General features: G+C 40.8%; 1 protein-coding gene, 1 long non-coding RNA gene and 1 pseudogene across 6 annotated transcripts; 1 reads left to right on the top strand and 2 right to left on the bottom strand.

Annotated features, from left to right (window-relative positions):
- Positions 1 to 27,714: 27,714 nt before the first annotated feature.
- Positions 27,715 to 715,728, bottom strand: LOC122557864 (synaptotagmin-7). 5 transcript variants are annotated; one of them, XM_043706001.2, is made up of 13 exons: positions 715,525 to 715,728; positions 385,291 to 385,394; positions 232,848 to 232,927; positions 223,108 to 223,239; positions 222,407 to 222,610; positions 209,712 to 210,074; positions 189,980 to 190,102; positions 160,044 to 160,179; positions 64,767 to 65,031; positions 57,353 to 57,522; positions 44,022 to 44,136; positions 41,108 to 41,307; positions 27,715 to 38,190 (listed from the first exon to the last, which is right to left on the bottom strand). In XM_043706001.2, exons 1-13 carry the CDS (start codon positions 715,544 to 715,546, stop codon positions 38,086 to 38,088), a joined length of 2,019 nt encoding a protein of 672 aa, XP_043561936.1. In that variant the 5' UTR covers positions 715,547 to 715,728; the 3' UTR covers positions 27,715 to 38,085. The 5 variants fall into 5 exon arrangements, with proteins under 5 accessions (XP_043561936.1, XP_043561938.1, XP_087852738.1 ...); XM_043706003.2 differs by lacking the exon at positions 189,980 to 190,102; XM_087996612.1 differs by lacking the exon at positions 222,407 to 222,610.
- Positions 320,024 to 330,637, bottom strand: LOC148146979 (elongation factor Ts, mitochondrial pseudogene; annotated as a pseudogene).
- A 13,836-nt stretch (positions 715,729 to 729,564) lies between the features above and the next one.
- LOC148146978 (uncharacterized) lies at positions 729,565 to 789,887 on the top strand. Its single transcript, XR_015760028.1, has 4 exons — positions 729,565 to 729,695; positions 731,179 to 731,292; positions 749,507 to 749,582; positions 789,634 to 789,887. It is a non-coding gene; the product is annotated as an uncharacterized LOC148146978 (long non-coding RNA).
- Positions 789,888 to 967,201: the final 177,314 nt, after the last annotated feature.

The following is a 967,201-nucleotide window of genomic DNA, read 5'->3' as shown; positions in this document are numbered from 1 at the left end:
GTTTTGTCCTCCGAAGATGCTGCAGAGTGCATAGTGATGTTCTGAGGTTGTTCTCCTCAGCTTTCTTCTATTAATAGCTGCTTCTGCAGAGATAGAACTGCCATGATAGCTGATACATTGAGCATGCAATCAAACCAACGAGAGTGGAGCCCTATCTTTATCACATTGAAATGGTATGATGCTTTCTCTGTTTACAGAAGACAATGCAAACATAGAGCAAATTACTTCTAATCATGACAGATAAATTACTTGCAAAAGGCACCAGAATAAATGTGATGAATAACTAAGGGAACTGAGCATAGAAACTGAATGCTGAAATGCAGACAGCCATCTCATTCTCACAGATCTAATCAGTCTTTTCCATGGCTGTCAGTATGTGCACCATTGGTCTCCTTTTCCACATACCATGTTCTTTTTTTTTTCCTTACAAAGTTAGAGCTAGATGCTTAAGACTGTGGTGCACATGAGATGTCCATTTCTATAATGTAGCTTTCTCCACCATTCTTGTGATATGTGTGTTGTACATAGCTCAGGAGTGAACTAGAGCAGGGATATTCTCCAGTGTTCCTGGTCATGAGGCATTCCCAGACTGTTCTGCTCGTGGGTATGCTAGTTATCAACTGCGGAATTGGAGGCCGCTCACCTGAATCTAACATTGCACTCAGATTGCCAGATCTCAAAATGATGTTGAGATACATCCCACGTTGCACACATTCTACTGGTCATGACATAAGTCAGCTCCATCTATGCCTGTTTGTCTGAATGGCTGTCAATCTTCAGAAACCAAATGCTTCTCCAGGCAATCACCATCTCTAACAGGACCTTCAGGGAAGTATTGACATATCATGGGTTCACCCTTCTATGGGTGCATAACATACTGACACATAGCTGTATTCCAATCTCTGCCAGTACCCTTAGGTGTGTCCAGTCTCCTCCATGCACCCCCCCACAGAACTTACCAGTGGCACAGTAGTTAGCTCCTCCCTTCAAAATAGCATTGAACGTTTGCAGAGATATGGAGCAGAGTCCCAGAAAGGACCAAAGTTGGAATACCATCCCAGGAATGAAAATCTAATCCAGTATTTCAGATGGGGTTCCTTGTAACAAGCAGCTTCATTATTTCAAATAAAGGGACTATATTCAAATCATTAAAGTCTTTTCTCATTCAAATACCGATGGACCTGACAAGTAGTTTCTAACATTTTCTGTTTTTATTTACATTTCTTTTTAAATGCACCATGTAGCCTCAGGTGTAAGAAGAAATTTTGCATAATACTTTTATTAGATGAAGGTATTCTGGAGAAGATCATGTTACATGTTTTAATGTTCGTTGCACTATGTAACTTTTTAAAGACTTCACAATTGATGTGCTTTCTTTGAGTAGTAACATTTATTGCCTGAAATTGAATATTCTTCTATTTGCTGGTCATATTGGAATATTCTACAGCTCTTTCTGTTTACAGCAGACAATGCAAACAGAGAGCAAATTACTTCTAATCATGACAGATAAATTACTTGCAAAAGGCACCAGAATAAATGTGATGAATAACTAAGGGAACTGAGCATAGAAACTGAATGCTGAAATGTCGAGACATTTTGCTCTCAAAGCTATTGTTGGTGACTTGAATTATGCCAATGGAATTTGACTGTTAAACTGCAGGAGTCCTGCCAATTCTGATACCATTTCATCTCTACTGGTGGTCTTTCCTAATTCTGAGCTAGTCTAAGTTTGTCACTGTTCTACGGAGCTTGCCAATTTAGTGATTAAGTGCTTGGTAATGTTGCTACTGTATGCACTGATGTGAACGCAGTTGCATTTGAAAAATGTATGTGTGCAGTATTGTAGAATGGGATTTTTGGTGTCTGCACATTTTACCTGTAATGGTGATGAATTTCAGGTGTGGTGGCAGGTGAGCAATGGACTATTCACCGATGAAAACCTTAAATTTTAGAAACAATATTATTCTCTTTGGCTCATCATGGCAGTAATTCAAAATTGTGTATTTAATGTAAGGTTACACAACAACAGCATTAGTGTAGCCACTACATTCCAAAATAAAACTTTTAAAAGACCTTTTTTGCTGAATGGTATTTCTAAAATCTGAGCAACTTGTGTGTTGCAGGACCCCATCATAAATGCTTTTCCATGCAGAAAATATAAAACAATTGGCTTAATTATAACTGAGACATGATCTCAACCATTTCATCTACATGACAATGCTTGGACTGACATTTCATTACAGCTGCACAGTTGAGTGTCAGCATAACTTGTTCCTCCCATTAACTCATGTTCTGTTGCTTCGATTAAGTTGTAAGAATGTGAACATCTCCTGAGTCAATGCCACTCAGCTGTTGCTTTTCCACAGACAATCCTACAGAAGAAAAATAAAACATTAAATGGCATTCAAATTAAAGGTAACCTTAATATTTTGAATATTTTGGAGACTTCAATAAAAACTGTAATAGCATTTCAACTGGGCAGGCCCAGTTTTCAATGGAGATGAATCAATTTCACAAAACATCCCCTAATTCAGGGATAGTCTGCTCCGAATTAACCATCTCACTCAGTGGCTACACAATGACTAGATGGCAAAATGGAAAACCATTAACATTTGTATAATGGTTTTCCTCAGGTTGATGTAAAATTATATTTCTGAGAGACAACAGAGGGAGCTTTACTCTGCATCTAATCTTACTATACCTGACCAGCATGTCTGAAATTAAAAGTTGTTTTTCTCAAAATAAATATCCCTTACACTGATGTGAGCAAAATTTGAGGCAAGGAATTAGCAGAGATATATGACAGGTGTGCCATATCTACTCATTTTTGCATATGTAACAGTTTAAAGCAAATATGGGCCTAATCAAAGAGACCCTATCTTTAACTGAACAGTTATTATCTGTATATATTTGTGATTAGAAAGCACTACATTAGGTAAATAGTAAATTTATCAATATCTTTCTAGATTATGGTTTACCAGAAATCCAATGTCAACCTTTCATTCTGGTTCACAAACCATGGATATATGAAGGAATAGCAGCCATCTTCTGCACTAATCTATTTGAATTTACTGTGATTGTATATAGAGCAACACTGCACAGTCTTAGCAACTTAATAAACTAGAACACAATGGAGTTGAAGTTATATGAAGTAGTATTGGGAACCTCTGGAATTTGCCATCTTATTATAAAGTAGGAAAAGTTTATTGAAGAACATATTGTGCATCTGCAAAACAATTTATTTGTTTAAGTTAATTTTTCTGAAAAATAGATGTGCAAAATCTTTATATAATAAGAAGCAAGCAACAGGTATGGATAATTTTGACCATAACCTGTTTGGTAAAGAACATTTTATGCCACTGCATGTAGCTTTTTTATGTTTAAGGATTATCAAGTACATGTTCATTATACTGCCCAGATATATTGATGATAGTAACAAATTACAAAATCATTTTTGTTACTGTGTGCAGTTTCTTTCATTAATGTAGCTTACAGAAATATCTAACTGTTTACCCTCAAAAATACGTTGTTAGATGTTGCTGTTGCTATTCTTTTACCTAAGTAAGCAGTTTTACAAAGGAAATATCTACCAGCAGTATGGTGCCCAGTTGCAGTACTTCCTACAACATGTTCCTGAGCCAGGCATGAGTGTGCACTCCAAGTGTAGAGAAGTTTAGGATTAGTTGAAAAGTGTGAAGTAGTTTTTCTTTAACTACAGTTGATCTAGACAGGCTAAGAAGAGATGTAACATCCCAATTAACCACCACCTCATGAACTTAACTTCAGAAAGAATGCTTTGACTCTGCACTTGTCAGTGCTGGTTATGGTCAACATTCAGTTCAGCAGTACTGTGCCACTGATGAGCATATCAAGTAGGACACCCATGTTTCTGCCAGTTTTTCCAGTCTCCCCCTTTGCAAATTCTTCCATCTGTTTGTAGCATTGTAGTATATTAACTGAGAAATAGGGCATTTCTTACAACTAAGGAAGATATATCCTAGCAACTCAGAGACTTAGGATTTTCTTACTGTGCATGAAACATTTTTACACCAAGAACACTCAGCCAAAGATGTGGTTGTAAAGTCAGCTTATTTTAATTGCTTTTTAATCCTGAAATTCTAGTGTTTGAAAATAAATTTAAGATATTGCTTTGTCATAGTGACCAATTTAGCATGAATATCTGCTTTAGAACTAGCAACAAAAGTTGTACTTATACACTTGACTTACCAGTATCAAATAACCAGTTGTTTTACAGTTAGGAAAGAATGATAATATAGCTTTTAAATGTTTTAAATAGGTTATTAAAAGTTCCCATTCATTGTACTATAGTTGTACTGCAATATATAGTCTCCTTCCGTGGTTTCAGACTCTTGCTAAAGTTTAACTTGTATAATTAAAAGTTTTTCATTTTACTTTTACTTAACCTATTCAGTGCCAAAACTGACAACTACTTATTGTGAGCATTTCTCTAATCTATTTAGATGCGCCGCCCTTAGATTATTTATAGTACATATAAGTCCATTTCTTAACTTTATTATTGTTTGGATTAGAGTAATATATAAAAATAAGTTTGAACTAGTATGCTTTATAATTTGTCATATCCTAGTTGCTTTTTAATGAAATGCACGGTTTATGAACTAGAAATAAAGATTGGAGCACTGCATTAACAAAAGTTGGGAGGGTATATGGAACTTCTGAGCTTAACACAGCAAAACGCTGCCGAGCTTAGCACGCATTTTTATCTGAGAACATTCTTTAAGTATTATTTATATTCTCCATCATGCAATATCTCAATCTTTTATTATGATAAAATATTCTATACTTTGAGTTGTATTTGCTTTTATGGAAATAGTCCTGATATTTAACTGCTGATATCAGAGCTTCACTGTTCCAACATTGTCACTTTTTCACGTGTAAGTTATCCCTCGATTAGAAATGTAAGGCCACATGCATCATATGAAGGTATACCATGTATCTTGTTTACAGTTCCAGTTCGAAGAAACTATGTTGATGATATATTTGCCTTGAACTAATGCCTGCATCCATTCATAACAGGCTACAAAATCCAATTGCACTGAGAAAATCATCCCTCAAGTTAACATTTTCCATAGGAATTCTGACCTTTTAGAAATATATGAAGGTTACAGCTTGCCTATGGTCTTTCAACCATTAAAATAGTGAAAAACTGAGAAGCTTGTGCCAAAATTTCCAATGCTCTTCCAGTGGCCAAGGCTATTTACTAGTCACACAGATTTATAAATGTTGGCCCTCAGAAAACCTCAAATGGTACAATGTAAGCAATAATTCTAATTACTGCTTACATTGGCCAGAATCATGATTCTTTAGTATCCCATTAATGTGGTCTTATAACTACAAACTTTCACCATGGCTGATCCAAGTACATAGTTGTAGTAAAAATTGGAATCATATTTACAGATGAGAACTGTTGAACAGCATTGTACTATATTCAGATTAACACCAAAAATGTTTAAAAATTAATTTTTTGGTCATGATTGTACAATACAGAAAATAATTTTTTAAATCGGGAAATCAAAGAAATAAGATTTAAGCTGCCGTTCTCTTGGAGTAAAGCTCATATAAAGCTTTGAAAAACAGTATTTTCCATCATAGAAGATTACTTTCAAATAGGAACTTTAGAGAATGCTACACACATTGGTTCTGAAGGAGGTAATTTTAAAAGTAAGTTAGTTTGCAACAATTACAAACTGAACTCCTACTTGGATAGTTTATAAAATTGAAGATTTGAAGACCAATCACATTCTTATTATCACTGTTATCATCAATTAATATTTAGCAAACTGTTAGGACTTCCATTGGGAAACAAAATTTTGTAATATTGAAAGTCAGTTGGCTGTCCATGCTTTGCGAATAAATATTTGGTTAATAACATAGATGAGTAAACTTTGATAATCCAGTTTGTTGATGGTCCTGAAAATAGTTGTGTTACGCTGTGAGATTTGATGTGTGATCAGATTCTCACATCAACCATCCCATTTTCAAATATTTAGGCTGGAAATGGTCATTCATGGCATCAAGCTGAAGGGTTTTGTTCTTCTGTGGTTTGGAAGGATAATTTGTGACTGAATTCACATATGCTTGTTTTTATTAGCTTTCCTGGCAGCATTCGCAGAGGTTAATGAGGTAATTTTATTTAGCTGTCCCATAAGCTGAAGAAAATAGAGACCTTAGAAATAACTAGGTCACATTGTCCTCAACTCACAGAGCCAGAAAAAATGGTTCTCATTTTGGTTTAAACTTTGACATATGAATCATTTAGTTCCGAGGATGTATAATAAGGACCTATTAATGAAGTTAGGTTTAAGCTTTCATAGTGAGAAACTTCACTTAACCGTTTGTTGAAAATGCATTTACATCAAGACAATCATCAAAGATTCAGCCAAAGACTATTAAGGTTATTGACTTGAGCCTTCATCATGGTTATGCTCATCATTTGCCTTTAAAATTAACTGTTCAATCCAAGTAAAACAATTTATATCTTATTATGATCATGTTACTTTTAATGCAATGTGCCTTAATGTTCATAAGTCTTTTATGTGGCACCTAACATGGCTTCAGGGAGGGGAAAAAGCAGCTAGGCTTTCCAGTTCTGCTTATTATTCCATTATGTGCAATATGAGTACAACAGATCATAGCAAAACTAGGTTTAACTTCAAAACTTTACCACATCAAGAATCCAGAAGGTGCTTATACTGTAGACCCATATGTGGATGGTCATTTGCCAAGGCTGAAAAGGTTGCCATTCTCCCAACGTGAGTAAGTCTTTAGAACTGATGAGAAATTTGAGGGCAAAAGTATATCTGGAACTTCTGGCTTGTCAAAATGTCATAATGCAATCCCGAAAACATTATTCTAAATAATATAGTATACATGAGCGGGGACTTTTATAGCCTTAAAATCTCACAGACGGAAAGCTGCATAGTGAAAATAATTGAGAATGAGCCATGAGCAGTTGGAATCTACTTGATTCCACTGATTAACTAAAAGAAAATTATCTTCCTGCAATTTCATAAGATGGAGCAGGTTGCTTACTAATTAAAGCAGCAGGACCAAGTAAAAGATCCACCTTCGTCCTCGAATGTATATCTGAAATCTGCTTTTTTATAAACTTATGCACAATAGGCAGGTTTTATAATCTGCATTAAATTTTCATTTTCTTTCAGTGGTTAAATGAAGAAATCCAGTAGATTTCTTACTTAATATTGTGCCACCTTCTGCTTATTTGAATGCTGCAGTTGAAGAAAATAGCAATTTTTGAAAATGAGCCATAATTTGTTGCTCTGGCAAAGGCCATTGAATTGGACTGTCCATGCACATTAAATTTTAAAAATATTTTTGAGGCAACTTTCTGAATTGTACCATTATAAATTCATATTAAGGGAAAGAGAACATCTAGAAATTGGTAAATAGGCCAAACAACTCTTTGTTACTGTTACCCATCAAAGTGAAAGTTTGTGAATTATATGTGTATTATTCCTGAAAATTATGTATAAGTTTGAATATTAAATGTAGTACAGGATGAATAATAAAGAGGTGTGAAAGAAGGGAAAATAGTGCCAAAATTTTATGTAAATTCTTAAAAATCTCCAACAGCCATTAAAACCTGAGATTCCATACATATTATAATTCATTTTCAGTGCCAGTAGAGAGGATAACAGTAATTGACATTTATTGCATCGGGCTGAAATGAATAAATGAAATTTTTTGCTGTGAGTTTAGTTCACGACTTCATGCTGATCATCCGTATTTCAGTTTACTGCTGGTTCTTAACCGTTTTTTTAATTCTGATTCTTTTGGATCTGTGCAAATAGGTTCAGATAAGCTCAGCATTTTAATGAAAAACCATTGAGATTCTGTTTTGGTAAATCTAATGGCCAAGTAGCACATCTAGGGAACAAACTTTTGAGATTTTTGTATACAACCACATACTTGTTCTAAACCATGTGTGCTTAAGTAAGAGCGAATCTCATTCGTAATTTAACAGCAAATCATGAGCCATTGTGTTTTAGGCTGAAGGTCAGAAATTTAATGCAACCATTGGAGGCAGATAATTTGAAGCTTCTTTTTTACACAAAGTTCAACTTTTATCAATCTTGCTTGAATAAAAAAGTTGTAAGTTTCTGGAACCCAGTTAGATTTTGAATTGTCTGAACATCAGAGTTAATTAGCTGCTGAAGTAGATACTGTTATTACACAGTAATTTGCCACAGTGCAGTATTTTAAGACAAAATGGTATCTCCAACATATTCTGCGTCTATTAGAAATTTGTCACATGAACTAACCTTAATGATGACAAAACTCTTAGCTATTATTTATATTAATATATTAGTCTCCAGTACTACTGCTTCACAGAGCCAGGGACTCAGGTTTGCTTCTGCCCTTGGACAAGTGTCTGTATGGAGTTTGCACATTCTCCCTGTGTCTGCACACATTTCCTGTGGGTGCTCTGGTTTTCTCCCAAAGATGTGCAGGTTAGGTGGTTTGGCCATGCTAAATTGCACATAGTGCCCAGCACTGTGTAGGTTAGGAAGATTAGTCGTGGCAAATGTAGGATTACAGGGGGTAAGGTTAGGTAGAGATTGGTCTGGGTGGGATGCTCTTTGAAAGTCCATGCGTACTTGATGGGCCAAATGGCCTGCTTCCACACTGTAGGAATTCTATAATCTATGATTACGTGCTACGTACAGATGTAAAGTCAGTTTTGTTTCCTAAGTTCACAAGGCCTGAAGTAATTTTCTATAATCTTGATCATGCAACATGGAGTTGACCACATATATTACCTTTTATAAAAGCCTGCAGACAGTTCTCTGATATCAAGGGTTTTTAAATGCTTTGTTTTGCAAGCATGCTTAAGTATATTATTGTTCTTCTGTGTGCTATCACAGGTATGTAGTTTTGCTGCCAATGTTTGAAACACATGCCTGTATCATCTCTTTAGTACAGTCATCTTCCCCACTTCCTATGAACTGCAACCACCATCATATGACATGTTTTTTAATGGGAAGAAAAGTTGTGAAAGGATGTAGTCGTGGTACATATTTTCAGAATAAGTTAATTGCAATGCGAGGTATCTCTGTTGACGAATTATGATTTAAAATGGGAATTTCAGATTTTAATCTCAGATTTTGTATTTCCACCATATTCATTTTGTTTTGTTTTGTGCTCAAGTGGTGAAAAAATGTTGTAAACAATACTTAGAGGAGCAATGAAATAAGTGATGTGGGATTTTTTTTTATTCTGCCTGTTTACAATTGAAAAAGGGAATTCATTAATCTACTTGAAAAAATATATTTGAGATTGCAGTCAGGCAGTGTATGAAGATTCTGTTGGAATAGGTCATCTGTGCTTCAATTTAGTGCTGGTTATTTGCCCTTTTTTTTATTCTGACTCTTGGATATGTGCTGGTGGTTTCAGATAAACTGCACCATTGTATCTGCAAAAACTACTGATTGTGTAATTTGCTGTGTTTTTGATGTCTGTAAAATGTTAATGTCTAATATACATAATGAATATTGACCTTTATTCATATTCCTATAAAAAAGAAAATCCAGATTATTATAGCTAAACTAACAAGACTTTTAAAAAGCCTCTAGTGCAACATATTGCAGATAAATGACCATGTAATAATATGTTTAATGGTTCTCAGTTTTTAGCACTTTGTAATAACAATTTTATCCTGTATAGATATTTACCTCATTAAATTAAAAAAAATAAACTCTGGCTCTCATTTCATACTGATGCAGTCCATTATTTATATTTCCATTTCCAGGAATGTCTTGGTTTTTTTAACTAGGAACTTATCAAGTGGCTGTAGTTAAATTCACAGTGCTTGAAGAGAGCTGGGGATCGAAGACCAGGAAATGTATTCTTTGTCGAACTAGTAATTGTTCAATCATTAATTTCAATATAAATGATATTCGTATGAAGAAAGTTAGCAAAATACGTCAAAGTGTAAGCAGTCATAACCCGAAATTTGGATATGATCACAACTACCTGAAATTAAATAAACGTATGGATCGTACGAAGCACTGTAATTGCCAGTTTTGTCTCATGTTTTAATTCCCATGAAGTTAAGTGACTGCTTAAACGCATTTTACAGTTAGTGTATAGACATGGATCTAATTTTAGACAAATGCTGCTTTTTCTTTGTTTCTTGATTTATCCAATTTTCTTTCTCAGATGTGCTAATTCTGTGAGATGTGACTATCACCTGGTACCTCAGTCAAGTGGCTTGTTTTCACATGAGCTTAGACAGTAAGTGCCTCAAAGCTATGTTAACCAATGGACAGCATTACATCAAAGTAAATTGTGTTGCTTACCCTTCACAGGGGCATTTCCCAAGACAGCTAGTGATTGGTTGTGGGAACACACTTAAATTTCCTTCCTAAACCTTTGCAACCCTGGACATGGAATACTGAGCCAATAATAATTCTCTATCGCTGACCTGGATGAGATTAATTGAATTTGGGATTTTCCTGATTTTTATAGTTCTAGCACAATTTAGTCACTCTGGATCAGAATTCAGAAAGAGGAATAAACAAAACAAAGAGTTTATTTCTCATGGTAATCGCTCACTGTTGAGGTGAATCTTTGAACACAGTCTTTTTACGGGAGGTAGATTTAAAATTTTAGGACAGTATTTATTTTTCATTTTTCAGTTTTTGTTTTAAAATGAGCATTTGCATTTAAAGATACAAATATTTTCACACTGGGTCCTGATAGAAATTAGAGCACAAAAAAAGGCGACTCAATTCATTCTGCCACTAACTGGCTCTTCATTTAAAGCTACCTACTCAAATCCTACTTCCTTGCTCATTGTTTTAATACAAATTTTTCCATGTTTTTAACTAATGTACTGTATCACATTGTTAGTCTGCCCAAATACTCCCTTGTGTTAGATATTATAATTGCTCACACCCGGCAAAGCCATAACTGTCGATGACTTTTTGAGTCCTTGTTCCTCGTTTGTGGTGATCTAATATTTAAGCTTTAATGCTAGTGGCAGTTAAACTGAGCACAACTGATAAATGTCATCTAAAATACTTTATCTCAGAAAACAGCTGGTAAGGAACGGCTGCTCTGTCAAACCAGTCTCATCGGCACAGTGCAAAGATCTGTTGCACAACTATGAAGGTATTTTCAGGACATTGCTGCTCTTGGTTTAACAAGGATAGTCCATTTCAGCGTCTGGTCAATAATGTCCTCAGAATCTTAATAGTGGACTGGCTATGGTGCCATTGAAGTTCAAGAGAAATTAGCTTGGTTTGTCTTACGTGAGGTGATTATTATCTTAATGAATTTCTCATATTACCTGCAAGTATCAGCCCAGTCCCAAATATTACCCACATCCTACTTGTAAGCTGGCATGCACAGCTTCGCTAGCAAAAAGGTTTTAGAATGAAGATAAGGTCTCAGGAATCATCAGTAAATAATCTTATTCCTGACCCTATACTAGAGGCAGAGCTACTGATGTAACAGCTAAAGGTGATCAGGTTGAGGAACTGTTGCAGGAAAATTCTGAAGGATTGTGGTATTGTTTAATTCTACTATGAATGTCAGCAGTAATAATTGGTAATGAGCTGTCAGTTTCCATATGTAAATGGCATAGTGAAGAATTATAATAAAATGGGGCTTCATAAATGTCTATCTTTATCCTCAACTGAGGATTCCCTGCTACGTGGTTGACAGGGCCTTTAGTCATGTCTGACCCATCTCCAGTACTTCTGCCCTCACATCTTCCCTCCCACCCTCACCTCTTCCCTCCCACAGCAATGTTAGGGTTCCACCCCCTCCCCCCCCCGGCCCCCGCCGGCCCTCATTTACCACCTCACCAGCCTCTACATTCCAAAGGATTGTGAGCCGCCATTTCTGTCACTTTCAGTGGCGTGCCACAACCAGACGCATACTCCTCTCCCCTCCTTTGTCAGCATTTCACAGGGATCAATCCCTCTAGGACATCCGTGTCAACATTTCTGTCACAGGCCAGCTGGAGTGTTCTTATGCTAGCTCAAAGAACAGCATCTCATTTTCCACTTGAGGACCCTGGAGCCTCGAGGACTCAACGTTGAGTTCAGTAACTTTAGAGTTTGTTCCACCCCACCATGATTTTTATCCACACCCACACCTTGACCCTCTCATTATGTGGGTTGCTTTTAACATAGCCAGCCCATTCTCTCCTACTCCAAGATCTCATTTTCATTGATAAGCTTCTTTTCTGTCCTGTCCTCCTATAAGTAACCCCTTATCTGCCTAGACTTTCACATATCTCTCTCTATCCACTCACTTTCCAATAAGCATGTCCCCACCCCCACCACACCACTACCTCATCTTCAGTATAAATACCACTTTTTCCAGCTGCTATCAGTTTATGAAGCATCACTGGAACTCACAGCATTAACTCCGCTTTCTCTCCACAGATGCTACCAGACCTGTTGAATTTTGCCAGCAATTTCTGTTTTTCTTTCAGTCATTGATTTACTATCAGAATGGCTTTCACTTTTGATTTTTTCAGTGGCACTGAAGGAATGGCAATATATTTCAGTCGGGGAGATAAGTGACTTGGATAGAAGCTTGCAGTTTTCCATGTTGCCATGTATCTACAGTGCTTGCGCTTCTAGATGGTTGAAGTTGCAGGTTTGAAAGACCCTTTTTAAGGATCTTTGGTGAATTTCTGCAGTGCTGCTACAGTGAGTTAGTGTTAGAGAGAGTGAATCTTTTTGGACTTTTTTCCAAACAAATAGCTATTTTTGTCCTGGCTGGTGTCACGTTTCCCCAGTGTTGTTTGAGCTGCACTTATCCAGACAAGTGGAGAGTATTCTATCACACTCATTATGCTTTATAGATGGTGGACAGGCTTTGGGGAGTCAGAGAGTGAGTTATTGCTGTGGGATTCCTTGCCTCTGATCTTCTCTTGTAGCCACAGTGTTTACATGGTGAGTACAATTCGGATTCTGGTCAATGATAGGTCTCAGAATGTTGCAAGTGAAGGATTTGGCAATATCCTGTGTTATAGCTTCACCAGGTTGACACCTGCTTTTTAGGTATGCCTGCTGTTGTTTCTGGCCAACCCTCCTGCACTTATTAAGCTAGTATTGATCTCGTGGCTTGATGTTAATGGTGGAATGGGGGATCCCAAGAGGTTGTAGATTGTGTTTCAGTATCATTTTGCTTTTGAGGGCATAGAGGCCCAGGCTTGAGTTGTTTGTACTGTTTAACATGTATTCCATTTAACTCAGTTGTAATGCCACAAAGCATGATGGAGTGCCTCCTCAGTGTGAAGACAGAATGTTGACTCTATGATGATTGTGCAATGATCATTCTTACTGATACTGTAATGGACTGATGCATCTGAGGGGAGGTAAATTGGTAAGGATGAGGTCAAGTCTGTTTTCCCTCTGTTGATTTTCTCACCACCTGCCACAGACTCAGTCTAGCAGCAATGTCCTTTTAAACTCAATTAGTTGTGTTGCTGCTGAGTCACACCTGGTGGTTGACATTGACATCCCCCACCCAGAGTACTGTTATGAAGATGTGGGTGTACTTTAAGAGAGTTAAAAGCAGCAGAACTACTGGAGACAGCACCAAGTGTACTCAAAAAGGAAACAATGTAACACTGGGTTGAACAACTTGATTAGTTCATTGCTTGGAGATAAGAACAAATTTGAATTCGGCCAATCATTTTAAATTATACTCAAACACATCAAACTCCAATCAAGTTTGAATTGAGTATATTGACAATCTTAAAAGCCAATGATGCAATCCAATGCTCTGGAGTATAAGACTGGAGAACATTCAACAGTTGAGAGGAGAATTGCCAAGCTTAGCATGTCAACAACTTGAAAAAACATCTCTCTTAAAAATACCCTTTCGATCAGTAATCTATAACGTAGAAATTCCTAACAAGGAGAAAAGACACAAGCAGATCCGATGACAAGAACCTACAGCTGCCTGGTTTTGAGATAAGAGGTGTTGTTTTGTAAATTTTAATTGGGACTTTTATCAGACTAGTATTATGGAAGGAAAAATGAAAAATAGATTAGAGAAAAAGATTGTAAATAGTGGTTAGTTAATTATTCTCTGTTATACTTTAAGAAATAAAGTTGTTAATTTTTACTTTACATAGTTCTTGGCCACCCAAATTTTGACAGATTACTCCACGGGATAAATCTTTTCTGTGCTGTTGGTTTTAAATTAAGGAGGAGAGTTTACCCCATGTCATTACAGCTCATTCTGTGCCCTTGTCAGCATTAGTACTTTCTCCAAGTAGTGCTTACTGTGGAGGAGCATTGACTCATCAGCCAAAGAGGAGCAAGTGTATGGTGCATGGTAATATGCAGGGGCTTTCCTTGCCCATGTTTAACCTGATACCATAGAGTTCCAAGACTAATGTTGAAGTGGCGAGGGTAACTCCCTCCCAACTGCAGACCATTATGCTGCCACCTCTGCTGGGTCTGATCAGCCCATGGAATAGAATAGACCCAGGAATGGTGTTGTTGTTGTCGGAGTCATCTGTGAAGGATGCTTCCATGAGGGCTGTTGCTTGTCTATGAATCAACTCTTCTAGTTTTGATATTAGCCCTGAGTTGTTAGTAAGGAGGAATTTCTGCTTTGTCTGTTGATGCAGCAGAGTCAAGGTTTTATTTATGTAGTTGATAAGATATAACTAGTGGATTTCAGGCCTCAACTATTTATGACCTATATTAATAATTTGAATATGGGAATAGAAAGTACAACAGCTAGATTTGCAGTTGACTTAAAATAGGTCAATGAAGGAATTGCAATGAAGGAATAAGAAATTTTAAAATGAATATGGGTAGGTTAGATGAATGGGCCAAAATTTGTAAGATGAAATTTAACATGGAATAGTATGAGGTTAACTATTTTGGTCAAAGGCTAAGAAAGGCAACTTACTATTTGAATGTGGAGAAACTTGAGAGTTTTTCAACACAGGAATCTGAGTATTCTTGTGCATATCACAGAGAACTAGCATGCAGGTACAGTGGGTAGTAAGTTAAGCAAATAGAATTTTAGCATTTATTGCTAAAAGAACAGATTATAAAAGGAGGATGTGTTGTTTCAATTGTACAAGGCAGTAGTGAGGCCACAGCTGGAGTATTGCATACAATTTTGGGCCCTTGAGGAGGGATGTAGTTTCTTTGGAGGCAGTTCAGAGAGGATTCAATAGATTCTTTCCAGCAATTAGGGGTGTGTCCTATAAAGATAGCTTGAGCAGTTTAGCCCTGTCTGGAGTTTAGAACAATGAGAGGAGAGCCTAACTGAGGAACATAAAATGCTGAAGGGAATTGACAAAATAGACAAAACATGGATGTTCCTACATGTGGTGAAATCGAGATTGAGATTTTAGGATAAAAGGATAAGATTTAAAATAGAAATGAGTAGAAATTACTTCTTTCAAAGGGTCATGAAACTGTGGAATTCACTATCCCAGAATGTGGTGGATGCTGGGACATTGAGTAGATTTAAGGAGGAGGTGGCCATGTTTTTAATAATAGTTTGAAGGGTCATGGAGAGATGGCAGGAAAATGGAGGTGAGGCTGAGTTGAAATCAGCCTTGGTTGTATTGATTGGTGAAATAGGTTTCAGGAGCTGAATTGCCTATTCCTGCTCCTAATTCTTATGACAGAGCCGTATTAGGCTAGGCAAAAGTGAGTACTGCAGAGGCTGGAGACTAGAGTCGAGAGTCTGGTGCTGGAAATGCACAGCAGGTCCAGCGGCATCCAATGAGCAGGAGAATCGCATTTTGGGTATAAGGCCTTCATCAGAAATGAGCAAGGGATCTGGATATCCTTGTTGATAGGATGTTTACCAGCCTAATTCCTGGGATGGAAGATTTGCCATATGAAGAGAAGTTGGCTTGAGTGGGCCTGTACTCACTGGAGTTCAGAAAAATGAGAGGGGCTCTCACTGAAACCTGTAAAATTTTGATGGGGCGAGAGAGACCAGATGCAGGGATGGTGTTTCTATTGGCTGAGATATCCAGAACAAGAAGTCACAGTCTCAAGATATGCAGTAGGCCATTTCATGCTAAGATGAGAAATTTCTTCACTTAGACGGTAAACCTGTGGAAGTCTCTATCACAGAAAATAATACCACTGGTGTCACTGAATATATTTAAAAAAGAAATAGATTTCTAATTGCCAAAGGTGTCTAGGGGTATGAGGAGATTGTGGGGGTTAATCAGGTTGAGTGGCAGAGGCTTTGACAGGCTACTAATTTCTGTTTGTCATGCTTATTGGAAGTGAGGTTGTGTACTGCAGTGGAAAGAAATGTTAAAAAGGATATTTGTAGTAAAAATAAAGAAAAAATGCACTTATGTAGTGCCTTTCACATTCAACAAAAGTCTCAAAGTGCTTCACAGCCATCAGAAATCCTTTAAATGTGTAATCCCTGTTATAATACAGGAAACCTGGTAGCTGATTTCTACACAGCAAACTCATACAAACAGCAATGTGCTAATAACCAGATAAACTAGCCGAGAAATAGATCAACCATAGTAAGCAAAGGACCTCTTGTCCCATAGACAATAAGAGTTAGAATTACCCTTGACATTGCCGTCCCTTGATTTTATTTTGTATAGGCGTGTCAGCTCACTGTTGTATGAGCTACTACTCATGATGAACTTTCCCACTAACCCTAACCCAACTTGTTGTCCTGTTTAAGTGTCGGCAACTGCAGGGTACTTAGTCTATTAGAGGAAAACGACTTCCTGGGCTAACTCGAAGAATCTCTTGTAGTTGAACAGTTATAGTTTATGTGTTGCTGGAAAAGCGCAGCAGGTCAGGCAGCATCCGAGGAACAGGAGAATCGACGTTTCGGGCATAAGCCCTTCTTCAGGAATGAGGAAAGTGTGTCCAGCAGGCTAAGATAAAAGGTAGGGAGGAGGGACTTGGGGGAGGGGCGTTGGAATTGCGATAGGTGGAGGGAGGTCAAGGTGAGGGTGATAGGCCGGAGTGGGGTGGGGGCGGAGAGGTCAAGAAGAAGATTGCAGATTAGGAAGGCGGTGCTGAGTTCGAGGGATTTGACTGAGACAAGGTGGGGGGAGGGGAAATGAGGAAACTGGAGAAATCGGAGTTCATCCCTTGTGGTTAGAGGGTTCCCAGGCAGAAGATGAGGCGCTCTTCCTCCAACCGTTGTGTTGCAATGGTCTGGGGATGGAGGACTATACCTCCTCCCACCCTTCCCCCTGTAAAAACGCCATCCCATATTCCCAATTCCTTCGTCTTCGCCGCATCTGCTCCCAGGAGGACCAGTTCCAAAACCGTACAACCCAGATGGCCTCCTTCTTCAAGGACTGCAATTTCCCGCCAGATGTAGTTGACGATGCCCTCCACCGCATCTCTTCCACTTCCTGCTCCTCTGCCCTTGAGCCCCGCCCCTCCAACCGCCACCAGGACAGAACCCCACTGGTCCTCACCTACCACCCCACCAATCTCCATGTACAACGTATCATCCGCCGTCATTTTGGGCTTGGAAGACTGTTCTTGGTGTAATCGATCAAAAATAAGTCATAATCTTGATCACATTCTTCGAACATCTTAACTACATCATTTGCTGCAGTTGCCCCAGTTTTTGCAATCAAACTCTATCAACCATTCATTAGCATGTGCCAATGCCATTGTAATACTGACCACTCCTCTCCCGTTTACCTACAATATAACACTGTTACTTCTCAAATTTCAAGCCAATTTAATCTCAATTCACGTTAATCCAACGTTTGATTCAACTGTTAGATTTTGGGAGTTCAGGATAATGGTTATTTAATATAAGTAGTTGACCATTGATAAGGAATTTTCAGATAGTTTATTAAATTTGACTACAAGCAACAATTACATGTGATGCATTAGTCAATTAGACAAGAAAAAGTATATGACCTGTGACAATTGAGAAAGGTTCACTGCTACCTGAGAATGATCTGGCATATGGTGGAGTGTGTTGACCTCATTAAAGCTGTGAAGGGATCCTGTTCTGTAGCTGAAATGTTAGGAAACTCTTCCCGGGGCCTGCCTTCTCCTCTTCTGATCTATCTCCCATCTGAAGAAAAATGCCACCTCAAGTGCACTACCACCTGATGCAGACTGTCCCTTAACTCTGAATATTTGTGGATAAACAATCTGTTTCTTAACGCAGGTCATTTACTCTATGTCCATCAAATATTTAAATTCTTCTAACCAATGGATGTGGGACAACTACTCATGATGTTAGTATAATGTCCACTCCCAGCTGAAGGTCAGTTTACATTATGTAAAAACACGGTCTTCTGTTTCTCCTAAATAACATGAGACACTCAAGTTGGTGGTCTAGTAGCCTTAATAACCATATTCTTTAATGTGCCTATTGTCCATGCTTGTTAAAGATTGTTTATTTTGCTAGTATAGATAGACATTGTCTCAGTTAAACTATAAAAAATTGCAAAACGAGTATAGGAAAATTAGGGTCCCAATTTCAAAGAATGATGCCTGTTTGTTCTGACAGCAACACTTATAGGATCGGACCTGTAAATAATTTTTAATTTCCATTGCCCTTCTCTTTCCCAAATTTCAAGTGGTCTAACAAAGATGTTAAGATTTTCTCATAGAGGCAGAGGCTGTTTTCTCACTGCTGCATTCTAATTCGGGACTGCCCTCACAGACCATTACCTCTCAATGCAGCTCATGCAAAATGCAGTTTCTTAATTCTCATTCCACTCTCTTGTTGCAATGTATCCCTTAGAGGTCAGAAATGTTTTACCATCCTCTGGAGTATTTTTCCTTGTTGAGGATAGCTATGACAGTGTCTTCTGTAAGGTTGTCGTGGTCATGGTTATGTTCGCCGAGCTGGGAACTTGATTTGCAGACGTTTTGCCCCCTGTCTATGTGCCATCTTCAATGCTTTGGAGCCTCCTGTGAAGCACTGTTGTACTGTGTCTTGTGGAATTTATTTGGTTCCATTCCTGCTGCTTCCGATTGTCGGTTCCGGTTGTTTGTTGTAGTGGCCGGTATATTGGGTCTAGGTCAAAGTGCTTGTTGATGGAGTCTGTGGCTGAGTGCCATGCTTCTCGAAATTCTCTGGCTGTCCTATGTTTGGCTTGTCTTATGATAGTTGTACTGTTCCAGTCAAATTTGTGGTCCTTGTCTTCTGTGTATATAGCTGGTCATGGTGTTTAGTAGCTAGTTGGTGTTCATGGATGTGGATTGCTAGTTGTCTGCCTGTTTGTCCTATATAGTCTTTTGTGCAGTATTATTTTATAATATTATTACGATGGATGTTCTTATGATACTCCAGTATTAATCCCTTTCTGCCCTGCTTGGTCTAATGAGGTAGCAGAGTCTCATAGTTAACAAGAATTTGTTTGTTTGTTAGCAAATAATTATGGGTTATATTGATACAATAGACATTGTTAGCGACTTTGAGGCCAGCAGGATGTTAGTTTCTCCTTTGAGACTCCAGGCTGTTCTGTCCATGAGTCAATGTGACACCATCATACTGGATGGTACTTATGACACACTTTGTCATTAACCCTTTTGAGACTCCAGTCCAACAGATTTGCAGATGACATGAATTTGGGTCAGATGTTTCTCAGGGGCCCTCACGTTGTCTTGCCTCACTGCGGTTACATACTGCAAATCAAGCCTCACTATTTCCAAGTCATCCAAAAGTTTACACTACTTTCATCAAAGTATGCAAAGGCCCCAATTTACCTATCAGACAGACCCGGACTAACAGAAGCACAGACAAGGTTTCTGTATTGACTATTATTTATTCTAAATATAGAGGAACCTTCATTATCTGGCATTCAGTTATCCGAATTTCAAATTTTCCGAACAAGATCGCGAGGTCCCAATGCCTGGCTAAACTGTGTTATCCGGCATTCAATACTCGAGCATTCGATTAATCAAACAAAATACTCCCCACCCGTGGCCTTAGGATAATCGAGGTTCCTCTGTAAATAGATTGTAACCACAGGTAAACAGTTATGAACTGTCAACATGTAACTCTATTAGTTAAATTCTCATCCCCTTATAGCATCCTCTCTACACATGCACACAGCTATTAGATATTCTTTTAAAAAAACAGCAGTGTAATTGGAGAAGTGAAGAAAAAGTGTGAAGAAGTTCAGTGGCTCCAGACCTCATGGGTTCACAAAGATGACCATTTTGTTTGCCAGGACAACTTGTCCTTCAGTCTTCTCCAGGTAGTTCTCATCTCTTGGGAAAAAGCAGTTAATGTGCCAATTGCCTGTGCTAAGTCTCTTAGATACAGGTTAAATTAGGTACAACAAATTACAGAATTAGTGAGGGAAAATAAATTTTCTTCAGGCTTTACAGTTGGCTCAGGTATGATGTCCTAAAGGGTTGTCCCTGTGCTGTACTGTTCTATGTTCTTTAGGTATTCTATAACGAAGGCATGTAACAAAGTCAGTCCATTAACCATGAATGGTGGTGGGAGGGTCTTCATGTAATTTGGGATAGTCAGATTAGTAGATGATGCTAAGATAGACAGACAGATTTTTAATCAGTAAGGTGGAAAAGGCAAGAAAATGGAGATGAGGATCTATGATCTAATTGAATGGTAGAGCAGGTCCAGTGGGCTGAATGGCCTTGTTCTGCTCATACATCTTATGGTCTAATTCAATCACTTTTTATTCTAGCGATTTGTCATTTATATAAATGATTTGGATGTGAATATAGGAGGTATGTTTGGTAAGTTTTCAGATGACCCCAAAATTGGTGGTGTAGTGGACAGTGAAGGTTACTTAAGAGTACAACTAGACCTTAATCAATTGGACCAATGGGCCAAGGAGTGGCATATGGAGTTTAATTTAGATAAATGTGAGGTGTTGCATTTTAGTAAGACAAACCAGGGCAGGACTTGTACACTTAATGGGAAGGCTGTGGGGAATGTGGTCTAACAAAGAGACCTAAAGGTGCAAGTGCATAGTTCCTTGAAAGTGGAGTTGCAGGTAGACAGGATAGTGAAGAAGGTATTTGGCACACTTGCTATCATTGGTCAGTACTTTGAGTATAGGAGTTGGGAGGTCATGTTGCAGTTGTACAGGTCATTGGTGAAGCCACTTTTTGGAATATTGCATTCAATTCTGGTCTCCCTAATATAGGATAGATATAGTTAAACTTGAAAGGGTTCAGAAAAGATTTACAAGGATGTTGCCAGGATTGGAGGGTTTAACCAATAGGGAGAGGTTGAATAGGCTGGAGCTTTTTTCCCTGGAGCATCAGAGGCTGAGGGGTAACTTTATAGAGGTTTATACAATCACAAAGGACATGGATAGGATGAACAGCCAAGGTCTTTTTCCCAGGGTAGGGGAATCCAAAATTAGAGACCATAGGTTAAGATGAGAGGGGAAAGATTTAAAATAGACCTGAGGGTTAACTTTTTCACACAGAAGGTGGTTTGTGTATGAAACGATTTGCCAGAGGAAGTGATGGAGGCGGGTACAATTACAACATGTGAAAGGCATCTGCTTGTGTATATAAATAAGAAGGGTTTAGAGGAATTTGGGGAAAATGCTGGCAAATGGGACTAGACCGGTTCAGGATATATGGTCAGCATGAAGGGTCTGTTTCTGTGCTGTATAACCCTTTGACTCTACAGCACCACGTACCTATGTATGTACATTAAGTCTCAGCAAAGTTAAAGCATGTGGAATAAAGGTAGCAGTAATAGCATTGGGAAAAAAAAAGAGTTGAATGTGTATCAGAAACATAGTAATGGTGAACGTTTGTTCGTGAGACCAGAGGAAGTTATGAGTACAGTTCTCTTGGGGTTAAATGGTTTTCTACATCAGTATTCCTGGCTTGGATCTTGCTGTTCAGGATAGAATTTCAATATCTTCAGATCACACAAAACATTGAAGTTCAGATTGTCGCTAAGATTGCACATATGCTAATTTAGATTTTGTTGCTCTTCTCTAAGGAAGGTTAAAAACAATGACTGCAGATGCTGGAAACCAGATTCTGGATCAGTGGTGCTGGAAGAGCACAGCAATTCAGGCAGCATCCGAGGACAGGCAAAATCGACGTTTCGGGCAAAAGCCCTTCATCAGGAAGGGCTTCCTGATGAAGGGCTTCATCAGGAAGCCCTTCCTGATGAAGGGCTTTTGCCCGAAACGTCGATTTTGCCTGTCCTCGGATGCTGCCTGAATTGCTGTGCTCTTCCAGCACCACTGATCCAGAATCTAAGGAAGGTTATACTTACATTGGCAGCAATTCAAAGAAGATTCATGAGGTTGATTACTGGGGAAACCATGTTTTCATAAGACTAAAGGTTGAGCAGGCTGTACATATTGAGCAGATGCTACTCTCTGGAGTTTAAATGAATGAGAGGTAATAACATTTTGAGGGGTCTTGCAGAGGAAGTGCTGAGAGGTTCCTTTACAGAAATAGAGAAATAGCATGAGAAACTAAAATTATTAAGTAGTTAAGTGTACTTTAGCACAATCTATATATTGACAATGATTTGAACTTTACCAACTTACTTTTCCTTCAATATTAAACTGACCTTTGACAAATTAAAATAATTTTAAATTGATGTAACTAATAATGAATATGTTGTAATTTTAACCCTGAGTTATGTCATTTTGCTCAATAAAGAGCCAATTTGAAGATTTCCCAGTATAAAGGATCCTGACACATTGTATTTTATGAATGACATTAATCACAACATTGCATTTATCAATACAAATGCAGATGATACATGTAATTAGATGGCAAGGCTTGCCCTGGTAATAAGCTTTAAATGATTTGAGAGTGGATCCTCTTCCAAGGGTAAGAACCATTTCATTTTAGAGGGAAAAACAATTATTCAGATTAGTCCAAACTAATGCAGCAAACTGGTAACCAGCAACTCAACACTGTCTTTGAATTATAATCTTGTTAACTAGATCATCACTGGAAAGAATATTTATTGCCCATCCCTGGTTGCCCTTGAGATGGTTCTACTGAGCTGCTTTCCTGATTGATGTGGTCGATGTGCTGTAGGTAGACCCAAAATACCGTCAGGGTATTCAAGGATTTTGACCCGGTGACACTGAAGGAGCAGTGATGTATTTCCAAGTCCGGATGGTGGGTACTATACTCCCTCAAATGAAGCCTTGATATCAAGTATAATCACTGTCACTTTACCTCTGGAATTCAGCTCTTATGTCCATATTTGAATCAAGGTAGTAATGAGGTCAGGGACTTAGTGGCCCTGGCAGAACCCAAACTAAGCACCAGTGAGCAGGTGCTGCTTGATAGCACTGGTGATGACACCTTCCATCACTTTACTGATGATCGAAAGGACACTGATGGGGCAGTAATTGGCTGGGTTGGATTTGTCCTCCTTTTGTATAGGATCTACCTGGGCAATTTTCCACATTGTTGCATGGATGCCAGTGTTGAAGCTATACTGGAACAGCGTGGCTAGGCATACAGCAAGTTCTGAAGCAACAGTCTTTAGTACTACTGCTAAAATATTGTCAGTGACCTTTGCCTTTGCATTATCCAGGCCGCCAACTGTTACTTGATATCACATGAAGTGCATTAGATCTGCAGAAGACAAATGTGTGACACATGATTACTGCAGGAGGCCAAGGTGGATCATCCAATCGGCACTTATTGATGAAAAGTATTATTACTTCCTTATCTCTTGTGCTGGGTTCCCCATCATTGAAGATGGGGATATTTAAGGAACCTTCTCCTTTGGTGAATTGTTTAATTTTTCACCATTAACAACAGGATATGGCAGGATTGCAGAGCATAGATCTGATTTGTTGGTTGTGGAATCTCTTCGCCTTGCCTATCAGTTTGTCCTTCTGCCATTTGGCACACAAGTAGTCCTGTTTCGTAGCTTCACAAGATTTACATCTCATATTTTTAGTATGCCTTGAACTCTGACCTGCCCTCCAGCACTCTTCATTGAACCAGGGTTGATCCCCTGGCTCAATAGTAATGGTAGAATAGGGGATATTTCACAGCCATGTGGTTTCAGATCAAATTGGAGCAGCTGGTGGCCCAATCCTGTCTTGAGTTACTGGATTTGTTTGAAGTCTTTCAGTTTAACACAGCGATGGTCCATAGTGGTGTTGCCAAGCCACCCTTCGTGATGGTTATTGAAGTCCCCTATTAAATTACATTCTACACTCTTGCTACCCTTAGTACTTCCTCCAATTGTATTCAATGTGAAGGAGTACTCGTTCATTAACTGGAGTTTGGGGGTGAGGTGATATGCTGGAATCAACAGGAAGTTTTTTTATCCATAAACTTGATGCTGAGAGATCTTTTGAGGTCCAGATTCAAATGTTGAGGATTCCCTAGTTCCCTTCCAACTCTATGCCACTCTGTTGCCATCTCTGTTGGATCTAGCCTGCTAGCAGGGATGGTAGTGGTGTTGCTTGGGACATCGTGAGGTATGATTCTATAAGTGTGACAATATCAGGCTGTTGCTTGATTAGTTTGTGAAACAGCTGTCCCAATTTTGGCAGTAGCTGTCAGATGTTAGTAAGGAGGACTTCAGCGTCAACAGGATGGCATTTGCCATTGCTATTTCTGGTGTCTTAGTCATGGCCAGATTCTTTACCCAGTTTCATTTTTTTGTAAAGGTTTCCATGGTTGATACAACGGAATGGCATGCTAGGCCTTTTCAGAGGGCAGCTAACAGTTCTGCAGGTCACACATAGGCAAAACCACCTAATTATGGTAATTTTCCTTTCCTAAAAGATGTGTTTTTACAAAAATTGACAATGGTTTCATAATCAGCATTATATTTTAATTCCAGATTTTGAAAAACATAATGATGAACATGAAACCATTCCTCTGGTGATAAAATATTCAGACTCAGCATGCAACTTGTTCATCCTGAATCTTTCATATCATACCAATTACCCAAGAATAATATTGACTTTTGTTTGATCATGTTTACTCATTGAAACAATCATTCTTGTGTGTCACCAAAAGTGAAATTTCCGGTCAGCATTTAAAAGATCAGGCAAGCAGACCTTGTGCGCTACCTAATTAAGAAAAGTTTAATTTTCCAAAACAAAGATTTTAACAACCGAAATCTCTGAGGTTTTAGTTCAAAGATCCTCAAAACATTATATTTTTGCAATTGCCTGCAGGGCTTGAAGGATTCCAGTGTTTCTTGGAGTTTAGATTTAGCCAGCATGACCTTTCCTGGTTTAATCTGTATCTTTGAAAATTATCCCTATCTCCTGTACATCTTCCATGTGCAAACACAGTTTCAGGCGTCTATTTTTCTGCTTCAAACATATGCTCAGTGCAATCAGGTTTTTATCCAAATAGGACGCAGCATTATTTCTCAGATTTCTCAATAGCTAAAAATACCAAGCATACTCACCTTGCATCTCAGTTGAAGAATCTTGTGAGAGAGACACGTTTACTTGTGTGACAAGATCAGATTGAAAAGCACTGAGGAGGAAAGCTAGATCACTAGAATAAAATATAATGTTAATCTCTGTCATGTCAAATAAGTGGGCTGATTGTTTTAAGCTTTTCTTACTTTGATGAATAAGTGATTGAACATTGTTGTAGGAAGTTGAACGACTTAGGAATATTCTCCAAAACTAATATGAATAATCAACTTAAAGTGATTCAAAGGAGCATGGTTAAATAGTCAGCACTAATCTAAAAGAATGAACTATTAGGAAGTGTGACCAAAAGCCTTAATAAAGTTGTAATGAATGCATATGAATGTGAAATGTTATCAGTCTTGTTGAGTGATTAGTACTTTCCCTTTTTATTATTGATCAAATATTTGGATTTAATTTGTATCTTAAGGGGGAAAAACAGAATTCTGGTGTATGGGTACCTGAAACCTTAGCCTCCAATAGTGGGGCAGTCGCATGATGTTCACGAATTATAGTTATGGATATTTAGTACCAGAAATGTTTATACAGATATCAGAAAGCAATGAGGTCATAGATAGAATCAAACACAATGGTGAAAAATTTTAATTGGAGCCACTGAGTTACTAGAAACAAATATTGGCTCAATAGCATCAATTAGCAAGTAGGGTTTGTAATGAGTTAGGATTCTGACATAAGTATGTTGATCAGGTTAGTCTATGAAAGACCAGGCTGGGATATGGGTCAGAACTGCATTGTATTTGTCAGCCCAGAAGTGTCAAAGATCCGGTATTTCAGCTGAAACTGGTTTGAAGAGGGGCAGAGTAAAATGATCTTTGAAAGTAAAAACAGTCTTAGTGCTGGATGGAATGTTAAGTCAGAACCTCAACTTTAGATGAAGTGGATCTCTGAAGTTCTGAATAACCCAGTGTGGCATGAAATAGGGTAAGAAAATGCAGTTATTGATAAAGGAATCGTGTTTATGGTGGAGGCCAGAGATAATACTAGGGTCTTCCAGTATTTTACTGAAGTTAGTTGCAAAGATTTTTGCATCTAATTGTGGAAGAAGAGGAGCCACTAGTCATTTCAGTTATGCTTAAGGTCTTAATGTGGATATAGAAAGAAAACACATTCTTGAAAATATGTTGGTTATATTCAGTTAAGCAAGAATGAACCCAAGTCAGGGCAGTACCATTGAATTAAACAATAGATGATAGCAAATAGAGGAGTATAGTTTAATCAGTTGTGTCAATGTTGCATAAGAAGTATTAGGAAAAGAAAGGCAAATTCACCACAATCCAATTTTGACAATTACATTTACTTTTTTCTGGGACTTTCTCAAGGATGGACATAGTGGCTGAAATAGGACGACTGGAGAAGTGTAAATGTAGCCCTTTATAGAGGCAGGGCACACCTTGGGTTTGTGAAAAGGCATTTTATGCATAAAAAATGCAGAAACTCATTGTGGCTGCCACACTCGAAGGAATTGCCCAAAAATGTAGATATTTCTGAGTGCTTGTTCACACACACATTCAAGGATTTATGCTGCATGACTGATTTCTCAATCTATCAGTTCCACAATGAAATATTTACCAAATACTCATTTTGTTAGATAAATCCAATTGTATTTGCTTTGAAATGTTCTCTTACCTGTAGGAAATGAACACTTGAGATTGATTTAAATAATTTCAATATATTGGATTTTTTTACAAGAAAAAGACTGTTTGATCAATAGTGACATAATCAATGACTGATAACTTAGGAGGCATCCTGACAAAAAATAAACTTATGCCCATGCTGGATAACAGGTGAATTGGCATGGAGAGGAAAGGGTAGTGGTTAAGAATATGAGCTGGCATTTGGGGCTACAAAGGGCCATGAGAATGAGGGAGGTATAGATTGACATGGCGGAAGTGGGTAGATGGGCATGGGACTACATAAGAATCATGAGATACATGGAGAGTGAAGTGAGTGCAAGGATTTCATACTTAAAGCTATCTTTTCAAATCCTTTTTACTTTTAGCCACAGGGTAAACATAGCTCATTGTTGTCTCAGTCTGAGCAGTCTATGCTTTGAGTGGACTGCCCATCAATTTCTAAAATGTTAACCAAAACAAAAATCCAATTTTTACTAACTAAATGGTGTTATTTTCCAATTAATCATGTTTCATGATGTACATCAATCAACAAGGTAACTATGTTTTTTAATGTAATTTTCATTAAAGATACAGTTTGCATTATTTCCACTTTTGGATTTTGCAGTAGTTTTGATTTGAGAGATGGGCTTCATATAAAGAAAAATTCCATAGAGCAAGAAGTGCTTTCCTACTGTTTATTAATCATAACTAGGACTTTTTCCACAAAAAAGAGTAAAATTTCAAAATATATTATCTCAAAGAAATACTCTACCATATACATAATATAGATGAAGTCATCTCATACAAAATAATTTACCTTCATGAAATACATTAGCTACCAAACACAATAAAAATTACAATCTTTATCTATCAGCTTTTTTGAGGTACCATCTGCACGTTTAATCTGAAATGGGTCAGATTATTGGGGGAAAAGATAAAGAATGGTACAAGGAGACTGGATGACAACTGAAGTTCAAAGACATCATCTACAAAGACTGGCTGGAGACAGACACTATTTCCACAGCAACAGGTAGATGTGCTTCTGTATTCAAATATTGCTCGAACTATGAACAAATATTATTTCATTTATATTCTACTGCAGAATTTTTGAAAAAACATTGAGTGTTTGGAGCAATCAGAAGTCAACTAACAGAATAAAGCTCTGTTATTATCTAGATAAAGCACATCTGGCTTCAGCCAGTCTGAACTGGTTTTCTATCGATATACCACCACCACTTGGCAGCTAAACCTATGCATCATGAATATCCTATACAAAGTTGGCAAAATGTTACATTGCAATTTTGTGACAAAGAAGCCATAGCAGTCTCTAATTCATCTTACCCAAGAGCGTCAAATCGCCCGGTCCTTTTTTTTTAAAGGACCAAAAAATGCAATAAATTCAGGACTGCATTACCTTGCATTAAGATTAAACAGTCTGTACAGAGTTGTAAAAACCTAACCATATATTCATTTATATGAAAACTTCAATTACAGCCAAACTAGCATTCAATGTAAACATAAAATAAATCTGGTTTCTGCTGTCCTGACCCTGATCACAAGGGATAGGATATTTGCCAAGATTTTTCATCCACCAAGACTAAGGCTTATGTTTAAAGCTGTGATTCCATTTTTGTTGGCTTTCATCATCTAATTTCAAAACTACCACAAACTACCACATATATTTCTCCATCCTCCCCATACATACAAATAAACCATGCTCCTCTCTTCAGGGTGTTTTGAGTACCTATTGTGTTGTAGTCAGCAAACATATCTTTTCTGCTTTTTTTTTAAACTTCCCCTCAATTATTTGAAAGATCTTTGCAAGCATTTCCATGAATACAGCAAGAATTTATGTACTAAAGATCTTATTTGCTCCCTGGTTTAATGTCATGGTCATGCTCATGATTGAAAACTATAAAGGGATCTCAGGGCAGAATCTTCAATCCTTGCAGCTGGTGAGAAAGGGAAATTATTGGTTGGTCCTGGAGAGATACTCAACCTCTTCTTGCTACCTTTCTAATCAACTTCTGTGTAAGAAGATCCACTGGGGACTTTCTCAACCTGCCACTAATTAAGCCCTTAGATAATTAATTCATGGCCATTAAAAGATCTCAACTCACCACTTCCCTCATTGCCAGCCTTCCTAGCAATTGAGAAAAGTGTGGCTAGTTGCCTACTTGGGAAACCTGAGAGCCATCAGAGGTATGGATAATGTGCGGCGGGGGGGGGGAGCATTTGAACGTTAACCCCAACCCTTGCCTCAGACCTCCCTCTCTCTATAATTTCCACTCTATGACAGTAAGATAAGGAACACATGTTCTTGCTACTGAATTCCCTCAAAAGTAGGTCTAACCAGTCTCTATGACAGAGAGGCCTCTGCTCTTTGGATTAAATGGAAGTATATGAAGACTCAGGATGCCAGTTTTGAGCATTATTGTAGGCCAAGAAATCTGCCTATGAGCTGTCAGAGCATAATGAACTGATTAATGCAGCTTTGGCTCTAATGCTGATGTAACTTGACCCATTCCTAACATACCCTGCCACACTTTGACATTCAAAAATTCTGGCCCCAGTCTTCAAAAGATATTAATTTCAGGAATTTGTAGAGAAATAGTACTCTGTAGCTGGTTGCTATGATGCCCAAAATATTGTGCTTGTGTGATCTCTACCATCTTGTTTTTGCAATCCTATTTTAAAAAGATGGTTTCCCTCTATGTACAATCATTTAGTGTATTTTAAATTTCTATTTTTTGCCAGCTACTCTTCTTCGTAATATAAGCTTTAACTGGTTTTCCCAGGTCCTAAATTTCAACCTGACTCTTAGAGTCAGAGAGAGGTACAGAACCAGTCACTTAATGAAGTGTGCATATCTGCCTCACACATATATTTCTTAGAGAAGAATTGTTTTTGGAGACTTACTTTACTCTTCCATTTGCTTTCTAACTATAGGCTAGAAGGTTCCATTGCTTGAAGTTCAGCCAATTTAAATCAAACAGCCATGCCTATTCAGTTGAAGCAATAGCGTGAAATGTATTTTTGAAGGAATTTAATTAAAGTCTGGCATTTAATTTTTAAAAAAAGTTTGAGATTAATTCCCCTATTACAAGCTGGGTCTGTAGTATATGTTGGGAGTTTATCCCAAATTTCATGTGTAATTATGACTCTGAAGCCATTATGCTGAATGTTTGGTTTGACCTTTTTCCGTTTGGGGGAAGGATCAGAGCACACTGGGTTTTCGGCATCATTATTGAAATTTCCCCAAAGTTGGAACAAAATGGAGCAGCAGTTCAAGTGAGCCAATCTTAGCAGCATCAACTGAGATAGAATAGTTAAACAGTGTTCCAGTGGGTGGCCTGAACAAAACTCTGTACATTTAGCCTAATCTTTGAACATTGTAGACAACCTAAACAAACAGTTCAATTGTTTTGATATCATTCCTAGATAAAACCACAAAAAGGGCTACTAATCTGCAAAATTACAATATCTGGCTTGTACAGTCTATGTTGACTAAACCATGGATCTGTCCTTGCACAGCAGAATAAAATGTCACCTATGAAACTAGGGGGTTGCACAAGTAGCAATGGCACACCAACGAAATACCCTTGTAAGATAAAATCACACTGTGCACCTCCTAAAATAGTGGCCAAGAAAATTTCACACACAAGGTAATGCATTTATATAGTAAAAAATCACATAGCACCATTTCATGGTGTTGAAGCCTTCAATTATATTTCAACCTTTAAATGATTTATTATGCATATATTTTGCACACATTATGAAGTAATTTGGCAGACAAACATATGGAGTATCACACCTGAGAACTGATAAACTGGCCTTCCACTTCTGTGATATAATTTGGATTACCTCTCCATCTGAGTGGGCCCTGCTTCTCTCTGGGCTACCTCTCTTGTTTGAGAACAGAGTTACATAATCTTTTTAAAAAGTGTCTCTTTTTGACTATAGCATCGTTTTAGACAGATTCCCTAACCAACGTGGCTCCGAGCACCTACCACTTTGAAGTAATTCTTTACCTCCCTTTCCAATTTATCACTTTATGGACATCAGAAGGATTGTAGGCAGTTGGAAGGAAGACTAATTTGTTCTAGGCTACAATGTTGATCTCTCAACCAACTGACTTTCAAGTAGCTTACTCAAATAAGTAGCTTCAATCTATAACCGACCCAATACCCATAAGCAGTGCAACTAACTGCTATTATGTGCAACCCTGAGCTAAAATTATTTACTCAGGCATTATAGAAATATTTTCTGCAAAGTGAATTGGTGAACTGTATTGTCCCAGTAAGCAAATACATGGCTCAATATATTACTGAGCTGCAAACTGGGACATTTCTGGGTATAATCCATCATTTGTGCCAAGGGGCAGCGTATTGGCTCAGTGGTTAGCACTGCTGCCTCACAGCCCCAGGGACCGCCTTGGGCAACTGCTTGTGTGGAGTTTGCACATTCTCCCCGTGTCTGCGTGGGTTTCTTCCGGATGCTCTAGTTGCCTCCCACAGTCCAAAGATGTGCAGGTTAAGTGAATTGGCCATACTAAATTGCCCGTAGTGTTAGGTGCATTAGTTAGGAGAATGGGTCTGGGTGGGTTGCTCTTCGGAGGGTCGATGTGGACTTGTTGGGCAGAAGGGCCTGTTTCCACACTGTAGGTAATCTAATCTAATCAAATCATATCGGCTGTGGCTCAGTGGTAACATTGTCATGGAGGGAGTATTGCACTGTTGAAGCCACTGTCATTCAGACAGGCTGTTAAACTGAGGCTCCTCCTGCCCTCTCAAGTGGAGGCAAAAGATCCTACAGCAGTACTCAAAGAGTCAGGGGACTTCTCCTGATGTCCTGGTCAACATTGATATCAGAAATAAAGGATGTCATCACTTGTTTTGATGTTGTTTCTAGGAATATTTTATATACTATTTGGCTGTTGCCTTCTAATTTTACAACAGCAACTGCTTTGCAATGTCCTGACATCATGAAAGGTGCTATATAGATGTATTCCTGGGCTACAGGGGCGTTATTATTCAGAACTGCACAGAATTAACTGCATTAATACAGGCCATTTGGCGCAAGTGGTCTATGCTGGTGTTTGTATTCCACAATAGCCTCTACCCTACTTTAGCAACTTCTAACAGCATAACATTCTATTCCTTTTTTGCCTTTCATCTATACTTCACTTTCAATTAATTGTTCTGTGGACTTTTTTTTGCCCAGGGAGGATGGGAGAAAAGTTAGCACTTGAAAATTATTTTCAAATTTACATAATTTTCCTTTCAATTGACCACCATTTTTTTAACCTTCAGAAATTAACCATTCAATGTCTTGATTAAAAAGACAAAAATTTCAAATGCCAGCAACTATATCAGGGCACGATCATCCTTACAAGCTGCAAATTGTACTGATTTTTGCACGAGGACAGTTTAAGTAATGTGGATGTATCAACGGTAATTATTGATAAATTAAATCACACGTACATCCAATTATGTCAAGCCCATTTTGAAACACTAAGAGGACTGGGAGCAAGTTAAAGTGATGAGGGGAAATATTTAGTTGACAGCTTAGTAGCAATATTTAACTTTTCCCCATTTAGACGATCATTGTCATCTGTCTTAAAAGTATTCTATACCAAATAAATCCTGTCCAATCCTGTTGACTCACTATGATTAGTATATTAGTGAAGATTGCTGTATGTCACCGAAATGTTTTTATTAACTCATTCAGAAGATGTTGGGTTCACTGCCTAGACCAGCATTTTTACCAATCCCTAATTGCCCTTAATAAAGGTAATGGCATGCTCTCTTGAACTGTTGCAGTCCATTTGGCAGATAAGAGCTTAACATTGAAACTAATGTATCAATTGAAATAGATGGTTTGTTTTTCTATTCCTACAGCTGTAGTTTTATATTACATATTTGTACATATATTAAACTTACACTGACTAAATTTACCACCAACATCAAGAAACATTCAAATTTTAATTCTGCTGCCACTTCGTACTTGTTGGAGGAATGATTTGAGGGCCAATTTCTTAAACCACAGATTTACATTCAATTGGGATTTTATAGAATGGTGGTGTAGCAACAGTACTGTCCCAGCTGACACCAGCAAACTCAGCCTATCTAAAGAATCCTGACACCAACTGATCAAAATGCTCCATTGTCAAGGCACACTGACATTAGTCCACTGAACAACTGAGGAAATATTTCATTCACAAAGTTGGAAAAGATAAAGTTTAAAAATATAACTGACCATCCTCAAAATATTTGATCAAATGAAGTTGTCACAGAGCTTCAGCCAAAGAAAGTCACTTGACTCCTAGTAAGTCATTAGGAAGATTTCAGAGGACAATGAAAATTTATATCATCCTTCCCTTACATTAATCTTGATTCATGAGATGATACAAAAAAAATGAACAACCAAATGAAAAAATGTTTTAAAATGACAAGGCTTGATTAAGATTGATGTACCTAGAATATATTGATTTTCCTGAAAAGGCATGGGATTTCCATGGGGTAAAAATTTTGAGAGTGGGGGGAGAGCCAACAATATACACTATTAAAAAGTAACTAAAAACGTCTCAAATCAACAGAATAGAAAAATATATATTCCCCAACACAGCAGCAGTTTTCTGGAATGGAGCTAATTACATTCCATGACAGCTTGCATTGATTAGCACCTTTACAATGAGAGTTGGATGAATTTTTGACTAGGAATAGGATTTGATGGTTAAGTAGTCACCATAGATGATCAAATGCAGTATAGAAAGACAGTGGTTCTAGTCACATTGTGATCATGGGAATGTTGTCTTTGAAAATTGATCAGGGTCAGAATATTGTTACAGATTTCTCTGTAGACATTTTGTCCATTTTGAGCAAGTTGTTTTTTTAAAATATGTTGGAATGAGCCCATACTGAGAAATTTCTGTTCTAAGAAATGGATCAATTGGTTGGACTTCTGCACTTGTGCATAATTTTATGTTCTTCATCTTAGTACAAGCACTTGAGCTCATCCTTTTCAGTCTTACTACAATTTAAAATAGTATTTTTGTCTGGTTTACAAAATAGATCTGCGACTATGATTAAAGACAATTACATTTTGATTGTTTTCAAAGTACATTTAACAATAATGTGACAACTTAAAAACTTGCAGATATATCGATGAATGATTAAGTGACTCAAATCTACCCAAATCATCATTCCTGATTTTTGATATAGCCTGTCAATCTTCAAAATATGAAGTTATCAGGAGATATGAAATGTTCGGTCAAGGTTAACCTTTGATTTGATGCCAAAATAGCCTGAAGAGTAACTCTTAATTATTGTTACAGTATAACTTCACTACATGGATTATTGTTGACAGGGCATTACAGACCTATAGTCATTGTTGGCACATTACAAAAGCAGCATTGGAGATGAGGCCAATAAAAACTATTCCAGATTTAGATAAGGAATGAGATAGGAAAGGTTTTAAAAAATTCCAAATCCCTGACAGAAGATAATTGAAGAGGAATCATATTGGCTTAATTGAGTGAAATCTCTTTTAATTCATTCACAGGACAAGACATCACCAGCTAGGCCAGCATTTATTGCTGTGGGTCTAAAGTCATATATAGGCCAGACCAGGTTTGCTTCCTAAAGGACATTAGCAAACCAGATGGCTTTTCTGACAGTCGACAATGGTTTCATGTCATCATTAAACTCTTAATTCTAGATTTTAATTGAATTCAAATTCCACCATCTGCTCTGGCAGGATTCTAACCTGGGTCTCCAGAAGTAGTTTAGTGAAAGGATGGATCATAAATATAAATCTGTGAAAAAAGCATTTGAAACAGATAGGACAGGGATTTCCACACAAAGAATAATAAATGTTTGGATCAATCTAGTGGGTAAATAGTAGGGATACATACTTTGAGATTTTTAAGATCTATTTTGTTTCATAACCTTTTTAATGCTTTGTATACTTCAATAAGGTTTTGCTTTATCTTTGCTAGGATACAGTGGACTAATATTTTTGTGCGGTTCACCTTTATCCCTGTACGTTGAATTATTCTGGTTGCTTTTCTCATTCTTTTTGGCAAACTGAATGACTCAAACATTGGACAAGATAGAGAGATCTATAACTATAATACCAAATAGATGAGTTTTTCTAGTTCTGTATGAACTTTCTATATTCTTTCTTACAGCTTCCCAGAATATTGGTTAATATTCATTGATCAATATATACTTTTGTTTCCCTCCCCAGAATGCTGCTGGGTTGGCCTGGATCAAATGTGGCTAGAAGTGAAGACCAGTGATACAATTAGAATCTATCCAGCAGATGTGTTAGCTTCAAGCTACTTGGTCCATTTCCCTCTGTCTTAAACAGAGCATGAGAACACAAAAAGCTATATTACACTGAATTATAAGCTAACCAACTGCTTCAGTTGGGAACTGATGCTGTGAAAATCAGGACACATGGTCAGCTTTCTGCATTTTAGTAAAGTCTATTTATAAACATAGAATCTAATACATATCTTGAAATGGCATACTAAAAAATGTAAGATTGCTAATTGGGATTTTGATAGTGTTAACCTGTATTGAAGACCCTTATAACGAATTGGAGATACTTTTTGATACTTTAATAGATTGAGGTGGCCAACATCACATTTAAAGCCCCCCCCCCCCCCAAAGCAAAGTGAGAACTAATATTGTGAACTTAGCAAGAATGTTTTCTGCATGTCTACTCCTTATCTAGAAAATCACATAGTAGGAGTTGATACCAATACATCTCATGAATCTTCTGACCGTTAAATTGAATAGACAGATAGTTTAGTTTATATGCTTGCAATGTCCCCATATTCAATAGATGAGATCCCATCTCAGAAATGTGCAAATAGGAAATCAGCATAAGGAAAATGAGTAATGCAAAGAGTTAAATGTTGGTTCTTCTTCATGGTCCTGGGTTGAAATAGAGATAAATTGGAAGTCTCCCTAATCTGCTTGCTTAAGTGTCCAACGTGAAGTGAGTTTAGGCAATTTCTATCTTATTGGCATGGGATGACAGCACAAACTCTGTATAATATGGGGCATCAAAATGGCAATCTCATAGAAAGTCCACAAAAAGGAGCATACCAATGTGATTCCACAAATTATGGATAATTATTTTGCCCACAGTTTAGGGTGTTCTTCTAAGGTTGTTGTCCACACACATTTACTTGCAGTCTAACAATACTGTAGCCAACTAGTACCTTCATGACACAAGACGGTTGATTTCCAAAATGAAAAGATTTCCATTCCTCAGCACTAAAATACTTACGTTAAGGAAAACAAAATTCACATAAAGTGGAAAATGGAGATAATCTTTACCTTAGACTTCAGGCTGATTGAAAAAGGTGGTGTGTAAGCAGGTCTGCAGCAGTACCTAAGGGACTCTAACTTGTCCTCTGCCTGACATCACCCTATAATAGCATGGCTTATATTGAGAACACAATGCCTGAGAAACTGTAGGTGTGACCCCATGTCTTATCACCTTATTTAATTCTCCAGTCTTGACTTTTATTGTGCTGTTCTGTTGTCTAGGGTAAATTGTCTCTCTAGATAAATTGCAATTAACCACTAACTGTCACAATAAAGATGCAATACTAGATTTCAGAATCTTATACAAGTTTCACATTCCCTTAGTTGTAAAATCAGAGCTCAATCTGAATTTATCAATAAAACTAAAACTTGTGGATCCTGAAAATCTGAAACAAAACAGAGAACTCTAGAGAAACTCAGCAGATCTGGCAGCACTTGTAGAGAGAGTTAACACTGACGAAAGGTCACTGGACTCAAAACATTCACTGTTTTTATGCTACGTATGCTACCAGACCTGCTGTCTCTCTCTCTCTCTAGAGCAATTTGTTTTCTTTCTAAACTACCACAATTAATCTGACTGCGAGAAGTTCATTTAGCAACACATATGAAATGAAACAAGGAAATTCCTTTATCAAGGACTCTGGATGCCTATTCAATGCCATTAAAACCTCCACTCCAATTAAACTGTGTCAAATATGCCAACTTCAGATATATGGTTTACCACACAACAATATTTTACATGTACCTGACCATAATGCAAAACTACACAGGACTTGCATGGAATTTATCTACAGTGTTACTGTACAGGACTTCTAGAAATTTGACAGTATTTTACATTTGCTGTCAATTTTATTTTGAAATTCCAGGCCAATACTGTATGTAACACTATAGGATTTTCTACATGGAAATCCTTTGGGATTTTTGCTTGTTGCGGTATAGTTCTGTAAGCCCTGGATAAAGAAGAGCTAAGTTAAAATACTGACTAAACCAGACACTGTCCACTTAAAAACCACCTCTAAAAATCCAAAATCCATTAACATCTTATTTGTCATAACCAAACTGTGCATTTTAAAAAGTGCAGAGAAAATCACCCACACATTAAGGGCATGGCTGAGTACTTACATTGTGTGCACAAAAACACACTTTCTATAATTACAGACACACAAACACAGACAGATTTTAAGTTCCTGCTTTTTCATTTTTCCCTCCCACTCATCATGTTGACTCAGATAAGTAAAATGGGTATCTTTACAACTGCTAGCATCTACACCTGCGCCAGAATACTACAAATGTTAGCTCATTCCAGAAAAAGATACAAGTTTTTTTTTCGATGCAGCAACTTCCTTTACCACTGGAAGAACGGTTTGCTTTTTTTTTGTCACATGAAATAAAAACTAAAATCTACGCCACGTGACAACTGGCCACAGACTCCTCAGACACAGAGAATGAATTGTGCCGCTACCAAATTATGTGGGAATTTAAGAGGGGAGGGAAGGAATGTTGAAGCACTGGGTGGATATGACCTCTTGGCTTAAAAAAATGTTGCTGGCAGCTCAATGCTATTCAGTCCATGGCATATGGATTGGCTGCTGGGCTCCCAGAGTGTTGACTGAGTGATCCATGATTTCAGTCCTCGTGCTTCATTGTGCATACTTAAAATGTCAAGGTTAATTGGATGTTTTCCCCTCTCTTTTGGTTTGGTGAATAATCATGCCTTGAGCTGGTGCCACTGAGCCACAGCATGTCGTGGCCGCCCAATCATATCTTTCCAATGCTTGACTTCTCCAGGCCCACTCTTCCAAGACAAGTATATCTAAGAAGAGAAAATAATATGCATCAAGTTGACACTGTTAAACGGCAAGTACATTGTTTATGTTTTTAATTTGATCCCCATTTTCTGACAATGTAGATAAATATCTGCACAAACTACATTCCTTCTAAGTAAGGAAAGAGTTGGGCAAACACAATTGACGTTTTTTGATTAGAGGAAGTGCCAGTGGTATTTAGTGTCTGTTACAGATTCTGTTAAGCTGCCCTCTACTACAGAAATACAAGGCAAATGGTCAATTTCTATGACAAATACTTTCAAAGGCAGCTATTCACACTCAATGTGTTCACTTTGTGGAGAGAAAGCATTACTGAATTCTAAACCTTTACAAAATATGTTGTACTCAGGAATTAATAACAAAGTTGTTAATGTGAGAAATATGACAAATGTGATCATTGAAAATTTAATCAATAATATGCACTGTTAGTCCATTGGGTGGATTGGTAGTCAGCGTTGGACCAAATTTGGGGTCGGACCTTATGCAGTTATATTTGAAAATATAAAAAGGTTCCAAAGAGGAGTCTTTGAACTTAAAATGTTAATTTTGTTTCTCTTTCCAGGAATATTACAAGACCTGCCGAGTGGCTCCAGCATTTTCAGTTGTAATTTGAGATTTCCAACATCTGTAGTATTTTGAGTGTTTAATTCACTGTTACTTATCCATTTTAATCTTTTGGCTTGCTCACCTTCATTGCTTCTGTTTCCTTACTAATGCTTGATAGTTTCTGCCAAAACTCAGTTTCACAGCCACATCTCCATCCTCCGTGACTCTCTCTGGCTCCGTCGTACACAAAGTGGATACCAACTGAAATTCTACCCATTCATGTTTTGAATCCATCCAGGATTACAAATTCCTCTGAGATGTATAACACTCCTCAGCTAGCTTTTCCTGCTGCATTCTGAAATCCAAATTCAGTGCGATATGTAACCCTAAACACAGTCTGGATCCATCACTCTATCAGCACCACCACACATTACCTCAAAGCTATCCTCAGTTCCATGCCATTCTTTGTTTCAATAGAAGCTTTAACAAGAAACCTTTTCTCTTCCTTTCATCTCCAAAATATCTTCACTCTTCTGAATTCTTTATCCTCTCATATTCACTATACCCCTGACCTTCCTCTCTTACGTGCTCAGCCAAGGACTTAATTTTATCCTTTTACGCTCCCACCTCAATAGAGTTTGGCCACAATTCGATGCTGAACTCTTCTTCCATCACTTTTGCCACTATGTCCATTTCTCTGGATACTCCAATGCCAATATTTCATTCCTAGGCCAACGGCAATGTTCCAGCAAAGTTCAACACAAGCTGGAGGAACAATATTTCATTTTCCACTGAGGCACCTTAAAGCCTTCAGGACACAACATTGAGTTCAACATCTTCAGAGTAGGTACACTGTTCACCAGTTTGATTGCTTATGCAATCCCCTTTCTATCATCCATGTGTCTCATTGGCTTTTCTCCTTCTCAAAGCTATTTTCAGCTATTTTAAATCTCATTCACCCCTTTACCATCATTAACACAGCCACTGTTCTTTGCTCTCGGCACTTTCATCATCTGTTCCAAAGAAGAGTCATGTCAACCTCAAAACATTAAGTCTATTTCTCTTTCCACAGATGTTCCCACACCTGCCAGGTTTCTCCAGCAGCTTCTGTTCTTATTTTATTACATTAAAATGTGCATTTACTAAATCATTACGTTAACAATATTTCCATACAGCAAATCCCTCTTTCTCAATAAACCAAAAGTTGACCATTAGAAAATGATGTTATTTTAAAAATCAAACAAAAGTATTGATAAAGATTGTTCTCAACTGCCGTGTGATAAAATGTAACTTTTAATTCTACATACAGGTTTATAATCACTCCATAACTTCTTGTCAATCCTTGAATCAAAGAGGCTAGCACATCAGTTTTAGGGATAAGTTGAAATCTACCGATGGTGGTGGTTACGAGGCTGTTAGACAACACTGATGAATTTGAAGGTGACAAATACATCAATAAGAGTTTCAATGGCAGGTGAAATAAGGCAGACAAAGGTAGAATGATACATTATTGTATAGGTTCAGAAGCCCAAATAGGATGATAAGTTTGTAGATAGACTGGTTTAGCTAAAGACAGTAGCAGGGGATGGAATCAGATTTCTTGATGTTGAACTGGAGTTAATGGTGGCTCATTGAAGACCTGGCCAGTACTCTAACAGAGGCAGTGGAGAGGAAGAGCTGAATGTCTTAAATGCACATATGGAAGATTATTCATTTCTTCTAATCATGTCATAAAGGGGCAGCAAATAAGTAAATGACAGATCCCTCGAAGACTCAAGAGTTAACAAGGGATAGATACAAAAGCTTACAGTGAACTTCTTTGGCTCCGATTGCACTGCTAAGCAGTACAACTAGCCATGGGACAAAGTCAGGGGAACCACTATTTTGAGGGACAGATGGTCAAGAAGATTAGAAAGGCATGGGGAAACTGCAATTTCACCAGTGAACTGAGACTTTGTCTTTTAGCAAGGAAGAAAATCTCACTGGAGAGATTTAAATAGTGTGTCATCAAAAATGTTTTAATAATGACAAGACATGGAATGATGGAAGTGACTTTAGCCCTAAAAACTAACCAGTTTCCAAGTTTGTTTGGAGTCTTGAATATTACTGTTTTTCACAGTCTAGAATATTGCTATTTATAACAAAAAAACCCCGATACAAATTAAATGGATTATTAAACTGGAGTCAAACTAGTTGTGTTGAAATTACCTAGACTGGCTCAGGGACATCAGTGACCATCTCACTATAAGGCTAAGAAACAGCTCATTGGATAACCTTACCACTTATGTGAAGTTGAGCCTGTGAAATGAATCTGGGAACACTATTACAAAATTACATCAATTAATATCTTGTACAAACCTTTCCAATAACATCATTCCTGCTCAGTTTGTCTTTATCCATCACAGTAATGATAATAGTCGTCTCTCGCAATATCTCAGTCGGTACATCAAACACAAAAGACTCATTGAAGATGGGGTTTAAACACCTCTTCATCACAACTGTCTTTTTCTTCTCTACCTTCTTATCCTTGTACATGAGCCAGACCTTGACATATGGATCTGCAAGGAAAGCAAACCATACAGGACACAAAATAATTGGTCCAAAATATTTATCATGGTAATGGCCAATAATATAGCATCTCTATTCAGTGTTACTGTTGCTATATCAAGATGGCAACATTAATATGAAAATTTCAGCACCATAATTACAAACAAACTCATCTCTAAACTCTGAAATGTAGGTCTCTATTAGATCCTAGACTGCCTCACCCATTGACTGCAATCAGTAAGAATAGGCAACAACTGCTCCACCATAATCCTCAAAACGCATACCCCGCTAACTTGCATACTCAGTCCCCCATTATACTCACAGCTGTGTGGCCAAATTCTGCCCCAACTCTATTTACAAGTTTGCTGATAACACCACTGTTGTAAGTTAGATCGCAAACACCAATGAGATAGAATATAGGACAGAGTCCATCAACATCAGCAAAACAAAGGAGCTGGTCATCAACTTCAGGAAGTGGAGGACTCACCCCTGTCTGGTGCTGAGGTAGACAGCATCAAGTTCCTGGGTGTGATGATCACCAACAATCTGTCCTGACCATGTCAACACAATGGTCAAGATAACAAAACAACTTCTCTACTTCCTCAGGAGGCTAAGGAAAGTCAGCATGTTCAGAGGGACTCTTACCAGTTTTTAACAGGTCCACCATAGAAAGCATCCGAATGCATCACAGCATGGTACAGCAACTGCTCTTCCCAAGAATATAAGAAACTACAAAGAGTTGTGAACTCTGTCCATCTCACAAACCAGCCTTCCATCCTCAAGAAAGCAGCTGATATAATCAAAGACCCCTCCCTCCCCAGTTATACTGACTTCCATCCTCTTCATCAGTCAGAAGATATAAAATATTGAATACAGTTTCAAGAACTGCATCTTTCCCTCTTATCAGACTTTTGAACTGGCCTCTCAAATGTTAATTTTAATCCCTTGTTCTGTAGCTGTAACACTATTCCGCACTCTGTTCAGTTACCCTGCTGCACTTTGTGTGATACAATCTGCCCGTATTACATGCGAAGCAACACCTTTCACTATATCCCAGTATAACAACAATAAACCAATCAAAACTAACTTGGATAAGTTTTTGTTTGGCAAAGGGATTAAAGGATTGAAAGTGGTTTGTGGATGAAGCTCAGATGTAGGTCTGCCACATTCTATCTGAATTAACAGGGTGAGGGGCTCAATGGCTTAATCCTGTTCCTCTGTTGAAGCAGGAGTATTTTCCCATCTCCACTGTATCTGGACTAGCGTTACCTCCCATTTACTTTCATTTCTTGTGCTTTAGCCTTATGGCTGCCCTAATCCTGAAAACAGTACATTCTATCCTATCGTAATGACAGTGCAACAAAAACTTTGCTGCAGTTGGATGTAAACTATTTTTCTAGACAATGAGAAAATATTTACTTTCCTCAGCTTTATGCATAATAGAGATTTGCTTGAAATGTCATTTGCTTGAAATGTCTCTTTAATTTTGATAAACTACTTGTTGCATTATTATGCATTGAACTAGATTCGACAAACATAAATCAGGTGAGCTCGCCCCCGTTTCCCTAGTGCTAATGTAAAATATGCCAATCCACTGTCATTTTGCTAGTCTCTGATAATGCAGAAACAAAATTATTAATTATGCTTGTTTTAAAAAAATCAGTTGACCTTGGAATATCGTGTGCAATTCTGCCCCCCCCCCCCCCCCCCCCCAGTTGGAGGAAGGATGTTGTGAAACTTGAAAGGGTTCAGAAAAGATTTACAAGGATGTTGCCAGGGTTGGAGTGTTTTAGCTATAGGGAGAGGCTGAATAGGCTGGGGCTGTTTTGCCTGGAATGTCGGAGGCTAAGGGGTGACCTTATACAGTTTTATAAAATCTTGAGGGGCAAGATAAGGTAAATAGTCATGTTTTTTTCCCCTGAGTTGTGGGAGTCCAGAGATACAATCACAGCATTTAAAAGACATCTGGATGGGTACATGAACAGGAAGGGTTTAGAGGGATATGGGCCAAGTGCTGGCAAATGGGACTAGATTAGGTTAGAATATCTGGTCAGCATGGACGAGTTGGACCAAAGGATCTTTTTCTGTGCTGTACGTCTCTATGATTCTATGTCTGCAATGTTTCACTGCCCACTCCACACTTTTGTGATTTCCACAGGAAAAGCATTGGAAGTGACTTTCAAGGTATGAGGAGGGGGCACAACAGCAGATAAAATAGCGTGTAAATGTGACAATTGCTGCACATAGCAGCAGAAATCATTGTTCAGCTTTTATTGGGTTACATAACAATTAAGGGGAGGGAGAGAGACAGAGGAAGGCTAGAACAGACTCCTGCATGATGGCCTCACCTCTCTCCCAGTGGACATCCAGCTCTGGATGGTTACATGGATCTGGAGATCTTTCCAACACTAGCTGGCTGGAAATCCTGGCAGCTGGGCTTTAATTAACTCACTGACACTTAATGCGTTGAAGTGCAGCTAACTGCACACTTCCAATTCAGTCTCTCTTGCCACTGGAAACTGTAAAATTCAGTCTATTGAACACAGACCATGAACCTTACTGGCAAGAACATCCTCTGAACCCATACTGGTGATGAAGGATTGAAATTGAGCTTATGTTATGTCATCATAATACAGCATTTAACAATTGGTTACAAGTGAGCAGTACTTTCTACTTCCTATTCAAGTTAATACATAACACACAACATAAATATTTTTGCACCCACCTGATGTACCTCCTATATCCATGGCTTTCAGATTCCTTGCCTTTATAATGTTCACAGTGATTGTGTTGGCAGTTGGATTGTAGCATAATGACAAGAGAAGCTCTCCTCGACTCCCCTGAAATAACAAAGAGCCAAGTTACCTCAATTTGAAAACACTTCTGAATTGTTATGGTACAAAGCCTTCTTCAAGATAATTAAGCATTTACCAGGCATCCAGGAACCATTATAATTCAGTAAAAGCAATGCAATCGTCTTTCAGTCTGTCATCAGCATCCTTAATCATGAATTTTGCTTCCAGTTGTATGTAACAAGGGGAAAAACAGTTACATCTAAATTTCATGGAGATTTTATTTTCAAGCTGCTTATTACTGTGGACACTACGTGTACAAAATTACAAAATAGTGATATCCAAGCTGACAAATTGAAACAACTTTATTGTAACTACAGCAATAAGCTCACTGACTCAATTACTACAAGAGATCTGCAACATGCACAAGCCAGCAAATAAAGAACATGAATGACAGCACCTCTAATTATTTAAAAAAAAACTCCTTCAGAACTAAGCTGAACCATCAGTCTAGAATTTGAGCTGGAGTTCTATTATATTGCTCAAAAACAATTTCTGACCCAGATTATAGTGTTATCAACAATATCAAACACTGCATAGAAGGGAACTTAATATTTTTGTTACCAGAGAGATAACTAGAAGCATAGTCTGCTATAGATGCCTTGAGTTATTAAGAGTTTCATAGTAACTACTTGTGTAGTTAAGAATAAAACTGAAGGAAGAGGCAAAAGAGACTCAATTGCTGAAAAGTTGTGATACGACAAATGTTAACAGATCATATAGTTTAACCAATATTCATGGAACTGGACATGAAAGCCATTTGTTAAAAAAAGTAAATCTGGAATTTAAAGGTAATTTCTGTTTAATTATGTTTACACTCCAAGAACTGTTGTAAGTCAGAATGAGAGGTTGTGTCTGCAAAGGGAATTATATAAGTATAAGTAAGTTTTTTTGTTGATATTATTTCTGTCATGAGTAGCTCACCTCTTATCTCCCTAGTACATAATCACTCACAAGGCAAATACAAAGTGATGGAATTTCCTCCATTTAACTGGATGGGTGCAGTTCAAATAACACTCAGGAAGCCAGATACCAGCCAGGACACAGCAGCCCGCTTGACTGGAACCCCATTCAGTACTTCAATATTCATTCTCTTAACCTCCGATATGCAATGGCAACACTGCGTACCTTTCACAAGATGCTTTGCAATAACACATCAAGGATTTTTCAACATCACTTCCCAAATTTGCCACCTCTATCACCAAGAAGTACAAGAGGAGCAGATGCACAGAATCCCTACAGCATGGAAGCAGGCCATTCAGCCCATGAAGGTCTTCCCACCCCATCCCTGTAACCCTGCACTTCCCATGACTAATCCATCTAGCCTGCACATTCCTGGATACTATGAGCAATGCAGCGTGGCCAATCCACCCAATCTGCATACCTATGCATTATGGGAGGAAATCCATGCAGATACAGGGAGAATGTGTAAACTCCACACAGACGGTCACCTGAGACTGGAATCGAATTTGGTCCCCTGGTGGTGAGGCAGCAGTGCTAACCAAGGAACAATATGCTGAATGGGAACCACATTACCTGTAAGTTCCCCAAAAGACCACACATCATTCTAACTTTGAACTATATCATTGCTCCTACGTCAAAATCTTTGTTCTTCCTTCCTTACAGCACTATGGGCACACCTACCTGACAGACTGCAGCAGTAGAAAAAAACAGCTCACCAGCATCTGCTCCAGTGCAATTAGAGATGTAAAATAAATGCTGGTCTAGTCAGTGACACCGATAGCTCACAAGCTAACAAAAATGAATAAGTATTGGTTAAGACTCAGACTACTCTAACCTCTATATGGCCATGTGATTGGGATGACTTATTTTAAGGTTTTATCCAAAGGATGTCACATCTTACTTGAGCTACTAAATTCTGGCCCAATATGGTCACTTGGACTCTAAAGCCATAAGAATGTTACTAGTTGAATGCTGAAGCCAAATCTGTAAGATGCAACTGGATTATTTTTAGGCACTAATTAGAATAGCAGTTTTTTCTCTTAGAAATTATATTCATGTTGATTCAATTTTATGATAACCATCACAAATCTTATTGTTAACCTCACTTCAGGTGATAATATAAACTGAGGGAGAGCATAATATGGAGATTAGTACCAGTTAATATTTACTGGGAAGGATGGGAAAATAATCTTTTGACTTCAAGGGTGACATTATACACCCTTCAGTGCTTCACTCGGTTAAATATTCAAAAACTGATCAACAATAATCACTATCATATTAGAAATCCTAATTAGGAGCAAAATGAAACATTACAGAGATACTTGTACACATAAAGATCTGGACTTTTACAGACTCATGCATCATGAACTTGGGTATGAGCCCAGACCAATAAAAATATTATTCCAACAGCGGTTTCCTTTCTGAGAACTGATGTGAATTATTGACTTTGCTTGATTGACTTTCTCAAGAAGTTATAATCTGCTGTTCTTTCTGTGATTTCTTTTATCAATATCTCAATGTTTGTTTGGAAAAGGTTAAAAGATATGAGATATAGTTTAATGGCCTGTCTGATTAACACTTAAGGTTGTAAGAATGGCCCTTTCTATTTTAAAGATGATTTGTGAATGGGCGTTTTATTCTCTCTCAGCAGTTCCACACTTGCCATTGTTATTAAGTGTCCCATTGGTTTGATACATAGACAAGAATGGGTGAAAAGGCATGGAATGTGCATGAACTGGATGTGACTTACCATGGGCAGTATGAAAGGTATTGAGGAGTAACATAATAGCATGAGCTGGCAGAGAGAGTATAAGGGGACATGGGTAAGGGATTGAAGGGGTATGAAGGATAAAGGACTAGAATCTTCAGAGAATACAGAGATGAGTCCCAGAAAACTGAGGCTGGCATTCAAATTAGATCCCGTCTGTACTTACCCATTCCTGTAGCTACTAACACTCCACTGTTGGTGGATGTAACTTCATAATGTACCTGCAGTTCAGGATACATTGTGTTTAATGTGATATTTTTAAAACAAGGTCTGCCAACTCAGAACATTTCCTTACTTGAGCTACCAAATTCTGGCCCAATATAATCACTTGGAATCTAAAGCCATAAGAATGTTACTAGTTGAATGCTAAAGTCAAATCTGTAAGATGCAACTGGATTATTTTTAGGCACTAATTAGAATAGCAGTTTTTTTTCTTAGAAATTCTATTTATGTCGATTCAATTTTCTAATAACCATCACAAACCTTATTGTTAACCTCACTTCACATAACAATAGCAACTGAGGGAGAGCATAATATGGAGATTAGTACCAGTTAATAGTTACTGGGAAGGATGGGAAATAACCTTTTGACTTCAAGAGTGACATTATACACGTGACTTCAAAGGCCTCAATAATCCAACTAAGTAAAAGTGTTTCAACAGAAGACTGGAGTGGCATATAAATACGTGTGTGTGTCAACCAAACTGCCACAAACACCATATCTCATGACTTTAGAAAGGATGGCTGATGATCTCAAATGAGGGGCAGAAGTGATTGATGCCTTCTACCATCTATGTGTCTAAAAATATTCTCACTTTTCTATTCATTTTGCACCTCCAAAGTTTGAACTGTAATTTTCAACATTTGATCTCTGAGTTAAATTCATGGCAAGCAGTGAGTGTCTCATCAGCAAGCAGTGTGGAAGAAATATTTGAAGAGGATGTCAGCTAAAAACAACATTTATCAGTCCACCGAGGATTACTTCATAGTCATTTACCATATACTTTTCCCTTCCAAGCTGAAAAGTTTGACAGAAAGTAATGAAACATATGGCAGGGTGAAGACTGTATCATTTGCTTTCATCTTAACACTTCTTACCTGTCATAGTCAAGATTGTGTTGGTAATTAAGCTGTGCAAACCTTGAGAATTATGTGTAGAAAAATCACTGTTCAATGAGTCAGTCAGCACTAAACTCCCCTGGAACAGTTCATAACTCAAGGTGAATGAAATTGTTTTGATATTAAATTTTTTAAAAATTGTGTTCATTCATTAAACTGAATCACTGAATCAACTTTAACATGTTCTTGATTAATTAGAGTATGAAATGCACTCCTTGGGTATGTGATGGAGGCAGGTTCAAATGAAGCATTCAAAAGACTATTGGATGATGATTTGGATAGAAATATGGTGCAAGGGTACAGAGAAAAAGCAGGAGATTGACACTAGGTAATGATGCTCATTTGAATAGCCAATGCAGACACGATTGGCGAAATGGCCACTTTCTGCACCATAACATGCATATTTCTGTGACATCTTTAACCCTCCATGGGATTTGTCTTGCTGCAAGCCAAGTACTTCAATAAAAAATAACATTAGTATGAATACAATGCATCTATACAAACTTCACAAATATAAGACAATACACCAAGCTCATTTTGTGTAAAATCTGACCGCACAGGAGGCAGCCATTTGGCCTGTGACAATTGTGTTAGCTCTTTCAGAGAGATCTCCATTTCAGTCCCAAATCCAAACTTTTACCCTGTAACTCTGAAAATTAGTCCCATTCAAGTACCACCCTTAGAGCTAGTGCATTTTAGATCTTAACAACAGTGGTGAAGAAATTCCTTTAATTTCTTTGCCAATTATATTAAATATATAATCCTCTTGATGGATGAATGAATGGCTTCGCCCTAGTTGATCTAACAAAACTCCTTACAACTTTGATTTTTTATAATAAGTTTCTCCTTTAACCTTTCCTGGAAGAAAAGTGATCTTAGCTTCTCCAAGTAATCAAATGCACCGAGTCTTAGGACCAGATTGAAAACCTTCACAGGGTTTGATATCCATTCTAATTTGTCGTTTCCAGAAGTATGCACAATAGTCTCATTGAAGTTCAGTGATTAACAAAGTTTATCATGAGCTTCTTTTGTCTATACTCAGAGAAAGTTTCCCTGTGTGTAAGTATTCTTAAACAGCTTATAAACTTGTCAAGACATCATGAAAGATTAGTATATTTGCACCCTGGTCAAAAGAGTACAATTAAGACCACCTCTGCATGTTTTACAACTAAAGTATTACACTTCAGATTTATTTGCACTACATTGGCATGTGGCTGTTTATTTTAACAGTCACCTTGAAATGTGTTACTAACCTACATTGTCAAATTTTATATTGCACAATAACTTTGAAATTATGCTTTGAAATTATCCAAGAGCAGTGGCTAAACCTTCTGGTTGCAAGGTCATAAGAATTGTCTGAACATGTAAACTTAAACTGGTAATTCCCTTGCTCCTTAGGATCCTCTGAGAATGTACTTACCCCAATAGTTACCTAGGAAACATTAGACAGATTAAAACTGAGTCTACCTGAGTAAGTACACAAATAACCCATCAACCACCTTCCTGAACATCCGACTGACTCGCAATCTTCTGACCACGCACTCACACTCACTCCAATCTGCTAACCCAAATGGATTCCCATCCTCACCTACCAGATAACCTTGCCAACATCACTAACTCCATTACCCATACCCACTTCACCCATTTACTAACATTCAAAATCTGGATTTAAGTATTTTGAATCAATCTGTTCAGACATGGTATGACTACCTCCTGGGCAGACGGGACTTGAACCTGGCCTTCTGATCCAGAGGTGGGGAAAACTCGAACTTTCGAACTTAACATGCAGCAGCTAATGTACAAGAATGGGGTATGACTCCTGCACTGATGGCCTTTCCCAATGAATTCCTGCAGTGAGTACTTTCTTCAGCCAATGCGCTGAATGGCTTCTGAGATTAAGGATACTGTATCATCCATCAGGGACTGTGTTTTTTAATATAACTAGGCTTTCAGACTGATCAGCATTGGGAAAAAGGGATCAACACTGACTGGATGATTTGGGACCAGGTTATTTATATGTGACAAGTAAAACTATGTCCCCAATATTGATCCCATGTTATCTCATTCCAGTCACTTCTCTTCAGTAAGAGAATCATCCACTCACCACCACTTTCTGTCTCCTTACCTTTAGCTAATTTAGCATTTATGTTATCCCATTTTTTTGTTTATATTTTCTGAATAGGCCTACTACGCAGTAATTTATGAAATCCTTTTAGAAGCTCATATATATTTCGAATGCATTACTTTCAGCTGGCCCTCTGAATTTGTCTTGCTTGTAGTTTATCCAACAATGATGTTAAACTGAAGGATAAAATATAGTTGTGTTTTATCCCTCTTTGCTTGTCCAAACGAGGTTGTAATATTTGTAATTCTCTAGTCCCATGACACCACTATAATATTCAAGGATGACTTCAAAACTGTTGTGAGAGTTTCTCCCCTCCTCTCTATTTCTACCATTTTCACCCTACTTTCCATCAGCAACATAGGAAGCATTCCATCTGGACTGGGTGACTTGTTAACTCTGATGGATGACCACCTATTTAACACACCTCTATTTCTTTCCCATCTCTCTGGCACTAACTTCATTCTGTTTTTATGAAAACAGATCCAAAACCTCAGTCAAGACCTCTGCATCACAAAAATATTTCCTTTATGTCACTTTATCAGCCCAATCTTCCTCTAACTATTCTTTTCCTTTTAAGTGTTTGTAAGAAAATCCTGGGTTCCCTTGTATTGCCCTCTAATCTTTTCTTACACATAATTTTTGCCCTTTTTGCAATCTCCCTGCACCCCCCCCTTATAGTCTGCATATATTTTGTAGGTGTCTGGTACGTGATATTTATTATATATCTCTTTCTGCTAATTTACTTTAAAAGCTACTTCCAATCTAATTAATTTAGGAAAAACAGATTTGGTCTCTACGTTCTACACACAACATCCTGTTATCAAATTACAATACCAGAAATAATGAATGCTGCCATTAGCACCCTTCCCTTTCTTTATCCCTTCCTATCTCTCCTGAATGCGTTGCAGTCAAAAATGCTTAGTGATCATTTCTTCATTATAGCCACTATATCATAATCCCATGTAGCAACTTATATCTTTAGCGTGATAATCTTACTTGTAACATTTGTATGATACTCAGGTATACTTCAGCGTCACCACTCTGAACTCTTCAATGTTGCTAAATTATCTGATTGCTTATTCAACATCCAATACTGGATTGGCAAAAATTTCCCACAAATAAATATTGGGAAGACTTGAGGCCACTATTACTGATCCAGACTCAGTTCTTTAGCTACTGAAGCCATCCCCATCCCGGCAATGGGTAGAGATTAAACCAGTCTGTTCACAGTTTTGATTTCACATTTGATCCTCAGATGAGTTTCTGATCTCATGTCTGTGCTGTCACCAAGACTGCTTATTTCTATCTGCAAAAGATTGTTCAACATTTTACCTCTTTCAGCTTGTCTGCTGCTGAAAACCTCATTTGTGTATTTGTTATCCTTATATCCAACTGTTCCAATATGCTCCTGGCCAGTCTGTACATTCTACCATCCCTGAATGTAAGGTCATTCAAAACCCTGGAGGCCTAAATCTTAATGCACAGCCAGTCCTACTCTCCTCCCAGCCCTGTGCTCAGTGCCCTATATTGGTGCCAGGTCAAGCAATATCTTTATCTTAAAATTCTTATCCTTGTTTTCAAATTGCTCTTTAGACTTAACCCTTACTTCATGAACTTCAGTTGAAACATGTTGGCATCTGTGTCCTGGTGAATTGCATAATTAGGCTTGTAGATTTGAGGTGTAAGACAGTGAAGAGATGAATGATAAAGTGTGACAGAAAGTAGTTGTAAATATATGCAGAAGAGTGCAGGCTAAATTAGAATTAGAGTAAGAAATGGTAAAAAGTCAAAGCTTCATGTTCTTTTGGATGTAAGTTTCTCACTGAGCTGGAAGTTTTGTTTACAGATGCTTCGTCATCATTACTAGGTAACATCGTCAGTGAGCACTCCAGTGAAGTGTTAGTGACCCACTTTCTATTTATGCGTTTAGGATTCCTTGGGTTGGTGATGTCATTTCAGGTGATGATGTCATTTCACATTATTTTTCTCAGAGGGTGGTAAATGGGGTCCAAGTTGAGAGTGTGGTGCTGGAAAAGCACAGCAGACCAGGCAGCATCCGAGGAGCGGGAGAATCAATGTTTGGGTAAAAACCCTTCATCAGGAATCAAGTCAGTGTGTTTTTTGACAGAGTTCCAGTTGCAATGCCATGCTTCTAGGAATTCTCATGCATATCTCTATTTGGCTTGTCCTAGGATGGATGTGTTGTCCCAGTCAAAGTGGCATCCTTCTTCTTCTGTTTGAAAACAATTCTTCCAGTTTAGCGAGCAAACTTACAACCAAAACCTCAACCTGAGCTACTAATCTTCTCAAAACTCGATTTACGTTCTTTATTTCAATGTATGCAGCAATTGTAAAAAGGAGGGGTTGATGGGTTGTTGACACAGACATGAACAAATATGGCTTATCTATTATGACCATGTGATTGCAGAATAATTAAGACTGGTAACTCAATATTCAAAGGAATTCAATATTCCATGAGAATAGGCAAAAAGGAAAAAAAAAGGTGGGGTAGCTTTGTTAATAAAGAAGTATATTAGTGTGGTGTTGAGTAGTGACACAGGAATAGATCATGATGTAGAATCAGTTTGGGTAGAAATAAGGAATAGCGAGGAAAATAAATCGTGAATAGGGGTTCTTTCTGAGTCCCCGAAAGATTCCCTCACTGTAGGACAATTGGGAAAGAATGGATGTGTGTATGAAAGGCATACACACAGCTGTCATAGGGATTTTATCTGCATATTGAATGGACAAATCAGATAGGCATTAAGTTGAATTTGTAGAATGCATCAAGGATTACTTCTTAGAACAGTATGTTGCAGAATCAACCCAGAAACAGGCTAATATAGAACAGTACAGCACAGTACAGGCCCTTCAGTCTTAGATGTTGTGCTGGCTTTTTATCCTACTCTAAGATCTGACTAACCTACATATCATTCATTGTATTAACTTCCATGTGCCTATCCAAGAGTTGTTTAGATTTCCTTAATGTATCTAACTCTACCACCACTGCTGGCAGTGCAATCCATGCACCCACCACTCTCTGAGTAAAGAATCAACATCTCCCCTAAATCTTCCTCCAATTATCTGAAAGTTATGCCCCCTTGTGATAGACATTTCCGCCATGGGAAAAAGTCTCTGGCTATCCACTCTATCTAAGCCTCTCATCATCTTGTACACCTCTGTCAAGTCACCTCTCATCCTCCTTCGCTCCACTGAAAAAAGCCCTAGCTCCCTCAACCTTTCTTCATAAGACATGCCCGCCAGTCCAGGTCAATCTCCTAGTCAATCTCCTCTGCTCCTCTCTTAAAGCATCTACATCCTTCATATAATGAGGTGACCAGAACTGAACACAATATTCTAAGTGTGGTCTATCCAGAAGTCTATAGAGCTGCAGCATAACCTTTGAATGAGAGAGACTCAGGTCTAAAACCAATTTAAGTAAGGGCAATCACACACTTATAAAGAAAGAATTGTCTAAAGTAGGATGGGAAAATAAACTAAGGGGAAAATCAAAGATGAGCAGTAGCAGACATTTAAGCAGATATTTCATAATACTCAGCAAAAATTCATTCCAATCAAAAAGAAGGACTCATTATGAAGGATGATTTACTCTGTGGTTAATAAAGGCTGTCAAGGAGAATATCCATTCAAAAGCAAAGGCAGTCTCAATTATTTATCTATATTAATGACTTGAGGTCAGAGTGTAACACATACAAGTTTTCTTACAATAAAAAATAAATGGGAGGGCATATTGTAATGAGGACATAAGTAATCTTCAAGAGTGTTGGATAGGTTGAGTGAGTATGCGCAACTTGATAGATTATTGAACCCCTACAGTGCGGAAACAGCCTATTCAGCCCATCAAGTCTACACCATCCCCCCAAAGAGGATCCTACCCAGAACCACCCCTCCCTGTATTTCCCATGGCTAAGCGCAATTTAGTGTGGGCAATCCAGGTAACCACCCTGCCCATCTGTGACATAAATTTCAAAGAATTATTATACCTAAACTCTTATGTCTTTCTGATCTACAACACTACTCAAGGCCCAACTATTGTATAAGTCCTGCCCTTTTTTGTTTTATCAAAATGCAATACCTTGTATTTATCCAAATTAAACTGCATCTGCCACTCCTCAAGGAGGAGGATGAGAGGTGACTTGTTAGAGGTGTACAAGATGTTAAGAGGCATAGATAGAGTGAATAGCCAGAGACTTTTTCCCATGGCGAAAATGTCTATCACGAGGGGACATAATTTTAAAGTAATTGGAGGCATTGTCTGCATTATGCTCTGATCCCAAGTCATTAATACAGATAATAAATAATTGAGATTGCCTTTGTTTTTGATTGGATATTCTCGCTGCACATCTTTGGACTCTGGGATGAAACCGGAGCATCCGGAGGAAACTGACGTAGACATGGGGAGAATGTGCAAACTCCACACAGAAAGTCACCAGAGGCTGAAATCAAACCTTGCATCCCTGGTGCTGGGAGGCAGCAGTACTAACCACTGAGTGGCCGTGCTACCCACAATGATGTCCCAAATCGTACTGCTCAATGGTCTGAGCAATGAAGGCAAGCGTGTTAAATGCATACTTAACCACCCTGCCCACCTGTAACGTAAATTTCAAAGAATTATATATCTAAACCCCTATGTCTCTCTCTGATCTAAAACTCTACTCGGGGCCCTACCGTTGTATAAGTCCTGCCCTTTTTTTGTTTCATCAAATGGCAATATCTCATATGTATCCAAATTAAAATCCACCTACTACTCCTCAGCCCATTAACCCAATTGATCAAGGTCTCTTTGTAATCTTAGACAGTCTTCTTCACTGTCCACAATACCAGCAATTTTGGTGTCATCTGAAAACTTACTAACCATGCCACCTATTTTCCCATCCAAATCATTTATATAAAATGATAAACAAAAGTGGACTCAGTACTGATCCCTGTGAAATACCACAGATCACAGGCCTCCAGTCCAAAAAACAACCCTCTACCACCACCACCCTCTGTCTTCTACTGTAAAGTCAATTTTGTATCCAATTGGGAAGCTCACCTTGAATCCTGCACATTTTCTGTACTCTCCTATTCCCAGCCTATTCATGTATCTATGTAAGTGCTTCTTAAACACTGCTGTTACCACTTTCCCTGGCAGAGAGTTATGGCCACATAACACCCTTTGTGTTAAAAGCATTCTGCACACATGTCTTTTAAACTTTTCCACTCTCATTTTAAACCTATACCCCCTATCCATGCCCCTCACAATTTTTATATATTTCTGTCTGGTCACCCCTCAGCCTTCGATGATCTAACAAAATCAATCCAAGTTTGCCCAAACTCTTCTTATGACCATCACACTCCAATTCAGGCAAAATCCTGGTAAACATCTTTTGCACTTTCTCCAAAGCCTTCACATCTTTCTTATAGTGTGGCGAGCAAAACTGAACAAAGTACTCCAAATGTGGGTCTAACTAAAGTTCTATATAGCTGCAACATTACTTGACAACTTTTATACTCAATGTTCTGATCGATGTAGGCAAGCCCATGCTGTGTGTCTTCTCTACCACTTCTACATGTGTTGCCACTTTCTGGAAACTATGGACTTGCATCCCAAGATTCTTGTGTATATCAATGCTCCCAAGGGTCCTGCCATTTACTGTATATTTTTCTATTGCATTTGACGTCCGAAGATGTATCAACTCACTCTTGTCATGTTTAAACTTCATCTGTCTATTCTCCATCCAAATTTCCTCACTACCCTCAACTCGACCAATTTTCTGAATCACTGGAAGTATGCAAAAAGAGGTAGATAAAGTTTTGAAACATCCGGGAATTGTGGTAGATGAGGAAGTGACACAAAAGAGGACTTGAGTCATGATTTTGTTGAATAACTGGATAGGAGTGAGGAGTTGAATGGCCTACTCCTGCTTCAGTTTCTTATGTGTTGCTATTTCTATAATCTGTTCCATCCTCACAATATTCTTTGACCTGTGCTAGCCTCTGGTGCATTCCCCAAACATAATTGCTCTGCCATTGCTGGGCTTGCCAGAGATGCCTAGACTCCAAGTGCTTGAATATACTCCCTATACCTCTCTTTAAGATACATTTTAAAGCCTATCACTTGACCACACATTTGGTCATCAGTCTAATCTGTTATAGACTATATTTGCTTTCAAGTTAGGTGCAAGTAATGGATTGCTGTGAATTTTCTTATGCAAGTTTGTACAAAATGTAGGCAGTTTACACATGATTGATTTAGTAGTACTTTTGCCTTGGAAACACAAGGTTTTTGGTTTAAGGCCCACTCCAGGCACATTGTTGTTTTATTGGAACTTGCTGTGTAAACGTTAGCTAGTATATTTCCTACATTGTGCATCATAAAGCATTTCATTGGCTATAAAATATTTTAGGGTATCTGATGGCCATGAAATGCATTTACGAATGCAAGACTGATCTTTTTGATACCATTTGTTATCTAAAGGCAATAAAATTAATTTGATCATTACCAAAAGTTTAGTTACCTTGTAATTTAGTTTGAGCGATGCACAAAAATCATACACTATTTCAGATTCTCTAACCACTAGCAGCTATTTTGCAATCAAATTACAATCTCTTGGTATGAAAATACCACATGTTTTGTGTTTCTGCTATTTTCATTACTTGTGTGCAACTAAGAGGAGATTTTCTTGTGAAACACATTAACCTTTTCTCAATCTCTGGTCATATGTCACTAATGACTATTCCACAACAATATACATGGACAGACAAAACAAATAAGTTTGTTTCTCTCTCTGCCTGTAGATTCCTCGAGCCCTCCAAACCTTCAGCAACTCTACAATCCTTCGCTTTTGATGCCTTATGCATCTTAAATTTTAAACATTGTACTATTAGTGACTGTCTGCCCATGCTCCATGCTCTGGAATTCCTTCCTAAACCTTTCTGCCTCTCTCCTGAAGATGGTCCTTAAAACCCACCTCTTTAGGTCAGCTTTCCTAATATAACAGTAAGTAACTTTGTGTCTCAGTACTAACATAAGATATTATTACAATGGATATCAAAGAAACTGGGCCTAAAGGACACAAACTTTAATTATTGAAAATAAATTATTTGGCGGAACGTTTTTGATCGATAAACACTAAATATTTTGAAATATTTAAAAATTACTGAGACTGCAGTTACACTGTGCTAAAAGCTGCAAAATAAGCTGAAGGAAAATTGAATATTACTTACACTTCCATCACTGCATGGCTTTAGTTCTTTCCAGAATGTTTGTGTCTGTGTCAGGTCCACCTTGTTTAGAGGTAATGACACCTCTCCAATAGGATCATTTCGACTGAAACGATCATAATCCAGGACTTGAAGATACAGCACTCTCTGAACCACCTTCTCATAAGGGAAACCTGAAGGCAGAAAAAGAAAGCAAACAGTTTCATCTAGTGCCAGTCTAATAAAGTTTCTCTGAACTGCTTCCAATGCATTTGCACCCTTCCTTAAATAAGTTGATTGATGCTGTGTACTTATGATGCGGTTTCAACAATGCCCAGGAGGATTGAAGCAGAGACTCTCAACATTTATATTCAATTATATTCACAATAAAGAATAACTATCTTTCAACTTTCACAATTATTTGCTGTAACTACAGACTAGCCTTCTGCATTCATGTATTACAATATCCAAATCCCTCTATGTTTAGAGCACTGCAATTTCTCACCATTTAGATAATGTGCCTCTTTTTATTCTTCTTGCCAAAATGGACAATTCATATTTTCCCATATAATAATCCCTGATTTATCAGAGTCTCTTCAGCTCAAACTGGTCTGTTCAACTATTAGCTTTGAAGTGAAACAGTTTTAATGAATTGAATAACCAAATTACTTGAGTATGTTGCTTACATTCAAAGATAGTTCAAAGAAATTGCTCAAGTTGCAAATAGTTCCTACAGATGGATTTTTTATCTGGATTGCACTGGCACCCTGGAGATTCCATAGTTTGCAAGTGCAATACCTCCCTGCCCTGCTAACTTTATTGTGTCTTAATTAAATTATTATATAGTTACTTAATTATTAAATAAACCCCCTTCTCAATACCACTAACAGAGCTAACTTAAATAGAATCTAATAAACTTCACCACATAGGAATAAGATAACTATTGAACTTACTCATTTTTTAGTTTCCTTTTGCTAGAGTCACCTAAATAATTCAAAGCAATGCAATTATAGTTGTTTAAAACAATGACGTTCTTCTTAATTTTAGCACTTTCTACAGTCCCGGATGGTGGTTATTCACCAACCAATTAATTGACAATTTCCTTGTCACAGTTTAATTTATTTTACTTGGTTATCTATCCTCCTGTATATTTCCCACAGTTCTGCCTCTCCCCCTGCTCTCCCAGCCAATTAGCTTATGATATTCCTCAGATTTCAATGTTCACTGTTTATTTAAAATTGTTTTTCTCAAGGTCCTCCGGTCTCGGTATTGCTTGATCTGATGATTCACTGGCTTTGTTGGAACTAACTGCAAACAGCTCCAGAGGCTTTAGTTGCTTCCAGAATGTCTGTGTCAGGTCCACCTTGTTTACAGGTAATGACACCTCTCCAACAGAATCATCTTGAATGAAACTATCATAATCCAGGATTTGAACGTACAGCACTCACTGAACCACTTTCTCACCCAACTCATCTTTGTGTGTACCCATGTGGCTTTTCCCAAATTTAACATTTTTTTCCTCCAAATAATATGGAGTATTCACTTTGAATACACATTCTGTGTTGCTGGTCAAAACCTCTTAAGGTTTGAGAAATAGGGTGACATCTTTATTTCAAATGATCTATTCAATCTGATAATAATGTCTCCAAAGTGCAAAAAGAAGTCAGGTGACTTGGGTTTGCATCTTTGCCAAATTTTAAAATGTGAAACTAATTTGAAGCTCAGAAAAGGCTATGCTAGTCCTGGTCATGACACATGTGACAACAATTTTTTTTTTAAAAGTTTCAAATCAATCTCCCAGCTATTTAAATACATACAATATGTTCAAATGGTTTTCATCCAAGTCCCATGTGAGAAGCTACCTAAAGTATAACATTAATTCGTTCAATTTTCCAATCTTTATTCAGAGAAGCATAACACAAAAAACTTGATGTCAGAATGTTGAGCATAAGCCTATATATGTTTTACTTATTTCTGTGAAAGTCCTTTGAATGAAGATAATACACCACCGAAGTAATTAGGTTATTCATTTCATTAAAGCAGTTTCACTTCGGTGCTAATAGTTGAATAGTTCAACAGTGAGAAGCAGGCAGAAATGAAATAATTTATTTCATTCATATTAGGTATGCTTGATTGAATGAACATGTACTCTAGTTGATAAGATCATTTTATAACTTCTTTCAGTGCTTTGATTCTTCCACCATTAAAATTAAAAGCACAGGAACCACAATCTAAGATTGTCATTGCATTGTACCTCACCTGTTCATGATTGAAGAGTTTATTTGAGTGGGCTGTTTGAACATTTCTAAAATGTGGAAATTTGTTTTCAAAGAAGGCCAATCTGTCACATCTCACGTGGAAGCATTATACAAGTTTTAAGTTCATTTCATCATCAAAGGAAATGTCAGAACTCAAAACATGCTTCTATTAAAAATGTAGCAATGAACTGAGTATTTCACTCCACCTTTATGTGATAAAGCTCTTTGATATTGCGCTATGAGATCAGCTTGCATTGCAATGACAAAATATTATAACAATTACTGCAGTGAAACATGAAACAATTTCTAGCCAAGTTAAATGGAAGGTATTGTTGTGAAAGATTTGGCAAATGTTTGGTTTGGCAAGGATAAATAGAACAAACATTTGAGGTGATGAACCACTAGTGCAATTGATCTTACTGCATTTTAAATTAATAAATGAATAAAAGTACAATTTACCTAGTTGGCTGAATTTTCAACATGGCTGTGGAAAACAGCAGGCATGTGTTTGAGTCAGAAATCTGCTTCTGATGCAAAACTGATTAAAGTTCTGACTTTCGTAGACCTCAGCCCTTAATTGATATGAAGATGGGTTCTCAGGGCTACTGGAAGTAGGAATGGAGGCGAGTCGGAAGAAACAAATGATACCTTATTTCTGATACCTTGTGGTAGCCATTACTGAGATGGCTTGTTTTCCTGATGGAGAAATCTACTCATTGTGCCTTTCACAGCACTAGAGCGATGTCACAGGACAGAAGGAGGCCTGACACCTGGATCAAAGTAGACCTTTGCTTCATAAAGGCCCAACATGAATCTAATGCTGGAGGGTATGAGGGAAAGAGGAAGGCCCTCTGAGGAGAATGGCAGCAAAAGGTCATCTTGTCATGTAGCAGGGGCACTTCTCTGTTCAAAGTTATCATACTCCGCCTCATCTTCGTCCTTCTCCCTCACCTCCGGCTCTTTCCCCCTAATGTGCCATCTCCTTCCAGGGCCTGACCATCCTTAACATCCACAATTTTCTGGAAGGCAACATCACAAAGAATGCAGCAAACCATGATAATGTCCAAGATCTATGCATGAGGGAATTGGAGGACACCTGACTATTCCAGTACCACACCTTCAGAAGCTCGATGGCATGTTCAGTGATGATCCTATTTAGTAAGTAGCGTTAGCTGCATAATCACTGAATCTCTGTTTGGACTCCCATAGACAGATCAGATGCCATTTCTTAAAGGCATTTTCTTTGCCCTTTAGATTCACATTGCACACTGGGGTGAACAGACTAACTAGAAGCAAAGGTAAGCTATTCAGCTCTTCGAGCCTGCTTTGCTACTCAAAAAACTTGTGCCTGATCTGACTGTGGCCTCAACTCCATTTTCCTGCTTACCCTGATATACCTTGACTCCCATAAGTCAAGAAATTAACTCTGCCTTAAATACATTAAATGACTGACTCTCAACTGCTCTCCAAAGTAAAAATGTACAGGTTTTCATTTTTGCACAATATATGCCATCTGCCAATTTTTACCTACTCACTTAACCTATCTAATTCCCTTTGCAGACTCCTGATGTCTTCTTCAAAGCTTACATTCCTACCTGGTATTAGCACCAAATTTAGCAATTATACACTGGAGAGGGTTTCTCCACGATTCCCATTGACGGTGCCACACATGCTCAAATAGTATTTTGATATCAAGGGCAGTCACTCTTATTTCACACCTAGAATCCATCTCTTTAGTTGATGTTTGAACCAAGCTGTAATGAAGCCTGAAGCTGAATGGTCATGAAACCAAACTAAACATCATTGGGTATGTTTCTAATGAGTAACTGCTACTTGTTAGCATATTCTGCAATTTATTTTACTGCAATGCAGATTATGTTTTGAAAAGAAGTGCATCTCATTTTTTTCTTGCTGGAAAATTCCACACAGCGTGCCATGCATATATCAGCCCCTAAATCACTTATCGACACGATCTTTTCACTGTTGTGATGTATGATGTTTAGGACAAAAACAGATTGCAAATCCCATTAAATATACAGGAAAAGAAAAATGTCTGCTTCGTTCAGGAGCTTGTTTCTGCATATAAATGACTGAAGTCACCTTAAAATGGGTCAGTTGTAATCACTTAAGGGGCAAATCATATGGTACAGTAGAAATTGTGTGTAATCCATTAGTTTTAGATAATATTGAACCAAATAGAAATAGGGACATCAAATGCATAGGTGTACAGACGGGAAAGATCTGTTCCTAATCAGTTCCACCCTGAGTTCCCAGTTGCAGAGTACAGATGACTACAGATGAGATGGCAGGATTAAACTCAGAAGACATATTTCTCACTGATGACTGCATAACATTCACCATGTACGTTTTCACATGAAGAAATGTCACTTGGATAAGTGATTGGCACACGTATAGTTGTATCTTTACAACAGATATCATTGACAGGAAAGTACTAAAACCAATAATGATCACAGTGTGGGGACAAGGGGGAGGGTATAGGCAACAACCAATTGGATAAGTATTTTGTAATTTATTAGAGTAGATTACTTACAGTGTGGAAACAGGCCCTTCGGCCCAACAAGTCCACACCAACCCGCCGAAGCGCAACCCACCCATACCCCTATATTTACCCCCTCACCTAACACTATGGGTAATTTAGCATGGCCAATTCACCTGACCTACACATCTTTGGACTGTGGGAGGAAACCGGAGCACCTGGAGGAAACCCACGCAGACACGGGGAGAATGTGCAAATTCCACACAGTCAGTCACCTGAGATGGGAATTGAACCCGGGTCTCTGCCGCTGTGAGGCAGCAGTGTTAACCACTGCGCCACCGTGCCGCCCAATATTCAATGTTATCTCTAGTTGCGTGATCAATTTAGCTAAGTAGAAATACTTCACTCTAAAAAGGCTTTTGCTTCAAATGACTAAGACAGAGTGTTAGAAGTGCAATGTTGCACTGCATTATACCTGGGCTGAAATCTACCTGATAATTGAGGCCAATCAGTGCAATATTCATGGTTTGCCATTGGGTGTCAGTAACACATTATATTTACAAATCATGCTGAAGTTAACTGGAGATAAAATAAGCTCTGCATCCATCAGCGCCTGCTGAAATCCAGTACTAGAATCCTCAAAGTTGGATACTAGAACCAAAATGGAAATTAATTTGACAGCCCATAATGTAACACTGCTGCTGACCATCCAATTTCTTCAATATTCACCACCACAAAAACAAAAATGCTTTCCTGTGAGGCCCAGAGTTCCATGATGTTAAAATAGGCAGCTCCAACATGGTTCAGTTTCCTGTATATTGCTGAACAGAGAGAGATGCTGTCTTTTTTTTAAAAAACTGGATAAATGCAAGAATGTCAAAGTTAAGGTGATCAAAAATAAATTGTGTGACAGGAGCAAAGAGTGCCAATTGGTTGGAAAATCAATTCTGATTGACCAAGGCATTGTCATGGAGAAAGCAACAGGATACTGTAGGTTTATTTATAAGGCAGATGGAAATCAGAAGGTTTGATTAAGTCTGTAGTTCAAGTCATTCATTTAGCTAGGAAATTGGGAAGTTTGCATTTGTCCTGATAAGTGCAAGGTAAAAAAAGCAACATCTTTCTTTTCAGCAATTTTTAACTTTTCTAGTGTCAAGCAACAGTATCCTGTATATATTATAAACAAATATGGCTTTCCCCTTTTCCAATTACAATTTTTACAACACAAACAAAATTAAGCCCATATTTTAACTTTGAACAATAGGGCAAGGTTGGACAGCCAAATCAAGCTGAACAGAGTGGCATTAAGCCTGAGAGATCTTAACTCCGGGAGGTTATCTGTTATAGCCAGAACAATGTGTTTTGATGATCATTTGAGACTTGCCCCCCCATGCGAAACAAAATAGCCATTATAACAATAACCTCTTTCTGATTAACTCAAATTCACAAACCCAACCAATAATCTCACTAAATTGTTTCTTTTTTTTGACAAAAATCATAGAACTACTGGCGCAGTGGTAGAGTCCCTTTTCCTGGATCAGGAGGCCTGAGTTCAAGTACCATTTGTGCCAGAAGAGTGTTGATTAGAAAATAAAAGGAAAAATAGGACTATCTCATCAACAAGCTTTAACTCCCGTTATGATGCTCATCCCCAATACCATATTTCACAACTTAAAAATCATGTGGATAAACAACTTCTGACCAACCTCTCAGAATTCTTATTTTTTCCCACAGTTGACAGACTTGAAACTTTTCACCACAGTGAACAATTTATCTGGATCGACTTTATCTGTTTTCTTCATTATCTTTAATACTGCAGTGTCGGCTACAATTTCTAGGAGTCTACCTTCACTATAACAACCTTTATGCTTTTTTCCAGTAAAAACAAGTCTAGGTCCTCTAATCTCTTTAACCCGCTCAGTTTAATGATTAATAGGCTTCCTATGTCCACACCCTCATTTTTTTTTCTAAATCCACATTTCTAGCATCTTGCTTTCATTATCATGTAACAGGAGAAAGTGAGGTCTGCAGATGCTGGAGATCAAAGTTGAAACTTTATTGCTGGAACAGCACAGCAGGTCAGGCAGCATCCAGGGAACAGGAGATTCGACGTTTCGGGCACAGGCCCTTCTTCAGGAATGGCCTGAAGAAGGGCCTGTGCCCGAAACATCGAATCTCCTGTTCCCTGGATGCTGCCTGACCTGCTGTGCTGTTCCAGCAATAAAGTTTCAACTTATCATGTAACAACCTGGACAACTAGCAGCGTCATTACTGTAACCACTGCATGAATTAAACTTCACATTGCCTGTTAATTCTGTGTTGTGCAATTTCCCTGAGAGGTTCAAACAACAATTGCATAACATTACTCTCATGCAATTCTTAAACTCAACAACTCTTCCTGCATATTCATTATGCCCTGCACAACTGATTTGAAACATTTTATTATATTATAACCTTCCAGATGTCAAATAGATGTTGCATAAATTGTCTGATGCAGTCACTTGTAAACAACTTACAGGGAAATGTTAGTGAATGGATTAAAGCAAGGCACGTGATTTAGGATGAATTGATCCCACAGTTTCCCAAGTCACAACATTATTACTCACCCAAGTAAAGAAACAGTGGAACAATTGACAATGAACTGACAAAATTATCAACCTCTAACAAAATTAATCAACCTCACCTTCAAATAAGAATGTCTCATTCCAATGCGGGTTTAAATTCTTTCTTTTCACCTTTGTTTCGAGTTTGTGTTTCTTGTCAGGTAGCAGATAAATTTTAACAAATGGGTCACTGGTACCACTAAAGTCCTTCGCTGGCAGCTCTACCGCCTTCATTATTTTTACAGTGAAGGTAGACTCCTGGAAATTGTAGCCAACACTGAATTGAATTCGACCCAGGTTTTCACGTGAACTTCCCTCATGGTCATCCTCAGAGCCTGGTGACAGCTGGAAGAAAGAAAATACCAAATTTTGTGAAAATGGCAAGGTTTTGAAATTCTGTTCCACTTGTAGATGCTCATAAGATTCTGAATATGCTTCTGTAGGTTCCTGAACAAATCATATGACTCAATGATAGGGCTTGCAAAGATTTTGAAATTTCTTTCCAGGCCTCATGACTTCTAAGATGGTCCTAACCATGTCGTAATCTGTCATGTGGCTCAGTGTCAGAATTTGTTTGAGAACACTTCTGAGTAGCTACATGGGAAATTTTGGTATTGTAATGGTATTATATAAATGTAAGTTGCTGTTCGATAAAAGGTATTTTTTTGAATATGTACCTCTTGACTTTGATTTCTAGTTTTTTTTCATTTCTGGAATTGCAATCTATTGGTTTTCAACAATGTATTCTTTATGAGATAGAAACACAAAGAATTACAGCAACAAAATCAATCAAGTGAGTTAACACAGTTTCAATACAATTCACAATTAGCCAACCACACAAAGCTGATTCGTGTTGATTTATTGTCTTATTCTTAGTGGCATAGATTCCTGATACAGGAAAACATGACACTGCTGCAATATGGATAGTTGAGACAGAATCAAATCGCAGGAGCAGACTGGATAAAGCTTTTCGTTCTACCATGCTTTAAAGTTGACACTGGAGCCTGAGATGGGAAGTACTCCTTCCTTAGTATGAGCATCTTCACCTTTGTGAGTACAACTGTTCATAATAAAAAAAACACGAGAAATATTTTGTCCTCTCTTTAGCGGTGAATAGAAGAGAAGGGGCCAGTTAGCTCAGTTGTCTGGATGGCTGGTGAGTGATGCCAATAGTGTGGGCTCAATTCCTGCACTGGCTGAAGTTACCATGAAGAATGCTTCTTCTCAACTTCTCATATCGCCTGAGGCCATGATGATCCTCAGGCTAAACTGTCACCAGTTGACTCTCTCTAATGAGAAAGCAGCTTTATGATCTGATAAGACTATGGTGACTTTACCTTTATTAGAACAGATCATGTGCAGAAATAATGGGCTAACCTTCATGAGAAGTGGCAATCACCTGTATTTTGCCACTTCAACTCTTGCTTATGAAAGAAGGCAGCTTCACATTTTTGAGAGAGGATTCCAATCAGGGCTACCTCCAAAACATCCTTAGAGCCACTTTGACAGCTGCTTTAAGTACATAAAGGTGTTGTTTTAATGTGCCAGCAGTAGGATCCAGATGTGTAGGAGTTCAGGTGCCAGGTTGCCATTCGGGAGGTGGGTACAGAGCCAGATGAATATGGGGATTATTCATTCTCAGTTTGGTTACCATGATTCAGAATGAAAAAGATTTGCATTGATGTATGTAATCAAATGGTAAGACTAGCTTTGATCACTTTAACCAATGGAGATGCTTATCAGGCAGCTAATCATGGACATTTTAATTTCATACAAATTTTATTATTATCCCACAGAGAGATGGTAAATTCGTATTTGAACTCATCCTGTACCATATTGTGCTATCCCTTCTAGCTATATTTGGAGTTCACTTCACATCAAAGAATTTTAGAAGGAGTGGGGAAAATTAACTCTGACCAAGATACAAAGTGCCTGATGGTGAAAAGAGACCAAGATAGGCATGCTTTTACAGAGTAAATTAGATAAGCAGAGACCTTCAGAGGATTAGGAAGTTACAGTGGTATCTGGAATATTTACTCAATAACAGCTAAATCAATGCAACTGCAATACAAGAGAGATGAGGCTGTTAACTTCAATTTAAAAACAAGTCCATAAAGGTCAAAGGCATTGATTGGATAGTCTGTTAAACATGCATAAAAGGACATTTACTAGCATGAGATAGAATGGAATCAGAGATAAATATATCCGTAATGGTTCTTGGTGTAGTGCCGTGATAGTGTGCATACCTTTGAGCCAAGAGGCCTGGGTTCAAATCCTATCCTGCTCTAGAGGTATGTAATAATACATCTTGAACAGGTTGATGCAAAATACCTGTGTGTAATATTTCTCTCAGTGAATTAATCTATTACAAATGTGATTTATATATATTTTAATATTATTTGTTTAAGAGTTCGGATTTTGATCTTTGACCAGGAAAGGGATTTAATTATTAATGTCAAGTATTTTTGGCGAAGAGTGATTTCTTTAAAAAAATACAAGGAAGATAGTTCTTGGAGATTAATGGAATGTATTAACATTGGGAGAGTTTTACAAGGCAACAAAATAAACAGTTGTGCATCAGGCTTCAGTTTTCTTGTTTTCTTTGGCTTAATGGAAACATTCATAGCTTGAAGAAACATTTTGGTTTGAGTTTGCAGAAGTCATGGTTGAAGGTGAATGTGTAAAACAGTTTCTCCTGATGAAAGGAGATAGTTTAGGACCATCAAAAAATAGGTTACTTTCAGTAAAGGAGACATAGAAACTAGGAGCAAGAGTAGGTCATTTTGTCCTTGGAGCCATCTCTACCATTCAACTAAATCATGCCTGATCCTCTAATTCAACATCATATTTGCACTTTCTTTCCATACTCCTTGATGTACTTTACATCTAAAATTTATTAATAACTTTCTTGAATATATTCAGTGACCCGATCTCCACAGCCTTCTCACATAGTGAATTCTATAGGTTGATCACCCACTGACTGAAGAAACCTTATCTTATTAGGCCTGTATGGTCTACTCTGTATCCTGAAATTATGATACCCTAGTTCAAAATTTCCCAACCAAGAAAATTATTTTCGTGTCTGGTCAAATCTGCTCTCATTCTTCTTAACTTTAATGAAAACAAGCCAAGTCAAACCAATCTCACGTTATATGTTATCCTCCCATCCCCAATCTCAGTCTAGTGAACTCCTGCTGCACTCTCTCTATGGAAACTGTATCCGTTGTTAAAAAGGGAAACCAAAACGGCACACAGTACTCCAAATGTGGTCTCACCAAGGCCCTGTTTAACTACAGTAAGACATTTCCTTCTGAACTCAAATCCTCTTCCAGTGAAGACCAATATACCGTTTGCTTTTCTAATTGCTTGCTACACCTGCCTGTTCATTTCACCAACTGGTGTACAAGGACACCCAGATCCCTTTGTGTCCATATTTCCTAATTTATCATATTTAATTAATACTATGCCTTTTGTTTGACATTCTGAAGTGTATAACTTCACATTTATCCATGTTATACTGCATTTGCCATGTATTTGCTTAGACACTCAACTTGCTTCAACTGCCCTGAAGCTTCCTTGGATCTTCCTCGCAACTTCCTAGGTTTATGTCGTTTAATTAAATTTGAAAGTTCCAGATTATCTAAAGCTAAAAATATCAAACTCAGATTTATGGAGTGTCAAAGAAGAGGCTATCAGTTTTTCAGGACCTGGAATTGAAATGTTCATTAAGTTAGACCTATCGATGTGACATGGAAGGGAATACTCTCTAGTGCAAGTTCTATAAAGTGGTGCTGTTGAATTGAAAGACAATGGCATTAAAACCAAACAAAAACACTGAAATCAGATTGCAATCAGGATCTGAGTTGTTCAATAAAAGCATCAGCTGGAGTCATAACAACTGCAGATACTCTCGATGGGATTTGAAATCACTGGACTTAAAACATTGTTGTTCTTTTTAAAGTAATGGGTGCATAGTGGTTCTCATAAATGAGCTCCACTGTGGTGAAGTCTATTGCATGTAGTTTTCAGAATTGGAAGATTTAACATGGATTATTTTAATCTTTCACAGAAGTTTAACTGAGCGATTTAGCAAATTAACTGAAGATGGAAGTAAAAGCAGGATCCTGTAACGATGAGCTGTTTCATGTAATTATCCAACATTTATAATTGGAAGGAAGGAAACCTGAACTTGGGATGTCACAGATGGAATTAACCAAAAAACAGTTAGAAATGAAGAAAAAAATAACTGTATATAGAAAACTAAATTTAAAAAAGACTTGAATTAGAGAAGAAAGACAAAGAGAAGGAGCTGGAATTAAAAGAACATGAAACGCAAAGACACAGAGAAATTAGAGAATGAGTTAGCCAGGGCCATCTTAGCACAAAGAAAGTTGGAAAAGATAATAGTTCTACAGAACCACCAGAAGGATACAAAAATGACAAAAGAGAAAGGCTGCATCCAAAAAGTGAAATAAAGAAGTTAAAATCTTCATTTGTAAGAGGAATGGACATATCAAAGACAATTGCTGATAGCTGTATGTAATACCAATTTCAGTTGTAGAAACGGCTGAGGAATTTTCTGAATATGGAGCATCGGGAAAGCAAGTTAAAAATTAGTGAACCAGATGTTTTTTTTTTCCTGACAATGGATTCATGGTGATCATTAGACTCTCAATTCCAGATTCTATTAAATTCAAATTTTACCATCTGCCATGACAGGATACGAGTCTATGACCCCAGAACATAACTTAAGTTTCAGGATTAGCAGTCCAATGATAATGAGGCCATCAGCTTAGCTCAATGTAGATAATTGCATTTTACTGTATTGCATACTCTTTTTACATAAATGGTTCTGTAGTTTATAGCTAAGAGTATGGTCCGTAAGTGAGATTATTTGAGCAACAATATCTATAACATAGAAAGAGGATATGTGCCACTATGGGGGAATTTACCAGTCCCTTGGAAGCACATTTAGAGGCAAGGTAGCAAGCAAACTCTAAGAGTAAAAACAGTGTGCAGGATCCCCAACATATTCTTGCCTGCTTTTCCTGGAAGCATTCTAAGGAAGGCTCACTTGACCTGAAATTTTAATTTGATTTCTTTCCACAGATGCTGCCAGATCTGCTGAGCTTTTCCAACAATTTCTGTTTGCATTTCCTGGAAGCAACTTCTGTACAGTAGTGGCAACCTGCCATCTGTTGCACTGGGAAATTTGTGAGGTAGAGAATCTCAGGAGGTACTTCAAAAACTGAAACAGTGGACCACCTAGAATCACAGAATCCCTATAGTGTGGAAGCAACCCATCAAGTGATCTATATGGACATCAGTAAAGCATTCGACAAGTTCCTCATGGTAGACTGGTTAACACAGAATGCAGGGAGAACTAGCCATTTGGATACAGAAGTAGCTCAAAGGTAGAAGACAGAGGGTGGTGGTGGAGGGTTGCTTTTCAGATTAGAGGCCTGTGACCAGTGATGGTTCACACGTATTGGTGCTGCTTTTCGTCATTTATGTAAATGATTTGGTGTGAACATAGGTCCACTTTGTAAGTTTACAGATGACACCAAAATTGGAGGCGTAATGGACAGCAAAGAAGGTTACCTCAGAGTGCAATGGGATCTTGATCAGATGGGCCACTGGGCCAAGACGTGGCAGTTGGAGTTTAATTTAGATAAATGTGAGGTGCTACATTTTGGAAAGGCAAATCAGGGCAGGACTTATACACTTAATGGTAAGGTTCTGGGAGTGTTGCTGAACAAAGAGACCTTACAGTGCAGGTTCATTGCTCCTTGAAAGTGGAGTTGAGGTAGATGGAATAGTGAAGGCAGCGTTTGGTGTGCTTGTCTTTGTTGGTCAGCCATGATGTCGAGGAACCAGTGTTGGACTGGTGTGGACAAAGTTAAAACTCACACAACACCAGGTTATAGTCCAACAGGTTTATTTGGAAGCACCAGCTTTCGGAGTGTTGCTCCTTCATCAGGTAGCTGTGGAGCCGGACCATAAGACACAAAATTTATCGTACAACAGTTACATGATACTGTAATCTTTTGCTATAAATTTTGTGTCGCCATTCTGAAAGCTAGTGCCTCCAAATAAAACTGTTGGACTATAACCTAATGTTGTGAGATTTTTAAGTTTATTCATCAGAGCATTGAGTAGCAGAGTTGGGAGGTCATGTTGCAACTATACAGGACGTTGGCTAAGCCGTTTTTGCAATACTAAGTGCAATTCTAGTCTCCCTCCTATAGGATGAATGTTGTGAAGGGTTGGAGGATTTGAGCTATAGGGAGAGGTTGAATATGCTGGGCTGTTTTCCCTGAGGGGTGACCTTATAGAGGTTTACAAAATTATGAGGGGCATGGATAGGATAAATAGACAAAGTCTTTTCCCTGAGTTGGGGGAGTCCATAAGTAGAGGACATGGGTTTAGGATTAGAGAGGAAAGATGCAAAAGTACAGGTTTTTCATGCAGAGGGTGGTGTGTGTATGGAATGAGCTGCCAGAGGAAGTGGTGGTGACTGGTACAATAACAACATTTAAAAGATATCTGGATGAGTATATGAATAGGAAGGGTTTAGAGAGATATTGGTTGGGTGCTGGCATTTGGGACTTCTGATTAGCGTGGATGAGTTGAACCAAAGGGTCTGTTTCCATGCTGTATATCTCTATGACTCAAGGAGTATACATCAACACTTTCAAATAGAATCCCACCCAAACTCACCCTCTACCCTATATCTGTAACCCTGCATTCTGCATTGCTAATCCACCTAGCCTGCACAGTCCTGGACATGATGGTCAATTTAGTATGGCCAACCTACCTGACCTGCACATCTTTGGATAGTGGGAGGAAATCAGAACACCTGGAGGTGACCCACACAGACACAGGAAGAATGTGCAAATTCCATACATACAATTGCCCGAGGGTGGAGTCAATCCAGGGTCCTGGCGCTGAGAGGCAGTCATGCTACCCACTGAGCCACCATATAGCCTTAATTTGTTTGCTGCTGGGAGGTGACCAGTGGCTGGCTGAGTCACTGATGCCTTGAGGTGGAAATTTCCAGTGAATTTCCTACATTAAGCTTTAACGACTTATAAATCCATTCAACTGTGTACCCATTGCTTGCAATTGAGTACATTGTTTATGTATCAATCCCACTTCAGGGAAAATGGCCTGGGGATGGGATAGTGGTAGCACATTGGCCAAAGAAACAAATTTCTGCACCTGCCCATAATTGCACTGTCCTCCACTGGGGCCTAAAACTCCTGCTGCAAGGATGCAACAGCAGACAGACAGTTTTTGTTGGACTTACAAGTAGTAGTAAAATAATGGCGTAAATTAGAAAATACTAGTTTAATTGGCAATGTGATGCAATATTTGTACCCAATGTTTACAATCATAAGATCACGCACTGACAAGTCTTTTTTAAGGCATACCTTGTCAGAAAACACTAGAAAGGTTCTCTCCTCTCCTCTAGGCATGCAGTGATCACGATGTCTGAAAATATGGATACTACTGAGTAACATAAATATTCAAAAATGTCTTCTTCTGCCATTGTACAAAGATGACAAGATGGAAATGACAAGAACATTGTGATGGATGGTTTTATTTTTTCCATCACTGCAATACTCATTACTACTTTCTCTATGATTATAATATTTAAAGGCAATCTTTACAACAAACAGCAAAAAAAACCGCATGAGCTGATCCAATTCTCAATTTAGCAATCTCAGTATACAGACTATAAATAGAATAAATCTCTATAACAAAGGAAGAGACTGAAGCATGTGTTGTTAACACTCTAGGAGTTTTGACAGCTGAGTTATGAGAAACTGTTAAATTGCCTGTTTTTCAGAAATAATTTATTTTGTAATCAAAAGGATGAAGTTCTGAAATGATAAGGGGAAAAGAAATGTTTGCATTTACATTGCACCTTAGCACTATTCTCAAAGATTTGTTTATTTTAAATATAAATGATTTACTTTGGAAAGCAGTGAATAAGGTGTTCGACAAGGTTCCCCTGGGAGACTGGTTAGCAAGGTTAGATCTCATGGAATACAGGGAGAACTAGCCATTTGGATACAGAACTGGCTCCAAGGTAGAAGACACAGGTTGGTGGTGGAGTGTTGTTTTTCAGACTGGAGGCCTGTGACCAGCAGAGTGCCCCAAAGATTGGTGCTGGGTCCACTACTTTTCATTATTTATATAAATGATTTAGATGTGAGCATAAGAGGTATAGTTAGTAAGTTTGCAGATGACACCAAAATTGGAGATGTAGTGGACAGCAAAGAAGGTTACTTCAGTGTACAATGGGATCTTGATCAGATGGGCCAATGGGCTGAAAAGTGGCAGATGAAGTCTAATTTTGATAAGTGTGAGGTGCTGCAATTTGGGAAAGCAAATCTTAGCAGGACTTATACACTTAATGGAAAAGTCCTAGGGAGTGATATAGAACAAAGAGACCTTGGAGTGCAGGTTAATAGCTCATTGAAAGTGGAGTTGCAGGTAGATAGGATAGCAAAGAAGGCATTTGGTATGCTTTCCTTTATTGGTCAGAGTATTGAGTACAGGAGTTGGGAATCATGTTGCGGCTGTACAGGACATTGATTAGGCCACTGTTGGAATATTGCGTGCAATCCTGGTCTCCTTCCTATCCAAAAAATGATGCAAAACTTGAAAGGGTCCAGAAAAGATTTACAAGGAATTTGCCAGGATTGGAGGCTTTGAGCTATGGGAGAGGTTGAACAGGCTGGGGCTGTTTTCCCTGGAGTGTCGGAGGTTGAGGGGTGACAAAGTCTTTTTCCTGGGGTGAGGGAGACCAGAACTAGAGGGCATAGGTTTAGGATGAGAGGGGAAAGATATAAAAGAGACCTAAGTGGCACTTTTTGTCACGCAGAAGGTGGTGTGTGTGTATGGAATGAGCTGCCAGAGGAAGTGGTGGAGGCTAGTACAATTGCAACATTTAAGAGGCATCTGGATGGGTATATGAATAGGAAGGATTTGGAAGGATATGGGCTAGGTGCTGGCAGGTGGGACTAGATTGGGTTGGGATATTTGGTCAGCATGGATGAGTTAGACCGACGCGTCTGTTTCCATGTTGTACATATCTACGACTTTATGACTCCTCACTGAAAGATGCCATCAAAAACAACAATAAAACTGCTACTATGTGAAGACACGTAGATGTTTAAAATGTAACTATAACTAGCCCACTTCAATAACAAACATGTATTAAATAACTGCATGATAATGTGCGGCATGCATATATCAAATTTATAGATTAAAGAGTGACTTGTATGTAATGTAAAAAGAATTGTAATCATGCTATGCTATATTGTTTTAAACTATTTTACACATTCAAACTAAATTCCTTAGTGCATGACAGAAATGATGGGGTTAAGTCCACACAGCACAAACAGAGTTTTTGTTTATGTAGTGTCATCCTTGGCTCAGAATGCCAAGAACGATTGGTAGAAGCAATGACATTATTTTATATAAAGCATTACTTGTTTTACCATCAGAATTATCTTATACCAATAATTCTACTTTCACGATGCCTGCTTCTAAAACAAATAGCAAAGTAGAAATTTAACTTTTATTCTAATTTCCAACTTCCATCATCATCTCCAAAGAATGAAACTCCTGATTGGGATATATTGCCACACGATAGGTCAGCCATTTAATTATTTCATCCAAATGGTAACTCTTCATTAGTGAGCCTAGCATGTAAATGTCTGTTGCAAAATGACTGAAGACGAGTTTTAAATATGAGTTACATTGAGATACGTAGTCATGAATGTACAGCACGGAAACAGACCCTTTCTTATTTCTCAGTTCCGCCCAAATAATGTCTCTGGATGTATTCCCAGGAATATCCCTCCTAAGTGCTATCCTTTATCAAAAACTCCCCCTCCCCTGTTGCCCCCCTTTCTATCCTTTCTGTTGCATTTGTAACCCAGAACATTAAGCTGCCACTCCTGTCCCTCCCTGAGCCATGTTTCTGTAATTGCTATGATATCCCAGTCCCATGTTCCGAACCATGCCCTAAGTTCATCTGCCTTCTCTGTTAGGCCTCTTGCATTGAAGTAAATACAGTTTAATTTATCTGTCCTACCTTGTTCTCTGCTTTGTCCCTGCCTGCCCTGATTGTTTGACTCGATCCTTTTCCCAACTGTACCACTCTCAGATTGATCTCTTGCCTCACCATCTCCCGGGGTCCCATCCAATCCCCCAACATTGCTCTCCCCCTCCCACCCCTACCTTACTAGTTAAATTCCTTCCAAGCAGCTCTAGCAAATCTCCCTGCCAATGTATTAGTTTTCTTCCAATTCAGGTTCAATCCCTCCTCGTACAGGTCACTTCCAGCCCAGAAGAGATTCCAATGATCCAAAAATGTGAATCCTTCTCCCCTGCACCAGCTCCTCAGCCACACATTTATCTGCTCTATCCTCCTATTCCTACCCTCACTAGCTTATAGCACCGGGAGTAATCCAGATACTACCACCCTTGAGAACCTCCTTTTTTATTCCTGCCTAACTTCCTATATTGTCCCTTCAGAATCTCATCCATTTCCCTTCCTACATCATTGGTTCCAATGTGTACAATCATCTCCTTCTGGTCCCTCTCCCCTTTGAGAACATTCTGCACCCTCTCTGGCACCAGGGAGACAACACACCATTCTGATTTTTCGCTGCTGGCTGCAGAAACATCTGTCTATGCCTTGGACTGGAGAGTCCCCTCTCACAATTGATCACTTGGAACCCAATATATCCCTCATTATATTACAACCAATCTCAATACCAGATACTTAGCTGTTCATGCTCCATTCCCTTGAGAGTCTATCACACCCTACATTTCCAAAACCGCACACTTGTTTCAAATGGGGATAGCCACACTAGACTCCTGCACTACCTGTCTACACCTCCTAGATTTCCTGGAATTAACTCATCTACCTGATTAAATCTGTGGCTTTTCTCCCTTCCTATATCTGCAATCTATCATACCACCTAGCTCTTATAAGTTCCTCATTGTCTTCAACAACCACTCCAACCACTCCATGCTATCTGATAGGATTTGCAACCAAAGACACTTCCTGCATACATAATCATCAGTAATGTGGAAACATTCCCTAAACTCCCACGTCCAACAGGAAGAGCATATCACTCAATTAAAGGCCATCTTTGCTCCTTCACAATCTACAGACCCAGAAAATAGAACTGTCTTTTTACATTAAAAAAAGTACTATAGGCTAACTTAGTACTTAGAGTCATAGAGTCATAGAGATGTACAGCATGGAAACAGACCCTTCGGTCCAACCCGTCCATGCTGACCAGATATCCCAACCCAATCTAGTCCCACCTGCCAGCGCCCGGCCCATATCCCTCCAAACCCTTCCTATTCATGTACCCAACATAAAATATATAATCAAGAAAGAACCTAGTCTACTCACTACTGTAGACTTACAGCAAGGTTACATGTTCAAGACTATGCACCTACCTGTTCCTGTGCTGCGAGTTCTCCCACACAGGCTCCTCCAAGGTCAGCTATGAATTTCACTGTTTGTTAATTTTTCCCAGGCTCACTCTGCTGTCCAGATATACACAAACTCAAAGGCAGTAACAATGCAGATTCATTGCTGTGTCAGTTAGCAGTATGGGTTTCTTTCTCTCTCTCCCCCTCACTGACCATGTGGTCACTGCCTTTTGTTAGTCTTCCGCCTTTTAAAAGTGCCGATGTTTCCATTTCTTTTTCCCAAAGTTCCAAAACAATGTAACTGCATATAAAACAGTAATTGTTGCTCCTGGAATTTGAGGAAATCACCTCCTACACCTAAAATACCTCAAAAAAAGGAGCAGCTGTTACAGCCATAATTATTTCCCATCCTCCATCTACATCTCCAAGCTCTTTCTTCCTTTCACCCTGCATCAACCTCTTACCATAATATTTTTGTTTAGATGTTTTTCCTTTGCCTCTCTTATGATATTTTATACATTTTAATGTTCTTTAAGAGGATTGTGTTACTTGATCTATTTATTATTTTTTTCTGTTATTGGGGTTTGCCCCTCCTTCTTGACTTCAATGTGGACATTTTGGCTCAGATGTAGGGACATTAATACTGCAGGACCCCCAAAACACTATTTTTAATCCACCTATTCACACTGGTAGACCATAAGACCATGTGACAGAGGAGTGAAAGTAAGGCCATTCAGCCCATCGAGTCCACTCCGCCATTCAATCATGGCTGATGGGCATTTCAACTCCACTTACCCGCATTCTCCCCGTAGCCCTTAATTCCTTGTGACATCAAGAATTTATCAATCTCTGCCTTGAAGACATTTAGCATCCCGGCCTCCATTGCACTCTGCGGCAATGAATTCCACAGGCCCACCACTCTCTGGCTGAAGAAATGTCTCCACATTTCTGTTCTGAATTTACTCCCTCTAATTCTAAGGCTGTGTCCATGGGTCCTAGTCTCCTTGCCTAACGGAAACAATTTCCTAGCATCCACCCTTTCCAAGCTAAGTATTATCTTGTAAGTTTCTATTAGATCTCCCATTAATCTTCTAAACTCCAATGAATACAATCCCAGGATCCTCAGCCGTTCCTCATATGTTAGACCTACCATTCCAGGGATCATCCGTGTGAATCTCCGCTGGACACACTCCAGTGCCAGTATGTCCTTCCTGAGGTGTGGGGACCAAAACTGGACACAGTACTCCAAATGGGGCCTAACCAGAGCTTTATAAAGTCTCAGTAGCACAACAGTGCTTTTATATTCCAATCCTCTTGAGATAAATGACAACATTGCATTCGCTTTCTTAATCACGGACTCAACCTGCATGTTTACCTTTAGAGAATCCTCGACTAGCACTCCCAGATCCCTTTGTACTTTGGCTTTACGAATTTTCTCACCATTCAGAAAGTAGTCCATGCTTGTATTCTTTTTTCCAAAGTGCAAGACCTCGCATTTGCTCACATTGAACTTCATCAGCCATTTCCTGGACCACTCTCCCAAACTGTCTCGATCCTTCTGCAGCCTCCCCACTTCCTCAGTACTACCTGCCTGTCCACCTAACTTTGTATCATCAGCAATGTTATGACACATCTTCATGACATTTGGGAGTTATGGTCTTCTACCTTTTGACTGAGGAACAGAAATACTATCACTTATAATGGGCTCAAGGAAAAACCTAATTAATTCCCTCCACCTGTGACAATTAAATAAATTTGACACTGCTATCCCCATCTCTAGACCAGGAGGCCAGAGTTCAAGTCCCACCTGGTCCAGACATAGAGTCATAGAGATGTACAACATGGAAACAGACCCTTTGGTCCAACCTGTCCATGCCAACCAGATATCCCAACCCAATCTAGTCCCCCCTGCCAGCACCTGGCCCATTTCCCTCCAAACCCTTCCTATTCATATACCCATTCAAATGCCTCTTAAATGTTGCAATTGTACCAGCCTCCACCACATCCTCTGGCAGCTCATTCCATACACATACCACCCTCTGCGTGAAAAAGTTGCCCCTTAAGTCTCTTTTATATTTTTCCCCTCTCACCCTAAAACTATGTCCTCCAGTTCTGGACTCCCCCACCCCAGGGAAAAGACTTTGTCTATTTATCCTATCCATGCCCCTCATAATTTTGTAAACCTCTATAAGGTCACCCTTGAGCCTGTGACACTCCAGGGAAAACAGCCCCAGTCTGTTCAGCCTCTCCCTATAGCTGAAATCCTCCAACCCTGGCAACATCCTTATAAATCTTTTCTGAACCCTTTCAAGTTTCACAATACCTTTCTGATCGGAAGGAGAACAGAATTGCACGCAATATTCCAACAGTGGCCGAACCAATGTCCTGTACAGCCACATTATGACCTCCCAACTCCTGTACTCAATACTCTGACCAATAAAGGAAAGCATACCAAACGCCTTCTTCACTATCCTATCTAACTGTGACTCTACTTTCAAGGAGCTATGAACCTGCACTCCAAGGTCTCTTTGTTCAGCAACACTCCCTAGGACCTTACCATTAAGTGTATAAGTCCTGCTAAGATTTGCTTTCCCAAAATGCAGCACCTCGTATTTATCTGAATTAAACTCCATCTGCCACTTCTCAACCCATTGGCCCATCTGGTCCAGATCCCGTTGTCATCTGAGGTAGTCCACTACACGTCCAATTTTGGTGTCATCTGCAAACTTACTAACTGTACCTCTTATGCTCGCATCCAAATCATTTATGTAAATGACAAAATGTAGAGGATCGCCTCCAGTCTGAAAGACAACCCTCTACCACCACCCTCTGTCTTCTACCTTTGAGCCAGTTCTGTATCCAAATGGCTAGTTCTCCCTGTATTCCATGAGATCTAACCTTGCTAACCAGTCTCCCATGGGGAACCTCATTGAACGCCTTACTGAAGTCCATATAGATCACATTTACTGCTCTGCCCTCATCAATCATCTTTGTTACTTCTTCAAAAAACTCAATCAAGTTTGTGAGACATGATTTCCGAAGCACAAAGCCATGTTGACTATTCCTAATCAGTCCTTGCCTTTCCAAATACGTGTACATCCTGTCCCTCAGGATTTCCTCCAACAACTTGCCTACCACTGAGGTCAGCCTCACCAGTCTATAGTTCCCTGGCTTGTCTTTACTGCCCTTCTTAAACAGTGGCATGTTGATTAGAACACATCAACAACTAACACTGAAGAATATTTTCTATTTAACCTGTTCAGGAATGCTAATAAATACGTCCGGAGCAGGTGGGACTTCAACCCAGGCCGCCTGGCTCAGAAACAGGGACACCATCACTGCACCACAAGAACCTTGCAATATAGAAGCCCATTAGAATAGAATCCCTACATAGAACATAGAACAGTACAGCACAGTTCAGGCCCTTTGGCCCATGATGTTGTGCCAAGCATTTATCTTAATCTAAGATCAACCTAACCTACACACCAATCAATTTACTGCCAGTGTTGGAGTGGTGTGTGAAAAGTTAAAAATCACACAAAAAGCACACTTATAACCTGGTGTTGCGTGATTTTTAACAATTTACTGCCTTCCATGTGCTTGTCCAGCGGTGGCTTACATGTCCCTAATGTCTTTGATTCTACTACCACTGCTTGCAGTGCATTACACGCACCCACTACTCTCTGCATAAAGAACCTACCTTTGACATCTCTCCTATACCTTCCTCCAATCACCTTAAAATTATGACCCTTCAAGACAGCCATTTCTGCACTGGGAAACGTCTCTGGCTATCTACTCTACCTATGCCTCTCATTGTCTTGAAAACCTCTATCAAGTCACCTCTCTTCCTTCTTCTCTCCAGTGTGAAAAGCCCGAGCTCAGTCAACCTCTCTTCATAAGACAAGCCCTCCAATCCAGGCAGCATCCTGGCAAATCTTGTCTGCACCCTCTCTAAAGCATCACATCCTTCTTATAATGAGGCGACCAGAACGGGACACAATATTCCAAGTGTGGTCTGAGCAGGATTTTATAGAGCTGCAGCAAAACTTTGCAGCTCTTAAACTCAATCCTCCTGTTCAAGAAAGCCAAAACACCACACTCCTTCTTAACAACCTCTTCAACTTGGGTGGCAACTTGGAGGGATCAATGGATATGGACCCCAAAAGCTTACTGTTCCTCCACACTGCCAAGAATCCTGTCTTTAACCCTGTATTCTGCATTCAAATTCGATCTTCCAAAATGATTCACTTCACATTTATCCAGGTTGAACTCCATCTGCCATTTCTCAGCCTAGCTCTGCATCCTGTCAATGTCTTGTGGTTAGCCAGCAACAGCCCTGTGACACTATCTACAACACCAACCTTTGTGTCATCAGCAAACCTGCTAACCCAGCCTTCCACTTCTTCAATCAAATCATTTATAAAAACTACAAAGAGCAGAGGCTCAAGAACCAATCCCTGCAGGACATCACTGGTCACCGACCTACAGGCGGAATACTTTCCATCCACTACCACTCACCGTCTTCTTTTGGCCAGTCAATTCTGTACCCAGACAGTCAAATTTCCCTGTAACCCATACCTCCTAACTTTCTGAATGAGCCTACCATGGGGAACCTTATCTAATGCCTTACTGAAATCCATATATATATCACATCCATTGTAAACTCATCTTGTCATGTCCTCAAAGAACTCAATAAGGCTTGTGAGGCTTGACCTGCCTCTCACAAAGCCATGCTGACTATCTTTAATCAAACTATGTTTTCCCAAATGGTCATAGATCATAAATAGTCACATCTCTCAGAATCTTTTCCAGTACCTTGCTTACCACAGACATAAGATTGACTGGTCTGTAATTCCTAGAGATTTCCTTATTCCCTTTCTTGAACAGAGGAATAACATTTACCTCCCTCCAATAAGCCAGTACTGCTCCTGTGGAGAGTGAGGATGCAAAGATCATTACCAGAAGCAATGGTCCACAGTGTTCTCGCTATCAACAAGGTCCCTCTCTTCATGAATACTGAAGCAAATAACTCATTTAAGGCCTCTACTACCTCTTCAGATTCCAGGCACAAGTTTCCTCCACTATCGCTGATCAGCCCTACCCTCTCTCTGATCATTCTTTTATTCCTCATGTACATGTAGAATATCTTTGGGTTTTCCCTAATTCTTCCCTCCAAGGCTTTATCGTGCCGCCTCTTAGCTCTCCTCAGTCAATTTTTGAGTTCTTTCCTAGCTACTCTCTATGGAAGTAAGCCATTCAGCCCATCAAGTCCACACCAATCCTCTGAACAGCAACCCACCCAGACACAAACCTCCTATCCTATTCATGTAACCCTGCATTTCCCATGGCTATTCCACCTAGCCTACATATCCCTGGACACTATGGGCAATTTAGCTTGGCAAGTCCACCTAACATGCACATCTTTGGACTGTGGGAGGAAACTGGAGTACCTGGAGTAAATCCACACAGACACAGAGAGAATGTCCGTACAGACAGTCGTCCAAGGCTGGATTCGAACCTGGGTCCCTGTTGCTGTAAGGCAGCAATGCTAACCACTGAGCCATCAGGCCACCCACTCAATCAATTCAACGAAGACTGAATCAAATCCGGACATGTTTTTGCCACCTGTATGCTTTTGTTCCACAATAAAAAGTGGAATTATGAATTCAGTCATCAAAGAAGTTGATCTGCCATATTTTTAAACAATGAATCAATCCTGAGTTTTTGTTTAATCCTGATTCGTTATTGGTTAACAAAATATGTTGATTTTGGACTAAGGCCAGTCTCTTTTTTTAACTAAGATAAGGGAGGAGAGTATTTGATAAGAGGAGTAATTAAACAATAGTTACCCAGCTACTAAATATATATTCAAAAAAACTCTGAATAAGCCTTAGACAACAGGTTATAAAAACCCTACAATTCTAATAGAAATGGAAAATGTTATCGAATTACTTTCACTCTAAGAATCTCCTAGCACACAAATATTCTTTATTGACATCTCCAAGATGTGCTTTCATACTTCTACTTAAGTATTGGGCAAAAGCTAGAATAATTTTAGTCAAGATTTTATTTAAACCTGTGCAGACAACAAGTGAACTGAGTGGAGAGTAAATCTGAAATCAATTTTTGGTACTAAGTAAGGGGATATTTCTCAACATTAACCTCCAGAATAAGAACTCACATATCATGAGATCCAGTGGGTAAATATTGCATTAAAATGCACAAAGATTATCAGATATAGATGCAGGTAATTCAGTCCCTTGAAACGACACCACCATTTAATACCATCATTCCTCACCTGATTATGACGTTAATTCCACTTTCCCAGCAGTCCCCTCTCTGCTCTCAAAACCCTTAACTCCTTTGACAATCAAAAATCTGTATTATTCAGTTTTGAATGCATTCAATGACCCAGCCTCAAATGCTCTTAGGGGAAGAGTATTTCAAAGTATAATAACACTAAGTTCCTCCTCATCTTTGTCTTAAATTGAAGACTTCTTATTTTCAAAACTGTTCCCGTAGATTCAGACTCCCCATAAAGGGGGAAATATTCTTCCAGCATCTAGTCAAGTCTCTCAGAATCATATATATTTCAATCAGATCATCTCTCAATCTTCTAAATTCAAATGGGTATAGGACTAATCAGCTCAACCTTTCTTCATAAGGCAACCCCTTCATCCCATGAACCACCAACCGAACATTTTCTGAACAGTTTTCCATGTAACCATATCCCTCCTTATGGAGACTAGAATTGTACACAAACTCCAAATGCAGTCTCACTATGGTTCTGTACAGCTCTGGCAACATTTTGAGCCCTTAAAGTATCATTCTCCTTGCAATTAAATCCCAATCACTTGCAATTATTGCATACTAACATATGGGCTAAATATGTGATTTATGCACCAGGATACCCAGATCTTTTCTACCTCAGAGCTTTGCAGTCTCTCTACATTTAAGCTAATGATGTCCCACACTACACTCCATCCGCCCATTTTTTGACATCTGATTAAACTTACCTATAATCCATCTGCAAACTCTTTGTATCCTCTTTTGAACTTATTTTCCTACTCAATTTTGTGTCATCAGCAAATTTAGCAAGTGAATGTCACAAATACGGACAGTTAGTAGTTGAAACATCAGCACTGATACCTGTGGCACTTAAACCTGTAACACTCCATTAGTTACAACTTGTCAACCCCAAAGTAACCCAGTTATCTTGACTCTCTCCTTCCTGTTAGCAGACCAATCCAGTATACATGCTAATATGTCACCCAAGCAGTATTTGCACCAGATGTGGGTTCATTTGTATATGCTGTTTGGAAATCTAAATACACTACATTTACTGGGTGCCCAGTTTCAATTCAACTTGTTACTTTCTCAAAACACCTTCAAAGTAGTCAAACAAGGTTATCGTTTTTCACAAGACTATGCTGACTCCGTTGACTGAACCATAGAATCCAAGTGGCCCAAGCTTTGAGTTCAGACATTTTGGTAGCAAAAGTAGAATCGGTCTCATGTCTATGGAGAGGACAAAAAATCAGTAATCTTAACAGAAAATCTTGATTAATAAGTCTAGATGAAGACAGGATTGAAATGTTCACTCCACGGATAATGAATGACTCACATAACTTACAGTCTGGACTCACACAACAATGATAGCCATTTCAGGGAGATAGTGAAGGGCTTCTAGCAACTGCTATGAGAAATTGGGGAGGAGGTATTAGAATTCACATATCTAAAAATAATCAACAGGAGAAGGAATGGTTTTAGAGGATAGGCAGGCAGCTAATTTAATTCTTATGTTCAATAGGGGAGATAGTTTTAACCCAGATAAGTATAAATCAGTTATCTTAAAGTCAGTTAGAGAAAAGATATCAGAACCTTGCAAAATCAAATCTGGCAACAAAACAGTTAACAAAAGTAAGCACTTATTTTCAAAAGATCAACTTTATTGAATTATTTGAAGAGAAAACGGAGAGAGTAGAAATGCATTGGATCTTATATGATTTCATTGATAAGGTACAACACATTGGGACTTGTGAAAAATGTCAAATCATATGGTGTTAATATGGAACCAGCAGCAGAATGGCTTGAAAGAAATATAGCTACAGCAATTAGAAGGCATTTCTTTCTTCAGTGAAGGTGAGTAATGATGTCCAAGAAAGATCTTGGTTGGGATCCCTGTCACTTAACTACATTCAGAGATGATTTTAACTCAGATATTCAAGGTATCATGTCATAAAATACATATCATGCCATATTGCGGCTAGATAATAATGTGTAAAAGAACACCAAAATAGAGTTCTGCACAGGTCTGCACTGTGATCAGATGTGGTAAATTAAATCCATATAGCAAAATATGAGATGGATCATTTTGCTAAGAAAAGTGAGAGGTCCTTCATTTGGAAATACAAGAAACTAAATGAGGTAGAGCTAACATGGCGTGTAAAACCATAAGGACCAGTTGAACTAAACGGCTTATTTCTATGCTCTACATTTTAGGAATGATATATAAATCACTAAAGTAGCAACAAGTTACATACAAATTAAACACCCAAGTTAATTTGTAGAGGTAATGTAACATTTTTATAAAGAACCTTCGTTAAATCACATCTGGGAGTGCTATATGCCACTGTTCTTCATTCTGAATATCAAATAATGGAAAATTTGCAGAAAATGTTAACAATGAGATTGTCAGAACTTAAAGGATGCAACTTTAGAAATATTGAGCAAGTTAATACCTTTTCTCTGAAAATAAGATTAAAAGGTAACAGTAACCTGATGAAGGTCTTTAAAATTGTGAAATGGTCCAGTAGATTGAAGAAATTGTGCAGACATTGTATCCACTTATGGAGGAGTCCAGAACAAGGAAGCATACAACTCAGATAGTTACTGACAGGTGAAGTGAAGAAGTTTAAGAAACCTTTCATTACATAGAGAGATGATGGGAAATGGAACTCAATGCCACATCAACTGTTGGAAGTAGATAACAGTGATAGCTTTTTAAAAGCAAGCTTGGTACATACACAATAGAGAAGTGAATAAAAGCACATGGGAGGAATTGGGAAAGATTTAATGAGTCAAAGGAGGCTTATGCAGAATCTAAACATGATCATAGATCCATTGAGCTGAACAGTCTGTTTCCATACAGAAGACACTAGTTCCAATGTCTTGGCTAGATTCTGTGGTTTCTGAAGGTTAATCCAGCTGGTGCAATCTTGGTTACCACAGTGCAGAATGAGTATGTGCTCAGTGCAGCATCAAAGACGTACAAATTCCCATTACATCAAATTTAACATCAGCAAGAAAGCTGAAAGAAGACACAAAGTCTGAGATTGTTATTCCTAGGTTACAGTAATCAGCACAATTCTGAGAAATGTCAAAATCTGAACTAATTCCTTTGACATTTTTGATAAGAAATTTCGAACAAAATGAACTCTACCAAATTGAATATCTGACAATATTCAATGTAATCCCAAAGCAGTTTTTACATTTTCTTCTCCTTGATCCTCACAGACATTTAGGGAATTATTTTATTTAATGCAAGATAGCAAATTGCAGATTATTCAAAGAACTGCTGCTTTTGACATTGTCAGATCCACTAAATCCATCTTTAGTTTTTTTTGTTCCATTACTAGCTTCTTATACCTTGCATTATGATCCCTTTGTCAATTCATTCTCATGCTTTTCATCCAATCACAGATCATACTATTTATTCTTTAAATTCCTTCCCTTACCTCTTTCCCTGACTTTGCTCATCAGAACTGAAACAATTCTGAGATGTAAGTCATGAATCCGACATATTGCATGAAACAGGGGTGGCACAAGGTTGTCAGTCATTCAGATAATACATAGTTCCTGAAAACACTACACAATACAAAGAATCATTAAAAATATTAATTCAATGGAGCATATTCAGCCCATCACATTTGATCTGTTGGTAGTTCAGTCAGAGTGATCTACAATAATCCCATTTCCTGACACATTTTCTTATTCAAGAACTTAGTTCAATACTTCATAAATGTTGTTGACTGGGTTTTAAAAGCTAATTATGTTGCTACTTTCTAACAAATGTATATGAAAATATTTCACCTAACCTGTTATGTTGTGCTCCTGAAATGACTGACCAGGAAAAATATTAATTATCTGTGTATCCTTTCCAAGATTATGATTGCTTCTTATGGATCTCTTCTTGTTTTTCAGAAAACAACTACCATTGTTTTACTAAGTTTCTCATCATAGTCTCAGCAGCTGGAAAATCACACTTATTCTGCAATTTATGACTTCCAGTTAACATATGGTGCAACTGCACCTCTAAGGCTCACAGTCTGTGGTATAATTTGGGCAGGATTTCTTATGTAACTTTGTGGAAAATAGATATACGATGGTTTAATCCCCAGAGCAGTAGTATCATTAGATATGAAGCTTTTAAGTTAGTAATGAAGATGGAAAACAGGGTTGACATGGACTGGTAGTATGAAAAAGCATTAGCATTATCTTGGAAAACACATAATACTTTGTATAAATGAGGTTCAATGCCTAACAACATGTTATCACCTTGCTGAAAACTGCCACACACTATAAGCAATGTCCAGTCTATACAATCTGGAAAGATCCCAATGGTTGGAAAACTACTCAAGGAAGGAGACAGACCGAAAGCTGAAAACTATTTGAGAAAACGTGAGAATCTGCTATTAAGGAATTAGTAAGTGATCATTTAGAAAACAGGAATAAAATGGAACAGAATCAGGATGGATTTTTGAATGAAAATCACGATAGGTAAATTTATTAGAGTTCTTTGAGGATGTAACATGTATGGTGCAGATGTAACATATTTGGATTTCCTGAAGGCATTGAGTAAGGTGTCACATTAAAGGTTACAACACAAAAATAAATCAAAAAAGATAAGAAGAAAGATGGAGTTAAGAGGGACAGAACAGACAGAAAGTAAGTAAAACAATGCTTAAAATCTCCAAAAATTAAAACCAATAGGAATGAGACTCCAGACTGGTAAAAATACTGAGGCTGAACGCTTGTAATCATTCTTGTTTCATTATTAAAAGATGTTGCATGACATAAGGATACCTTCTATGGTGTGGCTAATTCATATGTACAGCACAAACACAGTGACTTTGCACTATTCAATACATGTCATTTATTTCCAACCCAATGGCACAGCAACACAACTCAAAGAAATATTTAGATATTTGTGTTTAACTGCACATTTCCCCTTCATCTAAAGCTGTTGTAGCATTATTTATGTAATGATAACAAGTGCTGTTAGCCTGTTGATGAGAAAAACACGTGCCAGTATTTCTTAAATTAACAGCCCACGGATAGAGAGAAATTTAAGTTCTCTTAATACAGCATTCATTTTGCTCATAATCCCTGTGTTTATATACTTTAGCTTCAAATGTATACCTCTCACTACTACTATCTATACTCATTGATAGAATAGATTCTTAAAACATGAAGAGATTTCATATTGATTCAACATTCCAAAAGCCATCCTGATATGATGGGGAGATTATTTAATTGGGGAATATAATTTGGGAAAAATATGCATTTAAGATTAATATTCTGCTGTCTGCATAATCTCAGAAACAAACTTATTACATCCTTTCTTATTTTAGTTTGATTTATAACCATGGTCTGGAGTCCTGGCTCATTATTTTAAAAGCAGTAGGGCACTGAAGTGGGATTTCAAGCATAAGAGCCACTACATGAAAATGATTTACAAATGGAGCTCTATTAAATGTGGAACATACTGCAATATTATTGCAGCTGTGACACAGTTTCTTCCAGATTGTAAAAATGACTTGTGACCTGAATCTTGCCCTAAGCAATTCTTGTTTGATTTAATACACAAGCCTGAAATGACATACAAAATAGACAGAACTCTGCCTACAATGGCTCATAGGTAAGAACAGTTCTCAAAGAAAACTTGAGGGCAAAAATCTTAATCTTTCACATTCTCAGTACTGGAAATAAGTGTTAGAACAATCATGCAAATGTTGCCCATATGCATCACTGACGTGTGAGGTTGCGTGTCAGGATAGCTAAACTGGGAGTTGAGCCCCTGGTTGACTGTAACATGGAATCCTAACAAACTGTCTACTCAAACCATTCCAGGTTCAGAATTAATTATGACCTCCTTCTCCGAAGACAGAAGAAAAAGAAAAGGATCCGACATCAGTCCTCTGTGTCAAAGTTTGAACAGCGAAGTTGCACATCAAAATTATGACATTGAATAACAAACTTTCCCCTTTTATGTGGCAGCTAGTTACAACCTCTGATTTGTGCTCATTGTTAACCATCCCAATTGTAACCATGGCAACATTTCTATCGAGTGGGTTCTACCTCATTGCTTCAAACTGTAACAATGTATAGTTCAGAAGTGGTTGACCCACCAGGCATGCCAATTATTTTTCTTAAGCAATATTTCAAGCACTTGGCATTTCTCAGAGCTATCAACAAAATCAAAATCTAATACAAAATCTTACATTCAAATCTCAAGTTATTCCAGCTGAGTATCGTACTCCTCTAATTCTTTCATGAGGAAACAAATTCACTAAGTTATTCTTATTCAATCTGTTTAATTGTTTGATATTTTCGGTCAGTCAGACTGACAAAGTGACAATTCATTACTTGGCAATTCCAATGTCATTTTTTACTGGTTGAGTAATTGCTAGCCCTGGCAACTTAATAAATACAATTCTTGATCATAAGTGGCATGAACCTTTTGTCAGTAACTGTATACAACCTGTAACACAAAACTGTTTTAAAAGCCTGGGTTTGAATACCTTACAATGGCACAGAAAGAAGTTTCAAGCATGGGATTTCGTTGCAAGAACATTAGAATTCTTGACAAAGGTGGATCCTTTGTATTCTGTTCTTTTTAAAAAAACTTTTTTTTTCTAATCAACCCATTCAGATATGTTAGTACCTGTGCCACCTGGTCCAGGGATAGAAATACTGCCACTGCACCACAAGAGGGCCCTGAACTCAGGCCTCTCGTGTGGCAGATGAAAATTCAATTACTGAACTACCAATCCAACCACCAGTGATTTTTCTTTTTATATAAAGACACGTTATTACCTGCACGTGGTTCAAGTTTAATTGTTAATGAGCTAAAATTAATCTAGAAAGCCTTTTTTTAAAAAAAAGTAGAATTTTACAGATTTTTCATATGTTGATGCAACTGATAATCAATATCACATACATTTGCAAAAACAAAGCTCTGATCTCATGGTACATGCTGGTTAATTAATGTTACATGCTTCAGATCACTTGGCCACTGTTTGTTTCTATCTGCTCTGTTTAATTTAATCAATGAGAATTCAGAGTTAGTGTAAAAGCAGAACACAGGAACAGAGAAAGAAATTCAAAAATCTACGTCACTGCCGTAAAGGAGAGTGGGGAGTAACAGGGATCATCAGCTTGTTTTGTTGTGTTGTTTATATTTCATTGTTGAAATTCATTTGATGGTAGTTTCCATTTTGCCTAAATTTTATTGAAATCGTTAGTCCTATCTTTACTTACTTAATTTTTAACTCTTTTAGCACCTATCTTTCGGAGGCCAGTTTCTTAGAACTTTGTAGGACAGGGTTGAGATTTGAAATTCCTAAGGTTTTACAGATCATTACTAGGTGTTTAATGGTCAGAATTTCAATGACTTGGAGGTCAGTGGATATTAGCTACATCAGGGACCCATTATATAGCCATGAATCCAGGAAGTGCTGCCAGTTACTCAAGCTCAGGCTGGAGTCATGCACTTGAGGTTGACACTGTATGATATAAGAATTGACCTGGATGTCTTCAACAATGACTGTAGATCCCATGAAATTTTTTGGCTTCAGGTCAAATATGAGCAAGGAGACCTCTTGCTAATTATTATTTAACCACCACACAATCTCAGCGAATGAATCAGTTTTCCTTCATGTTGAACATTATCCAAGACTTGTTGGAGGTTGCACTGAAGATGCAAGGACACAGAATGTACTCTGAGAGGGAATTTCAATGTCCAACACCAAGCGTGGCTTGGCAGCACTACTACTAACAAAGCTAGCCATATCCTGAAGGAAATAGCTGATAACCCAGACATCCAGCAGTTGCCAAGTAAACCAAACATGAGGGAGAAATGCACTCAATCTTGCCCCTGTTAATCTCCCTATCGTGGATGTACCTGTCCATGAAACCATAAGTAGGAGTGGTCACTGCACAATATTTGTGGAGATGAAGTCCTGCTTTTATGCTGAGGCTGCCTGTAATATTGTATGATGCTACCACCATCTGAAATGGGATTGATTTGAATGGATCTAGCAACTCAAGGCTCGGGATCCATGAGGCACTATGGGCCATTAGTAGCTGCATAATTGTATTCACCCACAATCTGTAATCTCAATCTGGCACGTCCTTCACTCTAACATTACCACTTGGCCAGGGGACCAATCGTGATTCAATGTAGAATGAAGGAGGACATGCTGGTAGCAGCTTTAGGCATTCTTAAAAATGATGTATCAGTCAGGTGAGGCCAAAACACTGGATGACTTGCATTACAAGCCCCATATCAAGCATGCAAGAGAGCCAAGTGATGCCATAACTAATAGATCATATCAAAGTTCTTCAGTCCTACTGTGTGAAAAACAATTCACTAAAGGGGGCAGCTCTACAAATATCATCAGCAATCATGACAGAGCCCAACACTTCTGTGCTGAAAAGAAGACACATGCATTTGCAAGCTTTTCAGCCAGAAGTGCCGAATGGCCGCTTAATCATGGCTTCCTCAAGGGTGCCAGCATCACTGATAGTGGCCACCAGCCAACTTAATTCATTCACATGATATCAAGAAATATTTGCTGGGACTGGATACTACGAATGACACAGACCATGATACCATTTGGATAAATAATACTGTAAACCTGTGCTCGAGAAATAGCTGCACACTAAGCTAAGGTGTTCCAGTGCAGTTACAACACTGGCACCCACTCAACAATGTGGAAAATTGCTGAGATATGTCCTATCCACAAAAAGCAGGCCAAATTCAATCCATCAGTCCATTCCCAATCATCAGTAAAAGTGATAATGCTATCAAGTGGCATTCAATAACAACTTGCTCACTTAGTTTGGGTTCTCCAAAGCCCACTCAAATCCTTATCTTACTACTGCCTTGGTTCAAACATGGAAGAAGTTGTTGAGTTCCAGCAAGGAAGTGAAGCAGGGCATTTGATTGGAGCTGCATCATGGATCCCTAGAAAAATTGGAATCAATGGGATTCAGAGGAAAAGCTCCCTGATGCTTGGAGTTACACATTACACAAAGGAAAATGACTGTAACTTTTGATGGCCTGCTTCTCAGACCATTGGTACAAGAGTTCTCAGGGTAATGACCTAGGCCCAACCATCTTCAGTTGCTTCTTTAATGACCTTCCCTCCATTATAATGTCAGAGATGGGAATGTTTTTTGTGCAATCATTCCTGCATTGTGCTGTTCATAATCCTCAAATTCTGAAGCAATTTATATTCAAGTGAAGCAAGACCTGGGCATCATGCATGCTTGGGCTGCTAAGTGACTTTTACTGGAATAGTCAATGCAATCAACGTAGAATTTCATCACCTGAACACGTTATTTGAGTCACCTGGTTCTTTGCTAGGAGTGGCAAGTATTAATGTAGAGATTTGCATGTATGTTGGATCCACACACTTGAAGACTTCAGACTGAGATTAGATCTCAAAAAGTTGAACCATAAACTGCTTTTGAAATATGTACAGGTGCACATTAGCTACAGAGACCTGAAGTAACATAAATTCATGACATTATATCACAAACCATTACTTTCAAAGTCTAATTTTCGTTCCTTCACACACACACATCTATTTGCTAAAGATTACACATAACACATGGAAAAAAGTGTAGAGGGCAAATGTACAAGTTCCTCTGCACTCCAGATATCTGAAAGATAATCACTGACTTTTTGTCAACAGGGATATAGTGGTTTGAACAATCCTGCATCAACTGTATTTTTAAAGTGATACATAATACATAGATTAAACTTTTTTTTAGAATACAAAAGGAGTAAGGGAAGGTTCAGTTAGACAAAAGAGAGTCAATGAACATGATCCACTTGGATTTTCAGAAGGCCTCTGACAGAATTCCGCACAGGACACTGCTAAATAAGAAGAGCCCAGGGTATTTGCAACAAGGTAAAACATGGATAGAGGACTGAGCTGATTGGTAGAAGGCAGAAAGTAGGGGATAAAGAGGTCTTTTTCAGGACGGCAGCTAGTGACTGAGTCTAGCAGGGCTCAGTGTTGGGCCCACAACTATTCACATTATATATGTATGATCTGGACGAAGGAAGTCAGAGTCATACAGCATGGAAACAGACCCTTTGGTCCAACTCGTCCGTGCCTACCAAGTTTCCCAAACTAAACTAGTTCCACTTGCCTGCATTTGGCCCATATCCCTCTAAGCTCTTCCTATTCTTATACCTATCCAAATATGTTTTAAATACCATCCACCACTCCCTCTGGCAGATTATTCCATATACAAATCACCCTCTGTGAAAGTTGCCCCTCGGCAATGGCATTGTTGCTAAGTTTGCAGATGACTCAAAAATAGGTTGAGGGAGAAATAGTGTTGAGGAAGCAGGGAGTCTGCAGAAAGACTTGAACAGACTAAGAGAGTGGGCAAAGAATTGGCAGATGGAATACAAAGTGGAGAAAGTGTGAGGTTATGCACTTTAGTAGAAAGAACAGAGGTGTGAATTATTCTCTAAATGGGGTAAGGCTTTGGAAATCGGAAGCACAAAGGGGCTTAGGAGTCCTAGTTCAGGATTCTCTTAAGGTTGCTGTGAAGTTTAGTTTGCAGCTACGAAGGCAAGTGCAATGTTAGCACTCATTTCAAGGGGGCTAGAATATAGCAGTAGAGATTTACTGCTGAATCTGCATAAGCCTCTGGTCAGAATGCATTTGGGATATTGTGAGTAATTTAAGAAAGAATTTAATATGCTGGCATTCAAGGGAGTCCAGAGGAGGTTTACAAGAATGATCCCAGGAATGATGGGTTTGTCATACGAAGAGCAGTTGAGGACTCTTGGTATGTACTTTATGGAATTTAGAAGGATGAGGAAGACCTGACTGACACGGAATACTGACAGAGAATGTGTTGCTGAAAAAGCACAGCAGGTCAGGCAGCATCCGAGGAGGAGGAGAATCCATGTTTCAGGCCGGAACCCTTCATCAGGATTCCTGACAAAGGGCTCTGGCCCGAAATGTCGATTCTCCTGCTCCTCGGATGCTGTGCTTTTCCAGCAACATACTCTCGACTCTGATCTCCAACATCTGCAGACCTCACATTCTCCTAGAATACTGAGAGACCTGTACAGAGTGGATGAGATGATATTTTCACTAGTAGTAGAGACAGGAGCCCATAGCACAGCTTCAAAGTGAAGGGACAAAGCTTGACAACTGAAGTGAGGAGGAATTTCCTCAGCTAAAAGATGGCAAATCTATGGAACTCAATGCCACAGAAAGCTGTGGAGACAAAGCCACCAAGTTTGTTTAAGATGGAGATAGATAGAGGTTCATGGTTAGTAAAAGGATCAAAGATTATGGGGAGAAGGCAGGAAAATGGGGTTGCGAAGCCTATCAGCCAGGATTGAACAGCAGCACACACCTGATGAGCCAAATGGCCTAATTCTGCTCCGATATCCGATAGTCTTATGGTCAGATTGTTCAGATACACTTCTATGCTATTGCACCAGGTTGTACAGGACAAAAGATTCTCACCACCCACTTCTGAAAGTGAAGACATTTCACTCATAAATCCTGGGAACAGTGGCCTGCAGTCTATGACAAGACAGAAAGTTGATAATTTTATTGGCTGAAATTAGAAAGGGAGGATTTGAAGGTAGGAAGTTCAAACCAAACATCAGATCACGACCTGATACAGACACTTGTTCATCAGGAATTGGAATAATAAGTGGAGAACATGTGTCTGAGTGAGGGACGGGTAGGGCCAGTGGCAGTGAGTATGACTTAAAATCTGGGTTTGATTATTCTAGCGTTCACATTTATTTTCATCTTTTTTAAGAAAGTGATATCACAGAGAAGCTGTGGTATGATTGGCTGGTAAGGGGCCTACATAAGGGACTAACTTTAAATAGTAGTGGATTCAGGACAAAGTACAATAATCTTGTAATATCCAGTAAGAGTATTTTGAACAATAAATTAAGGCTAATTAACTATATTAGAAGTGGTAGTACTTATGATGTGCTGTGCTTGCTGATGTGGGAGCTGGTGGATCTCATTACGAGCCACAGTGACCATATCTTCAGTAAGTACCTGCAGCTCAAGGAACTTTGACTTCAACTTGATAAGCTGGAATCCAATTAGCATTTGGAATCCACTGCAGAACATCTAGGAGGGGGAGAGTGACCTTAACATCAGTATTCCAGGCAGTCACACTTTGAGCTTAAATATTTCAAATTTGGCCAGTGGTCAGGGACAGGAGGGTGCGCCAACAAGCAAAGTAGGTAGAGGGATTCTGAATGTAGGTTTGGAGGAGTATGATTGAATGGCAGAGCAGATTTGAAAGGTTTAATTCTGCTCCTATGTCTTGTAGTTTTTTTTGTCAAGTAACTTTCATATGACTGCCAATCAATGGCCACCTTTAATAAGAGAGGGTTAGTTAAGGGCAGCCAGTTCAGATGTATCAAAGGAAAAATCATGCCTGTTTACATTGCTTGAATTCTTTGATGAGGTAACTGAGAAGGTTGATCAAGACAGTGTTGTAGGGATCAGGCATATGGACTTTCAGAACGTATTTGATAAAGTCACACATACTGGGCTTATTAAGATGACAGAATTAATGAGAAAATGGTACATGGATATAAAATTCAGTCAAAAATAGAAAGAAAAGAAGATGGCATCGATGAATAAAAACTGAAAGAAATGCAGATGCTGTAAAACAGCATCCGTAGAGAGAAATCGCAGTTAATGTTCCGGGTCCGGTGAACTTTCCTCAGAACTGATGGTAGCTGGGCAAATGCTGGTTTATATGCAGAAGGTAGGGTGAGGGGATGGGGTAAGGAGTAAATAATAGGTGGAGATAGAGCCCAAAGAGAGAGAAGAGCTGTTGGACAGACAATGGAGTGGATAACGATCTGACTAGGAGGTGGCAGGCCTGCTAAGCTTTTGCATCAATTTCTATTTTTGTCTGGCATTGATGAACATTTTCCATATCAGGGAAATGGTTTGAAGTAATATTCTCTGAGGGTTTATTACTCTTGCTGAGGTGTAGCAGCAGAAATATAAAGTTTGCAGTTGACACAAAATAGATAGATAGCAATAATGAGATAGGCTTCAGGGTTATGGACATAATCATGATAACGGTAGAAGCATGCATGATGGAATTTAATGCATGAAAATGTGAAATTATGCATTTCAGGGAATTAATATGGAAAGACTGTAAATGGCATGATTTTATGGAGTGTCAATTAGCAGTAATACTACTGTATTCATTGGCATGAATTCTTCAAGTTAAAATGGTGAATTAATAAGGTGTTAGAAAAAAACAAAGTTACTTGATGTTATAAATAGAGAAACAGAATATTTTAAAATTGAAAAGATTGTGTTTGGACTTCAGGTGACTATTTCAGTCTCAGTTTGATCATTGTGGATTATTCTGGGATTCTGGGAAAGAAATAAAGCCCTTTGAAAGAGCGAGCAAGAAGTTAACTAAGATGTTACCAGAAATAATTCATTTTAGTTTTGAGGTGGTGGGTGGAAAAGTTACAACTATTCACTTTAGAATGGATAAGCTTAAGAAGTAACCTAATACAGGTTTTCAGGACAGCAAGAGGTTTTTATAAAGCACAAACATGGGAAGGAAAGACTTTTTCTCTAACGCTCATGGTTTATTATCTAGTTTAGATTAGATTAGATTAGATTGCTTACAGTGTGGAAACAGGCCCTTCGGCCCAACAAGTCCACACCGCCCCGCCGAAGCGCAACCCACCCATACCCCTACATTTACACCTTACCTAATACTACGGGCAATTTAGCATGGACAATTCACCTGACCTGCACATCTTTGGACTGTGGGAGGAAACCGGAGCACCCGGAGGAAACCCACGCAGACACGGGGAGAACGTGCAAACTCCACACAGTCAGTCGCCTGAGGCGGGAATTGAACCCGGGTCTCTGGCGCTGTGAGGCAGCAGTGCTAACCACTGTGCCACCATGCCGCCGGCACAGTGGATGTTTATCTAGTTATCTATTATCTAGTTGTCATTGATTCCATACCATTGGCAAAAAGCTGAGAGGAAATTGTGAAAAATCTTTTTCGTTATCATCAAGATCTTAAATGTTCCACCTCAAAAGGTAGTGAAACCTGATCCATAAGCAATTTTAAAAAGGACTTGGACAGATACAGGAGGCTGAGGTAGTTACATTGTTACATACAAAATCCAGGAAAGTGAAACTAAGCATTCCTCATTACATTTTATTTTTTCATTCCCAGCAATATCCTGAAGGAATGTATACTGTAGTGTCTCTGTGCCTTCCATATAGCATACAACCCAAAACTGTATACAATACACCAAGAACAATTTTCTAATAGTGTAGATTTATCAATTACATCTTGCCTTACATATTTTGCACCTCAAGCAATAAACTCAACATCCCAGTCATGTTTTCCATCGTCTTCCCCAGTTGAAATACTGCTTTCTATATTGTGTGAGCTTGACCTTCAACAGTCTCTGCTTTTCACATCAGTTAACCTTCTCCCCTTCATTCAAAGTGTAATTAGCACTTATACTTTCAAACCAAGGATGGATCAAATGACCACCTTCTCCACTCTAATATTTCTAGGTTTCTATGTTTCACTTCACATTTATTGGAACCTTTTTGCAATTCACAATGGTATCATTGCTGAAAAGCCTCCTCAGACTCTTAAAATTCCTTATCATGCCTTGTGTTCAAAATGATCAGCAAATGTCAACACTGCTTCTTTTGGGTGTATATCAAAATCTTTGACACACAGGAAAAGAATTTACCCCAGGACTAAACACTCAGTGTCTCCTCATAAGAAATCCTCCTCTACCCGGGATCAATCTCGTGAACCTTCTCTCGACTGTCTCAGATATGGGGGCTAAAACTGTTCACTACATAATTGATATAGTTTGATTATTGTCTTGCATAGTTTTAGCAAGACTTTGCTATTTTAATACTCCATTTTCTTTGAAATAAAAGGCAACATTCCATTACCTGCTGAACTTGCATGCTAGCTTTCTGTGATCTATGCACCAGGACTCCCAAATCCCTCTATATTGCCGTTTTTTGTAGCTTTTCTCCATTTAAATAATATTCAGCTCTTCTATTTTTCCTGAAAAAGTGCACAACCTTACAATTTCCCACATTATATTCCATCTGATAAGTTTTCACCCAGTAACTTAACCTGTCTTCATCTTTCATACTTTGTGTCAGCTTCATTACTTGCCTTCTCAATTATCTGACTCAACTGCAAACTTAGCTATTGTACATTCACTTCTCTCATCAAACTTATATATGTAAAATATATAGTACATATATGTGGCCTCAGCACTTATCTTTGCAGCATTCCACTAGTTACAGGTTCCCTTATGACAACTCTCCATCTTCTATTAATTAGCAAATCATCTACCCAAAACATACTACTTCAGCACTATGGAAACTTGATTAACTTATCTAAAGATGGAAGTTTGTCAAATATCTTATGGAAGTCTAAATGTATTACACATACTGTATGTCCTTATCTATCCTGCATGTTTTCTCTTCAAAGAAGTCAAGCTGACTCTATTTGATCATATTATGCATTTCTAAGTTCCTACATTCATTTTGGTCTCTTTATTACTGTTATACATCTAAAGAAGCTCTTGCCATCCATCTTGACATTACTTGTAAATTGACCCTCAAAGATTATTTTCTCCCTCTGTATTTCCTTTTGGTCATCTTTTGCTGGTTTTTAAACCTTGCCCAGTCCTCTGGCTTACTATTAATCTTTGCCATCTTGAATGCTTTCTCTTTTGATTTGATACTATCTTGTTAACTATGTTTGTCTCATCCCTTTTGTAGGATCCTTTATTCTCACTGAGATATAACAGCCTAATTATTTTTGCTTTATCTAAATATTCAGTAATCACCTGTTGAATAAAAAATCCATATTGCCTATCAGAGATATTACTCAGGTGATTTGTAATGCTGCAAGTTGGTTCTGCATACTTTTAAAAAAAAATGTTCTTGGTGCTTGGGCACCACTAGCAAGGCTGGTGTTTATTGTCCCTCCCTGGTTGTTGTTTGAGTTCCTGGAGGCAAACTTTCTTATACAATCATTGCAGTCCAGGTTCAGTGGGGACAGAATGTATCCTCCCCAAGCTAGATTTGAATCAGATATTAACAGACCAAACTGCAAATGAATAATTGCCTGCCTAAAAGATATTCCTATGTGGGAAAAGCATGGTCTCGAAACTGAAAAAAAGAATGACGATGATAGATGTCAGATTGATTTGAAGGGAGAACCACACTCAATATAGCAAACTAACAGGGCAAGTACCACAAGAAGTAAAGAAGGAATGAGAAGTATGATGAGAGACTGGAAGCTCACACAAAAAAAAACTAATCCAAAAGTCTTCTACAGGCATTATCAATAATAAAAGGATACTAAGAGGAGAAATGGATCAAATTAGATATGAAAAGGAAAATATGCTTGGCAGCAGAGGGCTAAATTACCTTCGTTATCACCAAAGGAAATTATGCTAAGTCCATGAACTAAAAGGCACAGGGTAGCATGGATTTAAAGTTAGCTGAGTGACAGGAAACAGAAAATAGTGACTGACTGTTTATTGGCCTGGAGGAAAGTATATAAAGTATCTATCACCACTTCATTACTAGAACCACTGCTTTTTGTGACATACATCAGTAACCTTGGGTATACAGGGCATAATTTCAAAATTTGCAGTTGACACACATCTTTGAAATGTCATGAACCATAAGGAAGACAGAGCTAAACTTTAAGAGGACATAAACAGGCTGGAGGACTAGGAATGGTTGAATATGGACAGATGAAATTTCAAACGAGATGTGAAGTGATAAATTTTGCTAGGACAAGCAATATAAACTACAGCATTCGTATGAAAAGGGTGCAGCAACCGGGAGTAACAGCACATTGTATAAGGTATGGTTCTGAAGGGGTTAATGTTGCAGACTTTGTTAAACTCCATCCAAATAGATGTCATAGAGTCATGATTAAGTTAAAGTGGTGTCTAGCTCAAGATCCCAATGGAAACAGATGGATCATCACTGAATTGATATTCTGAATCAGTGGTGCACAGCAATTCAGGCAGCATCCGACGAGCAGCAAAATCGACGTTTCGGGCAAAAGCCTTTCATCAGGAATAAAGGGCTTGATATTGGCTGAATTGATAATGGCTAATTAAATAATAACAACTAAAGCTGCAACAACAACATCCACTCCAAAAACACTCAAGATGCTCGACACCATTCAGGACAAAGCAGGCTACTTCACTGGCACCAGACCTACGAACATCCACTCCCTCCATCACAGATGCTCATTAGTATACACTGCTGCTATCCTACAAGATGCACTGCATAAATTCACCAGGTCTTTTTCATTGGCACCTTCCATACCTATGACCTCTTCCATCCAGAAGATCAAGGTCAACGCATATATGGGAACACTACTCCACACAAGTTCCCTCCAAGCCATTCATCATCCTGATTTGGAAATATATTGTGTTCTTTGAGTATCATTGGGTCCAAATCCTGGATTTGTCTCCCCAGCAACATTGTGTATCTACCTACAGCACATGGACGGTAGCAGTTCAAGAAGGTAGCTCACCATCATCTTCTCAAGAGCAACTAGTCGTAGGAAATAGAACTGGCCCAGCCAGCCATGCTGATACTTCATGAATGAATAAATAAAAGGGTAACTTGTATCTATTGCTCTTAAGCAATCAATTGCATTTTATTAAAACAAGTGCTTCTTCTCGCCAAAACTCCCCATGGATTCATCCTCTATCACTGTTAACCAAATTGGCCCTCAGAATCCATATAGAAAGGAGGATCAGTGGCATCACTCAATCCCAACCATTAGCTGGTAATGCTGGTTCCAAAGCACACACAACATAGTGTTCAGTGGTTAACATTATTGCTTAAATAATCACCACATAGCAATAGGAGAAAAAATGCTTGGACAGAGAAAAATCAGAAAACAAGTGATCTTACTTCTTTAAATACTTCACCACTTTAAGAATACTAAGACAGTCAGTCAGCAGCTGCAAGAGTTTGAACAAACAAGCTATCAGCAGAACTCCTGGAAGGAACAGCACTTCAGGCAAACAGCACTCCTGGCAAATAGCACAGGCGATGTAGCATGGGTGATTAATAGCTTACAAAACCAGTAACACTCAGCAGTTACAGAGTTCTTAGAGAATAAGCATCTATGTATGGTAGTCCTGATTCGACATTCAGCTGGAAAGTGTTTGAGCTCAGTGAGTAGTGTCAAAAGTCCTTACTAGGCATGGGGTAAACCCTTAAATTAATGGTGCAAAGGACTAGACTAAGAAAGACACAAGTTAAGGAATGAATACTGTCACTCTGCAACAAGCTTTGTCACCATTGTGAGTACACACAATAAGACATATCTGCAGTAGTGAAGTCAAAGGCCACTGACTTAATTTCTACTGAGGATGCAATATTACAAACATCATTGGAAAGTCTGATGCATTGAAAAAACAATTTCAATGAAAATGACCAAGGCAGACAGAGGATTTCTAAATTGAGACTAGAATGGAATTAATAGTTATTTCCTGATTTTGGTGGAAATACTTAGAGTCATGACCATTAAGCTTTATTGGAAAATCTGAGATGGGACATACCTTGTGCTTTTCGCTGCAGAAGATGGGTAAGTGACCATTGTGCCTGCAAAATTTCAGGAAATTTCATCTTGGCTGCTGAAGGCAGGAAACTGATCTCTGCTAATTAATGGACAACATCAACTCTGGAACTTTTAAACCACAGTTCATAAGATACAAAATCATTATTTGAATTACTGTTGAGTTCTTGTCAGATCTATTACAATACATAGAAAATGTGACTTTGGAGAAAGATATTCAAATTGTGCTAGAAGCAGAAATAAGGATGATTCACCAGATTTGTTTGAAAGTAGCAAGATAATCTTGTCACAGAGGAGAAACAGAAACCATGCATGCTATAAGGTCCAAAGACTCCAAAGACACAAATTAGAAAGCCAAAACAAAGTTTGGCCAAGCAAAGGTACTAAAAATAAGTGCCAATGCTGTAGAACAAAATATCCTCACAAACAGTGCCAAGCCATGACAGGAAAAGATGCTCCATCTGTAAAACTAGAGATGATTTTCAAAAGCTGTGGAAAAGTAGGACACACTTTCACAGCAGGAAGAAGTTAAATGTCTCTTCAAACAAAAATGGTAACGTGATAGAGCCATCAGTATTAAAAAGTACACTCAAGGCATTCTTCAGGGAAATTGGCGATTCAATTTACTGGAACTTGACAAAACCTATTTATGTCAATGAACTTTAATTTTAAACTTGATACAGGCATGGTCCTATCAGTTCAAATGCTATGGCTGAAAACAAACAGAAGTTACAGCTTATAGAAATGAAGCTACCTGTTCCAGGTGGAGTAATTCTTAACATCAAAAGTATGCTACAACTTAAAAAACATAAATAATGTCAGATAGTAGAGACTGCATACATAAAAATTGAAAATCAGGAAGCCTCACTTGAGTGGAAAGTTATGTTTCACCTAATTATATTCAAATTGTTGAAGAGCTTGAATACAGGAGGTAGAAATTCCTTTGTGATGGAATGCATTAAATTGTTTGCAGGATTAGGAAACTTGCTATTGAATACAGCATCACATTAGGGAAGGACTTTGAACTGTTATGTCTCTAAAAACTCAGAAGATTCCATATCCCGTAATGAATCAAGTTCAGAAGCAACTTGAGGAAATTACTTGAATGGACACCATTTCCCAGGTGACAAAACCAAATGAATAGCATCCAGGCATGGTTACTGTATCCAAACATAAGAACTAGGAGCAGGAGTAGGCCATCTGGCCCTTTGAGCCTGCTCTGCCATTCAATAAAGATCATGGCTGATTTTTTCGGTGACTCAGCTCCACTTACCCACCCTCTCACCACAACCCTATATTCCTTTATTGTTCAAAGATTATCTATCTTAGCTTTAAAAACATTTACTAAGGAGGGCTCAACTACTTCACTGGGGAGGGAATTCCATAGATTCACCTCTGGATGAAGAAGTTCCTCCTCAATTCAGTTCTAAATCTGCTCCCCTGAATTTTGTGGCAGTGCCGTCTTGTCCTAGTTTCACCTGCCAGTGAAAACATCTTTTCTACTTCTATCTTTTCTATCCCCTTCATAATTTTACATGTTTCTAAAAGATTCCTCCTCGTTCTTCTAAATTCCAATGAACATAATCCCAGTCTACTCAGTCACTCCTCATAAGTCAACCCCCTCAACTCCGGAATCAACCTAGTGAACCTCTTCTGCACCCTTCTAGTGCCAGTACATCGTTTCTCAAGTAGGGAGACCAAACCTGCATGCAATAATCCACGTGTTGCCTGGAACCCAATGGTTCAAATCAGAACATGTGGTGACCTAACAGAACTCAACAAAGTGGAAGCGAGGGAAATCCAACCTATATCTACCATTGGCTAGATTTTAGTAAAATTATCTAAAACAATAGTTTTCATTCACCATGATGTAAACAGTGGGTTCTGGCAGGAACCATTAGATGAGCATTAGGACTGCTTACAGCCTTTATTAGTCCATCTTGGAGATTTTGCTTTAGTAGGCTTCCATTCAGCCAGGGAATTCTCAAAGGGCTATGTCTGATATTTGATTGGAAGATGTCATTTGCCACTTGGATTCCACTGCACTGTTTAATTGTTTACAGGGTGACAGGTATTTTTTAAGGGATCTATTCTCAGCTTGGGAAACATTATCAACAGCAATAAAACCAGATCCAACAGAATGTAGAAACAATTAAGGACCTTTTTAAAAAATTGGTTCTTGGAACAAATGCCAGACCAGCAAAGGTAGCATTGTTGCCCATGCTTAAAACGCCCCTTATCATGAATGAAATGACCATGCAAGTCAGAGTGCAGTTACAAATAATACACATTGCTGTGCACTTGGAGTCACAAGTAGGCCAGAACACATTTCTTCCCTGAAAGAATTTTAGTGAATCAACTGGGTTTTTGCAATGATTAATGGCAGTTTCACTGTCACTATCTCTGAGACTAGTTTTCAATTGCAGATTTGCTGGTTGGAGTAAAATTCCACCAGCTGTCATTGTGATATTTGTACTCTTGCGTCCAGATCATTAGCCTGGGGCTCAAGATTACCAGTCCTATGACATTACATTTCTAGAATTAGAATTCGGTTTTAATGACATGTTTACTTAAGTACAGTGATACTGGAGTACAATGAATGCACTATCATGTGACCATCTCCTCCATTTTCAAATCAGTCTTTTGACCTGCAAAGTTGTCCATGCATGGTAAACCAGTTGGGGAGATATTTGCCTCACTTGGTAACAACCACTGATTGCTTAAGCAACACAACTACTTGAGTTTATTGATGAATCTTTAACTGAAGTTAACTAAATAGTAAAACAGTGTGACGAACAAATTGTTACAGCAGATCTGATTTTGATGTCACTTATGAGTCAACGCAAGTTCAAGAGCAATATTTAAGTTTGGAAGATGAATCCCAATGATATATAAACAGCAATCCTCCAGTAATACAACTGAGGAATTAAAAATACCTAGTTCACCATAATGACATGCACAGAGCATGACAGATGTTTAACCTAATCAACAAGTTGAAGTGTTTTCATACTTCAACACAGATGTTTCAGTAGACTGAGAATGAAGATTTGCTTTTTTTAAAATGAAGATGAGTTGCACATGACTATGAGGAGACCAGGTCTCCACCCTCAGATTAGGGCAAGATTAAAAAGAAATTACCTGGCTCCAAAATTCAGGGTACTTCAAAAGAAATTTTTTTTTCCCATGGAGCATCATTTTTCATGATAGTTATTCATGAGATTTAAAGGTCCCACAGATGATGTTATAGGGGAACAACCTGAATTATCAAGAAAAAGTTTCTTTGTGAAAGAGTTGCATGGAATTAAATAAGAAAGAGATAGATAGATTCTTGATTAGTAAGGGAATCAAGGGTTATGTGATAATGGCAGGAGAATGGGGTTTAAAAGCAACATCAGCCATGATCGAATGGTGGCGCAAATGCAATGGCTGAATAACCAGGTTCTGCTCCTATAACGTTTGGTCTTATGATCTAAATGTCCTTTCCTATGGTAATGGACCAACTATCCTCTTTAAAAGGAACAACATCCTCCTTAAAGAGACAAGAGATAAAAGATCTTCCAGAGGAAACTATTTATGGGCCAATTAAGATCAAGAACCATCAAGTCAAATTCCACCAAACTTCCAAGACCAAACATAATATAATCTGCAAGAATTTGTAAAATCTCAATGTTTTAGCTCGAATTCATTTAACCAATAGGGCAATATTATTCCAGATTGCTAATTGTTTTTGACAGAAATGTTTATAAAATTACAGATGATCACAATACAACAGCCTATTGCCCTTCAGACTTCATCCTCAAGCAGCCGCTTAACTCTTTAAAATTTGCAAGTAGAATCATTCCACATCCTTAGAGGTCAGTGAAAATTAAGTCTCTTCCTCTCCATGGATGCTTTACCAATTATTTAAAATCTGTAACCTCTCATTGTTGTTCCATTGGACAGAAATAATAATTCTTTTCCATCCACTCTTTCAAAAATGATCACCTTGGAAATCTTCATGAGGCCATCTCTTTGTATCCCCTATTCCAAGAAATCATCCTAATTTTTCTAACTTTTCCTTATAATTGATAGATTATACATCCTGGTAGATCCTTGGTAGATCCTGGTAAACCTTCTCTGTATCATTTCTACAACCTGCACATATCATGTGTGATACTCAGACTCATGCAATAATTCAGCAGAGATCTAATCAGGCAATTTATAAGGAATCTATAAAGATTTATAAACATTATCTCTATTTTTAATATTCTAATCCATTAGTTATTTATTGGTATCCTGATAATTGAACTACCTATCAATTTTCCATTCCAAATTTAACCATTCATGTAAATAGTCACTGGTGTCTATTTTTCAAAAACTTGCTATTTATGGAATACTGTCTTTTCATATTCCTTCCAAAGTGCATTATTTTTTAATATGCAGTTGTGAGTTTGACCTGCGGTGCTTTACTCATTCCAGCACCTTTCATCAAATTATGCCAATTTAATTGAAATAAACCCATTTATCATTATATTAGTGGCACCTCTCTATTGGAAGTTTTGAATCACAGATTATTGGAACTAATCATTCTCTGGTCACTGTCTCTTTGGATGTTACAACATTCATACTCGGCACACTTTCAGTTATTATTAAATAAGAGACTATTATTGTCTCCCATGGTTTCCCTTGTGAGTTATGAAGCTATGATACATTTATTAACTCTGAATCACTTACAATACCATACTCTTGAGAACCCAGAATATTACAGCACAGTACAGGCAATTCAGCCCTTGATGTTGCGCTGACCTGCGAAATCAATTGGATGCCCATCTAACCTACACCGTTCCATTATTATCCATATGTATGTCCAATGCGCATTTAAATGCCCTTAATATTGGCAAGTCTATTACTCTTCCAGGCAGGCCGTTCCACATCCCTACTAATCTCTGAGTGAAGAAACTACTCCTGATATCTGTCCTAAATCTATCACCCCTCAATTTAAAGCTATGTCCCCTCATGTTAGCCTTCACCATCCGAGGAAAAAGGCTCTCAATGTCTACCTATTTAACCCTCTGATTATCTTATACGTCTCAATTAAGTCACCTCTCAACCTTCTCTTCTCCAATGAACACAGCCTCAGTTCCCTCAACCTTTCCTCATAAGACTTTCCTTCCATACCAGGCAACATCCTAGTAAGTTTCCTCTGAACCCTTTCCAAAGCTTCCACATCCTTCCTATAATGCAGTGACCAGAACTGTATGCAATACTTCAGGTGCGGCCTTATCGGTACAGCTGAAACATGACCTTGTGGCTCTGAAACTCAATCCCCCTACCAATAAACGCCAACACACCAAATGCCTTCTTTACAACCCTATCAACCTGGGTGGCAACTTTCAGGGATTTATGCACCTGGACACCCAGACTCTCTGTTCATCTACACTGCCAAGAAGGTTACCATTAGCCCAGTAGTCTGTATTCCTGTTACTTCCAAAATGAACTACCTTACACTTTTCCGCATTAAACTCCATTTATCACTTCTCATCCCAGCTCTGCATCTTATCTATGTCCCTCTGTAACCCACAACATCCTGCTGCACTATCCACAACTTTGCCTACCTTAGTGTCATCTACAAATTTACTAACCCATCCTTCTACGCCCACATCCAGATAATTTATAAAAATGACAAACAGCAGTGGCTCCAAAGCAGATCCTTGCTGCACACCACTGGTAACTGAGCTCCAGGATGAACATTTCGCATCAATGACCACCCTCTGTCTTCTTTCGACTAGCTAATTTCTGATCCGAACCACTAAATCATACTCAATCTCATGCCTCTGTATTTTTTCCAATAGCCTACTATGTGGAATCTTATCAAACGCCTTACTGAAGTCCATATACACCACACCAACCGCTTTACCTTCATCCACCTGTTTTGTCACCTTCTCAAAGAACTAAATAAGGTCTTATCACACATGAACTACCCTTCACAAAACCATGTTGACTATCCCTAATCAAATTATTCCTTTCCAGATGATTATAAATCCTATCTCTTATAAACTTTTCCAACACCTCACCCACAACCGAAGTAAAAGCTCACTGGCCTATAATTTCCAAGGGTTGTCCCGACTCCCCTCCTTAAACAAGGGAACAACATTTGCTATCCTCCAGTCTTCTGGCATTATTCCTGTCAACTATAATGACATAAAGGTCAAAGTCAAAGGCTCTTCAATCTCCTCCCTGGCTTTTCAGAGAATCTGAGGATAAATCCCATCCGGCCCAGTAGTCTTATCTATTTTCAGATCTTCCAAAATTGCTAAAACCTTCTATTTGTCAACCACAAACCCATCTAATCTCGTAGCCTGTATCTCCATATTCTCACTAACATTGCCCTTTTCCAATGTGAATACTGATGAAAAGTATTCATTAAGCACTTCTCCAATGTCCTCAGATTCCACACACAACTTTCCACTACTGTCTTTGATTGGCCCTAGGCATTCTTTTATTCCTGATATACCTATAGAAGGCCTTAGGGTTTTCCTTGATCCTATCCGCCAACAACTTCTCATGTCCCCTCCTGCCTCTTCTTAGCTCTCTCTTTAGATCTTTTCTGGGTAATTTATAACTCTCAAGCCCCCTAACTGAGCCTTCACACCTCATCCTCACATAAACCTTCTTCTTTCTCTTGATAAGAGCTTCAACTTCTTTACTAAACCATGTCTCCCTCTATCAACAACTACTCCTTGCCTGATAAATACACAGGAACCTTGATTATCCAAATATTAATTATACAAAAATCGGATTATCCGAAGGGGATCTCAAGATCCTGATAGAAACATTACGTCAAAGAGCTGTCAACCCTGATCACGTGTTTTGTTTACAGGTACAATGATTAAAAACGAACTTGGCTCACTGAAATGCTGCCGAGACCAATCCTGGATAGTCCAGACATGGTCTCCAAATGACTGACCGCCCCCCCCCTCTCTGCCCCCATACTTTCCTTGGAGTTCTACACAGGGGTGAACCCTAAATCCCTCTTCCCCAGATAATCTCTCCAGCATTGTCCTGTACAGGGCAGAGATGGAACCTGAGAAAAAGGTGTGTGTGTGTGTGTGTGTGTGCTTGCGCCAGGGGTGGGGTATGTGGGAGAGGATGGGGTTGGTGGCAGACAGGGGCAGGGTGGGACCGGACGAGGTTGGGGCGGTGGGGTGGCACGGGGACGGGGTTGGGGGCGGGCAGGGAGACGTTATGGGAGCAGACAGGGTCGGGGCAGGCTGAGGGCTGGGAGTGGACGGGGTTGAGGGTGCAGGGTGGGAGGAAATGGGGTTGGGGGCAGGCGCGCGGGGTCTTGCACACAGTGTGTTTTTGCCTAGTCTCCTAAATGGGGAGCAGACTTCACAGAAAACTCCAAGCCCCAGAGGAAATCAATTAACTGAATAATCAATTATCTGAACGTAATAGTGCCCGCCCATCTTGTTCGGATAATCGAGGTTCCTCTGTATGTAATAGTAGCTGTTCCTTGAATAAGCTCCACATTTCAAATGTATCCATCCCCTGCAGTTTCCCTCCCCATTCTATGCATCCTAAATCTTGCCTAATCACATCATAATTGCCTTTCCCCCAATTATACCTCTCTCCTACAGTATATACCTATCCCGCTATTGTAAACATTACCAAATTGTGGTCACTTAATTGTAGTGCTCACCTACCTTCAAATCTAACACCTAGCTGGTTTCATTCCCCAGTACCAAATCCAATATGGCATCTCCCCTTTTGGCCTGTCGACATACTGAGTCAGAAAACGCTCCTGCATACATTGAACAAAAACTGATCCATCTAAACTTCTTGAACTGTAGTATTCCCAGTCAATATTGTGGAAGTTACAGTCCCCTATAACAAATACCCTATTACTCTTGCTCCTATCGTGAATCATAGAACAAAGAACAATACGGCGCAGAACAGGCCCTTCGGCCCTCGATGCTGCGCTAACCTGTGAACTATTCTCAGCTCGTCCCCCTACACTATCCCAAAATCATCCATGTGCTTATCTAAAGATTGTTTAAATCTCCCTAATGTGGCTGAGTTGACTACATTAGCAGGTAGGGCATTCCATAGCCTCACTACTCTCTGCATAAAGAATCTGCCTCTGACATCTGTCTTAAATCTATCACGCACAATTTGTACTCATGCCCTCTCGTACAAGCTGACATCATCCTCTAAGGAAAAAGACTTTCACTGTCCACCCTATCTAATCCTCTGATCATCCTGTATAATCATCTCTGCTATCCTTTTCTCTACATCCCTGGAACAATTCGGAGGCCTATAGAAAACTCCCAACAGGATGACCTCTCCTTTCCTGTTTCTAACCTCAGCCCAAATTACCTCAGTAGATGAGTCCTCAAATGCTGTCTCAGCTGCTGTAATACTACCTTGATTAACAATGTCACCGTTCTCCCCCCCCACCCCCACAACCTTTACCATCTTCTCTGTCTTACTGAAACATCTAAATCCTGGAATCTGCAACAACCATGCCTGTCCCTCCTGTAGCCATGATTCTGAAATGGCTACAACATTGAAATCCCTTGTACTAACGTATGCTGCAAGTTCACCCATCTTTCTCCTCTATAGGGCTATTTGCCTTATAGTATACTCCAAAATACAAAAAGTAAAAACCAAACTGGGGTGTCAGGATGCTTGATACCTAAATGAAAGATAAATCTACTACATCCATCATTCATATCCTTTTCAATATTAACAGGTTTGATTTAAAATTATTTTATCTATATTCAGAGCAGCAAAACCACTCTGCTTACTCCTACATTTGCTTCACAAGGTATCATTGTAAAATGTTCCCTGCAGCACTCAATTTTGCAGAACAGATAGGGGAAAAGCTGATTTTGAATGAATCATCAATACTGAGGAAGACTTCAACAAAATTATAGAAAGATGTTAATAATTTTGAAAAATTGACAAATTTCATTCAACATAAATTTGGGGTAACATACCTTGGTGGGACGATGTGGATGGGTGTCACTTAATTTTTGGAAGTCGTGAATCCAGACAAGGTAGAGAAACAGAGCTTAAAAATGTGTTGCTGGAAAAGCGCAGCAAGTCAGGCAGCATCAAAGGAGAAGGAGAATCGACATTTCGGGCATAAGCCCTTCTTCAGGAATAAGGAGGGTGTGCCAAGCAGGCTAAGATAAAAGGTAGGGAGGAGTGTCTTGGGGGAGGGGCATTGGGAATGTGATAGGTGGAAGAAGGTTAAGGTGAGGGCGGAGAGGCCACATCGGGTGCAGCAGATGCAGTAAATGCAGTAAATTTACTGCATCTGCTGCACCCGATGTGGCCTCCTATACATTGGGGAGACAGCCACCTACTTGCGGAACGTTTCAGAGAACACCTCTGGGACACCTCTGGCACCAACCAACCCAACCGCCCCATGGCTGAACACTTTAATTCCCCCTCCCATTCCGCCAAGGACATGCAGGTCCTTGGCCTCCTCCATCGCCAGACCATGGCAACACGACGCCTGGAGGAAGAGCGACTCATCTTTCGCCTAGGAACCCTCCAACCACAAGGGATGAATACAGATTTCTCCAGCTTCCTCATTTCCCTTCCCCCCACCTTTTCTCAGTCCCAACCCTCAGATTCAGCACCGCCTTCTTGACCTGCAATCTTCTTCCCGACCTCTCCACCCCCACCCCCTCTCCGGCCTAGCACCCTCACCTTAACCTCCTTCCACCTATCACATTCCCAATGCCCCTCCCCCAAGTCCCTCCTCCCTACCTTTTATCTTAGCCTGCTTGGCACACCCTTCTCATTCCTGAAGAAGGACTTATGCCTGAAATGTCGATTCTCCTTCTTCTTTGATGCTGCCTGACCTGCTGCGCTTTTCCAGCAACACATTTTTTAGCTCTGATCCCCAGCATCTGCAGCCCTCACTTTCTCCAAGGTAGAGAAACACACAATCACCTGATGAAGCAGCAGCGCTCCGAAAGCTTGAGCTTCCAATTAAACTTGTTGGACTATAACCTGGTGTTGTGTGATTTTTAACTTTGTAGAGAAACAAAGGAATCTACAATACTACACCGAATTACCAGAAGTTCCACAACAGGTTAGCAAAAACAAATCAAGTACAAGCCACTAGGAGAAAGTGAGGACTGCAGATGCTGGAGACCAGAGTTGAAAAATGCGATGCTGGAAAAAACACAGCAGGCCAGGCAGCATCCGAGGAGCAGGAGAATCGAATACAAGCCACTGACTACATCACTATCTAAAGTATCCTGAATGGAGTTGAACACTGTGCAGTAATCAGCAAACATCCTGACTTCTATCCTAACAATGAAGTGAAAGTCATTGATGAAGAAACTGGTGATGTCTGAACTTAGGACTACCCTGAACTCCTGCAGAAATGTCGAGGAATTGATAAGTGGGTAAGTTACACTAAAATTGTACCAAACTCTGTTAGATCACACTGAGCATGGCTGAGAAAGGGTGGAAAGTTGTTTCTGTTAGACAGGGAGACTAGGACCTGTGGGCACAGCCTTAAAATTAGAGGGGATAAATTTAGAACGGAAATGTGGAGACATTTCTACAGCCAGAGAGTGGTGGACCAGTGGAACACAGAACAATACAGCACAGAACAGGCCCTTTGGCCCTCGATGTTGCGCCGACCTGTGAAGTAATCTAAGCTCATCCCCCTGCAATATCCCATCATCATCCAAGTGCTTATCCAAGGATTGTTTAAATCTCTCTAATTTGGCTGAGTTAACTACATTGGCAGGCAGGGCATTCCATACCCTTACCACTCTCTGAGTAAAGAGCCTCTGACATCTGTCTTAAATTTGTAGTTCTGTCCCCTCGTACAAGCTGATGTCATCATCCTAAGAAAAAGACTTTCACTGTCTACCCTATCTAATCTTCTGTTCATCTTGTATGTCTCTATCAAATCCCCTCTTAGCCTTCTTCTTTCCAATGAGAACAGACTCAAATCTCTCAGCCTTTCCTCATAAGAGCTTCTCTCCAAACCAGGCAACATTCTGGTAAATCTCCTCTGCACTTTTTCAAATGCTTCCACATCCTTCCTGTAATGGGGCATCCAGAACTGTACACAATATTCCAAGTGCAGCCACACTAGCATTTTGTATAGTTGTAGCATGACATTACGGCTATGGAACTCAATCCCTCAACCAATAAAACCTAACACACCGTATGCCTTCTTAACAGCACTATTAACCTGGGTGGCAACTTTCAGGGATCTATGTACATGGACTGTTAGATCCCTCTGCACATCCACACTACCAAAAATCTTTCCATTGACCCAGTATTCTGCCTTCCTGCTATTCTTCCCAAAATGAATCACCTCACATTTAGCTGCATTGAATTCCATTTGCCACCTCTCAGCCCAATTCTGCAGTTTATCCAAGTCCCCCTGCAACATTTTTCCACACTATCCACTACTCCACCAACGTTAGTGTCATCTGCAAACTTACTAACTCATCCACTTATGCCTGCATCTAAGTCATTTATAAAAATGACAAACAGCAGTGGTCCCAAAACAGATCCTTGTGGCACACCACTAGTAACCGGATTCCAGGCTGAATATTTTCCAACAACCACCACTCGCTGCCTTCTTTCAGAAAGACAGTTTCTAATCCAAAGGGCTAAACCACCCTCAATCCCATGCCTCTGCATTTTCTCCAACAGCCTACCATGTGGAACCTTATCAAAGGCTTTACTGAAGTCCATGTACACCATGTCAACCTCCCTACCCTCATCTACATGTTTGGTCACCTTCTCAAAAAACTCAATGAGGTTTGTGAGACATGACCTGCCCTTGACGAAACCACGTTGAGTATCTGAAATCAAATTGTTGCTTGCTAGATGATTATAAATCTTATCTCTTATAATCCTTTCCAAAACATTTCCTACAACAGAAGTAAGGTTCACTGGTCTATAAATTACCTCGGTAATCTCTACTGCCCTTCTTGAACAAGGGTACAACATTTGCAATCCTCCAGTCTTCTGGTACTAAACCTGTAGATAATGACGACTCAAAGACCAAAGCCAAAGGCACCACCATGTCCTCACTAGCTTCCCAGAGAATCCTCAGATAAATCCTATCGGGCCCAGGCACTTCGTCCCTGCCTGACAGGGACATACCTATCAAGGACAGGCAGTATGTTTTCCTTAAACCAGCTCCACATTTCGATTGTCCCCATCCCCTGCATTTTGCTAACCCATTCCATGCATCTTAAGTCTTGCTTAATCGCATTATAATTTCTCTTGCCCCATTGATAACTCTTGCCCTGTGGCATGTACCTATCCCTTTCCATTGCTAAACTAAACACAACTGAATTATGGTCACTCTCTCCAAATTGCTCACCTACCACTAAATCAAACACTTGGCATGGTTCATTCCCAAGCACCAGATCCAGTGTGGCCTCCCCTCTTGTCGGCACTTCGACATACTGTGTCAGGAAGCGCTCCTGCACACATTGGACAAAAATTGATCCATCTGCCGTATTAGAGTTATAGCATTTCCAGTCAATGTTGGGGAAGTTAAAATCCCCCATAATGACCACGCTGTTCCTTTCACTCCTACCCAGAATCATTTTGCCAATCCTCTCCTCCACCTCCCTCAAACTCTGCAGAGGCTTCTAAAAAAACTCCCATCAGTGTGACCTCTCCTCTCCTGTTTCTAACCTCAGCCCACACTACCTCAGTAGACTCCTCGTCAAAAGTTCTTTAAATCACCATTATATTTTCCTTGACTAACCTCCCCCTCTTTTACTGCCTTGCCTGTTCTTAATGAAAGATCTAAACCCTGGAACCTACAACATCCATTACTGACCCTATTCTATCCATGTCTCTGAAATGGCCACAACATCGAAGCCCTAGGTACCTATCTATGCTGTACACTCACCTACCTTATTTCGGATACTTCTGCCGTTGAAGTAGACACACTTCAACCCAGCTTGCTGTCTGCCAAAATATTCCTGTGACCATGAAATCCTGTCCATGTCCTCCCTACTCTCATCCTCCTGTGCACTGGAACTACACCTCAGGTTCCCATCCCCCTGCTGAGCTAGTTTAAATCCACCCAAATAGCACCAGCAAATTTCTCATCCAGGATATTAGTACCCCTGTGATTCAAGTGAAGACCATCCTGTTTGTAGAGGTCCCACCTTCCACAGAATGAACCCCAATTATCCAAGTACCTGAACCCTCCCTCTTGCACCATCCCTGCAGCCATGTGTTCCAATTCCTTGCTATCATGTGGCATGGGTAACAAACCAGAGATAACAACTGAACTCCATGGAATTCATTGCCATGGACCATAGTGGAGGCTGGGACGTTAAAAGTCTTCAAAGCAGAGATGGATAAATTCTTGATCTCGCAAGGAATTAAGGGCTAAGGGGAGAGTGTGGGTAAGTGGAGTTGAAATGCCCATCAGCCATAATTAAATGGTGGACTGGGCTTGATGGGCCGAATGGCCTTACTTCCACTCCTATGTCTTATGGTCTTAAGAGTAGTGCAAGCAGTTCTGGTCTGGATGTTAAAAAAAAAGATACATAAGTACTGGAGAAGGTGTAGAGAAATTTACCAAGGATCATACCAGAAATGTCTAGAATATGTATCAGGAAAGATGAACAGGCTGGCATCTTTCCTCCTGGGGGGATGAAAAGGTTGAGGCCTGGTCTAATAAAGATCTTTAAAATTATTAAAGATTTTTGATAGAGTGGTTAAAGAAGGCATTACAAGAGGCATCTGCATTGGAAAGTAACCAAACAATCCAACAGGGAATTCTTTATGCAAACAATGCTAAAAATGTGGAACTCACTACCATAGGAGTGGTTGAAGTGAATAGTACAGATGCATTTCAGGCAAAAACTATCTGGCATATGAGGAAAAGAGGACAGAAGGTGAATTTCAATGAGGAGGTATGAATAGAACCCACTGGCTGGGTTAAATAGCCTGTTTTTGCACTGTACATTGAGGTTTTCTGTTCCAATTTCAAATTTCATTACTTCTAACCTCAAAATTATGAGAATTAATGAGAGAACCTTGAGGCATGGCTTCATTGATCTTATTGAGTTACCAATTTTGCTCTTAAAATAATGGAAATGTACTCAGGGATTAGACATTTAAAAAAAAATTGTTCATGGTGTGTGCATGTACTATTAAAACCAGCATTTATTTCCCATCCCTAATTGCCCTTGAAGTGATGGTGGTGAGCCATGTTTTCGAATTATTCCAATTTTCATGTTGTAGGTACATTCACAGTGCTACGAGGAAGTAGTTCCAGCTATTGACACACTGACATTGAAGAATTAGCAAAATATATGCTATGACAGTTTGTGACTTAGTGAGGAACTTACAGTTCGTGGCACTCCCAGCTGATGGAGGATAGGAATTTGGAAGGTGCTGTCAAAGAAGGCTTGGTGAGTTGCTAAGGTGTATCTTGGAGACGTTACACTCTGCTTCCACTGTGTGTAAATGCTTAGTATGGTTGGTTGATGGGGTGCTGATCAAGTAGTCATTGCCTGGCACTTAGTGAGAATTAATGTAACTTGTATCTTTTCAGTCCATTCACCAATGTTATCCAGGTCCTGTTGTGAGGGACCAATAATAACTCCAGTAACAAAGCAATCCTGAATGGAGTCATCAAAAAACATCCTGACTTCTAACCTTATGATGAAGTGAAAGTCATTGATGCACAATTGAAGATGTTTGGACCTGGGACACTATCCTGAGGAACTCCTGCAAATATGCTGTGAAGCTGAAATAATCGATCTCCAAAGCACAAACATCTTCCAACCATTGGATAGTCATCCCCCAAATCTGAATGATTTCAATTTTGCATGATTCTTTGAGGTCACACTCTATCTTGATGAAAAGGACAGTCTCTCTCACCTGGAACTCGGCTGTTTTGTTCTACTTTGGATCAAGGTTGCATGAAGGTCTATAGCTGAGTGCCTTTGGTAGAATCCTTGAAAAACTTAAATAACTAGAATTAATGATGTGCAAAAATGGTCTGCACTCAATTAGTAGCAGGGATTGAAACATGAAGCTGTCTACTATGTTAACTTAATATTCCTTAGATCAAGTCACGCCTATTGTGGAATCCATGTTATTTGTTCAAATATAATCATATACAATTTCCTGCTTGTTGTTCAGTATTAAAGAAATGCTAACTTGCAATTTCATGTTAAGTTTGTTAGATTAGTTGATTTGTCCTTTATTAGAATTATTAAAGGCAATGATTTAAGTTAGGATTTTCTTTACAACTAGAACACAGTTGTTATTTTCAAGACCTCCAGCTGATGACAAGAGAATATTGTAGAATTATCACAAACAGAGAAGTTTTGCTGCCTGTTCTCTGCCAAGACATATACTCAAACCCCAGTGTTAGGTAAAATGGTGTCATGGGAAATAATCATGTAAAGAATTTTATTCCTGTTTTGGTTTGGATGGAATATCTGTAAGGCATGGAACCTTTTCCACTATAAGGATTTAACAAAGAGCATCAGATGTCTGATAGAGTACAAGGGATGAAGTCACAACCCTTGGTTAAAAAGGTAATATCATTCTCAATTGTTTGTAAACTACTGCTCTAAAATGACATGTACTGTATTTTGTTTCACTTATGTTTAAATAAAAATCATAATTATTCTAAATATTAGATTCAAACTATTGAACAGGCACCCCAAACAGATGATAATTCAATTATACTCTCCAACTGATCAACAATTGTGCAAGCAAAGCTTAGAAGCAGCAGCATGACTGAAACATGAATAGACATCAGTACTGTTCTCAGATGGCAATACAATGCTTCTCATCTCATCCAATGACCACTCACCATAAGGCACAAGAGGCTACAAGGCCTCCTGCCACTGAGGTAGGTGAAGCACCAGATTAGCGTTAAATGGACATGACACTACATGAAGTACTGTGGAAGAATAATCAAGCACTTGTACAGACATGATCTGAGATTTGGGTGTCTCAAGTTTTATTTTCCTAATCTGTTTCAACTTCTTCGTGCAGAGTCTGAATGTGTATAATATTTTATGAAGGAAATAGAGGACATTACATTTTACAATTCTGTTCCATAGATAGTAGAGAAGATTAAATCATTTAATATATTTAAGGCTGAGTTGGATTGATTTTTAATCCACAGGAAAGGATGATGTGAGGTTCAGTAGGCAGGCAGGGTGTCAGAAGGTCTGGAGGAGCTAGGAAAATGGATCTAAGCCAACAATTAAATAAACCGTGATTGTACTGAATGGTGGGGCTAGCTCATTAGGCTGAATGGTATACTCCTGCTCCCATTTCTTTCTTCCATCTTAATGCAACATAAGAATATGAGAAAACATGATCATAATGGTGTAGTCAGACATACTGGAAAGAACAGCGCAATTTAGCTTGACGGTAATAGATAATATCTTTGTACACACGGCAACATGCGCTGAAGGATTTGTATCTCATTCAGGAGTACTTCAGCATAGTAAGGTTTAAAATTGTTATGGAGAAGCAGTGCAATCACATGGTGAAAAGAATGTCATCAATCTTACACCTCAATTTGGTAAACAGCGAGGTCAAGGAATGAAAAAATAAAAACTTTGGAGAAGACCCTTTACCCACTTCACCTGAAATTTCCGGAATCAAACCTCTAATAACCTCTTGCGCAACATGTACTTATGCTTTCAAATAAGGCTATTGTCCTCAGCAAAACCACATTAGCAGAGGACATGGTAATGTAATGCTAATATCACTGGAATAGTAAACCAGAACCATCGGTTCTCAGGACATAGGTTCCAACACTAGCAAGGCAGATGATGTGAGTTGAAGTCTATAAAATCCGGAATTAAAGACCTACCTTAATCGTAACCATTGCTATTTAAAAAAATCTGGTTCACCAATGTCCTTTTGAGAAGGAGATCAGTCGTCCTTATCAGGTTTGGCCTATATGACACCATACCTACAGCAAAGACCCTGTGGACAATTAGGGATGAGCATATCACACAATGAATAATATCCTTTCAATTCAATGACATTTTTTTAAGGCATCTTGTCATTTGTAGGAAAGCAGCAGGATCTTTTTGCTTTGGCATATCCAAGTGCTTTGAAAGTTTGAAAGAAATGTTAACATGTATTCCTGAAAATCCCTTTGAGAGTCACAAGCCCTTGCAGAGTCACAGTCCGAGTCTGAAGAACATGCTTATTAAAAGCAATCATAAATAAACCAACATTTAAACTTCCAAATGGAACTATTGCTTAGATAAAAACTAACTCAATGAAGAGTCAGCAATTTTGTAAAAAGTTAAGTTGAATGCCAGGCTATCTGCACTGATAAAAGTAACTGGAGTACTCACATTGAGAGTAATAAAGAGATAACAATAGACAATAGGTTTGAGGGCAACTGAGATGCAAGAATATTGACCAGCAGATGGTTACACAAGTCTTTAATTAATGCATCTATACTTAAATCATCTTCCAGATGATATGCTTCAACAACTCACATTGCTCTGTCCTCTGTGTAAATTAAATTCTAAATTCAGAAGAAAAATAGATATCAGTGTGTATAAATTAAATAGTATAATGAATTTATAAAGCTCGTTATATTAGGCATCAGAAACCAACTGCATTGCAATAATAATATTTTATTCCCGTTCAATAATGAGCATTTTATATCAGATTATGTAACTCATTGAACTAATGTGCTGCATAATTCACACAGCTCTGGGCAAGGGCAAAATGCTTCTGATCAGTCAACCTTGACCAATCCAATATAACTGGAGCTACTGAGAACTCTTCGAGTAGTATCAATTTACATGCACTCACACAGAATATTAATGGTCGCTCCTGATACAGCAGTTTCTCTCCAATAGCTGCTTTCCCAATAGGGTGATTTCAAGCATACTTTTTTTGTTTTATGAGGCATCGACACAACAGTCTCAGTATCAATGTAATTACATTGCAATTAGAATTATGTAATTAACTAAACATTTGATGTGAGAATATATGGCATTTAGTGAACCTGAATTTCAGATCTGTCCTTTGCTTTACCTGCTCCATTTATTTCATTTAGCTGCATAATTCAATGTACATTTACAGCCTGAGAAAGAATCAGCAGTTACTTCAGCAGGCAGAGTTTTCAATGCCATTAAAAGCAATCATAAATAAACCAGATTAGAATTGGACAATGGTGAATAATTTAACAATTCTTCCATTTTCTAGTCATAACAAATTTTAGAACTTAGGAGGGGGGAAATTAATACTTTATATTTCCACCAGCTACGTGCCCATCCTGTTCCAAATATAAAAGAACTGTTGAGAATATCCAGAAGTCAATTAGCCCAACCAGATATTTTGTAAATGAACCTGTTCATGTACTTTATTGCACACTACTGGAGCAGATGGGACTTAGAGTTATAGAGATGTACAGCATGGAAACAGACCCTTCGGTCCAACCCGTCCATGCCAACCAGAGAACCCAACCCAATCTAGTCCCGCCTGCCAGCACCCGGCCCATATCCCTCAAAACCCTTCCTATTCGTATACCCATCCAAATGCCTCTTAAATGTTGCAATTATACCAGCCTCCACCACATCCTCTGGCAGCTCATTCCATACATGTACCAGCGCCTGCATGAAAAAGGTCTCTCTTATATCTTACCCCTCTCACCCTAAACCTATGTCCTCCAGTTTGGACTCCCTGACACCAGGGAAAAGACTTTGCCTATTTATCCTATCCATGCCCCTCACAATTTTGTAAACCTCTATAAGGTCACCCCTCAGCCTCTGACGCTTCAGGGAAAAATAGCCCCAGCCTGCTCAGCCTCTCCTTTTGGCTCAAATCCTCCAACCCTGGCAACATCCTTGTAAATCTTTTCTGAACCCTTTCAAGTTTCACAATATCTTTCTGATAGGAGGAAGACCAGAATTGCATGCAATATTCCAACAGTGGCCGAACCAATGTCCTGTACAGCCGCAACATGACCTCCCAACTCCTGTACTCAATATTCTGACCAATAAAGGAAAGCGTACCAAACGCCTTCTTCACTATCCTACCTACCTGCGACTCCACTTTCACGGAGCTATGAATCTGCACTCCAAGGTCTCTTTGTTCAGCAACACTCCCTAGGACCTTACCATTAAGTGTATAAGTCCTGCTGAGATTTGCTTTCCCTCGCAGCACCTCGCATTTATCTGAATTAAACTCCATCTGCCACTTCTCAGCCCATTGGTCCATCTGGTCCAGATCCTGTTGTAACCTGAGGTAAACTTCTTCGCTATCCACTACACTTCCAATTTTGGTGTCATCTGCAAACTTACTAACTGTACCTCTTATGCTCGCATCCAAATAATTTATGTAAATGACAAAAAGTAGAGGATCCAGCACTGATCCTTGTGGCACTCCACTGGTCACAGGCCTCCAGTCTGAAAAACAACCCTCCACCATCACCCTCTGTCTTCTACCTTTGAGCCAGTTCTGTATCCAAATGGCTAGTTCTCCCCGTATTCCATGAGATCTAACCTTGCTAACCAGTCTCCCATGGGGAACCTTGTCGAACGCCTTACTGAAGTCCATATAGATCATATCTACTGCTTTGCCCTCATCAATCTTCTTTGTTACTTCTTCAAAAACCTCAATCAAGTTTGTGAGACATGATTTCCCATGCACAAAGCCACGTTGACTATTCCTAATCAGTCCTTGCCTTTCCAAATGCATGTACATCCTGTCCCTCAGGATTCCCTCCAACAACTTGCCCACCACTGAGGTCAGGCTCACCAGTCTCTAGTTCACTGGCTTGTCTTTACTGCCCTTGTTAAACAGTGGCACCACGTTAGCCAACCTCCAGTCTTCCGGCACCTCACCTGTGACTATTGATGATACAAATCTCTCAGCAAGAGGCCCAGCAATCACTTCTCTTGCTTCCCACAGTGTTCTCGTGTATACCTGATCAGGTCTTGGGGATTTATCCACCTTTAACTGTTTCAAGACATCCAGCACTTCCTCCTCTGTAAACTGGACATTTTGCAAGATGTCATCATCTATTTCCCTACAGTCTATATCTTTCATATGCTTTTTCACAGTAAATACTGATGCAAAATATTCATTTAGTATCTCCCCCATTTTCTGTGGCTGCACACAAAGGCCGCTTTGCTGATCTTTGAGGGGCCCTATTCTCTCCTTAGTTACCCTTTTGTCCTTAATATATTTGTAAAAACCCTTTGGATTCTCTTTAATTCTATTTGCCAAAGCTATCTCATGTCCCCGTTTTGCCCTCCTGATTTCCCTCTTAAGTATACTCCTACTTCCTTTGTACTCTTCTAAGGATTCACTTGATCTATCCTGTCTATACCTGACATATGCTTCCTTCTTTTTCTTAACCAAACCCTCAATTTATTTAGTCATCCCACATTCCCTATACCTACCAGCCTTCCCTTTCACCCTGACAGGAATATACTTTCTCTGGATTCTTGTTATCTCATTTCTGAAGGCTTCCCATTTTCCAGCCATCCCTTTACCTGTGAACATCTGCCTCCAATCAGCTTTCGAAAGTTCTTGCCTAATACCGTCAAAATTGGCCTTTCTCCAATTTAGAACTTCAGAAAATTGTCTTGTACACACTTAACTAATTCCTCTCCATCTAAACCTTTAACACTATGGGAGTCCCAGTCGATGTTTGAAAAGTTAAAATCCCCTACCATAACTACCCTGTTATTCTTACAGATAGCTGAGATCTCCTTACAAGTTTGTTTCTCCATTTCCCTCTGACTACTGGGGGGTCTATAATACAATCCCAATAAGGTGATCAGCCCTTTCTTATTTCTCAGTTCCACCCAAATAACTTCCCTGGATGTATTTCTGGGAATATTCTCCCCCAGCACTGCTGTAATTCTACCCCTTATCAAAAATGCCACTCCCCATCCTCTCTTGCCTCCTTTTCTATCCTTCCTGTAGCATTTGTGTCCTGGAATATTAAGCTGCCAGTCCTGCCCATCCCTGAGCCATGTTTCCGTAATTGCTATGATATCTCAGTCCCATGTTCCTAATCATGCTCTGAGTTCATCTGCCTTCCCTGTTAGGCCCCTTACATTGAAATAAATGCAGTTTAATTTATTAGTCTTACCTTGTTCCTGCCTGCCCTGACTGTTTGACTCACTTCTGTTCACAGCTGTACCTATCTCAGATCGATCTCTTTCCACACTACCTCCCTGGGTCCCACACCCCCACCTTACTAGTTTAAATCCTCCCAAGCAGTTGTAGCAAATTTCCCTGCCAGTATATTAGTCCCCTCCAATTTAGGTACAATCAGTCCTTCCTGTACAGGTCACTTCTACTCCAAAAGAGATTCCAATGATCCAAAAATGTGAACCCTTCTCTCATACACCAGCTCCTCAGCCATGCATTCATCTGCTCTATCCTTCTATTCCTGCCCTCACTAGCTCGTAGCACTGGGAGTAATCCAAATATTACTACCCTTGAGGATCTCCTTTTTAAATTTCTGCCTAACTCTCTGTAATCTCCCTTCAGAATCTCAACCTTTTCCCTTCCTATGTCGTTGGTTCCAATGTGGATAATGACCTCCTGCTGGCCACTCTCCCCCGTGAGAACATTCTGCACCCTCTCTGAGACATCCTTTATCCCGGCACCAGGGAAACAACACACCATTCTGCTTTTTCTCTGCTGGCCACAGAAACGTCTGTCTGTACCTCAGACTAGAGAATCCCCTAACACAATTGATCTCTTGGAAGCCGATGTACCCCTCGTTGCATTAGAGCCAGTCTCAATACCAGAAACTTGGCTGTTCGTGCTACGTTCCCCTGAGAATCCATCACCCCCTACATTTTCCAAAATGTTTGAAATGGGTGTATCCACAAGAGACTCCTGCACTAGCTGCCTACCTCTCTTACCCTTTTAACCCGGGTCTCTGGCTCAAAGATAGCGTCATTACAATGGTGCCACAAGAGCCCACTCATGTCAGCATTTATGCTCCACAGTTGTTACCTTAAACCACAAGATTACCTTAAAACAACCCAAGTTTTCTTTGTCAGTTTCATGCAAATATTCTGGTTTACACAAGAAAGATAGCCACATGAACAGCACCTGCTGTTTATTATACATTCGTATGATAGGTAAAATTCGTATGATAGGCTTCTTTATCCATTGCTCAAATATTTGAAATAATTTACGCTTGAGGTAGAGAGGGTACTTATCAGAACTAAGAATAATCGCCTTTAGGGTCTTGTTAAAAAAAAATCTTTTTTATTCATCAATGTATCCCTACAAATAACTTATTTGTAAAAACTATGTCCTTTTATTTTTCTTGTACTTTTAATTGCAGACTGAAAGATTAAAGTAAGTGGGTGCAGAACTGCTGCATAGTTTGCAAGCAACTTGACATGCATATTAAGCAACATTACATAGTTGCTTTGTCAGGCAGTAACTGAAGTTAACTTTGCAGATGAACTGGAGCCAAATGAAGCTTTGGTTGGCACCAAGTAGTGGATTGGTATGTGGATTAGGGACCAGTTACTAACGACAAGGTCTGTTGCATGCTAACAGTCCCAATTGGTTTTCAGGTAGAACAGCTTGGGATTGTGACCAAGATTCAAAGAAGCCTTAGGACCATGGCCAGCTTAGACATTCTTTCTCTGTTCTTTTCAGCAAGCCATTTTAACCCTGAGGAAATTGAGTTTATCTTTCCTTTAGCAGTTGCTGCAAGCTGTGGCTTTTAATTAATAAGTCAATCATAAATTAATAACTTATAAGTGCATGAGCCACCCTTGTTCCCCTTGCAAACAAGTGGAAGCATCCATAGAAGGATGACTGAGAAGCAGCATTCTGATCTGCACAACTATAAAAATCATCTCAACAGATCCTGTGAACAACCAACACTGAAGTTCTTCCCCACCGTTGTGTCTGATCATACACCTGTTTGTGTTTGCGCGTGTGTGTGTGTATGCAAGTAAAGGGGAGTCAACAAGGGGATTAAAATTTTAATTTGTCGAGTTAGATGCCAATGGCTGATAATTTTTTATTCGTCACTACAAGTTATTTATATGTAGTAAATAATTATTTTTATTAAGTACAGAAACATTGTTCATGCTTTCTATCAACATGTGTCTAGAAGACACATAAACTGAAGAAATTTGCAATTAAAAAAATTTACATAAATTGCAGTGCTTGATTTCCAGTGTGTTACCTCAATGAGTTGTACCACTAAAAATTTTATTCATTGGTTGACCAAATCCTATTTTTCCAAATATAGTTTACAGTGTTCAATTTCAGAAACTTATACTGTGAAGGATAGAACATGAGTCTAATCTTCCTTAAGCTTTTGTTTGGAGGTATACATTTACAAACATGCACTTTCTAATCCAAAAGCCAATTTCAGTCCATTCCTAACTATTTCCCAGAACTAGGGACAATACTACTCTTGATATTTTTACTCAATCTGTTCAGTCATGCAATGACTCTTCTCTCGGGCATCTATGACTTGAAAACACCTTTGAGGCGTGTAGATAGGAACACTATCACTGCACACTGGAGCAAATTTGAATCCTTGTTAATGTTCAACACCTGAATAGAATTGAATACTCAATTACTATACAATTAAAGTACAATAGCCTCATAGGAATTTTATATTACACAATAAGCAGCTGAAAGAGATCAGACAATGGGAATTAATCAAGAGAATTATTTTTCGCCAAGTACTAAATTTCTCCTGTATATAATCTATATCACTGAATAGAACATGCCTTTGTACCTGCAGAATTCAATATTGACAAACCATCTTATGATTAATTACCAATCATGCTTATTTCACATCTCCAGAATACAGAGTTAATTATTATTGTTTAATTATACGTCAAAGTGTAAATCAACTGGTAATGATTTAGTTATCATTGATCTATCACAGAAAAATAATGCCTGTATTTTATGCCAAAGAATGAGAAGTAAATCCTGATCTCAGCTCCTTATAACCTAACATGTCACAAAGGACCATAACCAAATATTGGTATCATAAATCTGTATTCTGTAATCTCTGGATTATTACCCAAACTATATAAGGAGGTGGCCTAGTGGCATTTGTGCTGGACAATTAATCCAGAGACCCAGATAACGTCTGGGGACCTGGGTTCAAATCCTGCCACGGCAGATGGTGGAATTTGAATTCAATAAATATCTGGAATTAAGAATCTAATGATGACCGTGAATCCATTGCTGATTGCTGGGAAATTCCATCTAGTTCTCCAATGCCCTTATGGAAGGAACTACCATCCTTAGACAATCTGGCCAACATGTGACTCCAAACCCACAGCCATGTGATTGATTCTTAACTGCCATCTGGGCAATTATGCATGGGCAATAAATGCTGCCTAGCTAGCAACGCCCTCATCCCGTGCATGAATAAAGAAAAAAAGAATTGGCAAAGGGCAAATAACTTTAGAGCAATGAATTTGCAGATCTCTTCTACTACTAGTGTAGTAGAAGCAGGTTTCAGTGCATGAAGTCCTGACACCACTACTAAGGAACACGGAAGCTGTATCATTTGGACAATTAAGACCTTAACTATGCTGGAAACATTGTTTTATTGAGACACATGACTAGGGAAGTAGAGAGGTTACATAAAGATGCTGTGACAGGAAGGGACGAAGAACAAATCTAAGAGCAAAACAACTGATACGACTTGAGATTATAACAATAACAAAAGGTCAAAACTAAAGGCTCAGAATCTGAAGTCACATGACATTCAAAACACAATATTTCTATTTAAACTATGATTGGATAGCCATTGCAGAAACATGGCTTCAGAATGACATAGATTTGGACATGAATATTGAAACATACAAGACATTTAAGAAGGAGAGGAATCTAGGAGAAGTTAGGGAGGGGGTGGCTATGTTAATTAATTGTTATTAGCACAATAGAGACGCATGACACAAGTACAAGAAACCAGGGGTTTGAGTAGAGATGAGAAAAAATAAAAGAAGGAAGCCACTTCTGGGAGTGGTTATACTGGCTGTTGAATGAAAAGTTTACATAAGCCTGGACAGAATATAAAGGAAAAATGAATGGGATTTTGTAAGAAAGATACAGCAACAATTATTAGGAATTTCAATATACTGGTAGACTGGAAACATCAGATGGACAAAGGTAGGCCTACATGGGAACTTCACAGAAGAGTTATGAGATCACTTCTTAGAATAGCGGGGTCTGGAGCTAATTAGACAGCAGGCTATACTAAGTCTAGTTTCTTGCAATGAGATAGGATTAATAAATAACCTCACAACAAAGTCATCTGAGACCATAGCATGATTAAATTCCACATTGAGGGATGGAAGAATTGGTCCAAGACTAGTGTGTTAAACTTAAATAAGTACAATTGAGTGAATGGAAGCTGAGCTGGTGAAAGAGAAATGGCAAATTGGATTAAAAGACAGCGACAGACATGTAAGTTGATATTTCAGAATACACAGAATTGATACGTTTGAACAAGAAAGAAAAAAATCCAAGATGAAGTTACATCATTGCAGTTAACTAAAAAATGTTAAAGATGGTCAGAAAATTATACAGACTATAAATAAAACAAAGAATGACAGAAAATTCAAGGAGTGTGAAAAAAGTATGAGAGACAACCAGTTGGAAATATAAATAAAAACATGTTAAGAGTTTCTAGAGATACTTAAAAAGATTGTTGGTCCTTTATAAAGGAGTCTTGAGAATTAATGATAGAAAATAGGAAGATTGTAGAGAAACCAAACAGTTATTCTGCATCGGTTTCCATTATAGAAGATACAAGTAATATTCCAGAAATAGCTGTAAATCAAGAAATGGAGGGGTGGAGAAGCTTGTATTACCAGGGAAGTGGTACGAAGCAAATTGTTGAAACTGTGCACAAGTCCCTGGGTCATGACATCTTAGAAGAAATGGCCGGGGAGATAGCCAGTGCAGTAGTTCTAATTTTCCATAATTCCCTAGATTCGGGGAAAGTTCTACTACATTGGAAAATAGCTAGTGTAATTCCTTAAGTCAAAAAGGGAATGAAAAAGAAAGTTGGTCAGTTAACTTGAAATCTTATCTTAAAAACTTTTATTAAATAAGTTATAGCTGGGCTCTTAAAAATGTACAAGTTAATCAGGAAGAGTCAATATGTACGATGAAAGGAATATCACCAATTCAATTGATTCATTGAAGTAGTTTGAGGAACTAACATGTGCTGTGGGCATAGGGGAGCTGGCGGATGTACTCATTTTCAGAAGGAATTTGATAAGATGACCCATCAAAGGGTTTTTCAAAAAATAAAGTTCATGGTACATAAGCTAACATATTGATGGGGATAGAAGATTGGCTAGTCAGTAGAAAATTGAGAGCAGGCATAATCCTGACTGGCAAGATTGAATAAATAGTGTGTCACAGGAATCAGTGCTGTGGCCTCAACCTTTTATAATTTGTATAAATGACATGGATGAAGGGACAAAAGATATAGTCAGTAAATCTGCTAATCACAAAATTAAGTAGGAAAATCAATTGTGGAAAGACATAAGGAGGTTACAAAGGGGCTTAGATAAATTAAGTGAGTGGATAAAGGTCTGGCAAATGGAGAGATCGTAGGAGAATTGTGGAATCGTTCTTCCTGTCAAAATAAACAAAGAAGCATTTATCCAATAGCAAAAATTGCAGGCTTCTAGATGCGGATGAAGCAAATCAATTGCATCAGGTTAGTATTTAGGTTCAGAAAATAGCTAAGGAAATTAATAACATATTATTGTTTATTGCAAAGTGATTATCGTTATTAACACAGGGAATTGATGAGACCACATCGAGAGTTTTATGTATAGTATTTGTCTTCTTATTAATAAATGAAGTAAAACATTGGAAGCTGTTCATAGAAGAGTTACTAGACTAAAACCTGGATTGGACAACTTGTTTTATAAGGAATAATTTGACAGAGGGCATATATCCACTACAGTTTAACAAAAGAAGACGCAACTTGACCGAACCAAATAAGATCTTGAGTGATCTTGACAGGCTGCATGTAGAGAGGATGTTTCATCTTATGGAAGAATCAAGAACTAGTGATTACTGTTTAAAATAAGGGATCACCCATTAAAACCATGTGTAAGGCATTTTTCTCTCCTCTCAGAGGATCATCATCTCTCTTCAAAAGTTGATTGAAGGAAGCCCTTGATTTTGCTTTAAGGCAGAGATAGTTAAATTTTTGATGACCAATGCTGAAAGGTTATCAAAGTAAACAGGAATGTGGGTATTCAAACAATCATAACCTTATTCAATTGCAGATAAGATGCTTTTGAAGTGGAATTACTAGGGTCAACTTTAACCTTGTCCAAATGACAGAAAGCAAGCAGTTATAACTTCTAAGGAGAAATACACATCCCATTCCTCTCCCAACTTGAGGGCCCAAAAGTAAAAATGGTAAAAACTTAAGTAAATACTACCAATACAACTTTTGATCTTTCATCTGAGTTGAACTAGAATAGACGTAGAGGCATTACAATTGGTTTTGGTGGCCAGGACTCCCATTTCCACTGGACATAAATGTGGATATGTATCCATGAATTATCAGTTTGCCGTCAAACACAATTAATACCACTCAGATAAGTTGCCTCAAGTCACCATGTCTTTGTAGATATTCTGAAAATGGATTGTGTTTTTTTAAATGAAAATGTATTCTTGCGATTTTATTTATAATATTAAATCAATCCTCATTAACTATATTGAGGTTAGGGAGTGGGGGATGGGGGAGGGAGCCAAGGGTATATCATAAGACCATAATGTAGAGAAGCAGAATTAGGCCTTTTGGCCCCAATCTCTTGCCATCTCCCTGTAACCCTTGAATACCTTACTAATCAAGAATCCATCTCAGTCGTTAATATACTCAATGAATTGGCTTTTACAGCCTTCTGCAGCAATGATTCCATCAGATTCACCACCTTCTGGCTAAAGGAATTCCTCCTCATCTCAGTTTTGAAGTGTTGTCCCTTCCCTTGGATATTAGAATATCCTATCAGTAGAAACATCCTCTCTACACCAACTCTATCCAGGCCTCTCAATATTCTGTATGTCTCATTCAGATCCTCCATCCTTTTAAACTCCATTGAGTACAGACCCAGACTGCTCCTCATATGACGAGCCCTTCATTGCTGGAATCATTCACGTGAACCTCCTCTGGACCACATCCAATGCCAGGTAGCCTTCCTTAGACATGGAATCTAAAACTGCTCACAATATTCCAATTATAGTCCAATCAGAGCCTTACAGAGCATCAGCAGTGCATCCCTGCTCTTGTATACTAGCCCTCTTGCAATGAATGCTAACATTGTATTTGACTTTCTAATGGCCAACAGAACCTACATGCTAACCTGAAGAAAATCCTGAAGTAGGACTCCAAAGTCTCTTTCTGCTTCAGATTTCTAAAGCCTTATCACATTTAGAAAATAGTCTACACTTCTATTCTTCCTACCAAACCGCAAAACCTCACACTTGCACATATTGAATTCAATCTTCTACTTCTTAGCCCACTCTTGTAGCCTGTCCAAATCCTACAGCAGTCTCCCCACTTCCTCAACACTACCCATACATCCATCTATCTTTGTGTCACCTGAAAACGTAGCAACAATACCGTCAATTCCTTTGTCAAGAGCGTTAATGTATGAAGTGAATAGTTGTGGTCCCAAAATGAACCTCTGTAGAACTGTACTAGTCACCAGTTGCCATACTAAAAAATACGTCTTTATTCCATTCTCTGCCTTCTGCCAGTCAGTCAATCCTCTAACCATGCCAGTTACTTGTCCCTAGCACCATGGGTTCTTATCTTCTTAACAGACTCAGAGTCATAGAGATGTACGGCACAGAAACAGATCCTTCGGTCCAACTCATCCATGCCAGCCAGATATCCTAAGTTAAGCTAGTCCCATTTGCCAACATTTGGCCTATATCCATCAAAACCCTTCCTGTTCACATACCCATCCAGCTGCCTTTTAAATGTTGTTATTGTACCATTGGTGGCACCTTGCCTTCTGCAAATCCAAATTATTCACGTCCACTGGCTCTCTTTTGTCTAACTTGCTCATTATCTCCTCAAAGAATTCAAACAGATTTGTCAGGCACGACCTCACCTTGGTGAAGCCATGCTGTTTTTTACATGCACTTTCAAGTACTCCAAATCTCATCCTTAGTACTGGTCTCTAAAATCTTCCCAATGCTTGAGGTGAGGCTAATTAGTCTGTAGTTTTCCTTTCTTCTGGCATCCTTCCTTCATAAACAGGATATTTGGCATTTTCCAGTCTCCTGGGCCCCGGCCGGAATCCAGTAATTCCTGAAACATCACCACCTAAGCCTCCATAATCTCCTCAGCTATCTCCTTCAAAAGGCTGAGCTGTAGTCCACCTAGTCTATCTGCCTTCACATCTTTCAGCCTCCCTCACACCTTCTTCTTAGTGATGGCCATGATACTCACCTCTGTCTATGGACTCTCAAAGTTCTGCTCTGCTACTGATAGACTGATTTAAAGTACCTATTCAATTTGATAATAAGTCAGGAAACCCGACTGGAAAGATACATCCTTAAGTGTTGATCTTCGGAATAGTGGCATACATAGGCTAGTCCCACCCCAGGACAGACAGTTCTGCTTTTTTTTTAAACCTGGGTCAGCTTTATCTTGTTTTAAACTCAACCTGTTCAGAAATGTTATTACACACCACTGAAGCAGGTGGGTCTTGAAGCCAGCCCTCCTGGCTCAGAGGAGAGACACTACCATGGTGCCATAAGATTCTCTTTTTAAAAATTTTTACCTACTTTTCAAATCAATCTGTTATTGATGTTATTATGCACCTCTGGAACAGTTGGAACTTGGACCTAGGCCTCCCAGTCTAGCAGTCGGGATACTACCACTGCCCCATGAGAAAGCACCTGGGTCTGATTCATTTCTTTTTCGAATAGAGAAACTAAAGGACCAAGTAGTACTCTTTGTTTACTCTCTTTTTTCTCCCACATCACCTGTTTTCTTTCCTAATATATATTGTGAGACAGAAGAAAAAGACACAATTGTGAATTAACTTTATTACAGATATATTTCCATCACCAGGAAAACATGCATGTGGTCAATTGCGCAATAAGTTACAGGGGAAGATAAAACACTCCGTCAGTGCCCACCCTTCTCTAAAGGCATCAAAACTACTGGTAGATAATGCATGCTCCATCTCCAATGATACCTGGGCTTGAGCTTAACCTTGGAAAAGGGGCAGGCTGCCAGCAGAGATGCTGGGTCTGACTCATAAAGGACTCAGGTGATGGGTCCAGCTCGGTAGGTCATTACCTGTAACCAAGGGAACTCATACTCAACAAACCCCACAGGGAAATTAATAAAATTAAAAAGGAGGTCCTCAAGGGTAGTAATATCTGGAATACTCCCAGTGCTATGAGCTAATGAGAGCAGGATTAGGAGGAGAAAGCAGATGAATGCATGGCTGAGGAGCTGGTGAATGGGAGAAGGATTCACATTTTTGGATCATTGGAATCTCTTTTGGGGTAGAAGTGACCTATAAAGAAAGACGGATTGCACCTAAATTGGAAGGGGACTAATATACTGGCAGGGAAATTTGCTAGAAATGCTTGGGAGGATTTAAACGAGTAAGGTGGGGGGGGGAACCCAGGGAGATAGTGAGGAAAGAGATCAATCTGAGACAGGTACAGTTGAGAACAGAAGTGAGTCAAACAGTCAGGGCAGGCAGGGTCAAGGTTGGACTAATAAATTAAACTGCATTTATTTCAATGCAAGAGTCCTAACAGGGAAGGTAGATGAACTCAGGGCATGTTAGGAACATGGGACTGGGATATCATAGCAATTACGGAAACATGGCTCAGGGATGGGCAGGACTGGCAGCTTAATGTTGCAGGATACAAATGCTACAGGAAGGATAGAAAGGGAGGCAAGACAGGAGGGGGAGTGGCATTTTTGATAAGGGATAGCATTACAGCTGTGCTGCGAGAAGATATTCCTGGAAATACATCCAGGGAAGTTATTTGGGTGGAACTGAGAAAAAAGAAAGGGACAATCACCTGATTAGGATTGTATTATAGACCCCCCAACAGTTAGAGGGAAATTGAGAAACAAACTTGTAAGGAAATCTCAGCTATCTGTAAGAATAATAGGGTAGTTATGGTAGGGGATTTTAACTTTCCAAACATCGACTGGGACTGCCACAGTGTTAAAGGTTGAGATGGAGAGGAATTTGTTAAGTGTGTACAAGACAATTTTCCGATTCAGTATGTGGATGTACCTACTAGAGAAGGTGCAAAACTTGACCTACTCTTGGGAAATAAGGCAGGGCAGGTGACTGAGGTGTCAGTCGAGGAGCACTTTGGGGCCAACGACCATAATTCTATTAGTTTTAAAATAGTGATAAGGATAGACCAGATCTAAAAGTTGAAGTTCTAAATTGGAGAAAGGCCAATTTTGACGGTATTAGGCAAGACCTTTCGAAAGCTGATTGGAGGCAGATATTTGCAGGTAAAGGGATGGCTGGAAAATGGGAAGCCTTCAGAAATGAGATAAAAAGAATCCAGAGAAAGTACATTCCTGTCAGGATGAAAGGGAAGGCTGGTAGGTATAGGGAATGCGGGATGACTAAATAAATTGAGGGTTTGGTTAAGAAAAAGAAGGAAGTATATCAGGTAAAGATAGGATAGATCGAGTGAATACTTAGAAGAGTATAAAGGAAGTAGGATATACTTAAGAGGGAAATCAGGAGGGCAAAAAAGGGACATGAGATAGCTTTGGCAAATAGAATTAAGGAGAATCCAAAGAGTTTTTACAAATATATTAAGGACAAAAGAGTAACTAGGGAGAGAATAGGGCCCCTCAAAGATCAGCGAAGCGGCCTTTGTGTGGAGCCACAGAAAATGGGGGAGATACTAAATGAATATTTTGCATCAGTATTTACTGTGGAAAAGGATATGGAAGATAGAGACTGTAGGGAAATAGATGGTGACATCTTTCAAAATATCCAGAGTACAGAGGGGAAAGTGCTGGATGTCCTAAAATGGATGTCCTAAAGGTGGATAAATCCTCAGGACCTGATCAGGTGTACCCGAGAACTCTGTGGGAAGCTAGAGAAGTGATTGCTGGGCCTCTTGCAGAGATATTTGTATCATCGAAAGTCACAGGTGAGGTGCTGGAAGACTGGAGTTTGGCAAGCGTGGTGCCACTGTTTAAGAAGGGTGGTAAAGCCAAGCCAGGGAGCCTGACCTGGGTCATGGGCAAGTTGTTGGAAGGAATCCTGAGGGACAGGATGTACATGTATTTGGAAAGGCAAGGACTGATTCGGGATAGTCAACATGGCTTTGTGCGTGGGAAATCATGTTTCACAAACTTGACTGAGTTTTTTGAAGTAACAAAGAAGATTGATGAGGACAGAGCATTAGATGTGATCTATATGGACTTCAGTAAGGCATTTGACAAGGGTCCCCATGGGAGACTGATTAGCAAGGTTAGATCTCATGGAATACAGGGAGAACTAGCCATTTGGATACAGAACTGGCTCAAAGGTAGAAGACAGAGGGTGGTGGTGGAGGGTTGTTTTACAGACTGGAGGCCTGTGACCAGTGCAGTGCCACAAGGATCAGTGCTGGGCCCTCTACTTATTGTCATTTACATAAATGATTTGGATGTGAGCATAAGAGGTGCAGTTAGTAAATTTGCAGATGACACCAAAATTGGAAGTGTAATGGACAGCGATGAGGGTTACCTCAGATTACAACAGGATCTGGACCAGATGGGCCAATGGGCTGAGAAGTGGCAGAGGGAGTTTAATTCAGATAAATGCAAGGTGCTGCATTTTGGGAAAGCAAATCTTAGCAGGACTTATACACTTAATGGTAAGGTCCTAGGGCTGAACAAAGAGACCTTGGAGTGCAGGTTCATAGCTCCGTGATAATGGAGTCGCAGGTAGATAGGATAGAGAAGAAGTTGTTTGGTATGCTTTCCTTTACTGGTCAGAGTATTGAGTACAGGAGTTGGGAGGTCATGTTGTGGCTGTACAGGACATTGGTGAGGCCACTATTGGAATATTGCGCGCAATTCTGGTCTCCTTCCTATCGGAAAGTTGTTGTGAAACTTGAAAGGGTTCAGAAAAGATTTACAAGGGTGTTGCCAGGGTTGGAGGATCTGAGCTACAAAGAGAGGCTAAACAGACTGGGGCTGTTTTCCCTGGAGCGTCGGAGGCTGAGGGGTGACCTTATAGAAGTTTACAAAATTATGAGGGGCATGGATAGGATAAATAGGCAAAGTCTTTTTCCTAGGGTTGGGGAGTCCAGAACTAGAGGGCATAGGTATACGGTGAGAGGGGAAAGATATAACAGAGACCTACGAGGTAACTTTTTCATGCAGGGGGTGGTACGTGTATGGTATGAGCTGCCAGAGGATGTGGTGGAGGCTGATACAATTGCAACATTTAAGAGGCATTTGGATGGGTATATGAATAGGAAGGGTTTGGAGGGATATGGGCCGGGTGCTGGCAGGTGGGACTAGTTTGGGTTGGGATATCTTGTCGGCCTGGACGGGTTGGACCGAAGGGTCTGTTTCCATGCTGTACATCTCTATGACTCAAAGTAATTCCCCATGGGCCCTAAAGTAGTTATCATAAGTTCCTCTGCTATTTCCTTATTCCCCATTATTACTTCTCTAGCCTCACTTTCCAGTGGTTCATGTCCACCTTTGCTTCTCTCCTCTTTTTATATAATCTGAAATAAAACTCTTGCAATCTTATATCAGTAGCTAGTTTACCCTTATATTTAATTTTCTTCCCTTTATTCCCTTTCTTTGTCCTCTGCTGACTTTTAAAGGCTTCCCAATCCTCTGGCTTCCCACTAAACTTTATCATATAGTATGCTAGAGAAAGAGATTTAAAGGTATTTGCAATTTTGGAGAAGATGTATAGCTCAGGTTATAAACTTACTCACTGAGCTGGTAGATTTGTTGTCAGATGTTTCATCAACATGCTCAGTAACATCATCAGTGAGCTTCTAATGAAGCGCTGGTGTTCAGTCCCACTTGCTATTAACCTGTCTTGGTCTGTTGTTGTGGGTGATACCACTTCCAGTTCTGTTTCTGAGAGGTTGTTAAATTTGGTCCAAATCAATATGGTTGTTAATGGAGCTCTGGTTTGAATGCCAGGCCTCCAGGAATTCCCGTGTGTGTCTTTGTTTAGCCTGTCCCAGGATGGATGCATTGACCCAGTAGAACTAGTGTCCCTCTTTATCTGTGTGTATGGATAACAGTGATAGTTGGTCATGACTTTTGGTGGCTAGTTGTTGCTCATATATCCTGGTGGCTAGTTTCCTGCTCATCTGTCCAACGTAAAGTTGTTGGAGTCATAGAGTCAAAAAAATGTACAGCATGGAAACAGACTCTCTTAAACAGTGGCACCACGTTAGCCAACCTCTCGTCGACCGGCACCTCACCTGTGACGATCGATGATACAAATATCTCAGCAAGAGGCCCAGCAATCACTTCTCTAGCTTCCCACAGAGTTCTCGGGTACACCTGATCAGGTCCTGGGGATTTATCCACCTTTAACCATTTCAAGACATCCAGCACTTCCTCCTCTGTAATATGGGCATTTTGAAAGATGTCACCATCTATTTCCCTACAGTCCATATCATCCATATCCTTTTCCATAGTAAATACTGATGCAAAATACTCATTTAGTATCTCCCCCATTTTCTGCAGCTCCACACAAAGGCCGCCTTGCTGGTCTTTGAGGGGCCCTATTCTCTCCCTAGTTACTCTTTTGTCCTTAATGTATTTGTAAAAATTCTTTGGATTCTCCTTAATTCTATTTGCCAAAGCTATCTCATGTCCCTTTTTTGCCCTCCTGATTTCCCTCTTAAGTATACTCCTACTTCCTTTATAGTCTTCGAAGGATTCACTCGATCTATCCTGTCTATACCTGACATATGCTTCCTTCTTTCTTTTAACCAAACCCTCAATTTCTTTAGTCATCCCTCATTCCCTATACATACCAGCCTTTCCTTTCACATTAACAGGAATATACTTTCTCTGGATTCTCATTATCTCATTTCTGAAAGCTTCCCATTTTCCAGCCGTCTCTTCACCTGTGAACATTTGCCCCCAATCAACTTTCGAAAGTTCTTGCCTAATACTGTCAAAATTGGCCTTTCTCCAATTTAGAACTTCAACTTTTAGATCTGGTCTATCCTTTACCATCATTATTTTAAATCTAATAGAATTATGGTCACTGGCCCCAAAGTGCTCCCCCACTGACACCTCAGTCACCTGTCCTGCCTTATTTCCCAATAGTAGGTCAAGTTTTGCACCTTCTCTGATAGGTACATCCACATACTAAATCAGAAAATTGTCTTGTATACACTTAATAAATTCCTCTCCATCTAAACCTTTAACACTATGGCAGTGCCAGTTTATGTTTGGAAAGTTAAAATCCCCTACAATAATCACTCTGTTATTCTTACAGATAGCGGAGATCTCCTTACAAGTTTGTTTCTCAATTTCCCTCTGACTATTAGGGGGGTCTATAATACAAACCCAATAAGGTGATCATCCCTTTCTTATTTCTCAGTTCCACCAAAATAACTTCCCTGGATGTATTTCTGGGAATATTCTCCATCAGCACAGCTGTAATACTATCCCTTAACAAAAATGCCGCTCCCCCTCCTGTCTTGCCTCCCTTTCTATCCTTTCTGTAGCATTTGTATCCTGGAACCTTAAACTGAAAAATGTGGTGCTGGAAAAACACAGCAGGCCAGGCAGCATCCGATGAGCAGGAGAATCGACGTTGAGGGCATAAGCCCTTCTTCAGAAATTCCTGAAGAATGGCTTATGCCCGAAACATCGATTCTCCTGCTCCTCGAATGCTGCCTGGCCTGCTGTGTTTTTCCAGCACCACATTTTTCAACTCTGGTCCCCAGCATCTGCAGTCCTCACTTTCTCCTACTGGAACCTTAAGCTGCCAGTCCTGCCCATCCCTTAGCCATGTTTCTGTAATTGCTATGATATCCCAGTCCCATGTTCGTAACCATGTCCTGAGTTCATCTGCCTTCCCTGTTAGGCCCTTTGCATTAAAATAAATGCAGTTTAATTTATTAGTCTTAGCTTGTCCCTACTTGCCCTGACTGTTTGACTTGCTTCTGTTCTCAACTGTACCAGTCTCAGATTGATCTCTTTCCTCACTCTCTCCCTGGGTCCCACACCCCCACCTTACTAGTTTAAATCCTCCCGAGCAAATTTGCCTGCCAGGATATTAGTCTCCTTCCAGTTTAGGTGCAATCCGTCCTTCTTGTACAGGTCACTTCTACCCCAAAACAGATTCCAATGATCCAAAAATGTGAATCCTTCTCTCATACACCAGTTCCTCAGCCATTCATTTATCTGCTCTATCCTCCTATTCCTACCCTCACTAGCTCGCAGAACCGGGAGTAATCCAGATATTACTGCTATCGAAGACCTCCTTTTTAAATTTCTGCCTAACTCTCTATAATCTCCCTTCAGAATCTCAACCTTTTCCCTTCCTATGTTGTTGGTTCCAATGTGGACAATGACCTCTTGCTGGTCACTCTCCCCCGTGAGAACATTCTGCACCCTCTCTGAGACATCCTTGATCCAGGCACCAGGGAAGCAATACACCATTCTGCTCTTTAGCTGCTGGCCACAGAAACATCTGTCCGTACCTCGGACTAGAGAATCGCCTAACACAATTGATCTCTTGAAAGCCGATGTACCCTTCGTTGCATTACAGCCAGTCTCAATACCAGAAATTTGGCTGTTCGTGCTATGTTTCCCTGAGAATCCATCTCCCTCTACTTGTTCCAAAAACAGCATACCTGTTTGAAATGGGTATATCCACAAAAGACTCCTGCACTAAGTGCCTACCTCTCTTACCTTTCCTGGAGTTGACCAGCTATGTGACTGTATCTGAGACTTTCCCCCCTTCCTATAACTGCCATCCATCACATACTGTTGCTGTTGTAAATTCCTCATTGCTTCTAAATGCCTCTCCAACCGATCCATTCAATCTGATAAGATTCACACCAACAGCATTTATGGCAGATATAATCCGTAGTAACCCTTAAACTCTCTTTAAACTCCCACATCTGACAAGAAGTACATATTATTCTATTAATGGCTATTTTTGCTCCTTCACAATCTACAGACAGAAAATAACACCGTCTTATTCCTCTACAAACACTCTCCCAGGTTAAATTAATAGTTATCGCTTATATTTTAAGTTTAATCAAGAGACATATCTCCAAAAAGATATAATCAAGAAAGAACCCACTCTACTCACTACTGCTGATTCTCTGTCGGCCACACTTAAAAACAATAATTAATTTATCTGATTCTGTGCTGTGAACTTCGCCGACCAGTTCCTCCAAGATCAGTTGTGAGTTTCACTGTTCGTTAATTTTGGTATTTTGTATATGATGTTCATTGTGCTGGTTGTTGGTACTAGGTCCTTTAAATTAATCAGGAGTTATTTCAGTGTGGTTTTCAATGCAGAGTGTGGGAAGACAGCTGATTATGGTTGTGGTTTAAGCACCCAATTGTGTGCTCTATTAGCAGTATGACCCTTATTATACCTAGATTTTTCATTGTAATTGGTTACACAGCTGCTTATATGTCAATAACTTTCACAGCCTGGTAGGTACCTTCTTGGTCTCACATGGTTGTTCAAAGGGTAATGGCAAATAGACTGATGGAGAATGATGGCATTGTGGCTGTTGCCAGTATTATGTGGACATCGAGCTACATAATGCTAACGTTCAGGAGTATAAACCTTTGCAATTGTGATTCATCCCTTAACTTATATACAATGTCTGCAAAGTAACGCAGGTGCTGTCAACGGAGTCATGTACTATCAGAAATGTGCAATTCTGAGAAGGCTTGTTCGACCTATTTCTCCACAGAAAGAAAGAATGCAATGTTCCTCTTTCCATATATAGTGTCAGTGATCTCTCATGCATAGTCCTGCCTGGTCAACAACAACATCTTAAAGATGGTGCTAGCTTCAGCTGAGGAAGAGTACAACATGGAGAAATTAATGGCCATGGTTCCATTCACATTTACTGGCAATATCAACCCCAGCAAGCTCTGAGGCTGTATATCTGCCTGTAACATGTGTCAGATTTCAGTAAATATCTCCTTGGTAATATTGAATCATTGTATGGTGATGTTATAATAAAAGAATTGCTCCCTGAAGATCATGAGTAACTATTTATTCCTGGTGAGAGGCCCATTTCTCCTCCATTGTCTTCAAGCAGTTTGTTCTCCTGGGTTAGCTCCACTCATTCTCCCTTTCTACAACACCCATTACTGAGATCAAGTGCTGTGAGTGGTACCCTTGAGGTCAGAACTAAGACTCTCTTACATAAAACCATCCCCTCTGGACCTCATTAACTTTAAGTAACAGAACAAATTTTAAAAACTTCAGCAACAGCCAGTAGAAAACAATTAGCAACTAACCTGAAAGTGGTTGATGATCCCTTTAAATAGCATTGGTATGGAGTCCTTTCTGCTGCTGAATGCATGTTCAGCTGTGCGAGGTTAAGAGAGGGCATTAGCTAGAATATGGAGGATGAAATTGGCACTGCTAGAATCAAATTAATTTTACACACTGATTGGCATCATAATCGCCTGAGTCTGCATACTTCTGATACTTCCCAATGTATATATTGATCTCACCAAACTGGCATCAAACGTCGCTTGCACAAAGTGTGCATATGCAGAAAAGGCACCATTTCAAACCTAGGCCACTGTGCAACAAAGACTTGTGGCAATAGATTACACAGAACAATCATAAATAGATATGAAAACATTGGTTGGATCACAATTTAAGGACCTTATATAGTTCATAGAATCAGAGAATCCCTAAAATGTGGGACAGGCCCTTCCTCCAACAAGTCCACACCAACCCTCCGAAGAGCATTCCCCTACCCCATTATCCTATATTTGACCAATGCACCTAACCTACACATCCCTGAACACTATGGGTAATTTAGCATGGCCAATTCGCCTAACCTGCACATTTTTGGATTGTGGGAGGAAACCAGAGCACCCAGAGGAAACCCACAGACAAGGGAGAATTTGCAAATTTCACACAGAAGTCGCCCAAGGCTAGAATCAAACTTAGGTCCCTGGTGATATGAGGCAGCAGTGTTAACCACTGAGCCACCATGCCACCCCTTGAGTTTTGAGCATCCAGTTATAGAATGACCTTTAGAATCAAAGTAAACATGCTGCATAAATTTACCAGGATGTTGTTAAAAATAGAAAACTGCAGTAACAAGTAGACAACTCTGAAAGGGGGAATTATATATACTACAAATCAGATGGATAAGTAGAAAAACCTATTTGTTTTTATTAGAGAGCCTTTTACCCCAATCCTTGAGCTATGCATTCAAATCTCGAATGTTTTTTGACTAAGCGCCATTTAGTATATAGCTTTGGTCATAATCCAGAGATTGCTATCTTTGTGGTTCTGCTTTTTAATTAAGCCACTAACTGTTCATACTCTCTCAACAGAATCTCTTTTTTAGTCCTCCCTATTCTGTTGGTTCCTAAATGGACCATTGCAACTGGACCTTTCCCCTCCCTCCAATGACGTGGAAGTGACTTTAACCCTGATACTGGACAGATAAAGCCTTCAGGAATCAGTTTTCCAACTGCAGAGGACAATATCTACATCCTTAAATGTGTTACTCACAGGCAGCACATTATTTTAATTTACTCCCCAACTTAAATACCTAATGCAGTGCTGTGGTCAGTGTATTCATTCTCCCCAAGTCCCTGTTCTCAAACACACAGATTCTAACACTCTCATGTCTGTTGGACAAGTGCAAGTCTTGAGGATCCTCCAATGGTGTCTTTTGGATTCAATACATCCCTCATTCATATTCACATCTGCTTATCCCTGGCCATTTTTGAACACTTTAATCGAAGGAGCATGAGTGGCTTATGGAATAAATATCTAGGTAAGTTTCTCCCAGCCTAATGCATCATAATACCTGAAACACAGACTCCAGATCTCCAACTTAGACTTCGGATACTCATGTGGTGCCTGCCAACTCCACGTACTACAGCTGTGACACTTCTGGTCTGCATTTTCTATTGCATTCTATTAATTAATTAGACAGCAATCATATAGACTCATAGAGATGTACAGCATGGAAACAGACCCTTCGGTCCAACCCGTCCATGCTGACCAGATATCCCAACCCAATCGTGTCCCACCTAGCCCATATCTTACTAAACCCTTCCTATTCATATACCCATCCAAATGTCTCTTAAATGTTGCAACTGTACCAGCCTCCACCACTTCCTCTGGCAGCTCATTCCATACCTGTACCACCTTCTGTGTGAAAACGTTGCCCCTTGGATCTCTTTTATATCTTTCCCCTATCACCTTAAACCTATGCCCTCTAGTTCTGGAATCCCCCACACCAGGGAAAATACTTTGCTTATTTACCCTATCCATGCCCCTTATAATTTTGTAAATCTCTATAACATCACGCCTCAGCCTCCGACGCTCTAGGGAAAACAGCCCCAGCCTGCTTAGCCTCTTCCAACAGCTCAAATCCTCTGACCCTGGCAACATCCTTGTAAATCTTTTCTGAACCCTTTCAGGTTTCATAACATCTTTCTGATAGGAAGGAAACCAGAATTGCATGCAATATTCCAATAGTGGCCTAATCAATGTGCTATACAGCTGCAATATGACCTCCCAACTCCTGTACTCAATACTCTGACCAATAAAGGAAAGCATACCAAACGCCTTCTTCACTATCCTATCTACCTGCGACTCCACTTTCAAGGATCTATGAACCTGCACTCCAAGATCTCTTTGTTCAGCAACAATCCCTAGGACCTTACCATTAAATGTATAAGTCCTGCTAAGATTTGCTTTCCCAAAATGCAGCACCTCACATTTATCTGAATTAAACTCCATCGGCCACTTCTCAGCCCATTGGTCCATCTGGTCAAGATCCTGTTGTAATCTGAGGTATCCCTCTTCGCTGTCCTCTACATGTCTAATTTTGATGCCATCTGCAAACTTACTAACTGTACCTCTTATGCTCGCATCCAAATCATTTATGCAAATGACAAAAAGTAGAGGACCTAGCACTGATCCTTGTGGTACTGCACTGGTCACAGGCCTCCAGTCTGAAAAACAACCCTCCATCACCACACTCTGTCTTCTACCTTTGAGCCAGTTCTGTATCCAAATGGCTAGTTCTCACCATATTCCATGGGATCTAACCTTGCTAATCAGTCTCCCATGGGAACCTTGTCAAATGCCTTACTGAAGTCCATATAAATCACATCTACCGCTCTGACCTCATCAATCCTCTTTGTTACTTCTTCAAAAAACTCAAGCCAGTTTGTGAGGCATGATTTCCCACGCGCAAAGCCATGTTGACTATCCCGAATCGGTCCTTGCCTTTCCAAATACATGTACATCCTGTCCCTCAGGATTCCCACCAACAACTTGCCCACCACTGACATCAGGCTCACCGGTCTATAATTCCCTGGCTTGTTCATACCACCCTTCTTAAGCAGTGGCACCACGTTTGCCAACCTCCAGTCTTCCGGCACCTCACCTGTCACTATCGATGATACAAATATCTCAACAAGAGGCCCAGCAAACACTTCTCTAGCTTCCCACAGAGCTCTCGGGTACACCTGATCAGGTCCTGAGGACCTATCCACCTTTAGGACATCCATTTAAAGACATCACCACTTCCTCTGTAATCTGGACATTTTGCAAGATGTCACCATCTATTTCCCTACAGTCTATATCTTCCATATCCTTTTCCACAGTAAATACTGATGCAAAATACTCATGTAGTATCTCCCCCATTTTCTGTGGCTCCGCACGAAGGCCTCCTTGCTGATCTTTGAGGGGCCCTATTCTCTCCTTAGTTACCCTTTTGGCCTTAATGTATTTGTAAAAACCCTTTGGATTCTCCTTAATTCTATTTGCCAAAACTATCTCATGTTCCCTTTTTGCCCTCCTGATTTCCCTCTTAAGTATACTCCTACTTCCTTTATACTCTTCTAAGGATTCACTCGATCTATCCTGTCTATACTAGACATATGCTTCCTTCTTTTTTTTAAACCAAACTCTCAATTTATTTCGTCATCCAGCATTCCCTATACCTACCAGCCTTCCCTTTCACCCTGACAGGAATATACTTTCTCTGGATTCTCGTTATCTCATTTCTGAAGGTTTCCCATTTTCCAGCCATCTCTTCACCTGTGAACATTTGCCCCCAATCAACTTTTGAAAGTTCTTGCCTAATACTGTCAAAATTGTCCTTTCTCCAATTTAGAACTTCAACTTTTAGATCTGGTCTATCCTTTTCCATCATTCATTTAAATCGAATAGAAGTATGGTTGCTGGCCCCAAAGTGCTCCCCCATTGATACCTCAGTCACCTGTCCTGCCTTATTTCCCAAGAGTAGGTCAAGTTTTGCACCTTCTCTAGTAGGTATATCCACATACTGAATCAGAAAATTGTCTTGTAGACACTTAACAAATGCCTGTCCATCTAAACCCTGAACACAATGGCAGTCCCAGTCTATGTTTGGTAAGTTAAAATCCCCTACCATAACCACCCTATTAATCTTACAGATAGCTGAGATCTCCTTACAAGTTTGTTTCTCAATTTCAATGTGACTATTAGGGGGGTCTATAATACAATCCCAATAAGGTGATCATCCCTTTCTTATTTTTCAGTTCCACCCAAATAACTTCCCTGGATATATTCCCGGGAATATCCTCCCTCAGCACAGCTGTGATGCCATCCCTTATCAAGAATGCCACCCTCCCCTTCCTCCCGAGCAGCTCGAAGCAAATTTCCCTGTCAGTATATTAGTCCCCTTCCAATTTAGGTGCAATCCGTCCTTCTTGTACAGGTCACTTCTACCCCAAAAGTGATTCAAATGATCTAAAAATGTGACTCCTTCTCCCATACACCAGCTCCTCAGCCATGCATTCATCTGCTCTATTCTCCTATTCCTGCCCTCACTAGCTCGTAGCACTGGAAGTGATCCAGATATTACTACTCTCGAGGCCCTCCTTTTTAAATTTCTGCCTAACTCTCCGTAATCCCCTTTCAGATTCTCAACCTTTTCCCTTTCTATGTTGTTGGTTCCAATGTGGACAATAACCTCTTGCTGGTCACTCTCCCCGGTGAGAACATTCTGCACCCTCTCTGAGACATCCTTGACCCTGGCACCAGGAAAGCAACACACCATTTTGCTTTTATGCCGCTGGCCACAGAAACATCTGTCCGTATCTCGGACTACAGAATCCCCTAACACAATTGATCTCTTGAAAGCCGATGTATCCCTCGTTGCATTAGAGCCAGTCTCAATACCAGAAACTTGACTGTTCGTGCTATGTTCCCCTGAGAATCCGTCACCCCCTACATTTTCCAAAACAGCATACCTGTTTAAAATGGGCATATCCACAAAAGATTCCTGCACCAGGTGCCTACCTCTTATCTTTCCTGGAGTTAACCCATCTATGTGACTGTATATTTTTGTCTATTTTAAAACATACATTTCCTTTTACTTGCAGTATCACATACTGGATGGAGTTAATACAGGTCACCCAGGGCTAAGATTATGCATGGCTACCTATTTCATGTTCCCTCCGCGCAGTTTTGATTACTGTAATCCATTCGGTTTTCTCAATGTACCCCTCAGATCATTTAAAAATCTTTCTCCTCCCACCTTAAGTTTGAAATTATTATTATGGTGAAAATAATAAAGGTTCAGATATACTGTCCTTTAGAAGTGCCTTGTGATAAAATACTGTTTAGATGTTGTTCTGTTCAATTAATTTGGATTAGCACATTGCCTATTGATAGTCAGTTTGAAACTCCATAGTTCACTGGAAGTGTAACTGTGTTTGGACCATAAAGATGCCAACAAATTAATGGCTGTGAATGGCTATTAAGTTAATTAAATTATGAAAGATTTAGCTGTTGACTGTGTTTGTGTATCTTCAAACAGCACTTAAATACATGTCTACCAGTTAAATCACTTTCAGGTTTTCAGATAGTATTAGAAGATTTTCTATTTTCAGTTGTCCTATCCAACAGCAAGGTGAAGCCAGATTCAATATACAGCAAGTAAATTTTTAAAATGTTATGCATTAAGATCGTCACTGTTTTGTTCTATATACTGAAACACCGGAATATAACCCTGAATTCAGTCTTGAAGCTGAACAAATATTTGTGATTAATTTTTTTTTATGGAATGATTTTAAGACTGCTTCCATTAGTTACATTTAATAAAAAATGCTTCCTGAACTTAAAAAGCCTAGTTCTAATTTAAATGTAGAGCTCTCTTCCACCAGAGAATATACTTCACTGCATCTTCCCTAATGAACTGCTGATTAATTTGAAAACCTCAGTTAGATCCCAATGCAACCTTACAAATCCAAGAAATAAGAAGTCAAATTTTCATCATTAAAGTTTTAAACCCTGATGTAATGGTTATGAATCTGTGTCATAAGTGGGAAATTTGAGTATGACATGAGTTAACTTTTAAATCCACATGAAGTTCCAGCTGGGATTAAAGTGGATTGGGAGTTTTAGCTAACTTCATAAGCAATAATGATATAGATCTTTTAAGATCATTTTTATTTATTCATAAAAGTAGTCAGGTGAAAAGAAAACCTAGTTAAACCACAAACACACTTAGATGCTGATGCACAGTTTATATAAAAATGAAATGTGACTGAATAAGCATTAACTCTGAGGCCATATTTGGAATGGAAAGTGAGAATGATGCCATACCATATCAAGAAAGACAAAGCAATGAGGTTAAGTCAAGGCCGGTAATGAAGCACAGGCTTTGGAGAGGAGATAGGATGGCACCTTTGGAAGAGAGGGAGTGTTAAGACCAGGGGCAACAGGTGGATTGCTGCCTTAAGAATACAAGAGAAACAAGGTCTTTGTCTAAAACAGACCATTTTGGATTTTGAGTAATGCACTGTCCACATGATACAATGTATAAGATAGAGAAGCAGAATTAGCCCATTTGGCCCATCAGATTTTCTCCACCATTCAATCATGGCTAATACTTTTCTCAACCCCATTATCCTGCCTTCTCCCCATCACTCTTGATCCCCATACCATCCAAATCTGTCTTAAATATACTCAATAACTTGACTTCCACAGCTTCTATGGCAATAAGTTCCACAGGTTCACCATCGTCAGGCTGAAGAAGGTCCTCCTTGTCTTAGTTCTAAAGGCTCATCCCTTCACCCTAAAGCTGAGCGCTCTGGTCTCAGTCTCTCCTATTAGTGGAAATATCTTCTCCATGTCCACTCTATCCAGGCCTCTCAGTATTCAGTAAGTTTTAATGAGATTCCCTCTCACCCTTCTAAATTCCATTGACTGCAGATTCGAGTCCTCAACCGCTACTCATATGACAACCCCTTGGATAATTCCTCCTCTGGATCCCTTCCAATGCAAGCACATCCTTCCTTAGATATGGGGCCCAAACCTACTCACAATATTCCAAATGCAGTCCTACCAGAAACATATTCAACCTCAGCAGTATATTTCTGCTCTTGTATTCTGGCCCTCTCAAAATTAATGCTCACATACATTTGCCTTCTGAACTGCCACTTCTTTGCTCATTCCCCTAGCCTGTTCAAGTCCTTCTGCAGCCTCCCAGCTTTCTCAACACTCATTTCACCGAACTGTGTGTTATCTGAAAACTTAGCAACAATGCCTTCAGTTCCTTCATTCAGAGCAAAAATACTTGTGGTCCCAACACTGACCCCTGCAAACTCCACTAGCCTCCTGAAAAAGTTGTCTTCATCCCCACTCTCTGTCCATTGGCTGATTGGCCAGTCAGCCAATCCTCTATCCATGCCAGTATCTTGTCTCCAAACACCACAAGCTCTTAACTTATTTAGCCGTTTCTTGTGTGGCACCTTGACAGTACATTAATTCTGCAAATCCAAATAGGTCATAACCACTAGCTCTCCTTTGTCTAACTTGCTCATATCTCCTTAAAGAATTCTAACAAATGTGTCAGGAAGTCATGCCCTTGATGAAACCATCAGCCCTAATCTACCATGCACTTCCAAGTACTCCACAATCTCATCCTTAATAATCCCTGTTACCTTGGAAGCTTTTCAGGGGTGCTCAATAAATGACCGTTGATCTGTATCTCGAGCTTCCTGAGATAAATTCATAAAATAATTGACCACAACAGGGCTTTAGTCCTAATGATCTTATTGAGGTTCAATGTCTGTGACTGAATATGGTACTCTAGATTGGGTCTGACCAAAGCTTTGTATAACTAAAGCATCATCTCCTCAATTTTGTGCAAAGAGTTCCCTTGAGATAAAGGCAAAATTCCACTCACTACCTTTTTGATTAATTTTATACCTGTGCACCAGGTTTTTTTAATGAATTCGTGGGATATGGGTGTCACTGGCCTGGCCAGCTTTTGTTCCCCATTTCTAATTGTCCAGAAGGCAGTTCAGAGTCAACCATGTGGCTTTGGAGTCACATGTAGTGAGGACCACATAAAGACAGCACATTTCCTCCCCTAAAGGTCATGAGTGAAACGATGGGGATGACCTTTGACAATGGTTACACGGTCGCCTTAAGCTAGCTTTTATTTTCAAATTTTTATTGAATTAAAATATCACTATCTGTCATGATGGGTTTTGAACACATTTGCCGAAAACATTGACTTGGGTTTCTGGATTGCAAGTCCAATGACATCATTGTCACACCAATGCTTCACAATTTTGGTGAAGTGTGTACATTGACACTTAAATTTCTTTGCTTCTGCACTGTTACAGAGTCATAGAGTCATAGAGATGTACAGCATGGAAACAGACCCTTCGGTTCAACCCGTCCATGCCGACCAGATATCCCAACCCAATCTAGGTCCACCTGCCAGCACCCAGCCCATATTCCTCCAAACCCTTCCTATTCATATGCCCATCCAAACACCTCTTAAATGTTGCAATTGTACCAGCCTTCACCAATTCCTCTGGCAGCTCATTCCATACCCGTACCACCCTCTGTGTGAAAAAGTTACCCCATAGGTTTCTTTTATATCTTACCCCTCTCACCCTAAACCTATGCCCTCTAGTTCTGGATTCCCCGATCCCGGGAAACGACTTTGTCTATTTACCCTTTCCATGCCTCTCATAATTTTGTAAACCTCTATAAGGTCACCCCTCAGCCTCCGACGCTCCAGGGAAAACAGCCCCAGCCTGTTCAGCCTCTGCCTCTAGCTCAAATCCTCCAACCCTGGCAACATCCTTGTAAATCTTTTCTGAACCCTTTCAAGTTTCACAACATCTTTCCGATAGGAAGGAGACCAGAATTGTACGCAATGTTCCAACAGTGGCCTAACAAATGTCCTGTACAGCCACAACATGACCTCCCAACCCCTGTATTCAATACTCTGACCAATAAAAGAGAGCATACCAAACACCTTCTTCACTACCCTGTCTACCTGTGACTCCACTTTCAAGGAGCTATGAACCTGCACTCCAAGGTCTCTTTGTTCAGCAACACTCTCTAGGACCTTACCATTAAGTGTATAAGTCCTGCTAAGATTTGCTTTCCCAAAATGCAGTACTTCACATTTATCTGAATTAAACTCCATCTGCCACTTCTCAGCCCATTGGACCATCTGGTCAAAATCCTGTTGTAATCTGAGGTAACCCTCTTCGCTGTCCACTACACCTCCAATTTTGGTGTCATCTGCAAACTTACTAACTGTACCTCTTATGCTCACATCCAAATCATTTATGCAAATGACAAAAAGTAGAGGGCCCAGCACCGATCCTTGTGGCACTCCACTGGTCACAGGCCTCCAGCGTGAAATACAAACCTCCACCACCACCCTCTGTCTTCTACCTTTGAGCCAGTTCTGTATCCAAATGGCTAGTTCTCCGCGTATTCCATGAGATCCAACCTTGCTAATCAGTCTCCCATGGGGGACCTTGTCAAATGCCTTACTGAAGTCCATATAAATCACATCTACCGCTCTGACCTCATCAATCCTCTTTGTTATTTCTTCAAAAAACTCAAGCCAGTTTGTGAGACATGATTTCCCACGCACAAAGCCATGTTGACTATCACTAATCAGCCCTTGCCTTTCCAAATACATGTACATCCTGTCCCTCAGGATTCCCACCAACAACTTGCCCACCACCGACGTCAGGCTCACTGGTCAAGAGTTCCCTGGCTTGTCCTTAGCACCCTCATAAACAGTGGCACCACATTAGCCAACCTCCAGTCTTCTGGCACCTTCTGACTATCGATGATACAAATATCTCAGCAAGAGGCCCAGCAATCACTTCTCTGGCTTCTCACAGAGTTCTCGGGTACACCTGATCAGGTCCTCGAGATGAATCCACCTTTACCCGTTTCAAGACATCCAGCACTTCCTCCTCTGTAGTATGGACATTTTGTAAGATGTCACCATCTATTTCCCTACAGTCCATATCTTCCATATCCTTTTCCACAGTAAATACTGATGCAAAATACTCATTTAGTATCTCCCCCATTTTCTGTGGCTCCACACAAAGGCCTCCTTGCTGGTCTTTGAGGGACCCTATTGACTCCCCAGTTACCTTTGTCCTTAATGTATTTGTAAAAACTCTTTGGATTCTCCTTAATTCTATTTGCCAAAGCTGTCTCTTGTCCTCTTTTTGCCCTCCTGATTTCCCTCTTAAGTATACTCCTACTGCCTTTATAGTCTTCTAAGAATTCACTCGATCTATCCTGTCTATACCTTACATGTGCTTCCTTCTTTTTTATAACCAAACCCTCAATTTCTTTGGTCATCCAGCATTCCCTAAACCTACCAGCCTTCCCTTTCACCCTGACAGGAATATACTTTTTCTGGATTCTCATTATCTCATTGCTGAAAGCTTCCCAATTTTCAGCCATCCCTTTACCTAGAAACATCCCCAACCAGCTTTCGAAAGTTCTTGCCTAATACTGTCAAAATTGGCCTTTTTCCAATTTAGAACTTCAACTTTTCATCTGGTCTATCCTTTTCCATCATTATTTTAAATCTAATAGAATTATGGTCGCTGGCCCCAAAACATTCCCCACTGACACCTCAGTCACCCATCCTGCCTTACTTCCCAAGAGTAGGTCAAGTTTTGCACCTTCTCTAGTAGGTACATCCACATACTGAATCAGAAAATTGTCTTGTACACACTTAACAAATTCCTCTCCATCTAAACCTTTAACACTATGGCAGTCCCAGACTATGTTTGGAAAGTTAAAATCCCCTACCATAACCACCCGGTTATTCTTACAGATAGCTGAGATTTCCTTACAAGTTTGTTTCTCAATTTCCCTCTGACTATTGGGGGGTCTATAATACAATGCCAACAAGGTGACCATCCCTTTCTTATTTCTCAGTTCCACCCAAATAACTTCACGGGATGTATTTCCAGGAATATCCTCCCTCAGCACAGCTGTAATACTATCCCTTATCAAAAATGCCACTCCCCATCCTCTCTTGCCTCCCTTTCTATCCTTCCTGTCGTATTCGTATCTTGGAACATTAAGCTGCCAGTCCTGCCCATCCCTGAGCCATGTTTCTGTAATTGCTATGATATCCCAGTCCCATGTTCCTAACCATGCCCTGAGTTCATCTGCCTTTCACCATGAAAACAAAAAGCTGTTTTCTATTTCCCACATTAAAAGTGGATGAAGCCCCATTATTCACTAATGAATAAAATAAAACTGATTGAATGGAGGATGTAGAGGTTACGCTGAACTTCTCTAGGACACTGATTCAACCTCAACTGGATTATAGCACACATAGTTCTTCTATAATGCCATGGTTGTGTTCTTGTGAATCCCCGCATTATAGAAAAATCACGCTTTAGAAACAGCGCATAAAGTATTGGCAATGTAATTGCATTACAGCCAACACACATTTGTTCAAGTTCTTCCTTTAGAAACAGTGTCCCCAATTCATCAATTATCTGACAGCGAATTCGTGTTAACAAAATACGCATTATAGTAGAACGATTCAGGGAACTGCACATTAAGAAGAATATGAATGCATTAGAGAGAGTACAGAGGAGGAGAATCGTTCCAGTAAATAAACTTCAGTTATGAAGTTAGATTGGAGAGGTTGAGACATTTTTGCTTGGAAAGGAGAAAGATGAGGGGAACCTTTATATAAATTTTCAAAGTCATGAGGTGTCTGCACGGAATGGATGGGAAGAAATTATTCCCACTTGTAAAACGATTGAGAAGCAGAGTGTACAGATTTTAATTATTTTGCAAAGCAGCAAATGCGAGGTGAGGGGAAAAAAAAATCTTCACCAAGTGAGTGGTTCAGTTTGGAATGCACTGCCTGGAAGAGACATTCAATTGAAGCATTTTAGCTCACTAGAAACAATGGCCTCTAATGTGCAGTGTTGTGGAGAAAAAGCAGGAATTTGTTACTAAAACAAAATGCTCTAAAAACATGTACAGAGAGTGGGTTGAATGACCTCCTTCTGAATCATGACCAAAGAAGTGAAAGAGGCAGAGAGGTTTAAGAAGCAAACTTGCAGCTTAGTTAACTAAGGGTGGTCAACACACCAAAATTAGAGATGCAAAGATACTTGGAGAATTGTGGCCCTAGAACCTTTACAGATATGAGATGGGCCAAGCCACAGATGGACTTGAAATGGATGAGAATTTTTAAAATCAAAATAATTGTTTCACTGAGAACCAACAGGTCAGTGAGCACTGGATTGATGTATAATCTCATCTTGGAGCCAGTAAGGAATGAACAGGAAGATTTAGATGGCCTGAGATTGGCACTGAGTAGATGGCCAGGAGTCCACTGGAATTCTTGATGAAGGGCTCTGACCCAAAACGTCGATTCTCCTGCACCTTGCATGCTACCTGACCTGCTGTGTTTTTCCAGCAACACACTCTTGACTCTGATCTCCAGCATCTGCAGACCTCATTTTTTCGTAGTCCATTGGAATAGTCATGGCAAAAAAAAAAGAACATAGTTGAGGGTTTCAGCAGCAAAAGAGTTGAAGTTTGGTATAGTTAGGTGAGGTTATGAGAGAGGAAATGAGTGTTGGAGGGGATAGAGTGATGTTGTGGGTAAGTAGATGGAAGCACATCTTGGATCAAACATGATATCAAGGTTCTGACAGTTCAGATCAGCTTCAGAAAGGATGGATGTTGGAAGCTAGGGAATGAAGTTTATTACGTGCAGTAGACATCCGTTTGGTTTCTCTAATATTTAATTTGAGGAAATATTTGCTTATCTAGTGGTAGAAATCAGACAAGTAAACTGATAATTGCATGACAATGAAAAAGTTGAAAAAGGTGGTAGCAAGATAGAGTTTGGTTTTGTTCCCAGATGTGAAAACTGCTGCTATGTTTTCAGATGATGTCACTGTGAGGTGGCATGCAAGTAAGAAATAAGACAAACCAAGGATAGACTTTTGGAAACACTATGGTTAACACTGTGGGATCAAGCGAAGACATTTTAAGTAATTGGCTGTGGAAATTTTCTAATCAACCAATTCAGAGATATCAGTATACACCTCTGGAGCAGGTTGGGCTCGAAACCAGGTATCGTGGCTCAGAGGTAGGGACCAACATTGCACTACAAGAGCTGTGATTGGAAAGGTAAGAATGGAATCAGGTGCATGCAATCCCACTCATTTGAACAATGATGGAGAGGCATTTAAGGAAGTAGGTGTAGTGAACTGAATATCAAAAACTGCAGACAGATTGAGAAGGAGAGGAAGGGATACCACACCTTTCTATGGATAAAATGCCACATGTAACTTTGCTTGAGCAATGTTGCTACAATAGCTGGATAGAAATGTGATTCTAGGGGATCAAACTCAGCAACTCAGAAAATAATGGGTATGCATTTAGGGAGGTGACAACACACTCAAGGAATTAGAAGGCTGAAGATGGAGTAGTAGATTAAAAAGGTGGTTTGGGTTAAAGTTTCTTTAAGGAGAGAGGTGACAAATATGAAGGAAATGGGGAATGTATCTGGAGAGAGAGAGAGAGAGAATTGTTAGCAATTTTAATTAACATGAGGTGATGGTCTGCAGGAGTTAAAGTTTTTCATATAATTCCATAGGTCAGAGAAGATTGAAACTCAATGATAAGCAAAAAGGGAAGGTTTTAAACTGTCCATATAGCTTTCAGATCAAATAAGAGGTTTAAATTTAAATGATAACAACTTTGCATTTCTATCTTTGGCAAATAGGGTTAAAGAGAATTCAAAGGGATTCTACAAATACATTAAGGACAAAAGGGTAACTAGGGAAAGAATAGGGCCCCTGAAAGATCAGCAAGGCCACCTATATGTGGAACTGCAGGAAATGGTGGAGATACAAAACAAGCATTTTGCATCAGAGTGGAGAAGGATATGAATGAAGTGGCGCTGGAAAAAACATAGCTGGTCAGGCAGCACCTGAGGAGCAAGAGAATCAATGTTTTGAGCATAAACCTTTATCAGGACTCCTGATAGCTGAAACGTTGACTCTATTGCTCCTTCAATGATGACTGACCTGTTGGGCTTTTTCTAGTTCCACACTTTATTGACTCTGACTTCTCCAGCATCTGCAGTCGTCACTATCTCCAAGGATATAGTAGAGTACGTGGGAAATAAATAGCGACATCTTGAAAAATGTCCATATTACAGAGGTGGTTGTGCTGGACATCTTAAAAAGTATAAAGGTATCTAAATCCCTGGGACCTGATCAGGTGTACCTTAGAATTCTGTGGGAAGCTAGGGAAGAGTTTGGTGGGTTCCTTGTTTAGGTATTTGTGTCACCAATGGCCACAGGCAAGGTGCTGGAAGAATGAAGGTTGGCTAATGTTGTGCCAATATTTCAGAAAATGGTAAGGAGAAGCTAGGAACTATAGACTGATGTTGGTGGTGGGCAAGTTGTTGGAGGGAATCCTCAGAGACAGGATTTACATGTATTGGGAAGGGCAAGGACTAATTAGGAATAGTCAACATTGTGTGTGGGAAATCATGTCTCAAGAACTTGATTGAGATTTTGGAAGAAGTTGCGAAGAGGATTGATGAGGGCAGAGCAGTGGACGTGATCCAAATAGACTTCAGTAAGGCATTCGACAAGGTTCCTCATGGTAGACTGCTTAGGAAGGTCACATGGAATACAAGGAGAATTAGTTATTTGGATACAGAACCTGGCTCAAAGGTAGAAGACAGAGGATGGTGGCGCAAGATTGCTTTTCAGACTGGAGGCCTGTGACCAGCTATGCCACAAGGATCCATTTGCTTTCTTTCAATTTATCTCAATGATTTGGATGTGAACATAGGAGGTATGGTTAGTAAGTTTGCAGATGACACCAAAATTGGAGGTGCAGTGGATAGTGATGTAGGTTACTTCAGAGTACAATGAGATTTTGATCCAATGGGCCAAGGAGTGGCAGATGCAGCTTAATTAAGATAAATGTGAGGGGGTGCATTTTGGAAAGGCAAATCAGGGCAGGACCTTTACACTTCTTGGTAAGGTCTGGGGTGTGTTGTTGAACAAAGAGACCTTGGAGTGCAGATTCTTAAAAGTATAATCACAGGTAGATAGGATAGTGAAGATGATGTTTGGTATGCTTGCTTTTATTGGTCAGTGGACTGAAATATAGGAGTTGGTAGGTCATGTTGCAGCTGTACAGGACATTGGTTAGGCCACTTGTGCAATACTGAGTGCAATTCCTGTCTCCCTGCTATAGGAAATGATTTACAAGGACATTGCCAGGGTTGGAGGATTTAAGCAATAGGGAGAAGTTGAATAGACTGGGGCTATTTTCCCTGGAGCGTCAGAGGCTGAGGGACAACCTTATAGAGGTTTATAAAATCACAAGGGGCATGGATAAGGTAAATAGACAAGGACAAATGTTGGCTAATGGGACTAGATTAGGTTAGAACATCTGGTTGGCATGGGCAAGTTGGACCGAAGGGTCTGTTTCTGAGCTGTATATCTCTATGACTCTACCTGGAGACAGGTTGTGTGTGTCATTCTGTCATATAAGGAACTGCGGGGGTTAGGGAGTTTCTTTAGTTGTTGTATATCTATTCTGTATTGATCAGTCTGTGTCTAGAACATGTAGGAGAAAGCAGAGAGAATATGCCAGCAGCCAAGACAGAAGGGCTATCAGGAACCAAGGCTGTTTCTGATTTGAAGTACCAATGAAATGGTACAAGTAAAGCCCATATTTAGGCTGAATGAGATTATAGGTTTATGCGATAAACGGAAGATAAGTGGACACACTTGGTTAAGAAATATTTCTTATAATATCAGATGTAGAACTGAGAAACGTAAGAGAATGGATGACCTATTGTTGACCTTTTGGTATAGCTGGAACATCCATGCTTATTGTAATAGGATGTTTAAATCATTCACATATGTGTTAGATTAAAATAAACTGGGAGCCTATGGTCAGTTTATGAAATAAGTCTTCCTCAAAAGGAAGCAAAATGTCTGGAAAGGGTGCAATCATCTCTAGTCGAGATATAAATTATTGTACAGCTTACTCAAATCAATCAGTTGTTTTGAAGATTAGTAGATCACTTCTTACATTTCTGTTTGGTACATCCCAGGTATTCCACTTTGAAATGGAAATGGCTATTAGTGATTCGAAGGTTGTTTTGTCTAATTTATCTGGGTGTTTCTCGTAGAAGACAATTGTAGATTTGTCCTTGTGTAGGTTGCAGCATAGGTTGAAATCAGAGAGAGGGAGACAAACTCTAAGATTACCTGGCTCAGGGCTACAGGAAGAAATTCACTTGTTATTCTGATGGTCAAAACCAGCAGTTAGCTTGAAGAATGCAGTGAAGCCTGAGTCTGAGTTGAGAAGTTGATAAATGAATTTGGAAAATTACTTAGCCAGAAATGAATGGCAGGATTCCATGAAATATCATACCTCAGAAAATAACTGAAATAATGAGGATAAATCAAACTGAATTTCAGAGGTCTGTGGCATACCTTTGGATTGGGACACAAAAAAGGAAATGGACTTTCAGGTTTTAAGGAGCTCCAAGGCCCAAGCCAGGGTGGGGGCAATAGAAAATTTATAGCGTGGCGTGTTATAAATTATAATGTCAATTTACTCGTACTTGCTTTTGTGTTTGATTAAAAGGTAATTAATTCTTTCAGTTCATATCTCAATGATTTTCTTTTTAAAAGAGAAGGCTTCCTACCAGGATCGCAACAATGACAAATGTGAGAGGTTGTTCATAAACCTGATTTCATATTTGTCTCTTGAGAAGGGCTTTAAACCCATATCAGTGCCTTCAATAAGATGACTGTGTCCTTGCTTTAGTTCAAATGCTACCAAAACCTTCTTCGCATTGTTCTATCTCTCGGTTTTACGATTCCAATGAACTCCTGGCAGGCCGACAATGTCTTACCCTATGTAAACTTGAGGGCATCCAATGTTTTGCTGGTAGGATGTTCCGCACACATAAAAACTGCTCACTGGTCCATTTTGATATTTCATCCGGGCCTTCAAATTCCGCTACAGAATTTCCTCCAGCCTCGTATTCCCCCAATAACTCTTGCCTCTTAAGCATCTCTGATTTTAATTGCTAATTCATTGATGACTATGCCTTCAATTGTCAAAGCCCAAAGTTTTGAAAGTCCTTCCATTAACTTTACTTCCCCTGTAAGCTCCTTAAAACTTGCATCGAATACCAAACTTTAATGTATCTATCCTTATTTACGGATCAGTGTCAAAGTTTGTTCTGTCATGCTCTTGGGACGTGCTTTGGGAGATTTCATTACACTTAAGTGACTTTTCTTTTTGAATTATTCCTTCACAGGATGTGGGCATCACTGGCGAGGCCAGTATTTACTGCCTATCGCTAGCTGCCCTTGAGGAGTTAGATGTGAGCCATCTTCTGCAGTCTATATCGAGTAGGTACACCCATAGAACTGCTAAAAACAGTTCCAGGATTTTGACCCATACATAAACCAAATAAAAACATTGTTGTCATTTTCTAATCTCTGTGATTTGCCAAGGTATTGACTGGTAAAGACATATTGCAAATTGCATGAACATACAACTTGCTTTCAGGAGTAGTCAGAAGCTCTGAACCTGAGAAAATATCTGGTCACAATGTCCTAATTATAATAGTGCATGATGTATCTCCATCCCTAAATCAGGCTGTGAAGGCAATACTGAGTTGACAGCAGACATCTTTAAATATTGTCTGTACTAATCCATTGTTTCAATGATTGACTACCAAATAACAATGTCAAGGCAAAGAGGAGCAAATCAAGACAAGTTTCATATATCAGACATTCCTTTTATTTAATGTTATTTGCTAATTCAATATCTTAAGCACTATGCTTTGAATTGCCATGGTATGCTCACTGTTAAATCAAGATATTGATTGATTCAAATTTCCAAAACAATGTTGCATTTCATGGATTAGACTGTAGTTTGTTCCTAAGTAGTACTGACATAACACAGCGTGTAAGGTTTTGAAGAAACATGAAAAATGATATATCGCTATAAATGCGATTAGTATTGATTTAGCACTGATTTGAACAAATCTGATGTTCTCGGTTTCTCAGCCACTGGCTTTCCTTTATCCATAATCCCATTTACCACTACCATGTATTATAGAACCAGAAGCAAATCTGGCAGCAGATCAAATGGCCAAAGAAAAGTTACGTTTTCACTACCTCTAGGAGTCCGTGATTAAGAAAGCGAATGCAATGTTGTCAATTATCTCAAGAGGGTTGGAATATAAAAGCACTGTTGTGCTACTGAGACTTTATAAAGCTCTGGTTAGGCCCCATTTGGAGTACTGTGTCCAGTTTTGGTCCCCACACCTCAGGAAGGACATACTGGCACTGGAGCGTGTCCAGCGGAGATTCACACGGATGATCCCTGGAATGGTAGGTCTAACATATGAGGAACGGCTGAGGATCCTGGGATTGTATTCATTGGAGTTTAGAAGTTTAAGGGGAGATCTAATAGAAACTTACAAGATAATACACGGCTTGGAGAGGGTGGATGCTAGGAAATTGTTTCCGTTAGGCGAGGAGACTAGGACCCGTGGACACAGCCTTAGAATTAGAGGGGGTAAATTCAGAACAGAAATGCGGAGACATTTCTTCAGCCAGATAGTGGTGGGCCTGTGGAATTCATTGCCACAGAGTGCAGTGGAGGCTGGGAAGCTAAATGTCTTCAAGGCAGAAATTGATAAATTCTTGATGTCACAAGGAATTAAGGGCTTCGGGGAGAATGCGGGTAAGTGGAGTTGAAATGCCCATCAGCTATGATTGAATGGCGGAGTGGACTCGATGGGCCGAATGGCCCTGCTTCCGCTCCTATGCCTTATGGTCTTATAAACTGGCTCAATTATATATTTACTCTCAGCCTGCAGTGACCGAACTTTGCATTTGGTATCAGGTGTACTCAAATAATATAAAAATACATTAAATATATAACTAAAAGTACTGCATCAGGAATGTTAGCACTCCCCATTGTTCTGGATTTCAACTAAACTTGCACGGTGCAGTTAGATGGCTTCTTGCTTTGGTTCTGGCAACAAACACCAAGAGAAATTTGGCTGTGCTCTTAATCTAGTTCTGCTTTACTGCCAATATTTTTCAACCAATACAATCACTGAGCAACTGCAGCTTAATTCAACATTACTTAGTATACTGAAAGCAAAATATTATGCACTGGTTTTAAAATTTATAGTGATGCCAATTCTTTTAAGAATCAAATAGACAATCTCATTACCTCAAGCAAGCCAGGGTTCAACTGAGTATGGAGGTCCTTTTAATCTGCAAGCACTATTTTGAACACTGATTTATTTGCACTCAATGAGGCAAATTTCATGGCATTTGCTTTTGCACTTCTTTGGACCTACAAGTACAGTCTTTCCTATCTTAGGCCATAAATGACCTGTAGTTATTCCTGACATGGAACACTCTAACAGAGTCTTCATCTGACAAAAGTAGTAGACAGTTCTAGAGAAGTTGGGAGGCTTATTGGCATATAACTGATTTCTGAACCGTCAGCCTTATATCTATTGGCAAAAGCCTAGAAACTCCTATTTTGTAAAATAAAATTGGCAAAATTACATGGGAGTTATCCTATCAATTATTGCACAGACCCTTGAAAACTTCCAAATTCATGGGGATTTCCTACATCTGGGTATCGTCAATTCAATAAAAAAAAAAGAGGATAGGAGGTGAACAGTATCTCTGTATCATATTTCCATGCTACCTTTGGGCATATCCATACTTCCAGTTATTGCCTGAAAAACTTTGATAAACCTCGAAAACATGAAATAATTAGAAACTCAGTTAAGAGTCTGGCTTTGTTTTTTGAATTTGTACTCATGAAATGGGTATTCCTTGAGGGAGACAGGTTTGCCTGATCCACTCTGAAAAGTTATATAGCATGGCTATCTTCTGTCTCCAAGGGTCTAAATGTGTGCAATGAATCATGTTGAACAAGCAGACACAAATTGAATTATTCCCTATTTAAGTAATATTAATTTGCTCAAGGTGAATCAGAATACACTAAATTAAGATATCTGAGGTATGCAAAGTATGACCAATGTGGTGTCCACAGAGAATTAAGCTCCTCCAACATTTTAATATATTATTGATAAATTGTGCTAACTCATGCAATCTCATTTTACATAACAAGAATTAAGAGCTGGCGTCGGCAATTCAGACACTCAAGACTGCTCCAATTAAAAGTTCTACGAGCTGACCAAAGTCTTGGTTCGTTTGACCATGTCAATTTTGCATGGTCCTTCATCAATGCTGTAAGATGGAATTTAAGGGAATAGTCTTTTCATCAGGTTGTTACATGGTATTGTTATGTCTGATTACTCACCATCAGCATCTCACTTGTGAGGGAATTCACAAGGTCTGAGACGGAAGAGCGAGGTTCTGTTTTCCTATCAGAGTCATCCTGAGGGACCTGCCCTTGCACAGGGGTTGTATTTACAGGCTTATTTCCAGTGGGTAACCTGCAAATAGAAATAACAGTCAACAATCTGACCAAAAGACCAATATTGCCAGGGTGATAACTGTGAGATGTTCCATTAGCAAGAAGACTGGATCCCTTTTCTTTCCCTAGCCTAACTAGGATTTGACAGCTGCAAAAGATCATAATTTCCCCAGTGAACCTGCTTCAAAAGCACTCCACATATTCTCAAAATAGTTTGCAAGTTTCAAAAACAAAAAAAATTATATGTTAAGTAATTAATCATGACAATTTAACCAATTTAATAAACCATATCATTAATTATATAGATACTTGGGAAATATTCCAGAAAATGATGGAATATGAAAAATAGGTTGATGAAAGATATTTTATTTTTACACTTGTGCATATTGATACTTATCATCTATAATGGAACTAATGGTGAATTTGTGATCCAAATCTTGGGCAGCATTGGCTTATAATAATATTCCTGTAATCAATATTAGGTCACGTAAGCCACAAACTCACCACTTTATGGAAACTTCATCATAAATGTTGGTTATCTTTATCCAAAGTTTCAGAAATTTCCTTCCACTAGTGAACTGCAACTAATATGACCATTGTGTGACTCGATAATGAACTGGACACAAATAACTGTAACATTTATAATTTGAGGAAAACCAAGTAGGATTCAATCACTTGATACAATAATGTAGAGGTCTGAAAGTTGAAAGAAGTTGAAACAGATACGGAAAAAGACTTAGCAAATGGGTAATGGAAAGGAGTAGTTATACAAAATAAGCACATTTGTAATATAGTAATGTAGTTGTCACAAGGATTCATAAATTCTCCCTATGTGTTGAGTGATTAATGGAAACTTGATTTAGTTTGTGTTGTAACTTCTTTGTTTTGTTGACTTAAGGAAAATCACAATATATTTTACAATGAGCAATTGTTTGTTGATTAGAAGCTCATTGACAGTGGTAACTAGAAGCCTAGTTTACACATGGCTGATAAGTCTAGATCTCAAACTTTCATGCACTTGTGACATTTATGACTGCAATGTATTATGTGTCAGTAACACAGCCTGCATTATAGGTAACTATTAAGGATGAGTAGCAACTTTCACAAAGAAGTTTGAACCCCTCTTGTTTGCACAATTTTGCATTTTTAAAATTGCTCGCTATATTAATGATCACTGGTAATTTCATGGTGAAATAATCCTGTGCTCTTGACATATCATAATACAAATGCAAAAGCTACTAAACTTCATAAATATCCAAATCGAACATTGCATTTATCAATGGACCCTGTTGAATTCGAGATGTGTATTCAAGCCAACAAATTGAAGCAACTCAGCACCTGAAGGCAAAGCTGCAGAAAATCTGCTACACTGATGTGTCACTAATAATTAGCTAAAATATCAACCAAATACTCAGCAAAACTAAAAATGCTTGCCACATTTGTCATCTTACAAGTGGTTGTCTCAGTTGATTAGTCGTAAATGATTGCTGCCTTACAGAGGTGCTGCTTATTACAGTAATGCGACATAGATGGACAAATCCAACAAGCATGCTTGATATAAGCTTTGTTTTGGACTGAACCAGGAGACTAAGCAGAATTAAGTTATGATAGCCTCAAATGTGCTAGTGCAGCATGAAGCGAGACTTCAGTTATTTTTAATAGTTCATTTTGCATTGCAAAAATGTCCAACCTATGTTAATTGGTTCAATACTTAGAATTTAAAAAATATTATATTAAAACTGGTCGCATTAAGCCATTGAGCTGTAAAGTATGGAAACAGACTTTTCGGTCCAACTCGTCCATTCTGACCAGATATTTGAAATTAATCTAGTCCCATTTGGCACATTTACCTCTAAACCCTTCCTATTCATATACCCATCCAGATGTCTTTTAAAAGTTGTAATTGTACCACTCTTCATCCCTTCCTTTGGCAGCTCATTTCATACATGTGCCACCCTCTGTGTGAAAAGTTGCCCCTTAGGTCCCTTTTACATCTCTCCCCTCTCCCTTAAACCTATGCCCTCTAGTTTTGGACACCCTACCCTGGGGAAAACACCTCAGCTATTCACCCTATCCATGCTCCTCAGAATTTTATAAACTTTTATAAGATCATCCCTCGGCCTCCAACGCTCCAGGGAAAATAGCGCCAGCCTATATTATTCAAATCCTCCAACCCTGACAACATCCTTTAACTTATAATAGAAAATTATGACTAATGGAAACTTTATGCCATATTAGTACATCTGTACATCTGCATACCATGAAATACTGTAGCACTGGCTTTCACCTCATAAATGCATGAAAATATGGCCTTTTTGGATTGGATGCATGATTTATATCCCAATGTATTTTGGTTCTATTGAAGTCAATTGAGCATCCAACCTGAACTTACCTTCATTATCCCAATGTTTACGTGACATTGGGGATCTCATTTTATTCATTGTGTATTAGAGTATAAGCACATAAGAGTTATGCTTTATAAAAAGAGCAACATATTTTGCAACATGAGTTAGAAAGCACACACATACTGTAAGGCTAAGAATAAGATTTCTAACATTGGTTCCATTGACAAATGCAATGTGTTGTATAGTAATGATATATAGACACAAGAAAAACCTACAGCAGTTACCCTCAGTGAATGCAACACCAGTTGTTCTCAGCAGTGCTGCAACTAGCCTCTATGTTCTAGACACTGAAAATAGAAAGGTCCCTTGCAATTTTCATTGTTGATCTCCACTTGGACATGTTCCACTTGAGAACAAAATAAATTCAACTATAGTATCATTTCCTTTTGCCAGCCATTGATTGAATTACCTTGGCCTCCATTTTAACTTCCTTGTGGAAATGCAACAAAATGAGTATCCAACCAGTTTGGGAATAGCAGAAAGCAGACTTGATGGATTTTAATGATTCAGTCTATTTAGCATGCTGTTTGGAGTAAGTTTAAAAGGGGATAAAGTTTAAATGAGATATGAGAGACAAGTCTTTCTTTTTACACAGAGGGTGATGCCTGGAATGCACTGCCAGAGAAGGTGGTGGAAGTAGAAAGAAAAGTAATGATTAAAAGTCATATTAACAGATGTCTGAATAAGCAGGAAAGAGAGGAATATGCATCACCTATAGGCAAAAGGGTTTAGTTTAGAAAGGCATCATGTGTCAATGCAGTCTTGATGGTCTGAAGGACTTGTTCCTGTGCAGTACAGTTCTTCGTTCTTGTCAACTTTCCTACCAAACAGCAAGAAGTCACTAGAAGCATCTATGTGTCTATAAAATCAAACAGTAGGCCACCACTACAAGTGACCCAGGAGAACCCTTGCAATAAGAGGAGCTCCATGAGGGAAACAAAGAATTTGGCAACTTAGTGTTGTATGTTGAAGACTAAAAAGTTTATTGATCAAACTGATTTTATACGTGTTTTCATCAATACAAATGTAATGCTTTCCTGTTTCAAGCATCCAATGCTTAAATACCTTTCTGGAAAGGGAGAACAGAATAGACTTGGTGCCCAACAAAGTTCCTTGAACCGAAGTCAGAGTTTAACCATTGTTGCACCAGCCATCCTGTGGATTCAGAGTGACATGGACAGAAACGTACAAACTGGTGGTTGTAGCCTTTCATCAACATCTTTTACGTCATCTGCAAAACATCCCTTGAGCATTCTTTTATTCCTAACAGCTTAGACTTGTTAAAATTACTAGAAGACCATGAGCTGTGTCATTCTCATTGCAATAACGATACAGGCAAGCAGTTCAGTGACTTAATACAAGTGATATCAGAGCTTTGTATACTTCTGTTAATATTGGTTGATTTAAAAAAAAGATTCCCAGAAATTGTTATCCTGGTCAAATGGTTGTCTATAGTCTTCAGTAAGAAGGCAACTGATGAGGTTATTTTACACTGTATTGCTAAACATTACAAAGTTTGTGTAATAGTCCTGTTTATCTATCATTAGTAGTTATAAAACAATGGATTCAAGAACACCGCCTCCCCCCCCTCCCCTTAAAATGTTGGAGTCTGCACAACCAACTAAATTGACATGAAAAAATGCAGCAAGGGCTTTTCACTTCGAGATAACCTACTTTTTTTTGTTAACTCATGGTACATGGGCATTGCTGAGTCTTGTTAGCTCCCACATTCCATCTTATTCCACATATGGTAATTAATTAACAATTCAAATGACAGAATAAAGATATCAATAGAATAAAATTATCCCCTCTTTAAAATTTGATTGTGTAAGATGATGAGTCCCAAGTTCCATAGTCTCATTTACCAGATGTATACCTATGGATGTCTATTTCTTTGCCAGATGGAAATAGTGGCTGCCTGAAATTCTCCTGATCTTAGTCATGTTCCTCTCATTATCTCCATTCCTCCAGCTTGTGTTATTGTAGTCCTTACTCATACAAAAACTTATTATCTTAACTAAACTCATTCCATCGGCTGAAATGGTCTTTTTCATTATGAACCAAGTTATTTCATGTTCTGACCATATTAGGCTGTTTGCCTGTTTCTGTTCTATTCACTTTCAAATTACGAAAGTTTTATGTCATCTTTCTCACCTGTGTAAAACGTATCCCACTTCACTGCTATTCATGGTTCCTCATTTAAGTCGATAGCAGATAGTTTTTTGGTGTCTACCATCTCCATAAGTAGAAACCACACACCTAACATGTTGCATTGTCTTACATAGCCCAGATTTGATTTACTCAATTTTAGATGCAAGCCATGTGAATTGATGAGAATTAAATAGTCTATCTTTTACTTATGTCCAATGTGCATCCCATCAATATTGTAAAAACAGAAGGAGAAAGTGCTTGGAGAGATGACAACAGACATACGATAGTAAGCTGTTTCATTATTGGACAGTATGTGAATATACAGAGCCACATGAGAATACTGCCAGCAGTGGAGACCCAGAGTCACCTGCAGAAGCTAGTTTTTAGTGCAAAGATTAGGAAGGTGGAGAGTCAATGCCCCCATTTTGAAGTCTCTTCTCCCCCACTCGCCTTCAATTGCAGCATGCTCTTCTTTCAATTTGGATAATCTCTGATAGCCTTCAAGAGCTTGGAATCCCACCTTAATTGGAAAGGGAACCTGTCATTTGGTCACTAATTGGCTACCCAAGGAAAATGAGTGAAAGTATAAGCTTCTTACCCACATTAGACCCTGGTGATGGCTTTCAGAAAGCTGCACAGAAAATTTATCCCTTTATTGCATACAGCCTACAGTGATAGTATTCCTTGCCATGGATACAATTGTTGGAATGTGCTATGATTTCATGAACTAAGTATAGGATTACACTTTGAGAAGTATACCAGTAACTTGAAAATATCTATTTGAAAACATACTTAATTGTCCAACTGATTCAGAAATATGAATACAAGTATTCATATAACAGAATTATAAATTACAAGTGTACAGTCTTGAGAAAGCAATTATAGAGAAAAGAAATTGCAGCTTTTTTTCCCCACGAAATATTCTGAGTACTTTATTCATATTTGGACAGAAGGATCTGGTATTCACGAGCAACACCGGTATTTATTGGCCAGCCATGAATGCATTTGAACCACCTTGTTGAGATATTGCAGTCGATGTGTTGACAGCATTCACACAGGGCTGTCAGGACAGAGTCCCAGGATTTTGACCCACTAACAGTGAAGGACCAATATTATATTCCCTAATCAAGTAAACATGGAATTTTGAGGAGAACATGTCAGGTGGTGACATTTCAATAAGGTTGCAAAAGTTGTGGGTTTCTGAAATGCTGTAGAAAGCTTAACAACTTGGTCAAGCACACCTGGCTTTGGAACACACATGGAGAAAGTAGATACAAGAAGAATGAATAAGGCAGTAGACAAGGTGTCAAGCAAGCAAATTGCTTTGTCTAAGATGAAATTCTTGAATGTTGTTGCAGCCACATTCATCTAAGCAAGTGGGCACCATTTCATCACATTCCTGACTTATACATTATAGCTGGTGGAAGAGGGATCAGTTGGCTCAGTTGACTGGACAGTTTGCAATGCAAGGTGACACCAAAAACACAGGTTCAACTCATGGTTAGCATTAAAGTCCTGCCTTCTCAACCTTGCCCCTCACCCGAGATGTGGAAGACCTCAGGTTAAATTTACCACTAGTCATCCATCTCTGACAAGACAGCAATCCAATGGTCCTCTGAGATGGTAGAAACTTCATCATTTACTGAGTTGCACAGGTTTTCAAGGAGTCACGATGCAAGAAAATTGAGTGCAGTTAACAGAATTGAGGGAAAATCTGGAGTTTGGTGATTGAGAGGAAGGAGAACTTAGCTTTCTTTTGCTTGTCTACCCTTCTCACTCTACAGGAATAGGTTCTTACTCTATTGGTGAGCAAGCCGAAAAGGTCTATTCTATTCTTAAGTTTAACATAATTTACATGTTGGTGGTAAAGGGAATAAAACACATAGAAAAGCTGCAGGTTGCTTTGTTCTGGATGGCATTAAGCTTCTGTGTGTTGCTGGAGCTGCACTTATCCAGGCAAGCAGGGATTATTCCATCACACCCATGACCAGTACCTTGTAGATGGTAAGCAGTCTTTGGGGAGTTAGGAGGTGAGTTAGTCGCTGCAGGATTCCTAGCTGCTGATCTATCCTTGTAGCCATAGCACCTAAATAGCTGGTCTAAAACAATTTCTGATCAATGGTAACAGAATATTGACAATGCAGTATTCAGCGATGGTAATGCAATTGAATGTCAAGGGGCAGTGTTTAAATTTTCTCTTCTTGGAGATGTTCATTGCCTGGGACTTATTTTGTGTTTATGCTACTTGCCACTTGTCAGCCCAAACCTAAAGATTGTGCTGGCGTTGTTGCATTGGAGTGGAATGCTTTAGTATTTGACTAACAAATGGTACTGGATCAGTGGTGCTGGAAGAGCACAGCAATTCAGGCAGCATCCGAAGACAGGCAAAATCGACGTTTCGGGCAAAAGCTCTTCATCAGGAATAAAGGCAGAGAGCCTGAAGCGTGGAGAGATAAGCTAGAGGAGGGTGGGGGTGGGGAGAGAGTGGCATAGAGTACAATAGGTCAGTGGGGAAGGAGATGAAGGTGATAGGTCAGGGAGGAGAGGGTGGAGTGGATAGGTGGAAAAGGAGCTGGGCAGGTCGGACAAGTCCGGATAGGTCAGGGATCGAGTTGCTGGAGGTTAGAAGCTAGGATGAGGTGGGGGAAGGGGAAATGAGGAAACTGTTGAAATCCACATTGATGCCCTGGGGTTGAAGTGTTCCGAGGCGGAAGATGAGGCGTTCTTCCTCCAGGCGTCTGGTGGTGAGGGAGCGGCGGTGGAGGAGGCCCAGCACCTCCATATCCTCGGCAGAGTGGGAGGGGGAGTTGAAATGTTGAGCCACTGGGCGATTTGGTTGATTGGTGCGGGTGTCTCGGAGATGTTCCCTAAAGCGCTCTGCTAGGAGGCGCCCAGTCTCCCCAATGTAGAGGAGACCGCATCGGGAGCAACGGATACAATAGATGATATTAGTGGATGTGCAGGTAAAACTTTGATGGATGTGGAAAGCTCCTTTGGGGCCTTGGATAGAGGTGAGGGAGGAGGTGTGGGCGCTGGTGCTCACCTTCCACCCTACCAACCTTCGCATAAACCAAATCATCCGCCGACATTTCCGCCACCTCCAAATAGACCCCACCACCAGGGATATATTTCCCTCCCCACCCCTCTCCGCCTTCCGCAATGACCGTTCCCTCCGTGACTACCTGGTTAGGTCCACGCCCCCCTACGACCCACCCTCCCATCCTGGCACTTTCCCCTGCCACCGCAGGAACTGTAAAACCTGCGCCCACACCTCCTCCCTCACCTCTATCCAAGGCCCCAAAGGAGCTTTCCACATCCATCAAAGTTTTACCTGCACATCCACTAATATCATCTATTGTATCCGTTGCTCCCGATGCGGTCTCCTCTACATTGGGGAGACTGGGCGCCTCCTAGCAGAGCGCTTTAGGGAACATCTCCGAGACACCCGCACCAATCAACCAAATCGCCCAGTGGCTCAACATTTCAACTCCCCCTCCCACTCTGCCGAGGATATGGAGGTGCTGGGCCTCCTCCACCGCCGCTCCCTCACCACCAGACGCCTGGAGGAAGAACGCCTCATCTTCCGCCTCGGAACACTTCAACCCCAGGGCATCAATGTGGATTTCAACAGTTTCCTCATTTCCCCTTCCCCCACCTCATCCTAGCTTCTAACCTCCAGCAACTCGATCCCTGACCTGTCCGGACTTGTCCGACCTGCCCAGCTCCTTTTCCACCTATCCACTCCACCCTCTCCTCCCTGACCTATCACCTTCATCTCCTTCTCCACTGACCTATTGTACTCTATGCCATTCTCTCCCCACCCCCACCCTCCTCTAGCTTATCTCTCCACGCTTCAGGCTCTCTGCCTTTATTCCTGATGAAGGGCTTTTGCCTGAAACGTCGATTTTGCCTGTCTTCGGATGCTGCCTGAATTGCTGTGCTCTTCCAGCACCACTGATCCAGAATCTGGTTTCCAGCATCTGCAGTCATTGTTTTTACCTAACAAATGGTACTGAACATCGATAATCGCACAGTGAATGTTCCTACTTCTGATGTTTTGCTGGAAGGAAGGTCATTAAAAAAGTAGCTGAAGATGGTTGTGCCTATCCTGAGTAACTCTTGTAGAGATGTCCTGAAGCTGAGATGACTGACCTTTAACAACCACAACCATCTTCCTTTGTGCCAGATATAACTCCAACCAGTAGAGAAATTGACCCCATCATTCTCATTGTCTCCATATTTGCTAGGGTGTCTTAATGCCCGATTATTGAAGTTAGGGATATTAATGGAGTCTCTTCCTCTAGTAAGTTGCTTAATTATCCACCACCATTTACAACTGGATCTGGAGGGACTGCAGAGCTTATATCTGATCTGTTGGTTGTGGGCTTGCTTAGCTCTGTCAATCACATGCAGCTTTCTCTGTCTGGCATGCAAGTAGTCCTATTTTGTAGCTTCACCATGTTTGAGACATCATATTTAGGTAGGCCTGGTGGTGCTTCTAGTTTCCATTCTGCATTCTTGAATGAATCATGAGTTGTTTGATCCTCTGGCTTGTGGTATAATAGAGGATATACTGAAAGTTGCAGATTTTGGTTTGAGAACAGTTCTGCTGATGACCCACAGCAAAGTGGACCATTTGGCCCCTCAAGCTTATTTCACCATTGAGTTAGATCATGGCTTCCTTTATTCATTCCTAGTATGTGGGCATTTATTGTCTATTTCTAGTTGCTGTTGAGAAAGTACAGGTGAGCTGCTTCTTGAATTGCTTCAATTTATTTGGTGCAAGTAGATCCACAATATCAATCCTTCATTCCACAAATGAAGGGAGTACCAGGATTTTGATCCAATGCCAATATATTTCCAAATCATGACGGGAACGAGTAAGTCGTGGTCTTCCTCCTTGCATCATATATTGGTAAGTTACTTGGCAGAAGCATAAGATATAGGAGCATCATTAGGTCATTTAGCCCATCAAATCTGCATCACTATTCAATCATGGTTGATATATTACTTCAAGAATATCTGGCATTAATTGACACTGAACTATGTTTCAACTTAGAAGCCATAGCATGATTGGCATTCTTACTGTGAAAATGTCAATTAAGGCAACAGGGAGTATTCACTTGAAATTTGATTTCAACAACATATTTCAGCATCTTTGACTGCTTTCCATTTGCATTCCAGTCTCCAGGAAAATAATTAGAACAAGATCAGCTAACTGACAGACTTTCAGTTGGACACTGACTTGCTGGACTCTAAGTCACATATTAGAATGAATTTAGACCAGGTGTGAAAGAGAGATTTTTTAAAAATATATTAAAGGTAAAAAGCAGACTTCAACTAATGAACCATAAACATTATGCATCTTTAGTGTCAGCATGAATCTGTAAACAACCTTGCACTACTATAAGTTAATAAAAAATAATGAAATTTAATACAAAACATTCTGGGGAGGCCTGAAAGTCAGGAAAGATTTAGAGATAGAGAGGTGACAGGTGCTGTTAGGGAATGGGGTAAAAAGAATATCTAAGGTAAGATTAATTATTCCTTGACAAGGTGAAAGAGAAGTTAACAACATTAACCTGTGATTTATAGTGACAATCTGTTTCTTATGTTTGTGTGAAGGAAGATATTAATTTGGATAATGAGATGCTTATGTGGCAAAAAAAAACTACGTAAAGATACTGCTTTTTCTGTATTCCTCAGTGTTAACTAGCCCTAGAATACATACTCCCTGGATTTGACTTGAGTACAGGTTTATGATTGTTTATTCAAGATTTCTGTGGTCATTTAATAGAAGTAACAATAACACTAATATTGTTTGTAACTATTTTCCTTGTGACCTTGTATTCTTGTTGTGTGAAGTAGCAAAACAGTTACACTGAACTTAGTAAACCCTAGCTTTCCTTTCACTTAAAGGAGTTTGATGTGAGTTTATTTCGAAGAATGAAACAGATTTAAAAAAAAAAATAGTTTGGGGAACATGCCTTGACTTACTTAAATAAGGGACAGCATTAAAAAAAGGAAGAAAACATTAAATCACTTAATACCTATTTTGGGTCAAGTGAGGAAAAGCAATAACAATTTAAATTCAGTCTCCATTACCCTTTTGTCCATGACACCTAGTATGTGTCAGCTTAGATATTTCAGCCAAAGTAATTGCAAGTATCTTTCAGTCAGGCTGACTATCATTTAACTGAGAGGGAAAAATAAGTAGTATTCCCAGCTTTGATCACCATCATGATTTGTGCTGCGCAATACATATATGTGGTTCTAGTCAATATTAAACAAAATTGCAAACAGGTGATGGTAGTCAATATCAACGCTAAAATGTAAAAAGCTGATGTTAATTCATTAATTTACTGTGTACATATAAAGAGGGGCTCTGTGGCAGTGGTAGTGCCCCTAAGCCTGGAATGAGAGACCTGGATTCAAGTCCTACCTGCTCCAGAGGTATGTAATAACATCTCTGAACAAATTGGATAAAATCCTACCTGTTAAACAGGATGTTGTTGTTGTTCAATTTCCTGTTGAGAATTTGCCCTCTTTGTCAATGGCTGCTTTCAATGTTGTTAATTCCTTGTTACAGAGTTACATGCACAGCCAATTGGCCTGCATGGTGTCTGCTGGCACTCCACATGGGCGCCAGAGATACTGCAGTACCCCAGGAGTCATCAGCCCGAGGAATGACCTTTGCTTTAATTTTGAAAGTTTTCTTTTGTAGTTTACTTTTTGTTATAGTGCTTCTTTCAAAGAGCAGTCAATTAGTTAATTTAATTATTTACACAAAAGTGTAAAAAAAGAGAGAACATTGCCACTGGAGAGTATTGAAAATAAAAACTGTGACAATAATTTCTCTGTCAATAGGAAGACTTCTTGTTCTTGTTCCTAACTCACTTACAAGTTAGGATCCAATTAATAGATCTTCGTTACTAATAGAAATGAGAAAATAAATTGCTAGAAAAGCTCAGCAGGTCTGGGGAAGGGTCACTGGACCCAAAATGTTAACTCTGATTTCTCTCCATAAATGTTACCAGACCTGCAGAACCTTTCTAGCAGTTTCTATCTTTATTTTTGATTTCCAGCAACCACAGTTCTGTTTTTAATTAAGAATAAATTTGGATTTGACTGTGATAGCCTTCTGTTTATTAAGCATTGACAGCTTTGTTTCACACATGAAACATCACCACATTGGTGGAGCGAAGAGACCAAATCACAATCAGAGCTTGCAGTCTAAAAAGACACAGAACCCACTGTAGAATATTACTTTTAGAAATGCTATGCATCAAGTAACATGAACACAGTTGATGTCAAAGGATTTCTCCAAAGGGCCAAAGAAAGCATTACCAAAAACAAACAAACATGTTTTTGAGTGCAAATAAAATTGAACACTTTAAAATATGAAATGTACACTTAAAATCCATTGAGATTTTGAACTTAAATAGCAACATTAAACATGATGACATTGCCAGCTTTCAAAGACATATTGTAAGAACCAGCCTGCAGGCCTTTGTCTATACCACACAGCTCTACCACAAGACTATCATTCTCAAAAGAAATGCAAACCATCAGTGAGAACAGAGTGAGGGTTTTATTGAGTGGTCTGAAAAAATTTTACTTGTTCTGAAATTATTTTAAAGAAGAAAATGCATTATTTCAAATTACACCTAATATTTAGACAATATTTCTTGACCTGAGCAAATCAGATTTGCGAACCTTCAATGATGCTATTCTCCTTCCACCTGTTACTTACTATTACCTTATTTTGGGCAGAAGGGTGTCAGCACCAGTATCTATTACTTCTGGGCCATTTGTATTAAGAGTCTGAGCCTTTAGTACAGATATTCATGGGCAATCGAGGGTTTGGAAAACCACATTATTCAGCAACACTGGACCTTACTGCACAGATTCTGACACATGTACTAAGACACAAACATACATACACTTTGTTATGTAGTAAAGAAGGACAATCACTAATCAACAAGCAGAGGCACAGAAAGGTTAGTCATTACTAGAATTTCTAGGTGTCTGATGACTCATAACATGAATGCAGTACATAGTGAGAGAGAAAGAGCAAGATAGAGAGACAGGAGGCAAGACAGTCAAGGTCAGGCTAAACAGGAAGTGAAGGGAGATGGTGTTAGGGTAAAACAACCAGCAACTACCAACGCCAATGCTGTAAAGGGGGTTTGATGTTAGTTAGCATAGCTTTTAAGGCAGTGAACAATCTGGGTCTGAGAGTGCAGTCTGTAAGCAAAGCAAAGTGATTCCTTAAACAGGTGGATAAAAGATACAGAGAGAGAAAAAAGATAAGATAGACTGAGGAAAAACAAAGTTGCAGAACTTCAAACATAGATGAGCTACAGACAGTTGCAGCCATACTGCAGCAGCAAGATACTGGAAGCCAATTAACAGACGACTGTTAACCACATATAACATGGACAGCTGGAAGGAGAAGCTACAAATAAACAGACAGAGTTGAGAGAAATGTTTCAATTGGAGGATCTGAACATCAGTAAGACATACAGTTCACAGAAAGCTTGAGGATAAGCAAATACTATGATCCTGGATCCAGGACATCTGCAGGAAACACAGCTTTGAACACAGGATGCAAGACCAATTCATAATTTAAAGACTGAATTAAGCTGATCAAAGGTGTCAACATCTAATAGTTTCAATCACCCTATAAATAAAAAAAAATCATCCAATAATGAACAAATGCTTGAAACAAACATAAGTAGCTGCTGTTTAAATTAACACCAGACCCTGTAGGGAGCAAATAAGCAGGGTTATCAGAGTTAACTTCCACGGCATAAAATGCAGGCTTATATCATTCATATCTCTTTAAAATGTCAATGTTAATTAAAATGATGTTTTTCAGAAAAATAATATATTTTTTCAGATTAATTTTTTGGATGCACTTAATCTTCACTTACAATCATCACTGATATTTTAGCAGACCAGAGTAATTTAGGGTAGAAATACCTTGTTTAACAGAACAACATACATATGTAGAATTAGGCAGCAAAACACTTTCCTGATATTTATAATGGTTTTGTTGTAAGTCTGTAGTTTAGCACAAATACCTGTTTCCACACAAAGTCATAGAAATGTACAGCACGGAAACAGACCCTTCGGTCCAACTCGTCCATACTGACCAGATATCCCAACCTAATCTAGTCCCCTTTGTCAGCACTTGACTCATATCCATCTAAACCCCATTCATATACCCATTCAAATGCCTTTTAAATGCTGTAATTGTACCAGCCTCCACGACTTTCGCTGGTAGCTCATTCCATACACACACCACCCTCCGTGTGAAAAATTTCCCCCTAGGTCCCTTTTAAGTCTTTCTCCCCTCACCCTAAACCTATGCCCTCTAGTTCTGGACTCCCCGACCCCAGGGAAAAGGCCTTGTCTACTTATTCCTATTTATGCCCCTCATGATTTTATAAACCTCTATAAGGTCACCCCTCAGCCTCCGACACTCCAGGGAAAACAGCCCCAGCCTATTCAGCTTCTCCCTATAGCTCAAATCCTCAAACCTTGGCAACATCCTTTGTAAATCTTTTCTGAACCCTTTCAAATTTCACAACATTTTTCCGATAGAAGGAGACCAGAATTGTATGCAATATTCCAACAGTGGCCTAACCAATGTCCTGTGCAGAAGCAACACGACCTCCCAACTCTTGTACTCAATACTCTGACCAATAAAGGAAAGCATACCAAATGTCTTCTTCACTATCCTATCTACCTGCGACTCCACTTTCAAGAAACTATAAACCTTTACTCCAAAGTCTCTTTGTTCAGCAACACTCCCTAGGACCTTACTATTAATTGCAGAAGTCCTGCTAAGATTTGCTTTTCAAAAATGTAGCACCTTGCATTTATCTAAATTATCTAACTGTATTTGCCACTTCTCAGCTCATTGGCCCACCTGATCAAGATCCCATTGTAATCCGAGGTAACCTTCTTCGCTATCCACTACATCTCTAACTTTGGTGTAATCTGCAAACTTACTAACTATACCTCCTATGTTCACAGCCAACTTATTTATATAAATGACGAAAAGCAGTGGACCCAGCACCGATCCTTGTGGCACACCACTGGTCACAGGCCTCCAGTCTGAAAAGCAACCCTCCACTACCACCCTCCGTCTTCTACCTTTGAACCAGTTCTGTATCCAAATGGCTAGTTCTCCCTGTATTCCATGTGATCTAACCTTGTTAACCAGTCTCCCATGAGAAAGCTTGTCAAATGCCTTACTGAAGTCCATATAGATCACGTCTACCACTCCGCCCTCATCAATCCTCTTTGTTACTGCTTCAAAAACCTCAATAAAATTCATGAGACATGATTTCCCACACACAAAGTCTTGCGGCCTATCCCTAATCAGTCCTTGCCTTTCCAAATACGTGTAAGTCCTGCTCCTCAGGATTCCCACCAACAATTTGCCCACCATCGATGTCAGGCTCACCAGTCTAAAGTTGCCTGGCTTTTCCTTATCATCTTTCTCAAATAGTGGCACCACATTAGCCAACGCCCAATCTTCTGGCACCTCACCTGTGACTATCAAGGATATACATATTTCAGCAAGGGGCCCCAGCAATCACTTCCCTAGCTTGCCACAGAGTTCTAGGGTACATCTGATCAGGTCATGGGGATTTATCCACCTTTACCCATTTCAAGACATCCAGCACATCCTTCTCTATAATATGGACATTTTTCAAGATGTCATCATCTATTTTCCTACATTCTACATCTTCCATGTCCCTTTCCTCAGTAAATACTGATGCAAAATACTTGTTTAGTATCTCCACCATTTTCTGTGGCTCCACACAAAGGCTGCCTTGCTGATCTTTGAGGGGCCCTATTCTCTCCCTAGTTACCCTTTTATCCTTAATGTATTTATAAAAACCCTTTGATTTCTCCTTAATTCTATTTGCTAAAGCTATCTCATGTCCTCTTTTTGCCCTCCTGATTTCCCTCTTAAGTATACTCATCGTGCCTTTATACTTTAAGGATTCACTCGATCTCTCCTGGCTATACCTGACATATGCTCCTTCTTTTTCTTAACCAAAACCTCAATTTCTTTAGTCATCCAGCATTCCATACCCCTAACTGAATTTCTTTTCACCCTAACAGGAATATATGGTCTCTGGACTCTCATTATTTCATTTTTGAAGTGTTCCCATTTTCCAGCTGTCCCTTTACCTGCGAACATCTGCTCCCAATCAGCTTTTGAAAGTTCTTGCCTAATACCATCAAAATTAGCCTTCCTTCAATTTAGAACTTAACTTTTAAATGTGGTCTATCCTTTTCCATCACTATTTTAAAACAAATAGAATTACGGTTGCTGGCCCCAAAGTGCTCCCCCACTGACACCTCAGTCACCTGCCCTGCCTTATTTCCCAAGAGTAGGTCAAGTCTTGCACCTTCTCTAGTAGGTACATCCACATACTGAATCAGAAAATTTTCTTTACACACTTAACAAATTCCTCTCTATCTAAACCCTTCACACTATGTTTGGAAAGTTACAATCCCCTACCATAACCACCCTATTATTCTTACAATATCTGAAACCTTTCCCTTCTGGACTCTTGTTCAGAAGCTTACTCCAAGAACCCATTTTTTTTTTTTTTGTAATTTGGCTCAATAATTACATCAACAAACCATCCAATAACAACTATTGCCCACTTGGAGCCGTTTGAAAAAAGCCAAAATCAGAAAACCGAAGGCAGTGGGTTGTGTGGTAGATTAAAATGGTACTTGATGGGGAGAGAATTCATCCCCATCCCCTGCAATGCCCTCACATTCTGAAAAGCTTCATGGGAACTGGTGGATACTGTATGTTCCCACTCCAACGACACTATATAGAACTTTTTAAACACCCCACAACCAAATTATCCAATTGACTACTTAATCAAAGAACAAATTACAAGTACTGCCCAATAGGACAGTGCAGCAATAACAAAAATATTGCAGGAAGGTCAGGGAAACAGGGAGGGAAATTGAAATGGACTTGGTGTGGCTAATAGTGCACACCAGCCCCGAGGATGCCCACCTGTTTTTAAAAGCTTGAAGAGTGCTGGTGGACACTGAGTACTCCCTCTCCTAGGGCAACAGGGATTGGACATAGCTACAGAAGAGAGACAGACAGGTGGCAGAGCAACAATGACAAAAAATAATGGAAGGGATTGCGGGGTCTATTTTGGGCACCCTCTGTGGTGCCAACTATCTCTAAAGGCACTGAGAGAACTGGTAGATAGTGCATGTTCCTTCTCCATTGTCATCCACATATGAACATAGCCACGGAAGTGGGGCAGTCAATTGATAATGGAATAGTGTAGGCTAGATGGGCTTCAGATTGTTTTCACAGGTTGGTGCAACATTGAGGGCCAAAGGGTCTGTACGGAGCTGTAATATTTGATTTCCTATGCTCTGAAATGGAGTTGGAATCTGAGATAATTCACTCCAATCTCTGAGGTGGCCACATAGAATCTGATATGTGACTTAGATAGATCCATTCCCAATTGCACACTACACCAATTAAAGAATGAAGAAATTTCAAGCATGCCCATTAACAAATAAAAAGGGAGGGCCTAAACAAAGATGGTGTTGTTGGGGGAGATAATATACTCTAGCCCCTGCAAGGCCTGCCTGGATCCCAGCTCTTTTTGGTAAGAAAAAACCACCTCTGAACACTTTGTTTTCAAACAAATCGCCTGTGTTTTTCAATTGATTAACTTACATGCAAAGTCCATTAAGGGAAATACAAATGACCAAAGGCATGAGAGGGGCAGGGAGAGAGGTGGTAGGGGCTAAATCAAAGTGGAATCGGAAAGTGAGATTAAGCACTTGACCCTCTGTGGTCAACTATCTCTAAAGGCAGCAAGAAAACTGGTAGACAGCGCATGCTCCGTCTCCATGGTCACCCACACATGAACGTAGCCTTGGAAGTGGGGCAGTCAATTGGCAGTGATGAACCCCTTCACGGCTCACTGACTAAACCTGTTAATGGCCAACTTAGCCAGGTTCAGGAGCAGACCCACGAGGAGGCCCTCTGACTTGCCCAGATGCCTCCGCACTGGATGCCCAAATATCAGGAGTATTGGGCTGAAGCATAACCAAAAGCACAACGAAGATTTTTCAAATATCTAACAACTGAGTGCAATCACCCACAACCAACCTGAACTCAGTTTAAGCATCACCACTCTCAATCTACTCTGGAACTATTCTGAATTTCTAACAATGACATACCTTAATCTACCATCCATGCTCCAAAATCATTTCTGTCATCTCTATCATACTATTAAACTAAAAGTACAAAGAAACATAGTACTTCTTAATTGTTAATGGATGTCTGTAGCATCAGTCTTGAAGCACTAATTTACATAATACAAAATGAATACAGATAGATGCTACTGTGTCACATATTACAAGACTGGGAACTGGTACTGTGATACAAACAGAGTAAAAATATAAATGTGCTAATAGACCAAACAAAAAGATGGACTATGTTACTAACAAACCTGGCACAAAGGAGGCAGAAGTATTAAAAGACAATACAAGAACACAATAGAAGATGTGAATGGGTTCATACTTTATTCTGCTTTCTGGAAGTTGTAAATGCAAACATATGTGGCATTTTGTGAAAGCCCTTTTGAAGGAAAGAGACTGTCACCACAAACAGGATTAAACATCTGAAGTGCATTTAAATCCTATTGATCTTCATTAAGGTGAAGTATTACAGGGAAGCAATGTCCATCTATAATTAAGAATCCTTGATAATGTGGTCCACAAAGCTCAGGCAATTCAAATCGATCTGTGCTTAATTTTAATTCTTGCTGTTTTGTTTTGAATTCTATCAGCTTTATCTTTGGTAAGGGCTGTTATACTTAGGACAATTTGCCAATGGATGAGTAACATTTTAGGATACATGTAGATTAACAGAAATATTGATTTATACATTACTAAAGGTACATATATCCCTGTGTATAGAGAAGAGTGGAACATGTAGACATATTGGAAAGAGGTGGTTTGATTACCCTTTCCTCAGTTGTGGAAATTATCATGTTCAATATGTATTATAGTTTAAGGATATTGTTGGCAGTCATTTTTGCTCAAATCTGTTCAGTCGGTTTGCAACTGCATAATAACTAAGATCTTGCATTTATACAGTGCTTTTATCCACAAACCATTCCAAACATTTCACAACCATGTGCCTTTGAAGTGTAACCTTTGATGTCATATTGACATTATCCACTTTATGTTAACTAAAAGCTAAATTTCATTGGGGAGTTCTGGAACTATGTCAAATGAGAGAAGAGACCCAATGCTTCCCTGGATGGTTCTGTTTTACTGAAATTTCTATTAACACCTCGGTACGTCTGAATTGAAATAAACAGAAAGCTGGGAAGCACAGATTAAAAGAATTAGTTGATTCTCCTGGTTGCTCCAGATACACTAACCTATATATTCAGACAACGGCATAACTGACCAATGAATAGTATCATCTGTTTTAAAAGTCTGTAGATTGAACTAGGGAGGCAAATGGAATTAAGAAGTCTTACTATTTTGAGATCCTTAGAAACAGAAACAAATATTTATTTTAAAATAATAAGGAATCAGAAGTGGGAGGGAGGGTATAGAATGACACTTTGTACTTATAGGCAACAAGACAGAGATTTCAACAGATCTTTAATTTTAAGTAACAACGTTTGAACTGGAAATTTAGTCTACGGGAAAGGAATGACCATTCACCAGTGACAATGAAATTTTTGAAAGCTTTTGAACAGAGATATGCTTGAATCAAGATTCTGATCCAGTGCAGAATGCTCTCTAAAGCAGGGAAAGGTAAGTGCAACTCTTCAGAAAAAAAATCAGAAGAATCATCACTGAGACATGTACAACTGGAAGTAGGAATTATTAAATGGGAAGTATAAATTAAATTTCAAACCATGTACAGGAAGAAAACTAATTACAAGATGCTGGTCAAAGGTGATTTGTAATGTGTCATTGGTTTTGTTAATTTGAATTTGGGCATCTGATACATGGTGAAATTATCAGAAATTATATTAAAAAGGTCAACGCTGGCCATTGGTGAATCATTTTTCCTGCAGCTTCCAATAGTATTGTATAAGCCCCACACCATTGGTTCATCACCTGTCATGTGAATGTATTGATGGTCTATACTGAGTGCAGGGAGAAATTGAGTGGTCGATATAATTCTGAGATAAGAAGGGTCTCAGAGCACAGCAAGCATTCCCTTTGAGGAAATATGGTAGTCACTCATCCAGTATGGCTCCTTCACCAAGTTGCTGCACATGCTGAAGCTGGATAAATGATAGAGATATGGTCCTCGTAATTGGTCTGCTGCATGTCTCACTGTATGGAGTATTCTCAGTTCTTATTAGCAGGGTATGGAACTGATCACCCTATTCAGATTCAAGAACCTCTTTCACACTTTCTGTTTCTAATGAAGGTCATTTCTACCAACAGTCCTGTGCCCTGCCATTGGTGGGATGATGCTCATTATGACTGCATTCCTAAGAAGGTGAAGGTGCACACAGAAGGACAAGAGCCAACAGCAAGGGCCAAAGGATGTTGCCAGGGTTGGAGGATTTAAGCTACAGGGAGAGGCTGAATAGGCTGGGGCTGTTTTCCCTGGCGCGTTGGAGGCTGAGGGATGACCTTATAGAGGTTTATTAAATCATGAGGGGCATGGATAGGGTAAATAGACAAGGTCTTTTCCCTAGGGTGGGGGAGTCCAGAACTAGAGGGCATAGGTTTAGGGTGAGATGAGAAAAATTTAGAAGGGACCCAAGGGGCAACATTTTCATGCAAAGGGTGGTGCGTATATGGAATGAGCTGATACAGCAAGTAATGGAGGCTGGTACAATTGCAACATTTAAAAGGCATCAGGATGGGTACATGAATAGTAACGGTTTAAAGGGATATTGGCCAAGTGTTGGCAAAAGCAATAGATTAGGTTAGGATACCTGGTTGGCATGGACAGTTGGACCAAAGGGTCAGTCTCCATGCTATACATCATTATGTCTTTAAGTCCAGCAGCAGCAACAAACTGCCATTGAGGATGAGAAGTATCTAGATCTGGATTAGCTTGTAGGTGCAGGCCCCTTCCTGATGCTGGGGTCTGCAGGAGGCCCAGAATGTTTCTTTCTCACTTCACTTTATAGCAAATGAGACTTAATGCTGGCACAGATTCTGAATGTCTGAGCAATGTAATGGAATAATGCTGGATGCTAAAGCGGGATTAGAGTTATGTAGGAATACGAGGCCAGCTTCTCCTGGTGTCACTCCTGGCAAAAGTGACATCTGCTTTGAACTTCTATACGGTTGGCATCTTCCAGGGAGTAATGGATAGCCTACATGGGAGTGGGATCTCTCACTTGTGCACCCTCATGAAGACAGTGACTGATACCATCTCAGCAAAGTCTCACCAGTTAATTTCATTCCCCATGATGAGGTCAATGCTGAACCCCCGTTAGCAGGATCCAGGGCCATAGCTGGTTTCCTCCAGGTGCAAGGTGACACATAGCATTGAGAAGGCCATGTCACAAAAAGGTTCCATTTGATTAATGTTCAGTAAGCTGTAATCACCATTGCCACTTCCTAGAGGTGCTCCCCCTCCCCTCCCCCCACCCTCTTCCAATTCTGGCTGCTGCCATGTTTCCTAAATCCTGGGTCACTCACATTTACCTGGTTTGTTTGAAGGTCCAGGCACCTTACAATGCTGGATATTAGGGGGACAAGGACAATGTGCTGCATCCATGCTTCATTTTACATTGTACTATTGTATAATCCCCTAAGTGATGTGGGGCGCAGTTATAATGTTATCCATGTTTCGACAAGGGTCAGTGTGAGGAGAGTATAGAGATGCTGAAGGTTTGGTTCTGTTGCCTGGACCAGTCTGGAGAGGTTCCAGTATGGACGATGCCACATCTTCCTCACATACAATGCTCTGCACAACTGGAGAAGGCAATGAGGCAATAAGCTGGATGTTGAGGCCCTGAGGGAATGGTAACAGTCTTCCAAAAAGGAAGATGAGGACATTGGGGTTGAAAAAGCTGCCTTGGCCCATGACAGAACTCAGCTGCGTTGGACACTACCAGCCAGACAGAATCACATTTTACAACTGCTTCCAATCGATGAGAGCTGGGTGCATCAAGGACTGTAAACTATTTATTGGTCATCATGTCAGAGTTTAATTTTACTTGTGTGAGCAAGCCTCAGCCTCTATTGGTTTTGCTTGTGTTCCCTTTTGCACTCTGTAAATAAAACTTCACATTTGAATTTGTCTGATTGTTTGCCTCTATGTGACATTCCCCTGTAGAAGAATGACAAGATGTGGGTCTACAGTAGGCATTCGGTGCAGGGTAGCACTAACCTAGATAGTGTTCAGATAGGATGTAGCTGAGTAGTCTACTAAGATTTAAGGATCATGTCCCTATGTGCTTCATTTTAAATCAGAGAAAACAGTTTCTTTGAATATTCTTAGTAAGAAAAACAAAAAAATATAAAGGAAAACTGATGCCCAACCTCCAGCTTGTAACATGCTGGGCAGAATTTTATGGTTCCGCATCTCATAACAATTAAGCGTGATGAGAAAGTGTGTTGCTGTACAACATTAGCTAACACCTCAGTATCTCCTTTCTTTAGGATTTTCACTCAGTCACTTATATATAAGAGGCAGCAGCCAGTGCTATCAACAAACACTAGTGCAAACAGATGATGAACTGCTACATCTGTTGAAACAAAAAAAACGCAGCATGCAAGTACAGACATTGCTAGAATTAATCAGATTTTCAATCCTAACTTTGAATGTCATTTTCAGGACGCAATTTAATACATTTACTTATAAGTTTTAGCAGTCTGTTTTATGGCATGTAACATGAAATAAATTAAGGCAATTGCTTTATGGCAATTTCAATAGAAACAAATTGTCATATGTATTATTATGGAAACAATCAAATTATTTTCAAATACAGATCACACAATTTTCATGAAAACTGTAAATCAAAGGCTTTGACGTATGCTTACCCTTTTTAAATTTTTTAAAATATAACTGCAACATCCCGAAGAGGGATAAAGAGAATGCAAGGAGGCTTTAAAGTGATTTAGACAAGTTGATTGAGTGGGTAAACACATGGCAAATGCAGTATAATGTGGCTAAATGCGAAGTTATGCCAGGTGGCATGAAAAACAGAAGGGAAGAGTGTTATTTAAATGGTGATATACTGGGAAGTGTAAAGCAGTCAAAGTGATCTGGGTGTCCTTGTACACCAGTCAATGAAAAGGCAGGTGCAGCACAGAGTCAGAAAGACAAGTGCAAAGTTGCCTTCATTGCAAAAGAATGGCAGTTCAGAAGTAGGAATGACTTATGCAGTTATACAGTGCCTTGGAACCTAGTGTATAATTTTGGTTTCCCTACCTTAGAAAGGACATACGTGCCATACAGAATGCACTGATGGTTCACTATGGTGCTACTGGGATGGCAAGACTGTTTTATGAGGAGAGATTGGATGACAGGGCACTATTCACCAGAGTTTGGAAAGATGAGAGTAAATCTAAATGAAACATTTAACATTTCAAGAGGGCTAGCCAAACTATATGCAGGGGGATGTTTTCTCTGGTTAGAGGAGTCTAGACCCAGGGGTCACAGTCTCACAATTTGGGGTAGGCCATTTTGGACTGAAATGAGGCAACATCGCTTCACTCAAAGCATTGTGAATTGTCTACCACTGAAGGCGATGGAGGCGAAGTCACTGAATATATTCAAGGAAGATGTTGATAAATTTTTAGATTTTAAAAGCATCAAGGGATATGGGGAGAAAGTAGGAATGTATCATTGAGATAAAGGATCAGCCACAATAATAACTGAATGGTGGAGTAGGCTCAATGGGCTGAATGGACTCCTCTTCTCTGAGATTCTATAGCAATGCAGTAGATTTTCCAGATTACAAATAACGAAAGATTCATAGAATTGAGGCAAAAGATTATTTGACTAGGCAGCTTTGAGGAATCTAGGAGAAGGGGTGGGGTGAGGGAATCAATGTTGTATATGGGCTTGGGAGTATTAAGCAAAACATTGATGGGGTCTGGGAATAATTAGTGAGGATTTTGGGTATGGGAGTAGTGTCTCGAGAAAATGGAAACGCTGAATGTACTTTATAGAGGATCCATGGGGAGATTTTGGGCCTGTAAGTGTTTAAAGTGATATCTCAGAGGTTTGGGAGCTCGAGAAGGTACAGAGAGGGATTGTGCAAGTGGATTGTAAAGCATGAGGGAATGGGGGACTACAGGTGTGGGTCCATGGAGATACATGCAACATCCTTCATAGAAAAACAAATCATGGATATGGATGTGGGAGGTAAATGCACAATTGGGAATTAAAGAGAACAGTGTCTGGGACAACTCAGGCCATTGATTATGAGATGTGGAAGGATTTATGGATTATGATGAAAACCTTTAGAGAGGTTGGGTGGAATGCGAGCTTCATGAATCCAATCATATTTTGGGGAGGAAGTTGAGCGAAAAAGAAGGAAATGCAGGCTATCGGACTTCATCAATTGCCTTGCCTGTTCCAAAGGTTTTACAAAAATGCTATCCCATCATTAAATTGAGAAACCTATTTCAAGTACTTAAACCACTTTGTGCACTTATGTGTAACTGCTGATTGTATGCCAGCAGTGAAATTCAAATTCATTGTACATTTGAAATTATTAAAAAGGGCTCCCCAGCTCAGTGTTCAGAATGTCCTTTGTGAATGCTCAAGTTAAGAAGGAGCATACTTATTTTTATAAAAGTTTAACTCAATTTTAGACAGCAAACAGGAAGGGCATGGGAACTTAAGGCAAAGCGACATGATAAATATCAGGTAGCAGGAAGGAACATTCATAATGCTTGTCTGCTTGGGAGCCTAGAGATGGGACACAAAGACAAACATAAGCATGCATCATGACTTTTATGACTAATACAGATGACTTGGAGAACTACCCTTTTGATCATTCACTCATTTTCGCTCACATACATATATATACATATGCACACACACGCACACAGATTAATGGCTTGAAGCATAACAGATTGCAGGAAGTTTGTGTTGTACTTAAGTGTCTAATAGAAACACTGAGATCTTCCATTCATATGTTACTCATTGTAACAGCCAAGATTGGAATTGGGCATTGGGATCACGCAAAGTCCTGATGCAGCTGACTCCACAAGTATTGTGAGGAAGTTGAAACTTCTGACAGGTAATTACCCTTCATCTTCAACCCCTTGTAAAGGTCCCCAAATCTGAGTTAGAATTGGAAACTTAAGTTGGTTCGATTGGATTTGCCTGAACAGTAAGCCAGAAAGAAATGTTTAGAAGAATTAAACCCACTCCAAATCTGAGACAGCTGCAGAACTAAGAACCCCTACCTGCACTTCCTACCTCTCCACCCGGATAATGATAACCTAGATTCGGTGACACCACATTCCAACCCTTGACCTTGCCTGCACCAGACCCCTCCCCTGGAATCAACAAACCCTCAACCAAAATCTCCTGTACCATCCAGACTTGACACCCATGTGCTTGACATCCACTGACATATCCTCTCCACATATCTGATACCAACCCTCCTCATATTTGCCCTCTGATGATCCAATGTGACCTAATAGACCCTAATTCCTCCCAGGAAAGATGTGTTGATCTTCCCCTCAACCTTCATACACTTATCTGTGGCACCTGCATTATACTGCTCAAAGTGCAGGACCAGGTAAGTGGGACTGGGTCAGTGAGCCACATTCCTTCCAATTTACATATAGAAAGGCTCTATTAAATGTCATTTTACCATGTTGTTTGTAGTTTGCTTAATTTCATGTCAAATTACAGCATTCATAGAATAATAGAAGATTGAAGCTGAATAATCCATTCAGTTCATCAAGCCTGCACACCATTCAATATGATCATGGCTGATCCTCTATTTTAATGACAACCTTCTGCTCTTTCCTCATACTCCTTGACTACTTTAAGCTTTTAAAAATCTACTTATTTCTTTCTTAAATATATTCAGTGACCTGGCCTCCACAGCCTTACGGGGTGCTGAATTTTACAGGTTTATCTACCTCTGAGTTGAGGCTTAACGTATCCTGAGACTATGGTCCTCCCTGGCCAAGAATAACAATTCCTTGCATCCAAACTATCCAGTCCTCCCAAAATCTGGAGTGATTCAGTGACATCATAGCATCATAGAGTACAGGAGAGGCCCTTGAGCCAATTGAGGCTACACCACCGACTATATATATATATGGGAGGCAATGGCCTAGTGGTACTATTGCTGGACTGTTAATCCAGACACCCAACTAATGTTCTGGGGATCTGGGGTCAAATCCTGCCATTTTTATTGAATTTAATAAAAAATCTGGAATGAAGAGTCTAAAGATGACCATGAATCCATTGCCGATTGTCAGCAAAACCCAATTGGCTCACTAATGTCCTATAGGGAAGGAGACTGCCATTCTTAACTGGTCTGGCCTACATGTGATTCCAGACTCTCAGCAATGTGGTTGACTCTTAACTGCTCTCTTGGCAAGTAGGGAAGGACAATTAAAGCCGACCTAGCTAGTGATGTCCTTATCCGTGAATGAATTTTTAAAAACCCAGTAAATCTACACTAGTCCCACCAGTCCATAAGCTTTGAATATTATGACATTTCAAGTACTTATCAAGTACATTTTAAAGGTTGTGAAGTTACCTACCTCAACTCTAGACAATGCATTCCAGACCCTTGTCACCCACTGGGTGAAAAAAAAATCAAGTCCCCTCTAAAGCAGTGCCTTTCACATTAAAATTGTTATGTTGTCATTAACCCTTCAACTAAGGGGAACAGTTGCTTTCTATCCACCCTGCCATTGCCCCTCATAATGATGCAGCTCTGTCAGGAACCTCATTCCGTGCCCCCCACCCACCCCACCCCAACCTTCTCTGCACTAAAGAAAACAATCCAAGCTTATTCAGTCTCTCTTCAATCCCAGGCAAAATCCTAGTGAATCTCCACTTCAGTCCAAACACATCCTTCCTATAGTGCGACGATCAGAACTGCACATAGTAGTCCAGATTTGGCCTAACCAAAGTCTTGTAAACTTTCCTGCTCTCATAATCTTTGCCTCATCTGATAAAGGCAAGTGTCCTTAACTACCCCATTAATCCACCCTGCTGCCTTCGGGGATCTGTGGACAAGTACCCCAAAGTCCTGGCTGGCCATCTATTTAGATCACAAGGAGAAAACAAGCAAGAATTGAGAAAGCCAAAGTGTTGAACTGATGGCAGTGACAGTTTTCAGACGTGGAGTCATTTGGAACACGCAAAACATCAAGCAACCTCAAAACATGCAGGCAATACACTTCACAGCATTCATTTGGGTAGATATTGTAACATCTGCTACAGATGGGGCTATGAACATAAGAGTGATGCAGACAGAAATCAGAAATAAGTAATTATAAAAAGGGACACTATAAACTGAACAATGCACTGCAAAGAGCTTGACAAAGTGAGCAATGTCTACTGTTCAGCATTAGCTTTGTCTTTTATTCCATGAAAGCCACCAACAACTTAGGATGACAATCTAGATAGCAACACAGTTAAAGAGTAAAAGTGAATGTATACAATTCCTAATTACATTTGAAGAACAAATGTTTTGGATAATATCTGCTTAAAAATAAATGGCTAACGTGTTTAGCTTAATCATCAAGCTAAACACATTTTGGAGTGAACTAACTCAATTGTTACTGAGTCTAGCATTAAGAGAACTGCTGTTCTTATGGAGTTTTGACTGAGAAGTTACTAAGAGTGAAATGTGAGAATGCCAGATTAATGTGTAGGGGTAATGCTTTTTAAGACCATAAGAAATAGGGATAGGTCATTCATACACCTCGAGCTGTCATCCAATAGAGTCATTGCTGAATAATATTGGGTCTTGACTCAGTGCAGCTAATGGGTTCGACAGCACTAAGGAGCTGAATTTTATATAATCCTTCATGGGACAAAGTAAAGAAATAGTCTGAGTCAATGAAGATATCAAACATTCAATATGTGGTGTTAACTAAGCCAAGAATCAATTATAGGAAGGGAAGGATTGACCAGAATTATTGGATGGAGAAAAGGGGAGATACTGAGAATTGTTGAGACAAAAGCATGTCTCACAAACTTGATTGAGTTTTTTGAAGAAGTAACAAAGAGGGCAGAGCAGTAGACATGATCTATATGGACTTCAGTAAGGCGTTCGACAAGGTTCCCCATGGGAGACTGGTTAGCAAGGTTAGATCTCATGGAATACAGGGAAAACTTGCCATTTGGATACAGAACTGGTTCAAAGGTAGAAGACAGAGAGTGGTAGTGGAAGGTTGTTTTTCAGACTGGAAGCCTGTGACCAGTGCTGTGTCACAAGGATTGGTGCTGGGTCCACTACTTTTCATCATTATACAAATGATTTGGATGTGAGCATAAGATGTGTAGTAAGTAAGTTTGCAGATGACTCTAAAATTGGAGGTGTAGTGGACAGAAAAGAAGGTTACCTCAGATTCCAACGGGATCTTGATCAGATGGGCCAATGGGCTGAGAAGTGGCAGACGCAGTTTAATTTAGATAAATGCGAGGTGCTGCATTTTGGGAAAGCAAATCTTAGCAGGACTTATACACTTAATGGTAAGGTCCTAGGGAGTGTTGCTGAACAAAGAGACCTTGGAATGCAGGTTCATAGCTCCTTGAAAGTAGAGTCGCAGATAGATAGGATAGTGAAGAAGGCATTTGGTATGCTTTCTTTTATTGGTCAGAGTATTAGGTATAGGAGTTGGGAGGCCACGTTGTGGCTGTACAGGACATTGGTTAGGCCACTTTTGGAATATTGCGTGCAATTCTGGTCTCCTTCCTATTGGAACGATGTTGTGAAACTTGAAAGGGTTCAGAAAAGATTTATAGAGATGTTGCCAGAGTTTGGAGGATTTGAGCAATAGGGAGTGGCGGAATAGGCTGGGGCTGTGATCCTTGTAGTATTGGAGGCTGAGGGGTGTCCTTATAGAGATTTATAAAATTAGGATGAGCATGGATAGGATAAATAGACAAGGTATTTTCTTTGGGGTGGGAGAGTCCAGAACTAGAGGGCATGGGTTTAGGGTGAAAGGGAAAAGATATAAAAGACACCTAAGGGGCAATCTTTTCACACAGAGGGTGGTATGTGTATAGAATGATCTGGTGGAAGCGAGTACAATTGCAACATTTAAAAGGCACCTGGATGGGTATATGAATAGGAAAGATTTTGAGGGATATGGGCTGGGTGCTGGCAAGTGGGACTAGTTTGGTATGGGATATCTGGTCGGCATGGATGAGTTGAACCGAAGGATCTGTTTCCATGCTGTACATCTCTATGACATTATAACTCTTATTGAAGATGACTGGATTGAACAGACGTTAGGAGCTAAAGAGTGTAATAACAAGATCTATTTAGGAGGGTTGTCATGATCCAGTGATAGTGTCCCAACATCTGAGCCAGAAGGGCTGAATTCAAAACCCCCTGCTCCAGAGGTATGTCATTACAAGTGTGAACAGATTAACGGAAAATATCCACAAAAATCTGTTCACAGGATTCTAGCACTAAAGTATGGGAGAGAAAGGGATCAACAGAAAAAATACAGAAAAACAAAAACTACAGGAGGAATTTGCAACTTTAGTAAAGTAAAAACGAACTTCAAGCAGCTCCTGTGACATTCAATGTATGCACATTTTACACTTCACAGAGTTGGTGAAAGGGAATTTAAGCACATAAGATTACTAAATTAGAACTTTGGACACATTGTTTGTCCGACAATCCTGACACATGTTCTCTTTTTATATAATAAATGGAAGGGGGTGCACCTTTCATGGCTTAATTTTAAACTCAATCACTGTTACCATCTTCCACCTCATGACTTTTCAGTCCCAACTAATACTAGTTTAATATAACTATGAGCAAAAATAACTCTACTGGTTTTGTATATTGCATTCTTCACAAAGAAAAATGCATCACAGATGATATACACACAGAACTGATGCTACGTACTAAAGACACTAGAATAATACATATGTATTGCTTACACAATAGCTTAGTCTTTCACTCATTTTTTTTGGAAATAGTTAAATACTCTCTCATTTCCTGTTGTTCATCATCTCCTCCTTACTTACACAGTGTGTTTGCTTTTCTATTCTTTTTGTCAGATTCATACCTTTTGTCTGACTGCATGCCTTGGTTTTGTTGGCTGTTGCTGGTCTGTAGATCAGGAATATTTGCAAAGTCATCTTGTTCTGTCAAACCCATAACCAGGGAAAGGACCACCATCCGGCCTTCACTGAAGAAACCCATTCAGAGGAAAAGGGCAGGGAGAGAGAGGTAGGTAAGACAGAAAGATTCCAATATACAACAGTAGAGGTAAAACTCTGGTCTGGACTCAACTGCACCAAATGGGACTAGTTTAGAATTAAGGTTACAATGTAGATGGAAATTACAAGGAGTAAAATTTGGAGGTAAGTGTGCATGCCATGGAAGGTGTAAGTTAAAGGACACGTCCATTTTAGGTCCACTAGATAAGGAACATTCATGATCATAATTGTGCAAGTTCAGACACATGACTTAACAAACAAAATTAGCAATCAATTTTAAAACTTATTCATCGTTATTTCAAATGGATTTGATTTGAAACGAGAATTAATTTGCAAATGAAAGATTGTTCAGATTCTATTCCAGAATATTCTGGTCTCAGCTGGGATGGTGGTAAGGACACTACAATATGCCTCAGTACCTTGACCTAAGGAGGTTCCGCTTCTGAATGTTATCCAACTATTCCTGCTGGAAAGTATGAATGTGTCAATTTCAGGCGAGGACAAGATTGGACTCAGCTGTGATGCTCCAAGCAGTTGAGTAGTCTGTGTCAAGTATCTTTTCTTTAAGTTGCAAAAAATAAATTGTACGTTAGACAGATTTTAACTGAAGATACACGGATAATACTTAAACATGTAAAATGAACAAAATAGGTGTAGAACAGAATTGTCTCTGATTCCAGCTCCCACAAATCTTGTTCTCTGACTTCTGTTCGAAGTAATTTGGTTACATAAAGTACAGCGCACCTATTATGATGGAACTTTCTTCAGTTGGAGACCTTAAGCTCTTTCAAGTTAATCCTTTCTTTCCCTGAAGATGCTGACTCGACAACCAGTCCCACAGGTGCTTGCCACCTCTATCATCCAAGTAGCTATTAGCTATCCAAGATGGCAATTGCTGAAAGTGTGGGATGCACCACAGTTATGTCTAATCCTGTCCTTGCATATACACATTCCAGCGTGGTAGGATTCTTAAACATGAACCAGAGTTAACTTTTCCTCTTGTAGCCAAGAGTGCTGAGGCAAATCGGAGATGAATAGCTGAGAACAGCCTAGAATTTAAATGTGGGGCAGTCCTGGTCTGGATGACTCAGATCCAAATTTGTTGTGTTCCTTATAATTGAGACATCAGGATAGCTTATTTTCAATTAATTTCTTTTGAACCTCCTGTGAATTTCTTTTTGTTTTGGAAAAAATACCAGATGGAAAGCAGGTAACGATTATCACAGAAAAAAATATTCTGGGTGAAATCAGGGACCAAATGTAATGTCATAAAAGATTTAATAAATGCTTTGCACATTCATTTATAGTTCACCGGTTATTAAGATCTATTAGTGCACTTGAGAAGACAGGAGAAAATTGCTACAGATCACACCAGACCATCTCCAGGTGCAGCTGAAAGAGACACAGAACTAATTCTTACAAAACTCTGAAAATACAAGTTTTGAAAAATCGTATGAGTCAGAATTACAGTAAAGTTTCCATTGAAAAGGAGTTGTTGGTGCAGGCACGGTGGACTGAATGGCTTCCTTCTGTGCCATTAATACTTCTGTGATTCTGAGTTAAAGCCATTAGAATAAACTTCAAATCTGAGATTTTGTCAAGGAAATTGGTTTAAAACAAAAAGTGAAGGACATTGGTTAAATTTGTTAAATTCAAGTTGGCTCAGGATCACAATGGAGACTTCCAAAATTAGACAGTATCAATTCATCAGGACAAAGCACCAGTGGCATCTAACTCCATGCCTTCAATGTCTACTAAATTAATTGATATTTTAGCTTTCATGCATTCTTATTTTCAGGTAGCTCAGTGAAGCCAGCAAATCACATTCCAAGAGACTAATATATTGCACTGTGCTTAGTTAACATGCCATATCTGCTCCGTTATTAATTTTGAAATCACTTCCTTTCTGCTGTAATGTAAACGGGTGGCCCTCTGATGTAAGAAATCCTACTTTACAGTCAGAAATTATAACACTGAAGGTATCATGTTGCTTAACCTACAACAGTAGTGTAGTCCATATATTGTCTTTACCCAATACACTGTAGGTATTTACATGAAACTTACACTGGCAAAGGAAAAGGTTTGGGATAGTATTGAAAAATGTATTTAAGAACAACTTTCTATCAAATGTCTCAAAGCAATTTACTTCCAATTAATTTTTAATTAATTTAATTATAATTAATTACAACCAATTTTGAAGTGTGGTCACTTTCGTGATGTAGGAAATTTGAAAACCAGTTTACATATAGAAACCTCCCCACAAACAACAATGTGACCATGACCAGACAATTTCCTTTGATGATGATTTAGGGATATCTACTGGCCAGGACACCAGGAGTTAGCTTCCCTGATCCTCTTCAGATTTGAGATTATTAAATAGTAATTGAGTTATTGCTCTGTAAAGGAGAATTTGTTACAAATATTGATTTCCTAAACATATCATAGAACATCAACAAATTAGAAATAGATCAAACACAAATAGCTTCAATAAAGCTGAGTAGTGTGTTCAGGCACCATCGACATAGTGGAACCTTGACTTAGTTGACAGGTCTTATTGTCAATTTATTCTTCCTCTTCGGCAAAGCATACATTTACATCAAGAATTGGGATGAGGAAATGATTATAGATCTATGTTAATATTGTGTCATTATACCCAAATGAGTAGTTCTTAATTAAGTTAGCAAGCATATTGTAATTCATTCATTCCTTGTTCCATGGTGGAATATTTACCTCAAATGAGAACCAAAACTGTTTCTCCCAGATGGTAGATTAGTGTGCCTATGTTGACATGAACTTAGAGGTCATTCTCTAACCAGTAGCCTACTGGGATGTGATCAGTAACTGGTCAGTTCTCACATGACACAAACTGCAGCAAAACCATGAGCAATTTAAATAATTTCAGTTTCTGACTCACTGTTAATTTCTATTTTTGAATGGGTCAGTGAAAATGCTGTACTAAACAGCACTTAAAAACAGATCGAATAACTGGAAATGAAATAGTAACCTACAATTTTTTCTTGACATCACTTAGTTAGGATTTGTTTTGAGCATGTGACTGTATCCTTCAAACGTATTTTCTTTCCTCTCTCAAGGCTCCTTGTGCTACACACTACCAGAAGTTGGTTTGAAAGAAAGTCTCAAGACTTCCACACTGTAATGTAAACTAAACTAAACTAAACTCAATCTCTGCAAGTTAGTCTCAATCTGTTTTAACAAGTGATTAAGTTTCTTAGACTATTTTTCAAGCATTATCTTGGCTCTTCTACTGAGGTTATGGAGGGCAATTGGGAAAACCCAAGAGGAAATTAGGTATGCACTTTCACTATGTACTGTCTCTGACTTTTGAGAGAAGCTGCTAAAAGTTGGGATATTAGAATACTGTACAGAATTTGAAATGAAGTAAATTGATCTTGTTAATTTTTAATCTAAACAAAGTTCTTCCTCATCCACAATTAATGATAATAGGCTATACAATAATAACCTATTGAGATGAGGATAACTCCGATGTAAAGTTGAATACTGTGAGCATACATTTCAGAATTAGTTGTATTTTTCTGAACTGAGTTCAAGCGAATTTTCTTGATCAGTATACTTCAGACTCAATGAGAAAAGGGACATTGCTGGATCTGGTTCTGGGAAATAAATGAATCAAATAGATAAGTGTCAGTAGGAGAGATTTTGGGAACAGTAATCACAGGAACATATGACTTAGATTATCTGTGCAAAAAGACAAGGAGTAATCTGGAGTAAAAATACTTAGGGGTCTAAGTTCAATGGGTTGAGAACAGCCTTGTCCCAAATATTTGGAATCAAAGATTGTGAGGCAAACAATATAACTTAATGGGCAGAAAATAGCTTGGCTACATTCCCAAAGGAGGGAAAAGGCAAGACACTCAAAGCCAAATCACTGAGATGATAAAAAGTTAGCGAAACACATAGAAGACAGACGTCAGATTGATAGTACAAATGAGAAATGAGAGATAGAATGTTCAAAGTAATACAAGAAATGGGAGAAAAAAGGAGGGGGTCTGACTGGCAGCTAATATTGGAAGGAAATTCAAAGCATCCTACAGGTTGTAACAAGGGGAAGGTGGCCAATTAAAGACTGAAAGGACAATCTATGTATGGAAATAGAGGGCATGACCGAGTTTCCTAACTAAATTCTTTACCTCGGTTTTACTAATTCAATTAAGAACTGAGATAATTCATGGGCCACAGATTGTTAAAGGGGAGGCATCAGAAAGGCTGGCTGTATTTCAAGTTGACAATATTTAGTAGGACCTGATCAGGTACATTCTAGGATACTGAGACAAGTAAGGTCAGTTATCATGGATGTACTGACAACAGTCTTCCAAGCCTTGGAATGATGCCCTGGTTTGAAAATTGCAAGGCCACTCAATTTAATGTCTGTGGTGAGAAAACGTTTAGAAACAACCATCTGGGTCAAGATTTGCAGTCACTTGGACAAGGCAGGATTAATTAAGAAAAGCCTACACAGATATGTTAAAACCAACTCATCTTTAACCAACTTGTTTTTTTTTTAAGATGAAACAAAGAGGTCTGTGGGTATAATACAATTGATATGGCGGAGATAGACTTCCAAAGGCATTTGACTAAGAGTCCCATAACAGCAAACATTCAGTCTTTAAGGTAAAAGGGCCACTGGTGTCAGGGATATGAAATTGGCTGAGTGGCAGGAAATGGAGAATAGAGGTAACCAATGTAGATTTGGTCAGGAAGAAGCTATACACCAGTAGCCAGTACTGGGGCAACTGTATATTACTGAACTAGACATGGGTGTATTAGAAACAATTTCAAAATGTGCAGAAGAGAACTTTTAGAAGTAATGTGATCAGTGAAGAAGATAGTGATAGACTTCACAAAGCCATAACAAGGCTGATGGAATAGGTAGACACATGCCTAATGCATTTTAATGCTCAGAAATGTGATGATATATTTTCATAAGACTAATGTGAGACATTATAACGAATGATACAAAGTGGGCATAGGAACAGAGACACCTGTAGGCATATATGCCAAAATGTAACTGAAAGTGGCAGGCCATATTTAGGATCCTTGGCTTTATAAATTGGGTGATAGGTTGCAAAGAAAAGCTATAATGAACCTTATTGCTTAGCCTTGCAATGCAGTATTGTATTCAAATCTGGACTTCATGGTTCAGGAAGGCTTTAAAGAGACAGCCATGATATTCAAGCTAAGAAACAAACTCAGTTCTAGATGACATTTTAGCCAGATAAGATGGAGACAAGCAACAAGAAAATTATGCTGGAAGATAGGAAATATCCAGAACCAAGGGGACAAGGAAGAAAAATATGGCTAGGTAACAAAGAACTTGATAGAATAACAGATTTAGCAGCAGTAAGCATATGACAAGACAAATAGTTAAAAAGATGTGCACAAGTTTAGTTCTCTAGAAGTGGGTAAGGTTCATGCCAATAGACTCTGATAAGCATTCAGTGTCAAGATTAGAGTGGTGCTGGAAAAGCACAGCAGGTCAGGCAGCATCCGAGGAGCAGGAAAAATCGATGTTTCGGTCAAAAGCCCTTCATCAAGGCATTTGCCCGAAATGTCAATTTTTCCTGCTCCTCTGATGCTGCCTGACCTGCACCACTCTAATCTTGACTCTAACCTCCAGCATCTGCAGTACCCACTTCGGCCTCTGCAAAGCATTGTTTTAAGAAGTCTTAGCAGTATCAGGAAAATAAATGGGGAAGCAGTTTGGTAAAGATTTTAAAAAACTAAAATAACTATGCTATTTCTCTGAAATTGGATATATGTAAAAGAATAAGGAGTTAGGTTGAAACTTTGTTTTGACGTTTGTGCTAAGATCTTGCAAATTGTCAGCTGTTTTTTTGTGTAATAATCATACATTCTGTTGTTAAAGAACATCCGCAGCCTCATGTGAATATATTTCAGTGTCTAACCAGCATGTAATCAACTGTGAAAATTAAATCTGATCTCTCAAGCCAGGCTTCATTCTGGGATCTGCCTATTTAACTTTGTGCCATGCGTCAACCTAAGCCTGGACTTGAACCGGTTGAATATCTGTTCGACAACATACGCAACTCTGCACTGTCCAATAGTCAGAATACATTCACATTTCTACTCATACAATGGAGAGAAGGTCACTGACAAAGCTTTTGATAATGGCTAGACCTAGAAACTGTTGTACTAATGTCCTGCAACTATGACGATTGGACCCCAACAACTACAACCATTTTCCTTTGTGTTAGGTATGACATTGATCTGTGAAGTACATTCCCCGTTTCCCCAGTTGGGGTTGACCGAAAGCTTGCATTTGTCAAGCCTGGGATCTCAGGAGAGGCTGAGTTAGATCATCGATCATTCCCATTTTCTGTCAACCACATAGTTCGTCCATCTAGTTTCATTCATTTACACATTTTTCTAGTGGTTTTACAACAGGCAGAAGAAACTTAAGAATAAGCCACATTGCTGTGAATCTGAAGGCACATGCATGTCAGACCAGATAAGGAATGCAGATTTCTTTCTTTCCCGAAAGGACATCTCTGAACCAGATCAGATTTTTACAATAATCAATATTGTTTTCCATGGTCATCACCGCTAAGACTAGTTTAATTACAGACTTTATTACTTGAATTATGCTATGGTGGGGTTTGAACACACGCCACCAGAATATTACCTGGACTTCTGGATTGCCACTGCCTCCCCAAATATGTTTTTTCTTGAACCATTCACCTATTTTCTCACCCTTCATATTTTCTACTGAAAGATTCAAATTTTTCTTGAATGAGTCTGCAGCTATTGCCTCCATATTTTACATTTCATGTTGATAGAATTCTAAGATTATACTCTGTTTATAAATGGGGTAATTAAGGGAATTCTTATTTAAGTAATATGAAGTAAGGCGATGCACAACTCCTGGCATCATGCCGATTGCTTTTATTTTATATATTTTATCAAGAAAAAAATATGAAATGTATACAGAGGATTTAACTAAATTAAATTATGAATATTTGGAAATAGTTTCGTCCCAGGGAAGCTCATTGATACTCTAATCAGCTGAATGTCTGTGGGAGTTTGTGGATGTGGTTTTAGTAACACAATAGAATAAACAGGAGAACAGAGCACTTGGATATTTGAGCATAAATGGCCTGGTTACAACTTATGATTGCTCAATCATTATATTTTCAGTATTTTTTTCACAATGGGCTCAGAAAACAACCAGTTCTGACTATTGATACCTCCTTCACATGCCTTGCCATCCTTTAAACCTGTCAACTTAGTCAAGGTTTCATAAATAGAATGCAACATATCATCCTGGGTATGTAGCTGGATTAAATGAAACAGATTTGTTTGCCAGATTTATTTACAGCACAGGAGAAAAACATAAACCGAACAGGCTCATTGAACCATGAAGAAGTTCAAGCAGAGTCTCATTATGGGTTCAAACAGTAGTCAAAACATAACCCCAAATGGTCTCTTCTCTGAAAGGAATTAATCTTAAATCATATATGGTTGATTTAGTCTGACAATCTGTTCCATTGAATACTTATACTTTAAACTGTAGAATCCAGCAGCCAACAAAACAAAAATGATCTGTTCTCTGGCATTATTTCAGTGATAACTGTGATCAAAATCAAAAATGATCTCCTTTTTAAATACTTGCCATCTCAAAAATGTATTTACATTATTTATTACAGCAGATCTCCCACCCGCCACAACATGTTCAAAAATACAGGTTTTGGATTTAGACTGACCATTTGTTTGTCTGCATGAAATATCGGCCTTGGCTACTTTCTTTCTAGGTGATGTTTGTGTTTAAGCTTTCTAGCTTAAACACAAATACTAGGTTTCATTCAATTGATTATTTATTCTTCAGTGTTATATAGGAAAATGCTGACACACTTGCCATTGCTTTTCAGTCACCCTCATTAAACTGACGAACTGCTGAATTAAGGCAATCTGGAGACAGTCATGTTATGTTTCAGGCAGAAGCTTCCAATGCTGTTTTTTGAAGTCCCTTTCTTGACATCGTGACTTGAGAATTTGTTCAGACATTCCTGATACCAGGACAGACAATTCCTAGTAAGAAATCCATTTTAAGCTACATCTAGAGTTCAGCTTGTTCCAAAGTATGTAACATTTTAAAAATGCACAACTGAAATGAGTCAGTAAGGACTTGGAGCTGGCCTTTATAAACCTTTAGGATTGGGGTTCTGTAATACATTACACCTATTTTGATGTCAATAAATTCTGAATGGTAGTCTAATGAAATTGCTCCATAGAGGTTTTCTTCCCATGCTTGACTTTTAAATAATTATGACTTCCTTGGGAACTCAGCAAGAAAGAACATTTCCTATACTGGGTAAGGCTTTGACATAGAAATTTTTAATAGAGAATAAGAGATGTAATTTTTGTTCCAGCGCAGTGGCTATTGGCTTGAGTTCCCACTACCTCCATAAAGAGAACTGAGGCTGAGTACACAGAAACTGCTGGGCACAGAGAGGGGGCTGTAGGAAAAGCCAGTTTCAGTGATCTGGAACTTTGTTGCAACAGTTTAAGAAAAAAACTAAATTAAAAAATCCATCCTTTCCCTCTCACCGCAAACACATTCATGCTCAAGCTGTGCCGACCTATACAATGCACCCGCCTACCCCAATGACCCCATAAAAAGGTTTCATAGTTGCTGACTTATTCAAATAGTGTTTTTTTTCCAAGGCCCAGGAATTTGCCAAGTAATGGGAAAACGCAAGCAACATAAAAAGTGCATTCATGTATTAAATGCACAAGTCATCCTGCAACAGAAAAGTGAAAGATTAACCAATCTTTCAAATGGGACAGCACATCAAATAAATTGATCTAAATGGTTGACTGGTCGTCCCTCTTTTGGACGCTGTCATTGCTGTTATGACGTGGAGGTGCCAGTGTTGGACTGGGTTGGACAAATTACTTCCAAATAAACCTGCTGAACTATAACCTGGTGTTATGTAATCACTGTTATGTACTTCTAGCACTTTCAGTTTAAATCACATTGACTTACGTTCATATTGGAAATACAATGGCCATTTTTAAGGATATGGCTTCCTATGAAATTGCTTCACATTTAGGAGAGGTAGTCAGGAAGATTCTGTATTGTTCCACTCAAGATGCTTTTAAAAGTAAATACATAAATGAGGCTTGAATGTCTTAGTGAGTTGATGAACAACTATGGGTGATATACTTACAAAGGGGCTTATCACAACCACAACTTCTGAAAGATATTCCGTAACAGGGTTATCTAAATCGTAGCATGTCATTTGTTTGAATGTGTTCCAGGTATGAAATGGTAAAGAATTGCACTACTCAAAGAAAGTGAGAAAAAAGCTAAAGTAATCAGGAGTAGGGGTAAATATCAATAAATCTAACTAACAAATTCAATTTAATGTTACGTCAGTGTATATGTCATTGATGTAGAAGGGTTTTTTAAAAAAATCATGTCTTCAACTTTCATTATCTTGCTAATAAAAATGGTATAGATTTGGAACATTAAAAATGATGGATGCACAAAGAAAACATTAGCAACAACTGGGTTGCTGCAGAATTTATTACTATTGCTTTATTGCAATAGTATTCCAAAGTGCGTTGCAGCTTGAACATCTTTTTTTTGTCAGAAATAAATTCTAAGAAGAATGGAGGATGGGAGGTCACCCAGAAGAACATTAGAGTAAAAAGTCCAACAATGGCATCAATGAGGCTTTAAGCTCAATTCATTTGTAGCAAAAGACAAAACTAATCACCGTACATATCGAACTTGTTAACCTTTGTAATGAAAAGAATATGGAGCCAAAGGTTCAACTTGTGCTCTAATAGGCTACCCATAGTTTCAAAACTTTGGGTTCAGCGATAGACAGAGGCCAGCAGTAAGTAAAAAAGGATGGCAGGTGGGACCATGGGAAGAAAATATGGCATTGGCTGCAGGAGTTTTGTTTGTTTATATTTAAGAGGAACAGCATAAAATAATCATTTGTATGAATGTGGATCATGTTGATCCCTTAGGGCTTCTCAAAATGAAGTTATTGCTCAATTATTTTTTGTCCTTCTTTCCCAACCCCTGAAATACACAGTACAAATGAAGTTTTCTCGGACTGGAAGCTTCTCACCAGGGGTGTTCCACAGGGATTGGTTCTAGATCATCTTTTGTTGCCATTTAGATTAATGATTGGGTGAGAATATAGAAGGCATGATTAGTAGGTGTACAGATGACACCAAAATTGGTAGCATAGTACACAGCAAAGAAAGTTTTCTAGTGTTACAAAGGGATCTTGATGAATGGGTCAGTGGGCTGAAAAGTGGCAGATAGAGTTCAATCTGGATAAATATGCGGTATTGTATTTTGGTACAACAAACAAGGGTAGGGCTTATACAGTTAATGGTAGGGTGTTGGGTAGTGTTGTAGAACTGAGGGACCTAGGGATTCAGGTACATAATTCTTTGAAGTTTGCGTCACATAGAGATAGAGTGGTGAAAAAAGGCATTTAGCATCCTTGCTTTCGTTGCTCACTACTTTGACTATAGGAGTTGGGATGTCCTGTTGAGGTTGTACAGAACATTGATGAAGCCTCTTCTGGAATACTGTGCCCAGTTCTGGTCACCCAGTTATAGGAAGGACATTATTAAGTTGGAGAGAGTTCAGAAGAGATTTATCAGGATGTTGCCAGGTAAAGGCTGGATAGGCTGGGACTTTTTTCATTGGAGTACAGGAGGTTGAGAGGCGATCTTAGAGAAGTTTATAAAATAATGAGGGGTATGGACAGTGTTAATGGTGATTGCCTTTTCCGTAGGATTGGGGATTTCAACACTAGGGGGCACATTTTTAAGGTGAGTGGAGAGAGATTTCAAAAAGACATAAGGCACAAATGTTTTACACAGAGGGTGGTTCGTGTGTGGAATGAACTTCCAGAGGAAGTGGTGGATATGGGTACAATTAGAACATTTAAAAGACATTTGGAGAAGTACATGAATAAGAAAGGTTTGATGAGATATGGGTTCGAGCAGGCAGGTGGGACTAGTTTAGTTTGGGATTTTGGTCAGCATAAACTGATTGAAGTGAAGGGTCTGTTTCCATACTGTATGACTCTATTATGAACTTGGGAACAGAGAGATTCAGGCTAAGATACATGTACATTGGATACAACACCATTTCACAAGGCAGTGGAGGTCCATAACTTAGGACAGTTTAGTTCAGAGAACAATCATTAAATAAGCATACAATACTTTGCACTCAGGGGACTGAATGTTAGTAGCTAATAGTATCAGGTTTAGCTGTGATCCCCTTCACATTTGACCAGCCTGCCAAGAGATGGCCTTTTGGACCTACATCCCTGTTGTTGGTGTTGGCTCTTTAAGAGCATTACAAACATAAACTGACTCAGCAGAAAGCATCATCTTACAACTTGGTTTCCAAATTTGTCAACACAGAAGCAACTTGAGGAAATAATCGGAATAGGCATAATTTTCCTGGTGACTAAATGAGCAGTGTGGTACTCGGGAATCATTAGTAAATCCAAACTCAATGTGTCCATCAGAATACGTGGAGACCTAACACAATGTAGAAAAGAGCACAGAAGGGAATTTTACCCTAAGCCATAGTTGATGTGAGGTTAGCCAAATTGGTGAAAAGTAGAATATTTACCAATATCAATGCTAACAATAGATTCTGACAGGTGCCACTGGATACGCAATCAAGACTGCTTGTTTGAGAGATTTTCCTTCAATAGACTGGATGTGGGGTTGTTTTAGCCCCAGATCTTCTGATAGACTTTGCCTAACATATTACAAAATTTAGAAGGTGTCATATAGTGAGTAGAGTGGATTCTTTTTGGTTATATGTCTTACTGAGCTCTGTCTCTTCATTAAAATTTAAAAATATAAAACATAGGTATTAAGTTCTTTCCTATCTGAAGGATGTTGTGAAACTTGAAAGGGTTCAAAAAAGATTGAAAAGGATGCTACCAGGGTTAGAGGATTTTAGCTAAAGGGAAATGTTGAATAGGCAAGGGCTACTTTCACTGCAGCATCAGAGGCTGAGAGGTGACCTTATCGAGGTCAATAAAATCATGAAGGGCATGGACAGGATAAATCGACAAAGTCTTTTTCCTTGGGGTCAGGGAGTCCAGAACTAGAGGGCATAGGTTTACGGTGAGAGGGGAATGATATAAAAGAGACGTAAGGGGCAACCTTTTCACACAGGGGGTGGTACGTGTATGGAATGAGCTGCCAGAGGAAGTGGTGAAGGCTAGTGAGATTGCAATATTTAAAAGGCATCAGGATGGGTATATGAATGGGAAGGGTTTGGAGGGATATGGGCCGGGTGCTGGCAGGTGGGACTAGATTGGGTTGGGATATCTGGTCGGCATGGACAAGTTGGACCGAAGGATCTGTTTGGCTGCTGTACACCTCTATGGCTCTATGACTGTAAGCTACCCTGAAGCAGTGTTTTTTAGAGCAGTAAGACTGCTATTTTCTGTAGATTGTTAAGGTGCAAAGATGGCCTTTAGTAGGGAAGTGTGCTCTTCCTGTCAGATGTGGGAGATGAGGGAGATGTTACTGATGATTATGTCTGCAATAAGTGTGCATGGTTGTGAATCCTATCAGATTGCATGGATTGGTTGGAGTGGCAATTAGAGGCAATAAAGAATTTGCAGGAGCTTGGGGATGTGAATAACTGGCAGTTAGACGAGGAGTGGAAAGGCACAGATATAGTCAGGTAGATGGGTAACCGCCAAGAAAGGTAGGAGAGGGAGGCAGGTCATGCAAGAATCTCCTGTGGCTATCTGGTACCAAGGCTGGCTCTAATGTAAAGAGTGGCATGTCAGGTTCTTAGTGATCGATTGTGATAGGGGACTCTCTCGTCAAAGGCACAGACAGATGTTTCTGCCGGAGACAATGAGAAATCACACCAGGTATGTTTCCTTCCTTGTGCTAGGATCAAGGATAAATCGGACAGAGTGAAGCATATTCTCAAAGGGGAGTGGGATCTGCAGGAGGTCATTGTACACATTGGAACCAACGACAGAGGAAGGAGAAAGGATGAGATTCTGAAGGGAGAATATAGTAAATTAGGTAGGAATTTAAGGAGGAGGCCCTTAGGGTTGTAATATCTGGATTATTCTTAGTGCTATCAGCTAGTAATGGTAGTAATGGTAGGAATAGGAGGATAGAGGAGATGAATGTATGGCTGAGGAGCTGGTGCAGGGGAGAAAGGTTCACATTTTTGAATCATTGGAATCTCTTCTTGGGTAGAAGTGACTTGTATAAGAAGGACGGATTGCACCTGAATTGGAAGGGGACTAATATACTGGCAGAGAGGTTTGCTAGAGCTGCTTGGGAGGATTTAAACTAGTAAGGTAGAGTGTGGGATCCAGAGTGATAGTGAGGAAAGAGATCAATCTTAGACTGGTACAGTTGGGAAAAGGAGCAAGTCAAACACTCAGGGCAGAGAACAAGGTAGGACTGATAAATTAAACTGCATTTATTTCAATGCAAGAGGTCTAACAGGGAAGGCAGAAGAACTCAGGGCATGGTTAGGAACATGGGACTGGGAAATCATAGCAAATACAGAAACGTGGCTCAGGGATGGACAAGACTGGCAGCTCAATGTTCCAGGATACAAATGCTGCAGGAAGGATAGAAGGGGAGGCAAGAGAGGAGGGGATAAGGGATAGCATTACAGCTGTACTTATGGAGGATATTCCTGGGAATACATCCAGGGAAGTTATTTGGGTGGAACTGAAAGATAAGAAAGGGATGATCACCTTCTCGGGATTGCACTATAGACCACCAATAGTCAGCGGGAAATTGAGAAACAAATTTGTAAGGAGATCTCGGCTATTTGTAAGAATAGGAGGGTAGTTATGGTAGGGGATTTTAACTTTCCAAACAGACTGGGACTGCCATAGTGTTAAGGGTTTAGATGGAGAGGAATTTGTTAAGTGTGCACAAGAAAATTTTCTGATGTATCTACTAGAGAAGATGCAAAACTTGACCCACTCTTGGGAAATAAGGCAGGAGAGGTGACGGAGGTGTCAGTGGGGGTGCATTTTGGGGCCAGCGACCATAATTCTATTAGTTTCAAAATAGTGATAGAAAAGGATTGACTCGATCTAAAAGTTAAAGTTCTAAATTGGAGGAAGGCCAAACTTGACAGTATTATGCAAGAACTTTCAAAAGCTGATTGGGTGTGGATGTTCGCAGGTAAAGGAACAGCTGGAAAATGGGAAGCCTTCAAAAATAAAATAATGAGAATCCAGAGACAGTATGCTCCTGTTAGGGTGAACGGCATGGCTGGTAAGTGTAGGGAATGCTGGACAACTACAGAAATTAAGGTTTTGGTTCAGAAAAAGAAGGAAGCATATGTCAGGTATAGAATCAGAGATAGAGTGAGTCCTTAGAAGAGTATAAAGGCAGTAGGAGTATACTTAAGAGAGAAATCAGGAGAGCAAAAAGGGGACATGAGATAGCTTTGGTAAATAGGGTTAAGGAGAATCCAAATGGATTTTATAAATACATTAAGGAGGAAAGGATAACTAGGAAGAGAATAGGACCCATCAAAGATCAGCAAGGCAGCCTCTTTATGGAACTGCAGGAGATGGGGGAGATATTAAATGAGTATTTTACATCAGTGCTTTCTGTGGAAAATTACATGGAAGATTCAGAATGTGGGGAAATGGATGCTGACATTTTGAAAAATGTCCAGAGGTGATGGTGCTAGATATCTTAAAATGCATAAAGGTTGATAAATCCCCAAAACCTGATCAGATGTATCCTAGAACTCTGTGGGAAGTGAAGGAAGTGGGTCCCTTGCTGAGATATTTGGATCATTGATAGTCACAGGTGAGGTGCTGGAAGAGTGAAGGTTGGTTAATGTGGTGCCACTATTTAAGAAAGGTGGTAAGGAAAAGCCAGGGAACTATAGACCAGTGAGCCTGACATCAGTGGTGGGCAAGTTGTTGGAGGGAATCCTGAGGGACAGGATTACATGTATTTGGATAAGCAAGGACTGATTAGGGATAGTCAGCATGGCTTTATGCATGGGAAATCATGTCTCACAAATTTGATTGAGTTTTTGGAAGTAGTAATGAAGAGGATTGATGAAGGCAGGGCTGTGGATGTGATCTATTTGGACTTCATCAAGACATCAACAAGGTTCCTCATGGTAGTCTGGTTTGCAAGTTTAGATCACATGGAATACAAGGAGAACTAGCCATTTGGATACAGAACTGACTCAAAGGTAGAAGACAGAGGGTGGTGGTGGAGGGTTGTTTTTCAGACTGGATGCCTGTGACCAGTGGTTTGCCACAAGGATCGGTGCTGGGTCTACTACTTTTCGTCATTTATATAAATGATTCGGGTGTGAACATTGGAGGTATATTTATTAAGTTTGCAGATGACACCAAAATTGGAGGTGTAGTGGACAGCGAGGATGGATACCTCAAAGTACAACGGGATCTTGATCTAATGGGCCAATGGGCTGAGGAGTGACTGATGGAGTTTAATTTAGGTAAGTGCAAGGTGCTGCATTTTGAAAACGCAAATCAGGGCAGAACTTATACACTTAATGGTCATGTCCTGGGGAGCATTGCTGAATAAAGAGACCTTGTGGTGCAGTTTATAGTTTCTTGAAAGTGGAGTCATACGTAGATAGGATAGTGAAGGCAGCATTTAGTATTCTTTCCTTTATTGGTTAGAGCATTGAATATAGGAGTTGGGAGATCATGTTGCGGCTGTACAAGACATTGTTTAGGCCACTTTTGGAACAGTGTGTGCAGTTTTGGTCTGCCTCCTATTGGAAGGGTGTTGTGAAACTCGAAACATTTCAGAAAAGATTTACAAGGATGTTGCTGGGGTTGGAGGGTTTGAGTTACAGTGAGAGGCTGAATAGGCTGGAGCTGTTTTCCTTGGAGTGTCAGAGGCTGAGGAGTGAGGCTTATAAAGGTTTATAAGATCATATGGAGCATGGATAAGGTCTTTTACCTGGGTTGGGAGAGTCCAAAACTAGACAGCATAGGTTTAGGGTGAGAGGGGAAAGGTTTGAAAGGGACCTAAGGGGCAACGTTTTCTTGCCAAGGGTGGTGCGTGTATGGAATGAACTGCCAGAGGAAGTGGTGCAGGCTGGTATAAATACAGCATTTGAAAGGCATCTGGATAGGTACATGAATAGGATGTGTTTAGAGGGATATAGGCCAAGTGCTGGCAAATGGGACTATATTAATTTAGGATATCTGATTGGCATGGACGAGTTGGACTGATGGTCTGTTTCTGTGCTGTACATCTCTTTGACTCTCTTTCACGTGAATGATATATTGATACATGAGCAGCATGATCAGAGATCTCTAAAGGCTATAGGGCTTACTCTCTTTTTTTTTTAGGGAATCTATTTTCATCTTGGGATATATTGTTGACAGAGATGAGATAAGCCAGATCAACAGAAAATGAAGGCTGTTAAGTTCACGACTTGAAAAAAAATTCTTGACATAGCAAAGCAATTGATAAACGTTTTCTCACAATTAGCAAAGAAGAATGAACCCTGAAGCAACGAATGAAGATGATGTGAGAATGGTGCTGACACTCATGTCCACAGGATGCTTTACAAAGGAACAAGAACATGTTGACATCCATTGATGTCCTGGGCCACTACAATTGATCATTTCTAACTATTATAGTTGTTTCATTTTTGGGTAAAGAAGCAGTGCAGTTTCAGGAATAACAGATGCATGGAGGAAGCTACTATAATAAGCTTCTACTGCACTGTCGTACAAAGAGAGTCACAACGCAGTTCTGGAGAAAGGGAGATATCTTGGTCACCTGGGCTTGCAAGAGATTTCCAGACTCTACCCTTTGTGTCAAATTCTTATAGAAACAGATCACAAAATGTTGGTCTCTATCTTAGACGAGGAAGTGTTCACGAGGATGCCATTAAAGATACAAAGATTCCAAATCTGCCTTGAGGTTTGCCTATGAGACCAAATAGGTGCAGGGGAAGCTGCAAAGAACAGCAGATGCACTCTCCAGAGTGATGAGTAATTTTTGTTAGTGAAACTAAATCACACTGTGTGGCCAGCAACTCAGAATAAGCTCAAACAACTCTGACAGGAACTAAACAGAGTATGAGAATATGTTATCATTCATCAAGGTTGTATCAAAACGTGACCAGGTCAAATGCCTTGTTGGTGACTACAAAGACAAGTGTTCATCATTAGCAGCATCTCCTGTTGTTTGATAAAAGGGCTAGTAATTCCAGCTTCACTGTGGAATGATATATAAGATAGATAAGATGCATCAGGCAAACTCAGGAATTACCAAGTACCTTGACTCATGTAATAGTGTGGTGATCATAAATCTCAAAGGCAACTGAGTACCTCATAGCTAAAAGAGAAATTTGTGCTATTTGCAACCAGACACTGGACAGAGAAAGACACTGAACCCCACTGTTTTTCCCACCAGACCATGCAAATAAATAGAAATCAACTCATTAAGGTTGGATAGATGGTCTTACTTTGATTCTTCTGGCTATACTTCATGGTGTCACCACCAAAAAAGCAGTTGTCAGGGTATTGCATAAAATGCTTGCTGCATATGACCTCCCTGACGTATCAGACAATGGATTGCAGTTTGCAGCCACTTCCAAATTTGAACATGTAAACACTTTCTTACAGTAATCAGGACTGAAGGGGGAAGCTCAGAAACTGGGTCGAAATGGTCAAATACCTTTAGAAAAATAATTCTGCTTTTATGCAGTGTTGTTAAATTACTGGACTATCCTACTCCAGCATGGCTTACTGCCATCAGAATTACTGGTGTGGAGAAAACTGAATATTGAACTCTCTTTCCTATCAAAGAGGTTGATTCCAATGTTAAGTCTGCAGGAGTAAAGAATTGCTTGTAAAATTGAACTTTGAATTTAATTTTGAAAGTTATATTTATTTAATAAATGATCATTGCAAATCAACTTTGCCAGAAATGAGCATCAAGTGTCAATCTTAAGACAGAGTTAAGTTGCCACCTAACAAACAATGGATATTCAGTGCAGGGAAAAAAAATTAGTAAGCTGCAGATCCAGTCTCAGTTATATTGCAATGGAACAATGCCAGAGCAAATAGTCACTTCTAATTGGATAATCAGAGAAAGCAGCAGAAAGAGAGACTATAGAAGACAATCGTTAACTAAATGAATTTTATTTGTTGAAAAAGAATCTTGCCTCTTTTGTATTAATAAGTGTAAGAAATTGTGCTGAGATATGTAATTAAAATAGTTCATTTGGAGTGTACAAAGCCAGGATAATTGTTGAATTCATCAAAACTGCATCATAATGGTAAATAGATGCTAGAGGCAAAATTAGCCTTCACCAGCTCATCAGATGAAGACATGACAGTTCAAGGGCATTCCAATGTAGAAACTCATACATACCTGCCTTCATGAATAATTGTCTGTTACAGAGTTAATGCTAATGCTGCATCAAATATGTGCTTTCTTTCAACTTCTGAAAATGTAAAGAGCATTCAAAGTAATTTTCATTCTTTAGATATTTGATGGGCTTACATGCTTGCGCCCATTATCCAATTAGACCATTCCACCATGGTGCACATGATAGCAAATGGAGGAATAGTGCAGAAGAATCATGTGTGATCCACACTTACTTTTTAAGATGCTGTGTACACAATGATAGTTTTCTGTTTTTGTTGCATTCGCATGCATACAAACTTTAATTAAGGTGCATTTGACAAAACACTAGTTGATGCATGCATTTGAATACACTGGACAGCTTTCTTCAGCTAAACAAAAGATGACCTGTTTTTTTTAAAAAAAGGATGAAGAATAATCTCTGTGCTTCAAATGTCAAATGTGTATGTTTCAGAAGACAACTAACCACCAAAGTTGGGAAATTCCATCAACACACGATCCAGGACTGTGTATATATTTTTAAGGGGCCATACAATGTTAGAAATTAACATAAACAATTTGCAATCGATTTGGTCTGATTTATCGTCTTCTCTCGAAACATCAGTTTAATAAGCGCTCTCAGCATGTGAACATTGCAATTAAGGCCAGCATTGATTTTCCACACCTAACTGTTCTTGAACAGTGGTGGTGAGCCTAATTCTTGCTTCTGCTAAAATTATGGCATTGCTCAGCAAGAGCTTTCTGACAATACAGTGTCCTGTGAATTTTGTCTCTCCGAAACTAATTGTTTCAATATTGATAAATTCTGGACCTATATGCTGTGTCCTGGATCTGAAGTGAGAAAATTTTCCATCATTGGTAGGGCTAAATTATGGCTGCAGCGAGATTCTCGGCCATAGATTTGGTGGTTTGTCCATAAGATCCTGTAATTCAGAACATAAATCCGATTCAATTTACAGTTTATCTTGCGAAATCCCAATGTTCAGACACGCTGCTGTGGGTAAAGTTAGTAAAACATGGTTGGAGAAATGAAAGAGATTCTCACGCCTTTTCAGTCCAATTAAAAGTACAAGCAGATTTATAATGGGGGAATATGAAAGGCTTTTTTGAAGTGGAAAGGAAAAAGAAAAGACTTACAGGAAAGACTTCATATCTAACCCTCGATTACGGAGCTGTCCCATCACGTAGTCCCAGCTCCCAGGATTGGAGCGGCTGCGGCCTCCGGCTGTACGATTGCGTGAGCCTGCCGTACCAGTTGGCCTGTGCTGGGCTCTGTAGGGAGACCTGCTGCCGGAGGTTGTCTGCTGTTGGAACTGAAGCTGCCCAAGGCTCTGGCTGGTGGTAGGCTGGCTGTGGGCAGGTCTATGGTGTTGCAGCGGCTGCTGGAGGCTCTGCTGCCTCTGCAGCGTCCGAGGTCGTGGGCATTTCGGCTGTTGATCGCTTGGTGGTGTAGATATGTGTTCTAATGTGGAGGCTGCTGATAAGGTCGGCTCATCCAAGCTAACAGAACAGCATGACAGAAGAAAGGAGCAGAAAGAAAGAGTAAAGGGAGAAAACAAAAAGCAAAGCACAGTTAGCGAAGTCACCTGCAGTGAAGTTCAGTAATGCGTCTCGAGTTTGTAGGATACCTGGCTTTACAATGTCCTTATAGATTCTTAACACATCATTTCAGGTAGACGACTCTCATTTCCTGTAAAATGCCTTAACACATTACAATGTCATCAACTCCAATTTAAATTATTCTTGTTTTTGCCCTCCTCATCATGATCAGTCTGGGTCTTGCACTAGTTGTTGGAAGACAACAGGTGAGTTAGGCTCAACTCAATGCACTTAAGTGGTTTGCTGAAAATAAAACAGCTTGAGCTATGCAAAAAAACATCCTTCCCCCAGCACTGGCAGGTAGTTGTAAGCAAAACCAGCAACAGGACCAAAATTATTGATAGCATTTTGGGGTGTTAAACATAATATAACCCACGGGTGACAAACATTATTTCCAGAAATGACTTGTTAAGAGATGCTTCAAAGAAATGACAATTGAAAGTATTATTCTGCAAGAACTTACTTTAGTGGCATATTTACACCTTGATTACATTTCCTTATTAATTTATTTACACTAAACACTCCAGAGCACTTTATTTGTATGGTAATTGTGTTTTTTCAATGCTAGATGTCAAGAAAAAAGCCTATAAAATTGGGGCAAGATTAATCAGCGGTTATCTCCTTAGTGTAGCTACATAAAGAAAACAATATCAAACAGATTATAAATTAGAGAGAGAAAAGGAAAGAAAGTTAAAGTTGCTGTAGTTATTTTGCAGAGGAAATTTGATCTTTGGTCCTCCATTGATTGAACAACATTTGCTTATAAAGAAGTTTACGAGCAAACTTTTATATTTCAATGGACTTCTAATACCTGTGGAAGATACAAAATTTTAAAGACACAGTCAACACTTATTCTAGATACCTAACAATATGATCAATTGAAGCATTTGTTACAAAAGCACCTTACATACTCATGAGAGAGATTTCCTGCAGGGAAATCTGTCTTGTGTTAGCTGCTGTCACTGAACCAGCACTGGGTACACTTGCTCCCCAGCCAAGAATTCAACATAAATTACCCAGAAGACACATCTATACTACAATCCACTGTTACAAGCAGGTTGCAAGCTATCCCAAAATATCAACTTTGTCTTAACACTGCAATTACTTTTGGTGCCCAGGGTGAAAGGGAGAATGATCTATTTTTGAAACTTTCATGTGCGTAAGATAGGCATAAGAATCTTGTTTGTTATTTTTAAATAACAGCTTGAAATTTTATCAGTGCAGGAAATAATTGGGCAGAATTTCATTTTTTTTTCGCATTGAAGTCATGAATTTTAGTAAGGGAGATAGAACACTTTCCATTCCAAGCAACCTGTGTTAGATCCACGTACTTCCAGTTTTGGTATAGCTTTCTTCTACATATCGTAAAACTCCCTCAGTAAAGCTCAACCAAAGGAGTGTATCTCTATTGCACTTTCTTCATTTCCCACATGAACAATTCTGTTACCTTTCAGAGTAGGAAGGCCAATTAATACTAAATTGGAGTGGTTTTGTACTGTAGGTTAATATCCACTAGCAATTGAATTATGAATTCTGAAACTACATATCATAGCAGTCAGAGCAAACTTCATTCCATATGCTTGAGTAGGACCAGATTAGATATGAAACATCATTGTCTAACGTGCTGCACCCACCTATCCTGTTTTTGATCCAGTTTAGTGCTGGTTCGAGGCTTGTCATTGCAAGCTGGGACCAAAAGTGTGCTTCCCATACATGAAGTGTGAATATGTTAAATTTGAAGAATTAAATATAAAAATAAAATGATCAATCTTTATATCACCACTCTAAGTTCATTGAGAAGCAATCTGCAATTGGGTCTACTAAACTTATACCCAATGTAGATCACAGATTATGAAATAATTTCCATTCAGTATTATGATTGTTCTAAATGTCCTTTTTAACTTGCCAAAGTATCTATTCAAATTTAAATTTAGATTTTGAGCTAAGTCAACGGACACCGTGGGTACATGAATAAGGTGAAGCACATTTTCTTTTCTTCCTTTCCCATTTCCTTTCTCCCCACACATCTCTAAATACAATTAGAAGACATTCAATATCTTGGCATTGCCATACATTGCACATTTAATGTTACTTTTCAAAAAGATCAGCAGTAAGCAGAGTCTATGAAGCTGCAGCGTGCAAGAGTCTATGAAGCTGCAGCGTGCAAGAGTCTACATGCTTAATAAGAGGTGAGAGTTAGGTAGGCATATGACAGCAGAGTCCTCAAGGTGAGGTTCACTTTAGTCCACATACAAGACTTTAGACTAGGAGTACTGTGAAGTCATATTTCAGTTACATCTGTTACTTGACATTTATTTTCCGAGGGGACAATTGTCGATTTGCAAATTGAAATAGTACCAGCCTAGAGATCATAGGCCATAAAGTTTAAAGTGAATTAAATTGCTCCCCACAGCACCAAATCTCACTCAAAGCATGTACACATTTCAAAAGTTAGATGTGAAATTGTGAGATTCTCACCAGGCCACTGTACACTTGCTGTCAGTTGCCAGTACTGCTTAAAACAGCATATATATGAGGCAGCTGGTACAAAGAACAAAGCACAAAGCAGCACCAACACTGATGATGGGGATAAACATGGCACTAATTGGCAATTATGCACTTATTTTTGATTGTTAGCGTGTAGCACATTTATATCAAACAGAGAACACACACATATGCTGTATTTCAGGGCTTCTGCAAAGGCACAGCAATAAATGTCTGAAATGAGTATTACAGGAATAGAAGAGTTTAGAATGTTAAGGCTCATTTTCAGGATCACAAATTCACACGCTCATTCATCCATTAGAAATTGGATTGAAGTACCAGTATAATTTATCATGCTATAGTGCTGTTCATCATAGTTCAGCACTAATTGCAATTGTATTCCAAATACGCAAAATAATAATTGAAATGTTAATGTTGTTCAGAGATTAATTTTCTTCATTACGTAAAATAAATATAAGAACTATTCAAGAGGATGCACATTTGATTCCATGAATTTGCAGATTTGTGAATGGCCCTAAATTAATATACTAACTCAGCCCTAAGACCCAGGACATTATAAATCAAATGTTAATACTCTTAAAATTCTAATGGTTTCATTTGATACACTCTCTTGCACTATTACTTCCTAAGGGGGGGTCCTTACTGAAAGGAAGGCATGAGAACAACGTTCAGCACATGTGCTCTGATGTCAAAACAATTAGCAAAGATCATGGTTTTGTTTCAAATGAATCAACCATAATATGAACCTATCCCACATATTAGCACATCTCTCAAATTTTATTTTTAGTCTACTTGTGCAATTACTGGTTTTTGCTGTGACACACAACTTTAATTCTCACAATGCCAATAATCCACACAACATCACAAGGTACTTCACAGAAGAGAAACAAACACTGAGCAGCAAAAGAAGAATTGGGAGAAATAACTGAATGCACAGTTGAAGAGGTAGACTTTGAAAAGAAGGAAGAGAAATAAGAGATTGAGGGGATCACGGAGGAAATTTAAGAAAATATGCCATAAGGTTGAAGTCTGTGGCACCGCAATACAGCAGAATACCACAGTAACTAAAGTTGGGGCCTGCTGAACACTGGTTGGGATGTAGGGCTGGAGGAGGTTGATGAAATATGCTGTGTTATATTGTCAAAGAATTAGTAAATAAAAAGAAGGATTTCAAATTCAATGGATTACGAGCTTATAAACACAGGAACATATATGAAGAGCACTTTACGGTACAACATGGTAGCTGAGAAGTTTGAGAGAGTTTAGAAGCTTTATGTAGGATGGAATCTGCCAGAGAAGTTAAGATGACAAAAGTTAACAAACATCCTTTGTAGTAGGGATACATCCAGAATGGAGGTGACCAAAATTATGGAATTTGAAGCAAGCAGAATTAAGGATAGATAGGATGTCAACTTTAAACACAGCTCATGGATGAGTAGGAGCTCAGCCTGAGATTGCAGACATCAGTCTTTAATGGATTTACAGACAAGGCTAGTGTTTTTGGAGGAACCAAGGCAGGATGATTTCATTCTTGAAAAGTGTTGGTAAAATAACATTTAGTTTTGTCAATTACATTACTTCACACATCACAGAATGGATTATAGCACAGGTGGTCATCATACGGCCCATCATATATTTGGTTGCTTTCTGAAGGGGCAAGCAGAAGAGCAGGACACGAGTGCAGGCACATAATCTGACAGCAGAGTAATGACTAAGGAAAGTTTAAATCTAAATGTGATATTGATGCGTGTCCTACACTAATGGGAAATATTGTTGAAGCACATTAGGGAAGTGAGGAATTAAGAACAAGAATGATATTTTGTGTTATCACTGAGAAGACCACAAGGGTGGGTACTTAGTACATGTGTTTGTGTGTGCACAAGTATGTATGTTTGTGAGAGAGTGTGAATACCCGTGTGTGTTTGAGAAGTGCAGTGTGATTGTGGAGGAGGGATGAGAGAAAGAGTGTGTGCCCATGAGGCAGTGTGTTTACTGGGGAAGAGTAATAGATCGAAAGTGTATTTGTGTTGGGTATCCCATGTGAAAGACAGTATAGGGCAGATTTTCACATCCCAACAGAGTTTGAAATGGGTGTGGGAACTGACAAAGCTCAGATCACAGGTACATACATTTGAATTTCCCCCTCAATAAGAACCCCATGCAAACTTCCTCTATTTTTGGGTCAGGTTCAGATTTTACCCCATATGTATGGCCCATGATGAGAGGTTGCTATTGAAAGGCCTGGGGAAATTTGTATTTCATACACAATACCATTTTCATCAGGTCATAGTGTTTTGGAAATATTTAGAAAACAACCAGGTAAGGCAGCTTGAGAACCTGAAGAGGCAAGAACATTCTGCCAGGCAAGTTGGTTCATATGTGATTATTGGATACTGTCCTGCAAGTTGGATGCATTTTCATTACAGTGAAGGATTGTACAATGCTGTCTTGAAAATGTGTGTTGACCATCACATTAACCAGCACTGTCAACTTGTTAAGATGCATTGAAATACTTTCCTTTTGGAACAGTACTATTTTGCATTCAAAACTGGAGTTCAAAGTTGCCATGAAATTATCTAAAAGCTGCAGTGCTTTAACTTGGACAAAAATGGCCTCTGCTTAAACTTAAGGAAAACCAGCCATCTGCTCCTGGCCTCTTTCGAATGATAGACCATTTGGTGGAGCTTAGGAAGAACAGCCATCTGTTCCTTCACTCTCAAAAGATTTCATTGTCTGGAGCTGTGAAGGGTTGTTTTGGCAAATGGGCCTGCTATGAATGCTCGGTTTAGTTTCACAAGCTTAAGAGCACTTACTTCAGCAGATTGTTTACACAGATGTTTGGAACTGAGCATTGTTTGATCATCAGTTTTCAGAGGTAATAATAGAGGTAATAACTGTTTTGATATAGTGTTCAAATAAATCTTTTCACAACATAATAACTAATTAAGGTGATTTAATATTATTTTAATTAAATTGCTTTCGAAACAATGATGAATGACAGTGTGTTTGATTGACAACTCTACCAGATTGTTAGAAGGTTTATGTCCATTCAAAGGGCACTTATGGCACAGTGTAGTGTCCTTAGTTCTGGTTCCATCCCATCTACTGCGCTGCTGTACCAACCGATCAGGCGGCTAAGGGAGATATCATAACAAGTCTGAACAAGTTAGGAGGTAGCTGACCAGGAAGATTGGGGAATGACTGTACAACAGGTCATAGGCGACATAGGGAGGCAACTGAATGACAGAGGGAAGGTCAATCTGTGTCAAAGGCAGCTCAGTCATGATCAAGTGTGATTAAGACCAGGTAAAAGTCAATAGAGAATAAAGCAATGTTGAGGTTAGAAGAGTTTAAGGTAATCAAAGGGATTTCAAGTGTGATGGGGGGGGGGGGGAGGTATTAAAGTTGGCAGATCAAGGATGATAATGAATACTTTGAATATGATGGGAGGTAGCTCTAGGGTGGCAAACATTTGATCAAGGGTAATGGATTGTAGTTCAAGGGTGATAGAAGGGTGTAAAGTGACAGAGGGAAAGTCAAAGATGGTTGAGTGAGGATGCAGCTTGTATTATGATTTGTAGCTCCAGGGACCCAAGAGTGGCAGGAGGAGCTGGTGGCACCTCAAGTTCAAAATCATCCTCACAAACAATTAGAATGATACAGGGAGCAGTTGCACATCTGGTTGTCATTTCAATATGGCACTCAGATTTTTGACCACCATAACTTAATGGTGAGATTAGTGTCTATGCCTATCATGCCACACAACTGGTCATGCCCTTGAAGACAACAGAGCTAAGTGGCTGTCCGCCATACGAGTGTCCATACCTAGCCCTCTCCAGTCTGAATGCAAGTCTTGCTCACGTGATGTAGCACCTTATCACTGTAACAAGATCTTGCCAAATCTTGTCTGCATGTGTCATATAGAGAATGTCTGTGTTTCTATGTGTTATGTGTCTGTTTGTGCATGATAGAGAGAAACCACACAGTGTGTGCATATGAGAGTGTCTTCAACAGTAATGAAGACTGGGTGAATGGCATTTCAGAGCAAGGCGAGGCTTGAATAGTCAAAGGTAACCAATGGCAGATCAATGATGACATTTCACACATTTAGGGTGACAGTGAACAGGCAGCTTGATGGTGATGGGAGGCAGTTTTAGGTTGATTGTGGGTCAACAGTGCCAAAAAGCAGGGTGTGGAGGCAAGGTCAAAAATGACTAAGTGAAGGTATAGCTTGTATTATGACTTGTAGCTCCAGGGAGCCAAGAGTGGGAGATGAAACACTTCAAAATCCTCCTCTCAAGCAGGCAGAATGATACAGGGAGTGGGTGTCTTTCCAGGTGCCATATAAACATGGCACCCAGATCTTTGACTACCGTAATATAATGATGAGGTCAATGTCTCCATGTTCATTTCTCCGCTCAATTGGTCAAATCTCTCAGCAACACAGCAAGTTGGTTGGAAACCATGTGGTGCAAGTACCAAGTCCTCCCCCATCTGAATACAAGTCCCACTCATAGTAAGTGCCTTCCTTGGTGCACCGTCCACTGTAACGAGATTTTGCCAGATACTTACATGTGACAGAAAGAAAGAAAGCACATGATTGAGAAAGAGACAGAGAGAGAACATGTGAGTGTGAGAGACAGAGAGAGACATGGAAAATGTGAGATGAGGGGTGATCTCAATAAAGTCTCCGAATACCAAGAGACCAGGATATAGTGGACTCTTCTACTAGTAGGAGAGATTAGGACCTGATAGCGCAACCTCAAAGTGAAGACCATTTAAAACTGAAATGAAGAGACATTTCTTCAGCAGAGAGTGGTGAATGTGTGGAACATATTGCTGCAGGAGGCTGTGGAGACCAAGGCATTGAGCGTATTTAAGGCAGAGATAGATAGGCTCATAATTAGTAAGGGGGTTACTGGGAGATGGCAGGACAATGGGTTTGAGAAACATATCAGACATAATCGAATGGCAGAGCAAACCTGATGGATCAAATGGAACTAATTCTGCTACCTTATAGTCTAATGTGAGAGAGAGAAAGAGAGAGCACATATGAAGGAAAAGGGAGAGTGTGAACATGAGACAGAGAGAGTGGGTGCATAAGAACAGAGAGATGTGCAAGAGAGAGCTGCACAGGAAAGTCTGTGCAAAAGAGTGCACCAGAAAGAGAGTATCTCATAGAATAAGTGAGTGGGAGAATAAATGTGAGAGTGAGTGTATGTGAGAGAGAAAGTGAGTATATATATGTATATGTGAGAAAGGGTGCATTTGCTTTCCACAAACATTTCAAGACGTCAAGACAATTGGTGGCTTCACAAAGAAATTCTGCCTGTTTCACATTAGTACAAGCAACATTGCTATTAATGGAGCAAGTTCTCCGATCAAGGCAAATTATTAGGAGACACTTTATAAATAAAACAAAACCAAATGATAAACAAAATTAGCAAACAAAATAGTGACACCAGTCCAAGTGCCAGTTAGAGTTGGCTGACTGGTTTACATGGTAGATGCCCTAGGGGTATATATTTTTCGCATAATACTTTTGAGAAATTCAGTTTTCAAACAAATGGTTGGAGATGTTGCTGGAAATTTTGATTATGTCCTTTGTCTTTACAAATGTTATTGCCAAAAACAGCAGATGCCTACTCATATTTTTTTTAAATTTTCTGTCCTCCCGGAGGGTTGCCCTCTCATGCCATGTTTAAGCACTTTACTCCTCCTATGCCACGAATAAGCTTGGATCCTGGATTTGTAATGTATAAGGTGGCTTCTAGGTATCTGCTAACAATGCTTTTCCAATTATCTGTAAGCAAGGAGTTATTGGCTGTTTCAGGTGATTTGCCTTCTAATTCTCTTTCTCCTATTTAAATCAGGGTAGCACCCTTATACTTTCCCCAGACTAGGCGCATGACATAGTGGGATCCATAATTATAAAACTAACTACTCAGTGATATTGTAAATGCAAATAAGGTACATATTCATACAGAATCATATGCAACATGGTTTGTTGCCATAGATTAATCATATTAATTTGGCTGTGCAGCAATGCGAACAAAACATGCTTGCGTTAACTTTATTTGGTCAAAATAATACATTTCACACTTCGTCACTTGCCATGCCACTGACATCTGAGAATTCATCTCTTTATTGACCTGTATTTAAACTTGAGACCTATTCCTACAAATACTTCTTCGTTTCATAGGTATATATTAATATTATATACCCTTTTAAAATGTACATGGTTAGGCTTTGATTGTCATTGGAATCACAGTCTCTTTTTTAAATCTTGAAGCAAGACTTAATGAATCTTGATTCCAATGGAAATGGGGAGTGCGAACAATGTTGCACAATTTAAAAAACACAATGGTAAGGTGTTGCATGTCATGGAAATTTAATGGAAAGGCTAAATTCAACACAACTCAAGCAACTCAGTTCATCCTGATGGACTGCTTTATCTCAATAGAACTTCAGACCATCATTTGTTTTACAAAAGTTTCATGATTATGTGTACAAAATGTAAAATTTTGAATAAAGATCACTATTTGTTCTGAAGAGTCACTATCTATTTTTGTACAATTTTGCTGGAATGTGATTTTGTTTATCTGCAACTAAATGACTTTGAGCCAAAGTCCAATGATTTTGGTAACCATGTCCTGACTCAAATAATTGTCTGTAGGAAAATTAAATTGTGCGAAGTTGTCTTGATAACTTTCCACCCAATATTCTAACACTGGTAATCAATCACATTGATTTTATAGAAAGAATTAATTTCCCAATTAATTATAGGTAAAAAGTGACAGTGTAAAATTACTAGTATTACTGATACTGTATAAATTGCTGCGAACTTATCCCAAATACGTTTCTCAGAGAATATAAAAATTATAAGAATAGGAGATCACTTGACTTCATCAAGCCCATGTTTTACACAGATCGTGTAAAATGCAATCTGTACTGGACTCAACATTACTAATGCAATTATTTTTGAAAAGTTCTGCATTTTCAGGGAATATTTACAGCATTCAAAATAAAAAAGTTAATAACAAAACTCTCAATTATGGATTAATCCCGATATCAGTAGTAGCTGAGGAAAACTGCCTTCCCAAATGCCAACCCACCTTTCCTAGATTCAGCCAATTATAAACCATTATACCACTGAATTTCAATGGATTGTTATCTTAAAGGGTTTGTCATTTCAAACCAATTAGTTAATTTATTTATCTATATTATTTTGTATACGTTCTTGCTGATTGTTTTAATTGTGATTCTGACTGGATGCAGATCTGGATCTTAATATGAAATACTGAATTTGTACAAGATGGGGCAAACAACTAATTCATATTTCTCATTGAATGGCTTGGTTTCAGTATCTTTGATGAAAAGGGGATATGTGTGACTATGAAAAAGTTGACATTTGTCTCATTCATTTATGAGAAGTAAGGTCAATTAAATAGCAGAATCTCCTGTACAAATACAAAGCCCTTCGTACAACAAATCAAATATGTAGCTTACGCATTTGTAAACTACACACCAGTACCAAAGAAAACTCCTTTGGGATTTTGACTGAAGTATAACACCAGTGATAAAATTGACAAAATATTCATAATTAAGTGAAGAATGAGTGACAGAAAGGTTAACTGAGACACAGAACATGAGAGGCCAAACACTGATCCTTACCTGATCTTACATTCATGTTTATGATGTAATTGAGAATCAAATCACCTTAAACTTATCAAAAAATTAACTTAGATGTAAATTGTGAAAACTTAAGTTCCTCTTATGCATGATGTCATAAACAATTGATTATATTCTGAAAAGTAATTATTTGGCAAGTGTAGGGGCAATATGGAGTCTTTCTTATGTTAATCCCCTTGGAATACAACTAAAGAGGGTAGAAAATCTTCTGTAACATTTGTTGTGTTTAATTCTGTGAAGCTTTTCAACTTTGGCCGAACATATCCAAGAACTTTTCATCATGTTATGATATTACAGAATGTATTCCAGCTAATTCACACAGTGGGAAGCACTGTAGGTTCACTTTATGTTTTGTTGGTTCATACACAATAGTGTGCCATGCACCTGTTTAATGTGGTAAGAGAGGAGATTTTTGGACAGAAATCTGTGCACTGAAAATAGTAGGTTATGATTTCCAACTCCATTGGTAAGATATGGCTGGCACTACCTTCCCAAATACCTATTATGGGCAGGTAGAGGTCACACCAGCGTTGGGGAAAGGCCCTTAAACCATGTTTCAATGTGTTGTCTATGAATTTCATTTCAAGACTATGCTTTTTAAGTCTTTACTCACATTAGTAAAGTAACTAACAAAAAGTAAACTAATGCTATGGTTTTAAAAGTAAATAATTAACAGGCAGAGAATAATGCCTATTGAGCTAACCTTGAAGGGGTTTCATCGGCACCAAGATTTGGATAGGCTAAAAGATTTAAAAAATCACAGAAATTTAAGCTTGTACATTATTCTTCCTAGACTTCCCCTGAAGTCCATGAAAGCAATGATGCACAACAACCTTTCTTTGGAAAAGGTTTGTCAGAGATTACATGACAACCATTTCTAATGAAAGATCAGGAAGTATGGACACATATATATTCCTGAACCACCAGAAAAGCCAGAAATATGACAGATAGGACACCCCTTGCAATTTCATCAAATTCTACCCTTACATGAACTCTTTTAAAGACAGACATAAACAGTATTAATCACTAATACAGTCGATTCAACCACAGAAATCAGCTATCATTGAGAAATAATAATAAGCACATTGTTGAGAATAAGTTCTCTCAAGAAATTCACAAAGATCAGGCCGGTGCATAAACAAATGTATTTTCCTCTAGATGTGTAACCTACTACTTCTTTAATGGAGAAAAACATTTGAACCCACAATTGCTTCATATCACATTGTCCAATTTGGTTCTGCACATCATACTTGTCTAAGGTTTTCTGCAAATTAAAGGTACAAGTACCATTTAATTTTCATTTATCCCTAATTGAATACTGTTGAGTTTTTGTCTGAAAATGGACTTTGCTGCTTCAAGGCCTTCAATGACCTGACTTGGTATGGTTGAGTTCTCCATTATGTTTCCTTTAACGACCATCTTACAAAACCAAAGGTATCCTATGAATAATTTAAAATAAAGATCAAAATAGGCTTTCTAGTTTAAAAAAAAACAACAGCCCTTTTCAAAGCCATTGTTTCACTGATGATAGAAGAAAATACTTCTGTGAATAGATAATGCAAGGTAAATGAAAAATGCCAAGTCCCAGCAGTTAAATGTTATGGTTCATGTATCACAATCTTGTCAGCAGATTGGACAAATTTTTTGGTTTGCATATTTCTTTGGGCAAAGCGCATTTATCTCCTACACTGCAACTGGACTTAGTTACAAGGAGCGAGCAAATCCTGACATCTGGAACGAAGACCCAGTATACACAACTACCACAGCAAGCTAAATAAAATGCCTGTAAAACACTTCCATGGTCTTGTGTGAATGATATGGTCAATTAATTGTGATGGTGAGTGAATGCAGAAAGCACACTTATAATATATGCTCTTAAAATCTTTGTAAAAATGTGATGGACAAATGATATGATCCAGAGCTGCAGAGGAGTCATCAAGTGAAGACAGATTATATATTTCCTATAAAAATCATTTTAAAATTAAAAGACTGATTTGTCCAGCCAGCACAGTATGTAACTACCCATTTAAACTCACTTAGCTTGGTTGAGCTTGCCCGATGCTAGGAGAGTCTGGACTGTGTGCCAGCGCCCACCTTTCCCAACCTTGCCATTGGCAGCTTCACCCCGATTACTGTTGGAAGATCCACTGCTCTTCATGCTGTTGCTGCGGGTTTGCTTCTCGGCCGTGCGTGTTTCTTTCTCAGCTACTGAAGCTTTGTTACCGGACATGAGAGTGCCACTAATACGGACAGGAAGCAGAGTGGACAGAGAATGAGTCAGCCCTAATGGAAGACTGGAGGAAAGTAGTTCTGCTGCTAAAGCGCGTTAGTGTACACCTACAGAACCCTTTCCTCCAAAGCTCAAAAAAAAAATGCAACAGCAAAAAGGGATAAAGCAGTCAGAAAAAACTCTGTCAACATCCATAATACAGATCAGCCAACCATTTTCATATGCAGCCTCTTTGTAAAATTAGATCTGCTACACAATATTATGGAGGGAATGCCTGTACAGGCCTCAACAAGCAACTCTCTGCTATTCCACACAAGGATCAAATAAGGAAGGATTTTCAGTTGTGGAAATCAAGCAAGGTACAGAAGGGTTGCTCCTCTCCATGGGATTAAGCCACTTATGGGGTTATAGAGGTATTGGGAGTGGGTGTGAGTGGATGATTGGGTAGGAAGCAGAGGAGGGAAGCATTAAATACTATAGACAACCAAACCAGCAAAAGAAACTCACTTGAGTGAAAGTCGTGGGTCACCATAAGGTGCATAAGGCGAAATGTTTAGAATGAACTCCTTTGGAGGGTAGGAACTCCATTTCTTTTGTACTGTGCTGTCATTGTTATTCCAAAAGTCTTTGTCAAGATCACTAGAGCAGCAGAGAAAGAAGAAAAGAGGGAAAACACAAAAAGAAGCTGAAATATGAAAAAAATGACTGTTAAATGTTGGATTCTGCTTTTCTTATCACTGTAGGTGAATAGCAGGTCAGGCGCTGATAAAATTCAATTTCAGAGGAAGCACCATTAAAGAACTGAGTTCAATGGTGATTGACAATCTAACAGTTCTAATGTGCAAATCTTTGGGAAGCTTAAAAGCATAAATTTTTACTAAGACTTGGCTTAAAGAAAAAGCAAGGAACTTAAGAACATTAACAATCTAAGTGAGAGACATAATGGAAGGAAGGAAAAAAGCTGGAATATGTTAGTGAGGAACAAGTTAAGTTAAATTCAATAATGGCTTTCTTTAATGACTCTTTTACAACACTCAGAGCATTTGAATTGACATTAATACTGACTTAAGACATGATGGGTCTGCAATAAATTTGAATACATTATGGGCACATAACTCTTAATCACACTACATGATGGGCTCTGCTTTCTTCAAACATAGCTAAAGTATGGAGGAAGCATTTGCCCCAGTGTATAATGACACTCAGCTAGTTTAGCATATTTTGAGACCCTGTTGCAACTGTGCTTATAAACACCACTTCTGCTGATCTTTCGTTCACTGAACCTGATTCACATTTTAAATGCAACATGTAATTAATAAGTCAAGCAGTAATACGATGCATAGATAATCTTATATCTCACTAAATATCTATATACCTTGAACAGTCTAATTAATTACAACCAATTATCATACATGATGTAAAGCAAGTTGATATATAAAGTAATCCATGAGCTTAAAGAGAGAGAGAGATCAAACAAGTGTAGTTAGACAGCAGTAGGGGCTTTACCAACCCTCTAATAAGTACAATAAGCTGTAACAGACATTATTTTAAGTCAGGAAAAGTTAGTTACAGGAATTGTGCCATTTTGATTAAATTGATTTATCCAACATAATAATATTCTAAATAAGTAATTTCCAAATATTATATTTGAATTGTATCTTGCAACAGAATAAATGTTTTTCTAAATAAACCAACTGCGCTAAACCTTTCTCAGAACTACAGAAATACTTATTTACGGCATTCCCAAAATGTCTGGAAATTGTTTCTCCAAAGGATTGTATCATGTGACTGTCCTCCTACTTTGAAGATGTACATTTAGGAACATTGAAGCTGACAGAGCTATTGGAGTTCCAACAGTGGTTGGATAAAGAGGAATTGCTTTGGACAAAATAATTTTCACTGTAGTTTACTGACAACCAGCTAACAGTAACAGAATACAATGACAACAGGCTGGATTTTCCTTTTGGATTGAGACTTCAGTCTTGATGTCATATGTAGGTCCAAACCCTGCAACATGTTAGGAATAGTCACCCAAAACTTTCTTGGTCAATTGATAAGCAGATAGCACACTGGCACCCAATTAAGGATACCATGTGAACTTCCATCACTGGAGGGCATTCAGCACTGAAACAGCTGCTGTCTGACAAAGCAGGTAAGAGATAATGGTTGCCCTGTCAATTTTAAAAATTGTTGAAATTAAAAATGGCCCAGCTGCCAGGCCACCATTGTGGAGAGTGTACGGCACCAAAGGAGTGATTGTGACCACAGCTGTGGCTATACTCATTTGAAAGCTTGTTGCAGGGACAGGTGGGATGTTAAGAAATTTGGACTGCTGGTCCATTTACAACCTGAGGGTCACACACTATCACTGGCTGTATTTCAGCCACTCTGCCAAGCAACTGTAAAATTCCAGTCAGCAAAGATATTTCCATTTTGTTAGCTTTTCACTACTTGCAGGCATTGTGCCTGGACCCAGTCAAATGTAAAATGGCCTGGGTTGATAAGCTTGGGAAATCAATACGCTGTTCCTCTACAGCAAGTTTTTTTCTTCTGGTCTAACCAAAGTCCCATCCCACTATGAGCTTCAAAAATCCAGTCCAACGGCTAACTAGCAACAGAAAATACAGACACCACCCTACCAGAGTAGGTAAAATATTTAGCTTTTCATAATTTTTTTGCAGTAATGCCAGTGTCAGAATGAGATTTCTTTTGAAATTTTACTCACTTTTGACATTAAGTATTACAAGACCATTTATAAAAGGCATAAAGAAAAGAAAATTTCCAAATGTCCTGTCACATCAAGTACTTCCAAATCAAGGGTCAAACATGCTAGTGCAATATACTGTCCATGACACTGTCTACTGAGAACACGACACTGAAATATGGCAGAGTGAAGCTTAGTCTACCATGTGACTTCAAGTACTACTACACAGGCAAGTACAATTTACATGCAGAGTAAAGGTCCATTAGTCATATCCTATGAAACAACCTGTGGTCAGGCATAACATTGTGCTAAAATCAATGTGAATATCAGTGTATGACTTGACATGGTGTTGAAGGATTTTGAATTCGTGGGTATTAGAAAGAATTCTAAAGATGGAATGATCTCTCCCAAACCAAACCATTTTCAATATCGTTGCATAGAGAGAAGAGAAAGGAATATTTAACTAGTAAGGCAGAGGATAATTACTTAAGCATATTGAGGATGGTTTAAGAACAAATACCTTCATAATTAAAGAAATGTATTTAGACAATATAAATCAAAGGATGACTGCAAAAAGTACCTGAGATCAGAGAGAATCACAGAATCCATAAAGTTCAGATAGAGACTATTTGAACCATCTGGTATGTATCGAACCTCTGAAGAGCAGCCCAGCCCCCTCCGTATCCTTATCTCTAAAACCCTGGATTAAGTCATTTAGCCTGCACCTCCCTGGACACAATGGACAATTTAGCATGATCAATCCACCTAACCTGCACATTCTCGGGAAACTGGAATACCCAGAGGAAACCCACGCAGACACAGGGAGAACATGCAAACTCCACACACAGACAATCACTCAAGGCTGGAATCAAATCCAGGTCCCTGGCATTATGTGGCAACAATACTAACCACTGAGTCACCATGGAGAGAGAACAGTGAAGGGAACAAAATAAAAGAACATATCGGTCTCAGTAGACCATTTAGCTTCATGATCCTGAACCACCTTTCAAAGAAATTTTGGCTCCAGATCCTTTAATACCTCTAGATAATTTGGATTTTTAATTTGTATCTTGAGGGCTTTGCTCTGTGTGTATGAGGGAGTTTAATGATTAACCTGACAAATTTAAAGAGTCATGATTTTTTTTATAAAAACAGAATATGTATGCAGGAGAGAGAAAGAGAGAGAGAGAGAAAAGAAAACCAGGAGAATTGCTGGAGTATTTACTGGAATTCATTTTCATTGAGAGTTTTTATGACCAGATAAAGTAAACGTCAAAAACATCAGTTTGCTTTTGGTTACGGAGAATCAGAAGAGTTTGGAAATACATTACCTTAGTGTGAAGGTTTTAGTTGTATACATGTTAGGTTAGAACCTTGAAGGGATTATTTAAAGTCTAAAATCAATTGTGGGAATATTCAAGAACACAGCCAAACTCTTAAGGCAGAGAATTGAAAGAAACAGATAAGCCAAACCTATAGGTGTGATTTGCAAGGGAGCTCTCTCCAGTATGAATTGGAGATGTCGGTGTTGGACTGAGGTGTACAAAGTTAAAAATCACACAACACTAGGTTATAGTCCAACAGGCTTAATTGGAAACACTAGCCTTCAAAGCTCTGAAAGCTAGTGCTTCCAATTAAACCTGTTGGACTATAACCTAGTGTTGTTTGATTTTTAACTCTCCAGCATGAGTACTATAAACAAAGGTGTTGTGATAGATTGGGTTGTATTTCACCACTTGTTTTGAAATCTTTCAAATTATGTTGCATGTTAATTGGTTTGGTTGAGTCTATTTTATCTTCATTTTTGTGTAATAAATTACTATTGTATTGTTAAAAACCAAGTCTGTAGGATTGTGTGCCTGTGTTTCAATGTACGGCCACATTGTTAAACAAAAAATAATAGTTATGATTTATTAAGCCAAATTTCAGTCTTGTGTAAGGACCATGTCTACTTTATTGCTTATTTTTAAATTATGGGCTGAAATAAGAACAGTTTAAAAACTAGGGATTGCTGCATGGCTTGTAAGTAAGTAAGTTGTTACTCATTGTTCATGTTGTTTGCTCAGTTGTGGTGGCAAATGAACTGGAGTCAAATGCCTGCAAGCAAATTAAACTTTGGTTAGCAACAAGATTAGTCTGGTGACTAGTGAACAGGTTTTAATAATAAAGACCTTCTCTTACTAACAATAGTGTGATTTGTTCTTAGGTAGTTGTACAACTTGAGGCTGTTAGAAAGATACAGAGTAAGCTGTAAGTGCACCATCCATGCCTGCCAGGGGTTGAGGCTGCTATGGCAGTTGCCCTGTTCTAGGACACATCCAGGGATCTGAAAGCTGATTCCACATAGCCTCTAAGAGCAGGCCTTAGCATGTGCTTAATTAGATGGGTTTGCAATCTGCTGCTTCAGAACAAGTAGCCCTTGCACTTCCGCATTCCACCACATGGAGCAGAATGGAGCTGGGGAATCAGCACTCAGGCAGCAGCATAAAATTCTGCACTTGCCTGTCCATGAGGAGGAGAAAGTGAGGACTGCAGATGCTGGAAAAGCACAGCAGGTCAGGCAGCATCTGAGGAGCATGAAAATCGACGTTTCGGGCATAAGCCCTTCATGGTTTGCCTCTTAGAAACTGTTATGCAGCACTACCCTCTACTTGAAAATCTTGGCCCTCAGGTCCTTTTTAAGTCTTTCCACTCTCACCTTAATCCTACACCCTCTAGTTTTGGACTCCCCCACAACTGGGGAAAGACCTTGAAAATTTACCCTATCTATGCCCCTCATGATTTTATAAATTTCTGTAAGGTCACCCCTCAGCCTCCGACCCCATTCTCACAAAAATTCCATTTCACACTTTGTACAAGTGAAGCAATAGTCAATACAGGTAAGTCAGTTAAGAGAGACATCTCTTTATTCTTCCTGAAAACAGCTGACTCAAGTTTTTTTAGAAAAAGGATTAAACTAGCCACTGCCTCACTGACTACAGCTTCTTTTGAAAGCTCGCACACCCCAGAATTAAAGCTACAATATAAATTCTCTTAAGTGTAATGTTTTGTTAATTGCTCAAGCAATGGAGAAACTATATTTCAGATAAAAATTAACACTAAAAACTCTCACACTCACTATCTCCTAATGCAATACCTTCCGTGAAAAATACTTCAGCCATCTCTGTCTCGAAATGAAGACACTTTTTTTTTCAGTCCCAATTGGTCTCATCTCATGTTTTCATGCTTGTTTTACTGCTAATATACCTTTACAAGACTTTTTTTATGCCTATATTTTTTATTGTTAGATGACAGTCTCTTCTTATAATCCTCTTTGGTTGTCTCATTTGCTTATTCACTCCACTGCACCTTCTTTACTCAACATGGAGCAGAGGGAATAGTGGATGTAGTGAAATTTAACATACAAATGCAAGCTGATATACTAAGTGGCATCCAGAAGAGTGCAAATGGTGTGAAGTGGGTGGTGGGGAGAATGACCCATGGGTTTGGACACTTGAAGACAGTTGGATCCTTTAAAAAAAATCTCTTATTGACCCTTTGACATCTATCAAAAACATTTCTGCAATCTGTGACAGAGGTGCTGCACATCCATCTTTGATAAACTTTGTGGGACCAGCAGTAGACAGTGGATGATATTTATGGTCCATAATCCAAAATCTTACGATACAGCACAATGATTTACTCTACCATCATATTCATCTGATAGATTATTAAAATAAGTGGATGAGGATGTATAAAGGCTGCTTAACTGAAGAACATTGTAATATAAATGATTCCACCTGAGAGTATTTGATAAGAGAATATGAAAGGATTTTTACTCTGCATCTAAACTGTACTGACATGTGTACCTTTTTAAGAAAGAAAAGCCTTTATTGTGATGGTCCTATGAAGGCTGATTGTTGTCATTGGATGCAAACAAAAAATTCCATTCTGGCATTGGCATTCAACTTTCTTTTAAATATTTATAAGAGGTTTCTTGAAATACTAAATAAATCACAAAAAGGCACTGACATTCAGTAAAGTAGAGCTTTTTGGATTCAAATTAATTCTAAAAATAATTCTACTTTGTGATCTCTTGAAATAATTCTGTCAACCCAATGTTTTTGCAGAATTTACATTGTGGGAGCCTATTTGTTGATTTCTGTAGTATAACTTTTAAAACATTGGATTTAAACTCCTTTGCAATCTTTGGAGGAGGGCATTTGACAATCTTCTGCGACTCTGTTGACTTCAGACGCAGATGAAAGCATCAGTGCCAGGCAGATTTAAATCAGACAGGAAATTCCAGATGCAGGAACAAACTATTGCAGATGCTGGAAACTGCACTGAAAACAACAAATGCTGGAGATCACAGCAAGTCAGGCTGTATTGCAAAAATGTTGTCCCTCCACACTTCACTTCAGCTCTGATGAAGAATCATCTAGACCTGAAAGCTTGCTCTCTCTCCATGAATGCTGCCTGACGAGCTGTGATCTCCAGCATTTGTTGTTTTCAGGAAATTCCAGATCATGCCTTTGGTATTGTGATCCTATATAATTTAACTAACACATTTTTCTGCTGTCTTAAAAGAATTCAGTCACTCCAAAAACTTTGAATTGTTGCTACATACCATGTATAAATTATTGGCATTGTAGACTTTCAGAGCTTTTGGCATAAATCTGTCAGTCTCAATGCAGTTTCCTAATGTACATGAACACAGCACAGAACTGCCCCTAATTGGCACCAAATTGGCCATCTGTGAGAGGCCACAGAATGCCTAGTGGAGGACATGGAAAATGTCACAGAAATAAAGAAATGTGTATCCTTCTGAGACTGGGCCTGAAGCACATTGTTGTGAAATTATACTCTGCATTCAACCATGCTATGCTTGACTAATGCACCAGAGAAGAAGTGTGCTTGCTCAAAAAAAATCCAGATTGATGAGAATAAAAAAATTCACAAAGATACAAAATTGAGTGACTATAAAGGAAACAAGGAAAAGGTAAACTTAATTGAATAGTCTAATTTACAGATTAGAGCAATTTGCCCTTGGACTGAGTTACTATTATGAATTTATGAATTACTATTAATACATTAACCTTTTTAAGAAAATGTAGCAGAGTTGATAACAATATCCAGAACAAAAATCAGGCAAGTAACATGTGAAATCAGAGCAACTTGAGTGACCTTGACAAATTTTCACAAACTTTTAGTGACAACATTATAACTTGGAAATGCACAGAGCAATGCAAGTACTTGGAGTCAGCATCAAGACTGTAACTCAGTTGAGGATTATGAGCAGCATAATTATCAGAACAATTCAAATGATCATCATCTGAACCCTAAGAATGGATTACAAAAACATCAATGTCAATTAATAATAATGAGATTAGGTGACTGGAGACTGAAAATCTCACAGAATCCCTAGTGTGGAAACAGGCCATTCAACCCCACAAGTACACACTGACTCTCCGAAGTGCATCCCACCCAGACTGACCACCCTACACTATCCCTGTAACCCTTCATTTCCCATGGCTAATCCACCTAACCTCCATATCCCTGGACACGACAGGCAATTTAGCATGGCTAATCCACCTAAGCTGCACATTTTTGGACTATGGGAGGAAACAGGAACACTCGGAGGAAACCCATGCAGACATGGGGAGAATGTGCAAACTCCCCACAGACAGTCGCCGAGGTTGGAATTGAACCCAGGTCCCTGGCACTAAGAGGCAGAAATGCTAACCACGGAGCCACCGTGCCACCCTATTTTGATCTATTTTGATATTATTGTGGATTATTATCATTCAAATTGTAAACTAGATGGGAGAATGCTTTCATTATGTGCTTAGTATGATTTTTATTTATTATTTCAAAAATATAACAAAAATGAATGTGTTACAAAATTCACATCTTTTCATTTGGGTCATTGTGCTATGTTGTAATCTATGATTCTCTGATGACGTTCTGATCTGCAAATTTGTGTCTTATGATATACAGGTAATGGAATGGAACAGACAATGGGATGGACAAGATTAAAAAAAAACCTTTACCTGATCTTTCTTCTATTATGATGCTGAAGGTAGAACTTTTTAGGTCAGCAAGTGTGACTGCCTTCATTTTGCAATGAATAGTACTACATTTTGTTAAGCTTAATGGAAGTTCGGAGGGAAATACCATCATGTGCAATAATGATTGAGCCCTGAGCAAATGAAGAATATTCAAGTACCATGTAATTGTAACTCAGAAATTCGCTAATGTAAGCAACAGTGTTTTATCATTACTGGACCATTTTAACTACTTGTGTTAAAGACCACTGAAAGGAGAGTAAAATATGTGGGTCACAGGCTCCAGTGCAGTTAGAGCTGCAGTGCTCACTCAGTGCGGGACTCCCTGTATACAGCGTTCAATAGCCTTTCCAAGTTAAAAATGAAACTACATTATGTACAAAGTTTACAACCTTGACCAAAATAGATCATATTGGTTCAATCCATCAGCATATCCTGTACCAGTAGTGATCACTATATAAAACCTATATAGTGTACTGGACTGATAAATCTAAGACAACAAAATATCAATGATCATTGAACCACTGTGGATTGCCTGGAAGAAAAAAGCAAAAGTGAAATTCATGGTTAACAAGTTAAACTTACAATTTACAATCCATAAGACTGAATTCAGAGTTAATTTTTTTACATAGACTTAAATATCAACAACAAGATAGAAAGGAAAAGTATTAGTTTTGGTTTATTTTCTGGATTCAGTCAAAACATATTTTGAGGTGACATCTGTGACAAAAACACTCTGAAACAGCAGTTTTTCAACAGAGTAATTTTTATCACAGCCTACAGGGAACACCTTTCAGGTTTTAATGCTTAAAAAGAAAAAAAATTGCAAAACAAGGTCTGTTAATATAATCTAACAGCCACAGTGAACAGCATTGCTGCTAAAACAGCAATATTGAAATTACGCCCAGACATCAATCTTGTGAATAGTTCAGAGAATTCCTGTTGGCCCTTCTGTTCATCTACACTGTCTTGAAAGCTATAAGGAGAACAATCCATAATGTTTTATTGTCATATTTCTCCCTCTCTTCTATTTTGTACAGTTGCCTTTTTTTGTTGCAGAAGCTGCAGAAGAAATAATGATTAATATTGAAAGGGGTAGGAGGGTAGTACATCTCATACTTCTGGATCTTGTTCTCTACCTCCCCAAAAAATCATAGATAATTCATCGAGGACAGATTCAGACTATGAACTTTCTGAAGGGCTGCGAAGATTGTACTCCAGATCTTCCTATATATCTGCAGTCACATACATGCTAAATGAGGAATGAAAAGTGTTGTAAAGATAATTTGGCATTGCAACAAAGTTCATACTATAAAAATAGTCCACTAGATCATACATAAAGAAACTTTAAGAATTATTTATACTAGAGTTGGATGTACTGTTTTTCACTTCATCATAGTGAAGTCAATGCAACAACTTCTCTTAAAGGAAAGATCAGCAGCTGCTCATCTTAAACATTCAAACCCTCCCCTGATTTTTTTGCCCGCAGCACCTACTTGATGGCTTTCTTCTCATTTCGGCCACGGTTGGAGTCTGGTGTGTTGACTGCTTCCAATGAGCTCTTGTGTCTTTTACCCTTTAAAAACAGAACGGAGAAAGAAAGGAATAATTTAACAACATAGAAATGTATTACACCTACAGTACAATTATGACAAAATAGATGTTATGCATTTTACTTGGGAAAGAATTTTTAAAAATGGACTGGAGTTTGCAGTCAGCAGTGAAGTAACAGTACTTGCCACTGACCTGAAAGAAAACTTCCCACAAATATTTTGCCATGTTTATGGCACATTCTTCCCCTTCCCAATGTCAATTTGTTTTCACATCAATCCAGAGGATCTCCAGTGCAGCAACAGTGATGTTATTAAACAGGGAAAACAGTGAGTCATTTCTAAATTTTCTCACAGGCAGAAAACTAGGAAATAAGAACACCGATCCCATTCACTTTTAATTTTACCAAAATCCAAGTGATATCAAATCCAAAGTGATTTTTTTCCACAAGGTGAGGATGTTTAGCGTACAGAAGGCTTCAGCATAGAGATAATGGGGTTAAACATTACAGGTTTTCCATTAATCCTGGCAAAAAAAAGGTGCCATTGTGTGGGTTAAAAGTTAGTTACTCATTTCCTTTAATAATCAAATCTGCCCGTTGATTATGGCTATGAAGGTCCAGGAATAAAAATCAGGAGCCTGTGAACGATACTGTTTTGCTCATATGGTATTTATGGTGGTGCATGAGAGTAGATGCTGCTTCTTGCTTACTTTAGTGTTTATGCAGCAACACCAGGAAGATCAGCCCTTCCGTGGCTGTGTGATTGACTATCTACTATGTACTGGCAAATGTCAATTGTATCACATTTTGGAAATACCCTAAACCTGAAATAAGCACTTTAAGACCACTTAAAAGTTTGTCTTTGCTTACTGGAATGTAATATTGTGACAAAAGAGATTGAAATTTATTAAAATAAATATCCAAAAACTTTGTTTAATTCTTCCACAAAAACCTTGCAATAACAGGATAAAAGGAAATACAGCCTGAGAAAGAATGGTGGTGGATTGTGAATTTTTAGAAAATAGATCCCTGTAAATTGACCTCAAACTTTGCACGGAAACAATTAGATTTAAACAACAGAAGCATTTGTGCCATTCAGGAAACCATACAAAAATTATGTAATGAACTGAATTTTAATCATAACCCATTGTAATTAGCTAAATGAAAATGCTTTAAAAATAACTTTAATTCAAAAGAGAAATAAACAGGAACAGTGAGGAATTCATTTTCACTTCTAGAAAACCATAGCATTGATAGTTACACTCTAGGACACCAATTGCAACTCTTACTGTTGTGCCCCAAAGGACTGGTAAGATTCATCATTCTTTTTTGTTAGGAGTTACTGGTGACACCTTGTTCTAATTTCTTTTTCCTAACAGATTGTTTCAAATGCTTCTAATTATCTTAATTGCATAAAATTCATTCTTCAAATTTCATTGGTGAAATTGAAGTGTGAATGAATTATCTTTTTACTACCATCTCTCTGTGTTGTCCCCAGGCTGTAAAATCCCTTCCAACATTATCTACCTGGGGTTTGACAGCTTCTTGATCCTGGACTCGGATAGTTTTTGTCCCAATAGTAGCCACAGTCTTCTCAATGACACTACTGTTCAGAAGAGCTGCTAGCTTCACTCTTGCAAGTAACTCTTGGAAGGCTGGATTATAACCTCAGGTTCTTGATTGTAGGAAAGTCCCACTGCTAGCCTGTCTGGCACTCAGTACTGCTGGGCCTTCTCACAGGAGGTAATGTGAATCAACATGGAGGGGTGGGGAGATGGCAGAGGCAGATGGATTATATTTTTGAATGGGGTAAACTTCAGACAGTAGGATCGTTGCCTGCGCCAGAATTGTGCTTGGATGCTTTGACACTCATCCTCATTTATCTAGAGCCGTGCTATCCTGAGCAGGCTTTACAACCATTAGTAAAATCTCTAAATACATCTTTGTTAAAAACCAGCAACATAACTGGCAAAACTGCAGAAGTTAACATGCGGACAGCTCCCAAGAGGGTCATCATCATGGCTCCCAAGGAACCATTTCTGAGGTATTGGAAATTCCTGGTTCCAGTGTAAGTCCACCTTTCTCCCAAGTCCAACACTATTGTGATCCTGAATAGCAGCCAATATCTTAGTACTTGCTGCTACTGAGAGCAAAGATCTAGACCATTAATCAAATCTATATGCCACCACCTTCTCAAGGACGTTAGGATTAGGCCATACATGCTGGCATAGAAACGGATACCTACATTCCATGAATGAATTAAAAAAAACAACTTGACTTCAAACACTATACATTTCCCCTTGTTTGATGGAAACAATGACAATGTAGAAAATAAACAAATGTATTTATGAAGAGACTTATGACAACTCTTGAGATGGCTTCAGAGTACTGAATAACTTTAAAGTGCAGCAGTTTGAGTAAATAAATAGCATGTTATCAACAGAATGCATTTCATGGACCTGACCAGGCGTGCAATATTCTGCAATGGAGCTATCTGTCAAATGCCATAAAACATCCAGCAGAGAGATCAGATACGTATTTTTTAAAAGGAGCTGAAATCATGTATGGAGCACTTTCTCATGGATTCATCGCAAAGTGCATCACAGCCATATGTTTGAAGGAGGCAGCAGATGGCATGGTGAGAGAATAAAAGGGTAGCAGCAATAAAATTGGCCTAGCAATGAGGCTCAGTGCAAGAAGGTGACCGTAAATGGCTCTCTCACTCCTATGCTGTCCCTGAAAACTCCTTGGTGCCTCTCGGTCAGCAGCATAGTGAGCTGCTCCTATCTGATTGAGTAGAGTTCAGCCCCTGGCTAATTCCATCTCTCATTTTCCAGGATATATCATGAAAGCTACCCAATGCCAGGAAGAGCCGCTGGATAAGATCAGGGTATTGGCAGCAGAGAAGGGAGCCTCCAGGAAAAGTTGAAAAACATTTACTGCCTTAATGACCACCTTGAAAAAATTTTTGCAACCTTCAGGCAGGGTATACGTATGTTTATATCTCTGCAATTTAAATTATCTGCTATATCCCTTCTGATGCTCGTAAATGCAACATTTTAAAAAAAGCTGAGAGAGTATTGGTGTAGTGCAAATACCTCCCCAACATCTGCTATAAAAATAATCTGCTTCTAAATGAAGCAAGAGAAATGCACCAGCTTCAATGTGACAGTACAGCTTATGGCTCTGCCTCTCAGTTTGTCTGCACCACCCAGACACATGCAGAATGCAGCTGCTGTAATGATTGGAGAGGGAAACATACACCTGAAGCAACTCCATGATTTGAAAGGTACTAATTCTCAATGAAATTTGTATGGCTTTAACTCAATAAACGTTTGAGTGTTTTGTTTAGACATGTGGAGATGTTATTGCAAATTCTGGTGAATCATATGACGAACACATACAGATGGACGCTGCTTAATCACATTTATTACTCCAGGGCATCTACATACACACCTAGGAAATTGCCTGAACACTCAGGTAATTACTGACATTACTGCGACAGTAATAGTGTGTTCACGTGTAGTGTCTACAGCTCTGGGTCCTGAGGTCTGGGTTCATCCCCCATATATATCAGGGATGTGCAAGAACATGTTTGAACAGGTTGATTAGAAAATATCTAGTTATACCAGTAATAACTACACCAAACACATGAGAAAAACAACCAGTTTGGAGCAGTTATACGTGTATACATCATCAGTACTTTTGGCAGTTCCTACTGTGCTAGTGAATTATTGTTCATAGTAGAAATACTAAAAACACTTACAATATTGCTAGTTTAAATAGCACTCTGTACTGGTTTACAAAAACTGAACTCAGCCAGGAATAGTATAGCTTTTCTCTTTTGGGATGCAGTCACAGTTGTAACAGAGGAACGCAACAGCTAATATTCGACTCATTGTTCCTTAATTGGTTGATCAACATAGTTCATTTTGGAACTAGTTGACATCCTCCTTTACCAAAGGCTGTTGAGGCCAACACATGCATACTAACTTAAAAGGAATGTTAATTGTGGACGTAAGTTTGCTCGCTGAGCTGGAAGTTTCATTTCCAGACGTTTTGTCACTCTACTAGGTAACATCTTCAGTGGGCCTCCAGACGAAGCACTGCTGATAATTGCTGCTTTCTATTTATATGTTTGAGTTTCTTTGGGTTGGTGATGTCATTTCCTGTGGTGATGTCATTTCCTGTTCTTTTTCTCAGGGAATGGTAGATGGGGTCTAACTTGATGTGTTTGTTGATAGAGTTCTGGTTGGAATGCCATGCTTCTAGGAATTCTCGTGCATGTCTCTGTTTGGCTTGTCCTAGGATGGATATGTTTTGTTCCAGTCTAAGTGATATCCTTCCTTATCTGTATGTAAGGATACTAGTGAGAGAGGGTCATGTTGTTTTGTGGCTAGTTTTCTGCATGTTTGTCTAATGTAGTGTTTGTTACAGTTCTTGCACAGTATTTTATAAATGACATTAGTTTTTCTTGTTGTCTGTATAGGGTCTTTCAAGTTCATTAGCTGCTCTTTTAGTGTGTTGGTGGGTTGGCATCATGGGACCCACAAACCCTCCAACACACTAAAACAGCAGCTAATGAACTTGAAAGACCCTATACAGACAACAAGCAAAACTAATTTCAGTTACAAAATACTGTGCAAGAACTACAACAAATACTACATTGGACAAACAGTCAGAAAACTAGCCACCAGGATAGATGAACATCAACTATCCACAAAACGACATGACTCTCTCTCACTAGTATCAACAAACACATCAAGTTAGACCCTATCCACCACAACTGAGAAAAAGAACAGGAAATGACATCACCACAGGAAATGACATCACCAACCCAAACATATAAATAGAAAGCAGGAATTATCAGCAATGCTTCGCCTGGAGGCCCACTGAAGATATTACCTAGTTGGGTGACGAAACGTTTGGAAATGAACCTTCCACCTCAGTGAGCAAACCTACATCCAGAACCTCAGCTACAAATCTTCTCAAAACTTGCTAAGTGTTAATTGTGAATAACATGCATTTTTAACTTTCATATGCTGTTTGTATTGCATTACTACTTAATATCATACCATTAACCTTAGGAGTTTTTCTAGGAGTTTTTCTACCTTGTCAAAATAGCTTCATCATGGCAATGTTGTTTGAAGAGTAAAGTTCCCCAGAATGCCTCTGTTATGTTTTGCAATGTAGGTATATCCATCTATGCAGGTGAGAACCACTTAACTTCTTTGCAAATGTATGCATTTGGATTTGCGGCTTGGAAAATGTGTATGTCGGAATGTGTCAGCAGACCAAGTCTACACATTTCTGGAAATTGACCTCCAGCCCTACATTGCCAGTTCCATGAACTGTTAAAAATATTTGATAAATGGTTAATTAATAATTGCAATAACAGCTGTTTGTTCAGAATTTTGATTTCAAAGTTCCACAGTCAGAGTTTTCCATTAATCTGTAGAGGTCATAGAGTCATAGAGATGTACAGCATGGAAACAGACCCTGTGGTCCAACCTGTCCATGCCAACCAGATATCCCAACCCAATCTAGTCCCACCTGCCAACGCCCGGCCCATATCTGTTCAAACCCTTCCTATTCATATACCCATCCAAATGTCTCTTAAATGTTGCAATTGTACCAGCCTCCACCACATCTTCTGGCAGCTCATTCCATACAAGTACCACCCTCTGCGTGAAAAAGGTGCCCCTTAAGTCTCTTTTATGTCTTTCCCCTCTCACCCTAAACCTATGCCCTCTAGTTATGGACTCCCCGACCCTAGGGAAAAGACTTTGTCTATTTATCCTATCCATGCCCCTCATAATTTTGTAAGCCTCTATAAAGCTCACCCCTCAGCCTCCAACGCTCCAGGGAAAACAGCCTGTTCAGCCTCTCCCTGTAGCTCAGATCCTCCAACCCTGGCAACATCCTTGTCAATCTTTTCTGCACCTGTTCAAGTTTCACAACATCTTTCCAATAGGAAGGAGACCAGAATTACACACACTATTCCAACAGTGGCCTAACCAATGTCCTGTACAGTCGCAACATGACCTCCCAACTCCCGTACTCAATACTCTGACCAATGAAGGAAAACATTGTTATGGTTCTGTTCGCCGAGCTGGAAGTTTTTGTTGCAAACGTTTCGTCCCCTGGCTAGGCGACATCATCAGTGCTTGGGAGCCTCCTGCGAAGCGCTTCTTTGATGTTTCCTCCAATGTTTATAGTGGTCTGTCCCTGCCACTTCCAGTTGTCAGTTTCAGCTGTCCGCTGTAGTGGTTGGTATATTGGGTCCAGGTCGATGTGCTTGTTGATGGAGTTTGTGGATGAATGCCATGCCTCTAGGAATTCCCTGGCTGTTCTCTGTCTGGCTTGCCCTATGATAGTAGTGTTGTCCCAGTCGAATTCATGTTGCTTGTTGTCTGCGTGTGTGGCTACTAAGGATAGCTGGTCGTGTCGTTTCGTGGCTAGTTGATGTTCATGTATGCAGATTGTTAGCTGTCTTCCTGTTTGTCCTATATAGTGTTTAGTGCAGTCCTTGCATGGTATTTTGTACACTACATTCGTCTTGCTCATGTTGGGTATCGGGTCCTTCGTTGTGGTGAGTTGTTGTCTGAGCGTGGCTGTTGGTTTGTGTGCCGTTATGAGTCCTAGGGGTACCCGCGCAACTTCATCAACAGATGCCTAAGAGAAAGACCACGGAACGAGGACATACCACAACCAAAAGGACTAGCCACACTACCATACATCAGGAGCATCTCCGAACTGACAGCCAGACTACTGCGACCCCTAGGACTCATAACGGCACACAAACCAACAGCCACGCTCAGACAACAACTCACCAGAACAAAGGACCCGACAGGGACAGACCACTATAAACACTGGAGGAAACATCAAAGAAGCGCTTCGCAGGAGGCTCCCAAGCACTGATGATGTCGCCTAGCCAGGGGACGAAACGTTTGCAACAAAAACTTCCAGCTCGGCGATCAGAACCACAGCAACGAGCACCCGAGCTACAAATCTTCGCACAAACTTTGAAGGAAAACATACCAAACGCCTTCTTCACTATCCTATCTACCTGCGACTCCACTTTCAAGGAGCTACGAACCTGCACTCCAAGGTCTCTTTGTTCAGCAACACTCCCTAGGACCTTACCATTAAGTGTATAAGTGCTGCTAAGATTTGCTTTCCCAAAATGCAGCACCTCGCATTTATCTGAATTAAACTCCATCTGCCACCTCTCAGCCCATTGACCCATCGGGTCCAGATCCTGTTGTAATCTGAGGTAATCCTCTTCGCTGTTCACTACACCTCTTTGCTGTCTACTACACCACCAGGTTTGGTGTCATCTGCAAACTTACTAACTGTACCTCTTATGCTCGCATCCAAATAATTTATGTAAATGACAAAAAGTAGAGGACCCAGCACCGATCCTTGTGACATTCCACTGGTCACAGGCCTCCAGTCTGAAAAACAACCCTCCATCACCTCCCTCTGTCTTCTACCTTTGAGCTATTCTACCAAATGGCTAGTTCTCCCTGTATTCCATGAGATCTAAAATTCACTGGAAATTCAACTCCACTGTTAAATCTTGCCCCATCTTGTTTGTTTGGGGATTCAAGTCACTATCTAAGGCTTTTAAAATTTAGTCAGAACTGTCTGTATGTTCTTTGAAAATTTGTTGATTTTAACATGATTCAATAAAGGATTTATTGAATACAATAATGTATTAATTTATTCGAGGAGAAACTGAGGACTGCAGATGCTGGAGATCAGAGCTGAAAATGTGTTGCTGGAAAAGCGCAGCAGGTCAGGCAGAATCCTTCCTGAAGAAGGGCTTATGCCCGAAATGTCGATTCTCCTGTTCCTTGGATGCTGCCTGACCTGCTGCGCTTTTCCAGCAACACATTTTCAGCAATGTATTAATTTAGTCAGGATTGCTTCCGAGCTGTTTTCTACAAGATGTTGAATCCAGTATTCTATTTGACCTATTTCTGCCATTAGATATTTTTGAAAGTATTATTTCTCCTCCTATGTCTTATTTAATTCATTCTTAATCATTTAAAATTATTTTAAATCTGTAGCATCTCAATGTTGCCTGTAACCTAGTGCCTTTGAGACAGCATTGATCTAATGTAACAATATATTTAAATTCCGTTGTCTTAAAGATGCTTCAAACTTTCACATTCAGTTTTAATACAGCAATAGTCAGTTCTTCTATAATGCAACAGTTGCATTCTTGTGCAATCTCATATTATAGAAAAATTGTGCTTTAGAAACAACTTCCCCAATTCATCAATTGCATTACAGTGAATTTGTGTTGACAAAATGCGTATTTTGCAGAACGACCTGCACGCATGATATTTTTGCAATAAAGATTTAAATTCTGCTAATGAGTAATGAGAGTTATTCTTCCAATAATGATTTAAATTTAGTTAATGAGCAAATTTGTATTGAGTTATTTCTCTTAACTTTTAAATTCAGCTAAGTAGAGATAGTATATCTTTGTATTGCTTGCTGAAGGTTTTCCATCCTCTGGAGAGTTCTCCCATCTTCTATAGAATTAAGGTTTGCCATGTCTTCCCAAGTTACATGAATGCTTTCCTTCCTTGAAGGTTTAAACACATAGCAGATCCCTTTGCACATTGTGTTTTTAAATAAGCCTCTATAAATTCAGCCGAAAGAAAACCTTTCACACTGAAATCATACTTTAAATTCTGAGTGTCTCAATTTTAAAACTCTTAACTTTTGTTTCTTCTGTTAGAGTCTAAGCGCCATTTGTGTGTTCATGGCAGGTACAAATATTATTAACTAGCTAACTACATAACTACCAGGAGCCAATGATATGTCACATCTGTCTCCACTGGGACCTTGTGCAGGACAAATCTTTTTGATATTGAAACACAATCTTTCAAGAACTATCACTTTATACAAAACTTTTAGTCATCAGCTCATTACATTATGTTCCAATATTAGACCTTATTTTAATTAAAAGTACAGGACAGTGTATCTTGCAAAATTAAAAGTTATTTAAAAAAGTAATTTTACATGAATAGTTTCATTTTGCAATGGAGCTATTCAATGTCTGTGCATCTCTTTCTTTTTGGAAATGCTTGCTTACTTCCTGAGGCAGCAGATGTAAAGTGATTCACAGTTTTGAAAACTCTGCAGAATATAGTACGTAAATGAGCAACACTTAATGAGAAGTAACCGTTCTTGTTAGAACTAGCATGGGGTAGAGGTGGATATATCTGTGAAGAAACTGGGGTTGTGTGACTGGAATGGAGAGTGTATGTGAAAGAGGTGGATAGAGTGATGTGAGAGAGTTGGGAAAATGCTGGGATGGGCAGGGGAGAGGAGTGGCTGGTGGGCGAAGCGGAGCAGTGAGAGGCAGATACATATGTCAGGTGGGCTGGTGATATGGACAGGGAGGAGGAGCAGGTGAGGGTTGGAAAGCAGAGAAGACAGAGAATGAGGATAGGGGAGGAAGAATCAGATGTAGAGTTGGTGTGGAACAAATACAGGATCAAACACCATGGGTCAGAGGAACAAGTACTTAGTTAGAAGTGGGAAGAAATAGAGGAAGAGTTAGAGAGAGCTGAATATTAACACGGAAGATAGGAAGCAGTTTCAGATCATAAGTAGTTACACATCATGCAATTTTCTTTTCTTTTATTCATTTGTAGGAAGTGGGCATCATTGACTGCACCAGCATTTACTGTCCTTGAGAAAGTATCAGAAGCTGCCTTGAACTGCTGCAGATACGCCAACAGTAGTGTTAAGGAAGGAGTTCCTGGATTTTGATTCAGTGACAATAAAAGGAACAGCGATGTATTTCCACATCAGGATGGTGTGATACTCAGAGGCAGCCCCCTCATCTTTCTGGGTGGTGGAGGTCATAGGTTTGGAAGGTGTTATTGAAGAGGTTCCTGTAGTGCATCTTATAGATAGCACACATTCTTTTCACTGCTGATGCAATTGAAAACAATGATTGTTGAAGTTGGTAGATGGGATTCAAATCTAGTGAGCTGATTTGTCCTGGATAATGTCTAGTATTTTTGCCGCGACACCCATTCAGACAAATGAGGTATCAGTGAACATCCTAGCCACTGGCCTTACGGCAAATGTTATTAAGAGAGCAGCTAAAGGAAATTGGGCTGAGGTCACTACCCTGAAAAACCCCACTGTAATATCCTGGGTCTGAGTTGGCTGACCTCTGACAATCGCAACTATCCTCCTTTATGCGAGATATAACATCAAACAGTAGACAGCTTTTCTCTGATTCGTGATGGCATTCAGTTGAATGCTGTTTTAACTCCAAGGACAGCCATTCTTATCACACCTCAGGTTTAGCTCTTTTGTCTGTTGGACTAAGTTTATAATGAGGTCCAGAACCAGTGGCCTTGTTGGAATTCAAACTGATTGTTTGTGAATACGTCATAGATTTGCAAGTGCTTCTTCATAGCACTTTGCCAATGGCTAAGAGTTGATTGATAGGACAATAATTGGCCATTTTGGGTTTGTACTTTTTCTTGTGAACAGGGCATACCTAGTCACTTTTCCACATTATCAGATGTATGCCAGAGTTGTAATTACATGAGAACAGTTTGACAGGGTTGCAAAGAGTTCTGCAGCAATAATGTTCAGTACTAATGCTGGAATAATTTCAGTGGTTGCAGCCTTTCCAATATCCAGTGCCTTTAGCTATTTCTCAATATCATGTGAAATGAATCAAATTGGTTAAGGCTGGTATCGTGAAGCTGTGGACCTCAGGAAGAGATTGAGATGGATCACCCACTCAGCACTTCTGACTGAAGATGGAAGTAAATACTTGAGCCTTGTCCTTTGCACTGAAGTGCTGGTCTCCCCAGTCATTGGAGATACAGATATTTGTTGAGCATCCTTCTCCAGAGATGTTTGATTGTCCACCATTTGCAATGAGATGTGGCAGGATTGCAGAGCTTAGATCTGTCCTTTGACCGTGAGATGACTTGGCCACATCAATTGCTTCCTGCATCTACCATTTTGCATGTAGGTAGTCCAATTTGTAGCTTCATCACATTGGCGCCTCATTTTTACATATATCTGGAACTGTTACTAGCATGCCCTGCTGCACTCTTCATTGAATCTGGGTTGACCTCTCTTGGCTCGCTGGTAATAGTAGAGTTTGGTGTATGCTAGGCTATGAGGTTTTAGATCCTGGTTGAAGACAGTACTGTTACTACTGATGCCCGGCTTTGCATTGCTAGGTCTGTTCAAAGCCAGTTTCATTTAGCATGGTAGTGTGACACAACACTATGGAGGGTATCCTCAATGTTATGCCAGGACTTTGTCTCCACGATATGTGTGCAGTGATCAGTGGCAGCAACCGTGGAAAGAAAGCAGAGGAGTGTCTTGGGTTCCATCCATTATGATGGTGTCACAGACTTATGGGCAAATAGCTAAAGAATCTTGGAGGAGTAAGAACTACCATCCAATCCTTCTTCACTATTGTTTATGTAACAATATCTATCATAGCAATGTGAACTGTAATAAACTATGCCTTTTTCAACACAAGGATCTTTTTGTTGAACCTGCACATGGACTTCCTTTGCCATACCAGATCAAATAGGCTCTGGAGATTCCTACAGTTAAAGAGGATCAAATGCAGCAAAGCTACCCTATGGTGAGGAGCAGACTTAATTTAACTGCACACACAATGACTTACTTGCCTTTTATTCCTGTTATTTTATTAGTTCTCAGCTACAATGCTAAAATTCCTTACCTAGCACCATTGTAGATGCACCATCAATATAAGGATGGCAAGGGGAGGCAGTCTATGTGCCAAATCATCTCATGGATGTTAGGGACAGCTCATAAATATGACCTTGCCAGTGTCACTCAGACTGAGAATTTTTTTTGGTTGAAAAAAAAATGCCCAAATCACCTGATCCAGAGTCTTGCAATTTTTCATTCGCATAACCTATGAATATTTCTCACCCCAAATTTCAGCTGTTAGCTGAAGAGTTTAGAAATAACAGAGCAAGTGGCTGCACTGATTTAGTTTATAATTACTGCCAAGCACATGTGTGGCCTCCAAGTGTTTGAATGGAGGTCACTGTCCAAATTCCAGCTCAGGTTTTAGCCTCCAATCCATGGGACAAGCTCTGGTAATTTCAATCTAAGCTGAAAATGTGTTGCTGGAAAAGTGCAGCAGGTCAGGCAGCATCCAAGGAACAGGAGAATTGACGTTTCGGGCATAAACCCTTCTTTGGCTTATGCCCGAAACGTCGATTCTCCTGTTCCTTGGATGCTGCCTGACCTGCTGCGCTTTTCCAGCAACACATTTTCAGCTCTGATCTCCAGCATCTGCAGCCCTCACTTTCTCTCGATAACTTCAATCTAACCCAGGACTCAGGTTCTCCTATTATGCACTGTACATAAATCCGTTTATTTTGCACACAACTACAGTCTCCATCTGTATTCAAACAGAATTACCTATGCAAACTAACTGTCCCAAAACTATTTTATAATACTTACACAAATACACTCAAAAAGGTCTCAGGTTCATTCTGAACTAACAGTTCAACAAATATATTGCTATTTTTATGCATATCAAGCACAAAACACAATGTTGCTGGCAAAGCAATTTTCCATCACTTCCCAGCTAAGTGCTTAATAAAACCATTTTGAAAGAGATTTGGATTCAAATTCCACTCTCCAAGATGGGTATATTTAGCAAGCTCCAGCTAGTCAGCCATGAGTATATAACTATACTGAATTATTAAATTTGCTTTCATCCTGTCTTGTTCCTAAATGCTTCCACATTTGTTTCTGCTGAGCAGTTTCTGGTGAAAAGAAATAGCTATCAGGTTAACCTCTGCAATAATGAAGCAGAAATATCTCATTCATTGTACTTGATTTATACACAAATATTATAATATCCCATGTGTCAAAATATTATGTTGTAAATGTCAATCTTGAAGCAAAACCACACTCAACACTCCCTAACTTATGATACTTATAATTTTGGAAATCAACCAATAACACTGCATTATAACCTACAGAATTATGAAAAATACAGGTAAAAAACAAAAGTGATAAAGGAGTTTCCATTATTTTTAAGAGAACAATCCAATCCTCCTTGAATAAAGTAACAGACAGAACATACTCTTCACTAATCCTCTTAACCAGGTTACTGTGCATACTCTTCCGCAGCATCATTAACTTGTGTCTGTATTAATTTAGAACCTTAAATTTTAACACTGTCCCAAGATTTTTCATTCAAGCCTTACCAAAAACTGGATGGCAAATCAAAGAAGATACTAGTAATGCCACTTGGCTAAGGCATGTGTTTTCAGAAAGTTTAAAAAGGTGAGGACCTTTAGAAATGGAAGAATTGAAAGAGATAATTTCAGAGAATGGCATTTGATTGGGCAGCTGAAGTTTGACAGTGTGAATAAAATCAAATGTCTATCTGTCAAAATCTGAGAAGACTTGTCATACTGAAAACATTACAACTTTAATGATTTCTAAAGTTTACTGGTGAGAGGTCAGAGACTAGGTGCTTAGATTTACAATGTTAAGGTTCCAATAAGATGCTAGTTCACAAAATTAAATTTCCTACAGTACAGGAGATAATATACTGGTGTGGATTAAAATTGGTTAACAGATAGGAAGTAAAGAATAGGAATAAATAGATAACTCTCACATTGGCCGACTGTGACTAGCAGAATACTGCAAGGATCAGTATGTGGTCCATGGCTGTTCATAACATATATCATTTGGAAGTGGGGACGAAATGTAATATTTCTAAAGTTGGAGATGTTACAAAGCAAATGTAGAGACTCTCACTATTTTTCTTTTATTTTTCAAATTATTTTTGGTGCAACTGAGAGTTGAGGTGAGGGTGAGTTGGACTTGAAACAGCTGCGTGTTTTGAAAATGAAAAGAATCAAGTGCAGATGTTTGCTGTTGGTGACTGGCCTGGAAGATAATGCAACTGACCAATCAAGGGAGTACTGATGCTGACCAGCCAAACATACAGAATATTGACTAAAATAAGAACTTTTATTTATTCATTCACGGAGAGTAACGGGAGTGTTGCTGACTAGGCCAACATTTATTGCCTATCCTTAATTACCCAAAGGGCAGTTAAAGGTCTACCACATTGCCGTGGGTCTGGAGTTACATGTAGGCCAAACCAAAAAAGGATGGCAGTTTCCTTCCTCTCAGGATATTATCGAACCATGTGGGGTTTTTCTGACAATTGACAATTAATTCATGGTCATCATTAGACTCTTAATTCCAGAAATTTCTTATGGAATTCAATTCTACCACCTCCACGGTGGGACTCAAACCTGGGTCCCCAGAACACTATCTGGATCTCTGGATTAACAGTCCAGCATTAATACCTTAAGGCCTTTGCTTCCCCTCATGAAAAAAGAGGGAGTAAACTGATTCTAACTAATTTCAGCAGGTGTAGAGAGTTGTTTTAAAAATCAACTTCAGGAGTGGCTCTTGTTTTGTAATTCTCTCCAGTTTTCTGTCCAGTTAAATGTTTTAAAATGTTCTTAAGAATCCCAATTTGTAAGTAAGTAAATAACCCTGCAGTGTAATGAAATTGTTCACATTCACTGGTGACTTTCAAACTAGATATACAATTATATGCCAGTGAATAATCCATTACCCATAGTTTGCTTGAAGGCTTAGCATCCATTATTTGAGACTGTTTTAATTTAAAATTACAATTCTTTAATTTTCTTTTAAATTTATCCCTTAACTGTGTCTATCATTCTATATTTAAGTGGGGTTTTGATCGAAGATGATTGGTTTTAAATCATACATATTAATTAGATTACTTTATTTAGCTTTGTCCTGAAGTTACATTATTAATAATGAACTGCTATTTTTTTGTTTAAGTTATAAACTTGGTGTCCAAGCTTCATAGAGTCTGGTTAGTAACAATTGAGCAAAGCTTGAGGGTCATTGAATATTTTAATTTCACTGTGTTGTGAATCTAGTGATAGTAAGGCTTTGTGTCCATAATACTAAGCTTGTAAGGAACTGTCACCTGGATTTGGACAAGCACATATCAGATGGAAAAATTGCAGAAAAATATGAGGTTATTTACTTTGGTAAGAAGAATAGATATGCAGAATATTTTGTTAAAGAGTGAAATATAGGAAAGTGTAGATATGCAAAGCATCTTGGGTGTTCTTGTCAATAAGTCACTGAAACATGCAAGTGCAGCAAGCTATTTGAAAGGTGAATACAAAGTTAGTCTTTATCCCAAGAGGATTTGAATACAGGAATAGTGAAGTCTTGCCTCCTTTGTTAAGGAGGTTTTTTTTTAACTGCACCTGGCGTACTCTGTGATTCCTTTAACTCAGAAAAGACATTATTGCTGTTGAGGAAATGCAATGTAGGTTAACCTGACTTATTCCTGGGACGGTGGGACTGCTCTACAAAGAGAGATTAGGCGAAATGGTCTTGCATTTGCCAAAGTATCAAAGAATGAGAGGGATTCTCATTGAAGCCTACAAAATACTTAAAGGGATGGACAAGGTAGATGCTGGTAAGATGTTTCCTCTGACTGGGGACTCTGGAACCAGGAGGTATAACTTAACAATAAGGGGGAATCCCATTTGGACCAAGCTGAGGAGAAATCATTTCACAGAGGGTGGTTAACCTTATGAATTCTCTACTCTACAAGGCTGTGAAAGGTCTGTCTTTGAGGGTATTTAAAGGAAAGAATTTTTTTTTGATGATCAATGGCACAAAGGGTTAAGCAGTAAACGACTTTGAAGTGTTTGATCAGCAATGATTATATTAAAATGGTGGTGTATTAATGGTCTAAAGGCCTACTCCTGTTCTCTACATGATTAGCAGAAAGATACAGGAAAATAGTTTTCGCCTGGAGGGTGAAAGAGTTCTGAAATATTGAAGACATTGATCACAATCTTTCATTCCAAAGTGAATGCAACAGCAGTGCCAGTGCCAGAGGACTGAAAAGCTGCTAATTCTACATCACTCTTCAAGAAAAGTGAAGTAAATAAACAAGCAAACTATAAACGAGTCAGTCTAACATTGGTGGTAATAAAGTTATTAGAAGCCATCATCTGGAACTAAATAAATTTAGAACTATGAAACAAAAAGAACCGGCATCAAATCGTTGAAGGCAGGTCATATCTGACTTTCTTGATTGAATTCTTTGAGTTGCACCCACAAGGCTAATTAAGATGGTTTATTTGATATTGTATGGAAGAGTTTTAGAAGGCATTCAGTAATATGCTATATTGGGTCACATTAAGATGGAAACCACACCATCAAAAAGAATGTAGCAGTATGGATATAAAATTAGCATAGTAACAGAAAGTGAAGACTGGTCACAGGTGGATGTTTTTAGACTGGGATGTGGTTTGTAGTGGTGTATTCCCAATGCTCAGTTTGGACTCATGACTCTTTATAACTTTTATTAACAAGCAATCTCGTCCCTTGTACAAGTAAATTTCGTTCTACAAAATTTGCGGATGATAAGAGGCTTAGTAAAATACAGATGGTGAGGATAGTTATTGGTATCAGGATGACATTAACAGGATGCTGAGATGAATAGAAGCATGATACGTGAATTTCAATGCAGAGAAGTTTTAAATTATGTGCTTTGGGAGGATTAAAATGTAAAAATCACAACTTTGAAAAATCGAAATAAGCAGCGAGTGCAGGGTATTCACATACACAAACCTTAAAAGTGACAGGGCAAATTGATGAGGTGGCTGACAAAAGGATTGCCACTCTAAACTTGACACAGCAGAAAATAAACTGCCCATGCCACTTTCATTTCACAAGAGAAGTTATCGGAGCTGCACCATCTGCTGCAGGCTGACCTGTAGATAATGCCTGGAACATATATAGTGATTGTAACAAGGTCAGCCAAGTAGATGTCACAGACTAACAGCCCCAATAAGGGAGTCCTGGCTGACAGATACAAACTGGAGTGTCAGATGTCCTGACATTCTGGGAAATGACTCTGATGAGGCTGTATCAAGAACTTTCCACGTGTAAATAAAGGGTGAGTTGGTGATAGCCTCTGTGGAGTTATTTCAATGGACAACTCTTCCCTTAGAAGTGAAGTTCATCACAGTATGAAGCTTTTACACTGCCAATGTATAACAAGGAAGCATTTGGAAAGGTCAGCCAATTTGCAGCACACACATTTATCAAGCAAACAACAAAAGCGCTGTTTGCACAGCTAGCATTTCAAATACGTTGCTTTGGAAAGGAGACAACAATTCGAAACATTTTCGCCAAATGGCAGCATTGTTCAGAGTCCATAGCACTAGATATCATGCTATGGACTCTGAACAATGACCCAAATGGCCCTTCTTAGTGTTATTCAACCATAGAATGTCACTACACAAGTGACTTATCTTTAAACCAGTCATGTCTTTTATGATTGCTCTGTAATCTATAATCATCATGAAAAGGCTGCACAGTGGCAGCACAATTCCAAACTTCTGTCGTACACTATACCAAACCTGCAGAGATTTGTTAGTGACAGTTCTGATTCTTGGCAAACATTCACAACTTGTTTAGCGTAATAAAAGCTAGTTGCTTGACTAAAGAGTAAAGTTGTGATAATTTGCATATTTCTTTCCAGAATTTACTGTCTCAATGTTTTCAATTTTCACCTTATAAACAATATATGAAATATATTTATTCTTTGTTTTTCACTGGGCATATAGAAACTTGAAAAGAAAACTCTGGTTTACAATGCATGCTGATAAAATGAAAGGACAAGTAAATTTATGTCATTGGACATAATAAAATAATGGGAAAAGTTTAGACAATACGCACCTAGGCTTCGTTATGAGTTTGTGTGGAATTAAAGTACACCAAGTCTTGAAAACAGTGGTGGGGCTTGTTGATAGGTATCTTAACAATAGTTGCCATGCAAGGAGGAGTATAAAGCAGGAAAGGAGACAACACAAAATAAGCATAACAGGAGACCTAGTTTTTATACAGTCTGGGCAAACAAAATTTCAAGCAAGAGCATAGAGAACAAATATTTTTGAGATGAGTATGTTGAGGAAAAAGCTAGGAGAAGGCTATTCGAATCTACTCTTGGGTAATGACAAAATGTTAATTTATAATCTTGCATTAAAAGGGCATGTAGGGAACAGTGACCATAATATTTATAATTTTAAATTGACTCTAAAAATAAAGATAAGTCTGAAACTAGTGTTTTGAATTTAAACAAAGTGAACTACATACATATATATGACCATACATATATACATACATACATACATATATATGACCATACGATTTAGGAGAAAGTCAGCCAGTCAGTGCCTCTGGATTGTTCTGGTATTTAATAAAGGCTTGGCTCATCCGGTTGAGGCCTCATCTCCATAATTCTAACTATGACTGATATTTTTATCAATCTAGCTACACCTTAAAAATATTCAAAGCTGCCACCTCCAATGGTGTCTGGAAAGAGTTTGATAAAATCATGAAACTCTAAGAGAAAATATCCTTGACACCTCCATTTAAATGGAAGATCCCATATTTATAAACATGTCACAAAGTTCTAGTAACTCCTGCAATGGGGAGCACCCCCTTAACACTGATGATTTCCAAAATTCCCTTGATTCTATTATGGTCCCAACAAATTGCAAGTTAATAACATTCTTTGTTGCTTTTCATCTTAAACTCATCAGGATAATTCTTAAGGATACCAATTCAAGTTGAAATCCAGCATTTATACTGCATTAAAGAAATTGCAGAAAATGGGGACTCAATACCATTCTTCACCCATTCCTTCATGCTCCTCTGGGTCAGTAACAATGAAAAAAGAGGTTAGCAGGGTTAAGACTGAGAAGGGAGTCAGAGGTTGTGCAGAATTGGATTCACTTGGAACTGTCACTCTACTAAAGTGTGAGTTTCTCCACGAGCTCTCTTGCTCCCACTTTGGTAACGAATGGAGGACAACAAGTGATGTCAATGTGTTTCCCTACTATCCTTCCTGCAAAGAAAATTAATGTTGTGGCAAACAGTCAGGAGAAAAGCTTTAGACTACAGGACGATATAGGCAGGTTGGTCAGATGGGCAGAACAATATCAAATGTAATTTGATCTAGAATAATTGTAAGGTGATGTATCTTAGGAGGGTCAAACAGAAACAGGAATATACAATAAATGCTTTGACCCAAGGAAACCAGAAAGTGGAGAGAATGTGGTGTGCATATCCACAGACCAAGTGGATAAGAGGATTGAAAAGATATATGGGATAATTAGATTTATAGAGATGTAGAGCATGGAAACAGACCCTTCAGTCCAACTCGTCCATGCCGACCAGATATCCAAAATCTAATCTAGTCCCATTTGCCAGCACCCAGCACATATCTCTCCAAACCCTTCCTATTCATATACACATCCAGATGTCTTTTAAATGTTGCAATTGTACCAGCCTCCACCACTTCCACTGGCAGCTTATTCCATACACACACTACCCTCTGCATGAAAATGTGCCCCTTAGATCTCTTTTATATCATTCCCCTCTGACCCTAAACCTATGCCCTCTAGTTCTAGATTCCCCCAACCCAAGAAAAATACTTTGTCTATTTGTCCTATCCATGCCCCTCATGATTTTCTAAACCTCTATAAGGTCACCCCTCAGCCTCCGACGCTCCAGGGAAAACAGCCCCAGCCTGTTCAGCCTCTCCCTATAGCTTAAATCCTCCAACCCTGGCACATCCTTGTAAATCTTGTTTGAACCCTTTCAAGTTTCACAACATCCTTCCAATATGAAAGAGACCAGGATTGTACGCATTAATCCAAAAGCAGCCTAACCAACATGACCTCCCAACTCCTGTACTCAATACTCTGATCAATATAGGAAAGCATACCAAACAACTTCTTCACTATCTATCTACCTGCGACTCCACTTTCAAGGAGCTATGAACCTGCACTCCAAGGTCTCTTTGTTCAGCAACACTCCCTCGGACCTTACCATTAAGTGTATAAGTCCTGCTAGGATTTGCTTTCCCAAAATGCATCACCTCACATTTATCTAAATTGAACTCCATCTGTCATCCCTCAGCCCATAGGCTCATCTGATCAAAATCTTGTTGTAATCTGAGGTAACCTTCTTCACTGTCCACTACACCTCCAATTTTGGTGTCATCTGCAAACTTACTAACTATACATCTTATGCTCACACCCAAATTATTTATATAAATCACGAAAAGTAGTGGACCCAGCACCAATCCTTGTGGCGCACCACTGGTCACATGCCTCCAGTCTGAAAAACAACCTCCACCACCACCCTCTGTCTTCTACTTTTGAGCCAGTTCTGTATCCAAATGGCTAGTTCTCTCTGTATTCTGTGAGAGCCAACCTTGCTAACCAGTCTCCCATGGGGAGACGTGTCAAATTACCTTTATTAGTTGAGGCATTGAATACAAGAGCATGGATGTAATAATGGAGCTGCATAAGATATTTGTTAGCCCACAGCTGGAGTACTGTGTGCAGTTCCGGTTGTCACACTACAGGAAGGATGTGACTGCATTAGAGAGAGTGCAAAGAAGAGTCACCAGGATGTTGCCTCAGCTGGAATGTTTTAGCTATGAGAAGTGAGTGACTAGGCTGTGGTTGTTTTGTTTAGAGCAGAGAAGTCTGAGGGAAATCTGATTGAGGAGTACAAAAATACAAGCCGTACAGATAGGAATAAACTTTTTCCATTGGTAATGGTGTCAATAATCAGGAGGAATAGATTTAGACTAAGAGACAGAAGGTTTCAAGGGTACTTAAGGAGGAATCTTTTGAGGGAACTCTGGAATTCACTGCCTGAAAGGGTGGCAGGGCCGGAACCATAAAGTATACAAAATATATTAGATGAATATTTCAGAAGCCATAGCATACAAGGCTTTGGAAAATGGCACTAGTGTAGATATGCACTGGATGATTGGCATTGACACAATGGGTCAAAGGGCCTCTTTCTGTGCTGTAAAAGTCTGACTCCAGTTGGCAAGTGGATTCTCATTGATCGGGACATTGCCCTGAAAAGTGAACCAACCGGAGTTGAGTTGAAACAGGCATGGTTTGAGAGAGCAGGACCCTGTGCATTAATAAATGTTGCTTCCAGTACACACAATCCCAACTGAAAATCCTAAATTGATTGTCAGTGTAATTCAGGTACATAATAGAGTTCAATATTAGATGTGATTCTGTAATTGCAATTGCTGAAAGTATGAAAATAGGTGACAGCCATTCCCTGGTTTATAGCAATGAACTTACTGTCAACTGGCTTACTGGCTCAAAATGTCAAATTCAGCTCTTACTTCGAATGTTCTGAAGTGATTTTAGTTTTGCATTGACAAAACATTTGTACTTTCTATTCTGTTGGCTGATTCACAGAATGGATAAGTTAACACAATCATTTATTATTTAATGGATCTCTGGATGGTATAAATCCTACAGATTGTTTATCACATTCACATAATTCAACTTGGACTCATAATACTTTTAGTTCAATAGTGACACTGCCTGGGAAGGATGAATTAACCATCATTGATTAGGGGCTAGCACAAGTTGTACATGCAAATACTGAACAAGATGGTGTTTCATAAACTGTAATCTTGTTGAACTATAACAGGTTCATGACTGCTATTACTTAGAACAAAAGATCCTCCCTCCATTATTTACTGCTTTGCAGTATGGCTTGCCCATTATTGCTTATGATTTTAATCTAACAGGCCAGCAAAATAAAAAAAAGCAAAATGTAAAAACAATAGAAAAAAAAGGAATTCAAACTATGAAGGCCTGAATGCAGAATTTCATGGATGAGAAAAGAAAAAAAAAAATCAATGAATATAGAACTACATAGAATGCTTTTCGATATTTCATGGTTTTGTTGTTTACTACAGACATTCTAATTATTCTTGGAATCTTCACTTACACTCTCGGATAAACTTCCATGATCTTTTCTGAATTAGCTTGCTCAGTTGGCTGAAAATAACACCAATAGCGTAGATTGAGACTGTGAATTGGCTGAGGTTACAATGAAGGAGACTCCTTCTTGATCGGTCCTTCACCTGAGGGCACCGTGACCCTCTGGTTTAAACACCACCAGTTGCACCCCCAAGAGAGCAGCCCTATGGCCTGGAAAGACTATGACAGCTCTACCTTTTAACCTTTACTTCCCTTCAATATTGGTAAATTCTATATCTGAAAGTTGGCACCTCCATTAGTGTAGCATTCTTGGATCGGGGATGGCATTCACATCCTTATGACAGTATGCATTTAGCAGAATACAGGAAAACAACATTGGAAAAACATAAGATCAATAATTTTATAAGACTGATTTTTATTTCTCTTCCGCAAGAAAGAGGAATGTATGTCACCTCACGTACGAAATATGATTAAATGACTGATCTTAATGTGCATGAGGCATTGCTTGCAGTGATGTAGACAGCACAGCATATGGATGCTAAGAACAGCACTCATGATGAGTTATTGATGTTTGTGTGTGCAACAAAAAGACTGCCGCAAGGTCATAGCTAGGTAGAAATCTGTGAAGTGAACACCTCTACTATAATTGATGCGGCAAAATCGTATTGCATTTACCAAAATGAAGAAAATCTCCACTGGGTTTCTTCTAAAAAAAAACTGAAAGTATTAAGTAAGCACAATGCAAATTAATAAGTAAACTGAAAACATTCAGAATATGTGTATGGCATGTTTTTTCCACGTAAACACTATTCAGTATTAGACAATAAAAATCACTTCTTAAAAATTTAAACTAGATTACACATAAGCAATTCTCAACTGAAGGTTGCCTTTGCCTGTCTCATTGATTTAGCTGTCACCATCATTATGACTTGTGTACACTTCTTTGTTAAAAAATTGTGTTACGGGATGTGAGCATCTGCCAAAGATAGTATACATGTCCAATCGATCATTTCTATTATGAAGGTGTTGTTAAACTGCTTTCTTGAACTTCTACAGTCCGTTTGGTGTTGGTATACACACCCTAGGGAGCAATTCAATATTCTGAGTTAATTAACAATGAAGAAATGATTATATATTTACAATTCAGTTCAGTGAGATACATGGAATGAAGCTTGTAGGTGGTGTTGTTCCTTCTACCTTTGCCATTCAAAATAGGATTTGTGTGCTTTGATGATCCTGCATTCCGCAGGGAGTACACACTGCAGTTATGGTATGCCAATGGTGGACAGAATGAATGTTTAAAATGACTAAGAAGGTTTCAAGTACACTTCTTTGTTTTGCATGGAACAGGCTTTTTGACTGTTGTTGGAATTTCACTCATCCACCAGAGTGGACATATTACTTCACACCCATGACTTGTCCCTGGAGATGGTAAAAACATTTTGGAGAATCAGATGGTGAATTACACACCACAGAATACCCAGCTTGGTATTACCCAAACTGCTCTTGCAATGACATAATTTATTGTATATGATTCTAAAAGGGCTAGTATGATTAAGTGCACTAAGAACCACCCCTGTGATGCCATGAGGACTTGGGCAGAGTAACAGGGGAGCTGGTAGGAGACAAACCTGAGTTTATAGCATACTCTGAACAGTCGATATAGTACAGGTCACATCGACATCATCTGGAATAGCAGCAGAAATGCAACAAGCATTCTATTGCTTACCTTACAGGACTCTATTTAGACCAAAAGAATGGCCATCCCCATCCATACCACACCACTTCATACCTGAAGGAAATCACACACAACAGTTTATATTGATGATTCAGATACATTGGTGTTCAATGGTGAACCATTGGCCAAGATTGGTGGTGAGGGATTCTGTCTTGGAAACATCAAGATTGTCCTTTGTTGGAAATGGTGAGTGCCTGCATTGTGTGCTGCAAATATTATTTGCCACTATCAGCATGAATGTTGTCTAGGTTTTGCTCCATCTGTACATGAACTTTTTCATTATTTGGAAGAGTTGTAAATGGAACTGAATTTTGTGCAATCATTAGTGAGCTTGCAGATATTAGGATGCTGACATTAAGGTGGCTGTTCATGAAACAGCTGAAGACGGCGGATCTAGGACACTATCATGAAGAACACTTCCCGTAATGACGTCAATGACCCTGATCAAGTCTAGCTAATTGCAGACATTGTTCGATGCCCAGTATCTGCTAAATCAGAGACATAATGTGGTTATTCACCTCTGGCTTTCATCGCCTACAGCTGGGAGATTAGACTGGATTTACAAATTTGTATAAAATGTATTAGACAATCTGCCAGAAATCTGAACAGAAGGGCAAATTTATGAGCCCTGTGGCCTTGGAAAGAGGCTATACATAAAAGAAACTGTGCACAAGAGACAGGGCTACTATGATTTTGATTCTATAAAAGTACCTTCCCAAAAACACAGCTTTTGTGGTGAAATGATTAGGTAATTCAATTTATGATAATACACATGGATGAATTAAATAATAAAATGTCTCTTTGCTTTTCTCCTATCTTGCACTTGCTGTTTATTAAAAGACCTGTAGAAGTCTTTATTATTCATTTTGTTCTAATAATTTTCAGTGAGGTATTTATCAGAATATTCATAAGACAAAGTGCCGATTTAAGTTTCAGAATAAGGTGAATATTGTAAATCAATTCAATTTAATTATTTGAAAAAACTTACAATTAATGATTAGCCTCCGAAAGACAATCATATCTTAGTGGGTTTTGAGAAGATTTGCAGCTCAGGTTGAGGTTCTGGATGTAAGTTTGCTCGCTGAGCTGGAAGGTTTCTTTTATCAGATGTTGCGTCGCCATACAAGGTAACATCATCAATGAGCCTCCGGTGAAGCACTGGTGGTGTGGCCCGGTTTTTGTGGTTAGGTTTCCTTGGGGTTGGTGACATCATTTCCTGTGGTGATATCCTTTTCTGTTCTTTTTCTCAATGGGATCCAAGTCATTGTGTTTGTTGATAGAGATCCGGTTGGAATGCCATGTTTCTAGGAATTTCCATGCGTGTCTCTGTTTGACTTGTCCTAGGATGGATGTGTTGTCCCAGTCGAAGTGGTGTCCTTCCTCATCTGTTTGTAAAGATACTAGTGAGAGTGGCTCATGTCTTCTTGTGGCTAGATGATGTTCATGTATCCTGGTGGCTAGTTTTCTGCCTATTTGTCCAATGTAGTGTTTGTTACAGTTCTTGCAAGGTATTTTGTAAATAATATTAATTCTGCTTATTGTCTGTATAGGGTCTTTCAAGTTCATTAGCTGCTGTTTTAGTATGTTGGTGGGTTTGTGGGCTACCATGATGCCATGACGTCTGAGTAGTCTGGCAGTCATTTCCGAGATGTCGTTGATGTAGGGGAGAGTGGCTAGGGTTTCTGGATCCATTTTGTCTGTTTGCTTGGGTTTGTTGCTGAGAAATCAGTGGATTGTGTTCACCGGATACCCGTTCTTTTTGAATACACTGTATAGGTGATTTTCCCATGCTCTTCGTAGTTCCATTTCTCAGTCAATTTCTCAGCAACAAACCCAAACAAACAGATAAAATGCATCCAGAAACCCTACCACTCTGCCCTACATCAAAGACATCTCGGAAATGACTGCCACAAATCAGACCTCTTGGCATCATGGTAGCCCACAAACACACCAACACACTAAAACAGCAGCTAATGAACTTGAAAGACCCTATGCAGCCAACAAGCAAAACTAATGCCATTTACAAAATACTTTGCAAGAACTATAACAAACACCACATTGGACAAACAGGCAGAAAACAAGCCATCAGGATACATGAACATCAACTAGCCACAAAAAGACATGACCCATTCTCTCTAGTATCTTTACATACAGATGAAGAAGAACTCTACTTCTTCTGGGACTGGGACAACACATCCATCCTAGGACAAGCCAAACAGAGACACAATGAGAATTCCTAGAAGCATGGTATTCCAACCAGAACTCTATCAATAAACACATTGTCTTGGATCCCATTTATCACCTTCTGAGAAAAAGAACAGGAAATGACATCACCAACCCAAAGAAACCTAAACACATCAACAAAAAGTGGGCCATACCACCAATGCTTTACCAGAGGCTCACTGATGATGTTACCTAGTATGGTGACAAAATGTCTGAAAACAAATCTTCCAGCTCAGCGAGCAAACTTACATCCAGAACAATAATATTTGATGTTGCGTTATATTTGATATCATATTACAGTGCAAATGCTCCACTATTGTTTGTCTGCTCAGATTACTATGATTCTGAATACTTTACATTCAATTGAATTGGATTAATTATACTGGGGAAAGGATTTTCTAAATGTTGTCTGTACCAAAATTGTAAACAAGTTCTTTTGTAATTAATTGCGAATATGTAATGTTCCTGCACATATAACCAGAGATTAAAGGTGCATGATGGAAGGATTACAGAAGTTATTCTGCTGTAGTATACAGAAGAATTAGTCTATGATTAGAGATTATATTAATGAGAGAAATTATTACTCAGGGATACAAAGCATTGTGTTTGAACTATTCTTTCCTCTTCTACTATCAATACCTTGCTAATTAGCAATTCACATGCAGCAAAATATATTGTTTCAGCTTTCCGCTTTCTTTACTCTGAAATAATTTCTCTTCTAAAACTCCTTGTTCGGGGCCAGATTTCTGTAGTACCTAGCCAAAAGAAGTTTTCATTCATGTCTGAAAGTGTATAGACAGCATTAGCAGGCTGTTCAATTTCAGAGGGCAGAATGTATTAGGGACAGAAAACATCACAAAGATTTACTAACATGAAATATTTCTAGTACAATGATATTTATAATGTAATTTAGCCAAAATCCACCAAACCTGTACAAGACACTGCAAGTTCTATGCACAAAGTAGATCCAGCGCAAATCAACTGTATGCAATCTTTTATCTTTTGCAGTGGATTAAAAAACACCTGTATGGAAAACTGCACCCCTCTCCCCCCAACCTTCTACTGCCAATTAAGCTGATCATACCCTGAGAATGAATTAATCTCCATGGCAAGACTCCATTCTCTTTGCACCAGAACTGATACCTATCCTTTCAACTACTTAAGCTGCATATTTTGGGACTTTCTCCCACGGTGCTTGCAGCGTCCTCTACTCTCGTACTTCTAGTTGGTAATCTCTTTATTGGAAGAAATTACTGAATGCCTAGCTCCCATTCTATATTATTCTTTCATTCCTTTCAACTCATCTTCTCTTTCTCTTCTTCTTCTCCTGAACAACTCTTTACTTTCTCTCCTTCCCTTCTTTTCACCCCCAAACAATAGTTGGAGTTTCAATACTACTGATTGAAGACTCAAGGGGGATTCTTTTTCAGTGGCAACATTGGTTCCTTAATGGCCTTTTCCCACTGCAACTAGTAATTCCCCAAAAGTAAAGGGATACTTTGCCAGCTAGGAAGCTGCCCAGTGAAACCTGTTGGGCTTTGGGAGTTTCTCCTCCTTTGCCAGAAACCTGTCATATTGTCCCCATGATTTCAAGAAACCAATGTTGGACTGGGGTGCACAAAGTTAAAAATCACATAACACCAGGTTATAGTCCAACAGGTTTATTTGGAGGCACTAGCTTTCAAAGTGCTGCTTCCTCATCAATATTTGAATATTGTCCCCAGTAATCCCTACTCCACTTACCTGTCACTCCAGGACACATCCATTATGCTTAGTTCATAGACTGCTGCAGTCCCAACATCAATCACCATTGCTATTGATGTTGCTAGAATTAAAGAGTCGCTTGCCTTCTCTTGGGCAAATAGCTCTTAGATGTGAAACATCCCAAATTAGAAGTTTGGGAGCCTCAACTGCAGGCAATTAATTACCTTAACGAATATTTAGTTTGTAATATTTTCAGAGGTGGTGGAGGTATGGTTGCCTTTTGCACTCTCTCTTTTACCCTGCCCTACATATCTCCTCGCTCTCCTCACTGCTTTAGCTCCAACTGTTATACCCCCCCCACCCCCCCCCCACAACTATCCCGAAACAATCCCCTCCACCATCTTAGATCATTTAGCTTTCTGTTCTCTAACACTCTTGACCTGGACTCAATCTTTATTTCCCATATTCAAAGTCAGAGTGTTGAGTGTGACTTGAATTATATCTACATGCTTTTGACAAACTAACTCAACCTTGCAAGTCTGCTTCACCTATTACTAACATCTGGTTCCAACAAAATGTACAGGAGACGTCCAGGAGATCAACAGCTAATAACTGCAATTTATTGCTATGATAAGACCAGCCATGATCTTATTGAACAGTGGAGCAGGCTCAAGGGACAAAATGGCCATATTCCTGTTTCTAATTCATATTTTTGTACATTTGTATAACTAAGATCCCAGTGAAACCTAAGTGATTGTAATACAAAGGAGACAAAAGAGATTATGGCCTCAGCTTCTTTATTAAGATTTAGGCTGCCACATTGTTATTTCTATCATGTGGCATCCTGTTCCCAGGACTGACAGGAGATATGTTTAAGTTAACATTTTCACACTGAACAAATTTGTATGTATTATTTATAGTGACAGCTGACATAGATTGCTTACTACAAGACAGTAATATTATTTTTTTAAACAAATTGCTAGTGTTTTCGTCTTATGATTTATGCTCTAAGTTCTTACTTGACTGGTTTGGAAGAAAAATGCAGGAAAATTGTATTAAATAGATTAACCTCTACTGAAGCACAAGGTCTAAGTGTCCCAGAACATTTTCTAACACACTTGGATCTCTAAACGAGGAAGGTTTTCACTTGAAAGGGAACATATTTCTCAACTCCAGCTTTCAAATGGACTCCTTCAGTTTAACCTTTGCTGTCTCTTCTTACTTAAGTAGTTTGTACTCCAGATAAACTTGAACATTACACTTCTACATGTACATGCCAATTTGAAGGAACTAAAGTTGACTGATAATTTCAAAAATACTAACAAAGTACCAAAACACCTCTCAATTAAAATATATCTACTGTCAGCTTCTGGGCACATGAAAGCAAGGTGTCAATCTTGTGAGACATGACTTGTCATAATCTAACATTGTGCATGAACCTTGCTTCAGTTGTAGCATTCTCATATCAGAGTCAAAGGTCACAGGTTCAAGCTCCATTCCATGAACCTGACCATGATATCTAAACAGACAGTGCATCTCTTTGTACTTCACACAATCAAAGCTGTTATCTCTCAGATTAAAATTAAACCGTGATCTGTTCTGCCATGCCATGAGGTGGAAGATAAACTCCTGATGATTTGATAAGTGGAGAGATTTTACTAGATGCCGGCCAATTGCACAAAGCCAATTTTATGTTGATTTATTTCATTGCTGCTTGAGAAATTGCAGAATGTTGGCTACATTATAATGACTGTACTTCAAAAGCATATCATTAACTTGGTCTGAACCCAAAAGAATTATTTTTGCAAGTTCAGATATGACTAATATTTGGTCACTCTAATTACCCAAAAGCGGTACATAACATGTAGAGTTGGCAGAGAAATTGCTGAAGGTGGTGCTGCATGTGGCTAGGTTAATGTTGAGAATACAAGACTTTTCTTGATTTTTGAAACTTTATGGACTTAATTCAACTCTAACAAACAAAGTCATAGAGTCATAGAGAGGTACAGCATGGAAACAGACACTTCAGTCCAACCTGTCCACGCTGACCAGATATCCCAACCAATCTAGTCCCACCTGCCAGCACCCAGCCCATATCCTTCCAAACCTTACCTATTCATGTACCCATCCAAATGCCTCTTAAATGTAGCAATTGTACCAGCCTCCACCACTTCCTCTGGCAGCTCATTCCATACACGTACCAGTAATACATTTCAGTGCATGTCTGCAATACAAAAACCTGAATACTTTAGGGACTTTATTGGAAATCTAACCCCAGAAATATAAAATGGTTTATGGCATAGCTGAAGGTCAATGAGCCAGTTATGCCTCACTTCTTCTAAGAGTGAGTCATCTAGTCCCGTACCTCTATCTTTTTCCCTGTACCCCTGCAACTTATTTCCTCTTCAGAATCAGGTTAACCAGCTTTGAAATATAATTTACATCACCTGCACTACATGCTCAAGCACTGCATTCCAGATCATTAGTGACTCGATGAGGCAAAAGGTTTCCTTCAGATTGCTTTTAGTTCTTTATTTATTCATCTCAAGTTGGCCTCTTCTGGCTCTCAAAACTTCCACCAATGGGAAACATTTCTTCTTGTCTATTCCATATGCCTCATGATTCAGAACATCATAATAAAATTGTCTCTTAATCGTTTCTTCTCTACAGCTTTGCAAATCTGTGTAATTGAAGTCCTTCATTCCTGGAATCATTCATATGAGCATACACTTGAATTATGAACAGATGTAGGCCACTCAGCCTACTCTGTCATTTGATAATACCGTGATTGATCTAATGGTTCCTTTAGCTCCAATTTTCCTGCCCATCCTGATACACTTTGACTCATTTATTGGCCAGAAATAAATCTATCTCCAACTAAAGCGTATTCAATGATTCTGCCTTCACTGTTCTCAGGGGAAGATAGTTCCACAGAGCTATCCACACTTAGATAATATATTTTATCATTTCCATTATAAATGGGAGACCTCTTACTTTTAAACTGTTCCCTACCATTAGTCTCTACTAAATGGGAAACGTCCTTTAATCCCCTCAGGATCTGCATGTTCTCATTCTGCTAAAATCCAGAGATCCAAGCTATCCAACTTTTCTTCATGTGATAACTCCCTTATCCCAGGAATCCATCAAGTGAACATTCTCTGCATTGCTTTGATTGCAATTATGTATTTTTATAATTGTGAAGACTAATATTGTACAAAGCATCTCAGAAAAAGCCCCATTAATGCCCTATACAACTGCAACAAAATAACACTACTTTTAGATTCCATTTTCCTTGTGAAAAACAATATTTAAGTTTCCTTCCTCATTATTTATTGTACCTGCATACTGGTTGAGGTTCATCCATCAGGACACCCAAATCACTCTATATCTTAGTTGTGCAACTTATCTCAATTAATAAGATATTTTTATATGATTCTGGTCAAAGAGGACAAACACTCACTTTCCATACTATATTCCATCTGCCAAATATTTCCCTCACTTACAATCTATCTTGAAACCTTTGTAGACTGATGTTCTCTTCACAACCTACTTTCCCACCAATCTCTTGTCATTAACAAACTTAGCAAACTTTACCTAGGTCATTTAAATAAATTATACATAGTTGAGACCCCTTGACTGATCCTATTTGTTACATCTTGCCAACCTGCAAAATGACTCTTTTATGCTAATTTGACATTACCTGCTAGCTAAACAATTCTCTATGCTAAACGTTGCCACTTATAACATGAGCTCTTGTTTCAGAAAGTAATTTAGAATCCCAACAGAGTGGAAACAGGTCCTTCAGCCCAACAAGTCCACATCGACCCTCCGAAAGAGTAATCCATCCAGACCCATTCGCCCACCCTATTATTTTATATTTACCTTTGACTAATGACCTAACCTACATATCCCTGAACACTATAGGCAATTTAGCATGGCCAATTCACCTAACCTGCACATCTTTGGATTGTGGGAGGAAACCGGAGCAACCGGAGGAAACCCACGGAGACATGGTGAGAAGATGCAAACTCCATGCAGACAGTTGCCCAAGGTTGGAATCGAACCGGTTTCCCTGGCGCTGTGATGCAGCAGTGCTAACCAACCCATAACCTTTGATGTGTTGTCTTCTTTATTTAACAAATGCCTTCTAGAAATCCAAGTTTACAGGTTCTCCTATATTGTTTGCTATTTCCTCAAAAAAATTAAATAACTTCATCAAACGTTTTCCATTTCCTAAGACTATATTTACTCTGCCTGATTCCATTTATTTTTAGTATTAAAGTTCCCTGCTATAATCTCTCTACTAACTGATTCCAGTATTTTCCCTAAGACAGATGTTAGGCTAACTTGCCTATAGCATCCTGCTGTCTCTTTCCTTTCTTGAATACAGGAATTAACTTCACTATTTTTCAATGTGATGGAACCTTTCAAAAATCTTAAATATTGTGAAATAAAACCAATGCATCTATGTATTTGGAAAGGCAAGAACTGATTCGGGATAGTCAACATGGCTTTGTGCGTGGGAAATCATGTCTCACAAACTTGATTGAGTTTTTTGAAGAAGTAACAAAATAGATTCATGAGGGCAGAGCAGTAGATGTGATCTATATGGATTTCAGTAAGGTGTTCGACAAGGTTCCCCACGGGAGACTGATTAGCAAGATAAGATCTCATGGAATACAGGGAGAACTAGCCATTTGGATACTGAACTGGCTCAAAGGTAGAAGACAGGGGGTGGTGGTGGAGGATTATTTTTCAGACGGGAGGCCTGTGACCAGTGGAGTTCCACAAGGATTGGTGTTGGGCCCTCTATTTTTTGTCATTTACATAAACGATTTGGATGCGAGCATAAGAGGTACAGTTAGTAAGTTTGCAGATGACACCAAAATTGGAGGTGTAGTGGACAGGGTGTAGTGGACAGGTGAAGAGGGTTACCTCAGATTACAACAGGATCTGGACCAGATGGGCCAATGGGGCTGAGAAGTGGCAGATGGAGTTTAATTCAGATAAATGTGAGGTGCTGCATTTCGGGAAAGAAAATCTTAGCAGGACTTAGACACTTAATGGTAAGGTCCTAGGGAGTATTGCTGAACAAAGACACCTTGGAGTGCAGGTTCATAGCTCCTTGAAAGTGGAGTCGCAGGTAGATAGGATAGTGGAGAAGGCGTTTGGTATGCTTTCCTTTATTGGTCAGAGTATTGAGTATAGGAGTTGGGAGATCATGTTGCAGCTGTACAGGACATTGGTCAGGCCACTGTTGGAATATTGCGTGCAATTCTGGTCTCCTTCCTATTGGAAAAATGTTGTGAAACTTGAAAGGGTTCAGAAAAGATTTACAAGGATGTTGCCAGGGTTGGAGGATCTGAGCTACAGGGAGAGGCTGAACAGGCTGGGGCTGTTTTCCCTGGAGCATCGGAGGCTGAGGGGTGACCTTATAGAGGTTTACAAAATTATGGGGGGCATGGATAGGATAAATAGACAAAATCTTTTCCCTGGGATTGAGGAGTCCAGAACTAGAGGGCATAGGTTTAGGGTGAGAGGGGAAAGATATAAAAGAGACCTAAGGGTCTCTTTCACGCAGAGGGTGGTACGTGCATGGAATGAGCTGCCAGAGGATGTGGTGGAGGCTGGTACAATTGCAACATTTAAAAGATATTTGGATGGGTATGTGAATAGGAAGGGTTTGTAGGGATATGGGCCAGGTGCTGGGAGTTGGGACAAGATTGAGTTGGGATATCTGGTCGGCATGGACGGGTGGGACCGAAGGATCTGTTTCCATGCTGTACATCTCTATGACTCTATGACTCTATCTCAGCAGCCATCTCATTTAATAAACTAGAATGAGAATCTGATGATATATCAGCTTTTAATTGTAACAATTTTCTTAGTGCCCTTTCCCTCCTGATTTAAATTGTCCCAAGTCCCTGCTTCCCTTTCACCGCACTTATCTCTGAGATATTTTTTATATTCCCTATAATAAAAACAGATACAAAATATATGCACAATTCTTTCATTTCCTTCTGATTTCTTCTGACTCACACTATAGGACCAATGCTCACTTTACTTCCCTTTTTCAAATATCTGAGGAAATTGTTACGACTCATTTTTTATTGCTACATTTCTTTCATTTCTCACTTCTCATTACTGTTAGTCATGCTTTTCTGATTTTATATCTTGTCCAGTCTTCTGACTGGTTACTACATTTTTCCTTTTATTTTGATATAACCTTTAACTTCTTGAATTAGCCACAGGTACTGTGTCCTTCCCATAGAGACTTTCTTTCTCCCTAGAATATACTTCTGTTGAGTGTTAAAACAATCTCTATAAATGTTTGCCACTGCATTTCTGTTGACTTCTTAACATAATTTCCAACTTTGCTTTAGCCTGCTCTGTTGCTTTATCATAATTGCCCTTATTTAAGTTTAAAACACCAGTTTTAGACGCACACTTCTCTCTCGCAAACTGAATGTGAAATTCAATCACAATATGATCATTGCTGCCTCGTCATGACTTTACAATGAACTAATTAATTAATCTTGCCTTTGTGCACTTCATCACATCTAGAATAGTCTGCTCTCTGTTTGGAACTAGAACATTCTGTTCTAAGAAGTTGTCCTGTAAACAGTCTGAGAATTAACTTCCAGGCTATGTTTGCTGACTTGATTCTGCAAATCTATATGTGAACTAAAATCACCTCTGATTACAACAATTTTTTCTCAAATTCCATTATTTCTCCTGCATAACCTCTTCTACAGTGTGGTTACTATAGGGTGGTCTATGATGGACTTCCTAACTCTACTTTTTCTTATTTCTACCCAAAACGATTCCATCTCTTGACCTTTAGAACTAACATGACCTTTGTCATGTCAGTGCAATACTTAATTAACAGAACAACTGATCCAACTTTTCTTTGGTTCATGTCTTCTGAAATACCATAGATTCTTGAATATTCAGATCCCAGTCTTTTCTCATCTTGCAGTTATGTCTCCATAGTGGCTCGTTCATATTTACTTCTCTTTGAAATGCTAATTAATCTATTCTGTTATGAGTGCTATGCACACCGATATAGAGCTTTTAAGTTCTATCCTTTTCCTAGTTTTGCAACCTCTAGCTTTTTATTTGTGACCCTCTGTTATATTTGAACATTTTGTCCCTTCCTATCATCCTCTGGTTACATCATTTCTCTTATTATGACTTTGCTATGTCTTATTCCACTTATTGGACAAGTTTGAGGAACTTGCTTGAAAGTTCCTTGCTGGAAGTTGGATGAAAGTGGGGATTGCAGAGTGCATGAATGAATTGAACATGACACCATGTTACAGGATGTCATTCAAGCAGATCTCTTGACTTGTCACTTCTCTTTATTATATTCCATTACCCCTCACTTGATCTCTAGCCTCCACTAACTAGCTTCAACCCCTTTATACTCTCCTGATCATATGACTCACCATAATGCTGGTCATGGTGTGCAGGTGCGGGTGTTGGACTGAGGTGGACAAAATTAAAAATGACATAACGTCAAGTTATAGTCCAACAGGTTTATTTGGAAGTACAAGCTTTCGGAACACTGCTCCTTCGTTCGGTAACTTGTGGGGCAGAATCATAGGATACAGAAAGTCTTCCAAATTAACCTGTTGGAATATAACCTGCTGTTTAACAGAATGCTGGTACCAGCATCATTCAGATAAACACTGTGCAATAGTACAGGTCTTATTCTCTCCAGGAATGGCATCAGTATTCCACAAATTGAAACATTTTTAATTTAGCATCTAGCTGTTAACATTCACACAGCAGAAGCACATTCATAGCCCTACCAACCTCATTGATACCAATGTGGATCATGATCATTGGATTCTGTCCTCTCCACAGCAAATTTCTCTCTTGCCTTATGCAGATATCCCAAAACCTGGCATAGATTAGGCAATACAGCCTTCTGATCTCTCATTTTGTCTGCAAAGAATGGTGTCTACTCCCAGCCTTACGATCTCCTATTACCACTATATTCCTATTCACTTCAACACCTTGAAAGGCTTTCTGTATATGGTTGACCAGCTCCTGCACCATGCAGCATTTGTTTTTGTTCCTACAGGCTGCAAACTTCTGTTGAATAACTCAGGCTCTTCATTTTTTGATTCCTAGCTGACCATACTCACAGCCACATTTTCTTGTCCATGAACACAGACTATAGCAGATGACCCTATTCCAGAAGCCATGGCCACATCCTGGAACAAAGTATCTGGATAACTTTCCCCTCCTCGATATGTTGCAATGTTTGTAATTTGGCCTCCAGCGCAATTGACCTATAGAATCATTTGCTGTGCATCATACTGATATTGACCAACTCTCATCTTTCAGATGCAATATATCCCATGTTTTGCCATCTTTGTCATATGTTAATTAATCTATTTTTCTTAGAATTAATAAATCCTAAGACTTAATGAGATTCACTATTGGTAGTAATAAATAACATGAACTTTAAAAGATAACTGTAAAATACTTACCCACCAATGACTTGTGTTTCTGTTATCCCATTGTTTTTTCAGAAAGCTGGCCACTCCCACCTTCTCCAGATTATTTTATATGTTTCCATCCTGCTCTTCTTTTGTCTTCAAGTCTGCATCTCCTTGTGCTGCTTTAGATGCTGCTACCTTGCTATGTCTCCTGCTTTTTCATGGTCTGCAGGTCCACTTTTCCCTACATGGATTTAGGTGCCACTGTCCCACACCCTCTCATTCTTTTTTTTTAAAAATGGATATTTCTCTCTCCACATGGTCGAGACACAAATTATCCATCATGCCTTCACATCTTTCCTAAAGTGAGGTATCCAGAATTGGATACAATATTCTTGTTGGGGTTGAAATAGTGCTTAGAATTTGTACATTTTATTTACAAAGCCAAGGATCTTGCAAAATATATTAATCAATTTCTCAATCTGTCCCCATTCCCACAACAAAATGTATACACATATATATTTTGACCCCTGCTGTATATTTATTTAAGGTTTTTTTTAAGATTTTCTTAAGGACTACTTCTTAATTTCGAAAGATTTGGTATACAGGAACTCCTTTTAATATTCTCATTAACTTCATTAGGTGTTCAGTCATATAACAATATTACTTTCTATATTTGTTGACATATAAAATATATGGTCTCACTGAAGAAGAATTTGGTGGGTTCACCAAGACCCTCAATCACCATCTATCCATTAAACAGAAAGTCACATTGCAGAAGGAATACATTAATCTCATAGACACTGCAGTATTTAAAATTGGCACAATAGGAATAAATGAGAATAAGTTGCTTTCAAAATAACTGACAAACAAGCCCTCATCCCAAATACATCCTTCACAGATTGTTGAGCTCACAGTCAACGTGTTTCCATCATCTACGTACAAACCTGCAAAACTTAATGAGGCAGCTACTACCTGTTTTTAAACTGACTCACAGATCTCAATCTCAGATTTAAATTTAACAATTGATCTGACAGCAATTGTAGCTGTGGAAGTGAACTCTAATTTCTTTCCACCCTCTGTGCTAGCAGTGATTCCTACTTTCACTCCTGAAAAATCTGGTTCTAATTTTCAGACTATGCTCTGCAGTTTAAGGCTCTCCTAAATTAATTTATCATTTACCTCGATTTCCTTCTTTACAACGTGATTATACTTCCAGTATAGTCACTTTAGATATATAAAGGGCAGAGAGGCAAAAGTGGACTTTGGGCCACTGGAAAATGACACTGGAGAGATAATAGTGCGGAACAAAGAGATGGCTGAGGAACTGAATAATTACTTCACATCAAAAATTCAAGAGATGTGAAGTATGGTGGTCATCACCAAGGAGAAGGTGCTAGAAAAACTGAATGGCCTGAAAGTGGATAAATTGCTTGGACCAGATGGATTACAAGCCAGAGTTCTAAGGGATATAGGTGAAGAGATAGTGGAGGCATTATCGGTAATCTTTCAGTAATCAGTAGAATCAGGGAGGGTCCCAGAGGACTGGAAAATCGCTAATGTAACAACTCTGTCTAAAATGGGAGTAAGGCAGAAGTCAGAAAATTACCAATTAGCCTAACCTCTGTCGTGCGTAAGATCCTGGAATCCATGGTGAAGGATGAGATTTCTGAATACTTGGAAGTGTATGGTAAAGTAGGGCAGAGTCAGCATGGTTTCATCAAGGGGAGGTTATGCCTGACAAATCTGCTAGAATTCTTCGAGGAAGTAACGAACAAGTTAGACCAAGGAGAGCCAATGGATGTTATCTACCTGGACTTCAAGAAGGTCTTTGACAGGTGCCACACTGGAAGCTAATGAGTAAGGTAAGGGCCCATTGTGTTAGAGGCAAGGTGCTAGCATTGACAGAAGCTTGGTTGTCTGGCAGAAAGCAGAGCATGGAGAGAAAGGGGACCTTCTCAGGATGGCAGCTGGTGATAAGTGGTTTTCTGCAAGGCTCAGTGTTGAGACCACAAATTTTCATTTTATACATTAACAATTGAGTTGAAGAAACTGAGGGCATTCTGGCTAAGTTAGGAGATGATACAAAGATTGGTAGAGGGACAGGTAGCATTGAGGAGGCAGGGAGGCTGCAGAAGGATTTGGACAGGTTAGGAGAGAGGGCAAAGAAGTGGCAGATGGAGTACTACATGGAAAAGTGTGTCATGCACTTTGGTAGAAAGAATAGAGGCATGGACTATTTTCTAAATGGGGAGAAAATTCAGAAGTCTGAAGTGCAAAGTGACTTGGGAGTTCTAGTTCAGGATTCTTGCAACTTGCAGGTTGAGTCAGTAGTTAGGAAGGTGAATGCAATGATGGCATTTATTTGGAAAGGACTTGAATATAAAAGCAGGGATATACACCTGAGGCTCTATAAGGCTCTGTTCAGGCCACATTTTGAGTATCGTGTGCAATTTTGGGGCCCAGGGTCAGTGTGTTCAGAAGAGATTCACAAGAATGGTCACAAGAATGAAAAACATAACAAATGAGGAACATTTGAGGATTCTGCGTTATACCCGATGGTGTTTAGAAGGATGAGGGGCTATCTAATTGAAACATACAGAATACTGAATGGTCTGGACAGGGTGGATGTTGGGAAGATGTTTCCACTGGTAGGAGAGATTAGGAGCCGAGGGCACAGCGTTAGAGTAAAAGGAAGACCTTTTAGAATGGAGACAAAGAGAATTTTTTTCGGCCAGAGAGTGGTGAATCTATGGAATTCATTGCCACAGAAGGCTGTAGAGGCCAGGTCATTGAGTATATTTGAGAAGGAGATAGATAGGTTCTTGATTGTAAAGGGGATCAAGGGTTATGGGGAGAAAACAGGAGAAAGCGGTTGAGAAGCTTATCAGCCATGACTTATCAGACTTGATGGGCTAAATAGCCTAATTTCTGCTCCTATGTCTTATGGTCTTATAATATATTTTAATGACTGTAAAGTACTCTGGGAAGTTCTGAGGTCATAAAAGACACTACAAAACTGAAAAGTTATTCATTACTTTTTGGGATTTGGAATATGCAAAATAGTTTCATGTGTGTTTTTAACAGTTGTTGCACTTCAAATAATTCATAGTGTAAATTCATTATCTCAGTGATTTTAAGATCTCCCAGTTAACTTATAATTACTTTGTTGACAGGGTATAACCTGTTCTGTCTGCCTCTCACCAAGTATCTCTCCCCTACTTTGCAGTTTGGTTGGCTCATGATCACTCTCCTCTTCTCCTTAACCTCCCTCACTGCTGCTGCCTCTAATCCACACGCTGAGTACTACCACTCACCCTTCTGTGACTCTATTCTCTTCCAAGTGTAGGCAGTTTCTCTCTGTGGAAGAGAAACAGTCTGTGATTTAAGGAGCTGCTCTTGCAGATTGTAATACTTCTACAATATACAGTGGTGACTTTCTGGATACACCTTTAATTGAGTTTGCCCAGTCATTTTGAGGGGATTTAAGAGTAAATTCATCTTCCACATCTGTATGATCTGATCACTGATATGCCCTCCAACTTTTGCACCTCGTTTTAGAATTGTACGCTTAAACAAGGAGAGTCACTCCTTGTTCCCTTTCCCTAAATGCATCACTTTATACTTCTTGTTAAATTTTATCTGTCACCTACCTGCCCTTTGTTCCCTGCAATTAACATCCTCTTGAAGTTTATCACTGTTCAATGCAGAGTGTGCTACACACCTAAGTTTGTGTCAATCTGAACATTTTGATGTTGTGCCATTGACGTCCACGTATAGATCATGAATATTTAACAAGAATGCAACTGTTCATAAATATAATCTCTGGGGAACACCCTCTCACTGGCCCAAATAAAAACCTTCACTGAATTTTTTGATGAAGTAACAAAGAAGATTGATGAGGGCAGAGCAGTAGACGTGATCCATATGGACTTCAGTAAGGCGTTCGACAAGGTTCCCCATGGGAGACTGATTAGCAAGGTTAGATCTCATGGATTACAGGGAGAACTAGCCATTTGGATACACAATTGGCTCAAAGGTAGAAGACAGAGGGTGGTGGTGGAGGGTTGTTTTTCAGACTGGAGGCCTGTGGCCAGTGGAGTGCCATAAGGATCGGTGCTGGGCCCTCTACTTTTTGTCATTTACATAAATGATTTGGATGTGAGCATAAGAGGTATAGTTAGTAAGTTTGCAGATGACACCAAAATTGGAGGTGTAGTGGACAGCGAAGAGGGTTACCTCAGATTACAACAGGATCTGGACCAGATGGGCCAATGGGCTGAGAAGTGGCAGATGGAGTTTAATTCAGATAAATGTGAGGTGCTGCATTTTGGGAAAGCAAATCTTAGCAGGACTTAGACACTTAATGGTAAGGTCCGAGGGACTGTTGCTGAACAAAGAGATCTTGGAGTGCAGGTTCATAGCTCCTTGAAAGTGGAGTCGCAGGTAGATTGGATAGTGAAGAAAGCGTTTGGTATGTTTTCCTTTATTGGTCAGAGTATTGAGTACAGGAGTTGGGAGGTCATGTTGTGGCTGTACAGGACTTTGGTTAGGCCACTGTTGGAATATTGCGTGCAATTCTGGTCTCCTTCCTATCAGAAAGATGTTGTGAAACTTGAAAGGGTTCAGAAAAGATTTACAAAGATGTTGCCAGGGTTGGAGGGGCATGGATAGGATAAATAGCCAAAGTCTTTTCCCTGGGGTCGGGGAGTCCAGAACTAGAGGGCATAGGTTTAGGGTGAGAGAGGAAAGATATAAAAGAGACCTAAGGGGCAGCTTTTTCACGCAGAGGGTGGTACGTGTATGGAATGAGCTGCCAGAGGATGTGGTGGAGGCTGGTACAATTGCAACATTTAAGAGGCACTTGGATGAGTATATGAATAGGAAGGGTTTGGAGGGATATGGGCCGGGTGTTGGCAGTTGGGATTAGATTGGGTTGGGATATCTGGTCGGCATGGATGGGTTGGACCGAAGGGTCTGTTTCCATGCTGTACATCTCTATGACTCTACTCTCTGCCCTGTCTGTACTGGAGTGCTGCCTTGTTGCATTAGAGTGTGACAGGAGTTTGGTGAAACACAGAGACTGTAAGGGTAAGTTTTAAGAATAATTTAATGGCTAATTTCAACCTAAAGTCTAGTCTCCCGAAGGATTCCAATTGGCATTGGTATTGGGACAGGAGGGAACTATACCATCGGCACAGGCCCCATCTGAAACAATCTGGGATCAGGATCCTAGAAATTGTGGAGGCATTGGTGGTGAGCTTTCAGGAATCATTGGAGTCAGGGAGGGTCACAGCAGACAGGAAAACGGCTAAAATGTATCAGCCCTGTTTAAGAAAGAAGGGAGGGAGGTAGACGGTGTGAAATTATAGGGCAATTAGCCTGACATAAGTCATTGGTAAGATTTTAGAGTCCATTATTAAGGATAAAATTGCAAAGTACTTGGAAATGCAGGATAAAATAGGGTGGAGACGGTCCAGCTTCATCTGTGGGAGGTCACGCCTGATAAATCTTTTAGGATTCGTTGAGGAGGTAATGAGCAAGTTAGACAAAGGAGAGCACTGGATATGATCTATCTGGATTTCCATAAGACCTTTGACAAGGTACCTCACAGGAGACTGTTAAATAAGATAAGAACCTATGGTTTTATGGCCTGAATAGAAGTTTGACTGACTGGCAGAGGGTCTTTTCAGAATGGCAGCCAATGACTAGACAATGTTGGGACCACAATTTTCACTTTATACATTAACAATCTGGATAAAGCAACTGAGGGCATTGTTGCTAAGTTTGCAGTTGACAAAGATAGGTGGAGGAAAAAGTAGTATTGAGGATGTAGGAAAGCTGCAGAAAGACTTATATAGGCTAGGAGAGTTGGCAAAGAAGTGGCAGATGGAATACAATATGAGAAAGTATGAGGTTGTGTACTTTATTGGGAAGACAAGAAATCTAGACTATTTTCTAAATGGGGAAAGGCTCCAGTAATCTGAAACACAAAGGGAGTCCTAGATCAGGATTCTCTTAAGATTAAGTTGGTGGTGAGGAAGACAAATGCAGTATTAGCATTCATTTCAAGATGGCTGAAGTACAAGAGCAGGGGTGTACTGCTGAGACTGTATTAAGTTCTGGTCAGGCCACATTTGCAATATTGTGAGCAGTTTTAGGCCCTGTGTCTAAGGGAGGATGTGTTAGCATTGGAGGGGAACCAGAGAAGGTTTACAAGAATGATCCTGGGGATGAAGGGCTTGTCATATGAGGAGCAGTTAAGGACTCTGGGTCTATACTGGATGGACTTTAGATGGATAAGGAGGGGATCTAATTGAAACTTTCAGAATACTGAGAGGCCGACATAGAGTGAACATGGAGAAGACGTTTCCACCAATAGGAGAGACTAAGACCTGAGGACATATTCTCAGAGTGAAGGGACAATCCTTTAGAACTGAGATGAGGAACTACAAACAGCTTCAGACAAGATGGTGGTGGATAAGGGTTTCTGAGCCCAGGATTAGTTTCTTTTTGTTTTGTTTCTTTTTTTCTCTTTTATTTTACTTACCTCTTGGTGAAGAGCTCAGTCGTGATGATGGAATTGGCAGCGAATGAACCCAGCGCAGACTTGAGTGAGTCTTGCACAGACTTGAATAGGCTCATCTGCACAGATTTATGGCAGCAGATGTAAGTCTGGGTTCCTGGCAGCTTCTGTATCATCAAGATGGTCCAACATTGACTCGTGGCTGCTGCTGTGGAGGCAAGTTTTGGTTTACTGTGACTTCTGCTTCAAAAGCAGATTCATGGAGGCAGCGACGGAGGTGAGTTTGGGCCCAGTATGAGACCTGACTGCATCGGCAACAGCTGCACTGGCAAGGTGGGCCTGATGCAGCCTCATAGCGGTGGTACAGTCAAATTTGGGCCAATGTGGTATCCAGCGTCATCTGCATTGGCAAGGTCCAGTAAGGATGTCGGTGGAGGTGAAATAGTGCCTAAGAGTGGTGATTTCTGTTCCAGCAGCGATGGCTAAGGCAAATAGAACTCATGCCTGGCCATCAGGCCCTTGATGAAGCACTTAACAAGATGGACTGTGAAGTTGGACACTTACTTTACTACTACTTTTTTCTGCCTTTATATTCTATGTTTTGGTTTATTTTTCTGTATTTTAGGATGACACCAGAGTGGTGACACTATACAACTGTATTTTGCAAGAAGATGTATGTGACAATAAATCAAAACAAATTAATTTCTTCAGCCAGGTGATACTTAATCTTTGGAACTCATTGCTGCAGAAGGCTGTGAAGGCCAAATCATTGATTGTCTTTAAGCCAGAGATAGATAGGTTCTTGATTAGTAAGGGGATCAAGGGTTACAGGGAGAGGCAGGAAAATGGTGTTGAGAAACATATCAGCCACGATTGAATGGCAGAGCAAACTTAATGGGCTGCTGGTCTAATTCTATACCTATATTTATGGTGCTTTTCTTGTCACTTGGCAAACCTTGTAAATACTGTTACTGTTCATTTATTCAGAGCACTTTAGTTTTGGTAACAAGTATTTTTTAATATTACATTTTACCAAATATGATATTAAATTATGTATGTTTCATAACATGCATCAACACTAATTCTGAATAGCAATGCATTATACATTTACAAAAGTGCTCATGTACAAATGCAAATAGACAGCACTTGAGAGGACAATTGTGGATAAGCAGGTTTCAATTTAAAGCAGCTTCAGAAGAGATCAGGCTGAGTTAATATAATTGTAATAAAATGTAGGAGCAAATTACTGCAGATGCTGGAATCTGTACTGAAAACAACAAATGCTGGAGATCATAGTGAGTTAGATAGCATCCATGGAGAGAGGCCAAGCTAATGTTTTGAATCTGCAGCTCTGATGAAGAATTATCTAGACTTGAAACGTTAGCTTGATCTCTCTGCGGTCTGACTGGCTGTGATTTCCAGCATTTGTTGTTTTCAATAATTGAAATTAAACCTTAAAACTGAGCATTAATGAAAGGTCACATCAGAACATTAAACTGCCTTTTACTCATCAATCTGCTGTGCACTTCAAACATTTTCCATCTTATTAATTTTGGGGATCTTGAGGGTAAAAACGATTGGTGATCACAGTGGATATATGGTAAACACATTCTGCTCCTCTAACAGAACCAGCAGTCCATTTAAAACAAGTAATTCAATGCTTCTGTTAAATTTGTTACTCTCTGTTACAGTGAAATATGCAAATTCTACAAACATTCATCCACTATTATTAACATTAATTCCTAGTCAATGCTGCTGTTTTAACCCCATGAAAATACTTTTACTGTAGTGGAAACATGAATTATTACACTTTGGAGGTAATGTACAAAAAGTTTCAGTCACAGTATTGCTCTTCATACAAATCTTTCACATTGGTTGATGTTCACACTATTGATTATTCATGTTCCTCTCCAGATTTTTCACCGTGAATCTCCAACAGAGGTTGTGAGCTTGCTTCCTGTTTACATTTTTTACATGACATCAACCAACAAAAAACAGACAAATAAAAGTTTGGAAAATTACTGAACTTGAGCTGGCAAATCACACTAAATCAGACTCCAAAAATTGCCTGCTCTTCCACGAGCTTTCACCTGCCTCTCCCAAATTGATAAATCTTTGTTTTGCCAGAATTTTATGTATCATAGAACTCAGACTCATAAGTGAAGTTAAGTTACAAATCAGTCATGGTTGAATTGAACTGGAATTCCAGATACCGCAAATTCCATGGGAATTGTTGTCCAGGAAATTGCAGACTTTAATGGACAACTCCTTTGCATCTGAAACTTTCAAAGAAACCTCAACTTTAGGGAATTTGGAGTGCTTTGCCTCCATTAAGTTGAGTTACCTAGGAAAAGTTAGAGTATTAAAAACCAAGTATATCCCTGGCTAACTAATAAACTGCATTCTCCCAGTTCAACTCACTTCAGACGCCTGCATTGACACCTCCTCTGTCTCTTACCACCTCCAGTCCTTGATAATACCTCTCCCTGATCAGATTTGCTCCTGCTCCCACCCTCTCCTCCCACTCCAACCGCTCCCACACCCCTCACCACCCCCAATCCAACACAAAATCACCACTGGCCTACAGCCCCACCAACTCAAATTCTCCTCTCACATGCTCTCAACCTCCCTCCCTAATACAGATCATCTGCTTTGCCCAGCAACTCTGACACACCATAAGCAGACCTGATATTCCCTCTGAACCACTGGCACCAACATGAGCACCCCACACCACTCCACTTCCTCCTCTCCATTCTCACCCCCTCCACTCATGGGTGATGTCATCCCCTGCCTACGTATCCAACTCTGCTGTCAGACATCCCACCAACCCCAGGCAGTCCATCCCTCATCTGACACCCTACCTACCCAACTCCTCACTTAATTGCATTCATAGCAGCTGTCAAAGTATCGGGCTGTGTTCCTGGACATTTAAAACTCAGAGTACAAGCACAATGCTACAAAGGTACCATGGTTTAATTCCCCTCAGCTATCCTGCACTATGGGGAACTATGGTGGTTTCAGCCATGTTCCACATTTCTGAATGAGCTGGAACACCAACCTGTTGTGATGTCCTTCAGTTACAGTTCTTCCACACACACCCCCCAAAAAATGAACACCCAAAACCATGTTTGCTGTATTTTCTTCGAGTTGTCAAATCATCATTTACAGGAGTTTTGCAATAGAAATGAAACTAGGTCAATTCAGATTTCTTGCGTGCAAACATCATGTTCCCAATTACTGTATGAAATTTTAGCTCATTATAATTCTCCATATTTACTGTCTTCCTCAGAAACCAGCCACCAGTTTCACAGCAGCACTTCAAATAAATCTGCGCTTCACTGAACAAAAAACATATGCTAAAATATTTCTGGAGCTTATTCTGTGAATTAATTTTGCAAATGAGCTTCCTGTTGTTGGATTGTTAGCTATTTTAAAAATAGTTCTGGCAGGGTATAGCATCTGCATGACATAACACTTGTTTCTCAGCTCAGGAATTTCACTCATTTTGATTTGAGATTTTTAGAAAAATTTTCATTTCAAGGTTACTTCTGCTTACTGTCCGTGTTGCCACCTGTGCAACAACAAGAGCATTATTCATAGAGGCAGCACAGAATGCCAAGGAACACAAGGTGTTGATCAGAGTGGCAGAATCATCTGACTAGGAAGACAGTGAGGACTGATCAGAGAGTCAGCATGCTCTGCTCAGAACCAGCAGCTTATATTTTTAAAAATGCAGGAGGCATTGATCAGACATTCTACCAAGGCTGCCCAAGGCATGCTGGATGATTGACCAGAGGGTTAAAAGACACTATGCAATACAGCATTGTTCAGACATTTTAGATATTGTGTACAAGATGACTAGAGAACTCTACTTACAAAAAGAGAGGCTACAGGAATATGGTCTGGTTTGAAAAGATGCTAATCTAGGACTCAAGCTAAATTCTAAAAGTAGTTGATAAATTTCAGAATCTTCCATGCACAAAAGACTTTTGAAATGGTGCTTTATTTTCCTTAACCCAATATTACTCTCACTAAATGTTAAAAAGATACGTGTTTTGCTGAACATTCTAGCCTATGTTGTGCAAGTCATGAAAATAGCAGGAAATTTATGCAGTTGTTGCAAAGATTAGAAATTAACAATAGCATCTGACTGGAAGTGAATCTTTTATTTTGATTTCTTTGAAAATCCACATGAATAATGCCATTGACCAAGCAGACAGTCTAGTCGCCCCCACAATTATGCAGGACATAGGCAGTCCAGACACTAAAATTCATAAATAATGGTCAATTGCCATCTGGTTTTAATGTCATACCGTAATGTCTAGTAGACTCTATAACATTTGGCCTGTTGGACTCTCTACTTTTTAAAATTTAATTATGGGGTCGTTTATTTTCAGCACAGATGATGCAAAATTATTTGAGAGTTGAGCATCTTTGGAACTCTTTTCTTGAAAAGATGGTGAAAGCAGCATCTTTGAATACTTTTTACAATGGAAATAGATTCTTGATAAGCAAGGAGGTGAAAAGTTTTCGGGGTAGGTGTTTATGTGAATTCGACATTACAATCAGATCATTTGGTCTTACTAAATGTGGAACATGCTCGAGGGACTGAATCGCCTACTCCTGTTTCTTGTTATGTTTGTGTATAGCTAAGTATAAGGTAGGTTCTTGAGTGTATGGGCACATGTCACTGCACTAAATTGCCCATTACCTTATCCTGGCAGATCTACTGTGGGTTTAACTGTGGGCGGCACGGTGGCACAGTGGTTAGCACTGCTGCCTCACAGCGCCTGAGACCCGGGTTCAATTCCCGCCTCAGGCGACTGACTGTGTGGAGTTTGCACGTTCTCCCCGTGTCTGCGTGGGTTTCCTCCGGGTGCTCCGGTTTCCTCCCACAGTCCAAAAGATGTGCAGGTCAGGTGAATTGGCCATGCTAAATTGCCCGTAGTGTTAGGTAAGGGGTAAATGTAGGAGTACGGGTGGGTTTCGCTTCGGCGGGTCGGTGTGGACTTGTTGGGCCGAAGGGCCTGTTTCCACACTGTAATGTAATCTAATCTAATCTAATCTAATTCTTGAAAGCATTACATTTCAAAATTCTGTTCTTGTTTTTAAATCCTCTTCGTATCTTGACCATCCCCTGATCTATTAACTGCTCTTAACCCTAGCTTGAAATTCCTCAGCAGCTAATCCATTATTCTAACTCTGAATTCTTGTTCAAGCTCCACCTTTTCTTTCCCATCCCCAAACAATATCAGTAACAAACAGCCAATTTATTTTCCAACTGATGTGAGCAAGCAGGGTATCGTAAGTCATATCTCTTTAATATAACCAAATAAGTGTATTAAAGACAGAAATTGCTGGAAAACTCAGCAGACCTGGCAGCATCTGTGGACAGAAACAGAGTTAATGTTTCAGGTCCAATACTGAAGGGAGACTGGATCCGAAACATTCACTCTGTTTTCTCTCCACAAATGTTACCAGAGCTGCTGAATCTTTACAGCAATTTCTCTTTTTATTTCTGATTTCCAGCATCCTAGTTCTTTGGTCTCCTTTTTTCAAAATAATGTGTAGTTTGCTGACTGATCAACATTAGATGCAGTGATTCCAATGGAAGCTGAGATTTGGACTCAAGTTTTCTACATTCTTAGTAGCACTTTTAACTGTGCAGCATACTCTCAGCTGAACACCAACTAATATTTTGTGTTCGACTATCCGGATTAGGACTTGAAATCACACGTCTTTAAATTCAAAATGAGTAATAGAACTGAAACACAGCTGAAAAAAATGCAATATAAATGCAACGTTTTTAATGCTGAATTAGCTGCTCTCCACAAGTGCATCAACTACAATAATATAAAACAAATAAACTGTGGATGCTTGAGATCTGAAACAAAAACAGAAATTGCTGGACAAACTCATCAGGTCTGGCCTCCGTGGGGAGAAAGCAGAGCTAACGATTTGAGTCTGGTGACTCTTCATCAGAACGACAATTAGTTTCAGCTTCTCAAGCTGGACCGGGACCAACCTGTGTTTATTCTTCCTATGGTCAGGATACCACATCATAAGCAATGAATACTGTATTCAAAGCTGAAAGTCTAAGTAAATTGCTGTCCTCCTGCATGGAGAGTTTTCAACCTGCAAGGCAGTAGGTGAAAGTGCAGGCATTCCATTCTCCTCTGGAGTTAGGATATCAAATCCAAATTGGGGGTGTTCAACACAGTGATCACCCATTCAGTATTCACTTGTGCCTGAGCTTCTAGTCACTGGTAATTTCAATTTTCTTCCCTACTCACATTGGCCTGTCTGTTCTCACCCTTATCATGTTGCAATGAAGCTCAACTGAAGTTCATTTGATTTGACATTTTATATTCTCCACACTCAACACTGAAGTTGATAAACTGCATATCAGAATGACGAACTGACTGCTCCCATTTTACAGCAGCAGGTGATGGTTCTGCTGTTGCCATTTACAGCCTTTGCAAATCCATCTTTTGTATCTTTACTTGCCCAATTAGCCCCCAATTATTGGCTGCATCAGGGTCCCTTCTCTTATTTAACCACTCATGCCCTCAACAGATCTCTCCTATTGATACATTACCCACTTCACATTTTATTAACAACCATTTTGTTTTCCCCCAGTATGTCCTTAGTTATAAACATTTCAATCTAACTTGTTGCAGTCAGTCAGTCATTCTGATAAGGGTGAGAACAGACAGGCCAATGTGAGTGGGGAAGAAAATTGAAATTACCAGATGAACCACTTAATAGATCTGGTTGATTTTTCATTTCCCTCTCTCAGGCCTGTTCAGTATTTCCAATGTTTTCTAATTTTGTTTGAGGCTTCACAGCCTTTGCAGTTTACTCTTAGTTTTTCTTCAGTTTCCATATGATTACATCTTACAGTGTCACACAGCACAGAAACAGATCCTTCAGTCCAACCTGTCCATGCTGAACATAATCCCAAACTAAGCTTGTTCCACCTGCCTGCTCTCGGCCCACATCCCTCCAAACATTTCCTTTTCATGTATTTATTCTATGAAACTATTTGGACATTTTCCAATACTAAAAGCGCAATGTAAATGTGCACCGTTTTATTTTATCTATGGCACAGTGTGTCACATTTTGTTTTCGCACTGATTTAAAAGCTTAAACTTAACTGACCACTACCCCTGATTTAAACAAACAAGTTAAATAAAATTTCTTTCATGGCTCAGATTAATGTAATTTTCAGAGTGTTACTCATTTTAAAGGAATGGCTAAACTCAAAGATTTGTACTCTGCCAGTGCCATTGCACATCTCTCAAAATAAGTTTCTGCATTTCAAAGAAGTTAACTTAAAGTGCAGTCATGTTTACACAGTTAAATATGATTTTGTAGCATACAACAATGGCAATCAGATGAGTGAACATTCTTGAAATTTGCTTCTGATAAATCCAGTATCTCACTCAGTAAGCACTTTTGGTATGAGAGTGTCAAAGAGCTACACAACATCGGGGGGAGGGCCACAGCGTTTGAACCCCATACAGAGTCATAGAGATGTATAGCATGGAAACAGACCCTTTGGTCCAACTCGTCCATGCCGACCAGATAGCCTAGATAGATCTAGTCCCATTTTCCAGCATTTGGTCCACATCCTTCTAAACCCTTCTTATTCAAACACCCATCCAGATGCCTTTTAAATATTGTAATTATACGAGGCTCCATCACTTCCTTTAGCAGCTTATTCCACACATGCACCACCATCTGCGTGAAAGAGTTGCTCCTTAGGTGCCTTTTAAATCTCTCACCTCTCATCTATGCCTTCTAGTTTTTGACTTGATCACCCCAGGGAAAAGATCCAAACTATCTATCCTATCCATGCTCCTCATGATTTTATGAACCTCTATAAGGTTGTCAGCCTCTGATGTTCCAGGGAAAACAGCCCCAGCCTATTCAGCCTCTCCCTTTGGCTTAAACCCTCCAACCATGGCAACATCCTTCTAAGTCTTTTCTGAACTCTTTCAAGTTTCACAATATCCTTCCTCTAGCAGGGTGACCAGAAGTGCACATAGTATTCCAAAACTGGCCTAACTAATGTCCTATGCAGCTGTAACATGACCTCCCAACTCTGATACTCAATGCACTATCCAATAAAGACAAGCATACCAAATTCCTTCATCAATATCATATCTACGTGTGACTCCACTTTAAAGGAACTATGAACCTGTACTCCAAGGTCTCTTTGTTCAGCAACACTTCTCCAGGACCTTACCAGTAAGTATATAGGTCCTAGCATGTGGTACTGGAAAAGCACAACCAGTCAGACAGCATCTGAGGAGCAGGAGAATCGACGTTTTGAGTATAAGCTCGTCATCAGCAAGGGCTTAGCCACAAAACCTGTTGCCCTTCCTGATGAAGGGCTTATGCGTGAAATGTCAATTCTCCTGCTCCTCTGATGTTGCCTGACCAGCTGTGCTTTTCCAGCACCACACTCTTTGACTCTGATTTCCAGCATCTGCAGTCCTCACTTTTTCCTAGTGTATAAGCCCTGCTCTGAATTGCCTTTCCAAAATGCAGCACCATATATTTATCACGGTTGTAGAAATTAAAAAGAACAAGGACTCTGGCTGATTTGTGCCTTTCCTCAAGCTCACAAAGTCATTTTTACCCCATGACTATTGTATTAGCTGTGATCAGCTCTGTCAGTTCAGAAGGGGTACCAAACTTGTGATCCATTTGGTCTGATTAGTTGAATGGTATAATAGGCATTAGTCCAATCCACAGAGCTATTGGTGGAGACTAAACTGAGATTTTATCTCAGTAAATGGTATCTTCCTACTTATTGTTATTCTACACCATGGTAGAATTTTATGGGTCCCATCAGCAGGTTTGCACATTCCGGGGTGGAGGAGTTTTAAAATTCCCAGGTGTTTTTCCCATTATCCTCCTATCTGCCTCCACCCAATTCAGGCCTTCAATCTTAAGGCTGGCAGGAGGGGTTCAGGGTGGAAGGAACTTGGGAGGTCACCTGGTTCAGCACATGGGTGGGGAAAGGGGGTGCCTCTTTCTCAATCATTCTATTTCCAAAGCAGGGAATGCCCAAAATAACTGACCCTGCATTATGCCCAACTTCCTTGGAATCTCTCTTTTCCTCAGTCCCTCCCTCAAGGTCCCACCATTTAAGGCCTCCCCACCCTCTGAGACCCACACTTGGCTTGTCCTGACTCCAAGAATTAAAGTCTGCAGATTGTCTGTAGTCCTTGCTCTGGCCACTATTCCACTGGTGATGCTGAGATAGAGTTGCTGGTTAATCAGACTGACAGGCAGCTGAGGTGGTTCTGTTGTTTGATTGTGGAGGGAACATTCTCATTAACATTCCACGAGCGTTAAGTGGATGTCAGGCTACTGAGGTTGACTGTCCAGAAAAATTATGCTCCATGTTTAGAACTGAATAATGCAATTTCCTTTGGAATTAATAGCACTTTAACAGCAAAAAATTCAAAGGAAGCAGCTTTAAGAAGAAAGTTTCCTTTTAACAATTAAATTGGTGAAATATATATATATAGTCACTTGTGGAGTTGCTTTCTTCTGGAAGTGACTGTGCGTATCTGTGGATTGGAGAGACAATGCAAAGGGAGCAGGAGGTCAATAGACCCAGTCAGGCTGGTAACTATCATTAGTGCAGTAATTAACTAAAAACACTCCAACTCAATAATATAAATCATTTTTCAATGAGCCACAAAAATTGATGTTATTGTCTTAATTTTCCTGGACAGCCTTCAGATGTCCTCAACTCTATGGGTTTTGCAGGGGAATTTTAAAAAAGAAACTAATCAGCAAGTGTGTACAGTCCTGATCATTATTCATTGACCCTGACCAACATGCATTTGGATGTTGAAAGGAAGTCATAACTGGAACTGGTGAAAATGCAAGGCAATAGTCAAATAATAATAGTTATCGGGCACTTAGGATCCAGGTGTGTACATCTCTTGGATGAGGTATTCCAAGGTGAACAGCATCAATGGAACGATAGCTTTGTACTAACACTGGTACATAAAAATTGCAAAATTTGGGCTAAAAATTGAATTTCAACTGGTTGCTAGCACTATTTCAGAATTAACAACTTACTTAGATCTCAAACTAATGTCCTAATTATTTGTACATGCTGATACACAAAGATAAACAAAGCCTTAGTTTTAAAATTTTCATCATTGCAACCTCCTCCGCAATCAGATTTCCTATTCTGTCAGTTTCGGCCTCTTCAGCATTTCCAATTTTAGTTTCTCCACCATTGTTGGCCATATCTTCAGCTACTAAGACCAGAGACCATATAAATTATGGAAATACATAAAATGCAACGTGTGTTGACAGCTCCTCACAAATCAACTGCTGACTACATGGCACTACCATGAGCCACCCCAGTATCCTGTACACTCATTTGTAAAGTGCTAACTCCTTTCCTCACTCTCATGATCAGTATGAAACCTCCATGACGCATTTAATAGATCTGCAAATTAATAATGAATTTGAACTTAGGCATGCCTTTTTAAAACGGACCATGATATGAATAATAATTGCATGATTAAACTACATTCAATATGCAACTCATGTAATTTAAAGACTGCACTGTTTGTTGGGGATTTGTGAATTATTTCTTGAGCTTTTTGATTTTTGTTCCCATGGCATGATTTTTAAGTTCATTTCCATATTGAAAAGACGTTCCTGGCATCACAGTCGAGTTCAACTTTACCCCTAACACAATGTGCACATGCAAACTTATTCCAGCAGGGGTCACTGAATAGCAGTCATAACTTTTAAGAAATGCTCAGTTGTGGTTTGCTGGTGACGTATATGAAGGGAGACAAATAAAAAGTTAGATAGTTATGTGCTTCTTTGAGGGTTATAAGATCTGGGCATGAAAGAAAAATCAGTAAGATTAATTGCCACAACACACAAGCCAGTGTGAATGGAGAAAATCTGAAATAAAATGCTCAGTAGGTCTGGCAGCATTTTTGGAAGAAGAAACAGAGTTAATATTTCAGGTCAGTGACCTCTTCCAGTGCTTAGAGGTTAACTATCATTGGTCACTCCCTTCTTTAATAAATGTTTTGCCTTGTACAGCAAAGCCACCAATGGAACCCAAACTAGTCTTTAAATAGTCTTTAAAAAAAAGTTTGATAATGAATTCTTTGGAAGAGTTTTACCTAGATTTTTACCCCCCTGTTCTCTTCAGAAGAGATTGACTTTCTGCTGTTATACAGAGGTTTAAATAGCCTAATGAGAGTCTCTATTATTCAAGTAATTCATTTTACAAAACTTACAATTTTCTTTTACTTAGGTCTACTGCAGTCCTAAAATCATAATTACCAGTAATATATTAACTATTTGGAATCAGACTTGGAGTTCAAGTAACTGAAATAAATATTTATTTCACTCTAAAGTAGCAAGATGTGCAGGACCTGAGAATTTTGGCTTACATGGTGTTTTGTTGCCAGCAGCTAATCCCTTGGATGTCAATTTGACTCCTAATTCTGTAACCGTATGGTGCCAAAAATGCAAGTAAAGCACCAGTATTAAAATCCAGAACACATCCTGCTTTGACAAATGTGAACCACAGTGTGTTTAATGTTTTATAAAACTAACAAATGATACTGAATGTTCTTGTGAGCACTGTTATTTCCCATTTATTTTTACTTCATAGTTGAAGCATTAAGCATTACAACACTAAGCTAAAATTCTCATTTTCTTTTAAACCAGAAGAACTATCATCTCTCATATATGCATCACAATTGCGATTAAAAGTCTTTTTTTAAAAGAAAACCTCCTTCCTCTTTTGTTGGTGCCCGGCTGCTGCTTTAGACTGCATGTGTAAGTCAGTTCTAAATTGCAATGAATTGTCGTAAAATCTGCCTTAAAAAAGTTGCCAATATCATTCGTTTCCAAAAGGTTTTAAACTCTTTTTGGGTAATGCCAATATGACCAGCATTTGTTGTCTATCGCTGTTAGGGTGAATCACTGCAGTCTTTACAGTTAGTAGTGCTCTCATAACGTGTTGCGGAGGGGGATAAACAACATTGATACCGCTATGAAGAAGGATTGATGAAATGTGTCTAAGCAAGCATGGTGTGCAACTTGAAATGGATTTGGAAGTGGCTCTGTTTCTATGACATCCCTGTTCTTATCCTTCTCAATTCTTTATTGTATTGATTAGCATAGATAAACATGGCATCTGGTGTAGATTCAGACAGCTGTAGCGGGATGCAAGTGAAATTTTTTAAAGCGGCTGTCACAGGAGGCAGATAAAAATATTTTTTGCACTGAAAGCCTTTGGAGACCTACAAAGGAATCCCAGAATTACTAGGTTGTTGAGGGTGATTTTGACTAAGAATTGCCAGAGAAATATGATGGGCAAGGATGTTCCAAATGCAGGTATAACTCAGCATTCAAATGAGTAACCTTAGGAAACTAGTTTTCAAAACTACTGAAAGTAAAATGGCTGTACATGAGATTCCTAAGGAAGGTCTCTCATTGCACTATCTCTTGGAAAAGTCCAGGTAGGTCATTGAGTCATACATCATGCAAACACACCCTTCGGTCCAATTATTCCACACCAACCATGTTCCCAAGCTAAACTAGTCCCATTTGCTTGAATTTGCCCATATCCCTCTAAATCTTTGCTATTCATGTACTTATCCAAATGTCTCTTAAATCTTGTAACTGTACCTGCACCTATCAGTTCCTCTGGCAGTTCATTCCACGTACAAACCACTCTCTGTGTAGAAATATTGCCCCTCATGTCCTTTTTACACTTTGTCTTTTCACCTTAAAAATATGCCCCCTGGTCTTGAACTCCTCCACCCGAGAGAAAAGTTCTTTGCTGTTCAACTTGTCTCTGCCCCTCATGACTTTGTAACCCTCAAAAAGATCACCTCAACATCTTTTGCTCCAGTGAAAAAGTCCGAGCCTATCAGCCTATTTTTATAAATCAAACTCTCCATTCCTGGCAACATTCTGGTAAATCTTTTCTGAACCCTCTCCAATTTAATGATATCCTTCCCATAGCAGGGTGACTCGAACTGAACAAAGTACTCCAGATGACTTAACAACATGTCATCCCAACTCCTATATTCAAAGGTCTGAGCACCAAACACAAGCATGCTAAACACCTTCTTAATCACTGTCTCTACCTGTGACATAACATTCAAAGAACTATGTACCTGAATTTCTAGGTCTCTCTGTTCTACAACATTACCCAGGGACCTACCATTAATTGTATAAGTCCTGCCTTTGTGTTTTCTTAACAAAAATGTAATGCCTACCATTTGGAAAAGGATCCCATCACACTTTAGGTTGTAGCTGGCCACTGCTGTTACTCTATATGAGTATTATACTTTCAGCTGTATGTGTCTTTGTAGTGACTGGCATTACTCTGCACCTTCTTGTTTTGATTCCAGACTTGAAAAGACAATTATCTGCTGTCCTGTAAGGGCTTGCCAAATTCATGGATAATACATTGGCAGTTGTGGTGGATTCTGCTCTGTTAGTTTTCAAACCAACCTTTTTTCATTCCAAAAAAATTTCCTATTTTAATGCATTTATACCCTGTATTTTAAAACTTCTACAAATAAAACACCAGTTTGAGTAACTTTATAATCTCTTACTCTTTCAGGTCTGCTGCATGATGGACTGTCACTCTTCAATTAGGTTCCTCAACAAAACATTTACAACATAGAAAAAAAAATCTTGAATTAATATCCATACTTTTCATAAGGAATCAGCATTATGAATTAGTCTTATTGTATTCAAGAATTGAGATCAAAAATCTGTTTTACTTTCATGCAGAAAGGTAAGAATGGTTAATAATGTTGCTAACTCTTCTACATTGACCAATCATTTTAGTTTTGTAAAGATGGGGTGGATTTTCTTCAACTTGACTGACAGTAGCATTTAACAGCAAACATCCAAGCACTGAATAAAAAACTTACAGCTATCAGTGAACAAACTGCTCCGTCTATAAGCTCACTGCAATTACCTGTGAAGAACACTTAAGGACACTACTCAGCAACTGCTCTATGTCTACAAAGGCTGGACAAAATAAAAAAAAAGGAAATTCCTAAAAACATTTGATTTTGAGAACATGTCAGCGCATTTTTCTATTAAAAGAGCTGTGGAATTTCTAACAAGAAGGAAATAAAGTATGTGAATCTCTTCCTTTGTCAAATCAACATTCAGTCTGTTTTATAATCACAAAATAACAAAGCAACAAAATTACAAAACTGAGAACTAACAAAGAGCTTGAAAAAATTCAAAATTCACATGGTTTATAATCAACAGATTGCCAAAGTTGACGTACCCTTCCCAAAATCTGCTATTTTGTTTTTGATATAAGCATGTGGAGGGATTCTGTGTTCATAGTGTGTCAGCTTGCATAATCACTTTGGTAAGCCATCTGATACAATATCATTTTTTAATTACATGACACATTCTCTCTGTAATCTCCTACAGTAAACTCTTGAAATCCCTGCTATCAGGGATACCAGTCTTCAACCAATTCAATTCACCAACCTCATGTCAACAAATGATTAAGTACATTAATGGTAATAACCACAGAGTCATAGAGATGTACAGCACAGAAACAAACCCTTCGGTCCAACTCGTCCATGCTGACCAGATATCCCAACCCAATCTAATTCCACCTGCCAGCACCCAGCCAACATCCCACTAAACACTTCCTGTTCATATACCCATCCAGATGCCTTTTAAATAGTACAATTGTACCAGCCTCCACCACTTTCCCTGGCAGCCCATTCCACACACGTACCACCCTCTGCGTGGAAACGTTGCCCCTTAGATCTCTTTTACATCTTTCCCTTCTCACCCTAAACCTGTGCCCTCTAGTTCTGGACTCCTCCACCCCAGGGAAAAGACCTTGTCTATTTACCCTATCCATTCACCTCATGATTTTATATACCCTCAATAAGGTCACCCCTCAGCCTCCGACGTTCCAGCGAAAATAGCTCCAGCCTGTTCAACTCTCCCTATAGCTCAACTCCTCCAACCCTGGCAACATCCTTGTAAATCTTTTCTGAACCCTTTCATGTTTCACAACATCCTTCTGATAGGAAGGAGACCAGAATTGCACGCAATATTCCAACAGTGGCCTAACCAAAGTCCTGTAGAGCCACAGCATAACCTTCCAACTCCTGTACTCAATACTCTGACCAATAAAGGAAAGCATACCAAACGCCTTCTTCACTATCCTATCTACCTACGAATATACTTTCAAGGAGCTATGAACCTGCACTCCAAGGTCTCTTTGTTCAGCAACACTCCCTAGGACCTTACCATTAAGTGTATCAGTCCTGCTAAGATTTGCTTTCCCAAAATGCAGCACCTCGCATTTACCTAAATTAAACTCCATCTGCCACTCCTCAGCCCATTGGCCCATCTGATCAAGATCCCATTGTAATCTGAGGCAACCCTCTTCGCTGTTCACTACATCTCCAATTTTGATGCCATCTGCAAATTTACTAACTATACCTCTTATGCGCACATCCAAATCATTTATATAAATGACGAAAAGCAATGGATCCAGCACCAATTCTTGTGGCACTCCCCTGGTCACAGGCCTCCAGTCTGAAAAACAACCCTCCTCCACCACCCTCTAACTTCTACCTTTGAGCCAGTTCAGTATCCAAATGGCTAGTTCTCCTGTATTCCATGAGATCAAAGCTTGCTAACCAGTTTCCCATGGGGAACCTTGTCGAATGCCTTACTGAAGTCCGATATAGATCACGTCTAATGCTCCGCCCTCATCAATCTTCTTTGTGACTTCTTCAGAAAACTCAATCAAGTTTGTGAGACATGATTTCCCACCCATAAAGCCATGTTGACTATCCTGAATCAGTCCTTGCCTTTCCAAATACATGTACATCCTGTCCCTCACGATTCCCTACAACAACTTACCCATCACTGACATCAGGCTCACTAGTCTATAGTTTCCTGGCTTGTCCATACCACTTTCTTAAACAGTGGTACCACATTTGCCAACCTCCAGTCTTCCGGCACCTCACCTGTGACTATCAATGATACAAATATCTCAACAAGGGGCCCAGCAATCCACAGAGTTCTAAGGTACACCTGATCAGTTTCTGGGGATTTATCGACTTTTATGTGTTTCAAGACATCCAGCACTTCCTCCTCTGTAATATAGACATTTTGCAAGATGTCACCATCTATTTCCCTACATTCTATATCTTCCATGTCTTTTTCCACAGTAATCACTGATGCAAAATACTCATTTAGTATCTCCCCATCTCTTGTGGCTCTACACGAAGGCCACCTTGCTGATCTTTGAGGGGTCCTATTCTCTCCCTAGTCACCCTTTTGTCCTTCATGTATTTGTAAAAACTGTTTGGATTCTCCTTAACTCTATTTGCCAAAGCTATCTCATGTCCTCTTTTTGCCCTCCTGATTTCCCTCTTAAGTATACTATCTCCAAGAAAAAAGAGAATCTAGCCATCGTCCTTTGAATTTCAGTAGTGTTACCATGGCTGAATCTCCAACTATGAACATCTTGCATTTACCATTGATCAGGTTGTGAACTGGACCAGCCTTTTTAAATACTGTGACTACAAAAGTAGATCAGAGGCTCGTCATTCTATGGTGAGTAACTCGCCACTTGACTTCTCAAAGCCTGTCACCATCTACAAAGCAAAAGTTAGAAGCATGATGGAATAGTCTCTACTTGCTTGGATGGGTTCAGTTCCAACAACAATCAAGAAGATTGACATCATTTAGGACAAAACAGCCCACTTGTTTGGCACTCCATCTACCATCTTCAACATTCTTTCCTTCCACCATTGATGCATAGTGGCAGCAGCATGTATCATTAACAAGAAGTACTGCAGCAACTGACCCAAGCGCCTCTGAAAGCACCTTCCAGAAAGGGCAACAAGTTCCAGAGAATGTCACCACTGCAAGTTCCTCTCTCAATCACACATCATCCTGACTTGAAATTATGTCACTGTTCCTTCACTGTTGCTGGGTTAAAATTCTGGAACTCTAATCCTAACAGCACTGTGAGTGTCCCCACACCAAGAACTGCAGCAGGTCAGGAAGCAACTCATCATATTTCTCAATTAGGGATCTGCAATGAATACCAGTGGTTGAGCTAGTATAAACCAAACCCCATGAATGAAGTTTTTAAAAACTAGACAGAAAAGTCTCTGAGTCCTGACAACATTCTGTTTGTACTGATTTTATTACCTAGTCATAGTTGCTTATGAAAAGGTAATCTTGTGCTTTAACAATTGTCAAGCCTTTAGTCAAACAATATCAATACCACTGCAAAGTGATGGAATGAGTCATGTTAAGACAGTTCACAATAACCTGCTCACCAATGATCAATTTGTGTTCCATTGTTCACTCATTCCTTGATGTCTATTAGAAAGATGTGCTATCCAATACATTATTTAATATTATTATTGGTTGGATTTGAACATTTTTGTCAAGTAGACTTTTCAAAATGGACGATGTTGTGTATAAGCAGGTGGCTGGAAGAACACAGCAAACCATGCAGCATCAGGAGGTGGAGAGTCGATGTTTCGGGTGTAACCCTTCTTTAGGGCTGGGGTGGATGTTGCAGATAAAGGGGAGCTGCAGACACAGGGGGGGTGATGGGGCAGGGTGGTGAAGTGGGGTTGGTGAAGACAGGTAGAGGGTATGATTTGGTTGGTCAATGGGAGGAATGAATCCGGTAGGTGGCTGGGAGGTGTGGAAGGGAGGGGAGGGGCTGGGAAGTAAGTTGGGGAAGGGAAGGGAGGTTATTTGAAATCAGAGAATTCAATGTTGATGCTGCATATAAACTACAGAATTGTTGGATTTCTGATGGAAACAGAGTCTACAATGCTTTCAGAGAATTCACATGTCCGAATTTAAGAGTGCAAATTGTAATAGTCTTGAACACAGACTGTCAAAAAGACTTGACTCTGTATAATACCACAAAGGGAACAGCCTTTGTCCTCCATCTCTGTTTGAAAACTGGAAGACCTCATCACTGCAAGGGAAGGGAAAGTTTGAAATTACACCATGGTCTCAGAAAAGAGAATTGAACCAGCTAAGACTGATTCGAGAAAAAGCTCTGCCAATAGCTGATGCGTAAAGTGACTTCAAGTGCAGGCTATTATTTGAACATTCTGTAAACAATAATTTCTTTTCCCCAAATGTAACTGTGATTTGACCAAAGTTCTTTTAAGTTCGCACAAAGCAAAGGTTTTATGTGTTTTTCCAGGCTTGATGAATGAAGAAGAGGAGTGTGGATTTATTTTTAAAGGAAGATATATGTCCATGTTCAACTTTTGTTAATCATTTTTGCCTGAGCCAGTTTTGTTTTAAAATAGACAAGTTCTTTATTTGTTAACTTAAGGAATATAGCTGACTTTTTTTGATACTTAGATTTACAGTAGAACATATCATTTGCAATATCACTTCACTTTTAAATTTAAACTTTGTGGTGATTGATTCCTTTCAGTATCCCACCCTTCCAATGAACTCTTCCTATTTCAACACCTCAATGACTTCAGCAAACAAATAAAAAAAATTGAAATGTGCATCACCACATACGAGTTCACTGAGACTTATAATAGAAAACCACAGTACAGAACAACGTCTATTATCCAAATGAGACTGGTGGGGAGTATTTTGTTCGGATAACTGATTGTTTAGATAAACAAAGGAAGCCATATTGGGATCTTGAGATCTTGTTTGGATAAATGATGTCTGGATAAACAAGGTTGTTCTGTATTGTGAATAATATGGTATAGATAGTACCAACTGTTAAGCTATGAATTACAAGGAGATATTGCAGTTTGATACATCTTGTACAATATCATTGAACATTTAGGAGTTTACACTGATTTACAACTGTTTCCATTTCCCGAAAGCAAATACATGTAGCAAAAATTTGATTAGGGAGGTCCCACATGTACTTGAAGCTTTGGTACGAGGCCAATTGTCAACCTAGGCAGTAAAGTGACTGAAATAGCAAGTTTTTTTTCTCCTGAAAGTATTGCATTATTTTCACTATCTAATCTACAGGTAAAGGGGGTATCAGAGTCATAGAGATGTATAGCATGGAAACAGACCCTTCCGTCCAACCCGTCCATGTCGACCAGATATACCAAACCAATCTAGTCCCACCTGCCAGCACCCAGCCCACATCGCTCCAAACTCTTCCTATTTATATACCCATCCAAATGCCTCTTAAATGTTGCAATTGTACCAGCCTCCACCACTTCTTCTAGCAGCTCATTCCATACACGTACCACCCTCTGTATGAAAAAGGTGCCCCTTAGGTCTCTTTTATATTTTTCTCATCTCATCCTAAACCTATTTCCTCTAGTTCTGGACTCCCCGACCCCAGGGAAAAGACTTTGTCCATTTATCCTGTTCATGCCCCTCATAATTTTGTAAACCTCTATAAGGTCACCCCTCAGCCAGGGAAAACAGCACCAAAGGAGACCAGAATTGCATGCAATATTCCAAGAGTGGCCTAACCAATGTCCTGTACAGCCGCAACATGACCTCCCAACTCCTGTACTCAATACTCTGACCAATAAAGGAAAGCATACCAAACGCCTTCTTCACTATCCTATCTACCTGTGACTCCACTTTCAAGGAGCTACGAACCTGCACTCCAAGGTCTCTTTGTTCAGCAACACTCCCTAGGACCTTTCCATTAAGTGTATAAGTCCTGCTAAGATTTGCTTTCCCAAAGTGCAGCACCTCACGTTTATCTGGATTAAACTCCATCTGCCACTTCTCAGCCAATGGCCCATCTGGTCAAGATCCTGTTATAATCTGAGGTAACCTTCTTCGCTGTCCACTATACCTCCAATTTGGTGTCATCTGCAAACTTACTAACTGTACCTCTTATGCGCATCCAAAGCATTTATATAAATAACAGAAAGTAGGGGACCTAGCATCGATCCTTGTGGCACTCCACTGGTCACAGGCCTCCAGTCTGAAAAACAACCCTCCACCACCACCCTCTGTCTTTTACCTTTAAGCCAGTTCTGTATCCAAATGGCTAGTTCTCCCTCTATTCCGTGAGCTCTAAACCTTGCTAACCAGTCTCCCATGGGGAACCTTGTCGAACTCTTTACTGAAGTCCATATAAATCACATCTACTGCTCTGCCCTCATCAATCCTCTTTGTTACTTCTTCAAAAAACTCAATCAGGTTTGTGAGACATGATTTCCCACGCACAAAGCTATGTTGTCTATCCCTACTAAGTCCTTGCATTTCCAAATACATGTACATCCTGTCCCTCAGGATTCCCTCCAACAACTTGCCCATCACCGATGTCAGGCTCACTGGTCAATAGTTCCCTGGCTTGTCCTTACCACCCTTATTAAACAGAGCTACATGGATTTTATGATCTACATGGTTTCCCAGCCATTATGCATACGCCAGCATGACACTAGCCAACCCAAGGTAAAAAGTTCACTTTACTAAGGTTTTTGGAAAAATCTTCACTAAATCATAGCAATGAATGGATAGAGTGAAAGTGAGGAAGGGGAGATAACATCAAAATTTATAGACCTCCTCACAATTTATCAATAATATCACTCTTCCATTTCTCCACTAACTCTTGCCAGCCACATGGTTTTTCTGACATCCAGTACTGGACAAACTGCTGTTTCTTCCAACTAAAATATTTGTATTTGACCCCTGCCACAAATGTAGTTCCTGTCCCACCAGGTGTTGCTTAACCAGGAGCGAATTGAGGGCAGGGGTAAGGGTGAATACGGATGGTGGTTGGGGGGGGGGGGGGAGGTGTCTGGGTGGGGATGCTCTTTCGATGGGTGTTACAGACCCGACGGGTCCAAATGGCCTTTATCTGCACTGTAGAGATTCCATGAATCTATGATACGCATGAATGAAGGGCTTCAGCAGTTAGATGAGGCACTCCAGTGTCATAAAATATTACAAAGCTCTTAATGTCTTAGCACGGATACTGCATGTGGATGGAAGCTAAATTTGGCTGCAAGATGCTGTTTCTTTTCCATTTAATTAGTTCCAAATTTTTATTTAACCTGCTGCAAAACAGGTTCAACTATTCAGGGATAAATATTATGCAGTTGGCAACAAACAAGATAATTATTTTCACATCACATCATTGAAACCTATTCTTTCACACTTGGTAAATAATTCAGAAGTGTAATTGTGTGTCTATAAGAATGGAAAAAAGATTTCATACAGAATTATAACACATGGTATGAACACTCCAGTAGAAGGATCAGCAAAACACTGAATCCATCCAATATTGTCTGTTCTACTTTTTAATTGATACCTATTTTTAATTTGAAAAACCATTAGGGATCATTTCCTGAGTCAAAAACAGAGAAAAGAATGAACAATTAGGGGAAAAAAAGCCTTATTTGTCTCAGATGGACAAGTGTTCCGCTTTTATACTTCAATTAATTTGTTCACGTGGGCTTAGCTGGTTAGACCAGCATTAATTGCCAGTTCTTGCCTTGAGGGGAGTTTAAAATCAGCCACAACTGGGAGAAAATAATAGCCACTCCCTTTTCCATGCCATTATTTTACTGTTTAAATCCAGTTTAAATGGGTCACGGTCTGTCGCATTCTGGTGGCATGACCTCTGTAAAATGAGGCACCTGATTTGCATTTTAGGAGATACAATCTATGTTTAACAAGTGCTATGATTATATTAATCTAAATCAAGGGCAGGTTGTGCCTCCCTAATCCAGCAATGTTTATGGTCCAGAAAGAATTCCGACATGAGTTGGACAGAATTTCCTACAGCAATGTTTGTCCAGAGGCACTGCTAGGCTATCCTTGGGAATGATCTTGGTCAAGTAGCTCAAGTGACAAAGTGGGAATATTTGCAAGACAGCAACTGTTCTATCATAATGCAAAAAAATACGGTGGAAAATGGCACTGGTTAATCAGAGTAAGAATAATCAACTGGTGGAAAGCTGACTTCAATGGGGCAAAGGAGGGAGCTGGGCAGGATAGACTGTTACTGAAAGCTGATGGGAAAAATAATAGTTTAAAAATGAAGAGAGGATGGTTTGGACATATCATGATCTATTCACTCATAGGGTAAAGTGAGACAAGCAAATCAAGAGCTTCCTGAATAACAAAGGAGTTAGAAATTAAGTTGAAGAAGAACATGTGTGCTTCTGAAGGTGTCAGGTAGTAAACACAGTTGAGGATTCAGCAAATACATAAGGTTCAGAAGAGAAGTGAAGAAGCAAATTAGGAAAGCAAAGAGGAATCATGACAAAAAGACTGGCAGCCAAAGTAATGGGAAATCCCATTTTATTTTTAAGCACATTAGTAATGTAAAGGGCAGTAAGAGGAGGAATAGGAATGATTAAGGACCAAAAAGGGATTCACACATAGAAGCAAAAGGCATTGCTGAGGTGTTAGATCAGAGTGGTGCTGGAAAAGCACAGCAGGTCAGGCAGCATCCAAGGAGCAGAAAAATCGACGTTTCGGGCAAAAACCCTTCATCAGGAATGGAGGCAGGGAGCCTCCAGGGTGAAGAGATAAATTCATCTCTGGTTTCCAGCATCTGCAGTCCTCACTTTTGCCCATTGCTGAGGTGTTAGAAGAATACTTTTCATCCTTCATTACCTATGAGGCAGATGCTGCCCAGCCATGATAACAGAGGAGGAACCTCAGTCTAAAAAGGTTTAAAATTGATGATGAGGAGATATTTACGAAGCTATCAGTGCTTACATTTGATCGAGCACTGGCTCCAGATGAGATATCGAAGGATTTCAAAGAAATGTGCAAAAATTACAGAGGCATTGGTAATAATCCTTCAATCTTTCCTGGATTTCTGGGTGCTCTTGGAGGACTGAAGAATTGCAAACATTGTGATCTTTTCAGAGTCTTCTTTGCTCAAGTCTGTATATCCTTCCTTCCCTCTGATCCATTACGGTCAAAACGCTGTTAGCTCAGCAACGCTGTTTAGAATTCTCTCCAACAACCCTTTAGACATCTTCGAAAGCTTGCTTAATATCTATTTCTATTCAGTAATTTGCCCTCAGTCTTCATACAATCATAGAATCCCTACAGTGTGGAAATAGGCCATTTGGCCCAATAAGACCACACTGATCCTTTGGAGAGTATCCCACCCAGACCCTTTCCCCTACCACTTTACATTACCCCTGATTAACACACCTAACCCACACATCTCTGAACACTATGGGCAATTTAGCACAGCCAATTCACCTAACCTGCACATCTTTGGATTGTGGAAGGAAACCGGAGCACCCGAAGGGACCCCATGCAGACACAGGGAGAACGTGCAAACTCCACACAGACAGTTGCCAGAGGCTGAAATTGAACCTGGGCACTTGGCGCTGTGCCACTGAGTCACCATGCCGCTCTGTTTCACTTGTTTAGGTTTAGCATTTACAACCCTTGCAAATATTCATCCTCTGGATTATTCGTATGGAATTACTTTTACACAAGACCCGAATAGCATTAAAAAGAAATCTAAACAATAGCACAATTATATTTGCACATCTTCTCTGTAACTCGATGAGAAAGTGAGGACTGCAGATGCTGGAGATCAGAGTCGAGAGTGTGGTGCTGGATAGGCACAGCAGGTCAGGCAGCATCCGAGAAGCAGGAGAACAAGCCTCATTCCTGATGAAGGGCTTATGCCCGAAACATCGATTCTCCTGCTGCTCGGATGCTGCCTTACCTGCTGTGCTTCTCTGTAACTCTGCTGAGCATTTTCATTTATCATCTTATCAACTGTCTGGGCACATATGGAATATAAAAATCAGCAGGCATTTATAACTTATTATATGCTCTTCAGCAAAGTGTAGCCATACACATTTTAGTATTCTTAGGTTTCAACAAGAAACTTGGGGCCAAATTAGCATTGATACATTAGCTTTCATAAGTATTGTGATGACATTTTTCCAGATTTATATACTGCCTACAGTTACATGTGAATATGTAATTAAGACAGCCTCAAACAATATGTAAGATGTAACTGTGATCTATTGTGCCTGATTTTGCAATTTGGATGCAAACTGTGCTACAAATAGAACTTTGCTTCTAGCTATAATTAACTGTGCAATGAAGATTAATGCCACTCCCTTTTTATAGTTGGCTCTCTTTGGAAGAAGGTGCACAGCAGCAATGCTGTAGGTTGGCAGAGAAACATGGCTGAATCAAATCCTACTTATGATAAACAAAGGGAGCAGCACTACTTCAACTAATTTTGCATGTAATGAAACAAATTTAGGGCCACTTTTGAGCTTTTTAAGTGCATCAAAAGAAAATAATCATCTTTTCCTCTGTCGTCTCAAGCTTCCTGCACTGAAGGTACTTATCCTAGGTCCCTTATGTCTTCACCAGTGCTGGCAATTCATGGAACAATACCCAGCTGACAATCTGGCAATTCTTGTGGCACAGAGGTAGTGCCCCTACTTGTAAGCTGGGCAGGCCTAGATTCAAGTCCCACCTAGTCCAGAGGTATTTTCTAACCAACCTGTTCAGAAATGTTATTACATACCTCTGGAACAGGTGGGATTGAACCTGGGTTTCCTGGCTCAAATAACATGTCTGTTATAAATAACAGTTTGATTGGAAAATTTATCCAGCTGTTAATTCTTCAATTGTGATCGAGTTTCTATTCCACCAGCAGAGGGCATGATATCCATACACTATTCCATCAAATATAATATGTAATCAGAGTGGGAAACTGGAAAGCTTAAGTGGGAATCTTTGCTTAACTGGGAAACTTTGGGCATTTCCGGTCAATTATTGTCCCTTCATCTGTTGCCAACTAATTCAGCATTTACAGATTATCATATTGAACACATCATTGAATGAATCATTGAGAACATTTATCATTGTTTACAAATGATTAATTCTGAAAACATTTATATTTTTACCTTGATCAGGTAATCCATATAATTGCTGTAATCAGCTACTTAAAATGTATTTATCATAACCTTTCATAATCATATAGATATATAGGAGACTCTCTCTCAGCCTTCTCCCTTCTAGCATAATTTAATTTCCATTTTACAGATAAAGGAATTATTTCATTGTTATCTTGTTCAGGCTGTACAATCAAACCGCCAGCAATTGATACAATAATTTGCTTACTGAATTTGAAACAATTAATAAATTCTATTGGCTGAATTTTATGGTTTTTTTGGCTAAGTGTTAGCTGCATTGAGTGCCTTTATTTTTAAAACAAAAGAGTGATTCTTACTGCGAGACCTTGTAAGATTTATTGCATTACTTTACCACTACCTACCCTGTCCTGGATGGTGTGGCATGCTCTCACCTCACTGGACTGGAAGGACCCTTCAGACTGCTCCAACTCAAAGCAGACCTTCAGCAACGCTATCATCTGTTTCACCAGTGTCCTGGTCACAGCACGTGAACCAAACTGGTGAAAGTATTGTAACAGCTGAGTAACAACAGATTACATTCAAAAGGGAGAGCCCACTGCAGTCCAAACCCCTTTCTATTCCTAGGCCCACCTCAATCATTCATTGAATCCATTAGAATCCATCATTGCACTGACATTATGTATGATGCAGCAATGTTCGCTAATTGCATAGAATCCTTGGAAGTTCCACAACTGTTGGGTTATTTGGACAGCAGTCACCTCCTTTTAAGTAATTGCTGCTCCCTTCAGTGTCATGGATAAGTCCTGGTGCAATTTGCCTTTGATCAACATTTGCCTCATGGATACATTCACTCAGCACACACTGCTGATGTATTGAGGAGTGTTTGCAAATGAAATGAAGCTGAGATTTGGAAACAACATTTCATGTATTGCCTTGCCACTTCAATACCCTAATGTCCAGCAATCATGAAGCCCATGCTTATGCTCAAAGTCACACTACCTTGCTCATCCTTGACGTTGGCCCAGCAACTTTTCTATTGCATTTTCTATCTACAAAATGGCAGGGAACACATCTCATAGTAGGTACCATTAGCACCGGCCAAACCTAGTCATCAGGAAGTCTCTTAAAGTCTCCATGTCCCCATCTACCTTGCGCTACCCAAGGATTATTTCTGCCCATCCTGTCCAATGTGGAAACACCACATTGAACATTGCCACCAACTGTCCTCTCTTCCTCCCTGAACCTGACATTACACCTTAATGATGCTCATCCTGGTCTTCTATGCTCCCCATTGTGGAGATCACTACCAATAATCACCCTTACCATATCATACCGTGCCCTCAAACACTGTTTTGCATACCCTCCATACACCTAGAGTTTCCCCTCTGCACTATCTTTGTTTCCACCTCCACAAATATCTCTGTTTGGCCCCCAGCCTTAACTCACCCAACCCTTTTTGGCAGTGACACCCTCTTGCCCCCACTGGAACCTTTTGCACCTTCCTAAACAATCGACAAATGCACTCTCAGGAGTGTATTCACCACAACCTTCTGACCAGACCCCCCTGAATGCTATCTTTATAGCTCCCTGACTGAAAACTCATGATTTTCCTGGCTAGCTGTTCAGTCCATTGCCCGCTTGCCACATTGCAGTTGTACATATCCTGAGCACAAAGCATCCCTGCTGGTTTCTCTCAAAAACAGTTGCTGGTGCATCCTACAATACAGTTCTGTGATTCCTCAGTGAATACAATCTGCAAGTGGATCAGAGAGGTACGATGATGCCAGGTATCAACGTCTGTGGTCAAGGGGCATGTGCAGCTAAATCCAAGAGATTGTGCCTGGATATGCTGTTCAGTGCTGAACAACATGGGATGCTCCTTGCAGCCAGGGGTAGCTGAGGAAGCCATGTCCCTGTTTTGCTTTCCATGTTGAGATTTCTTGACGTGTACCTTGTTTGGCACATTTGGTAAAATAGGAAGTAGAACATTAATGAGGTGAACTGAATCATTAACAAGCTTAAAATTTTCCTTAATTGGCAACTTGCTACGACCTAATGAAAACTTTGCCTTGTCACTTGGCAAGTGCATAAATGGTGATGTAAAATGCTCCTGACAGAGAGATAGACCTTGCCCGACTTCTTGTCCCATTCTGCTATGGATCTTGCCACAACTGTCATTGCTCAGACCTCTGCAAATTCTATCCTATGACTAGCTTAATTGGCTATATGCTGGTTCCCAATCAAGGACCAAGTTTTTTTCCAATATGAATTCCATCAACATCCAGCAGATAAAAAAAAATACAGCGGTGTCTTTCACAGATTTCAAAACAAAATGCAAATAAAGTGAGAAGTGATAACAAATTTAGCCCATCCTCACCACATTCTACAGAGGGTTTAATGAAAGTACCCTGAGCAGATGCATCACTGCTTGGTTTGGAAATTGCACCGTCTCAGATCGTAAGACCCTACAATGAATAGTGAGGACAGCTAAGAAGATCACTGGGGGCTCTCTTCCATCCATTACAGACATCTACACCACACACTGCACCTAAAAGGCTAAGTGCATTGTGGAAGACCCCACACATCCCTGACTCAAACTCTTCTCTGTCCTGCCATCTGGCAGAAGATACCGGAACATTGGATCTCTCACGGCCAGACTGTGCAACAGTTTCTTCCCCCAAACCATCAGGCCCTTAACACTGTATGATCACACTCTACTCCATCTACAGTTCTTTGTATGACTTTTCAAATTGTTGCTAAAACAATAGTTTATTAATGATCATTCATTATTACACTGTAATTTGTCCACCACTGTGCCTTTTGTCTTGTCTTGTCAGGAATTACTGTGCTGAATTGCTTGTTTTGGGCTTTTTCTTATGGAAGTTGTGATGCCCTGCGTACGACTGTACTCTGGTGTAATTTGTGTTGTCGATGTAGCATCTTGGTCTTGGAGGAACGCTGTCCAGCTTTTAGTGTATCAGTCGTATATGGGAGAAATGGCAAGTAAAGTTACTCTTGACTCTTGGAATTCAGATGACTGTGCTACAGAGGCTATCATCCAAATTACTCCTATGATTACAATATATATTCAGTATTGCTGGTAAGAAAACATGCCTCATATCAAGTATTCTAACAATGTAGGCGTAATGCAATCCTATTGCTGCTCCATTATGAAGCAACTCTATGTAAATAATCTTTACCTGCCAAAATAAATATCATGTAGCTACGCAGTATGTTAACTTTTTGCTGAAGGAACTACTTACAAAATCTTACGAGGCAAACTAGTTACCTAGTGAGTAATCCATATTCTGACAAAGCAGCAAAAACCCTGTAAAATTGCTTAACAATTCATTGTTGAACTGCTTACAAAAGAAGGACTTTACACAATTACAGGAGAAGTAATATGATTCAATATAAAGCATATCAATGTTAATGGTACATTATTTTGGAAACATTAATTTATCAAGAAAACTTGGCAGGCGTATTTAAAAGGAAAAATGTCAACATGGTCCTGAGGCCTAATGACTGATACAAGACCAGCATCTTCACTTTTACATAAAGGGAAATGTGTAAGTCTGCACATTCTAAATGCTTATTTGAAAACAGCAAAATAGCCCCACTATAAAGAAATGATTGAACTTAACCTTTCACTATTCCATTAAAAAAAAGGATATTGAATTTTTCTGTTGCTGACAAAAAGTACAATGTAAAGCTTCTTTGTCAGTTGAATTGGATTTGTAATTTGGGCTGAGATGACTATATAGTTCCAAGACTAAAGATGATCAGTGCTTTTGCCCTTTGGATGAAGTGTGAAAGCAAAGTTCTATCAATTTATGTGGCTGAGGTGAACATTAAAAAAAAATCCAAACTAATATTCAAAGAGTAGCATGATATCCTGGTACCCTCACTAAAATTGCTCCCTTATTAAATATGTTAGCTGGTTATTCATCTCATCCCAAGTTGTGCAAATTAAAAAAAAACTATTTCATGGAATGTAGGAGTCATTGGTATGAACTACATTTATTGCCATCCTAATTGCCTTTGAGAAGGTGATGGGATGCCACCTTCAAAAAATTATTAAATTGTCAAAGGACAATTACAAGCCCATCATTTTGCTTTGGATTTGGAGTCACATACAGACCAGATTAGGTAAAGACAGGAAAATGGTCACCATGAATAATAATTAATTCCAGACTTAATTTAATTAATCATACTTGAATTTCTCAGCTGACGTGATGGGATTTGAATTCATATTTCCAGATCATTATTATAGATCTCAGAATTATACAGTATGTTACCATAATACTACCGTAAACCTTGAATTTTGCATTTACAACACAGTTGCTACCTCTGCTGACAAATCACTGAACAAACAATAATTTACTAGTGACTATTAGCAATATTAGATTTGCCGTAAAGGTCTCCCTTGGAGAAGTTTAGAGCTGCCCATCACTTTACTTTATGTCATCTTTATTGGAAGAATTGACATTGGTAATTTTAGCTAAACCAAATGAAAATCCTACCTTGTAAAAATCTTATGACTGCATCAATCCTGGGATTGCGATCCTGCGCTCTCCTTCTAAAGGGCTCTTCCTCTGCTTTATTAAAAATGCTTTAAAAAGTCACATGCTTTTCAGTGGTCAAAACTCGAGAACCATAGCACAAAACGAGCACAGGCGTGTGTTCAACAAGGATGTTATTTTGAAAGGTGCAAAAGCAAAATTGCTAAAAGAAAAGAATAAATTAAGAAGGAAGAGTATGATCTGCCTATTCTAGGTAACACATCAGAATAGAACTCACACCTCATTAGTGCAGCTGAGATCATCTTTTCACTTGCTTTGTATATTAATAGGTTAATTAAATAAAAGTAGAACAAAAGAACGGTACAATATCCAATTTTAGAAACAGAAGCTTCCAGTTCCAGAAATCTTCAAGGTCCCAGGTTCAAGGGATATTTACGATAGGTTAAGAAAGTTTATGTGGGGCCAGAGAATGTCCACAGTAATTGTCCTCGGTGGTCCTGGGGCAGTGAGGAGGAAATCAGAGAGAAAAACCTTTTTCCTCCTGTGCTCCATATGGTTCACATCATACCATAGCTGTCAGGGCAGGCAGCTGACTAGCTTCCTATCCACAGCAAGCAGATCATGGATTCACTTGGAAAGTATGCTTGGGCCTTTGGACAATGAGGACAGAGGAAGTGAAACTGCAAACATTGCATCTTTTATGCTTGAACAGAAAGATGCTCCAGGGAAAGAAGGGGAAGATAGGAGTGACTGAGGAATGTACAACGGTTTGGTAGGAGGAGCACTCCCCATGAAAAGGAAGGGCTGGAAGAGATGTCTTGGTGATCCCCTAATGTTGGAACTGGTGGAAATGGCAGAGAATATTCTATTATATACAGAGGCTGGTGGGATGGTGCAAATTCAACAAGGGAACTCAATAAGAGTTTTGGGAGGGAGGGAAACCAGTGAAAACAGGAATGTAGGAAATGAATTGGACACAGCGGAGGGCCTCATCAACTAACATCAGAAGCACTAATCTGGAAGGTTGAAAAACAGATATGATGGAGATTGGAAATTGAGATGGTGAAATAAAGTCCACACAGGAGTCAGAACACAAAGTAGTACAGTTGAGGTAACTGTGGGAGTCCAAGATTTGTGATGAATATTAGTAAAGGACCTACGTCCAGAAGTGGGGACAGAAGATAACAAGGAAGGCAAGAGTCAGAGATGGACCAGATGAAGGTCAAGAAAAGGCGGAAATTGGAAACAAAGTCAATAAATTTTCCAGTTCAAGGAAGGAGCCAGAGGCAGCAATGATACAGTCATCAATGAAGTGGAAGACAACATCGAGACAGGTCTGAGTAAGACTGGAATAATGAATGTTCCACATATTCCATAAAGAGGGAATCATGACTGCGATCCATGTGTTTGACAATAGGGGCACCTTTTATTTGGAGGATTTTGAGTGGAATTGAAGGAGAAGTCCTTCATAGTAAGAACAAGCTCATCCAAGCAGAGATGGGTGGTGGTGGAAGGAGATTGTTTGGATCTTCTCTCCCAGAAGCAGAGACCATTGGAGATGGAACTGTAGAGGGATTGGACATCCATAGTGAAGAGTAAGCAGTTAGGGCAAGGAAACTGGTCAAGAATCACAGATATAGATAGGAAGAGATGAAACAAGTTAAGGAAAAAAAAAGAATCAAAGCAGGAAAGAAATCAGTTTAGAGGAACAGGCTTTAACAATTGGTTGACTGGAACAGACTTGTCCATGAATCTTTGCAAGGAGGTACTTGTTCAGGATTTGGGAAATGTGATTGGAGGCAGTGGGAACATCATCTCCAGAGGACATACAGTTGGTAATGGTCCTGTCAGAAAGACTGAATGCATCAGTGGGCCAAGGGGAATGTAAGAGGAAGTGTCAGAGCTAAATTCTATTTTATTTTGTTCTTATTTCAGATTTTCAGTACTTTGCTTTTGTATTTATCATCAAAAACTGCCTACTCCAAAACCAAATTTAAAATTCAAAACCAGAAAGGTAGCAACCTATGCTGCCAATGGTACTTGCAGCCAGGTCCTGGTAAGTTAAATGCATTGTGATGCATAATTGAAGCAACAGTGAAATAGTTCTGCAATAAATTCAGTGATGAAATACTTTATGCATTTATCTACACAGCAGCTGCAACTGGAAGTTGACTAACCAATTAACATCATTTAATTCTTTTAACAACTCAACTCATTTTGTTTGAATTATATACCACAAAATCAGAAGGTCCAGGTTCAATTCCCACCTGCTCTGGAAGTGTGCCTTAACATGTCTGAACAAATTGATTGTGAAGTATTATATACTGCAATAAGTCAGCAAGTATAACACTTCAGACAAGAATACTTTAGCAAGGTACTGCCTTTTGGATCAAATGTAGATAAAATGTATTCATAAAGGTTAGTTACATTTAAAAAGCTCAACAATATAGAATCTGGTTAACATAATCCAAATAAGTTATCAGACCATCAAACCTGTGTTGGTGCTTTTTTGAACCTCACTATACTTAATCTAGTCTCGCTCCCAAATTCATTTTACAAGCTAACATTTAATTCTCTTGTTTAAAAAAAAGTGCTGTAAGAAACCTTTGCTCACAACTGCTTAATCAGTTTTGTGACTATCTTAATACTGTATCATTAGCATATCTTCAATCAATGAAAATTATCAATCAATATTTATTGTCGCCTTTCATAATCGTGAAGTCCTCTTGGAGATCACCCCTAAACCTTCTTAGTTATAGCATTATCCATCCTAATATTAATTTTGCAAGATGCTCACTGTTGATAAGTTGTCTTGTCCAGATCAATCAGGCAGCCATCACTTGACATACTAGCTTGCCTAATAAACAAATCACATTTTGACCTAGTAATGGCTATGAGGTAGCAATGTCTAAAATCCCGTCATGGGAATTAGAATGTAGCCCATACAGACCATTGTTTTCAAGGTGGGTTCCATCTCCAAAAGAGATGTCCAAGACCCAGAAAGTACATATTTTAAAACAATACAAATAAAAATCAGATGTGTATGAACTACTGTTGGTGGAATTATAAGATGAACACATGAACTGTGATATACTTTTAAGACATTAATCCCTTAAATTATGCACAGCAATACCTCAAAAATTGAAATGTTATTAGAAACAGGCAATTTTTAGAATTTGGAATCATTAAAAAAAGCAGACATTAGTTATAAGCGTGATAAAGTGAAGTTAGATACACAAAGAATAAAAGCAGAGAAGTGGAGAGAAAAAAAAATTATTCTTCACCTCAATCTGCTATTAAATTTAATATATTTAAGTGAAACTATAACTAATATCTGTGTAGCATTATGTTAACACTTTTTTTCCAGTGTCACCATGTGAACTGCAAATTTAATGAAATATCCAGTTAGGAGTCTGACAGTCCTTCAAATGACAATAATTGTGTCAATAAATCATGTAAGAAAAGGATTCTTCTTAAAAAACTCATTATTCTTCAATGTTTAATCCAATTGAACAAATATGTTTTTGATAAGAACAATCTTCCATGTGAATATGACACACTCAGTTCCATCAATTTCAAAATAACCTATGCTAAGTCTGCAATAAAAGGAAAAACATGAGAACTGATGAACAACAGGAAGGGCAAAAGGGAGCCTAGCTCAAAAAAAAAAGAAATAATGAAATTTTACCCAAACTGCTTTAAATATAAGGCACAGAGAACCTATTTTTGAGAAACAAAAACCAAAGTTGCTGGAAAATCTCAGTAGGTCTGGCAGCATCTGAGAAGATAAATCAAAGTTAACATTTTGAAACATTTGATTTCTCTGCACAGATGCTGCCAGACTTGCTGAGCTTTTCCTGCAACTTTCGTTTTTGTTTTTGATTTACAGCATCCGCAGTTCTTTTGGTTTCTATTTTTAAGTAAAGTGACTTTTGTGTGCCTCATTTAACTCAACTTTGAGAGTACTGCTGCTATAATAGTGAAGTTTATATGATACTGTTGTATGACTTAGGACAATATTTTGAGTTGTCAGAGGATTGTAGTTTGGGACTGTATCTTTAAATTTAGCATAACTGAGAGGGAGCATTGCATTTGGACTATAAAATGTTGGTGATAACTAGTATGAATTAAAGGCAATTATCAAGTTCAGTCCCCAAACAGGACAGAACTGATATTTATATTTGATGAAAATCACAGTAATTGCTATGAGTGCTATAAAAGACTAAGTGTCATGAAACCCATAAAGATGCTACCAGTATCAAGATTGTAAATCGTTCTGCTGAAACCTGCCTCTTTGTTTCTAAGTTGAAAGGTTATTATAGTCAAAGATAGCCCACTACCAATTCTACTTGGATTGCTGAGCCAAAAGCTAATGCATGGATCATCATATAATCTTACATTTCCCAAAACAAAGTGGGATCATAGAAGAGAAATGACAGTGAATTCCATACAACCATGAAATATTTGATTTGATCCCAGAAGGCAAATGAAATAACCCTTAAATTGCAAAGTTATATGGAATTCTTGGAATTAGGAAATAAAAACAAGGCTAGATTTTGTTTTACTTATTCAACAAATATGTGCATCAATGGTTAGATAAGTATTTCCTGAACATCCTCAATTGCTTAAGAGGTTGATAGTGAGCTGTTTTCATAAATTGCTGTGTCCTTGGGGGTTTCAGCCAGAGTGAAGGAACAATGATATAGTTTAAGTGAGGATGGTATGTGGCTTGGAGGGGAACTTGTAGGTATGGTATTGTGATGTATCTATTGCCCTTGTCCGTCTAGATGCAATTGGTTGCAGGTTTGGAAAGTGCTATCTACAAAGCTTTGGTGAGTTACTGCAGTTTATCTTGTAGGTAGTCCATACCACTGCCATTGTGCAATGGTAGTAAAGTGATTGAATGTAGAATGTAGTGGATGTGGTGCCAATCAAGCAGGCAGCTTTGTCTAGATTATATTGGGTTTCTTGTTGAATCTGTGTGCGTGCATCACTCTTCGGACTTGCACCTTGTAGATTTTAGACAGGCATTAGGGATAGTGAAAATGAGGTACTTAACACAAGATTCCCAAGATCAGCCCTGCTTTTGCAGCAACAGTATTTATATGATTCATCCAGTTCAGAATATATTCACGAAGATCATGATAGTGAGGGAATCAGTGATGGTGTTGCCATCAAATGGGGAAATGGTTAAATTCTTTGTTGATGAAGGTCATTGCCTGGTAGTTGCGTGGTATGAATGCTACTTTCCACTTCTCAGGACAAACCTGAATATTGCCTGTCTTGTTGAATATGGACACATCTAGGAGTTGTAAATAGGCCAGAAGATTGTGCAGTAGTCAGAAAACATCCCAACTTTTGATTTTATGATAGAGGGCAGACCATTAATAAAGCAGCAAATGACTTTAATGAACTCCTGCTCTGCTGTCCTGTGACTGAGATGATTACTGTCCAACAATCGTAACCACGATAATTGAGGTTAGGTTTGACTCCAACCAGTCGAGCATTTTCGTGCCTGTTTTAAATTAATTTTATTTCTAGAGCTGGGGCTTTAAAATCGTAGCATATAGGTGTTGGTTACTATTCTGAAGGCCTTTGAAAATTAACTAGGCCAGACCTAATTTAACATGTGAGAGAGAGATCAGCATCCACCAAGAGTATTAATAGAAAATTGATCTTACTGCGGTGGCTGGTAACAGGTAGAGTTAACATTGTAGGCCTTTAGCTTGTTTTGATTCAGGATAATCAAGCTCTGATTCTAGCTTTAAAACACGGTGCCTCAGTGGTTAGCACTGCTGCCTCACAGCACCAGGGTCCCAGATTCAATTCCAGCCTCAGGTGACTATCTGTGTGGAATTTGTATATTCTTCCCGTGTCTGTATGGGTTTCCTCCGGGTGCTCCAGTTTCCTCCTACAATCCAATGCTGAATTGCCCATAGTGTTAGGTGCATTAGTCAGAGGGAAATGGGTCTGGGTGGGTTACTATTCAGAGGGTCGATGTGGACATGTTGGGCCGAAGGGCCTGTTTCCACACTGTAGGGACTCTAATCAAAATCCAGTAATTAAAAGTTTTTAGGGCATTTCAGAAGATACTTTACTGGTGTCAAAAGTAAATATGGTTTTTCTCCTAGAAATGAGAACAGAACAATTCAGGGAAAGCACAGCTACCTCAGTAGAAGAAACCTTTCACTTTGTCAAACTCATAAACCAAGGCAATTCCATGAGACGTCTGTACGCTATTAGAAGCTGAGGAAGTCTAAGTTGTCAGTTTTGAAGGTATTTGCGTAAGATGACTTCACAATTCACAGGAACAGAACTGGAAATAATCAATTAAGTTAAACTTAAAGATTTGATACAGAGGTGTAATTTCTCCAGTTTCTCTGAAATTAATAGCATTGAGAAACAGGATGAAGCTTTGTTTTGCTGGGTGTTTTTTACCTCTGTGTTCTATATCTTGATAGTTTGGTTTGGTTTCACCTTTTGTTTAGTTGTCAAAAAAAATCTGCAGCCTTGCGTGACTGTTTCAGTGAATAACCACCATGTTAACTAAATGCTTTTTAAAATGAAATCTCTGAAGTCAGACTTGATTCTGCAATGTTACTTGTCTAATTGTATCATCAGCTGGGATCGTAACTGTGTGTTCAAATACATGTGTGTGTGTAGTTGTAAGAAGTGGGACTCCGTTTCTAAGATTTTCAGCCATGCAGTCTGAACTCAGCAGTAGAAAATAGAGTGAAGAGATGACAAGATCCATCATCTATAAGTCACATTTACTTCTATTTGCAAAACTATTTTTAAAATAATATTTTTAATGACTACAGTGCACTAGCATGCAGTTGAAAATATCGATGTTCTCTAATATATTAGTATACATATTTTGTTACAAATGCTTGTCAAGCTCAAACAGCAAAACAAGGCTTTTAAGTTTTGGAGCCAAATCAGAAATAGATGCCTTGAATTTGACTGCTACTTTTGTTTAGCTCATGAAAGGCAATTATTATCTTCACTCAGTACCTGGTGGGTATTGACTTGGGCATAAATGCCCACTAAACAAGTTACAAAAGCTGACGGATTGCTTTAGTGTGGATTCCAAAATGTATTAAATGTCTTTGAATCATTTTTGTAGCTTGACTGATTTTTGTGCAATCCTTGCTATGACATGAAAACAGTAGTTACATTGAAGATACAGTGACATGTAAATTGTATTTTAAGTTGTGGTTATTACCAGATCCTTTAAAAATGGCGACATCATGAGGACTCAATCCTTCTGAGTTACCTGCAGTGCAAAGTCTGAATGCTCAATTTGTCATCTTATTTTCAGACTCAACTGTTTTTTCTGTTGCCTTGTATATGTGACATCAATGAGTATACATCACAATTACAAACGCACTATGTACGTATGTCATTGAACATAGAATTGGACTCAGCTATGACCTACTGCTCGGTTGAATAATCTGTTCATGGCTCATGCCTGGACTTGTTCATTAAGTATTGTGAATCATCAGCACCTATGTAATCATATACAGGGAGTCAGGGCCTTCAGGAAAATAGGGAACAACATTAGGAATTAATTCATTTAAAATATTATCAGTGCAGAAGCAGGCCATTTGGCCCAGAGTCCACAACGACCCTCTGAAGAGCATTTCACCCAGACCCAATCTACCCTATTCCCTTAACCAGGCAATTCCCATGGCTAAGCCACCTAGTCTGCACATTATAGGCAATGTAGCATGGCCAATCCACCTAACCTGTACTTCTTTGGACTGTGGGAAGAAACCTGGAGGAAACCCACGCAGACACAAGGAGAACATACAAACTACATACAGACAGTTGCCTGAGAGTGGAATTGAAGCTATGTCCCTCGTGCTGAGAGTCAGAAGTGCTTACCAGTGAGCTACCATGCTGCCTATTTATTAATCAATAAATAGCTGATAAAATGTCACATGAAAGATTTTACAAATTGATTTTCTGTTTCTCTTTGACAATTATTTTAAGTAAACTTAGACACTTTATAAACAAAAACTTCTGAAATCATTAATATATTTTCTTGCACAACGCCTCTATTATTAAAATTTGCATGTGTATCATAATAAGGCCTAACTTGGAGATGATATGTTCCAATACGTGTTGAGATATTTCAATAAAAACTTAATGCTGCTTCTCAGGTTTTGCACAGCACATATTTTTTTTGGCTCATTTTCATTTATTCAATACATAAACAGAATTTTCTCAGTTTCAATCACTTTCCCATGGGATTGCTCATTCTGAGGCAGTAAACATGTTGTTTAATTATAAGTTATTTAGGATCATAGGAAAACCTATGGGAAACTGCTTTACAGTTGACCAAATATGTCAAATTCAATTTGTATTGAGCCATACTCAGATTTATAGAAGCTCTTTGAAGAATAAATTCCATGGTAGTTCAGTATTCTGGAAAAGAAATGTAGGTTAACAAATTAAACTCTTATACAATATAGTCTTCAATTAGATTAATGTATTGGACATTTAGCCACATTGGAGAAGGAAAATAGGTTTACACTTGAATCATACAATAGTTACACCACAGAGAAGGTCATTTGGCCAATTGAGCCTGCTCAAGCTCCAGGAGCAATTCAGCCATTACCATGCCCATTCCATTACCATGCTATTTCCCAAAACCCTCCATACTAACTCTCATCACATTCCTCATCCAGGGAGATCTGCCTTTGGTTGCTCTACTTTTCTCACTGTGGCACCATTATACCAAATTATACCAACATAATTTCCTAATTAAAGACAGACCATTGTTCGATTTTAGATTCGTCAGTCCATATTCTATTCTAACCTACTAGGTTTTCAACCCATTAAAACTGTCCCTCCTCCAATTAAGTATTTTCACGACCATTTGCTCCCTAGTCCTTCTTTAGATCTAATCTAAACCTATGATATGATAATCACTGTTCCCTAGGTATTTTCCTACTGGACACACTTGATCAACCTCACCTCCAAAACCAGATCAAGCAACATATCTTTCCTCAATGAGTTGGAAATCTACTGTCAAACAAAATTCTCTGGAACACATTTCAAAATTCTTCTCACTTTCTGATATTTAACACTGTTGCTATTCTTATGATATTAGCACAACAAACACTATTATCACTCCTCTGTAATTCTTGCAGTTACCTTGCCAATTTAGTCCTCTGTATCTTTCTCACTACATGCAGCCTATCAGAGTACTTCGTAATGCCTCTATCTTTTCCTAACTCTCACCAATGGATTCTTCCATGACTATTCCAGAATGTCCTCAACCTCTTCAATCTTAATATTCTTCTTAAACAATACTGCCATTCCTCCATCTTCCTTTTTTTCCTTCCCTATTTTTCCTTAACATCTTGTGTCCAGAGATATTCAGTACGCAAACCTACCTCTTTTTGAGCCAGGTTTGAGTTACTGCTAATGCTATAACATTTACACATGGTATTTTGCAACTACAGGTCATCAACCCTGTTATTTTACACTGTTTATTAATATTTATTATATATTACTTATATTAATGTAAACTTGAATTAGATACTTTTGTATTCTTCAGTTTGGCCACACCTTCTGCCTTAGCATACCATACCCTAATGCTTTCTGTCTCTTCTAATACTGTGCGAAACCTTGTTTATCCTTGCAAGCACTAGTTTCAATCTTAACCCCCTGCCAGTTAATTTAAAAACACAGATCATTTGACCAATTTCTGGACCAAGCAACAATGGCTAAGCTGTGTGGTTCAGTATCCTTCACCATCATGCTATTAACTTGCAGTCTAACTGTCTAGACCATAGATTTCTGTCATCTTGAAATACAGACTGGTTTCAGCCACTTTTTTCAAAAGGTAATGAGATAGGTCCTTCAGCAAAGCCTCCAATAATCATATTGTAAAACTCTTACTGCTGGACAAACCTGAGTGTCATTTTTACCAAACCTGAGACTATATCAACATATGCCATAAGAAATTGTTCAATCCAGTAAATAAACTGATCATTTGACCTTGTTGAGTATCACTATGTTGAACATATCTCTCTATTTTATGATAATTTATAGGTTTATATTATGTAAAGATAGAAGTTGCACAACCTTAGCTTGATTCCTTCAGGTTAGGCTGCATTCATGATTGCATAATTTGCTCTGCTTGAAAGATTTTTGTGACTCCTTACTCCACTGCCTATACGTACTAAATATCCACATAGAAGGTCACAAGTTCATGCCACAGCTCCTTTGATTTCAGCTGGGCTATCACATCTTTTAAGTAAAGGGAATTTGAACTTCAGAAGTTGAGAATTAGTCAGGAAAGTCAAGTTAACAGCACGGAGGTGAAGGGAGAAGGTAGTGATGTATACAAATTTGTTAAAACATTGCCACATTTTGATGAGAAAGATGTTAAAGCCTTCTTTATGTCATTTGAAAAATTGGCTTGGCAGATGGAGTGGGCAGAGAACTTGTGGGTAATGCTAGTTCAGACTAAGCTGGTAGGCAGAGCTAGTGAGATATTTGCAGCTCTGTCAGAAGAGGGGTCCAGAGATTAAGCAGATGTCAAACAGGCTATTTTGAGAGCTTATGAATTGATTACAGAACCTTATAGACAGCAGTTCAGAAGCATAAAGGATGTACCAGGTCAGACTTATGTTGAGTTTGAAAGAATTAAACATAGTAATTTTGATAGATAGGTGTGAGCCTTAAAAATAGATAAGACATATGAGGCTCTAAAAAAGATTATTCTACTGGAGGAGTTTTAAAAACTCATTTCCAGAGATGATAAGAAATCATGTCTATGAACAGAAAGTTCAAGAAGTTAGAAGAGCAGCAGAGATGACAGATGAATGTGTGTTGGTGCATAAGGCAAAGATTAGCTTCTGACAAGAATTACATCCTGTGAGGGATAGAAATTGGGAGAAGAGGAGATCCTTCACTACAAAACAAGGAGTAGCTCACACTGGGAATAGTTTACCCCAGGTGAAAAAAGAAGCCCTAGAGGGTGAAAGGGAGGTGAAAGGCCTCAGGTGTTTTCACTTTAATGGAATGGGACACAAAATTACAGCGCCGATGGTTTAAAAAGGGCAATGGGAAAAGGTGTTTTCATGCCAGAAGGTGGGAGACGTAAGCTGGTTGTTGAAGAAAGGCACTGTGAGAAAAGATGTGGTAAAAATGAGGCTAAGCCAGTGGGATTAGTGAAAGTAGTAAAGGAAACCCCCCAAAAAGTCGAGGAGCTGCAGGAGAGTGCACAAGGTAGGCAGAGGCTGAATATTGAGTTAGTGCCTGATCTCTATAACGACTTCACCTCTGGGGGTAAAGTTTACTCAGGAAGAATGGGGGTTCATCATCCAAGATTTGGACAGGTTTAGACAGATCCAGTCAGGGACTTGGATGGATTTGAACAGATTTGGGGTACGAAAGGTCTTGGCAGATTTAAACACTTGAAGATTAGTGTTCGAGATCTTTAAACAAAACTTAGGTGAGCCAATTTGTTTAATTTCAGTTATTTGTGGTTGGTTAAATTAAAAGTGAGGAAAATGGCTAAGGTTGCTAAAGAGGTTCTGGGGTTTGAAGATGCTTCATAAATTTGCCAAGAAAATTTAGAAAGATAGAGGAGGGATATACTTTGAGAATTAGCAAATAGGTTAGAATTGGGTTTAACCAGGGACAAAAAGGAAAGCTGAAATTATTTTGGAGTTGGTCAAACACTTAGATGTATCAGAAAAACAGACAAGTGCAGGAGAGTTAGAACAATTTAAATTTCAGTTGGGGCAAATGGAGTTAGAAAATAAAGAAAGGGAAATAAGAGCATGTTAGAGAAAAACAAGATTATGCATCATGTGGTGGAAAATGGGATTAGAATAGTTAGGAGCTTGTTTTGATTGGTGCAGACTTGATGTGTCCAAGAGCCTTTTTCTGTACTGTGGACCTCTAGAACTTGAATACCCTGAAGAAGGGTTTTAAGGTATTGCAAACCTTAGATAAAATCTTCAGATTTGGGCGTCACTGGGAAAGTGATGCATGGAACAATGGAGGCGGAACAATTGACATTGGGATGATCTGTGGATCAAGGAACATTTAGAATGCAATGTTGGCAATAAAAGCAGGAAGAGTGGGAATTGCAGGAGTTTAATGGTTGGAGCAAGGGAGTGGAAGTTTGTCATACAAGTGGGATCTGGAAGCATGTTTCTGTGAACCACCAAAAATGAGCTGCATGATTGACTGCAGCTTGGACAACACGGCTTGGAGAGAGAATAGTCCACTCTACATTGAGGTTTAAACTCTCACATCTTTCATGTCAGGAGTGGTGTCCACTGCTATGTTGCTGGTCATTAGATTCCTTCATAGTTGGCCTGCAACTCTTTTTCAAGATAAATTAATGAATTTATTATCCAACCTTTAAAATATAAACTTGTATGAACAAAAATTTACTTAATGTATTCCAAAATTACAGTTTGCAGATTATTGTACACTTAAGAAATCCTTTAGTGTAAAAACCTGAGATAGATGCTGTGGGATTTTTTGTTTCAGCACAAATACTTTGAAATACACTGTGAACTGAATTCTCAAAATAATATTTAAATAAATATCTAAAATAAAATACTACTCTATTATGAACTCCTCTCAGAGTCAGGCAAGCCTATAACTACATATGACAGTAACAATACCTGTGACAATAATGAAAATCAAGATCTTGTTTTGAAAAATCAAGCATGTTTTCTTCTTATTTTGGGGAAAATTGAGTCAACAAATTACTTTGCTGTGATCCATGTTTGACAGTGAAAGATGATTCAAGTAGAAAAGTGCAACCCTTGGTTAGTAATGGTGCATTACAATGTATTGGATGAAAGCTCATTATTGTGGGAGAAAGCTTTATTATATATTTAACCATCGGATGCTGCCTGAACTGCTGTGCTTTTCCAGCACCACTCTAATCTAAACTCTGGTTTCCAGCATCTTCCCGGTCTTGTATACAACAACAGCAAGTAACAATCTGTCATATTTCTCCAAAATATATCTTCTAAGCATGACTTTTGTCAGAATATAATATATATCAGGAATCGCTTGGCATTAAAAAGGCTGATTGTTTTGTAGACTAACTATTAGATTACGTTGATACTTGTTTCTGTCTGGATAAGATAGAAAACTCACAGTTAATGGATTCAAAAATTCATAGCAGTCCTTCATTTTGAAACAAAATGATTTTGTGCAAGCAATAACACTTAACAAATCTGGTTTAGTATGATTACAGTAAACATGCTCCATGATCCATTTTTTCTTCATCATTGCCTGATTGGCAGAAATATATCCCTTTGCATTGCAGTTTTTGACTGCTTTTAGCATTGTTGTATGGATGTGATATAAATTTCAAGGTTACGATATAACTTTTAAGGTTCTCCCCCATGAAAGAGCTATGAGTGAATTGACTTTATAGTTTAGCATTTGGAATGTGTGTAAATGCTCATTAGCAAACTGAGTACTTTTAGTTCAATTTAAGACAAAGGAAAGAAATACTTGGAATGATTGCAGTAAATCCTGTCTCATGTATCAATATGTTGAATTAGGCAGCAGAAGACTTGCAAAGATTTACAAAAGATTTTAATTGTAAAGTTTAGTACACCACATGTATCAGTTTCCACCTTTTGCGTCTGGACCGTTTCCTTGTTCAGATGTCCACCATGACTGGGGAAGAACTCAGCTCTTTTCCTCCTCAATCATCCTGTTCAGAGCAGGTAGGATATGTACCTAAATCTTCTGGTGCAGAGGTAGGGACATATCACTCTGTCACAAGAGGCCCTACAAAGAACTCAACTTCTTTTTACCTCCCACAGACACTGCCCTCGAAATAGTATTATAATAATAATACAACAGAAAAAGGAAGAACTGTTGTAAAAGGACAAGGACTCACCGAATAGGTTGGAAACCATTATTTTTACATCAACATGTCCAGCAATGATGTTACACAACTTTGGTGCAGGTAGGATTCTCTTTGCTCAGGGACACTAGGGACACTACGACCGTGGCACAAGACCCCCTAGCTTTATTTTAGTTTAATAACTTATCACCAAATCACTGGAATAACTAATTAGCAAAGAACAAGCACTGCCCATTTGGGACAGTTCAACAATAACAAACATTAAAAAGTTAGGGAAAACAAGGGAAATTATGTCATAACTCAGCCCTTTTTCATTTTAATTCAAATAATCAACTAAACAACCAATTAAGAGAACTCATTCCTTCCTTTCTTAAAAAAAACTGTCATCTATTCAGATATGCTACTACACACCTTTGTACAGTTTATACCACAACCAAATCACTCATGTTTCCTATTAAATGAACAGTGTGCACTGTCCTTGATGGGCTCTGCTTTCAACAGAAGTGGGGGATAGACAGGGAAAGAGGGATGAGATTAAATTAGAGTTGTAAGGGTGAAATAAGGCACTCTTCCACATTCCCCTCACCAACACCCTCCCTCACCAAACCACCCAGTACCTATTTTTCTCTAAAAAGGCATCAAGACAGTTGGTGGACACCACATGCACCCTCTTTAAAGAATCAGGCATGGACATAGCCTGGAAGAGAAGCAGGCAAACAGGAGAACTCATCTCTTTTTTATCCCCAAACCTGTTTGGGGAGCTGTTATTACACATTCCTGGAGGAACTTAAACTTGGGTCCCCTTGCTCAGAGGTAGGGACACTAACACATCACCACAAGAGCCCACTGAAGGAATGATTAACAAGCAATATTCCAACACGTCAGTTTTCCTTCTCCCAAATAATTTTCTCAAGATGTTATCACACATCTCTGGAGTAGATAGCTCGTGGCTCTGAGGTACGGCCAAAACCACTGTGCCATAAGACCCCGGAGAATCTCTTTTCTTTTACTATATGTAGAAGCGTTTTCACACAAAACTGAATGTTCAACCTGTTCAGAGACACTATTTCATACCTCTTGAGCAGGTGAGACTTGAAACTGGACCACCTGGTTTACAGGAAGTGACAATACCACTGCAGCACAAGAACCCTCCAGAACCCATCTCTTTATTCTGAATCAGTAAAGACATTTTCACAGTGAAAAATAGAGGTATAATCCTTTGGATGCACTGAAGCATTTCAGCTGTACTTTCTTTGCTAAATCAGTTACCCCAATACAACTGCACAAAGTCTTGCACTGACACCCCATTTGAATGGAGGAACTGCCATACAGTTGTGCCAGAATCCAACAGAAATGGCTGTGCCAAAATCTTGATCTCGGTGTCATCACAAGATGGGTCCTCCATCAAGCTCACAGACAGTGGCATTCTCACAATGTGCTGTCCTAACCTGTGATCCCGTTCAGAGAGGTCTACATTTAAATTCTATTCCCTGGCTTTATAAAGCAATAGTGCACCATTTTTTCCACATGTCACCTTTGCGAGTATTGGGTTGTCCACCCGCAACATTCCATGAACATAAGTGGCAATATAGCAATCAGAGGTCACAGCCATCCAGGAAGCCCCTCTTATAGTCATGCTCTCACAAAGGTAACCAAAAAAATAGGCTAAGCTGATGAGAAAGAGGTCAGCTGTCTAAACTGGTTTTTGATTGTGTATTTCTTCAACTGTCAGGGAACTCTTGTTGCAATCGATGCTTTTTACACACTGGCAGTGTGCCATAATGACAATGGCTACTTGATGCACCAGCTGCTGGAACTCAGCGTTCCTGGCAATCAAATCAATTTCACAATCCATCTCCACCAGCACAGCTGAGCTTCCACCTTTCAGCAATCTAATGAGGCCCTCCTTTGTTTTTTGACCTTGTAGTTTAAGTGCTTTACTCCATCCTTCCTTATGGGCCTGTTTGCACTGCCAGGCTTCAGTCAGTTGCTAAACTTCCCTTAGGCCTTCTTACGTCTCCCTTCTGTAGGAAGGATGTTGTGAAACTTGAAAGGGTTCAGGAAAGATTTACAAGAATGTTGTCAGTGTTGGAGGGTTTGAGTTACAGGGAGAGGCTGAATAGGCTGGGGCTGTTTTCCCTGGTGTGTTGGAGGTTGAGGGGTGACCTTAGAGGTTTATAAAATCATGAGGGGCATGGATAGGACAAATAGACAAGGTCTTTTCCCTTGCGTGGGGGAGTCCAGAACTAGATGGCACATGTTTAGGGTGAGGGGGAGAAATGTAAAAGGGACCTAGGGGACAACTGCTTCATGCAGAGGGTGGTGCGTGTATGGAATGAACTCCCAGAGGAAGTGGTGGAGGCCGGTATAATTGCAGCATTTAAAAGGCATCTGAATGGGTACATGAATGGGAAGAGTTTAGAGGGATATGAGCCAAGTGCTGGCAAATGGGACTAGATTAGGTCAGGATATCTGGACGGCATGGACAAGTTGGTCCGAAGGGTCTGTTTCCATGCTGCACATCTCTATGACTCAATGACTCTATGACAATTTGTGACAAATACCCTATCTTTTTCCCAGCATTGCAGAAGGAGCCCTTTGTCACCTGCTGTTAATCTAATCGAGAACTGTGCAGAAAAGATTATGGCAATAGTTATATGATTGTTCTGTGGAGCAGAGAAGGCAGTCATGATGCTAGGCATTCTGAGATGGTCAGTGCTATGGACAAACTTTACTGTGCCAGTGAGTGAAAATTGACATATCTGGCATTAGCCCTTCTTCAAGAATGAGGAGGGTGTGCCAAGCAGGCTAAGATAAAAGGTAGGGAAGAGGGACTTGGGGGAGGGGCGTCAGGAATGCAATAGGTGGAAGGAGGTTAAGGTGAGGGTGATAGGCTGGAGAGGGGGTGGGGGCGGAGAGGTCGGGAAGAAGATTGCAGGTCAAGAAGGCGGTGCTGCAATCTTCTTCCCGCCCTCTCCGCCCCCACCCCCTCTCTGGCCTATCACCCTCACCTTAACCTCCTTCCACCTATCGCATTCCCAACGCCCCTCCCCCAAGTCCCTCCTCCATACCTTTTATCTTAGCCTGCTTGGCACACCCTCCTCTTTCCTGAAGAAGGGCTTATGCCCGAAACGTCGATTCTCCTGCTCCTTGGATGCTGCCTGACCTGCTGCGCTTTTCCAGCAACTCATTTTTCAGCTCTAATCTCCAGCATCTGCAGTCCTTACTTTCTCCCAGTGAGTGAAAAGCCAGCAAACAGAGCTCATCTCTTGATATTTTCTAATCAACCTATTCAGAGATGTTATGACACACCTCTGGAACAGGTGGGATATAAACCCGGGACTCAGAGGTAGTGGTAGCGGTACTACCATTGTGCCACAATAACCCTGCCTGTAGTTTTGTGGATACCATTAGACAAGATTTTCAACTCCAGAATTAGTTACTAAATTCAAATCAGAATACATCTCTTCCTTTTTTTTCAATATCTGGAAGTGCTATCTCACACATCTAAATGTCTTTTCCCACCACCAAATCACCTACTGTAATTATCACTTATTGTAATTTTCACCTATTAACCACCACCATTAAATCACCCATGTTTCCAATTGTTCAACATACGCGCAGAGCACGTTAAGAGCAAATAACTCATCTTTTTATTCTTAGTCAACCTGTTCAGAGATGTTATTACACAGCCTGGAGCAGGTGGGACTGGAACCAGGCCTCCTGGATCAGAGACAGGGAGAATACCACTGCAGCAAGAGCCCGAGAATACTTTTTTTTAAATCACAAGTGCTGTCAAAAGTGTCTCTTTTTCTTTTGCTGGGACACTAGTACTGCACCACATGAGGGCCCAGCAGTAATGCTTATTTTTTCTATATTTTGCCACAAATGACCCGAGGTTTTTTTTATATATATAGTGAAACAGAAAAATGAAGACACTCTTGCAAATAGACTTTATGTATACATGTTATTCTCCACCACCAGGAAAACATCAACGTAACCAACTGTATTTTTAAAAGCAAAGCCCATGAAGATCAATGCTAACATCAAAAAAGTGAAGTTGGGGGGAGTAGGGAGAGAAGAACAGGACTAAATCAAAATAGGGTTGGGGGGGCGCAATAATGCACTGTGCCCACCATGATGCCCAACTCTCTATAAAAGCAATGAGAGCATTGATGGACACTGCATGCTTCCTCTCCAATGACACCCAGGCTCAAACAGAACTCATCTCTTATTTTAAATAAATTGACCTATTTTTCTAATCCACCTGTTCAGCAATGTGATTACACACTTCTGGAGCAGATGGAACTTGAACCCGGACCTCCAGAACCCGGGCGGCACGGTGGCACAGTGGTTAGCACTGCTGCCTCACAGCGCCAGAGACCCGGGTTCAATTCCCGCCTCAGGCAACTGACTGTGTGGAGTTTGCACTTTCTCCCCGTGTCTGCGTGGGTTTCCTCCGGGTGCTCCGGTTTCCTCCCACAGTCCAAAGATGTGTAGGTCAGGTGAATTGGCCATGCTAAATTGCCCATAGTGTTAGGTAAGGGGTACATATAGGGGTATGGGTGGGTTGCGCTTCGGCGGGTCGGTGTGGACTTGTTGGGCCGAACGGCCTGTTTCCACACTGTAAATAATCTAATCTAATCTAATCTAATCTAATCTAAACCCATCTCTTAAACGCAAAGTCCATGAGCATCACCTGCTCTTAATCAAATCTGGAGGCGATTGCTCTATGCTTTAAAGAAAATGTATTTCTGACTGACAATCTGATCCATTCCTATTTTCATAATGAATTTGTGTTTGATTATGAGAGATTGGTTTTGAAGTGTATTCATTATAATAATGTAGAAGAAAAGGCCAGCCAATTTGAACACAACAAGGTGCCACCACCAGTGCGGAGCTAAATGATGGCGCTGTTTGTTAAAGTGGATTATAAGTGGAGACCAAAGAAATATAAACAACCTAATGTTGGATACATCAATTAAGTGGATCCTCCCCTCCTAGCCCAAACTCCCACAGTTTAATATTATGAAGAATTCAGCTCTGGTCCAGCCGAATTATCTGATCTTAGCCACACGAATTGTAGGGATGATACTATCAACTTCAGAGTGTGCAAGCCACAGAGAAGTTTGGGAAATATTATTCATTTCAAATCTTTCTGTTGAAATTATTACAAAGTTCATCACAATATTTAGTATCATTTTTGATTCCTCAGATATTAAACAACTCCAGTTCACAGATAGCAAAACTTAGACAACCTTCAGGATCAGGCTGATGAATGGTAAGTAACATTCACACCACACAAGAACCAGTCAATGATGTCATCATGCCAGAAGCTGACCATCTCCACTTTATGTTCAATAGTATTATGTATTACCATCACTGAATCACCAAGTAGCCAAATCCTGTGATTACTGTTCACCGGGAGCTTAATTGTATCAGTCATATAAAGACTGTGGCTACAACAGCCGGTTGGGGATTTCTGAAATGAGTAACTTATATTCAACCTCCACAAAGCATGCCCATCATCCACAAGAGGAAGGTCAGGAGTGTAACATCTGGATGAGTGCAGCTTCAACAATACGGAAGAAGCTCAACACCATCTAGAACAAAGGAACCCACTTGATTGGCACCCCATCCATCACCATAAAAGAATGATAGAAATGTGTAAAATTAAAGGGTGCACTGCAGCAATTTGCCAAGTCTCCTTTGATGGCACATTCCAAACCTGTGGCCTCTACTATCTAGAAGGACAGGTTCAGCAAATAAGTGGGAACACCGTCATCTGTACGTTTCCATCCAAGTTACACACAAACCTGACTCAGAACTATATCATTCCTTCATTGTCACTGGATCAAAAACCTGGAACTCTTTCCTTAACAGCACTGTTGGATCTATACCAAACAGACTTCAGCAGTTGCTCACATCACTAACTTCTTGGGGCAAATTGCGATGGCTAATGAGTAATGAGTAACCTTACCTTCCAACTACAAATGAATAATAAAAAAACTCACACTATTTTAAATGCTAATTATTAAAAATTCGCTCATTTAACACGAACGTAACTGGCTTGGCCAGCATTTATTGCCCACCCTTAGATGCCCTTGAGAAGGGGTGGTGAGCTGCCTTCTTGAACCACTGCATCTGTGTGTTGTCGGTTGATCTACAATGCCATTAGAAAAAGGATTCCAGGAATATGCCAATGGAAAATGGTGAGACAAGTATGCAGATGTCATAGAGTCAGAGATGTACAGCATGGAAACAGACCCTTCAGTCCAACCCGTCCATGCCGACCAGATATCCCAACCCAATCTAGTCCCACCTGCCAGCACCCGACCCATATTTAAAACCCTTCCTATTCATATACCCATCCAAACGCCTCTTAAATGTTGCAATTGTACCAGTCTCCACCCCATCCTCTGACAGCTCATTCCATACACGTACCATCCTCTGCGTGAAAAAGTTGCCCCTTAGGTCTCTTTTATATCTTTCCCCTCTTACCCTAAACCTATGCCCTCTAGTTCTGGACTCCCCGACCCCAGGGAAAAGACTTTGCCTATTTATCCTATCCATACCCCTCATAATTTTGTAAACCTCTATAAGGTCACCCCTCAGCCTCCGACACTCCACGAAAACAGCCGTGGCCTATTCAGCCTCTCCCTGTAGCTCAGATCCTCCAACCCTGGCAACATCTTTGTAACTCTTTTCTTAACCCGTTCAAGTTTCACAACATCTTTCCGATAGGAAGGAGACCAGAACTGCACGCAATATTCCAACAGTGGCCTAACCAATGTCCTGTACAGCCGCAACATGACCTCCCAACTCCTGTACTCAATACTCTGACCAATAAAGGAAAGCATGCCAAACACCTTCTTCACTATCCTGTCTACTTGCGACTCCACTTTCAAGGAGCTATGAACCTGCACTCCAAGGTCTCTTTGTTCTACAACACTCACTAGAACCTTATCATTAAGTGTATAAGTCTTGCTAAGATTTGATTTCGCAAAATGCAGCACCTCGCATTTATCTGAATTAAACTCCCATCTGCCACTTCTCAGGCCATTGGCCCATCTGGTCCAGATCCTGTTGTAATCTGAGGTAATCCTCTTCACTGTTCACTACACCTCCAATTTTGGTTTCATCTGCAAACTTACTAACTGTACCTCTAATGCTCGCATCCAAATCATTTATGTAAGCGACAAAAAGTAGAGGGTCCAGCACCGATCCTTATGGCACTCCACTGGTCACAGGCCTCCAGACTGAAAAACAACCCTCCACCACCACCCTCTGGCTTCTACCTTTGAGCTAGTTCTGTATCCAAATGGCTAGTTCTCCCTGTATTCCATGAGATCTAACCTTGCTAACCAGTTTCCCATGGGGAACCTTGTCGAACGCCTTACTGAAGTCCATATAGATCACATTTACCACTCTGCCCTCATCAATGGGCACGGTGGCACAGTGGTTAGCACTGCTGCCTCGCAGCGCCAGAGACCCGGGTTCAATTCCCGCCTCAGGCGACTGACTGTGTGGAGTTTGCACATTCTCCCCGTGTCTGCGTGGGTTTCCTCCGGGTGCTCCGGTTTCCTCCCACACTCCAAAGATGTGCAAGTCAGGTGAATTGGCCATGCTAAATTGCCCGTAGTGTTAGGTAAAGGGGTAAATGTAGGGGTATGGGTGGGTTACGCTTCGGCGGGTCGGTGTGGACTTGTTGGGCCGAAGGGCCTGTTTCCACACTGTAAGTAATCTAATCTAATCTAATCTAATCTAATATTCTTTGTTACTTCTTCAAAAAACTCAGTCAAGTTTGTGAGACATGATTTTCCACGCACTAAGCCATGTTGACTATCCCGAATCAGTCCTTGCCTTTCCAAATGCATGTACATCATGTCCCTCAGGATTTCCTCCAACAACTTGCCCACCACTGAGGTCAGGCTCACCGGTCTATAGTTCCCTGGCTTGTCTTTACCTCCCTTCTTAAACAGTGGCACCACGTTTGCAAACCTCCAGTCTTCCGGCACCTCACCTGTGACTATCGATGATACAAATATCTCAGCAAGAGGCCCAGCAAACACTTCCCTAGCTTACCACAGAGTTCTCGGGTACACCTGATCAGATCCTGGGGATTTAACCGTTTCAAGGCATCCAGAACTTCCTCCTCTGTAATCTGGACATTTTGCAAGATGTCATCATCTATTTCCCTACAGTCTATATCTTCCATATCCTTTTCCACAGTAAATACTGATGCAAAATATTCATTTAATATCTCCCCCATTTTCTGTGGCTCCACACAAAGGCCACCTTGCTGATCTTTGAGGGGCCCTATTCTCTCCCTAGTTACCCTTTTGTCCTTAATATTTGTAAAAACCCTTTGGATTTTTCTTAATTGTATTTGCCAACGTTATCTCATGTCTCCGTTTTGCCCTCCTGATTTCCCTCTTAAGTATACTCCTACTTTCTTTATACTCTTCTAAGGATTCACTCGATCTATCCTGTCTATACTAGACATATGCTTCCTTCTTTTTCTTAACCAAACCCTCAATTTCTTTAGTCATCCAGCATTCTCTATTCCTTCCAGCCTTCCCTTTCACTCTGACAGGAATATACTTTCTCTGGATTCTTGTTATCTAATTTCTGAAGGCTTCCCATTTTCCAACCATCCCTTTACCTGCGATCATCTGCCTCCAATCAGCTTTCGAAAGTTCTTGCCTAATACCGTCAAAATTGGCCTTTTTCCAATTTAGAACTTCAACTTTTAGATCAGCTCTATCCTTTTCCATCACTATTTTAAATTATGGTCACTGGCCCCAAAGTGCTCCCCCACTGACACCTCGGTCACCTGCCCTGCCTTATTTCCCAAGAGTAGGTCAAGTTTTGCACCTTCTCTCGCAGGTACATCCACATACTGAATCAGAAAATTGTCTTGTACGCACTTAACAAATTCCTCTCCATCTAAACCTTTAACACTATGGCAGTCCCAGTTGATGTTTGGAAAGTTAAAATCCCCTACCATAACTACCCTATTATTCTTACAGATAGCTGAGATCTTCTTACAAGGTTGTTTCTCAATTTCCCTCTGACTATTGGGGGGTCTATAATACAATCCCAACAAAGTGATCATCCCTTTCTTATTTCTCAGTTCCACCAAAATAACTTCCCTGGATGTATTTCCAGGAATATCCTCCCTCAGCACAGCTGTAATGCTATCCCTTATCAAAAATGCCACTCCCCCTCCTCGCTTGCCTCCCCTTCTATCCTTCCTGTAGCATTTGTATCCTGAAACACTAAGCCGCCAGTCCTGCCCATCCCTGAGCCATGTTTCTGTAATTGCTATGGTATCCCAGTCCCATGTTCCTAACCATGCCCTGAGTTCATCTGCCTTCCCTGTTAGGCCCCTTGCATTGAAATAAATGCAGTTTAATTTATTAGTCCTACCTTGTCCCTGCGTGCCCTGACTGTTTGACTCACTTCTGTTCTCAGCTGTACCCGTCTCAGATTGATCTCTTTCCTCACCATCTCCCTGGGTCCCACACCCCCACCTTACTAGTTTAAATCCTCCCAAGCAGTTGTAGCAAATTTCCCTGCCAGTATATTAGTCCCCTTCCAATTTAGGTGCAATCCGTCCTTCGTGTACAGGTCACTTCTACCCCAAAAGAGATTCCAATGACCCAAAAATATGAATCCTTCGCCCATACACCAGCTCCTCAGCCATGCATTCATCTGCTCTATCCTCCTATTCCTGCCCTCACTAGCTCATAGCACTGGGAGTAATCCAGATATTACTACCCTGGAGGACCTCCTTTTTAAATTTCTGCCTAACTTTCTGTAATCTCCCTTCAGAGTCTCAACCTTTTCCCTTCCTATGTCGTTGGTTCCAATGTGGACAATGACCTCCTGCTGGTCCCTCTCCCCCGTGAAAACATTCTGCACCCTTTCTGAGATATCCTTGATCCTGACACCAGGGAAACAACACACCATTCTGCTTTTTCTCTGCTGGCCACAGAAACGTCTGTCTGTACCTCTGACTACAGAATCCCCTAACACAATTGATTTCTTGCAAGCCAACGTACCCCTCGTTGCATTAGAGCCAGTCTCAACATTAATGTTTTTTTTGAAGAGTTTAGCAGGAGGTGGAGGGTTGGGGATAATGAAGTTGATTTTATTTTCAATTCTTGATTTGTGCTTATAGCTTCATGACTGCAGTTTCTCTTTGGTACTGTACCTGTGATTTATCTTACTATGAGCATCAGCAGGCAAATTGCCTGTTAAAGGATCGTGCCTTTACCTAAGTTTCACCCACGTTTCTTTCCAAGTAAATGTGGTGGACACCAATCAATGCTAATGGACTTTAAAAAACCATCTGGATATCAATGATTTCAACTCTGGAGGCTCTCCAGAACCAACAAGCTCTTTTCTGAAGTGTGTTGCATAGGACAAAGATAAAAGAATGTAATATTATCTGGAAAGGGAGAGAAGCCTGATAATTACATCATAGCTTAGGTCACAAAAGAATGTCAGTTTAATTAACCTCCAAACATTCTATCAGAGATGATCCTTGAAGACAAACTAGAGTCAACTGCAAATTGTACACAAGTTTTCATATTAATGCTAGGATATTAATTGTTACTACAGCTTCAAAATGTATCTAATTAAGTCATCCCAATGAGCTCTAGAGCCAAAACAATGCATCATTGGAACACACTTCTGTGTCACAATCTGATACCATCATATGTGATTCTGAGAAAATCATTACATTCCCTTTTAGTAACTCATATTGAAAGAAAACAGCTGTCACAGTACTGTGATTGTATGTTTAAGAGCTTGATTTCCAAAATTGCTTTGAACACAGCTTTGCTGTAAAAACAAATCAATGGGGCAGAAAGTATCGTTAACTCAAGGCATTGTGTGCTTAGATAATAAAAAAAGGAAACAAATTAATATTCAAACAATGTAATGCAATTATAAAGTTGAAACCTCCCTCACTCTTGAAGAACATAATTCTCCTGTTCCTTTCTGTTACAAAGTATAGGCATTCCTCCTCCTCTACAATTGGGTTGAAATCATTATTTATTTATTCATTCCAAGATATGAATTTCCAATCTCATTCTCTCCCTCAGCTTCCTTTCTTACTATAATATAAAATACTTTTAAAATCCAAGCACAGCAGCACTTCAAAAATTCTTGATTCATCTCTTCTCCAACTTATGATGTTCTATATGATGGACCCTAACAGTTCAACCAGTTTTCTAAATGAATAAATTAGGCAAGCAAATCTCAATTTCTCAAAACGTCTGCTGTTCTACGACAACAGGAACATTATAATGTGTAATGCACAACATATAATACTTAACGAAGTGTTCCAATTGTTAAAGGCTTTGAACAGACTTTTGGTGCTGTGTGCAATAGCTTGTTTTTAAGACTACATGGTAAATATTTTAAAAATGTATGTTATTTTTAATCTCTTGTGATAAACCCAAATTCTTGCCCCTTCCCTGTTTTGCCACATATAGACAGTGAATTTGACAGGATAAGTCAATTCAGAAAAATGTAGTCGGTGTTCCACTCCTTGGAGCAATTCCGTGATTCTTCCCGAAATGACGTGTGGAAAAATTATAGAAGAACAAGGTCAAGTTTGGCTGTAGTATAATTAACAATTAAATCAGCTGATGATGGTTCTTGTCTTATGTTAGCACCTGAAGAATGGCCAGTTAGTGGAGGACAGCCAGCTATCCAAGATCAATATTATTGTACCGATAACAACAGTGCACCACGGTTTATCAATAGACTCCTCTGTCCAACTTCCATTGCACAGCACCATTGTATACAGTGCTCTTGCATATTCCACAAGTAGTTGCCAAATTGCCATCTGTTTACTCATTTTACTTCCAATCTCAAAAATTCACTAATCCTCAGCTATTTCAAGTCAATTTTAAATTGCATTGTAATTGGCTGAGTGTTAACACTTCTTCAGTGCATCCAGAGAGAAAAAATCTACAAAAGGAATTGAGCAATGTTGTTGATCATGGACTGCCCTGGAAATCATTAGTTGGGAATTATGTTATTATATCTCTATGAAACAGGCTGTCAGTAATAGAGTCATAGAAACGTACAGCATGGAAACAGACCTTTCAGCCCATGCTGACCAGATAGCCTTAACTAATCCAGTTCCATTTGCCAGCACTTGGCCCATATCCCTCTAAACCCTTCGTATTCAGATATCCATCCAGATGTCTTTTAAATGTTGTAATTGTACCAGCCTCCACCACTTCCTCTGGCAGCTCATTCCATACACCACTCTCTGCATGAAAATGTTGTCCCTTATGTCTCTTTTAAATTTATCCCCCTCACTCTAAATCTATGCTCTCTAGTTCTGGACTCCCCCACCCTGGGGAAAAGACTTTGCCTACTTAGCCTATTCATGCCCATTACGATTTTATAAAAGACGTTTTGACCGACGAAATGGAAGAATTCAGCAAATAGTGTCGGTGCTACCATTCCCATGTTCATCTCAATATGCTTGACAATGCTAAGAACACATCAGAAAATGTGTCAAAAACTAAAATTATCTTTGGGAGGGCTAGGCAAGAGGGGCATGCCCAAACCCACCATTGCAACACCACCTTTAGTGTCTTTTGCCATCACTACTATGTCCCACCCATCTCTCCAGCAACAAAACTCTGTTGATGTAATATTAAATATAGTTGCTGCCCTACCAATTTCAGGTACTACTGTCCTCCTATTCCATTGAATTCTTGTCATATGGCTACATCAAGTTTAATGAATAGATTGCAAGGTATGACCCCAAACACCAAATGAAACCTGGAATTCATGTAATAAAAAGAATGTTAGTTATTTACCTCAAAGCAGCGGCCTTGATTGTGGGCCTTTGAGCAGAGCAGTTTTCAGTTTCTTTTGAGTTACCAGGTTCTTTGGGATTCTGTCACTTTTTCTGTGTTTTCTAAGTTACAAAAGGGCAACTGAAAGCAGATGTGGGAGTCTCTCCTGACTGGTCACACTTCATATTGTAATCAATTAGATATTTTTGGAACCAAAGTTATTCTGTGCACATGGAAACATAATTCAGGTCTACTGACCATCAACTATAATCACTGGATTGTTGCTGCACCCTTCAACTGGATGTTGTGACTATTTCTTACTGGGTCTTATCAGTTCAGCTTTGACAGAGACGTGTGGTGCAATATCCCTCAGAGAACCTCAGTGGATCATGAAAAATGGGTGAAAAGGAGACACGCTGCCTTTTTTATGACATTAGCTGCTCTACAGCAAGTTTAAAGGCCTGGTTTGAAAGATAAATGAATTATTGAGTGGTGACTGAATTGCTAGAGTGAGTGAGTTTGGTTAGTGGCTGGTCAGTGAGTAGTTGATGAGAAAGATGAGATGCCTATTTGGGTAAGGTGGAAAATGGTGCTGGGTGGTAAGTGAGTGGAGGATAGGCAGGATGGAGTGGAGGATAGGCAGGATGGAGTGGAGGATAGGCAGGATGGAGTGGATGAGTAGTATGTGGTGTGGGGTGAAGGTAGGGGTTAGCTTAGAGGTGGATAGGGAATAATCAGATTGTTTCTGGGGCAAGAATGAGTGTGCTAATAGTATTGCATTCCAGCAGTAAAGTTTAGTTTCAATCTGTCTAATATTTCCTGAGTAACTACTCAGTCAAGTTCAATTAAACTGTCAAAAACCCTAACTCAGAGTTAGAGATACTCTATGCAGGGCAGGGTAAAATTTCCAATTGGAGTTTGAAATTTCTAAGATAATTCTCAGGACTCTTCAACTGTCTACTCATTTCTTGATTTCATTTTTTTGCCTGTATTTTAACAGCATGGAGCCTTCCAACCACTCTTGACCTCTTGACTCCTCACTTAGTACCTTACACAGAATCTGTGTAGTTCAGCTACCATTCCAGGAGAACAGATAACTGCAGCATTGTCAAAATAAAGCCTGCCTTTGTGCTTACCTGACTCCCCTACTCACATCCTTAATTACTAGCTGTCATATTTGAATATCTCTTCAGTGACCCTCAAACTGTCCTGATGATTATACTGAAAGTCTTGCAATTTACCCCTCTGCTATTGGTGGGTAGAAATGAATGTTGCAATCTAACTTACCATTGACTACACTCAATCAAAACCACAAACTTCAGACTGCTGGCTTTCCCCATATAATTAGATTCAAGGAGAGGATTTCATTAAGGTCTGTCTGTGATTTTTTTTTTAAATTTACCCACCCACAGGATCTGGGAATCATTGGCTGGGGCCAGCATTTATTGCCCGCCCCTAGTTATCCTTCAGAAGGTGACGGTGAACTGCTTTCTTAAAATATTGCAGTCATTTTGCTGTAGGCACACTCACAATGCCATTGTGAGGGGTGGAACTATGATTTTGAAGCATGTGACACTGAAGGAATGGAGATACATTTCCAAGTCAGGATGGTGAGTGACTTGGACAGGAACTTGCAATAGGTAGTGTTCCCATGTATCTGCTGCCCTTGTCCTTTTGTAGAGATTGTGGGTTTGGGAGGGACTATGTAAGGAGCCTTGATGAATTCCTGTACTGCATCATATAGACTGTATACCCAGCCGCAACTGAGCATCAGTGGTGGGGGGAGGGGTTGAGTGAATGTTTGTGGATGTGGTGCCAATCACTTTGTCCTGTGTTGCTGGAGCTGCACTAATCCAGGCAAGTGGGGAATATTCCATCACACTCCTGACTTCCGATTTGTAGATGGTGGATGGGCTTTGAGTAGTCAGAAGGTCAGTTACTCCCCACAGTATTCCTAGCCTATGAGCTACTCTCATAACCACCATATTTGTATGGCTAGTCCAGCTCAGTTTCTTTTCAATCGCAATGCCCTGTGTACTAAGATAGGGAGATTCAGTGATGGTGATATCATTGGATTTCAAGGGGTGACAGATAGATGGTCATTTCAAAGAGATTGTCACTGTGTGGCACAAGTGCTACTTGCCACTTACCTGCCCAAGGAGAAAGTGAGGACTGCAGATGCTGGAGATCAGAGCTGAAAATGTGTTGCTGGAAAAGCGCAGCAGGTCAGGCAGCATCCAAGGAACAGGAGAATCGATGTTTCGGGCATAAGAAGGGCTTATGCCCGAAACGTCGATTCTCCTGTTCCTTGGATGCTGCCTGACCTGCTGCGCTTTTCCAGCAACACATTTTCAGCACTTACCTGCCCAAACCTGGATATTGTCCAGGTCCTGCTGCATTTGCATATGGACTGCTTCAGCATCTAAGGAGTTGCAAATGATGCTGAACATTGTACAGTCTTTAGTGAACATTCCCAATTTGACCTTATAGTGGAGTGAGGATCATTGGTGAAGCAGCTGAAGTTGGTTGGGCCTCAGACACTACCTTGAGGAATTCCTGCAGAGATGTCCTGGAGCTGAGATGACTGGTTTCCAACAATATAGAAACCACACTTGGTCAAATGCAGTTTTGTCACGCTCATCTTTTCTCCAGAATTCAGTGCTTTAGTCCATGTTTGAACCAGGGCTATAATGAATGTCACTGAGCAGGTTATTGCTAAACCATTTGCTTGACAGCACTATTAATGACACTTGCTGATACTTTACTGATGATTGAGAGTAGACTGATGGGTCAATAACTGATTTGTCCTGCTTTATGTACAGGCATAACTGGACAATTATCCACATTGTTGGGTAGATACCACTATTGCAGCTGTACTGGAAGAGCTTGGCTAGAGGCACAGCAAGTTCTGGAGCACAAGTCATAGAATCCCTACAGTGTGAAAACAGGCCATTCAGCCCAACAAATCCACACTGACCCTGTGAAGAGTATCCCACCCAGAACCATTCCCCTAATGCCTAATGGACTTAGCCTACACATCCCTGAACGCTATGGACAATTTAGCCTGGCCAATTCATCTAACCTTCAATAGTCTTCAGGACCATCACTGTCATGGCCCAAAACCTTTCAGTATCTGGTGCCTCCAACATTTCTTGATATCTTGTTTCTTGATTCACAACTAAATGTGGCAGGACTGCAGAGTTTTGATCTGATCCAGTGGTTGTAGAGTTGCTTAGCTCTGTATATCATTTGCTGCTAATGCTATTTGCTGAACAAATAGTCCTGTTTGGTAGTTTCACCAGACTGACAGGTCCTGCTCCCAGTATGTATTCCTGCACTTTTCATTAAACCAGGATGATCCTCTGGCTTGAAGGGGGTTTACCGGGCCATGAGAATACAGATCATATTGGAGTATAACATAATTATGTTCCACAAAGCCTAATGGATGCTCAGCTTTGAAGTATCAAATCTGTTCATTTGGTGGTCCCTTTTACCAATATTGCATGTTCAGATGAAATTGCAGCAAGTAGTTTTTGAGGATGAGATCAAACGTATTTTTCCCTCTTGGTGATTACCTGTCTACCTCCCGCAGATCCAGAGAAGTGACTATGTACTTTCGGACTTGACTAGCTGTGTCAGTAGTGGTGCTGCTTAGCTACTTTTGGTGATGGATAGTAAAGACCCCACATGGGGTACATTTTGTACCCTTGTCATCCACAGTGTTTCCTCCAAATGCTACAAAATGGAGGAGTACCAATTCATCAGCTGGAGGATGACTGTACGTGGCAACAGCAGGTGATTTCCTTGCCCATATTTGACCAGATGCCATGAAATCATATGAGCTCTGGAGTCAATCTTGAAAACTTCTAGGCAGCACCCTCCCAACTGTATACCTGCTGGTAGGACAGGGCATACTCATGGATATCTAGGATATTATGTAAGGTGTGATTCTGTGAGTACGACAACGTCTGACTGTTGTTTGAATTGGTAGTCTCCCAAATTTGGCACAAATTCCCATATTTTTGTAAGGAGGACTTTACAGGGTAGTCTGGGCAATGCTTGCCATTTTTGTTTCTGGTGCCTCAGTTGATACCAGGTGGACCATACTGTTTCATTCCTTCTTTTCTTTCTAGTGGTTTATACAACTGATTGATTTGCTAGGCCAGTTAACAGTCAACCCATTATGTGGTTCTGGAGTCAAATGTAGGTCAGACCAGGAAAAGATGGCAGTTACATTCCTGAAAGGCCAACAGTAAATCAGACTGCTTTTTCTCAAAGACAATCAACAATATCATTGGACTTTAACTCAAGATTTTGTTTTCACAGTTCAATTTCCACCATATTTGAACCCAAATTTGTAGTATTTTAGACCTGGGTCTCTAAATCACTAGTCCAGTACAATACCATTAGGCCATTGTCTCCCCTTTATCATAATAGTGACATCAGGCTCAAAGTGTGGGATCAAAACTGTGCCAGGCCCATTTCACTAATTTTACACAGGAGCCTGTCTGCAGGTTCAGCGATTGGTTATCTATTCTCCACAATTTGCAGCAGAGCTCGGTGGAAGCTGCCACTGTAGTGTAAGCAAAGCAGAGTGCTTGACATATGGTGAATGCTCTACATTTGGCATAGCAATTTGTCAACTTTCAGGAAGGCGAAGTACATCAGTGGTGCAAAGAAGCCTGAGGTAGTGTTGCTATAGTTACATTACGCAATCAGGTCTATTATAAAATAATGCATGCAATTTTCTCATGCATGCCAACTTTCATTACCATGCATGTGTTTTCAGTTAACCATGTGAAAATAGGTGAGAAATACAGGATTAGATGTGAACGTATGCTGCAATTGGCACATCAACTTGTGTTATGAGAAAATGGTTATTTTTATGATCTGATGGTGATTGAGAGATTGAGCTATCCATAGTCCTGCAGTGGAATGAGGTGTCTGTGTACAGCAAGTTCATACAGAGTCCACCAAAGGTGGCGCTGTGCTGGTTTTTACATTAAAATGGTGCTTCCTATTGAAAAATTGCAATATTGTTCCTGCATGTGAATGTGAATGCAAATGCTGCTGCACTGAATCCAATTGAACTGTTCTGCTGGACATTTCATGAAGATCTATGGTCAGAGCATTTGCATAGCTACAAAAGATCAGACTCCTTGTTGCTTTTTTGTATATCCAGCAGGAGATTTGACTATTTTCAATATTGACTGAAGGTCATGACACTACTACAAGAATGCTGTAGAGTTGTACATTCCAGTAAAGCAGTAATGTATTCTAATTTTTAAAATGAGAAACAAAACTATAATTCAAACTACTTTGTTGTATTCCTTTTGAGAACATTTTGTTGGACTCCTGGACAGATTAACTACTCAATGACTAAGTCGCAAGTCTTTGATGTCGCAAGGAATTAAGGGGCTATGGGGAGACTGCAGGTAAGTGGCATTGAAATGCCCATCAGCCATTGAATGGCGGAGTGGACTCAATTGGCTGCATGGCCTTACTTCCACTCCTATGTCTTATGGAGTAATTGCCCCAGGAGAGTTCAGTAGCTCTTAGTTCTGATTTCTTGCCTGCACTACTTGATCTCAAGCAGAGCAAAATTCTATACTTATCTTTAACACCCCTGATCTATGGAAGGAAACATCATCTCAATGTTCCTGTTTCTAATTGCGCTTCCACTGCAATAAGCCTGCGAGGGCGTCAAGTGATAACAGAATAAAATTTGGTATTAAGCTTCTTAGATTTGAGAACCCAGCTGACACCTACTGCTTGCAGCTCACAAATGAAAGAACACCACAAATAAGGTCCCAAATAGCCTTTGAGATATTATTTTCAACCAAGCAGATGGAAAATTATCCTAACAATATCCTTTTGTGAATGATACGCACTTGCGTAATGACTTGCATCTCTCTACCATTTTCTGTTCTACAGTTCAACAGTGCAAAGTTTACACTGCATTAAATTATAACTAAAAATAACCTATTTGTGTAATAAGTAATTTATTGTTCCTCACTATTAAAATCTGCTTATTTTCAGGAACATTACCATTCACATTGTTATTTGCACTTTTTTTTTGCTTACATCATTTGGCAGATGCAATTTAATATAAATAAGTGTGAGGTGCAACCTATTGTCTAAATGGGGAGAAACTTCAAAATCCTTCAGTGCAGAGGGATCTGGTTTAAAGGAATGGAATGTGAAAACAGGGGAGTGTTGTTGTAACTGCATAAGGCATTGGTGAGATCACATTTGGAGTATTGCATATGATTTTGATCCCGTTACTTGAAGAAGGATGTAAGTGAATTGGAGGCAGTTCAAAGAAGGTGCACTAGACTAATTCCATTGATGAAACGTTTGTCTTACATGGAGAGATTGGGCCTGTACTCACCAGAGATCAAAAGAATGTGTGGAGATTGAATTGAGATATATGAGATGCTAAAGGGGATTGACAAAGTATATGTAGAATGCATATTTCTCCTTAAGGGATAAAGGGATTTGTGATAAAGGCACAAATATGGATTAGGCCACAGATTAACCATGATTTCATTGAATGGTGGAGCATGGTCAAGGGGCAGAATGGTCTTTTGTTCCTATGCTCCTTATGAGGCAATTTTGAACAAGAGGGCTATAGTTTTAGGCTAAGAGATGGCAGACTTAAAACATAATTGTGGAGGAATTATTTTTCTGAAAAAGATCATGAACCTAGAGAATTCATTATCGTCGAGTACTGAATGAATTTAAATAGGAGAAATATTTTTTGCTCATAGTGGATTAAAAAGGTCATAAGGAATGAGTAGGAAAGTGGAGTTGATGCCAAAATGAGATTAGATATGATCATTTAAAATGGTGGAACAGACACCAGGGGCTGAAATGCTTACTTCTACTCCTCATTCTTATATTGTTCATTGTTTAACATTTTAAATTTAAAATGTTAAACAATTCTGTTATGCAATATTTTCCACTTTAGTGACATTTTATAAAATGATGTCAAAAAAAATGTTGTTTTCTCATGATGGGCAGAGGTGTAATTAGGATGCTACCAAACTTTTAGCTTTGGTCCTGTGTCTAACAGTGATCTGAGACCAATATCAATGAATTCAAAATTTAACACTAAGTGATATATGAAGCACTTTATCTCATTTTTAAAGTATTTCTGAAAGAATATTTGTGTTCAATAATTTTCTGTGACATGGCCTTAGAGATGTGGAAGAAACACAGAGGCTAACTTGCGACACAAGATACCACAAATAGCAACAAAATAATTAGCCAGTTGACCTATTTATTTGTGATCCTGTTTGAAGGGGAAAAGTAAGTATGTATGTCAGGATAACAGAAGAATAACCTGCTCTTCCTTGCATCATGCAATCCTTAATGCCCACTTGAATCATTGTAGTAGGTAGACGTAGCCTTGATTTAACATTTCATTCAAGAACAGCACCTCTGATACAATGTGGCATTGCCTAAGTATTGAATAAGCCACTAAAATTATGGATGTGGATGTAGGTTTGCTCACTTAGCTGGAAGATTCATTTTCAGACATTTTGTCACCATACTAGGTAATGTCTTCAGTGAGCCTCCTAGCGAAGCTAAAATTATGTAAGATCGGTTGATTTTGCCAGATAGAATTCAAATCATTGGGATCCATTTTCATTCTATGAATAGAATATGAGATGCTGTTGTGCAATGTCTCATTATTTAAAATAAAGAACTTTGTTTATATCACACATGTGATAACATATGCAGTTTTGGTCTCCACACTATAAAAATATGTATTGAAACACTGAAAAAAAGAGCAGAAGAATTACAGCCATGTAATTGAGAAAGTGCAACTAAATAGACTGGGGCACTTTCCCTGAAGAAAATGGAATCTAAGAGGAAACCTCAAAGATAAAATAACATGATGAGTAAGTTTGATAGAGTAAAGATGACTTCTAAAAGTCTCAAAATTTAAGTCATTAACTGAAAGGATGATGTAACAGGATGTAACATTTTAAAACATTTACTGCAAAAAATTACTAAAAGTAACAACTAAATATTATTTTATTGCACAGACAAAACCTACAGTCGAGATGCTAAAAGTTTTATACTTGCAATGAAATTAGAGTTCTTTTGGTTAACTGACAAACTTCTAATTGGATTTATGTTTTGCTGCAGACAGCCACTTTACTGGATTTTAAATAGCGATATGGATAATTGCAAGCAATGCATCAACTTCCAATGACTTTCTCAGTCTCTTTGACAAATAAATCCATGAAAGTCTTTTACTTGTTGTTGGAAATGAAGACAGAGGAGGGAAGGGACAGGAATTTTAAAAGATGGATTGTATTCGGGACAATAAACCATAACTCATCTTTCATTACAGGATAACAGTCTCTATCTTATAAGGGTTCTATAAATGTTACTTATTGTATGAAGATTTCTCGCTCTCTCATATAATCAACTGGCAAAGATTTTAATCCAAGTGTTCTAATGATTGTGAAGGGTTATTATTTCAGTACAACTGACCAGACTGTTTATTCACAATGTATAACTGGGAAAAAAAACTTTTATTTATTGCCTGTAAAATTGAAAAATCTGACGACTTAATGTTATCACCAATTGATGAAGATTGGCAGTGATCATATCATTAACAAAGCTTACTACTTGCTCAGAATGCCAGTTACTTCTATTGAGTGTTTCTGAACAATTCTGGGAATAAGAGAAAATATACAGATTGGATATATTATGACAGGACCACATAAAATTGCTTCAATAGTCAGTATGGGCTATGTCTCAACTCAAGTACAAGAAGCAGAGAGATCAAATCAAATGTAAATTGACATTTACATTCAGTTGAATCATTTCTGCTTTTATTATTTATGTTCAAGATTTAAGCATCACTAATAATGTTGGATGATCAAATGTTGGACGTGCCTACTATACGTGGAATGGCTATGGACTTGAACTTCCATAGTAACAATGGCTTGGAATTCACTGCAATAGTGATGATGGCAACAATGATGATGGCATAAGTTGTACTCTTGGTTATTCAAGCAACAAATTTACACCACAATTTGCTGGAGAACTTATTTGAATATGATGTAATGAGGAAGAAGCAATGCAGCCAATGTTCAACAAATCTGAAGAACTGCCTCTTTTATCTTTAATAATTTAAGGAAATAAACTCCATGGAAATTATTTTTTTTCTTCAAAGTACTTCAAATACGAAATGCATATACATTTACAAAATAATCAATAATATAGGACCCTTACAATTTGCATGATTTATGACGTGAAGGCAATATTTACTGGGTGCTATTTACTAAAATAAATGCCATAAATTCCAATAGGTTAATGGTGCATAAAGATGCTACAATTCCAGATGAGATCACTAAGTTTAAATTACGATCGAATTAGGGAGCAGTAATTTAATTGTTTTAAAGGTGGCAAATATATATGGTGTGTTGCTGAGAAATCTGTCAAGAGTTATTGCATGTTACTTAACTGCATTAAACCTCTCTCTCTTTCACAAGGGATTCTAATTGTTTGCTTTCAAAGATCTAGCCCTCCAAGCCATCCTAACTCGACTGTTTCAATGACTGCCCACCTCTCTTCTCCCAAGACCACTTTGCCCAGGATTTGAGAAACTGTTCACATGACCTAATTATGAGCACAATTTCCTCTTGACATAACATGGCACTCATCCACTGACTCTATGTGGGCGGCACGGTGGCACAGTGGTTAGCACTGCTGCCTCACAGCGCCAGAGACTTGAGTTCAATTCCCGACTCAGGCGACTGACTGTGTGGAGTTTGCACATTCTCCCAGTGTCTGCGTGGGTTTCCTCCCGTTTCCTCCCACAGTCCAAAGATGTGCAGGTCAGGTGAATTGGCCATGCTAAATTGCCCGTAGTGTTAGGTAAAGGGGTAAATGTAGGGGAATGGGTGGGTTACGCTTCGGAGGGTCGGTGTGGACTTGTTGGGCCGAAGGGACTGTTTCCACACTGTAAGTAATCTAATCTAATCTAATCAACAAGAACATAGACGTGGACTCAATATACCAGCCACTACAACAAACAACTGGAACTAGCAACAGGAATGGAACCAAATAAATTCCAGAAGAGACAGTACAGCAGTGCTTCACAGGAGGCTTCAAAGCACTGAAGATGTCACCTCGACCGGGGTTGAAGCATCTGCAAATCAACTTCCCAGCTCGGCGAACATACCTACAACCATGACAATTTCCTCTTCTCACAAAATGGCTAGATCGGCGCCTCTGAATTTCCATGGCTCCAATCATCTCAGCTTCACCAGAGAAACACTACTTGTGGACTTCCTCGGCCCACTTCCAGCATGACACCATCCTTCTCAAACTTTCTCTAACAGACATAAGACTGACCCTTGAACTGCTGTTCACTGACTGATGAACTAATCTGTGTCTAATCAAAACATTTCATGATGTAGACGTGCCAGTGTTGGACTGGGGTGGACAAGGTCAGAAGTCAGACGACACCAGGTTACAGTTCAATAGGTTTATTTGAAATCACAAGCTTTTTGAGCATTGCCCCCTTAGCAACCCCTAATTTGCTAATGTGGTCCCACCTAGTAAGAATATTGGAACATTCTGAACCCTGTATTCAGCTAGTACTTCTCTACAGCTTTGACAACTAATACAGCCACAAACAATAAATGGATTTTATCACAAATTTTAAGCAGAAAATGAGTAACTGACAGGCAGTAAAGGAAGTGCAAACAGTCATCTGCTTATGACTGTTGCTAGTTCAACTAAGGATAAAATCTCCATTTCAGTTAAACTTCATTAAAACTCTGAAGGAATGAAATATGCCAAACTGGATAAATATTAAACATGAATGCTGCTGACTTCAGTTTTTGGTGTAACTGTATTATTTCCCCAAGGGTAAGTTTTCTTCAGTTTCTTCAGATCCACAGTTTAATTTAACTGTTGCCCAAGTTATTACTCATCGACTATAAATACAAGTTGTCAATAATAAACTCTATAATAGATACCTAAATTCGTTAAGTGTTTAATGGAACATCAGAATTGTCTCATACTATTTCGAATTTGATTCATGAGAATGACATGGGGGATTCTCTTCAGATTGATCTTATGTGTGTTAATGTGGAGAATATGACATCAGAAGCAACAAACATGCACAAACACAAATGATGCTACTAGCTAGATATTCGGAGGCAGAAACTTTCAGTCAAAGGGCAATAGCCTGAACACTGGCATAAAGCAGGAAATTTACAAATACCATTTACTCTATTGACAAATGGAGCTTTGATTATTTGCTCACTACTTTTATTGGCCAACACCTTTTTTAAGCAGTGCTGAAGTCCCTGAAATGATGGTGTAGCATTATTCATATCACAAGTCACTCATACTTTAATTTTATTAGCGCAATAATGACCTATGTACAGAGGAACCATTTCTTTGAGTTGTTAGCCAGGTGCCAATTTGGTTAGTGTGCAAGACATAATTATGATCCTGATTTAGATTTGTATTTTCACCAAAAAACTATTTAGCTCTTCCTCAACATACTTTATTTATGTACGAAGTTTTAATGAAACATGCCCATTATCTTCTAATATGTGAATTCTGTCCAAATATTTTCATTATTTTAGAATATTATGAATTGTTACAGCTGTTAAAACATGAAAGAGAGGAGTCTTAAAAGCATATGATTGGATATAGATCGATAAAACCTCCTCAGTGAGATGGAGGCCCTTTATAGAAAACTCAAACAAAATTCTTTTTTAGTTGTGGAACATCAAACAGGCAGGTGTAAAAATATGGCTTACTTGTAAAATAGAAGGCTGGCTGCGAGTGTAAATGTATTCGGCAATCGGAAGTCTGTGGTGTTGCTGTTTAACGCGTGCAGAAGGGGGTCACGTGACGTTCCGTTTCGCGACCCAGGAGAGTGCGAGGCGGTCATGTGACATTCTGTTTCGCGCCCTGGAGGAGTGCGAGGAGGTCACGTGATGCTCCGTTTCACGGGCTGAGGAGGTCACGTGATGCTCCGTTTCACGGGCAAAAGAAGGTCACGTGGAGGCGGACATCCGGGAATGCGAGGAGACGGAGAATGGAGTCAGATCAACAGCCAATCAGAAGATAATTCCACCTCAGTGATTGTATGACATTTTTTATTATATAAGAAGACTGGGTCAGGGACAGAACGGGGTCTTACTTTTTGAACTGGCACACTTTGTAGTTTGTCAGGGACAAAAAGGTTTAGACCCAGAGCTCTGAAGCTTTATCCACTTACTGTTTAAAATAAATTAAGAGTATGAGACTGAATATCTTCATTTAAAAGAACACGCAGGACTTGGCTCACACATAGAAGAAAGTAAGTTGGTAGATTGAGCCAAAGTCCAACACAGGGAATGTCATAAGGGAGAATTGTATAATTGTAATCATAGAGTCCCGATAGTGTGGAAACAGACCATTTGGCTCATCGAGTCCGCACCAACCCTCTGAAGAGCATCCGACCTAGATTCACACCCCTAACCTATTCCTGTAACCTTGCATTTCCCATGGTTACCCCACCTAGCCTGCACATCCCTGATGCCATGGGCAGTTTAGTTGATATCGGAATGGACAAGGTATAAGCAATCTGACAGAGAGGAGTGATCAAACATGGAGTAAAATTAGATGGGCATATACAGAGTGAGATTCAGCCAGCAGCGGATTGCTAATTGGTGTACAACAGTCTTCAGTTGTGAATACTAGAGGTCATCAGTCTGATAGCAAATTGGATCAGTTCCCAGGTAGTTGGACAGTTCATGTGATGTGAACAATATAGAGGAAGAAGGTTTCCAGACTGGAAGAAGTAGGAATTCCCTGTTGTAAAAGTAACCAGAGGTTATTTTTTCCCATCATTTTCTATAAGCCATTGACTCTGACCAGTGACTGGGAGACTAAGCAATTCAGTGCAAAGTTCCTGTCTTTTAGGCAAAGAACTGAAAGAACCTGGAAAGGAGGAGATAAAAGAACAAAAGATCTTGGGAAATGCAAACTGAGATTCCCTATATGTACCTTTAGTTTTGACTCACAACATCCAGCTTTTTAAAGGGGCTTAGAATTTTAACTAGTAGTGTTATAAGTTGATAGCTCATAGTTATTTACCTATGGTTAGGATGTGCTTATTTGTAATAAATAGTAGTCCTTGATCAGTACAGAAACCTGGTCAGTGGTTTTCTTTTAAAGTTGAGGCTGTCAGAGAGGTATAATAAGGACTTTAAACACTTTGATTAAATCTTTAACATTTGTGATGACCTCAGGATTAATAGGACTCAAGTATCAGCCCAGTTTCCTAAGTGAATTGCAACAGCTGACTGCTCCTTAAATGAAAGAGCAATGCTTTAAAAATGTTACGCTATTTATGTGAAATTGCACATTTTGACAAATCGTTTCAGGAAAAAGGACATTAAGCTTCATTTTTTATAAATTAGCTTTTTGATATGTCTGTTCTGGAAAAGAGTTTGAAAGTGGCTAATGCGAATCATGGAACAATTTATTCTTGTGAGGACCCTGTAAGCTTGCCAGTAATTTCTTACCTATGGTTAAAATGAATGAGACTGACAGAAAAGATTGATAATTCTAATTATCTCTCTCTGATTCTTCAAGTGATTCAAGAGAAATCAAGCTGTAATTTAAAACAGATCACTATTTACACAAACTTTTGTTAACATGGTCAATGATGGCCCAATCTCTCAGTGGTTGGTTCCTTTTGCACAGTTTAAAATTATTCAGCCTGTAAACGGGACTCCTCAGTTTGAATTGAGCCATAGAATGCATCTCCAAGTTAACTAATTTATGTTTTTAACTCAAAATAAATACCATATAACATTTCATCAGTGTGACTCATTTTATGTCAAGAAGACTACTTTTGACAAGTTTTGCAGATGTTCAGTTATTCAGCACTTTATTATAGTGACAGCCAAATTTTCAACCATCCACCTTTAGTTAGGGAAATATACTATCTAAAAAGTTTCACAACCGTGAATCTGTATCAAACAGATTTCAATTGTATAAATCACTGCAATAGAGTCATAGAGATGTACAGCATGGAAACAGATCCTTCGGTCCAACTCGTCCATGCTGACCAGATACCCCAACCCAATCTAGTCCCACCTGCCAGCACCGGCCCATATCCCTCCAAACCCTTCCTATTCATATACCCATCCAAATTAATTTTAATTGTTGCAATTGTACTAGCCTCCACCACTTCCTCTAGCAGCTTATTCTATACACGTACCACCCTCTGCTTGAAAGCGTTGACCCTTAGGTCTCTTTTATATCTTTCCCTCTTACCCTAAACCTATGCCCTCGAGTTCTGGACTACCTACCCCAGGGAAAACACTTTGTCGATTTATCCTATCCATGCCCCTCATGATTTTATAATCCCCTATAACGTCACCCCTCAGCATCTGACACTTCAGGGAAATCAGCCCCAGCCTGTTCAGCCTCTCCCTATAGCTCAAATCCCCCAACCGTGGCAATAACCTTGTAAATCTTTTCTGAACCCGTTCAAGTTTCACAACATCTTTCTGAAAGGAAGGAGACCAGAATTGCATGCAATATTCCAACAGTGGCCTAACCAATGTGCTGTACAAGCGCAACATGACTTCCCAACTCCTGTACTCAATACTCTGACCAATAAAGGAAAGCATTCCAAACGCCTTCTTCACTATCCTATCTACCTGCGACTCCACTTTCAAGGAGCTATGAACCTGCACTCCAAGGTCTCTTTGTTCAGCAACACTCCCTAGGACCTTACCATTAAGTGTATAAGTCCTGCTAAGATTTGCTTTCCCAAAAATGCAGCACCACATATTTATCTAAATTAAACTCCCATCTGCCACTTCTCAGGCCATTGGCCTATCTGATCAAGATCCTGTTGTAATCTGAGGTAAACCCTCTTTGCTGTCCACTACACCTCCAATTTTGGTATCATCTGCAAACTTACTAACTGTACCTCTTATGCTTGCATCCAAATTATTTATGTAAATGACAAAAAGCAGAGGACCCAGCACCGATCCTTGTGGCACTCCAGTGATCACAGGCCTCCAGTCTGAAAAACAACTCTCCACCACCACCACCTTTGAGCCAGTTCTGTATCCAAATGGCTAGTTCTCCCTGTATTCCGTGAGATCTAACCTTGCTAATCAGTCTCCCATGGGGAACCTTGTCGAATGCCTTACTGAAATCCATATAGATCACATCTACCGCTCTGCCCTCATCAATCCTCTTTGTGACTTCCTCAAAAAACTTAATCAACTTTGTGAGACATGATTTCCCATGTTGAGTAACCCTAATCAGTCATTGCCTTTCCAAATACATGTACATCATGTCCCTCAGGATTCCCTCCAACAACTTGTCCTCCACTGACGTCGGGCTCACTTATCTATAGTTCCCTGGTATGTCCTTACCACCTTTTTTAAACATTGTAACCCGTTAGCCAACTCCAGTCTTCCGACACATCACCTGTGACTATCGATGATACAAATATTTCAGTAAGAGACCCAGCAATCACTTCCCTAGCCTCCCACAGAGTTCAAGGGTACACCTGATCAGGTCCTGGGGTTTTATCCACCTTTGTGCATTTCATGACATCCAGCACTTCCGACTCTATAATATGGACATTTTTCAAGATGTCACCACCTATTTTCCTACATTCGAAGTCTTCCATGTCCTTTTACTGTGGAAATACTCATTTAGTATCTCCCCTATTTCCTACGGCTCCACACAAAGGCCGCCTTGCTGATCTTGGAGGGCCCTATTCTCTCCCTAGTTACCCTTTTGTCCTTAATGTATTTGTAAAAACCCTTTGGATTCTTCTTAATTTTATTTGCCAAAGCTATCTCATGTCCCCTTTTTGACCTCCTGATTTCTCTCTTAAGTATACTCCTCCTGCCTTTATACTCGAAGGATGCACTCGATCTATCCTATATATACCTTAACATATGCTTCCTTCTTTTTCTTAACCATACTCTCAATTTCTTTAGTCATCCAGCATTCCCTATACCTACCAGCCTTCTCTTTCACCCTGACAGGAATATACTTTCTCTGGACTCCTGTTTTCACATTTCTGAAGGCTCTAATTTTCCAGGTGTTCATTTACCTGCAAACATTTGCGCCCAATCAGCTTTTGAAAGTTCTTGCCTAATACCATTAAAATTGGCCTTTTTCCAATTTAGAACTTCAACTCTTAGATCTGATCTATCCTTTTCCATCTCTATTTTAAAAGTAATATAATTATGGTCGCTGGCCCCAAAGTGCTCCCCCACTGACACCTCAGTCACCTGCCCTGCCTTATTTCCCAAGAGTAGGTCAAGTTTTGCACCTTCTCGAGTAGGTACATCCACATACTGAATCAGAAAATTTTTTTTGTACACACTGAACAAATTCCTCTCCATCTAAACCCTTAACACTATGGCAGTCCCAGTCGATGTTTGGAAAGTTAAGATCCCCTACCATAACCACCCTATTATTCTTACAGATAACTGAGATCTCCTTACAAATTTGTTTCTCAATTTCCCTCTGACTATTAGGGGGTCTATAATACAATCCCAACAAGGTGATCATCCCTTTCTTATTTCTCAGTTCCACCAAAATAACTTCCCTGGATGTATTTCCGGGAATATCCTCCCTCAGCACAGTTGTAATGCTATCCCTTAGCAAAAATGCCACTCCCCCTCCTCGCTTGCCTCCCTTTCTATCCTTCCTGTAGCATTTGTATCCTGGAAAATAGAGCTGCCAGTCCTGTCCATCCCTGAGCCATGTTTCTGTAATTGCTATGGTATCACAGTCCCATGTTCCTAACCATGCCCTGAGTTCATCTGCCTTCTCTGTTGGGCCCCTTGCATTGAAATAAATGCAGTTTAATTTATTAGTCCTACCTTGTTCTCTGCTTTGTTCCTGGGTGCCCTGACTGTTTGTCTCTCTTCTTTTCTCAACTGTACCAGTCTCAGATTGATCTCTTTCTTCACTGTCTCTCTGGCTCCCAAACCTCCCCCCGCTGCCCACGCCCCCACCCTCGGCTCCCCCCCCCACCTTGTTATCATAATTTCTATGTTAATTTTGTTTTAATTGCAAGATACTATTATGTCTTCCCCACCAGCCCCCTTTCTTACAGCCTCCATTTCCTTGCACCCCCCAAACATCTCAGAGCCTCCCTCTCCTCACCTAACTCTTGCTCAATTCCCCTTTTCTTATCCCACCTTCAAAACCCATCCTCCTATCAGTGCCATCTTCTGTTTATCCACCATACTACCCTCCTCCTCACACCCACCCTCTCATTACCCAAGCAAAACACCAAGCAAAAGACTTGCCATATCTTTTCTGTCATTGGGTCAAGATCTTGGAAACCCTTCCTAATAGCCATTATCTACTTGGTCACTGTTCATGAATACCTGACCACTGAGATCTTGGAGTTGCTCGAGCAACACAATACAGAATGATTAAGACGACCTGCATTAGCCCAGCCACCTGTAGCTCATCATGTTCAACAAATGTACAGGTGGGGAGTTCCAATGCACCTGCAGCCCTATGGCATTCTAGAAGGTAGAAACTGTAGATTTGGAAGGTGGTGCCAAAGGATCCTTGGCTTTCATTATATAATTTAAAGTGCAATTCCACTCTTAAATACACTGTTACTTCCCCCAGTGTTACAGAATTTAAACTGTTAACTATTTGTTTATCTCCTCCTCCTAACCTGTACTCCTGCCAAAGAATTGCTGTTTTTTTTCCCCCCTGCAGTTGGCCAGAGTAGACATAGAGATCTGACAAAGTCAGCACAGAAGTATCAAAGAATGATCAGGATGAAGGGTAGCATGTCAGTTGAAGTGGAAGGAGTGAGGGAAGATTTTGGGAAAAAAATGAAAATGCGCAATAAGATTTACTTGCTGTGGCTCTGCCAGTGCAGCTGCAGAAATCTATTACTCTTGTGCTTTTCAATGAATTGGCTTGTAAGCTCACAAATATTTCGAGACTAAAAAATAAAAGACCTCCAGTTGACTGCAGGGTGCAAACTGCATTCAGATTACTTTGCTAGGACCAATTGCTATCTGATATCAGGTTGTTAACAATTTTATTGTCTTCTACAATTCTTCTAAACCCTTGCATATATCTGAAAATGGGAAGCATATAATTTGCATTTGTTTTGTCAGTCAATCTTAATGATCTCAAGGTCCATCTGACCCAGCTGGTAGTGCTGATTCTACATTGCTAGTGATTATTAATGATTGCCTCTGAATACTTTTCAGCGCTAATGAATGCTTTCACAAAGCAGTGTTTTTTTTTGGTACATTCGAGTGCTTGATCTTGAACGAGGATGTTAATTCATGTTGTGTGATCAGGAATTGAAAGAAAATTATAATATTTGATGTCCATTCATGCTTGCCGTAAAGAACACATTTTATTTCCTCTGTTAGTCCACAGTCCCAAACCAAAGGAAAATACTGGTTTTAATCAAGGGAACTGTGTGAAGAGGGGGCTGCAGTTTTAGAAATTACACTTACAAGAACAGTGCAAGCAGAAACAAATGCCATGGAGTGATGAATTCTGAAATAAGGGACAACTGCTTGATAATAATGTTTTGAGTGTCTCCAGATCGGAAGACCATGGCTTGTGTGGGGCCAATGTAGCAGAGAACCACCCAGCCTAAGAAGGGAACACATTGAAAGAGTCTCACCTCTCTCTCAATCTCTCCTATGTGGAGGTATCAGAATGTCTCCAGTAATAGCCAGCTAGCTTCCAATTATCTTTCTCTGCAAATGCTCTTAGGAAATGAAAATCATCTTCAAAGACTCGAAATGGAGCAGATTCTCAACCAATGAGTGAGTACATTGATTATCGATGTACAAACAACCTTCTGTTAACATTAAAGAATTGAAAGGAAAAGAAGGAAGACAGCTCATCAGCTCCGATGATTCAGAGTGGTTCTGTCGAACAGTTTCCTTGATATTTCTTTTCTCACCTTTTATATGGATGCCCTGCGTGTCCATCTGAATCTAAGAAGGGGTAGAGTTTAAGTTATGGAAAATTAATGATTTTGTTTCATTTATGCCGTTGGTTAAAATAAGCTATTTGTGAAAGTATAGAAACCTGGTGTGTGCTCTATTTTAATTTGAGTTCATCCGTCTGTTAAATTGGAGACTTTAGACAGTTTGAATCTTTTCACATTTGTGACAGCCCTGGGAATATTGGGGTTTAGTTTCCAGCTCACTGTACTGAATTGTGACATTACTGCAATTTTGAGCATTTTAGAACATGATCAAGTGCCCAACTCATTTTTGGTAGGTGAGCTACACGGAAACATGCATGAAGTTCAGAGTAGAAATCCAATCCAAATAAGTACTTCACACTTCCATCCATCAAACTTCTTCACATTCAATCTCATTGCAGAAGCTGACTGATGAACCACAATATATTTAATTCAGAATTCTATAACAGGTTTATTATTAAATGTACTCTCTTGGCATTTTTCCTAATGTTTTGATCAGCACAGTGAGTATTGTCAACTCAGCATTAATCTTGTAACCCTGTCAGACAAATTAACATTTTTTTCCCTGAAGGATATGTAAAGGTGGTACTCAAGTAATGAGTGTCTATCACACTGGTTGTGAGCCAGTTACAGCATCATGCTGCCTCTTTTTGGGAATGCATATCATATTAAGTGCCAATTATGAACTTCACTCGGCAGCGATAGATCTCTCCTGGGATTAAAAATCCTGGGTGTAGAAGATCCACCTGACAAGAGATACTGGAGAGTCAGGCAGCTATTTCTTCAATAATGGTGAGGCAGTGATTGATGCCAATCTTGTACCAGAGGCCTAGGGTCACCAGGGACCCATGAACACATGAATGAAAACAGATAAGGAGAGCACAGGCAAAGGCTGGAGCTGATACAAATGATTGGAGTGGGAGTTGGGATGGAGGTGATACAAGGAGTGGGGGTGAGCATATCTCTTGCCCAATCCCTGACCCCTTCTTGATGCGAGGTACCCAGCTAAGTGCCAGACAATAAGTGACCACTCACTCAACAGATGTCCACACCAAACTCACTAGGATTTGATTTTCAGGCTCCTCATAGAGTAAGTCCCCCGTTTATTTGTTGGATAAATGGCAACAGGGATGGAATAAGGTGCTTAAGTTAGCTATAATTGAAAGCTTAAGGACCTCAAGGTGCAGCAGGATGAGAAAGCCAACCATAGGTCTATCTACCAGACTTCTTCTGGGCAGTGGTGGGAAGGTGCCAGGGTCTCCACCTGTCACCTCCTGCCCAAATAAATATCCCACAATCAAATTCTTCTGAAAACAGGACATTAAATTGCACCTCATGTCACAATAATTGCTTCCAGCTTTTGATTAGATGCAAATGTCATTTTCCTACTCCACAATTTTTGCCTTAGGTCTATACTAATTACTCTCTCACTCCATCCTCTTTCTAACTAAACTTGATGATCAATCCACAAAATTGTATTTTGTGCTCTGAGGTCAAGTCTAGGGCAACTCATTTTCAAACACTTGGCACTGAACCTAATATGCAATACATTTAAATTGAAAAAAAAAACAAAGCTGATTTTCTATTTCAATATCCATTACTGACACAATTCTTCAGAGAATTAAAAGCTGTCTGTGGTTCTAACCTCCACAGGCAAATTATGCTACAGTAGATAATGCATATGGATTTTTCTCTCAGAGCAGTTCCAGATGCAATCAGATGGAAAGTACTTGGCCCATGGAGACGGACAAAGCATTCAGTTTGACCAAGAAACTCAATGTACCCATTATGCAAGATCAAGTGACTATTTTTCACTCATCTGCAAGCTACATGTGTCACTGTTCAGGCCTACTACTTGGTCAGATGAATACAGTAAAGCGTGATTTAGCACATGTCAAAAAGCAAATGATTTAAACCAACTATATTGGTGATCAGATTTTGATTTAGTCTGTCTTTGAACATGTTGCTTTAATACACAAATGTATGCAGAAGTCCAAGTAGAAAACATACATTTTTGACGTGTAAGGCACAGTTGCAGATGTATCTAGAAATTTAAAGCTGTAAAAGGTATGGAAAGAGAAATTTTTTGAGTATTCACCATTTTTGTACAGCAAAACATAGTTTCACAGAGATGTCATTGAAATTTAAGTTATCCTTACATCCTAGGAAGAATGTATTGGATAAACTGAATCCGTAATTCGGATTTTAAAATGTCTGATCTTTTTCCCCCAGGTATCAATGGTCCTTGAATCATGTGGAAGACTTCACCATTTGTTCAAGTCAGTTTCTGAACACATCAATAGACCCTTTACATTGCTTTAACCAAGGAGAAAGTGAGAACTAGCAGTAACTTCTTGCAAATCAGGCATGAAAACCAAAGCAGTCTTTGCAGGTAATGCAAATTCTCCTTTGGGAGGTCAGGAGGAGCTGTGTTCTGCAAGGCCTTGTCTGCATCAGGCATTTCTCTCCAACTACTACATCCTGGAACAATACTTCACAAATTGCTGACTACTTGAGAAAATCCCATCCTTACAGTTACCTTGGCCACAACAACAAACTGGGGAGGCAGTGGCAAAGTGGTAATGTCACTGGGCTAGTAATTCAGAACCTCAAAATCATTCTGGGTTTATGGGTTCAAATCCTGTTATAACAGATGATGAAATATGAATTCACTACAAAATGTGGAGTTTTTAAAAAATTAAAATCTTAATAGCAACTCTTATCAATTGTCATTAAAAAAATCTGGTCCACTAATATTCTATTGGGAACCAAATCTTCTATCCTTATCTGGTTTGGCCTAAATATGACTCCAGTCCATAGCACATTGGATGACTCTTTAGTGGACAATTAGGGATCAGTAATAAATGCTGGCCATGATTAAATTAAAAAAAAACTTTCTTTATTTCCTGTCAAGGGCACAAAACCAGCATGATAATGCGACCTTGTCATTTAAACTGAATGAATTTCCTAGATCACCTGGGAGTTAAAACTATATATTTCCATTGTTAAACCATTGTCAGAAGCATACATCTTTCGATATGGCATAACATGGACTGATGTATTAGAGGAGTAATAGGGATCTTAAGTTAGTTCATAATGAAGACTGTATAAATTGCTCATCAAACAAACCTGTCCATATTAACAAGTTGGGAAAAGCCATGACATCAACCTGTGTACTTCAGGTTAAATCTGGCTGTTAAAATTAGTATTTTGAAGTTTCAAAACAGGCAAGCTCCTGTCCACTGCATTTCATGTTACAGTGTGAAGACAAACAATGCAATGAAGAACTGATGAAACTAAGAAAGAGTTCACCACCTCTTCTACTACTGGTTTAAGCATGCAATTTTTTAAAATAAAATGCAATAGCAAGAGATTTTTAGTGACATGGACACCCGTGGGTGGATTTTAGTAGGTGAAGAGATTACTGTCCTGCCACTGGAGGAACCATCAGGGAATGCATCCCCACAACAATTTAATATTCTGTAGAATATTAGAGGTGAGATTTACGTCCCTCATGCGGGTGGAAGTTGCCCCTCTAGAGCTGCTAGCTGCATGGCTGAAAGGTCTTTAGTGTCAAGATTAGAGTGGTGCTGGAAAAGCACAGCAGGTCAGGCAGCATCTGAGGAGCAGGAAAATCGATGTTTCGGGCAAAAGCCCTTCATCAGGAATGAGGCAGGAAGCCTCTGAGGTGGAGAGATAAGTGGGAGGGAGTTGGGCTGGGGACAATAAGTGGATGGAGGTGGGGATGAAGGTGATAGGGCAGAGAGGAGGGTGGAGCGGATAGGTGGGAAGGAAGATTGGCAGTTAGCACAGATCAGGAGGACAGTGCTGAGCTGACAGATTGGAACCTTGGGGGTAAAGTGGGGGGAAGGGAAATGAGGAAACTGGTGAAGTCCACATTAGTGCCATGGGGTTGAAGAGTCCTGAGGAAGAAGATGAAACGTTCTTCCTCCAGGTGTTGGGAGGTGAGGGAGTGGCAGTGGAGGAGGCCCAGGACCTGCATGTCCTCAGCCGAGTGGGAGGGGGAATTGAAATGTTCAGCCACGGAGCAGTGGGGTTGATTGGTGCTGGTGTCCCGGAGATGTTCTCTGAAGCGCTCTGCGAGTGTCAGCAACATTATCAGGAGTGATGACGATCCTGCTAATTTGAGGGAATAGCTGTTTTTCAGGCCTTCTAACCAACTTGCTATTCAAAGCTGAAATAAATTTAACTGTTCTGGAAATCTGATGCGCACACACACCCACACAATATTTTGTGCTGCGCTTACAAATGAATACAAGCTACAAGAGCCAAGTATCTAAGCTTGTTGCTAATACTAAGTGATGTGGAACAGTAAGTAGTGTAAACAGGAGCAGAAAGTTGTGAAAGAATATTACAAATTACCTGAGTGATGCAAACTGGCAAATGGTATTCAATTTGGAAAAGTTTGAGGTCACCCACTTTGGGCCCAAGAATGATAGATGAGAGGGTTTTCTAAATGGTAAGAAGTTTGAAGCTGTGAAGGAGCAGAGGGATTTAGAGGTTCAACTGCTAGATGACAGATACAAAAAAAACAAATTAAAAAGGCTTTTAGTGTGTTGACCTTTATCTCATGAGAACTGGAATAAAAAGGAATCATATTATAGCTGTAAAGAGCTGCAGTTAGACTAAATACTGTGTTCATTTTTTGATGTTGCATCTCATGGAGTATTTTTATTGGCCTTGGAGGGGAGTTCAGGGCTGATAATTCAGACTTAAACCAGAGTTAAACGGGATAAATTATGAAAAAAAAATTGAATAAATTAAGATTATAGTCTCTTAAAAATAGTATATTAAGGAGTAATTCAAGTAAAATGCTTAAGGTGATTAAAGATGGAAATTATTATATTATAAATTGGTCATTCCAAGTAATGTTAGAAAGCAGTTTTTCACACAAACAGTCATGAAAATCTGTCCCAAAACGATTTTGAGGCTAGGCCAGTTAAAAATATTGAAATGGAGATTGATTTTTTTTTGAGGCAAGGAGGTTAAGCAAATTAAAAACCATAACCTGAAGAAGTAAGACAGGTAATTGAATGCCAGCTAGAACCTGAGAGGATCAATAATGTCAAGATGAATTGAGGAAATTGTGGCAAAATAAACTAGCACAGTTGGAGTCAGTGCACAAAAATACCCTCGGTTAGAGGATGAGATTGTCCTAGTAATTCCACAAAATCTGAGGGGCAATTCAATCACGCAGGTGGGTAATGGGAGCAAGAGCGGCCCATATTCGCAATAGTCAGGACCTTTGAGGAGCTGTTCCTCCAATAACAGGCAGTTTCTCTGCCATGCTTGATTTGTCACAGTGAACATCGTGAGCACAGACGCTGGGCCAGAGGAATTGGGGACCTGAGACAGCTGGCATAAAATGGGGCTGGCGACACTGAAGGACGTGGAGGATACTGAGACTGGAAGTGCACGATAGGAAAGAAGTGGTGCAGTAAGCAGAGGGGTTAGACAGTTGGGGGGGGAGACAGCAATGTGGAAATGTGGTTGCAAAAGGAGTAAGAGGGGTTCCTGGGTTGGGGACAGGGGGAGAGATAGTGGACAAGAGGTTATGGGCGGTGTTATAAAGAGGGGCTACAAACACAGTGAAGGCCTGAAAAGGGGGAAAGAACAATTTTAAATCTCAGCTAACCTGGAACCAAGAACACTTGCAGTTACCAAGATAATGATTTCCTTACAAATGATTGTGAAATCTCCAGTTTAAGGCAGCAGAAGTTCAGGAGCTGCTACATGGGGGGTGAAATGTAATGGATGCTATTGCAACGAACGTGCCATTATTTGGATAAGTTAGTACTGAACAGTTTTACTTCATAGAGATTCGCATTTCTGTGTTATCACACCTCAAACCTTCCACCACACTGTGAATTACCCATGAAAAGGGGACTCTACTAGAGACAGATATGTAACCATTAGACAGTAAACATTCAGAAGCTAACTTACACAGATTATCACTCATTGCTGACTAATCTCACTTTTCTAATATGCAGGCTCCCATTCTCTCACCCACTAGATAGAAACTAGATGCCAAGAATTTGCAATTGGAAGTCAGAAAGACTTGTGACCTCAGCTCGCTGCTTGCTCCTTTGGATCTCCATCTTGGACAACTGGCATCAGCATCTCAGGGCACACTCAATGGGCCATAATAGCATGAGCACCATGTCCGCGGACATTAATATCTGACATCCACCAGCCTCACCGCATTATCGTGGGACTCCTCCAATCCATTTATAGTTCATGCTGTAATTTAATGTTGCACTATGAAATACACAGGCATCTTTCACTGCAGTGCTGCTGCCAAGACACATTTTGCACAAGGATCAGGCACCCAGCTCATGGTATGGATCAGGGTGCATTTCAGGACTGCCTGCCTGCCTGCCTGCTCTCATTCACTTTGTGTCTACTTCAATGAGCACAGCATCTCTGCCTTGCCTCATCTTGCCCTTTTGTTCATTTCCCCCTCAACTACACCTTAAAAACTCAATACTTTTATGTTACCTTGCCATTTAGTGCAGATACAAAGCTAGGCAGCTTGTCATGGTTGCTAGCAGACAGTCAGAGGTGGACACGTGCTATGTCAAACTCACATCTACAGTATGTGCCAGTAGCCTATTTGGCAAACACAAAGACTTTCTATTAAAGCATATGCAATGTCTCAAAGTCAAAGGAGATGAATCCTCAGTCAAGTCAAGGGTTGCTGCCATCAACCACGTGTCCTGGTACAGTGTCTGCGATCAGTGCTGAGGTTTGGGTATGGTCAGTTGTCAATTTATGATTTCATGGTCAGAGTGTTTGTCTCACTACAATACTGGAGTGGTTAATGGTTAAATTCTGTAGGTCCCGTGCAAGTGATCCATTGTGCAAACTGTGATGTGTTGCCTTCCATGTTTTCTCAACTCCAAACTGAATAATGAATGGAAAACAGATGCAACCATACCTACAGTGGGCAGAGGTTTCTGTCTTAAAGTATGGGCTTCATTTCTGATGGACAGGAAGCCTTCAAGGGTCAATAACATCAATCTTGCACTTGCAATGTATCGGTTGAAATCATTTGCAATCATATCATCATGCATGTAAAATGCATGCAGTTTACAGCAGTGTGAGGTGCAAATGCTTGTCACTAGCAATCTCAACTAATAGTCATTGCAGATCGAAAATAGGTCTTTCGAAAGTAGAGGTTGCTACATGTGACCTTAAAAGTGGCACCTGTGGCCACAAAGCACAAAGCTAATACAAGACTTCATGGGCTGCAAAGAGGCATGGAACTGATTTACTATGACCTTGAACTGTAAATATAAAGCAACATACTCTGGTATACAATGATGCCTTTCTTGGGTGACATGTGGCTGAGAGGACAAGATCTCAGTGCTCATGCGGCACTTACAATTTCCTATCTCTCTGTGACATGATTGCTGAAACATTCATTGGAATAAGGTGCAATGTCAAACGACCATGTGTACCGCCAAACTCCAAGGCCACCTCACTCCACCCTCCCCCCCCCACCACCTTACCAGAGTGTTCCTTGACCCAGTTATGGAGGAAGTCTGATAAATTTTCATCTGATATCACTGACTGCTCATAGCAATACTGTTGTTGCAATGCAATGAAGTTGCAGAGAAAGGAAGGAGTAATAGATATGCCAGCAAGTGTAGGACCAGCAACAAGGTCCAGCTAATGCCAAACAGCATCCAGATGAAGAAGTCACAGTTAATGAATCTCTCAGAAGGTTTGAGTGAGGTGGTTTTAGCACAGTCCATAGATGTTACAGAACTATACAAATGCTACAGCAGGTCATGAAGGAGTGGTTGGTCATCAAGGTGATACCTGTATTAGACCTTTCTGCAACCTTTATTTCCAAGGAGTAATTGAGGACATTGTGCAGAATCTCAGAACCTTTAGCCCACAAATGAATCAAGGCTGTTACTGATGTAACTTATGCTCAATCACACCACATCAATTCATTTCCCTGTGGATGAGACTGCAGGGTACGCATGTCAATACAGTTGGAGGTACTCTCCAGGTGGAGTGTACACAAATTGCGCTGATGATCACATAATGTTGTAATGCAGCAGAGTTCATCAACAGGAAATGGTCCCATTCCATTAACATGCAAGTCATCTGTGATCATCAGCAACACATCTTTGAAGTCTGCATTAGGTACACTGGGAGCTGCCATAATGCCATGTCATTGAGAATGCATGTGTTCCTGCTGCACTTGAGGGGCCAGATGCCTTGTTAGGATAATCACTGGTGGACAACCACTACCCTCTGCAACCATGATCTTTTGACCCCATTAGGCAACCCCTGACTGAGGCCAAGCAGAGTTAAAATTCTGCATTTTCTTTGATTAGGGCCATCATGGAGCTGACAACATACTTGAAGAAGATGCAGTTGTACTTAGTTCAGTTGGGGGTGGGGGTTGGAGCCTTATAGCACACGTCAAGCAGAACGTGCCATATAGTCCCAGCTAGTGACCCCAAATGGAGCAGACAAAAAGGGGGCATGAAAGAAGCTTACTAACTTGAAGAGTAGCAGCCATCTTCCAAGGAAGAAAATGGGTGGCACGGTGGCACAGTGGTTAGCACTGCTGCCTCACAGCACCAGAGACCCGGGTTCAATTTCCACCTCAGGTGAGTGACTGTTGGAGTTTGCACATTCTCCCCATGTCTGCGTGGGTTTCCTCCGGGTGCTCCGGTTTCCTCCCACAGTCCAAAAACGTGCAGATTATGTGAATTGACCACGCTAAATTGCCCGTAGTGTTAGGGACAGGGGTAAATGTAGGGGAATGGGTCTGGGTGGGTTCCGCTTCGGTGGGTCGGTGTGGACTTGTTGGGCCAAAGGGCCTGTTTCCACACTAAGTAATCTAAAAAAAAAGAAGGCACTGATCAATGCCAACATTGCAGCATTGGGTAATACAAGCCAAACAAGACTTAAATGACATCCAGTTTCAGTAGATGAGAGCTGCGTGCAGTGATTATTTATTTACCATAAAATTGTTGTTTCTCAAAACGCAAGCAGTGTATTTCTGTTCTGAGACACCAATGCAGTTTCTGTCCTGTTTGTTTTTACTGCTGTTGAATAGAAGTGACTGGCTTGAAGGCTTTTTGCTGTTATAGCCACACATTGAATAATAATGAGATGCTGGGGATTGGGAATGGGCATTGGGAAAAAGTAACAGTGACTTGAGAGGGGTGTAGTATTGAATGTTGCTAAGAACAGGTGAGCTATGTGGCCTGGTGATATAACAGCAATAGGGAAGGAATGTTCAATTGTACACACAAGGAAATGTAGTCATGCCCCCTATAAGTCCTGAAGAGTGCTGGGTTGTAGCTGCTGTCCCTGAAGGTGAATGGTGAAGGGCAATGCTGGACTTTCAATGTGTGACCCCATGCACAGTTAGGCTTTAAAGGTGAGGGTGGCACCAGGGATCCTAGCAGTGAAGAGTGCTTCAGTGGGAGAACTGGTCTAGCATTAGAAAGAGGCTTGGCACCTAGTTAATGAGATGAGTTTTGGAAGGGGGAGGGGGGGAATCATGTCAGAAAGCTTACTAGGCTTCATGGAGGGAGACCTTCCACGAATCTCCACTTGACACTTTGCCATTTTCAGATAAGACTCGGGCCCAATGCTATTACATGACTATATCAGATAGCCAGAGACTATTTCTCAAGGCAGAAATGGCTAACACGAGGGGTCATAGTTTTAAGCTGGTTGGAGGAAAGTATAAAGGGGATGTCAGAGGCGGGTTCTTTACACAGAGAGTTGTGAGAGCATGGAACGCGTTGCCAGCAGCAGTTGTAGAATCAAGGTCATTGGGGACTTTTAAGAGACTGCTGGACATGCATATGGTCACAGAAATTTGAGGGTGCATACATGAGGATCAATGGTTGGCACAACATTGTGGGATGAAGGGCCTGTTCTGTGCTGTACTGTTCTATGTTCTATATCACTTAATAAAGGAGGCTGAGAGAATGAAAATGGGGGCCCTCGAGAAATCAAATATTTTGACAATTGATATAAGGAATATAGGCCTGGCTTTCTGGTGGCCAGATAAACTTTATTCCAGCCCACATAGGAGTTGCACATGGGGACCTTATGAAATCTTCATTATATCAGAATAAGAATTGCCTGGATACTTGAAGATTAGGCTGGGCAATTCCAAAAAGCCCAGAAGCCTTTGAAAATCTCTAGTTACATCTGGTAATTTGGAAGATTCCAGTAGAGGTAAATAAAAAATACTCAGGAAAGGTTTGACTATTAAGTACATAGTCTAATTTCTGAATAACTATTCAACTGACACCTGTAATTACTTCACACACTCCCAATCTCACCTCCACCACAGCACTTGCATATCCTCTCCTTCACATTCTTCCCAAAAGAATAAAACAAACTTACACGCTGACCCAACATCACCTTGGTACCAGACCCTCTCCTTCACTCCATATCTAGGAGAAAGTGAGGACTGCAGAAGCCTCCTGAAGAAGGGCTTATGTCCAAAACGTCGATCCTCCTGCTCCTTGGATGCTGCCTGACCTGCTGCGCTTTTCCAGCAACACATTTTTCAGCTCTTCACTCCATATCTGACCAGTTCATCCCCAATTCAGACCCAATGAGGCAGAACATGGCACTGATCACCCATTCTGCACCCAAGGACATGCTCACCCTTTCTTTGCTCTGTATCCAAAAACCCAGATCCCCTGCTCTGAACTCAAAGAAGCTTCCCTGCCCAACCCCACTGGCATCTTCCCCCTCTCACAGTGGGAATGCTCACACTGTTCACTTGACCCCTGTTCACAGCCCCTGCACCCCTGGATATGGCCACCATTTCCCTACTCCTAATGCTGTGGTAGTGACAGTTTTGAATCCAGTGGAGTGAACCCCTTACTCTGCTTTGGATCGGGGGACTAATTCACCCCCTTTACTCAGTCCACACTCAGCCCTCTTTGCCCTCCACTGGATATGTTCCTTCCTTCTTCTCTGCACTTAACCTCCTTTAGCCCATCACTGAACATGATCCCCACTTCACCCAGCTCTACATCCATTTCTCATCTTGTGTCAGCGAACCAATACCCATCTCTTCCTGTCTCCCACCAGATCTGATTTCTCCTACTCAATCTGATCTACTCTAAATGCTGCATCATTTACCTAACCCTTGTCAACTTGCAGCCTACTCTTCTGGAGCATTATGTCATTCACACTTAGTATCCCACTCACCTGATACCCTACCGCCTTACCCATGTGGTACCATATCCTTTACCCAGGTGGCATCCCAACCTTACACTTAACAGGCATACTTACCATCTGATAACAGCCATCAACTAGCTGTCTGGACCTTTGAATCTTAGAGTAGTCAGATGGCTGCTCTGAAAAAGGAGCATGCTTAGTCCTCCCTCAACAAAAGAACTGTCAGAATCGAAGTATGGTTCTGTATTTCTGAAGGAACTCTGATCAGAATCTCCTGTCCATCCTTTCAGAGATGCAATCTGTACAAAGAGGCAGAGATGCAATCTGTACAAGAGGGCCATTCCTTGGAAAATCCTGCCAATATGTGAAAAGATGAAGAAGTTCGCCATACACAGCATTGCTTGAAACTGGACCTTATATGACCCTTATGATTTGAGGATTGTTTGATTATTGAGTGAGTCTGTTGAGTTAATGTTTGAGAAACTGAAGATATGGTTGAAAATTCAAGGAGTCTCTATGTTAAAGTATATTCAACTAATTTTTAAATACCAATTTTTAACTAAAGCACAATTAATTAATGTTGAAATTCAGTATTTTTGGTGGAGCATAACACTTTACATCTTTAGAAATGCACCATTTAGATTTCTCACAACAAACAGCACCAAACTAAAATAATTGTTTTGCTTCCAAAGTAACTTTCTCTTCAACGTCAGAGATTTGCTGTCATCCTTGTAACACTTATAATACTAACTGGCTGTCAAAGATGGGAATTCACTGACAGCCCAAGATTGTCATGATCAGAGAGAGAAAACTTAAAAGCAGTTGATAAGTGTCCTATCCATTTCCATGGTACAGGGTGACCTGTTTCTCAATAGTATGTTCTTGCTGGAAACAGATACTATTGTGGCTCCAGCAGAACTGAAATCCTTAGTTTTATTCTTATCTCTTTTGGACATAATACAAAGCAGTATGACTAAATGCAACAGCTAATAAATGGCTGAAGACTGAGATATTGCAATACTGGCAAGGTGCTATCCTGACAGTCAACTGCAGAGTATTTTTCCTTTTTTGCGATATTACTATGAATTGCTACCGCATCTTTCTGAAATGCATCGTATCTTTGACATATTGTGTGCACTGAACAATTACCTAAATTGTATTTTTTTTTTTATTTTTATCGCTGAAACAGACTTCCACCAACTTCCAGCTTTACTGTCATTTCCATGTTGCAATTTAACTTTTGCCACCATTTTTAAATGGGCATGTTAATTACATCTGCATTTAATTGGCTTCCCAGTCTGGTGCACTTGCCTCCTAGATCTTAACCCTTTGATTTGTATTCATTCATGAATATTTACTATGTCCTAGTAAATACAACTGACCAAGTATAATTGTACTTGTTGCTATCACGCATATAGCAAAACAAAAAGGAATTGGAAAGCTGTATCGAATGGCTCAGCTGTGATAAATGGAATGCTAAGAGACATGTAAGAAGTAAAAACACCTACACAAACTAGTTGGGTCAAATGACTTGTTTCTGTGCTTTTATAATCCACTTCAAGGTCAAGCCTAAGACTACCCTTAATCATCACAGGATCCTGAACAAACCCGCACCCACTTTAGGGAGGTATTACTAACTTTAAGATTTCCTTTGCTGCCCAGCTGACAGTAATTAAAATAGCACAGATAGAAAATTGTACCTGGAATCTTCTAATGTGCATAACTCAAGGATCTTTTAATTGAACTTTCCACGGGTCTAGACTATTTTGTATCACACAAGCTGTCTGCAAGTCTCTATTTAAAATTAAATCTTTGTAACTAAACTCTTTCTCATCTCAGCTTTGGAAATCAGATATTTGCCGTCTAGCTGACCTCCCTCAGGCCCAGCAGTAGAATTTTAAACAAGTGAAAGCAATGCGAAGTGGTTAGACTCCTGTTTGAACATGTCTCCCCAAGACCTTTGTGGAAATATAGACCTATATGTGCCTTTGAATGTAAACAGAACTGTGCATTGTGCCAGAACTAGCATGACAGCAATCGAGTGCACATAGCAAATCCACTCATTTATTTAAGGAATTTATTTCAAACAGAAACAGTACTGTTGGGCAGTGACACTGTTTGCTCTAGGTTACATGACAGAAATTTTCCTTTAATTTTATTGTCCCATTGGAAAATGTGAATTTGCTAGAGAGCTTGCAAGAGCTTTGAGAACAAAACACCATAAAAGTAAGGTAAATCAATAAGGGAACTGTACTCTGTTTGGTAAAGATCCTCAAAACCCTGCACTGAAACAGAATCACATGCTCTTAACATGTTTGCTCATCTGCTGCAATGACAGATACTGATAAGATGGGTAAATACTTTAAACCCTTAGATTGCCATCCCTTCCAGGAAATTGCATTTAGATATCAACTTAGATCAAGACACTGGAAAACTCTTGTAGCTACAAAAATGGTATTACAGCTTTTTAGTATCAAATAAGTAACTAGAAGAAAGTTATTTTCGGAAATGGTTTCCTCGCTCAGTCACCTCAGTTGCTTTGGCATGTGACACACATCCTTGAAGTGAAGTTTAGAACTGTTATAAAACAGCAGTATAAAAAGACAGTTAAATGTAAAGAAGTAACAACTATTAAAACTGATGAAACTGCCTGTACAGCTTCCAAATAGAAAGGTGAACTGGAAACAATGGGGAGATACATTGTTAACAGAACAAGATTGGCAAGTTTGAAGTTTAGAACAACTAGAATGGGTTAGGAAGTGGGTGGGGAAGCCAAACTTCCAGCGGTGACGATGATTGAATCAAGGGACAGAAACAGACTCCACACAAATTAAAAGATAAGGGCTGGATTACACTAACAGTAGCATACCACGGAATAATAGAGAAGTGAAGGAATGAATTTTGATCAAATGTGTGGAAGAAATGAAGAACATAGAAAAACAATTGTGGGAGTCTATAACCAGATCTGAACAAACTGGCATGAACAGATAGCAAAGGGAGTGCAGAAAACAGAATATTTACGTGTGCAGAACTCTTGCTATTATCCTGTCTCTAATAAAACCAACAAGGGAAGATTTGAAGATGCCGGTGTTGGACTAGGGTGTACAAAGTTAAAAATCACACAACACCAGGTTATAGTCCAACAGGTTTAATTGGAAGCACACTAGCTTTCAGAGCGGAGTCGCTCTGAAAGCTAGTGTGCTTCCAATTAAACCTGTTGGACTATAACCTGGTGTTGTGTGATTTTTAACAAGAGAAGAACAATTACTGGATTTAGTAAAGGAAAATGAACCAGAACAAATGTGAGAAATGTGCTTGGGTGAACATCAGGAAATGACTATTTTTATAAATTACAAGAACACAGGAAAAACAAAGGTCAGTATAATAAATCGCAGAAGAAAATATTTTAATGGTGATGAGAATAGAACTAAAGAAAATAAACAGAAGTTTTACTGTCAAAGTAGCTAAACAGCAGTAAAAGATAGAACAAACAAATCTTCATACAGAAAATATTAAACTCGCCAATAAGGATACTATGGAATAACAAAAGAAAAAAAAAATTGAAGCAAACTGAAACTGCATATACTAAGGACAAGAAGAAAACAGACTATGAGGGGATGATGAAAGGGAAGATACAAATACATAAATTACAAAATAAAAGTCAAAAAAGGGACAAGGCCAATGAGGGGTGGACCTGGGTCCAGATCTTCCAGTCTCCAGATGGTTGAAGACCAGTTATACCTCGAGAAATGCAAGTCAGGGCTTGTTCTGGTGTAGTGATTATGCAGGATATTCTGATGGGCCAAAACTAGGAAAGGGTAGAGGATTAAAATTTACTGTCACTCTTGTGTAACTATATTGCTGAAACCTCAATTACTCATAGTCATTATCTACCCCTTCTCCAATACCCCTTTGTCTGGACACCTGAACCACACTCTGCTCAACCCACCCTCAAACCCCTGCCCCTTACCTAAGTGACATCACACTCTTATCTACTTAGCCCTCTACCCCCTTATATCCACCTGACACTTACTCCCTCACCATTCCACTCACCCAGCACCTTATCCACCAATTTACCGTAACTCCATATATTCTCAAGAAGCTATGCCACCTTTAAACTTTGCTTACCTACTCCAATACAGCAGTTACTTCCCTCAAAAAGTTGGGCACACCTTTCACTATGATTCACCCCAATGCTGCCTGCATTGTTTGTTGCACAGTCTGTTGAGATAGTTTTCCATTGAAAGCTGACCTTAAATATCCTGGTCAAATATATAAGTAACTTTTTATTTGATCTGGATCAGAAATAAGAATAGTGATCCAGTTTGTAAAGTTTGAGCCAGTATAAACTCACAGGGAATGCGCACATTGCAGAAATATTATACAAATGTCTTAACTCCACATTTAACAGAGACATTACCAAGATGGGCTTAAAATTGGATGAACATGTCAAAACAGATACTGTGCATAGCTATTTAAGAAACAAAGGCAGAAGATAACCGATAAATTAATCAATAAGTTAGAACAAACCTGATAATGTGTGTCCACTTTCATTAAAAGATTGTAGAGATAGCTACTAGACAGATGAAAGATAGCTTTCTTTCCACAATGGGCACATCCACCTCAAACTCTGGCCTCTACCCTCTGCTTCAAGGTCACCCAGGTACCTCAACTCTCTGCTCTTTTCTGATCCTGAATTCCAGTACTTAGAATATGGTGAATATTTTGTTATCCTGATCCTGGCCACTGCTGATGTTGGAGGGCTGCTGAAGCAGAGCTTGTGCCTGAGTTTGGGTGGGGATGTAACTTGCCCAGCCAAATAAAGCTCTTTGGTTGTGGGTCTGTTGTGATCCCTATGGACTCTGGATAGCAGGACAGGAAATGCCACGAGCTGAAAACTCTTTTGCACGTTCCATCTCCTCACATTTTACCTTCAGTTTTCTTCGAACTATAAACAGGCTGTGAACATATTGCATTCAGTTCACTTAGAGCTGAGGCCCAAGCACTGACCTTGAGTTAAATACTGCCAACCTGAAAATGACCCATCCAACAATCTGTATTAATATATATCACTGAGTCATGTGAACCTCAATCTTGGAGAATTCATCTTATGTGGCATTAACCCCCCCTTGTGTAAACAGCTGACATCCTGCAAAGAAATATCAGTACTTTGCCGATTATGCTCCACACATACTGACATTACTGATGTTACAGGACTGGTTGTGACCTTTTCTAGGCAAGTTTGCTGTGGATAATTAGAATGTTAGATGGCAGAATATACTACAATCTTTGTTTTGTGATGTGCTCGTTTTGTATGTTATTTTTTATGAAGAGTATGACAGTAACCCATAGGCCACCACTGGTGATGTAGCTCATCTACATAAATCTACTTTTTTTGTTTACTTATTAATGAGTTGTCTCAGATGGAACTTTGCCTTTATGGTAAATAGACCAAAATAGATGCCCATATTTCTTACTTAGCCATTTTTTATTCTAACTTATATAACTATGTTTGACCCTGATGATACTCCCATCACACCAACCTAGCAAATAGAAAAAGCTGACAGAGCACAAATATGACAAATGAAAAGAAATTGTTATACTGAATTGCAATGAGACAAAGGTTTGTCATAACTTAAGCTGCAGATGTATCCAACAATATGTCACTTACATTTCAGGAAGATAAGTTTCTGTGCAAAGAAAGCAGTTTACACTGGGGATGACTTTAATAATTTCTGAAGGAGAGTGAGACTGCTGAAAGTGCAAGATTTATTTGCTCAAAGTATACAAAAGGTGTCTATATTTTCCCAAAACTACATAATTAACTTGACATTTTTGGAACTTGAGTGGGGAAATTTCTTAGCTTTTGAGGTCTACTCTTTGCTTTTGAACCAACAATTCTTTTACTCTGTAATTGTTGGAGATATTTAAATATTAAAGATTAGATTTCACAACAGCTATGCTTGTTGAAACTAGGATAACTCAATGTTGATTTTATTTTGTTGTAGTGATATCATTCATGTCATATGCATTATAACCAAGTAAGTTAAGAGTCAAACATTTCAGATGAACAGGCTGAACACATTCTGAAGAATAGGTGTCAAAGAAGAGTCACTGAACTCATTTCTCTCCAAAGATGTTGCCAAACCTACTGGCTTTCACCAGCATTTTCTGTTTTCCTTTCAGATTGCCATCATCTACAGAATTTCACTTTTATGAATCTGAACACTTAACTCTTAGGGAAAGACAATGTTATTGTAAGACAGCATAATAATGAGAACTGTGATGAAAGGTGTATAATTTATATACATTATCATTTTGGAATTTGGATTTCATAATGGCATATGGGTGTTGTGTAGTTTTTTTAAACCATTTTCTTTTAAAAAGAATATGTCAGAGCAGTCATCTAGTCTGCATGGGAGAACAGGTAACTGCAAACTTCCGTCATCGATGGTGAGGTGTTTAATCTGCTAAGTTTATGACAAGTAGAGTAACAGAAGCGTCTCAGATTTGGTTTTGGTTGAGAAGAATCTAGGGTGGGTTTTATTTTAAAAACATTCAGCTCAAAGTTTTAGTTCAATTCAGATTACACCTGTGTTGAGTTTAGTATCAAGTTTATTTTCCCTCCAAGGAGAAGGATTCAGAACAGTTTAGGGAATAAGTTATCAGAGTAGAAATGTTCAATTTGTGGAACTTGCCATGTAGGAGACTTTGGTGAGCAATCTGCAGATTATTAGAACTGAGAATGTTTAGAATCTGAAATTGGTGAAAAAGTTCATGTCAGCAGGTTTGGCAAGGACTCACTGAATTGAATCTAAAGCGAAAACAACTGTCATAAGTCAGTTAAGGAGAACCCTAAAGAGTTGAGATAAGGTGCAACTTCTCTGGGTCAGAGTCTCTGTAATGGATAGTGTCAGAAAATGTGTTGAAACTTTATTCTTCTGTGCATTTTAGATCTTGCCAATTGTCTTTCATATTTATATACAGAGGAACTTTGATCATTTGAAGGACATGGCGGGGAGTATTTCGCTCGGTTAATCGAATGCCAGATAACCAAATGCCGGGTAACAGTTAGCCAACATTGAGACTTTGCGATCTTGTTTGGACAATCTGAAATTTGGTTAATTGAGTGCCGGATAATTGAAGTTCCTCTGTAGTTTGGTTTAAATTCTTTTTGTGGAACAAATTTCTGCTCTGTTGTTGAAGAAAATCTGTACCCTCATGCAAATGTATCTTGGTGATGAATCAATCACATCAACTAATCAAACAAAAATAAAAACAAAACCCTTCAAGTCAGGTTTTATTTTGGGATCATACTTGTCCAGTAGTACAATTAGTTAGCATCATAACAGATCTCAGATAAATGTGAAATAGTCTTGAAAGCCTTCAAAATCGACCTGACGAGAAACAAGATTCTGGAAAGGTTTAATTTCAATAAAAGCACCAGAAACTAGGCGAACTAGCAGATGTTTTTATTACTAACCTTAACAGGTTGGTTCAAGATAATGACTGTAGAGGTACAAAAAGTAGAATTAATACAAGATTACATAGGAGTTAATTGACAATATCAACTACAATCAGTCATGCTGCAGTCTAAGGAAGACTTCATCTTAGAAAAAGCAGTACAGCTGGTGAGAGAAACAGAAGTCCATAAACAGAACAGGATAATGCTAAGAGATGACAAAACTCTTAGCTCGGGAAACCGTCAGTGACCCTACACAATTCCAAAAGCACAAGTGTGTAAAAGAAGAATAAGAAAAGATGCACTTGGGAGGGAAAGTGCAAGATGCCAGTAATCTGACAGCATTGTGGTGTCAAAAAGCCTCTCAAATGCAAACAATGTCTTGAAAAGATCACGTAATGCTTTAACTACAGAAAAAGGATGGTCATTTCAGAAAGATGCGCTAAGGTAAAAAATTATATTTTCACAGATTCCAAATAAAGTGTCTTCACACATGACAGTACTAATGATGTGGAAGAACTTTCGTAAGATGAACAACAATCAGATTTTACAGACATCTGACTAACGAACACTCACACTTCAGAATGCTATCTCATATATGGCTGTAATTTTAATAACCTGACATACAAACATTTCCTGTGCTTACAAACAGCAATTTTAAATTGTTCTACATTGTGTTCCAACTTGGAAGACTCAGTTTCATGGTCTAACAGGAATTTACATAAACGTCAAGTGAAGGTTACAGGCAACACTAAAATATAGAGAAAGTAGATATTGGAAACATTAAATGCTACATTAAAAAAAAGAAAATTTCTAAGTAGAAGAATTTGTATAAACCTTAAACAGCTAGATATTAATCAAACATGAGTTCAGGAGTGAATTCAGCAAAGATTGTTCTAATTTATTTATGGGGTCTGGAAGCTTCAAGACCACTTGTGAAGCGATACTAAAGCCATGTGTCTGTTCACATCTAGAAAGATATCACACACCCAATAATGAAAGAGGTCCAACCAGCTTGATGAATGTCATTTCTCCTATCACTGAACCTACAAAGTGCTGCTCTGGAATTGTTAAAATTCCCAAACCTAACAGAATGTTTGACATCTGTACAGACCTAAATCAACTTAAGAAGACCTCAACTTAAGAAGACCGCAGTAAGTGAAATTGATGTATTGTTCTCAATGAATGAAAGCTTGGTGGAGCACCATGCTCACAAAATTGAAAGCCAACTGTAGCTTTTGGCAGGTCCCTTTGCCTGAGGTCAAATTACTTGCAATCTTCATCACAGCATTTGGGAGATTTTATTTTAATTGTTTGCTTTTTGGTATAATGTCAGTGTGCTGCAAGTTCAGCAGGTCTAGTAGCATCTGTGGAGAGAAAGCAGAGGTAATGTTTCAACTCCACTGATCCTTTGGAACTGAAGAAGAGTCACTGGATGCTGGCAGACCTGCTGAGTTTCTCCAGCAATTTTTCTTTTCGAGAAGGGAAGGCAATTGGAATTTGTGCAAAAGTACAATCATGATCTTCATGGTAAGAAACTACAAGACTCTTTGTGCTCCTATTGCTAATGTTTGAAATGACAATAGTGCTGTTAACATATTTTGATCAGAATGTTCTGGTTTTAAATGCTAAAATGATTTTATTTATAAATATAGTGAATTTTGAAGACAGATTCTATACAGGCATTAGTACCGGAGATGTGAAGGTATGAAAGATACACTGTCCAGGATGAAGGTAAGCATGCTGAAATTAAGATAAGCATTGATCAAAAATACTTTAAATTTAATGCCCAGGATGCCTGCTAATTTATTTGAAAACCTAAAATCATCCAGCATAGCGGTCTTCTTGTTAATTTGCAATGTATCAACCAGTTACCATCGTCCTTTGCTCATTAAAAGATGTGTTGAGTCAGAGAAAACTAGTTTGCAACAGAACTTGATCGTACCACTACCATCTGTCTTCTCCTCAGTGTAGGGATATAGGCACAGTGGGTCTGTCCTGTCAACCTAGGTGCCAGTGGAAAATCCGGCATCAGGAGCCTGAATGGTTCATTTATATTTCATGTTGCAAACCCATTTGTGAAAGGCTATTAAAGAGTGTTGGGCAAGGGCCATGAAGGTAGGAAACTGATTTTGAAAGACCCACTGAGTTCAGTCAGCTTCAAAGTAATTCAGCATGCCTTGTTCTCGAATCTTAATGTAATTGTCAGATTGTAGCACAGCAATGGCAAAGTAGTCATGGAATTCATTTATCTTGCACTCCTGCTGTTAACCATGTGCAGCCTGGAGCAGCTGGGGAATTGACATGTGTTGGCCTCAGGAATACACAAAAAACATTGATAGAGGACAAGACATGACAAGAAAGCCAGAGAAGGAGCAAACTGAGCTACAAACAGTTTTGCATATAGAGATAATCCACCAAAGATTACTTTCCCTGTTTTGTTCGGCTCTCTGAATATTTACAGCCAACAATGCCCCCGGACAAGTATTTACACGTCTTAAATACCAACTTGATAACTTCACTATCCATCCTTTCCACAATGATCACAACTTTACTTTATCTGTAAAATTTAATTGTCAAAATGTTCTTAGCAAAATAATTTCTAAAATGTCTAAAATGTCTGAATCTTGATCAATACACCATAAACACTGCTACTGGTAAAGTTAAATATCAACAAATATGATTTTCCCTAATTAATTCTTCACCAATCTAGCACATTCATTAGCCAAAAGCTGCAGTATTGTCCATATCAAGGGACACACTCAAGTCCTACAAGACTGTTTGCACTGTCAGCCTGCTAACTGGATGATCCCATGGAAAAGAGAATATTTATAGAATGATAAATCACATGCTAACTGTAAGACTAATTTAATGATAATGACAGCATAAACATTATGGACACTTGGCCATGCTACAATGAATACTATGAAAGAGATGTCATCAGATTGCTAATGAGTCTTTCTGTGGATTCCCTTCATGGAACAATGACTGCAAAACAAACTCCAGTATTTGTCTATTGTGAGAGAGATAAGAAGGCTTTTAATTTAAAAAAACTGTAGCTTTTACTAAAAGGTAGGTGAAGAAAATAACAAGGGAAAATTTCCATTCGGTATCCAAGCACAAACTGTTTTCCTGTCATTTTTATTCTCTGCTTACTCGCATTATGATCTCTCCATACCTTGCCTCTTCACTGTTCCAATGAAGTGCAACAGAATATTTTGATTAAGCATCTTACAGTATTACAGATTCAATACTAATTTCATATCATATCCACTTTCATGAGCAATTGTTGGTAATGATTCTGCGATTGCCATTTACACCTTTTCTTTCCCCACAGGATGTGGACATCGCTGTTCAGGCCAGCACTTGTTTCTCATCCCTAATTGTGCTTGAGGTGGTGATGATTTGCATTCTTGAACCCCTGTATTGTGTGTGATTTAGGCACATCGCCAGTATTGTTATGAAGGAAGTTTCAGAATTTTGACACATTAACAATGAAAGAATGCCAACATTGTTCCAAGTCAGGAAGTTTGGAAAAAAAACTTAGAAGTGGTAGTGTTTGAATGTATGTGGTAGCTTTGTCCTTGGTGACCTAACCTTTGTTGACTTGTCTCATTAACATCATGTTTGGCCTTGCACCATCATTTCAAGGATGTGGGCTTCACTGACTGGGCTAGCATTTATTGTCCATTCCTATTTACCCTTGAAAAGGTGATGGTGTGCTATTTCATGAATCTTTGCAGTTCATTTGGTGTAGGTAGTCTCACAATACAGTTAGAGAGGGAGTTCCAGGATTTTGCCCCACTGAGCATGAAGGTCCATCAATAAAGTTCCAAGTCACGAAGATGTATGACTTTGAGGGGAACTTGCGAGGGGTGATGTACCTGCAGCCCTTGCCCACCTAAATAGTACAGGTTATAGGTTTGGAAGGAGCCATAGAGACATTCAACATGGAAATTGGCTCTTCGGCTCAACCCTTCTATGCCAACTAGACTTCCTAAATAGAACTAGTCCCATTTTTCTGCTTTTGGCCCATCTGTCTCTAAATCTTTCCTATCCATGTACAAGCAAATGTATTTTACATGTTATAATTGTACTGCCTCTGCCACTTCATCTGGCAGCTGTACCTCAAAATGGCACTGGACTATGGCAACAAAACACTTTTCATTATATCTTCAACATATATGTGACAATAAATAAATTATTCATTCAAGTTGCCAACTGTTCTTGTCCCAGGTAGCACTATGAATTAACATAATAAGGACTGTGGTTGGGATATTCCATTAGCGAGTCTCCCGTTTGAAACCTATGCTATCAAATGCTAGATCTCACAAATATTGCAAAAGGTGGGAAAAAGAAAGGTCAGGTTTCTCCAATAGATGGAATGAAAAGAGGTAGAAATAAGAGGATCTCTCCAGTGGAGACCTGTTACCAATACTTATTATCCACTCTCAGAACTTGCTACACTGGAATGTGCCATGCTACTAACGAATAATTATTGGTAATGCTAGTAGAGGTTAGTTTCTGTCATTTATTCAATTATGGGTCTGGGAAAATACAAATGATCTTTTCAGAATTTTGACTTAAACACGTCTTTACTGTGTAATAACAACTCATGATAATGTGTTTTGCAAATGCTAACTTCCGAATTTCCAAGAAAATTGCCAATTGCCAAGTTTCTTCTCTTCCTTTCAGAAATAATGCTACTTCCTTGTTGGAACTGGTTCCATTATTGATCATTGTTGTCTATTGTTTGTTTCAGGTACCATTATTCATACATTTCCTGAAACACCGAGGAGACATTACAACTAAGCTGATATTTGCCCTCACTAGATAGCTGCACACACATGCCACACCCATGTAGACCCATATGCACCATTCTAAACAGCAATCAGCAGATGGAACACTGATTGAATTGAACCTTCTGAACTATTAAGCAACTGTGATCCTTATACCACTGTCGGGATTGGTTGTTGAACTGGAGACCTCCTGCTGTACAAGGTTAACCAAACTCATTAAGGCCATGGAAGTGCTCATAATTCAACTCTCAAGAAGTGAATGGCTGAGTGAAGAGAAATTAATATTTTCCCAACTACATTGCACATTTCAATAAGGATCTTAAATTGCTCTGCTTAAAGGTTTTCCATTAACAAAAATAAATAATTGCCCACATTAGGTAATGTTAATAGGAGATACAAAGCATGTATATCTATCTACCCCAATTCCATAGCTAGATTATATAACTTGCTGTAATTATATCTTATCATTCTTACAGTATTCATAGCATTCATGCTGTAAATTGATCAGACTCACTTTGTAACGTGACTGATTGAAAGATTTGAAAATGGACTCTGTTTATAAGTGAGGTTAAATTGTCCAGGTCCAGGTCAACTATTCCTTTAATGATATTAGCTCTGGTAGAAAATAAGATGGCAAGTAAGATAGTTATTATAGAAATATGTCACTTTCACTGAACTTTTGTTACTCAATAATTAGTTGTCAGCTAGGTTGCCTTCTGTTACACTGTTACTCAATTACTCTTAAGTACAAAAGCTGTTACCACCATCTCAATGTAAATAATATCAATATCCTTGCAGACAGCAGGCATATTTGGAATGTCACTGTGGCTAAGTGCTGATCTTGGCATTGTTAATAAACTTTGTAAAGCTTGTGGTGTCCTCTTGTGGTGCAGTTTGATACTGCAATGTTAAAATGTTACATTTTTTTTTCACTGACCTAATAAAGTTTTAACTCTCAAAGTTGTAACCTTCAAAGCAGTGAACTGTCATTTCCAGCTTGAATTATGTTATGGAGGCAAATCTATCATTTTTCCCACAAAAAATATGAATTGGAATTAGAATGAAAGAACACTGAAAAACGACAAGGTCAATCAAACCCTGTTCTGGCATTCAACAAGATCATGGCTGCCTGCTGCTTAACACCATTTACCTGCCTTTGCTCCATTTCCTTTGATACACTCAAATAATAAACAATCTGTCTTGAACATTTCAACTGAGCCAGAATCTTCAGGTTATTTTTCAAAACTTTAGAAGTTAATGAATCAGAATAAAATGGTTCTTGATTACATTCCTAAAGACTTATTTTTAATAACCTTTCATTCCAGATTTTTGAACAAAGAAAATAGTTTTATTGTACCTAGCAGGGCATAGTACAGATGTAGCATAACTTCTACTTCCTTGGTCTTCAACTTCTCTAGATATAAAAGGCAATGTTCCATAAGACCTTTTGATCTCATTTTAGACATTCATGCACCTGGACACCAATGTAATTCAAATTCCTATTTCTCACCATTTAGAAAGAATGCTGGACTATCTTTTTTTTAAGATTTGTAGTGATGACCTCTACTTGTCACAGTTTCTCTCGTTCACTTATCACCACCCCTTTGTGATCTTAAGCATCCACCTACACAGTATCTTTGTGCCAAGAAAATTTGGATGATGGACTTCTTCATTTCACCTTAATAATATTAATTAATATTAGAACAGTTGAGGCCCCAAGGCAAATCCTTGTGGATCCACACTTGTCACATCCTGCCGACTGGATTATCCACTCACTATCCTTACTCTCAGTCTCCAACCACTGAGCTTATTTATTTAACAGGTCAATTATTTGCTTTCTTTTCCATGGATTCAACTTTAGCTAATCTTCTCTTAAGTAGGGTTTATTCAGCAGCTTTTTGCAAGTCCATATAAATGCCATCCATAGATTGTTAATACTTTGGAAGCTTCTTCAAAAATATAATCAGATTCCTGAGTTTTGCAGCCCAAAACTGAATGTTATAATCAAGTTACAGTTTGACAAGGTCATGTAAAACTACATTATCGCTTCTTCAGTTTTATCGAACAGTCCCATAGAAATAAAATCCAACATTCCTTTAGTTGATGCAATGATAGTTTCCAATGCAGATCATCTAATCGGGCAGGAGGTGCGTTCAGCATCGAATTAGTGAAATGAGCATGGCCAACAGGCAGGAACTGACTCCTGTGCCCATTCCTCAAAGGCAGATGGGACCTGACACTTAGCTTGCCACTGTGTTACAAAAATGAGGTAGAAGATCTGCAAGGCAGCTGCTTCACAGCACAAACAAGTGGGTAAACGCCCAGCAAAACATGACTTGGTAGCTGTCACATTACACCTGAGGGATGTAGACCAGGTTATTCATGTTGGCTGCTGTACTGTTTCCAAATTGTATTCTGACCCTTCCCAGCCTATTAGGCTTAAGTGACAGTTATTTAGAGGCTAGTCCCTTCCTTCCTTTTGAAGTTATAGCAGCATACGTTTACTAATCCTAACACTTTGACAATTGAAAATCAAGTATCTGGTTTCTCAGTGATCACATCTTTGGTCTCTCAGATATCATGTGTCCATTTTACTTACATAAAGAGGCAATGATTCCAACTTAATTCAGCTTTATGAATTAAAATCAACACCATTCCCTTATTTTCCCTTGTTCCTACTTGAAAATATATTCGAAGGAATTAAAAACTGCTACCTGCTGTAGATGAGCATTACCAGCAGCTGTGAGAGTCAAGGGAGAACAGTGAGTGTGTGTTGGAGAGTAATGAACTGAAAAGTAATATCAGTGTGAATCTTGGAACATTAAAGTACAGGAGGCCATTTGGTTCTTTAGGTCAGTATTGGCTTTTGTTGAGCAGCATTCCTGCTAGTTCCACTCTACAACTCCCACTGCCTGTCCCAGTACTTATTTTTCTCCAAGTATTATCTAACTGCCTCTTGAAAGCAAGAGATAAATCGGTTTCCACCACTTTGACCATATTCCAACCACTAATGTTGCCTCTAGGTGTTTTACCAGTTACCACAAGTCTGTCTTCTAGCTATTAACATGTCAAATTTTGGAAATAATCTCTCTTAATTTACTTAACCCTTGGTGATTTACAACACCTCTTTTTATTTTCTGCATTAGTGTACCATGAAACTACCAACCCTAATCGATGAAATTATTCTTTAATTTTTCCAAAGCCTTTATACCTGTCCTAAACCTGGTACCCAGAATTGGATATAGCACTCCATCTGCTGCAACACTGTTGTTTCAACTAGATGTAGTATAAGCGTCCTGCTTTTGTGCTCTATGTCTCTACTTATAAAGGATAAGGTCCTTCATTCTAAATGAACTATTTTGTTAACTCGTCCTACTAAATTCAAATATGCGGTTGTATACACCTCAAGGCCTCTCTTTTATTGCACACCCTTTAAAACTATTTACCAAGAGATCTCTCTTTCTTCATTCTCTCAACCAAAAAGCATCACTTCATTTTTCATTGAATTTCAGGCTGTTTTCTTTCAAGCTATACACTGTTAATTACACTTCCAATTTTCATGTCATCTGCAAATTTTGAAATTGTACCTTGCACTCAAAACCCAAATTATAATATCTTTCAAAACTACATTCGCGTTCTGAACCTCAAGGAACTCCACTGTATGTCTTTATTCCGTATGAAAAATAACCATTCCTCACAATTTGATTTTCGATATTTAAACAAATTTTGTATGCATGATTCCACTTTGCCTTTTATCCCAAGGACATCAGTTTTATTAAAAAGGTTGATATTTGGTGCATCATTAATTGAGTTTTAAATGTCACTACACAATATGAACTACATCACTTTCAGTAAACCTCTGTTAACTCATCAGAAATCTGTATCAAGTAAAACAGGACTTCCCTCAACAAATGTGTACTAGCTCTCCTTGTAATTCAGCTCATGCTCACTTTTAGACAATTACTGACTGGGGACAAGGGTAGGCATTTCCTTTGTCTGCCTAACAGCTGTTCTCCCTTATTCCAGGCTCCATCTTCACCACTCTCCCATCCCATCTTCAGTATATCTATCAACCTTTCTCTAGCTACAATCAGTCCTGAAGAAGGGCCCCTGGACCCGAAACATTAACCATACTTGCTCTAGACATACATTGAATTGATTTCAAATTTTTTCAACCTTAGACAAATGATATTTCAACTACACCACTATTATGAAATACTTTGGGGACAGGAAGCTTGGATTAAGAACAACTAACAATAATTCAACTTATTAAAAGCCATCTTGGCAAACGAAAACCTAATCACCTTGATCTAAGATTGATGCGTTCACACTAAGCACCTGAGCTGTATGTGATCTGAGAGTTGTGACAGTCTAACCCATGAAAAGAAGAACAGTCACTTGACCCAAAACATTAATACTGATTTCTCTCCACAGATGCTGCCAGAGTTGCTTTGCTTATCCAGCAATTTCTATTTTTGTATAAGAAAGAATAAATTTACTTTGCTGTTGTTACTTTCATATTTTTGGGACACTCAAAACTGTTTCATTGCCACTGAAGTTTCAAATGGTAACCACTATTGTCATGTGAAAAAATACAGCAGCCAATTTCTACTTTGTACTCATAAGTTTTATTTCATTTATGGATTCTGTCTAGACCTGAGACTTTGGATTCCTTTCCCAAATGGCGAACTTAATCTGATTGTATTGAAATAGATGCAAATTTATGGGGACTATTCAAATATAAATTAGACCTGGCTTTTAGAGCGTCATTCCACCGTTCCAAATTCCCCACAAAGAAAAAAATGTGGTTACTCTAGCAATCACAGTAAAAGGTCAAAAGATGCTATAATGGCACTGAAATCTAACCTACGGGCAGAATTTGTTTCTGCATTCTCTATTACAGAACAGATTGTTCACTTACGTGAGGATAAATGGATTACTGAAACAAAATTGTGGCAATGATCCTTCTTGCAACCTCAGTGATGGAGATGGAACGGATGATGCAGTACTGATAAACATTAGCTTACACAGCTGAGTGACAAAACATTATGATTTATCGCTGCCTAAACAGTATGGGCCTCCCTCACGGGCTTGTTTTTTTTTGTTCATCTCTGATCAAAATCATCATATCCCTAACAACAAGTTTCTCACATGGCTTTGTCAAAATTGATCTTTAGTTGATGGTTGAACGTGCAAACTGTGCCATGTATCTCTGTAAGTATAAATTTTAATAAGTGAATAAAGATTGGTTTCCATTATTCAGTCCTTCCCCTAACTTATTATCCAAGTTTTGAAACTCCATTCTCTAATTTTCACTCTTCTCCTGAAGACAGGGAGATTCATTAGAGTTTCCACATCTATTTGATGGCAATCATTTTTACCTCATGTGATCTGATTGAAACCTTCTTATCCAATTTGAGATGAATTTTTTAATCACATATATAGCAAACTTTGTTTTACCTGGCAGCTTATGAACCAGCACTCTCAATAAACTGGAAAAAAATATATACCTGAAATATCAGAAATTTACTGTATTATCTTATTCTCCATGATGTCAGAGTACTGTAGTTAGTTGAGAGTGCAAGTCAGAAGACTCTCTGCTGGTAAGTTTTATTTAAGATAATGTATTATAATTTAAATGATTTACACTGTAAATAAAGTATAACAGGAATGCGTATACCCACTGCATTAGGTTGCTGTTACTTAAGGTGTGTGTTTTCATATAGATTAATGTGAACCTCAATTATCTGGAATATTTGATCAACCTGGTCCCATAGGTGCAGTTAATAAAATGTTTGCTGTATATGCCACTTTCCAAGACCACCAATTCCAAAACAAGCATGGAATACTGCCTAATTCTGTTCTTGTCACAGCTCAACAGCGGAAAGATCATCCAAAACAAAAAGCAAGATACTGTAGATATTGGAAATCAAAAATAAGCAAAAGTGTTGGAGAAACCTATCTGTAGAGAGAGAAAGAGTCAACATTTTGAATTCCGTCTGAATCCCCTCCCCACTATTGCGAAGAAACATCAACCATTTCTCTCACAAAAGATCCTACTGAATTCTTGTCTTTGCTTTTGCTATTTCTGGACTGCACTGCTCTCATGAACTCCTTGTTGGCCTCTTACATTCTATCTTCCACATGTTTGAGATCATCCAGAAAGTTAACATTTTCAGTATGGTGACTCTTCCTGTTCTGAGGAAGAGCCAACCAACCCGAAACCCTAACTCTGATTTCTTTTCACAGATGCTGCCAGACCTGCTGAGTTTTTCCAATAACTACTGTTTTTGTATGTTGTAATGTATCCTAACACGAAGTAAAATTGTTCACTCATCAAACTCGTACTAGTGACCATTATCAGCTCTTGGCTAATAAATAACTTGATTTTAAAATTAACATTCGTCTTTTCCCAAATAACTCACCCCTCCCTATCTTTGTAATTGCCTCCGATCCCATAACCCTCTGGAATATTTGATTTATTTTAATTCAGGCCCCTTAAACAACCAGGATTTGAGTCACTTCATTATTTGAGGCCTTCAGCTGCCTGATCATGAAGCTTAGGACTTCCATCCTTAAATCTCTCCACCTCTTAACTTCACTTTCGTAAAGCCTATTTATGTTGCCATCCAGACTAATAGTGTTGCAATTCCATTAGAGTTAGTTAAAGTTTAAAATGATATTTGAATTTCCAATGACTGAGATAATTAATAAGATAGCCAACAAACACCTATTAAACTATATACAAAAAGGTTCCAAATCTTAAGTCTTTTCTGTAACAAACAAATGAAAATAAACATTGCCCAAACATTTTTTCTAGGCATCTTCAACTCCAGGCCATAAAAAAAGCTTCTGAAGTTTTAACATTTTAAAACTGACTAAAAATTCTCCATCATGATTATACTTTACTGTCCCTTATGTGGATCTTTCACTTTCCTGGAACCAGTCCAGAGCACCTCTCTGCTCCCAACAGCTTCCTTACTTATCCTTTTCACAGTCATATAACTTCAATTTTCGTGGTGAGGGTTGAACTGCAGAATCCTCCTTCAAACCTAAACAAAAAAAGATTTCCAGGCTCATTTAAAGCCTCAATGTGTCTGTCTCTCTCTTTCTCTGTCTTGGTGCTTGTGTCATACTTTTATAATGGTCCTGTGAAACACCAATGGGACATTTTATTGTAAGTCTAGTCACTAAATGCAATATGGCACTGATATAATTTCATAGGGACTTCCTTGACCAGAGACTTCTCCTTATGTTTCTTTGGACAGGATCTGTAAAAGGCATTAAATTATTCAATTCAAAATCTTTAAAGCTGCAGTAAATCTCAGAAATCATCAACAGGCAAACTCAAGGAGAAGTAACTTTAATATTGCTGAGAAAAAGAGACATGCTTTTGAAGTTTCTTTTTTACTTGCATTTATCAAGACATGCGCAAGAATATCAATTTCAATGGGAGCAACAATTTATACCACATAAGAAAAGGGTATTGATTTTCTGGCAAGTAAACTCTGATTGATCAAAGTTAAAAATCGCACAATACCAGGTTATAGTCCAACATATTTATTAGGAAGCACTAGCTTTCAGAGCGCTGCTCCTTCATCAGGTAGCTCACCTAACCTGATGAAGGAGCAGTGCTCTGAAAGCTAGTGCTTCCTAATAAACCTGTTGGACTATAACCTGGTCTTGTGTGACTTTTAACTTTGTCCACCCCAGACAAACACTGGTTCCTTCACATCTGATTGATCAAGAAAATGTCATGTTAAATGATCTAAAGGAAGAGTTAACCACCAAAAACAAAAGGCAGGAATTGACTCTATTTAGTCAAGACTTTGTCATTGGAAATGCACTTGCAAACATTATTCTCGCGCCTCTGTTTAAACTTGAAAACAAAAATGCAATGCCTGAGCATATCCTTTTCATTGCAAAGGGCAAGATGAATATGTGCAGCTTCTAGCAAACATAAACAATCCAGATTGAGCCCAATTTATAATCATAAATCGATTGTTAGTGCAATTCTGAGCACATTCAATATTGTTCATTAATGTTGACCAATTGTGGAATCTCAACTAATGTTGGATACAATATTCCATGTTTTGTCAGAAGCAACTAATCAACAATGGTCAGTGCTCTGCTTTTTGCAAACAACCAAAGTAATTGCAACCCCCCCCCCCCCCCCCCCCCCCCCCCCCCCCCCCCCCCCCCCCCCCCAATTCTCAGCAATACCCAATACTACCTAGTAACCTGAAGAAACTTTGGTATGCATCAATAAAGGTATGCAACATCTGCATTACTGCTATAGATAACTCAGTACAGGTCAGGAAGCCTACCCAAAAACTTTCTGCAAAGTGTTGGTTTAGCGTCATATTGACTAGTTATGCTAGCTTCAAAGAGGCAATGTCAAAAAATGTGGTACTGGAAAAGCACAACTGGTCAGGCAGTATCTTAGGAGGAGGAAATTCAAGGTTCTGAGCATAAACTCGCATTCCTGATGAAGAGCTTATGCTCGAAACGTCGATTGTCCTGATCCTCGGATGCTGCCTGACCAGCTGTGCTTTTCCAGCACCACACTTCTTGACTCTAATTTCCAGTATTGGCAGTCCTCCTTTTCCTCAAAGAGACAATAGTTCCTTGTGCTCCTTCTGTACCTAAACATAGATAAACATGTCTGTATTGATTCAGATGAAAAAATTATATGACTTATAGTGCTGACGATACAATAATTTATTTTTATATCAAGCACTAGAGAGCACATAATTTAACTGCAATGTTAGTTAAAGTTCTTGTGGAAAATTCAGTGCTAAGTTCAAGCACTATTTATTTTCTGTCTGTTAAACAATTTATGATGCTGATAAGATTGTTGGGGGTGGGGGCGTAAGGACAAAAATACTTAACAAAATGTAAAAAAAATCCTGTCTTCACAAATGATACATCTATCAAATAATTGAGCTTCATTCTATTTTTCCCATGTCTAGCAAATCTGTCTTTAGTATTCTCAACGTGTTCCTTGTTGTGCTTTCCCATCATTCTGCTGTCCTCATTCATCATTTTCATCCATCTGCTCTTCCTTCTCTCCTCACTTCTGTCTTGAGCTGCTATAAACGCACAATGTTCAATGTTTCAAACATTCTACATGCTGCATTTCTTAGCACATCCAATGCATGCAGTGGCAGCATTACATTTAAACCAAAAAAATGACTACTCAAACAGGAGGATTTTTCAGTACTCATCAATATAAAATGCAATCTACAGAAGAAACACTCGTTTAAAAAAAAATCAAATATCCTCGATGATAAGAGCAAATTAATACATACAAGAGCATGACAAATAAAAAGTTGTTATCCTTTGATGACAATCTTTGAGATGAGAATGACTTGAACTATTTTAGCACCCAACGTTCCAGTACGATATTTAGGGGATGAAAGGAGGGACATTAGGAAAGGGGGAGACAAAAACTAAACTGCAGACAGAAGAACCAAATAATTTATTAAAATATTATTTCTGTCTGACATGTTACAAAATAATTCAAATACACCAACTAACAAACATCCAATCTTTCACTTTTTATTGGTCTGATACACTTAACTACAGTTATACAATAAGTGTAGTAACATTTATGGTGTCACACCAACCTGATTATGAAGATTTATATGCACTTGACAAGACTTTCTTTTTAACCTTTCACATTAATATCATTAGCTAATTAATGCACAACAAACCAATAACTGGTAAATGTCCACCAATTATCCTAAGAGGATCTGCCATTAACAATAATAATGCTGTTAATATGGATTAGATTTACAGTTACCAAACAAATGATAGTAATCATACCAAATATTAGCCATTGCTTTGGGTGCAGTTTCCCATAAGACTAGATTCCTGAAACTGTAGGGTTAATTGATTGTCTCGCTGAAGTTTGCAGAAGATATTGTTACAGAAGCAGGCTAGAATGTGGTCTATAATGTTAATTGCCCAGGAAGAAACTGAAGTATTGTAGACTGTTATAGTCTGAAGCATGCATAAATAATATTATTCAATAATGACAATGTTAAACAATAGTCCACCTCTTACATCTCTTCCCTTAATATAGACTGCCTAATTTACATTAACACTTCGCATTTCACTCAGGATTATCCCCTTCCATTCTGACTGAGCTTCAGATTTGAATTAACACCCAAACCTTGCTCATGATAAACCAAGTCTGTTTCTCTGTTCCTTATTCACTGACATTAAACCTTGTAAATGGGGAGCCTAATGTCAGGCCTACAACAGAGAATTTTGGTTATCCTGCTTTTGACCCACGTCGGGACAAGTCAGGAAAATAATTAATATAATTTTTGGATTGCAATGGTGTCTCATTTAATGAACACTGTCTTTAACAATGCAGACTTCCTTCAGTATTACAATATCAGCATTGCTAATTTGTTAACACTGTAGGGTAGCAAAAAAGTGCTATGAACTGAATGACACTGACAAAGCGCATTGATAGAAAGTAGGTTGTGGTCATCTGGCCCACAAAGCCTGATCTGCCATTCAATGTGATTATATTAATCCTGTATCTCAACTGCAAACTCCACTGCCTTCCTATTCCACTTGACAACTTTAGTCATGAGATATTTATTGATATGTTTCTTAAATATATTCAGTGACTTGGCCTCCACAACCTTCTGTGGTGGTGTTCCACAGGTTTACCATCTTTGAGGGAAAAGATTTCTCCTCATCTCAGTCCAAAGCAGCCTTCCATATATCCTGAGTTTGCGAAGTAAATGGAGTAGTGTTCTGTTGCAAAGGAATATCTACATTAATGAAGGCAAAGTAGATTATACAAACATAATTACTTTGATTGAAGTCATCCTCATTTGGACTTATTGATTAAGTTGGCCCACTTGCATCCTATCCACATAATGCATAACTTAATGAATCTTATGATCAGAATTTTAAACCATTCGTACACAGCTTTAGTCATTGAATCCACTGAAGTTTCAAATGATAATCATGGATGAATTAGGGAGACATAAATGTTAGTAGCAACCAGAAAATGAGGAAAGTAATTTTCATGATTCATACTTGGTTTATTCTTTGTTTGAAATCTGAAAGTATGGAGAAAAGAAATAGGTGTCTCTCTCCAGCTGTACATTGCAAGGTGACAGAGGAGATATTTGTCAGTGCACGACATGCTTTTGCAATCAACTAAGCTGTTGTTACAACACAACAAGTTAAACTCACCAATTTGCGCTGACACCATTTGCAGATCCCACACATGGCAACCATTGCAGCAAGACAAATTACCACAGCTGCCGACACAAGAGCCACATCCAGGGTGAACGAATCTGTCAGAAAACAAGGAAGATGAACACATTAGTCCAAAAGTCGAGAAACTAACAACAACAAAACAATTGAGCACAAGGAATCAATATATAATGCATCATCATTAAGTTAATGCAAGATTTCCTTTAAGTTAACCTTTTGCCTGGAGGACACAATCAATTAACCAATATATCACACATCGTCATGTTCTGCACATTTTGTGTTTAGGTTTATTACTAATAAACTACTTTATTACTAGTTTATTACTCATCTAAAAATTTAATTTTTAGATTAAAACTTAAATTATCATTTGCTGTCATCTAAATTTACAATCACATCTGACAATATTTAGCGAGTTTTGAGAATATTTGTAAACATACATAGCATTAGCAATGATAAGGACATTTGCACTTGATCTTTCATATTGAATCATTATAGGGCAAGGCTGTAACTTGTCAAGTACATACTCAGAATATTATCAGTTGGATTGAGACTTATTTTCAGTTTATAAACAAAACTCAGAAAGCTTGTTGGGAATCAGCAATTAACGTTAGAAGTGCAGATTAAGATGCATCTGTATCCTATTTGATGTCAAGCTGAGCTTCCAAACCCAAAACCAATTCAACTTACTTCAGTAAAAGAAAAATACCACAGATTCTAGAACTCTGAAACAAACTCAGAATGCCAGAGAAACTCAGAAGGTCTGGCAGCATCTATGGAGAAAGAAAGAGATTAAACATTTTAAGTCCAGTACGACACTTCTTCACAACTCTTCTGAAGAAGTGTTATATTGGATTCAAAACATTAACTTTGCTTGTCTCTCTTCAGCATTCTCTGTCTGTTTTGGCTTACTTCAATCACAACAGTTTCACTCGTCCTTCAGCTCATGTAATGTTGAAATTCTTAATATGTCTTTGCCAACTTCAGACTCAACACTTCCAATATTTATTTGACCACCTTTACATTCCCTAAGCTTTGTCAATTTCAATTGATTAAAAATGACGTTAGCTGTATCGCAGCCAATGATAAGACTAGCTCACTAATTTATTCCTGTTCTCATAGACCAGAACTGGCTTTTAACCATCCTGTGCTTAAATTTAAATCTCTCATTTTGGCATCAAAATTTCTTTGATGTTCTGTATTATTACAACCATGTGACTTCCTTTTGCCTCACACCATCAGTTGTCTTTCTAGATCTCTGATTTGGACATATATATTGCATGCTCCTAATTGTCACTGGTCAATTTCATTAATTTCCCAATTAACATGATTGAGTGTGTGCAACATGGCAAGGATTGCAGCTGTTCAAAAGAGATAATCAGTAAATCATTGACCTTGTCCATGCTTTTGTCCACATCTTAGAATGAATTCAAACACCTGTCCACTCACTGTGAGAATTCCTGAAAGAATTTCAGGCAGGATGGTATGCAACCTGTCAATCCTGAACCACAGGATCAGCCCTCAAAGCCAAGTCAACTTCACCAAATTTGTATTTAGGTTTGTCAACTGGTGGTTTTTGCTGTTTCGGTTATCTAGGAGTGGATGTTTGACAGGGAAATTCCTAGCAAAATTTCTCATTAAAAATAAACCCAAAATCAGAATGCTAACATCTGTTAGTATTAGGAGTTTGAGATATACATAATTTCACCAAAAAACAATGGATTATTAGCCCTTATTTCAAGGGGGATCGAGTATAAGGGTAGAGAAGCATTACGGCAGCTCTACAAGGTATTAATGAGACTGCATTTGAAATACTGTCAGCTCTTTTGGTACTCTTATTTAAGGAAAGATATTTTGTTTTATTGAAGGTGGTTCAGAAAAAGCTCATTAGGGTGAACCTGGTATGGAGGGATGGTCTTTTGAGAAAAAGCTAAACAATTTAGGATTCTACTCAATGGAATTGAGAAAAATCAGAGGTAATCTCCTTGAAACATACAGTCTCAGAACAAACGGGTGTCAATTTAAGACTGACATGAGGAGAAATTTCTTCTCTCAGACAATTATTTTTGGAATATCTTACCACAGAGGTCTATAGAGGCAGAGTCATTGCGTATATTTAAGGCTGAGACAGATAGATTTTTGATCAGAAGGGGGCACAAGGATTACATGGAGTTAGCAGGAAAGGGGACATGAGGAATGTTGGATCAGCTATGATCCTATTGAATGTAGATAAGCAGGGAGCTGGAAGAACACAGCAAGCCAGGTAGTACCAGGTGGTGGAGAAGTCAATGTGTAAGGTGGCAGAACAGCTTCGGGGGTCAAATAGCCGATTGTTGTTCCTATTTCTTATGGTCATATAGTTTGTTGTGAATATCTAGTTCTTATTTCTTATATTTTAGAACATAATACTTGAATTCCTAAAACCGAAAGTTAGCATAAATGTAAACATCTGATTGAGAAACTGGCACATGCTCCCTGAAGTAAATGCAAATCAAAAAAGCAGGTTAATTATACTTACAAGATAATGTATATTTATCTCAATGTCAGAGAGAAAAAAAAGTGTAAAACTTAGACCTTTCTTTGAGAGTTTTAATATGAAACTTGGCGGGCTATACTTAATTCAATAAATTATTTATGCAGTTCACAGATAAATGACATTAAACATTAGAAATTCCAGGAACAACTTGTGAAATTCCATTACAGATATAAATTATTGCATGAATCAGAGAACCAAATAATTGTGTTTAAAGTAAAAAGATAATTAGTTTACTGCTCTGTCTGGAACATACCAAGTATGTTATATTGCAATGGAGATTAGCAGCAGGGTAAAAAACAATCCTCTGTTTAAATTATCTGGGAGATTTTCCAATCGGTGGCTGCCTCACAGCGCCAGAGACCACCTCAGGCGATTGACTGTGTGGAGTTTGCACATTCGCCCCATGTCTGCGTGGGTTTCCTTCGGGTGCTCTGGTTTCCTCCCACAGTTCAAAAATGTGCAGGTTAGGTGAATTGGCTATGCTAAATTGCCCGTAGTATTAGGTGAAGGGGTAAATGTAGGAGAATGGGTCTGGGTGGGTTGCGCTTCGGCGGGTCGGTGTGGACTTGTTGGGCTGAAGTAAGTACTGTAAGTAATCTAACCTAATCTAAAACAAGGCAGTTGCAGCCTACTGCTCCGAGTACAGTCATAGAGTCAAAGAGATGTACAGCATGGAAACAGACCCTTCCATCCAACTCATCCATGCTATCCAGATATCCTAAATTAATCTAATCCCATTTGCCAGCACTTGGCCCATATCCCTTGAAACTCTTCCTATTCATATACCCATCCAGATCCCTTTTAAATGCTGGAGTTGTACCAACTTACACCACTTCCTCTGGCAGTTCATTCCATACATTAAATACCCTTTGTGTGAAAAAACTGCCCTTTGGGTCCCTTTTAAATCTTTCCGCTCTCATCCTAAACTTATGCCATCCAGTTCTGGACTCCCCCAACTCAGGGAAAAAACCTTGTCCATTTACCCTATCCATACCACTCATGATTTTATAAACCTCTATAAGGTCACCCCTCAGCCTCTGATGGTCCAGGGAAAACAGTCCCAAGCGTATTCAGTCTCTCTCTCTAGCTCAAACCCTCCAATCCTGGAAACATCCTTGTAAATCTTTTCTGAACCATTCAAATTTCACAACATCCTTCCTATAGAAGGGAGACCGGAATTGCACACAATATTTCAAAAGTGGCCTAACCAATGTCCTGCACAGCGCAACATGACCTCCCAACTCCTATAAACAATGCTCTGACAAATAAAGGAAAGCATACTAAATGCCTTCTTCACCATCCTATCTGCCTGACACTCCATTTTTAAGGAAATATGACTATGTAAACTAATTATCTTTTTACCTGAAACATAATTATTTGGTTCAGTGATTCATGCACTAATTTATATCTGTGATGGAGTTTCACAATTTGTTCCCAGAATTTCTAATGTTTAATGTCATTTAGCTGGGAATTGCAGGACTAATTTATTTAAATACAAGGAGAACTAGCCATTTGGATACATAACTGGCTCGAGGGTAGAAGAAGGTGGTGGTGGAGGGTTGCTTTTCAGACAGGAGGCCTGTAACCAGTGGTGTGCCGTAAGGATCAGTGCTTTTCTGCAGTCCACTGCTTTTCATCATTTATATAAATGATTTGGATGTGAACATAGTAGGTATACTTACTGAGTTTGCAGATGACACCAAAATTAGAGGTGTAGTGGACAGCGAAGAAGGTTACCTGAGAGTACAACAGGAACTTGATCAGATGGGCCAATGGGCTGAGGAGTAGCAGATGGAGTTTAATCTAGATAAATCTGAGGTGCTGCATTTTGGAAAAGCAAATCTTAGCAGGACTTATACACTTAATGGTAAGGTCCTGGGCAATGTTGCTGAACAAAGAGACCTTGGAGTGCAGGTTAATAGTTCCTTGAAAGTGGAGTCATACATAGATAGAATAGTGAAGGTGGCATTGGTATGCTTTCCTTTATTGGTCAGAGCACTGAGTAGAGGAGTTAGGAGGTCATGTTGCGGCTGTACAGGATATTGGGAAGGCCATTTTGGAACATTGCGTGCAATTCTGGTCTCCTTCCTATCAGAACGATGTTGTGAAACTTGAAAGGGTTCAGAAAAGGTTTTGATTAGATTCCATAAAGTGTGAAAACAGGCAATTCGGCCCAACAAGTCCACACCGACCCTCTGAAGAATAACCCACCCAGACCCATTTCCCTCTGACTAATGCACCTATCACGATGGGCAATTTAGCGTGGCCAATTCACCTGACCTGCAAATCTTTGGATGGTGGGAGGAAACCGGAGCACCCAGAGGAAACCCACGTAGACACGGGGAGGATGTACAAACTCCACACAGTCAGTCACCTGAAGCTGGAATCCAACCTGGGTCCCTGGCGCTGAGGCAACAGTGCTAATCACTGAGCCACCGTGCCACCCCATCAGCCTCTTATGCCCTATGCTATTGCACCACAGCGATGGGCAAAGGATATTGCCAGGGTTGGAGGATTTGAACTACAGGGAGAGGCTGAATAGGCTGGGGCTATTTCGCTGTTTTCCCTGGAGCGGTTGGAGGCTGAGGGGTGACCTTGTAGAGGTTTATAAAATCATTAGGGGCAGGGATAGGATAAATAGACAATGTATTTTCCCTGGGCTAGGGGAGTCCAGAACTCGAGGGCAAAGGTTTAGGGCGAGAGGGGAAAGCTATAAATCAGAGGGTGGTACATGGTTGGAATGAGTTGCCAGAGGAAGTGGTGGAGGCCGGTACAATGACAACATTTAAAAGGCATTTGGAAGGGTATATGAATAGGAAGGATTTGGAGGGACATGAGGCCAAGTGCTGGCAAATGGAACTAGATTAGGTTAGGATATCTGGTCGGCATGGACAAGTTGGACCAAAGGGTCTGTTTCTATGCTGTACATCTCTATTAGTCTAAGTATTGCCCACCAAATTCCATATTAAAATATCAAAGAAAAGTCTCTCATTGTCTCAGTAGCGGAGAAAAAAAAAGAAATCATTGTTTGGTAGGACTGCAGATTAGGAGGAGAAAATACTAATTTTATTGCTCACCATGAATACTGTATGGAGGGGATTAATCTCAGTTTGGAGACTTGAAGTTTGTAGACAAACTGCAAAAAGAAAATATAGCTCCTACAGAGGAGAAAGTAGGACAGAAAAAGTTGTTGGAACTTGCAGATAAAACTGCACTTTTTTTTCTGAAGGCATATATCTCCAAGAGTTGGAGGAGAAAACAGAAATACTAACTAGATTGTTTCAAAATTATTTGAATGTGGCAGTTGTAACAGAGAACTAGAAGATTACCAAACAATAACATAATCCTATGCTATACAATTTAATTAATTAGTGTCAGGCAAACTGGATAGAAGTAATGCAACAACATGCAACACAAAATACTTTCTGTAATTAATATTTAAGCAAAATTATTTAGCGACAAATTGTAGTCATGAAGAACCAAGGTTTTGTAGTCCTTTGGAAGCACAAGGACTCGATGGAGCCATTATGATTTTCAAAGTTTTGTTTTAAAAAATAGAGTGCGATACTATTAATGAAGTAATAGCAGAGTTGGTTAATTAAATTTGAATGCTTTCCTATTGATATGTTGCAACTTGAACAGATGCAATTGGCATTTCTTTCTCCCTCTCTTTACTTCTTTCTGGGCAAAGGCTACCAAATTGCTACTAATACTGGTACTCACCCGGTTCTTAGCTGACCATGAAAATCATCATTGTACACCAGCCTTTGTTTGTCATTGCATAACACTATCCCTCAAAGAATTAATTAGATACAGGGCTTGCCAAATAAATAGAACTACGCTCATAAACATAAGTTGTCACTTGTCATGGACCAGGCCAGACCCCCTCAAAATATTTTAAGAAGGTAGCCTAGACTCGAACTTTTTCTTATTGAAAAGGCAGATGTGAAGTAGATATATCAGGAGTGATGCAGCTGGTCAAAACACTCAGCTTTAAGAAAAACAGAATTTATTTAAACACTACAGCTGAAACATGAAAGAAAAGAGAAAGGATTTTAAAATAACGTATCTATTGGAAAACTTAACCGACCCGATATAGCAACTTAACTAAGGAATTATTCCAACAGTAACTTCCAAGAAACAAACCCCTTGGCAAAAGTTAAATTGAAACACAGATTCTTACAGGCAGGAGGGAACAACATCCAAAAAGATTTCAGGGAGAAAAGTCAGTCAGAATTCATTTGCTGAAGCTTGCAACCTTCCTGGACTCCAGCATCTTGTGATTGTCACAGCTAAACCAAACTAGAAAAAAAACCTGAACTGGGAGAACTGACCACTCCCCTGCCATTGTTAAACAAGGCCCTTCCTCGACCATTCAGCATCTCTGCCTTTCCAACCTCTCTTAAAACAAACCTTGTTCAAGTGACAGTATCATCGCACACATTGTGACAATGGATGTTGGAGCATCAATACACTAAATTCAGACACATCAATATTTTGAGATTGGTTAGGTTCTCCTATGCGGGACTATCTTGCAACAATGGCTTGCTAAATGATTGTTTCAATAAGCATACAAAATGTACAGTCCAGAAGCATGCTATTCAGTTGAGTCAATTTTTGCCAGTTTCTTCATATCTTTGCTCTAGTATCCTTAAACATGTTTCCTTGGTCTCTGTTCTCACATAATTCTAGGCTGTCATTTAATGACAGCATCTGAAAGCACAACATTAACTTTTGTACTTATATTGATGACATCTGACATCATATACCTTCATTTTACTCATTTTCAATCTACTCATCTTTCTTCTCACAAGAGTGGTAGCAGTGTCTGTCAAAGTCTTACAGGACCTTCCATCTCACATTATGACTGAAAATGCTATAGTGGTTTATTGTGCAAGCCGTGAGAATCAAGAAATGCTTACATAAGTTGCTGAATGTATCAGTTTCATTGATGAAGAACATCCAACCAGCATTAAGACATCACAAATCCAAAAGTGCAAGAACATCAACTACAATATCTGAGCCTTATAGCAGCCTAATTGAAGGAGGGAAATTGAAGTGCACTCCATGTTAAATCTGGAATATCTTCACACATCCAACTTAACGTTAAATCAGTGGAATCAATAAAGTCAGCTGTGCTAAACTCCAGTGCCAAAAACAGTGGAATTAGGCAGTGTCTTCATCAGGACTAGTTCATAAAAAATAATACTGAAATGTGTGACCTCCAAGAACAAAAACTAGTGAAAAATACAAGGTTGCAAACCAAGAATGCAGCATTCCAACAGCTCTGGGGTAATGCCCAAGTAGACAAATGTAGAAGATAAACAAAACACTGACCATCATGGCATGCATAGCTTCTTTGAAACCATGGGGGCCATCTATAGACACAGGTCAATTGGCAAAATCCTCCTTCACTCAATAGATGGTATTTTGCTTCTTCAGGATGACAATGCCAACCATCAGTAATGAAATGGCATTTTCAACAACACTAATACTGTGGATCTATACTGGCTGCTGATACTCTCCATGTGATCCCTAGTGCCCACTAAAAGATTCAATGTGTGAGTTACTATCAGTTGGAGAGCTGCAACATGCAATCAAATGGCAACAAAATCTGTAGCACTGATGGTATTCCAATTTGGGTTTTCAAAGTTTGGGTCAATTTGCACAAGTCTCCATGCACTTATCCTATAGATTTAGGAAGAAAAAGAATTTTTGAAAATATTATGATGCTTCCTTGAAGCCCATAACCAGGAAAATGATGCTGATGCTACACATTCTCCCAAACCACTTACATCCTGTGGCTGAGGAAGTCCTCCCAGCAACAAAGTGTGGTTTTAGACATTCTATAAGCATGGTTAACAATACTTCTGCCAGACAAGTGCAAAAAAAAATGCCAAGAGCAGTAGGGCAAACTCTTAAATGCATTCATTGACCTGATCAAAGTACTTGAAACAGATCTGAAGAAGGGTCACTGGACCACAAACATTAACTCTGTTTTCTCTTCATAGATGCTGGCAGACCTGATGCATTTTTCGGTTCTTGTTTTTGATTTCAGCATCCAAAGTTCTATTGTATTTTTCCCTTTTTTACTTGAATCAGTAAATTGCAGATCTGTTGGATTGTGCTTCAAAGATTTGGCTGCCAAAGAAACTTCACAACCCTGCAACTACTTTGAGATAATATACATACCCATGCAAATTCAGAAACAAAGTCCAGGCCAAAGACAAGAAAGCTGTGTTGTACTCCCATATTATTTACAATCTACCTGACAGTAGCTGTTGACAACATCTGTTCTAAACTGCCTTTTGGGTGTCACAATTAAATACAACCAGGATTTAAATTCATTTGCTGCCTCTGTGCCAAAATTAAACTGACCATTATAGATATTTGTGATCCACAGTTTACAGATGCCTGTACTGCTGATGCCCATTATGCATCAGATTTCTAAGGAACCCTGATCTCTTCAACTCTGAATATAAGAAACTTGACCTGTTCTTGAACGTTACTCAAACAATATTCATACCAACTGATACCTGGTCAGCCAAATATTCCACCTCACATATGTTAAAGGAATCTGTATTATGTTGAGCACTTCCCACTCTTAAAAGACCAAAATTAATGAAATTCAACCCAGATTAGCTCCACCAGTGAAACCGATTGCATATGAGTGATACCTCAGAGTGCCTGAAACATGCTGTCAGCAACAACTCTGCTGTATTCTCTAGATTCAACGGACGGACTCATAAAGTAATGAAAGTGTCCTTCTTGAAGGCATAATTTATAAACCTCTCCAAAATGAGTTTTGATGGACTGGACACAGTGTCCAGATCACCAGGAGGCATCTGTCTGCCCAACTGCAACTCTTAAATAGCCAACATTTCAGGGGAAATATGAAGTAAACACATTGAAGACAATGAGGATTTCATCTAGGTGTTGTTACAATGACAGTGATGACTCGGATGCATTTGCTACCAAATGTTCAAAATGGCAACAACTTATCCATTAAGCTACATCATGCTTTGAGTCACAAAGTCTCAACGAATAGTATCAGTGAAAGAACGTAAAGGAAGCCAATGCTACACTGACCAGAATTATGAAGTGGGATATCCTGCCCCTGTCCAACATATCTGTAGGTCTGTATGTTGAGAATGAGTCTGTTCAATCATTTCAAGATTTATAGCAGAAATATAACCCTGAGTAGGCATCACCCTTGAATTGAGAGATAGCCAATAGTAATTTATGTAATTGAAATAGCAGCAATGTATATCAAAATCCTAATGGACTTGCCATCCTCTTCTACCCTTTCCCACCCAATCTCCATGACTAACAACGCTGTAGTGGAAATGATGAGGGAATTGAGAAACAATTATACACACAGTACTGGATTAATTCATGTAACTACAGGAAGTAATAATTATAATGTCAGAACAGCTGTGAATTCAAGCTAAGTCATGCTGGTTTCATTCAATCTTCATCATACTGAAAGGCATTTCTTTCTTTTGGGTGATGAAAGTATTGTGAGCAACAAGGATTAATTAGTGATATGTCTGTCTCACATTCAACAAAGGACTTTCAAGGACAGTGTTCCAAGAGCACATCCATAACTTTTCAATTAGCAACTTTAAAACTGCCATGAGCTACAACTTGCTTTAACATCCCGCTGAATCCTGTATGTGTGAAGTTTTATTTTTTTAAAAAGACATATTACTATCAGGATGCTTTGTTGAAGGTAATACTGATCCTTTCAGTCTATGATTGTATTTCCTGGATTTGCTTCATTGTTTTCCTGAGAGTGCGAGTCATGTTAATGAATGACCAACAATCTTTTTCCACTTCACCCAACTGGCCTCTTTCCTATATGAACTTGCACAATGAATTAACACATGTTGAATACACATTGTTTCCAACTACAAGGCAAACTGTAGCTACCAATAAGAAGGGCAAACAATTTTACACATCATGATATCCTGCAAATGACTTGTCCTTTCTCTTGAGCCCACAGTACAAAATTCATTCCAGGATGGTGATTTGAATGACTAGAATCTAAGTGCTCACATTGCATAGGTCAGGTTTATGGACTAGAAATTATTTTTCTTGTTCATCAATTTTGAATTTATGTTCATCTAAGTTGTTAACATGAAGTATCAAAATGAAGCATAGAGACAGAGTAAAAATATTGATTCACATTAGCACACCAGTTCATGATATTTGTTTGGGTGGGCACAGGTCTTTTATTGTGATCTGTTAACTGAACAACTTCTTCAATCTTTAATCTTCCTCCTTGTCACTGAACCACTAAAATCCTGGTCTTATTGAGCCCTGCTAGCCATTACATCCTACATATAATCAAGTACATTGTGAACTTTAATCAGCTTATTAGTGCATGAACACGTCACAGTCAATTTTGGATTGGCTAGGGAGCCTCTGCCTAATTCTGAATTAGTTGACATCACTTCCTAAAATCATGGTGACATCACTTCCTACAGTAACCTCATGCATTCTTTAATGTACCAATCATTTTAAAAGATTGTCTCTTTAGTTACATCTAAGCTCTCCTAACTTACCAATTGCATGGGTGGCACCAGTAAGTCAAGAGCCTAGAGCCTATAGTTTCATCTTCGAGTAATAAACTATCATCCCAAATGTCTCAATTGATACATTTGAATGTTCTCTAAAATGTATTAATATCCTTTAACTTTAAAGGTCATGTGTGACTCCATAAGAATTGTTGATACCTCAAATAAATTGAAGCTCAAAGTAACTATCCAAACAAATACACGTGGGCCAATTACATATTTAAGTGCAAAACTGAACCATTTTAAAACCATTTTAATGTAGCTATAGGACTTAACTAAATAAACTGTTTAAAACCAACCACAGTTAAACAAAATATAATTCAATTCTCATTTGATAGATGAAGTCAAAATTATTAATTATTGAATAATATTGTAATCATACAAATGAGTTGGAGTTCTGTTATGCAAAGATTTGAAAAAACACTGAGACTAGGAAAGTATATGCCAGGATTCTGCTGAACTAACCTGTAACCTCTGCTGCTTATCAGTGTCTCTCAGCAGAGGATAATTACATGTTTGTGAATCAATATTGAAAACTAATTATTACTCTAACCAAAAAGTAATTTGCAGGAAACTTTAGAGAGATGGCTGAACCAAAATCCAAAGATGGTGGCATAATTGTCCGCACCTATTTTCTGAATGCGAATCTTATGACCAGCGAAGGAAAGAAACATTCGTGTAGGTCTGTGATCATTCTTTGCTGATGAAGAATCAAGGTGTGATCTTGGCTTTTTCATGATCATACAAAATCAGGATGAGAAGCAAAGATTTTACTTTTAAAATTTGAGACTTTGAAACTAATGATTTCAGCATTGGAGGAGGTTTGGACAAATTTATGCAGAAATTCTTTTGTGTTGGCATTTAAGTTATTAGATTGTTGTCACAGTACTAAATTTAATTTAATTGTTTTAAAAACTGCATCGGCAATTTGAATATTTGTTTTCTAAAAGGATAGAAGTCTCAGTAAAGGGTCCAGGAGTAAGTGATGAGGAATACAAGAAGTTTTTAGAGGGGGAAAGTGATAAGGTAAAAAATTATAACAAACTACCAAATGACACTGGCAGGGCCTATAGTAAGCTTGCACTATAAGATGATGGATGTAGATTTCAATTTGTGGATGAACAAAATCATTACATTTTACATTTTGTAGATTTGGCAATGAGATTTAGTCATCTAAAAATACTGAGAATGAGAAAAGATTGAGGAATGAAATTGCAGTTTTAAAACAAATGCTAGAAACAAATCTCCAAGTTGACATGAGAGGGGTGGTGAGGTGGGATAGCAGCAATCAGCTATGAGATTGCGTTATGATGAAAGGAAGGAGTTATAAGAAACTTGTAAAAATACTGACAAAAAGGCTGCTTGGAACTCTAATGTATACTTAAAAAGTGGGAGCATGTATGCTGGCATTTGCACAATAAGGTGTTATTTTATATTTTTCATTTTGCTTATTTTTCCGTTATTGCACATAGTAATTTATTTTGAAAAGAGAAAAGAAACCTGTTTATCAAGTCAGGTCTGGCAGAACTTCCAAAGATCAAATGGAACCAGGGAGCTGATGACAATTATATCTATTAAGGCATTTTTGGGCAAGAATGGAGTGTATGCATATGGAAAAGAAATTAGTGAGAATTGGAGTAAAACTGTTGACCAAAAAGTATATGGCTACGCTCTGTAATACCAAGCAAATGCCGTTGGAACAATAAACATCTGAATGCATGAGAAGCGCATGCACGTTATATCACACTTTAATATTGATACTGTGTACAGGTTCTCTCTACAGTATTCCCCTGGAGAATTTTTGCAGGAGGAATATAATGAGTGCAGCTGATGACTAGATTAATTAAAAAAAAAACAGATTTTCCTAAGTGACTGTTAAAGACTCAGTATCTTAACAACAGTTTAGGTTGTTCCAATGTTTAACTGTTCCAGGGGAGAAAGTAGTTAGCAAAGGAAGCACTTGAGGTTGCACAGTTGGAACAATTGGTTGTGAACTCTTTGAACTTGGTCATATTTGGGATTAATTCACTGCTTATAAAAATTTAATTTCCATTCAAAATGTATATGCAGGTACGTTGCATGATAACATGAGCACCTTTGGTTTTGGACATTGTATGAGCCTTATCAACTGGGAAACACCAGTATAGAGTTTTAATCTGGCTTCTTTAATAATTATTTTCAGGAGTATGTGACCTGGAAATATTCCCAGCAATTTTCAACAGATAGGTCTTCTTTCTAAACTATACTTGTGTTACTTACAAGTTTAATAACATTGTTAGAGATACTTTGTCAGAGAGTAAACATCAATTTGGCTAGAGATTAATTCTCTTTCGTTCATTTTTTCTCTTTTTTTCTATTTTTATGATTTTGACTTGGGTCCAGTTTTACAGGTAATATTTCTAAGCGATTGACCCGCAAGTCTGGACACCAAGTAACAGAATCCTGTTTCATCATAGAGATCACATAGCCGAACACAGTCCCATCACCCGTTATCTCCACAAATATTAGATTAGATTACTTACAGTGTGGAAACAGGCCCTTCGGCCCAACAAGTCCACACCAACCCGCCGAAGCGCAACCCACCCAGACACATTTACCCCTGCTCCTAACACTACGGGCAATTTAGCATGGCCAATTCACCTAACCTGCACATTTTTGGACTGTGGGAGGAAACCGGAGCATCCGGAGGAAACCCACGCAGACACAGGGAGAATGTGCAAACTCCACACAGTCAGTCGCCTGAGGCGGGAATTGAACCCGGGTCTCTGGCGCTGTGAGGCAGCAGTGCTAACCACTGTGCCACCGTGCCGCCCAAATATGGAATTTCTAGTTGATAGTGAACATGTGTGGTGGCCAGGATTCACTCTTCTAAGCTATTTAAATATATTAATTGTAGTGGAAATAATTTCCTAGAATTTAAACACAAAACTCAAACAATTATCATGTTTCTGTGACTGATTCTACATTAGTACTAAATTGATAAAAAGATAGAGAACTTTTCTCGAGCACCTTACGTTTGAGAAAGTCTTCAATACTGAACATATAATAATCATTGTTATAAATGCAATTCTGCTACAGTGAAATTACATGGACTGACACGAATTAAGTGAACAACTTGTTTTTGAGAGAAGAATCTTCGCAAATATCAGGAAAGTTCTTAATTCTTCAAACAAAATATTTAATCTCCAGCTGATCCAGCAGAAGTCCTGAAGAATGATGACTTCAAGAATACTCCCTCGGTGCAGCTGTAAGTCTTGACTCAATGATAGCAATCATAAATGACATTGGGTTCAAGCTCAATTCAAGAGATTGAGTACAAAATCCAGGCTAATTCTCCAAAGAAGGAGTGAAGCAGTGCAGAATGCTTGGAGATATCACCCTTTAGATGAGACGTTAAACTTTCTGCCCTTTCCATTGCATGTAAAAGATTCTGCAGCAACTTTTGAAAAAATGTTGGCAAGGTTGCCCAGTGACCTGGACAACTTTTATGCCTCAGCCAATAACACACTGAATTAATCATCTGACTGTAATCTCCTGCCTGTTTTGTGGGAATTTGATGCAAGCAAATTGGTTGGCTCATTTGCTACAAGGGACTAAACTGTAAAAGTACTTAATCGGCATTGGATCAACTGAGGATATGAAAGATAAGATCTAAATGAAAGTGTCTCTTCTTTTACAGTTACAGTTCAATATTTATATACTAAGGCATTTAAGATATAAGCTTCTAATTCTAAACCAAATGTGCTTCCAGATCAACAATTGAACCAAGAATATATCTCTTTCGATCAAACTTAGAGAATTTTTTTTTACAAAATACTAGTATCAGAATGAAAGATTAATATATTACATTAGTTTTACATAATCTGATTGTAGAGAAGCATCAAAAAGATTAATGGGGCAGTGAGAAAAATAAAATATTAGGAAGGTTACAGTTTAATGTATGGTAAGTTGATCTCCTCTTCTGCTAAAATAGTCCTTTGGCCAAAGTGGAAGAATGCAAAATGAGTCAGAATGATTCTTAATTAACCTTAACCCTTCTTAAAGAATAACCCTCTCTCAGCAACACAGTTATCATTTAGAACTTATAATATCAGTAAAATTCAAAACAGGATTGACTATTTGACAAATGATGCACTCTCATCATATGAGAACTAAAGTGATACTGCAACCATAATGATTTCCAACAGTTCCATTTATTCCTATGTTCCACGTGTTACAACTGCAAACCCACATTCTCCAAGTACATAGCCCATATATTGATAATCCTGTGCACCACTGTTAATTCTTCAGTGTTCTTAATTCACAGATGGGGGAAAAAAGATCAAAGTTTACATTTATGATTGTTATCCAATGATTTTGTGAGCCAATAGCCTTGGTGGGAGGTGCAGGTGTATTGACATGTGTGAATACCAAGTGGTAATGCTATCGATCAGGGAACGTCGAGACTCTCTCCCTCCAGATCTTTGCTGATGTGCACCATCCCATTTCATGCGGACAGAACAGCGAGCTGATCATGTCTTGGAAGATTTCATAAATCTATGAGAGTTCAGAAAGGGGATGAGTCACTGCTTCTCGGAGAGGAGGAACTATATGAAACTTCTCAAATATTTTTCAAAATCAAGTTTGCAACATTGTGAATTCAATGTTTGACAATTATATTAAGAAAAATATAAAAAGAACAAATTACACACACACACACACACACACACACACACACACACACACACACACACACACACACACACACACACACACACACACACACACACACACACACACACACACACACACACACACACACACACACACACACACACACACACAAAGAATGTTACATTTGCCAGATTTCTCTCTGGAAGCAAACACCAGAAGCTCCTTACAAGCATGTGAGAAAATGAGAGATGTAAGTGCTTGTTACAAGATTAGGTACTGACAAACTCAATGAGATTGACCAGTGTTTGTTGACAGGTTTTTTTTAGTTTCACTGTAGTGTCAATGCTGCAATTATTGAACATTTAAACTATTTAGATTGTAGCTTGCAAAGCGAGGTAAACGTATAATTAAGGATCTGAGAAGGCTCCTGTGAAAGTACAATTTATCATAATAATGTATTTCTATCAGTGCATCTACAATTCCACAATTGCTATGATATTTCTATTGGAAGAATGGGTAAGGCAGTTACAATAGTGACATCAATGTCAACTTCTGACAGGATTTGGAGATGCCGGTGTTGAACTTCTGATAGATATTTCTTCTCACAAGTTTTTGATGTTGTGGAGTTCACAGAACTGTCAATATTCACAAAGCCCTCCAATATGGAAAAGTTCAAAATATACACTTTTAAACTTTACCAAATGAGAGGATCTTCTGCGTATTGATGAGTTTATAGCAAATACCCAAGATTGATGACATGTTAATAAAATATCCAGAAACTCAAAAAGCCTTATAAGCAACAGAGAAACTTAATCTTGTAAGTTTCAAGTTACTTATGGATAAGGATAAGATTAGTCTTCAGGTGAGAGTGCAAAATTGGGGGATGGCTAACTATAACAATATTACACAGGAACTGAGAAATGTAGACTGGGGATTGGCTGTTTGAAGTCTGGCATGTGGGAAACTTCTAAAGGGCAGTTGTTTAGAGTTTAGAACCAGCATAATCCTGTGAAAATCAAGGATAGGTATAGCAGAATTTGGAAACCTTGGACGACAAGAGAAACTGAGAGCATAGTCAAAAAGAAAAAGGAGGCTTACAAAAGGTATAGGAAACTCAAGACAGACAGAACCCTAAAAAAAAAACAAGGATAGCAGGAAATAACTCAAAAAAAAATTAGGAGGGCTAAAATGGGCCAACAAGAATCAGGACAATTCCAAAACATTTTATACATATATAAGGGGCAAACAGGTAGCCAGGAAAAGGGTAGGTCTACTCAGGAACAAAGAAGGGAAATTATGCATGGAGCCAGAGGAAGACAGTGAGGTTCGTAACAAATACTTTGTGTCAGCATTCACAAAGGAAAAGGACATGGTGGATGGTGAGACTTGGGAGTGGTACATTCACATTCTGATGCATGTCAATTTAAAAAAAAAAGTAGGGTTGTTGGTGTTTTAAAATTATTAATGTGCACAAGTCCTCAGGACCTCGTGAGATCTATCCCAAAATGCTGAGGAAGGCAGGTGAAGAAATTGCCACAGCCTTGTATGAAATCTTTGTATCCTCTTCAAGAGGTCCTAGAGGACTGGAGAATAGCCATCATTGTTCCTTTGTTCAAGAATGGCAACAGGAATAATCTGGAAAATTATGGGTTGATGAGCCATACAAAATTTGGATAACTTGGATACCCATGTCAAGTTCCTACTTCTTGCCTGAAATCTCTGTTTTCAACCAGACTCATCTCTGCACATGGGGCTTCTCAGCTCCACCCATATCTGGATCAGTGACTTCCTAACCCATAGACCACAATCAATAAGAATAGGTAACAACACCTCCTCCACCATAATCCTCAACATGAATGCCCCGCGTACTCAGCACCCTACTATACTCTTATACACTCATGACTGTGGACACAAATTCAGCCCCAACTCCACTACTGTTGTAGGTTGGATCTCAAACAATGACAAGACAGAATACAGGAAAGACGTTGGATGATTAGCAGCTTGATGTAAAGACAACAATTTCTCCATCAATATCAGCAAAACGAAGAAGCTAGTCACTGACTTAAGGAAGTGGAGTGGAGGGCATGCCTCTGTCTGTATCAGTGGTGCTGAGGTGGAGACTGTCAAAAGCATCAACATCCTGGGAGTGATGATCACAATATGTCCTGGTCCACCGATGTTGACACAACAGTCAAGAAAGCAACACAATATCTTTACTTCCTCAGGTTGTTAAGGAAATTTAGCATGTCCACAAGGAGTCTTACCAAATTTTTTAAAGATGCACCATAGAAAGCATCCTATCCAATGCATCACAGCTTGATACGGAAACTGCCCTGCCCAAAATTGCAAGAAACTACAGAGTTGTGAACACAGTCCAGTCCATCAGGTAAACCAGCCTCCCAGCCATTGACTCCATCCATACTTCCCACTGGTTCAGGAAAGCAACCAACATAATCAAAAACCCCTCCTGCCCCCATTATACTCTCTTCCACCCTTTTCCATCAGGCAGAAGACACAAAAGGTTGAACAAATGTATGAACTGGTTCGAGAATTACTTCTTCCCAGCTGTTATTAGACTTTTGAATGGACCACTTGAATGTTAATTCTGATCTCTGCACCATCTCTGCTGCTATAATACTGTATTCTGTATACTGTTCTGCTATCCTAATGCACTTTGTATGGTATGATCTGACTGTTATAGTACATAAAACAACACTTTTCACTGAATCATTAGTACACGTGACAACAATAAAACTCAGTGGTCAGGAAATTATGGGAGAAGATTGTTAGGGATAGAATTTACTCATGTTTGGACTTATCAGCAGAAGAAAGGATGGCTTTCTGTGAGGAAGGCCATGTCTCACAAACTTGCATGAGTTTTTTGAGAAAGTGACAAAACTGATTGACGAGGGCAGGGTGGTATCGTTGTGTATATGGAGTGTACTTTAGCCAGGCCTTTGACAAGGTCCCTCACGGCAGTCTGATATAAAAGGTGAAGTCACGTGGAATCCATGGACAGCTGGTAAGATTATTACAGAACTTGCTTAGTCATAAAAGACAGAGTAGTAGCAGTGGAAAGATGTTTTTCTGACAGAGATCGGTGAGCAGTGATGTTTTGCAGGGATGAGTGCCGGGACCCCTGTTGTTTTTATGTATATATAGAAATGATTTGAAGGAGAACATAGCTGACCTGATTTGTAAGTTTGCAAATGACACAAAGATTAGGGGAGCTGTGGATAGTGAGGAGGATTGCCAGATATAGATAGACTGGAAACGTGGGCAGAGAAATGACAGATAGAGTTCAATCCGGACAAGTGCATTTTGGAAGATCTAATGCAGGACCAAATTATACAACAAATGGCATAACCCTTAGTAGCATCACATACAGAAGAATCAGGCTGTATAGGCCCGTAGTTCCCTGAAAGTGGCAGTAGAAGTAGATAAGGTGGTCAAGAAGGCATTTAACGAGCGTGCTTTCGTCAGTCAGCACAGAGTATAAAAATTGACAAGTCATGTTGCAGCTGTTTAGAACTTTAGATAGGTCACATTTGGAATATTGTGTACAGTTGAGATCGCCACAGTATAAGGAGGCTTTGGAGAGGGTATAGAGTCATAGAAATGTACACCACAGAAACAGACCCTTCGGTCCAAATAATCCATGCCAGCCAGATATCCCAACCCAATCTAGTCCCCATTTTCCAGCACCTGGCCCATATCCATCCAAATCCTTCCTGTTCATATACACATCCAGATGCCTTTTAAATGTTGCAATTGTACTAGCTGCCACCACTTCTTCTAGCAGCTCATTCCACACATACCATCCTTTGCGTGAAGTTGCCCCTTAGGTCTCTTTTATATCTTGCCCCTCTCACCCTAAACCTATGCCCTCTAGTTCTGGACTCCCCCACCCCAGGGAAAAGACTTTGTCTATTTATCCTATCCATGCCCCTCATAATTTTGTAAACCTCTATAAGGGCACCCCCCTCAGCCTTCGAAGCTCCAGGGAAAACAGCCCTAGCCTATTCAACCTCTCGCTATAGCTCAAATTCTCCAACCCTGGCAACATCCTTGTAAATCTTTTCTGAACCCTTTCAAGTTTCATAACATCTTTCCGATAGGAAGGAGACCAGAATTACAAAAAATATTCCTACAGCAGCCTAACCAATGTCCTGTACAGCTGCAACATGACCTCCCAACTCCTGATACTCAATACTTTGACCAATAAAAGAAAGCTGCCTTCACTATCCTATCTACCTGCAACTCCACTTTCAAGGAGCTATGAACCTGCACTCCAAGGTCTCTTTGTTCAGCAAAGAGGACCTTACCATTAAGTGTATAAGTCCTGCTTTGATTTGTTTTCCCAAAATGCAGCACTTCACATTTATCTAAATTAGACTCCATCTGCCACTTCTCAGCCCATTGACCCATCTGATCAGGATCCCGTTGTAATCTGAGGTCAATCTTCTTCGCTATCTGGGATATTGTCTGGTTTGGAGGACATTGGCTATGAAGAGAGATTGGCCAAACTGGATTTGTTTCCAATTGTACATTGAAGAATGGGGGCTGACTTGACTGAAATTTACAAAAATATGAAAGGCCTGGATAGGATGGAAGAATTTCCAAGGCAGAAATGTCAACTACCAGGGGATGTAGGTTTAAGTTAAAAAGGTGTATTTTTAAAGGAATTATAAGTAGCAAGTTTTTGTTTTACACAGAGGATGATAAGTAACTGCCATTTGCGAAAAGAGGAGATGGTGGAAAGGGATACAATAGCAACATTTAAGAGGCATCTTGACAGATATATGAATAGGCAGGGAATAGAGGGATATGGATTGCAATGAGGCGAAATGTTTTTAGTTTAGAAAGGCATCATGTGTCAGTGCAGTCTTGTTGGGTCATTCTTTGTTCTTTAAAATTTTAGATAAGCAGGTGTCAAAGAACTTTAATGCAGAAATACACTAAAAACTGATCTTTAATCCCACAGGGGTATCTCAGACTGTGAACAGGATGGTAAAAAGGGTCAACAGTCTGGGCAAAATTCCACTCAAGAATGCACAAGAATGAGGTTAAAAAGTGAGTTCCAATTTTGACAAGTGCATGTTAGTAGCCTGATGTCCTAATATGTAGGTTGTTTGCTGTTAAAGTCATAGCTTTGAGTAAATCTATTAAGTACCATTGCACTACAGGTAAAGAAAGGAAAAAGACTTTCATTTTGAGTGTGGCCAGCCAGTTACTGTCAAAAAGAATTTCAATCAAGTTGTAAAGCCCAAAACTTGAAATGGACAACTCAACTATGACTGGGAGCCAGGGAAGGTCTCTACTGAAAGCAGGGTGAGCCAACCTTTATTTATCTATTTTGTGTTGTCACCCATCACTGGCATAACATGCTGGAGTCAAGTTCCACTACTCCCGGTGTTGTCACAAAGTTATACATTTATAAAAGTACACAAACTTCCCCAATTTACCTAGTTAACAGAAAGCATGGACTAATTTCCTACACTAATAATTACTATTTACTGCTTTAACCACAACCGAATATTATTGGATTATGACATTTCACTGCACAGAGTACCTGATTACTCTCAGTTCCTCTAAACTCACATGTAGTATTAATACTTCAAGTATTTTTGCCTGTTTAGTACTGTCAAGCAATGTTACCTCCAGTTTACCCATCAAATACAATCAGCCTAGGTTTTCCACAAGACTGTCAGTTGTCCTTTCTTGAGTCGTATTTTAAATGTAGCACAGAACTTGGCATATTTCTTCAATTGTACTGTTTATTAATACCAGTTAGCTCAGTTTCAAAATCAATCCTGGACAATCCCCTAAAGGTTATCATGCCACACTGGGGTAGGGCACTGGAAGTCAAGCCCTGCTGTTCCATAGTCATTACAAATGTTAACAAATTACAAACATTTGGAAACCTTCCAAATGTACTTGTTCTATTTAAAGACCAGGTGAACAGAAAGCACAGACAATACTTTTATACTTAACAATAATTAATATTTATTACGAATAAATAGGTTCTAACTACAGATACATAATTATGAACTGTCGACACATGGTTGCTAGTTAAAATTCTAACTTCCTCATTAAGGCCACACACACAGACATAAAAAATGTGGGTGGTATGAGTGAAGGGAAAACTAAGAAAGTATTTCCATGGCCTCTGTTCATAGCGTTTGTTGGGATAATCCTTTTGGCTTGTCAAGACATGCTGCTCCTCAGTGTCACTTCTACAGGTGTTTTCACTTGTTTGCAGGATGCATAGAGTGACTGGTTCACAAGTTATGATATATTTCATTTATTGGCTAATAGCAACAGCTTTGACCAACTGTTCAGTGAATATAAACTGTGGCTTTCTTCAGGCTCTGGGTTTTGTTTAAGCTGTAGAGACAAAGACAACACATTGCTCTCGAGACCCAAAGGTTTTTGGCTATCTTGTTCATAACGACAAGCCATTTAGCTACCTGGCAGGCAGACCAATCAGCTACTTTTTAGCTGATTCATCTGCAATTAAACCTCCCCCTCTTCCAACCCTACCCCTCACCCAAGTCTGAACAAACAACAGTGTAAACAGCATAAAGGAACACAGAAAACAGGAACAGGACTAGGTTACTCAGTCCTTCAAGCATGTTCCACCATTCAATAATCATGGCTGACCATTCTTCTCAGTACTCTATTTCTGCTTTTCTCCCATCCCATTTGATCCTTTTAACCTGAGAACTATATCTAACTCCTCCTTAAATGTTTTGGCCTCAATTGCTTTCTGTGGGAAAGAATTCCATAGATTCACTGGTCTCTGGGCGAAGAAATTTCTCCTCATCTTAGTCCTAAATGGTCTACTCCAAATCCTTAGATTGTAACCCTTGGTTCTGAACTAACCGGTCATTGGGAACAATTTTCCTACATTTACCCTGTTTAGACCTGTCCAAATTTTATAGGTTTCTATGAGATTCCTCACACCCTTCTTTATTCATTGAATACAATCCTAAGCAATTCAGTGTCTCTTCATAGGCTTGCCATGATTCAGTTTGGTAAACGTTTATTGCACTCCCTCCACAGCCAGAACATGCTGCCTCAGAGAAGGATGCCAAAATAAGCATTGTGGCTTACTTTGAAAAAGTGCAGCACTCCTTGGTTTTACAAACAATCCTTTTCCCATTTCAGTCCACAATCAAAAATACAGGAAAATAAAATGATACAGTGATTTATTTTGATAAAAAATGTTTACGTGTATAGAACTTGAATATTCACAACAACAAAAAAGTGCATACATTGTGTCTGTTTGAACTCAACAAAATAGGTGACAGCTATTTACTGATTAATTTCTCCAGGTAATGCACTGACGAATCAGAGTCAACCCAAATCCAAAATGTCAAAAAAACCTCTGGTTTTTAGTCATCAATCAACATTATTTGATACACTTCCCATGGCAATTCCTCTACCAATCACAGTCCGCTTGTCAGTCAAAACTCTCATGAGGTATAAATATTGGGTTTCCCCTTAAATTGGCATTTTTGAAAATTGTCCTTTTGAAGACCTATGACCAAACTTGTTTTTTTTTTCAGCAACACTCAAAAAATGATTTAAAAATCTGAAGAAATGTTCCATACACACACTTTCTGCAACTCCACCTTTGAGATCTGCTGCTGCTTTCCATCATTTATTAAAGATATCAGCTTTACCTCTGCATGTGCACACTCTTTCCATCACCTTTAGGTGGTATTTTTACAAGTCTGAGCCTTCAAAAAGATGAAATTGTATAAAATCAGCACCTGGCAATTGAACTGCAAGTACAAAATATTTGTGTGCCACATTCAAACCAAAAGACTTATTTGCAATCTGAAAGTTAAAAAAAATTGAAGACTTCCTTAAGAACTGTGTAGTTACAAAGATTCTCAGCAGGATATTTCTGTAGCTCATTCTTTCTAATTTTATTCTAGATCATCAATTTTATCCCTAATATCAAAGAATAAATATGATTGCAATAGTTAATAATTTGGACTTGACCTTGAGTAGAGAATTAATTTATATTCTGTTGCAAATGTTATATTTCTTGATGGAGAAGCCATATGGCCAGGCCAAATGCAAGGTTTATGATTTTATTGCTATCTTATGGCTCAGGCTAATGTAAACTTAGGCTAACTCATGGGATGTTTTGAGGCAAAGGGTTTATACCCAAAGACTACAGCTATGTTTTAAATTGGCAACAATATTCATAACAGGCTTAAATGTAATGTATATTTTGTGCATATATATGTATTGCTTTGAAATAAGATTCTATAGTGAGCTTTGTGATGTTGTAGTTTGATCTTTTTAGATATATCAGTTAGGAAATTTGCCATGATAGATAATCACCAGGATATGAGATCACATACTCCAGTCAAATGCATAAATGGCCTTACTGGTGCTACCTTATATTGTAAGAAATCACTATGATTGGTAAACTAAGAGGGGCAGGCTGTTCTAGAAGGGATAAACTGAGGAAGTGACTGGCATGTTAAAGAATGAATCAGAAGAGAGTAGGAAGTGAAATCATTAAGATGACCATTACTTTTAAAGGAACCAAACACAAATTGGACATAGAGCTCCTAGTCACTCCAAGATTGGTTATGAAATTTTCATGTAGTCTGTGCACAGATAAACCAATTATAGTTCAACATGCCTCTGATCATGCACAGGAGCTAATGGCAGGCAAGTGTTCATAAGAACTGTGCTTTAATAGTTTTGTGCACAAGAAAGGAAGACCAAAAACAGAAGCAGAACTTTAGTCAACAGAACAGAACAAGAGACATTTCCCAGTCAACCAGTGCCAAGATCTGGCATCACAATGTGGATAGGCTGAAATCCAGTGCTTTTATTAAGTATCAATTCTTTTGTACTTGTTATGATAAACATTAAAAAAGTCTGTAAAACTTGCTGAAATGTATTTGTACCTGGCACAGGATTTCTAATGAGACTTCAGAATGGCCTCTCTGAAGTTCAGTCTACAATTGAAATTGACTTCAGTCTTTCATTTAGGGTTAAGATGCATGTCAAAACCTTGCAGATAACTTATTTGAATGTTGTTAGCTGTCATCTGAGAATTTCTGATGCATGGATGAAGTTTTCAAAGTTACATTCAGTCAATTGTAGTGGCAAAATCTCCTTCATTTTCAAAAGACAACCTTGGGTACAACTGCTTTCTATTACCTTAGCTTAATTATGTTTTTTTCACGACTCCTGACACGAATACCAGATGCTCATTCATGGGGACTGTGGGGGGCAGTGGTGACAGCTGAACTCAATTCTGTCCTCACCTAGCATCACTCTCAACACAGACAAAAACAAATATATTTTAGTACAAGGGTCACTGAATAAAATCAAAAATTGATCAGGATCACAGATCAATTGTGCACCTTTTTCTCACAAAGGACAATGAATGCCCAGTTCTAAGCAGCATAGATTAAACTTGTAAAGACTGAGAAACCAAACCTGTGATACCTTGACCACAAATAATGTTCAACATCTCTTCAGTTTCCATCTCCTCAGTTATGAGTTTGATGATCTTAATACTCAAACTCACGTTAAAAAGTAGCTGTATTCACAAAAGTCTGAACAAGCCAAACTGCTTATGAGGGACAATATTGCTAATGGTTTATCTAATTCCTGACAACTACGCTCAAAAGGTGAAAATTAAATTTTAATCCTCATGTGAATCCTGGTCTATAAATAATGTTGGTACGTAACAGAAGGGCTGGCATACATAATCAATTCCAACTACAGCATCAAACCCGTCCAGAACTTGGTTCTAAATTAAGAAATAGTATTTCATCATTCGAGCTAAGAAAAGGTGCCACTTCTGCTTTGTCATTTCCACTGACAACTGTTCCTTCATCAAAATTTTACAAAAGCTGATTATGTTCAACAATCTTCTTGTTTTATTTATGAGCCTGAGTTGCAAATCAAAGAAACTAAAGAAAACATGGCCTCCTGAAGTGGGACAAAGAAATTTAAAAATCTAAAGTAGCTTTATGATAAAGCATAAATTTGGAAATGGTTGCAAAATATTTTAGAATTTGAATCTATTTTTTCATTGTCTATACTATTAAATTAGTCAGGAGACTGGATGAATACACGATTCAGTATCATACATTGAACCAAGATTTGATATTTTGTTTGTACTAAGTTTGCTGACCTCAATTTCAATGGCATTTTGGAGCACTTCCAAGTGACGCCTGGTCACTTGGTCTGATTTAGTGAAAGAAAACTGACTAGTGTTGCAACTTGACAGTTATTCAGAAAACACTTGCGAGATAGTGGGCAAAATGAATGCACACAATTTGGGTGAGGACATCAAACTAACACTCCTGTCTGTGCCGACATGTAAGGAATAGCAAATGGCATGAAGTATTAGTGTTGTTAGTAGCAATGGAACCAGCCACCAGCAAGTGTCAGAATACTCAAGAAAATAATGGGGATGCAAAATTGAGAAGAAAATGCATCTGAAGAAGGTTATGCATGGAATATTATCTACATATTATCTACAGTCATATTCAAAGTAGGAAACAGAAGTCAGTCTTTGCTTTGGACATAAAATTAACAATTAACTATCATTACCAGAAGTCCAACACACGATGATTTAGTTTAGAAAACTCAACCACAACATATAATTATGATGTTTCAGTCATATTTAAATTGTCAGCAAAAAATCATGCCACAGATTGCCTAAGTTCTTCTGTTGAAATAATTCCTTTGGAAAATTGTAACAACATTCAACAAGCATACTTTTTGTCATTTACATAAATGATTTGGATGCAAGCATAAGAGGTACAGTTAGTAAGTTTGCAGATGACACCAAAATTGGACAGCGAAGAGGGTTATCTCTGATTACAAGGGGATTTTGTCCAGATGGGCCAATGGGTTGAGAAGTGGCAGATGGAAGTTAATTCAGATAAATGTGAGGTGCTGCATTTTGGGAAAGCAAATCTTAGCAGGACTGATACATTTAATGGTAAGGTCCTAGGGAGTATTGCTGAACAAAGAGACCTTGGAGTGCAGGTTCATAGCTCCTTGAAAGTGGAGTTGTAGGTAGATAGGATAGTGAAGGTGGCGTTTGGAATGCTTTCTTTTGTTGGTCAGAGTATTGAGTATCAGGAGTTGGGAGGTCATGTTGCAGTTGTACAGGACATTGGTTAGGCTGCTGAAGGAATATTTTTTGTAATTATGGTCTCCTTCCTATCGGAAAGATGTTATGAAACTTGAAAGGGTTCAGAAAAGATTTACAGGGATGTTGACAGGGTTGGAGGATTTGAGCTATTGGGAGAGGTTGAATAGGCGAGGGCTGTTTTCCCTGGAGCGTTGGAGGCTGAGGGGTGACCTTATAGAGGTTTACAAAATTATGAGGGGCATGGATAGGGTCAATAGGCAAAGTCTTTTCCCTGGGGTCAGGGAGTCCAGAACTAGAGGGCATAGATTTAGGGTGAGAGGGGAAAGATATAAGAGAGACCTAAGGGGCAACTTTTTCACACAGAGGGTGGTACGTATATGGAATGAGCTACCAGAGGATGTGGTGGAGGCTGGTACAATTGCAACATTTAAGAGGCATTTGGATGGGTATATGAATAGGAAGGGTTTGGAGGGATATGGGCCAGGTGCTGGAAAATGGGGACTAGATTAGGTTGGAATATCTGGTCTGTATGGACAGGTTGGAACGAAGGGTCTGTTCCATGCTGTACATCTCAATGACTCTATGACTAAGCAATTAGCAATTTTGTGAAGCCAAAGTAAAATTTCATTAACATTTTTTTTTGGATTACGAGTGTTGCTTGTACACTTTAGAAAGTACACAAAAATGACAGTTGCAGAGAAACTCACTGAGGAACCAAATCCAATAATGCAGGTGCCAAGGAGACTTAAAACATTTGGGAAGTAATATGAAAGCAATATTGTTGCCTAAATTAATTCATGCTTTGGTGCTAAGTCTGTAGATTCGAAGATGAAGTGAAGACAAATTGTGTTGTGTGGATTTGAGGTCCTGAATTTTAATAAGTAAAATGGATAACAATGTTAGGAGACTCCAATTCAATGTCAATCCCAGCAGTAACTCAGTACCTCTTCACTCAATTCATCACTGTTTCTGAAATGACTGACTGCACACCTGACATTCAGTGCCAATTGAGCTGAAAATTGCTCCAATTTAATATTTGAAAGATCAAAAGTAATGGTCTTCAGTCCCTGCTAAATAAAAACTCAATTCCCTAACCGCTGACTCTATCAATCTCCTAGGCAACTAAAAAACAATCAGGTCGTTCACAAGCTTGATGCCATATTTGACCTAGAGCTGACGTGTGACCACATGTCCACACCATCTCTTAAAACATTTGTTTTCACCTCTTTCACAATGTCCAAATGCACCCCTGCCATAGTTTTTCTGCTGCTGAAATATTTTTGTTAGTTTTAGACGACTATTCTAATGTATCCAGGTTTCTCAACGACATTCCACCCCTTGTAAGACGTGTGTCACCTGAAACTATTCCTCATGTCCCAACTCTCACCAAATACCATTCATCCTCAGCCAAGATTCACTGCTTACACAGATTCGCAGTTATGCAATACCTTGTATTTACAACTCTTATCCTTATTACAAATCTTTTCATGGCCTTGCGCCTCATTTCTGTAAGGTTCTCGAGCCCATATTACTCTGAGATATCTGGGCTACCTGAATTCAGGTTTCTCCAATCGCCAATTTTAATCACATTACCATTAGCGGCAATGTCTTCAGATGCTCTGGCCCTCACAGCTCTAGAATTCCCTCTTTAAAACTTGCTACCTTTTTTTTTAAGGCATTTTTTTTAAAAAAACCCTCTTTGACAGAGCTTTTGGGCATCTTCCCCAATACTTATTACATGACTTAGTTCCAGATTTCAATTTCTAATGCCCATGAACATTTTGTTAAATTGAAAGTACTAGATTAATAAAGTGTTGTTGATTCTTGAATTCAACATGAAGCATGCAAGTTTTGAGAAATGCATGTAAAATTTAGTGTGTGGAGTAAGGGGTGATGAAGGGCAATAGCAGTACAAATCAGTCAGAAAGAGACAAGCAATGTTGAATCAGAAAAAAACTAATACAGTAATTAATTACAACAGTGATAAGGTAATATATTTTGACATTCTTGGAATTAATCATATATGACATTAATATTCAAAAGCAGACAAAAATAATCAGCAGGGTTTGCTATAACACAGGAAGTATAATTTGAAGCTTCTCAGGGTAAAAATTCACTCATGACCATATGCCTGACTTCTAGGAAACTCTGAATACCCATTTAAACCATTTCCCCAAATGTTTTCTGCCAAAGATATAGTGAGATATTGTGAGAAGTTGGTATGGAAATAATCGTTTGCTGTTTCAGAATTTCTTTGGAATCTTAGATTCCAGTTCCCTTGGCACTGTATTTTCAGCAGCACACAGTTGAGTCATGCGGACCAAGCATATCACAGGATCTAGCATCAGACTTATGCAGAAGCAACTGGGAGAGAATTAAGCTTAGCTTTCTGGCATTGGAGTGGTTGGGAGAGGGTGGATAAATCATGTTTTTGTTTTGCTCTTGATTGTCAACCAGGTGGCATTGGAGCAGCTGAGTCGCAGAGATCATGAGATGAGAACAGAATTGAGCTTAAGCTACGATGCCTCTGGTGATTGAATAGCTTGGCTGCAATCTGTCACAACTTGCATCAAAAATGGTCACTTGGGTGAGCAAAGAAATTAAAAAAGAAAATTGGAGAAGGAACAATCCTCCACGGAATCAAGAAAACCACAGAGCAAACAAATTCTACATACGGAGAGTAAATATTATATTTTCGCATGTTTGAAAGGGTTTTTGTGTTTCATCAAATTGTGAATCAGTATTAAATAATTTTTGGTTTTTTTCAACGTATACCCATTTTTAAATTACTATCATACTGTGCTTATTGCCTTAATTCCTTTACATATTACAATGTACCATGAGTTTTTTTTGCAGATAAACAAAATAATAGATCACAGAGGGTGTATAGTGCAGCAAATCACAACACTGTAATTTCAATGCTGAAACTCAAGTTTAACTCCAACATAGTTGTAAGAGAAATCGTGTATATTTTGTTCACCAAGTATCGAATGTGAATGAATGGACTTCAATCTCATCCCAGACCAGGTATTCATACACTCATAATAAAAATGAAAATACCTACAATTGATAATTAATTGGAAGCATCATTCAGAGCCCAGGAAATCAAAAAAATACATTATGGATGCTGCTTACATGTTGGAGCACATAAGATTTGTTGGTGTTTGCTCGAAAAATATTCTTGCACCCTTTACACAGACTGGGCATAAATTGATAAATACAACACAGCTTCTACTTCTGAACAAACAAGTTGATGTCTTTGCTGGCTTCTCATGATCCTTCATTCTACAGGATGGAGAATGAACATCTGGATCTGTAAAGGAGCTAACTAAAATAGGGGACTTCCTTTTGATAAAAGTTTGTTTTCAGGATTTGAATAACGAATGCAAACCTTGAACAACTTAGAAGTTGCCATAATGGTTCTCCTACAACATTCCTTACTTGGCTCAGTGCTACCTTCCTCTTTTCAGAACCTGATGGTTGAAGATTCAAATCCTTCTCCAGCGATTTGAATATAATCTAGGTTGACAAATCACTGCATGGAAATGTTACATCTTTGAAGACATCATGTTTTCATTTAAAAATTAAATTGAGGGTATTTTTGTAATATTTAGATAGTTGAAAAATAATCCCTTATAGTCTTTAAATGAAGAGTGGGATCATTGAACGCAACACCTCTTCCATTGCAATTTGGTGGAGCATGCAAGTTCATCCTAACCCTCTACTCTTTCCTGATAGTCTTCTGCAATCTCTCCTTCAAGCAAATTTCCATTTTCAAGTTACTATTAAATTTGTTTGTGTTGCTCTTTCAGGCTATGATTTCATGATTACAACTTTACAAATAAATCTTTTCTCGTGTTGCTTCTTCTTGTTCTGCCATTCACTTTAAAGCTCTGCCTTTTGGTGACTCACCCTTGTGCCAACTAAAGTCATTTCTCCATAACCGACAAAAAAAAAACCGTGGATTCTGGAAATCTGAATCAAAAACACAACATACTGGAAATACTCAGCAAGTTTGACTGCATTTGTGGAGAGAGAACTAATTAACATTTAGGTCTGTGTCCATTCCGATGATAGATCACAGGCTTGAAATATTGGGTTGATATTTTATTTTTGGATTCAGGACATTGCTGGTTCTTGATTCCACACTGTGTTAGGATATATGCAATTTTTAAGAAGATGGTTCATTGGTTTCCAGAGGGCACATTTGCCGTTGCAGGGTCGATAGGACCTAGCTAGCCCTATTGTCAGGAGGTAGGAGCTGCCAAAGTTGGGGAAAGAATGAGAGGCCATTTTAAGACAGGGGCACCCCTTCGTTTTCATAAAACTTGAAGAAAATCAGAGGTCACAGAGCTGCTCGAACATTAGGAGTAAACCAAAGATTACTACTTTTAAGGTTCTATGTTTTAATCTTCTTTCGAAGTTCTTACATTCATTTTGTACTGTTTTAATATTTTTCCTAAAGTGTATAATAATTTCTGGCTTCTCAATCTCATCTTTAACAATATGATTGAAACATTTAGAAATGTTCTTAATTCTTGCATCAGGAAAGCAATAAATCATCTTAAATTTACACTCTCTGCCACAGAATCTCCTATCTATGCCCTGACAGGCGAGTGCCATAAAACAATAATTCTATTAAATTTTGTCAAAAGCTATCTAACATAAGAATCAGTCCAAGTACCAATAACTGACTGCTCCTTCTATTTTCCTCAGAGAGACTATCCCCTTCAACAGTTCCACAAACTGAAAATCAGTTTGATAGAGGAATAGTCACTGGAGACATTTGAACTATCTTCTTACCTTTCCTAACAATCACGCATTCATCTGACTAATCCTGCTGTGTAATAACTTTTCTAAATCTATTAACCATCTCATTCTGTAAATCATATATACCCTTAACAATATTAACCTCAAAAAAACACCTGATATATAAAACAAACTACCTTTCATTACCAAAAGAAAAATGTTAAAATGGACAAAAATTTTTAAAAAATATATCAAACATATAAAACTTAAATAAAGTCAACCACTTAGCTGATTAACTGAATAAAACACTGTGTTGAAGACCAGGAGATGGGAGAGATACTAAATGAATGCTTTGCATCAGTTTTTACTGTGGAGAGAGAAATAGAGTCTAGAAAAAGAAATGTGGATGTTTTAAAAACAGTGCACATTACAGAAGAGGACATTTGGGAGGTCTTAGAGAATGTAAAGTGGATAAATCTCCATAACCTGATCTAATGTATCCCAGAACAAGGGAGCAAATTGTGAGATCCCTTGCAATATATTTGCATCATCTATAACTGCAGGTGAGGTGCTTGATGACTAGAGGGTGGCTAATGCTGTACCTTTGTTTAAGAAAGTTTGTAAGAAGAAACTGGGTAACTATAGATCTGTGTCTGACTTTAATTGGGTGTACATTGTTGGAAGTGATTATAAAAGATAGGATTTATGGACACTTACTGAGGCAAAAATTGATTACAGATAGTCAGCATGGTTTTGGGCGAGGAAAATCGTATCTCACAAACAAGATTCATTTCTGCTTGAGAAAGTTATCAAAAAGATTAATGATGGTCCAGCAGTAGGCGTTGTTTATTTGGACTTTGGTAAAGCCTTCAACAAGGTTCTGCATAGTTGACTAATTAGTAAAGTTAGCTCATATGGGATTCTGAATAAGCTTGGCAATTGCATATGTAATTGGCTTAATGGCAAGAGGCAGAGATGATGGTGGAGGGTTGTTTTTCAGATTGGAGGCCTGCCTCCAGCAGTATTTCACAGGGAACAGTTCTGGGTCCTCTTTTGCTTGTTGTTATGAAAATGATTTGGATAAGAATATAGAAGGCATGGTTTGTGGATGACACCAAAACTCATGGCATAGTAGACAGTGAAGAAGGTTTTCTAAGATTACAAAGGGATCTTGATGAAATGGGTCAATGGACTGAAAAATGGCAGATGGAGTTCAATCTGGATAAATGCAAAGTATTGCATTTTGATATAACAGATAAGGATAGGGTTTATACAATTAATGGTGGGGCATTGGGTAAGAACAGAGGGACTCAGGGTGCATGTATGTAATTCTTTGAAGTTTGCATCACAAACTGACAGGGTGGTTAAGGTATTTGGTACACCTGCCTTCATTGCTCAGTCCTTTGAGTATAGGAGTTGGGACATTATGTTGAGGTTGTATAAGACATTGATGTGGCCTCTTCTGGAATACTGTGTCCAGTTCTGGTCACCCAGTTAAAAGAAAGATATTATCAAGCTAGAGAGGATTCAGAAGAGATTTACCAGGTTGTTGCCAGGTATGGAAGGTTTGAGTTATAGAGAAAGGCTGGATAGGCTGGGATTTTTTTCCACTGGAGTGTAGATGGTGGAGAGGTGACCTGACATAAGTTTAGAAAATGAGAGGTATAGACCATTTAAGTTGACTCAGTTGTCCACCCTTAACTTGCAAGCCAGACTCCTTCAAACTGACACAGAAGCTAGAAATACAGACTATTAACTTCGACACCTGATTGCCTGCATGCCCATCTCTGATCTCAACTTCTCAGTCAACAAGAATTCAGTCCATTAACTATGTTTCTTTTCTCCACTCCCCCCGCCAAAAGGTGTTTCTGCACCTTCTGAATATTTCTAGTACTTTCAGTTTTTTCCTAAAATTTCTCCTTATTTATGCCCATCAAAAATAATAATGATTTTAACTACCACAGCCTAACCTTAAATGCTCTGCAGAAAACAGTTCCATCTTCTGCAATCTCTCCATGTCACTGGTACTTCTCAATAAATCACTTCTGCACCATCTGCCAGCCTTGAAATCCTTGACAAAGGACTGAACACAATATTCCATTTAAGGTCAAACTAGCATAACTTCCTTCATACAGTATTCACTGTCTCTATTGATACAATCAAGGACACCATACACTTATTTTCAACCTGTCCTGTCACCGCAAATATTTGTGTATATAAACTCACAAGTTCTTCTGTTCCTAGAACTTTTTAAAGTTGTATAATTTACTTAATAATGCCTTTCCTTGTTTTTCCCAAAGTTTGTTACCTTCACTGTATAAAATGTGATCCGCCATATATACGCTCACATCACTAATTTGTCCATGTTATCCACAACCTTCTTAGTCTTCTGTTCAAAAGATCCCATGACAGGATTCAAAGAAAGATAATTGCTTCATGGTTTTATGACCCAAAGAACAAGCTAGATAATCAAAAAGTTACTTTTACTGTATATTCAGATTTTCTTGATGATTTTCTCTGACTAAACTTAGGAAATGCCTTAATTAGACCACTTTCCTCCTACATCACTGACTTTAAAAGTGTGCAAGACACTCAAATGCATGACAATTGTGCACCAGATCTCAGATAGTCGATGAGCAATGAATGTTACAAACAGATCAAATTCCAATAAAGTAGATGCCCAATTAAGAATGCATTTCTATAACAAGAACATTTCTCACAACTTTCCCACCACTTATTTGTTGTTCCTAGAATATATTAAATTCAACACATTTTTTTTCCGATTTAACATCAATGTACCTCATTTTAAACCATATGCAATTACCCCAAGGTATCTATGCTACATCTTAATATCTGCATAAATTACCTTTGGCACATCAATATTCAATGGCCACCCTGGCCATCAAAACAGCATTTGTGGATTAACTTCACAAAATAAAAACTGTCCAATTTTTCATTTGGAAGTGAAATTTGGATGTTCTTTGTGAAAGGCAACCAATCTACAGTGCCAATTTACTTCTGACCAAAATGTTCAAAAGTTACTCCAATATGGTTATCAGGCTCCTCAGCACTACCCTACAAATAAAAATTATTTAAAAACTCATATGTCAAGTATGTTGGGCAGTGGCAAGAATGCCACCCCACCAGCAACATAACTCAAGGATTGCCTGCCAATCAGATCAGTAAGAGCTGACAGACCGAGGGAGGGGGAGCATATTGTCCTACAATAGATCGAAATAGCGGCAACCTGGATGGTCAGAAACTGCCAGCCAATTAGATCCTAAAGTTGCCACCCTTGACAGATCAGGTTTCAAGAAGTTTTCTTTTCCTTCTTCTCACTGGTTGTGGGTGGCAGGGAGGAAGGCCTTTGGAGCAAGAGTAGGGGTTTAGCTTTCAGAACCCACTCCTTTATCTTTCATTTGTGCCTATGATTATCCCCAGCCCTTCATATTACCATGTATTTCCAGTTGTAAAGCTATCCACCTTTGTCATATGAAGAGGCAGGGAATCAGGAAGATGGTATCTGAAGGCCCTTAAGTGGCCACTAATTGACAATTTAAGGGCATTCATTGCTGTTGTATCAAGATGGTTCCCCTGTAGGCCTTCTAATCTAGCATGTAATTCCTCAGATGGTGAGAAGGGGCTAAGTTTCTTTCCAGGCCCAACTCACCTCATTATTACACCTTTCGCCACCTCCATAAAGGTGTATATTACTCTCAAATTCCAATTCACATTTAACCTTGCTAATCATAATGTGTCCTCTATTATTCTGGCTCTAAATATAAACCCGTGACCATTTAGAAGGATGAGAGCAGTAGATAAATGGGAAACTGACATCACCAGATTCCACTTCAAGCCACTTACCATTTGACCTGGAAATATTTGCCACTTCTTCAGCGCTTTTGGGTCAAAATTCTTTAACTCCCTCCCTGACCAAATTGAGAGTGTCTACACAAATAGTGATTCAAGAAGGCAGCTCACCATCAGTCTTCACAAGGTCAACAAGGGATTGACAATAATGCTTGCCCAGCCACCGATACACACTTTCCATGGATAAATTCAAATATCTTCCCATTTAATGGCTCACTGTCCTTGAATCTGACTGCTACTTCCAGATTTAAAAAATGTGTTGCTGGAAAAACGCAGCAGGTCAGGCAGCATCCAAGGAGCAGGAGAATTGACGTTTCGGGCATAAGCCCTTCCTGAAGAAGGGCTCATGCCCGAAACATCAATTCTCCTGCTCCTTGGATGCTGCCTGACCTACTGCGCTTTTCCAGCAACACATTTTTCAGCTCTGATCTCCAGCATCTGCAGTCCTCACTTTCTCCTACTTTCAGATTTAGCCAAGGAAAGACAGTGTTGATATCCTGAAAATGTGATCTGTCATTTACTTCTCCTGGGCAATTACAGTTGGGCAAAAAATGCTGGCAGCAACACCCACATCCTGTGCATGCATGAAAAAAAATACAGTTTGATCTCATTCATACCGCAGTAAAGTGTGAAATACACACAAGGTTATCTATTTTTAAAATTTTGAGGGAAAAAAAATCAGTTGGATAGTCTGTTAATATTGTGTTTAATTTGTTAGCAAATGTTTCATTAACTGAAGTTTGGTGCGTTTTATTTTCTCATCTTCTGTGTGGACTCTCTTTTAAGCTTCCCATTATTCACTACTACTGTCTAAAAAAAGTGGGTTGTGATTTATGTCCAGACATTTCCTGGCATCAGTATTGAGAATGTACCTTGGTGTTGAACAAGAGCAGCACATGAAATTTTTATATCCACAGAAACAAATCTCCCTCAGTCATCAACACTCTAACAGAAATTAGAACTTACTGTGCAGAAAACTGCAGACATAAAACAGCATCCAATAGACAGTATGTAAGCACTGAATTCTTAAACGTTATATAATCAATTCTGTTATCAATTCAATTGATTTAATACTGATCGATACATTTTCCATACAATCAAAATCTGGACAAGCACTGTGGGGGTAAGTCAAATGGAACTTAATTGTTTGCAGATGGTTTTAAAATTACTTCCCCAGTGCGTGAATTACATGGTTGTACTTACAATTGATAAACTAATCAAGGGCTCAGATGACATGTTTAGAACAATAGATAACCACGAGTGAATTATAGGCTGGAACCTAATCTAGAGGTTTCGATGGTTTATATTTAGCATACATTCAAAGGATGTAGTTTCTTTCTAGAATTTAAATAAATGATTCAGCTGGCTTGTCTTATACATAAGAAAAATAGTGAGATGTCTCATAATGCAAAGGTGCTGTTCCTATAGATAGTTTTGTGAAAAAGTTTACATGGTTAATAGAGAACAACAGTACAGCAAGTAACATAACATGGTAGCTGCAATCTTCATCCTCAGTAGTCTACTGGTGCTCCTAAAGCAAAGGTTTTATGATTGTTTCATCAAATGAACTATACTTTAACATAACACCAGCTCCAATATTGAATATTCATTAATTTAGATCAATGGAGACTTGCCAAAGTAGATTACATCGCAGTGCACAAAATTTGTGATTTGAACTTTACAAATGAGAATGGATTTTCCATGGAGGAATATGCAGGAATTTTCAATAAAATCTGACAGTAAATGAAGTGTTGATCATTTGAAGCTGAGAAATTTAGCAATGCATGCACACATACAGATGATAAACAACTATTACATTGAATACAGTTAATGACAACAGTAAGAAAATTATGTTAACAGGAATCAGGGCAACATTTACAGCCATATGCTCAGCACCCTGACAATGACCAGAGAGTCTACAACCAGATTGTAATATATCAGTTCAAGATTGCTCCCAATGAGAAGGTACTATGCCACTCCTCCACTCCAACAGTATGTGGCAATGTATTGGTAGAAATGAAAACACAAGCAACTTAAGAACAACTTTTGATAACATTGCAGCCAACCTCTACTAATTCCCTTTCCTGTTGTGCAGTAATTTCTAAATAATTAATAGATGCCATACTCACCATATCATGCCAAGATAATGATCCTAAAACAATCAAAAGTAAACATTAACTTAAGTGGTTTACAGTTTTCTATATGTTAGTCCATATATCTGAATCTACGACTTGAGTCAAATGTCTTGAAGTTTATTGACACTACTAACATATAAATGGCTACAATATCTCAGACTTAGACACAGTGAGTTATGCTTACTGATGTTGCAATACATTAAATACAAATCACTAAATTTCTGAATATTGACTTTATGACAAAAGGTGACTGAAGGTGAAGTAGGTACCTTCATATGTATGTCACATTATGTAGTTGTCTTGAAAGATCTGTCTATTCTGGAACCTACTGTTTTATACAACATTCTTTTCTCTCTAAAGAATGAAACCCTTTTTCTGATGGAGGTAGACACAGATGCATAAAGATATATTGTCTCTATACATTCAGGTAAAGCCTTGGTAAACACATGATACAATCAGATCTGGTCCTTATACGGTTATTGTAACCTGATGCATGCAGCACTCTATTTATCTGCCTTCATGGATGGATGTGTACCATTTGCTGTGGTTGTGTAGTTTTGTTTTTGTCTGACATGATATCCTCAGTATCTGATCGGCCATCCAATGTGATCGGTGCTGGAATATATGCAGCTTGGGTGTATCACCTACACCTTCACAGGACTTCACCAATGTTCATTACAATTTCACATGACCTAGGTTGGACATAATGACTAGTATCTATTTACGAGCCCATTTCTTCATACAAAAATCTCAAACCTGTATGCTTCCTCCTGGTTCAAGTTGAAAAAACTGTCTGTAAGGTTATTAATCGTGCTTTTGTACCATTTTCTCCTTTCTTTTGAGCAAGACTTTATGCACATGTGGTTGAGTGTTGAGAGAGTGTAGGGTGGAACAATTGTCTGGATATATATATAAAACATGGGAACAGTGAGGATAAACAATTGCCTAGAGACTAGCATGTAGATTGAACATAGCTTTCCAAAAATCTTGGCAAGTCACTTTAAGTTAAACAATCATGGTTTTCTATAATATGAACAGTTCTGTTTTTCTTGAAAGAGAGAGGTTGAGGATTCATGCTTCGAAACATATTTGTAGCCTCTAGTTTTGGCTATAGCACTTTAAACTTTATTACAGTTGCAACTTCAGCTCTGAATATTGTGATCAAAGTTATGTAAAATTGGTGTGTAAAACTGGGACAGATCTAGAGATCAAAATGTTTGAGTTCAGTCATTTTAAGGCATATAGCTGATTAAAGAGAAAACAAAGCTTCTGCTGAGTATGTTATGTTTCTAAATTGAGCAGTTAAGTGAAATACAATTGTACCTGCTGTGCTTCTTCATGCTTTGCCTATAGACTGGGTTTTTTTACTTTTAAGCTGTCTGCTGGACAATCCCATGTTTTTGGGTATCACACAATAAACATTTCAGCGATTGCTGAAAAATAATTTCTTGCCTACAGTGAAAGCCAATTAATGTTGTGACAGTTTATTTCCTCAGGTCATATTTGCTAATACTGATTGACAGCTGTAATCGACAGGTTTGCAGAACACCTAGTGAGAGCACAGATGGTGATCAATTGTTGCATCCAGTAGCAAATGCTAAAAGCTTTAGTGCTGTAACCAGATACTTTGCTCCTGTTTGTGCTATCTATACCATCAGGGACAACTGATATTTAACAGATTAATGTTAAAGACTGGAGAACATCATTCATTAAAAGTCAGATTCTAACATATCTTTGTAATTTCAATCTTATTTCCCAGAATGTCAAGGATTAATGACATGGTGTAATCTCACGGATTATTGAAGGTGGTGAGAACAGAAGGCTGAGACCCACTTTAGAAATTTTCACAGGTAATGTGGGAGTGCTAAGTGATGTGATTTTGCACCTGTTATTCACCACATGCTGAGTTCTCCATTAAAGTGTTGGCTGTATGGAATTGCCAAAAGATTCACCATGCTCATTGCCTCACAGTAGCTAGTTTCAAATGATCATTGGCTACCTAAAAGGCAGGCCTGTGCCAAAGTGAAACAGAAAGAGAAAAAGTAGTTTCCAAAAGAATTACTAGTACCTGAAGTTTAAAAATGTGCAAAACTTAAAAACGATCAGTTTTAATTTTAGGAAATGGGCAACCAGATGGCAGATGGAGTACATTGTGGGGACGTGAGAAATTATGAGCTATGGTTGCAGAATATTTTTTTAAAACTTATTGTTACATATGTGTCTTTAAGCAGGCTTTGCTCTGTCCTCTTTCTCCTGAAGAAGAGTGTTGTCAATCTGATCTGAGGTATCTGCTCTATGGAAAAAGCATTGTACATGGCTTTTTTTTAAATTAGGGAATGCTGGATAACTAAAGAAATTGAGGGTTTGGTTAAGAAAAAGAAGGAAGCATATTTCAGGTATAGACAGGGTCGATCAAGTAAATTCTTAGAGTATAAAGGCAGTAGGAGTATACTTAAGAGAGAAATCAGGAGGTCAAAAAGGGGGCATGAGATAGCTTTGGCAAATAGAGTTAAGGAGAATCCAAAGGGTTTTTACAAATACATTAAGGACAAAAGGATAACTAGGGAGAAAATAGGGCCCCTCAAAGATCAGCAAGGCAGCCATTGTGTGGAGTCGCAGGAGATGGGGGAGATACTAAACAAGTATTTTGCATTAGTATTTACTGTGGAAAAGGACATGAAAGATATCGAACGTAAGGAAATAGATGGTTACATCTTGAAAAATGTCCATATTACAGAGAAGGAAGTGTCGGATGTCTTGAAAGGCATAAAAGTGGATAAATTCCCAGGACCCTGATCAGGTGTACCCTAGAACTCTGTGGAAAGCTAGGGAAGTGAGTCTGGGGCTAATACATTAACAAAAATTGGTTAAGCGCCAATTATTGTAGTAACATCAGGTCTACAACCACATGAGTGAACATTAACAAGGTTTATTAAATAGAACTACATACAAGGGATGGTAAATGAGAACATTTCCGGGAGCCCTACAGACTCAAGCTTTAGATACATGTGGTCTGATATCACAATGACATAGGTCCTTCTACAACTGCTCAGTTATTCTTAAAGTTATAATTAATTCTTTACTCTACATCTCTCCCTGTAGCTCCCATCACTCTCCCAAGTTTCTTTTTCACATTGTTTCACTCAGTAATTAACGTTTAATTCTTTACTCTCATTTCCTCCCTTGAATTGCTTTCACCTCAGTCATTAATCTCCAAATGTATTCTCAACTCTCTTGTGGGATGTGCAGGATGTATGTGCTTCCTTATCATTGTCTTGGAATGAGAATATGTTGAAACAGAATGGCAACTTCTCACTCCAGCTGGTTCTAAGCTGTGCAACAGTGAAGATCAACGAAGGAAAGAGTGATCGAGTTCATAACATTGCTAAAGCTGGGCTGGTCAGGTTTCTTTCAGGTAGTTTAACTGCTCCAAGTCTTGTTTAATTTTGAACCATTTGACCTCCTTTTGATGCTTGACTTTAAGCTTCTCCAAGGCTCACACCTTGAGACGCTCAATAGTTTGGACTTTAAAAAAACTGTTAATTGAAAAGATTTAGTTTGCTGTTGAAATTTAACTATAAACTTCAGTTGCTATTTTTACAGGTTAATAATTTCTATACATTGAATATTGTAATGATCCAATTTGAACTTAAGCATATCTTTTATCCTTTTTTGCATCTTATTAGTTGTTTGCAGCTGTTGGAATAACGCATGTTGGGATCTTTCCAAGGTTTGAAGTTTTTCTCTGAAGTTTGTGAAGTTCACGTTAAAGTTTCATGTATATGATTGTAAAGATTCCCATCATGTGCATTTGGTAAATGAAGGTGGTGCAACATTCCTTTGCCTAAAGCTTGAATGAATATTAATCTGTGACAAAACCCTAAGACCTTTTAGGGTTCAAGATTCCCTTTTCAACTCCATAATCCAAGATTTCTCCAATGTTATGGTCACTTTGTTAGATATAGATGTTTTTAAAACTTTTCTTATGATTTATGATTTGGAGATGCCAGTGTTGGACTGGGGCGTACGAAGTTAAAAATCACACAACATCAGGTTATAGTCCAACAGGTTTAATGGGAGCACGAGCTTTCAGAGCGCTGCTCCTTCATCAGGTGGCAGTCAATCACCTGATGAAGGAGCAGCACTCCAAAAGCTAGTGCTTCCAATTAAACCTGTTGGACTATAACCTGGTGTTGTGTGATTTTTAACTTATGATTTATGAAAGTCTTTGTCAGCACCTGACCCTTTAAATGTCTGGTTGCAAATATTCTTTAACATGAGGCTGAACACAATGCTTATTACATAAAAGAAAATAAAAGCTACATACAATATAATAGCAAAACAAGGTTCAACCTGTTTCTTAGGAATACCATTTACAGATACGAAATCGACTCCACACCCCCACCCCAAAAAGGTCACTCCCATTTCAACTCTAATGTATTTTTCTGATTCTTGTCAGTTCTCCATCATATAATGCTGACTTCTTTCCAGTTCTGCTAGCCTGAATCTCTTTTCAGTTCTGAAAACTTAAAAACATTCTACAGCTAATGCATACACTTAGACATTGGAATGTGCCAGTCTGCAGCACTTGATTGAGGATTTCTCTTTTTACTGGAAGATCAGCACATTTAGGTAGACCAAAGAGCATTTATCGCAAGGTTGATGAGCCTGCATCAGCAATTGGGGATTCCCCTTGCTGTGTATGCATGAGGATGATGTGTAGAGCACAAAGTCCAGCATCACAGAGCTGCTTGGGATGAATCTCAACAGAAATCATCATATCTCTCTCCCGATCTTAGCAAAGGCACATTCCACTATGAGGTGTACAATAGTCTCCCCAGCATAGTGACATTAAAATTAATGGGTCGAGTTGGCAAGATTCCAGTTGTGTAGGAAGGACCCGAAGGAAATGGCCTTTGTCAATGTCATCCAAATTGTGTCAATATGCTTGCCTGAAAGCACTGACGATAAGGCATTCTGCAAAATGACTGACAGCCATGCTCTGGGAACCAACTGATTGTGTCTTTCCTCTCCATTTCCTGCAGGGCCTCAAGTACGTGACATTCTGACCGACCATTGCTCCCTGGTACATTCTGTAACAATATGGCCAGTCCCACCATTTGCGCCACCAGAAAAGGTAGAATCTCAGCATATAGTGAGACTTGATGCTTGTATTCTGAATGACTAAATGCTTATTAATGCAGCCATTAGGATTAGGTTAAGGTTGGGTACAGTTGCATTTTCGCCCTTTATCTAGGGGTTTGACCATTGTGGAAATAATCAATTTTGACTTTTGGAGAAATTGCAAAATAACTTGAATGATCACCATGGTGCCAGAATGAGGAGTTGGCCAGACCTGTGTCATATACAATAATATTAAATGCCTCAGACCTGATGACCAGGTTTGTATCTGCCAATGGAAAAGAAACATGCCTCCCACATGCCCAGCTTTAATTTTGCCATTGTTAATTTAATACATATCCTGGCCCCACTGAATCATATTTCATGTAACTATTACTTGTGTTCTCAAGATTATTTCTGTTTTAGTGAAAGTTAACCATGAAGGTTAAACCAGTGAAAAGCCACCCCTCCTCACCTTCCCCATAGGTAGAAGTGACAAATTTTGTAAGGAACTGTCCCTCATCTCTGCAACAAATGTAGAAAATAAAGTCTTCTGATTGGAGGACCAGCAAGGAGTGAATAATGTGTGGCAGCAAATCAGACTACATCAATACATTATCTCCAATCCTTTATGCTCTAATTCTTTTCAAACTAACTTCCTGTATGGTACATTATCAAAAGCCTTCTCAAAAATCTAAACCCACTCGTTCCCCCTTACCTACGCTAGCAATATTCTCAAAAAACAGATTTTCAAACATGATTTCCCTTTCTTAAATCCATGTTGACTCTGGCTAATGAAGTAATTAATGAAGTAATGTGGTTATCACATGCATTCTAATGGATTCTAGATTTCCCCTTCTATTGACAACAGGGTAGTAGGTCTGTAGTTCCTAATCTTTCTTTCCTTGCTTTCTTAAATAGTGTGGTTAGATGTGTAACCTTCCAATCTGCAGATACCAGAATCTATATGGAGTCTTGCAAGATTATCACTAATGCATCCACTATCTCCATATAGTCCCCTCTTTCAACAAATCTGAATGTAGATCATTGGGTTGGGGGGATTTATTGACCTTTAGCTCCATTAATTTGTACATACACATTTTCTTCTTACTAATACTAATTTCTTTCAGTTCCTCATTCCAATTAATTCCTTGAATCTCTATACCAGTATTTCTGGAAGATTTTTTGAATCCTCCTCTATGGGAAAAAACATGGTAATTATTTAGCTTACCTGCCATTTCCCAATGTTCTATTATAAATTCAGCTGTCTCTGCCTGTAATGGATCCATATATGTCTTGCAAGTCTTTTCATATCTATTTATTTTTTATGGAAGTAGTGAGAAAAAATCAGCACTATTTGGCAAATTCACTGAAAATAGACTGTGTCCTATTGAAGGAATTTATCAATCTGACATTACAATAGCATTGTCCAGAATTCATCTTGAATAAGTAATGACATGCACTGAGGGGAGGATTTAGGCTGTGTCAATGTAAAGACAAAGTTGATAACTCACATAACATTCATTGCAGAATGAAGAAAGAAACAAAACACAATATTGCTTTACTTCCTGTTCAAGACTTGGCAAATAATCTGCTCTAAGATTTCACCTTACACTTCTTTGCAGGTCACATTTAAATCTGATAAAACAATCGAAATACTAATTTTAGATATATTTAAAAGTCAGTTCATCATGCTTATTGAGCAAACAAATTAAACTATTATGGATCAGACCAGTTGCCAACATTTGGCCCACATCCTTCCAAACCTTTCTACTCATGTACCCATCAAGATGCCTTTTAAATGTTGTAATTGTACCTGTTCCACCAATTCCTCTGGCAGCTCATTGCATACATGCTCCAGCTTCAGCATGAAAAAGTTTTCCCTTAGGTCCCTTTTAAATATTACCCCTCTCATCTTAAACATTTGCTCTATAATTTTCCACTCCCCCACCCTGGGAAAAAGACCTTGGCTATTCACCCTATCCATGCCCCTCACGACTTTATAAACCTCTATAAGGTCACCCCTCAGCTTCCAATGCTCCATGGAAAAAAAGTCCCAGCCTACTCAGCCTCTCCCTATAACTCAAAACCTCCATCCGTAGCCTTGTAAATCTTTTCTCAACACTTCCATGCTGAACTACATCTTTCCTATAGCAGGGAGAGCAAGTTTGAACACAACATGACATCCTAACTCCAGTACGCAATGCACTGACCAATGATGGCAAGCATGCCAAACACTGTCTTCACCACCCTGTCTACCTGTGACTCCACTTTCAAGGAACTGTGTACCTGAACACCTGGGTCCCTTTGTTCAAAAACACTCCCCAGTGTCCTTAATTTACAAGTCCTGACTTGACTTGCTGGACCAAACTACATTTATCTAAATTAGCCTTAATCTGAACAAGATCCTGTTGTACTCTGAGATAACCTTTTTCACTGTGGGTGTCATCTGAAAACTCACTAACTATACCTCCTCTATTCACATTCAAATCATTCACATAAATGACAAAAAGCAGTGGTCCCGGCATCGATCCTTGTGGCACACTGTTGGTCACATGCCTCCAGTCCAAAAAACATCACTCTGTCGCCTACCTTCAAGCCAATTTTGTATCCAATTGGCCAGCTCCCTTTGGATTTCATGGGATTGAACATTAACCAGTCTACCATGCAGAACCTTGTTGAACATCTTGCTGAAGTCCATACAGATGTCTATCATTTTGCCTTCATCAATATTCCTTGAAACATCTTCAAAAATACTCAGTCACATTAGTGAGACACCATTTCCCACGGACAAAGGCATGTTGGCTATCTGTAATCAGTCCTTGCCCTCCCAAATACGTGTCAATCCTGTTTCTCAGAAGCCCCTGAGGGAAACACTAACATCAGGCACAACTAGTCTATAGTGCCTGGGCTTTTCCTTATCACCTTTCTTAAATAACGGCACCACATTATCCAACCTCCAGTCTTTCAGCACCTCGTGGCTATCAACAATACAAATATCTCAGCAAGGGGCCCAGCAATCACTTCCCTAGCTTCTGACAAAGTTCTGGGATACACTTGATCAGGTCCAAGTGATTTATCCACCTTTATGTGTTTTAAGACATTTAGAACCTCCTTTCCTGTACTATGGACACTTTTCAAGATATCACAGGAACCATAATTGCACATATTATTGTAAGCGTGGATTAACCAAACATCGTTACCTCTCTTACTTTTCAATATAATCCCTTTACAAATAAACTGTAGTGCTTGGATTGTTTATTTTTTGGTGGATTCATTGACATTGATAGCTCATTTTGATAATTTGTTTATCGGTATTGCAAGATTCATTTGCGCCTCTACTTCATTTAAATTCCTATTTCTCAAATACTGTGACCTCAATACAAAACGTGACACATCACACTAAACAGGGTTGAAATTAATGTGCCAATCGTATGTCCGTTCTAGAATTTAATTAATATTTCTTGAAACTTCTTGCAGCCCTCCCCATTGTTGATTATCTCTTTCAATTGAGTGTGTCATCTGTAAATTTAGAAATTGTTTTTGATTCTGCAGTCTAAATGATCAAAGTAAATTTTGAGAAAATGTGGTCCCAGTACTGATGTTTGGGGAATCCTAAAGACTAGAAGAAAGGGAGAACTGCAGATGCTAGAGATCAGACTTGAGAGTGTGATGCTGGAAAAACACAGCAGGTCTGCAAATCGAAGAGCAGGAGAATTGGCATTTTGGGCCTAAGCCCTTCATTAAGGGATCTTCGATGTTTCAGGCATAATGAAGAGCTTATGCCGAAACTTCGGTTCTCCCGCTCCTCAGATGCAGCCTGACCTGCTGTGCTTTTCCAGAATCCTAAAGACACTTCCTGCCACTCTGAATCCTTTGCCCCTATTTTATGATCTTTCTCTTGCAGACAGCTAGTTGTTCAATCTCCTACTTGTCCTCTGCTTGGTCTGAGACTCTTCATTAGCCTATATGTGGCACTTCAGTGAAAGCCTTTTGACCCTGACTTTTCTATCATATAATAAATGCCATAAATTGACAAATGTTTCAAAATTTTGGGATAACTTATCTCACTTCAAGCAATAAAACTAAATACTCAGTTCTCAATGTTAAAATATGGTAAAAGTAAGTGGGTTTCATTCAAATTAAGCCCACAAAATTTCATGCTGATCAATTTCAGCATTCAAAATGCTTCACATGTTCAGTGAAGTAGTGGTTATATTGCTGAACTACTAATGAAGAGAATGGCAGTTCAAATCCTGCCACATCTGAAGATGTAAAATAGCAACACAAATGCCTATGAAGCTGTCAGATTGTTTTATTCAAACAAACTGGCTTATTAATGTTGTTTTGGAAAGGAAGCATACTGTCATTACCCAGTTTTGACAATATGTGACTCTAGTCCCACATGAACATGATCTTAAATAACCACGTGAAATGGTACTATCAGCCACTCTGTTGTATGAACCTCAAGGAGCATAGGAATGGGTTGTTAGTATTGGCCTCATTAAAGACATCCGCAAATGCACAAAATTAAAAAAAAAAGAATTGTCAGAATATAGGTAAATTAAATTTCAAACATACCTTTGTATGAAAGCATTCATTTCTAGCTAACAATATTACTGGCACAGGCTGCACTCCTCCACTGCTGACAGACAAAACAGTTCCCTAGGAATAGGCCATATGAATATAAATCCAAATTACAGTTGCCTAGCAGCATAGAATAGAACCATTCATTGACAACTGGCAGTAAGCCCAGAATAACTACAAGGAAATAGCAATGACTGCCTTACAACGATTGCACTTATTGAATAAAAAACAGTTGTTTCCTAGGTTATTTGCTCCTCTTTGACTGTTTCCAGGTTTTCTTAACATTAGGCACCACACTTCGAAGCAGAGAGAAGATACAGACAAACAGATTGGTAAATGAGAGTGTACATACTACCAAGCTGTGTGTTAGATGCTCTATATCCTGCCACTCTTCCATCATTTGGTACTAATTGAGGGGTAAAATGTGCAATATACAAGCTATGTATATTCTTCTGGAACTGTTCCAGACATCTTTAATAGTGCCATGTTTGTCACGAGTGAAGTCCCACGTCTGTGTCCTAGGAGATACACTTGACGAGACATCTTGCAAGGAGAACAGGTGGCAAATTACTGGCGCCCAGATGGATTCTGGAAAACTCTGGCCATTGAATCTGCTCAGACCTCAGTTTTGAGTGAAGGGCAAGGCAAGGCTGAGTTATATAAGTCAATGTCAGAAGTCACTTTCTTTTGTGGTGACAGGATGATCAAAAGTTGAATTTTAATTTTGCTAACTGTTCCATTTCAGCATGTTTCTTCAACCATTTCAGGGACTTAATCTTCACCACCCTCTCCAGAAATTTATTTCAAGCGTTGATCTCTTTTTGCATTCCTGCTTTAAGATTCAATGTTTCCTTTGATTATGAGTATCATTCCCCTAAGTTTTACCCTTTTGTGTGATTTTTTTGCTTAATTTAATCTGTTATAGTTTTACTCATATTGCAACTCATGCTGAAAGTTGAACTGTCTCCTTCACCTCCACAGTTTCTCCTAATTCTATTTGTGTATATTGTGTCATTGATGCATGTATACTTTACGCACTGATGCATGTATACTTTACGCTGAAGTCACTTTTGCTATTTATAAGCAAGAATTCCTATGAATGAAGGGGGCTCAAAAATCTGGCTCACTCAGCCTTTCATTATTTTAAGGTAGGTAAAACGAGCATCAGAATCTAGCGGGAAATAAGCAAGTGCAGTGCCTCAGTACACTGTTGCAATACATAAAAGATCAAGCCTATCAGAATAGTGCTCAAATTTATACCCAATGAAGAACAACTTCCCCCAGAGATTAAAACTAACTCGCTTCAAAGGATTTAAGTTCTAATGGTTTTGGAAGTAGCACTTGAGGAGAATTTTGTTAATAGGGTGACTGTAAAAATCAAGCAAAAGAATTGAGAAATGCCTCCTCCCTTAAAAGAGCTTGGGTGGAGATAACAGTAAAAACCATGAATTTGCACACACAATGGTAATTATAATTTTATCTGTTTCTTTCATTTTCTGCTAAAGTGTGCACTGACACAAGAACAGTTCAACATATCAATTGGGAAGAGTGATAAACAATGAATCTCTAGTTGGAAAACAAAATTAGAAAGAAGACAAAAGACAGAAAAGGAAGTAAATACACACAGACAAAAAAGATACTGACGTTTTGAAAATTTTAGAACATAGAACAGTACAGGACAGTTCACGCCCCTCAGCCCACGATGTTTTGCCGAGCATTTATCTGAATTTAAGATCAACCGAACTGACACACCTCTCAATTTACGGCTATCCATGTGCTTGTCCAGCAGTCACTTAAATGTCCCAAATGTCTCTGACTCAATTACCACCGCTGGCAGTGCATTCCACGCATCCACAACTCTGTGTAAAGAACCTACCTTTGACATCTCCCCTATTCCTTCCTCCAATCACCTTAAAATTATGACCCCTCATGACAGCCATTTCTACAATGGGAAAAAGTCTCTGGCTATTTACTCTCCATGCCTCTCATTATCTTGTATTCCTCTATCAAGTCACCTCTCTTCCTTCTTCTCTCCAGTGTGAAAAGCCCGAGCTCACTCAACCTCTCTCCATAAGATAAGCCCTCCAATCCAGGCAGTATCCTGATTAAATCTCCTCTGCACCGTCTCTAAAGCATCTACATCCTTCCTACAGTGACCAGAACTGAACACAATATTCCAAGTGTGGTCTAACCAGAGTTTTGTAGAGCTGTAGCAAAACCTTGCGGCTCTTAAACTCAATTCCCCAGTTAATGAAAGCCAAAACACCATACGCCTTCTTCACAACCCTATTAACTTGGGTGGTAACTTTGAGGGATCCCGCTGTTCCTCCACTCTGCCAAGGATCTTGTCTTTAACCCTGTATTCAGCATTAAAATTTGACCTTTCAAAGTGAATCACTTCACCTTTATCCAGGTTGAACTCCATTTGCCACTTCTCAGCCCAACTCTGCATCTTATCATTGTCTTGTTGTAGCCTGCATCAGCCATCAACACTATCTACAAACCCACCAACCTTTGTACCATTGGCAAACTTACTAACCCACCCTTCCATTTCTTCATCCAAGTCATTTATAAATACTACAAACAGCAGAGCCCAAGAACAGATCCCTGCGGGACATCACTGGTCACCAACCTCCAGGCAGAATACTTTCCATCTACTACCACTCGCTGTTTTCTTTCAGCCAGGCAATTATTTTCTCTAGACAGCTAAATTTCCCTGTATCCCATACTTCCTAACCTTCTGAATGAGCCTACTGTGAGGAACCTTACCAAATGCCTTACTGAAATCCATATATACCACATTCACTGCTCAACCTTCAACCTGTCTCGTTGTGAGGCATGACCTGCCCTTCACAAAGCCATACTGACTAGTTTTAATCAAAGCTGAAAATGTGTTGCTGGAAAAGCGCAGCAGGTCAGGCAAAACATAGGATTTATCACTACTTGGAAAAACATAGTTTGTTTAAAAACTATCTCAAAGAATGCTTTCCAGTACCTTGCTTACCACAGACGTAAGACTGACTGGACTTCCCTATTCGCTTTCTTGAACAGAGGAACAACATTCACCTCCCTCCAATCATCTGGCACTAATCCTATGGAGAGTAGGATGCAAAGATCCTCGCCAGAGGTGCAGCAATCTCATTCCTCGCTTCCTGTCGTAATCTTAGATATATCTGGTCCGGCCGTGGCGACCTATCTATCTTGATGCATCCAAGAATATCCAACACATCCACTTTTGTAATACCAATCTGTTCAAGCCTATTAACCTGGTCCAAGGTGTTCTCACTATCAACAAGTTCCCTCTCTCTAGCGAATACTGAAACAAAAAACTCATTTAGTATCTCCCTTACCTCTTCAGACTCCAGGCGCAAGTTCCCTCCACTATCCCTGATCGGTTCTACCCTCTCTCTGATAATTTTCTTATTCCTCATGTAAGTGTAGAATGCCTTTGGGTTTCCTTAATCCTTCCCACCAAGGCTTTTTTGTGCCTCCTTCTAACTCTCCTCAGTCCATCTTTGAGTTCTTTCCTAGCTACGCTGTCAACATTTAAAACTGTGCTAGATCCTTGCTCCGTCAATCTTAAGTAAGCTTCCTTCTTTCTCTTGATGAGAAGCTTCTCTTCTCTTGTCATCCAAGGCTCCTTTACTTTACCATTCCTTGCTTGTCTCAGTGGGACAAAGTTATCCAACACTAGCAACAAGTGCTCCTTAAACAGCCTCCACATTTCTGTTGTGAATTTCCTGTAGAATAATTGTTCCCAATTTATACTCCACAGGTCCTGTCTAATTGCAGTATAATTTCCTCTCCCGAAATTAAATACTTTCCCATACTGTCTGTTCCTATCCCTCTCTATGGCTATGGTAAAGGTGAGGCAGTTGTGGTTAATGTCACCAAAAGGCTGTCCCACCGAGAGATGTGATATCTTGTCTGGCTCATCGCCGAGCACCAAATCCAATATGGCCTCTCCCCTAGTCGGCCCATCTACATATTGAGTCAGGAATTCTTCCTTGACACACCTGACAATATCAGTTCCACCCAGACCATCTGTACGAAGGAGGTTCCAATCAAATTGGGTAAGTTGAAGTCACCCATAACCACAATTCTGTTACATCTGCACTTTTCCAAGATCTGCTGTCCAATCTGTTCTTCCATCTCTCTGCTGCTATTGGGGGGGGGGGGTTAACAGAAAACACCCAATGAAGTGACTTCTCCTTTCCTGTTACTGACTTCCACCCAAACTGACTCAGTAGACAAACCCTCCTCAACAACCTCCTTTTCTGCAGCTGTGATGCACTCTCTAATTAATGATGCTACTCCCCCTCCTGTTTTACCCCCTCCTGTTTTACCCCCTCCCTGTTCTCTTTAAAAGATCTAAACCCTGGAACATCCAGCAACCATTCCTGACCCTGCAAAATCCATGTTTCCATTATGGCCACAACATGATAGTTCCAAGTGCTGATCCACGTTCATCGCTTTTATTCCTGACACTCCTTGCATTGAAACAGACACACTTTAATCTATCCCTTTGCCCTCTCAATTATGCATTCTTCCTGACAGACTCTTTGCATTCTATTTGTGCCCATTCAACAACTACCTTCTTCTCTGATCTGTAGCTCTGTTCCCCATCCTCCTGCCAAACTATTTTAAACCCTCCTGAAGTGCTATAGCAAATCTCCCACCTCCAGTTTAAGATAAATCTGTCCTTCATTACAGATCCCATCTTCCCCAGAAAATACGCCAATGATCTACATATTTGAAGCCCTCCCTCCTGCACCAGCCCTGTGTTTAGCTGCACTCGCTCCCTGTTTCTCACCTCACTAGCACTTGGCACCAATAGTAATCCTGAGATAACTACATGGCTTGTCCTACTTTTTACCTTCCAACCTAACTCCCTGAAGTCACTTTTGAGATCTTCATTCCTTTTCCTAGCTATGTCATTTGAATTGAGTACTTCATTACTGAAATAAATTATCAAGATATTTGTAGTGTTTGGATTATTTATAAAGGTATATCTTCAATGTATTGGCATTTGTTAGACTTCTTTTTAAATCTATCAGATTTCATCTTCAATCTGTGAAATCAGAGCTTTGAGTGTTGCATTCACCATATCTATCTACATAGATGGACGGGTCAAGAGGGTGGTGCGAGTTGGAGGCTTGGAACTAGGATAATGTGGGGGGAGGGGAAGTGAGGAAACTGGTGAAATACATATTGATCCTGTGTGGTTGCAAGGTCCCAAGGTGGAATATGAGGTGCTCTTTCTCCAGACGTTGGGTAGTAAGGGTTTGGCGATGGAGGAGGCCCAAGACCTGCATGTCCTTGGCGGAGGGAGAGGGGGAGTTGAAGTGTTCAGCCACAGCGTGGTGGGGTTGGTTGGTGCAGGTGTCCCAGAGATATAACATTGCCAAGTGATGACAGTGCACAAATGAGAAAGGGCACTACTACCTTTGCTGGTGAGCCATTTCTGTCAGGACCTTTGTATGGTAGACAGAAAATATTTTTCATTACAACGTCTGACTACTCCAAATCATTTGCAAAAGAAGAGTCTTCATTTGGAAATATAGCATTTAGAAGTGAATTGTAAGCAAAGGAAGCAGACATATATAACCAAAATGCTGTCAAGAGCTGCACTCTCTTTGAAGGATGATTCAGCACAATGTGTTTGTAAAGTCATCAAGCCAGCAGAAGCATTGAGTCTGATAAATGTATGACTCACTGAGTTTGCCCACTGAAAATCAAGACCCCACTATTCCCAGAGTCATCAAAAAAGTGAAAGGTTTTATGAAAGTACACAAAAGAAACATGGATATTATGGGTAGAGAAGACTGAGAAGGCAGTTCAACAGTCTCTGTTCACTGTGTTCACTTCATAGATCATTTTGGCTTGTCAGGGCTTGCTGCTCTTCTACCTTTCTCTTCTGGATATTTTCACTTGGTAGCAGGAGGCACAGAATGACTGGTTCACATTTATAAAATCTCTGACAAATTGATTAAAAAGTACAGCTTATAGCAACCGATAAGTTTGTTCAGGGTTCAGGTGTTTTTGTTCTGCAGAGGAAAGAATGGTACCTTCCTTTCCAGAGGTCTGTTGGCTTCTGAACAATCATTCACATCCACCATCTGTTTGGCTACCCGGGAGATAAATCACAGTTGTTGGCAGGCAAAAGGCCTTAGTCACTGACAACTAGTCACCATTCAGCTTTTTGTTGCTGGACGAATCTACCTTTCTACACAACCCCTGGCTGCAGTGTTTCATCCCCTTTACTTGAGCAAGCAACAGCACTTATAATGGATCATCAGGTATTTTGTTTATAATAAAGAAAGTGCAGCAATCTCTTCATTAGTCCTTAGCTTTTCAAACAGTCCTTGCCCAGTTCAGTCCACAATCAAAAATACAGAACAAATATAAGTATACAGTCTTTACATAAAGATCTTGCTCAGATCAAAGAAAATCTATCTCTTCAACTGCTCAAGACGTTGAAATGAAATGCTGTCATGAACCATCATTCTGTTGTTGGTATAGGGAGGATTACTCATAGAGGTAAAATACTGGCCTGGTGGCTTCTTGTACAAAGTGATTAAGATCATTATACCCCCCAAAAAAAGGGAAAATAGACATTGAAGCTTGTCTACACAAACCATCAAGAGGAAGGTCGAGAAGTGCTCTATAGATCAAATATGACCATCACCTGTAGGTTATGTGGATTGTGTACATTAGAGGATTAGCCATGGGATATGTGAGGTTACAAAGATAGGGTAGGGGGATGGGTCTGAGTGGGATACTCTTCGGAGAGTCAGTGTGGACTCGATGGGCTCAATGGCCTGTTTCTACACTGTAGGGATTCTATGATGGTGCTTGCAATGAACATCAAACTAAACAGGTTAAATGTCTTGTATAACTCATAATACCCAAGACCATAGAGAAAACTTGGAGTAGACAGCTTCACTGTTTGTGAAATTGATTATCTTGTCACAACTGATTTTGATTGAAACATGTGAGAGTTCAATGATTTGACATGAATGATGACCAAAGGGATTTCAGAATACCTGAATGCACAGTCCAGTCATCATGACATTTGTGATATTGTAATGAGCAAGACAGACCCTTAATTGACTACTGAAGGATATAGATTACATCTATTGTTTCCACAGAGAAATGGAAAACGTTCGGTGCAAATTCTCAGAAGGATTATGAATGGATTCACTAGATCCAATATAATATACAAGGCATTCTGACAGTGAAGGACCACACCTACTTACAGTATGGAGGAGTATTCCAGTTCAGTAAATAATGATTACTCTTCCAAAAAGCTACTGAAATCATAAGTACTAGGAGTAAGTGATGTGATTAAAAAGTGGAACATCCAAAAGCCAAATTTCACCTTGATAAAACTGATGGAATGTTCTGAGAGTTGGAGAGTAATCCAACATTCAATGCACTCAAGAAAGAAAAGTCAATTTGGCAACTTTGGACTTGCATGGAGAAGTTGTCACCTCAATTATACAGGGTGAAGGTGATTGACCGGATCTATTATTGCAATTATAAAGATTTATGCTCAATTTCAAAGCTGTTCTTTCAGAGCAAACACCTAATGAGGGGCATCTGATCTGCCAACTAAATGAGGCACTGATTAACCATCAAGCATATCCGATTTGACACAGTAACACCATTCTCCAAACAATCTAAATCAACATCATTTAAGAAAACAGCAAATACCAAATAAACAACTAATAATAGCCTGCACATGTATATGATGTACAATTTACATGTACATGGATGCAAAAAAAAATTTCAAACAAGCTATTTGAATAAACTGCAAATGCACATTTGCATGCTTTTTTTCTGTGGAAATGAAGATTTTTGGATAAATGTACTGGTTTCCATATACTTGTGATTTCTGAAAGCAATGTATTCAAATAAATGCTTTGGCATTTTACTTCCACTTGAAATACTGAGTATTATTTGTACTAACTGATTATAGCTGGAATGGAGAGGAATTAGCTTACGATCCCCAAAATATACCCGAGTGGAGAATGGGAAGCCAAATCTGAGAGAAGTGAGGAATTTTAAAAAATCTGTGCTTTGATTTTTGTAATAAACGTTCAATTTCTATAAAGGAAACAATTATTGAAAAGTTACAGCGGGTAGAAACATATAAGTGACTCATTCATCCATCTACTATGTTTCAGTTCATATTACTCTTGTCTCAGAGTCAGAAGATTGTGGGTTCAAGTCCCACTCCATGATCTGAGAACAACATTTATGCTGACATTCTGGTATAGTACTAAGGGAGCACGGCATTGTTGGAAGGGGAGTCCTTCAGATGCAGACAAAACATCCAATCAGGATATTTTGAAAAGTAGAAGAGATGCCCCACTGTCCTGATCAATATCTATTTCTCAGTCAATATCACATAAAATAGATTACCCAGGCACTATGTTGTTGTTTGTGGATGCTTCCTGTTCATGAGTTGGAGGCTGAGTTTCCGACACTAAATAGTATCATTTCAAAGAGTACTTAACTGTCCATAAAGCACTTTTTGGATATCTGGCAGCCATAGAAATGCTACATAAATGCAAGTTTTTTTTCCACATGACTACATATTTCTTCCATAATTTAATAATGGTAATAACCTTAGCAAGTTAAAATATCCAGGAACTTTCATACTCATTTCAAATGATGTCACTGCTCAGGCAAATTAGTATATTTTTGATACTGCACTGCTGGAAAAAAGTTCTAAAGGATTATAAAATCCAAAAGGATTATAAAATCCAAAAGGATTTTTCACTTTCAGGATTTTGCTTCAGATTTTGGTGTTTAGCTTTATTAATTCTTTTATACACTGTTTATAAAATAAAACTTAAACAGGAAAAATTGAGCCAGAAGCTACATGGTTTACTTCTGAATTCCGCTGGTAAACAGGGATTATAGACAGAAAAGTGCACCAATCCATTCAGTCGTTAAGAAAACCCTATCTGCTTATGACAACAATACAAAATATCTTTAATGTAATGAAATATCCACCCATTTCACATAATATAACAATATGTACAATACTAAGCATGAGGAGCGATTAGGGCAGATTATCAAAGGCTTGGTCAAAGAAGTTGGGAGTTCAGAAGTGTCTTAAAGGAGGAATGCAAGGAGCTTGAGCAGTGTAGAGAGGGAAGTCCAGAATTTAGGGCCCGAACTATAAACATCGCCACCAATGGTTGTAATAATTATAAACATCAATGCACAAAAGGCCAGAATTAGAAAAGTGCAAATATCTAGGAGCTGAAAATGATTAGAGAAAGGGAAAGGCAAGATTTGAAAATAAGGATGAACATTTTAAAATGCTATTTGACTGGGATCCTAAATAGATGAGCCAGCATGAGGACAGTAAGGAAATGGAGCTTGCAGTGAGTTAAGATGTGAACAGCAGAGATTTTGATGACTTCACATCAGTGGAGGGTAGAAAGTGGGACTCCAGCCAAGAGTGAATACTGCAGAATCAATACAGTGGAGAAGGAGGCCATTGATCCATCACGTTTGCACTAGCTCTTCAAACGAGCATGATTACCTAGTTACAATCTCCTGTTTTTTCACCATGCCCTTGCACACTATTTTTTAAAATCTAAGTATTCATACAATGCTCTCTTGAATGCTTCAGTTGAACTTGCCTCCAACCACATGGACAGGCAGTACATTCCATACCCCAACTTCTCACTGTATGAAAGTGCTTGCTCTAACATCACTCTTACTTCTTTTGCACATTACTTTAAATCTATGCCATCTTGTTGTTTTTCCTTTGACGAGTGGGAACAGCTCCTCTATTTCTACTCGATCCAGTCCATTCATCATTTTGAAAAGCTCTCTCAGATGAATGTTGGACCAGTTGAGCCCAGAAGAAAGACGTAGGTCAGATGAGATCAAGTGATGTTGGAATTGGAAATATGAGAACTGAGCAATGCCATGAATATGAGGTCAGAAGTTTATCTCAGGATCAATTGTAGTACCAACGTTGTGAACACACAATCAATCTCAGGCTGTGCCAGGGCGATGGATGGAGGCTATCTAGGGAACTGAGATAGGAAAAGGTACTGAAACTAATGACTTCAATACTTCCCAGTATTTCATACTCAATCAAGCTTCTACTCATCCAGTACAGCTTAAGCAATAAGATAGCAATAGTGGAGGAGTCAAGGCAGATGGTGATGAGGTATTGCTGGATGTAGTCAGTATACATGGACAAACTAATGTTATGATGTCACCAAGGATGGCCTATAGATGAGGAATTAGAGTCAGAGTCATAGAGATGTACAGCATGGAAACAGACCCTTTGGTCCAACCTGTCCATGTCGACCAGATATCCCAACCCAATCTAGGCCCACCTGCCAGCACACAGCCCATATCCCTCCAAACCCTTCCTATTCATATACCCATCCAAATGACTCTTAAATGTTGCAATTGTACCAGCCTCCATCACTTCCTCTGGCAGCTCATTCCATACATGTACACCCTCTGCATGAAAAAGTTGCCCCTTAGGTCTCTTTTATATTTTCCCCTCTCACCCTCAACCTATGCCCTCTAGTTCTGGACTCACCGACCCCAGGGAAAAGGCTTTGTCTATTTATCCTATCCATGCCCCTCATAATTTTGTAAATCTCTATAAGGTCACCCCTCAGCCTCCGACGCTCCAGGGAAAACAGCCCCATCCTGTTCAGCCTCTCCCTATAGCTCAAATCCTCCAAACTTGGCAACATCCTAGTAAATATTTTTTTTAACCCTTTCAAGTTTCACAACATCTTTCCAATTGGAAGGAGACCAGAATTGCACGCAATATTTCAACAGTGGCCTAATCAATGTCCTGTATAGCCGCAACATGACCTTCCAACTCCTGTACTCAATACTTTGACCAATAAAAGAAAGCATACCAAATGCCTTCTTCACTATCCTATCTACCTGCGACTCCACTTTCAAGGAGCTATGAACCTGCACTCCAAGGTCTCTTTGTTCAGCAACATTCCCTAGGACCTTACCATTAAGTGAATCAGTCCTGCTAAGATTTGCTTTCCCAAAATGCAGTACCTCGCATTTATCTGAATTAAACTCCATCTGTCATGTCTCGGCCCATTGGCCCATCTGATCAAGATTGTGTTGTAATCTGAGGTAACCCTCTTCGCTGTCCACTACACCTCCAATTTTGGTGTCATCTGCAAACTTACTAACTGTACCTCTTATGCTTGTATCCAAATCATTTATGCAAATGACAAAAAGTAGAGGACCCAGCACCAATCCTTGTGGCACTCCACTGGTCACAGGCCTCCAGTCTGAAAAACAACTCTCCACCATCACCCTCAGTCTTCTACCTTTGAGCCAGTTCTGTATCCAAATGGCTAGGTCTCCCTGTATTCCGTGAGATCTAACCTTGCTAACCAGTCTCCCATGGGAACCTTGTAGAATGCCTTACTGCAGTCCATATAGATTACATCTACTGCTCTGCCCTCATCAATCCTCTTTGTTACTTCTTCAAAAACTCAATCAAGTTTGTGAGACATGATTTCCCACACAAAAGGCCATGTTGACTTATCCCTAATCATTCCTTGCCTTTCCAAATACATGTACATCATGTCCCTCAGGATTCCCTCCAAAAACGTGCCCACCACCGACGTCAGGCTCACTGGTCTATAGTTCCTTGGCTTGTCCTTACTACCCTTCTTAAAGAGTGGCAACACGTTAGCCAACCTCCAGTCTTCCGGCACCTCACCTGTGACTATCGGTGATGCAAATATCTCAGCAAGAGGCCCAGCAAACACTTCTCTAGCTTCCCACAGAGTTCTGGGGTAGACCTGATCAGGTCCTGGTGATTTATCCAGCTTTATGCATTTCAAGACATTCAGCACTTCCTCCTATATAATATGGACATTTTGCAATTGAAGGTCAAGTATTGATCTTGGGGGAAATATGATATTTTCTAACAACATGTAGAATGCACAATTAGGAGTGGAAACCCAAGTTATTAACTGTTGTGCATGAAATGCTACTTTTACTAAGCCACTATACCTAGAATACAAATCTGGTATATTTATGTTGTCTGATTCATTGTCTTACATTGAAGAATCTGTGGCAAAATGTACCTTCCAAAGAAACCGTCAGAGTTCAGTATGTTGGTTCTTCATACCACATCACACCTATGTATACTTCAGCACAAGCAGCAAGAGGGATAATTTTAAAGCAGTTCAAATGCTGAGTTAATTGATTTTCTAGGTTTGCTCCATCACTGTTCAGAGTGAAGGCTCACTGTTCTGGCTCAAAGCTGGAATCTGACTATTGGTGTGTGTGAAACTGTATGCTTCTATGAGTTGGCAAATTTGGTAGAAAATTGGGGTGAGAAAAAACGCAATCACACAGGTCACATGCATTTAAAGTGCATGTTGATTAAAATTACTTGAATTCTACTTGGTGTAATGAATGTGCAAATCAGTACAACTTCAAATTAATCAATTATTTTGCTTAACATGAGCATATTATCAACTCATTGATCATATTCCCTATACCTTTGCTAATCACTATATAATTGGAATTAAATTACTGTTTGCATGGATATTCAATTAGCTGACCTACAATTAGATTTCTTTTTAATGTTGATGTACAGCCAACTGCAGGTACTATGTGAAAGACAGGAATAAAGTGCCTTCGTAATATAATTTTCCACAACTCCCAGAATTGTCTGAAGATGAACAGCTAGATTGTGCTCCATAACAGCACAAAATACAAAAAGCATACGTAGCCAGATTTCCAATCCCTAATCTGGCACCGAAGATTTTTCCTTTTATCATGTGTGTGAAATCCCATTATTTTGTTAGTTGCAAGTTTTGACTGTTGGTCTTCTGCTAATGGATTTTTTATCAGCTTATTAAAGCTCGTTTCTGCTACGCTATTAAGTGTCATGTTGCTTCCTTTGGTGGGGCCTTGCATTAATGTAAAAAGGCTTGCAGAAATGCTGTGTAGCAGATCTGATTTTTTTATTAATTTGATAAAAGGAGAAATGTTGTGGTTATCAATGAAACTAAGTTGATGTACTGAAACTGTATTACAAAAAGATTATAAATTAGATTTGAGACAGCACGACAGACATCATACTCATAATGGTGTGTTACTGAAATTATTTTACACCTGCAAAATCAGTGATTTATAAATGGTACATAGCAGAACTTATGCGATTTTTCACATTAGAGTTATGAAGCTACGAATGTCCTCAAATCTATTTGATATATATTCATTACTTTATGAGAGAGAAAAAAAATCTCAATGTCCAAATACTAGAAATATGTCTCAGGTCTTATAGCCTGAGCCCAGCCTCAGTGAACAGCACTGCATGAGTAACAGCACCAGGGGAATTCTGAATGGTTGGGAGCATATTTTTTCTATAATGCTCCTTCTAAGGTTGTAGCGCAAGACTCTAAATGTCCTTTTATAAGTATCACCTTAGGAATCTAAGAGAATGTATCCAGCTGCCTGTGAGTTAATTGCATTGCACAAGCGAATTTATCACATTTATACCATATCAGGAAAGAAAGCTTATTTATTTGCCAGAGAGGGGTGTCCTTTTCTTAATAAAAAACTAAATCATTTGGATGGGAAGAATGGATTATTGTACAACGTCCTGGTGATAGCTGCTAAATTAAACATGACTCAATCTCAGAGATGCAGCATTATATCCATAGAGGTTATCCAGTTTTGAGAGTTCAGTGATGGTTGTAAGAACGAAGAGTTCTGTCTTATGAAGCAAACTGACATTAGGAAGATGCATAGGAAGAAGTGGAACAAGAGCTGGCACCAACTACAAGATAATGTTAATAGCATTGAACCACAATTTCACACTTATAGCTAATGTATTCCTAGTTCCCTTGTGCACTGGGAGTAATATTGTCTGGGATTGGCACTTGGGTTTAATCCAATTAACTACATATTTTTATAACCTATATTTAAATATCTATGCCTAGTTCCATATGTTCCTTCAATTTTTGCACATTCCCATTCCCACAATTTCTTGTTAACAGATTTATTTTTATTAAAAAAAGGAAATAGTGTGTTTAAATAATGAAAGCAAGTTTGTTCCAAAAATCTATTTAAGAATCCATAGAATCCCTACAGTGTGGAAGCAGGCTATTTGATGCATTGAGATCAGAGTGGTGCTGGAAAAGTGGTTGCTACCTTCTCCCCATCCCCACTCCCCCATTTATCTCTCCACCCTGGAGGCTTCCTGCCTCTATTCCTGATGAAGGGCTTTTGCCCAAAATGTTGATTTTCCTGTTCCTCGGATGCTGCCTGAACTGCTGTGCTTTTCCAGCATCACTCTGATCTAAACTCTGGTTTCCAGCATCTGCAGTCCTCACTTTTGCCTATTTGATGCATTGAGTCCACACTGACGCTCCAAAGAGCATCCCAACCAGACCCATCTCCCTACCCCATCCTGTAACCCTGCACTTTACTATGGCTAATCCATCTAGATTGCACATTCTTGGACACTATGGACAATTTGGCATGGAATAATCCACCTAATCTGCACATTTTTGGGCTGTCAGAGGAAACCAGAGCAATCAGGATCCACGCAGACTCAGGGAGAATGTGCAAACTCCACACAGCCAGTCACCCTAGGGTGGAATTGAACCTGGGTTGCTGGCATTGAGAGGCAGCAGTGCTAACCAGCCAACCCCACTGAGCCATCATGCCACCAAATGTCATCTTGTGAAACTGGAAAGCTGAGGGGCATCCAAAAATACACTTATTTATAATACAGCAAAACACACAATCGGAAATACAGTACTGTGGTTCGTTAAGTTGGAAAGTTGAGACCAAATGGATTGAAGAGCAGTCTGCATACATAAATATTTGTTTGGGATTTTCTATGCAGGTATTTCATGAGGCAAGAGTGTGTAAGGTAGTAGATAATGTACAAGAACTTAACAACTCCTTATTTGCATCCCTTATTTTGTTACTAACTTCTTTCTACTCTGAAGAAGATTCAACAGATGGCTTAAGTAATGTCCACTGGAGCTGTAATCTATTACATGCGAAGAGTGATTGATTTTGCTTCTTGTGATCATTTCTCATCTCTGCCACTGAGGAGAGACATCAAGTAGAATTCAGGTATTTCTCTAAGAGAGGAATTGACAGGTCATAACAAGAGAGAGCTACTCTTGATCAATCACACTTGTCTCTTGGCACTGGATTTCAAAACAAAGTAGGCATTGCTCTGGGTCAACTCTCTGCAGCATCTGGCTTGGAGACTGGTGATAATTCTGGGTAATTGCAAAATTCAAAAAAAGAGATGACCTTTCAGGGGAGAACTAGAACTTAATTGGAAAAAAAAACAACGGTATGGCAGATTCTGGAAATTTGGAATAAAAATAATTCTGTAAATACTCAGGTTTGATGGTATCACAAATAGAGTTAACATTTCAAGGCAAATATGACTTTTATTCAGAACCAGTTTGGATACTATCCCGGATAGTTGGAGACAGGATGTATCTCTTGGAATTTGCAGAAGCCTTGATGCAATAAGTATGCAAGAATTGCCTTGGATGTTTAAACTTCCAAACCTAAGGGGCAAATGCAAACACAGACTGAATTTTCTCTAGCTGTGGGTGGTGAGACTTTAGGCAGGAGAGAGGAATTTCACAGAAATAAGAGTCAATTGAGTCTGGATTGCACCTTGATACTTTCCTGCACCCATGGACGCTTCTCAGTGCTACCTGGAAAGATGACTGCTTACCCACCATATCAAGGCAGACAGGCAATTTAAGTTGTTGAAACACCTATTTGCAAGAATTTTACATGACTACCCGCATTTTATTGGAGGAGTGCCCCTCTTATCCCCAAAATCGCATTAGGAGGTCACCATGATTAATGGGGGTGGTGGAGAAATCAGAGTTAGGAAAGAAAATTTGTGGCCACAACAATCCAAGAAGAGGGCTTTCCAGTTTGATCTGAAGGCCATGCTGTATTCATAGAACAGAGAACAGTACAGTACAGGAAAGGGCCTGTTGGTGCACAATGTTGTGCCAAACATGGTGTCAAAGTAAACTAATCCCTTCTGCCCGCCCTTGGTACATATCCTTCCAATCTTTGCATATTCAAGTGCTTATCTAAAAGTCCCTTAAATGTCTCTAGCGTATCTGTCTCCATCACTACCCCTGGCAGCATGTTCCAGACTCCTACTCACTCTTTGTTGAAAAAACTTGCCCCTCACCCCCTTCCAATCTAAATTGGAGTGATTGTAGCAGAAGCAGCGGGAACATGATGTTTTTCATAATAGAATGGTGAAAGAAGTGCTGGCCAATAGGGAAGCAGGAAATCAGCTCTGCTAGTTTGACGGTTGTCAAGTACAAGTACAAGACCCCTCCATTTTTTTCTAACATTGACCCCAAAACCTACAGGACAAGCCTGCCAATATAAACCTTCCAGTATCTTTTTAAGGAAATGCTTTGGATTTGTGAAGTGTTTTTAACTATATGTATCAGTGTTTAAGAGGGTAAAAACAATGACAGCAGATGCTGGAAACCAGATTCTGGATTAGTGGTGCTGGAAGAGCACAGCAGTTCAGGCAGCATCCAAGGAGCAGTAAGATCGACATTTCGGGCAAAAGCTCTTAATCAGGAATACATGGGAACCCAGACTGTAGCTTTAGGGTGCAGGACCTGGAATGTAGGGAGGTTAGGAACATGGCATCAATTTCAAAGGAGGGTGCCTGTAAACAGGAAAGTGGTTTGAAGTGTGTATACTTCAATGCAAGAAGTATACGAAATAAGGTAGGTGAACTTGCAGCGTGGGTTGGTACCTGGGACTTCGATGTTGTGGCTATTACGGAGATATGGGTAGAACAGGGACAGGATTGGCTGTTGCAGGTTCCAGGGTTTAAATGTTTTAGTAGGGTCAGAGGTGGGGGTAAAAGAGGGGGAGGTGTGGCATTGCTTGTCAAAGATAGTATTACAGCGGTGGAAAGGACGATGGATGAAGACTCGCCATCTGAGGTAGTTTGGGCTGAGGTTAGGAATAGGAAAGGTGAGCTCACCCTGTTAGGAGTTTTTTACAGGCCTCCTAATAGTCCTAGAAACGTAGAAGAAAGGATTGCGAGGATGATTCAAGAGAAGAGTGAAAGTAATAGGGTGGTTGTTATGGGGGACTTTAACTTTCCTGATATTAATTGGGAAAGCTATAGCTCAAGTTCGTTAGATGGGTCAGTGTTTGTCCAATGTGTGCAGGAGGGTTTCCTGACACAATATGTAGACAGGCCAACAAGAGGTGAGGCCATACTGGATTTGGTTCTGGGTAATGAACCAGGCCAGGTGTTAGAATTAGAGGTAGGTGAGCACTTTGGGGACAGTGACCACAATTCGGTGACTTTTGCTCTCGTGATGGAGAGGGATAAGTGTGCACTGCAGGGCAAGAGTTATAGCTGGGGGCAGGGAAATTATGATGCTGTGAGGCATGACTTAGGATGTGTGGCCTGGAAAAGTAAGCTTCAAGGCAAGGGTGTAATTGATATGTGGAGCTTGTTCAAGGAGCAACTATTGAGTGTCCTTGATAAGTATGTGCCCGTCAGGCAGGGAGGAAAGGGTCATGTGAGGGAGCCGTGGTTTAATAAGGAATTGGAATCCCTTGTTAAATGGAAGAGGGCGGCCTATGTAAAGATGAGGCATGAAGGTTCAATTGGGGCGATTGAGAGTTATAAGGTAGCCAGGAAGGACCTGAAGAGAGAGCTAAGAGCAGCAAGGAGGGGTCATGAAAGGTCCTTAGTTGGTAGGATTAGGGAAAACCCTAAGGCTTTCTATAGGTATGTCAGGAATAAAAGAATGACTAGGGTAGGAATAGGTCCAGTCAAGGATAGTAGTGGGAAGTTGCGTGTGGAGGCTGAAGAGATTGGGGAGACACTGAATGAATACTTTTCGTCAGTATTCACTCAGGAACAGGACATTGTTGCCGATGTGAATACTGAGTCACAATTAAGTAGAATGGATGGCTTTGAGGTATGTCGAGAAGAGGTGTTGGAAATTCTGGAAAGGGTGAAAATAGATAAGTCTCCTGGGCCTGATGGCATTTATCCTAGGATTCTCTGGGAAGCAAGGGAGGAGATTGCAGAGCCATTGGCCTTGATTTTTATGTCCTCGTTGTCTACAGGAGTAGTGCCAGAAGATTGGAGGCTAGCAAATGTGGTTCCCTTGTTCAAGAAGGGGAGTAGGGATAATCCTAGTAACTATAGGCCGGTGAGTCTCACTTCTGTTGTGGGCAAAATCTTAGAGAGAATTGTAAGGGATAGGATTTATGAACATCTGGATAGGAATAATGTGATCAAGGATAGTCAGTATGGTTTTGTGAAGGGCAGGTCGTGCCTCACAAACCTTATTGAATTCTTTGAGAAGGTGACTAAGGAGGTGGACGAGGGGAAAGCAGTAGATGTGGTGTATATGGATTTTAGTAAGGCGTTTGATAAGGTTCCCCATGGTAGACTACTGCAAAAAATACGGAGGTATGGCATTGAGGGTGAGTTGGAGGTTTGGATTAGGAGTTGGCTGGCTGGAAGAAGACAGAGGGTAGTAGTTGATGACAAAGGTTCATCTTGGAGTGCCGTCACTAGCGGTGTTCCGCAAGGATCTGTTTTGGGACCATTGTTGTTTGTCATTTTTATAAATGACCTGGAGGAGGGGTTAGAAGGTTGGGTGAGTAAGTTTGCGGATGATACGAAAGTCGGAGGAGTTGTAGACAGTGAGGAAGGATGTGGCAGGTTACAGCGGGATATAGATAAGCTGCAGAACTGGGCAGAAAGGTGGCAAATGGAGTTCAATGTAGCTAAGTGTGAGGTGATTCACTTTGGTAAGGGTAATAAAAAGATGGGGTACTGGGCTAACGGTCGGATACTTGGTAGTGTGGATGAGCAGAGGGATCTTGGTGTCCATGTACACAAATCTTTGAAAGTTGCCACCCAGGTAAATAGTGCGGTGAAGAAGGCATATGGCGTACTGGCTTTTATTGGTAGAGGAATTGAGTTCCGGAGTACTGAGGTCATGTTGCAGTTGTATAAGACTCTGGTGCGGCCACATCTGGAGTATTGTGTGCAGTTTTGGTCGCCATACTATAGGAAGGATGTGGAGGCACTGGAATAGGTGCAGAGGAGGTTTACCAGGATGTTGCCTGGTATGGTAGAAAGATCGTATGAGGAAAGGCTGAGGCACTTGGGGTTGTTTTCATTGGAGAAAAGAAGGTTTAGGGGTGACTTGATAGAGGTGTATAAGATGATTAGGGGTTTAGATGGGGTCGACAGTGAGAATCTTTTTCCACGTATGGAGTCAGCTATTACAAGGGGGCATAGTTTTAAATTAAGGGGGGGTAGGTATAGGACAGATGTTAGGGGTAGATTTTTTACTCAGCGAGTCGTGAGTTCTTGGAATGCCCTGCCAGTAGCAGTGGTGGACTCTCCCTCATTATGGGCATTTAAGCGGGCATTGGATAGGCATATGGAGGATAGTGGGCTAGTGTAGGTTAGGTGGGCTTGGATCGGCGCAACATCGAGGGCCGAAGGGCCTGTACTGCGCTGTATTCTTCTATGTTCTATGTTCTATGGTGTACATTCAGTTGTGTGTACATAACGTGTTATTTATTGACTGCTCAGTCTCGTGCTGTGGCTTCCCACATACCTGAGCTCTTTATTTAACTTTGTTGTTCTTCTTTTCTGCTGTTTGTTTTTTTCATTGTATTCTTCCCTTCCTTGTACATCTCCAGGTTTTACTAGTTCTGACACACTCCATACCCTGGCAATAATTTTTTTGAGTGGGTTATTTCCCAAGTGTGTAGCTTGGTTTCTGCTCCCATACTCACTTCTGAACACTATCTGATAAAAATTTATACTTGTACATCACCTGTAATTCAATGAAATAATTTAAACAGCTGGTCACATGTCAGGAGTGTTTGACCATCCTATTATGGAGCGTGGAAATTGATGTAATTTGTGTAAAATTCATTTTTTAAGGTTTGCTGTGCAGGCAAGTTTGCAAGACAATTGCATTCTGATGTCAGAGGTCACATAAAACCTTTGTGCTGATGGTTTTAGTCATTGGAGGCCTGTTGAAATAAAGCCGCAGATCTATTTAATTGTTCTGGACATCAGCCAATTTCAAGAGATCCACATCCAGGTAAGCAGGAATTATTTGCAGCTCTATTGGCTAAATCAAAAAGCAGGAGAGAGGCTTTGCCAAATTGCTTGCTTCTCCATTTTAGAAAAGGAATAAAAATTGATTTTTAAATGAGTTGTATAATATCATTGTTTGGAAAGTGGCTTTTTAAAATACAGGTGGAAACATTTTGGTTTCAGTTCTGTGAAAGTCATTTTTCTTGAATGGTCAGAAACTCACTTGGAACAGTAACTTAAATTCTTCAAAAAAAATGCAAATGATTCAGTCAAGTGCCTAGGAAGACACCTGTAATGTTAATTCAAGAATGTTTATACTGCTGAGTTCATCACAAGCAGAGAAAACAGACCAGGGGCCATTAGTTTATTTTTTTGACTTAAGAATTCAGTTCAGGAGAACAGTTACCTCAAAGCAGAAAAATTAAGTTCTCATTTCAAGGGAACCAGTCACATTATCAGAAGGGTTTAGTGAGAGTTGTGAGAGGTGTTCTAGAACATTTTAAGTTGTTATAACTGAAGAGATGTTCTGTGCAGCATATTTACAAAAAAATTCATAAAACTGTCTCAGCAGTCCAAGAATGAGAGTTTAAAAAATTAAGAAATTAGAGTGGAGATAGGATTGATAGTTCTCTAAGGTTTGAGTAACTATTACAGACATTGCGAGGAATCACGTTGAAACTTTGCTTTTTCATGATCTTTCTAAGCAGTTTTTAACATGTGTGTAGCTTGTATTTTTTCTTCGTCCTCTTTTCTGAAATAAACTTGTATTATTTTGCAAAGAAACAGTTGCAGTATACGTTTCAGCAACTAACCACCATGGTAACCAATTGCAAAAATTAAACTTATGATCAATCAACTATGTTTTACTGACTTGTCCAGTATTACTATCAATTGATATTATAACAGAATTGGACAAGAATTAGGTTGGAATTTAGTAGAGTTAATAGATTTTAGCAGCGAACTTAAAAGTAAACAAAGGATGAATATTTTGTTCACTAACCAGAGTTGCATGTCTTGTCAGTTATGAGTCATATTATAGAATACTGAATCTAAACCTGGAATTGATGACCTCTTCAGTCACATACATACTTCCAAATGAACTTTGTTTTCATTTTACATTTCCTTTTCACTGGTTCTACATTTTTAAAAAAACTGAAATATTTAAGGAATCATGTGAATATTGTAATTTTCAGTTTACCCAACATAAGAACATGCAGAATAGGTGGAGTAGGCCATTTGGCTTCTCTTTCAAAGAAGAGAATTGCACAGAATCAGGATTTCCAGAGTAAAAACTACACCTGGTCTCCATCTTAACTGAGCCAGCTCTTATTTTTAAACAATGTTACCTTCTTCTAGTTTCTCCCACAAGACAAAATATCCTTTCAGCATCCTGATGTGACCTGATATTCCAATAATCACCTCTTAATCTTCCAAATGCCAGCAGATACAGGCCCAACCTTTCATTCGATAACAATTCCATTCCAGGAATTAGTTGGGTTAACCTTCTCTGAACTGTTCTTTTAAAAATCCAATTATGTCCTTTCTCAAATAAAAATAATAAAATTATGCATAGCATTCCCGAGGTAGACTCAAAGTTCCAGATTGCTGTAGCAAAACGTCCTTACTGTTAATGTTGCATCCCCTTGCAATAAACCGTAACATGCCTTTTGCCTGCCTCATCACTTGTTATACCTGCATGTTAATTTATTGTGGTTGCTGGGTTGCTTCTCTCTCCAGTGAAGTTATATGCTACTTTTCTATCCTTCCTGCTGAAGTGGAAAATTTCCCATTTTCCACATTATGCTCCAGCTGCTGGGTTTTTGCTCACTTACCTAGCCTCCTATATCCTTTTGCAGACTCCTTATATCATCCCCACAACTTAGCCTCCCAGTTATCTTTGTCATCAATAAATTTAATAACTATACAGTTGGTTCCTTTATCCAAAGTAATTGATATGGATTGTAAGCAGTTGAGGCCCCTATACCAATCCCTATGGTGCATCAATTGTCCACCTGAAATGACTCTTTTCTGTCTATTCTATGCTTCTTATCAGTTAACCAATATTCCATCTATTCTAAAACATTACATCAATGCCATGATTTCCTATTTTGTGTATTAATCTTTGACGTAGTATCCCTTCAAATGCCTTCTGGAAAACATAGAATAAGGTTGCCCTTATTCTCATATTGCTTGTTATTTTCTGAAAGAAATTTAATAAGTTTGTTAAACATGACTCCCTATCTCACATTCATGTCAACTCTGTCTCACCGCATTGATATGTTCTCAGCTATAACCTTCTTAACAATGCATTCCAGAAATTCCCTTGTGATAGAGGTTAAGCAAACTGGCCTGCCATTTCCTGCTTTGTGTCACTCTTTCTTTGAGTGGAAAAGTTACATTTTCTATTTTTCAATCTTAATGGACATTTCTAGAACCAGAGGAATTTGGAAAAATAAAAACAATGTTTCTACTATCTGAGTAGCCACTTCCTTTAAGACCTTAGGATGAAGCCCATTAGCACCTTGAAACTAGTCAGTTTTTAATTTTTCCTATTTTCTCAGTCTCCTTTCGCTTCTGAAAGTAATTGGTTTAATTTTCTCCCTCCTTTCACTTTAAGAATTACAATTTTTCTGGGATGTTATTTGTGCCTTTCACAGTAACAGACAAAATCTGTTCCACTTGTCCACCACTTCTTTGTTCTCCATTATTAATTCTCCAGATTGTCTCTAGAAAATGGGTTGAGTGTGTGGCGCTGGAAAAGCACAGCAGGTCACACAGCACCCAAGGAGCAAGAAAATCGACGTTTCGGGCAAAAGTCCTTCAGGGACTTTCTCTGTGGAAAACCAACACTCATATTAGTTACTTGTTTAAAAATATCTGCAGAAACCTCAACCATCAGTTTGATTTTTCTAGTTTAGTCATACCCTAATTTCTCCCTCATTGTATAATATTTGCCCATTCTTTGCTGTTTCTAATGTTCCTTTCAATCCTACAAGGGGAATTACTTCAAATGTTACTACTGTTCACCTTGATTATGGGCAATAGAGATAAACTCCCTATTAAGGGTTGTCAATTTTGCAAAGCCCATCTTCAGATGACTCTGGTAACTTGAATTTTCAATATATCAGCCAGAAATGAAGTTCACAACAGTGTCTCAGAAGGGTGATCTTACAGCAAGCAGGAAGTGGAAGAAGAGCTGAACTACATGTCCAAACCTATGTTCAAAGTAGTAGGTTTTCAGAAGAAACTGAAAATGCTGGAAGTACTCAGCATATCTGGCAGCATCCATGGACAGAACACCAAAATTAGCATTTCAGGTACTTTTATTTGAACTGATAGGTGTAAAAACCTGCATCTGTATTAGCTTATTTCAGTTCAAAATATGCTTAAGCCTGGATCAAAAGGCTATTAGTTAATACCTAAGACTCGTGATCTAGCACTCCAGCATAGTACTGTGGTAGTATTGCATGTGTTGCAAACAAAATATGAACTCATGACACCTGGGTGTCAATGCTTTACTTTAACTCAATGCTAACCTTTGGCACTACTCCTAGAAAATAAAATGACAATAATGGTTACTAATTAATTCAAGATCCTTGCTAAAGTGTGTGTATGTGAATTCCTGCTTAGTGGCACATATTTTCATTTTTGAGATGCTCCCAAATGCTTGCTTATTTCATCAATGTGCAATGTTAATACTCATTGTATGAATAACAGCCATTGGGATGGTGTGAAAAGCACCAAGTTGGATTCTCTCTTGATGGAGATGGTCATTGTCTGACCTCTCCATGTTGGGATACATTCTTTTGGTTACAGATTGTCCTATCAGACATAAATGGATATTTGTGTTGGCTTAGGCAGTTAGAGGGCACTGCAACTAGATCCAATCCTGTCCTCAAAGGGTAAACATGGACAATTTAGAATAGAAGCTCTTGGAAAATAAGAACTGTAATGCCTCTCAATGATTACTTGTCTTCCTTTATCCTGGAATATTCTGTCCAATCGTGCAGCCTATTGGTATCAACCACTTCGACAGAGCCAGGGATTGAAAGTGAAATCTGCTTTTTATGGTCGAGGACAACATGAGCCAATAAAAACATGATTTCTAATAAAGCTAAAAAACAGTATTATATGCCTGTTGTTTTTTCTTTTAAAGGAAAAATAAACTGCTTTGCTCTACAAGTATAGTTCTGAGGAAGATATCATTGTTAAGAATTAAAATTCTCTATTATTAAATTATTAATTGAAATTTATAAAAGTATACATACATTTCCTTTGTAGGGGACTCAGAAACATTACCTACTCCACAATAGTCAACAATTTTGGACATTTTTGATGCTGAATTTAAGATACATAATGCAGATATAGAGAACATTAGTTGCCAAAGATAAGCAGCAAGATATGAGGACTGAGAGCACTAACAAAACACCAATGAAAGGTTGCAAAAGGAATACTCATCTCATTGAACTGATGTTCTTTTTTCTCCTTTTGAAAATCATCTTCACAAACATTTTCATCTGTTCATTAGTCACCTGCTCATGCCTAAATCCCAATGCCATTCAAACTCCTACAAGCATGAGCAAGGAAGAGAACAGACTGCAAACAGTTTTTAGACTATCTCAAACATGTTCTGTGATTAGCAGATTGAAGGTACATTTTCACTAAATGGCTTTGGAAAAGAACATTTCTTCTTGCACAATGGGGAAAATAAAACTAAGGGAAGTAAATAGACGTGGTCTTTCAAATAAGTAACTAACACATCTCATTGATTTATTTCTTGGCCCCTGCCATGTGAAGCAAAACAAACTTTCCTCCAAATGATCTGGCAGGTTTGCAATGCCACTAAGGAGGACAATTTGGTTCAGGGGTAATTTGGAAATAATTTGTTCAAATTTACAAGAGGAACTAGTACTTACTGGCAAACAATACTAAAAATTCTATCAGAGTAAAGGTGGCTAGAATTTCATGATAACCAACATGGCAGGAATGAAATTTAATTGAATTAAATAACACTCATGTAGAGTCAGTCTCCCTCTGACAAAGATCTGCCATGACTATTTTCGTGGACATTTATGTTGAGCTTTATCATTTTTAGACTACTGTTATCAGCTCACCAAAAAAAAAATCCACCTTTCCCGCTTCTTTAAAATCACAAATGAAGGCACCATTTCATGCTTGACTGTGCAGGTATTTTGCATTGCCTATTAGAATCAAAGATATGTACAGCACAGAAACAGATTTCTTGGTCCAACCCGTCAATGCTGACCTTATATCCTAAATTCATCTAGTTCTACCTGCCAGCACCTGGCTCATATACCGCCTAGCCCCTCCCACTCATATACCCATCCAGATGCCTTTAAAATGTTGTAATTATATCAGCCTCCACCACTTCCTCTGGCAGCTCATTCCATACACTCACCATCCTTTGCATGATAAACTTGCCCCTTAGGTTCCTTTTTCCCCTCACCCCAAACCTATGCCCTCTAGTTCTGGACTCACACACTCCAGGAAAAAAGACAAAATCTTCTCTGTGAATATGCTATCAGGATGGAGATATAGAAAAAGGATGATTAGACAATTTTATTTCATGGTAATGTGTTGGTTCACCCCATTCCCTCTCCCCCGCAAAAGGTAAAATCACAAACATTAACAGTAAAAATATGTATACATGATGGTAATTGAAAAAAAAACTATCATCACAGAAACAATAATGTGGAGGAGCCAGTGTTGGACTGGGGTGGACAAAGTTAAAAATCACACAGTAGCAGGTTATAATCCAACAGGTTTATTTGGAAGCACTAGCTTTTGGAGCGCCGCTCCTGCATCCGATGAAGAACCACCTGATGTTGTGTGATTTTAAAATTCCTTGATTCTGTGTAAGTTAAGAGGAAGCACTGGCATAATAATGTCACTGAACTCCATGTTAAACTTTCCATGGATTTGGGTTTTATTGCAACCATGGTAGATAGTGAAATGTGAATTCAATAAACATTTGGAATTAAAAGTTGACCTAGTCATAATCCTGTAACCATCTCCAATTGTCACAAACCTACACCTGGTTCACCAATAGCTTTGAGGGAAGGAAATATGTCATCCTTACATAGTCTGGTCTACATGGGACTCCAGATCAATGCAGTTGACTTTTAACCACCCTCTGAAATGGCTTCAGAGAGCCACTGAGATCAAACAGCAATCAAGGATAGGCAATCAATGCTGGCCAACAAGCAACATTCACATCTCATGAATGAATAAGGAATTCTAAGTCTGGGAAACGTATAGATGGTTTGACAATCCTTCCAGATTTTGTGATGGTATAACCTTTGAGACATTTAGACTTCACAATCAGGTGTATCCACCTATACGTGTATTGGAGTCATGCACGCTTACTACAGAATGCTGTCATGATGACCTTAAATAGTTTCTTTATCCAAGCTTATCTGCATGTGTTTTGTAGGAGAAAGTAAGGACTGCAGATGCTGGAGATCAGAGTCGAGAGTGTGGTGCTGAAAAAGTACAGCAGGTCAGGCAGCATCTGAGGAGCAGGAGAATTGATGTTTTGGGCATAAGCCCTTCATTAGGAATAAGCTCCTTATTCCTGATGAAGGGCTTATGCCCGAAACATCAATTCTCCTGCTCCCCGGATGCTGCCTGACCTGCTGTGCTTTTCCAGCACCACACTCTCGACTCTGTATGTGTTTTGTGCACAACTGGAGTATTGTGCAATTCCCTGAGTTGATTTCTGCACCTTCCTGATGGTGCCCCATTCAACTTTGTGAATTTGTAAGATTCACTTTGCATCTCTCTACTGGTAATCAGGTTCTCTGTGCAGGATATGTAACTCTGATCTTCAGTCCTGTATGCAGATTGTGTAGTTCTGCAGTTGCATGTCCATCATGAACTATCTTCACTTGTTTGTTTTTGAAAAGGTTTGAACTGTATCTGAGAATTTGAATAGGTGATCACTTGGCAGTCTGGTCCTAACTTGTTTTCCAAACTAGTCCTCAGCTTATGAAGGTAAGTCCATACCAGAAGTGTAGCTATTAAGTGTAACATAACTATATAAAAATCTTTCACATTGCCCTGAACTGCAGTTCATGATGAGTGCTTCTACAATGTAAACCATTTGTTCAGCAACACAATTGGATCTCGGACAATAGGAAGAGTCTGTTACATGTGCCTTATGGGGCATCCATCATATATCTTGATAAGAACTAATTGTAAGCTGTAACCTATTATGAGATGTGATCTTTTCAGATGTACTGAGTAGCTTGAACATTGCATTCATTTTTTTTCTGCCATGAATGCACTTGATGTGCCTTTATTTGGAAATTTGAAAAAGCAGATGGTGACTAGCAGAAAATCATTTCTATGTATGGTGAATAAATCAGTTTCCGTACATGATGCTTGCAGATTTTTTTTTTCTAGTTACAATGTCTTCATATCTTTTGCCATCTTTAACCAGTGTATCAACATTGTCATATTTCTTTGTCTCAGATTTGGAAAGTTTCAGTAAGCTTTGAATTATAATTAGTGTTCAGACCATCACTATTTTTATTTTTCTCAGTTTTGGTTCAAATGGAAAGTCACAGTTGAGAATTGAACTTTGTTCAGCAGCTTGTTTTCTAAGAAAGAGGTCACCAAAGACAAATGTTTGCTTTTGGGAATTTGTTTAGGAATGTAATGTACATTAATTGCTGCTCTAATGACACTATGGATGTTTTGGCACCGAAATGTTACTATGCTCAGGGGCTGGCAGCAGATTGGATGTTGAATTATTGATCAAAGGAGGTCTCATGCTAGCCAGGTAATCACAGAGAATGTATTTTAAAAAAAAAGAGCAAACTGGCTCTGACCAGGTTTTAGACAAGAGACCATTTTTGTTTTGAAACTTCCAGGCTGCTGCTATTTTCAGTTTTTGCGCTCTTTAGTTATTCTCCAATCATTGACTTGTTGAAAGTTCTGAGAAAAGAATCCCAGTCAATAAGAAATAAGTAAATGTCACCAGAAGTGGAAGTGGTTTGCATAGACAGTGATTGTAGAATTCAAGCAAGATATACGGTCCTACATGCTTGTAATATAACCCATCATCCAAGAGTTTCATGAAGATCTGGTGTTCATCATTGAAACATTCTCTTTTTATTTTTTCCCTTAATTGTGTCTAACTGTCAGTGCAAATGTGATCAAAGAAAATTGGGCTTAGATTGTAGATATTAATTAGATTGCCTCGCAATTTATCTGTGTTCTGCTAAAGTTACATATTTAATAATAAATTATGAACTTTTCTTTATGTTATTAACTTGATATCGAAGATCTGTTATTTGTAAAGTCTGGTTAGGATTAATTAAACAATTTTGAATGTCATTAAATGTTTTATTTTCGTTATGTTGCAAATCCAGTGGTAGTGAGGCTGATTTGGTTTGGCTGGCTATCTCTTTTTGCAACACTATCATTGAAAAATCACAGTTAGTGTCAGGGCACCAACTGAGAATCAAGTCATTTGAGCCTCCTGGCTGTTGCCTGTAAGATTTCAGGTCTAGACGATTAATTCTGTATTTGCTTTCAGACAAAATAAATTAAACAAATTTAAACCAAATATTTATCCCTCAATGAATACCACAAGAATAGATTATTTGTTCAATATTGCATTGCTGTATGTGGGATTTTTGCAAAGCATAAATTGGTGATTCTTACGTTACAATGAACTTGAAAAGTACTTAATTTGCTAGATGTCTCGAGGTCATGATTGGTGCAAGTCAATGTCATATTTCTGTCTTTGGAAAATGATCTACAATCTACCACACGGTGTACATTGATTTATTCTCACTGGCTGCCTCATGTCATTACCAGGAACGTGCAAATCCAGACTAAGAATAGGAAGATTATCAGAAAAACAAAATATTGCAGATGCTGGAAATCTGAAATGAAAACAAAATCAGGTCTAACAGCAAGTGTACAAAAAGATGAAGGGTTAACTACTTTGCATTGAAGAATGTCATCTCCTCTTGAAGATTAAAGCTATATGCAAAGACAATAGCTTTTTTCAGATTTTGAACAGTTATCACATAGAAGCTGATTGTCATTAATACCTTATTTTGCAAAAAGAAATCATGATGGCTGAAGCAATGACAAGCAGGAAGTGTACGTCTGAACTGAAACTTAAAAGTTGGAAATAAACCTGAAAGAGAAGGGTTGATTTGCCGATTTTGTTGAAAGAATAAGATTCTTTGCAGCAATGACGAGAACATGTGGTAAAATAATAGCTGTATCTGAACTACTTTGAAAAGATGCATCCATCTTTAGTTTTGATTTTTCTAATTGACCTACAACTCTGTTTTTAAAGAGACCTTGAATTTTTTTTTTTTGTTGCAAGATCATATGAAGCACATTTTTTGATAAAACAAGTAGAGATTAATTACAAGCTAAAAAGTCCTAATGACAACATCTGCTTAACACTTAAAATATGTCATCAGTTTGATAGATGATTGGTTAGATTACTCTTTTCAGCAGGGACAAATACGTTGACTCCACTGAGGCTAATAGCACATTGCACGAGTATCATTCAAATCACGAGAAACATATTAAAGAATCCAGGAACAAACCATGTTGCACTGAAAAACGTTTTATTAAGAATACTTAAAATAAATAATGTGCTTTAAATCTCAGCATCACAAGAACAGATTTTGAGACAGCTGTTGAAGGTTTCTTATCAGGCATCAAAAAAAAAGACTATCTAGGCCGTCACCTCAGTATAACTATTACTGAGAGTTCCATCTTTTGACAAGTTTTTAAATCAAGGCCTCATCTGCCCATTCAGGCAGATACAAAAAATGCCACTGCACCTTTTGAAGAATAGGAGAACTTTTCCTAATATCCAAACCAATATTTATTCTAATCATTGTCTGATTGCTATTTGAGAGGTCTTGTTGTGGGCATATTGCTATTATTTTTCCAGTATTACAATAGTGATTCATGAAAATTAAAGTTCTTGGTATAGAACATGAGTTTTGCTAAACAAGAGACTAAGCTTTTTTGTCTTATATTCATCAGGAAATTTGCAAGGAAAAAGTGAGGAGTGCAGATGCTGGAGATCAGAGACAAAAAGTGTGGTGCTGGAAAAGCACAGCAGGTCAGGCAACATCTGAGAAGCAGGAGAGTTGACGTTTTGAGCATAAACTCTTCAAAAGGAATGTGGGGTGGATAAGAGGGCTGAGACATAAATGAGAGGGGGCTGGGCGTGGGGGGGGGGGGAAGGTAGCTGGGAATGCAATAGATAGATGAAGGTAGGGAGTGATGGTGATAGGTTGGAATAGAGGGTGGAGTGGATAGGTGGGAAGGAAGATGGACAGGTAGGACAGTTCAAGAGGGTGGTGCCGAGTTGGAGGGTTGGATCTGGGAAAAGGTGGAGAAGGGGGGGGAAGAGGGGAGATGGGAAACTGGTGAAATCGACATTGATTCCATGTGGTTGGAGAGCCCAAGGTGGAAGATGACGTGTTCTTCCTTCAGTTGCTGGGTGGCTTGGATTTGGCAGTAGAGGAGGCCCACGACATGCACGTCCTTGGCGGAGTAGGAGGGGGAGTTGAAGTGTTCAGGCATTGAAGTTTGCAAGAATAAGAATTTAAGGGAAAGGCTAATATTTTACTGCATAAGGAGTGAATGCTAACTCTTTAATAAGTGCACTCTAATTGGTAGAGGTTGTGTCATGGAGAATACATACATTAATGATGACTGACAGTTAGCAAATAGATTTTGTTTCAATTTAAATTTAGACCTATTAATACTAAGAGTCATTCTTGTAAATTGTCCTGATGAGTGCGAGACAAAAAGGATTCAAATTATGTGTTGTTATCAGGAAATACTCGAGGACAGGACAATTTTATTTCCCCTTTAATTATGTGACGATCTCAGCTATCTGTAAGAAAAATAGGGTTGTTATGGTAGGGGATTTTAACTTTCCAAACATAGACTGGGACTGCCATAGTGTTAAAGGTTTAGATGGAGAGGAATTTGTTAAGTGCGTACAAGACAATTTTCTGATTCAGTATGTGGATGTACCTACTACAGAAGGTGCAAAACTTGACCTACTCTTGGGAAATAAGGCAGGGCAGGTGACTGAGGTGTCAGTGGGGGAGCACTCTGGGGTCAGTGACCATAATTCTATTAGATTTAAAATAGTGATGGTAAAGGATAGACCAGATCTAAAAGTTCAAGTTCTAAATTGGAGAAAGACCAATTTTGACAGTATTAAGCAAGAACTTTCGAAAGCTGATTGGAGGCAGATGTTCACAGGTAAAGGGATGGTTGGAAAATGGGAAGCCTTCAGAAATGAGCTAATGAGAATCCAGAGAAAGCATATTCCTGTCAGAGTGAAAGGGAAGGCTGGTAGGTATAGGGAATGCTGGATGACTAAAGAAATTGAGGGTTTGGTTAAGAAAAAGAAGGAAGCATATGTCAGGTATAGACAGGATAGATCGAGAGAATCCTTAGAACAGTATAAAGGAAGTCGGAGTATACTTAAGAGGGAAATCAGGAGGACAAAATGGGGACATGAGATAGCTTTGGCAAATAGAATTAAGGAGAATCCAAAGAGTTTTTACAAATACGTTAAGGACAAAAGTGTAACTAGGGAGAAAATAGGGCCTCTCTAAGATCAGCAAGGCGGCTTTTGTGTGGAGCTGCAGAAAATGGGGGAGATACTAAATGGGTATTTTGCATCAGTATTTACTGTGGAAAAGGATATGAAAGATGTAGACTGTAGGGAAATAGATGGTGACATCTTGCAAAATGTCCATATTACAGTGGATGAACTGCTGGATGTCTTGAAATGCATAAAAGTTGATAAATCCCCAGGACCTGATCGGGTGTACCTGAGAACTCTGTGGGAAGCTAGAGAAGTGATTGCTGGGCCTCTTGCTGAGATATTTGTATTATCGATAGTCACAGGTGAGGTGACCTTATTTGAGGGGTGACCTTATTTGAGGTTTACAAAATTAGGAGGGGCATGGATAGAGTAAATAGGCAAAGTCTTTTCCTTGGAGTCAGGGAGTCCAGAACTATAGGGCATATGTTTAGGGTGAGAGGGGAAAGATATAAAAGAGACCTACGGGGCAAATTTTTCACACAGAGAGTGGTACATGTATGGAATGAGCTTCCAGAGGAAGCGGTGGAGGCTGGTACCATTGCAACATTTAAAAGACATTTGGATGGGTATATGAATAGGAAGGGTTTGGAAGGATATGGGCCGGGTGCTGGCAGGTGGGACTAGATTGGGTTGGGATATCTGGTCGGCATGGACGGGTTGGACCAAAGGGTCTGTTTCCACGCTGTACATCTCTATGACTCTATTATATACAATGTATTTTGTTAGCATTGCTATCCGCAAACAAACTTTCAGATATATTATCCTAACAAATTACATTTTTATCCTATGGTGCCTCAGAGTATAACTATATTACATATTGTAGGATCTGATCCATTTAAATGAGAGAGTTCAGTGAAATTAGTGAAGTCAGAAGATCCTGCTGAAGTTATAGAATGAGTCAGGTAAAGTTAAACTGTCGAACCTTGAGTGGTTTATTAAACTGACGCCTCTCAAATTAGCTTATACTCCAGACTCCAAGCTGATAGCCCCTCTGCCACTTTCACAAAGATTGCCATTTTCACCTTGTCCTTCACCTAACTCAGTGTACTTATTGCTCAAATCATCATCCATGCTTTTGTAATTTGGAAGCTCAACTATCTTGATGCCACCCACCATACACTGAAGTCCACTTGCAGTCCATTGAATACTTTGTTTGACCATTTCCTATCCTATACATCAAAAAACACTCAACCATCAGCTCACTGTCACAATACCTCAAATTTAACATTTTCATCTGCTCTTTTAAATCCCTTCACCCCTTCCTCATTCAACTTTATAATTCTCTAAGAAGTCAATTCCTTTAATTCTGGTCTGTTGCGCTCCCATGTTTCTACTCAATTATTTGTAAATATGACCTCAGCCATCTAGGTTCTAAAATATCCTCTTTAAATGTCTCTTTTTTTCCGATCTTTTTTATACTCTCAAATGTTGACCATCCCTTCAAAGATTGCCTTTTTAGGTTTGGTTTGACACCTCACAAATACCTCCCAATCTTTTTTCACGTTAAATACACTACAGAACAAATTGTTGCTGTGACTGTTAACATGTTTATAAATTGAATTCCTGCAACTAAGAAAGGAATACACTTCCACATTGGAAGATGCACTGAGGGTGACAACAGAATAGTTTAAAAGCAATGCCATTCAGCAAGATGGCAAAGTCCTGAAGCACATGACATACAAGATCAAGCCTTCAGCAAGTGGTCAACCCTAGCTCATTGTGAAGGGGAAGAGAGCATCAGATATGGCTAAAAATGAGGCACCAACCTGGTGAAGCTACAACACGGAATTACAACACATGTTAGCAGGAGACATAGCATGCTATAGACAGAGCTGAGCAATCCGGCAACCAATGTGCCAAACTCTGCCATCTATCAGATCCAATCATCAATCTGGCAGACAATCAGACAATTCAGGATGCTTGTTTTTGCTGCACGTCGTAATAGTTCTTAAAGGGTTAATGTTGGAGACCACATTGAGTTCCACCCAAAGTGACAACGGTATAGATTTGGTGGGATAATTCAGAGAATAGACCTGAAACCTGTTGGTGACAAATATGTCATCTATGTCTCTCAATAGACTCAGCAATATTGTCTAATAGCTCATGGGACTTACCATCTTGTGATAAATCACATGTTATTAAGGCAAGAGTCTTATCTTGTTAAGCACTAGTGATTGCTCCTCTATGACTCTAGACCAAACAGGTTCAGGAAAGACTGGTGGCAGCATGCATTTATACATAAATATCACATAGCGATCAGTCGTGGGGATTGCTCCTTAATACTATAAGGTGCATTCATGGAAAACCCATTGGACCCAGGAGAAGAAATTTCCAAAAGAATAAGTGAGTTTACAGCTTTACGGACTCTATTGCTTTAAGAACTACTCATGCAGATAGCCAGCAGCTGCAAGGGGTTTAACAAATGAGCAATCAGCAGGAAGTTGTGGAAAGACCAACAAGGGAGGAATAGTACCCTATGTTAACTTCTTATTTCAGAATTAATAAGTTCAGAAGAAGCAGTGTGAAATTGAAAGAGCATAAACGTCAGTCATGCATCCAGTTACAGATTCCATCAGGTAAATTGAGAGTATTTCAGTGAGACTTTGCCTCCCACATGGTATGGCAATGCATATACCATCCAAAAAAAAATTACTGAAGAATCTAATACACATTTATTGCAACTAATTGTTATGCAGGTTGGGCGGCACAGTGGTCAGCACTGCTGTCACACAGCACCAAGGACTGGGTTCTATTCCAGCCTCGGGTGACTATCTGTGCGGAGTTTGCACATTCTCCCCTTCTCTGTGTCGGTTTCCTCCAGGTGCTCTGGTTTCCCCTCACAAACCAAAGATGTGCAGGTTAGGTGAATTGGTCATGCTAAATTGCCCATAGTATTCAGGGATGTGTAGGTTAGGTGCATTAGTCAGGGGTAAATATTAGTCAGAGTAATAGGGTAGGGGAATGGGTTTGGGTGGGATACTCTTCAGAGGGTTGGTGTGGACTTGTTGGGCCAAAGGACCTGTTTCCACACTGGAGGAATTCCATGATTTTATTACAAACATTTCATTCCGCCAAAATGCACACGTCTGGGTAACGACTAAGCTATCAGCTTAAAGCAAGTTTCCAATAGAGCGTCATGACTCAAGTGTCATGATTCAAGTGACTCCTGGGTAGGTTAGAGACTGTGATTTTTACACCCTCAGGTCATATGCTATCAATACAGAAATGATGAGAGGAGCAGATGTAGAGGCTGTGAGGCATAACACAAGCGAGGATCTATGGGAGTATTTTCAGTTAAACATTTGAGAAAATTAGTGTTTTGCCCTCAACCTTATTCAAAAAGTTGAAGTTGAACAAAACAGGAGTAAAATTTTCTTCATCAAGGCACACCCTAAATTGTTCTTGGATTCGGCAAACAAAGTACATTTTCAAGGAGAATTATTATGCTTTTAACAGAGACAGGAAAATTCTGCAATTCTTAATTAATCAAATTCAGAAGTAATTTGAGGAAATGACTGGAATGGGCATCATTTCCCTCATGACAAAACCAACTAAATGATGTTTGGGCATGACTACTGAAAACAGGCCAAAAAACCAAAATACATGTTAACCTAACAAAGTTTAACAAAGGAGATTCAGTCCTTGTCTAAAATCTATGAGAGTTTAACCAAGCTGTCAAGGTTTTCACTGAAATTGATGCCAGCAGTGGGTTCCTGCAGTTGGCATTAGATGAGTTATTAAGATTGTTTACTGCCTTAATCACTCCATTTGGATGATTTTGCTTCCTCGGGCTGCCATTTGGGATTGCCTCAGTCTGTTGAAAATCTCTATGGCTATGTCCAACATTTTACGAGATTTAGAAGGTGCCATATGCCACATGGTTAACATTGGAGGACCAGAGAGTCCGTACAGTTTCAATAGACCAATAAACTGAAGGGCTTACTCTTGATGAAAAGCATGAATTTTTCAAGGAACCTATTCACTTCTTGGCACACATTATCACAAAGATTGGATGCCAGAACCACTGAAAAAGAAGGCTATTAAGTACTTTCTGAAATTAGTTCACAGCCTGCAAAAATTTCTAGACATTGTAAACCAATGGCAAAATTCTTGCCTCATTTGACAGTTACTAATCAACTCCTCAGGAAAATGAGAATGGTACTGGGATTCACATTAGAAGGCTTAGTGGGAGGTAATGGCCTACTGGTATTTTGTTATGCTGTTCATCCAGAGACACAGGTAATGTTCTGGGGACCCAGGTTCAGATCCCAAAATGGCAGATAATGGAATGTGAATTCAATTTTAAAAATCTGGAACTAAGAGTTCTAATGACAACCATGACCATTGTCATTCGGGTTCATCAATGTCCTTTAGGGAACAAAAATGCCATCCTTATCTGGTCTACATGAGAGTCGAGGCCCACAACAATGTGGTTAATTGTGGGAAATTAAGAACGTACCATAAGCAATAATACCCACATCCTGTGAAATAAACAAAAGACTTCCAAAAGGTCAATGACATATTGAAGTTCATTGATGTCATCTCCCACTAATATTCATCCAGACGAACCACCACAGTTGCAAATACTTCAGTCAGAGGAACAATGTTTTTTACACAGCAACCAGACAGGTGCTTGAAACTGGTGTTATTACACCTGCAGAGCATTCTCAGACAGAGCAATACTTAAACTGTGCAAGAAACTCTGAATCATCTTATCATGCATAAGATTTTCAGACTAAATTCTTGACATAATGTGCTCACAGAAGTATCATAAACTACTGGTTTCTTATTGCACAAGTAGTAGTTGGCAAGGACGCTTTCACAGACACAGATTCTGACTTCAATTTACAGGGTTCAGCTATGAGATAAAATATGACAGAAACAGAATGACTGAGAATTTATTGCCATTCTTGCGAAGTTTGACTAAACCAATGGGTTGGTCATGATGACCAATTTTGAGCATCACCAGCATGTCACAACAGTAGATGGAGTTGGTGTTTGATGAAAGGCTGGTGGTTCCTATTTCACTGCAGCAAGATATCTTAGACAGGATATTTGAAGGACACTTTGGGATTATCAAATGCAAAGGCAGGGCTCAGTCATCTGAGAGGTCAAGTACCTCAAAGAAATTGAGGTCCTAATAGCTGACCCTAAAAGTTAAAACAATTCACAGATCTGAGCAATGAGAACCGCTGATTTCCACTACCTGTCCGTGGAAATGAGTACTAACAGGCCAGTTATATTTGACCGATGAGCTTATCTTATTACTGTCAACTACTTTTTTCATTGGGCAGAGGTGAAAATGGTATACTTGCCGGGAAGTACTCACTAGATGTGGGATGCCTGACATGGTTGTGTCAGACAATGGACCACAGTTTGTTAATGAGTCTTTCAGTCAGTTCTGGATTTGAATATGCAACAATTTGTCTCAGTTACCCACAATCAAATGAATAAACTCAGTCTGAGATTCAGAAAGTCAAATCTTTTTTGAATAAAAATGCTGATATTTATATCACTTACATGTTCACCAACTCCAATGAGGCTTATCAGACTCACTGATGCTCTGAAGACAACTCCTCTCCTAAAAAGAGGTTGACTCCACAGTTTAGTGGGCAGGACTATTAGAAGATTTGTACAAAGGAGCAGTCTTATCAGGAGCAGCTGGGTACCTTCTATAATAAACATCATGGTGCATGATTGTTGTCATGCTTGGGCCAAGGGCAATATGCATTTAAAAGGACTTTAACAGGAATGGTGTTTAAGAGGCAGTGGTCCAGCAGTAATCATATATATCCATACAGTGAAGGGAACTGAATGGAGGAACTATAGGAACTCTGTCACATTGCAGAACAATCATATAGCAATGATTTATTAGGATCAGAATCAAGGTCAACAACACTGAAACTAAAGACCCATCAACCTTCCAAGCAGAAAACATGTTCTAGAAATATAGTGAAAACCTCCTGACTGCCTGAATTTGTGAAGTCAGAGTCATGGGAGAACTGGGGCAATGGTAAATGAAGTACAAATGGTAAATGAAGTACAAATGATAAACTTTAGGGGAAAACGTTTGAGCAAGAGGTTGTATCATGTAATATTTCCAAATGCGCTAATACTGGAGGTTGCATTAAACTCCACTCAATCTGATGATATGCAGTCTTGGGTGGAGAAATTGGGAGAATATTTCTGGATCTGGAAGACAGATGTGTCACCTACATATCCCAATTGTTACGATGCAGAGATCGAACATCTCTGCTAATTAAAACTAAAACACCCAGAAAAGCTCGCCTCACCTCGTAATCTGTTGAATGTGAGTGAGTGAAAGAAAACCCTTCATTTCCACTATTTAAAGAAAAAAATAACAACTTTTTTTCCCCTAAATCTAACAGTGAACACTAAACACAAGTTATTAACAAACCCAAGTCCGCTTTTCTTAACTAATCACTTTCTGACACCAACTCTCTCAAAATGCTGCTCCAATAACACAATTTCTAAACATTAAATAAACGTAATCTCTCAAAGTCCACGCAGTCACTTATGCTGTCTTCCTTCTGATCTTCCGAATCTGCTGATTCTTTCCATCCTCCCAATTCTGCTGTCTTCTCCCTGGGCCATCTTCTATGTATTTTTTATAGTGAGTTGCTTTATATAAAATTCCTTGGTACTTTTAATGGATGGTGTTTTCTGAGAGATTTCTTTAAGAGCTCTTTCAGGCGACGTGTTCTCAGGTTCAATGAGCGGTTAGCTCTGACTAATATTTAAAATACTGCTCCGTTTATGTCACAAAGACTCATGACTTCTCACTGATCTGATGCTGTCAATATGATCAAATGCAAACTCAATGGGATTAACTTAAATTCATTGGTTAAATTCAAATCTGGTTGCCTTAACATCAAAACACAACCCTAAGTCGATTTTTACATACTATCAATTCTCAGCATTCTCTGCATTGTCAGCTAGTCACAGACACATGTGATGTCACAATCTCTCTGCTTAGAAAAGCCCCCTCTCTCAAAGTGACCATACACACTTTTGTCTTCATAACACAATCATCCTACTTACAATGACTTTTTCACTAATGTATCTTGTTGCTATCACAAAATAAAGTATGTCTTGAGAAGACAAAAACTTCTTCTGGTAAAACACATGAATGATTGCTCCACTGGCACCATAAACCAAACAGACCCTTAGTCCCAGACAAGGAAAGAGATATTGTGGTAGAATCCTTCAGCCCAAAAATAGGATAATTCCAATTCTGAATGATGATGGCCTGCAAAAGACTGATGTATTTGTTGTCATCTTTACCCAGAAATGTAAATAAATGACTGATGTTAGTTTCTTCCTTGGATAGAATTGCTGATGCAGGCTGTCTTCAACCAATTTGGTTCACTCCATGTGACATTAAAAAAAAACACTCAAATATACTTGAAGCAGCAAAAACTAGCCCACTCTGCCAAGGACATGCAAGTCCTTCATCTCTTCTACCACCAAAGCCTAGCCACCCGATGCCTGGAGGAAGAATGCCTCATCTTCCCCCAGCGACCATCTGACCACACAGCATCAACTTCAGTTTTTCCAATTTGCTCATCTCCCCTCCCAACACCTTCTCCCAGATCAACCCTCCAATTTGGCACCACCCTCTTGAACTTTTCCCAATTGTCCGTCTTCTTTGCCACCTATCTGCTGCACCCTCTGCTCCGACCTATCACCTTCACCCCCTACACGCCTTCCTAGCTACCTTTCCCCCGCCAGCCCCACTCCCCTCCTATTTATCTCTCAGTCCCCTTTGCACCCCCACTCCTACTCCACCAACATTCCTGAGGAAGGGCTTATGTCTGAACGTCTAGTCTGCTGCTCCTCAGATGCTGCCTGAACTGCTGTGCTTTTCCAGCGCCACACTTTTTGACTCTGATACAGGAAAACAGCAAGCAAGCTGATGATTTGGGAGGTTCTGTCCAGACTGCTCTTGAATCTAAGTATAGGAACAGCATGAATGCAGATGCCGTCTTGTGCACCTCTGTCTTTTATTTGCAGATAGAACGTATTGCTACAGGACCAAAACAGATCCACATTGAACTGATATTCAACGAAGAAAGTCAAAATTGCGAATCACTACCAACTCAATCTTGTTCAGAAAAGTCAAACAGAGCATTAATTTAATGTTTCAATTATAAACTTGACATAGCTGATAAAGCAGCATTCTATTAGCACTTTGTTTAATGCGCAAGTTCTTCAATCGGGGCGGGGTGGGTTATCCACAATTCTGACTAAGATGGAGATTTGTACCAACAGAGAAACTAACATCTATTAAGCCTAAATTACACTGATATAATTACTCCTATTTTGAACTGGTTCATTAATGAAGAAGTGTCACTGCATATTAGCTGGAAAAAATGAACAGAACTGTTGGTTTAGGTGTCCAAATTTTTCCTGCATGTTTTGGCATCCTAAAGATTAAAAGGACTAGAGACTATCACATTTCACAGTATTTAAAAGAGCAAGTTGGGCTCTAGAAATTTCCACATTGCTTCAGACTAGTATAAAATCACGAAAGCATCACTAAAGGATTTAACTCCTTTGCACTTTCTGGAACACAGTTACTGTGAAGTGAAAAATTGAGCAATGAGCATGTTAGTGGGTCATTAGTTTGCAAAATTTTGAACAGAAATATAAGTTACAGGTTAAGTTGCTGCTCTGTGTGCTTTTGAAAATTAGTTTGGTTTGCATGATTGAACAATGCTTTGAATCAAAGAATGGAACATTCAATATGCAGCTTTTGGAATGCACTGTACTATACAGCAATTTAGTGGGAATTTCAAAGTTACCATTTTATTAAGTTTATTGATAAAACAACACACTTTTCGAGTAGGCAATTTTTAATGAGTTTTTTGAACAGTTGAGAAATAAATTAGAGCTCATATTTATGATGATAATGTTAGCATAATTGCACTGAAAAACAATTTTTTAAAAGACACATTTCAATATATGAACTTGCATTGGCCTAAAGCCTGTCAAGCATGTTTGGTTTATTAATTGAATTACAACTTACAGTACATTTCTTCACATGAATCAAAAAAATCAGCCATTAAACCTTAAATCAACGCTTCAAAGTAGAGCTTTCTGGTGGCATGGAAAATAGGCAAAAAGTAGGACAAAGAGTTCTAGTTTTTTTTGTATTATCATTCATAGAAATACTTCCTGACTGACCTAGTTCTAATTGTAAGATAATGCTCATATATTCTGGAAAGATATTGGAAGACATAACATGTGAGGAAGTGAGGACTGCAGATGCTGGAGATCAGAGCTGAAAAACATGTTGCTGGAAAAGCGCAGCAGGTCAGGCAGCATCCAAGGAGCAGAAGAATCGACGTTTCGGGCATAAGCCCTACTTCAGGAATGAGGAGGGTGTGCCAAGCAGGCTAAGATAAAAGGTAAGGAGGAGGGACTTGGGGGAGGGGTGTTGGGAATGCGATAGGTGGAAGGAGGTTAAGGTGAGGGTGATAGACCGGAGAAGGGGTGGGGGCGGAGAGGTCAGGAAGAAGACTGCAGGTCAAAAAGGCGGTCAAAAACTTCGCAAGAATGGCAATAAACTCTCAGTCCTTCCATATCCGTCACAAATTCACCTGCACCTCCACACACATCATTTACTGCATCCGCTGCACCTGATGTGGCCTCCTCTACATTGGGGAGACAGGCCGCCTACTTGCAGAACATCTCAGAGAACACCTCTGGGACACCGGCACCAACCAATCCAACCGCCCTGTGGCTGAACACTTTAATTCCCCCTCCCACTCCGCCAAGGACATGCAGGTCCTTGGCCTTCTCCACCACCAGACCATGGCAACACGACGCCTGGAGGAGGAGCGCCTCATCTTCCACCTAGGAACCCTCCAACCACAAGGGATGAATACAGATTTCTCCAGCTTCCTCATTTCCCGTCTCCCCACCTTATCTCAGTCCCAACCTTCGGACTCAGCACCGCCTTCTTGACCTGCAATCTTCTTCCTGACCTCTCCGCCCCCACCCCCATTCCGGCCTATCACCCTCATCTTAACCTCCTTCCACCTATCGCATTCCCAACACCCCTCCCCCAAGTCCCTCCTCCTTACCTTTTATCTTAGCCTGCTTGGCACACCATCCTCATTCCTGAAGTAGGGCTTATGCCCGAAACGTCGATTCTCCTGCTCCTTGGATGCTGCCTGACCTGCTGCGCTTTTCCAGCAAGACATTTTTCAGTTCAGACATAACATGTGATCCTTGCTACTTTGGTAACCAAGGCACTTAAACTATGGAAGTTCAATATTGAACTATAGAGCTGTCAGCTTGACATTGGTGGGGGTAAGTTTAGATTAGATTACTTACAGTGTGGAAGTCCAAGTCCACACCGACCCGCCGAAGTGCAAACCACCAGACCCATTCCGCTACATTTACCCTTTCACCTAACACTACGGGCAATTTGGCATGGCCAATTCACTTAACCTTCACATTTTTGGACTGTGGGAGGAAACCGGAGCACCCTGAGGAAACCCATGCAGACACAGGGAGAATGTGCAAACTCCACACAGAGAGTCACCTGAGGCGGGAATTGAACCCGGGTCTCTGGCGCTGTAAGGCAGCAGTGCTAACCACTGTGCCACCCAAGGTTTTGGAGGTGATTCCAAAAGATAGGATTTACATGCATTTGGAGAGGCAAGGGCTGATTAGGGGTAGTCAGCATGGTTTTGTGCAAGAGAATTTGTGTCTCACAAACTTGATTGAGTTTTTGAGGAAATAACCAAAATGATTGAAGGAGGAAGAATTCTGTACATTGTTTATTTGAAATTTAGTAAAGCCTCTAATAAGGTTCCACATGGCAGACTAATTAGTACAGTTAAATCACATGGGATTCAGGGTGAGCTTACCAATTAGATACAAAATTGGCTTAATGTAGGAGTCAGAAAGTGATAATGGAGGGTTGTTTTTCAGACTGGAGGCCAGTGAGCAGTGGTGTTCCACAGAGATCGGCATTGGGCCCACTTTTGTTAGACATTTATCCAAATTATTTGGATAAGAATATAGGAGGCATGGTCAGTAAGTTTGTGGATGACACCAAAATTGGCAGTCTACTGGACAGTGAAGAAGGTTATCTAAGATTCTAAAGAAATCTTGATCAATTGTGTCAATGGGTTGAGGAGTGGCAGCGTAGTTTAGTTTGGATAAATGCAAGATATTGCATTTTGGTAAAAGAAACAAAGGGCAGGACATATACAGTTAATGGTAGGGTCCTGGATAGCATTGTAAAACAAAGAGACTTCGAGGTTCAGGTACAGAATCATTTGGAATAAACACAAGGTGTATAGCATGCTTGCCTTCATTGCTCAGACCTTTGAGGAAAGGTGTTGGAACGCCATATTGAGGTTGTTTGTGAGACCTCTTCTAGAATACTGTGTGCAGTCCTGGTCACCCCGCTACTGGAAGATTATTATTAAATTAGAAAGAGTTCAGAAAAGATTTATCAGGATGTTTCTGGGAATTGAGGATTTGAGATATAAAAACAGGCTGGATAGGTTAGGATATTTTCCACTGGAGCATAGCAGCATCATGGGTGACCTTATTGAGGTTTATAAAATCACGTGGGGCACAGATAAGGTGAATAGCAAGGGTCTTTTCCCTCGGGTGGAGGAGTTCAAAACTAGGGGACATATTTTAAAGGTAAGAGGGGAAAGACTAAAAAAGGACAGCAGGGGCAATGTTTACGCAGAGAGTGATTCATGTGTGGAATTAACTGCCAGAGGAAGTGATGGATGCAGGTATAGTTATCAAATTTAAAAGACATCTGGATAAGTACATGAATAGAAAATACCTGGAGGGATGTGGGCCATACACAGGCAAGTGGGACTACTTTAGTTTGTGAACATTGTCAGTTCGGACTGGTTGGATAAAGGGTCTGTTTTCATGCCCCATGACTCTTTTTATGTGGAATTTAAGCTCCAGTCAATTACTTCAGAAACTTTGGTTGCTGACGTGGCTTCTGTGGAAGTGGTATGGTAGAAGTATGAAAGCCTTTGAGACATGCTATATAATTTTAAAGCCCCTTGGTACTGAGTGATAATAAATTCTTCCTCTCCCACATTTTCCCTCTCAATCAGCCTTTTGTGTGCAGAATTGGAAGATTGAAACAATGCTTTCTGTAAATGATCTCAAACAGATTTTGTGATAGAATTTGCGTGTTCAAATTTTATATTTTTCAATACAGGCATAAACTGAAAATGATGAACTCAATATCCCAGGAAATTAAAACTTCTGTGAAGACTGAAACTGGTAGAGACTATATAAAATGACACAGAACAACCCAAGCTTAGTAATAGCAACTGGTTATTTGGTAGTGCAGAACTTGAGTATTGTAGAAATAAGCTATCTAAACAAACTTTTTGTCTTGGAACCATCAAGATAAATCAAAAGACTATGACTGTAAGGGTCATCAACACTTTCAAACAGTATGAGCAGAATGTGCTGATTGACACTGATTGGTGGTAGCATTACCATGGAGAATGCACCAGTTAGATGATGACTGACAGTTAACTATTTACTTTTACTTAAATTTCATTCAGAAAGCTCGACTCTGTTTCATCAAGGTATTGTTGGACAAGGCACTGTCCTAAAAATAATGAAAGAATGTTGGTGACCTACTTTTATCAGTTATAACAAGTAGTGTGTTCTACTGCAAAGTACAGCCCCCCTCGTGCACCAATACAGACAGCTTCTACTATGCATAAGTGCACCATACTGTAAGCCAGAGGTATAATCTTAAATTAGTTGACAGTTTAATTCTTAGTACATTCAGGATTATTTAGTAAATATTAAATCAGTCATGGAAATTCATCTAATGTTGGACATTCTTTAGAGTTTTGCAAGCTGTTTGGGCATCGTCAATATTGTGCCTGTCGCATGCAATCTAACAGACATGCTATTTGATACAATCCATCAGTCTTTGGATTGTGCAGCTTATGTATTAGCTTCATACTGACATAATTATTCACTTTTATGACCAGTGGAGCATCATTTTGGCTTGACAGCAGTTCCTGTTAGTGGCAAACACTGCTTGTACTTTTACTTCATAGCAACAGTATGAAACAACTGTCTATAGCTGTGCCTGAAATCTTTAAGATATCTTGCCCATCAAGGGTAATCACAGGTAGACTTCGAACCTTCTAGGTCCAATAGTGGCCCATTTATCAGTTTTCATAATAAGCAGCAAGAATTGATCTGATCAAGATTGCCTTCAAGTCACAGGATAGCTTTGATCTGTCTAATTTTAGCATGCCACTTGCATGGTGACCAGATGACATGTGCCCTGTTTGACCAGTCTTACAGTTTGTAGAATTGTAGAACGGTAAAGCTATATTGCCCAGTGAAGGTAGGTTTGTGGTAGACAGTAGCAGATATTCTCCAGATTTTTCAAATGGCATATCAAGGAAGGGTTGACTGCTCCATTATGAAGGTGAGTTTGAGTGCAGGATAGATCTAATTAAGAGATGTAAATTCTTACATGCAGATGTAGATTTAAATGTAGTGAATGGGGGTGGGAAACTAGTTGCCATCACTGGAACCTTTTTTTTTTCAAAAGGACGCTAACAAAGTCATGAGAAAACTGGACCTAAAGGAGAATCCCATGGCAAAACCATTTGTTTGAGCACATGAGGAGTCATTAAACATGAACTCAACTGCATACTGCATAGTTGTTAAATTCATAAGTCCAGTGTATGTACCCAAAGCATAAACTCAGAGAAAGATTAAGCTTGCACTGAAAAAGAGACAGAGTTAAACTCCACTTTTTAATAACTGTTTCATTTTCATTGGTACTTTAATTGTGAGAGAGATATTGTGGGTTAATCGAGTGAATGAGATGCCATCTTTTTGTTAACCTCCCAAACAAATGTGTAAGAAATGAAACAACCTTTTAAATATGCAAAACTTTGCTGCTGGTTTACTCAAATTAAGTCAATTACTTCAGATATCAGAAAATTGACAAATCTACATGTAAATATACTGGTCAATAAAAGGAAACTTCTGAAATTTGTCCACTGAAGTATAACCACTCAAGAGCAATCCCAAAAAATTAAAGAGAGGAGATATAATGGAGAAAGATTAGTTTTCTCTGGTGATTCTATTAAACATCATATTGGGAAAGAGATCAAGGAAGGGAAGCTCACCTCTTCGTATAAAACAGCACTTAAATCATAGAGCAGGATGGTTTTAATGGTGTGACTAGTGAGTTTTAGAAGCACTGGAGGGCTTTGACGTTCAAGGACAACAAGAAGATATGATGATTAAAAATGGAAAGATAGTTATATCCATTGGGCCGGTCAACGATATATAATTTGAGATGATTTGTTGATGCTAATTCGGAACTGATAAAGTAGTATGTAAACAAAAGGAGATAGCCACAGTATTGGCAAAGTTAAAGTTCAAAAGGCTGAGTTGATTTTTCAGGAAATAAGTGGAAATGGGCTCAAAAGAACCAGGTCAGAGTGATGATGAGAAGCTGTCTATGTATCTGTATGAACAGGAGTTTGTGCAGGGTGGTACTTGGGTACTCAAAAATATGAATATTGAATAAATTAAGCCTGCAAATACCACAATGCATTGTCTTTGTTCGGGATAGTAAGCTCAGAAATTTATTATTTCTGAGAACCTTCAGCCCAATATTTTTCCCAAGCTTCTTTCCCATTCTAATATTTACATAATAGAAATCAACAAAATCTCTAACAAAAATGCTAACAGATTCGAAGTAACTGCCTTTATCATGAAGTGTTGAAAATTGAAATTGTAAAGAACAAACCCTGCAATACATCACACAGCTAGTAATCTGTCCCCAGAGTGCTATAGAGACTTTGCTATCATCTAGGAATATGACAAAGCAGAAAAATAACAGCTAATAGCCTTTCAAAAGAAACTATAATCATGATTAACTTCATCGAATTCAAAAACCACAACAATAAAACTGCTTACCTGTGCTAATCTGTACACATAAAATTCCAGTTAGTTTGCATTTCAATCCGACCATATATCCTTATCTGCAAACAGACTACTAACCTAATCCAGAGTAGAGGAGCACATGTACAAAACACAGACTCACAAAATCTGAATAAAATACATGACAATTTACTATAAATTGAAGTTGATCGCACCACACTCAGTGTCATGTTTCTAGGATCAACAAAAATCAAAATTGTGCTGGAAGCAGTTTTATAACTGTACTTGCTCCTGTACTCAAATCCTCTTGCAAACATACTATTTTCCTTCCTAAGTGCTTACTGTACCTGTATGCTTGCTTTCAATGACTGGTATACAAGGACACTGTAGTCCCTTTGTACATCAATATTTTCCATTGTCCCAATTTCAATATACATTGCCATTCTGTTTTCTTACTGAAGTAGATGAATTCACATTTATACAGTTTGTATTTCATGTGTCATGTATTTGCCCACTCTTTTCACTTGCCTAAATCGCTTGAAGTTTGCTTACATCTTTCTCATCACTTTCAATCTTGTCATCAGAAAACTTGGAAATATTACATTTGATTCTCTCATCAAAATTGTTAGTGGATATTGTACCCAAATATTGATCCACGTTATACCCCATTGTTCATCACCTTTATCATTCTTTAAAAGTTTTAAACTTCTATGCATTGATTCACTATTGTACATAAAAGGTCTAATTCCTGTTACTAAAGTTTTGCCATAATAATCCTAAGCATCAAAAGGAAATGCAAATTAATACATGGAAATGAGGGTCTGAAAGATATTTATATGCTACGTGCAAATATGCACACTGAAAACAATTTGTTGAGTATACTTAACTGTACAAATTATCAGCTGGCATGGTGTAGGGATATATAAAGAATAGTCTAGCACCTTCAAAACCAGAAATGAGAAGGGAAATGGAGAAAATACACCAGAAGTAGCACTTATAGACTTTGAAGTTCAGACTGGCTGCCTGCTTTCTTTCTCTCAGCCAGTCATAGTTTTGTTTTAAATTCTGAATATTGAAGTACTCAATCACTCAACAAAGTATTTCGGACCAAACATTATTAAATGAGAAGACAACACATTAAAATCAACTGCACTTGTTGTACGCCAATGAGCTATAGTATATAATCTAAAAAAAAGTTGTCAGCTCCTTCCTAAAATATTGCAATATCTAAAAGCATTATATAAGCACATGATGAATCCAATGTAGAACTGATCTTATGACACCAAAATAAAACAATGGTACTCAAATGTATCTTCCAAGTACATCCAAATCCTAGTACTACCATAGAACACCAATTTGTTTCAACTGGTAAAATGTGTTTGACACTTACACACATGTATAATATGCATATAGGGAAAAATAAATGGAGAAGAGCATTTAGAGTCATGGAGATGTACAGCACGATAACAGACCTTTCGGTCCAACTCATCATGCCGACCAGATATCCTAACCTAATTTAGTCCCATTTGCCAGCATTTGGCCCTTATCCCTCTAAACCCTTCCTATTCATATACCCATCCAGATGCCTTTGAAATGTTGTAATTGTACCAGCCTCCACCACTTCCACTGGCAGCTCATTCCATATATACACCACTCTCTGTGTGAAAACGTTGCCCCTTAGGTCCCTTTTAAATCTTTCCCCTCTCACCCTAACCCTATGACCCCCAGTTCTGGACTTGTCTATTTACCCTATCCATGCTCCTCATGATTTTATAAACGTCTAGAAGGTCACCCCTCAGTCTCTGACACTCCAGGGAAAACAGTGCCAGCCTATTCAGCCTCTTCCTATAGACTAAACCCTCCGACCCCTTTCAAGTTTCACAACATCCTTCATTTATTTGTGTATATTTGTTTGTATATATAACATTGTATATAACATTTCTTTGTTTAATTATGTTCCTATAAAATAAGCCTTTAATCAGCAGTGATGGGGTAGAGGAGGCGATGGTCTCAGGGTATTATCACTGGACTGTTCATGCAGAGACCCGGAAATGTGCTGAGGACCAGGGTTTGAATCCTGCCATGTCTAGGTGGAATCTGAATTTAATTTTAAAAATCTGGAATTAAGAGTCTAATGATGACCATGAATCCACTGCTGATTGCTGGAAAAAACCTTCTGGTTCACTAATGTCCTTTAAGGAAAGAAACTGCCATCTTCACCTGGTCTGGCCTAGGCCCAGCCCACGTCAATGTAGTTACCTCTTAACTGCGCTGTGAGCAATTAGGGATGGGCAATAAATGTTGACCTAGCCAGCAACGCCCACATCCTGTGAACAAATAAAAAAGCAGGCTCTGCTACATGTCAACCTGAAAGCTAGCAAAAGTTGAACAAAGGTTTCAAAAAATCTGAGACACCCCTCCATATAAAAAGCAGCTTTGAAATAGATTTGTATCTTGTGAAAACAATTACATTAAAAATTAAAGAGTAAGGACTTTTGTCAAATATATCCACATTACTCTCTGAAGGCAACCAATATAGATATATTTATGGGGGAGCTAAATATACATAATATAAGGATGCTGGATTAGTGGTGCTGGAAGAGCACAGCAATTCAGGCAGCATCCGAGGACAGGCAAAATCGACGTTTCGGGCAAAAGCCCTTCATCAGGAATAAAGGCAGAGAGCCTGAAGCATGGAGAAATAAGCTAGAGGAGGGTGGGGGTGGGGAGAGAGTAGCATAGAGTACAATAGGTAGGTGGGGAAGGAGATGAAGGTGATAGGTCAGGGAAGAGAGGGTGGAGTGGATAGGTGGAAAAGGAGCTGGGCAGGTCGGACAAGTCCGGACAGGTCAGGGGATCGAGTTTCTGGAGGTTAGAAACTAGGATGAGGTGGGGGAAGGGGAAATGAGGAAACTGTTGAAATCCACATTGATGCCCTGGGGTTGAAGTGTTCCGAGGCGGAAGATGAGGCGTTCTTCTTCCATGCGTCTGGTGGTGAGGGAGCGGCGGGGGAGGAGGCCCAGCACCTCCATATCCTCGGCAGAGTGGGAGGGGGAGTTGAAATGTTGGGCCACTGGGCGATTTGGTTGATTGATGCGGGTGTCTCTGAGATGTTCCCTAAAGCGCTCTGCTAGGAGGCGTCCAGTCTCCCCAATGTAGAGGAGACCGCATCGGGAGCAACAGATACAATAGATGATATTAGTGGATGTGCAGGTAAAACTTTGATGGATGTGGAAGGCTCCTTTAGGGCCTTGGATGGAGGTGAGGGAGGAGGTGTGGGCACAGGTTTTACAGTTCCTGCGGTGGCAGGGGAAAGTGCCAGGATGGGAGGGTGGGTCGTAGGGGGGCGTGGACCTGACCAGGTAGTCACGGAGGGAACGGTCTTTGCGGAAGGCGGAGAGGGGTGGGGAGGGAAATATATCCCTGGTGGTGGGGTCTGTTTGGACGTGGCGGAAATGTCGGCGGATGATTTGGTTTATGCGAAGGTTGGTAGGGTGGAAGGTGAGCACCAGGAGCGTTCTGTCCTTGTTGCGGTTGGAGGGGTTGGGTCTGAGGGCGGAGGTGAGGGATGTGGATGAGATGCGTTGGAGGGCATCTTTAACCACATGGGAAGGGAAATTGCGGTCTCTAAAGAAGGAGGCCATCTGGTGTGTTCTATGGTGGAACCGCTCCTCCTGGGAGCAGATACGGCGGAGGCGGAGGAATTGGGAATACGGGATGGCATTTTTGCAAGAGGTAGGGTGGGAAGAGGTGTAATCCAGGTAGCTGTGGGAATCGGTGGGTTTGTAGAAAATGTCAGTGTCAAGTCGGTCGTCACTGATGGAGATGGAGAGGTCCAGGAAGGGGAGGGAGGTGTCAGAGATGGTCCAGGTAAATTTAAGGTCAGGGTGGAATGTGTTGGTGAAGTTGATGAATTGCTCAACCTCCTCGCGGGAGCACGAGGTGGCGCCAATGCAGTCATCAATGTAGCGGAGGAAGAGGTGGGGAGTGGTGCCGGTGTAATTACGGAAGATCAACTGCTCTACGTAGCCAAGAAAGAGACAGGCATAGCTGGGGCCCATACGTGTGCCCATGGCATAAGGATGTGCTGATGTGGTTAATCGCAGAAAGGTGGATGAAGGTTAATGTAGAGCATTACTACAAGTATTAGTTGGTCTGAATGATCTGACTTTCCATTGCAAATATTATTAGAGCAGGCTTAGGTCAGTAGTAATGGCAGCAACATTGTTGCCATGCAGTCAGCATTAGTTATCATTATGATTCTGAAATGGACAGTGATAGCTGTTATTGTTTCACCAAAACTAACACTAACTTCCAGAGTTCATACATGTACAGTTAAATGCAAAATTCAGAAGTTGCTTAGGAGAAACATCAAGGTACTCAACAGCAAAGAACGATTTGAAGTGGGAGTTATTGGCATTTTTGATAAAGGTGTGAGTGGTGGTGAGCCCTTAGCACTTTTTACAACAATTTCCCTTACACAGTAAATGTAGTGTGTCCTGGAAGGGTCATAGATATCTTAAAACGTGAAGATAATTTAGCTCTATTTTATAGTGTCTAATTCTTTCAGTTTGGAGTTTTTGCATCAGAGTTAACTTGCATCTCTTAGTACAGTTCAATATCTTGATGACTGGTCACCCAGGTAAATAGTGCGGTGAGGAAGGCATATGGCGTACTGGCTTTTATTGGTAGAGGAATTGAGTTCCGGAGTCCTGAGGTCATGATGCAGTTGTATAAGACTCTGGTACGGCCGCATCTGGAATATTGTGTGCAGTTTTGGTCGCCATACTATAGGAAGGATGTGGAGGCATTGGAACGGGTGCAGAGGAGGTTTACCAGGATGTTGCCTGGTATGGAAGGAAAATCGTATGAGGAAAGACTGAGGCACTTGGGGCTGTTTTCACTAGAGAAAAGAAGGTTTAGGGGTGACTTGATTGAGGTGTACAAGATGATTAGGGGGTTAGATAGGGTCGACAGTATGAACCTTTTCCCGCGTATTGAGTCGGGTATTACAAGGGGGCATAGCTTTAAATTAAGGGGGAGTAGATATAGGACTGATGTTAGGGGTAGGTTCTTCACTCAGCGAGTCGTTAGTTCATGGAATGCCCTGCCAGTAACAGTGGTGGACTCTCCCTCTTTATGGGCATTTAAGAGGGCATTGGATAGGTATATGGAGGATAGTGGGTTAGTGTAGTTTAGGTGGGCTTGGATCGGCGCAACATCGAGGGCCCAAGGGCCTGTACTGCGCTGTATTCTTCTATGTTCTATGTTCTATGGTCATCAACCTGAAATGTTAACTCTTGTTCCATTCACAGTTGCTGTCTGTCCTATTGGCCCTTAACGGTGTCTCGGAACATGGCACGTACTGTTGACATCATTAATCCCAGTTGTGTTTTTATGAATATTATAAAGATAATGACATGCTAGAGAATGGAAATGAAGAGAGAAAAAGTGTGTTTATTTGTGTGGTCATTGCCACAACTATGTAATTATAGGGGATATTTCATACAGGCAACTAATCTGTGTGTAAGAATGGACACAGAATGCTGCAAGGTGCCTGTCAATATCACATGACTGCCCTTGCTGGTTCTCTTCAGCTAAAAGGGGAGACTGATGTTTGATCTCAGAATCAAAGAAAGGAGTTGATTCTTAGACAACATGATGGATCCATGTGATGGGGGAGAATTCAAAGCCCCTGAGAAAACTACAGATTGAAGTGACACTGCAGAGAATTACAACATAACTGACTTTGCTTTTTGAAGTAATAATTCAAAGTTAACAAAACAAGCAGTTTGCTTTGGCTTTAATAAAGACAGACTAAGTGATACCATTTTGTTAAAGCACCCTAGGAAGAATGCAGGCATCTTGAGAGGGGGAAGGAGAGAAGGACAGAGCGAGAGTGAGCACAAGCTCAGGGGAAAGGGTTCCATAAATCAACTGCTGTTCTGTTTAAAACAATCTGCAAATGTGGTTAACTGTAGAACTAGCTGGCAACAAAAAAACCTTCCCCCGCCAACCCTCAGCCTGATCTGCCCTTTGTGTCCATCAGTACAAGTAAATTCCAATGATTCAACTACAGAAACCATCGCAGATATTGAATTCTGACTTTACCAAGTAACAGGAACAAAGATAAAGACTGTGCTTATTTTTATCTCTTTAAGTATATTTTATCCACATTTACTTTGTATCTAAATTAGCTCATAACTATTTATGTTTTACACGGCAACTTGTATAGCTTGTTTAGATCCCCTTTTAGGTTTTTTTTTGTGTTCTAACTTAGAAATAATGAGTAGCAAATTTTATTCTTAAGTTGACACCAGTCAACTTATTGGTGTCAACAGGAGTTTTTTTTAATACATATTTTACTGTTACATGTATTTAAGAAAATACTGCAAAATGTGTATATGTCACCATAATTAATCTAGCACAATTTTAATTATAGAATTTTTTTTAAAAAAGAAACAATGTATATGAAGTTAAGACAAATTTCATTTTTTGTTCCAACTAGGGCTTGTTGATTGCATATGTGGTGATGGGACACCACCTCACAGCGCCTGAGACCCGGGTTCAATTCCCGCCTCAGGCGACTGACTGTGTGGAGTTTGCACGTTCTCCCCGTGTCTGCGTGGGTTTCCTCCGGGTGCTCCGGTTTCCTCCCACAGTCCAAAGATGTGCAGGTCAGGTGAATTGGCCATGCTAAATTGCCCGTAGTGTTAGGTTAGGGATAAATGTAGGGGTAGGGGTATGGATGGGTTGCGCTTCGGCGGGGCGGTGTGGACTTGTTGGGCCGAAGGGCCTGTTTCCACACTGTAAGTAATCTAATCTAATCTAATCTTACTCCACAACTGTTCCTGAGGCCGCAACACCACCTTTGCCAAATTCAGTTCATTGCCACCATAGTCATGAGCACATCCTTGTCCCAACTACTAAGGACCGGAGCCCATTCTCAACTTTTGAGGCCTGATGGACCATCCAAATTAACTCTAAAATAACAAGAGATTATTCACTGCGCCACTTTTGATGATGCTGCCAAAGCATCAGAGGAAAAACAGACCCCAATCCATCACAGCTGTGGCAGACGCTCAAACAGCAGTTGCCACTGTCACCAGGAATGGACCAGATCCGCCATTCAATAGCTCCTCTCTCCACCACCACAGTGACAGAAGGAACAGAAATCTGAATTTGATTCAAAAGTCAAATGAAGAAAAGAAAAATAAAAAAGGATGTGGTTGGCACACAGAGGGAGCAAAAGGACTGGGAGCCGGAACACCACCTTATCCTGCCACCTCTGCCATATTTAATGCTACATTTATATATATCCTCGGCTTCAGATTGCCTGCAATGTGAACATCAGTTACTGCTTGTTTGAACTGTTGTTTACAAAGCTGGCCATTCACACTAGGTTACTTGGTTTCAAAACTACAACTACTTTGTCAGAAACATTTTTTTGACACCAGTTTTTAAAAACCAATATAGAAACAAAAGTCTTTACACTATATATTGACAATATTGTCACAGACCAACAGCTGTAGAGTGTAATTGTGACTGAATATGTGGTGGTAACTAACTTGACAACGATAGAAAGTACTTTTATACTTGAAAATATGCTACTATGTGAAAAATCTCTAAATTATTGCCAATCACCAAATCAAATTTGAACCAAATCTTTTGTAGCCAAAATCTATTGTTGCCAAAATCTGCTGCGGACAAAATCCAATTCCAAAAGCTTGTAATTTAAAAAAAAATACAGATGTGCTCAACTTCAAACATTAAACTATTGCAAGGTGATAGTAAAATGTCTGCTTCCAAGGTTTAGATTTGCAAAGAACACCTTTAGACACTACAGGCAATGAAAGAGTGATGGGTTTCTGATAAAATTAAGGCAACTGCTGAAGTATCACACTTTGTTAAAAAAAACCTTGAAACTTGTGGATGGAGATACTGAATATATCAATTACACAATTTCCTAAAAATATACATAAACAGATGTCATTAAAAAAAGCCTTTTAAAATTTTATAAATAGTTTAGACACCTTCTTGTAAGCAAGCAATGAAAGATTTGACACAACATCTGTTAGAATTGTGTGTCTAGATTCGTGGTAAAGATTTATAGAAAGCATATTAATGCCATAAGTTAACCAGCTTGATGCCAGCACATTAAAAATTTACAGTTGTATTACAAATATTTTAATGGGAGCAACGTCATTCAGGAAAAAAATTAATGAAAGGTTTTAAAATTAGGCCGTGCCATCATATCATCTTGGGGAGAAAATGATAAGGGGTCGACATTAAAATTAACACTAAGACTTAAGACCAGATTGGCAGAGGCAAAGAGTACTTTTTTCACAGCTTTTAGAGGAAGAATGAATTGGTAAAGCACAGAACAATATGATGAGCCATTGAATTGACTTTAGATTGCTCTTGTAAGGCTCATTAGACATGATGAGCTGACATTTTGAAACTGCATTCAGAGACAAGTAAACAACACTGTTGCTTTGGTTTGCTGAAAGTTTGGGTGAGATTTTAACTCACTCAAAACCCATACACTTATGCATATGTAAAATTGGGCTCACTTTGAGCATATTCATCCCTGCTAATTACGATTTCAGAGCAGGTAATGTAGATTAATATAACACTTCATATAATCTGGTTAAGGACAGTGAATAGGAGGGCTCTGGCTCATCATTTCTTCAAGATGTGTCATTATATAGCAAATAGAAATAAATGTAGGAAATTGATTAAAACATCCTTTTTTGCCAAACATCTGTGCTACACATTTGCTTCAATGAGGTTTAGTGGTGAGGGATAAAACAACACAAAAAATACAAACAAAGACAGTAAAAAGTTGCATTAGTATATTATAGGGAAATGTGGGTCCACAGAAGACGGAGGAGAAAGTGAGGACTGCAGATCAGAGCTGCAAATGTGTTGCTGGAAAAGCGCAGCAGGTCAGGCAGCATCCAAAAAGCAGGAGAATCGACATTTCGGGCATGAGCCATTCTTCAGGAATGAGGAAGGTATGCCAAGCAGGCTAAGATAAAAGGTAGGGAGGAGGGACTTGTGGGAGGGGCGTTGGAATTGCGATAGGTGGGAGGAGGTTAAGGGGAGGGTGATAGGCTGGAGTGGGGGTGGGGGGGGGGGGTAGAGGTCAGGAAGAAGCTTTCAGGTTAGGAAGGTGGTGCTGAGTTCGAGGGTTGGGACTGAGACAAGGTGGGGGGAGGGGAAATGAGGAAACTGGAGAAATCTGAGTTCATCCCTTGTGGTTGGGTTGGGACACCCAGACCAACCAACCCAACCACCCCGTGGCCCAACACTTTCAACTCCCCCTCCCACTCCACCAAGGACATGCAGGTCCTTGGATTCCTCCATCGCCAGACCATAGCAACACGACAGCTGGAGGAAGAGCGCCTCATCTTCCGCCGAGGAACCCTCCAACCACAAGGGATGAAATCAGATTTCTCCAGTTTCCTCATTTCCCCTCCTCCCACCTTGTCTCAGTCCCAACCCTCGAACTCAGCACCACCTTCCTAACCTGCAATCTTCTTCCTGACCTATCCGCCCCCATCCCCTCTCCGGCCTATCACCCTCCCCTTAACTTCCTTCCATCTATCGCATTTCCAACGCCCCTCCCCCAAGTCCTTCCTCCCTACTTTTTATCTTAGCCTGCTTGGCACACCTTCCTCATTCCTGAAGAAGGGCTCATGCCCGAAACGTCAATTCTCCTGCTTCTTGGATGCTGCCTGACCTGCTGTGCTTTTCCAGCAACACATTTTCACCACAGAAGACAGATACAGGTGAGATTACTTAAAAAAACAAGAGAATTCCAACTAAAAAACACAAAGAACTGCAGATGCTGGAAATCTGAAACAAAAACAGAAGTTGCTGGAAAATCTCAGCAGGTCTGACAGCATCTGAGGAGAGAAATCTGAGTTAATGGTTTGGGTCCAGCGACTTCCCTTCAAAACTGATGGTAGCTAGGAAAAGGATGGAGTTTTTATGCAGAAGAATGAGGGGGTGTAAATGATAGAGAATTCCTGACCTGATTTTTTATTCATTTTCATACTGGGGACGAGTACAATGATTTGTTAAAAAAAGTAAACTAAAGGGAGCAATGAAGTAGATATAATACAACAAAAAAAAATTTGAGAAAACAATAGACAGAGCTTCAAGATATAATGGATTCTACTGCAGAGCATTTGAAAGGCACATGAGGTAATTGCAGGTTGAATTGTTAAATTACAAATGTCATTGTTGTTCAAGATGAAAAGGAAGTTGAATCCACGAACCACAGACCAGTCAATCTAACTTCAGTTACGATAAGGTTAGTGGAATCTATCATCAGAGGCAGAATGATGAACCACTTAGCAATCATGGGCTGATCAAAGAAAGGCAACATGAGTTTGTGAAGGATAGGTCATGACAAATTCACTCAAACCAAGTTGATGAACTGGTACCAGAGAATACCACCTCAGTTAAATAAAACCATATAAAACAATAGTTGGGCATACATCAAAAAATCCTTCTGTCAAAGCAAAACATTCTATTAGAAAACTTTATATTCACTGTTTACAATTAGTCCTCGCTCACATCTAATTTTCTGCGTCTTGTCAATTCTAATTTCACCTTCCCACCAATACAATTGGTTCTGATGGGCTTTTGTTACACTTTTCTAAATGATTTTAATTCTTCCGACTTGCTTTCCAAATGATGAGAATGGTTAATGGTGATGTACTGATATGTTCAAATAATAGGAAATGCTGACCATCAACTTAAACAGCTGATGTGCACAAGCCAAGCAGATTACAAATAGAAGTCTAGGAATAAATAGAGCAGCATGTCACAAGAGTGGAATACACTCTACTCCTGGCAATACAATGAGTGCCTTTGTATTATATAGCAACATGAGTAATCACGATCAAGTAAATATTGAGGCATTGGCCTACTAGACATTGGTTATGTAGCTTCAGTAGTTGATACAACACTATGGTTTGCAAATGCCATGATGTACTCATCTAAAATCTCCATAATTGACCAAGCTGACATTCACTGGGTACAAGTTTGTTGCCATTTAGATCTGCTATAGAAACAAGTTTGGAAGGGGCCAAGAATGGGATGGTACCCACCACCCATGCCGGAAAGAAGCGGTTGCTTGTCCAGGTCCCTGCATCACCGTTTATATGGGCCCAGTATATACACTTGGTTAGTTGTTAAATACCTTGTTTTAAACTCATCATCTCCTCAAGTGCAATTTGCAGCAATCATCCAGTCTGAACACAATCACTACCCAATGCTTGGTCCTTTGGTCAGGTGCCAAGTAACTGACTATGAGGTACCCACCTACAAGGTCAGAGGCAAACCCAATAGAATTTGCTGGACATATGGGAGAGCTGAGAGATTCCCATTTAATCCCAGGTTACTCAGATAATTGATATTAAGTGGCTCATTCATGAGCCTAATTGATATTCCACTGCCAGCGGGCACAGTATCCACATTGGACCTGTCCTAGTCCCAAATTAATTGGGACAGTTTTCCCACATCAGAATTCCAGTGCTGGCACTTCTGCGCAATTCCCTCGGCTCACGCACCATCATGCCCATCCTGGTGGGATGAATTAAATTTCATCGTCTGTTTCTCTCTCCACAGAACATGTGTACCACCAGCAAATTCTGGTTTTACCCAATTCATTCACAATATTAAATTAGGTTCTTAATCTAACTGACATTTGCAGAATTATCAGATTTAAAAGCGAACACACTGCAACATCCCAACGAATAAAACTGCACAGATTATTTAATACTTTGAAAATGTGTTTGTTTTTGATGGTCATTGGAATCATCATGGCAGTGAAACAGTGCTTGCTGGTTGCAGATTTAACAGAATTGAAAAGCGACTGAATATGTTTCACTTAAAGTTAAACAAGTCTCTGTTCTCTCTACCTACCCCTTTGTCCATGTGGGAATCAAATCTTGGTGACAGCTAAAGGGAAGGGTTTCAAATTTGCACACCCATTACTCAAAATATTCATATATCCAGAATTTGCTGGTGAAAAAAGATGTGAGAATGATTCATCCTGACATTCACAAGTAAACTGATTACCAGCTTGTGGGGAGGAGGAGGTATGCAGTAAATTCTGAATTGTGACAGTATACCAGGGATTTGTATGACTTCACTATAAGAGAACAAAGAACTGCAGATGTTTGACATCTTAAACAAACAAAACTAAACATTGCTGGAGAAACTCAGCTATCAGCATGTCTGACAGCATCTGTGGAGAGAGAAGCAGAGTCAACGTTTCAAGTTCAGTGACCCTTTCTCAGAACTGAAAGCAGCTAAGAAAAGAGATGTTATTATTATGCTGATGATGTGGGGTGGGAGGGTGGAGGCAGATTGGTGCAGACAGTGCCCAGAGAGAGAGAGAGAGAGAGACACAGACAGACAGACAGACAGACAGACAAAAGGACAGGCAGATAAAAGGGATTGTTTATAGTAGGCTAGGGATAGAAAGGTTAGATCGGTGTTCGTGGGTTGGCTCTCAATTGTGAAAATCTCTACTTCTCCTGGAAGGTGTATCTGGAGCCTTGGATGGGAGGAAGTAAACAGGCAAGTGATAGCACGGGAAGGTGTTGTGGGAGAATGGGGAAGTGTTGGGAGTGAAGGATGACTGGACCAGGCTGTCCCATAAGGAATGGTCCCTGTGTAATTCCGATTGGTTGAATGGGGGTGCGGTGGGACTAAGTGCAAGTATCTAGTGCGTCCCACCAGAGGTAGTAGGAATGACAACTTACTATGTTTTGGATAGGGGTACTGGTGGGGTAGAAAGTGCAGAGCAGTTTCATTGTCCTGGGAGGGAAGGTGTGAGGGCAGAAGAGTAGGAAATGAGTCCAACATGACTAAGGGCTCTGTCAACTAAGTGGTGAACGATCCTCAGTTGAAGAGGAAGATGGAAATTTGAGGCCCCCTTGCTGAAGGTGACATCATTAGAAAAGATACAAAGGACAAACTAGAAGAATGGAATGGAATCTTTACAGGAAGCAGGTTGTGAGGATGTATAATCAAGGTAACTGTGGAAGTCACTGGATTTGTAGTGGATACCGGTGACCAGCCTATTCCCTGAAATAGAAACAGATGTCGAGAAAGGAGAAAGGCTGGGAGTGTGGTCAGAGATGGACTAGATTCGACCAGTGGTGGTACTACACGGTAAGCTTTCAAGAAGCAGCATCTTGACTATTAACCTTTTCATGAAGCTTTAGTTTTTGCACAATAATTATCCGAGCACATCATAGAAAATTAAGTCTAGCAATTAACAGTGTAAGAAATGTTTAAGTGACACGATTGATTTTAATAACTGCCAATCAGCTTCTCAGAAAATAAACAATGACAAGTACATATTTCAATCTTTCAGGTTGAGCACTCCTGGCAATTTTAATAATATCAAATTTTATACTTTTACTTATTCCTTTCTCATTGCAATCCACTTTTGCATCCACTCTTAGCTGAAATTTCTGTGCTTGACTTAACAATGAATTAATTCACTATTGCTAGTTTGACTTCAATTCTATTTATGTTTATTTCTCAATTCTCTAATCTTATTAACTAAGGGGATATAATTACTTGCATTGCTCACCAAGGTCACAGATTTTTCTTCTCCTCGCCACTCAAGTTTGCACCCACAACTTTTTAAAAACCTAAATATACACAAATAAGTCTGATGAACAGGACACACTCCAATGAAATTAGAAACAGGATTGCTCAAGCAAGCAACATTTCATTTTATTTTAATATTAGCAGTGCTTGTATTTTAGAAATCTGCATCTTTTCTTTGCAAATTTTCTTCTAAATAATGGAAAACATTGTTTCATCCCCCTATATAGGTTGCTGTTTTAAAAGACAAAGGACTCTTCTCCCAAATTATATAAAGTAAACACACAAGTACAATTCTAACTGTAAATGCTCTTGATGTCATGCAGTTTTCCAAAAACATACCTTCTACAAATTAGGTCAAAAATAAACTTTTAAAGATAACTTTCCCTTGATATTAGACACCAAATGGTATGAAGCAGTCAGTCAGAAAACCCTCATCTTAGATTGGAAGATTTTTAGAATAGTCCAGACTTTGTAGTCAATAATGAAATGATGATGGACATCAAAAGTGAGTTACCCTGAAGACAATGGAGTTCTCTACAGCACGAGTTTCTAATATTGCAGTATTATGGGGTCTCTGGTGCCATATCAGGAGAATGGCTAGTATTCAGCAATAATGATGTGAATAAAGCAAAGTGAGCGGGAAATATTCTCATAAACAACGAATTAGAAAGTAAAAATTCGAGTGGCCAAGCACTATTTAAAGTAAACATTAACAACTTTATATCTTAAAGTATAACAGAGAATAATTAATTCACAAGTCTTTACTCTGTCCTAGCTTTTACCTTCCCTTCTCTATTACTGGACCGATAAAATTCCCAAATAAGATTTACAAAACAAAACTTCATATCTCAAAACCAGGCATCTTCCAGTTCTTCTATTTAGATCTTCCTGTGTCTTTTTCTTCTTAGGCATTTCTGCTTCACAGGTTACTGATCGAAAAAGGTACCTTCTAAGAGAGCTCTTTTTCAGGCAGTCTGTTTACGTGCTGGGGCTGAGCAGTTCTCCTTTACAATTTCAGCTTTACTTTTGTCCTTGGTTAAACCCAAATCTAACTTACTTGCTAATTCTAAAAGTATGGCCTTTTTCTTTCCTTCTAAACTTTCTTGGTAAATTTGAGAATCATCTTCAAATCCCAGAACCTCTTCAGCAATTTTAAGAGCCATTTCTCTCATTTTTAATTTAATCAACCACAAGTCACCAAAATTAAACAGATTGTCTCACCTATGTTTTATTTAAAGATCTAGGACACTAACCTGCAAGTGTTTAAATCTGCTGGGACTTTTCGTACCAACAAACCTATCTAAACCAGTTCAGATCATGGACTTGAGCCCCCAAATTAACACAGATCATCCTTCATATTTAGATTAGATTCTCTACAGTATGGAAACAGGCCATTCAGCCCAACAAGTCCACACTGACCCTCCAAAGAGTAACCCACCCAGAGCTATTCCCCTACCCCATATATACCCCTGACTAATGCACCAAACACTATGGGCAATTTAGCATGGCCAATTCACCTAGCCTGTACGTCTTTGGCTTGTGGGAGGAAATCCACACAGACATGGGGAGAATGTGCAAACTCCATACAGACAGTCAATTCTGAAGAAGGAATTGAACCCAGGTCCCTGGTGCTGTGAGGCAGCAGTGCTAACCACTGAGCCACCATGCCATTACATGTTTACAGGAAGCAAAATAAATTATTGAAAGGCACGCATGGGATTAGGATAGAAAATAAAATTTGTTAACTTGTTTTAAAAAATGAAAAAGGAATTTTAATGCAGTTCTGAAAGTCCATTAAGTTAAGAAAAAATGTTCAGGCTCACAAAGATTTTCAGCAATGATTACGCATACTTCATCAGGATCAAACAGTGCCCCAGATGTGGTCTCACTAATGTTCTGTACAATCGTAACAACACTTCCCTGCATTTATATTCCGTTCCTTTAGCAATAAATGCCAACATTCCATTTGCCTTCCTTATTACCTGCTGTATCACATACAGGTAATTCTGCTATAATGCAACAGTTATGTTCCTCTGCAACCTCGCGCTGTAGAAAATCACGCTATGGAAAACTGCTGTATAAAATCACCCTGTAGAAGATCACTTTACCCATTCAGTAGAAAGCTCGCATTATCCAAACAACGTCCACAATTTGCGCTGACAAAACATGCATTGTAGGAGAATGATCTGCAATAGCTTTCTGTGATTCATACACAAGGATAACCAGATCCCTCTGCACCAAAGCATTTTGCAGTTTCTCTCCATGTTTGGCAAAAGTTGCCTTTTCATTCTTCTGACCAATATTGATATCTTCACACTTATCCACATTTAACACCATGTGCTAACCTTTGAACCGATCACCTGACCTATCCACTTGTATATTTCTTCATTGCAACATACATTCTCCAACTACTTTTGTCTTGTCTGAAAATTTGGCTGGAGTACATTGTATTCCTGCATCCAATTTATTAGTATAGATTGTAAATAGTCATGGCCCGAAGACTAAATATTAGCTACAGATTGCCAAACCAGAAAAAGATCAATTTCTCCCAACTTTCTGCTTTCTTTTGATTAACCAATGCTCAATACTACCGCTAATCCTATGTGATCCCACCTCATGAATGAATCTTTTGTGCGGGACCTTATGAAATAGCTTCTGTAAGTCCGAATACAGGACTCCCATTACAGGACTCCCATTATCCACTTGCTACATCTTTAAAGAATTCTAGCAAATTTGTCAAACATGATTTACCCTTCATAAAACATGACTTTCATGAATTACATTCTGACTTTCCAAGTGTCCCATACTACTTTCTTAATAATGGATTCCAATGATTTCCCAATAACAGACATTAAACTAAGTGGTCTAACATTTCCTACTTTCTGCCTCCATCCCTTTTTGAATAAGTGTGTTAACATTAGCATTTTGTCAATCCACTGGATCTTTTCCAGAATCCAGGGAACTTCGGAATATTATGAATAACTCATCCACTATCTTTATTGCACTTCCTTTACACATTCATGATGTCGGTCACCAGGCCCAAGGGTTTTGTCTGCCTTTAATCCCAATTGTTTACACAGCACTTTTTACTTTGCGATGGTAAATGTTAAATTCTTCTTTTCCTATAAGCTCCACATTAGCTGTTACTATGTAAATGGTGTTAGTGTTCTACCTCATGAAAACAGAGGCAAAATAGTGAGTTATTAACTGTGCCATTTCCATGTTCCCCACTATCAACTCCCCTGTCTGATCTTCGAAGGGACTCATGTTCATTTTAGCTACTCTCTTCCTATTTACATAATATAAACTTTCTTTTTTACAATTTTTAAAATTCTGTGTTATTCATAATTAACTTTTGCGCTTTTTGTTATTTATTAGTAATGACTGTTGGTTTTCAGTAGTTTCCCAAATCTCCAGTCTGCCACTAACCTTTGCAATACGCTTTTGTTTTTGCCCTGGTGTTATCTTGACTTCCATATGTAGCCATGTATGCTTTTACCCCCTCTTACAATCTTTCATCTTCTCTGGAATATATTTTAGTTGAGAGGAACTGAATATCTCCTTAAATGTCTGCCACTATCCATCAACTGTCTTTATCTTCGAGTCTTTCTGCCCCCCCCCCACCCACCCAACCCACCCACCACTCCCGGCACCTTCCCCTGCCACTGCAAGTGCAAAACCTGCACCCATACCTTCCCTCTTATCTCCGTCCAAAGGATCCTTCCAGAGATTTACCTGTACTTCCACACGTCATCAACTGTGTCTGTTGCTCCCGATGTGGTCTCCTTTACATTGGGGCGACAGAACGCTAACTTGCAGAATGTTTCAGAGAACATCTCTGGGACACACGCACTAAACAACCCCACCACCTTGAGGCCAAACACTTTAATTCCCCCTCCCAATCCACCAAGAACATACAAGTCCTGGGCCTCCTCCACTGCGAAACCCCAACCACCCAATGCTTGGGGGGGAAAATGCCTCATCTTCTGCCTTGGGACCCTCTAACCATACGGGATCAACATGAATTTCATCAGCTTCCTCATTTCCCCTCCCCCCACCTTATCCTAGTTCCAACCTTCCAACTCAGCACCGTTCTCTTGAATTTCCTTCTTGTCCATCTTCCTTCCCACCTCTCCGCTCCACCCTCCTCTCTGACCTATCACCTTCACCCCACCTTCATCGACCTATTGCATTCCCAGCTATCTTCCCCCAGCCCCACCCCCCCTCCCATTTATCTCTGAGCCCCCTTGGGCCAAAAACCTCATTTCTGAAGAAGGGCTTATGCTCGAAATGTTGATTCTTCTGTTCCTTGGATGCTGCTTGACGGCTGTGCTCTTCCAGCAACACACCCTTCGACTCTGATCTCCAGTATCTGCAGTCCTCACTTTCTCTTAGTCTTTCTGCCCATCCCACTATCGCCAAATCTGTTGAGCCTGATAACTGATGATTTATATACATTCTTGCAGCAGGGGGTACTGATAGAATCATAACACAAACCAAGGCTACCTTCTTTTGCTCTTGAGCTGGTGCACTGAGATCAATTATACAGTTGCCATTACAACTGTCCAGGTCAGTAAATTCAAGTGGGTATTTTGAAGCTGGAATGTTCCAGAGTAAGTAACATACCACTGAAGGATTCAATAACTGAACCACAGGGAGAAATGCAAAACCTATTTTACAATTGTTTTAACTATAAAGTGAATGTTCATCCATTCAGATATATTTGATACCATAACAATGACCAAGACTCACATTAACACCATGTGAGAAAGATTAGAGTTGCATCATAACTAACTAATTATACAATAGAAATGTACTTTTCAAGCTTAATACACAGGCTGTTTAAGTCAATTTAAAGTTCCTCTGACTCAATGTTAAACTTCAATCGTCTTAATTATCTGCTTCTATAATCACTATAATCACTGCATAAAATCTCATTGAAATTGTGAATGGGTGATGATTCATCCAGAAATCCTCAAAAGAAAGAGAAGATTTTTTTCTATTGCCACAGCATTCCTGTACGTCTGGAAACTGAGATTCTTCCATACTCAACTTTAGCAATGACGAGTAGGGTAAGTCCTTCTGAAATTGAGAAAAATTACACTACAATCGCAAAATTACTGAATTAGTCATAGTGTAATCGCGTTATTCTGGAAGCAGCACATATTCTTGTCTCCTACTTTTAAAGTCTCCGTGTGCCTTGCGTCTGACTCCAATCAGATAGTTCACCCGACTCATGCTAGACCATGCCTCTTTTTAATCAGCGCAGCCAGAATAACTTCTATTCTTTTCACCCCATTGGAGCAGCATTTGCTCCCTATTTTGTTCTGTTAAGGGTCTGAACCTGCATGTACATGGAACTTGTTGAACCTCCAATAAGTACCAACCTTGAATACTACTGAAGAGAGAGAGCTGCACAATCTTTGGGACCAATAGGCCATCTATTCCTGAATCATGCTCAAGCCAGTGTTTTTTAAACAGCATAACTGTGGAAGTAGAGACGATTTTAAACCAAATTGAAGGGTAAAAGGATCAAATTGTAAAGACATATATAACAAAGACTAAAACCAAGGTCAGAGAGGAAAATATTAATATGGAAAACAAGGGTTGAGACTGGCAAGAAGAGGCAGAGAAGAAAAACCTAGGAATACATTAATCAACATTAGATATGACAACAGTAACAAAAAGACATAACTAAAGGCTCTGTACATGAATGTTCATCACATTCTAACAAAGTAAATTAATTAATAGTGCAAATTGAAGTAAATAACAATGACCTGAAAGCCATTAACTATATATCATTTCAAGAAGACTCCTAGGTCCTGGAATATTGAGAGGCACATGAGATTCCTGAGAGATATATAAAATTCAAGGAAAATAGGAAGTAAGGTAACAGAGGAGGGGTAACACTGTTAATCAATGATGGCATTTGTGAAATAGTTAGAGATGATCTTGATTCAAGAGATCAGGATGCAGAATCAGTTTGGATGAAGATAAGGAATAGTACAGGAAAGAGGTCGCCAATGAAAAAGTAGTCTAACAGGCTTTCTAATTAACCACAATATAGGACAACATATGCAAGGATAAATATTGGATGCTTGCAATAAAAGTACAGCAATAATCATGTGTATTTAAAAGCATATAAGTTAGAAAAATTAGATTGGTAACAGTAAGCCTGGAAGGGAGGTTCAAAGCACCCCGAGGTAGCAAGAGCATGATTATATTTCACATCCAGTTTAAAAGAGAAAAAAAATCAGTTCAACACACTACGTGTAAAACCAAAATAATGGCAACTATGTGGACATGAAAGCTGAACTAGCTGAAGTGTTCTAACATAGTAGGTGACACAGTAGCAGATACTGAATGGGATATTTCACAATAATTATATTTCTACTATAAAGGAAAAGTTTAAAGCATGGATTCATCTTCGGTGTTAACTGAAAGTAGTTAGGGGAAGCATCAAACTTAAGGAAAAGACATTTGTCTGTGCAAAGATGGATGGCAAGTTAGATGATTGTTCAGAATTGAAGTATGGCAGAGAATAATTAAAAGGTTAATCAAGAGGAAGAAATCTTGAGCATGAACGGAAGCCACAAGGATTTAAAGACCAAGAAACCAAGTAAAGCAAGTGTTGGTCCATTCGAGTATGAGAATGCAGAGGAACACCAGTTAATAGTTAAAGTGCAATCAAAGGTTATTGCACAGTCAGTGGGTTGGAGGTAATATATTAGCATGGACAGAAAATTGGCTGGCTGCCAGAAAACAGAGAGTCTGCTTATATAATTCTTTGTCTGATTGGCAGGATGTGATTAATGGAGCGCCGCAATTTGCAATGCTGGGGTCTCAACATTTTACAATTTATCAATGAGTTGGATGACAGCAGTGACGGCATGTAGCTAAATTCACAGATGACACCAAGATAGGCAGGAAAGTATCTTCTGGAAAAAAAACCCATAAAGAAGGTCCATACAGATATGGTTAGGTTTAGTGACTGGGCAAAAATCTGTCAAAGGGAGTATACTGGGAGAAAATATGAGGGTTGTTCGCTTTGTCAGGAATAATAAAACAAAGGGAGATTATTATATAAACAGAAACTAAAGCAGAACTGAGGTGCAAAGGATCAATGTGTCATGGTGCATGAATCACAAAACATTAGTATGTAGGTGCAGCACATAATCCAGAAAGCAAAGGGATACTATCCCATTCATTATAAGAGAGAGTGAATATAAAAGATTATTACTATTTAGTTAATCAGGGAACTCGTGAGTCCATACCTCAAAAACTGTACACTTTTAGTCTATGTACAAAGGAAGAATGTAGACACTTTAGAGGTAGTTCAAATGTTGAATAGATTGATACCAGGCATGAACAAATATCTTACATTGGTCAGGCTGGGCTTGTTCCCACTTGCGTTTACAAGTGAGACATCATTTGATTGAAGTATATATAAAATCCTGATTGGTCTCAACAAGGTGGAAAGGATGTTTGTTCTTGTGGGTGTGTCCAGAGCTCAGGGGCCAACCTTTCAGTACAGAAAGTAAGGATAATTTTCTTGAGGATTGTGCTGCTTTGCAACTCTGTCTCAAAAGGCAGTAACGGTGGGGTCATTGAACATATTTCAGACCGAAGTCGATAGAGTCTTTGTCGACAAGTGAATTGAGGGTTATCGGGGTTGATGTGAATGTGGAATTCTAAACCCAAACAGATCAAATCTGAATGGTGGAGCCAACTATGGGGCCAAATGGTCTACTTCTGCTCCTATTTTGTATATTTGTATTTTTCATCTTTCACTCTTCAGGACAAACTCAAGAATGCTAAACTTCAAATGATCACATCAATTTATATTATAAGAGAAAAGGATGTTGATTGGTTGACAAGTTAACTCAGATTGACTGAGCTGTTTCCACAGAGAACGCAACATGGCTACAAATAGTACATTCAGAATCATTGAGTAAATGCTGCCTAGCCAATTCAATTACATGCAAAAGCATATATTTTGTTTTCAGATTTCCAATTGCAAGTTCATTCAGCACTCTGCATAATACAAACATGTACCAATAGCTACACTAATAATAAATTTAAAATAATCAGTCACATTTTCACAATCATTTACTCTCATTAGAAATTACATACAACATTAGGAACACTGTTCCAAATAAAGCAATATATTCACGCTACGAGCTTTTTTTTCCTGAATTACCCAGATACTTGGAAAGCCTATAATCCTTCATTGCTTTCTCTATGCAATACACTGGCCATAGTATGGAGAACATAGAACAGTACAGGCGCTTTGGTCCTCGATGTTGTGCCAACCTTTTATCCTACTCTAAGGTCAAACTAACCTACATACCCTTCATTTTACTATCATCCACGTGCCTAGCTAAGTGTCATTTAAATGTCCCTAATGTATTGGACTCGACTACCACTGCTGGCAATGCATTCCACGCACCCACCACTCTCTGTGTAAAGAACCTACATCTGACATCTCCCCAAAACCTTCCGCCAATCACCTTAAAATTATGCCCCTTCATGATAGCCATTTGTGTCCTAGGAAAAAAGGTCTCTGGCTATCCACTCTATCTATGCCTCTCATCATTTTATACACTTCTATCAAGTCACTTCTCATCCTTCTTCACTTCAATGAGAAAAGTCCTCACTCCCTCAACCTTTCCTCAAAAGATCTGCCCTCAAGTCCAGGCAACATCCTGGTAAATCTCTCCTGCAGCCTCTCTGGAGCTTCCACATCCTTCCTATAATGAGACGACCAGAATATTAGTGAATATTGAAGCAAAGTATTCATTAAGGATCTCTCCTACTTCCTCCGACTTCAGGCACAAGTTCTCTCCACTATCCCTGATCACCCCTACCCTCACTCTGGCCATCCTCTTGTTCCTCACGTAAGTGTAGAATGCCTTGGGGTTTTCCTTAATCTTAACTGCCAAGGCTTCTTCATGCCCTCTTCTAGCTCTTCTAAGTCCACTCTTCAGTTCCTTCCTGGCTACCTTGTAACCCTCTAGAGCCCTATCTGATCCTTGCTTCCTCAACCTTAAGAAAGTTTCCTTCTTCCTCTTGACTAGATGTTCGACATCTCTTGTCATCCAAGATTCCTGCATCCTACCATCCAATACTTGCCACAGTGGAACACACCTATTCAGCACTCACAGCAAGTGCTCCCTAAACAAGGTGATGATGTAATGGTATTATCACTGGATATGTAATCCAGACACCCAGGTAATTTTAGATTAGATTAGATTACTTTGGTAATGTTCTAGGGCATGCGTTTCAAATCCTTCAATGATAGATGGTGGACTTTTTTTTCATAAAAATATGCAATTAAGATTCTATTGATGACTGTGTAGCCATTCTTGGTCGTTCAAAAAACCCATCTAGTTTACTAATGTCCTTTATGGAAAGAAATCTGCCATCCTTACCTGGTCTGGCCTGCATATGACTCCAGACCCACAACAATGAGTGCAACATTCACACCTTTGACTGCGTAGTCATAGAGTTATACAGGATGGAAACAGACCCTTCGGTCTAACTAATCCACGCCGAATATAATCCCAAACTAAATTAGTCTCACCTGCCTGCCCTGGCCCAAGTCCCTCCAAACCTTCCCTTTCCATGTACATGTGACTCTTCTCAACAATTTAAAAGTCATAATCTGTGGCACTCTCACCACTGAGAGGAATTACTCCTCCCTCACTCAGCAATAAAATCCCTGTCCAGAAACAACATTTGCTTCTCTTTTTACTTCTTTCACTCCTCTGCCTCATGCAGTGAGACACAACCATCTTTGAGTTAACAGTGTTTCCTTCCTGTTGACTGAGGAATTTTTGCAGTTGCTATCCACATTGTCCCCTTATAGTCCGAAGTCAAAAGTGTACTCATTCCCTCTTCTCACAATTGCTAGAAAACCTACTTTATAAATATGCAAATTTTGGACAGAAGTATGCCATTCTGACCTTCAAGCCTTATGGTTAATCTTTTTGTGTTTTCATATCCACATTCCCATCCACTCATGATAATCTCGGATTCCCTTGCCCAGCGAGAATCTTTCCATATCTGCCTTAAAAAATTTTCCATGACCCTGTCTCAATTGCCTTCTCAGGCAGAGCTGTAATATTGCAGAACCCACCAAAAATGTTTCTCCTTGGATCCATCCCAAAAGGGTGATTCCCGAAACATTTAAATGTGATCCCTAGCTTTAGACTCATGCAGAAGAGGAAACATTCTTTCCATATTCACCTTGTCAATTCAATTTGAGAACAGACATACTTTCAATCAAACCACACTCCTTGTGCAACCTCTTCATACAACACTTACAAAAGTATATTATACATTGAATGTGGCGAAAGGATAGTCCACCCCAGTGTCTATCTCTTCTTCGCCTTTATTTTCTCTTCCATTTTTTCATTCCCAACCCCTCAAGCCTCTATCCCACCCTAATGTGAAGTATAGTCTTTGACAGCCCTTAAACAAATCAACATTGTCACCCAAGCCTTTTTGTCTGCACACACCCCTTTCTTAATACAAAACATTGCATTAGTCAAAAACCTACTTTTTCAACAATTTCCAAACAAGCTGTCAGTCTTCAGACCATTAGCATGTTTTAGTCTGTTGTCAACACACAAAATGCCTCAATAATAAAATGTCTTGAGCTATTATTTTGCTGAAAAATATTTTTTCGCATTTCTTTCAAATTCTGGAGTATTGTGTGCAATTCTGGTCGCCCTGTTATAGAAAGGAAATGATTAAGCTGGAGAGGGTTCAGAAAAGATTTACCTGGATGTTGCCGCAAATGGAGGGTTTGACTTATAAAAATAGGCTGGATAGGATGGGACAGTTTTCACTGGAGTGTAGGAAGTTGAGGTGTGGTCTTATGGAGGTATGCAAAATCATGAGGGGCATAAGTAAGATAAGTGGCTAAGGTCTTTTCCCTAACATGGAAGAGTTCAAAACTAAGGGGTGAGAAAGATTTAAAAAGGACATGAGGGACAACTTTTTTTTAAACCAAACATCGTTTGTGTGTGGAATGAATTGCCAGAAGAAATGGTGGATGCAGATACAGTTATAATGTTTAAAAGACATTTGGATAAGTACCTGAATAGGAAAGATTTGGAGGGATATGGGCCAAACACAGGCAAATAGGATTAGTTTAGTTTGGGAACATGGTGGGCAAGGACAAGTTGGACTGATAGGTCTGATTCCGTGCTCTATGACTCTGATTCTATTAGCCAAAACCTGATGTAAATCTGTCAAATGTACAGTAGTTCAGGTCAAAGCTGCAAATAATACCAAAAGTCTTAGTTTGTTAATGAGGTTGGTTGGTATAGTCAGTTGATAAAGGCATTACAAGCGTAATTCAATAATAAAAGAGGAAATGTTATTATTTTTCACTGCAGGCCAGTGTCATAAACTGCATCATGCTCAGAAAATAACCTGCAGAAATTTACTAAGTTTCTAATGAAAGATAAAATGCATCTCACATGCCAAAACAGGTGTTCAATAATGTCAAGCAAACACATCAAGTAATAAATGAACAGTTATTGCTGGGGAATAAAGTAAATTGGTTTCTTTATCTATCTGTCTGGCTTCTAATTGAAGAAATCTACTATGTGTTCAGACAAATCAATCCCTCGTGTGTAAAGGTTATTGAATCAAATGCTCTTTGTACTTTCCAACTAAAACATATTGAAAGTTTTCTTTCTCTTCATATTGCTCAATCAGCTTAAAGCAATGTATAAAATGTGCTTTAGTTTCTCATTTTTCTTTTTGTACTCTCAGTTTCAGCAGTTTCACACATACCTGAAATTTAGTATGGAGCTAATAGAGTTAAATTAGCACATAACTTTACACATTCAATAAAAAAGTATTGAAAGTTGCAGTCAGTGAATCGAAAAGGATGCTCAAGGGAAGATAAATATTCTGCACAAACAAATAGGAACTTTCATCTGTAGGATTTTGGTCAACCCAGTTGTGCGCAGTTTTGGTCACCACACTATAGGAAGGATGTGGAGGCTTTGGAGGGGGTGCACAAGCGGCTTGCTAGGATGTTGTGTGGATTGGAATGTACTAGCTTTAAGTAGAGGTTGGACTAATTTGGAATGTTTTCACTGGAATTTCAGAGGCTGAGGGTCAAACTGATCGAATAGATAAAATTATGACAGGCATGAATACGGTGGATAGTCAGGGTCTTTTCTCCAGGGTGGAAATACTAAGGGGCATAGGTTTAGGTGAGAGGAGAAATTTTAAAGGACATGTGCGAAGCAAGTTTTTAAACACAGAGGGTGGTAGGTGCCTGGAACACATTGCAGTGGAGGTGGTAGAAGCAGATATGATGGCAGTGTTTCAGAGCCATTTAGGCAGACACATGAATACGCTGAAAATAGAGGAATATGGGCCACGTGCAGGTAGATGGGATTAGATTAAAATGGCATCATGGTCAATACAGACATGGCGGACTGAAGGACTTGTTCCTGTGTTGTATTTTTCTATATTTAAACATTAAAAGGAACTGATTCACATTTATGTACAGTTCTACAGATGCAAACTTCCTTTTGGTATGACAATGAAGTGTCAATATATTACATCTGTCTTTAGTCAGTACCATTCTTTGATCTCGGATTCAGGTGATGATAAGGTTCACAATTCACACCTAAGACAATAGAACATAATCTAGGTTAACACTCAGGTGGACCATAAAAGGAATGAAGCCATGAGGAACTGCATTCTTTTGGGAAGGATATCTTTCAGATGAGATGAAGTCGAACCTCTACTTGTTCTCGCAGATGGGCACAAACTATCCTATGATACTGTTACAAGATACAAAAGGGAGTTTTTGGATATCATGCCGAACATTTATAACTCAACCAATTTAATATAAAAATGATCTAATCAATGTTATGTGGAAGGGCCTTACTGTGAACGAACTGGTTGCCTCAGTGTCTAAAAATTATAAAAGCGACTATGCGTGAAAAATACTTTGTTGTCATGGAAGAAATCCTTTGCAAATTTCATGGAAAGAACCATATTCACTTAAAACTACAATTCGAAAGAGGAAAGCCTTCTAAAACTGATGCAGATTTATTAATATAATATAAAACACACATCTACATAATATGCATTGATTTTAGAGTTTGGATTTTGATCTAGTGGAATGTGGGTTTTGGTATGTGCAAAGGTGTGTGTTTACTGATTATTTTGTCAATATGGCTTTTTAAAAACCAGTAGAAGATAGGAAATCCATGGCATTATAATGGAGATTTGTTTACTTGCATACAAACTAGGAACAAAACTCAATTCTTTCCCTTTTTTTGTGGTTTAGTATTATACTCTGCATTAAAATATTGCAATGCTCATCTTAAAAAGCAAATATCATCCTCTGGCTCTGAAACATAGTTTAAGAGATACTAATCATACCTACAAATGTTATTAATGATGTAAATTATAGTAAAGCTGCCACTGATGAATCAATAAACAGCATTCTATGCTGCGCAGCAACAAAAAAAATTATGAATACATAACTCAATCTGTCCTGACTCTGAAGTAGGCAGACAGAAGAATGATGGTCTCAAACAGCTCGAGTTCAACACCACAGATAGTGCCAGAAGGGATGTCAAATATGGTCAAATAGTCTTTTTGATTACCCGGACACTTTGGAATCAAAAAAAAAGTTGTGACACATCAGATTCTGTCAATGCAGCTGGGGTGTTTCAGTTATCTTGGGTTAAGGAATGCTGGAGACATTTAAATCAGTCAGATAGCATAGAGTGGGATCATTGAAACTGGAATCAAATTTTTTGAAGCCTAAATATACTTATACAACAACCATAAAACAGGGCAATAACAGAGGCACCCACATTCACTTGGGCATTAAGGCTTGCTGAAACTAGTTTATCTTTAGAATTACTACACAGAGAAATTTGAAGCTTAAATTTGAAGTGGGAATGAATTTAGGTCAGGGTAATCAGAATCAATTTTGATATTTCCCGTGGGACGATTCTTTCAGTTTGCCTGCCCCATTGTTGTCATATACATGGAGTTCTAGTTTTAAAAGGTGGAAGCACTATTTTGAAGTGAAATAATCATTCTTGTTAAACTGGAATCTGCTAATCTCACAGCTCTTACTAGATTAAAAAAAATTGAAATCACTTGGAGATTACTTTGATTCTACTATACCAAAATTTGATAAATCGTATCTAGTACTGAAATACTGAAAGTATTGTGAACATATAAGAATTACGAACTTTAAAGGATGGTGGAATTCCCTTTCCTGCAAGCTATTCTGTTTTCTATTAGTGCATAATAAGAAATCTACAGGAAATACTTTTTGGAAAACATTTGGCAATATGGGTGCACTGCAGTGGAATTTAAAAGATTGGCTTTTCACTACTGGTTGTTATATTTGAACAGAACCCAAAGTGTCTCATATTCTGGTCCTAGGTGAAATAAATTTGGGCAGACTTATTCTCAGCTAGTGACAAAACTGTTCCTAACCTAGAACAGAAGGCCATAGGATAGAGGGATGCAATCTGTTGTGGGCAGTAATGTTGCACATCTCCAGCTGAGGTGTTTTATGGTAAGACTGACCATTTCACTACAGCAGACCTTTGCTATATCTAACCTGAGGTGTTTGATATCCTTCTCTGGTGCTCAAAATGGAATGGATCCTTTTCCAAGTACTAACATTTTTGAATGTGATCAGAGTATAGTTTATCAAAAGGCAAGTAAAAATAAGTAGCACCCACAAATCATCCTCATTACAACAAAATTTTCATCTACTTTGCACCTCCACTTCACACATACTCATTTCAAATACAAAGAGGGAGTGATAACGTCCGGGCAACAAACCTGCACATTGTTATTTCACTGCCAATATTTTGTCAAAGCTTATGAACTTTAACTTTCTTCTAAGCTGTGATGAAAAGTGTATGATTTATGTATTTTGAGGTTTGGTTCTCACAGTAGTGATGCATGGTGTTGGTCTTCATTTTTGTAAAGCGTTTTCTTTAAAAAAACAAAGTCACAGAATCTTTCCAGAACATGACCTAATGCAGTATTGAGCAGAAAGCAAATGGCTGTACACCCTTGGGGTGTGATGGAATATTGGTTATTCTGTGCCAGTTTATCAAATACATAAAATAGAATGTCATTAGCTTGTTTTCAGTTAAGAATAATGAAAAAAATCGATCTTAGTTCAGAAAACCAATAGATTGAAAATATTTAAGTTAGTTCAGAGGACTGGGGTCCTTAGGAGTCAAAAGCAAGAAGAGATTATTTCCTACAAAGATGTTTTTCAGTGCAGTTCAGGGACTATGTTACTGCAGCAGGTATTTAGCTTGTGTAAGTTACAGACCAGAAAGGTATGTTTAGCAATTTGCAATTTATTTGAAACTGAGAAGGTATAAGCACTCAATTTATAGGCATTTATGCAAGCAGACTCCACAGTTCACAGGGAAGAAACTGGAGAGAATCAGTGAAGTAAAACTTAAAAATTTAACATGTGTGCAAATTATTTTTGGACTCACATTTCTATAGAACTGGTAAACAGGAATAAATTGCTAATATGTTTTGAGTTCTTTCAAACAATGTCCTTTACTCATAGCTTCATTTTTATTCATTTCTTATACATTATAAATGTCTGTTGTTGAGGAAACCCCACATATTTGTGTGACTATGTTTCAGTGACTGACGCCATTGTTAACTGAAATAAAGATTCATGAAGCCTGGTTTCACTCTGGGATGTGACAGTGATACCATCAGATGGGATTGTGAGAAAATGAAATATCATTGCAATTATATTGAAAGAGTTATGCTTAATATGGAATGAATATTTCCTTAAACAAAACCTCTTTTGCTTAAACTTGACTGTTTCCTTATGCTATATCTGGAGACCACTTAACTTCAGCTATAACAATTCATGTGGATTATTATAAGTAACAGAACAAATGGCCTACTTAGTTCTCAGCAAATTATGCAACATTGCAACCTGACTAACCACTGACTTAAATACCTAAAGTAGAACTTTTATCAGGTGGGTCACATCACACGAAAATTACCTTGACATGCTATTTTGCTAATAAACGTAAGGCAATACCAACCACCAGTTGATATCAACTGCTCGCACTGAGTACTAAAACAAGAGACTTTATTTTGTTGGCAGTAGACAAATAGAATTAACAAACATCACTTCTGACATATTAAATACCTAGCTCAAATTTAGTGTACTTGCCATTAATAGCATTTTAATTTTTCAATTAAATGTGCATTTATTTTAATATTATGACATTGAGAGCAAAAAAACCCCAAAATCTCATTTTCCCAAATGACATCTTCCATCAAATGGAAGTGGCGAGGAGAATGGAGAAGAACAGTCATTGCAGATTTGTGACGGTGCCCTATGAAGCAAAGCTAAATTACAGCAGCGAGGTAAGCATACCTAATATTTTTAAGTGTCAAATGGCATGGTACCTCCAAAGAGCATGCCGTGGGACTAATGGGACTCAAGATTGTCTTTAAGAACCATATCAAATAGAAACAAGATTTCCCATTAACATATTTTTTTTTAAAAATCAACACCGCTGAACAAAAGATGGTCATGTGCACACTGTAAGTAAAAACAAGGGCTGCAGATGCTGGAAACCAGATTCTGGATTAGAGTGGTGCTGGAAAAGCACAGCAGTTTAAACAGCATCCGAGGAGCAGGAAAATCAACGTTTCGGGCAAAAGCCCTTCATCAGGAATTAACAAACACCACTTCTGGACATTAAATACCGAGCATGTGCACACTGTATCCATACATGCTGGCATTACAAAGTCAAGCATCCCTTCAAGATGTTTTCACATTGCAGAGAGAATATTAGTTAAGAAAACTTGATAAATGGCTGAGGTTGAAAACAAAAAATGTAAATATTTTAAAATAAGTGGACAAAATTGGGTTTTCACAGCTCTGAGTTTCAAACCAAACCACATAGCACACATTATGAAGATTCCTAGCTTCACTTGTGTTATGCCACACTGGAGTAGTGCACGAGAAATCAAATCTTTCTACTCCCAAAGTTATCACAAAAGTGAAAGGTTTTAAAATTGTGCGTAATTCCTAAATTTACCTGACCAGGTTGACGGACTGTATAGAGCAGGATTCTGTACTAAAGAATGACTATTTATTACAAATAAATAGATTCTAGCCACAGGTGAACAATTATGATCCATTGTCATATAGCTCTTTACCAGTTGAAACTTGAACCCACTTATATGGTGTCCTTTATACAGATGTAGACAGACACAGATTGGAAAAAGCACATGGATGTTTTGGGCAGAGGGGAAAATTGTTATGAAGATGTGGTTGTATTGTACCGTTAGAAGAGTTAAAAGCTAGCAGAACTATCGAACAGCAGCAAGTGTTCTGAACAACATATAATGTAACATGTGGTCCAGCAGCTGAGGTAGCTAGTTGCCTGGAGATGACAAAACAAATTTGAATTAGGCCAATCAGTTTAAATTATACCCCGAAAAATACCAAAATCCAATTAAGTTTCAATCAGTATATTGACAATCTTAAAAGCCAATGACACAATCCGATGCTTTGGGGTATAAGACTGGGGAAAGTTGAACAATTCGGAGGAGAACTACCAAGCCACCAGCATCTGCAGACTGCCTGGAGAATAGCTCTCTTAAAAGTACCTTTATCGATCAGTAACCTGTGAAACAGAAATTCCTAAGGAGAAGAAAAGGAGACCGAGGAAGATGTAAGGAGAAGATTCAACATCTGACTGGTTTTGAAAATTTGAATTTTTAGTAAATCTTAATCAGGGGTTTTATCGGAATAGTATTACAGAAGGGAAAGTAAAAGATAGGTTAGAGGAAGGAGTTGTAAATAGTTGTTAGTTAATTATTATCTGTTATACTTTAAGAAATAAGGTTGTCAATTTTTACTTTATACAGTTCTTGGCCTCTCGAATTTTCACAGATTACTGCACTGGATAATCCTGTGTTGCTTGTTTAAAGTAAGCAGGAGGGTTTAGCCATGTCGTAACAAAACCAGTTGAGTGGTCCCTATTCACAGGATTTGCTGATATGATTCTTGTGCTGATCTGAACACTGCTTCTTGATCTTCCCTCTCTGGATGCTGTAACTTGCAGAAGGTGACTGATTCATACTTAGAAAAGATTTTGACTTAAGTAAAAGTCACAGCTTACAGGAAACATTGAAGGACAAATAAAGGGTTTTGCTTCATGTCTAAAAAGTGTTTTCTTTCGACAGAGAACCTGTCAGGTTCATTCACCAGGCTGTTCACTTGCCTGGAAACCAATTAGATAGTTGTTAGCAGGCAGAAGGCCTTTGTCACTGGTCAACAGACCAATCATTCACTTGTTGCCAGCTGAATCTCCATTTGTACACATCCACTGACTCCAAGTCGTCTGTAAACATTGCGGTCTGTTGTGTGAACCAGCAGCCATGTAAACCGCATTTATATGGAGTGTCAGGTTACTTGCTTTTAAGAACAAAAGTCCTGGAATGTTTCAACAACTCTGGTTTTCAAAACAATTCTTTTCCCATTTCATTTTACAAAATTTGATGTCTTTGCTTGTTTTTCTTCATATATCTTTCATGCAACTGTAATGTATTTCCAGCTTCAGAATTTTGCTCCAAACACCAGTCCCAAAATTATTCTGCAACTGGCATTTTTCATTTGCACATTATGCTTGGTTTCAAGATGTTCTCCGTTTCATCACACTGTTGTTAAATTTTAGACTAGCAAACACAAAGTGCACCTGGAGCTTAGCCCAACTGGCTACTATTCTTTCTAAGTTACATCAATGCTGGCACATATGCCAACAGTATTGATTTCAGTGACGAGTTTTTGTTTCATTCACGTCTCTGATGTGCCCAGTACCACGTGCATTCACCGTTCACTTGACTTGTGTCACATTGCATTAAGCTTGAAGACATTAAGCATTAAGCTTACAAGACAACAAGTCTAAAGTTTTAAAGTGAAACAAATCAGACTAATGTCAGCCCTTCCATAATTCTTTAAGCTCCATTCCAAGTTTTCAAACTCTTTTTGACAAATTCTCAATCTTGTCACGAATAATGCTCACAGACTGTGTAATGGAAAATTAACAAAATTAACATTTACTGTGAATTCTGAAAGAGAATACTTTGCTAAAATTTTAAGTAGACAGCCTGACTTTGCTGGATTTTGATGGATTTTGCAAGCGGACAGCTTGGCCTTGCAAATCTTGCAAACAGTCAGATTCAGCAAGAGTTAGGGAAAACATAAGGGCAATAAGTAATTATATCAACAGCAAAGGAATGTGAAAAACAACTCCATGTGTGGAAAGAAGCTCGAAATTTCCCAGTTCTTATCCTTGAGCATATGAAAAGGATAAGCGAAATGTAGTATAAAGAGAATATATAAAAGTTGTTTAGGGTCCTTACATGCGGCATTTTACCAAGTGTATTTGGCCCCTGCTCTTGCTAGCATTTTGAGTGGAGTCAATTTAATTTCCATGATAACTGTCAGGAATATTATTGAACAACAGTTATTAGAACATGCTTTGGAATGATGAAGGGTCCTATGCAGGCAATGCAAGATTGCAGAAAAACTATAAAGATGGCTCTCTTGGTTTCGCTATCAGTAGCAAAATAATGAACAGAAGCATAAGTTTGTGATTTCACTACAGATTGTGACGATGCTGCTCCTTTAACAAGGTTATGTTATCCTTGTTTATTTTATTACGGGGTCACAAGGTCAGAGGTACCGAGATGTCTGGGTTTATCTACTTGAGAATATTTTAAAGTATTCCTTTTAAAACACTTGTACAATGAAAGGGGTGTGGCCAGTTCTTCCAGTTCAGGGTTTGGTTTGGTTTGGTTTGAGCAAGCAGTCAGGTTTTTGAGGCTGCTGGTCAAAGAAACAGGTCCATGCTGATCATATCTCTCTCACACACATCTCTCCTGTAAGAACCTGTGTTTGATTTTACCTTTTTTGCCAAGAGGTTGTTTATGGGATGTTGCAAGTATTTGGAACAGCATCATTAAGTTGGGATAGAGTCTATTGGTTTTTCAAATAGTTATGTTATTCTAAATTCAGTTTTCTTTCGCTCGTGTACAAATAAATTCTGTTAAATTTAAAATGGAGTGGTTGGGCCAGCTGCATCACTCCTGAAATATTCACTTTACACCTGCTTAAAACAACTAGAAAAGTTAGGGTCCAGGCTACTTTCTTGAAATATTTTGAGGGGGTCTAGCCTGGCCCATAACCAGATATCAAAGGAAATTTTCTCCATTGTCATGACAAGACTTGACTAATTGTCACTTTGATTTAGAAACTAGGAAAGAGACTTCTACCATTGAAGTGAACTGTCACCATCTATTTAAATCTTTTTGAGAACAAAGCCTGATATAATTTGCGCAGCTCTTATGGTACAGATTTTGCCATCAGGAGGAATTGCTATGGCAACCAAAGTTGCCGAAATAAGAATTTGCAGAATGTTGCAGCAGCAGCAATAGAAAAGTGGGAAATCATCACAGAAGAAAAATAAAGACGATAAACACATGTTGCAGTGAAATGAAACCAAAGTTTCTTTATACTGTATCATGTTTCTATCATCATTTTCTTGTGATGATTTTTTTTCCTTTTAAATATGTATCAATACACAGTTGAGAAACACCTTATTGTTGTTAAAATATAGGTTTTGTATTGGCCTGTCCTCACAGAATATTATTAATAATTCTAGATTGCATAAATACATTTAATAATTATCAAAATCAATAACGTCACAGGTACAAGCAATATTATTTATAGCAGGCAAGTTTGTTTTTAATTGGCAAGTCAGATTGTCAAATTTTACATCTATGGCCTATTGAAAATTGCAGTCAGGTTTTCCTGGCAGATAAATCCAATTGATTATTCATTCACAGGATAAGGGCATTACCACCTTGGCCAACATTTATTGCCCATCCTAATTCCCCAGAAGACAGTCAAGAGTCAACCACATTGCTGTGGGTCTTGAGCCACATGTTGGCCAAACTAGATTTCCTTTCCTAAAGGGCATTATTGAACCAGATGAGATTCTCCAACAATCAACCATGGTTTTGCCGTCATGATTGAAGTAAAGAATACAAATTTATTTAGCACATTGTAAATGTAAATGTTCTGGAGAATTAAAATGAAAAAGAATACTTCAGTGATTTTGTTTGCTGTATTCAAAGAAGAGTTTTATTTTTGCACCAATTTTGTACAAAGCGAAATGAGCCCAATGCACTTTCTTTTCCCTGTGTTATTTCTAGGTTGTGTCAAATGTTCATTTACATGGATCAAATTTCAGTTTCATCACATACAACCCACTCACTGATTTTGATCTGTGTCAAGTTCCACCTCTAAAAGATTGTACACTCTCAATTTACTTCACATCTTCAATTTCACCACAAGCTTTGCACAGATTGGCCACTCTCCCAGTCATGGGCATCAAACACTGTACTAAAAGTGATTTGACAATTTAACAAGTTTAGTCCCATCTGGAAACAAAATTCCTGGCTAGAAATTTACTATTTAATTATGCCAAAGTATTGGGCTTGGCATCCACCATGGCTGGGAAATATGCAGATTTGTATTCCCTAGTAAGGCAGATAATTAACCATATGAAAAAATGTTTCTGAATATTTCGGATAAAACCTGTACTGGATTTGTACTTAACCTACTGTTAGTGTCACCATGAAATAGGGAAGCAGTGTTGAACTTAGCCAAGTTCAAAGCTGTATGCACTTCAGTTTAAAATGTAGTACAATATGATACTGGAAGATTAGACTGTTCCCAATGGTACAGACGGTACATTTCAGAGAGTTGCTTTATGAATCATATGGCTGACTAAGGCCCTTGAGTCATTTGAGAACAGTACAACTCCTGGAACAGACTGCTTACCGATGGAATTGTGTTTGGTTGTGTGGGACTTGATTAGCCAGGACCTATTCTGGCTGGCAGCTTCTCAGGGATATGATCACCAAAGTACAAGACCAGGGTGGTGGTGGTGGTAGTGGTGGAGGGGAGGGGGGTGCGTGGGGCAGGGAGGTGGTCACCTGCCCCACCAGCATGGACTAGAAGGCCTTTCACACCTATATGAGGCTCGTGCTTTCCACAATGGACTTTGGGGAGAAAATCTGGAATTGGACCTAACTGCCTATACCAGCATGAGCATGTGTGTGCAAAGTATAGGTGTACAAAGTTTCCCAATCAGATCTGGAGTCGGTCAGGGCTACTGTCTTCCTGCTGTCTTGTTTCTGTACTGGATAGAGTCTTTTGCTGAGTCCATCGATATAAGCCTGAGAGGGGTGACTATTCCAGGCAGTGGTAGCCTGCAGGTCAAAACCTCTCTGTGGATGGATGATGTCACTGTTTTCTGCTTGGATCCACTGTCAGTGCACAAACTCACAAGCATCTGTGACGAGTTTGAACTGGCCTCAGGAGCCAAGGTAAATCAAAGCAAGAGTGAAGCAATGTTCTTTGGGCACTGCGCAACCAATCCTTTATCGTCTTCACTGTCAGAACAGATTATCTGAAGGTACTGGGTTTATGGTTTGGAGAGATCAGTGCATGTGCCAAAACCTGGGAGGAGCATTTTGCTAAGGTGAGGCAGAAATTTGGCAGATCAGAGCACCAACCCTTTTCCACTGCAGGTAAAAATCGAGTCGTGTGAAGTATTGTCAGTATTGCTGTATGTAGTGCAGATCTGACCTATTCCCCAAGCCTGTGCCACTTCATTTGAAGGTCAAAAATGGACTGTGTCTGCCAGAACACCATCTGCAAAGTTCTGAATCAGGAGGGGAAGGATGTACCCAAAAGCTGTCCTCATCCTGATGACCATCTTTATGTCTGGCTGCATCAAGCTGTGCATAGCCCCATGGTACACAAACACCAAGTGTCACTGAGGGTCTCTCTGTCTCAGTGTTATGAAGGATGGGTCAGGCCTCTATACTGCAGAACGTTCCAAGTAGTTGGACTGTTCCATGCTATCTGTCCCTTGCAGAAAAAATTGCAAAGAAAAACACCTTCGACCACAAGTCCAAGAGTCAATGGTCAATACATAATTTCTTCAAGATGCTGCAAGAAAAGGAATGTGGACCCTGGTGGATGGTTCCCTGAGCAGACTGTTAAACTCATTTGGCAGAATGACCCATCACCAGAACTTTCCAACCAGCACCAAGATGCAGAATTCTGTGGTCCTCTGGGACACACTGAGACAGAGATCAACTGTACTTGGAGGACCATTAAGTCAGTGAGAGACTCTTTGGTCTGTCTGAAACCTATTACTGTTCCAGCATAAAGAGTTGACCTTGACTGAGTGTTGCAGTCTGGCACATTCCATGGTACAGGACTACATGCTGAGTGACACACTAGAGCTTGTAGTTGGCACCAGGAGCAAGGTGAGAAAGACCATTTTCTGCCAAAGTACAACAAGGCTCAATCAGTTCTCAGACCCTCATGTTGCCTCAGAACGAATATAAATGGTTTCCAAAAAGAGTAGAAAATGCCTTTCTGTTTGCAACTGCACAGAAGCTCAAAAAAATTCAAAATTCCAATGTTTTGTTCATTTTTATTCCCTGCAAAGACTGTACAGAACTGATTCAGAACCTTTGCATATAGTTATAGATGACATTTCATAAAAAAGTATATTTTTCAAACTAAACAGGTGAAACAACATCCAGCACACATACATGCTCTTTATGTATTGAAAACCTATTAATAATTGCCTCTGGATTTATTTTAAGTCGATTTCTGTGGCTATGGTTATTACTCATGGTTTTGATCTCAGCCAATAGCAATACTGGATAAGAAAGAAACTTGGTTTGATAGATCATATTTCTATTTTTAGAGGTTTTTTTTACTGTGGTGGCCAGCTACTGAATATATTCACATAAAGATGCCAATATTCTTTTACAAATGAAGACAAGCTTATTATACAAAAGAAAAAAAAAAAATCGATGGACAAAGCCAATAAAGACAATTTAGAAAAAACTTAACATAAATAGCAGAGAGAAAAATGCAACCCTTTCCCAGCAATATCCTTTATAGGCACTCAACGTCAGTTAATTATGACTCCTTTTCTTAACTGATATTGCAAGCATTTCCTTTCAGTAACTTTCCATACGTTCTCCAGATATGACTTTCTCCCTTATGTTCTCTCAGTGAGATACACAGACACTAGATACTTCACTGACTTTCCTAAATGAGCTTAAAGAAAAACCCTGTCCACTTAAACTGCTAAAACAGCTTTAAGACTTCTTCCTAGCTCTGAAAGCCACAATACTAACTAAACTGCCCTCAAAACATTCGAGTCACCTTCACAGAACTAAAATTAAAAACCCTTTTACCTCTATTCCCAAGTGACGATAATAGTTAAAATCTGCATTATAATAGACACAACTTCAAAGTTTAAAAGAGGGACACTTGCATAACAGAAGGATTGAGAGATAATGCACAAAACTACAAATGAATAGTCTGAAGCTTGCCTATATCTGAAACCAATCAACCTTCAGATCATGGGTTTTTAAAAATTCATTCATAGAATGAGTGTCACTGACAAGACAGCATGTTTTATCCATTCCTAGTTGTCCTTGAACTGAATATTTGTTCATCTATTTCAGAGGGCTGAGATAATAGTCAACCACATTGCTGTGCATCTGGAGTTACATGTAAGCTAGACCAGGTGAGAAGGGCAGATCCCCAAAGGATACGAGTGAAACAAATGTGTTTTATGATGATTGATAATGGCAACCACTACTGAGACTAACTTTCAATTCCGGATATTTTAAAATTGGAATTTAAATCCCACCAGCCATTAGGAAACATGTCCCACAGCACTAGCATGACCCTTTGGATTGCTAGTCAAGTAACATGACCACTATCTATCTCCTTAGGATAATCAACCATTAAAGTGAGGTTAGTGTGAAAAACGTACATGTGAAAAAGTTATAAGGCGGCAGTTTATATGTAAAATATAAACATCAGAAACACAGTAAAATATTCCAAAAACTCAAAGACAATTGACATGCCAGAGAATGGTACTGATAGGAAAATGAAGCCAAATCAGCCTAAAATCAAATTCCAAGCTATATTTGCCTTTTTCTCTTATTTTACTCAGGAATAATTTTATTTGCATTTACAATATATCCGACATAATTGTACTTCCTACACTAGTACATATGATTTTGTCTGTCAGGAAAACTTGGCTGCTCGGACTGAATCAATCTTCAATGGCAAACGGAAGCAAAGTCCATTTGTCTGTATGAGATGCAATAGAATGAGATCCTGAAAATGATGCTCTTCCTACTCTGCATAATTCAGTGCAACATTTCTTTCATTACAATTTATTAGAGGTATTCAGAGAAGGGGACGAACTGGAACTTGTTTTGATAATTAAAAAATTGAATTGTGGCAACTAAAGAGTTAAACATGGTGCTTGCAGAGCTAAAGATACTGAAGAAGTTGCTCGTCCTTGCTTTTCAGCACACCTATATTTAATCAATGAGTTAGTTTTGCAGTTGTGGTTCAAATAAAGCTTGCTTGGAACAGAGGATAAAGTACAGGAGCAGCAAAGAACACAAGACGATCTTTTAATATGCTTTGTTAATGCGCCATGTTCCCAAGTCACGGTTTTCATTCCACTATGGCATCCATAAATCAAACTTGCCACACCTGTAGAGAACAGTTGCCCTGATTGTTCTTCAGTCAAGGTGTCAAAAATACTTACTTCTAATATTGTTACCTATGACTCAAATCATGGATTCAGAACTCCTTCTAGTCCAAAGGAAATTTTGCAGGTTGATAATTTTGTGCAGTACCAAGACGGCGCTGCACTGCCAGATGGTGACTCTCTTGCAGCCAGGCAGATACATGAGATCCTGTGGCAACATTCAAAAATGAGCAGACTTCCCCTGTTCAGCCAATATTTATCTCTCAATCAATCTCAAGAAAATACTTGGTCAGATTTTTCATCCCATTGCAAACTGCTGCTAATTTTCCTACATTTAAATATTGACCACAGCTCAAATATACTCAAACAAAAGGATAATCTAAAGTCAAAACTAATGATGAGTTGTTGAATGTTACCATTTTATTACCATAAATCTGCACCAACAGGACATAAAGGCAATGTATTTCCATTATAAATGGGAAAAATGATAATGAATTGATAATTGTTTTTTGAGCTGCAGCATTTTTGTCCAAGAATACTTGAATTGAACAGATCAAATTGTTCTCCAATTGTTTGGTATAACATTAAATGTTATAAATCAAAAACTAACATTTAATATTATATCAACCAATTGGAGAAGATAGGATAATCCTTCTGGGAGACTTTAATGTGAAACTTGGCTTTGACTCCATGATCTGGAATGGAACTCCATTGGGAAAAACAAGTTGTGGAAATAAGTCAATGCAGAGCGATAAGGGGACTGTCAACAATAGTCGGTTTGTTGCTAAAACTTCTCTTTGATTTTTTTTCACCTGTGCAAATCTTTGAATAAAACTAGGAGAGAAGAAAATAAGCATATCACTGCATTCAGGGAGCTGGTTTTGCCAAATGCCATAGATACAAGAGCCACCATCAGCCATTCTTTTCTAATAGGAGTCTATCCCTGCCCTCTCCTTTAGCTTCTCAGGATGTTCGTTTTGCTTCCTATGGATGACATTGCAATCTGTCAAACTGGAAAGAATATTTTCACCAATTCCTCAATCATGGATCCATAGTGGCAACTTTTACTCTCCAGGCTATCCCCCACCATCCCGTGTTAGAATCTATAGGTGAACTACCATTGATGGGAGAGTTGCAGCAAACAATCAAAAGGGTGTAAACAACAAAGCTTGCAGTTAAATGTCTCGTAATCCAGCTGAGCTCTGCAATGGTTGTGGATTTGACTCACATTAAAACTCCATTCATATCCCTCTGGATTGGCAGGAAAAGTAGCTCTTTCTCCCACCATGCCCCCATAATATTGCTTCCAAAATCACAAATGCAACAGTTGTAACTATCATCAAGAAGGAAGGAATCGTATGGTTGAAAATTCTGATGCTATTTCCCTCTTGTCCAGAATAGGGAAAGTCTGGACATGCATTCTTCTAAATTATCCTCTTCCTTGGCTGAGGAAGTCCTCCCAGAGCTAATGGTTTTGGTCCACCTGCCAGAGAAACCTCTGTTGTGCTCTTCACTGCCAAACAAATTTAAGTGTCAAGAACACCACCAGGATTCATCATTAAACTCACTGTCACAAACAAAAGCATTGCACTCAGTAAATCACAAGAACTCAGTGTTTGTGTGTGACTAAAAACTGCCTGCTGAGAGCAACTAGGAAGAGAAAGTGAGGACTGCAGATGCTGGAGATCAGAGCTGAAAATGTGTTGCTGGAAAAGCGCAGCAGGTCAGGCAGCATCCAAGGAGCAGGAGAATCGATGTTTCGGGCATGAGCCCTTCAATTAGTCAATCTTGGGTGTGGCAATAGCTACAAACTGGTAACGACTTATTTACCAAACTGTATGATGCTCTGAGTCACAATGTCTTACTAATGAGGCAGAGTGCAGGAGTAGAAAAGTAAGGAGGCAAACCCTAAATGCCAGAAATTGCCATCTACCAGGATATCCAGCCCAAAGACCTGCAAGGCAAGAATTGGCTGGTTCTGTCACATGAAGATCCATTGCAGAAAGTCATTTCTCAATGGACATCAATCTCAAATCAGAAGATAGTGGACAGATAGCCCTGCAGTTATGATTACAATTAATTCAGTTTGCAACAGGATGTACATGTATTTGGAAAGGTAAGGACTGATTAGGAATAGTCAACATGGCTTTGTGCGTGGGAAATCATGTCTCAAAACTTGATTGAGTTTTGTGAGGAAGTAACAAAGAGGATTGATGAGGGCAGAGCGGTAGAGGTGATCCATATGTACTGCAGTAAGGCGTTCGACTTGATTCCCCATGGGAAACTGATTAGCAAGGTGAGATCTCATGGAATACAGGGAGAACTAGCCATTTGGATACAGAACTGGCTCAAAGGTAGAGGACAGAGGGTAGTGGTGGAGGGTTGTTTTTCAGACTGGAGGCCTGTGACCAGTGGAGTACCACAAGGATCAGTGCTGGGTCCTCTACATTTTGTCATTTACATAAATGATTTGGATGTGAATATAAAGAGGTACACAGTTAGTAAGTTTGCACATGACACCAAAATTGGAGGTGTAGTGGACAGCGAAGAGGGTTACCTCAGATTACAACAGGATCTTGACCAGATGGGCCAATGGGCTGAGAAGTGGCAGATAGAGTTTAATTCAGATAAATGCGAGCTGCTGTATTTTGGGACAGCAAATCTTAGCAGGACTTATACACTTAATAGTAAGGTCATAGGGAGTGTTGCTGAACAAAGAGACCTTGGAGTGCAGGTTCATAGCTCCTTGAAAGTTGAGTCGTAGGTAGATAGGATAGTGAAGAAGGCGTTTGGTATGCTTTCTTTTATTGGTCAGAGTATTGAGTACAGGAGTTGGGAGGTCATGTTGCGGGTGTACAGGACATTGGTTCAGCCACTGTTGGAATATTGCGTGCAATTCTGGTCTCCTTCCTATTGGAAAGATGTTGTGAAACTTGAAAGGGTTCAGAAAAGATTGACAAGAATGTTGCCAGGGTTGGAGGATTTGAGCTATGGAGAGAGGCTGAACAGGCTGGGGCTGTTTTCCCTGGAGTGTCAGAGGCTGATGGGTGACCTTATATAGGTTTAGAAAATTATGAGGGGCATGGATAGGGTAAATAGGCAAAGTCTTTTTCCTGGGGTCGGGGAGTCCAGAACTAGAGGGTTTAGTGTGAGAGGGGAAAGATATAAAAGAGACCTAAGGGGCAACGTTTTTACATAAAGGGTGACATGTGTATGGAATGAGCTGCCAGAGGAAGTGGTAGAGGCTGTACAATTGCAACATTTAAGAGACATTTGGTTGGGTATATGAATAGGAAGGATTTGGAGGGATATGGGCCGGGTGCTGACAGGTGGAACTATATTGGGTTGGGATATCTGGTTGGCATGGGTGGTTTGGACCGAAGGGTCTGTTTCCATGCTGTACATTTCTATGACTCTATGACTCTAACACATTGCTCCATTGTTAATGTTCTTCACTGAAAGAAAGGCATGTATCTGCTGTTCTCCAACTGTCCATATTGCAACCAGTCATGCCCACTCCCGCTTCATCCCCCATCAACCAACTCTCTTTCCAGAATGCTTTAGGATGAGAATGTCTGTAACTAATGATTTAAGTAATTATGTATGTCCAAGTTGTTGTTGTGTAAGGGGTTCAGAACTCTAAAACAAACTTGTCATGTCATGGAAAAGCATAACAAATGTACAGTTGGACTACACCAGTCTAGGCTACACTACATTCTAACTAAGAGAACACCTTGACAGTATATGGACATGAACACACAAAAAAGATAGATTTGTACTTACCTAGTGTGACATTGTATATTAGTGTTTAGTATTAATTAACATTAAACCGTGTCACTTTGAAGTCTCTGACCTTTCTCTTCTCAACCAAGCTGCCTTGAACCCATACTCAGTATGTCATCAAGCCATACAATTAAAAATGGCACCAAAGCACAAGAAAATAGTTGTCAGCATTTCACTTCCCTTAAATTTATAGACTTATGATTTGAAATCAGTTTTACTCCATCAGCAATGTTAAATCTATTAAATGGCCTCTCCAAAAAGCAGTGCAATCCAATTCCACTCTCCAGGGTGTACGTGAGTGAGTCTGGATGGTGAGTGTCAGCAATTTGAACAGACAGGACATCAAAACCAAGCCTTGTGACCACACAAGCATATTTAGCAGTTATGGATCAATCTTTAATTTGGAAACTTAACTACTTTTCTTTATCCTGGGACACCAAGACAAACTGTCATTCCTCATGAGATTGGAACAGCAGTTGAACCAAAATTCATGCTGCTCTGTTTTGTTCAATTCACATGAAGCATCAAAGTAAGCATTATGTGTATCAAAAATGCACAGAATTCTGCTATAATTTCATTTTCCTCCTCTTATTCAGAGTTCAACTGACAGATCATTCAAATATTCCAAGTGTTTGAATAAATAACGCCTGTGACAGGCCTCCTCTTTTTAATCTTCAAACAATCTAGTTATTTGTATTAAATCTAGTCACCTAGGATCAAACAATGCCTCACACTATAACCAAAAAAACTTTTCATGGCCTAAATTACTTGAGTTCAGGACATTTGGACACTGGACGCATGACCATGGTACACATCAGGACCTTGTGGTGATGCTTGAACCTAGAAGGAATATGCTGAACAATCAAAAATCTCTGATGAACAATTCCTCCATTCCTTGGGACCCTGTGTGCATGGCTCCAGTTCTAGCTCAGAATGGAAAACTTGGAATAAATCTGTACTAACAAGGAAAACTGCCACTAGATGTTGGAGGGATTAAAACCTAATATAGTGCTGGGGTAACTTCATAACAGACTCGCTGATCAGACCTGAGACCATCTGACTAACCTCCTTTACATTTATTAGAATTCCATTCTGTACATAATAAGTTTAATCCCTGGTCTTGAGTTTTTATTTTACTGCCAGAATGGCAGTAGGGATGTTATAATTAGCTGAAGTGTTTATCATTGTGGAAAGAATAAAAACCAATCATCATTCACCATTCTGATCAATAGATAGTGACCGTATTGGAACAGGATTTCGTTGCATCATACTCTATTGTAAATAACTTCCTTACATAAATGTTCAAAACTCAGATTCAAGTAATAACTACTCAGGTAAAGACAATATAATGTGGTTCTAGGAACCAGTACCATCATAGATTAGCAATGAAAAAATATAGCTTTTCTCAATTGATTAATGAACATCTACATGAAGTGTTAACTCTGTTGTTACCTCCCACAGAAACTTCCTGAGTACATCCAGCAGTTTCTATTTTTATTTTAGGTTTCCTGCTTCTAGTGTTTGCTTTTGACAAAGCCTGAAATGTTTGCTTCAGGGAGGGCTCAGCTTCAGAAAAGGTGTATATTACAAAAATGTCAAAAGTGCCTTGTCCTTGATTTAAAGGTGGTGTAGTGATTTAGCACACTTGGGATTAAATCTCATTCCCTGCTGCCTGTGAAGATTCTATATAAAAACAATTTGAACAGCTTTATTATAGTTCGTTATTAACATGAACTCATGATTCAAAACCAGCAATTCACTGCTAAAGGATAAATTGAGTACTCTCTCACTCTCAGCACGACCCATCATTGAAAGCAGCATGGGTCAAAACAGGGCAAGAACACTGCAGCACAGATATGGTTACCTGGGTCTTCCTTCACATAGGCTTCCCCATGGGAGCAGAACATATCCTTTAATTGCCAATTCACTCAGAAATGTGACATTGATAACTAATAATGAAAAAAATTAGCCTTCTACAGGCAGTGAAAAGGGGTAATTCTTTGGCTGCCTTCGTTTGAAGAAATGTATATTAAAATCAACCTGTTCAGACACCTTATAATATACCTCAACAGCAGATGGGACTTGAACCTACACCTTTTGGCCCAAAAATGGGGACATTAGCACAACACCACAAGACCCTTGTTAGGAAGCTTAAGTTAGAAAAATGATTAGCATTGTATATTATTCGATTCCGGGACAAAGCATTCTCAATGACCAATAGTGTCACCAAATCAACTATCAAGTGAACAGCTTTTAGCCTCTTCAGAATGCATTTCTAATAAACAAAATTCTAGCAAACTCACCTCATCATCGGAGTTCTGTAAGTGAAGTGGTGGCATTATATATTTCACATTTGGAATTCTGTTTTATAGGTGCACCATAAATTAGTCTTTTGAAAAATTTTTTATCGTAAATTGTCTCAACTGTGTAGCTTGTATGGTTGAAGTCAGGAGAAGACTAGTGTAAATGATCCACACTGTTCAAATACTGGTACTGCATCCACTTGCCTAATACCTGGTCGAACATTATAATTGGTGGTGTTTCTACCGGATACCGATTATATGGAGCTCAGTTTGATTAGCTGGCGGCTGATTTGTTATGCAGAGTGGCACCAAGATCATGAGTTCAATTCCCACACTAGTTGAGATCATCATGAAGGTCCTGTCTTCTCAGCCTCCCTTCTTCCTGGAGGTGCGATGATCCTCAGGTCAAACTCACCACCTGTCATCTCTCCCTCTAAATGAGGAAGCATTTTGAAAAAAAAACTCTCTGGTTCCTTTGGTTTGTCTGCCCTTAAGAGCTTGCATTTTTAATCTTTGTGAATTTATAACTGAATAACTAATTTTAGAGACTGTGTGCAACCTACACGCTCATTTGCAAACATCAGCATCACACACAGGACAAGATAAGCAACAAATAAATCTGCATTTGTTGCAGCTGAAGTAGGAGTAGTAGTTACAACACTGGAAAAATCTATTGCTCATCACTTTGGAGTGTCTCGAGTGTTAACCTAGATTATGAGCTCAATTCCCTTGAGTTATGTTTCAAATGCAAGCTTCTGATGCAGGCAAGTGACCAGTAATAAACCTACTAAATCCACAGTCAGACAACAGAGAGCAAAGCGGCAGTGAAGGAAAGAGGAACCAACATTATTTTGATTGCTAACTTGTTTCTGTCACTAATCACAGAGAGTATTACAAAAATTAATATTTCTAATTATTAGATAATGCATAATTTATTAAACTTATACATAGACTTGTTGCATGTGTAATATGAAGTGCTGCATACTTGTGCCCTTCTTTTAGAAACAGATGGCTCACTGTCCAATTGTGAGATGAAATACACTGCCTGAAGATGATTCAATAATTTTCCAAACAAAATTGGATAAATACACAAGAAGTAAAAACTTGCAAGGATATTTAGAAAAGCAGTTGTGTTCTTTAAACAGCTATCAGTGGTAAGGCCACTCCTTCTTTCCTCTATTATTCTGTTCCAAAAAGTCAAAATATATGGCTTTGCCTCCGAGCTCTCCCAGAAATTTTAATGCTGGAGGTAAAGGGCCTAACCAACTTGAAGCAAGTTATTTCTGTGTATGGGGGAATAGAAATGAAAAGGAGGACTGATATAGGTAATAGGGATGTCAGTTATATTTTAGCATTTGTAAAACTGTGCCATATAATATTCTTCTTCAGTTAATCATTATGGTTGTTAGATGAGCCAAATGTAAATACATCAAGCTCACACACTATGAACAATTTAAGCCATTAATGATCCATTCAATGGTAATCAATATGATAGCTTGAGAACTGCCGGCAGTGCAATGCCTTCAACCAGTAAAAAAGAACCTTTTTTTAAAACATTTCGTTTGCCACCTTTCACCAATCATCACAAGAGACACCAATTTAGGAATCTCCAAGCTTAAGTTGGCTACCATAGAAATGTGAAACACGAGCAAAACTACAGTTCATGATAATTTTCTTAAGATTAATGTTCAGTCTATATTTATTGTTTATATTTATGTTCTTATTGTAATTTATTTTAAAGTTACACTCAGGATTTACCTTACCTGATACACATTCACAAGGTCTTCGTTTCGCTGTATTTTGCTGCGGCGTAGAATAGAACATTTTTATTTTAAAATATAGCCCTGCTTCTCAGATTTGGGAAAGTACAGGAGTTCTTGATTATTGTTTTGGCAAATAATTGCAGATGTGAATAAGACTGAACATCCTAGCTGCCAATTAGGTCCAGAATTCTAGTCTGAACACCTGTATAATTGTTTCTCTCTTGACATCATCTAGGAGTAGAATGTTCTTTAGTTATTTATAAAGATGGTTTTTGAAACGCTACATATTTTCATGCAACTTCTATATTTATACTGGACTTAATCCACAAATATTATTTACACTGTGTTAACCATATGTATATTTGTTCCATGGCAACAGTGTGTTCAGGGATGAAAATGGAACTTTTTCCAACCTGAATCTCCACAATTCCCATTTGTAGTTAAGTATTTATGAAAATAGATGATAATTGTGAGCTGCTTCTAGGTTTTTGTATCAACAGTTTCCGTTCTTAGATTATTCTCAAGGGTTAACAACAAATGCTCATACTTTCAAGACCATTTTTCCTCTTTCTAATTTAATCAAATTAGATTTGAAATCTTAGAGGTTAATGCAATAACAGATATTTTACCTAAATATTTTTACATTTTACCTAAATAGGCAATACACTGGAAAGTCATAATCTAAGAACTAAATCAATTAGGATCCTTTTTTTTAAATGTCTAAAGGAGCCATCTTTCAAAGATTTTAGAAATATGAATAGCCAAGTCTTAAAAAGTAATAGTATTACAAATGCAAGAATTTAAAGATTTATATTTTAAACAATCTCTATGTATTATTATTAATATGCATCTTAAGCCAATCATACCACATTAAGTTTGAGTCATCTATCTCTCTCTCTCACTCAAAGCCGACAATTGCCCAACCTAGCATCAATACTGGGACAAGCTTGAGACATCATTCAGGTATTGTTATTTACTAAATTATAGATTCATAGAGTCATGGAGATCTACAGCATGGAAACAGACCCTTCGGTCCAACCTGTCCATGCCAACCAGATATCCCAACCCAATCTAGTCCTACTTGCCAGCTACCGGCCCATATCCCTCCAAACCCTTCCTATTCATATACCCATCCAAATGCCTTTTAAATGTCGCAATTGTACTAGCCTCCACCACTTCCTCTGGCAGCTCATTCCATACACATGTCACCCTTTGTGTGAAAAAGTTGCCCCTTAGGTCTCTTTTATATCTTTCCCCTCTCACACTAAACCTATGCCCTCTAGTTCTGGACTCCCCAACACCAGGGAAAACTCTTTGTCTATTTAGAGAAAGTGAGGGCTGCAGATGCTGGAAATCAGAGCTGAAAATGTGTTGCTGGAAAAGCGCAGCAGGTCAGGCAGCATCCAAGGAACAGGAGAATCGACATTTCGGGCATAAGCCCTTCTACACTTTCCTCATTCCTGAAGAAGGGCTTATGCCCGAAACATCGATTCTCCTGATCCTTGGATGCTGCCTGACCTGCTGCACTTTTCCAGCAACACATTTTCAGCTCTTTGCCTATTTACCCTATCCATACCCTCATAATTTTCTAAACATCTATAAGGTCACCCCTGAGCTTCCGACACTCCAGGGAAAACAGCCCCAGCCTGTTCAGCCTCTCCCTATAGCTCAAATCCTCCAACCTTGGCAACATTCTTGTCAATCTTTTCTGAACCCTTTCAAGTTTCACAACATCTTTCCGATAGGAAGGAGACCAGAATTGCACGCAACATTCCAAGGGTGGCCTAACCAATGTCCTGTACAGCCACAACATGACCTCCCAACTCCTGTACTCAATACTCTGACCAATAAAGGAAAGCAGACCAACCGCCTTCTTCCCTATCCTATCTACCTGCGACTCCACTTTCAAGGAGCTATGAACCTGCACTCCAAGGTCTCTTTGTTCAGCAACACTCCCTAGGACCTTACTATTAAGTGTATAAGTCCAGCTAAGATTTGCTTTCCCAAAATGCAGCAGCTCGCATTTATTTGAATTAAACTCCGTCTGCCATTTATCAGCCCATTGGCCCATCTGGTCAAGATCCTGTTGTAATCTGAGGTAACCCTCTTCACTGTCCACTACACCTCCAATTTTGGTGTCATCTGCAAACTTACTAACTATACCTCTTCTGCTTGCATCAAAATCATTTATGTAAATGACAAAATGTAGAGGACCCAGCACCGATCCTTGTGGTACTCCACTGGTCACAGGCCTCCAGTCTGAAAAACAACCCTCCACCACCACCCTCTGTCTTCCACCTTTGAGCCAGTTCTGTATCCAAATGGCTAGTTCTCCCTGTAATCCATGAGATCTAATCTTGCTAATCAGTCTCCTATGCGGAACATTGTCGAACGCTTTACTGAAGTCCATATGGATCACATCTACCGCTCTGCCCTCATCAATCCTCTTTATTGCTTCTTCAAAAAACTCAATCAAGTTTGTGAGACATGATTTCCCATGCACAAAGCCATGTTGAGTGACCCTAATCAGTCCTTGCCTTTCCAAATACATGTACATCCTGTCCCTCAGGATTCCCTCCAACAACTTGCCCACCACCGAGGTCAGGCTCACTGGTCTATAGTTCCCTGACTTGTCCTTACCACCTTTCTTAAACAGTGACACTACTTTTGCCAACCTTCAGTCTTCCTGCACCTCACCTGTGACTATCGATGATACAAATATCTCGGCAAGATGCCCAGCAATCACTTCTTTAGCTTCCCACAGAGTTCTCAGGTACACCTGATCAGGTCCTGGGGATTTATCCACCTTTACCCATTTCAAGACATCCAGCACTTTCACCTCTGTAGTCTGGACATTTTGCAAGATGTCACCATCTATTTCCTTCAGTCTATATCTTCCATATCCTTTTCCACACTAAATACTGATGCAAAATACACATTTAGTGTCTCCCCCATTTTCTGCGGCTCCACACAAAGGCCGCCTTGCTGATCTTGGAGGGGCCATATTCTTCCCCTAGTTACCCTTTTGCCCTTAATGTATTTGTAAAAACCCTTTGGATTCTCCTTAATCCAAAGCTATCTCATATCTCCTTTTTGCCCTCCTGATTTCCCTCTTAAGTATACTCCTTCTTCCTTTTTAAATTATAACAAGCTTTAAGGGACAGCTTTCTAAGCAAAAATACAGCAATGAAATTAGGCCAGAAAAGAAGATCTCGTTTCTACATACACTCTTTGTGGTTCCACATATATTCTATAGTGTTTCACAGTTAATGTGATATGCATTTAGAGGATATCTGTAAAAAGCAATTGGGGGTGGATGGAAGATGAAATATGACAGTAAGTTAGCTAGCAACATAAAAGAAAATTGCAAGCGTCTTTAGCTGACTGAAAGGTAAGAGAGAAGCAAGAGTGGACATTGAATTGCGGGAAAATGAGGCTGGAGTAGTAGCAATGGGGAACAAAGAAATGGTGGAGGAACTGAATATGTACTTTACATCAGTTTTCACAGTAGAAGACACCAGCAGCCTACCAGAACTTCAATAGAATCAGGGGGAAGAGATAAATGCAATGGCTATCACTAAGAAGAAAGTGCAGGGGAACTCAAAAGTCTGAAGGCAGATAAACAATCCACTCCAGACGAATTACATCCCAGTCTTCTGAAGGAAATAGTTGAGATTGTGGAGGCATTGGTGGTGATCTTGCAAGACAGGGAATGTCCAAGATGACTGGAAAATGGCTAATGTAACACCACTGCTTAAGAAGCAAAGGAGGCAGAAGACAGGAAACTATAGGTCAGTTAGCCTGACCTCAGTCATGGGTAAGATTTTAGCGTCCAATATTAAGGATGAGATTGTGGAGTACTTGGAACTACAAAGTACTGGCATGGATACAAGACTGGCTGACTGGCAGATTAAAGAGACTAGGAATAAAGAGATCTTTTTTAGGATTGCAGCCAGTGACTAGTAGAGTTTCGCAGGGGTTAGTGTTGGGATCACAACTATTTGCATTATACATTAACAATCTGGGTGAAGGAATTGAATGCATTGTTGCTAAAGTTTTCAGATGGCACAAATGGCTCAGGGCAGGTAATGTTGAAGAAGCAGGGAGACTGCAAAAGGATTTGATTATGTTCGATAAACAGGCAAAGAAATGATGAATGGAATACAATATAGAAAAGTGAAGTTTTTGACTTTGCTTGGAAGAATAGAGGTGTAGACCTTTCAAACGGGGGAAGGCTTTAAAAATCTGAAGCACAAATGAATTTGGGAGTCGCAGTTCAAGATTCTCTTAAGCCAGAAGGTCACCCATTCAGGTCCAACTCTGGACTCTTGAGTGCATTATCCTGGCTGACATTTCACCGTATTACCAAGAATGTACTTTATTATCGGAAGAACCATATTTTGGATGAGGTATCAAATTAAAGTCCTGTCTGCTCTAACAGATAGATGTACTGGATTTTATTAGAAAGAATAGGCAATTTCTCCCTGATGATCTCAACAATATTTAATCATCAACTAACAGTACTAAAAAAGGACTATTTGGTCATGATCACACCCATGTTTTTGGAACTTAATACAGTGCAAATCAGCTGCAGTGTAATTCCTACATTGCAAAGATGACAACTTGCAATTACCTTGCTTATAATTTTATCTAAAATATCTGGTGTCTCAACACTTACTTAATACTTTGTAGATCTTCTTTGGTTCATGATTTCCTATTGATGGTTAAAATCAGCCCAAGTAAATTTATGTGCAGAAGTAGTGACTGAACCCTCTCTCTTCCCCAAACTGTCAATTTTATCTTCCTACTATCTAGATACACTGTTTTCTAATATAGTTTGCATTATCTTCTACTCCATGGTGGCACAGTGGCTCAGTGGTTAGCACTACTGTCTCACAGTGCCAGGGACCCAAGTTCAATTCCCACCGTGGGTGACTGTCTGCGTCGGTTTCCTCCAGGTGCTCTGGTTTCCTTTCACAATCCAAAGATATGAGGTCAGGTGAATTGGCCATGCTAAAGTGCCCACTGCATTAGTCAGAGGGAAATGGGTCTGGGTGGGTTACTCTTTGGAGGGTCGGCGTGGACTTGTTGGGCTGAAGGGCCTGTTTCCATACTGTAGGCAATCTAATCCATCATTGGTCATGATCCATATTATAGATATTGGTTTTTAAATTAAAATTCTCCATTAGGTACACAAATAGTTTGACAATAACTCATAGTTTTGATTTCACAAATTAATGCTTAAGAACATAAACCATCACAGCTAGAACAACCAAGGTATTTTTGCCAAGCAAAGAACAGTGTTCATGATGTTATATGCATAGAAAAATAATCCGTTTTAGTTAATCTACTTTTACCATCAAGGCTATTAAATTGAGGTCCACTGCAAGGCCCGAGTTTATAATTCAGGTTAACATTGCTTTATACCGAGCAATGCAGTGCTTCCACTGGCATACAAACTAACTTGTGCTGAAGGGAACATTAAAATAAATGATAAAATAATAATATATCTAAAGGACATGAAGTTTGTTTGGCCCTTGCTATCATCCTTTCTTCCAACACTACCTCTAAAAACAGATTAATTGAATAGTCATAACAGTGCTTTCTGAAATTTTGCTGTATGAAAGCTGCTGACATCTTTGCCTTGAATAATAATTTATTGAGTGTGAAGCTCTTAAAGGTACTCAAGGCTTATAATAGTATGCTACATTCAAGGACTGTTGTATAATAGAAATTGATGAGTGTTACAGAGCAGCAATTCAATCTTTCATTTTCAACTATTTTTCATGGTACTAACCATCACTACTCTTTAACCAATTAATCCTCCATGGAATCCTTCATTCAGTGCACAATCTGAGCTATAAATATAATCACTGGAGCTTAGGCTAATTTTGATTGTATATTTTGAAGCTTGCACAAATTGTGATTTGATGAATTTCATAATTTTGTGAGCAACAGGGATAAACATACAAATGTTTGATCGAGAGAGTCTTGTTCTGCTGTACCAGCTGTAGTGACTGATTTGCTTTTGCAAATTATTTTCTACCTCAGTAAATATGCTATTAAAAGAAAGAGCACAGAAAAAAAAATAAATCGAACAGAAAAAAAAATAAACCACATGACTGCACAATTATCAACCTTTCAAGAATACAGAGTGAGTGTTATCAGATACCAGAATGGAACCCAAGGCTTTATTTCTTTCTATTCAAAGTCTAATCAGAACTTTTATTGGGATGTGTACCAACAGGCTGACAGCCTGAAGGTAAAACTAGACTTGCATGTCAGAATCTATTTGGAACAATGTCCATGTTTGATACTCACAGGAATGAACTTTTCCTTAGTTACTGTTGAATTAAAAAGGCTTACATTTATAGAACCTCAATCACATCTTCCAGAAATCTCTCAGGCACTTCAGTAAATTACTTTGGAATACAATGACTGTTGCTTTGTCAGTCGCAAACTCCATCTTGCCAAGTGTAACTTTGATTATTGACCTCCTGTTAGAACAAATTTGTGGTCTCCATTAAGAAAGTGATACAGACTTATATTACATTTCAATTGAAATAGGGAACTTTTGTTCATCTCATTTTAATTTGCTACATGTTAAATATCAGGATTTGTTCTGAAACCTCCTTCAAGGTGACATGTCAACTTGTTTTGTAACATCAAAATGATCCTCAAGATAATTTCACTTATTTAATTCTATGGTATTGGGGTAATTTGTTTTCCTGGATGATACATTATTTTTTCTGTAACCTTCTAGACTAAGTATTGCCAAGCATCACAATAAATGCTTTGACATATTTTACCTATATTGTCAATTATGTGATAGATATCAGAACCAGGTAGATCTGCAGTGCTGTCAGACATTTCAGATGACTTTTTCAGCTGGTTTCTGTACTGCTACATTAGATGGTTTCATCTGGTTACATTCCAAAGGAATTCCATAAAACCAATGGTTTTCAAGCTTTTGCTCCACCAACATGTACAGTATCTTTCAATCTGGCAAGCAGAGTGTAATTGAAGGGAGGATATTTTTAAATTGACTTATTCTGACATTTTCTGACACACATCTCTGCTGGGTGGGACTTAAACCTCGATATTCTGGCCCAGAAGTACAAACACTGTCCGTGACACAAGATATTCTCACACTAAGGGAAGGTAGTGTGCACTATTTCTTCAACAATAAGAATGCGTACATGAAGGTATAGATTTCTTTGCGTAATTTGAAATCACAAATATTGTGATGGGTTCCCAAACATGTCAAGATCCAACTGACTGAACAAAAATTAGGAAACTATACACAGCAATGAAACAGTCGGTGTTCTCTGGAATTAAAAACAACTGTTCCTTGGGGAAACATGCGGTCTACAGGTTTTTGTTTTGCTTTTTGTACAGATATGTTTCATACTTGCCACTTTAGTTATTTTCATAGATCAGATAGAACAAACAACCAATGAGGATTCATGATTCTGCTAATGTTATTTTATAACAATCCTCAAGGAAATCTAAAGTTAATTTGGCCAAGAGGAGTCTCCAGATGATTTTCCTCTAATTTTTCATGAGACTTTAATGTAGGAATTATAGGCATGTTTTCTCATGATACAGGAATTTTGGTAGAACTTGAGGCACACAGCAGCAATCTGGGTACCAATAGTCATTTAATTTTGGAATTTGCAGTTATGAGTTAGAACAGATATTCAATAATATAATAATTACAGTATTGATAAAAGACAATACGTTGAAGCTTTTTGCCTTGCACAAGTGAGGACAGTCCAAATAAATAACATTTTTAAGGGAAAACCAACAAGTAGACCCTGATTGATAGAGACATTGCAATAGAGAATGACCAGTTAATAATAGAACATAGAAAAATACATCGCAGTACAGGCCCTTTGGCCCTCGATGTTGCACCAATCCAAGCCCACCTAACCTACACTAGCCCACTATCCTCCATATGCCTATCCAATGCCCGTTTAAATGCCCATAAAGAGGGAGAGTTCACCACTGCTACAGGCAGGGCATTCCATGAACTTACGACTCGCTGAGTAAAGAATCTACCCCTAACATCTGTCCTATACCTACCACCCCTTAATTTAAAGGTATGCCCCCTCATAATAGCTGACTCCATACGTGGAAAAAGGTTCTCATGGTCAACCCTATCTAAACCCCTAATCATCTTGTAGACCTCTATCAAGTCACCCCTAAACCTTCTTTTCTTCAATGAAAACAGCCCATCCTTCAGTCTTCTGGCACTATTCCTGTAGACAACGAGGACATAAAAATCAAGGCCAATAGCTCTGCAATCTCCTCCCTTGCTTCCCAAAGAATCCTAGGATAAATACCATCAGGCCCAAGGGACTTATCTATTTTCACCCTTTCCAGAATTTTCAACACCTGTTCCCTACATACCTCAAAGCCATCCATTCTAATTAATTGTGACTCAGTATTCACATCGGCAACAATGTCCTGTTCCTGAGTGAATACTGACGAAAAGTATTCATTCAGTGTCTCCCCAATCTCTTCAGCCTCCACACGCAACTTCCCACTACTATCCTTGACTGGACCTATTCCTACCCTAGTCATTCTTTTATTCCTGACATACCTATAGAAAGCCTTAGGGTTTTCCCTAATCCTAGCAATAAGGACTTTTCATGCCCCTTCCTTGCTGCTCTTAGCTCTCTCTTCAGATCCTTCCTGACTACCTTATAACTCTCAATCGCCCCAATTGAACCTTCACGCCTCATCTTTACATAGGGCGCCCTCTTCCCTTTAACAAGGGATTCCAATTCCTTATTAAACCACGGCTCCCTCACACGACCCTTTCCTCCCTGCCTGACAGGTACATACTTATCAAGGACACTCAATAGTTGCTCCTTGAACAAGCTCCATATATCAATTGCGCCCTTCCCTTGAAGCCTACTTTTCCAAGCAACGCATCCTAAGTCGTGCCTCACCGCATCATAATTTCCCTGCCCCCAGCTATAACTCTTGCCCTGCAGTGCACACTTATCCCTTTCCATCACGAGAGTAAAAGTCACCGAATTGTGGTCACTGTCCCCAAAGTGCTCACCTACCTCCAATTCTAACACCTGGCCTGGTTCGTTACCCAGAATCAAATCCAGTATGGCCTCACCTCTTGTTGGCCTGTCCACATATTGTGTCAGGAAACCCTCCTGCACACATTGGATAAACACCGACCCATCTAACGAACTTGAGCTATAGCTTTCCCAGTCAATATCTGGAAAGTTAAAGTCCCCCATAACAACCGCCCTATTACTTTCACTCTTCTCCTGAATCATCCTCGCAATCCTTTCTTCTACATCTCTAGGACTATTAGGAGGCCTGTAGAAAACTCCTAACAGGGTGACCTCACCTTTCCTATTCCTAACCTCAGCCCAAACTACCTCAGATGGCGGGTCTTCATCCATCGTCCTTTCCACCGCTGTAATACTATCTTTGACAAGCAATGCCACACCTCATCCTCTTTTACCCCCACCTCTGACCCTACGAAAACATTTAAACCCTGGAACCTGCAACACCCAATCCTGTCCCTGTTCTACCCATGTCTCCGTAATAGCCACAACATCGAAATCCCAGGTACCAACCCACACTGCAAGTTCTGAAAATGTGTTGCCGGAAAAGCACAGCAGGTCAGGCAGCATCCAAGGAACAGGAGAATCGACGTTTCGGGCGTAAGCCCTTCTTCAGGATCTCGAGCATCTGCAGTCCTTACTTTCTCCACGCTGCAAGTTCACCTACCTTATTTCGTATACTTCTTGCACTGAAGTATACACACTTCAAGCCACTTTCCTGTTTACAGGCACCCTCCTTTGAGATTGATGCCATGTTCCTAACCTCCCTACACTCCAGGTCCTGCACCCTAAAGCTACAGTCTAGGTTCCCACGCCCCTGCAGAGTTAGTTTAAACCCCCCCAAAGAGCACTAGCAAACCTCCCCCCAAGGATACTGGTGCCCCTCAGGTTCAGGTGTAGACCATCCTGTTTATAGAGGTCCCACCTTCCCCAGAAAGAACCCCAGTTATCCAGATACCGGAATCCCTCCCTCCTGCACCATCCCTGTAGCCACGCATTTAACTGTTCTCTCTCCCTATTCCTCGACTCTCTATCACGTGGCATGGGTAACAAACCAGAGACAACAACTCTGTTTGTTCTAACTCTGAGCTTCCAACCTAGCTCCCTGAAAGCCTGCCTAACATCCTCAGCCCTCTTCCTACCTATGTCGTTGGTGCCAATGTGGACCACGACTTCGGGCTGCTCCCCCTCCCTCTCCCCCTTAAGGACCCTGAAAACACGATCAGAGATGTCACGTACCCTTGCACCTGGGAGGCAACATACCAAATGTGAGTCTCTCTCGCCCCCACAAAACCGCCTATCTGTGTCCCGAACTATCGAGTCCCCAATAACTAGATTAGATTATATTACATTACAGTGTGGAAACAGGCCCTTCGGCCCAACAAGTCCACACCGACCCGCCGAAGCGAACCCACCCATACCCCTACCCCTACATTTACCCCTTACCTAACACTACGGGCAATTTAGCATGGCCAATTCACCTGGCCCTGCACATCTTTGGACTGTGGGAGGAAACCGGAGCACCCGGAGGAAACCCACGCAGACACGGGGAGAACGTGCAAACTCCACACAGTCAGTCGCCTGAGGCGGGAATTGAACCCGGGTCTCTGGCGCTGCGAGGCAACAGTGCTATCCACTGTGCCACCGTGCCGCCCCAACTATTGCTCTGCTCTTCTCCACCCTTCCCTTCTGAGCAACGGGGACAGGCTCCGTGCCAGAGGCCTGAACCCCATTGCTTACCCCTGGTAAATAGTCCCCCCCACAAGTATCCAACATGGTATACTTGTTCTTGAGGGGAACAACCGCAGGGGGTCCCTGCACTGGCTGCTTCCTCCCAGTCCCCCTCACTGTCACCCATCTGCAATCTTTGGAGTTACTACTTCCCTAAAGCTCCGATCTACGACCCCCTCTGCCTCCCGAATGATCCTAAGTTCATCCAACTCCAGCTCCAGTTCCCTAACACGGTCTTGGAGGAGCTGGAGATGGGTGCACTTCCTGCAAGTGTAATCAGTAGGGACGACCATGGCATCCCTCACCTCAAACATGTTGCAAGAGGAATATTGCACTGCCTTCACTGCCATCCCTCTAAAAGTAACCTTTTAAAAAAAAAACTAATTTAAATTTTAAAGCAAGCAGCATGACTATGATTGATCAAGGCATTGCCCTGAGAAACCAACCAGCAAATGGTAATCACCTATTTTGTGGAGTTCAAATAGGTGCAGTGTGAACATGTTCTTCCTACCTACAAGCACAGGGCCCTAGTATTTATATAACTTCAAGTATGTGCAAGTGCACAACATAGAATCCAACTGGTAATCAGTGGGATTATTTGCACACTGAAAATTATCCAGCAAATGTTGTCCAATTGCAAAATCACACCTAATGTTGGACACTGTACTGAGAATTTTGCAAGGGCTGGATGGGAACCGTTTGTATCCGGACTGTTGGAAACAGATGAAGGGGTACACTATATGACAGAATCTGGCAGTCTTTGGGACATATGGCCTATATTCCTGACTTCACATACTATGGAGAATGCACTTAATGTAACACCTCTATCAGAGTCCATTTCCAACCCAGAGTCATACAGAATGTCTGTTGTTTTACCCTTTAAGTGGTATTTCTGAGAATTGTTCTCATTACTGCAAGATGTAAAACTACCCCAGAATGTGCTTTCTTCAGCAATAATCAATCTAAACTACCAAACAACTTTTTGAACACAAAGAATTAGGAGAAATTGATGATTTAGTGACAATGCCACTAAACTAGTAATCCAGTGACCCAGACTTTTGTTTAGGGAATATGAGCTCAAATGCCATCACTGCAGCTGGTTGAACTTAAATACAATAAAGTTGCCTCAGTAATTGTGACCATAAATTTTCAACTGTTAAAGAAATACATCTTGTTCATTAATATCTTTCGAGAAGGAAACTGCCATTCTTATTTAGATCTAGTCTGCATGTAATTCCCAGTCCTCAGCAACAAAGTTGACTCTTAACTGTCCTCCAAAATGGCTTTCTCACTTAATTTACAATAAGGTATAGGCAACAAATAACACATGATAAAAAAGGAGTCGCATTTCAGCCTCTCAGTGATTGTCACCTGAACCCGACTTTCCCAACTGCAAACCATTATACTTTGATGCCCTTCACCATCAAAAACTTCATTCAGTGTTGAATATATTCAACAACCCAGCTCCTCTTTATGAAGTAGAGAATTTCACAGACAAACGACCTTTTGGTTAAAAAAAAACCTCATCTTAGCCTTAAATTGGTGATCTAGGCTTCTAATTTTAAATTTAGGTGGAGTCTACAACTCGGGGACTAAGGGAGACGCCACCCCTTATTATCCACCCTGTACACTACAATAAAGTCACCACTCATTCTTAGAACATAAGATATAGCAGCAGAAATAGGCTATTCAGCCCAAGAATGCTCCACCATTCAATTAGATCCTGCTAATCTGATCATCCTCAACTTACTTCTCCTGTCTTTCCTCACCATCTGAGATGCACTAATTGATTTAAAACCTGCCTATTTCAGTCTTCAATATACTTAATGAACCAATTTCTGTAGCCCTCTTCAGTAAAGAATTCTACAGATTCACTACCCTCAGAAGAAATGCGTCTTCATCTCTGTCTTAAATGGCCCTTTTACGGAGGTTATGCTACAAGGAAAAATAACATCTCAGCATCTACCCTATCAAACCCACTCAAAATCTTGTCAATATCTTTAAACTGTTTCAAACATGTTCTGACACATCTTTTGGGCGAGTGGGACATGAGCTTTTATTGCATCTTGCAAGAGCTTTACATGTTTCAATAAAGTGGCCACTCTTTCTTCTAAACTTCTATGAGGACAGGCCCAACCCGTTCAACCTTTCCTCTTAACAAAATCCATCCATGCCCAGGTTCAACCGAGCAAGCCTCACTGGACTGCTTTCAATGCTAATACTTCTTTTGTTAAATAAGGGGAACACAACAGTTGACAATATTCTAAGTGTGGTCGGACTAGTCTCTTAAATACTTTAAGCAAGATTGCCCTATTCTTATATACCATTATATTTAAATCAAAGGCACGCAGTCAATTTGACTTACCTATAACCCACTGAACTTGGATGCTAGCTTTGTGAGATTTAGGCATAAGAACCCTCAAATCCCTGTGTTGCAATTTTCTGCAATCTCTCTTCATTTAAACATTTTGTTCCATTATTCTTCTGCCAAAGTGCATTATCTCAAATGTTCCCACATCATATTCTATTGGCCAAGTTTTTGCCCACTCACAACCTGTCTATATCCCTCTATAGACTCTCTGTGGCATCCTTACCAATTGCCTGCCCACCTCTTTTTGTGCCATCCACAAACTTAGTTGTGGTGAATTCACTTTCCTTAATCAAGTTATTAATATATACTGTACAAAACTGTGACCCCAGTACTGATTCCTATGCATTCCACGAGTTACAGGTTGCCATCCTGAAAATGAATGCCTTATCTCAACTCTCTGCCATCTATTAGTAAACCAATCCTCTATCTATACTAATACACTACCCAACTCTTATTAAGTACAAAGTTAAAAATCACACAACACCAGGCTAAAGTCCAACAGGTTTAATTAGAAGCACACTAGCTTTCGGAGCGACGCTCCTTCATCAGGTGATCGTGGAGGGCTCGATCGTAGTGATAGTTACTGTTTTTATTTCCTCTGCCCTTTACCCCTTCAGGTTTTTGGTATTTTTGGAATGCTAGTGTTTTCTACTGTAAAGATCATTTCAAAATATTTATTCCACTTGGCTGCTATTTCCCAGTTCCTCATTATTTCCCTGCCTCATTCTCTCAGAAGCCTGTATTCATCCTGGCCTCTCTATTCTTTAAGAAGCTCTTCCTGTCCAATTTTAAATAATTAGCCCATTGCTATTTTACCTTCATTGTTTATTCACTCTCTTAATTTTTGGTCATCTTTTGTTGGTTTTTAAAACCTTCCCAATTCTCTGGCTTACTACTAATGTTTGTCACATTGTATGTACATTTTTCACTTTCATTTTGGTACTATCCTTAACTTCTCTGGTTAATGATGATTGGTTTATCCCAGAGGTGGGGAACCTTTTCATGTTGGAAGGCCACATTATGTTAGTTGTAATCTAATAAGGCCGCATCCGAGAAACTTCAATTATATATTCTTCAAAATTCACATTATTTTGTAAAAATCTAACTACTATGTACTAACTAACTAAAAAAAAAATGTTAATTCTAAAGTTAACTAACCTTTTAATGACTTTGTTGTGACTGCTTTTTGTAGGAAAGCATTTGAATATTTGGTTGCAGTTTTAGCTGATCCTCTAGATGGGTATCCGTCACTTGTGACCTTAAGGGCGTCTTGATTTTGGTTAATTAGGAGAATGTAGATCCGCAGCAATAAGTGGTTGAAAAGCAAGAAAGTATTTTTTGTGCATGTTGCAAAATTTGGATTCATTCAAAAGGCCACACACAATGGCCGAGAAGGCCGCAGATTCCCCACCCCTGGTTTATCCCCCTCCTAAATTCTTCTACCTCACTAAATTTCTCTGTTGTCATAGAATAAATCATAGAATTGCTACAGGTCTTTCAGCCCAAAAGGTCCACACCGACCCTCCGAAGAGTAACCCATTCCCCTACTATTCTATATTTACCCCGACTAATGCACCTAATCTAAACATCCCTGAACACTGTGGCAATTTAGCATAGCCAATTCACCTAACTTGCACATTTTTGGACTGTGGGAGGAAATCGAAGCACAGAGGAAACCCATGCAGAACCCGGGAGAATGTGCAAACTCCACGCAGAGAGTCACCCGGGGCTGGAATTGAACTCGGGTCTCTGGTGCTATGAGGCAGCAGTGCTAACCACTGAGCCACCGTGCCATCCCTTGTTGTAATTTATGCATTATTTTCTTCAAATTTCTGCCACTGTTCCTCAACCAAAATTTTTCACTAAACTCCTTTCCCAGTCTACTCTAGGCAACTTTGACCTCATTCCTTTGTAATTACCTTTATTTAAGTTGAGCAGAGTTGTTTCTGAACCAGCTCCTCATTCTCAAACCAAATGCTAAATTGAATTATGTTATAGTCACTGTTTTCTAAGGGATCTTTTATTCTGGCATCATTTATTAAACCTGTCTCATTTCACATTACCAGATTCAAAATAATCCAATCCCTGGATGGATTCATACATTTTATTCTTGGAAACAGTCGTGATAGAATTCTTCCTTGTGGCTATCTCTGCCAATTTGATTTTGCCAACTATTTGAAGTCACCCATGATAATGTACTGCCTTTATTAAATACCTTCATTATCTCTTCTCTGTCTCTATAGTGACTCTTTGGGCCTGGGGACTACTCGCACCACCCTCTAGTTCCCCTTATTATTTCTTATTTCCAGCTATATGCATTCTATATCTTCTGATCAACTATTCCCTCTCATATTTCCCAAGCTACCTCACCACCCTTTTCTTCCTGCTTGTCCTTTTGAAAGTGCATCTGAATATTTAGTTCCCAGTTTTGCTCGCTTGCAGACATGCCTCTATAATGGCGACAAGATTAGGTTAGATTAGATTAGATTACTTACAGAGTGCAAACAGGCCCTTCGGCCCAACAAGTCCACACCGACCCTCCGAAGAGCAACCCTCCCAGACCCATTCCCCTACATTTACTACGGGCAATTTAGCATGGCCAATTCACCTAACCTGCACATTTTTGGACTGTGGGAGGAAACCGGAGCACCCGGACCCACACAGACACGGATAGAACATGACTCTATTCATGCTATTAAAATCATTCATTTCATTCCAAATATATGCACATTTCAGAGGCGTTAATTTTACTTTTCCAAAATAAAATAACTTTTCCCCCTTGACTTATTTACTGCATTTTCTTACTTTGAAAGATTCTTTCCCTTCCTGTTCCACTTTGGGTATCATTACCAAACTAGTTGCCATGCAATACTAACATATTCTTTTGCTTTGCAAACTTATGTATCTCTTCTCCAGAACACTTCCATTCTCCTATTTAGTTCAAAGCTATTTCTATGGCTCCAGTTATTTAAGTTGCCAGGATATTGGTTCCATCACTGTTCAAGTGGAGCCTGTGCCACCAAAATGGCTCCCTTCCATCCAAGTGTTGTGCCAGTGCCTTGCATGCCAATATCTGAATGACACATTCAACTCCTTGACTTTATTTAGCCTGTGTTAGTTTGCCTTTGGCTCCCATATTAATTCAGAGATTATTATCTTGGAGCTTATGCTTTCTAATTTAGCTCCTAAGGGTTCAATGTTTTCAGCAGCACCACCTTCTAGCTCCATCAATGAACTAAGTACCAACTTAGCTAATGAGAATGGATGACTCCCCTCCCATTCCAGGTTCTCCTTCAGTCCTGTTACTGGGCAGGCAACACAGGCTTCATAACTGTCAGACAATTGCAGGGAATGAGACTCCTCAAATGCAAGTCCTAGAGTCCCCTGCCTTACCTGTCGTCAAAGCCTCCTGTCCCTAATCACAGACCACATGTTAATTACCTAATTTGAGACATGTAAGAACCTCCTCCAAAGTGACCAACCACCATTCCTCCTCCCTGATGTGGCACAATGTCGCAGTTCAGATTTCAGCTTAACTCTGATCCAAAGTTCCTCAAACTGCAAATGTACACTACAGGTGAGCTTGCCCTTGTTGTCCAGCAGTCCCCACATGGTGCAGCAGCAAAACATCATGATCGTATGTTAATTAATTAATTATTAATTAACTATTTAATTAATTAATTAATTAATTAATTAATCAATCAATCAATCTCTCTCATATCTCTGCTCTTTATATTTTATTCTAATTTCTTTTTACAACAGTATTCATCTTATACATATGCTAGGTCATAGAGTCATAGAGATGTACAGCATGGAAACAGACTCTCCGGTCCAACCCATCCATGCCAACCAGATATCCCAACCCAATCTAGTCCCACCTGCCAACACCTGACCCATATCCCTCCAAACCCTTCCGATTCATATACCCATCCAAATGCCCCTTAAATGTTGCAATTTTACTAGCCTCCACCACTACCTCTGGCAGGTCATTCCATACATTTACCACCCTCTGTGTGAAAAAGCTACCCCTTAGGTCTCTTTTATATCTTTCCCCTCTCGCCCTAAACCTATGCCCTCTAGTTCTGGACTCCCCGACCCCAGGGAAAAGACTTTGCATATTTATCCTATCCATGCCCCTCATAATTTTGTAAACCCCTATAAGGTCACCCCTCAATATTTGACGCTCATAAACACAATCTAAACTAACTTCCTTTTTTCTTTAAAGTGCCGAAACACTCACCATTCAGCAGCTTTCCCTGCACATGTATCACATTGTGGTTCATGACTCAGCTTCTGGTCTCACAACAGGTTGGCCTCTTCATCTTCATCATTTAGGAGAAAGTGAGGTCTGCAGATGCTGGAGATCAGAGCTGAAAATGTGTTGCTGGAAAAGCGCAGGTCAGGCAGCATCCAGGGAACAGGAGAATCGACGTTTCGGGCATAAGCCCTTCTTCAGGAATGAGGAAAGTTTGTCCAGCAGGCTAAGATAAAAGGTAGGGAGGAGGGACTTGGGGGAGGGGCGTCGGAAAGGTGAGAGGTGGAAAGAGGTCAAGGTGAGGGTGATAGGTCAGACTGGGGTGGGGGCGGAAAGGTCAGGAAGAAGATTGCAGGTTAGGAAGGCGGTGCTGAATTCGATGGATTTGACTGAGACAAGGTGGGGGGAGGGGAAATGAGGAAACTGGTGAAATCCGAGTTCATCCCTTGTGGTTGGAGGGTTCCTAGGCAGAAGATGAGGCGCTCTTTCTCCAACCGACGTGTTGTTGTGGTCTGGAGATGGAGGAGTCCAAAGATCTCCATATCCTTGGTGGAGTGGGAGGGGGAGTTGAAGTGTTGAGCCACAGGGTGGTTGAGTTGGTTGGTCCGGGTGTCCCAGAGGTGTTCTCTGAAACGCTCCGCAAGTAGGCGGCCTGTCTCCCCAATATAGAGGAGGCCACATCGGGTGCAGAGGATGCAATAGATGATGTGTGTGGAGGTGCAGGTGAATCTGTTGCAATAGATGATGTGTGTGGAGGTGCAGGTGAATCTGTTGCAATAGATGATGTGTGTGGAGGTGCAGGTGAATCCGCCGTCATTTCCGCCACCTCCAAACGGATCCCACCACCAAGGATATATTTCCCTCCCCTCCCCTATCAGCATTCCGTAAAGACCACTCCCTCCGTGACTCCCTCGTCAGATCCACACCCTCCACCAACCCAACCTCCACTCCCGGCACCTTCCCCTGCAACCGCAGGAGGTGGCAAGACTTGCGCCCACACCTCCCCCCTCACCTCCCTCCAAGGCCCCAAAGGAAACTTCCATATCTGCCACAGATTCACCTGCACCTCCACACACATCATCAATTGCATCCTCTGCACCCGATGTGGCCTCCTCTATATTGGGGAGACAGGCCGCCTACTTGCGGAGCGTTTCAGAGAACACCTCTGGGACACCCGGACCAACCAACCCAACCACCCCATGGCTCAACACTTCAATTCCCCCTCCCACTCCACCAAGGATATGCAGGTCTTTGGATTCTTCCATCGCCAGACCACAACAACACGACGGTTGGAGGAAGAGCGCCTCATCTTCCGCCTAGGAACCCTCCAACCACAAGGGATGAACTCGGATTTCACCAGTTTCCTCATTTTCCCTCCCCCCACCTTGTCTCAGTCAAATCCATCGAATTCAGCACCGCCTTCCTAACCTGCAATCTTCTTCCTGACCTCTCCGCCCCCACCCCAGTCTGACCTATCACCCTCACCTTGACCTCTTTCCACCTATCATATTTCCGACGCCCCTCCCCCAAGTCCCTCCTCCCTACCTTTTATCTTAGCCTGCTGGACAAACTTTCCTCATTCCTGAAGAAGGGCTTATGCCCGAAACGTCGATTCTCCTGTTCCCTGGATGCTGCCTGACCTGCTGCGCTTTTCCAGCAACACATTTTCAGATCTTCATCATTTAGCCTTGCCTTCTCACCTCTTGCTATAGGAAAGTTACTTCTTGCAGTAGACTTTACATGAAGCATCTCTTTCCTCTGCTGCTCCGAATTCCCACCTTGAACAAAATTCCCAGATATACTTAGACCCTTTGATCCAACCTGTCCGGGCTGACCAAACATCCCAATCTCACCTTGTCCCATTTACCAGCACTTGGCCCATATCCCTCTAAACCCTTCCCAATTATATATCCATCCAGATGCCTTTCAAATGTTGTAATTGTATTAACCTCCACCACTTCCTCTGGCAGCTCACTCTATAAATGCACCATGCTGTGCATTAGAAGGTTACCCCTTTCAACTTAAACCTATGTCCTGTAGTTTTATATTCCCCCACTCTAGGAAAAAGATCTTAGCTATTCATGCCTATACATTCTCCTCATGATTTTATAAACCTGCATACCATGCTAAATTTCAACGGGTTTACAGCCCAACTTGTTCAACCTTTCTTCATAAGATAGCCCATTCATCCACGAATCGGTCAAGTGAACCTTCTCCCACTACTAAAAACGCAATTATACCTTAAGTAAGGTTACTGTTTACTGTTTACAGTCCAAATGCTGTCACCTAAGGCAGTGCACAATTGTAACAACACTTTCTCTACCTTTATACTCAATTCCTCTTGCAGAAACACTTCGCATTTCATCTCATCAATGTCCAATGCTAATCAACCTAGGTCTCAGCAGTGAAAGTTCAGCAGCTAATTAACTTAATTGTTTTCCATTCATATTCTATGTATGATAGAGCAATGTTATTGTATCATGCCAAATAATCTGTAAAACATGGATTATCCAGATTTTAAAAATATGATTTTAAACAGATTACCATCCCCTGAATAGCAGAGCAACTGCAATATCTGGCCACTCTCACTGCACAGTACAAGTTTGCTACCAACTTCCCAAAGCACATTATTCTATTTACTTATGACACCATGTTCAAAACTGACAGGTTCAGTTGTTACAATTTCAACAAAAGTGTTTTCCCACCAACATTGTGCCCATATATCTTACAAAGCAGAATCACAACATAAATTCATTCTAGAAACTTAAATACCATAGTAAAAATGGTAATGTTCATGTAATTCCTCTGTGTTCACATTTTCAGATTAAGTGAATTCCTTTGAGATAACTTTTAAAGACCTTTTTTCAGAATTACATTTTCTTTATTTCACTTATAATTTTATTTGCACAAATAATTATGACTACAATGGCACATTGATTACTGGATAATTTATCATAAAGTAAAACTTGTACTTATAAAACATCTTTCATAATCGCAAATCTCACAAAGCATTTTACATTAAGTGTTTTTGCATTTTATTACAAATGTAGGAACAAAGCAGTCAATTCATACACAGCAAGCTCTGAAAAACAGCAAAATGTTAATGATCATATAACAGGTTTAAAACATAGGAATAGGAATATGCCATGTCAGTCCATTGGCCCAACTCCACTATTTAAAACAATCATGACTGAGCACGTCAATGTATTTTATCCACACAATCACCATAATTGTTTACTGCATTGGTATTCAGAAATGTATCATTTGTACCTAAAGCAGAGGTCGTGAGTTGTGGGCAGCACGGTGGCAAGCACTGCTGCCTCACAGTACCAGAGACCCGGGTTCAATTTCTGCCTCAGGCGACTGACTGTGTGGAGTTTGAACATTCTCCCCGTGTCTGCGTGGGTTTCCTCCGGGTGCTCCGGTTTCCTCCCACAGTCCAAAAGTGTGCAGGTAGGCCATGCTAAATTTCCCGTAGTGTTAGATGTAGGGGAATGGGTCTGGGTGAGTTGCAGGTCGGTGTGGACTTGTTGGGCCGAAGGGCCTGTTTCCACACTAAACATACTAAGATTGAGCTTTCATAGCCCTTCATGGTACAGAATTCCAAAGATTCATAACCCTCCTAAAACATTTTTCATCTTAGTCCTAAGTGGCATATCCTTTATTTGTAAATTGTGCCTTATGGTTCTAGACTCCCAAGCTCGTTTTCAAAATTGCATTTGCATAGTGTTAATTGAAAGGTACAGATTTGCCAGGTAATGAGGGTTAACTCATTGCTCCTCTTTTGTTTAATATAATTGAATCTTTTACATCCAACAGAAAAATTGGATCTTAGTCAGTGTAGCTGCCTCAGTACTACACTGGTATGGCAACCTTGATTTCTTTATTCAAGTCAAGAAAGTGGGGCTTCAACATAACCTACTGACTCAGAAGCAAGGATGATGCTATACTTAGAAAACTTAACATTAAGCCTGCACAACCTCTTAGGTATTAAAGAATGATTTGGTTACATACGAAGATTGTAAGATTGGTGACAATAATTGTTAGTTATGCATGGGTCAGCTCAACATGACCCTTTAAATGGTTGGTCAGATTGACATCTCCTTTCCAAACGGCATAAATGTCAAACTCAACTTGATAATTCAACACAACAGATTAATGTTCATTGAAGGTAAGAATTTAATGATAAAATTCAATGTTTTCTACCTTGCATGTTGCATTAAAATATAGGCCTTTGAATAATTTTACGTTGTTTGAGTTTGTCAAAAGCTGAAGAGTTTGAAATAAGATTTGCACTTAAAAAATGTAATATTTGGTCTATTTTTCACTCCCCTCAAACTCCAAGCACCAAACCTCCTGATCACAGAAATGATGGCCATTCTCTCTGACCTTTGCCTGTAGGTTGGCTCATTTTATCATTAGGATATATGTGTTCCCTCTGCATGACATCGTTGCATCCAATTTCTCTTTTATAATTACTTTCAGCATTCATATCCAGAGGGCAGTAACTCATGATTAATCACAGTTCCCTAGACAAAAGCGATACTCTGTCATGTTTTCCATTCTTTGTAGTGAATGTTGGCATTTATTTTATTTTATAGCATCACAGCCAAACTTCATCGCTCCTCATGCAATATCCAAAATACCGAGTCTGTCCAATAACCATTGTGAAATTGTGATCAAGAATTAGAGTCTTACCTGACTTTCTTTCTACTCCATACCTCAGTGACTGTAGGACCTCCGCTACTATGGCTAAATCAGCTGAAACTACAGTTGTACTTAGGACAAAAGTGTACAACTGTGTACTAATTCCATATCTTACCACCAAGTGTATTTACCAAACTTTGCATTATTGAAATTTACAAGGACAATGTAAATTATACATTAATTGGAGAGATGAAAAGCTCACTGTTGTGAAACCATACATTATATCCAAAATCCTTTTGTGAACTCACTGGGGGGAAACCCCAATTGATTTTTGTTTAAATTGAGGCCATGTCTTGAAATCATAGACAAAGATGGCTAAACATTTGCATTATTCTACTGTCTGTATTCCAAAGCTTCTGAAATAGAGACAACTCGCTTAGAAAGTCTCACCAAAATAATTGCCCTGAACAAATATGAATTGAGGCCATCTTCCATCCTATTAGTGAAATACCTGCCATTACCTGGCTACTCAGTTGGGTGCCAACAAATGTTTACATGTACTCCCTTAAACTAAAGGACTCTGGCTATGAAAGGAATATGCAAGAAAATAATCTTATCATTTTGCTATGACCATATTTATGTCATTGAGCACTTGAAGAAAGAAGAAGGTCATACAAGAAGAAATTACTGAAAAATAATCATACAATGCAAAATAAGCAACCCTTGGTGGAACCATGTAGCATGGTAGAAGAAACCTTTCAAGTAGTTGGTCTCTATCAGACGAAAAAAATACAGCTTTGTTTTTAACTTATCCCTATTTGGTCAACTTGGAGATTGGTTTACGACACTAACTGACTTGCCAAGGCAGTGATCTCCAGTTTTGAAGAATGTAACAGTCATCTATAATGCTCCAATGTTTAATTTAAAATTAAATAGACCATGATGTGTTGAGCAATTTGATCTCAATTCAACATAATGTTCAAAGTGGCAAAACTGACTTCAGCATCATCCATTGAAGTGGGTATAGGAGTGGTGATGGTGGTGGATGGGGGAGGAGAGGTTATGGTGGTGGTGGGTGGTGATGGTGATTTAAAAAAAAACACACAGGTTCAGTACCTGATCTGATTGTCAACATGAATGATTACTCAACATCAGAGAGCAGCAGAAAAAAGAAATCAGGACTATTTGTGAAGAGGATATACTGTTGATGTGCTCTGAAGAACAGACAATATACCAGAAGGTACCTAGGACTCAGGTAACCCTTCACCAGGGATCGTTAGCACCTTCAGGAGACAGGAAATAATTCAAGTGGGGCAGGGGTGAGAGAGATATATAGATACAAGATTTAATGATGATACTGGGTTCCACTTTCCGACAACATAAGCTTCGCACTGTGAGCGCACAAGTACTGAAGAGGAAGATGACACAACTAATGTTAATTCATCCATCCAGAGAAATTCCACAATCTCCTAAGTGGAACATCTAATTGAATAAGAGCCTTTTGGATTTTCATTTCCACTCAAATAGAAATCGATTGGAAGTGTTGATTATTTGATGTTTAAAGAACTCTGGATTTCAATCTTGAACCTATACTTACATGTCTACTTAAAATGTTTCACCCCCTTTTTAGATCACTTTGCTGATATTATGTCCAACAAAAGAAGTTAAACATATCAGTTGATCTACTGGCACAGAATAAAGTGGTTACATTTATACAGCATTAAATAATGTTTCAAAGCAATTTGTATACAACTATTTAGATTGGTGTGCATCGGCTGTTAGTATATTTGCAACAAGAGCACAACAAACCTAACAAGTAGCAATATTAATTTTGGTACTGCTGTTTGAAAAGTAGAATATTATTTGTCTTGATATAGGTTTGAGTTTGTCTGATCATAAATCCTCTGTACAGCACATGATTGTTTTAGCGTGTATCTGGAGACAGTGAGTCAAGTGACCGACCTGATTTTCAGAGAAAATTTAGAAGGCTGCACATGCTGCTGCTAGCAATGATGTTTATATATAAAGCTCTGAAAAGTTTAAAGATTTTTCAAATTATGTAAATACACTGTTTGAACTTTTAATACTGGCAGCAATGCACTACTAGGAAATCTCTAACAAGAACGTACACAAGCTGGCTGTTTCGATAATGCTAAATCCACCATGCAAACCACTGGACCCATTTTTTTCCTGACTCAGTGTTCAGGGACAATCAATTTGAACAGTGTAAATGACAAGAAGTTCAATGTCATCAAATTTCCAAAATGTACTTCGACCAATAAGAATGATGTTTTACCCTGTCCAATTAATGAAAGGTACTCAGTGATTAAGAGACACGCTTCAATAACAGCAAAGGAGTTCATCTTCAATGCTGTATAATGGAACCAACTATTGTTTTAAATCCCTTTACTGGATGTGGGCATTGCAGGCTAAGCCAACATTTGTTTCCCATCCCTAGTTGCTCTGTAGATGATGGCAGTAAACTGATGAACTACTGCTGTCTAAATGGCATAAGAATACCCACAGTACTGTTAGGGAGGGTGTTCCAAGATTTTGGCCCAGCACCAATAAAGTTACAGCACTATCACTCCAACTCAAGGTGGTTCGAAGGAGATTTTGCAGGTGGTTGAAATACAACTACTGCCCCTGTCTTTCGAGATGGTGGAGGTCATAGGTTTGGGAGGTGCTGTCGAAGCAGCCTTAGTGTGTTGTTGCAGTGCATCTCTTACATAATGCACACTGCTGACACTGTGCAGGGTGAATGTTGAACGTGTTAGATGTGATGTCAATCGAACAGGCTGCTGTGACCTAGATGATGGTGTCTAGCTTCATGGGAGTTTTTGAAGTGCACTCATCCAGAATTGTGAAGAATATTTCATCACAGACTTGACGTGCCTTGTAGCTGATGAACAGTCTTTGAGGAGTGGAGTGCCAAATATTTCTGATCTATTCTTACATCCACAGTTTTTATACGGCTGGTCCAGTTCAGTTTCTGCTAAATGGAAACCCCCAACAGGTTGACATTAAGGAATTCAGCAATGGTAACAAAAAGAGGTGGGTGGTTCCTCTCTTGTTGGTGATAGTCATTGCCTAGCACTTGCATGGCACAAAAATTACTTTTAATTGTCAGCCCAAACCTTGTCCAGATCTTGCTGCATTTTAGCATGGACTGTTTCAGCATCTGAAGAGTCACAAATTGTGCTAAATGTTGTGCAATCATCTTAAGATGGAGAACAGGACATGCAAAAACATGTGAAGATGGTTGGGCTGAGAACACGACCTGAGGAACTCATGCAGTGTTATCCCATGGCTGAGCTGATTGGCTTCCAACAACCACAACCAACTTCTTTTGTGCTACACATAATTCCAATGAGCAGAGTGGTTCTATGGATTACCTTTGATACCAATTTTGTTGGAGTGTCTTGATGCCATACTGGGGAAATGTTGCCTTGACGTCAAGGGCAGTCACCTTTACTTCCTCTCTGCAGTTCACTCTTTTATCCTGTATGGACCAAGGCTGTAATATGGTCATGGCTTGAGTGGCCTTGATGGAACCCAAACTGGGCATCAGTGAGCAGTTTTTTTATAAACATTTAAGTTATACTTGACAGCACTACTGACACATTACTCTCAAACATCAGCAAAGGGATGGAGAGTAATGAGGCAGTGATTGGCAGAGTTAGATATATCATATGCTTTTCATGACGGGACACAACTGGATAATTTTCCACATTATGTAAATGCCAGTGTTGATACTTTACTGGAGCAACTAATGGCATACCGAATTATGGAGTACACATCTTTAACACCAACTAAAGAAATCTGTCATTAGCCTTTGCAGTATCTAATGTCTTGAGTAACTGTTGATATTACAGGGCTTGGAGATAGTGAGGACTGCGGATGCTGGGAAGTCCGAGTCGATAAAGTGTGGAGCTGGAAAAAGCACAGCAGAAGAGCAGGAGAGCCAACATTTCAGTCCTCATTAAAGGTCCCAACCTGAAATGTATGCTGCTTGGCATGCAGTAGTCTGTTTCGTATGTTCACCAGGTTGACCCTTCAACTTTTGGTATGTCTAATGCCTCCTCTGGTATGTCCTCCTGTACTCTTCATTGAACCAGGGCTGATTCCCTAGTTTGATGATAAATGGGAGAATAGGTCATATTACAGAGCATAATTTGCAGATTATGCTTGAATACAATCATGTGGCTGCTGATGGCCCATATATCCTCAAGGATGTCCAGTCTGGAGTTGCTAAGCTGTTATAAGAGTATTAAATGGACTCTCTAGCCTCAAATAACACTGATCTTGCCAACATTGATCTCTCTTGTACACCCTGTGCAATGTTACTTGTATGTCTCCATCTAAATTTTTTGTTCTATACATGATTGTTTGTTATAATCTGCCTATACTGCTTGTAAACAAAGCTTTTTACAGTACTTTGACACACATGACAAAAAATAAATCAATCAGTTCAAAACCTATCCCATTCAGCATGGTGGTAGTGCCATACAACAGGTTGGAAGATATTTTCAATATGAAGGACTAACCTTGCTTTAACAAGGATTGCAGTGGTCATGTTCACTAATACTATCATGGTCTTTTGCATCAGCTGGAAATAAGGATGAGGTCATGCAGTACTTTTTTTCATTTGTTGTTCATACACTTAATTATTTCAAAATAACTCTTCCCACACATATTAAGACAGTCAGTCATTAAATATAAGTTGATATTTCATTTGGTTCTTTGTGTCTACAATCATCAAGCTTATTCTTGCAGTGTCTGCAAGAATCTTTCAATCTAGCCAGCCTGAAGGTGTGGAGAGGTTAAAGCAAAAGCAATTTCGACTAATTAGTTTATTTTAATTCATCATCTATAATTCTGCACTGTGTAATTATAGCATGATCAGTATAACTAAGGGAATTTTCCATCAGTTTTAGCAGAATTTCATCTCAGTTGCATTAAGCTTGTTATCAATTGAGCTACAGTGCTTAACTTGTTACCAATTTGAACATAACTAAATGGTTGGATACAGATTGTATTTTATGTATTGGTATGGATTAAAAGATACAAAACACTTTCACAAGCTGGATTTATTTGCTATGAGAGGCTTCAATAGGTGCTGTTTCCTGCTCTGACTGAACTGAAAAGTTCCAATTTCCACAATACCCTCACCTTCACATGGTGTATCTCTGACACTTCCGAGAATATGCTATCATGAAAAATATCACCATAGGATCCCTGAACTATATTTCCCAGCATCCCACCTCCTGTAGGAACTACATTCCTTTTTCAATCACCTTCACTTATACTCAAATAATACAAGTCTCCATACTAATATTTCCAATATACCTTCCTTTCTTTCCTCAACCAAGGATTCACACACTCCTCCGCTCAATCATTGACCAGGTCCTCTACCACATTCATTCTAATTCACACATTTCTATTTTCGTCACTTCTGGATTAAGACAGAATTCCCCTTAGGCCTGCCTTTCCATCACAGCAGCCATGATATTAATGGATCACCCTCTGCCATTTCTGGCATTTCAGTATAAAGTCACCAACATACCCATTCCCACTTTGGCATTCTGCAGGAAATGTTCTCTCCACAATTACTGGGTTAACTACTCAGTCCCTTCCCTTTTTTTGACAGCATCATTCCTCACAAGGTCAGGAGATGCAACACCTCCCTTTTACCCACTTGTTTCTCACCATCCAAGGTCCCAAGATGCACTTCAGGTAAACTAGCAATATTCTTATACCTCTTCCAGTACTATATACTAATAACACAAATTCCTGTATACTGAGGATATCAGAAACAGATTGGGGGACCACTTCGTGCAACACCTCTGTAAAGGATGCAAGCACGTTGCTGACTTTCCATTTGCCGGTCATTTTAATTTTCCACTTGGTCCCAACTCTGGCCTCTCTGTTCTTGGTCTGCTGCAGTGTTCCACTGAAGCTCAAAAGGAAGCTCAAGGAACAGCATCTCATCTTACAATTTTGCACTTTAAAGCCTTCTGGATCCAAAGTTGATTTCAACAATTTTAGATCAGAACCTCCAACCCTATTTTGTTTCACTTTCATTGGGTTGTTATTTCTTTGTCTGGATTTTCTTGGCTAGGTTTTTATTGGCAAATATTCAGGATTCTGCCGTATCTTCTGTAAACATTGCTTATTTTACATGGGCGGGACTCATTTAATCTGCCAGCCTTGTACCCTAACCAGACCTTCAATATTGTTCTTCCCTCAACCCTCACCAATTTCACTTGTGCAAAACCATTTGTTATTTTTTATTTTTCAAAAATCTTATTCCAATTTCAATGCAGTGTTTAAGAAAACAAGAGTTTGTCTTAGATATCTAGACCAGCAAAAACCACACTCTGGACTGGTTTCTAATTGCTTCCCACATCTGGCAACACAGACAGAGGCAACAGTTGCACTGATTAAAACCAACTGATTCAGCATTGACTGTGGATTACATCTGGCCATTTTTAATTTGGAGGGCTCAAATATTCACTCAACTATTTGTCTTTTTAAATGGTGCGCTCACAAGGATGTTGGAACAAGATTTACAAGTCAAATTCTTTAGCTAACTGTGTCTTACAAACCAGTATCAAACAATTCACCATGGATCAATACAATACACCTTTTGTTCATAGAATGTTGTTTGAAACAAAGTGAAAATCCCAAGGGGAGAAGTGTGTTTTTGTTCTGAGCAGAGAACTGAATCTATGCTAAAAGTGTTTTTAAACAGACTTCATTATGCTTTGATAGAAAGTTAGGTAAAAACAATGACTGCAGATGCTGGAAACCAGATTCTGGATTAGTGGTGCTGGAAGAGCACAGCAGTTCAAGCAGCATTCAAGGAGCAGTAAAATCGACGTTTTGGGCAAAAGCCCTTCATCAGGAATACAGGCAGAGAGCCTGAAGGGTGGAGAGATAAGCTAGAGGAGGGTGGGGGTGGGGAGAAAGTAGCATAGAGTACAATAGGTGAGTGGGGGAGGGGATGAAGGTGATAGGTCAAGGAGGAGGGTGGAGTGGATAGGTGGAAAAGAAGATAGGCAGGTAGGACAAGTCATGGGGACAGTGCTGAGCTGGAAGAATGGAACTAGGGTGAGGTGGGGGAAGGGGAAATGAGGAAACTGTTGAAGTCCACATTGATGCCCTGGGGTTGAAGTGTTCCGAGGCGGAAGATGAGGCATTCTTCCTCCAGGCGTCTGGTGGTGAGGGAGTGGCGGTGAAGGAGGCCCAGGACCTCCATGTCCTCGGCTGAGTGGGAGGGGGAGTTGAAATGTTGGGCCACAGGGCGGTGTGGTTGATTGGTGCGGGTGTCCCGGAGATGTTCCCTAAAGTGCTCTGCTAGGAGGCATCCAGTCTCCCCAATGTAGAGGAGACCACATTGGGAGCAACGGATACAATAAATGATATTAGTGGATGTGCAGGTAAACCTTTGATGGATTTGGAAGGCTCCTTTAGGGCCTTGGATGGAGGTGAGGGAGGAGGTGTGGGCGCAGGTTTTGCAATTCCTGCAGTGGCATGGGAAGGTGCCAGGATGAGAGGGTGGGTTGTAGGGGCGTGGACCTGACCAGGTAGTCATGGAGGGAACGGTCTTTGCGGAAGGCGGAAAGGGGTGGGGAGGGAAATATATCCCTGGTGGTGGGGTTTGTTTGGAGGTGGTGGAAATGTCGGCGGATGATTTGGTTTATGCGAAGGTTGGTAGGGTGGAAGGTGAGCACCAGGGGCGTTCTGTCCTTGTTACGGTTGGAGGGGTGGGGTCTGAGGGCGGAGGTGCGGGATGTGGACGAGATGTGTTGGAGGGAATCTTTAACCACGTGGGAAGGGAAATTGCGGTCTCTAAAGAAGGAGGCCATCTGGTGCGTTCTGTGGTGAAACTGGTCCTCCTGGGAGCAGATACGGCAGAGGCGGAGGAGTTGGGAATACGGGATGGCATTTTTGCAGGAGGTAGGGTGGGAAGAAGTATAATCCAGGTAGCTGTGGGAGTTGGTGGATTTGTAAAAAATGTCAGTGTCAAGTCGGTCGTCATTAATGGAGATGGAGAGGTCCAGGAAGGGGAGGGAGGTGTTAGAGGTGGTCCAGGTAAATTTAAGGTCAGGGTGGAATGTGTTGGTGAAGTTGATGAATTACTCAATCTCCTCGCGGGAGCACGAGGTGGCGCCAATGCAGTCAGCAATGTAGCGGAGGAAGAGGTGGGGAGTGGTGCCGGTGTAATTACGGAAAATCAACTGTTCTACATAGCCAACAAAGAGACAGGCATAGCTGGGGCCCATACGTGTGCCCATGGCTACCCCTTTGGTCTGGAGGAAGTGGGAGGATTCAAAGGAGAAATTGTTAAGGGTGAGGACCAGTTCAGCCAAATGAATGAGTGTGTCGGTGGAAGGGTACTGTTGGGAACGTCGGGAGAGGAAAAAACGGAGGGCTTGGAGGCCCTGGTCATGGCGGATGGAAGTACAGAGGGATTGGATATCCATGGTGAAGGTGAGGCGTTGGGGGCAGGGGAAACGGAAGTCTTGGAGGAGGTGGAGGGTGTGGGTGGTGTCTCGAACGTATGTGGGGAGTTCCTGGACTAGGGGGGATAGAACAGTGTTGCGGTAGGTAGAAATGCATTCAGTGGGGCATGAGCATGCTGAGACAATGGATCAACCAGGGTGGTCATGCTTGTGGATCTTGGGAAGGAGGTAGAACCGGGCAGTGCGGGGTTCCCGGACTATGAGGTTGGAAGCTGTGGGTGGGAGATCTCCTGAGTTGATGAGGTTCTGTATGGTCTGGGAGATGATGGTTTGGTGATGGGGGGTGGGGTCATGGTCGAGGGGGCGGTAGGAAGAGGTGTCCTCGAGTTGGCATTTGGCTTCAGCGGTATAGAGGTCAGTGCGCCAGACTACCACTGCGCCCCCTTTATCCGCTGGCTTGATGGTGAGGTTGGGATTAGAGCAGAGGGATTGGAGGGCTGCGCGTTGTGAGGGTGAGAGGTTGGAGTGGGGGGGGAGGTAGACAGGTTGAGGTGGTTAATATCCCGGCGGCAGTTGGAAATGAAGAGGGCAGGTAATAGGCCAACGCGGGGTATCCAGGTGGATGCAGTGTGTTGGAGGTGGGCGAAGGGGTCCTCGGAAGGTGGGCGGGAGTTCTGATTGTGAAAGTAAGCTTGGAGGTGGAGGCAGCGGAAGCAGTATTCGACATCTCGGCGTGTATTAAATTCATTGATGCGTGGACGGAGGGGGATGAAGGTGAGTCCTTTGCTGAGGACTGATCGTTCGTCCTCAGTGAGGGGAAGGTCTGGAGGGATGGTGAAAACTCGACAGGGCTGGGAGCTGGGATCTGGTGTGGGTGTGGAGCTGGGAGTGGGGGCGGAGCCAGTAACTGGAGTGGGTGTGAGGGTGGGGGAAATGGGGGTGGAGTCATGAGCAGGGGTGGTGTTCCCCTCAGGGTTCTGGGGGTCGGGAATGGTGACAGTGGGATCTGTGGGGAGTGTGTCAGCAGAATGCAGGTGAGTGGCATTGGTGGGGGTGGAAGTGGTGGCAGACACAGCAGTAGGGGTGGCGGAAGTCACTGAGTGTGTGACATCAGCGATGATGTGAGGGGCGGAAGTGATGTCACGTGTGATGCATGAGGAATTGTGAGGGGCGGAAGTGGCTGTGGCAGCGGCCATGATGGGGACGGAAGTGACATCATCAATCAGCATGGGGGTGGCAGCTGCACCAGCCGCATGGCTAATGGCATCCGAGCAGTTCCAGAGGTATCTTCTGGAATGTTTGAGGAGCGCTGGTTATGGATGTGGGTAGATAAACGTTTGTTGTACTTACAGTTTTTGATGTTTGAGATGGAGTTGAAATATTGTTTGTTGAGGGTATGAATTCTCCTGAGGATGTAGTACAGAGTGGGTCCTTTGTAAATCTGAGAGAGTGTGGCCCTCAGCTGAGGCAGGGCTGACTGTAGAGAGGTTAGGTGCCAACGCAATGCTGCAAGCGTGGAGCGGAGGATCTTGAAGGAGAACTATTGCTGGTGTCTTTGAATCTGTAGTCTATACTGTTTGCCCTGTTCGGGTCCGAACTCTGCTGGTTTAAAGGTGGTCTGGAGTCCGTGTGGGATGAGTTGGTTCGTAGGCAGGCACGGAGGAAGCAAATGTGGCTGTGGTAGCGAGTTTATTTCAGGACATGGTTGAAGAGCTTCAGGGTAGACCATCTCTGACACCTCCCTCCCCTTCCTGGACCTCTCCATCTCCATTAATGACGACCGACTTGACACTGACATTTTTTTTACAAACCCACCAACTCCCACAGCTACCTGGATTACACCTCTTCCCACCCTACTTCTTGCAAAAATGCCATCCCATATTCCCAATTCCTCCGCCTCCGCCGTATCTGTTCCCAGGAGGACCATTTCCACCCCAGAACACACCAGATGGCCTCCTTCTTTAGAGACCACAATTTCCCTTCCCATATGGTTAAAGATGCCCTCCAACGCATCTCGTCTACATCCCGCACCTCCGCCCTCAGACCCCACCCCTCCAACCGTAACAAGGACAGAACGCCCCTGGTGCTCACCTTCCACCCTACCAACCTTCGCATAAACCAAATCATCTGCCGACATTTCCACGACCTCCAAAAAGACCCCACCGCCAGGGATATATTTCCCTCCCCACCCCTTTCCGCCTTCCGCAAAGACCGTTCCCTCCGTGACTACCTGGTCAGGTCCATGCCTCCCCCTACAACCCACCCTCTCATCCTGGCACCTTCCCCTGCCACTGCAGGAATTGCAAAACCTGCGCCCCCACCTCCTCCCTCACCTCCATCCAAGGCCCTAAAGTTTTACCTGCACATCCACCAATATCATTATTGTATCCATTGCTCCCGATGCGGTCTCCTCTACATTGGGGAGACTGGACGCCTCCTAGCAGAGCGCTTTAGGGAACATCTCCAGGACACCCGCACCAATCAACCACACCGCCCTGTGGCCCAACATTTCAACTCCCACTCCCACTCAGCCGAGGACATGGAGGTCCTGGGCCTCTTTCACCGCCACTCCCTCACCACCAGACGCCTGGAGGAAGAACGCCTCATCTTCCGCCTCGGAACACTTCAACCCCAGGGCATCAATGTGGACTTCAACAGTTTCCTCATTTCCCCTTCCCCCACCTCATCCTAGTTCCAAACTTCCAGCTCAGCACTGTCCCCATGACTTGTCCTACCTGCCTATCTTCTTTTCCACCTATCCACTCCACCCTCCTCCTCGACCTATCACCATCATCCCCTCCCCCACTCACCTATTGTACTCCATGCTACTTTCTCCCCACCCCACCCTCCTCTAGCTTATCTCTCCACCCTTCAGGCTCTCTGCCTTTATTCCTGATGAAGGGCTTTTGCTCCTCAGATGCTCCCTGAACTGCTGTGCTCTTCCAGCACCACTAATCCAGAATTTGATAGAAAGTTGTCTTGTCAAGCTTCATTCCCTTGAGGTTATGCGAGTAAATAAGGAGCAGCCACCTGGCTTTAAGAGCTGCACCATTAAGACAAATATTTGTGTTAGGTCTCATGGATCATCACTGTATCAAAGCATGCGACCTGAGGTGATAAAGATTTCAGACACCATCTTATCCAGTGATCACTTTATGCATGACATACTCCTAGAAACATGCCTTTCTGTGTATAATGACCACACCCATCATAATTTTAATTTATTTTTGATTGTGCTCTGAAATGGGAAGAGCACCTATTTACAACACTGTACTAAGGAAGTACTTTTAAAAATCAAGTTACTGGCACACATTGTGGGTCACGTTTACACTTGCTTTTCAAGCAATGTGGGAATGGGTTAAGGTGCAAAAAGAAATGGCATTGATTTTGGAGTGTGTACACAAAGTGAGATTCAACTGGCAACAAATACTGATTTCTGTAATTGTAGCCAGTTGTGGATGCCAAAAGTTTTCAGCCTGATGACAACTCTAATTGATTTTTGGATAGATTGAACAGTATGCAGATGTGAACGGTACAGGGAGAAGTCCTCGAACCTCTGAAAGGGGAGGTTAGGTCTAACCTCCTCTCTCTCCAATGAAAAAAACCCAGTTTAGTTTTCCTCCCATTACTTGCTGTAAGTTGTTTTTTTTAACAACTAAGTTGAGACTGCATTGTTTGTGAATAAGTTCCTCTGTAACTTACTCTAAAGCAGTGAAAGAACCTGAAGGAAGAGATCAGACACCTGAAGGACTTGGAAAGCAATAGGAACACCCCAACCAATCTTGAGAACTGGTACTACTATTTCCCCAGTTATTTTCCCTCCATATATATACTAGAAATATATCTCATTTGAATTTGGAAATTGTGCATAAGAAAACAAAGTATGCGTTACATAGATGGATATTAGCGAATTTTGAGAAGATTTGTAGCTCAGGTTGAGGTTTTGGATGTAGGTTTGGTCGCTGAACTGGAAGGTTCATTTCCAGATGTTTCATTACCCTATTAGGTAACATTTTCAGTGGGCCTCAGGCAAAGTAATGCTGAAAATTCCTGCATTGCTGAAAATTCCTGAAAATTGTATTTATATGTTTGGGTTTCTTTGGGCTGGTGATGTTATTTCCTGTGGTGAAGTTACTTCCTGTTCCTTTTCTCAGGGGGTGGTAAGTGGGGTCTAACTCGATGTGTTTGTTGATAGAGTTCCGGTTGGAAAGCCAGGCTTCTAGGAGTTCTTGTGCGTGTCGTTGTTTGACTTGCCCAAACAACACCCATTGAATTAGAGATGTTTGAAGATGAACACTACAACTTCCGCTTCCCAAATGTCTATTATGCATCAGTAATGTTGCTAAATATAAACTAGGTTGGTGCTCTAAATTGTTTTAAGTAAAAAAAGTGCTTGACTTAGACTATTAAATATAGCCTTTTATTAGGAGTTGATTGTGTAGACTGAAAGAGCAGCGGGAAGTCCAGTTGAGCATCATTGAGTTTTATCAGTGTAAATAATGAATGAGCTGCTCGGAGAATATTAGCAAAGACACAATCACCTTAAATCCATTTCGCCCTACTCTCTTTCAGATTTGATTGTTGTATTAAATCTCTTTATTAAACACTTCCCATCTTCTCCTGCCATAGCAGCAAGAGAAACATTTCTGTGTTAACAGTAGTCAACATTTGACACATCTAATGCCAAAAATGTATTTTATGACCTATGCAAGTGGTGTAAGTGCAACAAATGAAAGGACGAAGGTATCTCCATCTTACTGTCTGTGATCAGTTTTTGCCAAGTCTAACCCCAATTTTTTTTGCCCTTTCAAATCAGTTTGACTTCAATTCAGAAAGTTGCCTGCTTGCAGTATGTTTTTTTCTAGAGCCAGGCAATACTGAGGTATCAGCTGTTGTTATCATAGGGTTGTAGTACCTGAAGTAGATTTTGCATACATCAAGGTATTTTACCTGATGTGGCAATGCTTATGTTAATACCATAAACTAGGATGAGAATAATGTGGTACTGAACAATCCAATTCATATTTATTACAGCTCACTAATATATATATATTTACATATAAACATTAAATTCAAAGACATGTTAAAGGCTCACATTAAACTGTTAGATTATAGGAGACGTCGCATTACACTTGGGTAGCATGCTCCAAATCAAGCCCTGCTATTTCCAGAGTTGTCATAAAAGTTAAAGATTTTATTGAAGTATGCAAAATCCCCAATTTACCTGTTGGTTAGACTTAGGGGGTTAACAGAAAACCAGGTTGCTGTACTTAACAAGTACTATTTATTATAAGTAAAGGTTCTAACCACAGGAAAACAACAATCAACTGTTGACAAATACAGGCAATGCATGTGTTGCTCTTCTGGAGTCCATTCACAATGCAGGAGAATATAAAAGATCTGTTACATAAGTGCAGGAAATATTCATATCTTTGTTTTTTCAAAATAAACCCTGCAAAGAGATTGCAGTTGTAAATACGTACATTCGTAAGTTGGACATTGGTAAATGACAGACCCCGCCCTGTAATTCTACTGGTTAACCCCTTTCTGAAATATACCATACAGTCACTGCCTGCAGCTTATGTGGAGGTGATGTCTATGATGTTGGCCTTACGAAGCATCTCATGCCATTGATTTATTTCCATGCCTAAGTTACAACAAAAGAGTTTTGCTAAAAGAAAGCTATTCATTTACAAGATATGGGTGTCAGTAACTAGGCCAGCATTTATTGTCCATCTCAAATGGCGAAGAGATTAAGAGCTAAGAGTCAACCACATTTCTGTGGGTCGAGAGTCACGAGAACCAGACAGGCAAGGACAGCAGATTTCTTTATTTTACAAGGACATTAGTGAACCAGATGGTTTTTTTGTGAAAAATCAGCATGGTGAACATTAGGCCAGGCCTCTGCCCAAAGTTTTATTGCGTTCAAGGCTTTTTATCTGCCCTAGTGGGATTTGAACTCATGTCTCCAAAACATTAACCTAGGGTTCTGGATTGATAATCACATGACATTACCACTACACTGTTACCTAACCATATATATTGCATCTTTTATACTCAAGGAGGTACTGTAAGTTTACAAAATCTATTTAAAGATATCATACAGAAGTTAATACATTGGGTGGAATCTTCCGGGCCCCACTGGAGCTTTTAGAAAGAAAAACAATGCAATGTATTTGAGCAAGATGCAAATACCTCAGCTTCCTTGCAGTAGGGAAAAACGTTTGGTATTAAGTTCTCAAAATTTCAGGTGGGTCAACTTTCCCAATCTACACCATCAAGAAACCTTTGTATTAAAAGATCATGAATACTCATTAAAACCCCAATCTACTGGAATTATGCTCATGGCTACAATTTCCTTATCTGCAAATAGAACATGTGCTGTAAAACCTAACTCTATATGTTCAATGTGTACTGGACAGGGTGAAATGCATCTTCACACATCTAATGAATGCAGTGTACATCATCTTCTCAAACAAGTTGATTCACCGTATTGACAGGAATACTCTTTAGAGTGAGGGGCGACATGCTCAACAACTTCTCTCAAACTGTGGATTCGCTGTAGATCAGGGTTCCAATTCTGAAGTCATTGCAGTGCTAGGGGCAAAAACTGATAGGGCCCACTAGTCTGCTGCAACAATGCAGCCACACGGGCTCACCAAGAGTGCTGTCCAGGGCATATATGCCACACATAAGAAAGGTAATCAACTAAATAAATGTGGAGAATGCAACTTAACAGGGGATAAACAGCAGAGATAAAAAAAGAGTGTGCAGAATGCAACATAAAGCTTGGGAAAGCACATAGGAAGCAGGATTGTAGGAGACACTGATAGCATCCAGGGGATGGAGAGAGCAGAATGGATCACATGATAGTCAAAATTAGAGGAATAACAGGGACAAAATGTGGAAACTTGATTTTTAGGCTGGGGGAAACAAAATGGCAAAACTTGAAGTGCTAAAGAAAGTGAGTTGGGGGACACAAAGGTAGGGCCAATCTTTGGAATTGCCATGGATGGTAGATTCATGGGGAAGTGAGGATCCATTTTGGATAGGGTGAAACAGCCCAGATTTACAGAGGTGATTGAAGGAAAACAGAGGGGAAGAGGACGTAAGAAGGCCATCTGAAGTAGTGGAGAGAAAAATATACTTGAAAAGGAAGGTAACAAGTACTGAAAAAAAGAGAATTAATCCCAAGTTATGTCCATTCCCTACCCTTCCAAATTAGAAACATGAAACTGAACAGTGGAAGACAGAGGGACCCCAAATCTATTAGCATGTGCTTAAGCAGGACGAATATGCCCAAAGCAGGTAAATAAGTACTAAACTCAATAAGTCTACTGGATGAGCAATCCTAAGGCTTTGGCAGTGAAGGTGGACAATTTCTATAAATTCAATGCCACTGATGTCTCAAAAATCTAAAAATGCTCCACGTCAGATATGTTCTGTCAAACAAGAACATTTCATAAGAAAGGTAGCTCACATTCACCAGGATGTTGCGAGTGTTACTACAAAATCAGCTGTAAACTACAATGCACAAGCAATTGCATTTTAAAAGTAATGAAATGGCAGCAAATTGCATGCACTATAGATCACATGGAGATATTAACCACATTCATGGAAAACAACGTGGACATAAAAATCACAGAGATCTACTATTTATCAAGACCAGGAAAGGGTGGGATCCATCATGTGTTACGGAGGATTGATGCCTTCATGTACAAGTGATACAGGGCAAGTCTTTCACTGTACACAGAACCAACCTGAGAAGGGCCCACAGGGGATAATCACCATGTCAATGTTTTGACTGAAAAGCATTGAGGAGGAGAAGAGATCATCATATTATGGTCTGAAAGGAGATGGAATATTTGATTCCTGAAAATAAGGCATAAATGTTATTGTCATGGTGGACAGTAAAGATTTTCTCAATGCTTATGATAGGATAATAACTAGCAGTTCCTGGTGTAAATTGTATGAAGAAACAGCAATGTGACGAGGAAATAGACTAAATGAAAAACACAATAACAGACTGAGGTTGAACACTACATGGGTATGATCTGGTATCCACGCAGTTTAACAGTCAATAAGATGTGGATTAGATCAGGAATTTGGTAATTTTCTCTTTGCAACGTTTGCGTCTTTGTTAGAGGGTTTGTCTTTTAAGAGAACTGAACTGCAAGTGACATGCTGGCAAACATCCAAGTTACTAGACCAAGAAATATGATGTAAGGAAATATTGTGCTCCACATACATGTAGATTACCTTGATCTTTCAATAAGGTTAAGAATATCCAGAAGCAATGCCATGATGTTGGGATTCCAACATGCTTACGCAATTGTGATTGAGCAAATGTGTCACAAACAAATAGAATGACTACCATGTGAAAACACATAGCATTGAACAGTAGGCTTCAAACATGTTTAGCTACTGGACAATGGTAATGGCATTGTTAAAGTGATCAGTGTAATTAGGAGGAATTTGTAGATGATCAAGGCATTAACATACACTCCCAGCAAAATGATTTTAAAATAATTGGAAAATCATGTAATATGAGATTAGATTAGATTAGATTACTTACAGTGTGGAAACAGGCCCTTCGGCCCAACAAGTCCACACCGCCCCGCCGAAGCGCAACCCACCCATACCTCTACATTTACCCCTTACCTAACACTACGGGCAATTTAGCATGGCCAATTCACCTGACCTGCACATCTTTTGGACTGTGGGAGGAAACCGGAGCACCCGGAGGAAACCCACGCAGACACGGGGAGAACGTGCAAACTCCACACAGTCAGTCGCCTGAGGTGGGAATTGAACCCGGGTCTCTGGTGTTGTGAGGCAGCAGTGCTAACCACTGTGCCACCATGCCGCCGTGAGAGTAGAGGAACTACTTAGGCCAACACTGGTAGCTGAAAAATACTATTTGGCCTGTCAGAAGTGACAGGTACTCTGGCAGATCACAAAGATCATTCATCGCCTTGTGGCACTGCATGGAGGTTGGAGGGATGTATGAACCTTCAGAGGGATTAAAACAAGCTGCTGCTATTAAATGTTCTTGTGATTCTGATCAGTGGCCATTCTAATTTCAGAAAACTGAGCTTAGGCTTGAAGTCATTGTTTATTCTCTTTCTCCTAGCAACAGTCTCCAGCTATTTCATACTGTAATGGAGTCTGTTTGTAGAATACAGAATGGAAACAGGAGAACCTGGTATTAGTTAAAATTAGACAGGAGACGAACTAGGTTTACAGATAGTTAGACAGGACAGCTCAATTTGCAAGACAATGAAATAATGGAATCTGGACATGACAAATACATGTAAGAAAGTTTCAATGACTGGACTACAGCAGGAATAAATACTTTGCAGAAACAGAAGTGAGTAGCTTTGGTGATGGAGAGGATGTCAGGAGCTCAATCAAACACAGTCCTAAAGTTTAAGTAAATTGTTGGTTTCAGTATGAGGCAGTAACTAGGGAGGAAAAAAATTTACCTCGTGCATTAAGTTTGAAGTATATGCTGAAGAGAAAATATGCCAACCGTGATATTCCAAATACTTAGCTGAAGGAAGATACAATTAAAAGGGATGAACTCGGATTTCACCAGTTTCCTCATTTCCCCTCCCCCCACCTTGTCTCAGTCAAATCCATCGAATTCAGCACCGCCTTCCTAACCTGCAATCTTCTTCCTGACCTCTCCGCCCCCACCCCAGTCTGACCTATCACCCTTACCTTGACCTCCCCATGGACATCCAGTCCCTGTACACCTCCATCCCCCATCACGAAGGACTCAAAGCCCTCCGCTTCTTCCTTTCCCGCCGTACCGACCAGTACCCTTCCACTGACACCCTCCTTCAACTGACTGAACTGGTCCTCACCCTGAACAACTTCTCTTTCCAATCCTCCCACTTCCTCCAAACGAAAGGAGTAGCCATGGGCACCCGCATGGGCCCCAGCTATGCCTGCCTCTTCGTAGGATATGTGGAACAGTCCATCTTCCGCAACTACACTGGCCCAACCCCACCTTTTCCTCCGCTACATCGATGACTGTAGCGGCACCGCCTCGTGCTCCCACGAGGAGGTTGAACAGTTCATCCACTTCACCAACACCTTCTACCCCGACCTCAAATTCACCTGGACAGTCTCAGATTCCTCCCTCCCCTTCCTCGACCTTTCTATTTCTATCTCAGGCGACCGAATCAACACGGACATCTACTACAAACCGACCGACTCCCTCAGCTACCTGGACTACACCTCCTCCCACCCTGCCCCCTGTAAAAACGCCATCCCATTCTCCCAATTCCTTCGTCTCCGCCGCATCTGCTCCCAGGAGGACCAGTTCCAAAAACGTACAACCCAGATGGCCTCCTTCTTCAAGGACCGCAATTTCCCCCCCTTCATGGTCGACGATGCCCTCCACCGCATCTCTTCCACTTCCCGCTCCTCCGCCCTTGAGCCCCGCCCCTTCAACCGCCACCAGGACAGAACCCCACTGGTCCTTACCTACCACCCCACCAATCTCCATGTACAGCGCATCATCCGCCGTCATTTCCACCACCTCCAAACAGACCCCACCACCAAGGATATATTTCCCTCCCCTCCCTTATCAGCATTCCATAAAGACCACTCCCTCCGTGACTCCCTCGTCAGATCCACACCCCCCACTAACCCAACCTCCACTCCTGGCACCTTCCCCTGCAACCGCAGGAGGTGCAAGACTTGCGCCCACACCTCCCCACTCACCTCCCTCCAAGGCCCCAAAGGAAACTTCCATATCCGCCACAGATTCACCTGCACCTCCACACACATCATCAATTGCATCCTCTGCACCCGATGTGGCCTCCTCTATATTGGGGAGACAGGCCGCCAACTTGTGGAGCGTTTCAGAGAACACCTCTGGGACACCCGGACCAACCAACCCAACCACCCTGTGGCTCAACACTTCAACTCCCCCTCCCACTCCACCAAGGATATGCAGGTCTTTGGACTCCTCCATCGCCAGACCACAACAACACGACGGTTGGAGGAAGAGCGCCTCATCTTCCGCCTAGGAACCCTCCAACCACAAGGGATGAACTCGGATTTCACCAGTTTCCTCATTTCCCCTCCCCCCACCTTGTCTCAGTCAAATCCATCGAATTCAGCACCGCCTTCCTAACCTGCAATCTTCTTCCTGACCTCTCTGCCCCCACCCCAGTCTGACCTATCACCCTCACCTTGACCTCTCGGACTCCGAAGATACAATTTATCCCAGGACAAGTTGTTGGACAAACAACATGATAGCACAAAGATTGGATTCATTGAACAATAGGTTTCAATGGATGATACAGCTGTGCCTTATTAAATTATATTTTGAAGTTGACCACATGTTGATGTTGGGGGCTGAAAATGTGTTGCCGGAAATGCGCAGCAGGTCGGGCAGCATCCAAGGAACAGGAGAATCGACGTTTCGGGCATAAGCTCTTCTTCAGGAATGAGGAAAGTGTGTCCAGCAGGCTAAGATAAAAGGTAGGGAGGAGGGACTTGGGGGAGAGGCGTTGGAATTGCGATAGGTGGAGGGAGGTCAAGGTCAAGTTCGAACTCAGCACCGCCTTTCTAACCTGCAATCTTCTTCCTGATCTCTCCGCCCCCACCCCACTCCGGCCTATCACCCTCACCTTGACCTCCCTCCACCTATTGCAATTCCAACGCCCCTCCCCCAAGTCCCTCCTCCCTACCTTTTATCTTAGCCTGCTGGACACACTTTCCTCATTCCTGAGTAAGGGCTTATGCCCGAAACGTCGATTCTCCTGTTCCTTGGATGCTGCCTGACCTGCTGCGCTTTTCCGGCAACACATTTTCAGCTCTGATCTCCAGCATCTGCAGTCCTCACTTTCTCCACATGTTGATGTTGCTAAGAATATAGATTACAGAAAGTTACCAAGGTTTTTTGTTGAACATTTTGGGCAACTCTATGTTATCAGGCATTGTGAAAATACCATTACATTTTGTACAAGACGGCTGAATGCAAAACGTAATCTACTGAATCCAAAAAAGACATGATACTGGAGGCAGTCAAATTGTAATTAGGTATAACATTCACAGATATTAGAAGTTGTAAGTAATTTGCTTCCCAAGACAAAAGATGCAAAATCCTGACTGTTCAGATAACTTGACAAATGGTAAAGAAAAATAACAATCTGCATTTTTGTTAGAAATGCTTCAGGCTGAATGACTAACAATGCTACAGCCATTAGGACACACAATGCTGTTACATGAAGTAGAAGAAGAAAGTTAAAAAGCACACAACACCAGGTTAGCATTAGCTTTCGGAGCGCTGCTCCTTCATCAGGTGGTTATGAAGGAGCAGCGCTCCAAAAGCTAGTGCTACCAATTAAATTTGTTGGACTATAACCTGGTGTTATATGCTTTTTAACTTTGCACACCCAGTCCAACACCGGCATCTCCAAATCATGACTACAAGAAGTAAGTAAAAAATAATAGGGAAAGATCAGTGTAAACACATACAATTTAGACAAACACAAGGTCAAATAAATGGCAACAGCAGCACGACAATGATAACTGAATGATTTATAATGAGTACATGTCAGGGGAGTGAATATACAGTCAATTGAGCCCTTGATCATAAGTATACTTGGTTAACAGCAACTTGCTTGGAGGGGATAACAGCTATTTGGAATGCAAAGTATCACTATAAAGGCATTATTCATCTGCAAATAGAATTTGACTGTAAATAAGTTGAAATCACAGAATGCTTGATTTTTTGAAATTAATCATACCAAGGCAAAGAGCTTGATGACATGGAAGTGGGCTGGAATCTCATCTGTGGATGGCAGCTAGGTGATCATTGTAACCTTTGTGCTGAACATGAAAAAGCATAGCAAACATTTTGACATGTAGCGATCACCTTAAGCAAATGCAATTGAAAGATTCAAAGTAATTATTCTTAGCAGAAAATTGCTGGCATCTCCAGCTCAGTTAATACTGCTGCTTCACAGCACCAGGGACCCGAGTTCGATTCCAGCCTCGGGCGACTGTGTGGAGTTTGCACATCCTCCCTATGTCTGCATGGGTTTCCTCAGGTGCTCTGGTTTCCTCCCACAATCCAAGGATGTGCGAGTTTGTTGAACTGGCCATGTTAAATTGCCCATGGTGTTCAGGGATGTGTAGGTTAGGTGCAATAGCCAGGGGTAAATATAGGATAATAGGGTAGTGTAATAGGTCTGTTGGATTACTCTTCGGAGGGTTAGTGTGGACCTGTTGGGCTGAAGGGCCTGTTTCCATACTGTAGGGATTCTATGATGGCACTTCATTTTAGAATTTGCACTGTCGCTACTTTCTCACCAATGTTAGCCCATAAAATGAAATGACTTCTGAGTGTGTGCAATGTAGACGTATGCTTCATCACAGGAACCAAGTCTGAGCCGGCCTGATAAGTAGTACTGCTTATGCAAAGCTTCAAATTAGAATTGAATGTATAATAGAATTCAGAAATCTGATTTATTCTGAATTAACGAGATCAGTTAAGCTTCTGGGAACCTGTTTTCACTGGCAGAAAAGTCATAATAAATTGCTAATTGGTATGAATTGCCATCTTCCACATGAATATTTTGTCTCTTTTCACGTTAAGAGTAATTATTCTTATGAACATGAGGAGAGTATTGCGTAATATGACAGGCTCTTAAGACTTTACAAAACCAGCAGGAAAGAATAAACTTTTTAAGAGAGCTTGTGTTTTTTTTTTACTTGAATATCTTCCATTGCATTACTCGTCATGGTAAGGATTCATGTAAAAATGCTACATCACAGTCCTACTTGTAAATACTGGCAGGTGATCCTGGTGTGAAGGGTATTACAGGTGGGCTGAATACACCCTTACTTGTTGAACTTCTGTACATACCTCTCATCAAAGTATGTGGAATAGCTAGAAATCAACATTGGTGAGAACAGCTGCTTACGCTGACCACCATCAGCCAACAACATATTGATGAATTAACCATAATTGGCATGCTGACTCTGAGTTGTTGAACTGCCAACTGAGTAGTCAGGCATCCACAAGTCAAACTAGGCTGACTTTTCGAAACTAAGAACTCCTGAACAATTAATTGGAGAAAGACGTACTCCACAGCATAGCCAAAAACTACAGATGCCATATGCAATATGGCATCTGTAGTTTTTGGCTATGCTTATCCTCCAGTATCGGTCAGAGATAGAATCATACGGCACAGAAACATGCCCTTCAGTCCAACTTGCCCACGCTGACCAGGTTTCCCAAACTAAACTCTCCCTTTATATGGCCCATAACCTGCTAAACCTCTCCTAGGATAGTGAAGGCGATGTTTGGTATGCTTTCCTTTATTGGTCAGAGTATTGAATACAGGAGTTGGGAGGTCAAGTTGTGGCTGTACAGGACATTGGTTCGGCCACTGTTGGAATATTGCGTGAAATTCTGGTCTCCTTCCTATTGGAAAGATGTTGTGAAACTTGAAAGGGTTCAGAAAAGATTTACAAGGATGTTGCCAGGGTTGGAGGATTTGAGCTATAGGGAGAGGCTGAACAGGCTGGGGCTGTTTTCCCTGGAGCGGAGGCTGAGGGGTGACCTTATAGAGGTTTACAAAATTATGAGGGGCATGGATAGGATAAATAGGCAAAGTGTTTTCCCTGGGGTCGGGGAGTCCAGAACTAGAGAGCATAGGTTTAGGGTGAGAGGGAAAAGATACAAAAGAGACCTAAGGGGCAACTTTTTCACGCAGAGGTGGAGGCTGGTACAATTGCAACATTTAAGAAGCATTTGGATGGACATATGAATAGGAAGGATTTGGAGGATATGGGCCGGGTGCTGGCAGGTGGGACTAGATTGGGTTGGGATATCTGGTCGGCATGGACGGGTTGGACCGAAGGGTCTGCTTCCATGCTGGACATCTCTATGACGCTATTCATATACCTGCCCAAATGTGTTTTAATTGTTCTAACTATACCTGCATCTATCACTTCCTAGTACTTCCAACTAAACCTGTTGGACTATAACCTGGTGTTATGCAATTTTTAAACTTTATCCACCCCAGTCCAACACCGGCACCTCCACATCAAGACTTCCTATATCAAACAATGATGATCAGAATACACAAAGGAGATAAAGGTCTTGGTGACATGATGCAATGATAACAACCTTTCTCTCTCAATATCAACAAAACAAAAGAACTAATCACTGACTTCAGAAACGAGGAGAACCATTCCCCCTCTACATCACTGGAGTGGAAGTTCAGCGTGTTGAGAATCCAGTTCCTCAGAGTGATGATAACCACCAACCTGTCTTGGACTTCCCACATAGATGCAACGGTCAAGAAGGCACATCGCTCTTTTTCCTCAGGCAGTTTAGGAAATTCAGCATGTTTATAAGGACCCTCACCAACTTTTACAGATGTACCTGGTATGGCAACAGCCCTGCCCAGTAAGAAACTACAGAAGATTATGTGCACAGCCCAGACCATCACAGAAGCGAATCTTCCATCCATAGGTTTCACTTATTTTTCTCATAGCCAGGAAAGGCTGCCAACATCATTAAAGAACCTTCCCACCCTGGCAATGCTCTTTTACAACCTCTTCCATCAAACAGAAGATACAGAAGTTTGAACACTCACCAACAGTTCAAGAACAGCTTCTTCCTTGCCGTTATTAGACTGATGAGTGTGAACCTTCTGTGCTGTGTAACATGTATGCCTCACTCTGTCCAAGTGTTTTTCACTCTGTGATCTGTATGTCCTTGCTTAATATGATCTCCCCGTACTGCTCGCAAAATTTTTCTCCGGTATATGTGACAATAAATCAAAATCAGTTCATTCCACATACGAAATGCGTGTGAAAAAGTTGTCCCTCAGGTCCCTTTTAAATCTTTCTTCTCCTCACCTCAAAAAGATACCCTCTAGTTTTGAACTCCCCCACCCTAGGTAGAAAATCTTTTGCTGTTCACCTTAGTTATGTCCCTCATGCATTCATAAACCTCTACAAGATCACCCCTCAAACTCCTATGATCCGGTGGAAAAAGTCCCAATCTATCTAGCCTCTCTTTATAACTCAAACACTCCAGTCCTAGAAACATCCCGGTAAATCTTTCCTGCATGCTCTCCAATTGAATAATATCCTTCCTATAACAGGGCGACCAGAACCACACACAGTACCCCAAACAAGGTTTCACCAAAGTCCTGTACAACCTCAGTGTATCATCCTAACTCATATACTCAATGGTTTGAGCAATGAAGACAAGCATGACAAATGCCTTCATAACCACCCTGTCTAGCTGTGACACAGCTTTCAAAGAACTATGTACCTGAACCCCAGGTCTCTCTGTTTGACAACACTCACTTGGGTGCGAACATTAACTATATAAGTTCTGCCCTTGTTCATCTTGACAAAATGCAACACTTCTTATTTATCCAAATTAAACTCCATCTGCTACTCCTCAGTCCTTTGGCCCAATTAATCAAGATCCCTTTGTAATCTTAAGATAACCCTCTTCACTTTACATTATACAACCAATTATGGTGTAATCCGCAAACTTACTAACTCTGCTCCCTAAACTTTCATCGAAATTGTTTATATAAATGACAAACAACAGCAGACCCAACACTGACCCTTGTAGAACTCCGCTGGTCACAGGCCTCCAGTCCAGCTGAATCTATTTGCAAAGTATCTACTTACTTACATAAAATTATATTATACTAGTGATGATAGTGATGCTGTGCAATAAGCCTTAACTGAAAAATAGCCATGAAGACTTGATCATTGGCTTTTTTCAACTAACTTTATCTAAATGATTTGGATGCGAGCATAAGAGGTATAGTTAGTAAGTTTGCAGATGACACCAAAATTGGAGGTGTAGTGGACAGCGAAGAGGATTACCTCAGATTACAACAGGATCTGGACCAGATGGGCCAATGGGCTGAGAAATGGCAGATGGAGATTAATTCAGATAAATGTGAGGTGTTGCATTTCAGGAAAGCAAATCTTAGCAGGACTTATACACTTAATGGTAAGGTCCTAGGGAGTGTTGCTGAACAAAGAGACCTTGGAGTATAGGTTCATAGCTCCTTGAAAGTGGAGTCGCAGGTAGATAGGATAGTGAAGAAGGCATTTGGTATGCTTTCCTTTATTGGTCAGAGTATTGAGTACAGGAGTTGGGAGGTCATGTTGCGGCTGCACAGGACATTGGTTAGGCCACTGTTGGAATATTGCGTGAAATTCTGGTCTCCTTCCTATCGGAAAGATGTTGTGAAACTTGAAAGGTTCAGAAAAGATTTACTAGGATGTTGCCAGGGTGGGAGGATCTGAGCTACAGGGAGAGGCTGAACAGGCTGGGGCTGTTTTCCCTGGAGCGTCGGAGGCTGAGGGGTGACCTTATAGAAGTTTACAAAATTATGAGGGGCATGGATAGGATAAATAGGCAAAGTCTTTTCCCTGGGGTTGGGGAGTCCAGAACTGGAGGGCATAGGTTTAGGGTGAGAGGGGAAAGATATAAAAGAGATCTAAGGGTCAATTTTTTCACGCAGAGGGTGGTACGTGTATGGAAAGAGTTGCCAGAGGATGTGGTGGAGGCTGGTACAATTGCAACATTTAAGAGATATTTGGATGGGTATATGAATAGGAAGGGTTTGGAGGGATATGGGCCGGGTGATGGCAGGTGGGACGGGTTGGACCGAAGGGTCTGTTTCCATGCTGTACATCTCTATGACTCTATGACTCTTCCCATGGAAAGAATCTGGAATTCACTCAGACGAGACCAGTTGAAATCAGAAACTCAGCAATGATAGAATTTCAGATGCATGCCTATGATTTTATACAGCATGGTCATGGAACATCATTGTGATTATTCTGCTCAAGAATAGACAAAGACTTAAATTTAGCATGAACACAAACTGCAACTCACATTCCCTGCATACATTGCCTTATTTTCTTAATTCGCATATTACTGCATATAAGAATTTTGCAGTGATGACCCTTGTTTGCCCAGCAGGATTTGATAACCAATCACAAGATGATTGATCTGTTAGTATGTGTAATACTCGAGTTGATCATTCAATATCGGCCAGGACATATGGGAATATCCCAGGTTCCTCTTCAAATAGTTCCATGGGATATTTTGTATTCATCGGAATTATTGGAAAAGGCAGGCAGAATATGTAATAGCTCATTTCATCTGAAAGGAGAGTTCATTACTTCACAGACACAGATTAGTCAGGTTAGGTTATATTTTTCAGTCTTGGAGTGAGGTTTGAAATAATTTTCAGAAATAGTGTTGCTGCTAACTATGGTGAAATAATTATTGACTTGAATTGTTGCCACATCAGCAATTCAGACCCCAGAATGGAATTTGGCTTGATAAATTATTTTATTCTAATTTAACATCGGGATTTTTCACTAATACATAAGCACACAAGAGTGTAGATTTTGTTTTAACAATAAAACGGTTTACTGTATAAGAAATAAAAATCTAAAGTAAACTGAATTAAGCTAAATAGCTTTAAAAGTTTCAAAGATTTCAAAACATGTAGAAAAACAAAATCCCATCCACTCCCCAACACCATCACTTTACAATACACAATAGACAATAGGTGCAGGAGTAGGCCATTCTGCCCTTCGAGCCTGCACCACCATTCAATATGATCATGGCTGATCATCCTTAATCACTATCCTGTTCCTGCCTTATCTCCATAACCCTTGATTCCACGATCCTTGAGAGCTCTATCCAACTCTTTCTGAAATGAATCCAGAGACTGGGCCTCCACTGCCCTCTGGGGCAGAGCATTCCACACAGCCACCACTCTCTGGGTGAAGAAGTTTCTCCTCATCTCTGTCCTAAATGGTCTACCCCGTATTTTTAAGCTGTGTCCTCTGGTTCGGCACTCACCCATCAGCGGAAACATGTTTCCTGCCTCCAGAGTGTCCAATCCTTTAATAATCTTATGTGTCGCAATCAGATCCCCTCGCAGCCTTCTAAACTCAAGGGTATTCAAGCCCAGTCGCTCCAGTCTTTCAGCGTAAGGTAGTCCCGCCATTCCAGGAATTGACCTCGTGAATCTACGCTGCATTCCCTCAATAGCCAGAATGTCTTTCCTCACATTTGGAGACCAGAACTGCACACAATACTCCAGGTGTGGTCTCACCAGGGCCCTGTACAGCTGCAGAAGAACCTCTTTGCTTCTATTCTCAATCCCTCTTGTTATGAAGGCCAGCATGCTATTAGCCTTTTTCACTACCTGCTGTACCTGCATGCTTACCTTCATTGATTGGTGTACAAGAACACCCAGATCTCTTTGTACTGCCCCTTTACCTAAATTGATTCCATTTAGGTAGTAATCTGCCTTCCTGTTCTTGCCACCAAAGTGGATAACCATACATTTATCCACATTAAACTGCATCTGCCATGCATCTGACCACTCACCTAACCTGTCCCGGTCACCCTGTAATCTCCTAACATCCTCCTCACATTTCACCCTGCCACCCAGCTTAGTATCATCAGCAAATTTGCTAATGTTATTACTAATACCATCTTCTATATCATTACAAATAATCAAAATCCAGATACATTTTCTTTCTCTACCAAATGACTAGGTTTGACCTGACTGCCTCTCCTCAGATTATGAACTGCAAACTGTCAAGCCATTTTCCTTGTTCAGAGTTATAAACAACTTTTCTGAATGGAGGTTTTCACAATCTACAGTCCTTGCGCTGAAGTAACTTTTTTTTCCTTTAGGAGAGATGATACTTGCTTCTGACTCATATTGGATCTCCTTTGAAATTGGATCCAAAAGCTTTTTCTTTTCCTGAAAAGAAACTTACTCATCTAAGACTGTGCTACAGCTAATGCTTCAGTATTTCCTCATAATACACCATAATATAAAAAACTATTGCCATTAAATTTCCATTAATCCTCCAGCTCCTTGCAGTCATCTACTCCCTGACACATACAGATTTAAAACCATGGTCCCAAAAAGACAAACTTATCAATCTCTTTCACAAAAAAGCAACATCAATTTAGATTAACATTTCAACCTTAGAAGTTTATAATATACAATATACTTTATTTCCACTTCTCATATACGCAGTAAAATTTTCAGTGTTCTCAGATATGATCATCCCTTGGCTAAAATGATTCTATTAAAAAATGCATACATTATGTATTGGTAGCTCTTTGTTAATCATTATTAAATGATGTTGTAAACGTTACATTATTAATTCAGGTTTGTGAAAGTCTAGGCTGAAGGTGGACAGATAAAACAGTTGCTTCTAAGAGAGGGAAATACTTTGGGACTGTTCAGAAACAGGTTTCTTTAGAAGCAGAGCTTTGGTTTGAAGTTCCAGACCAGAAACGTGTGATTAAAATCCTGGCAGGATTATGTGGAGCTCAGAAAGTCGAATCTCAGTTATATGATGAAACAAGGAAAAGGCTATCAGATTCTCATGACCTAGAATTGAAAAAAAAACAGCTAAGGGTTAACCTCTGTGTGTGGCAGAGGAGGGATTTCTCATTGCTGTTGGAGTATTGTATTCAGATGTTGTTGGGAATAATAGCATTGTGCTTTGCTGTGTTTTAAAATCTTTAAATCTGCATTATATGGAAATAGTTTGGTTTATTTGACTTTTCATTTTATTTCTTTTTCAATATTGTTACAATCAGATGTGAGTGTCTTCTGTCTTCTCTAGTTTCTTGCTTGATGGCAAGAGTTTTTTTGGGAAAAATTTACATAATCCCCAAATTGGCAAATTTAACTGTTTGAGATATAATCATAAAGGGATAAACTTTGATTTATAACAAATAAAAAGGATTATTTTTATTGTATTTAACTTGCTGTAAGTAAAATAATTTTTGAAAATGCTCTGACATTCCCATACCCACACAAAAATGTGAGGGAATAGATTAAGCAACTTAGAATCCAGTGAAGTTAAAGGGCTAGTCAGATCTTGAATGTTTATGACTTTTTGGCCATCGAAATAAACCTGATGATCCTGCTACATTCAGTATCAAGTTCTAAAAACATAGCTTGACAATTTATTCATGTTTTTGGAGCTATCAGGTGCTTGGGCAAGATCTTTTTAAAATCCCTTTATGCAGCACTTGGATAGGTAAAATTACCAGATGGGCTTTAAACTTACAAGGTGTCTGGAGACAAAGTGAGAGAGCAAACATATTCAGGGTCTAATGAAACAAAGTACTGTGGAAGCTGTTAATCCAAAGTCAAAAAAAAGTGCTGGAGAAACTTAGTAGGCCTAGTAGCACATGTGGAGAGAGAATGTTTCAGATCAAATATGACTTCAGAATTGAAAGGTTTTTGTTTCTCAGTTCCAATGAGTCATACTCTATTTGAAATGTTAACAGTACCTCTCTCTACAGATGCTGCCAGACATAATGAGTTTCTCCAGCACTTTGTTTTTAGTCGTACTCAGGATCTTGCTCCTTCAGCATATCAGTTACTGGTGTTATTCTGCAGAGAAAATCATTACTTAAACTCATTAAGTGCAAGTGGCTTATCACATGACCTTATGTCTCTCCACAAACAAAATGTGATACTGTCCAGCCTATTCCAGTTGCCTTGTTTACATGATAATACTATGTATGTGGACATTCCATTCATAACAAAGTCCCATTGTCAAAGTAATAGTGGCTAGTAGGTTGTCTCCACTCATTTGAGTACCCACAACATTGTCCTGATCCTCTGCTATGTTTGGCAGAGGATTTCATTCATACTCCTGGAACTTAATTACTCTTGTTGTAGCTCATTTGGCAGATTGTCTTCATTTCAATGGCTTTGCAATGTAGAAGGTTCAGTGAAGCAACGCTGTAGCCACATTTGACTGTAATATCAAATCACTGGAATGTGGTCTTAGCCTTTTTAAAAATTCAATTTGGATTCCCAGCCAGTAAATTTATAAAGCACAGTTTTCGATGATATGTTCTGCATCAAGTGTCGAAGAACACAATTAAATGGCTACTGCTCAGAATACACAATATCCAAGCATTACGTTTTTAGTCCCCAGATACTCATCTTGCAGGAAGTACATTAATCCATTAAGACCCCAATTTGGTGCAAAGAAAGTTACCCATTTAGACGTCTTGTCATCATTGACTAACTACAAGTAACATTCTAACAAAATTAATTTAGAACTTTAAATAGGGAAAGAACAAAATTATTCAAAAGGAGTTAGTTTTCTCTTTTTATAGATATAACACGATCTTAAGATATGATTTAGTTCACGTATAATGTCATTAATGCCTCCCAAAGGAAAATCGGTCTACATTTATGATGTCATGTTTGGATGTTTTAAATTCATGAAAAGTAGATCAGTTTTGGCAATAAAGAAGTATTGGAATGAGGTCATTTTTATTGATGAAATGTAATTACATAAATCAACAAAAATCAGGCAATTCTCAAAAAGGGGAAGAGATGGTACTGCTTGACTCAAATAACTGGTTCTAGCAAACACATTTTAACCCAAGCAAATCAATTACTTTACAAACTAAGACAATCCACATTTTGTTGTATCTTCTGCAAGGCAGTCAAATGGTGTCCCAAGACAAAGTTATATTTTGCCAGAGAACAGTCAAAATTGGATAACCTGGCTTGTAAAGGATGCTATCGTTCAGTAGACGGTTCTACCACAATGCAGGAAGGTAGAGGTCTTGTTTCCAAAGCTATGAGTACTCATGATTATTTTCATCCCAGACTAAAACCAATGAGAGTGGAAGAAAAATAACTCCCAATAAGCATGCAAGGGTTCTTTGCATGATACCACCATTACATGTGGGGACACCTCCCACCATGTATATGGCAGGTACTCATGTGACTCTGCCAACAATGTCTATCTTATACGCTGCAGGCAAGGATGCTCAGAGGCATAGTACATTGGTGAGACCAAGCAGAGGCTACAGCAACGGATGAATGGACACCATACAACAACCAACACACAGGGGTGTTCCCTCCCAGTCGCAAAACACTTCAGACCTTCGGGTGACCATCCTCCAAGGCGGACTTTAGGACAGGCAACAACGTAGAGCGGCCGAGTAGAGGCTGATAGCCAAGTTCGGTACCCATTGGAATGGCCTCAACCGGGACCTTGGGTTCATGTTACACTACAGGTGACCCCACTGCACTACACACACAGACTGTGTGTGTGTCTCTCTCTCTCTCTCACACACACACACACTTACAGACCCATACACTCACTGCAGACCCTCTCTCAAATGCTCACACATACACTCCCACGCACACACGCAGCCTCTCACATACTTATACCTCTTTAGACTCACACACATACACATACCCACACTGTCTCACAGATACTCAAACCACCCCTCATCCCTCCCCCCCCGCCACCCCACACAAAAAAAACCTAATTGCACACGCACACATATATGTCTGTGGGATGAATTTGTACTTACAAAATTGCACTTTATTTTGCTCAAAAACTGCCTGAATCCATGTAAGATTCTATAAATCCCTTTTTTAGATTAGAATCAGTCTGAACGTTGGGGCACAGACAGCCTCAGACAGGGCACCTCACACCTTCAATGCATTATCTGGGCCAACACAGCACCTATTGTTAAAGTTCACTTGAGAATGTAACTTTAAGGAAGCTCTGGGATTTACATATGAAAGAACTGAAACCAACATGCCCATTCCAAAAGACAAGAGACTTAAACAATCCAGGTCTTTTTCAGTATATAATTTCAGTAACATCACACTGTAAACTTTTGCTATAAATTCTGTGTCCTTTGATTTTATACTCCACAACTACCTGAAGGAGCAGCGCTCTGAAAGCTAGTGCTTCCAACTAAACCTGTTGGACTATAACCTGGCATTGAGTGATCTTTAACTTTGCACGAGCTTGATATGCAAAATCAAGTGTAGCCTAAATAACAAGGGTTAACTGCATCTATAGTACAACAAGAAAATAGAAGTTGAGTGAGTCAGTGAAATACTGGTAAACATTTTATGTGGCTTTTAAATTTACTACCTAAAAGCTTTCCTAGAATTCACAACCACATCTCTGCATATGTGCATTCAATTAACTCAAACGTGTTGTAAACACCGGCTTAAAATCAGCAGTGTCATGGAAAAAGAAACTATCCAAGGTGGTAAAAGGAATGGTGTGCTCCCCGGGACACACACCAAGACAAATATCGACTGCACCCAGAGGGCCATCAACTCGGTGAAAGACACTCTTTGGTCTGCTCAAAACTTGTTGGTCATTTAGAAAAAAGAATTGACCTCAACCAAGTGTTGCAGGCTGGCACATTCTAAGGTCCAGGACTATGCACTGAGGGAAGCACGAAAGCTTTTTTGGGGGCAGTTGCTGCCAAGGTACAATGGGAAAAGACCCTGTCCAAGGTCTTCTTGCAGAAGTTAAATGGGAGTCCATTCAGTTATTGGACCATCCTGGTGCTTGAAATTCATCTAAATGGAGTTGTACAAGAAGGAGTTGTCTTTGGTTTGCTTGTTGGACAGAATCAAACTCCAATGTTTGTTTGCTTGCCTTCTTGACATGCTCCCATACAGAATCAAACTTCATTTGTAACTAAGTTTTTTTATGAATATAGTATATTTTTGAAATAATTTATTAGATTTACAATATTGCCACTGTATTTGTTTTAGGGAAAGAAGTCACAATAGTCACAAAAACAAAAATTGAGACACGTGGAACTTATAGGACGGTTAAGTTCAATTGTTAAGGTGTCTAGATGATGCCTTTTCTGCACTGGAAGAAATTGCATTTAGTACCTGTTAGTCCCACTTTCCAATGATGTTTGTATTAAGCCTTGAAAATTGTACCTGGGATAGAAATACAAGGTTGGTGGAAAAGCTGTTGTATGTTTAGATTAGATTAGATTAGATTCCCTACAGTGTGGAAACAGGCCCTTTGGCCCAATCAGTCCACACCGACCCTCCGAAGAGTAACCCACCCAGACCCATTTCCCTCTGACTAATGCACCTTACACAATGGGCAATTTAACCCATGTGCAAATTTAGAATGTGCAAACTCCACACAGAGAGTCACCTGAGGCTGGAATCGAACCTGGGACCCAGGTGCTGTGAGGCAGCAGTACTAGCCACTGAGCCATCGTGCCACCCTCTTTAAGAGCAACCCACCCAGCCCCATTCATTTACCCCTTCACCTAACACTACAGGCAATTTAGCATGGCCAATTCACCTAAACTGCACATTTTTGGACTGTGGGAGGAAACCGGAGCACCCGGAGGAAACCCACGCAGATACGGGGAGAATGTGCAAACGCCACACAGACAGTTGCCTGAGGCTGGAATTGAACCCAGGTCTTTAGCGCTGTGAGGCAGCAGTGCTAACCACTGTGCCACCGTGCCATGTTGGAGCAGTGGTTTCTGTGAACTTTGGCGGATTCTTTTCTGGGGGCTGATGTTTGGGTTACTTGACTGTTGACATCAAACAACCCTTAATAATCGCATAGATGAATCTTGTTTTAGGAAGAAAATTCAGAGATAAAATGGCAGGATTTACTATGTACTCCCTTTAGCAAGCAAAATTGACAGCCTGTTCAAACAATTTCTCCTTGTAGCTTATGAAACCAATTTATATTTAAATTTGTTGGGAATTGTGTAACATCTATTTATAATTTGGATTCTACAATCAATACATGTAGACAACAGAGTGCAACACATGGCAAGTACTCAGCTTACAAAATCACAAGCATCAAATCAGCTATTGTTTCCAAATATTGACTCTTCCAGTGGGATTTTGTTAACTGAGCACTTTCCATTTGTAGCAGTGAGGATTTTAAGATTCAATTCAAGAATGATATATATAGATTGATCACAGATATTGAGTGGATCCATCCACAAATAAAATACATCTCAAATAATTCACATCAAAATAAAATATGGTGGAAAATTGTGCAACATTGTGTAGAAAAGAAAAAGAGAATTAATGTAGCATGAAGGACGATGAGCACATTGTGAACACTTTGACCAAGATAAGACCATCTATGATTAGGAACAATTTAGTGAGTATCTAGTCATTTTTGAACTTTTTTTAAAACAAAGAATGTGTATTTTAATAAAGGGAGATTATATTCAAATTGAGCTTGGTCATAAAATATTCCTTTTGCTATATTTTAATTTGAAAGACCTTCAGAGACATGTTGAAGGTTTTTCCTCATGCTTACATAGACTGTATCAATGCTGTCTTGCTACAAGCTGCTTATTTCTTTTTCAATTGAATAAGTTTCAGCCTTTTAATCTAACTTAATGCATTATTTATCCATGTGGGTTTTTCTTGGAGGTGGAGCGGGGGGGGGTGGAAGATGGGGTAAATTGACCACAACAAGCATTGGACATTTGATTAATTGAAAATAAACTGTGATTTTCAATCGAAATACATTAATAGCCCAATCACTTTTCGCTCAGTCAGCTGTTGCATAATAAAATCTCCATTATTGTAACCGCATTGGGCAAGGTGTCATAAATATCCTTATTCAAACATTTCCAGGAGGATCCTGAGCATGCAACTAGATTAATGAATAAACAGCTTCATCAGACAATCATAAATAACATTGTGTTGCATTAATGTAGTCTGGTTGAAATTGTTAGGAGAAAGTGAGGACTGCAGATGCTGGAGAGCAGAGTCGAATGTGTGGCACTGGAAAGCACAGCAGGTCAGGCAGCATCCAAGGATAGCTTGAAACGTCGACTTTCCTGCTCTTTGAATGCTCTCTGATCTGCCATGCTTTTCCAGTGCCACACATTTGAATCTGGTTGAAATTATTCAAGAGTATTTTTTGCCTGTCAGTATAATCTCCAAAATTTCTTCAGACAAAACTAATGTAGGAGTTAGTACAACTGCTATGCATTTAAGCTATGTTGGACTGACTAGAGTAATAGGTTCAAGTGCATTTCACATTTCTTGTGATTTGTGCTTGATAGTTCAGAAATATGTGAACTGAAGATAGCCATTTAGTCCCTCTAACCTTTTCCACCATTCAACAAGATCCTGATCAACCTGTAAACTAAAATCACATTCCAAACTCAAATCCCTTAATAGACTTTTGTTAGCCGAAGGTATAAATTGGTTTTAAACTGAATTAATCTAGCATCAATTGTCAGTTCTGGAATAAATCTTAAAATCTCTACCACATTTTGTACAAAGTGATTTGCTAATTTCAGGTCACAAGTTCTGTCTCTAAGGTTTGATTATGTCTAAGTTCAAAACACTAAGATCATCAAAAAGTGTTCTTCCCAATCGACAGTCTCTGTTCAGATTAACAGTTACACATGCAATAAAATCACTCCTTAACATTCTCACTCAAAGGAATTTGAGTTAGCCCAGGATTATTTTGGTAAATCTGCACTGCGCTCCCTCAAGTGCCAACATATCCTTCCCAAGGCATGTGGCAAGAAATTCTTACAAAACTTTTGGTGTGGATTAACCAGTGCTTTGAACAGTTATAGAGTTGTAGAGATGTACAGCATGGAAATAGACCCTTCGGTCCAACTCATCCATGCCGACCAGATATCCCAACACAATCTAGTCCCACCTGCCAGCACCTGGCCCATATCCCTCCAAACCCTTCCTATTCATAAACCCATCCAAATACCTTTTAAATGTTGCAATTGTTCCAGCCTCCACCACTTCCTCTGGCAGCTCATTCCATACACATACCATCCTCTGCATGAAAAGGTTGCCCCTTAGGTCTCTTTTATATCTTTCCCCTGTCACCCTAAACCTATGCCCTCTAGTTCTGGACTCCCTGACCCCAGGGAAAAGACTTTGTCTATTTATCCTATCCATGCCCCTCATAATTTTGTAAACCTCTATAAGGTCACCTCTCAGCCTCCGGCGCTCCAAGGAAAACAGCCCCAACCTGTTCAGCCTCTCCCCATAGCTCAAATCCTCAAACCCTGGCAACATCCTTGTAAATCTTTTCTGAACCTTTTCAAGTTTCACAACATTTTTCCGATAGGAAGGAGACCAGAATTGCCAGAATATTCCATCAGTGGCCTAACCAATGTCCTGTACAAAGCCTGACTGGTTTATTTCTGACTTTTATGTCTGTCCTGCTTGAATTGTGTGTTTTAGAGTTAGTTGAGGAAAGCCTGATAAGAACAAGCTGACCAGCTCATGTCTCACATTTCTGAAGCACCTTTGTGATGACTACAGCATCAGATTCATTGCTCTTCTGGAAGACAGTGACTGAAAGAATTTTTCTGTGTTACATTTTCTAAACAACTAATGTGTGCCAAGACCCTGGAGATAACATTGTATGACATGTAACTTGACAATTACAACATTGCCAAAGCCAGAACAATCTATACCTATCCTTTCAGCCTTCCAAAAAAATCAAACTTGGTCAGAAAGTATTTCAAGTGAACTCTGTGGTGATTTTTTTCTCCCTTTACTTAGGTGTTTTGAGTTTTTCCACATTGTAAATTGTTGGAGTTAAACAATTCTGTATCTGCATTGGATGGGTTACAGTAACTTTTGTGTTTAGGAAAGAAACCTGTTTTATGGATTTTTAAAATTCTAACTATAATAATAAGTGAAGCATAAAGTTGTTCATGTTGGACTTGGGTAAAATATGTTTAAATCTAATGTGATCCATGGAACAGTTTGACTAGAGAATAGCATTGCATTCCTCACAGCTTGGTCATAACAAACACCCAGTGAATGCTCTCCTATAATTAGATATTAAAATCAATTTCCCAAAATTTTGATTATTTGCACAATAAAATTATTAAGAAATTAATAGATTTTTTACATTGCTTGTAGTACTGCCAACATTGTATCATTGGCAAATGATATTTTTTATTGGATGTTTAAGTCCACTGCACAGACATTATGGAATCAAAGTTCCATCTATAATGTGTGCAACCCATTCCCCTACAAACTCTGAGTGTCAAGAAGACCCCCATTCCTTGAATACAAGAACAGCTCTTGAAATCAGGTTTTTTGTGTGTATTTGTTGACTTACTTGCATGCTGCCTTTGCATGTGTATTTTTACACACAAATAAACATACACATAAAAGATGTAAATAATTCAACAAATACACCAAAAGTATTGAACTCAAAACACTATGCATACTATGTCTTTTTCTAAACAAGTGTTGACTCTTCAATGGACCTTTAAGGAATCTTGGAATCCAGTTTGAAATGTTTGCTGTTATAATATACTAATATGGTTATCTCAATTTGTAAACAATTCTTTGTAAATGCTATTTCTGTTGTAAACAGTCTGCTAATTAAATCACAAATGGCATCAGTTTGCAAGATAAAATATAATGTTAGCAATGTGAGGTTTTTCAAAACTACAATAAAGATGTAATATCTTTCTACAGAATTTAATTAAAATCATTTGACCTGATATTCATAGTGAAAAGTGATGCACAATAATAACCAGTCTTTCATGTTCTCTCACAATCAATCACTTGAAGGCATTCTTTGAATTTTTATGAAATTAAAGTGAAAACAAGATGCCTGAAATTAAGTATCACAGCATCTTCAGATGAATGAATACTATGATTTATCAGTTCTGCTTTCAGTCAGAGAATCTGTACACCATACCACAATAGTTAATCACCATCATCCTTCATGAGGATAAAACAGGTGTATTACTAACAAAAGTAACTAGATACTTAATCTGAGTCACATAGTTTCATCCTGAACCCCATGACCACATTATCATCTCTCCATAGTTCAAGCTAAATTCTACAGTGCACAAAGTTCTGATGAACTGATTAATGTGCAGTCACCAGTGTATATTAGGTCTTCAACTTATTACAATGATACTGGAACAAAGCAATTCAGCGCCACAATGTCTGAGTCCCGGTACTTAGGTATTTTTACATTTTGTGTTTTTTCTGTTCTAACATTTATCCCCTAAAAAGTCACTATGACATCTGCTCCTAACATTCTCTCAGGGAGAACATTTCAGAGCGCAATAACTCTTTAAAAAACATGAGTTGCCTCATGAAGTTTCTGGTGATTTTATCAATCAACTTATTTCGTCTGGGCCGTTCAGTTAGTGGTACTCTATCAATGGAAACATTGTATTATATTTACTCCATCAACATTCCTATTTTTGAACACCTCTGTCAGATCTCCTCCAACTTTCTCTGCTCAAATGCAAAGAAGCCATATCCAAATTTCTTGGAAATCCCTCATCCTTGATAGCTTCTTGTAAATAGTTTATGCACCCTGTCCAAGACCTTAAATCCCTCCTAAAGTGCAGTTCCCTATATAGAATGCAATATTCAATTTGAGGCCTAACCAGTGATTTGAAAAGGTTTTATTACTTCCTTACATTCCAATCTATGCTTCTAATAAAACAAAGGTACTCCAAGACTTGCATCCACACAGGGCCTTATTGTGGTAATTATCTTTAATTCACCCATGTGACAGGTTGGGCCAGCATTTAGTACTCATTTCCAGATCTCCATTAGAAAATATCAGGAGCTGTTTTCTTGGATCACTGCAAACCACTTACAGTCCAACCCTGATTATCTGAACGAGAAGGGCAGCGAGTATTTTGTTCGGATAACGGATTGCTCAGATAATGGATAGTGTTTTTACAGGACCCTGAGATCTTGTTCGGATAACCTGAAGTTTGGATTACTGATGTTCAGATAATTGAGGTTGTACTGTAGTGTATGCATCCATAATTTCCTCTGAGGGGATTCCAGAATTTTGACTGAGTGACACTGAAGAAATAGTGATCTTTTTCCATGTTAAAGATGATGGATTTGTTTGGAGAGAAATTTGCAAGTGATGCTGGCCCCAAGTATCTGCTGTGCTTATTCTTCTAGATGGTAAAGATTATGGATTTGAAAGGTGCTAAGGAGCCTTGATGAATTGCTGTATGTATCTTGTAGATGATACATACTACTGCAATGGAGCATTGCTGGTGAAGGGAGTGAATGTTTGTGGATGAGGTGCCAAGCAAATATCCTAAATGGTGTTAAGTTTTTTTTTTGAGTGTTCTTGAAACTGCACTCATTCAGGAAACTGTGGAGTATTCCATCACATTCCTGAATGTGTCCTCTGTAGTGGGCAAGCATTTGGGAGTTAGGAAGTAACTTACTTGCTGCACAATTCCTAGCCTCTGATTTGCTCTTGTAGCCCCGTATTAATACAGCTGGTTGTCATATGGTTGATACTGGGGGAAATTTGCTAACAGCAATGTGAATGAATGTTGAGGGTTGATAGTTAGATTCCCTCTTGCTGAAATTATAAAGAAATAAGAGGTAACTTTATAAAAGCATGCAAGTTTCTTTGGGGACTTTGCAGGATAGATGCAGATAAAAATTATTGCCCTTGTTGGAGAGGCTAGGACCAGAGGGCATAATCTCACAATAAGGGATTGTACATTTAAGACAGAGGTGAGGAGGATTTTTTCCTGAGGTTAATAAATCTGCGAAATTCTTTACCACAGTGAGTTAAGAATGTTCAAGGTTGAGATATACAGATTTTTAATCAATAAGAGAATCAAGGATTATAGGTAAAAACAGAAAAGTGGATTAAGGAACATCAATTCAGCTATGATCTCAGTGAATGATGGAGTAGACTCAAAGAGCTGACTGGCTTACTTCAGCTCCTATGGCTCACTGTCATTGTTTCACACGCTGTTACTTGTCAGTCAAATCTGGTCTTGCTACATTTGAACATGGACTTATTCAGCACCTGACAAGTTTCGAATGGTGTTGAATATTATATAATCATTGGTGAACATCTCACTTATTGAGGGAAGATCATTGTTGAAGCAGCTGAAGATGGTCAGGCCGAGAACACTACCCTGAGGAACACATGCAGAGATGACTGACCTCCAGTAATGACAACAATCTATGTGCCAGGTATGACTCCAAACAGTGAAGAGTGTTGCCTTGGATGAGAGATCCCACACCGCAGCCCCCCCACCTCCCAACTCCCTATGATTTCAATTGACTTTAGTTGGGCTTGGGCTCTTTGGTGCCACACTCAGTCAAATAACCTTGATGTCAAGGACGGTCACTCTCGCCTCACTGTTGGAATTTGTCTCTTGTCCACGCTTGAACTAAGGCTGTAATAAGATTAGGAGTTGAGCGGCCTGGCCAGAATCCAAACTGAACAATGAACAAGTTATTGCTGAGCAAGTACTGCTTGACAGCACTGCTGATGACACCATCCTTCTCTTTGCTCATGATTGAGAATATACTTGATAGGTTGATAACTGAGGAGGTTCAGGTTTGTTTTGGTGTGTGTACTGGGCATACATGCACAATTTTCCACATCCTTGAGAAGATGCCAGTGACGTAGCTGTAACTGGAACAGCTTGGCTATGGACATTGCATATGCTTTAATCAAAAATGTATGGCTTTTCATTTTTCTACATACTTGGCAGTTATGGCAACTTAACTATTCATAAAATCTTTATGATTTGGAGATGCCGGTGTTGGACTAGGGTGTACAAAATTAAAAATCACACAACTCCAGGTTATAGTCCAACAGGTTTAATTGGAAGCACTAACTTTCAGAGCGCTGGTCCTTCATCAGGTGGTTGTGGAGAATAAGATTGTAAGACAGAGAACTTTTGCTATAAATTCTGTTGGACTAAAACCCGGTGTTGTGTGACTTTTAACTAAAATCTTTAGTCTGTGTAATCTAAAAACATCTATCCTGCAACAGAATTCACCTAATGTCCTGCCCTGCTCCTACATGTTATTTGCCATGTGCTTGGAGTTCAATAGGAGATAGAATTTTTCAAAGACTGAATTTATTTATTTTTCCAAAAGATATACACACCAAAATTCCATAACACGGTAAAGAGAAAGAGAATCCATTCTTGTTGCAGGAAAGCTCGAACAAATCCTAGGATATATTGTGTTAATGCAAATATCACAAAACCTTCCAGCTTAAATGTTGAGGGGTTCAAGAGCCCTTGTATCAAGAACCCCTAAGTTTGTTTAAACTTCAAAAGCCAAACACAACTTTGCTGAGTTTTTTTTTGGTGGCAGCTGTCTGACAGTTAAGTAGATGGTTTGTGCTGTGGTGGTTAACCCTGCTAAGCCTGGTGTTGTCCTGTAGTGCCTGGTAGTCTCTGCTACAGATGAAGATAGGGGGCTGATGTGGCGATTTGCTGGTTTCCATTTTCTAGGTCCTCCTCTTCAGTCAGCTGGAATTCTCAATTCTTCCAATGCCCTTCTAAGTAGTCCAGAGGCCATGACTGCCAGCAACAGTGACTGTCTGTGTTGAGTTTGCAGTCTCCCTGCATTTGTGTGGGTTTCCTCTGGGTCCTCTGGTTTCCTCCCATAGTCTAAGGATATGCAGGTTAGATGGATTGGCCATGTTAAGTTGCCCATAGAGTCTACGGTTGTGTATGTTAGATGGATTAGCCATTGGAAATGCAGGTTTACAGGAATAGGGAAGGGGGGTGGGTCAGAGTGGGATGCTTTTTGGATCATCTGTGTGGACGTGATTAGCTGAATGGCCTGATTCCACACAAGAGAGATTCTATAACTGCTCCCAGTTGTCATGTCAATCTTTGCTATCCTCATATCTCAATTGTAGGTGTCCTTATAATGGTTATGAAAGGCTTAATGTTAAGAACATCTGAAGATGTCATAATGATATGCATGAGGAAAGGCAGAACATCTCCACTTCTTGAATAAGAAGACTTATTGGCTCTGCATTACTTTTAGTAACAATGTCTATTATGCCAAATCAGCTTCCATTGTCTGTTATCATGCAATAAAGTACAAATTTGTTTAAGGAAAGAACATCTTCTCATTAGACTAGTTTGTGTTATTTCTCTACCACACTGAACAAAGTAGAGCCCAGAGATCCTAACCTAAAAGAAGGATGGTGGTAGCAGGTCTGCCTTATGGCACAAGTCCTGCTAGGTCATACAGTATGATAAAAGATTTTTGGGGATATGCAGGAATGTAGACTTAAATTAAAATCAGATAAGCCATATCTTATTGAATGGTGAAGGAGGCTTGAAGGGCAACTGTTGTTCTTTGTTCATATGTTTGTATGATACCAGTTCACCTACAGCATTACAACAGTATGCATACAGAAAACTGAACATTGTTATGAGCAGTTGAAGAGGTGTCACAGTGCCCCTCTCTTTACCCCCTTATTTGGTCAGTCACAACAATTTTTAAATAAAATTTTCTTTGCCATACAGATATCACAATTCAATTTAACTTAGTTATCCAGCTAAATTACCTAGTTTAAAAATGAACAACTAATTCAAAGGTTTTCTTTAGTAAAAAGGGAGGAGTTTCATTACACTGAAAATTATAAACAAAACATATACACAGATACAGTCAATGAGCTCACAAAGGAAGCTGGGGAGGAGTATTGGATACAAACAGGAAGGTAAAAGAAGTGGCAATGGCAGTTTACAGTTTTGTTTTGTTCAGGGACTTTGAATTGTGAAAATTAAAACATCCAAATTCAATTGTTTTCCTGCTACGATTGCTCTGTAATATAGTGTAGTTGCAGAGATTCTGGAGTTCAGTGAGTTGTCGATGTTCCAAATTATTTTTCATCAGTTAATTTGAAATTGAGACAGACAGGCATTGACTGTCTTCTGGGACTTGTTCACAAATCCACTGTTTCATCTGCTGCCCAGAAGCAGCTGTTGATCAAGATCCACTTGTCTGTTCCAGAGTCTGCTCGTTGTTTCCTTAAATTAAATACTCCAGAAAACCTTTCATCTCACTTATGAAAACATAGACACTCCGAAATACAAATCCGTATTTCAATGTCCTTACAACAAGCTCAGACTAACTTTTGTTTATGGATGGTCTAGGAGCTTGAGTGAACTTAGTCTGACGATTATAACAGCCATTTTTGGTCAGCCTCGTCTGACTAAAAAACATTTTTAAGCCCATGAAAGTCTCAGGTTTTAAGTTAAATAATAAAAGTTGAATATTGGTCATCCACTTTCACTATAATCGCAACACTATAATCTAGATTGTTGCGAGAACATTTTTATTCACATTTGGGCACTTAAATTATGACATATATTTCCCAAATTTTCAATTTTTAAAGGTACTTACTTTAGTAGAAGATAGATCTTGAAAGGTGGAAGTTTGATTCTAGATAGAACTATATAGCTGATTTGAGAAAAGCACATAGGCATTGGACCATAATACAGTACGTGCACTAAGAAATCTCATAGTCTTATTCACAGTTAGTCAATATATGCAAATATATAGACATTGAACAGCAGCAGGCAGAATTTAAGTCTGAGTTCTGCTTCACATGAATCTTCAATCATTAAGTATACAGCCTACAGTAGCAACATTTCACCATGTTATGTGCAACTTTAGTGAGATTGTTTAAGCAGTATTGATTGCCCATACATATGATTGAAGATTGCTAGTAAGCTTTCATTTGTGGGAAGTAACTAAAATAAACAAATATCTGGAAGGGAAAGGAAGACAGATGAATGCAGAATTCAATTAACATCTGAAAAAAATTAGGGCAACATCAAAGCAAAAAATTCAATGCATATATTTAAAATAACAATTTTGCAAGTTTTCCTAAGTATTTCATTCAATAATTTATGAGAGAGAGTGTCGACTTGACAACTTAAGTTAAAATTGAAAAGGGTTAAATTCAAAGTGAACAAATCATAGTTCCATGCTGTAAACTAACAAAATCACAATCACAAAATGATGCTACATTATAAAAAGGCCAAGTAATTAATGGTGCTACAGGCACTGCATAGATTGTAACAATAAATAGAACACAAAGACACTGTTGTAACACAAACATCAAAATCATGCTAAATAGAAACAGTTGGCTACTCTATAGCTCATTTCAGTGGTTCACAAAGGAACATGAGGTTTTGAAATGTGCTCAACAGATCAGTTAAGTTGGCCACATCACTTGGAAAAGAGCAGTAGCAGCAGGAAACCTGAATCTAAATTGTAAATTGGAAAGAATACATGAACACCTATCAAGTGGAATGCATGTTGAATATTTGAATAAAATAATGCATTTTCTGTGTGTAGTTCATTCGTTGTTTTGCAGGAAAAATTTGCTTCTTTCTTAGCACATACTGAATTAATTACTGTTACCAAATGTAATAATTGCAGTCTCAATTTCAAGTGACATATATAATTACTTCAAAACAAATGAATGTTATTGATGAAGAAAACTGGTGACAACTTGAGACATGAACATTGAAAGGACGTGAATATCTTGATGTAACTTTGCTGATGTAATTGCTCAAAACATAAGAAACTAGGTGCAGATATTGTGGTATTGAACAATCTAACATTGATTATTACTAGATATCACGTACAAAGCATTACATTCACAGCACAATGTCAAGGTTAACATTAACTTACTAAATGACATAGATTACATGCTTGTGTCGCATGTCATGCTTCAAGTTTTCAAAGTTGTGACAGACTCAGATCCTTTTAGCTATAAATTATCATCATGCTATGATGTAGTGATGATATCACATATCTTCAAACTATTAAAGGGTTGATGAAAGTTTTGTAAACAATGGGAAATTTACATGATTGTATCTTCTATGGCAGTGATTGAATATCATTAGTTTCCACTGCATTTTCCACCCAGAGGGGTCAGTATTCCGCTTCAAGTGTAATCCTGGCGTTAAGGAACATGAGATGCTTTTTAAGCACTGAAGCCCGAAAGACAGATGATTCATGTTAATCATTTCACCATGTACAGTTTTGGTCTCCTTATTAAGGGAAAGATTGACAATGCATTTGTGGTGGCTCAGAGAAAGTTTACTAGATTGATACCTGCAGTGAGTGGGATGTCTTGTGAAGAAAGATTGGACAGGCTGGGCTTGTTTCTACTGGTGTTTAGAAGAGTGAGGGAGGACTTAATTGAAGTGTGCAATATTCTGAATGGTCTTAACAAGTGAACTTGGAAAAGATATTCACTATTCTGGGTGAGTCAGCAACTGGAAGCACCATTTTAAAGTTCAGGTCACCTTTTCAGGACAGAGATGAAGAGGAATTTATTTTTCTCCAAGGATTGTGCAACTTGGAGCTCTGCCTCAGCAAGTGATTGAGGAAGAGTCATTAAATATTTTTAAGGCGGAGGTAGATAGATCTTTGTTAGGCAGGAATCAAAGGTTATCAAAGATAAATGGGAATGGGGAATTCAAAACACAAACATTGAAGCAGACATAAGTGGTGAACTTTCGCTCCTGCTTCATAGGATTTCAGCAGCAGTCACTCTCAATTCCCATCTAAGTTCAACTCTTTGGTCCAAGTTTGGGCCAAGGCTGTAATGTGTTCAGAAGAAAGGGCCTGGCAGATCACAAACTGGGCATCAGTAAATGATTATGTTGAAGAAGTGTTTCTTGGTTGTGCTGTCCAAGATTCCATTACTTTGCTGATGGCTGAGAGAAGGCTGATTGAGTGCTAATTGTCCAACGAATACAACGTATTCAGGAACAACTGGTACCCAATAAGCGCAGTCCACTGATTCCTGCACAACAGACCTAAACAAGACATGACACAATACACCCAGAGACTTTAGTCAGCCTGCCACACATCAAAGATATCTCCGAGATGATGACCAGACTACTCCAGTGCATAGGCATCATGGTAGCTCACAAACCTGTCACCATAGTGAAACAGCTCCTGATGAATTTAAAGGACACCATAGCAACAATTAGCAGAACAATCATCATACGCAAAATACCCTGCAAGAACTGCATTAAACATTATACTGGACAAACGGGCAGGAAGCTAGCCACCAGGATACATGAGTCCAACTAGCCATCAAAAGACATGACCAACTACCACTGGTTTCAATACACACAGACGAAGAGGGACACCAGTTCACCTGCGACAATACATCCATCCTGGCACAGGCTAAACAAAGACATGCATGGGAATTCCTAGAGGCCTGGTATTCAAACCAGAACTCCATTAATAAACCGATCAATTTGGACACAATTTGCCAACATCTCAGAAACAGAACCAGAAATTATATCCCCTACCACAACAAACCTAGACAGATAAATATCCAGTGTGATAGAACACTAACACTTCACCGGAGGCTTACTGATGATGTCACCTAGCATAGTGATGAAATGTCTGAGAGTAAATTTACCAGCTCAGTGAGCAAATTTACAACCTGATACTATTGGCCAGTTGGATTTGTCCAGCTTTGTAAAGGCAGGCTATAGCTTGTCAATTTTCCATATTTGCAATTGGGTGTCAGTGCTGTAATGAATGTTTCACAAGCTTGGATAGGGGCATGGCTAGTCCTGGAGCATAGGTTTTCAGTACTATTGCCGGAACAATGTAAGGACCCACAGTCTTCAGCTTTTGCTTGATATCATGTGGTGTTAATCAAATTGACTAAAAAAAGTTAACATCTGTGATGCTGGGGACCTCAGGTGGTGGTGAAGTTGGATCACCCACCCGACACTTATGACCAAAGATTGTTAGAATTGTTTCAACCTTACGTTTTTTGCAGTGCTAGGCTCCACCAACAAAGAAATATATTTTCATGGAGTTTCCCCTCCACTAATTGTCCGCCATCATTCATGACTGGAGTATTGCAGAGCTTAGAGTGTAGGATATGTCAGACCATGAAGTTACAGATTGTAGTTGAACATAATTCTTCCGCTCTAATGGCCCACAGTGCCTTGTGGATGCCCTTCTGGAGTTGCTAAACTTGTTCAAAAATCTATCCTTTTTATTCCATTTGGTCCTCAAAAAACAATTGTTTCAAAAACATTGGAGATAGTGGTGACTGCTTTTGCTCTTCCTTTCAGTGGAATGTCTGTCAGAATGTTATACCGAATACAATGCCAATGTGGTCCCTTTACAAATGTTGAATGATCTGTTTATTTCCAGCCCCTTCAGTTCTGATTTCAGATTTCCAGTGTACACAATTTTTTCACACTAATTTGTAGATTTTATTTCCAGAAATACCCTGAATATTGCACTTTTTAAAAAACTGTCAAGGTTCATTTGTAGCCTCCAATTACTTTGATCTTCATGTAATACATTATTGCAAATTACTTGTCCAATGATTTGTGTAATGTCAATTTAAGTGAGAAATTTAAGAGCAACATGTTCAAATCCTTCAGAAAGTGATGACCAAACCTCATACTTTGAAGAAGTCTATACTTAAACACAGTTTGATGATGAGCAAAGTATTTTCATTTGTCCACATGAATAACCAGATAATAAAAGCAGGATCTGGAAGTCATTCTATGCAAGAAAATACCAAAACTAAAGCTAGGAAGCATACTAGAAACAACACAACTCAAAAGACTATACCGGCTTACAATAAATTTGAGTGTGGAGTAATTGTTAATCCCAGCAGTGCATCTTTAAAATGCAAAAATATTGCAATGTTTTTGATCATACAGGAAAGGAAATGGTATTAAATCATTCAAAGAAAATGCCCAGTGACTCATCAGCACTGTTGGAGTAAGTGAAGCACTCATTGATTCTTCAGCATAGCTGTAATATGGGTATCCACTGATTTACTAGCATTGTTTGAGAGTGGTATCCCCAATGAGTCATCAGCTGTAATTGAGCGCGGATAGCCCATGATAAAATTTGAAGTAGCAGGAATCATGACTATTGCAATTTTGTAATATAAAATACAGTACAAGTTCTGTCCAGTGAAACTAATGTCTAACAGGATGACACATTTTATTGTGTATCATACAATACTAAATGTCTTGATGTAGTTTTCATTGTCACCACACTTTATTACAGTGATACCACTTTGGATTGACCAGAATTACTTCAATACAATTGGCAAACTGATGTCAACTCTCTCCCAGATTACAGACAAGGTTATTGTGTGAAAAGAAACAGATCCTTACTTTTTTCTTAAGAAGAATGCTATCACCTAAACCTTGTTCTTGTTCACTTTGTCATTGATCACTCACTTGTCAGGTCAATACATCAAAAGTCAAATTTCCTGTGAAGAAAAATGTCTTCTTTAACTTGTATACCTGCTATGAAAACTTGAAATTATCCTACATGAATGGTAGCATATAGAGTGGTTTGTATGACATTCTCTTCTTCACCATATTAATGGAGGTACAAAACATCTTTTTGTAGAAACAAACCAAGAAATTCAAATCATTATTACATTAACATATATAACACAGTTTCACGTGTAATGTTTGTTCATTGCCTTCTCGAGCAGATAAATTGAATGCATTCTGTGCTCAACAGCAGTTAATCACATTAATTAGTGGTGACGTGTTCAAAAGCATTCAATCTGCTTTCTAAAGTATTCACCCAGACAAGGCTCAACATCTAGTCATGACCTATTAAAATCAATGGCTATAAAACAAAATTGTACAGCACTGTCAACATGTCAATTTCAAAAAAATTGTTTCCCTTTAAAGCGCTCCACAGTGTTCAATTGAAATCACTGTAAATCAACTGACAAGTAAGCTAGATAAAATAAATGCCTGCTCAGCCCAGAAATAATAATGAGAAGGAAAAGCTCAAGTCAGAAATAGTTTCAAGTTCCATCTGCAACCTGCCATTGTTTAATGTAGGCTACTGATTACAAGAATCAGTGTTGGGAGAATTACTTAAATTGGTTATTATAATTAGTTACAATATGTAATTGTATTTTTCTTGTTATGTATTATAGTTCTCCACTCCATTTTCAAGTGCTCCTTTCCCCACCTGCTCTCCCATTGGTGGGCGGCACGGTGGCACAGTGGTTAGCACTGCTGCCTCACAGCGCCTGAGACCCGGGTTCAATTCCCGCCTCAGACGACTGACTGTGTGGAGTTTGCACGTTCTCCCAGTGTCTGCGTGGGTTTTCCTCCGGGTGCTCCGGTTTCCTCCCACAGTCCAAAGATGTGCAGGCCAGGTGAATTGGCCATGCTAAATTGCCCGTAGTGTTAGGTAAGGGGTAAATGTAGGAGCATGGGTGGGTTGCCCTTCGGCCCAACAAGTCCACACCATAATGTAATCTAATCTAATCTAATTTCCTATTGAAGTCAACTCTCCCCATTCCTTCAAACTCTCCTCCACTTTCCTCCATCTTCCACGCTTGTGCTCCTTTTCTTTTCTAACCTCCTCCTCTCCTCTTTCTTGCTCTCTCCCCGCTCCTTGACACACTCCACCACCCCTCCAAAACTGTTACCATGCCACAAATATCCTTTTAACCTACAATGGACAGTTAATTACAACAGGGAAAATTCAGTAGTTTAACCGAACATTCACCAATTTTATTTTTTTATGACGACTCTAGGAATAGTGGGGCTCAATTTTCATTGCACCATACCAGGCAGTTGTGATAATTCTAACCTATTCCTAAAAAGTAGACAAAATTTGAAATTGGTGGTCTCATATGTAAACTCTTCATTTACTCAATATGTTAATATTTAGCCTGATCCTCAGCTTTCTCTTCAGTCAAGTTAAATTTCCAGCCCAGCACATCCTGATGGGATCTCATTTTGTATAGACTAGCCCTACATTAGAGGCATGGGTTCTTTTTGATAGCGGTATTTAAGTTTTTTTTAAATTACCAGGTACACAGCTCAAACCTGCATATAGTCTGTGTGTCTATGCTTATTTTACAATTGTATCACATATATATGGTTAACTAACTGACTGATTGACTGCTTAACTGACTAAATGTTGGACTGACTGACTTATCTCGACAGGGAGTGAGATAGAGACCTATTACACAAGACAATGACATAGGACATTGATCTAGTTGTTTTAAACCTATACTGCCTTTCCAAGATCTGTGCAATAATACAACAGACCCCCACTGTGTTAAATATCCAAATAGCTAATATACTATTTTACATCTCAACCCAAATGTCAGTTATCAAGGCTTAAAGCTACATAGATGTTTTGCTCTATACATAAAAGATTTTGGCTGTTCCTCTATTTCCCCACCCTTACTGATACTCTTATGCTACACACACGGGACTATAATTTGGCTGTAAGTACATTAGCAACCATGAAATATGAACCTTTCAATGAGATGAAGTTCTTTCAGATTAAAAAGCATCAATATTGTTAACCCAAAATGTTGTGCTGTTTACCATACTGAAAGATTAGGATAAAAGATGGAATTATGTTTATATCACACACATGAAAATTCCAATTACAAAGATTAATTAATTTGATTTAGAGTCTACTGCTTGTTTAACAGAACGAGGTGGAGGGATTGGTGATCATTTATCCTGGAAAAGGCAACATAGAGGACAAACAAGCAAATATTTTATGGCTCAAGACATTAGAACATCATATAGTGTTCACAAGATAATATAGTCAAAGTTTTTACAAAGGTATATGTTTACAGACAGATTAGGGAACAATTCCTGATGCTACAGATTTTTTAACTAAAACGAAATAAATTAACAGAATAATTTGGAGATGCTTTGAAAATTGTTCTGCTTTGACATGATTAATTACAAATTACAAAGTCAAATATTATTGATGCATCGTTATGAATGTATTTTAGCTTTGTTCTGGGAAGATGCTACTTTTGCTATCATGTGAATTTATCCTCAATACACAAAAGAATAAAAATAAAATCAACTAGACATTTAGTGATTCCTGCTGTGAAGTGTACGTTGAGCAAAACAGACTCACTTCTGATGCTCACAAAATGAACAAGTCTGTTAAAACTAATTCTAGATTGACATATCAATTAGGTAAGAAAACAAAAGATAGCATCCACTGTCCACATAGAAGGTGGGGAAAATTGGAGACAGTGGGGAAATGTGATCACATCTCATTCTTCTGCACTCCAGAGAATATAAGTCACTGCGTACAAATCTCATGACATTCTGAACTCTTGATCATGAAAACAATGAGCTGGTGATATAGAACGCATACCATGATGTTACAAAACTACTAGCCAATCATCTCCATGATGACCTTTTATAGGCTTTCACCACCCTGAGACCACTTCCATTGAAAGTGCGAGGAAATGGGCTGCGGGGCCAGCCCAAAGCATTTTATGCTATTTTCTGGTCCTGAAAGATTATTGTCAATGCCTTTGCAATTTCCACTCTCACTTCTTCCAATACCTTTGGAACTATCTTATCCAGTCCTAGTGCATTATCAATGTTGAGTAATGGCAGCTTATCCAACACTCCTTTTTAATTTTAAACCCTTCCAGCTAGTGAGTTTCTTCCTTCTGATTTCCTTTCTTCCCCTCTCTCTGAACTTCGTGTAATCAGTGTGGTCCTTAATTGCATTTATTAACAAACATCTATCATCAGCACCCTTCTTCTCTAACTTAATTTCTATCTCCATTTTCATCCAAGGAGCTCTGGACATGTTTATTTTCCCCCTTTTTTTTTAAGAGGAAATATATCTTGACTGTGCAAAACCCTCATTCTCTTTGAATTGTTCAGCTGTTTCACCCACCAAACCTAATAGGCCGAGCTCAGTTCTTGCCTGACTGAAGACTGCTGTCCGGTAGTTTGCTATTCTTACTCTGGATTGACCAATGTCATTTTCCAATATCATCCTAAACCTTACAACACAAGGATCACTGTTCTGATATATTTCCTTGTCATTACTTGATCTATTTGTTCCACTTCCTTCCCCCACCATCTCTGCATACACAAACCATGTCTAGCAGAGTCTTCTTCTTGATCTTGAATACTGTTGTAATTCAAGAAATGTTCTTGAACACAATCTAGGAACATTAGTTCATGCTTCTCCTTACATTACTTCATGCTTCTCCTTACATTACTATTATCTCAGTCTATATTCACATAATTAGTCAAAGTCAACCAGTATAACCATTCTATGATATTTACATCTCTAATTTCCTTGCAGAGTTGTTCCTCTAATGTACAGGACATTGGTTAGGCCACTGTTGGAATATTGCGTGCAATTCTGGTCTCCTTCCTATCGGAAAGATGTGAAACTTGAAAGGGTTCAGAAAAGATTTACAAGGATGTTGCCAGGGTTGGAGGATCTGAGCTACAGGGAGAGGCTGAACAGGCTGTGGCTGTTTTCCCTGGTGCGTCGGAGGCTGAGGGGTGACCTCATAGAGGTTTACAAAATTATGAGGGCATGGATAGGATAAATAGGCAAAGTCTTTTTCCTGGGGTCGGTGAGTCCAGAACTAGAGGGCATAGGTTGAGGGTGAGAGGGGAAAATATAAAAGAGACCTAAGGGGCAACCTTTTCACGCAGAGGGTGGTACGTGTATGGAATGAGCTGCCAGAGGATGTGGTGGGGGCTGGTACAATTGCAACATTTAAGAGGCATTTGGATGGGTATATGAATATGAAGGGTTTGGAGGGATATGGGCCGGGTGCTGGCAGGTGGGAATAGATTGGGTTGGGATGTCTGGTCGGCATGGACGGGTTGGACCGAGGGGTCTGTTTCCATGCTGTACATCTCTATGGCTCTATGACTCTATATCCTTCTCACCAGTTGGTGGTCTACAGTTTACATCAAGTAATGTAATTGTACCTTTGTATTCCTTAGTTCTAGCCATGACAGCATGAATCCATTGAAACAGCCTTTTTTTCCAATATTGCACTGCTGTTCTAAAACAAAAACCTTGTCTCTTCTGTTTTTTTCCTGTTCTAATCTTTTCTGAACAACTTGCAACCAGGAATATTTACTATCTAGACCTGCCCTTCATTATCACCACAGCATCATAATTCCACAAGGCGTACTATGCCTGCAATGCACAATCTTATTAATGTATTCAGTGCATTCACATACATGGAGTGTGACCCTCATTTATTACTTTCTACCTTACTCCAATTCTACCTATTAACTTGCTATTTTCTATTTTAGTTCCATCTGCCTCTCCCAGTATTTTGTCTATCCCAGAATTACTTTTTTAACATTCTCTCCTGGCATGCACACATCTGTTTGAGTTAGTTTAAATCCTACAACAGCATTAGCAAATCACCCTGCAGGAAACGAAGTTCCAGTTCTTTTCAAATGCTACCTGCTCAACTTGTAGAGAGGCCAACTCCCCGAACCAATCCCAGAGGTCCCAGGAATCTAAAGCTCACACTTCAAGCACCTCTTTCCAGCCTTCACTCATCTGGTTTATACTCATCTTTTTGCACCCATTTGTATATTTCACTGGGAGTAAATTATAGATTACTACTTTAGCGATCCTGTTTGCTCATTTTCTTCCAAACTCCCAACATTTCCCTTCCTTCCTCTGTGCTAGCATCAAATGTGAACCATGACTGCTGGCTGTTTGCCCTATCTTCAAAGAATGCCCGACCAAGATTTTCAGGGACATGCATGAGCCTAGCATCACAGCAACAACATACCATCCTGACGTCATGTTGATGGTTGCAGAAATGCCAGCTGATATCTCTAGTAAAGAATCCCTTATCAGTACTGCTTTTTCACTGTTCTTCCTTCCCTGCTGTACCGTTGGGACATCTGCACTGTCCTGGGTATGGCTTTTTCCCCACTCCTGCAAGGACCCATTGCCCTAAACAAGGTCCTGAACTGAAAACGAGTTAGTGAGTGGAACTTCGAGGGATTCCTACAAACCCATAGTCACCTATTCTCTAACTTTCTGTTTTCCATTAACTTGAAGTGTGAAGATCTCTCTGAACATATTGTACACACAGTTATCTGCTTCACAGATACACCTCAGTGGCTACAACCATTGCTCAAGCTCTGAAACCCAGAGCTCACACATGTGCAAACACTGATATTTCGTGCCCATGGGCCTGACTGGGCCTAGCATCACAGCAACAACATGACTGTTCATGACTCCCTGCACGCCATTTGGCCGAGCTGCCCAGCCATCCATTAACTTACACTTTTAAGTTACTTTACATTCTTCTTATTTCAAAAATATACTTTATTCATAAAAATATTTATATAAACATATTCACTAAAGCAGTACAGTTCTGTACAGTAGCAAATGGAGAAACAAAGACTGGAGTTTGACTCTATCCAACAAAACAGGAATCTAAAGCTCACACTTTAAGCACCTCTTTCCAGCCTTCATTCATCTGGTTTATACTCATCTTTTTGCACCCATTTGTATATTTCACTGGGAGTAAATTATAGATTTATTTCTTGTACAAGAGTATATTTACATATATTTGAGGCATGGGGGGGGGGGGGGGGGGTTCCTAAAAATGAACATTGTTACTTCAGCGGAAGGATCTCAGACAGTGGTCTTTCTCCACTATGCCTTGGCAGCAGCTGCCCCAAGCTTTAGTGTGTCCATCAGCACATAGTCCTGGATCTTGGAATGGGTCAGTCTACAAAACCCAGTCAAGGTCAAATCCTTGCTCCGGAAAATTAACATATTTTGGGCAGACCAAAGAGCATATTTCACCAAACTGATGGTCCTCCAGGCACAGTCAATGTTTGTCTGGGTGTACATCATGGGGAATAGGCTACATTGTCCTGCATCACAAAGCTGCTTGGGACAAACCTCAATAAAACCCAGTGCATTGTTCTCCAGACTTCCTTTGCAAAGGCATATTCCAGAAGGACGTGACAGACAATTTCTAACATCACCCCACCACCCCCCCAACCCCCACAGTTGCTTTGAGGGCAGTTTGCGTTGGGGCAGACTGACTGGGCGTACATGAAGGATCTCACAGGTAGTGCCCTTTCACCACCAGCCAAGCGATGTCTTGGTGCTTGTTGGAAAGTTCTGGTGATGAGGCATTTTGCCAAATGACTTTGGCAGTCTCCTCAGGGAACAACTTGACAGGATCCATCCTTTCCTTTTCCCAAATTGTCTCACTTCCTGATGAACTTGTGGTCAAAAGTGTTTTGCTTTGAAAATTTCTCAGATGGTACAGTACTGTCCAACTACTAGGAGCATTCTGTGGCAATGATGCCAGTCCTATCTTTCTCAAAATGAAAGTGGTAAAACCTTAGTACATAGTGGCACTCGGTATTTATGTACTGAGGGTCTTTGCACAGCTTGATGCAATCACACACAAAGCGGCGATCAGGATGATGACAGTGTCAGCAACTTCTTCCCCACAATCTAGAGTTTTGTACATGGGGTTCCTGTGGATTTAGTCCATCTTTGACCTCCAGATGAAGTGGAAGATGGCTTGGGTAACTGCAATGACGCAGGTGCTGGGAATGGTCCAGACCTGCGCCACGTACAACAACCGAGAGACTGCCTCAAACTTGATGACCAGGTTTTTAACTGCATTGGAAAGGAGCGGTGCTCCTCAAAGTCCAGTTTCTGCCTCACCTTGGCAATGTTTTCCTCCCACATTTTTGCACATGCTCCATCCCTTCTGAACCATATTCCCACCACCTTTAAGTAACATGTCCTGACAGTGAAGGAGATAAAGGGTCAGTCAGCCAGTTCCCAAATGACACGGCCTCAACTCTTTCCTCAATTTACCTTGGCTCCTGAGGCCGAATCAAACTGTTTGCAGATGTTCGTGAGCCTGTGTGCTGATCGCAGCTCTGAGCAGAAAATGGCAATGTCCTCCTTGTACAGAGGGGCTTTGACCTGCTGCCTGGAAGAGTCACCCCTCTCAGGCTTGCATCCTTCCTGATGGACTTGGCAAACAGCTCTATAAAAGACACAAACATGACAGGACAGAGTGGGCAGCCCTGCCTTTCTCCAGATCTGATTGGGAAGCTTTCCGATTCCCACCCATTAATTGAGATTGCACTAATGATCGTGGTGCAGAGCAGTCAGATCCAATTGTGGATTCCTTCCCTAAAGCCCATTTTGGAGACCATGTCCCACATGCAAGTGTGTGATCCACAGAGCTGAATCAACTCTAATTCTATTATAGAATTCTATTTCTATTCTATTGTTTTAAGAGATAGTACCTCTTAGTTCCTCATCACCCTCCATCAAATAATATCAAAATTAACCTCTGAAAAATGCTTCTTCACTTTTAATTTTCATGATGCTAGCTTCCAATATCTTTCCAACGTCAGACTTTACAGACTATTCCAACCCTGCTAAGCCCAACTCTGTCTTCACCAGATGTCAACTCATTTCAAAGGCTTATCGAATCCTTATACTCAAGACATAATTCCAAACAATATAATGATTGAGGGTTTATGCACCATGATCAGAATGCCAAAATTTGATTTGCTTTCTCAGTGGACAATAAGAAACTCCGTTAATGCCAAGAATTACCCTTTGTAATTCTAGACCTATGATATAATACCATGTTGATGCTAAACACAGCATATGCTTTTACACATTTGTTGTGATTCTTTGTTCTTATGCTCTCTTTTCACCGTAATGAATGGGCTGCGGCGTAAAATATAGTTTTTTTTATGAAACCACAAAATTTAACAAATATGCAGCTGCGACTAATTTCACATTTATTCTTTAGTATTTTAATCAAATTAATTAAATAGCTCTACTGGGGGCTATAAAATATCCTCCTTTGCAAAAAAAAATTCTTTCAATGCTTGTGGTACCACTTCAGGTTTCAAAACATTCAATGTTTATTATAATGGATTTTAGTGCAAAATACTTAATCTTCAAAAAGTGCACAGCAATTCTTCTTTTACCAGAGGATAAAGATTTGTGAACATTTTCTCATCATGATTGTATCACACACAAAGAGACAAATTCATTCTGTTCTTTTACCTTTAATCAGTAGGAGGATATGTTTTTTTATACGAAAAATCTTAAAGGAGGAGAGGAAGGTGGCAAGGTGGCTCAGTGGTTAGCACTGCTGCCTCACAGTGCCAGGGACCTGGATTGGATTCCAGCCATGGGTGACTGACTGTGTGGAGTTTGCACATTCTCCCCATGTCTGTGTGGGTTTCCTCCGGGTGCTCCGGTTTCCTCCCACAATTCAAAGATGTGCAGGTCAGGTGATAAATTGCCCATTAGTCAAGGGTAAATATAGGGTAGGGGAATGAGTCTGGGTGGGTTACTCTTCGGAGGGTCAATGTGGACTTGTTGGGCCAAAGGGCCTGTTTCCATACTGTAGGGATTCTATGTAATACTATTCTATGTACCATTGCTGTGAAGGAAATATAGACAATATAGGTGTACAGAGCTAGAGGAAGACAGAGTCCTTCTGGTTAGGGAAGTTAGAGATATTGAGGAAGCCTGTCCCAGTATCTGGTATTTGGTTAAAACACAAGCTAATGACCAGTGTTCAGTGATACTTTACAAACCGAGTTGTACAGTTAATCAGTACCCATCAAGAGATGCAGTCTTCCACACTTAACAACAATGTATATTTTGCTGCTCATTTTGTCTAGCAAAAATTTTCAACTTTAACAGAAGCATCATTTCGAGCCAAAATTAATATTTAACCAATATACCAGCACTTATTCCTCTAAATCAAAAGATGCTAATTTGAAGTCTCTTTCTTGAGATGTACATTTATAATCCATTTGAGCTCATTCAGTGCAGTAATAAGAGTTCCCCAGTTGTGGAGCTTCTTTTCTTCAAAAGTTCAAATCAATCTACTTTCTAAAGTGGATGCCAATGATCCTACAACTTGTGCATTAATTGAATGTCAGGTTTTTTTCCATCATAAAAGTGGTTGCCTTTCAAAGCTGTTTGATCTTTTTTGTGGAACAGTTTGGAAGAGCTGCAGTGGCACTCTGGAAGAGAGTTCTCTCTTCCTCAGAGTTCAAATTAATACTTAGTCCAACATTTCCTATTTAGATTCATTGTTTCCAGAACCATAACACTATTAAAATTCAAGAAACTTCACCAGTCTGTTCTTCCTTCCATCAACAGGCCTTTGTGAGGATATATAGCCACTAACTATATTCCTTTATTCCTTTTAGCCTTTAAAATGCTTGCACTGCCCACCTAAGGCCTTTCAAGTTTTGGAGGGTGTTGAAATATAATCCCCCAGGATCAGTAGGAAGCAAGACAGACAGATAGAATAGGTGTGGGTCAGTGCTAAAATCCAGAACTTCATTCTGGGAAGAATCTTTACAATAAACACAGGATTTGGCCGAGAGATGACGACACATTTCAGCAATGAGGAAAAAAAGCGAACCAAAGCCCAAACCTGAATTAATTTATTTAGTTCAGATTGACAATCTCCAACATCCCCAAGAAGTATTTCAGTGAGAGGGATTGGAATAAACAAAGGGAAATGACACAAAACCAAAGGAGCCTAAATTACAACTTTTCTCAAGATGCATGCACTTCCATGGTTTCTTGATCTTCAGAGTTATTAGTTCACTTGTGAAAATGCAAAATGAAATATATTCTTGGAATTTTGCTTCATGCTTTACAGTATGTTTTCTAAAATGAGATTAGACGATATTTATAGATTACTACTGATATGGAGTTGCCTGGCTCCCTTTCAAAAATTTGAAGGTTGATAATCATGCAACTATCTTTTGACTTGGAGCCCTGTCCTTGAACCAAACTTATGATCGAGATTGATACGTCAATGCAGTTGAGCATTTTTTGCATAGTTTAAAATATGGCACCTTTAACAAAGACCTTGCCCGGTGTTCCAAATGTATGTCAGAGATTATATGGCAGTATTCCAAAAAACAAGGAGACTCTGGACAACTTTTACTTTCCTCCTCAATAAACATGAAAACTGATGAACTGGTCATTCATTCATTCCATTGCAATTTTGCAGAGTACAGCTGTAATGGAATGATTGAAAGACTTTTGGTATGAATATTTTATAAGCTTGCTCTTGAAGAGAATGAAGTAAGGAATATGTAGCGTAAAATCAGACTGATGTTCACACATGACCTGAAAGATGGAGAAATGAATGGACTTGAAAGAGCAGGTTAAATACTTGGTGAAAAGACAGCAATAATAAAGAGCAAATTTATTGTAATTTATGAACAGTCAACCAGAATACATGCAAATTAAAAGCTCTGAGTCAATGATGTTTGACTTCACACTGTGATGCCATATTCTAAATAAACGCACCTTTTGATGTAGTTAACTGCATTGCATCTCCTGGACAAAACAAGGTGCCAGCATGTGCTTAATTATAAACTTCAAATCTCCTTATTAACTCAGTAAATTCATTAGGTCGGTGAGTCTCACCTTGCACAGATGAAGATATATATAAATGGGATAAAGGGTGGCTACTATAGATAACATTTTCACTTCCTAATGGATGGTGAACTTGCATATAGATTCAATATGAATGACAATATACTTATTTTGGAAAAAAAACCCGCAAGGTAATAGCCCTCAGCCACATGATGTGCAGCCTCACATGATAAATAGACACAGGTCAAGCACCGTGATGCCATTACATCAGCGAAACAAAGATGATCAAGCATATCAATATATTTAGAAGACAATGGAAAATAACAAAATAAATAACTTGTAAAGAAGTAATTTTCAAACTACTAACAGTGAATAGTAGTGATCACTCTACAATTACAGAGTCAAATTTCAGAATATTTTTAAGGCAGAGGTAGATAGATGTTTGATTGCCAAGGGTATGAAAGGTTAATTGGGGATATGTAGAATGTAGAATTGAGATTAAAATCAGATTAGCCATAATATTATTGAATGCTTGAACAGGCTAGAAGGACTGAGTTATCTATTCTTGTGCCTTGTCCACGTTTTGTTCACTCAATTTCTTAGTAGCAATGTTTTGGGTGGGCTTTGAATTTTCTTGTTGGATGTACGAATAATTTATGTTTTAGGGAATTCTATCTAATACACTAGAGTATTTGTTCTATATCAAACGCCTCAGCCAAAATTTTCATCAAGTGCCTTGTATCAACACCAATGATACAAATGCAGTGGCATTTTAAATGAAGTATTTACACCGGCTTCAGCAAAATTCACTGCAAACTCAAGCCACTGCAAATATGCCAGCACTTTGGTAATTTTGTTTCCAAATTCTCCTTCAAATGGTTTGATTTTCACATGGCTTTGTAGCTGAAAAGATCAAGTGCTTGATTAGCAACAAAATTATCATGAGTCCCAATCCTAGAGCTGTCCATCATTCCACTTCACCAGTCACGATCAAGTGATTTTCTTTTTGTTCAGCTCTTAGCCAGTCAGTCAGATGGGTCACATTGTTAACAAAGCATTGAATCACAGGAGAATGAGACCATTGGCAGGACACAAATTGCCCTGCTTGTTTCCAGTCACACTCAGCACAATAGACTTCAGAGAGCTGATGCCTTCTCGTATAAAAAAAAATTACATTGCCTTAAACACTCAAAGATAGATTTGTATTAAAGCCATGGTATTTTCAAACCTCCGGCAGAGATGGTTTTCTTTTGCCTAACTGCAGCTACCATCCTCTCATTTTTCTTTTCTATGCCAGTCAAAAAAATAAGTAAATACATCTTTAGGAAACAAGAAAAAGGCATACAGTTTTCAAACAATATAATCTACCTACATTCCTTGGACTGTTTATCCCATGACAACAAGACAGCAGAAAGTTGTTTTAAAATCTTTAAAGAAGGAAAATTTATAGCTTTGGGGAAACTACACTGGAGTGGAACAAATGGATGGTTTTCTAGTATGATGAGCAAAATCTCTAAATTGAACTATATTATCTATGGGACCTATGAGTCTTTATTATTTGGTGTTTGTATCTCAGGGAAGAATTCACAATCACCAATATGGAGGGAGATTTAAATTAACTGGTAGACCACAATAGGCCTAAAATTTCCACAACTCTGCCTCAATTTATCCTACAACGTGAGTGCATTTTATTCTTCATGCTCTGCATGTACTTTGGCACAGTCATATTCAAAATTGGAGTTGCATATGAAGTATTAACCTAACTGTGTGATAATATGTTGAAAAAGTACTATTTTACTGCGTCCTGTTCTGTGGTTTCCAGAATGCTCAACAGTCAGAGCAAGTTTGACAAATTCATGGATCAGAAATTATACCTGCTTCAAATTGAGTGGTAAGATATATAAAGGGTCAAAATGCAACCTGCTCTAATAGTCAATAAAACTGCCATTAAAATTCATCATTAGGTTAAAAGAAAACTGCATGGAACTATTTGGTTTGCAATTCTAAAATTACTGCATTAAAAGTGAGTGTCTTAATCACTGCTACTGAAGCTCTCATTTAAGAATACATATTAGAATACAGGGGATGGAATGATTAAAAGCAACTGCTGCATTGACGAATTCAGTGTCAAACTACAAACCATTCAACTCAAATAGTTTATTACCCAAATGTTGGGTCGAGATTGATTTGTTTTTATATACATGTGTTTATATTGCATTTATCCCTTAATATCATAAAACAATTTCAGGACTTTTCTTGCAAGTGCAAAATTTGACAGGAAGCCACAATGATATTAGAACAGAGGATCAAAAGCTTAGTCAAAGAAGTAAGTTTTAAGGAACTCATTAAAGACAATGAAAGCAAAAGAGAAGACAAACAGACAGTGGGACAATGGAACAATCAAAATGCGAAATTGCTGGAGAAACTCAGCAGATCTGGCAGCATCTTTGGATAGAAAACAGAGTTAATGGTTTTAGTTCAGTGATCCTTCTTCAGGAATCAAATTAGGGAAACATGTTTTTTTTTCCAGTTTGGAAAATGCAACTAGCAGAATGCTATGAAGATCTGTCCAAGGGCATCAATTATTTAGTACCTATAATATTGACTTGGATGAGGGGCACAGTGGTAACGTAGCCAAATTTGCTGTTAATACAAAAACAGGTGACACAGCATGTGGTGAGGACATAAAGAATCTGCAAGGAAATATAGATTGGTGGGATGAATGGGAAAAAATACCTGGGAAATGGAGTTTAATGTGAGGAAGGGAGAGATCATGCTCTTTGATATGAAGAATCAAAAGGCAGACTATTATTTAAAAGGGAGATGGGCTAAAATAAATGAGCACAGAAAGATCTGGGTGTTTTTTTCAAATGATGGAATTTTATAGAGGTCTAACTACCACATCCTTCTCCTACTTGCATACTAATTAGCATAAGTAACAAACAATAGATGGAGCTAAGCAATTCCATAATCAAAGGATTAGATCTAATCCATAAGGGTTATATCATGCCATAATGACTGGACAATTAAACTACTCATTGGAGGTGGAGGATCCCAAATATTGCCAGTCTCAATAATGGAGAAGACCATCAGTGCAAAGGATAAACTTGAAGCAGTTGTAACAACCTTCGGCCTCCTCCAGAGGTCCCCACTGACATAGGTACCAGTCTTCAGTCAATTTAATTCATTCCATGTGATGTGAAGAACTAGCTAAGGCTATGTGCCCTGATAACATTCAGCAAAAGCACTGAAAATACGTCTTCCAAAATCTGCCATGCCACTAAACAAAGTGTTATAAGTACAGCTAAAACACTGGCATCTACTCAACAATGTGGAAAATTTCCAAGTTACATCCTGCACACAATAAGTAGGAAAAATCTAACCCAGGCAGTCGACTTTTAATCATCAGTAAAGTGATGGAAGTTGTCATGAGCAATGCTACCAAGCTATGCTTGCTTATTAATAACCTGCTCAGTAACATTCAGTTTAGACGCTACCACAGTCACTCAGCTCCTGACCTCATTACAGCCTTAGTTCATTCAGGGACAGGACAGCTGAATTCCAGAGGTATGGTGAAATGAGATGAGCTACTGCTCTTGATGTCAAGGTAGCACTCCCTGCACACAGATTCAAGATGTCCTGGCAAAACTGGTATCAATACGAATCGGGGAGAATGTCTGTGCTGGCTGGAGTCATACCTGGTACAAAAGGAATTTAATTGTGGTTGTTGAGGGAAATCCATCTCAACTCCAGGTCACCTTCGCAGAAGTTCCTTTGGATAGTATCACTGTTTCTTCAGTGCCGCTGGGTAAAATCCTGGCATTCCAACAGCATTACAGGTACATCTACACCAAATGGATTGCAATATTTCCGGAAAGCAGCTCAACAGTACTTTCTTAAGGACAATCATGAATGAGTAGTAAATGATAGATTCAGGATCAGTTCCTGTGGATTGGAGGGTGGCTAATGTTGTACTACTTTTTAAGAAAGGTGGGAGAGAGAAAGCAGGAAATTATAGACCAGTTAGCCTGACCTCAGTGGTGGGAAAGATGTTGGAGTCTATTATAAAGGATGAAATTACGACACATCTGGATAGTAGTAACAGGATAGGTCAGAGACATCAAGGATTTATGAAGGGGAAATCATGCTTGACTAATCTTCTGGAATTTTTTGAGGATGTAACTCTGAAGATGGACGAGGGAGATCCAGTAGATGTAGTGTACCTGGACTTTCAGAAAGCTTTTGATAAAGTCCCACATAGGTGGTTAGTGAGCAGAATTAGGGCGCATGGTATTGGGGGCAAAGTACTAACTTGGATTGAAAGTTGGTTGGCTGATAGGAAACAAAGAATAGTGATAAACGGCTCCATTTTGGAATGGCAGGCAATGACCAGTGGGGTACCGCAGGGACCGGTGATGGGACCGCAGCTTTTTACAATATATGTTAATGATATGGAAGATGGTATTAGTAATAACATTAGCAAATTTGCTGATGATACTAAGCTGGGTGGCAGGGTGAAATGTGAGGAGCATGTTAGGAGATTACAGGATGACCTGGACAGGTTAGGTGAGTGGTCAGATGCATGGCAGATGCAGTTTAATGTGGATAAATGTATGGTTATCCACTTTGGTGGCAAGAACAGGAAGGCAGATTACTACCTAAATGGAATTAATTTAGGTAAAGGGGCAGTACAAAGAGATCTGGGTGTTCTTGTACACCAATCAATGAAGGTGAGCATGCAGGTACAGCAGGTAGTGAAGAAGGCTAATAGCATACTGGCCTTCATAACAAAAGGGATTGAGAATAGAAACAAAGAGGTTCTTCTGCAGCTGTACAGGGCCCTGTTGAGACCACACCTGGAGTATTGTGTGCAGTTCTGGTCTCCAAATTTGAGGAAAGACATTCTGGCTATTGAGGGAGTGCAGCGTAGGTTCACGAGGTCAATTCCTGGAATGGCGGGATTACCTTACACTGAAAGACTGGAGTTACTGAGCTTGTATACCCTTGAGTTTATAAGACTGAGAGGGGATTTGATTGAGACATATAAGATTATTAAAGGATTGGACACTCTGGAGGCAGGAAACATGTTTCCATTGATGGGTGAGTGCCGAACCAGAGGACACAGCTTAAAAATACGGGGTAGACCATTTAGGACAGAGATGAGGAGAAACGTCTTCACCCAGAGAGTGGTGGCTGTGTGGAATGCTCTTCCCCAGAGGGCAGTGGAGGCCCAGTCTCTGGATTCATTTGAGAAAGAGTTGGATAGAGCTCTCAAGGATAGTGGAATCAAGGGTTATGGAGATAAGGCAGGAACAGGATACTGATTAAGGATGATCAGCCATGATCATATTGAATGGTGGTGCAGGCTCGAAGGGCAGAATGGCCTGCTCCTGCACCTATTGTCTAAACGATGTGGTTGGGCTTGCCATCACCAATCCTCCTTTCTATGATGAATCTAAGGCTTGTTAAAGTTTCAATGATGGACGATCAACCAACATAGAGCCTTAGTAAGACACTTGCCTTACATAACAAGAAACAAATAGTTTGCATGGTAGCAGTAAGTATAATTAACATTAACTATTTAGGTATAATTACATTGATCAAAAACCAGGTATGCCATGTCTGTCTCCATCTGAACTTGGTGCAAAACTCTTTCTCCAATCAATAACTAAGTGGCATTATTGGACTGAATAGAACCAATAGAATCATAGAATCCCTACGGTGTGGAAACAGGACCTTTGGTCCAACAAGTCGACACTGACTCTCTGAACAGTAACCCACCCAGACCCATTCCCCTACCCTATATTTAGCACTGACTAATGCACCTAACACTATGGGCAATTTAGCATGGCCAATTCACCTAACCTGCACATCTTTGGATTGTGAGAGGAAACCGGAGCACCCGGAGGTACCCATGCAAACACAGGGAGAATGTGTAAACTCCACACAGACAGTCGCCTGAAGTTGGAATCGAATCCAGGTCCCTGGCACTGTGAGGCAGCAGTGCTAACCACTGAGCATGCATGCCGTGCCAAATGTAACTTCATCTTTAATTCTTTCAAAACTATTACCTGAAAAAACAATCTTGATACATTATATTCTCAGTTTGCTGCTTTTTCATATATAAAGATATGAAAACGTACATCCATTTCAATGGTCTCCCGTTACCTTAAGATTGACTGGAAAGATGTTTTACATGAAGAATGATAATTGTTGTAATTTTGGATTGAGAAACAAGTTATAATATATAAAATTACAGTAATTTTCAATGTTCAATGCAGATGTTACATATAAATTAGATGTCAATTTCAAATTCTCAAAAGTAAGGCTAAGTGGCAGTCACACATTCAAAGCCATCTAAAAATACATTATTTATTTGTACCCATTTCCATTTGTGTAACATTGTGCGACTCTGCCCTTGTTGCAACTCCTATTTTTGAGTCCTTCGTTCATTCCTTTGCTGTCTCTAGATTTTTCCAATTTACTTCTCATCTCACATGCCACCCCTTGTCAATCTGAGATGATCTAAGTTTTCCTACATGTCCTCTAACTCAAGCAAAATCCTTTTGACCCTGTATTCCCTGACTTATAATTATTTGAGCAACAGCATAACTTGAATATATTCCTCGTCTTTTGTAAGTAATTCATAGTTTAGCTCTCCCTATCTCTAATCTTCAACAATCCCACAAACCTCAAAGATATGTGAGCAACTTTAATTCTTGTCTCTTTAGCATCTTAATTTGAATTGATTCACTAGTGTCACGACACAGAGGCAAACCTTTCTGTTAATTAAACCAAACACTCAGAAAGGCTTGCCTCATAATATGTTAAAATATGAATTACAGAGAACTCCTCAAATTTAAGCCCCACTTTCTCTTAACTGCTAACTCTAACTCCAACACGATAACAATATGCTGTTCCAATAAGACACTAAAATTACAACAGCTTAATCTCAAAATTTGTCTTCTTCTGTGCCTTCACTCTTTCAGCTGCTGATCTCGCTGGGTCATCTTAGATTAGATTACCTACAGTGTAGAAACAGATCCTTCGGCCCAACAAGTGCACACCAACCCTCCAAACAGTAACCCACCCAGGCCCATTTCCCTCTGACCAATGCACTGAACACTATGGGCTATTTCCCATGGCTAATTCACTTGGCCTGCACATCTTTGGACTGGAGGAGAAAACCGGAGTATCCAGAGGATACTCATGCAGAAACAGGGAGAACATGCAAACTCCAAACAGACAGTCGCCAGAGGCTAGAATCAAACCGAGGTCCCTGGCGCTGTAAGGCAGCAGTGCTAACCAGTCAGTCACTGTGCCGTCTTCTTTCTTTTTACTGCAAGTATGTTTCACGTGAAAAGGTACCTTTAATGGAGAGTGTTTTCTAATTCTTTTGATAGGAGGATGTTAGATGAACAATTAGCCCTCCAACAGTTACTCTCTCTACGGCAGTTGCTCTCTGATCAATTTTCAAAACGTCCGCATTCTTATACCCACAATGTCGGGGTTCTGAACTGTTCCTCACCCTTAACAATTTCTTCTTCGAATCCTCCCACTTCATCCAGACTAAAGGGGTAGCCATGGGCACACGTATGAGCCCCAGCTATGCCTGTCTCTTTGTTGGCTATGTAGAACAATTGATCTTCCGTAATTACACCGGCACCACTCCCCACCTCTTCCTCTGCTACATTGTTGACTGCATTGGCACCACATTGTGCTCCCGCGAGGAGGTTGAGCAATTCATCAACTTCACCAACACATTCCACCCTGAACTTAAATTTACCTGGCCCATCTCTGACACCTCCCTCCCTTTCCTGGACCTCACCATCTCCATTAATGACGACCGACTTGACACTGACAGTTTTTACAAACCCACCGACTCCCACAGCTACCTGGATTACACCTCTTCCCACCCTACCTCCTGCAAAAACGCCATCCCATATTCCCAATTCCTCCGCCTCCACCGTATCTGCTCCCAGGAGGATCAGTTCCACCACAGAACACACCAGATGGCCTCCTTCTTTAGAGACCGCAATTTCCCTTCCCACGTGGTTAAAGATGCCCTCCAACGCATCTCGTCCACATCCCGCACCTCTGCCCTCAGACCCCACCCCTCCAATCGTAACAAGGACAGAATGCCCCTGGTGCTCACCTTCCACCCTACCAAACTTCGCATCAACCTAATCGACATTTCCGCCATCTCCAAACGGACCCCACCACCAGGGATATATTTCCCTCCCCACCCCTTTTCGCATTCCGCAAAGACCGTTCCCTCTGTGACTACCTGGTCAGGTCCACACCCCCCTACAACCCACCCTCCCATCCTGGCACCTTCCCCTGCCACTGCAGGAATTGCAAAACCTGCGCCCACACCTCCTCCCTCATCTCCATCCAAGGCCCTAAAGGAGCCTTCCACATCCAAAGTTTTACCTGCACATCCACCAATATCATTTATTGTATCCGTTGCTCCCGATGCAGTCTCCTCTACATTGGGGAGACGGGACGCCTCCTAGCAGAGCGCTTTATAGAACATCTCTGGGACATCCGCACCAATCAACCACACCGCCCTGTGGCCCAACATTTCAACTCCCCCCCTGCCCCACTCTGCCGAGGACATGGAGGTCCTGGGCCTCCTTCATCGCCACTCCCTCACCACCAGACAACTGGAGGAACAATGCCTCATCTTTCGCCTCAGAACACTTCAACCCCAGGGCATCAATGTGGACTTGAACAGTTTCCTCATTTCCCCTCCCCTCACCTCACCCCAGTTCCAAATTTACAGCTCAGCACTCTCCCCATGTTTTTTCCACCTGCTTATCTTTTTTTCCACCTATCCACTCCACCCTCCCCCCAACCTATCACCTTCATCCCTTCCCCACTCACCTGTTGTACTCTATGCTACTTTCTCTCCACTCCCACCCTCCTCTCACTTATCTCTCTACCCTTCAGGGTCTCTGTCTGTATTCCTGATGAAGGGCTTTTGCTCGAAACGTCGATTTTACTGCTTCTCGGATGCTGCCTGAACTGCTGTGCATTTCCAGCACCACTCTAATCTAGACTCTGGTTTCCAGCAACTGCAGTCATTGTTTTTACCCACAATGTCAGGTCATCTCATTTGTTCAATGTTGGCAAAACAATAAATTCAAACTCAATTTGGTTTAACATCCTGGAACATAATTTAAACTGATTGTTAAATTCGCATTGTTGTCAAAACAGCAACCAAAACTGAGGTATCCACTTCACAGCCAGATATTACATTTTTTCAATTTTCCAGTACACCCAGGGACTGCCATCCCGTCATTTACACAGTTACTTGTAATCTCTCAGTTCAGAACAGCACTCACTCTCTCAAAAGATACAGTACACACTGTGGGGTGGCACAGTGGAACAGTTGTGAGCACTGCTGCCTCACAGCGCCAGGCAATTGTCTGTGTGGAGTTTGCACATTCTCCCCGTGTCTTCGTGGGTTTGCTCCAGTTTCCTCCCACAGTCCAAAGATGTGCAGGTTAGGTGAATTGGCCATGCTAAATTGCCTATAGTGTTAGATGTAGGGGAATGGGTCTGGGTGGGTTGCTCTTTGGAGGGTCAGTGTGGACTTGTTGGGCTGAAGGGCCTGTTTCCACACTGTAAGTAATCGAATTAAGTACACACCTTCAACTTCATAATAGTAGTGATTGTCATGCCTTCGGCTATGAAGATTTTATGTTCTGGAATTTTGCAACTATTCCTCCTTTTTTTGAGATTCTACTACAAGTGGAAATGTTTTTTACAATTTCTACCTTGTCAAGCTCCATCAGAACCTTGTATGTTTCAATGAGATTGCATCTCATTCTTTTAAACTATAATGAATAAGGGCCTAACTTTTTTAGCCATTCTTGACAATCAACCCGTTCACCCTAAGGATCATCTTGGTGATTCTCTTTTGAATTGCCACCAATGTCAGTCCATCCTTTCTTTAATACAAGCACCAAGACTGTTCACAGTTTATAACTGGTGCAGCCTTATTAACATCCTGTAATGTTGTAACAAGTCGTCATTATTTTAAAATTACAACCCATCAGTAATAAAGGACAAAATTATATTTACCTTCTTAAGTGATACAAGCTAGTGAGGGTAGGAATAGGAGGATAGAATAGATGAATGCATGGCTGAAAAGCTGGTGTATGGGAGAAGGATTCACATTTTTGGATCACTGGAATCTCTTTTGGGGTAGAAGTGACCTGTACTAGAAGGATGGATTGCACCTAAATTGGAAGGGGACTAATATACTGGCAGGGAAATTTGCTAGAACTGCTTGGGAGGATTTAAACTAGTAAGGTGGAAGGGTGGGACCCAGGGAGACAGTGAGGAAAGAGTTTGATCTGAGACGGGTACAGCTGAGAACAGAAGTGAGTCAAACAGTCAGGGCAGGCAGGGAAAGGTAGGAATAATAAATTAAACTGCATTTATTTCAATGCAAGGGGCCTAACAGGGAAGGAAGATGAACTCAGGGCATGGTTAGGAACATGGGACTGGGATATCATAGCAATTACAGAAACATGGCTCAGGGATGGGCAGGACTCGCAGCTTAATGTTCCAGGATACAAATGCTACAGGAAGGATAGAAAGGGAGGCAAGAGAGGAGGGGGAGTGCCATTTTTGATAAGGGATAGCATTACAGCTGTGCTGAGGGAGGATATTCCCGGAATACATCCGGAAAGTTATTTGGGTGGAACTGAGAAATAAGAAAGGGATGATCACCTTATTGGGATTGTATTATAGACCCCCCAACAGTCAGAGGGAAATTGAGAAACAAACTTGTAGGGAGATCACAGCTATCTGTAAGAGTAATAGGGTGGTTATGGTAGGGGATTTTTACTTTCCAAACATAGACTGGGACTGCCATAGCATTAAAGATTTAGATGGAGAGGAATTTCTTAAGTGCATACAAGATAATTTTCAGATTCAGTATATTCACTAGAGAAGGTGCAAAACTTGACCTACTCTTGGGAAATAAGGCAGGGCAAATGACTGAGGTGTCAGTGGGGGAGCACTTTGGGGCCAGCGACCACAATTCTATTAGTTTTAAAATAGTGATGGAAAAGGATAGACCAGATCTAAAAGTTGAAGTTCTAAATTGGAGAAAGGCCAATTTTGACGGTATTAGGCAAGAATTTTTGAAAGCTGATTGGAGGCAGATGTTCGCAGGTAAAGGGACGTTGGAAAATGGGAAGCCTTCAGAAATGAGATAACAAGATTCCAGAGAAAGTATATTCCTGTCAGGGTGAAAAGGAAGGCTGGTAGGTATAGGGAATGCTGGATGACTAAAGAAATTGAGGGTTTGATTAAGAAAAAGAAGGAAGCATATGTCAGGTATAGACAGGATAGATCGAGTGAATCCTTAGAAGAGTATAAAGGAAGTAGGAGTATACTTAAGAGGGAAATCAGGAGGGCAAAAAGGGGACATGAGGTAGCTTGGGCAAATAGAATTAAGGAGAATCCAAAAGGTTTTTACAAATATATTAAGGACAAAACGGTAACTAGGGAGAGAATAGGGCCCCTCAAAGATCAGCAAGGCGGCCTTTGTGTGGAGCCACAGAAAATGGGGGAGATAATAAATGAATATTTTGCATAAATATTTACTGAGGAAAAGGATATGGAAGATATAGACTGTAGGGAAATAGATGGTGACATCTTACAAAATGTCCAGATTACAGAGGAGGAAGTGCTGGATGTCTTGAAACGGTTAAAAGTGGATAAATCCCCAGGACCTGATCAGGTGTACCCGAGAACTCTGTGGGAAGCTAAAGAAGTGATTGCTGGGCCTCTTGCTGAGATATTTGTATCATCAATAGTGACAGGTGAGGTGCCGGAAAACTGGAGGTTGGTAAACGTGGTGCCACTGTTTAAGAAGGGCGGTAAAGACATGCCAGGGAAGTATAGCCAGGGAGCCTGACCTCGGTGGTGGGCAAGTTGTTGGAGGGAATCCTGGGAGACAGGATGTACATGTATTTGGAAAGGCAAGGATGGATTAGGGATAGTCAACATGGCTTTGGGTATGGGCAATCATGTCTCACAAACTTGATTGAGTTTTTTGAAGAAGTAGCAAAGAGAATTGATGAGAGTAGAGCAGTAGATGTGATCTATATGGACTTCAGTAAGGCATTCGACAAGGTATCCCATGGGAGACTTGTTAGCAAATTTAGATCTTATAGAATACAGGGAGAACTAGCCATTTGGATACAGAACTGGCTCAAAGGTAGAAGACAGAGGGTGGTGGTGGAGGGTTGTTTTTCAGACTGGAGGCCTGTGACTAGTGCAGTGCCACAAGGATCGGCGCTGGGTCCTTTACTTTTTGTCATTTATATAAATGATTTGGATGCAAGCATATGAGATACAGTTAGTAAGTTTAGAGGTGTAGTGAACAGCGAAGAGGGTTACCTCAGATTACAACAGGATCTGGACCAGGTGGGCCAATGGGATGAGAAGTGGCAGATGGAGTTTAATTCAGATAAATGCGATGTACTGCATTTTGGGAAAGCAAATCTTAGCAGGACTTATACACTTAATGGTAAGGTCCTAGGGACTGTTTCTGAACAAAGAGACCTTGGAGTGCAGGTTCATAGTTCCTTGAAAGTGGAGTCGCAGGTAGATAGGATAGTGAAGAAGGTGTTTGGTATGCTTTACTTTATTGGTCAGAGTATTGAGTACAGGAGTTGGGAGGTCATGTTGCGGCTGTACAGGACATTGGTTAGGCCACTGTTGGAATATTGCATGCAATTCTGGTCTCCTTCCTATCGGAAAGATGTTGTGAAACTTGAAAGGGTTCAGAAAGGATTTGCAAGGATGTTGCCAGGTTGGAGGATTTGAGCTATAGGGAGAGGATGAACAGGCTGGGGCTGTTTTCCCTGGAAAGTCAGAGGCTGAGGGGTGACCTTATAGAGGTTTACAAAATTGAGGGGCATGGATAGAATAAATAGGCAAAGTCTTTTCCCTGGGGTTGGGGAGTCCAGAACGAGAGGGCACAATGAGAGGGTAAAGATATAAAATAGACCTAAGGGGCAACCTTTTCACGCAGAGGGTGGTACGTGTATGGAATGAGCTGCCAGAGGAAGTGGTAGAGGTTGGTACAATATTTAAGAGGCATTTGGATGGGTATACGAATAGGAAGGGTTTGGAGGGATATAGGCCGGGTGCTGGCAGGTGGGACTAGATTGGGTTGGGATATCTGGTCGGCATGGACAGGTTGGACCAAAGGGTTTGTTTCTATGCTGTACATCTCTGTGACACTATGAATCTAAATACTTGCTGTCACCTGCGTGCTAACTTTGTGTTTCACATGCAAAAACACAGATTTTGTTTTATTCATTCATGGGGATGTGGATGTCCATTTGGTAACTGGAAAAGATGCCAAAGATCTCTTTCAATTAGAGATCAAATTCTAACACAAAAATGCCCATTCACAATTTGCAACCATATTTTAAATGAAGTTCAACATTTCAAGTGTAATTTCTGCATCTATGTGTATTTAGTTTGCAGCTTTAACCTGGTTTTCCCTTGTATATGTTTTCAGAGGCAGTTGTTGAGCAGTCTGCCATTCAGTTGTCCTCAGGAATATCTTTTACCTCTTTACTTACCTTAACCATTACTACTCTCCTTGGCTTTACATCAACAACTATTTTGTCGTTTAATCTCCCACTGTAACATAGATTTTTCTTCTGTTCTTTTTCCACCTTCTCTCTTTGACTTGCTGAAAGCCTACTAAATTTCATACTTGTGATGAAAGGTTATTAACCTGTAAAGTTGACTGTTACTCTTTCAATAAATGTTTATTTTCAGTACTTTTGTTTTTATTTCCAGCATCTGCAGAATTTTGTTTTTGCTTCTATTTTAATATCAGTCCCATTTTTGACCATGAGATGACTCAAATGATTTGACAACTGACAGATCCACAAGGGATATTGAGGACTTAGCTTTGTGCCATGTTTACTAACAACTTAGTTGAAACAATAGTGTGGAATATTCAAATTTGTAGATCATACGAAGTTTTGGGTGAGGGAGGATGTTGGTTTGAATTAGGTAATAAAGACTCAAGCAGGAATTTGTAAAGACACTGACAGATTCAATGAATGGACAAAACTCTCTCAGTTAAGTTCAATGTAGACTTGTGTAAATTTGCTACTTTTGATCAAATTCGTGTATTTTACGGCATTGAAGTGTAGAACTAGAGGAGAAAAGAGACTGAGGAAATGAAGGAGAAATAAAAATTGAATGTTTGTAGACCGGTACCAAAAGTAATCAAAGGGCGGACAGAACATTGACTTATGTGTCAAGCAGGTTAGAGTATCTAATCAATTTCTTGTTTCAAATGTACAACCCCAATCAGACCCATCTGGAGTTCTGGATGCCAGGAATTTTTTATTTTTACTGGTACTGGGTGTGGTGCAGTGCTGATTCACCACAGTGACATCGGAATTCAAAATAATAAATTATGCAGATAGATTGCACAATCTTGGTTTGTATTCTTGAGAAGAGGAGATTAAGATGTAATTCAATTGATTTGGAGTAATTGTGGGTTAACTGAATCAATCATTCTACAAAGTGATAGCGCTCTTCAATTAACATTACTTACTATACTGGCAGTATTAAATCTTATTGTGCTGTCTTCTGCTGCTCTGCAACTAACTATTCTTTGTAAATTTGGGCACTTGTAACTGCACTTCTCTGATTGATCACTTGTTAGTCCAAATCCATACTGACTTCAAATGAAGTTTTGAATGTTTTACGACCTCTTATATACAGGTAAAAGCTTTCTCTGAACTTAACATTTTATACATTGCCTTCCTCACAAATATTCTTTAGAGCTGTGAAACAATCATGATGCTTATTCATCAATATCTTTGGTTTACATTATTTTTCTACACCATATAGAGATAGATAGAAACAATAAACAGACAGTCCTGTCACAAAGTGCATTGGCTTCCTAAATAGCTTGGCTTCTGGACATCTTATTGCATTCAGTTCTAGGTTGAATGCATTCTGTCCAATTTCGTTCTGATTTAGGAGCTTTAAACCTTCCCTCCCCAGCACAGGCATGGCTGATTTCTGATTCTTTGGTCAGGAACACAGATCCTCTTCTTCAATCAAACTATTTGAGATCAACTAACTCAATACTGGTTTGGGATATATGGAACATCTTAGACCCTGCAGCTGAACTGGAGTAGTCTTGTGGCACAATCTCTAAGCAAGAAGCTCTGATTGCAAATCCCAATCACGGACTCAATGGCAAGGAAGGTGTGCTCATAACACAACTGCATAGATTGAACATTCACATACAAATCCTTCCACTACATGTTAATAGCAGGCAATATATGTGACCAAGATTCCTGGTGAGCTATGCAATATAAAAACATTGGAGCCTCTACCATCATTATCCATAGCTCCAGAAATGAGGTAAGAGGGAAAGCCCTTTACATCAAGGCCGCAATTGAGAGAGTGGGGTGTCAAGGGGTAAAGCTCTCTATTGGTTAGAATCATGGCTGGCACTTGGGAGATGGAGGAGTTTGTCAGTAATCTCAGTTCCAGAACATCTCTGCAGCAGTTCTTCATGGAGGTGTTCAAGGCCCAACCAACTTCAGCTGCTTCATCAATGACCATCCCTCATAAGGTCAGAAGTGGGGATGTTCGCTAATGATTGCACAATGTTCAACACCAGTTGTGACTCCAAAAATACTGAGGCAGTCCATGTTCAAATGCAACAAGATATGGACAATATGCAGGCTTGGGGTGACAAGTGGAAAGTAATATTTGAGCCAAACAAAAGCTAGACAATGACAGTCTCCAATAAGATTAAAGTGAATGAATCATCGCCCAATCTTGGCTTGTATGCTTGACATTCATTTGATTTATAATACAGCAGTACAGTGGCTCAGTGGTTAGCACTACTGCCTCACAGTGCCAGGGAGCTGATTCAATTCCCGCCTTGGGCGAGTGTCTTTGTGGAGTTTGCACAGTCCCCCCGTATCTGTGTGGGTTTCCTCCAGGTGCTCTGGTTTCCTCCCACAATTCAAAGATGTGCAGGTCAGGTGAATTGGCCATGCTAAATTGCCCACAGTGTCAGGTGCATTAGCCATGGATAAATATAGGGTAGGGGAATGGGTCTGGGTGACTTACTCTTTGGAGGGTTGGTGTGGACTTGTTGGACTGAAAGGCCTGTTTCCATACTGTAGGGAGTCTAATCTACAGAGCAAGTGTATCTTGTGATGCAGTGACAATGTCCTACCCCTGGGCAGAATACTTCATCTCAAGTCCTATCTGCCACACAGGAGCATAACCACATCTCTGCATAGGTTGATTAAAAACAATGAAAAACATGACAAGGTTTCCGGTGGGTGAATGCCTTTAAACAAGGATAAGGATGTGGTAATGGTTGTGTCATGGTATTGTCTCTGAGCTTGTAATCTAAAGTCCCAAGCCTGGTTCACTAGATCCAGTAGAAGGTAAAATTAGAATTTAATTAACAAACCTACTCTAATGTGACCATGAAATCATTGTTGCTTGTTGTAAAAGCCCATTAGGTTCACTAATACCCTTTAAGTACAGATAATCTGCTGTCCTTACTTGGTGCAACCTATGTTTAACAGCAGAGCCACAGCAACATGGTTCACTCTCCAAAATGCCCTCAACATAATGCCCTCCAAAATGACAGCAATCCACATTGCTGCATCAAAACAGACACAAAGTCAAAAACGATGAAACCAAACAGACCGCTGGACATCAACAATGGCAAACCCAGCCTGCCAATCTTGCAAAATCCATGGTTTGTGTAAAGATTTGTAGCTCAGGTGCCAGTTGCTATAGCTGTGGGTACGTTCACCGAGCTGGGTAGTTGATTTACAGATGTTTTGCCCCTGCCTATGTGACATCTGCAATGCTTTGGAGCCTCCTGTGAAGCGCTGCTGTACTGTGTCTTGTGGAATTTATTTGGTTCCATTCCTTCTCCTTCCGGTTCTGGATGTTCATTGTCATAGCCGGTATATTGGGTCTAGATCTGTGTTTGCCAATGGAGTATGAGTGCTACGCTTCTAGAAATTCTCTGACTGTCCTCTGTTTAGCTTGTCCTATGGTCATTGTGTTGTCCCAGTCATATTTGTGGTCCTTGTCATCTGTTTCTATGCCTACTAGGGACAACTGGCAGTGGCGTTTAGTGGCTAGTTGGTGTTAGTGGATGCAGATTGCTCATTGTCTGCCTATTTGCTTTATATTACTAATGTAATTTACAAGATTCCACACAAAGACTGCACAAAACACTACATAGGACAAACAGGCAGACAATCTGTATCCATGAACACCAACCACCCACTAAACGCCACAACCAGCTGTCCCTAGTAGCCATACAAACAGACGACAAGGACCACAAATTTAACTGAGACAATACAATTATCAGAGGACAAGCTAAACAGAGGATGGTTGGAGAATTTCTAAAAGTGTGGCACTCGGATACAGACTCCATTGACAAACACAGACTGAGACCCAATATACTGGTCACGACAATGAACAACCAGAACCGGAAGCAGCAAGAATGGAACCAAATAAATTCCACAAGACACAGTATCGCAGCACTTCACAGGAGGCTCCAAAGTACTGCAGAGGTCACCTAGACTGGGGATGACATGTCTGCAAATCAACTTCCCAGCTTGGTAAACAAACTCAACTATTGTAAAATCCACTTTAGTAATATCTGTGGGTTTCTGTCAAAACTTGGATAGTTATCCCACAGACAATGAGCAACAATCCAACATAATTACTTATTTCAGAATCTTATTGAATAATGTCCCAGACATCATCACCATCTGCTAAGGGGGCATGATGGCAAACGGTTAGAAGAGTGTTTCTCTAGGAGCCCTCATCAATTGCCCTGGATCCATGATGTCTCGTGGCATCAGATCAACCATGGCAAGTAAACAGCTTGCTGACTGATCAGGCAAAAGCAGAACACCAGGAGGCAATCAGCACCCCTCCACATTCAGAACCACTCAGAGGTTAGATTGGGGGTGGCAAGGGCACAGAATACACTCGAGTGGGAGTCTTTAATGTCTATCACCAAGAGTGCTTGAATTGCACCACTCCTCTAAGCTGACTAAGTCCTAAAGGACAGCACTGCTAGAGTGGGTTGGTGGCAGGTGGTGAAGGAGACAAGGGAGACAAGAGAGAAAAAACTTACTTGGACCCTGTCTTCACCAATCTGCTTGTCTTTATTTATTGTTTTGTAGCCATCACACAAATCTTGTGGAAAGAAAGTCACGTTTTCATACTGAGGATACATTCCATGTTGTTTGGCATAAAGCGGTGATAAATGGGCCTGATGACATTACCATCACATTGGAAGAAGCAAACCTGGTTTAATGAAGAGTTCAGGCAGTTCAGGAGGGAATGCCAAGAGCAGAACAAAGCATAAATCAACAGCACTACTTGAATGCCAAACGGCAGAAACATTACACAACAGACTGAGCTATGCAATCCACAATCAATAGATCGTTTAAGGTCTGCAAATTCTAGTCATGAATGGTGAACAATCAAAACAATCAAACAATTGAAAGGAGGTGAGGCTCCACAAATAGCCCTAACTTGAATGATGGAGGACCCAACTATCAGTGCAAAAACAGTGCAAATTTACATCCATCTTCAGCCAGAAGTGCCAAAAGAATAATCAATTTCTGCTTCCTCCCAATGAACCCCAGCATTCCAGATGCAAGTCTTCAACTAATTAGATTGACTCTACATGATATCAAGAAATGGTTGAAGGCACATGATATGAGCTTTGACAACAACCTAGTAATAGTAATGAAAGCTTATGCTTAAAAAATAGTCATGCCCTTACAAAGGTTATTCCAGTACAGTTCAAAACTGGCATCAATCCAGTAATAAGGAAAATTGCTCAGATATGGCCTGTCCACAAAACCGGAGACAAATCTAACAGCCAATTACTACCCTTTTAGTTTATTCTCAATCAAGTAGTAGAAGTGGTCATCAATCATAATGTCAAACAATACTTGCTTTATAATAACCTGCTTAATGTTTTCAGTTGCATTTCACTAGTGTCGTTGAGCTCATAATATCATTACAACTGTGGTCCAAACATGGACAAGAGAGTAGAACTCCAAAGGTGAGGTGAGAGTGGCTGCCTTAACATCAAGGATCCCAGCAAAATTGGAGTCAATGGAAATCAGGGAGAAAAATCTTTGCTAGTGGAAATCATACACTGCACAAAGGAAGGCTTTTGGGTAGTTGGAGGTCAATCATATCAGTTCCAGGACAACACTGCAGGAGCTCCTCAAAGCAATGTCTTAGGTCAAATCATATTCAGCTGATTCAATGACTTTCTCACTATAAGGTCAGAAATGGGGATGTTCACTATTGACTACACAAAGTTCAGCAGTATTTACAACTCCTCAATTCTTAAGGCAGCCAGTGTCCATACACAGCAAAACCTCGGCAACATCCAGCCTTGGGCTAATAAGCAGGAAGTGCTAGGCAATTGCCATCTCCAACCAGACAGAATCTAACCATTGTCCCTTGACATGCAAGGTATTTACATGACTGAATCCTGTTATCAATACCGTGGTCAACACATTGACCCAAAACTGAACTGGACCAAGTACAGAAATAGAACTGGACCATCTACAGAAATATTGAGGCTGCAAGAACAGGTCATCGACTAAAAATTCTACAGTGAACACCTCACCTCCAGACACACCAGTCCTGTCCACCATTAAGGAGGCATAAATGAACAGTGCGGTGGAACACTGACTCTGTACTGTTTCACAGTGAGTGACCCATTACCCTGCTGAATAAATAGTGACTCTTAAAAAAAAAGGGTGATGTAATATTCTCTGTTTACCTCAAAGGTTGAAACTTCAACACCACAAAACACCATCCATGGCAAAGCAGCCCACTTGATTGGCATCTATCCAACACTTTCAATATTCATGCCATTCACCCCCAACACAGTGGCAGTAGTGTTTGCCTTCTACAAGATGTACTACAATGAATTATCAAACTCATGACAGTAGCTTCAATACCATGGATCTCCATCACTTGGAAGAATAAGGACAGCAAATGCATAGGAACATCACTACCTATCAATTTCCCTCCAAGATACACAATATCTGGACAATATCACTGTTCCTTTCTTGTTACTGGGTCAAATTCCTGAAACACCCTTCCTATTAGTACTTTGGATGTACTGTGGTTCAGGAAGGCAGCTCATCGCCAACTTCTGAAGGTTAAGTGGGGATCAGTGATGAATAACAAAATTAGCAGTGAAAGCCACATCCCATGAATGACAAAAAAGGATTTTCCACAATTGCAAAAATCTTGTTAAATAAGGAAACTGTGAGGTGGTGAATAACATTTGAATCTTTTCTAAAATAAACCATCACAAATGTAAGGTTTTATCGTTATATATTAGGACTTTGGTATTAACATGTACAGATGATTGAATAAAGATCAGGAATTAGAGTAGAAATAAATAGATAATTGTCAGATTGGCAAAAAATGATCAGGAGGAATTACCAGAGAACAAGGGAAGAAAGTCAATGGAATGCTTGCTTGCTTTGTACAATATTTTACCCTTGACCATAGAATCTCCTCAGCCTTGCTCTCTTCTATGCCCTTTTACTTTCATTGTCTTGATCACAGTTTGGGCTTTTCCCACTCAATTTATCTCTCACCACTCATACCTGCTCAGTCTCTTTGAGCCTCTACTCTATTAGCATCTAGAGTTGATTAAAAGCTTTCTTGAAAATCACTTGAAATACACTTTCAAGCCACAAAATGTCTAACCATGAGCCCCTCAGTCACCACCATGTTTCTCCATTTACTCAGGCATCCACTTTCTTTAATCCTGCCCCAAATCACCACTCCCTAATTCTGGTCTCTCACTGTGGTATAATCTCAGTCTTTCCTCCTTAAATTGGATGGACAAGGACTTGATAAATTCTTACCCATAATTGGTTTAACCAACCCAGGATCTTGCTGAATAATAGTAAATGGCACCAGAGTGCAATCTCTTTGGCTAGAAGGCATAAGGCAAGTGTATCCAAACCTCCTTGCTTAAGGAGATCAGAATTGTATACAATGTTCGAGGTGAAGTCTCTCCAATGCACTATAAAGCAGTAGCAAAACTGCTCTACCTTTACACTCCAGCCTTCCTGTAATAAAGGATAACATTCTTGTTAACATTATAATTACTAGCTGTAATTGTACACCAATCTTTTGCAATTCATGTCTTCCTGCTCCCCAGTTATGCCCTGCACATCCTTTTTTCTTTGGAAAAATGCATCAGGTCTAGCAACATCTTTCCAGAGAAAGCAGAATTCATATTTCTGGTCTAGTGACTCATCTTCTGAGAGCCTTTTTCTATTTGAATAATGTTCTGCTTTCTCTTCCTGCCAAAATTGACAACCTATAAATTTCCACAATGTAGTTCATGTGCCAAATTTTGCAGAGTACTTGTTTGCAGAGTACTTGTTTGCATCCTCTTCAAAACATCCTTTCCACCTTATGCCTTCTAGCCAAAGAGATTGCACTCTGGTGCCATTTACTATTATTCAGCAAGATCCTGGGTTGGTTCAACCAGTTATGGGTAAGAATTTATCAAGTCCTTGTCCATCCTTTTTAGCAAAGAATTTGGTTACAATATTGTTGGTCCCTTCATCAAAGCCATTGATTTTTATCATAAATTGTTGAGGCCTTAGCACTGATTCCTGAGGCACTCCACTTAGAATCATAGAATCAGGCAGCATGGAAACAGACCCTTCAGGTAGGTGGAGATACAATTAGAAGATAAGAATATGCTAGATGTGTGGAAGAGAAACCAAAGCCGTCTTTTCATTCAGGGCTTGAACCATTTTAGCAAAAAACAAAGAAAATTACAGCACAGGAACAGGCTCTTTGGCCGTCCAAGCCTGTGAACCAGATCCTCTAACTAAATCTGCTGTCTATTTTCTTAGGATCTATGTCCCTCTGCTCCGTGCCCATTCATGTATCTGTCTAGATACATCTTAAATGACGCTATCATGCTTGGCTCTAACACCTCTGCTGGCAATGTATTCTAGGCACCCACCATCCTCTGCATAAAGAACTTTCCATCTCCCTTAAACTTTTCCCCTCTCACTTTGAACTCGTGACCCCTAGTAACTGAATCCCCCACTTTGGGGGAAAAAGCTTCTTGCTGTCCACCCTGTATACATCTCTCTTGATTTTGTAGACCTCAATCAGGTCCCTCCCCTCGACCTCAGTCTTTCTAATAAAAGTAATCCTAATTTACTCAACCTCTCTTCATAGCTAGCGCCCGCCTTGCCAGGCCAGGCAACATCCTGGTGAACCTCCTCTGCACCCTCTCCAAAGCATCCACATCTTTTTGGTAATGTGGTGATCAGCACTCTTTGCAGTATTCCAAATATGGCTGAAACAAAGTCCTGTAGAACTGCAACATGACCTGCTAACTCTTGTACTCAATACCCCATAGGTTGTATTTATAAGTTGTCAATTTTGGCAGGAAGAGAAAGCAGAACATTATTTAAATAGAAGAAGGCTCTCAGAAGATGACTCACTAGACCAGAAATATGAATTCTGCTTTCTCTCAAAAGATATTGCCAGGCCTGATGCATTTTTCCAAAGTAAAAAGGGCGTGCAGGGCATAACTGGGGAGCAGGAAGTATTAGGTACCCTTATACATGAATTGCAAAAGATTGGTGTATAATTACAGCTAGTAATTATAAAGTTAACAAGAATGTTATCCTTTATTACAGGAAGGCTAGAGTGTAAAAGTAGCAGTTTTGCTACTGCTTTATAATGCATTAAAGAGACTTCACTTTGAACATTGTATGCAGTTCTGATCTCCTTAAGCAAGGAGGTTTGGATACACTTGCATTGAAACAGTTCAGAGATGGTTCACTTGGCTGATTCCCAGAGGAAAGTGTTGTTTCCTGAGATAATGTTGAGCAATCTCAGCCTATCCTCAGAGTTCAGGCAAATGACAAGTGATCTTATTGAAACATTTTCTAGGGAGCTTGACAGGATGTCTTGAGAAGATGTCTTGCCTATGCACAAGAAACAAAAAAGATTGGTGAAGGAATGACTGAAAAGGAGTGATGATCATTGAAATAACTGGACTGATTGTAAACTGAAACTGCATTAAAAATTATAAAGTAAATGATTCAATATGGGAAATATGTAAGTCAGTGAGTATTTGTTCATTAATTCGTGGCTTGTATATGCTTTTAGCTAGGCCACCATTTATTGCTCATACCTAATTGCTCTTGAGAAATTCTTGAACCACTGCAGCTTATGTGGTGTAGTAACACTCACTGTGTTATCCGGGAGGGGAGTTCCAGGATTTTGACCCAGCAGCAGCGAAAGAATGACTATATAGGTCCAAGTCAAGTTGGTGTGTGGGTTGGAATGGCAGCTGGTGATGCTCCCATGCATCTGCTGCCCTTGTGACCTCTGCTATGTCGAAGGATAAGTGCAGAAGATGCTGGTGAATCAGCCTTAGTGAATTACAGCAGTACATTGCATAAATGGAAAACATTGTTGTCAGATGTGAAGGAAAGATGGAAAGGAAAGATTAAATTGTTAATTCTCAGAGGGATGATTTTACTAAGTGCAGCTTAAGAGTGCTGAGTAATGCTTCAGTGTTTAATGCTTTTAGGCTCAACAAGAATCTCGGTGAAGAGGTTACTGGGATGTTTGGGAATGGATGGATTAGTTAAATTAGCCTTGTAATTCATTCAGAGAAATTGTGCTCTTGTTATATCTGCATGATTGATTTTATGCAGGCATTTTCTGAAGAGTTACCCTCAAAATGCTTAGCTTTATTCATTTTATTTTTGAACACTTTCAAGAGGTAGCATTGAGGGAGGTCAGTCATTCAGTGACTATTGATGAATATGACTCTCTTTTTGTTCTTTCCAAGACGGCATTGAAATAAAAATGCCTTATCGATATGCTTTGACACTAGATACATTTGATCAATTTAATTATATTAATTGGGTCTGGACATCAAAACAATATGATAATTAAAAGATAAAAAGTGTTTTAAGTACCAGGATGTGATTATACCAGTGCAAGTGGTTCAGATGATTGGATTCCATTGCACTTTCTATACTAAAAGGCTGAGTGAATGATTTGCTTTTCAGCTGGTTCATAAGATAATGTGGGTCAGAAGGCTTAGAGTTACAGTCCAGTTTTCTTTCTACACATTGTCCCTCACTGGGGAATCTAGAGCTAAGGAGTACAGTGGGTTAGTAACCTTCGGAATTTTTTTCCTCAAAAAGCAGTGGAGGCTGGGTCAATGGTTAGATTTAAGGCCACGCCAGATAGATTTGTAACTTATAAGGGAGTAAAACATAATGGGAGACAGGCAGGAAACTGGAATTAAGGCCACAAAAGATCAGCCAAGATCTTACTCAATGGTAAAGCAGATTCAATGGGAGGGATGGCCCACTGCTGCTCCTATTTTTCTTGATCTTTATCATGTCATCATGATGGGAGGTAGGGGTTGAAAGGAACAGAAGAGAGAAGTGCCATTAGAATCAGGCCTCTTGGGTATGTTGGTGCTTTGAAAAATCAAAGTTTCAGGCAAAAGCCCTTCATTAGAAACGTCGATTTTCCTGCTCCTTGGATGCTGCCTGACCTGCTGTGCTTTTGCAGCACCACTCTGCTCTAAACTCTGGTTTCCAGCATCTGAAGTCCTCACTTTTGCCCAGTTCAGGAAAGCAGTCCACCATGACTTTCTCAATGGCAATTAGGGATGTACAATAAATGCTGGCGTGACAGCAACATCCACAATACATGAATTAAATACTTGCTGATTACTCACAGTCACCATCTCAAAAAAAAATCAGCTTTTTTTAGTCCCTGCAATTTCAGTTTACAACTGGTCTAGTTATTTAACAAACACTGTTCCAATTTAAGGTAGTGCCCTCAAAAATCTATTTGGTCTCTTGGTGCAGTTAAGTATTTCCTTCTTCCCTTATTAGCTCCCTGAACCATATTCTCTCCCATCCCTTAACTAACACATCATTCTTGTTGCTTAATATTATTCTACGAGCAGAGTTGATACTTGATGGTATTTCCAGGAGTAAATGATGCAGTGGATTAACTCACTGACATTTCACCTTGTACTACAGTGAAGACTAATGAAATTAAAAATTGCTCTGCCAGCTGGAGGGGTTCAACGTGCAATGCATTTTGCATTTGGGACAGTGTCCAATTCAGTATGGAAATTCATCTTTTTTATTGTATCTTTTCAGAAATGCACTTTTTTTTCCCCAAGTAACTCAGTTCAAGGATACAAGAATAAAAAGAGATCAATCTGCTATTTTTGAACCAAATATTACAAGCCGCCATCTTTTATGAAGCAAAACAGAAACAAACAAACTTAGAGATTAATGAACTAACACCTTTACACAGTTGGACACCGCACCATTCTTATGAATACTAATTCTGTACCAGTAACTCTATAAGGAAAGGATTTTGTTATATGATTGACAGTGGGATTGTCAAGGTTCAGGTACATAGGCATGCATTTTTTTTTTACCTATTGTGGAATCTCTTTTGGGGTAGAAGTGACCTGTACAAGAAGGACAGATTGCACCTAAATTGGAAGGGGACTAATATTCTGGCAGGGAAATTTGCTAGAACTGCTTGGGAGGATTTAAACTAGTAAGGTGGGGGGGTGGGACCCAGGGAGATAGTGAGGAAAGAGATCGATCTGAGACGGGTACAGCAGAGAACAGAAGTGAGTCAAACAGTCAGGGCAGGCAGGGACAAGGTAGGACTAAGAAATTAAACTGCATTTATTTCAATGCAAGGGGCCTAACAGGGAAGGAAGATGAACTCAGGGCATGGTTTGGAACATGGGACTGGGATATCATAGCAATTACAGAAACATGGCTCAGGGATGGGCAGGACTGGCAGCTTAATGTTCCAGAATACAAATGCTACAGGAAGGATAGAAAGGGAGGCAAGAGAGGAGGGGGAGTGCCATTTTTGATAAGGGATAGCATTACAGCTGTGCTGAGGGTGGATATTCCTGGAAATACATCCGGAAAGTTATTTGGATGGAACTGAGAAATAAGAGAGGGATGATCACCTTATTGGGATTGTATTATAGACCCCCCAATAGTCAGAGGGAAATTGAGAAACTTGTAAGGAGATCTCAGCTATCTGTAAGAATAATAAGGTGGTTATGGTAGGGGATTTTTACTTTCCAAACATAGACTGGGACTGCCATAGTGTTAAAGGTTTAGATGGAGATGAATTTCTTAAGTGCGTACAAGACAATTTTCTGATTCAGTATGTAGATGTACCTACTAGAGAAGGTGCAAAACTTGACCTACTCTTGGGAAATAACTGAGGTGTCAGTGGGGGAGCACTTTGGGGCCAGCAACCATAATTCTTTTCGTTTTAAAATAGTGATGGAAAAGGATAGACCAGATCTAAAAGTTGAAGTTCTAAATTGGAGAAAGGCCAATTTTGACGGTATTAGGCAAGAACTTTCGAAAGCTGATTGGAGGCAGATGTTCGCAGGTAAAGGGACGGTTGGAAAATGGGAAGCCTTCAGAAATGAGATAACAAGATTCCAGAGAAAGTATATTCCTGTCAGGGTGAAAGGAAAGGCTAGTAGGTATAGGGAATGCTGGATGACTAAAGAAATTGAGGGTTTGATTAAGAAAAAGAAGGAAGCATATGTCAAGTATAGACAGGATAGATCGAGTGAATCCTTAGAAGAATATAAAGGAAGTAGGAGTATACTTAAGAGGGAAATCAGGAGGGCAAAAAGGGAACATGAGGTAGCTTGGGCAAATAGAATTATGGAGAATCCAAAAGGTTTTTACAAATATATTAAGGATAAAACGGTAACTAGGGAGAGAATAGGGCCCCTCAAAGATCAGCAAGGTGGCCTTTGTGTGGAGCCACAGAAAATGGGGGAGATACTAAATGAATATTTTGCATCAGTATTTACTGTGGAAAAGGATATGGAAGATATAGACTGTATGGAAATAGATTGTGATATCTTGCAAAATGTCCAGATTACAGAGGAGGAAGTGCTGGATGTCTTGAAACGGTTAAAAGTGGATAAATCCCCAGGACCTGATCAGATGTACCCGAAAACTCTGTGGGAAGCTAAAGAAGTGATTGCTGGGCCTCTTGCTGAGAGATTTGTATCATCAATAGTCACAGGTGAGGTGCCGGAAAACTGGAGGTTGGTAAATGTGGTGCCACTGTTTAAGAAGGGCAGTAAAGACAAGCCAGGGAACTATAGACTGGTGAGCCTGACCTCGGCGGTGGGCAAGTTGTTGGAGGGAATCCTGAGGGACAGGATGTACATGTATTTGGAAAGGCAAGGACTGATTCGGGATAGTCAACATGACTTTGTGCCTGGGAAATCATGTCTCACAAACTTGATTGAGTTTTTTGAAGAAGTAATAAAGGAGATTGACGAGAGCAGAGCAGTAGATGTGATCTATATGGACTTCAGTAAGGCGTTCGACAAGGTTCCCCATGGGAGACTGATAAGCAAGGTTAGATCTCATGGAATACAGGGAGAACTAGCCATTTGGATACAGAACTGGCTCAAAGGTAGAAGACAGAGGGTGTGGTGGAGGGTTGTTTTTCAGACTGGAGGCCTGTGACCAGTGGAGTGCGACATGGATCGGTGCTGGGTCCTCTACTTTTTGTCATTTACATAAATGATATGGATGCGAGCATAAGAGGTACAGTTAGTAAGTTTGCAGATGACACCAAAATTGGAGATGTAGTGGACAGCGAAGAGGGTTACCTCAGATTACAACAGGTCTGGACCAGCTGGGCCAATGGGATGAGAAATGGCAGATGGAGTTTAATTCAGATAAATGCGAGGTACTGCATTTTGGGAAAGCAAATCTTAGCAGGACTTATTCACTCAATGGTAACACCCTAGGGAGTGTTGCTGAACAAAGAGACCTTGGAGTACAGGTTCATAGCTCCTTGAAAGTGGAGTCGCAGGTAGATAGGATAGTGAAGAAGGCGTTTAGTCGGCTTTCCTTTTTTGGTCAGCGTATTGAGTACAACATTTGGGAGGTCATGTTGCGGCTGTACAGGACATTGGTTAGGCCACTGTTAGAATATTGCATACAATTCTGGTCTCCTTCCTATTGGAAAGATGTTGTGAAACTTGAAAGGGTTCAAAAAAGATTTACAAGGATGTTGCCAGGGTTGGAGGATTTGAGCTATAGAAAGAGGTTGAACAGGCTGGGGCTGTTTTCCCTGGAGTGTTGGAGGCTGAGGGGTGACCCTATAGAGGTTTACAAAATTTTGAGGGTCATGGAGAGGATAAATAGACAAAGTCTTTTCCCTGGGGTCGGGGAGTCCAGAACTAGAGGCATAGGTTTAGGGTGAGAGGGGAAAGACATAAAAGAGACCTAAGGGACAACGGTTTCTTGCAGAGGGTGGTACGTGTATGGAATGAGCTGCCAGAGGAAGTGGTGAAGGTTGGTACAATTGCAACTTTTAAGAGCCATTTGGATGGGTATATGAATAGGAAGGGTTTGGTGGTATATGGGCCGGGTGCTGGCAGATGGGACTAGATTGGGTTGGGATATCTGGTCAGCATGGATGGGTTGGATAGAAGGGTCTGTTTCCATGCTGTACATCTCTATGACTCTATGACTAAATGCTGTTGAATTCCTGGTGAGCTGCCTGTTTGAATGTGTCATGATACTATGGCTTTAAGAGATGTATTTTGTCCCTTTTCAACAAAAAACAGAAGAGACATTGAGACAGAGGAGATGAGTGGTCTGTACCGAACAAATGAAGTATAAGCTTGAGATGCCTTGGAGATTTATTTTGTCAAACATTGGAACATCAGAGTCAGCATGAATGGGTGTGTCAAGCTCCCACAGAACCAGGATTTTAGTTTAGCTTTCTTTAGCTGTTGGGGTTTGGAAGCTGCTTTACATTCCTTCCTGCTACAGCATAACACTTGACTTCTCTCTCTCTCTCTCTCTCCCTCCCTCTGCCAGAATTTTCTCTTAATGTTCTTTCCTTCTTGACTAGAGAAACATTGCCTGAGAGACAATCAATTTTTCAGAATTGGCTTTGCCAGGGCTGTGTTTATGGGATGTTAGTATTTTGGAATAGCTAATCAGTAGTAGTTAACATATATATTATTTTGTTAAGTATTTCAATAAAGTCACAGTTAAGCTAATTCTTCTACTTTTATTTTGTCTGTATTTTAACTGTAATATAAGAATAAGGTGTGTTTTGCTTCAAGCCTGGTAGTTTGACAAATCAAACTGCATCCAGAACGCCTTACACTTGCCTGTAAAAATAAGAAAACGTTAGGGTCTAGGCCATCTTCTTAATATATTTTGAGGGGATACAAACTGCTGCAAGTCTATTGGAGATAGTTACATTAACAATACTCTGAGGATAGGAGATCCACATTTTTGACCTAGTGGCAACAAAGGAATGGTGATACATTTCCAAGTCAGGACTATGTGTGGCCTGGGGGAGGAAGGCAAAGAAGAGATCTTGAAAGGTGGTGCTGTTCCCATGTGCCTCCTTGAAGGGTTAGAAGTCCACAGGTTTGGATGGCACTGTACAAAGAGCCTGAGAGATGTTGCATCCGCACATTTTGCAGATGGGGTGATGATACTATAACTTTGAGAGATGTGGTCTGTCCCAGTTCTTTTGCAGAGGGTGTTGTCACAGTGGTGTCAAAATGTTTCTTCAGACAGGCAGATGATAAACAGCTTTGACTTCTTTATGAGTGTGTTTTTTAAAAAATACACAAAATCATGAATGGGCATGGTCAGGCTCATGGTCACACAAGACTTTAGCTTTGCTTTCCATTAGTTTATAGTTTTTGCTGGCCACCACAGCTGAATGCTTGAATTCTCTGCAGATAGAGTGAAGTCTTGAACAGAGAGAGACTTTCTCTTAAAAATCAAGAGGGGCAGATTGTTCTCACCAAAAGAAACAATAACTGTGTTATTGAATTGCCTTTGCTAAGAGTGTGTTTATGGGATGCTGCCTATATTGGAACAGTTGATGATTAGTGGTTAAGTAATATACTATCTTGTTAAGTATCTCAACAGGGTAAAGTTCAGCCAATTCTTCTTCTTTGTCATATTTTATGTTGTAAGACTAAAGTGTGTTTTGATTAAGGCTTAGTTGTGGACCAAGCAAACCATATTTGGAACACACTGCCGTACACTTGCCTTTAAAAAAAATATCATTTCGGATCTAGGCTATTTCCATAATATACTTTCAGGGGGTCTGGTCTTGTCTGGTCCATGACAATGTTACACACAGCTGCGTCTGTGCCTCAGTGAGTTGTATGTGGTGGATGAGATGTCAATCAAGTGGGTTGTTTTGTCCTGGATGCTTTGAGCTTCTTGAGGCATTGTGAGAGTTGCATTCATCCAAGCAAGTGGGGGTATTCCATCACATACCTGACTTGTGCCTTGCAGATGGTGCACAGCCTTTGAGGAGTTATATGACTAGTTTTTTTTTTCTCCAGAATTCATAATCTTTGTCTTGCTGTTGTGGCCACAGTATTTATACAGGTAATCAAAGTTCAGTTTCACGATGATGGGAAATCCCACTTTATTGATATTAGGCAATTCAGAAATGGTAATGTCATTGTGTCATAGTGAGATAACTGGATACTCTTGTTGGAAATGGCCATTATCTGTCACTTACGTTATGTGAATGTTATTTTCCACTTCTTAGCTCAAGCCTAGATGTTGTTCAAGTCTTGAATATTTGGATACGGACTGTTATAGAAACTGGGTTGCGGTGAAAAGAGCTCAGCAGATTGCAATCATAAATGAACATCCCCACTTCTGGCCTTATGATGGAGGGAAGGTCGCTGAAGACATATCTGAAGGTGTTTGGGACCTAGGACATTACTGTGAAGAACTCCTAAAGCAATGTCCTGGGACAGAGATTATTGACCTTCAACAAGCACAACCGTCTTCCTCTGTGTAGGCTCCACTGATTCAAAAAGGCAGCTTACCACCACATTCTCAAAGTCAACTACGAATGGGGAATAAATGCTGGCTAGCCAGCGATGCCCAGGTACCACGAGTGAATATTTTAACAGGTGTTAGGTCTGATGCCCCGATCCCAGTTTACTCCAATTTTTGCTAGGATTTCTCAAGTCCATACTCAATCAAATGACATATTGATATCAGAAGAAAACTAATGGAAACTCCTTACATCCACAGATGTACAGTTAAAAACCAAAATCTGGAAGCTTTTATTAGTGATATGCTACTCTCTTCCAAACCATTCTGTTCCAATCTTTACAAATGACATCTACATAGAAATCACAACAGTGTTGTGAACCTAGGTTAATTACCCACCATGCTCATGGCAAACAATAATGAAAAAATGTTAGGGTTTTGAGTAACTCCATTTTTAACAATTTAGAAAATTTTAGCTTTTCTAAAATAGTAGTTTCTAAATGTGCATTCTCATTACCCAGGGAAAAAAGTATTGTTACAGATCTTTAAAAGAATAATCAGGAAGCATATCCTTTCCCGTCTTCATACTGTGCTATGGAATCTTTCACATCTTGAACAGTGGCATGGTTGCAAAAGATCAAAGAGAACTGTGTTAAGGACCTTATTCAGGAAACCATCTCCAATAGTGTCAAAGGGGCTCAACATTAAACCGGAGAAGTGTCAACTTAGGTAGTGTGCTCAAGTTTCTGTAGTTGTCTGAACCCATCACCTGCTGACTTAGGAGGTCAGAGTGCAACCACAAGTCAGATACATTTTTACCTCTCACTGTGAATAACTGTTGATTCAGGTCACCTACCAAAGGTGTTTTCCAATCAATGCTGCAACAGCTAAATTAGGAACATTCTTGTCTTGGGTTTGAAAGTTGAAGGTTAAAGGCTCATACATGAACCTGAGCACATGTTCAGGACATAGCAAGAATTCAAGCTGGATTTCTAGAATTAACAGAGAGCAGCAGTTCCTTCTGGCAGTATTTTAAACTGACAATCAGTCGCCACGTTTTCTCGATAATGTGAATGATTGGTGTCTTTAACTGCATTATAAAATTAACTTAAAAAAAGACCAGCTTCATTTGTTAAAAATGACTACATAGGGTTTTGCAAGGTTTGTGAAGGTTTGTAGCTTAGGTTGAGGTTTAGGGTGTAGGTTTGCTCGCTGAGATGTAGGTTTGATATCCAGACGTTTCATTACCTGGCTAGGTAACATCATCAGTGGCGACCACCAAGTGAAGCGAAGCTGTTGTCTCCTGCTTCCTATTTATATCTTTCTCCTGGATGGGATTCCTGGGGTTTGTGGTGATGTAATTTCCTATTCGTTTTCTGAGGGGTTGATAGATGGTATCTAGATCTATGTGTTTGTTTATGGTGTTGTGGTTGGAGTGCCAGGCCTCTAGGAATTCTCTGGCATGTCTTTGCTTAGCCTGTCCCAGGATTGATGTGTTGTCCCAGTCAAAATGGTGGTTTTATTTCATCCGTGTGTAGGGCTACGAGGGAGAGAGGGTCGTGTCTTTTTGTGGCTAGCTGGTGTTCATGTATCCTGGTGGCTAACTTTCTTCCTGTTTGTCCTACGTAGTGTTTGTGGCAGTCCTTGCATGGAATTTTGTAGATACATTGGTTTTGTCCATGGGTTGTACTGGGTCTTTTAAGTTTGTTAGTTTTTGTTTGAGAGTGTTGGTGGGTTTGTGTGCTACTACGATTCCGAGCGGTCTTAGTAGTCTGGCTGTCATTTCTGAAACTTTTGATGTATGGTAAGGTGGTTAGGGTTTCTGGCTGTGTTTGGTCTGCTTGTCGTGGTTTGTTCTTGAGGAATCTGCGCACTGTATTTTTTGAGTATCCGTTCTTCTTGAATATGTTGTATAGGTGGTTCTCCTCTGTTTTCCGAAGTTTGTCTGTGCTGCAGTGTGTGGTGGCTCGTTGGAATAATGTTCTGATACAGCTTCGTTTGTGTGTGTTGGGATGGTTGCTGGTGTAGTTAAGTATTTGGTCAGTGTTTGTCGGTTTTCTGTATACGCAGGTTTGTAGTTCTCCGTTGTCTTTTCTTTCGACTGTGACGTCCAGGAATGCGAGTTTGTTGTCGGTTTCTTCCTCCTTGGTGAACTTTATGCCTGTGAGGGTGTTGTTGATGATGTTAAATGTCTCTTCTATCTTGTTTCGTTTTGTGATGACAAAGGTGTCATCTACGTAGCGGACCCAGATTTTTGGTTTGATGGTTGGTAGGGATGTTTGTTCTAGTCTTTGCATTACTGCTTCTGCTATGAATCCTGATAGCAGAGATCCCATGGGTGTGCCGTCGGTTTGTTTGTAGACTATGTTGTTGAAAGTGAAGTGGGTGGTGAGGCACAGATCCACTAGCTTCATGATGTTTTCGTTGGTAATGTGATTGATGGTGGTTGGGGTGCGTGTGATGGTCTCTTCTAAAATTGTGGTAAGTGTTTCCTTTGCCAGGTCGATGTTGATGGAGGTGAACAGTGCTGTTACGTCGAATGAGATCATTGCTTCGTCTTCCTCTATTTTGGTGTTTTTGATGATTTTTAGGAATTCCTGGATGGAGTGGATGGAGTGTTGTGACTCTTCTACTAGGTATTTCAGTCTTGCGTGTAGTTCTTTGGCATTCCTGGACGTCATAATCGAACTTCGGAAAACAGAGGAGAACCACCTATACAACGTATTCAAGAAGAACGGATACTCAAAAAATACAGTGCGCAGATTCCTCAAGAACAAGCCACGACAAGCAGACCAAACAGCCAGAAATCCTAACCACCTTACCATACATCAAAGAAGTTTCAGAAATGACAGCCAGACTACTAAGACCGCTCGGAATCGTAGTAGCACACAAACCCACCAATACTCTCAAACAAAAACTAACAAACTTAAAAGACCCAGTACAACCCATGGACAAAACCAATGTATCTACAAAATTCCATGCAAGGACTGCCACAAACACTACGTAGGACAAACAGGAAGAAAGTTAGCCACCAGGATACATGAACACCAGCTAGCCACAAAAAGACACGACCCTCTCTCCCTCGTAGCCCTACACACGGATGAAAAAAACCACCATTTTGACTGGGACAACACATCAATCCTGGGACAGGCTAAGCAAAGACATGCCAGAGAATTCCTAGAGGCCTGGCACTCCAACCACAACACCATAAACAAACACATAGATCTAGATACCATCTATCAACCCCTCAGAAAACGAACAGGAAATTACATCACCACAAACCCCAGGAACCCCATCCAGGAGAAAGATATAAATAGAAACCAGGAGACACTACCTTCTCTTCACTTGGTGGTCGCCACTGATGATGTTACCTAGCCAGGTAATGAAATGCCTGGATATCAAACCTACAGCTCAGCGAGCAAACCTACACCCTATACTACATAGGATGCGGGAATTCTGTAATTTACTCCAAAATTGCTCTCAGTTTTGACACCCAGACTCTCCCATCTGTCTTGTGAAAGAAAAATATTTTGTCAAATACACAAAATATCTATTTAATCTTCCAGAAATTAAAAACAAATGTTCATGGCTTCCATGGGTTTCATTCAATTCAAACTGAAAGTTTCTAACAATACATGCAATGATCATGATTGTGTATATATTCAAAAATAACTACCCATACAAATGTCACAGTTCAGAATTAAAGTATCTGACTTTCCATGCTTCATATCTTCCAAGACCATATATCAAAATCTGGAACATGCTCCTCGTGACAATGTTCAGATCAGTCACAGCATGGCAAAGAAAATCAATTTGCCTCCATTTTCAATACATATTGTCCGTGGGCAAGGATCCCTAGTGGTAACATTATAGCTTTTGTTCCACCAAACATTATCCGTGTGTTAAAAACTGAAAGAACTGCAGATGCTGTAAATCGGAAACAAAAAACAGAAATTGCTGGAAAAGCTCAGATGGTCCGGCAGCATCAGTGGAGAGAAATTGGAGTTAACATTTCGGGTCCAGTGACCCTTCCTCCGAACTTTCTAAAGAAGGGTCACTGGACCTAAATGTTATCTCTGATTTCTCTCCACAGAAGCTACCAGACATGCTGAGCTTTTGCAGCAATTTCTGTTTTTGTTCACTATTTGGCTATTCCTTTATCTCCAGAAACCATGCAATCAATGAATGTGGCAGTAAATTTAATAGTTGGTGCAGTAGGTTAATCACCATTCAAGAAACAGGAATTATTATTTTAACTGCTATCTTACATCGAAATCAGTTCTAGAGAGGAGCCACACCACTAAAATACTAAATTCTATTAATATGCAGATCTACATACTCTATTGGGCTTGATAATATAATCAGTTACAATCAGCACTGCTCGAAGACATACTAAAAATGTAACAAAAGCATTGAGCATTCTAGTTAACAGCACCTTAAATGTTTTTAAATAATGGCACTAACTCCAAATTCTAAAACCTTAAAGGTACACTACCTATCTGTAAACATCAAGGTGCTGTGATATTTTTATGGTCCAGCAATACAGAAACAGATCTGCACCTCAGGATTTGTAAAGATGTTGCAAATTACAATTCCAGCCAAACAGTCAGATGCTGTTTTGAATATGTAGGAAGTAAAATAATCACATAACTTGAGAGAAATGGAATTAAGTAGAGGAAATAAGTGTTGGAAAAGATACAACTATTTGCAAGGGCACCACAGTCAAGGCTTCTTCATAATGAAACAAATTGGATTTCAAATTACAGCTGGCAGAACAAGAGGCACAATTTAATTGAAAGTAATGCAACAAATAGCTAGCGTTTTGAAGTTAATTAAAAGAATAATGCAGATGTTTTAACCTGCAAAGCTCCTTTAAACTCAGAGTGTAAGTTATCACAAAGGGACAATTTTGGTGAATTCATACTGATCTACAATTTATCACTTTGGATGAAATATTAACTCATTTATTTGTCGCAGTGCATTTGTTGCTAAAGAACGATAACTATTGTAATCATTCATCAGCACACAAATTCCAAGTCTGCATCTGTATTTACCTGCCTTAGTAAAATCCAATCCCACATTTCTGGTTACTCTTCATATCTCTTAATTTTCTTTTCAAACAACTATCAATGCTTTACTGATTTTGTTTCAACAGTTTGCAGAAGAAAATTCCCCATTCAAATCACTGATGATGGGTTTTGAAAACCTTTACTAAAGATATAAATTTCATTAAATAAGTAAATACTGAAAAGGAGCTTTCCAATAAGAATTATTAAGGTCAGATATATAGGATTAAAAAGTTCAACCATGGATTTACTTTCATGGATTTTAGTAAATAAAAACAGAGTGACTGCTTGTAAGCTAAATATTGAAATGTCAAGTTATAGAAATTTAACTCGACAATGCCATGACCCAGATCTTCTGCTGGGAAGATGCTCCTTGCAACAACTTAAACAAGAGTTGGAAGTTGAGGACATGTGGAGAACTTGGTGCAGATGACTCTGTAGTAGTTGCCCAGAAAGTTGTATTTGAAACCTTCAGTAAAGTCCCCAACTCCGACTCAGACGTAGGGACTTTCGAGAGTTCTGACCAAGTTAAACAGTTAGCCATGAAAAAAAATGTTAGAGGAATAAACTGTGCTAAAAACCTGGCCAACTATAAAAGTTATCCTTCAACTCACAAATGACACCAACCACCAGCCTCCATGTATAACATGACACTACCCTCCTCTTCTCACCCAACTACTACCCCCCTAACCCCTACAGAATACTCTCCACTGCACACCTAACCATCACAAATCCTGGGCCCAACTGAATCCATTCTGACAAACATCAATACCTAATCTGCCCTAAATCTCACAGCTGCCAACATATCTAAACCATACTCACCAGCTGCCCTGGCAGTATCCACCTGGCACATGTATCCTTCATCAACCTGCCACCCTACTGCTCACCCAACTTACACTCTTGCCCTCTCTCAGAAAGTGGCATTAGGATCCAAACCATTGAATTTTGTAGCACTTGCTTTAAAAAGGGGCAGTGGTTTCAGTGTCACTTCACTGCTGCCTATGAGATTTAATGGACTAAATTGTGATGTTTTGGTTGAGAAGGCTTCTCTTTGGAAGGTCAGCTGGAACTTTCCCCTATAGGTATATGAGTACCTTTAGTCTGACCTGAGTCAGAGGTATGGATTCCAAACCAGATCACAAGATTCAGGCCCATGATTAATGATCTGTACATATAATAGCTCAGAGGGTAGTGAATCTGAAGATTACACAGATTGGGAAGGGCATGAAAACCAAGACAAGAATTTTCTTATCAAGGTAATGCTTAACTGGAAGCCAGTGTTAGTCAGCAAACAAATGAATGGTAAGGAAAGGGACTTATTGCAAGAAGTGGATGGCTGAGGTTTGTATTATAAGTTTATCACGAGTAAAATTTATGAAACTCACTCGCAGTACATTAGAATAATCAAGTCTACAGGTAACGAATGCATGCCACGAAGATTTCAGCAATGTAAAAGATTGGCAAAATCAAATGATGTTATGTAAGTGGAAATAGGGAATCTTAGTTGTAGTATATGGTGAACTGACTTGGTCATATATGGCTTGGTCATAGAAGACAGAATAACAGTGGAAGTTGCTTTTTGGAATGGAGATCAGTAACCAGTGGTGTTCTGAAGAGATCAGTGCTGGGACTTTTGTTGTTTGTAACATATATAAATGATCTGAAGGAACATGTAAGTGATCTGATTAGTATATTTGCAGATGACAATAAGATTGGCACAGTTGGTGATAGTGAGGTGGATTGTCAAAGGTTACAGTGAGATATCGATAGATTGCAGATTTGGGCAGGGACATGGCAGATGGAGTTTCATCTGCACAAATGCAAGATGATGCATTTTGAAAAATCAAATTCAGGCGCAAATTACACAATAAATGGCACTAATAGAGCAAAAATTATGAGGCTTTTTCCCAGGGTGGAGGGGCCAATTACCTGGGGACACTGGTTCAAGGTGCTGGGGTGGCGGGTGAGTTTAAGAGAGATATGCAAGTCAAGTTTTTCACACAAAGGGTTGAGAGTGAGTGCCTACAATGCATTGACAGAGGTGGTGGAGGAAGCAGACGCAATTGCAGCATTCAAGAAGCACCTGGACGAATACATGAATAGGAAGGGAATAGAGGAACACAGATTGCGTAAGTAAAGACAGTTTTAACATGGAAAGACAAAATGCGACGACGGAGGTGTGGAGGGGCAAAGGTGCTGAATTGTTTTTTTGTTCTTTTGTTAAATGGCAGACCTGTTAGGAGCATTGACATGGAGAGGGATCTAGGCATACAGGTTTGCTGATCCCTGAAAATGGCAACACAGGTGGACAAGGTAGTCAAGAGGCACTTGCCTTCACTGGCTGGAGTATTGACTATAAATTTGGCATGTTATGTTACAGCTGTGCAAAATTTTAGTTAGACCATATTTGGAATATTGCATGCAGTTCTGGTTGCCACACTACCAAAGATGTTTTGGAGAAGGTTTTCCAGGACCTTGTCTGGTTTAAAGGGTGTTAGCTATGAGGAGAGATTGGATAAACTCACATTATTTTCACTGGAAAGATGGGGGCTGGGTGACAACCTGACAGAGGTCTACAAAATTATGATAGGCAAACATAGTGGATAGTCAGAAACTTTTTCCCAGTGTGGAAAGGTCAACTACAAGAGGGCACAGGTTCAAGGCAAGAGGAGGAAGATACATCTTAATAGACACATGCAAGTGAGGTGAACAGAGGGATAGATACTGCTTGTTTGTATAAATATGAGATCAGAAGCTTATTCAGGATCAATCTCAGATTTCCACCAGGAAGGAAAAGGGAGTCAGTAGTTCAGGAACAGAGTTTGGGGTAAGGACTGAAAATAATAACTTCCATCTTCTTAAATTTAAAAGTAATTCTGAATATCAAGTACTGGATTGAATTGGATAAACATTATGATTTTGAAAGTGAACAAATCAAGAAAAATAGAGATGCATATTGTCAATGCACATATGAAAACAAATACCTTTACTTTGGATGGTGTCTAATGAAGTTTAATCACACTCCTGTAATTAAAATCAGATACTCTGTTAAAAAGAACAAATGGACCTTCCGTTCATACCAGTTTTAATATTTTGACCAGTCACAAACAAATGTCAAATTAGAATGACAATAGCTATTCAGAGGTCCCATTAGTTTTATTATTGAAAACCAGATCAGTGTAAACTCTCATCTGACTCAGAGGCTCCTGGGTCCAAAGCATATTCCAGTTCTTACACACATGACTGAGATGATATTTAACTGCAATATTGAAGAGTGATATCCTGTCACAAGTGCTATTCTTTGAATGAAATATTCGAGTGATATCAGCCCTTCCACGTGCATATAAAGAAAGTCCATGACGTAACTGAAAAGGATTGTATTTTGGACAATATTTACCCCTCAGCTATGATAATTCATTTAGATTATTTGGGCCATTTTCTTTGCGAGACCTTGCTGTACATTAAATGATTGCTGGCTTTCCTTAGATTGGGATTATAAATACATTTCAAAAATTGTACTGAGGAAGGGTCACTGGAACATTAACTCAGATTTCTCTCTGCCAGACCTGCTGAGGTTTTCCAGCAATTTCTGTTTTTGTTACGTTTCAAAAATATTTCATTAATTGCAAAACATTTTGAGATATCCTTGGATCATAAAAGGACCACCAAATGTAACTTGTTAGTTCAAGCAATATATTCCCTCCAATTAGTAATGAGCGTTAATATATTACATTATATTGATGACAAAAATAATAATAACTGCAAGTGTTGCATAACATTTGAATAAAGTTAAATCAATTGTCAGTGATGTGCATATTTTGTTTCATTAAAAAAAGGTACTTGATCCAGCAATTGCTGCTCAATCTCTCCATTACCTTCATCAACATTTAAGCATACAAACACACAATTCTGAACACCATATATTAAATTTATAATCATTTAACTGTTACTCAGTGCGAATACAGACAGAAGTGGGGTGGAAAGCATCCATATTCTAAAAGATGTCTGTCACTATGTATAGGGGAAGAAAATTCAGGATTTTATCAGAACATGCTATTTCTGTGAGATTCAGAGACAATATCACCACTGAAGTGCTCATACATGCTTAGCTCTGGTTCAACATGTCTCACGGAAAGAAAAGGTAAATGAGAGGGCTCAGCCACCAAAGATTTAGTGACAGAATAATGTTTACTGTTGTGTGTGTGAAAATGCAAGAAAAAAATAGAAAATCAATTTGAAAGTGTGGGGAAAAAAAGAACCAGCGTTGAAAGGCAGCAGGAATGCTTAACAAAAATGCACTGTGATGGCATAGGTTACATATAATACTATGGCTGATTTACAGCAATGAAGAACTTCACTGCACCAAAGGGGACAGTTTTTTTTTAAATGTGAAAGAGGAGTGGTGACAATGATTTGAGTCAACATACAATGCAAAATAAAAATTCTTCTATTTACTTGCAATGGTTACACATTGCAAAGTTGGAAAGGAGAACAAATAAAACCATAACTCTTAGAGAGAGAGGGTTAAACAAGGAGACGGAGAAAAACAGATATGGTAAAAGTGTTTACTGTTAACTCGAGAGCTGTAAATTTTTTTTAAATTTTACCACAGAGTGAGAATCATTTAGACAAGTGAACTTGGACCCTTATCTATATTAGTGAGGTAACTAACTATGTTATATCAACATTCTTCACGTTTTGCGCAAAGACCTTTTTTCACTCTCTGCAATATAACGCAGGTGGTGGTGTTGATCATGGTTCAGAGTTGGTAAGCCATACCTTTATGATCATTAGTTGTGGCTTACGTCATTATCAGTCAGTCGATCAGTATATCTTTAACAGATAAGCTCATGATATCATCAGTGTCTCAGAACATACAGTTGGAGGGTATAAAAGACTCTGACTCCATTTTAATTTAGACCAGCTGAAGCATGATGCACTGTTGAAAGTAAACTGTTGAGATATAATTGAATAGCTTAACAGGTGTGCAATTTTATGTGTACATGTGCTTGTGCACACAAACTGTACTAAATGTCTGTTGGACTCTTCATTATCTTCTAGTTTCTTATGTTACCAGAGATAACAAACATTACCACATCAAGTAACATATCCTGCTGGAGGCAAACCTCACATCAAAACATAATCTCATTTTAATCCATTATTTTGGACTCAGTCATCGAAGATCACAAAACCACTTAAACGTGTTCTCTTTACATTAATTATGATTGGCTTCCTCTAATACAGAGGTGAAAGTACATAATTTTATTCCATTTTTAAAAAGTAATTAGATGTTGAAGGAAATAAAATCACATCTGACCACATTTCATATATTTCCAAAGTTGCTGAAAAACGTAAAACTAAGTAGCATTAAAAAAAAGGGAAATATTGGGAACAAGATTTGTAACCAAAAAGAATAAGGTCAGTATTAAATTACATTCAATTATTTGAACTGCTTCTATTTTTAAAGCGTGAAAAACGTAAATTCAATTATACTTTTATGTCAAAATGAGTTGACATTGGGGGAATGTTTCTATCACATAAATGCACGTGTAAATGACAGGAAAAGATTGGCCTCTCCCATTCAATGGTATTGGCAGCTGGGCATCAAAGTCATCCTCTCCATTAACAATTGCCATGTAATATCCTGTAAGGTGCAGAAAAAGAAAGCCACCATTCGATAGATGACTTAAATACTGCTTTGTAGCAAATCTTGGGATTATGAGTGCTTTTCCCTTCATCTCAAAAAAGTTGCTTTTGATCCAAATAACCACACTTCAGCCACATTTTATTAAATTCATTGAACAGAGCAATTCCATGACAGATACCAACCAACTGCAGAGGAGATTTCAATTAATTTGAAATAACCCTATACAACAGCCAAAGCAGTGTCACAGGAGATTTGTCACAAATCAGTGCAGTTCAGATGATTCCTGATGATAGCATTGTGTTCCATGGTATTGCTGCAGTGCATTTCATTGGGAGAGTTTCCTGTCAATTGGAAAATTGACTGTCTATCAATTGCAGGAATAATAAGGGAAGTGAGCAGATAAGGTTTGATTAGTTAAAATTACAAGCTAATCTTTTGGACCAGACAATATTACTTGTAAGAATGTGTGTTATCCTTAAGATACAAGATAGGCTTCTTTAAAGTGGCACCACATACAAAACAGAGAATGGGGGGAAAATACCAAATTTATTTGAATTGTAGACTATAAGATTGTAATTTACAGTGAATCCAAGTTACACTCATCAGACAGATAGCTTCTTCTCCAGCAGTAAAGTAAGAATGAATTTCCAGAGAGAAGTTACAAAATCTAAAGAAGCACTTCCTTTACCTCTCCACCCAACTCTCCTACAAATCTAACTCCGATCACTCTGTTCAATGCCACAGTCAATGCTCATACGACCAGCCCCTCCCACCTACGTTTCTTGCCTGAGAAGTTTAAAGCATCACATTCCCTCCCCGTCACTATCACTTACTCTCCCTTTACACACTAATATTTCCAAACCTAAAGTCTCCAATAGTTTCCACATTCTCTTTCATTAATACCAAATTCTTTTGCTAATTTCTGCTCATTTCCCTGTTTTCTTTTGTCCTCTTCATTGTCATCTGACTTTCATTCTTTACCCAACCTCCCTTATTGACTTTCATTCCCTTCCTAAACACAGAACTATACGCCTTTGGTTATCAATTAACCAACCTTGTGTCTCCTTCTCAGTACTGATGCTAACCTAGAACAGTAGGGATTGTGACTGCTTATGGAACCACCAGATCTTGTGAACAATTTTTGCTACAGCACATTGCTAATAGATCCAGCTGATCCATTCTGTAAGGACTTATCTTGTTATTTTTCTAGTATTTTTGAGTGTATACTGAAATTGGAAAAAGGACTGTTTGAAACCAAGGATTGCAAAAGACATTGTTTCTTTCTTTTGAAAAGCAAGTTATTAAAACTCATCGTAAGTGATGTTTACCCTCCTGTTTTATTTAAACAATGGAGGAGGTAAGCTAGCAGGCTGGAACCAGGCATGTGTAAAAAGTGAGATTCAGCCAGCAACAAGTAGCTTATTCTTTGTTGGAGTTGTGACCAGCTGTAGATGTCGAAGGCCATCTGTCAGTATCTAGATGGCTGGCTTCTGGACAGTCTGTAGGAGTGAATAATGTTGCCGAAAGCCTACGACCTCCAGAAAGGATTATTGTCTCCCTTTCTCTCTCTCTCTCTCTCTGCGCGCAGGAGAGAGTACTTGAAGCTTAAAAATGCCAGTCCCCTGGCAGCACAGTGGTTCAGTGGTTAACACTGCTGCCTGATAGTGCCAGGGACCTAGGTTTGGTTCCAACCTTGAGCAACTGTCTGTGTGGAGTTTGCACATTCTCCCTGTGTCTGTGTTGGTTTCCTCCGGGTGCTCTGGTTTCCTCCCACAGTCCAAAGATGTGCAGGTTAGGTGAATTGGCTGTGCTAAATTGCCCATTGCGTTCAGGGATCTATAGATGAAGTGCATTAATCAGGGGTAAATATAGGGTATGGGGAATGGGTCTGGATAGGTTACTCTTCAGAGGGTTGCTGTGGATTTGTTGGGCCTGTTTCCACACTGTAGGGATTCTATGGATTCACCTTGTCCCACCAGTAACTGATTAAAAGCAACAGTTTACAGCATGTATAATTAAGTGGCTTTAGATTACAACACCCATGAAATAGATGTTGAGAGTGCACTCAAAGATCTCAAAAGAAACCAATGGCACAGTGTCGTAGCAAGAAGAAAAACTGACTGGACCCTGGGATGCATATCAAGGGAGATAGACAAATTCCAAAAGGGAAGATTTCAGAAAGGCACAGCCATTATGTCTATACTATAACAAAATAACCAGCAATTGCAGACCATCAGTCCAGTTGCAATATCTAGTCATCTTAACATTACCACCTTGGAAATTTTATTTCTAAAGAAACTTCAGGAGCAGAAGAAGCTGGGGATATATGTTCACAAATTATTGGTGATGCCAGGACACTATGAAAGCAGCTATTCACAAGAATAGTTCCAGTGATGAGAAGCTTTAATTAAATAGATAGGAGGACACAGTCTCAACTTCTCCAATTTACAGAGGTCGTAAGAAAATTTGATAGAGGTATTCAAAATCATGAGGTGACATAAAAGAGGAGAGGGGGAGACAGTGAGAGAGGGGGAGACAGAGAGAGAGAGACACACACACATAGAGAGAGAAAGAAAATGCTTCCATTGGGAAGTTCCAAAAAAACAATGGAAATAAATTAAAGTTAAGCTATAGTACTTTATCTTTCGACTCAATACTATAGCCTTGTGGAGCTGAAAAAGTTCAATAATTTTAGATCATAACCTCTGCCTTCATCATGTTTTGTGGTTTTTATTTGTTGGGTCTGTTTAATCCAACTCCTTTATCTCTTCATGATGCATTCTGGTGGTATTATGTAGCCATCCATGACCAATGTTGTCAAATCCTCTGTTTCTTTTATTATATTTATTACCACTCTCTTTGGCGTTTGCATCATGAAATATTTTGTCATTTAATTTTTCCTGCCCTTCACACCATCATCATCTTTCCCTTTACTTCATTCTGCTCCCTCATACCTACCAATGTCTCAAAAGTCATTATAATTCTAGCTTTCTTCAGTTCTCATGAAAGGTATTCCTGGCCTGAAACTTTAACTCTGTTTCTCCAAGCAGGTTCTGTCTAAGTACTTCCAGCGTATTTTGTTGGTTCTTGGCATAATATTCTCTAATGATGTCACCCACAGGAGAACACTTAGGCCTGTAACCTCTGCTGCAAGGTTTTTGTTAATTTAATAAATTCTTCATGAATTGTTTACATTAGCAGAACACAATTGGATGCCCTTTTTCTGGTATATCACTGCTACTAAGAAATTGATGAAATAAGCATTAAGTTTATTCATTATTCATTTTACACCTTGATTATTCCTGGTTGGGAATTTATGATTTCTTGCTGTGCAAATGCTGAATGTTTTAGGTGTGGAAGTACTGACCATGTTACTGCTCATTGAACGTAACTGTATGACGTGTTCACAGAGGTTTATGAGACAATATTTTTGCAAACAACCCATTTATACATTTGTAATCTTGAGTTCAGTTCAGGATAAAAGGTCCGCAATGAAAGAACCCATTTGTGTGGAATGCTTACTGTACACAGCAAAATATCTGCAAGTTCTGAATATACTATTTCTTTTGTAGCCTAAAGATACTGAGGTCAACTGTACTATGTCAAAAAGCTTACCTAGTGAGCAACAGTTAATCTATAGTCTTGATATCCAACCTCAGATCTTCTACTCAACAAGACTCAGTACCATAGTCATAGAGATGTACAGCACTGAAACAGACGCTTCAGTCCAACTTGTCCATGCCAACCAGATATCCCAACCCAGTCTAGTCCCACCTGCCAGCACCTGGCCCATATCCCTCCAAACCCATCCTGTTCATATACCCATCCAGATGCCTTTTAAATGTTGCAAATGTACTAGCCTCCACCACTTCGTCTGGCAGTTCATTCCGTACACATACCACCCTCTGCGTGAAAACGTTGTCCTTTAGGTCTCTTTTATATCTTAACCTCTCACCCTAAATGTGTGCCTTGTAATTCTGGACTCTCCCACCCCAGGGAAAAGACACTGTCTATTTATCCTATCCATGCCCTTCATGATTTTATAAATCTCTATAGGGTCACCCCCCCAGCCTCCAATGCTCCAGGGAAAACAGCACCGGCCTGTTCAGCCTGTCCCAATGGCACAAATTCTCCAATCCTGGCAACACCTTTGTCAATCTTTCCTAACCATTTCAAGTTTCACAACATCCTTCTGATAGGAAGGAGACCAGAATTGCATGCAATTGTCCAAAAGTGGCCTAACCAATGTCCTGTACTCAATGCTTTAACCAATAATGGGAAGTATACCAAACGCCTTCTTCACTATCCTAGCTACCTGCCATTCTCCTTTCAAGAAGCTATAAACCTGCACTCCGAGATCTCTTTGTTCAGCAACACTACCCAGGACCTTACCATTAAGTGTATCCTGCCTATTAAGTGCTTCCCAAAATGCAGCACCTCACATTTATCTAATTTAATTATCTTAGTTAATAGCAGCAAGTAGTGAGATTATGAAAACTGTTGCGATAGTGCATGACCCAAAGATATACAGTTTTGTTTTAACCCATGCATCCAAGATCATTACAACTGCATTTTTCTTCAAACTGGTTTCTCTCGTGTTAATTGAATGAGCCTTCCAGTTTCAGCATACAAGATCAATGGCCATTGTCAAGAATAACTTATCACCTATTTTTAAGTAGTAACTGTAGCAGACATTATTCAATCCAAAAGAAACAATAGCAATTATGCAAGATAAATTATTTTTGCCTGAGACACTAGTCAACAGAGCAATCTGTCAACATACGCTTCATTTAATTTCTTGATGTCTTTGCTATTAGGTAGTGAAAACACAAAGCTTCAGTAATCAGTCAGCCATAATTGTTAAATATTGGTAAGGTGATGAATACACAAGTGCATCTTGCAAAAAAAACCCAGGTATTTCATGACCTTGGGCAAGATGAGTTGCAGCTTATGTTTGAATACTAGGCATATTAGTCCATTTACTTCTGGTATTATTCGGTATTCCGTAGAAACTGAAGCTGCTCTATCATTCAAAGTGATCACAGCATTATTTTATTCATGGGATAAGGGTTTCACTGGCTAGGCCAGCATTTATTACACATCCTTAGCTACTCAGAGGGCAATTAAAAGGCAACCACATTGCTATGGATCTGGAGTCACAGATAAGGATGGCAGTTTCCTTTCCTAAAGAACATTTGTGAAACATGTTTTGTTTCCCTGACAATCGGCAATGGATTAATTAAATGATTAGATTCTTCCAACCAGATTTTTAAAATTGAATTCAAATTCCACCATCTGCCATGGTGGGATTTGAACTCAGGTCACTAGAACATTGTTGTGGTTCTGTTCGCCGAGCTGGAAGTTTTTGTTGCAAACGTTTCGTCCCCTGGCTAGGCGACATCATCAGTGCTTGGGAGCCTCCTGCGAAGCGCTTCTTTGATGTTTCCTCCGGTGTTTATAGTGGTCTGTCCCTGCCGCTTCCGGTTGTCAGTTTCAGCTGTCAGCTGTAGTGGTTGGTATATTGGGTCCAGGTCGATGTGTTTGTTGATGGAGTTTGTGGTTGAATGCCATGCCTCTAGGAATTCCCTGGCTGTTCTCTGCCTGGCTTGCCCTATGATAGTAGTGTTGTCCCAGTCAAATTCATGTTGCTTGTTGTCTGCGTGTGTGGCTACTAAGGATAGCTGGTCGTGTCGTTTCGTGGCTAGTTGATGTTCAGGTATGCGGATTGTTAGCTGTCTTCCTGTTTGTCCTATATAGTGTTTTGTGCAGTCCTTGCATGGTATTTTGTACACTACATTAGTTTTGCTCATGTTGCATATCGGGTCCTTCGTTCTGGTGAGTTGTTGTCTGAGCGTGGCTGTTGGTTTGTGTGCCATTATGAGTCCTAGGGGTCGCAGTAGTCTGGCTGTCAGTTCCGAGATGCTCCTGATGTATAGTAGTGTGGCTAGTCCTTTTGGTTGTGGTATGTCCTCGTTCCGTGGTCTTTCTCTTAGGCATCTGTTGATGAAGTTGCGCGGGTATCCGTTTTTGGCGAATACCTTGTGTAGGTGTTCCTCTTCCTCTTTTTGCAGTTCTGGTGTACTGCAGTGTGTTGTGGCCCTTTTGAATAGTGTCCTGATGCAGCTTCGTTTGTGTGTGTTGGGGTGGTTACTTTCATAGTTTAGGACTTGGTCTGTGTGTGTGGCTTTCCTGTATACCCTTGTGGTGAATTCTCCGTTCGGTGTTCTCTGTACCATCATGTCTAGGAATGGGAGTTGGTTGTCCTTTTCTCCTTCTCTCGTGAATCGGATTCCTGTGAGTGTGGCGTTGATGATCCGGTGTGTTTTTTCTATTTCCATGTTTTTAATGATTACAAACATGTCATCGACATATCTGACCCAGAGTTTGGGTTGAATTTGTGGTAGGACTGTTTGTTCTAACCTTTGTATAACTGCCTCTGCTATGAGTCCCGAGATTGGTGATCCAATGGGTGTTCCGTTGATTTGTTCGTATATCTGGTTGTTGAATGTGAAGTGTGTTGTGAGGCACAAGTCCAGTAGTTTAAGTATGCCGTCTATGCTGAAACTGACAACCGGAAGCGGCAGGGACAGACCACTATAAACACCGGAGGAAACATCAAAGAAGCGCTTCGCAGGAGGCTCCCAAGCACTGATGATGTCGCCTAGCCAGGGGACGAAACGTTTGCAACAAAAACTTCTAGTTCGGCGAACAGAACCACAACAACGAGCACCTGAGCTACAAATCTTCGCACAAACTTTGATCACTAGAACATTACCTGGTTCTCTGGATTAATAGTCCAGCAATAAGGCCATTGTCTACCCAATCATAAAAATCAATCCCATGCTCCCACTTTCTTCTCATGCCTTTTGATCCCTTTATCCCCAAGAACTATATCTGACTCATTCTTGAAAGCATTCAACGTCTTGGCAGAGAATTTCACAGGCTAACCACTCACTGTGTGAAGAAATTTCTCACCTCAGTGAAGCAGTCAAAGTCATATCCCATATTCTCATACTGTGACCCATGATTCTGGGCACCCCAGTCATTTGGAACCATTCCTTCTCTTTTTATCCTGACAAGTCCTCTTGGAATACTTTACATTTCTATGTTATCTCCCTCATTCTTCTTTATTCAATGAATATAGTCTTAACTGATAGAGTCTGTCTTTATAAGTCCGTTGTGCAATCCCAGGAATTGTCTGGTAAATCTTCACTGCTCTCCCTCAGAACATCCTTCCCCAGATAAGGAAACAGACTAAAACTGCATACAATACTCGAGGTGTGATCTTACCAAGGTCCTGTACAATTACAGTAAGACATCCTTGTTTCTGGACTTTAAATCCTCTTACTATGAAGCCCAACATACCATTTTCCTTCTTCACTGCCTGCTGTACCTGCATATTTTCTACAAACTATTGAGTTATGTTAGACATGGGGTAAATCCTTCTGCTAATTTAAACCAACAGTGCAGAAAAGATTCACCCCTTGCTGTAATCTGTTAAAATTCGAGGGGCAGAGAGCTATCCCAGAGGTCACTATTTAAAGTAAAAATTAATAACTTTATTTTTTAAGTCCAACAGAGAATATTAAAACCAACATCTATTTAGAAGTCCTTTCTCTCAAACCTATCTTTTACCTCCCACTCTACAATACTAGTCTGATAAAAGATCCTGATTAAGACTTATGAAAATATAATCATGTTTCAAAACTAATCAGTTTTGTCGAATCTCCTTTGTAGATTCTCTCCAGGTCGGTTGCAATGTTGTGCTGTGCAGACTTCTTCCACAGACAGGTACCTCTCAAAGAACTGCCTGGTCTTTGGGCAGTTCTCCCTCTAAGTGTTCAAAATGTCCAGTTTTAAATCCCAAACCATCAGATAATTTCATTGGTTTGAATATTATCAAAATACTAAATTAGAAATTTGATTGGATTTTGATATCTTGAGGCATAATTTAAACTGATTGGCCAAATTTGAATTTATTTTTGTCTCATGGCAACCCAACTACTGTATTTGTGTCCACCATGTATTATATCGTTACCTTGTTCAGAACACTTTGTGTTGTGTCAGGCAGTTTTGCAAGCTTTTCTACTCTCTTAAAGTTACAGTATCGTTACACCTTCATAACAGTGAGTACTTCAATCAGGTGTTTTGTTTCTTTGAAAATCACTGGTTATTTATGGTTTCCTCTGCTTGCATTCTGAAGGTAGCTTTCTTGACATTCATACCCCATCTGGACATTGATTTTGTGACTTTATATATCCCATTACTACTCACTTCGGAAATGGACCATGAAACCTTTCATAATGTCATCTCTGCTACCTTTCACCTCATCACAGTTTTTCCCTTTTCTTCTTGCCACTTCCTCCTGAAACCAAACTTCTAACTTTTCCAAGGTTTGATGAAAGGACTTCTACTGAAATGTAAACTCCATTTTTGACCACAGAGGCTGCCAGACTTGCTCAGTATTACAAGCATTTTTGAGTGCCAGCAGCAATTTCCTTGTGTTCAGGCTGTGGAAATTCAGGTTACACCCAAGGCACACAATAGTTCAGCAGTAATGACAATGGAAATTACATTAATTAAAATTCCTGTACAATACCTTATAGAGCTTTACAAAATCATGACTAGCTTAGAGAGGGTAAATAGACAAGGTCTTTTCCCTGGGGGTTGAGGTTTAAACGGACCCTTTTCACTCAGAGGGTGGTGCGTGTATGGGAGGGCTGCCAGAGGAAGTGGTGGTAGCTGGCAAATTACAACATTTAAAAGGCATCTGGATGGTATATGAATAGGGAGGGTTTAGAGGGACATGGGCCAAGGGCTGGCAAATGAGATTAGATCAATTTAGGATATCTGGCCAGCATGGACAGGTTGAACCAAAGGGTCTGTTTCCGTGCTGTACATCTCTATGACTAATTGAGATTTCAGGGTTATTTTCTGATACAGACAAATTTAGCTGCCAAGTTCCACACATTTTCTGCTAAATAAATCTTAGAGAAGTAGGTTCGTTTCTAGTAATTTCTGGGCATTGCATCTTTTTAAAAAAATGGAAAATAAATTAAGAAGATAAAGACATTGTTGATTATAATATTTTCAGCAGATATTATGCTGGAATTTCTATTCTTGGATGGGTGTATCTGTATCACATGATAATATCTATATCATCTTGGACAGAACAGTTTTCTAAGTAGATCTCAAAATATCTTCTCAAATTCTTACCTAATTTCACCACAATCCTGTCATACAAATACTTTCAAAACACAAAATGGATTTCTTAACCTTCAATTGCTGACTTACCTATGAGTTTTATACAAAATAGGCACAGAACAAGAAGTATGGCTTTTTTTGTTTAATTTTTTGTTTAATTCCAGCATTCAATCTGACTGTTACATCAGAAAAATCTCTTCAAAGCTAAATGATGGTGTATTATCCTTCCAAATTTTGAGATGTTTATTTGCAAGTTGATTATGTTCTTGGAAATAGAGAAATTAAATGGAAAAATGAAACAATGACAAAAGTTTAATTTGTCACATATTTTGTCAGCAGTACTTGCTAAATAGACTTTTCCTTGATTATACATGCCAACATTCATTTTTTAATCTCAAAATTTCAGAGATTATTTTGTTTCCATTAATAATGCTCAGTGAAGTTTATAATTGAAAGCTTTTACATTTCTTAAAAGCTTGGGCTTCATCTTAAAGGCAGATTCTACATCCAAACCTGTGAACATACATTATTTCATGAGATTTAACTTTATTCAGTTCAACAAAAATGTGCATCCCATTTGAAATGCAATGAAACAAAATGCGCACACACCCTTAATATTAATTAAATAAATAGATAAACCTAATAATCCTGTTTTAAAATTAAGAGGTATTTCCTGGTTGCAAAATAGTTGAGGTTTAAGAATTGCCCAAAGAATTTGCAGCATTCAAGTTTGCAGTAAACAGAGCTACAAAGTGTTTAGACTGATACGCAAGATCGAATGATACAAAGAACAAAATACTTGGCATGATCAGGCATGTTTATACTTCAGTTGCTGATCCTGTTGGGTAACGAATTAACTCTTCAAACACTTCTGCATTTGTAATATTCCCCTTTCCTTGAAACTAGCTTACAACCAAAAATCGTGATACTGCCACTTCCTCCATCCTCTGACACTACTGTTCAAAACATTTAACTAACAGCTTTCTTTGATTTAGAATTGCAAAAGCTGGTTTAAACAATATTTGCTCATTCTGCCTGGTAAAGCAAAAACCCACACATCCTTCTGTATTAGAAATTCTCCTCTTCCTTGCTCCACCTTTCATAGCCCCCAAGATCCGTCATGCCAATATTTATCACTGCCAATTTTTACCATAAAATTGGCCGTCATGCCAATTTTTACCATTAAATTTTCCATCTCAAAATTTTCTTTTCCCATCTTCAAATTTATCGGGTTATTCAATTGGAGGAAAAAAAGTATTTATTTAGTCATATGCCCTAATTTTCCTGCACCCAGGTGCTTCTCTGGCCTATAAGCAATACCAGTTTTTTCTAATTTAGAAGCAGTTGGGACCTCTCACAGAGTTAACAACAGTATTACAGCTGTTTTCATTTCTAAATAATTTATTTTTCTTAGCTTGTGAATGATATTATTTTGATAACATGACAGCAAAACATTACAGATACTTTCTAATCAACCTGTTCAAGGATGCTATTATACACTCCTGAGCAGATGAGAACTGAACCCAGGCCCCCTGATTCGGAGAGAGGGAGGCAACCACTGCATCACAACAGTCATATAAAAACTTACTCATTGGGTTTTCAACATGATTTTAATCTCATTTCTGAAGGCTCATCACCCAAATAATTAGCAATCATTATCGATACTAATTATTCAGCAACAAATTGTATTTTCCAAATACAAATTTTCCATCTAATAGACCTTGGTAGAGAAAAAAACATCTTGTCTCATTGGATGCTTGTTAATTTTCAGCTCATGCTCTTCAATGCAAAACAGAGAAGAAAAGGGAAAACAGCAGGGGAATTGGATTAATTGTTAGTTCCTTCAAAGAGCGGGCACAAACACAATGAACTGAATGGTCTCCTTGTGTGTATTAAGATTCTGTGAACCAAAAGTCACAAGCCACTGTATTTAAGTAGCAAATTTCCACTGTAATATTGAAGTTTTCAAGCACACATGAAGTATGCATAGTTAAACAAAAACTCTGTGCAACTGCACTGCTGCAATGAAGCCGAATAGGATAGCATATCAAGTGGGTTATTTAGCAAAGCATTAAAGTAGTGCTAGTTCAGTTGAAAAATCCATTGGCAGTGTTTTGAAGGACTACTGGGGTGCTGGCAAATTAAAGCCATTATATAGAACATACATTATGCTTAGCAAGCCCATGTTAGCACTTCAGTCTCCTTCCATCTACTAGCATAACCAAAAATTCCCTTCTCTCTCACATGCTTTGCATAAATGCATCCAGGTTATTCACTTCCACCAGGTGCTGTGGTAGCAAGAACCATACTCTCATCTATTCTCTGGTAAAAGGTTTCTTCTATAACCTATTTGATTTTCTTCCTATCCTAAAAGGATGGCTTCAATTTTGTTTGTTCCTTCAAATAAGACTCACCAGGCTCAACTTTACCAGCCCTTTATGAAAAACTGGAAAGAGAAGGAAGACTAGTACTGAGTGCCCATTGCTTTCCTGCACTGCCACTCTACCAGGGGTAGGGAAATTGCATAATAGTCTTCTCAGAGATGCCAATTGAGGCAGGAAGAGAACCTTAATTGGCTAAGGCCAGCAGCAGTTGGACATACCACTGCATAGGAAGATCACTTTGTAAGCACTGATGGTGCCTTATTGCTCTGTGTGTAGGTTGGGGTGAACTCCTATTACAGCAATGTGCAGCCTGTGGATGGGCCCTGGCAGCAACTGAAACAACCCCAAATTGACCCCTCAAAACCTCACTGGGACTTACCAGGCCCATCATCCCCACATTAAACTGATGAGGAAGGCAGTTGTTGTAATTAATTCTTCACCTTCCAAACAGTTCCAGAGGCAGCCAGTACTAGTGGAGATGTTGCAGAGACTGGACAGTGACCAGCTGTCCAATTGCTCAGTACCTCCCGGGAGAGAGTGTGGCCCACTTTCAAAAGGACTCCAACCAGAAAGACACACCAAACAGCAATTAAACACTTGCCTGCCAGAAGTTTTAAAAAAATCATTAGATTACTTTGTTATTTAGCTTTATCCTGCTGAAGTTACTGTATTCATAGTGAATTGTTAATTTTTGTTTGTTATGAACCTGGTGTGCAAAATTTGTTGTTTGTTAGGAACAATGGGCAATTTTAAAGGCTACTGAATAATTTAATTTCACTGTGTTGTGAATCCAGTGATAATATGGCTGATTGGTTTGGCTTTCCATCTCTGGGTCAGAACAGTGAAGGAACATCACTACAGTTCCAAATGAGCACAGTGTGTGACTTGAAGGGGAATGCTAGCTGGTCGAGTTCCCACACATTTGCTACTATTATTTATTCAGGCACAGGTCACTTGAAGGAGGCTTGGTGAGCTGCTGCTGTGAATCTTGAATAAGGTATATGCTGCTGTCATTGTGCATCAGTAATGAAAGGTGCGAATGTTTTAAGATGGTGGACAAAGTAACAATCATAAAGAGGCCTGTATTGTCCCCAGTAGAGTTAGGCTTCAAGTCTCATTAGAACTGTACTCATTCAATCAAGTGGGGAGGCATTCCTTCTTGTTGGTTCCATCACAAGCTGCTGCATACCCAGTCTGGCAGGTACATTCTTTGCATGAGGCACACTTGGTGATGGACAGTGAAGTCCCTTGGCCAGAGTACATTGTGTCTTTGCTATCCCCACAGCTTCTTCTAAACAATGTTCAACACAAAGAAGCACTGATTCATCAGCTGAGCTTCTTTAATCACTTTTAACATGTCAGCACGAGAGGCAATACTGAGAGGACCAGGGCAACTTTGCCCTGACTGTGTATACACTGTGCCACCACTTCTGGTGAATCTGTTCTGTCAGCGGGACTGGACCTGCTCAGAGCTGGTGATAGAGGAGTCTGGAACTTTGGCTACATGGTTTATCAAAGATATCTATGTAATGAAACAAAAACTGAAAATGCTGGAGAAACTCAGCAGATCTAGCAGCATGGTGAATAAGCATAGTTAACGCTTCAAGTACGGTGACTCATCAACAGAATGTTATGAATTGCTTCACTGGTTTATGGGAGGGCTCTGCCAATTTTGTTACAAGTCACCAGATATTAGGTAAGGACTACTCTGCAGAATTGACAGGACTTATCAAATGATAAGAAGTTTGATTTTTGAAACAGACTTCACTTAAAATAGAAAGTTTTATCCATATTAAACAGCTGACATTAAAAACAAGATTCAAAGCCACCATTCAAATTGAATGTCACATTACATGCGAATAGTAAATTTCACACGGTCAGCAAGAAAACACACTTCCCTCAATGAAAGAAATGGAGTAAGATAAATTGGAAAATAAATGAAAACGCAGTGCACAATCATTAATCAAGTGATCTAACTAGTAGTGGCTTCATTCTCAGTTGTCACCTTTAAATTTATCAGATGAATAGCATTAATCCACAAGTTTCATTTTCTCTTTGTGTACATTTTTCAGCAATTTCTGTTTCTATTTCAGATTTCCCATGTCAGAAAATCTTTTTTTAAGATTGAAGGAAATTCTGTGTTTCTGATGATAAAATACATTAATGTGTTTTATACACACATTCCTGCAACAAGTACAGCATTTGCCATTACATTACACAATTGCAGTAATTACAGCAGAAACAATTTTGACAATCAAAACACATTTACTGCACTTAAGACAATTAGAAATTTTGTAATCATACATTGGCTGTATTAAAACAAAAATCACACTGCAACTGCATGCTGTGGGTAGACTAAATTGGTACAGAGAGGGCTACTCACCAACCTGATTAGTCATGCCAAAAGCAGTACCAACAGTTGGATAGCGTGCACTACTGGAGCTGCAGAAAGGAGAACAAAGGCAGCCAGTGGATCCCAGGAGTGAAGTAAGCTGTGACTACTATCCGAGCGATATGTCAGAACATGTCTGAAAAGTTTGCATGAAAATAAATTATGACGGGAAACAAATTCAGTGTCTATCCACCATGGTGGTCAGCTCAAGAACATGTGGGAAGGAGTTGGGCTGGGGCTTATTTTGCACGCCTTCCCGAAAATATATTCAACAAAGGCACAAGGAAAAGTTGCCTCTGGATTTAATTTCCAAAGCTTGCTCCTTGAGCTTCCACCTCCTTACTTTTGTTTTACTGTGTTTGATTCGGCTTTAGTGGAGAATAAAACTAATGATTTTTAAAATGGTGAAGTAACCTGTTTGAGACACTTCCAGCAATCTGTATTTAGAGTACAACCACAGCCGTTCTTAGCCTGGATTCTTGGAACGCCTTCAGCCATTTTAAGGACTGAGATAGATAGGACTTGTGTGGAGAAAGAAAAACCCAAATTAATAAAGTATCTTCACAAAGACGAAACCTGAAGTGATAGCAAAGATAAAGGTTGAAGGTAAAAGACAAACTTCTCCTTGTTATTAAAGTAGAGAAAGCAATTACTTGTTTTTATCTTGTTATATTTTTGTACGTAGGCAATCCATACAGTTAAATTGGATCCCTTGGACATGGTTGCAAGCAAAAACAATGAGAGAAAATCATTTGGCGTGGTTTTCATTCATGCTGAATAATTTTGGTAAATATAAAAATTTTGGAGAAGGGAAAACTAAACTTTGGCTGATTTTTGCAAATTGAACAATGATGAATTGGTTTCTTTTCCAAATGGCTGGGATACATTGTAGTGAGGATCATTGTGTTTGGCAACCAATGTGTGGCAGCTGTCAGTAGGTGGTCATGGGACAAGGCCTTCAGAGTTGTACTCATATTTGTTGGTTATAAAGCATACTATGGCCAGCTTCACATCCTTATACCTATTAACAACAATTGCATTATTTTTGCAACACAATTAGGTAGTCACTGTTACAAAACAATTTTTTAAACAAGAAAATGATTTTCCTAGAAAGGTTACTACAATATTGATTAGCTCTTGAGAAACATCTATGTATGGATCTGGTTAGAAACTTTAAAACTAGAAGCATGAACAGGCCAGTCAGCTCTTCAAGCTTGTTCCATCATTCAATATGATCAGAGCTTATCATCTATTAGCAATGGATTTCCATCAAATATGCAGTACATTAGAACAAACTATAAACGTGTGATACTAAGAATAATTGCAATAAATAAAGACAGAACTAATTGTGTCTCACTAAAGTCACATCCTTGGGAATTGTTGAAAATATTTTATTCCATCACATGGTCTGTTTCACCTCAGTGGGTGTTGCTTGAAGCTCATGAATTAAGACTGAAATCTGCATGTACTAATAACGCTCTACCACTGGGGCATTGGTATCTACCTGATGGAACTTTTCAAAAAGTTAAGATGAGTGTACATATTGGCAATGCCGTGTGATGTTATCAATGCACAGAACTGGCGATTCATTATATGCTGAGAGATGGTTTCTTGAAGGCTGTATCGTGGAGTACCATTGACTGAGATAATCATCAGATATGGAAATGTGTTGCTGGAAAAGCGCAGCAGGTCAGGCAGCATCTAGGGAACAGGAGAATCGACGTTTCGGGCATTAGCCCTTCTTTAGGATACAGTGGTAATATGATGACACTATCTCTTGTTGATTTTAGTTGTGTGTGGGATCTTTTTTTTTGGGACCCATGATATTAATAAGTTTAAAAGCTTTTGATTGCTTTAGTGCTGGCATGGGGTAGAAGGTTAATAATATGAAAAGCTGAGTCATCTTCTGAAATTTGCCTCTCACTTCATTGATATGCTTGTATATGTGTTGCCAATGTTGGAACTTTGATATACTTTGCTGATTGTAGCAGTTTTAGTCTCAACTAAACCATGTCACTGTTGTTTCTGAAATGTTGCAAATAATTGCCCAAATGATTTTAAGTGACTTCTTTAATTTTTAGAGCTTTTTTTCAGAAACACATAAAAGTGGATAAATCCTCAGGTGTACCCTAGAACTCTGTGGGAAGCTAGGGAAGTGATTGCTGGGCCTCTTACTGAGATATTTGTGTATCGATAGTCACAGGTGAGATGCCAGAAGACTGGAGGTTGGCAAACATGGTACCACTATTTAAGAAAGGTGGTAAGGATAAGCCAGGGAACTATAGACAAGTGAGCCTCACATTGGTGGTGGGCAAGTTGTTGGAGGGAATCCTGAGGGACAGGATTTACATGTATTTGGAAAGGCAAGGACTGATAAGGGATAGTCAACATGGCTTTGTGCTTGGGAAATCATGTCTCACAAACTTGACTGAGTTTTTTGAAGAAGTAACAAAGAGGATTGATGAGGACAGAGCGGTAGATGTGATCTATATGGACTGCAGGAAGGTGTTCGACAAGGTTCCCCATGGGGGACTGGTTAGCAAGGGTAGATCTCATGGAATACAGGAAGAACTAGCCATTTGGATATAGAACTGGCTCAAATGTACAAGACAGAGGGTGGTAGTGGAGGGTTGTTTTTCAGACTGGAGGCCTGTGACCAATGGAGTACCACAAGGATCAGTGCTGGGTCCACTACTTTTTGTCATTTATATAAATGATTTGGATGTGAGCATAAGAGGTATAGTTAGTAAGTTTGCAGATGACACCAAAATTGGAGGTGTAGTGGACAGCGAAGAAAGTTATCTTGGATTACAATGGGATCTTGATCAACTGAGTCAGTGGGCTGAGGAGTGGCAGATGGAGTTTAATTCAGATAAATGTGAGGTGCTGCATTTTGGGAAAGCAAATCTTAACAGGACTTATACACTTAATGAACAAAGAGACCTTGGAATGCAGGTTCATAGCTCCTTGAAAGTAGAGTCGCTTGTAGATAGGATAGTGAAGGCGGCATTTGGTATGCTTTCCTTTATTGGTCAGAGTATTGAATACAGGAGTTAGGAGGTCATGTTGCAGCTGTACAGGACATTGGAATACTGCATGCAATTCTGGTCTCCTGTCTATCGGAAGAATATTATGAAACTTGAAAGGGTTCAGAAAAGACTGTTGCCAGGGTTGGAGGATTTGAGCTAATGGGAGAGGTTGAATAGGCTAGGGCTGTTGTCCCTGGAACGTCGGAGGCGGAGGTGACCTTATAGAGGGTATATAAAATCATGAGGTGCATAGGTAGGTAAATAGACAAGGTCTTTTCCCTGGCGTGGGGAAATCCAGGACTACAGGGCATAGGTTTAGGATGAGAGGGGAAAGATAAGAGACATAAGGGGCCGAGGGAGGTACGTGAAAGGAATGAGCTGCCAGAGGAAGTGGTGGAGGCTTGCACAATTTCAACATATAAAAGGCATCTGGATGGGTATATGAATAGGAAGGGTTTAGAGGGATATGGGCCTGATGCTGGCAGGTGGGACGAGATTGGGTTGAGATAACTGGTTGGCATGGACGAGTTGGACCGAAGGTGTGTTTCTGTGCTGTACATCTCTATGACCTATTACTCGCAGTAATTTTGTCAATCAAACCAAAAGTAAAACTTTCCAACATTAGTTGGAAATTCTTTATAAAAATAACAGTTGGAGTTAGGAATTTGACATAAGTTCATAGTTTCTGGCTATTTTCCTTTAAATGTGTCACTTGTAAACTGAAGCATTCAGTACACATTCAAAATCTGAACTAGCAGTGTATTCTGCATTCTCAAAATGAAACTGACTGATATTTGCACCGGTCTCCATCTGTACCACAAAGAATCAAAGGAATCCTTGAAGTGAGAGTACACCGATTTTCTTTTAGCTATCCAAATAATATTCTAATCAATGATCACAATTAAATAGTAACTCAACTCTCAGTGTATTAGCTGGACAACCTATAGAATCACTGAAATTAAATCTGTACTTAAAAGTAGGTTGAAAATTCATGGGTGTGGCTCACAGTTGTGTTTAAGTTCTCTTGTGAAGTTGCTCAACCTGTACAATCACCAGGAAGTGTAAATCAATTTGAAACGAAACCTCACTCCTATTAACAAAATGCAGAGATGAACACGAGAACAAATTAAACATGCGTCCAATATTTTCCACAATGGTAATTTCAAACTTGCCCAGCGCTTATTGTGCTTCAAAGGTTTTTGGCTCTTCAAAATCAAATCAAAATCAATACATACTATAGTAACTTAAAAATACAGTTTGAAAGAATAGACAGCCAGAGTGATTTTGGGGCTGTGGATTGAGCTCAGTGCCTTTGATTTGGCTATATAAAATTGCTTCAGTAACATAATCTCATCTTTCCCATGGATGTTGACCACATGCAGAATAAATGAATCCATCACAAGTTCTCCAAACCATTTAGCATTATGATGAATTTGTTTACTCTGACCTTCCAATCACTTCTAGTACATTGGCTTGAGTGTCTCGCAAATGACTTGAACTCAAATCCCAAAACTGAGAAGCAAAAATGCCCCCATTGAGTGGACAAATTTAAAAATCACACAACACCAGGTTATAGTAGCAGCAAGCAATTTAAAAGTTGCAGGATGTTAATTGAATATTGCAATTCTTCAAACATAACTAAAATTAAATAAACACATCACCCCAAATACAATCCATTTTCATTGCATTTCAGATCACCGACATTTTCACAAATGCAGTGACAAATAAAGAGAAAGGAAGCTAATCCATTCAAATGAAGGAATGCTTGATCACAAAATATAGTTGCTACTATAAACAAAATAAATTTACAGATTAGTCTTAAGCAAAATGTTTCTTTGAGGAAAATAAAGCCTATTACTGCATATTAGGAAAATTAATGTAGAACATTTTTTAACACAAACCATACAATTTGATTTATGAAAGTTTGGCTCATTGGTTCTCACAAGGTGCTATAAAACTAGTGCAGCTGAATAAGATCGATCCAAACACACAGTAGTACCTATTGAGGTGAACCCCTCAATGTAATGTTCTATTAAAATGTGTTTATGATTAATTTTCAAGGATAAGGGGGTGACTGCAACATAGGGCCAAAGAAGTTTGTAGTTAAAGATTGATCCCATGTTCTTTTCTCCATTTGAGATAAACAGTACAAACTTACAAAGAATAGGCACAGACCACTACGCACTTTAAGCCTGCTCCACCATTCAATAAGATCATGACTAATTAGATTTTAACCTCAACTTCACATTCTTGCACACCCCTGATAATCTTTCATCCCTTTGGTAATCAAGATTCTGCCTACCTTTGGTTTAAAAATAAACATTTGCACTGTCAACATGCACTCACAACTATTGAATAGTTTATTGATCTGCTGTAATGAATACAGTAGTGATTTGATTTGTTTAACATGGATAAAAATCAGGAAAGTAGCAAACTCCAGTCGTCATGTCAATCTCTCACTTCTTTCCTGAAGCCACCAAATCTTGCTGACATACAATTTGACAAAGCGCTCATCATTAACCCATCTAACTATCCATTGCTCAGAGGTGAGCACAGCAAATACCAGGAAGTGACTCACCTTGGGTATCGGATCAGTGGCTGATCCCATCCTTAAATGAGCATATTTTCCAGTTTGCGAGCTGGATAACAAGAAAGAGTGGAAGTCCTAGCTTATTATTTTCCTCAGTCTAACATCTGGGTACTCAGACCAGCATCATTCTGACAGGTTGAGTAACAATACAGTTTTGAATTTAAATTCAAGTTCATTATGAAATAGATACTGCAATGAAAAATAACATTTATTTCATTGATGATTAAAATATCATAGTTATTTCATGAAACAATAGCCACCTCTTTATTGCTGTTATGCTGGTGATTCATGGCATGTCAATTGCAGTTTTCATCATAAATCATTTATTTATAGATGTCTGACACTGTCTTCAGCATTACCTTCTGCATGGATTGAATTAAGAATTAATTAATAGTAGGAGGCTATTCAGCCCCTCAAGCCTTCTCCATCATTCAATAAGATTGTAGCTGATTTGATCATGGTCTAAACTTCACTTTCCTGACTGCATCCATAATCCTCCTTGTTGAACAAAAATCTGTCCAGTTCAGTACCAAATGTATTTAATAATCAGGCTTCCACTGCTCACTGGGAAAGTGCATTCCAAACACTAATCTCCCAGAACTGCAGTCCCTCCTCATTTCCATCTAAATGAGAGATTTCTTATTTCTAACTGTGCCTCTGGTTCCAAATTTCCCCTGGGGGAAACATCACCTCAATGTCTCAAAAGGTCTTCAGAATTTTACATGTTACATTAACATTCTTCTGAACTCCAATGAATGTATGCACAACTGCTCAACTTTTACTCACATTGTTTCCTACACAAGTATGTACTCTTCCTAATGATGATCTAAACTGAACCACTAACTTCAGTTTCACCAACAATCTGTGCAGTTATAGAAAGATGTCTCTACTTTTATACCCCATTTCCCATAAAATGCAATAATTCAATCTGTCTTCCAATTATTGCTATAACTGCATGCCTATAATTCATGTACGAGGATATTCAAGTTCCTCTGTATGATAGCATTCTACAATCTCTTTCCACTTAAATGATATTCTGCTTTTTTAATTCTTCCTGACAAAGAGGACAACTTCACATTTTCCCATACTATACTCATCTGTAAATTTCCTGCCTATTCACTTCACCTATCCATATCCCTCTTGTATCTTTAAAACTTGCTTTCATATCTAACCTTTCCATCATCCCCAAATTTAGCTATTTTTTTATCTTATTCATTCACAGGATGAGGGCATCACTAGCTAGGCCAGCATTTATTGCCCATCCCAAAATATAATCAGTTCCTTCATCCAAGTCATTGATATAGATTTTAAATAGTTGAGGTCCCAACATTCGTCAATGTAGTGCTCCACTAATTATAGCTTGCCATCCTGAAAATGATTAATTTATTCTAACACTATTTTGATCCCTGTCCATGCAAAACATTACTATTTCTCTCTAGTACCTTTTGAGACATTTTATTTTTTATGTAGCAGGTTATTATATGCTTTTTGGAAGTCTAAACATAATATATGCACCCTGTTCACTGAATCCTCATGGCATCATAATAAATTCGATTTCCCTTTCATAAAACCACATCGACTCTGCTTGATTGCATGATAACTTTTGGAATGTTGTGCTCCTACCTTTTTAATAATGGTTGGATAGATATTCAACTTATAAGCCTGTAAGTGCCTACTTTCTATTTCCTGCCTTTCGTTAATGGTGTTGCCACACTTGTGGCTTTCTAGTCACAAAGAATTTTGGAAAATTTCAACCAAACCATTCACTATCTCTGTAGATATTTCTTTTTGAATCCTAAAATGCAGACCATCAGGTCGAAGGGACTGACCAAGCCTCATGACCCTTTAGTATTTGCATTACCTTATTTCTAGTTATAAATGTTCTTGCCTCCCATTGCCTCTTAATTTTCTATTATTCTCGGGATACTTTTTGTTTCTTACACTGAAAAGATGGGTATAAAATACTTAACCATGTCTATCATCATCTTATTTCTGATTACTAATCCCACAGTCCCTCTCCCTGAGGGACTAAAGCTCTCTTTAGCTACTCTCTTCCTTTCTATACAATTGTGCAAAGTTTAATTATCGGTTTTAAAATATTTTGTTAATTTTACATCATACTCCCTTTTTAAAAATACAATTCTTTACTGATTTCTACAACTTTCCCAATTGTCTGATTCAATAATTGTCACAGCATTACCTACTTTGCTTTTCAATTTTATAGCAACCTTGATTTTTATTTTAAAATTTAGTCATGGATGATGCACCCTACAGGAAAAATCTTTGTTCCTCCATAGAATATTTTTGTCAATTTTAAATATCGATTTAAATGCCATCCACTGTTTATCTACTTACCTTGTCCAATTTAAACAACAGTTTTCTTATTGTCTTTAAGTTGAAGAACCTAGTTATGGTCCATATTTGAAACTCTCAAACTGAATGAACATTTCCATGTTATTATCAGCTTTTGCTTGGGTTAATCCTTTCTATGCAGTCTTTAATTAACTTTGTCACATTGCTAGATCCTAAATGGCCTTTCAGTCCTGGAAGGTTCCTTGACATATTGTCCAAGATCTGTGGAAATGCTCTCCTTAATTGGCCAGCAGTAGACCACTGGCAAACTTCAGACACAAAAATAAAGAGCTGAATGCTTCTAGCCTAAAATAAGCAGCATTAGAAGAAAAAGGACAATGCATTTATAGAATCACTCACATGGTGACAAGATATCCTGAAGAACTTCAAAAATAATTAGGTACTTTTCAAGAGTAGTCACTGCTGTAATGGAGAAAACAAAGCAACCAATTCGTGTACAACAAGTTCCCACAATCAAAATTATGATAATGATCACACAATTTGTTTTTTTTTTCATGTTTATTGACAGAAAACGATTGGTCAGGACATAGGGTACAATAATTTTTGGAATAGTGCTGTTACATCCACCCAAGGGCAGACATAGACCTGGTTTATGTCTTATCTGCAAAATGGATGTGAACAAAATTCATTCGACCCATCAAAAGGTAAACTTTATATTTATACATAAAATATGTACATCTACTCATTACACGAAACACATTAACATATAAGTTGCAAACCAGGTCAAAATCTTACACTTTACATCTCAACTGATTCGCAAATGACTCCTTCATTATTGATTTGCTTAATTCATGTACCTGGAGCCGAGAACTTCATCAAACTAGACTCATGGATTTTTTTGGTCTAGAAGAGTCCAATATTCATATAAATTGAACAAAAATCTCAATGAACAATTTACATGTTAAGTTTTGATTGCTCAGCAAGGACAATACTTTTCTTAAGACTAAGAGCATGATAACTTGAATTTTCTTATTCAAGATAGGAGCAATTCATAACTTATTTTGAGACATCTACTCTGAATTTCCTATTATGACAGAATCAAATGCAGTGCAGGCAATCTGCTCTTAAGAGGGTGTACAGGTGTCCCCTATTTATGATTGCAATCCCATACAGGTGTGTAATTTTGAAGACCCGCCTTACAAACAGTCCCTATACCAATGAACGGCTGTTTTCTATTGTCATGCATTGTGTTCCAACTTGAATACAAATTGACTTACAAAAGGAACCCACTCACAACACGGGATCTGCCTTAATTGCTTCTTCCCCCAGGAGATGACATGTAGTCCTTTCTCAATGAGCTTGACTGTGATCAGGTAACATTGCAACCTAAACCCTACGGCGCAGCTTTTCAAATTGGAATCCATTGATAGCCTATGAACATTTGAAAATTCATCAAAATCTAATGTAAAAATCACCAAATCTAAAAACGTGCAACTTCTGCATTCCATATCTGCCAAAGTTTTTCTTTGCTTTTAAAAAACTGAATATATATAAGGAATACCAGCGAAAGCATATTACTCACCCCAAGGAGGTGATAGTGACCAATGTCCGCGAATCGTTGCAAATTTTGTGGTTATGGAGCTTGCACTTTAATATTAAATTGGTCAGAATTCTGAAACAACAGTTAAGAGTAATACTAAAGCAACGTGTTGTCCAATTTGGAAGCGATGACATTTCCACACATTGCTTATCAGAGATCAGAGGCAAGGGCAATGCCTTTGAAAATCATTGTAGGTTGTACAAATTACATATTGTAGGTTGTACATATTGTAAATGGATATTGAATTCAGTGACCCGGGGCACCAATTAAGTTAATTGTTCTGTCCTGAATAGTACTGTATTAGGGTTGAGCGTTATTGCTAACACACCCACCCAATCATGATTTAAGGGGTGTCGCTCCGAAAACTAGTGTGCTTCCAATTAAACCTGTTGGACTATAACCTGATGTTGTGTGATTTTTAACTTTGTACACCCACCCAGGTGTGTGTGGTAGGTAATGCATCACATTTTTAAGTTGGGCCTTGCACATGATGTATTCAGCTTTGAGGAGATCACTGACTTATCAGAGCAAGTAATCTGTCTGCTCTCTTGCATCCACAGCATTCAAATGACTCATTCAGTTCTATTTCTGATCAATGGTGAGTCTCTTATTCCACAGGCATGATGGTGCTGACAGTGAATTCTAATTTATGATGGCTTTGTCTATTCTAGATATTTAGTAGCACATAAGTAACCTAAATATTACCTGAAATTTTATGAGCTTAAGGGAGGGCTTTTTTTTCTGGTTCTACCTTAATTTGACATGTGCTGCTTCATTTGAAGTTGTAAATGGAGATAGAAAATGTGGTTTATCAGCAATACAATGAATTCTGATAGAAAACACTGCACCATGTTTTTTTCATATAGTTGTACAAAGTTGAATTATTGCACAATTCATCTGTGACAACTCCAATTGTTTTTAAACAGAAAGCAAACAGCAAGATGTTATTCATGTACACTCAGCTGAAAAATACACTCTATTCACAATGGGGTTCTCCTTGCATCCTGGCCTCATTTACTCCTCCCTTACCATTCAAAAGAATAAAGATCTAATTACTACTGTAAGCTGAAGCTTGAAAAATGTGTGCATATTTACTGCATTCACATGCATGTATACACACTATATAAATGAGCATAATGTGTTTTGAGAAATGAAATTTATTCAGAATGAGACAAAACAATTAAATGATAACCCATTAAAAATAAAGTCAGGCAGACATCCATCATTCCTATATCCTTTTTCATATTCCTAAAGCACAGTAGCTTCCAATATATTCCTTGGACTGTTAGTCCACTGTAATTGGGTTCAGGACCATCCTCTGGATGCATCCTCTGTTCTCCAACATGCCTTCTTTAGCTAAGTATGATTATAATTTCAATCATTTAATCATTAGCTGACTTCCACCCACTCTCAGATCTCTCTTTTACTACCTTCTTTTTCCTGGTTTTCTAATTGTTCAATTATAGCAACTTTCAGCTTTGTCTAAAAGAGCACTGACCAGAAATGCCATCTAACTTGATGACTATTTCCAATTCTGGTTTTAATATCAAATTTATAATTCTGCAATATTTTACTTTTCAGATGATAATGATCATTTTTGATCCTGCACCTTTAAAAAAAATCTAAAAACCATTAACATTCCAACACGTGATCAGGGATTTACATACATTTAAATGCATGATTGTGATCATGTTTCAAATAAAAATCAAACATTTCCAGCGGGTTAACTCAAGGTAACAGCATTGTTCTCATTGTTTGGGACAGCAAATGCCAATACTGGTTCTGGTCTAACATTTCCTCTATCCTCTTCTTTTTGTTTCTTCACTTTTCTCATTACCATTTCCTTCTTCCTTGCACGATAAATCCTTCTCATCATTTAATCTCTTCTAACTTCCATGTTTCATAAAGCTTCTGATTTGGCCTTTCCTCCTCTTCCCTTTCTTACTCATGTTGGTACTATATTTGTTTATGAAATATTAAGTTACTAACACTACATCTCTGATGAAAGACACTACAGATGCTGCCTGACCTTCCAAATATTTCCAGCATTTTCTATTTACGCTTTTCACATTTCCAGTTCCACAGTATTTTTTTAAAGCAAAAATGTTTACCTGCTTGATGGTTTGGTTACATTAGTGAGTCGCCTCTAAGATAAAAAGGTTTAAAAAGGTTGCAAAAGAAGCAGAAAGCAAGATTGCAAGGTGTAGTTATTTTAATAACTCATTTTAAAAGTTGTTTTTGCTTTAAAGTTGTTTCTTTTTCATCGATCGCCTCCTCATTGGAAGTGCCAGTCCCTCTTTCCATGTCCCTTACTTTCTGGTTGTATCTCACCTTGTCCCTGCAGATATCTAACAGAGTATTTCAATTTTTGGTTTGGGTTTTTGGTCCTTGGAGACCTAATTCCCTCACTTTACTTAAGGTTGTTTCAATTCAAGTCATTCTTTTCAGATGTGTGAATGAGGTCTCCCTGTAGAGATGTGTGTGCACATGCATTAGCAAGAGAAGACTGGTGTGGGCAATAGGTTTGAGAACATTAGAGCATGGAGCAGTGGAATTAGAGCACCATGGCATTGTACAATAAAAGATAACTGGAGGTACATATCTGTGAAATCTAGATATGCACAAATTGTCGATTCCAGTTTTGCTCTTAGGAGGCACCAACAAGTGAGTACACATTTTCCAGAGGAAAGAGAGGGGGGAGAAAAAGGAAATAAACCGAGGTCACCCTTGGACGATTCCTCCTGACAAGTTCCAAAACAATAATAACAGATAACGCTCTTGTATTTCATCCTCTGTCGCTGTACGAAAAATAAACTCACTTAGAACGTAGAACAGTACAGCACAGCAACAGGCTCTTCAGCAGACCATGTCTGCACCGACCATGAGGTCATTCAAAATGAATCCCATTTGCCAGCACATGTTCCTCTATTCCCTACATTCATGAGCCTAAGTCTCTTACATTGATATCATGCCTGCTTCTACCATTCCCCAGCAGTGCATTTCAGAAACATATCACCTCATTCTTAACCCCCACCCCCTTAAACTTATGCCCCAGGTATTTGACATCGCCACCCTGGGAAAATGACTCTGACTATTCCCCTGATGCTTCTCACAATTTTATATACTTCCACCAGGTCATGAAAAGAGTGAAAAAGATAAATGGAAGGAACAATTAAAACAAACTTTAGAAACAGAACATAGGAAAACAGGAGACAGACGGATTCTGATGAGTTGAAATGAAACCAAGAAGTGGAAAAGCAAAGATACACATGCACTGCAAACGTGGTGTGAAAAAATGAAAGATTTAACTCCAAGGTGAAACTAACTCTCATGTTAAGCCATTAGTTAGATTGGCATCACATTATTCTCACCTAAGCTACATTTTAAGAATATGCTTGTGTATTTAATTTTGGAATATAATTGCTAGCTGAGACATTTTAACATTTCATTTAGTATTTTATAAAGAACTAGATGCACACATGAATCCAGACAGTTCTGCATCTGTCTTGTAAATAGCAATTCCATTCAGAAATCCTTCTGCAAATTTCTCTCTGGATATTGAATAATCAATTCTTGGAAGCATGTATGTGGAGGGGCAATATGCCCTTGCTTTATTCCATTCTCTCCCATTCGTTACCTGAAGAGACTGATGTGTTAAAACTCTGTGAAAAAGCAAATATTACTGTTAAAATGTATTACTGTTAGAATGCAAACAGAATATGTCAAATTCTCAATCTCTGAGTCGCATGTAGATAGGAAATTGAAGGTGGTGTTTGATATGCTTTCCTTTATTGGTCAGAGTACTGAGTATAGGAGTTGGGAGGTCTTGTTGCAGCTGTACAGGACATTGGTTAGGCCATTTTTGGAATATTGCTTGCAATTCTGGTCTCCTTCCTATCAGAAGAATGTTGCAAAACTTGAAAGGGTTCAGAAAAGATTTACAAGGGTGTTGCCTGTGTTGGAGAATTTGAGCTATATGGAGAGGCTGAACAGGCTGGGGCTATTTTCCCTGCAGCGTTGGAGACTGAGGGGTGACCTTATAGAGGTTTATAAGATCATGAAAGGTATGGATAGGGTAAATAGACAAGGTCTTTTCCCTGGGGTGGGGAAGTCCAGAACTAGGGGGCATATGTTTGGGGTGAGAGGGCAAAGATATAAAAGAGACCTAAGGGGCAACATTTTTATACAGAGGGTGCTACGTGTATGGAATGAGCTGCCAGAGGAAGTGGTGAAGGCTTGTACACTTGCAACATTTAAAAGGCATCTAGATGGGTATATGAATAGGAAGGGCTTGGAGGGATATGGGCCAGGTGCTGGCAAGTGGGACTAGATTAGGTTTGGATATCTGGTTGGCATGGATGAGTTGGACCGAAGGGTCTGTTTCCATGGTGTACATCTCTATGACTCTATTGTTCCAAGATCTTCATATGTTTAAGGTTTGCCTTTATCTGGAGAAGTCAGACAATATGGGGTTTCTGACTACAATTTGTGCTGGAAGGAAATTTTATAAAGGCTAATTATTTGCCTAATACTTACAAAGAGATAAAGAGATAACTTCAGCGAGAGCATGAACTTTCCCAAATACACAACAGAAAAGAATTAAGATTCCTGCGATGATAATTTTACCGGTGAATAGCACTGTACCAACTCACACATGAAACAATGGAAGAAGAGGGCTATGCACATTTATGTGGTCTCCCAAACACTACCCAACAAATCACTGTCTTCATTATGAATAGTGTAACCTGTGAAAGGATGTTTGTAATTATGCTTCATTGTATATTTTGCCTCAATACATTCAGAGGAAGATTTCTGAAATCAAATAGTGAACAGCTCTCGAATGAAAAGTTACCTTTGAAAGCACCAAAGCCATATTTGAGTAGTATAATGCAGTTCTGGATTGTTGTGTACTGAACTTAAAATTTTAAGTGTAGTACAAAGTAAAGAACAATGTCACACAGTGGTTAGCACTGCTGCCTCACAGCGCCAGAGACCCGGGTTCAATTCCCGCCTCAGGCGACTCTGTGTGGAGTTTGCACATTCTCCCAGTGTCTGTGTGGGTTTCCTCCGGGTGCTCCGGTTTCCTCCCACAATCCAAAAATGTGCAGGTTAGGTGAATTGACCATGCTAAATTGCCCATAGTGTTACGTGAAGGGGTAAATGTAGGGGAATGGGTCTGGGTGGGTTGCGCTTCGGCAGGTCGGTGTGGACCTTTTAGGCTGAAGGGTCTGTTTCCACACTGTAAGTAATTTTAAAAAAATTGGCTTTGTTCTATAGGATATTATGGGAAATAGTATCTCACAAAACTGATTGAATTTTTTGAAGTAATAACAAAGTTGATTGATGAGAGCAGAATGGTGGATGTGATCTATATATACTTCAGTAAGGAATTCGACAAGGTTCCCCATGGTAGACTGGTTAGCAAGATTAGATCACATGGGACAGAGGGGGAACTAGCTATTTGGATGCAGAACTGGCTTGAAGGTGGAAGACAGTGGGTGGTAGTAGAGGGTTGTTTTTCAGACTGGAGGCCTGTGACCACAATGATCACTGCTGGGTCCACTGCTTTTCATCATTTATTTAAATGATTTGGATGTGAACGTAGGAGATATGGTTAATAAGTTTGCTGATGACACCAAAATTGGAGGTGTAGTGGACAGCAAAGGTTACCTCAAATTACAACGGGATCTTGATCAGATGGGCCAATGGGCTGAGGAGTGGCAGATGGAGTTTAATTTAGTTAAATGAAAGATGCTACATTTTAGAAAGACTAATCAGAGCAGGACTTATACACTTAATGATAAGGTCCTGGGGAGTGCTACTGAACAAAAAGACCTTGGAATGCAGGTTAATAGTGAATGTAGGTTTGCTCACTGAGCTGGAAGGTTTGTTTTCAGACGTTTTGTCACCATACTAGGTAACATCATCAGTGAGCCTCCAGTGAAGCACTGGTGGCATGGCCCACTTTTTATTTAAATGTTTAGGTTTCCTTGGGTTGGTGAGGTCCTTTCCTGTTGTTATGTCATGTCCTGTTCTTTTTGTCAGGGGGTGGTAAATGGGATCCAAGTCAATGTGTTTGTTGATGAGTTCCGGTTGGAATGCCATGCTTCTAGGAATTCTCATCCATGTCTGTTCGGCTTGCCCCAATCTCACTAATATCTTTACATATAGATGAGGAAGGACACCACTTCGACTGGGACAACACATCCCTCCTAGGAAAATTTGCTAGCAGGTTCATAGCTGCTTGAAAGTGGAATCACAAGTAGATAGGATAGTGAATGAGGCATTTGGTATGCTTGCCTTTATTGGTCAGAGGAGAAAGTGAGGACTGCAGATGCTGGAGATCAATGTCAGAGATGTGGTGCTGAAAAAGCACAGCCAGTCAGGCAGCACTGAGGAGCAGAAGAATCAACATTTCAAGCATAAGCTCATCATCAGGAATGAGGCTTAGGGCCTAAGGGGGCACAAAAAGAGGGAGGATTAGTGGTGGGCCTGGGGGGGGAAGGTAGGAATTCCATAGGTAGATGAAGGTGGGGGTGAAGGTGATTGGTCGGAGAGGAGGGTGGAGCAGATAGGTGGGAAGGAAGATGAACAGGTAGGATAGTTCAAGAAGGCAGTGCTGAGTTGGAAGGTTGGATCTGGGATAAGGTGGGAGGAGGGGAAATGAGGAAACTGATGTAATCCACATTGACCCCATGTGGTTGGAGCGTCCCAAGGTGGAAGATGAGGTGTTCCTCCTCCAGGCGTCGGTGGTTCGGGTTTGACAGTGGAGGAGGCCTAGGACCTGCATATCCTTGGTGGAACGGGAGCGGAGTTGAAGTGTTCAGGCACAGGACAGTGGCGTTGTTTAGTTTAGGTGTTCCAGAGATGCTCTCTGAAACAATCCGCAAGTTGGCGCCCTGTCTCTCTAACGTAGAGGAGACCATATCAGGAGCAACGGTCACAGTTGATGATGTTTATGGAAGTATAGGTGAATCTCTGTCGGATGTGGAAGAAACCTTTGGGGCCTTGGATAGAGATGAGGGGGGGAGATATGGGTGCGGAAGGAACCTTTGGAGCCTTGGACCGAGGTGTGAGAGGTGTGGGTCCTTCCACATCCGACAGATTCACCTACACTTTCACACACGTAATCTACTGTGTCCTTTGCTCCAATGTAGTCACCTCTACATTGGGGAGACAGGACGCCAACTTGCGGATTTCAGAGAACATCTCTGGGACACCCAAACCAACAACCCCAACACCTTGTGGCTGAACACTAACTCCCCCTCTCACATGCAGGTCCTGGGCCTCCTCCAATGTCAAATCCTAACCACCCGATGCCTGGGAGAGGAACGCCTCATCTTCCACCATGGGAACCTCCAACCACATGGGATCAATGTACATTTCAACAGTTTCCTCATTTCCCCTCCCACCTCATCCCAGATCCAAACTTCCAACTCAGCACCACCCTCTATCCTACTTGTTCAATCTCCTTCCCACCTATTCACTCCACCCTCCTATCACCTTCACCCCCCACCTTCTACCTATCGCATTCCCAGCTACCCCCCCACCCCCACCAACCCTCCGCCCCCATTATCTCTTATTCCTGGTGAAGAACGTATGTGCGAAACATCCACTCTCCTGCTCTTCAGATGCTGCCTGACCGGCTGTGCTTTTCCAGTACCACACTCTTTGACTTTATTGGTCAGAGCATTGAGCATAGGAATTGGGAGGGCATGTTGCAGCTATACAGGACATTGGTTAGGCCACTTTTGGAATGTTGTGTGCAATTCTGGTCTCCCTGCTATAAGAAGGTTGAAACTTCAAAGGCTTCAGAAAAGATTTACAAGCATGTTGCCAAACTTGAGCTGTAGAGAGAGGCTGAATACACCGGGGCTATATTGACTGGAATATAGGAGGCTGAGAGACTGGATAGGGTGAATAGATTATCTTTTTCCCAGAGTGGGTGAGTCCAAAACTAGAGGGCACAGGTTTAAGCTGAGAGGGGAAAAATTTAAAAGTGTCCCTAAAGGGCAACGTTTTTACACAATGGGTGGTGCATGTATGGAATGAGCTGCCAGAGAAAGTGGTGGAAGCTGATACAATTAAAACATTTAAAAGGCATCTGGATGGGTACATGAATAGGAAAGTCTTAGAGGGATATAGACCAAATACTGGCAAATGGGACTGATTTATTAACGATACCTGATCAGAATGGACGAGTTGGATGGAAGAGTCTATTTCTGTGCTGTATACCTTTGACTCTAAATCCATGAATTGATATTCAGAATTTCTCACGCTACAATAAAGTGCTGCTGGAATTAACTTATTTTACTGTACGCATTGATACCAAAATGAGAGTCAATTAAATTGGCTGTCAAACTTGCTGTATTAGAATAGTGACGACAGTTCAAACCTACCTTATTGGCTGTAAACAGCTTTGGAAAGCCAGTAGTCATGGAAGTTACTATATAAATGCACTGGTCTGTTTTGAAAATAGGTTAACCATATAGATAAATTAATTTGAGAATTCACTTTTTCAAAATTATCTGGCATCTGCTCAATGTGCACAATAGAGTCAGTACTACTTTAATGACAACATCTTTAAAAGGAGACACAAAAAATAAGATGCCAAAGATTAGATCTTAGAAGCATTGGCCAATCATGTAGATATCATATACTTGGAGTTTTGTCTATGAATAATTTATCAAGGTAGAGACAGCAGCATTCACTGATATTAACAGAACAAAGGCAAGGTGCAAATCTTTTGAACTCAATAAAAATACATTCATTTTAAAACAGGCAATGGAATTGATTTTACTAAAGGTCAATGAATTTCTCTTCAATAAAGTGCAGCAGCATCTTTTTTACACCCGTTATAGATGGGTTCGAATGCAATACTATTTTAGCTTTTATTGGAAAGTATTGATATAATAATACATGCAAACATGACTTTTTGATGTGTAAAATAATCTACAGCCAAATTAATTCTGCTAATACAATTTACTATTTATTGTTATTTGCGTTATGCCTGTCAAAACTCAAGCTGCGTTGTAACAAGCTGTGCTTTGATCATATTTGTGCGTCAATGAACAAATACCAGATTGGAGGAGAATGAGCAACTGTATCTACTCTTTCAGAAGAACTCAAACTAATTGAGAGAGTTCTAAACAAGAAATCAATTAAACAGTGTATTCAATAGCAAATTAGGCATTGACAGTGCAAGAGGAAAAAAGAAAAATTGGAACATAACTATTGAAGGGCATGTTAAATGAGGAGAGAAGAAAAAGTTTATTTTTGTTTAAAATTGATAAACAATTGAAACGTGAAGGAACAAAGCTTACTTCTAATAATTAAACATCATTACAAGTGTGTTGGACTGACAATAATTTAACACTTATTGCACAGTTATGAAAAGTGCTTAGACCAAGATGGATAAGCTAAACTTTCCAGTTAAGTTTCATAGAATCTGTACAGTTTGGAAGCAGGCTATTCAGCCCATCGAGTCCATATCGACCTTCAAAACAGCATCCCACCCAAACCCAAATCCCACCCCTGAATTTCCCCATTGTTAATCCATCTAACATACACACACAGAATTACTAAAATGCAAATACAGAAACCTTACACCATTTCATTCATTTAAATGGGGTGCCAGACAATTAGGTGCCGTTTTTGTGAAATTAATAGCACAGCGGCACATCTATGAATACAAGATTTTAATATCTGTGTTTAACTATGCACCTGCCCACAACAGAATTTGATGTGCTATTTGCACTGCAATAAATAGTAGCTTTACTATAATTTGGATTGCAGTTTTCAGGCTCACACATTTTCAGAATACTGATTGTACCTCCTTACATGTGGTAATTTCTGGTTCCACAAACTTTGCAGTTCAGTATGTCCTGTCAACGCAAGTCTTGCAGTACTTCTGGTTTTCCAGACATGTGTTAGCAGGTAAGGAGATCATATTTATTCTCCAAAATATCTGATTTTTACCTGATGTTGGGCAGCATCTAAACAAGTATAAATACTCCCATGCTGACCCTGACAGGTGACATTCCACCATCCAACAAATTCTACAGTCTAGCAAAGGCATGGTTCCAAGACTACCAGATTGTGGAGATACCACCAGTACATTCTTTTCAAATAATTGCCTTTGAATACATTTGTGGACATCAATTTGCTACTTCTCAATTATAAATAAAATGTTTTGCAATTGTACATTTTTAACAAACTCTAATCAAAATAACCTCACCTATACCTTTAGCTTACTAGCTTCATTTTGGCATGCTTCTCCAACAGCCATCAAATTAGACATGTTATGAAGGAAATTCAAGTGAAAGGTATTTATATAAAGAAATTAACAGCCGGTTACATAGAAGAGGTGACAAATAGATATCAAAGGAATCAAGAAACAGCCAATTCAAAACTGATACCAAAACAGTAACGCCAAATTTAAAATCACAAAATGATAAGACTATCAAAATCTGTGTAAAACAACAAAAGGATTGCTGTAAATAGAGGAAATCACCTTAAAATTACAAAGGGGATCTAGTCACTCATGTAAGGCAGAAACTTATCTAACTTTGCAAAATAAATAATCACTGCAAACGCAGAGTTCAAACTGTTTTAAAAAGACACAATTATGCAAAACATATTCACCGCCAACCTATTCAGATTTATTACTGCACACCTTTGAAGCAGGTGGGACTTGAACCTAGGCCTCCTTGGTCAGAGGTATGGACACACCAACAGCACCAATACAGCAGTTATGATCATTATGAAGGGGATTATTTTCTAATCAACCTGTTCAGAGATACTAGCACATGCTTCTGGAGCAGGTGGGACTTGAAATTAAGTTCCGTGCTTGAGAGTTAGGGAAACTACCACTGTGTCACAAGATGACCATTGTGTGATGTGTAATGAACAACCATGTTCAGCTGTTTAAGACCATCAGATCATACAAAATACCAACAGGAACAGAATGTTCAGCCCTTCAATAGGATAATGGCTGACCTGATATTCCTCACATCTACTTTCCTTCCTTTTTCCTGGTTTATTTGATTTGCTTATTTATTAAGAATCTGTCTCAACCTTAATATATACATACACACACAGGCTCTGTCCCCACAGCTTTCTGTGGAAGGAGACGCAAAGACACCCAACCTTCAGAAGAAATTACTTCTCAATTGAACCTTAAATTACTACCCCTTTATTCTGAGACTATGTCCTCTGGTTTGAGACTCGCCCATGAGGGGAAACATCCTCCCAGCATTTACCCTGTCAAGCACCTTCAGAATCCTGTATGTTTCAATTAAATCATCTCTCATTCCTCTAAATCCCAATGAATTGAGTCCCAACCTGTTTAACTGTTAGTCAGAAGGCAATCCCTTGTTACTGGGCATCATATGATTGGACTTTCTCCAAACCGTCTCTAAATAAACATCATCTTTCCTTAAATAAGAGGACCAAATCTGCTCATAGTTCTCTGGATGTGGTCTCACCAGCACCTTATACAGTTGCAGTAAGACTTCTGTACACATATACTTCAACATTGTTGAAATAAGGACAATTGTTCCATTAGCCTTCCTGATTAGCTGCTGCACCGGGTTTCTCACCCTCACAAAGCGCAGCCCTCCAATCCCAACCTCACCATCAAGCCATCAGATAAAGGAGGTGCAGTGGTAATCTGGCGCACTGACCTCTACACCGCTGAAGCCAAACGCCAACTCGAGGACACCTCTTCCTACCACCCCCTCGACCATGACCCCACCCCCCATCACCAAACCATCATCTCCCAGACCATACAGAACCTCATCACCTCAGGAGATCTCCCACCTCACAGTCCGGGAAACCCGCACTGCCCGGTTCTACCTTCTTCCCAAGATCCACAAGCCTGACCACCCTGGCTGACCCATTGTCTCAGCATGCTCCTGCCCCAATGAACTCCTTTCTACCTACCTCAACACTGTCCTATCCCCCCTAGTCCAGGAACTCCCCACATACGTTCGAGACACCACCCACGCCCTCCACCTCCTCCAAGACTTCCGTTTCCCCGGCCCCCAATGCTTCATCTTCACCATGGATATCCAATCCCTTACACCTCCATCCACCATGACTAGGGCCTCCAAGCCCTCCGTTTCTTCCTCTCCCGACATCCCCAACAGTACCCTTCCACTGACACTCTCATTCGTCTGGCCGAACTGGTCCTCACACTTAACAATTTCTCCTTCGAATCCTCCCACTTCCTCCAGACCAAAGGGGTCGTCATGGGCACCCATATGGGCCCCAGCTATGCCTGTCTCTTTGTTGGCTACGTAGAACAGTCCATCTTCCGTAATTACACCGGCACCACTTCCCACCTCTTCCTCCACTACACTGATGACTGCATTGGCGCCACCTCGTGCCCCCGCGAGGAGGTTGAGCAATTCATCAACTTCACCAACACACTCCACCCTGACCTTAAATTTACCTGGACCATCTCTAACACCTCCCTCCCCTTCCTGGACCTCTCCATCTCAATTAATGACGTCCGACTTGACACTGACATTTTTTACAAACCCACCGACTCCCACAGCTACCTGGATTACACCTCTTCCCACCCTACTTCCTGCAAAAATGCTATCCCGTATTCCCAATTCCTTCACCTCCGCCATATCTGCTCCCAGGAGGACCAGTTCCACCAGATAACACACCAGATGGCCTCCTTCTTTAGAGACTGCAATTTCCCTTCCCACGTGGTTGAAGATGCCCTTCAACTCAACTCGTCCCATCCCGCACCTCCGCCCTTATACCCCACCCCCTCCAATCATAACAAGGACAGAACGCCCCTGGTGCTCATCTTCCACCCTACCAACCATCGCATAAACCTAATCATCCGCCGACATTTTCGCCACCTCCAAACAGACCCCACCACCAGGGATATATTTCCCTCCCCACCCCCTTTCCACTTTCCGCAAAGACCATTCCGTCCGTGACTACCTGGTCAGGTTCACGCCCCCCTACAACCCACCCTCCCATCCTGGCACCTTCCCCTGCCACCACAGGAATTGCAAAACCTGCGCCCACACCTCCTCCCTCACCTCCATCCAAGGCCCGAAAGGAGCCTTCCACATCCATCAAGGTTTTACCTGCATATCCACCAATATCATTTATTGTATCCGTTGCTCCCGATGCGGTCTCCTCTACATTGGGGAGACTGGATGCCTCCTAGCAGACCGCTTTAGGGAACATCTCTGGGACATCTGCACCAATCAACCACACCGCCCTGTGGCCCAACACTTCAACTTCCCCTCCCACTCTGCCGAGGACATGGAGGTCCTGGGCCTCCTTCACCGCCGCTCCCTCACTACCAGACGCCTGGAGGAAGAACGCCTCATCTTCCGCCTTGGAACACTTCAACCCCAGGGCATCAATGTGGACTTCAACAGTTTCCTCATTTCCCCTTCCCCCACCTCACCCCAGTTCCAAACTTCCAGCTCAGCACTGTCCCCATGATTTATCCTCCCTGCCTATCTTCTTTTCCACCTATCCACTCCCCCCTCCCCCCCAAACCTATCACCTTCATCCCCTCCCCCACTCACCTAATGTACTCTATGCTACTTTCTCCCCACCCCACCCTCCTCTCACTTATCTCTCCACCTTTCAGGCTCTCTGCCTGTATTCCTGATGAAGGGCTTTTGCCCTAAACGTCGATTTTACTGCTTCTCGGATGCTGCCTGAACTGCTGTACTGTTCCAGCACCACTCTAATCTCGACACTGGTTTCCAGCATCTGCAGTCATTGTTTTTACCTGCTAGCTTTCTATGTTTCATAAACAAGTACCAAGTCCCCTTGCGTTGTAACTTTCTGCAGTTTTTCTCCAATTAAATAATACTGTTGTTTTGTTCACCAGAATTAATAACTAAATTTCCCACATTAATCTTCTTTTGCCAACTTTTTATCCACCTACTTAACCTATCAACATCTCTCTGTAAAATGTTAGTATCTATCTCACAACTTACCTTTCCACCTAATTCTGTTGTCTGTAAACATGGCCACAGTACATTTACATCCTTCTTTCAAGTCATTACTGTGTATTGTATTGTAATCAGTGGGGTTTCATTGGGATCGGTTAACAATTTGAAAAAGAATCTATTATCTCACTTACTGTTTGCTACCATTAGTCAATACTCTAACATTACCCATATACTACCTCTAACATCATGGATTCTTATCTTATGTCTTAATCATTTGTGAGGTACCTTGTTGAACACTTTCTGGAAGTCCAAATAAAACACACCTACTGGATCCCCTCTATCCGCTCTGTTCAAGATTTCCTTGAAAAGCTCTAATAAATTAGTCAGATAAAATTTCCCTTTCATTAAGCCATGCTGACTCTGCTTGACTAGATCATGATTTTTTAAAATATTCCACTATTTCCTTAATAATTGTTTACAATACTTTTCCAACAATAAGTGTTCAACTAATCTGCCTATAGCTATCCACATTTACCTCCTTGCCTTATTGAATAGGGGTGTTGCTTTGGTAGTTTTCAAATCCTCTGCTACGCCCTCAGAATCCAAGGACTTTTGCAAAATTAGAAATAATGTATCCACTATCTGTGTAGTGACTTCTTTTATGATTCTAGGATGCAAGCCATTATTTTGAACTATCCATTGGTAGTAAACTTCCAAGAGAACTTAGATTCTGGAAAAGTTCCAGTAGATTAGAAAAATGCTAATGTAACACCTTTATTAAGAAGGAAATTTTAAAAAGGTAACTCAAGAGTCATAAGTTCATAAAAATTTACAGCATGGAAACAGACCCTTCAGTCCAACTCATCCATGCCTACCAGATATTCTAAATTAATCTAGTCCCATTTGCCAGCACTTGGCTCATATCCCTCTAATACCTTCCTTTTCATATACACATCCAGATTTTTTTAAAATGTTGTAATTGTACCAGCCTCCACCACTTCCTCTGGCAGCTCAATCCATACATGCACCAACTTCTGAATGAAAAAATTGCATTTTAGGTCCCTTTTTAAAATTTTTGCCTTTCACTCTAAGCCTATACCCTCCAGTTCTGAACTCCCCTACCCCAGAAAAAAGACCTTGTCTATTTATCCTATCCATGCCCCTCATGATTTTATAAACCTCTACAAGGTCACCCCTCAAGCCTTCAATGCTCCAGGGAAATCAGCCCCAGCTTATTCAGTCTCTCCTTATAGCTCAAACCCTCTAATCCTGGCAAACTCCTTGTACATCTTTTCTGAATCCTGTCAAGTTTTACAACATCTTTCTTATAGGAGGGAGACCAGAATTGCGCATAATATTCCAAAAGTGGCCAAACTAATGTCCTGTACAGCCTCAGTTAGCTTATCAAATGTTATTGTGAAAATATTTCAGTCTATTACAAAAGGATGTACGAACAGAGGATTTAGAAATGTATCATATGATTAAGAAAAATAAGTGCAACTTCACAAAGGGAAATTAATGTCTAATTATTGCCAGATTTAATATACCTGTATATTTGGAATTTGATAAGGTACCGCACATTAGCTACTTGCGAGGCTACATTTTTGGAAGGTAGTATATTAACTTTGATAGAAAATTGGTTATCTAATTGAATGGAGAGAGTTGGACATGGAAAGCAGTTTCTGATGGCAACAATAATTAGTGGAGTACTATTGGGATCAATCATGGGGCCACAATCATTTACAATATACCCAAATCACTTGAATGAGCAAACTGCTACACAATAGTCAAGTTTAAAAATGGCAAAATGGGAAGTCAAGTGCCTGCAAAAGGATATACAAGCCATTCTGCTATAATGCACTTTTTGTTAACATGAATTCACTGTAACACAAGTTACAAATTTGGGACACTGCTTCTAAAGCATTAACTTTTAAAACATGTGTTGGCTGTAACACGATTACATCGCCAACACTAAACACGGTTTATAAAGTGTGACGTAATGTGGGGCTGCACAAGAACGCAACTATTGCATTATTGAAGAACTGCTTGTAGACAGATTTAGTGAGTGGGCAAAAAGTCAGTAGGTAGCATATAATGTGGGAAAATGTGAAGTTATGCACTTTGGCAGGAAGACTAGAAGGGCTGACTATTATTTAAATGGCAAAAAAACTGCAAAAAAAGCTACAGCACAAATGGAATTGGGAGTCCTGATACATAAATCTCAAAAAGCTAGCATCCAAGTTCATCAACTATTAGGGAAGGCAAATAGAACATTAGCCTTTATTTTAAAAGGGAATAGAATGTCAAAATAGGGATGTCTTGATAAAATGACACAATGGTCAGATCACAGCAAAAACTGCTAAGCGTTTTGGTCCCCCTTATCTGTGGAAAGGTATACTGGCATTGAAGCAGTCCAGAGAATGTTTACTAGTCTGATCCCAGGTTGGAGGTCTATCTTATCAGGAGAGATTGAGTAGGTTGGGCCTATCCTCAGAGCGTTTCATAGAATGAGGTCACTGTATTGAAACATACAAGGTTCTTAGGATTTGACAGGCTAGACATAGAAGGTTGTGGAAGTCAAATCATTTATTCACCCCTACCTTACTAAAAATGTCTATTTTCTACTTGTCACAATACTTCAAACCTTCTTAATCAGTTAGATTCCACCTAAGGCAAAAGTCTGTCCAAATCACAAAAAAAAGGTTCTGCAAGATCCAACTTTCATAAATATTTCTCTCACACAAACGACTTATCCCAAAAGATTATCTGTTATGTATGGAAATAACTACAATGATCCATCCAACCATATCTACAAACAGCATGGTCAATACCCCAGGCCTTTCAACAATCTAGGACTTCAGATATCTTCTCCATTCTTCCTCTTTGTATCACTTCACAATTTCCACCTGGCGAATTGATTTCCCATACATACATGCATAAATATACAAAGTGAAAGTGCGACCGTGTTTGGATCCAAAATCTTACAATTGCTAGGAGCCAGTTATTTTGAACCAGATCAAACCACCTCAAAACATGTCAAAGACCCCACATGCAATAAAATGAATCAGCAATAAAATAGATTGTCTCACATGCAATACCAGTAGCAGGAAGAGAGCCCAAGTTTTTAGCTATAGCAAAGAGAGATATGTAGCAGCTTTCACAACCCCAATGACTGAAAGCTAAATTAAAAATCCCGGTTCTATGGCAGCTTGGCCCCACCCATCCAGGCTGCTTCTATTGTTCCTCTCTTCATAAAAAAAAGGACAAAATACACCTCTTAAAGCTACACTATCATCACACACCATAGTTACATCTTCAAAGCATGCACAAAGAAATATACTTGTTCTCAGGATATACTATGATTCCACCAATAGCGATTCATATATAAAGAACAAACTTCTTTGGTCTTTATTTCAGCAGACCTAAGATCAGTGAAGTGCGATAGCAGTGAGATACCGGGAATCAAGATCTTCACAAGCTGATTTCTGTACATTTTAATGTTAAAATTAAATTATTGTTTCTCCTCAGTTTCTGCAATGAGTAATAAAATTGATATCAATCTTCAGCTCAACACTCTCTATCCTTTGATCTAACTGCCTCATGCTTTCTAAGCATTACACCCATATAGACCACACTGCCTAAATTTAGTTGGAAGTCACATGACACCAGGTTATAGTTCAACAGGTTTATTTGAACTCGCAAGCTTTCACAGCACTGCTCCTTGTTTAGAAGGCATATGGGAGTTGGCTTTCATTAGCAGGAGGATTGAGTTTTAAAGCCTAAAGTTATATTGTAGCTCCATAAGAGTCCTGGTTAGACCACACTTGAAATATTGTGTTCAGTTTTGGGTGCATTATCGGAAAGCTGTGGAAGCTTTAGAGAGGATGCAGAGGAGATTTACCAGGATGCTGTCTGGACTGGAGGTCATGTCTTATGAAGAAAGGTTGAGGGAGCGAGGGTTTTTCTCATTGGAGCAAAGAAGGATGAGCAGTGACTTGATAGAGATGTACAAGGTAATGAGAAGCATAAATAGAGTAGATAGCCAGAGACTTTAGCCCAGGACAGAAATGGCTGCCATGAGGGGTCATAATTTTTAAGGTGATTTGGAGAAAGTATAGGGGAGATGTAAGAGGTAGGTTCTTTATGCAGAGACTGATGGGTGCGTGGAATGCACTGCCGGCAATGGTAGTAGAGTCAGATACATTAGGGATATTTAAGCAACTCTCTTCCATAGGCACATGGAAGATAGTCCAATGAAGGGTATGTAGATTAGTCTGGACTTAGAGTGGGATAAAAGGCTGGCACAACATCGAGGGCTGAAGGGCCTGTACTGAGCTGTACTGTTCTATATTCTATGTAACCCTGGTAATTCTTGTAGGAAGCATGCTTTAAGGTATTTCACAGATCAAGCTTAATGATCCTTGTAAATCTTTTCTGAACCCTTGCAAGTTTCCTCTTAGCCTGCAATTCAACCGACACTTCCGAATATCCATTTTCTCGCTTTCTCTTTAGCTCCCATCTTTGATGTCCCATCTTCAGGAAACCCTTTTCTCACCCAATCCTATTACAGTGCTCCACTCCCACCATCCCATTTTGCTCACCTAAGTGAGTAATTTGAGTATACTCCCTGGCCCATATTAAACATCACTGAACTTCACCTGGGCCACAAGATTACTGGAACAGGCAAATCAAATCTGCATCCAAATATTAAGGGTGTGAAACACATCTCCTCTGTGGCATGTAATCTGAACCATACCTTCAAATGTGTACTCTTGTATACTTCGATCCAAATTGATATCTGTGTCTTCAATGAACTGGACTTTACACTTTGGAATATCGTTCAGATCCTCTCCAGCATCTTACCTGCTTTTAAAGGTCCAGTTCTTCAACCAAGTTTATGGCCACAGCTTCAATATTTCCAAGTTTGATCTGGCATCCATTTTCATCAAGCTTGATCTGTGAAATACCTTAAAGCATGCTTCCTACATTAAAGATGTTTTATAAATTCATGTTATCACAGTTGTTAAAGAAATGTCTTAAGTACGCTTAATTTTCAGATAAAAGAGTAATCACAGTCACACTGTGCAACAAAGATAATCAACCCTTTCTCCAGAGACAAAGGATGTCAAATGATATATTGTATAATGGTATTAAGCCGTCAATCACCTGTAGGGCTGCCTGGGGCAACATATTCATCTCTATGTGTCAGTAACTCTAAACAATTACCTTTGTCTGCTTGCTGTGTTCATGTTTGTAAATCTTTACAAAATCAAGACAAATTTAATTGGCAGTAAATGATAAACACAACCAACTCTATTAAATCAGATTTAACATTTACCCTCCCATTCACAAAAATGACATTTCACTAGTTCCTAACTAGTAAAATGAATAAGTGGCTGTAGCAGTAAGTTTATAATGAAGACTAAATAGCTGACAGATCCCTGACATAACTACTTCTACTTGGATTTGTAGAAGAATAGATTAGGAACAATTGTTCGACTTACAAAAAGATGACAAATATTCCTCTGAGCAAATAACTGCTGATTAACTCTGCTCCTTGGAGAAAACCAGAATGTACATTTCATAATTGAACAAAGCTATCAACTGTAGGAATTACAAAAGCAACTGTCTACTGCAAAAGGCTCATGAGACTAGAAAGCCCAATGAGTAACTCAGCTTCTGTTCAATGATCAATTTGAGCTGCCTAATACTTGGATGGATTGAATATTGGGGTTAATATTTCTGCTTATATTTCTTTATTTCTTCACATCCATTTGAAAATGGTCTCAAGGTGAAAAGGAATTAAAACTCATTAAATTGACATGGTTGTGAACTTCAGATTATGGGATGAGACAATCTGTAAATTGCACTGCTGGAAAATGAGGCTGAAGTAATAATGAGGAGCAAAGAAATGGTGGAGAAACTGAATAGATAATTTGTATCAGTTTTCACAGTGAAGCTAGCACCAGCACACTAGAACTTCAAGAGAGTTGAGGCAGAGGGAAGTGTAATTCCCATCACTAAGGAGGTGTGGCAGAAGTTGAAAAGTCTGAAGGTGGATAAATCACCTGGAACAGATGGATTACACCTCAGAGCTCTGAAGGAGATAGCAGAGGATATGGTGGAGGCATTGGTGACAGTGATCCTTCAGAAATCACTGGAATCAGGGAAGGTCCACACTAGAAAATGGCTAATATACCATTCTGTTTAAGAAGGAGGGAGACAGAAGTCAGGAAACTACAGGCCAGTTAGCCTGACCTCAGTCTTTGGTAAGATCGAAGTACTTGGAAGTGAATGGTAAAATACAGCTGAGTCGGCATGGTTTCATCAAGACAAGGTCATGCCTGATAAATCTATTAGAATTTGAGGATGACGCACAGGTTAGATGCAGGACAACCCCAGTGGATGCAATCTATTTGGATTTGACAAGGAGCTGCATAGGAGGTTGCTAAATTAGATAGGAGCCCATAGTGTTAGGGACAAGGTACTGGCATGGAGAGAGGATTGATTGACTAGCAGAAAGCAGAGAGTCAGGATAAATGGGTCTTTTCCAGGGTGGCAGGCAATGTCTATTGGAGTTCCACAGTAGTCAGTGTTGGGACAACTATTCATGTGATACATTAATGATCTGGACAAAGAAAGTGAGGGCTTTGTTGCTAAGTTTGCAGATGACACAAAGACAGGAGGAGGAACAAGTAGTGCTGAGGAAGCACAGGGGTTGAAGAAGGACTGGTTCATGCTAGGTGAGTGGGCAAAGAAATGGCAGATGGAATATAATCTGGGAAAGTATGAGGTTATGCACCTTAGTAGGAGAAATAGAGGCATAATCAGTTTTCTAAACAGGGAAATGCTTTGAAAATCTGAAACATGAAGGGTTTTGGAAGTCCTTGTTCAGGATTCTCTTAAGGCTAACATGCAGATTCAATTGACAATTAGGAAGGAAAATGCAATGTTGGCATTCATTTCAAGAGGGCTAGATTACAAGGGCAGAGTTGTACTGCTGAGGCTGTTTAAGACGACATTTGGAATATTGTGAGCAGTTTTGGGCCTTGTATATAAGGAAGGTATGCTGCCATAGGAATACTTCCAGAGAAGCATTACAAAAATAATCCTGGGCACAAAGGCACGGTGGCTCAGTGGTTGGCACTGCTGCCTCACAGCACTAGGGACCCGGGTTCAATTCCCACCTCTGGCATCTGTCTGTGTGGAGTTTTCACATTCTCCCTGTGTCTGCGTGGGTTTCCTCTGGCTGCTCTGGTTTCCTCCCACAGTCCAAAAAATGTGCAGGTTAGTTGAATTGGCCATGCTAAATTGCCCGTAGTGTTAGGTGTGGACTTGTTGGGCCGAAGGGCCTGTTTCCAGGGAATCTAATTTAGTGAAGGGCTTGTCAGGAGGGCGATTGAGGATTCTAGGTCTGTACCTGATGAAGTTTCGAAGGATGGGGTGGAGGGGAAGCTTAAACTACACAGAAGCCTGGATAGAGTGGTTGTGAACAAGATGTTTCCACTAGTAGGAGAGGTAGGACCCAAAGGTTCACCCTTACAGTGAAGGGTCAATGCTTTAGAACCAACTTGAGGTGGAATTTCTTCAGCCACAGGGTGGTGAATCTGTGGAATTCATGGCTGCTGACAGCTAATGGAACCCATTTCATTCAATGTCTTTAAACAGAAGTAGATAGGTTCTTGATTAAGGGTGTCAGGAAGAAGAACAATGAGAATTGCATCAGCCATGATCAACTGGCGGTGCAGACTCGATGGATCAAATTCTGCTCACATATCTTACTGACACACCATATAAGTATCGGGTAACTACTATCTCCAGCGAGTGAATCTAACCATCCTTCCCCTCAATTATTATGGTTAATTTTCTCATGATCAATGTCCTGGGAGTCACCATTGAGCAGAAACTGAACTGGACTTGCCTTATAAATACTGTGGCTACAAGTGCAGGTCAGATGCTGGGAGTTCTGTGACTTCCCAAAACCTACACGCTATCTACAAGGCACAAACCAGGTGTGAGGTGGATACTCTCCACTGACCTGGGTGAATGCAATTCCAACAACACAAGACACCATCTATACAAAGCAGCCTACTTGATTGGCAACTCAATCACATCCTCAGAAACTCACTGTTCTACCATTTCCCAATAGCAGATGTGTACACTGCACACACACAAATAATTAAAACTCCTTCATTAACACTTTTGAGACCTCTACCACTTAAAGCACAGTGGTAGCAGATACAAGAGAGCACCAATACCTGGCAGTTTCCTTCCTCAGTTGCACATCATCCTGACTAGGAAACAAATTATCTTTACTATCACTGGGTCAAAATCCTGAAACTTCCTTTCTACTAGCATGGTGTACATACCTACACCACTTAAGACTGCAGCAATTTAAGACAGCAATTGTCAAATACTTTCTTAACAGCAATTAAGATCCACAAAAAATGTTGGCCTAGCCAGGAATATCTGTATCCCATGAATGAATCAATTTTTTTTTAAAGTCATGGTTTGAAATATGATCAATCACTCCATCCAATTTCACATATTTCAAAGCTTTTCTGCTTTACTCCGTTTTATGCCACATGTACAGAACAATTAACACATCCTCAGCTAATGCTTCCTTAATTCAAGCATTTTGTTGATGTGTAGTTTCCATGTGATTGTGTCAAAATTAACCAGTTAATAGTTTAATTTTAATTCTGATAAATTTGTCTCAAAAATGTAGATACTTCACAAATCAATTTATGACTTGCAGCCTTCTATGAAGTTTCCCCTGCACTGTTTATACTTCACTGTCTTTACTTCACTGTCGATGCTGCAGTTTTCTAAATCAAAATAACTACATTGTGCTTCCAGATAGGAGCTCAATCTGGAAGAGTGAGAGAGGAACAAACTTCTGTTTCGATATGGAATCTTTTACATCCTAAGAATGTTCCAAAGCACTTCACATATCACCCTAAAGTCAACATTTCTAATGTTGTAGAACTCATAGCATTGCACTTTAGTCTTAGCCTAAATAAAACCTTTGATTTCAGAGTGGAATTAATAACAACCACCTTCAGAATCAAAAGATACTCATGTAAAAGGGAAGAGCACAATACACATACATGCTCATAAGTTCTTAAAAGAACAAGTGCTTCACTTTTGTACATACCCATTTTGATATTTAATGAGAATTATATCTACAACAAATTGAATAACAACTATTCCTCAAATTAACTTTCATCATTTCTTCTGTTGTTAAAAAAAAAGACTGTGATATTAAATGAACTGGACTGGCATAACACCAAAAAAAAAATCTGCTCCACTTCCTTAGATGGTGCTAACTAGAATAGAGGTTTCCTGTTGAGAAAGTAGAAACTTATTTTTGAGATAATTTTTTGCACCTTAGAGATTCACAAGTAAAAGGCTATTTCCTCAACCAATTTTAGTCAGTGATCATATCTATTACTGAAAGCTAACTGTGATATGTTAGAAAAAGGAATATAACCGGGCAATCCGAAACAAACAGAAAATGCTGGAGAAACACAACAGGTCCAATATGACTTTTCTTCAGAACATCCAGGGTGGCTGGAGGTACAAGGTGGAGGGATCTGTCTTAAAAGGGCAGCATTTATGTACCAGAAGTATCCTGGTTGGAGGGCTGGAGAAGCTTGATGTACAGGGAGATTTGCAAATAAAAATGACAGTAATAAAAATGGGATATTGCCTCCAGACCCAGCAAAGTCAGTCAGTGAACATCTGGAATTAGGGATGGGAGGCAGAAAAGAGATGGGGAGAGATGAACAAGACCTTACTCAAGTTATGCTACAGGCAAAGTTTGAATGGTCAAGGTTTTGGGCTGTAGATGATGGAAAGTCAGCAGCTGAGCATTGGAACAGTCTTCATAGAAAACATGAATGATGATTTCAGTCGATCAATTGAACCAATCATGAAAGTGAATAATTTTAGTTTCAAGTAGTTGGCCTTGATAATAAAGCAGATATGTGGTCAGGAATTCATCCCAGCGTCAAATTTGCAAGTAGTATAGCTCAGCATCAGACAGTTGCTCAGAGCAGAATGGTGACAATGGCAACCCAGCACTGTACTCATGGCAAATACACATTGTGCAAAGAAGCAGTACAAGATCCCAGCTATGTTAGGGTTAACTGTTACAAAAGAAATAAAGTAGCTCTTAAGTATTTTGTAAAACTACAACTCTAATCATCCAAAACACCAGATTGACGATCTCTCAAAGGTGATAATTGATTTGTAAACCTGACTAAATTAATCAAATGAAAATTGTGATTTATAAAATAGTACAGGGCACAAGAAAAGAGGAAAATCGTGTGGCAAAAATAGAAGACTTCAAAATATTATGCTTCAAGCATGACAAGTGATGAATATGAAGCAACGCTGGACACAAGAGAAATGTCTACTTGCTGTTTCCTTTTACAAAAGGATCCTCAACCTGACTTCCAAGTTTTTCTTTTCACTTACCTTCTTGGCCAATTGCAGAGAAACCACTTTGTGCCATTAATTTCCAACTGTCACAACCAATTCCCTTGATATCCCAGTGGAATATCATGTGGGTGGGATGATGTACCCCTATTTGAATTGACCTGATGTTTTCCCTTCTCCCAACATTGTGGGACTTTGCAGCTGCTCTATTTGCTTGTTTCTCTTCTACTCCAGAGCTGATCAGATTCAAAGATGACCGGAGAAAGAACTAGAGATGATAGAAAGAAATGTTTTAACCTAGAATGATGTGCCTGAAAGGGTGGTGGAGGCAGATTCATCACCTTCTAATTTTATTTTTTCATGTTAAAAAGAAGGAAAGAAATTACATGGTTACTGAGAAAAATTAGAGAACTGATTAATAGATAACCTTAAAGAATCAGTACAGGTATAATAAGATTGATACCACCCTAATATACTATATCGCATGCTTCAATTGAAGTATCAATTTGAAACATCCCCAAAGGATAGCTTTTTACAATTTCTTTGCCATCATAAGGACAGGCACATAAAGATTCAGGAAGTTAATGCAATGTTCTATCATTATGATTGAACTACAGACGGAGTCCAAGTGGCTTTATGAAAGGAACATTGGATTTGACAAAACTTTCACTTTAGAGGATGCATAAGCAGGAGGAAAGTAGGATGCAAAATATTTGTATTTTCAAAAAGTATACCTAAGACCCCGTAAAAGAGGTTCTTGCACAAAATTTGAGCTCACGCCATTAGGGTGATATATATTAGAGAGAAAATTAGTTAATGGAGAGACAACAGATAGAATAAAAGAAGTCATTTTCAGATTGACACACTCTCGTTAGTGGACTAAAATAATGTTCTGTAATTGGGCCCAAACCCAATAATTTGCAATCTATATTCATGACACACAGGAAGGAACAAATATAGAGTAATTAAGCTAACTGACAAAACTAGATTAGATGAGTGGGCTCTTGTGGTGGGTATTGTCCCTACCTCTGGGCTGGATAGGCCAGGTTCAAGTCCCACCTGCTCCAGAGATGTGTATTAATATAGAGTCATACAACTGTACAGCATGAAAACAGACCCTTCAGTCCAACTCGTTCATGCCAACTAAATATCCTAAATTAATCTAGTCCCATTTGTCAGCATTTGGCCCATATCCCTCTAAACCCTTCCTATTCATGTACCCATCCAGATGCCTTTGAAACACTGTAATTGCACCAGCCTCCACCACTTCTTCTGGCAGCTTATTCCATACACATACCAACCTCTGTGTGAAAAGGTTGCCCCTTAGGTCCCTTTTAAATCTTTCCCCTTTCACCTTAAACCTATACCCTCTAGTTTGGGACTCCCCCACCCTAGAAGAATACCTTGGCTCTTTACTCTATCCATGCTCCTCATGATTTCATAAACCTCTATAAGGTCACCCTCAGTTTCTGACACACCAGGGAAAACAGCCCCAGCCTATTCAGCCTCTTCCTGTAGGTCAAACCCTGGCAACACATCCTTGTATCTCTGAACAACTTGATTAAAAATATCTCAAAGTTGGGTGAGAAACTGAACGGAGAACTTGAAGGCTACAAAACAATTCAGACAAGCCAACTGGATCAGCAAGAATGTGGCATATAGAATGTAATGTGGAGAAATTTGAATTTGACCACTTGGGTCTGAAGAATAAGAAAAGCAGAATATTTGTCGAATCGAGAGAGCTTGGAATTGTGGGACCACAGGTAACCTGAGATATGAATCAGATAAGTGTTATTGTGCAGCTGCAGCTAGCAATTAGGAGGCAAATGGCATCTTATAGCCTTATTACAAAGGGATAGAGGTAAGAATAAATAAGGGTAATTAAATTATACAAGTTCCTGGTGAGAGCACACCTACAGAATGTGCAATTTTGGTATAGCAATAAAATGCATTATAAGATGAGTTCAAGTTATACAAGTTATTTTCAAAGAATTAATATAACAAGGAGGAATTATTTCATTTGTTTTGAGAATGCAATGATCAATGAGATTGAGTTCTAGGATGAGAAGACTGCCCTACCAGGATAGATTGAGTGATTAGGCTCATATTCCCTCGAATTTAGGGGATAAGTAAATCAAAACACTTTAAGTTCTTAGCAGTTGATAGGGTAGATTCTGAGATGATGTTTCTCTTGACTGAACAGATCAGAATTAGGGAACCATAATTTCAGAAGAAAGGATTGGATACTAGAATTGAGATAAGGAAGAATATCTTCCAAGGTTGAGTGTCTTTACCAAGGGCAGTAAAAAAGTCTGTTCTTGAGTTTATTCAACTCTGAGATCAACAGTTTTGTTTGGGTACTAAGAGAATCTAGTAATGCAAACAAAGATAATTTGAAAAGGGTTGATAAGGTAAACCAACTATGATTTACTAAATGATGAAGAATGCAAAAGGGGCAGAATGGCCAAATCCCACTCATTTTCTTAATGTTAATCTCTATTTTGCAGCAAATTGTGATTATAGGCACATATATAAAAGATTTGAGGATTCAGTGTAAAAACGTTTTCTACATTTGTTCAATTCAGAAGAATTACTGCACTTAAAAATAATCAACTAACGTCACAATAGCTAGATGTCAATTTGTGCTCTGTAATCATCACATTTTGATTATACATAAAGCCCTGATTTTGATCTTTATCACATGAAACCTTTTTCTACAACAGAACACATGCAGAATATGCTAAGTTTAGAATTCTACTCTTAGGAGAGTAGAATTATGTCAACAACTTGGTTTATAAAAAAAATTCTCCAGTTATGAAAGCACTGCAAAATTCTAAAATGAAATATCTGTTCATGTTACTCTGTGTTAATACACGTGCTACCATTTTGTGGGCTTTGAAAGGTTATTTGGAAAAAAAATGGAAACTTAGTGAAAATGATTTGGAAAGGACTGGGTAACCCAGAAGTGTGCTTTAAATTTTACATCTAAATAAATGGAATATCCTCCCACCGCCTGTTATTGTGTGGGTGTATGCATATGATACGTGGAAACTCAACTGGCTCCACTCAACACCTGCTGTTTATAGCTGTAATTTGAAACTTGCTTCTACACTCCAGAAGAAACAATCTGACACATCAATCCAGCTTTAGTACATACTAACATATTTTGTCTCTCAAAAGGTCAAAGTCAAAGTAAACATCCTTCTCTGAATGTTAGTTTAATAGGAGCTATTTTATCTGAGATACTATCTTTACATTGTCATATGATCAATATTTATTTTATGCTGTACCCAAAAAACTATTAACTACTCTCAGTAACCAATTCCACACCCAAACATGTGGAGAACAGGATAAAAGGAGAAGAATTACTGTAATCTGGTTTATGTCCAGAACATATACGAACGCATTATTTCTACAACTGCCTTATAAATGCACACTTCAGTCACAAACATAATTCGCACCAATGACACAGGTTAACCTTTTAACTTCAAAATACAGCCAATTAAATTTAAAACTGTGAAAGGGTTTAAGAAGCATGTTGTAGAAAAGGTACAAAAACATTTTGTTTTAGTGGGGGAGGGGAGAAGGGTTATAGGGGAAATAAATATAAAACTAGTCACTGATAAATTCAACAGTGAATTCAGGGGAGACCTCTTTAGCTGGAAAACAGTTACAGCAATGGACTTCACTATAACATAGATAAATAGATAACAGAGAAAGAAATAGCATTTTATGCAATAGGGTTATATGAAGAGGGGTGGGAGGAAGCTCATGTGGAGCATCAACCCTGCTAATGGACTTGCTGAGCCAAATGGTCTGTCCCTGTGCTGCACAATCTACATAATTCTACAGAGATGGAAGCTAAGCCTCCTGAATCCTCACCAGTTTCCCTTAAGAGCAATCCAGCTAGATGGTAACTGCATGTGAACTTAAACACATAGGGCTCTTGCAGCAATGATATTGGGGCCAGGAGGTAAACAGGTTCAAGTTCTATCTGCCCTGCAATTGACATAGCCTATCTGAACAAGCTAATTTAAGAGATGTACAGATGGAGAGCATTGATTGGATGCTTACCTGGGAGCACAAATAAAAGCAAAACAAAGGATTCTTGTGATGCAGAAAGGAGCATCTCTAAACATCTTCAAACCATACCTGCCCTGGAAATGTGTCGTAATATGGTCTGAAAAGGTTGATTACAAGTTTCTATAAAGCAACATTAAAAACAATGTTGAGCACAGTTTGGAAATATTTTACTCTCAATAAATCTATCCCAGATGAAGTCTGGCCTTGGATTCTTCCTCCAACTGACTATCGGGAGTTTCACGAGTTTCACTCTGACCCTTCTCTGCTGTCTGCAAGATTCTCTCTTCAAGTACTTATTTTTGAAAGCAAAGACAGAATCTGCTTCCTCTACCATTTCAGACTGTGCTTTCCAGATTCTCATCAATCACTGTGCAGAAAGGTTCCTTTGGCTCTTTTGTCATGACTCCTTTTCCAATGGGAATAATTAATCTGTCGAGATAACTCTATTTTAAACACCTCTACCAAATCTCCTCCAAAGGAGGCAGGTAGGAATCACTCTGGTAAATACTTTCTACAACGCTCTAAAACCTTCGCTTCATTTCGAAAGTCTGGCACAAAACATTCCAATGATAGCTAAATCTGTTTTATCATAATTCCCTTTTTTAAACTATGTCTATATACACAAAGCCAAAGATTTTGTGTTTTCTCAACCTTCCTTATTGCTTTCAATGATTTGTTTTCATATATCTTGGAATCTGCATTGCTCTTCCCCTGCATCTATCCACAGTGCCAACTTCTACCCCATTGAATTACAAGGAGGATGATAGAAATCTTGCAATAATTATAAGTTTTGCCTCATCTGCAAAATTTGAAACTGTTCCAAGACCAAATAATTAATGTCATGAAAAACACTGGTCTTAGCACTGATCCTTGAGAAATCCCACCATATACCTTTCTTCTTTCCAAAATTCAACTATTGTATTCATCACTACTCCATTTTCTGTCCAATGTTCTTTACTGCAGCTCAACACTACCTCTCTTATTCCATAGATATTAATGTTGTTAGTAAGTTTATTCTATAGATATTTATCAAACATCTTTTGGGAGTCCATGTATATTACATCAATCATTTTGCCTTAGTAACCCTTTCTCGCCTCCATGAAATTTTCAGTGCCATATGGAATAAGGGGAATGTGGAATTAGGAGAGTTGTTTTCAGATGGGGCTAACACAAGACTGATGAGCTGAACGTCTGTGATCTAGCCATTCTTTGATCAAAAATTAGTTAAACATGATTTGCCTTTTTAAAAAATGCATTTCTGTTTTCTGTAATCAATCCACAATTACCTTTTGATTCTGAACCAGAAAATCATTCTTGCGTGCTAGTGAGGTTAAACTGATAGGTCTGTAGGTTTTGAGTTGATCCTTAGAGATATTTTTAATCAAACTGTTACAACACACCTCTGAACCAGATGGGACTTGAACCCAGACCTCCTGGGTAGAGATATTACCACAGCATCACAAAAATCAATATTTTGTTGAATATCAGGGTTACCACATTCTCACTACTTAGATATTTATTTAATTAATCCGTTCAGAGATGTAACTACACACCTCTAAATCAGTTGAGATGCCTCCTGGTTCAGTGGTAGGGACATTGCTATTGTACCACAAAAAAACTCCTTTTGTTTGAACAAGGGTGTAATATTTGCAACTTTCCAGTGTTCTAGAATCACCCATGTTTAAGCAAGCTTATGACCAGCACCTTCATAATTCATAACCTACTTCTCTCAACATCTATCTGAACCTGCTTTTTTGCCTATTTTCTAGTCCCACCTCTATCAAACTTTAGCCTAAATATTATCTTAAGTAGTTGCTTCATTTTGATTTTTTCAGTCATCTTCGGTAAATGGATATCTGTATAAAATACTCAAGTATGCCCTCTGCCTCTTTATATCAGTCTCCATTTTGGACTCCAACTGCTGCACTTTCCTTACTAACTTACTATTTATACGCCTATGGAAAACTTTCATGTTAGTTGTCAATTCCTTCTAATTCTCTTCCTTTACCATTTTTATTTCCCATTTAACTTCTACTCTGAACCTAGCTATATTCAAAAACCAAAACAGAAATTGCTGGAAAAAGACTCAGCAGGTCTGGCAGCATCTGTTGAGAGAATCACAGTTAAGGTTTCAGGACCAGTGACCCTTCTTCAGAAAAGTGTAGTATATTTAGCATGGTTCAAAAAATTATGAATCTAACATCTCTCCTGCACCTTTTTTTGCCTTAATCTTGCTCTATTTCCTTTGCCATTCACGGTGCTCTGATTTTGGCTGCCTTACCCTTTCACAATGTACATGAATCCTCTACTGAAAAGCTCACTCAACCGCAAACATTTTAACTACATTTTTTGCCCATCTATTTCTGACTTCAGCGATGCCTGTCTCTGAAAGCCAACAGTTATTGGATACACAACAATGAAGTCACTCAGAGTTCTTTTATCAATGGTTACTGGTGTACAAACTACCATAACATAACACTGAGATATCGCATCGGCTTCCTTCTGGATTGTTTGAATCCACAACAAACTCGCACGTTACCACTCAGGACCGTCTTTAGCTGGCCAAGCCTATAATCATCTCTGTGTCTTCGCCACACCTCCTGACGTGAGGTTTCCTCACTTCATTGAAATGTTTGGCCTCTGGAATTGTCACTGATCTTGGCATCTTTTTGGGCTACTTAGTTATCGTCTCTGTCCAGTGTACAATTTCATCCACCCTGCATATTTGAAATTGTTTGTTTTAGCTTGTCTTGGCCCAAGTAGTTTTACCATATATGGTCCAATCACCCTGCTCCAACTACATCATTATTTGGTCATCACTTTCTGCAGGGTCACTCTACCTGAGTGTTTAAACGTAATTCAACCCACTGTAAAGTTTTGTATGAGTTTTTATACTTCCAACCTTACTTAACAACAGTATGCTATAACCTCTTTTCAACTCGCAACCCTTTGAAATTAGTGTTATGTCAGCTAAATTGTGCTTTTTAGATTATTCCTTGCCCTTTCTATTGTTGATCTAAATCGTATGAAATGCTACAATCACTTTTCCTCTGTAGGCAACTACTCAATTTGATTGATTTCAAAACCAGCAAACCTCCCTTCCCGGTTAAGTCAGAAATATCTCAATGAAGGAAGTGTTCCTGAAAATGTGCAGAAGTGCTTTTCTTCTCTGCCCCGTACACCATATTACAGTCTAAACTAGAATAACTGAAGCTTTCATGCATGAAGCAGCCACTTTTTTCAAAGGTCAAAATACGATTGCTGCACCAGGACTGATGCTTTTCTTGTAATAATCAAGATTCTAACAGTTACAATAACCAAAGCTTTGACAAGTCAAGGTAAGAGAGTTGTCTAACATGGGAGATTCTGGTAACAAATTTCATATAACTACACTACGACGACACTAAACTTTGCTTTTTTTTTGGAAACCATTCCTGCTATTTGAATGTTTGCATCTGCTACAAACCTTTTGCTCTCTTAGTCTGCCTCACTTCCATTAAGCTTCATGAACACCAGCTGACCAAAAACTATCCTTCATATTCTATCCCGCTGTTGTTCATTCTGGACTCCAGGTGCTGCAGCACCTGCAGTTCAAAGTTCACATCCTCATGTGTAAGATCATTAATTGTATTACCCCTCCCCATCTCCAAACTCTTCCAGTTCTACCTTCTTCACAGAATTCTGCATCCCTCCAACTTTATCTGTTCCTCTTCCCTTCATCCTAGTCATCCAGGTCTTAATCTCTGGTAATCCCCTTCATAAACCTTTCTGCCTCCCCCTTTTCCTTTAAGAAATTGCTCAGAATTTACAACTTTGACTTGCTGCAGAAAGTTTTCCCATGGCTTGGCATTCATTTGTCCTTAAGACTTCTTTTCCATGTTACTGCTGCTGTGGCAATGCAAGTTATTTCACTGGACATTGTTTGGATGAGGAGGAGTATATAAATTCCTTTCCAATCAAATAACTCAAGAAAAAGCATTATAACTGACACATAATAGCAATTTTCATTTGAATATAATGATTTCTGAAGGTAACTAACTCTCTTCCACTCTTTACACAACGTAGTGAACAACCAAATCCAGCCAGAAATCACCAGAAATGGGAAGGCATCCGAGACAAAAAGAATAGGTTATATTTTGGATAAAGGCATTGATCTTTTTAAAAGCTGTAAACTCTGGGGAATCAATCACCTGTAAAAGGAGCTAGATGCTTCGTAACTTTGCCTTCCAACCAGCGAGTCATTTTTAATCAACCTGTTTGGAGATGTGATGACACACCCCTGGAGCAGGTGGGTCTTGAACCCCTGCCTCCTGGCTCAAAAATAAGGACACTACCACTGTACCCCCAGACTCTTCTTTCAGAACTGGTGTGGTAGGCTGAAAAGGGAGTACAGTAAGAATGTATCCAATGCTGAAGTTATGGCTTATACATGAAGAAAATAATAAGCAGAGGGTTATTTTATCAAAAGTTGCAGTTTACCAGCAGTACAGTGATGAAGGTGCTACCAAAATCACAGTGAAAGAGGTGTTATTTAGACCCTGGATGAGTTGAAAATTTATTTTTAAAAAAGATGGTACTAGAAAGGTCGGTTGTTCTTTTAGTTGATATGTCACCAGACCAGATCAGATGCATTTGAGCTGAGGGAAATCGGTCAAAGGTTGTAGCAGCATCTTCTCTCCTGTAATCATTTTATGATTCTCTGATCTAATGTGGTCCCTTGCTGGACAGATAGAACAATAAATGATGCAAGGTAGAAACTAGACATACCAGCCCAGGAATGGTATGACAGAAGATATTTGCATTTACAATTAAATTTAGTATAGCCGTAGCCACCCTAGTTGGGACAAGTAACTTTATCACTGCAAAATTCAGTTTTACAACCTATTTTGGCAATTGCATAAGGTTCCACTTCTATGGTAAGTTATTTTAGAATGCTTTGAAAGAAATGAAAATGGATGCTTACATTTCTAGTTCGCGCAGTACGTTCTACTTCTGTCCTTTCAACGTAGATGTGTGATTCTAACTGTACAGAGCCTAACCAGTGAGTTGGATTACATCCATTTAAATATATTTAATCCCATGTTACTTACCCCAATACCACATACATGATTTTTATCCTCCCTTTCACCAACAAAAACTTCATCACAAATAGCATACTAAATACATTATTGAAACAACAGCACACACCACTTTGAAACATATTGAAACTAAAATGTGATTGTTTATATAGCTGGTGATCACAAATTTGCAATCTTTAAGCATATTTGGAACCAAGTGGTGGGGAGCTCTCTCCAGGACACAATAAAATTGCATGCTGCTGACCAAAATTCAAACTGTTGTGGTCAGTCTTAAAGCTCTGTGAAACAATACAAGCCAAAGTCATATGGCATCATTGTTATGATGTTGATGTCAATGTTATTTTATAACAATAAAATTAACTCAAATCTCCTGACAAATACAATGAATGTCAATGATGTGCAAAATGTATACTTTCCCATTACCATCTGAAGATATCCCAATTCGGAGACTACATAAAAATCCTCACGAGAAAAAAGAAAGCTTGAAGTTGTTGAAAATCTAAAATCAGAAAATACTAGAAATAAACTGTCGATGTACTTTAAAAGGTTTTTTTTTCCAACTGGGGACTTCTATTTGAAATTTTAACTAAGCATTTATTTTGAGATGTCAATACACCTGCGATTTCTGATTTTTATTACACAAGCATCCACTTTTGTGTCTAACTTCATCACACTCATGGTTGTTTCTTACCTTCTCCTGAATCATTTAAAAAAAGTTTCATGAGCTCTTAGCTTCCATAATTAACATGTACAATTACGGAGTTCTGATTACATTTGACAACCATTTCAAAGACATAAACAAGTAATTCTACACTTAGCATGTCAGTAGTTATTTGGAAAGAGAAAAGGCAGATTTTTAAAATTTCATTTGGTGCCCTTACAACCAAAATTGGCTGTAGTCAGATCTGGAAGAAATGTTCACATTAAAAATCAATCTTATCTTACAACTGCTGAATGCCTGAGGATTTTCAGCAATTTTGATCATTGGCAGCCTTTACTTTTGTCACTCCCCAATACAGTTACAAATATTCCAAAAATTTCAAAGCACTTACATTTAACAGCCGCATTTGTTTTAAGATGTCTACAGCACATCATGTCATTTTAGGCAATATCAGCCCTAGACAATCCTGAAACTCAAGCAAATATAAATAGACAATGTCAAACACTTGTGAAACTCACATTGATTTATTATGGATGGATAAACAAAAAGGATTACAGTACACCGGCCAACTAATCTTTGATTCACCATGGACAAAGAGAGGCATTGTAACTCGATGAGTGTTAAACAAGTATTAAGTTCCTGATGAAGGGCTTATGCCTGAAACACTGACTCTCCTGTTCCTTGGATGCTGCCTGACCGGCTATGCTTTTCCAGCGCCATACTTTTTGACTCTGATCTCCAGCATCTGCAGCCCTCACTTTCTCCTAAGTATTGAATGGATCTCATTGATGATTCATTGTATTTTGTAAGCCGAGTTGAGACAACTCTGTATTGAGGCCTCGACTGACATTCACTTCTCGAACTTCAATCTCAATACTGACATCCAACCACTGTTCACAACTACCATCTTCAAACAATCCTCAACATTACTCTCATAACTTATTCAAAAGAAACGCAGCTGTTAAATCTAAGTGCTTCTCACACACCTGGTACCTTCACCCTAATCCACAACTATGTAAAATATTGATCTATAACAGAAATACATCAAGCCTTATTATTTAATATGCAGAATTTACATCTGATACTTTTGATTGCTTTAAGTCACTGGCATAATTAGTTATGTTTAGCAAAATGATTATTGACAAAATTGTGAAAAATGTTCTGATGAAACTGAACATGTATTGTAGACAGTCATTTAAAGGTAGATAAGTTAGCTTTGTGTTGGCTTATTTTCCTAAAGGTGATGCAGTTTAAAGTTCAGTGTACAGAACAATGATATTTTGGCATGTATGTTTAACTATTTCACTCTAAACCTTTTGCTGTATTGTGAGAAGATTGTCTGCCTATGAAGACCTAAAAAAAATGAGGAATGAACCAAAAGTGAAAAATGGCACAAAAGACAATTGTGTGAACTGAAAGCAAATCAAATGGCATCCAACAGTTGCAAAATTGTTTGTTCAGGTAGCTGCTGTGTACAATTATTGCCACTAGATGGCTCTAGTTCATCTCCAAAAATAGGTGTACTCATGACATCTAGTGGCAGATAAAAAATGTTGCAGCTTGTTCCCATGTAATAAAACTTACATTTAAAGAGAAAATAAATACAAATCTGAGAAATTTAGATAGCCTCATGACAACTGTAAAGTCCACAAACTCACGATGGATTTACACAAAAAAAAACACATTCTGTAGTAAATTCAATTTACATTTGCACATTCAAATATTAACTTTTATGCAAACTAATTTTCACAAGGAATAGAAAATGGAAGTGAATATTTCAATGTTTAAAATTATGTTATTAAGGCATAGTACTTTGATACTTGCAAGAAACTTTAACACCTCTATTTATTTGTATAGCAAAATAAAAGATAGAAGTTTTGGACTCCACATATATTAATATAATGGAATGGCTCAGTTTTGCAGTGGTAATGACAATGAAACTATTAGCCTCTCCCATTGTTATTGAACTGGAACCTACAGCAACTTTAGGATTACACACAGATCAAAACACTGTCAGTGATTCTATGCTTCTCTAACATTACCCCAGCCCATACAAGTCTCCAATGACTGGGAAATCTATTCATTGGGAGAATTTTCATTTTTACAACATTAGTCTCACTATAAAAGTTACGAGTAAAGTAGCTTTTTATTTGACATTTCTACCTTATACAACAGATACAGTAAAAACAAGAGTGTTCCTCCAGGATCAAGGGTGCTACATAGACAGCACAGACTATTTGTTGAATGAGAGCTAATTGGATTTTCTAACAGCGTAATAAGTTTATAATTACTGATAAATATCTTCAATTGTGCTGAATAAACTAAATTTGTGCACTATCAAATTTCTCCCTATGATTAAAAATGTGATTTAACTATTTAAGTCAAATTCATTTTAGTGTGTATGTTAATCCTATCATTTATTTAAGTTAAACATGATGCATTGTCAGCACTTAATTTCCTCATTTGCTGTATATCAATTTCAGAAGTGAATGCCCCCTTACCAATTTCCTAACATTGCTGCTGCACACCAAGACATCTCTTTGACTTGGTACCTGATTTGCTGTCAGGCAAGGAGGAAACCACGGAACATAGATTGCTGGATCTTTGCAGGCAAGCTTTGTGATGAACAAAGAAATGTCAGTTCATAACTTTTGCTATGTTTTGGAAGCAGAAGCAAAGAATAAATGCTTTACAGCTAAATTAGTGGAAGCTATATATATAGTGTAGTTACACTACAAGGTCCATAACACTGATATTATTTGGAATAAAATCTGATGTAAATTCCAAAAATACATTAAGCACAATGAGTCTTCCTACTGCCTCAAACCAGAACTCCAAATTCAATTTACACTTAACAACCAAAACTTTCATGCAAAACTGGGACCCTTTAAAATTGCTGTCACTTGCCTTCTCGAAAATGTCGATAAAGCATCACAGACTTACATCTGTGACTTGCTGCAGTTTGCAGTTGGGAGTGATTGCAAAGTCATCAATCTCCAGGCTCAAGTGTTATAATGGAATGGTTGTAGGCTTCACAATCATGGGGCAATCAAACAACTATCCTCCTTCTACACTCACTTATCTGCAGAAATGCACTTGCATCAAGAATTATTGGATAGCGAGCAGAAGCAGTCAGAAAAAGGTGGTCGATAATTCTTTTCAGAGTCAAAGTGTGGTGCTAGAAAAGCACAGCCGGTCAGACAGCATCCAAGGAGCAGGAGAGTTGACGTTCTAGCATGAGCTCTTCATTAGGAAACTGGGCAGTAGGGTGGCTCAGTAGTTAGCATTGCTGCCTCATAGCACCAGAGACCTGGGTTCGATTCCAACCTCAGGCAACTGGCTGTACAGAGTCTGCACGTTCTCCCGGTGTCTGCGTGGGTTTCCTTCGGGTGCTCTGGTTTCCTCCCACAATCCATAGATGTGCAGGTCAGGTGAATTGGCCATACTAAATTGCCTATAGTGTTCAGGGGTGTGTGCATTAGTAAGCGGTAAATGTAGAGTAGTGGGATATGGGAATGGATCCAGGTGGGATACTCCTGAGGTTGGTATGGTCTTGTTGGACTGAAGGGCCTGTTTTCACACTGTAGGGATTCTATGTGTATATATATCATTATATTAACAGATGACCTGGAGGTTATTGCTGGAAAGTTGTTTTTTTTAAGAAACTCAGCACAGATTACCATATTCGATTGAAAGACTTTCAGCATCTAATTACAAAACACTGAAGGAAGCTATTCAGCCCATTGCATCCCTGCTAAGCTGTTTGCAAAACCAATTCAATTTGTACAGTTCTTTTCCCCATAGCTCTACAAATGATTTCTAGTTGTATTATCACTAGACCATGAATCGATAGATCCAGGTAATTTTCTGGGCACTCTGCAATTGCAGAGGATGGAATTTGAATTCAAAAAAGAAAGTCTGGAATTGAGTCTTATGATGACCATGAAATATTGGCAATTGCCAGAGAAACCCATCTGGTTCAGTAATGTTCTTTTAGGAAGGTAACTACCACCAATACTTGGTTGGACCGAATGAGACATTGAACCCACAGAAATGCGGCTGACTCTGAACTGCTCTCTAGGCAATTAGGGATGGTCAAGCAAATGCTATTCTAGACAGCAACACCACACTTGTGAATGAAAAAAAAGTAAAACTGTCCAACTCCCTTTCAAAATTACTTCCACAACACACACACTCCAGGTCTTAACCATTCACAATGAAAAATAAAACTCTCTCATAATGAGTCTGGTTCTTGACTCTTCCATTAAAAAGTAAACAGTGTATCCAGGATTACTCTTCCAGGGGTACCATAGTGCTACTTAAGGCTTGAGGCATGCTGTGATGGTTTTCCTTCCTCCAATAGGTACAGTTTCAACTTCGCAAATCTATGTATGACTGAAGTGCCTCTTGCCAGGAACTATACTTGTAGACCTTTTCCATATCCTCTCCATTGCCTAGTGTGAACACACGGTGGTGAAACAGGAAGTTTTGCTATAGTTCCCGTAGCAGGTGCCATTTTTCCTTTCGTATTCTCTGTGCAAGTCTTACCGAACATGTTTTTTCCAAAGGTGTGCTTAAAATAAACTCCCAAAACTCCTGCTAAAACCTTAAACTTTTATTTCTAATGTTGTCAAGGAAATGAAGCGAAATTAATTTACTGTCATTAATCCCGACTCTGTCGGCCCTGTAGTTTTTTTTTAAAGAAAAAACAAACTAAGATGGGAAATAATTAAGAATCAATTGTCGTGAGTGTGGTTAAATGACTTGGGTGTAAACATTGCAGAGTGTTTGTTGTATTGAAATCCGGATCAATATGCTAATACCTTTCCCCGTCAATCCGGTGGTAGATTTATCCACACTGTTTAAGATAATGGGTTAATACTCAAGTCAGTCTCTGTTCCCCGTGGCAGGTAAAAGGCCTTTGAGAATACATGATCCAATGGTAGACATTGAAAAGCAACACCTGTGTTGCTGTTTGAAATAGACAACTCGCAAACAGATGAACTAGCAACAGGACGGAAAAGTAAATTGATCAAGGCCGCTTTTTGATGCATTTTTCAACCCCCAACATTTCGCATTGGCGATGTGACTCAGCAGGTGGCGAAAACACAATCATGTTTGTAAATCAGTTTGTATTAACGTTGGGGGGTGGGAGCAGAAATAAGTCCCGTCAGCATTACGCCGTCCTTATTTATACACACTTCAATCTGAATAGACCAAACATCCTGAGCAAAAACAATGGAAGTTACATATGGAGTGTAAAACATGGGAGAGTAACCTACGTTTATTCATTCCCCCCCCCAAGTAACGTCCGGACGCAGACACCAAAAATAGGCATTTGATCCTACAACAGTTCTGGTGTCATCAAACAAGGCCAAAAACAGTGAGTGTAATAAAGGTTTCTGGCCAACACTAGAAAGTGATCCATTTCTCGTTTCAATAGAACAGTCAGAGGCAATGACTTGCAATGCGTTGACTGCCACCGCTGAGCGGGTATTATTTCAGGTCAGTGCACCCTCGGCAGACCATGGTTTCCTTACGTGCCCCCGTGCATATTATCTGTTTAACGGCGGGGATTTAAGTTATTCTTGCAGGGCTAGTCTTTGCTTTTGAAGGTCAAGGCATGCAACACCGAACCAGCTCCCACTCCCGGCGCTCGCCACTACTCATTGTGCGAAGGGGACTGGCAACCTGTTTGACAGCCAAACGGTTAACCCTTCTCACTGCCAAGCAAGACTGAATGCAAATCCACGGCAGTGAAGTGCAGAGACCCTCTGGCTACCTGTCCTCTGTCCTTGAAGGACGTGTGCCGAATGGAAATCGCTCCAAGCCAGAGATCTCTCTGTGATCCCTTATCTGCCATTGCAATCATAGTAGATGCATACTTAAATGTCTACTGCTCGTAATATAAAGTGATAGCGTTCACTGGGTCGGGCTCATTGTTTCTAATTCTGTCCACTGTCAATCTTGTGTTCGCAAATGGAGACAGTGCTTCCTCTTCCCCACCCAGGCAACAACAGAAAATGGAGCACGGATTCCCTGCCGAACACATTGCACGCAAACACATGCACCTGCAGCACAAGCAGTTCATGGCATACGGCGGGACCCATGACTGAACAGGTAATCACTCACTCTCTCACACACACACACAAAAGGGAGCAGGTAGGCCAGTCTCCCAAGACCTTTATTCCAAATTGCGCCGCTGAAAGGTGTTTTAATCAACACGCGTTTGATTCATAGATAGGGAACAGGAGGGCGCCAGGTGTGGAAGATGCGGTTTGAAATCGAGCCTTGGATTGACGCTATTCTCCATTTGAAATCCTGGGACCGACTGGAACGATGCAAACTGGCCGTAGGAAGCAGGTCAGAAGGAAAGGCGCGGTTTGTACAGCATACCTTTAATAGCACAAGTGTGTGGGGTTGCGTAGGGTACTACTCCACCTCGACTTTTTCAATCTCTATAAAACTATTTAGTATAACGTTACTTACACTGTGTAAGATGTCTTACATTGGAAAATATACCTTGGCCACTAAGCGCTCGCTGTTTAAATACGCTGGGGTGGTGGGGAGTGGTAACTGTTGTAGAATATGTTCGTCTCATATCCGTGCAGAATCACTTTCAATATTTAAAATCCATTCGCTACTCATTGTAATGATAAGACCCATCGATAAATGCAATGAGTGTAATCGGCACAGAACCAGCGGCTGATGCATCTACGAAATGAATATTTGCTTAAGCCAATATCTAACCCATGTCTAAGTTCTTCGTATAGGTTTCTCCGTGTCAGGGAATATTTCCTCCTTCCAATAAAGGTGTTCGGTGAAGAAGGTTCAAAATGCCAGCATACGGAATTTACCTGTTAAGTGACATGTAACTCACGTAGAATTAACTGGAAGTACAAGATTTACTGCACAACATGGAAACAATAGGGGTTTTGCAAGTCCTTACACACTAACTTTTCTCCTCAATTAGGAAGACAATCACTATCCGAACACCCACTTTCAAAATACCAACTTCGTTGTACCTCTGTCTCGTTAAAATCGTAAAAAAAGTCAAATAATGTCCATCCTAAATCTACACCACTTTAGGTTTGTGCTATGACCTAGATGCGAAAAGAGAAAGGAAAAGAAAAAAAAAGTATTGTTCCAGAAGCTGCCTCATATCTACTGACCTTGAAAATGAAGATGTGGAGGACAATTCTAATGTAAAATAATGTTAAAAGATGGACGGGGCGAAGAGAGATAAATTTTGCACTTGCACAGACTGAAGCACCAAAAGAACCGAAACCAAAGAAGGAATCTGGCAAGAATCTAAATGGAAAGATGAATTGATGTGTGCAGGCGATCCAAAAACTGGTTAAACTGCAGGCGTCAAATCCAATGGGCTCGATTTAAAACAAGTGTAACCGCGAAATCTCAACAATATAACAGACCTGCTGAACAAGACGAGCCAGAGCCACACAGCAATAAGGTAACTGACAAAGATTAATGGTCAAAGTCCATACACACAAAAGGACATAACAGACAAAAGCATCACATTAACTGGTCATTGTTTCCTTCCTGTAGAACACCAACTCATTATTGACGGTCGTGATATCTCTCTGCCTCGACGTAAAAGCCGAGTGCGTTGTGCTAGCGGCAAGTCAACCACTCCTGGGTATGGGTTCATTTTTTTTGTTTTCAACTTCCCGAATTAAAAAAAAAGCTCGCGCTCCCTCTCCTTACACAACCCCAGCGAGGAGATTCCTTCCAGCGGACAAAACAAAAAAAAACAGAAGTGTCTCTGAAACATCTTGGCAGAACACAGCAGCCGACACGAAGCTGACTTTAAAACGCGACAGGTTGACTGAGGAAGATAACTGCAGCCACAAAACAAGCAGCAAAACAAAACGAAAAAGCCTGTTCCATTGTCAACCAAACACCAAACCGCTGCAACCTTTAAAGAGAATCACTTAATTTCCACCTCCCTACCTTTCGGAGTGTCCTTGAGCATTTTTATTTCTCTCCGGAGTAAGTGTCCGCGGTTTTTGTTTTGTTAATTTTTCCTCCGTGCACAATAAAAGCGAGGAATCAGAGAGCGGCGTGTTGCATTTTTTTGTGTGTATACATATATAAAAGAGAGAAAGAACACAGAGGGGGACGCGGGGCTGCTGGAGCAGCCTCCTGCAAACACAGACTTTCTCTGACTGACTGCCTGCCTGCCTCCCGCCCGCTCGCTCGCTCCCACGCGCTGACAACACTGCCACACTCCGGCTGCTCGCGCCACACTCTCCGCGGTCACGCAGCCAGCGGCGACGCGCGCTCACAGCACCCGCGCGCCGCCAGCCAGCGCGCGCGCACCGCCAAGGGAAAGTGGCTGAGACGTTCGCGAGACATTAGTTCCCTCCCCAGGTAGGAGGTAGAGAGCGAGAGTGGCGCTTCCTTGTGTGTGCACAAGCCGATGTGCTGTGGCTGAGCCTGGGTGATGTATCACTGCATATGCAGCACACTTTCCTTTTGTAAACCATCTCTTTCCCCCATCACCACCACCATCATCATCTTTTTAAATCCTCTTTTGAGTTATTTTCTCTTCGGGTCATCAAGTGGGTTTGTCGCCGCCGCTGCAGCTGTCGCTCCCCATTCCTCCCTCCCCTAGGGTCCCCGGAGTCTAACCGAGAGCGGGTTGGCTGCCCAAAATCATTCATAGGATGTGGATGATCTCAGGTGCAACAAAATAGCCCGGTGCTGGCTCCTGAAGCTCCCGCTGAGGGAGTGCTGCACTGGAGAAGATGTGGTGTGATGGGTTGGGTTGGACACCAGGTTATAAACCAGATAGCTACCTGATGTTGGAGCAGTGCTCCGAAAGTTCGTCCTTCCAGATAAACCTGTTGGGCTATAACCTGGTGCTGTGTGATTTTTAACCTGGAGAAGGTGATCATTGTCCCAGGGGCATTCTCTGGCCAAAGTTTATGCCTCATTGGATACCAGGACCTGTATGCAATGCTATACTTTCGAGCTGCACATTTCTAAAACACTTTATTACTTTTTTAAAAATGATCTAGCACGTGCTGCGGACACGTAAAGTGCCATGCAATTGCAAGACTGCCATTTCTTTCTTTGCACTTTTTTTTTGTTTTTTCTAACACCATATCACATCTCCCAGAATGTTTTCAAAGTACTTAAGATGAAATTAGTACTTTCAAATGGCTTACCTGTTGTTTCTGAACAACCTGTTCAGAGGTATTGTTAAACATCTCTGGAGCAAGTGAGACCTAGTCTTGCAATCCAGAGGTGGGGGCACTACTGCTGCGTCCCAAGAGGGTCCCCTCAAATGGTTTATCATGCAGCAGATTTATCTGTGATCATGCACTCAGCATGATCCCACAAGCAGCCACAAAATGTGGCCTCTTAATCTGTTTTTGGAAGAGAATTGGAAGAACAGAAACAAGGAACATATTCCATGATGTGCACTGACAAGGCCATGATATCCACAACTGAGGGAACCGAAGAAATGTTTACAAAAGTGTCAGCATCAAACAGCGCCAAGTTGAACTGAGCACAAGTTCAGAGCAAAGTAGACTCCCTTTGGTCTTGTACTTTGATCTTTGTGGGCTGTCACGAATCTATGGCAGTGATGTGTAATGCTGCCAGATTACTGGGAGCTGTCTGTACCCAATGATCATTGCACGTTATTGTTCATAGTGCTAGGTAATACCACTGTTTAAATTAAACAGTTCAATTTCCTTTGGCCTTTAATATGGAATTTAAGGCTAATGCAGTTTTCAGGTGGAACTGATAGAGTGGGGAGATAATTGTACTGGGGCACAAAACTAACTCATCTTAATCTTCTATCCTATTTTAAGAATACCATTACAAATTCTTATGACCATGTTTACAATAGAAATTTATTATCATGTGTAGTAATTATCTACTCCAATAATTGGTGCCAGTGGAAAAAGTTGACAGGAGGTGTATGGAAACCATTGTTTTCACTTTATTACTTGTAGATTTCCTGTGGTGTTGCTTGCACTCAATCAAAATATTTGCTGTTTTATAATAAAAGAGTGTTATTTCATATTAACAAGCTTATGATATCTTCTTGAATCACCAATGCAGCATTGAGGTAAAAATAGTTAAAAAAAGGTGGAAACAGTGAAACAAAACAAACTCTAAATATGTATCTGTATGGTAAAACAATAATATGACAAGTTCCATTGTTCTGAAGTTAGTGTGATTTTTTTTTTGGGAGTTTGGAAGTCAGATTTCACTGAGATACATGGCAGAATTTAATGGTTACAACTGCAGACTCCTCTGCTGGGTTTGCGGCAACATTACTGTATCCATTTTAAGTAGCTCTGAAGGAGTTAAATGCAAGTCGACCAGCCTCCCGCTACTCTCTGAGTTCCTTGATCCTGTAGGCAGAATTCTGTGCTTTCAAGAATTGCCAATGAGTTAGATGCAGGCAGATGTCCATTATGGTTGAGACACAGGAAACTATAAGCAGTTCAGTTGGTCACAGGAAGCAGATCATTGGTCGAGTACTGGAATGCAGGAAAATCAGATTGGCTGGCTTGGGCCAGCCAGAGAGGCTATTCCTGTACCACCTGCAGGTTACAACATTTGGCACAGGGAGACACTCACCAGCTGACAGGCATTCCTGCCAATGGGACATGGGAAAAGCTGCTCAAGCTCTAAAATTACTGAAATGTGCTTTCCCATGGATGTGGTTTCCACCCACTGCTAATTTTGTGATAGGATGAGACTTCTAAATAACCACTTAAAAACCTCAATTGACCTCCATGTGGGAAGATGTCTTTGACCCTTCCTGATCAGATATAATTGAAGGAAACAAAACCCCAAAGAACTGCAGATGCTGGACATCAGAAACAAAACCAGAAGTTGCTGGGAAAACCTAGCAGGTTTGGCAGCGTCTGTGGAGAGAAAGTAGAGTTAATGTTTCAGATCCAGATCCTTCTTCAGAACTGATTTTAGCTAGGAAACAGTTGGTATATATGCTGCAAATGGAGGAGAAGGAGGAGTAAACGATAAGTGAAGGTGGAGCCCAGAGAGAGAGAACAACAGTTGGGCAGACAAAGGAATGAGTAAAGATCAGCCTGGGAGAATCAAAAGTTGCTAATGGGACAATTAATAGCTGACAATGGATTGGTTGTGGTAGCAACTCACATGATGACAAGACCTGGTGTGTGGAAGTTGGGGTAAGGACATGGGTAAAGGTGCTCAAGCTCCAAAATTACTGAAGTCATTATTGAGTCTTGAAAGCCAAAGGAAAGGCCAGTGGAAAATGAAATGTGTTCTTCCAGCTTGTGCTGAGCTTCACTGGAACACTGCAGCAAGCCTGAGAGAGAGATGTTGGCCAGGGAACATGGTAGTGTGTGGAAGTGGCAGACGTCGGGAAGCTCGGTCATTTTTGCAGACATAAAATAGGTGTTTCCCCAATGCAGATTAGGCATGTTGTGAGCAGCAAATATAGCAGACTAGATGGAATGAAATGCAGGTAAATTAGTAGTTCACCTGGAAGGTGTAGGATGGTGAAGAGGGATGAAGAAAATGGTTTGGTGTTCCACCTTCTGCAAATGTGGGGAGGGGGGGGTCTGGAGGTGTTGGGAGTGAAGGCAGAGTAGACCAAAGTACCCTGGAGGAAATAGTCTCTGTAGAAGGCTGACAAGGGGAGATGAGGGGAATATATGTCTGAAGGTGTCACCCTTCTGGAGGTGGCAGCAATAGTGACTAATGATTGTTTGGATATGAATGCTGGAGGGATAGTAAATTAACAGCCTATCGCTGTTGTGGGACAGGAGAGAATCGGTGAAGGCTGAAGCGCAGGAGATGGGCCGGACACAATTGAGTGCCCTGTCAATCATGGTGGTCGGAATCCTCGATGGTGGAAGAAGTTGGACTTTTCAGGGGCACCTTATAGAAGCTTGCATCATCGAAACAGATGTGAAGAAAAGGGAGAAACTGGGATAATGGAATGGAGTCTTTACAGGAAAAAGAGCATATAGTAAAGGAAACTTAATTGAACGGACTCAGGAAGATGATGGGTTCTACACTAAAGGCTGTCTGCCCAACATACTGCTTCCTAAGTCTGCTGGTCAGCCAGCTCCTGAGAAGTCTTAAATTCCACTCTTTTTTTTCCTCTGTTTTAGTTTAGAATCATTGCCTCTTTTGGCAGATACTTTTAAGGAAGTGGTGTGCTTCATAGAATCTGGAAGAAGGATAACTCCTCACTTGTTTTTTTCCCTTTAGTCGTAACCATGAGTTCCATTTGCTCTATATCCTGCTATTGTTCTGTATCCAATAGAAGGATGTACATCAGAACACCTATGGAGAACCGCCTGGTCAAGATACTGTAACGACAATTATGTAAGGCAAAATATCCCCTTGCCTGAAATTGTTGAACAGCTGCTTTAAGAATTTTTAATCAGTTGTATAAATGAGAGAGGAATTTTCAAATTGACTCAGGTCAAATCTGAGGTTCCAAGCAAAGTTTGTGGTTATCCAGAAGTCATGAGCTCAATCATTTACTTCTTATGGGTAATCAATCCCTTTTTTCAACATATGCAATTCAAATATAATGTGTATATAGATCGCACATTTTTGGGACAGTGCTCTACCTCCAATTATCCTGGACCTTTGGTAACTGTTTACAGAATTTATTTTAGAATGAGTGTTCATGGCTTAAAGCATTCCCCTCTCTTTGCTAAAGGCAGAAATTAGAATACTCAAAACAGTCAACATAACGCAGGTGGCAATCAGGCTCTTTAATTGTTAAGTCAGATCAGATAGTCAAGAGGGATAATTAGTGGCATTTTTCTTTAAAATGCAACCTTATTATTAAATTAACTGTAAATACAATGAGGAAAAAGGCAGTTTCTCCAAAGTTTACAGAATGAAAACTTGTGTGTCACCAGGAGTCTCTTTTTCTTCCCCTGTAATGTATATTCCACCTACTTACTTAGCAAGCAAACCTAACTGTTCAAGAGATATATACATTTTATGTAAACAAAGATTTTGAAATTTGTTTTCTAACTTCACATAATTCTGAAAAGCTTTTTAGCACAAACCACCAGAAGCCATTGAAATTCTTTCTATCAGTTCAGCTACCCAAATATCATTGATGGATCCTTAGATATGAGACAACTGAACATGTTCAGAGAGCACAGCCTGAATTTAATTCATAGAGACACAGCTGTGGGCAGCAATATAGAGTTAAGCCTATGTGGTTTTTAAAGCTTGAAAGCTTTCAAGTATATACTTTAATGAAGGCATAAAAAAGTTCATTTGATAGCTGTAATCATGTTATTGTGAAATATTATTTAATATATGAAATATTATATGCATTATGATTAAGCCCTTATTTTGGACTTAAAGTATTCAGTTACAGAAAAAAAAATGACAAATGTGTAAAATAAAGCAGTTTGAGCAATTTTTAAGTGCCTATTTGCTAGATTGCTTATTTAGAGTATTTTTATCGTGAATATGGATATTGAAAATTGTAATGGTAAAGTATGATAAAGATGTGACAGATGCAGCAGGAAATCAAAATATACAGGCAGAAGGTGCATGTCGACTTATGATTTTAATGAGATAAAGGTGGAATATTAATGTCAGTTCTGTAATTTCAAGATTACGCTTCTCATCCAAACTAAAATTGCTATCCCATTAGTTCATTCAATAGACAATAGACAATAGGTGCAGGAGTAGGCCATTTGGCCCTTCGAGCCAGCACCACCATTCATTATGATCACGACTGATCATCCACAAATCAGTATCCTGTTCCTGCCTTATCCCCATAATCCTTGATTCCACTATCTTTAAGAGCTCTATCCATCTCTTTGTTGAGAATAGCCAGCGACTTGACCTCCATTTCCTTCTGGGTCAAAGCATTTCATATATCCACCACTCTCTGGGTGAAGAAGTTTCTCCTCAACTCTGTTCTAAATGGCCTACCACTTATTTTTAAACTGCGTCCTCTGGTTCTGGACACCCATCAGTGGAAATATGCTTCCTGCCTCCAGTGTCCAATCCTTTAATAATGTATATGTCTCAATCATATCCCCTCTCATCTGTCTAAACTCAAGTGTATTTGAGCCCAGTCACTCCAATCTTTCAACATATGATAGTCCCACCATTCCGGGAATGGCAGAGAATTAAAGAGAAAACTGCCACAAAGGATTGATTAAATATAGAAATACACTTTTCAGTGCTTAGGAAGCAAGCTGTACGATAAGAATAAATATAGATCATTTACTGCTGCATCAGCCAAGAGTTTATTTTTTTACACCAAACTTTGTGGCCTCTCCAGGTGAGATTTTCTATTAAATCCTTGATTACCCTTCTGCATGGAAACAGTCACTGGCTTGAGACTGGCTACAAGAGGAGCAGCTGTTACGGTAAGGTGCTGGAGTCTTGCCAGCAACCGTGAAGCAAGAGAATTAAGGAAAAATAACTTCTTTATGTGATTTATTTCCATACTGTCTGTGTGCACTTCTGTTTATTTCTATAAGTGGTGACTGATTAGGAAGAAATGACTCGTATTTTATTACACCTTTCAGAGCCCCAGGACATCTGAGAGCAATCTTACAGCTTATCAAGTACCATTGAAATGTCACTGTTGCAGGAAATGTGAGGGCCAAATTGTACAAATCCAAGTCCCAGAAATAGTAATGAAATGAATGATTAAATTGCCTGTTCTTGCGTGGTGATTGAGGGATAAATACTGTCTTGGATAGTGGGTGAGCTCCTCTACCCTTTTTCAAACGTGCTGAAGAACCTTCTCACCTGAGAGGACTTTTGCGCCTCAGTCATCTGACAAGCAACATTAGTGATAGTGAATCATTCTCTCAGTGCTGCAGGTGTGCTAGTTTTGATTATGTGTTTCAGTGTCTCGAGTGAGAGTTTAACCCACAATCTTCTAACTCAGAGGCAACAGTTCTTTGAGTCAAAATTGACTCTATAAAGATTTCAATAAGTATGCATATTTATTTGTTATAATCAGCTGTTAATATCCTAATGATGGATTAGAACATGGAAACACAACATGAAATTTATTTTTAAAAAGTTGTCCGGAAATGCCTATCAGGTCTCTTAAGTAACTATTTTAATTTACTCATATTGTAACGCTTTTTTCCTATGGTACACATGATTTGACACTGATATTGCAGTGCAAATAATTCTGGAGCAATGCACAAATCATCTGTCTCTATATTGATAAACAAACAATGCTCGTTTAACTTCCAAAACGTGTCTGTTTATATTTGATTTCAAATGTATCAGAGCAATGACTTATTATTTATATAATATCTTTAACAAAGTTAAACTTTCAAAGGCTTTTGACAGCAACAAAATCAAACAAAACTTGACACTGAACCACATAGACGATATTACAGCAGATGACCAGGAGCTTACATTTTAAGGAGAATTTTAAAAGAGAAAAGAAAGGTAGAGAGACAGAAAGATTTAAAGGGGGTATTTGCAGAACTTTAGGGCCAGACAACTGAAGTCACAGCCAGCAGTGATGGAACAATTCAAATTTTGGGTTCATTAAGCTAGAATTGGAGGAATGCAGGTATCTTAGAGAGTTTTATGACTGGAGGTTACAAAGATGGAGTGGTGTGAGGCTGTGGCAGGGATTTGATAACTATGATGAGCATTAAAAATCAAAATGTTTCTTGATCAGGAGCCAATGTAGGTCAGGTGCATGGGACTTACTGCAAGTTGTGACATGGCCACAAGAGTTTTGAGTGACTTCAGATTTATGGAAGACAGAATATAGGAAACTAACCAGGAATACACTGGAATAGTTCAAGCCTAGACGTAACAAAGAAATGGATAAGGTTTTCAGCAGCAGATGAGCTGGACAGAATGATGTTACTGAAGTGGAAATAATAGTTTTACTTATGTTGAGATATAGCATCCCAACTTAATCCTTGATTTAAATTTGACATCAAATAATCTGGTTCAGCACTATTTAATTTCCAGAAAAAGTGATGGAGTCATTAACTAGAAAACAGAATTTTGTGGCACAGATTAGAATCAGTATCTTCAGTCTGGTTAATATTTACCTGTAAGAGCTTTCTGTTAATCAGAACTGGATGTCAAAATTTAGAGATCATGGAAGGGTCAAGGGGAGGATGTGAACTGGTTCACACCAGCATAAATATGAAAGCTAGTGTAGGTTTTGAAATGATGTCACTGTGTAGTATCAGGTAGGGGCTAAGTATCAATCCTTTTGGGACTGTCTGGCTGTGAGTGACAGAATAAAACCACCCGAGAAAAATCCAACCCAACAGGATGACAGGAGAGAGGTACTTAAGGAGGATCCTGTGTTCAGACTTACCAAAACCTCTGAGCAGGTCAAGAAAGATGATCTGACTAGTTTACTTTTATCACAGTCACATGGGATGTAATTCCTAATAAAAGCAATTTAGTGTTCTAACAGGGTTGTAAAACCTCATTGAAGAGGTTCAGATATGGAGTTACAGAGAAAATGGACATTGGTTTGTGAGATGGCAATATTTTCAAAGAAAACTTGAAAGGGTTTCAGAAAAGATTTACAAGGATGTTGCTAGGGTTGGAGGATTTGAGCTATAAGGGGAAGTTGGATTAAGCTTGGGCTGTTTTCCCTGGAGCTTCAGAGGCTGAGGGGTGACCTTATAGAGGTTTATAAAATCATGAGGGGCATGGATAGGATAAATAAACCCTGGGGTGGGGAAGTCCAGAACTAGAGGATGTAGGTTTAGGGTGAGAGGGGAAAGATATAAAAGAGACCTAAGGGACAACTTTTTCACACGGAGGGTGGTGTATGTGTGTGTGGAATGGGCTGCCAAAGGAAGTGTGGAGGCTAGTATAATTGTAACGTTTAAAAGGCATTTGGATGGGTATATGAATTGGAAGGGTTTGGAAGGGTATGGGTCGAATGCTGGCAAATGGGACTAGATTGGGTTGGGATATCTGGTCGGCATGGACGAGTTAGACTGAAGGGTCCGTTTCCGTGCTGTACATCTCTATGACTATGACTTTAGAGAGGAAAGGAAGGTTGAAAGTGGAGCAGTAATTTGCAAAGGTGACAGAGTCAAGCATTGGTTTTTGAGGAGAGGAGAATAATGATTTGTGATTTGCATGAGAAACCTTTTACCAATTATTAATGCCTCTGCTGGAAGAAATTACCTAGCTCAGCAGGTTGATGGAGCCAAATCAACATTTACTGTTAAAATAATATGACTAAAGTAAATCTTAAGATTAGTGATTGTGTTCACTGTCATTAATTCAGCTCTTTTACATTATCAGGTGCAATGATTATCAAACTTGTTGAGTACTCATGTTGAACATAAGGAATTTCAAAATGGACAGAAATAAACTAAAGTTATGAATAGTTTGAAACTGATCCTTCAAAAGGAGATTTTTTTTAAAAGTCAGTATACCTACTGAAGTTGAGTGATACATTGATTTCCATTTGAACTGTTGCAAAAAGAGAAACCTCCAAAGACAAGCCTGGCAACAATGTGATGCATTCAGTATGCAATCCTTTTCCTTTCTTCCACTTTAAAATTAAAATTTAATCAGCCTGGCATGATGTTTTTTTAAATTCATTTGCGGGATGCAGGCATCATTGTATCAGTCATCCCAACTACCCAGAGGGCAGTTAAGTATCAATCACATTGCTGCAGGTCTGAAGTCACGTGTAAGCTTGACCAGATAAGGATGGCAGATTTCCTTCCCTAAATGGCATTAGGAACAATTGACAGAGTTGGCACAGTCACCATTAGATTAGTTTTATTTTTAATTCCAAATTTCTACTGAATTCAAATTTCACCATCTGGTATGTAGTGAGAATTAACCCATGTCCCCAGAACATTAGCCTGGTTTCAGTCTGGCCTGAAGAAGGGCTTATGCCCGAAACGTCGATTCTCCTGTTCCCTGGATGCTGCCTGACCTACTGCGCTTTTCCAGCAACACATTTTCACCAGTGACTAACTTACAAGTCCAGTGACATTGCCACGATGTCACTGCTTCCTCAATGCTGGGATTTGAAGTGTTTCTAGTGTTCAGCTCAACCTCTGGGCAATCTAAGGTGGCTGAAATGGAACAGCTGGTTAAAGATTAATATTAATTTCTATTAGATGTTCCAGGTCAAGTACAACTGAGGTCAATTTTTGTCTTTCTATCACCCCATTTAATTTAAAAACTGGTGACAGTGTGATTGAAATTACTGAGTGTTGTTGTGGTTCTGTTCGCCGAGCTGGGAATTTGTGTTGCAGACGTTTCATCCCCTGTCTAGGTGACATCCTCAGTTCTTGGAAGTCTCCTGTGAAGCGCTTCTGTGATCTTTCCTCCGGCATTTGTAGTGGTTTGAATCTGCCGCTTCCAGTTGTCAGTTCCAGCTGTCCGCTGCAGTGGTCGGTATATTGGGTCCAGGTCGATGTGCTTATTGATTGAATCTGTGGATGAGTGCCATGCCTCTAGGAATTCCCTGGCTGTTCTCTGTTTGGCTTGTCCTATAATAATAGTGTTGTCCCAGTCAAATTCATGTTGCTTATCATCTGCGTGTGTGGCTAATAAGAATAGCTGGTCGTGTCGTTTCGTGGCTGGTTGGTGTTCATGGATGCGGATCGTTAGCTGTCTTCCTGTTTGTCCTATGTAGTGTTTTGTGCAGTCCTTGCATGGGAATTTGTACACTACATTGGTTTTGCTCATGCTGGGTATTGGGTCCTTCGTTCTGGTGAGTTGTTGTCTGAGAGTGACTCATAACAGCACACAAACCAACAGCCACGACCAGCTATCCTTAGTAGCCACACACGCAGATGACAAGCAACATGAATTCGACTGGGACAACACTACTATTTTAGGACAAGCCAAACAGAGAACAGCCAGGGAATTCCTAGAGGCATGGCACTCATCCACAGATTCAATCAATAAGCACATCGACCTGGACCCAATATACCGACCACTGCAGCGGACAGCTGGAACTGACAACCGGAAGCGGCAGATTCAAACCACTACAAATGCTGGAGGAAAGATCACAGAAGCGCTTCACAGGAGGCTCCCAAGCACTGAGGATGTCACCTAGACAGGGGACGAAACGTCTGCAACATAAATTCCCGGCTCGGCGAACTGAACCACAACAATGAGCACCTGAGCTACAAATCTTCTCACAAACTTTGAAATTACTTAGTTTTTGATATGCCAACTTATTGTAAAGATTTTGTAGTTTTAACGTTTGTGTAGATCTCGATTGAGGAACTAGTGCTATTGTCAAAAAGCAGATAGAGGTCTCAAGCTTAAATAAAAAATATCATACCACAGCTGTGTTCACATTTCAAGCCAAAGTGGCCCAGTTAATTCCTCAGCCATCTTAAGAGTATGGCTGGTACAAGTTGTCACTCCTTTAATTTTGAAATAATTGTCATTTTTTTGTTTGTGTGCACTGAATGAAAATTTAAACCACAAACTGGACATAGAGTCAAGGTTTTAAAATAAAATCACTAGTATGGCAGTACTGAACAAAGTCAGATGTCAAGACATAATCTAACCATTATCCTTTTCATTTTGGATGTAGCAGAAGATGACAAACTTGGATTTAACAAAAAAAAGGTTGAGTTGGATTATATCTTGATAAATATCTTTTCTCAATTATCTATTTATGTATAGTTCCAACATGTAAATCCACTAATGGCAGATAGATACGCATGCATTAACGTCCTCAGAGAAAATTAAGTACAGTGGTTGATTTTTTTAAAAATCCCAGGTGGGCCACTCTATACTCTAATAGTCTTGGCAGAATTATTTATGGACTGCCTATAAAGTGAATAATACGTCTGATAACAATTTTTTCCATCTACTAGTGTAATATCCTCAATCGAGACAGTTGGTTATTTTTACCCTTGCAGAACAGCATTCTTCCCCACAGATGAGCTGTCAGTCTGAGCAATATAGCCTGTGGATAATGGAACTTGGTTTGAAAAAAAAACACAATGACAGTTCTTGACTTTCATGCTCCAACAATTCCAGTCAACAGGGGCTTTGGCTGTCAAATGTCCATACTGTATCAGTTAACACCTGCAGAGTACCAAAATCTAATAGGGATTGCAGACCTCATGTAAGGAATTGATTTGGGCAATTATTATTTGTGTTGGAGTGATCATTGCATGCTGGCCAAATCTGTAGCATTTTGGCACCATTAAGCTAAGCAAATGAGGATTTGAACACTGTTGACCTTCAAGCTTCTACCTTTCCTTTTATTTTTCTACTGTACTATTGTTGCTTGAGAGCTTCAGGACCTTTCTTGAAAAGCATTATATGCATGGAAGTGTTGACACTGACTGAAAGCTTTCTTTTTTTAAAAAACATTCAAAATTCAGTTAAACAGCCACTAATAGGGCAGTGTTAGAAAAATACAAATTAGTGGTTGATGGAAACTTGTATAACAAAGCAGAGACTTACTACAGAGAAGCCTTGATTATCCAAAGGACAATGGAGGAGTGTATTTTGTTCGGTTAATCGAATTCCAGATAATCGAATGTCGGATAACATAGTTTAGCCAAGCATCGGGTCTTTGCGATCATGCCAGATGATCCGATATTCGGATAATTGAATGCTGGATAATTGAGGTTCCTCTATAAATCAAAAGCTGTCGGGGTGATGATGCACCCCAGTGATAGTTTCTACTCTTCTACATAGTAGCCGAATCTGATGTTGTCTCTGTTCCATGCCCCATTACATGCACTAACAGCAAAGATCATAGGTGGCGATCAGAATTTCCCTTTCCTGCACTTCATTGGACCACTGATCCAAGTCACTATCAGGGCCAACTATCAGGATTGGAAGTGAAATTTCAATTCAGTCTAAGAACTCTGAGTTCAATAATTGGTATAGTGATATTGTATACAAAATCATTCAAGCATTGGTCAGATTTGCAGGTTAAATCTTGTCCCATCTATTCATAATCTTCACTTCATTCATCCTTCCCATTTCCCAATCTCCATTCTAATTTCTCCTCTGTCCTCTCCTTCCTTACTCTCTCTCCTTTTCCTTGCTCCTCCTGTAACGTCTCTCCACACTCTAGTCCATCTCCTGCCACTATTTTCCCTTTTTCCTCTCCCCACATCCGGTTTTGTATCCTCTTGTTCTGAACCACTTCCTGCTTTGGAATACAGATTGACTTATTTTGAGCCCTGGATCAATAATTCTCCTGCCTTTAACCATAAGACTATACTTACTCTTGACTAGCCAGCTATTTCATCATGAAATGTCAATGGGTTAAATAATTACAGTAATAATCTCTGAATGCTTAGCATTTTTTACTAAAATTTGTCCCATTTATTCATTTTGTAATTCAGATTTAAAATTTAGGTCAGTATCATCTACCTGAAATTTGGCTTGTTTATGAATCAGCACTTAATTGGATTTTCAAAGTGGGTCATGGAGTCTGAAACATCCTATATATTGTATAATGGCAAGTTGATTCACGTCTTGCTAAATGGTATTCTAACTAATCGACCAGTTTGCAGCCAATTTTGTACCCACTTGGCTTAGTATATTGGGACAGACTGTTAGAAAGTGTTAACCAATGATTCTTTAATGCGGAATTGAATGAAAATACATCTATAGACCACTCTAGAAACTTTCAGTGGTGAGGTAACGATGGTGTGATGGCAATGTCTGAAAGCCATTAACACAAATAATGTAGAGTGAATAATATAAATGAATAATGAATGGATTTCATTACTTAGCACATGTTTTTAGTTGAACATGTCTTTCTATCATCAAGAAATAATTTCATTTGATAAGGGGCAAAATCATGATAATTAACCATAATATTTAAACCTTATTTTGATTAGTCATATGTTATGAAGAGCAAGTGTACATTTACAAAGCATTTACATAACATGTATAAGTATTGCATTTCAAAGAGGACTGCAGAATTGTAAATGTTCTACATTTCATCAACAAAAGGGTACCAGGATAAGCCTAGCAACTAGGAGAAAGTGAGGATTGCAGATGCTGGAGACCAGAGTTGAAAAATGTGGTGCTGGAAAAACACAGCAGGCCAGGCAGCATCCAAGGAGCAGGAGAATCGACGTTTCGGGCATAAGCCCTTCTTCAGGAATGAGGCTGGTGTGCCAAGCGGGCTGAGATAAAAGGTAAGGGGGAGGGAATTTGGGGGAGGGACGCTGGGAATATGATAGGTGGAAGGAGGTGAGGGTGAGGGTGATAGGCCGGAGAGGTCGCGAAGAAGATTGCAGGTCAAGAGGGCGGTGCTGAATCCGGGGATTGGGACTGAGATAAGGTGAGGGGAGGGGAAATGAGGAAGCTGGAGAAATCTACATTCATCCCGTGTGGTTGGAGGGTTCCTAGGCGGAAGATGAGGTGCTCTTCCTCCAGGCGTCGTGTCGTCAGGGTCTGGCGCTGGAGGAGGCCAAGGACCTGCATGTCCTTGGCGGAGTGGGAGGGGGAGTTAAAGTGTTCAGCCACGGGGCGGTTGGGTTGGTTGGTGCGTGTGTCCAAGAGGTGTTTCCTGAAACGTTCCGCAAGTAGGCGGCCTGTCTCCCCAATGTAGAGGAGACCACTTCGGGTGCAGCGGATACAGTAAATGATGTGTGTGGAAGTGTAGGTGAATTTACGATGGATATGGAAGGATCCATTGGGGCCTTGGAGGGAGGTGAGGGGGGAGGTGTGGGCGCAAGTTTTGCACTTCTTGCGGTTGCAGGGGAAGGTGCCGGGAGTAGAGGTTGGGTTGGTGGGGGGTGTGGACCTGACGAGGGAGTCGTGGAGGGAGTGGTCTCTCTGGAACGCTGATAGGGATGGGGAGGGAGATATATCCCTGGTGGTGGGGTCTGTTTGGAGGTGGCGGAAATGACGGAGAATGATACGATGTATCCGGAGGTTGGTGGGGTGGAAGGTGAGAACCAGTGGAGTTCTGTCCTGGTGGCGATTGGAGGGGCGGGGTTCAAGGGCGGAGGTGCGGGAAGTGGAGGAGATGTGGTGGAGAGCATCGTCGACCACGTCTGAGGGGAAATTGCGATCTTTGAAGAAGGAGGCCTAGCAACTACAGATCAGTCAGTTTAACTTCAGCAGTGAAGAAATGTTTAGAAACTATAATGCAGGAAAAATATTACCAATACTTAGTAGACAAATGCAGATTAATTATGGAGAGGTAACATTGATTCATGAAGTGAAAATGATGTGTAATATTTTACTGGATTTTTAAAAGAAGAACAGAAACAATTGATCAGTGCAATGCCATTGGTGTGAGTGTACATAGACTTTCAGAAGATATTGGTAGGATTGCCAAAATTAGAGAAGTGAGAGAAGTTAGAGCTCATGGTGCAAAAGGGACAGGTGCAACATCCAGTAGATCCAAAGTTGATTCATGATCAATTACAAGACACAGAGACTAAAAGTTACTGGATGTTCTTTTTGGGCTGGTACAACATTGTCGTGGAGCTCCCAAGAATCAGCTTTGACTCCCTTGTTTTACCTGATACTAATTATTGATCCAGACCTTGGTGTAGAAGTCCTGTTCTTAAACTTATGTATAAATAAAGGAGACAAAGACTTGGCTTCATAGATGTATTATTAAAAATATTAAAATAGCTGTATGATTGTGTTTCTAACTTAATGCAGAATCTTCCCAGCTGCTGAATTACATAAGCAATGGTCAGAAAATGTTGGAAGAATTACATGAGATGGGCAGTGAGAACCTCATCTGTGTCTGGAGTAGAAAGTCCCATTTTCGAAGTGAGTGTTCAAATGTGAGACGCGATGTTCACAAGTGTGCTGTAGATTAGCATGCATTAATGTCCTTATTATTACATCAACTATTGTCATTGATGTACAGTTTCCAATTCTCCCACCAGCTGCGTAGAAACCAATAAGCAACATTTAATGGTGTAGTAGACAGTGAAGAAGGTTACTTCAGAGTATAGTGGATCTCGGTAAAATGGGCCAATGGGTTGAGGAGTGAGAGATGGTGTTTAATCTAGATAAGTGTGAGGTGCTACATTTTTGTAGGACAAATCAGGGCAGCATTTATATACTTAATTATAAGGTCCTGGGGAACATTGCCGAGCAAAGAGACCTTGGAGTGCAGATTCATAGTTCCTTGAAAGTGGAGTCGCAGGTGGACAGGGTAGATTAGATTAGATTCCCTACAGTGTGGAAACAGGCCCTTCAGTCCAACAAGTCCACACCGACCCTCCAAAGAGTAAAACCCACTCAGATCCATTCCTTCATATTTAGCCCTGACTAATGCGCCTAACACTGCGCAATTTAGCATGGCCAATTCACCTGACCTGCACATCTTTGGATTGTGGGAGGAAACCGGAGCACCCAGAGGAAACCCAAGTAGACACAGGGAGAATGTGCAAACGCCACACAGACAGTCACCCGAGGCAGGAATCGAACCCCGGCCCCTGGTAAGGCAACAGTGCTAACCACTGAACTACCGTGCAGGCTCAGTGAAGAAGGTATTTGGTATACTTGCCTCCATTGGTCACTACATTGAGTTTAGGAGTTGGGAGGTCATTTTGTGGTATACAGGACATTGGTTAGGACACTTTTGGAATACTGCATTCAATTCTGGTCTCCCTGCTATCGGAAGGGCATTGTGAAATGTGAAAGGATTCAAAAAAGATTTACACTATGTTGCCAGGGTTGGAGGATTTGAGCTACAGGGAGAGGGTGAATAGGCTGGGGCTATTTTCCAGGAGCATCAGAGGCTGAGTGGTGAGTTTATAGAGGTTTCTAAAATGATGAGGAGCAAGGATATGGTGAATAGTCAAAATCATTTCCCTAGGACAAGGGAGTCCAAAACTAGAGGGCATAGTTAAGGTGAAAGGGGAAAGATTTAAAAGGGATGTAAGGGCAATTTTTTCACGCAGATGGTGGTGCTTCTATGCCAGAGGAAGTGGTAGAGGCTGATACAATTTCAACATTTCATAGAATCATAGAATCCCTACATTTAAAAGGCATATGGGTGGATATATGAGTAAGAAGGGTTTGAAGGAGTATGGGCCAAGCGCTGGGAAATGGAACTAGATTAATTTAAAATATCTGGTCAGCATGGATGAGTTGGACTGAAGGGTCTGTTTTTGTGCTGTACATCACTATTACTATAACCTGCTGACTATTGGTGACTGCTCATTTCGTTTGCCCTCCATCTTGAACAGCAATCATGAACATTCTTAGGGCAAGTTCCATGGGCATTGACCACATGTAGCATGTGTCCATCATGTGCCAAATTCCCCCTCTCCAACATGACTGGGGCAAATGACAGGAACTATGTAGTCCAGCTGGAGACCACTAACTGCTTCCCCAGTACTGGTGCCAATATCCAATGAATTCACACTTGTTTCTCCCTCACCAATCTTTGAGCTACTTGTTTACTTCTTTAATCTTGTTGACTCTGTGCCAGCTCGCTCATGGATCAGGTAATAATCTCTGGGTTTTTTTTACCTTTTTGGTTCTGCTTTTAACTTAGCCTTTCATTGCTCATCTTTCCTCAGCATAACCTCTTTCTACCCATATTGTTGGTACCTAAGGTGGACCACAACAACTTAATTTTTTCCCTCCCACTCCAAATTTGTCTGCAGCCCAGATGAGATATCCTGAATCCAGGCACCAGGCAGGCAACATAATCTTTGGGACTCTCGATCCTTGCCACAGAGAAAAGTGTCTATTCTCTTGACTATATGATTCCTGATTGTAATTATATTTCTCTTTTCTTCCCCCTTTTGAATGGCTCCCTGTACCACAGGGCTATAGTCAGTTTACTCATTCTCCCTACAGTCCCTACTGTCATCCACACAGGGAGCAAGAAACTCAAACCTGTTAGATGGGATCAAGGGCTGAGATTCCTTCAGCACTACCTCCTCAATTCCTCTACCTGCCTCACTCATAGTCACACTCTCCTGTACCTGACCACTGCCCAAATTTGAGGTAGTTAATCTCAGGGGTGTGACTACCTCCTATATGTACATAACTCTCTCCCTCCCTGACAGCAGGCTGTCTGAATTTACTAGTTGCATGCATTACCTTGATTGAACAGGAATGGAGTAAATGTGCGAATGAACCTTATGTCCATTATTGGACAATCTGTATTGGATTTTCTTTGCTGAAACCTTCAATGTACTTTATTTTTTCCAAATCAACCTGCTCAGAGATGTTATTACATGCCTCTGGGGCAGGTGTGACTTAAACCTGAACCTCCTGACTCAGAGATAGGATCACTACCACTGAACCACAATAGCCCTTATTCCAATATATTTTATCTTTCAGGCCTAGTACAAAGGACCCTGGAGGTAATTGGCCAGCGGTATCAATGGAATCGATGATAATCATAGAGGGGCCAATATCCTGCTATGGGAGCAGGAAGAGTGGGCAAAGGCTCAATCTTTAGAGAGGTTTCTCACAAAGGCAGGTGACTCTGAAAGCTTTGCAAGGCAGTAGATCAACCTACTGGAGCAACCATTAAGAAGATGGCATAATGAAAGCAGTAGCCTGGAACTTGGGAAAACAAGAAATAATTTGGTGCCCAAAACCTAGTGTTTAAAACCATATCATAAATTTAAGAAGTTCTAAATGTTAAAATCCTAGTCTGGACTGTGGAAAATATGTAGTATTATGATTGGACATTCGTGCTTTATTCCATTATTTTAGTTCAGAAGTTCCAATAAATTTTGTTATGAATGACTTGCGTCAATATACAGTCCACTCTATAATTGTCTTACTCACTGCTCTGTTATCCATCACTAAAAAAAAGTATATGACAAAATTGCTATAGCTGCATCCTCAAAACTTGATAGGAACCATGAATGTTCTGCATTTAAGCCAATGTTCACACAGCCATAATGTAGAGCAAAAATAATGGCGGTGGAACCATGGCTCACAAGGTCAATCTGAAGATAAACACAATCTCATCATCATAAATGGAATCGCAAATACCACTTCTGTCTGGAGGAGCACAGAGTTCAAATTATCAGCTATCAAATTGCTCTGATTGAGATACATAATTTGACACCATAATCATTACAATTGTACTAAGCATTAGTGTAATGGAATATTTCCTAGCTCTTGATTGCTTTTGAGTTCAGCTTCAATATAAGCAATATAAAGAAATCACATCATTAAATTATTTCCTACAGATGTGCTAAATTCTGAATATTCATGATGTCTTGATGATAATTCATGGCATACCTTGATTCAAATAGGACTACAATGTATAGTTCTGTTCCTGACTTTTGCAATACATTTATGGTCAAGCAAACAGAAATCATAATCTAGTTTAAATTGCGTAGAATAGCATGTTTACCTCACAAAACTAATTTTAGCCTCAATGAAGTATAACAGAATAATGAGTAACAGCAGAATAATGAATGGTAAGTACTTATATGTCACCTCGCTCAATATTAGCATAGTTCTTCCTGAATTGGAAGGCTCAGTTCACTTCTGTGCATTACTGAGGTGCAGTCTTTCAGATGAGATGTTAAACTGAGAGCACATTTACCCATTTAGCTTAAAGTGATTTTGAAAAAAGTACTAGTAAGTAATGAATTAAACAAATCTCAAAGATGTTTGTCAGGTCTGCTGTGATAACTTCTAATAATTGAGCACCAGAGACAAAATACAGACTTATGATTGCTTTATTCAAGTACATATCACTCTAGTTAAAGCTCTGAATATTTAGTCCATTTTGATAATGAGAAAATTGTATAAATTTCAAAACCCAGATACTCTGTCTCCAGCATCAACACCTTGCATTTTGCTCCTACTGAAACAGCATGGCACTCCAATAACTTTCAACAATGAGTCCACCCAAGATTTTTGTCAAGCAAGATCTAAAGCAGATCATCTCTCACCCTCCAAAACACCCCAATCCAACAATTTAAACATTACCCTAAAGAGTTTGTTTTTGAACTATCTTGTAACATATTTATAATATCAGTCCAAGTTATTTACAAACTAAAATTGTGGCATCAGTAGATTGGTCAATGTGTACAACTTCTGAATCACTGCCATGTTTAGTGCAGTATATTCTAATTAAGTCCTCCAGCAAAGCTTTGATTTTAGAACATAGAAAAGTACAGCACAGAATAGGCCCTTTGGCCCACGATGTTGTGCTGAGGTTTAATCCTAATGTAAAATATAGTAACTTAACCTACGCACCCCTCAACTCACTGCTATCCACGTGCTTGTCCAGCAGTCACTTAAATGACCACAAATTAGGTCTGCCCTATATTAAAGTCAGTTAATGAAATTCATTAAAATTAGTTGGAGCTTATAGTTGAGATGCCAAAGAGAAAGTGCAGTAAATTTTTGTTTACTTCAACATATAGCAAAAAGGAAGAGGAGTGTTGAAAGTTGCCACTTACTTATATTCACTTCCAACCATCTACTCCCCACTTGCATCTACACCCTAGACCACTGCAGCCAAATCATTCCCCAGACAACTCCCCAACTTCTGTTCAAAACAGCCTGCCCCACATTCCATTCCTTTTTGCCCCATTAACTGTCACCACCTTAACCAATACTCTGCTCCCCAGCCCCACTGTATTCTGCATCTCTCCACTCACATGCTCCACTCTCCTTGCTCCACTCCCTGCTGGTCCACTTACGTCCCTCTCTACTCCCTCCCACTACCTACTCTCCCTTTCCCACTCCCCTTCCCCAGTTTCCTATTCCTCTTTCTCCTATTCCTCAGTCACCCTTAACTCCTGTGGCAGCTGCTATCCTTTCCATCTACCTGCATGACATCTTGGATTATAAAAGTGTTCATAACAATTGCTCCTGGAGGACACTTCCCCACTAGGCCACTGACTGACTCCCACAGCATTTAGCTTCTAGGAACAACGAAGAGGCGAAAGATTGGGCAGCCCTAAGGTTTCCCTGGGTGTCTTCTCCCAGGCTGGGAGTGAATAACAGGAGGTCATCACATTGCAGGATGGAAAGGGGTGATTGTCCCTGCCAGACCAGGCAAGGTGAGGAGAGGAGCTTGATAGCATTGGAACTTTTCAATGGGTTCAACTAAAATCCAGCTAAAAGTTGAGAGACAAATCGAATTATTTATATGGACACATACCATCCAGAGAGTTTGTGAATAATGCACATGGGAAAGAAGCAAATGCATGAGTGAATGGAGTATGACCAGAATGCATACTCAAGGGATTTCAGTATCCTATCTGACTTATTAAAGTTGAAGGTGGGAAAGAGTGTGACATGAGAGCAATGCAACACCTGGAAGAATGATGCACAGTAAGCTATGTGCCGTAACCGGAAGATTTGATCCAGAAGTGGAATGGGTAGTTATAGAGTCACAGAGATGTACACTACAGAAACAAACCCTTCGGTCCAACTTGTCCAAGCCGACCAGATATCCTAAACTAATCTATTCCCATTTGCCAGCACTAGGCCCATGTCCCTCTAAACCCTTCCTATTCATATACTCATCTAGATGCCTTAAAATCATATTTGTACCAGCCTCCACCACTTCCTCTGGCAACTCATTCCATACATGCATCACCCTCTGCCCCTTAAGTCTTTTCTGAATCCTTTCAAATTTTCACAACACCCTTCCAATAGGAAGGAGACCAGTATTGCATGCAATATTACAAAAGTGGCCTAACCAATGTCCTGTACAGCCACACCATGACCTCCTAACTCCTATATTCAATGCTCTGACCAATAAAGGAAAGCATACCAAACACCTTCTTCACTATCCTATCCACCTGCGACTCCACTTTCAAGGTCTCTTTGTTCAGCTGCACGATTAAGTGTATAAATCCTGCTCTGATTTGCCTTTGCAAAATGCAGCACCTCACACTTATCTAAATTAAACTCCATCTACCATTCCTTAGCCCATTGGCCCATCTGATCAAGAGTTGAGAGCATGGTACTGGAAAAGCACAGCAGGTCAGGCAGCATCCAAGGAACAGGAAAATTGATGTTTTGGGCAAAAGTCCTTCATCAGGAATGAGGCTGGGAGCCTGGGGGGTGGAGATATAAATGGGAGGTGGGTGGGGCTGGGGGGAAGGTAGCTGAGAGTGTGATGGATGGATGGAGTTGGGAGTAAAGGTGATAGGATGGAGAGGAGGGTGGAGTGGATAGGTGGGACAGAAGATGGACAGATGGGACTAGTCATGAGGATGGTGCTGAGCTGGAAGGTTGGACCTGGGGTAAGGTGGAGGGAGGAGAAACGAGGAAACTGATGAAATCCACATTGATGCTATGGGTTGGAGGGTCTGGAGGTGGAAGATGAGGCATTCTTCCTCCAGGCATCCAGTGGTATGAGAGTGGCGATAGAGGAGGCCCAGGATCTGTGTGGGAGGGGGAGTTAAAGTGTTTGGCCCCAAGGTGGTGGGGTTGATTGGTGCGGGTGTTCCAGAGATGTTCTCTGAAGTGCTTTGCGAGTAGGTGTCCTGTCTCTCTCCCATTGAACTCCGAGGTAACCCTCTAGGCTGTCCACTACATCTCCAACTTTGTTGTTCTTCCGTTATCGCTGGAGAAGAATGTCCAGAATGCTTAGGAGAGGGTGAGGACCATTTGGAGAATATCTAACCTGACCGTATGACTCAGATGGAGAAGGATACTTGGTCAGTTACCAGGGATACAAATCTATATAATGCCAATTTGCCACCCAAGCAAACTTAACTACCTGTTTGTGCCATAATATATTTCCCAAAATATTTAATGTGTCACATTAAATCTCAATGCATTGACAATTTAATTGTGTTAACAGCCTCACAATTGCCCCTTTTCAGAAGTTGGACAGGCCTCTATTTCAAGGCCCAATCGCCTCCTGTATCATTGTAGACATGCATTGTGATGTCAACCTCCTGATCTGCCAATTGACTTTGTGAAGGAACAGAAGGACAGCTGTCTGATTTTCTTTATACTCACTCAGGAACGTGGCATTGCTGGCTGCCAGCATTTATTGTCTGTCCCTAGTTGCCTTTAAGAAGATGATTGAGAGCTGCCTCTTCAACTGCTGTGATCCACATGCTACAGATTCACCCACAATGTTTCCATGTATCTGCTGCCTTGTCCTTCCAGCTGGAAGTGGCTATGGATTTGAAAGGTGTTGTTTAAGGGTTTTTGGTGAATCCTTGCAGTGCAATCTGTAGATAATACATGCTGCTGCTACTGAACATTGGTGATGGAAGGAATAGATGTGGTGCCAGTCAAGTAGGCTACTTTGTACTGCATTGTGTCAAGTTTCTTGGGTGTTATTGGAGCCGCACTCTTCCAGACAAGTGGGAAGAATTGCTTCATACTCCTGACTAGTGCCTTGTAGATGGTAGACAGCTTTTGGGGAGTCAAGAGGTGCGTTAGTCTCTCCACTACTCCTAGCCTTTGACTGGCTCACGTAGCCATTGTGTTTATATGGTGAGTTCAGTTGAGTTTCTGGTCAATAGTAACCACAAGGATGTTGATAGTGGGAGAACATGGATTGTCAAAAGGCAATAGTTAAATTGTCTGTTATTGGAGATGGTCATTGCCTGACATTTGTCAGCCCAAGCCTAGATATTGTCTACATTTTGTTGTATTTGAACATGGACTGCTTCAGAACCTGAGGAGTCACAAATGATGCTGAACAACACACAATCATTGTTAAGCAACCCCAGTTCTGACCTTATGATGGAGAGAAGAGTGTTTGCTTTCTCATTCTAATTGCTTTCAGTTTTGCTTGGGCTCCTTGATGCCACACTTGATCGAATCAGTCCTGATGTCAAGGGCCGTCATTCTCACCTCACCTCTGGAATTTAGCTCTTTTGTCCATGTTTGAACCAAGGCTGTAATGAGGTTAGAAGCTGAGTGACTCTGGCTGAACTCAAACCAGGCATCACTGAACAGATTATTGTGGAGCAGGTGCTGCTTGATAGCACTGTTGATGACACTTTCCATCACTTTACTGATGATCAAGTGGAGTCTAATAGGGCAGAAATTTGGCCAAGTTAGATTTGTCATGCTTCTTATGTACAGGATGTACCTGGGTAATTTTCTACATTGTCTCATAGCTGCTAGTTATAGCTGTGCTGGAACAGTTTGGCTTGGGGAGCAGCAAATTCTGGAGCACAAGTCATCTGTTATATTGCTAGAACGTTGTCAGGGCTCATTGTCTTTGCAGGATCCAGGATCCAGCAATACAAATTTCAAGTGTGTCAGAACTGTTAAAAGTCAGAGGTATATTTAAGGTTCAAAGCAATTACAGATGAAAAGAGAAGAACAAAGAAAAGACATTTGGAAGGATAGGATGTAACAGAGACTTAGTGATAAAAAGGATGATGATGCAAGGCTAAAAGAGATAATAATGAGATACATAAAGAAATAAAAGGATCACCTTTACAGAAGATTGAAATGGAAATCACTGTCATTAATTGCCACTGTTTAAAAATATAGGATCAGTGTTATGATATTGGGGTGAATGGTGAGCTCAAATAGGTGTTAAGTGCCTAATCAAAAGATCAGGTGCTATTTCTTGCACATATTTTGTGCTTCATTAGAAAATTAAAGGAGGTAAAGTGGGAATAGAGCTAAGAATTAAAAAAATACATGAACAGAAGTTTAAAGATATACTTGCAGAGCTACCATATTAAACAGTTGCTTATTCTATATCTTTTACACCAATGTAGAGGAGATGACATTGTGAGTAGTGAATGCAGCATACTGAGTTAAGAGAAGTACAGTGAACTTTTGATTAATGGACTCTTATGGGAGTGTGCCAGTCGATAAATTTTCCAGTTGATCAAGAGTTCTACATAATCAATGTAAAACACACACGCTAATGGAAATGTAATACGGGGGTATACACATGACTATTATACTTTATTTGCAGCAAAATCACTGAAATAATACTGCAAGTTTTACCTTAAATTAAACTTAGCAGCTGAGAGCCTTCTCACTCAAATGACTACTCGGACATCACAGAGATCGCAATAATACAGTAAACTTCCAGTATTTGAGGTATGTATGTTTTGCTGGTTTATTGAGAGTGCTGGTTCATAAGGTGCCAGTTTGAATAAACTTTCCTGGACAAGTAAAATAATGTTTCACCTGGAAAGGAATGCTTCGGGCCTGGATTGGGAAGTAAGGAGGGAAAAAGCAGGTGTTGCATCTCCTTCCATTCCACCAGCTCACCTGGAAAAACACTGTTAAATGAGAATTTTCAAGGGGATGATTATTTTGTCCTGTCTAAAGGAGGGTGAGAGGGGCAGGGATATGGCTATGTGGGGGGAAGGAAAAGGATCTCTACAGTAGATTGTGATGTATAAAATTATGAGGAACATGGATAGAGAATTCTCTTTGATGGAAGGATCAGGAACAGGGGCATAGGTTTAAGGTAAGGGATGGAAGTTTTAAAGGAGCTGTGAGGAAAAACACATTTTCAACCTGAGACTGTTGTGGATTTTTTTTAGTAGGTAGATCATATGTTAAAGAAAGTAACTAGCATTCTTCAGGAGGAATCAGAACCATGGTTACTGTTTGGTTATAAATTATTTCTGATTTGTTTATGGATTTGTAACTAAAAGTAACTGGAGCATCTCACTTGAATCAACAAACTTTACCTGAATATATTGTGTCTATAGAGGCAGAAATTATTTTGTGGACTGTGTACTGTAATATGTTAGTGCACTGCAATGAAATTTATGACTGTATTCCCACAAGAACTGCTTGTAATGATTTCTACTGAGATCAGTACGCCCAGTAAATAATTTGCATAGTTTTTGCATTTGTTTAACTGTATAGAAGAATAATTATGTTAGATACAAATCAGCCAAACTGACCCCCACTTTGAGTTCGAGACTTGTTCTCCTGTCAAATAAATGTTTGTGATAGTGGCTTTTGTGAAAATGTTAGTGTTGCTCCAAGGCCAGCATTTAGAGTCACCGAGATCTACTGCACAAAAAAAAAGCCCTGGTTGACCATTTGTTACTCATTGCTTGTTGCCCTTGAAAATGTGGTGGTCAGCCACATTTTAAAACTATGGCAGTTTTTGTGTTGTTGGTACACCCAGAATGCCTTCACAACAAAGTTGTGCATTTTTGGCCCATTGACCATGCAGGAACAACAGTACAGTTCCACATCAGGACAGTGTATGACTTGCCACTGAATTTATAGGTACTGGCATTCCCAAACACACCCTTGTCCTTCTAGATAATTGAAGTCACTCATTTGGAAGTGCTCTAAAGGAGACTTGCTAATGGCATATACTGTTGCCATTGTGTATGGATGATGAAATAAGTGAATGTTTAAGTTGGTAGATGGGGTACTGACAATCAGGGTGTTTGTGCTGGTTGATATTGAGCTTCTGAAATATTCCAGAACCTTCACATAGCTAAACAAGTAGAGCATATTCTAACACATGTTTGACATTTGCTTTGAAGACAGTCGTTGAAACTTTATTGCTGGAACAGCACAGCAGGTCAGGCAGCATCCAGGGAACAGGAGATTCGACGTTTCGGGCACAGGCCCTTCTTCAGGAATGAGCAGAGAGTGTTCAGCAGGAGAAGATAAAAGGTAGGGAGGAGGGACTTGGAGGAGGGGAGTTGGAAATGTGATAGGTGGAAAGAGGTCAAGGTGAGGGTGATAGGTCGGAGTAGGGTGGAGGCGGAGAGGTCAAGAAGAAGACTGCAGGTCAGGAAGGCGGTGCCGGGCTGGAAGGATCCGGCTGAGACAAGGTGGGGGGAGGGGGGATGAAGAAACTGGTGAAGTCCAAGTTCATCCCCTGCGGTTGGAGGGTTCCCAGTCGGAAGATAAGACGCTCCTCCTCCGACCGTCGGGTTGTTGTGGTTTGGCGGTGGATGAGTCCAATGACCTGCATATCCTCGGTGGAGTGGGAGGGGGAGTTGAAATGCTGTGCCACAGGTTGGTTGGGTTGGTTCGTCCGGGTGGCCCAGAGGTGCTCCCTGAATCGCTCCGCAAGTAGGCGGCCTGTCTCCCCAATATAGAGGAGGCCACACCGGCTGCAGCGGATGCAGTAGATGATGTGGGTGGAGGTGCAGGTGAATCTGTGGCGGATATGGAAGTTTCCCCTGGGGCCTTGGAGAGAAGTGAGGGGGGAGGTGTGGGCGCAAGTGTTGCACCTCCTGCGGTTGCAAGGGAAGGTGCCGGGAGTGGTGGTTGGGTCGGTGGGGGGTGTGGATCTGACAAGGGAGTCGCGGAGGGAGTGGTCTCTACGGAAAGCTGATAGGGGAGGGGAGGGAAATATATCCTTGGTGCTGGGGTCTGTTTGGAGGTGGCGGAAGTGACGGCGGATGATGCGCTGTACATGGAGATTGGTGGGGTGGTAGGTGAGGACCAGTGGGGTTCTGTCCTGGTGGCGGTTGGAGGGGCGGGGCTCAAGGGCGGAGGAGCGGGAAGTGGAGGAGATGCGGTGGAGTCTGGTGGCGGTTGGAGGGGCGGGGCTCAAGGGCGGAGGAGCGGGAAGTGGAGGAGATGCGGTGGAGGGCGGTTGGAGGGGCGGGGCTCAAGGGCGAAGGAGCGGGAAGTGGAGGAGATGCGGTAGCACCTCTGGGCCACCCGGACGAACCAACCCAACCAACCTGTGGCACAGCATTTCAACTCCCCCCCCCACTCCACCGAGGATATGCAGGTCATTGGACTCATCCACCGCCAAACCACAACAACCCGACGGTCGGAGGAGGAGCGTCTTATCTTCCGACTGGGAACCCTCCAACCGCAGGGGATGAACTTGGACTTCACCAGTTTCTTCATCCCCCCTCCCCCCACCTTGTCTCAGCCGGATCCTTCCAGCCCGGCACCGCCTTCCTGACCTGCAGTCTTCTTCTTGACCTCTCCGCCTCCACCCTACTCCGACCTATCACCCTCACCTTGACCTCTTTCCACCTATCACATTTCCAACTCCCCTCCTCCAAGTCCCTCCTCCCTACCTTTTATCTTCTCCTGCTGAACACTCTCTGCTCATTCCTGAAGAAGGGCCTGTGCCCGAAACGTCGAATCTCCTGTTCCCTGGATGCTGCCTGACCTGCTGTGCTGTTCCAGCAATAAAGTTTCAACTTTGATCTCCAGCATCTGCAGACCTTACTTTCTCCCTTTGAAGACAGTCAACAAGCTTTGAGGAATCAGTAGTTATCTTGATCACTGTTGAATTCTCAACCACAGGCCTCTTGCAACCACAATAGTTAAATGGTTGGTCCAGTTATGTTTCTGGTCAGTGGTAATCTCAGAATTTTAATTGTGGGTTATTCAGTGATAGTAATGCTGCAAGGGGAAAAGGTTAGATTCTCTCCTATTGTAGATGGTCATTGCATGGTACTTGAGTGACATGAACGTGACTTACTGCTTATCAATACAAACCTAAATATTTTCAAGAGTTTTGTGGATGAAGATTTAATTGCTTCAGTTTGTGAAGTTATGAATGCTGCTGTACACTGCAGCAATCAGTAAGTATTCCCAGATTCTGACCTTATTATGATGAATGGGGGTTTATTGATGAAGCAATAGAAGCTGGATGAATCTAGAACATAGCCCCGAAGATCTTCTGCAGTGATGGCACAGAGCTATGATGATTGGCCTCTCTGTTAGATATGACTCCAACTAGTAGAGAATTTTCCCTTGATTTCAATTGACTTGAATTTTGAGAGGGTTCCTTGATGCCACATAGTGACATGTCACTCTGATGTCAAGAGAAGTTACTCTAGCTTCATTTCTTGAGTTTGACTGCAAGGCCTAGAGCTGAATGGCCCTCAGTGAATGCAAAGTGAGCATCAGTGAGCAAGCTATTGCTGAGTAAATGCCACTTGATGTTATAGTGGTGAAGTCTGCCATCACTGTGAAGATGATTGAGAGTTAACTGGCGAGAAGTAATTGGCTGGATTAGATTTGTTCTGCTTTGCACATTCTTTGATAGAAATCAATATTATAATTATATTGTAACAGCTTGGGTAGAGGTGTGGCTTGTTCAGAATGAAAATCTACAACATTACAGTTGGAGTTTTGTCAGGTCCCATGTTGTTTGCTGCATCCATGATATCATGTGGAGTGAATTGAATCAGCTCAAGACTGGCACCTGTGATGGATCATCTACTTGGCGCTTGTGGTTGATGGTGGTTGCAAATGTTTTAGCCATCTAATTTGCATTGACATGCTGGGCTTCAGCAACATTAATAGAATGTAGACCTTCCTCTTTCTTTCCTTAATTTTCTATTACCATTCACGATTGAATATAGCAGAACTACAGAGCTTAAATAGAGTCATTAGAGTCATAGAGATGTACAGCATGGAAACAGACCCTTCGGTCCAACCCGTCCATGCCGACCAGATATCCCAACCCAATCTCGTCCCACCTGCCAGCACCCAGCCCATATCCCTCCAAACTCTTCCTATTTATATACCCATCCAAATGCCTCTTAAATGTTGCAATTGTACCAGCCTCCACCACATCCTCTGGCAGCTCATTCCATGCATGTACCACCCTCTGCGTGAAAAAGTTGCCCCTTAGGTCTCTTTTATATCTTTCCCCTCTCACCCTAAACCTATGCCCTCTAGTTCTGGACTCCCCGACTCCAGGGAAAAAACTTGCCTATTTATCCTATCCATGCCCCTCATAATTTTGTAAACCGCTATAAGGTCACCCCTCAGCCTCCGACGCTCCAGGGAAAACAGCCCCAGCCTGTTCATCTTCTCCCTAAAGCTCAGATCCTCCAACCCTGGCAACATCCTTGCAAATCCTTTCTGAACCCTTTCAAGTTTCACAACATCTTTCTAATAGGAAGGAGACCAGAATTGCACGCAATATTTCAACAGTGGCCTAACCAATGTCCTGTGCAGCTGCAACATGACCTCCCAGTTCCTGTACTCCATACTCTGACCAATAAAGGAAAGCATACCAAACACCTTCTTCACTATCCTATGTACCTGCGACTCCACTTTCAAGGAGCTATGAACCTGTACTCCAAGGTCTCTTTGTTCAGCAACACTCCCTAGGACCTTACCATTAAGTGTATAAGTCCTGCTAAGATTTGCTTTCCCAAAATGCAGCAGCTCACATTTATCTGAATTAACCTCCATCTGCCACTTCTCAGCCCATTGGCCCATCTGGTTTAGATCCTGTTGTAATCTGAGGTAACCCTCTTCGCTGTCCACTACACCTCCAATTTTGGTGTCATCTGCAAACTTACTAACTGTACCTCTAATGCTCGCATCCAAATCATTTATGTAAATGACAAAAAGTAGAGATCCCAGCGCCGATCCTTGTGGCACTCCACTGGTCACAGGCCTCCAGTCTGAAAAACAACCCTCCACCACCACCACCCTCTGTCTTCTACCTTTGAGCCAGTTCTGTATCCAAATGGCTAGTTCTCCCTGTATTCCATGAGATCTAACCTTGCTTACCAGTCTCCCATGGGGAACCTTGTCGAACGCCTTACTGAAGTCCATATAGATCACATCTACTGCTCTGCCCTCATCAATCTTCTTTGTTACTTCTTCAAAAAACTCAATCAAGTTTGTGAGACATGATTTCCCATGCACAAAGCCATGTTGACTATCCCGAATCAGTCCTTGCCTTTCCAAATACATGTACATCCTGTCTCTCAAGATTCCCTTCAACAACTTGCCCACCACTGAGGTCAGGCTCACTGGTCTATAGTTCCCTGGCTTGTCTTTACCGCTCTTATTAAACAGTGGCACCATGTTTGCCAACCTCCAGTCTTCCGGCACCTCACCTGTGACTATCGATGATACAGATATCTCAGCAAGAGGCCCATCTAACCCATTGTTTGTAAGGTCATTTAGCTTGGTCTATAGCAATGAATTATGCAATTTGTCTGAGTCCAGGACTGTGTGGAATTAAAGGCCAAAGTAAAGCACAATCCTAAATGTGCAATAACAATGTTAAAATAGTTGAAACTGCTTGTTTCTTTGAATGAATAATTTGTTCCTCTTTTGTTTGGTTTCAACTTTCTCTGTCTCTTTGACATTAGCAGACTAGAGTCTTATCTTTGAAAAACATGCAGCAGAAAATATCCAATTTTAACATTTGCTGTAGGTGCCAATATGCAAAAGTGGCTCCGCTGTTATAGTTGTGGCCAGAAATCCCCACACCATCAGTTCCTGTGTTTCAGTGCATGACACACTATATTCAGCCTGCACTAGCCCTATGCAAATAAATGGATGGTGACCCAGCCCATAGATCATCACAACCTAAATACTAAATAATAATATTTATGCAAAATGTGCTGCCACTGCCAAAGTAAACATGGTGGAACTTATCTCCTCCCCATTTCTAGCAGAAATGATTGATAGTACAAAATTGGCCACACAGTGTAGCTGCAATCAGAGACAATTTAAAAGCCAGATAGTGTTGGGAATGCTCAAAGTAACACTTAACAAAGTTGGATACTGGAACGTAGCAGGTGCATGAACCGTCTCTTCTTCCGAGTTCCTTTCCAGATCACACACCATCCTGCTTGAAAATGTATCACCCACGATTTGCACTGAACCTGCTGATTGATGCTTAAAAATGTATAAAAATGGATTCAGAGTCAACCCTAACAAGTTGACTCTGAATCTATTTTTACACTCCAGTGTAAAAAGAATATTGGAAAATCATTGTAAAGCATTAGATATATCATTTTAATTTTAATTGTAAATTTGTGCTGGTTCCAGAGTATAAAAGAATATTGTAAAAAGAATATTGGAAAGTCACTGAAAAGCATTGGATATATCATTTCAATTTTAATTTAAATTTGTTCATAACTGGTGGAAATGCAGGAAATTAGCAATATCTGAATTTTTGCTTGAGGGGCAGGGCAAAGTTAACAATTGGCAAAAGGTTGTGATCGAGGGTTCAATAAATTGGTGAAAAATAGAGGGAACTCAGGCTTAACATAAAGACATGATTAAATCATACACACAAATTTTCCTTGATTGTTTGCACTGAGATCATTTTGCCATACTCAAGCTATTGTCTGACAAACACTTCAAAGGAATCCTATGCTATATCTAATGAGAGCTTGATTAACAATAATCACTGTGACGCAACCAACCTGCTATTCTTAAAAGCCTTCCACTTTACTTAGAGGGGAGTTGCAGTTAGTGGGTGAGACCTACTGCTGTGTTAACTATAGGTGAAAGTAGGAGCTACACAAGTAAAGCACCAGGAAGGAAAGAGGGTTTCCATGCTCATGATTGCAGTTTCGCAGGTTTGAGTGGTGGAGGTTGATAGGAGGAGCTATGTCATGTTTCTGAAGGAGGTCCTCAAAACCAATCTCAAAGAAGAATGCGAGCAGATAACCTTGGAGGTCAATGCCCAGAGACTGTGTCCTAGGACTGTGTCAGGAAGAGCCCTGATTTCACAGGTGACATCGTCAGTGAATTCATCTTCACATAACATTTCATACTCGCTCACCCACAAATCTATCACACTATTCAATGCACCACATCCCTAAATATTGCTCACCCATCAGCAGTCCTTGTGACTCAGGACTCAAACTAACATCCAAATACATACAAGCATTCCAATGATACTTGTCTGTTACCATTCACATGTCTTCACCTATGACGTACAAAGTTAAAAATCGCACATCAAGTTGTAGTCCAACAGGTTTATTTGGAGGCACTAGCTGTGGATGACAAAGATGTTGCATTTTCTAAGTCACCATTGAAGAGCTTGTTTCTACATCTTGGGGCTAGCTTTGATAGTGACATATCTTTTGGCACAAGAGAAAAAATGTTGTTCCTGCATTCTGCCTTTATTAAACTCTCAGTGCACCTTCATTCCTGATACTTGGCATAATGTGTAAACTGTAGATTGACCAATTGATCTCTTGCTTTCCAATCAATTGTACCCCTTTATTGCCCCCAAATCTCCTTTTCTTGATTTTCTGACTTTAGCCATCTAAAAGTATCGCCTTCTCTACCACAGCAGTCTCAATAGGAAGAGAGAAATCAATAGTACAGCATTAATGAAATGGTCCCATCATATTATTGGATGTTCGCAGCTACTGGCACCATCTGTGCCTTTGAAGCCAATATAGATTTAGTATCTGCTTCAGGTGAATTAGTGGGTATGATGGGGCTACAGCTGGACAAGGAAAAGAATAGTTCAGGCTGCAGCTCATTTGATGATGTGGTCACAGGTGGTTTCTGCTACATTGGACTCCAATGAGGATGCATAAAATGTTTGTGTGTTTTTTTAATTCATTCAGGGATGTAGGCTTCCCTGGCTTGGTCAACATTTATTGTTTATCCATTGTTACCCTTGAAAAGATGGTAGTGAGTTGACTTCTTGAGCTGCTAGGGTCTTTTGGTGTCCTGTCAGACAATCTTCTGTCACTGTCAAAGAGCATGGAAGAGTCTATTCAGAACTGGTCAAGAATATCGTATGGACTTTACTCGTTCCTTAGGGGATTCTTAGATCAAGAGGCACTGCAATTACAACCTCTGTGCATGTTGTAGATTGTGTGTAGATAGGCAACATCCTATGGGTATGCAGCATCTCTCTCTCTCTCCCTCTCTATCAATCTGAGCAATACCTCCAAAAGCAGTCCACAGTATTTACAGAAACTTTGAAATAACAGAAATTATTCTCAATCATCTTACCTGTGAGTTGAGTGACTGGTCCTGTAAATAGTACCAGTGCTGAGCCTCTCTTGCTGCTTAACGTGTGTTCTTTGAAGAGTGATATGTGAACATGGTGAATGGGCATTTTTGGTGTAAGCTTATAACTATTGTATCATATTGACACATGGAAATACGATATTAACATTATAAAAGTGGGTTACAACTGGCTCAAAAAGGACAGGGCTAGGTATTAAATATTATTGGATATGAGATTTTGGAAAAATGGAAACTTAAATATTCACAGAACAAAATCCCTGTAGAATACTAGTGTCACACATAAGAAAGAGTTGTTTTGAATTATTTTACCATTTTCCTGCCTATATCAGAGGTGATTTTTTTTTTTGTTTGTTTTCTTTCCTTTTCAAAAACACAGGCAGTGGTGTGTCTCCCCAAAACTTGTTCATGAGGTCCAATTCTGGAAATGAGACTTTGAGACATTAGAATAAGAGGTAAGCTTTTAGATAAGTCTGATCATGCTTTTGCTGTTTTCTGCCCTGATGTAAAAAGCAGGTTGGTAGAAAAAAATATCAAATCTTTTTATCTAAAGCTATTCAAAAACTGGCAGTTTCAGTCATGTGACTGGGTCTTCTGGTTGAGCTACTCGGATAACAAACCAAAATCATTGCATATATTACAGGATAACTGCAAAGGCCATTGGCACCATTTCATAAATAATATGTTTCAGTGACTTTTTTTATTCAAATGGATTGAGCATAAGCATTTGGTTCCATTGTATTACATTGAGTGGAATGTCTACACAATGCATGGAGTGTGATTTTCTAGGAGGATGGTTTAGCTTTTGTCTCTGGTTATCGGTGATCAGAACTTTTCAGAAATTATGGTAAGCTGGCATCATGCAGTTGGCATAATTGTTAGTCCAACAAAAAGTCAATTTCAGAAAAAAAAACAAAAGAATGTAGGATTTTAAAAACAATTCTGCTCCTGCCTTTGTGATATATCACTTGTTATTACTACCTTTCTTTTTAACACATTGACACCCCAGGTGATTCTGCTTTTAAATATTCTAAAAGGTTGTGATGTGTAATTTTTTAAAATGCATTTTGGTGTTATTATTTTAATTTTAAAACTGCCCTTATTAGTCTACATAGCATGTTAATTTAATCAGAAACATTAATGATTAGATGGATGAAAAATGTGTTCATCATGATTGTAGTACATGTTGCTATAGATATTTCATAAATAAAATTACATCTACACTCATGAATAGGTATGTTAAATTTATATATCAATTTCATTTGCAAAGCAGTTGATCCTAGATGATATACTCTTTTTATGTATGATGTGCACAAAAATAACACTGAACTCAGGAATTCACAAATGCAGTTACAATGATTCAAAACTATAGGGACATTGTTCCTGCAGGGTAGGTCTTCCACCTATCCTTTTTAATCTACTACAATCCATTTTCATGGTGTGAATGTCAGAAATGAACTCCCACTGAAGACCAGAGCCTGGGAAATTCAACAGGTAGGTAATTGGATGTGGGCTGAAGGTAGTGTACACTGCAGTTTAATTTTACTTCCCATCACTAGCTAGTTAACATGTTTTCTCAGATGTACTTTTGTCCTGTTTACTACAAATGCAAACTGATTGAATATAAAATGTTAAGTGTGTAAAAATAATATCTAAATATATACCTTGTTATAGCAAAATATACAGAAACTGGAAATCTGAAATGCCAGCACTCAGCAGTACAAATCGGATATATGGAAAGAGAGAAATAGAGTTAGTATATTTCTAACATTTTCTGTTTTTTATGTAAACATGATGCTCAAGAGCTTCATGCAAACAGATTAATCAGTATATTACTTTAGGAACTTATCTCTTAATTGCCTACTTACCTTACTATACTATTGTCTGCTGGTAGCCAGATTTTGGCACAGAACATAATGTAAATGAGGCTTTGACTGCTGCTTACAGAGGTTGCATTATCTTGGCAGCACCTGTAAACACTGCCTAGTATTTTGCTGGCTGATTTTTCTTCTTGCCTGACAGTATGCTAAATCATCACTCCATGTACTCTTGTTTTTGTGCTAGTATAAATTTACCTCAAGAATAATTTAAAAACTGGTAATCAGAAAGCAGAATGGGATTTGTGGCTTTTGCAGATTTACCAACTTTATGACTGATTTATTTGTTGTTGGAGCTTGGAAAATAAATGGAGTAGAATAAAATAAATGCCTACCACCTACTCTGTTTACCCACCTCTCGGGTTTTGGGTTGTTGCACAACTGTTTCGTATAAATACAACTCTGCAACAAAATTGCACTACAAAAAAAGAAGAAAGTTTCATGGTGTAATGGTACTATTCCTCCCTGCAGGCAGGAAATTCTGGGTTTAAATCCCACCTGTGTCATATGAACTGTATCATATCATGTTTGAACAGATTAATATGTGAGGTGGGGGAAGCTGTAAGCACAAAACAAATTGAATTAAATTGCATTAACTGGACATGTTACCATGAACCCAAAACATTTACTGTATTAAAACCTTGGGGTTAAGATCACAGAATAACTTTATTCTCTGAAACTCCTCATCCAGAAATTCACTGGAGCACTAAATATATAAAAAAAATTTGGAATTTGGATTTTTTAAAAGTCCAGCTTTGGAATCCATTAGTGGAAATATTGACCCCAAGTGCTCATGGGATTTAAAAATAATCTTTATGGTATATACAGTAGGCATACAATACATCTTCACATCTATTTAATAAATGCGCATTTGCATGTTGCAAGACACCTGTCTCAGAAGTCATAAATTTTAACTTGGTTCTAAATTTTATTTCAGTGCAAGTGATTTTCAGGGTTTGGGAAATGGAAGCAAGTCTCAGTTGTAGTTCAGGAGGGTATTTCGACTTCTTGTGATTCCATTTGAATGAAAGGTTATCTCTTGCCATTGCCCTCTTGTCAAATGTTTGATGGAAGGTCTTTTTACCTTTTTTAAAATTTTGTAGACTTCAAGCTGACAAAATCAAATGGGAAAGTTCCTTAAGTGTGTAAGTGGGCTCACAGTAGATTTATGTTGACCTGACCATTTTTAGGACACTTTTATTACCCGTACTTTCTGATTGGTCAAATTGTTGTTTTTGCAGCAAAGGTGAAAGTTGAGTAATGGGACCTTATGGATATCTCTTTGTACAGAGTTTAAAGGAATTGCCTAGGACATTTAAGATTCTGATGGGCAAATCCTCTTTCCTTTGAATCCTCCAAAAATATCCATTGAAATTGGAGGATTCAGTATGTTCTGCTGTAGTTATGTAAGTAGTTAAATATGTAGACAAACTCCTAGTTAACTATTAAACTGATGTCCTAACTTACCACCATTCAATTATATGTTCCCTTGACCCCACACACCCTCAGACTCTTACACGACAAATCCCTCTACCCCCTGCAACCCAAAAACTGACCACTTTACACGACTCTCTGGACTCCTGTGAAAAGTGGTGTCATGATTTGCGTTTCCCTAACTACCCTGCTCTATTTGGGACCTTTCAGATTTAAGATACAACTTCATATTTCTGAAGGAGCCCTGATCATAATGTGCAAGTGTGTGGATCTATAAAGACAGCACTAACTACTAAGAAAAGAATACTGAATTATTTTTGATCAGAAGAAAATATTTCAAGACAAAAGAAATTTCTAAGATTTCCTTAATTAAAAGAAAGGAAAAGAAACAAAATGGCTGAAGTGCAGTTTTGAGCTGGAACATAAAATCAATGTATTGCCATCCAAAAGCTATGGCTAGAATACTTTGTTCCTGTCTGTCAGCGTGTAAGTAAAATTTCTCAGAACAGCAGTTGCAAAATTTGTGTTCTAATAGAAGAAGCCGCTGTTAATCTTTACCCACACAATTAAGACACTTCTTTTATGACAGTTTTCAAAATTTTTATGGCAGACTCATGGAAATTGGAAATTTGATAATAGACTGAGCATTCATGACATACTTAATGAATTACAACTGTTCAAACATTATGTGCTGTCTATTTTACTGATCTACCTGAGGAAACAAAAACCTCTAAAAATCTTGCTTGCCACTGGCAAGAGGATCTTCCTAGACTTAACACATCCAACCTTTGCATGGATGATCAGAAAATTCAGAAAAGCCTGAAAGATTGTTGAAGCCCCACTCAAGGTAAAAAAAAAACTTCAGCATTAACAGACTTCACCTGATGTCATACAGACAGCAACTCCAAGAGCCCATAGACCAGTTTGTCAGAAATGTCACAGCGAATGGCATAAGTCTCACTTTTCTGAATTGTCAAGAGGGGTACTTTGAGTTATTCATGACTGCCTTCCTAAATTATTTAGGAAGGATCTTTTTGTAAAGAAAAAGAGCTTTGTTATTTGTTCATTGCCTTGAGGGTGGGCGCTAATATGAAACCATAGCAGTAGGCTAACAACATTACATGTTTTAGGTGCAGCTAACACTGTGTTGCTATGGCCAACCAAACCAAAAAAAATTGTATAAGCTATGGATTACCATATTTAACCAAATATTGTCCACCTTTTCTTTATGTCTGTAAAACATTGGGCATTAAGTGACAATGGGTGACCATATGCAGAAAATCTGCTCCAAAGGCTAAACCAGACCCCAAAACAAAACACAGGTATCCAACACGATGGTGCTAACACTGACAACAGGGAAAGCTGATGACAAAGTGACACTACTTGCTGTCACTCCTCCCAGGCAAGCACGTGCCCACTTTGTTCTTTTATGGACTAAAAATCTGAGTACACTGAAGTTCAGAATATAGTCACTGCGGCTTTTGGAAGAGAATTCCAGAGATTATGTACCATGTACAGAATGCACAGCAGTAACAAGGATAGTAAATGCATGAGAATGCCATCGCCTGCATTTATCTCTTCAACCCATACACTATCCTGGATTGGAACTGTATCGCTGCACTTTTGTTATTGCCAGGTCAAAATCTTGAAACTCTCCCTACAACAGTACTGTGGGTATCTCTACACCCCAAGGACTGTAGCAGCTTAAGAAGGCAGCTCACTACTACCTTTTCAATGGCAATTAGGGATGGGTAATGAATGCTGGCTTAGCCAGCAATGCTCATTTGAATGATTAAAAAAACCTAAGAAGCCTGTCACAGAAGAAAATTCATCTTGCCTTTGCACTAACTGATCGAACCCTTTTTTTTAAAACTCCTTTTCTGTATTCCCACACTAGGGGAAAGATCCTCATAGCCTGTCAAGCCACCTCAGAATTTTATATCAATTTGCAATAAAAATGTGCAATGCTATAAAGATTAGTGGTAACCCAGAAGAGTGGGAACATTTTGGAAACCAACAAAGGAAAAAAGTAATAAATATGGACAAACTGGAGTATGAAAGTAAACTTACTGTCAATGAACATAAAACAATAATAAAGATAATAATTAAGACTTTCACAACATATTGTCATGGTCTAGTATGCTATGAGCTTTCACAGTCTACTAAAATGGCCACTGCAAACTGTGTGATATTTGGCATTCTAATTTCCAGATAGTCGCAAGTCCTAAGCAAACAACTAAATAATATTCATAGCAGTATGGGAATTCCATCTCCCTTTGTTCAAGGATGAATCATCAACAAGAGACCAATAGCATTCTATTTGGTTCATCTTTCTGTTTCATTGGAAAGAAGATGCATCAAAACTACATGTGATAGATGAAGTTGAAAGAATCCCATTGATACTTCATTGTTTTATGGCAGTTTCCCTTGTCCAAACTAGAATGGGTGTATCCCAGGGCATCAAGGGACAGCGCAGAATGCGTAATCAATCCCACCACCTTACTTAAGGAACTTTGGACTTTGACAGGTCACACAATGATGATAACATCTTGTTGTCTGCTTTAAGTAAACTACAGACGAAGCTGTTATGTAGAGACAGACTTCTATCATGGCCCCATCAAACGAGCTACAATCAATTAAACAGTCAAAATAATTGATGACAATACCCTGCAATTGGAAGAGGAGTTCTCCTCATTCAATTGTAACATTGTGTTTACCTGGGAACCAACATCTTAGAAATTCAGTGCTAAAGATGCTCAGCTTAATAAAGATCTTCTGCTATACAAGATCTTCACATCAAAAGCATCAAATCATCTAAGAGACTGCACGTCTTCCACAAAAGAGAGACTGAGACAAGAATATAATGTAATTGTATTGTTTATCTTTATCTTTATGTAATATTTGTTTGTGATACTGTGTGAGAAATGTTATTTTTGAAACATCTGTGAGAGTTGTAAAATAAAGGTTATTTAGTCATAAACAACTTGTTGCTGCAACATTTATGTTTTGGTGATGGGTAAGGAAACATGCACTTTTTGCACATACACATAACGAGCAATTAAAAGGAATACATTTCTGTGACAAATGAAAAGGATAAATGGAGTTAAACAATGGTCTTTTAGAGGATGCTAAGAAATTAATAATAGGAAACAAGACAGCAGAGACTTTGAACAATTATATTGTATTTTGTAATACACAAGGGTAGACACAGAAACCATCCCAACAATAGTGGAAAATCAAGAGTCAAACATGATGAAAGAACTTTACGCAATCACGACACCAGAGAAGATGGGCTAGGAAAACTAATGAGACTAAAGTGTAACAGGTTCCCTGAATGTGACTGCCAACATCCTGGGATCCTAGCCGCAGTGTGCAGAGCTAGCATTGATTGCAATCTTTCAAAACACCATAGATTCTGGGAAGATCCCAGCAAACTGTAATCATAAATTTCACAGCAATATTCAAGAAAGGGCAGAGACAGTGAATAAAAACTATAGGCTAATTAGTCTAATCGTCATTTGGAAAATACTAGAAACTATTATCAAGATCATCATAGCAGAACATATAGAAAATCAGAATACAATCAATGAGAATCAACATGGATTTGATAAAGGGAAATCACGTTTAATTAATTTATTAAACTTTTTTTGGAAGGGTGGGAAAAAAGGAAGCAGTAGATGTTGGGCATTTGGTTTTCCAAAAGGCTTTCAATAACACGTCATGCAAAAGGTTACATTCCAAGATAGAAGCTCAGTTCTCAAGAAGACTTGAAACACTAAATTTTCTTTATTATTCCATAGATATGGCCATACTTGCTAACTATTTCCAGCACTTCCTGTTTTTATTGTGCTCTGTCGAATTGTAGTCTTTACCCATACAATTCCACCATGCCAATTCACCTTCTGCCAATCAAACCCACGTGGAAACTCCCTTTACATTAATATCAAGACAAGTATCACTTTTTTTCTCGTTATTCTATTAAGCTTCTGTTGTGTTATTATGTTTCTAGCTGTAATACTGTTTGGCACATCAAGTTCTTTTTTTTAGGTTAGCAAATATATTAAATTGTAAATGTGATGATCTTTTCTATGTGCTTTATATTCCACTATTTGACCTCACATTGTTACTTAATTAAGTAAGAGACTTATGCTGTGCAGCATGTACATTGCATTCCAGCTATCCTAAATCCTTCCTTGGTTGATCTTGCCATTCAGCCATAAATTCAGATGCCCTCTCTTTAAGAGATATAGTCTGCCTCATGTAAATTGAGAAGGTGGCAAGCAAACTTCTTTCGCCAACTTGAACTTCAGCCACTTCCCCTAATCCTGCCGCATCTCATCTTGGTTGAACCACATATGTAATGCTGTTACCTCTTTCAGCAACCATTGAATGAGATGGGAGTGACAGCCCTTGACACTAAAACCATATTCAACCATGTGTGTCATTAAGGAACCCTAACAAAACTGGAATCAGTGGGCAAATGGGGGCAAATTCTCCACTGGAAGATGGCTGTGGTTGTTGGAGGCCAGTCATCTGAACTCCAGGACATTTCTGCAGGAATCTTTCATGGTAATTTCGTAGGCCAACCATCCTCAGCTGCTGCATCAATGACCTTTTCTCCATCGGAAAGTCAAAAGTGGCCATGTTTGCCGATGATTGCACAATGTTCGGCATCATTCACAACTCCTCATATATTGAAGCAGTCTGTGCTCACATTCTACAAGATCTGGACAATGTCCAGGTTTGGGCTGACAAGTGACAAGTAATATTCACACCACACAAATGGCAGGCAATGAATATCTGCAATAAGCAACAATCTAATCACCACCCCTTGACATTCAATGGTGTTACTATTAATGAGTCCCCTATTATCGACATCTTTGGGGTTACCTTTGCCCAAAGCTTAACTGGACTCACAAGAAAAACACATTGGTCTCAAGAACATGTAAAAGGCTATGAATACTGTGGCAAATAATTCACTTCCTGACTCCTCAAAGTCTGTCCACCATACAAGGCACAAGTTAGGAGTGTGACAGCATACTCCCCTCTTGCTTGGATGGGTGCAGCTCCAACACCACTGCAGAAACTTGACACCATTCAGGCAAAGCAGCCCTCTTGACTCGCACAACATCCATAAACATCCATTCTTTCCACCACTGATTTGCAGTGTATACTATCTACGAGATGTGCTGCAGAAATTCACCAAAGATCATTAGACAGCCTCTTCAAAACCCACAACCAATTCCATCTAGTAGGACAACAGAAGCAGATACATGGGAACACTACCACTTTCAAGTTCCATTCCAAGTCACTCACCATCCTGACTTGGAAATACACTGTCATTCCTTCAATGTTGCTGGGTCAAAATTCTGAAATTCCTTTCCAAAGAGCATTTTGGGTTAACCTCATGGACAGAAGAAGTTTAAGAAGGCAGCTTACCACCACCTTCTCAAGGGCAACTAGCCTTGGGCAATAAATGATGGCCAGCCAGCAATACCCACATCCCATGAGTGAATTTTATGAAGCCCCCCATCTTTTGTGACTTTTTCCTCAAATCTCTTCACCATACATCTTCTTTCCTACCTTTCAAAGCTTTCAAATAAACTCATCCAGTGACTAAATCCATTCCCTTTGTTCTTTCCTTCCTGATTTGTTGTTTGTGCTTTTCACTTCCTGTAAAATATTTTGAATTTTTTTTCAGTGTGGGACCACTATATAATTGCTGGTTGTTGGTGTTGTTACTTAATTTCCCAAGGAGACTGAACAACTAAAATAACAATTCCAAATAAAACTAAAAATGCAATGAAAATAAACATTGCAGATATGTTGATGGAACATTATTTGAGAATTGCACGGTTAAATGTGTCTCTGATTAAAACAAGATTAGAGCTATGTGCTTATATTTTCCCCTTAGTGAGTTTATTGATGAAATAGCACTACCCTTTAGTTGTGCTGGTCATGTTCCTTCCAGAACTGGCTCAGTTTTTCTCATTTCATATTTATTACATATTTATGGTGAACACATGGTAAATGAAATGCTGTTAGCATTTTCTATGAACATTCTGCCTTGATGCAAGCATTTCATGAAGGAAAGTCCAGTTTTGATAAAGCTGACCAGCCTGTGGCAGTCATTTTGGGCAGAAATTTTAGTTTGACATGGGATTGGGAATGGTTGGAAATAGTGTTCTATTTAAAAAAAACAGTTAGTGAAGGGAGTGGGTCTGACCTGCATCTTACGTTTGCTTACAGAGGGGAATATTTCAAGCATATACTTTTTCTACCAGAACCACATTCCAGATTGTGGGCACCATGGTGGCACAGTGGTTAGCACTGCTGCCTCACAGCGCCAGAGACCTGGGTTCAATTTCCGACTCAGGAGACTGACTGTGTGGAGTTTGCACATTCTCCCCGTGTCTGCGTGGGTTTCCTCCGGGTGCTCCGGTTTCCTCCCACAGTCCAAAGATGTGCTAAATTGCCCATAGTGTTAGGTAAAGAGGTAAATGTAGGGGAATGGGTGGTTTGCGCTTCGGCGGGTCGATGTGGACTTGTTGGGCTGAAGAGCCTGTTTCCACACTGTAAGTAATCTAATCTAAAAAAAAATTCTGTGAGTTCCTGTTTTTGTACGCTCAAGTAAGAACCCAATAATGTTGTCTATATGCATATAATGAAGCTCAATTGATTTACAGTTAACAGACTAATACATTATTTTATGCTACTGGCTTGCATGCCCATTTACTGACACCATGCCTCCATAAGTTATTTTAGGGGAAATCCAGGTCATAGGCAATCTACCATTCCTGATGAAGGGTTTTTGACCGAACCGTCAATTTTCCTGCTCCTCTGATGCTGCCTGACCTGCTGTGCTTTTCCAGCACCACTCTAATCTCTTGACTCTAATCTCCAGTATCTGCAGTACCCACTTCTGACTAATCTATCAACTGATATAATTAAAAGATCAATGGATCAGAGGGTGACGAGAATTTCTCAGTTAGTCTGTAGACCCCTCATAGTGTTAACAGTGTGGCAGCTCTCAGGACTGTCTCTGCACCAGACTACTTGGCCACAGCTTTAGCCACAGGCTGCCTAGTGGAAGTGTTTTTCCTCCATAGTAGTGGGTTCAGATTTTTTAAAGTTGCTGAGAGGGCGTTTACACCTTAAACCGCCTTTAACTGAAAACATGCATCTTAAATATTTTCAGTTGTACAAGAGTAATCTGCGTGAATTAAAAAATGACATCTTTTAAATTAAAAATTTCCCCTGGCTTCCAACTTTTAAATACAAATAAGATGAATTATACTGCTATTTTGAAAATTCTTAAGGAACAACCTTGTTTCAGAAAAAAACCTCTTCAGCTGATAACAATGGTTTTTAGTGATGCAATTGTCACTTGTTTATTAAATATAATTATTTAAACCCACTTTCAGCTACCCTTCTTCTATGGGACTAAATTAATTTCTGGAGCCGGATACTAGCTGTATTTTCCTTGGAACATGACTCAGATTGTTCTTGTGATTCTCTGGTCCTTACAAGGTTTTTAATGCATTTCCTTCAACCTGGTTTGAGATTATTAATGCTTCTAAAGACTTTCCAGCTCTGAGCTACTGTTGCTTAAAGAATTGACTGGATCAGTGTTCCTTTTTAAAAACGGCTGAAGAATTTTCCACTTCCTTCTTTACAGATTTCTGTGGATTCTTTACCTTTATGACGATTTCTTCACATTTTAAGGAATCTACACCACTGTGCACTATGTCTTACAAGTCTTTCCAGACCAATTGTCTTATTATGACCTTGATCCCTATGAGCTTCAGCTGAAATTCACCAAGTCACCTCAAAATCTCATGGCATTGTAGGAGAAATAGAGCATTATGATTGCAAACGTACATGAGAGACATAATGGCTTTAAATCAATAAGAAGGTTGTCACCTTTATTATCAATGAAATGCTGCTGTCATTAATGGCCTCCATATGGAATACATTGAGGCAAGAAGGGAACAATGCACACTCAATAGTAATTGTGAATAAGAGTTACATAACCACAAGTGACTGAAATGGCACCATTATGGCAGGGGTTTTGTATCTTATTCAGTTGATGATTTCCCTGATTAACCTCATCCATGACTGCCTGGCTGCTGATATAGCTCAGTTATTGCTTTGTGAAGGAAAATCACCATCCTGAAAGTAGGTTAGATTAGATTACTTACAGTGTGGAAACAGGCCCTTTGGCCCAACAAGTCCACATCGACCCGCAACCCACCCAGACGCATTCCCCTACATTTACCCCTTCACCTAACACTACAGGCAATTTAGCATGACCTATTCACCTAACCAGCACATTTTTGGACTGTAGGAGGAAACCCATGCAGACATAGGGAGAATGTGCAAACTCCACACAGAGAGTTGCCTGAGGCAGGAATTGAACCTGGGTCTCTGGCGCTGTGAGGCAACAGTGCTAACCACTGTGCCACCGTGCCACGTTGGAGAGAAGTGGTCAGCCTGTATGAAGGCAGAATTGAGAGTGGCCACCTCCTGACCTGTTAAACCTGGCACCTCTCTGGTGGTTCTCCTGATTTTCTTCTTTCTAATGAAATAAAAGAAGAGGCAGAAATCTAAGGGACAACTCACTAGTCCCTGAAATCACATTGAAGAAAATTTATAAATGTGGCTAAACAGCCTTAAAATAAATATCAACTAGAAAAAAGAGGAGTTTCTTAAAATAATAGATAAATGTAATAAACTTTGAAAAACATCAATCAGAAATATAGGAAGACAAGTTGTCCATTCGGCATCTAAAGCCTGTTCAACCATTCAGTGAGATAATTTAGGTAATCTGTACCTCAACCCCATTACTTCCCTTTGTTCCATTACATTTGCCATCTTTACCTAACAAACATCTGCTCTCCAAACGCTTGAAAGTTTTAATTCAATCAGCATTACCAGCCTTTTGCAGCCCTGATCAGAATCTCCTCTCAAAACGCACATCTCCTTTCTTTTGTAAAAAAAAAAGAAAGACCTGAGTGAGAATCTTATGTGAAATTGTCACTTCTTGAAAATCCAGCCCCTATATTTTTGTCTGAAGTGCTGGCAATGAAAAATGAACTCAGTATTCCAGATAGGGTGTGACCAAGGATCTGTATAATTCAAACTTTTGAATAAATTCCTCACTTTTGAATTCCAATCTCTTTGAGAAAAGGATAATATTTCATTAGGCATCTCATTATATTTTATATTGAAATTAGTGTTTACTAATTTTTTTATCCTTCACAACTTATAACCTTTCAACACTTGCATTTATATTTTTCAGACTCTAAAGTGATTGACCTTGCACTTGTCCCATTGGGATCCATTCTGGGTAACGAACCAGGCCAGGTGTTAGAATTAGAGGTAGGTGAGCACTTTGGGGATAGTGACCATAATTCGGTGATTTTTACTCTCGTGATGGAGAGGGATAAGTGTGTACTACAGGGCAAGAGTTATAGCTGGGGTCAGGGAAATTATGATGCGGTGAGGCATGACTTAGGATGTGTGGCTTGGAAAAGTAGACTCCAAGGCAAGAGTGTAAATGATATGTGGAGCTTGTTCAAGGAGCAACTATTGAGTGTCCTTGATAATTATGTATCTGTCAGGCAGGGAGGAAAGGGTCGTGCGAGGGAGCCGTGGTTTAATAAGGAATTGGAATCCCTTGTTAAATGGAAGAGGGCGGCCTATCTCAAGATGAGACGTGAAGGTTCAATTGGGGCGATTGAGAGTTATAGGTTAGCCAGGAAGGACCTGAAGAGAGAGCTAAGAGCAGCAAGGAGGGGACATGAAAGGTCCTTAGTCGGTAGGATTAGGGAAAACCCTAAGGCTTTCTATAGGTATGTTAGGAATAAAAGAATGACTAGGGTAGGAATAGGTCCAGTCAAGGATAGTAGTGGGAAGTTGCGTGTGGAGGCGGAAGAGATTGGGGAGACACTGAATGAATACTTTTCTTCAGTATTTACTCAGGAACAGGGCATTGTCGTCGATGTGAATACTGAGTCACAAATAAGTAGAATGGATGGCTTTGAGGTATGTAGAGAAGAGGTGTTGGAAATCCTGGAAAAGGTGAAAATAGATAAGTCCCCTGGGCCTGATGGCATTTATCCTAGGATTCTCTGGGAAGCAAGGGAGGAGATTGCAGAACCATTGGCCTTGATTTTTATGTCCTCTTTGTCTACAGGAGTAGTGCCAGAAGACTGGAGGATAGCAAATGTGGTTCCCTTGTTCAAAAAGGGGAGTAGGGATAACCCTAGTAACTATAGGCCGGTGAGTCTCACTTCTGTTGTGGGCAAAGTCTTAGAGAGAATTGTAAGGGATAGGATTTATGCACATCTGGATAGGAATAATGTGATCAAGGATAGTCAGCATGGTTTTGTGAAGGGCAGGTCGTGCCTCACAAACCTTATTGAATTCTTTGAAAAGGTGACAAAGGAGGTTGATGAGGGGAAAGCGGTAGATGTGGTATATATGGATTTTAGTAAGGCATTTGATAAGGTTCCCCATGGTAGGCTACTGCAGAAAATACGGAGATATGGCATTGAGGGTGAGTTGGAGGTTTGGATTAGGAATTGGCTGGATGGAAGAAGACAGAGGGTAGTAGTTGATGGCAAAGTTTCTTCATGGAGTGCCGTCACTAGCGGTGTTCCGCAAGGATCTGTTTTGGGACCATTGCTGTTTGTCATTTTTATAAATGACCTGGAAGAGGGGTTAGAAGGTTGGGTGAGCAAGTTTGCGGATGATACAAAAGTCGGAGGAGTTGTTGACAGTGAGGAAGGATGTGGCAGGTTACAGCAGGATATAGAGAAGCTGCAGAGCTGGGCAGAAAGGTGGCAAATGGAATTCAATGTAGCTAAGTGTGAGGTGATTCACTTTGGGAAGAATAACAAAAAGATGGGGTACTGGGCTAATGGTCGGATACTTGGTAGTGTGGATGAGCAGAGGGATCTTGGTGTCCATGTACACAGATCTCTGAAAGTTGCCACCCAGGTAAATAGTGCGGTGAGGAAGGCATATGGCGTACTGGCTTTTATTGGTAGAGGAATTGAGTTCCGGAGTCCTGAGGTCATGATGCAGTTGTATAAGACTCTGGTGCGGCCGCATCTGGAATATTGTGTGCAGTTTTGGTCGCCATACTATAGGAAGGATGTGGAGGCACTGGAACGGGTGCAGAGGAGGTTTACCAGGATGTTGCCTGGTATGGAAGGAAGATCGTATAAGGAAAGACTGAGACACTTGGGGCTGTTTTCATTAGAGAAAAGAAGGTTTAGGGGTGACTTGATTGAGGTGTACAAGATGATTAGGAGGTTAGATAGGGTTGACAGTGTGAACCTTTTCCCGCGTATGGAGTCGGGTATTACAAGGGGGCATAGCTTTAAATTAAGGGGGGGTAGATATAGGACTGAAGTTTGGGGTAGGTTCTTCACTCAGCGAGTCGTAAGTTCATGGAATGCCCTGCCAGTAGCAGTGGTGGACTCTCCCTCTTTATGGGCATTTAAGCGGGCATTGGATAGGTATATGGAGGATAGTGGGTTAGTATAGGTTAGGTGGGCTTGGATCGGCGCAACATCGAGGGCCAAAAGGCCTGTACTGCGCTGTATTCTTCTATGTTCTATGTTCTATATAGTACAGGTTGCACACTCATTTAATATATCATATCCTTTTATAATATAATACAATAACAGACTACAACACAACGTAGCAAAGAAACAGACCATTTGGCCCACCAAGCCTGCACCAATTGCTAATCCTTATTCAGACACAGTACTTATTACTCACATATGATTTATGTTCCTCTGTTTGCCTCCTGTTCATGTGTCAATCAAGATACATCTTAAATGCTGCTAACATGTCTGCTACCACCACCTCCACTGGCAGTGTGTTTCAGGCACCCACAACCTTCTGTGTGAATGCTTTTCTCTGCACTTCTTCCCTAAACATTCTCGTCTCAACTTGAACCTGCGCCTCTTATGGTTGATCTTTCCACCCTGACTATCCACTCTATCTGTGCCTCTCATAATTTTGTAGACCTCTATCAGGTTGCCCTCAGCCTCTGTCTTTCCAATGAATACAATCCAAGTTTATCCAATTTTCCCTCATAAGTAAATTCTTCCAGACCAGGTAAATTCATGATAAACCTTCTCTACACCCTCTCCAAAGTATCTCCATTCTTCTGGTAGTGTGGCAAGCAGAACTGCACACAATATTCCAAATGTAGCCTAAATAAAGTTTTATACATTTGTAACATAGCTTGCCAACGTTTATATTCGATACCCTAGCTAATGAAGGCAAGCGTGCCTTATGCCTTCTTGACAACCTTATCCACCTGTGTTACCACTTTCAGGGATCTGTGGACCTGTACGCCCTCTGTATGTCAATGCTCCTAAGGGTTCTGCCATTTACTGTATAATTTGCTCCAGAATTTGATCCTCCAAGATGCATCACCATACATTTGTCTGGATTAAACTCTCTCTGCCATTTCTCTGCTCAAATCTGCAATCTATCTATATTCTGCTGTATTTTTTGACAATCTTTCTCACTATCTGCAACTCTGTCAATTTTAGTCTCATCACAAACTTACTAATCAAATCATCCAAATTTTCCTCCAGATCATTTATATACATTACAAACAACAAGGGTCCCAGCACTGATCCCTGCAAAACACCACTGGTTACTGATCTCCATTCTGAAAAGCACCCGATCACCACTACTCTACGCCTTCTATGACAAAGCCAATGTGCATCTCGCCAGCACACCACAGATCCCATGAGGCTCTACCTTTTGTACCAGCTTGCCATGAGGTACCTTATCAAATGCCTTACTAAAGTTCATACACGCAACATCTGCTGTTCTTCCTTCATCAATCATTCTTGTCACCTCCTCAAAAAACTCGATTACATTAGTGAGACATGACCTTCCCCTGTTTATCACGAACAAGTCCATTTACTTACAAATGTGAATAACTCCTGTCTCTCAGTATCTTCTCCAACAGCTTCCCCACCACTGATGTCAGGTTCACCAGCCCATAATTACCTGGATTATCTCTACTTCCCTTCTGAAACAAAGGAACAAAATTAGCCATTATACAGTCCTCTGGAACCTTATGAGAGGCCAAAAAGAATGCAAAGATATCTGTTAAGGCCCCAACTATTTCCTCCCTTGCCTCCCACATTATCCTGGGATAGATCCTATCTGGGCCTGCAGACTTGTCTACCTTAACGCATTTCTAATGCGTTTTACCTTAATAACTCTATTTAGTGTGTTTCCCAACTTAGTGCAACTGCAAACTTTAGACATGTATTTCTCTATTCTTTATATACAAGTCATTACAATATATAGTGAAAAGCTGAGGTTCTGCTTTGCACCTAGGAGGAAGTGAGGACTGCAGATGCTGGAGAGTCAGAATCAAAAAGTGTGGCACTGGAAAAGCACAGCAGGTCAGACAGCATCCGAGGAGCAGGAGAGCAGGCGTTTCAGGCATATGCCCTTCATCAGGAATGTGGAGGTTGACCCTGAAGTGGGAGTGGTCATGCAATCGTTGATGACATTGTATATGACATCACTGGAGGAAGTGACATGAATGGTTGTGGTCATGCGGGCAGAAGTGGTGTGTTTGGTGACGTAGCAGGCAATGTTCATGAAGGTTTCAGTAGCATTCGCATAGCAATCATGGAGGTGGTAGTCCGACGGTGATCACGGAAATGGTCGCCCTGGCGGTGATCGTGGAAGCAGTATGGCAGGATTGTCTACCTGTATATATTTTAATATGATTTATTTTAAATGTGTTTTGATATTGGGTTAGTGACATATGTGTGTTTGAAGTTGATAATTGACTTGGATTTCTACAGCCATGGAAATTACTTCTTCAACTATATTTGAAAGCTTCTTTGGCAGTATTGGGTTTTTGGTTACCTTCAGATGTTTTACAACTACTAGATAATACCACTAGACCATTACCTCCCCCTTCCCCATTGCGTGTGAAAATGGGAAACTACATATCAATAAAGTGCGGTTAGATAATTATGACAAGTAAGTGCATGTAAATAGGCCTTTTTCTGCTAACTGGTGAGATTCTCACCATACTGTTCAACACTTGTTCAACACTGGATTTTTTTTCTCAACTTGGAGAATTTATTTTCTTCTGATATTTTCATATTTCCCCAACTGTCTCACCATTGCCCACATCATTTAGAGGTTGGGAAAGTTCAACCCATTGTTACTAGGAAGGAGACAGGTCTGTCCCCTTCAATATCCTAATTTGTTCTACCTTTCCCATCCAAGTCCTTATGGTATGAGATTTGGTGGAGATTAATGGAGTCTTCAACAAATATAAGGCTGTGGTGGTTGCATCATTGAGAGAGAAATGGATTTTTAAAAAGATTTTAAGTGCATCAAGAGAAGACGGGGAATATGATGTTGAAATACAGGATCAGCCATGATCATATTGAATGGTGGAACAGGCTAGAAGGGCTGAATGATCCACACCTGCTCTTAGTTTCTATCTTTGTTATCCTCTGCAACAATAATGTTTGCAATTATAGGTTGAAATTCAGATCTTATGCTTTGCGGTCTATATAAATGCTCTCCATATTGATTTTAACCAACAGAGCATCAGGAAATGTTAATCTGATAAAGGTTAGAGTGCCGTTTGATATCACTTTTGTGGACATGGTGCCAACTCTCTTGTAAATGACACCTTATGCCACGCAATTTTGGTAAATAAAATCAGAAATTGCTGGAAAACCTCAGCCGGTCTGGCAGCATCTGTGGAGAGAAAGCAGAGTTAACATTTCGGGTCCAAGGACTCTTAACAGAACTTCTGTGAAGTAAAAAAAATCTTGAATTACTTTTTGAACATTTTGAGCATGTTATGAGCTTAAGTAAAGTTGATGTAGATATTTTGAAACGTTGGATGTTCCTGTCTGTCCAATCATTACATCTTTAAATCAACTGATGGACTGGAGCTCTCTGCAGATGTGTAACTATGTAACCATGGTTACGATAGTCAAATTTGTAGCCAGGCAGTATAAATAATGTCTTATAAACTGTGGGTTGTTACTGGAACTCTAAGCCACAGAAGTCTAGGATTACTGTGAAGAATTGTTATCTGGAGCTCAATTAACAGCTACCATACAATGAGTCCAGTTTAGTTGAATGAGCACCTTGGGGTTAATTTCAAAAATCTATGCTCCTGTTGAGCAACAACACCTGTTGGGTATTGACAATGGAACTGAAGGAAGGATCCTCCAAGTGTTTTATACCGATTTACTTTATGAGTTTGTAAAATCTGTTCTTATCTGATACAGCTAATGAAAGTTACATTTTAATTTCATCAATTGCACTTGTATAGTAATCAAGTCTAATGATTACTATAACTTCCTTGAACAGCATGTTTGATATCTGTATATTATTCTGCCAGCAAATTACTGCTGATAAGACATTTTCTCAAGGTTATTATCCGATCAGACCGACCGAGCAAGGAGAAATTACAAGCCACTTTACTTTTACTATTAGTTCAAATCAAATACAGCTTTTCAAATACAAATATCAATTGAAGTTAATTAACACCATAATTCAGTTACTTCCAACACTCCGTGCAGAATTGATCATAATTCAACACTGTTTAATATCTAATTGGCAATCTTACTCAGGCCATAAACATGGCTGAAATGGAATCTAAAACATCACGTGCAAGGTGACTTAATTAGGTGGGATGCAAAATTTTTATTTCCCAAAGGATTGAGATGCAGGGGTAAAGTCAATAGCGAGTTTGTGATGTGCGAAGCATTACACTGTCCTGTGAAGGATTTTTATTTGTGATATATTTGAATTTTATGAATACTCATTAGTAAAACAGATTGTAATAATGTTCTGTCTTCAAAATAAGGTTAATCATGCCTGAAAATCTTGTGTTGCTCAATTCACATTTGCTTAAAATGGTGTGCACCAATCTGCTTTTTTTAGTTATACATATAGTGATTGATTTTCCTTGTTTACGTCCACAGCATAACAAAGAAGAGCAGGACAATGACAACTTTCATGAGTGCGTATGTGTGTGTGTGCGTGTGTGTGGACGTACAGTACAGATCATTCATTACAATGTAAGCAAAAGGAAATGTTCCAAACATCCGTGTAACCATCAATCTGTGCCAACCATGAGTTGTGCTGGTACAATTAGCTCTCTAACTAGAGTAGCTTCCACAACTAATGGACATATACATATGACAAAAATGAAATCAATGTGATGTGAAATATTTACAAGTGAAATTTAAGTGTGACAAAGACCCACGCCACCTTTGTGCTCTAAAGTCTTGTGTTAATGGCAGTGAGTTTGGGCAAGAAAGTTATGACCATGATTTGACCTGGAAGCTCTTTTAGAGTCCACCTGTATTTGCATTGTCAGCTGATGACAGTTTCACCAGTGAAAAGCTCCATCAAGTGCTTAATTACATAAGTTATCCATGAACATCACAGCAATTTAATTTTAATCGTAACAGTTTGGGGAACAGGAGGAAGAGAGTACAAGTGGCAGATAGTGCCAGTTATGACATCAGGAAAGGCACGCTGTCAATAAAATCTTGGCCATAGCGAACACTTCAGCTCTGTGATCTTTCATCAGAACTAAGAACGAATGAAGATGTTATATATTTTGAGTGAGAGGTGAGTGGGGCAGAGACAAAAGGAATGTTTTGTGCTTCTTCAATTAAAGGTACCTCCCTGATGACCAGTTCTATAGGAAATCAGAACCAGATTAGTCTGCCAACAATACTCTTGATGTTTAGTCTGGTTTCCAGCACATCTTATTAATATGACTGTCCTGCTTCCTGCTGTATTAGCAGTAAGAGTAGAGTCAGATTGCCTGTCTGATCACTGTGCTGCTCCTCCTCACACCTCAGGTATATCATTAATTAGAGCTCCTTTGAGCCCTGTGAAGGTCATCTTGAAATTAGCAGAGTAATTTCAAATATGGCTCAGTGGCTGATGCGTAATTCCATTCAAAAACTGATTCTATGAAAAATCATTCCACAGCTGAACCTCATAACATTTCACATCCAATATTTTTGAACTTTGTAAGTAAAAAGGCTCTATAAATTTATACATGCTTCTTGTAGCATTTACAAAATCTTTATACTTCAATTTGTTACAGCTCTTCAGGTCTATCTCCTTTTTCCTTGATTTGGATTTGGTGTTCCAACATTTCTTCCTGAATCATTACTGTCAAAAACAGAATAGCTAGTTAGTCATCTCCTTGCCTCTTGTGGGATGTTACTGTGAACAAAAGAGCTCCTGTATTTGTCTGTATCACAATAGCCTCCATGCTTCAAAGTAACTCATGGTGAAGTACTTTGAGTTGCTTCTAAGAGACATGATAATTTGCTATATAATTTGCAAGTCTTTCTCTCTCTCTTTATTTTAAGACATACTGATTATAGTGTATTGTCTTGTTCCAGATAAATCATAGCTACACTTTGATGCAATGTAATTTTCACTGATCTCCCATTGTAACAATCTATTAAAAATACACCCTACTGTATAATGTAATCATTAAGAGTAATTTGTACACAGATTAAATTCAAATGTGCATTTACTGTTAATGACAATACATCCCTATACACATAAGGCTAGAGGAACCACACTTGAAGAAAAATGGAAAATTTTAGAGAACATTCTCAACTCTAGAACTCTGTGGAAGGCCAGAGAAGTGATTGCTGGGCCCTTTGCTAAGATATTTGTATCATCGATAGTCACAGGTGATGTTCCAGAAGACTTGGTTGGTTAACGTGGTGTCACTATTTGAAAAAGGTAGTAAGGAAAAGCCAGGGAACTATAGAGCAGTGAGCCTGACATCAGTGGTGGGCAAGTTGTTGGAAGGAATCCTGAGGGACAGGACTTACATGTATTTGAAAAGGCAAGGACTGATTAGTGAACAGGGTCTTATTGATTTGTTTTTCAAGAAATAACGAAGAGGGTTGATGAGGGCAGAGAGTGGTGTTTGTGATCTATATGGACTTCAGTAAGGTGTTCGACAAGGTTCCTCATGGCAGACTGGTTAGTAAGGTTGGATCACATGGAATACAGGGAGAACTAGCCATTTGGATACAGAACTGGCTCAAAGGTAGAAGAGAGAGGGTGATGGTGGAGGGTTGCTTTTCAGATTGGAGGGCTGTGACCAGTGGTGATTTGGATGTGAACATAGGAATAAGTTTGCAGATAACACCAAAATTGGAGATGTGTAATGGACAGCAAAAAAGGTTACCTCAGAGTACAACTGGATCTTGTTCCAATAGGCCAAGGAATGGCAGATGGAATTTAATTTAGATAAATGCAAGGTGCTGCATTTTTGAAAAGCAAAACAGAGCTGGACTTGTACACTTAATGGTAAGGTCCTGACAAGTGTTTCTGAACAAAGAGATCTTGGAGTGAGGTTCATAGTTCCTTGAAAGTGGAACCGCAGACAGATTGGATAGTGAAGAAGGCATTTGGTATGCTTTCTGTTATTGGTCAGCGCATTGAGTATAGGAGTTGGGAGGTCATGTTGCGCTGTACAGGACATTGGTTAGGCCACTTTTGGAATACGGTATGCAATTCTCATCTCCATCCTATAGGAAGGATATTGTGAAACCTGAAAGGGTTCAGAAATGATTTACAATGATGTTTCCAGGGTTGGAGGATTTGAGCTATAGGGAGAGGTTGAATAGGCTAGGACTGTTTTCCCAGGAGCATCGGAGGCTGAAGGGTGACCTTACAGAGGTTTATAAAATCATGAGGGGCATGGATAGGGTAAATATATAAGGTCTTTTCCCTGGGGCGGGGGAATCCAGAACTGGAGGGCATAGGTTTGGGGTGAGAGAGAAAAGATTTAAAAGGGGACCTAATGGGCAACTTTTTCACACAGAGGATGGTGCGTGTATGGAATGAGCTGCCAGAGGAAATGTTATGACAATTAAAAGGTATCTGGATGGGTATATGAATAGGAAGGGTTTAGAGGGATATGGGCCATGTACTGGAAAATGGGAATAGATTAATGTAGGATATCTGGTTGGCATGGATGAGTTGGACTGAGGGACCTGTTTCCATGCTGTATATCTTATGACTCTATAACTCTGTAACACGTTGGAAGGTATCGACACATGAACTGGCATCAAACTTAGAAAACCTTGTAACCTTATGTACTTACCAGTAAATTAAGCGTTGTTACAAATTTATAAACTGACATATGGTATGTACGAATTACTCGTAGTATGAAAGAACAATGCTGAAATGCATCCACTGCAAAAGAAAACCAAAGCAGAATGTTGATTACAGCATCGTTATTGATGAGGAAAACCATTTGACCCACCTTAATGTATCTATCTAGAGAAATCCTAATATCACCATATTGTTGCACTGAATTAATATGAATGTGAATATGAATATGATTCCAAGATTCATGCATTCTCTATTGTGCTGAAAGGTTTGATGTAAATTATCATTTTTCCATATGAAGAAAAATCTCTTAAAACGGTCCTAAAAGTGCCCTTCTCTGGCTTTGATCTGTGTCCTCCATTTCAACTGCCAAAAATTGATTTAGTCATAGCTTGGGACAACATTTATTTTACTCTTCACAATTTAGATGATATATAAGATCACTTTTTCACATTTCTATGTTGAAAAGTCCAAATATCTCCAGTTTTTCCTTAATGCTCACATTCCTAACACTGAACTGACAAAGGGTCACTGGCCTCAAATGTTAGTTCTGTTTTTCTATCCACAGATATGACCAGACCTGCTGAGTTTCACTTTCTTTTTTTGTTTTAGATCCACAGTTCTTTGTTTTATTTTACATAAGCTTTGTGATTTTCCTTTTCAATCCTTCCTGTCTTGTGCCAGCAACCAGAACTGATTGCAGTGGTCAAGATACTATTTGGCTGGGGCATCATAAATTGTGATAACTGTGCTACTTTTTTGCTCATGCATCTCAAAGTTCTATAGCCTTTCTTGATTGTTCTGCATAGCATGTCTGGTATTGAATCTGCAATATGAAGAAACAGTTGTAGCTCCAAAAATCAGTGGGTGAAACAAAAAGACTTTTTAAATAAAGCCCCAAATCACCTTTGAGAGTATTTATCAGTCTGCATAACAGTAATCAGAGTGTCGGACAGTGTATAACTCAGAAGGTTAGAGGAAACGGTAATGAAATAAGCCTGAGGGACTTTAATCTTAATATGGAGAGGGCAGACTAAATTGACAAAGTTTTTGGAGGATGAGTCGATGGAATGCAATTAAGACAATTTTCCGGAACATTATATTGAGGAACCAAAATTCAGATAAAGATGTTCTTGAGTTAATAACTGTCTCATTTGATGTTCTTAGTAACTGCATGATACTATGACTCCTATTGATTTCTCCTTTTAACAATATATAGCAATGAAAAAAATACATCTCCTCCTAAAGCAGAACATTATTTTGAGCATTTTTCTCCACCCTGGTTTCTCCGCTTCTCTTCAGAAGTTGGGATATAAGGCTTAAATAAAACCTCCAGTTACATTTCCAATGTGCACTAACTCTAGTTGAATGGCAACACAGTATCATTTAACTTTTTGGCTTTGGATCATTCGCTTATTTTAACTAGTTATTCTGCAAATTTCCCATATACAGAAAGTGTTGTGTGAATTCTGCAAACATGGAATTTACATATTCACTAGATCTTCAATGACTGCTAAACCTTTACAGGGAGCCACCAATTTTTAATTTGGAGTTTGACTAACTGGACAAAGGAGCTGGCAGAATTCCCAGAACAGCCATTTCATCAATCAACTTGTGTCAGTTTCAAATACCAAATATGCAAGGAATATATTTTTCTGTAATGAGGGAAAGTCATAGGAGCTAAATTTAGAAATTTCCTTACTGAATAGGTTGAAGTTAGGATTGCTTCCAAGAAAATAACTAAAAACATTAAATCAAAATACCTTGCTCACTAATTGCAATATTCCCCGCTTGTCTGAGTAAGCACAGTTCCAAAACCACTCAAGAAGCTAGACACCATAAAAGCAGTCTGCATATCTGTCACCATACTCAAAAACATTCATTCCCTTCACGATGATGCTCAATAGCATTAGTGTATACCATCTACAAGATGCACTTCAGAAACTCTCCATGGGTCCTTACACCTCACCTTCCAAATACACAACAACTACCATCTAGAACGCCAGAGGCAGCAGATACACGACAACACCACCACTTCCAAGTCACACACCATCCTGATTTGGAAATAATATCAGTGTCTTCAGTGTTGCTGGGTCAAAATCCTAGAAATTCCAAATTAATGGCTTTATGAATTTATCTGTACCAATTGGATTGCAACAATTTAAGGTAGCAGCTCAACACCACTTTCTCAAGGGCAACTGAGGATGGGAAATAAATGCAAGTCTAGCCTGTGATGTCCACAACCCAGGAATGTATAAAAAGCCTTGAGATTTTATTAGAGGAAATGATTGAGCACAGGAGTTGGGAGTCATGTTGCGGCTGTACAGGACATTGGTTAAGCCACTGTTGGAATATTGCGTGCAATTCTGGTCTCCTTCCTATCGAAAGATGTTGTGAAACTTGAAAGGGTTCAGAAAATATTTACAAGGGTGTTGCCAGGGTTGGAGGATCTGAGCTACAGAAAGAGGCTGAACAGGCTGGGGCTGTTTCCCCTGGAGCGTCGGAGGCTGAGGGGTGACCTTATAGAGGTTTAAAAATTATGAGGGCATGGATAGGGCAAATAGACCAAGTCTTTTCCCTGGGGTACGGGAGTCCAGAACTAGAGGGCATAGGTTTAGGGTGAGAGGGGAAAGATATAAAAGAGACCTACGCGGCAACTTTTTCACGCAGAGAGTGGTACGTGTATGGAATGAGCTGCCAGAAGATGTGGTGGAGGCTGGTACAATTGCAACATTTAAGAGGCATTTGGATGGGTATATGAATAGGAAGGGTTTGGAGGGATATGGCCCGGGTGCTGGCAGGTGGGACTATATTGGGTTGGGATGTTTGGTCGGCATGGACGGGTTGAACTGAAGGGTCTGTTTCCGTGCCGTACATCTCTATGACTCTATGACTCTGGAGTAATGTCAATTTTGGGTCATAGCAAAATGTTGCAAGTATGATCGGTCTGCAGCCAACATCAGAAGAAGTGATCAATCATGTGAATATCATCCATGGGATAAATAAGAAGAAAGTTATCAAAAAAGGGAAAGTGCTAAGCCAGAGATTCCTGCCAAGTTGTCCAAAACAGCACAACCCCAGCTGCAGCTGGACAGCAAACGTCACATTCCATTTAAATCAAATTTCTCTAGGGCTCCCTTTATTTCCCATCCTAATTTCAGAGTTAAATCAAGGCAATACCTTAAATTAAATAAATGGTCATTTCTGCTGTAACATCTAAGTTTTTGACGTATGTCCCTTAATGTTATCGCAGAAGATTAAAGAATCCAACTGGAAGTCCAGATTGCAAAGTTTCTGCTATTTAAGCTAAATTTTCCCAGTAACCCTAACCTTCAATCTCAATTTTTACAACTGTATTTGAAGTTTATTATCACAAATTTGTTTGATTTTTCTGGAAATTTTTGACATGAACACATCTTGTATGATATTTTTCCCAATCTAGTCTGTCATCAATGGGAACTGGAATTGACATTGAGCCCAGATAAAAGTCTCCTCTCTGCTGCCAATAAAAGTCCTATAATAATTCAATTATCTTCTCTTAGTTCTCAGGGGACAAAGTTCACATCACAATGGTCTAGATTTTGCAGAGTGAAACGTGTAGCATCCTCTGGCATCTGAATACTAGATTAGACTTTTACTAGATTACTAGATTAGATTACTAGATTACTAGATTACATTACAGTGTGGAAACAGGCCCTTCGGCCCAACAAGTCCACACCGACCCGCCGAAGCGCAACCCACTCATTCCCCTACATTTACCCATTACCTAACACTATGGACAATTTAACATGGTCAATTCACCTGACCTGCACATCTTTTGGACTGTGGGAGGAAACCGGAGCACCCGGAGGAAACCCACGCAGGCACGGGGAGAATGTGCAAACTCCACACAGTCAGTCGCCTGAAGCGGGAATTGAACTCGTGTCTCAGGCACTGTGAGGCAGCAGTGCTAACCACTGTGCCACCGTGCCGCCCACTAATGGATAAATATGGATATGGATAAATATATAAACCCAGTACAGGGGACAGTGAGGTCTGCAGATGGTGGAGATCAGAGTTGAGAGTGTGTTGCTGGAAAAGCACAGCAGGTCAGGCAGCATCTGCGGAGCAGGAAAATCGACGTTTTGGGCCGGAGCCCTTCATCAGGGATATACTTTTTTTATATGGGAAATTTGCAGAATAACTAGTTAAAATAAGCAAATGTTCCAAAGCCAAAATATTGGGTTGCTATTCAAATAGAGTTAGTGCACTTTAAGAGTGTAATTGGAGATTTTATTTAAGCCTTATATCTCAACTTATGATTCCTGATGAAGGGCTCCAGCCCGAAACATCGATTTTCCTGTTCCACGGAAGCTGTCTGACCTGCTGTGCTTTTCCAGCAACACACTCTCAACGCTGATCTCCAGCATCTACAGACTTCATTATCTTCTAGTTAATTTCATCCTTACTGCGAAGCCTCTTCTAAGGATGGCTACCTTAAAGAAGTTCTCCTCCTCTATCTAGAAAAATCTCAGTGAGTCCCTCTCTCACTGTACTCCCCAAGTCCTCTTCTCTGCCCCAATGCTCTTCAGCCACGTCCTCAAGCAGACTTGCTACCACAGCCACATCTCCTTCCTCAGTCTCATTCCTGACGAAGGGCTCCGCCCCGAAACATCGATTTTCCTGCTCTTCGGGTGCTGCCTGACCTGCTGTGCTTTTCCAGCAATACACTCTCAACATATAAACCCAGTACATCCTTGAGAAGAGGGACTGGGCTAGTGATATTGCCGCTGGACCATTAATTCAGAGACCTGAATAATAGTATGGGGATCTAAGTTAAAGTCCTGCCATGACAGATGGTAGAATATGTATTCAATAAATATTTGGAATTCGATTCTATTGTTATCCATGAAGCCATTGTCAATTGTCAGGAAAAACCCTTCCTGCTCACTAATGTCTTTTAGGGAAGGAAACTGCCATCTTTACCCGGTCTGGCCTACATGTGACTTCAGACCAACAGCATTGTGGTTGACTCTGAACTGCCTCCGGGCAGGGATGGATAATAAATGCTGGCCTAGCCAGTGGCACCTTCATCCCACGAAAGAATAAAAAAACTTGCCGTCAATGATATCTGCTCTTCCATAGTTTCTGATTACAGTCTTCACAGATAGAATCTGCATGGCGATTGTGGTAATGATGTGAACTTCAGCTTTTTTTTTAAAGTTAGGGCTTGTATAGTCAGGAGTTATTGAGTTTTTAATAGCAACAGAAGTGATAATTAACTTTGAACAACTTCTCTATCTCTGAAATATTAGTTTTACAATATTAGCTTTCCCTTAAAAGAAAATGTATTTAAATTTCAGTAATTTTGAAAGATTTCCTCTGTTTCTCTCCTTTATAGTTTTCCCTAAAATGCACATTTATGTCTCAATCTTTATTTAATTTCATTTACAGTAATTTAAATGGAATTTATGTTTCTGTGTTTTTTGTTACTTTCTATACACATCATGGTCTGAACCATCCTTTAGCTAAATAATCCTGTTGCAGTACTTTCAGAAACCCCACGTAATGCTATGATCATCAGACAATTAAAGGTCTGGCATTGGGGCTTCCATCCCTTAAAGGTCAGCATACTCCCCTCCAAGAGTGCCTCTCCAATTGGAGGGCTGCATTGACAGGTCTGTGAAATGTTCCTGGGTAACCATATGCAAGTTGGACAGTGAAAGCTATTCCTATGCCACTCACAGCAAAATCCATGCTAGAAACCATGCCTAATTTAGGGTAGATCTTGACATTGTATCATACATATGCTAGTGAGTCAGCAGCTATTGGGATTTTACTGATTTTATATGAAATGGACAACCTTCTTGAAATTCATCTGTTCGACTCAGCTAATCTGTCAATGTCTATAATGAATGTTATGCTCCGGTCTAGAATCTTTGTGTCACTGAAAAAAGAGAAATAATGTGAAAGCTTTTTGCCTTGCAGTCATCAAAGAAAGCGATGTATTTATACTGCTTGGGAAAAGGGTGCTGATTGGTTGGCAAGTGGACTCTGTTTCATCAAGGCAATGTTCATGGAACACTGTGCCATTAGCAAAGTTGAATATATGGCTTCTTTGTGCTGTTAAACAAGCCTTTAATAAACGTAATGAATGGTAGAAGTACTAATAGAGTTTCTTGTGGAACACTCCAAGACACTCCCTTCTTATTTGAGTACACAAGGATAATCCCTGCATCCAATCTGTCTGGCCCTGTCAGATTTTCTACTTTTCTATAAGATCTCCTCTCAATCTTCTATACTCTAGCTATTTCATTCCTGTGGATGGAATCTCCTCAATGAATGGACCTGCCATCCCAGGAATCAGTCTGGTGAACATTTGCTGCACTCCCTCTCTGGCATGTATAAGACTGCATGTAAAACCCTATATTTGGTCTCATCAAGGCCCTATTCAGCTACATTATGACTTTCTTGCTCCTATATATAAACCTTTTGTAATGAAGGCCAATATACCATTTGCCTTTCTAATCGCTGACTAAGCCTCCTTTGTTTTCAGTTATTGGTGTTCAAGCACACCAGAATCTCTTTGTACGTCAACATTTGCCGATCCATCAAGAATAAAGAACAGTGCAGCACTGGAACAGACCCTTCGGCCCTCCAGATCTGCAAACTGACACATTTTGCCCTTCCGTACAAAAACTTACAGGACCTGTATTCCTCTATTCCCTTCCTATCCACGTATTCATCCAGGTGCTTCTTGAATGCTGAAATCATGTCTGCTTCCACCATCTCCTCTGAAAATGCATTCCAGGCACTCACCACCGTTTTTCTGGAAAATATGCCTTCCACATCTCTTTTAAATTTCCTTCCCTGCACCTTGAACCTGTGACCCCTAGTAATTGATCCCTCCATCCTGGGAAAAAAGCCTCATACTTGCTACTCTATCTCTGCCATTCACAATCTTATAAATTTTATTAAATCACCTCCCAACCTCCTGCATTCCAATGAAAACAAATTCACTCTATCCAACATTTCTTCATAGCAATAATACCCCATATCAGGCAACATCCTGATAAACCTTTTCTGTACCATCTCCAAAACATCCACATCCTTCTGGTAGTGTAGTGACCAGAATTGTAAGCTGTATTCCAAGTGTGGTCTAAATAAAGTTCTATAAAGCTGCAGCATAACTTATCTATTCTTATGCTCAATGCCACTTCCAATGAAGGAAAGCATGCCATAAACATTTCTTACTATCTTATCTACCTGCGCAGCCACCTTCAATGATCTGTGGACCTGCATACTCAGATTCCTCTGCATATCAATACTCCTAAGGATTCTGCCATTCACTCTATAATTTCCACCTGTACTTGATCTTGCAGAACGCATCACCTCACATTTGTCTGGATTAAATTCCATCTGCCATTTTTGTGCCCATGCTGCCGACTGATGTATATCCTGCTGGATCCTCTGATAATCCTCCTCACTGTTCACAACTCCATCAACCTTTGTATCGTCTGCAAACTTTCTAATGAGACAAGTACTTTTTCCTCCAAATCATTTAAGGAGACCACGAACAGGATAGATTCCACCCGAGGAGCAGGAAAGTTGACATTTCAGGTTGGAGCCCTTCATCGGGAATGAGGGTGGGAGCCTCAGGGGTGGAGAGATACATTGGAGGGGGGTGGGGCTAGGGAGAAGGTATCTGAGAGTGCAATAGGTGGATGGAGGTGGGGGTAAAGGTGATAGATCGGAGAGGAGGATAGAGCGGATAGGTGGGAAGGAAGGTTGGCAGTTGGGACAGATCATGAGGGCGGTGCTGAGCTGGAAGGCTGAACTGGGGTAAGGTGGGGGGAGGGGAAATGAAGAAACTGGTGAATTGATGCCCTGGGGTTGAAGGGTTCCAAGGCGGAAGATAACGCGTTCTTCCTCCAGGCATCGGGTGGTGAGAGAGTAACGATGGAGGAGGCCCAGGACCTGCATGTCCTTGGCAGAGAGGGAGGGGGAGTTGAAATGTTCAGCCACTGGGCGGTGTGGTTGGTTGGTGCGGGTGTCCCGGAGATGTTCTCTAAAGTGCTCTGCGCGAAGGCATCTAGTCTCCCCAATGTAGAGGAGACCGCATAGGGAACAATGGAAACAATAAATGACGTGTGGAAGTGCAGGTGAAACTTTGATAGATGTGGAAGGTTTCTTTGGGGCCTTGGACAAAGGTAAGGGGGGAGGTATGGGCACAAGTTTTGCAATTCCTGGAGTGGCAGGGGAAGGTGCCAGGAGGGTATGGTGCATTGTTAGGGGCGTGGACCTGACCAGGTGGTCGCGGAGGGAACGGTCTTTGCGGAAAGCGGATAGGGGTGGGGAGGGAAATATATCTCTGGTGGTGGGGTCCATTTGTAGGTGGTGGAAATGTCGGCGGATGATGTGATGTATACGGAGATTAGTGGGGTGGAAGGTGAGGGCTGGGAGGGTTCTGTCCTTGTTGCGGTTGGCTCCACACACAGATTCCCTCATTTATCCTTGAGTGGGCCAACCCTTTTCCTGGCTACCCTTTTGCTTTTTATATATGTATAAAAAGCCTTGAGATTCTCCTTAGTCATGGTTGCTAACAACTTTTCATGACCATCTTAACCCATTCAATTCCTTTTTTAAGTTCTTACCTACTTTCCTTATATACTTCAAGGGCTTCATCAGTTCGTATTCTCCCAGTCTTTACACATGCTTCCCTTTTCTTCCTGACCAAGGTCATAACATCCCTGGTCATCCAAGGTTCATGCAATTTGCCATACCTATCCTTCATTCTCACAGGAACGCGCTGCTCCTGAGCTCTTATGAACTCTGCCATTTGAAATAGATATAGATTTACGTCCGATATAGATTTACCCTCAAAAAGCTGCCTCCAATCAAAACTCTCCAATTTCTGCCTAATGTTGTTGTAGTTCACCTTCCCCCAATTTAACACCTTTACCCAAAGACTTTTATTATCCCAATCCATGAATATCTTAAAACTCACAGTATTATGGTCACTACTCCTGAATTGCTCCCCCACTGATCACAATTGAAGTAAGGCAGTGTTTGCTCACAATGAAACTTTGGGGTGACTGCGTATACATTTCCAAACCCTGTACATCATTGTGCCGCATGTGAAAGTCTGTACTGCACTTATACACAGGAAAGGTGTGAGACTAAAACATAAATCGAATGGGACTAGAGGAGAGAGAATGGATGCAGTATGCTTGGGAGTGGGGAGTTGGGGAGAGAATTGACCAGAGTGGGGGAGGAAGAGATTCCGCAGACCAATTGTCCATCCACTCACGACCCAAGTACACCTCCCCCCAGCTCTCTCCATTCTCTGAACCCACCTGCCCAAAATCCCCCAAAACCAGCACCATGTCCCATTCTCATTTCAAGCTCTCGAGAGAAAGAATGGATTGGGCTGTGGGGAATGAGGTGAGGAGTGGGGAATGAGTCTCCAAGGCGAGGAGGAGAATGGCCCCCCTCCCACATCTCCTCCTTCCCCAAAGTCTTGCTGCCCCCAACCCCTTCAATCTCTTCCCTCCTGGCAAATATTTAAAGATGAATATAGTTAAAACTAAATATTCAAAAAAAATGATATAACTGAAGTCTGAAAGTGTGTATAAACTGAAAAGTTGCAGACAATGCAAAACAAGTTAAAGTCTCGAGTCATAGAAAGCACTTGAGGATCCAACTTTTTTTCAAATTGACAGCCAGCCGTGACAAAAATGCATATGCAGATACTTCAGTAAATCTCATTCACCAGCGCATACATAAGTGTCTCCCCAGCAAAAGCTGCACATGCTCCTCAATGTCAGCAAATGCAGCCTTTAAATAATACTCTTCCATAAATAATTTCACATTTATCAATGTCATACAGCATCTGCCATGTATTTGTCTGCTAACTGAATTGATCTAAATCACACTGAAGTCCCATTCCATCCTCCTCACCATTCTCAATCCAACCTGGTCTTGTTTTGTAGGCAAATTTGGAAATAGTACTTTCAATTCCCTCATCCAAATTGGTGATATATACTGAATTGTGAATGACTGGTCCCCATACATTGATCCCTATGATATGCCTTTTGCTATTGTCTTCCATTCCAAAAATGAACCATTTATTCCTACTCTCTGTTTCCCATCTGCTAACCAATTCTCAAGACATGCTATTATTTTATGACTGAACCCTAGAGCTTTCATTCTGCAAGGTAATGTCTCATGTGAAAATCCAAATACATCACATCCACTGGTTTTCCCTCATGGATTCTGCTCGTTATATCCTCAAAAAAGGCATAAATTTGTCAAATACAACTTACTTTTTATAAAATCCATGTTGACTTCATGTAATATCATTGATATTTTTTAAGCATCCTGTTGTCACATTCTTTACAAATGTGATATTTTTACTAATACTGATATAACGGGTCTGGAGATTTATCAACTTTTAAGTTGGTTACCTTCTCAAAAATAAAGAATAATTGGCTTTATTAGGTGTAACTTGCACCGTGCAAATTTGATACATTATTATTATTTGAGAGTTTGGATTTAAAAACAAATTGTTTTAACAGGTCAGAAAATCACTTGGACAATGCACAGAATACATCATGTTGAAGAAAACACATGATTTAAGTTATGTGCCTAGCAAGACACCTGATGTCATGTTTATCATTCTGAGTTTTTTTACATGCAGAAATGCCAATGGCCAGGGACCACTAATAGTGTGAGGTCAGTTTAGGGGAAGGTGAGGACTGCAGATGCTAGAGTCAGAGTCGAAAAGTGTGGCGTTGGAAAAGCACAGCAGGTCAGGCAGCATCCGAGGAGCAGGAAAGTAGTGTTTTGGGCATAAGCCCATCATCAGGAATGTGGATGGGGAAGGGGGCTGAGAGATAAATGGAAGGTAGGTGTGGGGTTGGGGGGAAGGTAGGTGGGAAGGCGATAGGCAGATGTAGATGGGACATAATTGTGATAGGTCGATGGGGAGGGTGTAGCGGATAGGTTGGCAGGTATGATAAGTCAGGAGGGTGATGCTGAATTGGAGGGTTGAATCTGGGAGGAGGTGGGAGGAAGGGAGATTTGGAAACTGATGAAGTCAATGTTGATGCCATGTGTTGGGGCATCCTGAGGTGTAAGATGAGGCACTCCAGATGACACGTGGCTTAGATTTAGCAGTGGAAGAGGCCCAGTACTTGCATATCCTTGGGGGAGTGCTAGGGGGAGTTGAAGTGGTTGGCCAGAGTGGTGGGGTTGTTTGGTGCATGCAATGCAGAGATGTTTCCTGAAGCACTCTGCAAGTTGGTGTCCTGTCTCCCTGATGTACAGGAGACCACATCGAGAGTAATGGATGCAGTGGTTGAGGTGGGTGGATGTGCAGGAAAATCTCTGCCAGATTTGAAATAATCCTTTAGAGCCTTGGATGGAGATGAGGGGAGAGGTTTGGGCACAGGTTTTATACCTCGTGTGGCAGCAAGAGAAGGTGCCGGGTGTGGAGAGTGTGTTGGTGGGGAGTGTGGACCTAGCGAGGGGTCGCGGAGGGAATAGTCTCTGTAGAAGGCAAATATGAGTGGAGAGAGAAATATATCTTTGGTGGAGGGGTCTGACTGTTGGTGGTGGAAATGGCAGAGGATGATGCGCTGTATCCAGAGATTCATGTGGTGGAAGATGAGGACCAGAGGGGTTCTATCCTTGTTGCAGTTGGAGGACTGGAGTTTGATGGCAGAGTGGGGGTTGTGGATGAGGTACGCTGGAAAGCATTGTTGATCACGTGGGAGGGGAAACCGTGATCCTTGAAATAGGAGGACAGCTGGGATGTCCTGAAGTAGAATTGCTCCTCCTGGGAGCAGATGGGGTGAAGGCAGAGGAATTAGGAGTAAGGGATAGTGTTTTTGCAGGGCAGGGGGTTGGGAGAAGGTGCAGTCAAGGTAGCTGTGGAAGTTGGAGGGTTTGAAATAGATGTCCGTGTTGAGTCGGTCACCAGAGACAGAGATAGAGAGGTCCAGGGAGGGAAAGGAGGTGTTGAAGATGGTCCATGTGAACTTGAGGTCAGAGTGGAACGTATCGGTGAAGCTGATGAACTGTTCGTGGTAGCACAATGTGGTGCCGATGCAGTCATCAATGTAGCGGAGGAAAAGGTGGGGGCTGGTGCTGGTATAACTGCGGAAGAGGGACTGTTCCATGTGTCTTACGAAGAGGCAGGCATAGATGGAGCCCATGCAGGAGAAGAATCAGGTTTCATTTCAGATTTGTTTCATTCTCACAAAAAGGTAGTTTATTAAACGCTGAATATTACAGATGCTGGCAATCTGAAACAAGCCCAGGAAGTGCTATAGAAATACAGCATGTCTGGCAGCGTCTGGAGAGAGAATAGAGTTAATTAGATTAGATTAGATTAGATTAGATTAGATTACTTACAGTGTGTAAACAGGCCCTTCGGCCCAACAAGTCCACACCGACCCGCCGAAACGCAACCCACCCATACCCCTACATTTACCCCTTTTAGCCTAACACTACGGGCAATTTAGCATGGCCAATTCACCTAACCCACACATCTTTGTGACTGTGGGAGGAAACCGGAGCACCCGGAGGAAACCCACGCAGACACGGGGAGAATGTGCAAACTCCACACAGTCAGTCGCCTGAGTCGGGAATTGAACCCGGGTCTCTGGCGCTGTGAAGGCAGCAGTGCTAACCACTGCGCCACCGTGGATCCAGTAATACTCTTTGAGCTGAGCAAAGTTGATATGAAACATTGATATAATTATACCTTTCTCTTTATGTTTGTATGTTTCTCCAATGTTTGAAGATTTTGTAGATCTTTGTTTCCAGAATATAAATGCCCTTCCACATTGAACATAGAATAATTTAACTAGAGCCAACGCAAGAAAAAGCCAAAAATACCTTTTGAACATCATCCCTCTAGTTTCTTAACTGATATATTTTAAAATATGACTGCCTTTTGAATGTAACTACAGTTATGGACAAGGTAAAAGAAGTCAGTTCCAGTGTTAGAGTAACCTTCCTGACTGGTCTGGAAGTTCAAATCTAGTTAAGGACTAATGCCTGTCAGACTTTTGTGAAACAGCAGATGGTTAACTAAATGGAGAATGAATGTGCGTGCCAGGATCTGCCTTTTTCTAGGCTATATCTTGATCAGGCCATCCATATTGTGTCAGCCCAGGCTAGATTAGAGTGGTGCTGGGTGGATCTCTCTACTCTGGAGGCTCCCTGCCTCCAGTCCTGACGAAGCGCTTTTGCCGAAAACGTCGATTTTCCTGATCCTCGGATGCTGCCTGAGCTGCTGTGCTTTTCCAGCACCACTCTAATCTAAACTCTGTTTCCAGCATCTGCAGTTCTCACTTTTGCCTGGCTCCACAAGCTGCTTCTTTCTTTCACTTGCAGCCAGCTAGCCTCAATTTAATGCGATGGGAGTTCTCTTTTGTTCATATTTCATAAAAAGCATAGTCGTGGCAGCTCTGATCAGAATGAACAGACTTCATACTATTGCCTTTCGGGGGTGAACAAAAGAAGTACAATTCTTCATTTGGTTGTGTAAAGACATTATTCCTTGTTGACAACATTCTGAAACATGTACAAGCATCGACCATAAAGTGTAATAGGTGCAAGGGAAACTTCACCATCTGAGAGACTAGTATCAGCATCTGTATTCCAAAATTTTGATATATATTGTATAAGTTTGTAATACTTACTCATACCAACTTTGCTCAGCTCAAAGAGTATTACTTGTATTGTGTTTAAGAGTCACTTGGCCTCTGGGAGAAAGGCAAGAGGTCCTTTGAAATTACCCCTGTCCATCAAGGAGATATTAAATAGCTGATTTCTCTAAAGAGTTTTGGTAGGATGTAATTTTGTAGTGAGAGCTTCAGCTGTTAAATCTTTCTGGAGCATTATTGAATACTTATGAGATAAAGCACATTATAATACAATCATTGAAAGGGAAATGGGGACTGGTGGGTGGGGGTGGACAGATGAAGAATTGCATACATCACCCAGGATGAATATAGAACAAAAAGCCAGACAATAAGATTAATTTCTTTTGTGCACAGTTTTTTTGCGGTGCAGGCTAGATGGCCTAACTGGAAAGTGAAACAGTTTCCATTCCAAGAAGACATCACTATAAAGTACAAAATCTACTCTGTTTTTCAGTAATTTACAGACCCTATTTTTCTTTTCCTTGTCTTCATCTTGTCTGACCATATTCCTTTTCATTTTTCTCTTCATTATTACCTGTCTATTCTGATATATCTTTCCACTCAACAATATTCCTTAATTTTCTTATCAGTAATTCCTGTATTAGGTGAGTACAGAGTACCTGCCCTTGACATCAATGCCTCATTTGACTGAATATGGTACCAATAGGAATTGTGGGAAAACTCTCTGCTGATTGAAGTCATACCTGAAACAAAGAAAGAAGATTTTGGTTATTGAGGTCATCTCAGCTCCAGGACATCTCTGTTGGAGTTCTTCAGGATAGTGTCCTAGGCCCAACTATCTTTAGCTGCTGCATCAATGACCTTCCCTCCATCATAGGGTGAGAAGTGGAGATGTTCACCAATGATTGCACAATGTTCAGCACAATTCATGACTCGTCAGAAACTGAAGCAGTCTGTGTTCAAATGCAGCAAACCCTGGACAATATCTAGGCTTGTTTTGAAAACTGGAAAGTAACATTCTTGCCACACAAAAGTCAGGCAATGACTATCACCAATTAGGGACAATCTAACTTTTGGCCCTTGACATTCAATTACATTACCATCATTGAATCCCACACTATCAACATCCTAGAAGGGTTATCATTGACCAGAAACTGAACAGGAACTAGCCAAATACAGTGGCTACAAGAACAGGTAAGAGGCAAGAAATCTTGGACTGAGTAACCCATCTCCTGGCTCCCCAAAGTCTGTCCTTCAGCTACAAGGCAAAAGTCAAGAATGTGATGGAATACACTCACTTGTCTAGATGAGTGCAGCTCCAACAACACTCAAAGGAAGCTTGGCACCATCCAAGCAGGCTAAAGTCCACTTGACTGGCATAACATCCACATGCAGAAATTTACCAAAGATCATTAGACAGCAGCTTCCAAGGCCATGACCATATCCATTTAGAAAGTCAAGAGCAGGAGATACATGGAAATACCACCACCTGCAAGTTGCACACCAGGTCACTCGCCATCTTAACTTGGAAATATATCACTACTCCTTCAGTGTTTTTGCTTAACACCCTCTCTAACAGTGGGTCTACCTACAACACATGGATTTTAGTGATTCATGGTTTCCAAAAGAGGTGCAATTGAAGAAGATATTATTTTAGATTTAGGTAAGCCTTATTGAGGCCATATTTGAAAGGCAGTGTACTCAGTTAGATTCTATTGCTTAATGGTACAGGCAAAAGATTTATTGTCTGAAGAATAGGGCCAAAGGTAAGTATAGATGACAGTAATTAAATATATGATCATAGATTCATGACTACTTATGTACTAAAATATTGTCAGTGTGCATCAACTACTGTGTAACATCAGTGAAGGAACAGAGGAAGCACTGACAACAGCTCTCAGATATTCCACAACTGCACATCCATACCCATAATTGAACTTTTCGGCTGACACTTAGAAAGGTTATAATGTCACACATAAGTTTTGGAGACCATGGCAACAAATCAAAATGAGACCTAAAACTATTTGCGTCCAAGTTAATAGTATACGCGGTGAAAGCTAAGTCTCCACAATATATCCCTGGGAAACACCACTTGTCACATCACACCAGTTGGAGAACAAAACCTTCATCTCTACTCTCTGTCTCTTAATGGCCAACCAGATATTGATGCTTGACTCATGGACCTGGGATTTTGCTCCTGAGGCGGGTGAGTGGGAGTTGGGAATATTCAGGCACACCACACCATTTGGGCAAATGCGTTTCAAATGAGAGGATCTCTGTTGCCTGTCCAGGTTACAGGTGGGGGTGTGTGTGTGCTGGGATTATTGGACATTAATTTAAATGGATTTTGATTTTGTTAAAAATACAGTTAAAAAATAGTGATAAGCTTTCATTTGTCACCACAAAACAGTGCCCCTATTTTGAATAATTTAAGACTAAAGAAAAAATGAAAAAGGTATAGTTTGAAGAGAGTCTATCAGCCCTGAGCCAGCTCATCACCATTAGAGATGCTTATACCCCCGTCAACAACTCCTTTTCTTCCTGGTATGTTGATGGCATCATCAGTACTGCTTCCCTCTCTCTTCCAGAATTGAAAAAGTATTTCACTTCTAATTTCCGCTCTGCTCTGAGCTTCACCTGGTCCATCTCTGATTCCTCCCTTCCCTACCTCAACATCTCTGTTTCCATTTCTGGTGATAGGCTGGCCACCAAATCCTACTGCATATTCACCAACTCGCAGTTACCTTGACTTTATATCCTGGCACCCTGCTTCCTGAAAAACTCTATTCCATTTTCCCAGTATCTCCAATGCCGCCCCATTTACTTCCTTTTGCCTCACCATCCAAGTTGTTCTGAGCCAGCTTCCAGAATCAGGCCTCCAAAATGTCCACCTTTTTCTTCAACTGAGGATTCCCACTACAATGGTTGACAGACCTCTCAGCTGTGTCTGACCCATCTCCTGTACTTCAACTTTCACCTTTTTTTCTCCCTCCGGTAACAGTGATAGAGTCCCCCTGGTCCTCACTTACAACCCCACCAGCATCCACATCCAAAAGAGCATTATCTGCCATTGCTGCAACTTCCAGCGAGATGCCACCACTAGACACATATTCCTCTTCCTTTCCTTGTCAACCTTCTGCAGGAATAATTCCTCTGGGATACCTTAGTCCACTCCCCCTCTACTCCCAACATCTCCCAACTCCATGCTCTTTCAATTCCAATCACAGAAAGTGTAGTACGTACCCATTTACTTCCTTTTGCCTCACCATCCAAGGTCCCAGACACCTTCCAGGTCATAGAGTCATAAACAAACAATGTGGCGCTGGAAAAGCACAGCAGGTCAGGCAGTATCCGAGGAGCAGGAGAATCGACTTTTCAAGCATAAACCCTTCATCAGGAATGTGAGGACTGCAGATGCTGGATGTCAGAGTCGAAAAGTGTGGCGCTGGAAAAGCACAGCAGTCAGGCAACATCCAAGGAGCAGGAGAGTCGATGTTTCAGGCATAGGCTCTTCAGCAGGATGCTAGCAACTACTGAAAACTAAAATTAAAAGTTCTCATTCTGTGGGAGCTTTACCCCATCCGTTCAGGCTGCTTCTATTGTTCCAAATTTAAAAAGACGGTCTCACAAATTGTCTACTTTTGTGGCTTTGAGCAGAGTGCTCATTACCTCTGTCTCAACCTTTCTTCATAAAATAAAGGACAAAATACATCTCTTAAAGCCATAGTATCATCACAATTCTCTGCTCACAATGTAGCTTGAACTGACAGTAGTCTTGGGAAAATGAAAAGCAGACAGGCCACCACTTAGCAGAACACCTACATTCTGCCCGCAAAAATCACCTTGAGCATCCAATTGCCTGTCACTTCAACACGCCACCATGTTCCCAGGCCAACATCTCTGTCTCTGGCTTGCTTCAGTGCTCCAGTGAAGCTCTGCGCAGGCTGGAAAAACAGCATCTCATTTTCCTTTTGGATACTCTGCAACCTTCTGGACTCAATATTGAGTTTAATAACTTTAGGGCACCTTCTTCCGTGTACTTACCCCAATGCCCACACACTAGGCCTTGTCATTACATGGGCTGCTACCACAACCACCCCATTGTCAGCTGCTAATGTTCCTAATTAGCAATTATTGATTTCCTTAGGCTGACCATTACGCATTCCTTTTTCTGTCCAACTGTTGCTCTGTCTCCCTGGGTTTCACTTTTACCTATCATTTGCTCCTTCTTCCCTCCCCTCACCTCATTTTCAGCATACATACCAACCTTTTCCGAGCTATAATAAGTTCTAAAGAAGGATCACAGGACCTGAATTGTTAACTCTGCTTTGTCTCCGCAGATGCTGCCAGACCTGCAATTTCTGTTTTTGTTTCTGATTTCCAGCATTGCAGTTCTTTGGTTTTATTTGCACTGAGAACAGACCTTTTCAGAGCTGGTTCCACAAAGTGGAGATTGCCAAAGTGGGAATTAAATGGAGAAAGTGAGAACTGCAGATGCTGGAGATTAGAGTTGAGCGCTGGAAAGGCACAGCAGGTCAAGCTGCAGGAGGATTTGGCATTTCGGGCATAAGCCCTTCATCAGAAATTAAATGGAGTCAACTGACCCTTTGCAGAGGAATCTTGATTATCCGAACATCAATTTATCCAAAAGTTGGATTTTCCGAACAAGATCTGAAGGTCCCGTAAAACCGTTACAGCAAAGAAGTGTTACCGACAATGGTGTCGACGATCGCTTCTTTTGTTTCAATGAGGATTGTCTGCCTTAAAGAAGATGTGCAAATGTTGCATCAAAGAGATGTTAATGACACTGGTGCAATAATCTCAGTCGGTCAATCGTAGCAGTGTTAAAATAATTGTAACACATAAAAATGACTGACATGATGAAGGACTTAAATGCATGACAAAATCAATGGTGTCTTCATTCCCTCGATGACTTTATTCCAAGTACGTATCTGTTATAAGTGATCGAGTTTGTTGTATGTACGTACCATGTCTGTGAAGAGAAATCAGACAGCAGTGACATTTGGACAGAAAAGCAAGATTTTATAGCATCTGGATCGTGGTGAAAAGGCATCAAAGATTGTACAAGAGTACAACATTGGAATAGCAACAGTGTCCAACATCCGGAAAGCAAGACCAGCAGTTAATAAACTTATCAACCAAAGTGACACTTCAAATGCATTCAAAAGAAAATCCACGAAGGCAGCGAAAGATGAGCAACTCGACCAAGCTGTATTTTTGTGATTTTCACAGCAGCGTGAAAAGGGGATTCCTGTATCTGGCCCGATGAAACTAGAAAAAGCTGCCCGCTTCTATGAATGACTCCACACCGGTGAGTCTGATCACAGCATGTCATTGGGCTGGTTACAGCACTTCAAACATCGTCACGGCACTAAGCCACTCAGCATTCTTCGAGAGCAGAAGTCCGTGGATGACAGCACTGTGGGAGGATACAGACAGAAACTACAATCCATCATCCGTGAAGGAAATTATGAACCTGAGCAATTGCACAATGCTGATGAAAGTGGATTGTTTGGAGGGTGCTGCTGGACAAAACGCTGTCATCCCCTGCAGAAAAGCAGGTGTCGGGACATAAAGTGTAAAAGGATTGCATTCCGATTTTCCCTTGTGTCAATGCCATGGGCACACATAAATTACCGCTTCTGGATCAGTGGTGCTGGAAGAGCACAGCAATTCAGGCAGCATCCGAAGACAGGCAAAATCGACGTTTCGGGCAAAAGCCCTTCATCAGGAATAAAGGCAGAGAGCCTGAAGCGTGGAGAGATAAGCTAGAGGAGGGTGGGGTGGGGAGAGAGTGGCATAGAGTACAATAGGTCAGTGGGGAAGGAGATGAAGGTGATAGGTCAGGGAGGAGAGGGTGGAGTGGATAGGTGGAAAAGGAGCTGGGCAGGTCGGACAAGTCCGGACAGGTCAGGGGATCGAGTTGCTGGAGGTTAGAAGCTAGGATGAGGTGGGGGAAGGGGAAATGAGGAAACTGTTGAAATCCACATTGATGCCCTGGGGTTGAAGTGTTCCGAGGCGGAAGTTGAGGCGTTCTTCCTCCAGGCGTTTGGTGATGAGGGAGCGGCGGTGAAGGAGGCCCAGCACCTCCATATCCTCGGCAGAGTGGGAGGGGGAGTTGAAATGTTGAGCCACTGGGCGATTTGGTTGATTGGTGCGGCTGTCTCGGAGATGTTCCCTAAAGCGCTCTGCTAGGAGGCGCCCAGTCTCCCCAATGTAGAGGAGACCGCATCGGGAGCAACGGATACAATAGATGATATTAGTGGATGTGCAGGTAAAACTTTGATGGATGTGGAAAGCTCCTTTGGGGCCTTGGATAGAGGTGAGGGAGGAGGTGTGGGCGCAGGTTTTACAGTTCCTGCGGTGGCAGGGGAAAGTGCCAGGATGGGTGGGTGGGTCGTAGGGGGGCGTGGACCTGACCAGGTAGTCACGGAGGGAACGGTCTTTGCGGAAGGCGGAGAGGGGTGGGGAGGGAAATATATCCCTGGTGGTGGGGTCTGTTTGGAGGTGGCGGAAATGTCGGCGGATGATTTGGTTTATGCGAAGGTTGGTAGGGTGGAAGGTGAGCACCAGGGACGTTCTGTCCTTGTTGCGGTTGGAGGGGTTGGGTCTGAACGTTGATTTTGCCTGTCTTCGGATGCTGCCTGAATTGCTGTGCTCTTCCAGCACCACTGATAAACCCAGCTCCATAAATTACCGCTTGTCTGCATCGGGCGATATGCTAATCCACGTAGCCTCAAGAACTGCGACAAGAACTCATTTCCCGTGAAGTACAAACCACAAAATTCGGCGTGGATGACATATTGAACTTTTTCATCCTGGTTTCAGGATTGATTTGTACCTGCCATCAGATTACATTTAGCAAACACTGGACTCAAGCCCTTCTTGTTGACAATGCAGGGGTACACACTATGAAAGGCAGCCAATTACAGTCACCAGACGGAGCTGTCAAGTGCTTGTTTTTACCACCAAACACCACTTCAAAGTTACAGCCAGGGAATCATCGCAATAATGAAGAAATATTATCGCCGTAACATGTTGTGGGCCATCCTCGGTGAAGACAAAGGAGTGCAGGAAATTATGAAGGCATTCATAGCCAAGGATGCTTTGTTCATGGTTGCTGAATTTTAGGACTGCATCAAGCCATCGACAATCGCAGAGTGTTGGTACAATGGCTTGCATGTTGGTAGCCATCACAGTGAAGAGGTACAAATCAGTCCAGCTCAAAGGCTAACCGCTGACATCACCGAGAATTGCAGACAACTGGGATTAGGAGACTTTGTAGAGGCTGAGATCGATGCTTGGGTAAACTGTGACAATGACATTGGAATGGAGACACTCAGAGATAATCAGATTATCAATGTAGTCACGGAAGAACAGTGGGAAAGTACAGGTGCCTTGGATAGTAAGGAAAATCAGATACTGACACTTCCTCCAGTCCCTGTTAACAAAGCTATCAACAATTTGTGACTTTTCATGGAGTGGTATGAACCTCAAGATGAAGTCGATGCCGTTAAGTTGATGCATCTTTGTCAAATGTTATTGTTCACAATAAAAAGAGACAGTAGCACCTCAAGCAACAGCAGCTGGATATTTTCTTTGAAAAATAATAACTGACCTCCACCTCAATGAATTTTCTTTACACAAAAAATGCTTTGATTTGAAAAATATCATGAATCTTTAAGTAATATGCAGTGTTTGTACAAGTTTTAGCGATTGAATGAAATAAAAACTCTGTAAACATGCTTTTTAATGTAATTATATTCAGTATGGTGTCCTTTGTTTAAGATCAAAACAATTATCCAAAAGAAAACTACCCGCCCATTACCTTCGTATAATCGAGGTTTCTCTGTATATAGTCAGCTGCCCTCTGAGAAAAGTATATGCATGAAGCTTGAACTAACATTATTCTTGTCCCCATTAGAAATGGGAAGTGAGAGCATCTATCTCTGTCTCTTAGCTTATCATCAGTGATCTCTTTGTTTACCTATCCATTTTTTGTATCTCTGTCTGGGTACTTACTCTGTATATTCTATTCACTCCCCTCACCCTGTCATCAGAATAAATACCACCTCATCCCAACTATTTTTCATTCTGACAAAGGATCATTGGACCCAAAACATTAACTCTGTTTTTCTCGACACATGCTGCTGTGAGACCTGCTGAGTTTTTCCAGCGCTTTTTGTTTTTGTTTTAAATTTCCAGCATCTGCAGTTGTTTTAAAGAACAATTTCATTGTTGTTTTCAGCTCCTCCCATGGACTTAACCATCTCTATCTCTGATCTCCAGTTTCACAACCTTCCATTAACTGTGCTCCTTTAACACCTGCCTCTTCAGCTTTACTGATTTTAATCACTGCAACGCTGTGAGCCAGCATCTGAAGCTGTTGAATTCACTCCTTAAATCTCCCCTTTTCTTTCCTCTAAGATATTTAAAAACTTATCTCTTTCACCAAGTTTTTATGACATCTGTTCACGTGTTTTTTATGCACCTGTTGTCAAATCTATTTGATATGCATTAAGTTATGGCTTCTGAGCTGGAGCTCATCTACTCCAACTGCTTTTCTTTTCCTTTATTTTTCTCTTTCCTTGCTTTTTTTTCTGTCTTCTATTTTCCTTATGTTTTGAGCTCAGATGGCATATGCGGCGGACCCTCGCGGACCTCCAGCAAACCCAGCATGGACCTCGAGTGAGCCCTTGCTTATTCCAGGACTTGGCATCAGAATTGGCGGCTGCTACATTGGCGGAGGTGACAATGGTGAGGTAGGCCTAGTGACAAAAGATGGCGCCTGAGGATTGGTGATATTATCTTCGGTTGGGTCTGGCGTTGGCAGCGGCAAATCGGTGGTGGAAGGGCATAATGTTGACATCGAGGTGGGACCAGCAGCAAGAGACACGACTCTGTTGTTGGTGGGTCCAGTGCGGGCAAGGCAGTGGAGGAGGAATGGTGGTGTGGGTGTCATTGATGGTGATGAGCTGGCTCAAGATTGATGGACCCTTTTTAAGCTAAATCTTTCTATTTTATTCCCTTATTCTTAAGTTATTCAAAATGGTGCCAGATTATGACAACATTGGAAAAGCTTCTCACTGTATTTTACCGTTTTCCTCTCTGTAAAATGTCTGTGATAATAAATCATTCAATTCCATTATTCAAAAAAGTGCTACATTTAGGGATGGGACTTATGATTTTGGGCTACTGAAGAGGATGTTGAAGCAAGACTCAAATCTGGGAAAATGGTAAGAAGGCGGTTGAATAGTAATGAATTGTGTTTAGAATCAAAACAGGGGCTATCCAAGAGGGAAAAAGAAGGTGGCAAAATCAAAGACAGGAACTGGAAAAAGAAGGAAAGAAGTCTCTTGAGAGTGAACAAGTACAAAAAAAGACGGAAGTGTGAAATGGTTTTAATTCCCAAGTGACTTCCAAAATGTGCACCTTGATGGGCACAGGATGAATTCAAGTTACATGGACATGGAAGAGGTTAGAGATATCCTGGCTTTAAGGGTTGGACCTTTCTCCTTAATCCAATTGCTTTGTTCAAATAGTTTGTTACAATAAGTACCTTAATGCCATAATAAATTCTATGCTTTCAAATTAATTAATCATCAGTTCAGAGTTACCGAACTTTGCTGAATGGTTTATCTGCAAAATTACGAAGTGAGCTTTAAAAATTCGACTGAAGTTATTTCTTTATTCACTGAATATCCCTGTCAGCCACGGCTCAGTTGGTAGCACTGAAACATCGAAGTTGGTAAGTTGTGAGTTCCAATTATATTTCAGGACTTGAGCACAAATATAGGTGAACACTCCAGTGCAGTAGAAATAGAATATCCTTTATTGTCACATGTACTCAGCTACGGAGGTGCAGGAGTACAGTGAAAGGTGTACGATGTCACTCCATATGGCACCATCTTCAGTATAAAGTACATAGGTACTGACCTTAGATACAAAATGCAGAAATAATAGGGAAAAGAAAGGAAGAAAGTTACATTACTTATAGATGTTCATAGTATAAGTTAGAAAAATAAGGATAACATTAAAAAGATAAGTATTACAGTCCTTCGGGAGATCAGTGCAAGGGGATTCCACATGGGGTCTACTGGAACTCGTAAGCTACTGACCGCTTTCACTGGTCCCCAGTCCAAAAACTATCACATTCTGCTTGATTCTCCACCCATTGTCCATCCCCACTCCACACCAGCCTCCACCCCACTGTCCGTCCCCATTCCACACCAGCCTCCACCCCACTGTTCATCCCCGCTCCACACCAGTCTCTTTCCCAATGTCCATCCCCACTCCACACCAGCCTCCACCCCACTGTCCGTCCCCACTCCACACCAGCCTCCACCCCACTGTCCGTCCCCATTCCACACCAGCGTCCACCCCGCTGTCCGCCCCCATTTCACACCAGTTTCCATCCCACTGTCCATTCCCAATCCACACCAGACTCCATCCCACTGCCCGTCCCCACTCCACACCAGCCCCCACCCAACTGTCCGCCCCCATTACACACCAGCCTCCATCCCACTGTATGTCCCCGCTTCACACGAGCCTCCATCCCACTGTCCGTTCCCGCTCCACATCAGCCTCTAACCAACAGTCCGTCCTCGCTCCACACCACCCTCCATCCCACTGTCCGTCCCCACTCCAGACCAGCCTCCATCCCACTGTCCGTCCCCACTCCAGACCAGCCTCCATCCCATTGTCCTTCCCCATTCCACACCAGCCTCCATCCCACTGTCCGCCCTCATTCCACACCAGTCTACATCCCACTGTCTGCACCCTTTCCACACCAGTCTCCACCTCACTGTCCATTCCCGCTCTGCACCAGTCTCCATCCCACTGTCCCTCACTGCTCCACACCAGTCTCCATCCCAAAGTCCGTCCCCACTCCAGACCAGCCTCCATCCCACTGTCCGCCCCCATTTCACACCAGTCTCCATCCCACTGTCCTTCCCCACTCCACACCAGCCTCCATCCCACTGTCCTTCCCCATTCCACACCACCCTCCATCCCACTGTCCGCCCCCGCTCAACACCAGCCTCCATCCCACTGTCCACCCCCATTCCACATCAGTCTCCATCGAACTGTCCGTTCCCGCTTCGTAACAGCCTCCATCCCACTGTCCGTCCCTACTTGACAGCAGCCTCCATCCCACTGTCCATCCTCATTCCACACCAGCCTTCATCCCACTGTCCGTCTCCACTCCACACCAGCCTCCATCCCACTGTCCACCCCCATTCCACACCAGCCTCTACCCTACTGTCCCTGCCAGCTCCACACCAGCCTCCATCCCACTGTCCGTCATCGCTCCACACCAGCCTCCACCCAACTGTCTGCCCCCATCCACACCAGCCTCCATCCCACTGTCCGTCCCCACTCCACACCAGCCTCCATCCCACTGTCCATCCACTCTCCAGACCACCCTCCATCCCATTGTCCTTCCCCATTCCACACCAGCCTCCATCCCACTGTCCGCTCCCATTCCAAACCAGTCTCCATCCCACTGTCCGTCCCCGCTCCACAGCAGCCACTATCCCTCTGAACGTTCCCCCTCACCACCAGTCTGCATCCCACTGTCCATCCCCACTCCTCACCAGCCTCCATTCCACTGTCCGTCCCCATTCCACACCAGTCTCCATCCCATTGTCCGACCCCACTCCACACCAGCCACCATCCCACTGTCCATTTCCATTCCACAGCAGCCTCCATCCCACTGTCCGTCTCCACTCCACACAAGTCTCCACCACACTGTCCGTCCCCATTCCACACCAGCCTCCATCCCACTGTCCACCCCATTCCACACCAGCCTCCACCCTACTGTCCGTTCCCGCTCCACACCAGCCTCCAAACCAATGTCCCTGCCAGCTCCACACAGACTCCATACCACTGTCTGTCACCGCTCCAGACCAGTCTCCACCCAACTGTCTGCCCCCATTCCACACCAGCCTCCATCCCACTGTCCGTCCTAGCTGTACACCAGCCTACACCCCAATGTCCGTCCCCTCTCCAGACAAGCCTCCATCCCATTGTCCGCTCCCATTCCACACCAGTCTGCATCCCACTGTCCGTCCCCATTCCACACCAGCCTCCATCCCACGGTCCGCCCCCATTCCTCACCAGCCTCCATCCCACTGTCTGTCCTCGCTCCACACCAGTCTCCATCCCACTGTCCGTACCCACTCCCCACCAGTCTGCATCCCACTGTCCGTCCCCATTCCCCACCAGCCTCCATCCCACGGTCCGCCCCCATTCCTCACCAGCCTCCAACCCATTGTCCGTCCCCACTCCACACCAGCCTCCATCCCACTATCCGCCCCATTCCACACCAGCCTCCACCCTACTGTCCCTTCCCGATCCACACCAGCCTCCAAACCACTGTCCCTGCCAGCTCCACACAGACTCCAATAGCACTGTCCATCCCCGCTGCACACCAGCCTCCATCCCACTGTCCGTCCCCTCTCCAGACCAGCCTCCATCCCATTGTCCTTCCCCATTCCACACCAGCCTCCATCACACTGTCCGCCCCCATTCCACACCAGTCTCCATCCCACTGTCTGTCCCCGCTCCACAGCAGTCTCCATCCCACTGTCTGTCCCCACTCCACACCAGCCTCCATCCCACTGTCCGTCCCCGCTCCACACCAACCTCCACCCCACTGTCTGTCCTCGCTCCACACCAGTCTCCATCCCACTGTCCATCCTCGCTCCACACTAGCCTCCACCCCACTGTCCATCCCCACTCCACACCAGCCACCATCCCACTGTCCATTCCCATTCCACAGCAGCCTCCATCCCACTGTCCGTCCCCACTCCACACAAGTCTCCACCACACTGTCCGTCCCCATTCCACACCAGCCTCCATCCCACTGTCCACCCCATTCCACACCAGCCTCCACCCTCCTGTCCGTTCCCGCTCCACACCAGCCTCCAAACCACTGTCCCTGCCAGCTCCACACAGACTCCATACCACTGTCCATCACCGCTCCATACCAGCCTCCACCCAACTGTCTGCCCCCATTCCACACCAGCCTCCATCCCACTGTCCGTCCTAGCTGTACACCAGTCTCCATCCCACTGTCCGTCCCCACTCCAGAACAGCCTCCGTCTCACTGTCCGCCCCCATTTCACACCAGTCTCCATCCCACTGTCCGTCGACACTGCACACCAGTGTCCATCCCACTGTCCGTCCCCATTCCACACCAACCTCCATCCTATTGTCCTTCCCCATTCCACACCAGCCTCTAACCAACAGTCCGTCCTCACTCCACACCAGCCTCCATCCCACTGTCTGCCCCCGCTCCGCACCCGCCTCTATCCCACTGTCCGCCCCCATTCCACATCAGTCTCCATCCCACTGTCCGTTCCCGTTTCGCAGCAGCCTCCAAACCACTGTCCCTGCCACCTCCACACAGACTCCATACCACTGTCCGTCACCGCTCCACACCAACCTCCACCCAACTGTCTGCCCCCATTCCACACCAGCCTCCATCCCACTGTCCATCCCAGCTGCACACCAGCCTCCATCCCATTGTCCTTCCCCATTCCACACCATCCTCCATCCAACGATCCACTCCCATTTCACACCAGTCTCCATCCCACTGTCTGTCCCCGCTCCACAGCAGCCTCCATCCCACAGCCCGTCCCCTCTCCAGACCAGCCTACATCCCCATTGTACTTCCCCATTCCTCACCAGTCTCCATCCCAGTGTCTGCCCGCATTCCACACTAGTCTACATCCCACTGTCCGCACTCTTTCCACACCAGTCTCCATCCCACTGTCCATTCCCGCTCCACACCAGCCTCCACCCAACTGTCTGCCCCCATTCCACACCAGCCTCCATCCCACTGTCCGTCCCAGCTGCACACCAGCCTCCATCCCACTTTCCGTTCCCGCTCCAGACCAGCCTCCATCCCATTGTCCTTCCCCATTCCACACCAGCTTCCATCACACTGTCCGTCCCCACTCCACACCAGCCTCCACCCCACTGTCCGTCCCTGCACCACACCAACCTCCACCCACTGTCTGTCCTCGCTCCACACCAGTCTCCATCCCACTGTCTATCCCCACTCGATACCAGCCTCCATCCCACTGTACGTATCCAGTCCACACAAGTCTCCACCCCACTGTCAACCCCAATTCCACACCAGCCTCCACCCCACTGTCCATCCCAACTCCACACCAGCCTCCATTCCACTATCCGTCCCCATTCCACACCAGCCTCCATCCCACTCTCCATCCCCATTCCGACACCAGTCTCCATCCCACCGTTCATTCCCATTCCACACCAGCCACCATCCGCCCCGCCGTCCTCGCTCGACACATGCATCCACCCCACAGTCCCTCCCCACTCCACAGTAGCCTCCATCCCACTGTCCATCCCCATTCCACAGCTGTCTCCACCCCACTGTCCAACCCCATTCCACACCAGCCTCCACCCTACTGTCCGTTCCCCTCCACACCAGCCTCCAAATCACTGTCCCTTCCAGCTCCACACCGATTCCATACCACTGTCCGTCACCGCTGCACACCAGCCTCCATCCCACTGTCCGTCCCCTCTCCCGACCAGCCTCCATCCCATTGTCCTTCCCCATTCCACACCAGCCTCCATGCAACTCTCCGCCCCCATTCCACACCAGTCTCCATCCTACCGTCTGTCCCCGCTCCACAGCAGTCTCCATCCCAAAGTCCGTCCCCACTCCACACCAGTCTGCATCCCACTGTCCGTCCCCATTCCACACCAATCTCCATCCCACGGTCCGCTCCCATTCCACAGCAGCCTCCAACCCACTGTCCGTCCCCGCTCCACACCAGTCTCTATCCCATTGTCCGTCCCCACTCCCCACCAGACTCCACCCCACTGTCTGTCCTCGCTCCACACCAGTGTCCATCGCACTGTCCGTCCCTGCTCCACAGCAGCCACCATCCCACTGTACATTTCCACTACCTACCAGTCTGCATTCCACTGTCCGACCCCATTCCACACCAGCCTCCATCCCATGGTCTGCCCCCATTCCTCACCAGCCTCCATCCCACTGTCCGTCCCTGCTCAACACCAACCTCCATCCTATTGTCCTTCCCCATTCCACACCAGCCTCTAACCAACAGTCCGTCCTCACTCCACACCAGCCTCCATCTCACTGTCCGCCCCCGCTCCGCACCCGCCTCTATCCCACTGTCCGCCCCCATTCCACATCAGTCTCCATCCCACTGTCCGTTCCGGCTTCGCACCAGCCTCCATCCCACTGTCCGTCCCTGCTCGACACCAGCTTCCATCCCATTGTCCTTCCCCATTTCACACCAGCCTCCATCTCATTGTCCGTCACCGCTCTATACTAGCCTCCATCCCACAGTCCCTCCCTGCTCCACACCAGCCTCCATCCCACTGTCCATCCTCATTCCACACCAGTCTCCATCCCACTGTACATCCTCATTCCACACCAGTCTCCATCCCACTGTCCGTCCCCATTCCACACCAGCCTCCACCCCACTGTCCGTCCCCATTCCACACCAGCCTCCACCCTACTGTCCGTCACCGCTCCACACCAGCCTCCAAACCACTGTCCCTGCCAGCTCCACACAGACTCCATACAACTGTCCGTCACCGCTCCACACCAGCCTCCATCCCACTGTCCGTCCCCATTCCACATCAGTGTCCATCCCACTGTCCGTCCCTGCTCCACACCAACCTCCATCCTATTGTCCTTCCCGATTCCACACCAGCCTCCATCCCACTGTCCGCCCCCATTCCACATCAGCGTCCATCCCACTGTCCGTTCCCGCTTCGCACCAGCCTCCATCCCACTGTCTGTCCCTGCTCGACACCAGCCTCCATTCCAATGTCCATCCCCATTCCACACCGGTCTCCATCCCACTGTCCGTCCCCACTCGACACCAGTCACCATCCCACTGTCCATCCCCATTTCACACCAGTCTCCATATTACTGTTCGTCCCCATTCCACACCAGCCTCCATCCCGCTGGCCGTCCTCGCTCGACACCAGCCTCCATCCCACTGTCCATCGTCATTCCACACCAGTCTCCATCCCACTGTCCATCCCCACTCGACACCAGCCTCCATCCCACTGTCCAGCCCCATTCCACAGCAGCCTCCATCCCAATGTCCGTGTCCAGTCCACACAAGTCTCCACCCCACTGTCCGTCCCCATTCCACACCAGCCTCCATCCCACTGTCTGTCCTCGCTCCACACCAGCCACCATCCCATTGTCCGTCCCCACTCCACACCAGCCTCCACTCCACTATCCATCCCCACTCCACACCAGTCTCCATCCCACTGTCCGTCCCCGCTCCACACCAGCCTCTACCCCACTGTCCGCCCAAATTCCACACCAGCCTCCATCCCACTGTCTGTCCTCGCTCCACACCAGCCTCCATCCCATTGTCCATCCCCACTCCACACCAGCCTCCACTCCACTGTTTGTCCCCACTCCACACCAGTCTCCATCCCACTGCCGGCCCCGCTCCACACTAGCCTCCACCCCACTGACCATCCCCACTCCACACCAGCCTCCATCGCACTGTCCATCCCCATTCCGACACCAATCCACACCAGCCTCCACTCCACTATCCATCCCCACTCCACACCAGTCTCCATCCCACTGTCCGTCCCCGCTCCACACCAGCCTCTACCCCACTGTCCGCCCAAATTCCACACCAGCCTCCATCCCACTGTCTGTCCTCGCTCCACACCAGCCTCCATCCCATTGTCCATCCCCACTCCACACCAGCCTCCACTCCACTGTTTGTCCCCACTCCACACCAGTCTCCATCCCACTGCCGGCCCCGCTCCACACTAGCCTCCACCCCACTGACCATCCCCACTCCACACCAGCCTCCATCGCACTGTCCATCCCCATTCCGACACCAATCTCCATCCCACTGTTCATTTCCATTCCACACCAGCCACCATACCCATGGCCGTCCTCGCTCGACACCAGCTTCCAACCCACAGTCTCTCCCCACTCCACAGCAGCCTCCATCCCACTGTCCATCCCCACTCCACACCAGTCTCCATTCCACTGTCCATCCCCATTCCACACCAGTCTCCATTCCACTGTTCGTCCCCATTCCACACCAGCCTCCATCCCCCCAGCCGTCTTCGCTCGACACCAGCCTACATCCCACTGTCCATCCTCATTCCACACCAGTCTTCATCCCACTGTCTATCCCCACTCGACACCAGCCTCCATCCCACTGTCCATCCCCATTCCACAGCAGCCTCCATCCCACTGTACGTATCCAGTCCACACAAGTCTCCACCCCACTGTCCGTCCCCATTCCACACCAGCCTCTACTCTACTGTCCGTTTCCGCTCCACACCAGCCTCTATCCCACTGTCCCTGTCAGCTCCACACAGACTCAATACCACTGTCCGTCACCGTTCCACACCAGCCTCCACCCCACTGTCCATCCCCACTCCTCACCAGCCTCCATCCCATTGTCCGTCCCCACTCCACACCAGCCACCATCCCACTGTCCATTCCCATTCCACACCAGCCTCCATCCCACTGTCCACCCCATTCCACACCAGCCTCCACCCTCCTGTCCGTTCCCGCTCCACACCAGCCTCCAAACCAATGTCCCTGCCAGCTCCACACAGACTCCATACCACTGTCCATCACCGCTCCATACCAGCCTCCACCCAACTGTCTGCCCCCATCCACACCAGCCTCCATCCCACTGTCCGTCCTAGCTGTACACCAGCCTCCACACCAATGTCCGTCCCCTCTCCAGACAAGCCTCCATCCCACTGTCCGTCCTAGCTGTACACCAGTCTCCATCCCACTGTCCGTCCCCACTCCAGAACAGCCTCCGTCTCACTGTCCGCCCCCATTTCACACCGGTCTCCATCCCACTGTCCGTCCCCACTCCAGAACAGCCTCCTATCACTGTCCGCCCCCATTTCACACCAGTCTCCATCCCACTGTCCGTCGACATTCCACACCAGTGTCCATCCCACTGTCCGTCCCTGCTCCACACCAACCTCCATCCTATTGTCCTTCCCCATTCCACACCAACCTCTAACCAACAGTCCATCCTCACTCCACACCAGCCTCCATCCTACTGTCCGCCCCCGCTCCACACCCGCCTCTATCCAACTGTCCGCCCCCATTCCACATCAGTCTCCATCCCACTGTCCGTCCCCGTTTCGCAACAGCCTCCATCCCACTGTCCGTCCCTGCTCGACACCAGCCTCCATCCCATTGTCCTTCCCCATTTCACACCAGCCTCCATCTCGCTGTCCGTCACCGCTCTACACTAGCTTCCATCCCACAGTCCCTCCCTGCTCCACACCAGCCTCCATCCCACTGTCCATCCTCATTCCACACCAGTCTCCATCCCAATGTCCGTCCCCATTCCACACCAGTCTCCATCCCACTGTCCATCCTCATTCCACACCAGTCTCCATCCCAATGTCCGTCCCCATTCCACACCAGTCTCCATCCCACTGTCCGTCCCCATTCCACACCAGCCTCCACCCTACTGTCCGTCACCGCTCCACACCAGCCTCCACCCAACTGTCTTCCCCCATTCCACACCAGCCTCCATCCCATTGTCCTTCCCCATTCCACACCAGCCTCCATCCCACTGTCCACTCCCATTCCACATCAGTCTCCATCCCACTGTCCGTTCCCGCTTCGCACCAGCCTCCATCCCACTGTCTGTCCCTGCTCGACACCAGCCTCCATCCCATTGTCCTTCCCCATTTCACACCAGCCTCCATCTCACTGTCCGTCACCGCTCTACACTAGCCTCCATCCCACAGTCCCTCCCTGCTCCACACCAGCCTCCATCCCACTGTCCGTCCCCATTCCACACCAGTCTCCATCCCACTGTCCGTCCCCATTCCACACCATCCTCCACCCTACTGTCCGTCACTGCTCCAAACCAGTCTCCATCCCACTGTCCGCCCCCATTCCACATCAGTGTCCATCCCACTGTCCGTTCCCGCTTCGCACTAGCCTCCATCCCACTGTCCGTCCCCACTCGACACCAGCCTCCATTCCACTGTCCATCCCCATTCCACACCAGTCTCCATCCCACTGTTCGTCCCCATTCCACACCAGCCTCCATCCCACTGTCCATCCCCATTCCACAGCAGCCTCCATCCCACTGTCCGTGTCCAGTCCACACAAGTCTCCACCCCACTGTCCGCCCAAATTCCACACCAGCCTCCATCCCACTGTCTGTCCTCGCTCCACACCAGCCTCCATCCCATTGTCCATCCCCACTCCACACCGGCCTCCACTCCACTGTCTGTCCCCACTCCACACCAGTCTCCATCCCACTGTCCGTCCCTGCTCCACACTAGCCTCCACCCCACTGACCATCCCCACTCCACACCAGCCTCCATCGCACTGTCCATCCCCATTCCGACTCCAGTCTCCATCCCACTGTTCATTTCCATTCCACACCAGCCACCATACACCCGGCCGTCCTCGCTCTACACCAGCTTCCAACCCACAGTCTCTCCCCACTCCACAGCAGCCTCCATCCCACTGTCCATCCCCACTCCACACCAGTCTCCATCCCACTGTCCGTCCCCACTCGACACCAGCCTCCATTCCACTGTCCATCCCCATTCCACACCAGTCTCCATCCCACTGTTCGTCCCCATTCCACACCAGCCTCCATCCCCCCAGCCATCTTCGCTCGACACCAGCCTCCATCCCACTGTCCATCCTCATTCCACACCAGTCTCCATCCCACTGTCTATCCCCACTCGACACCAGCCTCCATCCCACTGTCCATCTCCATTCCACAGCAGCCTCCATCCCACTGTACGTATCCAGTCCTCACAAGTCTCCACCACACTGTCCACCCCCATTCCACACCAGCCTCTACTCTACTGTCCGTTCCCGCTCCACACCAGCCTCTATCCCACTGTCCCTGTCAGCTCCACACAGACTCAATACCACTGTCCGTCACCGTTCCCCACACCAGCTTCCACCCAACTGTCTGCCCCCATTCCACACCAGCCTCCATCCCACTGTCCATCCTCATTCCACACCAGTCTCCATTCCACTGTCCATGCTCATTCCACACCAATCTCCATCCCACTGTCCGTCCCCATTCCACACCAGCCTCCACCCTCCTGTCCGTCACCGCTCCACACCAGCCTCCAAACCACTGTCCCTGCCAGCTCCACACAGACTCCATAAACCTCTCCGTCACCGCTCCACACCAGCCTCCACCCAACTGTCTGCCCCCATTCCACACCAGCCTCCATCCCATTGTCCTTCCCCATTCCACACCAGCCTCCATCCCACAGTCCACTCCCATTCCACACCAGTCTCCATCCTACTGTCCGTCCCCGCTCCACAGCAGCCTCCATCCCACAGTCCGTCCCCTCTCCAGACCAGCCTACATCCCCATTGTACTTCCCCATTCCTCACCAGCCTCCATCCCACTGCCTGCCCTCATTCCACATTAGTCTACATCCCACTGTCTGCACTCTTTCCATACCAGTCTCCACCCCACTGTCCATTCTCGCTCTGCACCAGTCTCCATCCCACTGTCCGTCACTGCTCCACACCAGTCTCCATCCCACTGTCTGTCCCCAATCCACACCAGCCTCCATCCCACTGTCCGTCCCTGCTCAACACCAACCTCCATCCTATTGTCCTTCCCGATTCCACACCAGCCTCCATCCCACTGTTCGTCCCCATTCCACACCAGCCTCCATACCCCCGGCCGTCCTCGCTCGACACCAGCCTCCATCCCACTGTCCTTCCTCATTTCACACTAGTCTCCATCCCACTGTCCGTCGACACTCCACACCAGCCTCAATCCCACTGTCCATCCCCATTCCACACCAACCTCCATCCTATTGTCCTTCCCCATTCCACACCAGCCTCTAACCAACAGTCCGTCCTCACTCCACACCAGCCTCCATCCCACTGTCTGCCCCCGCTCCGCACCCGCCTCTATCCCACTGTCCGCCCCCATTCCACATCAGTCTCCATCCCACTGTCCGTTCCCGTTTCGCAGCAGCCTCCATCCCACTGTCCGTCCCTGCTCGACACCAGCCTCCATACCATTGTCCTTCCCCATTTCACACCAGCCTCCATCTCACTGTCCGTCACCGCTCTACACTAGCCTCCATCCCACAGTCCCTCCCTGCTCCACACCAGCCTCCATCCCACTGTCCATCCTCATTCCACACCAGTCTCCATCCCACTGTCCATCCTCATTCCACACCAGTCTCCATCCCACTGTCCGTCCCCATTCCACACCAGTCTCCATCCCACTCTCCGTCCCCATTCCACACCAGCCTCCACCCTCCTGTCCGTCACCGCTCCACACCAGCCTCCAAACCACTGTCCCTGCCAGCTCCACACAGACTCCATAAACCTCTCCGTCACCGCTCCACACCAGCCTCCACCCAACTGTCTGCCCCCATTCCACACCAGCCTCCATCCCATTGTCCTTCCCCATTCCACACCAGCCTCCATCCTACTGTCCACTCCCATTCCACACCAGTCTCCATCCTACTGTCCGTCCACGCTCCACAGCAGCCTCCATCCCACAGTCCGTCCCCTCTCCAGACCAGCCTACATCCCCATTGTCCTTCCCCATTCCTCACCAGCCTCCATCCCACTGTCTGCCCTCATGCCACACTAGTCTACATCCCACTGTCCGCACTCTTTCCACACCAGTCTCCACCCCACTGTCCATTCCCGCTCTCCACCAGTCTCCATCCCACTGTCCGTCACTGCTCCACACCAGTCTCCATCCCACTGTCCGTCCCCAATCCACACCAGCCTCCATCCCACTGTCCGTCCCTGCTTCACACCAACCTCCATCCTACTGTCCTTCCCAATTCCACACCAGCCTCCATCCCACTGTCCGCCCCCATTCCACATCAGTGTCCATCCCACTGTCCGTTCCCGCTTCGCACCAGCCTCCATCCCACTGTCCGTCCCTGCTCGACACCAGCCTCCATTCCAATGTCCATCCCCATTCCACACCAGTCTCCATCCCACTGTCCGTCCCCACTCGACACCAGCCTCCATTCCACTGTCCATCCCCATTCCACACCAGTCTCCATCCCACTGTTGGTCCCCATTCCACACCAGCCTCCATTCCCCTGGCCGTCCTCACTCGACACGAGCCTCCATCCCACTGTCCATCCCCATTCCACAGCCGGCTCCAATCCAATGTCCGTGTCCAGTCCACACAGGTCTCCACCCCACTGTCCGTCCACATTCCACACCAGCCTCCATCCCACTGTCTGTCCTCGCTCCACACCAGCCTCCATCCCATTGTCCGTCCCCACTCCACACCAGCCTCCACTCCACTGTCCGTCCCCACTCCACACCAGTCTCCATCCCACTGTCTGTCCCCGCTCCACACCAGCCTCTACCCCACTGTCCGCCCGAATTCCACACCAGCCTCCATCCCACTGTCTGTCCTCGCTCCACACCAGCCTCCATCCCATTGTCCATCCTCACTCCACACCAGCCTCCACTCCACTGTCTGTCCCCACTCCACACCAGTCTCTATCCCACTGTCCGTCCCCGCTCCACACTAGCCTCCATCCCACTGACCATCCCCACTCCACACCAGCCTCCATCGCACTGTCCATCCCCATTCCGACTCCAGTCTCCATCCCACTGTTCATTTCCATTCCACACCAGCCACCATACCCCCGGCCGTCCTCGCTCGACACCAGCTTCCAACCCACAGTCTCTCCCCACTCCACAGCAGCCTCCCTCCCACTGTCCATCCCCACTCCACACCAGTCTCCATCCCACTGTCCGTCCCCACTCGACACCAGCCTCCATTCCACTGTCCATCCCCATTCCACACCAGTCTCCATTCCACTGTTCGTCCCCATTCCACACCAGCCTCCATCCCCCCAGCCCTCTTTGCTCGACACCAACCTCCATCCCACTGTCCATCCTCATTCCACACCAGTCTCCATCCCACTGTCCGTCCCCATTCCACACCAGTCTCCATCCCACTCTCCGTCCCCATTCCACACCAGCCTCCACCCTCCTGTCCGTCACCGCTCCACACCAGCCTCCAAACCACTGTCCCTGCCAGCTCCACACAGACTCCATAAACCTCTCCGTCACCGCTCCACACCAGCCTCCACCCAACTGTCTGCCCCCATTCCACACCAGCCTCCATCCCATTGTCCTTCCCCATTCCACACCAGCCTCCATCCCACAGTCCACTCCCATTCCACACCAGTCTCCATCCTACTGTCCATCCCCGCTCCACAGCAGCCTCCATCCCACAGTCCGTCCCCTCTCCAGACCAGCCTACATCCCCATTGTCCTTCCCCATTCCTCACCAGCCTCCATCCCACTGCCTGCCCTCATTCCACACTAGTCTACATCCCACTGTCCACACTCTTTCCATACCAGTCTCCACCCCACTGTCCATTCTCGCTCTGCACCAGTCTCCATCCCACTGTCCGTCACTGCTCCACACCAGTCTCCATCCCACTGTCTGTCCCCAATCCACACCAGCCTCCATCCCACTGTCCGTCCCTGCTCAACACCAACCTCCATCCTATTGTCCTTCCCGATTCCACACCAGCCTCCATCCCACTGTTCGTCCCCATTCCACACCAGCCTCCATACCCCCGGCCGTCCTCGCTCGACACCAGCCTCCATCCCACTGTCCTTCCTCATTTCACACCAGTCTCCATCCCACTGTCCGTCGACACTCCACACCAGCCTCAATCCCACTGTCCATCCCCATTCCACACCAACCTCCATCCTATTGTCCTTCCCCATTCCACACCAGCCTCTAACCAACAGTCCGTCCTCACTCCACACCAGCCTCCATCCCACTGTCTGCCCCCGCTCCGCACCCGCCTCTATCCCACTGTCCGCCCCCATTCCACATCAGTCTCCATCCCACTGTCCGTTCCCGTTTCGCAGCAGCCTCCATCCCACTGTCCGTCCCTGCTCGACACCAGCCTCCATACCATTGTCCTTCCCCATTTCACACCAGCCTCCATCTCACTGTCCGTCACCGCTCTACACTAGCCTCCATCCCACAGTCCCTCCCTGCTCCACACCAGCCTCCATCCCACTGTCCATCCTCATTCCACACCAGTCTCCATCCCACTGTCCATCCTCATTCCACACCAGTCTCCATCCCACTGTCCGTCCCCATTCCACACCAGTCTCCATCCCACTCTCCGTCCCCATTCCACACCAGCCTCCACCCTCCTGTCCGTCACCGCTCCACACCAGCCTCCAAACCACTGTCCCTGCCAGCTCCACACAGACTCCATAAACCTCTCCGTCACCGCTCCACACCAGCCTCCACCCAACTGTCTGCCCCCATTCCACACCAGCCTCCATCCCATTGTCCTTCCCCATTCCACACCAGCCTCCATCCTACTGTCCACTCCCATTCCACACCAGTCTCCATCCTACTGTCCGTCCACGCTCCACAGCAGCCTCCTTCCCACAGTCCGTCCCCTCTCCAGACCAGCCTACATCCCCATTGTCTTCCCCATTCCTCACCAGCCTCCATCCCACTGTCTGCCCTCATGCCACACTAGTCTACATCCCACTGTCCGCACTCTTTCCACACCAGTCTCCACCCCACTGTCCATTCCCGCTCTCCACCAGTCTCCATCCCACTGTCCGTCACTGCTCCACACCAGTCTCCATCCCACTGTCCGTCCCCAATCCACACCAGCCTCCATCCCACTGTCCGTCCCTGCTTCACACCAACCTCCATCCTACTGTCCTTCCCAATTCCACACCAGCCTCCATCCCACTGTCCGCCCCCATTCCACATCAGTGTCCATCCCACTGTCCGTTCCCGCTTCGCACCAGCCTCCATCCCACTGTCCGTCCCTGCTCGACACCAGCCTCCATTCCAATGTCCATCCCCATTCCACACCAGTCTCCATCCCACTGTCCGTCCCCACTCGACACCAGCCTCCATTCCACTGTCCATCCCCATTCCACACCAGTCTCCATCCCACTGTTGGTCCCCATTCCACACCAGCCTCCATTCCCCTGGCCGTCCTCACTCGACACGAGCCTCCATCCCACTGTCCATCCCCATTCCACAGCCGGCTCCAATCCAATGTCCGTGTCCAGTCCACACAAGTCTCCACCCCACTGTCCGTCCACATTCCACACCAGCCTCCATCCCACTGTCTGTCCTCGCTCCACACCAGCCTCCATCCCATTGTCCGTCCCCACTCCACACCAGCCTCCACTCCACTGTCCGTCCCCACTCCACACCAGTCTCCATCCCACTGTCTGTCCCCGCTCCACACCAGCCTCTACCCCACTGTCCGCCCGAATTCCACACCAGCCTCCATCCCACTGTCTGTCCTCGCTCCACACCAGCCTCCATCCCATTGTCCATCCTCACTCCACACCAGCCTCCACTCCACTGTCTGTCCCCACTCCACACCAGTCTCTATCCCACTGTCCGTCCCAGCTCCACACTAGCCTCCATCCCACTGACCATCCCCACTCCACACCAGCCTCCATCGCACTGTCCATCCCCATTCCAACTCCAGTCTCCATCCCACTGTTCATTTCCATTCCACACCAGCCACCATACCCCCGGCCGTCCTCGCTCGACACCAGCTTCCAACCCACAGTCTCTCCCCACTCCACAGCAGCCTCCATCCCACTGTCCATCCCCACTCCACACCAGTCTCCATCCCACTGTCCGTCCCCACTCGACACCAGCCTCCATTCCACTGTCCATCCCCATTCCACACCAGTCTCCATTCCACTGTTCGTCCCCATTCCACACCAGCCTCCATCCCCCCAGCCCTCTTTGCTCGACACCAACCTCCATCCCACTGTCCATCCTCATTCCACACCAGTCTCCATCCCACTGTCTATCCCCACTCGACACCAGCCTCCATCCCACTGTCCGTCCCCATTCCACACCAGCCTCTACTCTACTGTCTGTTCCCGCTCCACACCAGCCTCTATCCCACTGTCCCTGTCAGCTCCACACAAACTCCCACCATTCCACACCAGTCTCCAACCCACTGTCCATCCCCACACCTCACCAGCCAACATCCCACTGTCCATTCCCATTCCACAGCAGCCTTCATCCCACTGTCCGTCTCCACTCCACACAAGTCTCCACCACACTGTTCGTCCCCATTCCACACCAGCATCTATCCCACTGTTCACCCCATTCCACACCAGCCTCCACCCTCCTGTCCGTTCCCGCTCCACACCAGCCTCCAAACCACTGTCCCTGCCAGCTCCACACAGACTCCATACCACTGTCATCACCGCTCCATACCAGCCTCCACCCAACTGTCTGCCCCCATTCCACACCAGCCTCCATCCCACTGTCCGTCCTAGCTGTACACCAGCCTCCACCCCAATGTCCGTCCCCTCTCCAGACAAGCCTCCATCCCACTGTCCATCCTAGCTGTACACCAGTCTCCATCCCACTGTCCGTCCCAGCTCCAGAACAGCCTCCGTCTCACTGTCCGCCCCCATTTCACACCAGTCTCCATCCCACTGTCCGTCGACATTCCACACCAGTGTCCATCCCACTATCTGTCCCTGCTCCACACCAACCTCCATCCTATTGTCCTTCCCCATTCCACACCAGCCTCTAACCAACAGTCCATCCTCACTCCACACCAGCCTACATCCTACTGTCCTCCCCCGCTCCGCACCCGCCTCTATCCCACTGTCCGCCCCCATTCCACATCAGTCTCCATCCCAATGTCCATTCCCGCTTCGCACCAGCCTCCATCCCACTGTCCGTCCCTGCTCGACACCAGCCTCCATCCCATTGTCCTTCCCCATTTCACACCAGCCTCCATCTCACTGTCCGTCACCGCTCTACACTAGCCTCCATCCCACAGTCCCTCCCTGCTCCACACCAGCCTCCATCCCACTGTCCATCCTCATTCCACACCAGTCTCCATCCCAATGTCCATCCTCATTCCACACCAGTCTCCATCCCACTGTCCGTCCCCATTCCACACCAGCCTCCACCCCACTGTCCGTCACCGCTCCACACCAGCCTCCAAACCACTGTCCCTGCCAGCTCCACACAGACTCCATACAACTGTCCGTCACCGCTCCACACCAGCCTCCACCCAACTGTCTGCCCCCATTCCACACCAGCCTCCATCCCATTGTCCTTCCCCAGTCCACACCAGCCTCCATCCCACTGTCCACTCCCATTCCACACCAGTCTCCATCCTACTGTCCGTCCCCTCTCCACAGCAGCCTCCATCCCACAGTCTGTCTCCTCTCCAGACCAGCCTTCATCCCCATTGTCCTTCCCCATTCCTCACCAGCCTCCATCCCACTGTCTGCCCTCATTCCACACTAGTCTACATCCCACTGTCCGCACTCTTTCCACACCAGTCTCCACCCCACTGTCCATTCCCGCTCTGCACCAGTCTCCATCCCACTGTCCGTCACTGCTCCACACCAGTCTCCATCCCACTGTCCGTCCCGATTCCACACCAGCCTCCATCCCACTGTCCGTCCCTGCTCCACACCAACCTCCATCCTGTTGTCCTTCCCGATTCCACACCAGCCTCCATCCCACTGTCCGTCCCTGCTCGACACCAGCCTCCATTCCAATGTCCATCCCCATTCCACACCAGTCTCCATCCCACTGTCAGTCCCCACTCGACTCCAGCCTCCATTCCACTGTCCATCGCCAATCCACACCAGTCTCCATCCCACTGGTCGTCGCCATTCCGCACCAGCCTCTATCCCCCCGGCCGTCCTCGCTCGACACCAGCCTCCATCCCACTGACCATCCTCATTCCACACCAGTCTCCATCCCACTGTCCATCCCCACTCGACCCCAGCCTCCATCACACTGTCCGTCCCCATTCCACACCAGCCTCCATCCCATTGTCTGTCCTCGCTCCACACCAGCCACCATCCCATTGTCCGTCCCCACTCCACACCAGCCTCCACTCCACTGTCCGTCCCCACTCCACACCAGTCTCCATCCCACTGTCTGTCCCCGCTCCAAACCAGCCTCTACCCCACTGTCCGCCCGAATTCCACACCAGCCTCCATCCCATTGTCTGTCCTCGCTCCACACCAGCCACCATCCCACTGTCCGTCCCCACTCCACACCAGTCTCCATCCCACTGTCTGTCCCCGCTCCAAACCAGCCTCTACCCCACTGTCCGCCCGAATTCCACACCTGCCTCCACTCCACTGTCTGTCCCCACTGCACACCAGTCTCCTTCCATTGTCCGTCCCCGCTCCACACTTGCCTCCACCCCACTGACCGTCCCCACTCCACACCAGCCTCCATCCCACTGTCTGTCCTCGCTCCACACCAGCCTCCATCCCATTGTCCATCCCCACTCCACACCAGCTTCCACTCCACTGACCATCCCCACTCCACACCAGCCTCCATCGCACTGTCCATCCCCATTCCGACACCAGTCTCCATCCCACTGTTCATTTCTATTCCACACCAGCCACCATACCCCCGGCTGTCCTCGCTCGACACCAGCTTCCAACCCACAGTCTCTCCCCACTCCACAGCAGCCTCCATCCAACTGTCCATCCCCACTCCACACAAGTCTCCACCCCACTGTCCACCCCAATTCCACACCAGCCTCCACCCCACTGTCCATCCCCACTCCACACCAGCCTCCATTCCACTATCCGTCCCCATTCCACACCAGTCTCCATCCCACTGTCCATCCCCATTCCACACCAGCCTCCATCCCACTGTCCATCCCCATTCCGACACCAGTCTCCATCCCACTGTTCATTCCCATTCCACAGCAGCCTCCATCCCACTGTACGTATCCAGTCCACACAAGTCTCCACCCCACTGTCCACCCCCATTCCACACCAGCCTCTACTCTACTGTCTGTTCCCGCTCCACACAAGCCTCTATCCCACTGTCCCTGTCAGCTCCACACAGACTCAATACCACTGTCCGTCACCGTTCCACACACCAGCCTCCACCCAACTGTCTGCCCCCATTCCACACCAGCCTCCATCCCACTGTCCGTCCCCACTCCACACCAGCCTCCATCCCACTGTCCATCCTCATTCCACACCAGTCTCCATCCCACTGTCCATCCTCATTCCACAGCAGTCTCCATCCCACTGTCCATCCCCATTCCACACCAGTCTCCATCCCACTCTCCGTCCCCATTCCACACCAGCCTCCACCCTACTGTCCGTCACCGCTCCACACCAGCCTCCAAACCACTGTCCCTGCCAGCTCCACACAGACTCCATACAACTGTCCGTCACCACTCCACACCAGCCTCCACCCAACTGTCTGCCCCCATTCCACACCAGCCTCCATCCCATTGTCCTTCCCCATTCCACACCAGCCTCCATCCCACTGTCCACTCCCATTCCACACCAGTCTCCATCCTACTGTCCGTCCCCGCTCCACAGCAGCCTCCTTCCCACAGTCCGTCCCCTCTCCAGACCAGCCTACATCCCATTCTCCTTCCCCATTCCTCACCAGCCTCCATCCCACTGTCTGCCTTCATTCCACACTAGTTTACATCCCACTGTCCGCACTCTTTCCACACCAGTCTACATCCACTGTCCATTCCCGCTCTGCACCAGTCTCCATCCCACTGTCCGTCACTGCTCCACACCAGTCTCCATCCCACTGTCCGTCCCCAATCCACACCAGCCTCCATCCCACTGTCCGTCCCCAATCCACACCAACCTCCATCCTATTGTCCTTCCCGATTCCACACCAACCTCTATCCCACTGTCTGCCCCCATTCCACATCAGTGTCCATCCCACTGTCCGTTCCCGCTTCGCACCAGCCTCCATCCCACTGTCCGTCCCTGCTCGACACCAGCCTCCATTCCAATGTCCATCCCCATTCCACACCAGTCTCCATCCCACTGTCCGTCCCCACTCGACACCAGCCTCCATTCCACTGTCCATCCCCATTCCACACCAGTCTCCATCCCACTGTCCGTCCCCATTCCACACCAGCGTCCATTCCCCTGGCCGTCCTCACTCGACACGAGCCTCCATCCCACTGTCCATCCCCATTCCACAGCAGGCTCCAATCCAATGTCCGTGTCCAGTCCACACAAGTCTCCACCCCAATGTCCATCCCCATTCCACACCAGTCTCCATCCCACTGTCTGTCCTCGCTCCACACCAGCCACCATCCCATTGTCCGTCCCCACTCCACACCAGCCTCCACTCCACTGTCCGTCCCCACTCCACACCAGTCTCCATCCCACTGTCCGTCCCCGCTCCACACCAGCCTCTACCCCACTGTCCGCCCGAATTCCACACCAGCCTCCATCCCACTGTCTGTCCTCGCTCCACACCAGCCTCCATCCCATTGTCCATCCTCACTTCACACCAGCCTCCACTCCACTGTCTGTCCCCACTCCACACCAGTCTCTATCCCACTGTCCGTCCCCGCTCCACACTAGCCTCCATCCCACTGACCATCCCCACTCCACACCAGCCTCCATCGCACTGTCCATCCCCATTCCGACTCCAGTCTCCATCCCACTGTTCATTTCCATTCCACACCAGCCACCATACCCCCGGCCGTCCTCGCTCGACACCAGCTTCCAACCCACAGTCTCTCCCCACTCCACAGCAGCCTCCATCCCACTGTCCATCCCCACTCCACACCAGTCTCCATCCCACTGTCCGTCCCCACTCGACACCAGCCTCCATTCCACTGTCCATCCCCATTCCACACCAGTCTCCATTCCACTGTTCGTAACCATTCCACACCAGCCTCCATCCCCACAGCCCTCTTTGCTCGACACCAACCTCCATCCCACTGTCCATCCTCATTCCACACCAGTCTCCATCCCACTGTCTATCCCCACTCGACACCAGCCTCCATCCCACTGTCCGTCCCCATTCCACACCAGCCTCTACTCTACTGTCCGTTCCCGCTCCACACCAGCCTCTATCCCACTGTCCCTGTCAGCTCCACACAAACTCCCACCGTTCCACACCAGTCTCCACCCCACTGTCCATCCCCACTCCTCACCAGCCTCCATTCCACTGTCCGTCCCCATTCCACACCAGTCTCCATCCCATTGTTCGTCCCCACTCCACACCAGCCAACATCCCACTGTCCATTCCCATTCCACAGCAGCCTTCATCCCACTGTCCGTCTCCACTCCACACAAGTCTCCACCACACTGTTCGTCCCCATTCCACACCAGCCTCTATCCCACTGTTCACCCCATTCCACACCAGCCTCCACCCTCCTGTCCGTTCCCGCTCCACACCAGCCTCCATTCCACTATCCGTCCCCATTCCACACCAGTCTCCATCCCACTGTCCATCCCCATTCCACACCAGCCTCCATCCCACTGTCCATCCCCATTCCGACACCAGTCTCCATCCCACTGTTCATTCCCATTCCACAGCAGCCTCCATCCCACTGTACGTATCCAGTCCACACAAGTCTCCACCCCACTGTCCACCCCCATTCCACACCAGCCTCTACTCTACTGTCTGTTCCCGCTCCACACAAGCCTCTATCCCACTGTCCCTGTCAGCTCCACACAGACTCAATACCACTGTCCGTCACCGTTCCACACACCAGCCTCCACCCAACTGTCTGCCCCCATTCCACACCAGCCTCCATCCCACTGTCCGTCCCCACTCCACACCAGCCTCCATCCCACTGTCCATCCTCATTCCACACCAGTCTCCATCCCACTGTCCATCCTCATTCCACAGCAGTCTCCATCCCACTGTCCATCCCCATTCCACACCAGTCTCCATCCCACTCTCCGTCCCCATTCCACACCAGCCTCCACCCTACTGTCCGTCACCGCTCCACACCAGCCTCCAAACCACTGTCCCTGCCAGCTCCACACAGACTCCATACAACTGTCCGTCACCACTCCACACCAGCCTCCACCCAACTGTCTGCCCCCATTCCACACCAGCCTCCATCCCATTGTCCTTCCCCATTCCACACCAGCCTCCATCCCACTGTCCACTCCCATTCCACACCAGTCTCCATCCTACTGTCCGTCCCCGCTCCACAGCAGCCTCCTTCCCACAGTCCGTCCCCTCTCCAGACCAGCCTACATCCCATTCTCCTTCCCCATTCCTCACCAGCCTCCATCCCACTGTCTGCCTTCATTCCACACTAGTTTACATCCCACTGTCCGCACTCTTTCCACACCAGTCTACATCCCACTGTCCATTCCCGCTCTGCACCAGTCTCCATCCCACTGTCCGTCACTGCTCCACACCAATCTCCATCCCACTGTCCGTCCCCAATCCACACCAGCCTCCATCCCACTGTCCGTCCCCAATCCACACCAACCTCCATCCTATTGTCCTTCCCGATTCCACACCAGCCTCCATCCCACTGCTCCACACCAATCTCCATCCCACTGTCTGCCCCCATTCCACACCAGCCTCTATCCCACTGTCCGCCCCCATTCCACATCAGTGTCCATCCCACTGTCCGTTCCCGCTTCGCACCAGCCTCCATCCCACTGTCCGTCCCTGCTCGACACCAGCCTCCATTCCAATGTCCATCCCCATTCCACACCAGTCTCCATCCCACTGTCCGTCCCCACTCGACACCAGCCTCCATTCCACTGTCCATCCCCATTCCACACCAGTCTCCATCCCACTGTCCGTCCCCATTCCACACCAGCGTCCATTCCCCTGGCCGTCCTCACTCGACACGAGCCTCCATCCCACTGTCCATCCCCATTCCACAGCAGGCTCCAATCCAATGTCCGTGTCCAGTCCACACAAGTCTCCACCCCAATGTCCATCCCCATTCCACACCAGTCTCCATCCCACTGTCTGTCCTCGCTCCACACCAGCCACCATCCCATTGTCCGTCCCCACTCCACACCAGCCTCCACTCCACTGTCCGTCCCCACTCCACACCAGTCTCCATCCCACTGTCCGTCCCCGCTCCACACCAGCCTCTACCCCACTGTCCGCCCGAATTCCACACCAGCCTCCATCCCACTGTCTGTCCTCGCTCCACACCAGCCTCCATCCCATTGTCCATCCTCACTTCACACCAGCCTCCACTCCACTGTCTGTCCCCACTCCACACCAGTCTCTATCCCACTGTCCGTCCCCGCTCCACACTAGCCTCCATCCCACTGACCATCCCCACTCCACACCAGCCTCCATCGCACTGTCCATCCCCATTCCGACTCCAGTCTCCATCCCACTGTTCATTTCCATTCCACACCAGCCACCATACCCCCGGCCGTCCTCGCTCGACACCAGCTTCCAACCCACAGTCTCTCCCCACTCCACAGCAGCCTCCATCCCACTGTCCATCCCCACTCCACACCAGTCTCCATCCCACTGTCCGTCCCCACTCGACACCAGCCTCCATTCCACTGTCCATCCCCATTCCACACCAGTCTCCATTCCACTGTTCGTAACCATTCCACACCAGCCTCCATCCCCACAGCCCTCTTTGCTCGACACCAACCTCCATCCCACTGTCCATCCTCATTCCACACCAGTCTCCATCCCACTGTCTATCCCCACTCGACACCAGCCTCCATCCCACTGTCCGTCCCCATTCCACACCAGCCTCTACTCTACTGTCCGTTCCCGCTCCACACCAGCCTCTATCCCACTGTCCCTGTCAGCTCCACACAAACTCCCACCGTTCCACACCAGTCTCCACCCCACTGTCCATCCCCACTCCTCACCAGCCTCCATTCCACTGTCCGTCCCCATTCCACACCAGTCTCCATCCCATTGTTCGTCCCCACTCCACACCAGCCAACATCCCACTGTCCATTCCCATTCCACAGCAGCCTTCATCCCACTGTCCGTCTCCACTCCACACAAGTCTCCACCACACTGTTCGTCCCCATTCCACACCAGCCTCTATCCCACTGTTCACCCCATTCCACACCAGCCTCCACCCTCCTGTCCGTTCCCGCTCCACACCAGCCTCCAAACCACTGTCCCTGCCAGCTCCACACAGACTCCATACCACTGTCATCACCGCTCCATACCAGCCTCCACCCAACTGTCTGCCCCCATCCACACCAGCCTCCATCCCACTGTCCGTCCTAGCTGTACACCAGCCTCCACCCCAATGTCCGTCCCCTCTCCAGACAAGCCTCCATCCCACTGTCCATCCTAGCTGTACACCAGTCTCCATCCCACTGTCCGTCCCCACTCCAGAACAGCCTCCGTCTCACTGTCCGCCCCCATTTCACACCAGTCTCCATCCCACTGTCCGTCGACATTCCACACCAGTGTCCATCCCACTATCTGTCCCTGCTCCACACCAACCTCCATCCTATTGTCCTTCCCCATTCCACACCAGCCTCTAACCAACAGTCCATCCTCACTCCACACCAGCCTCCATCCTACTGTCCGCCCCCGCTCCGCACCCGCCTCTATCCCACTGTCCGCCCCCATTCCACATCAGTCTCCATCCCAATGTCCATTCCCGCTTCGCACCAGCCTCCATCCCACTGTCCGTCCCTGCTCGACACCAGCCTCTATCCCATTGTCCTTCCCCATTTCACACCAGCCTCCATCTCACTGTCCGTCACCGCTCTACACTAACCTCCATCCCACAGTCCCTCCCTGCTCCACACCATCCTCCATCCCACTGTCCATCCTCATTCCACACCAGTCTCCATCCCATTGTCCATCCTCATTCCACACCAGTCTCCATCCCACTGTCCGTCCCCATTCCACACCAGCCTCCACCCCACTGTCCGTCACCGCTCCACACCAGCCTCCAAACCACTGTCCCTGCCAGCTCCACACAGACTCCATACAACTGTCCGTCACCGCTCCACACCAGCCTCCACCCAACTGTCTGCCCCCATTCCACACCAGCCTCCATCCCATTCTCCTTCCCCATTCCACACCAGCCTCCATCCCACTGTCCACTCCCATTCCACACCAGTCTCCATCCTACTGTCCGTCCCCGCTCCACAGCAGCCTCCATCCCACAGTCTGTCTCCTCTCCAGACCAGCCTTCATCCCCATTGTCCTTCCCCATTCCTCACCAGCCTCCATCCCACTGTCTGCCCTCATTCCACACCAGTCTCCACCCCACTGTCCATTCCCGCTCTGCACCAGTCTCCATCCCACTGTCCGTCACTGCTCACACCAGTCTCCATCCCACTGTCCGTCTCGATTCCACACCAGCCTCCATCCCACTGTCCGTCCCTGCTCCACACTAACCTCCATCCTATTGTCCTTCCCGATTCCACACCAGCCTCCATCCCACTGTCCGTCCCTGCTCGACACCAGCCTCCATTCCAATGTCCATCCCCATTCCACACCAGTCTCCATCCCACTGTCAGTCCCCACTCGACTCCAGCCTCCATTCCACTGTCCATCCCCATTCCACACCAGTCTCCATCCCACTGGTCGTCGCCATTCCGCACCAGCCTCCATCCCCCCGGCCGTCCTCGCTCGACACCAGCCTCCATCCCACTGACCATCCTCATTCCACACCAGTCTCCATCCCACTGTCCATCCCCACTCGACCCCAGCCTCCATCACACTGTCCGTCCCCATTCCACACCAGCCTCCATCCCATTGTCTGTCCTCGCTCCACACCAGCCACCATCCCATTGTCCGTCCCCACTCCACACCAGCCTCCACTCCACTGTCCGTCCCCACTCCACACCAGTCTCCATCCCACTGTCTGTCCCCGCTCCAAACCAGCCTCTACCCCACTGTCCGCCCGAATTCCACACCAGCCTCCATCCCACTGTCTGTCCTCGCTCCATACCAGCCTCCATCCCCCATTGTCCATCCCCTCTCCACACCAGCCTCCACTCCACTGTCTGTCCCCACTGCACACCAGTCTCCTTCCATTGTCCGTCCCCGCTCCACACTAGCCTCCACCCCACTGACCGTCCCCACTCCACACCAGCCTCCATCCCACTGTCCGTCCCCACTCCACACCAGCCTCTATCCCTCTGTCCACCCAAATTCCACTCCAGCCTCCATCCCACTGTCTGTCCTCGCTCCACACCAGCCTCCATCCCATTGTCCATCCCCACTCCACACCAGCTTCCACTCCACTGACCATCCCCACTCCACACCAGCCTCCATCGCACTGTCCATCCCCATTCCGACACCAGTCTCCATCCCACTGTTCATTTCTATTCCACACCAGCCACCATACCCCCGGCTGTCCTCGCTCGACACCAGCTTCCAACCCACAGTCTCTCCCCACTCCACAGCAGCCTCCATCCAACTGTCCATCCCCACTCCACACAAGTCTCCACCCCACTGTCCACCCCAATTCCACACCAGCCTCCACCCCACTGTCCATCCCCACTCCACTCCAGCCTCCATTCCACTATCCGTCCCCATTCCACACCAGTCTCCATCCCACTGTCCATCCCCATTCCACACCAGCCTCCATCCCACTGTCCATCCCCATTCCGACACCAGTCTCCATCCCACTGTTCATTCCCATTCCACAGCAGCCTCCATCCCACTGTACGTATCCAGTCCACACAAGTCTCCACCCCACTGTCCACCCCCATTCCACACCAGCCTCTACTCTACTGTCCGTTCCCGCTCCACACCAGCCTCTATCCCACTGTCCCTGTCAGCTCCACACAGACTCAATACCACTGTCCGTCACCGTTCCACACACCAGCCTCCACCCAACTGTCTGCCCCCATTCCACACCAGCCTCCATCCCACTGTCCGTCCCCACTCCACACCAACCTCCATCCCACTGTCCATCCTCATTCCACACCAGTCTCCATCCCACTGTCCATCCTCATTCCACAGCAGCCTCCATCCCACTGTCCATCCCCATTCCACACCAGTCTCCATCCCACTCTCCGTTCCCATTCTACACCAGTCTCCACCACACTGTCCTTACCCGCTCCACACGAACATCCACCCCACTGTCTGTCCCCACTCCACACCAGCCCCAAACCCACTGTCCGTCCCCATTCCACACCAGCCTCCATCCCACTGTCTGCCCTTGCTCCACATCAGTCTCCATCACACTGTCCGTCCCCGCTCGACACCAAGCTCCACCCCACTGTCCGTCCCCACTCCACACCAGCCTCCAACCCACTGTCCGCCCTCGCTCCACATCAGTCTCCATCACACTGTCTGTCCCCGCTCCACACCAACCTCCACCCCACTGTCCGTCCCCACTCCACACAAGCCGCCATCCCACTGTCCGCCCCCTGTCCACACCAGTCTCCATTCCAGTGTCCGTATCCGCTCCACACCAGCCTCCATCCCACTATCCGCCACCATTCCACACCAGCCTCCATCCCACTATCCGCCCCCATTCCACACCAGCCTCCACCACTGTCCATCCCCGCTCCACACTAGCCTCCACCACTGTTCATCCCCGCTCCACACCAGCCTCCAAACCACTGTCCGTTCCCGCTCCACGCCAGCCTCCACCACTGTCCTTACACGCTTCACACTAGCCTTCATCCCACTGTCCGTCCCCGCTCCACACCAATCTCCACCCCACTGTCTGCCCCCATTCCACACCAGTCTCCACCACACTGTTCTTACCCACTCCACACCAACATCCACCCCACTGTCCGTCCCTGCTCCACGCCATCTCCACCCCACTGTCCGTCCCCGCTCCTCACCAGCCTTCATCCCACTGTCCGCCCTCACTCCACATCAGTCTCCAACCCACTGTCATTCCCCATTCCACACCAGCCTCCATCCCATTGTCCTTACCCGCTCCACAGCAACCTCCAACCTGCTCTCCGTCCCCGCTGCACACCAACCTCCATCCCACTGTCCGCCCCTGCTCCACACCAGCTTCCAAGCCAGTATCCGTCACTGCTCCACACCAGCCTCCATCTCACTATCCGTCCCCATTCCACACCAGCCTCCATCCCACTATCCGCCCCTATTCCACACCAGCCTCCACCACTGTCCTTCCCCGCTCCACACTAGCCTCCACCACTGTTCATCCCCGCTCCACACCAGCCTCCACCACTGTCCGGTCCTGCTCCACTCCAGCCTCCACCACTGTCCTTACACGCTCCACACTAGCCTCCACCACTGTCCGTCCCCGCTCCACACCAGCCTCCACCACTGTCCGGTCCCGCTCCACACCAGCCTCCACCACTGTCCTTACATGCTTCACACTAGCCTTCATCCCACTGTCCGTCCCCGCTCCACACCAGTCTCCACCACACTGTCCTTACCCACTCCAAACCAACATCCACCCCACTGTCCGTCCCTGCTCCACACCAACCTCCACCCCACTGTTCGTCCCCACTCCACACCAGCCCCCAACCCACTGCCCGCCCTCGCTCCACATCAGTCTCCAACACATTGTCCATCCCCACTCCACACCAACCTCCATCCCAGTGTCCGTCCCCATTCCACACCAGCCTCCATCCCACTGTCTGCCCTTGCTCCACATCAGCCTCCATCCCACTGTCTGCCCTTGCTCCACATCAGTCTCCATCACACTGTCCGTCCCCGCTCGACACCAAGCTCCACCCCACTGTCCGTCCCCACTCCACACCAGCCTCCAACCCACTGTCCGCCCTCGCTCCACATCAGTCTCCATCACACTGTCTGTCCCCGCTCCACACCAACCTCCACCCCACTGTCCGTCCCCACTCCACACCAGCCTCCATCCCACTATCCGCCCCCATTCCACACACCATCCAAACCACTATCTGCCCCCATTCCACACCAGTGTCCACCCTCCTGTCCGTCCCCGCTCCATAACACCCTCCACCCCACTGTCCTTACCCGCTCCACACCAACCACCACCGTATTGTCCATCCCCGCTCCAACCTCCATCCCACTGTCCGTCCCCGCTCCACAGCAACCTTCATCCCACTGTCCGTTCCCGCTCCACACCAGCCTCCATCGCAGTGTCTGTCACTTCTTCACGCCAGCCTCCATCTCACTATCCGCCCGCATTCCACACCAGCTTCCATCACACTATCCGTCCCCATTCCATACCAGTCTCCAACCTCCTGTCCGTCCCCGCTCCATATCAGCCTCCACCACAGTCCTTACCCGCTCCACACCAGCCTCCACCACTGTCCTTACCCGCTCCACACTCGCCTCCAACCCACTGTCCATCCCCGCTCCACACCAGCCTCCACCACTGTCCTTACCTGCTCCACACCAGCCTCCAACCCATTGTCCGTCCCCGATCCACACCGGTCTCCATCCCACTGTCCTTACCCGCTCCACACCAGCCTCCAACCCACTGTCCTTACCCACTCCACACCAGCCTCCACCACTGTCCTTACCCACTCCACACCAGCCTCCACCAATGTCCTAACTCACTCCACACCAGCCTCCAACACACTGTCCATCCCCGCTCCACACCAGCCTCCACCACTGTCCTTACCCGCTCCACACCAGCCTCCAACCCACTGTCCGTCCCCGCTCCACACCAGCCTCCACCACTGTCCTTACCCACTCCACACCAGCCTCCACCACTGTCCTTACCCGCTCCACACCAGCCTCCATCCCACTGTCCGCCCCTGCTCCATGCCAGTATCCATCACATTATCCATCCCCACTCCATACCAACCTCGATCCCAGTGTCCGTCCCCATTCCACACCAGCCTCCATCCCACTTTCCGTCCATGCTCCACACAAGTCTCCATCCCACTGTCCTTACCCACTCCACACCAGCCTCCACCACTGTCCTTACCCGCTCCACACCAGCCTCCAACACACTGTCCGTCCCCGCTCCACACCAGCCTCCATCCCACTGTCCGCCCCTGCTCCATGCCAGTATCCATCACATTATCCATCCCCACTCCATACCAACCTCGATCCCAGTGTCCGTCCCCATTCCACACCAGCCTCCATCCCACTGTCCGTCCCCGCTCCACACCAGCCTCCATCCGACTGTCTGTCAATGCTCCACACCAGCCTCCATCCCACTGTCCATCCCCATTCCACACTAGCCTGCATCCCACTGTCCGTTACCGCTCCACAACAGCCTCCACCCCACTGTCCGTTCCCGCTCCACACAGCCTCCATCCCACTGTCTGTCCCCGCTCCACACCAGCCTCCATCCCACTGTCCGTCCCCACTCCACACCAACCTCCACCCCACTGTCCGTCCCCATTCCCCACCAACATCCATCCCACTGTCCGTCCCCGCTCCACAGCAGCCTCCATCACACTGTCCGTCCCCGCTCCACACCAACCTCCTCCCCACTGTCCGCTCCCATTCCACACCAGTCTCCACCACACTGTCCTTACCCGCTCCACACTAATATCCACCCCACTGTCCGTCCCCGCTCCGCACCAGCCTCCATCCCAGTGTCCACCATCACTCCACATCAGTCTCCACCCCACTGTCAGTCCCCATTCCACACCAGCCTCCATCCCACTATCCGCCCCCATTACACCAGCCTCCATCCCACTATCTGCCCCCATTCCACACCAGCCTCCATCCCACAGTGGGATGGAGGCTGGCATGGAGTGGGGACGGACTGTGGGGTGGAGGCTGATGTGGAATGGGGACGGTCAGTAAGATGGAGGCTGGTGTGGAGCAGGGACGGACAGTGGGATGGTGGCTGGTGTGGAATGGGGACGGACAGTGGGGTGGAGGTGGGTGTGGAGCCGGGACTGACAGTGGGTTGGAGGCTGGCGTGGAGCGGGGACGGACAATGGGTTGGAGGCTGGTGTGGAGTAGTGACGGACAGTGAGGTGGAGAGTGGTGTGGAATGGGCACGGACAGTGTGATGGAGACTGGAGTGGGGCGGGGACATCCAGTGTGGTGGAGGCTGGCGTGAAGCGGGGACGGACAGTGGGGTGGAGGCTGGTGTGGAATGGGGACGGTCAGTAGGTTGGATACTGGTGTGGAATGGGGCCGGACAGTGGGGTGGAGGCTGGTGTGGAGCAGGGATGGACAGTGGGGTGGAGATTGGCGTGGAGTGGGGACGGACAGTGGGGTGGAGACTGGTGTGGTGTGGGGACGGACAGTGGGGTGGAGGCTAGAGTGGAGCGGGGATGAACAGTGGGGTGGAGACTGGTGTGGAGTGAGGACAGACAGTGGAGTGGAGACTGGTGTGGAGTGGGGATGGACAGTGGGATGGAGACTGGTGTGGAGCGGGGACGGACTGTGGGGTGGAGGCTGGTGTGGAGCGAGGACGGACGCTGGGATGGAGGCTGGTGTGGAATGGGGACGGTCAGTAGATTGGAGACTGGTGTGGAGTGGGGACGGACAGTGGAGTGGAGACTGGTGTGGAGTGGGGATGGACAGTGGGATGGAGACTGGTGTGGAGTGGGGACGGACAGTGGGGTGGAAGCTGGTGTGGAGCGGGGATGGACAGTTGGGTGGAGACTGGTGTGGAGCGGGGACGGACAGTGGGATGGAGGTTGGTGTGGAGCGGGGACAGACAGTGGGGAGGAGGTTGGTGTGGAGCGGGGACGGACAGTGGGGTGGAGACTGGTGTGGAATGGGGGCGGATAGTGGGATGGAGACTGGTGTGGAGCAGTCATGGAAACTGGGATGGAGCCTGGTGCGGAGCGGGGATGGACTGTGGGATTGAGACTGTTGTGTAATAGTGAAGGACAATGGGATGGAGGCTTGTGTGGAGCGGGGACGGATAGTGGGGTGATATTGGTGTGGAGCGGGTAAGGACAGTGTGGTGGAGACTGGTGTGGAATGGGGGCGGACAGTGGGGTGGAGGTTGTTGTGGAGCGGGGACGGACAGTGGGATAGAGGCTGGTGTGGAGCGGGGATGGACAGTGGGGTGGAGACTGGTGTGGAGTGGGGACGGACAGTGGGGTGGAGACTGGTGTGGAGTGGGGACGGACAGTGAGGTGGAGGCTAGTGTGGAGCGGGGATGAACAATGGGGTGGAGACTGGTGTGGAGTGAGGACGGACAGTGGAGTGGAGACTGGTGTGGAGTGGGGATGGACAGTGGGATGGAGACTGGTGTGGAGTGGGCACGGACAGTGGGGTGGAGGCTGGTGTGGAGCGGGGATGGACAGTGGGGTGGAGACTGGTGTGGAGCGGGGACGGACAGTGGGATGGAGGTTGGTGTGGAGCGGGGGTGGACAGTGGGGTGGAGGTTGGTGTGGAGTGGGTAAGGACAGTGGGATTGAGGTTGGTGTGGGGCGGGGACGGACAGTTTGGTGGAGGTTGGTGTGGAGCGGGTAAGGACAGTGTGGTGGAGTTTGGTGTGGAGCCGGTAAGGACAGTGGGGTGGAGGCTGGTGTGGAACGGGTAAGGACAGTGGGGTGGAGGCTGGTGTGGAACGGGTAAGGACAGTGGGGTGGTGGCTGGTATGGAGCGGGGACGGACAGTGGGGTGGAGACTGGTGTGGAATGGGGGCGGATAGTGGGATGGAGGCTGGTGTGGAATGGGGGCGGATAGTGGGATGGAGGCTGGTGTGGAATGGGGGCGGATAGTGGGATGGAGGCTGGTGTGGAGCAGTCATGGACACTGGGATGGAGTCTGGTGTGGAGCGGGGATGGACTGTGGGATTGAGACTGCTGTGTAATGGTGAAGGACAATGGGATGGAGGCTTGTGTGGAGCGGGGACGGATAGTGGGGTGGATGTTGGTGTGGAGCGGGTAAGGACAGTGTGGTGGAGACTGGTGTGGAATGGGGGCGGACAGTGAGGTGGAGGTTATTGTGGAGCGGGGACGGACAGTGGGATGGAGGCTGGTGTGGAATGGGGACGGACAGTGGGGTGGAGACTGGTGTGGAGTGGGGACGGACAGTGGGGTGGAGACTGGCGTGGAGCGGGGGGCGGACAGTGGGATGGAGGCTGCTGTGGAGTGGGGACGGACAGTGGGGTGGAGGTTGGTGTGGAGCGGGTAAGGACAGCGTGATGGAGACTGATGTGGAGTGAGGGCGGACAGTGGGATGGAGGCTGGTGAGGAATGGGGACGGACAGTGGGATGGAGACTTGTGTGGAGTGGGGACGGACAGTGGGGTGGAGGTTGGTGTGGAGCGGGTAAGGACAGTGTGATGGAGGCTGGTGTGGAGCGAGGGCGGGCAGTGGGTTGGAGGCTGGTGTGGAGTAGTGACGGACAGTGAGGTGGAGAGTGGTGTGGAATGGGCAGGGACAGTGTGATGGAGACTGGAGTGGAGCGGGGACAGCCAGTATGGTGGAGGCTGGCGTGGAGCAGGGACAGCCAGTGGGGTGGAGGCTGGCGTGGAGCGAGGATGGACAGTGGGATGGAGGCTGGTGTGGATTGGGGATGGACAGTGGGGTGGAGACTGATGTCGAGCGAGGGCGGACAGTGGGGTGGAGGTTGGTGTGGAGCGAGGGCGGACAGTTTGATGGAGACTGATGTGGAGCAAGGGCGGACAGTGGGTTGGAGGCTGGTGTGGAGTCGGGACGGACAGTGGGGTGGAGGTTGGTGTGGAGCGGGTAAGGACATTGTGATGGAGACTGATGTGGAGTCAGGGCGGACAGTGGGATGGAGGCTGGTGTGGAGTGGGGATGGACAGTGGGGTGGAGGTTGGTGTGGAGCGGGGACGGACAGTGGGATGGAGACTGATGTCGAGCGAGGGCGGACAGTGGGGTGGAGGTTGGTGTAGAGCGAGGGCGGACAGTGTGATGGAGAATGATGTGGAGCAAGGGCGGACAGTGGGATGGAGGCTGATGTGGAGTGGGGACGGACAGTGGGGTGGAGGTTGGTGTGGAGTGAGGGCGGACAGTGGGATGGAGGCTGGTGTGGAATGGGGACGGACAGTGGGATGGAGACTGGTATGGAGCGGGGACGGACAGTGGGATGGAGCCTGGTGTGGAATGGGGACGGACAGTGGGATGGAGGTTGGTGTGGAGCGGGTAAGGACAGTGGGATGGAGGCTGGTGTGGAGCGGGTAAGGACAGTGGGGTGAAGGTTGGTGTGGAGCGGGTAAGGACAGTGGGAGGGAGACCGGTGTGGAGCGGGGACGGATAGGAGGTTGGAGACTGGTATGGAATGGGGGCGGGTAGTGGGATGGAGGCTGGTGTGGAATGGGGGCGGATAGTGAGATGGAGGCTGGTGTGGAGCGGGGTCGGACAGTGGGATGGAGGTTGGTGTGGAGCGGGGACGGACAGTGGGATGGAGATTGGTGTGGAGCGGGTAAGGACAGTGGGATGGAGGCTAGTGTGGAATGGGGACCGACTGTGGGGTGGAGACTGATGTTGAGTGAGGGCGGACAGTGGGATGGAGGCTGGTGAGGAGCGGAGACGGACAGTGGGATGGAGACTGGTGTGGAGCGGGGACGGACAGTGGGATGGAGGCTGGTGTTGAATGGGGATGGACAACGGGATGGAGGTTGGTGTGGAGTGGGGATGGACAGTGTGATGGAGACTGATATGGAGCGAGGGCGGGCAGTGGGTTGGGGGCTGGTGTGGATTGGGGACGGACAGTGGTTGGAGGCTGGCGTGGAGCGGGGACGGACAGTGGGGTGGATGTTGGTGTGGAGCGGGTAAGGATAGTGTGGTGGAGACTGGTGTGGAATGGGGGCGGACAGTGGGGTGAAGATTGGTGTGGAGCGGGGATGGGCAGTGGGATGGAATCTAGTATTGAGCGGGTAAGGACAGTGGGGTGGAGGTTGGTGTGGAGCGGGGACGGATAGTGGGATGGAGGCTGGTGTGGAATGGGGGCGGATAGTGAGATAGAGGCTGGTGTGGAGCAGTGACGGACACTGGGATGGAAGCTGGTGTGGAGCGGGGACGGACAGTGGGATGGAGATTGGTGTGGAGTGGGTAAGGACAGTGGGATGGAGGCTTTTGTGGAATGGGGACCGACAGTGGGGTGGAGACTGATGTGGAGTGAGGGCGGACAGTGGGATGGAGCCTGGTGAGGAGCGGGGACGGACAGTGGGATGGAGGCTGGTGTTGAATGGGGACGGACACTGGAATGCAGGTTGGTGTGGAGTGGGGATGGACAGTGTGATGGAGACTGATGTGGAGCGAGGGCGGACAGTGGGGTGGAGATTGGTGTGGAGCGGGGACGGACAGTGGGATGGAGGCTGGTGTGGAGCGGATATGGACACTGGGATGGAGACTGGTGTGGAGCAGGGGAGGACAGTGGGATGGAGGTTGGTGTGGAGTGGGGACGGACAGTGGGGTGGTGGTTGGTGTGGAGCGGGGACGGACAGTGTGATGGAGACTGAAGTCGAGTGAGGGCGGACAGTGGGGTGGAGGTTGGTGTGGAGCGGGGACGGACAGTGTGATGGAGACTGAAGTGGAGCGGGGGCGGTCAGTGGGTTGGATGTTGGTGTGGAGCGAGTAAGGACAGTGTGGTGGAGACTATTGTGTAATGGGTGTGGACAGTGGGGTGGAGATTGGTGTGGAGCGGGGATGGACAGTGTGATGGAGACTGGTGTGGAATGGGGACGGACAGTGGGATGGAGACTGGTGTGGAGCGTGGACCGACAGTGGGATGGAGGCTGGTGTGGAGTTGGGACGGACAGTGGGGTGGAGGTTGGTGTGGAGCGGGGACGGACAGTGTGATGGAGACTGATGTCGAGCGAGGGCGGACAGTGGGTTGGATGTTGGTGTGGAGCGAGTAAGGACAGTGTGGTGGAGACTGTTGTGGAATGGGGGCGGACAGTGGGGTGGCGATTGGTGTGGAGCGGAGACGGACAGTGGGATGGAGGCTGGTGTGGAGCGGATATGGACACTGGGATGGAGACTGGTGTGGAGCGGGTAAGGACAGTGGGATGGAGACCGGTGTGGATCGGGGGCGGACAGTGGTGGAGGCTGGTGTGGAGCGGGGACGGACAGGAGGGTGGAGACTGGTGTGGAATGGGGCGGATAATGGAATGGAGGCTAGCGTGGAATGAGGGCGGATAGTGAGATGGAGGCTGATGTGGAGCAGTGACGGACACTGGGATGGAAGCTGGTGTGGAGCGGGGACGGACAGTGGAATGGAGATTGGTGTGGAGCGGGTAAGGACAGTGGGATGGAGGCTGGTGTTGAATGTGGACGGACACCGGGATGGAGGTTGGTGTGGAGTGGGGATGGACAGTGTGATGGAGACTGATGTGGAGCGAGGGCGGGCAGTGGGTTGGGGGCTGGTGTGGATTGGGGACGGACAGTGGTTGGAGGCTGGCGTGGAGCGGGGACGGACAGTGGGGTGGATATTGGTGTGGAGCTGGTAAGGATAGTGTGGTGGAGACTGGTGTGGAATGGGGGCGGACAGTGGGGTGAAGATTGGTGTGGAGCGGGGATGGGCAGTGGGATGGAATCTAGTATGGAGCGGGTAAGGACAGTGGGGTGGAGGTTGGTGTGGAGCGGGGACGGATAGTGGGATGGAGGCTGGTGTGTAGCGGGTTAGAACAGTGGTGGAGGCTGGTGTGGAATGGGGGCGGATAGTGGGATGCAGGCTGGTGTGGAATTGGGGCGGATAGTGAGATGGAGGCTGGTGTGGAGCAGTGACGGACACTGGGATGGAAGCTGGTGTGGAGCGGGGACAGACAGTGGGATGGAGATTGGTGTGGAGCGGGTAAGGACAGTGGGATGGAGGCTTGTGTGGAATGGGGACCGACAGTGGGGTGGAGACTGATGTGGAGTGAGGGCGGACAGTGGGATGGAGACTGGTGTGGAGCGTGGACCGACAGTGGGATGGAGGCTGGTGTTGAATGGGGACAGACACTGGAATGCAGGTTGGTGTGGAGTGGGGATGGACAGTGTGATGGAGACTGATGTGGAGCGAGGGCGGACAGTGGGTTGGATGTTGGTGTGGAGCGAGTAAGGACAGTGTGGTGGGGACTTTTGTGGAATGGGGGCGGACAGTGTGGTGGAGATTGGTGTGGAGCGGGGACGGACAGTGGGATGGAGGCTGGTGTGGAGCGGATATGGACAGTGGGATGGAGACTGGTGTGGAGCGGGGGACGACAGTGGGATGGAGGCTGGTGTGGAGTGGGGACGGACAGTGGGGTGGAGGTTGGTGTGGAGCGGGGATGGACAGTGTGATGGAGACTGATGTCGAGCGAGGGCGGACAGTGGTGTAGAGGTTGGTGTGGAGCGGGGACGGACAGTGTGATGGAGACTGATGTCGAGCGAGGGCGGACAGTGGGTTGGATGTTGGTGTGGAGCGAGTAAGGACAGTGTGGTGGAGACTGTTGTGGAATGGGGGCGGACAGTGGGGTTGAGATTGGTGTGGAGCGGGGACGGACAGTGTGATGGAGACTGGTGTGGAGCGGGGACAGACAGTGGGATGGAGACTGGTGTGGAGCGTGGACCGACAGTGGGATGGAGGGTGGTGTTGAATGGGAACGGACACTGGAATGCAGGTTGGTGTGTAGTGGGGACGGACAGTGGGATGGAGATTGGTGTGGAGCGGGTAAGGACAGTGGGATGGAGGCTATTGTGGAATGGGGACGGACAACGGGATGGAGGTTGGTGTGGAGTGGGGATGGACAGTGGGATGGAGACTGATGTGGAGCGAGGGCGGGCAGTGGGTTGGGGGCTGGTGTGGATTGGGGACGGACAGTGGTTGGAGGCTGGCGTGGAGCGGGGACGGACAGTGGGGTGGATGTTGGTGTGGAGCTGGTAAGGATAGTGTGGTGGAGACTGGTGTGGAATGGGGGCGGACAGTGGGGTGAAGATTGGTGTGGAGCGGGGATGGGCAGTAGGATGGAATCTAGTATGGAGTGGGTAAGGACAGTGGGGTGGAGGTTGGTGTGGAGCGGGTTAGGACAGTGGTGGAGGCTGGTGTGGAGCGGGGATGGACAGGAGGGTGGAGACTGGTGTGGAATGGGGGCGGATAGTGGGATGGAGGCTGGTGTGGAATGGGGGCGGATAGTGAGATGGAGGCTGGTGTGGAGCAGTGACGGACACTGGGATGGAAGCTGGTGTGGAGCGGGGACGGACAGTGGGATGGAGATTGGTGTGGAGCGGTTAAGGACAGTGGGATGGAGGCTGGTGTGGAATGGGGACCGACAGTGGGGTGGAGACTGATGTGGAGTGAGGGCGGACAGTGGGATGGAGCCTGGTGAGGAGCGGGGACGGACAGTGGGATGGAGACCGGTGTGGAGCGTGGACCGACAGTGGGATGGAGGCTGGTGTTGAATGGGGACGGACACTGGAATGCAGGTTGGTGTGGAGTGGGGATGGACAGTGTGAAGGAGACTGATGTGGAGCGAGGGCGGACAGTGGGTTGGATGTTGGTGTGGAGCGAGTAAGGACAGTGTGGTGGAGACTGTTGTGGAATGGGGGCGGACAGTGGGGTGGAGATTGGTGTGGAGTGGGGACGGACAGTGGGGTGGAGGTTGGTGTGGAGCAGGGACGGACAGTGGGATGGTGGCTGGTGTGGAATGGGGACGGACAGTGGGGTGGAGGCGGGTGTGGAGCCGGAACTGACAGTGGGTTGGAGGCTGGTGTGGAGTAGTGACGGACAGTGAGGTGGAGAGTGGTGTGGAATGGGGACGGACAGTGTGATAGAGACTGGAGTGGAGCGGGGACAGCCAGTGTGGTGGAGGCTGGCGTTGACTGGGGACGGACAGTGGGGTGGATGTTGGTGTGGAGAGGGTAAGGACAGCGTGGTGGAGGCTGGTGTGGAATGGGGACGGTCAGTTGGTTGGAGGCTGGTGTGGAGCAGGGACGGACAGTGGGCTGTAGACTGGTGTGGAGCGCGGACGTACAGTGTGATGGAGACTGATGTGGAGCAAGTCGGACAGTGGGATGGAGGCTGGTGTGGAGCGGATATGGACACTGGGATGGAGACGTGTGGAGCGGGGGAGGACAGTGGGATGGAGACTTGTGTGGAGCGGGGACGGACAGTGGGATGGAGGTTGGTGTGGAATGGGGACGGGCACTGGGATGGAGGTTGTTGTGGAGTGGGGATTGACAGTGGGATGGAGACTGATGTGGAGCGAGGGCGGTCAGTGGGTTGGGGACTGGTGTGGTGTGGGGACGGACAATGCGATGGAGACTGATGTGGAGCGAGGGCGGACAGTGGATTGGGGACTGGTGTGGAGTGGGGACAGAGAGTAGGGTGGAGACTGGCGTGGAGCGGGGGCGGACAGTGCGATGGAGGCTGGTGTGGAGTGGAGACGGACAGTGGGGTGGAGGTTGGTGTGCAATGGGGATGGACAGTGTGATGGAGACTGATGTGGAGTGAGGGCAGACAGTGGGTTGGGGGCTGGTGTGGAGTGGGGACGGATAGTGGGGTGGAGGCTGGCGTGGAGCGGGGATGGACAGTGGGGTGGATGTTGGTGTGGAGCGGGTTCGGACAGTGTGGTGGAGACCGGTGTGGTTCGGGGACGGACAGTGGGGTGGAGGCTGGTGTGGAGCGGGTAAGGACAGTAGTGGAGGCTGCTGTTGAGCGGGGACGGACAGGAGGTTGGAGACTGGTATGGAATGGGATCGGATAGTGGGATGGAGGCTGGTGTGGAATAGGGACGGACAGTGGGCTGGAGACTGGTGTGGAGCGTGGACCGGCAGTGGGATGGAGGCTGGTGTTGAATGGATGTTGGTGTGGAGCAGGTTCGGACAGTGTGGTGGAGACTGGTGTGGAATGGGGGCGGACAGTAGGGTGGAGATTGGTGTGGAGCAGGGACGGACAGTGGGATGGAGGCTAGTGTGGAGCGGGTAAGAACAGTGTGATGGAGACCGGTGTGGATTGGGGACGGACAGTGGGGTCGAGGCTGGTGTGGAGCGGGTAAGGACAGTGGTGGAGGCTGGTGTGGAGCGGGGACGGACAGGAGGTTGGAGACTGGTATGGAATGGGGTCGGATAGTGGGATGGAGGCTGGTGTGGAATGGGTGTGGATAGTGAGATGGAGGCTGGTGTGGAGAAGTGACAGACACTGGGATGGAGGCTGGTCTGGAGCCGGGATGGAGGTGGGGTGGAGGCTGGTGTGGAATGGGGATGGTCAGTGGGATGTAGACTGGTGTGGAGCGGGGACGGACAGTGGGGTGGAGACTGGTGTGGAATGGGGACGGACAGTGGGATGGTTGCTGGTGTGGAATGGGGACGGGCGGTGTGGTGGAGGCGGGTGTGGAGCCGGGTCTGACAGTGGGATGGAGGCTGGCGTGGAGTGGGGAACGGACAGCGGGGTGGAGGCTTGTGTGGAATGGGGACGGTCAGTAGGATGGAGGCTGGTGTGGAGCGGGGATGGACAGTGGGTTGGAGACTGGTGTGGAATGGGGACGGACAGTGGGGTGGAGGCGGGTGTGGAGCCGGGACTGACAGTGGGATGGAGGCTGGCGTGGAGCGGGGACGGACAGTGTGTTGGAGGCTGGTGTGGAGTAGTGACGGACAGTGAGGTGGAGAGTGGTGTGGAATGGGGATGGAAAGTGGGATGGAGGCTGATGTGGAGCGAGGTCGGACACTGGGATGGAGGCTGATGTGGAGCAGGGACGGACAGTGTGATGGAGACTGATGTGGAGCAAGTTGGACAGTGGGATGGGGGCTGGTGTGGAGCGGATACGGACACTGGGATGGAGACTGGTGTGGAGCGGGGGCGGACAGTGGGATGGAGGCTGGTGTGGAGTGGGGAGGACAGTGTGATGGAGACTGATGAGAGCGAGGGCGAACAGTGGGGTGGAGGTTCACCCTCCACTGTCCGTCCCCGCTCCACACCAACCTCCATCACATTGTCGGTCCCCGCTCCACACAGCCTCCATCCCACTGTCCGTCCCAGCTCCACACCTGCCTCCACCCCACTGTCTGACCCCACTCCACACCAACCAACCCACACCTCAGGCCATGCCCGCTCCATACCAACCTCCACCCTACTGTCCGTCCCCACTCTGCAGGGGCTTTCAAACCCCAGGCCATGCCCGCTCCACACCAGTCTCCACCCCACTGTCCATCCCCTCTCCACACCAGCCTCCACCCTACTGTCCGGCCCCATTCCACACCAGTCTCCATCACACTGTCCGTCCCTGCTCCACACCAGTCTCCACCCCACTGTCCATCCCCGCTTCACACTAGTCTCCATCCCACTGTCCGTGCCCGCTCCACACCAGTCTCCACCCCAATGTCCATCCCCGCTCCACACCAGTCTCCACCCCACTGTCCATCCCCTCTCCACACCAGCCTCCATCCCACTGTCCGGCCCCATTCCACACCAGTCTCCATCACACTGTCCGTCCCTGCTCCACACCAGTCTCCATCCCACTGTCCGTCCCTGCTCCACACTAGTCTCCATCCCACTGTTCATGCCGGCTCCACACCAGTCTCCACCCCACTGTACATCCCCGCTCCACACCAGCCTCCACCCCACTGTCGGGCCCCATTCCACGCCAGTCTCCATCCATTGTCCGTCCCTGTTCCACACCAGTCTCCATCCCACTGTCCGTCCCCGCTTCACACTAGTCTCCATCCCACTGTCCGTGCCCACTCCACACCAGTCTCCACCCCAATGTCCATCCCCGCTCCACACCAGTCTCCACCCCACTGTCCATCCCCTCTCCACACCAGCCTCCATCCCACTGTCCGTCCCCACTCCACACCAGTCTCCACCTCACTGTCCGTCACTACTCCACACCAGCCTCCATCCCACTGTCAGTCCCAGCTCCACACCCACCTCCATCCCACTGTCCGTCCCCTTTCCACACCAGTCTCCACCCCACTGTCCGTCCCCATTCCACACCAGCCACCAACCCACTGTCCGTCCCCGCTACACACCAGTCTACATCCCACTATCCGTCCCCGCTCCACACCAGCCTCCATCCTACTGACCGTCCCCATTCCACACCAGCCTCCACCCCACAGTCCGTCCCCACTCCATGCCAGCCTCCATTCCACTGTCCTTCCCCGCACCACTCCAGTCTCCATCACACTGTCTGTCCCCATTCCACACCAGTCTCCACCTCACTGTCCGTCCCTGCTCCACACCAGTCTACATCCCACTGTCCGTCCCCGCTCCACACCAGCCTCCATCCCTCTGTCTGTCCCCACTCCACACCAGCGTTCACCCTCCACTGTCCTTCCCCACTCCACACCAGTGTCTATCCCACTGACCGCCCTATTCCACACCAGCCTCCACCCCACTGTCCGTCCCCATTCCACGCCAGCCTCTATCCCCCTCGTCATCTCCACTCCACACCTGCCTCCACCCCACTGTCGGTCCCCGCTCCACACAGCCTCTATCCCACTGTACATCCCCGCTCCACACCAGCCTCCATCCCACTGTCCGTCCCAGCTCCACACTTGCCTCCACCCCACTGTCTGTCCCCGCTCCACATCAGCCTTCATCCCTCTGTCCGTAACCGCTCCACTCCAACCTCCATCCCACTCTCTGTCTCAGCTCCACACCTGCCTCCACCCCACTGTCCGTCCCTGCTCCACACCAGCCTCCACCCCACTTGTCCATCCCCATACCACGCCAGACTCTATCCCCCTCGTTATCCCCACTCCACACCAGTTTTCACCCCACTGATCGTGCCTGCTCCACACGAATCCACCCCCCAGACTGTGCCCATTTCACACCAGCCTCCACCTCCAAGGCCGTGCCCGCTCCACACCAACCTCCACCCCCAGCCGTGCCCACTCCACACCAACCCCCCCCACCCCGGGCCATGCCCGGTCCATACCAGCCTCCACCCCAATGTCCGTCCCCACTCTGCAGGGGCCTCCACCCCCCAGGCCATGCCCACTCCACACCAGTCTCCACCCCACTGTCCATCCCCCCTCCACACCAGCCTCCACCCCACTGTCCATCCCTATTACACACCAGCCTCCACCCCACTGTCCATCCCTATTACACACCAGTCTCCATCCCACTGTCCGTCCCCGCTCCACACCAGACTCCACCCCACTGTCCGTCCCTGGTCCACACCAGTCTCCATCCCACTGTCCATCCACGCTCCACACCAGCCTCCACCCCACTGTCCATCCCCATTCCACACCAGCCTCCACCCTACTGTCCGGCCCCATTCCACACCAGTCTCCATCACACTGTCCGTCCCTGCTCCACACCAGTCTCCATCCCACTGTCCATCCCTGCTCCACACTAGTCTCCATCCCACTGTTCATGCCGGCTCCACACCAGTCTCCACCCCACTGTCCATCCCCGCTCCACACCAGCCTCCACCCCACTGTCCGGCCCCATTCCACACCAGTCTCCATCCCACTGTCCGTCCCTGTTCCACACAAGTCTCCATCCCACTGTCCATCCCCGCTCCACACCAGTCTCCACCCCACTGTCCGTCCCCGCTCCACACCAGCCTCCATCCCACTGTCCGTCCCCGCTCCACACCAGTCTCCACCTCACTGTCCGTCACTACTCCACACCAGGCTCCATCCCACTGTCAGTCCCAGCTCCACACCCGCCTCCACCCCACTGTCCGTCCCCTTTCCACACCAGTCTCCACCCCACTGTCCGTCCCCATTCCACACCAGCCACCAACCCACTGTCCGTCCCCGCCCCACACCAGTCTACATCCCACTATCCATCCCCGCTCCACACCAGCCTCCATCCTACTGACCATCCCCATTCCACACCAGCCTCCACCCCACTGTCCGTCCCCACTCCATGCCAGCCTCCATTCCACTGTACTTCCCCGCACCACACCAGTCTCCACCCCACTGTCCGTCCCCACTCCACATCAGTCTCCACTCCACTGTCCGTCCCCACTCCACACCAGTCTCCACTCCACTGTCCGTCCCCGCTCCACACCAGTCTCTATCCCACTGTCCATCCCCGCTCCACACCAGTCTCCACCCCACTATTCGACCCCGTTCCACACCAACCTCCCCCCTCCAGGCCGTGCCTTCTCTACACCAGCCTCCACCCCACTGTCCGTCCCCACTCTGCACGAGCCTCTAGATTCCCCATCTACTTTTCCTGAAGAGTAGCAGTTGACCGTGTTGAGGGCGGAGACCAAGGAGCTTTCTGCTTCTGGAATGAGAATGGTCATGCATGTGATCATTAATTAAATAAGATGGCTGGACAGGTGATGTGCTATAGCTGTATGATGTGGGAGCTAGTGGTCCCATTGTGAACGGTATTGGCGACATCTGCTGCAAGTATTGGTTGCTGGAAAAACTCCAGATCAGAATTGACGACCTGGAAGCTGAGCTTCAAACACTGTGTCACACTCGGGAGGGGTAGAGTTACCTGGACGCTTTGTTTCAGGAGGCAGTCATACCTGGTAGATTAAATAATTCAAATTCAGTTAGTGATCAGGAACAACAGGGTGTGACTGTAAGTGAGGCAGGTAGGGGGATTCTGAGTTCAGGAGTGGAGGAGCCTCAGCCTTTGACCTTGTCCAACAGGTATGAGATTTTTCCTCCCTGTATGGATGAGGAAAAGGGCTGTGGACAGGATGAGCCAGCTGACCATGGCACCATGGTGCAGAAGGCCATTTAAGAGGGAGAGCAAAAAGACAAATAGTTGTTATAGGAAATTCTATAATTAGGGCGACAGTTAGTAACCTTTGTGAGCCGGTTTGGGAGTCCCTCATGGTGTGTTGCCTGCGCGGTGCCAGGGTGCAGGACAGCTCTGAACGGTTTGAAAGGGTATTGGAGCAGGAGGGAGAAGATCCAGTTGTTGTGGTCCATGTTGGGACAAACAACATAGGCAATGCTCGGAAGGAAATTGAAGAACAGGTCCTCAAGGGTCATCACCTCTGGATTACTGCTCGAGCCATGTGCTAATTGGCATAGGGATGAGAAAATTTGTGAAGTAAACATGTGGCTAAGAGATTGGTGTGGGAAAGAGGGTTTCCATTTCATGGGACATTGGCATTTGTTTTTGGAACCAGGACGATCTGTACCGATGGGACAGTCTCCACCTGAACCGATCTGGAACCAGCGTTCTGGCGTAAAGGAAAAATAGGGTGGTCAGTAGGACTTTAAAGTTGTGTGTTGGGGGGAAGGGAAAGGGAAAGCAACAAGGAGTATGGAGTCAAGTAAAAAGATAAGCAGCAGGTTCGTGTTTGTGCAAGGTTTAAGTTCAAGGCAGGCTAGGAATGAAGCAAAAAGGAAAGATAACTTAGGACATATTACTAGAGATGATGGAAATCATGAGGATAAGAAAATTAGAATTAAGGTGCTTTACCTGAATGCTCGTAGTATTCATAATAGAGTAGATGAATTAATAGCACAAATCATCGTGAATGATTATGGTGTGGTAGGCATCACAGAGACATGGTTGCGGGGGTTCAGGTCTGGCAGTTAAAGATCCAAGGATTTACAACTTATCGAGGGGGGTGGGGTTGCCTTTTTAGTTAAGAATGAAATTAAATCTGTGGTACTGAATGACAAAGGGTCAGATGAGAGTCAGGAAGGTGTGTGGGTGGAGGTGAGGAACCACAAAGGCAAAGAAAAACCATAATGGGAGTTATGTACAGACCTCCCAGCAGTGGCCAGGACCAGGGGCACATGATAGGGCATGTCAGAAATGCAAGGTCACGGTGATCATGGGGGACTTCAATATGCAAATGGACTGGGCGAATAATGTTGCCAGTGAATCCAAAGAAAGGGAATTCATGGAATACTTACAGGATGGCTTTTTGGAATAGCTTGTGATGGAGCCCACAGGGGAGCAGGCTATTCTGGACTTAGTGCTATATAATGAGCCAGACTGTATAAAAGATCTTAAAGTAAGGGAGTACTTAGGAAGCAGTGATCATAACAGAGTTCAGTCTGCAGTTTGAAAGAGAGAAGGCAAAATCAGATGTAATGGCGTTACAGTTAAATAAAAGTAATTACGGGGGCATGAGAAAGGAACTGACAAAAATCGACTGGAAGGAGAGCCTAGTGGGGAAGGCAGTAGAGCAACAATGGCAGGAGTTTCTGGGTGCAATTGAGGACACAATACAGAGGTTCAACCCAAAGAAAAGAAAGATTAGCCGGGGTGGAGAGGGGGGGTGGGGGGGAGGGGGGAATTAGGCAGCAATGGCTGACAAAGGAGGTCAGGAAATGTATCAAAGAAAAGGAAAGATTCTATAAAGTGGCCAAGAGCACTGGGAAATCAGAAGACTGGGAAGACTACAAAAACAAGCAGAGGATAACAAAGAGAGAAAGAAGGAAGGAGAGGATCAAATATGAAGGTAAGCTAGCCAGTAATATTAGAAATGACAGTAAAAGTTTCTTTCAATGCATAAGAAACAAACAAGATGAAAATGTAGAAATTGGGCCACTCCAAATTGATGCAAGAAGGTTAGTGATGGGAGATAAGGAAATAGCTGAAGAACTTAATAAATACTTTGTGTCAGTCTTCACAGTGGAAGACATGAGTAATATCCCAACAATTAAGGAGAGTCAAGGGGCACTGTTGAGTATGGTAGCCATTACAAAAGAAGAAGTGCTAAAAAAGCTAAAAGGTATAAAAATTGATAAATCTTCTGGCCCAGATAGGCTAAATCCTTAAGTTCTGAGGGAGGTGGCTGAGGAAATAGCGGCGGCGCTGACTATGATTTTTCAAAAATCACTGTAGTCAGGGAAAGTCTGAGCTGATTGGAAAATTGCTGTTGTAACCCCCTTATTCAAGAAAAGATCAAGACTAAAGATGGGAAATTATATGCTGATTAGCCTAACCTCAGTTGTAGGTAAAATTCTAGAATCCATTGTTAAGGATAAGATTTCTAAATTCTTGGAAATGCAGGGTCGGATTAGAACAAGTCAGCATGGATTTAGTAAGGGAGGTCATGCATGAAAAACCTGCTAGAATTCTTTGAAGAGATAACAAGTAGGTTAGACCAGGGAAACCCAGTGGATGTTATCTACCTAGACTTCTAAAAAGCCTTTGTTAAGGTGCTTCACGGGAGGCTGCTGAGTAAGGTGAGGGCTCATGGTGTTCAAGGTGAGCTACTGGCATGGATTGAGGATTGGCTGTCTGACAGAAGGCAGAGAGTTGGGATAAAAGGTTATTTTTCGGAATGGCAGCTAGTGCTAAGTGGTGTCCCGCAGGGTTCAGTGTTGGGGCCGCAGCTGTTCACCAGATATATTAATGATCTGGATGAAGGGACTGGGGACATTCTGGCGAAGCTCGCTGATAAACGAAGTTAGGTGGACAGGCAGGTAGTTCTGAGGAGGCAGGGAGGCTGCAGAAAGATTTAGACAGTATAGGAGAATGGTCCAGGAAAAGGCTGATGAAATTCAACGTGAGCAAATACAAGGTCTTGCACTTTGGAAAAAAAGAGTACAGGCATGGATTATTTTCTAAATGGTGAGAAAATTTGTAAAACCAAAGTACAAAGGGATCTGAGAGTGTTAGTCCAGAATTCTCTAAAGGTTGACTTGTAGGTTGAGTCCGTGATTAAGAAAGCAAATGTAATGTTGTCATTTATCTCAAGAGGGTTGGAATATAAAAGCAGCAATGTGCTGCTGAGACTTTATAAAACTCTAGTTAGGCCCCATTTAGAATACTGTGCCCAAAATTGGGCCGACACCTCAGTAAGGACATACTGGTATTGGAGCATGTCCAGCGGAGATTCACACAGATCATTCCTGGAATGATAGACCTAACATATGATGAACAGCTGAGAATCCTGGGATTGTATTCTTTAGAGTTTAGAAGGTTGAGGGGAGATCTAATAGAAACTTACAAGGGCGGCACGGTGGCACAGTGGTTAGCACTGCTGCCTCACAGCGCCATGAGACCCGGGTTCAATTCCCGACTCAGGCGACTGACTGTGTGGAGTTTGCACATTCTCCCCGTGTCTGCGTGGGTTTCCTCCGGGTGCTCCGGTTTCCTCCCACAGTCCAAAGATGTGCAGGTCAGGTGAATTGGCCATGCTAAATTGCCAGTAGTGTTAGGTAAGGGGTAAATGTCGGAGTATGGGTGGGTTTCGCTTCGGCGGGTCGGTGTGGACTTGTTGGGCCGAAGGGCCTGTTTCCACACTGTAAGTAATCTAATCTAATCTATAATGCATGCCTTAGAAAGGGTGGACGCTGGGAATTTGTTTCCTCAGGCTGGGAGACTAGGACCTTTGGGCACAGCCTTAGAATTAGAGGGGGTCAATTTAGAATGGAAATGAGGAGACCTTTCTTCGGCCAGAGAGTGGTGGGCCTGTGGAATTGCTTGCCACTGAACACAGTAGAGGCTGGGATGTTAAATGTCTTCAAGGCAGAGATTGATAAATTCTTGATCTCGCAAGGAATTAAGGGCTACGGGGAGAGTGCAGGTAAGTGGAGTTGAATTGACCATCAGCCATGATTGAATGGTGGAGTGGACTCAATGAGCCGAATGGCCTTACATCCACTCCTATGTCTTATGGTCTCTATTCAGCTGACAACTGTCAGCTGCCTGGGTTTCTCTACAATTTTACCATGGTCGAAAACAACAGCATCTCTCGAAATAATGAGCTATCAATGGTCTGTCTCACAATGTCCCTCCACAGCTCACTTCTCTGGTTTATCTCCATCACTAACACTGAACAAGTACTGCAGTGCCATCCTTTGAATAAGACATTAAACCAAGGCCCAATCTGCCTTTTTAGGTGGATATAAAAGATCTTACTGCAATTTTTCAAAGAAGGGGACTGTACCAATCCTTGTGCAGTGACCAATTTTTATTTCCAATGAACATAACAAAAATAGATTGTCTGGCCACTATCATAATTGTGTTTGGGGGAATTTGCTCTACCAAATTACTACACAACACACAAATGTATTTCATGAACTGCAAAGTATTTTGGGACATCTGAGGTGGTGAAAAGTCTTTCTGATCTTTCAGTTAGTCCCTTGGTTTGCTTTTCATCAAGAAAGTTCTGAAAAGTTAAATAGAATTGAACTGTGCATATGTTACAATTAAGAAACATTCTCATTATGAGGACTTTTAGCAATACTTTCAAACTTTGTGTCATCCCTTCAAATGTGGCTCTGTTGAAACATCAACTGTCCACAAAAGTGGTAAACTGTGGAAAATAATGGGGTAACCTCAGTCAGTTCTGCATTCATAAAGAATTTAAAAGGAGAAATTGATTGACATTATAAAGGGCAGATAGGTGACAATAATGTGAATCAGGTCATTTAATCAGTGGGTAGGAATACTTCACGCTGCATCCAGATAAGGGGGTGAGTGTGGGAAGACTTTCAGGTGAAGCCTGATGTGCACAATTGGCTAATGTCACAATCATTCAAAATATTTAAATTACTTTGTGAAAGTTACTTTTAAGCGCCAGAAATACTTAGAACAATGCTGTACATGTCATTGGCAGGATTTATTCTTACTGGGAACGTTCAGATATGAGTTCTCCAATTACTTAGATAGGCCAACGTTTAAAGGAAAGTTTTACAATATGGTTCAGACAGAAAGATTATCATGGCTGTGATTATGGCAACATCGTACAGTTAGGTTGCGTGTTGCAGTCCATGATTGTGAAAGCTGAGAGGAATACACCTGACTCAAATGACCATGTCTTTTGGACTGAAGTTTGTTCTAAGCAGGAACCAATTAACCAGAACACATGATTTCTTATATTAAGTTTTAAACTAGAGTTGTAGAGCTGTACAGTATGAAAGAAGACCTTTCGGACCAACTCGCCCATGCTGATCAGATATGCTAAATTAATTTAATCAGCAATTGGCCCATATCACTCTAAACCCATCATAAATTCAGATACCCGTGAAGATGCCTTTTAAATGTTGTAATTGTACCACTCCTTCTGGCAGCTCATTCCATACATGCACCACCCTCTGCGTGAAAAAGTTGTCCCATGTATCACTTTTGAAGTTTTCCCCTCTCAATTTAAATCTATGCTGTCTACTTTTGGACTCTGCTACCTTGGGGAAAAGTTCTTGGCTATTTACCCTATCTATGTCCCTCATGATATTATAAACTTCTATAAGGTCACCCCTCAGTCTCTGAAGCTCCAGGGAATATAGGCCCAGTTTATTCAACCACTCCCTTTAGCTCAAACCCTCCAACCTAGCAACATCATTATAAATCTTTTCTGAACCCTTTCAAGTTTCACAACATCCTTCCTATAGCAGAGAGACCAGAATTGCATATAGTATTCCAAAAGTGGCCTAACCAATGTCCTAAAAACGGCAACATGATCTCCTAACTCCAATATTCCATACACTGAGCAATAAAGGCAAGCATATTAAATGCTTTCTTCAATATCCTGTCTACCAGCGACTCTACTTTTAAGGAACTGTGAACCTCCACTCCAAGGCCTCTTTTTTATTTGTAAGTTCTGGGAAAATTCAGCAAAAATTATAATGTGTCTATACATTTCTTTGCAATTGGGAATTTGCAGTGTCTATTAAATAGCCTAGTTCCCATAGAAGTGCAATGTGACCTTGTCTGACAATAAGTCAGCCTTCTTTTCATTGAAGTCAGGGACACTCCTAACAAAGAAATTTACAAACTGTTTATAATTGTTTCCATGTTTTCCTGGATCTTACAACTAGTTTAAGATTTAATGTTCTGGTTGTGTAACATTGCATGCATAGGTGGATCATGATGATGATTTTTGTGTAGGGGACATACACTCTATGTTACTGTTATCTGTTAATATAACAAGTTGAACCAAAGAAAAAGAAAATCTTATCATTCTGTGAGAAACGAAGCTCACTGTTCAATAATTTCAGTCTGAGTCAAATTCTGAAGCAGTCTTTATTCATACGTTCTTGCAAGTCCAGGTGACCACAAAGTAGGCACATCGATCAGATGGTTACATTACAATTTATACAGTTCAGTTGAGTCTCTTGGTACTCCCCTTTTAACCTGTTGGTTGCTTTTGCTGTTGTGCGTAGCCTATCACAAGCTCTAGCTTCACACCACCTCTGTTTACATCTCCCACTAGTCTAAGTCTGTTGCTCTGCCCCCCACTCATATTTATTTTATGTCTTATTTGGTTATCTTGTTCATACTAACTCCCTATGTGCGTGACAATTGCAGCTGTCATGTCAATACATCTGTTTCTACCAGTCGACCCCCTCCCTTTTTAGTTAGTTATTTCTTGGTATACACCCTCATGATTTCGCCTTGCGATTTCTGCAGAAGCAAGATGCAGCTACTTGTAGCTGTTTGTGCAAGCATGTCTAGCTTAACATATACCCCCCCTCATGATTCATGTGATTTTTGCAGAAACAACAACATTTGCAAGCGCCTCTCACAATACAAAAGCCTGAAAAGTCCAATCATGATGGTAATACTTTAGTAAATATTTTATTATTCCCTGCAATGTCCCATGAATGCTTAAAAGCACAAACAAAACTAATTGATTTGCATTGTTTGAATTGTGGATTCCTGTAGTTTATAAAGTGATTCAAAGCACATACTTTCAAAATCACAAACAAGAAATTCTGAAAAACCCCTGCCCTTGCTACTGTTACATATCATCAATAAAAGTTATCAACCTCGCTGTCAACATTTGCTAACCAGAAAAACTATTAGACTTTATGTAGCACTGCTTCTTTATGTAGTGGCATTAACACTCCCAACTAAATCCTTCCATTTTTCTTTCTGAGTCCATGCCATGCTGCAGTGTTGTTAAGGGCCCAGCGTATGAAATTGACTATTTTCTGTCCTTTCAAATACCTTACAGGTATTTTATTTACACAATATTTCTTCCCGTCAAAAGCTACAAATGAACATCCTGCACTTACAGATTATTGCAGATCTTTAAATCTTACACTAGCATCAGATTTACATTTACTTTAGAGGACAAGCTGCCTTTCAATCCTGCAAGCTTGCTTACAATACAAGGATAAGGCTGAACACAAATTACGCAAAGAATCATGGAATGGTTACAGAACAGAAGGGAGCCATTTTGCTTTTTGTTCGTTGTATGTTCTGGGAGACTCAGCAACAATATAATCCCAATCTTTGAAATTGGGAACTTGCAATGTCTGTTAAATAGCCTGGTTCCTGTACAAGTGCAATGTGACCTGATCTGACAATAAATCAGCTTTCTTTTCACTGAAGCCAGGGAGACTCCTAATGAAGAAATTTACGAACTGATACAAGCCAGATCTGTACAAGGGCAATTTAAATACTTATACTCCCTGACTCTTTGCCAAAAGCCTGGCAAATTGTTTCTTAAAGGTCAGCACTTTAACAATTGAGGGCTCCAAAAGCCACTTTGTCTTAGTGACTACAGTGGAGAAGACACCAATGATCTCTGCTTTCAACCCCATTGAGGGATATGGGATCAGGGGATGGTTACCTCATTTTCATTGTATTGGAAAGCACATGTGCTACAAAGAGTGAATCTTACAAAGAGACTGGAATATGTAGAATTATTAACAATCTTAGCAACGTATTTGCTAGCTTGCTACATTCTCTCCCACTCTCCCATTTGCACAGTTTTCCTTCATTCCTTGTGAGTCTGAGAATCCTATAGTTCAACAGCCTCAGTAAAATTCTGATTTATAAGCCAGCTCAGTGCTGACTGCCTTTTGCATATATACTGCTGCCAAGCAACATCAATACTTTGTATTCACTCTGAGTGCAGTGATCTCAAATCTTGTAATATTGTTCCAATAAACGAAGAACAGCTCCAAAAATCACAAAGGCACCAGGAATAAACATCATGGAATTAATTTACATGCTGTTTTTCATATATTGGGGTTGCAAGAAAGGCTAGAGGAAATTCTTTTTGACTTACACCTATACATTTCATCCTGTAAGTTTCTGCATTTTTTTCCTTCCTCTCTCTGAACTATGCATCCCAACTGATCTTACTAACATAGATTGCAGCAAAGGTTTCACACCGAAAATACACTCTGGACCTTACAACGTGAAACTGCTGTTGAGAATAGCCGATGTATGCTGTAGTGAAGTGTTTCTGAGACTGCTGAGTTTCATTAGTGATTTCTGTTGCCCTGCAATACAGTTTGCAGAGTGTTTCTTTTTTGCAATTTTGTTTACTGACATGTGGGTTTTCTCCTGACAAGCTTGGCTTTTCTCACCTCTGCTCATGGTGAAGGCTTCCAATAAGCAGAGATGACATATCTGATGGGCAGAGTCTTGTATGTCATTCTCATGACGGGAGTACAGAATCTTTAGCATCACAGCAAGAGAGCGGGGTGAGGGGGGGGGGGGGGGGGGGAGGTAGGATGGGGAAGCAACTGATGCACAATTCCTTCTTTGAGATCTGACTTCAGCTCTTTGGATGAAATACTGTAACATGCATCTATCTAGCTTGCCTAAGGGAATAATTCCACTGTGCAGATTTTTAACAACTATTTCAAACAACTGCAGCCCAGCTCCTGCACAATCCCCAGCACATTAAATTGTAATCACAGTGAATTGCAAACAGAACTTAATAGACAACCTATCTGGTGTTCTGTCAGATAATGTTAGGGAGTGATGGGACGATATGATTACTCCAGGTATTTTAAAAATATTTCTCAAAAGGAATCATGATAGAACAAGGTAATGAAAATTAAGACTTTTTTTTTCCTTTTTGACTTTGAAAGTGAAGTTGATCACTTCATCATTTTGTGGTATCCCTTGAGGAAAAACATTTTTAATATTCTAGGTTTCTAGTTATTTCTGTAAAATCCAGTATAGCCTGGATCCAGTTGGTGTACAATTGGTCATATGCATGCTATTTTTGGTAATGCAACCATAGCTATAAAGATTTTTTTTCAGTTGAACTGTGAAAATACTTTTGTCAGATGATGGGTTCACATTTAACAAATCACACAATGGGTGGAATTTACATGCCTAGCTCCTGGCCAAAGAAAGTTGAGTCTGGATCCATATGGTGAAGAAGTGGCCTTTGTGAGGCTCTTTAACTGAACCACGGTATGAGCATTCAGTCTCTGAGGTTCCCTGTCTAATCACAGAGGGCACACTGGATATGTCAATGGAAGAATTTCTAATTAAAAGTATCATGACACAGGTTACAATGGCTCACTGACACTTCGATTTTTGAAGCTGAAGCTTTCACAGGAATGGAGAAGAGACCTGGGAATGATGCCCTAAATCCCCTAATCTCACTTTTACCTAAAGGTCTTGTTGTGGGATCTATGCTGCATTGAGCTGAGTTCTCCTAAGGATTGCAAGAAGAGGGCAGCATGTCCAAACAAACAAGCATGCATGGAAAGTAGACAAGGAAGTCTTCAGTAGAAGTGTGGTGCCTCCAATTAGGTGATGCAGCAGCAAGAGGATCCAAAACCTCAGCAGAGCAGAAAAGGTAAATAGTATATAAACATTTTCAGGTGCCAAGCTTCACATCAACACTGAAAATATTTTAGGGTTGCGGGTGACTTTGTCCTGAAAAGAGTTCCACCCTTGCTGCACTTTAAGACATAGAACCTGTAACTGGAGGAGGAGATCAGGTGAGGGCTTGGAACTTGTGATATGACAAGCTGGAGGAGTTAGATGAACACCCATTGAGACCAGGCCTGAATGTACGGTGGAGAAGAGTGTTGAGCAGAGCTTGAGTGTTCACTGGGCCAGTGGAGTAGAGCCCAAGTATTGTCTGGGCTCAGGAAACAAAACACCAAGCATGAGATTGATGGATCCAGTAATGATTGTGTAGATAGCACAGCCTTTATGAATTATGCAATTTTACACACCATTGAACAAGCTTATTCAAGTTTATTATCATTCATACTATTCAACATGCTGAGAGGACAGGCAGACAGGGGAACTTTCAGTAGAGATGATCAGGATAGCTGAGGCCTCACATGTACTTTATGTGTAGAAGCAAAGAATACAAAGTGAAAGATAATCTGCTAATTGTTTATCTAAATGACAGTCAGTATCCTGTGTTCCATTTTTGCAAAGGTCTACAGGAAGCCAATTACAGATAATATTTTTCCTATTTTCGTGTGCATCAGAAGTTTGTGATATTCATCTCACTGGTGCCATCTTTAAAGCCCAGCTGGGCATTATTTCAGATGCAAGGCAAAAGTGAGGACTGCAGATGCTGGAAACCAGAGTTTAGATCAGAGTGGTGCTGAAAAAGCACAGCAGGTCAGGCAGCATGCGAGGAGCAGGAAAATTGACGTTTCAGGCAAAAGTCCTTTGTCAGGAATAGTGAAGGGCTTTTGCTCGAAATGTCGATTTTCCTGCTACTCGGATGCTGCCTGACCTGCTGTGCTTTTCCAGCACCACTCTGATCTAAACTCTGGTTTCCAGCATCTGCAGTCCTCACTTTTGCCTAGTTGATTTTAACCTGACTGCGAATCCTCTTGCAAGGATGCCTACCTTGAAGAAGTTCTCCTCCTCTCTCCACAAGAATCTCAGTGAGTCGCTCTCTCACTGCAACCCCCAGGTCACCTCCGCATTACTTCAGATGCTACAAGCCAAGAATATCCTTCACTACAAGGTCCTGCACCATTAATACAAATGAAATCGCCCAGAAAGGCAAGTTAGTTCATAATAGTTACAAAACAATATCTGGAGATTATGGTGGATGGAGAGCAATGCTTTGTCCTTTCGACTGGCAAAGGACACCACATCACCAGACTCAGTCAGCCTGGACTGAAATGGTATCTTGAATCAATGCAGTGTCCTGGGTAACACTCAATGCACAAAGACTTCCAGTGATCTTCTGTGATCAACCAGGTGTAAGTGCCATTATAATTTCTGTGCAACTTCACACTCATAGGGCCACTACTCACTCTACTTCACATGCATTTCAGCAAAATTCATGAACTATAGTAATCATTTATTCCATGTTTCATGTCGATTTAATGACCTTCACATATCTCATCCTCTCAAACTACCGACTGTTCCTGCCCTCAATGCTTTCAACTTACTCACTGCAGACAACGTAACACCTCTCCAGCGCCTGCATCATCACTAATTGCCCTTACATCCATTTCCATCATACTCAACCAAAACAGAAGGACTCAGCAGTTGGGCTGCATCTATGGAGGGAAAGCAGAGTTAACGTTTTGGTTACAGTGACCCTTCTTCACTGCTGCAGTTGGATGAATCTTCTTGATTAGCTGTGGTGGTACCCACAGACTGTATTCTCTCTTGACACCTCTAAAAACCAGTCACTTTTGAATTGTGGACATGGGCATTTAGTTGAAGCACATGCAGTATGTTTGCTGTGTAAGTTGCTGGCATCTTGTTGTAGATGTGACATTGATGTAGCACAGTACTATACAGAAATATATATCCACCTCTTTGACTGTTCAGTGTTTTGAAGTATAATAATTTCTCTCAGACATAAAAGCACTGCACACCAGAGAGTCCGGCAGCCTCCAAATAAGCACAAAGTCAGTACAAGATGCATGAGACCAGAAAAACACAGAATTGTTACGGTGACAAGAAGGCCATTCAGTCAAATGTGTGCGCACTGGATCCTTGCGAATTTTAATTCTGTGCTAATCTCCTACTTTTTCCCCATAAACCTGCACATTGTTGATATCTTTGCACTTTTTGCCCGGCTAGCGGGGTGCCCGGACTTGCAAGTTTGTAATAAATTGTCCTTGTTTCCATGGCTTTGTCTCCGGTTGATTTATAAGTGAGTTTTGTTTCTAACAATTTGGGGGCCTTGTCCGGGATCCAAAACTCCGACCGCTCGACACTCTTGGGACGACGGGGGCGGTGTACCTCGCCGATTTCGGCGATCTGCTACTCCCTTGTTTGCCGCTTGCGGTTTGGGAGAGTACGATCCGGACTGGGAGACCCTGGAAACAAGGAGGGGTTTTGCAGTGACCATAACAGCTGCAGGTATTGCCGCACAGGTTAGGAGCCGGCTGCGATCAGGTAACTCTGTGCACAGATCAAGGTAAGAAAAGTGACCTTTAAGTCTTGCCTTGGTGGTCGGGACAACCTTAAGTGGTTGGGAAACGTACGAGAAGTACGGGGAATTAGCGAGATCTAAATTAAAGCATATGTCAATTGAAAATAGCCCGTGTCAGAAGGGCTAGTAGCTGAAGGGCTACTGAGGGTGCACTTCGTAACGAACTTATGGCCAGACGTCGAGAAAAATAGTCAAAAAAAAAGTTAGAAGACTTTAGATTACTTACAGTGTGGAAACAGGCCCTTCGGCCCAACAAGTCCACACCGCCCCGCCGAAGCTCAACCCACCCATACCCCTACATTTATCCCTTACCTAACACTACGGGCAATTTAGAATGGCCAATTCACCTGACCTGCACATCTTTGGACTGTGGGAGGAAACCAGAGCACCCGGAGAAAACCCACGCAGACACAGGGAGAACGTGCAAACTCCACACAGTCAGTCATCTGAGGCGGGAAATGAACCCGGGTCTCTGGCGCTGTGAGGCAGCAGTGCTAACCACTGTGCCACCGTGCCGCTCACTTGTTGTGAGAAGCTCAAAGTGTCTGTGAGACACAGTGTGTGTGTGTGTGAGAGAGAGAAAGAAGAGCTGTACAGCTAGTAGAAAGTTTAACCCTTTGTGATCCGGTTTGAATGCACATTTGTTTGTTGGTGATTGAATGTTAACAGTTGAAGTCTCAAAAAGTGTATAATTGGTCAGATTATTCAGACGAGTACGGTGTCTAGTCAGGACCCTGAAGGGGGTGTGGAAGAAGGTGACTCTGGACCTCGTTAAGATTAATTAAAATTTGCAATAATGGGAGGCACGGGGAGTTGCCTGTGTAACGATCGATCTGTAAATAATGTTAAAGGGGAATATATTCCGCCCGACAGTCTTTGGGGAGAATGTTGGGTAATTGGGAACAACATTCCTGGACATGGGAGAAAGATAAGACTACAATGATAAAATATTGTTGTTTCGCTTGGACTAGAGAAAGTATTAAGGCACCTGGTATTTTCTTTTAGGCCCAAGTATGGGTCCGATGAGGATTGGCTGTGTCAAGAGTTTAATATATATGTCAACCGAAAAGAACCTAGTCAAAAATAGTCCGATTATGCGGCTTGTTGGATAGGGAGCGCAGGAGTAAAATTATGTCCCATGAATACGGAGGAATCAGGGAAAGAACAAAAGAAAAGAATGAAAAAGGGAAGCCACAATGGGATCCCTTAACGTGTTTGCCGCCCCCATATACCACTCCCCGGAACGAGCCTACAGCTCCCGAAGTAGAACCGAGTCCAGACACAGAAAGGGGAATGGACTCTGAACTAAAAGATGCAGAACCTAGGAGGCTCAGAATCACTTGAGCCATCACACGTAAAGGAGGGGCAGAGATAATGGAAAATGTAAAATTATGTTCCTTACGAGAGGTTCCGATTGGGGAAGGTACAATTGGATATATAAATGCTCCCTTAGCTAGCAGTGAAGTTAGGGTCTTTAAAAAGGAAATGAAAAGTTTAACATAAATTCTCAAATGTTGACCCTCATTGGGAAAATAATGACAGAGAAGATAGGGAGTCAATGCGAGATCTCAGAGAAATGGTAATATTAGGAATTAAAGAGGCGGCACCAAGATCACAAAACTTTGTTAAAGCCTTTGAAGTACGACAAGAGAAGGATAAAACCCCTTCTGCATTTCTTCAAAGGCTCAAGGAGGCCACAAGGAAGTATTCGGGAATGGATCCCGATAATTCGGTAGCATAAGGACTCTTAAAGGTCCAGTTTGTAACTAAATCACGGCCGGACATACAAAAGAAATTACAGAAATTAGATGGATGGAGTGAAAGACAGATGGAAGAATTGTTACGTGAGGCACAGAAAGTGTATGTGAAAAGGAAAGACGAGAAGCAGAAACAGAAAGCCAAAACGATGGTGGCTGCAGTAGAAGAAATAACAAAAAGAAGAATGGGATCAAGGGATAAAAGGAAAGGTAGGGGAGGATATGAAAGACAAGGGTCAGATACCCGAGAAAGGAGGCAACAGGCAGGGTGTTATCATTGCGGGAAAGTAAGACATTTTAAACGGGAATGTCTGGAATGAGCACGAGAAAGGGAAGCCGTTTCCCTAATGACCTTAGATGAAGATTAAAGGAGTCAGAGGTTCCTTCCTCCTGAGACCCACCAGGAACCCTTGGCAAATCTAAAGGTGGGACCAAAAGGGGAGGAGACAGTATTTTTGGTAGATATGGGAGCGGCCCGGTCATCCCTAAGTTTTAGACTTACTGGCGTTAAATTAACTAACCAAAGAATCGGGGTTTTTGGGGTAAAAAAATGAAGAATTTTTAGTACCCATTTTTGAGCCAACTTTAATTAAGGGAAGGAGTGAAGAAAAAACAGGACAGTTCTTATATATCCCTGACCTCAGGAGCAATTTACTGGGTAGAGATTTGATGATTAAATTAGGCCTAAAAATAGAGGTAGAAAATCGTAATGTGACTGTAAAAATGGCCATGTTAACACCGAGTGATGAAAAACAAATCCATCCTGATGTATGGGCAAAAGATGGTAATCCAGGTCGGTTAAATATTGATCCGATTAGGATTACGCTGAAACAAGAAAATAAGATAGTTCGTGTAAAACAATAACCGATATCCCGAAACAGTCGCAGAGGTCGACGACCAGTTATAGATTCGTTGATAAAAACTGGCTTATTGGAACCATGCATGTCACCCTTTAATACTCCGATATTGCCTGTCCGCAAACCAGACTGGTGCAGGATCTTAGAGCAGTAAATCAATTGGTTCAAACACGGCACCTGGTGGTACCCAACTCATATAGTTTGCTAGGTAAAATACCGTGTGACCATCGCTGGTCTAGTGTGATAGATTTAAAAGATGCATTCTGGGCTTGTCCTCTAGCCACAGAAAGCCGTGACATGTTTGATTTCGAATGGAAGGATCCATACATTGGTAGAAAACAGCAGTTCTGCCGGACGGTACTTCCCCAGGGATTCACGGAATCACCTAATTTGTTTGGGCAAGTACTGGAGCAAGTCCTTGAACAATTTACAATGCCCAAGGGGATGATACTGTTAAAATATGTGGATGATCTACTTGTATCTGGACTAAAGAGAAATGAAGTGAGTGAGGCTACCAATAGACTGTTAGATTTCCTAGGGAAACAGGGTCCAAAGGTATACAAGAATAAGTTACAATATGTAGAAAAAGAGGTAAAATACTTAGGACATCTCATCAGTGAAGGCACGAGGCGTATTAACCCGAAAGGATTAAAGGAATAACAGAACTACCCCTACCGACCACCAAAAGAGAGTTACGGAAGTTCTTGTGGCTAGTGGGCTATTGTAGTTTATGGATAGAAGCGTACGCCCAGAAAATGAAGGGGTTATATTACAAATTGACAGAATCTGAACATGAAAAACTACAATGGACAGAAGCAGAAAAGGAGGGATTACAGGAATTAAAACGAAGCTTGATACAAGCTCCCGTGTTAGCCTTCCCTTCCCTTGAGACACCCTTCCACCTTTTTGTGACAGTAAATATTGGAGCAGCAGTAGGAGTATTAACCCAGAAAACAGAGGAAAGAAACAACCCATAGCCTTCCTGTCCAAAATTTTAGACCCTGACACGAGAGGTTGGCCTGAGCGCATACAGGCGGTGGCGGCCACTGCCATTCTAGTAGAGAAGAGCCGCCAACAAACCTTTGGAGGAGCACTAATTGTTAGCACTCCCCATCAAGTCAGAACAGTGTTAAATCAAAAGACAGGAAGATGGTTGACGGACTCAAGAATTCTGAAATATTAAGCTATCCTTATGGAGAGAGATGACCTGGTGTTAACAACTCCGTTTGAACTCAGCCATCTTCATGTGGAAGGGAGAACTCCTAGACACGCGAGAAATAGAACATGACTGTTTAGATATTATTGAGTATCAGACCAGAACAAGAGCAGACGTAAAGGATATTCCCCTACATGAAGGAGATAGGCTGTTTATAGACGGGTCGTCAAGAGTAGAACAAGGAAGAAGACATAATGGATGTGCAGTAGTAGACGATAATCAAAACCACACAGTTGAGGCTGACCGGTTACCTAGTACGTGGTCAGCCCAAACTTGCGAATTATATGCCTGAAACCAGGCCTTAAAGCGATTAGAAAATCGGGATGGGACAATTTACACTGACTCTAAGTATGCCTATGGGGTGGTCCATACCTTCGGTAAAATATGGCAAGAATGTGGTCTAATCAATAGCCGGGGAAAGGAATTAATACACGAAGAGTTGATAGGACAAATGTTGAAAAGTTTGGAATTACTCTGGGAAATAGCTATTATCCATGTACCTGGGCATCAGAAGGGGAACACTCTAGAAGCAAGAGGAGAATTACCAACTGTAGACTTCAATATTAAGTTTTCAAAGAATTATATTGTGGCGCTTTTTTTGTCTGTCCTTAGGAAGAAAGGTCTGTTGACCCAGACACCTCCACTTGAGTTCGCCGTACGTCGAATACAGCCGGGTGAATGGGTTCTGATCAAAACCTGGAAAGATACCAAACTGCACCCTAGCTGAGAGGGACCGTTCCTAACCCTCCTGACTACTGAAACAGCCATCCGAACTGCTGAAAAAGGGTGGAGTCATCACACTCGTGTTCAGGGCCTGGTGGACGCTCCTTCTCCTCTGGCAGAGTGGCAAGCACATCCTACAGACAACCCTCTGAAAATCAAGCTGAGTAAAAAGAATGGACTGAGATCAGAGACTATTAAGTATTGGTTAAAAAAAATTGTATCTCAAAACAATTGTAAGTGTTGCGTGGACTCACTCCTCCCTGGCATACAAAGGGTTAGGGAATAGACAGATAGGGTTGTGAGCCGAAATGAGTGGTCAGCTTTATATTGCTATGATAATATTGGCACTAGCTGCCAAGGGGGGTGGGAGAAATCATTTTACTGCGTTATGTCAGAATTATGCTAAACGATTGTTGGGTATGTGCGGAGATCCCACACCATGGGGAATCCGGAATTCCTCTCACGGTAATACCAATTACCAAAGAAGAAGTGTACGACATACAACGATTTGACTCGGGCTCAAATGATACAAAATGGGAATTTGAGAGGGGTAATTATAACTTTGCGGGATGGTTCCCTCGACCAGCCCCGAAAACCCTGAGTGCTATCGATGGCCTTAAAGTCTCCCCACCGAAAGGAGCAGTAAATACCACTTGTTTCTGTAATCAGAATGATACCGCATCCTTCCGATTAGAAAAATCATCTTGTGTCTACACCAGTCAAGCCACTGCCACGACCATTCCCCAAATATTAAACGGAACATATTGGGTATGCGGCCTGAAGGCCTATCCATTTATTCTCGGAGAAAAATACATTTGTGTGACCGAATGTGTAACAATACATGCATGTTATGATGTTGATCAAACACTGCCTTAAAGCCAGAAAGGCTGGAATGGCTGCTGCTACCTTGCCTACATAATTCCCCATTTGAGGCTGTTAGAGAGAGCCCAAAAATACGTCGGAATAAAAAAGGGAGGAAGGCGGGCAACCTGGGAAGTAACCGCAGGGGATCACCTCCTCTGGACTTTGATACCCATGTATGGGACCGCTCGAGCAGGATGGGAAATACAAAAGTTGTCGGCTTCCCTGGAAGAGTTAGCCAATAATACTGCCGATGCATTGGCCGAAACCCAATCCTAAGTGGCAGCCATAACAACCGAAATGATTGCCACTAGACTAACTACCCTTCAGAACAGGATGGCTCTGGATTATATTCTAGTAGAGAAGGGTGGTACCTGTGCACTAATTGGAGAGGAATGTTATACGTACATACCTGAGGTCTCCTCTAACATTACTGATATCTCCAAACATGTACGAGACAAAATCGCCAAGATAAGGGAGGCCGGTAATTGGTACCAGAACGAAAAAGGATGGGAATGGGGTAGTTGGGGATTGGCTGGTTGGGGAAGGTGGTTAGTCAATCTAGCTATCTATAGATTATTGATATTAGTGGGTCTAGTGGTAGGGTTCAATGTCCTAAAATGGGAAATGAGCCAATGGGAACCCAAATAAATCATCAGATGTTTTTACAATCTGCAGGTGCTAAGCAATAAAGAGAAAGTCAAAATGCTTCTAGAGTTTGAGGGATGAAAAACACAAATGTCAAATGTAAGATTGTGAACCTCATCGCCAAAAGGTGTAAGAGGGCAGAAAATAAGAAAATGAATTAAAGGAGACTTAGTAAGTGCAGAAACTACAGATTTTAAAAAAAAGAAAAGGGGGAATTGTGGGAAATAAGAAATGTAGTTTTCTGCAGGCGATGTAGAAATGTAATTGTTGTAAGTGCTAGTGGAGTGTAATTTCTGTAGATGGGGGGAGGCGTGAGACATTATACAAACGGTCATGGAATTCTTGTAGCATGTAGTATACTTAAGGCTAAGACTTTAATGAATATAAGGGGTCTTTTAAAGAAGTAGTTTTAAAGAAAATAGTTTTAAGCTAGGAAATAACTATGGAGTGTTGTAGCTGACCATAAAAGAAGAAGTAAGGGCATTTTCACAATAAAGCTTATAGTAACAGAACAAGGAATGCAGACATCCAAGGACAGGCTGGTACATGGAAAGAGATAAACAAGTGAAGTAACTATCGTAAGGTTAGTCACAAGTAAAGGCCAAATAAGGGAATGAGATGAAATAAATGATTATGATAGGGTAAGAATATGGAAAGGGGATGTGAGCTTGCAACACACAAACTGTATAAAAATGATTGCATAACTGATATCTTTGCACTTTTTGCCAGGCTAGCAGGGTGCCTGGACTTGCAAGCTCATAATAAATTGTCCTTGTTTCCATGGCTTTGTCTCCGGCTGATTTATAAGTGAGTTTTGTTTCTAACAACCTCCAGGTAGTTCATTCCAGACCCAAACTACTTGCTGTGAAGAAATTGTTTTTCCACCTCACATTTTCTTTTTTTTTTCACTTTAAATCTAGGCTGTCTGGTTCTCAACCCATTTATGAGTGGGAATAGTTTCTCTCTATCCAACTCTGTCCTGACCCCTCAAGATTTTGTAAAGTTCTATCAAATCATCTCTCAATCTTCTGCTTTCTAAGGAAAACAGTTCCAACTTCTTCAATCTTACCTCATTATTTAAGTGTCTTTCTCATAAACCTTTTTTCATCTCTTCAATGCATTCATATCCCTCTTATAGTGTAGCACTCAGAACAGTACACAGTACTCCAGCTAAGATCCAACCAATATCTTAAATAAGTTCATTGTAACCTGCCTGCTCTTGTACTCATTGACCCCACTTTTGAACCCTTGAGGTCTCTCTGCTGCAGAAAACCCTTTATTTTATACTGTCTCTCCATGTTATTTGTACCAAAATGCATTGAACTTCACCCACCCACTTCAACAACACTGTCCAAGCAGTTGACAAAAGTTTTAGGTTGTCTGCAAACTTTGAAGTTGACCCTGCACATCGAAACCTAAATCATCTTCATATATGTCAGCAAATTCAAGAGTCCTAATGCCAAGCCCTGGGAAATTCTAATACAAATTATCTTACATTCCAATGTATATCTATTTACCAGTAACTCTGCTTCCTATCCATCAGCAAATTTTGTAACAATGCTGATATGCTTTTTTATTCCATGATATATCACATTTTGTTAAAACTTATTTTGTATCAAGAATAGACATTGCTGGAAAAGCTCAGCAGGTCTGGCAGCATCTGTGGAGAAAAATCAGAGTTAACACTTCGGGTCTTCTTCAGAACTGATAGTAACTAGTTCAGGGTCACTGGACCTGAAACATTAACGCCTTGGGTGTACATCATCTGGTCCTAATGCCTCATCAATCTTTAATACTGACATCTTATCCGATATCTTCCTCTTATCAATTTTAAACTCTTCTAAGTTCCTGCTGTGTTACCATTGTCTGGCAGACAGGTATCTTGTCTTTACCTCACTTTCCAGAGGCTATGTTCCTCCCAGAGGGCAGCAGAAAAAAGATAGATTCAGTGCTTTTATACAGCTCACAGGATATGCATAGGAGCATGTATGGTGATCAATGCCTTTCAAGGTATTCTATTTAAAAAACCATGAATAATAAGGAACCATAATGGATTGAAAGAGACCATAGGGCAGTTAAAGTGCTATATTTGTGTCAAGTGTCACGGTGTGCAGAAGTTTGACATCAGTGCACCCAAAATTATTTCAGTATTCTTTGATATTTATTTTCCTACCATTATCACCTTGGCAGCCAAGCTGAGGATGTCTGCTGACTGCTTTGCTTGTCTACATTAGATGACTTTGTCAAACATCCCATGGTGATATGGCTGGTAGTGATCCTCTAGACATGTGCAGATGTGAACTTCCTTGCCCTAACCTGATAGAGGTATTTAGGTCTTGGCAGAGAGAATGTGTTGCAGAGGGTAACTCTGAAAAGTCCTGAGATGACAATATCTCTGTGCACATCGTTAAAAATCACACAACATCAGGTTATAATCCAACAGGTTTAATTGGAAGCACACTAGCTTTCGGAGCGACGCTCCTTCATCACGCTCCTTCATCAGAACAATCACCTGAGGAAGGAGCGTCGCTCCGAAAGCTAGTGTGCTTCCAATTAAACCTGTTGGACTATAACCTGGCGTTTTGTGATTTTTAACTTTGTACACCCCAGTCCAACACCGGCATCTCCGAATCTGTGCACATCTATCACTTCTCCTCCCTGTCAGTTTGCGGTTGCTCCTCTTTCACCTCGTAAGGGATTAGGGCACCAGAAAGTAGGCCAAGATCCCTTACACCCTCTCCCTTCCCTCAACCTAGTTAATGAATGAATACTGTCATGGTTCAAGTGATTAAGTGAAAGTTCTTGCACGTATCTGACAGAAACTGATTGTTCAAATACATCTATCTGTCGAAGGTGACTGCTACCCATTCCCAGAGGCAGTCATACACTCCAATGTTAATGTCACTTAGAAACATATAAAATAGATGCAGGAGTAGGCCATTTGGCCCTTTCAGCCTGCTCTGCTATTCAACATGATCATGGCTGATCATCCAACTCAGTACTCTGTTCCCCCTTTCGCCGCATACCCTTAAATCTCTTTAGACCGAAGAATTATATTTATCTCCTTCTTAAAAGCAGTCAGTGATTTGGCCTTGACTGTTTTCTTTGGCCATGATATCAGACAGAACTTGAGCAGATGCCTCTGTCATTGGCTTTACTCTCTATGGCACTCCTGCCATGTGTGTCCCTGCTTGTTTCTGCAGCTTTGTTAGCTCATTAAAGGCTGGTCCAGAGGGTTATAATCTGAACTGGGATCAGTAGGGGCCTGTTTGCATCAGTCGTCTGAGAGTAAGAGAACTGCCATTTCTTCCTACCTAATTGTGGGCCTATGACAGAATATGATCCGAGCCTAATCTAGATAGAATACCACTGAGGTGAATGTCTTTGGCCCAGTTGAGGATGGGAAGGAAGGCCTTTGGTATTGCATCCTCTGAGGTTTGCCATTATTATAGAGTCATAGAGTCATACAACACGGAAACATATCCTTCGGTCCAATCATTCTATGCTGACCATAATTCTAAACTAAACTAGTCCCACCTGCCTGTGTTTGGCTGATATCCCTCCAAATATTTCCTATTCATGTCTTTAAAACATTGCTACTGCAGCCACATCCACCACTTCCTCTGGAAGTTCACTCCACACACAGGCCACTCTCTGTGTAAAAAAATTGCCTCTCATATCTTTTTTAAAATCTTTCTCCTCTCACCTTAAAAATATGCGCCCGAGTCTTGAAATCCCCAACCCTGGGGAAAAGACACCTGCCATTCACCTTATCTATACCCCTCATTTTATTATAAACCTCTATAAGGTCATCTCTCAACCTCCAACGCTCCAGGGAAAAAAGTCCCAGCCTCTCCTTGCCTCTCCTTATAATTAAACCCTCCATTCCCAGCAACAACTTCATCTTGAAGTAGAAGTTGAGGGACTGGTGGATATAGCACTCGGGCTGAGGTTCATTTATAGTCTTGAGAGTGGGATGGGAAGCTGGAAGGGAAATGCAAATATTGGTTAGTGTGATGAGCTGCCAGAGTCTAGATTAGAGAGGTGCTGGAAAAGCAGGCCGGGCAACATCTGAGGAGCAGGAAAATTGATGTTTCGGGCAAAAGTCCTTCATCAGGAATCATGAGCTGCCACCCTGACCTAAGGTTTCCTTAGATGTTAATGTTGATATAGGGGTAGCAGATTAGAAACCTTCTTACTGAGTACATATTCAAATTCCCCTTTGGCACCGATCCTCTTGCTCTCCTGCTAGCTCAGCAGCCTTCAAGAGGGTCAGGGGCTTTATGTCAGGCATTCGACATTCCATTGAAAGATCTACAGTTTAGGGCAAATGATGCCTGGTGCACATTTACATAACATTACAATGTCTTATTAAAAGTTTCCTCCTGTTTGAAACATCATTTCTTTTTGCCTATTTAAATACATCTACTAATATGGCGGTGACTGGAAAGCTAAGGTAAGTGAGATACAAAGTGACCATAAACTATGATGTTAAATCTCTAAATCATAAACTACGATCAGATTGTTACTGATCTTAATGTCAGGGAAGCTCAGCTAACATCATCCCTAATGTATGTAATGGTAACTTTAAAGCTGTAAAATAAGAAATAACAGGTTTTGGGAATTGCTAGTTATCAATTATAAATGAAATGTTTGCAACATTGCAGACTAAACAGGTATATTTGTTCACTACCAGATATGTGAAGCAGAAATAGGGATTGATTTCTGGTGTTTATAGATTTTCTCTTACCTGGACCCACTCTGCCAGTATTTGTTTAAAGCCGTATATGAAAAATATAAACATGACAGTTATGACAAACATTGATTTAGTTTTAAAAATAATATGATTATTTTACCAGCCAGAGACAAAAGTCTCTGATGCAAAAGTTATATTTTTGATTAGTGTTTGTGATGAATAACGTCCTATGATCTAGTTCAATGGTAATGATTTTTGACAAATTTCTACTCTCGTCGTTACTTAGCAATACCTAATGCAATCTACTATATTGAGCAGAGAAAAAATGTTTTGAGATACAAGGAAATTTAACAATATGTATCTCAAGTTCTGTTATAAGGGAATGAGAGTTTTTTTGGTAAGTGTATTTATTTCCAAAGTACTTCCTGGCAATGATAGCAATTGGACTAGTTGTGTAAATCCAGCAGTTAAAAAGAATGGTCATATATCGTTTTGGACCTCTCCTTTGAATGTCAAGTTGAAATAAAACAAACTGTAAATTTTATAATTAAGATAGAATATCATTGATGCAGGATGCAAAACCATAATATAATCCATTCAGAAGGTAATTCATGAACTATCAGGATAATGACTGAGTTCTTGCTGCAGGATATCATTTTTAAAATTGAATAGCCATTCTTTCCTTTGATAATGTACTACATGTAAAAAAAAAAGTCTTGCGTATAAAAAAAGCCATAGCAACTTGTGAAAAATGCATCCTTGAACTGAAACATCTTCATGAACAGAGCATGAACTAGCGAGTCCTTCAATTTTAAATTTAATGATTTGGACAAATCTGATCAAATGCAATGTATGGAAACCACTCTTAGTGGTTGAATGGGAAATTTTAGTTAAGTTTTAATAGAATTTGCATAATTATAAGGCGAAAGAGAAAGGGAATTCAAATTCAATATCGTAGGAGATAAATATAATAGACAAGCTTAGGGGCAGCATGGTGATTCAGTGGTTAGCACTGCTGCCTAACAGCATCGGTGACCTGGGTTTGATTCATTCTCCTTCTGTCTACATAGGTTTCGTCTGGGTGCTCCGGTTTCCTCTCACAGAGCAGGTTAAGTGGATTGGCCATAGTAAGTTGCCCATAGTATTCAGGGATGTGCAGACTAGGTGGATTAGCCATGGGAAATGTAGGTATACAGGAATGAGGTGAGTCTGCATGGGAGTCTCTTTGGAAGGTTGGTGTGGACTCAATGGGCCAAATGGCCTGCTTCCACACTGTAGGAATTCTGTAAATCCAGGATTTATGTCAGGACATTCTCCATATTTAGAATCATCAACATATTGCACAGACTTCCAGACAGGACAGTGGAGACAAACAAGTGCAGTAACAGGAGGAAAAATATACTTTCCTTCTGAATGATGGAGCCAAGTTGGATGGAATTGCTTGTATCAGTTAAGGTTTATCAAATATATTTTCTTGAGTCCATTGATAAACTCAGTTTCATAAGTAACATAATGGACTAGTACAAAGTGCAAAGAACAGGAACAGACCCTTCAGCCCTCCAAGCCTCAGCCAATCCAAATCCACTGTCTAAACCTATCGCCCAATTCCTAAAGATCTGTATCACACTGCTCCCCACCTACTCATGCATCTGTCCAGATGCAGCTTAAATAAACTTACCATGCCTGCCTCTACTACCTCTGCCAGCAACACATACCAGGCACCTACCACCCTCTGTGTAAAATACTTTCCACGTATATCCCCTTAAACCCTCTCCAAAGCATCCACATCCTTTTGGTAATGTGGTGACCAGAACTGTACACAGTATTCTAAATGCGGCCGAACCAAAGTCTTGTACAATTTTAACGTGACCTGCCAGCTCTTATGCTCAAGACTCTGTCCAATGAAGGCAAGCATACCATATGCTTTCTTGACCATTCTGTCCACCTGTGCAGCCACAATGGACCTGAACTCCCAGATCTCTCTGCTCATCAACTTTTCCCAAGGCTCTTCCATTTATGGTATAGTTTGCTCTAGAATTAGACTTCCCAAAATGCATCACCTCACATTTGCCTGGATTGAACTCCATCCGCCACTTCTCCTACCAACTCTCCAGTCTATCTATATTCTCCTGTATTCTTTGACAGTCCCCTATGCTTTCTGCTACTCCACCAATCTTTGTATCATCTGCAAACTTACTGATCAGAACAACAGTGCCCTCTTCTAGATCATTTATGTACATCACAAACAACAGCAGCCCCAGCACTGACCCCTGTGAAACACCACTGGTCACCTTTCTCCATTTTGAGAAACCCCCTTCAACTACTACTCTCTGTCTCCTGGTGCTCAACCAGTTCTTTATCCACCTAGCTAGAACACCCTGTACACCATGTGACTTCACTTTCTCAATTAGTTTACCATGGGGAAACTTATCAAATGCCTGATTAATGTCCACCTATATGATATCTACAGCCCTTCATTCATATATCAAGTTGGTCACTTCCTCAAAGAACTCTATTAAGTTGGTAAGGCATGATGTCCCCTGCACAAAACCATGTTGCCTATCACTCATAAGCCCATTCTTTTCCAAATATAAATAGATTTTATCCCTCACTACCTTCTCGAGGAACTTTCCCACCACAGACGTCAGGCTCACTGGTCTGTAGTTACCTGGAATATCCCTACTACCCTTCTTGTGCAGGGGGACAACATTAGCAACCCTCCAGTCCTCTGGCATGTCAGATATGAAGTAATCCAGATATGAGTTCAAATCTCACCATTGTGACTGGAGATTATAAATTCGTTAAACACAAGAGGATTTGTTTAAAAAAAACTGTCTCAAAAAGGTACTATGTAGCTTCCAGATTGACTTAAAACCTGTCTGTTTCACTAATGTCGTTAGGACATCCTTACCCTATATAGAACTCTAGGTGTTTAATAATATTATTGACTCTAAGTTGTCCTGTGTAATGGTATATAAGTCACTTGGTTGTGAAGGAGTTAAGTCAGCATTATCTCCTCAAGAACAATTAGGATGGCCAATAACTACTGGCCTTGTCAGAAATGTCCACACCTCTGAATTAGTGAGAAAAAAAGCATAGCAATTTGTTGGACAAAATTTACACACAAACATCAAATACATTTATCCTACTTTCCTGTATGTACTTACATATGAATTAGTCAACCAAAGGTGATGATACCTTAGAATTGGAGATTACAGATATGTAGTCTAAACATGTAAAGTATCTATAGGTAGAATTTTCTGCACCTCTATGTAGTGAGCTTAGAGGAAGGGAACACATTTCATTAGGTGGGGTGATGGCATGACCAAACTCTGCTCGTTTGTCCCCTTCACTAGAATTAATTGTGAGATTGAAAAGGTCCATAGTCAACCTACCATTCCACCAACAATTGAGGCCCAAAAGGGCCCCAGACAGCTGCTGCTGGAAATAAGCCAGCTGCAAGTGAGCCTGTCACCATGTACCCCCCCTTTTCCTGAAAATGTGCAGGCAAGTTCCTTGGATCCCTAATACTTCTGGACATTTTTTCTATCCTATCCCATGAAGACAGACACAAAATAATTGTTTAGTTTCTTCATCATTTCCCAATTCTCCATTGTAAAGTGTCCTATAATTGTACTATATTTAGTCAGGGAAGTTAGCATGGACAGCAGTGCATTGCTCCTCCTATGGGATGGTTGAGGTGAGGGACCCAGCTGAGTACATCTGCAGAAAGTGCACCCACCTCCAGCTCCTTGAAGACCATGTTAGGGAACTGGAGCTGGAACTGGATGAACTCAGGATCCAGATGTAAGTTTGCTCACTGAGTTGAAAGGCTCACCGATGATGTTACCTGGTATGGTGACAAAATGTCTGAAAACGAAACTTCTAGCTCAGCGAACAAACTTCCATCAAGAACCTCAACCTGAGCTACAAATCTTCTGAAAACTTGTGAACTCAGGATCATTCAGGAGGCAGATGCAGTTATAGATAAGAACTGCAGGGAAGTAGTTACTCCTAGAAATGAAGATACTTGGGTGACTGTTAGAAGGGGTAAGAAGCAGTCAGATCCTCTGTGGCCATTCCCTGTATAACAAGTATACCGTTTTGGATACTGTTGGGGGGGGGATGACTTATCAGGAGTAAGTCATGGGGTATAGGTCTCTGGCATAGGGTCTGTCCCTGTTGCTCAGAAGGGAAGAGGGGAGAGGAGTAAAGCATTACTCACTGGGGACTCCACAGTTGGGGGTGTCAGTTAGGAGATTCTGTGGGAACAGGAGAGACTCGCGGTTGATGCCAAGGACCGTGACATCTTGGATCGTGTTTTCGGCATCCTTAAGGGGGAGGGGAACAGCCCCAAGTCATGGTCCACATAGGCACCAATGAGATAAGTAGGAAAAGGGATGGGGATGTAAGGCAGAAATTTGGGGAGCTAGGGTAGAAGTTTAGAGCTAGAACAAACAGAGTTGTTATCTCTGGTTTGTTACGCATTCCACATGCTAGTGAAGTGAGGAATAAGGAGAGAGAGCAGTTGAACATGTGGCTACAGGGATGGTGCAGGAGGGAGGGATTCAGATACCTGGATAATTGGGGTTCATTCTGGATAAGAAGGGACCTCTATAAGTGGGATGGTCTACACCTGAACCAGACGGGTACCAATATTCTGGGGGAAATTTGCTATTCGGGAGGGTTTAAACTAATTCAGTAGGGTGATGGGAAACTAAATTGTAGTTCCAGTGTCCAGGAGGTTAGGAGTAGTGAGGTCAGTAATATGGTTTCAAGGTCGCAAGAGTGCACTGGCAAGCAGGAAGGTGTTTCAAGTGTGTCTAGTTCAATGCCAGGAACATCTGGAATAAGCTAGATGAATTTGCAGCATGGGTCGGTACTTGGGACTTCAATGTTGTGGCCATTTTGGAGACATGGATAGAGCAGGGACAGGAATGGTTGTTGCAGGTTCCAGGGTTTAGATGTTTCAGTAAGATCAGGTAAGGTGGTAAAAGAGGGGGAGGTGTGGCATTGTTAGTCAAGGTTGTATTATGGTGGCAGAAAGAACACTTGATGAGGACTCATCTACTGAGGTAGTATGGACTGATGGTAGAAACAGGAAAAGCGTGGTCACCCTGTTGGGAATTTTCTACACGCCTCCAAAAAGATCCAGAGATATGGAGGAAAGGATTGCAAAGGTGATTCTGGATAGAAGCGAAAGTAACAGGATAGTCGTTTTGAGGGACTTTAACTTTCCAAATATTGACCGGAAACGCTATAGTTCGAGTACTTCAGATAGGTCAGTTTTTGTCCAATGTCTACAGGAGGGTTTCCTGACACAGTATGTAGATAGGTCAACAAGAGGCAAGGCCACATTGGATTTGGTACTGGGTAATGAACCAGGCCAGGTGTTAGATTTGGAGGTAGGTGAGCACTTTGGTGATACTGACCACAGTTCAGTTATGTTTACTTCAGCAATGGAAAGGGATAGGCATATACCGCAGGGCAAGAGTTATAGCTGGGGGAAAGGTAATTATGATGCAATTAGGCACGATTTAGGATGCATAGGATGGGGAAGGAAAGTGCAGGGGATGGACACAATTGAAATGTGGAGCTTGTTCAAGAAACTGCTACTTCGTGTCCTTAATAAGTATGTACCTGTCAGGCAGGAGGAAATGGTTGAGCAAGCGAACCGTGGTTTACTAAAGACATTGAATCTCTTGTCAAGCGGAAGAAGGAGGCTGAGGCAAAGATAAGACATAAAGGGTCAGTTAGGGTGCTTGTGAGTTACAAGTTAGCTTTGGGAAAAAAAATCTTAGCACGACTTATATATTTAATGGTAAGTCCTAGGGAATGTTACTGAACAAAGAGACTTTGGAGTGCAGGTTCATGGCTCCTTGAAAGTGGAGTTGCAGGTAGATAGGATAGTGAAGAAGGCGCTTGGTATGCTTTCCTTCATTGGTCAGAGTACTGAGTACATGAGTTGGGAGGTCATGTTGCGGCTGTACAGGACATTGGTTAGGCCACTGTTGGAATATTGCATGCAATTTTGGTCTCCTTCCTATTAGAAAAATGTTGCGAAATTTGAAAGGGTTCAGAAAAGATTTACAAGGATGTTGCCAGGGTTGGAAGTTTTGAGCTATAGGGAGAAGTTGAATAGGCTGGGACTGTTTTCCCTGGAGCGTTGGAGGCTGAGGGGTGACCTTATAGAGGTTTATAAACTTATGAGAGGCATGGATAGGATAAATAGGCAAAGTATGTTCCCTGGGGTGATTGAGTCCAGAACTGGAGGGCATAGGTTTAGGTTGAGAGGGGAAAGATATAAAAGGGACCTAAGAGACAACGTTTTCATGCAGAGGGTAGTACGTGTATGGAATGAGCTGCCAGAGGAAGTGGTGGAGGCTAGTACAATTGCAATATTTAAAAGGTATTTGGATGGGTATATGAATAGGAAAGGTTTGGAGGGATATGAACCGTGTGCTGGCAGGTGGCACTAGATTGGGTTGGGATATCTGGTCGCTTTGGACAAGTTGGACCGAAGGGTCTGTTTCCGTACTATACATCTCTATGACTCTATGACTTGAGGCTGTTTTCATTAGAGAGAAGAAGGTAAAGATGTGACTTAAAAGAGCTATACAAGATGATCAGAGGATTCAGTAGGGTGGACAGTGAGAGCCTTTTTCATTGTATAGTGATGGCTAGCACAAGGGGACATAGCTTTAAATTGTGTGGTGATAGATATAGGATAGATGTCAGAGATAGATTCTTTACTCAGAGAGTGGTAAGAATGTGGAATGCCCTGCCTGCAACAGTAGTGGACTCACCAACATTAGGGCATTTAAATGGTCATTGGATAAACATATGGACAATAATAGAATAGTGTAGATTAAATTGGCTTTAAATTAGTTTCGCAGGTCGACGCAATATCAAGGGCTGAAGGGCCTGTACTGCGCTGTTATGTTCTATGTTCTGTTTTTCTTTACTAATCTTTTCTTTTTGAATACGAAAATAAAAAAATTACAGTGTACTTTTACTAAAGCTTTCCCAGAATACTGATGCTCAAGTGATGTCCTCTGAATTGAAAATAGAATTTATTTTAATTTAGAATGCAATGTAGTTCAGGTCTAATCATTTATCTTGACTTATAATGAATCATTTAAAAGAAATACAAAGTGAGCAAATGTAGGCCACTGATCCTTTGAGTCTGTATCTGGTCATCAACCTCAACTCCATCTTGTTGCACAACCCCCTTCTTCCCTTTTTCTGCTAGTATCACAAAACCAATTAATTGGACACTACTGTAGTAAGAATCCTGATGCTGTGAGGTTCTGGTTTTTAATTTTGATTCTGAATCTTCATTTCTCCCAGGCAAATGTCATGCTTTTTCTCTCTCTCCCAGTCCTTGAACAACTAAGGGGAGATATTGAGAAAGCTGATACTTGACAGCTGCACAGTGAAGGGAATTGCACCTTCACTCTGTAATGATTCAACACGTGCAAAAGGAGCTATGTCAAAGTGATATCAGATCATATGAAACTGGAACCTGGGTCTTTAGGGCCTCAGATAAAATGTTGCCTCTTCCCATCATGTATTCAATAAAGACTATTGCTGTTCATTCACAAGAATGTAGGTCCAGAATTATTTTGTTATGACAATGGGGACCAGATCCATAAAACAAGAGGCCAGTAATAAGAGCCTGAAATGAAATGAAATGAGCCCAGCAATCTCAATCCAAAGATGGGGAAAATACCTTAAGTGAAGGGTGTGGTGGGGGTGAGCAAGTGATGGACTTGGAGGCAAACTTAGAATTACACATGAAATGGGAAAACAAGTACATACACTGATAAAAGAGCAGAAGATGAACCACAGCAGAGTATGTGGTGAGCAATAGAAAGAAATCAATCAGATATGAAAGTACTCTCAAAGACAGGAAAGAAATGAATATTCATAAAATATATAGGTCAAACAGAGTATGTAATGGAACAGGACGCAACTCATGCCATGAAAGAATGTAGTGAAGAATAATGGAAAGCTAGGGGATTGGGAAGCCTTTAAAATAGCAAGGGATAAGTAAAAAATAATAAGTGGGGAGAAGATGAAATGTGAGTATACACTAGCTGTAATATAAAAGTAGATTGCAAGAGTTTTTAAAAACATTTGAAAGATAAAAGAAAGGCAAGAGTGGACATTGAACTGCTGGAAAATGAGGCTGGAGAAATAATAATGGGGAACAAAGAAATGGTGGAGGAAGTGAATAAGTACCTTACATCCGTTTTCATAGTGGAAGACACCAGCAGTGTACCAGAACTTCAAGAGAGTCAGGGGTAGAAGTGAGTGTGTTGGTCATACTGAAGAGGTAGTGCCAGGGTAGCTGAGTTGTCTGAAGGTGGATAAATCACCAAGACCAGATGGATTCCACCTCAGAGTTCTGAAGGAGATGGCAGAAGAGGTTGTCAAGATATTGATTTTGATCTTTCAGGAATCACCATCAGGGAGGTTCCCAGAAGACTGGAAAATTGCTAATGTAACACCCTGTTAGAGGCGGGGCGGCACACTGGCTCAGTGGTTAACACTATTGCCTCACAGCACCAGGGTCCCAGGTTCAATTCCAGCCTCGGGCGACTGTCTGTGTAGAGTTTGCACATTCTCCTCGTGTCTAGGTGGGTTTCCTCTGGGTGCTCCGGTTTCCTCCCACAGTCCAAAGATGTGCAGGTCAGGTCAATTGGCCATGCTAAAATACCCATAGTATTAAGTGCATTAGTCAGAGGGAGATGGGTCTGGGTGAGTTGCTCTTCGGAGAGTTGGTGTGGATTAGTTGGGCCGAAGGGCCTGTTCCCACACTGGAGAGAATTGAATCAAAGAGAGGGAGACAGTGGACAGGAAATTATAGGCTGGTTAGCCTGACCTCAGTCATTGGTAAGATTTTAGAGTCCATTATTAAGGATGAGATTGTGGAGTACTGGGAAATACAGGGTAAAAGAGGGTGGAGCCAGCAGGCCACATCAAGTGGAAGCCCTGCCTAACAAATGTGCTAGAATTCATTGAGGAGGCAAAGTGAAGTTAAACAAAGGAGAGCCAGTGAACGTGATCTATTTCGATTTATGAAAGGTCTTTGACAAGGTTCCACGCAGGAGGCTGCTAAATGAGATAAGAGCTCCATGGTGTTAGGGGCAAGGTACTGGTATGGATAGAGGATTAACTGACTGGCAGAAGGGATAATGGGATGTTTTTCAGATGGCAACTGGTGTCCAATGGAGTTCCGCAGGGATGAGTGTTGGGACTATAACTATTCATATTGAACGTTAATGATCTGGATGAAGGAACTGATGGTATTGTTGCAACGTTTATTGATAAAGCAAAGATAGGTAGTGTTGAGGAAGTGGGAAGCTGCAAAAGGGCTTGGATATGCTTCGTGAGTGGGGAAAAAATGACAGATGGAATATATTATGGGAAACTGAGATTATATACTTTGATAGGAAGAATGGGGCGTAAACTATTTTCTAAATAGCAAAAGGCTTCAGAAATCTGAAGCACAAAGGGACTTGGGAGTCCTAGTTCAGGATTCTCTAAAGGTTATATGTAGGTTCAATTGACAGTTAGGAAATAAAATCAATGTTAGCATTTATTTCAAGAGGGCAAGAATGCAAGAGCCAGATGTACTGCTGAGGCTGCATTAGGTTCTGGTCAGTACACATTTGGAATATTGTGAGCAGCTTTTGGCCCTGTATCTAATGAAGATGTTCTATTTTTGGAAAGGTTCCAGATAAGGTTTATAAGATTGATCCCAGGATGAAGGTCTTGTCATATGAGGAGAGGTTGAGGACTCTAGGTCTGTACTTGAGGGAGTCCAGAAGGTTGAATGTGGATCTGATTGAACCTTACAGAATAGTGATAGGCTTGGATAGCGTGGAAATGGAGAAGATGTTTCCAGTAGTAGGAGACACTAGGACCTGAGGGAACAGCCTCAGAGTGAAGGGACTACCCTTTCCTACTGAAATGAGGAGGAATTTCTTCAGCCACATAGTTAACCCATGGAATTTATTGCCTTGGAGAGCTGTAAAGCTCCCAAGTCATTGAGTGTGTTTAAGAGAGTGCTAGATAAGTTTTTGATTGGTAAGGGATTCAAGAGTTATGGATAGAAGGCAGGAGAATGGGATTGAAGAACATATCAGCCATAATAAAATGGCAGAGCAGACGCAATGGGCCAGAAGGCATCCCTTCTGCAGACTTTCAATGCTGGTTGCCTCTGCACTCTGCAATGTAGGTCTATGCTTCAGAGTGCCCTGTCATTCTATTGGAGAGGTAGCATGATAGTCATCAGGGATTAGCAAATGCCAGATGTCAATGTCTGTGACTGACAGGGCCAGTCCATTGTGCGCTGAGCTGCACTTTGTTCAAATGCAGCATGGAGATTATTTAGAGCAAGCAGCAAGCTGAATCTGCTTGGTACCTACTCTCATTTCCATGTCAAGTTTTGCTCATGTCTAGCTTTGATGAATTTGGCAAAACAGAAAAATTATTATTAATGAGATGAGCTGGACAACCATCAAGATGTTTAACAAACAATAATTCCCATTAATTGATAACTCACCTGCTGCATGGTGTGATTGACACAGAAAGTCAAAGATCTGATTGACAGCAAGATCAACTGTAATCTCAATAAATGAAATGTAAACTATCAGATGAACAAGTCAGGATGGGGAAAAAAAATTCTGATCCCTTTGAAGGTAATTTCAACCAATCAAAACTGGTGGATTTGGATTTTGTGGGATGTTAAAATACTAAAAATTCCACGAGAGAAACCACCCTCTTTGGGAAGATGTACTGATGGTCGGAATGGGCAGGCAAGCAACTATTTATTGTAGTGGCTTCACCCCTAAAATTTAATTTATGTTCTTGCTTTAACCTTGGGTAGTCAACTTCCCGGGTCTCAATAAACCTGTTGGTGAGGAAACAAAAAGAGTCGATAGATGGCTATGTTTATAAGGTTTATAAGATTGATCCCAGGATGAAGGTCTTGTCATATGAGGAGAGGTTGAGGACTCTAGGTCTGTACTTGAGGGAGTCCAGAAGGTTGAATGTAGATCTGATTGAAACTTATAGAATACTGATAGGCTTGGATAGCATGGAAATGGAGAAGATGTTTCCAGTAGTAGGAGAGACTAGGACCTGAGGGAACAAACTGTGCTGTAAATGGGCAGGGTGATTGAGGAGTGTTGTCTCAACTCCCAAGCTACATTTTCCGTCACTTGGATGCCTGTTGCTGGTGATTGAACCACACTTTGAAATTCACTGCTGTCCTGAGTCCTTCATATTCAACAAACCTGGCCCTCCTTTCTATCTGCATCCAATTTGCTATATGCCTCCCCCGAAACCTACAGCCATCTCAGTGGATACCCCGATGATCCTCTCCACCCAAGTTGAATCGTGATCTTCTTCCTGAAGCTAATCCTATTATCATCACTCCATCCCAACCCACACCATCTTCTCTATAGTTCCCATCACTCATGGGATCTCTTCTGCTGTTTCCTACTGCAATCTTTTCACCCTCCCAAAAGTCATTCCAAAGCTCCCTTTTCAATCCTGTTGCCTGTCAATCCCTAATTTGCCCCTGCCTAGATTACAGTGGTCTAGCTGTGGCTCTACACCATGTGCCTACCTGCATCAGGTCCTGCCATTCAAATCAGCAGAGTGTAAACAAAATCTTTACTTCGAGCTTTGCTGACTGATCATCTTCTCTTCCACTCACTCCCCATCTTCCCATAAAGTAGGGGGCTTTATGTTTGTAAACATATTAGGAAGGTGCCTTTGAATTGCAAAAGTACATTGAAATACAATGGTTAAAACTTCCTTGGAAATGATAATCAGAGGATATCTTTCTGCTATATTTATAAATTTCTAACATAATTTGAGAAAACCCTCCTTGCAAATGAGGTACTTAGTTTGAAAATATGTATCTTTGAAATCAGTGGAAAGAAATCTATTGTAAGATTAGACTCCCTACAGTGTGGAAACGGACCATTTGGTCCAATACGTCCACACCAACCCTTTGAAGAGTTACTCACGCAGACCCATTCCCCTACATTTACCCCTGATTAATGGGCCAGACACTATGGGCAATTTAGCATGGCCAATTCACCTGATCTGCACACCCTTGGATTGTGGAAGGAAACTGGGGCACCCAGAGGAAACCCACAGACACAATGTGCAAACTCCACACAGGCAGTCGCCCAAGGTGGGAATCAAACCCAGATCCCTGGTGCTGTGAGGCAGGCAGCTGTGCTAACCACTGAGCCACCATGCCACCCAAGATGAGCAATCAAAATGAAAAGTACCTATATTAAAAGTATGTGTGAGAATAAGAAAATAAGTCATTAGGACTCTCAAACGTAGCATTGGAATGCAGGGCTGTAGCACAATTTAGTGTACTCAAATTCTAACCAATACATTCATGAATTACTTGAATCACAATTCTTGAAATACTAAGCCCTGCATGTTCTAAACATGACTGTAATACTAACATTGATTTTGAAGGATTTATAAAGATACACAGTTATTGATTAGAGATTGGGATGCCGAAATGAAGTGAGAGGATTCAAAATTATCTTTACTAACCAGACAGTCAAACAAACAATCCTCAATTTGATACAAACTGATATTTAAGAAATAAGCTAAAAACTCATCAAACTATTCTTTGCCTCTACATTTAAGGTAAAATTCTCAACTGAGGAAAACCTAATTTCAGATATACCTGAAAAGGACAATAACAGGTAGATTTGAAAATGGGATTGAAGGGTAAAGCAATAACAAAGAAATGGAAGGTATTCAGGGAAGTGACAGTGCATGTAAAGACCAGGTACATTCCTTTGAAGGCAAAAAATAAAGCATCTACAGAAATGTGTTTTGAATGATAAAGGAAAATAAATGAAAAAACAAAAGTAGAAAAAGAGATTTCTGTTTGTACAATGACATTACTATATGAGATTTGAATTTTCTTCCATTATTGAGCAGATTTATCTTTTCCTCTCTTGTGTCAACACAGCTCAGGCTATTATCTGTCTCTCCAGATCAGCCATCAGCTCCTGCAGCCTCACATTCTCCAGAGACTTCTGCACTTGTGCTCACAATACACCAGATGTGTTCTCACTAAGCCATGTATAACTGTGGTAAGGAATCCCTACTTCTGAACTCAAATCTTCTTGCAAAAAACGCCATTTATCTTTTTAATGCTTGCGTACCTGCCTTTCTATTTTCATTGTGCAAGGACTCTGGGTAAGTCCACAGTTCCCAACATATTGCTATTTAAATGATAATCTTCTGTTTCTCAAATCGAAGTGCTTGACTTCACATTTAGCCAACTGGTATTGCATCTGCCATCTGTTTGGCCACTCACTCAACTCATCTAAATCATCTTGAAACCTCCTTGCATGCCTCTCACCATTCACAATCCCACCCAGGAGATTATGACATCAACAAACTTGGTAATGTTGTATTTGTTTCCCTTCCCTGCGGTACCCTGATAGTCATTTCCTGCCACTCAGAAAAAGCTCTATTTATTCCCATTCCTTGTTTCCTGTCTGTCAATCAATTCTTGACCTATGTCAGTATATTACCTTCCCATTCCTATGTACTTTAACCTTGCTGTGAGGGACCTTATCAAAAGCCTTCTGAAAACCCACATACATCACAACCTATTTTACTCTGTTGCATCCTCAAAAAACTCTACTAAGCATGATTCAACTTTCATAAAGCTATGCTTAACTCGTCTAATATATTTAATGCTTTCCAAATTTATCATGTCTATTTATAATAGACTGTAGCATTTTCCCCATGACTGATGTTAGGCCTACTTATCTGTAATTCTCTGTTTTATATCTTTCTCCCATTGTAAATAGTAATCAATTCTAACCACAGACAAAAAAAAGGTGTGAATTATCAATATATAGTTCTACAAGTTGATCAACTTCTTAAATCTCTACACATACATATAAACAAAGACAAACAAACAACCATGAGTATTTTGGATGGGGAAAAAAAATACTTGGATAACCCAGTTCAATAGACTGAATTCAATGAAGGATCTCTTTTACTTCCTAGATCCATCTGATCGCTGAGCTTCTCATTCTTCCTCAGTTCTTCCATTAGTTTCTGCAGACAGAGAGAGACAGAGAGACAGAGACAGAAAGTAATTCTTTTGCTGTGCACAATTTACCAATTCATCTGTGATGTTCTATCATAGCCAAACTCTGGGATGAAGGGCTGCTGCCCAAAACGTCAATTTTCCTGCTCCTCGGATGCTGCCTGACCTGCTGTGCTTTTCCAGCACCACTGTAATCTTGACAACTAATATCAGCTGAACTCTTGTCACACCATCTTAATCAAATAAAACATGCAAGATGCAAGCAAAAATGAATGACGCATCCTTGTGCTTTCCCATAATATCTGTTTTATCTGTCTAGTCGCTGCTACTCAAATCTTTTCCAGTGGTTGCAGCATGAGTAGTGGAAGGGCAGATGACAGACATCTTCAAATGGTCAAACTGCGGGACTGGTTTCAAACTGCACACCCCTAGCTTGGGCGGCAGCAGACTGAGTTGGCTGGCTGGATGACAGCACGCAGATCACTGGTAGACTTGGAGTCAAGAGAGTACAAACATTATCATCTAAGAGACCTGTCAGGAAAGACATCTTAGAAATCCTTGTAATCTGTTGATGTACATGTTTTGAGCATTGGGATCTCAGCCTGATGGCAAGAAGTTGTGGCTGCATAGAGGCAAACACGAACCTCATGAGTTCTATCTGTAGTTCCAGTGCAGCATGGAGTGTCTTCTACTTGTGCTATTGTCAAATTTCAAATGTTGACAGCCAGAATGCATCATGGTCTGGTCTTCAAGAGCTGTTATGGCATTGACTACCTTTTCAATCAAAAAATACGTAAGCTCCACGTTCAATGCAATGCTCTTACCATGTTATTACAATGAGGATACCTCCATGTTCCTTGTCAGCAAGTACATGCCACTCCCCAACATGCTGAGCAGTGTTCTCTGCATGCTGTCTCATTAAAGTCCTCGTTTAAGTCCCTTGCACAAGAACAGCCTGTGATATTACCAAAGATGAACTGGAAAATGAAACTTTTTTTTGTGGCTTGGCTGCAGCTCACTTGTGTGTTGTGACTCATCCCAGGCTGCTCCTGATTCTTACATTACCACTGCTCAAAATAATGGCAGGGGTAGCAGGCAAACTCATGCCCAAATGAGATGTGCAGGAAAGTGCCAGTGAAAAATCAATCATGAGAAGGGTGAACAATCAGATAACAATCAACCACTTCCAAAGCAGAAACAGTGGAGCTGTTCCTTCAGATCTGTTTCTCTTACGTTCTATCACAAATGCCCTCTCTTACACTCCTGCTGCTCCTCAACAGACAGAATTTATGATTAGAGAAGAGGCAAGGGTGGGAAAGATTGAAAGCTACACTGGCAAGATCTATACCATGAATGAGAGTTTATTGAGGTTAGAGCAAGCTCAGTGAGAGAACAGAATGCTGGACTGAAATGAGACTCACTTCCTGGACTATACTGCAAGGTCCCACTAAAATGGTCCAGGAATAAAAGTCTCACCTGTTCCACCATGTAAGTGTGAGCTTAATTCTTTCAGTCTAAGGATTTCATAAAGATGTCATCAACCATGTGTCAAGGATTGACCCCCAACAGCCATCCCTTGTGTCTGGCGTATGTAAGAGTCATGACCATTCCCAAGTCATTTGGTACAGAGCTCCAGAATTTGATGTTAATGGCCAATGATCAATGATGGATTGGGAATCTTCTCTGTTGAAAAACCCTACGTGAAAAGGCAAACTCAAAGCAATATGGATGCAGTCAATCAAGCCCTGCATCTGGGGAGTCCAGGAATGGTGGAGAATCCCTCTACCTAGGCTGCTTACTTCTACTCATGATGGGGAAAGGATGTGAAGAGTTGTGCTCTTACATACCAGATGCATTTATATGGTGAAGCTTTGGAGATGTCACACTGGACTCCAATTCCCCCTTGAAAGGAGCTGCTATTATAAAAGTTAAAAGCAGCTGTGACCTTGATGACATTGGGATTTATATTTTGGAACTTCTTCTGAGTGAAAATCCAGCAGGGATCACACTGGAACTTTATATATTACAATTATTTCCTCAGCTGGAATGTTGTGGACAGTACTTGGTGTCATATTTCAGGAATTGACATAAAAGATAATGATGTCGTGCTTCAGTTGCACAGGCCGTTGGTGAGACTACTTATTGAATGTTATGTGTAGTTTAGGGCTCATTATATAAACGTGTAACTGTAATAATTGTTGTCAATTTGCTGGAGGTGGTTCAGACCGGATTTAGTAAATTGATGCCTGGTATGAATGGATTGCCTTATGAGGATAGCCTGGACAGGCTGATTTCCACTTTAGAATAATTTAGAATAGTGACTAGTAACCTCATTGAAAGTTGAAGTGTGTGAGATCCCGAATAGTTTTGATGGAGGTGGCTGTGGAAATGATGTTTCCTCTTGTGGGTGAGTCCAGAATGAGCAGTCGCTATTTTAAAATTAGGGGGTTCCCAATGAGACAAAAAATGAATTTTGTTCGTTGAGAGGGTGGTATGACTTTAGAACTCCATGCCTCAGAAGGTGATGGAGACAGCTGGAATCATTAAATATTTTTAAGGCAGAGCTGGATAGATACTTGTTAGGCAGATTATCGAGGTTAGATGGGAATGTGGAATTCAAAATACAATCAGATCAGTCATGATCTTACTGAATGGTAAAGCAGGCTCAAGAGACTGAATGATATGCTTCTGCTCTTCGTCCATATGTTGGAGAAGCAAAGTAATAGCCATGCAGGATACCGGCCAGAGGTTTACCAGGACATACTCATGACGAGGGACTTCCGATATGAAGAGAGAGTGAAAGAGCATGATTGTTCTCCTCGCAGCAGATAAATTAAAGAAATTATCACATGAGATTTTGAAAGAATCAACAGAGAAAATAGGGCCAGTTGATTCCCAGACTCTTTTACTTGCCCTTTTGTGACATCAAGGAAAGACTAACAGAGATGTGTGGGGAGTGATGATTAGCAACCTTTAGATAATGAGGACACTTCATAGAAAGACAGACAGAGAAAATAAAATCCTTCTTGCCATTGGATCAATAACTAAAGGTCATATATTTAAAAGCTTAGTAAAATGAATGGAGTGTTTTATTCACTCTTGTCAGGATCTGGAATGTTCTGCCTGAAAAGATGATGGAAGCCGACTCCAACATTTCAAAAGGAAGTTGAAGATATACTTGAAGATTAGGGATCACAAGGTTAAAGACAATAAACAGGGATGTGATCCAAACTGTGATTCCTCTTTCAAAAATTTTAACCTTTAAGAATGGGTGAGTTTGAGAGGAATGTGAATGAATAGATTGTAGCTGCAACTTGGGTGCAGTGCATCTGCTTCCAGGTTTAATAGAGGTACATTTAGATTTGTGTGAGTAATTTACTTTTTTCAAATTTGCAACTAGTCAGATAGCTATCAAAACAATTAATGTCCTTGTGAGATGTTAATTAGATCATCTTAAATTGAATTTCAGTGACTTCAAAGTTAACATTTTTGCACGGGTTCCCCATGATTCATTAATATCACCAAATGAAATTGAAGTAGTATTGAGTCACAGTGAATGTGGGTAGTTAAAAATATGATTGACTTAACTGAATAAAAGCTCAGTTATTACAGTTGGTATCTTAATTTCCTCTGGCATACATTTGACAGAGTGATTTGATGGTTCCACCTTTTTGAAAGTTTTGAAACTTTGCAAACTGACAATATTCAGACGGAATGAATTTAGTTAAGTTTGAAATCACATTGGAAGAAGAAGACCATCATCAAGATCATGTGCTGTGGTGGAATCAGTAATTGCTGAGAAGGGAGATGCCAGACCACATTGGCTTAGCTAATCAAGGATTACGGGGTTAAATATGAAAATGAGGTTGCAGACTATTGGATCAGCCATGATCACATTGAATTGTGGGCCAGTCCTGATTGACTAAATGGCCTAATCCGCTCTTACTTTTTATGGTGAAGGTCTTTAGCTGGATATGTAACTGTGTAAGCCATCACTGACAAAGCTGTAAGTCTGGAGGTGTCCTTTTGCACATGGCCACAGGATGTCTAGAATAATAATATTGTGTATGAAACTGTACAACATTGTGCAGCAGAGCGATTGCTGGTGAAGGACCTTAAAGGCACTTGACCTCTTCTGATATAGAAAAAATATGAAGCAAGAACTGAAGAAAGAAAATAAAATCTATGCACTTATCATAATACAAGCTGGGTATGCTGCTGCCTGGACTGGCCTAATAAATTGATGGGTCAGCTATACAGGATTGGGAGCTGAATATTCAAGGATATAGTTTTTAATTCATTCACAGGATGAGGACATTCCTGGCTAGGTCAGCATTTATTGCCCATCCCTAATTGCCCAGAGGGCAGTGGAGAGTCAACCACATTGTTGTGGGTCTGGAGTCACATGTAGGCCAGATCAGGAAAGGATGGTAGTTTCCTTCCCTAAAAACATTAGTGAACCAGTTGTGTTTTAAAACAACAATCGACAATGGCTTCATGGTCATCATTAGACTATTAATTCCAGATTTTTCTTTTTTAATTGAATTAAAATTCCACCATCTGCCATGGCAGGATTCAAACCCAAGTCCCCAGAACATTATCGTGGCTTCTAGATTAACAGTGCAGCGATAATACCACTAGGCCATTGCCCCCCCTAATAGGTAACCAATTGAAAAGATAGGCAGGTGGGCAGAGGGGGTAGGTTGCCTTATTAGTATGAGATGAAATTAAATCAATAGTAAGAAATGAAGAAGGGTCAGGTAGTGTAGAATCTGTGTGGGTAAAATTGAGGTACTGCAAAGGTGAAAAATACCATTATTGGAGTTATGTACAGGCTTCTAAACAGTAGTCAGGAGCTGGGACACAAGGTACGCCAGGAGATAGAAAAGATGTGTAGGAAAGACAAAGTTACAGTGATCGTGGGTTGGGGCCAGCGACCATAATTCTATTCGTTTTAAAATAGTGATAGAAAAGGACCAGGTCTAAAAGTTGAAGTTCTAAATTGGAGAAAGGCCAATTTTGACGGTATTAGGCAAGAACTTTCGAAAGCTGATTGGAGGCAGATATTTGCAGGTAAAGGGACGACTGGAAAATGGGAAGCCTTCAGAAATGAGATAACAAGAATCCAGAGAAAGTATATTCCTGTCAGGGTGAAAGGGAATGCTGGATGACTAAAGAAATTGAGGGTTTGATTAAGAAAAAGAAGGAAGCATATGTCAGGTATAGATCGAGAGAATCCTTAGAAGAGTATAAAGGAAGTAGGAGTATACTTAAGTGGGAAATCAGGAGGGCAAAAAGGGGACATGAGATAGCTTTGGCAAATAGAATTAAGGAGAATCCAAAGGGTTTTTACAAATATATTAAGGACAAAAGGGTAACTAGGGAGAGAATAGGGCCCCTCAAAAATCAGCAAGGCGGCCTTTGTGTGGAGCCACAGAAAATGGGGAGATACTAAATGAATATTTTGCATCAGTATTTACTGTGGAAAAGGATATGGAAGATATAGACTGTAGGGAAATAGATGGTGACATCTTGCAAAATGTCCAGATTACAGAGGAGAAAGTGCTGGATGTCTGGAAACGGTTAAAAGAGGATAAATCCCCAGGACCTGATCAGGTGTACCCGAGAACTCTGTGGGAAGCTAGAGAAGTGATTGCTGGGCCTCTTGCTGAGATATTTGAATCATCAACAGCCACAGGTGAGGTGCCGGAAGACTGGAGGTTGGCAAACTGTTTAAGAAGGGCGGTAAAGACAAGCCAGGGAACTATAGACTGGTGAGCCTGACCTCAGTGGTGGGCAACTTGTTGGAGGGAATCCTGAGGGACAGGATGTTCATGTATTTGGATAGGCAAGGACGGATTCGGGATAGTCAACATGGCTTGCTGCATGGGAAATCATGTCTCACAAACTTGATTGAGTTTTTTGAAGAAGTAACAAAGAGGATTGATGAGGGCAGAGCAGTAGATGTGATCTATATGGATTTCAGTAAGGTGTTCGACAAGGTTCCCCATGGGAAACTGATTAGCAAGGTTAGATCTCATGGAATACAGGGAGAACTAGCCATTTGGATACAGAACTGGCTCAAAGGTAGAAGACAGAGGGTGGTGGTGGAGGGTTGTTTTACAGACTGAGGCCTGTGACCAGTGGAGTGCCACAAGGATCGGTGCTGGGTCCTCTACCTTTTGTCATTTAAATAAATGATTTGGATGCCAGCATAAGAGGTATAGTTAGTAAGTTTGCAGATGAGACCAAAATTGGAGGTGTAGTGGACAGTGAAGAGGGTTACCTCAGATTACAATGGGATCTGGACGAGATGGGCCAATGGGCTGAGAAGCGGCAGATAGAGTTTAATTCAGATAAATGCGAGGTGCTGCATTTTGGGAAAACAAATCTTAGCAGGACTTATACACTCAATGATAAGGTCCTAGGGAGTGTTGCTGAACAAAGAGACCTTGGAGTGCAGATTCATAGCTCCTTGAAAGTGGAGTCGCAGGTAGATAGGATAATGAAGAAGGCGTTTGGTATGCTTTCCTTTATTAGTCAGAGTACTGAGTACAGGAGTTGGGAGGTCATGTTGTGGCTGTACAGGACATTGGAATATTGCGTGCAATTCTGGTCTCCTTCCTGTCAGAAAGATGTTGTGTAACTTGAAAGGGTTCAGAAAAGATTTACAAAGATGTTGCCAGGGTTGGAGGATTTGAGCTACAGGGAGAGGTTGAACAGACTAGGGCTGTTTTCCCTGGAGTGTTGGAGGCTGAGGGGTGAACTTATAGAGGTTTACAAAATTATGAGGGGCATGGATAGGATAAATAGACAAAGTCTTTTCCCTGGTGTCAGGGAGTCCAGAACTAGAGGGCATAGGTTTAGGGTGAAAGGGGAAAGATATAAAAGAGAGGCAACTTTTTCGCACAGAGGGTGGTACATTATGGAATGAGCTGCCAGAGGATGCGATGGAGGCAGATACAACTGCACCACTTAAGAGGCATCTGGATGGGTATATGAATAAGAAGGGTTTGGAGGGATATTGGCCAGGTACTGGCAGGTGGGACTAGATTGGGTTGGGATATCTGGTTGGCATGGACAGGTTGGACCGAAGGGTTTGTTTCCATGCTGTACATCTCTATGACTCTATGGGGGATTTCAATGTGCAGATAGACTGGGAAAATCAGGTTGGTAGTGGATTGCAAGAAAACGAATTAGTGGAATGTCTACAAGATGGCTTTTTGAAGTAGCTTGTGGTGGAGCCCACTATGGAACAGGCAATATTGGGTTTAGTGTTGTGCAATGAGGCAGATTTGATAAGGGAGCTTAAGGTGAAGAAACCCTTAGGAGTCAGTGATCATAATATGATTGAATTTACTCTGCAATTTGAGAGGGAGAAGATAGAATTAGAGGTAACAGTATTACAGCTGAATAAAGGCAACTACAGAAGCATGAGGGAGGAGCTGGGCAGAATTGACTGGGAGAGGAGCTGAGCAGGAAAGACAGTGGAACAACAATGGCAGGGGTTTCTGGGAGTAATTCAGGAGACACAGCAGAGACTCATCCTGAGGAAAAAGAAGCATGGTATAGGGAGGATGAGGCAACTATGGCTGACTAGGGAAGTCAGGGATAGCGTAAAGGCAAATGAGAAAGCATATAATGTGGCAAAGGGCAGTGGGAAGCCAAAGAATTAGGAAGCTTTCAAAAACCAACAGTGGGCAACAAAAAAAGAAGTAAGGAGGGAGAAGATTAAATATAAAGGTAAGCTAGCCAGTAATACAAAGGAAGACTGTCAAAGTTTCTTTAGATATATAAAGAGCAAAAAAGAGGCAAAAGTGGACATTGGGCCACTGGTAAATGACACTTGAGAGATAGTAGTGGGGAACAAGGAAATGGCTGAGGAACTGAATAATTACTTTGTGTCAGCCTTCATGGTGGAAGACATGAGTAATATCCCAAACATTCAAGAGAGTGAGGGATAAGAGCTGGGTATGGTGGTCATCACCAAAGAGAAGGTGCTAGAAAAACTGAGTGGCCTGATAGTGAATAAATAACCTGGACCAGATGGACTACACTCCAGAGTTCGAAGGGAAATAGCTGAAGAGATAGTGGAGGCATTGGTGGTGATCTTTCAGGAATCGTCACAGAGGACTGGAAAATTGCTAACATGACATCCCTGTTTAAAAAGACAGTAAGGCAAAAGATGGAAAATTCCAGATCAATTATCCGAACCTCGGTTGTGGGTAAGATCCTGGTATCCATTGTGAAGGATGAGATTTTTGAATACTTGGAAGTGTATTGTCAATAGGGCAAATTCAACATGGTTTCATCAAGGAGAGGTCATATCTGACAAATCTGCTAGAATTCTTTGAGCAAGTAACGAGTAGGTAAGATCCAGGAGAGCCAATGGATGTTATCTACCTGGACTTCAAGAAGGCCTTTGACAAGGTGCTGCATAAGAGGCTACTAAGTAAGATAAGGGCCCATGGTGTTAGAGGCAAGTTGCTAGCTGTCTGGCTGAAAGCAGAGAGAGAAGAATAAAAGAATCATTCTCAGAATGACAGCCGGTGACAAGTGATTTTCTGTAAGGCTCAGTGTTGGGACCACAACTTTTCACTTTATGCATTAACGGTCCAGGTGAAGGAACTAAGTAAAATCTGGCTAAGTTTACAGATGATACAAAGATAGGTAGAGGGACAGGTAGCATTGAGGAGTCAGGGAGACTGCAGAAGGATTTGGACAGGTTAGGAGAGTGGGCAAAGAAGTGGCAGCTGGAGTACAATGTGGCAAAGTGTGAGGTCATGTAGTTTGGTAGGAAGAATAGAGGCATGAACTATTTTCTTAATGGGGAGAAAATTCAGAAGTCTGAAGTGCAAAGAGACTTGGGAGTTCTAGTCCAGGTTTCTCTCAAGGTAAACCTGTAGGTTGAGTCAGTAGTTAGGAAGGCAAATACAATGATTGCATTTATTTTGAGAGGACTTGAATATTCAAGCAGGGGTGTACTTCTGAGCATCTATAAGGCTCTTGTCAGGCCACATTTGGAGTACTGTGTGCAGTTTTGGGCTCCTTATCTCAGGAAAGATGTATTGGCCCTGGATATGGTCCTAGATACTGACCCTAGATATGAGAATGGTCTCAGGAATGAAAAGCTTAACGTATGAGGAACGATTGAGGACTCTGGAGTTTTGAAGGATGAGGAGGGATCTAATTGAAAATATAGAATACTGAATGGCCTGGAGTAGATGTTGGGAAGATGTTTCCATTGAAGACACTAGGACCTGAGTGCATAACCTTAGAATAAAGGAGATAAGGAAAAACTTCTACAGCCAGAGAGTGGTGAATCTATGGAATTCATTACCACAGAAGACTATGGAGGCTGGGTCATTGAGTATATTTCAGACTGAGATAGACAGGTTCTTGAGTGTCAAGGAGGTCAAGTATTGTGGGGAGAAAGCAGGAGAATGGGGTTGAGAAACAAGATTGAATGGCAGAGCAGACTCGATGGGCTGAATGGCCTAATTTCTGCTCCCATGTCTTATGGTCTTGTCATAAATAAAATCCTCCAGTTTGCAAACAGCACTAAGGCAATGCCACCTGTATGAACTATAATGAACTATACATACATGTATATTGTGGAATGTGCATCTTTCCAATGGATCCAATCATTCCTAATGAAACAAGGGGAGGGTGAGTTGATATTTGGAATGCATAAACTGGCCTTATTCTTTTGCCTGATTCTATATGATAATCAAGCTAGCTTTAGCAGGAGTAGAGACAGGCTGGTCAGATCGCTGTCTTTATTGACAAAGATGAATTTTGACCTTTGTGCTCTAGGTCTTTGAGTCTCTGAAGACCCTGCTCTATCTGCATCTGCAGGGGCAGAGCTGGTATTAGATGATAATGTGGCATGTTATCATCTAATAGTGAATAGTAGAAGAAAGGGTGTGTCAGTTCAATGGTGAGGCATAAGAAAGCTTGGAACAGAGTTTGCAAATGTAATGTTCCTCTTGCTGTTCTGCCTCTAATGAGCCAGTGTTATATCATTTGGTTAAGGTCACTGGACTGTTGATATACTCATAAGATATTGGAGCAGAATTAGGCCATTTGGCCCATCGGGTACGCTCTGCCATTCAGTCATGTCCGATATGCTTCTCACTCCATTTTCCTGCCTTCTCTCTGTATCCCTTCAACCCATTACCAATCAAAAATCTGTCTAACTCCAGTTTAAATTTACTCAATGACTCAGCTTCTAACACACTTTGGGATAATGAATTCTACAGATTCGCAATCCTCTGGGAGAATAGTTTCTCCTCAACTCTGTTTTAAATTTGCTAACCCTTATTCTAAGTCTATGACCTCTTGGCCTAGAATGCCCCACAAAAGGAAGCATCTGTTTATTTTATCCATACCTTTTATCATCTCGAATACCTCCATTTGATCTCCCTTCATTCTTCTAAATTTCAGAGGGTATAAACCTAAACTGTTCAATCTCTCTTCATATGTCAAGCGCCTCATCTCCGGAATCAATCCAGTGAACCTCCTCTGAACTGCCTCCAATGCCACTACATCTTTCCACAAATAAGGGGATCAAAACCATGCACAATACTCCAGGTGCAGTCTCAACAATACCTTGTATAGTCGCAACAACACTTCCTTACCTTTATATTCTATTCTCTGGTAATCTGTAGACCCAGGTAGTGCTTTAGGTAATCACATTTGAATCCCATTACATAGCAGATGGTGGAACTTGAACATAAAAAAATTCTGAAATTAAGTCTAATAATGACCCTAAAATTGTTGTTGATTATTGTAAAAACCCACTTGGATTACTGATATCCTTCAGGGAATGAAATATGCTGGTCCTAACTACATGTGACTGCAAATCCACAGACTCCAGTTCCACAGTGTTATAGCTGACACTTAGCTGCCCTAGCGAGACTCTCAATTGTATCAAACCACTAAGCATAAAAAAAAGGAATGAAACCAAATGGAACATCTAATACTGACATAGGCAACAGAAATGATAAAAGCAAATTTTGTCCTATCAACCCCTATCAACTTTTTTACTCTGATGTGGTGACTTGGACCGATGTTTCACAGACCTGTTAACCAACAGCCTGACATAGTAATACTCAGGGAATCCTACGTTACAGACAATGTCCCAAATACCACCATCACTGGTAGGATAGACCTAGCAGAGGTGACAGCACAGTGGCATGCAGTCAGGTGGGTCATAGAGTCATACAGTCATAGAGATGTACAGAACAGAAAAAGACCAATCAGTCCAATTTGTCCATGCCGACCAGATATCCCAACCCAATCTAGTCCCATCTGCCAGCACCTGGCCCATATCCCTCTAAACCCTTCCTATTCATATACCCAACCAGATGCCTTTTAAATATTGCAATTGTACTGGCCTCCACCACTTCCTTTGGCAGCTCATTCCATACACATACTACCCTTTGTGTGAAAAAGTTGCCTGTTAGGTCTCTTTTATAACTTTCCCCTCTCATCCTAAACCTGTGCCCTCCAGTTCTGGACTCCCCAAACCCAGGGAACATACTTTGTCTATTTATCCTATCCATGCCCCTCATGATTTTGTAAACCTCTATAAGGTCACCCCTCAACCTCTAATGCTCCAGCGAAAAGTCCTAGCCTATTCAACCTCTCCCTAGAGCTCAAATCCTCCAACCCTGGCAACATCTTTGTAAATCTTTTCTGAACCCTTTCAAGTTTCACAACATCCTTCGGATAGAAAGGAGACCAGAATTGCAAGCAATATTCCAACAGTAGCCTGTACAGCCACAACATGACCTCCCAACTCCTGTACTCAATACTCTGACCAATAAAGCAAAGCATACCAAATGCCTTCTTCACTATCCTATCTACCTGCGACTCCACTTTCAAGGAGCTATGAACCTGCACTCCAAGGTCTTTTTGTTTAGCAATATTCCCTCAGACTTTACTCTACAAGTCCTGAATAGTGGGCGGAATCTTATAGGGGCCTCAACAACATGGAATATGGCGAAATTTATGATAGAGTTAGGCAAGAAGTCCTATCTTGATGCTGGGACCAATTCACTGGATCTTTTTTGTGTTTGCCAAGTAGTGAGGTGAGTTTTTCATGAGGCAGTGATGAGTTGCTAATTAAGAAGGATTATCGCTTGTTATAACCTTATTCACTCTGTAACTCATCTCCTTAATATCTAGCTTCCTATCTGACCTGGCACTCCAAACAAGCTAGATATTGTGTATTCTAGACATGTAAGTCAGACCTAGTGACATCATCTCACTGCTTGCTGGGAGGAGTGCCCATGTTGCTCATCACTAAAACGGATTTCAGAATTTGATACATAGGCACAGTTCACATGCATCCATTGTCTACAGTCATTGGCACCCGATATTTGCCAACCTGCTTGACTATCTGATCCATGTGCAGGTCATTTTGGAAGCACAGACTTGAATTGCAGGCAGCATCAATAACTAGACTAAAAGACTGCTCTCAGGACTTTTTAGTGCAGGAACAGGCGCCCAGCTCATAATCCGAATGACCAGGGAAATAAAAGCTTATAAGCTCCAACAATACCCAAGAAGCCTGACACGATCCAGGACAAAGTAACCCATGTGTTTGGTACCACATACAGGACAAGTGGCTTTATTAGATTATTTACAGTGTGAAAACAGGTCCTTCGGTCCAACAAGTCCACACTGACCCACCACCCACCCATACATTTACCCCTTCACCTAACACTATGGGCAATTTAACATGGCCAATTCACCTGACCTGCACATCTTTGGACTGTTGGAGGAAACCAGACCACCCGGAGGAAACCCACACAGAGAATGTGCAAGCTCCACACGGTCAGTCGCCTGAGGCAGGAATTGAACCCGGGTCTCTGGTGCTGTGAGGCAGCAGTGCTAACCACTGTGCCACCCTAATATTGTGGAGAATGCGGGCATCGATCCCGCTACCTCTCGCATGCTAAGCAAGCGCTCTACCATTTGAGCTAATTCCCCATGACACATTAGTGTGGCATAAATAATAAGAACAGGAAGGTTATGTTTGGTGAGGCCACATTTGGAGTACTGTGTTCAGTTCTGGTCACCACACTATATGAAGAATGTGATTGCACTGGAGGGGATGCAGAGGAGATTCATCAGAATGTTGCCTGGGATACAGCATTTTAGTTCTGAAGAGAAGCTGTATACGTTCAGGTTGTTTTCTTTAAAGCAGAGAAGGTTAAGGGAACCTGCTTGAGGTCTGTAAGATGATGAGGAGCATGGATGGGGTGGATAGGAATTAGCTGTTCCCCTTCTTTGAAGAGTCAATAACAAGGGAGCATAATTTTAAAGTGAAGAGCAGGAGATGTAGAGGGGATTTGAGGAATCTTTTCACGCATAGGATGGTGTGAATCTGGAATGCACTGCATGGGAGGGTTGTTGTGGCAGAAAACCTCACAATCTTTAAAAATTACATATGTGAGCACTTGAAATATCATAACATTCAAGAATGTTGGCTGGAAATTGGGATTAGTGTTGATATGTTGGTGCATACCAAATGGGCTGAATTGCCTTTTGCTGTGTGACTCTTATGAAAACATCCACAAGCATAAACTCCATCCAGCACAGCAGCTTCAGTGTGTACCATGTATAAGATGCACCACGGAAATTCATTCGCAGTCCTTAAAACAAATTCTAAGATATAGTCGCAGAAGTAGGCCATCAAGTTTGCTCCATCATTCAATGAGATCATGGCTAACCTGATCATTCACTTTCCTTCCCTTCCCTTGTAACACTTAATTCCCTCACTAATTTAAAAAAACTGTCTCAGGTTTAAGTAGTTTACCAACCTATGACCCAACTTCTATGGCCCTCTGCTGTAAAGAATGCCACAGATTTGATAACCTTTGAGAGAATAAGTTCCTCCTCATCTCAGTTTTAACTTTGTCACTGGCCTATTCTGAGATTCTACCGTCTGGTCTTAGACTCTCCCACAAGGAGCAATAATCTCTACCCTGCAGAATTCCCTGAGAGTGTTCTTTTTTTTAATAGGTTGCTACCTCCCATTCTTCTAAGCTCCAATGAGTGCAAGCCCAACCAACTAAACCTCTCTCCATAAATAAATCCTTCCATGCATTGGATCAACCTAGAGAATCTTCACTGAACTACTTCCAAGGCTGGTATGATTTTATTTGGATAAGATGACTAAAATTGTTTGCAATATTCTAGGAGTTGTCTGGGTAGTCTCTTGTATTGTTTTGGCAAGACTTCCCAAAATCGGTAACCTATTATTGTTGAAATAAAGGCCAAAATTCACTTTGACTCCCTTATTACCTGCTGACTTGTGGGCATACTATTTGTGTTTAATGCCTGAGAACACCCAAATCCCTTTGTGCTGCAGCTTGCTGCAATCTTTCTTCATTTAATTAGTGTTCAGCTCTTTGTCCTTCTTGCCAAACCTCACATTTTCCCATGTGACATTCCATTTGCCAAGTTTTTGTTCATTCATTTAATTTGTCTATAAACCAAACTTTGTAAGTCATCCTTACCGGCTGCCTTTTTGATGTAATTCACAATTTTGGCAATAATCCATTCCAAACCCACAAACCACTACTATCTAGAAGTCCAGGGGCAGCAGATACATAGAAACAGCATCATGTGCAATTTTTTTTCGCCAAGTTACTCACTCTTCTGCCAATATATTGGAAATATATTGCCATCCATTCAGATCACTAGTTAAAGGCCTGGAACTCCCTCCTTAACAGTATTGTGCGTGTACCTACATCACATGAACCTTGGCAGTGATCACTCGTGATCACCTTCTTATTGGCAATTAGAGATCGACAATAAATGGTGGCTTTGCCAGTGAAACCCATATGCCAAGAAAGAACAAGATTAAAGACATAATGAATTGTAGAGAACATGAAGGCTGGTTGTTTCTGAATGTGAGTACATGTGTGAAGAAATGTGATGGAGGATTTAAAAAAAATGTACTGGAAGTCCTCAGCAGCATGTGTGGAGAAAGAAACAGAGTTATGACTTTTCATCAGGATTGACAAGTTAACTGCACAATGTGGAGTCCTTTAGTGAAACTGACAGCTGGGAAGGCTTTGGCCAGTGAAGCTGAAGAGCTGCAATGTGGCTAGGTGAGAGGCTGATGCTCACTCGCTCCTTTTCAGAGAGTGCTTTCAGTGCTTGATTGGTCATTGCAAACTTCTTGAAAGTCACTTTCACCTTTTTAGCTTTCTAACCTATCATCAGCTGAACTTTCCTGGTTGCCAGCATTTACCACAATATAGAAACAACTAACACAGCTCTCAACTCTCCTTCTGAAGAAGAGCAAGAGAAGCTGAGACACCAGCACTGACACCAACATAGCAACGGGACCAACATGAGCTGCAGCATCAGCTGCCTTCTCCTTGAAGTTAAAATTCACACAACACCAGGTTATAGTCCAACAGGTTTATTTGGAAGCACTAGCTTTCGGAGCACTGCTTCTTCATCAGGTGATTGTGGAGAATAAGATTGTAAGACACAGAATTTATAGAAAAAATTTACAGTGTGATGTAACTGAAATTATATATTGAAAAATACTTGGGTTGCTTGTTAAGTCTCTCATCTTTTAGGATGACCATGTTGGTTTCAGTCCTTTCATATGTAAATCGCAAAACTTTTTTTTTAAAAGTTACATTCTCAAGTGAACTTTAACAAATGGTGTCATGTCAGCCCAGATAATGTATTGAAGGTGTTAGCTTCCTGTGAGGCTGCCTGTGCCACAATGGTCAGACTGATTCTAATCTAAGAAACAGATTTACAGAATCTAACATGGATTCATGCAGTTTTTGAGCAAAGTAAAATGTAATTCTACACATACAAATTCACCCCACAAACTTATATGTGTATGTCTGCATGTGGGTGTGTGGGGGGAGGGGTGGGAGGAAGGGGATGGGGGTGTTATGAATGTTTGTGAGAGGGTGTGTGTATGTGCGTGAGTGTGAGTGTAAAGGGGTGTAAGTCTGTGAGAGGGTGTGTATGGGGGTGTAGATGTGAGTGTATGAGAGCAGATCTGAATGTGTGTCTGTGTGTGTATAGTGCAAAGAGGTCACCAGTAGTGTGACATGAACCCAAGGTCCCGGTTGAGGCCAGCCCCATGGGTACCAAACTTGGCTATCAGCTTCTGCTTGGCCACTTTTCGTTGTTGACTGTCCCGAAGTCCGTCTTGGAGGACGGTCACTCGAAGGTCTGAGGTTGAATGTCCCGGACTGCTGAAGTGTTCTCCGACTGGGAGGGAACACTCCTGTCTGTTGACTGTTGTACGGTGTCTATTCATCCGTTGCTGTAGCCTCTGTTTGGTCTCACCAATGTGCCATGCCTCAGGGCATCCTTGTCTGCAGCGTATGAGATAGACAACATTAGCTGAGTCGCATGAGTACCTGCCACTACATGGTGGGAAGTGTCCCCACGTGTAATGGTCATATCCGTGTCGACATTCTGACACGTCTTGCAATGTCTACCGTGACAAGATTGTATGGTGTTGTCCTGAAAGCCAGGCAGTTTGTTACGAACAATGATCTGTTTGGGGCTTGGTGGTTGTTTAATGGAAAATGGAGGTGTGGGGAAGGTCTTGGTGAGGTGCTCATCCACATTGATAATGTGTTGCAGGCTGCGAAGGACATGGAGTAGTTTTTCAGCTCCTGGGAAGTACTGGACAATGAAGGGTACCCTGTCAGTTGCAGTTCGTGTCTGTCTCCTGAGGAGGTCATTATGGTTCCTCGCTGTCGGAACTGGCAGTCGATGAGTTGAGCATCGTACCCCGTTCTTATGAGGGCATTCCTGAGTACTCCCAAGTGCCCGTCACATTCCTCCACATCTGAACAGATCCTGTGTATGCATAGGGCTTGTCCATAGGGGATGGCTGTTTGAATATGTTTTGGCTGGAAGCTGGAGAAGTGTAGCACCATGAGGTTATCTGTGAGTTTGCGGGAGAGTGAGATGCTGAGGTGTCTATCCTTGATGGAGATGCATGTGTCCAAGAATGAGACAGATAGTAGAGAGTAGTCCATGGTGAGTTTGATGGTGGGATGAACCTTGTTGATATCACTGTGTAGTTTTATCAGTGACTCCTCGCCATGGGCCCAGAGGAGTTGACTGGAGATCCTGCATAGAGAAGAACTCTTGTTCGAACCTGTGCATGAAAATGTTGGCATATTGGGGTGCAAATTTGGTCTCCATGGCTGTTCCATGTGTTTGGATGAAGAACTGGTTGTCAAAGGTGAAGACGTTGTGATCAAGGATAAAGTGGATGAGTTGTAGGATGATGCTCGGAGATTGGCAATTGCTGGTGTTGAGTACTGAGGCTGTTGCCGCGCTGTCGTCATTGTGGGGGATGCTGGTGTAGAGTTCTGAAACATGCATTGTGACGAGGAATGATCCTGTTTCGATTGGTCCATGGATGCTGAGTTTCTGTAAGAAATCTGTAGTGATGTGACAGGAACTGGGGGTCCCCTGTACAATGGGTTTCAAGATGCCTTCAACATAGCCAGAGAGGTTCTCACACAGAGTCCCATTGCCTGATACAATGAGACGTCCTAGTGTATTGGCTTTGTGTATCTTCAGAAGGCAGTAGAAGTCATCTATGCGAGAAGTACATAGGATGAGTGAGCGTAGGGAACTCTGAAGAACTAGGTACAAAGTCCTGATCCATGTGTTTAGTTCACGGGTGTGCTGTTTGGTCAGATCAGGCAGTAGTTGCCTGTAGTGTTCCTGGTTAATCAGTTGTTGGTATACTTTCTTGCAGTAATCTGTTCTATTCTGAATGATGATGGCTCCTTCTGGTTTGATGACAATGTTGTGAATGGTTTTGAGAGCATGGATGACGTTGCGTTGTGACCAGGTGATGTTCTGCTGTACCTTGTGGGTACGGCTGATGAATCTGGCATTCATATATTTTCTGATGGTTTGACCATACATGTCAAGCTCCTCTAAGTGTACATTCAGCATGGCAGAAGATATAGTCTAAGGGATTCAGTTTCAAGTACATGAAACCCCAAACACAAGGTCTACAAAGACCGGGTCAGCTCTTTTAACAATGCCTCAGAAAGCTTAGCTTCTCATGGTAGCTTGCTGCAGACACCTGCTAATGCCAGGAACCAAACCTTCCTCGTGAAATAGGGAAGACCACACCCTAAATCTCCCAATCAGGTCTCTGCCTCTCAACAAGTGCACACTGTCCTTCTACAAGAAGAGCAAGTAAGACAAACGTGAGTGTTTTTAATTGCTTGTGTAGAAGGCAGTGGAGTTAGCAGTGGCGGGGATGGGGGGTGGAGGGGTGGGGGGGTGTTGTGTGGTGGGCAGCAGGCAAGTTCAGTGAAGAACAGTATTTGAGGAGACTCAACATAGTTGCAAGAAGGACTATAGGCTAAGGTTCAGTGTGACCATTACCTACTCAGTTAAAAATATGAGATGCTGGGGAGAGGGGAAAGGATGGAATGGCAGATGTGTTGTTCTATTTAGCAATTTGGAGGAGAATGCTGAAAAAGTCAGAATATGGGATTTGTCACCTGAAAGTGTTTACACCTTGACCTATCCTGCTGTCCTGGTGTGCTGGATTCTCTTGGTGCGCTATCTTCAGGTTGGAGGAATTACATTTCGACTGCAGACTTCTCTGCCACTTCCATGATGATGTTCTCTTCTTCCCATACAGAGATTTCTTCATCTTTCAAGTGAGATATACTCTGTCTGCTTGTTTCGACAGTGCAGGTGAAAGATAAAGATTCCATGACTTTAAAAAAAACTTACATTCAAATAGCTTCTGATCAAATCCCGGAATTATCACAAAACACTTTGTAGCCAATTAATTTGATCTGACGTATTGATATTTAGACAAATATATGAACAATTTATTAACACCATGATCTCACAAATAGAAAATGGAAGTACTCATAATTGTGTTTGTTGATGGTGGTGGAATAAAGAATATTGACTAAGATATTTGCAAATCTCTGCACTGTAAAAACACTCTAAAAACAGTATGACCTTTATCTCCATGTGAAACCACAAACTTCTGATTCAATGATGAAAAATATTAACATAATCCAAGGATAGAAAACTCTCTCTGTGCCGAGCTAATTTGTTCCAACAAAAATAATTAACTGGCAATTTTTGTGGAATTTTGCTTTGGGAAAACTATCTGCTTCCTATCTACGCAATAAACAGCATGGTTGCTACTTACATGTGAAACACTCTTATCTGTTTCTGACAGATAGTTTGACATCCATTTTTTTACTATGTGGCACCTTGGAATGCTTTCTTATTTTAAAAATATGATGCAAATGCAAGTTTTTTTTCTTTCTCTTAGTACAGCAACACATATTTTCCGGGTTGAGGGAGAATTGGTGCACACAGTGATTTTTGATTCAGATTTAAATCCCTCCAGAATAAGTAAATAATATGAAAAATGCTGAATAAGGTAACAAACAGAGATCATGTGAAAAGTTTTGTTTGTATTTTCCATTGAAAATGGGGGCTTATATTTTTAAATTGAGTCTCACTGGAAATAGTGCAACATGATTACTCACACGTTTAAGCAGATGTCAATTTTTGGACGAACACTTTTGTTCTTGGAAGCCCCCAAATCTGAAGATAGCATTGTGAGCAATTCATAAGAGATGACCGTAAAAGGTCTGTCAACCTTTAATGATGATACAAAGACCTTGCTATGGGTTAGCACCAGCCAAGTGCCCACAACCGATGCTCAAATAGATCCATCTTGAGATGGTGTTGTATTTCTGGATATTAGACTCTTCAACATTGCCTGCAGCATATGGTATGGGAGGAAGCAAATTACTTTTTGGAATACTGTTTCCAAAACATTCATTTGAACAGTTTACTGAGATTTAACTCCTCACATAACATTTGAAATCAGCCCTTTTAAATTTTGACTTAATCATTCCCTCTTCAATCTGCACAATTACTGCTGTTTGTCATTGCATTGTGACTCTCCTTTAGCTTCCTCATCTCATCAATATCAACACTTACCATAACTTTTGTGTAGCACTGGTGGCAGTTGCAAGTCTGAATGGTGACATGGATATGGAGTTGATAGTATTCTTAGATTGTCATTGGTGGTTCACTGCCTGTCCTTGTTCTGTACATCTAGAAGATTGTATGTTATCATGGCATAAGTAAGATAGATGACTCTCTACATGTTAGTGAACAAAACATGCATTTTTTTAAACAACTTGTAAAATTTAGGATAAAAGACTGTCCTGAATCTAATGTTTTATCAATAAGTTTGGGTGATCTGGTAGAATTCTGAACGGATTTAGGTCATGGAATTAAGTCCATTTCAGGAATTAATTATATAATTTAGGCTGAAATTTCAAAGTAGTGCTAATGAAGTGCAGTACCACTGCAGATACTGATGTTAAACTAGTTTCTTGACTTGGTTTAGAAAAAAAAAAGAGGTGTGTGGGAATTTATGACACTTTATTTAAAAAAAAACTGTATCTCAATGCTCTAGATAACATTGACCTTTAAAGCATCACCAAAAGCAAATCAGAATAACTATCCATTAGGCCCTTACAAGGTGCCAGGTTTATTGTATTGTGTATCAATGGTTACTTTGTTTGCCCAGCACTATAACACTACAAGTGATCCATTAATTAGCTAAAATAGTCCACTTGTTCACATTTCCTATTCATTATGGCACACTTACTGTCATACTTTGACAAATTTGTTTATTTTGTTGATGATTTGTTGATATTGGTATTTCATCCAGCTAATAGTCTCACTTACATATTTCAGCATTATTTTTGTTTCTGCAGTAGCAGCAAAGCAAGTATGGGGATAGCTCAGTTGGCTGGACACAATGTTCACAGTGCGCAATGATACCAACAGTATGGGCTTAATTCCCATAACAGCTGCAGTTACTATAAACCTCATCCCACACCTGAGGCAATTAACCTTCAGGTTAAACCACCATCAAATATTGCTCGTTAATGAGACAACAACCCTACGGTCTGGCAAGACTATGGCAACTTTACCTTTACTGTGGAGGTCTTATGGTGCATTGATGGTGTTTCTGCCTTTGGACCAGAAACAATGGGTTTAAGTCCCACGTCAGGACTTGATGGCTTTGGAATTTGCATTCATAGTGTGACCAAGAATGTTCATCTTCTGCCTGCAAATCATTCTAATATACATGATGGCAGGCTGTAAGAGTGATTGAGTAGGCAAAAGTGAGGACTGCAGATGCTGGAAATCAGAGTCTACATTAAAGTGGTGCTGGAAAAGCACAGCTGGTCAGGCAGCATCTGAGGAGTAGGAAATTTGATGTTTCGGGCTAAAGCCTGATGAAGGGCTTTTGCCCGAAATGTCGGTTTTTCTGCACCTCGGATGCTGCCTCACCGGCTTTTCCAGCACCACTCTAATGTAGACACCACAATTCCTTGCCAAGCATATTTGTGAACTCATCCAATTGAAGTCTATGGTTGCCAATTCCACTTTTAGGCATGCTATCTGAAGGAAGAAATTGACTTCTAAATATGCGCACTGCTAAAAATGAGTTCTGATATTATTGCAATTTTAACAATACTAAACTTCGGTTTTGAATTAATTTTGTATATTTGTGAGTGTTCGTGAGTACTTTTCTTGGAGTCCTGAGTTTCTACAAAAATTTGGATTTGAGTTTGTCAGCTTGACAATGACTTTGATTGATAGCTGAAGACACAACTACATCTTTTGCTATAGCCCAGCTGCCCAGAATGAACAGCCAGCCAAACTCTGGGTCCATGCCTGATGGAGAACTCCCAGAATACATTGACTTGATTGTCTTAGCAGAATGCAACTATCATTCCTCAGGTTATAACAGTGATTATAACACTGTCTCTCTGAATGACATCAAACCATAATAAAGCAAGATATTTGAAACTTTTTTCAGTTTTTATATTTTCATATTGATCTACTTTCAAGCAGATAACTTTAGAAAATAAAATTAATGAGAAAAAAAGAGATTTGTGGAATAGAAAAGGGAGTGAGATAATCTGAGAGATGGAATTTACGTAGACATTTTGGCACAAATGCACCAGAAATATGGAAAGATGCAACCTTCACCATTTGACAGAATGAAATGGACCCTTGTTTAACTTTCAGATTGATAAAACAGTGCATGTTTCAGAGTTAAATCCAACTTTTCATTCACACACACCCACTCCTTCTCCCGGTCTGCATAACTCTAAAACATGTTTCTAATGATTACCACAGTTGCTAAGTTCTGAACTCAGTGGTACTGTTAAAGTGGGAGCATTACTTGAAATGTTTATCAGTGAATCGCATGCTGACAAAAATTCTGAAGATTGAGAAAAGAACTACTATAAAGCTTTGCTTTCAACAGATTGACAGAAGTAGAACTCCAGGACTTTGAGATATATTTTTGATTAAAATGAATATTTCTGGGACAAAATAATGTATTTATCTGTATTTGTTGTGATAAATGTGACAGGAGATCTGCTCCTATTTACTTAGATTGCAAGTACTTAATGTTTGTTTTTATCTGCAGATATTAAACATCAGTATGACACATATATGTATGCAGATTCCTGTATATAATTGGTCTAGATTGATGTGTGGGCTGAATTTTATGTAGGAGACAGAGCTTCTGTTGCCAGGGTCAAAAATGGATGGATTGTTTAGTGCAGGTGGTGCCATTGCCATTTGGACTATGGAGTGCCCAAAATAAAGGGCCTATTTGACAGTTTGCCGAGCCCTATGTACCCTCCCCACAGAAGTGATTCTCCCAGTGATAGAGGTCTACAACATAGAAAAAAGCCCTTCAGCCCACTGAGTCTGTACCAATCAAAACCAAGACCCTAGTTGTTCTCAGTCCCATTGTCCAGCCCTTGGCTATAGCTTTGTCATCTCAAAATGACAAAATGACCTTCTCTAACTCCAGTGATTCTGGAAAGATCACCACCAATGTGTCTACAGTTTCCTCAGCCATCTTCTTCAGAACCTTGAGGTGTAGCCCATCTGGTCCGGGTAATTCATTTGCCTTCAGACCTTTCAGCTTCCCATAGCACTTTCTACTTAGTGATGGCCACTACACTCACCTCTTCCCCCTTATTTAGTGGAATTTTCTCACTTCTAGAATAAGTCAATGAGGCAGAGTTTCTGATAGAATTACAAACTTGATGCTGGAAGTTGCAGCTGGAGAATCAGAGGATAATAACTCTAGGACTCAACAGAGCCATGGCGAGGGCATTGGCTGCCACTGGGACACCACCCCCGGGCCCTTAGAGAAAGTTTGCCGTTGAGAGAAGTGTGTCATGCTTGAGGTTGTTGGGAATGCTGGTGGTGGGGTTTCTGACTGGGTTGGAGAAGGCAGGGTTTCTAGATGGGGGTGCAGTTTGTAGATGACCAGTCTGGAGTCGAGATTCATCGTGAGAGTTAGTAGGGTGTCAGAACCAAGAGGGCTGTTGAGACGAGCCCCTTATCCTAGGTTCTGACCCATAGAAATGAGTGCAGATTGAGAATGCAGATCTCTCCCTTCCTCTCAAACTGTCCATGTTCGTCTGCTCATGGGGTAGGCTGATACTTCCTGAAATAATTGTAGCCCAAGTTGAATGAGGTCCTTAAGTGGTCATTAATTGACCATGTAAAGTCCTTAATTATCAGGAGATCAGTCATGGGCCTTCTCACCTAGAACTTTATTTCTGACACAGCAGGAAAGGGGTGGATAATTCCCCAATGTCAATTTGGCCATTTATCTCCCCATGCCCCCACCTTCCCTACCATTTTTTGGAAGGTGGAAATTCTGCCCATTGTGGATAACAAAATCTTAGACAAAGTACAGTGAATATATGAACATTTCACACAAACATAGGAATTAGGAGTAGAAGTAGGTCTTTTGGCCCCTTAAGCTAGCTCTGCCATTATATACAGTCATGACCAATTTGGTTACGCCCCTAATTCTTTTCTCTGTCTACCCCATTTCCCTTTTGACTCTCTTGTAAATCAAGTCTCTATTCATAACCTTAATTTGGATGAAAATGCTTCTGTTACTTCAAATTATATTCTGCATATCCTGCACTTTTAGTGAAAATCAAAATTCTGTAAAGCAAGACTGATTCTCCAGAAGGATGCAATCTGAAGATCGCTCTACTTTAGGAAAATAAAAGAAAGGGCAAGTCTATTAAAATTTGTTCTTGAATGTTAACAGTTTTAGGCACTTTGCTTAATAACAGCATGACTATATTTCAGTGAAACTGCACTTTCCAAAATAACACATTAAAAATGCAGAAGGACATTTAGAAAAACTTGCTTTTTCCAATAAGTTCTTCTAATGATTAATTCAAAATTGCCCCATTGGCTGGTTCCCAAGAATTGTGGAAGAACAGACTTTTAGATGATTCCGTGTCTGTGCCTGCAGGAGTGAGATGTGTTATGCTTCTATCAAGTTTCTTTCTCATGCTTGTAATATTGGTACCCATGAAATGTTGTTAGGATTTTGGATTTTGCTACAACAAGTCATGGTGATGGGAACTTGGAGGAGAACTTAGAAGTGATAGTGTTGCCATACATTTGTTACCCCTGGCTTTATTGGAGGTCACATAGTGGAAAGGTCAAAGTAGACTTAATCATTTTCTGCAACAAATCCTGTGGAACAGGGCTATCAAACATTTTTACATGGGAGGGTCACATTTAAATTAACGTTTCTTGGGGCTGGGGGTTGTGCAATATCCAAATTTCACAATGATAAGATTTGGTGCAACAATAAACATGGATTTAGTGAGAAAACAATTCCACAGCAATAAATTGATAACTTAAATAATAAAAATTAACTTTAAAAAGTGTAGAGCAAATGAATAGAACATTTTTTTGGCCTTTTTGGTTATGAATCAGATCTACAGAGAGAAAAAGACCAGGCTCCAAGGCCTGATCACCAGGGAATGGGTAGCAATTGAGTTTGAACTAAGGAGTTAAGTTTAACGAATACTGGCTTTGGTTCAACTCTGGTTGTGCACACTCTGAGCTGGCCTTGGCAGAATTCATATAAATGTGGTGAACCAATGTGGATTGCCTTTCACCTCCCAATATATTTTGTGGAAAGGTGTTATGAGGGAGGATAAGGCGGAGGAGGAGAGAAAGGGTGATTGGTTATCCAGCTCACTCCTTCTCTCTGCCACTCCGATGCATACTCACTCCTTCACCCACATGCATGGCTCACATTCTCAATCTACCTTCTTTGTTCAGTTACACATGTTCTCTCTCTATCACCAACTCACTATCTCTCTCTCTACCATGCATAGGTATACCTCTCCATTATCTTGACTACCTCTTTAGGGCAGAAGACACCTATGCAAAAAAGGAAATAGACTCGTTTTACCCAAGATATGCTCCCGTTGCTGTTCTAGACGTGCATGCTTCAAGCTTTAAAGAAACAGCTCTAATTTGCACGGTTTTGCACTCTTCCATGCTCAGGGGACATTACTTCTTTTGTTACTGATAGGGTCGCTAGTGAGTCTCACTAGACTTGGTATCCTATCAACACCAAATGCAGGAAAAAACACTCTTTGATTGAAGGAGTATTCCCTTGCAGAACCTCTTTTACTTCCTTTATTTTGACACTGGTAGTGAATCAAATAGGACACCTTGACGAAGTGGGGACTTCTGGCTGTGATAGGCCTGGAACAAATACCTCGCATAAGTCCTGGAGTCACGTTTGTGACACTGGCCGATGAAGATGAACTCTATTTCAGTTCTTTCTTTTTATTTTTTTTACCTCAAAATGGCACCGGATTGTGGCAACAGAACAATTTTCACTGTATCATCCCAGATATATGTGACAATAAATTATTGATTCATTAATTCATCATTCATTCATAAATCAATCATTCTTTCATTCATTCATTCATCATTCATTCATAAATCAATAATTCATTCATTCATTCATTCATCCTTTGGTAGGTCACATTGTGGCCTGCAGGCTGCATGTTGGACAAATCTGCTATAAACAGTGCACACACTGCAGCTCTGGAATGCTGACAGTGGAGAGTGTTTATTTTTAAACTGATGGATAGGTTCCAAACCATAGAGTCAACCTGCACAGGTTCCAAATGCAGATTGTATTTAATGGTGGTGCTGTTTAGTTTTGAGAATTTTTTTTGAAGGGTTTACTTCTGGTCAGGTGGGAGAATGTCATTAAATTTCTGACTTATGTCCTATATATGGTGGGAGCTCTTGAGATTCAAGAGATGAGCCAGTCAGAATAGAATACCAATCTTCTGATTTATTTTTCCATGGTTTTATATATCATTTACAGATATTTTTAATCAATCTGCTCAGTGATGCTCAGTGATGTCTAGAGCAGTTGTGACTTCAAACCAGGACTCCGGGCCCAGCAGGTTGACATCACTTATATGCTGAGTGAGTTACTGTAAATGACAACCTTTCTGGATGTTGCTAATGTGGAAAGTTGTTCATGTTTCACAAGTGAATAAACCTGTTATTTAACCTTAGTAGGTTGCTGCTTGCATTCAGGTATGTCTCATTCTGTTTCCACCATACCAATCTGTGCTATCACACTGAAGCATATTCATTCACTCTTGTATTTGAAAAGCAATGAAGGGGTTCAACCTGAGGAATTAACATGTGGACTAATGGGTGGAACAGTTTAAGATCTCAAGAGTGAGACCAAACATCTGATTTTCCTCAAATTCTCTGAAACACTGTCTGTCATATCAGTGTAGATATTTTCTAATCCTCTAGAGCAGGTGGGACTTGAATCAGGGTCTTCTGGCCCACAGCTAGGGACATTACCACCATACCATAATAGCCCTTACCATATCAGTGTAATGTAATTGCTAACATATAATAAGTTGCATTTTATTAACTTCTGGTTATACAAGGAAGTGATTTTTCTTCATTATATTATAGCAAGCAGGCCCTGTAGTTTCCTATACTTAAAGAGGAGGGTAACAGGAACCTTCATCATAAACAACAACTCATACAATGTAGAGAGATGACATACCCATGTAAGTTAGCAGGAAGCTGCACAAATTCGATTTGACTTTTCTGACAAGACAGGGTGGGCTATGGTGCATGATCTTCAGACTCAGCTTTCAGCTACTTCTCATACAGTACAGCCATCAGCAGGGAAGGGTTGAGGATTTCAGAACTTGCCAAACAAACCCTAATGACAATCCCCAATAAGAGAGAATGCTCCAGTGAATGGTGAAAGCATTTCAGACCTGCTAAGAGACATGCTGCAACAGGAAAATTAGAACTCCATGGAGAAGGAGAATTAGTAAATCATATTTACAGGTTCCATCTTGAGTAGTCTGTCAGAGAATTCCCAACATGCTTTTCAGCAATAAGTATAACAGACATTGGAAACTCTGTGAATAAAGCTTAAAATCCCTGGTGGGCTGGGGGGACTTAAAAAAAAAGCACTGTAATATAGACTGGAAAAGCACAAAGATGAAAGATTACATACAATTCAGATGAAGTGTTGCGCTATGGTGACGGGGCAGTACAAGGCACAGCTACAAAAAGAGAAGTAAAGGGATAATAAAAGAAATATTAATAAGATTGCAAACTCAGAGGTATCATGAAGTCAGTAAATAAAGCAAAATTGTTGGGAACACTAAAAGCAGACCTCATCTAACAGAGAAAGAAAGTGAGGAGACTTAGAGTCATAGAGATGCACAGCACTGAAACAGACCCTTCGGTCCAATCCGCCCATGCCGACCAGATATCCCAACCCAACCTAGTCCCACCTGCCAGCGCCCAGCCCATATCCCAAAAACCCTTCCTATTCATTTACCTATCCAGATGCCTTGTAAATGCTGCAAATGTACTAGCCTCCGCCACTTCCTCTGGCAGCTTATTCCATTTACATACCACCATCTGTGTGAAAAAGTTACCCCTTAGTTCTCTTTTAATTCCTTCCCCTCTCATCCTAAACGTATGTCCTCTAGTTCTGGACTCCCCCACCCCAAGGAACAGACCTTGGCTATTTACTCTATCCATGCCCTTCATGATTTTATAAACCTCTATAAGGTCACCTCTCAACCTCCGAAGCTCCAGGGAAAACAGCCCCTGCCTATTCAGCCTCTCCCTATAACTCAAATCCTCCAACCCCGGTAACATCCTTGTAAATCTTTTCTGAACCCTTTCAAGATTTACAATGTCCTTCCAATAAGAAGGAGACCAGAATTGCAAGCAATATTCCAACAGCAGCCTAACCAATGTCCTGTACAGCCGCAACATGACCTCCCATCTCCTGTACTCAATACTCTGACCAATAAAGGAATGTATACAAAACGGCTTATTCACTATCCTAACTACCTGCGACTCCACTTTCAAGGAGCTATGGGCCTGCACTCCAAGGTCTTTTTGTTCAGCAACACTCCCTCGGACCTTACTGTTAAGTACATAAGTCCTGCTTAGATTTGCTTTCCCAAAATGCAGTACCTCACATTAATCTAAATTAAACTCCATCTGCCCTTCTCAGCCCATTGGCTTATCTGATCAAAATCTCGTTGTAATCTGAAGTAACCTTCTTCGCTGTCCACTGCACCTCCAATTGTGGCGTCATCTGCAATCTTGCTAACCATACCTCTTATGCTCACATCCAAATCATTTATATAAATGATGAAAAGTAGTGGACCCAGCACCAATCCTTGTGGCACTCCACTTGTCACAGGCCTCCAGTCTGAAAAACAATCCTCCACTACCAACCACTGTCTTCTACCTTTTGAGCCAGTTCTTTCTTGTCTTCCATGAGATCTCACCAGTCTCCCATGGATAACCTTGTCAAACACCTTACTGAAGTCCTTAAAGATCATGTCCACCACACTGCCCTCATCAATCCTCTTTGTTACTTCTTCAAAAAACTCAATTAAGTTTGTGAGACATGATTTCCCATGCACACAGCCATGTTGACTATCCTTAATCAGATTTTGCCATTCCAAAGAACTTACATCATGTGCCTCAGGATTCCTGTCAACAACCTACCCACCACCGACGTCAGGCTCAGTGGTCTATACTTCCCTGGCTTGTCCTTACCACCCTTCTTAAACAGTGGCACCATGATCTCCCAGTCCCACGTTCTTAACCATGCCCTGATTTCATCTGCCTTCCCTGTTAGGCCCCTTGCATTGAAATAAATGCTGTTTAATTTATCAGTTCTACCTTGTTCTCTGTTTTGTCCCTGCCTGGACTGACTGACTAGCTTCTTTTCTGAACTGTACCTGTCTCAGATTGATCTCTTTACTCATTATCTCCCTGGGTCCCAGAAGAGATTCCATTGATCCAAAAATGTTAATCCTTCTCCCATACACCATCTCCTTAGCCATGCATTTTATCTACTCCATCCTCCTATTCCTACCCGCACGAGCTTGCAACACTGGGAGTACTCCAGATATTACTATTCTCAAGGACCTCCTTTTTAAATTCCTGCCTAACTCTATTTAATCTCTCTTCAGAATCTCAACTTTTTCCCTTCCTATGTCTTCGGTTCCAGTGCGTACTATGACATCCTGCTGGTTCCTCTTCCCCTTGAAAACATTCTGCACCCTTTCTGAGGCATCTTTGATCCTGGCATCAGGGAGGCAACACACCATTCTGATTTTTCGCTGCTGGCCACAGAAATGTCTGTCTGTCTCTACCTTGGACTATAGAGTCCCCTAACACAATTGATCTTTTGGAACCCAATGGACCCCTCATTGCGTTAGAGCCAGTCTCAATACCAGAAACTTGGCTGTATGTGCTACATTCCCTTAAGAATCCATCACCCCCTACATTTTCCAAAACAGTATACTTGTTTGAAATGTGGATAGCCACAGAAGACTTCTGCGCTACCTATCTATCTCTCTTAACTTTCCTGGAGTTAACCCATCTATGTGACTGTATCTGAGACTTTACTCTCTTCCCATAACTGCCATCCATCACATCCCCTTGCTCTTGTAAATTCCTCATTGCCTCTAACTGTCTCTCCAACCGATCCATTCGATCTGATAGGATTCACAACCAATGATATTTGTTGCAGATATAATCCTCAGTAACACGTAAACTCTCCCTAAGAGGTGGCAAATGGAGGTTAATGCGGACAAGTGTGAGGTTATTCTCTTTGGTCGGAGTAACCGGAATGCAAAGTACTGGGCTAATGGTAAGATTCTTGGTAGTGGAGATGAGCAGAGAGATCTCGGTGTCCAGGTGCACAGTTCCTTGAAAGTTGCCACCCAGGTTGACAGGGTTGTTAAGAAGGCATACAATGTTTTAGCTTTTATTAATAGAGGGATCAAGTTCCGGAACCATGAGGTTATGCTACAGCTGTACAAAACCCTGGTGTGGCCGCATTTCGAGTATTGTGTACAGTTCTGGTCACCACATAATACTAGGGGTGTGGAAGCTTTGGAAAGGGTGCAGAGGAAATTTACTAGGATGTTGCCTGGTATGGAGGGAAGCTCTAACGGGGAAAGGCTGTGGGAGTTGAGGCTGTTTTTGTTGGAGAGAAGAAGGTTGAGAGGTGACTTAATAGAGACATATAAGATAATCAGAGGGTTAGATAGGGTGGACAGGGAGAGCCTTTTTCCAAGTATGGTGATGGTGAGCATGAGGGGGCATAGCTTTAAATTGAGGGGTGATAGATATAGGACAGATGACAGAGGTAGTTTCTTTACTCAGAGAGTAGTAAGGGTATGGAATGCTTTGCCTGCAACGGTAGTAGATTTGCCAAGTCGTCATTGGACAAGCATATGGACGTACATAGAATAGTGTAGGTTAGATGGGCTTCAGATTGGTATGACAGGTCGACGCAACATCGAGGGCCAAGGGGCCTGTATTGCGCTGTAATGTTCTATGTTCTATGTTCTATGTCCTAAGGTCCCACATCTGACAAGAAGAGCATATCACTCTACTGAAAGCCATTTTTGCTTCTTGCAATCTGCAGATCCAGAAACTAGCACTGTCTTATTCCTCGACAAAGCACTGCTCCAGGTTGACTTAATACATATAGCTTATATTTTTAAGTTTAATCAAGAGACATACCTCAATAAAACATATAATCAAGTAAATTCAGGCCACAAAAAAAGCAGAAAGCTCTTCATCAGAGTCAAAGTAAATGCAGGATAATTTACTCAACATGAAATGTAGGAAATATTTATTAAAACTGTAAACAATGGGAACTATGAATGCCATTAAGGAATTGGGAATCATGTATTAAACCACAAAGATGGGAGTTATGCAGTGAAGCCATGGGAAAGGTCAGAATCTCCATCTAGCCACAAAATCCAAGAAAACTTTCCAGTACAGCAGCAGAACACCCAGCCCTGTTAAATAAAAGACTTCTAAGCAAGCAAAACATATGATCACGGTAGGAAGACATGCCATTAGAAATTGTGAGGAAGACATTACTGCAGACATGGGCCAATTAGAACATCAAATTACACATAGAGTCATAGTTGTAGAGATGTACAACATGGAAACAAACCCTTCAGTCCAACTCCTCCATGCCGACCAGATATCCTAAATCAATCTAGTCACCTGCCAGCACCTAGCCCAGATCTCTCTAAACCCTTCCTATTCATTTATCCATTCAGATGCCTTTTAAATGCTACAATTATACTAGTCTCCACCACTTTCTCTGGCAGCTCATTCCATACACACGCCACCCCCTGCATGAAAACGTTGCCCCTTAGGTCCCTTTATATCTTTCCCCTCTCACCCAAAACCTATGCTCTCTAGTTCTGGACTCCACCTCCCCAGGGAAAAAACCTTGAGTATTTATCCTATCCATGCCCACATTTTGGAGAAAACAACTTCTGAGGTAAAGAAGAGTTTTCACATTAGATACTAAAACAAAAGCTGGACAAGTCAATATGCTTCCATGCACAACTTAGAGTATAGCTGATGATATTACAGCTTGAAAAGGCAAATAAGGAGAAACAGAAAATTTCAGATATATAATGCAAGCCTTTGACAATTACTTAAACTTGAGAAAGAATCAAATTCTTGAAAAAGCAAGATTTGATAAAAAGAGTTCAGAGTGATTGTCTAAAGAACTTTGCTTAGGAGCAAAGAATCTTTGAATCTCTGCAGTGTGGAAGCAGGCTATTTGGTTCATCGAGTCTGCACCACCCCTCTGAACAACATCCTATCCAGAACCATTCCCCCAACCCTCACTCTGTAACGATGCACGACCTTGCATACAATGGACAATATAGCATGACCAATCCACCTAACTTGTACATCTTTGGACTGTGGGAGGAAACCCACAAACTTTAGGTGAATGTGTAAACTCCACACAGGTAGTTGTCCAAGGTTGGGATCAAACCCAAGTCTCTGACGCTGTGAGGCAACATTGCTAACCACTGAGCCACTCTGCTGCCCCAAAGCAGCTTAAATAGAAAGCAGAGAGAGAACAATAATGTCTTGGATCCTGAACAAATACCTGAGTTCTAAGGTATTTAATTAGTTTGTTCAAATAGAAATTGAATTTTTTACATGGTGACAGGGTCATAGAGTTATAGAGATGTACACATGGAAACAAACCTTTTGGTCTAACTCATCTATGCTGACCAGATATCCTAAATTAATCTAGACCATTTTGCTAGCACTTGACCCATTTTCCTCTAAACTCTTCCTATTCATATACCCATCCAGATGCCTTTTAATTGTTGTAATTTTATCAGCCTCCACCATTTCCTCTGGCAGCTTATTCCATACACACACCACCTTCTGCATGAAAAAGTTGCCCCTTAGATCCCTTTTATATCTGTCCCCTATCACCCCAAACCTATGCCCTCTACTCCTGTACTCCCCTATCCTAGGGAAATTACCTTGTCTATTTACCCTAAACATACCCCTTGATAAGGTCACCCTTCAGCCCTCGATGCTCCAGAGAAAACAACCTCAGCCTATTCAGCCTCTCCCTATAGCTCAAATCTTCCAACCCAGGCAACATCATTGTAAATCGCTTCTGAACCCTTTCAAGTTTCACAACATCTTTCTATTGAATAGAAACCAGAGTTGCACACAATATTCCAAAAGTGGTCTCAACAATGTCCTGTACAGCCGCAACATGACCTCCCAACTCCTATATTCAATACTCTGACCAACAAAGGAAAGCATACCAAATGCCTTCTTCACTATCCTATTTACCTGCGACTCCACTTTCAAGGAACTATGAGTCAGCACTCCAAGGTCTGTTTGTTCAATAACACTCCCCAGGGCCTTAACATTAAGTATAAATATCCTGTCCTGATTTGCCTTTCCAAAATGCAGCGTCTCGCATTTATCTAAATTAAACTTCATCTGCCACTCCTCAGCACTTTAGTCCATCTGATCAAGATCCCATTGTACTCTGAGGTAACCTTCTTCATTGTCCATTTTGGTGATATCTGCAAACTTACTAACCATACCTCCTATGTTGACATCCAAATCATTTGTATAAATGACCAAATTCACCAATTCTTGTGGCACAACACTGAATACAAGCCTCCAGTCTGAAAAGCAATCCTCTACTATGACTCTCTGTCCTCTACCTCCAGCCTGTTCTATATTCAAATGGCTAGTTCTGCCTGTATTCCATGTGATCTAACCTTGCTAAACAAGCTACCGTGAGGAACCTTGTCGAATGCCTTATTGAAGTCCATATGGATCATGTTCACCACTCTGTCCTCATCAATCATCTTTGTTACTTCCTCACAAAACACAATCAACTTAGTGAGACATGATTTCCCAAAAACAAAGCCATGTTGACTATCCCTAATCAGTCTTGCCTATCCAAATAAATGCAAATCCTGTCCCTCAGTATTCCCTCCAACAACTTGCCCACCACTGATGTCAGGCTCACTGGTCTATAGTTCCTTGGCTTTTCCTTACTGCCTTCCTCAAATAGCCAACCTCCAGTCTTCCGGCACTTCACCTTGTGACTATCAATGATGCAAATATCTCAGCAAGGGGCTCAGCAATCACTTCCCTAGCTTCCCACAGAGTTCTAGGGTACACCTAGTCAGGTTCTGGGAATTTATCCACCTTCATACATTTTAAGATATCCAGCACCTCCTTCTATGTAATATGGACAATTTTCAAGATGTCACCATGTATTTCCCCACATTCTATATCTTGCATGTCCTTCTCCACAGTAAACACTGATGCAAAATACTCATTTATTATCTCCCCCAACTCCTGCTGTTCCACACATAGGATGCCTTGCTGATCTTTGAGGGCCCCTATTGTCTCCCTCGTTACCCTTTTGCCCTTAAGGTATTTATAAAAACCCTTTGGATTCTCCTTAACCCTATTTTCCAAAGCTATCTCTTGTCCCCTTTTTGCCCTCCTGATTTCCCTTTTAAGTATACTCCTACTGCCTTTATACTTTTCTAAGGATTCACTCAATTTCTGCCATCTATATCTGACATATGCTTCCTTCTTTTTTTTAACCAAAGCCACAATTTCTCTCATCATCCAGCATTCCCTACACCTACCAGCCTTGCTTTTCACCCTAACAGGAACATACTGTCTCTGGACTCTCGTTATCTCATTTTTAAAGGCTTCCCATTTTCCAGCTAATAGTTTACCTGCAAATATCTGCACCCAATCAACGTTTGAAAGTTCTTGCCGAATACCATCAAAATTGGCATTCCTCTAATTTAGAACTTTAATTTTTAGATCCGGTCTACCCTTTTCCATCACTATTTTAAAACTAATAGAATTATGGTCGTTGGCCCCATAGTACTCCCCCACTGACACCTCAGTCACTTCCCCTGTCTTATTTCCCAAGAGTAGATGAAGTTGTGCATCTTCTCTAGTAGGTAAATACTGAATCAGAAACTTTTCTTGTACACACTTAACAAATTCCTCTCCATCTAAGTGCTTCATACTATGGCAGTCACAGTCTATGTTTGGAAAATTAAAGTCCCCAACCATTACCACCCTATTATTTTTACAGATAGCTGAGATCGCCTTACAAATTTGTTTCTCAATTTCCCACTGACTACTGGGGCATCTGTAGTACAATCCCAATGAGGTAATCATCCCTTTCTTATTTCTCAGCTCCACCCAAATAATATCTCTGGACGTATTCCTAGGAATATCCTGCCAAAATATAGCTATAATGTTATCCCTTATTAAAAATGCACACCCCCTCCTTTCTTGTCCCCCTTTCTATCCTTCCTATAGCATTTGTACCCGGGAACAAGCTGCTGGTCCTGTCCATGCCTGAGCCATATCTCTGTAATTGCTATGATATTCTAGTCCCATGTTCCTAACCATGCCCTCAGTTCATCTGCCTTCCCTATTTGGCCTCTTCCATTGAAATAAATGCGTAGGGAGAAAAACACAGATGACGTTATAAATCATAGGACTGTGACTTGCCCTGGGCAGGAAGACAGCTCTTGTAATTGGACTGCTCAAATAGTCGAAGGTAATGATTGGGTTTAATCAATCCACATGGACTTTGGCATAAAGCAACAGTATATGAAAGAAGGCTTTGAACACAAATGTTGGAGAGATGTATTGTGTTGCATTGACTGATGCAAAGGTACCTGAGGCATGACAAAACAGTAGTCACACAGAATTTGTGCTTCTATGCACTGGTAGTGATATTGTGCTTTAATATCACTGCTAGGACATTAAAAAGTGTAAAATATTGTCATCAAAAAGGAAATCACTTTGAAACAATGTGGTGTGTGTGGGAGAAGGATTAAAGAAGTCATCTACAAAGACATTGTCTAATTCAATGGTATTTATTTTGTACAATTTGCCACCTTGTAATCCATTCTGCAGTGTTTACTTACACTGATGCCTTTTGGGGAGTGTGCCCTGATGTTGAACAAGGTAATTCTTGCTGTACTCACCCTCTGCACCATTTTGCCAACCATCAAAAAGATTGGCTGTTTCACTCTACATCTTGTCTAGGTTCTGTTTATTACCCTCACATTGAGCTTGCCTTCCTTCCTTTTTACTTCTCACTCCTGGTCAGTGCAGGTTTTATAAAAGCTGCCAAATTTTTCAGAATTAAACACAACCTTTATGAAGGTTGGAAGAATTTTTGCATCCATTAGTGACCTTGTACCTTTAAGCCTGGGGTCAATGTGAGTAGAAAGCATTTTCTAAATACGGAAATGAACTGACCTTGTAAAATAATGTCAGTCAGTTCTCTACACTACTTACATGTGACACGTAGCTTTTCTATTGAGACTGCAATTGGATATGGTATATAATGCAAGATTTTCTTATCAGTAGTAACAACTACAGTCAAGCTCCAGATCTATTTTGAAGTGAGGTAACAAAAGAGAGCTTATGAGAGATGTTGCTCAGAATAGCTCTAAGTTATCTTATTGATCAAAATAATTTTGTTTTCTTCACTCAGACACATGTTCAGTGTGGGCTGGGGACAAGCGAGTGAAGCTGTGGAAGGGAATCCTAGCTTCCGAAAATCTCATGTAGTTCTTAACTATTACAGCTGTCCATGATAACCTTACTCATGTTCACAGTGAGAAAAGTCTGACCGGAATGATGGGGGCAACAATTGTTTATTTTATAGCTTTTGAGCTGGGGATGTACTCCTGCTCCTCTGCTCCCACAAGCAGGAACTTAACTTCATGAACCTCATGAATTATGCCCACCTCACCTCCTTTCACCTTTTGGGTTTGCCTTAAGCTTTGAAAATCCACCTGAACATGGTTAAAAATAGAATCATGGTTAAATTAAAGGCCTTATGCATCTTCATGCGATTATTCAGATGATCAACCTGTACCTGAGAGTGTATTGGTCTTTTGTACATTTACTTGACTCTGTTAAAACTGTAGTTAGGCAAGAGGGTTTCTGTTACAGATTTATAAGTTTTTAATCTTCCACCTGAACAAATATCATGCAAATTGGGTGCATGGAGGTTTGAGCAGTTAAAGTTTCTTGCAATGATACATTCCAATACAAAGTTTGTGTCCGATTCCTGTTTTACTAACATACTACATTTTTAAACAAAAGATGGAAAAAAATTGTCTAACAGGAGCAATGAGTGATGCTACACTTTACACACCTACAGATTTTCCAATATTGTATAGTATACTTGGTTCTTACAACTTGTCAGTTATTCTAAGTGTGACCACACCAAGTGAGCAGATTCCTTGAATGTCACATTTGAATGACGCACAATGCATTTGGATTTCAGCAGAAAAGTTGTCAAATAATTTTAGTATAATAACATAGTTTGAATATATAATCAGCTGGAAGTCAAAGATTATGCTGAAGATGTATACAATTGCTTTTCAGTATGCTGGGAGAAGAAGCTTAGCAGGCTGGCATGGGAAATGGAGAAAAATAAGGAGGATGCAGTTGATAAAGGCATATGTGTAAGTCTCAGCAGCAGTCGGGGTGAGAATGGGCAGAGACAGGCATTTTTTGCAGAAATGGAAATAGGCAGACTCGACAAAGCACTCACAATGGGATGTGATGTTCAGCACAAATCAATAGGGCACAAGATTATACATTTGATTGCCGTTGAAACAGACAGAAGGATGGAATCAGCAACAAGATAATAGAGGTTCGGCTGAGCTCTGAACCGGATGGGGCTGCAATGTTAATAATGTGGAGATTTTCTGACTTAGGACTTGATATCAGGCATGCAACTGGAAAGTTAAGCAATAGGTGAGTGTGAAGAATAACAGAGCTGGTTGTCGTTCACAGCATATGAAAGTTGATATCTTATTAACATTGTTCACATGGAGTATGTGGAATAAGAATTAATTATGGGTCACACAGCAGGTGACAAGGTCAGTATAAGAAGACAGGCCTGTTACAAGTTTTCATGATACTTTTAGTAATGTTCACATCTAGACTTCAATTTCGCTGAGTAAGCTAAGTCTGTACTGGACAGATTCTGGATTCTTTATTCTCTTTATTGTATTTCAGTAATAAATATTTGCATTTTTATAGTATTGTAATGATATTGACTTGCAACAATATCAATAATTTTTATATACTTAACACCTTTAACAGAATAAGCTTCCCAAACAAGCTTCACATGAGCACTGTCAACCGCTGTAGAGTCTGAGCCACAAAAACAAAATTAGGGAACATTGCCAAAATTTGGCCAAAGAGTTTGGTTTTAAAGAGTGCCTTCAAGGGAGAAAGAGAGGTAAAGATTCTGAGAGATTTGTGAGCATAATTCTGGGGCGTTTTGCCCAGACAAATGAGAAGTGATAGACCAGTTAAAATTGGGGATGCTCAAGAGGACAGAATGGGAAGATTTCCAATTTCTTGAAGGGCTATGATATTGGAGGAGATTATAGAGACAGAGAGTGAAATGCCATGGAGAGATTTGAAACAAAATTAAAATCAAGTCATTTTTAATGCAGAGACAATATAGACTACAGGAAGTTTAAGTGCAAGGGACTTGGTGCAAATTAATACTGAGCTAGCCAGAAGTTTCTGGGTGATTTAGAGTTTACAGGAAATAGAATGTAAGTGACTAGTCAAGAATATATTGAAATATTGAGTACTAGAGTTAACAAAGACACGACTGGAATTTTCTGCACGTTATGGGTTTAGGAGTTGTTGGAAAATGAAATTGGATGATGCTATAGAGATGGAAATAAACAATTTTAATGATGGTTTGGCTCCAGGCACATGGCTGAGCACTTAACAAGAATGGCAGCAAAGTTGAACGTTATTTTTTTATTTTTCTGCTTTTATTTTCTATATTTTGATTTATTTCTCTAAGTTTTAAGATGGTGCCAGAGAGTGGTGACATTATACAACACATTTCATTGTATTATGTAACAAAATACATGTGACAATAAATAAATCAAATCAAATCAATATATGGCTAGACATTCACCTCGGGGTCAAATATAACATCAACATTGTGAACAGTTTGGTCTAGAGTCAGAAGGTTGTCAGGGATAGGGATGGAATGAGTATTTAGGAAATGGAATTTGAATTGGGAAAGAAAGTAATGTCTTCCGACTTCTCAATATTTAACTTGGAAAAATTTCTACTCACTGAATCATTACAGATGGATGTCATTCAATAAATTGTTTATATGCGAGCTTTCTGGATGAGCAATTATGCTTGTTCTGATCCCATATCATGGATTATAAATTTGTTGATGGCCGAAGGGCAAGCAGGCCTTATTTGTTCTCAGAAGCAAATACAGTTTTTCTTTGTTTTTGATTCAACGTTGCTGGTTTTGAATAAAAGTGAACATTTTGAAGTTTGTGATGCTCCCTCATCGAACAATGAGAAGATGTAATGCTACTCGAGGTGTCAGGTCAAGAGTAACATTGCGTTAGATAGGGTTTTAACATGGGATGGCACTAAGGACTGCACTTCTTGTAGCTGCAGTTTCAATGACAGACTATTACACAATTGATAATGCAAAATAACAAAACAATGCATCACCTGGGCCATCTATGTGTCTCCAGAGCTGTTGTTTTTCATTTTCCTCCCAAAATATCCAGTGTGAAGTGGCTGGCAATGCTTGCTTTAATGCGCAGCTATGCTTCAAACATGGCAATGGAGGCAGTAATCATTGGAGGTCTCGGCAGTGGCGACCACTTCTGCCATTGTATGCAGTGATTCATAAAGGTGGAACAAAGGATTAGTTGAACTAGATTGCTAGTGTGCTGCCTCAGTGAGGCATAAAAGCTACTAAGGCAAAAGTGAGGACTGCTGATAACTGGTGATTAGAGTCGACAGTGTGGTAATGGAAAAGCATAGCAGGAATGAAGGGCTTTTGCCTGAAATGTCAATTCTCCTGATCCTTTTATGCTGCCTGACCTGCTGTGCTTTTGCAGCACCACACTCTCAACCATAAAAGCTCTTAAGACTTTCTAAGGTTTGAGTCAATGTAATCTGGTGCAGTGTGTTTTATTCTCTAGAGTTCAAACTTTACTCTCACAGTACTACTTCGACTCAGTGCAATTTTAATGCCAATAGCTGCTTCCAAGAAGCTACTGGGAATCTGTGTAGGACCACTGTCAACAACAAATGTATCATGGTTTTATCCCATGATACACTACTTTATCTCATTTCCCCATGCTGAGGTCACTGCTGCAGCTGGGGCAGCTAATGTAGTTAACTTCCCTAGGGTGCAGGGCATAGTAAAAGAAAAAAAAAGTCATCAATCGCTGTGGGGATGGTGGCCATCTTGGCCTTGTGGCTAATGGCGGCCGAGCAATTCCAGAGGCTGAGGGAAGCTTCTGGAATGTTCGGGGAGTGCTGGCTATGGATCTATGGAGCCCATCCCATTTATCTCTCCACCCCGGAGGTTCCCAGCCTCATTCCTGATGAAGGACTTGTGCCCAAAACATCAATTTTCCTGCTCCTCAGATGCTGCCAGACCTGCTGTGCTTTTCCAGCACCACTCTAATCTTGACTCAGATCTCCAGCATCTGAAGTCCTCACTTTCGCCCTGCAGGGCATAGTAGTTTGTACAGACATTGAGTTGAGAGTGCAATATCACAACTTGTCTGAATTTCATTCAAAGAAAAGGCTTCTCTTTGGTCAGCGTGCAAGTCATCTGTAGTTATTGGTACCATAGCACTGATGTCTGTGCCAGATACCCTGGAAAATGCTAGGATGCCTATATCTTTGAGCACCATCAGGGTCTTGCTTCATTTCAATAAGAGATACTTTATGAGGGTGATTAATGGTTACAAGGCCAACCTCCACAACTACAGCTGCTGATTCCTTGACACAATCTCATGACTGAGGCTAATTGTAGACACATTACAGCCAATTCTTTCAACAGGACCATGGTAGAGCAGAATCTGGGCCTCCTGAAATTAAGGGTCTAATGCTTAGACCATTCTGGAGGAAGTCTTGCAATGCACTCCAGATACAGTCTCTGATGCATTGTCCAAGCATGCTGTGTCTACAGCTAGCAAAGAGGGGATGTGATGGATGTCGGCGAGCAACAGCATTTTGAGGAAGAAGCTGCAGACATTAAGCAGGAGTAGATAGATAAAGCAGTGCAGCATCAGACACAACAAACCCGACAGAACCTAATCGATACCTCATTCCAAGGAATCTGAGTTGTGTGAAGTCATCATTCATTGGCAATAAATTTATTGCCATCAAAGGCAAGCAACCTCTGCTTAGTCCCAGAAGTAAATGCAACCTTTTTTTAATTTGCTTTTTTGGCATTTCCTCTTTTTCAATAATAAGTGATGTCAACAAGAGTTTGAAGATTTCATAATATGTAAAACTTCCACATTCTACAATTAAAAAACGTTATGCTATGCATTTGGGAAAGATTACCACACCTTCAGACAGGGTTCTAACATGAGATCATATGAGGGATGGTTAGCCCAGGTAGTGTGGTTCTTATAGCTGCAGTTACAATAATCGATCAGACAGATAATGTAATAAATTAGAAATACATTTGCGAATATGATGCTGTTTCCAATAAAATGTCACCCATGTCTCTTATGACTCATCAGAAATGTTTCTCTTAATTTTCCTTCCACTGTGCCCAATGTGAAAGACTATACCTGGCTAGCAGCATTTGACCTAGTACATAGCTGAACCTTAAACACACTTGGTGGCCTGAATCCAGGAAGGTCACACAACATCTCCAAGCTGATTTCTGGTGAAATTCATCCTGTGATGCATTTATGTTCTTTATAAATAAATCTTTTGGTAATTGTTCTGAATTTGCATTATGAGAGGTAGCATGATAGCAAAACCCAAAGAACACATCACAATGGCAGTTTACATACAGCATTACAGCATTTGTCTTAGAAGGCTGCTCAGTGCTTAATGTTTAAAAATAATATCTCTATCGTTAACTCTGGAACTCTGTTAAAATCATAGCAGCTACATTGCTGAGTTCAAGAAGAAAGTTCAAAGGAGAACAAAATCAAAGTGTTTCAACTCATTCTGCAGCATACACTTCATCAGGAGAAGGAAGATCTGGTATTTTATTCAGTTGGAGTCCAATTAATTAGAATCTCAGTTAATGTACATTGGTGGAACATACTTACTCATTAAAAACAACTAACAGCTATAGTGTTGAGGGCTTGGATGGAGAGGAACTTGTTAAATGTGTACAAGAAAATTTTCTTATTTAGTATGTGGATGCCCCTACTAGAGAAGGAGCAAACCTTGACCTTCTCTTGGGAAATAAGGCAGGGCAAGTGACTGAGTCGAAAGATGTGGTACTGGAAAAGCACAGCAAGTCAGGCAACATCCGAGGAGCTGGCGAGTTGACGTTTTGGGCATAAGCCCTTCATCAGGAACGTGGAGGGGGAAGGGGGATAAGAGATAGATAGGAGTTGGAAGTGGGGCTGGGGGTGTTGGGGTGGGGCTCGGGGGTGTAGTGGGAGAGAGACTCACTGAGATCCTTGTGAAGGGAGGAGGAGAACTCCTTCAAGGTGGGCACCCTTGGAAGAGGCTTCGCAGCAAGGTTTACAGTGACAAGGAGAAAGTAGGGACTGCAGATGCTGGAGAGTCAGGGTCAAAAAGGAACAAGTGACTGAGCTATCCTTGGGGGAGGACTTTGGAGCCAGTGATCACAATTCTATTAGTTTTAAAGTGGTTATGGGAAAGGGTAGACCTGATCTAAAAGTTAATGTTCTAAATTGGAGTAAGGCCAATTTTGACAATATCAGGCAAGAATTTTCAAAATCTGGATCAGTGGTGCTGGAAGAGCACAGCAATTCAGGCAGCATCCGAGGACAGGCAAAATCGACGTTTCGGGCAAAAGCCCTTCATCAGGAATAGATGATGAAGGGCTTTTGCCCGAAACGTCGATTTTGCCTGTCCTCGGATGCTGCCTGAATTGCTGTGCTCTTCCAGCACCACTGATCCAGAATCTGGTTTCCAGCATCTGCAGTCATTGTTTTTACCTCAAGAATTTTCAAAAGTTGATTGGGAGAGGCTATTCACAGGTACAGGGATGGGTGGAAAGTGGGAGACCTTTAAAAATGAGATAACGAGGGTTTAGAGAAAGTATGCTCTTGGTAGTGTGAAGGGCAAGGCTGGTAGGTGTGGGGAATGTTCAATTACTATAGAAACAAGCTCTGGTCAAGAAAAAGAAGGATGCATATGTCAGGTATATACAGCTGGGATCAAGTGAGTTTCTAGAGGAGTATAAGGGCAGTAGGAGTATACTTAAGAGGGAAATCAGGAGGGCAAAAAAAGGGGACAACAGATATCTTTAGCAAATAGGGTTAAGGAGAATCCAAAGAGATTCTATAAATACATTAAGGGGAAAAGAGAATAAGGACCCTTAAAGATCAACATGGTCATCTATATGTGGAACACAGGAGATGGGTGAGTTACTTAATGAGTATTTCACGTCAGTATTTACTGTGGAGAAGGATATGGAAACTTGAGGAAATAAAAGTGTTTTTATTACAGAAGAGGTGGTGTTGGATGTATGAAAATGCATAAAAGTGAAAAAATCCCCCAGGCCCTGATCAGGTCTATCCCAGAACTCTGTGGGAAGCTAGGAAAGAGATTGCTAGGCCCCTTGCTGAGATACTTGTATTATCAATAGTCAAAGGCGAGGTGCCAGAAGACTGGAGGTTGGCAATGTAGTGCTGCTATTTAATACAGGTGGTAAGGAAAAACCAGGGAAATATAGACAGGTGAGCCTGACATCAGTGGTGGGTGAGTCGTTGGAGGGGATTCTGAGGGACAGGATGCTGGTGTGTTGCAAGGATCAGTGCTGAATTCACTGCTTTTCATCATTTATATAAATGATTGGAATGTGAATGTAGGGGTATAGTTAATAAATATTATTATCTGCATTCCAATAGTCTGTATAGAGCCTACTATATACATAGTTAAGGCAATGATCTTGAAGTGTAAAGCAAACTTCAAGATTTCAGGACTGGTATGTTAATTGTACAAGCTGCATCTCAAGGCAGATATCTATCTTCATCTGCAACTTTTACTTTCAGAAGACAGGTCTGTATTTTTCTACTATCTCATATGCTTCTTAACCAATGTCCATTGTTCTGTGTTGAAAAGTCGAGACAACATGGTGCACAAACACAATAAAGTAGCATGTGATAGAATAGTCTCAACATCATTCAGGTCAAAATGTAACAGCATGATGGATGACACCAACATTTTAATTCATGAGAGGACACTGAGAAAATATGCTCAACTCAGATCACATAATAGTGCTATTATTAGACAGAACAGAAAAAAAATTCAAATTGTGTCTAATAATCCACAGGTATTCAAGGTGATGATTGAAAATATTATGTTAAAACCAGATGACATCACATTCATATTAAAGAGTTCACATCTAATATATTGGCAAACAACACACAATGAGTATGGAATTGTGCCACAATATTCTATAAATTGTATGAGAAATTGATACCAGTATTCCAATTTTGCTGAAGTACTATCTCAATGTGTAAAGCTAATGTGTGTAATTGCATTATTGTTATTTTTGATCTGTATTCTTGTACAGCCTTCCCATGGGAGAAGTTCTATTCCTTGAAGGAAAAGGGACAACATTGTGATATTGTTGTATCTATGATTATGTAAGCATGTACTTTGAAGAGACCTAAGAGAAGAATCAATTCTACATAATGCCATGTGATACACTTGTATAAAGGGATTGATTGCTGAGCCTAACATCGGTGGTGGGCACATTATTGGAGAGAATCCTGAGGGACAGGATTTACATGTATTTGGAAAGGCAAGGACTGATTAGGGATAGTCAACATGGCTTTGTGCATGGGAAATTGTGTCTCACTAACTTAATTGAATTTTTTGAAGGTTAGCAAGGTTAGATCACATGGAATAGAGGGAGAACTAGTTACATGTATACAGAACTGGCTCAAAGGTAGAAGACAGTGGGTGGTAGTGGAGGGTTACTTTTCAGACTGGAGGCCGGTAACCAGTGATGTGCCACAAGGATTGGTGCTGGGTCTACTGCTTTTCATCATGTATATATTTGGAAGTGAATATTGGAGTATGGTTAGTAAGTTTGCAGATGATACCAAAATAGGAGGTGTAGTGGACAGTGAAGAAGGTTACCTCAGCTTACAATTGGATCTTGATCAGATGGGCTGGTGGGCCAAAGGGTGACAGGTGGAATTTAATTTAGATAAATGTGAGGTGCTGCATTTTGGAAAGGCAAACCAGGGCAGGACTTGTACACTTAATGGTAAGGTCATGGGGAATGTTACTCAAAAAGAGACCTTGCAGTGCAGGTTCAAACTTCCTTGAAAGTGGAGTCGCAGGTAGATAGAAAGTGAAGAAGGCATTTGGTATGCTTGCCTTTATTGGTCAGTGTTGGGAGTTGGGAGGTCATGTTGCGGCTTTACAGGACATTGTGTGGGCCACTTTTGGAAGACTTAGTACTCTTTTGGTCTTCCTGGTGTAGAAAGGATGTTGTGAAACTTGAAAGAATTCAGAAAAGATTTACAAGCAAGTTTCCAGGGTGGAGATTTTGAGGTAAAGGGAGCGGCTGAAAAGGCGGGGGTTATTTTTCCTGGAGTGTCATAGGTTGAGGGATGACCTTATAGAGGTTGATAAAATCATGAGGGACATGGATAATGTAATTAGACAAAGTCTTTTCCCTGGGTCATGATTTGGAGATGCCAATGTTGGACTGGGGTGTACAAAGTTAAAAATCACACAACACCAGGTTATAGTCCAACAGGTTTAATTGAAAGCACACTAGCTTTCAGAGTGACACACAATCACCTCGTGTTGTGTGATTTTTAATTTTTTTCCCTGGGTGGGGGAGTCCAGAACTCCAGGGCAAAGGTTTAGGGTGAGAAGGGCAAGATTTAATGGAGACCTAAGAAGCAACTTTTTCACACAGAGGGTGGTGTGTGTATGGAATGAGTTGCCAGAGAAAATGGTGGAGGCTGGTACAATTACAGCATTTAAAAGGCACACAGATGGGTACACGAATAGGAAGTGTTTAGTGGGATATGGGCCAATGCTGGAAAACGAGACTAGATTTAAGATTTCTGATTGGCATGGATGAGTTGGACTGAAGAGTATATTTCTTTGCTGTACTACAATTCTATGAACTCCACCTTGAATAGCCACTGCTTTACTTTGTAATCATTTAGGAATGTTACCTATTCCTGCCCACGTGACCAACAATGCCCTCCAGCCTATCTCCTCCACTTCCTGCACCTACACCCTCAGATCCACCCCTCCAAATGCAACAAAGATCGAACTCCCTTGGTCCTCACCTTCCACCCCACTAATCTCCAGATACAGCGCATTATCCTCCACTTACAGATAAATCCCAACACCAAGGATACATTTCCTTCCCCACCCCTGTCTGCCTTCCGTAGAGACTGTTCCCTCTGTGACTCCCTTGTTAGGTCCACGTCCCTCAACAATGCACTCTCCACACCTGGCACCTTGCCTCGCTGCCTCAGGATTTGTAAAATTTGCAACTACACCTCCCCCCTCACGTCCTTCCAAAGCCCCAAAGGATCTTTTCACATCCAGCAGAGATTTGTTTGCACATTCACCCACTTCAACTAATGTGTCTGGTTGCTCTCGATGTGGCCTCCTCTACACTGGGGAGACAGGATGCCAAATCGCATCAGGGAACATCTCTGGTCTGCACGCATCAAACAATCCCATCGCCCTGTGGCTGAAAATTTTAACTCCCCCTCGCACTCCCCTTAGGACATGCAAGTTCTGGGCCTCCTCCACCACCAAATCAAATCCACTGCCAACTGGAGGAAGAATACCTCATCATCCACCTTGGGATCCTTCAATCACACGGCATCAACATCAACTTCACTCATTTCCAAATGTCCCCTCCCCTACTTTATCCCAGATCCAACCCTCCAACTCAGCCCTGCCGTCTTGACCTGTCCTACCTGTCCATCTTCCTTCCCACCTATCAGCTCCACCCTCTCCACTGACCTATCGCAATTACCTTTCACCTGCATCCAATATTGCCTTTCCACCTACCTTCCCCTCCGGCCCCACTCCCACCCCTCTATATATCTCTCATCTCCCATCCCCCTCCACATTCCTGATGAAAGGCTTATGACCGAAATGTCAACTCCGCTCCTCCTGACCTGCTGTGCTTTTCCAGTGCTACCCTTTTCGACTCTAGGCTATACAAATATCTATTGCAGAGTTGTAATGTAGTTAATTGCTCTAAGAATAAATCTTCTGACACTTGTTCTCATAAGAGCTGAGTCTTGGTGTTCATATAATGAGAAATAACATAATACAAAACAGACCAGAGTGCACAGAAATAGAGAGTGATGGTTGGGAGGGATGCCCATAAGACTGTTGAGCCTACAGGAAATATTTCTGTGTCTGGTCCAGTACAGTGCTGTGAATGCTATTACAAGTCCTAACTTATTGACCTCTCTTTACGTGTTGATTTTTCCAAGAACTGGGAACCTTGACAAAACATTAATAACCTACACAAATGTTTATTGACTAACATGGCTCCTCAGAGAAGATTGGACACCCACCTGTGTTTAAAACTGGAAATGTGGAGTTAAAGCCAGGTTTGAAATTTAACATTTTTTTTCTCAATTGCAGCTAACCCACTCTTTCTTGGAGGCTTACATTATCCTGATATTGTTGATTACAAAAGCTGCCCACTGCTGTTTGCACAGGAGTACTTGTAGGGTCTTCACATGATAACATAAGATGCTTGATTAGCTGATCACAGGTAAATGATGATGATTAGTAACCACCTAATAAAAATTAGTGATATTCCTCTTATGAACTTAACAGTTCTAGAATTATAGAATCCCTACAATGCGGAAACATGCCATTGTCCCATCAAGTCCACACCAACCTCCTGAGGAGCAACCCATCCCCCTACCCTATATTTCCCCTGACTAATGTACCTCACCTACACATCTCTGAACACTATGGGAACTTCCCATGGCCAATTTGCCGAAGCTGCACATCTGTGGACTGTGGGAGGAAACCTATACAGACACAGGGAGAACATGCAAACTCTACACAGACAGTTGCCTGAGGCTGGAATTGAACTAGCAGTTATGAGGCAGCAATGCTAACCACTGAGCTACATGCTGCCCTTGAGATGGTTATCTATTCTAATATGTGGCTTGATGTCAGACTTTTCTTTATGCCTTCTTGTCCATCAACATCAACTTCATTAGTTTCCAAATGTCCCCTCCCCCACCTTATCCCAGATCCAACCCTCCAACTCAGCCCTGCCATCTTGACCTGTCCTCCCTGTCCATCTTCCTTCCCACCTATCCGCTCCACCCTCTCCACTGACCTATCACAATTACCACTCAGCTGCATCCACCTATTGCCTTCCCACCTACCTTCCCCTCCAGCCCACTCCCATCCCATAGCAGAAAACTTGCACCTTCAAACCAAGCATATTAATTAAGATGACCAATCAGTGCAGACGAATTTACAACTGGCCCAAACATTATTCTGATGAAGCTAAACAAGAATATTTCTAAATGCTGTCCGAAATATAAAAATTTGAATGTCAATGAACTGTTGGATGGTGTCAGCCATTTCTTGCTTAGAATAACCTTAATTTCTCACATGTATTAAATAATTCACCATACTGATCATCAAAATACCCTCCTGTCTCATTCATAGAGCATCATTCATTTTCACCTGTATCCTTCTCGATAATGAATGCTGGGAAATAAACCTCAAAGTCCCAGAGTTTTGTTAGATTAGAGCCATGCAGTGTGCATAGGGGAGGTGATGGGCTCGTGGTATTATTGCTATGCTGTTAATCCAGAGAACGCAGATAATGTTCTGGGGACCTGGATTTGGATCCTGCCATGACAGATGGTGGAATTTGAATTCAATAGAAAAAAATCTGGAATTAAGAATCTACTGATGACTATGAAATCATTGCCAATTGTCACAAAAAACCCAATTAGTTCAGGTTTAGGGAAGAAAACTGCCATCCTTACCTGGTCTGGCCTACTTGTGACTCCAGACCCATAACAATGTGATTGATTCTTAATTGGTTAGTGGCTAGTTGTGAATAGGCAATAAATGCTGGTCTATCCAGCAATGCCAATACCCATGAATAAATCAAAAAAGAAAAGTCTCCAGCTGGATTTGTCCACTTTTCGACTTCACCTCATGCGGATAAAACAAAATCTTCCTACAAATGTTGACATAACCAAATTATCTTAAAACAGATGTTTGGCTGCCTCAGAATACAAATAAACTTTAGGCAAAATATTCCAGACATAGTTCTAACAAATTGGTTAATGTGTTTGAGTGAAATTCCCCTGCTCATAATTTTAACATATTTGTCACTCAATTGCCGTAAATGAATTAGCAATTCCGTGTTATAATTAAGTGAAGTGATTACGTTTATCTGAACATTTTCTATGCATTTCTTAACAAAGGAAGCCTGATATTAGAAAATTACAACTAGTAGTGCACACATTATTACCAAATTCCAATTTTACACCTTTAATGATCAACATGAAGTAATAGGTCTCTTTGCATTCCATTTATAAGAATAATTTTTTCTTCAATCTACTCTATTAAACATAACACAATTCCACTTATTTTTCCTTTCAGTACTGGTTTAGTCATATGCCTATATCTTTCTATATTTTAACTGAATACAGTCATAATTTAAAACAATGTCATGATTTGTTCTTCCCCATTATTATTATTACCCATCATATTTTATGTGCTATTAACATTGACTTCCTGACTATAAAGTAATCTAAGGGACTTGGGAGGCAATGGCTTAATTGTATTATCACTGGACTATTAACCTCAAGACCAAGGTAATGTTCTGGGAACCAAGGTTTGAATCCTGCCATGACAGATGGTGTAAGTTGAATTCAATTTGAAAAAAATTGGATTTACAAGTCTAATGATTGTTGAAAAAACCAATCTGGTTCTCTAATGTCCTCTAGGGAAGGAAACTGCCATCCTTACCTGGTTTGGCCTACATGTGACTGCAGACCCACAGCAATGTGGTTGGCTCTTAACTACCCTCTGGGCAATTATGGATGACAATAAATGCTGACCTGGCTAGTGACACCCATATTTTGTAAATAAAAAAAAATACTTATTCCTAGTCTCTGCTGACATTTACTTGAGTTGGAATTGGCTTCTCATCTTGTTGAATTCCAATGGACTAATGTTTAGATATAATTGAAAAAAGCACAATTCAGTTTATTGCCCATTTACCACAATTTAATCCACATATATGAAGATAATTTGAGGTAAGTTGCTTTCTGATTTTTACTGTCTGGGAAATAACATCATGCAGGATGGAGGAAATCAACAATTTGCCAATGGAGAGGTTAGGGTGAGGGAGGAAATCTACTATTATTTTACTTTTTAAACAGAAATAATCTACACTTAATTTCTGCTCACTATCACTTCTTGTGCTACATTAAAAGTACTGTTTTGACAGCCTGTTTCATCTTCATTAGCTGGTGAAATAGGTTGTGGTAAATATGCAGTCAAGCAAATGCTATTCCTGACAGTCTGGTTTACAGCTCTCTGTGTGAGCCCCATGTAGTGAGGGGATATTGCTCTTTCAGATTGGAGAGTTGGATGGTGTGGGCCATTGCATCTTCAGTTTAGGTGATCAATGTATCCCTTCTGCAGTTAAGAGGTGAAAGCCAGGCAGTCTTCCTGAATATTGGAACTGTAGGCATGCCCAGCAGGGAAAGAATAGAATAGAATAGGAATTTATTGTCACTTGTATTTATAATAATAGTGAGATGTATATAACACGCCACAATTCAGCACCACCTTAATTACAGAAATGATAAAAATAAATAATTGAGACAAAGTGAGGACAAAATTAATTAATGAGTTTTGAGAAAATTTGTAACTCAGGTTGAGGTTCTGGATGTAGGTTTGCTCGCTGAGCTGGAAGGTTCATTTCCAGACATTTCATCACCCCATCCCCACAGGAAATGACATCACCACAGGAAATGACATCACCAACCCAAAGAAACCCAAACATACAAATAGAAAGCAGAAATCATGTGCAGTGCTTCGCCTGAGGCCCACTGAAGATGTTACCTAGTAGGGTGACAATACATCTGGAAATGAACCTTCCAGCTCAGCGAGCAAACCTACATCCACAAAGTTAATTTTTTGTTCCCTCTGTGGCTGCTGGATTTCTAGAGTGCCTGCAGGACACTGCTGCCAAAGCCACCTAAACAAGGATTTCTGGACCAAACCCACCATGTTGCCACTGCCAAAGCTAACACCAAAGCCATCAAGTCGCTGCCATAGCAAGGAAGAACAGACTGGACCCACCAAGTCACCAATGCTAAAGTCGTTGCCATTTCAGTCATTGCCCGAAGCTGTTACATTGCTGCCATAGCAGTGAGAAATGATCTGAACAATGATGCCATCCCTGCTGAAACCACTGTCAGGAGGAACAGACCAGACCCACCGACAATGAAGCCTTCGATAAAGCCGAGGCCACTATGGCCATGAGGAATGGACATCTGGATCCACCACACTGCTGCTGCTGCATCAGGTCATCGCTACCACCTTCCTCCACCACAGCTGAAGAAAAGGTGAACTTTGATACAAAAGAGGAATGAAGAAACAAAAAAAAGAACAAAGATGCCAGCCAAGTGAACACAAAGCCTGAACATTTCCTACTCTGTCACTGCTACCATCTTGAAACTGCTAAATTGGGCCCCTTAGATATTTTCTAATCAAACTGCTCAGCAATGTTATTACACACCTCCAGAGCAGATGAGACTTGAACCTGGGTCTTCTGTCTCAGACATTACAACTGTGCCACAGGAATCCCTAATGCAGACCTCCCATTATTGGTTATGGTATTAATCACAGCAGGAAGCATTTGATGATATACTCACAAAGCATCAAATTGGGCTATATTTGTTGAGCTCAGAAACAAAAAAATGGATGGCTTCTCTGCTTGTTGCATAATCTAGAACCCCAAATAGTGGGAGAGATTTAGGAGGCCAAATATATAAGCAAATTTCTGAGTGCAAAAGTATAAGAATTGGAACTTCAAATATCAACGAGGAATTAATGTGAAAGGCTCAGAAAGCACAAACTTCTTAAAGTTAATTCAAGAGAAGTTGTCAAGGCAGCATGTAACATGTGATACACAAGAGAGCACAATTCTGTGTTTCGACTTAGGAAATGAAGCTGGGCAAGTGGATGAAGTAGCAGTGAGTGAACATTTTGGAGATAGTGATCATAATGCAGTCAGATTTAACATCATTATGGGAAGGAACAATGATAGAACAGGAGTAAAAGTTGGGGAAAGGCAAACAGTATAAAGCTTAAGGTTTGACTTGGCAAAAGCAAACTGATTACAGTTCCTTGAAGGAAAATCAGTGGCAAATAAAGCTTTATTGAGGTGGTTATCTTTGAGTATATAAAAGTCCTAGGATAGAAAGTAAAAGATGTCAAACATATTGACTGCACAACAGACAAATCAGATTCTCTGAAATGTTTATATTTATAGAAAACAGATAACAAGACAAGCACTGGATCCTGTGAGATAAGAAGGAATAGACAAATGACATGTTCAAGCCTCATGTACTGCAGTCAGTGATACTGTATCTTATTTGAATTTACTAATTCATCTGTTCAGGATCTTACCTCCTTGACACTTGTAACAAAAGAAAATGCTTAAATAGGAATTGAAAATATTAAAAATGCAAAGTACATTCTTTCCAATCTTTTCCTCATTTCCAAAGCTTTCGCATGAGCCTTGTTGCGTAATGTATATGTGCATTATGAATATTAATCCTGCATGACTGGCTGCAGAGACACCACTTGAGTCTCTCTATGTGAGCTCTTGATACATCTAACCTCTAATTCTACTTCTTTGTTTGTAGGTCAATGTATTGTATGACATTAAGAGCAGCCTTAGATTCAATTGATGAATATGTTTGGGCTAGTACCTTGCAAATCATTGTATTAGAGGACATAGAAGTGCAATGTCAGAGACTTTCCCCAAATCAGAGTGAATTCTCATGCCTTCATCTTACTCTGCTCCTGCATACACACAGTCACTTACCATTTCACAACACATGCTCAAGAATAATGGATAAGGTGCAGTCTATTCTTAAATAATCAATATTTGAAAGGTTGCCATGTAACTGGAAATCTAATATAGGCTCCTATTCATTTTCTACAGATATGTCAAGGAAGTTTTGCCAGATCCTGGTGACTCACAATGCACTTCAGAATACTTTTCATCAGTCATTCCCTAAGCACAGATGCATCTACTCGGGAGATTCTTTAAAAAGTTTTGTGGTAGCAGGCTGTGTCGGTACCTGTGTCGGTAATAAGATTGCATAACTTAATGGTGAGTTTTCATGCATTGAATTGGACCCAGCATCTTTTCTCACGTTGAAATATACAGCGATATAAAGACATGATGAAAGACACGGGCAGTGTTTACTGGACTATAAAGACGTTAGGAATGAAATGGCCATGATACCATGTCGTTAGAAACGATGGAAATGAGGTTTACTTCGAGATAAAGCCACTAGAAGCGAAAAGAGGGGGTTTAAAGTGAAATAAAAGTGGGCGGCACGGTGGCACAGTGGTTATCACTGCTGCCTCACAGCGCCAGAGACCCAGGTTCAATTCCCGCCTCAGGCGACTGACTGTGTGGAGTTTGCACGTTCTCCCCGTGTCTGCGTGGGTTTCCTCCGGGTGCTCCGGTTTCCTCCCACAGTCCAAAGATGTGCAGGTCAGGTGAATTGGCCATGCTAAATTGCCCATAGTGTTAGGTAAGGGGTAAATGTAGGGGTATGGGTGGGTTGCGCTTCGGCGGGGCGGTGTGGACTTGTTGGGCCGAAGAGCCTGTTTCAACACTGTAAGTAATCTAATCTAATCTAATCAGGCCATCCAAGCAAATACAACATTATTTTGTATTTATCTTGTAATGTAGTTCCTGAGAATATGATTACTTGGGAGTGCAGGATCACAGCCTTTGCAGCCTTATTCGTATTATATAAGACTATTGTTAATTTCTTCAAGTTGATTATTTTTAACAATTGAATATTCAGTTCTGTACATACTTAATGCCATAGAGTTCAGGTTAATAATTTGTATACATTCGACACACTTGAAAATACTAGACCAGTCAGCCGATATTCAACGTGGTTTGATTTATAGAACATAGAACATAGAACATAGAAGAATACAGCGCAGTACAGGCCCTTCGGCCCTCGATATTGCGCCGATCCAAGCCCACCTAACCTACACTAGCCCACTATCCTCCATATGCCTATCCAATGCCCACTTAAATGCCCATAATGAGGGAGAGTCCACCACTGCTACGGGCAGGGCATTCCATGAACTCACGACTAGCTGAGTAAAGAACCTACCCCTAACATCTGTCCTATACCTACCCCCCCCTTAATTTAAAGCTATGCCCCCTTGTTTTCTTTTTTTAAACTTAGTCTGTTTCTTTCTTTGCTGTTACCATCATACTTAGTGAAAGATATTAAGCTATGCAAAACCAACCAGATTTGCTACAAAAATGCACTATTATCAACTTTTCATTTTTCACTGACCAGTTGATATTTACAAGTTGTCTTTCCTGAAAGTTAAAGGAAGCAAGAGACAGGCTTTATCAGTATTGTAGAAATACTAAGGTCCTTAACTAGAATTAATCTCAGTTAAATGACATGAAGTAGATAACTCAGATGTGTTTTCACAAAAAAATTGTGAGCTGAGGTATGATGGCTATTGTTGTTATTGTTGCTGCAGCTGATATGCAATTTCCACAGAACACTGTTGCAAGCACCCCAGGCCTTAAAGCTCCCATTCCCATTAACAGTTGCAGTTTTGGCTTTACGAAACAATGTGCTTGGGTTTCCTGTCCTCCCACATGGTGAGCTGCAATATCCAGTGTGATTAACACAGGCAGCTTGCCTGTGAGAACCAATCACAAAAATTGATCAAGCCTCTCAAAAACATCAGGTAGGAGTGGATAACCTGCCTGATGTATATACACAGAAAAAATTGGCTTCTGCAACTGAAAAGCTTTTCATCTAGAGCAGTTTAAGATACCTTCCATTAAAGGTCAAACAATTTCCTTTCTCTTTCAATGCTGAAACCAATTATTTTCTCTGAAACTTAACTTGTCCCTCCAGTATTTTTAAATACTGTTATAACATGTATAAAGTAAGAATTATTACCGTTCCTTTTCTGGTTTCACTGTGAATGCTGCCAATCACTTTCAGAAATAAACTATTCTCTTAAAATAACTTACATGATTGACAATGCTCAGCATAAATATCATATTTCAAACTCTATTCTATTTTTAATTTAATGCTGTTGAGGCCAGGCTGACTCTCATTGGGATAGAGTTACTTCGATACTACTAACTTTTTATTTGCACTTGTTCATGGGATATGGTTACCACTGACAAAGTCAGCATTGATTACCTATCCCTAATTGTCCTTGAGAGGAAGTGGTAAGCTGTTTCTTGAATTGCTGCAATCCATGTTTTATGGTAGATCTATAGAGTTGTTCAGGAGGAAGATCCATAAATTTATGAAATTATGTTGGTTCAGATATTAATTTTAAATCTAAGATAAACAATTTTTCTTAGGCCAGGTATTAAGGGATACAAGCTAAGGACAGGTGTTTGGAGTTAGCCCACAGATCAGCCATGATCTCATTAAATGTTGGAACAGGCTTGAGGAACTGAAAGGCCTACTCCTGTTCTGTGTTCCTATATGTTCCCACGATGCTGATATATTTCCAAATCAAGATGAGTCGTAACTTAGAGGAGAACCCACAAGTGGTTCCCATGTCTTTCTATTGCTCTAGTTCAGCAGTAGTGGCTGCAAGTTTGGAATGTGCTGTTGAACAACTGTTCATACCCCATCAAGGATTAGCAGCCAAATAACAATGGAGAACCTCAACTTCTTTGTATGATTTTCATAGAGGGAAGCTTTGTTCGTAATCACTTTTGCAATCCTGTCAGGAGAGGGGGTTTGCTAATTTTATGTTCACTCAGAGCAATAGTTACACACATTTGTAAGTTTAATATGAAGTATGTGGGTTTTCCTAGCTTTCTGAAGGTGAAAATGAGGGGCTAAAACAATCTGTAAGAAAATAGGACAATCAATACTCAGTAGTTACCAATCCTTTCTTATCTGTTTGTATGTTTGCATTGCTTATGCTGAGAGGTTACTTTCTACACTTCGCAAGTGTACTAACTGATGTCAGGGTGGTGGTGAAAAGGCTGCTTTTGAGTAGTTAATGCAGGAGGTCCAACAGGACCAACTGCCAGCATCAACTGGAGACCATCAGCTGAATAGCAGAAGAGTACTGTTTAATGAATCCTTACCATTGCTTAGGATGCTTCTGAGCTAACTGGAACTATTGGTCACGATATGGCAGATTCACCACCACAGCTTTCTTTTAGGTTGGCATCTACTGAGCCTGCTTTGTCTGGTGTGGTAGAAGAAAACAACTAGGACTCTAACAAGAAGAGACCATTGTCTTGAATATAATATAATAGGAATCAGGTACAAGTTACATAAATATACTAGACATAGGGCAGAATCTTCCCAGCCCATGAACAATTTGGATATTTGTGAGAAAGTTAGGAAAATTGGGGAGATCAGCAACAATGAAACTCTTGACATTGAGATTGTTATGAAATCAGCGGATGTTATTACTTGTCAAGTCAGATCCCATACTGAAATCTGGCTTGATGAATCATATTTTGTTTTGTTGGCTTCAATGAGGAGTGTATCACTGAAAAACAAGCAAAAATGCTGTAGATCAGGTTTAATGATTAAACAGAAATTTGTAATACAAAAGAAATGAAAATGAAATAGAAGAAAAAAGATTACTCACATATAACACAAATATAAAAGTTTGAAATATACTGCAAAATACAATCCCATAGAATCAAATAGCATCCCATTATTGTACATTACACACCTTGCTATCTTACATAGAATTTGGTTTAGCTGTGGCCTCAATTGGCAAACATGAGAATCTGATTACATCTGTTTTGTTTTGTCATATAACTGAGCTTAAAGTTTCACAGCTTCAAGTAATATCTTCAGGGTTTTACCAAACACTTATAGTCTGCAGCTTTTATTAAAATTCTTAAACTGAGGCAACCTAAATTTTTAAAAAGTCTAAATGATTTTCTCTAATTCTCAAGAGCAACTGATTTACAATCTAGCTTCAGCTAATGACCCTGGCAAACTCTTTAAACTGAAACTAAAACTGAAAGGTTTCTCAGGCAGAAAGTAAAAAGTTTGCAAACACATACCCACAGATTCAAGAACAGTTTCTTCCCATCTGTTACAACACTTATGAATGGATGTTTCATAAATTAGAGATGATCTTTCTCTGTACTTTCTCTGCAGCTGTAACACTATGCTCTGCATTCTATTTTAATACCGTGATATACATATGTAAGGCACTATTTGTCCAGTTAGCACGCTAGACAATATTTTTCACTGTATCTCATTCCACGTGACAATAATAAAACAAAATCAAATCAACAAAAAAATTTTGCTGATATCTATTTTGGTCTTTTATTTTTAAAATAAGTTATCCATTATTTGTACATCCATAGACACATGTGAGTATATGACATGAGCAAGATGCAATGATTTTATGTTTCTGTTTCTGTTCCTGCTTGCACCGATGTGCTGAACACCTTTGCCTTTCAACTCCTTCTGAGACATTTTTTGGTATTTGCCAGCCATATAGCTTCTTTCTGTAAGGTATTATTTCCATGTCAAAAGTAGCCAAATCATATGAACTAGTGCCCCAGATTGTAATGTATAAGCAGACCCCATTTTTCAGCAACAAAAATTAGATTTTCCACTACGCTAGCGTATAAATTGACCCACTTTTCAGGTATAAGATCCCATATTTGCAATAGTAGCTGACCTCCATTTTTCATCCCAGAAATGTTTGTTTTACTTATACTTTATGTCAATGAATAGGAAGAAGCAGGCATGCTGTGTTATGTTGCAAAGAAGATGCACAGAAATTTAACACACACCCACACAGAGCAACAGAACATATGGCTTGCCAAGGGATGAAAAGAAATTTGTCCTCCAGCAAAATGAATGAAGTACAAATCTGCTTTTGTCTGTTAGAGCCAATTTAGTGTTAGGCTTACATCACCATGGCTGTCAAGTTCACCTCACTGATGCTTCAAGTCTGGCGATTGCTATCCACTTTATGAGGTGGTGAAGAGGAGCATCAGGTGATGATGGTTGAATAACAACAGAGTTAATAGCCACACAGTTATAGTGGGAAAGTATGAGAATAGTAAAGTGTACATACTGATTCCAGTTACGTCAGTAAGTAACTCAGTTTAGCTGCTCATTGGGATGTATTTATGAAGTGCTGTCTTCTTAGCACAATCTGGTGAGATAGGCTTTAGTTTCTTTGACTTCAGGATCATCAGTAATGTTAACTTATCAACTTTTTAAAGGTTGTTACAACTTTTTAAAGCATTCATTAGCTTTTATTGCTTTTAAAGATTGGAAAACAGGACTTAGATGTTCAACATCAGTAAAATTAAGTGATGCTTACAATACACCTGATCACATGCTTTTCTCTTATACATCTTTAACAGGATAACATTCTGTGGTGGTGAATATTTGAACAAAATCATGTCTTTGCCCTTTATTTTCCACGGAATATCCAGAAACATGGCATTCAGATCCATTATTTCCAAACTTCTTTATTACCATCTCAGGAAATTGAATAGATGTTTTATTCAAGGAGGAATAACCAGATTTACACTGTATTTGCATGACACTTCAAATAAAACTTTATTATAATATGACTGCCAAAGCAGTCTATCTTAACAGCTATCTTTGTTACACAAAAAGCTTTGGTTATATTAGGCTTCATACGGTCTGACTGATGGCTACATTCTAATTGGTCATTTGTACAAACACATGGATATGACACAGCCATTTGTAGTCAGTCTTTATTTGCTTTTTGCTTGTTTCTTTTTAAAGAGCAGCAATCAGAAATACCTGCTGCTTATTCAAGATTGCAAGAACCCAGGCCAGAAACTGAAGCTGCAAGGGAGTGTTATTACCAATATATTCTGCTCGCTTCATGAAATTGCAACCGAGTAACACAACAGCCCTCCCTTCCCCTCCCCAACCCCCTCACAACCAAGTCTATCAATTGATGATACAAGAACAGTGATTTATGCAGAAAACTACTGCTTTGTACGACTTATTTTCTTTCTTTGTTTTACAGTATTTATAGTCGCATTTCTTCGGAAGGGTTAAATTTGCCTCTTGATTTTAATTTTACCTGATTGTATCTTCCAATATTATTAAAATAATGTACAGTATTGTTACAATTGTGATGGTTATAAGATTATTGCACTCTGGGATCTGTGTCTTTAATTTAAAGTAAAATGAGGAGAGTCATGTGACCTGTTCTGAAATCTGCCTAACAGCAAGTCTGGGTATTTGATTGTCTGCGATTAAAATGGACCAGATTATTTCACTGTCAGAGGTTTTTATACTTGGAGACAATGGCAGTAACCTATGTGTTGTCAATGGATAAACTGGAGTCCTTCAAATATTGAAAATATCACATGGTAAATAATTAGGCTTTAAATTGTCCATTTGTTTCCAAGGTAAAAAGTGACTAAGGGTCTCAAAAATGGTTAATTAACATCTCTGCATGGAAACAAGACCCAATGGAATTCATATTTCCATGGAGATGAGTTTTGAGGAGAGAAGGATCAACAATTTCCCTGAAAAATCAGCTAAGGCTAGTCTGTCAAGATCCATAAGTCAGACAGAGATCAGTGATAATAGCCAGATAGCAGGAGTGAAGGTGGGAGTTCATGTTTATGTGGAATGAACCATAACAAGGATTAGGCAAAAGTGAGGACTGCAGATGCTGGAGATCAGAGTCAAGATTAGAGTGGTGCTGGAAAAGCACAGCATGTCAAGCAGCATCCAAGGAGCAGGAAAATTGACGTTTCAGGCAAAAGCCCTTCATCAGAAACGAGGCCTGATCATCATTCTTGATAAAGGACTCTTGCCCGAAACATCGGTTTTCCTGCTCCTTGGATGCTGCCTGACCTGCTGTGCTTTTCCAGCACCACTCTAACCATAACAAGGATTAATTGAGGCAAAACAAAAAAAAACACCTGAGAGAGAAAGGAATAGAAAGATTTGTTGACAGCATTAGATAAAGAAATGTGGGAGCAGGTTCATGTGGAGCATAAATGCTGGCATTAACCAGTTGAGCTGAACGGCCTGTGCAATATATTTTATGTAGTTTCCATATTCTACCTCCTTCTCTCAAACTCATCCAGACTGGCTTTGTGCTCTGATATTAAGATTCTCATATTGTCATTTTCCACTTCAATAACTTATGCAAAGGTCGTGTCCCCTAGAGCCACGCACTTGGCTTTTGCTGGAAAATGTCTTAAAGTTTCAATATTTATGTTTATATTAAATCAAATTCAGTTATACAAATGAACATTGTAGTCCATGAATTTCATAGGTTAATGAAATGACTCTGCAAAGGCCGGTATCCCATCACCAAGTCACCCTTTATTTACACACACAGAGTACAAGACACGGACCTGGATAGTTCAGAGCTGGCTCCTAGCATGAGCAGAAAACCCTGGACACGCCTCTTTATATGCCAGCCAATGCTCACTGATTGGACCCGGTTAATAATCCCAATCAGGAAACTCATATTCTATGAAATCCACCTGGTTGGCATAGTTCCACTCACTATAGTAAAGTGGTGACTTGATCGATAGTTTTCAAGAATTAAGGAAAACAGATAAGGCAAATTGGAAGAAAATACTGCTGGTAGCTGTTGGAGGAAGTAGGGTGGGAGAGTGGTGGTGTTAACATTTTACAAATTGGAGCTAGATCTTTCGGTTGTGAAATTAGGCAGCATTTTCTACATAAGTAAGGTGGTAGATGTCTATTCTATAAATGGCATTTGTTGCACAATAAGCTGTTCATTCTTAATTTGAGATTGGTGAATCTGGAGTTAGATTGCAGATCTCATTATCTCATTGACTGGTGAAATAGGGTCAAGGGGCAAAAAGGCCTACTCCTTTTCCTGCTTCTTATATTCTCTACCACGTCATTCTGTTTTCCAGAATTTAAATAAAAAGGAGAAAAAATAATAATTTTGCACATGAGTGTGTAATAATAACTTAGGCTACCGATTCACACATAAACAGCGATCATAAAATTTCTGGTTGAAAATATCACCAATATCCATTAGTTCAATCAATGGGCCTGATAAAACAATATGCATTCCATAACATAAAACAACATCTTCTCAGTTAATGTGACTATTACCATAAGATAATAAAAGCGTTTATTTTCAGTATGCATCTAAAATCACATTGCAGCCTCCGCTCCCAGAAGTCGCACTATATTACTGATGCAAGACATTTTAAACACTGACTGTTTCATTTGGGCACCCCCAAACAAATAAGCACATTTCAATTTGCAAATCTTCCTAACCAGGCAGCAATTCGACTCAGTATAAAAATGGTGAGCTGAAAGTATCTAGGGCTGCTCTCTGCCAGCATAAATAGAGCTGAATGTATGGCCCACAGCAATTGGGAGAGATTTAACTTAGTGGCGAGTAAAGGAACAATGTTGAGGATTCATCTGCTTCCTTGTTACATATTTATCAGGATACCAAAACACCAGTATTCCACCTTCTCCAGCATTGTGTGCTATTTCACTCTGCTGCATGTTATCTGGCAACTTCACTTTCCAGATCCTTCATTCGCAGTCAGTTAGAAATTGGATTGATGCAATAAATGCCTTGAGGATAGTAACAAGGAGCAAGGGCCTCCCTGTTAGAGTTTGGAATATTCACACAAATTACAGAATGTGAGACATGAGGCATCAGCGGTGGGAAGTGACTTTAATTCTTACTCCACTAATATGGTGCTGGGTGATGCCCCAAAGAGCATCATTTGACTATCATTCTATCAAATACCATGATAGCTATCCTCCGGACATCTAGCACTGCACCTGTGGCCAGTGAGGCATTAAATATATCCTGAAGGGTTCCAGCAATCTCTTCCCTTGCCTCCTTAGCAGCCTGGGATACATCTCATCAGGCCCTGGGGATTTATGCATCTCTATGCCCAAAGCCTCCTCCTTACTGATCTCAATGTGTTCTAGAACCTCACTATCTCAATAATGTCTATCTCCTTTGTGAATACCAATGAAACATATTCATTCAAGATCTCACCATGGACTCCTAGAGCAGGTTGTCCCTTTGGTCTCTAATAGTTCCCACTCTTTCCCTGGTAATCCTCTTACTCTTAACATGCTTATATATATTTAACATACATTTTAAATAAAGTGTTGGAGTTTTTCTTGATCTGATCTGCCAAAAATATTTTGTGGCCCCTCTTTGCCCTCCTAATTTCCTTTTTAAGCAACCTCCTAAACTCTCTATACTTTTGTTTTTAATGTTTTGTGTCTGACATGTGTTTCCTTTTATTTATTTGCAAAACTCTTGATATCCCTTGACATCCAGGATTCCCTGGACCAACTGCCCTTGCCCTTCTCTGTTTGAGGAACATATTGGCCCTGAATTCTCACGATACCACATTTAACGGACCCCCCACTTGCCAAATATTGACTTACTTGCAATTAGTTGGCATAAGTAACCCAGTCTTTATGTACCAAATCCTGTCTAATGATTTTGAAATCGGCCTTCATTCAATTTGGACACATAATTTTTACACTATCCTTATCCCTTCTCATAATAACTTTGAAACTTACAGAGTTATAGTCACTATCCCCAAAATGCTGATCCATTGAAACTTCAACCACGTGTCTGGCTTCATTCCTGAGGATAAGGCCTGACACTGCCCCATCTCAAGTAAAACTATCTACGTACTGGCACCAAACGCTCTCCTGGATGCACTTTAAAAATTCCACTGCATCTACTGTTTCACACTGAGGTGATCTCAGTTAATGTTAGCAAAGTTGAAGTCCCCTACAACCATAACTCTGTTTCTCTCACTCCTTTCTGTGATTTGCCTCCATATCTGCTCCTATTTCTCCCTCTAACTGTTGGGAGAACTGTGGGCATAATCCGAGCAAGGCAATTGCCTGATTAGTACATCTGAATTCTAGTCAGATAGACTCATCTGAAGACCTTTGCAAAATATTGTCCCTCATTACTGCGATGATGGCAGTAATGCAATGCACCAACTCTCTTTCATGGTATGATTCCACTGGAGGGCCAATGCTTGGACATCAATGTTTGGAGATTAAGTCATAATTCAAAGACGTGTTGGGAGCATGTGAAGCTTGGCACCTATGGGTTTGACAGGCCCTGTAAAGAAGAATGAACATGACGATTTAGGGTGAGCATGTCCCTTAATGACCAGGCTGAGTTTGTGACTCACTGCGCAAAACATGACTTGCTTTGCCTTCTATACTCATGTGAATCATAAGTGCTGAATGGAAATAGAAAATGGTTGCAATGACACTCAGAGTGGGCAGAATATAACCTTCCGGTCTGAGCATGCAGTTCTACTTACGAATGCTATGAGGCCCTTAGGGATTAATTGCATTAATTAGGTACTCACAGAGTAGAAGTTGAATTATCCCCAGTGGAGGGCCCTCTACGTGGGAGTCCTCCCCCTTTCTCTCGGGGATCTGGGGTGGAGGGTGCTGCACGCAGCAGTCCCCTGCAACCGCAGGTTGCGGTGGTTCACGGACTCCCAGCCCAACTGCTTGTTCTGTGGCGCTGTGGAGTCCGTGGACCATGTATATATTGGGTGTGGGCGTTTGCACTCCCTTTTTGATTTTCTGAAAAACCTTCTCCTCTGTTTTTGGCTGCACTTCAGTCCCACGCTCCTGATCTTTGGGCACCCGGTACGGAGGAGGGAGGGCAGGTCTGAAGACCTCCTCGTGGGTCTGCTCCTGGGCCTGGCCAAACTGGCCATCAACAGGTTGAGGCAGCGGGCCGTGGAGGGGGTCGTTAGGGCCGACTGCCTGCCCCTCTTCCGCGGTTACGTTAGAGCCTGGGTGTCCTTGGAGAAGGAGCACGCGGTGTCAACCAACACCCTGGAGTTGTTCAGGGAGAGGTGGGCGCCGCAGGGAGTGGAGTGCATCATTTCTCCCTCCAACTCTATTTTGATTTAGTCCCTACCCTCCCCTTCACTGTTTTGATCACACAGCACTGCCCTTTGATGTGAAAGGCAGTGTTTGTCACTGGCCACCCAGGTGTTTTCCTATCTTCCTGGTGGTGGAAATTGAATAAAAAATTCGTGCACTTTGTGTCTTTCACTGTGTTTCACATGTATACACAAACACCATGGGTGCGGGGGATAAAATAAGCACTACCGCACTTAGGTGGTAGTGTGGGGGTTAATAAAAAAAAAGAGAGAGAAAAAAAAATAGAAGTTGAATTAATCTGTAATCATAGTACACTGCATGTGAAATGCATGTAGTGTCCAATTGTGTGCGTACAAATCATGGCCACAAGAAGTCTTAACTACGTATGTATTCTTATATTATTTTGACATTATAGTTTGCTTACAGTCATCTTTGCGAAGCAGAAGTAGTCACAGGATATCTTAACAGTGGCACCTGTCGGCTACTATTTACAAAGATAATTCAAGGTCTCATGGTTTGTGCAAAGGCACTTAATTGATTTCCTCTCAACTTGAACGCTGAATATTCACCAACATTCACTTATGGACAATTCTGCCTTTCTTGGATGGTGTGGGGAATAATGGAGGGAGTGCAAATTGTGGGTAATCCTCCAGCATTTCCAGTCTCCTACTTATTTGCACGATATGGCTTTTGCTATATTCAATGGAATAAGGCCCCTATGACAAAAATCCATTTAGAGATATTTCATGGCCCTCATTGTCTGAGACTTCGATGTCTCACTGTTGGAGGATTACGTTAAAATGTTATTTGTGTGTGATGCAACTGCTGACTAGTTACATTGCTAAATAGCTTTATTGTCCCTGACATTCCCCACACAAGTTCATTGGAACCGTGACCAAAGGAGCAAACACAAGTGTTATCATTACCGTAGTGTGGTGCTATGAAGGTAGAGAGTAATGAAAGTGGAACAAATGTGCCACCAAACCTAGGACCAGCAGCAACCTGCAGCAGCTACCAAACAGGCTCCAAATGTTGCATAATCCCCTCAGGAGGAATTAGGGTCTATCGTTCTGGATGCAATTTTCTCCAGCTGAGTGAAACACAATATCAGTGCAGACTTAGGGTGACCCAGAACACTATCACAGAACTATACTAACAGCAGGAACAAGACCTATAGCCTGAAGGGATGTATGGCTGTCCTATCTTGGTGACTGTCAAGATGAAAGCTCTGTTAATTTTCTTTGCAACTGGCTGTTTCGAAAGATCTACTGGAGACTTGTGTGGTATCTCACAAACCTTAACCCACAATGTATCAAGGCTGTTACCAATGCAAATTGTGCCAGATCACACTGCTTCATCTTGTTTCCCTGTAACAAGGCCAGTATTGCAATCGGTGCAGAAGACTTTACCAAGATGTCTGGCTTCTCCCAGCTGTAGAGCACTATAGATTACATATGACAGATTGAGATTGCCTTCACAAGAGACTGACTTTGTTAATAGAAAGATATTCCATTCTATCAATGCAACAAGTTATCTGTGATCATCGGCTCTCCATTCTAGAGTCTACGCCAAGCACCTTGGAAGCAGCGATGATGCCTATATCCTTGATTTAAAAAGTACACAACACCAGGTTATAGTCCAACAGCTTTATTTGGGATTACATGCTTTTGGAGCACTGCTCCTTCATCAGGTAGCTAGTGGGGGAGGATCATAAGACCCAGAATTTATAGTAAATTCTGTGTCATATGATCCTCCCCCACTAGCTACTGAACCTGGGTGGTAGCGCATTTGTTCCACTTTCATTACTCTCTTTCATTACTATAAATTCTGGGTCTTATGATCCTCCCCCACTAGCCACCTGATGAAGGAGCAGTGCTCTGAAAGCTTGTACTTCCAAATAAACCAGTTGGACTATAACCTGGTGTGATTTTGAACTATGTCCACCTCTGACCCTTCCCCATCATATATCCTTGAGAACTCACATGTCCTTGCTTCAGTTCAAGGGCTGAATGCTTTGCAAACTGGGTTCATGGGTGACAAGGGCTGCCTTCTGCAGCTGTAACTGATAAATCCATTATGCAATATTCTGACTGAAGCCAAGCATAGCTGTATAGCTGTCCATTCTTCAATCAAGTCCATCATGGAGCAGATTATCGTCCTGCTGAAGATGAGGATCCGATGCTTAGATCAGTCTGATGGAACCTGCAATATAATCTAGGTGGTGTGTGCTGCACAATCCTAGCTGGTTCTGCATAATCTGAGCAGGCTAAAAGGGGACATGATAAATGCTGACGAGCTGGAGAGCAACAGCAGGCTTCCAAGGAAGAAGATGAGAACATTGAGCAGGGAAAGCATTACCTTCCGAATGATAGAGTGGTACAGCATCAAGCACAACAAGCTAGCTCAAACTTGATTGATCTACAAGCAGAGTGAAGGGAAGGTCCTGGCTGGCAGTGCTTGACCTGTTGCATGACCAGGATTTAAATATGGTGCCAATGCCAACAATCCCAGGAGGTCTTGGCAGTGGTGAGGACTTCTGCCATTTCTGTATGCATTATAGCACAAACAGGCTGTCATATAGACATGGCGCATAGCTAACAAGGAGAACTTCATAAAAGTCCCTGATATTAACACTTTGTTGATTTCTGGTACAATTAAGGCCCTGTGGCCATGAGTGATGCGATTGACTCAATTTAATTTCTTCTCTGAAAAGCAGAATTGACTATTGTGACAACAAACCCTTTGAAAAATAGCTAAGTCATTTCATTTTGATGTTTGATTCATGCTTAGTTGAAACTTTATTGCTGGAACAGCACAGCAGGTCAGGCAGCATCCAGGGAACAGGAGATTCGACGTTTCGGGCACAGGCCCTTCTTGATTCATGCTTACCCTAACTTATGCATGAATGATGATTTCTGAGCTGATTTCTTAACTTCTTTGATCTCAGACACTTGTGCAGCTAGGTAATGTAATTATAACTGCCTGTAACAGTCTAGTGTGGACATTTAATCAGGTTTACAATCCATACTTACTTATTATCATTCTTATTAAAATATTATTCTGCATCTATTAAGGAAATATTATTTCTTTGATTATCATTACAAGCAATCTGCATGATAAAAAAGACTTAAAATTTATACTGGATCTTTATAATCAATGGATGTCTGAAAGCACTTTACAGCAAAGGAAATACTTTTGAGGTGTAGTCACTGTTGTAATACTAGAAACACAGTAATTTGCATATACAAAGCATTGCAATAATGACTGGATAATTATATGCCATCATATTGATTGAGACATAAATATTGGCCAGAACAATAGGGATAGCACAGATGTTGACATATAAACTAGCCTTTGCAGCCTCAAAAAATTCCTGCAAAAATGGAGGTTATTGTTGATGAAAATGCCACTCTTGAGTCAGCATGGTTCAAGCAAGCAAAGATTTTATCTCAGCATGTGCAAAAGAGAAGATTGTCTCAGTTAACCAAATAACTTCTCAAAAATACAGTTTTCAGCATAATTCTCAATCTCATGCAGGTCTTTCTTACATTAATTTTCAGCCTTGGGCCCGTTGGGTTTCCATAGTAACTCAAACATCCTTGTCTCCTCGTCCCATGTAACAATTAATAATATGCTTAGACAGGCTGTTACTGTTAGAACATGGAAGAAATCAAGCATAATTACAGCCCTTATTTCAACACTGTCAAGCACTTTGGTCTGAATCTCATATTTCTTTCTTGGCCAAGTGTGAATTGGAGATATGGAGTGAATTAGCACTTTTAAACAAAGCCTACCCTTCGTCTCCTAAGAAATTCTGCTTCTCCACCTCATTCTGGATAGCTGGAGTGCAAAGGGGATATATAAGTCTGATAATCTGGACCATGCAATTTACTTTTGTTTTGCCCAATTGACAGATGCATAATCTTTACAGTCAGCTGATAATATAAGTCATCTCTGCCTTGCCTTTTTGCACATTGCGGTTTCAGTGAAAACTTACAGGCTCACGGTAGTTCTGACTTGCCTTGCCTTTTAGTGCTGAGAAAAGGTCAGACAGTTTGTCACAGTTGCCAGAACTGAACACTAAAGAGAGCTGAGATGAGATTGCTCAATTCTAGGTCACCTCTAAGGTAAACTTCATAACATCATGTCATAGCTCTTTTGGGTTTCCCAATTCTAATTATCCTATCAGAGGGGATGACATAGTGTCTGGGCAGTCAGTGGTTTCTGATACCCACATGTTGACACTAAATTAAAGCATTACTATAAACAAAATGATTAAAAACATCTATACATTGCTTTTGACAATATTATCACTGTAATCCTGGCTTCCTGACATATGATATCGCCGTACTCAGCTGATTTCATAAGTTCCCTTTATGCTCACTTTTCCAATCGTGTCATTATCCCTCTTACCCATAAGTTCCAGAGACAGCCATCTCTTAAAATATTCTAAAACAGTTAGTAACCAAATACTGGATGCCTTCCTGATGACAGAAACAAACTATGAGTTTCAAGGTATTATTGCGACCAACGCTTCTATCTAAAATCTCCTAACTCTAAAGGCAGAGTTTACCCAGCGTATGAACAATGTATACGATGGCAGAAATTTTGGGAACATATGGCAAGAATGGAAAATTGAGATTCTTGACATCGAAAAAGTAAGTCTTATTTTCTCCTTAGAGTTTCAATGGCTAAATGAGAATCTTTGTATTAATTAGCCCTAACAGAAACTAATTGGCATCAATTCTTGATTAAAAGATGAGATGGTTACCTGGCAGCTGCAGATCACTGGTGTCCTCTCTGGATCTCCATGTTGTCCAACATTTTGCCAACATCTTAAAACACGCTCCATGGGCAACGACTGCCTACAGCCTCTGTCCACAGAGGTCGGCATCGACAAATCACCAGCCCCATTACATCAACAGTGCACAATTCAGACTCACTTAAAATATAGTTCAGCTCTTTACAACTGCACTTTGGAGCTCGCTGATCTCTTACTATGAAACGTTGCTGTCAGGCTACTTTGCACGCAGGGGCAGGTAGTCATCTCATGTATCAGAATAGACTGTGTCTCGGGGACTTTAACCTGCTTTACTCGGACTTATTCTTGTACTTTGCACTTTCTTGGATGCTCACACATCTCTGCCTTGCCTTTTTGCACATTGTGACTTCAGTGAAAACTTACAGGTAGTTCTGATTGCTTTGCATTTTAGTGCTGAGAAAAGGTCAGACAGATTGTCATCGTTGCCAGTACAGAACACTGAAGACAGCTGATGTATTGGTTTATAGCACAATGCTCCACCAATGTCACACCTCCAGCATGTGCAAAAGGTTATGCAGCAAACTTAAGATTTTAGTCCAATCAAGTAGGAGTTTTGTCAGTCAGGGCATTCCAATGCACCCAATCGAGGGTACCATCTGATTTCAAGATTTGGAGATGCCGGTATTGGACTGGGGTGTACAAAGTTAAAAATCACACAACACCAGGTTATAGTCCAACAGGTTTAATTGGAAGCTTTCGGAGCATCGCTCCTTCATCAGGTGGTAGTGGAGGGCTCAATGATTTCAATGCAGGGATTGGCCATGGTCAACTGGGTCCTTGGTGTGATTAGGTTCCAGATATCTATGTTCTCACAGTCTGGGAAGTGGTCATGGCCAATCCTACTGATCAAGTCTGAGAATTACTGGTAAGTTAGTTTGGAGCTGCCCAAAAACAGCCAGGGGACTGGGTTGTCCTCAGTCCAAGCTGTGCTCCCATCTATGTCTTGGGTGGCAGAGTCTGGATTGGAGCCAGTCACTGAGACACAGAGGGAATATCACTCAGAATGGTCAGAGCCCATATGGCATAGAGGGCAAGCAGACCTGCAGGATGGGTTGAAGGTTATTACCACCATTATTTTGATGGGGCAGTGGATCATGATATTGGGCATGGACATGTGGTAGGTCTGAGGCTCAGGTGGAATATTGGGGATATTAATAGTTAAATAAAAGGATTGGATGTGCATATAGGAAGGTGCAGAATGTTAGTGGTTGATAGGGACTGAGCTGAATATGGAACATGAAGTTTTAGGGAAGGTAAGGATGGTGTGTGTGTGCGGTCACTGAGAATACTAGATAGAACTATAACTCCCTGTCTCTCAAATACGATTTGGAATGCCATTCATCTTCAAACGAAGGTTTTACAGCACACTAGGTGTGTAAAATGGCTGCTAGCACACCCAAAGTGAGTGGAGTAAGTTTGCTTGTCTGTGGAAGTGATTTTGTGAGACTATTCAAGGGATAATTGCACTAATGCTCATAATTTTAAAATTAAATAGGTCTTCCATTACAATAACCTGCACATGCATCTCATGCATTATGGATTATAAATTCTGACCACAGGCAAATCTGATCATGTCATCAATTGTTAAAAAAAAATCCTAGTAATTTCTTTGAAGCAGAAGTGATCCCAAGCAATGCCAATTTGGAGCTGACTGTTCCCAAACACAATCCAATGCTGCATAAGCTGCATAAAGGCGCAGAGCTGCTTTCCTCATATGTTGCAACTGTTTGAGAACATGTGTTCTTATATGAAATACTTATTTTATTGAATGATGTGGGGAGTCTGGCAGGATGGGGTGGGACAGGATGGGACAAGGTATCAGTGATCCCAGTGCACTTATAAACTCCAAACATGTCGCACAACATGGTTTGTGCTGCATTAAACTTAATAATGTGTAATATGACAAAGGTCCATGTTGTGGCATCCCTTGGCCCTCTTGATAAGAGTTCGCTATGTCCTACTTCATTGTGGCTTATAGTAAAGTCTCATTTATGTCTGCTGTGACTGCTGATGAGTCATATCACCGAGAAGCTGTTTTGGTTTTGAGAGTACCCTCATTGGTTCATTGGATCTGACCAGAAAAGATCCAGCAAAAGCAGCATTATAGTTGCCGTTGTAACAATGCAAAGAAGGCTTAGAGGAGACTAAAAGATGTTAGCAAGTCCAGGACCAAAAGTAACCTCCAGGGCGGCACAGTGGTTAGCACTGCTGCCTCACAGTGCTAGAGACCTGGGTTCAATTCCCACCTCAGGCGACTGACTGTGTGGAGTTTGCACATTCTCCCCATGTCTGTGTGGGTTTCCTCTGGGTGCTCTTGTTTCCTCCCACAGTCCAAAAATGTGCAGGTTAGGTGAATTGGCTATGCTAAATTGCCTGTAGTGTTAGGTGAAGGGGTATGGGTGGGTTGCACTTCGGCGGGTCAGTGTTGACTAGTTGGGCTGAATAGCCTGTTTCCACACTGTAAGTAATCTAACTCTAAATTGCTGAGCAGCCTCCACAGGGGCAAGTTGCAGCAGAAGATCCTTTCTGAATGTGAATGAGGTTCAGGAGGTTAAGAGTATACCAGCCTTGGTGTAATTTCCTCCAGATAAACAAAGCCTGGTGCTGCTGCTGATTGAGAATGTCCTATGGCATTGTAGGAGAGGTGTGTTTCAGTTACTGGAATGGAATTCACAATCTGAAAGGCTGGGTGGCCATCAACATGGCAGTAGTACTTAATGTTTTTATGACTGGTTGCCTACAAGAATTGACTGGGCATCAGTGTGATCTCCCATTTCTCACCTCACAGAGGTATCAAGACTTGATACAATGTATGCAAGATCACACCAGTTTATCTCTTTTCCCTGTGATGAGGCCAGTCTGCAGCCTTGTCTTCCCCAGGTGTAGGGCGCTATAGACTGCACACACATTAAGATTGAAAGGTAAATATTTACATTCTTCTCAAGATGTAGTTCTAATGCTTGAATTGATCTATGGAGCCATAGATTACAGTCTAGGCAGAGTGTGCTGCATAATTCAATCATGATGTGCTCTGCACAACTACAGCTGATAAAGAGGGGATGTGACTACATTGAAAAGCCTAGTAGCAGTCTTCCAAGGAGACGATGAGAACCTTGAGTAAGCTACACATTCCATTCACCATAATGGAGCACGGAAGTTTCAGATGGATCAAACTTGATAGGACTTAATTGACACCCATATCTGATAGATGTGAACTGGGTACACAATCACTCACTGACTGTAAATTTATTGTTATTTCTTAAGCAGTAGTCCCTGTCATATGTATAGGAGACCAGCATAAAATGAAGCTTTCTAGCTTGATGGAACACAACATCCTCACATGAGCAGTCACAGTTCTCTCCTGCTGGCTCTTTGATTTTCTCCTCATCTGGGTAGAGGGAATAAATGTTATGATTTGGAGGATCACCTTATGAAGGAAAAGCGCTCTAAAGGCTAGTCCTTCCAATTAAACCTGTTGGACTATAACCTGGAGTTGTGGAATAAATGTTGGTCACCCTGTCACCCACCTTGGCTCTTTCAGCCCTATTGTGGACTGTTTTCTCCTGCTTTGGGACAAAGAGAGGGATTAAATGAGATGAGGGAGAGATACAATGGGATGAAATTGGCTGGAAAGGCTATTAGTAATGGTACAGGTGCAGGAAAGCTGGGAGATATGCCAACTGAGTGAGTAGGAAGTCAAGAGGGCAGACAAGATAAGTAGTTTGGGGAATGGTGTGGGTGACAGCCACTGAGTGAAGGCGCTGCATGTAGTAGAGTGTTAGATCAAACGGTTGGTGGGAAGTGAGTGCAGTGGCAGAGTTAGACTGAGCGTGCGGTAGCAGAGAGAAGATGGTTACACTTACCCTTGCAGAGCACGCAAGGTCATTAATCTTCTTTTGGTATTGCTGGATGTTCCTCTGGACACTACATTCACCCAAATGGCTCCTTCAGACATGGCTGGCAGTGTTTGGTACTGTCGATTCTAAGGAAAGAAGGCAGCCCTCGTTACTACCATTCTGATCATGTTTGTGTTGGGGAAGTGGGGTGCCAGCTTACACCTCGAAGCCATGTTGTTTGTAATTCTGCCATAACACACACTAAGGTCAGTTCCTGGCTTGCAGCATTTGAAGTGGTGTGCAGCCAAAATTTAAATATGGCACCTATGGTGTGAATATCAGGAAGACATGGCACCAGTAAACACGTCTGCCTCTGCTGACCTCAATTTTGTGTGAGGTTACTGCTCTGAAGGCTGGATGAATAATTAATGAGACTAGCAGCGGAGAATTAGGCAAGCAAAGTTGCCAGGGCTCACAGAGGAATGCCCTCCATCAATCTCACCAAAATTGGCATTTTGCCAAAACATGGGAAAATCCAACCTTATTACTCAATGATTCTACATCTTCATTTCCTATCATTAGCTCAGACAGTCATCAGGTGTGAGGTTTGCCCTCATTTACATCAGTATTGTAAGGAGGACAACAGCCCTTCCTCTCCATGTCTGTTGTGTAGCTTTTGTAATAGAGGTTTTTAATGGCCATTTCATTCATTCGACCTATCCAATGGTGTGGAATATGAAACCTCTGCTTTATCCGTAGTAATTTACATACTTTAACATTTATTTCCCTGTGAAATGGGCTGTTTGATCTGAATCTATTTAGAATGGCATTCTCCACCTTGATATTATTTCTTCTTTTAGAATGCCTGCAGACTCAGGTCTGGGCCGTTCCATGTTTGGGACACTCCCATGCAGCATATAAAATGGTCCATGATCTCTGAAAAATGAGTTTCACTCTGTTATTAGATAAGGGTCCTGTGAAGTTGACCATCAAAGTCCATCCTAGTCACCTTGAGGATCTGTTCTCGTGGCCTGGAACTGAATGGGAGTTACATACTCCCTGCCCTTCCTCCTTCCTCCAACAATTCCTCTCTTCATGATCATGTTACCACAATTACTGCACGTAATCCCTCCTTGTTTATTCTGTTTGCAATCCCTCACACAATTGCCAAAAAAGAAAATCTGGCTAAATCTGACGGTTTCATTCAATAGTGCCACTATTTGCACCACTGCTGCAGTTGGCTTTGGTTGTGTACATCTTTCTCACTTGCTTTATACAATAGTTCCCGATCATTACACATTGAGATTCCCAGACTTAGGAGTTTTTGGTGGTTCGGACTGCGACCATTTAGCATGTTATGGGGAATCGAATTATTCTGGATGCAGCTTTTTGCCCTAGAAAATTCCTCACATGTCATTTAATTTCTTTTGACATAACCACAGGAGGTTTCCCATAGAGTTTGTGTGACCGCTTATTATTGCCCTGTCCATTGCCCTGTGCCACCTGAACTCCTGTCTTAAATCCATCATATCTCTGTTGTACTGCAATATTTACTGGCTTCCCATGATCTGTCTGGGATATTAGCTGAACACTTTATCTGGGGAATTCTGCTTGAATAAGAGCATGTACACCCTTCATTTGCATGTTGTGAATCACCTTAACTTTCTCCAATTATCTCTAAGATTTGGTATTGCTTAAATTGGGGGAAAGAGAGCTGAAGTCTTTTAATAGTAGTTGCAACATTACTTTAGAAAATAATATTATTTTCTCTTGAGCTGCATGTCATATGTATGATTGTAATCTCAGTTTTCATTCCAGGTTTTGAGAATTGGGTGTCTGTGCCTTGTATCTATGACAGTGTCTAGACTCTCCCTAGTCAGCGGGGCATCACTAGGATTGTCTCTTCTTTATTCATTTTACTCAAAACTTTCTATTCTTAACCACTGAAACGTTATTGAGTGATCCCTTCGATTCCCACTGTAAATCCTGATATGACATGACTCGAGTTCAATGGGAAATGGACCTCTCCTAGTTCATGCCACAATTGGTCTCACTCCCTGTTGGAAACAGAGCTCTTTTACTGATAGCAATTCAGTAATTTGCCTAGTTTAATCTGAGGACACTGCTACCTTCTTGTTTGCTCACAGAACCTCAATCCTGGCACCATATCATCTTAATTGCTTCACATTAAGACTTGTTCTTTGTTTCAGAGTCACAAATTGGCCAGGCAGGTCCCCATCCCAAACATTGACCTGCTTACATAATGGTTGGAAGATATTCCAATGCATCACCTGATTTCAACATTCAAACTGGGAGTGGTGAATACGCCTCAAGGATTCTGCTGACTGCATCAATTTTTGTGATAAAAATTTACCAATCTGTATGGTTCAAGCAAGTAAAGATTTTATTAAAGCATGTGCAAGGGAGATGATTATCTTGGTGATCTGAAGAATGTCTTAGTACGCATTTGCAATCTCAACCTCATGCAGCCCCTTGTTATCTGGGCATTTACTCTTAGGTCTACTGGTTTCCATGATGACTCAACCATCTTGTATGGTATCTTACTTTCTCTTATCTTCTTGTTCTGTCTGACAATGAGTAATACAATTACACAGGATGTTATTGTTACAACATGGAAGAAATTAAACATAACTACAGCACTTGGTTTAGGACTATCATGCACTTTAAATTTAACGTTACTCGTATTAACCTCTTTACCCTTAATTCTGCAGCTGACATACATTAAGTATAAAAGTGAACTTCCAACATAGTTGTAGATGGCATCCATGTTGAAGTGACATCAGCGTCTTAACGTAAAAAAAAGGCATGCTTTAAACTCACATGCATCTTTGCAACACAGATCATATCTGCCGATGATCTTTTACATCTAGTTATAAGGCACTGGTAAGTAAAACATGCATTTGTGGGGTGAAAAATTGAAGCTAACTATTAATGCAAGTTGGACATGTTGCGGTTGAAAACTTTGGATGGGAGGAGATAAAGTTGACTTTTGTGTGACCAAATGCAAAAGCATGGTTGTAAAAAGCCAAAACACAATGTTGTATTTTACACTATGTTGAATTATATGCTATGTATTTACAGTAACCACTCTGTTCTTCTTTGAAATGGCATAATTAGACTTCTTATATCTGTTTAATGTTTAAAAGATGGCATCACTGTCAATGCAAAATTTCCTGAATAATGTACGAGAGTGTCAGTCTTAATTTGTGTGCTCCAATACATTGTGCAGGTATTAGTGAGTTTTGAGAAGATTTGTAGCTCAGGTTGAGGTTCTGGATGTAGGTTTGCACACTTAGCTGAATATTTCATTTTCAGACATTCCGTCACCATACTAGGTAACATCTTCAGTGAGCCTTCGAATGAAGCACTGGTGGTGTAGCCCGCTTTCTATTAATGTGTTTGAATTTCCTAGGTTCGGTGATGTCATTTCCTGTTCTTTTTCTGAGGGGGTGGTAAATGGGATCCAAGTCAATTGTTTGTTGATAGAGTTCCGGTTGGAATGCCATGCTTCTACGAATTCTCGTGCATGTCTCTGTTTAGCTTGTTCTAGGATGGATGTGTTGTCCCAGTCAAAGTGGTGTCCTTCCTCATCTGTATGTAAGGATACTCATGAGAGTGGGTCATATCGTTCTGTGGCTAGTTAATGTTTTGATGATGGTAGCTAGTTTTCTGCCTGTTTGTCAAAGGTAGTGTTTGTTACAGATCTTGTAAGGTATTTTGTAATTTTGCTTGTTGTCTGCATATAGTCTTTCAAGCTCATTAGCTGCTGTTTTAATATGTTGCTGGTTTTGTGAGCTACGATGATGCCAAGGGGTCTATGTGGTCTGACAGTCATTTCTGAGATGTCTTTGATGTAGGGGAGAGTGGCTAGGGTTTCTGGCTGTGTTTTGTCTACTTGTTTGGGTTTGTTGCGCAGAAATCGACGGGCTGTGTTCATTGGGTACTCAAACAGGAAATGACATCACCACAGGTAATGGCGTCACCATAAGAAATGACATCACCAACCCTGGGAATCTCAAACATATAAATAGAAAGTGGGCTACACTACCAGTGCTTCATTCGGAGGCTCACTGAAGATGTTACCTAGTATGGTGATGAAACATCGGAAAACGAACCTTCCAGTTCAGCGAACAAACCTACATCCATATTGTGTAGGTCTTGAACTTGCAATCTTCTGATTCAGAGAAAACTACCAAAAAAGCCACAGCTGTCATATTTCATGAATTTGAAATGTTATTTTGTATAGAGTCAACATTTAGAAAAAGCAATGGATTGTGGCGGACAATCAATAGCCCTAAATCGGTGATATCTGTCAATCACAAAATATGCAATGGTCCTCTCAGTCACCATTCTGAGACATTATTACACTGATCAAATTGAAGAGCTCTATCAAATAGGATTGCTGACCTGTTGACACCAATTTGTTAGCTGATTTAATTAAGCTCTTCAGGAAGAAACAAATTATAGTCTCCAGAGGCCCCTTGATATGAGTTTTGGCATAAAATCTGAGAGATGTGGTTCCTTTCTGTGACATATTGTGGGGCTTTTGTGCTGTTGAACGTGGATGCAGCAGCAGGTGCCTTCACACCTTCAGAGTTCAAGTATGGCCTTCTGCAACTGAGATCCTGACATGTCTCAGTAAGTGTACCTGCGTAGATGGAATGTGTTGGAGTGGTGTTGCTCTCCTCTGGTGCCCCCTGATTAAATCTGATTTTGCTAAAAACTGCCCACATTGCTGGGAAATGCCAAGATGAAAAATACAAAAGACTATTGTAACTTCAAATGACACTGCCACCAACTGTATCCCCATGAAGCTGCTGCCGATCTTTTGCTACTGATGCTTCAAGCAGAGTAGAGTGGTTGGGATACTTTGCATCATGAACACTGAGATTCTTGAAGAGTTTGGAACATAAAACAGATGTTCATCCAAAAGATGAAATCCATCCATATGAATTGTGACCCTATTGGGACCCCAGTTAAATGCTTTAATGGTGCTTTTGCCCCACCCATTTTCACCAAATAAAAGAGTCTTTCAGTTTGCCTTAATAAAGGCGGCACAGTGGCACAGTAGTTAGCACTGTTGCCTCACAGCGCCAGAGACCCGGGTTCAATTCCCGCCTCAGGCGACTGACTGTGTGGAGTTTGCACGCTCTCCCCGTGTCTGTGTGGGTTTCCTCCGGGTGCTCCGGTTTCCTCCCACAATCCAAAAAATGTGCAGGTTAGGCAAATTGGCCATGCTAAATTGCCCGTAGTGTTAGATGAAGGGGTAAATATAGGGGAATGGGTCTGGGTGGGTTACGCTTCGGCGGGTCGGTGTGGACTTGTTGGGCCGAAGGGCCTGTTTCCACACTGTAAGTAATCTAATCTAAAAGCCCTGAGCACAACACTGGTAGAAGCAAAACAAGATGCTAAGAACGGAAGCAAGATCTTTGGATTTCTATGACCACACCTTTGGTAGGCCTACAACAGTAAAATAGGGTCTGTGTGTCATCTGACATACTGTCAGTATACGTGAATAACAAGTGAGTTGGAAAATTGTTAACTGCTCATATATGGAAGGGGGTAAAATAGGGTGAAATAAAAACAGCAAGGGAAGTAAAGAAAGCAGCTAGTTCAGTGGAAAATGCAAAGCAGTGAAGCAGGATGAAGAAGAAAAGGTGTTTGAGACCAAAAGTGTAACTGAATGAAAAAGTGAAGGTGGGAGGGAGCAAATTAATTTTGACATTCAAATGACAGCAATTAATAATATTGATTGGCTCAAAGGCACTAATTTATTGAAGAATAATTTTTAGATTGGCCATGAAAGAGATTAATGCATTAGTAGTCATATCCTGGCTGTCATTAAAGGAATTCTTTCTTAGAATTATAATTTGCGGAGAAGTCGGGGAAGAATTGGAAATGGTACAACCTTCAATTCATTTATGTGACTTGAATTGATTGCTAACCTGGAGCACGTTCATAGCTGGTGCCTGGTGATTTATATTCAAGGATTAATTGATTGACCAACCTCAAAGTGATCAAGTTGATTATTTCAGGACAATTTATTTTATGGAACAGAAGACAAGCTATAAGTGAGGTGATTAAGATATTAGGAGGCAAATATACTAGATGTGATGAGATTTAATTATACATTTTTTGGCTTGAATTTGCACCTCAAGGTGAAATATATGAGTGCTGGGGAATGGAATATGTTTATTTTGGAACAAAGAGGATAACATTTGGAGAGGCTTCTCTCACCTTTTCATTGCAGCAAGTGGAAGAGTGTCACAAACCCCACTGATGTCATTTCCTCTGGAGTTTTTGTAGTATTTCTGCCAAAGAAATTCTAGATAAATAGGAGAATCACCTCAGATGTTCACCCATCAGTGTCAGCATTAAACAGTGTGCCAGGTCAGATACTGTATGATGAAATGTAAATTTCTATCCATTCTTCCCTTATTAGCTACTGCCTGAGAGTGAAATTCTCAATTTACCGGTAATTAGTGCTTAATTTGAAAGTTTTGATGTGTGAGTTCATGCTCATTAGAAACACAAAGTAGACAGACCAAACTTACACATATAAAACCAGAAGACATAGGAGCAGAAATTAGCCCTTTGAGTCTGCTTCATCATTCAATCATGGCTGATAAGTTTCTCAATCCTATTCTCCCGCTTTCTCCTCATAACCCTTGATCCCCTTTACAATCAAGAACCTATCTATCTCCATCTTAAATATACTCAACGACTTGGTCTCCACAGCTTTCTGTGGCAGTGAATTCAATAGATTCTCACTCTCTGGCTGAAAAAGTTTCTTCTTATCTCCATTCTAAAGGGTCTTCCCTTTACTCTAAGGCTGTGCTCTCGGGTCCTAGTCTCTCCTACCAATGGAAACATCTTCTCAGCATCCACTCTGTCCAGGCCATTCAGTATTCTATACATTTCAATTAGATGCCTCCTCATCTTTCTAAACTCCATCGAGTATAGATCCTGGGTCCTCAAATGTTCCTCATATGTTAAGCTGTTCATTCCTGAGACCATTCTCATGAATCTCCTCTGGACACAGTACATCCTTCAGGGCCAGTACATCCTTCCAGAGATATGGGGCCCAAAACTGTGCGCAATAATTCAAATATGGCCTGATCAGAGCCTTATAGAGCCTCGGAGGTATATCTCAGCTTTTATATTCAAGTCCTCTCGAAATAAATGTCATCATTGCATTTGCCTTCATAATTACTGACTCAACCTGCAAGTTTACTTTGAGATAATCCTGGACTAGAACTCCCAAGTGTCTTTGCTCTTCAGACTTTTGAATTTTCTCCCAATTAAGAAAATAGTCCATACCTCTATTCTTTCTACCAAGGTGCATGACCTCACACTTCGCCACATTGAATTCCATAAAGAAGTAGGAACAAATTACTGCAGATGCTGGAATATGTACTGAAAACAACTGCTGGAGATCACAATGGGTCAGATAGCATCCATGGAGAGAGATCAAGCTAACATTTTGAATCGAGAAGACTCTTCATCAGAGCTGAAGTATGGAAGGGATAACATTTATCCAATACTTGAGGGAGTGGGGAAGTTTGGAGTAGTGGGTGTAAGATGCTGGTGTAGAAAAGATGTTGATAGTTCAGATTAAGTGATCACAATGAGAGGTGGCAGAACAATGGTGTGCCTCCTCCCAGATTTGAAAGTCTGTAAATGAGATGGGGGAAGGGGAAGACATGATCACAAGCTAAAAGAAAAGGAAGAAGTACTCACAATCTAAAGGAGATGAACTCAATATTAAGTCTGTAAAGTGCCTAGGCACTTCTTTTAGCTTGATACCATGTCCTCCCACCTCCTCATCCCATTTCCTGTCCTTTCAAATCTGGCAGGAGAGACACTATTGTTCTGCCATTCTCACATTCTGATCTTTTAATCTGAATTATCAACATCTTTTCTTCACCGGCACCCTACACCCACTACCCCAAACTCCCACACTCCCTCAACTATTGCATAATGCTGTACCCTCTACATTTTATTTCAGCTCTGATGAAGAGTCATCTAGACTTGAAATGTTAGCTTGCTGTCTCTCCATGGATGCTGACTGACCTGCTGTGATCTCCAGCATTTGTTGTTTACTCAAGACTTATTACGATGATTATTATTTGATAGTTCTGAACTGATGTCAGGAATTCATGTTTTCACCGTATGTAGAAAGTTTTCCCTAAAAATGTTCTGAGCCTTGGTCAATTGAAAATCACAAAACTCAGATTGATAGACTTTTTGGGGTAAGATTGCTGAGCGATGTGAATTAAGGCGGGTGAATTAAGTGAACACCCATGACAGCCATAGTCTAACTGAATGGTGGAGCATGTTTAAAGAGCTGAATGATTCACCCCTGTTCTTATATGTCCCTATCAGACCAGTGTGGCTAGGTACCATCCAATTCCCAGTAAATGTGTATATTGAACATAATGACCATCTATGCAATTCAAGTTTCACAAACTAATTTATTGAAATTTCATGACCTGCATGTCTGCAAGCTAAGCCACTTAGAAAATGAGACAGAAAGTGTTGAAAATAGTCAGCAGGGCTGCCAGCATCTGTGGAGAGAGAGAGGTGAGAGAGAAAGTGAGAGAAAGAGAGAATTAATGATTTGAATCTCTGGGCCTGCAGAATGTGAAGAAATAAATGGAAGCCTGGAAAGTTATGTGAGTTGTTAGGACAGGTGCTCAATGCCTTCTACCCCAGCCGAAGGAAGTTCCCCTGCCACCACAGGAATTGCAAAACCTGTGCCCATACCTCCCCCCGCACCTCCACATCCATCAAAGTTTCACCTGTACATCCACCAATGTCATTTATTGTATCCATGCTCCCGATGCGGTCTCCTTTACATTGGGAAGACTGGTTGCCTTCTCGCAGAGCATTTTAGGGAACATCTCCAGGACACCCGCACCAATCAACACCACCGCCCCGTGGCCCAACATTTCAACTCCCCCTCCCATTCTGCTGAGGGCATGCAGGTCCTGGGCCTCCTCCACGCCACTCTCTCATCACCCGATGCCTCATCTTCCACCTCAGAACACTTCAACCCCAGGGCATCAATGTGTACTTCACCGGTTTTATCATTTCCCCACCTCCCACCTTATACCAGTTCCAATCTGCCAGCTCAGCACCATCCTCATGACCTGTCCCATCTGTCAATCTTCCTTCCCACCTATCCGCTCCATCATCCTTTCTGATCTATCACCTTTACCCCCACCTCCATCCACTTATTGCTCTGTCAGCTACCTTCTCCCCATCTGCACCCCCCTCCCATTTATCTCTCCACCCCGAAGGCTCCCTGCCTTCATTCCTGATGAAGGGCTTTTGCCTGAAACGTCGATTTTCTTGCTTCTCGGATGCTGCCTGACCTGCCGTGCTTTTCCAGCGCCACTTTAATCTAGACTCTGATCTCCAGCATCTGCAGTCCTCACTTTTGCCTAAGTAAGTTCCATGCTGAAAGGCCTGTGGGTTCACTTCCCCTTGTCAACTTTATACCAATTAGCAACTACTTAAGGACCATTTAAGGGTCTCTTCCTGCCTGGGTTGCAATTATCTCAACTCTAAGTAGGCAAAATAATTGGCTGCTTACTGACAAGTAAACCTGTGTGAGTTTCTTGTCAGCTGGAGGAGATCCCCTTTTTCTTCATTAAATTCTGTATGATTAAGGATATGGTGAAGGAGCAGGAGGGTAGCTGTTAAAGATCAAAGCCCTGGACTTGCTTGTGACCCCCATGAAACCCCAGCTTCCAACAGCCAGCACAATATGCTTCATAGAATCATAGAAGCTCTACAATGTAGAAGCAGGCCATACAATACACTGAGTGCACAACAACCCTCCAAAGAGCTTCTCACCTCGACCCAACCTTCGACCCTATAACACTGCATTTCCCTTAGCTAATCCATCTAGCTTGCACATCCCTACACACTATAGGCAATTTATCATGGCCAATCCACCTAATCTGCACATCTTTCGACTGTAGGATGAAACCGGAGCAACTGGCGGAAACCCACCCAGATGCAGAGAGATTGTGCAAATTCCACGCAGACCGTTACCCAAGGGTGGAATTAAATCTGGGTCCCTGGTGCTGTGAGGCAGCACTGAGCCACTGTGCTGCCCAAACTCCAAGGTTAAGAGTTGGATAAAAGATCTGCTGGTATCCACTTAAGCACATGACGGGGTACAAAATCAGGTAGGCCTCCCTTGCGAGAGTCAATGCAGGAGTCTCAGTAGTTTGCAGGCAGTGCATGAGATACCTAGCTAACACAAAATATTCTGCTCAACATGTCAGAGCTGCAACCTTTTTTCAGAACAATTCTGGTTAAATGTATTTGATCTGAGTTATTACATTTGCTCTTCTCTGCACAGATACTGCCAAATATGCTGAGAGTTTCCATATTTAGTGCCTTTATTCTAAATTTCCAGCATATGCAACATTTTGCTCTGATTAGGAACTAGATTGGACCATAGAAATGTAGAGTGTTGCTTAGATAGCAGAAAAGTGGTCACCTGAATCAACAAGAAAGGCTTTGGTACAGAGGAGTAGTGGCTATGTGTTAGCTTACCTCTAAGAATAATGCAGTCAAATGTCAAAGTTAAGTATCGGATCAAAGCACTACTAGCAAAAGGAGTCCGGCAACTTCAAAGTTGCACATCAATACAATGCTAAATATATAGTTAGCTTGACAAAAATGAAGCCTCAGACTAAAAATAATGTCAAATGTCAACAAGAAAGTATAGTAGCGTCCCAAAGTGAAGTAAGAGGCATGAGTACCTTGAATACTTTGGTTGAGCAGTGGAGCAGCAACTGGCAGTGAAGCAGGATGGAAACCAATTTAGATGATACCTTTCACCAATAATGAAGGTTAAGAAAGATTGATGGTGGAAGCTGAGTGAACAAATGCTAAGGCAGATTGCAGGAAAGCAGTGGAATCTGGAGCTAAGCAAAGAAGAAAAAAAAATAGGCTTTCCCTCTACAAATTGGATGGAGAGACTCTTCAATATTAAAGCAATGGACCAAATTGGTTTTGTTGAATATACTAATCAACACTCTTTTTCTCTTACTTTTCTATTACAGGATGATATAATATAAGTTCAATTCAGAAGTTAATGAGGAATCAACTTTATTTCCAAATGAAACATTTACGAGCTCCCTGATATATTCCTTAAAGGTTTTAACATTTCATTTAAATTACATGATGTGGCTTATTATACTGCTATCTTTTCTAATTCATGCAGTCTCTTATGTAATAAGGAGAGATTCCTACTCACTGAACTGTAACAGTTGAAGGTATCCGGCATGCTTTTAAAAAAAATGTCTGTTGCTAAGACGTGAACAAAGAGGTCACTGTTATTGCACAAACTTGAAAGCTGGAAGGAAGGACAAGTTTTAAATAGAGTCAATGAGCTGGCTAATGTGAGCTGGGTCAATGTTACAATTTGGCCCTACGGCAGTATGATTATCATTCCTTCCTTCTATATAGTCCTACTTTCAAATGTCATTAGCTGGAAGTCGAATTGATGTCAAGGATGGTTTAGTACACATTTTTTCAACATTAAGATACACTCATTGATCTCAAATCTATGCTAGTTAATAGCTACTTGAAAAACGTCCAGACACCACGATTGGGTTCAGTGGAAAAATGTACTCTCACTTGACCAACGTTCCCATGCAGTGTGTGATCTAATGACGCATGCTGGAAATACATGCACACATATGTTCATGGGCTCAGCTGTATTGTGCCTTCGTTCAAATAGCCTGCTAAATTCATAGATGAATAATGCCTTCTTGAGCAAGTACATCAGTCAAAAATTAATCCCTTCAGATATCAACAAGGATTAAACAAAGGTAAAACTACATTGCCTAGGCAAAGGGCTATGGGTATTCCAAATTTGGAAACAGCTTGTACATTTTTAATTCAACCTGTAATTAACTCAAGTTATTTCTTTTTACATTCGTGTGCTGAGAGATGAGATGTCATTGGCCTATGATATTTTTAACCTGGACAGAAGGCTTTGCAACTGAACCATCTGAAATAAACTGCATCAGTCATGTTAGGTCTGAAAATGATTGTGTAGCTATGTTGATTGGTTTAAAAATGATATACAAGAGGAAGCTACACATGCATTTAGAGTCATAGTGTCATAGAGATGTACAGCACGGAAACAGACCCTTCGGTCCAACTTGTCCTGCCGACCAGATATTCCAACCCAATCTAGTCCCACCTGGCAGCATCCGGCCCGTATCCCTCCAAACCCTTCCTATTCATATACCCATCCAAATGCCTTTTAAATGTTGCAATTGTACCAGCCTCCACCACTTCCTCTGGCAGCCCATTCCACACACGTACCACCCTCTGTGTGAAAAAGTTGCCCCTTAGGTCTTTTTTATATCTTTCCCCTCTTACCCTAAATCTATGCTGTCTAAGGCAACAATACTAGCTTTAGATGAGAAAAAAGTGAGGAGGTTCAAGTCGAATAAAACAAATACTAGTATGGACTGGTTTGGCTAATGACCTGTTTCTGTCCAATGTTTTTGAAGTGATCTGATTTTCTTTTAAATGGTGCTGATTACTTAGCATTATCTGCTTTATATTGTAATCTCCAAGACTCAATGGAAGAGAGCAAAAGTTCTGATCTTTAGGTTTGCATGAGTCTTGCAAATTTTATATTTATGATCTCTTGTTCTTTGATCACAGTTCAAGTGAAATAACCAGCTTTACATCTGTATTGACCATGGTCCTCAAAGCTTTAACATATTCATGTGCAGTACCAGTATTCAGTTTAGGCCAGTTATATAGAATAGCTAACTTTAGCTTTTAAAGAAATCATGCAAAAGATCTTTTAAAAACTTAGCCTTTTATTGCTAAAACATCTTCAGCATTCCTTGCTGATATTTAGTTTCCTGTATTATTCAAATGGATTTAATATTGTATTTTTTATTTGCTCTCTCTCTCTTTCTCTCTATATCCTGCTCCCTGCTTCTCATAAAAGTGTTGACATAATGGAACATCACAATTCCTCTGATGCCTTAAACAAATAATTATTCATCATCCTAGGTACAAAGGGGAGAATCTCGACATAGTGACGTGTGAGCTTGAGAGCAGGCAAAAAATAAATGTGAGAAAGGTGGAGATTTACTTCCTATACTGACTCTTTGAAATTGGAACACATTCAATGTCCCATAAACACTAGCTTAACATGAACACCAGCACATTCTTTGATGATAAAATGGTTTGGATAATAAAGATGAAGACATAATGCTACAGTAAGGAAGGATGTAGAAAACAGAAAACATAATTTATCATATTCCGCTAAATGCATGTGTAACTTCCCCTTAATATTTTTAAGCCAATCAACACAGCTTTACAAAACATTTTCAGACCTAACATGACTGATGCAGTTTACTTCATTGGTTCAGTTGCAAAGCCTTCTGTCCAGATTAAAAATATCATAGGACAATGACCACATTTCCAATCAACCAAGTGTAAATGCTTGAAATAACTTGAGTTAATTACAATGTGGGAGCAGGACATTCAGCCCATCACGTCCACCCTGATACTCTGAAGAGCATTGCACCCAGACCAACACCCTGTAACACAACATTTCCCATAGCTAAACCACCTAGCCTGGACATCCCTGGACACTGTGGGCAATTTAGCATGGCTAACCCACCTAACTTGCACAGCTTTGGTAAAAACAATGATTGCAGATGCTGGAAATTGCTGTGCTCTTCCAGCACCACTTGCACAGCTTTGGACTGCGGAAGGAAACTGGAGCACTCAGAGGAGGCCCACACAGACACAAGGAAAATATGCAAACTCCACACAGAATGCTCCCTTAGAGTGGAATTGAACCTAGGTCCCGGGTGCAGTGAGGCAGTAGTGCTAACCACTGAGCCACCGTACCATCTCACAGGAACAGTGCTGAGAGGAGAGGACAATGGTCTACCAGTATTATTGTTGGACTATTAATCCAGAGACCTAGGTAATGTTCTGGGTTCCGGGATCGAATTGCGCCACAGCAGAGAGTGGAATTTGAATTCAATAAGTATCTGGAATTAAGAGTCTAATGATGACCATGAATCCATTGTGGAGTGTCAGAAAAACCCATCTGGTTCATTAATATCCTTTAAGGAAATTGCCATCTTTAAGTGATCTGAAGTACATGTGATTCCAGACCCATAGCAATATAGTTGACTCTAATCTATCTTCTGGATAATTAGGGATGGACGATAAATGCTGACCCAGACAGCGACACCCTCATCCCGTGAATTAATTTTTTTAAAAAGCAGAGAACAGCTTATTAGGTGTATTCAGGTGACTGGAAGAGATAATAACAAATAAATGACATTGAAGGAAAACTGCTTGGCTGAACCAAACTGGGAGAGGGCAATAATGCTAAAGTAAACTGGAGAGGGTTTGAAAACATTGAGAATTGGTTAGGGCGCAGATATTATGATAAGCCTAGAAGAGGGTCAAGTGCCTTCATGAACTCGGTTAGAAGAGCTATTGAACTCACTTTTGCGTGAATGATGGCTCAGTGGTCGACTGTGGGGGCAATTGTTGTTTTGGCCTTGAATTTCCTCGATGTGACTTTTGAAAATGTTAAACTTGGAAGTATGCTTCATCAGCAGAAGGAGTTCTACAGAAGTTTCCTGGGGTAATCTAATGTCAGAGTTTTTGATGCAGTCTGGGTGCAAGTTGATGTTAGTAACTATGCAAATTAATGACGCAACTACCTTTCCATTGCCTCCCCACTTAGCTCTCACCAAGAAACCTCGGTGCAATAACTGTATAACTCCATAAAATCCACTTTACAGATTCTATGATCATAATATGATCTATGATTCTATGATCATTCTCAGCAGCACCTCTGACAGCAAGGTAAACACTAACAAGTTATTTTCCTGGCAATTTTCACCAAAGTACCCAATAACATCTCTTACCCACTGTAGCAATCCAGATTGAATTCATCTCTATGTAGGTGTCAACTGAACCCCAGGCACCATATCAGAGCATCAGGTGTAGGAAGACTTTCAAACCTTCACCTGTAAGTACAGCACATGAGCCATACACTCCTGGGTCTTTACATTCATTATTCTAGATGCAACATCTTGCATGCTGCCTGCAGGGAATTGGTACTGACACCGAATCTGAGTGAATTTGCACCCAGCAGTGAATACCAAGACAGAAAGAAACAAAAGCACCTCACAAGGTCCCCACTTCTTCCAACATCCACCCATCCTGGGCATCACCACACTCTTCATTCTGTTACTGCAGTACCATTGTGCTAAATCTTCACACTGCACTCTGAGCAAAGGTATCTACAACTTCCTTAAAATATACTAACTGTCTTACATGACTATAAAACACCTTCATTCACTTTAGAGTCCCACAAGCTAATCTCTCCCATCAAAGGTTTCATGCATTCTTTAACTGACAATCATAACCTTACAATTCACTGCCTCCCACTCTCTTGACACAGTTAGAGCCACTTTGATGGCAACTGGTAGGATGAGTAGAATGAGATATGGCTGAGGTATTACTGCAGTCCTGTAAAATCTGTCCCTTGCAGTGAAGAAAGATTTTGTTTACATCACAGATAAACTAGCCACTCTGCGAATGGGACACCTGCAAGTTTCCTGGATAATATTGCACAGATGCCTAATGGTGGTCTAGAAGATGTGGTGTGGTAAATGTTGAGGACCACTGTCCCTTTAAGTATCATGAAGAGCACAATTGTAATGAAGTCAATGTAATGCTTTGTATTTCACAGAAATCTGAAGTATTCACAAATTATGCTCAAGCTTTATTGAATACATTTCTCAAATAACACCATGTGCTGCATTCAATGCACAGACTGTTAAAAAATTTGAAATATGTGCAAAACTCCCTAATTTACCTGTGTTATAGATCCAGAGTGATAGAAAGGATGGACCAGGTTTTTGTACTTAACAAGAATTATTATTTATTAAAAGTAATTAGACTCCAGCTACAGGTAAACAGTTAGTTGTAAACTGTCATATATGACACTACAGATCTCAGTCTCTCTCTCTCATATATATATATATATATATATATATATACACACACGTAAAAACATGAACAGAGTGAATTGTGGGAAAGGAGTCTTTGTTCATAACATTTGTTGGCTCTTGCTGATCGGAATGTCTCTGCTCAGCCTTCCTTTACTGAATGCTTCCACTGGTTTGCAAGAGGCATAGGGTGGCTGGTCTCCCATGATCAATTAAAAGTCACAAATTACAGCAACTGTTGAAGGAAAGATAAACTAGTGTCCTTCACGTTTAAAGTAGATTTTGAACACAGAATGGTAGGATAGCTTCTGAGCTTGTGGAGATGTGATCTATATCTTGTTACCAACCACAAGCTGTTCACTTAAATGAATACCAATCACATTGTTATTGGTAGGCAAAATGCCATTGATAACTGGTCACTAGTCCATAGATCATTCCACTTTTTGTTGCCAAACGGACCTCCATCTAAGTACAGAACCCTGTGACTCAGGTTCATCTGTAACCTAATCTTTAATTATTGCTTGCTCAAGCAACTGTTTACAAGTGCATGCATGAATGTCAGGTTACTTGCTTTTCAAAATATGCAGCAGTCCTTTCGAACAGCTCCTTCTCATTTCAGTCCACAATTTTAAAAAGCACAAAATAAAAAGACAGAATATTTATAGTATTTATGATTAAAAATGTAGCTCCTATATCATATTGGAAAGGCACATCAACATAACAGTTGGAATCCTTAGAGAGACCAGTTCGCAACATAGCTGTAAGAGAGATCCTAATAGGACCCAAATGGCCTATGTATATTCTGAAGAAGGGTTACTGGGCCCAAAATGTTAACTCTGTTTTCTCTCCAGAGATGTTGCTAGACCTGATGAATTACTCCAACAATTTCTATGTTTGTTTCAGATTTCCAGCATCTGCAGTTCTTTGTTTTATTTTGGCCTATGTACATATTGGGAATAGTTGTAATTCAGTTCTCAGCCATACTACCTGATTCCCTTATCTCGGATATATTGCTACTGCTGCTGCAATTCTGCCTCCATTAATGGATCTCACAACCATGTGCCCATGTCAAAAGTCATCTCTTGACCAGTCTGTGCTGGGGAAGGAAGAGGTTGAGGGCATCAAAGAAAAAGTGACAAAAGGAAATCACATTCGTATGAAATTCAGATGTATCCTCTAATTGTTTAGAGCAGAGATTCTGAGGGTATCCAGCTCTGAGGAAGAAGCCCCAGATCCATCATAGAGAGAGTTGGCAATGCTGTCTCCTTTCAGCAGCTCAGATCCTGACCCTTTGGTGCTGCTTTTGTCAATCTACAGCCAGCAGCACATCCCAGTGAGCACACTGTTGCCACATCTCTGCAATTAGCTGAGGAAGAAACACTCAAGTTTGCTGGCACTCAGAAGATTACTGGAGATGAGGCACATGGTTAGCCCAAGGCAGGAGAGGGACCCATTCATTATTTCATCCAAATGCCTAAGCAGATACAAGAGCAGCAGGCAGATTTGTCAGAAATGATAGGCATCCAGACTCAAAGGTTAGAAGAGTCCTCCAAATACTATCTCTACCTTGCTGCCTCTTGCATGTGAGGATCCATGATTAGCAGCTGCCCTGGGACACCCAGGTCCTGTGCACTGAGTGTCTGCTGGATATATACATAGACCTGCACTCCATTGCTCTAGCCGTTGATGCTCAGCAGCAATGGCAATATAATAGGGGAATG

This window comes from Chiloscyllium plagiosum, unplaced genomic scaffold, assembly GCF_037043375.1.
Source record: "Chiloscyllium plagiosum isolate Xiang-an unplaced genomic scaffold, Cpla_swu_hap1 HiC_scaffold_18, whole genome shotgun sequence".
NCBI lineage: Eukaryota > Metazoa > Chordata > Chondrichthyes > Orectolobiformes > Hemiscylliidae > Chiloscyllium > Chiloscyllium plagiosum.
Note: the sequence above shows the minus strand (reverse complement) of the source record. Positions and strands in the feature narration are given on the sequence as shown.

Bases quoted from the DNA above. Each gene is read 5' to 3' on its own strand.
- LOC122557864 (XM_043706001.2), bottom strand. From the start codon at position 715,546: ATGCTCAAGGACACTCCGAAAG. The intron at 57,523-64,766 runs GTGAGGTTGATT...TTCTGCCTTCAG, and splicing joins TGAGACATTCTTATTTGAAG to GTTTCCCTTATGAGAAGGTG. The intron at 38,191-41,107 runs GTTTGTACAAGA...TTCTCTTCTTAG, and splicing joins GGAATGATGTTATTGGAAAG to ATATACTTGTCTTGGAAGAG.